Source organism: Emydura macquarii, unplaced genomic scaffold, assembly GCF_026122565.2.
Source record: "Emydura macquarii macquarii isolate MOO-44397 ecotype Brisbane River unplaced genomic scaffold, CSIRO-AGI_Emac_v2 contig_1644, whole genome shotgun sequence".
Classification (NCBI taxonomy): Eukaryota; Metazoa; Chordata; order Testudines; family Chelidae; genus Emydura; species Emydura macquarii.
This window is the reverse complement of record NW_027131781.1, coordinates 5,125,123-6,102,047: the sequence shown is the minus strand read 5'-3', so window position 1 is coordinate 6,102,047 and position 976,925 is coordinate 5,125,123. Positions and strand designations below refer to the sequence as shown.

At 41.5% G+C, this 976,925-nt stretch overlaps 14 protein-coding genes, 1 long non-coding RNA gene and 6 other non-coding genes across 40 annotated transcripts; 7 read left to right on the top strand and 14 right to left on the bottom strand.

Moving 5' to 3' along the window:
• Positions 1 to 45,014: 45,014 nt before the first annotated feature.
• DPP8 (dipeptidyl peptidase 8) lies at positions 45,015 to 88,305 on the bottom strand. Of its 7 annotated transcripts, XM_067555555.1 has the most exons (23): positions 86,879 to 88,305; positions 86,145 to 86,210; positions 79,990 to 80,259; positions 77,933 to 78,045; positions 75,339 to 75,512; positions 74,249 to 74,417; positions 73,093 to 73,203; positions 71,229 to 71,357; positions 69,398 to 69,459; positions 68,179 to 68,279; positions 66,856 to 67,033; positions 64,782 to 64,941; positions 62,083 to 62,162; positions 59,295 to 59,447; positions 58,564 to 58,699; positions 56,719 to 56,864; positions 54,654 to 54,800; positions 53,540 to 53,692; positions 51,926 to 52,068; positions 51,095 to 51,206; positions 49,570 to 50,158; positions 46,999 to 47,113; positions 45,015 to 45,669 (listed from the first exon to the last, which is right to left on the bottom strand). In XM_067555555.1, exons 2-21 carry the CDS (start codon positions 86,191 to 86,193, stop codon positions 50,036 to 50,038), a joined length of 2,709 nt encoding a protein of 902 aa, XP_067411656.1. In that variant the 5' UTR covers positions 86,194 to 86,210; positions 86,879 to 88,305; the 3' UTR covers positions 45,015 to 45,669; positions 46,999 to 47,113; positions 49,570 to 50,035. The 7 variants fall into 7 exon arrangements, with proteins under 7 accessions (XP_067411656.1, XP_067411655.1, XP_067411658.1 ...); XM_067555554.1 differs by having other exon boundaries at positions 46,999 to 50,158; XM_067555557.1 differs by lacking the exon at positions 86,145 to 86,210 and having other exon boundaries at positions 46,999 to 50,158.
• A 1,414-nt stretch (positions 88,306 to 89,719) lies between these two features.
• Positions 89,720 to 105,860, top strand: HACD3 (3-hydroxyacyl-CoA dehydratase 3). Of its 2 annotated transcripts, XM_067555553.1 has the most exons (11): positions 89,720 to 89,908; positions 90,575 to 90,617; positions 91,876 to 91,949; positions 95,822 to 95,986; positions 97,364 to 97,415; positions 97,943 to 98,053; positions 98,941 to 99,068; positions 99,671 to 99,783; positions 100,496 to 100,602; positions 102,617 to 102,748; positions 104,041 to 105,860. In XM_067555553.1, exons 1-11 carry the CDS (start codon positions 89,816 to 89,818, stop codon positions 104,115 to 104,117), a joined length of 1,095 nt encoding a protein of 364 aa, XP_067411654.1. In that variant the 5' UTR covers positions 89,720 to 89,815; the 3' UTR covers positions 104,118 to 105,860. The 2 variants fall into 2 exon arrangements, with proteins under 2 accessions (XP_067411654.1, XP_067411653.1); XM_067555552.1 differs by lacking the exon at positions 97,943 to 98,053.
• An 803-nt stretch (positions 105,861 to 106,663) lies between these two features.
• On the bottom strand, positions 106,664 to 124,011 carry INTS14 (integrator complex subunit 14). Of its 2 annotated transcripts, none has more exons than XM_067555549.1 (12): positions 123,870 to 124,011; positions 121,702 to 121,961; positions 119,657 to 119,764; positions 117,320 to 117,475; positions 115,834 to 115,952; positions 115,090 to 115,232; positions 112,296 to 112,388; positions 110,929 to 111,073; positions 110,535 to 110,668; positions 110,316 to 110,434; positions 109,871 to 109,936; positions 106,664 to 107,696 (listed from the first exon to the last, which is right to left on the bottom strand). In XM_067555549.1, exons 2-12 carry the CDS (start codon positions 121,921 to 121,923, stop codon positions 107,445 to 107,447), a joined length of 1,557 nt encoding a protein of 518 aa, XP_067411650.1. In that variant the 5' UTR covers positions 121,924 to 121,961; positions 123,870 to 124,011; the 3' UTR covers positions 106,664 to 107,444. The 2 variants fall into 2 exon arrangements, with proteins under 2 accessions (XP_067411650.1, XP_067411652.1); XM_067555551.1 differs by having other exon boundaries at positions 110,929 to 111,070.
• Positions 124,012 to 130,502: 6,491 nt separating this feature from the next.
• On the top strand, positions 130,503 to 157,557 carry SLC24A1 (solute carrier family 24 member 1). Its single transcript, XM_067555548.1, has 9 exons — positions 130,503 to 131,442; positions 133,354 to 133,412; positions 134,120 to 134,228; positions 142,158 to 142,244; positions 144,199 to 144,305; positions 145,141 to 145,350; positions 146,441 to 146,530; positions 147,731 to 147,897; positions 156,114 to 157,557. Exons 1-9 carry the CDS (start codon positions 130,506 to 130,508, stop codon positions 156,361 to 156,363), a joined length of 2,016 nt encoding a protein of 671 aa, XP_067411649.1. The 5' UTR covers positions 130,503 to 130,505; the 3' UTR covers positions 156,364 to 157,557.
• A 35-nt stretch (positions 157,558 to 157,592) lies between these two features.
• DENND4A (DENN domain containing 4A) lies at positions 157,593 to 258,737 on the bottom strand. Of its 2 annotated transcripts, XR_010921273.1 has the most exons (32): positions 258,620 to 258,737; positions 233,346 to 233,675; positions 231,877 to 232,126; positions 228,376 to 228,445; positions 226,489 to 226,658; positions 225,391 to 225,632; positions 221,013 to 221,079; positions 216,412 to 216,470; positions 215,060 to 215,204; positions 214,254 to 214,429; positions 210,086 to 210,186; positions 206,516 to 206,734; positions 205,997 to 206,142; positions 198,574 to 198,707; positions 197,526 to 197,661; positions 186,597 to 186,803; positions 186,383 to 186,511; positions 185,953 to 186,097; positions 184,551 to 184,667; positions 181,002 to 181,151; positions 178,944 to 180,037; positions 177,050 to 177,263; positions 175,123 to 175,217; positions 172,854 to 173,029; positions 172,609 to 172,755; positions 166,043 to 166,253; positions 165,544 to 165,798; positions 164,771 to 164,888; positions 163,873 to 164,035; positions 162,845 to 162,909; positions 161,984 to 162,567; positions 157,593 to 160,947 (listed from the first exon to the last, which is right to left on the bottom strand). XR_010921273.1 is itself a non-coding variant. In XM_067555547.1 (31 exons), exons 2-31 carry the CDS (start codon positions 233,651 to 233,653, stop codon positions 162,365 to 162,367), a joined length of 5,712 nt encoding a protein of 1,903 aa, XP_067411648.1. In that variant the 5' UTR covers positions 233,654 to 233,675; positions 258,620 to 258,737; the 3' UTR covers positions 157,593 to 162,364. The 2 variants fall into 2 exon arrangements, 1 of the variants encoding a protein (XP_067411648.1); XM_067555547.1 differs by having other exon boundaries at positions 157,593 to 162,567.
• Positions 258,738 to 282,339: 23,602 nt separating this feature from the next.
• Positions 282,340 to 282,411, bottom strand: TRNAQ-CUG (transfer RNA glutamine (anticodon CUG)). Its single transcript has one exon. It is a non-coding gene; the product is annotated as a tRNA-Gln (tRNA).
• Positions 282,412 to 282,805: 394 nt separating this feature from the next.
• Positions 282,806 to 303,917, top strand: RAB11A (RAB11A, member RAS oncogene family). The gene is made up of 5 exons (XM_067555546.1): positions 282,806 to 282,867; positions 291,651 to 291,846; positions 292,758 to 292,951; positions 294,309 to 294,389; positions 302,258 to 303,917. Exons 1-5 carry the CDS (start codon positions 282,828 to 282,830, stop codon positions 302,395 to 302,397), a joined length of 651 nt encoding a protein of 216 aa, XP_067411647.1. The 5' UTR covers positions 282,806 to 282,827; the 3' UTR covers positions 302,398 to 303,917.
• A 2,787-nt stretch (positions 303,918 to 306,704) lies between these two features.
• On the bottom strand, positions 306,705 to 641,420 carry MEGF11 (multiple EGF like domains 11). The gene is made up of 26 exons (XM_067555545.1): positions 641,352 to 641,420; positions 562,715 to 562,829; positions 554,006 to 554,129; positions 550,224 to 550,325; positions 548,649 to 548,749; positions 524,500 to 524,592; positions 430,007 to 430,253; positions 427,864 to 427,984; positions 420,879 to 421,015; positions 415,023 to 415,235; positions 403,605 to 403,779; positions 384,811 to 384,931; positions 382,664 to 382,827; positions 382,167 to 382,269; positions 366,825 to 366,971; positions 363,955 to 364,089; positions 359,666 to 359,794; positions 356,894 to 357,022; positions 356,085 to 356,213; positions 351,335 to 351,463; positions 350,977 to 351,210; positions 343,093 to 343,211; positions 332,860 to 332,926; positions 323,174 to 323,230; positions 309,962 to 310,168; positions 306,705 to 309,500 (listed from the first exon to the last, which is right to left on the bottom strand). Exons 3-26 carry the CDS (start codon positions 554,119 to 554,121, stop codon positions 309,340 to 309,342), a joined length of 3,336 nt encoding a protein of 1,111 aa, XP_067411646.1. The 5' UTR covers positions 554,122 to 554,129; positions 562,715 to 562,829; positions 641,352 to 641,420; the 3' UTR covers positions 306,705 to 309,339.
• Positions 641,421 to 687,932: 46,512 nt separating this feature from the next.
• Positions 687,933 to 715,875, top strand: DIS3L (DIS3 like exosome 3'-5' exoribonuclease). 3 transcript variants are annotated; one of them, XM_067555541.1, is made up of 17 exons: positions 687,933 to 688,035; positions 691,396 to 691,549; positions 694,165 to 694,293; positions 695,530 to 695,665; positions 696,792 to 696,968; positions 698,319 to 698,397; positions 699,084 to 699,263; positions 701,341 to 701,510; positions 703,674 to 703,835; positions 704,672 to 704,919; positions 705,961 to 706,053; positions 708,912 to 709,445; positions 710,884 to 711,038; positions 711,161 to 711,339; positions 713,257 to 713,402; positions 714,890 to 715,064; positions 715,139 to 715,875. In XM_067555541.1, the coding sequence occupies exons 2-17, from the start codon at positions 691,506 to 691,508 to the stop codon at positions 715,448 to 715,450; spliced, it is 2,919 nt and encodes a 972-aa protein (XP_067411642.1). In that variant the 5' UTR covers positions 687,933 to 688,035; positions 691,396 to 691,505; the 3' UTR covers positions 715,451 to 715,875. The 3 variants fall into 3 exon arrangements, with proteins under 3 accessions (XP_067411642.1, XP_067411641.1, XP_067411640.1); XM_067555539.1 differs by having other exon boundaries at positions 687,957 to 688,257; XM_067555540.1 differs by lacking the exons at positions 713,257 to 713,402; positions 714,890 to 715,064; positions 715,139 to 715,875 and adding an exon at positions 712,657 to 713,256 and having other exon boundaries at positions 687,950 to 688,257.
• Positions 715,065 to 734,809, bottom strand: TIPIN (TIMELESS interacting protein). Of its 3 annotated transcripts, none has more exons than XM_067555542.1 (8): positions 734,678 to 734,809; positions 733,337 to 733,491; positions 729,921 to 730,014; positions 728,628 to 728,703; positions 726,360 to 726,482; positions 724,789 to 724,856; positions 720,648 to 720,844; positions 715,065 to 717,521 (listed from the first exon to the last, which is right to left on the bottom strand). In XM_067555542.1, the coding sequence occupies exons 2-8, from the start codon at positions 733,467 to 733,469 to the stop codon at positions 717,358 to 717,360; spliced, it is 855 nt and encodes a 284-aa protein (XP_067411643.1). In that variant the 5' UTR covers positions 733,470 to 733,491; positions 734,678 to 734,809; the 3' UTR covers positions 715,065 to 717,357. The 3 variants fall into 3 exon arrangements, with proteins under 3 accessions (XP_067411643.1, XP_067411645.1, XP_067411644.1); XM_067555544.1 differs by having other exon boundaries at positions 715,065 to 717,518; XM_067555543.1 differs by having other exon boundaries at positions 734,693 to 734,801.
• LOC137158384 (small Cajal body-specific RNA 14) lies at positions 722,488 to 722,623 on the bottom strand. Its single transcript, XR_010921404.1, has one exon. It is a non-coding gene; the product is annotated as a small Cajal body-specific RNA 14 (non-coding RNA).
• A 573-nt stretch (positions 734,810 to 735,382) lies between the features above and the next one.
• On the top strand, positions 735,383 to 814,642 carry MAP2K1 (mitogen-activated protein kinase kinase 1). 3 transcript variants are annotated; one of them, XM_067555534.1, is made up of 12 exons: positions 751,814 to 752,268; positions 763,045 to 763,071; positions 777,674 to 777,884; positions 781,754 to 781,900; positions 785,423 to 785,500; positions 786,117 to 786,168; positions 803,682 to 803,806; positions 807,738 to 807,945; positions 808,260 to 808,324; positions 811,050 to 811,111; positions 812,231 to 812,276; positions 813,694 to 814,642. In XM_067555534.1, exons 1-12 carry the CDS (start codon positions 752,189 to 752,191, stop codon positions 813,805 to 813,807), a joined length of 1,215 nt encoding a protein of 404 aa, XP_067411635.1. In that variant the 5' UTR covers positions 751,814 to 752,188; the 3' UTR covers positions 813,808 to 814,642. The 3 variants fall into 3 exon arrangements, with proteins under 3 accessions (XP_067411637.1, XP_067411635.1, XP_067411636.1); XM_067555536.1 differs by lacking the exons at positions 751,814 to 752,268; positions 763,045 to 763,071 and adding an exon at positions 735,383 to 735,441; XM_067555535.1 differs by lacking the exon at positions 763,045 to 763,071 and having other exon boundaries at positions 751,815 to 752,268.
• A 4,232-nt stretch (positions 814,643 to 818,874) lies between these two features.
• On the bottom strand, positions 818,875 to 822,944 carry SNAPC5 (small nuclear RNA activating complex polypeptide 5). Its single transcript, XM_067555537.1, has 3 exons — positions 822,754 to 822,944; positions 820,867 to 820,956; positions 818,875 to 820,191 (listed from the first exon to the last, which is right to left on the bottom strand). The coding sequence occupies exons 1-3, from the start codon at positions 822,841 to 822,843 to the stop codon at positions 820,081 to 820,083; spliced, it is 291 nt and encodes a 96-aa protein (XP_067411638.1). The 5' UTR covers positions 822,844 to 822,944; the 3' UTR covers positions 818,875 to 820,080.
• Positions 822,945 to 829,426: 6,482 nt separating this feature from the next.
• RPL4 (ribosomal protein L4) lies at positions 829,427 to 836,501 on the bottom strand. The gene is made up of 10 exons (XM_067555530.1): positions 836,371 to 836,501; positions 834,375 to 834,546; positions 833,391 to 833,497; positions 832,795 to 832,933; positions 832,006 to 832,130; positions 831,387 to 831,516; positions 830,732 to 830,888; positions 830,435 to 830,518; positions 829,635 to 829,755; positions 829,427 to 829,544 (listed from the first exon to the last, which is right to left on the bottom strand). Exons 1-10 carry the CDS (start codon positions 836,371 to 836,373, stop codon positions 829,503 to 829,505), a joined length of 1,080 nt encoding a protein of 359 aa, XP_067411631.1. The 5' UTR covers positions 836,374 to 836,501; the 3' UTR covers positions 829,427 to 829,502.
• On the bottom strand, positions 831,240 to 831,310 carry LOC137158387 (small nucleolar RNA SNORD18). Its single transcript, XR_010921407.1, has one exon. It is a non-coding gene; the product is annotated as a small nucleolar RNA SNORD18 (small nucleolar RNA).
• Positions 833,000 to 833,099, bottom strand: LOC137158381 (small nucleolar RNA SNORD16). Its single transcript, XR_010921401.1, has one exon. It is a non-coding gene; the product is annotated as a small nucleolar RNA SNORD16 (small nucleolar RNA).
• On the bottom strand, positions 833,587 to 833,658 carry LOC137158389 (small nucleolar RNA SNORD18). Its single transcript, XR_010921408.1, has one exon. It is a non-coding gene; the product is annotated as a small nucleolar RNA SNORD18 (small nucleolar RNA).
• On the bottom strand, positions 834,618 to 834,718 carry LOC137158382 (small nucleolar RNA SNORD16). The gene has a single exon (XR_010921402.1). It is a non-coding gene; the product is annotated as a small nucleolar RNA SNORD16 (small nucleolar RNA).
• A 245-nt stretch (positions 836,502 to 836,746) lies between the features above and the next one.
• On the top strand, positions 836,747 to 863,587 carry ZWILCH (zwilch kinetochore protein). 2 transcript variants are annotated; one of them, XM_067555528.1, is made up of 19 exons: positions 836,747 to 837,008; positions 840,312 to 840,363; positions 841,205 to 841,300; positions 841,413 to 841,531; positions 842,651 to 842,847; positions 843,399 to 843,478; positions 843,884 to 844,039; positions 844,248 to 844,319; positions 844,689 to 844,782; positions 846,220 to 846,275; positions 848,069 to 848,174; positions 849,371 to 849,450; positions 849,691 to 849,847; positions 851,598 to 851,626; positions 852,768 to 852,904; positions 853,810 to 853,905; positions 854,004 to 854,122; positions 859,495 to 859,618; positions 861,673 to 863,587. In XM_067555528.1, exons 1-18 carry the CDS (start codon positions 836,956 to 836,958, stop codon positions 859,587 to 859,589), a joined length of 1,794 nt encoding a protein of 597 aa, XP_067411629.1. In that variant the 5' UTR covers positions 836,747 to 836,955; the 3' UTR covers positions 859,590 to 859,618; positions 861,673 to 863,587. The 2 variants fall into 2 exon arrangements, with proteins under 2 accessions (XP_067411629.1, XP_067411630.1); XM_067555529.1 differs by lacking the exons at positions 836,747 to 837,008; positions 840,312 to 840,363; positions 841,205 to 841,300; positions 841,413 to 841,531 and adding an exon at positions 841,804 to 841,885.
• On the bottom strand, positions 861,775 to 868,821 carry LCTL (lactase like). Of its 3 annotated transcripts, XM_067555531.1 has the most exons (9): positions 868,732 to 868,821; positions 868,528 to 868,623; positions 866,963 to 867,017; positions 866,711 to 866,872; positions 865,796 to 866,070; positions 864,971 to 865,097; positions 863,878 to 864,077; positions 863,157 to 863,220; positions 861,775 to 861,890 (listed from the first exon to the last, which is right to left on the bottom strand). In XM_067555531.1, exons 1-9 carry the CDS (start codon positions 868,819 to 868,821, stop codon positions 861,775 to 861,777), a joined length of 1,185 nt encoding a protein of 394 aa, XP_067411632.1. The 3 variants fall into 3 exon arrangements, with proteins under 3 accessions (XP_067411632.1, XP_067411633.1, XP_067411634.1); XM_067555532.1 differs by lacking the exons at positions 863,157 to 863,220; positions 863,878 to 864,077; XM_067555533.1 differs by lacking the exons at positions 863,157 to 863,220; positions 863,878 to 864,077; positions 868,528 to 868,623.
• An 81,427-nt stretch (positions 868,822 to 950,248) lies between these two features.
• LOC137158304 (uncharacterized) lies at positions 950,249 to 963,264 on the top strand. Of its 2 annotated transcripts, XR_010921358.1 has the most exons (6): positions 950,249 to 950,299; positions 954,757 to 955,012; positions 955,651 to 955,710; positions 955,947 to 956,021; positions 960,369 to 960,432; positions 963,141 to 963,264. It is a non-coding gene; the product is annotated as an uncharacterized lncRNA (long non-coding RNA). The 2 variants fall into 2 exon arrangements; XR_010921357.1 differs by lacking the exons at positions 960,369 to 960,432; positions 963,141 to 963,264 and having other exon boundaries at positions 955,947 to 956,211.
• Positions 963,265 to 976,925: the final 13,661 nt, after the last annotated feature.

The following is a 976,925-nucleotide window of genomic DNA, read 5'->3' as shown; positions in this document are numbered from 1 at the left end:
TGGGTTTTCACTTAAGCTACGTTTTCCACAGAAAGTGTCTGTCCTCTGCAGAAAATTTTGACTTTTAATTAAAAAAAAAAAAAAAAAGCGGTATTTGTTTTTTCAACTAAAAGTAAATTTTTCATTGAAAGAACCTCCATTTTCCAACCAGCTTTACTAATACAATAATAATAATACTACTTCTTTTCCCCTCCCCCATCTATTTAGATTGTAAGCAATTCAAGGCAGTGTCTGTTTGTACAGACCACATGTTTGTACAGTGCCTCAGGCTCTGGGGACCCTACACACTACTGGTATACAAATAAATACCGCCTAGGTGTAGGGGAGCAGAAACAGAATTCCAGGGGTGTGTCTGACATTCAAAACCAGGAATGGCCTCACCCATAACTGGCTATTTGCTAAGGGAAATGCCAAGGCCCCTCTGGGAGTGGCACGGACAAGGGCAGTCATATTGATTTGGGCCCAGCTCCTATAGGATTTATACAGGCAAAACACTCACTGAAGTAGGACCAACAGGAGTTGGCCCTTCGTGAATCCAGCTGAGAGATTAACCTCTCACAGGTGGGACGTAGCTACCAAAACAGGCCCCAGGGCTGCCTTGCTCCATTTTAAATTAATTGTTATGGTATTTCCAGACAGAGGAAGCTGGAAGGAAGAACCAAGCATCAGATGTTCTCCTCCCCCACAAGAGGCAGCTTACAGCAAACTCCAGGAACACAACTGGGCCCATAAAAGGAGCTCCCCCTTCCCAGGTGCTGATATTTCCACTCCAACACTTATTAGAAGCAAGAGGCCACGATGTTCATTTATGGCAGAGTCTCAGATGTTTCCAGCAGGAACTTTCTGTCCCCTGCAGCAGGCAGCTTCATTCAACCTTTCAGTGTCTGCAGAGCTTCTGGTGTTCTGAGCAGAGAGAGACTCCGGATGATACAACACCACAGCAGCAGCAGCAGCAGCAGGTATTTGTTGTTCAGCTTTTTGTTCCCCACGCGGGAGACATTTATTACAGCGCTCCAAAAAATCCGCAATAATTCAAGTATAAGAGCAATAAATCTCATACAAGCCTCCTGGTTTGCATGAGATCCCAGCTATGGAAAAAGCACCAGGGAAATCCCATCACAAGCCTGATGGAAACCATAAAAGCTTCTGTAAAGTTACCGAGCTCAGCACGGCTCTTGCAGAGGCAGATATAATGCAGCATTTGGGGTTCGGTGCCTTTCTAAAGTGTTGCCTCCAATTTTTTGTTGCTAAAGACACAAGAAATGGAGGAACAGCAACGGTCTGCATTAGAGATGGGTCAGAACCAAAACCCTGGATCCAAACAGCCAAAACACCTCCAGGCTTTTAATCCTGATCTGCACTCAATAGCTCTAATCTATTTCCAATCTATGAATGATTATTAACAGTAGCAGTAGAGGCCCTAATTGAAATCAGGAACCTGTTGTGCTAGACATCGAACAAATGCACTGCAGGAAACAGTCCAAAAGAGCTAATCACCTGAAGAGAAAAGACAGAGAAGGCAAAATGGCCACCCCCATTTCACAGATGAGGAACCGAGGCACTGAGCAACTTTATGGCTTGTCTATGTGGACACTACATTGGGAAATGGACTGCGCTAGGAAATTAGGTTGATATAACTACATCTCTCAGGGTTGTGAATAATCCACACCCTGAGCGACGCAGGTAAGCTGACCCAACCCGGGTGTAGACAGCGCTGGGTCAACGGGAGAATTCTCCTAGCTACCACCTCTCCGGGAGGTGGAGTACCTACGCTGATGGGAGAAGTCCTCCTGTTGGCATAGGTAGCATCTTCACTGAAGCGCTAGAGCAGAGACGCTGCAGCATTTTACGTGTAGACGCCCTCAGTAAAGTTAAGGTGAATTAACTAAAGAAGTACAGTGAAAGCACATCAAACTCCTGTGTGGACGCTTTCATCCAGAAACAAATTGGCTTTAATTTGTTTTATCTTAAGTCCTTTTGAAGGAGGATGAAGCCATTTTACTGCTGAATGAGGGCATCCGCGTGGATGTTTAATGTGGTTTAACTTCTCACCTTTAGTTACTGTGAGTGTCCCTGTATTCAAGTCCTACTGACTCCCCAAAGTCACCAAGAAGGTCTGTGGCCGAGACAGGGTGTGAACCCAGTCCACACTACAGAGTTAGGTAAGTCGCTTTGCATTGACCTATTTGTGCATGTGTCTATGCTCAGATGCGTCTCCAGCTGATGAATGTGCCCCATTAAGGCAACACAGTAAAACCACCTCCCCAAATGGCATTGAGCCACGGTCAACCTACAGAGCTCAACGCTGTGCACATGTAGACATGACATGAGTCTAGCGCCTTAACCACAAAGCCATCCTTGCCCTAGCAGGAACACATTTGTGACAGAACATTGGCATTCTCAAATACAAATCCTCACCAGATTTGCTACATTTCTTTGACCCAAGACCGGTCTCCAATGCTCAGTTTTCTGGGAGAATGGGTCCATCTGGGAATGTTACCATGGGGGTAGGGACAAGGGCGATCAACCTTACCGAAGTTATTCCAATCTGGTGGTGCCTTGTGTGCTACAGGAAACACTCCCAGAAATGAAAAACGTCAGTGCCCTCCTGTTCTGTATGTGTGAGCAATGCCAAGCAGGGAGCAGCTGCTTACATTTAATAACATGCATTGTGTAAGTGAGCAACACAGTAAGCAATTTGCTCAATAACCCAGGGACATCAGGACAATTCTGTATAACAGAAAAGAAAAAGAGGAGGGGGGGGAAGCCATTTGATAGCCAGGCCCTAAGGGAGCCTCTGTATAATACACGTTCATTTCATTATGCTTGCCCTTATAAATATTTATTACGCATAATACCTCATCATTCTTCCTAGAATGGGTGTTGCATTATTATTATATACAGAGAAGGCTTTCCCTGCTCTCCTGGCCCTCAGCCTCCTGCTGTGGGCAGTCAGGGAGAGGGGATAGATGGGAGCGATATACTAGTATAAAATGCCACCTAACACTGGGCTTTAGGACTGGACAAATTGCAGCTGCATTTTTAGGGGGACGAGGCAGATGGGGGGGAAGGGAGGAATACTGCAAATAGTTAAAACTAGAAGTCCTGTATTTCATATATGCTCATGGCACAGCGCCTTTTCTGCAAACTAGAGCCCTGCTGCCACAATCTGATACCCAGGGGCAGAGTCTTACACCCCGCAAGCCCTGCACAGATCCAGTCGTAGAGCTGAGGCCCTGGCTTTTAGCATGGGCAAGTGCCAGATCATGAAACTGTACAAATTATGGCCATGGAGCACTTTAAATATCAATGCTGCACTGTGCTATTTTGACATGAAAAGGTAAAACCATTCATATTAAATTCTAAAGATAAGGGGCTTTCTTTCTAAAGTTACACTGAAACAAATAAGGTTTAAAACTCCATGCACGGGAAAGACATGCCCTTTGGTTTGAGTTATAATTACAGCAGTTGTTCTGCTATCTAAATTTTCTAAATTCAATGAATCCTTACTCTCATGAGTTCCTCAGTGCGACTAACTACATGAGTTAGGAGTTGCAGAATCAAATCCTAACTTGCCTTATTTTATATGTAAAGAGATACCCCTGTCGATTCATTATTTAAGATCTGAGAAGATTAATAGATTTGGGCTGAAAATTAAATTCACAAAAATGATGCAGGATTTCTAACGACAGCATAGACGGTAGATTTTAGACTAACCTCAACCTGTTTCATTTCAGTTTCCTCTACCATCATATTTGTCCACTGCCTTTTGCTAAACAACAGGGTCACTGCTGGGTATAATAAAAGACATTTCCCCTGGACACTTCTCAGCGTATTATGTGGCAGGTGGATAGGAACTTGTAAACAGGCATGATAATGAAAAATAATATTTGCTCAATGTTAAAAAAAATCTGCGCACTTCACCCTGCAGCCCTTTCTCATGTGAGTACTCCCACTGATATCTCAATCTGTTAAGTGGTTCAAATTTCATACCTGGCTTAAAAAACGTACTAACCAGGACTGGTTTTCAGTGTAAACAGCACATGTGACATCAAGGAGTTCTGCACAGTGGGGGCTGCCTTCAGAAATTTAACAGTCATGCGCCTTTGTACTAAGAAACGGGTTCACGTGCCGAAAATTAAAACCTGTTCCAGTGTTTCATTAGTTGTACAAAGCTTATGGTAAAATGATGAGCTAGGGAAAATATAGTCAAACCATTAAAGAGGCTTAGAGTATGTGATCATGTCACCCTCTAGTGGCTGGCCCCCAGAAGATAGTTAACAGTAGTAGCTGGTTGGTCTATTACATTTGTACTATATTAGTATATATATAGTAACATATTACTATTGCAGCTGTTGCAGCATAACTAACAGCTTGAGCTCAAAGGGCAGAACTTTGTGCTTTCAGTGCCTATGGTCCTTGGTTTGATCATGCTGATAAACAGTTATATTCACACCTTCATTTGGCACCACCTGACAATACCTCAGAATCAACGTTTGGGCCCGAATGAATGAAATGAATGAATGAAAACACTCCTGGATTTTAGAAAAGTTTGGATCTGGATCTGATCTTGCTACAATCTCAGGTTCCAAAACACTGCAAGAATTAGATCTGGATAGCAATCTGAATTTTGTGCCGCTGATCGCTACTCAAAAGCCAGGCCCAGCCCTGTGCCTGCCTCTCCTGAGACGCATTTAGCTTTGATACAAAATTCCCTCATTTGCTGAACATTTCACAAAAAATTCTAACCCAAATTTTTGTCTATTCCTGCAGTGAAAACAGCAGAGACTTGATCAAAGTCTTTCTTATTACCCTGTCTCTTTGATACAGTTCCACAGATTGGTACTAGGAAGGACACTAGAGTTTTGTAGATAAGTACCCAGGTTTTCACCGTGTCATTTGGAAATGACAATTTTGCACTGAAGGTCTTTCACGATATCTTCCATGCCCTCTTTGTATAATATAGGCTATTCCCACCTCTCAACAAACCTAAATAGACGACCTATTTATTTATGGATTACTGACCACAAGAAACAAAAGCTTTGTACTATTGTCAGCCCTACAACGTTAGGTCTTCTATAAATTATGCATCGTTGTTCAGTGATGGTTTATGCTATGAGCATCATGGGTCAACAGGCTCAGCAAAGATGAAGGCAGCATCAAGTATTAATTAGAGAAATAGTATCTTCTGATGAACAGCATTAGAGAAATTGAGCAAAAAAATTAACATCTTCAGAATTATTTTCATGTAAACCTCCTCATCCAAATACCTGTTTATCCTTTTCATTTAGAAACACACAAATCTAGGATTATCCTACATTTTCCATCTCTCTTTTGGGAGCTAATTTGATTTCGTGTAAACACTAATTAACACTAGAGGTCACAACTGTGACCGGCCGGCAGGATTGCAGTGCAGCGTTAAGAGACGCTTTTTGAAACAGATCTAAAAGTTCCACTAGGTCTGAGAAATCAGAGAAGCCTCCACGGCTCCCCTTTGAACTGTCCAATTAAAATGTCCACAAATAAAGCTATTGTTTCACACATGCTTCATCTGCCAGGCTGAGATAGTGAAGAGATCATTGCCTCTGATTGGTCCATTATTCCTCCAGTGTTAGATTTGCTTAAGGTTTTCAGCGTTGTTCTTCTTCTTCTCCAGACTGGTGTGGGAATAAGAATATCCCAAATGTTTGTAAGGCAAATATCTACAGCTGTAACATGGGGAGACTGCTTCGTGCTAAAAGTGAAATCGATGGGGAATTTGATTTCTATCTATTGAGTTAAAAGGCTCACTACTATCAATGCCTTGTAAGGTTTTCTTGAAGACCTTTAATGAAAACCCAGAACAATGAACCACAAAGCAGGTTTCTCTTTGGATTAATAAGATTCCCTTACCCTCTTTTACTGGGTATTGTGTAGATAGCCAATCACTTCACTACAATAATGCTTCCGTCTTATCCGCCTTTACTTTCTCTGAAAAGAAAGTCTGTTTCATAGCACATGGACCACGGAGAACTAGGTAGCTCAGAGAGACTAGTTATATATGCAGAAGCTCTTGGATTGTGATCTAGGTCATTAGTGACCAACGGTCATGGCTGTTTGGGGGTCTCTCTGTAGGGAACTTCACCTATGAACAGGTGGCCACATCAAGTCTGTGCCGTTCATACACTCCAAACTATTGCTTGCAGACTCAGCCAAGGACAGAATGGGCAACAGAAAATGAATTCCATTCTTGTTCATCGAGGAGCTCACACACACTCAGGATTCAGACCGGTTAGTGGGAATGTGTGGAGAAGCTTGACCTACAGCTGTCTGTGTTTTTCAGACAGACAGACAGGCAGGCAGGCAGGCAGCATCAATCTCTGTTCTGCCAACCCGGAGCCTTTAATCAAAAATAAGTTGTTCTATAGACACTGGCCCAGCCTCTAGTCTGCCTGGCTGGCAAAGGGAATGTCAACAGGAACTGGAAGGAATCATGTAAATCCTCATGCACAATAGACCAGAGCCCAGAACGTGCCTGATGATACCTGTCTGGCATACACAAAGGAAACAAAATAAATGGGGAGAAAAACCAGTCTCAGCAAACACCTCAGAAGAACAAATATCTCGCCTGGGATGTGTTTTATCAGTGGTGTCCATCCCCAAAATCAGGGCCTTCATAGCATACAGCCTCGTGCATCAAACTGCCTCAGCATAACTGGCTTAAAGGAATAACCCTGTTCTGGTCATTTCCGATGTCTAGAAGAGCCAAGAAGATCATAGTTGGTGGTGGTGCCAGTGTGGACTCAGGAGCAAGACAGTATCATAGAATCATAGAAGATGAGGGTTGGAAGGGACCTCAGGAGGTCATTTAGTCCAACCCCCTGCTCAAAGCAGGACTAATCTCAGCTAAATCATCCCAGCCTGGGCTTTGTCCAGCCGCAGTTTAAAAACCTCTAAAGGTGGAGATTCCACCCCCTCCCTAGGTAATTCCACCACCTCTCTACGTGTCAGCATTCTGGGTCCCGAGGTGTCTCTAGTAGTCAGCATTCTGAACACGAATAGAAGCGTAAGTATTGGCTGCTAGGAAGGAAGCTCACTCCACATCAACTGGACAGCAGCAAGTTACCCTATCAAGGGGACAACACCAGGTTGTGCGTGATGCTGACAAAAACCATTTTCTGTGGTTAATTCATTGGGGAAGTGGTGTGGGAATATCAAATCCCCATGGAAATGTTGCTGTAACATTGCCAAGTTCAGTATCTGCCTAGCTCACTGCCTCATAATGCAGATATGCAAGGCTTCAGCCAGATTTTAGCCATCAGGGCCCAGGCACCCGGGTAGCTGTCCCAGAGCAAACCCTTGGTGTAGACAGGTTAAATTGCTACAAGCCACCATTTGCACTGGGGTTGCATAGTTTGGTTTGTGGCCCAGTACAAATAGCAGCGTTTCCTGCCTGAATTGGTGGCCGTAACCAGGACAAAAGCCCCATTGTACACCAGGCTTTAGTTACAGTTATTTGAAAGCAGCCTGAACTTGCACATGCAGCTTCGTACCTTTTATCCATCTCCTTTTTTGCTGGGGGTGCCTTCTCTGCATGCCATTTTCAGCTCCCGCCTGGCCTCCACCATTCATCAGCTGAGCAGATCCAACACCCAAAGAGAAATCTGCATTTCATTAATGCATTCTTTTCCTCTGCCACTTGCCTCCTGCATGTTGCAAACTGTACATGACTGGGCCTGGGATTTAATCAGATTAATTAAAATGCAGTTGTATTAATTTAAATTACAAGTATCTGAGGGCTTATACCAAACCAAGTGATTTATAGCCCACATCAGTCTAATTAATACCACCATCTCTTAAAATAAAAACCTAATAAATTAGTTAATTATATGATCAATTTATTAGCTTTGAGTCTCTTGTGACCTGGCCGATTTGCGGGAGGTTTTATAGTCCTGCTGGCAAAAGGTCTTTTTTTCTCCGCACTTTCACCATTTAAAATGTGTATTTTAATTGCAGGAGGGGAAAAATATCTAGCTAGCAAACCACTACACAAGCCAAAGGGTCGCAGAAGGGTTGCTTCACACACATGCTGTGGTTTTATAGCTGCAGGTACCCTCAGGAGAATTCTGTAGCCAAGTTTTTCCAGTCAGAACTTACACTGGTCTGTGTATTTAATATCAGGCAGCCTGTACCAGTAGGTAGCCAATAGATGGGTGTGTGATTATGGAAAAAAATGGGAGGAAAATTAAAGGCTTTCTGGAAGAAAATCCATGTTGGAGACAGGATAATGGGCTAGGTGGACCATTAGTCTGACCCAGTATGGCAGTTCTTGTGTTCTTAAGTACCTCAATCAAAATGATAGCTTTTACTACTTTATTTTCTATGTTTTCTACCCTCTCTCCAACCCCAGAAACTTTTTCTGCCAGAGGAAGTTTGCAAAAAGTGTCTGAGGGATTCAGGAGCACAAATCCCAGTGGCAGTCAAATTGAGAAGAGTGCTTTCCAAATTTCTTCAGTGCTTTAGAACAATCTCTCTTAACCAGTAAAGCCAGAGGCGAGATTTTCATGCTTGCTCAGTGTTGACCTGACTGCTCTGGCTGAAACTGCTGGTAAAACTCCCGCTGATTTCCACTAGAAAGGATAGAGATGTCATAATGATGCTCTCTCTGTTAAACAGAAAGATCTGATGACTGCATTCCTGTATAATGTCTCCAGACAAAAGCTCATTGTTATAATGATTGTTTCCTTTCTGATGTTTACTTGGCAAGGGTGTGTAAACTTGTTCAAATGTCCTAGATCAATAAAAACAAATAGTTTAAAAAACAAACCTCAAGACTGCTATTGATTTCATCAGGAGCAGAGTTGGACCAGCACTGGGCCGGTTTGAAAATGGCACCCCACGGGCACAGGGAAGTTTGGAAACATAACAGGCGTGTAGAAGGGCCGACTCCTTAAAGACACTTTGGCTCTGCTGTTTCAGCATTACTTTTCTAAAGAAAAGGCTTTATTTCATAAGTGCTTCTGATGGTTCTATACGGGATGCACATAGCTACCATGGTGAAAAGTTCCAGAGGGGTAGCCGTGTTAGTCTGTATACAGCAAAAACAACAAGAGTCCTGGAGCACCTTAAAGACTAACACATTTCTGCGGGCATATGCTATCGTGGGCTGCAACCCACTTCGTCAGATGCAACCATGGCATCTGCCCGCAAGGGAATTAATCCCTTCCTTTCACTGTGGGGTATACAGCCTGATCCAATGCCCATTGGAATCACTGGAAATACTCTCATTGACTTCAGTGGGCTGGGTCAGGTCCATAATGACATATCTCCTGCGCACGGAGACATACGCCTTCCGGTGGAGCTGATTCTGGTCTCTCAGCAGCTAAGAGCAATAAGGGCCCAATGACAAAGACTAGAGATGCGCTAGCAAGGACCTGGCCCATTTCCCAAAGTCAAGGGGGAATTGTTGATTTCTCAAAGGTCTCACAGTCAAAGGCCGGTTATCACAGTTGAGTGACTGGTGCCATCTGTCGCAGTGAAGAAGCTGAAGCGCCTGATGTCACACTCACACAGGGAGGATTCTGTGATGCCAAATACAACCTTTGCCACCGACCAATTTTGGCTTTGAAAATTTGGATGACAAAAAAGTGTAAATGTTCTCCACAGCAAAGCCAGATGCTACAGTGAAGCCAGTTATACATAGTGAAAATGACCCCGCCTATTTCCTAAGTGAAATGCAGAGCTGAAGAAGAAAATAGATGTTATGTGAACCCAGGACTATTCATCATCTCACTCATACCACAGCCTGGCCTTCACTTTGTTGCCCTTGGCAATTTCTTCTGTACGTTTATTCGCTTCCGAGTTAGATGTCTTGCCTAAATTCACAGTTCATGCTTGATTTCCTGAGCTGTAAGATTGCTTCCCCAGCTTTTTTAATCCTGCCATAGAGAGAACAGCTTATTTAAAGGTTGGGGTTTTTTTAAACAGACACAGGCTCAATCTCTTTACCCTTTGCTTATAAAATATATACTTAAATGTTGTAATCTTCCTAGTTGTCCTACTTTGTTTTCCAGTAAAGAAATAAATCAATCAATCTGCACAGCAGTCTAGTGGAGTTAACACTGGGTCTTGCAGAATAATTGTATAACAATAGTGCTATCCCAGGATCTGCGTCACAGTGATTCATGACAGTTATACAGAGCCAGTCCAGACCAGCAAAGCCAGTTCAATGTCGTCTTCCCACCCCCGACACAAACATTACTGAATTAATACATTGAAAAGTGTGTAACAGTCACTGAACAATGATCCGACTTGGACATTTCTATTGCACCACCTCCATAGCATTTAGGTGCCGGACTGAACGTGCTGCAGACGAAAGAAGTATTAGGAAATAAGTATCTACGTTAGCAATTCTAGGTGTCCTGCTCCAAGGACATAAGCGGATCGGATACATAAGAAAACACCCCTTTGAATCTGTGTGCAGTCTCTGCTGATGAGCCAATCAATGTCTGGCTTGTGTGATACTGCATCCAGATAGGACACTAGGCGGAGAGCTTCAAGAATTTCTCTGCAATAACCATTGTGACCCAGGGAGACCCTCAAGGCCAACGGGCAGAGGGTATCCCATACCATAACTCTCATCAGACCTGACACACTCATTGCCCCAACTCACTGTTGTCGTAATCATTGTTGCCTCTAAAAGGTGTTGTCCGAAGTGTCATATGCCAACCGGTAAGACGCTGGTCATTAATGTTATTGTGTAACGATGTACAGGTGGTGTGTAAAGAATTATAGCTCTGTGCCAGAAATATGGTCCTAAAACATGTTTGGCAGACTGTGCCTAAACCCAGCTGCTCCTAGACAAAGGAATGTATTTTTGCACACTTGACTATGTCTCCAGTGTAAATTAAGCAAGGTGTGATTGAAGATAATGAAAAGCACATTTACGTGCAAGGTGAACAAAGCCATCAGGCCAGTAAGTGAGGGAAGATGACCACTGAACAATTTCCATGGAGGAAGCAGACTGCACCCCCAGGAAGCCTTCCTGCCTCTTGAAACAGGGCCAATGAATTTTGGGAAGATATTAGCAGAGTCAAAAAGAGCCATTTGGTCATCCATCACTGAGTGACAATGTGGTACAGCAGCCTTCGGGCCTATGAAAGCTGGGTCCCCTGGTCTGGAGGGCCAAGGATGCTGATAACCGGATGTAAATAATGAAACTGCTCAGGCAAAGACTGTAACTTGCTAGAATTACGTTTTACTCAGGAGCAAGCGTGTTTTGTTTGTTTCATCGGTGTCCTTTCCTTTCTCTGTCACTCTGGCTTGTAATCACTTCACTTTATTTAAAAATAAACTTATTGAACCGGAGGGTAAAATCCGCAGCTAATCTAGCAGGCTGGCGTGTGCTCTGTCTCTTTGGAGGCAGCGAACACGGTGACTGCTGTGAGGGCCCAGTGAGAGGGGCTGGACGCCGCAGGGGAGACGGTTTGGGCAGACGCATCACAGGAAGGGCTGCTGCTGTCACCCTGCAAGGAGTAATCCGGCTGGTGGAAGCCAGGGGGAGCCTGTTGTGCCGTGAGCAGGCTGTGAGCCAAAGCTGCACAGCACAGCAGCACCCAGGGCAGGTGGTGACAGTCCCCCTCCCCCCACTGGTCTGGGAGAACCCCCAGAGCATCACCATCCCCAATTCCTCTTCGTGATTATTACACTGCACAAGTGAACCATTTCATGCATAATCTGTTTTGGTCCATCGCCCCCAATTATTATTCAGCATTTGTCTACATTAAGCTGCATTTTCCATTTACGGACCCACTCACCAAAACAGCCAAATCCCTTTTGAAGCTGATCAGATGGCTTCTAATGTTTTCCACTCGCCTTTCTTATTCGAGTCGTTTACATTCAGGATAAATCAAGGCAGCTCTCAGAAACCACAGGTACCACCGGGTAAGGCTTTGGCGAGGATGGCTAGAGAGAGGACCAGAAGGAAGAACAAGCATACAGATGACTTGAGATGGACTTCAGCACTCTGAGGTACCTTCCCGCCTCCCTGAAACGTATGGCTACATGTTACCTCGCCCTAGTGATTCATTCATCCAGGAGCATTTCGTTATTGTTCAGCCAGCCCCATGGTTATCTGCACAACAACTGTTTGACAAATCTGCCATTACTTTACCCCACCTCCCATCACTCTCGGTCAGTTTTAGCAGACCATTTTTCTCTCCGTCTACCCTACGTTCACTGTCAATAACATTTCTCCTCTGACACACCTCCTGCCGTTTGACAGCACATCTCCGCACCGAGCCACACTTCCACAGCTTTGGTCTCTCCGGTACAAACCTTAAGATTTGATTTAGTAAGGCCCAGCCACCTCCGATTCCTCAGCATCCTCGTCCAGCACGTACCGCGCTCCATGGAACATCAGATACTGCAGCTCAAAGAGCAACACAGAGAGGAAAGATCGTGGTTCAGGCACAAGCGTGGGACTCACAAAGTGTGAATACAGTTCCTGGCTCTACCGCGGATGTTCCCATGTAACCACGGGCAAGTCACTTAATCTCTCCATGCCTCAGCACCCCACCTGCCAAATGGGGATGACACTTCCTTACCTCAGAAAGGTGTTGGGTGGATAAATTAATTCATCTTGGTGGGGCGCACATACAACGGTGCTGGGATCAGAGAGGCACCTACTCAGACAGAACAAGGAGCAATGGTCTCCAGTTGCAGTGTGTGGGGGGGTCTAGGTTGGATATTAGGAAAAACGTTTTCACTAGGAGGGTGGTGAAGCACTGGAATGGGTTACCTAGGGAGGGGGTGGAATCTCCATCCTTAGAGGTTTTTAACACCCAGCTTGACAAAGCCCTGGCTGGGATGATTTAGTTGGAGTTGGTCCTGCTTTGAGCAGGGGGTTGGACTAGATGAGGTCCCTTCTGACTCTAATCTGCTATGACTAAAAATAACCTTCAGCAAAGCAAGGGTAGTGCTAAACGATAGGGAGGAAGAAACAAACAGAGGAATAATTGAAAAGCAAACTAGCATTGTAAAAAATAAGTATGGGGACAGCTGCTGAGACCAAGTGGAAATCAAGTGGATGAAGAGAAGTCCATAGCCAGAATAAATTCTGCATGATTCTCTCACCTATATTAGCTGGTACATGTTATACTTACAGAACTGAGAGCAATCCTGTAACCCTTCCTCACATGAGTAGTTCCACTAACATCTATTGCACTGGTTGTCAAACGGGGTCATGACCCCTCAGGGAGTGGTGAGGTTATTATGGGTGGGGATCGCGAGCTGTCAGCCCCAACGCATGCCAGTAAAGGTGGCATGGCATGGAAGGGGGTCATCACTTTTTGCGGGAGGGGGGGGGGCGTCACAACCTGAAATATTTTCAAAGGGGGGCCCAGCAAAAAAAGTTTGAGAACCCCTGATTCTATTGCGTTACTAGCATGAGTAAGGGCGGCCCAGTCATTTTCAGAGTGCCGATGTCTGTATTACTCTGATTAACTCCCAAAGCCAGCAAGAGTGCTTTCATCAGCCCTTTAAGCACACAATGTCCTGGCTAGTGTGTATCACTCTGCTAGTCCCACTACTCTCCACTGAATGGACTCAGAACCACTCCATTATGTGTCATAGAGCCTACGCTGATAACAAGTAGAGAATATCTGGATTGGCTGAAATGTGCTCTGGTAGAAGGAGGATCCACGTTCTAGCCCTGGTGTCGACATCAAGTTGCTTATGGTCCTCAGATGCAGCATGGTGGGAAGTCCTAGATGTAACAATAGAGTCGAGGTAGGTGTTTTATTTAAAAATGCATGAGCTCATAGAGGAAAGGGTTTGATGCATGGCTAGATTTGTATTGAGAATAATTGTGTCAAGGAAACGCCAGTGTATATTTTAACCGCAGACTGTGTTTTGGGGCAATATGTCTGGATGTGGTTTAGGTCATTAAAGCAAATCTCTTGTAAAAAGTTGTCTGCTAAGTCTGTGACTAGTTACCACAGTGAAATTCTTTTCAAATGAAAGCCAGATCGCGTCAAGGAACCTTTTTTTTTTTTAAAAGAGAAGTAAAATGGCTGAATTCCCAGTAGTACGGAAATGTTTAAATGTGTCCTTTGCTAAAAGTTAATGGTGATATAACTGCAAACTTACAAACAACACTTATCAACAGAATCGGGTCTGGCCAATAAAAGGATTCAAAGCCTAAACCTTAATTGTTACTTATGAAAATAAAAGTCATTTTTGTTTTGTTTCAAACCACATTGGAAGTAGCTGAGTTACCTACTACTACGTCCAATACACGAATACAGAATAAAACAGAACAACATTTTTAGTGGGGGGAGTATCAAGAAAGTTGCAGAGAAAAATAAACCAGAGATTTTAAAAACACAAGTCTATAGGCAATTAACAAAATGCACTAGTAATTACCATGAATTATATTAGTCAGCTGGGAACACTGAAGAAAAGTCACCTAATGTAAGGTCTGACCTTTGCATAATTTAGGTGTAATAACGGCACATTCTGACACTCTAATCTGATTTCACTTTACTTTGTTGTTCTGCCAGCTAGATTTTGGGCTGAAGATGGAACAAAAATAAGGATTGCTGAACTCCAAAAGAGGGTTGATAATTCTGCATTCCTTGCTGTATCTGCCAAATTAAAGATGGACCCAACATGGAAAATTCAGATCTGAGTTCAGATCTGAATTACCCCAAAGTTTAGGTCTGATCAGATCCAAAAATTTGGTTCAGGACCGTCTCTACCAAAAGGTGAGCTGGAGATCCAGACCAAAACCAGGGGAAGGAATGGCTGAACCAACAGCTCTTTCCATCTTATGGCTCTGACCTTTGCACCCACGCGTACTCCGCATGAACTCAATGGAACCTCTGGGTGTGTGCAAAGGTGTCTGCAGAATCTGGGCCTGCATTTCAACATCCTCCAAAAGGGGAGCACAAGGCCGTCACCAATACAGATCTTAGTATTTCTTAGCAATGAAGCCCACACGGATGAGATTTGCCCCCCTCCCCTTTTCTCTTCGTTTTTTCAATGCTCAGAAAAGTCTAACGAAACGACACGTCCTGTGCAAGCTCCTCCCACATGCAGCTTTGACTCTGATTCTGCAGCTATGGCACTCCCATGCCCTAGGCGAAGAGCTGTGAAATGCACCTCCATCTGGGCCTGGCCCTGGAGGAACCAGGAGTGACCTGCCTCCACGACTTTCCACGGCTAGAATCAGAGGTTGGGCTGAAATGGGGAAATGAAGTGAGGAGTCCTCGTCCTGACGGATGCAGGCCTTTAGCGTGTCCTTTACCCAGGACCACGGCACTAGTAGCAGAGGAAGCAGAGAGAGCAGGAGGGGGAGGGAAGTTTAGACATCAAAAGTTCAGACAACAGGCAATAACAAGTCTACTGGCCTATTGTGCATTATGAAGCCAGCCGGTTCCTAGGGACTTTGTACTGTAGAGGCTGCCTGGCTGTTGCCGAAAGTGAAAAGCCAACGCATGCTCTCCTGCTGCTAGCTCCTACTGAAGTTCAGGGCAGAGGGGTCACAGTCCCCACCTATGTCCAATTCCAAAATAGAGTTATGCTCTTCAGTCTAGAGCTGGGGCTCAATCAGAATTCGAGGTGCAAGACGCCTCCAAATTTAGAGGAAGTGAGTATCCAAACTCTGCAGCTTGAGTCCGTCTTCCCTTAATTTTGTCTTTGTCCAAACCCTGCCCAGGTGACGTCTGAGGCTCTAGAAGAAGCAGCATGCAACTACCATGAAACAGATCCAGGAGCGATGAAGTCGGAAGAGGGGGAGCAGAGCTCCCGAGGGTGGCATGGAGATGCACAGCTAAAAACTGTTATAATGTGTTTGCATTACAGTAGTGCCGGCAAGCTTCAACCACATCGTGCTAGGCCCTGTACAAACGCATTGTGTGACACAGTCCCTGCTCTGACAGCTCGCAACCAAAATAGACAAGACAAACCGAGGACAGGAGGGAAAACAGAGGCCTAGAGGGGTGACTTACCCAAGGTCACACAGCACGTCAGTAGTAGAGATGGGAAGAGGACGCAGCTCTCCAGATGCCCCGCACAATGCCTTATTCCACAGGCCATCCGGCTTCTCGCAGTCCTGGCTCTCGCAGCATACTGCAGGCACAAAGCGGATGCACAGTAGAAACACGTGCTGGCATATCCTACAGCTCAGTCTAGAACATTAGCCAAATAAAAGTACTTCAGCAGGTGCTTCAGATTTCTTAAACTCTCGCAGCCATCAGTCAAACAATGAGACCCTTCCAGCTCCGCGGATGAGCTGTGGCTAATGCCCCCTTCAGAACAGAAGAGCTGCAGAAATGGATTTATTATCCAGGAGTCCCTGGCCAGGCCAGCGCTGCTTCTCTCCGTTGCTAACGGATGGGATACCCAGCAGTAGTTTAAGGACAGCTGCGTTTATGGCCTGGAAATTCCTTGCAACCCAGAATTCTCACAGCAGGAGGAAAGCATAATCTCTGTGATTTGCAGGCTGTGTCTCTAGTTTAAAATACATTAGACTCAAACTATTCATTCACATGGAGAGACGAGTCGGTTACGACTGCTAATGCCAACATTTATCATCCTATTTATCTGCTCCAGCTTCTGAAGCCCATATCAAATCACTCTCCTGCATTAGTTAATAACGTACAAGTTTATTTCTTGTATTGCTGGACAGCTCTGAATGGCTGTTCTAGCACTGCAGACAGCATGGGTCCACTTAGGAAAATATAGGTTAGATCTTATAAAAGTCATTGGTAACCACCAGGTAAAGCACAAACCAAACCCCTTTTTTCTTCCCTCTCCTATGTTCTGTATTCCCCCCAGGAACCAATATAAACAGGCCTGAGGTTCCCAACCCACTTTCCAGACTTTACACCTCCAAACAGCTCTGGGGTTCATAGACTTTAAGGTCAGAAGGGACCATTATGATCATCTAGTCTGACCTGCTGCACAACGCAGGCCACAGAACCTCACCCACCCACTCCTGTAATAGACCCCTAACCTATGACTGAGTTACTGACATCCTCAAATCATGGTTTAAAGACGTCAAGGCACAGAGAATCCAGCAGCAAGTAACCCATGCTACATGCTGCAAAGGAAGGCAAAAAAAAAAAAAAAAAAAAAAATCTCATGCCTCTGCCAATCTGCCCTGGGGGAAAATTCCTTCCCGACCCCAGATATGGTGATCTGCTAAACCCTGAGCATGTGGGCAAGACTCACCAGCCAAACACCTGGAAAGAATTCTCTGTAGTAACAGAACCCACCTCATCTAACATCCCATCACAGGCCATTGGGCATATTTACCGCTTGTAGTCAAAGATCAGGCAATTGCCAAATTAGGCTGTCCCATCATACCATCCCTTCTGAGAGGTCATTAAATAGCCCCATTTTACAGGTTGGGAAACAGAAAAGTTAAGTGACTTGCCCAGGGTCACAGAGTGAGTCAGTAGCAGAGATGGAACTAGACCTCAGATGTCCCCATTCTCAGTGCTGAAGGGCAACCACCAGGTCACACCCTGGGAAGCATTTCTCAAGTACCAAATGACGAAGGGGAGGAGAAGATGTGTTTCTCTCTTTCCTGCTCTGTTTTATTTGCAATACAATATAAAACTAAAAGAAACAGACCCATTGGATCCAAAGTGTCTCATCTGCCTGATTTGTAGGAGTCATTTCTAGGAAAACAAGACACGGGCGTTTTAGTTTGCTCACATCATGAGCCAAGACTGTCAAAAGTAATGAGCTGGTTTTGGGTGCCTCTCTTGGGATAACTTTAAGGGGCCTAATTTTCAGAAGGTGGGTGCTCAGCACTGTGTCAAAATCAAGTGCTTTTAGGTTCCCTGAAGCTGGGCACCAAGAAAAGAAAGATTAGGCTCCCAAAATCACCTGTTACTTTTGAAAATCTGGGGGCAGGGGGAGGATGTTGAATGTTACTGGTATTTCCTCTGCAGCGGAGACAATGTTTCAGTCTCATAAGAGGAAAATATTTTGCTTGTAACAGAATAATTGTTAGGAAAAGGCAAAGCAGAGCAAACAAGCCATGTAACTGACTGGCCTCATCCTTGTTCAGGGTGAACTTACCTACAGAACTTCACAGGATCCTCTGGAAGAGCTCAGACACCGAGCTATCTTAATTGGCTGCGTGGGTCACTTAGGGAAGCCTGAATGTAATTCAGCAGTAACCATAGAAACGGCGGTGCCTCGACAAGATGACAAACAACCCAGCAAGATCCTAATAATAGCAGGACAGGAATAATGTGGTGTGGCGTAAAAACAAGCAAAAGTCTTGTGGGCCAGAATGGGTGGGCCTGAAGTCCTCCTAGGTAACAGGAAAAAGTATTAGTAGAAATCAAAGTAAGATATGACAACAGCTAACGGGGGGTGTCAGATGATTTATAATTTTTTTTTAAAAAGTCAAGTCATCACATTGGGAGCTGTCGGGATTGCTGGCATCACACTGCATGAGAAATAGATGGGCCTGCGTTCTGCTCACTTCCCCCACTGTAAATCAGGAGTAACATCATGGACACCAGTGGTGTCAAACTGGCATCTCTGAGGGGAAAATCCAGCTCCGAGAACCTGTCTTTGAGGCTCTTAGAGGGGTGACTCTTCTGTGTTTTGGAAGAGGAGGTTGCTCACCTGTAACTGGAGGTTCTTCGAGAGGTGTGCTCCCTGTCTGTATTCCACTGTGGGTTACACACGTGCACCATGCGCCCGGAGCCAGAGAATTTGAAAGCAGTGTCCGCTGGCCCATGCCTGCACCCTGGCTCACCTCACGCCTCCAACCAAGGGCGATAAAGCGCATGGTGGACCAACTGCCTCTCCAGTTCCTTCTCTATAGTGACTCAGATACGATCCAAAGCAGAGGGGAAGGAGGGCAGATAGTGGAATGCAGGGAAGGACCCCACAACTCAAAAAAACTGTCCAGCTACAGGTAGGGAACCTCCTCTGCTTTGTCAAGGGATGGGCCGTACCACGTTGCACTGCTGGTGACTGACAAGCAGTACCTCAGTGGGAGAAGGGTGCGAGGATGCAGATGTAGGGGTGTGCATGTTCTAAGGATGACGCCCATCCAAACACCAAGCCCTGAGGTGGAGCGGACGCAGCTCGAGGTGCTTGATCGTGTCATTCCACTGGGGAGGTCCCAGGCTGCACCGCAGCCCATAGGCAGCCAGGAACGTGCTGCTGTGGCTTTAGAAAGGCCTCCAAAGCTGTCCATGTTACTCTGCCAAGCGGCAAAGGATCAGAAGGGGGCAAAGGTGGCGGAAAGCCGCCAAGAAGTCCTTTTCCTGGGCTGGGAATTTCTGTGCTGAGACTCTTAGGACAGGACTACACTGCAAAAAAACAAACAAAACAACAACCCACCACCAGCGAGTCTCAGAGCCTGGGTCAACTGACTCAGGTCCACAGGGCCTGCGCAATGAGGCTAGAAATAGCCGTGCAGACCTTTCCGCTGGGGCTCTGAAACCCAGCAAGTGGGGAAGGTCTCACAGTCCAGGCTCCAGCCCAAGCGGGAACTCCCACACGGCTGTTTCTAGCCCCGTTGTGCGAGCCCACAAGCCTGAGTTTGTAGGCCTGGGCTCTGAGACGCGCTGCCGCAGGGTGGTTTTTTTTCCAGTGTAGACGTACCCTTAGAGGCGCAGCCCAAGAATCTCAGCCGGGATGTTGCCAGTTCACATCCAGCACAGCTCCCTCGTCATCAAGCAGAGCAAAGATCCACGGTGACTGGAATTTAGCACAATTAGACGGCTCTTTGGTGGGCCCTGGGAAAGGAGGCTGGTGGTTTCAGCAACATTCGTAGCAGGCCCTGCCATTGCCCTCACGCTCTGTTCCCCTCGTGTCCTAACCACTGCTCTTTTTCCTTCACACTGAGCTCCCTGGCTGTTCCCGCACCACCCCCTGAGGAAGACGGATGTCTGTTGCAAGCTGCCTTCCACGCAGCTTTCACAAGCGCCCCGGTGTGCTATTGCAGAGCACAGATTCTGTCAAATTGGACTGCTGTTATCCTACGTATTTCAGGACTGCGCGCTGCTTCCAAGGCTCCGGGTGCTTACATAACTCATTGTTAGTGGAGACCTGACCTTCTTCTTTATTAGCTTAAAACGGCACTATAAAAAAAAAAATCCTCAGCCAAAGCCAGTCACCAATCAAAAGAGGCATTACTCAGAGCAAGCCATGTGTCACCACAAGTGTCCAAGTCAATGGAAACCTTGTTAGATGGAGAACAAGGGTCCCTACTAACAAGCTCTTATCTGTGTTTTTGTTTTCTATTGAAGGTGCATGTCATTAGAAGGAGTGTTAACAAGAGCTCTCAATAGCCTCATATGGCCAGTCACCTCTGAATATTCATGAAGGTGTGAACAGAATGTGGGAAAGCAGAAGAGAAAAGAAAGGAAGCAGGACAGTTTATTGTTCAACAGAAAAGAAAAGAAAGAAAGATAAAGGACCTGTGGGAAAAAGAAATCCTGAATCACTGAAACAACAACAGTATATTCCTTGGGTGAAGCTTGTCCCTCAGCCTGTGCTAATGTTATTTATTAAACTAAAGATGTAAAATTTTTCTGAGCAACAGACAGCCTAGAGAATCGTTAGCAGTGAAGCAGATTAGCTTGTTTCAGGCATTTGCCCATTTACTGTTTATTATTCTAATTAAAAAAAGCAAACTATGAGCGCGAGTATGATAAAATCGATTTTCTTTTTCTTTTTTAAACTTTAGTTCCTATAAGCGGAGAAGAAGGAAGATCTTGTGACTAATGCACTCAACTGGGATCCAGGAGATCCGGATTCTATTCCTCATTTGGCCAGACTCCCTGCAAACCCGAGGCGAATCACTTGATCTCTGTGTCTTGGTTCCCCATCTGTAAAAATGAGGATAATACTTCCTTCCCTATGTCTGTCTTCTTTATTTAAATTATAAGTTCTTTGTGGCAAGAACGGTCTCTCACCATGCATCTGTACGGCCTCTTCACATAATAGGCCCCTAATCGGAAGTGCCACATAAACAACACAAAATACAGTTTTATTTTGCAAGATTGATACACAATGAGCCATAAGTTGTGTCCTGCCCCTGCTGGAATTTTCCGCTGTGGTCCTTAACAAGAGTTATTTAAGATGTGTTGAAACACAACTGAAAATTCGAATGTATACTTCCTATCAATAGAATATTACCAGTAGCATACTTCAGGGTTTAAACCAGTCTCTGAGAGACCAGGATGAGACCTAATGTGGGATAATCTGCCCTCCACATCTGTTCTGCTGTGGGGTTCTGATAGCTTTCACAGGTGCGACCCCTATATAAAAGACAGAATACTTGACTAGATGTCTGATCCAGTCTGGCAGTTCCTATGTTCCAATACTCTGACAGGGTACAGTGAACTATCACTTCTGCACACAGATTTCAAGTGGGGAATTGTCTTTATGCAATGGGAAAGGCAAAGGCTGTTAAAGGAAACTGTCCAGGTGTTCCCTTTGTGGTGCTGTGGTTATCCATGCAAATGAGAACAGCAAATGTACACCAAATCCCTGTTGCACATCAGCTGTCTCTGATCTAATAGCTTACAACAACCAGACCCCTGGATAAAGGCCTAATTTACCTTAGGCTAGAAACCAGACATCAGGATTGTTCATGTTTTATGGGGCCAGAAGCAGAGGACTACTTTGAATAGGGCAGGGCAAGCGTATCATTTGTAAGACATTGCTGTAGATTTTGTAACCAATGCTCCTAAGAACACACAACACAGGGACCCTTCATGTAAATATCCAGCGCTCTTGATTTTACTGTAAAATCATCTCCCTAGTTTGACTCTTCGCGAAAGGTTCCAATCTCACTTGTCACTTGCAGTTAAATAGTTTTCACTCATCAAATCAATGAATAGAAAAGCGAGGCAAATAATGTCAAGTAATATCATTGATAATGACAGCTGCTGGGCCCTAAAGGAGAAACAGATTATGAAAATTAAAAAGCAATGACTCACAGCTGGGGCGGAGGTGGGGGGAAAAAACCCCAAACCACGCAGCTCCGCAAAGGCAGTACTTGGTATTTATTCATCTATTTCTAATGAAATTTAAAGTAGAAAAGGGAAAAAAGAGGACTGTGAAAGCTAATCATCAAAAACAACCTAGTTAGAAAAGCAAAAGGCCTTTTCTAGTGAGAAAACTAAACACAGAATGCAAAGCAGTCCAGAACAAAGTCCCAGCTGACAGCAGTATTATTGGGAAGCTCAACTCACTCCACTACTCCCATACAATGAGACAATACACTCCGAGGCAGCCTGCCTGCCGCTGAATGGTCCTTTTTTTCCTCCGCTGAGATCGGAGTACATTACTAATTCACTGGAGGATTTTTTTTTGGTTTGTTGTTGTTTTTCTTTCTTAAACAACCTCTGTGACGCTAATAGCTTTATCAATGGGGAAAGTGCTGATCAAACAACATGTTGACAAGGTTTTAAAAAAGGCTGGCGGACTTTGCTGGTGGAAATTCATGGGAACCCTTGCAGAAACAGTCTCAGCTTAGAGCATTTGATACGATGTCCCTGGGGAATCTTTTAAGGATCGTACCTGGGAAGAGCAGAGAGAGGTCAATTTTGTTTACCATAGGGCCTGCAGAACAGTGTCAACAACAATGGAGCACACACAGACAAATGTGTTTTCTGCTGAGCTAGAAATTAGAAGTGTCCTAAAGAATCAGTGGAAGAACAAGGGAGAAAGTTGCTATGAAATGAGGCCTTAATCCAGATCTGACATCAGAACAGTCACGTTACCATGTTCAGGTCTGTTCCCCAGCTTTCCGACTGGCTCCTTTTTCCACACCAGGCTGAAATAAACCCCTGGGTCCATTCCAATACCCCCAGGTGTTGCAGCATCTGTGGATTTGCAGCTCAGGCCCATCACTGCCACCAGAAGGACGGCAGCTCCCCATTCCCAGGAGACGCTTGCAGGCAGAGTGTTGCTACGCTTCCACAGCTAAAGCCAAACCATATAAAGCTTAGGTTGGGAGTTGGGCAACTAACCTGCATTTTGGGCAAGCATCCTGAAGCCTGAGCTGAGTGCGAGCAGATCGCGTTCCTGGTTGACAACCTCGCCTGGAGTAAGCCCTGTCTAATAAAACACACTCTCCTCGCCGCCTGGTAGCAGCTCCAGCAAAAATTCCATTCTCTTCACAGCTGCTTGCTTTCATGCTAACAGACAGATGGTACTAGAGGAAGCTCAACCAAAGGAAGGCAGAGAGAACAATGCTTGCTGGTTGAAGGCCAGAGAGAAACGTGGAGGAAGGGAAATTGCTCAAAGGAGAAATTGGGGTGAGAAGGTGATTTTAGGGAATTCTCTTTCCTCTGAAGTTTTTCACCCTATATTTTAAGATAAAAACGAAACTGGTTTCAGCAATAGCTACCACTGAAATGAACTGGCAAGCATGCCTGTGCACCGCTGCCCTCTACAGGATGGAATCAAAACTGCTTGAGCGGATGTCCTCGGCCCTATACCGCTAACACCTGATGCAGACTCACCTCCAGCTGAAGTGGTAGGCGTGTGTTTGGAGCAGGGAGATCCAATTTCTGTTGTCACTGGTGTCTTTAAGCTCTGAGCAGCTACAGTGTGCAGCACAGAAACAGCCAGGAAGCTTCTGGATGGGAAAGGATTTGCTACAAAACTATTGGCTATGTCAGTCTTGCAGAACAAATCATGGACATTTGCTAGCCCAGGGCCCCACACTGGTGGTGAGAGCTGGGGATCTGCCTGCAGGGCATCAGCTTTAATCGCTGCTCATGCTGCCTGCCTGTAACAAGCCAGTTATCACACCTGGAGAGAGGTAGGAGAGACCAAATTAATTTGCAGGGGGATTGATTTGTCATATGAGGGTGGGGGAGGGGGTTAAGATGTGGAGAACCCCAAACCACCTCAGCTCACCAGCAAGAGAGAGAAACCTGGAGACCACCCCCCAAAAGAGCAGGGGGAGATGCCCTCCCCCCCGCCTCGATTCCCCAGTGGACAGGCAGCATGAGAGAGCTTTCCCTGAAATGATATGTGGGGAAATGGGCGAGACGTTCCGGGTACCAGGACGGGTGGGGCGGGTGGCCAAATGGGCATCCTCACAACATGAAAAAGATAAGTGGATGAATGGGGGCTGGGGTGGATGCTAGCTGCTTAGCTGAACCCCAATCCTGTGAGACAGGAGATAGTCACAGTCACCATCATCGAAAATTCCCCAGGGCATGCCCACGGCAGTGGCAATTCTACCCCGCCACCAGCAGAGAGGGCTGGCATGAGGACACAGAGGTGACCATACAGCTGATACAGACGATTAAAAAAAAAAAAGCCGCCTCTCTGATTTATGCAGACAAAACTGGAGGCCAGTATCTGACAGTTTGTCCCTTTTATCTCGTTCTTGTGTGTTAAGCCTCCTATCGCCCCTGTGAGGCAAACGAGTAGCAGCGTCCCCATTTCACAGATGGGAAACAGACCCGGGGTAAGTGGCTCCCAAGTCCCTGGCAGAACTGGATTTCCAACGCATGGCCCCTTATTCTAACCAACAGGAATCCTCAGCTCCCTGTCTGCTTTCCTGTTCCAGTGACAGAGCCTCCAAAGTGCTATGTCAGCGTACTGGGGTGCAGAGACGGTCCTGTTCTACGTGTGGGCACTGCTAATCGTTGAAGGAATTCAGCTGAGGGCCAGAACCCCTGGGTTCGAGTTAATGTTTCTGCTTCACAGTAACAAATTAAAGAGAAGAAAGGCGCTGGAAAGTACTCGGAGTTGGCACCTTGCACATTGGTAAGTGGCATTTATGCAAAGTGCTTTAAACTGTCAGGGAAAAGGGAAACAAAACAGTGTATTAAGAATCGCTGGAAGCACAACTCCCTCCTGCTTCGGGGGGATGGAGGATGTCCTGAAAGGAACTAAGTCACTTGTCCATAAAGCTCTGTGTGTGCGTGTCTCTCCCTGTCTCCCCCTCCCAGGTAGTGATTTGTAAGGATGGGTTGTAGGGACATAGGACTTAGCCCTGCCAGGTAATCTAGTCCAACCCCCTGCTCAAAGCAGGACCAACCCCCACTAAATCATCCCAGCCAGGGCTTTGTCAAGCTGGGCCTTAAAAACCTCTAAGGATGGAGATTTTACCACCTCCCTAGGTAACCCATTCAAGTGCTTCACCACCCTCCTGGTGAAAAAGTTTTCCTAATGTCCAACCTAGACCTCCCCCACTGCAACTGGAGACCATTGCTCCTAGTTCTGTCGTCTGCCACCATTGAGAACAGCCTAGCTCCATCCTCCCTGGTCCAATATCCGATCTCTTTGGCTTTGTCTACACTAACAAAATTTGTACCTGTATTCCAGCAGTAGCCAGCAGTGGTGTAGCAGCAGATGGGAACAGTACAAGAACCAATGCAATCCGTAGTCGTGTGGGGCATATAGGGAAATATGCGTCTTCTGCTGGATGCCAGCCAAGAATGGGGCAGCGATTAGGGTGCTAGCTGGAGATTCCACAGACCCCGATTCACTCCCTGTTCCACCACAGACTGCCTGGGTGTCCCTGGGCCCCCATCTCTGCACTGAAGATAACAGCCCTGCCCTGCTTCCCAAGCAGACCCACCGACAGAGGAGATTTGATGAAACCCTCTTCCAGCGAGTTTAAAATGATTCTAAACTCATTCCTGCTCTTTGTTTTCTAAAGTAATTAATTTCTAACCGAGAACAGAGCGTCCCCTCTCAGCCAGTGGCTGTGCGCTTTCTGTACTAGCCACCCATGGGGGGACTTTATCAAAGGCCTGTTAGGATGGCACATTTGTATCTTGGTAAAACAATAGTTACATGTAAGCAAAAATAGCATCTCGTTACAAATGGCTTCTTGAAAACTGCAGAAAACGACAGCCCCAGATGGGAAAGAACCCAGCATCCCAATGCAGCTACAGCGGAGCTGGGCGATCAGACCATGTTCTCACACAGGGTCTCAGTCTAGCGTTTTCAGCTGCATTCTCATGCTCCCGACACTTTAAGGGAATCACTCGAAGCAGAGAGATGACTTGCAGGATGCTGCATTCATTCTGCCAGCTGCACCCACCCACCAAGCACAAGAAGTCCTGGCTTCACAGACCCGCTCTGAGGCCTCCCTCTTTCTGAAGAGCAGCGGTTTCGAGGAAGACTAATAGTTAAATGGTGGTCCTCCGCAGGGTGTGAAGCTAGAAATCATGTGATGGGTCAACGTACAATTGCTGCATTCTCTTACCATGCTCAAACTACAACGTTCTCACGCTCAGCTCTATCCATGGCAAATTGCTGTCCTCCCTCACCACCACGTCACCTCTGCTGGATCCTGATGGATTCGCTAACTTGCGAGCGCTGCGCTCCCTATATGATCCAGTGAAGGACTTAGTTTGATGGGGCCAAAGGGGCTGGTGTTTAAAGATGTGTAGATGGAGGCACAGAAGGTCAATGGGAGAGCTAGGGTCAGCTCCCAGCTCCCTGCCCAGGCTCAGATGCATGTGTTCTCTCTCTCTAAACATGTAAACCCACTCTGCCCCGGTCTGGGAAACTTGCCCACACAGCACACCTCTGTGGTGTAAAGCTGCTTTGCGCAAGCCGTAGAAACCCTTCTCACAAACTCCCCAAACCGTTAAGCCTACCTCGCCTCTGCTGATTCACTCCTAGTTGCTGCCCCGTGTCACCTCTTCCTTCCCGGCCTTTTTTAAATCCTTTTCCAAAAGGGTTTTCGCCACCCAAATGAATGCGAGGAAAACGTCTGAGCGGGCAAAGAAACCTCCGGCTCATGCAGAAATGCATCACTCGAAATGGCAACCTCACGGGAAATCGATACACAGAGAGAAGACAGATGTCTAATGTCATCACACAAATGGTTTGCGGCTCCCAGGGAAAGCGCTGAGGAAGATTTATCACTAGGACAGTGGGTGGATTCTAAGCCAGATTTAGATTTGCTGTGTTTGCACCCCTTCTGAATTTGATTTCTGCAGTCTCAGACCAATGAAGACCTGTTTCTATGAATATCTGGGGGAAGTAAATGTCAGGCCTGGAGCCAGAATTTGTTTCGCAAGGAAACCAACCTCTTGAGGTGGAAATGGAGCGGCAGCCGCCTTGCAGTTACATTTGTGGGGCAGCGAAGGGGAAGCAGAGGCAGCAGCTATCTGTATAATAATTACCACCAGCGGGAGTGAGATACACGCACCACACGCTCAGGCCAGGATTTTTAAAGCTGATGGGAGATTCTGGGGGTCCAACTTGAGACAATTTAAAGGGCCCAGATTTCCAGAGGACTCAGCGCTTTCTGAAATTCGGTGGCCTAGGAGGGGTATAAAACTGGACACTCAAAAATTGAGGTACCCCAAATCCCTGCTCACGCTTGAAAATTGAGGCCTCAGTATCTATTGAAATAATTCAGTCAAAATCCTTATGATTCTCCTCATTGCCCCGTAGCTAAGGGCACCAAACAGCTGCACCTGGCACATCAGTGTTCCCGCACGCACGGTCACGTTTCCTCTCCTCCCAGTCTTTCTGAACAGGCATTGTTAGTGTGTATTAACACAGCGTGGCCGTGTGAATTAGAGGGGAAGGGAAATAGAGCGGCCTAGTGGCTACAGCAAGCAGTTGGGTTCCAGCACTGACCTAGGTTCTATGACTGATAGTGACAGGACTGCTGGTGGACTATGGGCAATTCACAGCCTCACCAAATGGAAAAGCCAGTTACCAACGGCCTGATCTGCATGCCCAGATTGCTGCCAGTGCGTGCAAATTAGCAGGAGTAAAATATTGGCATTCGCTCCCCCACCCCCTCTCTTTTTCCTCTTCCTCTTCTCAAAAATCAAAGGCTGCAGCTGCAAGTCTGGCCCTTACAGAAATTGCATCTGAATGAGCATATGCTGGGTCTTCTCAGCCACGTTAAAGGGGTGCTTCCATAACAGGCCTTTCGCCGCCTGCCAGGCAGGCTGCTTCCCCAGCCCTCTCCCTCGCGTGAAAACAAGAGGAAAGACTGATCCGCTGAGGCAAACCGAGGGCCGCGTCAGTATGAACTGCAATCACTGACCCACTCCAGGGTCAGCCTGGTTCCCACGCTGTAGCTCTCCTTCAAAACAATCCCTACCCAGAGGATCACCAGGCCTTTGCAAACATGGTGGGGAAACGAGGATGAGCACAGCCTAGCACATTACAGCGCGTAGCTAAGAACTGGGACCTCCTGAACCCTGCTCTCTGTTCCACTTTGTGTGAGTTAAACATCCATCGAAGCCCGGGATGGAACCAGGCGTTCTCCCTCCCGCGTCAGTGCCCAAACCATTAGACTATTGGCTCTTCTGGGACGGGGCTCTCTCAATCTCTCATTGAAGCTGCTCCACTTTGCATGAAATACTTGCACAGTCACTGGGCCAGAGAGCGCGATAACGAGTGAGCATGGCTGTGTAGTTCAGTAGTGAGAGCACGCCCCTGGGGCGGGTGCCCAGGCCCTGCTCCAAGGAATATGTACTCATTTATACAAAGGGGGAAATCTCCACCAGCAGAGATGGAGAAACCCCTCCCAGAATTCCTTGCAGCCCAGTAGTCGGGGGACACGCTCCCCCATCCGAGGTGAGTTCTCTAAGCACTAGGGTATGGAGTGTGAGAGGGCAGCACCCCCAACATGAAACATTTTGTACCAAACAAAACAAGACAAAACTTCCCCTGCCCGGTTCAATTCACCAAAAGGTCTGAAAAAGGTCGGCTTCAGTTTAAACCGGATTTTTAATTTTTCCAGAACTGCCAGCAAACCAAATATCAAGTATTCACGCAGCTGTGCCTCTGGTCAGTACCTAAGCACTCACCCTCTGCGCCCGCCTTCCTCGCAAAGCCTCTCCCTTTGTCAGGGAGACATAGCCCGGTTTAGCGCAGGGAATAACAAACAAAACAGAAACATTGGCAAGCCCCCTGGCAGCTGGTGACGTGAATGAAAACACGCCACGGTTTAATGGTGACGCTGTTGCCGGGGGCCTGCAGAGCCAAGCACGTCACAAGAGAGGCCCACAGAGGAGTGAAGGATAGGCTGTGTACCGGGATGGTGAACACGCCGGCGGCCTGCCATGGTCGCGGAGACCCTGCTTACTCCGCACTCGCTCATGCTAGCGGCGGCGGCAGGGTCAGTGGAGGCTGGACCTCACCGGATAATGGAAAAGATTCCACTCGTGTCTCCACACAGGAACTAAACCGGAGCCTCGCTTAGTGCAGCAGTGTCTTGGCAGCTGTTTTTAGTGCGCCCAGGTGGGCGCTCTGCTAGGCACACGACAGGTGCAGACTCAGTCCTGTCTGAGATCGTGGAACGGCGTTTTCCAGCAGTTTCCTTTCCCAAACGTCTACGTTCATTAACTATCATTTGGGAGACGGATCGGCTCCTAAGCCTCCAGGGGCTTCCCTTGTTGGGAAAAGAGACGCCTGCAGGCAGTGTCCTTCCACCTGCAGACAGGAAATAGTCCTAATATAAAGGTTACTTTTTAAAACTAGTTGCATATTTGTGGGGGGGGAGTGCATCAAGACACAAACTCCTTTCTTGAGGTGGTGCCTGGGTTCATGAGGCGTGTTGGCTAGTGCTAAAAGCAGGGACAGAGAGGCAGGGCTCCTGGGTTCTGTCCCCACATACAGCGCCTGCCCTAGACCAAATGGCGTCCCACTGCCCCCGCACTTTGTTAAACTTTTCCAGAAAGTTTGAAAGGTTCCACGAGATTCTACAAAGGTCCAGAAAATTCTAGGTGGTTCGTGGAAAAACGAATTCACGTATGGAATGCCTGAAATATTTTACTTCAAACCTTCTATTTCCCTTTTTGTTGCTAACAACAAAAACCAGGCCCCTGAGCGCAGCGCCCCCCCCCCCAAACCCAGCATCCCAGGCAGTCGCCTGGGTCGCCTCCCCCTAAATCCGGCCCTGCCCACATCACCCAGTGATTCCACACGTGACCAATATGAGTTAATATCTGTATTCTGTTTTCACTTTTGTTTCTTATTTTGTTACATCGGCCGCAGTCGCTGATGGTTCCAGAGCTACATCTCTGGAAAGACAATATTTTACTTTTCCTGAAAACGGCTCTGAAGCCCTGTAACTAATTAATAATTAATCATTAATCTTCTGTATATCTGTGGACACAAAAACACTTGGCTTCTCTACAATAGATCTCAAAGTGCTTTGCAAAGGAAGTCAGGATCATTAACCCCTCCCCCCCATTTTACAGGTGGGGAAACTGAGGCACAGAGGTGAACTGACTTGCCCAAGGTCACCAGTAGAGCTGGGAATAGACCCAAGTCTCCTTCCTTCCATGCCAGGCATTGTCTGCTGGAGCATGCCACAGACACCTATCAGCTAGTCTCCGTCAGAAACCTAGGAAACTCCTGGAAAACAATGGCTGCCACTATCAGGGTGGGAAGAAAATTCCTCTCATGTAGCAGACACCCAGCTCCACTTCCATCCTCCTGCCTTTCTTTGTGGATTGTGGAGCACTGCAGTTAAGCAGGACTGTGATTCGATTCATTTCTTAATCCTTGCAAAACTCTGTGAAGATGACAAGCGCTAAGTATTTAGGTCTGATTCTGCTACTATTGAATTCAATGGTAGAACTCCCACTAATATTCAGTCAGTGTCGTAAGCCTGTTCAGGGAAGCAACAATGTCCTATGTAGCCTCTAACTAGCTATGAAATAATTCTAGCATCTCTTTTATAAGTAAACATCTGGAGTAGATGCTCTATGGACTGGAGTCAGAATGAGACACGACTGATTTCCCTTAACAATGCTTCAATGCAAACCATCTTATAAGTGACCTTTCAGTTTATCATACGCACCGAGTGGAATTTAGTGTGTTTATTACTTGCATTCCAAGGGGATTTAATTCCAGGCACGGAAAGCACTTTGGAGGCTTAAGGGTTATCGAGATGGGGTGTGTTCTCTAAATTAGAGATGCCTTTCTTATTGCAGCTGCATGTCAGTCAGTCAATCAGATGCCAGTTGTCATGAGTTTTAGGAACAGGTATTAGAGAATGCACTATAACAAGAAGACAAAAAGCAAGGCAGTTAGTGGTAATAAATACCTGGTCTTGTGTGCCAGTGTTGTCAATTTTTAAAAATATTTCTGGTATGCAAGACTGAAAGCTGAAAGGACACAGAAAATAACAATCGCGGAAAATAACAATCCCTGCCAACAGGTGAAGTGCTATGCTGGCTGAATAAGGGAGCATTGTCCAGGCAAATTGTGGTTAGAGCTGGTGGGAAGTTTTCTGACAGAATGTTTTTCCATCAAAAATGTTGATTAATCATAAATTAAACTAAACTTCCACAATCTGGCTGCACGACACCAGAACTAGCTGAGTCTGGACCGTGCAATTTAAGTACAGCCAGCACCTAAACAACCTAATTTTGGTTTCCTCAGGTGGGCTTCTTGCTAATCTAGGTTACAATTTTGTGGAAACGTGTCAATTTTGACAAAATTTTGCTTCAAAAGGAAATTAGAAAATAAAAATGTTTCAGCCGGGTCAAAATATTTCATTTTCCATTTGACCTTTTGAAAACGGAACCTTCTGTTCTATTCTATTCACAAATACTTTTTCATTTCATTTTATGTCATATACATCATTATAAAAAGTCTAAATCAAAACAATACATTTTGATTTTAAAGAAATGAAACATTTCAATCAATCCAGTTAAAAGAAATTCCCAGAATTTCATTTCATGGGAAATTTCAATGTTTTTTGTTATTGTTCCATTTCAGAAGAGAACCCCGCTCCCCCACAAATCACAGAATTCCCCACAAAGTGGAAAATCCAGTTCCCATCCAGTTCTTGTTATGCTGCATAAGAAGGAGGTGGGGAAAGACCAGGAGGAAGCCAACAGAAGAATTTTTTCCCCTATAAAGTCCATGGAGCCATAGAAGAAACCATTCCTGTTATTAATGTATCTGCTGGCTTTAGAGGCCTGGTCAGTTGGCAGAGGCAAACTTAAAAGCATGGCTCATCTTGAAAAGAGCTCAGCTCAGGAGAAGAGAATAACTACAGCCATTCAATCTTGACTGCCACTTGAGTTCCTTCTTTTGATAGCACAAGGTCAGTTGCAAGGTTTCCTTTGCCCAGACAGGGGCCATGTCTTTTCTTGATGTATAACAACAGGGCCCTGATCCCAACCAGGGTTTCCAGGCACCAATATTGACAACCACCAGCGTTCCAAAATCATGCGTTAGCCCTCCCCCAGCCTCCAAAAAATCGTGAGATTTCTTTAAATAATGGATTTGGGGTTCTCTTTGTCTTCTGGTTTCAGAGCCTCAGGGGTGTATAGTTAGGTCACGTTTTCAAGCTTTTCTCGCAAGACAGAGGCCCAGAAATTTACTCTTTTTAAAAAAATGTAAATGAAAGTGGAGGTTCTCGTGTATTGACCAGAGTCTTGCAGCTGGGGCACCAAATAACGTGAGACTCATGATAAAATCTTGAGAGCTGGCGACACAAAGTTGCTAGCGTAATCCAAATAATCAATACTAATAACGGAGAGGCTAAGGGAGAGAAATAAAAAGGGAAGAAAGCTGGTTCTTCTGGACCAAACAGCCCAACTCAACGTAACCCAGTTCAGTCTAGATGGTTCCTTCTCCGTGCTGAGCTGTGCATGTTTGTCTGTAAGGAGTAATCGTAATCATTCCTGGCGCTGCATAATTAAATCACAATAGACTTTTCATTAGGTACGAACAGCAAAGAGCATAAACATTCTTCATGCAATAGAGGATGTAACCACTTCCAGAGCAGCACGGATGACAAAATCAGGCCCCATATGGCTTAGAGCAGTCTTATGAACACACATCTCTGCTACAGTTTCCGAGCATACATTAAGAATTAGATACGAGGCTGGCTATCAGGAAAATCAGCAGGAAGGACCACCTGGAAGGTAAACAATTCTTTGCCTGACTATAGCGCCTTCCTCCAGAGGATCCCAAAGCACTTTGCAAACATTAATGGCTTTAGTGTCATGAGACCCCTGAGAAACCAGGGAGCAAGGGAGTTGTTATCCCCATTTTACAGATGGGGAAGCTGAAGCAGAAAGGACTGGGCAAAGTCACCCAGGAAGTTTGAGGCAAAGCCAGGAATACAGGACTGAGATTCCCAACACCCAGGCCTATGCTCTAACCACAGTGCGACCTATCTTCCACTCCCACAGGGAACCCATTCCTCTTAGGCAACCCCATTGAAGTATCCCCAAAACTCCAAATACAATTAAATCTTTAGTTAAAACTCACCTTGAATAAGCAGCCTGTTTCTGCTGGCTGGGGGGTGGGGTTTCACTTAAGAAAGGTTTAACTGGGCATGCCGCTCCAGCTGCATTTAGAGACATATTGCATCAGTCCAAGAGAACTGGCATGAACGATGCAGCAGCCAGTCTCCTGAAAACAAGCCAAGACTGGCTTTTAAGCTGCCTCGCTTGCATCTGCACAGCATGCCCTTCGTTATAGCAAATCTGCAGCTGCCAAAAGCGGGGCTAATCATGGTTGCCCCTATACTTTGGCCACTGGAAACTCAATAGCACCCACAGGGCTGGACCTCAGATGCTCCAGCTTGTCGAGCACAGTGTCCTGCCACTTGCACTAAAGGAGACACTGCCGTTGACTATGCGCAGTATAGGGTATATGAAACACGGAGGAGTTTTCCTGACATCAGTCCCCAGAGGGCAGCAGAACACACACAGACTAGCCAGTTCACTGAAATGCCAATAAAAAAAAGCCTCTTTCAACGTTGGGGAAAACATGTTTTGCTGCAGCCTGAAAAGGCTGTAAGCTGCTGAGGAGCCGGCTGCATTGATAAGCACCAGAGGCTCAGGTTTCCATGGGAACCCAGCGTTTATTTACTTTGAAAAGCGGAGCAAATGGACTAGCAACTTGCCATGTTTGACACTGTGCCAGGGACAGGACGAGAAAGCTCTGTGTCCACCAGCCATTAAAGGGAGCTTGCACTAACCTGCTGGGCATGTGCGCCAGGGTGGGCGCGGGGGGCTCTCTACCTTGCCACGGCAGTTCAAGGTTTCAGGACACTAAAGCCCCCGTGGGGACAGATTTGTCGTCTCCTCTCCTGCTGCCACCTGTTCGTGTGATTCTTTTCCCTTTCGGCACGTTACCCAAAGCACCACTTTAACAAGAAAGCACAACAGAAAGCCATCGAGTTGCCAGATATCAACCTGCAATTCTGCTCCACTGGGGTATCTATCGTGTTATTGCGACTACCTGGAAATCCCGACGGACACTGAGGCCCTGCACTACCCAGCTCTGTATTCACACAGAGTAAGAGACAGCCCCCGACCAGAAGCGTTCACAGAACAAACAAACAAAAAAGGTGGGCGGGAAGGACAGAGGGGCAAAGAGACTTGCTCAAGGTCGCACGGCAGGTCAGCGGCAGAGCTAGGATTCGAATTCAGATCTCCTCCCTCCTAGGCCAGTGCAGAATCCAAGCCACAAAGTAACACGGCTTCCCTCTCTTTATAGCTAGGCATTGATTAGACTCAGTCACGTGACAGGGTGAAGAAACAGCTCCTAGAAGTTAGAGATGGTAGAGGACTCGTAGGCCACTTTGTCCTTGTCCTCTCCGTGCAAAACTGTTGCTCCTTCCCCCTTCTTCAGTGCAGCATCTGGTCCAGATTTAAGGGACTCATGCAGTTGCGCTTCCACCACTCCCCGTACACAGCTAGTCCTCCATCTATAGCTGCAACTGGCTAGACGTACGGCAAATGACTCACCCAGAAGGGTAAGTCCGGGGGCTGCTCCCTCCCAGCACCATAACCCGCTCATTGTTGCTGGGAACATCCTAGAAATGTGGGGCTAGAGCCCAGATCTTCCTGCTCCAAATGAAGAGAGGTTCCTGGTACTTAAGATAAAAGGGTATCGGCCTTTGGCATAATAGGATTTATTACACACAGCTGGACTGATGCAATTCTATCTGGTAGAGAGGATATTAGCCAGACAAGGTGGGTGAGGTACTATCTTTTATTGGACCAACATCTGTTGGTGAGATGGAACAGCTTTCGAGCTTAAACAGAGTGTTTGACGGCAAATCTAGTGCAACACCTATTCTGCGTATGGCCTTGTGATGGGAGAGAGCCATGGTAAAAGCATTTTGGAACAAAGCTGGAGAGCTGATTAATTGAATGCTTTAAAAATGTGCTTTGTAAGCCAAGCAAGCTGGAAATGATAATGAATTTTTCTACCATTATTAAATGCATTTTTCAGCTAGTTTGCTGCAACTAATTATTTCAGGGAGAGGAAAAGACTTGGCCTCATTTTTAGATAAATAATGCAAAACCAAACCGGAAAATGTGGGTTATTGGAGAGAATGTGGTGATAAGAACAGATCTGGCTAGAATCATTGGAATCCATCTTTAAAACAGGCTTTGCATTCAGGGGGATTTGAGGGGGAATCCCCTGGGCTGCAGCATCTCAGGGCAGAGTTGCCTGACACTTGGAAAGTGAAGGTGATTCCAAAGGTGAGGCATCAGCTGACTCACCACACACTGCAAAACTCAAACCCAGCCTGAACTGAGAGAGGAAAACGCTTTGTTGAATGTCGCTGCTATTGAATAACGCACTCACAGCTGATATTTCTGACAGGACTCCGCCACCCTCCGTAGCCATCTTTCCGTGGAGTTATACTTCTAGCACCAAAGCAATCGCGTGGTAATTGTCGGTAGGTGTCAGCCACAGTATTTTGGTCTTGGCTTAAATAACAAGACGGGGACTAAGCAAAGAAAGCTGCCGCGCTGCCTGCCCAGTGAGAAGGAGTTGTGATTCACCGTCCTTTAATCTATGCCATTGTTGGAGGGAAAAGCACAAAGGCAGGTGTTAAAGATGGGAGCAAAAGAGCTGAATTTCCTGATCTTTTCTAGTTAGCATCCATGCTCTAGAAATGGGATTTTTTTTTCTTTCTAGTTTATTTGCTTTAATTCCTTAAAGATCACTGTCTGGATGATGACAAGTGCACCAGCCTAGCAGCATCACAGCTTGCCCAGAGGAGGAGCAGCAGCACTTCTGATCTATGGAGGCAATGCACTCGTGAGATCACCCAGGGGGATCAAACCCCAGACCTTGGGAGCTGAACGCAGGAGCCGCTTGAGCATGAGCTAATAGGCCCAGGCAGGTATTGTTAGAAGCCATGGAGGTACTTTTGCTCTGAAGTGCTTTAGGCCCTTTTGACATTCCAAGCCTAGGTCCATTAGTTTGGCAATGGGGCCAACACAAACCTCTTTATGTGGTCTAGCCATGAGAGGGGACAAAGACACGTATGTACTAGTGGGAGGGTTTGTGCAAAGACAGGTGTTTTAGGCACCTTAATATGTTGGTAACGCAACCAGTAGCGATGGCAGTATCTATTTTTCCCCTCCAGTATTAATGGACCCTGAGAATGCAAGACAGTTTGAATGGTTGATTCAAGGCTCCCAGGTCCCATCTGCATCGGGAAGGCACCTATTGCAAGTTCCAGATGCTCCAAGCAACATCCAAGCACGTTGGACCTCCATCCAACAGCTGTGTCAGTCGTTTTACAAGTGCTGGCCGCAATGACTGGTTGCAACCCCTTGGAGCACCTCTTTAGCATGGGTCCAGCCTAACAAGGGTAAGGTACTAGAGTTTCTTCCCAGCATGGACAGAAAACCACAAGCATGGCAGCTGCACCGGTGCAGCCACCTTGCCCAACTCCAGCCCATCATGTTGGGAGGTTAGCTAAAAGTCCTGCCTCTCAGCAACAGTGCTGGGAACTTTGGAGTAGGTCCTTTCTATAGCGGAGGAGTCCCTCCACGTACTAAGAGAGGCCTTGAGGTAACGAGAGAGCTCGGAGGTGAGGAGTTATAATTGCACAGTGATCCCGTTCTTTGCTGGTGGAGAATCGTGAGGTCTGAGGCTTGAACAGACACAGAGGAAATGGGACGGAGCAGAGACTGAGCCCCAGTGGAACTGTTTCACTGGTTTTCCTTTTCCCAGAGCAACAGAGAACAGTTTGAAAACTTGGTGGGAAAAACAGCCCACCCCCTTGGAGTGAGCAGACATGGGTTCCCTGGCTTGCAAGGTTTTGTGCAGAAGGCAGTTTCAGGTTTCTCCTTTCACTCCCTGACGTTGGGTAGACATGACTGGACATAATGAAAGCTTTTGTTTGTATCCAGTCAGACTGCCGGGGATCATGACTCAGCTTTGGAGAGGGCAGAGGACCCACTGGCTTGTGTGTCTACAGCTGCTGAAGATGAATTTGAAATGCACCAGGGGACATACCTTCCTCCAAAGCTGCAATTCAGTCGATCCTTGGATGGTTGCTGTGTTCTGTAATCCAAGCATTGTGGCGCTAACGGGTGGGGGTGCAAAATAGATATCTGTTCCCGGAAAAGGGCTTGTTCATAACCATAGCAAATGCAGAGTGCAATTTAACCACCAACGGCTTCTAAAGCTACGGGTTGACAGACACACAGATGGATTAAATTCAATCAGGCCTGGGCAACAGATTTATAGCGAGGCTCTAATTTGGATGTAAATTATGTAAAGTGTTCTGAACTCTGCTTGCTAGGTTAGCAGAGGAGAATAAGCAGCCTCCGGTTGGCTATCAGGGCCGATGCATATCAAAAGGAAGGACAAGCTGTGCCAGTTCATGGCTTCTTAGACTGCTGCATAAACAACATTCAGCGTCATGTTTTTTACACATTGGGGACCTGATTTTCCACCTGTTGAAGACAAAGGCAAAGCTCCCAGGAGGAGCAATATTGGTCTCTTTATATTTATTTAAACCATGCACCCATGGCCACCTACTGTTAGAAGCGAAATCAAACACCAGGACAATTTGCCACAAAGCCTCCACGGAGAACTTGGTCACACCACCAAACCAGCTACTTAGCCCGCCTGCAGAAGCACCTATCCTGAGCAAGTCTTGCACCATTGGTCTAATACCAGGCCCTGATGATCAGATTCAGGCTTTGCTGAATCAGCAGTGGAAGAGAGGTCCACAGTCAACCAGGTTCTACCAAGAAGGCCCCATTTCCACACATTCTCCCCAGAAGTCCGTGGTTTAAAGAAGGCAATCTGGTCTAGGAGGTAGGGTACTACCCTGGGATGAGGAGACATTGGTTCTAATCCTGACTTTGCAATGGACTAGCTATGTGACTGTAGGTAAGTCACTTCTCCTACCCTTTATCTGTCTTGACTCTTTAGACAGCAAGTACTGCCTCACTATGGGTTTGGACAGTGCCCTGATCTTCGTAGGACCTCCTTACGTACTATTATACTACAAATAAAGAGAGTCGATTGGATGATCTTATTGGTCTCAAAGGTGCATGGAGAAAGCTGGTCTCCTAAGCCTTGTCAATACCAGGAAACGTACCAACTGTGGCAGCTGAAGTGGGGCTAAAATGGCTTAGCGGCAAGTGTAGACAAGCACAAAGCACATTCACCTGTTTCAGGAACTGTGGCTGAGCCCTGCAGGCAGGATGGAAGCCTTGGCTATCTATACACGAGAGAGAGAGAGAGATTCACTAAGCATTCAGTTAGGTGAAAGTGACACGGAGATAAGAGTCCAATTACAAGTTTAGCCAGGGGCTAAAGTACCCAGGTAGCCCCCTTGGTTATATTGGTTTCCTCTGGTTGGTCTCCCTGCCCCCCCCTGCTCCTCCACCCCACTGCTCTTGGCCAGCTGTGATCCCTCCAACCTTAAACAGCTAGTCTCACAGTTTCAGGCTCAGTCTGCCCTCCCATTTTGTGGGAACAATTTCTGGGTTTGCCGGAAAGGGAAGCTGTTCAAAAATTCAAATGTGCAGTTCAGGCATTTGAACTCCCCACCCCCGCACCCCCATTACTAAATTCATAGGTGGACGACTCTCATCTCATGCTCTTTTACTGTAGTCCCATGTCTTCAAAACACACATACACACCTAATGTGTCACCCCTTGCTGTCCTCTGTCTAACTCAGGCCAAGTTCTGCCTGCGTCACTCACACAAACCCGTTGTCTTCAGCAGGCCTGCTCAGTTGACTAGGGCAGCCAGGATCCCATTCTGAATTGTCAGATCCTTGGGACAGTTACCCCTTTTCCGTGTGTGCAACCACCACCCGAAAAGCTATAGAGCTAATAGATCATTTTCTGCCTGAGACAGACATCATTGTTTCATCTGTAGGGTGCCCCTCAGCTTCCATGTTATGCTTTCTAGAAGCTGTGCCATTGTCTACAGCTGTTGCCTCAAGGACCTTTCCTTCGACTTCACCTTGGACCTCATCCAGTCTAGTTTCTGCCCTCTTCACCCACTGAAGGTCTGTCTATAATGAACTTTCCTAGTCAAGTCTCATGGTCTTTACTCCATCCTCACCCTCCTCAGTCACTCGATTGGTGTCATCACTGTCAAACACTCCCTCCTCCTTGAAATCTCATCCTACCTTTGCTTTTAGACCTGTCTGCTCTTGGTTGTCCTCTGATCTCTGATAGTGCACTCAACAACTTCTTCTGCTCTCCATGGGTCCCACAGCACTCCATCCTTGTCCCTTCTCCTCAGGTCATCTCATCGGCTCACATGGCTTCAGCTACCAGCTTTGCATAAAGACTCACAGAGCTATTCTATTGTGGTGCTCAGGCGCCATGGTAATAAGGGGGGTATAAGGATCTGGATAAAGCATCTAGCTTAGGGAACCGCGTGACCTTGGTGCCCTTACTGTTGCACTGCCCCTCCTCCGTTTTCTGCTGCAGTGCATTACGCGGCCTTGTTGCATCTCATCTTAAAATTAGATCATAAGTTCCGAGGGGGGGACTATATCTTTCTAGGTGTCTGTACTGCACATGGCTGGATGGGTCACCAAGGCCTCCGAGCACCACCACCAGTGTGTGCGCTTCACTAGCCACTCTCCTCTCTGAGGGAGTGCAGACAGACTAGACATAAGCACAGGGAAAGCAACGATATCTGCCTCTTTCAGAAAGGAGGCTGCCTCGAACCACTCCCCAATTCCCCCCACCCCCAAGACTCCACACCGTGCAGAGGTGGAGAAGGGGGGTTTCCACAGGCTTGAAGAAAGGCAGAGCACTGGTTCACCTGCCTCTTGCTGCTGCCTTTCCTGCCAGTTTTGCTACTCAGCCTGGCTCTCTCCGCTTCACTGTAGAAGACATGAGGCCTCCAGTTTGTCGCTCCTCCACAGACAGGTCAGCTTCCTTCTCCTTGTAACCCGACAGGGGAAAAAATACCAATGGCCAGATAAGCTCTCATCCACCTAGCCACCACACTCCCCACATGCGTAACCAAGAGAGGATTCGCCCTAGCAAGCTTTAAAGGAAAGTAATTGCCTCCAACTTAGAATAGTATTCAATGGCAGTATCTTTCAATTGCTTCACCTGATTTAAAGCCTAGACCAGGGAGCAAAGACATAAGACATCCACGGTCACTTTAAAAATTAGATCCCCGCTGCCTAATGGCTCATGGAATTGGTTTCCCTCTTTACTTTGCAAATGGGTTGATAAATGGTTACTTAAGAGACCACAACTTGTTTTCAAAAGTCATTCACAATTAGAGGGATTGCAGAAATGCTCGTTTGTCAGAGTGCTTCAGAAACATGGCAGCCTGCTCGTTCATCATTCCCAAACCACAGCTAGCCAACACATGGAGAGAATACCACTCCATAGCTGGCAGCATGCTTCGAATCAATTCCCCACGTGCTGCAATGCTCCGTCTGTGCAGAGCGGGTTAACGTGGGTTTCCTTTGGCAGACACACAAAGGCTCCCGAAGGGAGCAGTTTGTAAATGTGTAAGTGGCTCTGCAACTGCAATTCATGTTTATTATTTATAATTACAGTAGCACCTACAGGCCTCAGCCAAGACCAGGTCCCACCGTGCTAAGCACTTACAAACACAGAGAGAGGACAGAGAGAGAGAGAGCCCCTCCCCTGCAGATCTTAACAGTCTAAATGGACAAAACAGGCACAGGGGAAACCGAGGCACAGAAAGGAGACATGACTTGTCTGGGGTTACACAACTGGTCAGTAGCAGACCTGGGAACAGAACCCAGGTCTCCTGATGCCTAGCCCAGTGCCCTAGCCACTAGACAAGGCTGCCTCTTTCTTTATTATGGAATACATAGCAATGCACCCACCCAATGCCATATGTACTACATTTTCATAGTCAGGCATGCCTGTGTTTATGCACACCTAATTCACGTGAGCAACACGTGATCTGCCCATTCGAGGTGCATGGCCAGTTAGGCACAGAAGTGTGTGTGTACATACACAAACCCTTGTTTGTGCAGTTATCAGTTAGACTCCTATGCGCCGAACTAAAAATCCGTGCATACCCTCACATGCAATGGAATACAGGCAGCATCTTCTACACATCTCAGTCTAGTTTGTTTCATTAAAGGAGAAACAGATTGCATCTTTACATACTTTTTTGGTAATTTCTGGTATTTTGACCACTCAAGTAGTTTACAACAGGGAGAAGGATGTGGTCCAAAAATAATTAGTGCACAAAAAATATTGTGGCTTTGTGGGGAGTGGTGTGAGAAGATAGTTTATTTTTCTTTTTTTTCTATAAATAGAGCCAAAACCAAATCAGGAACTTGCTTGTGGTGTGAAGGGGGAATCTGACTCATCTAAGAATCATACACTGGGGGACAGATGCCCTCTGATATTGTGGCAATGCTGAGGCGGCTCAGGCCTTTTCCAGACTCTGAAAGAGATCACTCAGCATCATGTATCATAGCCCAGACTGAATTCCAGGAAGACCAAAATTATGCTGCCTAGGACAGGAAATGTGAGCAGAATACCAGCCTTTTAGAGTGTCTGGTCTACAGCCAGGATTTGCATCAGAAACCTAGTGTAATTCAGAACCAAGGCGTTTGGGCTGGGCTGCCCTTAGAAAATCAGAAGGCAGCCATGGTTATGGTGTGCTTTGACCATCTGAAGAATGGTGCTAGGCTCCCCCTCATCTCTCCTAACCTAAAGGTCTGAGGTTACAGCTACGTGCACTGTTGTAAACCATCCAAGGGGCTTCTTTTACTTGCAAGTAGCACCCACTATGGCAGTGTCATTGTTGCACACGGGCTCACAATCTGCAACACAAGCAGCGTTCAAAGCAACTAGTAGTAGGAGAAGAAGGGTTTAGCATTCGTACGAAACAAAAAGTGGAGGAGGGTTTCTGAAAACATCCATCTAAGTTCAGAAATTAATTTCAGTTCAATCCTGTGCATTCACCTTTTTTTAACGTTAGAGCGGTCAAGAGTCACTAACACAAATAGTTGCAGAAACAAATATTTCTGGTTAAAACTGGCTAACTAATTCATGTCAAGTTGTATACCTCGTTGCAGTATTCAGATTCTGAGTTGCATTGCTTAGTTACAGAAGTCATTTAATAACTTGTTTGCAACTATTCAGATAGCCAGGATAGGACCTGATTGAAACCCACTTTGTATACATACTCTGCACCTCATTTTTGACATTCGCACTATGTAATTATCAACTAGTGCCTCATTTGACTTTAAAACTAAGATTTCTAAACAGAATGAAACAAATTTATAAGGGTTTGAGCTCAGCAAACTGGATGCATTTTTACTGTTCACAGGAGTCTAATTCTCCCTGTTGATAGTTACTCCACCATCATCTACCAGCAAATAAGTACCATGTAATCTCAGGCCTGTTCCTCTTCTAGTCAATAAGATATTGCCTTTTTTCTTTTAACAGGACTAGAAGTGGGCCTTCATTACCTATGAACTCTGCCAAATGTTTCAGAGAGATTGCAGAATTCTTCAGGGGGGAGAGAGGGGTGGGGAACGTGGTTAGCCAGAAAATTAAAAATACTTTTAAAGCACAGTACAGGTGAGAGCAAAAGCAGAAGCAAAGTGAAGTAAATAAGTGAAGAGATTGGCGTCTAGGTAATACAGTCTCAGCCGTTGCTCTGAATCCCCCAATTAGCTGAAGATGGCTGGCTTGCAGAAGGAACATTTTATAAATCAGCAGAACAAAGCGAGTGGAAGGTGAGTTTACAATGACAGCACTTGGCTAAACACCTGATTAACTGCTATTGCCGTTTCTACTTCAGCACGGATAGGAAAATACTAGCCTTATGCTAAATTGTGCTATGGAAGAGGTTGGGCTGAGAACTCATTCTGGTTATTCAATAACAGTTTGATAGCCAGCTATAAACACAGAGTATAAATCTTTGCAGCTGCCCAGTTCTGAATGGCCAAACAAGTAACAAGGCTATAAATACTCCCAAAAAAGACGACTTTTTTTTGGGTGCTAGAAGTCTTTACAATGTAGCAGCACTTGGTGAGGCCACCTTCTCCCTGAGCTGTAGCAATTTAAAAAAAAATCTGAACAGCTCCGCCTTAAAGCAGCAGCTAGTGTATTAGCAGGTTTCTAAGGGCTGGGTATCACTGGTACCATTCTTGTTAGCTATATTGCAACGGCATGGGTGGGCTGCAGTCAGGGATCAGGGCCATATTATGCTATAGGCTGTACAAACAGGGAACAAAGTGACTGTTACAATGAGAAGTAAAATGTAACATTTTATTACAGTGACACACACTGTATTCATTAATTAACGCCTTCATTCCTAAAAGCCACCACTGGGGAAGGGATTTTTTGTTTGTTTTTTAATGTGGGTAAAATAATTCAGGAATGGAGGGGTAAATAAAACCACAGCGTCTATATTCAGCAACAATGCCCCTCCCCCGTCGCCCTCAATCCTTTTTTGTGGTATTCTTTAAGAGGGCAGGAACCCTTAGAAACTGTTTCACACCACAGGTGCTACACGACTTCAGGAGCAGGGCTTCCTTCCCCACAGAGCTGTGAAGCAGAAGTCTGGGGAGGGTCGATTGGCTCACATGGCCTAGTCTCCCCCCACCCAAAGCCTGAGAGATTGGTGCAAGGAGACCTCCCCTGACCATCCAGAGCACTGAAAGATTCAGCACAGTTGGTTCCAGGTTTTCAAGTGCTGAAAGGAGTTCTGAAGAGAGGCTAGATTTGCTCTTCTCTCTCTTATCCCCAGCCAGTAACAAAGTTTTAACACACTGAGGAGGTCAGTGCATTTCATTTCCTTCCCCTACAGATAGATGTGGCGACTGTGCGGGGGCTGGGGGAAAAGGGAAAGCATTAAGGCCAGAGACCAGGCAGCCCACAAATGCTACAGATGCTGTGGGCTAGTGCATTTTTAGGTGGCTCGGTCTCCAAAATGCTAAAGCCAGTCAATTGCGTGTGAGGTTTCTATTTCTCTTCACATCGGGAGAGGGGAAGCCTTTCCTAAGGAAGGGAATGTTCTCCTCTGGCTGCACAGATCACATTTCACTCATTAGCCAAAACATCAAGGGAAGATCCCAGAAAGCTTGAACTATTTTGGCTAAGCCCAAGCGTGGTGTCAGCGCAAGAGCGAACGTGTCCTCTCAAGTCATGCACTTGCGAAGTGAAGGACTCAACCGTGCAGTATGTCTTTTCCCATCCCTGCTTTCTATGCCCTACAGCATCTGTCCCCAAACTCAAACCCCAGACATGCAGGTGCACTAGCCCGCAAATTACGATCATTGGCTGTCACGCCTGCAGATCAGAGTCTGCAGGATGCAATCACATACTTACAGATGCAAGACCAGAATCAGGCTCCAGCAAGTCTTTCTGTTGGCCTTCAGTGCCCATATTGGGTCAGAACCTGAGCTGCTGTAAATCAGGATCGTGTCACTGAGGCAATGGAACTGTGCCAGTTGACAACAGCTGTGGAACTGGCCCATTGTGTTTAACATGACTAAGGACGCACCTTACACTGTGCTGTAGCACCAACTGGTGGTTACCAAGGGCTGTTAACCACACAGAATCCATCGGCAGGGGAGCTGAATTCATTCCCTTTTGGTTCCAACAGAAAACACTTTGGCACGTGCTTTGATTATCTACAATCTTCCCATTTACATTGATTTACCTAGTCATAGAAGAGGATAGGAAAATCACGAGTATTTAATACATGCACATTTTACATTGCTGCCACTCCAGCGTGGAATCGGAGTGTGGGGATTTCATTATACTCTTAAATAAACTCCACTAAATCAAGAAAAAAGACAGTTAAAATAGAAAAACATTTAGTTCAATTTATTTAGCAGCATCTTTATTGCAACAAAAGGATTTGTAATAAAACGCAGCACAACTAATGTTTCCACTTGACATGATTAAAAGCCATGTAACTAGAAATGGGGGAAAACCCATAAACCTACTGGTGTGAGACATGCAATTTTGTTAATACAAGTCAATGCTTAAACAGCAGGCACTTCATGTTCTAAAATTAAACACCTGAACTTCTACTGTGCAGAACATCAAAGTAAAAACCACACGAAGCGCTGTCCTTTCAGAAGGGCGGCCCAAAGCACCCGAAGGATACAGTACTTGTATTTACAGGAGTCCGGTACTCAAGAAAACAGGCACGTCAAGGCAGGGTTCTAATGTGGCTGATTTCTCCTTCTCTCCCACTGTTATTGCCTTCTCAATATTCAGTGTCATGCTAGCAGCAAAACATACTGCTCTATACATGGAACGCACAGGTCAGAAAGAAACACACTCCCTTATTTTACTATTACAAGTGAAGTCTCAGGACCTTATTTGGCCAGTTAATGTCAGACCTGGATTCTTTGCTAGATGCAACACACCACACCACACATACACAGTTCGAAAGGGTTAAACCTTCAATGTGTCAGCCCGACGGGAAAATCTTCGATAACACGATTCCCAAATGCCCCTAGCAGTGGGGAAGACATTTTCCATTTTAGTATAATGAAGTTAATTGATTTTCAAAGCTTCACATGCTGATCTGAATTAATTGCTTCATTAATTAATATTGGTTAGTAAACTGAGTTTATAAAAATGAAGCAGTTCTAGGTAATTAGTAATATATATATTAATACAAATGACATATCTGGAAATGTGGAAAGAAAATCAGATTATTTGCCCCAATCTAAAATGTTCCCTGCCTTCATAACAACTCCCCCCCCCCCCCATTCTGTATTAAAAGGAAGATTTCCTGAAGTAATAGAAACCACCTCAAAACATTAAATCATAGAATCTGTCTCCACTGGAGCAAACAGAACATAATCCCAAACAATGAAAAGACAGAAAAGATAGTGCGTGGATACTGGCATCCACATAAACAACACTAGCCCCCCCTCAGTCTTCGAAACCCAGCCTTTAATAAATGCTCTATCATTTTGCAGCAAAAGTTAAATGTGTAATTTTATTAGTCACGAGATTGGGTGGTAAGATGCAGATACCTGCAGCCATAGGGAAGAGATTTACATTCAATGTGCACTTAGCGTCCAATCTTACTATCGTGTACCACTGGCTGTAGTGGCTGCTGCAGGGAATAGCCCCGTTGAACTCAATGGGTACGTCTACACAGGGATAAACAAAATGGTGGTTGGCCTGGCTCAACTCATGAGGCCCAGGCTGACAGTGCTAAAAATCTCTGTGTAGATGTTCGGGCTCAGGCGGGAGCCCAAGATTTGGGACTCTTGACCCTGAACATCTACGCAGCAATTTTTCAGCCACGGAACCCAAGCCAGAATCAGCTGATCAGGGCCATCCACAGGTTTTTTATCCCTGTGACGTATCCCTCCAGCCATCCCCAACTCGGGATATTTATTTTGTGAGGCGAAGTGGTGATCTCTCCTCCAGGGAATAGTCTGTTCTCATACTTTCTGCCAAGGGAGTTCACCAGCCTGCTTAAAGTTTAAAGTAACTTGACAATGTTTAAAATGAGACGTCCACAAACAAAAACAATTTAAAATAAATCCAAACGCAACACATCGTGCGCACAACTCTTCTTGGGTGAAAGTGCCATCTCCCCAATAAAGAGATACCATGGGATTTTGGAGTAGACAATTCCAATGGCCCACAGTGCTGCAGTAACACTACCATCATACGCTGTTACTGTAGTATAGGAAGACTGGCTTACATTGGTAACAGGTGCAGAGCTGCTGATCTTAACTGTGGCTTGTTCCATCAAGACCAATCAGGATATAATAGAACATTCTTATCTAGTGAGCAGTATCTCCAGCTTCAAGATACTCACACTTGGTATTTCACAAGGCAGTGCTCACTCCCTATGGACTTGATGGTGCCCCATAGGGAGCTCTTGACATCAACAGGAGTTTGGTCATTAACTTCAGTGGGAGCTGGATCAGACCCTAGAGGAGATACCTTTCATAATCTTTACATATGGCAAACATCATTTGTACAGAACCATGAAATACTGATAGTAAATCCTTCCAGCATTTTCAGAAAGAAAGAGAACATTGACTTTTAAAGTGCCTGATAGCTATAAAGGAAACTACTTTTGTAGGAAAGAAATACATAAATTATGTTGCAAAATACAGTACATACCATACTTGGTACTTTAATAGCTTTCTGAGATATAGATATATTTAAAATAAAGAGAGAATGCATTATTAAAAAGTTACATGTAATCAATTTTATCATGTTCAGTGCTAAATCAAAATCTAGACTGGATGACCAAATCCCAGTTAGCTCCTCCTTCGCTGTCAGCACTGCTCCATGGAGGCCGTTTTGTACAAAAGAATATATTTCTACTTCAAAATTATATGTATTTGTATTAGAGAAATAATCTCGAGAAAAGGAACAAAAACACCCAAAGGCAAGTTAACTTAACATTGAACAAAATATAAACAACCTTGGAAAATGTGATATCATCCATGTGTAATTTTATACATATACATAGATATGGACAGGTGCAGGTACAGCTACACGTCAACAAAAGAACCTGCGGTGCAAGTCTGAGAGTCCAAAGCCTGAATGTCCACACTGCTATTTTTAACTTGCAGTGTGAGCCTGGATCACTTCACCTGGGCTCTGAGACTTGCTTCCCTGGGTTTTCTTTTGCTGTGTAGGCAAACCCAGAGATATGTGTATATATAATACAGCATAAATACGTAAAAAACCAGGTGGGATCCCATAGTAACAAATCTGTAGTTTTTATACTAACTGCACGTTGCTATTCTTCAAGTTTATCAGTGTACCATGTTGGCTGTAAATACTAACTACAGCACATGCCATACGGCTGCTGAGAACTCTGGCTTTTTCTGAAGGGAATTCACTTTCGTTATAAGTAGTTATTGTTTGGTGCAGAGAAGACAATGTAGGTACTGGGCGGGCTCCTTCCTTCCCCCAGTCTCCCAAAAATAAAAACCTATAAGCCTATTTTCCACATGCTGTCATTGTAAATTACAGGACTTTAATTGTCATCAGTCCAATTCAGAACAACCGTGTGTTATCTGGAAGAAAAAATGGCATATGCTTACAGGAAGTGTGTTTGCTTTGACTGCCTTTAGCATAAGCCAATGGACCTGATTCTGCTGTCTATTACAGCCAAGTGATTTCACTGAATACAGTGGAGTTCTTTCCAATTAATACCAGTGTCACTGACATCAAGGTCAGGGCTATTGTTTTACATGGCAGCGTTCTAGGGGCTCCTGATCATTCCAGACGTCTACAAAAGTTACTAAAGTAAATTCCTACAATATTTGGGGTATTTCAAGTATGAACACAAGACACAGGGAGTCCAGATTTCAAAAGATGAAAAGAGAATCATGCTCTGCTTCTCTCTCTGTAGCATCAAAATAGAAGGGAAAAAGTTCTCAGGGTTTTAAAAGAAAGTAACTACAAATAATGGGAAGTTAACACAGATACCCTAAGCAGAATTTTCTGATTTTAAAGAGATAATTTTACTATGGATTTCTATTTTAAACAATATTTTGAAAGTTAAGTGTTTTCAAACATTTAATGTTTTTCAGCCAAGTCCGTATCACTGTTAAAACCACACTAGAAAAAAAAAATCATGCTTTAATGTGATTTTATATTGCAGAATGCTACCTTCTAGAAGCATTATCTTAAGCAACACAGATGGGTTTCTCTCGGAGGACAGCACATAACCATGCTACACAACAGTGCTAGAGATGACCCAAGAGTGGTAGAGTCTATATATATATGGGAGCAGGGTGACTAGGACATTAAACTTTCTCAACACTGATCTGAGAATAATGCTAGAATAATGACAACAAGAAATTTAATAAAATACAATGTAGTGTTGATAGGCACCCATCTCACCAAATCCCCAGTGGACACTTGCATTTCAGTGTTGGAATTTTAAAATCTCAGTGGGGGAATCATTTTTACACCCACCTGCAGAGATAGGAAAGGATTCTGAAAACAGCTTCAAAATGCACATTGGGAGAAAGTCCATGGGAACAGGCTACATTTTTAAAATACGAGAAATATGTAAAGTTTCAGTTGTTTGGTTTAAAACTAGTTTGATACTCAGCATAAAAGGTTAACTCTGCCCATGTTACTGTAAAATACATTTTTCACCTCCCTGTGTGAAATCGGGTAAACCAGTTTATCACATAAAAGAAAAAAGCAGCAAGATTTGCATTACACAGAGATGAGCTCACTGAAAAAACTGGCCTGATCGAAGTTAAAACCAAATTTTAACTTCTTCAGGAGGCAGCTGAAAGTGTTTCTTTTTAAAAATAATTATCCCCAACATCTGGTTATAGAATGTGTCTAAATGCGACTAGTTCCTAACGAGACAGACATCCTTTGCATGAAGCATAAACTATTAAATTACATTTTTTAAATGATATCGAAGTTGTAACCATCCAGACAGATGTTTGCCATGACATGAGTGAATCATCCAATATTACCTTGTTGTAAGAAACTGAGAAACAGACTGTAAAAAAAAATACATCAATTAGACTCATACAGCTTAATGTTTTTAGACGGTGAAGACATGGTGCTGTGGAAATGTGTTACTGAAGTTTCAGCTCCTTCCAAAAGAATACGCATGGTACTGCTGTGTACCACAGACATTTGATTTTATTTCTATTTTAAAATGATTACGCCATTGTACTGTAGTTTTCTTGTATGGCACCAAGTTTATGTTAAAAAAAGTGTCTGTGTGTGTGTGTGTGTTCGTGTGTGCGCACGCATACGTGGCAGGCACCAAAATGCAATATTCTTTTCTATTTTCTCTAACGATAAATTTCCTCGTTTGGTTAAGCAGCCAATGTATCAGAGTTCCACAGAGGTCATAATTACATTGCCTTCAATGCAGCAATGTGAGAACCAAGATTCTCTTGCAGATAATGCAGTAGATGGAGTTCATAATGTTCTCCAGACTCAGGGACCCTTATACTGTGTCTCTCCTGAGGGTAAATCTAAAATATAAAATAAAGAGTCATGAACACATGCACCCACAACTGGCTAACAGCAGCACTGAAAGCAGCTACCCAACACAGGTTAATGATATGCAAGTAGCTGTAGAAGAAATTAGAGAAGAAAGTTTGATTCAGAGACAGGGGTTCTCAGCCCTTTCCACACCCTGATCTCTGCGCTTCAATAGAAAGAAAGGAAAGAAAGAAAGAAGGGATTTGGCACCCTTCTCCCAAGCAGCAATAAAGGAAAGGGGGAGGGGGAATGCAGCCCAAGATGTAAAGAACCCCATTTGCAGGGAAACGATTAGTCTCTGCAGTAAAATGCTGCATCAATATATGACTTGAACATTTTTTCTTGCAGTAAAAAAATACCAAATAAAATTGTCCCCACGTCTCTTTGACGGAAGGGTGAAGGGGAAAGAGGGACCAGCTAGAAGCAGGTCGGTGCTGGCTATGTGTCTGGATATAGCGCAGGGCGACAGGCTGGACGGGCTAGCAGCACGGTTTGGGAATGCCAATGTTTTCTTCTTGACACAGGGATTGAAACCCCCCCAATCCCAGCACTCAGAGGAGAAGTTTCCCTTTTACAATATTCTTATTTCCCGTTAGCACATAACTTGGTGAGAAGAAACCTACAACTATTTCCTGCCTCTTCAAAAACTAAAGAAAGTGTAAACATTAACCAGTCCAAATGGCTAACCCAAATTTTAAAAACTCTTCATCGGCCATCCTGATATTAATTTTGAGTCGGATGTGGAAATGACATTCAGATTTTAGAGTAGGCTCTTAATCCCCCAGTCTTGTCATTAGATGTTTATGATCCACAACAGATTAAGTACACTCTGCGTGTTCCGTTTTGGGTTTCCTCAGCCCTACCATAAACCCAAGCAGACCTATACCATTTCATAACCAGGTTCTCACATTTTAGAAGCCCCTTACCTGTAAATCATATGGTTTTCCAGCCCTCACTAAAAAACTCAGCAATATACTTGTGTGCGCAAAGTGAACATTCTCATCCAAGAAACCATGTAGCAGCAGCAAACGGTGTGGCCTGGGAAAGGCAAGAGACAAACATTTAGACTGCTTCCTTGAAGCTTCCAGTCATTCTGCAAACTGAGAGAGTCCCTTGCAGAAATATTAACCATCAAAACACTCGCCTTTTAGTTTAAGCATTGCAAAAACAAATGGTCCAATCCTGCAGACTGCTTTCAGGAAGGACTACCACTGGTTTCAAATGCCATGCTCTCCTTCCCTGGGAGTTTTTTGCATATACAAATCAGAACTGGGCTTTATATTTGCATATTTACTTTCATTTCCCCAGAAATATTTTTTAGATAAGGTGCTAAGATTGGTTTGTATGTGCTCAAATCGCCATTGGACACTAATTCTTTAGCAAGACATATCAACATTGCATTACACTCACACTCTCACACACACACACTCACACACACCATCTGGGAGAATATTTTTATCAAAAATAATTTTTTGCCTAGTACAATGGAGTTCAGACTAAGGAGCTAATTACATAATTGAAGTTATATCTGCCATTTCTTTATGCATAAGATATATTCTTTGATTACAGCTAGTATAAAAGGGATTACTTGGGATGGTCCATAATTATGCAAATGTTCATTCAAGTTTATTAAGTGGTGTTTTAATACTGGCATTTACAATGTCAGCATTTAATTGCCAAGAATCAGGAGATAAAAAGGTGGGTGTGGGTTTGAATGTCACTGGTGGAGGGTGGAGGAGAGAGAGGACTGAACTTACTCCGAAGGAAACTTCTCCGCTTGCATGGCCACTGATCCTAGATAATATCCCTGCTCATTGTGATCAGGGTGTCCCATGTACCGCTCTGTGTAGCCCGTGTCATAGAATATCCACAGTGTGACTGGTGCTCCAGCAATGGCAACCTGCAAGTTCCAACAGGATCAGCGTCATAAGAAAAGAAAGGGATACAAGGCAGCACATCCTTCCTGACAACATTTAACTGCAATCGCCCAAAGCAGACACTTCACACGCACGCATATTTACCGTGAACACTGGGGAAAAAAAAAAAAGATGCAACAATAAAGCTTGCTCTGAAAGGCACTGGCAATAAGGTAACCAATCAAAAATAAAAAGCAATGGTAATTAGCCAGCACAAAGCGACAAAGCATCTTCCCTCTCACAAACACAGGGCCAAGGCCTCCACTTGTCTAACTCACCGTGGCTCCACTGAAATGCAAGGTGCCACAACCATTTACACCAGCTAAGGATCCGATGCCAAAAGCCTCTCTTTCGCTTGGTCTACACACACAGAGGTTTTACCACCATAGCTATGTCAGCTGGGGGGACTGATTTTTCACTAATGTTTTCACTGTGCTTATAACCAGTTCCCCAAACCAGCATAAGCTATACCCAGATAAGTACTTTTATACCTATACAACTGCATCCACATTTTAAAGATCTTCCAAGCCTGCTTTACACATTGCAATGAAGCAAGAGGAGCCACAAAGAACAAAATTCATACTGTTAGTTTGAGATGAAAATAAATAATTATAATAGTACATTGCACTTCTTTAGCACCTTTCATCCACAAACATCTAATGCCTTGTCTAGACACAGAAGTATCACTTTAACGATACCAGTATAGTTAAAGTGTATAATGTCCCTAGGGTGGACACAGTTATTCCAGTATAAAGGTGCTTTACACTAGCTAATCCTGTATGGGAAGGGGAATAACTGGCTGTACCAGTATAAATGGGTCCACGCTGTGCGATGTAGCAATATAACTATAGCTGTTAAAAAAAAAATCACACCCCAACCAACAGTTATACAGACACAAAATCTATGTACAGACAAAACTTTCGTGCTTTGCAAACACCAACTGATATTCACAATATGCCTATGATGTAGGAACATACCACATACCATCCCCATTTTACAAATAGTGAAACTATGTGACTTATTCAAGATCATACCCAGAGTCATATCTGTTTACTGCAATATGTCCTGAAACTTAGATTTAAAATATACTGTACCTTGAATTCGCAAGCAATAATTTTATAACAGTGAATATTCTTTCAGTTCTCTTGTCTACATTAAAAAAAAAATCCAAGTACAAGAGCTTGAAGTCAAATATTTTCAGGCACACACCAGGCAGAAGTGTACTTTGCAAATGGAAATGTATTTTGTGGTAACTTTGTTATATCCCATACCCCTCCACTGTTTGTATCTTGGGATGAAATAAAAACCAGACTATTTTGCACATGCATAGCACTCACTATTTACAGTTCACAAGTCTTTGTATCTGCACACACACACAGGGGACACGGAGATATAGTTTGATTACGAAACATCCTTCCAGCAACACAGAAATAAACCCACAATGCATTAACGTACCCTGAAGAGATCTGACCTCTGCATTAATGCCATAAGAGACAGGTATCCTCCATAGGACCAGCCATGAATGCCAACTCGGTCTAAATCAATAAAGTCATACTGGGACGCTAAATACTGCAGCCCTTCCACTTGGTCGTCAATTTCTATTTGACCCTATAAGATAAAAAAAATTTTTTTTTGTTAGTTCTTGACAAAAGTAAGATTCTTAGAGTTTCCAAAAAACCCAACAGCTTTGCATATTATGATTTATTATTTCTATTGCAGTACGACCTAGGAGCCCCATTCCAGGACCAGGAGCCTGTTGCGCTAGGTATTGTACAAACAGAACAAAAGGATGGCCCCTTCCCCAGACTGCTCACACATTAAGGACATGTAAGTACACATTACGTCCACCCGGCTCAGCTTCCTCATGGGAAATGCTTATAGGTGTGGCATTCTAGTCTGTGGTGTTCTTGTTTGGGACTTTCTTAACCTGAGAGACAAATTCCTCTATGATATCTAGAGCCAGATCCTGGCTCTGCACATCAAACTTGCATAACTGCCCCCCCCGCCCCGTACCCCCAAAACAGGTGCACATCAACCCTGCAAAGCAATACAAAGATGGCACTTCCTTCCCCTCCATTGCCTGGGGCTGAGCAGATTTCTTCTACAAACAGGACCCTAGGAATTGCCATGCCCCCTAGAGCAGTGATCCCTGGTCTGTCTGAAGGTAGCCCACTGCTGAGTGGCCAGCATGAGAGGGTTCAGAAACCCTACAGTGGAAAGTTAAGAACTAATTTGCCCATGTCAGAGGTTGGTTTATACCTTGAAGCGGATGCGTTTATATCCCTTATATTTTATATCCTCTCGTTATCCATTTTCCCACCCAGTTCCATACTGGTTGGATGTATCCACCCGCCACAAGCCCAGGGAGTGGAACGTGTGACAGTTTTGTGTAAGAAGCACTGGAATCACTGCGAGAGCATTAAGGCAAGCTAGCCATTCAGCGTTCTTCTGCAGGAGTACACACCAAATCTCATTCCCGCCTGGCTACCCGTCTGAAAGCCAAGAAGCTCAGAACAACCTGTAGTGCTCAGAACCACATTCGAATGCTGGCATATATCCCACCACTTACCATTTTGTATTTAAAGGCGCCTTCGAACTTAAGGCCTCGGTGGCAGGACCCCCGGTTGTCAATTACAACAACTACATAACCCAGGGAGGCCAGCGTGTTCAAGCGAAAATACTTGACTCCTTTAAACCGATTGTTCACCAGCTGCACCTGGAGAAAGACCAATGGAAATATTAAGAGCCACAGACAGACTGACCACTGGAAATAAGTGCATGGGAATGCAAGCTACAGAACTGACAGCTCATCTCTTAGTCCGATTCAGGATTGATAACGCCTCCCATGTCTCAGCTCAAGTCACCCACAGACTGAATTCACCCCCTCATTGTGGGTGCTGCTACAAAGCAAGGTCCCCCATCCTCTTACCTCACTTTAGGCACGTGAGTAGTTGTACTTGTGACACACTGTACCTAAAAATAGCACCCTGGAACCCGCATTTTCACCACTGTAATATGATTATGATATGTTTTGTACAAAGTATACCTTGTGAGGTATCATTTGAGAAGTCATGATCTGTTGAATATCACTAGCCCGTTGAACTGTGTGTGTTACCGCAGTATCTGAAGTTACGAAGTTTTGCTGTGTGTGTGTTACTGAAATACGCTGAGTTTGGGAGACGCCCACGGCTGGCCTTCCCGTGGCAACGAAGGAGCAACTAACACCCCCAAGACAGATTTACATTAGGCCTAGTCAGCCATGTGTTGATGGCCCTCTCCCGAAACACATAGATAATGGAGGCCCAGTGTCTCTGCAGGGTACCTAGAACATGTGACCCCTGATTCCATGTCTGAGACAGTACCTTTCCATACACATGGAGTGGGGGGTATAAATTGGAGCCTGTGACATCAGCCCAGGGCCTCTCTCGTCCCCCATCTCAACACTTGGGAAGATCATTTGGAAGACAAAGACTTTGACCCAAGGAGACTGGTCCCTCCCAGGCCGAGAAGAAAATTCAGCCAGTGTATTAAGAACTGTAAACTGCCTGCAACCGTCAGTGGGGTGATAAAAGCTGTTTGATTCAAATCTTGCTTAGTCTGATATAGTTTAGAATTTTATCTTTATTTCTTATATAACCAACTTTGACCTCTGTGCCTAACACTTAGAATCACTCAATATCTATCTTTCTGGAGTCAATAAACTTATTTTGATGTTTTATCTTTACCAGTGAGTTTGTCTACAGTGCTTGGGGAATCTGCTCAGATTACAAAGGCTGGTGCATGTCCACTACTCTTTGACGAAGTGGAGAACTAATTAATGAGCTGGCATTGTTCAAGAATAGATCCTGAGCAGTGTAAGACGACTGACATCACTGGGATGCGGGACTGGGGGGAATGGCTGGAGTCTCCAGGTGTATGGTTCATGAGTGGCTTAGAGAGCATGCATGCAACTCAGCTGGGATTGTGTCGCCACATGCTGGCTGCTGAGTGATCACAGCACCTGGAGGGATTTGCTGCTTTTCACTAGCATGGCACTGTGAGAGACAGCCCAGGCTGAAGAGTTTAAGGAACTTAATGTCCCACAGTCTAGGTTGTACCCCGGGGATGTCACAGGACTGAGATCCCCTTTGCAAGGTCAGGGCCCAAGCGGTTCTCCTCCTTTAGCCCATCTAGCATCTCCCCCTGGAGAGTCACTGACCATGTTCAATACTGTGCGGCAACCTTCTGAAATTCTACTCACCCCCCTCACCCGAGGAGAGTATTTCCCTGCTCCCCCATACGTGAAATATTGGGTTTTCCAGGACCCAGGTGAATCATTTTGTGCCTGGGATGATCAATCCTCATGGCGATTTTGCAAAGCAGCTGTCCCACATTAGTTTAATTCCTCCAACCATACTGCCTTGCAGATGCTGTGTGTTTCTCTGCGATCAATCAAATGAAGTTACAGGAAGTGCTTTAAATCTGTTTCATGGTGACTCAGGGTACCTTAGCAAAGCAGCTTAAAAAAAAACCCAACAGGAAGAGAGAGATACAGCCCCACCACTCCTCCACCCCAGTTCCCAGCTCAGGAACAGCAAGTACAGGAGACAAAAATTCACAGGTATTTCTATCAGCCTCTGTTCCACTGCACTCACCTGAGGTCCTCCGTATATGAAGAGCACAGTGGGGTATTTCTTCCCAGGCTGTAGGTGGTGCGGCTTGTACAACATCCCATACAGCGTAAAGCCCGAGGAACTCTCAAAAGAGAAGATTTCCGGGGGAACATAGTCAGGAAAAGGACCTGCGGGCAGGCAAGAAGAGATGGGCCCATTTTAACAAGGACCTGCTGCAGAGTGGGAGCTCACGGCCCTTCCCACGCTACAGATGATGCCATGCTGAGAATAACAGCATGAGGTCGGGTTGCTGTCATGTGTCTTAAGGCTAGAAAGACATTGTCATCTGGTTTGACCTCCAGTATAACACAGGCCATAGGATTTCCCTGAATTCATTCTTCTTTGAACTACAGCGCATCTGTTAGAAAAACATCTAATCTGGATATTAAACTTGCCAGTTATGAAGACTTCACCGCAACCCTCGATAAGTTGTTGCGGGGGTTATTTACCCTCATTGTTAAAGATTTGCCCCTTATTTCTGGTCTGAATTGTCTAGCTTCAATTTCCTGCCATTTGTTCTCGCTAAACCTTTGCTAGATTGAAGAGCCCATTATCAAAGTTTTGTGCCTCATATAGGTAGTTGTTTCTGGCGTAGTTCTAATGCAATTTCTTCCATCTCCCCCATCTCCCTAGAACTGTGTTAAAAAGTCACTTAGCGGGAACTGGCACCAGAGGAAGGAGAGGGAGGTGTTTAGTTTGGTCTATAGCACACTTAGTACTGAAGTGTCTGCACCACACAGGTCAGATGCAGGTCCAAACCCACCCAGAGTTCAGGGATGTTTGGATCTGTGCAGTTTCATTAGGCCCATTACTAGCTAGTATGGTTCTCATTCACAGAAAAAGTTCTGAGTCAGGGATACAGTACTAGATGAATTCTGAGAAGGTTTCAACCCCAGCACGGCCAGGGGAGGACGCTCCAACTCTTTGTGGATCATCGTAGAGTACGCCTACACTACCCTCACAAAATGCACTCACCACTTGAGCTGACTTACTTGACCTAGCTCTAAACTGGCTAGCTCAGATCCCAGAACAGCGATGCTGCAGCTGGACAAGACACCCTTAACTGAGCTGAAAATCTTCAAGAAAGAAACAAAATAAGCACAATTTTTCTGCAGGGGAGAGTGGGGTATTATTGGAATCGCCTGCTTCTAAAATACATCTAAGATGATTATGAAACAGAGAAAACATCCTGTGTTACCAAAACAAAACAAAAACATTATGCATTCATCCCATAGTTCCTATGAACAAGTCATTTTAATTCAGATTGTAAATGGCACAGTGTAGCTGTTGTTCTGCCCTGGGCAGTTTCCTACAGTTACCTTGGCTAAGGAATGCTGATGAGGAGTACTAGAGGCGTAATCTGTGCATCTGAATCAGAACTGAGACTCCCCATCCTGCACGCAGGTGGCTGGTACAGAAGCAGCAGCTCGATGAAAGAAATCATCTTCTGACCAAAGTACAGCACATTGAGCCAAATCTGACTCTGTTACATCAGTGTACGATAATAGTCACTCCGTTAGTCTCTCGGCCCAGCTCTGGATGTACAGTAGTGTAACAGAGCAGATTTTAACTCATTGCCTAAATGCCACTTGGCCATGAAGATTGTTAACCAGCCCAGAAACTAAATACGCACATCATTATCTGCAACAAGCCGCCGCCCCCTGCCGCCCCCTCAACACACACACACACACACACACACACACACACACACACACACACACACACACACACACAGAGAGAGTACTGATACTAAAATAAACATGTCCTAGGAGTCTTTTGTTTGGGAATCCTTGAGGCAGAACTGCAAAGAACAGCCACAGTGTTTACCTGCTGAATCTAGAATCGTGGCCCAGAATTCCTTTGTTCTATGAGCAACATCATCTTCAGAAGCAGCCAGCCTGTACAGCGACACGCAATGCGGGTTCTTCTGGTTACTGAATTTACTGATGAACATGTCACAGTCCTACAAAGAGATGAAAATATTTTCTTGAACAACATAGTGAAGAAACACAAGCCCAGGGCTCCTTTACTTTCGCACTTAGAGCTCTCTGAAGAAGCTTGGATCAACTAAAAATTGGAAGTTTCAGCTTTTTGGAGAGAGTAGACAGACTGAGGAGCTGTAGTTTTGCTCAGTTACAGCCAGTGTAGTAGTCACGGAGATGTTAATATTCCAGGGTCAAGTTTTTTGCCAGACACTGAAAAATGCATCTGCAAAATTAGCAGTGGCATTAGTCTATGTCCACAAGTGGGCACTGACTCATGCCGTTATCCAGCGTGCACACACAAAGGTCAGGTTTCTCTGTTTGCTAATATATGCCCTTTCCAACGTATGCACCCAACGATTTTATAACAGATTTAAATAAGATGACGCCAGCTTCAATATATCTGAACACAGCTAGTGCAAGGTACACCAAAACCCAACAGGCCAAGCTGTTTCCTAAAGGAGGGTCCGACAGCAATACAGTCAATCAAGCCTATAAAAGGCCTTGAATGCTGTGGCCAGCTACCCCTTCCAGATAGCGGCACAAAACCAAAGGCTGATCCAGCAATACAGATACCTGACTAACGGAGCAGGCGTGGGAGTAACTACGGTCCGTCAGTCGCTTCACTTCTCTGGGATTCTCATAGCTAACGACGTACAGGTGATGTTCTAAAGGGGAATCCTTTGTGCCTTCAAAATACACCAGTTTCTTCTCTTCATCCACACGGATCTGCCAAAAAATCCAAACACTACCTCAATTTGTACCAGGCAAATCACTGACCTGTCCCCACAGTGATGCTCAGGACTCTGCACCCCGACTTCCCCAAGTGGTTGGTTAATTTAGAACCCAGCAATGGACAGAGCTAGTTCAAATGATCCCTTCCAATACACACAGCTTTGCATTGGTTAACACTAAATTTCATTTGCTACCTTGCTGCTTGGTTTCTCGGGTCTGTCAGGTCCCTCTGACCTTCCTTGGTTTTCTCTGGTCTTGATTATCATAAATAATTCAGTGTCACCTGTAAATTTCCCCAATTCACTCTTCACCCTTTCCCAGATTATTAATAAATATATTTTACAAACAGCAGCCCCAGCACAAAACGATGGGGGAACCTGTCTTTAAATCTTTTGCCATGGTGCAAACTGACTATTCATTCCTACTCTTTTTCTTTGTAACAGGAAACAATTTCTGATCCATGATGGTTCACCTCTCACCACATGACTACTTTGCTTCCTTAATAATCTCTTGGAAGGGCCTTTCTCAAAGGCCTTTTGAAAGTCTAAAGAACTGTCATCTGGTTCTCCCTGACACACTATTTTACTGACATGCTCAAAGAATTCTAGTAGAGGAGAACTGTTTTCTTTTACAGAAGCCACGCTGGTTAGACCATTAATCATTCTAATCCAGGTGTTCTGTAACTATTTTTAGTAATTACTTCAACCAATTCCCCTGGTGCTCAAGTAAAGCTGACTGGCCTGTAACACCCACAATTACACCATGTATCTTTTTCAAAGACAGGCCCGACATTTGCTACCTCCCAAGCCCTAGAGTACAGCTGCTGATTTTAATGAGAGGTTGCATATTTTTTCTTAGCAGGTCAGCCACCAATTGCAGCAAAAATGGTCTCCAAACTGAAATCACTGAGTTACCAAGATTGTTGTCCCTTACATAAACTGCAAATATTTCAGCTCTAATCAACTCATTTCAATGTACTCATTCTCATGGTTTATTTTTTTGGATAACAGAGAAAAACGGTCAGAGCTCAGTAACATAGACATCCCTCACTTGTATTCTTGAACATTTAAAAAAAGAAACGATTACAAAGTAGTGTGTATTTTATCCCAGCAGGAGGAATTCAATGCAAAACCTCAAAAACTGACTTAGAGACACGAATGCTGGGCCGGCCTGCATAAAAAGGAGAAAGAAAAGGCCAACACTGAAAAGAGAGCAGAGCTACCCAGGTTTGTGTTAATCCCTTTGAACAGAGTCAGGACAGCTGCTGGGTGCTGGGACTTCAGCCCTTCTATCCTTCTGCTCATGGGATGCTTGCAAATTCTCCTTCCATCTACCTGCAATGCTATTTCTCTCCCCCTTCCACATCCATCCATAGTTATGAAGCTTTTTACTAGACAGTGGCAAACTCTCGAGAAACAAAGAGCACAAAGGAAAGGAAACCACCATCTAGAGATGCGCCTCTGTGCTGCTCATCTCCATGACCGAAACCAGAGACCCAGGGCTGGAATGGCGAGTTAAACAAGGAGCTCAGAGGACAAACTACACCTTTGCTAACATTAAAAGCAAAGCAGCACTGGCTACTTTTGCTAATCAGTCTAACCAACCTACATAGCGCAGAGTCCTGAAATGCAGACAGAAATGGAACGCAGCCCCTGTGCTGGCTCTTTGCACAGGGGTGAGTTTAAACCAGAAGGAATACAGTTTGGCCGGGTTCCTCGATGCTGCCCCAAACCTGACCTGAGGGGAACACCCCATGTGTGAGAGAGGCTGGTTCAGTTCCCAGGGTCCACTCAAGTCCTTACATCTCTGCTGCATTACATATGTTTGCAATTCCCTGCTGTAGAACATGCAGTGTAACTGGATTTACGTGTTAATTTCCTGACGCCAGAGATCTGATTATGGGGGTGAAATTAAGGAGTTTGTGAATAGCACTTTTTATTCAGCAAACAGCATTGTCACAGCATGTGTCTGGACAACTGTAAGACCTCAGGCTATTTCCTCACTTCATTCCAGGTAGCTTTTCCTTTTCTCAGCCTCTCAGCAATCCTCCCCTTCACAGAGACAACAATACAGGCACTTCTATCCTTCCATGAAGGGTGGGAGGTGTGGCCTGGACACCAGGAGCAGAGCTACACGAGGAGTGTGCAGTTTGCACTTTCGTCCCATCTTCCGGAACCAAGTGTGTGACCTTTTCCGCACGTGACAGGCCATCCCCCCAGAGTGTTCCCAGAGTTATTTCCCATTTAGTGAAATGCTCTGGTATCAGACTCAATGCCAAGATCAAATTCACAGATTTTAAGGCCAAAAGGGATCATCGTGATCATCTAGCGCTGCGTCAGATCAGACAAACCATACAGCTCTGTATGGCTCTATACCACTCTGCCATTATATCTAGATCCTCACCACACCATGCCCTTGCAGTTCCTTAGACATGACTGGCTCCCCCTCTGGCAGAAGAGGCTAACTATATAGTTGGCAAGATAACAAAGAGGCCCATTAGGGACTCCAGGACCTAACTAATTTTGTTTGTTATCCAATCCAGAGTTAAACCCAGGCTATCACATAGGCCTGACAAAGTATCTTACAGATACAGACCTTCAGTCAAGAAAAGTAAAATAAAGGGACATACATTGGAACCATGTCTACCAAGCACTTCCCATTCTCCACTGGTAATTGCTAATTCCTCTCTGATGGGACACTTGAAGTCACCTATAAACAAGACACACACAGTTAGAGATTTTATATTTTTCATCACAACAAAGTCTCACAAATAGAACTTCGTCTTTCAGACTTTGCTTGATTTAACCTGCTCACAAACTCGGGTTGGGAAAGACTCACTCTCCTCCCAACTCTCCAGCCCAGTGTTACACAGCTGGCCGGAGTGGACCAGGGAGAGGAGGACAGATCACTGACATTCTGGAAAAAATAATGTCAAAGAATTCTCATTCAACAGTTTCCCCCATCTCGTTCTGCAACCTTCAGTGTTTCCCTTTCCTACCACACTTGCACAAAATGGCAGGCTCTGCACTGAAATACGTGAAATGTGATTTATGGAGTTTGTACGGTTAAGATGTCAAAAGGATTTTGCTGGGGAAAAACAGAACCATTTTTTATCAGGTCGGCTCACTTTCACTCAAAATGAAGTTCTATTTTGAGTGAAGCTGCAAAGTTGAAGGATTTTGCAAAAATCAAATCGAAGAGTAAAGCTCTGTAATGTCACAGTTTTCAAACTTCCCCAAGAACATTACACACAGCTTTATGTTAAAAGGAGATCTTGCCTTCCTCAGAAGCAACAGCTATTTACCAGTGTCAGAAGTAGGAAGTCAGTCTAGGCAGACCAACGCCACTAGACAAGTTACTAGGTTTTTAGCACTATAGTAATAATGAATTTAATTTCAAAAGAGGATTTTACCTTCTGAAAAAAATCAACTGCGTGACACCAGGACGCTGTAACTAGTAAACTTAGATACATCCTTCTTTAGCATGCAGGTCTAAGCATGCTGTCCTCACATAGCAAATAGATTAATAGTATCCTCTGCTTCCAGGCAGGGACTGCAATATAGGAGTTTAATTGGCAAGAAGTGCAAGGGTTCTGAACGTAATTGTACTGTACCTGACTGGGGCCAAAGTTTGACCTAACTGTACAAGTAACTTTATTTTATTTAAACTGAATGTTCCTGTCTTTCCATTTGCAGCAGCTGCCAGTATTTTTCTTCTGCTAATTTATGTGCTGTAAGAACAGCCATAGGGGTCAGACCAATGGACCATCAAGCCCAGGATCCTATCTTCTGACAGTGGCTGGTGCCAGATGCTTCAGAGGGAATGAACAGAACAAGGCAGTTATTGAGCGATCCATCCCATTGTCTGTCACAGCATTTGGCAGACAGAGCCTACAGCACACCAGGAGCATCTTGGCTAATAGCCACCGATGGACCTGTCCTCCATGATTTTATCTAATTCTTTTTTCAACCCAGTTATGCTTTAGGCCTTCATGACATCACCTGGCAACGAGTCTCATAGGTTGACTGTGCATTGTGTAAAGACATATTTCCTTTTGTTTGTTCTACACCTGCTGCCTATTAATTTCATCGTGTGACCACTGGTTCTTGTGTTATGTGAAGGGGTAAATAACACTTCCCTATTCACTTTCTCCACACCAGTCTGATTTTATAGACCTCTAGCATATCCCCCCTTAGTTGTCTCTTTTCCAAGCTGAACAGTCCCAGTCTTTTAATTTTTTCCTCATATGGGAGCTGTTCCATCCCCCTAATTGTTTTAGTTGCCCTTCTCTGTACTTTTTCCAATTCTAATATGCCGTTTTTGAGATGGGGCGACAAGCACTGCACACCAGCACTGCAGATGTGGGCGCACCATGGATTTATATAGTGGCATTACGGTATTTTCTATCCCTTTCCTAATGGTTCCTAACATTCGGTTAGCGTCTGTCCATGCAGCAGCCTCACAGATGCCTGCAAGAACATGCATAGTGCTGTGAATAGTCGTCGTTCGGGCCAGCACGTTGTGCATAGTGGTGTGGTCTTCATTTCCTTCCCCACTCTAAGAACAGGCCAAATTCTGGCTCCAATCAGGGTATTCAAAATATTTCTAAGCAAGAAACCCAAGGCATATCTTGATAAGAGCGTGGACAGCATGCACTCTTTCATTTAAATCTCTATATTGCAATTTGTGCCAAGAGACAGAGAGGAGACTGTTGTTATTTTTACACATTACACGTCAACCGTCCACATTCAGCACTGTGCACCAAAGCGCTTTACTACTTGGAGAACCCAGATTTCACATTTTCTTTCTCAGAAGGTAAAATCCCCTTTTGACATGAACCACATTACTGATAGACTGGTTAATCTGCAAGACCCAGAAAGCACGTTAATGGGCCAGTCATTTGTCTTGAGCATGAAAAGCCAATCAAGCACTTTTCTCAGTTATGGCTGGGATGTGGGCATTTAACTCCCATTTGTACCTCTGAAAAATCTCCCCCTTCATTAATGAAAAAGAACCATGATTAAAACTGAATCCGTTTACGCACAGAATATAGAAGTATCTGTGCCATCCATCCTTCCTCCTGTTACAAGCACACGTGCAACACTGAGCAAGTGAGTAGACCTAGTGATGTCAAGGAGACTAGTGCTATGTAAAAGCTAGGTAGTATTATGATTATGAAGTACATGATTCAATGCTTTGCTGGATGGGGGCCAGTCTCCACTGGGGAAGGAGGAAGAGATCTTTCCTGTCCTCTGGAAGAGGCTGCAGTTACTTCACCCATATTCAGTGGCAAATGCCCAATTGAAGAGAAACAGCGGTGTTTCTTACTTGGCGCAGGGAGGCCTCCACATGATCGTTTGTATCTGCTCTCCTTCAAAACGGAGGTGATTTTGTACAGGTGCCGGAATCCCGTCGGACATTCAGAGGCGAAAATAAACTCTATCTCGTCTTGGTGGGTTTGAGGGAAAACATGGAAAATATCATGGATCTGCCAAAACAAAGTGATTTGTTTATGGCTATCAATAGGAAATGGACACAATGGAGTTCCTGTGCAACTCTTATTGCTCACTGACCCAGCACAGACAAGTGCAGAAGATGCATGTTATACCATAGTTCACCTCACTTCATTCTAGGGACCACTCCAGGAGAGAAAGATCCTCTCTGGGGCCTAACCCCACACATTTGTTCAAGAGGTCTCATTCTGGAAAGCAGATGGAAGGGCTCCATACACCACCTACAACCCACAGACCATTATTTGAGAACCACTCTTGCAATGGATCAGCCTGCAGATTATGATGTACATTAGCCACATGGGCTACGCAAGCCCAGCCATAGTCTTCACTCACTGTCTTGCTTTCTACCGTCAGCATCCCACTCCTTTCGTGCCAGCCCACAGAGAAAACCCTACCAAGTTCTTTCTCTCCTGCAGTCCCTTGCTCAGCTCTGGAGGCAGATGTAGGGCTCTGCAGGGGAAGACAGGCAGCTTATGACAAAATGCTAGCTGCAGAGAAGTTCCATATTCAATGGCCTCTTATTTCAGAAGTCTGCAATGCAGACCCTGAAAGGGAAGGGTTATTTCAGAGCAAAAAGCTGATCTGGTGTTAATCACCTTCTGCTTGCCATCTGGGGGACAGTAATTTTAGACACACTGAGGGAAGGAGCATTTTCAACTGAACTGTACAAACCACAGTGGGAAAACAATTAGCATGCTAGGAAAAAAAAGAGGATACGCCTACTGGTGCAGCTCCTGAGCAAGACAGAGACACACCCAGGAACTTTGCAAGTTCTGTTTTATGACTACAGAGTCTATCCCTTCAAGAGAACACAGCTATATACAAAGAGTTCATTAAAATGTCCTGAGAGAGAGCACGATCACTGCTGAATGATCTAACTGTACATCAGTATGTGATGTTTTCCAGTCCTACTGAGAGTAGACAACTCCAAGGAGATGGCATTTCAGGGGCATCAATCTTACATGTACTCCATCACTGCTGCAGTGCTGTAAGCAGCTCCCTTTTTATGGTGTTACACTAATGCTCCGGTATCACACGTACATTTCACACTGCAAGGATAACTGTAAGAAGATCACATAGGGACATCCCCAATTAGCAAAATGTTACACAGCTAAGAGGGTGAGGAACAGTGAATAATTCTAATAAATGAGGGAATTCTCAGCGTGATTAATAGACACTGAGGGACATAACTCCGTTTCAGGTAAAAAGGGGGTTTTAGATAGTTGTGGTTCGGATAATTAAGAGTATACTGTAGCTGTTTTTTAAAACATCAGTTTCTGTGGATAATTTTTTGTTAGTCGTGGAAAAGATATTTTAAAGGTTCACAACTTTTTTTTAAATGCATTGGTGTAATTCTGCCACGGGGAGTTAGAGATCTGCCCCCAAGAAACGTCACCATTGGCAATACTTGTTTAATCTGAAATTTTGCGTGGGCTCTTTGTTTTGGTGTTTAATTCTAGAAGATCTGCTGTGCTGATCTGCTGAAAGTGAACGATCTAAGGAGACTAAAGGAGCTTGAGTCTAATACTATAATGCAAAGCTGTGAGACAGTGCAGTCTAGTGGACAGGTTACTGAAAGGCAGGTAGGTGACACGGGTTCTAGTCCAAACTCTGCCACTGTTCTGCCACATGACTTTGGACATCATTTGCCTTCTCCGCTTTCCTAACCTTTTACTGGTTGGTCTACATTTGATATACATTGCAAGCTCTTCAAGGCAGGGAGTGTCTTACTCTGTGTATGAAAAGCACCTACCATAATGGAGACCTTTATCCAGATTGCACCCTCTCAGAACCAGAGTAATGCAAATAACATATGTGCCGTGAAGAATGTGAACAAACAGGTCTCTGAACAATGAACGGTTAAAAGAATCTAAAAATAAAATTCTTACATTTATCCAGATGTCTGTTGTTTCTTCATAAATAATCAGTGGTGTAACAGAGTCTGGCACGGCGTCTATTAGTTTTTGTCTTTCCATAACATCATCTTCTACTGGGATAAATAATGCAGGAGAGATCAACACGATCTGTAGCCGTGTTTGGGAGCGATCCAGCAAGATGGACCAGGCACTATTGCAGAAAGAAAGTATTAGTAATTATGGGTGCATTTTTCTAAGTATTAGACAGCAGAGAGAATGTTATCTGATAATCGGTAACGCCAGGCATTTTGGTGGAATGAAGAATGGTCAATTTCAGATCCAGTCAGAAGACACCTGGCCAAAGTTAAATGTAAAACAAATTTTTCCCCGAACATTTCAAAGAATCACATCAGCTCTTAAGTAGGGATGGAAGAACTAGTTTTGCCTGATTTCAACCCAACTCAAACCCTGTGGTTTCAAAAGCTCGACTAGTTCTAACATCATCAGATTTGGATCCTGCTTAGGGCAGAACATGGAATGAGAAGCAAAGAAAAGAGAGATCTAAAGGAAATGAGGAAGCAGAAGTTTTTAAATTGAAATTTAAAAGCTACTTGTGAAGATATTTCTAGTCTTATTAGATGCCTAAAAATAGAATTCTGGAGTTTAAATGACTTGACAGGGTCCTCTTCAGTGGATCCCACCAGCCTGTTGATAGTTATCCATATAGCCTTGTTAACACTTCTATAGGAAGCCAAGCACACACAGGAAGTGTACTGCTGTATTTCTTCCGCGATAAAAAAAAAAAAAGTTACAACGTGAATATCAGCTTTTGATCCAAGAGGTGCAATTCTGGAACAGCTTCTGGTGAGTTAGAAACAATGTGCCACATTGTCTTTAGGGTTAAAAATTACATGCAAATGTAATTAGCACTTACAATAGGTTTTCTGACCAGCAAGTCTGGTCAGTAATGATGGCCCTGTGGTTAAGATGCTAACCTAGGACTTGGAGCCCTATGTTCAAGTCCCTCCACAGTCATAGACTGCCTCTGTGACCTTGGACAAGTCACTCAGTCCCCATCTGTAAACGGGTATATATTTGTCCTGCCTCTCAGGGGGATTGGGAAGATAAGTACATTAAAGACAGTGAGGTGCTCAGATACTATGGTGATAAGGCCTGATAAATACCAAGATAGACTGACTGACTCACTCTCACTCCATCCCCTTCACACACACAAGTGTGTAGCTATGCAAAAACAAGAGCAGGCTTAGGCCAAAGGGAAAGACGGAGCCCAGAACAATCCATTTCTAACCTTATCACCCCAATCCCTGTAAGCAGAGCCAGGTTTAACATACGCACTATTTTCCTTCTGGAGTCCATCCAGCTCTAGCAATATACTCTACTCCTTCAAACAGGACCTCAAATGGCTGCACTAGTTCTTTATCCACGACAGCTGCAATCTGTTGAAAATGACAGCAATTCAGTGATACCGAAATAACCTCACAAAGGTACAGTTTGTGTGTGCGTGTGTATGTACACAGACTACTTTTGCTCTGTATAGTGGAAGGTTAGTCAGTGTTCACGCGAGGCCTTTTTAGCATGAAGGACTGGCCCCCATTACAACCATCCACGGCCAGACACAATGCTAGCTGAGGGCTGCAAACCCCTAGCACAGATAGGACAAGTTGGACTGAGACTCAGGAGATCTGGGTTCTATTATCAGCTCTGCCATTGGCCTGCTGGGTGACCCTGGGCAAGTCACTTGTCTCCGCTGCCTCAGTTTCCTCATTTTTTAGAGTTGGGTATCATGAGATGGAGCCCCCTTCCTCCCCTTTGTAAGGTGCTTTGAGATCTACTGATGAAAAGTGCTAGATAAGAACTAGGTATTATTACTGTTACTACAAGCCATGATTTGCACTGATGCAGTTTTCCCTTGCTTGCAAACAGGAGGAGCTGTGCTACTACAAATCATGGGTCATGGTAGCTTTACTTGTCTACACTCGAGGTTGGCATCAGTGCAGCTACCTAGCTACATTGGACAAAATCCCCCGGCATAGACAAGACCCCAATTATACACGGACGGTCACTGTATCCAGCTGGTTTTGGTTACAAGATCTTGCATTGGGCTCCATAGGCCTGCTGTGTTTGTGGCCAACAGCAGATCCTGAACAGGAACTAAGCTCACCTCCCGAAGAGCCTGCATGCAGGAACACATTTACAAACCATACGTTCTCTTCCCAGTTACAGTTTTTCCATAAAGAAGCTGTATCTGCAGCTAACTAGATGGCCAAACATAAAAGAAGGTCTGACCACCTACACAGGAAATATTCCACTCTGTAACACAGCTGCTCAGCATGGCAGGGGGGCAGGAGGCTGTGTACTATGATATACACACACCAGGTATCTGACACTAGACCGGGCCCAACCTGTTTGAAACACTGATCCTCAGATAAACAATTGGACAATTGTGCATCAAGGAGGTCTATTTGCTTTGAGATGAGATACTAATTTGGTTTAAAAAAAAAAAAAGTAATTAAGGTATAATTAATGTAGGAAATAAATGGAGCTTCAAACTTACTCTTCCTTCAGCATCAATCGTTATTTCAGACATCTTGAAAGTGACCTTTGGATTTGCTGTACCTATAAAAACAGATGTTAACAGTCAAACACAAACTGTGCAACAGACAATATGATTGCTTCCAGGAGGACACACCCATGTTTCAAATAATTCTGAAATTCAGTTTACATAGAAATGAAAGAAGCAAAGAACAGAACAGAACAGAACAGAACGCTCTTTGACTGATTAGCCTAATTGTGCTGTTTCTGTTTCGGGAGGGCACGGAATTCAGATCAAGAAGTAACAGACAAATATGAGATTTAAGGAAAGGAGGCAGCATGGAATGAAACTATCACTGTAACTGTGACTGGCGTGACCTGTAATCACAGCAGCAGCTCTCCAGAACCGGGGTTGACTTGCTTAGACTGGCAGCATGATCTTCACATGCAGCTGTAAGTCAGCACTCAGCACGCCGGAGTGTCAGTTCTGCCTACCCACTTCCAAATGTCACAGTGCCCCAAGACCCAACCATATTTGTTTCCACATTGTCCCACCCTTTTGTCGTGTCACAGTATCTATAAAAACCCAAGCCTGGCAGCTGGAGACTCCTACTCTCTTGCCATTTCAGGAGCAATGACAGGACCGCTTGCAATACTGACTGTAATATTCGGTGAGGAGCGCATAACGTCTGCAGCCCAGGCTCTAAGCAGAAAGTATCTAGTTCTGGAGAGTGCCCAGGGGAACATAACGCTCCTACTCCCCATGCCACATCACTAGGGCATAGCCTCGCAGCTACATACAAAACCCTCAGTGAAACGTGTGCTCACTCTGCAGGGTTCACACTGAGCTGTAGCGTTGTAAGGAGGAACTATGCCACAGAGTCAGACAGACAAACGACAGCAGCTCCAAAAGAGCGAAGACACCGCAGGATGTTGCCAACTCACAAGAGACCTAGCTTCAGCAATCACCTTAGGACCTATACTGCCAGAGCCGGGCCACACGTTGACTAGTTTGATCTCCGTGGAGGCTGCTTCCCAGCCACATTCGCTTGACATGCACAGCAGGCAATTCAAGGAGACACATGGGTTATTAACCAAGGCAGCCTTGTCTTCAGAGACTAGGATGGGCATTACTCTACAACAAAGGTTAGCAACCTGTGGCATGGATGATTTTGAGTGGCACGCGGTGCCACTCACAGCCCCAAGCAATGCTGCGCCACGCGGCAGCTGCTCCCCCCATCCGCCCCCACCCCTCTCCCACATGGGCCCAGCGTTGCCCTGGCTACAGCCGCAGCAGGCAGGAGCGGGGGAACGGCTGCCGCACAGCACTGCTTGAGGGCCCCGCACTGGGTATATATAGGGAGCTGCGGGGACCCCGGGCGCACAGAGGTCAGGCAGCCTTCCCCCCACCACTGGGTGGCCCAGGGGCATCTGCCTCTCTCACTCCCACTCCTCGCCGGAAGGCCATGGGGATGTCAGTGGGGGGTGGCTCCTCAGAGGCGGGCCCAACCAGTGCCCCCTCCAGGTCCACGCCCCGGGGAATGCCGACCAGGGGGAGGGGGAGGGGTACGAGAGCAGGAAACGGGCCCGCAGACACCCCCCCCCCCCCCCCCCGCCACAGACAGGGGGTGGGTGGGTTGGCAAATACAAATAGTGGCCCCCGGGCGCTGGACACCCCATAAGCCACTGGCCAGGGTGCTGGGCCCACAGCATTTGGGAGAGGGGAGGGGGGAACACTTGGCATGCCCCTTGCCAAAGGCTGCCGAGCCCTGCTGTAAAACAAGAGGAATACAATGAGAGTGTCCCAGGTGATGAGAGAGGGGAAAGAGGAGAGAGGATAGCAACGGTCTCACCTGTTTTGGGATATCTAAAGGAATCCGTCCTCCTGGTCTCCAACATTGGGGATGTGACGTGAATAATTTCCACCTCTGACTCATCATTTTCTTCATAAAGAATCCTAAGAATTTTGCCTCCGGTGACAGCTAGAAAAGAACAAATACATTCCACATTCAGCACAGCTGTAATAATACATTTATTACACACAGCTGTACTGTTCCTTTGGGTAGTAGTGGGGAAGCTATATCACATACCATACACTGCAGCTCCAACTATTCAATGCTGGAGGGAAATCCAATCAACTGCATTTTACCTTTCACTATGCCAAACCATCCTGAATCTCTTACAAATGTTATCACTTGAATTAGACAAAAATCTCTTCCTTCTAAACTACATGTCCAGAGGATGAACTGACCTCTCATAAAAAACAGAGCGAGATTAGCCCCTCTGCTAGATATTGTATGTACTTCTCTCCATTTGGTCTTTTCTCCAATACTACTATAGGGACACTTGTCTAAAATCAAATCCTCATTCCTTAAGAGTTCATCTTCTTATTTTCTCCTCTGAAATCATGGTTTTGTCAGTGCCATCGTGCTTTCCACAGCAAACTTACAAACAAAGTTACAAACAGAAAGTCATATCACAAAGAGGGCTGAGAAGCAGGAAGTGAAATTAGGCAGGGGCACTGGGTTCATTTCCTCCCAATTTCTAGGGAATGTCTGAGACACTGGCAGACCAGGTGCCAGCTCACACCAAGGCTCCAGGCCTGACTGAACACTGACAAATGCACAGCTGGAAACCAGTCTTGCTTATCTGTCTGTTAGCATTATCAAAATAAATATGGGATGTTAAATTGATAAGAATGTGTCTGGTGTGTTATTAAATGCTTGTAGGACACTGCATATATTGTTCTCACTCAACTATCCCCTCCCCTCCCCACCCCCCTTATAATGTAACAGTGAATATTTGCATTGTATTTATTCCTGCAACTAAGTAACTGATCAAACAGAAAGAAGCCTCCAGTAATGCAAATGAAGAACTATAGCAGGAAGATGCTAATTCCAGGACATTTCAAAGCAAGTGGTCATTGTGTGTGATGACTGGAGATCAACTACTCTAAAAGCATTCCTCTCTCTTCATTGTGAAAAAAAGAGTCCATGTGGATAGCTGAACTATCAAATTGATTTCCTTGAGAAGAAACTATAAATATGGACACAAGGAAAAATTCTTCATCACAGGACTGTTTGGATTCTACTGGGGCAGAATAACTGAATGAAAAGACAGAGTCTGGATTCTACTGGGCAGAATAATTGAACGAGAAGACAGAGATCCTCAGAGTTATTCTGGATAGCCCTGAGAGACTTTTGGGAAATTGGTAGATTACTGCATCTCTGTTACCATTTGGAATTAGAGACTGTGACTCACCTGTATATATATTTTACCTGTTTTAACCTCTCAATAACCCTTTTTCCTAGCTAATAAACCTTTAGTTAGTTTACTATAGAATTAGCTACCAGCGTTGTCTTTGGCACGAGATCTAGGATGTAAATCGACCTGGGTGAGTGACTAGTCTCTTAGGACTGGGTGTAACCTAAATATTTTGTGATTTTTGGTGTAAGTGACCATTTCTCATATAGTCCAGCTTGCCTGGTTGGCAAGATAGACTGGAGTGTCTAAGGGAACTGTCTGTGACTCCACTGGAAGACCATTACAGTATTACAGGAGTTCACATTGGGTACTGGGTTGGTGAAATCTAATTAAAGAACATACCACCAGTTTGGGGAGTATGGCCTGAGGTAGGCTCTCATGGTTGTGAGCCGCTCCAGACAGTGTGACAACATTTCAGGCCTGTCAGACACACTTCACATTTAGCACACTTACTTGGCTCAGCGTTTGGACACCACCAGTAGCCTGTGTATCTATCAAATTCCTCCTGCAGCACAAAAGTAGCTACCCCAGCAGATCTGGGATCTTCTTCTACATTGGCCAATTCTGAACAGGCAACATGAGAAACAGTTAGCCAAGAACCGAGCTTTTCTGCTGCCACAGCACCTAAAGTAATTCCCCATTCATATGGGGAAAATACTCTCTTTGCACCTACTAGCTTAACTAAAACCAAAAGTGAATATGGCAAAAGCTTTTTTACACATCATAAACTGAAAGTACTGACATTTGGAAAACATGTAAATACCAGCATTCACTCCATTGTAAAGACTGAAAATAACATGGGTACTTAATTCAGTGCATGACATTGTGACATTTATAAAGCTTGAGTTGTCCTCAAAAGTTAAAGATGTTTTCCCCCTGCTTCTGAATATAACTGAAAAAGCAGCACCCTTAAACTATTTAAAATTTGAGTTAGAGGCGAGCTCAATAATGCAGCATTATTTATGTATCTATATGGTTTTAAGGAAGTTAAGGCCTTAACACAGGTTGTCAGTTCACATTTAAAGGTTCACATTTAAAAAGAAGAAAGTATTTAACTCTGAAAATAATTTATTTTTAATTGTTTTTTATCCACCCTGGAAGTAGATATTTCACCTTTTCCTTCATCCAAGTCACACAAAGATATGTCTGTAAAATACAGTTGACGGCAGAAGCAAAGAACGAGAAATAAGTTGTTATCTGAACATGACGCACAAGCCAGAGTGCAAGTCAGAAGCACTTTAGATCACTTCCAAGAAGCTTTGCAGCATGTCAGGTCACGGATGGGAATTCTCCTCCAGTTCTGCTCATTCCGAAGGAAGCAGTCACAGGGAAAACTTTGGGTTCAATAAAAAAAGCTTCCCCGATACATTCAACTAATGATCCATCTTCCCAGACACGGAAGTGAATTGCTCCACGATGCCAGCAGAAGAAACAGAGAATGTGACATATACATGGCCAAATTCAGGCCTGTAATAAACAGAGGCAACTCCCATGAATTTCAATAGAATCCATTAATGCTAGTGCCAAATTTAGCCCAGAGTATCCACACACACACACACACAAGGCCAAAGAGATTAAAGATCTGGATAGTAAATTGAGCATGCATTACCATTATGGACAAAGGTTAGCCTTCTCTCTTCTCTGGTTAGTATATTAGATATCCAGATGTCATTGCTATGGATAAATGCAATCCAGTTTGGATCAGCTGGGCACAGTTTTGGATCCATCCGTATATTTGGACAACTAGTCTCCACTAAATTGAGCCTTAAGGGCTGTTGCTGTTTAAAAAAAAAGAATAAACGAATTAGACAGAAATTTAAACTACCAACAATAGGCACTGAACTGCATTATTCTATTTATCACCAAAAAGATGGATGGTTTCCTTAAGTACACATATAAGTGTTAGTGGCAGGTAGAGTAGCCAACTTCTACTTGCATTCAAATGCCGGGGCTTAGTATGAGAGGAATCCAACTCTTTTTGACCAAGAAAAATATAAAATACCCACACACTGTCTGTAGGGAAGCTTGTGCTTCCACTGTGCCTATTGAGTGGTTCCACAGACGCCACACTAACACCCCTAAACCAGACACCTTTCATCAGCACTAGCAGAAAGTCAGATTGTTTTGAAAAGGTCAGTTCACTTTAAAAAACTGCACCTGATGGATGAATTGGCTGAACCCCGCAATAGCCTCGTTCACTAAACCCACCGAGAAAGCAGCAGCATCCCTCAGATGATTGGCTTAGACTGACATCAGGCATTTGTTATATTAAAAAGAAATTACTCTGACTTGGAAGTCAAGAGTCCAGCTTCAGCACATAAGTGGCAGTTGATCCCAGCTGCTCTTTCAGAAAGTTCTCGTCTTAATTCCTCAGCCAAATCTTTAGAGTAACAGCCTTGTAACCATTAACTTCATGCAAAGACTCTTACACTAAATCACAAATTCGGAGATAGCGACTATGCACATTCCTTTCTCCTGTTCTCCCTTCTGCTCAACCTTACTAGCAACCATTTGGATTTTACACTTCATACAATTTCCCCCCATCTCTAGAATGCATTTCAGTGACTCGCAGAATTATCAGTGAATCCATAACTGGCTGCTTGATCTACAAATCCCATTGCCTTGACTCTGGTGCATGGCTCTTCTAAAAATTCTACCCGGTACATTAACATGAGGATCAGCAGTGTGCGGGAACTCACGGTAAATCCATGAGGGCCTCCATCTTTTATATGGTAAATTCCACTACCAGCCTGAAACAGAAAGGTGCCACTTTCCCTGTGATAATCATAAGAGGCAATTCCGACTGTCCCAATGCGTTTTCTCTCTCGCAGTAATTCTTCTTCCCGGGAGTACATCCCATAGTCTAGGGCAGCCTGAACAGGAAGAGAGAGGAGAAATCATCTGGTTTGCTCTACTTTTACCTTGGTATCCTCATGTGCATGAAGCATCTCCTTGGCTCCAAAGAGCTACGGCTAGATGGCTGCTTGAATAGCGTTCCAGCATCTCTGGCAAACAAGAAATGTGTTAATCCAATGAGAACCCCCTGGCTGTAAGCAGCCTGCTCATTCTTGAGCCTCTGTCCTCAATACCAGTCACTCTGAGCCACATTCAGATCTCACACCTAAAACCGGTAGTAACTCCACCAACAATTTAAATGGAGCTATTCCCAATTTGCACTGGTGAGAACAAGAGCAGAATAAGGCCCTGTCAGAGCAGAAGTCCCGCAGATCCTTGGTAGAAAAAAGAATCTGATCAATAGTGCCCCTCTGGGTGGAAAGAAGGGTAGGAGCAGATAGTGCCCCTATATACTAGTGCCCAGATAGCGCCTAGTGGTCTGGTAAGTCTCCCTGTAACACTCAGTCTTTGGGGATCTTATTTGAACCAAGGTAACAAACGTTCGCGATGCCCCTCACAGACACCGCCATTTTCTTTGTAGGATTTGCTCTACCTTTTCTGGGTGTCGGTGCGTGCGTGGACATAGGCCAATTCGGTCTCGGGAGCTTTACAAACATCCTTTTGGGCCAGTGAACATGGGACGAGAATGCTCCCTCCTGCTGGTTTCAGATCTGATTTCTCAGGGGAAGGATGGAAACCAAAGTGACCAAATGATGGAAATCAAAAGCTACCTACACACAAGTTACACTGGTTTGACTTAGAGCTTGCTTACATAAGAATGTTGCACTTATATAAGGTGAATCATTTTTAAATACAATTCAACTGGTGCAGAAAGGCTGTCTGGACACTTATTTCAGTATAGAAATAGCTCATTTTGGTTTATTTAATTCTGCTCCTAATCAATTTAAGCTAAACCAAACTAAGCTGCTCTTACACCAAAATAAGAGTGTCCACAGAGCCTTTTAACGACATCAGTTTAAATTCACACTAAGTTATACCACTGCAACTTTCTCATCGAGATTGAGTTAAATCATTGCCAGCTTCTGTGTGGACACACCAACTGGTTATACTGGTTTTCCTTGCCCCTACGCGCTTACAGCTGCAAGCTAATCCTATATAAACCAGATTTCAATTAGTTTAAAGAGTATCCACACAAGGTTGCACCAATTTAACCAGACCAATTTAAAACTCACTCCCACTTTGGTTAAAATTAGGCAACTGTGTGCAAAGAACAGGTGTCAGAATGGGGAGAGGCAAGTGTTTGGAAATGCTTAGGGAGCTCTAGCTTTACGAGAGAGATTCCACCTAAGGAGAAAGACACAACCTGGAATGGCGCTCGAAAAGCAGCACAGTTTGTTCACTTTTGCTTCCAGACCCAAAAATGTAGTGAGTAGGTTTTTGTTTCCAACAAATCACTAGCGGGCGCTCTATTGCTATACAGACAAGGTCCACGCACCCGGCATGTCCTGCCAGCTTGATGGTTATGGGGCAAACAGAACTTTTTGTAAAAGAATAAAATATTTCTGCAGTGACCAGAGAGGAAGAGTAAGGCAGAGTTTAGCTAACTCAAGCCAAGATTCATAATGATCAGTGTGGAGAGATGAGAGCACCAAGAGAATTGTAAGTAGGACCTACAGCCTCTTCAGGGAACAGCCCAGTAATACCCAAAGTGCTCACATCATAGCTAATGCCTTAGGGCAAGCCTGGCCACTGCTCCACACCACAGGTCTGCTGCAGGTTTGCTGAGGAGAAGCACAGTACACAGGGCGACCACGTAAGAGGCTCAGACCACCTGTGCACTACTGAGTATAGCCCAGAGCTCCAACATGAGGAGGGCCAGAGGCAGCCAGTGGATCAAATATATGGATGAATTGATGGATCCCCTCTCCCGCGCATGTGGCTGCGGGCTACCGTAGTCCTGCGCTGACACAACAGCCACACAGTAGACCAGTAGAGGAGGATTTTGGGGAAGGCAAAGGCTGTGACACATTTACACCAATTTTATAGTCAGAAGTCACCCAGACTCAACAGAAGTGAGACTTCTACAATAAGTCCCTTGCTCTTCCTTCAGAAAAATTACTGCAGAAGGTCAGCTGGGAGCTCCATGCAGCAACTGCAATCTCTGCAGGGGGAGTGGAAACCATCCCAAAAAAGGATTTATTTTTGTAATGATTTACAAAAGGGCTACAAAACTCCTCAAGTCGACAAGGCAAGATCTTTTTAAAATGTAATAATAAAGAAATGAGCTAAGCATGAGGGAAAGCAGAAACATTTAAGACCTTCAGACACTCACTGCACAGCCTGTGGGTGGCGCACAACTGCAACGGCTGCAGCTTGCCTGAGCAGTGTGAATGCCTGCCATGAGGGAAAGAAGCAAGGCATCATCATGTTCACCTACCTGAAAGAGATCCAAAAGGGGTTTCCAGGAAAGCATGAGGACTGCAGCTTTGTTTATGGTTTTGGGAATTTCTGAATAGAACAGTGTGTTCTCCCTGTTCTCACCAGACATGGCTAGAAGAGAAAAAAGGATTCATTCCCCATTATTAAAATATGACAAATGCTCTCCCGGGAGTTGACAAAGACAAAAAACCAAAAGAGACAACAGCAGCATGATCAATGGCCTTGCTAAGGGGGAACCGTTGAAAGTCTGCACACTGAAGCCTCACTGCAAGCAGAAGAGGAGGAGGTGACTGAGGTGAGATTTTGCAACAAGGCACCCTACCAAGCCCAAAGGCATGCTTCCACTAAAACACTGATATTCTCTTGAAAGTGGATATCAGGACTTGTTACTCTACGAACATTTCAAAATCAAGCTCCAGCAGCAGGGCTTCTTAATTATTAAAAGCTCTTTGCTGGATTACAGGCTCATGCCCCTTGCCTCAAATGGTTCGTGTACACTGCACTCGGGAAAGCAAGATCGGGCATACCCAAGCTAGCTTTGCTCAGCTTGCTCACTAAAAATTGCAGTGTAACGGCAGTTGCACAGGTGGTGGTGTGGGCTAAAGCCTGACTACATTCTTAGGGTCCGGGGCAGGACTCTACTTGCATGGCTAGCCTGTGCCACCGTGGCTGCATTGCTATTTTTAGGAAGTTAGCTTGATCAAAACTAGGTTGGCTATGTATGCCTACATGTGGTGCAATCCCACCTCCTGATTGCAATGAGGGGGTTTTCAGCTATCTTTTGATGGGGTTTCTCCCTCACCCTCTCCCCCCCCAAAGTACACTTGTTAGACAAAACAAATCAGCATGTTTTTCATCTTCAGCATGTTTTATAACCCTTGGGGCCAACTCCTGCTCCTCTTGAAGGGGAGTTTTGCCACTGACTTGATTAGCACTGCAGCAGGACTGGACCTATTTACAGATCACTTTCAACATAACAGTCACTCTTCTTCCTGAACCTTTTTTACCTCCTTTTGTTAAAAGCAACCCATGAGATTTCTCCAACATGAAAGAACAATTTCCCTCTATATATTTCATTGTTTACTTTGTGTCTAGTCAGTTTCACCTTCCTCTGTATCAGACAGACACTTTCCCCTTATCTGCATGGGTTTTTCACACAGCAACAATAGAGAAAGGTCTAGACTTTTTAAATATATGAGAATGTGATAGTAAAATTACAAAGAGTGGCAGTAAGATGTAGCTCCTGACACTACTTTAAAAGTTGTATATGCTATACATGCAATAAATGGATGAAGTTTCAAGTTGACGGTGTCCATTAAACTGCCTCACAGGGATGCTGTGAAGGCCAGTTAAAATGTTACTAACCCCCATTTTATGAGTGGGGAAATTGAGGGGGACAGATCATCAGTTTCAGGTCTGGGATCAGCCTATGGGCAGACTGGGCCCCCATTTGGCACTCCATGGATTTCAATGAGGTTCCACACATGCCCTCTGAATTGCTAATCAGACTCTAAGGGTACATCTACACAGGGATAAGAGACCCACACCACGGCCGCAGTTGGCTCGGGTCAGCCGACTAAGGCTGGCAGGACTAAAAATTGCCTTCTGGACTTTTCGGATTGGCCCAAGCCCGAATGTCTACATAGCTATTTTTCAGTCCTGGGGCCAGAGCCCCGGGAGCTTGAGTCAGCTGATTCAGGCCAGTCGCAGATTTTTGATCCCTATATAGGGTTTCCCAAGAAGCAAGCACTGGCGTTAGAATTCAGCTCTGGCTCCCTGTTCTCTGAACAGGATTTCAGCTCTCTCCACAGACTGGATTTTTCATGTTTACTACAGTAGTTTTTGGACAGAAACATTCAGATACCACAAAACCTGATTTTAAGGCCTGCAAGGACCACGATGATCATTTAGTCTGACCAGTAATTCCAGCATCAAGCCCGTAACGAGCCCTTCTGGTTTCATTGTCCGAAACAACTTATTCAGGGGAAGAACACTAAAACCACCACTGCGGTTGTTTAGATTTGAATCAAGACGCGGGTCATGCTAACAACTTACCGAGATAGTAGATCCTATGCGAATGGGGTCCTTCGGGGTCATTTTTCTTCACAAACATGAAATCATGAGGGGCCTTAGCTACCATGTAGCTGTGGTGTTTCCTAGTGTCTGTGAGCAGAGTTTTAAGCTGACTCCAGGAATACCTCTCCACGTAGAAGGGTTCCAGCTTCGGCGGCTCCTCTGCCTCAGTATGCTCCTCGCACTCAGCCGTTCCAAATATTTCGAGACCCAGTTGTTCAGTTTCCATGGCTGCTGCCATGTTGCATGTTTCTGGAAGAACAGCACACATGGGACACGTCACACAGCTGCCTTTTAGTGTGCAAGCAAATATGCACTTTAGACTCCAAAAAAAATTGCCCAGTGAAAACAATACAAGCAAACTACTTCTTCAATACAAGTTTTAAACAAAGATTTTTATTTGGGAAAATACTTCGTCATCTTTCAGGCCCAAACCTTTAAGAGTGAGATGTGGGAATGGGATTAAAAACTTTGCAGATCAATGTATTTTTTATAAAGTTTTCTACTTTTGTTAAATAGCTGCTTACTCTCATTTTACGGGTTAGATACCACAATGATTCCTTGGTTCTTCTTTGTTAAATCTCGCACGATTACTTTTCTCTGTCATTACCCTGCATATGTTACCTACCTTTATAGCATCAACTTAGATTACAACCAACAATGACTAGTAGTCAGGGGGGAAAGCTTCCAAATACTGTATATGGAACCATCAAACTGTGCACAGCTGACCCATGCAACCACAATCTTATTAACCATAGTGCTCCTCCATATTTTCATTTGCTAAGTCTTCTTTCAAGGGAGAAGTTAAGCTCTTCAGGGCAGAGATCAAGTCTGCTTTTGTGGAGTGCAACCTGACCTTACTTGGGGCCAATGCTGCTCATGCTAAATAATAAGGATGCAGATATTAGCATAACTGTTGACACTCGGGTTCAACATTCCCTAGACACAAGACAATGCCATGCCACCGTGTTATTAAATTCCAATCAAGCAATGTGAATGTCCAGTGCCACGCCTGACTCTTGTTTTGTGTTTTCCTAGAGCCCCATTTCAAAAGTTAACAAACTGAGCTAATGTTCAGTTTGCCAGGATGGAGTGCCATCAGCATGGAAATGGAATTTCTTGTTCACTCCTAGAGGAGGTCCTTTCTGTGCAGAGGAAGGTTAGCAGGAGAACTACTGGGAAGATAGCATTGCCATTAAGGGTTATGTACCTGTTCTAGGGACAGAGAGGTCTCCAGCGTACAGGAGTGTCAGTCCAGCACTTTATACAAGCACTGAAACAATAAATAAATAAAATGCTTCCTTTTATAAAACGAGTGCCATGTTGCTACAAGTCCCAGTTATACCACATAGCCGCACTATGCCAAGTCCCCAGGCAGTTGTGTTCAACCACACACGTGCGTGCACACAGGCAAAGTGTTCCTGACATACATAGCAACATGCAACACATGAACTGAATAACAATTGGAGACCAGCCAAAACAGCCAGTGGTGTCCTGAACCCTGGCCCATTTTAATACAAACAACTAAAATTCAGAGACCTGGGAAGGATATGTTTGGATAAAAGTTCTAGTTTGGTCCCATCTTTGCAAAATAATAATCTCAGATCTTATCATCTCAGTTTATCATCTCAGATCTCAAAGCGCTTTACAAAGGAGGACGGATGGCATCATTATCTCCATTTTACAGATGGGGAAACTGAGGCACAGGGAGGGGAAACAACTTGCCCAAGGTCACCCAGCGGGCCAGAAGCAGGACTGGGAATAAAATCCAGGTTTCCTGAGTCCCGGTCCTGTTTTTCAGCCACTAGGCCTCTCCAAATAAATCTCTGCCATGAAATACAATTGAGAGCTGTTTCTCCTTTGTCCAGGCCATTTACTTAGCACAAAACAGATAGCAGAAATGAAATGCCTCATCCATCACAATCGAAACACATTTAGATGAGTGTCCAAAATCTTGCACGTGTTAAAGCAATGCTGTGCTCAAAACATAAGAGAACTTAAAAGGTCAGACATCACACTTGCATCAGAAGCCTCTTGTATATTTTGTAGAGTCCAACAAAATAATTCCTGGTTATTTCCACCCACCTACCTGGACAGATTTCCAAAATTCTGAACATGCCCAAAAAAACCAGCAGCAGTTTTAAACTAGGCAGGTAAGCGTGAAAAATGTCAACCCACATAAAGAATTGAAGTCAAGGGCATTTGACATAGGTGCAGGGGTCTACCCACACACAGCAAAATTTGAATTACAAATGTCATCAGCCCCTTTCACTCAGTTGTCATGGCTGCCCACCCTCCAACATCCTCTTTACCCCCCTCCCAAATATATTTAGGATGCCAAAATAATACTAGCCTAAGCCCACTTAGCAGTATAACTGCATCCTACAGAGAGGATGGAGAGGTGATGAGGGATTAGATAGATGCCCACATTTGTCTCTCCTTGAGAACCACCACAGAACAATATCTTATGAATAACATCCTTCTGAGTGGCTTAGCTGTACAAGTGTCAGGCAGGTCAGGTTTTAGAGCTTTGCACAACACCCATACATCTGCCCACACAGCCAATTACGAAGACATATTTTCTTGTTACAGCTACAACTTTGACGCTATTCAAATGCATTAGAAGTCAAGACAGGATGCTACAATAGGAGAGGAAGCTGGAGTATGACTGGCTGAAAACAAACAGCTTTCAGTCTGTCAGACTCAGGGGTCTGAGTCTTGGCTGGCCCTGAAAGCTACCTGGGAAAAGGAGGCAGTGTTTCTTAGCAGATAGAGCACTGGGATGGGAGTCAGGAGATGTGGGTTCTATTCCTGACTCTGCTGCTGACCTGCCAGGTGGAGTTGGGCAAGTCACTTTCCCCTCCCTGTGCCTCAGTTTCCTCACCTGTAAAATGTGACTAATGATACTGACCTCTGTACAGCGCTTTGAGACACATGGATGAGAAGGACTTCCTGTTAGCATTATTTTGCTGATTCTTAATTAATGCGCTCCCCACGCCTGATCTCTCAATATATTAAGGGGAGCTTGGAAGTCTATGATAACTGAAGCCGTTTTGGGGTTTGTGGGGTGCATGAGATTACTCATGTAAGGCCTGAGATTTCTTTTCCTCCATCATGCTTTAAATATCCCCAGAGCTAACTGGAGTGTGAGAGGGGTGAGGAAAGAAATCATTCAGGCCAGACTGGTCTGTCTGGATGGTATTGGCCCAGATAGCCACATAGGCAGGAAGAGGCTCTGTCCAAGCCCTGTTGCATTTTGCTCCCATGCTTTTAACTCAGTATTCCCAACAGCCTTCCTTGCTTGGCAATGCGGGCCGCACAGCAACTCCCGACTCAGACATACCCCGAACGCCACCAAGCCAGAATGCGCCTACTGGCATGACCCAACTGGGGAAGGGGCCTGCATGTGTGTGCATGCCTGTGGGTCACAAGTGTGTGTGTGTGTGTGTGTGTGTGTGTGTGTGTGTGAGAGAGTGAAGGGGAAAGGAAGCATCCTCCCTGCATGTGGGGCACGCAGGTGTGCGGGGGGCAGGGAGACCATTCCTGCAGATAAGTCACCTGGCACTATATAGGGTGTAAGGGTCCAGCAGATAAGGCCCTTACTGTAAGAGCCTTTAAAGGGAAAGGGGGAGTTGTTACATGAGACTTTTAGTAGGCAGGGGGTGAGAGGCAACATGGGGGCTAGCGCGAGCCATGCAGTGGGGAGCCGGTGGGCACACGAGGGGGCAGGGGATATAGAGCCCTGCAAGGGTAGGGGGGACAAAGTGTGGGGGCTGGGGGTATGTGGACTGGCAGGTGCAAATACACAGGGGGGGATGGGAAGGAAGCAAAGGAGGAGTCCAGAGGGGGGGCAGAGGAAGCCCAGCCACGGGTGTGTCGCCCATCTGGGGAAGGAATACAGGCGCTGTGTGGGTGGGGTGTGTAGATGTGCCAGGGTGTCTGTGTGGAGAACACAAGGTGTGTGCACGCCCCCGAGGGGGGATGGGGATGGGGGGGGGGGCAGAGCATTCCCCAGGTAAAGGGAAGCATTTGCTGGGGCAGAACTGTGGGGGGAGGGGGGAGGAATTGCAGCCCTGTGGGGGGAGCATTTGGACCTGGGTAGCCCCGCGGGGGGGAGGGGCGGCTCCATGCAGCTCTGCTAGGGGAAGAGGAGAGCGGTGGCTGGCCCTGCGGGGGGGGGGGACGCTGCAATGTGTTCAGCCCCGCAGGTGGACATGGGGGGGGGGGGGGGGCAGCCCTAGCCCTCTGTGGGGGCGGGGCGGGTGGCCGCCTAGCGGGGGGAGGGGCGGGGAGGGTGGCCGCGGCCCGACGGGGGAGGGGAGGGTCGTGGCCCCGCGGGCTGGTTCCGGGGCGGGGGGAGCCCTGTCGCCGCTCTGACAGGCGCTCTCTGGGCCCGGGGAAGCGGCCGGCCCGGCCCGGCCCGTTACTCACGGCGCGGCGGCTGGCTGGCGGCTCTGCCCGCGGGCCCGGCCTGAGGGGGGCGGGCGGTCGGTCGGTCGGTGGCGATCGCGGTCGGGCGCTTCCGTTTCCTCGAATGAGCCCCGCGCCCGCCCCTCCTCCTCCTCCCGGCACCGCGCCGCGCCGCCCGGCCCGCCCAGACACAGACACAGCCGCGGCCGGGCCGAGCCGAGCCGGGACACTGCCCCCGGCAGGGAGGGAGGAGACGCTGCCGGCGGCGGCCACCGCAGCCCTGCGCGGCCCCTTGACTGGCCCGGCCCCGCCGAGAAACACAACGCGCGGGCGGGCCCTGCTCGGGGGCGGGGGAGTCTTCGGCCCCGGGGGGACCCTGAGACGGGGGGGGGGGGGGGGGGGGGCGGGGCGGCGTTTATCTGGCCCAGGGGCCCAGGCCGTGGGGTAGGCGTTTCCCCGGCCTGCTTTTCTGTCCTGACCGTCAACGGACTGTGCCGAGAAAGCGCCTGCGGGGCACTAGCGACACCTCAGCTCGGTGCTGGGCCGCGGGGCTGCGTGGTGGGGTGAGCGGGAGGCAGGGGGGGGAACCCCCTTCAGAGGAGAGGCAGGCAAAGGGCCCAGCTGGAGCTGGGACTGGGCATCCCTGCACTGGAGCACGGTGCGGGGACAGGGGGGCAGTTCTCCTGAAACTCAGCTCCCCCTCTGCCCTGCTCGACCCCCAGCTTTCAGGATTGTGGGGAGCATTTCCCCCCCCCTCTCCTCATTCCTGGGGAATTTCAACCATGCCTTTAACGCAAACACGGGGACATCAAATGTTTTTTAGTACTACTACACCTGCACCTAGGAATTCAGTGGTGCATCCTTGGCGGCAGCAGCAGACTTTTTTTAATACCTAACCAGAGGATTTGATGCCAAATAAAATTGTAAATCTCAACCCAATTCTGGAGCTGATACCAACATCTTCCTATTAAGTGAAGAGATCAGATATGTTAAAGCCAAAAACCAAGGTCAAAAGAACACGTTACATGTGGTACAAATGCATGCCACCTCATCTCGAGTGCCTTAGTCCCAGCTGCTGTTGGTTGTTGTGCCCTTCACTTTATTACGTTTTTATTGCCTACTGGTATTTGACCCTACAATGTAACTATTTTTCTTTTAACAAAATCAAACAGACAGAAAGAAGTAAAGTAAACCCAAATTTTCCTATTTCATAACTGAATGACTTCCATGCACTGTTACACCTCTGAGCAGTGCGGGAGGCTGATCATGTCCGCTAAAGGGCATCAACATTATGTGGATGTGCTGGCAGTGTTGGGAACAAGTCACACAGGGCACTTACCTCACTGTGTTTAATCTAAAATTGAGAAGTGTGTTTTTCCTTTCATGCCAGTTTTTCTTTGAATAGCTGGTAGGATTGTAAAGCAGACAGGAGAACCTAGAAATCTAATCTAGCTGCCACCAAATAGCCTTCAGGGCATTCCAAAATCAAAATGCTCTGCAGTCCATTAGGTCCCAGACTTGCAAGTGGCTCTGTGCTGGTGGACCCCGCACACCTCAGACAAGGATTCCACCCATGTCAATGCACCTGTGTGGATGTAACTGCAGGATTGGAGCCTTCATTTGTAAAATGGGTAGATCGCATAATGGCCCAAGAGAAATTCAACCACCAAAGAATTTATTCTCATAAAATAAAAAGCTCATTTCAGGGCTAAAAAAGAAAAATCTACCTGTTTTCAAAGACACGGAGATTGTCTTTTGGGTGGGATTCAGAATCATTATTCACCAGGACAGCTCTGCAGAAATAGTAACAAATGTATACATTGTGAGCCCAATCCAATGCCTGTTGAAGTCAATGGCGCCTTTTCGTTGACTTCAGTAGGTACTTGTGACATACTGGGTTGGAGCTGAGACCAGTGAAGGGCTGCGTCACCCTTGCCCTGCAACCTTGGGTGCCTTACAATACCTTGCTGAAGTAGCTACCAGTCGGGTCACTCACAAACAGCCTTTCAGCATGCAAGCGCCACCTTAAGTGTCTGTGGCTGCCAGCCACAATTGGGTTATACTCTGGGTCTCACCAACCTTGGTTATGCTGCAGGGCGAGCCCAACAGACTCCAAGTCCCAGATTTTCCCTCAGAAATGTATGTCTTGTACTGCCCTGCCCGCTCCTAGACAGCCCAAATGTATTACATCTTGTTCCTTTACGGGAATAGTATACACTAGCTTAATACTCTAAATGGAGTTACCAAGACACTAACTTAAAACACACTGGATTAGATAAAATAAAATAAGTTTATTAACTATGAAGAGAGAAATGTTGAGTACAACTAATGAGGCATAAAGGTCAAATGGTTACAAGAACAAGAAAATAAAGATAAAAATGCTTTCTAGTGCCTCACTTAACAAACTATAGTAGATTCAAAGCAAAGTTTCTCACCACATGCTTCCAACAGGATTACTCACCAAACTTTCAGGTCAGGATCCATCTCCTAGAGTCCAACAGCTGATTCTTTTATCTTCTCAGGTGTGGAGAATGAGATGGGCAGGGGAAGAGAAGGGTCTTAGGCTGTTTGCCCCTCCTTTTTATAGTTTCAGTCCCTCTCTGAAAAGCATTTCCAGCTGAAAACCAAGAGACAGAGGGTCTGATGGAGGAAGGAGACCTCATGCTTTTTTTTGCCAAGATGCAGATCTTTGTCCCAGCTCCCCATTTCCTGGCAAATAATCTACTTGATAGCCCATCAGCTTTGTTAACACCTGCCCTTTTTCTTTGAGAAATTGGTTTAGACACTCCCCAGTCTCATCTGGGAAACACGTCAGTCATGACATCATACTACATGGTCATAACTTTACACAGTGTTGCTGATCAGTAATATCATGGTAAAATTAATGTAGCAAGTTATGAGTTTTCCAGTGATACCTCACAAAGCACACCTTGTATTAACATTATTACAATAGTGTGTAGGGTGTGAATACAGGGTGCATTCTGTCACAGTACTGGAGGACCCTGTTTGGACAAATGCTGAATGACTATTTATGTACCTTCTCTTCTCCTCTAGCAAAAAAAAAAAAAAAAAGATTTTGCACTCATGGTCCTTACAATACACCACAGGCTTTAGATATGTATGGGAAGAAATACTTTGAAGGTAGCTGATCGAAGAGCTGACAAACCATCAGCCAACTATAGATCTGAATTGTGTGCGCTTTTCCTCCTCCATCCTCTTACTCAACTTGCTCCACTTTTGCGTCTGTCCTGATCACCCCATCTTTTATCTTGATCACTCCTTCTTATATATCCAAAAGGCACAATCCACCAGTTGATGGTGCTATGTATTAGTACTAGTTGAAATACTTGGCACCTGCAGAGTTTTGAACCTTCAAAAGGCTTTACAAGCAGCATCAAAAATATACTATGCAATAACAGTGCCAATATTAATAAGAAGCTATTGTATTCCTTTTATAACCATTGGAACTGTAAAAAAAAGAAGGCAGAATCAAAGTACATTAATGCAGTTCCTCAATTCTGATCATTATAATTAGCAACACGCACATTTACAAGGTGCTCATCTCCATAATTTGAGTATATTTGTGTAATTTAGATCCAAAGCAAAGAACATTCTCCAGAAACTAGCCAGTAACTTCTGCAAACTCCACTGTCCCCAAAAGCATGCTGTGTCATAAGTCACATGTCTGGTTGGCGACAGCTTGAAAGCCATCAGGCAAAACCGACCTGGACTGTGAAGGTTGCTCTGAGGCAATACACAGCAGACGGCAAAGATCATGCTGTATTAATTCAAACTGGGTAACTGTACATTTCTACACTGGCTGTAAATCCACTTCTCTGAAGTGGCAACATGCTGGTCTGCATTGCAGACTGTACAGTGCATGCACCTTTGACACAGCTAGCCCTCCCCCCCCCCCAAAAAAAAGAAGCAGCAGCAGCCTGGAAACTTTATCTGCATCCACTGTAAGAAAATTAACACTCCATCTCCAGGCCTAAAACCTGCCTAACTGTGAGCAAGGAAATCTGAGGGTCCTTGTTGTCCCGACAATCTTTTCAATGATTTATAGTTAGGAAGTTACTGTCACCATCCAGGGATGTTAGCCTCAACTGCCTTTAGTGACACCCTCTGTCCCACAGGGAAACACTTCTAATCTCAGCTAACAGCAGTTGGCCTTCTCCAGGTAGGAAGGACACAGATCCAACTCACGAGTTATGACACACAGCACTGTCTGAAACTCAAGAGGGCTTGGTGTTTGTGCCCTCAAGATACTGCTATGCCTCAGAGGATGCAGGCTGCTGAGTCAGGAGCTGCACACATTTTATTTACAAAGTGGCACAAATGTACTTCAGAGAGAAAAAAAAAACAACTCTGCAACTAAGTGGCTGTCACCAGGATTAACCAGGCTATCAACGCCCCTGGGGTTGGCTCCGCTAAGGACAGCCGAAGGGGGGATGGAGAAGGCTCCCTCCGCCTCCAGCATAGCCACAGCTTCAGAAAGGCCGTGTGTCACATGCAGCAACTCGGCCTCAAGTGGCAGCACGCAAAGAGCATCCCGCTCCCTTCGTCCACCACTGCGCAGCCCTGAACGCAGCTGACCTATACGGGTGAAGCAGGGCGAGAGGCCAGGTAGGAACCACTGTACGGATTGGCATGGACATAGAATTACAGTGCAGAGTCCCAGGCAGCTTTTGACGCAGCAGCGTGTTGGGCTGATGAGCAGGGAAATCTCTACCACCGCCGCCACCAGGGGAACCAAAAACCGCCGGAGAGAGTCCCATGGTGGCCACCTAGACCTGAGCTGGGCCAGAACGGCCCTCTGCACAGACCCCCAGCACAACTGGCCTCAGCAACTCGGGCCAGGGCAGCCAGAAACCGAACCAACCCAATTCGCCACCTCCTGGGGCCCTCGCACCACCAGCACACCAGGCCAGGGGCCACCCCTGCTCCCTGCTGCACCAAGCGGCGGCGCCGTCCGCATCGCCCCCCGGCTGCACACATCGGTGCTACCTGCGGCCTGCTTGCACCGAGCCTTCGTGCATCGCCCGGCCCGGCTGCACCACGCCCCGCGGCTACCCACGGCCCGGCTGCATTGCACAATGGTCGCGGCCCGGCCCGGCTGCACCACGCTCCGCGGCTACCCACGGCCTGGCCCGTGCACGGGCTGCAATGCCCTAGCCCGGACCCAGCTCCCAGCCGCGGCGGGCACCAGACCTCCCCCCCCTTTCCCCGGCTGGACGGGAGGAGTCAGCGGCGTCGGCAGCAGCAGGGCGCGTGCGCCCCGGCCCGGCCCGGCAGCTCGCTCCGCCCCGCGCCCCCCGGCCAAGCCCCGGCCTCGCCAGCAGGCGCCGCGCGGAGCAGGTCGGAGGGGAGGGAACCCGCAGCGGGCACCGGCGCCATCATGGAGCGCCCCAGCCCGAGCCTGACCCCGCACGTGCACTGGGCGCAGCGGCACAGCGAGCTCTACCTGCGGGTGGAGCTGAGCGACGTGCAGGTACCGCCGGGCCCCAGCGCTGCAGTGCCCGGCCCATCCCCGCGCTACAGCGCCCCCGGCACGGGCCATGCAGCGCGGGGACCCCCCTCTACAGCGCCCCCTGTCCCCGGCACGGGGCATGCAGCGCGGGGACCCCCCTCTACGCTCTACAGCGCCCCCGGCACGGGGCATGCAGCGCGGGGACCCCCCTCTACGCTCTACAGCGCCCCCGGCACGGGGCATGCAGCGCTGGGACCCCCCCGCTCTATAGCGCCCCCGGCACGGGGCATGCAGCGTTGGGACCCCGCTCTACAGCGCCCCCGGCACGGGGCATGAAGCGCCGGGACCCCGCTCTACAGCGCCCCCGGGACCCCGCTCTACAGCGCCCCCTGTCCCCGGCACGGGGCACGCAGCCCAGGGCCGCCCCTCTCTACAGCGCCCCAGCCCCATGCATGGTGTGTACAGCCCAGGGGGACTCCCTCCTACCTGTACAGTTCGTTCCCATCCCATGCCCGGGCCATTAGGCTCCAAGAAAAAGGCTCAAGCCCCACAGCTGGCAGGGGTTAGCGGTAACAGACTGTCCTGTGTTCCATTCTGAAATCCCCCCAGTGGCCACCATCCTGGCGTTAAACTGTTGGCTTGAAACGGGTGCAGACCTGCCACCTAACACATCCTCTCTGTCCTCAGAGCCCCGATATCGCCATTGCTGACAACGTGCTTCATTTCAAAGGTAGGTGCCTCTTTGCGCTCAGGTTCATAGCGTTCCTGACTCCTCTGCACCAGGGTGGCCGCAGAGCAAGGCAGAGGCATGCAGCCCAGCTGGATGGAGGGTAAGATGGCCAAGGGATTACTGGCCACAGTTTTCTAATTTCTTTACTTGGTCAAGATGATTTAGGCCCCAAGCCAGCCCTGGACCCCAGCACTCAGCCAGAGTAGCTTGAAGATCAGAGGATTTGGGTGGAAATGTAATACAGTACAGCTGGAGCTGGTGGTTTCAGACTATTCTAGGATTAGCTGTGGTAGTTGATATGATCACCAGGCTTGGTAGAAGGCCCTATTTAATTTGAAAAAAAATATGCCCCCTATTTGAATAGATCAGCTAATTTTCCATGTGTCTGCTTGTTACCTCCCTAAACGTCACACTGTGACCTTGTGTGCAAATGCTATCTCTTTTTGGATCAGGAACTAAAATTCACTTTGAAAGGTAAATAGATGTGTAAAGGTTTGTGGTTTTTTTGTTTGGACTGAACAGCTCAACCGTAGGGTACCGGGTCTGCTGCTTTGTTTGTCAGGTTAGTAGTAGGAACATAGTGTTGCTTTTTTGCATTAGGAATCTGCTATGTATCTTTCAGTCTGCAGCCTTGAGGCTGTATAGGACTCTCATAAGCCTGAGGCACATAGTAAAGAAATTATGTGTTGGCTTAGATTGTATGGAGCTTTATGTGGACAGGGTCATTTTACAATGGCGCCCTTTAAAATGGTATATGTTCATGATGAGCCTGCTGGCTTTCACGGGGGAGGACCCAGCTTTGTAGGAGACAGATGAATCCTGGTGTGTATTTGCACTCCGCCACGATTGACTTAGGGAATCCGTCATTGCACCTTAAATTGGGCAGCCAACCCTTTGCTGTGATAGCTCCTGTTGGATGGAACTTGCTCCTTCCAGAGTCACATCCATTCCTGCCTCACAGGAAGGTCCTTTTTCAGTGCTATTCTCTGTTATAGCAGAAGTCAACCCCCCTTATAAAAACACCCAGCCCATTTTTAAATGTCACTGCGTTAAAAGCAAATGAAATGCCAAAAAGCTGTAACACCATCTTTACATTTCCATTATTAAATGGTTTGATCATGCAGCCCACTGGGTCAGGTGGGGCACTTTATACATATAATTATTAAGTGTTTATTTAAACTACAGTTTGCAGACTGTGTTTGGTGGTGGTGGGGACTCATCAGGTTCTTTATACTGATTGTTGCGCCTTTTCTTTTAGCTCAGGGTCGTGGTGCCAAGGGGGACAACGTGTATGAATTTCAGCTTGCGTTTCTAGAACCAGTTAAGCCCCACGTATGTATTTTTTCCTCCATGTTTTACAAAAGTATTGCTGTTACGTGGTTTAAAAAAAATCTCAAAGGGAAATGGCTATGCTTTAAATCTCATAGGATGCTATTTAAGATTGTTGCTTTGCTTCCTGATGCTAGAATATATGATTTTACTAACATTTAAGATTCTAAATGCTGTACGTGTTAAGTACCGCGTCTTTGACCCTGATTCTGCAGTCTTTACTCACAAATCTCAGACGGCTCACATAAGTAAGGGTTTACAGGATCACAGTTAAATAAATTTAAAAAATGAATGGTGGGTATATTTAAAAAAAAAAAAAAAAAAAAAGTTACCAAAGCAGTAAAATAGAGACTCTAGTAATTTTTCTGAATGAAACATCCCAGATTGGGGGAAAATACCATCCGCTGTTAAGTTAGCATATGTGATGTGCAACCTCTCTGAAGTAAATCAATTACACACCTTAAATATTCTGTGACCTTGCTAAAAATCTTGATGTGCTCTGATTGCTTGTACAAATTGTTCAGAATCCCGGTACGAATATGCTGCAACTTTCTTACTGTGAAGCACTCTCTTATTTCCTGTCGTCTTATAACAGGAGAGAGCCCAACTGGGAAGATTGACCCTCCCTAGCACTCCAAGATCTGCCGGTCCTTTTAGTCACAGAGGGTCCTAGAAAACTGGTCTTCACTCCCAGTGGGGAGCAGCTGTGGCGGGACTTGTCCTGTAATTGTCATGGCTCTTTCCATTTGCCCACTAGGAATAGCTGCAGTAAATCTGGGAGCCAGAACTTCCCTTCCCCTCTCGCTGAGCAGAGGAGGAAGGAGAGGAATCACTTCCCTCGAAATGCGGAATTTAACTCCTCTCTGTATTCCAAGGGAATTGCCAACCCACCAATATCAAAGTGAAGCTTTGTAGTAAAAGCAGCAAATGTTCTTTGACTTACGCTGAAGCAAGGTGGGACTTGCACTCCACTATAATCAGAGTCCCAGGAGTGGTCTACCCAAAGCTTTGCAAAAAACAACAAAAGGTGAGAATTAAACCCATCTAGTTAGTTATTGTGGTGCCTGGGTACACTTACGACCAATCAGAGTGTTGATTTATCTAACTCAAGTCAGTTGGCTACATAGATTCTAGTTGTTTTCATTCTGAAGTAACTGTCCACTCACAGAACTGCATCAAATGATGACACAGGCTTTAGCAAACTGATGTGGTTAAATTGGCAGAGGCCCAGGAGGGGGCCAGCCATTAATCTAACCCCAAATCACTGAGCACATCATGCTGCATTTGTGCACCTGCACATCTTCCTTGCCAACATGTGGCAGTGTCTTTTCCCTAAGAGACTTGACATGTGTTTAAAATACCCGATAAAGACCAAACAACGGGCCGGCAGGCTGTGTGGGTAACCTGGGCTTGTGCAACAGCAGGGAAATGTCTCTTAAAAATATAGTGGCTTCCAACAGAAGTGGCATCTTGGGCAGCGTCTTATTAGGCAGCATGGAAGTCTAGCCAGACGTAGTTAATGTCGGGAGGGGAGAAATGGCCGGCTGGCAAGTTTTCCGTCACTGCTTATTCCTTGTCTGCTTTAATGGATGCTTGTTCCATTTGTTTCTGTATTAAAAAAAAAAAAAGGCCTATCCAAGGGCGCCCCAGTGACCTCATCTGCAGCAGTATGGCACACAAGGAGAGGTGGTCTATAAGGCCATACTGTTGCAGATGAGGTCAAACAGGTACTGAAACCCCCTTGACCAACACAGCTGTGCCTGCAGAAGTCCCTAGCATAGATGCGGTTATACCTGCAAAAAATGTGCTTTGACTGGTATAGCTAGGAGCACTTTGCTGGTGGAGTATTCTTGTCTTCCTGGATCAGTGAAGTACTCCCAGGGTGAGCACAGCTATTCTGGCAAAGTTATGGTATAAACCCCCCCCGTGAGCAAAACAAGCTATGCCAGTAAAAGCATAGGTTTGCAGAAGTAATTGCATCTACACTAGGGACACATAGGGGTGCTGGCAAGAAGTCCCTAGCACAGACCTTGGCCTCAGGCAAGCGGATCCCAGGACTCTTGTGGTGTTATAGATTGAAACCAACATCTTCAAATACCCATTAGGCATCCAGTGCAGGTCACAGCCGTAGCGTAAGGTGCTAACAAGAGGGTGCTGGGTTTTGCACCAGCTTCAGTTTCTAGATGGATTTGAGATGCAGTCCCATGCAGAGTGCACGGCAGCAATCGGATCTTGAGGGGACACAGACTTGGAGAACGGTAGCAAGGGGAAACATGCAAAGGGGAAACAGCTGCAATATCCTGGTTCCATTTAAGGGTGGAAAAAAGCTGTTGCTCTCTGCTCAGCTAGCAGCAGCTGGGAATCCAGCCACCCCAGGATTGCAAACTCATACAAAAGGTGGAAACAAACCCTTGTTCAGAGGCAGATCTTACCTTGGCCATAGCCTCTAGTTGCTTCCTCCAGTCTTCCAGCATCCATCATCTCAGACTGGGCTCAGCTAGCCAGCTGTCATGTGAGCTCGGCATAGGGTAAGATGATCAGCAGCACAGGCTGGCTTGACGGGGAGAGCAGGGTATCAGCAGCATTTTGAAGGACTGAGCCCCATCAGAGAGGAGGAACAACTACTACCATCCTTTTAGAGTACTCAGCAAGAGCAGCGGAGTCCCTGGAGGACAACCCCTTCTAAAGCTGCTGTGATCTGCAGGCAAGTAAGCAGCACCTGGCAATCACTGGTAACAAATGGAGCCAATGCTATTGCCTTGGACACGTGACCTTCATCTGTTCCTTCCCAAGTCACCTCATTAACTTTTTCAGAAAACTGAATTGAGGGTGGGGCCAGCACTTGGCTAGATTGTTGAATAGATTAAGAGCAGCAGGTTGTGCAGCTCAGCTGAGTTACATCTTCCCTAGGCATATCTGTAGATCCAGTCATTCTAGTTCTCCAACCACAGTATCGGCTTATTGACGTGATATTTTACTGTCATAGGATTAAAGCTGTGATGTTCACAGGTGGCACCATGCCGGTGGGCTCATATTTTCAGAGATACCTGCTAGCCAGTTTGCAAGTACAAATTATTTAATTGTCCATTAATTATCCATTGTCTCTGCCACATCCAAGGAGAGCTGCTCTGCTGACAGAGTGGAGGAATCAGAACTCCTTCCCCATACTGTGATGTCTGTAAATATCAATCGGGTAGGATAGACCTGGAATGAAGGGCCATTGTCTGAAGAGGCAGCTGATCATGTGCCTGTGTGGTTGAATTAAAACAATATAACTTGGCTTCTTCAAGAAATTCAGCTTTGAGTAAAACTGCAGCTTCTCCATAAGACCCCAAAAACATGAACACTTCAGTTCCAAAAGTGAGATTTTTAACCCAAAAGTTGAACATGGTTGTTGCATTATTTCAGCCACCTTTTTTCACCTGAACTCCACACACGGATGCCTCAATATATACCGTCCCTCCTTATCAAACGGTGGATTATTTTAGTCTTGTGAGTGTGTTAATCACACACTGAGAAGTTCAGCCCTTGGCCCTTAACAGTTGCAGAGTGCTGGACAGAGAGGGAATGTAGTTAATAGCTGGAATAGGACACAAAAGGCCAGATTTGAATAAATATTTAGGCACTCAGCAATGCAGTAGTTGCTTTGTAGGATTTTCAAAAACACCTAGAGTGAAATTCCAGCAAGGCATCTATCTGGCCTTCTGTGTCAGGTCCCCTGGTTTCTATAGCACTGACTTGCTGTTTGAACTCAGGCAAATCACTGTTCTCTGTGAGCTCATCTTTGCTAGCCTTTTGTACCTGATTGCTAATTCACTTGAGATACTGACACATTGGAAAAGGCTAGCGTCTGCTCCCCGTTGTGTGTTTCACAGCCGGTGTACAAAGTGACCCAAAGGCAGGTGAACATCACAGTGCAGAAAAAAGAAAGCAACTGGTGGGAAAGACTCACCAAACAGGAGAAACGCCCGTTGTTCCTGGCCCCTGATTTTGATCGCTGGCTGGATGAGTCGGATGCTGAAATGGAACTCAAAGCGAAGGTCAGGACTCTATGCGCTTTCGGTGCAGTTCGGATAAGCAGCTAAGAGTGCAGGTCCTAAGAAATAAAAGTCTCTATTTTATTTTATATAGACTCTTGCCATTGAGTCAACATATTTATATTTCTTTGGCATTCTGTCTAGCATGCTGGTTGCAAGATAAAAATTAAACAATAATAAATGGATTCCGTATAAAGACCTGAATCTTAAAAGGGGAATCACTGCTAGGTGAGGTGTTTGGTTTAAAACAGTGTTTCTCAACCTTTTAAGTAGCAAGTACCCCCTAACTTCTGAACATTTTAATGAGTACCCAACACTCCGTTTTCCACTCTGAGAAATGCAATCTTTGTCTCCTTTACTGCTGGATGACTATTTCTCGTAGAGCAGAAGAGTTCTGAATTCTGCAATGCCGTGTGGCAGTAGCAGATCACAAAACCTCTGCTGTTTCTCCCCACCTTCCCTTCCTCCATATAGGAGCAAAGGTCAACGCCAGCCAATCACTGTGGCCTGATGGCGGGGTCACGTGCTGTTCTCCTCACACAGGCGGGAACTTGTGAAGTCTGAGCAGGCACTAGCGACCCACCAGAGTGGATAGCAGCACTCCCCATGGTCGTCCCTAGAGGGGTGCGAGCCTGGAGCAAATCACACAGTGTGGGCCCCTCTTAAGGTTTTTATACTGGTAAAATCTGGGGCTGTCATAGTTGTGAGTAGAGCCTGGCTCCAGGACTGAACAAGCCACTGGGCTCACTGGATTCAGCAAGTTTTCTGCTGGTTAGCAAAGAAATAACGATCCCTCTGGGAAAACAGGCAAGCAACCATGCAAAAGCATGAGTGGTGTCAGTTCTGCAACAAACACTGCCCCATAGTCAGAAGGACACGTCCATTTCTTACATCCTAATGACTTACATAAGTTCTACAGGGTATTGCAAAGGGCTGGTTTGATTATCCAGCAATCCACAATGACCTTTTTCCCCAAGAGTTAACAACTCTTGTGTGTGTTAAATGGCCTGAAGAGAGCCCGAGGATGACTTCACACTTTCATAAGCTAAGGAACAGTTTTGAGAGGTAGTAACGATCAAGAATTAAAATGGAATGTGATAGTTTTCACAGCAAAAAACATATATTCATTAGATGAAAATATATAATGGAGGTAGCCTAGCTGGTTAGACAACCATTTGCTATTATAGCAACACCCTTCCCTGACGATGAAGAATTTGCAGGTTTGCGAGGTAAAAATGTTAACACTTTAAACTAGTAAATGGATGTTAGCTGAGTCCAAAACCCCACTAATTTACAGAACAATTAACTAAATATTAGTTACTAATTACTGTACAGGAATACTACACTAACACCCTTTAAAACTTTATCCCTAATTTTTAGGAGGAAGAAAGGATTAACAAAATTAGAATTGAATCCAGAGCCCCTAAAGACCGTAAGTGACTGTATCTTTACATTAGTAAGGTTGATTTGGTTGATGAGGTAGTGGCAATAGTTTCTAATACACACCACAGGCAAAATATCCCCTCTGCATGCATGCACTTGAGCGCTTCTAACGCTGTCACAGTAGTGTTGATAGATGTGTTATGTCACTGCAAAACTAGTGTACGGCACTTTATTACGTATATAACCACTTATACGCTTAGTAAAACTGCACTGCTGTTTCATAGGGGATTTAATAATTTTTGTCATCAACAGTGCAAGCAGGTGATGTGAAAGCCCAGCCCAAGCTGAGATAGGTACACCATTCCTGTTATTTAGTGCTGAGTTTCCCTTGAGTCCACATGGCAAATTGTTTGGTCCTGCATTATCCGGAATAGAGTGAAACCTTGTTTCCTCTTGTATCCTATCTCTAGAATTGAAAGGCTATAACTCACTAACCTCCTCACCACAGAGACCCGGTTGCAGAAAATAGGAATGCTATTGCATTTTGCTAACATGATTGTTTAACATTAATTGTAGCTTTCAGACAGCTGAAGAGAGGATATTTGTTCATGTATAATCTTGTGCAGTTTTTGGGGTTCTCCTGGATTTTTGTGAATATGACAGTTCGCCTGTTTATCTTAGGAAAAGGCAAGTAATAAGCACTTTTTATCCATGCTATTTCTTTCCTCTTTCACCCTGTGCAATAATTTCTAAACAATGACATCTACGTTAAGTCATATGAAACTGTTAATGCCCCTTTGAAACACACAACAAAACCCTCCCAAAAGTTGCCCTAGCATTAAGGACATGGCCTGTAAATAATCACAGATCCCGTGGTTTATGGGCATCAGAAATATTTGCTGTACTCTGAAAATGCTAAGTTTTCATTTAAAAAAAAGAGCTCTGTTGTGGGAAAATATGAAAAATGTCTCACTTGAGACAAGGTGGGTGAGGTAATATCTTTTATTGGACCATGTTCAGTTGGTGAGAGAGACAAGCTCTGCATGGCTCGAAAGACTGATTTTCTCACCAACAAATTGTTCTAGTAAAAGATATTACCTCACCCATCTTGTCTCTCTAATATCCTGGGACTGACCTGGCTACGACTACACCGCATAGGACTCAAGACAGATGTTTCTTACATTTAGAGAGTTTTACTAAAAATGGATTGGCTAGAACGTTACTTTTCTAAAAGACACAGTTGTCCAGCCTGTTGATCCACAGCACTTTCTTTCACATTAGTTAATTACTGAAATAGCTGTAATTGTACTTGCATGTCTTTCAGCATAGGACTCTTACTTTGGTAGGGTAATGTTTTTAAGGCTCTTATTCCGACTTCTAGCTAGCCTGCATATAGGCTTTCTCTACAAAGTTGAACACTAAATTTTCCCAACACTAATCTAGTTCTAAAATATGAATAGATGTTGTTAATAGAATCAATAGAGTTGTTAATAGATGTTGGAGGCTGTGGAGTTAAGCAGGCTTCTCCTGGCAGGCAAATTCAGATGCTTTAACATGATCTTTGTTTCTGCTAGATTCCTTCTATGATACATTTCACACCATTGCTGACATGATGTATTTCTGTCAGACGCTAGCATTTTTGGAGATCCTGAATTCACTAGTAGGAATCGTCAGGTCTCCATTTATACCTTCCTTATTCCAGGTAATATTTTAAGATTCCTCCCACACCAGCTTACTACAGTTTATATAGTAAAGTGTGATAGTCTTGGGCCTTCCAGCTTAAAAAAGGATGGGAAGCATGGGCATCAACTTGGAGTTACCCTGGAGATACACTTTGCCCTATAGGTAGGAATCCATGCTTCCTAGCCTGGGTTGGTAGACTGCCTTCTTGGGTTGTCTGATAAGGCAAAGAGCTTGGGGCAAAGACAGTTACAGCAGGGGCTGGGGAAAACCTCATGGATTTGGATCAGCTCCACTTCCCACAGCAAAACACACTGTTGAGCAAAAGCTTCGGCCCCCTTCTCTCTCTGCTCCAGGATAGGCCCCTAATACAGCTGGTCATAGTGTGTACAAGGGCTACAGGCTTAGGAAGCACTTCCCCAGCCCGCAGCTCAGCTGGAGGGACTCGTGTCCTGGTCTTCCGGCATGGCTAATATGCCTGGCCCTGAGCTGCAGCTCCCCCGGCTCTAACGGTGCCTGTCCTGTTTATTTCTCGTGGGAGGCGCTCACCACTGCCCTCTGACTCTGCCGCCTTGGTATTTTTTCAGTATACTTACATGTTTGTGTTGGGTTTTTGTTAAACAGGTTCTTGGAAGAAATTTTGTCTTGTTTGTTGTCCTTGGAAACGTAGAGGAAATGCAAAGCAAAGCTGTGGTGTTCTTTATATTTTACTTCTGGAGTATTATTGAGATATTCAGGTTTGTAGGGGTTTCCTTTGACGTGCCTGGAATGCTAGGGTCTGCTGAAAAATAGCCTTGGCTTTGAAATAATTTTGAGCTTGCCGTTAACAAACACCCTGTGGCATTAGCATTATATCCCCTGCTGGTAAAGCATTCATTGGGACTCAGATTTGTCACAGTCTAGCAGCCTGGGTAGCTTCCTGTATCTGGCAGAGTGTGACTGATTCCAACGTGAGATGTGAGAGCGCACGTTGCTTCACATCTGGGGAAACTTGCTGTGATGTTCCTCTGCCCATTTCCTAGCCCTTGGTAGGGAAATCTGATTTTCATGTCATTTTCCACAGGAAATTCAGTCTTTGGCTAAAGAATTTTATGGATTCTGGCATTTCTGGTGTTTGCCAGACAAACTACATTGTATTCTAGTCACTTTTTGGGGTCTAAATTGAAATATTTGTTGATGAAAGCAGGCAGTTAAACCTGTCCATGTTGCCAGGATAATAGGTCTAGTACAGTAAGCTGTGAGAGGAAGAGCATACCTGACGCAGCTCCATATGAAACTGCCCCTTTTTGAATATTCTGAATCATTATTTACAATTAAGACAATAATTAAATGAATGTCAAAATAGTTGAGATTCATGACACCATACAGTGATTGTGCATGATGTTGTAATGTAAGTGGAAAGTTTAATTTCTAAGTCATGTCTGTCTTTCACACTGAATTTTTCTCTAGGTATCCATTCTACATGCTTTCCTGCATTAATATAGAGTGGAAATTACTAACTTGGATCCGATACACCATCTGGATTCCTCTTTATCCTTTAGGAGCCTTGGCAGAAGGTATGCTTCTAAAAGACAAACCTTGTAGATCGTTTTGTTATGTATAAAGCTGAGTAAATAATTTATAGTTTGGTTTGGGTGGCGGAATTGAAAAAACCTGAAAAAAAAAAAGTTTATTTTGAACTAAAATTAAATTTTTTTTTTTTTTTTTTTTTTTTTTTTTATAAAACCAAAAAAATTTCATTCTGGCTGAACATGATTTTTCCAAATGAAACTGGTAGCTTTGAAGCAATATTTTGTTTCAAAATAAAACATTGAATAGGTTTGTTTTGACTGCTACATTATTTTTCCCTCATTTTTTTATTCAGCCAAAACCATTTGCTGAATTCAGCCTGAATTTGAACAGTTTTGGTCGCCCTACAATTGCACTATTGGTAAATTTGGTAGTCAACCAAAAATGTTCACCCAGCTTTAGTTAAGAGCAATGCACCACACTGTGTCTCTTGTCTTAAGGATGAAAGCTCACGGGAACATAAGCCCCAGTTCCCAGTGTTTGCATAACAAAAGCCATTGCAAGAACTGGTGGTCTTGCTGGGAGGGTCAGAGAGACCTAAGTTTGGACTGGGATGGGAACTGCACTTACCTGTGGAGGTGCAGGGATGCGGCATGGAGGCAGGACAACAGCGGGGAAGCTTGCCTAGCACTGTCCTTGCTTTACTTCGCTCTTCGGATACGTAGAGGACTTCAGTCTCCACCACTGTCAGTTGGGCAGTTTCTTCTTCTGCCCTAAAATCACCCATAAGTTATACCTCGAGAAGAGACATTTAAAGAAATGTTTGGCTCACCAGGGACAGTTGATGCTAGTGGTCTGGACTTGAAATAATCCTTCTAGGCTAGGGGGAAGAGAGGCGAATGACCCCCAGTCAGGCTGTCTCACTTCCCAAAACAGAGACTCCACTGAAAGTGAGGTAGGAAGCCCGGAGTCTCTTACTAAAGAGGAAGAGCAGCAGAAGGAGACGTCAGGCATTGGCGTGAGCAATGCCCCCATGCACGGTTGAAACGGATGCGTCATTTGTTTACCTTTTTTTGGCTGGTTTGGGTTGTTGCTCTTCCTTGGTTCTCTGGGTTGACTTTCTTTGTAGTGAGATCATCTGGGGGAAGGCATTTTTCACTCTTCGTGTGTGAACATACTGTAAGGTCCCTATCCCCTCCTCCTGCCGCAGGAAAGTGGAGCCACGTCTCTGTGTGCTTTGTCATTCACGGAGTCTGGCTCAGTCTCCCCTCGGGGTGCAGGGCATGGTGGCCATGTGCTTTACAAAGGGCACAGGCATGAATCTTGAATTGCCTGGGAGACCCAGGAGTAATTTTGGCTGCGAGACCCCTACTTCTTGGGACACACACGCGGCACCCCTCTTCCTGGAGCTCCTCCACCCGCTGGCTGTGTCACCTTGCTACCAGTGGTTGTAGCTGAAGGGGGTGAAAGCCGGAGAGTGGAAGTACATTCTCCAGGCTGCAGCTACTATTCCTGTAGAGACCTCAGTACACTGTTCCCATGAGAGGTGTTTGGCCAGTGCTAGAGGCAGGTGAGGAGTGCGACACGCAGGCTGTGCTCCCTTCCCACGTTTTCGGGCCACTTTGAAAGCAGTTACTTGGAGGGAGAAAGTAGGGCTGTCATTCTCCTGCTCCACATCGTCTCATCTGGAGGTGAATGGTATGTGTTTGCGTTAACTTCTGTTTCACTGGCTGGGATTCCTGCAGTAGAGCTCTGTACCGGTGTTGGTTTCTAACCAGAGTGCACTGAATCCAGCAAGCCAAATGCCTTGCTGCTGTGGGTGGATTCGTAGCATCGCCCAACAAACAAAACTAGGAAAATATCATGCAGCTCTTTAAAGATGTCACTTAAAACTAGTTTATGCTGAAGTCTCTCTAGATTACAAGAGCTGCTCAGAAAGCGTCAACATGTTTTACCAAAAAAAGGGAAAATCTTTGAGAAACTTTGTTTTTTTGACCAGCTCCTAGCGTTTACCTGGTACTTTGTGTTTTGCCTATAATATTCTTGGCCTTCTCTTTTCAGCTGTGTCTCTGATTCAGGCCATTCCAGTCTTCAGTGAAACAGGGAAGTTTAGTTTCATGCTGCCATACCCGCTAAGCACCACAATCAAATTTTCATTCTTTCTGCAAATCTACCTTATAACCTTATTTTTAGGTAAGTCTTTGTTGTTGTTTCACTGTATTTCTCTTCTGTTGAAATACTAAAGGTCAGTTGTGTATGAAAAAGGAATAATAGATTGCAATTTTAAATTCGCATATATCTGATAGGTCAGAGCTTGACAAACCCCGGGCACCAGGTTGCCACGGCGCCTAGAAATTTAAGTCTGGTGCCTAGTATCTCTCCCAGGGGAGCGGCCGCCATGCTCCGGCCAGGGCGCCACTGAGCCCATGTGGCAGGGCTGGGAGGGGGGAATGCTGCGGCTGCCGCACTCCAGCCAGGGCGCCCCGCTGCTGGGCCCACGTTGTCTGGCTCCTTAAGTTTTGGGCTGGCTCCTAGCTCCGAAGCAAATTTGTCGAGCCCTGTGATAGGTCATTGTAATACCAATTTGATTGAGCTTAAACTATCTTCAGACGTGTAGTATGTCTGTTTACACTAGCTGAACAAAAGTAGAGGTGAAACAAAATCTAGTGAATAGCACAAGTTAACCCAAAAAGGAGACCTCAATAACAGATCTCCTTGAAGCACATGCAGATACACCAGATGCTAAAAATTAAAATTAGTTTATCAGAATCATTGGGTAAAAGTGCAGGCTGCCACAGGATTTTGCTGGATTCTGTGTGTAGTTCAAAACTACACCGATGGTTAACCAAAACACATTGCTACTAAAGGTACAGGAGGAGTAGTTTCCTGCAGAGCTTCGTAGAAGGTTGTTTGGTTGGTTTTTTTAACAGTAGTTCAGTGTTTAACTGATCAGCTCCAACTGTCTGTTCTCTATCATTAGTGGATCAATGATAAAATTGTAGCGTGTGCAGGTTGAGCCTACATCTCTCTGGATCCAAAAGTCTCGCTGAAGTCAGAGGAATACAGAATCCAGCCCAGGATTTTAAATGAAAATTTTGAACTCCAAACTTCATTCCATCGGATTCTTTTTTTTAAACTGAAATATCACCATCTCTGTTTATATTGGTTAGTCTGATGTGGGCTGTTTAGCTTTGACATTTTTTCTGGCAAGCTGTCACAAGAGTAGAATATCTTTCCCCTTCAGTATCATTACCCCTAAAGGGCAATAACCAGAACTCCTAAGCAACCCTACAATAACAAACCAGAGTGTGTTATAATCTCAACCCTACCCCAGCAAGGACTCATTGTTTGTCTTTAGCTTTCATAGTTTTATGTACATAAGTGAGAAGAACATCATGAATAATTTTTAACTCGGTGCAGTTGTCTGGCATGAGTAATCTGCAGTGATTTTTCAGTCCTGCCTATACAATTATTTATCGTTTCAGGTGTGTTTACAAACTTCCGTCACCTCTACAAGCAAAGGAGGCAGCACCTTGGATCAAAGAAGAGAAAGATGAAGTAAAGCAGGGACTACAGTGCTTTCCTATAGCTAATTTATCTTAATGCCAGGACGAGCCTCTGATTCTTACAATTTTACCTATTCTAATAATGGAAAGGATTTTGTAAAACGAAATGATCATGTTAGATTTCATAGTGACACTACAGATAGCATTCCCATACACTGTATTGATTTCCTCTTTAATCATATATACATGGCACTTAACACTGAACAGTGACAGTACTTACACTTGTATGTATCCCATCAGTTACCATATTGGAAAAAGAAACCCAATTATCTGCATATAATGTGCTTGCAAACAATGGAGCAGCACTGACGGGAATGGTTATTTTTAATTGGCTATTTGCTCTTTCGGCTAACATTGAATGCAGATAGGGCTTCTAATGTTGGGCTAGAATATTTCAGACCGTCCACTCCATGCTGTGTGAAACTGACTACGAATGGCCTGAGAAGCAGAGACCGAGAGTAGCACAGAGAATGTGACATTTAGGAAGGATCAGTGCTAGCTCTGCTTTTTTTAGCCGGCTTTTGCTGATACATTTAAACCTGGGAGCACTAGAGTCAGCACTGGACACTACCAGCTTGTTCTTAACGCGTGTACAATAGGAAGGCTTAATCTCACTCCCCAATGGAATAGAAGTACTTCGTAGTTTCAGCAGCTTGTCTGGCTGCATATGTCCCATCCAGTCATTAGTGGGAGCAATCTAGTCCTTCAAATTTCCCTCACCAGTGGACGTAGCAGCTATTTCACATGGCCTTGTGGTCACTAACTCTGCCCTGCTGGATGGTGATAATTTAAATGTCCGAACTCAACCACTGGAAAACCAGGAAGTGTAGGGGTAAGGCTCCCTTGCCTGCCATTCTTCCCCCAGTAGCCCATAAAAATTAGAATTCCAGGAGGAAGTGCAGAGGTAAAGCAGGCCTCCCTTGAGATGATCACACAACCTTCGTTTTACCACAGTAGGGAGGCCAGCCCCTTGTTCTCTCCTTTCTGGGAATGGTGGAGTAAGTGCTTGGCTCAAATCCTCTGGAGAAGGAAGCAAGCATCTGTTTTCCTAGTCCCTCCATGCTCCCTGAACTCAGAGGAGTGCAGCTAAGGAGTATGCATACCAGGCTAGCAATCTGCTTTTGGGGAGGAATTTTGGGAGTCTAATAAGCTAGGGACCATTTATTGTGTGCCAGATCACAGCCAGGGGAAGGCAAATGATATGTTTCAGATTTATGCCTTTACTGAATTAAAATTACTTCTACAAGAAAGAAACCCCCATTCCCTAAAAATGAGCGCTTTTTAATCCTGGCACCCTTTATTCAAATGTTTTGCATATTTTCCCTACTACGCCCCCGGTTACCTTTAATTAATTTCAAGGACGATGCAAAAGTCTGATTTAAATCAACTTAATTGTAACCTTGACTATGGAGCAGCTAGTTGCACTGTTGAGCCAGCTCTCCCCCCAGCACCCACTGTTGCCCTGGTGTAAATTAATTCCAGTAAGCCAGAGCCATCACTAAAGTTTAAGGAGATCCACTGTTTCTATTGCTTTGCTTTATGAAAGTATAAGACTGGGAAAAAATTAATTATACAGGAAAGTAGGTACTTCTCATTCGCCTTTCCTAAGGTAGCAAACATTTTGCTATATTTTCAGTGTGAAATACCTTTTTCCCCACTGATTGTTATTGTGAGGTTAATGCAAGAACATGGAGGTGGGGTTTTAGTGGAGAAGTGGTCCAACTGCCACTGAAGGCATTCTGCAAAGTGGTTTTGTCCAAAAAAGGCACCATCCTAAAGAACTTTCACCACTATCTAAGGGCAGGTCAACACTTAAAATGCTAAATCAGCGCAGCTGCACTGCTTAAGTGAAGACACACTTGTGCTAATGGGAGAGCTGCTCTTGTTGGTGTAGTTAATCCACCTCCCTGAGCGGTGGCAGCTCTCCTATAGACATAGCGCTGTCTACACAGGGGGTTAGGTTGGTATAACTACATTGCTCAGGGGTGTGATTTCATCCCTGAGCGATGTCGTTATCTCAGTGTAGGTCTGCAGTCTAGACCAGGCTTAAATGTCTGTTAAAAGAAAGGGCATGGCAAGCTTCCTCCGGGTAGTTAGAGCATAATTTATAACTGTGTCACTGCTACATCCACATCAGTGAATCAAGGGATTGAACAGCTTAGTGTTGACAGTGAAAACAACACAGCAGGGATAGCGTTCATGCTTTTCAAGGTCATTTAAACATTTTATGAAATACATGGTTGTGATGGCATGGTGCAGGCACTGCAATCTGTATTTGGTGTGATTTGCCATGGATCTTCATCTACTGAATTTGCTAGTCCTAAAGGCAGCTGAATGTGTATTTCTATTAATAAAGATTTACAAGCAAAGTCTTTCATTCTGCTATTTGTACAGCCTCTTACGCAAACAAACGAGCAATTTGTTACCTGACCTTCATGATGGAAAGTTCGGACGTAAAGCAGTGGCCTGATGAAGGTTTAAGCCTCTGTAATGCTGACCAGCCATGTCAGTTCTTTTGAAACAAAAACACTGGAAGCTTCCATAAAAAGTTAGTCTTTATTAATGTGTATCGTACAATATTTTTAAAAAATCAACTTTTCTCTTCCTAGAACGCAAATTACTTTCTCAAATATGAATATCATGAGGCAAATGAGATACCCTGAAACTTTAGTAACTTTAAAGATTTAAGGCCTGCCTTTCAAAATGTAAAGTTGGGAATGCAGTTAGTGACAGCACCCAGAAATGGCCAGCTACACATCTAATCACATGCAGGATGCACGCACCCAGTCTTTGACTGGGCAAGTCAAGTTGCATAGTTGACATTTTTAAAAGCCAGGCTCTAAATGATAACACCTGCCTCTTTTTGGAGAAAAGTTTTACACAATACTTTTGTGCACCAGTCTAATTGTTATGGGTCATGTTTAGGGTTACCTGATGATGGTTCGCAGAAAAAAAAGGGGTGGTGGTGGTGGTAAATAGTTGTAAATCACTGGCACCAGTCCATGGCACCACTCCACTGCGTATGACAGCATTTTCCTCATCTCTCCTCACACACCTTAATAATCATATCGTATAACCTCCATTCTCACTCTGAGACTTCTATGAGGCATTTTAAAATACAATTTCCAGGTAAAACTCTAAATCTACTAAGAGCTACGTGAGTTAGTCCCAGATTAAGAAACTAGATCGTTTTAGAGACCCTGTTTGCATTGATAAGGTTCTTCAAACAATAGTTGAGTCGGTCCCAGAAAACAAACATGACAGGAAAATTTGGACCACTTGAGACTTAAAAGTAATGTACGGAAGGCTGTAAAAAGTGCATCTCATATTCTTTCCGTGCTGCTACTGGAGAAGTCTGTCTGCAGTGGAGCGATGTTATGGTCATAGGCGGCATATTCAGAGGTCCCACTACTTGCTGCTTTGAGTTGCCGAGCAGCATGTGTAAGCTGAAATGCCGCATCGGGATGGGCTGTATCAGGCAGCAGCGTGCACTCCCTTTCCAGCATATCCGCTACGCCTTTTAAAAGGTCCAAAAACCCAAAAGCCAAGGCTGCCTTTCGTAAACGGTTGAGTTCCTGGAAGGGAGAAAAGGCCCATTTAAAGCCATCCTGATTCTTCTGAAAGGATATTTTATTCATGGCCAATTCGTTCACTCAGGAGGGTGATACGAGGGGGGGGGTGGGGAACGACTCAGGCTACAGTTCTGGCAAGCTTCCCCGCTGCTGACAGCACAAGAGTGAATTCCAGTGCTGGTGCTAGATTCGAGACAGCAGGGACAGCACACCAACAGTGTTAGCGTTCCACAACACCCTCCCAACGTGCAACATCAGCTCTCAACCCCAGCTCCAGGACCCTGGAAGATAGCCCTCCAGCTTGTGGAAGGGTGTGCTTTGTCATTGCTCTATTTCAGCCAATCTGTCCAGCAGAATTTATAAAAAGTGATTTTTTTAGATCCATGGTTCCCCACCCTTTTTAAGTGAAAGCCCCACTAGGTAAAACACATGCCCCCACCCCCTCACCAGCCATAAACACTAAATTACATAATAATAAATGGCTCTTACCCAAGTAAGAAGCGAAGTCTTCCCTGGCGCAGCCGCCACCCCACGCCCTGTCTCTTCCCATCCCCCATGGACTGAGCGTAATGGAGATGGGCTCTGGCGCATTGGCTGGGACTGCTCCAGACCCCCATCGGCTCAGAGCTGCTCCTCTCTGGCGGGCGCCTGGCCGGTGCAGGGCCGAGGGGGCTAAATGACCTCAGTATTACTGAAGCCTCTTGGATCCACTGGAATCTTTGGCGCCCCCCCCAAGGGGGTCCCACCCCCCAGGTTGGGAACCATTGTCTTAGATGGACCACGGCTTTGTACATGATTATATAGCACATACTAAACCTCGGTTGGGGTCTTGGGGGGCTTACATTGCTGCTAGGCTTGTGGGAGGAATTATGGTTATAGTCTGGTTTTAGAGTGGTGCAATGTAGCTAACTGTATCTGGCTTATTGGGTTTCTGGCCGACTCCGCATCATAGATAATGCCCTACCAAGTTCATGGTCCATTTTAGTCAATTTCACAGTCACCGGATTTTAAAAATAGTCAGTTTAAGGGTTTCACATGTTTATACCTGAAATTTCAAGGTGGTGTAACTGTGGGGGTTCTGACCCAACAGGGGGTTGTGGGGCGTCACAGGGTATGGAGGGTTGTCACTTTGGGGGTAGGGGGAAGACCAGCCTTAGGGGTGGATGACTGCCCAGGGCCCCATTGTCAAGGAGGCAAACGGATGGGTACGGTGGTCCGTCGTCCCCCACCGCATACACAGTCAGCCCAAGGCCCCATTAACTCCAAAGCACTGGGCCTAGAGCCAGGGGGGACCAGGGCTGGGGGCCTCCAGCTGCTAGTCCTGCAGGGCATGATGGGAAGGGACAGGACTTCCTCTTCCCCTGCAGGGGCCACCCTCGGGGCGAGTCAGACCCACCCTGGAGAACCTCTCCCAGCTGCAGTAGGGGAGGGGCAGAGGTCCCTGCAGGGGAAGAAGAAGTCCTGTCCCTCCCCAGCCCAGCCCCGCCCCTACAACAAGCAGATATCACGGGGAGATCAGATTTCACACTCCCTGATGCATTGTTCATGCCCATGAATTTGGTAGAGCCCTAATCAGAGGTGGAAAACACAGTACTAGTTCACTTCGGTACCCGAGCACAGGCTCCTCTCTACCTGTGCTCCCACGCCTTTCTGCCATGCCCTTTGATCCCTCAGTACTAGTAGTACCGGCTTTGCAAAAGCAGCCCTTCATTTCTGCCTGGGAAGGCAGGATGAGATTGGATCTCCCGCTGCTCTCCAATCCATTCTGGAGTCCAGCTGGCAAGCGGTGTTTGAAGTGCTCACCATTCCTCCCCTTCCCGCTGGGTTGTGTACACCACTTCTGGGCTACACATGACCTCTGCCAGCACAAGCAGCAGGGACCACAAAGGGTCACTCAGTCTCAAACCTAGGTCTCCCTCCCTTCAGCCCAATGTGCTGCCATGTCAGAGGAGCTTAGATCAGGGGACTTCAGGCTACAGTTTTACCAGTCTGTAAAATGGGTCAAGTATTTACCTCCCTCACGAAGGACTGTGGAGAATTAACATTTGCAGAGCACTACAAGCTCTTTGGATAGAACATGCGGATAATTATTAACCTCATCATTAAATGCTCTCTATAGATCAAACTTGTATCAGTACAGTCACATGCCACATGCAATCCCATAACATGCTACTCACTTTATAGAAAGTTTGAGTTTTTTCAGGAAGTTTTCTTGCGTTTCTTAAGATCTTCTGTACATCAGTCTGGAGAAAAGAAAAAAAATGTAACTTTTGGGAAGGCTGCAGGAAAGAATCCTCCATTATGCTGAGAAATAATCACTTGATCATTCCCACAGGCTCTGTGATCAGTCACTGATTATGGAGCTGACCCAGGCTATCACACAAATGGTCACTACACTAACCCAGATGCCAGGCACAGCTTTCATTGAACAAACCATATGTGCCATTGTGTTTTAATTATGACACTTCAAAGAGGAAGCTATAATACGAACTAAAGGAAAAAAATGACACCAGATGGAAGTGACAGGAATAGACCATTCTTCTAGTGGCCCAGAGTAAGATGGACCCTTTCAAAGCATTGATACTGAACTGTGCAAGAGCACCAAGGCCACTGCGTTGCTACCTGGAGGCCACTTGGTTTGATCCACACAGTGACGTTCTGTGCATAGCTGCGCTTGTTTTTGGGCTGCAAGGGGAAAGGGCTTTTATTGTCATCTTCACCATAAGGATTTTCTTTAGCATCTGAAAGAAAATAAAGCTTTTTAAGAATTAGATTTGGCAAGGGCATTGACACAGAACATATTAAATGCACGAGAAACTTTCAAATCAGTTTGGTTACTACCTGAAATAGGCCCAAGCTGTGCCATTTTTCCTAGCCAAGGCAGGGGCTCAGGAGCAGGTTCAAAGAGAGACATCATGAGGTTTGATTTCTTCTTACTATCAGCTTGGGAGTACAGCATGCCATGCCATTCAGGCCTAAAGAAAAGAGCAGACTGCTAAGGCTGAAAACAGTCCATTCCTCACATCTACAGTTCACCTCCCACCCTCGCGGCCGTGGGGATCTTGCTTTCATGATTTACACCACAGGTGCAGAGTCACAATAAAAAGAAACATTCTTGTCAAGCCATCTGGGGCTCTCAGCTTGGCATGCAGTGTTTGGGATGACTGCTCCCAAAGCATTACCCCCAAAAAAAAGGGGGGGACGGGACTTTTCAAAGAGAAATGCGCCTCCATACCCTAACTGAACAATGGCCACCATGCCTTCCACTTTCAGGCTCCCATGAAGCAGCACACAGAAGTTGGGTATTTTGCCAGCAATCTGATTAGCTGAATTCTCATCTTCAGTGTCATCAGTGATCCCCGGACCCACCTCATCACCTTCTGTGCAAAAAAGGAAACAGAACAAAAACGAGAGCGAGATTCACGCTCACTTGTGCTGCTTTGTTTTCCATCACACTTGGCACCTTACAACCTCTGCCAGCAAGTCACCCAGAAACAGCCACCTGTCATCAACCCACTCGCACACAGCACCTTCTCCTCTCTTCAGGAAGGCTCCAATTCTCCAAGGCCCCTGGCACTTTGAAGACTTGAGATATTTCAATGCTGTGGTTTCTGGACAACATCAGCCTCCTGTCTGATCCTTCGCATTAAGCCTCCAGTGACCAGTGGGACTAACAGCTGCCAGATGAAATGCCTGGGCATACGGGTTGGGTGGCGAAAGAGGCACTGCCTCATGTGTTGTTCTAGTGTTCGCCTCCTCACAGAACACAGTTTCTGAAGAGTTGCACTGGCCTCAGTTCAAGTGAAATTTCACCTTTGGGAAAACCAGACTAAAATACGAGGCGCCAACACAGTGCTGGTTGCAAGTGACCCCTTTTACACAGGGTGCCCTGAACCCTCCCTTCACGACTCTTTGTTGTCATGAGCAACTGAGATTTAGGCGTCATCAGGACGTGGCTCCCGCAGGGAGGAAAGGTGTGGCACAAAAGGGTGCTAACACACAGAGCCAAAAACCCATTCACAGCAGACTTGGTCCTTTCAGATTTTGCCAAGGTCTGTTGGACCAACTTCTGTTGGTGAAAGCGACAAGCTTTCAAGCCACACACAAGCTTTTCTCTCTCACTAACAGTAGTTGGGCCAGTAAAAGATATTACCTCACCCACCTTGTCTCTCTAATATCCTGGGGCAGACAAAGCTACAACCACACTGCATACCAGCTCTGTTACAAAGGCCATTAAAAAAATAACAATCGTTACAAGCAGATAAAAATACAAATTAAACATTCAGCTTGATTCCTGGCCTATAATTATTTTTAGCTCTAAGTTCAGAAAGTTTTTAGTTCTAAGTTCAGAAAGGGACACTGTCCCTTTTATTAACTGTGTTGTTTTATGAACAGATGGGCTTTTAAGACGATTTTTTTTTTTAGGAACGGTAGAGAGCTTGTTTTAAGATTTTAATTTTAATGTGATCATCAAAAAATGTTCTCCAAATGACGAGACTTCAGAATGTCTGGCTCTAATGTACCAGCAGCAAAGCCATAGGATGGAAAACTGTGCCAATTCCAAACAGGGCAATATGACAATTAGAAACAAAAACGGCTCACCTTTGTTGAGTGCTATGGGCAGCACCAAGTGTCTAGATAACACAGGCGGGCTAGAAATATCAGCTATATCTATAAAACCAACTATTTCCAGATCTGCAAAAAAAGACACAGTCTCAAGTCAGTCCTGGAAACAGCTGAGGATTTATTCATGTTAAATTTAACATCAAAACGTCAACATTCCTTCTTAGTCTGTAAGCTTTTTGGAGCATGGACCATATATACCTACAGCATTTTGCGCAACGGGGACTCAATCTTCCCTGGGGCCTCATGGTGCTACCATAATACAAATATGTACTAACTATACAATAATGATGGAACTTTAAGACGGGCAGTTGAAAAGCAGCAGTAACAGGCAGACTCTGGTGTGTGTACTGATGAAATACATCGCTATACACCAGGCTGTTGTTCACTGTACCCAACACTTTGCTCAGATCGGATCGATTCTTCCCCAGGAAAGAAATACCCAGTCATCTTTGAGAACAAAGGGACAGACCATCTGGCCTGATCCACTCCTTTGCACTACTCAGCTGACACAAACGCCCCATCCAGGGACAGCTCCAGTGTGGCGTGTCCCTGGCAGATGTAAAGCCAGGATAGCTGCCTTCTACACCTCTAGCGCCAGAGCTCCTGACGCAGAGGGCAAGGAAGGGGAGTAGACAGAGCACGATACTCTGATTATGCCCATCTTGCACACGGTCCTTCCGAGACTATACCCACCTGGCACAAGTTAGAGGAGTTCTTAGGATATTCTAACTTGTGCTGAAGCTAAAAACCAGAGAACCTGACAGCCCCTCTGCTCTGTTGCAAAGAATCCGACTGAACGACCGTTAACATTGATGCTTTCCATAGCTAAATAACATACTGCTTAATTATACCCACAAAGGCATTCAATGGCTGACTGAGCATATTGAAAGGTGTATTTTAATCGATGTAGAGTGGAATCTTCTTTATACCAAATTCCCTTATCTGAAAGGACAGGAGATCCACCAACATATATTAAATACAATGAAAAGTCCTCTTGTTTGGATAAGTTACATTTCCCCAGATTTCATTCAGCTGCATTGTTTCCCCATGCTTACATCAATTTTTATTTGAGTGATACCAGTCCAAATTCAGTGTAGATCCAAATAAAATGTGTAATTACAGTGTACCCCACTCCAGATAGGTTTCTCTTGCAGCTGAAAAATCAAGAAAACTTGGATGGCATTAATTTCAGAGTTCCTACTTCATTTATTAGAATAATTTAACCTGAATTGTGTGCCCAGCAGTTTTTGGAAAGAACACACTTTTTGATGAACAATCCAATAGAGCCAGATATTGTTTAAGACACCTCTCAGGAAAGCAAGTTACCACACAGAGTAACCTACCACAGCACTCTACTGGCAAATTGCAAAGAATGAAAACAAAAGCACACAAGGCCAAGTGCTCTACTGAGGAGTGAAGGTTACTTTGATACAACAAGCAGGCCTGAATTAACCCATGTTCACTCAGTGCATTTGCACAGTGCCCCATCTCAGGGGGGTCCCCGCCCACTGGATTTGATTGACTGCACTGCAACCTGGCACATGGGGTTGCAGTGCTGCTCAGTGTTGGTCGGCTGTCCCTCTGTCATGGGGGGGAAGGGAGCAGGGCCAAATTTAAATGAAGGAAGGATGCAATTTCCATAGTGCATAGCACTTCAAAATTCTTTAACCAGGCACTAATACCAAGTAAACCTTCATTCAGCAGGTCATATCTGCAAATATTGCAGAGCGTATTCTCTCCTTGATGTGCTTTCACTTGTTTACGCATTGTGTGTATGTATCAGTGACAGAACAGATCCCCTCTTCTCAGGCGAGACTTCAGTCTCTGGGATGAATGAGGAAAGTTGCACTCTGCAGTTGTTTTTAAAGTCAATGTAGGGGTGGTGAGAGGTGCCAGACTGGAGAGTGAAGATATAGGTAAGGGCAACGCAAGCTATCTCTGGGTTCCAATATGGTGGGAACATCCTTGATTTCTCTGCTGAGGCTGGCAACAAAGGTGCCAATTAGTTCTAACTGAGCTGTGGGTGGGGAGGTTGTGATGCAGGCAACTCTAATAAGAACTGCCCTGACTTCACCAGCCCATTTGCCACTGAGCACCCATTAGAGGATAATGACTTCTGCTCACCTCCAAACTGGACTGATTCCAGATTAGTGTCCTAGAAGTGAAAGTCTCCATGTCCTGAAGCAGCCAGCCTACCTCTAAGAGACACAGCCAGAACCCATGGCCCAGGGGTGCTATGGTGGCTTGACGACATCTGTGCACCCTCCCAATTCTGGGCTGTTCCGTGGGTCAAAGCAGTCCTCGTTTAGATAGCTCTGAGTGGTGCCTACATTTCATCAGGCTGCCCGCCACAGCCTGTACACGGGCAGCTAGAATCTCAGCAGAATTACGTGTGGCAGCCCCTAGCCCCAGTATGACCCTGCCACCCTCTGCATCAGGCTTGCAAGGGGGTCCTTGGAAGACAGCCCACAGTGTCATCCTCACCTCGTGCACTGTGGGGATTCTCAGCTGGCCACAGCTGAGATTTTAAAAATCCTTCCACACCACACCAGCCCATTTGCTAGGTACATGGGGGCCAGAAAAGGGAGAGAACCTCACCCTCGGATGGCAGATGTAGCTGGCCATTGCAATGTTATTGGAGACTGTATTCCATTCTCCTCAGATCAGAGAGAAAGTGGAGGGAACAGTCATTATGCAGGGTAGGCAATGTCAATAGAAAAATAAAAAGTTAACATGACTCAAGTTTAAAAAACAAACAAACATTTGTTACCTGTATTAATTGCTTTAGGGTTGGGATCTATTTCCTCATCTATAATGAAAGGTTCTGGTCTGGGAAATACTTGCACATCAGATGTTAAGTGACCACATTTGAGAACAGCATGGAATGGTGTATAAGCCAGGTCTATTAGTTTTCTAGAACATGATCATTTATTATTAGGGAAAAAGCAACACAAATCAATTGAAAATAAGTTATGTAAGCTTGTTTAAGTGCGCTAACTGAGCTCCCAAGACTGATTTTTTACAAAAACTTTCAGCCAACTCACTAGTCCTAGCACTGTCAAATTATGAAATGCTACGATAAATTAGAGAGAAGGTGGGTGAGGTAATATCCAGTAAAAGATATTGCCTCACCCACCTTGTCTCTCTAATATCCTGGGACCAACATGGCTACAACAACACTGCATACACGATATATTGAGACATTTATGGCAAATTAATAGCAGTTCCTTAAGACCCAATTTAACATTTCAAGTTGCCAAATCACTGACAAAAGGAAAATATCTGTAGATATTGATGTTACTCTTTTTAATTAGAGAGTAAACAAAATACATATCAGCCTTAACCAATCAAGGTCAATGATAAATCAATAGGAGTCAACATATCGGACTAGGAAAGGAAAAGAAACTTATAAATTAAAAACAAAACAAAATGTATTGCATTATGCTCCTTTGTTTTCTTTACAGATGTTAACTGAAAACCTTCAGAGAGTCATGCTAGTTACAAAAATACTAACCCGAACATGGACTGTACATTCTTCAAGCAAAGGGGTCCATCAATGGTAAAAATCTGTCCCTCTCCATTATTTAAATCTACAAGTCGTTCCAGACAATCTAAAGAATCTGAGCTCTGGAGCTGCACAAAAAAAGAAATTATACCTTTAAAAAAAAATAGCGTAAGAACAGAAGATGCATTAGACTCTTTTAAAGAAAATATATGCAAATGAGGGTAAAAGGCTGAGGACTGGTCTACACTAGAAAATTAGGTTGGTTTGCACATCAGGGGTTTGAAAAATCCACACCCACTGAGCAGCGTTAAATCAACCCACATCCCCATGTACACAGTGCTAGGGAGACGTAGCTACAGCCTCTCAGTGAAATGGATTACCTATGCTAATGGGAGAACCTTTCCCGTCTGTGCTGCTGTACTGTTTCAAGTGTAGACAAGCTCTAAATTAATTTAAAAAAAATAATCCGGACAACATAATCTTGCTAATTTCTAAAGAAGCTAACATTTCTTCCCCACAAGAGGTTTACTCCTGATGTAACATGTATTATTTGCCCAGAAGGTTGCCCCCATCCTGGGTTTCATCGTACGTTGTTTTACCAAATCAGAGCTAGCTTCAAGCTCTTATATTCATAGATTCAAAAGCCAAAAGGGACCATTGTGATCATCTAGCCTGACCTCCTGTATAACGCAGGCCATAGGACTTCCCCAAAATAATTCCTAGAGAAGAGCTTTTAGAAAAACATCCAATCTAGATTTAAAAATGATCAGCGATGGAGAATCCATCACGATCCTTGGCAAATTGTTCCAATGGTTAATTACTTCGTAAAAATGTACACCTTACCTCCAGTCTGAATTTGTCTAGCTTCAACTTCCAGACACTGGATCATGTTACACTTTGGTCTGCTCGACTAAAGAGCCCATTAGCAAATATTTGTTCCCCAGCTAGGTACTGAACTTATAAACTGTGATCAGATCACCCTTTAACCTTTTCTTTGTTAAGATAAATACATTCACAGGGGTTCTCAGTCTTCAAGAGCGCAGAAGTGCCTTTGATGACGTAATACTTTGTATTTCTATAGTGCCTTTCCTCAGAGGATTATGTAGGCTACGTCTATACTGCAGATGTCTACACTGCAGCTATAGTGCTGCAGCTGTAGTGACAAAGCATAGACACATGCTACAGTGATGGAAGGGGTTTTTCTGTTGCTGTAGTTAATCCACCCCTCCAAGAGGTGGTAACTAGATAGTAGAATTCTTCCGTTGACCTAGCGGTGTCTATACCAGGACTTAGGTCCACTTATCTACATCTCTCAGGGTATGAACTTTGTACAATTAACTTACATATACTGTAGCTGAATGTGACCCAGTTATCACTAAAACCAAACACTTCACCACCAGATTATTAGAATAAATCTTGGGGAGAATATGTGATCCTGTAAAAACAACAATCACCCAGTGTAACAAAACCAGCAAGAATTTGTTAAAGGAGTCACCTCTTCTAGATTAGCCATGCACATGATGTATAACTTTGATGGGAAGGGGAAAGGCAGTGGAAATCGGTTGCTTTCATTTCGCTGGTTGCAAGTAGCTAAGGAGTGCCGCAGAGAGCCTCTGCCAATCCCTAAACAGCCATCAGTAACTAGAACAACCTAGTGCACACAGAAAAGGATATGTTAGCATTTTCAACTAAACACATTTCTTCACCTGCCCCAATCCTGCAAACACGCATTCCTGTGCTTAGCTCTACTTATGTCAATAGTCCCATTGGGACCACACAGGGCTTAGTCCTGAAAATCCCTACTCACATGAGCAGTCCTTTCTTGCAATGAATTAATTATATAAGGATTACTCATGCAAGGTTTGCATGTAAATTGTATATTTAAGCAACTAACCATTAAAAATTAAATACTCTACATAATATACAGACATATCTATATTTTAAAATTTAATGAAGGAAATAAAGGCTAGGATTTATTTTTATAAGCCATAATCATACCTTACAACTAATGAACACAGTAACAATTATAAGTATGTTTTTGAGTTTTAAAAAGCCACACACCCTTTCAGTGTAGAATCTACACTGTCCTAAGGACATACAACTGCTGGGGGACTCAAGAACCTCAGGGCATGTCTAAACTGGGCTGCACGCAGAAGCATCAATTGAGCAGCTCTGGTGAAGACATGCTCAATCAATTGCCAAGCGTTTCTCCCCTTGACTCCAGTACTCCATCAGAAGGAGAAGCATAAGCTATGTCAACAGGAGAGCTTAGTTAAGACAGCGTGGCTACTGGATGCAAGGTACATCAATGTCAGTTACGTTACTTTTGTAACCTGACTTGCATACCTTACATTGATTGAGCCACGCAGTGTAGACCAGGCCTCAGATGAAAAATGCTAGAAGAGTGCAACTTCTTATCATCACTCTGCAGAACTTAGGGGCCAACCCAATTCCCACTGAAGCCAATACAGGCCATAAAAAAGAAAATATCTGTCAGGTACGTCAGTCCCAGACCTTTGCTAACTATTACAGCCTCTCTCAACCCTTCCTGGTTTTTCAGCAGCAGCATTAAGGCACTAATGTGATATTTTTCATCCAGATGGATCCCAAAAACTATTTAAAAACTATTTTAAAAAATTGTACTACTGTATAAGGTTAAATAAAATCACTTGTTCTGGATTTGTTTGCACTCCACTGAAATGCAGCCATTTCTGGGATGGAACATGGCAGCTGTGCAGTGGTGCTGTGCACCAATAAACAACAGTTTTGGCCAGTAAGTGAGGAATACCAAATCCAACTGAAACTAAGCATTCATTCTTTCCATCCAGATTTAGAATCCATGTTTTAACAGGTGAAATAACACATACTTTTTATTTTTCCCTTTTCCTCAACACACCTGTCATTTTCATAGTCTCATTAGTGCTTGTGTTTGCTCTCTTGAAAATAACCTGCCTTACTGTTACAAGATTTTGCATATTTCCCAGGGCCTTTCATCCTCTAATAACCGGATGTGTCAGCACAATGGCACACATTGTGTAAATAAGAGATCATCCAATATATGCTTGATTTTTACATCTTTCTGTTTGGTTCTGATGTCTGTTTTTTTCAAGGGCCTTTCTGACGGCTGTATTACAGGTGGTCACAGTCCACTGAGCTGCAAAATCAGTGAAAGCAAATTGTAACCCAAGCAGCAACTGGCTATTAGCGTCTTGGAAAAATGAGGGCCAAATTCAAGTTTTTTTTTACCCAAGAAGGAGCACTGCACTGGAAAGGAAACCGGGCCCAGAGCTGTAACGGCCCAGTGGAAGTTTTGAGTCCTACCTGAGCACAGCAGATGCCAGGCACAATGGCTCAATGGGGCTTGAGGATCAGAGAGAGAACACATTCAGCAGTAGTCCTTACAACTGCTTTAGATCAGGGACGCTGCTGGGCCCAGACACCAGCAGGTGCTGCTCTGTACTTGGCCATGCCCTTTACCTGTTGACTGTGGCTCCCTGGGACTGTGGAATGCAGGCAGGAGCATAAACCAAGCCTCCCAGAAATGCTCTAAGATTGCTAGGGAACTGTTCTATTTTGTAACATGTAGATACATTAGGAAGATGAGTACTGAAAGAGGCCCTCAAACATTTATTTCTACCACAACACTGCACCTGGGCCAGAGATGGCAGAAATTAGCCCAAATGTTGCTGCTGAGTATTTTATTGGGGCTGAAGTTTTTTGTTGCCATAATGGCCAACCAAATACGTTCAACTGATAATCTGCAGTTTATAGTATTCACCAAATACTGCAAGCTGGATTCTGAGAACAGGCAAAGGCAGTAAGCATTCATTACCTGGCAGGGAATCGCAGCCCCCCATTCCTGTTGCACAACATTACAAACCCCAAGCAGTGCCGATTCTAAGCATGTTTTGTCATAATCATCCATGTTACTTAGGGCTTCCTGTAAAGAAAAAATTACGTTATCCTACCTGGGTAGAGAATTGTTATCAGGGAGCATATGGAGCGTATTCAAAACCAGGAAGTAATTCATAAATACCTTCCCTTCTCATTGTATCTTTATTAGGGAAGGGTTGTATTCTTAAGGATGATCTGCAAAGCTTTTTAAAAATTGGGCTTATGCCCTTTTTTAGGATGTAGAAAGCAAGCCTGAAAGAACTGAGGTTTGATAAGTTTTGTTAAGTGTTTTTCTGATTGCCTTTATATTAGAAATCAAAGCCTGGAAAACCATATATTAACTGGAGAACAAGTGAAATTCTGACCTCACTGACTGAGAGTAAAAGCTGAGAGGGAAGGAATTCTGATCCACATAGGCCACAAACCTGTTTTTTAAAAAAATCCTTTGCAGGTCTCCTCAGACCACTAAAGTCAATACCTGAAATTATGCTATTCCCTCAAGTAAAACAAAATATCTTCTCCCATTGGTCTGACCTTTCAACCCCCAGAACATATGTGAAATAATAATCATTTACCTTTCTATAGCACCTTCCATCCAAAAATCTCTAAATACTTTACAACCATTAAAAGCTCCTTTACTCACATTGAGTAGTACTTTATTCCCCAAATTGACACGCTGAAGTCAGTGGGAACATGGTTGCTGCTTTAAAAGGCACTATTTGTTGGTATCACAATATGACCTTAAATAATAAAGCCTCACAACACACCTCTGAGGTGGGTCAGTAATTTTATACCCATTTTATAGATGTGGGAACTGAGCCACAGAGAGTTTGCCCAAGAGCCTGCCATGCAGGAAATCAGTGGCAGAGGGAGTAACAGAATCTAAGACTTTAGCAACCATATCCTGTCTTTAACCATAAAACTATCCTTTCTCCCTAAAAGGAGAATTTTATATGGGATCAAAAAAGCACCACAAAGTGTGTGACACTCCAAAACACATACAGAAGTACAAGCTAGAGCAACTTGGTTGGACATTTAGCCTGGATAGGAGATTTCCCTATGGCCACTCCTCAAAATATAAATTGCAGCAATGAGAATGTGGTAGAAAACAGCAAGAGGAATTTGGTCTTAGCAACATACGTAACATAATCAAGCAACATGAAACATGCCCTGTCCAGTCTCTTTTAAAGCACTGACAAGCTTCTGTAATTTTCACACTTACAAATTTGACCCTCAGATACATGGATACAACTCCCATTAGGGTCAAAGGCTTTCAACACCCCACACCCGTTCAGGCCCAAGCTCTCTCAGATTTTATCTCCCTTCCATGTTCTCCCCACCTCCCTCCACTCTGCCAATCACATCAGGCCTAAAGCATCCTTAGTCACTTTTCCCCCTCTCACCTTGTTTCCATGTTACTCCAAGCACAAAACGCATTCTCTAAACCTGTCCACTTTATTCAAAACCCTTCCTGAGCTTCCTTCTGCTGTGTCACCTCTGAAGATCACGTCAAAACTCTCACACAAAGCAGGGAAGTCACAAAACCATCAGTGTGTGGACATGCCTCCACTATGCAGCCCCATGATCTCCTTTGAATGACTTCTCTTAATCCCCACCTGTGACTTCCTTACCTACTTGTTGGGTGACATCTGGATTTAGACTGTAAACTCTTCAGGGCAGGAAGTGTCTCTTTACTTGTTTTTTGTAAGCTACCCAGCACAGTTCTGGGTGCTCAGACTTTACTGGCAGCACTACCACTGACCTGTCTAATTATAAAATGCAACTTTTCCCTGCCTCAGTTTCCCCATTTGTAAAATAGGGATACCACCTACTTCACAGGGTTGTTGTGAGGCTTAATTAATAATGCATAAAATGATATGAGATCCTCAGATTGGAAGGGTAAGGTTTCATTACAACCATGAAAACCACAATATTTTGAAGACTAGTGACTGGCTGATCCCAGTGTGTTCTTTATAAGCATACCTGAAGTGTGTTGTAGTCTCTCGTAAAGGGAACCATTAGTTCCCAAAGTGATGAGAATACCACCAAGGCTGTAAACTCAAGTTTATAATTGGTGGCCATGTGCTCAAACAACATGGTCAATCCATGGACAGCCAGGTGTTTCCGCTGATATTCTTCAGAGCCCTCCACAGACACAGGTCGGGTCATAGAGAGCGACACATCCATAACCACCACAGTTGGCATGATGATCCTTTCTCTACGTTACCAAGAAGAGGGATTCACTGCAACGGGGAAAAAGCTCTATAGAGTGATTATCCCAGCACACTTAAAGAGAAACACATGCCCTGTCCTACCCTACAGAATGGTTCTATGTCAGGCTGTAGCATTAACAACATATTAGGACTTTTACATACTTAAACCTGTAAAGTGCCCTGAGACTAGGATATGAGGGATAGCTGGAGATCAGGGCTTGCCTATACTTTAATACTTTAAAGTTAATATGGATTAAAGGGTGTGAATTTAAAGCGCAATGGCTATTCCTGAATAACTTCATGCATGTACACTCTTATTCTGGAGAAGAGCGCCTTGCACCGGTTTAGCTTAATCCAAACTGGGCCATGTGGTCCAAGGGGTTTGTAAAAGCAGGCTGCTGAGTGCTGTTGGATAGAGCAGAGAGAGAGGAGAAGAAGAAGCAGAAACACCACAAAAGCACCCAAACAAGGCAGCAAGGATACCCCCGAGAAAAGCACTTGTAGTGGGCTTCTGGGAAGACTGATGGCTGGTAAAAGGTTTGGAACTGTGATCAAAGAAACTGTCTCCTACTGTTTGAGTCCTCCTGTGTTCAGGGAAACAGGACTTTATGTACATTCTTGTAAATTAACTGGATTGCATCAAAGACCCACCCAACTACATCAGCAATTTCTCCTCCCAAAGGAAACAGCCAGCTACACCCCAAAATCAGCTAATCATATGGCTTAAACAGGGATTTAGCTAAACTGGAACAAGAAACTCCTATTCTAGAATAGCAGTGTCCACACATGGAGTTATTCAGGAATAGTTATTCCAGACAAGATATTCCTGAATAATTCCATGTGTAGACAAGAGTAGGAGATGCACTAGAGCTGGGTTGAGATGGTGGGATAATGACTAGTGCTGGTGGGGTGAGGATTTGTGATGTCCTGGGCTATGTGTTTAAAGGGTCTAGCAAGAAAGGACCTGGAATTTTCAGAGGGAGATAAATGTGTGTGCCCAAGGAGGGGGGGAGGTTAGCTAGAAAGGGAGATACAGTTTTGGGAAGGCAGGACTGGGACAGCAGAAAGGGCAGATATTCAGGAGTCCTGGGACTGAGGTGTTGGCCACTATTAAAAGAGTCCCAGAGCTGGGATGGCTGAGGGGAAACAGGATTCATGGGGGGAGCAGGGAGGGCTAAAGGGGATCGATCCCAGAACTGAGGGATCAGGATTTGAGGGAACCCAATGTTGAGGGGGCCAGGGAGGGTAGGTTTTGGCAGTATCCCAGGGCGAGGGTACAAGATTCAGGAATCCTGAAGCGGCAAGGACTGAGCTGGGCAGATTCTGGTGTCCCAGGACTGCTGGGAGAAGGATTCAGGATTGCAGGGACAGTGAGAGCTGAGAGAGGCGGGTGGGGACAGGTTTGGGGGATCTCGGTGCTAGTGGGAGGCAGGGTTTGAGGTCCCAAGGAGCTGACAGAGGCTGATGGCTAAGGGGGGGGGCAGGTTTGGGGGACTCTTGGGGGCCGGGGAGCTTGTGGAGGAGCAGGGTTTGGTGAGGTTTGGGGGAAGGGGACACACGTTTGGGGGGTCTTGGGGCTGGGGGGAGCTAAATTTGGTGGCAGAGATCACGGGGGCAGATTTGGGGGGGGGTCAGTTGGTGGGGGCAGGGAGTGCTGGGGGCAAGTTTAGGGGTCTCGGGACAGGTAGAGAAGAGGGGTCGGGGCGGGTGGCACCGGGGGGCAGTCTGGGGTCCCAGGACTGAAGGGGCAGGCGCTCCGGGGGGCAGCGGCCGGGTCTGCGGGGCACTGAGGAGGCAGGAACTGGGGTCCCGGGGCTCCGGGGGGGGCAGCCAGAGGCCGCAGGCGCTAGGGGGACAGGGCCCGGGGCGCTCTCGGCCCCACCGCTGCAGTCCGGGGCGCTGCCGCCCGCTCCCGCCGAACCCCCCCGGCCCGCTCACCTCACCGCAGGCCGCGGCCTCTGCGTGCAGTGCCGAGCCCGGCCCCGCCGCCGCTCCCATGAGCCCGTCCGGTCCCGGAAACCTTCCCCGGCTGCCGCTGCCGGCAGAACGCAAGGGCCGGGCACAGAGCGGCCCGGCCTCGCCCCAGCCCGACTCCGGGGAAGTGTCCCCCCGGGCCGGGCCGGGCCGGGCCGAGCAGAGCGGGGAGCCGGGGGGGCTCAGTAGGGGGAGGTGAGAGGTGCTGTGTGTGGGAGCTCAGTGGGGAGAGGTGGGGGTGCTGGGGTGGGGCTCAATGGGGAGAGGTGAGGGGTGCTGTGTGGGGGGGGCTCTATGGGGAGAGGTGAGGGGTGCTGTGGGGGGGGGCTCCATGGGGAGAGGTGAGGGGGGCTGTGAGGGGGGCTCAGTAGGGGGAGGTGAGAGGTGCTGTGTGGGGGAGCTCAGTGGGGAGAGGTGGGGGTGCTGGGGGGGCTCAGTGGGGAGGGTGAGGGGTGTTGAGGGGGGCTCAGTGGGGAGAGGTGAGGGGTGCTGTGTGGGGGGCTCTATGGGGAGAGGTGGGGGTGCTGTGAGGGGGCTCAGTGGGGAGAGGTGGGGGGGCTCAGTGGGGAGAGGTGGGGGTGCTGTGAGGGGGGCTCAGTGGGGAGAGGTGAGGGGTGCTGTGTGGGGGGCTCAGTGGGGAGAGGTGAGGGGTGCTGTGTGGGGGCTCAGTGGGGAGAGGTGAGGGGTGCTGGGGGGCTCAGTGGGGAGCGGTGAGGGGGCTCAGTGGGGAGAGGTGAGGGGTGCTGTGTGGGGGCTCAGTGGGGAGAGGTGAGGGGTGCTGTGTGGGGGCTCAGTGGGGAGAGGTGAGGGGTGCTGGGGGGCTCAGTGGGGAGAGGGGGCTCAGAGGGGAGGGGTTCTGTGAGGGGGCTCAGTGGGGAGAGGTGAGGGGTGCTGGGGGGCTGTGGGGAGAGGTGAGGGGGGCTGTGAGGGGGGCTCAGTGGGGAGAGGTGAGGGGTGCTGTGTGGGGGGCTCTATGGGGAGAGGTGAGGGGGGCTCAGTGGGGAGAGGTGAGGGGTGCTGTGTGGAGAAGCTCCCTGTAAACATTCACAAAACGTAACTCATTCTCCTCCTTCAAATCCCTCCTTAAAAGTCTCCTTTCTGTGCTGCCTACAAAAAGCCTGACAACAGGTAGGCTGCTGGGGGCACATTGTTTCAACTAGTCCTTTGAAGCTCATGACACTTCCCCGTGTTCACATGAACCGTGTCTCCCCCCTCGAGATGTTACATACAATCCCTCAATAATACATGCCCCTTTGCATTTTTAATACAATGAACTCCTAAGATACTTAAACTTAATTCAATAAGGTTTATCCAGGATATTGCAGGAAATGGCCAAATCTGTCACACCTAGCTCCTGGGGTCCTGTGATGACATGAGAATCTCAGCTTTCAGCTGAAAAAAGCAAGTTTCTAGCCCTCATGGTTGCAGAGAAAAGCATGAAAAAGTAACCTGGATATTTCCTCATTGCTCAGAAACAAGAACGCAAATAGAAACCCCCTCTCCCTTCCTTTTAAAAATCTCATGATCTTTTGGAACCTGCCTGGAATTTTGACTGCAGGAGGTTGGCAAGTTACATACTTATGTTACATTATGGACCTGCTCCTACTCTGCTCCTGTGAAGTCAATGGCAAAACTTGTATTTTGACTTAATGTGTGCTTTGCTGTCTGGTATGGATTGTGCCGGTGATTGATGTAATGTGAATTCTTCATTATCCTTAACAGTGCCACTCCAATAGAATTCTTATCACACTGCGGAGAGAGCTAAATGTGCCTTCTGCTTTATACTTTAATATTGAACAACTTTGCACATTTTGGAAACATGCCATGATTTTTTCAGATCTGCAGAGCACAAACAAAGCTCACTGAAGTCAATGGGTTGTGAAGGTGCTCAGCACTTTTGCAAATCAGGCCAAGAGGTTACAGGTACAATGCATGCGTTTCCAAGACACATCATGATTTACACCCAGATAACGGAAGGCAGGACCAAACTCTTGTGGTTGGTGCATACAAATGGAGCCTCCACTAGAGGACTGGACTGGACCTCAAAAGACCAAGTTCTAGTCTTGGCTTCACTGTCTCTGTGCCTCAGTTTCCCCATCTACAAAATGAGGATATTGATACTGACCTACTTTGTAAAGTGCTTTGAGATGTAACAATGAAAAACACTAGATAAGAGCTGAGTAATATTATTACTGACCCATGTAAAAGTCACAAATCATTGAGACTGTATGCTATCTGATGGGTAAATGTAACTCACTGGTCAGTGTATGTTATATATTCCCCATTGTGTCAGAGCCCAGAAAGGATGGGAGTCTGTTACAGCTCCATCATAAAACCAGACTGGATAGCTCAAACTATAGCAATTTATTCTTTTAGGGCTGGAGGTCCCTGTTCAGTTCTCAGTATCAGACAAGATGATGGTCATCACATAAGCATCTCCTCTCCAGCAGCTACAGAATGTTGCACTGGGCAGTCTCTCCTACCTCCCAACCCCCCCAGGCAGTCTGTGACTTCCCCCAGCCTCCTCTTTGTGTATTTAAATCGTGTTCTTAGTGATTCATATTCAAGGGATTACCTTAGCCTTCTGATATTGTGCCATGGACAGGCAGCTGGAGAAATCATCTAAAAGGAGCTGTCAATTAAAGAACTGGGCTCAGGCATAGGCAAAGAGAAGGAATGTGGTCTGAAGATGACCCTACCCCTAAAAATGTATCTGGGAAGGCAGAAAGGAGTTCTCACCTCCCTAATAGCAGCCTCTTACAACAGACCAGGGGAGGAGAGGGCTAAAAGCCAAACGTATCCATTACTCTCATTAAGAGGAGTCACATATCTCGGCTATTAGATGATATTAACTTTTGATCACTACCAACTGAGCAGATTAAAAGCTGGAAGGACAGGTCCCTTGACTCATTCCCAAGCCCCTGAGCCAGCCAGTCCCCCGCAACTATTTTCTTCATTCCACATACTAACATGGAGAGGTATAGCAGGCCCATAGGGCCACCCTGCAGGGCCCATCACCATACAACCCTCAGTTAAAAAGCCACCTGCCATATTTACAGTAACAATTTAGAAATCCAGATTTGAGAATGAAGCAAGAACTCCCAGCACTGGACTTAACATCCAGCAAAGACCTAGTGCCAGGAGAGATGATCATGGCAAAGCAATAATTATTATTTCTAAAGCAGCCAAAATTGTACCAAGTGCAACCCATGCATGCAAGAGGACAGGCATCTGCCCCAAAGATCCTACAATCTTTGGCCCAACTCATGCAAGCTGCCCTGTCTGCATGGGGCCTCATTGGGGCTCATGCGTGTGCAGGGTTCTGTCCACACAGACAAAGAGGATGTACAGAAGAGATTTAGCACAGAACAATGTTATTGGTTAACCTCCCAAATCACCTTTTACTTATTTCCGTTTAGCAACACCACTGATGGATTGTAATGCATCGAGCATTTCACCCTAATGGAGAACTATGAAATATCCGGCCAGAGTTTTCATGCTTTCCCCATCATGGAACCGTTCTGTGCCAGTGACACGCCCATGTGAAATACGTCAGGCTGGCCTCCAACACCACTGCCCCCCCTCGCCCCCAAATGGGTCGTTCCAGCAGCCAGGAATTGCCAGACCATAAGGGTGTTCCATCCTTGCTTCCTTTTGTCTGTCCACGACCCCCCCCCCCCCGTGCTGGAGGTGGGGCTGAAGGAGCCACTACAGCAAACAGACTCCTCAACGAGGGCCACCCTAAACCAAATGGTGCCCCAAGGGAGTTCGGCACCCCTCCCCCTTCATTGGTTAAACTTTTGAATACCTTATTTTTATTGCATTTGTAGCCCATTTCACGACTTTGGTGCACCATTTACATGCATGATTTATCCCTGTCATAGGAGACAATACGTTTTCCCCTTTTGTCGCTAACACCACAAACAGCACCCTGAGCCTGACCCCCCAGGTGGTTGCCTGGGTCGCCTGATCCTAACTCCAGCCCTGTCCTCTACTAGCCATTTCAGGTGCAAAGCAGATTTAATTTATAGCAAAGCAGATTTTAGACTCATCAGGGTGGAGGGCTGGCCAATTTTCCTTTGCTAGTCATTAAACTAGCTTCTAGCAGTGCTTTTGCTGACAGAAATTCTGCTTTGGGAAATAATTGCTAGCAATGTGGTATGCTTCCTTAAAATGAAACTGTGCACAAAGGAATCTGCTATGTCAGGGGGCAGATACACAACTAGTGTAAATGATCATAGCTCCCATGAAATCAGTGGAAATCTGACAATTTATGGCAGCTGAGGCTCTATCCCCAGAAATCTGCTATTGGAAAGGTCTCTTGCCTCTCACTTTCTCAGGGTTGTTGCTGTTATTGTGTGGGTCATTGCAGAGATTATCTCCTGCCCTGAAACTGAGAACATCCCATAGTCTCAGACAAAGATATTTGCTGCAGAGATAGTCCCGAACCTATAAAATACTATTTAATCTTCTTAGGGGCTGCAGGTATTAAACTGGATTGGCTATTCCTCTAGCAATATGCCCTTCACACCTGACCCTGCCTCTTACTGAAATGCAGCTGGGAGAGACCTAATGAAAATGGGATCATTTTTTGCTGCTTCTAGCCATCACTCATCTCCTTTCTGGGTGGTACACGTCAAAGCAGCTTCCAGCATTACATGCTAGCAATGGAACCCCAGTTCTTGAACATCCTTTTTTGAAGGTAAGCTGTGGAGTTCCATCTGATCGCCTGAGAGGACTGTTAGATAAGACAGACTAATCACAAGGGAAAAGAATGGACCTGAATAATACTTGTAAGAGAAAATACTCTGCATACATAAGGATAAGAAAATAGTGTTGAATCAGCGAGCCTGGAAAACCAAGGGATAGGTCCTCTGAAGATATTAAAGTCATAGAGCTATAGCAGCTGATGATCTGCCCCTTTACTTGCAAAAGTTGTTCAGGTAGCTCATTTTGGAGAGAAGTTGTAAATCGTTATATTTAAATAAGGGGTTGGTTCAGGTTATCTTTTTCTGTTCTCTATTTTTCTTCTTTTCATTTTATTTGCTTTTTTTGTTGTGCTATGAAGGGTGACAATTTTCTCTGTTGTATTACTTCTCTACACTTTATTGAAGAATACAGCTGACTGTACCGGTACATGCGGATGGTTACTATGTGCACATACACATGTACGTTTTAGACACCAGGAGTAGAATTTATGTGATCTCTCTTTCATTGTAGGTATTTCTGTAGTCCTCATTACTATAGCACCTCATTACTGAGCACTTCCCAAGTATTTAAAACAGAGATAGCAACATCTGTCTCTCTTCCTTCCTTTCCCCTAGTTAGAAATGTAAATTGATTAGTTGATGGGAATATATGCAAGTATGTGTGCATGAAGAACTTATTAATGAACGGCTTAGAGTTGTGTTCTATTTGCATCCTCTTCTAAATTAATATAATAATCCCATTCCAAAAAAACTGTTAAAAATAATATGTTGAGATACAATACATCATCTTCCAACTAAAAGGTGAATGTTATCGCTGCCAAATCAATGTTTCTGTACTGCCATAGCCCAGCTCTCTGTTGCTTTGGTATTTACAATTTGGCTCCCTCTGTAAATGCTGTTCAAATAATTATGCGAGATATGCTAATTATCCCCACAGACAGTGTGATAACTATTCCACTTTGCAAGTCCTAATTTGGACAGTAGGTTTGAAGAGGTGAAGCCATAGTAATAAATGAATGCTCAGCACCTTTGTTTTTGCTATAGCCAGGCCTTCCCTTCTACCCTTCTCAAACTGAAAGCAAAAATAGAAATCACTTTTTGCTTGGTTTGTATCTTGTGTGAGTGCAAATCCTGGGAAGCTACAGAGTGGCATTAGCTCGAAGATATTAGAGCAATTGCCAGGTACATTTCCAGCAACCTGTCAAGCTTATATAGGTAAGTAACAGGCCTGTATGGAGAGTGGATTTAACATGATGGGATCATCCTTAGTGCTTAATCTTCTATAGTGATTTAGACTGTAAGTAAGCTCCTCGGGGCAGGTACCATATTAACTTATCTGTTTATAAAGCATTGATCACATTGTCAATGCTACAAAATACCAGATGGGTCCAAATCAAAACCCAGATCTAAAGAAACCTGAGCTTTCCATGGTGGAGTGGTAGGAGAGATCAGAATCCAGATACGGATCTGAATCTCATGGCCGTCTCAATTCCATAATGCGCTGAACCAAAATGGCAGATCTGTACAGCCCCACACTTTGGGAAATCAGGAGGCTGAAATCTGGATCCAGATCTGAATATGCCAGTTTGGGCCCATCTTGTATAATGCAAACATAATGCCAGTTAATAATGCATTCAGCTGAGTAGAACTGAGTTGAGTTGCAAAGCAGCAGATGTTAGGTGACAGTAGATCCTTGCGCTGTGTTTCACACTAGAACTTCTTCTTTTGTAGGATTCTGCACTTTTTGTAGCATGTAGTTCCAGTCCTATTGAGATCCCCGCATTTAGGAGCAGCAAGAGACTCCCGATGATAGGCGTAAGTGCACTTTGCTGACCGGGAGAAATCTCCATTGGCTCCAGGAACATTGATCAGATTTGTGAGCATTTGGGAAATGCATTTACCACTGAGGAGAAGGCTTCAGTGGAACAGAGTTCTTTTCCTACTGGCCATAGTATTGACTTTTTCCATCTATCAGCTTCTCTGTGGCCCTAAAAGTCTTTCAGCACCGTGGACAGCATCTCCATCTGAGGACCAAGTGAAGGTGACCATCAGGGATCTTTCCAGCAACAAGTCCGCTGCAGTGGACAATGGGACAAGATCATTTAAGATAAGGCATTGTGTATATTTGGACCCTACACCAGCTGTGCCCGTCACTTCACCAGTGAATACAACTCCACCCCTAGGAAGTGTCAATTTGAGCCACCTGGATGAAGAGAGGAGTTACCCGACACCACCTTCCCATGGAGAGTACCCTCAAGATCTTTTTAGCTTGGAGGAGCGCAGGAAAGGGTGGGTCATACTTCACATCTTTGGCATGATGTATGTGTTTGTGGCCTTGGCAATAGTGTGTGATGAATATTTTGTCCCTGCCTTGGATGTAATCACGGATAAGCTGCAGATCTCGGACGATGTGGCTGGGGCCACCTTTATGGCAGCAGGTGGATCAGCACCAGAACTCTTCACCTCTCTCATAGGTGTCTTCATCTCACACAGCAACGTGGGCATTGGCACCATTGTGGGCTCAGCGGTGTTTAATATTCTTTTTGTTATTGGCACCTGTGCCCTTTTCTCGAGAGAGATACTCCACCTGACCTGGTGGCCCTTGTTTAGAGACGTCTCGTTCTACATTCTAGACTTACTGATGCTCATCCTGTTTTTCCTAGACAGCATCATTGTTTGGTGGGAAAGCCTTCTTTTGTTGAGTGCCTACGCCCTCTATGTGTTCACCATGAAATGGAACATGCATTTAGAACAATGGGTGAAGAAACAGGTGAACAAGACGAGAAGTACTGTGAAGGCAGCAGCTACCAAAGACACAGAGAAGGTTAGTGTCCTTATTGTTCTGTTTCCTAATCGGGAATATTTGTTCTCACTTAAAGCACAAGGAAAGGCTGGGTCTCCCAGGCAAAGGATGCATGGGACCAACCCAATCAACCCCTTCAAAACTACAACCGTTGGTCAAGACAATTGCTTTACTTACAGATTATTATTACAAGGTGAGGGAACATAATCTACATATTACGAAGGGAGGTGGAAATCAAGGAGAAGTTCATTCAAAGAGGGCTCAACTGTAGAACAACTCAATTTATTAGGGGCACCTCTCCATTTTCAGAGAGATGCATGGGATTTCCACTCAACTGTCCTTAATGGGAACTAGATGACTCAATCCGATCCAGTGCTGGAGATTCAGGGCCTACATTACTAGTCTGGAAGCAAGATTGGATAATTGTGTGTGTGATGGCGGGGCAGAGGGATTTGGTATGAAAGCAAGGAGGGGCTTCTAAGGCCACTCCCAATGGGATAAGCTGGCTGAGGAAAATTATCTTATGCTCTTGTGACATTGGCATTATTCACTTTAGATCCAGGCTACAGAACTAACACGTCTGTGCACATTTTGAATTGGATTCAGAAACATTCAGGGCTAATTTTTTCAATGTTTAATACAATAGGAGCAGTCCAAGGCCCACTTATGTGTGCTGACCCAAACTGCGTGTGCAGACCAGTACTTATACATGCTGTTAGTGGTATGCAGTGGTGTTTTAGAGAGACAGTGGATGTGCATGAGGTTTTGTGGATGCAATGGCTACACCAGCTTTGAAAACGTGACCCTTAATGTGAAGATAATTTGTAAGGATGAGATGATTAATTATATATAGACGAAACACTGGCTTGAAATGAGCATTCTAGGAGCTAATGGGAGCATTTCTTGGCCTTGTTGTTGGAATCTAAACAATACCTGGATCTCAATCTTTCCTTTCGCCTATCAGACTAGATGCTGAGCAATCTAGGCTGCTGTCTCCTGTGGTACATGAAAACTATGTGTAATTGTGGTATCATTGCAACTTTTTTGTACAGAACGTGAAAAGGAGCAAAGAGCGATACTTGAAGGGAGCAGTGGTGCAGAAAGTACTACCAGTAAATCAGGAGGCATGTGTGCTGATACTGTGAGAGAGTATGACCCAATGGGAAATGGAGAGAGTTTTTCCCCTTTCTCAAACCATGAATCTCCAACCCACGCTTGCTGTCCTAATAGAAGCTGAGCAAAGGGAGTAAGCATGGGCTGGACATTTACTGTTCAAGGGTGGACACAGTGTGGAGCTGAGGAGCTGCCAGTCCATCAATTATGCTCCCTGAACATGGCCGATTTCCAATAGGAAACCAATACACAACGTCAATTGCGTGCATACATTGATACACACACCATGGTCAACAGCAAGAATCAAACTGGGGCTTTTCTGCCCCCAAGGCACAAGTCCCTGCACTTTGAGCTAAAGGAGAATGCCAGCTATGAGACAACAGCAGCCTGGATAGCTGCTGGAACCGTCATGAGTGAGACGTGATCCCACACTCCATGAGTGGAAGGCACTGCTGCTCAGTTCAGAATTAACCCTCTCTGGACTTGCTCTCTTTCTCAGAAGATGAGTAAGGCATAGATGCTGGGGAGAGAGGCAGTCACTGACCACCTCCTCAGGAAGCACTGCAGAAAGGGAGGCCATCCTGGGTCTGGCTCAAGATCCATACAACTGTGTTTTGCCTTGCCCACAGATCCTGGGGATCTGCAGGGTTTCCAGGCCAGACCCTCTGTGAGCTCTTCCCCACTGACTCCAGACTCCAGTTCTGTGAGTGAATCTCGTAGACAGAGATCTGTAGACTCCATCACACCAGGGCAGCATCCGGGCAGGTTGCTGAAGAACTAATGGCATTCCCGTGATGTTATATTCTTGTTTACATGCAGCAAGGCAATGGGTCGATTGCAGGGGATGGAGCAAAGCACTCAGGCGACAGCAAGAGGCTGGAGGTAGGTGAATATAATAGCATGGATCTGGATTTAGTGCAACTGGCACCATCTCTGAATTGAAACACATGCACCAAGCAGAAACTGTTATGTCAGGCAGGAATGGAGAGGGCAGAAACTCCTTTCAGAACGTGTCCTTTTCTCTGTTTCAGGAAATTTGGACCAAATTCTGCCTTTATGTACAGGAACAGCCATGGGCAGCTGAGCAAATGGGAGCCCCACATGCATAACTGAGGGCAGACACTGGCTTGTTATCTCAGGAATAGGCCAGGGCTGTAATCTGAGGCTGTAATCAAGACTGCGAGCTTGATCAGAGAGATATTGATGGTGTTCAGGCCACTTCCCAGCAGATAAACCATCATAACTGGCACTAAGGCCCCAAGCCAGTCACCAGTTTAAGCATGTGCTTTGCTGGATCAGGGCCTAGCTTGGTATCCTCCCGGTTGGCCGTCTCAGCAGAGAGGCCATGGATAGGCTACGGAGATGAACTCCTCTCTCCTCCCTACAGCTGGTCTCTCCAGGGCAGGGCTGAGATACCTGCACTGCAGCTTCCCACCCTGGCTCTGTTGATTGGCTCGGGGACAGAAGTCTGCAGGGGTGTCAATCCCAACACCAGAAACCAGTAATGAAGGCAGACTAGTCAGAGTGCAGGGAACCAGCAAAGGGGCCTGGCATTAATGGCTGTCTTGTACGTTCGCCCTGTTCTGCAGCTCATGCCGTCCTTACAGCGAGGAGGCAGCTCCGCCTCTCTGCACAACAGCCACACGCGCTCCACCATCTTCCAGCTCATGATCCACACCCTGGACCCCTTGGCCGAAGGTGAGCTAATGCCCCAGCTCTGTGTGAGTCTACACCCAATTCTGCAGGCAGTGCTCACAGCGGTATCTCGGCTGCTGTCTATCAGCGTAGCTCCACTGCACTCAGTTCAGCTAGTCCAGTGTACAGCGGCTGAGGAGCTGATCCTCAGCAGCGTGTCTATAGAATGGGAGTCCTTTCCAGCGTTCACACCTCCCTCTGACAAAGGGCCCTGTGCATTGAGCAAACCGCACTCCACATCTGACTTGCTCTGGGAGCTGTTATTGCAATAATAAAAGGACCCAGACTCGTTAAAAATGCCTGGGAAGAGGCAAGCAATGACAAATTCAGCAGATCTGTTTTGCTGTTGCACTGAACAGTTTCCCCAGCAGATGAAGGATGGCTGGGCACATACAAATGCTTACCTTTCCCAAGCTGATGTTTAATGGCTCAGTGAATTTGTAGCCAGGTGTTTTCTTTTCCCCAGGCCATAAAATAAGTAATTTAAAGATTGCTGAGGGTAAATAAGACACAGCTGTGCTTTGGAAGGTAAAGTGCTCTTGCTTTGTTAACAGATAACTCTCTTATCATTACAACCCTAACCCCATGCCTTCGGGTCTTACTGAGATCAACTTGTTTCCAACCAGCCTGCAACCTCTGGTCTCTCTCATGCGATGCCAGCCTCTCCCCTTATGCTGTGAAGGTGGCATCAGAGCTCCCCAGGTTGCTAAGTGGCTGTAGGCCTGGTTTCTAAATGTTAATTAAAGCTCTAGTTAATTTTGCCTCTAATGTATAATTTCAACTATCTGGCCTGTATAACAAAGAATCATTTCTGATAGCATTTCCATTTTACATGAGTGTCCTCTGTCTTCACATGCACATTTATTGGGGACTCAGCAACACATTGTTTAGATGTAAAATCTTCTCACTTTAAGAATCCTAAATAATAACCTTAGCAAGGCTTTTAAATGTGCATTATTATTAAGCAAAATAAAAATAATAGGTTTCATTTTCTCCTGTTTGAGTCTTCACTTTGAATGGCATATTTATATCAGGGAAATTAACATAGAAATTAAGGTCAGAGATGTTTGCTTAGCTGTGCGCACCATTGCATAATCAGGTTTAATATTAAAGAAGGGACAAAATAAGCCAAAACTCCTCCGGGGAGCGGAACCCTCTTTAGAAATGGAATAGCCTGTGCTCACCTGTTTACACTCGGGGCAGGACTTTCACAAGCACCTAGCATTAGCCTAACTCTGCTGCCCTGAAATTGGTGGGAGTTTTACCATTGACTTCAACGGGAGCAGAGCGAGGGCGCCACTCAGTGCTTTCAGACTCTACCCTGCAATGCTATTCTGTTGCTATTACCACAACACTGTTATTATTAATGGCGTCCATGGCACTTTACAGACGATGGACCAGATTCTCAGGGTCCTGAAGCTGCTCCGGATTATGCTACGGGGCTGATCCTGTGCCTAGCGGCCCCAGGGTTGGGGGACAGGAAAAGCAACATAAAGGCATGTCTGAACACCCCTCTCCTAGAGTGTGCTGAGTGTAAAACAGCCCAGGCCCAGGATCTAGCCCAATGTCCCTGCTCCACGAAGCTGAAACATGCTGCTTTGTATCAGCTGTGAATCAGCCCACGGCTTCAAAGTTCTGTTTCCAAAAAACTGCAAAGCTTATGAAAAGTGATTATTTGTTTCAATGAACAGATTTCCTTTCTAGCTCGCCACACAGCAATCCCACTGCCTACTTGCTCCAAAAGGATTATCTGTTATACCATTAACAAGCCGCTGAAGTTACGCAGACAGACACCTCTCCTGTATCTCACCCAGGTTATGAAAGGGACTATCCAAAAATCAAACACCAAATAATACAGCAGAGTGAATGAAGAGAACAGACGAGGCTCTAGGCTCTATTCTGGCAGCTGTTTAGCAAGGAATGTAAGTCAGACTGCTTGTGGCAGCCCAGTCCAGTGCAGGCTGCGATAGCAGTATTAGGATGTATCTGCTCAGTGTGCTGCAGCTGCTAGATGGCGATGTGTCCACACAGCCCTGAGCAGATCGAATGTTCCTTCCAGCAGAGGCCAGTAATAACACAGAATGTGAAGAAAGGCCACCCCCAGATGTCTGTGGTATATTATTATTATTATAGAGATGCTCTATTGTAACATCAAGTGTATATGTCCTCCCCAACCCAGAAACACAACACACACGTTTCATTAAAAGTTGCCAAAGCAAAATGAACAGCCCTAGAGAAACTGCTCTAATGAGGAAGATGGTTATTTATCTTACAGTAGCACCCGGAGGTCCCAGCTGAAATCAGGGCCACAACGGGTATGTCAGCTGCGGTGTAGACATTTGACTTGGGCTGAAGCCTGGGTTCTAGGACCCTGTGAGGTTGGAGCGTCCCAGAGTCCAGGGTGCAGCCCAAGCCAAATGTCTACACTGCCGTTAAACAGCCCCTTAGCCTGAGCCCCGCGAGCCCGAGTCAGCTGGCATGGGCCAGCCCTGGATGTCTCATTACAGTGTAGATGTACCCATTGAGCTAAGCGCTGTACAGGCAGGTAGCAAGAGACAGTTCCTGCTGCGCAGAGCTTACGTCCTTACTAGAGTGTGGGAGAAAGGAAGACTCATTAGCCACATCTCACAGAAGGAACTAAGGCACAGATTGATTAACTGACTCACCCAGCTTGAAACTGAACCCAGGTCCCCTGAGTGCCATAGCTATAAACCCATCCTTCCCCTCAATATCACTGCACGACAGGGTGCCCCCGTAGCATTCTCCTCTCTGTAGAATACAGCGCACAGCTACATCTTGATTTGCGGTTTCTGTGTAATGTAATGTCCCAAAGAAATAGGTTCTGCTCCCATTTCCCTCTTTGTTCCTAGTTATAGTTAGATGCTTTGGCAATGGGCCCTGTCACGCTGCCTGGAGTGGCTCACAACTGAGAGTGCCAATCGCAGGTCAGAGTGTCAGAAAACAGGGCAGACACCCCAAAATGATGTCTAAACCTATAGTCTATCGGATCACTATATTAGTCGTAGCATGGAGTCACAGATAGTCCCCGTAGGCTCTCCAGCCTACCTTGCCACCCAGCAAACTGGACTTTGTGATAATGGCTACTCTACCAAATACCACATCACATTAGGTTACTCCCGATCCCCAAGGGTCAATCACTTACCCCAGGTCACTAGATACTGTCGATCTCACACCAAAGACAACACTGGCAGTCAATTTCTCTAGTAAACGGAGGCTTTATTAGCTAAGAAAAAGAAGTGAAAGTTATTGAGAGGTTAAAGCAGGTAAAATACATTAACGGGTGTAAATCCAAAATGATAGCAGAGAGGCAGTGAGCCCCTATTTTTCCCTAAGTGTCTCAGGGTTATCCAAAATAACTTGGTGGATCCCTGTCTTGCTTCAGGCGCACTCCCCTTGTGAGTGTCCAAACAGTTCTGAGATAGAGGATCAATCCCTGGATCCATGCTGATAGCTGCTTTCCATGGAAAGCAATCTGGCAAATGTTTTCATCACAGCATGGGCTTTTCCTTTGCTACCGAAATGCAAACTGAGCTTGTGAAATTCCATTGCCGAACATGACCCCCTGCTCTGAAGTTAGCAATCTTCTTCATTGACATTTCCGATGCTCCAATCACTTTTGATGGGCAAATCTAATTATCAGGAGCTATGCTATGTAAATTATAATGTAACAGCATACAACAATCCTTCATTAGTTTTCATGAAGTGCACACAGCAAGTAAATTCTCATCTTAATACTAACACACACTTTTGATCAAGGGTTAATTAAGCACAGGATTATACATAATGTAGATCGATAGCAATCAGCAGGTTACAGATAAAGCAAAGACAATATCATTCTCAGTTCCTCTGAACTAAATTAACACTAAAGTGAATTGGTACACTTAACATTCCTTTGATCTTCACACGCATTAATTGGCCAATTGCTCTGACCTGAGCTGGTCTGTCAGCATCACAGGCACTATAGAAAAAAATGTATCTAAACGGACTAAACTAGGAATTGAAGAGGAACAGATCAACAGTGACTTCAGTAGGGTTTCCTTTTGTTACACCACAGCTGCAGTTGGCCCTGTGAGTATTACAGCCATGCAGGAAGATTCAGAACAACAGAATCAGGGGTACTGGTTCTTTTCAATAGGCTCAGTGAGCCATCCTGATCTCCTGGCCTTGAGTGCCTGAAGCCACTTCCAAAAGAGGAATATACAAGAAATTAATTAACAGACTGGAAGGCAGGATATGTGACACTGACCTTCTAATGGTTGTGTGGCGGCTGAAGTGCAAGGGCTGGTTTTGTTGTTCTTGACAGAAGTTACCTGCCATCTTGTAAAACGAATAGCTTCTCTGTGAGAAATGAAGCTCAGATTCATGGGAAATTTGCAAACAATAGTGCCACGTGTGCTGAAGGGAAGAAAGAAGCTACCACCGGGAATGGGAAAAACAAACCATTCTGCAATACGTCTGTGTTTATATATAGGAAACTGTACCAATAACCGTCAGCAGAAACGAGTCAGTCTGGGAATGGTTAATAATGTAGGTGAAGATCACAGTATTTTCCCAGTAGTCTCTCAATAGTATGGTTCTTGGATCAGACCATGGGTTTATGGAGGACATATTGAATTTAACCTCCTACTGCTGTTCAGTTAATTTGGATTATTCAGGGCTCAGTGTGTGACCCTGATAGCCTGCCCCCTCCACCGCCAACACAGCCAAAGCCTTAACTGTGTGAGAAGTCCTGAATGCGGGCAGTGTGAACAGCCCCGCCAGGATAGATGGAGTCAGGGCAATGGTGGAGCAAGGCAGCTGAATAAGCCAAAGCACTAACAGGGACTTAACCTACAAATATCCTTTTTTCCTGCACCAACCTTCAGGTGATGCAACTGACTGCCTTCTCGGCCAATGACATCCCCCCCGCCCGCCCGCCCCTTGGAACATGTGTCAGGAGAATTAATGTCCCACTTTTAAATCACTGAGGCTGATCTCATGCAAACTGGCCAGTGGCCAGTCAGGCCTGAACCTAATCAGTTTACCAGCTCGGCCACACACTCCAGCCCGAGAGCGGCTCCACGGCCTTAGCTCAGGCAAGGACCAGGTGCCCAAGCGCTGGTGTTTATATTAGTGTCGTTCAGTATCGGGACATGATGTCCTGATCCAGCCCCACTGCAATGCAAGTGCCTTATCTCCCACTAGCGACTGGGAGAGTAATCAGGGTGACAGCGTGGGCTAACGGTTAGAGAGAAAGAGACTGGGCATTCACCGTTGCCCCTTGTGTAGTAGTTTACATCTGTGCACAGCAGCAACAATGAGAGAGCTCTGTCTTGGCGCATTTCAGACCCACTCTGCCTGTGATTAAATGACAATACAACGGGCAAGGCTGCAGAGAATCTGGCTCTGAGCTCTGCCTAATCTTTTCCCCATCTGTACCAGGAGGCTCAGAGGTCGAGCTGGTTGGAAATCTAGAAATGCAGCATTGCAATTCCCCCCTCCCCACTTCCATTCTTGGGGAAATACCATTTGGCCAAAAATGCCCCCAGCTCTGATATCCAGCTGCCTTTGTCAGCTGCTGTGAGATCGTGGGCTGAGACACTAGTGGTGCCTGACCTACGGATTGTGTATTAATTATACTTATTACTTAAGAATTCCCAGTTAGCGCTCGGATGGGGTCTTGTCCCACGATCAGGCCCAGTATTATTAAAATTACTGTTCAGCTGGGAACCCCGATGTGCATGGTTGAAATGCTCACACTTAGGAAATCCTTCCCTATTTGTGATAGTTTTATTAATACAGTTAGCAAAGTCACACCCAGTCTAACCCAACGAGATAGATCGAGCTAATCCGGAACGTGCATCTGAGCAGCCATGTCCTCACACCATCCCTTGCAGAACAACCTGAAATGTCAATCGTTATCCTCTCATCATCATCTCCTTCCTCCTCCTCCTGGCTTTCCCATCACCATTGCCAGGGGTCGTCATCCTGGCATGGCCCGAGAGCTGTCTCTCTCCATCCCTAAGCACACAAGCAAGGGTACACAACTTTTATAATGTTACGCTGGCGCCACTATGCCCAATGCCCAGGCTGTAGCGGGTACTGCACTCTTTGTATTTGTATTTCTACTAATGTTGGGGTGCCCTTCTCCCCTTGGCTTCCAGGCCTTTTACCTCAAGCTGTTTAAAATATACATCACTGAGTGACTATGGCACTCTGTGGTCAGACATCAGCCGCTGTTCTTAAATGAAAACAGCCCAAGCTGGTATAAACTAGAATCCGGTGGTTACCTGTTAGCCATTTAGTCACTGCAGCGTGGGCTGGGGTCACTCCTGGTTACCTGCATACACTAAGAGTTTTGGGCCTTGTTCAGCTAAGCTGTTGTCTTACACGCCAGAGGCCTGTAGGCTCATTGCTTTACTGCTGTAACGGATGCCTAGGCCTCACCTAGCAAATACTCTATGCCTATGGGCTCCCCTGGTTCACCTGTGGGTAGTACAGGAGAAGACAAGGCTCAGCCCAGGTTGGGTTGGAGATCTTTTCCTTACAAAGGCACTGATCCTGTGAGTTGGTTCACGAGAGCAGATGTCTTCTTGGAGCCCTATTAGTATCCGTGGGGCTCCGGTGGATATAAGAGTCTGCCCCAGGGCTCAGTTTGCAGGCTCAGGGCCTTAGGTTATTATTTTTATTCACTTGGTGGCAGAGAGGCAAGTAAAGTGACAGAGCCCCGCCCTGAGGAGCAAACCATGCAAATATCGACGGGATGTTGTTGTTCCACAGCCAGCAATGCAGCAGATTGAAACCAGTTTGATGAAACTGCCAGAGGAAATTCACATGCAGCTCAGCACACAGGGCGACTGGGTAGAAAAGCATCACTTTGGCCTTCCATGTCTGTAAAGTGCTGATTGCTCAGGGCACACGGAGCTACTGCTCCTGAGGGTCTCCACTGCAGGGTGAACTCAGGCTTTTACGCAGGTGTTCCCCTGCCTCCTCCAGTCCACACTCAAAACCTCTCTCACCTGAGTTTAGTGGTGCTTTCAACCCAGCCTTGCTGGCCCATCCTGGAACCTAAGCTAGGATCCAGGGGCTGCTCTCTCTGGGGCTAGTAACCCACCAACTATGCTAAACTATTTGCTAATAGTCCTCCAGTGCCTTCCCACAATCCCCCCGGTGTGCCCAGAAGGACAGCCACATTCTCCCACAATTCAGGGGGAAGGAATCATAGAGCATCTCAGCTTACTGCAAAGAACCAAGGGATGTACCCCTCAGATATCCTAGCACCACCCCTGGGGGCGCGCAGTGCCAGCAAGAACACTGTAACTTTGGGGCACGGCTGCTCACAACTGGGCCAGGCCAACCCAAGCGCCAATTACCCGAGATAACTCCGCAGTGAAGAGGGATCTACAAGTGCCGCAGAAGAGTTTGGCATCTCACATCTCAATGGGGTGTAAAGAGCATTTCTCAGCCCATGCTCCGGATTTGCCAGGCTGCAGGCGTGCTGGCCAAACTTCTTCTCCGGTCACATGACAGGAGGCGGCGCCGCTTTGGTTTGTAATCAAAACTGAACAAAAAGTCAGCACTGCTCAGGTAACACAGCATCATCTCACCTCGAGGTGTCTGCCCTCCCTGTTTGCTCTGCAGCACTGACGTTCAGCCATGCTGCTCAACTGGACTCAGCACCGCTCCTCCGCTCTCCGCCCATATCTTCTCTAGACTTTCTCTGAAAGCTGCTTGTTTCAGAGTTCTGGCAAACCAGCTCTTAACAGCTCAGGGCTAAGGACTGCCGTGCTAACTGCCTGGAGAACAGAACAATCCTGGTCAACTGAAAGCTCTTTGGGTCTCAGCCTGACTGCAGCCCATGCTACGAGGGCTCCTTGGTGGGAGCTGATTGGCTACAGCTGATGACAGGCCTGCTCCTCTTCTCATTCGCAGCAAAGTTTAAAGACAAGCTTGACATCATGAGCAACTTGGCCACAGGCAAGCGAGGCTCTCAGGTCAGACAAGGAGGGAGACTGGAAGGTGAGCTCAAGGCAAGCTGCGCATTTGCCTGTAGCGTCCTTTTGCTTGGCACTGTACCTGTTCACCCCAGCAGCGCTGCAGAGCCAGGGCTGCCCATGCCATGTATCGGTGCAACACAAATCCCCACACTGTGAGCACGGATCATAGGCAGCTGTCTAGGAGAAAGTAGCCGCAATCGCTCAGGTAATAAACCTGCGCCAACAGTTGGCAATCGAGTTCATTCCCACACAGCCCTGGGAGTGCGTTAGTTCAATGCGCATCCACAGTGAAATGGCCAGGATGAGACAGGCTGTTTCAATCAGAAGGGAAGATTGCACCAGTAACATGCCAGGGCGGCTGCAAATGGCATTTGTTCTTGAACACAAAAGTCTGGGAGCGAGGTACACGCCCAGGGCTGACTCCTCGAGTGGAAGAGGGCAGGGTGACTCTGAGGGGGACGCTGTACGAAATGTCCCAGGGAATTGTCTTGGCAATAGTTGCTGGCTTTTTCTAGTTCACTAGCGATACCTCGGCTGCTTCAGCTGGCAATTGTAGAGGCGGTAGCTGTCCAGCGCTGCAACATGGATCTACGCTGCCAGGGGGGCTGGAGCCATCGGAAAGTGAATGGGTAAAATTCACACCGAAGGGCCCATCTCTGCAGGCACAGTGCTACATCCCCTGAGTGCTCCAAACCTGTAGTAACGTTGTCTGGGCTTGCCTGTGGAGATGGGACCACGCTGGGGTGAAGCCTGCCCTAGATAAAGATCTGAGAGCTGGAGTGAATTGTCAAAGTTCCACTAACTTCAGTGGAGCAACTATTTATGCCCCCATACAAGGATCTCTCTTGTATGGATGGGGCTAGGCTACACCCTAATCCACGTTACCAAAACTGCGCTAGAGACTCAGGCCAAAAGTTTTTGAGGTCAGACTTCTGTGCGCCTCTTTATGCAATCACCAAATGGCACACACCAAGGGCAGCTTCTGAAAACCTGGCCTCCCATTTTCACAAGGCTGTAAAAACAGCTTCACTAAGACCATTATAAGGGGGTTTGGTTCAACCTGCACAGCTCAGACCAAACCATCCTAAAGTGCAAGCCTAGGTATTATTCTGCTGTAACATGATCCCCTGACCTGGCAGATCTGGCTATCTAGATGGGCCCAAAATGTATTTGCTAAGCCACAATACAGCAGCACGTGAAGATCACACTCTCTGGCTCAATGCCCCTCTTCCCGCCACTGTGCAATATCCATGTTCCAGCACTGTTCTGAGTGGCTGGTTTTGCATTTGGTTACACAGGTTAATTACATCGCTGGAGGGACCAGCAGAGAGGATCCTGAGTTGTTTTTTCCCTTGTGTTATTGTGTGTCGGCACTTTTCTCTTTGAACATGTACTACTAGGTGATTAGGGATTAAAACCTGGCAGCCAGAACAGTCGTTTCTGAGAAACCTTGAACAACATCAGCCCCTAGAAAAGCCCCAGTCATGGGGGAAAGGAGGAAGCAGAGCTCTACATCCTTCCTGGTTGCTGAGGCTGGCTTTAATAGCCTTCTCCAAACCTGAGCTGAGACGTGTGTCCATCAGCGATCAGACAGTCTGCACTGCTTGCCTCGCTAGGTGTGCCTTTAGCGGCCTGGCTACGACATAAGCGATACCTCAGCCTAAAGGCGTATGGCAAAGCTGCTGCACGAACCTGCTGTATAAGGGCAGAGGGCCCGATTGTGCCCTGCTTTTGCTGGCCAGACTCTGTAACTGGGAGCACATCTGTAAGATAAGCAGAGGGAAGTGGGAAGAAATAATAGATTGAGGTTCCTACCCTCCGGAAAGCACTTCTTGTGCACGGCTCCAGCTGATGGGGTCGGAAACGTAAATGTTTCGCACTCACAAGCTCCCTGCTGAGAAGGGGGGAGGTCGTCTCTGCCTGTTTGCGTCGCTGGGCCCAGTCATCCCTCTTATCCTTTCAAGCAGACAGCAAAGCAGAAGCGGAATTACCAATCGCTGTTCTTCAAGTAACGCCTGCCAGCGACTCCGACCTCAGCGAGGCGCAGGACGAACGCAGCGCGGACACACCGCACGGTGGGCAGGTACTGTGAATGGGAGCCACGTGGAATAAGAGCTCAGTGCGGGTCAAAGTCTCAGAGCCCTGCACGGTGGAAGCCCACCTCGAGTAATTAGCCACTCTAAATAGACCATCTCTGTAGTAACGAGCCATCTTGCATGGTGACAGAGAGAGCTAACAGGAGTAATGAGTTAGACCTATTCAGCTAAACCCCCCGAACGCTACCTCTAATCCAGTCTAGGCTCAAAAGTATGGTAGGACCAGACTGTGGCAGCCTTATACCGTATACAGTTTTACTCCTCAAGCTGTGCCGGTGATTTCAGTGGCACTACTCAATGCGTAAGTTACTCCGCAGTGGAAATGAAGCTATCACAACCTGTGTAAATTGGTTGGGACAAAGACTGTGTCTTCCTCTGTGGCAGTTCTTTTAGTTTTAATGGTATGTGCCCTAACCCAGGGAAGGGACGGTGTCCCCTTTAAAGAGATGAGGATGTTTAATGCCAACATAACGTGTGTACTGTCTAAGTGTGTCCAGTGCCCAGCACAATGGGATCCCGATCCGTGACCAGGGTCTTTGGGCAGTACCCCAATACACACAGTTCAGGTATTCAGGAGTCCAAGAGCAGCCTCCCTGGGCAGCTGCACTGAGATGGGATCTTTCACAACGTGATCACGTAACAGTGCCCTGTGGGACGTACTGTTCTGCAAATATTTACAAATGGGATAACCAGAAACTAGATCCCTGCCCTGGGGGACAGGAACACACTGAGACATCCACAGCACACGCACACGTGTAGCCGGCAGTGTAGACTTCTAGTTGTTTCAAAATGTGCAGGTTGTTTTTTTGTTTTGGCTCACAGCCCTCTCCGGAGTGTGGTGACATAGACGGTAGCAGCTCTGAGGAGGATGAGGATTCTGATGATGAGAGTGAGGATGAAGATGATGAGGATGAAAATGATGAGCCGTTATCCCTCAAATGGCCAGAGACTAGGAGAAAACAAGCTATTTACCTTTTCCTCCTGCCTGTTGTGTTCCCCCTCTGGCTCACCGTGCCCGATGTTAGGAACCCAGTAAGATTTTACTTTCTTTACGCGCAACAGAGCCCCAGGTCTCTATTTTCCCCATAGAGCCTCTATATACCTACTTCCCACTGACGTTAGTGGGAGCCGGAGCATAGCCCCAGTTCTGGTGGTGGGGTAGCTTTCAAAAGCTAGGAGTAAATGAAAGTAGGTATTCTTCTCTGCCTTCTCCTGAATTTTACAAGGCCAAACCAGCAGGCAATGGCTAATCCCACATGGTAGAGACTCCTTTAAGGAAACCACAGCAACTATGTCAGTCCCAGCTTTGACAAGACAGAAACCACCATTGCACCTGGCACTCTTGGGCCTGGTCTACACTGACCGGCAAATTCGGCAGCAGTCAACGGGAGTTAGGCAAGTTACGTAGAGTAGAGTACGTACGTAGAGTAGTTTGCGTAACTTCCGTCGACTTCGTGACGTCTCCGCTACGCTGCGCCAATGGGAAATGCGTCCCCATCGATGCAGTGCTACACTTTTTTTGGAGGTGGTTTTATTAGATCGACGTCGAGATCGATTGAGCGTGTCTTCACCGCCATCAGTGTAGACCTAGCCTCAGATAGCAGCATCAGCAGAGATGGACAACAAAACGAGCCTAAAGCCTGAGCTACTCTGTCCACGCCAAGTAGTTGGTCCATGATGTGCGTGGGGCAGATTGGCAGGGAAGTCTGGGCCGATTTGCACTGCCACTCAATTCGTTATACTTGTTCTGAGGCTAGAAAACGTCACTCCCCACCTCAGTCCTTTTTTTTTTTTTTTTAAAGCAAACACTGGAAAATGCAAAGAACAAACAAACAAAAACTATTTCTGTACCTACATAGCACTGGCCATCCAGTACATTAATGGATATGAGATTAAATTACTACACACTATGGCTGTTTAGATCCATGGCATTTCATTAGCAATGGGTAGTCATCGTACCTAGTGACACTGGTTACATCTCAGACATTTTGATACTATGTGGCTGCAGGCCATTAGGAACGAAGGTAATGCAGTTTTCATTGGGTTTGACCCAGTCCTAAGGGCTGTTGGGAAGGTTAAATCCCCTCCCTAATTGTTTTCTTTTCCAAATTGCTTTGAACAGAGCTCTAGAAACTTCTTTGCCATCACGTTTCTAGCATCCATCATGTGGATTGCAGCATTCTCCTACCTCATGGTGTGGTGGGCACATCAGGTAAGAGGTTCTCTTTCTGCCTAGAAACAAGACTGGTTCTCAAAACAAGTAGAGATGGGGAACAATGCACCACTGTGGCCTGGTCTACACCTAAACATTAGATAGACCTACCTCTATAGCTTAGGGCTGTGAAAAATTTTGCACCCTGTGAGACCTAGTTAGGTCAGCCTAAGAATTCTTCCATTGATCTTGCTTCCACCTTTTGGAGAGGTGGATTGCATTGATGGAAGAACCCTTTCTTGATATTGATGTAGGAAGCATCTACGCTACAGCTGTAGCCCCGCAGCAGTGCTGTTGTAGCGTAGACATACCCCTTGTTTTTAATGAATTTACAGATAGTGACATCCAACAAACACGAGAAATTGTGTTCTGTGAGAACACAAGAGAGAATTTTCAGTTTCATCCTTTTTCATTTGGCAAAGATGAATCCTCCCCCACAGGTTCTAAGGGAGTTTGTGCATCAGGGGAAGAAGTGTCGTCAAGTTGAGAATTATCTTAATAGTCTTTTTATCAGTGCATGTTTCTGTGGGGGGACGTAAGTGTTTTATCCTTATCTAATTCAATTTCTAAGAGAATGTAGGGTCTGATGCAGCATGGTGCTGAGTGCCCTTAATGCCCCTTGCCTCAATATTAATTTGCTATTCAAGGAGAGGTGAAGGTACTCTGCCCCTTATAGGACTGGGGCCTATATATTTATTTTTGGTGATATATTGCCCATTTAGCTTTTACTTAATCAAACCATGAATCAATAGAATTGTGGACAGCAAACTGCAGCAGAGATGTCAATCAGCAAACGAGACTGTTTGTCCCATTAAGTAGACCACACAGATACAGAGCTTACCATGATTTGGCCAGTTTTAAATTTGGAGAGTAAAATAACTCCACATCTTCTGCAGGTCTCCCAAGACAGAGGGGTGCTGTATTGTAACTGAACAAAGTTCCCACTTGGTCTTGCATCTGAGGCACCACTTTGCCATTAGAAGGGATTAAAGGAAATAATTTCCATTCAGGAAAGGATTTCAGGTCAAAATGTGCTACAGAATTAGGTCATCTTGTATGCTGAAAAGCAGAAATAGGCTCCAGCCTTTAAGAGGATTTCAAATAAAATCATAACCCAAATACAGTACCAAGCCTACAGGAATGAGGAGGGTAATTCAATTCTATGTTTCAAAATGAAGAACTATTGTTCCTGTTTATTAGGTTGGAGAAACAATTGGGATTTCAGAGGAAATTATGGGTTTAACAATCCTGGCAGCAGGGACTTCAATCCCTGATCTCATCACAAGCGTTATTGTTGCACGGAAAGGCTTGGGTGACATGGCCGTCTCCAGCTCTGTGGGCAGCAACATCTTTGATATCACAGTTGGGTAAGTATTAGCCATGTGTTAAGAGCCGCATCTGTTTTGAAGTACAAGATGCTGTATTTCTAGTCCAGTCTAAATCTTACTCGTTACTTTCATGTTGGATAAAAACCAAGTAAAAGGACATCTGGACAATCAGTTACACACACACTCATTGGAACACATTATTTCTTTAGTTAACCTGACCTGAAGAGAGATTATATAACTAAAACCCAATATCAGGTACTGCAGTGTGGTGGTAGCTCAAGACCTTTTTAAGTGGTATAAGTTTTTAGTCTAAACTACTGTGTTGCTACTGAACATGATGAGTACGTGGTTCAAAATAAGTAAGAACAGCAGCTTTATCCAAGGATCTCAGTGTGCCTCAAAAACCATTTACTTTTTCAGCATCAAGGCATGAGAGACAGTGGCAGTGGCCCTCCTTTAACTGAGAATGTTTTCTCCTTCTTAATTGACATTTTTTAACTTTTATTTCTGGTTTGTGGCATTTTGGGGGGTTTTTTTGGTTTAGGGTAATTGGACTTGCTTTGATCCTCTTACAGAGTTTGCTGCATTTTTATATGATAAGATCTCTAGATCTGCACTAATCTGATATTGCTATTTTTATAATCATACAAGGGAATAGATGTTTTTTTCCAAAATTAAATAGTTCTATCCTTTTTTTAAAAAATGCACCTTTAGTGTAATTTAGAGCATGACAGTCCGGTGATAGTTTTGGATCAATATGTTTTACCAGCTACACTTTAGGAAAAAAATCTGAAAACATGACTTAAAAAGGGATTGTTTTTTAATGATTCAGGTCAGATGCTAAGGAGATAGTGATGTCAAGTGACTGTTTAACCATTAGGTACATTTTGAAAAAGTAGAACATTAACCATGTGACGGGGCAATTCCTGAGTGACCAAAGACTGTGGTGCAGAGAAATCTTGCTAGTGACCTGGACTGCTGCCAAGTTACCTGGTCCTGCCACTTCCTCCTGCTGTGGGTCTGCTTCTACAGATGCCCAGGCTCCTCATCCCTGGAATCTGCTCGGAGTAGCTGGAAACAGAGCTGCATCCCTCCAGCTTGCTCTGTTAGAGGTCGCTGATAGATAAAAGAAGAGGTGGTAAAGGAATGGAAATTTCCTGACTCAGTAATTTCCTTTCTGCTAGCAGCATCTCTCACGGTTTTGCTGCATATAAGCTACTCCGCTACTGTCTGTAGTTTCTGGAGCAGTTCAAGGCCATCGCCCAGCCTGTGCTAGCCACTCACCCTTCTGGGGCCTGCTGCCAGGCGATTCATTTTCCGTTCTGCAGCCCAGCATCTCCCACAATTCTGCTATGCATGGGAAGTAGTGAGCAATGGACAGAATAGGGAGAGATAAGAGAACAAGCAAAAACAGGGACAAGAAACAAGAGAACAAGGAAAAGAAAACCCTTCCCTCCCCTCCTTCTTCCCCCCCCTTTAGGATTGCTGAAATGGCGAGGTCATTATTGGACCATCGCCTGCAGCACCCTCCTCCCGAAAGAGGCCTCTGTGGAAGACAGAAAGTCCATGCCCCAGTGTCTGTGAAAGGTGTTAGCCGATGTCCACGTTGCTGCTCTGCAGATCTCTGCGGAGGAAGCACATGCACTTTTGGCCATTAGGGTTGCCATGGATCTTGTAGAATGTGCCTTGATTCCTTCTGGAGCAGGCACACTGGTTGCTTTGCGTACCTCAGCGATACACAGTCTGATGGATTCTCTAAGCCCTGACATCTTGGGTGAAAGGAAACAAACAGAGAGCCTGATCTCCTTGCAGATTCTGTATGCTTGTGATAAATCTTTAGTGCCTGCCGGACATCGAGGGGTGCCATAACTTCACAGTTGGCCACTATGTGTCTTTGGACAGAATCGAGGGGGCGACCGTTTCCTGCAAGGCATGAAAAGGAGAATTTACCTTAGACAAGAAGAGTTCATAGCACCACCTTGTCATCATGGAAGGTTTCTCTATAGATAAGGCTGCCAATTCTGAAACTTGTCTGGCGGCAGGGATGGCGGCCAGAAAACAGGTTTCGATGGAGAGGTCAAATGGTGATACCAATGTCAGAGGTTCAAAGGGATGGGTGGTTAGGGCTTTCAACACCAGGGGTAGGCCCCATGTAGGGAAGATCAATCTGATGGCTGGTAACTGCTCTGCTCTCAGCCAAGGAGACAATGTCCTGGCGAACAGTACAATACTGAAGGCCAACACCTGGTGTATCATGGTGCTTGGCTGAAGTCCCTTATCCACTCCTTCTTGACGGAGATCCAGAATAACTCTTGGATTTACCCTGTGCTCTTGACACTAAACACTGAATTTGGTCCAGATGGGGGAACAGACTTTTAGCTGGAAGCTCTCTTCGAAGAGAGCAGAGTCCCTTTCACTTTGGAAGATAGATCAAGCATGGCCAATGCTTCCCTTTCAACAGCCAGGCTGTCAGACGGAGACGGCCTGGGTCTGGATGGAGGAATGGTAGTTGGTAAACGATGTCTGGCCTTGCCGGTGGCCGCAATGATGGTTTCCCTCTGTAGTTCTATCAGGCTGGAGACCCACAGTCTCCTTGGCCAGCGCAGAGTTAGCAATATCACCCCTGTTTCTTCTCGCCTTCTCTTTTGGATCACTTTTCCTACGAGAGGATAGGGCGGGAACGCGTCTTGAGGCTGTCTCGGAGACAGAGCATCTCTCCATAGACATGGGGTCTGCTTATCTGTGAAACATTTCAGCCATTTTGCATTCTTGTGACTGGTAAACAGGTCAACCGAACGTGTGCGCGATTAGGTTGAAGACTTTCTGGTTTAGGCACTGTTGTGGGTTGCTGACATTGCAATGGCTGAGCCGCTCTGCCTCTTGTTCAGCTCCCTTTTGTGTGGATCGCCTTTCGGGCAGGAAAAGTCTTTTCTGTGCACTCCATTATCTCCAGCGCTTCTGCATGTAGAGCTAAATGCCTTGTGTCCCTGCTTGGTTGTTTGTGTATGCAACCTGAGTTGTGTTGTCTGACTGACCAGGCAGGATGTGGTTTGCTTTCCAGGTGGCCTTGGCATCTCAGAAGAGCTAGTCTGACTGCTCTGAGCGCCAAGAGACTGGGGCTGTGGTTCCTTTCCCCAGGGCTCTAGCTGCCCTGCACTATGCTGGGTCATAGATGTACTTCCCATCCCTTCAGGCTGATGTCAATGATGAGAACCTGAGGGCACATGGAGAAACCCCTGTGGATATTGCCTGGGACTTTCCACCACCTCAGGGAGTTGATGACCTGGTTTGGGATCTTGCATGCACTTGATGAGCCTGGATATCAGATCCTGCTCTGCCAAGTGGTGGGCAGAACCGCGCCACTGCCACGTCTGTGCCATAAGCAAATTTCAGAAGCCTGTGATGGCAGGGGCACACCGGAATGTGGAGATGTTTGTCTGCCAGATTCACGGAGGTTAGAAAGTTCTCTTGAGACAGGGCTGTCACTATCAAAATACGGTCTCCCTCTAGAACTTCCTTTTCTTCATTTGTCGAGTCTTTTGAGGTAGAAGATGGCACTGACTTCTCTAGTCAGTGAGCTGAACAAAGATGATGATGGAGTAAAATGCTGAGAAGCGTTCTTCTGGGGGAACTGCCTCTATCACTCCTATATCCAGGCGATGGGAGAACTCGGTCTGGAGCAGCTCGCACTGGTGGTGGAAGACTGAAAGAAGAAGGAACGGGGGTGAAGCCCTTAGTGCACCAGGGATACTCCCTTAAACTCTCCCTCACACTCACTTTTCTGTGGTAGAAGTCACCCATTCATCTGGAAAGTGGGAAACCCTGAGTCTCAGGCTCAGGTCTGGGCAGAGGTATCATCACTCATTGTCATAACGAGCCCTTGGAGATTGCGGGAGCACCTTGTGGCTTTCCACTCACTCCTTGGTTCCCCTGACAGATCTGTTCTCTTTCCTCTGGAACCTCTGTGAGGGAGATGGATAGAAGGAGCATCTCTGACTGATTGTGGGTTTGTAGCTCCGTCTGAGAGCAGAGAAGGGAGACACTATTGAGGGTTGGCAGCATTTTCAGCTGCTGTCTTGTCCTACTTTTTTTCCCAAAGAGGAGAAATCCTGTAACTTTAGCACAGGACTTGTTTGGAGTATCTACTGTCCAAGGAACGAAGTCATCTGTGTCTCCTGGCCTTTGAGCTGGATGCCATGGCCCTACCAGAAGCTCTCAGAGCATCCATTGGAGCATCTGCCATGAATGCTGCTGCTGCTAGAGAGATTTTCTTAAGTATAGACTTAAAGTTGGATTGGTCTTTGCCCTTTAGGCATTAAGGACATCCAGCCATGACACTGTGGCTCACACAAAGCATGTGGCTGCTAGAGATGTTCTGAGGGTGACTGAGGAAGCGTCAAAGTCCCTTCTAAGGATGGCTTCCACCTTCCTATCCATGGGATCCTTGGGGGAAAAGTTCCCTTCAGATGGAATAACCATATCCTTTGCTACAGATGCTATGGCAGCACTGACCGTAGGCATATCTGTGAGAGCATTCTTTAGCTCCTGCAGCTTGTAGAATCTGAGAATGTGTCTATCAATGTTTTTTTCCTTTTCAGGAGATTCCCACGCCTCCCTGATTACCTCCTCAAAGGATGGGAAGGATTTGGAAGGGAAGTATTTGCTCAGAGACTTGTCCTCGAGGGCCTGTTCAGGCTGGAACTCCATTGTGGATGTAACCTTTTTGCACACAGTTACAAACTTCTCGGAGGGGGAGGAAAAAAACCCTTTGTTGAATTTTGTCCGTGTTCTGCTCAGAATCAGAGTCTGCTAGCTCTCCATCAGCGGATGAGGTGTCTGAGTCAAAGGACAGATAGGTACCTTCTAGGGTTTTTGTCTCCTCTCCCCCACCTCCCTGCTTTTTTGGGTGGGGGCGCACGCGCTTTGCAGGGCTGTCTTTTGTGACTTGCCTTGCACAGGGCCTTGAGCCCTGTAAAAATTTTACCCTCCGATTCCTCTTTTGTAGGCCAGGCCAGGGGATGGGGTTCGCTGCCAGAGTTTCCTGCCTCAAGCTGGGAGGAAGGGGGGCTGATTGAGAGCCCTTCTTCTATCCCCAGTGCACTTTGGACCCGTTTCAGGACTTGGGGTGGGCCCAGGAGCTTTGTTAGGATCTTATCCTTAAGGTCCTGAATTGTCCCAGGGCTTATGGAGTCCTCCTCATGCTTAAAGCCTCTCCCAGTTCTGCTCTGTCTCCTAGTCATGCTTTTCTGGGGTGGAGTCTCAGCTTCTTGGGGGACGGGTCCCAAGCTCCATGTCCTAGCAGCAGTAGGCTTAGCCGGCTGAAGGCAGGCAGGGGGCATCAGTCACCCTCTGTAGAGCCCCTTAAAGCTGCTTCACGAGAGGGAGTATCTTTTGGGGTTAGCCCAGAGCTTGCGTGGCTGCACTGCCATCCCGGGAAGCAGGCAGAGGCGCTTGAGCCGCCTGCTGCTAAATATCTGGTCCAAGAGGAGAAGAGAACAAAGCCGGAAAATGGAAAACAGGCCAAGGAAAGGTCAGGAGCACAGAGAACTGCCCCTGGAGGCAGAACTGGCAGCAGGCCAGGGAAGAGGGCATGGCTAGCACAGGCTGTGCTGCAGCTTTGAACTGCCTCCAGAAACTGCCGCCAGGCAGGGAACAGCCCATATGCAACAGACGTGTGGGGGATGCTGGGCTGCAGAAACAGGAGCAAAGCCAGCAACAGGGCAGGACACACCTGGGCTGTCAATAGGAGAGGACGGATTGGGGAACTAGGCGGCTGGGCAGCACATGCATGTGTAGCCCTTCTAGCAGTCCGAGTCGGCAGCAGCAAGGTCTGGGTTCACTACCTAGCAGTTCCTTTACCACAGCACAACACAAAACCGGCTTGAGCTCCCAGCTGGTAACCTGGGACAATAACACCCCCTCTCCCCCCCCGGGCACCTCTAGAGGCAACACTGCCCCTCTGGCCAGCACAGAGACTGAGTGTCGAAAAGAAACTTTTTATCAATCAAAGGGGAAAAGGAATCCGGCATTAATGTGGGAAAACCCCGCAAGCAGGATCCACAAGCATAAAACCATGAGCAAAACACCCACCCCAGGGTACGTTGGGCAGTTTCCCTTTGCCTCGGATTCTTAAGTCCAGCACCCAGAGGTTCCTTTCACGTGCCCCTCCCCGCACAGCACCCCACTCACAGCTGTTGTCCTTAGTCTGCGCAGACCGAGTGTGCAGCTACAGAGTTCACCGCTCCCCAAGGCCTTTGATCGCTCTGCTGTCCGGCCGCTCCGCTGGCCACCCCACCAGCAGTGGCATACTGGGGGTCTCGGGCAGCCAGGGGCCATACTTACATTGGCAGCGCCCTGTGGGGGGGGGGGAGGGGGTCTGCAGCCCGTTTTCTGCTCTCCCCTACTCCCCCTCCCCCCGTCATTGGCAGCGCCCCGTGGGGAAGGGGTCTGTGGGCCCGTGTCCCACTCTTCCCCACTCCCCCCGTGGGCAGCAGCAGCAGCGTGGGCAGCACCCTGCAGAGGGGAGTCCGCAGGCCTGTTTCCTAATCTCTTCCGCTGTGGGGGTGCCTGGCGGCTGGGGGGGGGGGGAGCGTGTTGATGGGCTCTGGTCCCCATGGCTCCCTCCTGGTGCCCAGCTCAGAGGAGGACGGGCCGGGAGTACACCCTGGCTGCCTGTGACAGGGAGCAGCTCCTCTGAGGAGGGCCTGGCCGGCGCTCCCCCCAGGCTGGCACCCATGGGCATGGCCACCACCCTCCCCCTCGGTACACCACTGCCCACCAACCACCCTGCCGACCACTCCCCACTCCGCTGGCCCCCCTGCCAGCCATCACCAGTGCACACCATCACCTTCTGCTGCCAGCTGCTTCGGTACCGTGGCCTCTGCTGGTCGGGACCACGAGGTTCCACTCAGCTCTCAGTGATCTTCGCTCTCACCTGGGGGGATTTCATTGCTGAAGCAGGCTGGGCAGAAAACTCTGTCCCACTCGAAGTGATTTCAGCTCTAGTGATCACTTAGCAAAACAAGCGACTTCCTAATGGAGCCTTAATTAGCTCTATCTTTGAACAGTGGGGGGGAGGGGCAGAGTCACATCTCCTGGCAGTGACACCTGCCCCACCCCCTCTCCCTTTCACAGAGGGCTAGCATTTGAGCCCTTTGCTTAGGGAGTTCAGTTCAATTGAGGGTGATCCCCTCAATCAGGGCTAAGCATAGTTCTGCTGCCCTTTACTCATACAATAACAACATTTCATTAGCCCTGCATTCAAGTGAAGTGAATTTGTAAAGTGATTTGTAACCCACCACCAGCCAAAGCTCTGTGTGTGGGGTACCTGTGTTCATGTAAATACAGTCTGGTTCTGAAGCCTTTTCCACCCACCCCTCCCCACTAGCTCGGGAGGGGAGAGCTCATTCAGACCCTGCTTACACAGGGATAGAAGAGGACACGTTGGCAGGAAAGCAAAGGTAGAGGAAGAGAGCACACACACTAGAGAAGCACATGCAGGAGGTGGCAGAAATGTACAGTAGAAACAGTGCTGAGCAGATGAAATGAGGAGCAAGAGGAGACCGTGGGATCAGGTTTCATTTGCCCCCCGACAGGACAGATCCCATTAAAGAGTTAAACCGGGTTTCCTATCACAGTTCTGTGTTAGCAGCTGTTGTTGCTGCAGCAAGGATGTTTTGTGATAGAAAACGGGAGGAAAAGTGGTCCATGTGAGCATTCATAGGAGGAAAAGTGGTCTGTGAAAGAGGCTATCTATTAAGATGCAGCCCACACGCTGAGAAGTCCCCTGCCTAGGCTATCCCCAGTAGCAATTTTTCAGGAGAGAAACAATGATCTCTTGGCTAATGCTCAGAATTTGGAGTCGTGAGAGCCAAGTTCTGTCCCATCTATCACAGCCTTCCTGTGTAACCTTAGTTAAGGCACAAGCTCCGAGCATGTTTTCCTCATCTGTAAAACAGAGATAAGACTTATGTACCTGACATTGTGTTACAGAAAGGTTTAATTCATGAATATTAGTAGTGAAGTGCATTGCGATTCCTGGATGAAAGAAATGAGAGCAGTAGAGTACTATCCCAAACTCAATTCCTAGGGTAGAAAGCAAGAAAAGTCAGTTTTAGATAAAACATAATGAAGCTTGCACATTAAATTTTTCTGCATGGATCTTGACTCCAATTGCTTTATATCAATGTATAAAATTCAGTGTTTGCATGAACGTCTTTAACCATTCCTTTAAACTATTCTTCCCTTACTTGCAGTTTGCCAGTTCCTTGGTTCCTTTATTCTGTCTTCAATGGACTCAGCTCAGTGGCCGTCAGTAGTAATGGTTTGTTTTGTGCAATTGTTCTGCTTTTTCTCATGCTCTTGTTTGTGATCATCTCAATTGCGCTATCTAAATGGAAAATGAACAAACTGCTGGGGCTCACCATGTTTGCTCTTTACTTTGTATTTTTGATCATCAGTGTGATGCTAGAAGACAGAATCATATCTTGCCCAATATCGACATGAGGCTTGGGTGTAAGCCCCATTTGAGCAGCACAAGACGATGTGATCTCAATATATGCGTAAATGAACTTGAAAATGGGTTTAAGGTAGTTATGTTTTACGTAATTAAACAAACTGTAAGCTTACTGAAAATTCTGAAAACCAAGATTAGTGAACTTTAAAAATTCAAATAAAGATTTCTATTAATATATTTTAATACAAAACCTAAAATTTTGGCCCTACATGACCCAACAGTGTCTTTAAGAGTATCATAGACTGAAATGATCAGTATTAAATGCTAAACTGAGTTAGGCCTCAGTCCGGCACAGACTGACACAGCTGTTTAAAACTTTCTGCACTGCAAGTAGTCCCATTGAAGCCATCAGATGTAGGACTGAGGCCCTGTCCACTTGTAGTCATTACAGAGCCCCAGCATTTTTTGCAGGAGTCAGAATATTACTAGTCTTTGCAGAATCACAGTCTAAATTATTAATGAAAGGACCTGATCCAAAAACCCACTGAAGTCAATCAATCTTTGTCATAGATTTCAATGGATGTGGAATCAGACCCTGAGGGTGAAATTCAGCCTTGTGGAGAAAGCCAGTACAAAGGCTATATAGCACTGCTGGTCTTTTTACACCCCCAAAATAGGTCTTGAGTGGAATGGAAGTGTTGAATAGGCTTTGAGTTGGCGCCTCTAAACGGAGGGAAATTTCACCCTAAAGTCTTCAGAGAAAGAACAATAAACTGATTCTGTGCTCAGTGGGAGACAGTATTTGCCAGTTAAACAGCAATCCTGAAGGATATTCACTCTGCCCCATTCTAAACAGGCTTCTAATTCTGCAATATGACCCCTAAACTCATGGCGAAGTCTCACATAAACCAGTTGGACTCCATGTGGACCTAAGAGTCCATTGGTGCAGGTTGCTTTGCAGGATCAGGGACTAGAAGAGCACATTGCAAAGCAGTAAAAGGTAAGGAAAACAGGAAGTGAAACTGTTATAAAAAGAGGAAGCTGAAATGATCTTATTTTGCTTTTAACCCTCTGAAAGTGATTATATTCAACTCCTGTTAGCACTAATGTCTTTTGCATAAATGTGTCACATGAAAAAATACTAATGGTCATCCAGCATTATCAATTAGCCTGTATGGTTTCAGGTTATCAATGCCTCAGTTAAAGCAGCAATGTGATGAGAAATTATAGACGCTTCTGTCATTCTTAAACCATTTAATAAAATTTAAATGAGCATAACTGAGATTTTTAGCGTTTTTATTGTAAAACTTTGAACTTTGATTCTTTTGGATGAGACAAAAAGGTTTCATTGTGAACAGTGACCTATATATTTTAAATGAATTACAAAACAAAATAAACATCCCACAAACTTATGTTCTTTTTGGTAAATAAAATTTAAACATTACACATTTACAAATCTACAACCATTCATTTAAAAAGTGCTGTTTGCAAACTAACAAAGTACCATTTTAAAATCCTAGTGAGAATATTATAATATCCAGAAATACCCTCTCTTTGAAATTAAAATCTTACATACAGAAATTGTTCCTTTCTTTCTTTGGGGTAGAAATTATTTCATTAATTTGTCTGTGGAAACTGAAGAAATCTTTTTTTTTTTTATAACTGTACCGAGAGCAAACTAATGGCAATGGGCAGTATTTAACAGTCACTGAGAAACAATTCCATCTCTAACAGCATCTCATTGTTCCATCCCGAATAGCATTTTTTCCCTCTGCTGTTATGGTGGAACCAAGAGAAAAGCATGGTATATATATTGCACTGAAATGTAGAACACTTATATAAAGTTAATGGAAAGAAGCACTATGTAGTACATAGAAGGAAAGTTTTCAATATTTTACAATTTTTAAAATTGAAAATATATCCCAGAAGTACTAGAAAAAATATCCATCCTAGCAGTATTGGAAAACATAATCAAAATGCTTTTTTAATAAAGAACAGTGAGGGTTAAAAATTATTTCAATACTGGATTGTATGATGCTTAAAAACTTCACCTCAGGACCTACATTCACCACGCTGTATCTGAATGAGAAAATTTTCTCATTCATCTAAAAATGTATCAGTTTCTCAGATACCATTTTATATTTCACAAATGATCTGGAAAAAGGGGTAAACAGTGAGCTGGTAAAGTTTGCAGATGACACAAAATTACTCAAGATAGTTAAATCCAAAGGTGGCTGTGAGGAGTTACAAAGGATCTCACAGCCAGGAGCAACTGGGCAACAAAACGGCAGATGAAATTCAATATTGATAATTGCAAAGTAATGCACATTGGAAAACAGAAACCCAACTAGACATATAAAATGATGGGGTCTAAATTAGCTGTTGCCATTCAGGAAAGAGATCTTGGGAGTAATTATAGATCATTCTCTAAAAACATCTGTTCAATGTGCAGCAGTCAAAAAAGCTAACAAATGTTAGGAACCATTAGGAAAGGATAGATAAGATGATAAAAAAATATCATAATGCCACTATATAAATCCATGGTACACCCTCACCTTGAATACTGCTTGCAGTTCTGGTCACCCCAACTCAAAGAGATACATTAGAAATTGAAAAGGTACAGGGAAGGGCAAAAAAAATGATTAAGGGCATGGAACATCTTCCATAAGAGGAGAGATTAGAAAGACTGGGGGTAGGTCTACACTAGAAGCACTATATTGGTGCATCTGCACTCATGCGGCTCTGCCTCTGTAGTGCATCTGGCGAAGGCGCTGTATGCCAAAAGGAAAGTGCTCTCCTGTTAGCATAATTACTCCACCTCTGCGAGAGGTAGCAGCTAAGTTTGTGGGAGAGTGTCTTTCACACCCCTGAGCTATGTAAGTTAGATCGACTTAAGCAGTAATATAGACCTGCCCTGGGACGGTTCAGCTTGGGGGAAAAAAGCGACGACTAAGGGGGGATCTGATAGTCTGTAAAATCATGAATGGTGTAGAAAAAAAATAAGGAAGTGTTATTCGCCCCTTCACATAACACAAGAATGAGGGGCCTCCCAATGAAATTAATAAGCAGCAAGTTTAAAACAAACAAAAGGAATTACTTCTTTACACAACGCACAGTCTACCTGTAGAACTTGTTGCCAATGGATGTTGTGATGGCCAAAATTATAACTGGGCTAAAAAAAAGACTTAGATAAGTAAGTGGAGGATAGGTCCATCAATGGCTATTAGCTAAGATGGTCAGAGATGCAACAGCATGCGCTGGGTGTCCCTAAGTCTCTGACTTCCAGAAGCTAGGCCGGGATGACAGGGGATGGATCACTTGATAATTGCCCTGTTCCGTTCATTCCCCTTGAAGCATCTGGCATTGGCCACTGTTGGAAGATAGACCATTGGTTAGCTAGACCATTGGTCTAACCCAGCATAGCCGTTCTTATATTATGTTTCTACAGTTGACTGACTTGCAATAGATTTTGTGAAAGGAGTATTTAAAAGTATATAATTATTTTATTTGATAAATAAAAACTACATGATATATTAATGTAAAGCAAGCACAACTAAACATCAGCAACCTTTTAGAAATGCAGTCTCAAGCGGGCAAGGACACCTAAAATTGCTTGCCTGAAATAGATATATACAATATTTTTATGGTACATTATGTGCTTCAATATAATACTGAAAGGACTTTTCATACCTGCATAAGCTGGCAAACTTGTTTGGTCTTCTATAATTAGGGTGGTGGAAAGTACTCATAAGCAAGCTGGGCTAAAGGATTGGGCCATGTATTAGATATTGATATTCTTGTGCTAGCACAAGTGCATAGTTGCAATGTAATGCACTATAAAACAAGACTTAGGCTATATCTACATTGATGGCGGCAAATTCACCACTGTCAGATCGATTTTTCTGGTTCGACTGAGTGGCAGTGAAGACACGCTCAATCGATACAGAAGTCGATTTAATAAAACCACCTCCCCAAAAAGTACAGAGCTGCATCAACGAGCACGCTTTTCCCGTCGGCGCAGCGCAGCGGGGACAGCACGCTAAACAGAAGTTATGAAGTCGATGGGACTTACGCAAGCCACTCTGCGTAGCTCCCATTAACTGCTGCCGAACTTCACCAGCAGCGTAGACAGGCCTGAGTTTGGAGTTCAGACTCAGATACTTGGTGCCAGTACAGGATAACTGCTCAATCTAAAACATGAAGCCTGCTTCATAGCTTTCCAAGGACCTCAACAACACCAATGACAGCTCTGGAGAAACAGCTTGTCCTCCTTCATGGCTATTAGGTACTATAAAAATGGTGACTATCAAGTAGTGGTAACTGTAGTATGAAATAGGATTTTAAAAAGTGGTGTAACACTCCATTATACACAGCACAAATATGTAGGTAGTTATTTACATACATGGCATATTGTAGGTAACTTTTACTTGGTAAATACAATATAGCTACAGCAGAGCATGCATGCATGTTACTAGGTACTTACAATGAGTAAGTTCAAAAGTAATGACCATTTATTCTGCACGCTGGTTTTGAAGACTGAGTTGAGCATGTTGGCAGAGTATTTATCATGTATTGTAACTGATGATTAATATGGTAGCACATCAGTGAGGAATACTGTACAGAAAATGTGGGCACTACAAAATAAAGCATCACAATTGTTAAAATAATTAAGCATGTGAAAACTGGTGGTAAATGTAACATTGCTATCTCTACCTCAAAAAAAAAAAAAAATAGCTACCCAATTAGCAGCATTCTAAAGAGGTATTATTCAATGAAAGTTGTATCCAAAACAGACTATACATGGATCATGATGGATCTTGCACGTAGCAGTAAGAGTAAACTGCAGCTCTTGAGATTTTAAAACCTTCTGCTTACGGCAGCATCCCCTTACTGTTTTGTAGAGATATTGGTAGGTGGTGAGTTATGCAACAATTTTTTTTTTTTTTTTTTTTACAGAGCCAAAGTCAGTGTTGCCTTTGAAATAAAAGATCAGATATTCCAAATGCACATTATTACATACAGCATATCCCAACTGATTACATTCCCTATATATTTCATGTAGCATATTTGCCATATCCATTTTCTTATTATTTTTTTTTTTTTTTTAAAAAGCATAACTTTTGACCAACATGAACTAGGTGCCATGTTTAGGATATTTACAAACACACCTATATGTCTATATGCAGGACTATACACTATACATTTTATCTAGGAATATGTTTGAAAGCTATTTGCCATACACCTTGTAATGTATATCCATAGATATATTAAATTAGTGAATGCCAACAGCTAAAAAGCATTGGATCTCATTAAAGTAAATTACAGAATCCTTCAATGTACTACAGAATTTTGTGGGGGACTTCTACAGACATGAAGATACTATTCAGAGTCAACAGTGTTAATAACCATAGTTTTACACAAGTTTGCCATACTTTTCATCTGATTGCAGTGGTAATACATATTTCTGTGTGTGCAAGAGAAATACTGACCCCAGAACGTTACTTAGGACAGTGCTGAAATTTATAGACCACTTCAATAACAAATGACTTTTTCAAAACCTAACTGGACCAGTTACTATAAATAGCAGAAAAAAAATGAGCACTGTATTGCTTATGCAATAAGTTCATTTAAAATTCAGTAATTTAAAAAATTAAAAAAATATCAACTTACTATAAACAATTTAAAATATGTATAATACAACTTTGTATGCTCTTCATAACATTTTGACTATTCCATGTAAACAGATTTGCAGAATTGACTTCACTCATGCTAGGTTCAGTGCATCATTTTTGTCCGCCTCTCCCAAGTTTTCTTTAAGGGACCGTAAAATGTTGTCCCTTGTCAGAGAATTGATTTAGCTTCAGTCCCCTACTCCACAAAATGACTTGCAGAGAGAAGCAAGGAGGGGAATGTAGTATTTGGCCCATTCTTTGTTCCTTGTCCATTTTTGTAACTGCACATAGGCCCAATTTTTTCCAGCCTTCTGACACTGTACATTTGTAAGTATCTTTTCACACACTGAAATCTGAGATGTTCTTTGTGACTGAAGTGTTACTTTACACATGTATACAATTCATATGCGTATATATATATATATATATATATATATATATATATTTTTAGATATGGTTCTCCAAAAATCTTTCGGCATTCCATTACTCCTGTACTTGGAGGTCTATCGCAGTTGTGAGTACTCTTGACCTGATTAGCTGTGAGACGATCATAGGCCATTTTGTACTCTCTATCAAAAGCATCTGCAGAAATAAAAGAAAATCTATGTATTGTACCATACTTATACAAATGCCAAGAATATAGTTGTGTCTATTGTCATGAAACAGCTGATGAATCCTTGTAACAGTACTTATTTTATATACATATATTGAAGACACATACCAGAAAGCATATAAGCAGTTTCCATGAACATTGCACACGTTCAAATATACCAAGATAGATATTTTCTCCGTGAAAGCTGAAATAATGGTTTGTATAAACAATTAATCTACTTTTACCTGAACACAGTTTATAGCTTACCTATATCAATATTTTCTCTTCCTAGAGCAACAAGCGAAAGAAATAATATTTCTCTATAGAGGCTCCTGAAAATGTAAAAGTAATGTCATTAAAATTACATTACGAAAGATGGTACCATATGATAGTTGACATATTTGAAATAGATACTTCAGCCAATTCAAAATCATGCCAAAACCTAAGTAAATATACAGCACTTATTTTAGACACACTGTTGGGGGAAAAAATGTCACCTTCAAAATCATTATTTGTTGAGCCTCTATAATGTGTTTGGTGCTCAAACATGGATAATGATATAGTCCCTTTACCTAGGAGTTTATGGGCTAAGGGCTTGATCCAAATACCAATGAAGTCAGTGGAGACTGGATCAGGCCTTAAATGGATCATGCACATATGGTACAGACACAGGATATACAAGTGATGAAAGATATTAGATATGGTAGAAATATTTTTTGTCAAAAACTTCTTTATGAAGAAAAGTGTTTTTTTGAGAGAATTCAAGATTTTCCACAGAAACATTTTGATTCTCTAGAAATATTGACATTTTCCCCCTAAATAAAAAAATCTCATTTCTTCCCCCGCCCCGTCTCTCACTTTACATTTTTCTCCTTTTTCCACTGGAGAAGTGAAGGAAAAAAGTTTCAGAGGTGAAAGTAAGAACCATTTTCTCTCCTTTCTTGAGACGCTTCTCCCCATACACTTTAGCAGTACCAAAAAGGAGAGGAAAAATAAATAAATAAAGGGGGAGGGGGAATAAAAAAAGCGAGAAAAAACCCGCCCCAAAATTTTGTCAAGAAAAAATAAATCAAGTTCTTGGAAAATTTGGAATGAAATGAAAAAAATTAAAGGCTTTTAAAAAAAGTTTTTGCAATAATAATTTAAAAAAAAACATCAACCATATCTATTAGATATGCTTGAGAGAACATTGCCAAATAGCTTGAAAGGTTGTACACCTATGAACATATTATTCATACTGCGATACCATGCTTATTGCACAAGCTTGCTTCAATTTGATACATGAGTATTCTTACCTCTGTCTTTTAATCTGTGGCCATTTGTTCAATCGCTCTAAGATTTGACTCATTGGTCCATAGACATCATTCATCTTAATACTTTTCACCATGCTTCTCAAGAGCTCCTGGTTAAAAGAGTCATCATCTTTTTGCAATAAGTGGACCACTGGGTACTTTTGGGCTGCCAAAGAACAGAAACATCATAAGAAAGAAATATGCTTTTTGTACAGTGGTATGGTATGAGAAAATCAAAAACAACTAAAGGCTACAAAAATGTGGATACGTTCAATAAGTTATCAAAAAATAATAATAGTAAAGAAACAAGCGTCAAGTCAGAACAGCATCAGGGTAAAGAAAAAGAACAGGAATTCAAGAGACAAGCAAAAAGAAACCGTCATAAATGGGCCTACTGCCCATTTGCTGATCTGATAGTAGCAATCAAGTATTTAGTTAAAAAAAAATTCTAAAATAAGAAAAGAAGCTAAATGGATGGATTTATTGAAATGTCTCGTATAAACTACTGTATAAGTTCTGTGGATCACCAAGCACAATCCTATTATTCCTCTCTCCCCCATAAAGAAAACACTGACATGACCACGGAAATGGTGGCCTACGATTTGAAACATATACTGGAAAGCAAAACTAGTTGAAGCAGTATGCTGGAAGCTAAAATCTATTGTAAAACACACGATAAATAAAGTCACAAAAAAGTTAGCAATAGCAACACCAAACATAACACTCACTCTCAAACAAAAGAGTGCGATTTTGACCTGAAAGACAAAGAAAGTGGTTTGATCAAAAATCAGTTGTATATCTATATAGGATAACTAAAAAGGAAAAAAATATCTCATTTTGAAAATATGTTCTTCAGTTGCTGAATATCAAAGTTACTTCAGCTGTTAAATAAACAACTTACTTTGTGCATTCCACAAAATATATAACGGCTGTCCTGGATCCTGATGCAACTTCATGTTGTCCCATAGCATCTGAATGAGAACATATTTACTGTCCTCTGACATACAGTTTCGTGGAATCTGAATAGGAAGATTAATACATAAGCCTTTGAATACAGATATAGTTTGACATGGTTATAACAGCTGATTTTCACAGTTTAAATGATATACATCAGACCAGTAGATTAGAGGATAACAACTTTAACCTAAACCACTGCAAACTGGGTTGTTCATAGGGAAACCATTGTTTCCCATTATAATTTGGATACTGGTGATTCTGATAACCATGAAAGTCCAGAGCTTTGCAACAAGGCCTAAAGCATTTCTTCTCCTCCTCAACCTTCCACAATCAACACCTTCACACCGTCTATTCCATTCAGCTCCTTTTTTTCTCCCAAGAAACAATAAAGTCAAAAATTTGAGTGGTAAAATTCCATGTTATTGAAATAGCACATCAAACTTCAGTGAGGCACTACATCAGTAGTGTACTATGCCCAACACAGGCACCATTGGGTCTAAGTTCAAGAGTTAGGTATGGAAATATAGCTCCAATTGGTCCAGTGTAACAATTATAAATGGAGCTATAACAATTTACACTAGCCGAGGACTGGGCCCAGTTATTTGTAAACACTAGCACAAGAGTTATTTCCACATTAGGACTGTATAATCAGATTAATCATTGAAAGACAAACATTCAAGTAATCATAATTCAATACTGGCCTATCTTTTTCCATACCTTTGAGTTTTTATTACAGTGCTCAGAAGAAAGTATTAGTCCTGGCAAGTTACTGGGCAAGTCCAGGCGCCTGAAATACCACACCAGATTCCAGAACACGATAGGGTGATGGTCTACAAAATCTGCCACTGTTATCACATGATCCCCTTCATTTTCAAGCAAGCTCTCAAGTTCTTTCCATACCACTAGAGGACTTAGGTAAGGAACAGTGATGGGCTCAGGACTACATAAATGCCAGTCTAATCCCAAAGAACCCTATTGGAAAAAAGGAAGAGAAGAACTTAAATGAAATGTAGCTGTCTTTATAAATGCTAACGGTCCCCTTCCAGGAATACCAAAGTTTACAAACAAATTAATTTTACTTCAAATTAAAATCATGAGATCTATTTCTGCTTGTAACTTGGGGAGGTGATTTCAGCTGATTTTCATACTATTCTGCTTGCTGAAGTCTACTGCATATTTAAAACACTGTTTAAATTAGAAACAAACCATTACATACTGTTGTTCCTTGCAAAGTGGTGGGCAGACTGCCAGTAGGAACAATATGGCTGAGCTTCCGGCTTCCTTTCTCATCCTCTTCCAGTGGACCATAAGTACTGACACTTCTTGCTACAGTGTAACTTGGACATTCTGACCCAGTGATATTTTGTCTTCTTCCTGAAGGGATTTGGATACTTCTGGCACACAAGTTGTCTTGCTGTTTAGGTTTGCTGGAAAACATATGGTTAAAAACAATACTAGCTTTCACATTTTTATTTTAGTGGTGTTCATACATACTGGGTGTTAAAAAGGCAAAGATATAAAACAAAAACCTAACTAGCCCACTACTCATTGGCTCTAAACCCTCATTACGACTGAGAACCCCAGGCCGCAAAGTGGCACCACAAACTCTGCCCAACCAACCACACTGCCCATGCCACAGGGAAGAGACTCTCTTCTTGCACGATTGATGGATACCGGCCCCAGTCAGGAAAGAACAGCTACTTACCTTGTAACTGTTGTTCTTCAAGATGTGTTGCTCATTTCCATTCCCAATTTAGACATGTGCACATGCCACATGCACCAGGCTGGAAACTTTTTCCCCTAGTGGTACCTGTAGGCGCTGACTCTAGTGCCCCCTGCAGCAGCGTGCACATGTGCCTGCATATAGGCGCTGCTGGCTCCCCCTCTCTCTCAGTTCCTTCTTGCTGGAACTCTGACTGAGAGGAAGGAGGGTGGGTGTGGAATGGACATGAGCAACACATCTCGAAGAACAACAGTTACGAGGTAAGTAACCATTCTTTCTTCTTTAAGTGCTTGCTCATGTCCATTCCCAATTTCGGTGTCTCCGGTGGCGGACAGGAGTTCATGGACGTGACACCTGAAGCACCGCTCTACTGAAGCCAGCATTTTCCTGAGTTTGCTGTGTCAAGGCACAGTGGGACGCGAAGGTATGTACCGATGACCCGGTAGCTGCCCTGCAGATGTCCAGTATGAGGACATGCGCTTGGAAGGCTGCAGATGATGCCTGCACTCTCACTGAGTGTGCTGTCAAGGACACCGGAAGCGCGACTCCAGCCTGGTCATAACAGGCTTGGATGCAGGCCACGATCTACTTCGAAATACGCTGTGAAGAAATCGGCAGACCCTTCATCCCTTCATTCAGTCTGCAACTGCCACGAAGAGCTGCGTAAAACGGCGAAAGGGTTTGGTTCTGTTGAAGGGCCCTTCTCACATCAAGAGAACGCAGGCTGTGCAGTTTGGGGCAAAAGACAGGTAGGAGAATCTCCTAATTAAGGTGAAAATGGGAGACCACCTTAGGCAAAAAGGTCAGGTGCAGGCATAGTTGGACCTTTTCCTTATAAAATAATGGGTAGGGTGGCTCTGTTGTTAATGTCCTGATCTCCGAAACTCGCCTGGTGGACGTAATAGCCACCAGGAAGGTGACCTTCCAGGACAGGAATGTAAGGGGGCACGAAACCATGGGTTCAAAGGGTGCCCCAGTGAGTCTGGAGAAGACCAAGTTAAAATCCCACTGAGGAGGAGGGTCTCTTATTGGCGGGAAAAGCCTTTCTAATCTCTTAAGAAACCTAGTTGTCATTTTGTGTGAAAAAACAGTTCTACCTTCCACCAAGGGGTGGAAAGCAGATATGGCCACTACATGAACCTTGATTGATGAGAAGGCCAATTCCCCTTATTTCAAGTGGCGCAGATACTCCAAAATCGTTGGGATCGACACCTCCACCGGGGAAACACCACACTTGGTTGTCCAGCAGGTGAAATGCTTTCACTTGGTCCTATAGGCTGATCTGGTAGATGGCTTTCAGCTCTCCAAGAGCATGCGTTGGACCTGGGTTGAGCAGGATTGCTCCTCCTGACTTAGCCACAGAGCATCCATGCTGTCAGATGTAGGGAGGTCAGCTCCAGCTGGAGCAGGCAACCTTGATCCTAGGACAAGAGGTCTGGTCACAGCGAGAGGGTCTATTGCCTGGGTCCCACCAGCTCTAGAAGCATCCCGAACCAATGCTGTTGGGGCCATGCTGGTGCTAAGAGGATGACCCACACCTTGTCTCTCTCTCCTTTCAGGAGGACTTTGTGGATCAAAGGTATTGGCGGGAAGGCATACAAGAGGTTCCCCAACCAGGAAAGGAGAAAGGTGTCTGTGACGGAGCCTGCAATGACTGAGTCCCTGATGGAAACAGAAATGATGGCACTTCCTGTTGGCCCTGGTGGCAAAGAGGTCCACTTGGGGATTACCCCACTCTTGGAAGATACAGGTCATTACCTCTGGATGGAGGGACCACTCGTGGGGAGAGCAGAAGGACCTGATGAGACAGTCCGCCAAAGAGTTGTTGACTCCTGGGAGATGTACTGCTATTGGGTGACTATTGTGAGTGACTCAAAAGTCCCAGAAACTCACGACCTCCTTGCACAGGGCTGGGGACCGGGCCGCACCCTGTCTATTGATATAGTATACAGAAGCCGTACTGTCTGTGAGAATCTGCACCACTTTGGTGATAAGATGTGGCAGGAAGACTATACAGGCTAGACGAATTTGCCCTGAGTTCCCTGATATTGATGTGTAGCCTCAGTTCCCCTGAGTCTTTAGGGAACTCAAGTGAGTTCCCCATCCCAGGTCAGAGGCATTGGAAATCTGTTACTGATGGCTGGGGTGCTTCAAAGGGCATTCCTGAGAGCACCCAACGCAGATCCGTCCACCACACCAGGAAGGTAAGTATTTCCGGAGAAACTGTAAGTATCCTATCCAGGTTGTGCCTGACTGGAGAATACACCGGGACCATCTGGAGGGGTCTGAGGTACAGTCTGGCATGGGGAACCACATAGGTGCAGGCCGCCATGTGGCACAAGAGGCTGAGGCAGACCCTCACTGCCACGAAGGGGTGGTATGAAATGTGAGTATAATATCTGTCATTGCCAGGAATCTTTCCTCTGAAAGGAATGGTCTAGCCTTGGATGAGTCCAGCATCACCCTGATGAATTCTATCCTCTGCATAGGGACTAATGTTGATTTTTGCTCATTTATTAGGAGACCAAGCACCTGGCAAATGTTTCGGGTAATTGTGATGCTGGCCTGAACCTGAGACCCTGACCTGCCCATGATGAGCCAATCATCCAGGTAAGGGAACATCCACACTCCTCTCCTTCGGAGGTATGCCACCACTACCTACATGCACTTGGTGAAGACCCTTGGTGCAGCTGAGAGGCCAAAAGGGAGCATCGCAAACTGGTAAGGGCGGTCTCCTACCATAAACCGTAGAAATCTCTTGTGACCAGGGAAGATTGTGAAAGTAGGCATCCTTGAAATTGAGAGCGGCGTGCCAGTCACCCGGATCCAGAGAGGAAATGATGGTGGCTAGAAAATGCATACGAAACTTTAGCTTTGTTGAGGCGCCCTAAGTCCAGGATAGGCCTCAGTCCTCCCTTTGCCTTCCGACTCAAGAAATAACGGGAGTGAAAACCTCGGCCCTGTAGGTCCCAGGGAACCTCTGCCACTGCACCCACCTGCAAGAATGCTTGCACCTCCTGCTCAAGGAGTTGCTTGTCGGAGAGGTCCCTGGAAAGGGATGGGAAGGGAGGGTGGGAGTGAGCCAAATTGTAGGGTATAACCAATAGCCACCATGCTGAGCACCCATTGGTCCGAAGTTATGGCGGCCCAGGCCGGGAGAAAGCGGGTTAGGTGAGAAGAAAATAAATAGGAGGCTGGATCCATAGGCAGAACTGGGAGGACGTTCTTGGGCACATCTTCAAAAGGACTGCTTTCCGCCCCGATTATGGCGGCTAGAGCCTGGTTGAGGGCCACTGGCGGATGACGAGCAGCCCTAGTGTCTTTTATATCCTTTGCTCTTTCCCAAATAGGAGTCCCTGCAGGAGTACTCCCCAAACCACTGCTGATTCTGAGGCTTGAAGTGTGTCCTAGAGGAAGACAGGGTAGAGAGGCCAAGGGTCCTGAATTGACTGCTGGACCTCTGACGGGAGACCCGAGGACTGCAGCCATGATGCCCGTTTCATAGACACCACCGAGGCCATTGTCCTGGCTGCAGAGTCCGCTGCATTGGAAGTTGACTGCAAGGATGCCCTGGCTACCGCTCTCCCCTCTTCCAAGATGACCTCGAACTCCTGTTTAAAGGAGGGGGACAATGAGTCCGCAAACTTTTCTAGTGACTGCCAGATATGGAAATGATATCTTCTCAGCAGTGCCAGTTGATTTGCCACCTATAGCTGCAAGCTAGCAGCCATGGAATACATTTTTTGACCGAACAAGTCCCGTCTTTTCGCCTCTTTATTCTTGGGGGTCAAGCTCACTTTCCCCTGTCTGTCTCTTTCATTGGCGACAATGACCATCAAGGATCCTGGTAGGGGTGGGTGTAGAAGTATTTGAGCCCATTCGCCGGTAAGTTGTATTTCCCCTCTGCCTTTTTTGACGTGGGGGGCAAGGAGGCCGGGGTTTGCCAAAGTGCCTTTGCTAATTTAACCACCCCTTCCTGTACCAGGAGGGCCACTTTACTGGGAGCCACCGAGGCCAGTATCCCAAAAAACCTCGTCCACCTGCTCGTCCAACTCCTCTATTTTAAGACCTGGTTGGAGGCGACCCTTTTCAGCAGATCCTGATGCGTTCTAAAATCATCCAACGGTATCACCGATGAAGGACCCGTGACTGCCTCGTATGAGGACGACGATGAGGCTGGTAGCTCAGGTGGGGGAGGGACCTCTGGGTGGGATGGTCGCCCCAGGCTCGAGGCGCATGAACCCTCATGGTCAGAATCCATGTCCAGGTGCGGTGCCGAACTCTGAGGGATGGAGGACTGCAGTATCAAGGCTCTTCTCCTGGAACTGGACTGCAGAATCCCCGAGAGAAACACCCACCAGTAAGGCCAAAGTCTGGGACACTGTCCCTGTGGCCACGCCCCCATTGGTGGCACCATAGGGAAGCTGGGCATCGGGCCCATGGTTTGCCTAGTATGAATAACCTCCTCACTATCCGAGGAGGAGGTGCCACTCTCCGACAGCCAGGGTGGTGCCAATTCCAAATATCTCATGGTGCCATGTGGAGCGCTCTGATGCACTGGCACCAGTGAGCAATACGGATAGCCCGAATGATGGGCACGATGGGATTGGTTCTTGTCTTTTGGCTTCTTGGATGGACTAGGTGAGCGGGGTCATGGTGCAGGGGGAAACATGTTGTGAGTCCAGCGACCTGGCGGTACCAGTCCTTGGGAGACTGGCAGTGGGAGCCCAGTCTGACACTGTCCTGACTCAGAGAGCATGGTCTTGACTCTGGGGACCACCTGCACACCGGTGAACAGTGCCTCAAAGACGGGGACTGTCGGGCAGATCTGTCCCTTAATTGGTTGCCCGTTGGTGCTGGATCTCAGTGCAGGGGCCTGCCATCTCTTGGTATCAGCGGCACAGGCAATGCACGAGGTCCTTCATTGCCTGGAAAGCCTCCAGTGTCAATGGCACCACCAGGCTGTGAGGGCCTCTACTGCAACCCGGAGTCAGTGAAGGTCCTGGTGCCGGGGGTCGATGCTTGCAGCAGTGAGGGACCCTTCTGAGGCAGGGAGGACTGGCGGCCTGACACGGATCTCGCCTGGTCCCCCTTAGCCTTCTCTGCAGGGGAGCCTCCCCATTCCATGCAAGTCTTCTTTGGCCTCTTCTTTTGTACTGGAGATGGTGAACGGTGCTGAGAGGAGGAAGAGGGCGCCAAAGGGGCACTGCGCGCCAAGGTTGTGGTGCTTGGTGCTGAGTCCGATCTGCTGGGCTCCGACACCAGTCTAAGTGCCGACTCCATCATGATGGCCTTGAGACGAATATCTTGGTCTTCCTTAGTCTGTGGGCAAAAATCTTTACAGATTTTGCACCTCTTACAGACGTTCGCTTCCCCCAGACACTTTAAACAACTTTAATGCGGGTTGCTCCTTGGCATAGGCTTCTTACACGAAGCGCAGGGTTTAAATCCCAAGGAACAGGACATGCCCCGACCCTGGGACTCTAACCACTAACAAACTAGTACTAACTATTAATTATGTACACTAGAACAATGAATAAACCACTAGGTTTTAGCGAGAGAACTTGCGAAGGCAAGAGACGTTCCAGCACCATTACTGGCAGCAAGAAGGAACTGAGGGGGAGGGGAAGCCGATGGCGCCGATATGAGGGCACATGTACGTGCTGCTGCAGGGGCTGCTAGAGTGAGCTCCTATGGGTATCACTAGGGGAAAAAGTTTTCTGGCACCAATGCATGTGGCATGCACACACACCTAAACTGGGAATGGACATGAGCAAGCACTCAAAGAAGAACTACAGCCAATGCTGCAGGATTATGGATGTGTTGTTCATGACTTTCTGCCAAAGGGAGGAAATGGAAACAGTTAACCCAGCAAACAGGCCAGATGTCCAACTCACACAGCGAGGAGTAGTAAAGCAGGTCCTTATGTTAAACATAGTCTTTTCTTCTATCTTTTCACATTTTAATCTTATTGTAATGAAATTTCTTCCCATTAGTTATAAACTTACACATGCCTCCTAGATATTTCAGGTAAAATAATTTTGGAAATGCACATTTACCATTTTGGATTAAAATAATCTTGAACAGGCATTACAGATGCAGCAAGACCTGAAGTGGGATTAGAGATACAGGACTTTCCTGTCTGATTTGAAAAAGGTGATGGAAGCTGCATATTCTCAGTAGATGGACTTGACTTCAGAAAGTACCTATGAGGAAATGAAGTGTTAATATGACATTGGAAAGTCTTAAAAAATTTAAATTTGAGCATGTAAAACCTTGAACGAGAAATCATATAATAAATTACCGCCCAGGTCGTCGCAGATCTCGGATTTCGATATTCAAAAAGGGCAGGAATAGATTGCCACAGAAGGGACATGTGCTATTGAGATTTGAATCATCTGCTGTCCATCCTGCCATGATTTCTTCATCGTGAACCAGACAGTCACAAGTTCGACATCGTGAGCAGCTTGAGATGAGGACCTGTATATAGTACTTAATTAAGAGGAGTTCTACAGTGGCTTTTGAACTGCTTTGCTCTTTGTTACAAAGAAAATGCATAGAAGAGAACAACACACCAGGCCAAAATATTCATACTTCGGTTCTAAAAGCTTAATACCTAAATCTATATTTAGGCACCTACAAAGAATTTAATTGCCTAACTTTAAGATCTCAAGATTGGACGTTTTGGCCTGAATTTATATATTTCAATACATCAATACTAAGCTTCAATTAGTAATTAGTGTTCAGTCGATGTTGCCATGGACCCACCAGTGCATCATAAGGTGAAACAGAAGTGACTGATGGAATGAATGATATATCTCAGAGGAATTTATTACTTGCAAGAATGAGTTTGTAGAAAACTCAGATCTATTGTAATGTAAACAGATTAGGGTCTGATATAAATAGATTCGGGACTAAATTAATTTGCTCACGCAGTACACAAATACATTTTAGCTGAATCTGTTGGCTTCCCTTCCCTACCAGGATAGCTCAAACCTGACAAACCTATCTAGAATAACAACGTGGGCTTTATTATCAGTTTGCTAAATGGACATCGTAAATTGTCTGGGCCTAAAATGTAGGATTTTTTTTAAGCAAAACCAAACCAAAAACCAAACACCCTGATAGTAGACAAATAATTTTCATTAATTTAAACAACAAAATAAATAACTGCTTGAATTTAAACACTCTCCTGCAATGATGGCTAGTACATGAGAACTAAAACATAATTAACTAGAGAAAAGTGATTAGTCTATTTTCATTGCCCAAATTCAGTAAAATGCAAAAAGTAAATAAACAGCATTAGAGATAAAAATAAATCACATCTTAAATATTCTTTCAGCATCAATAAAGAGAAGTTACTTATCTCAAAGAACTCGAGTTACTATAAGGGGCTCTTGTCCACATGGAACCCACTATACGTGTGCGCACCCCATGTGCGCAAACCTGGAACGTTTTAGCCAGCAGCATCTGTGAGGGCTGCACATGCTCTCTGCACATACTTGTGCCCTGAGGTATAAAGGGTGCAGCAGCCTTAATTACTACTCAGTTCCTTCACTAATACAGAAACCCAAGTAAGGGTTCCATATCACTGGGGAAGGAGGCTAGGTTCTGAGATCTGCATAGACAAAAGCCTCTCGAACTCAAGTTACAGTAAGGGAAATAACCTCTCTTTGAGCATTTGTCCGCAAAGATCACATGGTAAGTGAATGACTAGCAGTTACCTCTCAGGGGGAGGTGGGTGACAGGAGTCCTATCTAAATAACTTTAGGACAGCCCTGCCAAACCGGGTATCAGATTTAGAAGCTTCCACAATGGAGTAGTGATTGGTAAACATATGAACTAAATTCCAAGTAGCCATCCTACAGATCTCAGAAAGAGGGCCTTCCCTAAAGCAAGCTACAGATGTCAACTGAGCCCCAGTAAAGCATGTCCTAACTCAAGAGAGAGGAGACGTGAATGAGTAGGAAGTCTCAGACACTCTGGGCACTGACTCGCTACCATGGGCAGTGAGAAGGAACTGAATGGCCGTTGGGGCTGTTTCACCTTCCTACCCTCCCGGTAGGAGGTGTGAGGTCATGCAGGATGTATGTGCAGCCCCACAAGCACTGCTGGCTAAAAGATTCCAGGCTCATGTGCATGGGGCATACATACCCACAGCAGGATCGGTGTGGGAAAAGGCTCAAGGAAAAATCTAAAATTAATTATAGAGGTATTGTTACAAAAAAAAAATTTTTTTAAATTGACAGAGTTGTTTAAGATGTGTTACTGTTGCTTTTAGCTGCCCAAACCTCATGGCAATTGATTTCCTTAGGACTCTTTGAAAATCCGCCTTATTCTAAACTAAAGGACTGTGAGAATAAATAATCAAGACATTTTTAGAGCAGGATTTCAACCTGTTATTGAAAGCATTTACTTATATACCAATTTCTACTCTATTGAGTCTTTAACTTGTAGTTTCAACTGAGTTTAAAATGGCATTTCGTCTTTACTTGGAATATGTCTAAGACATACATGAAGAAGAGTTGCTATCCAAATTAAGATGCTACAGAGCAAGACACATCATACTATACCTCCATAGCATAATTCTGAAACACACTGGTGCTGCTTGTGCTGCAAGAAGACATCAACTCTGATTTGTCAGGCAAGGGGAACTTTGAAAGGGAACCTATTAATTGATGATAAGCAAATAAAAAAGTATTTGTTACTACAGAATATAAATTTACAGTAGAATCTACATTGGTCTTTGACCAGGTGACATTTACATAGTAAAATATGTTTAGGGAGCTACAGCTGGTCAATTATTATATTGGAGATGCCCTGGAACAGAATGAGTCACTAACACAAGACCCGAGGCTGCTGCCTGCCCAGTGACAACAGCAGCATGAAAACCCAGTATATGTAGATGTTGTGAAAGGAACAAGCTAATAGCTAGAAAGAGGTTCTGGTGAAGCAATTAATATGCTTTCTGCATGAATCAAAGCTAAGGAGGAATGAAAGATACTGCTACAGAAGCAGCTAGACAGAACTACAATTACAGATGGGGAAAATGAAGTACAAGGTGGTTAAAATCTCTCTCAAACCAACCAAATAGAAAAACCTACCCTGATAATTCACTAAGTGATAACTTGATGATTACTAATAACAACCTATGTGTGTGTGCCTGCACATGCACACACAGGCAAGAGGTAAAGTGGGAAGAGGTTTAAATTGTTTTGGTCCAAATGCAGTTTCTTTCAATTTCTTACTAAAAAAGCTCAGCATGGTCACCTCCAAGAGAACCCAAATAAGGTGGTAGGACTCCAGCACATCAAGCTTAGAACCCCCCCCAAGAGTATGTCGTGTAGCTTTCACCTCCCCAAGCCTCGATATGTCTGTCATCCATGCACAGACCCTGCTCCCAACAGTTAACGATGCGGAACTCCTTACCTCTTAACAAGAAATTAGTTCCTGCTACAAATCCATTTCCTTTCTATGCTCCAGTCCCCTACTTGCCCCATATTCACACACCACCACTCCAGAAGAACTCCCCACTCTTGGATTCAACAACAGAAATGAACTTTTGTCCTCTAGGTCCATTCCTCTGAGACCAGCAGCAGGGCTCCGTGAAAGATATTTGAAGTTCTCCTGCTGTCTGCTGCCCAAAGACACACAGACATTTCTCACCACAAGGGGTTAAATGAATGGAATTTGGTTTTTGCAGGAAAAAAAATGCTGACACTAAATGACTTGCTCAACATCAAACAGTCTTTGGCACAGCCCCACAGAGAACCAGCTCTCCAGAGTCACACTTTCCTCACTAAACCATGCTTCCTTTCAGTCTGGTTGTGGTTAAAATGGGGTACTCCATCAAGACCTTTATGGAGAAATCTGTATGTTACCCACAAAAAACCCCATTTTATCTCCTCTGAAGATTAGAGGCAATTCAATAAAATGCCTGTCTTGTTCCCTACATGGAAACACAATGTTATTTTTAATAAGGATTTTTATTATTACTATTAAGAAGAAAACAAACAAAAAAGCCAGGAACAATAAAATGAGCTACCAAACAATAAGCCTTGTTAAAGATATTTGCACTTCGACTAAGAGAGGGTTATATAACCTGCAGTTGTCGCTATTAGCTATTAAAAATACTGGAGCCATATAGGATCAACTCCAGGAATCAATGAGATAGAATATTAAGAAGTTGAAGAGAATATCATTATTATTATTATTACTATTTGCACTCCTCAATCATAGATCAGAACCCCATAGTACTAGGCACTGTGCAAACACAGAACAAAAAGATGGTCCCTTTTCCAAGGAGCTGACATGGATGGGGAAATAAGTGCAGTGAGATAGTAATTTGCACAAATTTGCTTTCCCTCACAAAAGAGACAAATTTATCTACTGTGACCCCAAATTATGAACTAAAATTATGAAAAGAGGCCACGGCTTTCAACGCTATAGTTTTGAACAAGGGATTGCAAATTTTATGAAAATATAAAAAACATCCCTTACCATAGTGATAGAATTGCTTGGATGAGCCATCATGGGAAGCTGAACTTTCTAGGCTTGTCCTACTTAGACCAATTCCCTTAATTACCGAGGTGTCATTCTCTTGAGGAGAAGCACCACCTTCAAAGTCATTGCAGACATCTTCATCCGTTAGAGAGGTAGATTCTGAATCTAGGACTCCAAGAGATGAAACACTTGCTCGGTCTGAATTTTGATCCTACAAAGAAGCAGTGATATTGTTATTTTCTATGCTCTGAAAGTTACGGGCAAATGGAAACATTTTTGAAAGATAAAAATAATCTAGTTTTATTATGAAAAGTTGGATGCCCAGGTATTTCTCCCTGATAGATAGTTCAACTCAGATTTGTATTGAGAACCTGTCTATATCTAAAAGGTAAATCAATCTTTATTCAGTATTTAGTAGATTGCTATGGGCTCCTTTAAAAAAAAATTCCTTGGGTTAGATCTCAAAAGATAAAGCAAAGACTGTGAAAATCCTTAGGTCTCATCTGAGAAACTTTTCTAAGTTTTCCCACCTACAACTTACAAATAACACAAGTGGGAACACAAGGGTAGACAAGGCACTGTTGATCCTTGATCTTTTTAATCCCATGTACATCTGTTCTAAAAAGGATTAGACAACAGTGATTAAAATCCCAACATCCCCTGGGAGCCGGTCTACACGAGCTTTCCCACTGTTTCTATGATTGATACAGCTTGAACCAGTGGCAGCATTGGTGGGAATTCCAACAAAACAATTCTAATGCAGACACAACTTTAAATCACCTAATTACTGAATACAAGATGACTTCTATTTTTCAAATAATGTTGGAACAATTTTTCTTCAAATTGTTTCTGATCATTTTAAGACAAAGACAGAAGTGTTTGCTAAACTGACATATACAAAAGATATTTGCTACATAAAAACACTGAAAAAGCATCATCCCAGATGCATAGTTAAGATAGTTTATATAAAAAGTAAAGGGTCTAGCAGCTGTAATACTGTATGCAAGTAAAAGTACACTTCAAAGTTAAGTTGCATTTATCTGAGAATTTCTCACTCATTATGGACAAGCTTTCATTTGCTTCTTTAAGGTAAAGACTAAACAAAGAATCTTTTCCTAGTATGAGTAACTACTATCTATATATCCACAATATAAAGACATATATTAAATAAAACTGCATGTATTTTAGTCTGGTACTGGAAAACACACATATCCACTTCCCAAATATCGTTAGTAAAAGATTTACACTACAGAGGAAAAAAATCTGTTGTGAGCAATAAGCACCAAGAATTTTTCTACGCTTGTGCCAGCTCAGCCTAACTGAACATGCTCAAATCTAACTGAGAACTTCAAGAATCCCCTATTTTTCTTCACATTATATTCCCACTCATATGCAAAGCAATCCCTTGAAGACACCATTCTTCTGGCAGCTGAATGAATCAGATGCCCTTCCAAATCCATCCCTATTGCTTCTTAATTGACATCAATTACCCAATCTGGTCCCTCTGCAAGGCACAACATGCTATCTTTACTGCATCCCCAGACACTTTTGGTGGAAGAAGTGAGAAATTAGTACTGCTAATACTACAATTACTTGAATACCTAATGAATCTGTAGTTGCTGTCGGCTTCCTTGTCAAAACTTCTAGGACCTTCAATTGCTTTGAAAATGTCAATCACTGCTTTTAAATGAATAATGGTTTGATCCAATACAGTAAATCAAGTTCTGGAAAACCCCACTAATGGATGTTGTGTATATACTCTGTCTTGATGCATGTGAGCCAGCTAAGCCTTTTCCTCACAAGATTCAGTGTGTCAGCCTCTACAGAGCTACATCCTTTTTTCACAGAAATATATCTTTTGAAAAATCTCAAAGTAATTGTGAATGTTTACCTTTGAGGATGCAGCATACATAGTAAACTTGGAATACCACTTGCTAGCCTTCTCTGCAACCCCTTTCCCAGCAGAAAACATGCTGCTTTTCAGAACATCAAATGTAGGTGTTAATAGAGTATCTAAGTTGAATGAAGGTGGAGACACTAGAGTTAATGCACCAGCCATGTCCCGCGATGGTTCCCTTGCTGGACTGTTTAGAGTGTAGGATGGAGAGGACCAAAGCCTGTCCCTTGGCCTTTCTTCATTTTTTATGTTATAACTTTTGGATTTGGTAAGATTCACTGGCCTGGGGGAATTTGGGGGAAGGCTGGATCTTCTGCATGGCTGGGTGACTGTTGGACTCTTTTTATTAACATTTTTGTCATCATACATTTTTTGCAAGTCAATGCTTGGTGCACGGCTTGTCAGGGGGCTGCTCATGTTGTTCATATACATAACTATTTCTTCAGCTAAATCTCGCCTCGCAGATGGCGTCAAAACACTTTTGTCATCATCGTCTTCATCATCTTCTTTCTGTTGCTCTGTCTCAGCCACTAGCAGTGAGAGGGGATCAAATCCAGTTTCCACGTCTGTTTTTTCAACTGGTTTTATCAGAAAGCTGCTATTACGCTGTATCTTCTTAGGCTTTTCATTAGATAACTTGACTGTTTTAGTTGTGTCAGGTTCAGCATCCAAGTCTTCTAAATCAAAGATAACAGGAGACTCTGTTTTATCTGCAAAACTGCCATAGAAAGGTGCATCTTCATCACTAGATTCCTTCTCCAGACTCTCTCTCTTAGACTCTAAAGATGACTTCATGATGTCAAGACTATTCGGCCTTATACTCTTCTGCAATACATTAGATAGGATTTTTGCATCAGCTCCTAATTTTTCAACAATGTCTCCAGGGCTTGCATTCTGGTTAATTCTATTTATCACAAGTCCCATCAGGGCATCTCCACTCAGATTACGGTTCCTGCTTCCCCATGCCATCTCTTTTAGGTCAGGCTCCACAGCACTTTTATGTCTCTTTCTTAAGGTTTTACTTTGAATAACTCCTGCTTCATTGGTATCCTCAAAAGTGGAGGTGAACAGCAGCCCTGCTGAGCTTTCTGAAAAACAGAAATGAGTTGCTTTACTTTTGTCACATAAGAAATGAAAAAAAAATTCAAAGTTAGCAAAAAACCTAGAATGTAAATGCTTCATCTTTCAAATTGGTAACAGTATCAGCTTGTGGAGTTCACTATAGATCATGCCAACAAGGGGTGGGTTGGCCTGACTGCACACAGAGAACAGGCACTGCCCTTAAAATGCACAAATGTCCAAAGATATTCAGGGAAATCCTGCATATCACTTGGTACACCCTTGTGGGGGATCAGCTTCTTTGTGCCACTGCATGGGCTTCCCCCATTTGGCAGTAAGGCTGCTTCAGGTGTTGTACAGCTTCTAACAACAATCCCTCACCTCTAATTTGGGGTGTGGGAGGAATAAGATTCATGGAGTGGCTAATATGGTACTTGATTATTAAAGAATTAAAGGAGGATAATGTAACTAATGCAAATCAACATGGGTTTATGGAAACTAGATCCTGTCAAACCAACTCGTTATATTTTTGGATAGATTACAATTTTGGTTGTTAAAGGTAGTAGTGTCCACATAATATACTTAGACTTCTCTAAGGCTTTTGACTTGGTACCAAACAACATCCTGATTAAAAAACTAGAGCAATACAAAATAGACATGTACATATTAAATGGATTAAAAACTGACTAACTAATGGGTCTCAAAATGTCATTGTAAACTTGTACAACTATGTACAAGTCAGTTGCTGTAACAACAGCCAGAAGCTTTGGAGGTTAAGGAAAACAAAAACTAAAACCAGCGCAAGATGGACCAGAGAAAAGAGAACTGTTTAAGCGCCAATACTTTTCTCCCTATCACCATATTGGTGTACAAAAAACCACCCAAACAAACTAATAGCTAGCAGAGAACCTGCTCCATGACAAAAAAATGCAACTTTTGCTCTCATTTAAAAAAAACATTAAATAAAGGTGAAGTCGAACTATATTAACTCACCAGTGCTGAATTCCCCAGCTGTACTGTCAGCATTGTCAATGGTACCATTGAGTCGTACTATGTTAGAAGTAGCTTTTGCACTACTTGAATTTTGACAATTTAGCTTGGGAAGGCAGTCAGCACTCCCTTTTGCACTCTCTGTTTCAGACACTGTGTGCATAAAATACACGCAAAATTTCATTAGAATTGAGGTAACTCTTACAACAAATTCCAAATTCCCATTATCTATTTTTCTACAGGATTAGTTAAGTAACTGAATGACAGCATATGGTGATATTGCCCAATTACATCAAAGTAAGCTGAGATGTTCTCGGCTGAGATGTCCCGTGGCAATATTAGCTAAGATTACTGCATCACAGAATGGCTAATTGAATTGTTAAATGATACACATCTAGAAGAGCTCAGTGGAGAAAATGCCATCCAAATATAATTTGCAATCTTTCCAGATTCCAAAATGCAATATTATAATGCTATAGGGAGAAACTCTATGGCTTGTGTTATGCAGGGGGTCAGACTAAACCATCAGAATTGTCCCTTTTAGCTTTACGATATATGAATATGGAACGAGACTTTTTAGTGACCAACTACAGTCTCTCTTTTTCTAAATATAATTTTATAAAATTTTCCAAATGAGTGTTGCTTTAAAAAAAATTATTTCAAACATTAGATCTCACAACAGCCATAAAACATTAATGTCAGCTTTATTGAACTTACTGAACTCTTTAGCACACAGTTTAATGCTGTGGTATTGCATGTTTCATTTCATTTGGAACCAATTACATATACTATTAAGTAATGCCTAATTTAAAGTAACTCATATTTTGTTTCAAGGAAAACAAATACAAAAGAGGTTCCAATACTTCCTTCCTCCTACTGCAAAAGCTGGAAAACACCTATTAACCTAGGGCGTCCGCTAATTCAGTGAACATTTCCACTAAAGTAATAATAACAATATATTTGTCCAATTGCTTCAGAATTCTCAGAACTGCTGAGCACCTACCACCCTAATTGAAGTCAAAGAGTCACAGGGGTTTAATCACCACTAAACAGGTATGCCTACACCATAAATTAAGGTATAACTGTGGTGCAGGTAGCTTTAATCTAGCTAGTGAGGGTAATAACAGTAGTGAAAATGCAGTAACACTGGCTTCAGCACAGGCTAGCCAGTCCTGTACAAGCCCTCCTGGAACCCTGGATACTTACTCTGGTCACTAGACTGTGCTGAAGTCAGGCCCTGATATATATCACTGTATCATCGGTATTCTCATTTTCACTTTTCAGGATAAACAAATTTACTTTGATGACATATTCATATAAAAAACTGAAAGGTCTTGGTACTTTAGTAGTAATGAAAGTTGAGTTACGAGTTCTTGGAAATTTTCCAGGTGCAGACAAATCAAATCTCAAGCAAAATGCAAATTTTTACTTTTATTCATTTTTAGTTTAGGTAACATAAAACTGATTTGTCTGCAAGGGATTTTAAAATAATGTAAATTCAAAACACTAGGAAATTAACCATTTAAAGAAGCTAAAATATTTTGATGTTTCTGTGCTGGTGCAGATTTGCTCAACTGAATATTTCATTTCAGCTTGTTTCATAATAAAAAAGGGTTGACAAAGAAATAACATTGTATTAAACAACAACTGTCTCTCTCTTCCATACCTCTTCCCCACCCCCACACACAATTGGAGAAACCAGGTTTTGTGTGACGGAGTAAGTGGTATTTGGGGAAAGTAAAATGGAATTCATCCGTTTTATCCAAAGGGAGGCTTAGGAACCAGAATAGAGGCTGCTATCCTTTCGTACCTTTGTGCATGGGTTTAGGTCACTGGATCTTCCTCAGTGCAGATCCAGCTACCCCCATGGTCCCTCACTCGAGCGGTAACTAATGCCAGGTCTACACTAAAAAGTTAGGTCAATCTGGCTACATCGCTCAGGATGGTGAAAAATCCACCACCCTGAGCAACGTAGTTAAACCAACATAACTCCCGGTGTGGACACTGGTAGGTCGACAGAAGAATTCTTCCATCAACCTAGCTATCTCCTCTCAGGGACGTGGATAACTACAGCAGTGGGAGAACCCCTCCCGTCACTGTAGTGTGTCTACACTGAAGTGCTATAGCAGTGTAGCTGTGCCACGCAACATTTCCCCTGATCACATAGCCTAAGCAAATATGTCATGCTGCAGTACTTGCAAGCACAGAATCTGTATTTGTTTTAGCACCAATTTTCCAAAATGATGTATCATAATTAAATGCACAGAACAGGCAACTGCACATCTAACAAGGAGCTCAAATGCACTTGCAAGCAACCTACCATTTTCAAACATGTAGTACGTACCAGTACAACACATTTTCAGCATAGCCAGCAGTGAAATTATGTTTCTAAAACAAATATAAGTTATGGACTTCAAGTGACCCATCTTAACTGTTCATTTAGTTGGCACTTCTGTTTCGTTTTTTTTCTGAAATTCAATCTTAACTTAGAATTTCCTGGATGTCTAATGCTTTGGCTTTTAAAAATACAACACTCTTAATTTTTTCCCCTTAAGTAACTGGTACCTTTTCTGTAACTGAATTTCAGCTTAATGTTTTTTGTTTACTTAAAAAAAAGTTAAGGAATTGCTCTATAATAAGATCTCTTGCTTCACTTGGAACTTCACTTCCCCAGATCTCATAAATGATCAGTGGAAGAGAGTCCCTGAATTCACCCGTGAAGCACTTTCTAGGAGATTTGAGATGGCAATGAGGAAGTATCTTGTGATGGAGGGTCTCACAAATCACCTCCTTGGAATCCTCTGAGTCTGGAGGACACACAAAAAAGCAGTAGGATGTTCTCATATGTGGATAAGTCGGGGGTCTCTAGAGCTTGCAAATTGGATAGGAACTCCTGCAGAGATTAAAAAATATGCATAAGCTTCTGCAAAGAATGCAAGTTCTGTTGTTTACAAGCCCTCTTGCAAGCTCTGCAGGAAATCCTGTGCACCTCATTTCTGGCTTGATATTTGCTGCTTAGGAATCATGTAGCCTTTAGTTGTGAGCTATCTAACCAGCAATGGGCACTGACAGAAGCACGTAGCAGACCGGCATGCACTGTCCAAAGCAAGTACAAGCTGACATCTGATATAGAGAATATACATTGAAAGTGCTGTTAATAAAATAATAATTCACTTTAAAATTAGTCAAAGATACTCAGTAGGACAACATATTAAACTAAGTCTGGAGTCTCCAAGCTTAGCTGAGTTATACATTACAAAACAATTAGAAAATATGCAAGAAGTGAGATCACCTCAGTATTTTGGGCCCCCATCTCTCTAAACCCTTTGCCCAACTCACCTGAACATTTCCATACAAATTCTACCCTAGCTTACAAAATGGTAGGCCAATTCCTTTAGGTTTGGTGAAAGCATGCAGATGGAGAGGAACAGCAAAACTGTACTTATTACAGAAGGGACGAGATGGCTCTTCATAATGCAGACCACTATTGGATATCAAAGCATCACCATTTATACACAATAAACTGGACATCCGTATTTATAAGATACATACAAGAACTGGAATCACTCTCTCTCTCATCCTCTTTTTGTTTTTTTATCTCTTGAACAGATGTTTTCCCTTTCTCAAATTCTTCTTTAGATAAGTTACTGCCAAGATCTGAAAGTCCCCCTATTGTAACAGGAGAATTGACAGGATAAAGAAAATTAACTCTATATTTCATACAATGAAATACTGTATAGTTGAGCAAATGAAATATCCATAATAATACAGTAATTTCTTGTACTAGGTAAATTCCAGCTAAAAATATGGAACACTTTTTACCACATAAAAATTGCCATAGAATGTCAGGACAAGTATAGATTAATTTAATACCACACTTATACTACCAAATGTACATAAAAATTCAAATTATGTCTATGAAGTTCAAAATAAGACAGCCAAAAGCTAAACAAAACTTATCACAACTTGCAAGTCAATTGTTAAATATTGTTTTATCACAGCATTTTCTCTCCGTTTCAGTTCATTTGCTTAGAAGGATGGTTGTTAGGTTGTTTTCTGATCAACCAATCCATATGTCACTCTCTCTTTTAAAAAGTTAAAGAGGTGCCTATACATTATAGACTGTATAGTAATAACTTTTTTTTAAAAAGTTGAAATGTAAAAGTCTCCTGGTTTTCTTTTTAAATGGAAAATGCACTTTTAAAATAATCCAGAACCAACTGAGATTTTCTTTACATAAAAAAACCTTTACATCAGCAATACACAGTAAAATCATGTGAAAGCCCACAGTTACTTTGCAGTTTTTGAGAGGTAACACTGACCTATGGATGACTAGTATATCTCTGGCTGACTGAGTTCAAGAAACAACAACACAAGCAAAGGATGACATTTCAACAGTTCTTCTACCCCCGAAGTGTCCTAAAGTGTTAGCATCAAATGAAATGAATAAATGGAGCAGGCAGGAAGTTAGTTTGTTCCAGATAAAAAGAAACCTTTTGCAGTATAACTTCCAAAATAAAATCTTTGGAAGTGGACAGAGGTAGGGCAAATTTATAGGTTTTAAGGTGATGTGCCTGACCTCTGTATGGTAATCCTGTAAACAACAAACAGGGGTGGGTATAATTATATTCATTATGTAGTTGTTAATATTCATTTTATAGGTGTCAATGTAACCAAATAAGGGTCTATGGGGAGTTGCTGAAAATGTATATATTTACATACTGTTACGGATAAAAGAATTGTAAAGTAACCCCCTCATTGCTCACTCGCGGCGTTGAGGTGGAACGAGCAGGCAATAAAGGGTTCCGTTTTCCCAATCCACTCCCGGGACAACCTGTTTGATTATTTCTAACAGAATCCTATAGAAGTAATTCAATCCTTTGACAGAAAAATATTTTTAAAATACAACTTGCTCATCAATGTAAGCTAATATAAAAATGTATGAATACTCTACCGGAAAGAGCTGCTTGTAGTGTGTTCACAGGTAGTTTTTTTAAAGCTCTTTTAAACTGCACTATTCCTAATATAACATTTCTTATCTTCGTCCATAGGAAATAGCCACTTCTATTACTTGAAGGCCAGGTGCTTTCCAAAACAGCCTAGTCAATGAATAAAGTCAGATTAAATGATTGTAACAGGTCTTAGCTTTCTGGTACAAATTTTTAAATGCAAGGATGCTCAAAAAGTGGTTCATTGATTTAAATCAAACTGTCAACATGTTACATTAATAAAGTAAATTTTAAGATATGAAAAAGAAAACCCAAAGCAATTTACTAACTTTTATTTCTATAAAAGTTATTCTTTCAGTAATTTGTGCTTGCTATTTAATTATCTACAATAAGAATAGATCAGCCTTCTCCTTGTCCTCCCCCCAAAACCCTTACCTTATTATAGTAACCATATGTAATGGCATTAGGGTCAACACCGGCTTTTTTCATTTCAAAAAGGACTCTCACTGCAAGCACAGGCTGGCCATATTGCCCACAAAGCTGCATAAGCACACGGTAACATACCTAAAAACAGACTTTTTTAGTGTTTCATTTTATAACAGAATTCATACATAATTCAAAACAAAAATTCCAGGATTCTCTTTTTTACCTCATCAGGTGGATCTATCTTTTTGGTATGCATTTTTCGCAGCACATCATATGCAGTTCTCAGAGCCCTGACTTTTGAATGGCACACTTTCACATATGCAGGAAGGCAGATAAACCACAGGCCATAGCAGTGACGCAGCAGACACCTGGACCACATTTGAGGGATGGAGGAGTACCTCTTAGCTATCTTATGCGCTGACTTTATTTCCTGTAAAGAGGTGTTCAGTTAGTATCTTTAATATACATATTAGATTTTTTAGAAATGAATCAGTAGCTCATAAAAGTGAGACCTTGCGTGAGTGCTTTGAGTTCTTTATGGGCAGAATAAATCTAGACACACTGAAATTTAAGCCAGAAGCTGTACTACAGGCAGGCAGGCAGAAGCAGCACCACACTAGGGGCTCAGTTCTTATTTGAGACAAGCAGAGATCTGTCTTGTAGAATCAGCTCCTGGGGATTTTAATAGCTGCACACACACAAAAAGCTACTTACTTCTCACAGACTTTATACTAAGTCACTGAAGGCTTATGCTTGCATAAACAAATTGACTCTTCTCTCTTCGAGTGATTGCTCATATGCATTCCAATTTAGGTGTGTGCGCGCCCCGTACACAGATTCCCAGAACCTTTTTTCCTTAGCCTGCCCGCAGGGCCAGCTCAGGCGCCCCCTGGAGTGCCGCGCTCATGTCGCGGTATAAAGGGCGCTGCTGGCCCCGCGGGTCCCCAGTTCCTTCTTTCCGCCTCTGACGGTTGCTGGAACTTCTGCCCTTGCCATTGCAAGCAGCAGTCCTTAGCCTCATTACTATAGTTCAAGCTACTAGTTCTTAGTTAGTTCGTTGTTATTCAAAGTCAGTTGATCGTCGGCAGTTCAACACTGTCAATTGCCCTTAGGGGTTCTTCGATAGAGAACCATGCCGGGCTCGGCTGGTTTCAAGAGCTGTTCCATCTGTTCCAAGCAATTTGCGGTGAGTGACCCTCATGACCGATGCCTCGGAGAGCAGCACCGCAAAGAGAAGTGTAGAATCTGCAAGTCCTTCAAGCCCCGCACCCAAAAAGAAAGGGACGCCAGGCTGAAGGTCTTGCTCATGGAGTCTGCGCTCCGTCCGGCTTCAGAGCCTTCAAGATCACCGGCACCGAGCGGACGCTCGGTGCAGAGCGCACTGCCGGCACCGAAGCCTTCGGTGCCAAAGAAATCGAAGAGGTCCGGCACCGCCTCCATGGACTCCTCCCTGCGACCAGCGAAGCAGGGAGAAGCTCAGGAGACCCCCCAGCCACGTGCCGTGGAGGTTCCTCTGGCACCGGTGTCTCCTCGCAGGGAGCCTCCCCCGACGCCTAGAAGTGGGGGAGTGCCCTTGCAAGGGCCGTCGACGCCGGAGGCGTTCGTCGCGGCAAAGGCCCTCTTAGCCTTGCCTACACCTCCGTCCCCCACTCGGCCGAGGGGCGCGGGACTAGCGTCTCGGGGCAAACCCGTGCTGGGTAGCCCCGGTGGGTGGAGGAAACTTCGCTCCCCATCCTCACCCAGAATCAGCTCCTGGGGATTTTAATAGCTGCACACACACAAAAAGCTACTTACTTCTCACAGACTTTATACTAAGTCACTGAAGGCTTATGCTTGCATAAACAAATGGACTCTTCCCCATCCTCTCTCTCTCCCCCCCCACTCCACACACACGACTAACTGACAATGTGATTCAAGTGGTTAGCTGTTATAATAGTTTCTCTTTTTTCCCCCCATTTCTACCTTCATCATTTCTGTAGTGCCATGAAAAGGTACTCTCATGATTCTAATCAAAAGCATCTGATTTATAATAAAATATTTCCATAAATTGGAAAGATTAATTCAGAATACTGACAGGTACCAAAAAGAAATTGTCCAATTCCAAATAGAGACAACATTCAAAGTAAAGAAAATCAAACAAAAGCCAAACAAACAGAAGATCCTAAATCTTGAACTTCTTTCTAAATCAGTTTCAAGCACCCATTACTGTAATATTTTGTGAACGTTCGCACACTCTAAGATTAGGTAGATCCCTAGGGTATAGCCAGCAGCCATGTCATTTTGCTATGATCTTTTCAGATTTCACAAACAAAGCATAATTAGACTAGGTCAAAATTCATAAGGTAGGCCTCAAAAGATCATTTACAGTAGCTGCTTTACCTGGATCCTAAGATGCAGCAACTTGACATAAGATATTTTTATGAATCAGCACCAAGCCAAGGACCCAGAATGGTTAGAGAGCACCACACCACTAATGGTGTCTTCTTTCAAAGGAAATATAGAATCTAGGCTCTGTCCACTTTGGTTATTATAGATCCAAGGGTGCTTTCTTGCCAAATTACAACTCAGGTATTACATTCTGCCTACTTACAATCTCCAGACACTTCCACAGTTGCGTACCATATTCTTTGTTTACTATCAAACCAATATGAAGTATTGCCATATACTATTTACATTGTTAAATCAGCTGCAGTACTCTGCAGCAGAGGTGGATGAAGTGATCCTTGTATTGTGAAGCTGAATTACTAATATTCCCACAGTAAAGAGCTTTGAGGTACACAGAGGGAAGATACTGTAGAAGTACAGAGACTTATCACTACAATGTTTTTTGTTGGGGGTGGTGATTTTTAACTTTTTTTTTCCTTTGGTCCTTCAGGTTTCAGACACCAGGAACAAGAGGGAAGAAAACTGCTTTCATCCAGTTTCTTGGCAAATTCATAAAAGCCTGCTTGGAATAATTTAAAGACCTAAACATGCTACATTAGGCGAAGGATCAGGAATGGGCCCAAAAATGAAAGATTCCTAACACTATATGAGTTTTTATTAAAATTGCTCTGGAATATTCCAGTTTGATTAATTCTCTCTTTCTTAATGATCCATGCAGATCAGGAAACATGGGGGGAAAACTACATCCAAGGACAAACCAGTAATTTCTTTCATCTGACAAGACAAGCTCTGCAGAAGAATACTAAGAAGGCTAGTGAAAGAAGAGATACTTTCAGCTTCTTTATACTCTGGACGCTACTGCACTAGCTGCACTTACTGTGATTTTAAGACCTGACCATTGCAGAGGTTTCATCCTTCAAGAGGTTATAGGTTCTGATACTGATGAAAGGTCCAAACTGTTTTTCATTATCACTAATATCCACTAGATCTCTGTGAAAAGAGACCATTCGTAAACCAGCTATCAGCTGAAAATAAAGATCATGCCAGACCAACTTGATTTCCTTTTTTGAGAAGATAATAGATTTTGTAGATAAAGGGAATGCAGTGGATCTAATTTACCTAGATTTCAGTAAGGCATTTGATACAGTTCCACATGGGGAATTATTAGTTAAAGCGGAAAAGATGGGGATTAATATGAAAATTCAAAGATGGATAAGGAACTGGTTAAAGGGGAGACTACAATGGGTCATACTGAAGGGTGAACTATCAGGCTGGAGAAAAGTTACTAGTGGAGTTTCTCAGGGATCGGTCTTGGGACCAATCTTATTTAACCTTTTTATTACTGACCTTGGCATAAAAAGTGGGAATGTGCTGATAAAATTTGCAGATGACACAAAGTTGGGAGGTATTGCCAATACAGAGAAGGACCAGGATATCACACAAGAAGATCTGGATGACCTTGTAAACTAGAGTAATAAAAATAGGATCAAATTTAATAGTGGAAAGTGCAAGGTCATGCATTTAGGGACTAATAACGAAAATTTTTGCTATAAGCTGGGGGCGCATCAGTTGGAAGTGACAAAGGAGAAGGAGGACCTGGGCGTATTGGTTGACCACAGGATGACTATGAGCCGCCAATGTGATGTGGCCATGGAAAAAGCTAATGCGGTCCTAGGATGCATGAGGCAAGGTATTTCCAGTGGAGATAGGGAGGTGTTAGTACTGTTATACAAGGCGCTGTTGAGACCTCATCTGGAATACTGTGTGTAGTTCTGGTCTCCCAAGCTTAAGAAAGATGAATTCAAACAGGAACAGGTGCAGAGAACGGCTACTAGGATGATTCAAGGAATGGAAAACCTGCCTTATGAGAGGAGACTCAAAGAGCTTGGCTTGTTTAGACTAACCAAAAGAAGGCTGAAGGGAGATATGATTGCTCTCTATAAATACATCAGAGGGATAAATACCAGGGAGGGAGAGGAATTATTTAATTCAGCGCCAATGTGAACATAAGAACAAATGGATATAAACTGGCCATCAGGAAGTTCAGACGTGAAATCAGATAAAGGTTTCTAACCATCAGGGGAGAAGTGGGGGCAAAAAACCTAATTGGGCTTCAAGACTAAACTTGATAAGTTTATGTAGGGGATGGTGTGATGGGACAGCGTAATTTGACAACTGATCTTTGACTACTAGCGGTAAATATGCCCAATGGCCTGTGATGGGATGTTAGATGGGGTGGATTCTGAGTTACTAGAGAGAATTCTTCCTTGGGTGTCTGGATGGTGACTCTTGCCTACATGCTCATGGTTTAGCTGATCGTGATATTTGGGGTCGGGAAGGAATTTTCCCTCAAGGCAGATTTGCAGATGCCCTGTGAGTTTTTCGCCTTCCTCTGCAATATGGGGCACGGGTCACTTGCTGGTAGATTTTCTGTACCTCAAAGTCTTTAAACCATGATTTGAGGACTTCAATAACTCAGTCATAGGGTAGAAGTCTATTACAGGAGCAGGGGGTGAGGTTCTGTGGCCTGTGCAAGAGGTCAGACTAGATGATCATAAGGGTCCCTTCTGACCTTAAAGTCTATAAGTCTAATCTTCGGATCCTGTCTACAAGTAGAAGAAAATGGACAGTATTTATAACAAAGGCTAAGAATAGGGCTGGTCTGTCAAGGCATTTTTAGGACCAATAAAAGAGGCAAAAGTCATGGAAATAAAAAGTCAAGGGGCATAGTGTTGTATCATACCTCAAAAAACTGCATGTTGTAGCCAAAAGTAGAAAAGAAACATGGATAAGTACAGTAGAATCAGAATTCTACATTTTCAAGAGTCAACTACTTGTATCGCCAAATGTTAATGATTTTAAAAAGACATTTCATTACTACAAATACAGAATATAAATATTCATCTGAAATGTAATTCTTAGCACGGTCCATTAGAGGGGAAAATAAGCTACTTAAAATACTTGTTTAAGCCAGGGGCATATCAGCATAAAAATCAAGACATAGTTAATTGAAGAGTGATCAAGGCAGCTCTGTAGCAGTAACAATTGCAAGCGCTCACTCATTAAGCAAAAGTTGATTAAATGATCAACCATATACTCAAAAGAAATTTTCATTAATTAAATTAAGCACAGTGGGTGCACACCACTATATTTCCAATTTAATGCTCATCAGTAATTTGTAAAGCAAGAAACAAGTGACATTTAGTGATTTATCAATATTATCAGACTGTAAACCTACTAGAGAAAATCTGTTTTTAAAAACTTGTATTAGGATTTGAAAAGGCCTAGACATTTCTTTTTTCAGATTTATGTGAACAATTCCAGAGATGAAATGTCGCGCCGTCTATGGCAATGGGTGGGGAGGGAAGAAGAAATAAGGTACCTCAATAAAGCTGTGAAACGAGTCAACACCTACTATAAAGAACACAAAGATGACTCCACACCACAATCTACCCAAGAATTTAAGGATATCATCAAATCCTTCCCCAAACAACTTCAAGAGAAACTCGACAACCTCATCCCCCATGAACTGACCCCAGGGACCTTCTACATGCTTCCCAAGATACACAGACAGGGGAAACCAGGCAGACCCATCATATTCAGCCATGGCACTCTTATTCAAGGAATATCAGGGCTCATAGAAACCATCTTCAAACCACTCACCACAAGGAGCAAGCTTCCTCCAGGACACAACCGACTTTCTCCAGAAACTCTGCAATATTAACAACGTCCCTGCATGCCAACATCCTTCACAATGACAGCATAAGCTGCCTGCCTCAAGACAATGAACAAAACTCAGATATCTACCCCAAATACATCACCAAACTCATCCATTTCATCCTCACCTATAACAATTTTACATTAAACAATAAACACTTTTCCACACCATGAGAACAGCCATGGGTACTAGGATATCTCCCCGATGTTCCAACCTCTTCATGGGCCACCTTCAGGAAGAATTTCTGGACAAACGCACCACAAAACCAAATGATATACCTGAGATACATCAATGATATTCACATCCTTTGGACAGATGACAAACTCCCTCACATTTTTCCACCACAACTTTGACAACCACCTCATCCTCAAACTTTCTCTAGAATACACCCAGGCCAGCATCAACTTCCTGTACTCCACGATCAGCTTCATCAATGGAACCGTACAGAAAACTATCTACAAGAAACCCAGGGATCACCAAACTTACCTTCATAGATTCAGTAACCACCCAAACACAGAGCCAGGCACTCAGATACCACCCAAAAGGTTCTGAACCCAGATGGCATATCACTGAACAATTATAATCCATATTTGATAGACAACATCCTGAAAGAAATCTTTCCCAAACCCCCACTTGTGGCCTTCAATCAACCCCCGAAACTTGTAAAGTTCATCATCAGAAGAAAACTCCCCACAGACCAGGACCCACCAACTCAAAGCAGCACCAGACCCTGCCAGAACAACAGATGCAAAACCTGCAGACATAGCTCCACTGCTACGATAATCATTACTCCCCATTACAAACCTTTCAAGTTTCAGGGATCCTACACATGCTTATTACAACACATTGTATACCTCATCCGGTGGACTAAATACCCCAAAAATAGCTATGTGGGTGAAACCAGACAATCACCATGCTCCCAAATGAATTCCCTCAGAAAAACGTCAAAAACAGCATATCACTCATGGGCAAACATTTTTCACAAAACGATCTCTCCATAGCTGACATTTCAGTCCTTGTCCTCAAAAAAAAAAAAAAGCCTGTATAACAACTTCAGAATGAGTCTGGGATCTTAAATTCACAACTTTGCTAGACTCTAAAATTGTCATCTTAATAGACATTGGATTTATGGGTTCTTACTCAATCTGTAACCCACTAACTCCATTTTTCTTCTTATGACTGCAGAAGTGTCAACAGGCCACTTCACCTTGAATGGTCTCTTAGAATGTGTGTTAACTACTGATGCTAAACAATCTATTCCACTTTGTGTTTAACTGTGACACTCCTGAGTATCTTCCCCAAACCTGAAGATCTCTGTGTAGTTCAAAAGCTTGTCTCTTTCACCAACAGAAGTTGGTCCAATAACAGATATTGCCTCACACACCTTGTCTTTCTAATCACCTGTCATGGGTTATGCCAATCTCAATACCCCATTTAGAATAATAAATTATAGGGCTGGAAGGACCTCGAGAGGTCTTCTAGTCCATCTCCCCTGCACTGAGACAGGATCAAGTGTACCCAAACCATCCCTAACAGCTGTTTTTCTAACTAATTCTTAAAAATCTCCAATTACGAGGTTTTCACAACCTGCCTTGCTAACCTATTGGAGAACTAAACTATCCTTATAGTTAGGAAAATGTTTCCAAATATCTAACCTAAATCTCACTTGCCACAGATTAAGCCAATAACTTCTTGTCCTACCTTCAGTGGACATGGAGAACAATTGATCACCCTCTACTTTATAATAGCCCATGCCATATTTGAAGACTTATCAGGTCCCTCCTCAATCTTTTCTTCTATGCTATTTCATACACGTGAAAAACTCTTTTTGAATTGATTCTTGAGCCTGCCACCCTCTTCATGGAAATCCCTTCTGATGGCCCACAAGAAATTAGCTGACAGTCATCCACTTATCTCAATTGTTTATCTTATCACTGGACTGCTCATTAATGTGGAGGGAAAAGGTTTAAAGAAGGGAGAAAGGGGCATGTAAGATTACTGGAATTGCAATAAGAGGAAGACAAGAAGAGCAGAGAGGAAAAAGGGAAGAGAATTTAGTGAGTTTGAATGCACGCACGCAAAAATGGGTACCTGTTACCACCCTGATCACTTTGTTTATAATTTTTTCACCCAACTTCTCATTTAAGTTTGTTTACTTTGTAGACTGTACACTCCTTGGGAGAGGAACTGTTATCTTTCTGTATGTTTGGAAAGCATCTACCCATCTGTTGATGCTATAGCAATCTAAATAAATGAATATTAATAAAATGGAAATTGCCCTAAAAATAGTGTAAAAGTGTTGCTAGGTCATCTGATTTGATGACACAGGTGACACAAAACAGAAGACAGAAAAAAATGTCCTCTCCATAAATAACTATGGAAGAGGAAAGTGAAAAAGGTAATTGTGCCATTACGTAGAAACAGAGAATAGTTTACAGATATTAACTCTAAGTCAGTGGTCTCTACAGGAAATGCTGAGCTACAACTGGTGTGTATTGTGGGGGAAAAAGGAAATACGGGATTCCTATACTAGTGCCATGCTCCAGAGTGGCTGAAATACTCTTTACTTTTCAGAGTGGGACTCATCCTATCAAGAATTGTGAGGACATGTCTTGAAACAGAAAGGTTTCTGGAGTGTCTGAATATCAGAATACTTAGTCTAGCAAAGATTGTACAACATGAGGACGAAAGTTAAGGCTGCCAGGAGGCACCAACTTCTTTAATTTCTCTTTTCAAAATATCCGTGCTGTGCAATTCTCACACAGATGGCTGTAACTTTATACAATTTAAACATTACTTCCCTAACTACATTACATTACATAACTCTGCAATGAAGAGGGATCTTCAGATTAATGTAATTTTTAGAACTCCTGACTAACTTTTTGGCCAGACACCCTTAAATTTAAAATTTTGAATGATAATTCCAAATGCTTTGCCATCAAGGTCTATATAAAATGTTATAGTTTATTAAATTTCCAACCAAGAAATTCATTATCAATGTAAGAGTCATAACTAAATGAGAAAGTATATTACACTCCCTCCCTCCAATGTACCACACAGTGCCACCCATTTTCCCATCACCAAGCACCACCTCTTCCATCCCCCAAAGAGGAAGAAAGCACACCCTGTCCCAACCTAGCTGCTTCTAGCTGCTTTCACACTATTGTGGTTTGCAGGTGAAAACTGTTGGTTAAAGTTAAGATTTTGTCACAGCTATTTTTAGTAAAAGTCAGGGACAGGTCATGGGCAGTAAATAAAAATTCATTGACGCCTGTGATCTGTCCTTGACTTTTACTAAAAATAACTGTGACAAAATGAGGCTGACTGGGCGATGAGAGCCCGAGACCAGCTAAAGATGTGGGGGGCAGGGGTCCCAACACCTACCGCAGTTGTGACAGTGCCAGGACCCTCACTGCCCATAGCAGCTGTGGGACCGTGCTGGAAGCTCTGGATCTGCGGGCCCCCTGGGCTGGTGGCTCAGAGCTGCAGGGGGCCCTCGTGATGGAAGGAAGTTCTAGGTCCCCCAGCCACCCTCAGCTGCTCGGAGGTGCAGTTGCAGAGTGCTGTGGGGGCCCTACTACCGCTCATGGCAGGTCGGAGCTCCAGGTCTCCTCCACACCTTACCCGTGGTAGCTTGGAGCTGCAGGGCCCCCTTGGCAGCTGGGAGCTCTGTGTCAGTGGGGCCCACTCTGGTTCCTGCTACCCACAGCAGCGTGGAGCTCCTGGTCCCCCTGCCACCCGTAGGGGCTGACAGCTCCGGCCCCATCACCCCGAGGCTGAAGCAGAAAATGTCACAGAGGTCTCTGGAAATCACAGAATCCGTGACTTTCATGACCTCTGTGACATAAGATTAACCTTACTGTGGGTCAATGCTCTCTTTCATTTGTCTGCATTCAATGGGTGATGAGCACTCCTGTAATCAGCACTTTGCTTACCCTGTCTGAGATGATACAAAGCAAATATCACAACTTGATGGTATGAGAGCAGGTTCTGGAGAAGACACGAAATGGTTACTTGCCTTTTGTTTGGTTGTTTGGTCTGTTGAGGGCCATGCCTGTGCCTTGTATAAGTGCTCCAAGGAGCTCTTCCTTAGTTTCCAGGGCCCCTATAAGGGGCCCCCGCAGGAATAGAGGGTTCCAAAACAGATTACAGAGAGACCCATTGTGGGTCTTGCAGTACCTTTTTTGAGGTTAAATGGATAGTTTTATGTCTTTTGAGTTAAGAGTCCCATGAAGGAGACCCAGATCTCTTCATCTTGGGATCAAAATGCTCTTTTCTTCCCCTGCTGTGAGAGCTATTACCAGCTGAGGAGGAATATTATCTGACAATATGCACATCAGAGAAGATTTTCAAGCCCTAGAGACCACAGGGTCTGAGGAGGGACATATGGATTTCTTCATCAGAAATATTTTCACGTGCACCTCCATAGCTTTTAGAGTTCTCCCTGAGATCAACTTAAAAACTAAGCTTCAGACACAAAAGGCATCTGGTTGCCCATCATTAAGAGGTATTACACTGCCTTGCAGGAGGGACATTTTTTGAATCCTGAAGCCTTCTGTTCCACCATAGCAGGCAGAACACAGTACTAAACCATCTCTGGGGGAGTCATATTCTCAAGATGAGAGAATAAATAAAAAATAGGCAGAAGGAAAATGGTAAATCTACACTCATCTTATCATTAAACTAACACTGACTTAGTGATAAGACCACACAGTCAGCAAAGAGGTTTTGACACTGCACAGTTCCTACTTGAAGTCATGGGTGATGAGAAGGACCTGAGGGACAGTTAGATTCACCTTGCCACTTATGCCCTGAGTTGGGAGCACAGTGACACTCAGGACCTCTCTGGACATGGCTGGCCAAAAGAATCCAAATTCACATGCACAACATGCACAAACACTTGAAGAAGAATCACCAATGTGTCCATGTTTCTTGGTGAACAAAATAATTTAGTTGCCTCTACAACCATGGTAACCAAGAAGGATAAGCTTGGAAGCAGGTCCCTGTAACTTTTAAAACTTCTTTAGTAATATAAATATTTCAAAGTACCTGTTTTGTTCTCCTGAACATTGGCGATGGGCTGTTGGGACTACCGGCTTTTGAAGACAATTTGTTATTTGGTGTAGTCAAGAACCCCTCAGGTCGGTCAAACAAATCTAGTTTCAGCACAGGAAACCCATTATAGCTATAAAAGAAATCATGCATAATTTAACCTTTATAAGACCGTTTCAATCAGAAGAGAACATATGGTTTAAGAATGTCAGTGGAGCAGTCATACTTTCCTCAGGTAACAGTTTGAAGCAGCTATACAGAAAGTTTTTTATTGAATGTTATGGATGACTTGAATAAACACAAGCTCTTAACTTGTTGCATCCATTTACTGAACCAATTCTGATTCTTAAGTAACAGTTTTTCTTTATTAGTATTCCAACAAATTAGCACAAGTCAACTGCATTAGTATTGACTGCAGTTAGTAGAAGAAACTTCTGTGCTGATTTAATCTCTAATGAACACTCTCTAATGAAAGGACACAGAGGCCCATAAAAATCAATATATGCACTACAAAACCATCTGAAAGACAAAATTGGATTGCTAGATTAAAATGGACTATTGGTAATGTAATAAAGAACCCAATAGAAATAATCTAATTTGACATGTAATTGCTAAATTAATAACATCAGTTTTCACCCTAGGTCTGATTCTGTGAGACACAGTGTTTCCCGCAAAGCAATAAGCATCCTCAGTTTGTACTGAAATCAATGGGAGCTGACGGACACTCAATATTTTATAAGAGGTCTTCTGCAAATTGTGACCCTGAATGTTGTTTTAAAATTCAGATATAGATAGCAGCAGCCAGTGTGACTGATATTAAAATACTGAATAAAGTAATGTGATGTCCACAGAAATGAAAGTAATTAAAGCTGGCAGAGCAGGCTTTTCACATGTAAGCTTTTTTACAGAATTTAGAATTGCAGGACTGGAAAAGTTGTGTTCTATAGCTACCACAATACAGCTCTATAAATTAGCTATAGAAAGACAACAGGGCACTTTTTTATTCTTGTTGTTTGCAAGTAGCTTATCCTGCTCCCTTGAATACCTGTACTGCAAAGGGTGCTCTTCGCCATTAGGTAGGTGAGGGATCTCAGGTGGTGTTATGAAAACCGTGTGTTCACTCTTGTAAGACTCATCCAGCTCGATAAGCCGTGTTTCACCACTCTTGTCCATATCTACCTGCAGAAATTTAATTACAAGAACAGTACGTGTTAAAATTATATTTGGTTATGGGAAATTAACATAAGTCTATGGCACAGCACAGGCAAACGGTATGCAATATTAGCATCAAAGAACTGCATTTGGGAGCCAGGAATTTCTGGTAAGATGATGATTAAGCGGCACAGTTGTCGGGGTGAGGTTAAATGAGGATTAGCTATGTCATGTTGATGCACCTTTTTGATAAAGCCTTTTCCCAGTCAAAATCTATATAACAGTCCCCAAACTAGGGAAGGAGTGCTGCTAAGAAAACACCTTTTGGCATCTGGATGCTTTATCTGTAACAATTTTTAGCACTTCAACACCAACCTGCTTGTTACCTTTGAGATATCTGTGTCAGAACATTTATCTGTTTAATGAAGAATTTATTTTCATTCATATAGTATGCTCATAGCCATTTTGTTTCCTGATGGATCCCATTAATTGGCCAGAGCAGTTCGTTTTGTGAGAAAGACCATCCTTCAGAGGTAAGCCATTGGAAACTTGTGTGCAAACAGAAGAAACAGCTTCAACTTAATTTTCCAATATGAAAATTTACAGCTATTCTTTTATTCCAACTCGATCACTGACTGGACTAATGACATAAGTCTGATCCAACGATGTAATTTAGTGAGAACAGATAACTCTAACAGCAATTTCAATTTCTTACACAGTAATAAACTTCTGTAATTGAGATACACTAGCAAGTCTTTCTGTCTACTTAGCGTACACATATTTAAAGAGATGCCAGATTTAAGGCATCTGACCTATCCAAAGTAACAGATATTGCTTAAACTTTCTGCTCTCTGTTAGAGAGGAAGAATTGGACTCAGTTGTAACATTCAATTAGGCAAAACAAAAATGCTGTTTTCCTGAAAAACCAAATGGAAGCAGAAGCTGCCTAACGATACTACTCAAAGCTTTCCTTTCCATTCCTTGAGCCACAGAAACATTCTTACAAGGAAGTGTGGTTTTGCCATTGGAGAGAAGAGGGGAAGAATAAAAGAAGGGAATTTTTACCACATACCAACAGATCTTCTTAGCATTATAGTTTGAATCATTTGTGTGCTTCAGGAGCAGTTGCGTTGGAAACTGTAGAATTTCAGATAGTTCTTAAAATAAGCTACTCAATTACCTCATCTGGGACACATTTTTTAGTCCAACACCAACATTTAAATTACATGAATGGCTGTGTGGCTGTGAAACAAACCACTGAGATAAGAACAGGAAGGGGATTGGAATTAAAATTAAAGCCATGCCATATGCCCTCATCATGTATGTCAAGTATATGGCAGGCTCCCCTGGCTACAAGACAAGGTACTGAACTTTTACCCTCAGTCTTTTCTCCTGGAAAGACAGTTATTGACCATATACCTAAACTTAGCCTCCTACTGTGTAAGCGGTCAGCTGATTTTAATAAGCTTATTACACATAATGGATCTGTAGGAGGATATCTTCTTTTCCTTTAAACATGTATTTCTCTATGAATACTGCACAAGAAGGATGGTAAATCTACCCACTTCAGGAAGAGACAAAAGCTTCGTTAAGCCACTATGGCCTGATTTTCAGATGCACTGAGCACCCTTACTGCCACTAAAGTCAATGGGAGCTTCAGAGGCTCAGCAGCACCTCTGAAATTCATACCTGGTGCAGTCAGGATTCTAATGGCCAAGTGCATTGTGTTTGCACAAAATACACCAAAGAACGTGGAAAGTGAAACTGGAAGAAATCACTGGGGATAAAAGCCCCAACTCCTGAAATTAATCTGACTGAACTTTGACTGCATAACACTAGAAATCAATATACTGTAACACTTACAAAGCCTCTCAATCCTATCAGACACAGAAGAGAACTGCACTTTTACTGTGTTTGGATGACAAGCTCTCTCTTGCAAGAAATGCTGACTGGTCAGATGAACAAGCTCTGCCACTCTCTTTTGTAAAATTAATTACTCTCTTGGATCCAACATCATTCCTGGCTTTCTGTCCCTGCAATGTTTTTTCTGCTCATAATGTGACACATCTCTCCAACGTCAATGAACTGGCATCAGGGGAAATCTGCCTCCTTCCTAGGACATGGAAAATGCTAAATTTTTGCTGCTGCTGTGTTCAACTCAGGTACCTTGACATCTATTTAACATTCATCACTATTATCTAAAAGTGTGCTCTTGCTCGCTTTTGGAAAAGTAAATGTCATTGTCTTCCAGCCCTCTTTAAGCATTATAGTATCAGAAATTGCAAAGGCACATTATCTAATTCAGATTCAGAGTTATCTCTAGAATTTCAGAATATTCAGACACATTTTCTGACACTTGCTGATATAACCTGCCACAGACAAATCTTCTACATTATAACCAGCAAATACAGAGTGAGATGTATCTAACTGAAACAAATCACAAATATTGTTTTTCTTCAATAACTCCCCTAAAAAAGGAATCTCAAGAGTAAACGTGTCAACAGCAGCAAGTGGTATTGTTATCCTTATATAGATTTAAATAAATAAAAACTGCACTAAAATTCACGAAAATGCACACTAAATTATAATTGTTATATTTTAAAGGTACATTTAAAACCAAGAGTTTAGGGCTGGTCAAAAGTGCCAAGCTGACAGCCCTATAGACCGAAGTCTTCTGTTTATGCACATAAGCAGCATTGGCAGCAGCAGCAGTACAGGCTTTCCTACGCTGCTGCATGCCTGACCTAGAGTGACCACTCCACGGGATGAGCAGGCAGTCTATTCTCCACAAAGAAGCTAATGAGTCAATAGCTATGGAGACTGAACAGGAAACATGTTCCATAAGAACTGGATTCAGCCCCCATTCTGAAGAACTTAAAATTTGGTACCGTCTTTGTCTTTCTATATATTGTGGTCAACACCATAATATAAATAAAACAACTAACGAGTCATTTCACACAAGCTAACAAACTGTGGCAATTGCTAATGGCTTTTGGTCACTACCTGCCTGAGATGGATTGCAACTGGAGATCTTTGAAACAAGAGAGTGCACATTCCATTGCCAATTCCCCAGTCCAGTTAGTTGTTCTGAATCAAACAATTTGTCCATGTGTCCTGTAAGTCAAAACATCTTGTGCCATTCTTAATATACAAGACTTTGGAAAATGACATGACCTGAGTCCGTGCTTTATTTGTGCTAATCTGCACTGACAACAATGTCTGTTTTATAAAAGCTTATCAAAAGGCATTTTTTCTTGCCGAACTTGAACTACGAAATCTACAGATTGATACTGTTGATTCCTGGAAGTTTAGCAACTCCAGATTCAGGTACAGAAAAAGCTGATTCCTACTGTAACATAAAATTAAAATAATTTCTTTACTTTGTAACAGAAACATATAGAATGTAGTTTCAAAAGGATCCTTAAAAACATTTAAAATTTGATAAACACAGCTTTTTGGTACACAGAGATGCTTTTAATCATGCATTTTACTGCATGAGACAGATTAAGAGGATTAGCAATGTAATCATCTGAACAGCAAGAACATATGGCTCTTTAAAAGCAGAAATAAATTAAACGTTATTTAATAATTTAAATATTTAGAAATATTTAAAGAAACCACAGTAACCGGTTCTTATTTTTGGTTTCAGCAATAAAGCATGTTAAACTCAGTTTATATAGATTGAAGTATTTCTTAACTGTTTCAGAAAAAATTAGATCTTGTGAGACAATTTAGTAATGTCCTTTCATTACACAAAATGGATAATCAATAAAGAACTGCTTCTGTGTAGGGGAAATAAAGATGAATAAGAGACTATGCCTGGGCTTGAGATGCAACCATGATGGTGGTTTGGAACAGGGCAATCACACTGGCTCCAGTTGCACATACTATGAAACTGGTTATCTGGAAGATGACCAAGATTGTCTAGGCTTTAAGAAAGTTGCCTACCATCATCCAGTTGTGTTCTAAGACAACCACACAGCTGCCTTTGTACTGTACCAGTCATGGCAAATGGCCAATATAAATATCTGGTCATCAGAGGGAAAGAAGGAGAATGACCCACCTAATCGTTGATTTTTCCCACAGTATAACCCTTGGCATTTTTAATTTTAATATCCTAAACCCAAAAACAACATCAGAAGTAAGGGGGGGTGTCAAGAAATATAGTGTGAAAGGACCTTACTATTGATCTAAAGTTGAAGAAATCCCTTTGTGAGAATCTATTCATCCTACTGAGAAAGGTCTGACTGGGGAAATTACTCCATAAGGATCAACAAATCCTAGGTGTATAATGCAGTTTTTCTGTGCCCCCGTTTCCAAATCTTTAGAAGTAGTTGCCCATTTTTGTAAAGCTCATGGAAATCCTTAGGCAAAAGGCACAATGCAAGAATTATGATAAAGCACTATAGAAGACTTTTATTCTCACAACATCCTGGTGAGACAATAAGTATTATCCACATTTTAGAGACTAGAAACAGATATTCTGTAGAAAAGCTGCCCACAGAATGAAGTGGTGAAAGAACCAGGCTCTCCGTTTTATACTCAAACATGCTGCCTTTTAATTCTTTTCTAAAAGTAGAACCTCTTGCTTTGTCTTACAAGCTGCATAGACTATTTGCTGATTGTACAGTAGCAGCATCAACACAAGAGTTAAGCCTTCAGAGTATCGTTTGAACTCCCAGCAACAAATAATTTTAGCTAAGACACTGATTTATGTGCATATTGAAACCATTCTATAAAATGAAATGAAATGTACGAATGAACTTGGCATTTGTATAATAATCTCATTTTGAATAAAAGCCCTATTTAACATTAGACACACAATTAGTGTGCACTGCAATTATGTATGAATACTGCTCAGCAGTGTTAGACACTGGAGTACATTCTCGCCTGTCTGCAATTTTCCTTTTTTAAACAGTTTAACATGGGTCACATGCTTTACTAGGAAGCCAGTTAAAGATTTTTTTCTGTTAAATCGTAAAGATATCTTGAATGTTTAACAAATGTTTAATTAAATCAATTCGTGGTCTACAAACATGTACAATTATGCTTTTTTTATTCATTTGTTTTTAGATAGCTATAAAAACAGACCTCAGGCTATAAAAGCAGATAAAGAAAATTGTGCAAAATTACACCACTTTATAGACGTTCAAATCAAATCTTTCTGCACAATAAGTCAGACCTGTTCTCAGATTTTTTTTTCAAAGCACTGATTCTTCAGTCAGACTTTCTTGTGCTTTGCCCCCTAACCAGTAACTATTCTAATAATCTTCAACATTAATTCCTGTGGAACAAACAGCAGGTGATCTACTTTACAGGAAATCACAGAAAACAGCATGCACTACTTTTACATCAGTGTCCCAGAACAGAATGTTCCAGGTACCCACAGCAAGACAACAAGCAGGTCATATTTCCTACAATATTAACAGGAACTTTTGGTTACAGTAAAATATAGCCAAATAATATTAAAAATTGTGGGTTGCAATTTAATCCTCACTAAACTGAGGCATGCTGTTCTACCATAATGCAGAAAATAAGAGGTAGAATTTTCAGTCAGGATCAAGCCAATTTTGTGTACCCACTTCTGCACATGCAACTAACTTCAGCAGTAAAAGTGAGTACACAAGTGTTTTGCCTGGACCAAAGCCATAACATGAGAATTGAGTACTTGTGCATTATTTTGGGCACTATCAACGGTATGCACTAAAACAGAGACTGGGCTTAACGTTTGGATGGTACTTACGGTAAACAAATTTACTTCTGCAAATGATGCACAAATATAAACCTACTTAGAAATGGACCGCTCAGCATTCTGGCTTTAAAATGAGCTGGCACTATGAGCCAATCCAGCAAAGCACTCAGACCTTCTTCAGTAAAATTAGCTTCAGGGCTTGTCTACATGGGGGAACACAGAAAAGTTAATCCAAATTAATTAATGGTGTGCATTTAAAGTGGTTTGGTTAAAACACACTAAATACCTGTGTGGACAATCTAATTCAGAATTAAAGTGGCTTTAATTCAGTTTAGTTTAACTCACTTTGGAAACAAATTAAGATAAACTGAATTAAGGCTACTTGAACTCTGAATAAGAATGTTCATGTGGGGGCTTAATGCGATTTAACTAATCCATTTTAAATTCACAATTTTTGTTGATTTGGATTAATTTTTCTGAGTGTCCTCTATAGACAAGCTCTTAGTTACTGGTCAGTAACCTGGTGGAAAACGCCACTCGCAATCATGAAGAACTCCAAACATGACCGTGACAGAATTACCTTTCCTCCTCAAAGTAGGTTTCAGATAGGAAAACAGCTTGGCAATAAGAAGCTATAGCAGCAAAGAGTATAGTCCATTAATGTAGTATGAAGCCATGATGTTAAATTAATGCTGCCCACAAAAACGTCATTAAAAAAACTTGATAAAGATTTTTCAAAATATACAGTAATATATCTTGCTAGTTGAAGAATTCCATGCAAGATACATTTGATAGCAAGTCTATTAGAAAATATTCACATGTAAAAGTAGAATATTAATAAATAAAATAATTAGATTTAAAACAGCTACAACAGGAAGGAGCCTTATGTGGGAATCATATATAACTGTAGTTGCTAGGAGTGTAAAGAGTAATGATACAAGTAAATGTTTTCTTATTATACATCAGTATACATACATATATACTAAAACAATGAGTCTGAATTAGTAAATTAGAAAAGCTGCAAGTTTTGAAGTAGAATTGATTAAAAGAAATCAACTCCACGTTAGCAAAGATCAAGTGGGCCTTGTTTACTATATAAAAAAAAGTAACTAACGGATACTATTCAGTTTCTTATGGTGCTCATATTCAATTCCAAACAATTATATAAAATATACATCCTATAAAACTAAGCTACTATTTAAGGACTGTGGTATTATCCCATAGAACTGTAGGGAGAACTATAACTTAAATTATTAGAAATATCATTTTTCTTAACATGAGCCAAACCTTTCAAAATATCTATGTATGTGCATGTACAAATCACAACCTGCATACATGTACAGGGCTTTGCAGATACACTTTTGAATACTTGGGCTATCTAGCTATTCACGTCACCTGAATTTCCACTTCAACATCGGAGGAAAGTGACTCTAGAATAACATTTGCACTAGGGCACCAGAAAACAAAGTGAAACAGAAAAGAAAAAGCAGAAATGGAAATAATTTATAAAGAAGTTATATTAGGCTTACTATAACTATATGACAAACACATTGCATTATCTACAGTATCTATGGAAGTGAGCATTGGAAAATGCTGAATCAATCATACTAAAAAACACACTTACTTTATCTACACAATCATCAAAAAATGCAAGGCTTGCATCCTTATCACTAACAAAGGAACATTCTTCAATGAAGCGAATAAACATTTGAGTTTTGATCATCAATGTGTAGAATTTTTGATGTGACCGATCTCGACTTTTTAAGAACCCTATCAAACAAAGTATATGCATGTAAGAACACTTTGAAGCAAAAGGAAACAGCACATATTTCACTAACAAATAGAATAGTTACAGAATCTATACCAAAAATATCTTTTAAAAAATCTAATAATTGTTATGAAATTTCTCTGTTATTACTGTGTTAACAAATACAGTCAATTAGACACATTTGACCTTTTTAGAACTGTTCTGCCAGAGGCACTATATCATTTTTACCCATTACCCTTCCACAGTATTTTCATTTTTTCCATTCAGCACACTAACAAGAAAATCGTTCTTTCATCTTCATTATCACTCCAATGAAAAATAATTTTTGTAGATTTTATTTGCTTATGATTAAAGATCAAGAATATGACCCTTTACCTTGTAGTTCAAAGAGGGAACTTGCATCTGTGGCGGTCTCAGAAGGAGCCTGTGTTATTGGCCTTAGGTACGACCTGTAACCTTTTAATAATGAGGCCATGAAACAAAGAAATGCCTCCTGGATCTCCATATCTAACAAATGCAACTTCTTCCCCGAATTATAATCATAATCGTTCATTGCTAATTCCATTAATGCATCTTCTCGTGGTCTTTGCTGCACTGTGAACAACAATAGTGTTAAATAAAACACTCTCCTAGATCAATGTTAAAAATATTCTTAATGTTGACCAAAGCTATGACTTCCTTCTTCTCTAATTGGGTTTACTTGTCACCAGCTATGCTCCATCACAGTAAATTTATAATATTCTATATCTGGTTTAAATACAATAGTGAAGTATGATGATTAATTTAGCATGACTGTCTGCACACAAATCACTAGTCTGCACGTTTTACAAGAGGCAGAGAGAGACACACCTTTACCTTTTCTATACATCTGTTACTATGGAAACAAAAACAGAATTGGTATGGACACAGCGTAGTGACATGCTAATAAAAAGGGTAGTTTATGGAATCTATTGAAATTTACACAATAGTTGGTGAAATAAATGAGTTTTTAAGGACATGGTAATCACAGATTTGGATGCATGTATATTTTATAATGCCTTCTTTCCCAAAGTGCCCAGAAGACATTTATTGACACAATATATACACAAAACCATTGAAATGCATATGGCAACCATTGAAATGCATATGGCAACTTCAGTGCCCAGTGAGGGCGAAACAGGGCACTTGGGTAAAGGAAACTAGTACAAATCCCTACTCTTATGAAACGTGCCTCTAGGTCTTTAGTGTCCACACAAAGCCAGTAGGACTCTGATTCCCAAGGCTTCTCTGCTTTTCTCTCTCACACTTACACAGAGTGGTGACATGCTAATAGTATCTAAATAGAACAGAAATATGGGTTCATTATTGTGTTCCAACACTTTACGGTTGCAGCCACAGTCTCCATTAGAAACCGTGCTTATATGAATTTAGACTGCAGTGACAATTCAAGAAAGAATCCATTTTATTCTAAATTACATAGACCAGTGATTCCAAACCCATGAACTGGGGGCCAAAAGTGGTCTGTGAGATCTTTCAAAATGGCCTGCCGCTCCCCTCCCACTGGCTACAGAAGGAAACCGCCACTTAAGGACCCAGCTGGAGCATGTTGCTGTGGGGCTACAAGAGTGATGCAGGCTCCTTGCTGCACTCAAGGGGATGGTAGATCAGCGCTCCACACCCTCTGGCTGTAGCAGGGAGCACAGCAAAGAGCTCCACCTGGATTCCTAGGTGCTGCGGTCCATGCTGGAGCCAGAGGGAAAGGAGCACTGATCTCCCGTTCCCCTGTCTGCAGAAGGGAGCCACTGCCTAGGGACCCAGCTGGCATGCATGGGGCTATAGGACTCGTGTGGTTTCCCTGCTGCAGCCAGGGGGACCATAGATCAGCAAAGAGGCAGCCTCCTCACTGAACTCCTTCTGTCTGGCTGTGTGTGGGGGGAGGGGGAGAGGGAGCTGCTGGCAGAGCAGCTTGAGGAGGGGCAGGACTCTAAAAATCAGTGCCTTCCAGTTTGGCCTGCACTTAGCAGGCCACCCATCGTGACTTAGCTGCCAGGTCACATGCTTCAGGGTGTAGTGACAGTCACTCATTTATACTAGTGCTTTGTCTGTGAGTGTGTGACATACTGTGAGTAATTTGTAGGTGTAAAATAGTGAATGTAAAATGAGCACAGTAACATCAAAATGTTTACTTTAAATATGTAGTGATTTGTACTTCTTAATGGTATGTACCTCAATACATTTTTTTACGAGTTGATAGACTGGTGGCCCTTCAGGGTTGTAAAAATGAGATTTGTGGCCCTCAAGCCAAAAAGATTGGGAACCAGACATAGACAATGTATGGATTTTAGAAATTGCTAAGAAAATCCTTTTCCCACTGTAAGGTAATATGTAGCAATTAGGAAACTATATGATCATTATAATCATTTAATCTTAAGTAATACATACTGCCATTTGTGCAGAAGGCTGTTTCTGGTAAGCTCTGAACAATACAAGACATTGTTAACTTCTGATATCAATGCTCAAGATTTTAAAAAATGGGTGCCTAAAATCAGGAACCTAATCCTATATTTAGGCTCCAGAGTAAGTGGCCTGATTTTCAGAAGTGCCGAACACCCACCCTAACTTTAGATACCCATTTTTTAAGATTTTGGCTAAGGTATATTAACTTCTAAAACATATTAAACATACCTGCTTTGGACTGACTCCATCCCCTTCCTATTCTAATGCACTTCTTAACCACTTGTTATCTCTGCCAGCGCAATTTAGTCTTGTATGGCCCTGATCCAAAGCCCATTTAAATCAACTGAAAGACTCCCATTGATTTTAATGGGATTCCGATCCGGTTCTAAATGTCATGAATTTCAAAATGCTGTTAGATTTCCCTCTCAGTTCATGAAGCAGGGTCATATTACCACCATCCTCCATCACATGAACTGGTTTCCTAATAGTCTATAAGACCCATTAAAAACTGCTCTCCTGATTTTCAAAACCACGGATTTGGTCCATATCACTGGTCTAACCTCATCTTTGTCTAATCCCGCTTGTGCCTGTCAATCCTCCAAAAATTCCAGTTTTCAATTAATCTATCATTGCTACCTGAGATCCCAAAGGCAGAGCTTTACGCAGTCCCACTCGTGGCCGTTGGCCTGCCTGAGTCAGTGGAGGGAGGAGAGTGGCGACAGCGTGCACTGGATTTCAGCTATTCTAGTTTCACCACCACCAGCAGCCTCTCAACAGCAACCCTAGCATAACCCTCAGGCTGCTCTGTCCTACACCACGGGCTGGACAGCTGCCCCAAGAATATAAAGAATGTAAATGTCACATGAAACCATGCACAGGAATGGAGCAATGGAGAATGAGGATACTAGGCACTATTAGCTTGTGTGCCCAAAATTACCTCAACTGTCAGATAAAGGCATGAGGACAATTGGGTGGTCTGTAAGGTGCAATCTGTCAAGAGCTTTATGGGTCTTGGCCTCTTTTTTGCTCTTCTGTCTCCCCTCATGACTTTTCACTTTTTTTGTGAGGATAGTAGCAAAGATGAAGAGATGTCCTTTCTCTAGTGCTTCATTTATATTGATGTTTCCCTACCCCAAAAGCCAGTTAATTATTTCTAATCTTTAAATTTATGCAAAACTTCCCCTTTTTGTAAAGCTTTTTGTGATATTTAACATGAAAGATGCCTTCAGAAAACTGAACTGTAACTTTTTCAATGCACCTGGATATCTATAAGATGCCTCTGTGTTACCTATTTTCTGTATTACTGCATCTGAAGAAGAGAGCTGAAGTCTCTCGAAAGCTTATGCCTACAAATATTAAATTTGTTAGTCTTTAAAGTGCCACAGAACTCTCGTTGTTTTTGCTGTATACAGACTAACACGGCTACCCCTCTGATAAAATCTACCAGTTAACATTGCTTACAATGCACCACAGTTAGTGAAAATCTTGTATTATATTTCCCCCACTCACATTCTGCCAGTTGCTGATACAAGTTATGTAAAGTGTTCATCAGATTTTTGCAAGGTTTCTTTGGTAAGATCTTCCATGCAACAGTTTTCTTATCTCCAGTTCTAGAAAGGGAAGAAGAAAAGTATTAATATTCAGAGACTGTCTTTTTGTTCTACGTTTGTACAACAACTAGCTCAATGGGGTCCCGGTCCATGACTAGGTGCTACGGTAATATAAATAAATAAAATAATAATAAAAATGGAAAATATATTTCTACACAGGGTCACATTCAGAAGACCTACTCCTATACGTATAAATAAAAATGAGTGTGCATTCACAATCCACTATATAAAGGTGGACATTTAATTTACAGTATGCAGATGTGGTCACATAGTTATCCAACTGATTACCCACACATTCTGATGGCGACTATACAACCAAATCCAAGAGTGGGAGAAAATTATCATCTAAAAAGATAGAAATGGTAATGCATTCAGAACTCATGAAAATAGAGCATTAGTAACAATGCCTAATACCAACCCTAATCGTGTGGGCAGAGATTAAATACATTTTCCCAGAAAGTTGTACTGGGGCACCTCAATATTCTTGTTATTCTGCTGCTAGGCCACTGGAGTATAGTCTGCCAACGATGTGCAACAGGGCTTAAACATTTTACTTCAAACGATCTAGCCCAAGGACTCAGCCTACAAGCCATGGCAAAAAAGATCCTGGATTGCCATGCCCCTTTAGCAGCCCCAACCCGTGCAGTTTAAAGAGGTAAAAAGGCTGCATGCTGTTTATTGTGCTCTGAATTTATCAACTTTCTATTTCATAAAATTTAAAAATGGTTTTGCTACACAGCACAAGAACAGTTTAAATATTTTATGAAATATGGCAATACTTTTAAAACTGTGATAACTTAGATTTGGAAGATGGAGATGACAGGAATTATGCAATGACCCGGATAAATTAACAGGTGAGGTGAAAGCCCTTTGTTGGAGAGATGAGGTAGATGTGACGTTGGGCAACATGCTGTTGAGGTGACATAAAAGTTACACTATTTCACTGTCAACAGAGGGCAGTAGCAAGTCTTTGAGACCATATCAAAGGCACAAAACAGGAATAATCTCATTGATCCCTCTGCTTTTTGCTAAACAGTCTATGTACATGATATCCACAGACTTCACATGCTCAAAGAAAATGCATCTGAAACTAGTCATTGCCAGTAGAAGCATGAAGACACCAACAATGAGAAGCAGAAGGTAAGAAGCTGAATCAACAAGCATGAAAGTAAAAGTAAAGAAAACAAACATAAAAAGATAGCAGTAGGAAAGAAATGCTGCTTCCTATGGACCCCTTGCTTCCCACCAAACAAGGGAAAAAGAAAAAAAAAAGAAAACAGATCATCATAGCCCATTCTCAATCAACTGCCAAAAATGCACACTAGAAAAGAGTTGTACAAAATTTCAGACATCAGCATAGCTCCCTTAACAAAATCTCTTTTCATAAACATAGTCAAGATTTTTTTTTTTTTTAAATTGTGGTCATAAAATTTGCACACAAAAATTAGACAAAATTAGACGGATAACCATACCATAATTCTTCATGATAAATTAAAAACAAAGAAAGATTAATGAACTCACCAGCTTCTTTAGTTAAAAAATAAATGAGTGATACCAAAAATAAATGCTATCAGTAGAACAAGATAAAAGAAACTTAAATAAAAGACTTTTTTTTTTGGAACCAAAAGACTGTTCTTAAAATTTATGAGCTACATGCATATTAACTGATCTTGAAGAATACTGTTTCTTTTTGATTTTTGGTGTCTTAAAGCATATATATATAAAATAATATATAATATAATTTTATATAATATTTGATTTAAAGTTTTATTAAATATACAATAGTCCCAAAGATCTTTTTAGAGTAACTTAGTATTAGTTTGTTTCAATCCTGAATAATTTTATTCAAATTCTATCCTTAAGACAATATTGCTCAAATAGAATATCTCACCTTCAGGGTTATCCTAGAGCAGTGTACCAGGCATATTTTTTTTTCCAGTGCAAAAGTTCTCATTGGCAGACAATACAGGGAGACTGGATTTATACAAAAAAGATACACACATCTATTTCTTTGTTTCAACAACGTCCAAATTCTCTCTCTAGCCTGTCTGGGCCCCGTGTAGCCTGTAAATGTCTAAAACCAGAATCCAGATCAGAGTGTTCACCTCATGTCTTGTATCCAGCAAGTAATTATGCCTACATCAATTCAAAAATTGACTATTGCCAGTTAACATCACCTCCTACAGTTAGAAATTCTCTGCGCAAGGCATTATGCCATCTACCCCACAAAAACAGCCCAGCCTATGTATTGTTTGATTGGTTTTTTGTGGACCGTGTGACCACAATGGAATGAACAGCAACATTCTCATTTGACGAACACAGGAAGAATGAAATCAATATTATTTACACAAGAACTGGATTGGTTGATATGTATTCTTGCAGTTTCACACTTAACTCCCACTTACTACATCTTTCCTTGGGTCAAACTGCTGAAAATACACTAGGGGTATGTCTACACAGCAAAGAAAAACCGGTGGCTGGCCCAGCTGCAAGGTTGTTTCATTGCTTGTAGACTCCTGGGCTGAGGCTGGAGCCCAAACTCTGGGACCCTCCCATTCCTCAGGGTCCTAGAGCCTGGGCACCAGCCCAAAAGTCTACATAGCAATGAAACAGTCCCATGGCCTGAGCCCTGTGAGCCAGAGTCGACTGGCACGGGCCAGTCATGGGTTTTTCTTTGCTGCACAGACATAAGGTATACAACACTCATCCCCGTGGGCTGCAGGACTTACACCCTGGCTCCCAGTATTGTTCCCTAATGGTTTTAAAAGTGCACTGCAATCATTTAAATCTCTTCAGCAGCTGACTTCTGACTATTTTGAGGATCTGTTAATAACTTGAACTCCAAAAGCTTTTAAAGAAACCTTAGAAATAACCAGTTCCTGAACAGCTTCTGAATATATGTTTAAAAACCCCCACAAGGCTACACACAATATTTAAAAATCATAAAGTGAGTTATGTTTATTTTTGGCACATCCTATGGAAATTGGAACCCTTGCTCCTTCCTCCTCGGCTCTATAAATGGCTTCTTCTTAGCTTTTATCAGACACACAGAAACTACAAAGATAAACAACATTGTTCTACAGAGTGGTAGTCTTACGGGTTGTGAGTGGTTATAATAGAAACTCTGATCTGTAGTTGAGCTTTATTCTTCTGGCTTAGCTTTCTTTATTTTGCAGAGAATTTTCTACATTCAAAGCTTTTTCACATTAGAAACAATGTGATCTAGTCTACAGAACATGGGATTACAAGGTAGGAACTTGTGAGTCCTAATGCCAGTTCTTGCCCAACTCACCACGTGATCTTGAGCAAGTTACTTACACTCTCTCTGTCTCAGTTTGCCACCTGAAAAACTGCAATAAAACCCATCTACCTAACCGCAGCCCTATGCAGATTTGTTTGGTAACATCTGTACTGAGCACTCAACTTGATAGCAACCTAAATGCTAAATATTAAGGAGAGAGACAAGGTTCATGAGGTAATATTTATTAGACCAACTTCTGCTGGTGAGAGAAGCTTTTGAGCCACACAGACTCTTCTTCATGTCTGGGAAAAGTACTCCGAGCATCACAGATAAATGCAAGGTGGAACAGATTGTTTAGCATAAGTAGTTAGCACATATTCTTAGGGACAATTCAAGGCAGAGAGGCATATTAACATCTCTGCAATTACAGGAAAAAGAGAGGTGGTTATTGGGTACAGATTGTTGTAATAAGCCATAAATCAAGTCTCTCTGTTCAGTCCATAATTTTTAGTGTCTAGCAGAGTTTTGAATTTAACTACTTATGCTATGCATATATAATAAAATAAATATATGAAAGGGTGCCTGGTGATGATGGTAAATGAGAACTTCTGCCTCCTTTCTGCTGAATTGGACAGAAATACCAATGAGCTATTGCTTTGGCCAGAGAAGCAGATCCATCGTAGAAGAAATGATGTTAAGATGCTACAACACAATTGAAACATGATGGGTAAAAAACAAACTTCAGATGGAATCTCTCAGTTTTTGCCATAAGAAATATGAAACAAACATCACAACCATACAAGAAAAATCAGTAAGAAATACTTACTGAGAAATGGTGTTGGTATCTAGGTCAACACAGCTAACATCCGGTGGGGGATCATACAGATCAAAGTATCTTGAATCAATTCCTACTATGAATGGACATGGTGCGCTTAACACATCTGCCAGTGCCAAAGGGCAAAGAGGAATGTACGGGCATGGCCAATGGAAAGGAAATATCATCTTTAAAAAAAAAAAAGCAAAACCCACAATATTCAGCCTACATTTATAGAAGGGTACAATCTCAGGCTGTTTTCCACAGTATAAAAATATTTAATATGAAAAGTAGCAGCATACAATTGAAATTATAAACTCTAATATTAATAGCTACTGTCAATAAGAAAAATTAAATTTACTTTTTAAATTTTTAGTTTGCTTATTCTGTAAAAACACAGATCTTCTGTTTACTAGCCTTTCTTCAGTAGAGGAATTAACACTGGTCTGTGAGAGGAAAGATATATAAAAATAATATACATATACAAGCCCTCTGACTGTACAAACAAAGAATATAGTCCTAGTGGGGCCATTTAGGAAATTAGAGTTCCTGCATTTTGTGCCTAAATAGCTTAGTGACTGACACAATATTGTAAATGACATTGTAGATAAGCAAAAGACAAAGTTAGGGTTAAATTCTACCCTCAATTCATTTGACATTTATTACTTCTGTGGTATTGCAGAGGAGAAATTTGGTCCTTATTTTTTAAGTATCACTCAAACTCAGAAGTAGTACATGTATTATTTGTTTTACAGTTTATTTCAATAATATTCTTTTTCACTAAAAAGGTCTGACTAGAAAAAGATAATGCTACTTACAGAGACTAATGCCTCTGTCACACTAGTAAGGACAGATGGTCGTAAGGAATGGATGAGAATTTTATGTTCCGTTACAGCAAATACAAGTAGAGTTACTGCATTCTCGGGTCCTAGATTCTGAAGCAGTGTAGAAAACTTGCCGCCACTGTTACAAAAAATAAAACACTGGTTAATATCAAACAATTTGGCAGAAAACTGCACTGAAAATATGAACAAAAAGTTCATTGTGTTCAGCATCACAACTGAATTTAAACTGAGGTATTGTAAACACACTGCAAACCTAGTTTTCCATTTGTGTCTATATTTTGCACTCGTTAAGAAGAAAAACTAGGCAGTATCATAAGTTTCATTATCCAGTAAAGAACACCTACTTTTCCTATAGTAATTGTGATTCTTTGAGATATTGTAGTCATAGTGTGGATCCCACTGTAAGTGTACATGCACCTCAAGCAAATGAGAATAGAATCTTTTGAATACTTGTGTCAGTCAAGCCACATTTGCATCTTGTGCTCCTGTGCAAGGACATAAAGGGTGGGGCCTCCACGACTGCTCCTCAATTCCCTCATGACTCAAAGCTGTTGCTGCTGAGGACTCCACAAAGTGGGGAAGAAGGGCTGATCAGAAGATCCACACAGACTACAACATTTGAAGAACCACAGTTATTGTTGGGTTAGTAATTATCCTTTCTTCAAGTGTGTCAATGCGAATACCATCCTAGGCATTTAGCAAGCAGTATCCTAACTGGATGGTGGCAATGAGGAGTTTCAGCTGAATCCAATCGTGATTAAAGCACCACTATCTGAAAGTTGGCATCTGACCTAGCCGCTAAATCAAGGGCATAATGTTTGACTAAGGTCAAAAAAGCTAACCTTCTCTGTACTTTTCAGACTGATTAGCCACATACTTTTTTACAAAAACAGGAATTTATGCCTGATACTAAGCCCATTTAAGAACTCCACCTGACTGTGGAATCATTAACAAGAATTTCCCATAATTTATACATATTACATATGATTTTCATAAACTGTATGGATTATGATATTTCTATAGCAGCGAGATTTTAAAAAAATAAGGCAAATTGTCTTGAGAGAAGGATTATATATGAATTACCAAAATACCTTTTTGTTATTGTTGCAAGAGTGATTCACAGTATTTAAGATACAGTTATAAAGACTTAAAATTCATGCCTTTATAAAAAGGCCAGTAAGTTAAAAAGAATCAAATCACTTCCAGATACATCAATTACAAAATGCAATAGACAAAGTTACTTCAGATTTCAAAGTTTTAAAGCTTCCTATCAATAATGGATCAATGTATGTTTCACAATTAAACAGAATTGTTGTTTTACTTGCCTCAGTGGTAGAGGTGATGACACAGGCTGACTAAGAATCAGGTTATCATGTGGCGATAGCTATAAAAGAAGATTTTTATATATACTTTTTATTTTGGACCTTAGAAATATTTAAGAGAAATTGCACAAGTCAGTCAGTCAACAAGAACAAAAATGAACATTTTTTTTAAAAATATGTATTGAACATTATGTAACTCAGGCATATGTGAAATAATGAAGCAATAAAATCCGAAATCATCATTTATTACGTTTTACTTATAAATGATTAGTCATAGGTGACAAGGTTCCCGTCGATGCAGAACTACACTTCTTGAGGGGGTGGATTTACTCAGTCGACTTCCTGATCAATTGAACAGGTCTAAACTGACCGCTCAATCGATCCAGAAAGATCGATCTGGCAGGGGCGAATTTGCCGCCATCAGTATAAACACAGCCTCAGAGTGTCTAAAGGAGACAGTGAGCAGAGCCAGGTCTCAGGCTGCATAGGAGGTGCATTCCTAACAGAAGTCAAAGCACTGGGTGCCAAGTGGGGACAGCTACGTTCTGAAGGAGATCTCAAAGACCACCTCCTTGCAGAAAAGATTCAGCCTGGCTTCTCTGTATTTTAGTGCTTGGCCTAAAGTTTTTGTAAATTTGGCAATGATTCGGAATATGAGCTTCCCCCAAACACTTCAAGCAGTTTGAATATGGGTCACTCAGGGGCATCGGCCTACAACAAAAGATGCAGGACTTGAAGCCCAATGACTGAGGTATTCCTCGGTACCAAGAAACAGAAATCTGAGTTTTTGGGACAGAAAAAGAAAACTAATCTTACACTTACCATAAAACTAGGTAACTACTTAGAAGAAATTTACAACAAGCACACAGAAAGCACTTGCTAAGGCAAGCCAAGCAATTCCAATGGCCATCATGGGGGGTAAGAAGGAACTGAGGAGGTTCTGAGGCAACTGGGCCCTTTAAACTGACACACTATGGCATGCAACACACAGCATGCTAAAGCCACCCTGACAGGTACCACTGAGGGAAAAATTTCCCGATGACTGTGCACGGGCATGTGTGCACTCAGAATAAAATGCACATGTGCAATCACCCAAAGAATAATTTCCAGTTTCACATGCATGAGGTTTATGCCCACCACATGGATACATACCGAAATAAGAACCTGTAATATGATGCAGCTACATAGTCAAAAGACTTAAGATAATCCTTCAGGTTTAAGACCTTTTTTAACCCACATTGTTAAAGAGATCTTAATTCTATCATACTTGTGAAATTAACAAATTCCAGGGGGCAATGAAACTTTCCTCAAACTAAAAGTCTTATAATTGCTGATTTTCTATGATTCAAGCCTCCCTACAGATTCACTCAGAAAAATATTTTAGATTTGAATGCATGTAATTTCATTATGGCACAGTACTAATCACTCGGTCAGATTGTGTTCTCTGTAACACTAACGTACATCTGGAGTAACTCCATTAAAGTCCTTCATCAGACGTCTTGTAAGAATTATCCGGCTATGGACATTAACAGTAATTTCTAATAAAGCTGATTTTTCTACTTCTGCGAAATTGGTACGTGCGTGATCTTTTGCTTGTATCAGTTATGTTATAAAATTCATTTAGATATAATGTGTATGTATGGCCTCACAACAGAGGTATTTCTTAACATACGAACAGCCATACTGGGTCAGACCAATGATCCTTCTAGCCCAGTATCCTGTCTTCCAACAGTGGCCAGTGTCAGGTGCTTCATAGGAAATGAATAGAACAGGTAATCATCAAGTGATCCATCCCTTGTCACCCATTCCAGCCTCTGGCAAACAGCAATCCCTGCCTATCCTGGCTAATAGCCATTGATGGACCTATCCTTCATGAACTTATCCAGTTCTTTTTTTAACCCCATTAGTCTTGGACTTCACAGCATCCTCTGACAAGGAGTTCCACAGGTTGACTGTGCGCTGTGTGAAGAAATACTTCCTTTTGTTTGTTTTCAGCCTGCTGCCTATTAATTTCATTGGTGACCCTAGTTCTTGTGTTATGAGTAAATAACACTTCCTTATTTACTTTCTCCACACCAGCTAAGATTTTGCAGACCTTTATCATATCCCCCCCTTAGTCATCTCTTTTCCAAGCTGAAAAGTCCCAGTCTTGATTAATCTCTGCTCATATGGAAGCTTTCCCATATCTCTTATCATTTTAGTTGCCCTTTTCTGTACCTTTTCCAATTCCAATGCATCTTTTTTTAGGTGGGGCAAGCAGATCTGCATGTAGTATTCAAGATGTGGGCATACCATGATTTATATAGAGACAATATGATATTTTCAGTCTTACTATCTATCCATTTCCTAATGATTCCCAACATTCTGTTAGCTTTTTTTTTTTTTGACTGCCCTTGCACATTGAGTGGATGTTTTCACAGAACTTATCTGGTTTTGTCTCCAAGTCATCTCCACTGACTCCAAGATCTCTTTCTTGAGTGATAACACCTAATTTAGACCTGATCATTTTATATGTATAGTTAAGATGATGTTTTCCTGTCATAGAATCAAAGCAGGACCAACCCCAACTAAATCAACCAGCCAGGGCTTTGTCAAGTCGGACCTTAAAAACCTCCAAGGATGGAGCTTCTATAAATGCATTACTTTGCATTTATCAACATTGAATTTCATCTGCTATTTTCTTGCTCAGTCACCCAGTTTTATGAGATCTCTTTATAACTCTTCACAGTCTGCTTTGGACTTAACTATCTTGAGTAGTTTTGTATCATCTGCAGATTTTACCACCTCACTGTTTATCCCTTTTTCCAGATCATTTATGAATGTGTTGAACAGTCCTGATTAGAATACAGATCCCTGGGGTACACCATTTACCTCTCTCCATTCTGAAAACTGACCATTTATTCACATCCTTGGTTTCCTATCTTTTAACCAGTTACTGATCATGGAGAGGACCTTCCCTCTTATCTCATGACCACTTACTTTGCTTACGAGCCTTTGGTGAGGTACCTTGTCAAAGGCTTTCTGAAAATCTAGAGTACACTATATCCACTGGCTCACCCGTGTCCATGTGTTTGTTGACCCCCACAAAGAATTCTAGTAGATTGGTGAGGTATGATTCCCCTTTACAAAAAACATGTCGACTCTTGCCCAGCAAATCATGTTAATCTATGTGTCTGATAATTCTGTTCTTTACTATAGTTTCAACCAATGTGGCAGGTACTGAAGTTAGGCTTACCGTTTGTGTTCCAGAATATTTTCATATTTTTCTATTTAATTTTCCTAAATTGGGACTATTAATTCAAATGTCTTTCTAAAGATGCTAAACACTTCTCTATGCGCATTTCTTTACAGATGTGAATATCTACAATATGTTATCAGGTGTGACTAATGGAAAAAACAGGATTTAAATACTCTGGATAATTAAATCCTGTTTCATCCAAGGGGATAAGGGGATAATAATAAAACAGGATTTAAATACTCTGGGTTTTTAATCAGACTTCAAATATTTACCATAAAAGTTGTTTAAGTGTGGAATATATCTCAGGATAATTGTTCTCCAATTCCTCTTCAGCAATATAATAGCCAAATTAATAAACATGCACTTAGACTTCCTTAAGTCTCTTGGCTGAGATTTCTAAGAATATTTAAAACACTATCCAAAGAAGTTGTCTCCATTTTTACTAGATTTTATTCATTTTGAGAGATCTCCCCTAATGGTGTGGCTATCACTTCAATTCTCAAGACTGCATGGAGTCCTTTGCAATGTATTTTTGCAAAAGAAGTCACTGAAGATCATATACCATTTGTAACTTGGCCAGAACAGCAGGACTTGGTTCAGTAATTTTGGCTGTATGGCTATGAAATGAGTTTGTCTGTTCTTTTCTCTACGTTTCTAACTTACAAGCCTCTATCCTGTTTGCCTCCTAAAATAATACAATTTTCCTTTTCCAGTGGGAAGCAACCTAATGAGGAGGCTTAACAATAGTTCCTCGTGAAGTCCTAAATTAGGGATTTCCTTACCCCTATCAACTCTGCATATGACTGAACAGAGAATATATCTTTGATTAACCACCAACCCAGTAAGGGTCATACGTTTCATAAACTGTGCATCTTGAATGTAGATTTCCTGTAGATTTCAGTGGGAACCATACACATGCAGAGGATAGAATGAGGCCCTTTGAAAAAAGTAGTCATGAAGAACATACTCCACAGATCTAGCCTACAGATCTCACTTTTGTTTAAGCTGAATATTGTAAACAGAAGAAACCAATTTCAAGAACCAATAGGGACTGACACACGTGTCCTGGCTTTCAGCAATTTATCCCTTAACTAGCACATAGGGTTGTTTGTTGCTGGTTTTTTTAAGTACAAAATCAAATATAACTCATCAAATATAATATCTTAGAAATGTTGCATACTTCTAGTTTAATTTAGGACTATTATAAAACCTGTTATTTCCAAACGTGAAATATTTGTGAATTTGGCTGTACATAGTTTTTCTTTTTTATATGAATGTTTAAAGAAAACTGTGCTATATTTTCATATACAAGGAGCCATATAAAATGACTTATGCTGTAGATAAGTAAGGAAGATTTTAAACTTACCTGAACTAAAATTCTTGGCCTCTGAGGGGATGGAAAAGGAACTTTGTGCATAAAATGGGAAATATGTCTGAAGAAAAAGAAATTATTTACTTTAAACATAAAAGAAATCACAACTTGAAAACTGTGAAATGCTGTATGTCACCTCAAACACTTATTGCGGGCAACATTGAAAGTGCCATATGAAAATGGCACAATCTTGCTCAGTAAATTGGCTCCCTCAATATACTCAGTCATATTTGTTTATTTTAATGACTAATAAATTGTTGACATTTATTATTCTTGTTAGTACTACAGAGCCAACAGCCAAGAGAGAGTGAAGTAGGTTCTATTTAGGTTCTTATTATATCCTGATCATTGTGATATCTGAAAACCTTTATGAAATGAAAACTCTTGTATTAATTCCTTCTTGTAAATCAACACACCTGGTTATAAAATTCCAACCACAGAACCACTCTGTACACTTGTGCAAGTCCACTGAAGGCAATGGGATTGCATAAGCATCCCAGAGGATGTAATTTGGCTTTCAGAACCTATATTACTGATGCTGATGTGCAAGATGATAGCTACCCAGGTCATCTTTCAGACTCCAGGGTTGAGTTTGCAAACTGGCACTTACAAAAAATCTTTCCACTTGTAAACTAAAAATATTGATCTTGAAACCCACATTGTCATTTTTATAGTCACTTTTCAGAGACGGGTTGCCAAGCCTCCAGGATTGTCCTGGAGACTCCAAGAATTAAAGATTAATTTTTAATTAAAGATGTCATATGATGAAACCCCAAGAACATGTCCAACCAAAACTGGCAACCTTAGAGACTAGCTAGATTTTAGTGTCATAGTTTTATCTGTTTATACTTTGTTAAAACCATTTGCAAATGATCTTACACAGTAGCATTAGGTAAAACCATGAGGTTAATGAACTTCTGCTTATGTTCAAACTTTCAGACACAAACTGCACCTAAAGATCAGTGACAGAAAAAAAAAATAAGTGGGAGATTATGGCTCATTCAATTGTAATGACAAATGCATGACTATAAATTTTTTAAAACTGTAAACTAAAACTACTTTGTAATCCTGGAAATTGTTCAAATGGCAATGGAAATTTCTGAAAGAGTTTACATATTTCACAGTAATACTTGGAATTTTCAGATTCATTCCTCTCCATGTTGTCTATGAAACTGCAGCATACACCATACTGAGATTTCCTATTAGTAGTAGCATTGGGAGAACTTCATCAGTGTAGACCAATTGTGGGAGAATTTTAGAAAATCCTCCATGTACATAAGTCTACAGCATTAGTTCTTAAAATGCTTTGTAAAATGAGTCCCTCAGATTTTCCACATGAAAATCTACAAAGTGTAAATGAATATATGTTGCAGAATACTGGCACAATGAAATGCATGAAAGAGTCTGCACTTTATGTTCCTCCCCACCTTGTAAAACTGTGTCAAACTTTTAAAATGGATACATATAGCACATCGAAACATTTTCCTTCATCAAAGCTTAAATAGCCAAATAAATTAGGCTAAATATACGCAGGTAATGCACAGGCTAAATTGGGGAAACAGTGTAACACAATGTTGAACTGAACTACATTAGATTGGCAGATCATATGCTCTTTCGAGTTTGAGTCATTGCAATCGCAGCAATCAAAATAAGTAAAACATTCCCTTTTACTGCCCCCTTTGTCTCCAAAAGCCCAACACACAACTGAAACCACTAAATCATGTTAAAACGTAACTTTTCACATTATGGCCAAATATTACTGGAAAAATGAAGTTTTAGCGGTAACTATTTAATATCATTTAAGTAATTATAACCTCTATATATTTTGAACATTTAATGAGATATACATTTAATAATATATTACGGCAAAAAGTAATGTAAGATGTTATTAGCGGAAAAACACTGCTATTACCATATGCAATATGATATTGTGACAGACAGTGCAATCCCATGCAATATCTTTGGGGTCATATTATATTATAATTATGAAGGGTTTTGGTATGATTGTGTTCTGCTCGATGAGGAAGGGTTACCCTGGCTCCTACAGGAACTAAAAAAATAGAGTGGGGGCAGGGGTTCAAATGACGCACGCAGGTTGTAAACACCCCAGAGGAGGCTTGCATATATTAGTTCAAACTGGGTTTTCAGAGGCTAACATAGAAAGGGATTTTGGTATAAAAAAGCTGCATTTAAACTGCCACTGGGCTTTCTCTCTCATCCAGTAAACAGACAGGACCTTTCTGCCCAAGGGGGGCCCCAACCCTGGCAGAACATTTGGAAAACTTTGGTCTACTAAGGCCCCATAAAACCGATGGGTGTCTCCTGTTAGATTTAAACACACACTAAACCTGTTTATTGTTATGTTTTCTCTTTAATTATTTTATTTTAAGAACAAATTTATTTGCTTAGAAAGAGCTGAGTGGTAACTTTCAGGAACTGGCCATACTGTTCATAGCCCTCTCAGAGAAAGCAAAGCACAGGCACTTGCCAGTAGGTAGACTGACTTGCTGAAGATATCACAGTGTAGGCAGGGAGATACTCAGCACTTAAAGCCCCAGTCAGGAAGGAGCGAGACACGGGTCTCCACTAGAGTGACCAACTGTCCCACAAATCGTCGGACAGTCCTGCAATTGGATCTTTTGTCCTGTGTCCCTCAAGAACTACACAGAGTCCCACAAAATACAGAGTCAGGGGGGTGGCTGCCCGGCCAGGCTGCTCCGCACCAGGCTTTGGGGTCTTGGGGCTGGCTGGCAGGCAAGTGTGGTGGGGGGAAGGCATGGAAGGGGCAGGGCCAGGTGGGAAAGGAAGAGGCCTCGGGTGGAAGGGAAGGGGGCTGGCCATGAGGCAGAGTTGTTTAGCTAGCAAGCTAGCTACATTGATAGCTAGCAACTGAATGTAGAATTTAGTTATGTGCTGTTTTAACTGTCTACAGCTTCCCAAAATGGGCTATTTTGCTACGGGGTGAAATTAGTGCTCTTGGTTACATTAGAAAGATCTATTTATTTTAATTTCGCCATGTCCCGTGATGTCCCACAAATGAGATCATGCTGTCCTGAAACTGGACTCATGTCAGGTGGTCACCCTAGTGTCCATCCAAGAGAGGTGATGGCTGGGAGCGGAAACTTTAAGTGGATGCCCTCAAGGGACCACTGAGGGGGAATACAGGTGCAATTACCCTAAACTGAGAAAAATATATTTATAGTAAGAGTTTTATAAGATTACGTTGAAGTTTAATTTAAAAAAAGAATGGTGCATATAAAGGCATGGGCACAGATTTTCAAAGGTATTTTCATTGCTCTCAGCACTGTAACACCCAACTGACTTAGGCTCGTAAATTCTATTTTCAAAATTGACATAGCAAGTTAGGAGCCAAAGACACTTCTCAATGCCTAAATCACTTTTGAAAATAGAATTTATGAGCCTAAGTCAGATGGGTGTTACAATGCTGAGCAGAGCAACATCTAAATACCTTTAAAAATCTGCGAAACAAAGCGGGAGAGGTAATATATTTCACTGGACAAACTTCTATTGGTGAGAAAGATAAGTTTTCGAAAGCTTGGTGCAATAAAGTTGGTCCAATAAAAGGTATTACCTCATCCATCTTGTCTTCTAATATCCTGGGGCCGAACGATACTAGCTATGTAAACAGAAGCCCTCTTCCATCAACATAGCCATGTCCACTGTTCTGACCATCCCCAGCGTAGTGCCAGTCAGGAGTGTGGTTTTTTCACACCACTGATCATCACTGCTACAGTAACATAACTTTTAAATATAGATCAAGCCTTAATCTTCATTCAGATTATAGACATTACTTTTTAGGTATAAGGATTCATATTACACTTTAAATAGCTAAGGATTATTCTCACTTGTGTCAGAATTGAGTTCAACAGATTACTCACTGCAAAGGGCCAAAGATTTTATTATAAAACTATTTCCTTTATCATCTCTAAGCATATGCATGTGAATAGGCAAAATGCAAAATGAAAAAATATTATATCATTTTAATCATCTTTTTAACCTATTATATCTGACAATAGAAGAAAGGGTTTATAATTTTTATTCTCCTAAAGAAAAATGTTTAAAGATCCTGGAGCCACTTAGACAATCTTAAAAACAACTGAGTGACTTAAGTGGTACATATAGAGGAGATAAATTATATTTTAAAAACAAAAACAGGCGTTTAGAGAAAGGGTACATGAGAGAGAAGTTTATCCACTGGAGAAATGAGCATTTGATTCACCAGAATAATAGCAGAATTGAGAATTAAACATAAAATACTTTAATATATCAAAAAGTCAATCTTTTATCAAAGTAACAGAGAATTCACAACAACTTGAATTATCAGCAAGAATTCTTCTGTGAAATAACTTACTTCTCAATAGGCAGGACATGAGGACCAGAGATGGAATAACGATAAAGAAAGGTAAGAAACTTCTTGAAAGCATCAAAAAAAGGCCAGTGAGAGAGCAGACAAATGCATTTGTTAGTCTGAACTGTTTTGCAGTTATCTGACTTTCCATCTCCAGTAGTCGCTAACCCTAACTGAGATTTCTGTTTTTCTGTGAGATTCTCCTCAGGATACACCTCATAGAATTGAATAGCAGCACCATATACCTGCAAACAACAATATATTTGATTACAGCTATGTACATCTGCCTAAGTCTTTAAAACAAGCCAACGTATCCTAAAGTCACAAGAAAATCAAGAATATCTACAGTGTGATGAACTGGATGTATGTATCTTCTGAAATAATGTCTTTAAAAATATTCTTATGATCACATATAAACCAGACCTTTTACAAATAATTTTAAAAAAACAAAAAACAAATATAAAGCCATATGTGAAAGGCAGGTTGAGACAACTGTTCTTAGGGTAGACAAGGAAATGATACAGAGAACAATTGTGGTGTTCAATTGTCTCTTTTACTGCCATTTAAGCTACTTTTTGAGCTGCTCTAGAAGCAACTCAAAGCAGTAGATACAGCTCTTCACTAAAGCCTGCCTGAAATCCATCTTATATTATGTGACAAATACATGATGGGAACATCAAAATTGTTCCTATGCTTACAACATGAAAATCCTGGCTGCACCCATGCAAATTTACTTTCTTTTAGATTTCTGATTTAACACACTAATGTAATTGGAAAAAGGGGGAGGAAGGGAATTTTGTTTTAGGGGCTGATCCAGAACCCACTGAAGTCAATAGAAAGATCCACCATTACCTTTAATAGCCTCTTGGTTAAACTCTTAAAGAACAGGATCTAAGGTTTTTTTTTGTTTTTATTACGTATCTCTGTGAATGCTTTTTATTATCACTCTTAACAAATGTCAAACTGTGTAACAAAATGTTTTACTGTTATTGATGTAGTTTTCTTGTGCTTATAGTCTGTTACTTTTTTGAACATAAACTATTCAAGGTTACCAAAAAAAGAAAAGTCACAAATTTAGTATTTGTTAAGTTTTTTCAATACCTTTTCAGCTGAAGCTCCAGTTAGTACAAATGTAGAAAACACTGGGAGGGGGTATTTACTATTAGATGGCCAACACTCAATAGTTGCACCCATGGGTAGACAAAAAAGAGGCACTGATTCTGGTAATGGGAATGACTCGTAGTCTTCTTCAGGATATCTGCATATTAAACCTGTTAGAGGCAGTAACAGAACAAATCCTTTATTAGAAATGTGTGTGCGCATATGTGACCTGATTTCACAAAAATACATTAACTGTATAAAAGTACAAGTTCACGTCAGGAAATCTAGAAAAGGAAGTTTAAAAACGTCAGGCCTAGTGTATAATTGTCAGGTTAACAACAAATTCCAAAGAACTAACAGGAATCACATTGCTAAAACCCAGGACAATTACGAATTACTTGATTGGCTAGGTACTACCCAGTAAACAATCTTATTCATTTTTCGTATCTACAGGCTTAAGTGTGTTTTCACCTATAAATACTATACTATTTTAAATTTACAACAAATACCAATGAACAAATGTTTTATTAAATTTCAGATCCATAAAGAAAAAACTGAATGTGATGAATAAAGGTAATAAGTCTTTGAATGAAAATTAGTCTTCTAGTAAGCTTCAACAATGTATTTAAAAATATAGGGGGGAAAAAATTTAATGGCAATTATATAAAAAATGTGATATTAAAATCCAGAAAGCTCTTCAGAGGATATAAATGGACATAGCTTCATTGACCTCAATGAAGTCATGCTGACCTATACCAACTGAAGATCTGGCTTAAAGTTTTTCAGTTATAGCAGACTACTCTTTTATTTCTAGCTACAACTTCAAAATACATTAAGTTATAGAGGAAAGGCTTTTCAACCTGGGGGTTCTGAACAGGTGTCAAGGTGTTGCAACCACCTGTCCTTTCCCTATTACAAGACAGTTGGGAGAGCTTGGGGGAATCACAGTATGGAAATAGCTGAGAACTGGCATTCTAGAGAAATATGAAACCCTACAATCTATGACACAAGGTTAGTCTCAGGAAGTATAATGCACTGTAAGTTAGCAAAGAATATTTTCCTTCAATCAAATTTAACAGGAAAGCATTTGTTTTCTATATACAAAAATCTGTGCATATCTATTACTACAGCTACAAAAAAGTATGTAATTAAATTCCCTCCCAAAGCATTTTTTTTTCCTGAAGATTCAAAATATGATATAATTAAACTGATCTCAAGCCAGCTGACATTCAGGCACTATGTAAGCCTTTACTATTCCCTTCAACTTTTGCCACAGGCAGTGTGAATATGACAGACACATTTCAGGACTAAGTTCATTTATTTTGATATGGTCAATAAGTGTTGATATATGTACTCAGGGTTACAATAGAAGAGGTGCATGACAAAATGAAAAATCAGCTATGTTTTAGTAACTAAAATTACAAGGCTACTACAAACACTGGGGTGAAATCTTGGCCTCACTGAAGTCAATGGGAGTTTTGCCACTGATATCTATGGGGCCAGATTTTCAACCCAAGAGTTAATTACAGTACCTGTGTCATATTCTTCAACAGAAATGGTCATCTGCAGTAAGATTATCTCAGAGCACTACAGAGAATTTAAAAGAAACACACAAAAAGACGACTAAGCCTATGTAATACATTTAAAAAAATGAAAGACAGAGGTATATGCCAGGAGTCCGGATGTTTTTTTTTTGTTTTGTTTCGTTTTTTAATTAGAAAGTTCTTTGGTTCAGAGGCTTATTTTATTTTGAAGTCGTGTACAGTGCCAAGGACAATGCCTGTATTTAAATAAATAATTCTCAGACAAAAATATGTCAAGATGACTGTATGGTTGAGTGTACAGATCAGTAACTTAAAAAAACAAAACTATAAAATAACTACTCACCAGCTTTATATGATATGGTATTCGTTTTTGCCACAGACTTTTTATAACATAAGTATACTGCTGAGCCCCACTGTAAAAAACAAAAAGCAACACATTCTTATTAATTTACTTGACAAGGTGTAATAAAAAGAAATGACATAAAGAGAAAAAGGTTAGCTTAGGGAAGGACTCCTCACAACACTTATCTTGCACAGAGCCATGTCCTAAGAATACAGGAATTACCATACAGATCAGACCCAAGGTCCATCTAATCTAATTACATCTCTGACAGTGGCCAGCACCAGATGATTCCGAGAAAAGTGTAAGAACCCCACAGGAACACACGAGATAATGTGCCCCTCACATTAGTTCTCCTATCTCTTATAGTTAGAAATTGGATTAAGCCCTGAAGCATGAGGTTGAATACTCACTCCCATTTTTTTGTTAGCATTAGCTATAAAACTCTAGATATTCCTTTTTTGTTACCCTTATAAATTCCAATACCTTTTGCTAAAGTCTTGGCTTCAATTCTGCTGTTTTACTCACACTTACAGTCATACTGATTTCAATGGGAACTATTCACGAGTCAGCCTAGCAGCATGATTTGACCCATAAATTAATAGATTTTTCTCTGCTAGTTTCTACTAATCATGCTAATGCATAGTCTTAACGGGCTTCCTTCACATAAAATGTTTCACAGAGAGTGTGAAATTATAGGTTTTGTACAAGTCTCATACAATTTTACAATTTTTAAACAATACTAGATGGCTTGTTGACAGTGATTTTTAAAGTCACAATAATTATAAAACTTTCCACTTAAAAGAAAGTGTTTACTTGCCCCAACTCCTAAATGGGCAGGGAAAAGAAGAAAAATGGAAAGGCCCTAGAAATGAAAGAACCAAGTCCACTAATGAATTAATGCACAACATGGAAAAAATCTTTCAGGGACAGAAAGTGTGAAGCATGCAGGTTAGTTCACTGGACACTTAAGTGTCAACAACCCAAAGAGAACAGAGTGACTTTGGTAGAACTGGCAATTTTGTAATATCTGTTCCTTAATAAATTTTGGTAGATAAGGCAACATTGAACATTAAAGGGACACAATCAATTTAAAAAAACAGAAGTAATGTTTTTAAAAATCTACAGTTGTTAAAAGTAACACCAATGTTTACTTTAGCATAGAGATAAAAAAAAATGTCTGATTTTTCTATTTGTTTTTTTGCATATGACAGCATTCAATGTACAGAGTTGGTATTTTTTGCCTGTTTGTGTGGGTTTTTTTCCCAAGCCGCAGTAGAGAAGAGAAACTGAAAAAACAAAAACAAACAAATACAAAGAGGAAATGTAATTACAAAACCACAAAAATTGGCAAGGGGCTCAGAGAAACTCCTTTTAAACTCGAAACTGCCAAAATTTCAAGTTGAGTGTCCCTTTCGTAACAAGTATGCATGTTTTCCAGTGTTGTTTCTTGACCCTACATACTGATATTCACAATGCAAGGAAAGCCTTATTATACTCAAATTTTAGCGATCATCTTTCCTCTGACATATTAATTGGGCCCCGTTTAAGACGGCAATATTGTACCTGTAATAGGGGCACTGGTACCTTATATTTTCTCAAAACAGGGAACTAAAACTCACCTACTCTAACAGGAGGGGAAAGTCCCGTCTTACACAGACATGTAACCAGCAGCCATTTCAGAGTCAATTGCTTTTAAGTATTTCTTTGTTGTCATACCAACATATATCATGCAGGACAACAATAGGATTGCAATATGAAACAAAAGTCAGATTTTAAAAAAAATTTAAAAGCCCCTGACGTTCAACACATGAAACCCCATTTTTATGTGCCTACTCAATCTGGATGCCCAAACATGGACTTTCACATATGCAATTTTGGAGACATAATTTTACATTCTACTTTTGAAAATCTGATCACAGCATTCTGTCTTCAGAATAAAGAGCAGATACAGCATACAACGAAACCCAATGTGTTTGGCTTTTACACATCTGCTGGAGCTGTTTCTGCACTGCTGGCTAATATTTAAGGGCCTGAGCTTATTGCCATGACGTGAATGACAAAATGTCCACTGATGGGAGCAGGCCCTGAACATGCACCTACATAAAATATCAAGACTTGTCTACATGGCACAGCAAAGCATCCCAGATGGGCATGACTTATAAAGTGCACTAACATGCTGTGCTCTAACTGCCTTGGGTAGACCCTGCTGGCACGCTCTGAAAGCTACTTAGTTTCTGTTAACGTAGTCCTGTTTGAAATGGGACTACATCAACATGAACTAGGTACCTTTTAGAAGGCTCCAGCAAGATCTACACATGGCACTTAGAGAGCAACATACTACAGTACTCTACAAATCACCCCCCTGGCAAGACGTAGACAAGCCGTAAGAAAGTTCTCGCATATGGGAAAAAAAAAAAAGAAGGGAAATTGCCTGACCACAAGCCACAACATGAAACAGTAGAACAAGCAGCATCAGAAGGTTAACAGTCTGCTGACAGTTATTAATTTAAGCTTCAAATAGTTAAATTACCAACCAGCATAACAGCTGTGTTATGCAGTTTCTGGATTAAAAGATACAATCATTCTTTGAAGAAGCTGCCCCAAAAAGGATCAAACACTGCTCAGAGAGAACACACCTCTGCAACATTAAGCAATAAATGAGCTCATCTTTTATTAGAGACACTGTCAAAGTTGCTAGGCCCAGAATGACCTCTTTTTCTTTTTTGCATAGTCCATGAAATTGTTTTTTCTCTTTACTGCTATCCCTCTCAACCAGAACATATACACATACAAGATCCCCCCAAAATCAAAATAATTATAAATAATATATCAATAGCTATCTTTACACCATCTTTCTGGATAATAAACTAACAAGAAACAATGAGAACTTAATAGTAACTTATACCATACAGTCAGCAAAAAAAAAAAAAAAAAAAGCATGTAGCTGTTTAGCTGCATAACAGAGACTAATGGATATAGCAGCAGGAAGCTTTCATCCCCTTACAAGTGTTCCACATCACCACTTGCAGTATCCACACACTCACAAACTTTGGCATTCTTTTATGCAGACACTGTCAAATTTTCCATATGCCAAATTTTTACCCATCACAGGAACAGAAGATTTACTGAACAACTAAAACAAAATTTATTTTTGCCTTTTTAAATTTTGCCAAGCTGCAGTTTAAACATTAAAATAAAACATAACCATAATATTGAAATCTCACTACAAACAACCATGTTTGTATAACTGTACAGTTGTACACATCATGACTCTACTTTAATACTTGACCTAAAGCCTACTATCAACATCTATAATCCAACGTTTTTTAGATATTCCCACAGAGGCAAAAAAATGTCACCCCCTCTCAAGAGCACCTTTTAATTACTTACTAGAGGTAAATCAGTTGAATTATTCACCAGTGTCTCATAAGGATTCTTGACATAAATCCCCTATAAAGATTAGAACACTGAATGTTAACGGAACAAATCCAGACATCTTACCATACTGTTATTAAGATTCTTGTCAACCTTGCAGAACGTATGTGGAGGAGTTTCTCCCTTACTCGGTATAATTATACAGATATCTGTGACAGCCAAGGTGTTCTGGGTCATGTTTTCAGATGCTCTTCGGTAAGTGATGTACACTCTTTGTGATGAGGCACTGCCACTAATGTTCGCAGGACGACCACATGGAGTGGCTTGAATGATTTCACAGCCTTGTTTTAATCTCTCTTTCCCATCATACAAAACCCTAGATTTAAAAAAAAAATCAAAGGGCAAAAGTATTGTTTAAACACAGTGAAGACTGATCCAGAATTATAATTAAAGACTATGCATTTAAGGATAAATCCTGTCATTCCTCTAATCAGAATGTATTTTCACTGAAAAGAAAAGCTACTTCAGTTCACATTATATAGACTCATGGTCAAACAGGAAACTTCCATTCTGATGCTACATTCATATTTTCTTTGTTAATAATTACTGTTTAATATTTATTCATATGCTGTTTTCAATCACTAAGACTCCAAAGCTGTAGCTAGAGCTCTCACACTATTGTATCTGTGCTCATAATACAACAGAGCACCATTATGGCATATGGTTATCCCAGGGGCTTGCACATGGGTATCAGAACTTCTTCAGTTCTCTTTTCAATTCTATTACTGCTTTACTGTGACACCCTTGGCACATCACTTAGGCTACGGCTACACTGACGGTGGCAAAGTCGCCACCGTCAGCTCTGGATCGACTAAGCGGTCAGTGAAGACCTACTCAGACAATCCAGAAATCAACGTACTAAGACCACTTTCACAAGTGGCGTAGTGCTGCATCAACAGGGTGCAGTGCAGTGAAGATGGCCCACAGAAGAGGAGTAGAGAAGTCGATGGGAGTTACACAAGTTTTTTGCATAGCTTGCATAACTCCTGTCGACTGCCGCCGAATCCTGGAAGTAAGTGTAGACAGGGTCTCAGTTCATGCCTCATTCACATATAAAATGAGATATGATGCTTACCTATCTAAAGAATATGTTGTGAAGCTTAATTTTGTAAAATGCTATGAGTCTCTCAAAAAATATAAAGGATTATTGCTGTCATTAACTAAGGGCTTGTTAACACAAACCCCAGACTTTTACTGAATTATAGTAGGGTCACACAGTGAGTTAGAACAAAATAAGCTAGTGCACTGTGGATTCACACCCCAGCTTGCTGCACACTAATTCGCCAAACAGGCAAGCCTTACCGTCCAACATTTACTAAGCTTCATGTTTTTCTACAAAATAGGCCAGATCTAAACCCAACTGAAGTCAACAGGATCCTTTCCATTGAGGTCTTTGGATCAGGTCCTCCGTGTATAAATACATCAAGTTCTTAATATTACATGTATTATTGTAAAACGTGAACTAATTGTTTGTTAACCATTAGTACCACTTAAAATTACTAGAATCAATAGCACTAATAAAAAAAATTACTCACCCCAGATCAGTAAGTGGGGGTTTGTCCCTTCCTCTCCTGTAGCAAAGGAATATCTGGGGCCCCACAAGACTCCCATTATTGAGATCTGCTGATAGTCCTGAGGGAGTAACATCTATGCATTTATATCCCTGAGGCACTTCCTCCCCCAAAGATTTAATAATTACTGTCACATCAGTGATAGGTTCTTTTGGTTTAGCTATCTTATGGCAAGCATCATTGAAGTGGATTTCTTCTTCCAGTGGTTTTGAAATATCAGTCAATCCTGCTACAACAAAGTAGTCAGCAACACGAGCCCCTTTGTCTTCCATCTTCCATTACAGAAAGTTATATCTGGTAAGTAATAAATACAGATATGATTTTGTAAACAGAAAATTATCAAATATGTAAGAAAAGCACATTAAGTAATAAATATCAACACTGTAACTATAGTTAAAAAATCAAAAAGTTTGCATTATAACATGAACTACAAGCCACAATATAGAGTATCTTTAAAAGAGACATACAAACCCAAAAATCAACTACAAAAACCAACATTTTTCATTTCTAATTACCAGTTTGCAACACTTAAAAATTCTCTCATTTTTTCCGTATTGATTTTGACTCATACTATTTGACATAGATTTTTTTCCTCTCTAAGGAAAGGAAAACCCATATGGTTTCTTTTTGTTAACTTACATACTAGAGCATCAGCATCATCAGTTACAGCAAGAATTTGCACAGTTTGTGGAATAGTTTGTTAGTTAAATCCTGCTGCAGAGCCAAATGGCAGTGCTCACGTTTAGCATGTGCTCACATATTTCAGTATGTATCACGAAAGTGGATTTTTGTATAATCTGCATCAATTAATTTACTTTTAAAATATCCATATATACCAAACATAACCACAGACCCAAGGGAGCTGCACCATTGACCGAATTGGTACCAATTATTAATTAGCACACTAAAATATTCCTTGCAGGTCTGGCCTTAATCCTGGTTACATTTAAGATCTGATGGTCTCATGGTATAAAGTGATATGGCTTCAAACATAATATAACCCACTATGTTTAGAATAATGTCATATTAAATTAAATTAAAAAATGAAGTAGAAGAGTTTAAACCCTGTATGGTTATTAAGAAACTAAATGCCCAACACCATTTTAAAGAATCTTAAGGTATGGCACTCATACTAGAGTACAATGGTTACATCTAACTAATTCTTAAAGTAGCTAGACAGGTATTGACCTACATCAGAGAATAAACATCAATTTTTTTTTAGTTCAGCCTTTAGAACTAATATAGTTTTAAAAAAATCAGGTTTCTGGTATAAATAGAAGAATCAGGAAAATGAGAGAGAAGGTGCATCTTGTTAGCAATGTATGAAAGTAATGACTCGATAAACCCAGTCAGAATCTCTTGTGAAGTAGTACATCTCAGGACTTACAAGTTCAGCAATGTTGTAAGTGCTGTATTTGATGCCCTCAATAAAGCCAACAGACTAGTTACAGTGGTAATAGATATAAGACAATTAAACACAGTCTCTCTAACCTAATTTCATTTCCAAACACTAATATTTTGCAACTATGCAAATTGAAACAAAGTAGTGTATATTTTTGATACTCTCATCCTCTATAAAACTGACCTACTATATATTACATGTCAATTGACATGAAAACCATTCTCCCTTTATGAAGCAGCAGCCGCTCTGAACCAATGAATGAATGATTGTAACTTTTTTTTTTACAATACAATGCACTGCACAAACATCTATTTCTAACAGCTTAAAAACATACAGCAGAGCTTATGCAGTTGCCTAAAAATATCAAACCATTTTAAGAGTGCACTGAGAAACATATCAAGAAAATGCATGCTTCATAAATGGAAATGGAATAAATAATGGTCAAAGAGAGTCCACCAGGTAATTAATGAAAGGACTTCTTGGAAGAACAAAGAAGAGCAAAAGGGTTACACTGAATGAGGCAGGGGCCCTGTGGGTGGAAAAAAAAAGTATGTGATCATGTTAGTAATGTGATTATGTAAATGAATGCATATGAACAAAGGGGCCATATTTAATCTTGGCATTTTCTAATTTATGAGTGCTTGACTTTGCAATCTCAACAGCCTTTTAAAATATGGGATTTTTGTGTGTAGTACTGTACATAGTTTGTACTACATTTTGAGATGTAAGTGCTAAATTATATGTATGCTATATAAGGCTATTGATTAGCTAATAAAATCTCATCGGCATGTCCTAGTAAATATACATTTGCTGTTGCTAGATAGGCTAGAATAAAGCTACATCCGGTCTTGCAAGCAACACATTAGATTTAGGATACATAGCAAAGAACATCTCCCTGAATTTATATTCCAGCATGCTTAGAATTTTGGCAGGCTGCTTCCCCAGATGCAAGGCTTCTACTGTGCAGGAGTGTGGCTATACAGAAGGGAAAACTGCAACATGGCTGTAACGAATATGAGAGAACAGGCAGCTGTGGAACAAGCAAAAGTACATGAGGGAAGAAGAGGGAAGTGGCTGCCATTCAGACAACACACATTCATGCATGCTCGTTAAATAATACAAATGACTATTTTTGTGCATTATTATAAAGTATTTTTTAAAATTCAATAAAGAATACAGAAATGTTTATTCTTTAAGATCAATCAACTTTTAGACGTAGTATAAAATAAGCATAGCTGCTGTGTTGAATAATCAGTTGAGCAGAAAAATGGGGGACACTTTCTACTATTATCAGTTTTATAAAAGGTCAATTGAAAGTACTATATAAGTTAGTGAAAGATCTTTCATTTGGATAGGCTGGGAAGTGTTACTGAAGCTATTATCAATACAAAACAGAATTGAAGTAGCATTTCCCCAAGGATTTTATGAAAGTGTGGAGGTAAGCATGGTCAAAATACTAACATGAGGATCTGGGCCTGTCCTTTTAAATGTACATTTAAGAAGTAGATGTATTTATCAATGTTCTCCCTATGCTTCACTTTATATTTTTATTGCCATTTAGCATGCAGGAGATCTTGCCTAGAGCAGCTCTCTGAACATTCTACAGCTGTTGAAGTTCTCGGCTAGAGCATCCCCATAAAATTTTGGTGGTACCTGCAGGAGTCAAACCAAGGATTCAGGTCAGGGAACTTAAGCCATAAGAGGATGCTGGGAAGATCACACCTGCTTGTTGCTGTCACTGTCACTTGGGATGCAAGTTGTCCCAAAAGAATATTTTATTAATCATGTTTATTATGGTAGTGCCTAAAGGCCAGACAAGAATGGGTCCTCATTCTGTTAGATGCTTTACAAACAGAGTAACAGAGCTTACAATCTAACTAGATGAGACAGACAGGACGGGGGAAAGCATATATTACACAAGCAGAGTGAACAATGTCTGACGGCAAACAGCATGTTAGTGCCACAATTTTTTGGGGGGAAGGGAGGTGGATAAGAGGAGATCAGCTAAATGGAAAGAAAAGTGAAGGGAGAGAGGACATTGAAAGGAAGGGAGTGAGGGGGACACAGAAGGAGAGAAGATGGGGAAGGGAGCAGGTATGGATTGAAGGTAAGGTGAAGAGACTGAGGAGCAAGTGTTGGAACAGCCAGCCAATCAGCATAGGGCAGAGAAAATCCAGTCAAAACTGCAGAAAGTTTTCCATATCTAGAGGACCAAAAGGTGTGCTCTGCCTGCTTCTGCCCCTATTGGCTGGAATCACTGCCTAGCTCCTCTCCACAGTTTTCAACCACAAGGCCACATTTTGTGGAGGGCCTACCTGGGTCCTAGTGCCCACAAACTGTGGGTCTCCCCTGCAGAGTTCTGGGTCCAGAGGGGTGTCCCTGGCAGGGCCCCATTTTATCTCCTCAGCCCCTAATATAGCAGTGTCTGCTCTGGCTTCTTCTGACCATGTCAGCTGGAGTCTGTGGCTGGTTCCTCTCCACAGTTTTCCATGTCAATGCTTATCTCCTCCCTTGGCACATACTGTACACCTACTACTACTGAATTTATTTCCACTGTTCAGCACAAGTAGCATATAAGAATTGTTGAGACTTCTGTAATGTAACTAAAATTTTTGGAAAATTAAGGCTGAAGAGTAGAAGGCACCATTGAACTCAGTGGCCAAACTGAAAACTGTGAATCCTTGTAAATGTTAGGGATATTTTTCATTCATATTTTGTTTTTATGAAGTTGAGAAATATAGTGACCCTGCAAAATACAACCATTTTTTAGGTGAACAGAAAGGAACACTGAAAATGTACTTCAGGAAACTGTATAAAACTAGCACAAAACTAAATTCTGGATTGAAATTGAATGTTTGCTAGGGAGCTAGATTTCCAAGTTCTGCAAATTTTATGTTTACATTATTTTATGGTCTGTGTCACCTTCAATAGCAATTTGTAGTGCTCTTTTATAGTGGAAGTATTGAAAGAGTGCTTTATCATATCTAATAACATACACACTATGATTGTTAAAACAACAAATAAGAAACCATATACTTTGGCAGAATAGTGATGTACTATTCAATTTCTACTGAACAAAAACATCATTGCACATGCACCGATGGTAATGTATTATAGATACCTTCTTCTAACAGCTAAGCATCATGTTTATTTCACTTAAGATCCTTCTGGAGAGTCATTTCAGCCCTATGTTGTATTCAAAAAACTATCAGATCCAAGGATAGATATTGGCAATAACTACATATAAATATGTGATAAAATGAACTATGTTCCTATTCACTGAACATTAGGTTCATTATAAGTTACGTCTAAACACATCAGTGCAGCTAAGCAACACTCTATATTATTGAGACTCTGCCCAAAATCTAAGAATCCCCTAATCAAACTAATAGCATATATTTATTCCCAACAGCCAGATTAAAAAAATGCAGAGGCCAACAACTTCTCATTTATAATACACATTTTTTACATAAATCTTTTCCATGTAAAAGCTTATATCAACCCTCGCTTCACACATACTGAACACCTAGTATGACCTGAATTTATTTCCCCAGTTTAGCACAAGTAGCGTATGAGAATCATTGAGACTTCTGTGATCTAACTGCAACTTTTGGAAAATTAAAAAAAAAAAAAAAAAGTCTAAACCTTAAGTGATTATACAGCTCCCCTTAAGATCTTTATTTTTCTTGATATAAAGCCTTTCAATGACTAAATACCAGATAAAACAAAAAAATAGGTCAAAAGTTAATGAAGTGGTTTTATACTTTATAGAGTTGCTGTGAAAGACTCAAATGCAGTTTTTGATGGGATGAGATTGCATGAATGTATACTACAGTCCTCAGAAATAGGATAGAAAAGTGTAATACTCAGCTAATACAGAGTAAATAGTCATTCTGCAAATATCATGACGAATCTTAACTATCAGAATAACAGCTAACAGAGAAATGAACATTTAAAATTTCTATAGCAACTTTCATGCCCAAGGACTCCAAAGTGTTTCATAACTATATGGATACAGTATCATTCTGCAAGTGGCACCCAGGGAGGGGAGAAACAAGCTACTGCACAACACTTGTGGATATGAGCACACACAGATAAATCTCTTATGAAGAAGGCCAGAGGTTCTAAATGTTGCAGCCTGTTACTGAAACTCTCTGGAGGCAACTATGTATCCCCACTCAATTCACATAGCCTCTAAATCAGTGTTTCTCAATTGGTGTTCCACTGTTAGGGTTCCGTGAGCAGCTGTTCTCCGCGCCGCTGAAAAAGGGAAGATGTCCTGGATTTTTTGGCGGAGGGTATCCAGTGTAAGTGTAATTTAATTGAGAAACACTGACCTAGTTGTTTGTATATAATTTTTTTTTGGCCCCATATGTAAAAATACTGTTGAGAGTTTGGGGGGTTCCGCAATTATTTATCGAGTTAAAAAGGGTTCCATGGCCAAATTTAATTGAGAAACACTGCTCTAAATCTTGAAAACAGGACTTAATTATAAAGATTTGGGATTATTTTCCTTTTTTAAATAAAGAATGGAGCCCTAGCAGAAGTTCTACACATATACTTAAGAGTGTACCAATATAGCTCCTTTTTAAGGTAAGGAAACTCTAACAGTGACAGGTGAGAACAACAAAAGGTGGATATTCCCTAGTGCTAAATATTCTCATTTATTTTTTAAATGAATCTGTGTTTAGATTAATGCATAAAGATATATTAATATTTTGATTTTATAATTAAAAAGAAAACACTAGTTCTCAAACAAAAACCAGCAATACAATCACTCTTTAGATACGCATGCCAATTTTCAGCCTGAAAAATGTGTTAACACATCATTTCAAAAAGGGATTAATTATATGCTTGCACCAACCCTTACACACAGATCACTATTCTCGGGCAATAACTTTAACCTATGGTTAAGGTTGAAAGAAATAATAATTTAATTAAAAGTAAGGGGTTTTTTTGTTTTTGTTTTTAAAAACATACATGAGACTGCTTAGATATTCAAAAGGGACACCAAATTCTGTCTGAAAATATTATGTCTATTATGGCTCTGTTCTTGTAAGCAAATCTGCCTGGGCTACCCTAGTGCCTGTGCTGAGCCTCAGTGAAATCAATGAGGTTCCAAGTATGTGCAATGGTACACTTGAACTGATCCCACTGCAGGTCTACAGTTGCAAATAAAGTCTGAGATTATTCTAATTGAAAGAAGATCACAAATGTAAAGTATATTCCTCAATTTGTTCAGTTTGGGGTTATTTTTGTGGATTTGGGAGCACTTTGTATACAGTTTCAATATTCCATTGTATAGTTGGCCAATCAATTTCTTCCTTGCTGAAAAAGGAACAGAAAAAACATTTTAAAATATTATGTTTTTATTTTATATCAGAACATATTAGTTATGGGATGCTCTCTAAGAAACTGGAATCTATGAAAAGTCAGAATGTCAGTGTTCCTTTAAGATTTTATTTTAGAAATTAAAATTCCCAAACACTCTAAAGTTTACAATGCACAGTGAAATCACCCAGAGAACCTTAAATGTACCCGCTAACATTATCAACTTCCCATTACCCCTCTTTTCCCTTTTGTAACTTGACTGAGGGGCCTCAAATTACACAAACAAGGTCCATAGGGCCACAGAGAGTACAATACGCATCATACTTCTACTCACCCCATCTGGCTTCCACCCTCCTGCTTGCAAAAAAATCCCAGACAGCATGGAAGGCCTTTGCAGGATCCTGAGGATGGGTGGGAAAAACAGTGACATGGAGGTGGCTGAGCCACCTACTTCTACATGGAGAAGTGAAGGTCTGCATGTAGAAGGTCCCCTTCTTAAGCAAGACTGGGGGAGAGTTTATTGGGAGAACCTTGAACAAAGCACTAATAAATTGCATCCTTACTTCCATTTTCAACCCACCACATCAACTTTACAGAGCAACACGACTTTTTTTAAAATCTAGCCTTACCCTCCTCCCATGCTCTCCTAAATATTTCCTTGCATTATTGGTACAAGAACAGTTACTCCTACCTTTCCTAAAACCCTGAGGTAAAAAATTTATGCATGTTAAGACAATTAGGTCAACTGATCATTTTCACAGTACCAAATATAACATTTTTTCCATTTACAAAAACCTAATGCTAGGGAAAGTTTACTACCCCACCAATTAAGTACTTGTTCCCACATATTCTACCATCTCTCATTATTCACTGGAGCAGGAGATTAATCCTCTGTAACACTTGAGAGCCAGCATTCACAAACTGTTATGTTAGATGGTATGAAGCATTATTTTCTAGTTCAAGTTGTTCAAGATCACAGCCACTAACATGTCTGAAGTGGAGTGAATTTAAAAAAAAAAAAAAGAGAGAGATGGTAATTAGAACGATGCAATTCTAAGGTACAATATCTTGTGACCTGCCAGAGTTATAGATGAATGGGATATAGCAACGGAAAGCTGAGATTTCACACTTATCAGTATAATGCACTGCTAGATTTTAATTCTGCTGATTCATGAAATATCAAACACTAAATCTGTCATTATTAGCCCATCAGTAGTGCTTTACAGGCCCTAGTCCAAGATTATAGGAAGTCTCCAATTTCAGACCAGTGTAATCTTCAACCCCTATGTACTAACCAATACAATACAATGTATTTTACTCCATCATCCCAGGGACATAGGAATGTGCTCACCACAATTGTATGCAGTGAGTCCTTTGTCCAGTTGGCCGGAAAAAAAGGGGTTGTTACCTCTGTAATTGGTGGCAGAGAGGAAAGAAGAAGATTTACCTGGAGAGTGGAAGGTGGAACAGGAAGTGGCCAGATCCAGATGACCAGAGGGGGATATTTATACCCAGGGCACTTCTGGAAAAGCCCTCTCTCACTGGGGTTGGGCTGGCAACACCCACCCATCCATGTAATCAGAACAGAACCAGGCTCATTCATGATCCACAATGTGCATTATGCTAATCCTTTTTCCTTGGGGAATTTCCTGGAAAGGCATTTTTCACTCACCACCAGATTGGCCAGAGTGAGGTTGTTTTTTCAGCTTCCCCACTGTGGGTAGGAACACTGTGGGGTGGGTAGGAACACTGTGGGGTGGGCAGGAAAATTGGGAAAAGAAATGTCACAATTTAGTAAATTAAAAAAAAAAAAAAAAGTGGCAGAAGTCCAGTGCAGGTACTTGTTATGGAAGAGAGAGAGTTGTCAAATAAAATGGATTAAAAGGGGATATAGAAGAAAGCATCCCACGAGGAATCTGGGAAAAGAGGATTCAGAGCGCCTAACATCTGGTAGGAAAGCCAACTCTGCTTCCTCTTCAGCCCTTTTACCTTCATGACGAAAGGGCAGCAGGGTCCCAGCAACAGGCTGGCTGGAATCAGGCTCGGAAGGGGGAGGGCTGATGGCAGCCCTCCAAATAGGTGGAAACAAAATAATGATGACTTGCACTGTACAATTTATTCCAGGGTAGTCCCAGGCATTTTAGGTGAATAAACTTGCAGCCTAATTAAACTCCAACCATTGCCTCCTAACTTTCTTCTAGCATGGCTGGACAACGTCTATATTTCATGCATATCAGCATTCCTGTATTACCATGCAATGATTACCATTTAGATGGTGCAAGCTTCATAGATTTACTTTATGAAATCATGCTGATGTAAACAACAAAAAATTATTTTCCTACCCTGCACTAGATCAACTTAAAAAGAGAATAGCAAAACCCCACTAAGAATTATTTTGCTTTAATCAAGGTTAATAAACAAACACTTTGATCTGATGACTTCTCATTCAGTTCAACTCTATGGACCAAAATCTCCCTAATATAATAAATCCATTGGAATCACTTTTAGGATTTATATAAATGTATTTGCCAAAGATACAATATTTAACATGTAGATGTTTGTTTTATTTTTATTTATTTCTTTAAAAACAAACATCCATGGGTTCTCCCACTTACATAGCATTTGTTTGATCCTTTTTTCTAGCTTGCAAATATTCTTTTCCATACAATAATAAATTTGATTGCACTATTTACATCAACTACATTTAATTTTGTGCTCCTTCAATGCTTATATTCTGGAGATTTATTTTGGTTTGTTCTTTGATAAAAATAAAGTATAATTGCTTTGATTTTGAGGTTTGTTTTTATAATTTGTTATACATATATATATATACACACACACATATATATACATATATATATAAGTAAGAAATTATCTTACTTTTTGCAATTTAGCATAATGAACTAGGTATTTTTCACGTTATCTTTTTTAAATTGCCTTAAAAACTGGAAGACTTCACAAATTGATATTTTAATGAACATTTGTTTTTTCTTTTTCTTGTCAACTTAACAATATTCAATTACTGATGTTTACATAGAAACAACTAAAATGCAAAAACAGTATAAAAAAATTAATGCCTACAGTCAATGATCATACTATCATACAAATAGAAGCTGACTATGTCAATTATAATATGGAACAAGAAAGCTAAATTTGGGACTAAATACGACGGACTTCTCACATTTTGATTACTATTTATATTTGGTATATTAAAGGCCTTACTATTTTATCTTATACTTAAAAAATACCAACCTGTAAAAGCATGTGAGCAGTTTACTTAGCCTATGCATACCCAAACTATACTCATACACTTTTTTTTTTAAATAGAGGAAAGAAGCCAACCTGATAATCTTCCCATAGATTCCTAAAACATTAATTTGCTTGTCATGCTGGAAACCAAAGGATAAACATACATCCTCAATTGCACAACTACCACCACCAGTGTAATTCGTATTTACAGACATGTTGGCAATTATGTAAAAGGAATAGCCTTGAAAAGATTAACACATTTTAAGACCTGTTAAATATATTTATCTTATTTTAGTTCTGAAAACAGGAACCAGTCTACCATACCTACAGTGTGAAACATTCTGAGGTTATAAATAGATGCTTAGAGGTATATGACAGCACAACAGACAAACACTTTTTCAGCCTTGTGACTAGGAACTTAATAACTAACCTGGAAAAAGTAATTTAAAAAATCATGTCTTTTATTAAGCTACCAGTAAAGAATGGCAAATGGCAAAACCCTACTGCAACACATATCGTACAGAAAAGCTGATCCTTTTAAGACAAGTGAAATATCATTGGGACTACAACGTAATGCACACATGCTAGTTTCACCATTACACTTCCAATAAAGACAAGATGTGGTCTTCTGGTTTTTTTAAAGAACTGTTTGCAACTTCCATTCACAAACAAAATGAAAAGAAAAATGATAAACAAAACAGTGGAACTAGTCAGTAACCAGACAGTATGCTGGCCCTCAAACCACTTTATATACATTTTCAAGTAAGAAATTGAGAAAAATGTTCACCAACCAATTGACCTTCAGTGACAGATATATTTAATATTTAAACTGACTCCACTGATCTTGCAAGATCATCTTTCAATCTTCCTATCCTGCTTCCCTTTCTTGCCTGCATTTTCCTCCGAGAATATTTAAGAGCTTGTTATTAACGTAATTTTCCTTGTTAGGGTCCAAAAGGTATTTGTGTCTGCTAAAGATTTCTGAAGTAGAAGAGGTTTTGATTAATTGCCTCGTTATAGAGTGATGTTCTACCAAACGATTTGGAATAAAAATCTCCATTGGCAAAGGCAACTTTCTCTGGAAAGCATGGGAGACTATAATGACATCAGTTTCTGCATAATTTACACTTGCATTTAACAAAAAAACCCACACAATTTTAAGGCCAAAGTTTTCAGACATATTCACTAATACTGCAGTCTTAAAAAAGAAAAAAAAATCTCCAGTAGTAGTAATCGTTTATCAGCAACCATAAGATTCTGGAAAGAAAGAGTAACAAAAACTCTCCCCACTGCTTTCCCCCATTCCAAAAAAAAAAAAAAAAAAAGTTATAGCAGAAGTGGAGCTTCAAAATCTCCCAAAAATTGAGAAACAAAAAAAAAATGTCAGTGGCTGCTTTTGAAAATGTATCTGCAAGCTTCTAGTGGCCGATAAGATTTGAAATAAAGCCCTCCAAACAGGAACCAAATGCAATATTGTCTTCCTAAGCATGTAAGCAGAATACATCAGTGCCTTCCTCCTGCTCATAGCTTTGCCAATCAACAGGAGAGTGAAATTAGCAGAACTCGTTAGTTTCACTGTGGCTATTCAGAACAATTTGTGGCAGTAACATTGTCATGGATCATGTCATTGCAGGAAGGGAGGTTCAGGTTGGACATTAGGAAAAACTTCCTAACTGTCAGGGTGGTTAATCACTGAAATAAATTGCCTAAGGAGGTTGTGGAATCTCCATCATTGCAGATTTTAAGAGCAGGTTAGACAAACACCTGTCAGGGATGGTCTAGATATTACTTAGTCCTGCCATGAGTGCAGGAGACTGGACTAGATGACCTCTCAAGGTCCCTTCCAGTCCTATGATTCTATACACTGTTGCTTGGCGAGACTATGAGGAATTGTAATTATTCACAGTGAAGGACCTCCTCCCCCCAAAAATCAGAGACATTGAGCAAGCGTAGAGTGCTAGAGGCCCTGTCCTAGTAATCCTTTATCAGCAACCATAAGATTCTGGAAAGAAAGAGTAGCAAAGACTGAGATGGAGGGGGGTCATTTGGAGTTTATGACAGCTTTCACCGTATTTTATTTTAAATGCACACACATGAATAAGTTTTTGAAATATAAACTACTTGTGTTGGCCCTAATCCATTTTGATATCTACTTACTAGTAATTTTCCATGTTGTCTATCAGCTGACCTCAGCCCAGTTTTTGTCATTACCATTTCCCCAAACTCAGTGTTCATTCCTAAGAAAACAGTTCAGTGCTTTAGAAAAAAATCAGACCTCACAAACCATGTAATTACATTTTTTAAAATATTCCCTCAATTAGCAATTCATTTCCAGTTGACTTCATCTCAAAGATGTGCACAATCATGTCCTTACCAGGAACTGCCTCTTCCAAATAAGTAGCTGTAATTTAAATGTAATGCTTGTCAGTGTTAGGTAAACAAATTATTATTTTAAATCTATTCTCCAAATACTCACTACAGAAATTACTTCCAATTATTTTTGCAACCTCTCACTACTAGATAAGGCAACTATTTCATTTCCTATCTCTACACTGGATGAAATAAGCAACATTTTTACTCGGGTATTAGAAGAATAAATAATATAGGACCAACATCTCCCTATGAATGAGGAACACGGGCTATATTTACTCCAGATTTTCCCTGCTCAAGTATTTCACCATTGCTACCAATGGTGCAGTTCATTCAATGGTAACAGATGATCCAATGTCAACTGGCCATCAGCATTTTAGCCACTGTGTACTTGATCTGAGTTGGTCTAGACTACACTGTGGTTAAAAAGATGTCATCCACCTGCATCTTGTATATTCCAGAATTTCTAACATTGCTGCCACTGTTAGAGCTACACTGGTGGAAGATTTGAGGAAACAAAGTCTAACATAAACAAGGCTAGTGAGAGCAGAAAGCTATAGGAACAAACTCTTACGAGTTTCAACAACTCAATCCTTCCATTAAGGGGTAGGGTTTTGCCCTGCCAAAGGAATGAGTAAAGAGTTTTGCCATCCAGACATGGAGTTTTCAGGACACTTGCAAGGAACTGTGACTACACAAAGCTCCCAAAGCACCTGTGGGGAGCAAAGCTCTGGTGCACTGCCCCCAAAACCCCAAATGAGTTTTCAGTAAGGGGCAACTGGTGCAAGATAATGCCCATGTACTCAGCATCATTTTTTACTTCATACCCCTTGCAGCTATCAGAGAGAATACATCCCTCCCCTGGCTTCATTCCCTCTTTATCGGTAGAGCACTGACCCCACAGTACATCTACAAAACCTCCTTCCCAGCACAGAGGGAAGGAAGAGCATGCTAAGCTGATATTACAATTATTCTTCATTGAGATGCACATAATCCAGGCCATCTCTGCATCCAGTAGCAGAGGGCCAATAAGGGCTCAATTATTTGCATCAAGTCCCCCACTTTGGGGTATATGGTTAAAATGCAATTAAAACAGATGGATATTTAAAGGCTAAACAAAAGTGGCATAATTATAAAATAGAGGATGGAGTACCACAGAGGGGCCAATGGTAACCAAGATACATCTTAAGTGACAAGCCCTATTTTTCAGAACCTTGCACGCTTGAATGTACTCACACTTAATGTAACTACAGGCAGTTGTGGTAACTGCATATTCAAATAGCCAGCTATATACCTAACTGTTCATTTGTGCAGTTTCCACAACTGCTTGTGCAATCACAATAAACATGCATATGTTACAGCCAAACTTCATCATGCCCCACAGGTCTATTAAAAACAGAAAGGAAGGTGATGCAAGTCTCCAATAAGATGAGAGAAACCACACTTTAGGGAATAATTAAGCAAAAGCTAATCATCTGCAGATCTTGCGTGCAATGACCGTAGCCTTAAGAAATGGGCAGTGTCAGACTGCAAACAGCCTTGATACATTGGCTGGGTCAAATCTGAAGCTCTTCCCCATTGAAAGTTCTGAAAACCATCAAGGACAGCTTAAAATTAAAAATTTTAAGAAGCCAGCAATATAGAGAAGCCAAGGTAATATAATATCTCATGAAACCAGAGAGACATGCTGCTATGTTCTGTACTGGTCACAAACAAAATATTCCTGCTGAAGTCCAGCTCTGAGGAAGTTATACATACAACCTCTTAGTTGCTTTCACTTTATTAGGTAGAGTAACAACCAGTTCACGCTGCCATCCTTCTCCACCCCAATGACTCATTTTCACCCCTACACACCAGGTGGCTTGTCCCTGAATTCCTTATGTGCCTAACACACTTTTACTATGCATTGTCTACACTTTCTTTTTTCTGAAAATTTCCCAGTTGCACTAAACTGCTGCAGCTCCTCCAATGGTAGCAATAGGGAGAAGCACCAACATACACAGAGCTCAGATTGCCACTGTTTTGTTTTGTTTTGTTTTGTTTTTTTAAAAACCACTCTACTGTGTAAGTCTCCTCTGAGCAGGTGGCCAGCCCACATTAAGCTCCCTCCACCCTAATGCTGCACTGGAAGTGGTACAACTGTGGGATGTTTTAAGAAACATGTTTGTGTATAGAGAGCCAGTGATTTGCTCCTACTTATATGGACAAGCCTATATTTCAAGTTTTGTGCAGCTCTGCTGGAGTCACAACTGCAGGACATTTCTGCACCCCAGCAGACTTCGTAACAGTCCAGACTAGGGGAATGTGTGAAAAGTGGCCTGCATGCTTGAATATCACATAAGGTGTGTCATGTGTGACATAACATAAGGTGTGTGACACTTGACAGGTATGCACATTGATGGTTTTAAGACTTCTCATTTCTCTTCTTAAGTACAATTGTCATGGCTGCCAAGTGCACACCAAAAAATGAGAATAATGCTTGAAAAGACACTTTTTAAAGCAAACAAATCGATCAGTGTATGTAAGCAGGGATACACAAGTCAATTTATAGCAAGTGTGAGATAAGCAGATCAACCAGAGAAAAGGAAAGGTGTGAGGAGGGAGGACCTAATTTCATGCCTTACACTTAGTACACTTACTGCTGCCTGTCTTATTTTTACATGGCCAGAGTCAGAGAGAGAACTTTTGCCAGATCTGTATGAACAAGGGTGTGCTTCCCCTCCAAGACAGGTAAATACTCTGACCCCACTCCCTCATAAAAAAAAAAAAAATTAAAAAAAAAAAAAAAAACCCAAATGACCCACCACGAAAAGATTATAAGGAAAAGTTGGATAAAAAGTAAACTTGCCCATTGTTACAGCTGTAATCCTGTTCATTTCCTCACATACACCATTCTCACCTCTTTAGTTGCTGCTCCCTTTCCTCTCTCCTTCCCCCATCCTTGGCTTCAGTCACTGTCACCCTCTCCCTTAACTCCCCAGCCAGTACTTGAAAAGACATCTCCCTTCTTTCAAAAAGCAGCCTTCCTTTCATCCGAAAGAATCCCTTTTCTGAACCCTGTTGATGTCCTTCCTCCTAAGCATTTCTGCATCCCATTTTGTTTCCAGAGTATTACTTATGTCTGAGCAAACCATACACAGGCCCAGGACATTCTACCATAAAACATAGCTTCTTGTGGGCTGGTAAGAGAAATATTAAGCCAAAAACACCTTATGTCCCCAAAAAGAGTATAGTGGCAACTTTATTCCCACTGTAATAATTTGTGGTAAAATGTGCTTAAAATATTAGGCCCATTCTTCACATCTGGGAAGAGAGCAAATTCTGGATCCAGATAGAAAAACAAACAGTTTTCATCAAGAGTCAGAAAAACAAATAGGTATAGAAGATTGGAAAGGTAAATCACCTATTAAAGAATAGGACAGTGTCATGGTATTATTTATTGCAAATACAACTTGGGTTAGGGGTAGAAAACGAGTTATTAAAGAAGGCAGAATCAGTTTTGTGAGGTATGGTGTAAAGCATAACATTTTAAATCAGATTAGTTAGGGCAAATACCTTGATATGTAGATGAGGATGGGTTTGGTTTTTTTAATCTTTTATACATTACCATTAGGCAACAAGAACCTCTCTCCACCCTATCCCCAACCTTTTGCTTTTGTCACATAAATTATCAATCATGATTATTACAATAGTACCTAAGCGCCTTTCAAAAATGGGGCCCCACTGTGTCAAGTGCTGTACAAACGGTCGCTGCCCCAAAGAGCTTACAATATAAACAGACAAGACAGATATTGGGTAGGAGATGGAGTATTACACACGAGCAAAGTAAATAATATATTGGTGACAAATGTCATGTTAGCACCATGATTTTTGGGGGGGTGGAAAGGGGGAGGGTAGTTTTACTTAGGAAAAGATAAGCTATATGAAAAGGAACAGGGGCATGGGAGACCAGGCTGGACAGAAAAGGGGAAACATGAATGGTCAGGAGGGGCAGGGGAAGTGGGAGAAATTGGAACAGTCAATCCATGAAGAGCAGAGAAAGTCCCATCAAAAGCAGGAAGGTTAATTTCACAAGCACCAAACAGAAACAGGACAGCTGAAAGGAAAAAAAATCAACCAATTTTCTGCACAGCCCATAACATTCAGGCTAGATCCCTTCTATGCCTGCATAAAAAATGGACATACACCTTACTCAAGTCCCTCTTAAAATCCACTTCTTCCATCAGGCAGAAAATTGTTCATTAATATCACTTCTACTAACAGTAAATGGTATGATGAGACAGAGAGAAGAAACTCATTTCAGTCCACTATCCTGTATTCTTATCTTTATAAGTGTGGTATTAATTTCAAGGGTGTGCACTTGTAGTGTACATACAGGTAAATCCTGTTAGTTTAAAGGTGACACTATTTTAGAATCCTTTTTACAAAATGAGTTGTTGCATTTCCTTAATATCTTTTTACTAAAAACATCTATCAGTAAACGACTACATGTCATTCCATAAGGGTTGCTAAAACCTGTTATAGAAATCCTCAGAAAAAGCTATGTACTGTTAGAAATTCAGAGTTCATTCCACCTTGACATGAAACTGAAAATTATCATAACTTCACTTAGGCACCTCTCACCCACAAAGCTGGGCAACCTTCAGTGCAGCAACATATTTTGGGCTCAATTTGAGGGGTGACTATGTAACAAGAGAAAAAGGCCAGAGAAAGGCAATGCCCATTTACTTCAAGAGAAGCACCTACTTCAACTGAATGTCAAAAGGAGCACTCATCCTACTCCCTCCTGTTGAAAGGCTATGGAGCATTCACAGCCACTCAGTAACGAAGTAAGCTGGAGTTGCAGGAACCAAAAAAAATAAAAAATCATTCCATAATGAATGGATAAAGTATACTGAAAATTCCATCAGGGTCAATAGCAACAGCACTCATGGCAAAAGGCAGCTATTATGAATAAAGTGAAAGATTGTTGTTTTTTTTAAAGGCAAGACCTAACAGCACTCCTGAGAAAGGACAGGTGTGATATATTTGAACTTAAGGGCAAATCTACATAAAGTTTTATTGACCAAAGTCAACTTTTGTCAACAAAACAGTAGTGTACACACTACATTGCTCCTCCGCCAACAAAACTGTCCTGCTCTGCCGACAAAATAAAACCACCTCAACAAGAGGTGTAGAGCATTTTGCAGCAAAGTTATATCGACAAAGTGTCAGAGTAGACACTGCGCTTGATTATGTCTCCATAAATAGCCTCCAGGAGGGATTCCACAATGCCATTCCTGACCACTCTGATCAGCAGTTCCAACTCCACTGCCCTGCACCCAGGTATACAAGCATCCACACCTCCCTCTTTAAAGGCCCAGGAATTTTTGAAATGTTTGCTCGGTATGGAGAGCTCATATCGTATCTTCCCAGCTGATCATGGCGGCTCCACATAGCAATGCTCTTCCACTTGGAGCACACCAGAGCTGTTGGATCTGCTGAGTATATGGAGAGAAGAGGCTGTGCATTCCCAGCTCTGCTCCAGCCATAGGAACTTTGATACCTAATCAGATCTCTCATGGCATGTTGGAGAAGGGCTACAAACAGGACACACATCAGCGCTGTGCAAAGATAAAGGAGCTGAGGCAGGCATACCAGAAAGCAAGAGAGTCAAACCATCCCTCTGGTGCTGTGCTGAAGATGTGCTGTTTCTATAAGGAGCTGGACGCCATCTTCGGCAGTGACCCAACCTCTATCCTGAAGAGCCCCGTGGATACTTCGGCAGAACTGGAGACAATAGACAGAGGATTCATCCCCAAGGACAAAGTCATGGACAAGGATGTCGAGTTAGAGGAAAAGATGGGACAGGAAACAGTTGTCCGGTACCTTTTCTCAACCCTAGAGGGCTCAAGCCAGTCACAGAATCATAGAAGATTAGGGTTAGAAGGGATCTCAGGTCGTCATCTAGTCTAACCACCTGCTCACAGCAGGACCCATCCCCAACTAAATAATCCCAGCCAGGGACAGAAATTCCACCACCTCCATAGATTACCCATACCACTGGTTCAATGTTTTGGGTTCCACATAATCCAAAAAACAAAGTTCAAAGGTAAAGATAGTATGAAAATTTGTTTAAAATGGTCAAAAAAAAAAAAAAAAGAAAAAGAAAAGCTTCGTGGGTTTCTTTTGTTTTGCTTTTATTCCCTTTTTTACCAGCAAAAGGATGAGGGAAAAGGGCTGCTTTCCCCTGGGAACAGGGAGGGGTGAAGCCCCTAGCGGCCTCCCTTGGCTCCCAGTGGGGAATGAGGATGGGAGAAGGCCAGGGATGGCTCATGGCAGGGAACAAGAAAGGCGGGGCAGCCCAGTGGGAGCCAGCCTGTGGAGCTCCAGGCAGCCTACTGCCCCTCGTAGGTCCGTGGAAGTGTTCCTGGTGAGGATGCACTCCACCGACCCAAGAGGGGTGATGTGGATATCAGCCACCACAGTAAATTACTGTTACATATATTATGTCGACTTATTTTTTGAGTATAGACAAGGCTAAAGACACCTTATTGTTCATCATTGTCAAAATGGCTCCTCCAGGCCTCCCTGATTCGAATGGTCCCCCATTGTGCCCTTCTAACAGCCCTGACACTTGGTTGTTCACAGTCAGCCGCAACCTCTGCACTCCACCCAGGGGCAAACTTTTCACCCTTTGCTTCACAAATATTATGGAGCACACAGCAGGTGGCTGTAACCAAGGGAATATTGTCCTCATTTAGACCTAACTGGCTATAAATGCATCGCCAGCGAGCTTTTAATCTGCCAAACGCACATTCAACAGTCATTCAGCACCTCCTCAACCTGCTATTGAAACACTCCTTGCTGCTATCCAGGTTGCCCATATACGGCTTCTTGAACCACGGCAGTGAGGAGTAGGCTGGGTCTCCCAGGATAACTATGAGCATTTCAACATTCCCCACTGGAATCCTCCAGTCTGGAAAGAAAGTCTCTGCTTGCAGCTTTCTGTACAGGCCAGTGTTCCTGAAGATGCATGCATCATGCATCTTCCCTGACCAATCCATGTTGATGTCATTGAAACGCACACGGTGACCACAAGTGCCCGCAGTACCATAGAGAAGTACGTCTTTCTATTGATGTACTCCATCACAAGATAGTCCAGGGCCAAAATTGGGATGTGTGCGCCATCTATTGCCCCACCACAGTTAGGGAATCCCATCGCTGTGAAGCCATCTGCTATTTCATGCACATTTCCAAGACTCTCAATCCTTCATAGCAGAATGTGATTAATCGTCCTGCACACTTGCGATAACACAGCTCCAGGTGGACTTCCCGACTCCAAACTGATTTGCAACCAACCTGTAGCAGTCTGGAGTTGCCAGTTTCCACATGGCGATTGCCATGCGCTTCTCCACTGAGAGGGCAGCTCTCATTCTGGTGTCCTTGCACCACAAGACAGGGGTGAGCGCCGCACAAAGTTTTATGAAGGTGGCTTTGCACGTTCAAAAGTTCTGCAGCCACTGCTCATCATCCCAGACCTGCATAACGATGTGATCCCACCACTAAGTACTTGTTTCACATGCCCAAATCCGGAAGTACACCATATGCAGATACTCTGTGAATGCAAACAGTAACCCAGCGTTTTTTGTTTGCATGGCACACAGCAGGTCAGGATTCCTGTTCCACCTGGGAACCCATGATATGCTGCATGACCAGCCGCAATGTGTTCAGAACACTGACAACAACAGTGGAGAGCAGTGCAGAATCCATCCTTTCAGATAGAGATAGCAGACACTCTAGAAACTGGGACTATTGAAAAATAATGCAGTCACATCACTTTTTGCCTTTTTGATCATTGAATTGCTGGATGGCTGCCCACAATGTATTGCTCTCACTGTCAATGCTCAACAACACAGACACGTTTTGGCAACACAATGAGTGCCGTGTGGACAGGCACAAGTGTTGTAATTACATCACTTTTTGTTTTTGATCATTGCTGTAACTTGGTCGACAACACTTTCTAGTGTAGACAAGGCCCTAGTTACCTAAATGCAACATCTTAGTTTTTGAGATACACTATAATTTGGGATTTTGCTTGTAATGAATTAAGGGGCAAGCAAGTTCCAATAAGGTTCCCTGAAAGATATGTCCTTAAGATAGCACAGACAAGGTTTTAGACTCTGGGAGATCTTTGACATAGAGAGGGTGGCAAGGAGAAGTTAGCACTCCTACTGTCGCAGCTGCTCTATGGCTAAATAAAACTGTATTCTCCAGTACTGTGATAAGTTACAATCAATGTCTTAAATACACACTTTGAGAAGTGCTGAGAGAAATAAAGCATATAACACATTCTTAATAAAACAGCGAGAGTCCTGTGGCACCTTAAAAACTAACAACTTTATCTGGGCATAAGCTTTCGTGGGCAGAAACGCACTTCATCGGATGCATGAAGTGGCAACTTCAGTTTGGTAGGTATATGGGTGAGTTACATCACATTGAGGAGGGCAAGTGTTCACGAGGTAAATTCAGTCAGGGTGGATGAGGCCATTCACAACAGTTGATGAGAAGGTGTGACTGTCAAAAGAGGGAACATTATTTTTTGTAGTGGGCTAGCCACTCCCAATTTCTATTCAGAAGTAGTGCAACTTTCAAGTTTGTTACTGAGTGTCCCTGGAAGTTGAAATTGCCATACTTCAACAATAAAACTTCAACAACGAACTCCAACGTGAAACTGCAGAGCTGAAACTCAGATGCAAACTTAACACTATCAGACTAGGTCTGAATAGAGACTGGGAGTGGCTAGTCCACTACAAAAAATAATGTTCCCTCTTTTGACAGTCACACCTTCTCATCAACTATTGTGAATGGCCTCATCCACCCTGACTGAATTTACCTTGTTAACACTTGCACTCCTCACTGTGATGTAACTCACCCATCCTTGCATGTGTGTATATACCTACCAAACTGAAGTTTCCACTTCATGCACCCAATGAAGTGGGTTTCTGCCCACGGAAGCTTATGCCCAGATAAATTTGTTAGTCTTTAAGGTGCCACAGGACTCTCGCTGTTTTGCCAAAAACAGACTAACATGGCTACCCCTCTGGAACTCATTCTTAATTGAACTCTATTAAGAAATCTGAAACCATTTTTTCAAACATTAATAAAGCCTCACAACCCCATAAAGCAGATATGATTCCCAATATTACATATAGGGAAATAGATGAAAGGAGCTGAAGTGCTGTTATCTAAGGCCACCCAGAAAGACTATGGCAGAATTTTGTTTTGTTTTTTATTGGGGGGTGAGGGGTGAGAGAAATAATAGCTATGACTCAGCCCTTAGCTTTATACCAAAGCAGCACTCTTTTCTATGTAAGCATAGCCTAATCTTTCTTCAGAAATGTTAGGTCTCCCTATTGATTTTAAAATCAGCATTAGGTAAGACAGACTGTAGTTTCAGTAGATTTTTTAAGTTGACAGAAATTGTGACATTTTCCATTTTAAAATACCAAGCCTTCTCATCATAATCGGTTATTTTTAAAACTGGCATTCCTAATTATTTTTAGGAATAGACTATTTTATTTGTGCAATATCACTTATTCAAAATCCTTGTTTCCTAGAAAAATCACGTGAATCATAACAAATCATACAAGTTTTAAAGACTGAAGTAATTTGCAAAAATAGGGTATCTGGACAACTCTTCTGAATTTTTCCTTCCTTGAGGAAATTTGTCAATTTCCACACTCTCCCAATAAACATCAGAGCAGATATCTAAAAATTCATGTTCACAAAGGCAGCAGAAGTTACTCCACTTAAATTCCCTCCTATGTCAAACAGGAAGATATTAGGAAACTGCTATTTTGTTACTGGAAGCTAAAACATTGTATCTGAACACAGATTACATCATCTTTGTCTTTTTTCTTAGACCTGACAAGTTGTGCAACCTGTTTTAGCCTCCAACTTTTCAAGAACATGCTGCCAACGTGCTTATAAATATGTTCACAGCAGAGTGAATAAATAGGCATTCAGCAAAACAGATTCCTATAAATATTAGTTTCACTAGTTAGCAGAAGTCCTTTCAGAATCTTTCCACTTTCTGAAACATACCAATTTAGCTTTCTCCGAGATTATAGTGGCTTCTGCAGCTACTGTTTTATGAAGTATCTCAACCTGTTTGGACATGCAAAAGTAGCTCCAATTCTCAACAAGAATATGTAAAGGGAATAGAAGAGGAGATAATTTCTATATTTTAAGTATAATAGTTTGTCATAACTTCAGATTTCAGTTTTAGAAACCTATTAATTAAATTACAATTATTCAAATTAACCACATGACAACATTCAAACTAAAAAGAGTACATACACATGAATGTTAAACAAACTATTAATCTCATCCTGTAGCACAAATTCATGCTAGGGTAAATAAATTGTTTAATGTATTTAATTGTGGTAGCTCATGTCTAAATGGTGGTGGCCCACAGTTCCCCATGGAAAAGTGATATGTGGCTGCAGCTTTTCCCTGTACCTTTAATACATCCTCCAGAGTTACAACAAGAATTAACTGGGACTTCTACCCTCTCCAAAAAGGAAAGAATGATAGGCAAGACTTGTGTGTTTAGTGCCTAGCAATTTTTTTTTTAAACAGAAAAATTGTCTCCCAAACTCCAATGCTATCACTAGATCAGCTACACAAATGGGAGCCCTAGCGTAAACAAGGCTCTGTCAGCATCTGACACTTTTATCACTGTCATAATTAAGTCTGCTCAGATAACAAATGTATAACTATTATTTCCACATATACAGCAACTGCAGAGATGTTTATATACATCATTGTAAAAGAAGTAGTCTGCAAGAATGTTAAAAGTGTGGTTGATACTACAAAAGTATCCCAAAAACTCCAGCATATGAATCTTATTAATACAGATATATTTATCAGTATAGAATTATTACTTTTGAATGACTCATACAGAATACTGAACAAGAAAACCACAGGATTCTGGTCCTACAGTTTCCAGTATGTGGATACTTTACTATTTAGAAGGCCACTGTCTTGACTTTATTAGACTCTTTAGATAAAACCTGCTCCAAAGGGAGTGGAGGCTCCTCAGCACTTTTGCAGGAGAGACTCCTCACATGACTGGGCCCTTAAATTTCAGATATTATAAAAAAACCAAATTTGATCAAAAGATTTGCATAGTGCAAGTCTAATAATTAGAAACCATGAGAAGGCTGTAGGTCAGATTACCCTTTTTTGCCCTTTGTATTTCCTGGCAAAGTTCATGTGATTCTTTGCATGAACTTGACACAAATGCTTTAATGCTCTATTTCCTATAAATAAATAGGAAGTCAATGCCAGGAATCATGAACAACCCAATGAAACCTGAAGGTGTTTAGAGGGTCTAAGTTGGCAAGGAAACACTTCAGTTTTCACATTTACTTTACAATAAGACTAGACTCAAGGTTCCCTACTAGTTGATTCATTTTCAGCAGCATGATTCTGAACACATGTGGGTTAAAAAAATTATTGCAAAGCTGGGCTTGCATTTCCAACACACAAACCAAAATTCACCCATGTACTCCCCATACCCCTCCTTGGCTAGACTGACTCAAATAGTTTCCCTAAATCAGTGTAGTTACAAGCCAAGATGAAATATTTCTGTGTTTAATCATTCATAAAAAGTGAAAGATTATGTACAGTACATTTTATTTTTTGACAGAAAACTCTGGCTGAGTAACAATTCAAGAAGAAACTGTGAAATGAAGTAAAAAGCTGTCCAAAACATTACTCTTCTAGTCAGTTTAATTCAAATATTAAACTTCAGAACTAAGTGCCAAGTCTACAGCTCCTCATTTCCAGTGTAAACAAACATGTACTGGGGGTGCTGAGACCTAGTGCATTCTTTAAATAGAATCTGAGATTAGCAATGGCCCAAAGCCATTAAAATAATTAACAATCCATTAAACATTATTAGCATCTGGCCCACTAAGTCTGTGGTAAATTCAGACGTTATGACAGCACAAAAATCTTAAGGCTCCAGAGACCAATTTTTTTTTTTAACCGTGATATGAGACGCTCTTCACTAATCCAGCAGTTTTGCTGTAACTTGTGCTACGTAGCCAACCATGGGGGGAAGACAGGGGGAGTTACAGAGATCTGTGTTTGCAACCCCAGTTAGCCAACTAGTGAAGTGAAGGGGGATTGACAGATTCAGGGAACTGAAATCTCAACCCATGTCTTCTTTCGCAGCTGCACAAGCCACCGTGGTCCCTTCCTTGCCCCTGTAACACGGGCAGGTCGGCGGGGGCTCCTGCTCATCGCTCACGGGCCATTTCTGGCAGCCCAGGCCGCCCCCTGCCCGGCGCGAGGCCCTCCGGTGCGGCACAGCTGCCAAGCCGATGGAAGTTACAGCCGGGCCCCTGAACCGCCCCGGGGGGGGGTCACCCCACTATCCCCGCCAGCCAGGGCTGCGGCGGCTGCCGTGCAGCCAGACACGAGCTAACGGAGAAAGAGCCCGGGCGGCGGGGGAGGGGTATAGACAGACGCCGCCAAGCCACCCCTTCATAGCCGGCGCCGGAACCCCCTGGACCGCTCCGCAGGGGCCGGCGGGATCTCGGGTGTCGCGCCCTCCGCCCCGCCTCATCGATCGCCCCGCCACAGGGAAGCGTCGGCTGCCGCCAGCCGGATTGCGACAGCGGGGCCGTGTCGCACCCCCCGTGCTCCGCTGTGGCCCCGGCCGGCGGCAGGCAGAACCTCACCGCCAGGGCGGCTTCCTCAGCGGCTCCTGCCCGCCCCACCGCCCCGGGGGTAGCGCCCCAGGCTAAGAGAGACACCCCCCCGCCGAGCCGCTCCCCGGCGCTGACAGCTCCGCGCGTTACCGTTACCGCCACCAGCGCTCCGCTCCGCTCACCTCAGGCCGGGGCTGCGCTCCCCATGAGGGCGGCTGATTCTGCCGCCTGCCCGCCCCCCTTCCTCAGGCGCGATGGAGCGATCGTCGCGAGCGGGTCCCAGCGCCCTTAGCTCATCCTAACGGAGCCCGAGCCGCCGCCTCCCGTCCCGCGCCCGCCCGCGTGGGTGTCTCTCTCTCTCTCTCTCTCTCTCAGGCGGGATTCCCCCTCCCCTCAGCACCGCCTCCTGCCGCCGCCATCTTGGCTGGGCTAGGGGAAGAGGGACGGGACGGGACGGGCCGTGTCTGGGCCGACGCGTGGCCGCGGGCGGGGGTCTTGCTTCTCGAAAGGGCAGGCCGAGGTGCTGCCGCCTCCCCTAGACTAGAACTGACGCAGGGCCCGCCGAAGGCCAGAGCCGCGCCCCCCACCGCTTCTTTCCCTGCCACCCCACAGGAGCTCCCCCACCTCTTTGTCGCCCCCCTCAGCGGTGCCCCCAACAAGCGCTTCCCGCGCAGGACGAGGAGTGCCCCTGACTCTAGTCCAGGCTGCACCCCCTGTGCCTCCCCTACCCACACACACACAACCCAGGGGGGCTCCCCCACCTACACATAGGGACCCCTCCTAGCTCAGTGAGACTCAGACCTCAGGGGTTCAGGAGCCAAATTAACAATCAACATTACAGAAAGAGCAGCTGCCACAACGGTGTGAATTAATTACTTTGTTTGCTATATTACTCTATCAACAATATGAAGGGAAATAATTTAGTGTTACCTACACATATACATGTGTGTTATTTCACAGCCAAATGACTGACCAAGTATTATTCGTTTATCAACTACAATTGGTTAATAACACAGTAAAAGCATCCTGATTACTTCATAATTCAACCAGTGTTTTAATATCATGTGCTGCAAAGAACTGCAGGAGGTGCATTCAAGAGCCACTTGTGGCCCATGAGCCTCAGTCTGAGTAGCACTAGCCTAGCTGGTGCAGTAAAAGCCCCTCTCCTGTGATCAGGCCCCTCCAGAGAAGTGTGGGGTCAGCACATCACATTCATGGGGCTCCCCTCATTTCACATTTATAGGGTTGCAGACTTTGGGGTGTCCTCTGAGCTCAGGCACAACTGTCTCCCCTCCCTAATTCCCTCCCACCATTCCTGCCTATTACAAACTACTTGAAACCAGTCTAGATTCCTTCCACCATAGCTTCCCCTTAGCCTCCCTCAACCAGGGTTGGGCCACTGGGTTACACTAAGGCCTTTGAGCCCTGCCCACTTGTGGCTCACCCAGAGAGGTAGAACAAGGGGAAAAGCATAGTCCTGAAAGGTCAAATGTAGAGAAAATTTCTTGATAGAAGCACATCTACTTCAACTTCAACACAACTGAACTTTCCCAATTCCTGCCCACAGTGTCAGGGACCTCAACATAACTAGTGATAATTCTTTTGGTTAAACTTCAGTGGAGTTGCAGATTCTTTCTCAACATAACAGCAGCAATGCCTGGGGCAGAGAAAAACAGTCACTCCCATATGAGAACAGAGGTCTTCACGATCAAGTGGTTCATAGAAAGCAACACAGCCTACTGTACTAGTAAAGTTTTACATATGTGCTTTCCAACACAAAATCAATCCTAATTCTTAGTCTAAGCCCATGAACAACATGAATATTGTATAGCACTCCTCATTGACCAAGCAGTTTCCTTCACCAAGCCCCTTCCAAATCAGCAGTCTTACGACTATAAGACAAATACCAATATATACAAGACTATTTAAAATGTGACATTGATAATTTCCTTGATTCACATTTCTAAGCCCACATGTAAACAACGGCTTCTTTTTTGTAAGAGGTCTAGTAAGCTCATCTCTAGCCCCAGGAGTGCTTGTCATGGCTTCTGAATTCACCTACTATATGTTGAAACCAATCAGCATCTAACCGGGTATCAGCTATCTTCAGTATAAGTGAACAAGTGCCAGAGAACTTTCTGCAGTCTTAGTGGCTCACATCAGGTTGCTACATCAAAGGTATAAAAGATCCAATGACATAAAATAAATATTTAAGAACATAAACCTAAGAGTAGTTTGGCATGTCAAGATGTATGGTTAGCTCTTGGAATGTAACAAAATAAATACTGCTGCTTGTACCGACACATGCAAAATGAAATGTTGCCATACTGGAGTATCACTGTAATCCCATGTTTTAGGATCTTGCGCCAATATACATTTTAAAACTGATATTTAGGGACAGGTTTAAGCTATAAAATTTGTGTCTGGATTTTAAACATCCCAAGTTCTGAGAGATCTGGTTTGGGGGGTTTGATTTGGCTTATATAGAGACAAGAAATTCAGATATAAATCTTGATTTGGCCAGTAAATTCTTCCAAAGTTCTGGTATATTCAAATCCACGGTGTTGGTTTATTCCTATCTCTCTTAATAATGCAAGAATGTCAAGGCTAAAATTAGATAAAACATTACTTTAAAATTTGCACATTTTCATTCATAATATCCTTCCTGTGCCTGAAACAATGTCTTTTCTCATCCCCAATGGAATGTAACAAACTGGGGAGCCGGGGATGTGGGGGGAAGTGGGAAAACTTCTCGCATATGCAAATCTCTGTAACACTGTTGAAGAAGGCTATGCAAGCCTGCACATGTAGATTGCTTTCTGCTGCTGGGCCTGACATTTGTGAACTGTGTCTGACCCCTTTTTTGTGAACAGGCACTGTACTGATGTTGTTCAGTGCTGAAGAGTATAATAAATCTTTGTTTTGAGCAAGGAATACAAAACACCAGCTACCTGAACAGCCTCACCACACAGCCCTTTTAGGGCCTGTCCCAGAGAAGATGGTTCAGATCCTCAAAGGTATTTAGGCTCCCTAACTTTCATTTAAGTCAATGGAAATTAGGACCCTAAATGCCTCTGAGGATCTGATAAACTAAGAGACCTATACCCAAAGCCCCCTATAGTTTTGCTGCAAACTGAACCTGCATTCTGCAGCAAGGTCTCCAGACTCTGTACTGCTCTGGTGGAAATTCTTCAAAATGCTGTAGTAGCTTCCAATATATTTTAATAATGGAAATGTTTATTTAATTAAATATGAACATGAATAACACAATTTATGCAGATTATTTTATGCTATCTGTACATGCGGAGTTTTCAATTTGGTGTCATCTTTAGGTTTCAGATAGCATCTGATTGGGATTAATGGAGCAGTTCACACCTCTCAGAGCTATTGTTTCAAGCTCTCCGCATTCATGCAGACCATCTCTGCATTGATTCATGTTTGGATCACCTTTTTGAGGTGGTCTCCACAACCAGTGGGAGTAGAAATTTGTATTTGTAATGAAAGCTGAGATTCTGAAGCACAATTCTTTAGCAACGGGAAAATTCTATGATAAATTTGTTGTCATGGAATCATGGAATACACTGGGCCTTCTTACACAATCTTGGCACCCCTGCCATGGAGCAGGACTCCATCGTGCTAGGCAGCATACAAAGACAGTGTACCCTGTCTGATCACTCCACTCACTTCCACCCGGCTCTCTGACTTTTACCCTCCAGCAGCTCTCACCTCTTGATCAGTCAAAGCACCCTCTCTGCCACAGAGCTCTTTGCAACAACTATTTGGTGTTTTACTCATATAGTCACAGGTAGGCAGAATATTCTCCCTCCCTCTGAGCCATCAAGTTCTCTCTCCCACTTTAAAACTAGCCTTAAAACTTTCCTGTTTAGCTTGTCATTGACTTTCTCTACAAAGCCTTGTGTAATGCCATGTGTGAAGACAATGAGTATAATACTGTAATTGTAACAATGATCATCAGAACCAATGAGTTGTGTTATTGTACAAGCAGAAAAGTATTTACTGTATACACTGCTCTTGCTTGCTCATCACGCAGAAGTGGTCTATTAGTCAGTTGTGCAAACTCCTTCCCTTCAACAGAACATTGGAGAACTCTAGGGAAAACTCCTTCTGGACCTTGCCTGTACATGAAGTCTGATTCAAAGTTCATTGAGTCATTAGGTACCCTCCCAGTGAATTTTGGATTACGTTCTTACTGTGCATAGTAAATAAATTGGGCAGTCAACAATTGCCACGTACTGTAAGTGGGCTGGCAGAATGAGTGCATAAAGTGCTATTCTGCAGCTGCTAAAATACTGGGTGGAGCATCATCAGTCATATTTAGCCTTCTCAACAGGGCAGCCAGGGAGTTTCTGCGAGCCAGCAGCCACAGAACCACTTTTTGTCCATGCTGCAAACCAAAATTTCTAACTTGTGGTTCTAAAGTCATTTCCAGAGCATGGTTTATTTTATTTTAAATGAATTTTACACCTGGATAAACTGAAGCAAGACAGAAGATAAGTGGCAGATGGTCAGTGGGATAGCCAAGAATAAACTGAGAATTTCTAAGTTCCAGTACCCTGCTTTAACAAACTTTATCCCAATGCTGTGAGGCTTAACTACTTAATCTTTGTGCAGGGTTTGAAAGGTGCTAAGAATGCAAATTATTAGTACTATTATTATTACTCCCTGTAGAAATTGTTTTTTCACTGGTATGACTGATTCAGTTTTTTAACATGGCACTTTGGGCCTTTTTCTGATTACATGCACCCTAGTTTTATTCCTCAGTAACTTAATTGGCTCTGGTGCATATATATTCCTGATTTATGTTGATGTGAAAGGAGAATCAGACTCCAATATACTGGGGAAAAAAAAAACCTGACAGAACATTTTTTTAAAAGGCATGGCTATTTTTCCAAGATTATAGATATCAAGATAATGATAATGGGTAATTATAAAATTTATAACTGACAAAACAACACTCTGCATTTCAGATGATAAATTACCTTACTCTCTCAAGTAACCCACTTGCAATACAATAACATATCAACATATTGAGAGTCATGCAATGAAATAGAGGTTTCAGCAAACTATATTCATAGTGAAAATTAGGTAGAGATTTAATGAGAATTTTTTTTTTAAATAAACCTGTTTGAAAATTTGGCACTGATCTCTTTTGATACAGACTTCCCCGAACTGGAATGATTAAACTTTATCAGGGATTACAAAATAGAGTATTTAAATGTTATGATGCCATAGTAGACTGATGCAATCACTCTTCCTTTTGCTGCTTCCAGTGCTGTTAGGCTTTTAAACTCCAGGGACACTCATTGTCTATAAATTATAAAAGAGGCAATAGACTATCGTGCATGGAAAAAAAAAAAGTTGCAAACACTTCTCCACATCTGGAAAGTGCTACGGCAGCTAAAAATGTGAGGAAATTAAGCAAACATAAGGCCTGATCCAAAAGCCACTGTAGTCACTGGAAAGTCTCTCACTGATTTCAGGGAACTTTGGATCATGTCCATAAGATTAAGACCGTTATATGACACAAACCAGTTGATTCACAAAAGCACAAATTTCTGCCTTCAGTTACACCTCGCTTGCCCCTGATTCCAGTGCAATTTACATAAAGGTAACAGTGCCAAATATTGCTGCAAATGAGCAAGGATGACATCCACCTCATTGCATAGGGATGTGTGCTAGAGCAGCGGTTCCTAACCTGTGGTCCGTGGACCCCTGGTGGTCCATAAGGCTACTACAGGGGGTCTGCAGAAAAGAGAAATAGAAACAACCTCACCAAGGAAATGTATAATTTCAAATACAAAATAATTTCATATAAGGTACATTACAAATTATTACTGAGTGCACATTATTTCTTTGTTATTACATTAGATTTCCATAAAAACAGAGTGTAAAAAACAACTAGTAGCATGTGGTGGTCTGTGAAATGTTTGGAGGTTGAAAAGGGGTCTGCACACTCAAAAAAGTTGGGAACCGCTGTGCTAGAGTAATGAAAACCAGCAGCTAAATCAGTACTCTGGTCACTGTAAATCCACTTAGTTTCCTCCTCTCCTGCACCTGAAGAGGGTCTGAGTGAGGAAGGCAGTGGCTAAATACTAGATCAGCCTGAGCTGGGGGGAGCTAAGGAGATAATTAGCCCATTAACTAGATGAGCAGAAAAGGAGCACAGGAAGGATGCACACAGGAGAGTAGAGAAGAGAATAGCTAGGCAGAAGAGTTCTTTGCCTGGGACTTCTTTCCTCTAGAAAAGGGGATAATTACATGTCACTGTAAATAGCCTTGTTGCATTGGACTGTAAAAGGGTGGTGGTTCATATAACACAAATAAGGTACACAGCGGTGGTAACAAAGCAGAGGTGTCAGAGCCATTTGTGCAGGAAGATAAGAGGATCATTCCCTGTCAAAGGAGGACACAAGACCGGCTCCACTGCTTAGTTTGTCAGGATTTAGTCCTCCAGTCATTGAACTCAGTGGTTCTTTTTGCATGAGTAGAATGAGCAGATGTGTTTCCCTCGAGCAGATTGCCTAGGCAAGGCTTTCTGTGGAGTACTGATGCAGAACTGAAGCTGGTAAAGGAAGCCACAGAGGTGCCGAAGGGCAGGGAAACACAAACAATGTCTCTAAAGAAGTGACCTAAATTTCTCTCTGTCTTTTCTATAAATAAGAGTCTGATACAAACTCACTCTTGTTTCATTGTACAGGGAGGGTTTATTTCCTCAGACCTTTAGAGTGGGGGTCAGGAACTTATTCTCCACTAATGTTGGAACTATTTGAAAGCTGCTCCAGCTTTGCAGAATTGTTCATTCAAATGTCAGGAGGTCCAAACACACTGGGTGGATGTCTGTACTAACAGGAGGGAAACAGGGGTCAGTTGTACCATCATGCCTGAATTTGTTGCTATGACGAGGACATTGGGTTTATGTGACATTGAGCAAACTGAATGCCATACATATCCATTTCTTGTTGGATTGGCTTGTAAATACCTGCAGCTGGACCATAGTCATGGAATTCCCCCTTCAGTGTCAAGTGACAGAGTAAGACCTTCCACTAGAATAAAGCATATGTAATAGTAGCCTGCATCCATACCATCCTCTGCTGTGTTCCTGTCAGCTCACACAAAAAAGGCCAAGTCAGTATTGAGGTGGAAAACCATTCAGGACTGTTAACGTGAGGTCCTGAGCACCTTTGCTCACTAAAGATCTCATGCTTTTACTTCTTGTAAGAACAAGGAGTTTTCATCCCAGAATCATGGCCAGATCCCAGTCCAGGTAATTACAGTCTACATCTAAACTTTCTATGCAATTTCCATTGGTAAAAATAGTCACTTCCCATCCTAAACTTTGGTGTAGTGTCAGTATTAAACAGCTATTGCATTCCAGAGACTACTACATATCACGGTGGGTTAACTGAACTATATACATCACTTACCTACTTCTTAGGGACTTTATGAGTCTTAATTAATTAGCATTTGTAGAACACATAGAAATCCAAAGAAGAAAGCCACTATAGAAGTGCAACGTATCATTATTAATTTACAAAGTCCTGTTTATGAATAATAGGCTAATAACTTGGCGGACTAGGGAAAAGTGAGATGTAAAACTAGCTTAAGATTGCTCAGCCTAAAACATGCTGAGACCAGGTCTCCATTCACTACTACCTCTACCTGGCATGTTATGATAGTAACCTTCTATTGTTCTGCCTTGATCGATGCACATAAATAACGTATTTTCTTAAATTCATAAAACAGTCTCTGTGTGGCATGTGTGGCATGTTAAAGTAATACAGGACTCAAAATCAACTAAACTAAACTAAATCAACTACAAGACACCCCACATCACGACCCGTCTCTAATTTATTAAATACTTGGAGTGTAAAGCACCTCATTTCTGTACATATTTGGGGGTATAACCTGACAATTATAAACTCAGGACACCTATGAATCAGACTGAGAGCTGTTAAGATACACCCAGGAGACTTGTTGCTGGGTTTTGATGTGGGATCCCTATTTATAACTGTTCACATAGAAGAAGCCTTTTATTTTCTTCCAAACAGGCTTGAACAGGACACCTCACTGAAAATACAGAGCGCACTCCATCCCAATGACATCACGGAGCATAACTATTATTTTGTATGGTGAGAAAACACTGAGCACTTCTTCTGACTAATTGTCATGGATGATTTCCAAGAAAAGGCCTCTTCAGAACAAAATGCAACCCACTTGTCCAACTAAAATAACACCATTACTTCCCCTGTATCTCAGCCCTCCCACCCCCTCAAAGCCCAGCAAAAGCATCCTCAAAGTCCAGTCCCCGCTAACTGTAGGAGAGGGAGATGTGTACACTTCATAATTTTGGGAGGCACTCAGATACCAGAGTGATGAGTACCATATAATAACACAGACCGACAGGGGTATTATGGATTAATTAGTGAATGTATTTAAACTTCCTCAAACATGTAGGATTGGCTGATGTAACTGCTGAGTATTATACCCTGTGATTCAGGAAAGCACATGAGCATGTGTGCAACTGTTCTGAATATGGATTCTTTTGTGAATCAGGTCCATAGAGCATTTTGGGATACCTTGCACGTTGAAGAAGCAATGTAAAACATACTTCTATCTTGGTGTAGGTTAATGGAAAACTGTGGCTTGTGTGTGAAACACATCCATCTGTTTGTGGCACAAAACGGTCCTGAAATATGGCAAATTCCTTGAAGCACAGTTTAGCTTGCAATACAAAAAATATTAACTATAAATAGCAATAGTGGAGGAAATGTTCTCGGCAAGACAGCTTGTTCCATGCTTCTGATGGTTCCTGTTAGTGATATGTATTCTTTTTAACTGAGAAAACAATGGAAAACAGCTGCTAAAACACTAAGTGTGGGGCCAGGGAATAATAGCTTTTCCAAAATTTGAAGCACGCAGAGGAAAGCCCATATAAAATAGAATTAATTGTTAAAACAACATCTTTTTTTGGAAAAATGAAGCCCTCCTATATCAACCAGTTCGTCTCCCAGACAGTGCAAGACTATTCCCTTTTTTCCATTTACTAGTGGTTTTGCTAGTCTATTTCTAAGTATTAATATCTAGTTTAAAATATCAGTTATGTATGGATATTCATCATCATTCATACTAACAATACATTGTACTTATAGCATGCCTTGAATCCCCAAGACTCCTGTGGGTGCAAAATGGATATTGTTATCTCCATTTTACAAGTAGATAACACTGTGCAACAAGGCTGTTAACACAGGTCTTGCAAAAAATCAAGAACCAAGTCAGTGAAATAACAAACCCAGGAGAACAGAGCAGGAGCTAGAAGTCCACTGTGCTAACCATGAGACATACTCCCAGTCTAAATAAACTAGATTTCAGTGATTCCTACAGGGCTGGTCTTGTCCAAACCAGGGTTCTACCATGCACGGTGCTGAGCACCAGGGCCCTCTCCCTCACACATACCACAATCCCTCATCCTATATCTACAATCTCATAAGCCATGACAAAAGTTTGAATTCTGAAGTTATTGTTACATATTCTACATTTCTGAAAAATGTCCCCCTTTGCTATTTTTGTTCAACATAACACCCAGCCCGAAAGTCCTACAAGTTTGCTGACTTTTTTGTAACTTTTTGGTCATTAAAAGGATATTATATCCTGTCAATGTCTTGATTTTTTTATTCTCGTGGACCAATATGACTGCAAACATTTTATAATTAGGCCAATTAACTTTAAAGCTTTATTTTTCTGGCCTTTTTCATTGCAAAATCATGAATTAGCCCCCCAAAGTCAATTTCTCTTGCAAGTTCACATTCAATAGACAAGATAGCTAGATGGTTTAACCGTTCTTTTCAGGCCACAAGCTTTATGGCTATTCACAAGCCTGGGTCTTTGAAAAGACAAGAATCAGATAGTGTAGCACTGCTCTCTCCTGCTTCTTGTAAACCTTCTGAATGTGGTGGTGCTAATGGTGATACTACCTGACTATCTTCAAGCATTAGATTGGGGTCACATGATGCATATTCTGGCAGTTTCTCTTTGTCATCAATTGCCAGTGCCACACAGACAGTCTCTATATTGAAATCATTTTCATCTTGATTTTGTTCCCTAGTTAGTATATTGCCTGACTGCAGAAAGGCCTTGTCTGATTTGAAAAACTGGGACAGATTGGTGTCCTTTAGCTTCTTTTAGTTCCCTTTGTTTTACCTCCTTATATTTCCGGCTGCCTGATTTGTATTTACAGCCACCACCAGACATGGCAGTATGGGGTGTGTGTGTGACTGTGAGTGAATTAGACACTTACTCACATATATTTTGGGCCTGCAAATCCTATCAGAAGAAGCAGCAGCACTGGCTCCCACTGTCTTATAGTGCTTTGCTTTGCCCCTCCCACCAGCTGTCCCTCCCTCGGCCTATGCACAAGGAACTCTGGGACTGGTAGTTCGTGATCTTGATATGCTAGACCATGTCACAGAGAGGCGCACAAATCTCTCTGTTTCTCAGTCTCAAACTACAAGTCCTAGTTCAACGGCACAAGCACACACTCTCTGTTCTAGAGACGGGCCTGGGCTGGGCCAGGAGGCCCACCAACTAACTGTTTACAATGCTCTAACACTGCTAATACCAGCAAATCTCACAAGATCTGGACAATAGATACACAGATACAGGGAAATAAGTTTCTATAAAATATCCTCAGGCATCATCTACAATTGAGCCTCAATTTTTTCCTCATGCTAATGGGGGTTGCAGCCTGGGCTGGGCCCCCCAGGGCTTCCGGCCCCCAATAAAGTAAATATCCTTTCCCCTCCCCACCCCACGTGGGGGCCCTGCTGAGCACTCTGGTCTTGATCCAGCAAAGCCCTTGAGTCCATGAGACTCAAAGGAAGTGCTTAAGGGCTTTGTTGGATTTGGGGCTAGTGTGCTTAGCACCTTTTCGGGCTGAGCCCATATGAGTTAGCTGTACCATTCAATCACTAACGCAAGGATTCTAACCACAGCAAAGGAAGAGGGCTACTTGCACGCATTATGGAGCAGCATATGTCACTTTTTATAACCAGTACAAATTAAAATGTAATCGACTTATTAATAAATGTCCCTCTTAAGCTAAATCTTAGACTTCAGCTACTCTACTGTGATTGAGCTCCTGAAAGTCTCTCTCTTGCACTGGTGCACAGCTTGGATTCCAGTTTTCTGGTGACACATCAGGCCCTGTGCTGAGTACAAAGCTGAATTTCTCCTTTTTGCACTGTTGTGTGAAAGCTGACCCAGCTACTAACATTTCAGTACCGCTGCTGTGCTGAGCATACTCTGGGTGAAGAGTAGCATAACTATCAGTCACCCTCCTTAATATCTCCCAGATCTACTCTTTCCGCCTTGTGCTCAGTGCTGCTGTTGAACCCTTGACATTGTGCTAGTCGCCTCCTTCCTCGGTTTCTGGAAAGGTCTGACTGGCCACATTACCTCTCATCCCACCCAGTCCGTCTATAAAGCAGCTACTAAAGTCTTCCTCTCTCAGTAATCTGTCACTCACCTCGTTAAACTCTTCCATCAGCTACCTTTAATAGATTTCAGATTTCATAGAGTTTAAGGCCAAAAGTGACCATTAGGTCATCTAGTCTGAGCTCCTGTATATCACAGGCCCTTCATTTTCACCCAGGCACCCCAATACTGAGCCCAAACACTTCAGTTAGACTAAAGCATTTGAATTCAGAAGAAACTCAACTATTGTGTGCCTCACACAGAGAACAGGAGAGACCAAGGTGCCACCAACACCCCTGCAATGGCCAGGAATTGATGAGGTGGGATATGCCCAGGTGATCCCAGCAGGCGATCCATGCCTCATGCAGCGAAGGAAGGAGAAAATCCCCCAGGTTCCCTGCCAATCTTACCCAGGAAAAGATTCCTTCCCGACTGCAAATCTGGTGATCAGTTTGACTCTTAAGCTTTTAAGCAACACACACCAACCAGGCATCTAGTAAGATGAGGTCTCTCTCCCACCTCGGAGCATTGGTCAATGTTGTCTGGTGTCTCAGCTCCAGCACTGGCCAATCCCTAATCCTTCAGAGAAAGGCAGAAAAAAACCACTGAATACAGCTGTACAATTGTGTAGGGGGGGAGGGAGGAATCTTTCCTGACCCCTGCAGGTGACCAGTTGAAGGCCTGAAGCGTAAATTTGATTATAGTCACTGTATTAATGCAGAGTTGCATGTGTTATGGGCGTGCTGAGGGCAATTCAGGCACTCCTTTACTCCCCGTGGACAGAGAACATTCACATCACGTTCAACCTCTGATTCCTCACCAGAATTTTGTTCCCTCCTCCCCACTGTACAGCTCTTCCTAAGCCTTTAACTGTCTGTTCCCTTTCCCCACTATATTGTGTAACTTTTTATGGTGCTTTCCATTATGTCTGAAACAGTCTTGCTGTCCACATCCACCAAATAATCTCCACAACCTCCCTCTTCTCAGTGGTTGTCTCATGTCTTGTCTCGTACAAGCTTATCTTGTCTCTTCAGGCAACAAATGTGGGTTATCTATAGGACTGAGCCTACATTCTCTTTGGCCCAGATCCTCAAAGATATTTAGGCACCTAACTCCCAGGCTTACTACCATGAACAGTCCCATTAGCTTCAAGGTAGTAAGCACTAATGGTATAAATTTGCAGAATTAGGTCCTACATTTGTAAAGTGCCACATAGATTTATGGTGCTATAGAATGACATATATAATAATAATAATAATAATAATTTCATCAATAGATGTCTACATATCTATAGTGGCAGTCAGTGGAAGAACTCTTCTTCAAGGCTGCACGGGAATGCACCAGCTGCTAGGAAAGTGGCAAAAGTGAAATGAATGGTACACTTTTCCCTGGTAATATCATGTGTAAAGACCTATAAACACCTCTGGAGCAGCAGTTGCTCTGAAGCTTCTCATTTCCCACAGACAGTGTATAATCATGTCCACCAGACAGTCACGCCAGATACAACATGTTATTTTTGGTCTCCAACATCAACTTCTGTCTACTAGAGCCAGAGGAACCACTCCAAAACTATCTTTGATTTTAACTTTTAAAATATCAAAGCAAAAAATCACAGCAGCTGAAAGCTATGGCAGATACTTCTGAGAGGGAAAAGTGATTATCAGCAGTCTGGTCAATGCTAGGAACATGCCTTAACTAAATCAGTTTAAAAAATCAATCTAGTTAAACTGGTACAAACCCCTAATGTAGATGCACTCGGTTTAATCCTTGCTTATATCGATTTAAATTAAATTTGTAATTTATGAATGCAAGTGCATCTGTTTAAGTGCATCTACATTAGGGGCTAACGCTGCTTTAACTAAATTGATTTTTAAATTGATTTAGTTAAATAGATGCTCTTTTCTAGTATAGACAATGCCTCGGAAGAACACACTAGGCTGGGATATAGCGCTCTTTATTTCGCAGAGTGCTAGAAGCAATATACCTAGAATTAACACATTAAGACCAAAATAATTTGGTGGTCATAAAAGTGCAGGCAAGCAGCCTGAAGTTAATAAAGGATTACACAGCAGGAAATTTATGCAAGTAAATGCTAGTAGTTCACATCTTTTAACTACAGGCTTGCAATTAACACCATTTAATCAGACCAGCCATGCCATTTACCAATTGTTTAGTATCATTAAATTGAATTACATTGGCTCTGCTCTGGCAATTGTCCCAATGAAATGGGCATGTTACTTATCAGGTCTTCAGTTAAAAGGATTCCATTGTAGGTCCAATAAGCAACATTAATTTTGTGATCTTTAAATGCATCTTTATTGAATATAGTCCTAACACAACATTTGATTCATTTCCTGTACTGTCATTTGATTGTCATAGATTTCAAGTCCAATGACTAATGAACTTCTCTGAAAAGTCGAGGAAGATTCTAGGAAGAACAATACTTCGGCTGATTGTTCAAATCCAAATACAGAGTAAACCATTCAATGTGTCAACGTTGCACAGATTGTGTTGAATCTCCATAATTATGCAAATATAACAACTACAAAGGAGAAACTTCTTTACTGTGGTTGCTAAGTGTACAGAAAGTAAGCAACATCTGCTACAATTTTAGGAGGTTTTGCCTTCAGTGATTGCTGAAAACCTTCAGACCCTGCATTCCGGATCCCTTTTGCTTGGACTTTAATATGAGCAGCTGTTGAACAACATATGTGCAAAATTGTAGCTAAAAAAATAATATGTGAAGTCTTTTCTAAAAGGTCACTGCCATGTAAGTTCTGAGACCTTTTTAATGTTGTATTTTTTTCTCTCCATTTTCTACAATACCCATTAGAAGGTTGGGGAAGGGGGAAAAAAGGAGATGGGAGATTTTTCCTACAGATTTTGTTGCTTTCCATTTTGCAAACCCTGATATTTTTAAAATTCAATGTTTTCCCTTGGTGCTGAAATTAGCATGCCTGTTTTTTTGTTTTTTTTTTAAATAATTTCACTGTATACAGAATAACAACTATAACTCTTCTTAGGAAACCACATCCCTATGTGCTTTCCTGGATCAGGGCCTACGGAGATATATCTACTTGCAACCTAATATCACTGCTAACATAAACCCTTGCAACTACAACTATGTAGCACTGACAGCTAAGGAAAAGGTAGTTAAATATATACAAATGTCAAGCAATTCACAGTGAGCAGAAGAGAGCTACACCTTCTCCTGCACAACACAAACGTACCAGGGATGCATAATACAGCTATTTTTCATGTACAGCTGGATTGAGCAATTCAATGCACACACTGTTTCTTTATAAACGATCAGGGAACAGCTGTAGAACATACACATTTTAAAAATAAACTCCAACATCTGGGCCAAATTTTCTGCTGAGCAAAGAATTAATGGGCAAAACTCTCTAGCAGGCAATGGAGCAGCTACACTAGTGGAGAATTTATTTTTGTTTGCATGTGTAACTATTAACCAACAGCAACTGTCTTATACTTGTTACAGGACTGGGATTCAGGTACTGTAAACGCTTACGTTTTCACATACTTCCTTTGAGATCATAACTTTCCCAAGGAAATTGCAACAGTTATGTTGAAATTGTACTTATCCATATATGGTAGATACTTTGGACATGACACTAGTGAAATAGAAATGCATGTCAAAACAGAAAGAGCTAGATTCTGCTGTTACACCGGTGAGGTCAAAGGAGTTACTCCAGATTTGCACAGGTAAAAATGAGAGCAGGTTTTGGCCATGAACATCCATAGTATTATATTCTGGAGTCTTGTGGAGTTCTTTGTGTGTTCTGTTCTTAACCCATAGGTGGATGCCATTTTGTCAGGAAATAAATTAAATTAAAAGATGATGTCAAATATTTGTAGAAAACCAGGAGCTTAATCTGGACAACAGACATAGCAATGCTACATACCACTAACACTCAAACTGAATTCTACTGCCTACTGAGATTATAAAGGCTGAGCCACACTGATCAAAGCAAGACACTTAATGCCTGCCACGCCATCCTTAAATACAAGGCACCCTCTTATGTCTAGAACCAGGATTTTACACAGGACAGAGACATTTTAAGAAGGTCTAAGGAAATACAACGTAGCAGATATTTTGGCACTGGATATTGCCTGCTCTAGCTGTATCTATGTTGAACTATTAAATTTTAAATAATGCATATGGGCGAAGGCACTAACTTTAAGTGGCTCTAAACCCTGGAGACTGGTGAATAACAAAAAAAGCGTTTGTTCTTTTATCAGTGACTCACATCTTGCTCATGCTGGTCTGGTGTGGCGTGTGCAGGGCATGAAGCTGAACTACGTTAAGTTGGAAGTGTTGTACTGTTTGCATAAGCACAACATTCTTTATTACTTCTTTGATTTCACAGCGAATTGACTTTTTCAGATTTACTTGTATTAGAATAAATAAACATCTGTCTGAAGGAGCATGTGGCACTAGGAAGGCTGGTCTGGCTTAATCTGAGTATCGTATCTAACCATCTTGGAAAAAGGCCAAACTCAGAAATGAGCTTTCATTAGAATTGCCATCTCGGCACAACAAACCCGTCACTTGCTTGTCTCTGTTCTATTAATTCTGTGTCTGGAGAAACAAATTTGCACCTGCCTCAGGTGCGTGCTTTCATTGTGCAGGCTCCCAAACGTAAGCACATTCTGGTGTATGCCTGCTTCTGTTATGCTTTGTGGACATTAGAAATCAGATCTTGGGCTGGCATCAAGTGCCATAGCTCCACAATCAAGCTACGCCAATTTACAGAAGCTCAGGATCTAGTTCTAGATGCAGATGAAACCTTCACCAAATCTTAGCAGTACCAGACCCTATCACCCTCTATTTGGAGTGTGTTCACTGCTGCATCTTCTGCTAATCCATCTGTTATTGCAGCCTCGGAGTTTTCTGCATTCCTGGATCCTCTAGAGAGCTGGGACCATCTCAAGAAACTAGGTGTGATCTTTTTTTTCAGTCTGTCAAAAACATAGGGCCCAGTCCTGCGTGTTGTTGATGACTCGTCATGCAGGTAGAGTAATAGTGCAGTTTAGGACCAATCAGCATTCTAGATCAAACAATGTTTTATGGAATACACTCTACCCTGCAAATCTTGTACAGCTTGCGACTGCACACCTGATGAGGGAGAAAACTCTTATCCCACTGGGTTTGTCCATGGACAAAGGGGTTCGCACTGACAGACCTGACAGCCCAGCCTGCCTGACTGTAACGCTCTAGAGTAGCAGGAAAGAGGAAGTGGGTCATGAAACCAATCCCCTAGAGGGAGAATCTTGAGTAGAATGTCAACAGATCTTTGTTGTCACTTCAACTGTTTGTGCTTTTACCAATGAGGCATCCACAGTGTTCCAGTTTGCTTCTTAAGATGCAGGACCAGATGGCTCACACGGATAATGCACTGAATCATGGCCGGGCGCGAGGTATTTGTTATGTATGACAGCAGACACGTGAGCTGGGCCATTTTTGATTCCTGAATGTACTCCTTTTCCGGGGGAGCTGCGCATCACATATGGACAATGCCAGAACAGCTACTGATGAATCACATATGCACAGTTGAAAGATTAGGCCTTCATTTTCTGTCACAGTGGGTTGGGGAAATGCTCATCAGGCACTGAACACAAAGGGCAAGAAAGACACCCAATAATGAAACACGCAGTGTGAGAGAGATGCTGGGCTTTTCGCTGATTGCAAGTATCTGGCAGCAGAGAATGCTGGATGGCCCAAGGATACAAGGCTGATGTTGGAACCTAGCCCCATTTCCCATATAGGTAGTACCATAAGCTGTTGTAGCCACTCTGCCTGGTGCCTATTTGTACAGTAATAATAGCTATGCGAATATTTCTGGCCCTGAAGCTTCCTAAATGTAGTAATGAGAAGGTATTAAACTCATTGTCTGACAGTGCACCTGTCTCCTGCATTTTCTGGGATACGGGCCTGATTCCCTACTCCCTTACCTGGTGTAAATCACACGTAACTCTGTTACATTCAAAGGAATTACAGCGTATAAAACTGGTGTAAATGAGAGGCGAATCGGGCTCAGATTGCACTCATAGTGCCAACAAAATTTGCTTCACAGAGGGATGCAGCATCGCAACGCTTATGTGGAGTGGGATTTGTGCTTCAGTTAAAGAGACTGTCAAAGAAGCAACTTTGCACTCATCCCTTTTCGATGAGTTGCACATACCAACTTGGGTAGACAGCGGACACCTGAAAGAGGCTGGAAGGCTAGTACATCTATGGGTGTGAATCCACTAAGAAATTCTGGAGTGGATTCTCAAGGCAAATAAGAGGGTCTCATGGTCAAGAGAAGCCACTGTTTGCTGTTCTGCAGCCTGTCCCTCTGGCCAGATAATTGATAGCCACACTGTATGGAAACTGACAGAACACCTCCTGAGTGGGTACAATGACAGCCTTAGCAGATAGGCATGAGTGCTGGCATGCCAGAGAACCAAGCTGTGCATCATGTTCAAGTGCTAGGGACTGGAGTCTTGTCCAGGAATGCCAAAACTGCATTATGTGAAGAGCTTCTGCAATTAAGAATGTATGTCCTCACTGCCTCCAGGTCAGCACAGGACTCACTTTAAAACTGCTATAAATAGCCTCCCAATGCAGAATCAAGCAAGTGTCTGGCTCTGGTGAATCCATGCGGTTTTGCATTCTATAGGGAAGGAGGCAGATTCTTCAAAGAAACCTTCAGCCTTGTGTAGGGCTTTGTGGAAAGCATGTGTGGATATTCACCAGAACAATCCCAGAATGAGCTGCGTTTCCTGCTGAATACCTCAGCAAGCTGCAAAAGGCAGGTCTATAGCTTTCTTCACCCTGGTAGCCCAGGTTTAATTTCTGCTAAAGAGAAAAATGGAAGCTCAAACTCAAATACTAGTGACATCTCTCTGCAGCTTAATTGTTTGAAAAGGGTAGGACACCTAGTGGATTTAGAAGGAATATCTTCAAGAAATATTATTACCAGCATTTTGTCATTTTCCTGGCATAATAAACCATGAAAATGTTTGTAGAGGACGCATAGTAAAATCAGTTTACTAAATTAATCTAGATACAGCTTCCCATTTACCTTAAGAGGCAGCTATTATTATTACAAGACTGTATTCAAATACTATCACTTTTATTTCAGTGGCTTAAAAAAAAGCATTATGGGGAACTGGCTGTTTCTGAGAACTGGAATCATGACAGAGAGCTCTTCACCAGATGAAAACCAACCCTGACTGGCAGCAACGGACAATTGTCCCATCTGATGACTGTTCAATGCTCTAAATGTAATGCATCTGATAGTCTCAGTCCAGTTCTTGGCAGACAGGTACTTACATAGCACCACACTGGCCACTGACTGCCAACCTTGTTGGCAGTCTCAGCAGCAAGAGCAGACTGCATTCTCAATCGCCTAGACTTGATCCCTTCAGATCAAAATCAAGGTGTTTTGGTGGGCAGGATAGAGAAGCTTGTGCTGGTACTGCCTAGGCTGTACTTGCCCTGTGGATTGCTTTTATACTGATGTGACCAGTCAAGTGTGTTTGCGGAATCCAGAACGGAGGCAGGGAACTGATGATTTCCCATTATGACAGACTCATCTCATCAAGCACTGAGTCATCTGGTCAGTTGCATTAAATTCCTGTTCCCCACAGAATGGGGAAAGCATCTCTTCCTTCCCATTTACTTCAACATTGATCTGCTTTAAACACTGGTCCCAGAGAACTGCTGACTGTTTCTGGACCTGCTCCCTTCTCTTGCTCCAGCAGAAGTATATAGATACGTAGAGAGTAGCAAACCTAGGGCAGGTTTTGAAAACAAATCTAGGGTAACACCAGATCTGGGTCCCAAGTTATTCAAACCCTGCAGTTTGGGGAGAGGAACGCTGATTTACAGGAACTGTTCTGGACTGTGACCAACTCTTGTTATAGGAGGTGTAGAATTAGAAAGAATAGAGTTTCCAACTGTAATTCAGTTAGCTAATGTAGCTACTACTATGCATTTCTATGACACTCACCATTGCCATGGAGAGTAGAACTTCTTGTACATCTTAATCCTTTTAATTTGGTCAGGTCTGTTTAAAAAAGAAGTTTGTTATTTAAGGTGGCAGATTTTATATTCAGGAGTTCTTTTTCTGAGTGATGTTGTGCAAGACTGAAACTGGTGAGGCTTAAAATGACTCTTCTCTTCTATAATTGAGAGGCTTGATTGGAAAGCTGAGTGAATTCTCTCCACATAATTGTAATGACTCATTGCTTGTTAGAAAATTGGAAAGTATTGATAGGATTTCCCCCCTAGGAACTACTTCTCCGCTGACTGAGTAGTGTGGGTTGTGTTGCTTTGCTTTTGTCCCTCTTGCCTGTTAACAGGGAAAGCCGGATGTCTCTCTGATTGGGGAGGTGAGAATTTGGGTCATCAGCCATTCAAGGACAATTTTGAATTATTGTCACTTGCTGACCCAAATCATTCCCTGAACTGCTCATTGTTTGATGGGATTTGCAAACACATCTACAGGAAATGTAGGGCCAAGTTCAGGCATGTGACAGCAATGGTAGTGCTGAACAGTTGCCAATCTTCATTTTGTTCAAATCCCACATAGAGACCAATCTGCAGGGTGAAATCATAGCCCTATGGAAGTAAATGGCAAAACTACTATTCAGTTTAATGGACCAGGATTTCACTCTAGGTGTTAGGGGTAGGGGCCTACATGTTTTTGACCATATACCCTTCACCCATCAATGGTGCCTTATAGGTCTGTGCTCCTTGCAGATCTCATTTACAAGTCAGGACCATTCATGGCCATAGCTCATAGCTGTAATACATATACATACATGCGTACATTAATGATGCTGTTGCAGTATATTTCTGGGCCTGTTTTGGCAGCTAGTCTATGCATTTCCAGAACATGGCTATAAATGCCCACTTATGAGTGTGACTTCTTCTCCTTTTCTCTTGCACATACAACATTCATGAACTATATGAATCTCTCACTCTGTGCTCTAGGTTTTGTGAGCGTGCTGTGTGTCTCCTCTGCTCACTACAGAAATGTGTGCGTTGAAAGGAAGAATAGAGAAACTAGGATGTGGCACTAGTTTTGTTTGTGTTGTTCCATTTAATTGAATTCAGGGCTCACACAAATGTAAACGAATGGCACTGACAGGATACAAGCAGCATAGAGACCAGTACTGCCAATGCACCTCATCCCTGACGAGCTGAATCCCCTATTAACGTATATGCGCTCAACACTGGAATAGCAGTGTTAATACACTTCTTTACTGACATGAAGTATCCCATAAAATCCAAACCTAGGCACCCTCAGCGCTATGCCTACACTACTCATTCTTGGGTTGCAGCATTTCCTGCTGTCCCAGTCATGTTTCCACACCGTTCTGTCAGTGTGCCTTAGTCCTGATCTGTAGCACTCGCTGATATTTTAGTTTTGCCTATTTACGCCAAGAAGAGACTGATTACAAATTATTTTAATTAGTTTAAATTGGCTTAGCTAAAGACAACTCCTACTACCATTCATGCATGTGGCAATCTGCTGTCACATTCACCTTAAAAGATGTGATTGGCAAAAGTCCTATATTATAGTTTACAGTAGTTCATAACTGTACAGAAATATAAAGAACACTACGGTCATTTCAGTTGGATACAGCATCCTTTCCCACTTCCTGTTCTAACCTCTTATGTTGTATTACCTACTTCCACCCCAGAAATAACTGCAGTTATGTGCAGGATTAAATGAGACTTGTATATGTGGAAAATGTCATTAAAAGGTTTTTCTGAAATATCAACTGATAAATAAAATCTATAAAAGCACAGGAAAAAAGACCTAGGGGTTTTGTGCTGCTGTTTGTTTGGGGGTTTTTTTTAACCAAAAAAAGTGTCATTTGATTTGTGATTTGCTTCTATTTTTCCCCAATATCATAAAAAAATGTGTCTTTTGAAGGGTGAAACTAAGCTTGACAAATGTCAAGTTCATATCTTACGTATTTTTGTGATCTATGCTGCAATGACTGTAGTATCTGCGGGCCTCACACTCTTTTAACGTATTTATCCTCACAACACCTCTGTTAGGTAGGGCAGTGCTATTATCCCCATTGCAAGGCAACTTATAGCGATCTAACGCCATAGGTGTCTACACGGAAATGTAGGTCCCACCAATGTAACTCACCCACTACACTGACTTACTAACTCCACCTCCACGAGCAGCGTAGCACTTAGGTCAACATAGTGAGGTCGACGCTGTGTCAGTGCAGACACGTCATTGCTTACATCGCCTGTTGTTGGCTTTCAGAAGCTGTCTCACAATGCCCCACACGGACAGCTAAATCGGTGCAAGTGCTGCTGGTGAGTTGGCGCACCGCCGACACAGGAACACAGCGTGGACATGCAAAAGTGATTTAATTACTGTGGTCACTGTACGTCGCCATAACTTAGGGTGACAGTTTTGTAGTGTAGACAGACCCTGAGGCACAGAAGGTAAGTCTACTCTGCAATAAATGACCTCAGGCTGACACAAGTCAGCTATCTCAGGGCTATAACATTGCAGTGTATATGTTTGGGCTCAGGTTCTGTGACCCCCCCCATGGGGGGCAGATCTCAGAGCCCAGGCATCTACATTGCAATTGTTAGACCCACAGCCTGAATCAGTTGATGCAGTCGCTAACAGATGGGTTTTTATTGCAATGCAGACACAGCAAGAGGAACTAAGTCACTTACCCAGGGTTACAGAGACAGTTTGTGGCAGACCTAGGAATGGAACCCAGATCACCTGAGTGCTGATCTATTGCGCTAACCACTGGAGTAGCCTTGCTCTTTAAAAGCTGAACTGCTATTATGTAATTTGTTATTTGATTGCAAATCAACGTCTCTAAATCTTTTATTTTCCGTGTTACTGAAAGGTGCACATTGGTGTTAATTTAACACCATGAAGTATTTTTAAACAACAAAAATGATCATGTTAAAAGGTCTCTTCTCAGCCTGATGAACAGTGCTTGACATTCATAACGCCCCTAAATGCTACTGGGCTACATTTCTATACATGGAGATGAGAACATTCCCCTTAATTATGCAGATGAGTAACCTTGCAGTTTACCGTTTTAACTCCTCACATCTAGATCTCAGTCCTATGCCATGGAAGTCAATAGCAAAGCTCTCATTGATGTCCACAGAATTAAATTTGACCCCTATCAAATAAGCATTTCAGGGACTGTACCCAAGCATGCCTGTTTTACCTTACACTGCCTTTAAGCAACACATTTTCCCAACACTACTTTTTGTAAGTGCACAAAGCAGCTTTGCTCACCTGTGTATTGTCTAATCCCCTGCTAAGAGGGCTTTTGCAGTACCAGATTTTTATTCTGGGTTTCACATCATGCAGGACACAGCTAATACCATCGTTTTCCAGGTTCAAGGCTGCTTTGCCTTTGGCCCAAGCTAAAGTTTGAATATCTTCCTCTTCTGCTCCCTCCTGCTAAATGAGCCCTTCAAACCCTCACTGAATTTATTTGGACAGACTCCCCTCTGCCACACAGAACTTTATGGCCTACTCCTTCCCCCAATAGTTAATTTTTTCAGGCGAAAGACTACCTCTAAAGATGGTCACATCTTTAGGACTAGAGACAAGCTTGAGCCAAACCCAGTCTTTGAACTGAGGCGATAGGAAGTGGAGCATGCTGACCGTTCTTTCCTTTTGCTCCCAAATAAAGCTAGATTTCTCTGAAGGTCCCTGTGGATGCAGTAGGTTTCCAGAGATCCCCACACCCAAGGTTCAGTCCTACCCACGTCCCCCTCTGAGCCCTGGCACCACGAGCCCTTTAAGTACTAGAGTGTGTTTCGCAATCTGGAATAGTAGCGTACCTTCAGTGTCCTGGTTGTGGTGACAGTTCTGCCAAGTCGCCGCCAGCTGACAGGAGACTCCCAGGGTGCCATGGGAATACCTGGGATACCAAATCACAAGGCCAAAGACAGTGAGGTGAAGTATTTTTAATTCAAATTCTTCCCTAAGAAGTACCTGTACTGGAGAGACCCGGGCACAGAGGCTCACGTCCCCAACTCAGCTTTGATTCGTTGCCACGCTGGGCTATTGCTAAGAGGTTTGCGAGCCCGGCTGACGTCTCCCAGGCGCTGACATGGTTTGACATGTTGGCTCCTGAATATGAACCAGCCCCTAAAGCGCCACGGATAATAATTAGTAACAGAGCTTTACATTGGCCAGCGGGAGGCAAAGAAGAACTCAACGCCCCAGTGCACGTCGGCTTGTGTAAGGGTTTCCAATCAGACACATCACTTATCTGGGTTGAAAATAATCTTTCTGCTGCTATGGGCTGCGGGGGAAGGCTGGACAGGAGGGAGACCAGAGGGACCGGTCCCACTTCTGGAGCTTGGAGGGGGGAGAAAAGGAACAGGTTCCACCGAGATTTGAACTCGGATCGCTGGATTCAGAGTCCAGAGTGCTAACCATTACACCATGGAACCGCCACAGCCAGCAGGCGCCCGGGATCCTTCTCATGCTCGTTGCGCGCGCGGGGGCCGGGCGGCGGCGAAGCGGGACGGTGTGGCACGAGCGCGGCGCAGCGCTATGGGGGCTACGGCGGAGCCACGGCGCCGCTCCAGACGAGGCTGCCCGCCAAGCCCGGGACACTGAGGCATTCCCCGACCCCCCGCGCGGGCGCTTCCCCCCCCCCATCCTATGAGACCCCGCCCTCCCCCGGCGGTGGGCGGAGCCAGCGCCGTGACCCCGGAAGCGCTGAGGCGGCCCCGCCTCCTGGGCGCGGCTGTCCCGTTGACCGCGGAAGCACTTCCTCGGGGGCGGGGCGAGGAGAGCGGCTCAGCGGAAGTGCCGCAGCGGCCGTAGGGAGGGGCCTGGCTCCGGCTCCCTGGCTCCGCGCAACATGGGCACCCGCGACGACGAGTACGACTATCTCTTCAAAGGTGAGCGGGCCGGGCCGGGCCGGGCCGGACCAGACCCCGCCCCGCCCCGCGGACTCGCCCTCAGCCCGGGGGCCCGCCGCAGGGACAGCTCATCCCGGCCGGAGCCTCCCCGCTGGATGACGGGACGGGGCCTCCCCCACGGAGCCTCCCCTGGGGAACGGCCCCCCCTTCCGGGCCAGCCTCTCCCCCAACCCCATAGTGGGGGGGTGGCTGTGTGAGCAGCCCCCCTTTCCGGGCCAGCCTCTCTTTCCCCCCCCCCCCCCCCCCCCGGCATGGGTGTGTGCAGAGGGAGCAGCCCCTCCCCCCCCCGTCTGTGCCAGCCTTGTGACAGTGCAAGACGCCTCCAGGAATGTGCCAGTCTCCGTGCCAGGGCCCTGAATTGACCCAAATTCCCCATGGGCAGCACTATTGCATCTATAGCGTCTTCTGGCCTGGCCTGGCCTTCCCCACCTCTTCCCTCCCTCCAGCATGGCCGGGGAGAAGACTTATTGTGGGAGCACTGGTTGGGGTGTCACAGGGTTTGACTGTGGCCGAGAGCATCCCTTCTAGCGTGAAGCATCGTCCAGCAGTTACTTCACTATAGAAATGACTTTGTAGGCCACTTCTGTCATCATCACAAAGCAACCTCAGGGTCTGATTTCTCTGGGAGGGGGGGTTAGTAAATCCCAATATTGATTCTTTTGGGGGGGGGATAGAGGTAGTGGTTTGCAGAAATGTTTATTTCTTGGTTTGACAAGTCAACAAGTAAATGATTTAATCTTTAAATTTCAATTTCTAATTATAGCCAAACTAAGATGGAGAGCTGCCATTTAAAGACATCCATTTTGGAGGGAGCCTTGTGTGGTCAAGTTCTTATTACTGTCCACAGAACGCTGAATAGTTATCACTAAAGAATTCTAGAAACCCTGTCAGATTTTCTGGCCTTGCAGAGGGTTGGTTTTAAATACTGGATGTGTGAGTATTGATATACTGGCCTTGTAGGGGATTGCTGTAGCTTTGGACAATCCTATTCTAAAGTGACCAAATAAAACTAAATGTTCGGGCAGTTTTAATGTGAAAACAGCCATCATGAGCTAATCTCTTTCAGTTCTTGGTGCAGTGCTGCTCTGCTCAAAAACTGAGAGCGCAGTCATCAGTAATGTGCTGAATAGAAATAACTAGTGATGGTGTAGAGGGAGAGAAGAATTCACTTCCTGTTACAGTTTATGGTTAAACCAGATTGTTAAGGCAGAACTATATTTTTCCAAGGATTGACATTAGCACCGTAAGCACAATTAGTTTCATACAATAGGAAATATGGCATTACTTGCCTCATACTATGCTGCAATCCTGCTCCAAGGATTACTGTAACCATTATCTCACACCCACTGATCTCACTTCCTGTCTCATCACTCTATAAAACTCCTGAAAGATTAAGGAACAAATTCCTTGTTTTCCAGGATCTGGGCACATTCTTCTCATTTTGATTCAACTAAGTTTTCTTAAAAGATGCATCAGAATGTAGCAAATTGGTCCATTTCACATTTGACTTTCTGCAGAATGAAACAACAGTTGTTGCAAATGTTCAAGACATGCTGCAAAAGCACACAGTGAAATGGTGACATTTACAAACTTTAAAGTTAACACTTTAACTGCATGTATTGAACACTGGATTTAAAATATTACTTTGTACCTTGTAATAGCAAAGGAGCTCTGAAATGTTAATGTCATAGCACACATAGGCATGGACCTCAAAATGGAGAATGCAGAGTTTATATATAATTGTTTGCAATAACAAGTATTTAAAAGTAAACTTTTCTGTATGTTCGATTTGAAAAGCAGCTTTTTACAATATTTTCCCCCAAATATAATCATCTGTCAGATCAAATGTACATTACAATTAAAACCAAGTCAGGGGTTCTGGTTAGAACAGCAGTTGTCACCTGGCAAGGTCACAATCCATTTCGCAGCATAGACAATGCCCTCTTGGTGGTCATTAATTTAAGCGCCTCCAGTGTTCTTGTCAGTTAACTCCGTGTAAATGGGAGTGTATTAAACCATCATCTTAAATCATAAAAATTGTATAAATTGGGCATGTTAAAGGATAAATCTTCTGTATGGAAAAATGCAAAATTAGTTTAATTGTATATAAACTAATTACTTCTCTAATCCAAATATTACACATTTTTGCCTCCAGAAGAAAAAAATGCAGGGGAGAAAGTGAGCATAAGGGAGGTCTTATGGCTGAGGAGATTGAGTTCAAAGGTTGATTTACCTTAAAGTAACATGGGTGATATCTTCTATTCCTGCTCTCTTCCTCTTCCCCCCCCCCCAATTAAATTTCTCCTCATTCCGTTTGTGTAGGACCTACAATGGTTTTTCTGCAGAGTCAGTGGCTGACAACCTCATCTCCAAATCTGTGCCGATAATGCTGGGGCTTAGTGTATGGGCCCACCTACACTACAGTGACAACTGAGTCAGAGGAATTGTTGCAATTTAGCTGTCTCCTGACTGTGTTACTGCACCATGCTAAGCCTTGAATGAGATTTATAAAAAATTAGGTGTGTCAATTCTGGCTGTCCCACTACAATGCATTGCCCTTCAGGTTCCTACCTTTGGACTGCCATAAAGACAATGATGACCTGAGTACTCAGAAACTGCACTGCAGAAAGCAGATGAGATCTACGATCTTCAGTCACTTACTCTAATTTTAGGGGGGGTGGAAATCATTGTGACATATCCACTACCTTCTTCTGACCCTATTTATATTGACAAATTCTGATCTAATCCTAATTTTTATAACCATGTTGTAGAACCAGCCTGGTATCAAAGCAGCAGATCATTCCTTAGACAATGCAAAAACTCTGTTGCCCACTGTGAATTTCTTATGTATTGGATATGTTAAACCAATCTTAAAATAGCTTGTCTGCTTGTTGACAATTACACCTTCTGTGAAGCTCTTCCATGCTCATCCTGATCTTTGAGTTCTATAAAATAGTCTTTTATAGGCACTGTTCCAACCAAAATGAGGTTCTAGATTTGTGGAAATAAAAGTTGTCAAACTGGATGTTTTGTTAAACTAGAGCTCAGTGAACCAGCAAACTCACTTCCCCATTTCTGAATTTGTGCCTACTTGCACTGACAATCAGCTGACTGTTAGATATGCTTGACAGGAGAAGTTTTTTTTTGCATCCTGCTCAGTTTTTCTTTAACTAGATTACTAAGTCAAAGAAGCTTTGCTAAAGCTGGACAAACCTGTTGGTCTGGGCTTCAAACCATACAGTTTCATACTTGCTCTGCTGACGGAAAAACCTGTTGCCTGAAATCCACTGCTGTTTAAAATGCTAGTAAACGCTGTCTGGGCCCCTCTCTCCATTACAAGTGAAGGCACTTTCTTGTGATGTAGTAAGTCTCATTTCTGCCTCTGTTGGAGATGAACTTAGAAGAGAACCAGATTTGTATTTCTTCATTTGTATTATAGTACTATCTAGAGGCTCCAGCTGGGTTGTGTTCTGCACATACACAGAACAGACTCTTCCCTGCTCCAAAGGGTTTACAGTCTTAGTATAAGATGAGACAATAGGTTGATGCAACAAAGGGCACAAGATTAACAGTGAGATGATAAGCTTAGTGTGTGATCACTGCTTACCAACTGCCTAGCCATTGTAGAGTGTTTTTGGTCATCAGCAGAAGTGAGTTTAAGGAGAGATTTGAAAGAGGGTAAAGTAGCTCTGCAGACTCTTTTAGAGCTTCTCACGTGTATAAGGGACAAAGACAATAAATATAGAAAAGGCTTGTTATCAGAGACCGCTCTCTGTGGCGGGAACAAAAGCAGAAATAATAAATCCAAGTGATTTCAGAAGTAACCCATCAATGCTTGTAAATGTGTCCTATACTTTATAATGTTGCTGTTAGCTGTTTAACAGCTGTCGTGTTCCATCCCAGAGATGGCTGTACTTCATTAATGGGTGAAATGATATGTATTACATTCAAAGGGCTTTTGGGGTTCTTTTAGAAAGGGGTTATAAAGAAATGAATCTATCAGTGATGCATCATCAGTGCAAATTTGTAGTTCTGGTTTCACCATTAATATTTCCACTGGAGTCTGAGAATACAATTTAACTAGCTAGTTGAAACATTTTAGAAATGGTTACTTAAAATTTAAGGCAGAGGTTAAACATGGAAACAAAAGTTGTGTAGATTTTGTCATTGGCTTTTCATCTTAATGTTTTTTTTTTATTATAGATTCTTTAGATTGAGTTCTGTACAGGTTTTAAACATGTACATAAATTCAATACCTTAGGCTTCATGAAAACCAAACTATTACTATAGGAATTTCATTTTGTCCACCAATATACTGGACTTGTGTGGCAGCAGCAATAATAAAAATGTTAACATTTAGCTGAATTGTTATTAGTGTAATATGTTGTACAAGTGCTTAGTGTCATGCTAACACTAATTGCACTAGCTAAACACAAATCTGATAAGGACTACCTTTTAGCAAGATGACCAACTATTAGAAACTGGAATCTCATTTTCATTAATTTATTCATCTTCTAGATCCTTGGACATGCATATCAGGGTTTTAAGCCCCGTTTGATTTCTTTAACTGCCTCTCACAAGAAATCAGTCTCCTAAACTGTAAATAGATTTAGGCTTTCAACAGTTCAGTTGCTATTACAGTAGACTTCAGCATGATTGAACAAAAATATAATAATCTATTTTCCCTGTTGCACAGTAGTTAACTATATAAGTATTCCCAAAGATCTGCTCACTTGGCTGCTGTTTTCAGAAACTTGGTCATACTGACAATAAAAAAAGCCATGTTTTTTACTTTCATTCACAAGTAACAATAAGATATAGCAACCTGGTAGGGGAGAGTGAATTCCTAAAGGAGAAAATAGTTCTTTGCAATCAGAAAAGTTGACTAAAAGTGAAGTGTGTCAATTTGAAAACTGTGAAAACACTTGGTATAAGGGTCTTTTAAAAATACTGTATTTGTTTGCTAGCGAAGAGTAATGAGTTGAACTCTTAAGTAAGAAAGTGGGTCTTGGGAAGCTAGGTTATGGAAGCACTCTGGGCCTCTCCTCCTGCTGCTGTGAGAGCTCTGACCAGTTCAGATGCCCAACCTTAATGTGCAGATTGTTCTAAGCCTGAGTCGTCTTCTACTTGTTTTAAAAAAACCCAAAACACATACACCTTCTCTTCCATCTTCTGTCTCTACCGTGATACTTCTCAGATCCCGATTGCCATGTTCAGATATAGCCTGGTCCAAAGTATGGAACTTAGTCTTACATCCTAGATCAGTGACTGCTAATGCCTATAAAACCCCTTGGAAACTCCAACATTGCATACAGCATTACTTTCCAGCCCCGATGGGTTAAAATTACACTATAATTGTTTCTCCCACACTTCAGAATTTTAGTGGCTGTTATAACTTTTGGAGCTAGAAACATGCTGTGCACTATCTGAAAGCATGGGATCCAATCTTCTGAATGATTTAAAATGTTCATATTTGTTAAGGATTCAAGAGGATATTGGATGCTATCAAAATGCCAGAATTGAAGTGGGTATGTGGGGAGGGAAAAAGAGACTTTTAAAGTGTTACCAAATGTAGTTTTCAATATCTGTGTGTTAGCTATGAAAAGCTTCAACAGTTTTAAAGAATAATAATCTTGCCTTTGCTTTGCCTCTGTCTGTTTTATAGCTGAGTCTTATACTGCTGGTGTTGTGCGAAGTTCCCATGCCATCTTCAAGAGGAGCTACAATAGCCCAATTAAGTGGCAAAAATACAGAGATGGGGGAAGAGTTGGATATTTTCTTCACTTAATTGGATCACTGTCGCTCCTTTTGAACTCGCCACAGGAACTGCTCATGATGTCAGTAACAGCATCGGACTCAGGCTATCTGAGAGAAAAACACAGCACAAATTAAAATGACCAAGTTTTGTGGAATGACTGAGGTTTTTCATGTTTAATACGCAGGAAAAAATAGCAAAAATATTGGTAGTGGGAGCAGGGATAGCTCAACTAGCTGATATCCATGCTACAGGGTCATATTACACAGCCTGCTAGGAACAGGAAACTTGGATAAAGCAGAAATTTATCTAAACAAGAAAACTCTTCAATCCCTTGCATAACAACTGGATGATAGGTATTGATGGTTATGTGAGAGAGAACTTGGAAAAAAGGGATTTGAAGGGTTCCCCCTCCCAATAATTTCAGATATGTAACTTCTGTCATTTTTATGCTATTTGAAAACTTTACCTAACCTTGCAAAAATACATTCCTAGATTCCAAAGCGAAAAAGGGACCTTTGTGAAAATTTAATCTGGCTGCCTGTATAACAAACGCTATAGAACTTCCCAAAAATAGTTCCTAGAGCAGATTTTGGGGGTGGGAATCTGATCTGGATTTTAAAGTTTTGTGATTGGAGAATCCACCATGACTCTTAATGTACCACTGGTTGTTATTTTTACCATTAAAAATGTACATCTTATTTCCAGACTGAATTTGTCTAGCTTCAGTTCCAACCATTGGATCGTGTTATACCTTTCTCTACTAGATTGAAGAGCCTGTTATTAAATATTTGTTACCCATGTCGGTATTTGACTAATTAACTTTAACCTTCTTGTTACGCTAAATAGATTGAGCTCTGAGTCTCTCACCTTACTTTATAGTTTCTAATCCTCTGATAACCCTCATGGCTCTTCTTTGAACCCTCTCTGATTTATAACATCCTTCTAAAATGGTGGGCACTGGAATTGGACACAGTATTCCAGCAGCAGTTGCACCAGTACCAAACACGGAGGTGAAAACCTCTGTAAGCTATTTGAGATTCCCATGTTTATGCATCCAAAAATTGCACTTGTCCTGTTGGTTATTGAGTTTTGGGAACAAAAGAAAAACCCCATAGTAAATTGTCAGGTGACACTGATACAGTTAAATGGCTTGTCCCTTGAATCTGGGTTGTTACAGTCCTTGATTTCCTATGTTAGCAAAATCAGCTATGGGAGGACAACTGAAATTTGACAATACTGAAGGGTCATGCTTGAATAAAATCCAGCTTCTGACTGTTTCAAATGTCTGTGTATGTCACAAACCTAATAAACCACCTGGTATCTACATAAACAAATGGTTAACAGACACCTTGTGCTGTGTACAACTTCTGCAGTATGGCTGGCTTCTTGCTGAGTCAGCTGGTAGAGGAAGCCAGAAAGATGTTTTAATGAAGTACTCCTAAGGCCATTCTTGAAGTTAGTGTGTGTTGCTTTTTGTGGCAAGGGGTGAGTTTAGTAAGTGCTTCACTGGTGGTCTGGCCTTTATTATAAAGGAAAATTCCACTAACCAGTGTTGCTGTTTGCATTTTTTAAATTAGGTGCAGAAGACTCAGACAGTGGACAGTATCTGGAAAGACTGCCGTGTCAAGCTGCAGCAGGAGTTTTCACTCTGCAGACTTAGAACTCAGCCTGGGCTTGCTTGGTGTCTTGGTTAATAGCTGAGTTGTGTTTGTTTAAACCATCCCACTCTGCTTATGTTTTGAAACAGTGAAATCACTGCAAAATCACTTACCATCCAATTGTGGGCTCTCTGCTGTCGCTGGCTTTGACTCACTCCTACCTCAGAGGTTATCTGCCTTCCTTCTCTAGGCCCTTATTTATCCTCTGTTTATTTTCCATTATCAGTGCAGTGTTTTATGGCTGCCAGGACACATGATCATCCCCCTGGGCTGCTGTTGCTGTGTATCAAAGGAGTGGCATGAGGGCTTGAATGTGTAGTCCGCTGTGTTGTGAGCCCTGAGGTTATACCCAAACTGATGTCTTTAAACTCATCAGCGCAACATGCCCCAAATAACCCTTTCAGGATCTTCACTTTCTCTAGGAATGGGACTTTGTACCTTCGGTCAGCCTCCTTTCTTCTGCAAATGTAACCACAACCGAATCCCCAAGCCATAGGTGGCATGAGATTTTTGGTGTAGTCCTAAGGGGCCCGATTCCTGTGTCTGGATGAGCTGGATTTAATCAGAGGACCTAGGGAAAGAGGGAAATGGTGGTGGCTCTAAGACAGCTTTCTGCTTCACTCATTCTGGAGCTGGGCAAAGGCCCAAAAACAGCCCCTGGCATGATGGGCTGCTCTAAATTATACTGGCTGAAGCAGCAGCCTAAAGCCAGCTCTACCAGCAGAGGATTGCTGAATGTGTTGGGCTGTGGCTTTGCTTGCACTCTGCCAGGCCCAAGGTGGTGACAAAGCTGACTGACAATGTTGGTTTTTTGCATCCCAGGGATTCCCCTGGTGTCAGGAATCCCTGACTTTCTCCTTGGGAGAAGCTTGTGGTCCTCTGCCAAAAAGTACAAAGGAGATGATGCTGAGGGCCAGGGTCTGGCCCACATGACTCTTGTTACAGAAACGTAATTGGCAAACTCCAGCTGACTTTAGTTCAGGGATCACCTTGATGTGAAATCCAGGTTGTTGACCCTTGTGAGGTGCTCAGAGTTTATGGTCATCAGCCATATAAGTACCTAGATAAATATGGAGTATTTTACTATTCTGTTGAAGATTAAATTTGAATTTAATAAGGGTAAAAAAGTGAAGTTCAGAGCCTGTCCAAATGGCGGTGGATTTGGTATCTCCACTTCTTTGGAAGGGTGCGGTGAAACTCAGAGGTGGCTTTGCTACCTTCTTTTGCCCACACCTCATTGTGAAAAGTAAATGTTTCAGTGAATAAAGTTAATTATAAAAAAAAAATGCTCAGAGTATATTTGCATATGGTGTCCAGTTCTGATTGCATTTTCATCTTGTCCTTAGTTGTACTTATTGGAGACTCTGGTGTGGGCAAGAGTAATCTCCTGTCTCGATTCACTCGCAATGAGTTTAACTTGGAAAGCAAAAGCACTATTGGAGTGGAATTTGCAACAAGAAGCATTCAAGTTGATGGGAAGACAATAAAGGCTCAGATATGGGACACAGCAGGACAGGAACGGTACCGAGCTATAACATCAGCGTAAGTATTATGCATTGTATAAATCCTTTTTCTAGTCAAAGAACTTTGACTTAACATAATGTATATTTTTAATAGAAACAGTGTTTGGTTTTAGTTTTCTTCTGAATCTAAGGCAAATTAGAACTCAGAATCCTTTGTGCCATAATGAATGTTGAAAAACTATCTCCATGTAAAGTGGGTAAACCGGAGACTGCCAAAAGGGTGGTATTTTGTGGGCAAACAATGAATTCTAAAGTCCTTGGCCTCTGTGGTTTCAGGAGTGAAAATTGTTTTCAGTGTTTTATATTTCTAGTTACAATAATTTTGAATTTGATTAATTTGGCTCCCTTGAGAAGTACTGTGAGTTTGGGGCTATTGTGGTCTGTTAGACCTTAAACAATTTTAATATTGGTGGGAGGAAATGGGACATTTGGGATCTTATAAAGTACATTAAATGTCCAGAATAGATGGATGGAAGCCTGGAGTTGCCCCAAAGTCCCAGATTTTTTTGCCAGTCCCTGAGCAAGTCACCTTACTTGTCTGCTTCTCTGTCCATCTGTAAGTGGCATTATTACTTGCCAACTGTGTAAAGAGCTTCGAGACCTAGCTAACTGCAAACTATTTATAATCTCTTATAAGTTTTTTTTACTGTTGGGGCTTTATCAGTTTTAGCCTAAAAGCAGAAACCCTAATGATGCTGCAGTGGACAACAACACTAGTCACCATCCAGTAACCTTAGCTAATTGGGATAGTTGTCTGGTGAAAGCTGGCTTAAAGTGTAAAGTAAGCAATAACAAAATGAAATCAAGTCTACTTATTTCCAGAATGGGTTGTCAAATAGCACAGAGAGTCAGCTTCCATTATGGTACAGAGGAGGACTGTTTCAATCATATTGTTCGTTGTTGATTCAATATACACCTGTCTGCTCACAGGTACTACCGTGGGGCTGTTGGGGCTTTGTTGGTTTATGACATTGCCAAGCACCTTACATATGAAAACGTGGAGCGATGGTTGAAAGAACTGAGGGACCATGCTGATAGCAACATTGTCATTATGCTGGTGGGTAACAAGAGCGACTTGCGTCACCTGAGGGCAGTCCCTACAGATGAGGCCAGAGCTTTTGCAGGTTAGTGGATTAACTATTTGGTTGATGGTAGCCCTCTCTAGGTATTAGAGTTCTTTGTGGCCTAATACAGACAAGCTCTTAAGGAATAAGAGAACGAGCTGGTACTTGCCCTCTCAGTCCATTATTAACACTCTTCCCCATAGACATCACTGCTTTTCTCTCAGCAAGCAGCTGAATGGCAGTAGGACTGATTCCATTCCATAGGACCAAGCAACGCATTTGTGCAGGAACGGTATCCATTTAAACCCAGATACAGCGTCTCATGTGTTCCTGAGCTCCAACACTCAGGGATATAAAAACTCAGTGTAGCTGTAGTGCCTGAGTCTCTTGCATAGTAGCATTTTGATCCCTCCAGCCATCCTTTATTTAGATTTACAGCTGTAGACACAGCATTGAAGGAGGCACATATTCAAACATGGATTGTTTAATTCATTTAGAGCCCACCCCCAGCAGCTACCAAGCCCAACTGGTAAGGCCTTTCAGTCAAGTGAGGGCCTTGTCTCATGCACTTATAGACTTTAAGGCCAGAAGGGACTATCGTGATCATCTCAGACATGTGCAGTTAAATTCTGGGGTCACCTGTCCTGATCAGTCATTGTCATTTTCATAAATAAAAGTTTTAGGCCAAGTTTCTTTTGTACTGGAATGTGGTTCAGGGTCCCCCAGCCTCCTTCATGGGATTGTCAGGTTCCTCCCTCCTTGGCATAGGAGCCCACCATGCAACAAGCAGGGCTGTGCTCATTGATTCAGACCAGCTGTGGTCTCTAACTAGCTTCTCCCCAGCTGGCCCTTCTTACCTGAGTCCTTTTCTCCCGGGTTTGGAGAGCTTCCTGGGCGGCAGCCTTCTCCTGGTAGCAGCTCCCTGTTCTGACAGAGAAAGCAGAATATATACCCCAGAGCTGGTCCTGGTTGGTTGGCAGAGCAGGGAGCCTTGCCCCGCCCTCTCTGCAAGGCTCCTAGTCCCAGATCCTTAAAGGAACAGTAGCACACACTTTCCCCAAATGCAAAGTATTCCCCCCCAGGCCTACTTCCTCTCTCTGTATATCTGCCTCTCTGATTTTCTTAATCCCTTGAGTACCTCAGAACTCCCCGAATCTTAACAGGGCCATGTGCAGCACTAGTGTTGGCTGACCCCCTAAGTCTTACCATTGTTAAGGGGACAGACTACTCTTATCATAGCACTGTTCTCCTTGCACCCTTTAGAAAAGAAAACATTTGTTTTCAAGACTACACTTATATTGGTACACAAGGTTTTCAACACAAACTGCAATAAATCTCTCTGGCACAGAAGGACTGCTAGATGGGAATCACTTGTGTGATGCCTGCACTGTAATTTGTGCTCTCTCTGTCCACACAGAAAAGAATGGCTTGTCATTTATTGAGACATCTGCTTTAGACTCTACGAACGTGGAAGCTGCTTTCCAGACTATTCTGACAGGTGAGCCTTGTAGTGCTTTGTACGGTCTGCGTGTGTGCTGTTCAGAGAGGAGCTACAGCTTGCATGCATTTTTTTCCATTTAAAATGCAATTTTTCCTAGATTTGGAGACCATGGGCCAGATTCTCTAGCTTGCTGGTTTCAGCAATAGCCTAGGACTTAGAAACAAATTTGGGTTCAGTTCGCTGCTCTGTCACAGACATCCTGTGTGATCTAGGGCAAGTCACTTAATCTCTCTGTGCTGCAACTCCCCATCCGTAAAAGCTGGAGACAGCAGCACCACCCTACCTCATGAGTGTTGTGAGGATAAATACCTTAAAGATTGTGAGGCATTCAGATATAATGGTGATGGAGGCCATGCAAGTACTTTAAATGACCTCTACTCTGCACCAGCAATACATAGGGGCTGGAAAGTGGCCACATCTGTGTGTGTGAATTCCAAGCAGGCACATCGCCAGCATAGCCATCTTGAATCCCATCTCTTGCAGTCCATGACACAGTGGGGCAAGAGGAGCAATGGCTGCCCGCAGCATGTTGAGTTGTGGCAATTTCTTAGTTGATTGCCCCTTGTGGGCCATAGCCAGCCAGTGCAGATTAGGGCAGCCCAGAGGGCTCGCTACACTGCTGTAATCTACATAGGACCAGGACTGGGGTAGAACCAATCACAGCATCAGACAGCTGCAACCAGCTCCCTGCCACTGTACTCTGAAGTGACTCTAGTCCATATACCTTTGCATCTATCCTGTGCCTGGCTGTCTGACCTGCCCTGGTAAGAGTTGCAGTCCTTCTAAAATATACTTGTCTCTGTATTGTTCATTACCCCCTCCCTTCCCGACTCCTGTGGTAGCAGGCACTAAACTATGTTTGAATGTATTCTTACCTGGAAAATGCCAGTACATTGGCCAGAAAATTTAATACGTTGTTGTCTTTAAAATGCACAGAAGAGGAACAGACTGTCAGCAGCTATATGAGAATGTGCAAATGTGAGAGGAGGTAACTTGCACACAGTCATTCAACATTTATGAATTACCTTGGAGATCACTTTGAGGCAGGACAATTACTTACTGCAATTGATCTTGTCTGAGCTTACATCTCGTCTGTACAGTGAAGCAGTCCTTGGTGACTCCTAGGTAGTTTGCACATTTTGCCAAGGACAGTATTTGGGTATTTCCCCTGTTTGTTGGTAGGAGTGCAGAACTGGTTGTTAACGAAGCTTCATGGACTTTTTGAAGAATGCTACATATTTGAGACAGACATTCTCTACTTCTTGAATTTCCTGTTTAATAGAAGATGTAATTATTACTGCAATCAAAATTAAATTTTTAGTGTTTCTTGGAGGCTCTTGAAATACTTTAAACCCCAAATCCCTTAGCATCCCTATATAGTAGATGTGTACATTTTACAGACGGGTGAACTGAGGCCCAGGAAGGTGAATTGAATTGCCCAGGTCCATTTAGAGCTGGGGGCGGAACAAGGATTAGCATGCAAGAATCCTGATGTCCAATTTCTGCTCTCACTTGTGGGTCCTTTTTAAAAATTTCAGACCAGTCAGTGGTGGTTGCTGTGAACACTAAAAATAAGATTGAAAGAGTAAACTCTATAAAACTGGAAAACCTGAGGCACATTATCATATCTCTCTGCTGATGCCATCTCCAGTGTGCGGCGGGGGAGTGATTGAAGTGTAATAGGCAGATAGCAGTAGACAGGTGCTAGCAAGCTTGTTGGAATTCCTATCTTCATCCGTCCATTTCCGTTTCAGACAGTTTGCAAGGTTCATTCTCGGGTATGCACATTTTGCTCAACTGTGTTGAGAGAAGCAATCCCTTTAACTGCCCTCCGCCAAGTCCCGGCAACCCATTCTCGAATGCCCTCACCATGTCCTAGGGTCATATACATTTCAGCGTGTGATCAGACTGTACGTCAAAATGTGCGCACTACCAAAGTGTGTGTTTATGGATGTGTTCCACACTTCAAACTGAACAGCTTCTCTTCAGCTACACTGCCTCCCCATCTTCACTGTTGGGAGGGGTAAGGACCTTTGGCACACGTGTTGGTATTTAGCTTCTCTTATTAGTTCAGCTCTGGCAGTGTAAAGAAAAAGAAATGGGGAAATCGAGCAGTTAGAATGCTGTGTAGGTTGGTTTCTTCCAAAGTGGCTTTCAAGCTGTCAAATTCTGTGTTAACTCATCAGCAAATTACCCCTAGTTTATTGCTGCACTATACTATTCCATAAAGGCATTTTCTAAGACTGTGTATTTTTTTGCACTGAGCTGCCATCTTATCTATATAGTGCAGAGTGACAGACTAGTATGCTGCTATTGCCATGGGGAAGCAAGTTATCTCTCGGGGAATAACTAGATGAATCAAGGCTGTTTTCAAAGCAGCCTGTATTACTTTGTCTTATGTGCCCATATCAACATCTTTGATTTGATTCAAGAAGCTGTTTTGGATTATAATTGGTAGAAGTTCTATTTCCTTGCTTAATTTTCCTTTATGAGGTGTACTTTGTAATTGGAGAATGAGTGAATCAAATCTTGTCCTCAGTGGCTTCTGGAAGGTTGGTTGCTGCTCAACAAATGTAACTGTTCCCTGTGTGCTGTGGTGACATCATTTTAGATAAAGAACTCTTGGGCATCCTGTTTGGGGGAGTTGGATCATGAAACCCGTCTGCTGATTAGAGAGCATGTGGCTTGTTCTAGTTGAGCGCCTGTGTCAGGGAGAGAAAATGAAGTAAATACATTAGCAGCAGGTTGCCTACATCCACACTTCAACTGGCGGGTGAAGGATGAGTGTTCTTCTGGTAAAATTCTTGATAACGCTTGTTACAGCTGGCTCTTTCCAGCCAAAACCTACTAATGATTTTGGGGAGGGTAACTTCAAGTGGGTGACATTCAAATTGTGGTTGCTGCCATCCAAGCCCTACTTACTCTGCACAATTTCCTCTTGGCAAAGGGTTATGTCCCTGATAATTCTGGGAATAGGGTGCAGCTCTTCTTATTCTTGTACAAAGCAAATCAGATCGGAGCCTAATAAACCTAAAACCACACAGGTTACTAACAGATGTGATGCATAGAAGCGGAGATGCTGCATGCTCCACCAGTGTTAGCACAGAGCTGGTCTGACATGGTGCTTCAAAGCACTGGACCCAGCCTGTAGGGCTCCCAACATTGCTAACTGCACTGGAGCTGAACTGGTGTTGGTTATAGCTACAGCCATTTCTCTAGAATACATAGGACCAGCGAGGCCAAGTTCAGTGTGCTCCAGCAGCCGCTAAGAGCAGGGTCGTTCACAGCCTTTGCTGTGCTTAAAAAGCAGCTTTAAACGTTCGCATTTGTAGGCATGGGAAGGGTGGTTCCCTTGCTGTTTTGGCAGCATAAATGTGTGCACCTACTCCACCCTAATTACAGGTGGAGGGGGAGAATGCCTGTCCCTAGCCTCGGTTTTCAGAATGGAGAGAGGTGAATAGTGCTGTCCCCCAGGGCTCAGTGCTGGGACCAGGACTGTTCAACACATTCATAAATGATCTGCAAAAAGGGGTAAACAGTGAAGTGGCAAAATCTGCAGATCCTACAAAACTACTCAAGATAGTGAAGTCCAAAGCAGACTGTGAAGAGTTACAAAGGGATCTCTCAAAACTGGGTGACTGGGCAACAAAATGGCAGATGAAATTCAGTGTTGATTTAAAAAAACAAAAACAAAAAAAATCCCAACTATACATATAAAATGATGAGGTCTAAATTAGCTGATACCACTCAAGAAAGAGATCTTGGAATCATTGTGGATAGTGCTCTGAATACAGCCATTCAATGTGCAGAGGCAGTCAAAAAAGCTAACAGAATCATTAGGAAATGGATACATAATAAGAGACAATATCATATTGCCTCTATAAATCCATGGTATGCCCACCTCTTGAATACTGCATACAGATCTGGTCACTCCATCTGAAAAAAATATATAATGGAATTGGAAAAGGTACAGAAAAGGGCAACAAAAATTATTAGGGCTATGGAACAGCTTCCATATGAGGAGAGATTAATCAGACTGGGACTTTTCACCTTGAAAAGAGACGACTAAGGGGGGATATGATAGAGGTCTACAAAATCATGACTCGTGTGGAGAAAGTAAATAAGGAAGTGTTATTTACTCATAACACAAGAACTAGGGTCACCAGTGAAATTAATAAGCAGCAGGTTGAAAATGAACAAAAGGAAGTATTTCTTCACATAGCGCACAGTCAACCTGTGGAACTCCTTGCCAGAGGATGTTGTGAAGGCCAAGACTATAGCGGGGTTCAAAAAAGAACTAAATAAATTCATGGTGGATAGGGCCATCAATGGCTGTTAGCCAGGATAGGCAGGGATTGCGTTTGCTAGAAGCTGGGAATTGGTGATGGGACGGATCATTTGATGATGAGCTGTTCTGTTCATTCCCTCTGAAGCACCTGGCATTGGCCACTGTTGGAAGACAGGCCACTGGGCTAGATGGACCATTGGTCTGACCCAGTCTGGCCGTTCTTATGTTGCTCATGATGGGGTGTAGATGGAGTAGAAGCTCGTACATGGTGAGTGCCCAGCTTGATGCAGGGTTCAGCTGATCCAGAGTACAGGTTCTGCACTGTTACCAAATCAGGCATCACGCCTTTCCTTCTGCAGCTGATCCAAATGGCATTGTTACCAAGGCAACATTTAGACCTTGAGCGCCTAATTCTCATGGGCATTGTTTCACATTGCTCTGGCAAGGCAAGGGGCCTTTCTAGTGGCTATTTGTTATAACTACATCCTCTGCATGGCCAGAGCCGGGTACAGTGGCCTTAGTGTAAATGGGTCTCAAGTGTGGTCTCAAGTGTGTACCATGTTGTCTTCCCCCCCCTCCCCCCCCCCGAAATCCCAGATCAGCCTCTTGTTGCTCTGTCCTTCCTCTGGAGATATTCCTTCTCATCTAGTGATTTGTATGGTTACTTCTGTGTGGGGAACCCCCAGTGACAGTCAATCTAGGGATTTTCCTGTTTAAAGACTGCAGCGCTCCTGAGAACATAGCAGTGGCCTACACAAGTCTTGTGCAGGGTTCCCTTCACAGTAACGTGACTTTCCCAGCCCTGTTAGCCTATGGCCTCCCTTGAGCAGAAACTGCCAATTATAGTGACATGTGCTACTGACTGAGCACTTACTAGGGACTTGGCTTTTGTTGTTGCTGAAAGAAATTTGTGCTTTACACTCCAATCCTCCTGCATATCTTCAGCAGAGGGCAATCCTTAGGGATGGGCCCGTTGTATAGCCTCGTCCTGCATGTGTTGATAATCTTTGTGTAGCCCTGAGAGCCTCTGCTGCTCATGCCCCAGGATACTACCTTGCAGAGGTTCTAGGTCTCAGATGAAGATAAATTTCAGCACCCAAAGGACAAATAAACTGCATGAGTCTGCAGAATGCCATCCAATTCTTGGGTATTAGTGAGAGAGCTTGCATACTGTAGGACAAGGGGACGTGATAACAGAAGGCTCTCTTTTGTAAGCTGCAAATCTTTCCTTGCAGATATGGAACGGGATGTGTATGAGGTCTAATGTTAAAGGGCTGTTAGTGCTAATGCACTGGAGAAAGTGTTCAGGAATGCTTCCTCACGAAAATGCTGTTTTCAAAATTGGTGTCTGCAGAGGTTATCTGCTTCTGAAGTGCTGCTGCTGAGTTATAACTATAAAGGCAGCAGCATTCACTTGTTCGTAAATAGCAGTAGGTCAGAATCTGCCTTTGAGCATGCACAGGAAACTCTACCAACCTCAGTAGGAGCAGTGTGCCATTAAAACTTGGCCTGAAGTTCTCGGTGCCTGAAACCAGAAACCCCCTTTCTTGAGGTGTGGCAACTGTTTGCTTATATCAGCAACTCCCTTGTGTACCCAGATGTGTCAAACTGAGATGATCTAAACAAGTTCTTCCTCTTCTATTTAATGAGATGTGAGATGTCAGTTGTGAATCTCCAACTTCCTCCTTGTCTTTGACCAAATTTGCCCCTGGCAGATATTGGTATTTTCTTTGTATTAGCTACAAGCCTCGCGTGCTGTGCACCTAGGATGTTAGCCTGGCAAACAGACAATCTGGTCAACATTCATACAGCTGTATGCAGCTGTGCTGTCTGTCCTGCAGAACTTCAGGTCTGGCTTGCCTCGTCCGTGCGTTGGTGATTGCATTTGCTGAGGTTTAACTTTGTTCACAACTTGTTTAAAACTATGCCCCTTCCCTGCACTGCCCTTTATCAAAGCCCTCTTTATAGCTCGTTGATGCCAGCACTTCCCATTAGCCACAGAAGCGGACCCGAGCTGTGTTTATTTGGCCCTTAGCAGCAAAGGTTAGACTTATCTGCACATTTGCTCAATTTACTTGTGTTGAAATGTCAGGCTGTTCGAACAAAGGAAATATTTCTTGGTGTGGGTTAAATAAGGTGCTAGTCAGGCAATTATTGCCATACTGATAACTGACTGCCAAAAGAACTCGGACCACAGCTTTCTGTGCAGCTAGGGATATTTGCTGAGCTATGCTTTTCCTCATGCTGCCTCAGAAGAAAGAGTAAAGTGCACACGTCTTGTGCTCCAGCCTCGTAGCTCACATGGTACTCGTACAGCTGCACCGTGTAGTGTGGAGCAACAACCTGCTGTGTGGAGGAGTTAGTTAATTGATATTCATCTGCTCCCAGCAGAACAATTCTAGTGGCTGTAGCAGTGTGAGTGGGCTAGGGAGCACCAGCTGGCAACTTCCCTCGTTTGAAATCTGATGTATAACATCAGATCCTCAGGGTAGCTTTGGACTGAGCGCAAAAAACTTTTCCACTTACCCAGGAAAAGCGTGAAAGAGTTCTGTCATTCTGAATGAGAATTTGCAAGAGATTCTCCCATTTACTGCTCTGTTTTGAAGCAAGTAGTAAGTTTCCTTTCTAAAGCCAGGTGCTGCCCATGGTTGTACTGTCCTTTCTTTCCCTTCGAGCAGTTGAGATGCACTCTCACTACAGCTGCGGAAATGCTTAATGGCCATGATCTGCTATAGACCGACTAACTCCAGGACATTTTGAGGTGAGCCCTCAAATCCAAGTGTGTGCTGCACCTCCAAGGCACTAGGAATGGCACAAGAATTTGAGCTGAGCTTTCCATTTTAAGCTTGATTTTTTCTTTCAATGTGGAGTCCAAATTTTGTTTGTAGCTTCCAAGTCAGATCATTGCTGTTCGGATATGGAGCAGTTTCTGTAACTCTCCCCATGTTAACGAGTTCTGTGGCACTCCCCATGTTGTATGTGTCTTGAATCTAAACATAAACCATGCCTGTTCCATACTCGGGCCACTCCTAAATAATTTTTTACTAAGACTGCTTCTCCCACCAGCAGATACATCAGACATAAGATAGGCATGAGGGTCTTTGAGCAACTCTCCCTCTGAGCCCCCTCAGAAAGGTGGGACTGTAGCAGCCAATCAGCTCCATTCAGCCCTGCTAGAATCTGCAGATATAGCCACAGCCTTACGAGTATTCAGACCAAAAGTTGCATACAGCTCTTAAAAACTAGCATGGGCACGTCCGTCTCCCATCGCCTAAATCTCCCATCGCCTAAATCTGGCTGTCAAATAGCTCTTTTCAAAGGAATTAACAATCAAACCACAGGGATAGGGAACTAGACATAGCTTTGTAAAAAGCAAATTATCTGCCTGGGTCACAGGGTAGTGTGAAGATACCTGTATGATGTTACCTCCACAGCTGCACTTCTCATTTTGCTATGAGGTATTGGCAAACTTTGCTGGTTTATGTAATAAACCCAGAAGATGCTAAACTTGAATAACTTACTGGTGCTGCTCAGATTAAAAATATGTGCATAGTAACTGGTTCTTCTTGTTCTCCAGAGATCTATCGTATTGTTTCTCAGAAGCAAATGTCAGACAGACGTGAAAACGATATGTCTCCAAGCAACAATGTGGTTCCCATCCATGTCCCACCAACCACTGAAAACAAACCAAAGATGCAGTGCTGTCAGAATATATAAGAATTGTTTCTTCTTTCCTAAGTCTGTGTATATTCCCCAGCTCCAAGATTTAAATATATTTGTAATTCTTATGGTTACTACTTTGTGTTCAATTACTTCCTCTTATTCCTTCTGATTTTCTCATGTCTTAAGGCTTTGATTTTTAGTGTTCAAATCATTATTGTTTCCAAATGGCTGCAGCATTTTCACAACTCTGACTCAGTCTTTGTTTAATAAAGTGTTTGAAATTCTAATTGATTACTTCTCGACATGATGACCACTAGTTGGGATACTAGAATGTCTTTTTGTAATCAAGATCAGAAATGTTAATTCGGACCCTCCCAAAACCATTATTGTCAAAGTGAGTATCTCTGGGCTATTTAAACTAGATCATCTTTCCCCACCTTCAGCTGTGACATCTTGCATCCAGAAATTGCTTAGGAAACATCCATTGCTCTGAAATGCAATTTTACAGGTAAGCTAAATGTTTTGGTTACATCATGAGGTGGTCAAGATATGTGCATTTTTTTTATTATGGCAGAAAAGATTCTTGTTTTGCAAATAAGCTGCAGCCTTCACTCTGTGCAGGGGTGCTCTTGACTTGTAATAGCTGTGCAAATGTTAGGCAATGCTGCTATGAAGCTGAATGGCAAGATAATGGGGGGGGGAAGCTCATTCAAGTTGCCTCTTGTGAAATAATACAAAGCAACATGAGCTAAATAACAGATTCACTTTGCTCTCCAATATTGGAACTTGCAGTTCTTTGTGTTGCCCGGGAACTGAACTCTATGGTGCTGGCAGCATCAGAAAACGAGAAAGTTCTTCCTTTCCACAATGAGTAGAAAACTTGAGGGACATTGTATCGTACCCAAAGTTTATATTTGAACATGCTAAATGCCAGGAGTCACTAACTTCCATGATATCTAAAGAATTTATAAAGGACTCCTGCAACAGTGGCTCCACTCCATTGGTAGCAGCGGTTAGTATAAACTGGAATAGCTTCCTTACTGAAAGTGTGTGTGTGGCCAATAGACCAATTTCAATACAAGTCAGTCAGCAGTTGACTTAGACTATTCAGTGATGATGTGGTTGTGAACTGTGCCTTCTGTCACTACACTTTTGAAAGCACTGCATAATGCTTTCTCATCCCACAACTCTCCACTCAAGGGTTTGTTATTAGCACTTAAATGCAATATATGAAATGCTATGAAAAACGGGTGGGAGAGGAGAGAAATTCCTTAGACACTGATACAGTCACCCTGGAACATCGGTGTGTGGGCATGCACAAATTGCTGCATTTCTTAGCCAATCTTTCTGTCTGGCGGTGCTCATGATGTGTAAGGCGCACAGAAGGCATTGCTGTAGTCAATCATTTTTTTTTTTAATCCATTTCTCTGGGTAGTGTATTGGTTTCAAGATGCTATTGGATCTATTTGTAAATTACTTTGTATTTTATGCACGTTGTGTAACTTGATTCATTTTTTAAAGATTGATTTAAAATATAGTCATTCATGATAATAAAGAATTACAGGGGACTATTCCATAGGGTGTCCTGGGCACTTCTTTGGGAACTGGAATTTGTCTTGGTGATGCTATTAATGCAAAATAATGGGTCTAAGGATACATGTTTTGTATGCAACTAAAGATGCATTGTAGTAGAAGAATGTCAACTGAAGTATACCTAAAGCAACTGAAAAGGAAAGGGCGGCAATGCTGCCCCATTACATCTCTCGCCTGCGCATGTTGAATTGTGGAGTCTAGGCCCTCTGTTTTAGTGCAACACACAGTCACCATAATTTGGCAGCTTCAAGTTGTTTTTGTGCGCTCAGCTGCACTTTGTGCCTGCTACGTGGTCCCATCATTTTCACTTGTAAACAGCTTCTACAAGTTTTTTTTCCTTTCAAATAATGGCCATGTAACCAAGAAAATTAGCAGTAGTATTGGAGATCAAATCCAACACAGCCAACTCTATTTCTTCAATTGTTTTTTTCCTGAGAAGTTCACACTAGACCTGGATACGGTGTTACCTTGCCAGTGTGAGGGATTGCGACCACTCTTCTGTGTAGCTGCACACTTGGTCAGTACAGGTGGTAGACTTCCAAGGAAAAAGCAGTGTGGCAGGCAGCACTACTGGTGATCCAAAAGTTGGCACTCATCCGTTGGTTGGTAGGGTAGCTGGAGAGCCTTCTGAGGCATACCACAGAGGCCCTGAAGTATTCACATAGTATTTCTTACAAGAGCTGGTTAATTTTGAGATATGACCATTTCCAGGGATGACATTCTCAACTAGCTTTAGCTTCAACTGCAAGGCCAGGAACCCTTGTTGCTTCCCCCTCCAACTCTTGTCGTGTTGTGACAGTCTAGCTCAACAATAACTCACCTCAGTAAATAGATGGCCATGCTAATGCTTCACTTCACTTTTGGCATAAGCCTTCGCTGTTGCTTAAAATAGCTTACATAAAACATACAATTTCCTTGCTGATGCCAGAAAAAATGAAACCCACCACAGCCCACATTTTCACAGAAGGCTGCCCAGCTCTTCTCCCACTTGGCTCCTTGAAGAATGAGAGGTGACTCCAAAATTGCCTCGTGTGGTGCTGCATCATTGATACAAAAAAGGTAGGATAACCTTGATGACCTGGGCAAGATTTAAATACATCTTGAATCTTACCCAGGAACCTCTTGGCAAAAAAAACCAAACAAACTGCCCATCTCCTGGCTTGCTGCAATATGGAATTACAAATTAATTTAATGAAATACTTTGTAAAGAAAAATCTTATTAAATTGTGTATATTTCAACGATAGCAAAGTCAGCTTTGCTCTTTCAGTACTACATATGTGATTTCTCACCCATTACAAGCCTTTGCCCAATAGTTCCTGTCTCTGCAACATGTTTTAGTCCAAAGAGGTAGCACCACATTAAGCAGTGAGAGCATCCACCCTCCCACTGTAAGCGTTTGTCTTGTTCGTTACTCGGCTGGGTAAATCCTCCAGGAACACAAAAGGTGCTTCAAAAAGACCCTTTAAGGAGTTAGGTGTCATTCTTTCTTGTGAGCCAGCACTGAACAAATGACCCAGCAGGGCCTTCCATTACAGAGCAATCTCAGCACTATAATTGGCTTTGCTCGTACATACACTGAACCGTCTCGCTCCCTTTCCCTCCTCCATAGGTGACTTTTGATTATAATATGTAGCTCTTTGGCACCTGAATAACCTTTTGTGGGACCGCTAAAGTTTTTCTTAAATTATGAAATGGGATTATCTGCCAAAAAGCCTTTACTAACACATTTTGAAAGCCCAAACCTTTGAAATTATAAAACCATATTGCAAGCATCAATAGTTTCCAACTTTCATTTGTAATGAAGCTCCTGCTCTTATGAGAAAGGGTGTAGAATTATTGCCTATAGAGACATATTACAATTACTTACTCAAATCCAGCTGTTTAAACCTGATGAATTTCCAGAGTCGAATAGCTTAGTGAATGGGGTTTGTCAAATAAGGATTATGTTTTTTAGCTTTGGTTAACAAGATTTTTTTTGAAATTTGAATTACAAATATTCAAAGAGACTCCAAACTTAGCAGTTCATTACCTGCCTTAGAGAGCTTAATTCTGTAGCTGTCTGCTGCAAAATGTACCTTGTAATTTACTGATTAGCATTAATGCATGTGATAGCATAGCAGATTACAATACATGGATGGGCTATGGTGAACCAGCTGAAGTCAGTGGACTGCCATGTGGGTACAGCTGCATACAATAATGTACATTTTCAGAATCGGAGCCTCAACTTACTGCATGAAAATCCTAAAGGGACCTGATATTTGCACCTAGTTTGACCTACCTCTTGTGCACTTCCAGCAGTATGGGAGCTGGGTTAGTCTTTGCCTGCATCATGCTGCTCCATTCCGTTTACCTGTTATGGGCGAGTAAGTTGCCAGAGCAAATAGTGAAAAGGCACGTACCCTGTCATTTATAGTTGCTTTAAAGGTAGGATGTGACTAACCCCTGGTTCAGGAATTACTCTCTTGATTTACTTCATTTTGGGTTTGAGACTCACTCAATCTCAGAACTGTTGAAATCACCGTTTCTACTTGAATTGTTTGCTCTTGGCTGGAATGCTAGTGGGGATGTTTGGGTAGGCGTATTTGAGCCATTCGGGAACCAGCGCCGTGGTACGGAGAAAGTACGTCTCTAGCATTGTTTAGGCTGCAAATGAGTACGTTGGAGAAGTGAACATTGAGAGATTCCATTTATTTTGTACAAGGTATAATACCTTAGCACAGTGAACAAATATATTACAAATCTGTCTTGCTTTAAAAAAGTAGTGCCATTTCAGTGTCTATTTTCTAAACTAATGCTGTACAAGAATGTATCCCCCCCCCCCTTCCTGTTAAACTCTATGCATATCATTTCATTTGGTTTGGAAATCCAGCTTTGAAAAAGTCAAGCACATTGCTGTTCTCCAGAATCTCCTCTCACACGGTACAGAAACACAACATATACAATGACTAGGCTTGCAGCTTAGACAGCTTGTGCTAGTGCTAGACATGTGGTAAGTCTCTAACAATAGCCTTATGTAGTTAACAGCCGCCTTATTGATATTGCTGAGGTAAGTCTTTCTATCTGCTAAGTAAAATATATCCCTACCTGGCCCTACAAAATAATTGTCTAGTTACATCTTGAATAAGGCTTTTCTGGAAAGCAAAATTACTATTGCTGATCAATCATTTGCCCCCATGCATACATGCAGCATTCATGTAAATATTTGTATATTATCTTGCAACATGAAAATTTGCTTCTCTAACTGTATGGGGAAAGAGCTCTCTGGAGTTAGGTGAGTTGTCTGAACTGCAGATATTGCCAGTTGCATAAAGGGTTTGGGGGAACTTGTGCCCACCTCCACCCATGAAAGATTCCAGCTTTTTTTAATGCTGTAGTGCCAGGGCTTCCCTCCACTCCCTGACAAGAGAAATTAGTACATGGTGCTGGACTGACAGTAATGAAGCACAGAGGTACAGCACAGGCTGGGTCAGCATTAATGCAAACGTCTTTGCACTGCCTGGAACTAAGCCTTGACGCCAGCGGTGAAAGGGTAGTTCGCTCTCCAATCACATTCAGCTCATGGCCTCTTGGAGAGTCAAGGGGTCAAACTGCGATAGGGCTTTTCCATATGACATTAAACCCTATCTACTAGGAACCAGACTGGCCACCACCAATTCATTTCACATAGGCCTGTCAGCCGATACCAATGACTCCCAGCTGGAGCCAGATTCAAACCAGTGATCTAGAGGTGAAAGGCTCTGAATCTCACTACCAGTCCTTTAGGCCACTATTTCCTGCATTAGTATTGTTTGGTAATCACTCCATGCTTTAACAAACCGATTTTCTGTCTCTTCTGGTTCCATTAGAATAGCAAAAGCGCAACAGACTTTTTATATTTAAGAAGCAATCAATTTGCTACTCCCACATATGCCTAATAAAATTACATATTTATTCACTACTACTTCATGCTCAAGATCTACAAGAAACTGCTCAGTAGCAAGTATTCTATTTTCTGTGTCAAGAAGGGTTACAAAAAATAATCAGGGAGGCTTATTCCAAAGCCATATCACAGGCTAACCTCATGAGAATTTTTCCACAATCAGCTGTTTAAAAATGAAATCTAGTCCCTGCTCTGTTTAATACCATTTCAGGTAGACTCAGCAATGGATAAAGTTGTGCTACATGGTAATGCAGATAAAAAGAAAGGATTTATTATAAATGGCATGCAATTAATTTAGCTATGAGGGAATTGCTTGTAAAGGTGGTCTAGAAACCGCACTGTGGCTTAGAAAGCATGGGGTTGGGTGCAGAACAAAAACGGTTAGATTTTGAAACGTTCGCAGCGGACCAGCTCCTCAGCTGCTGTAAATCTGCAGAATTCCACTGAAGTCAGTGCATGTCAATTTACACCACTAACTGTCTGGGCCACCGTATCTACTAAAGTAGCAGCTGTATAAGGAGAAACAAAAACACAACTAAAACAATCAAAGGCTTCTACAGTTTGTTAAAAATGTGCCTCTGCCTGCCCGATGCTGGATAGCTCAACAATTGCCCTGTTCTGTTCATTCCCTCTGAAGCATCTGGTACTGGCCACTGTCGGAAGATAGGATACGGGGATAGTTGGACGATTGGTCTGGCCCAGTATGGCTGTTCTTATATATGGTGGGCATGAGACACACTGAGCTCTATGGTTAAAGATCACTGTGAAGATTTACATCACTAAAATTGTGCATGTGGCACTGAGAATAATCACAGACTGTGTATACGTAACATTCCTCTACTAAAATATCTTGGCAGCCAGTGGAAACAGGAACTTATTACAGAACTTATTACAGAACTAATTACCAAGGATAAAATAGACCTGTACACAGAATGGATATGATGATGATGATAGCATGAACCAAGGTTTACAAATTATAGCAGCTGAATTAAACAGCAGTCTTTCCTGGTTATTTATTTATTTTTTTTGGAGCATATCCTTTTCCACGATGCGTATGTAAAATATATTCCAGTATCTTTTTAGACATCTTGCTTCTAACAGTAAAGGTCTCTTTACGTGAGCGGTGGAAATGTACATCTGTAGCTGTTAGTACATAGTTAGGGGGCTTTGTTTTTATTTTACAATTAAGAGAACACTGTCTGTAGTGTCTTTGACTGGACTATGTAAACAGCTTTCTTGAGTAATTATTCCAGTCGTATGGAGGTGACGGTTCTTTATTTTTCTGTGATCTGTATAAAAACATCTTTTTAAATCTCATGCAGCAGCAGTTGGCCCAAATGGATGTTCTGTTAGGTTAGGTTCCCTGTGTAATACTATTTCAAGTCACAGCAGCATATTGCAAAACAAAAAAGGATTGTCTTTGTTTCTTTCATTTAGTCAGAGATAATGTTTGCAGCAGATTGCAACAGCGAAGTGTATCCCTTTAAGACTGCTTGTCCCAAGATGCCCCATGGGTCGGGCTGTGTCTTACAGGGAGAAGGTCATAATGACTAGGAATGTGGCTGTTCCTAGGCAGGTCATATGGATTCTGGTTGTACTTAGCACTACGACCACGGGCTTCTTGGACCACACTGACGGTGGGCTCTGAAGATACAATGAAAAATGGGTTACAATAGCCAACAGGCTGCTAGGTCTGATTGTCAAGAGTTTTACATGTTCATTTTAACACATGCACAGAGGCAAATCCTTTCCAAACTCTTTTCACCACTTGGGGTCTACTTCCAAATGCACTGCAAAGAACACTTTCAAAAGATCTGCCTTTTCTTTTTTAATCTTGCAATTGGGATTTGAAACTCAAAACGGTTTAAAAACAAGCAAGCATGCAGAGGGGTTGTGTGCCTCTTTGATCCCAAACTTGGGACCTTAGATAGCAAACCCAACACAATAATTTGGCTGTCCCTATCCCACAAAGCACAGTTGTCTCTTGATTCTGCCCAATCATAATGACTTCTGCCAGTAATGGAAAACTCAAGAGAGAATACTGCTAAAACTAATTTTTTCTTCTGTTGAAGAACTGAGTTTACTGGATTATCTCGGACACTTACCAACTTCATATATATTTTTATTAGTCTTTGATGAGGTTGGCATTTCTGAATAGGGCGAATCCCTGTGAATGGGTGATTTCATTTCCACATAACTGCTCTCCGAGTGTTTACATGTCACGATGGGTGGATCCTTAATGGTGGCGTATGGGTTTTCACTGCTGTTCAGAGAGCAGGTGCTTGAACTACACACAGATTCTTTCATATACTCTGCAAAACAAGAACAGAGCAGATTTCTTACAAAGGCCGGACCTGTCTGATGGCTACAACTGAACCTCTGCAGAGAGGGGGAAGAACTTTAATCCTTGAGGCAGCCAGCACAAAAATCCAACATTTGTGCTTTGGGTAGGCCCAAAGCATTCCATCTATAAAGCATCTTTTTATCCAGACTCATCCACAATTCATCTCCCCAGCATTTAGTAGGAAAACCCCACTCAGTACCAAGGCTTTTCCTCTGAAAAGGTCTAACTGCCCCTCGTTACACTATTTGTCTACACCATTTAATTTCAGATGGCAGCTTTTCCCACCTCCCATAATCCTCAAGAACCTAAGTGCTAATGTCATCCCTTCTTTATATGCACTGACCCAGGGAAGCATGCACCGGTTTGCTCTGAGCCAGCTTTGAAAGCAGTCATTTCTGTCGGTACTTGGTATGCTAGACAAGCTACAGGGTTAGCGTCCGAGCTGCAGTCAATATCAAATGCCGTAAGTTTGAAAATTAATTTTTCCGGGAGTCCTAGACCAGCATCAATCAAAATGGTTAGAGGGTTTTCTGTCAGATGTAATTGCAGGGTCTTTCCAGCACTGGAAGGATTAGATTTCTTCTTCGTGTTCTGTTCTGATGATAAAAATTCTGTAGGGGAGATCCCTGCTCGCAGAGAAATTCTTCCGTCTCTGCCGTGGGATGAAGCCCATCTTATGTCTCCTGAGGGTTTTTTTGATGCTGTAAACACTTCTCATTCCTTTCCCTCAACGCGTCATAAATAGATCAGGTTGTAATGCAGGCAAAATTACAAGAGGAGAGAAAGGTTGGCATGGGATAAAGAAGCTGCCAGGAACAACCCAGTCCTGAAACTGGCTTGAGAATTTCAGCCTTCTACAAATAACAGTGCCAGTCATGCTATTTAAAAAAAGGAATAAAAGAAAGAGAATAAATAAGTCTTAACATTGACTTTCAATAACGTGCCATTGCTGCTGTACGCAGTTCTGCTGCTGCCCACTGCCATTAATTTAGAACTAGAGCGATGCAATGAAAGAGGAGGCATTTTCTTGTGCTGGTTTACAGTACAAAGGCAGATCCTGGTATCTATGAAACACGCCCGGTGCAATGGTGGGACTTGCAAAATATCTGAACTCCCAGTTGCCCCCGCTGTCTAGTATGGGAGACAAAAAGAGAAATTCAGGTTAAGAAATAAACAGACAACAAAGACATCTCTTCCCCTTTAAAGATATTTCTCTGCTGCTATTTGTTTCCACTGCTATTAGAAACTCTTCCATGATTTCTTTAATCTATTGTGCAACCATTGCCATATAAGCAGCGGAGATGTGGTACCAGGAGTTAGTGTGTATGCACAGTATAGCACAACCCCAGCCTGCAGGATAATGGTGTTTGGGATAATACATGAACCAAAAAATGTCGCCTGGTCCTGTGAGGTGCTGAGAGTTCGACTCCTACTGAAGGGGTTGAGGGCATCCTGTGTCTTGCAGGATCAGTTCCTCAGTGAGGTCAGCAAGGAGCAAACTCAATCTCCTCTCTTCACAGACCCAGTCTTGATGCAAATCCTTCTGGGAAAGTCTGCTTGCTAATTCAGCACCTGATCCCCCCTGCCTGTGGGGAAAGCTCCAGAAGGAAATCTACTATTGCTCCTCAGTCCGGTCAGGTGTGTGTTTGAACTAGCTCAGAGTGTTGTGCCTCTGCAATGTCCCTGGGTCGGGAAGGCACCTCCCAGTCCCTTCCTGACAGCATGGTTCCAAGGCTGCTGCAATGTGAGCCTTGAATTCTGAAGAGCTTGGACAGTGAGGACAGATCCTCAAAGGTATTTAGCCCCTCACTTCCACTGAACTCAGTGTGAGTTCCTGGGTGCCTGCTCTTCCTATACAACTCTTTGGAGCTGAGCTGCACCCTCTGTGGAAGAGGCAGCTCAACATGCACAGACCCCTCCACACAAGAGTCTTGTGGGGAACAATCCGGCCTTTTGTACTTTCCCATTTCTATTCAGATGCTTGGCTTCACCCCAGAAGACGAACTTAGGTGGACAACAATATCTGGAACCATCTCTAAGCAGCATCAGCTTGTGAAATATTTGGCCTTCCTGTTTCAGTGAAGGTCTGTGACAGAGCAAAAACCACCCATCAAAAATGAACTGCATTCCTAATGCCAGCTAAACAGTGAATCTCAGACAGGAAGAGTTTAGCAGCGGCCTATTAACTCCTGCTAATGACCAGGAGCCCCCCCAATGCATTTCCAAACTTTGCAAGGCCCCAGGGTCTGATCCTGCAAACCCTTGCTCACAGAACCATCCCACTGGCTGTTATTCATTACTCATGTGAGTAAGGATTTGCGGGATCAATCTAGCAAGGAAGCTAACAGCAGGACAAAAACAATTCCAGAATCCTGCATCACAAAACGTTGCTTCTTTTGACAACTGCAGATGAGTTTTTAGTTATTTACAACCCTTCATAGTGCCCAAGTAAATCTGCTAGAATGCATTTTGAATAAGTACTGGAGTCTTAGCAATAAGAGACCTTCATCACAGCACTTGGCTCTTAAACCTTTGGTGAGAAGTGGGGCGAGACCAGCAGGGGAATTTGTGGAGAACGGGCAGGCTAGCAGATCAGCAAGGAGAGACTTGGGGAGCTTATAGTGCAAAACTGCACAGACCAAACTCACAAGGTGCATACATAAGGGATGAGAGCGCTGCAGGAACCGGGGTACCAATGCAGTGTATGCAACGATCAAATTAAGGCTCTCCTACAGTTACAAATTGGAAGGATATAAAACGAAGCGTTTCTGCTCTTACATCAATGTGAGTGTGGCGTTACCACATGGACTACAAAAGTTACTCCAGATTTATACTGGTGTAAATGGGAGCAGAATTTAAGAGCCTGGTCCAACATCCATTGAAATCAGCAGGAAGCTTTCCATTCCCTTCAATGGGCAATGGATCAGGCCCTAAAAGAACAAAGCCTCCCATACTCCAGCTACTTCGAGTTCTGTCCTTTTCACACTGCGTTGGAGTCAAAGGTCTGTCGTGTGCCCTTGCTTAAAAAGCTGAGGGACAATACACAAAGAATACAGGAATCATGCAAAGAAATGGAAACCCCTAGAATGAAAGGCCCTGTGCTCTATGCATTGGGCCCAATTCTGCGGCCCTTACCAGGGCAAAACTCCCATTGACTTCAGTGGGAATTTTGTCTGAGTGAGGATTGAGGGACTGGATCCTGTAAGATGCTGACTGCTCCTGGCTCCCACTGGGTTCTCCTCAATGAGGCAGAGCTCAGCACTTCGGGGGGAGCTTGCCCTGACTAGGGACATTGCTTAGATTCCTTCCATTCTAGCAGAAGGAAGTCCCAGCTAGCTGTCTGCAAATGACATCCTCTAATGGCTGGTGAATATTCATAGCAAGGACTGTTCATTTGGCAAATGACCCTTCACGAGGAATTGATGGACAGACATTAATAAAAATAGACTATAAATTCTATGGAAACAGAACCTGTTTAATCAAGTAAAGTGAGAATGTAGCAGACCACTTCCCTCACCCTATTCATGCTGATGAATGAGTGTCCATAGGAGACAAAAGGCAGGAATCAATAGGTCCCTGTAGCTTTAAGCACCAACAAGAAAATTAGAAAGTCAAAGCAAGCTGAAAGGATAACCAGCAGATTTCACACTGCCCCAGAGTCCACTGGCTAGCGTCTCCCAACGGCCCAGAGGGGACCTAAATTGCACAGGTTTGGGAATTAAACTCTCAAAGTAGATTCTGGTAAAACAATTTCATCTACAACTTTTAAAAACATTTATCTCTGGTTGTTCTGCTGGGGAGCACGTAAATAGCTGAATTAATCTGGGCTGTTTCTTATTTGAAAACATGAACATCTGACAAATTCCCACCCCAGAGTGCGCGATTCAATCCAGCTCAGATATGTGTATCTGCGAAATGAGGGTTTACAAAGGACTGCTGTGAGATCCGTAACTAAAGTGCAAGCAGGGCCTCCTCAGAGCTGTGTAAATCAGAAGTAACTAGTGAAATCAATGGATTTATGCCATAAAGTACCACGGAAGTGGCACTCAGACCATATAGATTTTCTGTGTCCAAATGCCTTTAGCAGTGGGCATGAAGAAGCAGTATCCCAAAGGGATGATTCCTGCTGACATTAATGAGAGTTATGTGCCTATACAAAGAGACTCGACCCCTCACTCTGAACAGGGTGTAATTTATAGAGCACAGCCTGTGCTTGGAAACACACTGCACTTTATCAGCTAGGTACAAATGCACTAGAGCGCAGTGCGTTTTAACTCTAAAAGAGCTGGAAGTGTCTGCATCATTCTGTTATTAAAATGATTTGGTAGAAAAAAAAAGTCTGACACCAGGAGCTAAATTTGTTATAAGACCCATTTTAAAATTAATTTTAACTCAAATCAATTTACCAATTTACTTATAAATTCTCAGAAAATTCATTCTGTGCTCTAAGAATCAGTGTTGGGGGTTTTTCGGGGGCAGGGAGAAGCAGGAGTGTTGCTAAGAGCTGGTAAAAAATAGATTTCCCATCCCACAAAAAATTAAGGTTTAAAAAAAATTTAATCCAGAATCAGAGCAAAAGGTCAAAATTTCAATTTTTTTGTGAAATTAAATTCTGAAAAAATGTTTTTTGATACATATGAAATGTTTCATTTAGATTTCAACCCTTTTATTTTTTTAATTTTTATATATATCTATATAAAGTAAATGTCAAAACAAAAATAATTTAGAAATTAAAAATCAAAATTTTAATTAAAAAAGTGTTCAATTTTTTTCCTAAATGAAATTTTGTCAAAATTGATACAATTTCATGAAAGAATTCAATTTTGTTGAACCAATGGAAAACCGTTTTGACAAAAAATGTCTGGCCAATTCTAGGGTTTTCTGTATTTTTTATACTAAAGTGTTTGAGTCCTTGATTTAAGTGCAAAACTCAACCTTAGCTACGGGATCACAACCAGCACTTCTGTATTTTCCATTTATGTTCAATAAATATATTTAAACATATCAAATAGGACACAAATCAGCGGAATGTCTGCGCTTCAGATTTTTAACCCCATGACATAGACATGACATGACATAGACATAGACACTGTAAGGACCAGAGATTTCATTTTTTCTATTAAAATCAGAATACGCTAGTTCCTTCCACAGACCATCCTTCACACCCTTTCATTATACATTTCCTGATTCTCCTATGGTGTAATAATGACAAGATTTAGAATGTGTAGTCATGTTTCAAGCACTGTGCAAGCATTATGTGATACAGGGCAAAAATACAATCTCCCCGGTGTAATCAAAACTATGGAGGACACGCAGAGTGTATATCTAACAAGGTGCTTTCCCTGACCTGGCACATCTCCACTATTTTCCATAAATGCAATGTAATGGCAACAGATTTGCGCATGTCAGCACGATAGTATGATGCTTGTGATGATGTGTTCTGGCGTAATGAAAATAAAGCTGCAATGGGTGATACAGACCTTTTGCAATGTTGCCAACTCTCAGGAGTTTATCATGAGTCTTGTAATATTTGGTTTTCTTCTTAAAGCCTCAGCTCCTGGAGTCATGTCATTACATGAGAAGAAGCGATTACTTACCTTTTGCAGTAACTGTAGTTCTTCGAGATGTGTGTCCCTACAGCTGCTCCATGTCAGCTGCACATGTGCCTCTCGAGACGCTGATCAGAGATGTTTCCGCTAGAAGTGCCCCTTCAGCCCATGCGTGCACCCTAAGCTGCGTTTTATGCCTGGGTAGTGGCGGTCCCACAGGGGGACACATCTTGAAGAACGACAGTCGCTGCACAAGGTGAGTAACCTCTTTTCTTCTTTAAGTATTGTCCCCATGGGCACTCCACTTCAGGGGACTTCCAAGCAGTTTCCCCAGAGGGAGGCAGGAGCTCCAGAACAGAGCCCAGAACTGAAGATAGTACTGCAGTACACAGAGCCGCATTGGATCTGATGGCATGGATTCAAGTGCAGTGCTTCGAAAACGTACGTACTAAAGCCCATGTGGCGGTGCTACATATCCCAGACACCAATACTTAAGCAATGCTGTGGATGTTACTTGTGACCTGGTAGAATGTGCTGTCACCCTTCAAGCAGAATGAATGCCTGCGGTCTCATAACAAATGACAATACATCCAGATGTTGCATGCAGTGTTCTTGCAGCCGTGTTGGCCCCAGGATATTAGAGAGACAAGGTGGGTGAGGTAATATCTGTTATTGGACCAACTTCTGTTGGGGAGAGACACAAGCTTTTGAGATTACACACAGCTCTTCTTCAGGTCTTGAGAAGAGCTCTGTGTAAGCTTGAAAACTTGTCTTTCCCCAACAGAAATTGGTCCAATAAAAGTTATTATCTCACCCACCTTGTCTCTCTCATATATCCAGATATCCATCTTGATAGTCTCTGAGCAGAAATTGTGGATCCCTGGGTTCTATCCACAAAAGAAATGAACAGCCTGGGTGACTTTTGAAATTCCTTGGTCATATTCAAGTAGAAAGTCAGCATCCTTCAAACATCCAGGATGTGAAAACAGAACTCCTGCAAAGAGTTACATGGCTGCAGGAAAAATACTAGTAGATGAATAGATGGGTTAAGGTGGAACACCGAGAGACCTTAGCTAAGAATTTAGGATGTGGGCATGAAGAAACCTTATCCCTGAAGATACTTTAGTGAACAAATCTGTCATCAAGGCACCAATCTCCCCAGCTCTACGTGATGGCTACTAAAAAGGCCAGCTTCCTAGATGAATGGAGCAGAGAACAGGCTGCCATAGGTTCAAACAGATGTTTCATAAGATTAACTGAGTATCAGGCTGAGGTCCCCAGTTGAGGTGGTGTCTTTAGTTTGGGGGCAGAGATTCCCTGAACGATTAATAAATCTAGATGATACAGGATAAGCAAATATGGAAAACCCCTCTATAGTCGGATGAAAGGCTGATACTGTGGCCAAATGGACCTTTATTGAGCTAATTGATAACCCCGATTTCTTCAGATCCAGCAGATAATCCAGGATGACTGAAAGAGGCATTGATTCAGGCTGGAAGCAGTGATGACAGTACCAATAGGAGAATCTTGTCTATTTCTTCAGGTAAGCAGTACAGAATGACTTCTTTCTACTATTCAGTGACACCTGTTGCACTTCCTCAGAGCAGGAGGATTCTAACCTCATGAACCATTGAGGAACCATGCCCTAAACTGGGAGACAACCCGCATCCCATGAGAGGAGATAAGCAGTGGTCAGGAGCTTGGGGCATGGATGGACAGATAGGTGAAGCAGGTACGGGTACCAAACTTGTCTTGGCCAGGTTGGTACTATAAGAATAACTCTTGCCCTGTTCTGTCTGATTTTGTTCATCACCCTCAGTATCAGCAGAGTTGGAGGAAACGCATAAAGCCAGACCCTTCTTCCAAGGCAGAAGAGTCATGTCTTCCAAAGACCCAACTTGAGCAGAAATGATGACACTTCTTGTTCCTGGGGGTGGCGAAGAGATCAACCTCTGGCAGACTTCATCTTTGGGATATGTTGCGGAGGACTTGAGAGCGTAGCTCCCATTCCTAGTCCTATAAGAAGCGTCAGCTGAGAACATTGGTTGTGGTGTTCTTAAGGCCTGGGAGGCAGTCTGCCGAAATTTGGATCTGATGAGCTATGCACCAGTACCATAACTTCCTGGCTTCAGTGCACAGAGGGGGATCTTGCTCCTCCCTCCTTGTTGATATAGAATATGCAGGACACATTGTCCATCATGACCCTGACTGATTTGCGCCTGAAAAATCTCCAATCAAGGGCTCAAAAGGTGCACGTGCGCCTGAAGGGGAGCACCCATAGGGACAACTCAAAGAAGAGTCTCTGCTTTCATCTAAAAAATATGGTAAGTCTAGCCCCTGGGGTTGCAAAGGAATGTTTGTAAAGGTGACCCTGCCCCCAAAGGCTCAAACACCAGAAGGCAAATCGAAAGAACCTAACACTGATTATTTCTTAAAGTCTCACACGTTTTTAAGCCAATCTCATGATTTTTTGGGGCCCGACCCAGGATTTTTGAATAGTTCGCATTGGCAATATAGCCTTTGAGGCCTTCATTGCCCTGATGTACCTCCCATCCCAGTTTCCCCACTACAGGAAGGTGGCTTCAGACCTGATCCTGGGGACAGAAGGACTCCAGGGGAGCTAGCACCACTGGGAGTTCCTTGTATAGCTCAGGAAATCAAGAGAGGACATCTGAACTCTTTGAGTCTGCACTGAAGGCAGATTTACTGCATTTGTAATGGGAGGGCATAGGAAAGGGACCTCTCTGTGTTGCCTCAGGAAGCTACATAGGCAGAGCTGAGAGTCAAGCCCTGCACTGAAGGTTACATCATGTCTGTGTCTCAGTAGCCAGCCCAGAGGCAGTGGCCAGGGCTGAGAGTCTAAGGACCTCTCTTGTGTTGGTGGAATCTGCAACTAGTAAATGAATCGCTTCTGGCAGGCTGTGTGTTTTGCTGCAGAGGAGCCTCTGCTATGTTGCAGTGTGGGACCAGAGCCTGGCTCTGCCCAGCCACAAACCCATCCACGCTTTTAACTAGCAAAGACGGGCACATGAATCTTTTTGTCTGAGCAAGGCCTGTCTGTACAAATCAGCTAAGTGTTTTGCTTCACTGAAATGTTCAAAGCCCAGAGAGGTGGATGGTGGCTTTCAAAAATGTGAGTCACTCTTGTAAACGTTGAACATTGAAAGAAATTGGTGAGCAACAAGAAATGGCTAAGAACAACATCAGTCTGCGACTGCTGAAAATCAGAATGAGTTCTTTGCTGGACCAAACAGAGCAACAATCAAAGCAGAGGTGCGGAAAGAACATCCAGGGCTGGGAGACAGGCAGAATTTGTCCAATAACAAACCAAGACTTCTTAGGCACCTGTACCTGATGCAAGTGTCTGATGAGACAAGCCATGATAACTTCTATCCACCCGATGTCCAAAATACACACCCATGCAAAACACAGTTTGAGATGATTGCAGACTTTGCAGACTTTACTAAGTTACATATCATTAGATGCTGTTTTAAAGCGGACTCAGAGCAAAACCAGGAGAAAAGGGATGAGATGGGAGAACGGGAATGCAGCAGTGTTCACATACATCTAACTCTGCTAGCTTCTTCCTTTTTATGGTAGCTACTGTCACCCTCTCTCTTCTGCTGAGCTGTATATGACTCTCTGAACTCATCTGCTGAGAATGAAAAATCATTTTAAAATGCAAAGCAGGTTTTCTCCATTCAGAAATAATTGACATGGACAAATGCAGAGCTAAGCGAGGAGACAGGGACAGGGACTGCCTTTCCCATCTCTACCACTGAACTATGTGACGGTGGCTAAGTCACTTCCCCTCTCTGCCCCTCTGTTAAACTGTAAATTCTTCAGGGCAAGAAGTATCTCTTCCTAGGTGTCTGTACAGCTGTAAACACCATGGGGCCCTGACTGAGACTGCGGCCTTTAGGTGCTGCTGCCACACAAACAACAACAACAAGAATGCTACATTCCTTATTTGGAAATAAAACGGTTAACGACCTGATTCTCCAACCCCTACTCAGGTCACTCATCTCATTGATGGGAGACTTGCGTGAGCAGGGTCTGCAGGATCACGTGCTAGAATTTTGAATGAATGTTTCCTCACTGTGTATGTGCAACAGTAGGGCAGCACGGCACAATTTGTCACCTTGAGTGATCTGGATTTCAACTGCCAACAGAGCTCAGGTGAAGAATCCTAGCTGAAGCAACCCTGACTTACACTCATGGTAAGATGGATAAATGCCAAAGCTTCTCTTTGTGGGATCCCGGAGTTGGGAATGTCTTTTATCTGACTGACTCAGCTTTGCGAACTTGCTCTATCTCTCAGGGGCAGAAGGTGGGTTCAGAGAGTTAGGTACAGTTCAGTAGGCCGGGTGTTGTGAGTAGCACATGCCCCCACACAGAACTGAACGCACAGAATGTGTCACATTTCCGTCTACTAAATTAAAAACACAGTATCAGTGTACTACTGCCTACAGGCCAGTATTTCTTTCTCTCTTCCTCTCCCTCTTTCTCATTCACCCATCCATCCATCCACCAGGGGCCCACCACCACAGTAACTGTACAGCATTCTCAGCATACATTTCTGTCATTTAAACACCTGTTTGCAGCAGAAAGCCAGTTACTCTGAGTACCTGATGCATGAATCAAATTAACCCTGTCTGGATTACTGAAAATGTTCTAGGGAAAACATCACTGCCAGGTACACGCATGTGACGCAGCTCCTCGTGTTTTGTACAGCACTGAGGCGAACCTAAAAAGAGTGACTGTACACAAACAATAAAACCAGACACAGATACAACCCCATCCGCCCTGCTGATGTCACTCAAGCCTATTGAGATCCTGGCCCACAGTGCTGTGCTTTTGAAATGCAGAGTTCTAGTGAAAACCCATGGCACCCTCTTTTGAAAATCCCATGAGGTGCCTATCCGCATCTTCAGGCATTGACATACCTTTGAAAATCTGGCCCCAGATCATCTCTAATTGGGGTCGGTGCCACACCCCTTTAAACATCAGTTGTGTCTGGTCTATAATAATCAAACTACTACTGAAGACCTTTACTTCTCTTGGATGTAAAGGAGTTCACAGTGGGCTGGACCACTTATAGGTGCAAATTTTGAATAGCAACAAGTAAAGTGAACTAAACATTTAAAGACAAAGGCTAAAATCCTAAATAGATAATGAAATATATAACAAGGGGATAACCTTTCAAAGTCCACTGTGGCTATGGTTCTTGATCTTTACACATATAGTCATACATACATATCTCTCTCTCTCTCTCTCTCTATATATATATATATATTATGATTAGGATTGGAAGAATTGGATTTTTACTGGTAAATGTCGATTTCACCATACACAACAAATGAATGAAAAAATATTTTCATCTATGACCATCAAAATCTGTAGCTATGCAAAATAAAAAGAATGCTAATTGAGAACTTATCAGAGTTTGCTTTAAGGATATTTACTCTACATATTTTGACTTGTGATATTGATAATTTGTGCTTTAAGGGTTATAAAACATTACCCTTTTTGAATATCAATATCTGCTGTCATTAAATAATTATTGCCCAGCTCTCCATATTTGTGAAAAATTAAATCAACAGAAAAAAGCTTAAAAATAAACAACTATAAAAATTGAATTCTGCCAAGCCTAATTATAGAGACAAGGTGGGCGAGGTAATAGTTTTTATTGGACCAACTTCTGTTGGCAAGAGACCAGTTTTTGAGCTTACACACAACTCTTCTTCAGATCCTCTTCAGCCTAATTATGATGTGCAGAGGTGTGAATTCAGGCTGCATGTTTATATAATTATTTTCACGTCATAAAAATAAATGGTGATTTATTTTAATCTACGTTTGTACTGATGGTTTCTTTGGTGAAACCGTGAGTAATTTATTGTACAGTAAATTTTCTTTCATTAGAAGAAAAAGGGCTTTTAATGAACAGTGATATCAGTCAAGTAATTGGAAGCGCTACCAGTCAATGGGATAAGGAAAACGCATGAAGAAAACTAACATTTGTTCTCTTAATATTTTGACAGATTATGTATAGTGGATTTCCTTGTACTATTCTCACTGAAAGGCAATGGGAGAAATCAGTCTTTTCCTACATATTATATTCATTATTTTTATAAACAAAAAATATTTTCATTCTCTAGACCGGGCTTACTGTTTGAAATACACACCTGAGTGCCGATCACTATCATATATTTTTCATACTCATGGGCCTCCATCTATCAATTTAATTAAAGGGCCAGATCCTGCAACTCTTACTCAGATAGGCAGTTCCATTGGTTTCATATAAGGACAGCTTGCACAGGGAAGGGTTGCAGGATAAAACCCAGCTAAAGTATATTATTGAAGGAGACTCAAATATTTAGCTTCCCAAATCAATACACAGGACTAAATTCTCAGATGGTGCAAACTGAAGTGCTCCACTGACGTCAAAACCAGCTAAGATTCTGATCTCAGAAACCTGCATGTTCTAGAAAGATACTAAGTCCTCCTTGTTTCACTTTGTGCACCAATCCTGCAGGCCTCACCGGGCCAAACACCCATGGAAGTCAATGGGAGTCTGAACTGAGGAAGGGTTTGTGGGCTCAGGGCTCACTCCACATGGGGTTCTCGCCTTCAAAACCTGAATAACTCCAGGAAATTAGACATAAAGCAGCCTGTGGGTTTCTGAAATCTAAAGAAAGCTGGGCTTGGGTCTGAGCTGTGTTCAGGCAAGTCCTGTGTGCTCCACCTTTCTGAGCTGCAACAAGCTGAGCATTTAATTATTCAATGCTGCAGTGACTGATTAAAATGACTAAGAGCGAAAGAGGAAGCCATTTCATCACAGGCAGTGACCTAATTCCAGCCTGTTGTATACATTCTCTTAGTGTAGTGCATACTGCTCAGCTCCAAAGGCTGTTTGTGTTTCTAAGAGTTTTGTGCAAAATGAAGCTAAAGAGCTTTACCATGCAATACGGTAAGTGACAGTGGCATCTTAGCAGGCACATGCACCAGCCATTACATGTTCAGCAAGTTCCCCACAGCCTTGGTAGGAATGCAGGCTTAGGGTCTCCAGCTGCACTAGGGATCTTTCCACCTGGCTAGACACATCTTGGTTTCCCAGCTCATCCAAATGACAATACCAGTAGCAGTGCAGCACCCTTGCTAGTATTACACTGCAGTGTCAGCATTAGGTATGATCCTATGATCTTGTGAAAACTGGCATCCATAATTTACAGAGCATACACCTCTGGCTCAGAGTCAAGAGGGCTGTCAGCTGAGCCACGCAAGCATTTTGTACCTCATCGTTCTGTGCTTTCTTTTTATAGGCAAACACTTTTCAGGTGTTCAGGATTCCTATCTCACCTCTTCTACCACAGCCCTCCTGTCAAACTCCTTGCTAGGGTTACTGCAGCCATTCGATACTATACCTTTGAAGCTTTTTTCCATTATGTATGTGTTCTGACGTCTATCCATCCCACAAGCACCTGCATAAAAATAATATATAATGGAAAAGAAATAAATATTTATGTAAATTGGAGTGCTTTGACTAATGCTTAGCATATATTCTTTCCCCTTTGTTCACCAAGGCCCCTATTCACTTAGGCGTGGGCTTAGCTTTTAAGATGTGTTTGAGCCCCATTTTGACTTAAATGGGACTTAAGCACATGCTTAAAGTTGAGCTCATACGTAGCGTTTCCCTGAATAGTAGTGCTTTCCTGAATCAGGACACCACTTCTCACCAAGAATAAATTATCCTTCAGAACAGGGGGAAAAAAATCTGCTGATAAGCTCACTATTGAAGCGCTTGGGTTAGAGGTATGCAAAAAGAAAAAACAAAAAAACCCCAGACAAACCAATATGACACTAGAAATTTCATATTATGGACCAGATTATATTGCACAACAGTTAATTTTAGGTCCTGTTTCATCTGTAGATTTGAAAGTTATTTATTCACAAGCTTTGCTTCAGAGATGTTGCACATATACTATGTAGGCTAGTTACATGATTTCCCTTTAAAATCTGCACATTATTTAATAAACAGACGACAATTAGCCTTAAATGGCTACTGAGCTGGTTCAAAGCATAGCACTTTACAGTGGATTGTCAATTTCAAGGAAATTTACTAATGAAATTCCATAGGAACATGCCACAAGTTACTTGCCGGGGTCCCTATTCGGTTTTACTAACTGGTGTTGCTTAAAATCACCCCAGATGACAACCAGGTTTAAGAGAACACCAACTATAGCTCCTCAATTCTTTTTAACTTCGTAGTCTAACATTTCTTACTGTCTAGCAGGGCCAACACAATTTCAGTTATGGAAATAGCACCATGTCTGTCTGACTTCTAAAATTCACAATCAATAACAAAGCTGTGTTGTTAGAAAAGCCCTGTGAATAAGATGTTCAAGGATTGGCCTAACCTTTCATCTGGAAATGTCCTCGGGTCTCTGCAGAGAACAAGAATAATCTCTCACCCCAATCCTCGCAGCAGCAATCTGCATTATCCCAAGGGCTCCTTCTTCGTGACAGAGATGGTGGTTGCAGCCTTTTCCCCCCCACTAAATAAATCACCATTGCCCTTAAATTACCGACAGTCCAAAGTTAAAAATCATCGGCCCCGATTTTTAGGCCCCCTATGAACCACCTTCCTGTCCCAGCCTGCCTCCCTCCTCATCCTCCGTCTTCTCCCAGCGTATCCCCCCCGGTAGCTGGAAGCAGCGGGACAGGGCTGCTCTGGCAGTTCTAGGCCAGTGGGGGAGCTCTCTTACATAGGGGTATTCCTTGGGGCTTATTTCTGCCCCCTTGAAGGCCCTTTTATTTTGGCAGAGTTGCACTAAGGGGCCCCAGGACCATGGAGGACTGGCTCCAGTACAACTGAAGTGGAAAGAAACTGTACAAATGCACTTTCAGTGCAGTGCCTCCTTGTTTGTATTGGTCTCATCTGCTTACATGCGTGGGGATAGAAGTGGGCACACTGCCCCAGAGCCTTTCGCATCTGAGGTGGTGTGTGCAACTCCACAGCACCCCCAAATGCTGGGCATTACCTTCAGGGGACATTGAGCCATTAATAGCATCTGGAATAACTGTAGAAAGAGTTGACATTCAGAGCATCAGCAGGAGGAGCACAGCTACCTGGCTGGCATAGTCGGGGGGGGGGGGGGGGATATAGAATGAATGGGGGGCAGTGTATTGGTGAGATGTTGGGCAAAAAGAAGGAGCCCAGACGACAATCAACTAATAATTGGGATGGAGGTAAGAAGTTCAGCCTGTATGGAATAGAGATGACGGCGGGCACCTGCCCCGAGGGTTAATGAGGTAGAGTGGGTTATCCCAGTATAAAGGGTGCAGCAGAAGAGATGAAGGGAAGTCCAAGCCTACAATAAGCCACAAGTGGGGCCATAGGAAGAGACACTGCTTATGCAATGCAATAGTATCATGTGAAGAGTCCCTGACCTACAAAAGCAGTATTGGAACAGAGAGGAACAACCTTGCTTGGTGGCTCATAATCTTCAGAACATGACCTAGTCCTGCAAATGGCTTGAAAATACTGATTGAAGTCATCATAGTTAGCGAGTAAACAAGCACAGAAGAAAACTGGAGTGATCCTGTAGAGCGATATCCCGGTAGATATCATGGATAATGAGCAGATAATGACGTCTGAAGAGAGGAACAGCATGATTTAGTGCAGTAGTTCCCAACTTGTGGCCTGGGGGGCCAAAAATGGTCCGCGGGGGCTTTCAAAGTGGCCCATGGCTCCCCTCCTGCTGGCTGCAGAATGGAGCTGCTGGCTAAGGACCCAGGCAGAGCGCGTTTCGGTGGGGCTAAAAGACCAGTGCAGGCTCCTTGCTGCAGCCAAGCGGACGGAAGATCAGCGCTCCCCTCCCCTGGCTGTAGCAGGGAGCATGGCAAAGCGCTCCAACTAAGTCCATAGGCGCTGGGGTCCTGCTGGAACCAAAGGGAGGGGAGATCAGTGCAGCCTTCCCCTGGCTTCAGCAGAGAGTGCTCTGCCTGGATCCCTATGTGCTGGGGTCCCTGCTGGAGTCAGAGGAAGGGGAGCTCTGATCTTTTGTTCCCCTGGCTGCAGAAGGGAGCCACTGCCTAGAGACCCAGGTGGAATGCACAAGGCTACAGGATGCATGCGGTTTCCCTGCTGCAGCCAGGGAGATGGGAGATCAGTGAGGAGGGAGCATCCTCGCTGAATTCCTTCCGTCTGGCTGCAGTTGGGGGGAGCCTGCTGGCAGAGACTGGTGGCCCTTCAGGGTTGTAAAAATGATATCTGTGGCCCTCAAGCCAAAAAGGTCGGGAACCACTGATTTAGTGGCTTAACAGGTCAAGATTTACTCCAAGAAACAGTAAGTCATGTTCACCGAAACATGAAGCCAAGCTATGTACAGTATTGTTATATGGGTGCCCTCATGGGTGCCCTCATGAGATGTATACATCCTGATGGAGATGAAGAGTTCTGAATAAACTATTGGTGACTGTTGTCTAGATCCACTAACACGCTGCTACAGTTTGGTGGTTTAGAAACTAAAGATATAGATGATTATCTAAGAACATAAGAATGGCCATACTGAGTCAGACGAATGGTCCACCTAGCCCAGTATCCTGTCTTCCAACAGTGGCCGGTGCCAGAGGCTTCAGAGGGAATGAACAGAACAGGGTAATTTATCGAGTGATCTATCCCATCACTCAGTACCAGCTTCTGGCAGTCAGATACATACGGACATCCACAGTATGAAGTTGCATCCCTGACTACCTTAGCTAATAGCCATTGATGGATCTATCCTCCATGAACTTATCTAATTTTTTTTTACCCTGTTATACTTTTGACTTTCACAACATCCTCTGGCAAGGATTCCACAGGTTGACTATGTGTTGTATGAAGAAGTACTTCCTTATGTTTGTTTTAACCCTGCTGCCTATTCATTTCATCCAGCACTCCCCTGGTTCTTGTGTTATGTGAAGGAGTAAATAACAGTTCCTTATTCACTTTCTTCACACCATTCATGATTTTATAGACCTCTATCATATCCCCCAATAGTCGTCTCTTTTCCAGTCACAGTCTTTTTATTCTTTCCTTGTATAGAAGCTGTTCCATACCCATAATCATTTTTGTTGCCATTCTCTGTACTTTTCCAATTCTCATATCCCTTTTTTTTGAGATGGGGCAAGCAGAACTGCATGCAGTATTGAAGGTGTGGGAGTACTATGAACTTCCATCATGGCATGATATTTTCTGTCTTATCATCTTGCCTTTCCTAATGGTTGCTAACATTGTTAGCTTTTTTGACTGGTGCTGCACAATGAGCAGATGTTTTCAGAGAGCTATCCACGATAACTCCAAGATCTCTGTTTTTGAATGGTAACAGCTAACTCTTCGTTAAGGTCAGATTCTGATCTCAGTTCCATGGGTGCAACTTCAGTGGAGCTCCTGCCATTCACAGTGGCAATGCAGAACTTCTAATTCACTCCAACTGAGAGCTGAATTTGGCCTGTAGCATGTAAGCTCCTTGGAGTAGGGTCCTCAGCACAGGAACCTCAGCTTGTATTTGTTGTAAACCACCTTGCACACTTATAGTACTATAGGAATAATGATGAGATCTGCCTTATCCAGTTACTTTCTGGGTAGGTCAATATTTTGCATCATAACCTTAAAAATATCCTTTATATTTAAGGTTTGTCTATTTCTCATTAAAAAGAGAGAAGACGCTGAGCCAAAACTCCTGATCCAGGTGTCCCTGATCGTCCCAAAAGTTCCCATCCAAATCCAGCTTAGGCCCGTCTGTAACAGTCGCCTCACCTGTTGGTTTTAACCATTCATTATTCAGAGCTTTTCTGAACGCACAGGATTCAGTCTTGCAAACTCTTACCCATGCAAATAGTCCTTACCCAGGTGAGTAGACTTTATCTGCACAAGTCCCACTGAACTCCAAGGGGCTACTCATGTAAGGAATACTTGTTCGAGTAATGGTTTGCCGAACTGCGTCCATAAAGTCCAGTTTGTGAATAGAAAGATCTTTCTGGAGATTCTCCTTGATTCCTGCATTTTCTTGAATGTGTATTTGTATACCGTTGGGCATTTGAAATTGAAAGGCCAGGAATTAGCAGGCCTGGTTAGCAGAATGCGGCTGAGCTGAAGATAAGAACACAGCATGCGCATGAGGAAAGCTGATGTCTGCCTAGTGAAGCATTGATGCTAGGAATTCAACATCAGTTTAAGGTAGGTCTCTTCTACCTAATACAATGTCAGGCATTTCATTATCCTCCAGTGGAAGCAAAAATGTGACTTTCCAAAGCATCACTGGTGTAATTTTCATGACTTTTTATTGCCTAATAAGCTAACACAAAAAACAAAACAGGCAGGAGAAGTGGAAGAGAGTATGTGGAAACCAAAACAGAAGTACCATATGTTCTTTAAATGTTGGGTAAAAGTTACAGAAAACTACAAGGACTAATGTTTTCAAGACATACCGGTATTTGTCCTGTGATAAGGCAGCTGCCAAAGATGATATAATTGCTAGTTTTATTATTGAACAGCATACCAGAGAGACCAAAATAAAGATCAAGTCGCCTTCCACTGAGCCAGAGAGTGCTGGTTGACTGGTCCCCATGGATACATATACATATGTGCATTTTATATACGTATCCTTCCATACATATTGTATATTTCATAAATGTTTGTTTTGTTGTAGTGGATCTGGACTCAAGATTTGAAAGAGATGAAAGGAAAATTAACAGGAGTTACATCAATACGGTCCCACCAAATTTCCAAACCCCATGAGCAAGATACTACATGCACACACATTTTGTCTCCGATACATTATGCTTTCATAACCCACTTTTGATATTAACATTTACAACATTCCTCAAAGTTCTCCTGCAAGGTCCCAAAGCTGCTGAGAGACATGTGCTATATTATTTTGTAAACTGGAAATGAAAGAGATGTGAAAATGGACTACACAAATATTCCTGTTCTGCAGACCCTGAATTGAGGGAAAGTTTGGGTCTACATCTAAATCCACACTATGCTGCTGGATCCAAAATCCTGGATTGAAGCATTCTCCCACACACCCTGACACTTGGGAAAATTTTGAACCAGATTGGATCCAAACTTTGTGGCTGAGCCTCTCTCAAACAAATGAAACGTATCTGTATTTTAATGGCTGTTCAGTTGTTGCAAACATATCTCAAACCAGGTGCTCAGACACTGTATTTAGGGATAGAATTATAGACGCTCCAGGCAGTCAGAATCAGCAGTTCTTGGTTACAGCATTTGCTTTCAAGATTTGATTTAATTAGCAAAATAACGTTTTTTTAAAAAAACGTACTGAGCGGTTTGAGACTTTGGACCTGTTTAGTATGAGATCTGGAGGCTGAAATCTGTACATTTACCAGTATTTTTTTCCTCCATAGGACACACATACTAGCTTGTTATTGTAAGGTGTCACCCACACCAAAATATCATGACCCAGAATATTCTAAATTCAGACAAACAGGCAACACACTCAGCAATTCCTGGAATGGGAGGCAGGGAAGAGAAAAAACAAAGACAAGCCACTCCTTGAAGCTGACAGGACTAGGTTTCATGCAAAGATAGAGGTAATGCAGCAAAGTAATATACACCAAATCAAAGTCTATGACTCCTTGGAGCACCACACACCTCAGACGCTGATCTTTCTGCAGTGCATCCAGGACAATAAGTTTTGTACTGGGGTTTATCTGTCTGAAGTGTGCCTGTCATCATCAAGCTTTCTCCAGTCCCATTAAACAAATCCGATTACCACTGTGCACAAGGTCTGACAAACTAGTTTAGAATCTAGGAGGGAAATGTGCCAGTTATGATAATAAAGTCTGATAGAAATTTACTGAGATCCAAGTAGCCATTTCACGTATTCCTAAACATCTGAACGTGTGAATATTGTGGACTCAATTTAAATCCTGGTCCCTGCCACAGATTTCCATTCTTTCTCTGGTGAGTTCACTTTCCAGCAGGAATCAAAAGGGATGAAAAATGAAAAACAAGTAAAGAATATGCAGATGCAGCTTGGGTGAATCTGGTCCATTCTATGGTCTCTAAAACTCAATGTGTTTTGACTCTGCTTTTTGGATCTACAGGTCTAAAAGGTGTTTGTGCACACTAAGGAAGTTACAAGGATGCTGGGCCAAATTCTGTGCAACCCCACTGACAGCACTGCCTACAGCTCACCTGTTCCTGAACTGCTTCCTTTCTATTTGACCAAAATAGCTCCTATTAAATTCAGTGGAAAGACTCACATTGACTTTAATGGGATTTGGACTGGGCTGTTAGTTATAGAGAGTTTGTTAATGCAGTGTGTTAATAGTCTGCACCCATGTACTCAACCATTCTTACACAGTTCCGTTCCTGCGTTCAGCCATCAATGGTTAAGCTGTTGCTAGGCCTTCCCACAATGGATTTATCTCTTAGATTTTCATCATTACTGGAGCGTGATTACAGGGCATGCATCTGCAAGAAGGAACCATTCCTTTGCCCATTCTCTCTCCTGTTATGATCAGTCCTATAGATGGGAAACTTGAAACATGGCTCCCAGACAGCACTTGTCTCTCTCTCTCTCTCTCTCTTTTCCACTAAGAACAACAGGGAACAACCCATGACCCAGCAAAGACTGATGTTGCAAACTGGCAACTGCGAAGGAAAGACGTTTCCCAAAGGTGTACAAACACATCCAGCCTGCCAGAAAAATCTTAACTGGAGATATCTAAGGTTTATTGTACAGGTCCACTTAAGATGATAGGGAGAAGGAGAAAAGGTTACCTATAGTTCTGTTTTGTCATCTACACATGCAATGACCTCTATTAGCTACGCACCTGTATGGTGGGGGAATACTGCACATGAAAATCCTGCAGCATGCCTGGCATGTCGAGAATGCATGCCCTTGGTTCTTCCAGAGCTACATATATACACATAAGTAGCTACTATGCCTGTGCAGTAACCAGTTTCACAGGTCACAGGGCCAAGCAGGAATAAAGAGCTGGAAAATTCTTTCTGAATTTGGTGGGGCTTAACATTTGGATATTAGTGACTTAGTCTCCAAAGACGGATTCTTAGATTTGATCTTGTTTTCTAGAATTTGTGTTTATAAATAGTTGCAATTCGTAAGCTGACTGTAGAAGCCTTTGCGAGCTGATACTTCCGTCTGGTAGGTCTGAAAAGCACCTCCCTCAGCACCGTTGCCTCAGCAAGAGAGCAAGCGGGATGGCTGGTGAAGGAGCCAAGGAAGCAATGGGGGAAGATAAGAGTTTCCTGTCTGTGGTGGGGTCTGCCACTGAGCATCCATGCATTTGTCTTCCCCACTTCCACCTAACCTATACACCTACTGTTTCTGGTGCTTTAAGGGACACAATGAAGGAGGAACCCTCTGCCACTCTTTTGGTTAGTGTATGGTTTTGGAATCAGGATCCAGCATTCAGCCCTACGGGGAGAAGTTCCATTTAAATGCTACTCCCTGGAAGGGCTGTGAGAAATATTTGTGACTCAGAATTTGAGGTTTTCACAGTTCATTGTGAATTTGAGAAGATGGGCCGATTCTGAGACTTGCATTAGTCAAAAGCAGCTGCATTTTCCAATGAGAATCTGCTAAGTTTTCATGGAAAAAATGGCCTTGCTTTTGAACAAAAACCTCAACATTTTGTAAATTAGGCTGAGTGATCATCAATTTCCATGCTGAAACTCAGAGAAAATTCACATTTTTTATGCTTCCATGTGAAACTGAACATTTTCTGAAAAATTCTATCTAAAACAAAACAGCTGGGCTACGAGTGCAATGGAAAGAAATTGCATTTCTTTTCCCTTGAGATCTCTTACTAATCTGCTCTTTGTTATTGAATGTCACTCTTTTCATATCCAAAGGCATCTAGAAATGCTTTTGCAAGTAAAAAAAATGCAGGAATGCAAACCAAGTACGGCAGGGGTGTCAGAAACCACAAGAAAATGCAAATAGTGTTTTCAAGGAAAAGAGAAAGGAAGTGTTAGAGGGAAAATGAAGATGAAGAGAAACTTGGTTTGTGAAGAATCCATACGTCTTCCCCTCAATCTCTACATATGAGAGGCAAACAAACATAGCAGCAGCAGCTCTCTGAATTACCATGCAGATGAGCACATCAGTGGCTGGTAATGATGTTGAAATCCTACAGGTTTGTGATTTTCCTGAAGCAGGAATTGAAAATTACACTTGGTCTATGGTGTAGGACTTGCTATCCTCAGTGCCAATAAAGCATTGCCTAACCAAGGGAACCGTGACAGATGTAAGGCCCAATGGTGTTTCACATTCATTCCTCTGCCTTGTGTGTTGGGAGATTATCACATAATTCTACTTACAATTAGGATTTCTGTACTCTTCATTTCTAGCAAGATTTTATCAGCCATTACCTCACAACTTACTAGAGGTAAAGGCAAATGCTGTCTGCCATTGAGGGCCTACATTTCAGGTGTTCAGACAGGACAGCTTCTGAGTGGCATACAAAGCATTACATTTTAGCTTCTTGCAGATACTAGCTGCTCACATCAAGTCAGAACTCAAGCTGGGGAGAGGAAAGAAACATTGGGCCTGATTCACTGTTACAGCTGGGTTGCTTTGCACTATACTGGTGCTTTGCACCACCATGGTGCAAAGCAGACCTAAAATTGGTCACTGGAGGATTAACGGGGAGGTAGTAGCTCCTACCCTATCCTCCTTTCCAGCTACAGATTTCAAAAAGACTTTTACTGAGTAAGGACTGTACGGTTCCCAAATGATTTACCAATTTGTATCAGTTAAGCAGGAAAGGGGGAAAGAAATCTTAGCTTCAATGAGTTTCACTGTTCAAAGTCAACATCCCATTCATGGAATAGATCAATGTGGTTCAATAGACCAAACCAGAAAGGAAGACTTTCTGCTCAGTTTCCTCAAGGTGTGGTTTGTGGTAAAGAAAATTACTCTCAAGTCTAAATCTTTCACTGCTAGTAATTCTTTCAGTGAAATAAAGACAGTGCCAATATTATTTTATTGTTAGTGCCTTTATGGATGACTGACTAGGATTTGGAATTGCTCTAAATTCTACTTAAACAATTAAATTGTTTGAAGTTACTGACCTAGTTCATTCAGATAGCTGTAGGGTCTCCAGTCTGCAGTTTCTCGGTCAAGGATTTTGTTACTGAGCTGTTCAAAAAGCATGACAATGGGTTAACACTGAAACACACAAACAGCCCCACCACCCAAGACTTTGACCCACCTATACCATAAACCAAAATGGTGGGTGAATATTACTTCTGCCTCATCAACTCAGTTATTTATATATCTATGTAGTTTGAAAGTTTTTAGCTACCATAAGGGAAAAATCACAAAGGAAGGACACTTCACTAAGCAATGTACACAAACAAGCATGCTGGAAGCATGCACGACTTCCTTGGGCAACCGGTAATTATGAATCCAATGTTTGTGCAAATGGGGAGACGCCCTGACAGCTTCAAAGCAAATGATGAAGATGAATATACCAAAAGCACGTACATAAGCATGCAGGCATGAGCTGTTTGGAACAAGGGAGATGTGCTTATACATCAATCTATTCAGTTAACAGATATAACAGGTACAAGATTTCTCACAATTCAAGGAAAACAACGTCAAGAAGAACAAGGCATGAAGCCATAGGCAGATCTGCCAACAAAATCAGAAGGGAGTCCAGGGCTTCCATCCATACACCACTGCTGGAAAGTTTTACCTTAGAGACTGGCATCTGGGTCATGCCATGTGCCAAGGCTGCACTAGCACTTAGCATCTGTGCTTGAGCAGAGAGAGAAAGTCGGAGAGGAAAACAGCCCATGTTGCCAGCAATAGAAAACAGCAGCATCTGGTGAAGGCTGCTATTGTATTAAGCAATTATCAGTATGCTCTTGAGTTGGCTGCCATTTCTAGGAGTGTATGTCTAACTTGAGCTAGACTGTAGCATTTAGCCACAAGCCCTGGAGAGGGGGCACGGCAGAGACCCAATGCCCCAGAAGCAGCACTGGAGAAACTGGTGTCTATCTGAGGCATGACCTCCCTTGTACTGTTCTGGGTGGGCACAACGCTCCCCTTGTACGTTGACCTATGTGGAAAGGGCAGAATGACTCCGTCTCACACTGGAGGGAGCAGAAGGGAAAAGTCCTTTTGCACCCTGGTGATTGTGCAGGGCTCTCACATACTGGGTCTCTGTATGCAGAGAAGTCAGCACTATTGAATTCATGGCCCTTACATTTAGAGCCCAGGTGGCTATGGGTGAACAGCTCTTGCAGGAAGGGCCTGTGATCTGCTGCAGTCACTACAGCTGCTTGGGAATTTTCCGATGAAACATTTAAGTCAGAAAATGCTGATTCATCGGAAACAAAACTATTCGTAGGCAAAGGGCAGTTCCGACAAGTCTCCCGATTCAAAACATTTTTGGGGAAAAAAAGGTTTGAAATCATCCCATTTCAACATTTTTTTTAAATGAACATTTTCAAATGTTTCAAAATTTCAATTAATTTATACCCCAAAAAAGCAACTTAAAACATTGTTTAAAAGATCAAAATAAAAACAAAACATTCCTACTGACCTGACTGGAAATTTCTTTTGGATTTATGTTTGCAAAAATTTTCAAGATTTTGACAGATCCAGGGACAGGAAAATTTTTTGAAATCTTGAAAACTCTCGCGGGATGGCAAACCTGTTTCCTGCCCAGTTACCTAGTTACTGTGAACGCCATTTTACAAAATACATTTATTTCCCATGCTACAGTGTTTGACTTGACCCCAGTGTTTCTGCCATTCCCTATAGTTGGAACAGAAAACGTTATGGTAAATTTCCAACTGCAGGCAGTGACAATCAGCTGTACAAGCATCCATTTTTATTTCAGACTCAGAACAAAAGCTACCGCAGACTAAATTCTATATGATATCTATTGGTGTGTACTGAACTGTACGTAGTGTGCTTGAGACTAACAGGTTACATTCAAGAAATGCAGATCAACCGATACTTTTAATTGTACAATCTGAAATTCACTGTCCCTATTGCAGAACAAAGCTTCATGTGGTATTGGGCGAGTGCTCCTCATGTCATACTGAGATCGAAATTGTACAAAGCTCAGTGATTCTGATTCACAGCAGCTCATTCACACTGGTGTTTGTACCATCAGAATTTTGCTTTGTTTTAGGGTTTGAATGGATCCAAACATCCATGTGAATTCCAATTGAATGCACCGAGTTTCACCAGGTCTCAGCACAAAGATGTCCAAAGTCACGGTTCTAATGTGAAAGCATGAACTGGATTTGCCTGGAGGGGTCAGGGAAATCACGAGTGAGTCTGGAGTTAGTAACAGCACATGGAACCAGACAAGATCCATAGGGGTTGGGGGCTTGTTACTAGCACTGCACTCAGCTCTGTATTGATGCTCTCTTCTTTGGGAGTGCAAAGCACACATTTACATTTTTACTGGTGAGACTTAGTTTATCACCATGAAATCTGTATGGACATGGTAGGACTGTGGGCACGGCCTGTTATAAAAACAGGTACATGGGAGTAACAAACCTGGAGCCATTTAGAACTAGTGCAGGTTGTGGTAGGGGACAATGCCAATGTGCACTGCCCCAGGGGAGCTCCAGGAAGCAATGAGCCTGCCGCATGCACCAGGGTCTTTGTGCGTTGGGGTCCATAGACTGCTGCCAACGTACAGGGGCACAAGCTGGGGGGGCTCCTTATGCCAACTCCCTTTCTGTATGCGCCAGGGCAGCGATGGGCACTCTTGCCCTTTGGTTTTCCCTGAGTTTAGTTTAAGTGAAGACTTGTAATAACTAAGGGCCAAATCGTGCAGTCCTTACTCACCCAGACTCACCTCTAATTGTTTGGAGATGTTCAGGGTGTAGTCCCGTGCGTTTTACAAATTGAGTGCAATGCGTATTGGTACACACACAGGGAACCAGAAAAGTGTAGGACTGGGAGGGACCTCAAAAGGTTATCTAGTCCAGTCCCCTGCACTCGAGGCAGGACTAAGTAATAACTAAACCACTCCTGATAGTGTTTGTCTAACCTGTTCTTAAAAACCTCCAGCAACCGAGATTCCACAATCTCTCTAGGCAATTGGTTCCAGGGTTTAACCACCCTGACAGTTAGGAAGTTTTTCCTAATGTCCGACCTAAATCTCCCTTGCTGTAATTTTAGCCCATTGCTTCTTGTCCTATCCTCAGAGGTTAACGAGAACAATTTTTCACCCTCCTCCTTGTAACAACCTTTTATGTACTTGAAAAGTGTTATGTCCCCCCCCCCCCCCCAGTCTTCTCTTCTCCAGACTAAACACACCCAATTTTTTTGATCTTTCCTCATAGGTCATCTTTTCTAGACCTTTAATAATTTTTTCTTGCTCTCCTTTGGACTTACTCCAATTTGTCCACATCTTTTCTGACTCATGGTTCCCAGAACTTGACGTAATACTCCAGCTGAGACCTTATCAGCGCAGAGTAGAGTGGAGGAATTACTTATTGTGTCTTGCTTAATACACCCCACAATGATGTTCACTTCTCTTGCAACAATGTTACATTGTTGTCTCACATTTAGCTTGGGATCCACTATAACCCCCAGATCTCTTTACTCAGCACTCCTTCCTAAACAGTCATTTCCCATTTTGTATGTGTGCACTGAATGTATAAAATACCAGAGATTATATCCACACACACACACCTACATGCACATGTTACACTGAGTCTCCAGATCTGTATTTATAAATTGGGGAATTGTGCACACAAATGGACATTTGAGCCAACAAATGCTGGCTTGAACAGAATAAGGGTTCAGGCCATAACAGGTGTGATTACACCCATTGCACACATACATAATTTGAACTAATGCTAGAACACCAGATTTGAAGGAAAAGAATATCCAAGTTAGATTTTTTTCTTAATCTCTCTGCAAGATATGCTCTAGTTCAAACACAACTATTGGCCTTGAAGCAGAAATTAATCCAGGGTGGTCCTATGACCTGTGTTATGCAGGAGGTCAGGGTAGATGATCACAATGGTCTCTTTCGGCCTTAAAGTCTATCACTCTATTAATCTAAGATTAGATAGACTAAGCAGAGCAACAGTAGCCATTTCTGTTGCTTTGTTCTATTCCTTCAGATTTTCTCTCTACACCTGTCTTGCTCAGCCAGAAAGCTAAAATGTGTTATCTGCCCATTAGTCATCTCCCCGCCAGCCTCTCAATCTCTCTTCTAACTCCCTCATCCCCAGAAGATAGACAGAAGCAGAAACAAAGATGATAAACCTTCTGGTTGCGTGCGGCATTTCTAATCACTGTCATTCTGCCTGAGAACAGTGGCTGATGACTGTGCATGCTCACATCTGGGCTGGCTCCTTTGTGTATCTGGACTGCACTAACAGACAAGATAGGGGATCACTCGGTTTTTATTCAGCAATTCCTTTTTCTCCCTCCAAACCAAGGAAAGCATCGATGGAGATAATCATATGCCATGTGCAGAGATGGTGCAGGCATAACAAACAAAGACAAGAAGCAATCCATCAATAAAAAGCAGATAGCTTTACAGCTAGGCGTGGAAGGAGTAGATTTGTATCGGTAAATGTCACTTTCACGGTACAGACACATGAACCCATGAAAAAATATTTCCATAGATGATAATCAAAATTTAGATAAGCAAAGTATGAAAAATGTTGCTCAAGAACTTATTAGAGTTTAATTTAAAGATATTTGCTTTATTTATTTTGATACCATGATGTTGGCAATTTATGGTTATTAGTGTTATTGCAGCCATGATGGTCGCAGGATTAAGAGAGACAAGGTGGTGGGGTAATATCTTTTATTAGACCCACTTCTCTTGGTGAAAGAGAGACGGTTTCAAGATACACAGAGCTTTTCTTCAGATCTCTGGGGAGCAATGTGTTTCCAGGCATAAGCAAGAGATCCTCAGCTGCTTAGCCAGGATTAGCTCTAAAGGACATATAGAGCTTGCTAATTATAAACGCTTCTATTACCTTTTGAAACTTAAAATTGTAACTCATTTGTATTTCTACGTTTATCTGCTTTAACCTTGTAAATAACTCTCTTGTTTCCTTTTCCTGTTTAAGGAATCTTTATATAGTTTATTATGGGATTGACTACAAGTGTTGTCTTTGGTGTGAGATCTAAGATGCAACTGACCTGGGGTAAGTGACTGGTCCTTTGGAACTGGGAGTAACCTGAATATTGCTGTGATTCTTGGTGTAAGGAACCATCTATCACAAAGGTATGCTCAGCTGGGTGGCAAGACAGATTGGTGTATCCAAGGGGACTGTTTGTGACTCCAAGTTAAGACTGGCATAGTGCCTGAGTAGTTTCCACTTGATAAACTGATTGGTGAAATTGATATATAGAACTAACAACCAGTTTGGGGTTTGGGTCCTGCTATCTAACACTCTGCCCTAAGATTGGTTGGCTGACACCTTCTCTTGCCCCCACCCAATAATTTTGCACAACTGTGAAAATTTAAAACCAATAGAAATTAAAAAAAAAAAATGCTTAAAAACACATCTCACTATTACCCATTGACATTATAAAAAATAAAAATCAAATTCTGCCAAGCCTATTCATAACACTGTAACACAGACAGGAGCCACGCCGCTTGGGCCACATACCTATCTAGTGTAAACTGGCGCAGCTTCATTGACTTTCATGTGTGTTTGCACCAGCTGAGCCTATGGCCCACTTTCTTTGTTTTAAGACTTTGCAGTAGCAACACTGAGTAATGAATGGTGATTTTTAATCCAGCTGCACCATTTGGGTCAGATTTGTTGAAGTCTCAGAGTTTCACTAAATGCTTTGTTTTCCCACGGTTTATAAATAGGTCTGGCAGAATTAGATTTATTTAAAAAATAATCTCTTTGGATAATATCAATGTTCATTTTTAAGCTTTTTAAATTTTCACAGTTGTGGGAAATCTGGGGGAGAGGCTCAGAAAAAAATTGTTTAATGACAGTAGACATTGAAATTCAAAAGGATCAAGTTTTTATAACTTTTAAAATACGATTTGACAATATCACATCAAAATATATAAAGTAAAGATCCTTAAATCAAACTAAGTTCTCCAGCAGCATTTTTCTTACTTGGTAAACTTTGATTATTATCAATGGAAATATTTCTTCATTGGTTGGTCAGTGTGTGTACAGTGATTGACCTTTACTGACATTTATTGATAAAAATCAAATCCTTCTAAGCCTATTTATAACTCAGCCCACTGACCAAAAACTGGACATGAAAAGTTTTGGACCACAATTGATTATTTAAAAAATGAAATCGTTTTGAGACATTTCTGAGTTTTTACAATGCAGTAATTGTGTGAAGGCCTGATTACAATTGCTTTTTTGTGCTACAGAAAGTTATATTCTGCTAAAATGAAATATTCTTTTCATCTTTAGTGCAGAGCAACTGTTTCTGGAATTTTTTTTCCTTATAGTAAATTTTTCTGATGAAAAAAAATAGCATGTAAACTTATGTAAGGCTAAAATCTAGTTCTCATCTGGGCAAAATTTCCATTGAGATCAATGAGAATCTATCCTGAGTAAAAAGGTCACTCTCTGGCTACATGCCAGCCAGATTAGGACTATTTGGCTCACCATTTGCAATCTGAGAAGGATGGAATTTTTGATGTTTAAGGGAGTTAAAGTAGCCAACTCCCTTAGGCACTGATCTTGCACCATAGAAGTCAGTGGGAGTTTAGCCACTGACTTTAATGGCAGCAGGATCAAGTCCTTAGGAGCCTTTCACAATTCCAGCCCAAGTCTCTGTATATGCTTGAGAGGACCGAGTAAACTCCAGATTGCTGTTCCATGTTTGCAACCTTCATTCCTTTATTTGGCAAATTGAAGTCAAAACTACTGTAATGAGTTTTTTTGTGACCGAGTTCATTTTAACTAGTTGGGTGTTCTCCAGTCAGGCTATTTCAGTGACCTCTGTTTCGCAATTTCTAATTTTATGTGAAGCTTTGTTGGAATTAGAAACTGCTTTAGCAGCTGCAGATAAATCAGGAGCCTATAGCACTTAACAGCGCTAATAATCCTTATTCCAAGGAACGGTCTCACAGAACTCAATGGTAGCTTTTGGTGCTCAACACATTTGAAAAGCAGGGGAGGCACTAAAAGGACCGACCGAAAGAATGCAGATATGGAGTTAAATGCCCAACTTCATTCATCCACATTGGAAAATTTTGGCCCAATGAATTTTATGGCGCAGTTGCAGTGAAGTCAACAGAGTTAGTTAATACAAGGCATAAATCTGATCCATCAATGGCACAACCTGAATCATTATTCTGATTTGGTAAATACCAGCAACATGCTTGGTGCAAGATTAAAAAATAAAGATAGTCTCTGATTAAAGGGGCTAACAATCCAAGAGATAGGCAGACAACACAAAGGGTGAAATTCTGACCACACTGAAGTCAATGGAAATATTGCTACTGATTTAAATGGGAGCAGAATCTGACCCAAGTGACCAAGTCATTTGACTAGTAACCTCACTCTTATGGAAGGAAGATGCCAACGTAGCATAACAGGGTCCGATGCTCGCATGCTGTACAGAGGCAAAGACCCCTTCTGTTGCCTCACCCTGGAGCCAGGTTCTAGGACCCTGCACAGAGATGCAGAACTGTTCTGCTGACTCATGCTGGCAACCAGACCAGGCTGTTTTCTCTCACTGAACTCAAGCTTCTAGCTTCAGGGCTAGTTTTACAATCCGCATGGCCCAAGCAACTATCAAGTCCCAAGCTGCCAGAAGGGGAAATCAGGACATACGATGCCTTCCCCTCTGATCCTGCTGTTGGAGAAGGTGGTGGGGGGAGGAGGGTCTAGCAATATTTCTTTTCTTTCTAGTTCACTGTCAGAAAAGGAGACAGTGATTGTCTCTCAGATTGAAGTCTGGCATGCAACGGGGGGGCCCTCCCACAGGAGAGGGCTTGCTAGTGGCTACTTGCTTTGCTTCTGCTGAAAGCCATCCTGGCCTGCTTAGTTTCCCAATACACCTGGCCAACATCCTGACCTCCTTCACATTCAGTGAAACTGACTTTCTGCTGCTGCAAGCTACAGGGACAAAGTACAGGAACTGTGGGAGGAGAGGAAATAGGTGAGAGGGTGGAAGATAGAGAAAATGCAGTGGGGTCGGGGGGACAAGAGAGGACACATGTAAGGGGATAAGAAGGGAATGGAAAAGATAATAAAGGGAGAGGACAACAGAGACCAGAAGAGGGAGGGAAAAATAAGAGACTGGTAGTGGGAAGAGGGGAGAGAGAGGCGGAGATAGGGACAGAGACACAGCACTAGAGGGAAAAAGAGTTCCCAAACTGGACCAACGTTTGCATTTACCCACTGTCCTCCTCTCTTCTTAGACAACCTGGGTTGAGGGGTCTCTGTCATCTAATAAGGAAATGATGGAAGAACAGCTTCAGCTCAGTGCCTCAAAAGCCTGCTGCCTCTTAGACTACAGGAATGCTTATAAATCCAACTTTCTCTGGTCCAGGCAGGCTCAACACCCCAGAGAATTCCTGTCATTTTCTTCTTGCACTTTTTTGTGCTTTGTCCCTGGATCTGTTTTGACTCCAGCCTGCACTGTAAATAGACATGTCCTCTGAGAACAAAGTGTGCACATTTCACTGCAGAAAGCAGAGATGGCATCAGGCAAACTGATTAGGAAATGAAAATCGTTAAGGTGGCTGTTAGGGGATTTATATGCTCTTTTGTCTTACTTGTCTAGAAAACTGCATACAGAAACAGCACATTATAGGCCAGCTTAGCTTATACAATGTTGTAGAGCATTCTCATGAATAAGTAAGACAGAGGGAAACCTAGCAGAAAAGCCAGACCATATATTTTGATAAGTACTCTAAGAAAAATATAGAATCCATTGTTTTTACATTTAAAACACTGACAACCTTTTAATTGAATTAATGACAATGGGCAGTAAAGGACAGGAAATGGCTTCCAGTCTGGTCTAAAACATTCTCTAGGTTTTATTAGTTTCCAGCAGCTGAATATTTTAAGTGGGTAGGTGACAAACTGGCACTGCAGGCTGGGAAACCAAGATAGGTGCTTTCTTTGACCTTTTCAGAATTCATTGCAATTATTTCAGAAGGATTAGCTACGAAGACTCACGCTCGTGGAGATGAATGTCAATTCTGACACCTATTAGCATTTGCACTTTCAATTTGGGGAGCAAAAGTGCATAATGCAAAGGGGGACATCTAAATGGAAAAAACAATGCACTATTAATAGAAATCAATCCATCAATATATTGACAAGTTAGTTCCATTATTTAGATATCTGCCTTAACTCTTCTCAGAGAAATCTCTGGAGCCAAATTTTATATTACACTGGGATGAGATTTTCTTTTAGTACCCAGGAGAGAGGATGGGTGGAAGCATTTTTCATATCCTTTACAGTAGTATAACTCTTTTTTCATCATATTGCCCTGGTGGCTTTCTCGTTAGAAGAGCTACATTTGGATCAGAATGTCATGGACCACAGCGTACCACCACTTTTTGAGCAGACATCCCCAATTAAATCAATTGCAACTTCTTCCTTAAAAAAAAAATCAAAAAAAAAAATCGATTGCTTGGTATGGCTCCATGGGAAGAGTTATTCACACCACTGAACGGTGTCTAAGTTGAATGCCAAGATGTCACATTCTGAACCCTTTAATCACAGTAAATTGTTCACAGAGTAAGGTACTGTCCCACTGACGTCCATGGGAATGTGTTGAGTAAAATGCTCTACAGAGTAAGGGTATCATACCCTACCTGCAAGAACCCCTACTGAGAGGCAGTGAGTATCAGCAGAGCTGTTGGTGCTCCCTTAAAATAGCACAAAATTCACCAAGGGGCTAGATAACTTCTTGCAGCTTTCCTTTATGTCTGAGTCAATGGCTATTCTGCACAGATATTGATCAGTTAAACAGCTAACGGTGAAGTTATCTGGATTACTGAATTTATGGCTTCCTAATTTACTTTTGTTTTATCGAGAAGTGGCTATTTAAATTTAAATAAAAGCCAGTACAGCTGTTTGTGAGGTTTTCCATGAAACAAACTCAGATTGCTACAATTCTAAGGTCTATTGTACCATAGCTGCACATGCGGAAGCTCCGATTACCACGCACAGAGATAATGCAGATACACAAAAAAAGGGCTGCTCTCCCTTATGTGTAACTTGGGCTGAAGCATTAGGGGTCTTCCTTATTAAAAAGCTAAAATCGGGTTGGCAGAGAGCAGCATTCAAAAGCATTGCTTTGGTATATTTCCTTGAACTGATAAGAACATTGCTACAGCGGGGTGTGATAATATCTACCTTACTGGAGCTGTTTCCATCCAGATTATTGGTAAAGAAGCGTGAAGTCACACCACATGACAGAGTATGGTAGCTTGGATTGGAAAAACAATGTACACTGCTGCTACCTTGAGATACATCTGGGAAGAAAACAAGTCATCACAAAGTACTTTGGAAGCCATAAAGATACTTTGGAAGTCACAAATGAGTAATACACTTTAGGGAAGATCAGGTTCCAGAAACTGATGAGCATACACTAGTAGGTGTATCATAAATCTCCAGTTCAGTTAAGCTATCTTTTATTGACTTAAGGATGGTATGGAGGTTTTTACTATTAACATAAAAACGATTACAAATCCGCTACAAAAGCAAAACATTTAAGGGGCATGTACATTTATCTTTTTGAAGATCATCAATAAAAAATAAAACTATTTTCTGGTAGACAAAGTGCGTTATATTTTAAAGATAAAATGCAAAACTTGAAGCATGGCAAGTCTGTCACATACTTTCTTCTATAGATTAAACCATCTAACAGTAGTCAGTTAAAAATAATCATATTTATTTATGAAACCTTTAATTACAACCTTTTTTATTACAGTAAGAGTATAACATTAGAAAACAAGGTCTTGTAAATGTCTGTACCAATGGGTTAAACACATTTTCTATAGCTGTCTTTGATCAAAGGCTTAAAGAAAGGAGTACTGTACCACAGATATGCAAACATTGATAATTCTATTGTGAGTTAAAAGCACCTTTCTGTATTTCTTTTGTTAATTAAAAACACATTATACAAAATATTTTCCCAAGATTAGCATGATATCTATATTGGCAGTCCTCCTGTAAACAGCAATCCTGGGGTTTTTCGGTTCAGTAATAAGTTGTTGAAATGTGTCTTTGAGTACCAAAGGAAAGGATGATAGGTTAGAAAGGTTATAAAATAGAAACAGCACAACAGGCAAAGCCCTGTAAAGAGCAAAACGGATTAGTTTTACACAACACATGTGCATGTTCGTGTGAACATGTACTTTGCTCTGCTGACATCTTGTGGAGATCTAGTTTGCAAAGTGTTCTGTTGTCAAATATTTTCATCTGTACTGCACACATAACAAGTGCTAGGGCAGAACACGGAGTAAAGAGGCCACACATGAACATACACTTTTGACCATGCAGATTTATAAGTCGATTCTTGTTGCTGGATCACTCAGAGCAATTTAGTGAGCACTTGATGGCAGCAAATAGACTATATTGCAGAGCTGAATTCTTCCATTAACTGTGACACAACATTTTAGTTTTCAGGTATTTTTGTGAACTTAATTGCCAGCAAAGTACATCACACCAGTGTATTGTGATTCCAGGCCTGAAAGGGTTATAGTTGGTGTACTGTATTCTGGTTGGTTTATAGGTCCTTGTATTTAACCTCCTTCAGCTAGGACTTGTGCATTTGTCTCTAATCACAGCACCCCAATAACTAAACTCTTTTCTCTAAGTACTCAGCTACAACAGCAAGGTGCTATATTAAGTATCTAGATACGTAGACAGACAGATCCAGACTGAATATGCAGTATGGACATTGCAGAGGATAGGGAGACAGGATGGCCTGCCAGGACCTTGCCATCTCTTAGGACTGTAAAATTCTGTGACATTTACCATAGAATTAAACAAGACACGGCTCCACGGTGTGACTGCAAATGAGAACTACGACTGGAACACAAATGTGGCAGCTATTATGTGCTCAGCGGAAATACAGATGTTTACACACAACCTTGAACCTGCTTTACTGAGACACAATGTTCACCAGAATACTTGCGTTCTCCCAATCTTCCACAGACGGATGATCTTTAGCTTTAACCTAGTCAGCCTCTACAAAAGAACAGATGGGGCAGTACTCCTTACAGCTTCACTGAAGGATGTGTCAGTATTGTGTAGGACCCAGTTCAATACAGAATTGAATCCATAACCACCTGGCGTACCAGTGAATGCCACCAGCTGAGTCATACTGCCAAAGTAACCGTCACTATTAACTGTGATACCCTTCTTCATATCCAGAGAAGAATCAGCAGCTAAAAGCAGCTGAAAGAAAATGTTACCAGCCTGCCTTAATATTGAACACAGTGCTGGATTAAGGAGTCTGTACTCACTGAGAGATACATACACTAGTTTGAATTTTCAAAACCCTTTTCTTCACTGCCGGCACGTCCACATACCCAGAACAACTTCTCCCAGGCAATTCCATTAAGTATCCACATAGGCTGATTCACCCTGACTAGCGCAGTCCAACTTCTACACATTTATTCGAGAAGCACTAGTAAGTGCTGGCTGAAAATATATCAGATGCAAGTCAGCTGCTGTCCCCAGTCAAAAACCACTTCTCTAAAGCAAGCCTCATCCTCATTCCAAACTGTGAGCAAAGGACTTTATGTGTATATGAAAATGAAGGGATGCCAGACTAGGATTAATGCACATTAGGATGGAAGGACCTTTCCTGCTAAGGGTCCATGAAGATGGCTTTTCATGCTCATTTGGCGCCCCAGGGCTCAATTCTGGAAGGTGCTGAGCATTCCAGCCTGAATCCAGTAAAGCGCTTAAGCACATACTTAATTCTAAGTGTACAAGTAGTCCAAACAAAGCCTGGATTAGGGTCAGCGTGCTTGGCACCCAGCAAGAGCGACACCCCGCCCCCGCCACTGACTTCAATGGGACATCGTACAGGCATCAGAGTGCAGAGCTGTGGTGATGACAGTGGGACAATAGGAGGACACAAGGAACTGTTCACACATATCCCCTAGCGGAATCAGGCCAAAGAATTCAAACGGAGGCAGTGCTGTTAGGCACGGGGACTGGTAATAAAAGCTGGAATTCGGAAGCAGTGAAATAATTAAAAAACAAACCACAACCAGCATATTGTTTTCTTCCGTCGCTTGACCATGATCCTGGGATGAGATCTGCCGCAGCAGACTCCGACATCCAGCAGGGACTCACTGGAGCACGTGGACTCTGAGCACGAGGGTCGGTGCTGGCAGATCACACAGCAGTATCACAGTCCTCATCCGTAAATGGGTGTGTTACATTGTGAGCTCTTTGCAGCAGGAGCTGGGTCAATTTTACTTGTTTTAGGGGTGAAACTCACCTCTGCACTAAGAGCCTCCACTGCCCTAGGCACCACTTAACCACATAGAGTTTCGTGCTGGTCCTCACCCTTATGGCAAACAAACCAACAAAAAATCCCCAGCAAACAAAACATGTAGTTGGAGGAATCCTTAAAATAGATCATAGGAAAAATAAACCCCTCAGCTCTAAAGCATTATAGGTCTGTCTACGTTGCCATTAAAAACCAACAAGTGGCCTGTGCCAGCTGACTGAGGCTCATGGGGCTCAGCTAAGAGGCTGTTTAATTTCAGGGTACATGTTCAGGCTCAGGTGCCAAAGCCTGGGCTCTAGGACCCCGGGAGGTGGGAGGTCCCCAGAGCTTGGACTGCAGCCTGAGCCCGAACCTCTTCATTGCAATTAAAAAACCCTGTAGCCTGATCCCGAACCCGAGTCAGCTGGCATGGGCTAGCTGCAGGCTTTTAATTGCCGTGTGGACAGACCCTCGGACACAGCAAAAGTAATACGTGACCATCTATTAGAGTTATAGTTCTGTGAGATGTGGTTTAATATACTCCGTTGGTAGGGAGTGTATAGCTCTCATCTTTGGGAATATTGTCTTGCTTTCAAGCTTCAGGGGGATCTTCTGCTTTCAGATCCACGTGATGAGGCTTAGAGCCGATATTTTGCTCTCCCTGCCTTGGACGGTCCTCTCCCACCGTTAGTCGTGCAGGTCTAAGAGCAGAGCGCCTATTTTACTGCCACATCCTTTGTCCACTCATGCAAAATAGTCTGAGTGCTGCCCATGAGGCCCTATATAATCTCTGCTATACACATAAATGTTTAAAATCAAAGCTCAACAATATCCCTCAAAGCTAAAATAACGTGTGACATTGGAAAGGAATTTCATTGTTGACGGTACATCTCTGGGAACTGACGAGCCGAATGGGTGACTCACTCCAGACACAGAAGCGGCACTAGGCTACAAAACAAAACTAGAGAAATAATGGTCCTGGCAATACCCTTTGTGCACGGGGAGGATAACCATGTTGTGGAGTTCACCAGCACAGGGTCTGATCAAGCAGTCCTTATTCAGCCATATTCCCACTGAAGTTCCTGGATACTGAAGCTTCATATTTCCTAGCCAGTGGCAGAGTCGCTATGGCTAGTTAATAAGTTGCTCCATACAGGTGAGTAGGACTAGAGAGCCACTGTAGGTACACAGGAGGGGTACGAAAGCCCTTATACTATTTTGCCCTCAGTCCAGGTACAGAATTCCAGTGTCAGCCTGAGGTGTATGTGACTTGAGTGCTGGCACTGGAGTCCTGCCTCAAGGTTCATTACATCCCCCCCATCCCAACCCTCCAGCCAGACTGTCAGCCCTTTCCTAGCTGTGCTCCTGTCTGAATCTCTATGCCCCTTTCCCTTCTCTATGCTTCACCGCCTGGCTTTCTGGTCTATAAAAGGAGCAGGCAGCAGAGGTTGCTGAGCATCCTAAAGAGGTGTAGGGGGGAGTTGAAGTTCAGGGAGTCACAGATAGGAAGAAGATAGCTTGGGGAGAGGTTGATGTGGAAACAGGTGTTGGAGACCCAGTCGTAAATGGGCAGGGAGTTGCATGGAGTCCCCCTGTGTTACTTTGCATATGGCCCTATGAAAACGAAGGCCAGCTCTGCAGAACTATTTTTGACACCACTAGGAGATTTGCACAAAGAGAGTGGGTAGAACAGCCACTGTCAGACAGCATGGCATGTCTTCCTACCAGCACATGGAGACATGGGATAAAGCACTGTTCTTGTGACCCCAGTGAAAACGATTGGCTGACCCTGCTCAGTTACAGCAACAAAATTCTATTGTCAAAAAATTTGTATAAGGAAAAATTCAAAATATTAAACTCAGACCCAAACCTAACAAAAAAACAGGCCTAGCTTCCCCCTCAACAGGATGAGATGGACTTGGAAGAACTAAATTAATCATTATCCAATGTCTTGGATCACTTCTCCACAAAGAATCATAGAAGATTAGGGTTGGAAGGGATCTCAGGAGGTCATCTAGTCCAACCACCTGCTCACAGCAGGCCTAACCCCCCACTAAATCATCCCAGCCAGGGCTTTGTCAAGCCGGGCCTTAAAAACCTCTAAGGATGGAGATTCTACCACCTCCGTAGGTAACCCATTCAAGTGCTTCACCACTCTCCTACTGAAAAGTTTTTCTTAATATCCAACCTAAACCTCCCCCACTGCAACTTGAAACCATTGCTCCTTGTTCTGTCATCTGCCACCACTGAGAATAGCCTAGCTCCATCCCCATAGAACCCCCCTTCAGGTAGTTGATAGCTGCTATCAAATCCCCTTCACTCTTCTCTTCTGCAGACTAAACAAGCCCAGTTCCCTCAGCCTCTCCTCATAAATCATGTGCTCCATCCCTAATCATTTTCTTTGTCCTCCACTGGACTCTCTCCAATTTTCCATATCCTTTTGTAAGTGGGGGGCCCAAAACTGGACACAATACTCCAAATGTGGCCTCACCAGTGCCGAATAGAGGGAATAATCACTTCCCACGATCTGCTGGCAATTCTCCTACTAATGCAGCCCAATATTCCATTAGCCTTCTTAGCAATAAGGGCACACTATTGACTCATATCCAACTTCTTGTTCACTGAAACCCCCAGGTTCTTTTCTGCAGAACTGCTGCTTAGCCAGTCGGTCCCCAGTCTGTAGCAGTGCATGGGATTCTTCCATTCTAAGTGCAAGACTCTGCACTTGTGCTTGTTGAACGTCATCAGATTTCGTCATCCTCCAATTTGGCTAGGTCACTCTGTATCCTATCCCTACTTTCCAGAGTTATTTACCACTCCACCCAGCTTAGTGTCATCTGCAAACTTGCTGATGGTGCAATCCATCTCATCATTCAGATCATTAATGAAGATGTTGAACAAAACCAGCCCCAGGACTGACTCCTGGGTCACTCCGCTTGATACCAGCTGCCAACTGGACATCGAGCCATTGACCATTACCCATTGAGTCCAATGATCTAGCCAGCTTTCTATCCACCTTATATTCCATTCATCCAACCCATACTTCTGTAACTTGCTGGTAAGAATACTGTGGGAGATCATATCAAAAGATTTGCTAAAGTCAAGATATATCACGTCCACCACTTTCCTCACATCCACAGAGCTAATCATCTGATAATAGAAGGCAGTCAGGTTGGTCAGGCATGACTTGCCCTTGGTGAATCCATGCTGACTATTCCTGATCACCTTCCTTTCCTCCACGTGCTTCAAAATGATTCCTTGACGAACTGCTGCATGATTTTTCCGGGGACTGAGGTGAGGCTGACTCATTTGTAGTTCTTTGGATCCTCCTTATTCCCTTTTTAAAAGGCGGGCACCATATTTTCCTTTTTCCAAACCTCCAGGACCTCCCCCCAATCACCACGAGTTTTCAAAGATAATGGTCAATGGCTTTCCAATCACATCAGCCAACTCCCTCAGCTCCCCTGGATGCATTGCATCCAGCCCCATGGACTTGTGCATGTCTAGCTTTTGTAAATAGTCCTGAACCTGTTCTTTCGCCACTGAGGGCTACTCACCTCCTCCCCATACTGTGCTGCCCAGTGCAGTAGTCTGGGAGCTAACCCTGTCTGTGAAGACAGAGGCAAAAAAAAGTTGAATAATTCAGCTTTTTCCACATCATCTGTCACTAGATTCCCTCCCCCATTTGGTAAGAGACTCATAATGGCTACAGCAAGTAAGACAGAGCAATGAGTTGCGGGACTCCAAGTGCCTTTCATCTATATAGATGAAAAAAAGGCAATGCATGACTGGTGAAAACACATGTGCGAGATCTAGCTCCACCAGTTCATAGAAGATTAATCATAGAATCTTAGAAGATGAGGGTTAGAAGGGACCTTAGGAGACCATCTAGTCCAACCCCCTCATCTAGTTTCAGAAGCCTCTGTTCACCTGAAAAGCAGGAGCTCCAGCCTCTCAGCCATTTAAGGGACAAACCACAGCTAGAGGATTACTGCTTATAGAGAGATCCCTACAAAGTAGAGATGGCAGAACACAAGACTGGGGGTCAGCCACCCAGCAGAGAATTCACTATGGAGCATCCCACTCTATATTAGCGAAGGAAGAACTGAGGAGGGGGGGAAGTCACTATAGAAAAGGTATAATTCCCCACGCCTAGTCAAACCATCAAGAAGAGTTTCCTCCAATTACTGGAGATAAAGAAAACAAATTAGCAGGACTGCCCAGATACTATTAAAGCTCCCTTTGTAACATCACAAGAGCTTTGTTTTTCTCTCCCCCATCTCCTTCAGCTGTTAGAGGATGGCAGGTAGGGGCTGTGGAGAAGACAGTGACACCAGTAGGGAGGGAGCAAATCTTCCCTCCCAAAACAGAATGAAGCCACCATCAGATAAAATCCTGCAATTAACACAGTCACCCCATTTCTCGCTTTAAAAAGCTGGATCCTGCAGCCCCTCGCACAGGAAACTCCTATTGACTTCAACGGATGCATGCAGTCTGTGTAAGGACTGCAGGACTGGGCCCTAGATATTAAACACTGCACACATCATGCCACGTACCTGGCTGTATACTGTTGTTATTTTTTCATACATTAGCTAGTTGACATCAGCTGTGTGTAGGTTAGCCCACACGCCCAACCCCAGTACGTGTTAAAGCTCACAGCATTTGGGGGAAGAATATAGTTACAATTATTTCTGAGGCAAAGTGCTGTATATTATACACAACAAACTCATTTTTTTCAGCAGAGAGCAATGTGAATCCCCATTTGATTAACATAAAAAGACCCTTACCAGAAAGTGAGTAATCTGTATTAGTCATCCTCATGGCTGGAGTGTAAGATACACTTGGCATATCATGCCCCTTCTCCTTCTGTTTCCGTCGATACCACACAAACAGTGCCAGCAAAACCATAATAATTAGAAGGAGAATAATAATTCCAATGATTGCTCCCACTGAGTGCCTCTCTGATCCAAGAGCCGGGCTAATTTTAGTATAGGGATTTAATTCTTCCATCATAAGAGCCGCTGTTAAAAATAATTCATAACACACTGTAAATTGAATGGCACAATTCATTTTTCAAAGTTTATTTTTTAAGGAAGTACTTTTTTTTTTTTTTTTTTAAAGACATAGCACATAATTTCATCATACCTTGATCGCACCTGATTCCTTTGAAGCCTGGACTACAGTAGCATGTACCAGTGACATGATCACATGTAGCATTATTCATGCATTCGCATAGCTGTTTGCAACCATACCCAAATGATCCAGGTGGACACTCTGTAAATTCAAAAACAAAGATTTGAGAGAACCTTACTACTTTTATCCAGTAAGGATGAAATGCTAGCTTGACGTGAATGCAGCCAGAATTTCACCCACAGATTAATCAGATTAATTTTTTAATTCAGGAAGTAAATATAATTATTTATTGTTCCCTTGTACTCCCCTGCCTGTCTGTATCCACTCGTTGTCTCATCTTATACTTACGACTGCAAACTCTTTGGGGTAGGGGCTGTGTTTTTGTTCTGTGTTTGTGCAGCACCTAGCACACTGGGGTGCTGGTACATGAGTAGGGGTCCTAGGAGCTAAGGTAGCACAAATAAACAACAATAATAATAATAATAACTTGGTGTGTTATTTAATGTGTTTTAATTTTCCTTCTGGACAGTCTTATAGGACTCTATGGGGATGAAATCGATAGAATTCTACAGAAATGAAAAAAGGTCCATTACAATTACATTAAATGCCTACAAAATTTAACACAGAATGAGGTCCATTCTACAGAATTTCAGAAGATGTTTAAAAATTCTAGACAGAGGCTATAATTCTCCATTAAATTCTGTAGAACTTTTCCAGAAGGGTTGCAAATATAATTTTTAATGTATATTTATAAGAACCCGATAGATTTTACTAAAAGACCACATACATTCATAATTACCTCCATTAATAGCAAAAGATGGACATAATACTGCAGACAGAATTACAAAATTGAGCATCTGAAAGGTTTGCTTTGCTTTGCTTATATGGTATTAGAATTCCTGTATTTCTATCACAGACAAAATGATTGAATGTCTAACTGAGAAATTTATTCATACAATTACCGTGATGGGCTATTATAATAAATCTGTAGGCAGCTTATTATGCCTCTTCAGGCAACATTCAATAACAAATTGAAAGAAAGCCCGTAAACAAGATCTGGCAACTCCTACTACTTTATATAGCGAAGTTGCTTTATTGAGTACATATACAATTGCTATGTTTCTCTGTAATAAATGTTACTGGTTTTAAGACATGACTTCCTATAGTTTATTATGAATAGGTGGCACAGCATGGTGATCTCTTCCCAACGTCAACCCTAGATAAGTAACTTCGTATAGCCAAACGTTCATATTCAAGTATTGAATATTAGCCAGCCAGTATCTCTTTAATGATTTATAACTCATTTCATAAGTTATAAAACTGTCTCTCTCTCATGATGCATGCAAATTTCTAGATGAGAAAAATAAAATTGTTCTCATTAGTGCACAGTCTGATATCAATTTGAAGGCTAGGTTTTCAGAATTCGGCATAAAAATGGTATTTGCACTTGTATACTTCAATTACTGTGACCAACCCTAAGCAGGATTCCAAGACAGTTTAGCCTGTCACAAGGATATCGAGAATGTTGAGAGTTATAGTAAATAGTATAAAAAACCAAACAGGGTTGGGAAGAGTCAGAAACGCTTAGATTTCAGGGCATAAGACAAGCTCCAATTAATGGGGGAGAAGAAAGGTTTGCGTGTAGCGTAGGCAGGTTGCCCCATAAATGCCTATTGCATTTTCCTCTATAGCATCTGGTACCCACTGTTGCTGATCTAAGCAGATCACTAGTCTGTTCTACTATGGAATTTCCTATGTGCTTACGTTCCTGTTGCATGCACAGTTGCAATAAGTGTGCAAATAAATGGACAACTAACATGCTAATTAGCCTCTTGTACACGCATGCACAATCTCTAACTGAGCATACGTAGCTAACTAGTTACACGGAACACATATATGGTGTTGTGGACACATATAAGCAACCATATTAATGCATCTCGTCAATACATATGCATATATCCAAAAGGATGACTATAAAGAACACATACTTAGAAGCTCTAGGACATGGATTTTATTTGCAATTCTGGCAGAAATGTTACAATACCACCGGAAGAAGAGATCTGTGCAAACTCAAAAGCTTGTTACTCTCACCAACAGAAGTTGGTCCAGTTAAAAACATTGCTTCCCACACCTTGTCTCTTCAATATCAGATAGGCATACACCAGTATGCAAGCAAAGAAATTAACTGGACTAACATCATGGGTATGAGGAGTTGGATTTCACCCTATATTTGGAAATCAAAAAATCATGTGGCAATTCTCTTTTGATGTACTATATTAGACAAGCTGGTAATTATTCAAGTACAACACACGCAGTATCCACTACCCTATTCTTTGTTGTTAGAAGTCGTTTGGTTAAATATACCAGGAAGAAATTGACAACAATTACAATCACAAATGCCAGCATCCTTGCCAGATAATTGAATTCCATGGTTAAACACTCACTCACTACTCTAGTTAAATGCACAGCCTTCCAAAAATGCCATGCACTTACTTTAGCTACCGTTAAGAAGCTATTGTCCATATGATCTATTTTCACCATAAAAGCAAAACTTTCCTTAGGTCCACACCAAAGGCACAGCAGAAATAAGAACAAAGAAAACAATGTGTAAAAGCCTAGGGTAGCACCATGACTCAGTTAGATTTGATTCTTGGACCTTGGGTCCAGACACATGGGAGTAAATGAGGCTACTTCCCTGCTTGCCCCCACCTGGAGCAGGTGGGCAGGAAGAGGAAGGGAGAGGGCAGAGCCCCATTGCTCCTTCCCACCCAGACCCCAGTTGCTGGCCAGAGTAACTGAGCAGTCAATTTCTTGCTGGCCTGTGTACGCCCCAAGAATAAATTACTAATCCATTGGAACCAGGAAGCAGGGGCGCCTTTGTTACTCAGAGGGCTGTCTCTGGGGCACGAAGCCACTCGGGGCTAATCATGGAGTGGGACATCTCACACACTACCCCTTGCCCAAGGCTGTGCCTAAAATTTGTCCCTAGTCTTTGGCTGCTATGCACTGTATTACCATATTCATTATGGAAGTTAGAGGGTGACTGTAAGATTTCCTGCTGCCCACGCGGGGGCTGGATGCACTGCAGCAGCGATATCTGCAGGCAGTGAGAGGGTGGTGCACAGTGAACGTCCCTTAGTGGTAGCAAAGAATTCCCCAAAACTGCCGTGCTGGCATCTCACCAGATAGAGGGAGATTTTCAAAGACGTAAAAGGGACCTAGATGCCCAGCTTCCATTGACTTTCCGGGAGAGTCAGGTGCCTAACTGGCCTTTGTGCTTTTGAAAATTTCCCCCACAGCTACTGAATCAGAGAAGATTGGTGAAAATGCTTCGATGCAAGGGTGATTGGATGCTATAGAGGGTGACGGGTGCTATAGAGATCCCTAAAGAAGGCAGGCAGAGATATTAATAGAAATTTCTCTTTTTGACAGGTCTCCTCCTGTTTCATAAAACTCTTTTGGGTGAATTTGCTGCTTGGGGAATGAGGCCCTGATGGCTATAGCTGGGGATAGGGTCGAATGGTTCTGACCCAGCTTCACCAATCAGGTTTTGTCCTGACATCCTGATACTCCCTGGGATGCAAAGACTTAATTGTAAGTTTAATGAATGGGACATTTCTGTTTTAACTGCTCTTTGCTCCCCCATGGCTCAGGACAGCCTGTGGTCTTTGCTTTCCATAGCATGAAATGTGTGACGTGCAAAGCACGCTGCAGTCTATGCAATTCTGAAAGCCAAGGTTTACCTAGGAACAATGCACACATAGAAAAGATCAATGAGCACACGACCACTGGGTCTTTAATACCTCGCATGTGCATGTACAGCTTCCTGACTGCATGTCTAACTAGCTGATTTGCATGCACAAATATAGACTCAGCCTTTGCATGGGCTTTTGAAAATCTGTCACATTATTTTTATTAGTGCTAACAGGAGGTGGGCAGCAAATGCTCTGTGTATTGAGGTGACATATAGGACTTGTTGGAATAATACCAAAAGGATTCAAGGATGCAAAAATCATAACACAAACTTGAGAGCGTGACTGTAGCTTCTTACTGGGATGGATTCCCCCACCCCACCCACTCCCCAACACACTCCTTTTTCATCCAGCTGTCCCAATTTTACACTGAATTGACTGTACTCTTTCTAAATTCCACAAATAGGCTGAAATGCTTCACAGGATTAAGTGCAGTATCAGTTTAATATCTGATAGTCCTGCATCTGGAAACTGACTCTATCCTGCGCTATCATGAGGACATACTCCATGAATTCATAGGTCTCTTCCATCTCTGACATCTCTCCATGATTTATCAGTATTTTAATTTTTAAAAGCATTATATTTGGAAACATCAGATTATTCCATATTTTGCTACTTAGCAAGCGTTTTGTCAAGAAAAAGCATGATTTGTTACAGACTGCTCAATGCCAAGTTAGAACTCCAAGACAGAAACGCTCCAGGAGGCCTGGCATTGTTAGAACCCAAAAGCAGAGAGGCTCAGTGAAGCTTGGCATTCTGCACTGATTTCTATTTGGGAGACAAACCTGTGTTCCATTCCTGTAAACCTGACAAACTATAGTAGAAGATAAAGAGAAGATTAGCGATCAGCTTGAAGATTTCCCCGTTTCAAAGACATACAGAGAACATGTTAATTATAGGAAACATCTTTCAGGATGAATTGTGAGCAGTACAAGTCTACATTTCCACCAAGATTTTAAAGGAAAAAACACTTCAGGAGAAATGGAAAATGAAGAAATGTTGCTGCTTACTTTGCTCACATTGTTTGCCCGTAAATCCAGTTCTGCATGTGCACTGCCCAGTGATGTGGTCACAATCTGCTCCATTCTGACACTGACAAACATTGGCACAATTTCTTCCATAAAAGGCTGAAGGGCAACCTGTCAGAAATCAGAACAAGGAAAGAATCAGAAATACACAAACAAACTCAGTAGCATTAAGAGTACAAGGTTTTTAGAGGTCTACATATTTTTAATAATATTTTTGTTACTCAAATGTAGAGAGGAATCTCCAGTCAGTGTTCTTGGACAGTGTCTCTCCACATCTTTCAGAATTGCTTCTTTAGTGTTTCAAAAGAAAACTTGACCATCTATATAAACTGTACTTTTAAAGAGTAAGAGAAGATGGTTACAGAGAGAAACTATCTTAAAGGCTACAGATTAACCAGTTATTTGCAAATGACAGGAGCTTCTTGCATGCCCTCCAAAATTCCATCTTCCCTTTTGTAGGAATCTGCTCAAGGCTTGAAACCTGGCTTTGATAGGTCAAGAAGTGTGCTATATTTTGTCGAGGACGAGGCTCTAGGTGTCCGGGCATTAAAAGGCCTAGATCTTACAGCCTGTGAAAATATGAAAATAAATCAAAACCTACATGGTTGTTTCCACTTTATTAGGGATCTTCAAAACCTACAGGACCATTTTCTTGTGAGAAAATAAAATGATTCACAAATGCTAGCATGTGCATTAACACACAGTGTTGTAATGCTCGGTAGTGACACAAGATAGCAGCATATCCTCTGGTAGGTTGACTGACAGGCAAACAGTGTCTCTAAAAGCCTTACGCTGAGTACAGTAGAGCCCAGTCCAACCAGGAGTACATCTACATTCTCCATCATAAGGATTGCACATTGCTCCATTGTGGCAGTTGCATGTGTGAAAGCAATCTGGTCCCCAAAAACCAGTTGGACAAGCTACAAAAAGAGAGAGCATAAAATTAATTCCTCAGATTAACAGGTGATTATTATTGATGCTTGTTAAGCAATGACAACATGCTTGGTGCTGCACAAAGATAAAGACAGCCTCCTACACACTGTGGCGCTTGCCATCCAATACAGGAATTTCACGACAACAGCAATTAGCTTCAAGCCAAGGAAAACCTTTAGGCCCACATCCTGCAACCTGATCCATGCTAGCAGATCCGTACACCTGTGGCGCACCCTGCTGAAATCAATGGAGCCACATATCGGTACACTGGTCCATCAGCCAGGACAGTTTGTAGGATAAAGGTTTTTGATCCATATGTGCAGGGGCACTGGCCTAGAACTTGGGAGCCACTGGTTCAATTCCCTACTCTGCCATAGGCTTCATGGGTGACCATGGGCAACTCACGTAGTCTCTCTGTGCCTCAGTTTCCCATCTGTGAAATGGGGTTGACAGCACTACCCTACCTCACAAGAAATGTTCTGAGGAGAAACACATTAAAGTTGTGAGGTGCTACAGTGGTCTGAATAGCACAGATGGAGACATAATCCTAGAGTATCCTAGAGTATGTTGCTCTAAATATTCTATTCAATCTTAAAGCCTCACTGGCTTTATTTGCAGAGTCAATTTAGACAGAGTTTTAAGATATGAAAGTAATTTAATTTTCCCTCTCATATTCTGGAATTCCTATATACTACAACACAGCTCTTCACAGTTTACATTTGATTTGCAATCAAGTACTAAAACTATTGACCTAGTTCAAACTCCAGAGCACTATTCCAATAGTGTAAAAATGTAAAGAATGCTTAACATCAGTGTAAATTCAAATCCATTACAGCCGATTATTTATGTTGATGAGGATTTTTTTTAGATCAATTAAGACCTTCAAGTACAATGGCAATGCTTTTTCAAAAGTCATATTAAGCCTTCTCTTCCATGACATAATTGTAGTAAATCTCAGTTATTAGTACCACATAAAAAGATCCAAGATGTTAATAAGCCTTCAGCATAACACCCTTATTTTTCCTGCCCTTCAAAGAAAAAAAAGTCATTTTCTTCTGCTTCATACTGAAGACATGAATTTATAAGGCAAAAAATGGTTCAAAGGCAACCTGAACATACAGCAGCAGGGCACATTTCCATGCAGGCTGATATGGGAGGGGACACAGAATTCTTCCTCTTTCAGTGTTGTGGGTGCTCAGTTTGTGAAAGGACACAGTGGCTGTCTTGGGGTTTGTGGAGTTAGTCATGCTGCCACGTATGTTGCACACAAATCTTTGTGTGCTAGCCAGCCCATGAAATTCCCTGGGCACCAGCATGGAAGGTAAAAAGCTAGGTTTTGGTAGCTCACCTGCCTAAACTAGTGGCCAGGACATACAGGAAAGCTTCTACTATGACTGAAACTCCAGAAAGGTCACTGAATTCACAGGGTGCAAGTTAGGGGAGGATCTGGCCCAAGGCATTCATACTAGAACCTAGCAAAAGTGCCCTTCTGGCTACACCGCCTTTGTGAGGGGAGATTTGCATGCTTCTCTAACTGCTTTAGAACTGGCTCTTGGATCAAGGCGCCACAAACGTCTCCTTTGCAGCTCCCCTCTCAGCCGCCCCAGGTCCTGCCTGGTGTTTGGGGGCCTGAACCCATTTCTGTGGAAGAGTCGACCTACTGACTTCAGTGATTGCAGTAAATGGCCCTGGAACTAGACCAGCTAATGCCAAGTTCATATTGGTAATCTTCACGTTTTCTAACCCTGAAGAAACCATCAGGCACTGCTCAGTAAGCAAAACACCCCATTTTTGCCCAAGGTTAACAGATGCTAACAGTCATTTCCCAGTTACATGGTTAAATATAATGAACAATCCATGGAGGTTACTGCCTTTTTTATTTTTTGAGTGACAGCAATATTCTGCCTGTGGAAGACAAACAATAAAAGCAAAATTACAGCCATCTGGTTTTATCCGATTCATACTTTATCACTCGACGTTTAATATTTTTTACTCTGAATGCTGTCTAATATGCTAGTTGTATCCTGAATATGAAGGAACGTTTCAGAATGATAGGATATTGCTTCCCACTGTGATCTGTCTTCAATTAAGGAATGTGTTCAGGAAATGACACTTTGGGATCAGCAAACGTCAATCTTCTACCTGGGCAATTTTCAGCCAGAAGCTATGCATCCCTCCAAACTCACATTGACTTTTGCAATTAAATTACATTTAATAGGAATATATCATCTTTTGAATTTCTCAACTGTATGAGCCTGGTACATGAAAACATTTATTGGCTAATAATTTCTCAGGTAATAGTTGAAAGAAAGTGATTAGAATGGAATTCATCTAGAAATTAAAAGGGAGCATGGATCTCTCTCTACTGAGAAGAGCTTGTGACCTTGCTTTACAATAATAGGAACTAGTAACTGCCCATGCAAATTCCAAATGCAGAAACTAATTCAAGCCAAAGCTAACATAGCTTAATTAAAAGAAATAAGCTATCAAGAGAATAAAGCACTGGCTGCTATAACACTTTAGGGATTTCCCTGGAAATATCATTTTTGTCCTTAGCTTTAGAGCATTTAAAAACCTCAAAAGAATAAACTTATTTCAAATAAGAGATGTAAAAAAAAAACCTTGCTTACTCTGAGAGCAGTCTTTCCCTATCCATCCTGGAAAACATTGACAAGTTCCATCAATAGGATTGCATGTGCCATTGTTGGTACATTGACAGACCTCAGCACAGTTCGTCCCATACCTTCCACTGGCACAAACTGTGGAAATACAAGGCAGCATTTTTCACAATGAGTGTTAGGAAGTAATATGACAATGTCTAGCGATTACTGGTTAAAAGTAATGATGACATTCACCTGTCCTACAAATGGCATAAGTCAAACAGGGAACCTCCTACTCCAAAATGCACTAAAAGGCAGCAGATAACCAAGTCCATTTTGGCTGGTAACATTCTGGGTCTCCTAGCAAAATAGTCTCAAGAAGGCTACACCTATTCACATTAAGATCTATGAATGTGGAGTGAATATAGCTGGAAGCTACAAGGAGGAGCTAACTGCATCTGCCCTGAATGCTACTGCAAGTTTTCTGTGAATAAATCTCTTGAGCACTGAAGAATAGTATTGCACATCTTTAGGCAGAGCACTGGAAGATATTGATTCACCAATTATCTGTGATCTGCCTGCCTGCCTTTCCTGGCCCAATAATGGGAATCCCATTACTGTGATGCATATTATGAAGACTTGAAAAACATTTATTTTTAACCTGGCACTGATGTCTAAGGTGAAAGACATACAACCTACGTACTCAAAGTCAGTAAGCACGGAATGTAAGTCTCTCATATAGGGATGCATGGCAGCCAAGAAACCAACAGGGAGTTTGCCTGTAATATATAATGTCCCTTCATAAGATCACTAGCTGTATAACTAGTGTATGCATGTGAAGAAATGTAAAGTTATTTTCAGGATATAAGAGACTGATGTGACCATAACACTTAATTCAATTCTGCAAATCTCAACATGTTAATAGTGTCTATGCAATAGCAATAGCCAGTTTCACTTTGCTTGGAGGTCTGATCCCAGGAGGTGATGAGGAAGGAGAAATGGAACTTGTGCTTCTAAATCTTTAGGCACTTTTGAAAATCTCCCCGAGCTTCCCAACTCTCAGCAAAATCAGTGGGAGTTGGGACTCTCAGTACCTTGCAGAATCAGACCCTAGGAGAACAATGGAAAGACATGACAAACCAACAAGGCCTGAATATTTATACCATGTAAGCCTGAAGAAAGACATCTGCTACAAGGAAGCACAAGTGCTACTGCTGAAAATTCAGGCTTGTCCCAGTCAGCATTTATCTATCTATCTACAATCCAGCTGTCGCTGTAATCTAAATTTTACCATTATGATGAAAACATAAAAAATAACCATGTATTATTGATGGATCATAACAAAAGTCTTAGATATGCTTGTCTATGCTTTATTAAAACAGGTATACTATAATTTAAAACAAACCAAAACTATTCACCTAGCACAGCTTACTCAGGAAGATAGGGAAAAAGCTGTCTGAATTTTCTCTAGGGAAATGTCATAGTATAGGCACAAAAGTATAAAAATGAATAGATAGTATATCTTTAACCTCCCACAAAATTATAGAAAATCTTTAACATTAAAATTGATGGAAAGCTTTGCTCAGTATTTGTCTTATTCTCCACAATGAATGAATTGTTGAATTATTGGATTCTTATTGGCTGTGCTCCCTGACAAAAACAGATGTCTTTTCAAAACAAGATAAAACACACAGTCCATCTCTGTGGAGAATGTAACAAACAGAACCGGACTTTTATCCTTGTAAATAATAGTAATGTCATAAAAAGCACTTCTCTGAATTATTCAGCTATTTTACCATTTCAACTAGTCTCACTTTCTTATATGCATTCACTGTAGATGACCTCAATCTATTCTGAATGTGAATCAGTTACAGATTGAAATCCTGAGCTGTGATTCATTTGCTCTTATACAATATACCATCCTCTACCCCTGCTACAACAGAAACCTAAGAATGGTGAAGAGGACAAAAGCATATACTCTAGCTACAGACTTATCTCCAAAAGTGGATAAAGCAGATTTCAAATTATGTACTAAACAGAGTAGTTTTTTAAATGAAAAGAGATAAAACTACACAGAACAAAAAAGTTAGAAAAACCCTCATGCCACAGAAAGAACCAACATTAAAAGGCTCTGTCAATCTGTTCTAATCCATTATCCCATCCCATTCTCTATTCAGAGTACTTCAACACAATATTTTTATTGCATCTTTAAGATGGAAATACATAATATAACTTAAATCAGAGCTGGATTCTTTCAATTAAAAAAAGTTCTCAAAAAGCTTACTTAAAAATGTCGTTGATTTACTCTGCAATAGGGAACACTAATGTCCAAGAATAGATTTGTGAACCTAGGTCCGACGCGGACACAGGCAACAGGTTATAGTTACAAGAGTTACTTGTAGAAGAGTTATTTCCAGTTACAAGAGATGGAGGCTAGTGATGGGATATTTTCTATTGTTTGAGCACCTGCTTGTCTTTCCTCCAGCTCAGAGAATGGTATGATGTACAAGAGGATATTAATGCAGAAAGAGTAGAAGAACTATTCTGCAAACATAGTTGCTTTGCTTAGGCTTGGAAACCTGGTTACGATCTAACATGACGAATCTCCTTTAAAGTTGTGAGCAGCAAACAAACATTTCTTAGTAGCTTAAAGATACTTTTAAACACAGTCCTGAAATAAGGACTATTCATGCTTCTATATATAAGTATCGAGCAGGTAGAACAACCCTGATTGTGATGTTAATTAGTCATAAAAACTCTGAGGTGGGATAAGAGTCCTGCTGTGATGTCAGGTGTGTTCTGGCAGCCGTAATGCATCATCAATCCAATTTGCTACATGATTATGAAAAATATTTATAAAAACAGCTGCTCAGTTGCTTGCTGCTTAGAATTCTGAGCAAAACTGTGGCAATACATGGAATTTATGATGTTATGGAGTGTACTGTAGGCACATGCTACTAATGGTAAAATGGTCCAATAGCTAGAAAAAAAGTCAACACGGAGTGATAATATGAAGTGCGATCTTTGTTTCACATTTTTCTAAAGTAAAACGTTGACTAGCACTCTTCTTTCTAGAAATATAAAGTTACACGATAACTCATTAGGATAAATTGCGACACAATTTGATTTTAATTAGGACATGAATATTTTAAAGTGATTCTGCTGGATAGATCAACATTTCAAAGTAAATCCAGAAGTACTCAACAGGTAAGCAAAAATAAAATAGAGTTTTCTTAACAAGTTAATTAGCCCACTCTACACTTTGAAATTTGGCTAACTTTTCACATTCACTGAAATATGTTCTTTCTAATACATTAACTGGCATACTATTTAGTTGAATATGGAGCATAGGGAAAAGAAAACAGTTATATTTAATCTGTGTTTAATGATTTTGCATAAGTACTGTTCGTAATTTGTAACTCACTGAAAAGCAGGTCATTAAAAAGTCAGTTCAATTTTTGACGAGGCCTGCAACTTAACCAGCATAGTCACCATTAAGTGTAATCTCTATTAAATCTATATGTAGAAAATTCTCAGAGAAGCAGGCAATAAATCAGGTCTTGCATAACATGGCAGTGACTTTGCCAGTGGTGTAGGATATGACTAAGAAATTGAGCCCAATGTTTTCAAAAACAGATCCTAAGTCAGGCAGCTAAATAAGAACGGCCAGGTTTACAAAGCTGCTCAGAGATTGTTGACTTTAATGGGAGCTGGGGTCACTCTGCACTTCTGAAAAATCAAGCCACTTTTATTTAAGTGCCTCTAGAAAAAAGTTTCTGCCTCCCTTTCTTGTGTTTAGAAATACCTGATTTCAGTGCCACCATTCACAGAGTAAGGTGCTGGTCACTGCCAAGAAAGGTCGCACAAATTATCTGGCCCTATATTTAGATTTAAATACCCAAGTTTGAGTACATTGGGACTGTATATTTCTATTAACTGGTGTGTGCCTCTTACATTTAAAAAGCATACTAGAAAGTGTTATCATATGTTTAGGATACACTAGGATTAACAGAAGGAAAATGCAATGGTTGAACAGCAGATTTATTTACAGAACGTGTCACATTTTATATGCGCTTAACTACTGAGCTGCAGAGCTGCTTTATTTATGCATGTCAGATTACAACATATTTACAAAAAGATGACTAAGTACCCATTTGCATTTTGCCTGTGAAGTAAAACAGTTTCTTGTGATCTAAACTGCTGAGATTAAAAAACAAAGCAGACAATTTGAAAGCGGTCTGAAAGAGTTCTTGCTGCAAAGAGTCACTTGCATATAAATGTAGGAAAAAGTTGGCATTTGAGTATCTTGGGATCAATACCTTGGTTGCAGAGTGAGCCAAAGAATCCAGGCAAACAGTCACAACGTCCCGTAACATGATGACAAGGCCCGCTGCTGTGCACACATTGGGGACATGCTTGACTGCAGTGATGCCCATAAAAGCCAGGCGAACAAACTAAAGCAAGAACAAGATCAAGATCAACACTGGAGTTCAGATGTTTTCTCCCTTAATCAGTTTTATAAGTGCTTTCGGCCTGTGCCTTAATCTAATGCAAACAGCCTCATTTAATTTCTAAAATATCAGATAAAATAAATTAGAAATTACTTTCAGTTCTTTCAATTACTTACATCCAGCCACATTAAGTGCCTGATTCCTAAACAAATTAGATGCACAACATGTATGCACCTGAGCATTTCATTTGTGCATGCAATTGCAGTGGCAGACCCCCCCAAAGGCTAAATGTGAGAGTAAAAGGGTAATTATGGTTACTACATGCAAGATTGCCCAATATGCGGGGGCAATCACAAGACACCTACATAAATTAGTCAAGAAATTGCATGCATGCTTAACTTGTTTAAAACATAAGTCAAAAATACTATAGAATTGGCCCACAAATGAATAAAAACTAGGAATTACAGAATTAGGATTAAGAGCCTCTTCTAAACCTGCATTGTTGTTCTGAAGCACATGGAGTATGGAAAACCCTGCAACAGGTAGACACAACGGGGTTTACACTGCAGTAAGAAAAACGTAAAAATGACATCATGTGTTTCCCTCTTTTTACTCATGAGATTCCCCATTGGCTCAGTTTTATAACCAAATGATTACTTCTCTGCCAGTTCCGTAAATTTGCTTTGGGCTCGGGTTCCTTACATTACTTCAGATTCTGCAGCTGAAACCTAGCTGATAATTCTGTTGATAAGGCACTAATCAGAAAAAAATCCGGATCACTCTCTCTGATGGTTCTGCAGAGCTAACAACAGTCCAATCTTTTTGTCAGTGAAATAGCTCTGAATACACGCAGGAAGCAAGCTGGCTGAATAAAAAGGTACCACTTTTGCAAAATTGCCTTTTTAAGCCCTAAATTCCATCCCTAACTCTGGATTTCCAGAAAGGGAAGGGGATGATGCTGAGAACACGCTTAGGGAGGTCAAACCCTCCTGCACCTGCTCCTCAGGGACTCCCGAAGTGCAGGGAATTGTACGGTTAGGGTGGGAGAGAGTTGGATCTTCTGGCCAATCCACCACAAAAAGGGGTTTCAGAGGCTTTGGGCGAATGAACAGCCATGGAGTCCCTCTGTTGTCACTCTCTGGCTGGGAGAAGAATTCCTCCTCCTGAGAGTACCCAGTGGATCTTGTCAGGGCATAGCCTCATTACTGGAGCTGTGCTCTGGGGACAGGATTTGCCCCTTATGGTCTACATGCCTTCAGCTGATAAAACTAAGCTATTTTTCAGCTCAGGAAGGCCAGAAACTATTAACTTCCTTAGGTTCTGAACTCTTAGGGTTTCAAATTTGTAATACAATTTCCTCCCGAATTCCCTGAAGCTTTGAGTGCCATGTGTCAGCCTTGGAGAGAAGTTTTACAACTACACAGATATGCTGCAGCAGCTGGAAATAGGGGTTTCTAATGAAAATGCTTATAGACCATTATCTCCAGCAGTGATAGAGCTCATCACTACAATGGCTTTAAATAAAAACTGGCAGCGACAAATGATTTTTGAGAGATAAGTGTGTGCTAGTTGCAAGTGTTGCCTGTGAAATCAGAGGGGACGTGTGATTTGGGGTTGGACAGTGCGTGTAAAGGGGTGCTGCAGCAAAAGGGATTAATAAAGGTGAACCCATTTGTCTTTAAATAGTGAGAAAGTGGTGTGTGGTTTCCAATTATGTATGAAGACCCATTAAGGGTCAAATGAAGGGTGAAGGGGAAGAAAGACAGTTTTCTAGATCAGGCAAATGAGAAGATTTTATCTCCTTGGCACATTTTAATATGCAGCAGGAAACTGCAGCTATTCCAGGTTGGTATCTAGCCTGCTGTGTTGTTTTTTCTAGAATACGAGATCTTGACACTAACTTTGGCACTGATATGACGTTGACATGTTATTTTGATAGCAGAAGATTAGACACTCTTCAGTAGGTAATATGCCAGATCTGACTTCCATTTATCAATGTGCTGGATTGACTATGATCTCCACCTCCATAGTCTGTTATGTGGGTTCACTGGACCTCATGCGACACTCAAGCAAAATGATAAAAATAAGCATAAAAGGCTCCTCTCTGTCTCACAGCACTCCCATTTCTGTTAGTTTGTGTGCACCCTGTGCTCTTTCACTGAATCCCACTATGCAGACATCCTACAGTTGCTCTGGCACAACTTTTAATTTCTTTTTGCCCCACACCTTCCTGTGTTCTGTACCCACAGAGGTTGCTCTTGCTTTCCAGCAATAAATGTCCCCTTCCTACTGGCTATGGAATGCCAGATAAAGCGATCCCTGTCCTCCCAGATTGACTCATATGTCAAATGAGGCTCCCAGGAAGGACAATGACCATCAGGGCTGTGCATTTAGATTCTGCCTACATCTGAACGACTCATTAAACAAGAATATCTTGCTATTTGGGTTCCTTTTTTATTCTCCAGACCTATTTATGAAGGCAAAATAAAGCAAAATCTGGTGTTCTCCTGAGAGCTCCACCCTCCAGGACCTGAATTACCGTGCTACAATCATTCTTGTGGGCTGGGCAGTCCCTAACAGGTGAATAGACCAGAAGCAGAGGGATCCATGAGGCAGGAGCACACTGGTATGAGATTCTCTTCCCCTCACCGCCACAGGGCATTTTCTGGGCCACTCTTTTTTCCTCTTTTGCTTTGCTTCAGAAGCACCTTTCCCACCGCAGAAACAGTAAATCTTACTTCTCTGGCACATGGGTCCTCTATATCCTGGTGCACACTCGCAAGTTCCATCCTCCGGCGAACAGGACCCCCCATTCTCACAGTTACAAGAGATGGAGCAGTTCGGCCCCCAGCGACCTTGTGCGCATACGTTATCACAGTGGATGCCTACAGAATGCAAAGGTGTATGTTAGCTTTCAGCACAGCTCATTCCATTTGCTGATAAACCAGATGCTGGGGCAGACTGCTAACTTGCAGTGCATTACCGAGCAAGACAGGGAGCCTGGCTAGAAAATAACGATCCTGCCACCCACCTGGTAGGTTGAAGGTTCAAAATGCACAGCAGTGAATCCCGCCAGGTTCTGAAGGCTTCCAGCACAAGGCTCCACACCATGCAGGATTGAGCCCTAACAGCATCTCTACATTGCAGCTGGGAGCAAGCCTCCCAGCCTAGATGGACAGACTCACACTAGCGGAGCACACTACAAATAGAAGTGCGGATGTGGCAGCTCCGGCTCTCAAGCCGAGGGGGTGAGGTGGGCTTGAGAGTCTGAGCTGCAGCCCAAGCCACAACATCCACACTGTTGTTTTTAGCATGTGAGCTCAAGTCCTGCTAGTGCAAGTCTGTCTACCTGGGCTGGAGCCTCGCTCCCAGCTGCAGTGTAAACAAACCCTACATAGCTTGGGTGGACTCAAGGACTAACAATTTTTAAAGATCACCAAGTAACTCAAATAATAGGTCTTGAAATAAAGAGTCAGTCTGGTCACAAAACCATTGCTGTGAAATAGAAGACTGAAAAAGAAAAACTAATCATAGCTCCATGAAAATACTTTAGTTCTGAAATTCCCCACTATACTTAGATTCAATTATATCCAGTATATTTGTCATTTTCTGTCCTAAACACTTGTGTAGTGTCTGTGTTATTGCACAATTGCCATATTTCAGCGCAAAGCTTGCTGTGTTTTCAGTGGAGGGTTTGTGTGTTAATACATTATCGTCCTGATCCTGCAAGCAACAACATGTGGGCATGAGTCTGTCTACACACAATTTGTCATGTAAACAAGTGAAGACTGAGAATTGCAAATCCAGCCCCAAATTACTCCCAAGGCAATTGTTTGACATTTATTATTATGACAATCAAAGCTTCAAAGGTGCAGAAAGACCCTGCCAAGTGACTTAAAAGCTGCATTTTTCTAGTATTGTTTTCACTGGTGACATTTAAATTCAAGCTTGTGCTATGTCTCTGTAGACACCGGAATCAAACTACCTAAGGGACTTGACCCTGCAAACCCTTACCCACCTGAGGAGCCCTTACTCATGTGAGTAGGCCCACTGAGAGCAATTAAGACCCATTACTGAGATCAACAGAACTACTTGCATGATTAAACACTCCTCAGGTGAGTAAAAGGTTGCTAGATTGGGAGCTGAGACATAAAGAGCTGCCAGCAGCAGGAAGTGGTATTAGCTTTGGCACCTTGTAGATACTGATATAAAAAAAAAATCCATTGGCTTAAAAATTCTCTTAACAACATCACCACACCAGGTGCTTTACAACTGCTGCACCAAGATTTGATGGCATACATGTGCCTTGGCTACTTTTTCAACATGAAGAAATTCCTTATCATCCATGCACATGTTCCCACTGCATAATGGGATAAATTGCAGACAAGATGCTGAAAGATCCAGCCTCAGTCAGAGCCTGGATTAATGCCCTACTAAGGATAAATACAATCCCAAGTAATTTCCTACATCTCTGATATCTTCATTTGGATGCTACAGGTAATGTATTGTATGTATGACACCGCAATCTGTACAGTCACCAAACTTTGAGGATTATTAAATGAGCCAAAAGTCATTATAAACACACTTACAATGCAGTTTCAAGTTCTTTTTTATAAATCTCTGGAGTTAATACACTAAGAAATATCACAGAGCCACTATTTCTTTTTTCCCCCTGAAGATTAGTCACACAATTATGAGGACACTTCCTTGAAAATCTTAACTAAGGTTGGCACAGGTGGCAAGTTAAAAGTTCAGTTTAAAACAGGATTTCTAATAATACATAATCATAGCTTTATCTAAAGAGCCACAGCGAAGGCTTTACAACCCCCCGCAAAAATGAAGATGTACTAAAAACACAGTAAAAACTCACCCCCTTAACATTTCAATATAGAAAACCAAGCAAAAGGGGTTCAGTACAAAGACAAGGGATTAGACAAGCAGGGAGAATTTATTTGAGCTAAATAATACAGTGGAAAGCTACGGTCATAAAAATAATATCTCTGAAATAAAAGAAATCTTTTGGCTTGTTTAGAGCGAGAGAGATGAGTAAGTATATAATGTAGAATATAAATAAAATAAACTTTATATTTACACACATACACATGCTTGTTATTTATACTTTTAAATGCCCCCATTCGAGCTCCCAGAATTAAGACATACTTTTAGAAAGATGGGTGTCTTTTCCTCCCGACTGCAGTATTAAGAATACAGTTCACCTACTGTGGAGGGCTATTTATAAATGGAGACAATTAAGCAGCATTATTTCTTGTCTCTTTTCCCAAAGTTTGGGAAAGAATGACATTGACTCCTCTCCTTTAAAAGTAGCTGAATTAGAATGCCACTGACGTTCTTTGCAGCAGAAAAGTCTCTGTCTAAGTAATGAATAATGAGGGATGTCTTCTCATTCCTAACTGAGGCAATGAGTCATTGTGATGCTGATTGTTCTAATAAAACGTAGAAGGGGAAAAAACCCTTTGTACAAGACACATTACACCTTTTATTTATTTATTAATATTCAAAAGACCATTGAAGAGACTGCAGTACATTTTAACCGAACCCCCTTTATATTGTTTCTAAATTAGTTCTTCTGGAAGGCTTCTCTTATGGAGGCTCAAAAATTATGCCCACCTCGCATTGCAAGTGAAAACAAGCAATACAATTTGCACCTGGGCATCTAAGGGAATTTTGCTAAAGCAGCATCTTAGTTTACACTTCCCTAATTTGACAATCTATTAAGGGTGAGTATATCACTCCCAGGTACTTCACAATCAGAGTTACTAGAGCATGATGCTTCTTTAATATAAAACTTTAATCTTTACTTAGAAACTTGCAGATGAACATTTTTGATAAGCAATTAGTGTTCAATATGTAATTCCCAGAAATATAAAAAATGCTGAATTTCACACATTTCAGCATAATGTCAAGCTGCAACCGAAGGTTCATGATTTATGAACAAATGCTTCATTTCACCTGTGTTATGCACAAATTAGGAAGACAACTACCATAAGAATACATTCTCAAAGTTGCAGGAGGGCAGTTCCACTCATAAACCCCATTTCCTAAAGGTTGGGAAATGATTTACTGCATCAGGTTCTTGTTGCAATGCTAATATGAGAATAAAATCATGCTTCCCTGATAGCATTCCAAGAGCTTCTCAAACAATGATTTGGGGATAGATAGTGAGTGAAATTCATGCTGCCTACATAAAGCCAGAGTCATCAGCTCTATATGGGCAAAAGATACGGGTGCTGGGGGACAGCAAGGCAAGATCCATGATCCCAGCCCTTAATCCAGCTGTAAAGTGGAATACTGGCCATAATGCCTCTATGCTTTTGAGCTCTGGGAGTCTTTAGGGTCACTGGATCTGCACAGTCACTGATCCCAAGGCCTGTTGCCATTGCTACCCCTTGAGCCGGCTGATTGTATTTGTGGCCTTGTATGGCCACTCTTCCGTTGCCTTGGCCACACACAGACACAAAACTGCATGGCCTAAATGGCACAGAGAGCCTTGCATAGGCATTTATACCCCGTAAACATACTCTTCACAACAGAAATGGAACCAAGTGTATGAAATGCTGATTTTTACATTCTATTATTTTAAAACGATATCTGGAGAGAATGTATTCTTAGCATAAAAGGCAAGCATGAACACCCTTGCAAGAGGCAGCCCCAGGGTGGTTATGTGCTATTCAGTCCTCCCCCACAGTTGAACCTTCATTCTGACTGGCAAAACACCTGCTGATTTGCATTTTATCAGTGTTTGGCCCACCTGGAGCCCAGGCTTCTGCATGGGAGAGATGGGGAATATACTCCATAGGCAAGATGAGAATCTCACTCTCTGCAGCTGGATGAATCTGAAACCAGGTTTCAAAAAGTGAACAATTAGTGCCTTAAACCACTGCACTAATTCTCCAGTAACCCTCTGGCACCAATGCTTCCTCTGGGAAAGGAACTTCCACTGAACAGCTGGGATTCAGCTCATGAAAGAGAACTGTAGCAAATGTTGCAGGAGGAGTAGTGCAGCTGGAGAGAGGCACAAGGGGGAATGCCTGGCATGCATATGTGGCCAAGGAAATGAGAGCTTGGCTGAGTTAACACCAAAGGAGGAGAATGGAAGACAATAGACCAAAGATCCTACTTCACGCTCTGGAGTGGTGGTGCTTAGTGGAGGCTAAAGAGAACTCTTACATCTATTTAAATACAGTTCGGGGGGGGTCAGAATCTCAGCTGTGCATCTGTATCTGAAATTCAGAGGGGCTACATTGATTACACCAACTGAAGATACAGCCCTTTGTAGGAGAGATTAGAAGTTGAGCCAGGTGCATTCCCACCACTCAAACTATAAATGACCATCAGCAAAAGGAACAAGAAAGGGGGAGAAAGAACAGCAGAGGGGAATTGGTGTTTGTGGCATCTTTGGAAGGATTAATCTGCATAACACTGCCTCTGCTAGCCAGGACATCACGCCCTCATGGTAGGATGAGCCAACAGAAGTGTTATCCTTTGAGAGCTGCTTTTAACTGTATCCTCCTGAAGGGCTTTGGTGGGGGGAATCACTCGAGAGCTGGACAGAAGCAGAATTCTCTCTCTCTCGCTCTTAAAAAAGCCTGCTCTTGTTTTTTTACCTTGCCTCCAGACAATTTGACAAACACAAGAGGGGAGAGAAAGTGGACAGAATAAATGAGAGCCACTGTCCTATTTTTGGCCAATCTATCCTCTTGACATTAGCTTCTGCAGCAGGATCTATGTACTGCTCAGAGTAATTACTTTTCAGGGATGCAGGAATTTGATAAATTCTAGGACGTAGGGTTTTTTCCTATGTATTTTAACTATATATCTATTGATGTACAACTGTAATTATTTCTCTGAATGAGGTCTTCAACTTTTTTCAATAATCACAATCTAAAGACAGATGCAACATGAATTAGCAATGACAGGTATGATTTCCATAGACATTTTGGATCCAGCACAAACATTTCACTCTCCTCCACCTGTCTCTCAATATGATATGATGTCATAATAATCCCTTATCCCTGGCATTTAAATAGCTTTGGAAAGATCTGCTTTTTTATGCACAAACAAGGCCTCAGATTTGTGCGGGAAATACAGCAGAGACTTGAAGTTTGGTGTTTCATGCATGACTTTATTGCTCTGGGTTGCCAACTGACCCTTATCTTCTGCAGTGAAATTCTTAATGCTAATTTGTTGACACACCTGGAAACCACAATACCCAACTAAAAAAACTGGTAGATGTCCTAATGACCACAGGCTGAAAGACATTTATTTGCTTACTTAGGGCTGGATAGTGCCTTGTACGGGCCTTGCCTTGCACTGGAGGTAATTTGGAGCTGCACGGCTCTAGAGGGAGCTCCAATGGGAAATGTGCCTCTACAAGACACTGCCCTCTCCTGTCTCTACCCCATGGGGAGAACCTGCTGGCTGTACCACGCTGAGGAAGCAGCAGTGCGCCCCCATTGCTGGCACCCAGTTTCACTCAGGCACCCAAATACCCATTCTAGGGCCTGAGCTCATGAATCCCACTGAACTGGAACTCTCCTACTGACTTCAGTGAGCTTTGGAACAGGCGCTTAAGGCCCAGATTTTTAAAGGTATCTAGGCTTTGCTCCACTCAGCATTGCAGCACCCAACTGGTTTAGAAGCCTACATTCCATTGACTTTTGAGTCACTTTTGGAAATGCGCCTAGCTCAGTTGGATGTTGCAAGGCTGAGCGGACCAGTGCCCAAATATATTTAAAAATCTGGACCTTTCTAGGTGCCAGTGTTTGCCCCTAAATGTATAACCAGGCACACAAGTAAGTTTGATCAACAGGCTCAGTGTGTGAAATTCTACAATGACTGAGTTACGCTTTTTGCCATCCCGCTGACTTCAGTGGGACAGCAAAAGGAAGTTAGAGCACAATTAGCCCAATGTGTTTAACCCACAAGTAGATGCTGTCAAGAACAGAACAGAAAACAGTCAGAGCAAATGTCTCAGATAATCTGTAATAATCTATTTATCTTTCCCTCTTCCCTTTTTCTCTTCTCCTCCCTTTTTTCTTTTAATACTGCTATGCCCTTGTTTTATCTAGAACACCTACTTAAAATCTGTTTTGTATTGCAGATTAGATTGGCATGCTTTGCTATGTACTGAAGATGTGGTGCTTCAATCTGCATTAGGTAAAGGAAAAGTCAGTAAGAACACCAGACAGAAGTGAGTCCGATTAGCTCGGTACATCCATTCAGAAGGGATGATGGTAACACACAAACAGGACTGCGTAAAGAATTCTTGATGCTTTCCCTTTTTTCCACATCACCAAATTTTATTCAGTTTCTAGACTTGCCTTGGTTGGTTGACTTCGACGCAATCAGAAACACCAGAGTAAAAATCAAAAGGACAAAACTGTTCAGCTATTGGACTGCTGGAGAACCAGAAAATTCTGTTTGTGAAGATCAACAGATAGAAATAAACAAAATGGGATCACCTTAAAGTTAAAGGAAAATCCTAGCAATTGATGGCCACTCATGAAGTCTGCAAAGTAGAAGCTATTTTTGTTTTTACACAGCAAAACTATTCTACAGAGGAAACAGCAATCACGTTCTTTGTGGTCTTCAAAGTGCAGTTCTAGCCAAGAAGCCACTTTAAGGATTAAGTTGTGGAACCCTTATTCATGCTGGTGAGCATTTACTCAGATGAGTAGCCCCATTGAAGTCAATGGGGCTACTCATGTGAGTTACAGCTCATCAATAAGAGCGATGGTTCGATAGTCTGGCCCTAAATGATGCAGTACAAGGCTTGCTCCAACAGTCTCATCAGTGCATGGGGGATTTATACACCTATTATTGTAAGTGTTTTTCTGAATGTAATATATTTACAGCTTATTGCATCTCTATGGAGTACTAATCCTACCACCATTTCAATTACCTATAGAACAATTCAGATATGAAGCATGGAAGCCAGGGAATTTGTACAATCAAAACTTTTAAGGTTTTCTTATTCAGGCAACACCTTTAACCCACAGGAGACTGGATAATCCAGAATGTTTTCTGCTTTAAGGACTGGCCCGTTCCCTGGGTTATGCGACACTCTCTGGGGATCAAGGAGGGAGAGATTATGGCCAACAGGGAGAAAGGATGAATAGGGGAAGGGGGAATTGTTAATGGGAGGAGTCAATTTCAAGCCACTCCTTCAGACACTGTGATGAGGGGAAGGAGTTACTGGGAGGGATCAATTTCAACCCATTCCTTTCAGGACCCTTTCTTTTAACATCATCCCACACTTCTGACATGATCTGTGGCCAGGAAGCAGCAGGAATGAACTGAGGCAGAACCAAGCTATCCGTCAGCTGGCAAGGGAGGGGCTTTTTAAAGGTGGAAATTTTAACTGTTTTCCAGTCCTTTTACTGATCAGTCCCTACAATAACTCATGACCTGGGAAGATAGTTAGCAGGAGCTCATGCTACCATTAGATCTGAGTAAATTATTTGTACTGCATAATGTTTACTGTAGTTCTATCTTTTTTTCTTTCTTTTTGTAAAAACCAGATATTTTACATTTTTCAAAGTTCTTCATCAAAAATGCATATGAAAATTTTCAGCCTGCAAGTTGGTTTTCAAATAGTTTTCATCTTTCTTCCAAAACACAGCACTCTGACATTCAGTATTTAATTCCCTACACAGTTCACTCAGATCTCCTTACAGAATCTTATCATACACATACTCAAGCTTGTATTTAACATCATTCATGTTTGTTAAGTGAAAATAACTTTTTGGGCCAAACTCTCAGCTGGCTTAAATCAGCATAGCTCCAATGAAACCAATGGAGCTACACCTATTTACACCAGTTAAGAATCTGACTCAACATATGAAAACCAAAAGGAATTAAAATTGTACTAAATTATGTTCATACTTTCCTTATGGCCCTGATCCTGCACAGCTTATCTTTAAGCACAAGTGCAGTCCCATTGGAGTCAATATAAACTATCTTGTAGTATTCTAATCCTGCTCCCACTGAGTTATCTAAACTATCACAGGGGCTGATTGTGTCCCAGATTTGGTTTAAGACAAACACAGCTGTCTGCTTTAGATGAGACTCTGGGGGCCCCCTCGATATCGGTCAAGGAATGCCACTGCCATAATTAATAGCGGGACATCAGTGAAGTCTTTGATATAACTTCATAATTCATATTTTTGAAAATTTGCCTGCTATCAGCAGGAACCATACTTAAAGGTTTCCGTCAGAGAAAGAATGTTTAAACACAGAATGACATTAAAATCTTATCAACTCACTTGAAATTAAGTCAATGAAAAATTAAAGCTAATTTCAAATAGGCTTATGTTACATTTATAGACTAAAGGGCACTTGTGGAAACCCAGAGAGTAAGCACACACCTTTTCAGATGGAAACGATTTTTACATTTGAAAGGCACAGGCCAGAGGAGAGAGACAATAAAATGCATCATTTTAGAATGACTCCTGAAATTTCAAGTTTTCCCATCTGTTTAAAACTAATGTGAGGATACAGAATAATCACAGAAATAAATTATTAATTTAAAAATCTGGGATAAGACTGCCAAAAATGATAAAGTTTAAAATATAGCTTAGAAAATGGTATTAGACATCGAGAAATTGCATGTTTAATAGAAATTTGCTATTGCTTCATTCTAATATTTTATGCTTAGGATCACAAACCAAGAAAGTGTGAAACAGTCTGATTAAAAAAAGGCTTATTTGTAGCACAACATAATGCACTTTAAAGTACTGTGTATCAATCCACCTGAAAATCTATTGTAATTACTTTAAAATGCGATACTTCTAGAATTTCTCCTGATTTTAAATGCACAGGGCCAGAGTCTACCCTCAGTTATGCAAGTGTAAATCTGGAGTATCTCCACTGATGACAATAGAATTATTCCAGCTTTACACCAGTATAACTGAGGATAAAATGTGGCCTCAATATTATAAGGTAAGTATTGCAACAAATGGGAAAAATCCTATTAATATAAACACCATTCATTTTTATGGCATTTTATTTTTTTTAAATGGAAAGTTTCTCTCGTTTTACTCCTTCCTTGCAAAGTATATATCTTCCCACAAAGAGCCCAAATAGAGTGAAGTTAAAAATACCTCAGAGCTCACCGTCAAAGTGGACACAGTTTCTTTAAAATTCAAAAAGGCCTTCCCTCGAGTAAAAGGCTTATCAGTTTTACTGAATTAATGTGTCCACAGGAGAGAAGAAACATGTTTCTGTGTTTGAGTGACAGTGCAGATGTCGCTCACAGGCTGCAAATTTTCTCCAATGCGAAGTCTCATTCCTCAAAGCTAACCTTATCTGTGACCAGCCTACATTTCCTGACCCCATTAACTCACTTATACAACCACACGAGGAAATCCCTACAACTTGAGACTAGCGCAACCCCTGTACCATATTTCTGGATGTGATAAGAGACAATTAGGGTTTACATTGCTAGCAATTTATGAAAGCGATTGAGATTATGGATGACTGTAAATACATATTGTGACTCTATATTTGTTATGCCAGAGATGCAATTTAATCTTATGAAATATGAACAAACTGAGAAGTGTTTAAAAGCACCAGTGCAATAAGAGGATACCTTTTTCTCAACAGCACAATCTTTTTCCAGACTGTGTCTGCAATCCTGATTAATTAAAGGTAAACAATTGTGGGACCTTGTATTAAAAAAGCTGCTGATACTTCCCAGTGGAGTTTATAATTAGTCACACTGTTGAGTATTTTCCGTCTTATGTTTATAGTATAACTCCATTTTTGGGGGACATGTTTCAGGGACATCAAAATCATTTGGATAAACTGGGCTTTGGATAATCAGAGGAGTTACTGGCTAAACTAAACTATTCAAATTGGGAGTGTCTAAATATTATTGTCATTCTATAAAAATCAGAGACAGAAAATGAGAGACATAACCAGTATTCAGATGAGAGCATTTCAGATTCCAGGAATTCAGATAAACAGGATTGTGCTGACCTTAACTTTTAAAAGGTCTGAAAATATCTCACTAAATATACACACTTTCCTATTTAATCCCACTGCAATATCAAAAAGATTAGCAAAATCTACACCATCACAGTTAACTCAAAGGGTTATGAAGAACATTCAGAGTCACAGCAGAGAGGAATTGGACATGTGTGTGTCAGCACAGACTGATGCCTTTATTTAGCTGTACGCGTGAATGTGGTGTGCGATTGTGAAAGATGCTGGAATGATGACCTTGGAGATGTAGCACAGCTATGACAGTGGACTGCTCTGCACATAGTCCTGCCAATGTATCTCTGTCCTGACACGGAGTGGATTTCCCATCCCAGGAGAAATTTTCAAGATTTGAACTTTTTTGCCATCCTGAATCAGGATGGAAAGCTGAACTCCCGGAAATTTTTGCAAACCCAAAAATATTTCCAGTTTGAGTCAATCAAAATGTTTTGATTTGATTTCAACCCTTTTTTATTTTTAGTCTAAATTTACGAACATTTCTAAATGAAAAGTCATTTTGACTTAAAAACCTGAAACTTTCCAGTTAAAAAATGTCAATATGGAACAATTTCAAATTTGTTCCAAAAATTTTTCGAGACAAGAGATTTGTCAAAACTGACCCAGTTTCTCAAACAGTTTCTGGTTAACGAATCAGCACTTTCTGCAAAAAACCTGGTTTGTTTGGAAACTCCTGTCCAACGTTAGAGGCACCACCCCTTGTGATGAGAGAGCAGATTAATGTCCATGACTAATTCAGCCCTCAACTTGTTTACTGAAACTATCAACTAAGGGGCCAATTAATGATAACTGGGTGCTGGTATCTGGGATGAGGTCATTGACCATAAAGAATTGAGCAGCAAACACCAAGATCATCGGGCCAGATTGGGCTCATCCCCTGCATGAGGGAAGGGGTAAAAAGCCACTAGCCACAACAAGGGAAGGGAGGGCCAAGTTGGCTGGGTTCAGAGGGGAGCTCCCAGAGTGCCCCCCCTTTAAAAGGGTGGCAAAGTAGCTGTAGTTTCTGGGAGCTGCAGCTGACAATATCTCCTAACGCTCACTCGGAGCTGGGCCACCAAGACAATTAAGACCATTATTTCTAATTTCTAGTTATTTCTTTAAAAAACAAAACCCAAGAGGATCCTGGTCTGAATTTATATCCAGAACGTAGTGCCTAAGCACCCAAGGGATGGGCTTTCACCAGGGGATCTGGGACCCTTGATTTTCTTTGCCCTGTTTGCCTGCAAACTACTGCATAATAAACCAGCAACTATTCCAACATGCACTTATCCTCCAGGGTTTACTTTCAGTTCCCTCAAGGAATTCAGTGTGCATGATGTCCCAAATTAACCTAATACAATTAACATCAGAGCACTACATGTTTGAGGGGTTTCATTTTAACTTGAATGTGCAATGAAAAACTGTCTTGTAAATGACTACCATGCTGGCAGGTCTAAGACAGATGCACACAGTTAGCTGGAGGTGAGCTTCAGAAAGAAAAAGACAAAGTGATGGGTGCTGAAATACACAATATATTTTAGAACAAGAGAGACTCTTGCTAATCTTTAAAAAGCTGAGTCTGCTCATTTAAGGTTCAGTCGGACTGAGCACTCTGGCTCTCCTAGCTAGCAATGCACTTAAGATGTGCTTTACTTTGATTTCAGTGAGACTCCTCATGCGCTTAAAGTTAAGCATGTGCTTAAATGTATTGTTGAATCAGGGCCACGGGCATGCAGTTCCCTGCAGGACTGAGCCCTTATTTCTTAAAAACATTTACCACTTCCTCCATGAAGAACAAAATTTAGCTGCATGTGCACGTCTGAGATCTGATTCAGTGCCATGCTGAACACATCTGACTTAGCTTCTGCCATCTGAGCGACTTTTGCCAACTTTTGTTCTTTTAATCATGCCTTCCAAGAGATCTCCAAAGCTACTAGTAACATGATATGTATGTGTATCAGGCCAAGAGGTGTTTTGGGGGTTAGTGTTCAGTAATAAAGACACAGAGGAATTGTCTCAATTCTCATCTGTTTATGTGGGTCCAAGATCTATCTTTGAACATATGGGTGGGACTCCCAGTGAAGGTGATGTACATCTCTCTGAAGACGGGATCTGGCCAAGAGTGAGCACTTACAGTTTGTTGCTGATTTGGTGAATTGCTTATTTATGCACCCAGCTGGTCTATGCAATTTTGTGATTCCATTGCTGATACTTCTGACTCCCTCCACCCATGCCGTCTGTTACACCCACCGACTGCATCTTGTCTTAATCTAGGCTATATACTCTGCATGATAGGGACTGTCTCTTGCATCGCACGCTGCCCAGCACAACCGAGTCTCAATGGATGCCATCATAATATAATAGTGGGTTGGTGGACTAATAAGTAGCCTTGCATCCTAACGGCTTATGAGGCTTTTTCCCCCTGAGTTTTCTCATCCAGTCTTGCCTGTGTGCTTCTATCATCTTTCTATCTTTTTCCATCTCTGAAGGTTTATATCAGTAACATCTTGAAAACCTACTTTAAAGAAAATAGGCTGTATCTTCCCCTTGATCTTTGCACAGAGCATTGACATCAATGCGAGTCCCACATGTAGAATGAACATACAGAATATGCTTTTTCTGATGAAGTTTTGTGGCTATTAGGATCAGAAAGTCATAAGAATTACTCTGATTCATGTGAGTGGGTAGTAAAATCTTCAGATGTTCCTGAACTTTCCTCATCTTTTACAGGCCATGTCTAATTAGCACCAAACTTGGAAAACACAAATTTTATCCTGAATTATTTATCCCATCGTGTTTGTAAAGTGCACTGAAATGCACATCACGGAGTAGTTCACAACAGCTTCAGACAATGTGATAAGATTAATCTTCTCTGATGACATACCCACCAATGTGAATATATAATTATCTAGCTGATGAGTCTCTGAAATTATATACTTTCAAAACACAAATGAGTCGAATTTATCCTTTTATTTGGTATTAAGCCAAGTGGAAAAATATTGAAAGCAGAATTGACAAAACACATGTTGGCTCTGTCTGTCTATCAGCATTTTTCATGTACCCATCACTTTATCATCTAGATGTCAATTTCAACCTTGTCTGAAATTCTAACCTAATATTTTCTTCACACTAATTGGAGCATGATCCTGAAGTTATTGAAGTCGATGGAGTTCCATGCTTGGAGAGTTTGCAGGATGCAGTCAGGCCTTAGCAAGTAACAAGTGTGTATATTGTCTAGCAGTGAAAGAGAAAAGCTAGGAGATAATGCAGATATTATCCCTTATCTTTTGCACAAGTGGTTTGTGCCTCCATGTGCGGTACATTTACACGTGCATCTGTGTTTGTGAGAACAAGGGTAGAATGTTTGTTGCAAATCTTCCTTTTGGCTAGCTAGGCCTGAGGTACAGAATACATAGCAATTGAGCACAAGAAACAGTTTTTTGTGGAATGCTACATGCAAAAAAAGTGTTAGAAGAAAATATCCTATAACATAGTAAGCTCTTCTCCTTGCTACTTTCAAAATTAAACCCAGTTCTGGGATTAAACTGCACTTTCATAAAATGATTTCATCTCTTTTGGCACTGTGGCCAAAAAGAGTGTAGGAATTAGAGTCATTAGAGTCATTAATGACTCATCTGCAAGCCAGCAATAACATGATTTGGTTTATCAGCCTGATGCATGGATGTACTAATAGCAGAGATGCACCAGGACAGCTAAATGCCTATGCCACTGAGACTGAATGAGGAACGTAACCCCAGAGTGTGTTAGTGAGCTTTTAAAATGGATCTTCTTGGGGAAGGCCAGTTTCTAAAGTACGTATGTCCAGGATGCTGTTTAAAAAGCAACCCAGTTTTTAAACAGTGTGCTGCACTTTTTATTTTTACGTCTTATTTAATTATAAAAAGATTGTTTTCAAATTTTAAACACTTCACATGGCTTTGTCTGCTTTCCTCCTTTCTCCTTAGGAATCTGAGCTGCTGTGCTGATGATTCCACACAGCAGGAGGGGTGCACTGGCTTAGGCCATTAATTAGGGCTTGTTGCAGGATTCTGAGTGTGCTGGCTGCTTTTCGTTCAAACCACCCAGTGCTGGCTCCTCGCGCCAAATCTTCCCTCGACTTACATTTCTTAGGAAAGCAGCTGAGTTCCCCCAAGCAAGCTACCGTCAATGCAACTGCATTGTTAATGCATCTCCATTGCTACTGCCACCCATGGGCAGCAGGGATAATGATATGACTTTGCATTCACAGTCACAAAGACAAACTTTCATTTTTTAAAAGGGAGTCTCATAGGTTTATAAGCTGCTGCTGCTCTGCTTCAAATGGAGCAGAGACTGACTTTGTGTAACTGTGGTTTATTTTCATTGCTGTCATCTTAGAACCACATCTATATTAGAGGACCCAAGATCTGCAGTGGCAACAGAGACTCTTTAGCACTAGAATCGGTTTGATTCAGATAGCATTTTGGGATCTCCACGACTGGCCAGCACACTCTGGAATCTTATGGAGAGCCTCTCTCTGCTCCTTCTATGCAACCAGGAGAATTGATTGCAGAGTCAGCATTAACTTGCTCTTCACCCCTGCTGTTCTTGGCAGTGGGACTAATGAGTAAAGTACAAGTACAGAAGAGACAGCTCATGGCCATCTGCTTCCTGTAGGAGCTCTGCTGCCATGAGAGAAGCAACAAGTGTAATGCATTTCTGGATCCACGTGTTTGCTATCTACTGGATATGCAGGTCCCAGGATCCACAAGGCCAAAAATGTCTCCCTATGGAGAGGACAATTGAAGAGAAAACTGCAGGAGAAGAATTTTGCAGGTTTCCAGAAGAGCTTCTTCATGACCAAGAATTCTTTTTACAGAAGGGTAATATCTGGCTCAAGGATTTGGAGCCTTCTTCAATGAATATGAATACAAATTTTATCAAAGCCATTTGTTCTATCACACCATCATGAGCATTTCTGATCAGGGTAAATTCTTATAATCTCTCTCCTGTTTAGTTTGTTTAAAAATCTACAGCCAGTTGAGCTAACTAGGTGTTGTAAGAATAAGAACCGTGTATATTACATAGTTTAGTAATTTTACCTGTCCACCCAGCAAGACAGCAGCAATAACCAGTGACAGGATCACACCCATCTGCATGGCTACAGTCACAGCGTTCACTGCAATTCAGACCATATGTTCCATCCTTCCAAAAACATAAATTAAAAAAAAGCCGCTCAGTAATCAGATTTTGGTCCTTAAATGTGCACAACCATCTATCATGCTCAGTTTTATGTTAAACTGCATTTTTTTTAAATTAACATGCTACAGTCAGGGTGAAAAAATGTGATGCCTATCATTTCTAGACTATTCAAACTAAGAATACAAAACAATGCTCAAGAGACAATGTAGATTACGTGATTGTGCCTCTGACAGCACGTAGTACTCAATAGAACTAGTCTACTTGATCTGTTATTTACCGATTACTTTCTTCATTCCTCCATTAAAGCCCATGATGAAAATCTCCTGTATATTCTGCCATGTACATCATCTGGGAATATGACTGACAACAGATGCAGGTGTAGTCTAGCAATACTTACAGTGCATGCCTGATCACAGTATTCTCCTTGCCACCCAGGCGAACAGAGACAAAATCCATCCACTGGATTGCAGGCTGCTCCGTTGGCACAGTAACATGTCTGGTTACAGGTAAGACCCCAAGTTCCACTTGAGCATGGAACGGAGCAGTCAACTCCCTGCCATCCTAAAGAGACATGCAACAGAAACAATGTTTGGTGATGTCTCCTTAACTGTCATTATTAGAAAAAGACAAATTAATGCAGAACTACAGGCATCCACTGCACTGTTCTCTACATCTAGCAGGTTAATAAGCACAGCTTGTTGTTGCACTTGTATCACGTACACTTTCATGTACAGACCTAATGGCCAAGATTCTCTGTTGCACCTACGATATGTAGGGTGCAATATGGTGGAGGTGGCAGGGAGGAAGAGCACAGAAATTGCAGCGTTCTGATTCTGGTTGGCCTGGGCATTTGCTAGAGCAGCCTGAGCTAAGGTGTGGCTTCTGGTTATGACCCCAAAGGGTCTATGCCAAGAATTGTGTGGGGGAGATATAGAGACAGCTATGCTGGCTGTGCCAGCTAGGGAGATCTGGTAGCTCTCTGGCCCCAGCAGCACAAAGGGGCTGAGACAGAAAAAAAAATCTGGTATAACAATGACCTTTTGCATGCTGAAGAGCTGATATACAATGTAAATGAAAGAACTGGTATATAATACCGCAGATTCTTTAAATTTTATTTTGTGGAAATCCTCTTTAATATAAAGAAGCTATATCTCTCTCTCTCTCTCTCTCACACACACACACACACACACACACACACACACACACACACACACACACACACACACACACACACACAGAGAGAGAGAGAGAGAGAGAGAGAGAGAGTTTCTAACCTAGCCATTGAGGTTCAGATCTTAACTACCAGCCACTCAACAAGCATTCAGTATGCTGCAGCTATATGTAATGGAGTTTAGCACAAACACCATGGGTTAGGCACTGTAGTGAAATGCACTTATACAGTGACTGATTAATTTCTGATTGAAATGCGAGCTTGTATTCAGCATTGTTATAGCCATGTTGGTTCCAGGATATTAGAGACAAGGTGGGCAAGGTAATATCTTTTATTGGACCAACTTCTATTGGTGAGCAAGACAAGCTTTTAAGCTTACACAGAGCTCTTCTTCAGGTCTTTATTTTCTTTGCTTCAGGGCTGCTTTAGGGTTCAAGTGTGCCATATGAGGCCATATAGGCACTGCCGCCTGTCAGGAACAGTGAGAAGATGGAGTCCAAAGGAGGACTGGAGAAGGCACTGTGTGTCAGGAAGGCAGAAAGCCTCCTAGAGCAGCCCTGAGCACAGGCAGTGCATGCTCACAGCTACACCCACGAAGGAGGTGCCGAAGTACGCAGAGAGAGTGGCTCTGCTGCTGGCAATGCTAGCCACATCAGGTCCTGTGTTCAGTGAAGCACTAGCACTGCAGTTGTAGTGGCCTCTGGATGGAAGGAGGTTCCAGTCACCCAGATGGGAGCGAGCCACACTTTTATCCAATATTTGCAGTAAGTTAACTGGATAATTGCACAGGGCTAAACTGTCACAGCCCTTACTCAGCTACACAGCAGAATAAAGGGAGGGAGGAAGGCCATCTTTACTGCCTTGCTCAGACTGTGGGAGAGCAGGAGCTGCTCACCATGAGAGAAAGTGGCAGGGAAGGAACAGAGAGTGTGAGGAGACTTGGCTCCCCCCCTCCCATTTGCTAGCCAGAGTAGTTGTCCAGGTGCACACCGGGCAGTGAACTGCCACATAAGACACACAGCGGTAACTCACGGCCGCTAGAGCAAGGGGAAAAGGGGCAGGAGTTGTAACTCTGCATCACAATTTGTTCTCTGGTCTGCTCTAGAGGCAATGCGGCTACGCACCACCCCTTAATCTGGGCAGAATGTCAAGTACAATCTAGCCCATAGTGAACGCTGCCATTTCAGAAACACATGGAGACAGTTAATAAATTACCAATGGAACACACTGGAGCTGCTGACTGCGCAACTCGGCTTAGCTGCAAATCAATTACAATTTACATACAGTTGCATTGTTGTAACTTAGAAGGGACAGCAACATTTACAGCACCCAATGCAACCAGTAGCCAACTCTGATGTCTGAATTATGTTTACCTTCTTTGCAAAGACACAAGCCATCCACTGGGGAACATGCACCATCATTTTTGCAGTTACAAACCGACGAGCAGTTGGTGCCATAGGTTCCAGACCCACAAGTAATGGAGCAGTCATCTCCCTACAAACAAAATAAAACCAGCGTAAAGTAGAGAAATATGGATTGCAGGAAATTCTCATCTGCACACAAAGGAGGTTTACACTTTCAGCAAAGTACACAGCATACTAAGATTTGATAGCTTGAACAGTCACTGCTGCTTCCTAGGATTATGATGCAATTAGTGGTTTGATTGACTTGGAGGAAAAGGACAAGTTTCTGGCAGTCATTCAACAGGAGGTATGAGAGTTCCAAAAACAAACCGCCTAGAACAGATGTTAGAGCATTAACCAAAACATCGCTTACAAAACACTAATCACAAAAAATACAGAGTCTGAAGCTCTGCCGAGCTCAGTTGCATCTGAGCTGAAACAAATGCTCCAAAGAAAGGATTTTGCAGTAACTGAAGCCTAACAGAGCTCTTGTGTGTTCATCCACCAGAGATTGTGGGTGTGAAAAATTAAAGTAGGTGCATTAGATCTTCACATGCCTACACTAGCCTAGCTGGCACATGCATTTGTTTTGGGTCAATTCAGGGCTAGATTGTGATTTGAGGCAGAGCCCTGAACAAGGAGTGATGCACAACCTGAAGTACCAGAGAAGCAGCCAGGGCTGCACTGTGACTCAGACACATCTCTGGATTACAGCCCATCCCGTTTCCGCCCAGCTCTGGGGTACAGGCTTCAGTAGTTTGGCCTACACCAGCAGCAAATTACAGCGTTCCCTGAACTGGCTCAGTTGTACTGAGCAGCAAATAGGGGTTGGAACCAATGCTCCGCCCATTCCCTGCCCAGTGGCTGCAGGGAGTAAAATAGTGAGCAGTATCCCCTGAGTCCTGTATGCCCAGACTCAAAGTCTGAGGAGCCCGTGTAAGCGTACAGGGGAAGCATATTCCCTCTTTCACTCCCTTGTGCAGCAACGGTGTGTAAGCCACAATCGAGCTCTTAGGCTGAAATTCTTCTTCAGTGAATTAAATTAGAATATGTAGTTATAGGTCACAGAAAGCCACCAGGCCCTGCACTGTCACCCACATCTTAGTTAAAGATCAAGGGTGCAGATTTCATGTGTGCGCTCCCAGAAGAACCATCACTCCTTTGATGGGACCAGGCACTTAGCAGCAGATACAAATGTACAAAATGTCAATTTTCTTAGGCTCTAAAAATACCACCTCACTGGGGCAGACTCTGTATTACAGCACTAAGCAACAAATAAAAGCAAACAATAAAAGGAAATAGGGTCAGATTTTATAGTGCTACAAATCCACATATGGCTAAGAGAATTTCTGGCGTTCTATTGGACAGTAAGAGACTTTCAGCCTTTCTGTTGTACAGTGAACCCTTGTTTTAAGGGGAGGGTAGATGGACCATACAAATACGCTTTGTCCAGAAGCAACTCCTATAGGCTAATTTTTTAGTGAATGCAGTGTTTGTAAAAGGTGATGGCTTTGACCTCATGGGAGAGAGAGAGAGACAAGGCCCCCAGAACTATTTGGGTGTAAAAAGGTACTGGTTTGACAGCCAGGGAGTCTGACATGCTCTCTTCACCCACACTGCCCTGTAAGGTGTGCTTGCAGACTGATCTGGGGGAATGGGAGTTGACCTGGATGTTCGAGAGGCATTCAGTCTCTATGTCCAGTCAGGCCTTGACCTCTCTGCTGAGAGTGACAACGAGGTGGCCAATTAGTGCCACTTAAGGACCCGTTTTTTGCGCTGTGGAAACCTGAATGAGATTTCCAACTCATTCCACACAAGACATGGAACAGCCAGTGGGTTACTATTAATTGTTGATGACTACAGCCTGGGCTGGATTAGAACTGGAGATCTAAAAGTAAAAGTGATTTTCTTTGAAAAGGAAAGAAAAGCAGAGCTATTTGTAAAGTCTCATGTTCAGTCAACCCATTCTGGCTACACAGGGTCTGGTTCTAAAATGCTACACCACGCAGGATGAAGATATGGCCTAGAGATGGAGTGCCTGGACTTCTGTTCAGCTGCTCACTCTGTGACTATGGGTAAGCAGATGCAACATCTCCCTGTGCCCTCTGTACAATGGATACTAAGGGGCAGACCCTCAAGTAGTACAAATTCACTGGCCTTCTGCAGAGTTATCACTATCTACACCAGCTGAAGATCTGGCTCCAATCATATTTCCCTACGTTAGTCACAAGGGTATAATGTTTATAAAGCACTTTGTGCTCCTCAGAAGAAAGGTGTTCTACAAATGCCAAGTACCATCATCACAACTCAGCCTTTACTCTGCATATCTTTGGGTTTGGGGGAGGATTGCAGTATGTAATTGAATTCTACTGTACTTTGTGGCTTAACGACAGTTAGCCACTTTACCCCTTCACAGTTGTATTTATTGTGTGAACAACCTTGAATTAAAAAACCAAAACAAAACACCTCCCTCCCGCCCCCACCTAGCTGGCTTATTGAAATCTCTCTTTCTGATTATAACTAGCCAAACCTCCAGAACACTCTCTGAGTGACAACTGCCACATATACTTAACTTCTTCATTATATAATAGGAATATGCACTTGAACTGTACCACCAGCTCTAAGATATTATTAATTATAAATGCAGAACCGGTTATTAACATTTTGAGCTTGATTTGGGATAATGACCTGTGAATTAAATACATTAAGGTACTGTTAAAGATATGTAAATTCCATTCACTTCTTCCCACCTGCCTAGCTGGATAATATTGCAGGATATTTCTATCCAGTTGTTAATGAGTTATATGTTCTATTAAACTGGTATCAAATGTTGTTTATTGACTCTTCCCTCTTGCAATATGGTACTTTATATTTCTATCCTATTTAGTAAAATTAATCAACAGCTGTGCACCTTATGTTGATTATTTCTTTTTTTCTGTGAAGTTCAGAAGGTTAATGAGTGTATTGGAAAGCCTGAATCTGGTATGTGAGATGGGAAGGAATAGCTAATTCAATCAAATGTATACCCCTGAAAACATTACAGCTATATTAAAAAATCTAGCTATAAATAACCTGATATTTAACATCTCTCTTCCATGCCACAGTGATCCATATGGACATCATAAACTTTCAGTAGTGCTTAATTGGTTTATTCCAGTATTTCAAGTTGAAGGCCCAATTCATCAAAATGTATCCCCTGTATCCATCAGAATGAAATCTTTTGGCTTCAGGGATCAAATCCAACTCTCACGTAAGTCAACGAAAAGACTTCCACTGGATTTAATGGGAGTTGGATCAGGCCCTAATTTAGGAAACTGTGGAATTAAAGTCCATCTCCCCTTTTAAAGCACTGTCTGCCTGATTCATGTCTTCTCATTTCCCATTTTGAAAATCAACATTTTCTTCAGGTCCAATCCTGTGAGATACTGAGCTCCTCAATTCAACAGGAGTGAATAAGAGCAGGCCCTTCTTTTGCTCTAATTCTTAACATGATGGGAGCATCACAGCCCATCAAGTATACACGCATGGAATTGTATTGCATGGAATTGTATTGTACTGGTGACACCAAAGAGTTGTCTTGTAATCAGAATGAATATATTATTAGTAGTAGCAATAATACAACGAATGCAATTCATGCAACCCTTCATCTCCAAAACACTGTAAACATTACCTAAGTGTTGCTAAAACGAAATTATAGGATTTTACAGCAGTGGGCAGAGATTTGGGCATGCAGCTCTCATTATTGTTAATTCTTCCCTAAGTATCGATGGGCTAAGTCCAAGGAACCAAATTCCATTAATAATGCAATAATGTGAATGCCAGTTCACATCCATCAGCATAAAATATTAATAGACTCATGTGGGCCAGAGCATCCGTCTTCCCAGATGGCTGTCGATAACATGTCTTGATTCTGTTCACAAGCAAGGTGGAGATTTCCTTTCTCAAAAATAGTTATTGTAAAATAGGAAGTAGAGCTTAAAAACACACCAAGGCCTTACGTGCTATTTGTGTGAACAAATTCTGGATCCTAAAGAAATAAGCACTTTTCCTATTCATGATTGCCTAACGGCATGTGTTAGCTTATTGTTTCTGTTAAAGGTATGCTCTTGCTATACTTTAAACAATGGCTCTCATTTTAAGGGCCTGTTACAAAGCTCATTGAAGTCAACAGAAAAGACTTCACTACCTTCAATGCCCTTAAATGCTTAAAAAGCAGTCTTCACAGGAAACATTTTTTTTCGGAAATTGGTATCCAGTATTCTGATTCCAGCTGTGATTCCAAAAATGAGCAACTGTTCTAAGCACAAAGCTGTGGCCATAATTGGTGGCTTTTGTATTTTGAATGTTTAAGAGATGAGAAATTAAAGCTTTGAAAACTGGATAAAACCCAAAGAAAAAGTTTACGCTGCAGGACTAAATCCTGGAACCACTGAAGTCAATGGGAAACAGAAAATCAATTTTTCATGGCTTCTGCAATGCAGAAGGCTGACAGAGTTATTATTGAACTTGGCCTTAAGTTCACATTATAAATACCTAGATGACAATTTGATGTAAGCGTTCTTAAGGTCCGATCCTGCAAGGCATAACACCCTCATCTCCTAGCAGAGTCAATAGAAACTGAGGACATTTACTCCCCCACATATTTGGGCCAATAATAAACTGTACTCAGTATATGGCTAATTTGATATTCTGAAAACTAAGATTTACAGAATTTTTTTTTTTGCACCATGTGCGTTAAATATACAACTCCTATCAACCACAATACGTGATGTCCAACGCACAGGTCCTCAGAGTTTACAATGCGTGCACAAAACAGATTAAATGGTTGCAGAAGGGCATGTATAGTGTGATAGGTATGTAGAGATAAACAGATCAGAAAGACAAAATAAGGGTGCTCTTTGTGGCTGGTGTCTGTGTGTCCAGATAAGCTGATTGCTATGGATTTACTCTATCAAAGTACATATTTATACATATATGCATAATAGGGCACGCCAACATGCTGGTACACAGTATCTGTGCACTGGTGCAGTTCATAGATACAGCTCTGTATATTTACTTATTTAATTGTGACATTTACAATCAACCCAAAGTGGTTCTCTACAAACATTCCTCCAAGGTAAACATATGGTATCCAGCAAAGTGAACTGGCAGAACGGACTAATTTCCCTAATGACATTCCAATGGAAATTTTGACGTGCTCTTCTTGGGCACGTTAACAGCAGTATGAAACGTTGAACTTTTTAATGTTTTCACCTCCACCCCAGACTCCAGCAATTTATTCATGACCTTACTATACAACATCTTTAGTTTTCCAGACATAATGATGTCCTCCGGCAGAATTCCTTTCCCCTCTGGGTGATACTAATTACTCCCTGAAGATGTTATTATTGGTGCTAATGATAAAATGCAGAAAAAAGGTTAGTGCAACAGCCACAAGGTTCTTGTTACTAGTATAGTCTAGGGTTTAAATTTGCAGCTAATCATTGTTTCTGAGAACAGATACATTTTCCTTTACTCTTTTTGTTATGTTATAGGATGTTGCTGGGCCAGATATTTAAATGCATATCATACTGCATTAGACACTGGGAAACCTTTTCCAGTGATAGTTTCACTTCATTCTTTCAGTCTTTGCTTTTCTGAGATGGGGAGCGGCTGGGAGAGGGAAGGTGATGCTTGTTTAAAGAGGGAATTTCGTGCTCCTGAAAGTTACAGGCTGGAGACTGAAGTCCTCCATTTAATCATAAAGCAGTTTCAATATGTAGAGCCCTGCAGAGTTAAAAAATTTGTATCCACATCTGAGCCGAGATCCGCAAAAATGGTTCACGGATATAAAGCTGGTATAAGCAGATGTGCAGGATTCTAGATACAAAATTTGTATCCACATCCAATCTGTGATCCATGAAAGTGGTCCGTGAATATCCGCTTTATATTGTACAGCGGATATCCACGGATTTATATTATACTGCTCTATCAATATGGCAGCAGTGATAAGATTCCTCCATTCAACTCCTCTGAGAGCATCATATCTCAGAATATCATCAGGATGAAATTCAATAGGGACAAATGCGAAGTACTCCACTTCGGAAGGAACAATCAGTTGCACACACACAAAATGGGAAATGACTGCCTAGGAAGGAGTATTGAGGAAAGGGATCTGGGGATCATAGTGGATCCCACGCTAAATATGACTCAACAGTGTAACACTGTTGCAAAAAAAGCAAGCATCATTCTGGGATGTATTAACAGGGAGTGTTGTATGCAAGATCCAAGAAGCCGGTGGTTCTGGAACTAATTAAAGGCCAGATTTTGCCATCCTTACTCCTGCTGAATAGTACCCTGCTCCAGGAGCCCCTCAGAGCATGTCCAGTAGGGCACTGGTAACCAGGGGCCACGAGTGGCTCTCGAGGCTCTAAATGATGGCCCTCAAGGGCAACTAGTAAGAAGAAAATTTGTATTTTATTATGAATTGAGCCTCAACCTGCAATTTTGAAACTGAACAGTTTGATTCGGGCTCATTGCTATGGTGAGAGACAGGGAGCCGCTGCCTCCCCAGCCGCCTCTCTCTGTTCCCCTGCAGCCCCTGGAGAGGCTCTGGGGTGAGCCAGGAGAACGCTTAGTTGTTCCTCCCCTGCTGTAGCTGTGCCACAGCAGTGCACCCCCGGTGGCCACCTGCTGCATCACAAGGGAGAGAGGAGAAAGTACCTCTGGCTGCTCCACCAGCTGCTTTTCTGCCAGGCTATGTGTGCCCCAAGGAGGGCACAACAGAAGCTCCCCTAGCTCTGACCGAGCCCAGGGAGTGCCTAGCAAAGGGGAAGGCACAGAAGGGGAAATGAGAACCAACAACCAGCTATGGCTCCCTGATTCTCTGACCCAGCCTCAGCCCAGGTTAGATCAGTCTGGGGGTGGCTCTAACTTTAAGAAACCATACACCGGCTGGGGGTAGCCAGAGGACACTGCCCTCTGGCCATCCTGTTCTGCATCCTTGACAAGGAAGGAGATGCAGGAGCTGACTATGCTGATGCTGCAGCTGCTGTGAATGCCTCCATGTGGGGGAAATCCCTAGCTTGAAATCAGTGGTGGTTTGTGCTCCCTTCGCAGTGCTCAAGTGGCACAAAGGAAGGGATATGGGCTAGGATCTGCCTCTAGGTATTGACTGTGACCTCTTGCCTTTTTGGAACTAGTCCATTTGGGCCCCGCTGAGAAGGCTGGACAGCTTGTCTCCAAATGTCTCCAGATGACTGGAGTCCATCATTTCACCAAGGTAGTCTTTTTCTCTGTTAGAGAACTGACAGTAGTCCCCATCTTTGTTAAGCACTCCAGGACACAGTTTGTGGGAGAATTCAATGGAAAGCAAACTACTTATCATAGACTCATTGAAGTGTAGTGCTGGAAGGGACTTGAGCGATCACAGCCTTCTATTTGGGCCCACGGTACCCAGGGAGCGCTCAGACCATGGCTGCCACACAGCAGCTCACCTGAACAACTGGAGAAGAGAGCCAAGGAAGTGCTAGCTCTCTAAGGGATCCACCCACAAGGCTGACTGGAAACATCCAGCACCACCAATTGGCTGGGGAGCTCTGTTTAAACCAGAAAGAGGCACAGGAAGTTGTCTGAGCAACTAGCGGAATCCCTGGCTGGTTGCTACTATGGTCCCTGCCTGTTTACCTGACTTCTGAGCCCTGCCTTCCTGCTTCTTCCTGGCTCCTGTCTTCCTTATCCTATACCCCATCTGTTCCAGGTTCCTGCTTTCCCGCCTCGCTCCACGTCCCTAATCCCATCCCTGACTCTGTCTCCAGCTCTGACCTTTGGCTTGGCACCTGACTAACTATTAGACACATGACTGCCCATGCCCTCGTCACTACAGTGACCGCTACAGGTCATAAGACCAGCCCCTTGTGCTGAGGCAGGACCAAGTAAACCCAGACCATCCCTGAAATGTGTTTGTCCACCCAGTTCTTAAAAAACTCCAATGATGGGGTGTAGGCAAGAAAGCGCCTTTTATGGCATGAACTGAACAGTGCAGCAGGTGCCGGCTCTAGACTGAGGTATGTCCTCTTTTGAGAAGTTGGCATATAAATATGACTTTCATTTCAATCATCCCAAACAAGGTGCAAAATGTTACAATATACTGGGCCAAACCCTTTTCTGAGTGAATCTCGTCACTGCAATGTGCTTGCACTAGGGATGATTTTGGTCCATCATATTTTTCAGCTCTATGTATTTATGGATCTAGCAGTCAGAACTGGGCAATGTAATATGTATATATTGCATTGTCTGCTTAATATACTTCTAGTCACTGCTACTATCCTGATCTGTGTATGTTCATAAAAATAATGATCAGGGTTTCAGCTCTATATTGAATAATCAGAATACCAAAGACACACAATATAAAATCATGGCAATACCTTCATGGTTAAGAGTGTGTGTGTGTTAACACAAACATGTATATACACACAGACACTAAGTATGGCTTCAACACTAAGCCATGTTTAGCAGAAGTGAAGAACCCCTGGACAAACAAGACACGTACGCATGCACGCACACCCTGAGAAAACAGAGACCAGTATCTGGTAGAAATTCTACTGCCTTCCTGTTATGCAAAACTATGCTGGGATTTTAGACTTACGTGCACTTTTCTAAAAAGGATAAAATCTAGCCTCAGAGACCACAGTTAAATAGAAAATTAAATGAAAAACTAATCAATGATTTAATTCTATTATAGTAGTTTTAACAACACTGAAATTTTCAATTTGGAATCTAAACTACAAAGAGAATCAACTACCAACTATGCAAAGAACTGTCCACAGATAGACAAATAGCACCAATGAAGATATTTAAGTTTAGAAGCTTAATAGTTGGCGATGAAACAAACTGTATGTTTCCCTAGAAAATTCATATCAAGTACCTCAGTTTGCAGTTATGTACTGAGCCCCTTTGATACTGGATGAGGCTACATAAATAGAAATACAATTTGACATAGCCACATTGCCAATTAATGCTGAAACAGAAAGAATATGTCAACTGGTAACAGAGAGAGGCATTCAGAATTCCTATATGAAATTAGCTCCTTTGGACCCACTTACAAAATTTTGGAGTATTGAGGTATATGAAACAGCTGCAGAGCTTACAGGAAAAAGTAAATAAAAGAGGAGGAGGAGAATTTGGACTTGATAGTCACTGAGATAAATTCTGTTCTCGTGTAAATCTGGGGCAATTCCACTGAAACCAATAATTGGTGATAACGTAAACCCTGAGTAACAAAGCAGAATTTGGCCTTCCCAGTACAGATTCAAAGGTTCCTCCCATTGGAGAGAGAAAAACAAAACAAAATAAAGGAAGTTCATAAGAGACTTGAAAAAAAACTGCAAGGATTTCCAGGCAAGAGTCATAATTTCTGCAAACCAAGCAGAACCACTGTGAACTGCATCCACTGACCTTGCTAAATATTCCAACACAATAGTTCACCTCTTAAAAAGCACACAACAAATGCCTGTGGGTGTGAGGGGACCCTTCATTATGTCCCCTACAGACAGATGTGGACGCAAACATTGTCAGGTTTAGGGACAAAAAGACTCCCAGACGGTGTAGCTGCCAGTGATCCAACAAAAAGGTCTAATTGGTCAGCAGAAGCTCCAGGGAGAGAATGAGGGCAAGTTTAATAGACAGCAAGCACCTGGTCTGTTGGTATAAAAGGCAGCAGGGAAGCAGCTGATTCTGAAAGCCTGGGAACAGATAGGTGGTCTCCCAACAATGACCCTACTTGGGGATCAGGTACAGGATGTACTGTTTTACATTCTGAGGCTGGGAGAACGTTCCCCTCTTGTGATTGATACTGATTAAACTGTCCAGTGAAACCTCATCAGCGCAGGTGCCATTTTTTTCAATTCTACAGACTGGTGCTCTGGCAGTGCCATCCCACAGGGGACCAAGATTTCAAAAAGGTGCCTACAATTCATCAAAAATAGAATACAGTTTGGGATGAACGTAGTGCTTGTGAAAGGTGCCAAACTGACAGTTCTCAAGGTGCAAGTTCTCTGTTTACCCACACACACACTGCAGCACCAGATTGGTATTGTAAACTTGGCCACATGGCCTCACAATCGACCTTGACCTTAAGCAAATAGCTGTGAGTCTGCCAATGAGTGCCAATAGACATGGGATTAGTGATGTGGACACATGCCCACTGGGAGCTGGACTGAGATCAAATTCATTTCATACAGGCCATTGAACAGCCAACAGAAAATAATTTTCAATCTGTACTGATTTAGTCCAGATTTGCACCAGTAGCCTAGGGTGAAAGGCTTGGGCCATCCAGTTCCCCATGCCCACAAAAATGGCAAGTGCTCCCATTTTGGGCATGCAGATGCAGATCTTTTGAGCATGCAAGTCAACAGGTTAGCAAATTTAGAGATGATAATTTTGCAGGGGTATCAAGACGGGACCCAATGAGGACCTTCTGTTGGTCTCTGAGCATTCAGTGGGGGACTCCCAGGGATTACAAGTCATTCTTCTGGCTGAGTCCGTTTTTGTACAGGAATGCCAAGCCTTCTTGAAACCTTTGCCACATTAGGCATCCTTGCCGATAACCAAATGAGAGTGGCCACTCTACCTGGACATAAACAAAGACAGTTCCTGGAAATGGTTTCTGGATGTCTGCTTCTCAACAGCAACTTGGGATGGGACGGTGGCCCTCCAACTGCTGGTCCTGGATGGCAAATGGTAAAACCCTGAAAGGTGGACCATTGTAGAGATGCTTATTACAGTAGAAGGGTGTGGTAAAATATGGACCTGGCCACAGAGGGCTCTCTTGGACAGCAATGAATGGAGGCCTTGAGGCACACAGCCCAACTGACAAACTTTCTGTAGGATTTGGAAATATCAATGAGTAAAAAGACTTTCTTTCACCTCCATCTCACAGAAAACTCTGTCTCCCACATCCTGGATTGAGAGCCTGGCCGATGCAAGATGTGGTTGCCTGCCTCCTCCATGGTTTAGGTTGCTGTGAACTCAAAAAGCTGGTGCTCGGGTCCCTCCCCACCCCAGTTCCTAGTCCACCTATGCAACCAATTTTGGGCATTGGTCTTAATCTTAAAAGCAATTAACAGGTCTGGTTCCAGCTGCAATAGAGACTCCATCTCCATCTATGAACCACCAAGACGACAACAATTATCTGGGCAGTGCAGATCACAAAGCCCAGAACCCAGTGTATGGGAGTTGGGTTAAAGCATTCTCAGTGGAGCGGATCTGTGGAACAAACTTCCAGACAAGATTAGATGAATCCAGAGTAGACAACGTTTTCATCCTCTCTCTCATTGAGGCCCATAACCTGGGCTCATCTTCGACATGGCCTTCTCTTTAGATCCACACATCCATGATGTGTCTAAATCTACGTCTTTCAGTACAATATCTCTAGCCACACATCTAAAACGCTGAACCAGGTCTTTGTTGCCATGCATCTCAGCTACTGCAATATTCTACTTTCTGGCCTTGATAAAAGCACCTTGCTCCTCTTAAATCCATTCAAAACACTTTATCCAAAAATCATCTTCCTGGCTTGTTGCTTTGATCATGATACTCCTCTATCTGCATCCTTCCATTGGTTCCCCCTCACCCACCACTACAAACTAGTCTTTACTTTTAAAGCCCTTCATGGTTTAGCCCCGCACTGCATACAATCCCTCTCTCTTATCTTCATGGGTAGCTGAGGTAGCAGAGATGGGTCCAGATAAGCACTTCTTCACTGAGGCAAGATACCAAGTCATCACTGATAACACATGCCCAACAAATGTGGCAGGACGCAGATGTCACTCACCTCAGACAGTTAATTTCCCTAGGGATATTTCTATGACTATTTCTATGACTATTTCTTTTTAATTCTTTTCTTTCTATTTAATTTCCCTAGGGATATTTCTATGACTATTTCTATGACTATTTCTATGACTATAAGGGGAGAAAACAAAAAGAGGGGACAATAAATCACATGTTGAAAAAGCAGCCAGGGAGGAGGAAGAGTCCAAAAATGGGTGGAATAAAAACAAGTTGCTTCCCTATCACACTCCGCGTTCAGATTCTGGCCACACTAAGTCCTTTTTAGTTTAGGGGCCTTGATTCAGGGTGTTTTTTTGCTCTTGTAACTGATGATTGATTTGGTCACACCTTGCTAGCACCTGAGCTAAAACAAACCTGTGCGGCCTCTGTTAGCTGTTGTCACTACCGCTAGCCATTCACATTAATTCAAAAGCAACGGATTACAGATGTAAATGAGATACCAGCAAGCAGAAAATGTGCCTTCTTTGTGCTGTTATGTAATCCGTGAAATAAGACAGGGCAAACTATTTTTGTTGCCTGTAACACTCCAGTTTGATAGGACAACTGCTGTACCACAAAACCTTCCTCCCTTACAGCCAGTAAAATTTATTCTGGTGATTGGTAATGAAAACACTATGATGAAATAGTTGAATTTATTTTATACTTATAAATGAAAAGAGCTGTTAACAAAGGGGGGTAACCGATATGCTCAGTAAATCCAGGATAACAGGAGAGAGGCTCTATTGAAGATTCCCCCCGCCCTTTTTTTTTCTTTAAATCTTTTGATGAGGTGCCCTGTTGCTTTGAGATGAGCTTCCACTGAAGTACTTTTAAAATTGCGTCAAAGAGAAAGTGATCATTTAAATGAATTAAAGACTCCCAAACACAGCCACTATCTCAACCCCAGGATCATTTTTCATATAAAGAATTCTGTGAAGTTTATAAAATACCTTTATTACTGAATCAAGGGTTTATAAGACCATGAAGAGTCTCATTCTTTTGCCCATATTGCTTCTGAAATGGTCAAGGATGGTACATTTGTAATAAAGATAAAAGCAAATATGCAGAAAAATGTGATTCTTCTGATAAATATAAATGTATCAACCATGAGTGTTAGAAAGCACTGGCCTTTGAATTCCTCCTGATCTGCCTGGGATTTCTGCCCTGTTTGGTAAATTCAGCTGAAGAACACTATGCTTCTGTAAGATGCTCCTGAACTTCAAGAGGGAATTTTAAAGGGCCAGGACTAGACAGTGGATACCAAATGTTGTTCTGTTATGAAGAAAAAGAAAGAGAGATTTGGGGCAGGATGAGATGGTTACACCACATGATGCAACATGGCAAGACATGAACCAACATTGAGGGTAAAAAGACCATCACTTTCTGTAAGTCCATCTACACAGTCAAGGTAAAAATACCCAGGGTGTCCTTATTTGACCCTCTCTACCATTCATCACTGCTAATTCAAGTTCCATTCTGGCACAACGTGTCTCTCCCCCACAATCCATTCCAGGAGGTTTCTATCTTTGCTATCATGGTCCCAAGACTCTTTGCCCTCAGGCCAAAGTGATGGGTGAGTGAAAGCTGCAGCCTCAGTCTCTGTTTATAAGATGAATGAATGGTTTTCCTCTCTTTTGTGTACTCCCTTCAAGGATTCAGGGTCAGTTGTGGTGTGTTCCGGGTCCAGAGGGAACACTCAACAGAAGTGCCACTTCAGTCCCCCAAAGACCTTTACAGTTTTACAGGGTGGAAGAAAGTAGTTGATGATTTTACTCATTGGGTGTGGGCTGTATGGGCCTATTTGTTCCTTTTACAGCAGCTGAAGACTGGCCAGAGATTTTTGTGTGTGTTAACTGATGGATTATTTGTTATATTTTCTTTATATATTTTAGTAGATTTGTATTTAATTATAGTACACAGTGTCCACACTGCTATTTATGGTGTGTGACAGGCTAGATTCTGCTCCAAATGTGTGCAGAAATGTATATGTAAACTCAAAGGCAGAATTTGTTTCTCAGTAGTGGACCAAGTATTACATTCAGAAACTACTGCTTAACACACAAAATTAGGGACGCAGACACACTTGGACCTGATCTCACAGTCCTTCTGCAGACAAAATCCTCACTGAGCAAAATGGGAGTTACATACACATAAGGACTTAAGATCAGGATAGAATCTAAGGACATCACTTTTTTTAAAATCCAGTTTTGATGGAGTAATAACAAAAGATGCAAATGACTATAGATGCATAATAAAGGGTCATAAATGGGCAAGTCTGAAGGAGTCAGAGAGACATTCTAAAAGAAAAGTAATCTCTTATAAAGAGATCATCATTTTTATAGCTTCCATCCCTCTCCATACCATATAATACAGGGATGGGCCGGTATGGAAACTACCAATATAGTCAAGAAAAAGAAAAGTTGTCAGAATGAATTCTTTCATTTTGATGATGAAGTGCTAGCTTTACTTGCCAGCATGCGGGGTTCAATAAAAACAGACAGGTCTTCAAAAAACTGCAGCATAAATAGATGAAACCTTTAAAGTAATATAAGTTCTGTCACCTAGATGTGAAATATAGACTTGAATGCCCGCCGAAGTAAAAGCTGACCAAAACACTCCATCTACAAGTGTTAAAGTTTGCTGAAAGTGTTTTGGACTGAGAAATGTTCCAGTGCCATATCTCCTTACAACACCAGATAGTAATAAAGAATCTGAAGGTAAATACATCTTTCAAAGGAAAAACAAAACCCCCATAAAGAAACAAAGGCATAAAGCCAAGTGAGATCTCGGCAGCTAGTTAACCATCCTTTCTCAGAGAACTGCAATTAGTTGCAGAATGGAAAGTGTGAACTTTTCTGCCTGATTTCAGCAGCATAAATAATGACTTGAGTAACTGGAAAGCAGATAGGTAAGTGTAGGGGTTGGTTTCAAGATTTCCTTGTGAGACAGGAGGTCAGGATTCCTGTGGTCCCCTGTCATATTTAATTCATATCCTCTGGCCTTCTTCGCCTCCTTTATTGAATTATAGGAATAAAATTCTGTGAACCAAAAACAAAAGAAGAAAGGTCAGGGCAAATCCTGACTTCACTTACACCCTTGCAGCACCATCGCCTTGAGTGGGCTTGTAACAGTGTAAGTGAGGATAGAATCTGGCTTTTAGACTTTTGGAATGCAGTCAAAATTAAAAACTTGGGAAGGGAGGACACAGCAAGCCAGTGTAACCCCTGCTGTCACCTCCATCATTACATTCAAATCATTTATCAGAAAGCATACGGAGTGACTGTCTGTGGCAGTGATGAGTGGGTGGAATTTCTACCATTAGAGAGGTTTCCTATGCTTCAATCCCGTTTACAGTGGCTCCCTGTATGTGTTTATTGGATTCTTCCTTGTCAATAGTGTGCATTCCCAACATGCAGGTATGGTTGTGGGAGGCCTTTTCAAATCCACAACTGGTGGTTAACCAGTTCAGTAATCAGGGGCTGTCCTCACCCCTGTTGATTAGAAGTGCCACATACTAACTTCCCAAAAGGCTTGCTTGTTATTAAAGTACTCCACACTCAGCACCACAGCTGCACCCGTCAGATCCCCTGCACAGGAGAGGCTTAGCAGCTGCAGGGCCCACTACAGCCCCGATGTTGCTGGAGCAGCTCTGTGGCCTGCAGCAGAGAAGATTCGGTTCTCTTCAACGCCCATGGACCTCCCCATCACACAGCCTATTTTCTGCTTGCACACTGGGTCCAAGATTTGAACTGAAATGTATTAATAATCATTTGTCTCCCCTACCCAATGCTCCATTACCTGAAAATATACAATAAAATATGTAAGGTAAAGTTTGCCTCCACTTGTATTATAAAGAAGCCACTGTCTGTGTAACCTCACCATGTGCACACGGTATCCTTCCACCATGGTTTGGCTACCTCACCACGTACACACACTATCCCTCCGCCACTGTCTGGCCACCTCACCACATATACATGGTATCCTTCTGCCACTGTCTGGGCCACCTTGCCATGTACACACCACAACCTTCTGCAACTGCTTTCTTCTCCTTCAACATCAATTGCAGCCTTTCCTCCAGCTCAGTTACAATGTCCTTTCCCTCATGCTAGTGAAACAATGCTGCTCTGATTGTTTCTGTTTTCCAGGGGCTGATGGTCACATACAGTTGAACTGTTACAGAGAAAGAAAAAGTGCCGGTGTGTGGATTGTCCTCAGCTCAGAAAAAGTTCCTATATGCTAAACTTTGCCATCTGCCCTATGCATTAGCAGATGTGTAAAGAGTAAATATATGGGCATAGGCATGTCTGTGGTGGCTACAAGTAATATTTTGAATCACAGGTCATCTGCAAGGCTTGAACCTATTGATTTCAGCATTACAGCAAAGACTTCTGCCACTTGAGCTACTGAAATAACTCCACCACCTGCAGTAGCAGTAGGCTGTTATCTTCCTTGCTAGCCATGAGACAGGGATGTGATGCACACTTTACATGTGAGTTACATATTTATATGAAGACTCTGTTGGCAGTGGGCCAGATTCTGTTCTAACTTCCACCGGTGTAAATCTGAACTCTGTTACACTAGTGCAAATCCACAGTAAGGGAGGGAAGCAATTAACTCCAATGAGTTATTCCCTTGCAAGATCAGCACTCAGTTAAACACAACTCGGAATATGGGAAAAATCGCACAGATATGTTAGATTTTTCAGATACCTCTTAGGGGCCGGTCTACACACAGTTTTTGTACCCTTCAACTATATTGCTTTAGAAACCAATATTGTTAAAGTGGTCTAATCCCCTAGTGAGGACACAGTTTTACTTACTGTATATTTGCAGAAGCAAACTATATCATACAAGCACCTTTAATACCAGCATTAGTCATATTTTGGAGACATGGATGTGGAGATCTGGCAATAAAATTTCACCCAAAATGTTTAACAAGGAAAAAAAGATGTAAAATTATAGAAACCTTGTCCAAGATATTTTAGCTTGCCAATATTTTGCTTAGGCATTTGAATTTTTAGAAATGTAACACCTAATAAATAATTATTTTCACAGCGATAATGTAAGTTTTTATTTAAAACTTAAAATCTGCTTAACTTCCAAAAAATTAGCAAACCACTCAAGCTCATTTCAACTTATGGGATGGCTGTATTTCCACTTAAATACATTTAGCAAAGGTGACCAGATGCTTTGTGTTTTTAATGGCTTGTTCTGCATCCCAACAAAATTTCCCAGTTTTGGCTGCATTCGCAGATGATTCATTTTGAAACCCTGCCCAGCTGCCCTCACACAAATGAGGCAGAGCACAGTTAAAAAAACAGGCCATCTGTGCAAGAGAAGTGGGTTGAAGGAGTCTTTTGCCAGGAAAAAGCCCTGCCATTTCTTGGTCACTACACTTATAGCGATCCAACAAACCAAAACATTCAGGGCCCAACCTATCTGCCTTTCCAGCTACTGTACATTAAACATCCTTCTGTCTTACATGAAATCCTTTACCTTACCCTGATACAGAAGCTTCTGTTTATGTCCAACACTTTTGTAGAATGTCTGATTTTTATCTCACTTTAATACTTTGCAATTACATGTCACAATTGCTGCCCTCTTGGCTATATCAACCAAGCTTCACATTAGGGGAAAAAAGCATGGAACAATTAATTTTGCCAACTCTGACTAATTAGCTCTGTCCAGTTCCATACCAGCAGCACTATATTGCCTGCGCTGCCACGTGCCAGACGCTCACATTGAGAAACCCTCTATGCACTCCCAGGGCTGGTGGAATCCAAGGGCAAAATTCTACCCCCACCGCTTCCCATCGCTCCGGCAAGAGTCATGTGTGCGTATGTGGGACTGAATCTGGTTTCAAGATTGTCACAGAGATGAACTGCTTTGTGTCTTGAGAGGGTGCCTCACTGTACCACCTGCAGGCTGCTCCATGGTAGAGCACTAATATTTGTTCCACACCCAACTGATGGAATGTGCCCGAAAGCTAGCTCAGCAAGAGAGAAGGGGCTCAAGGTGAGGAGAAAAGGTGGCTGAGATTCTGCCAAGTCTTCTTTGCAGCCTATGTTGTCTAGCATCTGACAAAACAATTGTAACTCGATTCATCTGGCATGCATATGAATGACAAATACACTTCAGAGGCAATAAATTAGCAATTTCAAGGCTTTACATCCCCTCCTGGACTAATTGCCAGAGATTAGACTACATTATGAGCAAGCAATGATACTAATGCCTAAATATGCTTCAGTGACTATAGAGCTATCCTCAAAAGCCAAGCTGCTTAAATGTCAATGCAAGAAGGCTCTTTATTATGATTAAATATTATGTTGAAGCAAGGTTATAGGAACTTACTAGGCATCATCTTTGCAGTAATGCTGTCTGGGAGCAAAATATATCACAATATATATTTTTACTAATAGAGAAAGTAAAGGGTCCCAAAATATTTGTATGCTGTGAATTTGAATGGTGTTCCTGGGAAGAGAGGATTTTTATTTTACAACTGCAATTAGCATGCTGTGGGGCTTGATTTCTTCCTCTAATTTACACTGGTTTCACAGTGGTGGATTTACTCCTGATTTATTCCTATGTTAATGAGTGGAGAATTAGGCACCATAGGCTATAGTTTTTTAAATGCCTAAGCAAATTAGGTGCCCAACAACCACTGACTCCCCATAGGAGTTAGGAACTTGCCTTCCTTAGGCACTTTTGAAAATCCTTTCCCACATGTCTAAAAATATGTGCTTCGTTGAGACAATTCCTCAAAAGGAGACTGGCTCAACTCAGAACCTGCAGTAGGGGACAAAGGAGGCTTAAACCATCACTGCACTCCCCCAATTCAGGGGGCAGCAGCTAGGGATCATCAGAACAAAAAACCATGAGACCTACGACCATGAGACTAAACTGATTTTTTGCAGGCATCATGTTAAATACCCAGTTATTTTTTCGTCTCTCTCTCACCATATATCCCGGAGCACAGGTGCATTTCCCTGTCACGCTACCACAATCTGCACCGTTCTGGCAAAGGCAGGTCAGCTGGCAGCCTTCCCCATAGTATCCAGGAGGACAGGTGTCATCGCAATAGAGTCCAGCCGAGCCAGCTTTACAGGTACATTCTCCAGACAGTGGGTGGCAGCTAATGAAGAAAGACAGACATTACAGAGAGGTACAGATGAATAAACAATCTGTTTTGTAAATAGCAAGAACACCTTAAAGTAGAAAAGGCAGGAAACGTCTGGCTGAGGGTAACACTACACCAACCTGTCATGTTATGCACGAGCTTTGAGAAACCTGCAAGGAGCAGGTGATTTCACACACCATGGAATTTGTTCTTTTTCTCATTCAAATCAATGTGAGTTTTGGCATCGGCATCAATGTAGCAGGACTGGACCTCACATAAACTGCAGTATTTAGGCACAATATGGTCAGTTTAGGATGGCAGGGACCAGGAGCAATTTGAAGGTAGCATAAACTATAGGAGGAGGAGAAAGCCAGACTCCCATTACCATACAGTGATCAGGGAGCAAAGGGGCTCTGAACAGAATCCCGTCCAAGCCTCCTGGCACAGAGGTGAGCGACTATAAGGCAGAGCCTTTCAGAAAGGGCAGCTAAAAAAGACACAGGGAAAGTATATGAGGAAACCTCGTCTCTTGCAGAAATGACCATGCATGGAATTCTCAAGTACATCAAATGGGGCTCAGCACAGCCAAAGTCCTGAAGCTGTGTGCGGGGCTGGGGCCATCGTCAACCCTGCAACATATTCTCAGCTGTGCAGAGAGGCGAGTGAGGGTCACAAAAGAACACTCTATGGTGTCTGCATGCTGAAGGGCGAGCGTCTCCACTAGCCATGCAGGGCCTGAATCCCATTTTCACTAAGGCCCCTTTGTTGCCCCCTCGCCTGGCAGCAGAAAGGAGCCAAAGTACGAATAGGAATCAGGCTGGATTATGTCTGGTCCTTGTGCAGGTGCACAAGGTAGGTAAGGTGACAACCATTCTTCTTCCTTTTGTCCCTGCATCCCCCCCACACTCCATGGAGCACCCAGTGGGCACCCCCTTGGGCTCCCCCCCACTTCCTCTTCTCTGTGCAGAAACTGCTCCCTCCTAGCTCCCGCTGGGGCACTGGCCTTGCAAAGGGGTCAAGGCCAATGCCTTGCCTCCCCTCTACACTGGCCAGTGAAGCTAGCTGGATGCAGAGGGGAGAGAGTGCTATTTCCTCCAGTGGACAAGCTGCTCCTGAGTGCTGGGGTACTCTGCCATGTTCCTTCTGGGGCTCTGCCCCATAAGACTGCGCCTTAACGGCACCATCTGGCCCTAGGGTAGAGAGAAGAGGAATACATTTGTGACAAGTGAGGATTTCCTCTACTATTCTTGAAAGCAGAGATCTATAAAGAGAGAGAACATTCCAGGAATCTTCTTCCTGATTCCTACCAATCAAGATTCTATTTATTGTGTATAGTTATTGGCTGGCATGTCTTGATTGAATGGGTTTCTTCGTAGCTATAACATTAATATCTTCTATGTTCATTTTAAAGGTAACCTCATAAAGCCTGGTTGTGAGTATATTTTATACTCTCTTTGCTAGAAGAGATTAGTCACATATTGTTGTGACTAAGAATCACCACATTTTGCGACTGTCATATGTTTCATCGTAAATAGTGTTTTACTGACTAATTAAAACAATTCATCAGCCTAATGAAGCACCAACCATGAAATTCTTCTGACAAAGCATCCTCTGAAATTATGTTTGTTCACACAGCACCTCTTAACATTTAGATAAAAATAATAAAAAGCTCATTTTTTCTCCCTGTGCATCTATTCATCATTATCTAATGGGAGCAGAAAGCTAAGCATTAAAGAAGTATTTCTGGAGCGGATTTTTTGTTTCTTTGGTTTTGTTTCTACTGCACATATTATAGGGTTTCACCAGTGCAGCATCTGTTGTCTAAATTAAATCTTTCAAAAATAATATACGATCACAGCAGTTTGAATCAGTCTATGACAATTCAATTGAAAATACTATACCCCGTAAGCATTTCTACTTCAAGGCTAGCTCTTTTATCAAAATGGACAGCTTTTTTGCATGGGATACAGGCTATTTATTAAGGGCAAAATCCATCCTAACACCCACAACAAAGCTAGAGTAAACTTGCATTGTGCAGGGAGCTGCAAAAGAGTTGGGGGAATGGAATCCACCCCCAGGTCTCCTAACAAGTGTGTGGCAGCTCTGTCACCAATCCATGGGTTCGATTCCACTTCTAGACTGAAATAAGGGCAACAATAAGGGCATGTGCCCAACAGAAGTGTGTGGTCACTGAGCTCCAGTATGAAACTGGAGATAAGCCAGTTGAGAGTCTCTGGGTTAAGCTTAGAAGCAAGAACAATAAAGGTGATGTCTTGGTGGGTGTCTGTTATAGACCACCAGACCAGGAGGATGAGGTAGATGAGGCTTTCTTCAGTCAACTAGGGAAAGTTTCCAGTTCACAGGACCTGATTCTCATGGGGGACTTCAATCACCCTGACATCTGCTGGAAGAGCAATACAGCAGAGCACAAACAATCCAGGAAGTTTTTGGAGAGTGTTGCAGACAACGTCCTGGTGCAAGTGCTGGAGCAACCAACTAGGGGTCATGTTTCTCTTGACTGGCTGCTCACAAACAGGGAAGATTTGGTAGGGGAAGTAGAAGTGGGAGGCAACCTAGGCAGCAGTGACCATGAGATGGTAGAGTTCAGGATCCTGACAAAAGGAAGAAAGGAGAACAGCAGGATATGGACCACGGATTTCAGAAAAGCTGACTTTGACTCCCTCAGGGAGCTGATGGGCAGGATCCCCTGGGAGGTTAATATGAGGGGGAAAGGAATCCAAGAGAGCTGGCTGTATTTTAGAGAGACCTTATTGAGGGCACAGGAACAAACCATCCCGATGTGCAGAAAGAATAGCAAATATAGTAGGCATCCAGCTTGGCTTAACAGAGAAGTCTTTGGTGAACTTAAACACAAAAAAGAAGCTTACAAGAAGTGGAAGCTTGGTCAGATGACTAGGGAGGATTATAAAAATACTGCTCAAACATGCAGGAATTAAATCAGGAAGGCCAAAGCACAATTGGAGTTGCAGCTAGCAAGGGACGTGAAGGGGAACAAGAAGGGTTTCTACGGGTATGTTGCCAACAAGAGGAAGATTAGGGAAAATGTGGGCCCTTTACAGAATGGGGGAGGCAACCTAGTGACAGAGGATGTGGAGAAAGCTGAGGTACTTAATGCCTTTTTTGCCGCTGTCTTCACAGACAAGGTCAGCTCCCAGACTACTGCACTGGGCGGCACAGAATGGGAAGGAGGCGAACATCCCGCAGTGCTGAAGGAACGGGTCCAAGACTATTTAGAAGGATTGGACATTCACAAGTCCATGGGGCCGGATGCAATGCACCCGAAGCTGCTGAGGGAGTTGGCTGAGGTGATTTCAGAGCCATTGGCTATTATCTTTGAAAGCTCGCGGCAATAGGGGGAGGTCCCTGATGACTGGAAAAAAGCAAATATAGTGCCCATCTTCAAGAAAGGGAGGAAAGAGGATCCAGGGAATTACAGACCTGTCAGCCTTACCTCAATCCCTGGAAAAATCAGGGAGCAGGTCCTCAAGGAATCCATTTTAAGGCACTTGGAAGAGAGGAAGGTGTTCAGGAAAAGACAACATGGATTCACCAAGGGAAAGTCATGCCTGACCAACCTGATTGCTTTCTATGAAGAGGTGACTGGCTCTGTGGATGTGGGGAAAGTGGTGGACGTGATATACATTGACTTTAGCAAAGCTTTTGATACTGTCTCTCACAGTATTCTTATCAGCAAGTTAAAAAAGTATGGGTTGGATGAATGGACTATAAAATGGATAGAGAACTGGCTAGAGCATAGGGCTCAACGAGTAGTGATCAATGGCTCCATGTCTAGCTGGCAGCCGGACACAAGCGGAGTGCCCCAGGGGTCGGTCCTGGGGCCGGTTTTGTTCAACATCTTCATTAATGATCTGGAGGATGAGGTAGATTGCACCCTCAGCAAGTCTGCAGATGACACTAAGCTGGGGAAGTGATAGATATCCTGGAAGGAGGGATCGGATACAGAAGGACCTAAACAAATTGGAGGATTGGGCCAAAAGAAATCTGATGAGGTTCAACAAGGACAAGTGCAGAGTCCTGCACTTAGGAAGGAAGAATCCCACGCACAGCTACAGACTGGGGACCGATGAGCTAGGCAGCAGTTCTGCAGAAAAGGACCTGGGGGTAACAGTGGATAAGAAGCTGGATGAGTCAGCAGTGTGCCCTGGTTGCCAAGAAGGCTAATAGAATATTGGGCTGCATTAATAGGAGCATTGCCAGCAGATCGTCGGAAGTGATTATTCCCCTCTATTCGGCATTGGTGAGGCCACATTTGGGGTACTGTGTCCAGTTTTGGGCCCCCCACTACAGAAACAATGTGGACAAGTTGGAGAGAGTCCAGCGGAGGGCAACAAAAATGATGAGGGGGCTGGAGCACAAGACGTATGAGGAGAGGCTGAGGGAACTAGGCTTGTTTAGCCTGCAGAAGAGAAGAATGAGGGGGATTTGATAGCAGCCTTTAACTACCTGAAAGCGGGTTCCAGGGAGGATGGAGCTAGGCTGTTCTCAGTGGTGGCAGACGACAGAACAAGGAGCAACGGTCTCAAGTTGCAGGGGGGGAGGTCTAGGTTGGATATTAGGAAAAAGTTTTTCACTAGGAGGGTGATGAAGCACTGGAATGGGTTACCTAGGGAGGTGGTGGAATCTCCATCTTTAGAGATTTTTAAGCTGCGGCTTGACAAAACCCTCACTGGGATTATTTAACTGAGGTTGGTCCTGCTTTGAGCAGGGGGTTGGACTAGATACCTCCTGAGGTCCCTTCCAACTGTATGATTCTATGACTCTGTGATCCACATAATCAGCCCTATGGGGCCAGGGTGTTTTTTCTACCAAAGTCCAAGCATATCAGAGCAATCAGACTATTTTTTTCTTAGGCCGGGCACTTGTACTCCTTCGGATTCTTCTAATGCAGTTGCACCCGACGAAGTGGATTTCTGCCCATGAAAGCTTATGCCTAATTAAATTTGTTAGTCTTTAAGGTGCCACAGGACTCTCGCTGTTTTGCTAAAAACAGACTAACATGGCTACCTCTCTGGAACTTCTAAAGCAGTGGTTCCCAACCTGTGGCCTGCGGGCCAAAAGTGGCCCGCCGGGTCTTTTAAAGTGGCCCGCTGCTCCCCTCCCACTGGCTGCAGAAGGGAGCCACTGCCTAAGGACCCAGGTGGAGTGTGTTGCCATGGGGCTACAACACCAGTGCAGACTCCTCGCTCCAGCCAAGGGCAAGGGAGATCAGAGCTCCCCTCCCACTGGCTGTAGCAGGGAGCACGGAAAAATGCTCCACCTATGTCCATAGGCGCTGGGTCCCTGCTGGAGCCAGAGGGAGGGGAGATCAGCTCTCCCCTCCTGCTAGCTGTAGCAGGGAGCATGGCAAAGCACTCTGCCTGGGTCCCTAGGTGCTGAGGTGCCTGCTAGAGCCAGAGGGAGAGGAGCACTGATCTCCCATCCCCTACCTGCGCAAGAGAGTCACTGCCTAGGCACCCCAGTGGAACACACGGGGCTAAAGGACGCATGCAGTTTCCCTGCTGCAGTCAGATGGAAGGAGTTCAGCAAGGAGACTGCCTCCTCGTTGATCTCCCATCCCCCTGGCTGCAGCAGGGAAACTGCATGCGTGGGTGGGAGGCCTGCTGGCAGAGACTGGTGGCCCTTCAGGTTTGTAAAAATCATACCTGTGGCCCTCAAGCCAAAAAAGGTTGGGAAACACCGTTCTAAAGGCATGTCCTGTATGTTCCATTAAAGGGTGCTGCTACCAGAGAACTGAGCTTTATGGTATCTTTTTTATATTCTGTGGAAGTAGAAACAGTAGGTGAACATCCCATAGAGAATACAGTGCACTGAAACATAACATTAATCTTTGATAGCCAGATTGTATTGATGGACAGCCTTACTTGTGGATAACTTGAGACTTACATTGGCTGTACACCACAACTCAGAAAACCTGAGTTCGCTTCCTGGTTCTGACACCGACCTACCACATGACCTAGATCAAGTCACTTACCCTCTCTGCATATTAATTTTCCACCTCTAAAATGAAATAATGATGCCCTTTGGGATGTACAATTGATAGCATCATACAAGTACTAAGAGTTATTATTATTGAGATTCTGGTACTTGTGAACTATACCAATGGATTCAATTGCATTACATATTAATCTAAACAAAGCCCCTTGTAATAAAAACAAATCGTTTGGAATCTCATTTTCTGTTTCTTCTTCTTTGTATCAGCATTGTGTAAAAATCCAATCAATGTTTAAACTTAAATACATATAATTTAGTAAATTTAATTCACCACATGCAGTAGATCAAGGTGACACAGTTTTAGACTTTAGACACTGGAGATAAAAGTTTTAAAGTAAGACACAAGATAGTCCATTAACAATCAGATATATGTGCATGGTTCCTCTCTCCCCATTTTGAAAATGTTCCCTTCAAGCCCATCTGTCTGCATGACATTCTGGCAGCCTGATGGATAACATATAAAAGAAATTTCTCCCTGCCAGCCAATAAGTTGAAATTAAGAAACACAAACAATTCCTAATATGGATAATCCAATGGGCTGGTAAGGGAACACAAGAACCTCAAGACAAATCACAGAAAGCAATCTCATTAACATCTGCTTTTCAACCCCTAGCAGCAAGGGGACATTCATTAGCCCTCACACTAGTGCAACATTTTACAATGTGTGCTTCTATGTTAAACGGAGTCTTATCAAATATTATTACTTAAAATGTCCCCACATATTAGGAAGGAGAGATGTGGAATAGATAGAATGAATGCAAACGGCCACACTTGTCCCGGGCACCAGGCTGGGGGAAGGGGAGAAATGGAAATGGGAAGTAGTCTCCCCTCAGACCCGGCATGAGAGTAGAGCTACTTTGGGGTTGTTAGCGTAGTCCGGAGCTTACAACAGTCTCCTCCGTTCCTGCACTTTTAAAAGTAGCACATTTCCCCACTCCATTATTTTGCTATCATTTACATCAGCCCAACTCCTATTATTTAATGCTTTTTTCTATTGTTGATGCCCTCCACCTACCTCTCATTTAAGAAATGCCCTCTCTTGCTTTTAGGGTATGTGTACATGGCTGTCATGGAGTGCGACAGCTGCTCGTGTAGACAAACCCCAGCTAGCATTAATCTAGCTAGGCTGGGCACCACAGCAGGGAAGTCACAGAAGCATGGGCATCAGCCTGGGTTAGGCACACAAGTAATAACTCAGGGTTCCAGGTGGGCTCGTACGTGTGGGCTGAAGCATGACAGCCACAGCTTCCCTGCTCCAGCACCCAAGATAGCGAGATTAAAGCTAGCTCGGGTAAATCTCCACACTCTGTGATAGCCATCAGACATACCCTTAATGAGGCACAGTGGGAACAAGACAACAGGGCCATTCTTTTAGCTCCCTAGCCTAGCTCTCTCGTCAATAACAGATGTAATCACCGTCCTGAAGCCCAATCCCATTCAAGTGCAACATGGCCCGAGGTCCAAGGGAAAAGGTCACAGGGAAAGTTCCGCAGAGGTCAGTCCTGATGACAGTATCCACTATTAGGGCAAAAAACGACTCCCTCTGCTGGAGTCTCACTTGCTCCCAGGCGGTTTTGTCACAACAACACAGCTCCAAGTAAGAGGCAGAGCATAACTTTGATGCCCCAGGAGTGACCCAGGAAAGAAGTCATAGCTCAAGGGGTCCCAGTTTCCTTCTTGCTCTATCTTTGCTGGTGGGAAAAACGTTTGCTGCTGGCCAATCCCAGCAGTAAATTGCTAACCCCTGATACTGGCTGAGCCACACTGGCCAGCAAGTTGGGGAGATGAAGCCAAGATTTCTCCCTTCTCCTGGGCATAAGGAAGTAAAACCTTCGTACCCTTGCACACCTGGTCTCAGTGTCCAGGTAGACATAGGACAGGAGCGGGGGTTGTTACACCTTTATATTCCTCTGCCTCCTAGGGTGTGTAGTTCCAAGTCACAATCTAGGCCTTAGTGTTTAATGGTGGGATTGGTTGAAACCCTGTACAGAAGTTCTCAGAATGCCTTGGTGCAGGAATTACTGGGCTTTCTTATGCAGAGGCCAGACTAGGTGATCGTAACGGTCCCTTCAGGCTTTATAATCTATGACTCTTTGGAAACATTGAAGCTGATCTTGTACTTCAGATTGTGTCATGGCCCCCGCCACCCCCCCGTCGCAGTTTAAGCTAGTTGTTCAAGGGCTGCACAGGAGAAAACCATTGACAGAAAAAGAAACAGGCCTCTCCCACTCATTCTATCCAGTGGTTAATAACATTATCCCAGGTAGTTAAGGTCTCAAAACAAACTAGCCATCAGCTTTAAATGGCATTTTTGGAGAGCAGATGGCTGTCAGAAATTGAGTCATTTTGGAAGCCAGCAGCCCCAGAAGAGATAAAATCTGGGTAAGAAATGTACTATGCGGAACCAAGTAGAAAATCTGTACAAAGATTTGTTCAGAATATGGAGTGTCTTTGGAGAAGGTCATTTCCTATCAGCTCAGACACTCCTTGGCTCAGAAATTGACAGGATTCTGTAGAGTTCATTGAAAAGTGGAAGGCTGAAATATCATGGATGAATGAAAGAACATTTACAGATCTATAGCTTGCTGATATCTCTTTGTTCCACAACAGCGGTGATAAGATGCAGGAAAAAGACAGATTTTATCAATGGCGAGACTAGACTCATTTATTAAGGAGAGCAAGATACCATCTTGAGCAGACGATGCTGCAAGTAAAGCTGATGGGGCAGAGATGGAAGGAAAGGCATAGAAAGCACTGGCCGGGCAGCAACCAAGAGCAGATCAGCTGTAGAAAGTAAGTACCTGTTACAGGGGGATCAAAGCTAAGAGAGGCCTCAATCCACCAACATTTTGAGTCTTTCTAAAAAAAAAAACCATATGCCCTAACCCCCCTTAGCACACCGTTCATCCTAGCCCATCACCACTCAAGGAAGGTTCTTCCAGCCAGCCCAACCAGCCACCCAAAAAGGATCTTCTTTTCTAGTCCCTCAGGGTGTGCTCATCTTTCTTACATTCTTGGCTGAGTCCTTCATCTTCCTCCCAGTGAGTCACCCTAGCAATTCCAGCCAGCAACTGAACCAACAGCAATCAAGCTGGGCCTGCAACTTTGCAGGCTGTTCTGCCTCACTATACTACACTCAGCCCTCCTCTGAATAAGGATCTGGCCTTAACCTGCAGTGTATAACTCTCAGCTACACACTCCTAGCACTCTTATTCACTGCAGTGGTTTCCATTATGTGATATTAAATACTTGTGAACAGTGTGAGCCTGGTCTTACAAGGTACAGTCTCCTCAGAGGTAAACCATTGGCAAAACATACAGTGTAATCAACTATTTCACTCGGGAGCACACCTGTAATTGTTGTTCTGATCAGAATGATGGGGTTTTTAAACATAGTTGCTAAAGTAAAAGCACCAAATCTCACTGTCGCAATGTCTTAACACTCACAATTGAGCTATTTCACATGAAAGATCACCCGATGGCATCAGTCTGTCTTGAAAACAGTCTGTCTCAAACACAGGAGCAGATTTGACTGAAGTATTTTTGTGTGCATGCAAGAATTAAGTTGTGCCGCTTGCATACATAATTAAGGAGTAGGTATTTATGTTTTAACAGGCTGCAAGACTGCAGGTCTGTCTGTCAGCAGCAGTCAGGTCCCCACCAGTCTGGTTTAAAACTGAAGGATGTCCATATTAAGGGCATATTTGCTTGAGCATTAATTATCCCTACCTCTCTATGAAACCTGCAAAACCCTGGCCTGACTGTGAATGTTTAACAGTAAGGGATGGAGAAATCAGGAATCAGAGCAGGAGGGAGAGTAAAATAAATGCCTTTCATTTAGCGGTCCAAATCCCTACATTATCTTTGTTGCCTGGTAGAAAGGTGTCAACAAACGATGGCGCTAGTCTGGCAGATTTAGAGCCCTATTCTGTAGGGTGTTGAACACTTCCTGCTAGGTGTTCAGTAATTCCCACTGAAATCAAATGGGAGCTACAGCCACTCAGCATCTTGCAGGAATTTAGTGATCAGAACCTCACAGGATTGGGTCCTAAAAGAAGCAAAAAGGAATACAAAATTAAGATCTGACCTTTTCAATGAGGTTTATTCCATTTCAGGTACCCTTTCCTGATAATTATTTTCCTGAATATTTTACACATGCACATACTAAACGAAGAGCAAAAATAGGCACATATGAGAAGGGGAGATAAGTCTACTTTGACAATGTTGACTTCATTAGAGTGCTGGAAAGTGACTGGGGGATATTGATTTAGGTCTATTTATACATCTGCCTCAAGTGTTTTCAACAAGGTAATTTGCCATGAGACATAAGATGAAACAAATTACATTTCATTTTGCAAGTGTGTTTGGAGTGAGTAGACTCAACAAGAAATTCCATGTCACAAACCAAGTCTGAGAGATGGAGGTTAGTAAAATCTCTCTGGTTTTGAACTTCTCTCAGATGTTTTTTTAAAAAACAACAAAAAAGTTAGACCACATATTTTTCTGAAACAATTTAAAAATTAAGTATTCATCCAGCCTATCTTGTCAAAGTTTTTATCCTTTTGATGCTCTAGGTGACAAATACAAGGGATAGACATATTCACAAAGGGCCTCATATTACAGCCTTTACTTGTGTGAGTAATCCTGATTTACATGAGTCAGGGTTACAGGATCAGGACATAGAGTATGTACACACAAATTCGCCACCGTCAGATCGATCTATCCGGATCAATAGAGCGGCAGTGAAGACCTGCTCAATCGATCTGGAAGTCGATTCAATTAAACAACCTCCTCAAAAGGCATAGCGCTGTGTCGACGGGAACACATTTCCCGTCAGCGCAGCACCGTGGAGACAGTGCATTAAAGGGAAGTTAGGAAGTCGATGGGAGTTACTCAAGTTACTCTGTGTAGCTTGCGTAACGCCCATTGACTGCCGCCAAATTTCCCGTTAAGTGTGTACTAAGCCATAGATGAAAATGTTCAGGACTTCAATAGGATTACTCATCTTCCAAAAGTCAGGCATGCACTTAAGTCTTGTGCTGAACTGGGGCCTAAGGTCCAAACCTGTAGTCACTCAAATCAAAGGAAATAATTCAGAGGAGTTGGACTGGGCCCTAAAGAAAACCGTTAGAAGAAAGGGATGGAGTCAAATACAGATTTTTTCCACAGTGCTTTCTTTCTTATAGCTACTAGTCCCTCTACTAGTAGAAAGTATGATGTGCATACCTGAGAGTGTTGGTAATATTACAAGGACATTTCTTGTGGCATTTTAGGCCATAAAACCCTTCTGTACACATTCTTTCTTGGCAATGAATTCCTTTAAACCCAGGGTTGCACATACACGCTCCATTTACGTGGTAACACTTTGCACCATTTTGACAGTCACATTTTTGAGTGCATTGAAAGCCGTATGTCCCAACAGGACACTCCTCTTGACACCTGAAAAGAAATATGAGAGATCTGATGAAGCCAAATGCTAAGCAGGCTAGTCCATTCATGGCTGTACCAAGGGAATGTATTTGCTGATATATTAAGCATAAAATCATACCTCATTTATTTAAATAATGTATTAAGCAAATGAAATCATTGAGGTGATGTGTTATCTTGGACATGTAAATTGCTGCTAACCTAAAGTGTATTTAATCTCTGTCCAATTACATTTTACAGTATTTACACTAGTGTTAACAAAATGACTGTGCTATCACTTCCTCAATAATTATATTCAGAAAGCATGAACAATTTGATACACAATTAGCTACTATCTTGAAAGAAACTCATCTATATTTGCGTTCTCCTAATTTTAAAAGTAGTACACACTTCCTTAAATTTGTACCATACACTCAGAATGCTAATGAGGGCTGAAAAATAAGCATGAACAATTAAGCAATATTAAGAAGAATGTGCTATAACAAAGAATGATTTTATTTTCCCTTTATGCTACAGTTGCACCTGTTTTATACCAACAGTGAATCTGGTCGTTTGTGTTTTACTGTGTATCTTCAGTAGTTTGAATCTAAAATCCTCTTTTCATTTATTACTACAGGGATGGTCACTAGCACAAAAACTCAGACAGTTTTCACCCTCAATGTAGTTCCTTCTCCAGAATTACCAACGTTTGTAATACACGATACGGACAAAAACAGAACCCCATGATCAGTATACACAGATTGGTTTTGATTGAACCTTTCCAGTAATATTTCAAATATTTCCTTACTGGATGCTTTATGAAATCTTGGGGCAATATGTTCCAAATAGTCTGTTTCACTGTGCTGTGCAAAGCAATCCAAGAGATCATGACATTTCCTAGTTGAAAAGGCCAATAAAAGTCCTAGAATATGGAACTGTTTCTGTGCCTAGTGCAACCTGATGGTTTTAGAATCTTACAAGGTGTTGGTACCTCAGTTTACATTATCCACCAGGAAGCACAGCTATGCTTTGTTAGTTAAAAAATAACCCCAAACAATTCCCTTATCTCACGGATACCAGATATTGGAAATTGCCTATCAGCATTAATTTAATCCTATGCATTGATTAAAATGTATACTATAAATGCAGTGGAGAGAGGTGAGTGTTGAATGCCTTTTTGCAGGTCATTTCACAGCTGGCATGTGAGAGTTATTATGTAAAAGATTAAGGTGCAGTGCAAGCCTGCAAATTGAAATGAAAACACTCAGCATATAAGAGAAATCACTGTTGCAGCCTCAGATGAAGATGTTTTACTAAAAATAAACAAAGTAAAGTAAAAATGCCTAGCTAGTGATTTAATTGCAGCATATTTCAGCATAGCTGTAGTTGCATTGTTCAAGTTCAGAAGCTGATTTGGATTTCAAAGTTAGAGGAACATGTGGAAAAAATGGCAGTGAATGAGTTCTAAGAGTTGACTACGGCTGCTGGCTTTGCAGTCTTCAGTGTAGTCCAACTGCAGAGTAATAGCCAACAAGGAATGATGGGAATAGGACTGAAACACTTAAAACAAATGAAATGCAATGAACATGTTAAGATGTCTTATGTTTCCATTGTCACATGCAGCTTTATTAGTGAGCAGGCGAGACTACAGTACTCAACAAGGTGAATATATAGTCAATGGTGCACTATATTATTCTATATTTATAGAAGATAAAGCATTACATAGAAGGGGAAAAAGCATCTGGAAATGAAATATTGATGACCTAATCCATTTACATAATTAGCCATTTTCTACCAACCATTTAACCAACTTATTTATTTGGAGTTCAAGCAGCTACTGCTAATGAATTTTATACGAAGAATACCAATAACAATTCCTCTGGAACATAAGGATAATCACAGCAGGAATTAGCTTTCTACTGAAACATCCTTCCTTAGCAACATATCAATCTAATGTGTCCATAACACCATTAACAACCAGATACATTGCTCAATTAAATTACAAAATAAGCTGCTAAGCCCTAGTTGTGTTTCTTGTTTAATTTACATTGCTTTCTGACTATCTGGGGAGACTAGCATTATAATATCTACTGAACTTTAATACGTTCTACAATTATTTGGGCTGGGATAATATGACTGTCACCTGTAGAATTAATGGAAGCAATTTCACAAAATATTAAACATAAGGCAGCCTGTTTAACAGAAGAAAATATTACAAGCACCTACGTTATTTTCCATTATTAGTTCTAGGCATGGTTCTTAAGGAAGAATAATGCCTCCGTTTTCTTTACAATGATCACATTTTTGTACAACAGACAAAAGTTATATGCCATATGAAATATAGTTTAAAAACTGTGGAGAACACTGTATTCATAGCTATGAAATATTTATACAAACAAAAAACAAGAGAATAGGTTTGCTTCTTCTATCGTAACAAATGTAGTATTTATCCTATTAAGATTCAATCTATCGGCTCAATGGCAAGATGGAAAACCCAGCTAAAATGCTAGGTTCACTTTTTTTTTTGGTCAGCCATAGAATTTTCACTCTTTTATTTCCAGCATCCAGTTGAGTTTTTGCTATTATTTCATTCAAATAATTTACAATACAGACATTTACATGGGTGCTCAAGTCATTTTACTTCAGCACAAAGCTATCTGAGACTATCAATAGTGCTTGTCAATTTACTGTAGGTAAGTAGTATGGTCCCACTTCCCAGGAAGCAGGGAGTGAACAAAAAGTGACAATTACACTTCTACAGACCTTTGTGCCTAGGCTAAGTCCACAAATATTTATCTAACTATATGTCATTATCTGTCTTACAGGACTACAGACTGTATTTGGTTATTTACTGACAATTAAAAGGGACATTGGTAGATAATCAAGATATTGTAAAAACAATTTTACACTATCTAGTACCAATAGGAATGTTCTGATTTAAAAAAAAAAATGCCAAAGAAAATATTGTTTCGTTTGGAAACAACATTCCCCTGCTGTGGTTGCAACATTTATTGTAGCATTAAGGTAGTATACGAGACCCGGAAAGCAAAATGGACTATAGCCCTAAACTGAATCTGACTAGTTTGATCCATCGTCCAAGATGAGTGAAATGCATAGCATTAATAGGGAAAGTAATTTAGGTTACTGTTAAATACTGAGTCTGCTCCCACTGCCGTTAAAGTCAATGGGACTTAACTAGTTGTAGTTAACGCCAGGTAAAAGAAATGTACAGACTTAAAGAACAAATCTTTACAGGTGAAATCCTGCCCCACTGAAGTCAATTGTAGAACTCTTAATGATTTCAGTGGGGCCAGGACTTTACACGCCATCTTTTAAGGCGGATAAGATTAGTCTTTGTGCTTCCTATAAACTTTCTGGGGTTCATCTAAACTGAAGAGTCTTTTAAATAGATGGTGGAAATCAGGCTGCCTCCAGCCCCCGTTGGTATTAGAGAAGTTGAGTGCGGGACTCTATGCATAATTGGGTTTGAAAACAGTTAACTCTCCTTTCCTCTTATTCTACTCCTATTCCCTGCTGCCCTTTGGTATACTCTCATTTCCTTCTGTCCTTTGTGTCTATTTTGCTCCTCATAGATCCAGTCCAGCACATGATGTAAGCATGTGAGCTGTTCCTTCAGGGCCTACTTGCTTAGATGCTTTGCTTGGATCAGGGCCTGTATTCACACCTCTCTATCTCCCTTGCTTGCCCATTTTTCACCATTACACACCTTTACACACACCTCCCCCTTCCCCCCGCTGGCCCCTATTATTTCCTCTCTCTTCTCTGAAGTCCCATTTCCTTCCAGGGGCCACATCCCTCTTATTTCTCCCCCCGCCTCACACTGCATCCTGCTCTGAGAACCCCCTATTTCCTTTTCCCCATTGAGGCCTGCATCTTTTCTCCCACTCTCCACCCCATGCTACACTGCTGACCCCTCTAAAGCTCAACCTGTGCTTCCTCCTGGGCCCCCTCCCATTGCTGGATTTCCCCCTTCCATTCCCTGGCTCTGTGGACTGTTGCCTCTGCTGTTGAGAGCATGGGCAAACTCGACCCCTTCTTCCTTCGCCCTCTAGTTGCTGTTGCCTCTTCCCGACCCCTGAGGGACGGTTTCTGCTCCTGCTGCTGCATGCACTGTGCGTGCATTGGGGGGCAGTTCCCTTTATTTCTCAACTCCTTGTGTCAGCTCCCTGGAGCAGAGCCAGATCCTTTGCTGCACCATCCTCCTGGCTGGGGGCTGTACTGGCAGCTGAGTGAAGGAGCGGGGCCAGCTGTAGGCTGCTGGCTGGGAGCTCATGACAGCTCTAGCACTGTTGATTCTCCTACGGACAGAAACTGACCCAGGACTTGCAAACCAACCAGGGGACCCAGAGCCATAGGCCCTTTGTAGCTGTGGCCCAGGATGCGAAGAGCCTCTGATTGTAGGCACAATGACCATGACAGATGTTCAGTCCTGGCGATCACTTTTCATTTGAAAGCGATCTCCATAATAAAAAGAAAGTTAAAGAAAAGATTAGCCCTGATATTTAAAGCTCCCCCAAATTAAAGGGGCACTGGCTTTATGCCAGAGAGGTCCCAACCCCCTGCTTTGTAAAGGGTACTGCTCTAACCGTGGGGGATTTTCCTTAAAGCAAAATTCCCTAGAATGACTTCTATTTCCATCTGCTTTACCTAGCAGCAGCTGCTGATTTGACACATTTCCCAAAGCAAATATTGGTGTCAGTTACATGAAGACACCTGATTTCCACAGAAGTTGCACTGTTGCAACACAGCAGAATGGCCTTCTAAATTTCAATGTAGCAGCATTTAGGGCTGGTTTGCTGGTGTCTTTTGAACAGCTGACAGTTATATAAACAAAGAGGAAAGGACATAAGACACTCCAACAAACTGTAAACTTTCTTATGCACAAGGGATAAAATTCAGCACGCTATCACTTAGGATGGACTTAAGTGAGGCATAGGCACTCTCTCTATTTTTAGTGAAGTTGCTTAATCCGAGACAGCCTTGTAAAACAATATCCTCTTATCTGATCAAATTAAACCTGAACCCCTAATTCAGGGGTTCTCAAACCTTTTTTGCTGGGACCCTCTTTGAAAATGCATCAGTCTGATTCCCCTCTCCCCCCCCCATACACAGAAGTGATGAACCCCACCATAGCATGCCATCCTTACTGACGTGCACGGGGGCTGACAGCTCATGACCCCCTCACCCCCCTTAATAACCTCGCTATCCCCTGAGGGGTCACAACACCCAATTTGAGAACCCCTGACCTAATTTATAAATGTTGAGGATTCGTCACTTATTGCTGGTGTCAGAGACTGCAGAATCCAGATGGGAAGGGAGAAATGTATTAAACTGCTGCATTGCTTACTCTTGAGGATATTAATTTGTATAAATATGGCTCGTTTACAACATATCTTGTAAACATGTAATGCTTTCTATTAAAATTGTCACTGTAAATACCTATATTTAATGTAATCCATTAAATTTTTTAAAAGTTACATTAAACAAAGAAACCAAACAGCGAACAGGGCCAGTAAAAAGTAATAAAGACACATTTATAAAACCTGAACTGCTCTAGGAAGAGACACCTAATTGCAGCAATTGAAATGTAACACTTTTTTTCAGAGAGAGCAAGATTGTCTAAGATGAGTATTGAAGAGCAATGGGTTTTATTACCTGTCTCCCATATAGCCAGCTGTACACAGGCATTTTCCTGTCACATGATCACACTGTCCTCCATTATGGCATGGACAATCCTGGCTGCAGTTAATTCCAAATGTTCCGGAAGAGCACGGCTGTGCGCATACAAAGCCCTAAGGAGGTGCAGAAAGAGGTGTATTTCAGTGAAGAGTTGCAACATTCTGAGCTTTTATTTGTGGTTTGTCTATTTATTTGTCTGTCTTGCTACACCTTGATCTAAGCGTGCACGCAATGTTTCTTGTGGAGATGGTTTAAGATACGCTCAAGACAAGCCTAAAAATTCTGCCTCCCAGAATTAACTCCTGCCTTCCATCCCTCCATGTGCGACTTGTCTCTCTGGTGAAAAGTCGCTTGGTTTCCCCAAGCAATGGCAACAGCTGAAGTGGGTGGCAAGAATGATAGGTCATCTGTGTCCCGCAGAGGTGGGAGGCTTGCCAGAGGCAGCTGGCTTCATCCTGTCCTGCCTTTCAACCCCTGGCCACTCCACCACTCCTGCCCCTATCCTGCTCCTTTCCATTGGCCCTTCACCTTCCCTGCCGCAAGGCACTAAGACAGTAGGTGCCTCCTGCCTCCTCCTCTAACCCAGGGGCACTATGCTGGCTGCAAACCAGCCGGGGCAGTAAAGAGCAGCCAGACAGGATGCAGAGGTCATCTGGCTGCCTAGGACCACCACTACTGCAGGCGCCTGATGGCCAGGAGAAGAAAAACCCCTGCTCTGTCCCTGCAGCCATGTGGGCAGAGAGCATGGGGGCCTGCTAACAGGACTGCGATGCCCAATATTTGATGGGTGGCATGTCAACTGGTGGCTCTCTGCATGGACAAACCAAGATCCATGGAGGTAGAACTGGATCTCTCACTGATGTTCATCTGAACAGTTACAGAGCCGTGCCCCAAATTACTTCTCTGCTAGCCTCCAACCTTGCCGCCGGAGGAGACAATCCCTCTAAAACAACCTGCATAAGCAATGACTACTTATGGGGCTGTCCATAAATAACGTACAATATTCTGAGGTGGTTTTCAAAATCCTCCCTCCCACTGAACAAACACACAAATTATGTAATACATGAGTGGGCCCTTAATTCTATGGACAGTCCTCAACCTGACACTTCATTATGTCCCTGAATGCCTACTCTTGCAGCCTGGCTTTTCGACAGACTGAGCGTTATCCAGCAGACAGTCGAGTACCAGGTACAAACCCCAAACCCCAGCAGCCTATAAACGAAAACACGTTAGTTTAAAAAATGCTCCTGCAGTCCCTTGTCACCCGGAAGTTTTAAACCTACAAACAACAGTCAGTTCAGAATGCTTTTCCCACTGAAATCGATGGGGAGGGAAAAATAGTCCCATCACAACTCAACAACTCATTCAGGGGCATCAGGCCACCACTAAACCCATATGCCTATCTGGGCCCTCCATATCCCAGTCCCGATCCCATCCCTTGGCTCCATGTCCTGGTCCCCCATTCCTCAGCTTCTCCCATCCCTTTGTTCTCCTCCCTCCTTCTCTATGCTGTCTGGGCAGCAGCGGAGGAAGAGCTGAAAGTCGAGGAGAGACAGCCTCCCTGCTACCAGTTCCAGTGCTAAGCACCACAACAACACCCTGACAGCCAGAAGGAGCAATTGCAGTGAAAGTCCTGCTCCGCCCATGCAGCCTTAGGATAGCACATACTCAGCGTAGATCGCGTCTTGGGACAATTTAGCTGCCAAATGTTAACAAGTCTCTACTGAGGATGTGCTAATTGAGATTTTCAGAGACTCATCATGTTGCCAAATTGGTGCAGGTTTTCCTAGGGTTGGCAAAAGGCACATTCATAACTCCAGGGCTATGCCCCTGCCAAATTTCAAACCCCTGCTCTAAAGCATGGAGGCGCTAGAGCTCCACAACTAAAAGGCTGTAAGTCCTTAACATGGGCAAAACAACATATTTTCCCTTAACCTCTGCCTGAGGCAGATGCCTGGCATGCAAAATTTCAGCCTAAACCATTAAAGTTTGACATAGTTATAAGCAACTGAGGCAGGATCTTAGAATGGAAAGAGTTGGGAAACCTTAAGTATTGGAGTCACTATCCACACCACCTACAACATTTGACAGAAAAGCGGTGGGGATTTTCCTTTAACTTTTGAGTGGGGGGTGTCTCTGTGAAGCCTCATTTCCCCAATCAAGTACCAGGGGCTCCGAGTTTTGAACAAAGCACATATTAAATACATTTTACATAAAAATGTGCACCCACATCTTGAATACTGCGTGCAGACCTGGTCACCCCATCTGAAAAAAGATATATTGGAACTGGAGAAGATACAGAAAAGGGCAACACAAATGATTAGGGGTATGGAACAGCTTCCATATGAGGAGAGATTAATAAGACAGACTTTTCAGCTTGGAAATGACTGGTGTGGAGAAAGTAAATGAGACAGTTTTATTTACTCCTTCTAAAACACAAGAACTAGGGGTCACCAAATAAAATTAATAGGCAGCAAGTTGAAAACGAACAAAAGGAAGTATTTCTTCACACAGTGCACTGCCAACCTGTGGAACTCCTTGCCAGAGAATGTTGCGAAGGCCATGACTATAACGGGGTTCCAAAAAGAACTAGATACGTTCATGGAGGATGGGTCCATCAATGGCTATTAGCCAGGATGGGTATGGATTGCTGTCTTCCAGAAGCTGGGAACAGGCAACCAGATGGATCACTTGATGATTACCTGTTCTGTTAATTCCTTCTGAAGCACCTGGCATTGACCACTGTCAGAAGACAGGATACTGGGCTAGATGGATCATTGGTCTGACCCAATATGGCTGTTCTTATGAAAAACAGAACATCACAAATGAGGATATTAATGGTTACAGCTCCTCCTCCATGGCCCAAGTTCAACAGCTTGGGAAGTTCTGTAATACCAACAAACCTGAAATGGAAAGGTTGCCCCTCTCTCTAACCATAAAAACAGATACCTCAAGCCTTTCTCAACCTACTGATAGATGGCTCCCTGTCTATAAAACAGACGTTTTGGCCTCAATTCAAGAACTGTCAGATTTCACTGTAACAAACATCTCTCTCTGGGCTAAAGTAAGAAGCAATACTATATATTTGGAAATGCAGGTATCCATTTATCTTGATAAATGCATTTTCACTTCATGTCTCAAAAAGAACAGGATTTATATCAATAAACAATAAGAAAGTAATGCTCTGAGATCTACCCCCAGAGCCAAATGAATCTTCAGGCATAATTTTTGCATTAATGTGTGCTAAGGGAACAAAAAATGTCCCTCTGTGGACGATCAAAAGTTTTCTGTGGTTTACGCATCTAATCAGCAAAGTTTATTTTTGAAGTTCCCAAACTCTTGGGCTTTTAATATAGTTTCCCAATTACAATTATTACAATTTTTTTTACAAGTATTACAATTTTGCAGTAAAGAAGAGGTCTTCCTACCCATTCGTTTATTTCATTTTAAAAACCACCACAACAAAATGAAACCTGCACATGGCTGAGATGGAGCCAGAAGCATCCACCAACCAACACCCACATTCACGGGAGTGAAAAATGCCCAGTACATCATAGTATTAGAAGCTACACTTCCAGTGCAATACTTCATACAATAGGTTGCATGCTGTCATGTTGAAAAAAACATGGGAAAATAAAAACTCAGCAGAAAACACCGAGTTATTGTAACTCACAGCATTTCTATTGGATTCCCCCTTCGGATGAGAGGGTTTTATAAGGCAGCACACAGGATAGAAGAAACAGCCTCTGAGGGAGGCAGATTCAAGGGGAAACCAGAGACTACTTCCATAGACCACCTTTCCCCATTCAACTTGGTCCTAGACTCCCAAATCCCCCAGGTATAACTTCTCTTAAGGGAGCAAAGCTATCATTAACTCCCATGTCTGCACCACAGGAGAGGATAGAAGGTGCAGAAGGGGAGTAGGAGCAGGTCCTGAGAACAATAAAATCTGATTAGATTTATACTTATATAAATCCAGGGAGAATTCTATCTCGCTCATGTGCAACGTATGTCCAGTACGTACGTATGCACGCGTGCAGTCTGAAGTATCATCATGTGCAAGTAAACTTCCAGTTGTCAAAGTATCAATAGTATAAAATAAAATGAACACAATCTAGCAGCCTCATTTCTCCTGCTCATTTATAGCCCATCTGTGTCTGGCTGCACAAATCAGTACACATGCCAAGAGTTAAAACTCCAGCAAGAAAAAGAAATTAGTTACCCTCTCTCTTTCTCTAGGCGTTGAATTTTCAGTCTTTCATTAAAGCCCTGGAGAGTCCCCTTAAATCTAAAATCCCAACATTTACAAGCTGAGTGCTTTTACTTATAATTTCAGTTTCTTCCCCCAGAATACTTGATCTTGCTCTTCAATTTTTAGTTATGCTTGGTTCAAACACATCAGTTGTTAACTCCAGGTTTTTCTCTGGGGACTGAGCAGCCAACAACACAGTTTTCAGGAAAGTCTCTCTGGGCTGCTGAGTACTGCAGAGAAAATTCTAAGCTTCAAATTGCATGGCACAAATGAGACAGACTGAATGGCTGCATCTGCTTTGCCGTGTCAGTGCTGTAGCCCTCTCCTTTAGGGTTCACCTTGCAACTTCAAAGACTTCTAAAACTTTCTGAGCTGTCTCCACATTCCTATTTTTCTTTTAGTAACGTTTCCACCCTGCAAGAAAAGGTCTCCTGCGCAGACAGCAGGTAAAGAGGAGTCCAGTAAGACAATTTAGATTCTCAGAAAAGCTGGTACGTGAAATACAAATAATTAGGAGAGCAGAGGTGGCAGAAAAATAAAAATCTCTGGGTGGCATACTGATGATGCTCATTCCTTTTTACTAATCGACGTTCAGGGGAAGTGCAGTGTTGCAGCACCATCCGCCAGCCTGAGAAAAACCATGAGGCTGCCTGCTTCATCTGTTAGCTACCCATTCCCACTGAATGCCAGGGTGACTTATCCTATGTTAACACTGCTACTTGTTTCTGGACCACCTTCACGCCATCATTAAGTCACCACTCACTTTGGCTATGAATATCCTGTGAGAGAGATTCACTAGAAGTTCTTAACACAGAGAAAGGCTTAGGTTGAAAAGTTTGTGAAGGGATGGTTTGCTCATGTATCTGTGTCTCCCTGTGATATCTTACAACCCCTGGCACCAGAATCTCATGGAAAATCTCTTATCTGGAGTTAGCACCATGATTAAAAAGTCTTTGACAAGCTAATTTCAACTCTCTCAACCTAAATTTATCTTCTAGGTAACATGTGGCTCTTTTTTTTACCTCTTTGGGACCAAATTCCTTATGGTATAAGCTGGTACAGTCCCACTGAAATCAATGAAGGTGCACTGTTTTACACCACAGTGACTCTGCACTCAGTGTGTTAGCAGATTCCTATCACTTGGAGAGGGTGATTTAAAAAATATCTCTTGAACCAAACCATCCCTGATTTAATTCCACTGACTTCAATAGAGTTCTACCATAGAGACATTTAGGTCATTAGCTTTCAGTATTTAGATCCAAACACAAGTTCTATTCCCCTGCAAGCTTGTGACTGCTGACAGTGAGGACACTTAAGTATTGGGCTACAAACAGTAATAGCCTCATGGTGCATCTAGAAAAATCAAGGCAACGACATTTGGACAGCTTTCTGGGCAACGGTGCATCAGAGGACGGAACTGAGTGCCCTATTCTACAGTAGCATTCCGCACACAGGATCTGCTGCACAATTCTCCCTCTTCCTGGTACACACTTAGAGGTATTTTATAAAGCTAAAGGAATACAAAGTTTCCTCTCATTCCAGCACTTCCCAGGTGGAATTAGGTCCTCATCGTAAATTGTAATGTGGGATGATCTTTATAGTGTCCCAGGTGTTAGAAAAATCACAGGCATTGTTTTCTACTAAATTCCAGCAGGATTGCCAAGAGCCTGATTGGCAATACTGGAAAAGGACCAGGTAACTAAGCATAGCTGAATGGTATGCTGGCCTGAGAGAGTTAACAAATCCGGAGAGAGTTTATTATCACATTATTGATAAAGTTAAGGATTTTTAAAACGTTTGGCCTTGCTTTCTTGACACACAAAACAACAGCTGAGGGTAATTTGCTCTCTCAGGGCCAACCGTTTCACTCAGGCATAACTCCTGTTAAAATCAATGGGAATTACTCCTGAGTAAGGATGGTAGCACTGACAGTATGTCTATGGCCCTGTGGTGCTGTATCTATTCTCTGTACTATTGCCGGTCAGAACCACAGTTACTTCTCTCACCTTCTCCCTCCCCCATTATGAAAACGATACAGAACGCAGGACTGCATTCAGCATTTGCTCAGCGTTCTGCGTAAGGGTTGCACGGAAGTGCACTACCCCAGGAGAAGACCCAAGGAGGAACTGTAACTCAGGGAGGCCCAATTCCTCCCTTCTCCCCATTTGCCCACATGGGAGTTGGTGGGGGGGACGACGACAATGTGCTACAGCTCTTTGTGGGGTGTGGTATGCTCCTACCCCTAGCACTAGCTCAACTCTGCTGCTCAGCACTGAAGCTTCTGCCCACTCCTTACCCTTCTCTGCCCACTCCATACCCAACAGCTCAGGGGAGGTAGCTCCTGCTCTCCTCTCCACACCTTCAGCCGTGATGCAAGGAGGCTTCGTATGGGGGTGTAGGAGCCTTAGTCCTCCTGACTCCCCGGTGCAGGTTCATTAGAGCCAGATACAGTCTCTTATGTATTTATTGCACTGCAGTAGTGCCTAGAGGCAACACTGCACTATGTGCTGTACGTGCATATAATGAAAAGACAGTCCCCGCTCCACGGTGTTTACAGTTGAAGCACGAGACAAGAGACAGCAGGTGCATACCATGAGCAGACAGGGAGAGCAAAAGGTATTGACAGTAAATGAGTAAATTATAATATACTTTCAAACTAACTCTTAACCAAAGAGCTGTATGTGAGGCGAGTAGTAACTTGTTACATACCATCCACCCAGGAGGACAGGAGCACTCTCCGGTGATATGGTGGCAGATTCCCCCATTCTGGCATGGGCAGCGCAATTCACACTGAGCTCCATGACTGCCTGGAGGGCAGGGCTCTTCACAGCTTTGTGGAGGGAACAAAACACAAATTATCACTTTAAAAGCAAACATCTACAAGAAATTGGCAAATCCACACCACAGAGCATCATGGGAGCTCTTATGCAAATCATCAAAGGCTCGGTGAGTTTCAACTGGTATCATCAACAGTAAAAATCAAGTAACCAGGATTGCCATCATTTATGTTTCTACAAGATGCTGCGTTTCAGTTCTGAGGAGCCAGTACTGCAAGCCTAGTTCACGTGTGTACTCTTTACTCATGCATGATGTTCGATTAGCCTCAGTCGAACTACTCCTGTGAGTAAAGACAACTCATGTGCATCAAGGTTGCAGGATCAAGCCTTTAATGCTTGATTATGCAATGCAGCAATAAAATAAAAAGCAGTAAACAAAATAAAACAACAGGATTAATAGGCTGAAAAATTAAGTGGTTTGTTCTTCCGACATTATTACAAAATGTCAAATGAAATTCTCCCTCCGTGCAGAGGGCAGGCACAAGTGCCAGGCACCCTTTGAAGACGACTTGAGCTCTGAAATTCTCATCCAATGCCCCCAAGGTCAATGCAAGGACTACATGGCTTCAATGATACTTAAGTGACCCATATAGGCCTTGTACTAGCTCTCTGCACCTGGTGCTTTTCACCACATTTGGCTTCTTTTTTCTCATATTACCAGTTTTAACAGATTAGGCTCTTCACAAGCAAATTACAGACTATTCCTCTAAATAGAGATGCTCATGCAACGTATTAGTTGCTGACTCTGCAAACACTTACTGCTGTGAGTTGAGGCATCAGTGTCAATGGGATTACTCAACAGTAAGCAGAACCTTTGGTAATAAGTGCTTACAAGACTGAGTTCATAATGTTGTAAGGAAATCAGGTACACAGTAAAATATTTAAAAAGGTACATAATTTATTGGTTAATTGGTTTATTGGTTAATATGGTCTTGGTTTTTTATCCTGGCATAAACATTATTTCCTTCATGCTGGCCAACAAGCAATGCTAGATTACAAAAAAAAAGTAGACACACAAGGTGGGTGCGGTAATATCTGCTATTAGACCAACTTGTGTTGGTAAGAGACACAAGCTTTTGAGCCAGATGGAGCTCTTCTTCACGTCTGCATCAGTGTCAATGGGACTGAAGAAGAGCTCTGTGTAGCTCAAAAGCCTATGTCTCTTACCAATAGAAGTTGGTCCAATAACAGATATTACCTCACCCACCTTATCTCTAGTATCCTGGGACCGACACAGCTACAACTACCTTGTGTGCAAAATAAAGTAGGACATTTGTCATAGATTTTCAAAAAGCAGTAAATAGGCTTCAGTAACCAAAATACCCTTCCCCCCAGAAAACTTTCCTGTTTCCGTTAAATAATTTTGAAAAGCATAATTACTTTTGAAACTACTGCAAGAACTCTAATGAGAACTGATGTTACACCATGGGCAATTTTAAACAAGAAGCTATTGCTCGGCTGTCTTAAAATTAATATGCAGATTTGGTGAATCAAACTCGTAAACTTTTAGCGTGGGATATGGGGATTTAGCTACATGATTCTCGTTAAAGATAATGTGAGTCACAGAGCTAAAAATTTGCCCCCTAGATACTAAACTGATAAAGTTATCTTTAATTCTTCCTCAGTTAGATTGAAAGTCAGATAAATCAGGGAAAAGGAATCCCATATGGTACTGCTTTGGCTCGCTAAACATGTAGCTCCGATTGCTTGTAAGTGCAGTACTATGGTTTGAGTCTCATATTCACACTACAGCAATTCTACTCGCAGGTAAATCTCATGAATTTTTAATCTCTCTTTAGATTAAATTTGATTTCCGTGTGTTGACAGCTGTAATTAGCAGTGATAAACTGTGCTCCTTTGTTCAGTCTCCTATAAATCTTTTTACCTGGTTTCTACAGAGTAAAAAGTAGAATATATCGATTGTGTACATTTTATCAAACACGCATTGCACTAAGAGGGGTCAAAGCAAGGCTGTTAAGAGATGCACAGTAAAATATGCCAGTCGTTGAACTTACAATGCCCCAGTGTATCCGGGAGCACAATGACATTCTCCTGTTTTATGGTGACAGGTTGCTCCATTGTGGCACTGGCATTTAAACTGGCAGCCCTTTCCATAAGTCCCAGGCTCACAGAGCTCTTCACAGCGCCATCCTTTGTACCCGTCTGCACAGACACAGGCTCCAGTTATAGGGTTGCAGAGAGCCTCGTTCTGGCACTGGCAGCGGTTGCTACAATGGGGTCCCCAGTGATCGCTATCACAACCTGTAAAAGACACATTCATTTACTGACATGATTAGGTGAATGCATTAACATAGCCTCATTCCATCCTCTGATGCTTAGGCTGGCATGCACAGTAAAAAGGCATGGTTAATATCAAGCGCTTACTCTAAGATCTTTACGCTTGTAGGCCCTGATCCAGCAAGGTATTTCTGCACGAGTGGTGCAAAGGACTAGTCATGTGCTTAAAATGAAGCACATTGTTAAGTGCTTTGCTGGATTAGAACCTAAATCTTTTAATATCCTCTCTCCCGGTATGCCTGAGAAAGCTGGAAGAAGCAAACCCAGGATGAAATTAGATGTATAGGTTGAAATCCTGGCCACATTCAAATTAAGCTACTCATACTTTGTACTGCTGTTTTAAGACTTCAAAATATAAATACAAAGCCACAGCCACTGGAAGCACTTGTCCTACAAATCCCAAGGTCTACTCTACTCTTCAGATACAGCCACGGCTTCCATCAGGGGTATAGTCTCTCCCAGTAAAAACAGATAATTTTTTGTCCTTGTTTCTGGGAAGTTGAGTATTAGTTGCTTGGAATGAGGAACTTCAGCAAGGCTGAAGAGGAAGATACATTATTCAACCAGCATTGCTGATCTTCAGTTCTTTAAAGAAAAGAAAAAAGAAAAAAAAAAAGCCTATATTGAACAAAAGCATAAAAAGCCAAAATCAACCTAGGAAAAGGCACAACTCCACTGGCTTCAAAAACAGGCAGTAGCTACCTATTCTAGGCACAAATGTATCTCATTAACTATATATCTACTGCATGTAGAGAGGTGCATGGCCTAACAAGCTGAGCACAGGACAAGGTGTGTTCTAATCCTTGCTCTGCCTTGTGCAAGTCACATTATTGCTCTGACTCAGTTCCTTCAACTGTACAACATGGATGATGCTTATCAACGTTGCAGGGAGCAGTGTAAAATGTCCTCAAAATACAAATCTCTGTCCATATGTACTGAATTACTGAGGGTTTGTGTGAAATATATGCGTGTGTGTCTCTCATGAAGCATTAAGAAAAATATTATATGTAAGAGAGAGGGACAGGGAATGTGTCTATGTTTATACAATGGCTAGTCCAGACTGGTCCCCTAAACACCACTGTGACATTATTTAATGCTTATATTTCCCCATTTTATTGAAACATTTAAGCTTTTTTCTTTCTTCATTTGCCAAATCTCACTCCACGCTCTAATCACAAAAATGTAAGGCTGGAAGGGATCTCAAGAAGTCAACAGATCCAATCCCCTATAGTGAGGCAGGACCAACTAAACCTAGACCAATCCTGACAGGTATTTGTCAAACCTGTTCTTAAAAACCTCCAAAGATGTGGATTTCACAACCTTCCTTGTAAACCTATCCCAAAACTAAACTGAGCTAGAAAAAACTTTAATGCCTAACCAAAATCTCTCTTGCTGCAGATTAAGCCCATTACTTCTTGTCCTACTTTCAGTGGACAGGAAGAACAATTGATCCTCTTTATAACAGCCCTTACCATATGTGAAGATTCTCAGGTCCCTCCTTAGTCTTCTTTTTCAAGACTAAATATGCCCAGTTTTTTTAATCAAAGGAAGATCAAGGTGCACAAGGAAGAAGCAGTCCTTTGACTGGTTGTAACATTTTTAAAAACTCGAATAGTAAAACTGGCCTGTGGTGGGCAGGAAAATGGCTGGTTGTTAGATGGATTTTCCAAAGGCTTTTGAACATAATGCATCAGTGCTCACACACTACACCACTCAGTATGTTTAGCCCAAGGTAGCCAGCCAAAATGTTTTAATTTTCTATTAAATAAAACAGTTTGGCACACAACATGGATATTGAGAATGTGAATTTCATTGGGATGTGCTCAAGCAAAGACAAAAATAATTAAAAGGCAGTTGACCCTTCATGGAAAACAATGAGGAGGAAAAAAAAAGACGGGGCCTTATTTGTTTCTCATTCACTGGGTCCCTGGGACCAGATCAAACTCTTGAAGTGCATGGAGCCTTTTCTACTTTACAGAAGCTACAGGCAGGTTTGAATCACTGTTTCTGAAACAATACATGGCTACACTATAGTCTCTGTCCCTCTCTGTCCCTTTCTAGTAGCTAGATCATTCACAGACATTTATGAGTCCACTACTTGCCTACGTTTGCAGACCTAATCCTGGTTCATGAGTCTAGATCAGAGTTCCCTAGTTCCATCTCTACAGATGACCCATCCAGTAGCCTCATTACATTCAGTGACAGTTCACCCAACGTTGATGCCTGTTGTCAGCAAAGAATAATTTTCATGGTCTAGATAATGTGTAGGAATCTTTCCAGTAACTTCAATGGGAGCTGGATGAAGGCCTATAACAGAGCTAAAGTAGGTGAACGCAGTACCACTGTGCTGTGGTAAAATGGGTGTTACAGAAGCATCCGCGTATTGCATTGAGAGAGGTCATGTGGATTTTATACAAAGCATTTTGAATTTTCATTATCGCCCTCTCTTCCAGGTTTAATGTCTGAGCAATTCAACATGAAAGTTGGATCTTTCTTGCTCAAAAGCATATCAGTTCCTGTTGTTTACACTTCACTTAAAACCATTAACCTCTCTGACAAACTGTGCTGTTGCTAGATGGATCTTTGTAAAATAAAATTAAAAATTGGGGTTTGTGGACCAGCTTCTGATTCCAGAGACATCCGTATAAACAACTTAAATTGGATCACCCTGGATTTCCACCTCTGTGTCTGAAAGTAGAATCTAGCCTTATGACTTCATTATTGTATTATGTAATATTTATGTTGCAATAAATCCCAGGACCCTCATTGTGCTAAGCACTATACATACACGTATAAAGACAGTCCTTCCCTCAAAGAGTTTATATACTAAAGCCTAGATCCTTGCATGTGAATATTTCCACTGTGCTTAACATGATTACCCACGTGTGTAAAATTATTCATGTGTGTAAATGTTTGCAGGATCAGGGCCTCGCAGTTCAAGTTGCAGAACAAACACAGATGAAAGTTTAATCAAAAAAGAATAGTTTCCCATGGAATTTAGTGTGTAAAATCCTAATTTATGCCCCAAGAGTGGCTCCAGATTCAGATACCTGTGAAGCCAGGGTAACTGGCCTCATCTCCCGTTACGTGGCCTCAATTCCCAGTGAGGACAATGGGTATTCAGAGTACTCACAGGATTAGGCCTCCAGCTTGTTAGATCCTTGGGGCAGCGAGTTGTCATTTTAAAATCTTTCTGTAAAACATCATATAGATCTGGCACAATCTAGCCCTGGTCTTGATTGAGCCTCTAGGCTCTACTATAATCAAGAAATAATAATAGCAACAATATGAGAGTAGGAGGCTGATCGAAGCTTACACAGGAGCTATACTGTAAATTCACATGCCATTTAAAATGTCAAAATGATGCACAGACTGGAACCATAGCATGAGTAAGAAAGCCAACCCAAGAGCGGCGATGTCAGGGAAGTCTGACTGCTTCTTCCAGATCGGACATGTGTGTGTGTGTGTGTGTGTGTGTGTGTGTGAATACCATGAGGGATGAGCCTGAAATGTGTAGTGCTCTCCTGGGAAAGGCTGCATTTATGAGAGCAGCAATATTTCAAGTTGTGCCAACATTCCTTGGCAAATGTATTCACTCACTTCTCCTGCAAAAATGCCACCAGAGATTAAATGCCAACAATAAGTGGGTAACTAGCTACATAAAGTATGAGGCGGGATGCGTAAGTGGAATCACAGTTGTCTGCATACTACAGATCTACAGGTGAGCAATTCATTCCTCTGCAAAACATATGAATCTAGTATAATACAAAATACCAGGCCTTAGTTAAAGTGCATGCTAATTATATCAAACACTGGGTTCTGAGAGGTACTATGGCATGTATTATCACATCACACATTCTGTTCCTTCACTGTCAGTTTAATTTTGCGATACACACACAACAGCAACATATCTGAGAAACCCATCCACCCCCAAACAACTGTATTCTCCTCCATGCGTGATTACTTAGCCACTGTGTTCAGGGTGATTAGATCTACCCAGAATTTAGCATGGCAGCACAGGCTGGACAAAGATGAAGGAAACAGAGAGGTCTAAAAATCTAGAGGGTAAATAAAATGACTTCCAAGGAAGCTATGACATTTATCAAACAATTTATGCCAATGAAAGAGAATCATCAGTGCCCTTATGTTGCATTTTCATCACACTATAGATACACTATTAACATGAAAGAGACACTCTATATAACAGCAGCAGCACAGCCTGTACCCTCAAGGACTGAGCTTATTTGATCTCATTCTCATAATTTTATGTGTGGTGGTTTTTCTTTTTTAAACAGACAATGACCAGTTCCAGGCTCTCGGTATGTACAATCAGCAGAATCTTATCAACAGTCTATCAAAGATAAAGCAGATAAAACAATGTAGGCATCCTTATTTCAGTATAAAAAAAAGGGGGGGGGGGCGGGGGAAGGGAGCTGAATTCAGCTGTTAGTTATGCTGATGTCAATCTGGTGTTACTTCATTACCTTCAACAGATTTACTCCAGATTAACACCAGGGTAACCAAGAGCAGATTTTAGCCCATAATCACTATTCTGGAGTATTTCTAAATTCACTTGGGAATGTTTAAATAGAACACTAGCCTTGTTAAGAGAATATGTAACAAACCAAATGAAGCTACCTGAACCTGAGATGAGAAGATGCCTGTAAAGTAGGATTGCCATGGATTTTTTAATGCATTTTTTGAAACCGTGAACAGCTTCTGCCCTTAATATAACTGAACACCTGCAGCATTATTGAAGTTAATAGGACTGCCTGGGTATAATTAGTGCAGAATTTAGCTCTATATTTATCTTTTAACTCTGCCTTAGGGCATGATTGTACATTTCTATATGACTCTGGGTTTGGAACGCCTGACCCAAGCCACTAACAAACATGAAGAGACAGCAGCAAAAGCAAATATACCCTGTGCCAGGACACTGGGAGCAGAGAGTTAAAATAATCCACTAGTTTTGCAAATCCTGTACCGGGTCAAAAGTGAAAATCTGTTGTGGTCACATTCTTGTACGTAGCTGACATTCCCCCACTTTATAACCAGCACTCAGTTTGGCACAATTCAACATAGTTGACAAGAGATGCCCAGGATTGGAATAAGTTAGAAATATGATGCATAAAGGGGGAATCCTTTGGGTCTTAAAGGCAGTTCACACTACCTTGTGCTTGGCTCCAGCCAGTTCTATTAATCCTTCATGTTAATGAGCATGAAAAGTCATATCAACATCTGGTTTAAAGGAAAGAGCCAGAAGGTTACAAAAGCTCTTTTGATCTGCTTGAATCTAAACCCCGAAGACTGCTTATCCTAACAGCTTCCTACATATGCCTCACGAATCACAGATGTCCTCAAAATAATCCCAATTTTAGAAGATCCTTTCAAAGGATTTTGCACAAGATGCTCAGTGGCAGAAACATCAAAATTATGTGATGGCAAAATAATGGGGAACCACATCTACATGCCAGATTTCTAGAGAATACAGATGGATACTATTGAAACAAATGGTTTAATTGCCTATTCTCAATACTATCAAGATAGTAATGATAAACTGTGTGTTGAGACACATTGCTCAATCCCTGCAGGATTGAAAGACTGTAAATCCATTTAAAAAGTTCACATGCTGAGTTTCTGTAGATAAAATACATTGTGAAATTAAAAGCTATATTTTAATAATGCTCTATTGCTAGTGCACGGGTGTGCCTATCTGTGGACGGAACTGTCTCTCATGCATTGGACTCAGCAGCCATCAAAGAACTCATCAGTGCATACACCATGCTCTGTAAAGAGCAACAGTGCCATTGATAGTTACAAATATTGTCTCAGATTATCAGAAGGATATTGGTTGGTAAAGGCAATAGTGTTGGCGTAACATACTTAAATTTCTGTAAGGTGTTGGACTTGATACCACAGAACATTTTGATTAAAAAGCTAGAATGCTATAAAATTAACGACACACATTAAAAGGACTCAAAGCCGGTCCACTGATAGGTCTAAAAATGTAACTGTAAATGGGAAATCTTCATCGTCAAGCAGGTGGGTTTCTAGTGTGGTCCCACAAGGATCAGTTCTTGGTCCTACACTATTTAACATTTTTATCAATGACCTGGAAGAAAACATAAAATCATCATTGATAAAGTTTGGAGATGACACAAAAACTGGAGGAGTGGTAAATACTGAAGAGGACAGGTCATTCATTCAGAGACACCTAGATTGCTTAGTAAACTGAGCACAAGGAAACAACATGAATTTTAATACAGCTAAATGTAAAGTGGGAACAAAGAATGTAGGCCATACTTAATGGGTGGGAGACTCTATTCCGGGAAGTAGTAACCTTCCAAAAGATTTGGGGTTCATGGTTGCTAATCAGCTGCACATAAGCTCCCCAGTGTGATGCTCTGGCCAAAAGAGCTAACGCGATCCTGGGATGCATAAACATGGTAATCTCGAGTAGGAGCACAGAGATTATTTCACATCTGTATTTGGCACTGGTGTGACCGCTACTGGAGTACTGGGTCCAGTTCTGGTACCCAAATTCAAGAAGAATGTTGATAAATTGGAGAGAGTTCAGAGAACCATGAGAATAGTTAATGGATTAGAAAACATGCCTTATAGCCATAGACTCAAGGAGCTCAATCTATTTAGTTTAACAAAGAAAAGGTTAAAGGATGACTTGATTTACAGTTTATAAGTATCTACATGAGGAACAAATACTTGATAATAGGATCTTTAGTTTAGCAGAGAAAGGTATAATTCGATCCAATGGCTGGAAGTTGTAGCTAGACAAATTCAGACTGGAAATAAGGCATACATTTTTAATAGCGAGAGTAGCTAACCATTGGAACAATTTCCCAAGGGTCATGGTGGATTCTCCATCACTGGAAATTTTGAAATCAAGACTGGATGTTTTTCTAAAAGATGCGCTCTAGGAATTATTTTGGGGAAGTTCTATGGCCTGTGATACACAGGATGCTAGACAAGATGATCACAATGGTCCCTTTTGGCATCGGACTCTATGAATCCATGCATTATAGGCAGAACATTACCGCCTATAGTTAAGGTTCTCCATCACTATAAGACCCTGCTTTGATTTGTTTGTTTCTTTGCTTCAATCTAAAATTTCCCATTCCAGGTGTCTGCCTCAGGCTGAATTTCTTTTTGGATAGTTTCAACAGAAATGATTCTACTGTTTCACAGAACAAGCGCATGGGAAAATACGTTGTTTGGTCCATGTTAAAAAGTTCTTACAACTTTTACTGGGAAGCTCTAGCACCTGTACTTTGGAGAAAGGGCTTGAGATTTGGCAGAGAGTTGCCCTGATGTCACTGATATGCTTTAAGTAATCTCAGTGCAAATCCACCCAAATTTGACAAAGATTTAAATCTTTAAAAATTGCAGTTTGCTTGTGCTCAGTATAGACTTGTTATAGTTTGGCAACTAAATTCTCCGAAGATACCATCTGCACTGTACATGCTCTAGCCAAAGACATTAGGAACTTAGTAGGACTTTCCTTACAATTGCTCCTTCTGGCAGCCAGAGACCAGTGCGAGTCTCAGCCCTTGCTAGTGACTGATCCACAAAAAGGATGACAACCTGCTACTGAATTAGCTGAAGTGGCAGAGGTCTGTGCTATGGAGCAGGGCCCCCACACGGGGCAGGAAAAGGGAATACTTTACCGGGGCCTGGAGGCCCCGGCCCAGGTTGCAACCCCCATTACCATGAGGAAAAAAATGTTCATGGCTCAGGAGATTGTATGTATGGGATGAGGGACTGTGGTATGTGTGTGGGAGGGAGCTCGTGTTACAAGTCTGTACTGGGCCCGAAAAAATTATGCTTGGGCCCTGTTATGGAGCTAAAGTTTCCAATCATGACTTGTGGATGTCAATTTGTTTCTCACATGACAGAATATCTGTTTCCTTCATTTTGCTCTTTTAAAAGTTATGATATCACACCCAAAAACTATCATAAAAGAACATTAAGGTTGCAACTCCCAGCACTCAAAAGTTAGGATGTGACAGAATTAAAGTTGCCTGTGCAACCTTAATTCAACCCCCTTCTGTGTATGCATTATGATGCAGTCTTTAATTACATGATCGCATACTATTTTTCTCCACATTCTGGCATTTCCTAGCTTTTGTGTGCTTGACTCTGCAACCTTAATGTTCTTTTTATGTCATTCGCTGTGTGTAATATTATATATACACCCCATGCTTTGAACCTGTTAGAACCTTTATCCTTTGTATCCAATTTTCAGGCCTGGTGTCCAATATTACACCCAAAGAAAACGCTCATCTAAGTCTTTACATCTGCAAGATGCGTGGTGCACACACCTTGCACATACAAACAGGCATTTGCAAGACCATCTGCCTTAGTTGCATGAACCCTATGCAATTTCCCAACTCTGGAGATCTTCCTTCATCTGACAGAAAGGGAAAAAAGGGAAGGGAACTTAAATAGCATTAGTGATTTTTATATGAACAGATAGATGATTACTCACAGGAGGAAATTAATCTAAACTTCATCTTTTTAAATGGATACAAGGAAGTCATTGTATTCTTCAGGGAAAGATTGTACTGATTAGTTCACCATCTACATCTGACAGGAACTGTATGGTTAATATGGGTCATGATTCAATCTTGGATGATGATCTCATTAGTCATTGACTCTCCAAGATATGGAGACTAATTCAATCGCTGTACATCTGAGATCCCAGTTTCCTTAGCCAGCGCTCCTTGTGGAACTATTTTTTTCCTCAAAGTAATCCTAGTCTAAAGAACATCCCCACAGTGTTCTGTGAAAAGGCTAAAACATTTGTATGATTGTTCTCATACATTTTACTCCTTGCTCAAATAAAAAGGAAATCATACTAAGCCCCCCTTTAATTGGAAAAAGAAAATCAGAGTGTTTGCAAGTGCTATAATGATCTCGTATTTTGGAACAGTAAAACAGGGGGGAATGAGATCTACTCCTGACAGAGACGTCAAATAAGCTTTTTAAGAATTTTCATCAAGGGCTATTTTGGGGGAGGATTGGAAAGACCTGAAAATTTGATTTTTTTTTTCAGAGAAAGCCTGTCATTTCCTTTGTAGAAATTACTGCTCAGTTAAATGAGCCTTTAAGCCTTCTGACATTCCAGACGTTACTAGGAGTTCAAAATCATGAAACGCTTCATAAGAGAGAGACATTGTACAACACTGACTGCTTTTCTTTTCATTATAAGGTTGTGTTGTTTTTTAAAGTTGCTTCATTCTTTAAAATGCTTCTTTAGAGTCATATTAATGTGAAGTAGGATCTGTTCTCTAATTAGAATTTTACTGTACTGGAGGAAGAATACATGGGTACCAAATGTCTAATAAAACCAAATGAATTTGCTGTCTTTCTCCTGCTTGGTTCCTGCTCTGACAAAACTTGCATCAGTCTCTTATTTTTTCACTGGGAGTTTTGCCTGAGCAAGGACTGCAGTATTAGACTCTGTGGGAGTGAGTAAATCCCTCCACTAATAAGGCAAATCATTTTTTCACATTGGTAGTGGGCACTATACCTGACTGGCATATCACCACTTGCTGTGTATAGCTGCATGAAATTTGCTCTAACGCCTCTGCCGGGAAGCATTACTGGTTCTCTCTGAAGGAAGACTCTCCAAGGGACGGAAACAAATTTGGATGTGCCTAAGGCGCTGTGAATTGGAACCAGTACATTGAGAGCCCAACAAAAAGAGGGGCACAGGGGAAATGAACAAAGATCAACTTCTTTCTAGAACAGCATAATCCAAAGCCCACTGATGTCAACAGAGTCTCCAATTGACTTCAATGGGCATTTTGCATCAGATACAAAGACCGTGTCTGCAGGCAGTAAGAGACACATATTTGGTTAGGCAATGCAATAGCTATGGACTGGGGCATTGTCAATAGCATGCAGCCTTTATAACTTGCTTTCCCCTGATAATCAGGCACATAATTTCCAGCAACTGATCCTACATGTGACTAAGAGAAAATCCCTCCCTTAGTTTCTATCATCTTTCTTTCCTCTTTTTCTTAAGCAAACAGTACACTGTCTAACAGAAAAGGTAACTGGGGTTGGACTACTGAATTATGGGGCTCACAGCTGTTGCCATCATGTCCCTGAAGATGGCTCTGCCTTCAAGGGAAGTAGAGCAACATGGCAAAGACCAGCGCTGCCAATGTCACAGGGAGGGGCCAAGGAATGCCATTGCCCCAAAAGCAGCTACACAGGGCCGAAGCAGACACAGAGGGATTCCTCTGCCACTGAGCTATGGTGACCTGTTGTTACAAACATCTAAGCCTCATGTGCTGCAGAACTAAACACACCTAGAGTGGCATATACTGCAGAGTCCTCTTGTATTACAAGAAATGTAGAGCCAGATAGCTGTTCTGGTCTTGTGCCTGGCACAGCTAGGGTTGGGGGAGCAGAGGCAGACTCTCTTCCCCTCTCTAGGTATTAAGGCCACTTTGGCCTTTGACACAATTTAAACCAAGTGCCAGTGAGACATTCCAGCAGCTGGGGAGTACAGGAACGTGAAGCACACCAGCCACACCAGCTGTGCCATAGCCATGCCTTCCAAACACTCAGCGTTGAGCAGGGTGGTGTGTGCCATCTGTGGATTTCCTATGTGAAGGGTAACCCTAACTCACCAGTGAAGACAGCTTTCCACCTCCTTTGTAGTGCAAAGCAGGCAGAATGGGGGCCAAAATATGGTCCATAGTGTGCAACTCCTCAAGAAACAAGACTCAGTGCATGCCCAGGCCCAGCCTTTTAACTATCCCCCCCTTTTTAAAAAGAAAACCAGCAGATAACCAGAGAATCCAAAGTGCAAGTCCAGAAGGTCACTCTGATGATGCTGTCTTTGGCAGTCAGGCAGTGTACCTATCTCTACAGGTATGGTATTAAGGGTAAAACTGAATACTCCTTGTCACAAAAACAACAAGTGTTGTAGAATTCTACAGTGTCCCAGCCTAGCTGCTATGCTGAGGACATCTTTATTCCTTCATCTTCCACTGAACAGGTCAGTATGCAAATTAATACAATCAATTATTTAATTGGCATTTTAAAACATACGGATGATCTATGAAAAAATAGCTCCGAGATAAAACAGCAATGGGTACAGGAGAAATGCCACAGCTAGCAATAAAGGCTCCCTTTCAAGGGGACAAAGAATCATATCCCTTAAACATAGCACAGCACAGTGCTAACACTTCATTTATTTTTAATGTGGTCAATAAGCAATTAATTGTAATGCCACACTATTGAAAACCAAAGTAAACATTGTGAGTTGTGATATTTGGTTTTATTTTTCACAGTGTGGCTCTAAAATTAAAAGTGCTTTTTCTTCCCATTTGCCACAGCAACTACAATCCCAGTTACAGTAGCTGTGCGGAGCTCCTTAACTAAACGAGTTTCGTTTTAAGTGCGCTGTGCCTCAGTGATCTGTCCTTGCTGGACATCTTAAGATACTCTGAAGTGAATTATGTTCCTTAAGATCTTCAGAAGAGAATTAGAGCAGCAGCATGCCTGATAGCCTTTGAAATATGGATATCTTTCATATCTAAAAGGGTTCAAAGACTTGTAAAAGTCTTGGCACAGATATCTACACATTGTGACTTGCTGTTCTCTTTTCTACAAGGCACATTTAAATCTTCATGTCTTTAACTTTACATAAAATCTTCAAGATAACTTAAATTCAGTGCTGTCTTTCTCTGACAATGAACTATTAACACCAGTGTCCCTTTTAGACACATAAAAGGAAACACACTTTTTTTTTTTTTTTTTAAAGTCCTGGTCAATGCTCTAAACATAACCCGGTGAAGACTAGGAAGTTCAATCATCAAAAATTTATTGTAAAATTGGACATAACTTCTTTGAAACAGCTTCTGGTATTTAGCATTAGAAAACAGTTGGAAAATATCAGTAAGCATGAAAGAGACCATCCTAGTAACAGGGCAAAAAAATAAAAATACAAGTGCAGGCAACTAAATCTTTGCAAGGTGGGAATAGAGACTATTTTTATTTGGAATATTATACCTTCTTTTTTACTGTATTCCAGAGCCTAGATATCCAGGTGATGGATGCTACAGTAGTACAACAGATAGATACATAGCAAGACAGAATGATATCTAATTGCAAGGGGTGGAATGGCTTTGCCCACATAAAGCCAAAGTAATTAAGGCTTTATGCAGATGATGCATGTCAGGTTTGGAGGGGGCAAAATGCCCACTGCCAACCGGTAGCCGGAACGATAGTTTAAACTGATTACTTAAGAATCCCTAGTTATTACTTTGAGGGTTGACAGCTTCTTGTTCCAAGATCAGGCCCAGTATTATATAGTTGGGAACCCCGATGTGCACAGTTACAACACACACACCATAGGAACTCCTCTATATTTAAATAGTTTATTAATACATTTACCACAGTCACAAACACCCCAACTCAGTAAGGGAGATAGAGAGACTGCAGATTATTCATCTGCATATCCACATACTCCCCCCATCCCTTGTAGAACAGCCTGAAATGTTCACTATCACCTACCTGCCATCACCAGTGTCCATCACTTTGGCTCCTCCCAAGGACTACATCTTTCTCCTACTGCCCCTAAGCTGGGATGTAACTTTTATAATATGATACACTGGCACCATTGTGTTTGATGCATATTCAGTAGGGGATTTTCTACTTTTCCTTATTTGTATTTCCTCACCTTAATAATGTTGGAGTTTCCTTTTTCTATAGGTTAGTATATTAATTATCTCAAGTTATTATCACATAAGTCAGTTCATTACCATGGCCCTCTTGTGGTTGGATCATGTACCTGTGGTTAGAAAATTTCCTTAAACACTCTATTTTCAGCTCCCCAGTATTTGGGGTTGTTTTCTGTTGGGCCATTTATCTGTTCAAAGTTCATAGGCCTCAATCCTTATGCTAACTTGCTGAAGCCGGTAGGTGCTTGCATGACTGCTGAATATAATGGAAAGCAATGACTATAATAAAGGCAAGCTAGCCCTATGGGCTACAAACCCAATGACAGGGCATAAGAACAAATTCCCTTCACAGTTGCTATCCTAGTCTGAAATCAGCTGCGGCCTCTCCGCACCATTTGCACAGGGTGCTAAAGCCAGTGGACCTGAATCATTGCAGATCCAGTGGCCTTTATACAGATCACCCCAGTACCAATCTGTGCAGCATCAGCACATTCATTATCACTTTCCATAATACACAGACTGCCCTACTGCTCCTCTGGTGGCCCCTGTCACACACCATTCAATTTGCAGGGCTTAAGTGGCATGGAGTGGAACGAGGCAGGAAAGAATTTTCCCATCCCTCAAGAGTTTTTGAGATTTCTAATTCTTTTTCCTGTCCCGAATCAGGACAAAAAGAGTCAAAATCTCAAAGATTTTCACAAACTGATCATCCAAAACCAAACTGGAGCAGGTCAACTGAACATTTCATTTTGATTAGTTTGAAACACTTTGTTTCAATTTTGACCATTTTTACATTTTTTACCTGTTAATAGTATAAATCAACTAAAATTTTAAACCAAAATGTTTCGAACCAGAAAATGAAACTTCTTATTTAGAAACTATCAAAATGGGATGCTAAACAATTTCAAAACTCTTTTCCAAAAAGTTTCTGGATTGGGAGATTCATCAAAACTATCGCTTTCAGGCAAACCGTTTCAGTTTCACCAAATCAGCATTTTCCAGTGAAAAAAACGTTTTGTTGGAACATTCCGGACCAGCTCTAGTGTGGAGTGATTGGTTCGGGCCTTGTGCACTAGAATGAGTTTCACCCACCGTGAACTTCTGCTCTGAATAGCCTCATGCAGAAAAACAACAGTAATAAATAATTAATTTACACCTTCCTCTGCAATGTTTATGCACCATGGGTCAGCACCTCAGCTGATGTAAACGGGCACAGCTCCACTGACTGTAATGAAGCTGGAAACATTTACAGCAATGGAAGTTCTGGCTTGTAGCATTTTGCTGCTTTGAGTGTCTGTGTCAAGGCTGGTAGTCTTAGCAACTAGCCTACTGTAACAGCATTTGTCAGGTCATCTATCTTCTTTTTAAAATGACAGCTGTCACCGGGAAAACAAAAAAGTGAAATACTAGAAGCAGGCAACTTACTGTTAGAACACCAGCAAGGGAAATACATGTGATTGCACTATGGAGGACAGATTATTTGGGAAGAAAATGACCATGACCTGAAACCAGACCATTTTCCTTGCTGCTAGACAAGAAACATCCAGGGAAATAATGAACCCTATCTGGTAAGTTTGTCAAAAATAAGGTGATTCAGAAATTTTTCTGACATATGTGCACAAATTGGATGAGACAGAAAATTAGCATATTTTTTTAAGAGTTTACTAAAAATAACACATTATTAATATTTCAGTTTAACTGTAGCATGTTTTTGTTATGAAGGTCTTCCTTACTGATCATCACAGGCTGAATTTCAAACTATGACATTCAATTTTCAAGGGATTTGTGTGTTTTGTTTTTACAAACAATTGCTAATTTTCAAAATAATTTACTGAACAAAACACTATATAGTTAATATTAATAGAGCTTGAAATACTAAATGATTTTTTGCAATAGTTTAGGGTCCCAAACCTGCAACCGGATCAGTGCCTAGGACCCCTGTGCAAATATACATAAGATTGGGGCCTTTATTTTCAGTTATGTACAAACCTGAACCAGTCCCCATAGCTTTGTAAGCCAAATATTACTTGCATGTAATAGATGGGAAACTGAGTCATACAGGTTGCAGTAAGACTTGTCTGAGGACATGTGGAAAGTTTGTGGCAATGCTGAAATAGATTCAGATTGCAGAAATAAGACCTAGTGCATTTTATAAATACTGTATAATATATTTCTTAATTATTTTTCTAATTCCAAGCTTTACTGAATTCAGAAAATATAAGGTAAGTTGATGATTAATCAACATGCAAAGGTATTTCTTTTAAGCCTACAGAGATAGCACATGCAGATGGAAATTTTTTCCTGCATCTCATCAATATTACTATATACATTTTTTTTAAATAACCAATCCTATGACTGCAATATCTTTATCTACATTATTTCATTTTCTGACTATAGCAGTTTCATTAGATAAGATATACTGACCTCAGCTGTCCATTCTAATTTGCTTAATAGTTTTAAAGATATTTAATTATCAAATAATTGACTTGTTCAATCCTTTTCAAACAGCAACAAAGAAGATATAGCTGGCTGGGAAGACAGCACAGTCCCCAGTGACATATAATTTATACAAATCCAAAAAGGAAGCTGAAACATATGACTAATAAACATAGCAACACACACAACCATCTCCGACTGCTATTTGAGAAATGATATCGAATCTCACACACACACACAAAAAAAAAAAAATCAGTCACACATGTCAAAGAAAAAGAATGCAGAGTAGGTGTAAACTGGCACTGATCAAAAAATGGAGAAGAAATGTTCTGGACATCAATACAGCTGGGTAGAAAACGGGGTTTCGCTGAAATTGTAGCTAAAAACAAAATCCTATTTTTCATCAGAAAATATATTCATATAAAGTTTTTAGACCAGCTCTAGTAAGATATGAAGACTGCCAATAAGTGACACTTAGTCAATGATTTCTTTACAGCAGACTTTGATTCTAACTAGAGATGGCTAAAACAGCAATCACTTCTCCTTTTTATCTAATTCCCCTCCCTCAAACTTGTGGAATATGAATGAAATGGGACCTGGTTCCACAAAATAAAGGTAAGAAAATGGACTGTCTCTAGTCACGGAACATTCCTGTCCCAGATTTAGGTGTGAAACTAGCAGCTCACATTTTCACAAATATTAAACCATATCTCAACACTATGAAACTTGTAGAAACTTTCAAGGCTAAGTTGGACGTTATAGCGAACTTAATAGAGAAACAGAAAAAGATTCCAAATCAGGTGATTTTCATTCCCAGTTTTACAATGGCAAGTTTGAAAAGAATTACTGAATGCACAGTTAGAACACTCAGCCCCATAATGTTTCTTTATACTTTTGGCCATCTGCATTTTCATGCACATTATGCATATCAGTTTTCCCAGAACCATGTTGCTTTCCTCTTTATTTATTCCCCATTTCTTTTGGCTCTAACAAAAAAAATTAAAGAGGAATGATTCAGTGTTTGTCGCCTTTCCTTCAAGTTCCAATGGGACGTTACTTTTTTGTTGTTGTTGTTACTGGTTGACAAGCTGGAAGAATTAGACTTTTGGCAAGACAGAGAATTCAAAAGGCAGTAAAACTTTGCATTTAGATGTTGCAAGAGCTCACAGACTCATTTTTACTTAAAAAAATTCTTCTTTAATTAAGATCCAAGATGTGTAAAAGGAATTAAGTTCACACTGTAGCAAAGAAGTTTTCCTCATTCCTTACAGAGACCTTATAACTAGCAAAGCTTAAACCCCTTATTGTTCTAAAAATCACAGGTACCCTGGCTCCTCTGTTCAGCACATCCATCATTTCTGGAGTGCTAAAAGGATTTTAACATTCTCACTTGTAATGACAGGGTAAACCTTGACTGAAGCTTAAACATCCCATTGTTGAATGTATTTCTCTTCCCCCGAAAGGATCTGAAATAAGAAAGATTTTAAAGTAACATCATGAGTCCAAGATTTATCCCTTCTTCTTTGATGGTGTGCAGAAAATTAGTTTTCAGTATTGGCATGAAAGTGATGGAAATGGTTGGGTCTACATGCTTAAAGATGTAAGACGGTACCTCCACAGATAGCTTTAAAATATGGGAGGTCCATGAATAATTAAAAAAAAAAAAGTTTACATTTTAAATTTGCTCTCATAAGCTGATCTTGAGGAAATACAGTAAACGTAGCAATTCAATCAGCTTCCTTTGAATATTGTATCTCACACTATTCCAATTCTTTAACACTAATAGGTCAGTCGATCAAGGCAGGTCCTTTAGCATCTAATTGGTAGATAATTGAATACAGTAGCTGAATGGAGCTGAAAGCAACTCAGAAACGCTTTGTTTGTAATTGAATACCAAAATCTCTTTTAAAATCAAGGCAAAGGTGGATCCTATTACAGGTTTTATGCCTAATGTCTTGGAAAAGCTTCCAAGCCCTAATGAGTTCATGTTATCTGTAACTTGGAAGATCTGAAGGACTTTAAGGCAAGCCTAGCCCTGTAGTTGGTTCTAACTGGATACCTGTCTATGTTCCAAGTTGTTGTTATTAACACGACCACAATCTTATCTCCATTACTCACTGTAAAAGGATGCTAATAAGAGACATAGAGCCAACTTTTTAATAGCAAACCGAAAGAGTTAAACTTTAAAATGTAACATTTAAATAGGGAACATTTAAATTTTACATGTTTACTTGAAATGCAGGGCTTTATAATCAACAAAAAGGATATAAAACAGTTTAAAAATATTAAAGCTTCACAAGGCATCCAAAAGCATTTGAGAAAGCCTTCATAGTGCTATTTTCACTTGCCCCTGTCAAATGACTTATGCCTGTGTTGACTGAAAGAACCTTAAAACTATTATCTCATCAAGAAAGTACTCTGAATTGCTTTGAAAGATAACACACCACTTCGTTACCAAGAAACAACAGACACACTTTACGCCCAAGTTAACTAACAAATTCTGAGCTTCTGAAAAAAAGTTTGTGGATTACCAGCCTTTAACAGTTTCTAGTCTGACTAGAGAGTTGATGCTAAGATTGACTGCAGTTTGCCATCAAACTGTACTCTAACCATAGTTACTATTTATTATTTGAATTGCAGTAGTGCCAGTGGGATCCATTGTTATAGGCACCACACACACAAATACACAAAACAAACAGCAGGTCCGTGCCCCAAAGAGCTTACAATCAAACTAAGGGCCTGATCCAAAGCCCTCTGAAATTAATGGAAATGGTCGTCCTCCCACCCCCGTCTTCAATGGGCTTTTGATCAGACCTAATGATATAGGAGATAGACCCAGTTAGCAAGTAAGCATGTGCTAAGTGAGGTTCCAAACTTAAGCAAATTCCATCTGATAATACTCTTTTGAGACCCTCATTGAGGATAAAGAGTTGGAGTTTTACATTGTCATCCACTTTATCCATTGATTAGTAACATCTAGCTTCTGACTATAAAAATATTGCTGGGTCTAGACTCTTACTTAGCAACAAAGATATGAAACCGCTGGTCTAAGTCCTTGTTTTCTAAGGCTCAATTATAGTAACTATTTCCATGCGGGAGTTCCTTATTATGGCCCATTTGGGACACAGCTCAGAATGTGGCTGCCAGCATCCCTGCCCATAGGTTCTGCTTGCTTGAATGCATCCAGCATATTTTACACTATTTACATTTGCTCCCTGTAAAATTCGTTATTGATGTCAAGGTTTTGAAGCTTATTCTGAAGGCACTCAACAGTTGTGGTCCCATGTATGTGAAAGATTCTCCTTGGTATCTGTACCCGGGAGGTGTGGCCGCCCTCGGGGATTGACACCAAGGGAGAGCCAAATCCTCCCTAGGGGTTCGAACTCAGGACTGCAGCACCTGACCGGAAGCAGGTAGGTGGGGCTAGGCCTATAAAAACCAGGCCTGCCTGCTCGGTCAGGTCCCAGCGGCCAAGGGAGAAGGATGCCTCTCCCTTGGTGCCCAAGCATATGTCCACCCCCAACCACTACCTGGAGGAGAGGTTGCTGGAGCTACCCACGACATGGGGCCCATAGGACCTGGAGGAGCTGCCTGAACCTGGCCAGCCAGAGGAGACCCCTGGATCTTGCCACCTGGAGGAAAGGTTGCCGAAGCTGCCTACTGCCTGGAGCCCTAAGGACCAGGAGGAGCTACCCGAGCTGCAAACCCCCTGTGAGCCAGAGGGGACCCCAGGACTCTGTGACCTAGAGGAGCTGCCCTCTGCAGATGACTCCAAACAGTTCCCGGACCTGCCGTCAAGCGATGAGGCTGAGGGCCTCTGGAGTGTCCCTCAGGCAGAGTACCCTGAGGAACCGGGGTACAGCTCAGGAGACCAGGTACTCTAGGGAGAGGGTGGGAGGAAGTAGCCCAGGGGAGCCGTCTACAGTCCAGCTGAGCTTGTTCTTGCTCTGAGGCAGCGTGGTTCGGCTGGAGCCCCGCTGACCCAGTGACGGGACACCGAGTCACTGACAGGGCCCTGGGCTGTGATGCAGTGGAGACGGGTGGGCCTGCGTCCCCTTCCCCCGTTCCTACCCCAACCTAGGGGTGATTGTCCGCTGAGGGCCAGACCCTGTTCCCTGCTGCCTGCCCCACCCTGCTTTGGAACATTTACGTGCCCCTCTGGGGCCTAGAAACTATTTTCCCCATTGCCAGCTTGCCCTACCGGGGCTAGGCCTGAGATTATTGCCTCATCCTGCTGAGGGCTGAAGGCTGTTTCTCACTGCCTGCCCATCCCTGCTGAGGGCCGGGTCATAGACTGTTTGCTCGCCCAATGAGGGCTAGAGACTGTGCCCGTGGTGACGCCCACCCTGCCTAAGGGCCAGAGCTTCGGGACTGCCTACTCGCCCTACGCAGGACTCGAGACTATTCCCTTTTGCTGGCCTGTCCTGCCTAAGGGTCGGGGCCCTGAACTGTGTGCTCACCCTATTAAAGGGCTAGAGACCATTACCCCTAAGGAGCAGGATCTGAAACCCAGGCTCGCCCTAATAAGGGCCAGAAGTGGCCCCTTTATTTTGGACTCCCCAGGAGGTGTGGCCTCCCTCAGAGATTGACAAGGAGGGAGAGACACCTGCACCGCCCACAACAGGAGATTTTCTACAGTATCCATATGTTCTCAATTGTTAGTGAGGTCACACCTGACAGGTTGCTCAGTTGGCCTAATATATAGCCATAAATCTTTGAAATTATGGCTTTTAACAACTATACTTTTTCTGATGCTTGTGCAAACTGCTCGATCTGTCTCGGTATTTAAGCTAAAGACATTTGTATCTGCAGCTGTTTTTGACTATTCCTGGAAAGAAACATGGATAAAATGTGATTATTGTTATTGTAAAGTACCTTAGAAACCATGGGTGAAGAGTGCTACGTAAATGCATCATACTCAAACGAAAAAAGTCCCATTCAATTAAATCACATGATGGCAGGCAACTAAATATTGACAAATTTTATAAGTGCTTGTATACAATGCTAGAAATCTAAGTACTAAGATGTGTGAACTTGAGTGCCTCATACTCAATGAGGATTTGATATAATAGACATCACAGAGACTTGGTGGAATGAGGATAATCAAGAGGACACAGTAATACCAGATTACAAACCATAAGGGAATGATAGAGTGGGTCGAGCTGGTGGGGGTGTGGCACTGTATGTGAAAGAAAGCATAGAGTCAAATATAGTAAAAATCTTAAATGAATCAAACTGTACCAGAGAATCTCTCTAGATAGAAATTCCATGCTTGAATAGGAGTAAGCAATAGGAGTATACTACCGACCACCTGACCAAGATGGTGATGATGATTGTGAATGCTCAGGGAAATTAGAGGGGCTACAAAAACAGAGAACTCAATAATAATGGGGGATTTCAACATTCCCTATATTGACTGGGTACATGCCACTTCAGGATGGGATGCAGAGATAAAATTTCTAGAGACCATTAATGACTGCTTCTTGAAGCAGCTGGTTGTAGAACTCATGAGGAGAGAGGCAATTCTTTATTCAGCCCGAAGCGAAATGCCGGCAGGCTGCATGGAAACTTAACAATCATCATAACAGAGGCTCAAACTATATGTATACATCAAATAAAAAATAATTTAAAAAACTCAGTAAGAGGACCAAAACAATGCCACCATAGCAGCATAAGAGGCAGTTAGAGACAAAAAGGCATCCTTTAAAAATTGGAAGTTAAATACTACCAAGGAAAATGGAAAGGAGCATAAACTCTGGCAAGTCAAGCATAAAAGTATAATGAGGCAGGACAAAAAAGAATTTGAAGAACAACAGCAAAAAATATAAGTTCATCAGAAGCAGAAAGCCTGCTAAACAATCAGTGGGGCACTAGATGATGGAGGTGCTAAAGAAGCACTCAAGGAAAACAAGGCCATTGCGGAGAAGTCAAATAAACTGTTTGCATGGGTCTTTACTGTGGAGGCTGTGAGGGAGATTCCCAAAACTAACCCTTTCTTTTTAGGTGACAAATACGAGGAACTGTCCCAGATTGGGGTGTCAACAGAAGATGTTTTGAAAGAAATTGGTAAATTAAACAGTAATAAGTGAGGGCCAAATGGTGTTCCTCAGAACACAAGAGTTCTGAAGAAATTCAAATATGAAATTGCAGAACTGCTAACTGTGATATGTAAGCTATCATTTGAATCAGCCTCTTGAACAGACAACTGGAGAGTAGCTAATGTAACATCAATTTTTAAAGGAGGCTCCAGCCAGAGGTCATCCTGACAATTAGCAGCTAGTAAACCTAATTCCAGTACCAGGCAAATTGGTTGAAACTATAGTAAAGGACAGAATTTTCAGACACATAGATAAACATGATATGTTGGGGAAGAGTCAACATGGATTTTGTAAAGGGAAATCACACCTCATCAATCTATTACAATTCTTTAACGGGATCAACAAACATGTGGACATGGTGATCAATGGATATAGTGAATTTGGACTTTCAGAAAGCCTTTGAGAAGGTCCCTCACTAAAGGCTCTTTAAGCAATGTAAGCAGTCATGGGATAAGAGGGAAGGTCCTCTCCTGGATCAGTAACTGGGCAAACAAAGCGTAGGAATAAATGGCCAGTTTTCTTAGTGCAGAGAGGTAAATAGCGGAGTCCTCAGAGATCTGCACTGGGACCATTTATAAATGATCTGGAAAAAGTGGAAAAAAGTGAGGTGGCAAAGTTTATACTAAATTGCTCAAGATCATTAAATCCAAAGCAGATTGTGAAGAGTTACAAAGGGATCTCACAAAACTGGGTGAACTGGGCAAAACAATGGCAGATGAAATTCAGTATTGATAAATGTAAAGTAATGCACACTGGAAAATATAATCCCAACTACACATTCAAAATGATGAAGTCTAAATTAGCTGTTACCACTCAACAAAAAGATCTTGGTATCATTGTGGATATTTAAAAAAAAAACTAACAGAATGTTAGGAGCCATAAGGAAAGGGATAGGTAATAAAAAAGACAGAAAATATCATAATGCCAATATATAAATCCATGGTATATCTGCATCTTGAATACTGCATGCAGTTCTCTTCATCCCACCTCAAAAAGATATGTTAGAACTGGAAAAAGTACAGAGAAGGGTAGCAAAAATGATTGGGGATATAGAACAGCTTCCATATGAATAGAGATTAAAAAGACAGGGACTGTTCATCTTAGAAAAGAGACAACTGTAGGAGGATATGATAGAGGTCTACAAAATCATGAATGGAGTGGAGAAAGTGAATAGGGAAGTGTTATTTATGCCTTCACATAACACAAGAACCAGAGATCACCCAATGAAATTAATAGGCAGCAGGTTTAAAACAAATTTAAGGAAGCATTTCTACATACAACACACAGTCAACCTGTGAAACTCATTGCCAGGGGATATTGTGAAAGCAAAAAGTATAACTGGGTTAAAAAAAATTAGATACATTTATGGAGAACAGATCCATCTATGGCTATTAGCCAAGATAGTCCAGGATGCAACCCCATGTTCAGAGTATCCATAAGCCTCTGACTGCTAGAAGCTGGGACTGGATGACAGGGAATGGATCACTTGATTATTGCTAGTTCTGTTCATTTCCTTCGAAGCGTCTGGCACTGGCCGCTATCGGAAGACAGGATACTGGGCTAAATCAACATGACCATTCTTTTGTATTTCTTAATATTCTTGTTCTCTGCTACACGGAACAATCACAATGCTATATTAGTAATAAACAGCAACTTAAAATAATACTTTGTTTAAGTCTGAGTGTAATGTAATACCTAAGACCATTAATTGTAACTTCAAAAAACAGTAGTTTCCTTATCAACATCTCCTCAATGTATTAGGTAACTCACAGAATAATGTAAGGAAGTATTTTGTAAGATATTAAGTCAAATTAACTTTAAGTTGATCATAAGCAAATAGGTTTGGGGCTTGAATTCCTAAATATTTTAAACTTGGCACAATTGAGTTGATTAAATTTTTTCAGGCTTTGGATTTCCTACTGTGTGAAGGTTGTAAGAATTTTTTTTACTCAGAAGAGCAATTCAGGTCATCAGCTACTTACTGCATGCTAAAATAAAAAGAGCCACTCCTTGGAAAAATAAGAACATTAAAAACATAAAAATAAAAATGCCATGGTTTGTAATAATAATATCTATTACAATTCCTTGTGGACTAATGAAAGCTCATTTAGTAGCACTTGAAAATTGCACTGTGACATTAGGAAGTACCATAGTATCTTAACACAGAAACCTACTAGTAAAGCTTTCCTCAATGGAATAGTTGTACATTTGATTAATAAATTTTACTATAGTACACATTTTCAATAAAAGCTCATGGCCATTTATCTTATGTAAATGGCCCAGAAATTTTGCCATTCATAATTCACTGCCTATAAAAACAAAAAATAAATTAAATTACTCAACTTATTCCAAAGATAAGCAGAGGAAAGGTTTGCTTCTGTGCACACAAACTCCACTGCTCATGCTTAAGGATTATTTCCAAAGTAACTGCCTCAGATTTCATTAAGCACATTGTCTACATATGCTAATTTTATGCTGTAGGTGACCAAGACTTTTACAGCAATTAAGTAATCAGACTACACTGATATAGTTAGGAAGCTAATAATACCACTAAGGATTAGTAAATACACATCATGTTATGCTCTGCCTCCCACATACCTAGTCATTTGTGCTCGCCTGAACAGTCAGTCTCTCTGCCTGAAAGTCTCCCCAAAGTCTACCTTTCCATTTCAGGACAAGTTCTTCACTCAAGGTTCCAAAAGCCTCCTGTTGTCCTCTTTAATAAAACGTCCCAGTGTTTGGGAGGGGTTGCAGAAATGTGGGTACTACGTATACAGAGATGAGAAGAATTATGACTTCAATGCTTAAACATCTAGTTGCTGTGATAGAAAGCTCAATGAACATACATGCTGTATCCAGTCTTGTTCTGTGAACCAGTGAGGCCCCATATATGGCCAAATCCTTGTGTGTCAGAAAATATCTACTTGCAGCTGAAGATGAGTCATGGAGGTTGTGTTTCGATCCAGATGTGTGCCCAAACTAGGTACCACTTGAGGCCGGGGTTTGGAGTCATGGTTTGAGGTTGGACAGTGCCAAAAATCTTACAAATATTTTAGCCCCAAATAGTGGGAATCTTGTGAGAGTCCCTATCTCTCCATGCTGGATCCAGGAATAGACTCCTGGTTTTGGATCTGACCCAGAAGCAGGACAGGCTCAGATGCAGGGGTCTAAATCCAAAAGCCATTCCCTCAAAGGTTGTGGTGAGTTCAGATTTGAGTTTCAAGCTTGTGTCTCTACTTACAGCCTTAGGTCTTGATCCTACTGTCCTTCCTCAGAGAAAACTCGCATTGATTTTTAAGTCATTGGAAGTTTTGTCCCAATAAAGACTGAAGGATCAGAACCTTAATTGCTTGCATACAAACTATCATGCAATTTGTGCCTTGAGGTTATCCGAGTTATAAATTAATATTCACTAGCTAGGATAATCTTCAGGAAGAGTCTCCTAATATTTAGTTTGGGAAAAGAGTAGATATTCTTAGTAAAATATTAGTTTTAAGTAAAGTATGGGAAAGTGGTTAAATTCTGCTCTCAGTAATAGCGGTGTAAATTCAGAGTATCTCTATAGATCTGAAGGAAGTTACTCTAGATTTATATAATCATAACTGACAATACATTTTGAACCAGTCTCTTTAAATATATGATACAACTTCATCTATGGCAACAAAACTTAGCACAAACAGATGGACACTTTAGGATGGGAGTCACATGCTAACTCTAGCTGAAAGTTATTGGGATACAGGTCCTTAACTGGTTTAGAACCAATTGAAAATCCCCATGTGCATGTTCTTATTAAGAGAGAAATGCATGAGATTCCTCACTCCCATATTTTGCGCAGGGGATCATAACAAATCATGAAGATTAGTATTTATCTGCTTCTGACCCATTGTCAAATTCCATTACTATTTGAATATACCTGATTTATTCAACCATAATTCAGGAATTAGATACTTAGCCTCAAAATACTTAAAAACACATTTTCCCCAAAGAATTAATGTGGTGCATCAACAACAAGGTTTCTTGGCCTTGTGTCATACAGAAACACCCTACCATGCTTCCCACCAGCTAGAACACCCTTTGAATGCAGATTATTGCAAAATACCTAGTGTCAGAGGCAGGTATAAAGTGCCCAAGAGCATCCTGGCTGTTCATTGACTCAATCCTTGTCAGTTGCCATGCCCAAAGTATTCCTGAACTTTAGTGTTGCACTACTTTATTGAGCTGCTGTGAAGAGAATAAGGAGAAGAACGAAAATGTAGGAGAGAGAAAAAATTAAAAGAATGAAAAACAAACAACAAGGCAAAGAGAAAAGAAGGAAAGGAAGTCAGAAAAAACCTGACAAAATCCCCCAAAATAGGAAGGAGGGACAAAGCTGGAGGGGAGGAGGGGAAAAAAACAAACGAACAGATAAACAACTAGAGAGAGAGAAAGAAAAACAAGAGAGGAGAGAGAAGGAGACAGCTGGGGTGAGGGGAGGGGTACTTGTATTCCTACTGCCCTTACAACCAAGTTCAGTAAGGTTTCCCCATGTTAGTGTCCCACATAATTTGGCCCAGGAAAATAATATAGGTCACCAACATGTAATAGTAAGTTAACACCAGGGGGTAGCCCACTAGGTCTACCATGCAACAAATCAATTTGTTTACCCTTGTTCAGTAGAAGAAGCAGTAGAACCATGATAGAAGGGGTAAGCTACATTCTGCACTCCCCCCACAGATTCTCTAGCTATTTCCTTTTCCACAGAAGCTCAGACAACATTTGCCTCTCACCCTTGGACATGCAGGGAATGATTAAATGTAATAAACAAATGATCGTTTCTCACACAGGCAACACCTAATGTCTGCGGTGGTAATTTACAAGGCACCAGTTGTTCTACCAGGAAGACAGTTTTTAAAAGTAAGAATAGGGCTTTACAAACTGACAAATAAGTTCACTCACATCCATGTGGTCACAGTTATTGGGGCCTCTGGAGACCATGTCAGAGAAATAAAACAAATTTCTTTTTTGCTTAATTTGTGTCAATTGATTTCCTATTTTTAATTAATAATTCTAATTATGATGCAGCAAATTTACCCAACAGACACAACTAGTTTAATCAGAACTTATTGATTGGAAGGGTAGAATTATCCCAATGTTCCTGACATAATTGATTTCCTGTTGAGAAAGTATTAAAAAAACCAAAAGCGGGACTGACTCTGTTGTCAGCTAACCAGGCTGATGATAAGCTATAAGCTGGTGTTCCTGACCTTACAAATAAAAACATAGGCATTATCTACTGCTTCAGCATTTCAGACATTTAATCTGGTGGTTTAGAGCTCTGATACAACCTAGGGCATTTTCGTAAGAATACCAAGTGGGGGAAAGCAAATCTAGACGACATGGTCCACGGAAAAGGAAAATTTTGAGAGACATCAGGAAAAGCTTTCTAACAGTGAACTCTTCAGCCTGATCTGCATTAAGGCCCTGATTCACCGAAGAACCTCTATTCAGGACAGCACATGTTTAAAATTAAGTGCATGTTTAAGTAAATGGGATTTAAGCACATGCTTAAGTGCTTTTCTAAATCAGGGTCTAGCATTTTTCCCCACCATTGGTACTACCGACATAACTCCCAGTCATAGGAGTGGCTGGAGTACTTCCATAAGCTGTATGCATGTCTGCAACAAGATCAGACCTCTGGGGCCACCCCAGCGAGAAAGACGGCCTGCCATGTAAACCATTGCCTGCATGCAGCGGGGCAGTGCAGAGGCACATTGCACTCAGGAGTGATGGGAAACATGGGCCAGGACAGCCCCACCACAGCCTTTTACGAGTACTCTTCTCTCTTCCCCCAGTTCTAAAAGCCAACGAGGAGTAGCAGCTCACCATGTCCACGCCCTGCCCCATACAGAGGAGCCAGCACTGTGGTCACCATTAGCCTGGCATTCAGTGAGCAAAGGGCTAGAATTGCAACAAACTATTGTGCACAGGAACAAGTGGAAAAGGTTCCATCTGTCCTTGCACAACACTGAAAGGCGAGTTCCAATCTAGTGACAGGAAAGTTGCCCAATTACCCCCATATTCTACTTTTCACAATACACCATATTACAACCCAACCACCTTCAGCATAAAGTCTGTACGACAGAGATCAAACCACTAATATTACAGGAAATACAATTATTCTTAGTGTGGTAAATGCATACTAAACATCTTTTCCTTCTGCTTACTCTATCCAGGATATGGCAATAATAAACATGTGATTTGTATTAGATCAGTTTTTGGCTAAAAATACTTGGAATAGTAAACTGATAGATAATTACAGTAACAGTTATTTGTTTCCTGCCAAACCTGTAGTGAGGCATGCCTGCCTGCAGAGTTATGTCTTTTTAAGCACAAAAAGATAAGCAGCGCACCACATACGTTTTGAATAATGAGAAAGATTTCCTATGACAGGGTATCTGAGACAAGGGAAATAGCGTGTGATTTGATACAAACCATATCTATTTATGTAGAGTGTGATTTGACACAAACCATATCTATTTATGTAAAATGGCATTTTAATTGGAGCTACATATACCACTGATGTAAACTAGGCAATGAAAAATGATTGATGCACTCTGATAATTATTGTTATACCACCTTACAAACTACAACGAAAGATTCTTTCATGTACATAATGACTGTTTAAATTTTAATAAGATATTGAAATGTACTTTAGATTGCAACACATTAATGCTTCTTTTGAGGCAATTCCTATATTTAAAATTAAATATATATTTAATTGAAAAAAGCAAAATATACATGGAACTTTGTATGTTTTTATTTAAGCAATAAATCAATCTATTTTGCAAATATACAAGGAAGAAAAAGAAAGCATTAACCAGTTATTTTTGCTGTAAAGGAATATAGGCATGGTATAGCAAACTCATTGTCTCCCTGGGTATAAATGGTGGCAATAAGTATTGTGCCACAAACATATAAGATCTCTCTATAGTTACTGCTACTACTTCTTCATTTCTATCTAACTGCAAAGGTTAAGAGTGCAAACATTTTCTTGTTCATTATTATACCAAATGAATAGCAATACAAATTCTTAATAATTGTTATACCTCAAGGGGAAGTAAAGCTGTTCTGCTTATTTGCATGGAATGAAGGCTGGCCACTAAAGCCATTCTTCACTTCTTTCCCAACTGTGGAATGATGCCACACTACAATGTAAAATCATGCTTGCTCTCGCTGTCTCGTCCACATTGGACTTTCCAGAAAACTAAACAGCCTATAAAGCTTGAAGAAACATTACAGAATATGAGATCTAAATGGTGAAGAGCAACCAAATGCAATGGCCCCTATCATAGCTAAGTCTCAAAAACAGAAGAAAATAGTCCAGCCATAGCATCTACTGACGTGCCATTTTTCACATAAGAAATGTCTTGACTATGTACAGCTGTCACAAAAAAGGTGTCCAAAAGTTGCCTGTAACAGAAAAGCGCATCAAATAAAAGACCCAGAGCAATCAGGACTCTCGGTTTATAATCTCATTTGTGCGTTAATGGTATTTCAGTCAATAGACTGTCATACCCTTGCTAAGAGTTATATTGTAAACAATCTTTCCACAGTCATACTAAGTTTCATAGCAGATACCTTACAAGGTCAGACTGTGGAACCATTACTCTTTATTAGGGTGATGGATCACACCATAAATTCAGCAAAATCAAACTTTACCTTGGTGTCACCTATAAAGGCAAAAAAGACACAAACCATGTGTACCATTGATTCTAGCGATCCAATGAGATCAAGTGACAACAGGAAAATCATTGACCTATTATGCATAGTCACATAAGGCACAATCTCGCTGCCATTGAAATTAATTGCCAAGTCCTCATTGTCATCTATGGGAGTGGGGGGAGAATATGCAGGGTTCAAGTTTGCAGAAGTCATTAATACCTTTTTGCAGTGGTGATTGGTGGGGATTAGTACCTCAAGTTTAACTGTGTGGTTTGGAAACCAAACCAAAATGGAAAGGGAAACTTTGCCAAATCTCCCATGTTTCACCTGGTTTCACGTCAAAGTGTGCAAAAAGATTTCGTTGGCTACATCTACACTACAGCGCTTACTGTAGTGCTGCTAGTGCAGATGATCCAAGAGATCTCCTGTCAGTTTAATTACTCTAGCCCCAACGAAGCTGTCCTGCCTACAAAGCGCTGTCTACTCTGGCACTTAGGTCGGTATAACTTACATCGCTCAGGGGGAGGTGGGTTCTGGCTTTTTCACACCCGTGAGCAACGTAAGTTATAACAAAGCCTTTCATTTCCACCTGAAACCATACACCATTCCAGACTTGCTCCAAACCCAGCTTGGACTCCTTATAAACTAGGGCTGGGCATACCAGAATACAAGTGGGACTAAAGCCATACAGAAAGATTTGTGCTAGCTGATAAACCTCTCATGGAACCTGGATCGAGCATTGGGAATTGAAAGAAAACACCAAATCAGCTCATCTGGTTTCAGGGTTTTTTGTTTTTTTTTTAATCACGAATCACTTGCAGAGTGGAATAATAAGAGGGAAGAATGTTATTGATCAGAGGAACACATTGCATTGCAGGCTCCAGAATGGAACATAACTATTTTACTTCTGAGTTCCTTTCCATTACAACATTAATGAACCATTCATATCATTCTATATATTTTTTTTAAATCCCCAAACAATAATAAGGATAGAAATTATCTAGATGGATTATTTAGTTGGGGGTTGGCCCTGCTTTGAGCAGGAGGTTGGACTAGATGACCTCCTGGGGTCCCTTCCAACCCTAATCTTCTATGATATATAAATCAAAAAATTATTCACTTTCCTAATTCTACTTCATTTAGTCATCTGAATAGGAAAAAAATTCAATCCAAAAGCATAATATATCAACAAATTGTGAAATATGGATCGAGGGAATTTTTCTCAAAATCCCTGATTTGATCAATTCCAGATACGTCTCTCTTGTACTCTGGTAATCACATGGATACAGATTTAGCAACACACTCTAATTATAGGGACATTAAGCAATGATTTTATAAAGTGAGAGTTAAGCTGAGGAGGGCTTCTTGAGTAGAAACCAATGTGCTCAATTAATTAAATCATCATAAAAGAAATAGAATCAGATCAAGGGAGGGAATTCATAAGTGAGGCTGATCATTAGTGCAATTGAACAGTCACCTTGCGGGTAGTCTGTGGCCACAGATGTAGATAGATGGATGGATTTTGTTCAGCCGAGTGCAGCCCATTATGAATTGCTGATAAATCTCAGAATATTCCAAGCTAAGAGGAAAGGCAAACTCTGCAGCATCTGCTGTAACTCACAAGTGAGGCAGGCCCTCAGGGCTACCCAGACTTGGGATTCCTTACTGGTCCAAATAACTGGAAGTGGAATGGGAGGTTAGTAAGCCTGGAAGATTTGTGATGGGTTGTATATCCCAGAGATGTTTAACATCCCTAGAACTGGTGTCTTTCCAACTGACATATTCATGTCAGTCAGTCAAGGAGAAGAGGTATGGCCATTGGACCAGAGCTGTCTTCAAGAGTGAGGAGAGAAAACCCTCACTACCACCTTTGGCAATGGTAGGACGGAAAGAGCCAACAATTCGATGCCCATGCTAATAGGGTACTGCCTCCCTCCCCACTAATTGCTTGGCAGGTTTCTGGTATATTTTTTTTAAATTGTTATTAGTTTTTGAGTCTTTGGCTAGTTGCTCTTCAATTTCTTTTTTGGCCTGTCTGATTATACGTTTACACATGACTTGCCAGAGGTTATGCTCCTTGCTACTTTCCTCAGTAGGATTTAACTTCCAATTTTTAAAAGGATGCCTTTTTGCCTCTAACCCCTTCTTTTACTTTGTTGTTTAGCCATGGTGGCACTTTTTTTTGATCCTCTTACTACGTTTTTTAATTTGGGATATACATTTAATTTGAGCCTACTATTACAGTGTATTTAAGAAGTGTCCACGCAGCTTGCAGGCATTTCACTTTTGTGACTATACCTTTTAATTTCTATTTAACTCATGTTCACTTGCCTGTCCACTATGATCCCTTTCTGGAGTCTTGTTTTCCAAGACTCAGCCCCTGCATTTCTTGCATCCCTTTTCTTTTAGCTGTATTAAAACAAATTTTGTTTAAACGGAGCCAACTTATCAAGTGATCCAGATCACCCTGCATGACTGCCCTGTCATTCTTTATCCCTTTGCCAATCTTTGTATCATCTGCAATTTTTGTCAGCAATGATTTTATATTTATTTCCAGATCATTGATGAAAATATTGAATGGCATTAGATCTAACACCAATCCCTGCAGAACCCCACTAGAACCACCTCAGTACAATGATGATTCCTCATTGATAATTACTTCTTGAGAGGTCAGTCAGCATATGTTAAATGGATTAAGAACTAGCTTTATAGATATTATACAGTGCTTTTTAAAATTAGAATGCTGTGCATTGCTAAGTCAAACACCTTACTAAAGCAAGTATATTACATTATGTGGTTACCTTTATCAATTAAATGTGTAATCTTTCCATATTTAGTTGATAAAGGTAACCACGTTATGTAATATACTTATTTGGTAAGGCATTTAACTTAGTACTGCACATAGTCAAACTATTTTCCATATAATCATATTGACTAGAATTAACTATATCCCTATCCTTTATCAACTGAATCCCATATCAGTACCTTAAATGATAGTTTTTCCTCCAAAAATTATCACTGGCTTAGCCGCACATGTCCAGTACTGTGAAACCACAAGAAAAAGTCCTCTTAAAAGATTCAGAGACATGCAGAGGAAGAGGAAAAAAGACAGAAGAGACAGACTGCAGCAGAAGGGGCATCCCAAGCAGAGACCTAGGTGCTGGTTTAAAGCATCAGGTAAGTATGGGGGCTAGGGGAGAAGGAATATCTGAGTCAACCCACAAACTCTCTCTTTACTAGGTCTCAAGCATAAATCAAACATTAATAGTGAATTGCTCGCGTGAGGCCCTAAGATAGGTAGGGATTGATTTCAACCTGCAAAATAGCACCAAGGCCTACCGCTTTGTAGAATAGAAAGCTGGGAGGGACACGAAGGACTCTTTCCTGTTTTGGACGAACAGAGAATTAGGACTGTAGGTATCACAGATGTGTTCAGTTAAGCACGGGCTTAGAAAGCCAGCTCATTTCCCTTTTACGCTTGTTTTGCAAAGGATGATGTCTAATTTAAGATGTAAATTATTTAAATTCTTTTTTTCAATGTTTACTGTTCTTGAAATGGCAACTGCAAAGCAGTAGACTGTGGGAAGCAATTGTGCTATTATACAGAAAAAATGCATGAACAGTTTAATTTGTTTCTGGTCTTATTTAGTTTAGAATGTTATGACAGACATTCACATAAAGACACCGTAGGCCAAAATTCAGCCCACGTGTTAACAAATGCAAATTGGATGCTGAAATGGGAAGACAACATCTGTGTATATCTTGTTTTTCCCGAGTCACATAAAAGCATCATGGGCAATGTCCTATGTATATTTTACATACAATACCATGAATGAGGCAAGTCTTTAAAATAATTCGCATACATACACAATGCATGTAGATAATACATAAACACAGCCATTGGTATAAAAAGAGACAGCCACATTGGGCATTACAGTAAGAATCTATTGCCCTAGAGACTGGAAAAGTCATTGACACTGAAGTCAGAGGCCTGAACAGGCATGCTTTTGCAAATATAATGCTTTGACTCAGGTGATTCCTCAGCAGTGGCCACTGAACTCTGGACCTGGATGCGTGAACCTTTACTTACTCAGCTAAAAAACTCATGTCTATTAGCTCAAAGGCTCTACAGCCTGATAAACCTGTATGTGTGACAGCCATTAGAGGGGGATAGAGAGCCCCACGATGTGAGAATGGGTCTCTTACTTTCTGAATGATTTCCTGGGGAGGTTGCCAGACACATCTCTCTTTGGTTGTGGGAGGAGATTCATAGATTCCAAGACCAGACGGGACCACTATTATGATCTAGCCTGACCTCCTGTATAACACAGGCCACAGAACTTCCCCAAAATAATTCCCAGATGCTATATTTTAGAAAAACAACCAATCATGATTTAAAAATTGCCCGTGATGGAGAATTTGCCAACCCTTGGTAAATTGTTCCAGTGGTTGGTTACTCTCATTGGTAAAAGTGTATGCCTTATTTCCAATCTGAATTTGTCTAACGTGTGAGATCCAGAATTAATCCTGGGGTCTTTTGCTGCTATGCAACCCCTATGCACTTGTCATGTATATCTGACACTACCGAGGGCAAAAACTAGTCCACAGCCTATAAATATATCACCTAACTTTTTATTATGTTAAATTCCAATTACATCACAATTTTGTTTCTGAACATGCTCAGATTTCATAAGGGAAATGACAGTATTCCAAAGATAGGTTCATTACACTTACAACAGCATTATCAGGGGAGATTCTGCTTTTGATTAGCCAAGCATAAATGAGAGCAGAATCTGGCCCGTCTGCCTTTTGTGCTTTGTAATATTGCTGGCACTGATCCTAGATCAGAGCAAAAAACAAGTGTCTAATTTTAATCTGTCAGTGTTACATGGCAATGCAAGAAGTCTTTATACATATATTTATTTGCCCTAGCAATAAAAGAATATTGGAATTTATCTCCAGGAGATAAGGGAATACCTTTCCACTCATGTGTAACTAAGGAGGGAATCACTATTTTGTGCAAGCACAGTAAATGCCAAATCCTTGGTCTAGTTATTATTGCAAATTCCATTTGTACAACTTCCCATTTTAAAAACTGTTTCTTAATTGATTTCATAAATATATTTTCTGCTGGCATTTCAATGCTTGTGCAGTGTAAATACACATTCATGCATGAAAAAATAAACCAAGGTTACAACAGTAGCAAATAAAGGTCCATTTTAGATACTATTTTAACAGATTTAGTCAAAAGAAAGTCTCATGCTTTCATAAGGCCATTTTCATAGGGAAACAAGGTCAGAATAATTACTGGTGCAAGTGGGTGCCGTTCTGCTGTTGTCATCCCACTTACACCAGTGGTGTAGCTGATTTAGTCCTCAGAGTGTTAATTACAAACATCATCTCGTTCCATTACCTCAGAGCCTCAGTACCTGTTATTAAGAGCCATCCACATATAAGGGGAAGCAGAGTAAAAAACAGTAACCACCAGAGTCACTAATACACTCCAGCTACTTTACATTGCCTTGGTGATGCAAAGCAGCTGTGAACCCTACTTAGCTTCTGGGCTTGCTTTGCCACAACAGCACAAAGCAGCTGGAGTAAGCCTGCAAATCGAACCCTAGGTTGGAATTAGTCAGTCCTATAAAATAATGTACTCTTTGTAATATCATCTTCCTTTATACAATACCTTTCATGCCAAAGGCTTCCAAGGCATTAAACTAATACACAGATGACATAAAAATCTTTTTAACCGCTGGAGGGAGACACAGCAACTGTTGGGTGGAGAGAAACATTGCAGAACAGAACAGAGCAGCAAGCAAAGACTACCTGATGCAACTGAAATTGAATGAGGAGCTTAAGTAGATTAATTCACTAGGTCTCTGACTGAGTAAAGAATGAGTAAAAACTGACTGAGGACCTCATAATTACCCAAGTCGAAATTTGGCTGGGATATGCAGTTAACAGCTCTAGTCTAACGAAAAGTGTCATAGGATCTTTAATGACCACTAGGGGTCAGGACATCAGTTTTATCTCTCTGCAACACTGAGCTGGGAAAGAATGCCAGTCACTAAATTTCTGGAGGCTTCTCAAACAACCCAGGCTGAACCTGCATAGCTTGTCATGTCTGACAGGATCGCAGCTCAAGATATGGAGGAAAAAATACAGTACCATAAATCACATCCATCCAATTGCCTAAAACACTGAAGAGTAAAAGAGCCAACTTAGTAAAAAAAACAACAACGGACCAAATCCTGAAAGGTGCTGAACACCAGCTGAAGGCATACAACTCCCACTGGCTTGGAGGCACAATCGCAAGTGCTCAGCATCTCTCAGGATTGGGCCCCAAGGGAACATGGTCAGTCAGGCACACATAGGAGAAAAACCATGCACAGGGAACACTTTGAACCAAAACACCCTAACTCCCCCATCCCCAAAATTAGACACTTAATATTTTGAAACCACTCACTGTTGTAGCTGCAGTTTCCACTAGTCTCTGCTGGCGCGATGCTGTGCTCAACCGGACCTCCAGAGATGACCCTTCCTGACAGTGAATGGGGAAAGAAAGTGGAGGAGGAGGAGAAAGAGGAGGGGGAGAAGAGTGGACATGGGAGAGCAAAAGATGGTAAAAGAAGGGAAAGGGTGCATCTGTAATGTAACTGAACTCTAGCAGCTTCATTTTTCACAATCCATGAGAATACTTGGGGCAGACCCAAAGCCCAGTGATGTTAATGAGAGAATTGTCATTGGCTTTAACAGGCTAGGAGAGTAAAGTATGATAATAATAATAATAATAATAGCTAAGCAGGCTTTTCATACAAACCCAGGTTACCTAAGGGCTCTGACGACACCAACCCAAGATGGAGTTTCTCTGTGTTCCATGTTTGCATTGTGGTTATACAGAAAGATAGTTGGGAAAAAAATGCAAAAATTTCCCCTGCGGAAATTTCAATAAAAACGATGGGACAAATTCATCAAAAACGTCTATGGAAAATTTCAACTGTTTGTAAAAACAAAACAAAAATTTCACTCCCAATGAATACATTCACCCTATTTACTTTCATTTTAATCAAACCTGATTTGATAAAAGGGAGGTGTACATTTTTGTACGGATGACCAACACATTTTATTTTTCTCCAGGAGAACAATGCTTTCTGCATTCTTCTCTTTCTGAAGCATTCAGTAAACATCATATTTCCTCTTTCCCTGGAGTCAGAGCGTCAGGCAGAGTAAGGAGAGGCTTAATGCTGCCATTGTTCTACATGCAGAACTGCCACTAAAGGCAACTGGAAGACCCACAGTACTAAAACATCAACCCTTTGATGAATCTAGGTCCAACTTATTGTCAGATCCAAAGAACTCGACGGTGTCCTCGCTGACCATTTTAAAACTTCTAGTGCACAGAAATTTAGCAATCAGTGAAACATGAAAACAAATCTGAAGATCAGCAGCAGGTATCATTAGATAACAATGCACCCACAACTTATTAAATTATTTTGAGAATGTATAGTGCAGAACAATCCATAGGAATGTATAAAGAGTTTATTACCAAACTGCTTGAAGAAAAAATAAATCTAACTCTGGCTGCAATGGATACTACATTTTCATGTCTCTGCATAAGCATGCACTAAAACTGAGTAAATAGAGGGCGAATTTAAGAGTGATTCAAATATATGTTCAGATTAGACCATGCCCATGCCTGATATATATAGGTGTTCAAGGGGGACAGACAGGGTACAAGGCTCTTGTCTTGCACCAATGTGCAGAAGCTGGGCAGAGTCTCAGGCACTGCAGTGCTCTCTGGCAGCAGCCTCTTGAGAGCAGGCTACTTCTAAGAGGGTGGTGAAGGGAAGGCTAAAGAAACAGAGGTGAGCGTATGCTTTCCTTCTAGGGGTTTCTATGACAGGGTTACAACCCTCCATCATCAAGACTTAGCCCTTTTGGAGATAGGACCGAATCAATGTATGCTGATGATAATCAACCTACCTTGCTGCAGCAGTAGATTATTGTAGTTGTCACCATTGCTTTTTTATCCTGTCTCTCAGATATTATTAAATGGGCAGCCTGCTACTTGGCTTTGGAATATTGCTCTTGCTCTGACAGAGTTATATCACCATTGCAGTTGTTGCTAGGATTCTGGATTCTGTTCTTGAGACACATATTCCTCCTAGCATCATATAACATCTGTAGCTGGAGCATCTTTCTGTCATCTAAGAAATTGTTGTAATACTTGTATGACAGGTACTATATAAATCTATATTTTATTGTAAATATCTCCATATAGATGTCTTGAACTAATACGGAGGCAGTAATCCATGCTCTGCTCAGCTATTATGCAGAGCCCCAGATATATGACTTGTACTGAATGCTGAGGATAAAGTTCTTAGTGACTCTAACGGTCTTAAAATTGCCTTTTTTAAATGCAAAGGCCTTCCTCAGCTCAGCCTGGTTGTTTCCGTGACATTCCCATGCCCTATATTATGAATCTTGTCTTGAGGCAAGTAAAGCTGGCTTTTGTGTTTTCCCTGACTAGCAGTGAATAAACTTTGGGGTTAAAGCTTTAGTTATGTCCCTTGGATTTCAAGTTCCCTTCTTGCATTTGTTAGGAATGCAGGCTGTTAAATCAAAGATCAAATTGGTTTAGTCTGTTTCATTCCAGCTTACTTGAACTGAGGATGATACTACAGGCCTGATTTTCTTAAACATATGTGCACACAAAAACACTCCTCCCTATTTTTATATGTCCAGATGACTTGTTATGCATTTAATTGTCCATTTGATTGCATAACCATGGTAAATGCATGTACAAATTAGAAACACAACAGCACATACTGTCCTGTGCATGCAGTACTCAAGAGCAGGCTCTATATGTGCAGCTTGATATACACAACAAGAAAGCTTCAGATATTTAGTTAGCTGTTGGGGTTTTTCTTTTGCAAACTGCGTGTTCAGAGGTCAAATTCAAATAGAGGTACTGGCTCACAAACAAACAAGATTCAGCCACGTGACGTGAACAGTGGCAACAGGAGCTAACACAGATCCTAATCCTGCCGTCCTCGTAAGTGCTCCTATTCTATTGTTCAAGTGGCCAGGAGACAAATGCTATGACTCCGGTTAAAAATCATTCTTGCGCTTGAGGTTGGCGTGAAAGTGGGTAACTATGAGAAACCTACAAGCGTTCAGGCAGATCAAGTGACACAGAGAGGCAAGATGGACTGAAAAGAGCCTATTTTTTCAAGACCAGTAAAACAAAACAGAAGCTTAAGCTTTGGCTTCTGATGCCTAGACTGGCAAAGCATTTCAGTGTCTGACATTTATATGGCATGTCAACTCAGTATGCCATTTCTAGAGTTCACAATGTACATGCCAAACGTATGCATAAAATATAGCAGAAAGCTTCTTAAAATGATGTTTGCTCGTGGAAGATACAACATAAATAAAGATCCAGTTCGTAAACATGTCTCCATATATGGAGGAAAAAGTACTGAGTGGTATACTTTTCACATACTGTTTTGTCTCATATAAAGATACACAACAGTCCTTTGATGTTTGAAAGGATGTTGTGCACATTAGGGTCACTGAACCTGATCATGCAATCCTAACTCAGACAAAAATCCCTACTGAGTTCAATGGGGAGCTTTGCCTGTCTAAGAGTTACAGGATCAGGACTAGGGCTTCAGTTTTGGGGCAGATTGTGACCCTTGCCACATGACCATGCAGCAGTGTATGGGGCAGAATGGATCTTCTAAATCCCTTTGTGTTCACTACCTGAACTGCTCGTCACAGGGTGAGGGGGAGAGAAGCCTCTATGGGAATACTTTCCTCCTCCCATTCAGGTGGGCAAAGAGTGAGCAAAACAAAGCCTTCATCCTTCTAATGCATCAGCCAGCATAACTAACTTGACACAACAGGGGAAGCAACCTGAGCCAAGGGTGGGGCCTGGTACAGAATTTTACTGTTCCCACCATGTAAGCTCAGCGGTTCCCAAACTGTGGGTTATGACCCCAAATGGGGTCATAGCAATCCCTAGTATGTGGAGGACACCATTTTGCTCCGCACAGCATGGCCTTGCATGTATGGTGCATGTGTGGTCACACTGTGCGAAAAGCAAAATGGCGTCCTCCATGCTGTCTGGGTTCCTGCCAGGAAATACTTCATTAAAATGTGGTCGTGATGACAAAAAGTTTGGGAATCCCTGCTGTGGCTGATTACTTCCTCCACCACATGTGCCCCTGGGGCAGCTTACCTACACACTGCCACTTTCTCAGGGCTTGTAGCAGTCATCACTGAGCCCTATGTTAGTAAGTCATTTTTATAATAATAGAATAAATCAGTTTCCATAATGTTCTGATGCTGCTGTTTTGATTAATCTCTCCATAAATAATATTAAAATATTTACCGTATTCAATAAGTCAATTTGCTTATGTGTCTTTTTAATTACTTTTCCATTTGTGTTCTCTCTTTGTAATGGCCATTGTAAACACTGATATAAAATCACATGCCACGCTGTAAAGCATTAAGCATTGCACTAACTGGAGATGTTACTTTTTAAATAGTTTTTATTCATTCTAAAAAAAAAACAATTCTCCCCCTAACAAGCAGTGTTAGGTAAAGATATTCAACATGGCTACCAACAGGCAAAATGTTTGCATCAGAGATTACCTCTTTCCAGAATTTACAATAATAAGAGCAGGACTCCACAAAAATCTGAGACCCAATTCAGTAAAAAGAACCTAAGCATTCACCTAACTTGAAGCATACAAATAGTCTCATTGACTTTGACTGGGCTACATATGTGTTTGAAGTACCTTGCTGATCTGAGGCTCGAATGCCTAAAAGGCCACTGACATCAACAAGAGCCGAGGGCACTCAGCACTTTGCAAATTCATGATCTGATTCACTAACAGGATGAATATACTAATTGCAATTCAGCAATGCACTTAAGAATATGCTTTAGTCCATGAATAGTTCCATCCAAACCCAGCACGAGCCGCACCAAGCCTGAGGGCTGCATATTGCAGAAAACACTCAGAACAGACATTATTATTAATAATAATCAGTATTTGTATTACCGTAGCACACAGGACCAAGACCCCATTATGCTAGGCACTGTACAAACGCAGAACAAAAAGGCAGTCTGTGCCCCAAAGAGCTTACAATCTAAGTATAAAAGATGAGGCGCAACACATGGATATAGACAGGCCAAAGGAAGTACAAGGAAACAATGCGATAAGTTGGTCTTCATGATAGGCAGTAGTCCCAGCACACCAGCAACCAAGATGCTGTCAAGTTTTTTGTAGGCACTATTGAAAAGTAGAGTTTTAAGGGGAGTTTTGAAGGAGGACAATGAATTATTTTTTGTGAACATTTGCAGGGAGCTCTTCCCAAGTGTAAGGCACAGCATGGGAGAAAGCATGAAGGTGCTTCATTGAAAATTTAACAAGTGGGTGATGGAGGCTGACATCATGAGCCAATCAAAAGACATCTCATAACTGACATCTCATTAACTCATTAACTCATTAACTGACATCTCATTAGTGAATTAGAGATAAGAGGAAGGGTGAGGACAGGCTGTGAACGGACTAATAATTTATGCTTGATGTGATATGGAAGGGAAGCCAGTGGAAGGATGCCAGGGGAGGGGTGACAATGTCAAAGTGACAGACTAGGAAAATGCTTCTGCAAAGATCATTCTGAAGAGAAATGCCCAGGACAAGGTTATATTTGAGAATGCCAGAGAGAAGGAAGTTGCTGTACCTATTGAGATCCCGGGGAAGTGCGCAGGTACAAGCCTGCCCATAGCTAAAGACCCCTCCCTCAGCCTAAAGGGAGGAGCTACTGATCCTGGGGCTCAAAGAAAGTTGCTGTAATCGAGATGTGAACTGATGAGAGTTTTAGCTGCATAGACGGAAAGGAAAGGCCATACATTAGATGTTATACAGAAAGAATCAGCAAGATTTAAACATAGCCTGAAGGAGAGGACCTACAAAGAGGTCCAGGTCAAAGATGACACCCAGATTACAGGGCTGAACAACAGGCAGGATGGTGGTGTTGTTCACAGCAGTTGCAATAGGAGGTAGCAGAGAACACTTGGGGATTGGGGGGGGGAGGGATTATGAACTCTATTGTTCTCATGTTGATCTTGAGTTGATGGCTACACATCCACAAGGAGATGTCAGAGAAAAGACGAGATTTTAGTATGGACCAAAGGAGATAGATCTGGAGTAGACAGGTAGATCTGAGAGTCATCAGCATAGGGATAGTAGCTGAATTTGTGTTTGTGGATGAGATTAGCAAGAGAGAAGGTGTAGAGGGAGAAGAGAAGGGGACAAAGGACAGAGTCCTGTAGAACCCACAATTAAAGTTAGAGGGGGAATGAGGAAGATCCTCCAAAGGACACACTCAGGGAACGAGACCAGGTCTACACAAGAAAGCTGTGTACAATCCTGGTGTACACACTGCAACCACCCTTTTGTCAACAAAACCACCTTGACAAAAGACATAGGGCTTTCGTCGGCAGAGGTAGGGCAACACAGTGTCAGAATAGACATCGTTCCCTTAGAGTGCTGGAGGAGCTGGTGGGGGGGCTGGGACACCCAGGTGCCTGCTGGTAGCCGGCCAGGGCTTGAATGGCTGCCTCCCAGCTCCCAGCTGCAAACTAGGACGAGGCAAGCCGGGGTGGGGAGGGATGGTGGGGGGGCTGCAGCCGGCTCCTGCCTGGGTGCTGGGAAGTCCCTGCGCCCCAGCTGGGATCAGTAGTGGGGCGGAAGGAGGGAAGGGCAGCCGGGAGCCTATGGGCTTCCTGCAGGGAGCAGAGAGATGGCTCTCTCAGCTCCCCCCACACTGTCCCTTAGGTCGGTGGAAGTGATCCTGGTGAGGACGCACTGCACTGATCCAAGGATACCAGTATGGACATCAGCCACGAAAGTCAATGTATCTTATGTTGACAAATTTCTGTAGTGTAGACATAGCCTGATTAAAGCGGTAGGAAGAGAACGAGGAGAGAACAGAGCCAAGGGAAGACAAATTTTCAAGAAGAGCATTGTCAACTTTGTTGAAGGCAGTTGACAGGTCAAGGAGGATGAGGATGGAGAAAAGGTTCTGAGCTTTGGCTAGGAAGAGCTCACTGGAAGACTTTGGTGAGAGCAGTTTCAGTGGAGTTCAAGAGACAGAAGCCAAAGTGGAGATGGTGTATGATGGAGTTGAAGGAGAGGAACTCCAGACAGAGATTGTAGACAGAACATTCAACGAGACAGAGTGCACCATTCAAATTCACGTCTGGGGGAAAAAGACCAAGACATTTAAAAAACTTAACAGCACTCTTAGGCAGGAAAGACAAGAAGCGGGAGCACTTCTGACAAGAGCAAATAGAGCAACCTGAAGGGCACCACCTACCTCCCATTTTAGCAAAACCCTCTTCCAAAAGGGCTCTAGAGTGGAAATAAGGGTCAATAAAAGGAAGTGACATGAAAGCCAATAAAGCTAAACTCTGGCAAAATGAAAGCGTAACTTACTTCACTCTGCTGTATGCACATAACAGTCTAGTCTTCATTATACATTAATGGTTGTCTGGCAGCCTGGAGTTATCATTCATGCTAATTTACACACACACACAAACAACCATGGTTGTATATAAATACATTTCTATAACACGCAACTGGGTATAAATACCCAAAAGCACAAATATAGATTTTAATGTTCTAGATGTATCTATCCATTCACATATACATATGTGCACTCAGACATACTTACGGCTCCTGGACCCAATCTACAGCCCACTGAAGTCAATACAAGTTTTTCCATTCTTTTTTAGTGGGTATTGGAGCATCTCCTGAGACCCTAATTCAGGAAAGGACATAAGCACATTCTGAAGTCCACCTCTTAAGCATATGATTAAGTGCTTTTCCAAATCTGGGGCTAAATGACAATATATGAATGAAGCATCAGTAGTATTTAAGTCAACAAGGGATTTAAACATGTACTTAAAATTAAGCACAAGTTTATGTGTTTTGCTGAATGGAGCCCAGAGGCTGTGTACTTGGATATATTTTAGGCCAAAGTGAAAATCCTCATTCTAAAATCAAAACATCAGTATTGGAAACCACTTGGATTTTCATTTACCAATCAAATGGAGAAACAGTCATTTAAGGTAACCTTTGGACACGTTAATTACAGAATCACTGAAATGTGAAATGGACTGACAATTGTATTCATTCATTTAAAGACCACAGTAGCCATCACCTTTGGCCCAAATCCTGAAATCAGAACCCAAGTGTACTTTTGTGTCTACGCAAATCACTATTGCAGGCTGCAGCCTGGGTTTTCTGACTGATGTGAGTAGCCCCATAGCAAGGCTAACAGAAGGTACTTGAAATTCTTCTTCATAAGGACCCATACAAATGTTTTTATTATCTCAAATGCTGTATCTCACCAAAAATTATTAAAGATTTTCATTTGCACTACATACCATGGTTTTTAATTGAAGTTTCTAAAAGGCAATAACAACAGAACACGCATTTATAAGAGAAAAACAAAATAGTTTTTTGTTGTTAAAATTCCTCAATTTGAGAGATCTACAACGTCTAATTTTTCATATGTCATTTTAGGCTCTTCAAGGATAGACTGCCTGTAACCTGTTATAAAATCTCGGTGCCAGAACATGACAATAGATAGCACCATGGAGACTCTTGGTTATCTCAATGGGAATAATTTAATGCTAACCAATAGCAAAAGGGTGACCCAGTTTGGAAAGGCCTGGAGAGAGATACACTGCTGGTGATTTTAGCCATGTGCGGCTGCATGCAGGCACAGTTAAAAGGCAGATTAATAGGCAGTCAGGTGTGAGGAAAAAAGCCAAGGAACCCCACAGTGGAACACAAGGCATTTATCCTATTTTGTAAAGCACTTTATGAATTAACCTAGACTGTTCTTTTTTTAAATAGTAAGCTTCCTAAGATTCACACTGTGTTTTGCAGGCCTGATTTGTATTCTAAAACAGTACAGTTCACATAAATCTGAGCGTTGTTTTTTTCTAGAGAGGGAGAGGGAGAAATGAAAAGTGACCACTAAATCAATAGACTGCACTGCTCAGCACACTACAGTAAGGTAACAGTACAGTACTTATCATTAGTGCTGCCATTGGTTAATTTCTTTAACCTACATTTCATTGTCCTTTGTAATATGGTTACAATCATAAAGAATGACGGATAGAAGGGTAGTCATCATATACATGTTTCTCAAATCAGAATATAAATTAACCTTATACCACGTCTACAGATGGCGTCTTACACTACATTTGCCCATAAAAATGTCATTGTTATCAAGGTATACATGCATCTAATCTATGTATTCATATGTGAAGAAGCAGAAGGAGATCATAACAAGGAAAAATGTGAACAAAGTGGTGTTAAAAAGCCATGTTTTCATTATGTGGTCAGCTCAAACTTGAGGCAATTAACTTTATAACACATGGAACTACAAGAGCAACTCCACAGTTATGGCTGTGAGACAGTTCCCATTCTAACCCTGATTTTAACTGTTCCCTTCTAAACTTCAGCAAGAAAGTTCCTTGTAGCTGGAATTTTTGTGTGTTAGTCACAAGCCAGGTGATAATCTGGGGGAACTTTCAGGATCATTTAGACAACAGAAACTCATAAACGCTAATATTTAAGCACCAAAACAATTCATAAACATGGGCAAACACTGCATGAATTCCAATGCGAAGACAGTTAACTGACTGTTCAAATTGTTTTGTAATCATTATAATGTGTCCAAGAGTTTAATCAGTCTAATAATCATTGCTGTAGTGATTCAAGTTTGCATTACAAGACTGATGACATTCCCCTGTGCATTATTGAGGAAAAACTGTATGTAAATCCACTAATATTTCTTTATTTCATACAACGCTGGCAATTACAGCATTTCCAAACTTAGGGTCAAATTATGCCTTTAGAGAATTTGGACAATTATCTTCACATATACTTAGAGTCTTATGCTTTTTTGGAATGCAGAAGACATCAATTTACATTACACCATGCATCATGTATTGTACATGACAGATTACTGACAGATCCTTCTCTGACGTTGATAAATGCAACCTTGCCCCGCTCACATCCATACAGAACACTGCTGCAAAAATCATTTTACTAGCCCATCTCTTTGACCAGGTCTTCTCTCTCTGCATCCTTCCACTGGCTCGCTCCCCTTTCTCTATCACATCAAACATAAGCTATTCATCTTGACTTCCAAGCCCCTTCACAGCCTGTCCTTACCCTACCTATCATCTCTTATTCACTATCAAGAAGTCCACTCCCTCCTCAAATAACTGATGATGCCAGCCTCCACTGCACCTTGGTGCGGTCTCTGATGCTACCTCTCACTTGAGAGGAGCTTCCGGTAAACATCTGCAAAGCTACCCCATTATCCTCCTTCCAACTGTCCTTTTTTGTGATGCCTACAAAAAACTGGGCAACGGTTAGCCTGCTGGTGTGCTGATACCAGTGCCAGTCATGCTGACCAATACTGTCTCACTGTTTGCTTGTACTCCCCCCATCCGTCTGCATCCATCTGTTATCTCTTGTTTTATAGACTGCAAGTTCTTTGGGGTAGGGACTGTCTTTTTCTTCTGTGTTTGTACAGTGCCTAGCATAACAGAGTCCTGGTCCTTGTCCCATGCTCCCAGGTGCTACGGTAATAAAAATGATACATAATAATGAACTCATTCAACTTCACACTGAACATTTCTATCGCTCTTTAAAAATTCAGCATGCAGCTTTTTTCTTCGCAACCATACTGTACTATACTGGCTCTCTCTTCATACTGTACTAAGCTAGTCTTTCAAAAGCCTTTTTCTATGTCCATGTGATCTTTTAAATGTGAAACTCCAGAGTTATCGTCGGACACCCATTCTACAGTGCACAGCTTTAAATAGAAATCATTTCTCTTTGCAATGTATTGGCTTTAGTGTGGGAAATTAGTTTTTAAAAAAATCACTTAAAATGTAGTATCAGTGTGGTAAGGTGTTTTAAAGTTGCCCACTGTCTCAGAAATTGTTGAATTATTTCTCACCGTACATTTACAATTTTTTTAGTATGTTTCAGTGGCAGTGATGGACATTTTGTACTTCTGAATGCGGGGGTCATAGCACAGCTCAGCCGCTCCAAAGCACAGGCAGTACATTAAATTTCATCACTCTTCACTTGTAGGTAAGTGATATGACAGACACCTACCTAGATATCAATTTCAAGTCTATTGTGCTAATGGTTTGCAAGATAAAAGCATCTGTATACTGCAATTTTATGCAGAACTCACGATCACAGCCTATCATGCAGTGACTCCCATCACTGTATAATAAAGATGAATGCAATCCAGTGTTGCTCAGAAAGACTGTTAACTAAATGAAGAAAGCAGTTCAGTGACTGTAGAATTTGTACTAGTGCCAAATGTAACTTCCTCTTCCAACTCAGAGATGCAAAATTTGGGCAGTTGCCCATGGAAGAAGAGAAAAATCAAGGCTGCGTGAACTATTATTTCTCAGCAATTATAAAATCATTGTTATAAATTCCAAATCCATTCTTGATTTCAAGTCTTTTACGCGTGCTTTTCCACCTGGTTTAACCCATCTTTTCTTGATTATAGGACTTTAATTGATATACCTCCTATATTACTCTCATTATGATAACCTAGGAGTTAGGGGGTATATCAGATTCACACCAAATTTCACTGCAATTCAGTATTAAGTGGATGAGAGGGTAATGTACATATTGAGAGGAAAGGAATTAAAAACAAGAGGATACATTAGTTTTTATGGTCCACAATGTGCCACCAGTTGACAGCTCAAACAAATCGGAGGAATTTGCATCAGCCTCCTATGGATCTGTGCATTTCTGGAGGAATCACTCAATGAATTCTACCAATACACTGGGTTGCAGCTATGTCTCTTCTCATTGTTCTCACCTCCACTTGCAGTTTTATTACAGTAAGACTTCCACAGGCATTCAGAAATCGCATTTGCAAATACAAGAACTGGTGTCCAAAAGCAGATCACCAATGATAATGGTCCACAGTTTTCTTCATCAGAATTGAGGAACTTGAAATGTTAAATGGAATCACAGACCCAACACCTGCCCCCCACTATCTACACGCCAATGGCATAGCTGAGCTGTTTTTTCAAATGTTGAAGGGCAATTTATAGCCCAGGAAGTCAGAAAAGGGCACTCAGAAAGAAACCGGCCATCATCTTATTTATGAACAGAAACATTCCACACACAACAGCACAGACCTCCAGGCACCATCTGTTTATTTTTTGAACTAAGTTTTCTCAAGTGGATCTTCTAAAACCAGAATTTTGAGAAATCTTTTATAATAAGCAAGTAAAAGAAGCGGGCAGGAGATGACATGCCATTTACATAAATTGATATAGACCAAAGAGTTTGGCAGCAGCCTTCCATGAAGACAAAAATAGGATCTAGGTACCACTCAGTCACAGACAAAAAGTGCTATAGATAATAAAAGATCACTGCCTCTCATGCTGACCAGTATTGTCTCATCGTTAACTTGAGCTCCACTGCCTGCCTGTATCCATCTGTTGTCTCTCGTCTCATATTTAGATGGTGAGTTCCTTGTAGGGACCATCTTTTTTTGTTCTGTGTTCGTACAGCTAGCACAATGTGGTCCTGGTCCATATGACTAGGGCCCTTAAGTGCTACGGAAATACAAATAATAAACAACAAGAAAATCAAAGGTGACAAAATCTGGCATAGACAAAATTGCATGTGGCAAACTACCACCTAATTCTAATAAACTAATTATAGAGACTCCTTTATTATTACCAACACCACCACTGGCTGAGTTACAACAAAGAAATGATTCCTGCAGACTCTCCTGCATGTGAAGAAGCAGAGTAAACACAAACTCAAAGCTAATTATGGATACCACAGTTCAGTAGAGTCAGGAAATTGCACCTGAGGAATCAAGAAAAGATCATCTTTCAAACCATGTTACTCAATTAGAGGTGGACATTTTATTTACCTACCCTAAACGTTATTTTTTAAATAATTTATACTGTACCTATCATGCCATTTATTCAGAGCATGTATGTGAAGTAATGTTTTTAAAGCATTATGCACCATTTGTTCATGATACTTGTCAATGACACCACTTGTGCTTCAAGTTATGCAGGTGGCTTAAGTGCTTTGCTGGGTTGGCCTCAGTGTACTACAGTGCGGGTACAAAAATACACCGACATTCTGGAATTCAAGCAGCACCAGGGACAAGTAACCTCCCCATGCTACCTACTGGGTTCTGAAGGTACCCCACTGCCTCCCTTGCTGATCAAGCCCTGGCTGACCTTTCATACATCTCCTCTCTCCACTGGCAGTTTGGCCAAGATAGAAGCAACTCTGGTGCTCCATCCTTGGTGCTGGGACCAACTGCAAGCACACAGCCAGTGGGTGCCCCACCAGATGGCATGGTCAAAGCAATGCATTTTTTCCCCCAGGGTAACATCCCTTTTTTCTCCTAGCACTGCCAGAGAACTGATGGATGAGACCAAATGCTGTTTTCTTCACTGTTGTGAATAGGAATGCATCCCTAGCTGTCTGCAGTTCTGCAGCTGAATTTCTCTGTAGAATAATGTGCCCCAAGTTTTTGGACATACATGTGAACCTCAAATTGTAATTTCATCCTCTTCTAGCACTAGGGTGTTGATTCACCAACTGGATAGCCATTGTCGCTTTCATCAAGAACGTCTGCTAAACAATTGTTTGACCTCAGCTGCTCAGAGCGTTGCCTATTCTGTTCCAAGACTGCTCTGAAATGGGCTTTTAACATTTGTGACTTCCATCCTAAAATGCTTCTATTAGTTGATTAAAAGGTTTTCTTGACCCCGTTTGAAGATTCTGGAGCTGTGACTGCCTATTGTCTTCTAATTAGAGAGAGAGTTAAGTGTGTGAACAGAGAATATCTGAATCATACAGTAGGTTATTGATAACTTTAGAGAGAGCACTATGAAGTATTGTCACCCCCATGTGAGGTCACAAATGTGAGCTGATGAGATTGTGTTTGCTTTATTGTTTCCTTGCTGTGAGCACCAACAAAGAAAGTAATAGCTTTTTTAAAACCCTGCGTTTGCATTAACTGATAATGCAATGGAATGACTTTTCACTGTAACATCTTAATAACAGCTTCAGAGCTTCAAAAATGCAACATATTAATATGCAAAGCGTTAGTCTCTTCATATATTTGATTTTTCTAAACACTTTTCAAATATTGCAAAAAATGATAAAACCCCTGCATCCAGCATCCCAAAGGTTCAGTTACAAACTATGCTAAACACTTAGAAACCAATGCCCAGGAAGTCCCCTACCAGTTTTAGGGACTGCACAGATAAGATATCACAGGGAACAGCAAATTGAAATTTACCTTCATACTAGTGACTGGCAGAAATGCTGGCACCTTTCAGCAATCACAAACACAAAAGAAAACGCACATCATAGTCACTGTAAAGAACTGCACAGATAGCGGTAGCCTATAGCTGACTGTTTATTTGTTTAATTTTTATAATTAAAATATTAAATTTAGAGTAATATTTGGTGCTTACGTGACTTTGGGAGCCTAAATTTGATTTTCAAACGTGACTTAGGCAAATAAGAGCCTAGCTACCATTTATTTCCAATGACACGTTGGCTCCTAGGTCAAATTTTGAGAATTTTACCTCAGATCTTTTGTTGTTGTGACCACTACATTGGTCAAAGTCCTCTTCCCTCTTTACAACTTCCTAATACTCTTCTTCCTCTCCACGTCTAACTTCATTTGAGCTACAAAACATTAATGTCAATGAGCTACTCCCGATTCATACTTGTGTAACTGAGATCAGAATATGGACTAATGGGAATTGCTTGTGTGCATCCGGAGTCAGAATCTGGCTGGTTTGTTTCCTTCTCTTTGCTCATTTTTCCCTCTCTCCTTTTCACTCTCTTCTCTCCGGTAGTCCTCCCTTCTATGCATTTTGCAGTCCCTTTACTGGACTTCGCGTTTCATGAAGAAGCCAGGCACCAAAGAATTCCCTTTGTATTACTGAGACTTTTTCAATACCATCCTGCTTTCCTTGCCAAAATGATCTTCTCACTATCGTGATCATAATTCTTGGTAGGGAATAAACTTTCTATATTATGTATAGTATCTATACATATACACACACATATACGCATACACATACACAGAATATGAATCCATGTAATAAATGAGTTTATTGTAAAACTGTCCATCTCACATATATCTGCTCACTAATCCACCTTCCTGGGAACTGATTCCAACCTTCCAACTCCCTAATCAGCTACCTGACAGCGACCATTTAAAACAATGGTCAACCCACCACTAAAACATTTCTGCCTTCTACCCAAACCATGAAATTCCCTTTTCTCCCACCCCCACCTGTCCAAAACTACACCAGGATGGGAAAGATTCTAGCCTGCAACACTATCAGGTTTTCTACACATGCTATGGGCTAGAATGAGAGCTTTGTACTGATGAGAAGGGGGAGATTCTAAGCTTCTTAATGGCGCAGGCCCCACACTAACTCCTAACCTGCAAAGTCCCAAGGGAACAGACTTTAAAGTCATGATATTTTGTATACAGAAATGCAAAAGAGCATCTAGAGGGCTTGCTTTGCTTTTTGAGATTTTTATACAGTGGGACCCAGAGTGTAACTACGGCACCTGGTGCAGGGATATGAAAAAGAGTCCCACCAAAGTGTATTAAAACTCTGCAAAGCATTTGCAAACCAGTTTCTCTGTAACATATATAGCATATATACAGAGAAGAGATGACAGTGTGGCATGATGTAGGTTTTACTGGCATGAACCTGGGACCGTCTACATAATCTATTAATGGCTTTGCCAATCCTGAATTATGCAGTAACCCCAATTTATGTCAATAAAACCCTTCTGCCACTCCACCATAAGAGCTATTCTCTGTACCTCACCTGGCAGACCAGGTGATATTTTAAAAGACCTGTTAAGGAATGATGACCAGGGGGTCATTTTCCACCTTCACATCATGCACTGAACTCCCCATTGAAGTCAGTGGAAGTTTACATAAAAATCAGTGTCAGGATATGTCCCCAGGTGATAACTTTTCTTTAACGATAGGTTACGTATTTGGCAAGAAGCTTTCATTACTGTTGACAAGTTTTACAGCCTAATTAATTCCCTGAGCACCCTATTAAAATTCACCCATAATCTGGCCTCAGTTTAGAGGTGGCAATTTTGCTGGGGGGGTTGGAGGAGGGAAATCAACCTATTTGATAACTGTTCCTTTCAATAATAAGGGGCCAAATCCAGGTATTTGAGTCAATGGGAGTTGAAGGACAGAGTAAAGGTAGCAGGATCTGATTGCATGCTTTATATATAACACTTGTTATAGCTTCTCATTGTATACAAACACAGCAGCATCTATTTGAAACTGGAAAACTTTTTCATGCAATCCATCCAATGCTAGACAGACAGAATGGAGGCAGGGGCATGAATATTCAAGGCAGGATGGTAGAATATATTAATATAACTGATTATTCCTTATTAAATTGTAAATAAGACTTGATAGTTGAATTTAGTTTTCTAGTCAACTACGGCTCCTGAACATTCATTCTGGGCAACCCTTGCACACTTGCTGAAGTAAATGACAGCTTTAGATGCACAGAGATTGAAGGAGAGGACCCATAATTGTCAGGGCTCAAAAGAAGAATCATAGCAAAGGCTAATTCAGCAAGGCAATTATCCAAATGCTTAACTTACAACTGGTATCGAAGACCACCCCCATTCAGCAAAGCATTTTAGCACACGCTTAAATTAGTGTTTTGTTGAATCAGGACTTAAATAAAATAGGCAACATGAACAGTGAAAATAGTGTTCCTCTGAATATAAAGATAAGATTTTTAACCCATCTCAGTCAAGATTCAGTCAGATTTAGTCAGAGCTATGCACAGCAAAGGAGAAGCCAGTTTTCAGAGGCCTGGGGAAATGGGGTGCCACCCTGTCCTAAACCATCCCTCACAATAACACAGGCTCACTTTTTACACAAACGGAACTACGGTAATGAAAATTTACAATCTGTTAGCTTATGCTCCAACTTAATATGAGCAGCTGCTTTTCTGATGGCAGTTCCATATTCTAAATAGCTTCTGTGTTCATATCAGCAAGAGTAATATGTCTGTTTTAATAGAATAGTGAACTGTAAGTCTGGGGCCTTCTGGAGTGTAACCCCATCCTCTGCTCCATTGTGTAACTGCTGCTCTTAGCTTAAACCGAAATAAATACAATACGTAGACCCAGGTTGGGCCATTCTCACTCACTCCTTGCTTCCTAAGGTATGACTGGGACTACACGTGTAAAAATGTTCAGCTACAGAATGTGATTATGATCATCCCATTGCCAACATGCTCTTCTGGAACATCCAGAAGCGACAAGGATTGAGTGGAGGGGACCAAGGCCCAACTTGGATGAGCTACTATCCAAAGTCACTGGTACACCATGGGTGAGGATCTATTTAATGTACATCATTGCAGGGACTAATATGGCGAGTAGAAAAGCTTATGTTCGGTTACTGGGTCTCCATTATTGCAAAGGATAGCTAGATAGATAGGAAGGAATTGGACATTTTTAAAAACAATTCTTTTGCAACAACTTCTTTTATTATCTAGTTAATGACAGCACTTACAGAAGCTAATTTTGTGTGTAATAAAAACTTCTTTACTAATATCTCGCTTCTGAGAGAGGGAGAGAGCAACCAGTGATAAGAAGGACAGTTAAAGCAAGAAACATAAGGCTGCCTATTCCTTATCAGCCTTCCATCTGTAAAAGACACATCAAAGGTATCTCATTCCCTAGCTGCTGCTTGTGTGTGTAATGGGATGTATTCTGTCATGTCAGAGGTCACTTATCAAATTTCACTTTTCATTTTTTTTCTGATCACAAATCAATGAGGAGGACAACAGAAGGTCAGGTCCTTTCTAAATATAGCACTGACGTTGCTGTGTGCGTATTCAAGGTTTGCCAAGCCTCTCTACGGCAGGGACTGCTAAGTAGTGTTTTCCAAATCAGCAGAAACTGGGTGCTTGCCGACTTCCCTCACATATGCTGCTGAGAGAAGGTGGATTAAACTGTCTCAGCAAATTCACTTGCTCCAGCTTTCAGATTCTTGCTGGCTTCTATCAGAGTTGCAATTGGTGTTAAGATGCAGGAGTGGGAGCAGGGGGAGACCATTATGTCCCAAGTGAAGGTGACAAAGCAGACTTGGCTTTTTAACTTGCTTTACAGGGGTAAATTTCAATTTGAGTGGATCCGGCTATACCAATCATCATAATTAGCTGTTATCACTAGGACAGATAAATGAATAGAATTGATAGCTGTTCTCAAAGTGTAAACTCAAAAGCACAATGACTGAAATGAAGGATTAGAAAGTATTAAAAGGTAACTCCAACTCTGCATATGACATTTTCATGGTTTTTTACATAAAGAAGGGAGCTGGTAACAAAGTCTCAATGGCACAGCGGTAACATTCTTTAAATAAAGGAAAGAGGTTTCCATAATGGGAAAATTTCAGATATATCAAAACTGCAGCATAAATCTATTCTCCTTTCAGAACAGCTTTGCATGGCTGTTCCCCCCATGTTTACTAAGCACTGTTGAGAGCTATTGGTGCCACTGTTTGTGCTTAATCCAGTGGTTTTCAACCTGTGGTCCGCAGACCCCTGGAGACCTGCAGACTTAGTCTAAAAGGTCTGCGAAAGCTTGTCATTACCATAGAACAGTGGCTTTCAGTCTGTGGTCTGCAAACCGCTGGGAGTCTGTAGACTACATCTAAGATTTCCAAAGGAGTCCACACCTCCATTTGAAATTTTTCAGGGGTCCACAAATAAAAAAAGGTTGAAAACCACTGGCTTAAATGCTAGTTTGGTCCATTGACACCACTTGAGGCTCTATCTGATCATATTGCTTCCCTGCAGGATCACGCAAAGGAAGTTGGACTGCGAGGGAGAGGCCCTTAATAAAATATTTTCGTTACAAATAAAAGTGATCTGAATAGATCTGGCAAAGTATAGTTTTTTCTCTTTTTACAAGTTTGCAGGATAGGCCAAATTCGGCTGTGAGTGAAAACTGTGCACATTGAATAGGTCATATCCTCAGCTGGTATAAAGTAACAAAACTCTGCGGTTCCTCTGACTTCAGTGCTGATTGACACCAGCTGAAGATGACCCCATTTATTTTATTGGCACTGCACAGGGGTAACCAATAGAAGAATTTTCCCCCACAATATCTTTAGTTTTGATTTAAGTTGAAGCAATTTTATGAATATATTTAGACAAGAATCCCTTTAGGATGCTTTAGTAAATGAACGAGAGAGAAGAAAGAAACTATAGATCTGTTTTTCCAGGCACTGGAATACAGGTCCACCACAATGTTCATGGCTTTATGCATGCAGCGCCCTTGCAGGAAGATGGGAATAGATGCCTACATCATAGCAAAAGTCAAAGGAAATGAAAGAAACAGTACTCTCAAAAAATCACTTTAGATTTGGATTCAATTGTTCTCCATTCTTTGTAATTGTTTTAACATTAGTGTTGCCCCCTGGGTAACTTAGTAAGCAAATCAATCTTCCCTGTTCCTAGGAGGACATCTGGTTAGGTTTTACTTCAGAAATCAATGTGATGTGATATTTCAGATGTGCGTTCTAAATATGAAAACATCTTTACAGATTGCTTAAATGGTGTGGGTATATAACACATCTATATTATCTTCTACCCATATAGATACAGCTATAGACACTCACTCTGCCATAAATGTGCTGGTGAGATCCAAGTGATATAATCTAGGCAACCAGAGACTCCTAGCTTTCCAATGAACTTGCTTCTAGTCATGGAATGGCCTAAGATATTGGACCTTACACTGGAGATTGTTTTTAAGTATAGAAAAGCTATTGCAGATAATTTTAAGAAGGTGTTCAAGGCTCTCTCTGAGTTCTGTATAGTTGGCATCTTGCTAACTCAGCCATCTGACTTTAAAGGCAGAGATACACCTATAGGAATTCCAATAAATGTTTCATCCACTCCGAAATGTTTGTAAAATACCTTTTTTGCTGTAAAGCATGTGTCATGTACAGAATATGTGAGGGGGCAGCATGGTATGAAGATGTGATCAACACTCATTTGGGACGGCCAAAGAAGTCATGACTGGCGTTGGCACCTGTGAATGAGGTCATCCCACCCATGCTGATGCAACTTTTAGACCACATCAAGCCATCAGGTTTTCCCTGTCCCTGATTCAACAAAGCATTACAGGAACAGACTTAGCTTTAAGAACATGCTTATGGGACTTAATAAGCATTTGCTTAAGTGCTTTCCTAAATAGGGATGAACGGTTGAACGGGCCTAAATACAGGCACGCATACGCTTAAAAAAAAGGTAAAAAACAGTTGACAGTCCCTCTCCCTTTTCAATGAAATAAAAGAATACAATAGGAAAAAAATCATATTCAGCGTACTATACTTGGAGTATGGCCTAAGGGTATGAGCAGGGACCGAGGACATAAAACCTCTGGGAAAAATTGCCGATTCTGTCCTGACGTGCTGTGTAAGTGCAAAGTATTATTATTATTCTTGCATATGTCATCCAGCAGGAGGGGTTTAAAATTCTGATGTAATTTGAGATTAGTTTTAAACTGTAAGTTATGTAATATTCATTGGGGGAAAAGGCTTCTTTTAAACAGACTTTTTACAAAATATAAATAAAAGAAAAAAGTAAATAAAATGCATATCTTGCATCAGATATACAAAAGTGGGCTTGCATCACAACTTCATTATTAATTAACTTTGTCAGATTCTGTCAACGGCTTTGTCTCTGAATCTAGGCAGGTATGTGCATGCGCGCATACGCATGCAAATTTCTAGAACAGTTTTGACATAAATGCGGGATCACAAATAGTGTTCACCTTTGGGGTTTTGGTTGGGTTTTTGACATCTCTGCAGTTCATCTTTAACAGTGTCAGCAGACACACACCTGTTTTTTTCTGGATACAGTGAAGCATTCTTTCCTGTTGTTAACGTGCCTTTCGACTTCTTTGGACACTGGATTTGGGCCCAAATTGAAGAAGAGGTAGTGAGTTTGGACCTCTTTGGCAAAATGAATGTATATTTCATTCCGAGAAATAATAGTGACAGGCACATTAACAACGGGAAAGAATGCTGTACAAAAGAAGCCATTTGAAGTGCACAAGATAATGAACATTACCAAGCCTACAAAGCCCATAAACAATGCTACCTATTCTTGATCGCCATCCACTTGTGCATTTTCTGTTAATTATTTACACATAGACATAGACAGAGGACTATTGAAACCAGCACTTCCACTGACTTCAATAGGACACGGACTGGGTCCTTCATCAGCCCTTCTGTACAAGCTCCTCCCTGTCCATTTCATTTTCTTTATTCATTGCTCCATTTAACAAGACACTGGTTTACAAACACTGAAGAAATTATTGTGCTGTCCTGGAATACTAGGATTACAGAATAAGAATTCTTTTCTACAGTATGTTTTCCTACCTCATGCAGCTGTTTGTGATTAATTAGTTAATGTTTGTGAAGTACTTTGAAAATGAAGGTAGCTATATAAATGCTAAGTATTCATTAATTATTATTATGTAGTGTCAAGCAGGGGGTCAGCTAATAAAACTGGAGATGCAGTATATATTTTCAAACCTTTTGTCAGATCCTTAGGGAATAAGCAATGCCCTCCATTCAGTACAATTACAGAACTCATCTATGCTTTATCAAAAATTGGGAAATTGTACATGGTATTTTTGCAACTGCATCATTATTAGATAGTCTCTTTGAAAGGATCACTCAGAAGCTGACCTTTTTCCTTCAGCAAAACTCAGCTGTTTCAGGCATTACAATATTTTTAGTTCTAATGGTCAATTTTTAAATCCCAATTTTGCAAAACATTAAAGATTTTTATTCCATGCAGCATCAAAGAGGTGATCTGGTGCCAGACATCCGCAGCTTGATAACAATTATAAGAGTAATGAGACAATTAAATTTTGCCTAGCTGTTAAAATAAGAATCTAGTTTTGACATTTATAAGAGTGGCATCATGAAATGCTGAACTCAGGATTATCTCTTTATCATACGACTAAAACAATTACAGATGTTCCATTGATGTATGCTGTGGCCCTCTTCTCAGTACAATAATTATCTTTTAATGAGCCCACATTAATGTAAATTGGATTCATCAGGAACTAAATTTCACAATAAATGTGAGGCGCTCTCCAGGTAACCTTTAATGAAAGCAATGCAAATACTAATTTTGATCGTTTGTGGCCTAGAGATTTCCTTTCAGACATGAGGCAAGTAAACAGTCCAGGTAGATCACACAATTCCTTGATATCCACAGCACTTTTATGGTTTCATAGAATTAAACTAAATTAGTTTGTAGCTTTTGTAAAGCTTCACCTTTGATTAAGCAAGAATTAATAACACAAATTTGACCTTGTTTCCCTCCGTTCTTCCCTATTAGAACAGCCCCATTCTCCTCTTAAATTCATTTGTGCCAAAGCCCATATTTGTGGATGGTTCTAGAACCAATGGAAGCTATTCTATACAGTCATTCCAGCTGTAGTGGTGTCATCAGCATGGGCTACCTCGTTACTTCTGTTTCACTCTATCAGTTCTATCCTACTCCTTAATAGTGTGTACACACCAAGCCCCTTTGAAAAGCAAGCCACTAACCTGCAGTCACAAATTTTTGCCCTAAAAATTTTCAAATAATTATAGTTATGGTAGTCTGGATAACTACCCCAGCTGCTCACAGCCATTTTGGAGACTTCAACAATCCAGGGTTAGTAAAACTCCAGTAAGTATATCCAAATTTGCGTATATATTTAATATAGTTATTACCTACATATTTTATATACATAGTCAGTGGAACTGTATCATCATCAATCTGAAATCTAGTCAATTGTAAAGCAGAAGTTAAAAGTTGTCTCAGGTCCTGTGTCCCCACAGCTAATTTTTGTGGTATTACAATTCCATTTTTTATTTTAAGTAATTTTCTCACTCTTGTTGCTATATGAGAAGCCCACACAACCAACAGGAGAAAGAGTGAAACTGGCTATTCAAAAAGCGCTGTCAAATGAACAAAATAAAACAAAAAATGAAGAAATATCTGTTTCCTCTAATCTCTCTCAGTGGTTATACTCTTCGGTTTTACTTGTAACAAGAGTTGGTAAAAAATGTAGGACAGGAGTGTGATTTTTAAATTGCTGGTGTCTCTTTAATATATGCATGTAGTTATCCACAAACCAAGACAACATCCAGCATTAATGTCACACACAGTGATCATGCTGTTTTGCTAACAGAACACTGAGCTCATGACTAAGACATGCCCTCTGGCTATATCCTTTAACAGAATGGATTTCAGCTCAATCGTTGTCTAATGGTGACCATCAACACAAAGCAACTTTTGGGGGCTGTAAAATTGTAGCGATAAGACCATAAAGGGAAGAGACCCTCACGGTTATCAAAAAACAAAACAAAGGGTGATAATAGTCGGCTCTCCAAGTCCAGTGATGAAGCGTGGCTCTCTCAGATCTTTGAGGACCCTGCTTATTTGCTCCATACCAGAAGAGAAAAAAGTCACCCAAGGAAGACATCCAGTGAAATACTGGAGAAAAGCAAAACGTGGGGCAAACTGTATTTGTAAAAGTTGGGGCGGGGCGGGGGAGGGGGACGATGACAGTGATTTTACCTGGGATAAATTAGCCAGTGGCTCAGAATCCATGCTTTCTTCCCCCAATTCAGCTGCTCATAAATAAACAATGAAATAAAGAGAAGGAAAGTTTGTTGGGTAAAATTTATGTTGTTGTTTATTTATTTGTAGATGATGATGAAGGATGAATGATGAAGGAGGACCACTAAGCACTGTGCAAACACAGAATAAAAAGACAGTCCTCTGCCCCAACGAGTTTACAACCTAAATATAAGACAAAACACAACAGATGCACACAGACAGACAGGGAAAGCACAGGGAAACAATGAAACAATCCTGATTAGCATGATAAGCAGTGCTCTCAACACACCAGCTACATAACTGTTAAATTTTTGTAGGCAGAATCTCTATGCAAAGGGCCAGCACAAAATCTATATATCCAATAAGCCCTGTTTGGAGTGCTGAAATGGGACTTCACTCATTCTGGCCCTTGGCAGTGGGTGAATTTCATCCACATTAGGTATGTTTAAAATCACACTCATTCAGTCCTGACTACTACATCAGCTATTTTTCTCCAATGTAAAACAGCCCACTAAAGTTCAGCACAATATATACATTGAAATGCCTGCAAATGTGTGCACACGTACACACACACACACGACAAAAGTTCCCATTTAAAAAAAATTCACTTTCTTACTGCAGCATTTGCTTGCATATTCTAAATGTCAATATTTTCCCCAGTGCAAAGAGGAAGGAGGTTGAAAAGTTAGTGGTTTTAGAAAGCTAATTGCCATTTGAAAATTAAAGCTATGAACACACCATTCTTTTTTCAGCAACAAAGCACAGGAACATGGCAATTTTAAGTGTTGCAGCACAATCCAGAATACACAGTGGTGTGCTTTGTACTAGTGCATGATAGTCACAGGAAATTGATTCGTGTCAATAAGAAGGTACGTCCTTTGACTGAAAGGATGTTCTTTAACAGTTTATTAATAATAGATCCGTTGAAATTAAAGTGGACAAAAATCCCTGTGTAGAACTACTGTTTACTGATTGTTCCTTTTTCATCAGAGATTTGAACAATACCCAATGAGTGCCTGATAGTAAAATACAAGCTGTTTTTAAAAAAGGATCTCACATTTAACATTCTATTTAAAGTAACAGTGATCACCAATTTGACTTTCTATGGAATAACTTGCCAGGCATTAAATCTGTATTTATATTCAACAGTCAGAATTTTCTTCCTCCTTCGCACACTATCATTAAAACCTTAATAGTCATCGTTTTTCTTCAGCAGGAAGACAAAATATGGGACAGAGTAGTTTAAAAGTTACGGGTTAGATTCAATAAGCATCTGATGTGTCACTGTGGACAATGTAAACCCAGAGAAACGCACCAGCTTTTATCCAAACCTAGAATGCCATTCTCTTTTTAAAAGTAGCCTTATATTGCAACCGTTTCTCATGACCATCTAATTTTAAATTTAGCTGGTCTCTCATACTTCTCAATATGCCACTTTTACTTTTTATGCTGGACACGTTCAGTGGCTCACCAGTAAACAAACAACTTTACCTACCAGCACCACCTCCATATCCTGGTCTATCCTCCACCTTCCCAGTGGTATTCCATGCAATGCATGCCTGGAAAGCAGTTCAATGGACCGTGTGTGTACACAGCATAGAAACCCCCCAGCTAGCCCATGCCAGCCAACTCTGGCTCGCAAGACTTGGGCTGCAGGGCGGCTTTGTTGCTCTTTAGATTTTCAGGCTCGGGCTGCAGCCCAGGCTCTAGGATGCTGCAGGAGGGGTGGGTAGGTGGGTCCCAGAGGTATACACAGCAACAAAACCGCTCTGCAGCTCAAGTCCCACAAACCCAAGTCAGCCTGAATGGCCAGCTGTGGGGTTTTCTTTGCTGTGTAGATATGGCAGTCTAGGGTGAAGGGGAGGAAGAGGATATCTTCAGACATTAACTTATGCCATATTCAGCCTCATTTCATCTCCAGCAGGGATTTCATAGGGTCCAAAATAGATGCAATATCCAGACAGACATATGCAATACAGCATTAGTTATTGCTGGACCCACTGCTCTATAATGCTCTTGTCAATGAGAGCTGAATACATGGATCATTAATGGGAATTCCACAACACATCCATGTATGCAGCTCCCACTGACATCAATGGGAGTTTCGTTTTATGTGATCCCATGGAACGTATTCTGATCACAATTCGCTCAGTGTTAGTTTAGATTAACTCCATTGACTTCAGTGGTGATACTTTAGTTTTACATGACTTTAGCTGAAATCGGAGTATAGCTCTGTATCCCTTCATCATTAAGCAAACAACTTCTCACAGTGGGCAAGTCCTGGTCTTACTGAAGTCAGTGGGAGTTTGGAAGAGTCTTGGAAAGGTGCTAGTCTGACACCATCAGGAACCTGAAGAAGAGCTCTGTGTACCTCAAAAGCTTGTCTCTTTCACTAGCTGAAGATGGTCCAATATTATCTCACCCTCCTGGTCTCTCAACACTAGGAAATGTAAGCTCTCTGGGGCATGAACTGTTTTTTTGCTACATGATTCTACGGTGCCTAGCACAATCCGATGCTAGCTCCTCCTTCTGGCTGCAAGGCACTCCTGTAATTAATGACACGCTCTATTTGTGCGCAGAAAGGAATAGCACAGGCATGGCATTGTTCCCCAACACCACCCCTCCCGAGGCAGAGGGATCATTGCTAGAGGTGCAGCCTCTGTGCCAAGTCAGTTTTTTGCCTCTGCTGAGATTACGAGCCAGGGTGACAAGTGTGATCTGGAGTAACACAGCATGATGTTACAATTTCATGCTCAGTTTGCCATGCTTACACGTAGGTGAGAGAAAAAAGAATAAAGTCTTTAACTTGCAAACAGTCAATTTGCTATGGAAATCATTAAGAGAGGATAAATATGGAGTCTTACGTCATTTTTATAGTCAATTTTCTTCCTATAACTGAACTTTATACCTAAAGAAGGGAAATTACATAAATATTTCATCTGAACTGTAATAGTACTAAATTGGATGCTCTAGAGAGGATTTATACAATGTAGACAGGCAAATATAAGAATTGCATTATCATTGAAATGGCAAACGGTCCATAGCTCATGTACAGTAGTAAACAAACACAGCTTATGCAATTTTAAAATAAATATTTATTACAGGTATATAATACCAGCAGCAAAACCAGTGTTCCAACCAAACACTCTTTTTCAAGGCATTTACAAAATAATAATTTTTTGCACTTATAGAGTCTGCCATCTGAGGACCCCGGTGTGCTTTTATAAACAAAAAAGCCTCAACATCACTGAGGTAAGCAAGCATTATTATCCCCATAGTACAGGTGAGGAGACTGAGGCACAGAGGTAAAATGGCAGCTCACAGTCACATAGCAATTCTGTGGTAGAGCCAGCAAGTAGGAAGTCTTTGCCAAATTGCTTGGCTCCCAATCACTAAGTACATTCCCTCCCCCCCAAAAAGGCATTTGTCTGCCTTAACATCAATAAGCACAAAGCAAATGACCACAGCATAAGAAAGCCCTTCCTCTCACCGCTTTGTTGGGGTTCCATATTAGAAGTAGAGCTACAGGACAAATTTTTTACCTTAAAGCGTTCCCTTTTTCACAGCTCAAGTGGCACAATGGGAATGAAAAGCTGCTGTACGAGCCCTGGTACAAATACCCCCCAGCAGGCACAGAGCTGGTGGAGAGAACTCCTGTGTCTACTACCCATAATTGCTAGTGCAGGGGGTGAGTCTGAGTCAGATTATGAATGGATGGGAGACAGGGACCACAGTGGGCCTAACTGGCGTATGGTTGTTCAGCAAAACCAAATGGGAGTTAAAGTTAGAAATGCGCTTTGCTGAATCGAGCCCTGAATTCTGCCCACACTTGGCAATTGCCCTGAAGCAGCGAGGCACTGGAAACACACTCTGCCCTTCCTTGCAGGTGTGTCACCCTCTGGGGCATTGTAGGCTGTGCTAATACAGAGGGTGAACTTGGTCCTAAGTACTTATTCTTACAGCCCTTCACTCACCTAGTGACCAAAAAAAAAACAAAAAACCCCAGTTCTTTTCCTTTCCATGGATAAAGCTTCAAGGTGAATTAGTCATTAGTCAGCCAGAGAAGTGGGAGGTTCTATTACCTGCATCTCCTTCTCATAGGAAAAGCCATGCCTGGCGTATGTGATTCACTAGAGCTACTTCATGTTCCTTTACATTCTTAAATGACATCTACAGTATCCTTTCCCATAAGCAGATATTGGGGAAGTAGCAGATGCATGGTAAATAATACATTACACAACTGTACTTCAGAGGCCTGAACAGTGCAACTGCAGTATCTTCCTTAGATTTGCTAGACCGATTCAGCTTATTCAGTGCTTTCCCTTAAAGAGGGTTTTTGGTTTTTTTTAAAACCACAGTGCTTCAACTGTATGTCGTTACATATTTAATTATATTATATGGTGACCTGGCTGTCCCAGTAGGGGCAAAGGCCACACTAGGAAGAAAATGAGTAGAAATACAATTATTAATCATCACACTTACTGCAGATGAGCACACTGCAAGAGGCAGAACCCAAAAGGTTTTTTTTTTTTTTGTTTTTTTTTTAAAAAAAAGCATGACATTTTCAGGAATGCCATTGGGAGCTATGTGGCTAAATCCTTGAGTAACGAGGTGAGGAGATAACACTCATCATTGGGTGGGCCAATGATTGAAATACCATCTGAGGGGAAATGTCCAGAGGTTTTAACTGAATTTATAGTTTAAACCAGGAGTTAAAGCACCATTTGGTTCCATCCAACTCTCCTATTCTTATATGGTAAAATTCACTTCATGGAAAGGCCAAAACCAGAGTCAGACTGCATATGGAGGGGCACAGCTGCGCCACAAACACATTGCAGAGGGGAGTCCCACCTCCAAACAGGTTGGTTTGAAGGAAACAGTTGGGGACTGGCAGGAGAAGGCTGCAGATCAATGAGCAGGTAGATGGGATAAGGGGGAAGGAACAATATTTTCGAACAGAGGCCTGATTTGCAGAAAGTTGAGCCCTCTGAAAATCAGGGTCCTTTAAAGTATATCAAATCAAGCACCAAAAAATGATGGATTCAAAATCACTAATCACTTGTGAAAATTCTGGCCAGCACCTTGGTGCCACCCCCACCCAAAGCAATCGAGCCAGTGTGGGGCTGGAATAGGCCAATAGTAAAATTACTTCCCCCTGCTCTCCCCCTCTCCCCCCCCACTGCAGCAAAGATGAGACCTAGAAGGAATTGTGCTCCTCCCCATGGCTACCACTGGGGAAGTGCAACTTAAATGCTCCCCTTGCTCAGGGCACACTTACAGTAACCATCTAGCTCCGTCTATCTAGACACACATGTATTTAGTGACAGAAAATCCATCTGATGAACCAGTAAAACACATTATGGCATTCTGAGGCCAGATTCCAATTTTAGTGCCACATCCCATCCTGGATCCAGATATGGAATTTCTATTGACAACAGGTGCATGCAAGTGTGGCAGTGATTTACTCCACATCCGTCCCAATGGGCCATGTACAGAGGACATTGGAAACCGGCCCTCGGACAGTAAATCCCACATGAAAATGTTTCTAAGCATCCAATTGCACTTACAAATGAATAATAGTTCTCAAATTAACATTTAATTGACTTTACAAATCTCACCCCTATAAGACCAGTCATATATTTAAAATCTATTAGGGATTTTTGAAAAAAATTATTCCAATATTTTAAAACAAGATAATCTGTTTGCAACTTTAATGCACAGTAAATTCTCTCCACTGCATCAACTGCAGAGAGATAAAATGAGAACAACCTCGCAAACTTTAGATCGCAATTTATAAGTACTATATGGACGTTTGTCTTTTTTTTATTTCCTCATACATGATGCCATTAACACTGCCATAACTCTTATTTACTTGACTTCCAGGCTGCTGGCAATAGCACAAAAACAGATTTTGAGAATTTACATCATACATTCATTATAAGAAGGTAACAAAAGAGCATAGGTAAGATTTATTTAGGTTAGCACGAACATTAATCATATCCACTTTCAGGTTCAACACGGTCTCCCCAAACAGAAAAATTAGTGATCTGATTTTCAAAGATGCTGAGCACCTACCACACTCACTGAAATAGGAGTCGCAGATGCAAATACGGTATCCATAGAATATCAGTCTTATTTTTGCTTATTGGAATTGGACTGCAGTGCAAGAAAATTCCTATCAGATTCCCAATGCATTCGCATCCAAGACACTTTGAGGATTTTATTTCTCATTAAAAGTGTATTGCATATGACTAACGACCATCCTTCAGCTCAGTGTACAGGGAACTCGGCTAACAGCAGCCGGAAAAACAGGCAAAGATCCTGAGCTGGTGCACATAGGACTGGAAGGGACCTTCTGGGTCACTGAGTCCAGTTGCCTTCTATCGCAAGCACAGCAGGTAATTCTGCTCAGACACTTGCTAAGCCCTATCTTCACATTAGTTAGATAGTTTGCCCCCACTCCTCCTACAGGAAAGCTGCTCCAAAACCTCACTCCTCTGACTGTCAGAAACCATACTCTAATTTCCAGCCTAAATTTACTCATGATCAGTTTCTAGTGTAAATCAGTGTAGCTTCATTCAAGTCAACAGAGCTGTGTCAGCTTACCCTGGCTGGGAATCTGGCCCAGGACCCTTAAGGTGGGCAACAAACTGCAGGTCCAGTTCACGAACTGCATGTTCAGCTACAGCTCCACTGAAGTCCACAAAGCTGTGGCCACTTGTGCCAGATTTGGATTTGGATTTGGATTGGATTTGGTCCAATATTTCCATGGACTTCAAAAAGGACCAGGATTTCATCCCCAGATATTTTTCCCATAGCTACTTAAAAATTTTATAGTTAATATCTTCCCTGCCCCATTGTTGAAGGACAATGCAGGAGATATCGGTGACTCATCATCTCTGGATTCAGGGATGTTTGCTTTAAGAGGACTTTTCTTCCACACACAGCATGAAATACATGTTAATAAATCTAGAGAAAAATATTCAATAAAAGAATGGGAAGATTTGTAGTCAGAGTGGAGATCAAATAAAGTTCATGGTTTTTAAGTAATGCTGCTTACAATTACCCTACCCTTTTTAACTTGTGAAAGATGTAAGGTTAATCAAACATGTAATTTGCAAGTGTTTTTCTTTAGTAAATGTCATGTACAAGTAGATATTTAGGATGTAATGCATAAAGCAATCGCAGTTGGATAACTTTCACTGCTGGTATTTATTTACATTACAGCAGACATGAGCAACCCTGAAAAAGAAGAATATCTTGGATAAAATCGTGGCCCTCCTGAACTCAATGGCAAAACTCCGCCTGATTTAAAAAAGGCCCAGATCTCACCCTTTCACGTTACATGTTTTATAAATGGGTCCACATCTTTCTTTGTAAAACAGAGAATTTTTAAAAACAAACTAACACCATCAATACTATACATCATCACTCTTGGAATAAAAAGTTCAGCATTTTTCCAATTAAGACAAAAACTTGCAATTAAAACCTTTGTGAGGCTTCAGATGCAGGTGGTAGAAAACTGCACGGATGGTCCAACAGGCACAATTCAGGATAGGGACTATAGACATCTGAGTTCTATTCCTGGCTCCTTGTGTGTGACTTTGGAATGTTGCTGCACCTGGCTGGGCCAGATTTTCAAGTGCTCAGCATCCACCAATGGGCCCAGATCTTCCAAAGTGTTCCACACCCAGCAGCTCCCATTGTGCCACTTATGGCCAGGTATTTAAATGAGTTGCTTTTTTAAAAGTCTGGCCACTTATTTTGATGCCTAAATGAGAGCCAAACTCTTTTGCAAATCCAGCCCCAATTTTGGGTGCTGTGCTTTTTTGAAAACCTGGCTCTCTGTGTCTGTTTTACACCCTTTCACCCATAAGCTCTTCAGGAAAGAGATTATTTCTTACTATGTATGTACAGTCCCTATGACAATGGGGCCTCCAAGCTTGGTTGGGGATCTCTAGGTACTACTTTAGTACAAACAACAGTAATTGTTTTATTATTAAAAACTGCATTATGGGAAATCCGAAGCTGCACTGCACAGAGTTATGAAATTTCTACCTTCACTATATTTGTTCTTTATAACAGTCAAAAAATAATTGCTATATCAGGTATTGCAGACTGGATATTTTAAATTGAAATATTGCCTAACAATAAATATCAAGGGGGGGGGGGGGGGGAGAGACTGTTGAAAGCTGAGGAAGTGGATGCACCATGAATAGCACTCTGAGAGAACAGTCCTTATATTCAAAGGAGAAGGTTCTACCATGGGAGGACATCCTGCACTTTGACCTGCAGATACTCAGACTGTCCATGTAGGTTATTTCTGTGGATGAACTGATAGTTAAAAAGCAACCATGACATCTTAAATGGAGGCTTTCTGTAAAAAGCACAGCTGTTCTTTCAGGAAGTTCTTTGCCAATAGCACATTTCAACTTCTGCCACATCCTTTCAGAAGAGACTAAGGGCTCTATTCCAGCTTTCTGAAGTTACGTACACATGTCCCCCACCTTTGCCCCTTCCTGTAGATCTTCTTAGCAAGAAGATGTGCACTGTGTTAGCTGCAGGGTGCTCAGCAAATGAGAGCATCCAAACTGAATAACTGTGCACCGGAACCGAGGGCAAAGATTTGCTTGAGCCTCTGTTTCAAATGTCAATTCCAAATACCAGGCACAAGGTTTCTCCTTCTACCATCTGTTGAATACATAGAATAGTAGCGCCTCAGCACTGACTATGCTCTTTACACTGTGTTCAGCAACTAGCCGGCAGCCTCACATAAATATACTGTGCACAGAACCTGACTGGCTTCTTAGTAAAGATCAGATTCCTCAAACTGATACACCTTCCGCTAAACTGAAAACCAAGTTTTCTTTTAACTTTCTTTATTGTTGGTGCCACAGCATATTTCCAAGCAACACGTGAAGGAACATGTGGCTGATCATCCCGAGGTCCCTTCCAACTCTATGATTCTATGCATGAAGAGAAGAAAAATCAATGCGACGACTAAAAAGAAAAAACTATTGGTGTAAAGGATCCTAAAGAGTCCTGCTGTATTTACACCGGGGCAAAAGAAACTTTACACAGTTCCTTCCACCAGCAACTTACTTCTACTCATTTATGCTTGCAAACCCACTGAAAAATCTTGGAGCAAGAGGTCCTGTAGTAGTATGATTAATTAGGTACCACTGTCATAAACAGGGCCCAGTGTATTCGGCAGTCTCACAGCTACAGGATTGTGCTCCAGACTCCATGTTTTCAGAGTTTTTAAAAGATGTTCTAGGCAACACAGTAGTGAAGAGACTTAAAAACATGAACTGAGTATAAACAGATGCTCTTTTGCCTTCCTGAGTCTGCAGACAGCCAAAAATAATAGGTCTGAGAGATGTCAACTGTTCAAAACCTCACGAGCACAGGCCAGATCCATGGGACCCTCTAAACTATATTCAACATAGGTCCAAAGGGTTAGCAGTAACTCAAGGCTTTCTTTGCCCTCCATTGAGCCAAAGGACATAAATTAGAGCAGTCTTGGCAATACTCCCAATTTTCAAGTGTATTGCAATCCAGATCTGGATCCAGAAATGAATTTTGCAGCTTGAGCTCATCTGTAGTAAATAGATTTAAAACCCCAAAGTGGAAGATACCCAATGGATTGGACACCACCAGGAATAATAAGATCGAAAGGTTTTGGTGGCATTTTTATTGTAATAATTTTTTATATATGATAGGCTTGAACATGAATTCTTTGCACATGCACACCCTAAGTTCCCGCTAACATCAATGGGAGTTTTGGGTGCACAATATAAGCAGGATCTGGATCAGTAATCCTATAATAGAATTTTGACATTCATGGATTTTATTTTTATTTTTTGCCATTTTTAGCATACTGCAGAACAACAAACAGGAAAGCATAGTTGAGTTGTCATGGAAGATAATTGATTTTGACAGGACTACAGGTTAAGTTGCAAACCAGTGACGAATTATTTGGAAATTCTTCTGCAGCAATGTCCCAAAGGATAGCTTGTAATCGTTTGTAAGCTCAAATTAGGTCCAGAGTTAAATATCATTAGATCTCAGGTACAGCCACAGCTCAGCATGTGACTACTAATGTCTTACCTTAACCTTTCCTATTACATCAAGGACACAATTGTAGCAAAGGTTATGAAGATTATTCGTCAAGTTGCAAATTGCTTATAACTAGAGAATTAAATTGAAATACATTCCCAGACAGCCTGCAAAACGTGAGAGAGAGAAAAACCACTGAACGGATACCTTAAAAATCATAAAAGTTCTTATACCCTACATTTTTTAAATTTTCTCTTGCATAAAGCTAAAATATTAAGTGGAATCAGATGAAGTGAATTATTAAGCCCTGTCTTTGTATTTGAATTTAGTATAATTAAATTAAATCACCACTCAATATGGTTATCCCAGTTCTTTTATTATACCAGTTTAAAGAAATAGGTATATAATTTAATATCATATTGCAACGACTATATTTTGTGGCAGTTTTATTTCAGACAGACAATGTTAAATATTTATTGCTATACAAAAGGGGGAATAAAAAATAACATTGGAAACAAATAATTCATCTTCCCACAAGCTAATGAAATATGTGCATATTCACCTTCTTTCAAGCTATAACTGAGTTAATTTTGGCTAGTTTTACAAAAAATAATAATTTATAGTAAAGTGAACACAGAATTGAAGTTAACACTTGACTTATACTTTAAGGCTGAGATTTGGGCAGTTTCATTTGGAAATCTCAGCCTGAGGCCCCAATTTGTGGGGGATCCTTTGATATGGAATGAAAGGTGCTACATAAAATCGATAACACATCACATACATGTTCATGTGCATGCACACATACAAACTCTTCCCACCCCACCCCACCCCCAGAAGTTACACACACATTCTGGCTCTGAGCACACCACCAGCTAGTGGAAACTCCCCAAAGAACCGTGCTTTGAGTCTGCCTCCTGGAGCTCCCTGGCATACCAAGAATGCACAAGCTGATCTGGGTCCCTTATCCTAATCACCAGGCACTCGCAGCCAGCAGGGTTGATCAGTACAAAGAGGGTGGGGTGACCTGTGGAGTGGTTTATGCACTGAGGTGGCAGGAGAGAGCAGACCTTCCAGTACGCTTATTATTGCCTGCTCTTGTGTGGGAGGGGAAGCTCTTGCCACGCTCCCCTTTGTGCACCCACTCAGGGCAGGCCACAATTTAGCTCCAGACATTTATTCTATGCATGGCAAACACAGGGGTTTGCATATGCGTATTTTGATCCTGTTGAGTTCCAAAGAAAATTGCTTCATCAGGAAATAAGTTGGGGCAAAACAAACAAACAGAAAAACCTGCTTTTAAAAATTCAGTATGTTACCACCAAAAGAACTCACTAATTACTTTTTAATGATCATAAGTAATAAAAAGACACCAAGTAAGTGTCTATTTGCCAGGAGACCTGATACAGTACAGGGCCAAAACCAGAAACCTAATCATCTCCACCTGTTCTCAGAATATGGCAGCATCCAAGATTGGTTTGGCTCCTGTATCGAAGAGCAATGTGAAATTGGGCTCAGATGGTAGTGCTAATACTTTTCAGCAACAGCCACTGATTTTGCAGACATGAACTTATGTCAGTTAGTAAAAATACAATGAAACAAAAAACACAGCAAGGTTTCTTGTGCTTTGCGACTGTCTGTTCTTAGTCCCTAAATTTTAACGAACATCTGGTAAATGATGATTTTTTTTTTTTAGTAATTAAAGTTCAAGTACATAAATAGATTACTTGAGTCTTCGGGGCTGTCAATCTTGCATCCCTCACAAGTACTAAATTCACTTATAACAAATTACACTAAGTAAGTGCTTCCCTTTGCCCAGCTCATTTTGAACATACGATACGCAAATCCACAATTATCAGCAAGGGAGACCACAACTTCCTGACTGTTCCCACTTAAACAGTGATTCAGCTCAGAATGCAGCCATATTCAATAGATATTATTGTATTAAAAGCTTGAAAAGGAATTGAGTTGTTTTGAAATTAATTTGGGACTCCTCCCGTGATATAAAACAGTTTCCCAATCCTCTGGCAGCACCACACTAGTCTATGGAGCACAAGGAGAGGAGCAGTAGGATTATAAAACATTGCCTGGATCGAGAGCCATTTAGTCTCTACAGCAAGCAGGTTGTTGTAAGTAAACAGGGCAACTCCTTGAAACCCACTTTACTCTCTGCCCCAGGGTTGCCCCTATCTACGGGAGTAGCTCACCCATGTAGAGCCACAGGTTTATTGCATGGGTCAAGAGCCATTTAGTCTCTATGGCAAGCAAGTTGTTGTAGGTAAAGCAGCAGGCAACTCCTTGAAACCCACTTTTAGAGACAGATATAGCCAGTGTGTCTGGGCCTAGAATGAGGGAATTGGAAGTAATCTATCCACTAATCTGTTGCAACAGTCTCCAACTGAAAAAGTGTGGGAGACACTGATTTCAAAACTTGCCTGGATTTACATCACAAGGACCTTTCCTAGAAAGTCACCAGGAAAAAGCTGGACTTCTCTACTGCCTTTATGAGATATATAAACAACCACAGATTTTTCTTCTTTAAATTCTAGGTACAAAAATCAAAGCTTTAGAAACCATGACATTGTTCACTTTGACTAAGGTTTTTAATGAGGGATAAGACTACACTCCAACTATTAAAACAAAGGGACTGATTCATATTTAGCATGTCCAGAGGATCTGTAGACTGAAATACTAACAGACATAAAGAGCCGGATAAAGCAGGACAAATGAAAAATCTTCATTAAGCCATTCTGTATTTCCCATTAATTGTCAGATATCCCTTTGCTAACAACAGGGGGTTGTATGTAAAGCACTTCAGCCACATAGACTTTGGTCTTTAAAAAGACTGATGGCACTATCAATCCACATGTTACATAAATTGTCCCTTAAGGAGAACACAAAACAATCCAGGTTATGAAGTGGATACATTTCTGGAACCATATCACTGATGTCAGTGGGCGCAGAGATGGCATAGATACAGGCCCTGGGGTGGGATATGGCTGTATTAACAAATTTATACCTATCTTTGGCCTGAATTTAGCATCCAGTGATGCATGTTCACTTCATAAGAAGAGGAGCTGCTAAACTAGATGGATCTAATTTTCTCTTCCTATTTAAAACATCAGCATATCTAGTGTAACACTCTAACCGTCTATGTACTGCATGTTCCCCTCTACAAGAGTTGTTTAAAAGCTTCCTCTCATTTACTCAGAGCCCTAATAGTCTTGTAAGTTTGACTCACCTTAATGATCTTTGTATTTTAAACCTTGTCAGCACAGTGAATAGCTAGACTTGTCATTTGCAATTCATTTTAGAGGAACTATACTGTGCATTAGAAACTTAGTGATTAATTTAGCTAATTACAGCAAAACAAATAACCCTGAATCTGAGGTCAGACTGTTCACTTACTTAAAAAGCAATTACACACAGAAAACACACAGACAGAATCAAGCATATCTAGGGATAGGGCCAAGATAAAATTCAAATGATTACTTTCGAATATTTTTATAATGGCTTTTCAAGCCTGTCTCCTCAGAAACATCAGAGGCCATGTTGACATTTAATTTTGGTTTCTAGATTGCATCCATGAATGCAACATGGCTCTAGAGGAAGATACTTGGAGTGAAGTAAATAAAAGCTAATCAGTCATACAGCCATTAGTATAAGTTAAGGACAAAGCTTTGAAAATGTTAGTAATGCACTGTGCACTGTAAGAGTGAAATTCACCCTCACACAGAGGAGTCACGCAAGACCAGTAAATCACTAGACTTAAGTTTCATTTAAGCCCTGCAACTCCAGGACCTTGCACCATTTATGCCCTATTGTGGGTCCTTAAATGAGACTTAAATGTGCATAAAGTCATGCTGGCCCTTTACAGAGGAGTGAATTTCATCCTAAACGCATGGTGCATGGACTTACACTATAAAGGTAAATTTCTGGCAATATAAATAGGTCCCCCAATCAGAATATTTAAAAATATTTTCCTTCTTCCCTACGTGATCTTTCAATGGCAGAGTAGGGGCTAAAGCCTGATGTTTGAGAAAAATGGTTATTAATACAGTTCCAATTTATGATGATAGTTTTAGGTTATTGAAAACTTTCCTGTACTGAATTTTAGGAAATACAGTTACTCTTACACATGTGATGCTTGAAGAATGACCGCTCACGTGCTTGTGTTTTCAGTTGCTTGTTTTATTAAAGGACATTCAGGATAATTAAAGACACTGGTAAGAAATCTCTGATCTCTCTCAATAAATGACAGGCACAAAAGGTGCCAAGAAGAATACCACCTCCTTGGCCATAACTCTCATTGGATCTGTTCTGCGTCTGATGTTATTTAACAGCTTTATTAATGACCTGGACATAGGAATAGAGAACATACTAATCAAAATTGCAGATGACAGAGTGCAGGGGAGGATGGGGGGATTACAAACACTTTGGAGGATAGAGCTAAAATTTCAAAGGGATTTTGATAAATAGGAGAACTGGGCTATAGACAACAAAATGAAATTCAACAAAGACAAATGTAAGGTGCTACACTTAGGGAAGAAAAACCAAATGCCCAAATACAGAATGGGAGATAACTGGCTTAACAGCAGCACTGTCTAGAAGAATCTGGGAGTTGTGGTGGATCACAACTTCAACATGAGTCAGAGTGATGCCGTTGCAAAAAAAAAAAAAATGCAATTTTAGATTGCATTGACAGAGGTGTTGCATGCCAGTCACCAGAGGTGATAGTACTATTTTATTTGGTGCAGGTTAGGCCTCAGCTGGGGTACTGTGTCCAATTTTGGTCATCAATGTACAGAAACTGGAAAGGACCCAGAGGCAAGTGACAAAGATGATCAAAGGGATGGAACGCAAGCCATATGAGCAAAGACTGAAGGTACTGGGTACATTTAGTTTGAAAAAAAGATGATTAAGGGGCAACATGATAGTTGTCTTCAAATACTTAAAAGGCTGCCATAAAAAGATAGAGAAAAGTTGTGCTCTCTTGCCACACGGGGTAGGAAAAGAGGCAATGGATCAAAACTGTAATATAGTAGATTTAGAACAGTGGGACAATGGAACAGACGGCTTAGGGAGGTTATGGAAGCTCTTTCACTGGAGGCTTTTCAAAGGAGGATGGTTAGGCATCTGTCGGATGGTTTAGACACAACAAATCCTGCATCTTGGCACGAGCTATACTAGATGACCCTTGTGGTCCCTTCTAACCCTAGGGTTCTATGATTCTAAGCAAATGAGAAGCCCTTACACATCATAGTCAGACCCAAAGAAAAAAAATATACCTCCCAATACACTGCAGGCATGTTGTACCCTCAAGGAACTACCCAACACCTGGACATCTGCGATGCAGAGTATAATACCCATGGTAGTTTTCACAATCCTCAACACCATTCCTTCTCTGAGTTGGGTAAGTTTGCTACATAAAATGTAAATTTTTCACTTTATTAGTAAGGTAACCACAACATTAATACCTAGCTCTCACATGGCATGCTTCATCCATAGAGCTCAATGCGCTATACAAAGGAGATCAGTATCATTATACCCATTGCACTGAAGGGGCAAAATGAAGCACAGGGAAGTGAAGTAACTTGCCCAAGGTCAGAGACACAGCTGAAAACAGAACCCATGTCTCCTGAGTCACATCACAGTGCCTTACCCACTGGACCAAGACCCCGATTTCCTGAGGGTGAAGAGGGGAATCTCAATTGGTTGCAGTCATATGGCTTAATCTACTAGTACCAAAAATCCACCCATGAGACACAATCCCTCAAAAGCCTATTTGCCTAGCATTTATGGGCCCACAGTAAGTACATCGAGATAGATTTTTGCTTAAATAGATCCACAGAGTCAAATTCTCACTTAGATGCAGAGGATCTCCAGAGGCTTTTAACACTGCTCTCTAGTCTACTGCTTGCACACTGCATGTATTACATATCATCTCTAATTCACTGTAACCTGTTGGCCTGATCCAAAGCCCACTGAAGACAAAGATAAGACTTCAAATCTCTTCAGTCATCTTTGGATAAGGCCCTCAGAGGATGATTAGGAGTTGAGGACAACAGCTCATTGTAATGTCCTACCTGAGCATGGACAGAATAACCCTACTGGCTGCAAACATTCTGCCATAGAGAATCCTGAAGTAAGATTATAGAACCTGAGGAAACCAGACAGGCCAGTTAACGTGATTTTCAATATGTTGCACTGGACACACTGCAGCCATTTGCTGCTTCTTCTGATGCTCTAAACAAAGCCATTGAAGCCAGGTCAAAATAGCCACACTTCAGGCAGGCTCACACCCCGACCGGACTGGCAAGTAGAAAGTGCACATCTGTCATATTGTCCCTATTCTGGACTTGGTTAAGCCCTCTTGGAGTGCCTGGAGGCTGCACTGCAAGATGGGAGCAGACTGCTGGGCCAGGGGGAGGAGTTGGCAAGATAAGCTGGGATGCACAACATCCCCTCTCCACCCCATGTATTTTTCCTGGAAAGGGTAACATAACCCAAGACCGAATGACCTTTTCTGTGTGGTCCCCCTCTTGGGTAACCATTCCAGCTAAGAGGGTGTGCCTGTTAGTACAGTTCTTCGGTTTTTCAGGTAAGCCCTGAGCCCTTCTTCACCAGGGGCAAACCTTGCAGGCAAACTGGTGGGAGGAGATGGGCTAGGGGAAGAACCAAAAGAGATTCTCGCCCACAAAGCCCCTGCTTCTGCACCTTTGAACACAGGAGACTCTGGCCCTCGGTTTTACTTGGGTACGCTACACTTTAAGGCTAACTTGAAAAAGTGAGTACGGATTTTAGCATTTGGCCCTTATTAAGCTCTCCTCTAATTGATTTTCATTATTTAGAAACACTGTTGCATTAGCAGGAACACTGCAGTAAACTCCAGCTCCTCTACAGAGCGTTCCATCAGGGCAATTAATATTTGAGATGAGATCTAAGCCCCTCCACCTCTTATTATTGGTACTAATGTCTGTCACTTTCGCTTTAGCTAGCTCTGCTGAAACCTGAACTGTTCAGGATAATTTCACAACATCAATATGCACCACATTAGACAAATATTAATTTTACCCTTCTAGCTGGGCTGGGAGGGTCTGACTAGAAGATGAGCAGGCAAGACATTCCTGGCTGGAAAGCCAATGAAGAATGATGAACTGGAGAGAGATGCAGTGGCGTACTGTGGGTCTCCGGCGCCCGGGGATCAATACATATATTTGCCCACCCCTTCCCCCCCGCTTTGGTGGCAGCACCCACGGGGGGTAAGGGGGTCTACGGACCCATTTCCCACTCTCCCCCACTCCCCCACCACTGTGAAGGCGGCGGGTGCTGCGGGGAGCAGAAGTGGGGGAGAGTGGGAAACAGGCCCGCAGACCTCCCCCTCCGTGGGGCGCTGCTGCCAATGGGGGGTGCAAATGTAAATATGATGGGGTCACCTGGTGGTGGGGAGGGGTACCCAGCGCAGGGGTGGAGGGAACGCGAGGCGAAGGGCCTGGGTCAGCATGGCCGCTAGGGATGTCAGTAGGGGGCAGCTCCTCCTCCGAGGACCTGGCCAGCACCCACCCCAAGATGCTCCCCCTTCTCCCCCCACCGTGGTATGCCACTGGAGAGATGCAGTACAGAACATGGAATATCCTCTCCCCACCAATGAAGAATTAATGTTTAATCTCTTATCTTTATAGCCAAAGCCCACCAAGGACTGCTTGATATAAAATGCTCTCAGTGATGGTACACAGATAATTTCCATTTGGCAGTTACTGTTTTCCCCATTGGGCCCTAAATCCTTCTTTAAACAGCATACACCAAATCTCTGAGGGTTCTGCTCCTTCTCCTGTTGCCAGCAGTTGCCAACTACCATGCAGCAGCCATGACTGGCCACCAGTAGTTTCATGCCTTCTTTCTTTTTCACATATATCTTCTACAGAGTCGTTCTTAAAGCTCACTAAACATCATTCCCTGTGCAGCAACAGCTCGCTCTCTGTTGCACTCCACAAGTCACACAAGCACAGAAACTCCATGTCTGCTCTGATTATGCAGTCGTCCTCATTTTTTATTTCATTTTTCATATTTCAAGTATACTTGCCATTGCAAAGATGATGATAACCAAATCTATGAATCCCAGGACCTTTACCAGGTTCCCTGACAAACTGTCTTCACCACACTCTCTTCAGGAAGATGGAGCATTCCTCTCTTAATTTCAAAACTTTCTGATTTTTGCTGGGTTTAGCATAGGTTTGTTTAATAAATGAAAAGCTACAAACTCTTGGCACTGCAGCAAGTGACTTCGGGCTCTAGGAAAGTGACTCGAAGTAGGGCTGGTTATAGACAGTACAGGAAAGAAATTTGTGATGATTGGATAATATAAGGAAGGATTAACGGTAGAGACGTGCAAATGTTTTCACAAGCAAAGCAACACCAGTAAACTTCTCCCTTTGCAGAAACATTCCTTAAACTGCAAAATTTCTGGCATTTCACCTAATATTGATGCCAGTAACAAAATAAAGACTGACAACTGAAAACTGCATTTTCTTCCTGCAACATTCTTCCAGAACAGAAAAAGCAGTTTTGGCAGTGGAATGCACTGTAACTTCCAGCATCCCACTTCAATACGTCATGTTTAAACATTAAATAATGTTTATTGAGGCTTCAGTGCTGATGACTACTATAAAATAGATCTTTACATCCTTTCATAAACACTTTAACAGATACCTTTACTGGCACTATGAGGAGATAAATACCTCTTTAGCTGGAATACTCATCTGACTCCTTCTGTCAAATTATTACTGCTACTTTACAATCATGAGGTCCCTTCTCACTTCACTAAATTGTTTGCATCACACAAAGACATTCTTTCAGCATGTTAGCTTCCTCTGTTTGAGACAGTCTTATGCACTAGTGAGGTTTCTCTTCTCTCTATCTGCCTTTTCTCTTATGCTTTCTCTTTCCATTATCATTGCCTTGGCTCTGCTAATTTTCCCACCATCTCTCTCTAATTCTGATGCAATTTGTAATTTATACTCAGCAGCATCAGCCAGGAACCAACTACGCAAAAGTCTGTGAAACTCTTTTTCCCACATACGCAGCGTGCTGCTCATCTCATAGTATTTTTGAGCCTTGCGATCTACTGTCTCAATTCCAGTCACCTGTGCACTTCCTACTTCTCTTTCCACTGAGCTTCTTTTCCATCCCAAACAGTTTTTTGGTGTCAGCTTACCTCTGTTTGCTTGCTCTGATTTAATGGTTTTCTTTCCAGATTTCTTCCCTATCACTCTTACTTTAATTCTTGTTGCTTCTGATTTCATATTACTGCACTTATTCCTCTGAGATCTTTTTGGGTTTGGCCCCTTGCTCTCAACCACATTTGTAATTTGAAACTTTACTATCCTAAACTCCTCTAGAAGCATCAGGTATGCTGCTAGCATACCATCTGCTCATTTATTCTCCGTAGTCACAAAACCTTTCCTCATCTTGGATGCTTTTCCTTGTAGATAACCCAAAGCCCTTTTACATTCCCTTCCAATGTTAGATTAGCAAGCAAAGCAAATGGCCACCACCTATGGGCATCCAGAGTGGAGACTGTTCTGCCAAATCCAGCATTTACAATCAGATCAGCATTTATAATTATTCTGCACATTTTAACAAATTTCACTCACTGTCATGAATGAAATTTGTTAAAACGTGGAGAACAATTATAAATGCCTCAAATCTATGATTGTCTAGAACTATGCCAAGTTGGTTAGTATGTGCAATGGCTCTGTTTTTGCTAAATCGCTATTTCTGTATGCATATTGGTGATAGAACAAGTGCTTGAAGGCACCAGAAGAATGGTCTCCCACAAGGATCGGTAATATCGCCAATGTTATTCAACTTATATTCGAATGACCTACCGTATACCAGGTCTCAAGTTTTTTTATGCAGATGACATATGCCTCGGCACTCAGTTACACTCCTTTGACATACCTGAGAGTGTTCTGAATGCACATGTGGCGGCCCTGGCTGATTATTGTTGTCGGTGGTGTATGATACCAAGTGGAAGTAAGACTGTCTCGAATGTCTTCCACTTATATCATGTATACATGGGCAGAGAGCTGAATATAATTCTCAATGGTCAACGAATAAAGCATAATTCACAACCAGGGATCCCAGGTGTCCCGGGGATAGAACTCTCACAGATCATGACCATCTTACAAAGACAGCGACTAAGATCAAAAAGTGCAAAAACCTGCTTGGAAAACCGGCCAAAACAACATGGCGCGGCAATGCCCAAATACTATGCATTTCAGCCTTATCACTCTGTTATTCAGCGGCAGAGTACTGCTCTCCAGAATGGCTTCGCTTGTCTCATGGAAAGTATATCGATGTACAACTTAATTCCACCATGTGTATTATTTCAGGAACACTTAAATCTACTCCTTTACCATGGTTACCAGTTCTCTGCAATATTGCTGCACCCAATGTTTTCAGAGAGGAAAGCATAAAAAAGCTTGTGACAAAACTGCATGATATGCCACATCTACCATTAATTAAAGACTTGTTTAATACACCACATAACTGTCTGTCTTCACAGCGCCCATTGTGGATAAGTTTACCGGCTGAGGGATTTACAGTACAGGATGCGTGGTGAGCTTCATGGTCAACAGAGAAAGTGACAAATAATTATCTTGTCTCGGATCACACTCAATGTCAACCCGGATTTGATTTATCACAAAGACAATGGAGCCTTCTGAACTGGTTTCGTTCTGGTCATGGAATTTGTGCTGCAGCAGAATTTTCGTGGCATTTTAGAGACAGTCCACTGTGTCAATGTGGGCAGCCACAAACCATGACACATATTGTTGAGGACTGCAAAATGACAACTTCCTGGAAGTCTTCATGCCTTGAATATCGTTGATAAGAACACTGTGGCTTGGCTTGACCAGATTGCATATGCCGAGTGAATAAATAACTCACTATCATCAAGGGATGGTGGCAACTTCCACACATTGTCACACCACTCAGAGATCTAAGATGCTTCCTCCCACAGCTACCCTTCCAGTCATCCCTTTGCAAAGACTCTCAACAAGCATGAGGGCATAATTTGAGGGCTCTGGGTGGTATTTTCCAAAGCACCTAAGTGACTCAGAGTCATTAATAGTTTCCAAGGCCAGAAGGGACCATTTTGATCATCTAGTCTGACCTTCTGTACAACACAGACCAGAGAACTTACCCAAAATAAATCGTAGAGAGTATCTTTTAGAAAAACTTCCAATCGTGATTTTAAAAAAAGTCAGTGATGGAGAAATTAAATTGTTCCAAGGATTAATTATTCTTGTCATTAAAAATGTACGCCTTATTTCCCTGTTAGAACTTGTCTAGCTTCAATTTCCAGCCTTTGGTTCATGTTAGACCTTTCCCTTCTATACTGAAGAACTCATTATCAAATATTTGCTCCAAATGGACTAGATGACCTATTGAGGTCACTTCCAGTCCTACACTTCTATGATTCTATGTAGGAACCTATACACTATAATCAAGTTAAGGGGTAACTTTCTCTTTGATAAGCTAAATAGATTGAGTTTATCACTATAAGGAATGTTTTCTAATTGTTTAATCATTCTTGTAGCTCTTCTCTCTAATTTATCAACATCCTTCTTGAACTGTGGGCACCTGAACTGAACATAGAAGCACTAGTCCCACCATGTCTGAAGAACACCTCCCTCTGTTCTTAGAACTGGAGAAAACTGCTTTGTTTTCATTATCTTCCATAATGACAGTATATAAAGTTAGGCCTCTCTTGGGGCTGATGAGGCTTGTACAGATTATCAGGCACATTAATAGATTCAAAACACTGATTCCAATGGGAATCACATACACAACCCAAGGCAACATTTGGCCCAGCAATTGTTAAACAATTATTTTGGGGGTCCTTTCTTCTGACAGCAAGCTCTGTTTCCAATCTAAGCTCAAGTTTCACTTTCCAAATTTATTCTAGAAAATAAAAAAATCAAGTTTGCTTAAAATGTCCATACGGTGATGTGGTGAGTGTTTTGCATTTAAAATTTAGAAGTATTGGAAACATATGTATTTTATAAGGTTTTCATTAGCAGTCTGGAAATGTATCACATGAATAAAGTAAGAACTCAAAGCAAGGCTGGCTCCTTAGGAAGAGACAGTATAACCAGGAGTTACTGAGAGAGAATATTAGCACTCTTTCTGAACCACATTTTCCTCCAGGCCTGTTGGCTGGCTCATGAAAGCTCTGAGAGCTACCAGGCTATGCAGCCATGTATTCTGCTTGGTGTTCATTAGCTTTCTTCTCCCTTAGAAACAGCTGTCTAAATAGATTTCAGCCTTCCAGAGTTTCCCAAACCTGCTCTGTCACAGGATTTGAGTCACATACTCTATCCAGGCCCATTGCTATTGCAGACAGACTCCTAGGAATGATGGCATGTATTTTTGTAGGGAGATATGCAGATCAAGATATCAAAGAAGGCTTTACAATTGTGCTTAAATTATGGGCCTGAATGACCAGGGTATTGCTCCCGTGTCAGGCTGGCGTAACTCTGCTGTTTTGAAAACAGTTGGTCAAAAAAAAAAAAGTGCATGAAAAGTTCTCCCATCAGAAAATGTTGATCCATTGAAACTGAAATTTTCTATGGGAAAATGTTGATTACAAAGAAGTTTTTCAATTTTCTGATCGGGTGAATCAAAATGAAAAATTTCATTTAAAAATGTCAAGTAGTCTCAATTTGATCAAAAATGTTAAAATTTGTCATTTCAACTTTTCTGATTTGAAACTTTTTGGAATTTTCCATTCTGTGAAGTTTTTCAAGTTTTTGACTTTTTGGTTCTTTGAATGGAAACTAGTTTCAGTAGATTGAAATTTCCCATGGGACAAAAAGTTCAGTTTTCCCAACAGTTTTAGTTTGTTTTGAATGGAGTTACACCAGCATAAGGTTGGAGTATCACAGTGGTGATTTAGGCCTCAACTTAGTCCTCGCCCACACACACTCTCACTTTATGGCAATGCAGACACTGTACAAGCGAGAAAACCTATTGCTGCTTCCCATTTTTAAAAGGAGTTATTTTCAAAAGCATTATGGAGAGTCCAGGGCAACTACTTAGGGCTTTGAAAACCTACCACAAAGACAAGCAATGAAGAGGTTATTTTAAGATGTAACTAACCTTTGGAAACTCCAGAGAAGAGTCTGACCCAAATTTTGCCTGTGGTTCAGTGAAATATTTATTACTAATTTTGTCTCTTGAAAACAAATATCTATGACACAGAAATAACTTTCATAGCAACGCTTAGTAAAAGAAATATGTATTATTGTATATCCATTATGCAAAGGAGAACACAGTGTTTATAATTCTCTCATTTTAAATTGTCATGATCCATAATTTTAACATATTCTTCTGCAGACATAAAAATATGATCTATGTATATATTTAAAGTTAGCAAATCAGCTTCCAGACTGCATACTAAATTACATGGTACTAATTCTCAGTGCCATATTCTACCTCATTCTCCTTTCACAAAGAATTTTTCATTGGTGGCAAACATGCATTCTTCAAAACCCAGAACTCTTACTAACCCACCACGGGCTGTCAATTTTTGATTGTGTTATTGATCTGATTAAGGGCCTGCTTCAGGAAGGTGCTGATCGCGCTCAACTCTTATTGAAGTCTGTAGGAACTATGATGCTCACCACTTCACTGGAAGTTCCCAACACCTTGTAGGAGCTTGTATTGGTACTACCCAACATCAGGGTGGAGGTAGGGGGTCAAGATTTCAGTGTGCAGCACTCCCTGATAACAAGAGCACTGCCCTGGCTTTACAGACAGACTGAGTGGCAGGCTCTGAGGGAAGGGTATGACACAGACTCGCTTTTCAGAAAGCAGCTAAAACAAGGGTGAGGTTGAGAGTCTAGCTGTTATTTGTGGAAATACAGCATTTTATGACCTCTTTGCATGTGTATGCCAGAGGTCCCGGTAGCCAGCCAACCAGGAGTGCTGCATACCTAAATCTTTACTTCCCACCCACCAGCCCTTCCTGGCATCGGGGATGGGGTTTTAGGGTGCACCCCTTGAAAGTATTGTGATTGATGTCACTGAGTCTGCTTCTGTGCTCCTTTACCCCAGTGTAAATCAGGAGCAATTCCACTGAGGTCAATGGAACTATACTTTTTAAATGAAGAGCTAAAACCTTCATAGTGATTCAGCTGAAGCTGATCTATAACAAAATGCTCAAGCTAGTATCAAGGTCACAAGAAGCTATTTTAAACAATTTGGATTTACTAGAAAGTAGCAGAACAATCACTCGATTTATAGGCTCTCACCCTAGGGTTTAGAAACGCAAGTACTCTTTGTCTGCAGTTGGATCATATTAGCTTTTCTGTACTTTCAAGGAACCATCTGCTCAAAGCACCTAATGCAGGGTGATGAATGACTAGACCTCCAGCAGGTAAAATTTGCTGGAAAATAGTAAAGTACATTCCCAGTCTGTCCTCTGAGCAAAACCCTTTCTTTTTTTCCTTTTCATCTGTAACCTTTAATCACAATCCATAAAACACCACAATAGCTGCATAGAGAAATAATGTCCCTCGACCCCTGTAAAAAGTTGGGCCAGATCCCCAGACACAGCAAATGGGGAAGAGGGCAGAGTTTTCCCACCTTTCCATTTGCTACTCTTGGGGTGGTAATTCAGCCTTCAGCACAAGTTAGAGGAGCCCCCAACATTGCTCTAACTTGTGGTGTCTCGAATAGCCCCCAGTGGCTGTTACACCACCTTAGGATCAGCCTGGCCACATCTCTCTCCAAACTCCCCTGGAATGGGGCAGAATGCCCACCATATTCAGTGGCCAGAAGCTATGTGGCTTACAGCTAGTTATGCTGGCTTTACCGATTCCCAGGAATTCCCAGACACATAGGGAATCCCCAGCTGCCTTTTTAGTGGGGCAAGAATCATTCAATCATTCTTTGTTTGTCTGCAAGCTAAAACCAAAAGAGAAAGTGCAGTAGTGTTTTTAAGGAGAAGCTTAAATGTGAGATAAGTGTCTGTCCTTTGGAAGAGAAGTCAGCTTCTTTGTCTCTTAATTGTAGGTCTTTACAGACCCCTGTTGGTAAATTATGTCAATGGTAATTTTCAACTGATCTTATCTGTTCATTTACCTTGTGAGCATTTAAACCCAATGCTATCAACAGATGCTCCAGCTATGGAATTTTTAGCTTTTCAGTTAATTAAATAGTATATTTTAGTGGGTTCTTCTTCCCTATCTAGAGATTTTTTCTCATTCAAAACAAAAAAACCAGATTAATAACTATAATCACATATATCCTCCTTTTCTACCACAAATCCTCACCTTATGCTACGTTAAATTGAGTTCGAGATGTAGTAAAAAAAACCACAATTGGCTAAATTCACTTCTCGTGTAACTTCAGTGGACTCCACTTCACAAAAGAGGCATTTAGCCCATTCTGTACTGCAGACCCAGACTCCATTTACTTTATATTAGGCAACAAGTGGAAGCTCTCAGCCAACCAGAATACAAAGCATTTGACCTAGCTCCAACTCTTCCTAATGCCTGAGAGGGTATATTGGAGGTTGAGGTCCTTCTGCAGAAGGCTCAGGGGAGAAAACTCAAGTACTGTACTACTCAGATACACAACTATGTATCCAACAGACTTTCTCCACCCTATCATAAATATTTATAAATCCAAATATCTTTTTGACTGAACACCACTCCCCTCTCATCCCCTGTAGTCCAGCACTTCCTGTGCTACAGCTCTGTTATAAACCCCAACTCTATTTGTTAATTAATACAAATAACGTTTTGCCCATTGTCCCCTCCTCTATTTTCCAAAATAATTTAAAAGAGGGATGCAAAGGGCCAATGAGTTGATTTTCACAGGGACTCAGCACCTGCAGCTCCCCATTAGCTTAGTCCCACTGAAAAAATCAGGCCATGTATCTCTCAATAAATGTGAGTGCACCACTACACGCAACAAGCCTCCAGGTTCATTCCCAGACTCCTTCCCAGCAATTACTTCCCTCTCTTTCAGCTCCTCAGTTACCCCTGCCTTCCCCAAGCCTTTGCACTACTTCTGAAGGGTGTGGGAAACAAGTTTCTGTATTGTCGTTTAAATCAATTTCTCAGAATTCTGTATTAATATGCCTAGTAAGAAATCTATTTGTCAAAAAACATTTCCTGAATCTTTTTTGTTGGCTGTATTGTTACAGACATACTTGCTGACAGGTATTTTGAAATAAATTACCAAAATAATTGAAACTGGCGTGATTAAATTGTGTTATTTTGACAAATAAAATATGCAGAATTTTAAAACGTGTGCAAAAATTTAATTCTTTTGGCACTGGATTTTTAGGCACCGAGTTCCCCCAGGAGTAATATTTGCCATTTTATTGTGGCAAGTGCCGTGAGATTGTTCACAAAATAAAATAATCACCATACATTCTGTACATCCTCAAAGCATTTTTACAAACATTAACTAATTAAAGTTTTGCAACTTAACCAGAGCTCAAGGTCTCTGATTTACATCTTATCAAAAAGAAAGCGGCTGAAATGTTTGAAGTCACCTGTGTGATTCAGACATCCAGTTCCCATTAGAAATAAAAGGGTAACTGAGCATCTCAATTCCCTAGGCAAGTTTGACTTTCCCATCCAACACCTCCAGAAGCACAGCAACCTCTAGTGCAACTGAGGCATTCAATTTTAACTCAGAAGGGACAGTGCAACCCTGTCGCATTTTCTGACTCACCGAGATGTTCCTTAGAGATCTCCCAGTTTACTCTTGACCCATACCCCCCTCCAGTATGTGAGAGAGCTGACAAGATCCCAGCACAAGATGGTATGGCAACAGGCCATGTTTATAGTACAAGCTGTTAGCATAAAGCTGTTCCAGAAGGTGCCACTCTGATGGGATACAAATAGAAAGAGGGTTTATAATAGATCAGGAGTCCATTGACAGTAGATAATCTAAATTATACAGGAATATTCACTTCAGCGTGTAACTCACTGCCAGCTCACCTCCCTAACCAAACGAGCCGAACATGGAAGTAATTAGTCATTTCCAAAAAGCTGTTGTAACAGTAAAATAATTGCACTGAATTATTGCAATATATTTCAATTATTTTGAAACTTTTATTAATTATAAACTGTAGGCCTGTTAAGCAACTTGTCTGGTCTTCCTCACCCCCATGTCCCCAAACACATACACTTCAGTTGTTACATTAGCATAACATCACTCTTTAAAATTAACAAATAGGTTCAGCTCATGGACCTGCTGGAGTGCTCTGCCCTGCAGGACATCTGGAGTCAAGCTCCAACCTATCTGGATTAGCAAGGCCTGGGAGTGCCATTAAGTCACTGGGGGAACCGCCTTGCATTGCTCAGCAGTAAAGGCACGGAGGGAGGTCCTCATCATTAAAGTGCCCCCCGATCCTAGCTCCCCTGGCTGATTTGGCAAGGGACTTAAGCGCATGCCTAACTTTAAGCACTCAAGCAGTTCCATTACCGACTTTAATGGGACTATGCACATGCTAAAAGTTAGGCTCGTGCTTAAGCACATTGCTAAATCGGACCCTAACAAATGGAGACATGGACTGAAGCTGGGATCCAAGAGTGCCCTCCAGAGCTCAACAGGAGAAGTCGGGTCACTCAGCTGCACATATTCTTCAAAAGCATAGCGGGGACTCTCAAAGGAAGGCTGTTGTTGCTAGGAAAAAACTACTTGCCACCCACTTGATCACAGACTCCCAACAGCTGATTTAAGGAGCAGTGAAGCAAGGCTCCGAAGCAAGTCCTTTATCAACTGGGAGGATGCAAAGACTAGCATCATTTGGTGTGAAAAGGCAGTGTGCGCAGGGCACTTGAATTTTGCCTCTCTCTAAAGCAGCTGGGATCAGCCTAGATGGACACCTAGTCTATCTATTTCTAATGTACAAGTCACAAAGGTGCACAGTCAGTTCTGTCAAAACAAAATTCTTAAAATACTTTATCCTACTAGTTTTTTTTTTTTAAACATAAGCTGCTGTTGTCCTCTGTTGACTCCTACTGCTGTAAGAAAGGCTGCACCAAAATATGAGATTTGCATCTTGCCCTGAACAGGACAAATATTGTGGCATTTCTTACATGGCTATGTTACAGAGATTGCAAAGTGGGAAATATACCCAAGCCCCTCACAGCAAGAAAAATCCATTAATACCTACCAGCAAGAAAAAGAATTCCATGAGTGGCATGGAAGGTGAAACGATAGATCAGGCCAGTTTGATTCAGCTAAAGTTTAAAACATACAAGAATATCCCTACGTGCTCCTGTCCACCCTACAAAGCAGCTTGTGTTTACATCTTCACTTCCCTGGATCCAGAGAGCCCTGCGTAGGCTGGGCCTGGACTGGCACTGAGACAATTTAAAACATACACACAAAGTGGGCACATGGGCCCATACGCGTGGGCTCAATATCCAGTAGAGGAAAAACATAAACACAAGCTGTTAACTTTGGTGTGATTACATCAGTTTGGCAGCGGTTGGATGGACTGGGGTGCTTTTAAAGTATTTCAAAGGAAAGAGCGGATTGTTGGGATTGAAAAAGACAAAAATCAATTCTGCTCCTTAATTACTACAGGAAGCTCCTTTGCCTATAAAGGTTGGCTAAGGCTCTTCAGGGAATTTTTACTTAGTAGGGCTTCATGTGAGCATTAGCCTCTGTTCTGATCCACTTTGTATTTGCATCCATGTGCATGATGCAATCCTCACATTTAATTTTCAATTCAAGCCAAAGTAAAACATGGTCAAAGTTCGACCTGGCTGCACTGAAAACCATGTTAAAAGTGCAAACTCCAGACAAGTTTAATATGAAACTGTAAATTAGTCCCAACTTCACTCAAGATTGAACCAAGCTTCGAAAGATTTCACAAATGTGAGTAAATGTTGACAAACCTAGTCTGGGTTGATCATTTGTAGTCAACACTGAAACCAGTAGGTTTCACACAGTCTCAGACTTAGCTGGAAACAGATCGCACAGCTCTAACAACCCAACCGACACCTACATGTTGCAGTAATCAGTGCAATATCAGTTTCTGAAGTAACAGCTGAGTTGGAAATAAAGAAGCTACTGGGCTTTTCCCCTGCAAAGTAATTGCTACTTCTAGAGAGGCCAACCCCTATCCTCAGGCTTTTGAAATTGCTTGCTAGAGTCCTGGATGAGAGCCCCATTGTGCTAGGTGCTGTACAAACACAGGCCTGGCCCCAAAGCACTTACAATCCAAGTTCTTTTCATCACTGCCAGCGTTTACAACCCAGTCCACCTCCCCAAACCCAAACACAGACACTCCCACAGAACACACCAGCCGACAATTCCCTTTGAGGGAAGCAAACGACTGTGAGTATGACAAAATAACAGGTAATTCGGTTGTGCACCCCTCCCTCTCCCATCTTACAGAAGGAATCATCCTGCTCTAAGTAGATGCAGAAAAGAGGTTTTGGTGGAAAATACTGGTGAAACAACTAGCTGGCTAATGTACATCTCAGAACCAAAAATAGGAATTAAATCCAGTGTCAAAAGAAAAACAGCTTTTTGTGGATCAGATTAGAAGTGAGGGATATGGGCTGGTTAACAATCCCAGTCCTCCTACATTCCTGTCTGACAAGCAAACAGCTAAGAGGGGTGCTTTAAAAATCAGCTGCAGAAGAGACACTTACGTACAGGACTCAAAGAGAAACAAGGGATATGCTCATGCTGCGGGATCTTTAACACTACAACCAGCTCCCACTGAGGCCAGGCACACGCGCTTTGGTTTTGATAAAATGCAATCTCTGAAGATGCTCTTTGGGTAGGGATGTGACTTGCAACTGGCCTGGGAAATTCAAAGGAACCACAGTTTAGACCTTCTGAGTTTTTTGTTAAATCAAGCTAGCTGGCAAAAATGAACAACAGGCTGAAGGGTACAGGCACTGGATTTCAGAACTCGTCATAGCTGGCATGTAATAAATACCTTCCAACGGGTTTTCCTCCCCCAAGAGAGAGATTCTTCAGTCCAACAGGGGTAAGGAATAGTAACATTAATGGACTGCAGGGCAGCAAGCTCAGACAGGCAGATATCTCCCACATGAGCCTGCAGTTAGCTTTCCCCAAAGATATATGTTTATCTGGCCAATTTTAAAATGTTCTTGAGATGAAAAGAAATGTCTAAATTCCTTTGTGGAAGTGTGTTAACCAATACGGGCAGATCCTTGACTTCTGGAAACTGACTTCAGCTAATGTAAGTTGTCCTAGCTCCACTGAAGATGTACCTCTTCAGCTCCAGTTCATGTGAATGCCCCAGGGCACAATCACTTATTCCCCCAGACAGCCCCATTTTCCCTAAAAAGCAGAGGATAGAACTGTGCTAAACTTCTGACTCAAACAGATAACGTCCTTGAAATTTGCCTTGATTTGAGTTTGACCTGTATTCACAAATCAGCAGTGGTTTCTTAGTGCTTTTATTGTTCACTCAGAAGCTGTCCAAAGCTTTTTGAGAACATTTCAGCAAAACAAATTTTTTTAAAATCAAGCCTGGCAAATGTCTCAGACTCATTTTTCAATGCTCCATTTTCCTCCTCTGGTTTCTACCACTGGTTTCATGGTTTGTCATGCAAACCACCTTCAGATTTAACAAACCAGCTACCCTTCTCATTCATCACAGATCTCAGAACTGAAACATTCCAGCTGCTTCAGGGCTATACCTTTAACAGTGATCTTGCTGAGATGTTATACTTGCCTGTTGTTATGACCTTGGCTATTTTTTGACACAGAGATAAAGATGAAATAGGTTCTCTCTCTAATGACAGTTTGTATAAAAACTCCTGATGAAAACTACACTACCTGTATATATTGCGGACCAACCCGCACAAGTCAGGACTGTTAGGTCTCTCTCAAATGAGGTAACATGAAGGATGCATTTTCCCCCCAGTGGTAGTAATATTCAAACATCCTCTAAATTAACTATTTGGGTGAGTACTGTATTTGCTGCCCAACTGGATCAAGTAAAACATCTTGAAGACCTCATTTATTTTTCATCTATTGCCTGCTTCCTTAGGAGTGAAATTCCCTGATCCTGGCACAGTCAGCTCTTGATCTGAACTGTGTGCCTCACGCCCACTCTCAGTTACACTGTCAGCTTCCTCACGAATGCACATGAATCACAATGCCGGGGGTTAGAGGGGGAAGAAAGAGGGTGTGCACCGTGAGTTAATGTTCCCCAAAATGAAAAATACCTACCCCATTGATCACTTTCAATAACCTGGCCTGATGAGTTATAGTATTTTATTACAAGAAAAAAATCTTATTTTTATAAGGGTCTGATCCAAAGCCTGTGGAAGGAGTCTTTTCACCGTCTTCAATGGACTTTGGATCAGGTCCTCAAGGCCTGATTCAGCAAAGCACTTAAGCATGTATTTAACTTTACTTGGCTGGATCAGGGCCTAAATGCTTGCAAATTTGGAAGGCTATATTACTCAGAACCAGAGGAAGCCAGGTAAAGCTCCCAATACCAAATCACTTTCCTACCAGAACTCCATGCCACTATGTCATGCTGTTTGAAGTTAATTGCTTTGAAACAATTGAACAGGTGATCAGGAAAGCTCACCTGGAGCATTTGCTGTCTTCCTTTTCAATGTTTTGAAAAGAACATTGCAGATTGCCTGGACAAAATGAGCAGGAAGCAAGTTTAAGAAGGGGGGCAAGAGTGATTTTTTTTTAAATGATTTTTCTTTTAATGAATGAGAACTCTTTCTTTTAGCATCATTAAGACCCTGAAAAACATTTTATTCAACAGTTTCTTTTTCATTAATACCTCATTATTTCCCTTTTTATTGTTATGGTAATCAAGCCGTAATATATTGCAGCTTTATAGCATGAAATCAAGGCTAGGCCTCCAGGCACCAACAGATGTACAACAGCATGCAGTAAAACAGGTAAAGAAGCATGCAGAGCTGAATATGGCACAGGGTTTTTGGGGGAGGGAAGGTTGGAATTGTTTAGCAATTCATCCAAAGTTATTTTAACCTTGGCAACAGTTGAACTCCAACGTGCAATCAGTCAGGGAAGTTGCAGAGAATAAGGTGAATGTTATCCTACAAGATGAGTTATCAGTGTGAAAGTCTTAAGTTGCCTGAGTAATTACAGATATAGATGCAACTATTCCAAAAACATGAACTGTATCTATTCCAGTCAATTGACACTGCTAGCACTGATGATCTAAATTTAATGTGAGAGTTTCACCTTTAAGAGGATCATAGATTCATGCTCAATGTCTGCACCTAGATTCATACTCCTTCCTGGCAGGGTCAAATTCACCCGTGTGGAGAGCCAGCAGAAAGCCACTCAACAGATAAGTCCAACTTCAGTCCCGTGTTGAGGATTTTAAATGGCACTTTAAATGGTGCCTTGTGCTGGTGCTCAGCGTAGGAGTCAATTTCACCAATAGGGCAGCATTTGGTTTTGGGGAGGTGCTAGGATTTACTGGTAAGAGATGTCGTTTCTCCTGAAGAGGATGAGCAGCCTCAACTCCTGCTGAAGTAAATGGGAGTAGAGTGTGCTCAGTACCAAATAGGTTCTAATCCTAAATCTGGTCTTCAGATGAGACTGTCCAGGAAGCAGTTAAAAGATCCCATAAAGTAGGTGGTGTCTCAAGTGATCTGGTTCACAATCTCTCTCCCACTAAAACAGTTCAAATATCAAACACTGAAGGCATAATGGCTGCTGTGCAAAGCTACCAGTAGAGCTACAATGGCTGTCCCAGCCCACAAAACTTTTCAAGTTTTCAAAAATGTTCCCATTCAGCACTGGGACAAAACCAAGAGCTTTTGAACTTTTTTTAAAAAAACAAGAGAAAGAAACCCAACCTCCACAGCAGCCTCGTGGTTAGAGCACTCCCCTGGGAAGGGAGACCCAACAGGGCCTTGAATCTGGGTAACAGCCCAAACAGGAGAGCTGGAGCGAGACCAATCCCAGAACAGCCAAACAGGATTCAAGTTGCTGGGACTTGAACCTGGTTCTCCCACATCCCAGTGAGGACCCTAAAGGCCACGATATTGGCTATTCTGGGTCCGACTCGGTCTCATTAACTCTCTCGCTTGCCTCACCAGAAATTAATTCCATCCTCAGAAACCTTCTTGAGGCACCGGCATTTGACCAGCTCTAAATTACCAGCACATAACTCATTATAACAAAGATCTTTGTGATACTTTGAGTAGCAAAAAGGATTACATACAATCAAAATCTATTGTGTACATGTTCATCTAAACAAAACCAAAACCTCTTAGGAATAGCCACTCTTCCTATCACTAACCAGCAAGCATAACACCCAGTACTGCGAGTAGCTCCAAGAAGATCAGTAATAACTGACTTTCATGGGACCATTCACAGTAATAAGCACTATGCTTGGTAGTACTAAGTGCTACTGGATCAGCTTTAAGACAAGAATCCTTGTTGCACAGCATATTACAAATAGTATGAGAGACAATGGACACTATAGTCCAGTGAATACAGTAATTCTATTAATAAAATGAAAACTTAAATTTGGAGGCTAATCCTGGGATATCATTTATAAAAGTTAACAGGGCATATTTAATTTAAGAATTGGCTAACACTCCTCTTTCCACAGCTGAAACCTCATAAATGAAATATACTGGATTGCTGCCCAGTGCGGAAATAAAAGTTATGAATAATGTTTCTATCTCAATCATTGTCAGTTCTTTAATATTCCTAATTACTTAAAAAAGCTAAATATTCAATATAGGAAAAACCCTTTCTCTTTTTATCTTTGCTTGCAAGATTAGTACAATTTAATAAGAGGCACTGGGTAGTTTTAGTCCATGAGGCCCATCTCCATGTTGACATCTCATCCTTTACTGTTCATTATTACACAAAATGGAGCTTTTATTACTGTGTGTGCTCTTTATCAAAAGGCTTTCCTCCCTCCCAAGTTTGTTATTTTAACATCTCTACATCCATAAGTGTAGAGCTTATCTATATATGGCACAAATACAGAATGACTCTGGGCAAAAGCATTATTTTTTAAAATAATCAAGGATAAAATTAGTTCTTGAGATTCTGGACAATATATCATAATTGAAGGAATTCTTTTTACAAAGGGCTTTTAAAAATATTACTTTTAAGTAGCTATTCAATATTTTATGCTGCCTTTCTGATTCTTTTTCCCCTGGCCTACCTGACAGAGAAGCCTTAGTGACCCCCCCATTCTCAAAGCAGAGTGAATCCTTATTGTCTCATGCATCTCCTACTCTCTCCCACAACTGCCTTTGCTCCCGCAGTTGAAGAGACACTGCTGGAGCTGAAGACAGAACACTCATGATGTCCTTGGCCAGCAAAAGTTCCATCCCATTGGCATCAGGCAATATGGCACAATCTTAGGAACTGATTTTTTTAACTCTCTCTCTACAAGTTCTTTGCCTGTTATCTTGATGCTTGGTAAGAATGAGTCTTTATCCGACTTGCAATCAATTTGGGAGAGTGGTGGGAGGAACCCAAACCAAAATGAAATGTTCAGTCAGTAAGTGACTTGCAGCATCTTTCTAAATGCAGCTTTATGTACTGCCTGCCTTCCAAAAAGCCTTCACATAAACTTATTTCCATTATGTCGGTAGTGGCTGCAGCCTACCTGGCTTGACTGTTCACTGTTTACTCTGGAAATAACACTAGCAGTTTCATTCTAGCGTGAACTAATCATGCAGGCAGAAACCTATTTGTACTAATAGCTCTGATATATGCAACTTTTCCAACCCAAAGACTTGAGTCCTAAAAGTATAAACTAATCTTCTAATGAAAATATCTAAAATGACCACAACACCTACTAGCTACCATTGTCCATTCCTGCATTTCAAATAAAGAACACAGAGTGCAAGCTTAGAATCAGGAGGTAAAACCTTGGCTCCATAATTGGCATAATTCCCATTGGCTTTCACATATCCAGGATTTCATCTAGAATCTATGTCCATCACAGGAAGTGTTTTGATGAGGATTGTGGCATGGCTAAAACACAAGGCAAAGCAATTTCACTTCAGAGATTGTCTTATATGAACATCTATTAATGTCCTGCTAAAAGGAAAGAAGAATTTTAAAATGTCCTCCACTGCATTTAATAAAGCTTTATGAAGACAAGAACAAAGGAAATAAAAGCCATCACCTCTTTATTAGCAGGGCAACAGTCATGCCTCAAATTAATTAATTATTGCAAAATAACCAAACTGGTGTTTCTCATTTTCCATTTAAAGTAACTATGTCCTAAGCCACTGATACCTTTCAGACTTGTTGTTTTTAAAAACAGTGTGTGTCTTTAACATATACATATTTTTTACTAGGCCTCTACTCACCACTGGAACAGTCAATGCCTCCCCAACCTGGTTCACAATGACAGGTATCTGGAGATACACATCTTCCATGCACACACTCCTCTGTGCAGAGAGCTGTGAAGGAGAAACACCACACAGCACTGTCAAATGTAGGAAACGACTGGCAAGCTTACACTTAAATTGCATCATAAAGGTCAATATTTTCTTTAAAAAAACCAAAAACACTACTTGAAGATTTTAATTAATACTCGATGCTTAAAGTAACCACATAGGTCTGTCTTGATAAACATAAAAAAGCTCATATGCCAACCTGGCTTTTTGTATGAGAAACACCTAACATCAGAAATTACTTTGTGTAGAATTTTACTTCATAATAAAGAAAACCTTTACCAAATTGACCCTTATAATTGTAATTAGAGAATGCCAGCTTCTTATAATACAGACAAAATTGTTACAGCTGATAAGAAAAAAGGAACTTGATCTTAATAGCCTATTAAGATCCAAAACAGATTTGTAAAAATAGAATGAGAAAAAGAAACCATTTTACTACATAGCACTGAAGTTGTATTCCTGTCTTTTCAAGGGCATCAGGTTTTCCATAACTAAAATATCTGTACTGTAGTGGTTTTTAAAACAAGGCCATTACAAGGGCTGATTCTGAGAGTATCTTTTTGGGATACTGCACTGTGATCACCAAACTCTTTTCACATTAGCCAGTGAACAGCCATCATCATAGGATCACCACCTAGAATCCCCCACAAATCAGGCATGTGATGTGTCCAAACACTGGACAGCAGGACTTTCTTATTTGACAGTCTGTTTTGAGTTTTGTTCCTAGCTTGGATCTATACAGCCATGTTTCAGCACAAGTTGGTATTAAACCTCAGGTGGACATTCCTCTGAGTATTCTGGGTTTGGATCATCAGAGGCTGAACCCAGAAGTCAGTCTCAGTAATACCATTTAGATTTCACACCTAAGACTATCTCCAGTTCCAACTCGTAAGTGGTTTTCCTATAATCCTAACTATGGGACAAAATGTATAGACTTGGACAACCAAATCCTGCGCTAACATCATTTTTGATGATTTTACCTGATCGTAAGGACTGCAGGATTTGTTTCTATCAACTTGTTTCCTTTTCGGATTCTGTGTATGTCAAAACTGCAATTCATTCATATTTCGTATCTTGTTTGGACAGTATTGCAGGGAGTATGAAATATCAATCACTAATACTCTAGCCTCTAATTGTTCTACTCTGTTTTGTGCTTTTATTTTATTTTCATAAGGGTTTCCAAAGAGAGGTAGGCATTTTTCTAGTCTGTAGGCATGGAATCAAATCCATACGAGAGCATTGGAGAAATGGAGATTGAGTCATACAGCAATGTGAAACACCACACAGTTTAGCAAAGACATTTCAGGACAGTTGGTAATCTACACTCAGGAGGAGATCAAATATGGACTAGGAGTGGAGTTGCAGGTTAACATTAAGGCACAATGTGCTGGAACAGCTGTATAGAGTACTTGGAACATCATTTGTGCATGCGATGCCTAGTTCTAGCCTAGAAGCTGATTCTGTTTTCACTGACACCAGTGTTAATCCATGGACTTCAATAAACCCCCTCATGATTTAGATTAGTGTGTGGGAGAGAATCTAGACTGGAGAGTCTGAGATTTTTCTGTTCTCTATTTTTAAAACAATAGGTCATCTCTCTATAAAACTGTGCAACGCTTTTTTTTAAACTAGGTCATTATTTTAGCTCCTGACTAAAGCATACATTGTGAGGCAGAAGGCTGATAATGAGACATTTCTGTCCCCTTCAACATAAGGATTTGTGTTACCTAAGCAGTTTGTGAAACTGATTGGCATTTTCAGTGTGTTACTAGTCTATTATTTAAGTTTAAATGGCAACAGACATAGAAGCATATTATAGCTTATTTTATGTCTCAAACAGATGTCTGCTAGGTAGAGAAGGTAACACATTACAGCCCTTAAACTGAAGTCTACTGTTGCACAGCACAGAAGAGGACCTGCATCCTGCACAAGAGCTGTGCAAAGTCTTATTTTCATCAGACTATGAAATGTGAAAGATGTGTTTTCATGTCAAAATTCTTTTGTCACAGTGAAAAATGAAATGGGCAAAATCTGCTTTTTCCATCTGTGAACACCCCATTCTACTAGACGGTAAAGTTATGCACAACCTAGCTTTTGTTGGAAGTCCAGGAGAAACGGAAACAAAAATGACACAGACTCATGCCTATTCTCTACCCTCAACCCAGTCCCTAGTTTTCCCTTTTGGAGACTACCAGCTTTCTGAGTTGGTTTCATTTTTTGCACAAGAGCCTGCCCAAGGCAGAACAGAACTTGCTAAATAAACAAGGCAGGGCCCAAATCTGACCTCACTGGAGTAAAGCTATTTAAATCAAAGAATTATTTCTGACTGGCCCTGTATGTAGAAGGTATAGAAAGCCTTAAGTAGAAGGCTAGTTAAGGACATAAACCAATTTATTCTAGGATAGATATAATCAGGAATGCTGTTATTGTCTTTGATCTGAATCAGATCTATAGTGTCCATATAAAAGGTCAGAGTAGGGTATTACTCCGAAATATTACCATTGCAAGTAAAAATTTCCTATTCTCCCATTTAAAATGAGTTTTGTCTTGTCATAATCTTTAGAGAGTTTAAATTAATTTTTCATTCTATTAACATTCCACATTATAAGATACAATGGTCCCCAAGGCATTCTTCATAATAAACTTTGTACAGTGGTTTGCAAATGATCTTACTTGTTAAATGAAACTATAAAAATTGCTTGCATGGAAAGGTCAAGAAAAATAAAGATAATGTTCTGACACTGTCCTGTTCGACACACAACTAAAACGCTCTGGAGTGAAGAAAACTTGCACTAATGCAAATAATATAATCTCTTCCAGAACAAAGGCACTTCACACTTCAACCCCTGGAATTCCAGTGATTTTATGTCTGAATTTTTCCCCTGATCACCTTCTCTTGAACAATCCAGCACTTCATTGATCAGTTTATTATTAGCATTCTTGGCATGAGTATGGGATCAGTTTGTAGTTTGATTCAGCCTGGTAATAAAATGACCTACATCAAAGTCCTGCCAAAATGCCAACTTTGTAGCAATGTGTTTAGCATGAGTTATTTCTCCATATTCAAGGTCACACAGCAACTGCTCCTTATCGTAGAATAAAGTCAACAAAGCGAGTTCTGAAACAATTCATTTGATGCTTATCACTTATTCACTTTATAATTACAAACACTCATTCACTCCACATATAAAGTCATTCCTCAGTGAAACAGACCTACAGATTAAATCCTTCCCAGACTTTACATTGTTATTCAGCTTTCTCTAACTTCAGTGTTTATTTTTAATTGCTGTAGCAATGTGGGGCTCCAAGATGCTAAATAGTAGATTAGAAAACTTTATGGTTTTGTCTGATAACCTGAAAGATTGTCCAGGTCTCCTGGCTGTGAAGCTTCGGAATAACCACAATGTACTTATTTTCCATGGCACCATGCTACGGGTGATAGTCTCTGCTACTTAGAATATGTCATTGCTGCAGAGTTAACTTGGGTTAACTTAGGTGATCAGTGATGACCTGGGTTAGCCTGACCTGGGCGTGAGCAGCTACACAGCACAGCCTTCCCTGAATTCCTGTGTCCTCACTTGTACCATGTTCCCCATGTGTCGCAAGAACTTCCATGGGCATGTCCCATGGTTCTTTGGCTGCAGGAAGCTATGTCGCTCTAGAATTCTTTCCCAATAAATTATAGGAGAACTTATATGTCCTGGGCACTTGGCAGGAATTGTGGGAAAGCACTAGAGGACTATCAGTACTTGAGCGACTTAGCCAGCGTCCTCACTGCAAAGTGAGCAGGTTACCAGTCCAGGTGAAAGCAGCACTCAAGCTCAAGCCTATACCCTCAGCCAGGCCAACTAGTCTAGGTTTAAAGTGCCACCAAACTCAGGGGACAAGATTTTCTGTAGACAAGAGAGGAGTTAGGAGAATACCTAAGTAAGAGCCAAAGCCAACTCTGCAGTGAAGACATATTTATTTCCAGCTTAACAATGCTAAGAACATAGTCATATATAAGGGGGAGCTTTCAGATCCACTCAGTCAGGGCACAGGACCACAGTCTTCCCTTGCTTCCAGGGATCCATGGGAGTTGGGGCAGCAGACCCTTTGATGCTGGCAGGCCAGATGCCAGCTCATGCCAACATCACCACATCTCAACTGGACACTGACAAAACACATAAGCTAGGATCTGTCTGGCTCACTTGTGGGTTAATATTGATAAAATAGGTATTAGAATTATGAGAGTGTTTGGGCTCTATGGAATGCTTGTGAGTTGCTGTATTTATTAATCTTGTAATATCTGTGTTCCATGTTGTAATGTAATATTTGAGTATTTGCATTGTGAGCCTTTGTGATTGTATGAATCACCATACAGGAGACGGACATTAGTTAGTGCAAAGAGCTGCTCTTCTACAGAAATTGTTATGACCCTCCAGAAAAAGATCTATTGATATCAGACAGGCTGTGGTTGGATCTTACAACTTGAAACGCCCTACATCTGGACTGAGAAACTCTTAACAAAATGACTAAAGATTCTTATTACTGTTCTGCTCTCTTCCTCATGAAGATGAGTCATCCATGTGGATTCTTCCCATCAGCTGAGTTTGTAGCTCAGAGCACATGGCAGGAGGGGGATAAAAACTCCAACCCAAAGAAACCAAGGATCTCTATACTGCTTGGACTCTGGGGGGTGAGGAGGATTTTCCAGGCATAAGCAACTGCTGAGCTGGGTTAGCCCTAAAGGATAAATAGCGCTTCTGATTATAGAAACCTGTATTACTTTTTGAAACCTGACTGACTCATTTGTGTATCCTTGTAAATAACTCTCTAATTTCCTTCTCCTATTTAATAAATCTTATCTAGATTACTAAAGGATTGGCTACAAGCAGTGTCTATCCTTTATATCTCACACCAAAATTGACCTGGAGTAAGTGACTAGTCCTTTGGGACCAGGAGTAACCTGAATATTGCTGAGAGTCTTGGTGTAAAAAGCCATTCATCAGAGATACGCTCACCTCAGTGGCAAGACAAATGGGAGGACCCAAGGGCACAGTCTGTTACTCCATGCTAAGGCTGTTAAAGTGCCTGAGAAGTTTGCATTTGGCAAAGTTGGTTGGTGAAATCTAAATTTACATCTCACAACCAATTTGGGGTTTGTGCTCTGAGGCTGGACTCCTGCTCTTGTGTCAATGCTGGGAGTGTCACAGACCTCACAGCTTGCTCTGCAGAATAAAGGGGCAAATTCTGCCCCTCAATGATGTGTGACTCTGGGTGAAATCCTGGCCCTGTCAAAGCCAGTGGGAGTTTTGCCATTGTCATCAATTTACCAGGATTTCACCCTTAGCAAGGAATCCTCACAGAGCTTAGCCTTACTTTTGGGTTTAACTTGGGAGGGGGCAATCTGAGAGTTAAGAAGGCAAACTCGTACTAATATCCTATGAGTATTAGGCCCAGATAAACCCTGCCACTTTTAAGGGCCCAACCTTTTCCCTCTGTCCTCAAGGCAAGTAGGGTTGGGCCTGCAAAGACTCTTTTCAAAATGGTTTAAATATTAATAATTGTTGATCAGTTAAAGTCAGCAACTGATTTTATATAGACCCTCCTGCTGTTCCAGCTAAAAACAGTCATTTCCTCCTCCTATGTTCAGGTGAAAGCTGCATAGCTTCAATCAATTCTGCTAATCGATGTTATAGTACAATAATATTCTTCAGGATTATTCTCAGTATTTAACAGATTCTGATAAATGATTTTCCACTCCCGACTGCGAGGTTCAAAACAACCATTAGTGCACTTGGCAAGGAGTAACACACTTGTTCAACTTGATAATGAGGTTAAAACGGAGGCTGAATCAGCAGAGCACAGAGCATGACCCAGGAAAAGTTCTTTTTTTCTTTTCTTTAAATTCACCAACAAGACAAATTTCTGAAAGACACTCTTCCAGCAACTAATTTTCTTTTGGAAACTGATCCTTAGTATTTGCATTGTGAACGTGATTTACCTATGAAGATGTAGCTGAGGTAAGTAAGTAACTATATTTTCTATATTTAACTATATTTAACACTTCCTCTCACTCACACTATGTGCTACAAATTATTGATTTTGAAGGACTTGATCCTGCTGGCCGCACTCCGGCAAAACTCTGACGTCACCAAGAATTTCACTTGAATGAGGCCCAGAGGGGAGGCAACTCTTCCTGCTCTGCTAAAAGCAGAAGGAGAGCTGCCTATACTCCTAGCTTGGGGAAATGCAGCTCTCCCTCCTCCTCAACTAAAGTGAAATCTCATCAGGCTGAGAATTCTGAATTAGGAAGAGTTAGAGGAGCTGCTATCTAGCTAAGGAGTGTCTGGGGCTTCCTGCCAGCAGCGCCTGATGGAGGAAGGAGAGGTGTCCTCATCAAGCATCAAGATCTGCACTACCTGTCTCCATGATGTAATCTGCATGGGTTGAACTTGATTCACCCACAGAGACACAGGGAAGGTGAAACTACACCCACAGCCTGCACAAGCAGAGGCTGATGTGCCCAGGCGAACTTATGCCTGGAGGTGTCTGTACTGGTGTCCTCCTTCAAGCTTAAATGATGTCAGAGCTCTACAGGAGCCCTGCTAGGAGAAGTGGCCCAGCCCCAGGGGAGGTGCTTGAGTGGGAGGGGAGTCCCAGCTGAATAGTACACATCTAGCAGTGGTAACATATCCAACATGCACAGCATTTTCCTCACGTGGCTACAAATGGGAGGTCAGAGAAAAGTAAGCATTTCCATCACATACAGAGGTAGGCCTTCAGATGAAAAAGGAGCTGATTTCTAGATGGAGCGGCAAGTACTTCTAGCGTGTGTGGGTAGGACCACAGAGAACCCTTCAGCTGAAATGGGATGTCATTCCTAGACATGGACATAACATGTAGGGCCTCTCACTAGCCCATTCAGCTTTATTATTTTCCAACACCCTGCTGTGATTTATGATTAGCCCTGGTTTATTCCTATGACTGTATTACTGAAATAATGCTGAGATGTTATACATTCCCACATTAGTCTAGTGCCTGTTTGATTTAAATTGTGATAAAGGAAGCTTGTGGGACAATGCCAAAGTAAATGGGCTACTATCAAAAAAGCAATTATAACATCAATTACATGGGTCGGATTCTGCTCTTAGATGTGCAATGGGAGCCATGATGACATGGACGTAGGCAGAACCTGGCCCTAAATGTTCCAATGCCATCTCAAAGCTATATAGTTTTGGTTTTCTAGAAATCACGTCAGCGTTGCACTGCTTACACATTTTGCTAGAAGTTACACACCCAGGACATTAAGTGAATTCCCTGGTGGTACAAATTCAATCTATCATAACCTAGCTCCTGTGAAACATTTTTGTATCCAAAAGCATTGCCACATGTCCATAATTCCCTGATTGCTGGCTTACCATGAATTATGGCCTTCTTCCCATGAAAATCGTATATTCTGTCTGTAAATGACACTGCTTCACTGCCAATTGATTTTCATAGGCAGAATGTGTGTACTGTGTATGTAAGCGAGAATGGATGCACAAAAAATGTTATTACTACAATAGAAAGATCAAAAGTAGACAAATTGAGAACTCGTGGCAATGTTATGCTTCTTGCATTCTTTGCACTGCAATGCAAGACCTAATAAAACCGAATTACACAGATTTCCCTAGATGACTTTTAGTCCTGTAGTGTGCTGAGGAAAGAATTGATTTTTCAAATGAGATCTTTGTTTGATTGTATTCCAACTTCCATCAAACAAATCTAACAAAATCCTTTTTTTTTTTTTTTCTTCCCTTTCTTGCCTCACCAAAAATAGAGTAAATGTGGCCAAATTTCTAAAGGTAGAACTGTCACTGAAGCGGAGCTATTATACGGCACATGTCCTACAGGGCCAATGCCTTTCAGATTTCATTTCAGATGAGTCCACACGCCGCAAATGGAGGTCGTAGAGATGAGATCAGGGCTAGAGGGACAGTATGTTTGAAGATCATGCTAGAGCGTTTGGGGAGAGCTATACTAACCTTAGTGGGGATGCAATATTTATATGAATACAATATTCTCACCTTTAAAGGAAACTGTCAAAATACTAGCTACATTTCAAACTAATTTATAGAATTGAATTGAAATAGGGACCCAGGACACAACTTACTGTACAACTAAAGAAACGAAGTCCAATTTCAGGCCACCAACTTGATATTTGTGTGACTCCAATGATGGCTCTCCATTACTCAAGTTCAGTGAGGGCAGACTAGGCCCTTTAGGTAGCCATTGTAGTTCATTGTTATGGGAAACCCTTTACTATTGCAACACTCAGATATGTGGTTTGATTTGTGACCCACAATCCATGCACTCTCTCCAAACCAGAAAAAAACCCGTGGAAACAGAGACTTCTTTCCCGACTACCTAGATTGTCAAAAGTGTCTAAGATTTTGGTCAAGACATACAGGCCCCTTAAAGAGAGGTAAAACTTATGCAATATTTACATAAGGGTAACTTTTATTCATCATTTTAATGAGGAGTGTGGAAATGGCTATACTTAGATTGCAGAAGACCCCAAAAATCTGAAACCTGTAAATGTAGATAGTTTTTTTAATCTTATTTACACCACTGTTTTACCTGTAACCTTTCTGATTTCAGTTCAGTTAGTCCATTGGTTACCATGCTGTTACTGAGAGCAGACTTCACCTATTTATAGACAGTATTTGTACAAAGATACTGCAGAGGATATTTGGTCTACTTTTTAAAAAACAGTCTTTTTTCAAAGACTGCATGCATGATGTCCCTCAGTATTGGGGTAGTTTCTGATTCTTTACGCAGTATTAATCTCCAGATTTGGCCCAATCTATGTACTTAGATTGTGAGTAGGGAACCATCTTTTTGTTTTGGGTTTGCCCAGTGACTAGCACAGTGGGGTTCTGGTCCATGACAAAGGCTGCTAGATGCTACAGCAGTGGTTCCCAATCTTTTTGGCTCGAGGGCCATAAATCTCATTTTTACAACCCTGAAGGGACACCAGTCTATCAACTCATTAAAAATCTATTGCGGTATACACCATTAAGGACTACAAATCACTACATATTTAAAGTAAACATTTTGATGTTACTGTGCTCATTTTTACGTTCACTATTTTACACTTACAAATTACTCACAGTATGTCTCACACTCACAGACAAGGCACTAGTGTAGATGAGTGACTGTCACTACACCCTGAAGCACATGGCCTGGCAGCTAAGTCACAATGGGTGGCCTGCTAAGTGCAGGCCAAACCGGAAGGCACTGATTAGTCTTGCCCCTGCACAAGCATGGTGAGTCCTGACTGCTCCACCAGCAGTGATCCCTCCTTCCTCCCCACTGCAGCCAGACAGAAGGAGATCAGCAAAGAGGCTGCTTCCTCACTGATCTCCCATCCCCCTGACTGCAGCAGGGAAACCACACGCGTCCAATAGTCCCATGCACTCCACCTGGGTCCTTAGGCAGTGGGTCCCTTCTGCAGCCAGGGAAATGGGAGATCAGTACTCCCTTCCCTCTGGCTCCAGCAGGGACCCCAGCACCTAGGGACCCAGACAGAGCACTTTGCTGTACTCCCTGCTACAACCAGAGGGAGGGGGAGCACTGATCTCCCATCCCCTTGGCTGCAGCAAGAGCCTGCATCACTCTCGTAGCCCCACAGCAACATGCTCCAGCTAGGTCCTTAAGTGGCAGCTCCCTTATGCAGCCAGCTTTTAAAGACCCCGTGGGCCACTTTTGGCCCCCAGACCACAGGTTGGGAACCACTGTGCTAGAGTAATACAAATAAATCATAATATTTATCAGGGCTGTTAAATGGGATTTGTATTTTTAAAGCACAGTAAACTTTGGGCATAAATAGGTTGACAATGTCTATTTACTCAAGAAAGTGAGGTTTGGAAAGTGAAAATATCAATGGTTGAAATACTGAGTTGGAGATAAATTGACCCTTCCATCCCAATTTTTTTTCCTCATTGAAATTTCTAATGCTCTGAAGTTTCAAGCGGAATTTCCCTGGAGAACTTTAAAGAATATTTATTAAAGGGGAATGCATGGACCACAATATAACCAACCTGTACTATGGAGCCTTCGCTATTAGCACCCTTCTTGGGGCAAGATGAGGAGGTACACCAACCTGATGCCACCAACACCCAATACTGCATTTGTCAGGTCCTTGCTGGGACCAGAGCCCTCCTGGCCAGAACCTAAATAGCCTCTTTTCCCTAGAGAATAGTGGAGAGTCAGAAATACAGGCTCCCGTGGGAGTTAATCAACCCTAGGTCTCCTAGCATTAAGGCCCTCACCTCCAAAAGCCCCTGACTAGAGTTGGCAAGGGATGGGTTCCAGCCCTCTCCACTAGATTACAGCTCAGGACCCTTTTGTTTGTCGCAACCAGAGACAGTCTTTCTCAGTCCCTTGCTGCCCTACCTCTCCTTGTTCTATAGGCTCCCCCCAGACTCTTGTCCTGCCTCTGGATTGTTGGTTTATCTAGCAGCTACTCACCACTCTGCTACAGAAATCCCTTCTCATTCTCTGCTTGGCCACTACCCTTATCCTCACACAGCTGCTGTGGAGCTGCCAATCAGCAAGGGTTGAGTAGTCATGCAGTTGCTTCATTAACCCTTTGGCTGCCAAACCACCATGGGGCCAATAGACCCCATGACACAACCATATGCAAATTTAAAATGAAATGCTACAGTCTTAGAAAAAAAAAGTCTGTAAGAGGAAAGAACTGGGAGTGCCTCCGTACCTAATCCAGAGAGGAGTTTATATCAAACCTGGTCCTGCAGCAAATGCAGATTTCTCAATGGCAATCTAGCTGTAGGTAGATCTTGGTTACAGATTCAGTAAAACACATAGAGGGGAACCCACTTTTCTAATCAGTCTATTTGATGTTTTATGAGTTCTTTCACACTGCACTCAATGCAGAATTGTTAACAGATGCTTTTCAAGCAATCAGCCAATTTCACCCTGTTCCCTCACTGAAAACAATCAGGGAACCAGAAATGAGCACCGATTTCATGAATGGCTCCACAGCAAACCTGGAATTGACACGTGCCTGCTAGTTACCAGCCTTGAATTCATTCTCTCTGGCATTTGGACTTATCACACATTTTTCAGTTTACTTTTGGTTACTAAAAAGTTTCCTACTCCTCTGCTGTCTTACCTTCCATGTGGCCAAAGCAGTCAATGCTGAACACACAGAAATTAAAGCAATATATGAATAAATTAAAAGCTAGCACAGCCACACAGAACACCCCTGAAAGCAGCAGTTAGCTGGTTAGTTTCTCTACCACCACTGGCACATAATATTATTGTTTCTGGGAGTCTGACTTTCACTGATGCTGAGCACCCCCAATTCCCAGATAAATCATTAGGAGCTGCTGCAGGTACTCAGCATCTTTGAAAAAAATCAGGCTCATAATGCAAAAATATGTTTGGTTCTTTACAGTCACATATAAAGGCAAGAGGCTTGTTCCTGCTCCCACTGAAGTCTATGGGCTAAATTCTACCACTCTCCTCATGCTGAGAGATCAGTAGAACTAGTCATGGGGGAAGGGTCACATAATCCAATCCAATGGCAGAACTTTCATATGCTTCAATAGTTAATGAGATCCGAACCAAACTCCCTGCATTCAACATTTCATTTAACTGTGCTTGTCTTTAATTCTTGTCTCCTGTAAGATTTTTTTAAATGAATTTAGTGCTTATTGATGTCAATGACAGTTCAAGTTCCTAGGCACTTTTGGAAATCCCAGTAGGCACCTAATCTGAATCGTTAGGCACATACATACTTTTTCACATTTGTCCCTAAATCTCTTTTGAAAGTGGGACAATCTCCTAAATCACAGGCATTTTTGAAAATTTCACCCTATGTGGTTACTTGTTAAATTCCATACATATTTTGAAGGCCTATTAATAATCAAATACAATCTATTTATATTAAGCTATACATGAGCTGGGTTGATTTCATAAGACATCATGCACTATATTATACAACATAGCTAATGTCAAGGTATGGAACGATTTTGACTTAATACTTGAAGTGACAGGCTCATCTGGCATTACTGCTTTCTAGCATGTTTAATATCAGTAGGATCTGTGGTAAGGAATTCAGAGGAACTGATAAGACAAAATAATCATTCATAGCACGCAAGTTCCTAAAGGTAATGTAAAAGGGAAATATATGATTTCTGCACTCACCATTTAAGGTGGAAGTGGAGAGTGCCATATCTAGGTTATTAAATTAATTATCATGGGAAATAATTTGAAAGAATGTTTCACACCAGCTTTCTGAATGGTTCTCTGTCACCATTAGAACACGAGAGCTACAAACATTTAGTAAATACGAGAAAGTTCATTTAGGGTCCTACTGATGACCCTGTTTTATCAGATATGGTACAGTGTATGTCACTTTTATTCTGTTTTATGTGCTCTTCAAATGTCCTTGTGGTGATATTGATTCATTTTCAGTTAGAAAGCAGCCAAAAACGGGAAGAAAAAAAAATTGAGCGAGGTTACAAGTAGCTTTTTTTTTTTTTTAATTAAAAAGGGAATCTGTTTGAGATTTGTCCCCCTACTTCTGATAGGTCTGAACATTAGGAAGGTTACTGTATGACAAAGAACAAGGGACCAGTCAGGGGAGGGTCACAACTGGAGGAGACTACAATAGGAGAAAGTGAAAAAAATGCTCTCTCAGATTTTGTATGGGCACTAGGAACCCTTTTGAAAGGTTATCTTGTTTTAGTTGCTATTTCTCTCTTTCCTTCCCCCCTCCACCTCATGTTCTAAAACTACATCAGAGCAAAAGGAAAATAATTCCATTTGAGAGGGATGAAAAGGAGTGGTTAAGAAAACAGCTTTAAATTTTAAATGTGTGTTTCATTTCACACGTCCTTTTGCTTTACAACCATATTGATTTCAAGATGTCTCCACACTACTAGATTTCCATTTTTTGGACTGAAAATGTTTGATATCTTCTGAAGTTTCTCCATGCCCAGTGTTGCATTTACTGAGGGTAAGTGCCCCACACACAAGCATGCCAGGAGGCAGTGATGCAAGGGAGCTCATCCATGTAGAGGACAGTCAGAATCCTGCTGCTTGCACTCACTGACCTTGTAAGACTACTCATGTGAGTGGGTGTTCATCAGCACAGCCCTTAGCATGCAACATATGGGCCACAGTTGGCACCATCAGCTCTATCTATGCCAAAGGGGCCAGGCCTTCCTCAGCAGCTGATGACTCTACACGAGTGTTTCTCAATTGGGGTTCCATGGAACCCTGGGGTTCCGCGGGAACGCTGTTCTCCGCGCCGCCGAGAGCAGCTGTTCTCCGCGCCGCCGAGAGCAGCTGTTCTCCGCGCCGCTGAAAAAGGGAAGATGTCCCGGATTTTTCGGCGGAGGGTATCGAGTGTAAATGTAATTTAATTGAGAAATGCTGACCTAGTTGTTTGTATATAATTTGCTTATTTTGACATTTTTTTTGGCCCCATATGTAAAAATACTGTTAAGAGTTTGGGGGGTTCCACAATTATTTATCAAGTTCAAAAGGGTTCCGTGGCCAAATTTAATTGAGAAACACTGCTCTACACTGACGCTGGAAGAAGGACATGCTTCATCTCCCTATCAGAGTGCCAGCCCCCCAAGCCATATACACAACAGCAGCGATGGCTGCCAGAGCCACCAATATAGCTTAAAATTTCTTTCCATTAAATTGTAATTCAAAGATTCATATACAGCTATGATTCATGCAAGGACAGCAAAAATGGGAACTGACACAGACTGGACTAATTCAGTTACTTACTGAGGATTGACAGACTATAATAAACCTGTTACCTAGCAGCTCTGTGTTCTTGGGAAACCATGGCGCAAAACCCCAACTCTCTCTCTCTCACACACCTGAATTACCCCTCCCCACACCAGCCCCTGCTTGAACCAGAAACCAAAGGCTGCTTGAACCAGAAACCAAAGGCATTTCAATATGAAAAGGCAGTGGTAAACCCTCCCATCAAGGGTGATACAACTCCCTATGCCTCATTTACATCAAAGATGTAAAAAGGGGGCATACAGAAGCCTCATCTACATCGAAGATGGAACACGCACTGAACTCTGGGATTGGTAAAGCAGGGAATGCACTGAACTCTGGGATTGCCAAAGCAGGGAAGCACTGCATGTTGGGAGATCTATGCTCTTGATGTAAATGAACTAACACCTGTGCACATCCAGCTCCGCAGTTATCAGACCATTCTAGTTATTGATATGCAAAACACTGTATCCTGGTTGCATTGTGAGCTCTCTCTCAAGGAAAGATGCCCTTCCAGGAAGGATCAGCTCCTTTTGTCCAGACATTGTTTATCCATAAACAAACCTGGGGTCTACAAAACCCCCTATCAGAAGTCAAACCTCTGTTCTGATGCTTGGATCCAAAATTTTGCATCAGTTCCACTGTAACTTCCCTCTCTTCCTGACTGATCCTGCTGGGGACTCTGCCAGACTAAAAGCACTCCAGACCTCAAACTGACAAGCCTGTTCCTGGGAACCTCTGTGCTGCATGGAGTGGTGAGACCGCACCCCCTTTTTCCCCAAACACACTTTTTGTCTCTCTCTCTCTCTCCCTCTCTCTCTTAGTCCAGGTATAACTTTCTACTTTTGTAATCAAACCTGGGATAGCTTTCTCCAATACCCCAACTGTAATGTGTAGTATTGTAAACATTTGATTGTTTTTCTCTTCTTGTATGGTATTACTATTAGTATCATAAGTTTTATATATCTAGCAATAAAATAACTGTTATAATCAAGCTGGTTGCCACTTTCTCTCTCTCTTTCTCTCCAAACTGCATTTACTCTTTTGTGTTCTTGGTACCTACCTTGCTCTGTAGTAACGCTTCTCTTACCTAAGCCAAAGATCTCTGGAGTGCCCAAAAATCCTATGGGGTTTGCTCATCAAGGGGGTTACTGCTAGAACAATTGTGGTGTAAAGGGGGCATATGAAGGGGACAACTGAAAAGTGCTACTCTGCCTAGCCTATGGAGTCCAGGGGCAAATAAGGGTGTGGCTCAAGGTGATGTTTGACCCAGCCTGATTGAGTCCAGGGGCAATTAAGGGGAGTAGCCAAAAAGGTGCTTTTTGGACCCAGCCTGCTCTATTCTGGTGCGTTGCAAAGGGGCATATAAAGGTGGCCACTGAAAGTGTGGTGTCACTCAGCTTGCTGAGTTCAGGGACGCATAAGGGGTCAGCTGACAGTGGCTGATAGCCCGGTCCGCTCAGACACACTCAGTTAATCTGAAATGTGTGTATGTATCTGTAGGAGGTTTATTTGAATCTGGTGCTGGAGGAACCCAGCCCTGAAAACCTTAGGTCCTGCAGGATAGTTCCATTGGGAGGGGGCTTGTAGCCATATGAACATACAAGTAACACAAGCAGTACATTAGTAGAATCACACCCCTAGAATCACAGCCCCCTTCCAGGAAGGTAACCCTAATAAATGAGCATACCCCCAAGGTGAAGGGCAAATCTGGTAACAAAACCTGAATTGATTGCACAGATGGCAATTATCACTTGCGATAATTTCTCAATAATCACTTGGCATGCATTATAAGCCAATAATCCTTTTATTCGGTATACACCCTTCACTAGAGCATTTCAGCATAACACCACTGAAGAGCAGTGAAGACAGAGGGAGAGGAAGGTGGGCAAAGACTAAAGAACGAGATGGAAATATTAAAACAGAACTGTAGCTGGGGATAAGGTTACATAAAGTCTCAAAGGTAATACACAAGAGACTCCATTGACTATGATGGAATTATGCTGATTTCCACCAGCTGAGCACCTGGCCCGCCTGTCTTTGGGAACTCTCCATTTAAAGAGCTAGCTAGAACTGAGCAACTTAACAGAAGAAATATCCTTGGATATTCGACTTTGAAAGTGAATTCACGTCTGATTGTATCTGTGACACTTTCGTGTTTGCTTCACATTAACCCTGCACTGGAGCACTGCTAACACAAATATTTGTGAGCATTGTTCAACCAGGATCCCGCCTGCTGTGTCCTTCTCGATTGCTATGTTTCCAACATACAGCCTGAAGCATCCAGAAAAGTGCTTCTATTGTCATTCTACAGAAACAGTAATTCTACATCTTCTCAGATAACTAGGGTGCCTTAATTTTTTATTTAAATATTTATTAATCAACTTTGAGACTTTATATAGCCTCACCCCACCCCTTCCCTTCTGCTTTTACATTCTTCTCCTCCATTTCTCTCTCTTCTAATGTCCATTAAGTGTCCTCCCTCTCCTCCTCCCAATCAACTTCTCTGTAACACCTTCCCTCGTTGGGACCTACATGTAGTTATCCTCTCACTTATACTAATGTAACTCCATTGATCTCAGGAGAATTACTCTCAATTTACAGTGGTGTAAGGAGAAGAAAATCGTGCCTGTCATATCCCCACCAAGGAGGTGTGCACACTCTCCCTTACCTGAATACCTTGTTTGAGTCACAGGGTATGCTGGCCCTTTAAGAGAGCTGGGGCTCAGTCTCACCTGCTCAAGGCATAGCCAGCCTCCTAAGGTGAAGGCAATGAGCAAGCACAGGGGACTGCAGGATGGGGGCATGTGATCAAGAACCAGACATGCTGGGAGATATAAAGGGCAGACTGAGGTCAGTGAGAGACTGAAAGGGGCAAGAAGGGAAAGCCTGAATGGAGCAGAACCCAGCTCGGAAGGATAGAGAGCTCGTCTGGTGGAGGAAAGGCTCAGCAGGAACAGGACTAAAAACACTGCCCCAAAGAGATGCACAGCTAGGAAGGCTGGGAGTGGGGGGAATTCTTGTGTATCTTTTTGAACTTGATGTTAATAAACCAGACTCCAAGAAGGGGTGTTACTTGACACAGACGAGCCTATGTGACGTTACGCACATAAAATGGGCATAAAAGGCGGAATTCCAAACAAACTGTGTTATATCTGAGCTGAGAACGTGTCTCCCATCATCACTTCAATTCCATAATTAATAAGGCCACAGGAACAATGACCTTACACATGCCCACACAAAATCACAGAGAAAAAACATATGTTCCCTGATATAAAGTGTCTATGTATTGTTATATCATTTCCCTGTATTTATGTTGCATTATTGATGCACATAATGCTGTATGCCTGAATAATGTATCACTTTTTATATTTGTAGACGCGTAGCTTTAATGTACATGTCTACAAAGATAAAAAAATATTGTTTGAAACCTTTCAAGAGTTAGAAAATATACTTTAAGTTACAGGACTGCTGGCCAAGAAAAATTTAAAATCAAAGGCCAACATTTCTTCTAAGATTTTAATGATACATGAGCCTTGGAAAAAAAAAATCAACAAATCGTCTGACATGCTCCGAACTGCTATGAATATTCAGGAAGTTAAAACTGCTGATTCAGTGTTTTCTCCGACTGTCCAACTTTTGCACTGATCACAGACATTATTTTTCTTTTAATCATAAATACCCTTGACTGCTGTGTCCATGTACTGTTGCATCATATGCACTGAACTGCAAGTATTGTAATTCATCCAGATGGCAGGAAGCTTTGGAATTGTTTAACAATCAGGCTGTATGGCTCCAATAAAACAATCTTTTCACAGAACTTTTAAATAAACAAACGACACTATATATATAACCTTGTAAATCCCAGTAAAATGCTAAGGTATGAATGGTCACACTTCTAGAATACAAATTTATATACTGCAGTATGTCATTGTATTATTTAAAATATTAGCCAAAGAATATACTGTACTGTAATACTGTACATAATATCGTTTTATCATACTATTGTAATAACTGTCGTGACCCCAGATGTGGGTGGTCAGGCTTAGTGGTTGGAGCGGAAATCAGACCTAGTGGTCAGAGCAGGAGCCAGAAACTGAAGCCAGGAATCACAATCAGAGTCAGGGAGCCAGTAATCAAAGCCAAAGCACCTGAGCCAGGAGTCAGGAACCAAAGCCAGGACCCCAGTAGGGAGGCAGGGCTGATGCAGAGTGGGGCACGGCTGGAGCAAGGCTGGGAACAAGGGAGGCACAGGAGCAATTGCAGCAGCGGTCATAAGTGTTGAGCAATCAGAGATTAGTCGTTGCCATTGGGCTTATGCAGGCTTGCTGATTTCCTCAGCTGATCAGGCAAAATGGTGAATCCGGCAGCTCTGTTGTGCTCATAGGCTGCCCCAAGACAGGGCAGGCGCAGCTGCAAGTCCTCATTCCTGCCAGTAACATCATTCTTCATTTGCTCACAAGTGAATTCAAAGGTCATGGAAAGTGTTAAAATTACTTGAGCTGGCGACTGAATGAAATCCTTCGTTTATTGTCAGAACAGGCAGAAGCACAAACATCATCATGTGCCTGGAGTGATCTCGATGGAGCACCACTATGGCTGACAGAGTTGAAATTCTGCCAGTGAAATCCAGTTTCTCTATAAGGACTGCTAGCAAGGGGGCCAATCAGTACTAACACTGATAATATGTTTGTAACACAAATAGTTGCCCACTAGAAGCAAGCTGAGACCATGCAGCTTCATTCCAGAAGCACCACCAAGACACAAGCAATGTCAGGCATTACTGACCTTGGTCAGGTTTGAACAACAACCTAGAGGAAAAGGACTGACAGTTTATGACACTCCACAGGCCATTAGCAAATCTCTGAGCCATCCAATCACACTGCATAGGGATATGTATTAGAAAGTGAATGAAAACAGAATATTAGCCTTGCAAATTAAAAATAAAAAACTTTCCAGTAATTAAAATACTCCATGACCCAAAATATGAAGACAAAGTGAACTGCCATCCTCCTGTCCTTTGACTTTTTTACCTGCCAAGAACTAATATACAAGAGAACGTGGGGCAAGAGGAAGAATGGGCTGCTTTCTGACCTCCCCTACACATCTTCTAAATGCCTGGATCTTTGTCCCTTGTGCTACCTAGGACAAACTTCTCCTGTGGATGCTTTATATAAATCTGTTCTGCAAGAAAAGATTAAAAGGGACAGACTGAAGAAAGCAATGGTCTCCCAGACAAAAAGCTGTCCCTGTAGTCAATTAGGGGCTCTTTCCATCTGATGCACTTTTTAAAAGGGAAATCCTCAATTACAGTCTGCTCAAAGGGCAAAACAACAAAAGACCTATGTAACATTCTTTTTTAAAGCAGCAAGGAAACATTCAAAGCTGCTTTATCTACCACAGATGCTAATCTAGTTGGTATAATTTAAAAATCCTTTATGAAGGCCCTGAAGGGGATTTGAATCCTATCATTGTTTAAAAAAAGATTTTTTTGTGGTTTATGCATTTGCTTTGCCAAAAGCTTACCTTAGCAAACAAAGTATATTAAATCATAGTTGCTCTAATCTGCTACCCAGAGAATGCAGTTTGTTTTCAGAGGCAGCTCAGTGGAAAGCTCTGTCATGTATAAACATATATAAAGAGGGGGAAATCATTTTACACAATTACCAAACTGGTAGGGACCATTTCTAAGACACCAATGGAAAAAAAGTGTGTGCGTTTATTGTCCTTTTTACGTTTGTTTGGTTTGGTTTTATTTTAAATCTTGCCTAGTGAGGCAATAAAAGCAAACACCACAAAGAAAAACTCCTCTCTCAAAGTTAAAATTCCCAAAGCTATGTTGTAAGGTGCTGAAGTAGGTTAATTCAGTAACCCTTTTACCTCTGGATGTACAGTCACATCCATCTTAGGTCACCAATAAAATGAGATTGATGGGCTCAATGTATTTCCTACTGAATATTCCTCCATAATGGAAAACCAGCGCTCTGCTCCATACAGTTCAGCACCAATGGCACTCTCTGTTGGAAGATTGCCAATATTAAACAATCAGGGGGTGCTGTAAGTTGTAACTAAATGAATCTGCCAGAATTTTGTGAGACAGAATGTCACACAGCAGCTGCTGACATTAGTCCAACTCCTTATCAACAACATCAATCCTTTGATTTATTGCATCCCAAATTTATCACTTGAACAGCAAAACGATCCCAGCCACAGAGGCCTGCTCCTTCTCCCACAATAGGAGTTTTGCTGGGGACTTCAAGGAACTAAGGATCAGAACCTAAGGTGATAGCTGCTCCCATAGCAGAGACAGGACACTGGATTAGTGATTAGTGTTACACAGCACACCAAAATGTTCTATGGATTGTACAGACATGCGACAAGCCTGGTCCCTGTCCCTAATAGATCTCACACCAAATAGATAATCCGGAACTGGACAGATTAATAATTCAAAACAGAAAATTATTTGACCCCCCCTGCCTATCTGCCACTTTTCACAATGCATCATCATAACTGACATGAGATGGGTGAAGAAGGCACCAAGGCAGAGCCAAGCGTCCCTGGATTACTTGAGTAGCTAGGGCTAGATTATATCAGTGCTAATTCACACTGGAAATAGCAACACAAAGGGTGAAAAAAATATATCTGACATTCCTTTAGAGAGACATTAAACGAGAGGGGAAAAAGGATCAAAACAATAACAAAAAAGCCTTCTCTCTTGTTTTTAATCCAAGAAAGAACCATTAATAGAGAGTTAAACTCTGTCTTCACCAGCCTAAGCATGTCACTGTTAATTACAAAGCTATTTAACTTTTGCAAGAAATAAAGGCTGCTATTAATGAAAGAAGACCCAATTAGCCTTTAATCTACACACTGTTTTTAATCAAACTTTCTTTTGATCATCATACACACTGCGGGATATAGTCTCCCCTCGCCACATGCTAGCAACTTCCACTAATGCTAATGAAATAGATTTTAAAGGACTGGCTGAGTGAAAGAATGTGGAGGAGCATCTCCTCTGCAGGGGCTGGAGCTTCCTTTCCCCAGTGGGACCTCAGGATCTGTGCAGTTTGGAGGGTGAGCCCCCAGTCTCTAAACTGCTCCCCTTCACTAATTATGGCAGCACTGAAAGGGAAGTCAGTGAGGTGAATTTCTTGGAAACCCTTGGTCTATTCTTGTGAGTTCTGCCATGGGAGAGAGCGAGACTCTGTACATCTCTAGAGAACAAATGGTCCAGTGACAGTAGCAGCGTAGTGATCACCATGTAAAAAAAAAAAAACACCAACAAAATGTGGCAAGATGCTTAAAGGAAAAAAAAGGCAGGGTGGAGGATGAGAAAGAGGGAAAGGGAAGAGACAGGAAGGGTCTCAACAGTAGACACAGACCTAAGTTGTCTTCGGTGCTAAAAACTGTGTATTTTGCACCTCCGGAAAACCAGTGCACATAAATGCATGTGAGCTATCCCTTGGTAAAACATAGTGAAGACCACGCACTATAGTTTTAATGTGAGGTAAACTCACTGAGGTCAAGTCCTGGAAGGGGTATGCCTCCTGATAAAACTGACTGTGTTTTTATCTCAGGACAGCTCAGATGCATTCATGTGTTACTCTGAGAATTTTTTTTTTTTTTTTTTTTTTTTAAACAAAACACTTTTTTTTAGCAGTGAAAACAAGGTGACAGTCTGATGACTGCAGTTAAGGATCAGTGAGGAACCTGATCTTTAGAGTGGAAATAGATCTTAATAATGAATATGGACAAAACTAGTGTGGGACTTGACACATTAGAAAGAGAAAACCAGGTAGAAAAATATTACACCAGAAAAACACACTACTATTGTGCCCTCATCTTTTGGTTGGAGACTCAGAACTACTTTTTAAAGTAATATGGCAACATCTGGCATCTAAAAATAGTGCAAAGTATCTTGTTATCAACAACAACAAAGAGTTCCTCAGATTACCTAATTCTTCTGGATGGAATTCCTTTGAGGAACAGCTCTGTGTGGCTCGTAAGATTGTCTCTCTCACCAACAGAAGATATTACCTCACCTACCTTGTCTCTCTTATGACCTGGGACTGATATGGCTACAATTACACTGCATACAAATATTTCCTCTCCTGCCTGCCGCAGCCCCTCTGATCTCCCAGGAGGCTGGGGAGATTGTGTGGAAAAGCTAACACGGTCTTAGACTAGAATCTCTTTTTCACTCACCCCCATTTCCACCCACTCATCTTCCGACCAACCCTATTTCCACATCTAGCCCCTAAAGGCATAGAACCCTCTAGGTGGAGAGTCAGAAACAACTGTGTCCCCTTTCTGCACATATAGTGGAGGCAATCTGGGTGCAGAAGGTCCCATCCATGCATTGATCCATAGTCCATGGGATGTGATCTTTGCATTTATTACTATATAGTCCAGTAAAGAACAAGGATCTAAACCATGTATATACAACGCATAGGTAGAATTCACATATCACATGCATGTAATTAGTTGTATACATATAGCAAACAAACAACTGCACACATACTGACTGCTACATTAGCAAAGTCTTTCCAGGGTGACGTATAAGCGGTCCCTCATCAGTAATATTTAAAGACAAAACTTGCCATGGAACAGAAGCACAATGCCAACTATTAATTCTAAGGAAAAAAATTAAAAATAAATTTGAATGCCCTGTTTAGAGCAGTCACTTTCTGCCCCACTTCTGACTACTTGAAAAGGTAAATCTCCCCATTGTCACCTTCAGAACGGCAAACAAAAATCAATACATTCTGGATGCACAAGTGAAAATGAGAGTGTGATGTGCCAGATAGGAGATGTGAACAACAGGGTTCATGCTGCTACAAATATTATATTCATCTCATCATCCACTGAAATGATGGCAACATCCAAAGAAATTAAGCACATATTTAACTTTAAGCAGAAGTTGTCCCAATGAAGTCAAACAGATCAGTTAAATGCTTTCCTGGATTGGACCAAGAGCGCTCAACACCTTGAAGGATCGAACCCTTAATCTCTCTGTGCCTTAGACAAATGAGGCTCAAAGGGGTGTTATGAGAATAAACTAATTGGGCTTGATATTTATTTATACTAAGACACCTTTGCACTCTTCAAAGCCTCTTTCCATTGACAGAGAAGTGCAAAGAGGCTAACCTGTAAATGAAAATCAGGGCATTTTGGTTTTGAAGGACTTAGATACTATGGTGATACCGGCTGTGTAAGTACCTACCTAGACAGGTAGTACAGTAATAATTATAAACTTTAAGTCCCTGCCAAACAGGCTCTAAAACAGTTAGCAAGGCTGTTAATGATTTTCACATTTAAAGAATGATATGACTTCCTTACAGTGTCAATAAAAAATGGATCTTTATGTCAGCGTACAAACTCCCTCTATGATTTCCTTGTGCCATAATTCTGCCCTGAAGCTGGCGGGCTCTTGCATAAATCTTGTAATTCTCTTTCTGAGCCCAACATAGCAAACGTATTCTGAATCACAAAACTTAGAAGAACTAAATGCTGAGAGCACATGGCGTCAGACTGCATGACACTTTTAATCAACACAGCTCTTCGTTTTTATGAAAAGATTGATTTTGCTTTTCAAAGCCACCACATTGAACCGACTCACTCCAACGTTTTTCACTGGATTGCACAGTGCAATTAGGACCAAGTCTTCCTGGCTCTCAAGAAGCTTTAAAAAGAGCAAATTATTGGGAGTAAACATATTATGAACAACATTACTTGTAATCACTCTTCTTATATTTTAATGTACTCAGAGCTCATAAGAAGTGGTAAAACTAATGGTACCCTCTAGTTTAAGAGACAAACATTTTTTATGCTTCTTCCTTGAAGCAACAGAAGAGATAAGTCCTGTAAACTCATTTTTTCCAAACCTTTGACATTATTGCATTGTTTTAGATGTTACCCTCAAAATTAAGGCCTGATTCAGGATAGCACTTAAGCATTTGCCTAAATTCATTCAATCAACCTCAATGGGATTTAAACATGTTCTTAAAGTTAAGTATGTGCTGAAGTACTGTATGAAGAGATGATTGCCTGAATCAGGGCCTAAGATTGTAAAGATCTGACCTTCACATATTCTGAGCACCCACAATTCTAACTGAAGTCGGGGAGCCAGAGGTGCTCAGCAGCTCTGAAATCAGCCCTTAATTGTATTGATTGCTACTGTCTTAACACCTTTTATTTTTCTACACCTTCTGTGTGAAATTAATTTTTTAATTGTTATGTATGAATCAAAACTGTATACGTACGTATGCAGAAGTCTCCACTTTCATAATATCCAGGGCAGCACTGAGATCTTCGCCGATACATTGTTCTTAGTCCTCTTCGATATGCTGTTTTATAACTTATTCTAAATTGCAAGACAGAAAGCCATTTGACAGTATTGAAAATCAATGCCCACGGCTGGAATTATATTTGTGTTAAATTATAGCAAGGAGAGCATTCAATAATTACTTCAAAATGCATGAAGGCTTTTGATATTAAAAAAACCACAATAAAAAAATCAATATGTATTTTGAAACTTGCAATATAACACGTATTATAAACACAGTATTTGCAACTATCCATCTACACAGCCCTTCTTGGTATTGCTATCTGAGAACATTGCCACAGAACTAAAGAGAGGGCAAGGAGTTTCTTCAGCAATAAACACCATTCTTCTCTGTATTTCCGCAAGATCAGGTATCAGCAATGAGATCAAGAGAATCTTCTGTGGGCACTACGTTTTCAGTGTGCCATACAAGGAATTGTTGCCATGTGAACTGTATCCCTACTTTTTGTTACAGGAGACTGGGAAATTAACCCCCAAAGTGTATTGTCTCCACTAGGTGATTATTCCCAGACTTGATCCCTTGCAAGATGGCCTAACACTGCAATTACGAGAGCACCTTAAGGCAGCTTTCTCTATCAGCAGCCCTTACTGCAAAAAAAACCAAACAAACAAAAAAAAAAAAGTATTGAGCTGTAGGAGTTTTAGTTTTGTCTATGCAGCAGAGAGGACAATACTTTGGAAAATGTACTTTGGCTCTGCCTTTGTTGTTCTTCCTATTAGACAAGTCAATACCATCTAGTTTGCCATACTTCAATCAAAACAATACTCTTCACATAAGCAATTCTGGGGACCATTACATAGAAACTAAAATGAGGGCCAAACCTACAAGGTGATGAGTGACCTCAGTTGCCACGGAGTCAATGGGAATCAAGACCTATTAATAGCTGCTGACAGGAAGAGCCCCCTAGAGAAGACTGCAAGAGGATCAACTGTGATGGGTGTTTATTTGAATGCCTTTCCACAGGGAGCCAAGCTGAGGCCAATAGCTGATTTCACACAGCCCAGGGAAATCTGATCAGATGGTAACAACTTTCACTCAGTGCTAGAGATGGAGAAGGGCCCCAAACTCCAAATGTAGGGGAGGTTCAGATTCAGATTTGGATGCAAACTTTGTTGCTTGGTCTCATTTCTAGTCATCACCAGCCTGACCCACACTCAAACTAACAGCCTAAAAGAGAAAAAAAGACTCTGTGACACATTCCAAGCCATTTGGTCCTATCTTGCACTAGGGAAATTGAATTACTTAGGAGCTGGATCAACATTCAGGAGAGAGAGTCATTGTTCCTCTACTGGTTTCCTTGATTGCCCTGAACTCTGGATTTTTGAGTGGAAAAGGCTTCTGAAATATTATTGGCCATTAGTATTTTGTTGCAGAAAGGCCTGTATTTCCTTCAATATCAGGAAGGTAACACAAATGTGTGGGTAAAGAGAAAGTGATACGGGAAGATGAAAAGGCAAAATACTATTAAAATATCTTGGCATCAGCACTTACCGATGTCTAGTGCACTTGAACCAGTTCAGTATATCAGTACATCTTGTATAATAGATCTGATCAAAAGGATGAGCATAAGATTCCTGCACTGTCACAGCATAGCTAGGAACAGACAATGAAAGAGAGGTAAAGGCAGTTCTTTACAACATGAAAAAGCTCTGCTTCCTTAACATGCTCCTTACACTAATTCCAGGCTGAGAAATAATGAACTCAATGGTCTTGGAAACTATGGGCTTGATCCAAAGCCCAAAAATCTTCCCTCCATCCCCACACTTTCACCTAGAGGCAGAATCCCTCCTAGAGTTTCTGCTCCTAGCTTGGACCATTGCTTACAAGGCATAACAGACATTTATGGAGTATTTCAGACTGATTTAAAAATCCATTTCTTTAATAGTTAAGAATAAATGTTACCCAAAAATTCATTGCACGTTTTAAAAGCTAGAAAGGGCAACTGGTTAATTCTTAATTTTGTTTTAGAAAGAGTAATCGAATAATCTAGAGCAAAATGGTTTGGCCTAGAAGATCTAAAAAACGTTCCATGTCTTCAAATAATATCAGAGGTCTTCTTACTAGGACTGTTAATTTTTGCTTGTATACCAAAATGCTAATGTGAGCACATATTAACTTAATGCTGCTGAGTTTTACCAGCATGGTGGGATTCTTACACTTCATTTTATGATGAAGGAGCATCATTACTTCAATGAATATTGGGAGCACCAATCAAACTGGGGATAATTTATAAAAGGTCTCAAGGGTGTTTATTTTTAAATGGCACAAATTTAATCCTGTGTAATTTGTAGCAGAAATAACCTGGGAACTAATTGCAGATCATAAAATTATGAGTAAAGTGGTGTCTGGGCATGGTAAGGCTTTGAGATTTGGACAGAATGCGATATCTTTTACAGACCTGAACAGATTGCAACGAACAGAAATTGGGTAAACTGTTTTAAAATTACAAAGAGTGAAGACACTGGTAAGACTTCAGCAATCATTCTCCCCTCCCCACAAATTACTTATTCTGTGCTACAGGTACTACCTTATTATTATTAAATTTATTTAGATGAGGCTAGTATTTTCAAAAGTTTAAGTGACTTAGAAGCACAAATCCCACTGACGGGGGGGTGACAGCTATGGCAATTTCCTGCAGTACCCTTGAAAAACCTTACTGAATTAAGTTTAAGTATCTTTGGAGTCCATTGTATTAAATACAAAGGGTCTGAATTATTGTGGGCTGGGATTGCATGTAATCTCTCTAGTGGGCAGATAGGATGTGAACCCTAGGAAGTGTTATGAACTTCAGAGAGCTATACTGAACAATGGGCCAGACAAAAATGGACTTTTGGGACACATGGAGTCAAGTGTTTGCCTGGAGAATCTCTAAGGGCAGGTGAACGCCAATTCCCCACCTCCAGTGATGCAAAAACCCAGCCTTTTGAAGTTTTACCCTAAGGAGAGGACCATTGTCTGCTGATTATCTGGAACCTGAAAGTTAAAGGCCAAGCTGTATAAAGGAAAAACTAACCTATTCATGGGTGTGCCTATTCTGAGCTAATGCTGTTATGAATTTATATCCAAAAAAAGACCTCTTGGTGCGGTGTGAAGGACTGACTCCTATGAAAAGCCCATGCTGGTGTTGAGGTGATCTCTGGAGCTTATCAGCATGCATGTAGGCTGTTTTCAGTGTTTTCTCTGTAATGCTTTCGCTTTAAGAATACTTTTACTTGCTTATAAAGAGTTGTGTGGTAATTTATAACTGCTGACAATTACAGCTGTTCCAACCTTCATAGAGAAAGCAAAGGGCAGACTATTTAGGCAGTCTTGCTGGGGACAACTCATTGTAAGCAGGGAATTTTGCAGCTTGGAAAAACTCCAGTCAGAAGGGAAAGAGATATGGGTCTCTACCCAAGATAGATGACAGTTGAGGAACTGGGAGCCTAGAGTAGGGACCAGGGAGGGGGGAATAAAGGGGAAGTTGCCTTGAACTGTGACACAGTGCTCCTAGATCACTTAGGTGCTTTAGAAAATTCCACCCATAGCCTCAGGTGTGCATGCTGCCAGACAGGCAAACACAAAGCTGAGAATCTTGCACTCAAAGGCCCTGCAGTCATCTCCCCTACACACATGCAGAACCCTACTGCCTTGGCTCACTCCAGGACCAGAACCTAGGAGCTAAATGCTGCAAGCCCTTAATTAAATCAGTGGTCTTAATCATGCACGTGATCCATCATGAAATGGGACTGCTGATGTGATTAAAGACTTCAGAACTGCACCATTAAATAACAGGCAATGTCATTATATTTGCCTGGAGAGTTGATTCCCATTGAAGTTAGTAGATTGGGCTGTTAATACACTGATCTCTCATATTTCCCTTCTATCTGGCCAAACCGGGCTTTCACAAGATAATCACTTTTGTTCTCTGTATAACAACTTGCTGGAGTTTTTTGCTGGTGGCAGGGGTATTTGGTTTTGTTTTTTTTTAACTGCCATTGATGCCTAAGTGTAAAATATTTACATTTCTCATTATTAATATAAAACAATAGCATTCAAGAATCTTTATTATTATTTTACGATCTTGTTTGTCATCCAGCCTTATACCAACTTAATCTTTTTTGGTTGATTTATTAACATCTAAGTAACAAAGTCGTCTTGGTCAGTACAACCAATCAATTTTGCTATTTAATTTTTGTTTCTCCTTCACTGGATCTCTAGGTCGCTGACTTTCTTCACACAAAATCAATATTTTATTCCTGTGCTCTAAATGCATCTCCCCTCAGCACATGACTGCAAAATACCATTTCTGCACACGAACATGCTTCTCTTTGCATCTACATGTGCCCTATAAGCCAGTTCGCACTCTAATAAAGGCCTCTAAAATCTAATCATAATGAACTTCATAATGCTCCTACGCGATGTATGCATGTTTGCTCTTGTTACAGGATCCATATTTGCTGTGGTCTAAGCTACGGACACATGTTAGGGCCCCATTCACTCCTATGTTGGAATAGCTCACATAACTGCGGTGAAAGCTCCATGAGTTAAACCTAAAAGTGCAGCAACCTTAATATCTGTGGTCTCTGCAAATGGACCCCTGCATCCATATGGAGCTGAAGGCAAAAGGGCTCAATGCAGATACAAAAGCCCACCTGTACAGACCCATTTATAGGACGAGAGCCTATCACTATAACAAGGATGTACCATGAGCAAAACTATCCTCTCTAATTCAGTCGGGGTTTTTAGGGCACAGAGCCCTCTAGTCTAGGCGCTTCTGTTGCATATTTCACCTTCGTATCACATGCAGAACTTTCATTGATGTCGATGGGAATGCCTCAGGTGAAACCAACAAGTTCAGAATTTACAGTGCAAACTTGCACGTTGTACCAACAAAAGATCAACACTTCGTGTCAAACACTGGTGGGCACTGCGCTCAGCCACCTGCCAGGAAATCTGCACACAGCAATTGAAGAGGAAGGCAGAAGTTGCCCACTCAAACCCAGAATGCATGGAGAGAGCCCCACTACAGGAGCCATGAAGAAGCATTTCAGAGCAGGACAGGAGGTAGGTCGTATAGTACTATGTTCCCTCATGTATAGCCCTGGCACTGATTATTTTGGCTACTCTGAATCCAGACACAGAAGCTCACTCATGTTGCTTCTGCGGCAAAGATCAGTGTCTGTTTGTGTGGGATGATGACAGAATTTGATTTCTGGTGATAATAATTCTGCCTTTACTGTGTACAAATATGAACTGGCTATCAAACGAAGGAGACACTGCTTATACATTACCTTTCCCAATGACTACAAACATTGGGATCATCTGGATTTAAGGACAGAGTTGTTTTCAGCAAAAAAGACAGGGTAAGCACTTTCAGAATCCACCACAACAATATGCAGACCACCATCCTTGTTTCTAAATGAAGAGAACAAAACAATGTTCATTAATAGAGCAGTATAAAAGAACATCCACTTAATATTTCCAACTCTAGGCCTGAACTTTAGCATAACCTAATTTTGATCCACTTTCTCATACTCACAATTAACTGCAAACAATATTTCCAAGCAACAATTATTTATCATCACCATGATGTGGACAGAAAGTCTTATGAGTAAAAGTGTTAATAAATAAAATACTGACACATTAATAAAGTTGGAAAGTAGCCTATGCCTTAGATTTTGCTACAAGCTAAGAGAGTCAATACTGATATCTGAACAATCAGGAATGTATTTATTAGAGAGCTCTGAAAAAAAAAAACAACACCAGTTTACACTCACCAAATAATATCTTAAAACGGCTATATTAACACGCTTATAACTCAGAAATTAATTTACAGATTTACTGGAAAATTCTCAGAAAATTCATCTTCAAATCAGAGACATTACTATACATTTGTGCAGGATACATTACATTATTCATATATGTTCAAAGAGGATTTAATTTCTGCTTTAAATGCAAATCTCAACACAATCTTAACAGTGGAGCTGATACCTGCAAAAAAGCCATCAGCCCATACTAAGAAACAGTGCCTAAGCATGTCCTAAAGTTAGGAATCTAAATAGATTTCAATAGGTTAAAGTTTAAATTTCAGGGTGAAGCTACCCAAGATATGAATACCCATGATTCTTCCTAAAAATATGTTTGATACCAAAGATCATTGAGGCTGCTTTCACTGATAAAGTAAATAATTGAGCCATTAAAATAATCTATTCTCCCATCATTCCCTAGGTGAAACCCATTCCCATTAATTTTAGTGGGGTTTACATATGTCAGAGAGTAGGGTAGATCTCAAAGACATATACTTATTACATGACTGAGGGAAAATCAATTCACTTTTCAGCTCTTATTAAGAGGTGTCCATTTGGAGTGACAGAGGTCAGCTTATTGCACCATGTCATGCTAATGATGAAATAAATAATAGCCGTGTTGAACATCTGAATTAGAAATGCCAGAACTCGTGATTTGAGTTCTTCATCATCTAATCAATGTTATAAGGATACATGTAGCTGAAGAAGTGTTAGTCTCTATACAAAGATTTATACATAGATCTATAAATATAAATTGAATATACTGTATTTGTCAGTATTGTGGTCACGGAGGTTAACTGAAAATCACGTAGGGCCAAATTCTTCTTATCTTATTCATGGGAGTAGTCCTCAATGAGACTACTAAAATTGGTGTGCGAAACAGGATATGATTCCAACAGATCCAATGTATCCTCTTCACACTCCTTGCATCAACTATCTCAACTGTACAGGCCTTGTAAAAGGCTTTGCAGACCTCTTTTTTACATCTAAGTTACGTATTTAGATCTCGAGACCAGAGTGGCGCTACTAGTCCAGACTTCTCAAATGACAGAGAACTCCAGCTGGATGGAAAAATTGGGGCTAATATGACAACACTGCATCCAACGAGTCAACCTCTTAATGAAATAAAGTATTAAATCAGTGAAAACAATAAAATTATAATTTCCATTTAAGGTATTTAACATAAATATGTCCTCCTATAATACACCATTGTTACCAACATAGTTCCATAAATCAGCCTCAGACCCTGTCAGCAGGCTTCCCCTAGCAACAGAACAGATCTCCCTTCTGCCATCTACAAAACACATGGCTCTCATTACATTACCTGCCTGCAGGAACTGGCACAAAGACACATTAAGGGGTTGATCCTGCCCAGCACAGATGTCATACTGATCACATAAGCACGAAGTAAAATGAACAGGACTGGAATAACAGGGAAAACTGATCCTGTATTGGGGCCTGACAAAGCTCAGTGATGAAAATGGAAAGACTACCATTGACTTCAATGGGCTTGGGATCGGGCTCTTATTGAAAGCATGCTGCTCAGTCTCCAAATCTATTCCTGCCTAGTAGCTCTGGTAAAGAGAGGAATACATAGCGAAGTCACCCATTAGCACACTGAAGAAAACACTAAAGCCTGTGTCTATTCAGGCATGCCCATTCTCCACCCACAGCCTGCTCCAAAGCAACAAAATAATGTTGTATAAATAGTTCCAAAGGAAAGATTACTTCCAATCAAAAGGCATTGTTAAAGGAAGTACAGAGCAAACCTGCTGAAGTAAAGGCAGTCCTCAAGGGAATTTTTTTTTAATAATTTTTTTATTTTTATTATTTTTAATCAACACACAATTTTTGCCCAGTTTGTCAGAGTCTCAGGAACACTAAAAGTATGTGTTCTTCATTACATAAACAAGGGGCGGAAGAATAATTTTTTCTGATCTACCCACAGCAGCCCTATGTTAAATCCGTAACTCTTCTAATGCTCATTAGATTTCTGACGTGCTAAAGCATCAATGGGTTTTCTAACTCAAACAAATACCTAAATTATCACTACTTGTAATGCAAAATAGCATTTAGAATAAGGAGCGGTTTTAGAATGTATTGCGAAAAGATTCAGAACACTTTTCTGAACTTTTAATACTATTTTATCATTTGTTTAGAAATGAACTGCTTTCTACAAGGAATTTTCCAACCTTTTAAATCAGATTATAGATCAGAAATATGCAACTCTCCAAACACAGCAGAACCCTCATTTATCCAGAGTGGGTCTTACCCTAATGTTAAATATTTTACTTTCATCACACTTGACAGAAAAAGCCTCACTCTAAAGCCAGATACTTTATATTAGAAGATTCAAAATAAAACTCTATAGTTAGTTTTTAATATATATGATCCTAATCACCCAAAAAGAACTGAGACAACGACCTATGATATGCTTTTTTAACTATATTTTCATTGTTCAGTATAATATATGCCACATTCTTGTGCTCCTTCAATGCTGTGGGTACAATGCTTAAGGAGAATGCAACACTTTTCTAAGGGAAAGGATCACACTGACTGCAACTTTATGAAAGACATAACTAAATGATATGGGTGTAGATAGTACTCACAGCAAAAGGAAACTGCAGAGGCTCCTAACTGTTGGCAGCTCCCTGAGCTTAATGAGAAAGTGCAGGGACTTTGTATGGTTTGTAGATAGACCCAGCCTACTACTCAGCACAGTTCTAGCCGTCCGACCCAAACCAGCACGTCTGACAATGCTCTACAGCTACAGCACACTCCAGGCCAAACCTGGCTCTCTCTAACCAGATGGATTTTTCTTCTGTTTTATGAGATAGCCCATCTCCCAACAGACTAAAGGGCCAGATTTTAAAAGGTATTTAGGTGCCTAGCAGAAGATACACAATCACCTAGGTGAGTTAGGCACCTAACTCCCACTGACTGTTGATCAGAAGGCAAGGGATGCATTGTCCTAGGGATGAGGATTCCACGACCACCACTCCCAAGAGGAAGAGAAGGGTGGTGGTGGTCGGGAACTCCCTCCTAAGGGGGATGGAGTCATCCATCTGCCGTCCGGACCGGGAAACTAGAGAAGTGTGCTGCTTGCCTGGAGCTAGGATTCAGGATGTGACGGAGAGACGGCTGAGACTCATCAAGTCCTCAGACCGCTACCCCTTCCTAATTCTCCACGTGGGCACCAACGACACTGCCAAGAATGATCTTGAGCAGATCACTGCAGACTATGTGGCTCTGGGAAGAAGGATAAAGGAGTTTGAAGCGCAAGTGGTGTTCTCATCCATCCTCCCTGTTGAAGGAAAAGGCCCAGGTAGGGACCATCGCATTGTGGAAGTAAATGCGTGGTTACGCAGGTGGTGTCGGAGAGAGGGCTTTGGATTCTTCGATCATGGGACGTTGTTCCAGGAAGAAAGATTACTGGGAAGAGACGGGATTCATCTAACGAAGAGAGGGAAGAGTATCTTTGCAGACAGGCTGGCTAACCTAGTGAGGAGGGCTTTAAACTAGGTTCGATGGGGGATGGAGACCTAAGCCCAAAGGTAAGTGGGGAAGTGGGACACTACAAGGAAGCAGAAGAAGGAGGGTGCAACAGGGGAGGCCTCCTGATCCATACTGAGAAAGTAGGGCAATCGGTTACTTATCTCAAGTGCCTATACACAAATGCAAGAAGCCTGGGAAACAAGCAGGAGGAATTGGAAGTTCTGGCACAGTCAAGAAACTATGACATGATCGGAATAACTGAGACTTGGTGGAGTAACTCACACAACTGGAGCACTGTCACAGATGGATATAAACTGTTTAGGAAGGACAGGCAGCAGCGAAAGGGAGGAGGAGTTGCACTGTATGTAAGAGAGCACTATGATTGCTCTGAGCTCCAGTATGAAACTGAAAATAAGCCAGTTGAGAGTCTCTGGGTTAAGCTTAGAAGCAAGAACAATAAGGGTGATGTCGTCTTGAGTGTCTGTTATAGACCACCAGACCAGGAGGACGAGGTAGATGAGGCTTTCTTCGGTCAACTAGGGAAAGTTTCCAGTTCACAGGACCGGATTCTCATGGGGGACTTCAATCACCCGGACATCTGCTGGAAGAGCAATACAGCAGAGCACAAACAATCCAGGAAGTTTTTGGAGAGTGTTGCAGAGAACTTCCTGATGCAAGTGGTGGAGCAATCAACTAGGGGCCATGCTTCTCTTGACCTGCTGCTCACAAACAGATAAGATTTGGTAGGGGAAGTAGAAGTGGGAGGCAACCTAGGCAGCAGTGACCATGAGATGGTCGAGTTCAGGATCCTGACAAAAGGAAGAAAGGAGAGCAGCAGGATATGGACAATGGACTTCAGAAAAGCTGACTTTGACTCCCTCAGGGAGCTGATGGGCAGGATCCCCTGGGAGGTTAATATGAGGGGGAAAGGAATCCAAGAGAGCTGGCTGTATTTTAGAGAGACCTTATTGAGGGCACAGGAACAAACCATCCCGATGTGCAGAAAGAATAGCAAATATGGTAGGCATCCAGCTTGGCTTAACAGAGAAGTCTTTGGTGAACTTAAACACAAAAAAGAAGCTTACAAGAAGTGGAAGCTTGGTCAGATGACTAGGGAGGAGTATAAAAATACTGCTCGAATGTGCAGGAATGAAATCAGGAAGGCCAAAGCACAATTGGAGTTGCAGCTAGCAAAGGACGTGAGGGGAACAAGAAGGGTTTCTACGGGTATGTTACCAAGAAGAGGAAGATTAGGGAAAATGTGGGCCCCTTACAGAATGGGGGAGGCAACCTAGTGACAGAGGATGTGGAGAAAGCTGAGGTACTCAATGCCTTTTTTGCCTCTGTCTTCACAGACAAGGTCAGCTCCCAGACTACTGCACTGGGCGGCACAGTATGGGAAGGAAGTGAACATCCCGCAGTGCTGAAAGAACAGGTCCAAGACTATTTAGAAAGACTGGACATACACAAGTCCATGGGGCTGGATGCAATGCACCCGAGGGTGCTGAGGGAGTTGGCTGAGGTGATTTCAGAGACATTGGCTATTATCTTTGAAAGCTTGTGGCAATTGGGGAAGGTCCCTGATGACTGGAAAAAAGCAAATATAGTGCCCATCTTTAAGAAAGGGAGGAAAGAGGAGCCGGGGAACTACAGACCTGTCAGCCTTACCTCAATCCCTGGAAAAATCATGGAGCAGGTCCTCAAGGAATCCATTTTAAGGCACTTGGAAGAGAGGAAGGTGATCAGGAACAGTCAACATGGATTCACCAAGGGAAAGTCATGCCTGACCAACCTGATTGCTTTCTATGAAGAGGTGACTGGCTCTGTGGATATAGGGAAAGCGGTGGACGTGATATACCTTGACTTTAGCAAAGCTTTTGATACGGTCTCTCACAGTATTCTTATCAGCAAGTTAAAGAAGTATGGGTTGGATGAATGGACTATAAAATGGATCGAGAACTGGCTAGAGCATAGGGCTCAATGAGTAGTGAACAATGGCTCCATGTCTAGCTGGCAGCCGGTCACAAGTGGAGTGCCCCAGGAGTCGGTCCTGGGGCCGGTTTTGTTCATCTTCATTAATGATCTGGAAGATGGGGTAGATTGCACCCTCAACATGTTTGCAGATGACACTAAGATGGGGGGAGTGGTAGATACCCTGGAGGGTAGGGATAGGATACAGAGTGACCTAAACAAACTGGAGGATTGGGCCAAAAGAAATCTAATGAGGTTCAACAAGGACAAGTGCAGAGTCCTGCACTTAGGAAGGAAGAATCCCACGCACAGCTACAGACTGGGGACCGATGAGCTAGGCAGCAGTTCTGCAGAAAAGGACCTGGGGGTAACAGTGGATAAGAAGCTGGATATGAGCCAGCAGTGTGCCCTGGTTGCCAAGAAGGCTAATAGCATATTGGGCTGCATTAGTAGGAGCATTGCCAGCAGATTGAGGGAAGTGATTATTCCCCTCTATTCGGTATTGGTGAGGCTGCATTTGGAGTATTGTGTCCAGTTTTGGGCCCCCCACTACAGAAACAATGTGGACAAGTTGGAGAGAGTCCAGCGGAGGGCAACAAAAATGATGAGGGGGCTGGAGCACAAGACGTATGAGGAGAGGCTGAGGGAACGAGGCTTGTTTAGCCTGCAGAAGAGAAGAATGAGGGGGGATTTGATAGTGGCCTTTAACTACCTGAAAGGGGGTTCCAGGGAGGATGGAGCTAGGCTGATCTCAGTGGTGGCAGATGACAGAACAAGGAGCAATGGTTTCAAGTTGCAGCGGGGGAGGTCTAGGTTGGACATTAGGAAAAAGTTTTTCACTAGGAGGGTGGTGAAGCATTAGAGTGGGTTACCTAGGGAGGTGGTGGAATCTCCATCTTTAGAGGTTTTTAAGCTGCGGCTTGACAAAACCCTCACTAGGATTATTTAACTCAGGTTAGTCCTGCTTTGAGCAGGGGGTTGGACTAGATGACCTCCTGAGGTCCCTTCCAACTCTATGATTCTATGACTTCAGGCCCTTTTGTAAACCCCATTTGGAACCTATCTGCACCTTTAAGCACCTAAATACCTTTGTAAATCTGAACCTAGGTTCCCCACCAATTACAACCTGTAAAATGACCAAGGGCACTAACATGGCTACAAAGCCATAAACTGCATTGGAGGCACGTGCATTACAGGGAGCCCTGCATTCCCAGAGAGAAGAGAGAGCACCGCTGCAGTTTGCAGCTCCTCCCTCCCCCCCTCTTCTGGCTGATGTGGAGGCAGGTGGGCCCTTGTTCTGCATCTCTCCGCATGCTTTGGGAGGGTGGCGCTGAGTCCTTACAATTCCTAAGCCCAACAACCTGGCCTCAATACTGAATGCAAGCCTGAGCAAAACCTGACTCCTAGAAATTAGCTCTCCCTTAAAGACTACCTGCCCAGTCTGACAGCTGATAAAGCTGTGAGCTTTGTAATGCAGGGTGGCAGAAATGAAACCATCTCACTAGGCCCCACATGAGCTCCAGGAAATGCAATGGGTTATTGCCAGTCATCATTAATATCAGAATCCCAAATATATCAGACACTGTAGAGTGAAGAACCTTAGTCTGGTCCAACTCACAAAACAGGGAAGATGAGGAACAGCAGGGCCTTACGTTGAAGGGAAATCTCCCCCTTCAAGGTTCAGTCCCAGAAGCCAACCAATCAGTGGGTCCTTGGTGCGCCAGTAGTGCAACCAATCAGATGACTCATTTGATAGGCTGTGACTTGCTGGCCAACATGGAGCCCCAGAGTTGAAGGTGCTCAAGGCGAGGCACAATCTGGCAGAATAGAGGCTCTTACTGTACACAATATTCATTGTGTAATTTTTTCCATGGTGTCACTCTCTGTTAATTACAATGGATTGGGTCACATGTCTGTTATACATCAAGCCATTTTCACATACCCAGGCTCCTTTTAGAATTAATTTCATTACCTCAGCTATAGTACTGACAGAGAACTATTCATCCTGCATCCTGAAAACCGCTCCACTGGTTTCATCACAGCAGAATGGTAATGCATTCTCACTGTTCACCCACTAATCTTAGCTACAGAAAACCCACTAAGTGGCAAGCCATTGATTTATTTGTCTGTGGGTACGTTTTGCAAAATGCTTTGTTAGTGAAACTGTGCTTGGGTTTGCAGAGAAATTGAAAGATGCAGATAATCATTTAAACTGAATGAAGTGTCACAAGAACACAGATAAAACAGATTGTTTTCTCCTAACCCTCAATATATGTAATCCAACCTGAGGGCACACAATACCTACCAGGATCAGAGCCTACGTGCAGAGGGGACAAAAACTCAATGGATCCCTGCTGGGTAGAGCACAGATGTGGCAGGAACATTCCCTTTTCAAAAGCGTTGGGCACCTACACCTCCCATTTATTTCAGTAGCATCTGGGGACCCACCGTACTTGTGAAAGTCAGAACACTTGTATGTTAGGGAAGAGAATTTTAAAAGCGCCCAAAACTCAAGTGACCCTTTCAATGGGATTTGATGTTCCTATATGCCCAGATACTTCTGAAACTCTCCCCTTTAAGTGCCTGAATATAGATTCAAGAAACTAATATAAGCCACATTTTCGACATAGGCTTCCAAAGATTCTATCCCATTCATTTAACAAAAAGTCATTTCTTTCTCTAAAAACTGTATAGCAAAGCTGAAGCATCTGTGTTATACTGCCTTACCTCAGTGTGTTGAAAATTCCTCCTGGCTCCTGTGTCAATAGACTATTGGGGCTTTAAGGAACGCACACTGCATTGGCAGGGAGACACAAGCTGGGATCTTCAAAGTTCCTTGGCACTGCAAATGGTCAACAGGTACAAAATATAGGTCAATAAAGAATGGTGAGGGGAGTGGAAGTGACTTAAGATAGAAATGGAAGAAACAAGCATGCATAAGCATATATCCTAACAAGAAAATCAATATGCACTGGGCTAAAAGGTACTGTAGTGTTTATTCATAAATGCATGTGAGCAGTTTCGCAAGGCAGAACAGAACTGTCTATTTCAATTAAAGCAGATGACAAACTAGACAGACACCACTGAACTAAGCATGAAAAGTGACTGCGTGTTTGTTCATCAGACCATTTTACTTTCTAAGAAGAATTAAGAGTCCAACACACAAAATCAGTACTTTCTCTCCATCTGATATTTTTAAGCAAGGGACCACTTGAAGAGACACTTGGCTCCACACTAGATCTTCTTAAGAACAGGCTATTACAAGAGCTATGCTTGGCCATGGGTTTCAAAACTGACTAGCAAGTTTATGGCTACCAACTTGAGATACCATAAAGGGAGCTGCAGACAGTGCTGAGCATGCACTCTTAAAATCAAGTTGCTTTAAGGTATCTTAGGTTGAGCATCCAAATTTGAGGGATTCAAAATAACTAGCCACATTTGAAAATCTTGGCCATGACCCATAGAAAGGTTTCCATGATTTGTTTTTTATTTAAAAACAACTTTCCATGGGAAATAGTTACAGTTACTGGAAATGCATGCTACCCAACATTAAAACACTGTTTACCTGAAACCAACTCAATTGATTCTCATTGTTCAGGCTTCAGTAAATGCAAATGATAAAATAAACAGCATAAACACTGGACTGTGCATTGGATTTCTGAATTACTCCTGTATTTATTGCATAAGGCATAAATAGGAATGCACCGCACAGTAGGCAAGAAAATGTTTCTGTTAACGATAGATGATATTTCCCTTAAACCTCTGGAATTAATTGCCATTCCAATTCTGCTATTGAGGGCAGCTTATGATCAACACACAGGGGGTGTAAAAGAGTTCAACTCTAATTTGCACTGCAAAAATCATGCTCTCGATAAATCCATCACCTCCCCAATTCCCTGCAATCACTATCTGGCCCCAGTGTAGGTTAGAGCAGTCATGGGGCTGCCGTATCTTTTGCTTGTCTGCCTATGGCCTCAAGGGGGCAGTCCAGCAGCTGAGAATAGCTGCAGTATAGGAACATCCTTCACCTCTACAAAAAGCCCTAATATGATTCATGCACTGGAGCTGCCTGCGTGCAGTGACCTAGACCTGCTCCACACACACACACACACATTCAGATACACACCACTGGGCAGGGCTAACTCATGCCCATCCCCTCTGGAGAGGCCAGTGCCAGCAGCATCAGCAGTCTGCCGTTGTGTCCGGCACTGGGATCCCTCTCTGATTATACACAAGTGCAAAGTCTGGACACAGTATTCCCCTAAATCTGTCCTTCCAGCCATAGTGATGTCCCAACAGCAACAGGAAACGTACATTTTCAGGATAAATCATTCTATCAACAATATGAAAAGTTATATACAAGAGCCAAAGATATATACATGCACCCCTGCTGCTCAGCTGACATTTTAGAGCAGAGAAAAAGTGAACGGCAGGAACGAAACATAAATTAAACAATGATTAGGTGACATTTTAGATAATTGATGTGGAACAGGAAATGAAAAAGGAAAGGAAAATTTAGGGGTTTACCCATTTATTGAGAAATCCTGGGGATGAGGGGAGAGAAACCATGTAAAGGGCCAGATCCTGATCGTCTTGCTCAATTTGAAGAGCATTCACTTCAACAAGACTCCTCCTGGAGCTAAGTGCTGCTCAGCAGAAACAGGAATTTCAAAATCTGCTCTTCAAAGATTGACAGAAGTAATTATATTTACCAAGACCTATTTTTAAAAGGATTCTTTTAAACTGCAGAACAACCTACATGAGCCCTAACTATGCTGGGTTTGTTAGTATTTAAAGAGTGGCCTGTTGTCATCCCTTAGCATGTTTTCTGACAGATACCAGCTGAGTTTCCCAAAACTGACATGGGTATTGGGATGCCCCTTTTTAATAGGAATTGAGCATCCAAATCCCGTAAGCAGCTTTTAACTTCTCATCTATAAAATACAGCAATGTCAATTAAACCGTTACCAGGAGCAGTCCATGAACCTTACTGCAGAGATATCTAAGGGTCAGATATTTTAAAGTATTTAGGAGCCTAACTCCCATTATTTTAAATGGGAATTAGACACCTAAACTCTTTCAATAAATCTAGCTGTAAAAGCCATAGTTCAGGCCTCTTATCGAGAAAACTTCCATTGAAATCACTGGGAGCTTGGCTAGATAGAGGACAGCAGGATAAATCCAGTGCCATGGAATGAATAACAATTGAAGGTTTCATCAATCTATTGCAGATTATTTTTGGAAATGCATGGAGTTTCTTCACAGCCTTCAAGGGAGAGTGTGGCCAGAGTGACACATAGAGATCATTATTCATCTGCTTTTTCAATGATCTACCAGTAAGGAAAGCAAAAGAAATCCAGGTAACTGGTTTTGTTAAGGGCTTTGAAAGCCATTTGGTGTGAGGAAGGATGGCACAGTGGTTAGGGCATTAGTCTAGTACTAAGAAGATGGGTGTTTAAATCTCTCCTCTACCTCAGCCTTCTAGTGTGACCTTGGGCAAATCACTTAGTCTCTCCGTACTTCATATCCCAGCCATACAATAGGTCTAATAGCACTGCCCTATCTCTCAAGGCTGCTGGGAGGACGAATACATTAAGATTGTGGGGCACTCAGATACTAAGGTAATGAGGTATAAATACCTAAAATAGATCAAGATCAATACGATCGGAAATTGGGACACCTCATTTTAGATCAATACTTGCGGTTTTACATCTTTAACTATCTAATTTTAAAAATACAAAAAATCTTTTCCTTAAATAACTGAGTAATTACAATCAATGGACTGCCCAGCATAACTATAATTAAAACACTACATCAACAGCACATAAAAATGTCAGTGAACCAGTGCCGAAGTGCAGACAACTTCTGGTTCCCTTTCAAAGAGATTATTTTTTCAAAAATCGGCCTGTCGTTTATTTAGAATAAAATTAAAATGTTATCTTGTTATTTTGTGCTTGAAATGAACAACTGGCATAAATTGAGTAATCTGGCCTTTTAATGTTCGGACTCATTATTCTAAAATCAACTCCACTGGAACTTTAATGTTCCTTCTAGACACAGAGACACTGTGATGGTGGATTAGACAGGGAAAAAATAACTCTCACACACCTAGACGGCAAACACTTCAACAGCGATTTCTTCCAAAGGGATATATACAATTCACGCACCCAGAGGAATCTCCACAGGGGAGGATGTCTTGCGGGCTATGGAGCAACTGGTGAGCCTACCCAATGTCTGACTAAGTCTTCCGGGGTCTTCTGGAGTCCAGTGTACCCATGGTGGATTCTCTGATCTCACCCCTATGTAGTTCACCCTCATCTGCCTATTGTGCACTGCCATGCAGGGAGCTGTGGTGAGTGTATGGAACCGCAGGACTGTCCGTCCCCCCAAGGCCCTAATCCCCTGCACAGTGGAGCTACGCAGGCACTGCTGTTTGCAACTACAGAGTTGGGGTGTGTGGCAGGGAGAAGTGACCCCATAGAGATAACAGTACATGGGCATCCAACACAGCCTCATGTACATTTCCTCATATGACTTACATGCTATAAAATAGGACTCAAAAGAATGAAAGGCAGGGAAGCTGATCCACTGCAGCACTATGTCCTCTAAAACACTCACGGTTAGTTCTTCTACAGTGTCTGGGACTAGAATCTTAATTACAGCGTATGATAAAACTCCATTTGCTGACTGTGTTATTTTGTTGGCACCTACATCAGTCCATGAAATAACCAACCACACCCAAAGTATTAATCTGTTCCTGTGATGAGCCTTTCTAGTGACACATACAAACCACTGAAGCTCATTCTTTTTGTTTATATGGTTTCTCTCACTAGAACTACAGCATTGCCAGCATGCCATAAGCGTAGGCAGAATGGCCATGACTCAGCCTGACACAAAGGCTGTAAGGCCAGAAATGACCATCATGATCACGTAGTCTGACCTCAGTGTGGCTCTGCATTGGCACCTGTGATTCATTGCAGGTGCAAATAGCAGAGGTTAAGGATGGGGCTTTCAAAAGTATTCAGCAATATCCTAACCCTGCTCCAACTGAAGCACTTTTGAAAAGCTCACCCTATATGATCACAATCATGTATATCCTGAAGTATGCCTTATTTACAAGCCTTAGATCAAGTGTAGCAATCACAGTCGCCAGCACCTTTCACACTAGAAAGCCACCCAATTACCTCATTCCTGATACACTTAAAAAGTGAGACTTAAAAAGTTACAAACACTTGCAACCCAGGCTTTATCTGCCACTTCATACAAGTGCCACTTCAGACTTTGTACATCCCACCCATACATCCAACCACAGCCAGGTGCAGTATGCCCAGGGTAACCACACACTCAGGTTTCATCTATACACAGAAGTTGTATTGCTTTGACTCTATTGGTATAGTTAAAACTGAACAAATCCCTAGTGTGAATGCAGTTATATCAGTATAGTGTTGCTTTATTCCAAGATAGCTCTTCCAGTATGGAAAGAGGAATACGTTATACTGGTATAAGGCACCTTTATACAAGTATTACTGCATCCACAGTTGGAATTGTACCAGTATAATTATTCTGATTAAAACAAAAAAAAATCGCACCTCTAACAGAAATAATTATACAGGTGCAAAAAAATGTTTGTAGATGTGGCCTGAAGTACAAACCCATGTATCTTTCTTCTATGGGCAAGATTAATGACAAGTGTTATTGACACAACTGAATGAGACAAAGCAACTTCAAATAAATGTAACTGAACAAATACAGCAGAATTCTAATGTAGCGCAAAAGTCAAGCAGAAGCCTCTGTTAGGAAGTGTAGAGTTTCATCTGTATTTTCATTTGAATACATCACTGCTATTTATCATCCCTTTTTGTCTTCATTTATCTAGAGGAAAATATAATGAAACAAACAACTAAAAAGCCCAAGTACAGTTGAGCAAGTGACAAGTTAACTAAATTAGATTGATGAATGTTGATCCATAGCAGTGCTATCAAATCCCAATGCTAAATCTCATTTTTCAACCCAAAGTCCTCTCTTCTCTTCTATTCCAGAACAATGCAATATCTGTGGGAGAAGGTTGGTCTGTAAACCAGGAGACATCAACAAGAGTCCAGATTCAGTTTTTCCAGTCTGGTTTCAAAGCTTGCTAATGCCTTTTAGTCTCCAAAGAAACTCTTGATATCGTAATCCAAACAAAGCAAAACTACTGAATGCTGAAAACTGAACTCAGGTTTTCATGAAATGCTGCAGACATGTCAAAACTGTTAAGTTTTTTCATACACACTCATGAAACAATCTCTGCATCTGCTGCTTCTACACCTTAGAAACCTCACTGGTCGGATAGTGTATGTCTTCATCTGATCTCCTTCTCCAGATCCCTTTGTTTCCACAGCACTCTATCCTCTGAAGTATTCTCAGTTACAACAGCAGTCAGATGCTCTCTTCCAGCATGCAATTTTCCTCTGAGCCTCTTGAAACCTTAATTCAAAGTTTTTCAACTTCATATCCATTAATGCATTGGCAGGGCAGCCAAAATAGAAACTTTACTTTTTTTTTAAATAAACGTCTGCCAAGTTCCTGCTAAATCTGAGAAGGATGTTTAATCAATTTCTAAATTTCCAGTAGCATGAAAATTAAAATATAATGATGGCACTTTAAAAAATTACCCATTTTACCTAAAATACAGGAGGCTACCTCAGTAGCTATAGCCTTCCCTTGTTTTCCCTATGCTTCCTATTGGGAATACCTGCAACACTGTACATTTTGGAGTAAAGGGATTTGGCCCCACAGTATCAAAACTGGAAGTCTGAAATTAGGAGCTTAAACTCATGTTTAGGTACCTAAATGAATACCCTGATTTTCAGGGGTTCTGAGCACTCTTAAATCCCTTTGTCCCCTATGCTCAGCACCTCTGAAAATCTGGGCACTTATTTAGGTGCCTAAATATGGATTTAGATGCTTAACTTTAGACAGCTACATTTGAAAATTGACTTTTGTTATCTAAGGCCTGGATAATACAGCAGGCAAGTTAAGGGTCATTCCCCTAAATGGGCTTAAATCTCAACTACTACAACCCTGACAGCAAAATACATAGGCAAATTGTGAGGCCCAGGGCTCCTCTCCACTGGGTGTGGAGAACACACTGAATATCCTAGTCAGACCTTTGTAACCAGATTATGCTTTCAGTCAGATGGGAATGGCAGCTCAGCTAAAGAAACAGAGAGAAAGGGTTTCAAAACCCACTGAGGCAGGGGAAAAGACATCTCAAATTCCTCCCCTCCCCCAGATGGATGGAGCAGTTTGCTCCTCTGTCTGCCTCACAAGTCCAACCTTGCTTTGACAGCATGGCTTGTACACATGCCTCTTTGCCACTGGCTCCTGCAGCCCCACACAGTGGCTGAATACATCTACCCTTTCAGCAAGAGGGAGGCTGACTCCCTGGAGGAGACAGTGATGGCTAAAGTACCCTTAATTTTCAGAGATGTTTGCAGTTGCTTTTGAGTCCTTTCCCAAGGGAACATGGTGCCCAGTTATCATCTCATAACTGACCCCCATTAGTCACACCCAGTACGCCCGTAGGAACCAATTATTTATTCATAAGAAGGGTTTCCAGGGGCTTGGAGGGGGGCTGGTGGTAGCTGTGGTTCCATGATGTTTGGGGACCGTTTCTGCTCCTTTACCGTGTGCTGGAGAAAGGAGGATCTGGCCAGACTCCCCAGCAGATCCAGGCAGTTTATTGGCCCCACAGAGCATCCTCACCTTTCCAGGAACCATCATTTAAATTTTCAAAATTTGTTCCAAAGCGTTGAATTATTATAATAATGAAGAGAGACACAAACGAGAACATGACCCCAACCCCTATTTAATTTCACATAACTGTGCTAAACTCACATAACTGTGCTCTGCTGTCTCTCTGGCCCACTTTATCTATTGTTTATTTCATTTTTTTTCCAGGAAATTGTTCATTAAGGGTAAAAGCACCTGGCTTACAGTAACAGGGCACCATGCAAAAACATCTGTCATCGGGGATGAGGAAGAACACTCATTAATACATCAGACAGAACAAACCCATAATGAACCAAAGGGACTGCAATGAAATGTCTTAAATATAATGCAGGAGAATAAAAATAAGGGCCAAATTTTCTACTTGTGTAAATGGCAGTTCTGCTGAAGTCAATGTGTCAATTTAGACTAGCAGAGAATTTGGACCTAGCAGTTCTGTCATTGAGTGCAGATGGCACTAGAATCACAAGAAGTAATTGAAGGGCAAATACAGATCACACTATCTGGCCTCTAGGTCCCTGTCTACACTTACCTCCGAGATTCGGCGGCAGTCAACCGGAGTTACGCAAGCTATGCAAAAAACTTGTGTAACTCCCATCGACTTCTGCGGTTCTCTTCTGCGCACTGTCTTCACTGCACTGCGCCGATGGGAACCGAGTTCCCATCGATGCAGTGCTACACTAGTTGTGGAGGTGGTCTTAATATGTCGATTTCTGGATCGACTGAGCGGGTCTTCACTGACCGTTCAGTTGATCCAGAGAAATTGATCTAACGGTGGTGAATTTGCTGCTGTCAGTGTAGGCTTAGCCTAGAAGAAGCTACGGCCCATCTCTCTCCTCCACTTGTCCTTTTAAATTTGCTGTCATACACTGTTATAGTAATTCCCAAAGTCGTTATACTGTAATAGAGCTAAAAGTGGTGGGCTGGTCTCTGGCTTTCAAGGGAATTTTAGAGCCAATGCATATTCCGGTTTCCTACACAACTGAGAACAAATAAATTTTTCTATCTGTATTGCTCCACCTTATCAAGAATGTCACAATGAAGGTACTGTCTTTTACTTCCCCCTTCATAGCCAGCTCTCCCCTCTTCCCGCTTGCTTTCAAACACCTGGCACTCAGGGGGGGGGGAAAATCCCACAATTGGATTGCTGCCCACCTTGCTCAGGAACACAAGAGATGGGTCTGCAAAGCTCCATATGCCCTTTCTGCATCTTTGCACACTGGGCCAGAATCTGCCCTGTAGTGAGGAGAGAGCCCCTCAGCGCACATCCTCCTACACAAGACTAGCTGGGACAGGAGTTCTCTTATCCCCAAACCAAAATCACATGATCCAAAACCAAAGTCATATGATCCAATAACTATCAGGGAATTTGAACTCCCAGGAAACAGAAATGGTTCTTAGATGTCCCCAGAAGTTATAAGACTATTGCATCACAGCCCACTGATTACATATTTAAGCCTGATTTAGCGAGGTACTTAAACACGTGCCTAACTTCATGCTCCTAAGACTTCTTGCCTATTTCCAGCCATAGGGATGCAAGACGTTTTCTTCAGTTCAACCTATAGGGCTTGGTTTAAAAAACATGCTTAAATTCTGCTGTGTCCTCATATAGGCCAGTCTTGCAAACACTTGCACAGTTTATGCATGAGTCCCTTTGAGCTCAGTGGGGCTATTCATGGGCATAAGTGCTTGTAGGACTGGGGCCAGGGTTTAGCCAGCTTGTGTGGACTGGGCAAATCATATTAGAACAAACATGCTCCAGTTTTAATGTTGTTCTAGTCTTATCCCAGCATGTTTCATAGAAAATTCCATAGGCAGGTGTCATCCTGCAGAGAGAGCAGAACATAAGGATGTGAAAGTGCTTTCTTTTAGTTGCAATGTGCTAAGCCACTAGTGTGACACCTTTCTGCACCTCAGCAAGGTAATGCTTTGCCTCTTCAATCTACTGCTGTTACACACAAACCTTCAAGCTTGGATTACCTTCTCTGGTCTTGAGCTGTTCTCAGTCTTAGCTCCTAACATCTCTGGTCCAGCGAGAGTGGGCAATTGCGTTTGAAAGGAACGGGAAATGCTCCCCTCATCTATATTGTGCTGTTCTCAGTGGGACTGCAGGCACTTCCACACATTTGATTAGACTGTCACTTGCAAACATGGCAAGAAGACAAATGCAGGGAAGTCGAGGAATCTCCTTCCCCGGAGGTTTCAAAAAGAGGCTGGACAGCCATCTGTCTTAGCTGGTTAGACACAACAAATCCTGCCTCTTGGCGTGGGTTAGACTAGATGACTCTTGCGGTCCCTTCTAACCCTAGGATTCGATTATTCTAAATGCAAGGCTGACCAAGTTTCTGTGTTAGTGAACTCCCTCCTGTTGGAACGGATGAGTTGGAGTTTGTGCCTAGCTGCTCAGAGCAAAAAAGAGTCCCCTGACTTGCCAAAAATGATTGAGGATATGTTCCAGGGAGAAAATCACAGCAGTCCAGCTCTTAATAGTACACTCCTACATGTTTGTTTGTTTTTTGCCCCAAGAAATCTAAAACCTGTATTTGCAGAGCCAAAAAAGAAGTGACAGAAGTGAACCTCGGACAAAGGAAGGATTTCCAATAGATTATTATATGCATGCCCCTCTCACACACTGACTATGCACTGATCCACTACCTCAACCACAGTTCAGTGTAGGTGTAAGCTTGTGGCGCTGGCCTGTGGAAATCCTGTATTTGCCATACAAGCTACTGTCTCCTCTCCATGACCTCACATGAAAGAAGCTCCTCTCAACTCCCCACAGTCCACTTCAAATGGCATTGTCTTACATCAGCCCTGGTTTGATCATGTTCCATTCCCTTGTGTGCACTCTGCCAGGTCCCACTTCCCTCCTGCTTTGGGACAGTCATTTCTCTAATCTGCTAAACATCCTCCGTCCTCTATGTCCTCCTCCCACACACAAAGCTGGCCAGAAACATCTCTGAATAATCCCACTTAAAACTACCTGTGAATGTCTTTCAGAACCAACAGCTGTTCAGCACCATTCCTCCACAAAATTTACTTCAAGTTACCCTCTCCACCAGTGCATTCAAACTTAATTATGCCTGTATCTGGGGGACCTAGGTAGCTATCAGGTTCTTAGTTACAACTTTTAGCATTTGCTGGGCTTCCACATATACCATCTGTATGGTAGGGTAAAGGTTCAAGAGTTTATAATGTGGCTGATTACCGCTCTCGCCTGAGAGAAGCAACACTTCTTCCTGTGTGAAAAAGTTTAATGGTGTGAATTTCAGGTGATCCCAGTAGAAGCAAGATAGGTGATTTCAGCTATGTGCTTGCCACTCATTTGAGCTTTATTATCCCTCACTTTATCTGAATAACCCATTCACTCTTACCAGCCTCAGCCTTCTCTTTTGTCCCCCATCACATGTAGTATCAATTTCCATTTTGCAGACACAATGAACCCTAACAACATCTTGCCTACTCCAAAAGCAACATGTACATGATTTATTGTTATTTCTGTAGCACCCAAAAGGGCACAAGGTGCTTTACAGACCCGTAGGACGCAGGTCCCTGGCTCACAGCAATTTAGACTTTAAATAGACAACACAGACAGAGACAAGGAGGAAGGGACAGATGCAGCACAAAACCATTTTTAAAAGGCCCTTTGATATTTTTTAAACTCCTGGCTATTCAAATAATTCTTGAACTGATGCTTTCACCATCTCCCCAGGAGTCACCCTTGACTCCATATGTTATGCTGCCTCCTCTGCATTTCCTGCTAAATGGGTACATGAAAGAACTAGAAACCTACCTTATAATGATAAACTAAATAGACTGAGCTCTTTGAGTCTAACAAAGAGAAGATTAATGGGTGATTTGATCAAAGTCTATAAGTACCTACATGGTGAACAAATATTTAATGATGGGCTCTTCAATTTAGCAGAAAAAGATATAATATGATCCAATGGCTGGAAATTGACACTAGATAAATTCAGCCTGGAAATAAGGTGTACATTTTTAACGGTGAAAGTAATTACCAGTTGGAACAATTTACCAAGGGTCATGGTAAATTTTCTGTCACTGACCATTTTAAAATCAAGATCGGATGTTTTTCTAAAAGCTCTGCTCTAGGAATCATTTTGGGGAAGTTCTATGGCCTGTGTTATACAGAAGGTCACATTAGATGATCATAATGGTCCCTTCTGGCGTTGGAATCTATGAATCTGTGGGCTGGAGCATGCATTATGCCTGCACTTCATTAACCTCATTCTCTTCCACAATAAAGAGAGAGGCTAACAGTCCTCTTGCTATATAGGGCACTGTTAGTAAAACCTCTGGGCATTTCTAGCCAAGCAACCTTTTGTTCTCTCTCATTCCCACTCAATAATGTTGAAATAAAAATGGCTGTAAAAAGAGGAGATACAACCAAATCCAAAAAACAGCTTGAATTTCCCTTGAAGGCTGGTCTATCCAAGTCTTTGTATGATGTGCTGTCCCTTACTGGACATCCTCTCTGTGAAGAGGGACTATGAGTGAAAACATATAATATTTGCCTAGAGACTTTTGACCTTACCCTTTCTAACTGTACAGTTCTCTAGCCTGCTCTATCTGAGTGAGCACTTTCTTCATCACATCCTTCCTAAGGTGCCTTTTGGATTCAAATTAGGAGGGGAAGGATGGTCTTGCAACTAAAGCACAAAAATGGGAGACAAAGTTAAGAGTTTTATTCCCAGCTATACAAAGCAGAGCCTCAGTTCTCCATGTACTTTTGTACATGTGCGCTAGTTCCTCCGGGGAGAAAATGAGAGAAAGAATGAACCACGTATGACGGAGATGAGTCACAGTACCACTGGAAGGTGCTCAGATACTTTGATGATAAATGTGATAGAAGAACGTGTATAAAATAGAAAAGAATAAGATAGAATTACATATGTTTTGTATATGAAAGCAGAGAGTTGTGTATGCATATACCTTAATCGCTCACTGCCTGTTTTCCCATCTGTAAAATGGGGCAAGTACTTCTTCCAAACCTCACAGGGGAGATTGTGAGGCCTCATTAATGTTTGTTAAGCACTTTGAAGAAAAGGTGCTATTTAAATACAAATTCACTGGTAGACTTGGGAATAGAATGCTGACATTCCTGGATCCCAGCCCAACGCTCAGTCCACTAGCTCTCTACCTGACAATAGGGCACAGAGAGGGTTGTCTGAGGTACCCTAACTCTACATTCTATGCCTTCAAATATTTGGGTTATTTTTAGTTTAACCTTAGCTTTCAATGTCCTGGCATTACACCTTTTTAAAAAATATAAATTCTATTAAATTCTATTAATGTGATATTTTCCCCTCCTGTTACTGATATATATTTTCTGTACAAGCAGAACACCAGCTTCATGACATTATTTGTCTGGGAATTCAATAAATAATCTGCAATAAGAAGAGCTAAACCCTTTATTACTTGATTTTTTTCCCCCATGGGAAGCAGAGTTCAAAACAATCCCTTAACTAATGGCATTGTTATTATGCTGCTCTCAGTCCCTAGGGACAGTTCCTCTCCTGCTTTTTAAATGACTTTATAAAATGTGCCAATCAGACAAATGGATTCCCTTCTCAATCCTGCTAGTACATCCTACAGCGTCTAGATACTATGATGGCATTATACAAATACCAAAAAATAAGAGATACCAGAGCTAGTTAGATGAGACAGACAGAATAGTAGATACATAGATGTGTAGATATATAGATATACAGACAGCTCTTACTCTCAAATGTTGTCAGTGAAAAGAGCTGGTTTTTGAGCTAACAGTTAAAGACTATTTTAGACTGACAACCCTTATTTTACCCATTTGGACTCTCCAATATAATATAATAAGGGAGTGAAAACATTCCATCTCATTCTGAAATCTCAGAGAGATGTGAAGAACAGTTTGGGAAGGATGGAGGTCATTGTTTGCATCTGTAACCCACCTGTTTAAGAACTGTCTTAACGTTACCCTACAAGCTGTCTAAAGTTTCTGATTGGCCCACAGACACAATCTCTGCTCCACAAAACATCTTCCAAAGGAGGCTGGGATAACAGCCCATGTCCCCTTCTTCCCCTTTAAAGGCCTGAGAAGCAGGTCAGAAACATTGTTTCAGTGTTTACATCCTATGAAGGGTTTGCCATTTAAAATGGTCACCTACAAGGGACTGAAATACTATTTGTGTCATGTGTGCGTGTCCTGCAAGGGGGTAGCACTGGCTTGTTAATGACACAACATCGTATCTTCGCTGCCATGTTAATGGAGGGGACAGATCTGCAGGGCTGCAGAAAGGAAAGGAAGATGGCCCTTCTACCACATCATTTCCTTCTTCCCCGGAAGGCTCTAGTTCAAGAATCAATACAGGGATGTTCCTATGGCCTGTGTTAGGGAGGAGGTCAGACTAGATTGGTCCCGTCTGGCTTTATAATCTATGAAAGCCCCTATCTGAGTGCCCTCCATGGGGATGGCTGGGCCAATCTCAGCAACACTGTCTCTCCACAAACCCTGTGAAGATTAGTCAGAGTCTGGTAAGGCTCACCCTACTGGTACTGCTCTTTAAGCTCCAAAACCTTGAGAAGGTGGAGAAATCAAGCACAGCCTGGCAGCATGGCTCCTGAGAGTCATGGTTGTGCCTACAGCAGCTCATTTAAGCCAAATCCTTCCCACCATATTTACACAAGTAATCCCACTGACTTCTGCTGGGGCCTCTCTCTTAAGACCAGTAAGGTTAGGTCCATGCCCATTCATTTTCTGATACAAACCTCTCGCAATATTACAGAAAATAACATCAGCCACACAACAGAAGGCCAAATGCTATCAATAAGAGTTTGTCATTGACTTAAGCGTAACCAGAATTTAGAATAAACAAGAACATTTGTTGAATTTCCTGGTGTCTGTAAGAGTTAAGACAAATCCTTTCTGCTTCTTGCAGTTAGGTCTCCTAGCATTCACTACACATCAGACAGTATTGTTTCAGCAAATACCTTGCTGCAGACATTAGAGTTATTTCTGCTCAGTATCCCTATCAGTTCCTCACAACATCCCAGTGTGAAATGGATGAGGAGTGGCACATAAGTGACAGCTGTAAAAATGAAGACCAAGCTGTGGCTCAAATAATGCCCAGCATTTGACTGTTTAAACAAAATATTTCTTAGTAATGTCTTATCTCCTTATTATGATAAATTGAGAGTAAACAGCAATGTTATGACACTACATAGGTTAACTATTCATACATGTATAAAACAGGGCTTTTCAAGTTCTTCCATGTAAGCAGTTAAGGGAAAAAGTAACATTTTGTAATTATGTCATTGATCTAAATTCCTTGTCTCTTTACTATGAAAGCATTACACTCCTTCACATAAGCCACATTAATGATAATTCCTGCTATTTGTCATAGCCTATGTGCTAATCAAATTGTCACCAGCTGACATATTTTTCAGGCATTTTTACCTTTCCACCAGACTTTTCAAACATTTGAAACTATCGTTAACTTTGAAGAATGTACTAAAATTCAAATTTTAAAAAAAGGTGTGGGGAGCTTTGGGGAAATCTGTATTAGGATGGCCCACTAATTAAAATAAACTATCACATCTTACTTCTACTTTTCAAATGTATCTGCCTACAGATGTAAAATCTTTTTCAGAACGATTAAAATCAGAACTAAAAAATCCCAAATCGCTTTCCTCTTTCATGTGGAGTCAGACAGAACACATTTTTTCAGATTTCAAAGTCCATTAAAACATCACCTTTGAAAATAGATGCACAATCAACCCCAGAAGTGATTTATGCAAGGGAGATGCTGGAAACTGCCAGGAACGATTCATGTTCAAAGTACCCCCAGCAGGCTCAGCCAGGTCCAGTTTGCATCACATATAATTAGGACTTTTCAGACCATAAAAATCAATAATATAATTAGTGAATGATATGTTATTTCTCAGAATAGTGCTACAACCTACACTGTCTTTGATCAAGTGAAGTTGACTGACTGCTAATGACATTAAATATTAATTAAGGAAAACACATGTGATAAAAAGTTCCTTGGAGAATTATCTAATTATGCTTCATAAAAGATAAAATATGTAGTATCTGTAGTTTAAGGTTTACTTCAATGACTATTGTTTAGGAAACTTTAGGAAGGAATTAGCATTAGCAGTCAGCATTAGCATTTTTTTCTTCTCAACAGCAATAATTTGTGAAGTTTGAGTATATGTACCAGATGGCCCAGTTTCCTAATGAGATATGTCCCACTTATAATACCTGAATCTGTAGGTGAGTTCTCTCGCAAATTGTGGAACAGCACCAACCACAAGGGACTATTTCACAAGTTTTACTTTTCTTTTGCCTGTGGACAACTGACCCTGATCCATTATGACCCAGATTATTGGCAATGCAATAAAGGACTGTACCAACAGAAATGAAGCAGCAAGTTCAAAAGAATAAGTCCAATCCTTAATCAGAGATGAGCACAGAGAGCAAGAGTATTTAATAATCTCCTGAAATATGACATTTTGGCTACTCTGAGCTTCAAAGAGCAGGTACTGAGGAAAGTTTATATTAAAAGGTGTATTTCTGATTTCTAAACCAAAATGTTTCTGTAAATGGTTATGAGCATCAAAGTTGTGTGAAAAGGAATTTTTAATTTCACAATTGGATAGAACTCTCACAGATTGTTACCATCTTACAAAAACAGCAACTCAGGTCAAACCTGCTACAACCTGCTTGGAACACTGGCCGGAACAACATGGGGCACCAATGCTCAAACATTACGCACTTCAGCCTTGATACTCTGTTATTCAACAACAGAGTACTGTGCTCTAGTATGGGCTCACTCATCTCACACAAAGATGATCAATGTAAAACTTAATTCCATCATGCGTATTATTTCAGGTACACTTAAATCTACTTCTCTACCATGGTTTCCGGTTCTCTGCAATGTTCGCAGAGGGGAAAACGTAACAAAGCTCATGACGAAATTGCATGACATGCCACATCTATCGTTAATTAAAGACTTGTTTAATCCACCATCAGGTCATCTGCCTTCACGGTGCCCATTGTGGATAAGTTTACCCAGTGAGGGATTTACACTAGAGGATGCGTGGCGAGCTTCATGGTCTGCAGAGAAAGTGACGAATAATCATCTTGTCTCATACCCCACTGAACATCATCAACCTGGGTTTGATTTACCATGGAAGCAATGGATTCCTCTGAACCAGTTTCGTCCTGGACGTGGAATTTGTGCTGCAGTGGAATTTTGATGGTGTTTTAGAGACAGTCCACTATGTCAACATGGGTAGCCACAAATCATGACACATACTGTTAAGGACTGCAAAATGACTCAACTTCCTAGACATCTTCATGCCTTGAATGTTGTTGATAAGAACACTGTGGCTTGGTATGTCTGGACTTCTATGACATGGTGAGGGATTTCTTAAGAATTTAAAGACACAAAATCACCTGGCTTCACACATGACGACAACACAAAATGTATAGATTACATCACAGTAACATAGTAGCATAGCTGCCTTGGGCAATATTTACACAACATCTCATTTGGAACCTGATTTCCAGCAAGCTGTGGCCTCGAACCTGCAAACACATATGCATTTCCTTATTAATTTTGTACACATGGGAGTAGACGTGCTGAACTCTGTGAGACCACTCATACAAAAAGCAATGCATGTGCATAAACGTTTCCATGAGTAAAGCCTACATCTTGCTTTTGGCTTACCAAGCCTTGTTCTGAGGCCAAACTGCAATTGCATGAATAGTGGGGCAGTAGTGTAGTCCCTCCTCTCCTTAAAGCTAATATATATACAAAATATCACCACTTCAGGCAGGGCTCATGATACTGTGCTATAGTTCTGGAATTTCAATTATTATTACAGTGGCCATGCTGGCTTCCACTTGAAACAGGCTGACATATTCTGGTAGCTCAATGGCTCATCATTGTCAGTATGGGCAAAAAGCAGCAAATTTACATGCACGCTGAAGCTTTCATTTTGACCAGTTTAGAATCTGGAAAAAAAAAAAAAAGAAAAAGAAAAATCAACCTTGCTGCAACTCTAGCAATCTGGTGTACTTTGAGAGCTGAAGGAGGAAAGCACTGAGAGCAGGATGTTGGTTAAATAGGTACCACTTGCATTTGCCCCAGATGCGATGGAGCTGGCAAGCTGCTCAATACAAAATGATTAATGATTGCTCGCAATCAGCCTTAGAAATCAATTGGCATTGAGTGACATAATGATTCTATGACATCATAAAGCCTCACAGCTGATGCTTGTTCTTTGACACATTTCTCCCCATGCTGCCATTTTTGGTAGTCTAAGAGTGTTCACACAAATGATGGGTTTTATGATGTTAATGAATAACAGAGTTTTCACATCAGGGAGGTTTTTATTCCTCACAGACAAATTTTATTTTTCTGTGCACTCATCTTCCCGTCCACCATCAGCCATCATAACCCTCAGTCAAATTCAGCCACTTTAGTATAGTAGAGAAACAGTCATGTGTTTGGGAAAAGATTCTGCACTGGGATGATCATTCTGATAGATGGAGGGGAGCTCAAATATAAATGGGAAAAGGAAAAAAAAGACCTTATTTCTACATATTTCCTGTATTGAAAAATAATGCACCTTCTGCAAGTGTTGAGGACCATCTAATTCTATTTTGCTAAATTACGAGTTTACCAAGTTTGTGTGAGAGTTTGTGTGTTTCTCTCAGATATTACTGGCATGTTTTTCCACAAGGTACCTACCAAAAGCCGACAATGTTTTCAAGTAGTCCCCAAAGTCATTTTTGTACACATTTTAAGCTATCGTAGTGTGCTTGTAACAATCCAAAATGAATGACAAAGTACGGTGTAAGATTTATTGGTCTCCTAGAGTGGAAATTCTGAGTATCAGTCTCACAAGGAGCAGTAGCCGCTGTTTAAGAGTTTTAATTCCTTGCAGCTCTCATAGATGTTCCTTCCCCCAGATAAATATTCCACAGCATATAAAAACAAATAAATAGATCCATTACTAAATCTGCAGGGCCACATACAGACACAACTCTCTAAAGCAGCCCTTTCTCCACAACTACAACTAAAACAAAAGTCCCAGATTGGAGGATCTGATATACCAAAACTTTTCCTAATTTCATTTGCTTTTCCTTCATCACCAAATCACAAATCTAGAAAAAGACGATAGAAATTTAAACTCAAAAGATAGCTTTTATTGACTGTGCCTGCATGTCTGCTTCTAAAATAAATTGCAGGTGCAAAAATGTAGGCACAAAACTCAAGGCTGGTTTTACAAAGCTGGTCCTGTCTGTTGTATTAGTATTTATAGTGTGCTTCAGGGAACACAAGAGTTTGCAACACAGACAACTCCTCCCATATTTGAGATACAATTGGTGCGATGTTCATAAAACAAAGTTCTTTGCCCCTGTTTATTCAGTATTTTGTTTTAGCACAAACACATCACTGCAACAATATAAGCAACACAGCACAGGTTAGCTTGTACCAGGCAACAAGGCATCTGCTGATGTATTTGAAGTAAATGATAGTGTAAGTCTTACTAAAAGGAAGAGCAACATCATAACTGTCAGAGCAATTTTCCACATCAGTAGCTTAACACCTGAGCTATTGCTTATTTTTGCAACTGAACTATTTCCCAGTTTCTAGCCATTCAACTCTGAAACATCAGTTCTGAGATGTGTCAAACAACATTTGCCTAAAAGAGACAAACATACCACTGAGATGGAGACTTAATCAGGAAACCGTGCTTCTCTGGAAATAAAAACACTGATGGTTTCAAATTTCCGTTTACTTTTCTGTAACCAACTGGGTTGTAAATAATCCCAGGCTTCATAAACATTATATTAGGCTGCTTCTGACTCAACACCATAATGATTGAGTTATTAATTTTAATTTTGTATGACCATAATTCTCATCTTTACATATGAGGATAATCTGTAAAGTCTGTTACCAGCTAGCTCAAATACACCTTAGAAAAGAAACAGAGATGATGACATCCTTATGCCGTGCACTTTGGACATGAACAACCGACCAAGCTTCTCCCTCCACTTGGCACGCTCTGTTAGTTACTGATCTGTACAGGTGCCATTTCTAAGGGTTTCCTAACATTCACAAACTAACAAACAAGATTCAGTTTTCATTTTTCATTTCATTTCATGGAAAAGACATCAGGCCATTTAATATAGTAGATTTCCTGACTTTGAAGAAGGCTAATTATTGCCACGATTACACAAGGAAAAAAATTAGAGCTGGGGGGGAATTTTTCTCTCTCACATGCACCAGAAACATCATTCTGGGATGTTGGAGTCCCATGTTCAAATCCCTGCTCTGAAACAGGGCAGACTAGGAATGTGAATATGGATCTTCTATCTCCCAGGTAAGTGCCCTAACCACCAAGCTATGGGCTAGTCTAGGCGTGGTCTTTCTGTCTTGCCTGTTGGAGCTGTTCTACTTTGTATAAATAATTAAATATGCATTAGGTCAGAGAGACTGACTCCATAGCCTGGTGGTTAGGGCTCTCACCTGGGATGTAGGAGCCCCAAGTTGGGATCTGAACCTGGGATTCCCATATCCCTAGGCTACTAACTATCATGTGATGGGTTAGGGTCTCTCTTGCATCTGTTTTTTTACAAAAAATTTCAAAAGGTCTCAGTTTTGGTGCAATGCAGAACAAAACAAGCTTTGAAAACTCTGTATTTTTCGTGAAATGGAATTCTTGTTTTCTAGCCAGCCCTAAAATAAATACAGTTGTGAGGGTTGGGACTCTCTTATTTGCTGCCATACTTAAGGCTACAGAAAGACATGGCTGGAGAGTCCTGTATCTTAAAAAGGAGTTTACAGACTGGGGTGCCAGCTTCCATTTTCTGTCCCAGCAAGTTTGAAGGGACCTGAGTGGTGAACTACAAGGGAGAAGAGTAGGCAGTAGACAGCCAGAGCCTTGTTGCAGAGCACTGGGGAATGGAAGCAGGGGATCCAGCCCTGAATGCAACACTCCATGGTCCAAAGGGGGAGCTTGTGAGCAGGCAGAGATTAGGAATCACTGCCACCTCCATGGACTCACAAGTAGCCTGCCTGTATAACTGAATGTTTGGTTCAGATACAGATCCAAAAAAAATCAGACAAAAAATAGTTTCGGGTCACCTTGGAACTAAAACGTATCAAACTTTCTGGCAAAATAAAATGTCAAAAAAAAAGGTTGTTGTGGGTTGACCAAAAATGTTTTAGTTGACCTGAAATTAAATAGTTAGTTGAAGTTTTGAGGGGTTTTTTAAACATTTTCAATGTGTTTTTTAATCATTTAAAAGCAAATTGTGAAATAAACACCTTTTTAAAATGAAATTGAAACATTTTATTTTGAAAATGCTGAAATGAACCATTTTGACATTTCTGATTTTTCCCCGCACTACCAAAAATTTGTCAAAACCAAGTTGAATTTTTAAGTGGTTTGGTCACCCACATTTTTCTTTTATTTTGGTGAAAAAATATTTCGCGTGAAAAATGTCACCTAGCTCTACACACAAGCCCTAGCCAGTGCACTGGCAGCAGGAATGAAGGCCACACCTTTTTAAAGGTAAAGCAAGTGTTGCTTGCCCACTATTCTTCCTACAGCCTAAGATGCACAATGCCTCACACCGCAGCACTTGGTCACAACTCAAATCCCAAAACATAACTATACAGATCATTTACGTGGAAGTAACATGTGCCTAAACTGAAGTAGCTGTGCTTCTGGACAAAAATTTCGAATGTGTCTGTGTGTGCACTTGTGTGCACATGGCTGTGCACATTCAGATGTATCTGCCTGCAAAATACGTTGCAGAAGAAATATGGCAATACTAATAAAACTAACTTGATTTGTACTTTACCAATCGTAAAGAAATACCCTGCACTGTATTAAAGATGATAAATCCATATGGGAAGTATTTTGCTGTTTAATGACCGCATCTAGCCAAGTTATCAGGAACCATGCCAGAGAGAGGAAACAGGGACAAATAAACAAATGGGAGCGGAGATAATTGAAGCACTGGTTTGGATTAGAGGCAGATCACCAATGAACTGTCTTCTCCACTTGTATCTCCTAGGGGAAATCTGGCTTTCCCAGATTATTTTTTCTTCTGATTAAATTAATGTCAAATATTGATTATAACTGGAAACCTAAGTCTTCCTCAAATGTGAGTATTAATGACATCCCTCAGACATGACCTGGAAGAAAACCTCTATTTGCCTTTCTCCACTCTGATTCCCTCTTCTTTCAACAGATTGCCTTTTTACTGTACAGCATGTTCAAACTTGTAAACATCAGTTTTCCTGATGAAAATGTCTATGAGGGAATTTGTTAAAACCATTAAATTTATGTTGCTTGTGAGGCTAAGCACAACTAAAAGCCATGTCTTCCAACTATGAAAGTGGAATACGGTAAAGTCTCTGTGGAAATATTGTATATCAACACTGGTTTCAATTTGCTGTGGTTTAAACAATATATATATATATATATTCCAGTCTAGTCTAAATGAAGGAGAGTCTTGCAGGAAAAACTAGAGAAGATCCTAAAACAATGTGGTCCATCTACTGCCCATGAGAAATAAACAGAAAGAAGCCAATGATTAAGGTCCACATTGTATTATTTTGCTGACAGGGAGAATCAAGTTCTAGGATGGAGAATCTCTATAGTGGGACTTCTGCTACTCTGTCATTACCTACTCACCCAATTACCCATTCCACGCTTTGAGGATTGTATTGATAAATTTGCAGTGTACTTGCTACTCTCACATCTGCCATATCTCACCTGCCTATATATTCAGAGACTTATGTATTTTCCTAGGTGTATACACACACGTACATATATACCCATATATTGGAAACACAGAAAGATATAGAAGTAAAGTAGAATTTATTACTCAAAGGCAGTAATTTTAAAAGAGCAACGTCCAAGTTTTTAAGGTAAATAACTGATCTCACCTTGACAATAGCTCCATCTGGAAGGTTTTGCCTTTGGTAGTCCAAACTACACCAGTATGTTTATTGTTAGTTTGTTAGCAAGGTGCACGTCAAATGGCGTGTGGACTAATTGGCAAGTAAATGCTCCACTGGTTTCAGCCAGGGCTACAGAATTTTCAGAATACGTGAATATTGTGGTTTATAGCCTGGAAAACGTCGCTTTAACAGTGCTGTCTCTACTTTACACATGCACATCTGACACTGGCTGGAAATAAATGAGTGCAATATTGACATTCAGGGACTGTTCTGCTTGCCACTGACTTGAATGGGAGCAAGATAGAGTCCTTAATTAACACATTTAAAAATCCATAAATTAAGCTAATAATGATCGACTCCCACATCAGCTCTACCTGAAGGACCACAGTGAGTCAGCATGGTTTAAATTCCCCATAGCATTACTGAAAAGCAATCAGCTTCCACCTTCCCTGAGTGCCAGCCACAGTGCAAGCTGAACACTAGCCTTCTTGTCACTAACCACAGACCACTGGCATCTTTGTTGAACCCTGCTCACCTTACAGAAGGAGCCCATTGCCTTTGTGTGAGCAAAGTGAGCAGGATTCAGTCTTCTCTGTGCAAAGAATCCACCCACTACTCCATGATCAGCTTTGCCAGCAAAACTCCCCTGAATTTATCCAAAGAGAGATAACACCACATTCCCAACCCAACATGAAGTCAAAGTGTTGTCACAGCTGCTCAGAGCTCTTGGAAGGTTTCAGGTATATACATCTTCTCGCTCATTAGCTGTGACAAAATCCTCTGTGGTTGCCACATCCCAGCCATCTTCTCAGTCCCAAAGCCATACACAGCGGCTCGATACCCCAGTTGCTCTTTTCTTCTAGCTAGCAACACATTGCAAGTCATCTTATTAAGGACCCAATCCTACTCCCACAGAAGTCAGTGGCAAAACTCCCTTTGACTTCCAGGGAAATAGAATCAGCCCTTCATGTGGCAGGAGAAGACATTGCTTTTGCCCGGCTTCCCACTTCAACTCATTATTTTGTTTCCTTTCCTTTGTGCTCCTCACTGCAAAACAAGGTGTTCTATTTAACAGGCGCCTTTGCTCAGCCTGCCACTAGAGCTGCTGACGATTAGAGATGGAAAGTTTGGATTCTTGACCAAAGCAAAAGCCAGGGAGCTAAATACCCTTCTCTATTATGCCGCTGGCAGTGAGGAGTAACTTCACTGAAAAGGTTTGGGCTCATCTCTCCTAAAAATTAATAATGCCAGGGCAGAAGAGAGACTTAGTGGTCATTCCTTTCCCCCCAGCTCCACAGGGAAGAACCACAGCAAGTTTCCTGAATATCTTATGTGTGCTTCCTGGTGTGAGTTACTAACTAATGACATTGTTAGAGCATTTAATGCCAGTGCCTCATTGCTCCATGAGCCTCTGTCCTGTCAATGCTTGACAGAAGAAGATAAATATATTTATAACATACAGCAAAGTGAATAACAGAGTTTATATAGTTGTCTCTGACAAACCTGACAAGCCATGGCTGGCAGCTTTAATCAGCTCCCAGCTGGGCCTGGAAAATCAGAGGAAACAGAGTTGACCTTTCTGATGCATTTCTTAAAGGAAGGTTAAAGTGCTATTTTTTTTAAATGGCAAGAGGTATAAAGTTCTAACACAATATGGTAAAAAAGAAGGATCCTGTGCAAAAAAGATGAGAGAATACTTAAACCAAATAAACACTTTTATTGCCCAAACTGATCATTAAAATCAGGGAATATGGGCTAAGGTATGCATGGCTAAAAATGCCCAAAGTCTCATACCACAAATCACCTTCTCCAGGTATCCAAAATGTACCATATACAACTCTCGATACACTAATACGACAACTGAAAAATGAATTTAAGTTATAAATCTATGGATAGGTAACTCTCTAAACTTACGAATGTGACAGATGTTTTTTTCATACTTGTTTTGTATATAAATGGTGCTATTTTAAGTCCCTGCATTTGTTTGTATAGAGCCAAGAAAATGAATAAATAATGAAAAGTGACGTGACCTGATATTTTAATATATATTGTACTGTACTATCCTACAAGGGTCTACAAAGTCTCCAGGCACCCCAGTGCATAGGCCAAATTTTCACAAGTGACCAGAGGTTTTTATATGCTCACTGTGAGACACTTAAGGCTGGTTTTCGAAAAGTGCTGAGCAGCCACCCTCTGAAAAATCAGGCCCCCTGAAAGTGTCTCCAGCAGGGGTGCCCAAAACTTGAGGGATCCAAAACCAGTAGAAAATCTTGGCCCTAAAGTTTTAGAAGTATTACAAATGTTACCACAAGCCAAAGCACAAACTGATTGTTTTGAAAAGCCCAAAAATATTTTCTGATGAACCACTTTGGAAGCATGAAAACACTCTTCTCAGACAATCCTGCTGATATCACAAGCTCAGAGACTACTCCATGCTGATGGTTAATGTGTACTTCCAGGGAATGCGGGAAAGCCGATTCCTTTTAAATTACTATCCACGGTAGGTTTTCGCAGTAAAAAGCAAACTTTTAAGGGTTTTCTGCAGCCTAATTTACACATCACTTTCCCTTCGCCAAGTTTTAACGAACCCTCCCCAAAGTATATTTCTTGAACCCAAGCCACACAAGCAGTTTCAGCATCTGTAAAACTGAAGGAACACAGCAAGAGACTTATGCCAGGTTTGTGTCAATCTGGATTAAATCAGAACCCCTGTGAACAAACCCTACACACTGAAGATGATGACTTTGTGTTCAACCACGAATTTTTCTCATTATCCACCCTGCTCCTAGTCCACCTGGGTTCAGTGGCAAATGTGGGACTCTGGCTAACAAGACCAGTAGATTCTTACGGGCCCAATTCTCCCATTCACATACTTTGGTTACACATCGACTTCAATGGAGTTCCAGCTGTTTTACATCAGTGGGAGTAGAGAATTGGGCCCTACATGTTATGGGGACATGGCACACACCCTCACTACCACAGGAGTATCTCCATGAGCAAGTTAGCTGAGTGGTACCGACTAGAGCCCCTTCTTGGGGCAGAGCAATTTGGGAGAGCTGAAGTAGTGGTGAAGAAATAAATATGAGAACTGTCTGTGCTCACATATGGAATGGGCTGTGCAATGCTCCTATTCTGAGGGACGGGAGGTGACAGCAAACTAAACTAGAATAAAATCTTGATGGTGTCAGGCATGGGTTTCAGTTTCCTAGGTGATAGAAACTGCAGGAGTAAATTATGTCCTTGAACTGGGGGTGATGCAATCTGTAGATTATCAAACAGGTTTAGCAAACAGTAATTGAGGGAGGCTGGGGGGGAGGCAGTTTTGCAGCTCCTGTCACTAGTCTGGGGACCAGCTCAAGGAATTAAAGAAGCATATAAGGGTGCACTAACGGAAACTACATCTTTGTACTATTACAGAATTAATATATTGCCATTATAGATATATGTCCTCATTTATCTGAGTTACACCCATGAAAACATATAAACAACAGAAGTGAATATCATTATGGGATATCAATCAATACCATTCCCTCTACCTTAAGCATAACAAAAATCAATGAGTTGATTTTTCACTAATAAATCTTCTCCTTGAGCCTGGGTAAGAGAATATATTTAAGTTCTGGAATCTGATTACAAGAGTCGAATTCCTGTGATACAAGGCCAGGAGAATCAGAAGTTTTCCTTAAACGTGTAAGCCAAACTTAACTGCATAGTAATTACCATTGCTATATTAGAGCATTCGCTACATTGAAAAGGCTATAGGAACACAAGGACTAGGAATTGCCACACTGCATGAGACCAATGGTCCATTTAGATCAACCTTCTTTCTAAGATACTAGCCAATGGTCAGAGCCAGCTGCTTCAGAAGAAGATTCAAGAAAACTTGAAGATGGCAACTATTAATTATTAATTATTTGTATTATCATAATGCTGCAAAGCCCTATTCATTGACCAGGATCCCTATTGTGCTAGATGCTGTACAAACACAGAACAACAAAACCAAAAAAGATGGTTCCTAATAAACTACCCATAACTGAAGTTTCTTCCTGACCACTATTAGCTAGAGGTTGTCTGATGCCCTGAAGTATAACTATTTATATCCCATCCCAAACTCTAGGTTCTTTTTCAATCCTGACCATTATAACACTGGATAGTCTTATTATCCATATAAATTTCCAATCCCCTCTCCAATAACTGGTGGCAGTGCATTCCATAAACTAAATGTGCACTGGGTGAAAATATATTTTGTTTTATCAATGTATTTGCCACCTTCCATTTTCACTGGATGCCTTTTGATCTTGTGTTATAGGACAAGGTGAATAGAAGTTCCTGATCTACATTCTCTAGGTCACTCATTATTTAGTATACCTTTATCATGGCCCCTCTTATTTGTCTCCTCTCTAAAGGCAAACAATCCCAATGTTTTCAATATAGAATTTCCAGGCCTCTATTCATTCCTGTCATCCTCCTCCAAAATCCTCCAACTCCATACAGTAGCTAACATTGAAATACTGTCTGTGAACACTCAAAACTTCTTTTTTTTAAATCACATTCTAAAATACAGTTTTCCAGACACAGAGGTGCCTGTGATTTTTAAATAAGGGGATCAGAACTAGCCCTAAACTAAAGCATCACAGGATTGCCTGATCCATAGCTTAAGGGCACAGATAAATTGCCTGGGTCAATTCTCACTTGAATTGACTTCAATAGAACTATGCCGATTTACATCAGCTGAGGATCTGACCCCAGGTGAGTGCTTTTGGAGAAATGCATTAGGAGTGCGTGCACAGCAGTAACAGCCAGTCTGTTGTTTCTGCTCTTACTTTACATCAGTTTTAGACTATAGTAACTTCACAGACAGAAGCAGAGTCCACACTGATGATTGAAAGATCAGAATCAGGTCCCTGATTTTGAATGTCCTGGTTTGTGTATGCAAACCCTCCATCACAGCTCAGCATTCACCTAGTTTTTGCACGGTGTGTATATTATTCAATTACCCTAGTGACAGGCTCAGGGGACAGAAGCAGTAAAATATTTCCGGAGGATAAAATATGGTTCTTGAGAGGCATAACGCCTGAAGCAGAAGGTTAATTTTAGCCAACACATTCACTATTTGGTTTATTACTCTTTTGAATAGTTGTTCTAATATACTGAAGTCATCTAAGACACAGGGCCAAATCCTACCTCCCCTCTGCAGCTGCAGAAGGCCCTAAATGCAGAATTTCAAGAATAAAGAAGAGAGGAATAGAAAGGTCATACAAGAATTCTTCCATTGATCTAGCACTGTCTACACAGAGACTTAGGTCATCTTAACTACGTTGCTCAGGCATTTGGATTCCCCCCAGCAGTGTAGGTGGACTGATCTAATTTTCTAGCTTAGACCAGCCCTTAGTCTTTTTCTATCATGTGACCAATTTTTATTCAGTTGAACTGGTCAAAAAACCAAAACCCAAAACCATGGATGTATCCATACTTTTCGCTTTTATTCTTGCTATATATTGTAAGCGTTAACATTTGCATGTTCACCCCCCTGTCTATGAAAAAGCTACCAGATCTAAAAACAAAACAGGGTCAAAATGCAGTGATGAGTGTTCTCTAAGACAGAGATGTCTGACGGACGGATGGCTAGAAAACCTCAGCTCTTGATCTGGGCAAGCCACCAAACAAACAAACCAAAGGCACTGGATTTATGGCAAATAGAGCTGTGCACATGCAAGAAGTCTTGTCAATTTCAATCCTTTGCCAGGTCTGGAGAAGGACATTCACAGGGATAGTGCAATCTGTGTCTGCTGCCATGAGAATACTGGAGCTGGGTTGTCAGTATAAGGCGTGGAGATCATTACGCTATCACAGCCCTTCACTCTCCAGGATATTTTAACACACACAAAAATTCTGTTAGGGTGAAAGATAAAATATTGGCCCAGTCAACCTTGACAATGTCTTTATAATGTATTTCCAACTTTTCTTCATGTTGACTGACTGGCCTATAAATCTGTCAGTTAGAGCTGGATTTAGCTGCTTCTGGCCCTGCATATACCGGATTTTTTTGTGAAGAGTAGTAATGAAAAAAACTAAAATAATTTAAAAAAAAAACAAAAACCCTCAAGATTTACACATGGACAGCTCCTGACAGAGTCACGAGTCTCTCCAAATGCAGAAATAACCAAAGCAGCAATAGGTAAACAGTGACCAGAATGCTAATTGAAAGGGAAAGCTGATAGGTTCCCATAGGGTGAGATTGACCCTTGTGCAAAAGGCCTATGCAACACAAATAGGAATGCCATGGGATGTTACTGGTGCATAGGCCCTTTGCTGCCTCTCTGCACCAGGTGAATTTCATCCATGTAAATTCCTCTTTTATCCCACACATTTACATGGCTAATTCTTGGAATGCCACATAGTGCCATAGATTAACCGTGCTTTAGGGGAAGATATTAAACTCGGATTCCGACCTCAGTTAGACCAGTACAAACCTGCAATCCCTCTATTAACTTCAATGGATTTATTCTGGGTTTCTCATTATTATTTGTACTGTGGAAGTGCCTAACGGCTCCAGTGTGCTAGGTATCAAACACAGACACCCCTCCGAAAAAATAATCGCTGCTCCAGAGCAATTAATTTCAAATTACTTATTCCAGGTTGATGCTGATGTAACTGAGACCAGGGGCTTCCTGCTTTTTTATATTAACAAGGTCATTGCATTCTCCTTAGTTAATATTACTATCCAACCCCATGGAAAGCAATTTCTTCATTACAAAAAACAGGATAAGGCTGCACAAACTCAGATGCATCAGCAGGTTGCTAAACCCTCCTTTGATCCCCATGAGCAAGTGAGGGCAACAGAATGCCATAGAAACAAGATCACGGACATCCTGCATGTGATATTATGAATGGGTAGCACTGAAAGCAAGGACATCTTCAGCTCTCAGAGAGAGAACTTTTTTTGTTGAAATATCATTCCTCACTGTTTGGAATGAAACCCATTATTACCAATTAACCTGCTGTGAACCCATATCACTGGCTGAATTGAACATAATTATTCATCCATAGTTACAGCTAAAGTAAATTCTGGCAATCTCGGCTAACATTGACTTCTCCTTTGGGAAAACTTTCAAAGATGGCATGTCCTTGGCTATGTTTTTAAAGCCGCCTTCTTTTTGGTTAGGTCGCAACAGAAAATATATCATTATGAGCTATTTCTTAGTCTTTTGTAATATTATTTTCTTTTTTGTATGCAAATGCCTGTAACTATCATCAATTGCAAAATTACAGCCATGCATTCAGAAATCTGATTTCTCTTAGATGAAGTGACAGCACTAGCATCCCATTGCCTAAAAATCAATTTTTAAATTAGTTGTTACTTTTCATAGCTTTTTAACCACACAATCTGATGAACTGAATCCCTGAGAGCAAATGCAGGCATATATCTTGGTTAGAATTTATTTCAGGTTGTCAAATGTAATTTGCTAGGAGAACATCTGCCAAAAAAGGATCCAGAAGCAAACCTAAGTTGTCATTTTAAATTAAGTGTGGTTCCTTTTTGTTAATCTTTTTACATAAAAGGTTGTAAAGTAGCACATTAAAAATGCAGCAGGCCTCTTTCCTAATAAAAAGGCAAAGGGGGGGGGAACAGAATGAAGACAGAATATTTCTCTAGCTGAGGGAACATGTGCTCAAGACAATTAAGTAAATGCTCTCACTGAAAACTGTGGTCTTTTGTTTATTCTTAGACTATGTACAATGTGTGAAACAAACTACTTGAGTGTTCTGAAGTTGAGGAATAGCTCAATGGCCATGTCAGCTTGGCCCTGAAACTTTTTGCAAAGCAGAGGTACTCAATGTATTTTTGTAATATTCGTGATAGGCACATCACATCCTCCTCTACACATTCAGCCAGGAAACTAATTTCATTAGTGACAGGTTGGATTCGGGATCTCCTTGAGGCATTGTTTAAAATTTCATAGCCAAGCTGTTAGAAACTGTGATGGTCACACCCAGCGGTCGAGGCCCAAAGCAGGAATCTAAGTAGGAGTCGGAGCAGGACTAGGAACAGTGTAGCAGTAGAAGGATTAGGAGCAGGGCAGAATCAGGAGTAGGGCTGAAGCAAGACTAGGATTAAGAGCAAGAGCAGGCTAGGCTTGAGGAGTTCCAAGCCCTGGAGTGATGTTGAGCAGACTAAAGCTGCTGTTCCTCCTTTGAGGTTTATATACCAGGTGTGGGAGTCAGAAGACCAGTTCCTGGCTTGTGGATTGGCTGGAGCCTAGCACGAGTGCCTCATCACCTTCAGCAACTCCCTGAAATATGAGGCTTCATTTGCCCCTTCTTTGAATCCATCCACTGGCTCCTCCTCCTCCCTTTGCATCAAGCTTCTTATCTTTGATATTAGGCCCTGTGCAACTGTATTCCTCCCTTTTTATCTGCCCTTGTTTCTTTTCGCCTGGTCCCCTCCATCTCCTCTGCTCTGCTAATGGTGTCAGCCTCCCTGCTTGCAACACTGTTTGTCTGCTTCCCCCATGAGTGTCCTCATGCTTCTTTCCCTGCTGCTCCCTATGCTCAGAATGGCCTGAGCTGATTTACAAAGCCGCTGCCCTACCTGCTTTCAAGTCCTTCATGCAGACTCACTTCTACCATGACACCCACAAGAAATTAAGGATATATTTACACTGTAGTCTTAGCCTATGTTCCTACACGTTTTTTGCCCAACCCCACCCAACCCCTGTCGTCCACACACAAAACCTTCAAGCAAGTGCCTATTTGCACTTTGAAACTGTTCTTGTTTGCCCTGGGGGTGGGTTAAAGCCCAAGCTGAGTTTTAGCTGGGGCTGGACCTGGCCCACTCTTCAGCAGGGTTGCAAGTAAAATTCCCTGAGTCCTCCACTGGCCTTCCCACACACCCTTCCCTCATCCCCCTCCCCAGCCCCAAGGGACAGACAAGTTCTCCCACAACTGACTGTGAAATAATCTCATAGTGTCTCAGTGCGCAGAGCCATGGAAACAATGAGGACACAGTAACATGGATAGGGCTTTTCAGAGGGGATGCTCATACTCAGACTAGGCCAACCTGGGTGGCTGAGGCCCAGGTACCATCACCAGGTTAAATGTGCAGTGTAGACCTACCCTATATGGCTCACTGGGGTGAGGTATTGGGGGATTTAAGGATAAGATTTTTTCAGGTGAGGGGGGTAATATATTAAAGAAAACAACTACAAATTTAAGTTACCAATATACTGTATATTCCAGACTTGGCTATTGACCACCTGATCTGACTATTTCTATGTTGTCTCTGTCTGACTGTCTTGTCTTCTAGGACCAAACCTTTTGTGTTTGTGCAGTGCCTAGCTCAAAGCACTATTGAAAACAAACCAATAATAAATAATACTGATAGACATGAGCTGATATACCCAAAAATAAAGTAACAATGATCCATGCATCTTTCTGGGTAATTCATTACCACTCTATTTGAATACCAATTTCAAGGGAAATAACTACACTCAAACACGTGATTAAAAATGAATGGGATGTTACTATAAAACTCTGCTTATAACACACCTCTTTGGTGGTGATAAGGATATTTCTGTGTTCATTATCCTGGAAATTTAATACACCAATGCGTCACACTGAAAGTGAGAAAATACAAAAGAAGGCATAATGGGTTCAGTCATGCTATATTTTCCTTTAGTCTTAGGTTTATTAAAGTTAGCTATTTCCTGGGAAAGTGAAAATATTTTCCTCTGAGGGATGCATTTTCAAAAAGTAGAAAGGAGACGTTATCTACCTTGTACAGTAACTGGAGTTCTTCAAGAAGCGTGTCCCTCTGGATGCCATGCTTCACGTACATGCACCCCATATACCTTTAATCCAAGATTATTGGTAGCAGTGCTCGTTCGGCCTGCATGTTCACTCTAGAGCTCCTTGTGCCCTATACTGAGGATATATAGAGCTGCATAGGCAAATTGCCTCAGTGCCTTCTCTACTGTAAATTACCGAGAAGCAAGTCTCAAAGGAGAAAGGAAGGAGAGCAGGTAGCAGAGCACCCATCCGGGCACCCATCTCAAAGAACTCCATTTACTGTACAACAAAAGTAACCACACCTTCTTCAAGTTCCATCCCTATAGGTGCTCCACTTCAGGTGACTCTCGAGAAGTCTTCCCTGAAGGAGAATGGAGATTTGAAGCCACATCAAAGACTGCTGTACCAAAAGGAGCACCTGACCCGGAGGTGTGTACAAGGGCATAATGTTTGGAAAGTGTGAACTGATGCCCAAGTTGCAGCCTAGCAAGCTTCCGCAAGTGGTACTCTTTTGAACACTACCATGGAGATATATCAGTATCCTGCAGAGTGAGCTGAACGTTAGCAGCCTTGTAATGAGAGAGTATACACCCAGACACCCACTTTGAAAGTCCTTGGGTGGAAATTGCAGATTCTTTGGATCTGTGCATTAACAAAACAGTCAGAGAGACTTTAAACAGTTGGTTATGTCCAAATAGGGCAATGTCTTTTTAATGTCCAGTGTATGGAAGGCAGCTTCCTTCCTGATCAGATGTGGCTGTGGGGGAAAAACAGGAAGGTGGATAACCTGTTTAAGGTGGAAATCAGAGGCTATTTTATGTAGAAACTTGGGATGTGGCCACAATGATACTTTTTCCTTAAAGAAAACTGTAAGGGGGGGAGGGGGGAGAGTATGTCATGATGGGCAGTCCAGACTAGCAAGGGGCTAGGTCACACTGCCCTGCAACCTAGGATGCCTCACAATCCTTTGTTACTGTAGCTTTCAACCTGAGCTCCTCATAAACAGCCAAAGAGCATGCAGGTCACACCCTGAGTGTCTGTGTATAGTCACAGCCCTGACCCCGGCAGTCTGTCAGCAAACTCTGGCTTCAGCAGCCATGGTTACTACTCAGAGGGTGACCCCAACACACTCCCAGTCCCGGATTTCTCCCCACACCCCCCCCCCCAAAAAAACAAAAAACGTGTTCGGCACTAACCAGCCCTCTCTTGAACAATCCAGATATATTAGGCCCACTGCCCCTGTAAGGGGATCAATATACAACAGTTGCTACCTTAAATGGAGTTACCCACAGCCCACTTTAAACACACACTGGATTAGTTTTGATTAAAGAACAAAATAACTACAATTTATTTAACTACAAAGAGATAGATTTTACGTGAGTACAAGTATAAGGTGTAGGCTGGTGACATGGCCCAGCCGGGGCGTCGCAACCCTTCCTCGGGCCCAGGGTCCAAGGAAGGCCACAGCGCCTTGCTCTAAGGGAAGAACTAGCGGGTTAAGAGTCTTTAGTCCGGGCCCCCAGGCGGGGCAGGCTATCCACACAGTCGGTAGCCCCCGGCCCTCAAGCAGGGCAGGGCAGGCAAAGCAGTCTTAGCCCCCCGGCCCTCTGGCAGGGGGGAGCTGGTAAGCAGTCTGGTGCCCCCGGCCCTCAGGCAGGGCGAGGGAGGCAAAGTAGTCTATAGGCCTCGGCCTTCAGGCAGGTGGGGCTGTTAAGCTCGGTATCCTCTGGCAGGCAGGTTCAGAGGAGCCAAGCACTCCTAGGGTGGCTAGGGAAAGGGGGAGGGGGACGCAGGCCCAACTCACTCCCCTGCGTCCCAGCCCAGGGCCCTATCAGTGGCAAAGAGGTTTGCCACTGAGTCAGCGGGGCTCCAGCCACAACACGCTGACTGGGTCGACCACAGACTCAGCCAAACTATAGTCAGCTGTCCCTGGGCTACTTCTTCCCACCCTGAACCCGGGTACCTGGAGCCAAGGATCTTCCTCCGAGTCGCTAGGGTAGACAGCTAGCGGGAGTCCCACTGGTCCCTCATCATCAGGCGGCGGCAGGTCTGGGAACTCCTCGGGGCCTGGCATGTGATATTACTGCTGTGCCCATTGCCATGTGCCCCAGAAGTTGGAGGCAGTGTCTGGCTAATACTTGTGGGCTACTTTGAATAGTGTCTATAAGCAAGGCTAATGACAGAAACCTGTATTGAGGCAAGAGTGTTCTGGCATGTAAAGAATTGAGCTCGGACCCTATACATTCCAGGTGTTGTGCTGGAAGAGGGTTGACTTCTGAGTGTTGATCTGTAGAACCAACTCTGTAAGGTTCATGGTCACTCTGTTGACCCAGTGAGCCTCCCGGAGAGAGCAGGCTGTGAGGAGGCAGTCATCGAGATACGGGTAGATCATTATCCCTGGAGAGCGTAAGTGAGCAGCTACCACTGAGAGAACCTTGGAAAATACTCTCGAGGCTGACAATAGCCTAAAGGGGAGCACTCTGTATTGGTAGTGGTCTTGTCCCAGGGTAAATCTGAGAAATAGTCTGTGAATCGGTAAGACTGAGATATAGATGTGTCCTGAAGGTCGAGGGCCGAAAACCAGACTCCCTGTTCCAATGTTGGAATGATCATCAATAAAGAGACTAACTTGAACTTTTGAGCCTTGACAAACTTGTTCAGAGCTCTGAGGTCTAGTATCTCTGAGGTCTCCAAACTCTCTTCCTCTTCAGTATTAAGAAATAACTAGAATAGAACCCTCTTCCTCTTAGATGTTTTAGTAGTGGTTCTATGGCTCCTAGATGGAGGAGATGAACGACCTCTTGTCATAAGTAAACTTTTGTGAGAGGGGTTCCTGAAAAGGGATAGGGAAGGATGTTGTGGAGGGGGTTAGGGAGGTGAAATGGATGGAATACCCAGTTCAAATTATCTCTACGACCCATCAGTCCGATGTTATGCATTCCCAGGCACAGCAAAACACTGCTGATCAGTGACCAAAATGGATATGAAGCCCTGGTCAGCTGTATCAATCAGAGGGAGTGGTCTAGCAGTGGTCTTTGACTTGCCCATGAAAACTGGTGTTTCGACAAAGAAGGTTGCAGGCCTGGTGTTTTGTGTTTGGGAAATTTCCTTTTTTCCTTTGCATCTCACAATGTCGTTGGGGTTGGCATTGCGATGTATATGATCTATGTTGGAACTGGGCAGTGAATTGTTGCTTTTGTCCCGGTGTATAGTACCCAACAACTGGAGTGTGAAGGGACAAATCGGTCTTTTCTGTGAAGAGCCTTGTACCCTCAAAGGGGACGTCCTCTACACTAGACTGTGCCTCTTTTGGGAAACGCAAGAGATGGAGCTATGATGCTTGTCGCATCACCATCACCATGGAAATGGACCTTGCTGTTGTGTCAGCAGCGTCAAGAGCAGATTGCAGTGATGTCCATGCTACTACCTGTCCCTCCTGTATGATTGCCTTAAATTGGTCCCAATGTGATTCTGATACCCTCTCAATGAAGTCAGTCAACTTTGAATAGTTGATATAATCATATTTCGCCATGAGGGCCTGGTAGTTGGTGATACGAAATTGGAGGGTGGCCGAGGAGTACATCTTCCTGCCGAAAAGGTCCCGGCATTTCCAATCTCAGTTATATGGACTGGTCCTTGACTGATGTTGCTGGCTGCGGGAGTTGATGGCATCTACCACAATGGAATTGGGGGTGGGTGGATGAAAAGGAATTAATTTTCCTTCATGGGAACATAGAACTTTTTGTCCACCCGGTTACAGGTCGGTGTTACTGACATTGGGGTTTGCCAGACCATTCTTGCTGGGTCCAACATAGCCTCATTAATCAGGAGGGCAATTTTGGCAGAGGATGAGGAGTGGAGGATGTTCAGGAGCTGTTGGTGGGTGTCCTTGACTTTCTCCAATGTTATCTTGAGGGTGTCTACCACCCTTTTAGCCAGCTCCTGGAAGAGGTGAAAGTCATCCATCAGAGATGGTGGGGAAGGCATGATGGCTCTTTCAGGAGAGGAGGAGGAGGATATGGTTCTCAAGGTTACCTCTTCCTCAGCACCAACCTCCTGTTCGTCAAAAATGTCCTGTGGAGGTTCTGAAGCTTTAGAAACCACGGCTGAAGGGGCATGCCTCAAGGGGGCTCTCGGGCAAGGCTCGGACTTGAGATGTCTGTGGGAGATATGTTGTACGAGTCCCTTATGAAATGGACACACAACATTCAGAGCCAATGATCTGCCCAAGAGTCTCTTCTGCACATCAGCTTCCTGGAATTAAGAGCAGGCAGGAACACTTATAACCACTTCCTTCCCTTAATCAAGTTCCAGTCTGTCAAAGTCATGACAGACAATGTAGCCTGCATGTTCTACATAAATTGTCAAGGAAGGGGCAAGTTCCCTTTTTCTTTGTGCCAACGCAATAAAGCTATGGAACTGGCATATAGCCAATCACATCCTCATCTCAGCCTCTTATCTTTCAAAACATCATGGCCGATGATCTGAGCAGGCACTTCTCCCAAGATTATGAGTGGAAACTGGCTCCTCTATGATTCTTAGGGATAGAGGTTTCCTACTTGACTGAAGCACAACAGGTCCTATTATACAGCAGAAAGGTTTCTAATAGAAAAAATTACCTTAAAAAAATGGAAGAGTTTTCACCATTGGTGTATCTAGAGAGTTTTTTTTACCTGTTCGTTCTTCCCTCTCTGCTGTTCCAGATTACCTGGAAGTGACCCTGCTGATTTTTGTGAGAGGGGTGAATGGCAACATGAAAGTACACATCCTGAATGTCGAGGGCTGTGAACCAATTCCCAGAATTTAATGGTGGAATTATAGCTGTAAGAATAACCATTCTGAATTTCGACATTTTCACAGAGGTGTTTTGGAGTCTGGTATTTAATAGTGATCTCCATACCCTGTTCTTATTTGAGACCATAAAATACTTGAAATGGAATCCCTTCCCCCAGTACTGGACTGGAATTGGTTCTCAAGCCCTTGCCTTGGAGAGAGATGACTTCTTGTCTCAGCAAAGGGCATTCCAAGAAGTGTCCAAGCAACAGCACGAATCTCCTGTAGCTGCCACAACCATTCTTCCTTCCAGTTCTTGAACACCTGGCTTCAATCTCAGCTTGATTCGGACCTCGTCTCCTGACCCGGGCCCTGAAACCTGACTTGGACTCTGATCTTTAGTATTGACTCTGGCCTGGAACTTGACCACAAACTCCTTTACTACTCTCAGCCTCAGGTTTGACCCTGCTCTGATCCTTGGTCCCAAATTCCCTGGTTAGAATGTTGACCAAAAGTTGGGAGGTGAGCAGAGTGGTGCAACTAAAGATTCTTGTGGTGAGAATGTTCTGTACTCTCGACTAAATCATCAAAATTGCATTTTGATGAGGAGAAGGGATGGGTGGTGATAATGGTCATGGTGGGAGTTCTCTTCTTTTGGTGTCTCAATCCCTTCTTATGTGGTTCGGCAGATCTCTAGAAGCCAGAATACTGGAATGGACGGGATCTCTATGCCATCTGGGATCTACTGAATTTTCTTTAATTTACAGGTGTATGCATGCTGAGATACCGGAGAGTAGCACTTGAATCCTTCCAGGTGTGCAGGGATTCGTCATTGGACTTGCTGAAGAGATTCCGTTCATTAAAAGGGAGGCTTTCTACAGTGTTCGGAATCTCCCTACGAAATCCCAACAACTGCAGCCAAGATGCTGTATGCATGACAATAATAGTAGAAATGGAAGAAACTGCAATGTTGGTGATATCTAGGGAGGCTTGCAATGGATGTCCTCAATAAGCGCTAACCTTCCGCTATGATGGCCTGAAACTGTTCTTTATATTCTGAAGGAAGATGTCCAATAAACATGCTGAATTTACTGTAGTTTGTGTGATCATACTTTGCCATCAGACCCTGGAAATCGTGATTATAACTGAAGGGTGGTGGAGGAGTAGGTCTCAGAAGCAAAGAGGTTAAGGCATTTTTGGTTCTTATCATCCTCATAGCGTACACTTAGTATGGTGTTGACTACCTTATTCATTGACCACTTCCACAACTAAAGAATTGGGTGGAAGGTGTGAAAATAAAAATTCAGAATTTGTGACTGGAACAGTATGTTTTATTCGGCTTGTTTACATGTAGGTGATACACTAGACAGAGTCTGCCAGATGATCTTTGTAGTTTCAAGTAGAGCCTAGTTCATTGGTAAAGCCACTTGACCAGAGGCTGCCATGTGGAGGAAGTCCAAGAACTTATGTTGTGACTATTCTTGGACCTCCTCCAGTGGCCTCTGAAGAGAATCAATCACCAATGAGTTTCATCAGCGCCTAAAATTGTTTAAAGTCATCATCATCAGAAGGTGGGGTAGGGATTGCAGCCTCATCTGGTGAAGATGAGGAGATATTAGTTTGTCATATCACCTTTTTGTCTGCTTTAGCTTCTTGCCCTTCCAAAGACTCCTCTTACAGTTGAGGCTGTTGAGGAAGAAGTGTTGGAGCAGGAGACTGCCTTCCTCAATGATCCCTACAGAAATAGATAGGAGCTCTTGAAAATTGCTGACAATCACAGCTCACGGGTCCCAATATGGCCACTGAGGGAGGTCATGAGGTACATGAGGAGGAATCCAGTGCTGCTCATATCATCAAGAAGGAGCACACAATTGTCTTGCTTTTGGAGCATCTCTCTCTGCAACAATATCAGGAGACATGTCCCTATGATGGTAGGTAGGGGATCCCTGCACTGAGATCTGGGAACGTGATAGGGGAGTCCTCAGCATAGTCCAGAGGAGAAGCAGACACTGGAGGTGAAGATGGTTGTCTGCCTGGTGCAGAAGATGCCAGAGAACTAAGGGGTTTTGGGGAAAGGTGAGGTCTTGGTGACTCAGCAGATCTTGGTACCAACAGCTGTACAGTACCCGTGAACAAAGAAAATTCCAGTGTGTCTGATACAAACAAGCCACTGGAGAAGCTAAACTCCTGCGGTACCTGGTGAATCTGCGCTGAGACTAGATGAGGCTCCCTCTGCAGTGACCTATGCCGGGGATGAGGATGGTATTTGTTTCGGCATTACCTAATACATGGTGCCAGTACCAAAGGTGTTGGAGGCTTTGAAGATACAAGTGCCACAGTCTGAGGTACCTGTTTAGGTATTGGAGGTAGTACTAAAAAGTCTGTAGGGGGTACAGAGTTCCTTGACACAGTGTTTAGAGTCTCTGTTAGCAGGGCCATCCTTGGAAAGTACTAAGGACAGCTTTGGTACTGTCGTGTATTTGGTAGCATGGATCCTTGAGGAGACTCAAGGTCTTCGATGAGCTCTCAGTACCAGAGAAGCCTGTAGCCTCAGTGATACTCTTTCAGGGACAGGAGTGATTTTGCAGTGACTAAGGCTTCTTTGGAGCAGGTTCTCTGTGAGGAGATCTGGAGCTCCTCTCTTCTTGGGAGCTTTACCAGCACCCTCCATGCTCTTATCCCACAAAGATCCAAGCAAGTGGGGTCTGGAGGTTGACAAGGCATTGTGGTCACCTGGAGGTCAATGTATGGGGCTATCTAGGCCTGGGTCAGAGGATGGTCAAAGGAAACACTCCATCACAAGGAGCTTAAATTTAATCTCCTGGTTTTTTTGAGATCTGCTCTGAAAAGATGAGCAGATTTCGTACTTATTTGGAATATGGGTGTCTCGCAGCCAGGGGCTGCACCAGAAACAGCCATTGCTGGCAACGACAGATTCCTGGCAGGAGATGCAGTGCTTGAATCCCAGGCATCCATTCTCGACATACCATGTTAACAATGATGCCCCTCAAGAGGGCGGGGCTTGAAGGGGGTCTTAAATGAAGACAACCCCAATAAACTAAGTAAATTAAACTAACACTAAGAACTCTAAGGCTGAGCTGCAAGCTCAGCTGAAGAAGGCACACTAGACGCTCCATATCAGGACGTAGGGTAGTTGAGAAGGAACTGAGGGCAGTTGGCCTGCACAGCTCTATATATCCTCAGTATGGGGCAGAAGGAGCTCTAGAGCAGTGGTTCTCAATGACCGGTCCATGGGCCAGCACCGATCGCTGAGATCTGCCTGACACATTACAGGAAGCCAGTCCTTGGTATCAAAAAGTTTGGAAACACTGCTGTAAACCACATGTGCAGGCCAAACAGGCTCTGCTATCAAAAATATCTGATCAAATGGGGCACATGCACACTTGAAGTGGGGCACCACTGGGGACGCTCCTTGTAGGAGCCTGCAGCAGTACTGCAACTGCCTGTGCAAATTGGGTAGGGGCATGTTGTAAATGGAGTTATGCAGTGTAACCCCTGTATGTCATGTTCCCCTCCGTGCTAGATGTCAGAGGATGTGAGTCTGTTACAACCCCACCTACAAATCACTGCTCTTTAGCTCTGACTGCTGAGACCTGTGCTTTCAGCTCCAGAGATCACTGGCTGGCCAGCACACATGCATGTTTTACTGCACATGGACTTGGGGCCTCTGTTTTTGGAAACTGAACCTTAACAACCGCCCTTATGTGGATACAGTTCGCACCATTAACAGCTTCAACCTCAGTCTGAGTTGGATGCTTGCAGCTCTAATGCTCTGCTGGCAAAAGCTAATCCAATAGTCGGAGGCACAGGCACTGTGATTTTATTTAGATTTTAAAAACCCTCATACCCTATGCACTTTGCATAGATGAAAAGGACAATATTCTACACCACCAATTAAGATCTTATCATATTAATTGAACTGCCATTATAACATCATCACAAGCCATGCAAGTAATCACTCTAATAACTCCCTGTATCCCAGGTCACCAACCCATAAACACACCTACAAAAATAATGGCTTTTGCAGCGTGTCTGGAAGGCTCACAGAGCCAGCCTCAGGCTGACCAAACTGGGGGAGCAGATTCCTTTCCTACAAAAACAAGGTGCCGCCAACTCCACTGATTGCACCTGCAGCAGTATTCTATGAGGAGAGCGCAAACTCTCAGGTAACCAGGAATCAAGCCACTCAGGACTATAGAGAAGAAGGGAGATATCTGTATTTTTCTGTATGATTATTATGTGCACCTGAGTCTACCTATTTGATATTAGTCTGTCTGACTGCATGAAGTTAAATCAAAGGCTGTTGGGGTGAGCAAGCAGGAAAGAAAACAATGACAGAATGGTTTCTCCAGGATAATCCTAAGGGTCCTTGAGAGAAAAAATGGGTGAGCTAGTCATTGGGAAATCCCTACCTGCTTATAGCCAAAAGGGTGATAATCTCTGGACTTGGAAAAATAGACCTATAAGCAAAAGAACACCAAGCTGTAAAAAATCCTGGCCTAGACAAAAAAAGGGAGAGCAGGCAGCTGTCTCGGGGAGAGACACTGGGACAAACAGAGCAAGCAGCAGGGTTGTGGAACTAAGACAGGGGCTCTGCAGGGCATGCCTAAGACAGCTGGGCTCCCCTAAGCTTTGAGAGGGGTGAGGAACTGTAGGCAAGCCCCAGCATGTGGGCCTGCTCTGGCTCTAATCCTTCTCCTCTACCCCCCGCTTGCTCTGTAGGTTTGTGTACGTCTGTTTGGAAGGAGTTGTTCTGGGTCACTTTAATCAGCCACTGGTCACAAGCACCCAAAGAGGAGCTTTGCCAAATGCCAATTGCAGCTGGGCCTAACACAGTTGGAAATAGGGGTCTGCCACCATGGCATCCTGTCTCAGAGTGGCAGAGCCAGGGGGGTTCCAGCCAGAGAGAGGGGAAAGTAGTAAAAGTAGTCACCAGACGGGTGGACTTGTGAGGGGCTCCCTGGGCGTGTAAGGCACTGTTTGCCCTGTAACCGAGGCCGTATGGTGGAAATAGGGGGTACTGTAGCCAGGTGGCCCAGTCTAAAATGGAGTGAGTCATGGAATTCTGCTCTGGAAAGAGCGCAGGCAGAGGCCTGTCACTTGGAAAGAGTAAGTCCCAGAGAGCTTGGGGGAGAGATCACAGGTTCACCTGACCTCTGAGTCACCACAAGGGAGTATAGATTAAAACCAATACCTCCAACTCCACCTTGAAAGTCCTGGCTAGCAGTCCATGTTACAGGGCCTTGCTGCACGGTGGTTTGAGCACGACGCATAGCTCATTAAGCTGACAGCCATATTCTGCAGTTTCCACATAGTCTCCCCACTGTGGAGCAAATGCAGTAATCCAATCTCAGAGTGACAAAGTCAAAGGATAATGTGAAAAGCTCTGCAAGTGGGACAAGTCCCACTCCTACAGACAGGCGCAGATTTACACAGCCCTGGCGCACTGTGTGGGTGCAAATTTTGCCGGCACAAATTGTAAAAACGGAGGCCTGACTCCAGCCTTTTGTCAAAACGTACCTCTAATTGCCTAACATACAGTAATAGGCAGCGACAGAACCGAGTCCCATACCACGCACTATATACATTGTACGTTAGAACAGCCACATAATAATACCACTTAGCACTTACACAGTGATTTATACAGTGTTTTCCAACCGCTGTGCAAACATTCATTAATCCTCACACCAGGGAGGTGGGTAAGTAATTATCAGCACTTCAAGTAGCAAATACCCAACTTAGTTTGTTTAAAGCTCCTAGAAGAAGAGATGAGTGGGCAGACACTGGACTTCTGGTAGTTTCCACAAGTATACATTATATTTTAATAAGAAAGATTTCCAACAGCTGATAGGGAGGTTAATAAAATCTGCTACTAATCACAAAGTATGATATTTCCTTTTTTATGATAGTAGGGTAGTAGCAAAGGATTTTGAGCACTATAATGAAGTTTTGTTACAATGGGAACAATAACAACAGGCCTTGAAGTAATTGCAAAGTGAGGGACTTCACTCTCATGTGTGGGATGGATGGACATCTCAGGATATTGTCACCAAGCAAGACGCTACCAGATCATGTTTGTGCCTTCACTGCTGGTGGCCTTTACCTCCAATCCCTGCTATTTGATATGCAGTTCGCCTTCCATTTGTACTTCTTGCAACAATGATTCTACCCTATTCAGGTTTTCATACTGCACTTATCATCAAATCCAACGGCCTGGTCTCTAACTTCTTCAACCCTTAAGATATCCAAGCAGCAGTGTTGCCAACTATTGTCAATCTCAATATATATCATATGCTTTTCTTAAAGACCCAGCTCCTGGAGGCATGTGAATACATGAGAATCTTAGCTTTCATCTAAAAAAAAGTTTTAGCCCTTATGGTTGCAAAGAAAAATCTTCAAAATGTGACTCATAATGGTTATGACACTAGAAGACTCATAAATGTGGGGCTCTTGTTATTATTTTTTAAAATCCCATGATTTTTAAGCCAATTTTATGATTTTTTGGGTCTTGACATTATTTTTGAATGCATGTGTTTGGCATCAGACTCCAAGCTTGGTTACACCAAGGTAAATGCAGACAGAGTCCCCAACTTGGAGAGTCTACCGGGTGGAAACTCTGTGGAGTTGGAAAGTGGCTGCAACTTTTTTCTCCCACTGGAAACCTTATAAGAGTGAGCACATGTCAAAAAGTGATGGTAGGGAGCAGACACGCCCTGATTCTGCAGATTTAGCACATCCCCTCAGCATCCTCCACCAGAAAGGCTCTTATGGACCCAACTTAAATTGGAAGTGCTCATCGGCACCAAAAAAAGGGCTGGAAGAGGCTGGGAGCACAAAGCTATAGATCCACATTAGCCAACATTTTGTTTTAAATTAAACAGAAGCAGCTTTTAGAGGACACCAGGTTAAACAAGCTAGTGCTAAAACTAGATCCCAAACAAATAAAGAGCTTTATTAGCCTTAATTTTAAAGCACATAGAAGGGGGGATCCATGGTAGGGAAGGGAGAGACTAACAGGTAGAACTCTTCAACATATGAGCTTACACAGTTACCTAGGAATTTTGGAAAAATTAAGTTTTTTTTTTTTTTTTTTTTAATGTATTTGACCATCCATCAATGCTGGTGAATGGTCTGTTTCCTAAGCACAAGAACAGACCATCCTCGTGAGATACATCTCTCCCACACACATACACAGTCAACCAACAATTATAACCTCTCTACCCCCTGCCACCCCAAAAATTAATACAGCCTAATAGGCCCGTTTGTCTACGCAATGGGAAGATGGAGCCCTTACGCTCCCTCTGCTGGCTGCCTATTTGCATCTGTAGTCCATTTCAGCAGCACATTAACCCATATAAAGCTATTTGAACAGTGGCTACTGGGTTGGTTTGTGGGTTTTTTTCAAATTCAGTGATGGGAATGTTTTTTCTAAAAACAAGTATCTTAACACTAGAGGATATTCCCCACTAAATAATACCAGGGTTAAATCAAGTGAAATGTCTGGTCTAAGTTACTTAACAGTGTCCATTCCTTTCACTTTTAGTTTAACATAACATTCCAAAACAAAGGAAGATTTTTTAAAAATACAACCCTCTGCAAATCTGCAGTCAAAATCCATATTCCACAGACAGGTGACAGGCTGCTTTATTCAGTCTTACTTTCAGTCACACAAATAAAAGATACCACCTCTTCTTTCGCATTCTGAACCCACCAAGGTTACTGACTATAATACAAAATGCTCGTGCCCCAGTGCAAGCCTTCAAGAGACATCCAATCTCTTTCACAACATGACTATATCCTTTTTAATGCCAAGTGATAGGTAAACTAGCTATCACGTTGCTTTCCATTCCAGGTATTTCCACTAGTTTATTGGTTCTTGGCTATTATGTTATTCATAAGATGCAATTATTACTGGAGTTCTCACTTATGTAGTAGCAAATCTCAGGTGCTAGTCAAATGCTATTTAATTTACAATCTCAAGTCTCAGCCATTGATTATAGGTCAAGCACTCTTGCTGAATAAGCTCCCCTATTAATGACATGACACATAGGAGACTTCACCATTAACAGATAGATAACATGAAGATCCATAAGGTCACAAAGTAATAGTGACAAGCTCTGATGCAAGTTCCAATATACCAAAGGCCAGGCTACTTGAACAGCCTCTTCCCTTCACTTCCTTCTGTTGTAAATTGCTTCTCCCACCTCCATCTCTGCTCATTTACTGTCACATCCCACTTTGCCTCCTCTGCTCCACTCAGGAGAGCCTCAGATCTCCCTTCATTTCCTTCTCCCACTCTCAGTTTTCTGCCTCTTTCCACGCTGTCAAACTCCCTGTCCCAGCATGCTAAAAACACATCCTCTCCTCATTCAAATCTCTCCTGAAAATAGTTCTTCAGCAAGCCCTTTGGACATTAACCCATGTCAACATAATGCAGTGAACAGCCCCATTTAAATATATAATTTAATTTAAAAAAAACCGAGAGTCCTGTAGCACTTTAAAGACTGACAAATTTAATTTCTGCAGACATAAGCTTTCGTGGACTGTAACCCACTTTGTCAGATGCAAGAAATAGAAATCAGATGGGGGTATACATCTAAGGGTAAGGAACAACAATGGGGAAATTAGGTATAAGCAAAGTCCATTCAGTTAGAGTAGTTGAGGCCTATTCACAACCATTGATTAGGAGGTGAGAATGTGTGAACAGTGACAATTACTTCTTGTAATGAGATAACCACTGCAAGTCACTATTTAGACCCAGTTTAATTGTGTCAAGTTTGCATATGATTTCCAACTCTGCAGTTTCTCTTTGAAGTCTGTTTTTGAAGTTTTTTTTGTAGAACTATAGCAACTTTCAAGTCAGCTACAGAGTGTCTTGGGAGATTGAAGTGCTCTCCGACTGGTTTATGGATGTTACCATTTTTCATGTCTGATTTGTGTCCATTTATTCTTTTGCGTAGTGACAGTCCGGTTTGGCCAATGTACATGGCAGAGGTATTGCTGGCACATGATGGCATATATTACATTAGTAGATGTGCAGGTGGATGAGCTCCTTATGGTGTGGCTGATGTGGTTAGGACCTGTGATGGTGTCACTAGAGTTGATGTGTGGGCAGAGCTGGCAACGGGGTTTGCTGAAGGGGTATGTTCCTGGGTTAGTGTTCTTCTTGTATGGTGTGCGGTTGCTGGTGAAGATTTGCTTCAGGCTGAGGGGCTGTCTGTAAGCAAGTATAGATCTGCCTCCCACAGCTCGAGCGAGTGAGGGATCATCTTCTAGGATAGGTTGTAGATCCTTAATGATGTGCTGGAGAGATTTTAGTTGGGGGCTGTAGGTGATGGCCAGTGAGTTATTACTATCTTCTGTGTCTCATTTTTGTCTAACCTTTTTCTGTCTTTTAGGGTCTGATTCTCATTGACACTAAGGTCCCTTTATACCTCTTTGGCAATGCAAAGAAAACTTACGTATTATATTCACTCCTACTTTAAGGCCCTTCTTCACTGCCAGAGCAGTATAAAGGGGCCTTGATGTCAATGAGATTCAGGCCTAGCATCTTTTTATTTGTGTGTGTTTTGTACAGTGATGAGTACAATCTTGGCTTTGAAAGTAAAAATAAATTATAGTCATCTAGACCTAACTGAACACTTTTCAAAACCCTTCCCATGGTTCTTTGTTTAGAAGTTACAAGAAGTTGGGCTAAAGATCAGATAGTTCCAGTTCTTAACAAAATTGTTGCCGGTCTTCTTAATAAACCGATGGCCAAACTATACCCAAGGCTACAAGCATACAAGTCACACTGACTGCAGTGAGAATTGCAGGTATGTATCTGAGGCTAGAACATGGCCTTTAACGAACAGCAAAAACGCAGTTTAGTACCATTTTAAGTTAATTTAATGCAAACTTTTTTTTTGCTTAATATGTGGATGCTGTAAATCTAGTAGCATTGAACAGAATACAACTATAATTCAACCCATTGGTTTGACTGATGTCATAAACCATGGCAGCAAAGCTCAAGAGAGGTTTATGAACAATAAGAGAACCTTGAGACTGAAAGAAAACCCCAAACTTCACAAGGTTATTCCCAATTTTCTTAAAATTGTTAATTTATTTATGTATTTACTATTTTATATATATGTGCACACACCAGTCAGAGGCAAACTGCTTGATTTTGTAGGAGGAGGTTCACCACGCAGCCGAAATGAGAGGGAGGCAGGTAAATAAATGTGTCAACCAGAAATTATAAGAAAATTAAACTCAGGTAGTCAGCGGTATACAATTTACCATATGACAATCTGTGATATATGTTACAGACAATAGTTATTTTCCAATGAAAGTTTGTATTTAATTTTGTGCAGATTCTCCTTTTACATCAAGCATTCAGCAATCACTCTTCCCCTGTTTAATATGCACAGGACTCCTTCCTCTCCTTTGTCACATAGTCAATAATTCCTCTCTTCCTACCACAGGATCTTAAAATGTAAAGGCCATATCTTGCTGTGGGTAGTGCAAGAAGGGGGGTAGGGATATATACGTCCTCTGCACAAGGAATCCTACCAGCCAGAGGGGATGCTCTGGGGTGCACACCAAAAGGAAACAATGAATCTCCTGGCTAGCACTTGTTGCCATTAACAGCATGCTTGCTAGCTGGTTACAGGACTAGACAGTGCATATCATCATGTGACTGCGGTGTATGGCTCCATGGGACTGCCTAACCTCTCTAAGGAGAGATGTCCATAGATTCTCTTCAACCCCACAAGCTCTCAGTACAATACCCAGCCATGGACAGGGTTTAGCTACAAATCAGTAACTGGCTATATACGGTGGTGGTGGGGACTGTTATTTATTTGTATCCACACTAACCCTTGTAAATAATGTGTGCCCCTCAGAGTCAACAATTCAAGCCCAATTCAACAAGGTCACATGCCTAACTTTAAGCACATTGCTAGACCCTTGGAAGCCAATGGGACTACTGCTCACACACTTAAAGTTAACCACGTGCTCGGTACCTTGCTGAAGCAGGGCTAAATGCACAAGCTCAGTTCAGTGCTGAAGGCCTATTGCCATTTTCATGAGCTGCTGTGTTTACTGCTGCTGCTTTCACAACTGATATCTTGGGTTACTTTTTTAAAAACAGTAGTTACAGTGCCAGGGACATAATGTGGGTATTCAGTTCAGACCCAGGATGCCATGAATCGGGAGACTGGTTTATAAGATTTCAGAATCAGCCCAGCAGGCAGGAATTATCTGATTTACTAAATGCTGCCTGACATCCTCCAACTGAATTCAATACATATTAGTTGATGCTAGGGAGTCAATCAGCTCTAGTTGTAGATGGAATGGATGAGAAGTTTCAAAGCTTCACTTCAGGACTGTGGGAGGCAAGAAAAAAATGGAGCATAGAGAAAAACAATTATAGGATATCATGCTTTCCTAGCTAAGAACAGTCACTTTTTGGTTTTTTTCTTTTTCTTTTCTACGCTCATAACTAAAAAATGCTTTAAATTAAAAAATAAAAAATTGGCAAACGATCAGTCAGAGGAGACTAATTGCTTTTGCTATTTAAAAAGATCCTAATTTTAAATGGCTAAAATATTGTGGCTTAAAAGCAGCTATTGTGTATGAACACTAATTAATTTCTTAAAGATTTTTATTACATCACCATGACACAGACGGCCTAATTATCTGATAATGCTATTTCCATGTATATAGGAAAGACATTGTTACAGCATGTTCTTTGATTGCACTCAAAGAATCTGGGAAATGTGAAGCAAAAAGAACCAGCTCTGCCTATTGTGCCAACCAGCCACATGTTAGGGAGCACCAGAGCAAAATCCTTCCATCCTAGGTGAAAACAAGAGAAAACCTTACACACACCAGGGTTGGAGCCCCACTTTCTTCCTTGCTCCCTCACACACACACACGTGTGCTATCTTCAGCCAAGAAGGCTAGACAGGCCATTTCATTAGCTGGTTGGCAGGCAGGCTGAAAAAACAGACCCAGTGGACAGCCTCCGGCCCTCTGCTTCCCACCCGAAGATTGGAAGTGTCACTTCTTTGATAGGTCTGACCTCCACAACACTGGGGAAATTAGGTTGATCCTGAGACTGGGCTTTGTATCTGCCAGCACAACACTTTACCACCAGGGCACTGGACCAGCCAAATTCAGGGTTCTTTACTAAATGCTAGGGTAGCATTCAATGGCTGAAGGAGACATTCACAGATGGTGGAACCACAGAGAACATATAAACACAGACTGATATTAGGGAAGTGCCAAACAAATCTGACCTAGGGTATGCAGTTGGAGTTCCAGGCTTTCATCTGTGTCTTGTTTCACTTCAACCCAGTGATAGGACTTCTAGTAGGTGGAGTTTACCACCACGGAGACCCAAGTAAGGGAGAGACACTAATGGGACTCTCACTCCTCCCGCTGCAGTGGAAAGAAACCATTCTGGAGAGTGTGGGAGGGAGATGGGCCCGGTTTGTGGGATCAGGAGTAAGAAGTATATGCTACTTCTCTGAGTTCATCCCTAGAGACTGAAAATGAGCAGTGCAGGTGTATTCAGAACCAAAGAGATACAGGGATGACTGTAGCCCAGAAGTCCAAAAATCTTCCATCGTGTAAGTCACTGAAACAGGTTAGCAAAAAACCCTACATGTTAGATAGCTCACCCATCATTGCAGTGACCAAACCCTACAGAGAGAGATAGGTTGATACAAATCTCCAGGGTAGACCCTGAGGACCTTTTTAAATTTTCATTCCACCCTCAACTCAGGCAAAATTTCCACTGAACTGAAACCTCGTCAATAACTAAATACAGTAGAAAAAGGTAAGAACAGACTTCTCTGCTAAAGGGGTACAGTAATAACTATGAAATTATGGATAGGTTTCAGTGGGATGCAGCTAGTGAATGCTGGAGTCCAGTCTTGTCTCAGTATGAATATAATTTGCCTAGCACTAAAAGGAGTTCACTCATTTGTATCATGTGTACATATTGAGTGACTCAACCTTGAAAGTATAATCTTTTTGCTTTGGAATAGAAACTGCATCTCTAATCAAGGAACCAGTATTTTCCTAAGCATTACCATACGATGTTATGTGGGTACAAATCAAACAATACAAAACACTGTATGGCATAGGAATATAACCTGGGGAAAGGAAAACTGGAAAGGCGACAAACTAATCTGTGAAGTCTAATCTCCCCTTGATGTAAATGAGTAACTCCCATGAAAGCTACGGGAAAAAACTTCATACAGAAATGAGACGACACTACAAAACTGGCTAGCTACTGTACACTTTTCAGCAGCACAGCTTTACTCAATTCTGGTCAAGGATCGCCTTCAATGGGGGGTTTCACATCAGTAAAGGCTGAGTAAACCACACAGAAATATCCACAGACATTATAGACCTACTTCTTACATCAGTTAGGGCAGCTTTGTTCCCTTCTCCCAGCTTAAAGCCATCAGATAAGCCAATGAAGGATTCCCCTTGCCTTTAGGGGGCATTGGCAGCTAGTTAAGTTTACAGCTGATCTATTCCAGGGCCCAGGATGGCAGTGCAGCTTCCCCTCTCCCTCCACACACACTTCTTTCCAATCCTCTCTAACAAAACTGTTCTGTTCATAATTACCTATACACAATACTTGAGAAGTCAGGGCCCAGTCCTGCAAGGGTCTGAACACCTCTAGCGAGAAGCAGAGAGTCCGTTGACTTCTTTGGGAGATGAAGAAGCTCAGCACTTCACAGGATTGGGCTCTAAGATGTAACATAGAAAAGGGGAGGAAAAGAATGATCTCTGATCACAGTTTGTAGATTTAATTTTTCTGATTCCTAAAACTGTATGTGCATGGAATAAATGCATGACCTTTCTAACAGAGAAAAGACTATAGAGTGAAAATCTGAGAGCATTAGTCCATTGTAACATTTTAAGGGAAACTGCAATCAAATTTCCATTCTACTGATCTTCCCTGGTTATCAATGACACACTTGTTCATTTGGAAAACTAAATTCTATAGCATGTTGCATGAAGATACTCTAGTCAAGCTATCTGACTGAATGGATGCAATTTAATTATGTATGTTGTGACACTTTTAAATATGGTATGGTATGTGTGTGTGTACGTATGCATGTGCAAGTATGTATGTAGGTGTGAGAGACAGAGAGCACTGTCTGAAATCATAAGGTGCATTCCTTTCCAATGGCACATAAATGATTAAAAAAGCATTACAACCCAACATCATCAAGTATATTGCTGTATTCAAAATAAACTAAGATGAGCTATGTGCTTCTGCCTAGAATCTAGGATTCCTCTGTATCTAACATATTATTAAATGTAATATCCAGTCATATTCTCCAACACTAAACTGAAAATTTCTAAAAAACCACAAAATGACTATTCTTTTAAAATAATCTCACTATGTATAAATGGATTTTCTATATAGTCCTCCTTCAATGTGGATGTATTGACACAAAAGTTTCAGGTATTGACCTCCTAATTCATTATCTCTGAATTCATTTTGCTGAAGTGACAAGGAATTTTCATGCAAGTGATTCTGCATGAAGACAATTCTTACTTAGCTCTTTTGCTCACTGAACAATGAGAGTACATATAAATAAGACAGTTCTCTTTGATCAGCATTGGCAGACATAAGTGGGTGTATCAGCAACATTTGACAAATGTGTCTGGGTTCCCCTGAGTATAGAAGTGTCATTAAGGCACAGAAGAAAATCATTATCTGATCCATAAATGATTATACAGTGGTGGGATCCCATCACTCCTTTAACCAGTTTGCAAAATCTGGTTTTTAAACAGATCCAGAGAAATCCATTCACTTGGGGTTGCATATCACAAAATGCTCTTGAAAGTGGTGATTTGGAACTTGAATCTGTCCTCATTACATAGACAAATGTCCTCTTTGAAGAAGAGTCTTTTAGTTGATGCAAGGAATTTAAAACTGGTCTTTTACTCCTGTAAAGAGGCCCAGTCAGGTGTTCCAAAAAATTCCATGGCACCGAACATGGAACTTTGGTTTATTAAATGTTCATCGTACAACTCTGTTTCAAGAGAGGCTTTACTGTAGATAGTTACTCTGACATTATTGCTTTTTCTTGTATGTTTTTTAAAAGTTTTCACTACAAATCACTCGTTTTGAAATCTGCTCATAATTTTCGCTTGTTTTATTCTTCAACATTCTGAATATTAACACTTTTTTCTGTTTTCATCACCACTTTTTTTTTTTTTTTTAATTTTAAGATTTAATTTAGTTATAGTTCCAACTGTTACCTCCAGGGCAATATAATGCATAGCAACATCCCCACTCTGATTCGACACAAGACAACACTGATCCTAACCGGTAGCCCCTCTTCTCCCTCTCCCTTCAGAAATGTGTGTTCCATTCTGTGCTCCTGTTACATCTGTATTGTCCTTCAGAGGCTACACTTAGGACCACCTGGGAGTGTATGGGGGAGCTGTTAAGGCACACACACACTAACAGGTTGATGTGTAGGAAACTCCGTGAGTTCAAATTCCCAGTGGTCCTGGTCCTGCCATTGTTTTTTTCCAAGTAAAGCAGAGGCTTGGGGCCAAGGTTTGTCTTAAAGATGCTGTGCAATCCAAAGCCCCAGTTTTGCAGGGAACTTTGTATGGATGATAGCATGCGTCTACAAGGAGCAGTGTGCAGAATCAGGGCCTAATGCTGCATTTTCGTAAAACAGTATGGCGTAATGAACTGCAATGAGAAATATTGTCCTTGAATAATAACATTTAATATTTAGAGTGCCATGAGCAAACAAGTCTCTTTCCAAGAACACATAGAAAGACAAAGTTCCCTGTCCAAAGGAGCTTGTAGTGTAACTCAGAGAAGATATACTACAGAGGACTAGAACAGAAAAATAAAGAGCAAATTGCAAATGCTTCCTGAAAGAAGTGGGTTTTAAGAAGCAGGATGTGAATGAGTGACAACCCAGTTTTGGCTCAATTTCGCAGGGCAAGTAGTAGGAGGTTGTTCCAAATAAAAGGAGCAATAGTTTGTAATAAGAATTTAAAGATGAAACATTGATTTGGGACCAAGTAGAGCTCTTTTGTTAGAAGGAGATCTGAAAAGAAATAGCTGGTTTTTTCATCTGACACCAGTGTTTCCCTGGCAGAGAGAGGATTCGTTCACTGAGCCACCTGTCCAAAGGTGGATTCAATATTGTTCAAATAAACTCCTAATATGGCCACATAAGGAGCAGACTAATTCGACAGAGAGATCTACAAAGGCGCAGAAAGGCGCTTACACCATCTGACTCCACCACCCGGATCCACGCCCCCAGGAGGAAGTGTTTCCATGATGTGGCTGAGTCAGAGATAAATGGCAGGTGTCAGCTGAGTGGCAGAAGCTGCACTGATAATCTTGTTACCCAGGCTCTCTTCTAAAATAAGCCACACAAACCAAATGCCAAATCCACAGCTGTTATATTAAAGAGCTCCAATGGTCATTGCCCGAGGTGGACAATGGTAGGCTTGTCCAGTTGGTTGCCATGAATCAGGGATCTAGACTCCGTGTGGAAAAGCTCTTGCAGCTCGGATACCCCATAACACAAGTTTTTAGCAATAATCCAGGGGAAGGGAATGGATATCCAGTCATGTCTAAAAAAAACACACTACTGCATCTCTAATGCTTAATGGTATTCAGCAATGGGGAGGGCAGCGTCCTTCCCTATATTAAGTTCTATGCTATGCCATCTGGGATTCTAAATGCCAGATCCTAAGAGCTCTGCCACTGGAAAACAACTGTGTTTGAGTCATTTCAGGTACTGTTTTTGCTCCCCCAGAAGTATTTGAAAACATTTAATCTGACCTGTAAAATGGGGCAAAATTACAATCCCAGCCATGCATAAATCACTGTCTGAAATGCACTGTTTTTTAACCTCCTCTAGTAAGGTTGGAGGTGGAGGGAATGAGTCAAAGTTCCAAAAACAGATCCAAAAATATACAAATAAATACATAAAAATCAGTGTATGAAAAGCCTTCCCATTTCCTGAAGTTTTCCACTTAAATGTCAAATCTAATATAAATCCCTCCTCTATTTAATTTCTCATCTAAGATCTCTGTCAAGGCAACAGCATGATTGGATGGACCTCCCAGCATGAGTCCCATTGACAGTTTATTAGTGGAATTAGGTCGCTTCTTGTTCATATTCAATAGCCCCGAGTGTGTGCAGCACGTGCCTTTGTTCAGGAAATTTATCATTCTGAATGCGTTGTCCACTTTCTTATCTTTGCCTTCATTGACAGTAGCAAAACAAGCTGCTGTGCCTTAAAAACTAATTATTCACCATCCAGTACATATGCTCTCTTGCAACGTGTTAATCACTGAAATAATAATATTAAATATCTGCTTAATACAACATAACAATGGATTTTAAAATTACATTTGAAAAATATTTCTTATCAATCCATCAGATTTAACTATATTTTTCTTTCATCACAGTTTGGTCAACTTCCTATACTAAATCTCCCTCAAACGCACTATCAGACTGTTTAGCCTGACTTCCCCTGGAAAAGATCTGGACAACTCTAGCAGCAGGCAGTTCATCTAGTATAGGGCCTGTGGTATCCAGTTCAGCTCAACCAGTAGGAAATCCTGTTGTACCTTTTTCTCCTGTTTAAAAACAAACAAAAAATCACTCGCCTTTCAGATGTTTTCAGACTGTCTGCTTGTATCAGCAGAATTTGCTGTTGACTATGACTTACAGTCTGTAATCTTCTTCTAGCAAATCTGGCCAACTGCCATTTAAGCAAACCGGATGGTGGCTTGCTCGCTTGCTCGTGCACACACACCACTTAACAGTAAATTGCACAGATGAAAATTTAGGATTAATTATTGAAAAATCATTAACCTAATAATGCCTCTTATAAAAACTTAATCGAAGCATGACTTTTATTTTTATGCTATCAGACAGAAAGCCCTCTCTTCAGCAATACCCAATGCAATCAAGGTATTGGGGAGAAAAACACAAGTCATTAAGAGCTTGATACAAAGCCCAGTGAAATCAATGGGAGATCAAGCCTATAAGATACTGTTTGCACAAAATGGAAAGCAATATGCAAAACGCAGCCCATAAGCCCGATTAATGGAGGATGGGATTACCTCAAAATGGAGACAGTGGAACTACTTAAAAGAAACTTAAAAGTTGGCTCTCTGATGGTCTGTACTCATACAAGAATCCCACATTCCCAGGTTTGCAGAAAGGAGTCACAGACCCACAGGGGAAATATTGCCCCATCTAATCACCCATTGCAAGAACACCTATGGCAGGATGTGGGTGTAGGTGCAGGCAATCTGCACCCCTGGCTACTGTGGAACTGTGCTCTGCATTTCCTCTGCACAGCCACATTTTGAAGACCAGTCAGCCATCTGCAATCACTGTCCCATTCCCAGCTGGGGAGGGAGAGGTGAGTGTACACATGCACCCCTCAGATGCCAAGGCTATTGCAGGCCTGAGTCTGCAATAACCACCACAGCATGGTTTGGCCCCACTCTCCAGCCTGGCAATGCAATGGTGTCATCCCACAGCAATTCGCTGTCATGATGTTTCACTGGTTCCAGACGTTTTTTGTAATTCCATACCACCCTACAAACAACGCTCACAAGACAAGGGGTTACCCTTTTGAAAATAGGCATGTCCCAGGAATACTAGACAGGGATTAGGGGTGCAGCAGACGTAGATTTCTCTTCTTATTAGGAAGAAAATGGCTCATTTTCATGTTGCTCCTCTTTGATCAGTGCCCTGTATGAATGTTGGCTGGGATCTACCGACAGCCCTTGTTGCTGAAGAGAGAAAGCGATATGGGCATTAGGAACTGGAGGGACGAGAGGAAGGAGTGTCCCAGGAGAACTTCTTCCCATCTCAAAGCAAATCAGAGAGATCATCTTATGTCGCCTTCAGAATTTATTTTAAATAAAACAAAACCTGCTTAAGATTCATTGTTCTGTCTGAGTAGCAAACACCAACACCATAATTACATCAAAATCGATTGGTTTTAAAATGTCCACTTTAATTAATTTATTATAAATACTTATAGAATAGTTTCAGACAAGGTCTAATGCACCAAGGATTAAATGTCATTTACTTACAATGTTTGGCGGGGAAACCCACCCGCTAGTAAAACAAAACGCTGCTGACTTTAGTCAATGTGGCATGTTTGTGAAGGAGAATTGGATTCCTCCTTTTGGACTCCGGCATAGCTATGGATTCAGTGTGTGCTTGTCATTTTAAACATTTTCAGTCAATATTGATTTTTTTTAAAACTTGCACATTTTGCAAGGCTATTTTTGCATGCTGAGACTAATAATTTAACAGAGTTTTAGGCCCCAATCTTGCAAAGCACTGGCAGGATCACAGCCTTATTTATTTATGAAGGGCTAGACTGAGGCTTTGCCACAAACTCAGTGTGAGACAAGGCATGTGTAACAGATATAGCCATTTCCTCCAATATCCTGGACAAACCTCAGTGAAATTAAGTTAAAGCTGTCTGAAATATGTTTAAGTATCTTTGGAGTCCACTGTATTAAAAATGCAAATTTGATGTATTATTGGGGGGTTGTAGGTAATCCCTGAGGTAAGGTGGCACATGGCCAGTGTAAACCTGGGTAAGGTGTTATGCGCTTCAAAGGACTGTTTGAAACAATGTGCCAGACAAACCCAGTGAGGATCCTAGGAAATACCTGCAGGAGGTGAATGCAAATTACCAGCTCCTGTTATGCAAAGACCCTTTTGAAGTTTTTGAAGTTTTGAAGTTTCACTCTTAGGACAGTTGCCTAGTCTGGCTGATTATCTGTTCATGACCCAGACTGGACAAAACAGTGACTCATAGATTCCTGGGTGTGTTTGTTCTGAGCTAACAGCTGTTATGACTACAGAAAAATCCCTGGGCAGGGTTTGAAGGGCTGTTCACCTGCCAAAGCCCTTGTTGGAGTTGGGGTGATCTTTAGCGAGTTTATTAGCGTGTGTACGTTCTTTTTTGTTTGTTTGTTTTAATGTTCTCTCTGTAAAGATTTATCTTAAGAATAAAGGTGCTTGTTTAGAAAGGGCTGTGTGGTAACTTAACTGTGGGCAATCACACTCTGAGGAGAAGGCAAAGCAGGCCTGCTGAAGCAGTCTACTTTGTTGGGCAACTCACAGTACAGGCAGCTTGGAAAAACCCTGTTCAGAAGCCGGAGATTGAGAGGGAGAGAGAGAGAGAGAGACGTGTCTCCCCATCCAAGAGAGGTGAGGATTGGGAGCCGGAAGCTGAGAGTAGGTTGTTTGGTGGACCATTGAGAGGGCATACAGGAAAAGGTGCCCTGAGCTGTGACAGCATGGAGGTGCACTCCCCCAGGAGCAATGCAGGGAAAAAAATCATGCCTCAGAGAGACACAAATCCCTTGCTGCTTGCCTTTTTACATCAGCGGGAAGTAATTTGCTGCTGCTAGTCCATGCCAGCAAATTATCCCCCTTCCTTGGGGTTTGCTGGCTGGCATGTCTGGGGAAGGATTAACTCCACCCTTTGCACCTACTCAGGGGACAGACATGGGCACTGAACATGTGTACTCCTGCATGCCTGGCACAAAGCCTGGGTAGCCTTTGCAGGGAATACGGCAGAGTTTTACCTCACGCCCCTACACAGGCATGTAGTCCAAGAGACCACAAAGCTCTAAATCATTTCTCACTCAGATGTAGACAAACCCTGTGTATCTCTATCTCCAGTTCTAGGATAACAAACACAGGCATCAATCGACAGCCAACCGTCACTATCCAGTGGCTTGCTACTTTTCTATCCTTGCGCTATGACATTTGAAACAGACACAAACTATTGCCATGGCCTGGCAAGCAAAAACATTCAGAAGAAAGAAGGGGATTCATGTGTGGAACCCAAGAACGTCTATTCACAAAGGTGCCTCAAAAATGCAACAATTCCCTCTGACGTCTCAGGCTGTGCGGGACATGCCCTTCCTTATACCACACAATATCAGCCTCTCCAAGCAATGCTCTCAATGCTGCCAGACAGCCACTGGTGCCGATTCTTTTTTTAACAGAGCCCAGAGCATAGCACCCAAAAGTCAGTGAGAATGCAACATCAGCACCCCTGCTAGCCGGATAAAAGAAGTCAACAGGAGAAAATGGATCTGCACATAGCAGCTGTAGAAAAGAGAGTAAATCTTTCTTTGTCCTCCTCTTACCAGCCAAGAGGAGAAAGGCAGAGCAGAACCTGCATCCACATATCAAATAGTCAAGGGAAGTAAACCGAGTACTCCAGGCTGCGACCAAGGTTGTACTCTTACAGGGCCACATCAGAAGATCCCTTCACAGACTTCCAGGGGAGAACCATCTTAACTATCAGCATGGGCTAACAAGTGTGATCCTTTGGCCAGTAGGTAGCTGATAAATTCTGCCAGGCCAGTCTCAGACTCTTTATTTCCAGTTCTGTGTGGAACTCTTTATGCCTCCTCTGTATGACTCAGTTCTAGGAGATTATTATAGCAGATAATGAATAGAGCTGTGCAAATAGTGGATTCTTTGATTCACTGGCAATTCCAGGAGGTGGGGGGGGGGGGGGGGGTTCAGACTGACCTCAAACTGAAATCTTTTGAAATTTTCAGCAAATGGAAAAGTCATAAAAATTTTCTTTTGGGTCAAACAAAAAACATTTCATTCAACCCAAAACTAAACATTCTCTTTCAATTTAAATTATTTTCATGTTTATTAATAAAACTGAAGGAAATTTCAAAATGAGAAGTTGTTCTGAATCAAAAATCAAAATGTTTCATTTCAAATATGTAAAAAAAACAAAATGTTTCAATTATCCCCCCTCCTTCCCCAAAAAAACCCAAATAACCACCAATTTGCAAAATGTTTTGGACAACCAAGAACTGCATTTTTCATCAAAAAATTTTGATTGAAAAATTTCACCCAGGTCTAGTAATGACCATCCTTTTGAGGCATCTGGTATCTTGTCTTTTTCATACAGCCCTGGACTAAAGTTTTGCACAATTAGTCAGCTGACACTTCTGTATTGTTTGGGGTTAGCTATCTGAAGTCAGAAATAGTTTAGTAGGTTAAGGATTAAGCATCTATAAAGTTTCACTAACACTTAGGTTCAGATGCTGTTTGCCAAGCTCATGCTGAAACAATTGCCTTGGCTTTAAAAAAAAGTTTGTATGAGTTGCCAAGCAGGAGATCCTGGCTCAGGAGAATCCTCGGGGATCTTGCTTCTCAGGCCAGCTGGAACCAGGAGCAAAGCTCGCATTCTTCAGTGGCATGAGAAATATCACAGCTAGCATTTGACAAAGAGCAAAGAAACAAAAATCTGCCTATCTTCAAAGTTACAGACCTGCTTTGTAGATCTCCCTCCACCTGCAAGCATCGCTCCCACTGACGGGGCGGGAAATCTACACACAGAATGACAGCAATATCCAACCTATTTAACTGGTTCATGGGAAATGAACAAAAGTTTGCCATTGTTTCTAAAACAATTCTGATTCCCTAGTCACCTGAGAGGATGTCAATACGAGCATGAGGAATGACAGCAAAATTAAGCTAAGCAAAGACATATAAATAAACTGGTCATCAGGAAGTTTAGACTTGAAATTAGATGCAGATTTCTAACCATCAGAGGAGTGAAGTTCTGGAATAGCCTTTCATGGGGAGCAGTGGGGGGTAAAAAACCTAGCTGGCTTCAAAACTGAGCTTGATACATTTATGGATGGGATGGTATGAACGGACAGCCTACTTTGGCAATTGACTGATCTTTGACTACTGGTGGTAGATATGTCAATGGCCTGTGAAGGGATGTTAGATAGGGTGGGTTCTGAGTTATTACAGAGAGTTCTTTCTTGGGTGTCTGGCTGGTGAGTCTTGCCCACATGCTTAGGATTTAACTGATGGCCATATTTTGGATCGGAAAGGAATTTTCCCTCAGGGCAGATTGGCAAGGGCTCTGGAGGTTTTTTGCCTTCCTCTGTATCATGGCTCACTTGCTGGTGGATTCTCTATACCTTAAAGTTTTTAAACCATGATTTGAGGACTTCAATAACTCAGTCATAGGGTAGGTGTCTATTACAGGAGTGGATGGGGGAGATTCTGTGGCCTGCATTGTGCAGAAGATCAGACTAGATGATCTCTGACCTGATCCCTTCTGACCTTAGAGTCTATGAGAAGCCAGTACAAATCTACGGCAATCACTTTGCAACATGTGAACAAAACATTGACATGAAATCGAATGGATTTTATATCCCAACCTAAAGAAAAAAAAGTTAAGGTAAGGAGTAGGGCGCTGACTTAATCACAGTTAACTCAAGCGATTAACTCAAAACAAATTAACAATTTTAAAAATTAATCACAAGTTTAATTGCACTGTTAAACAGGGTGGATTGATTTAAATCATGGCGATTTAAATCATGATTTAAAACACCAAGAAAATAATTGATTTAGATCAAGTTCCCCACTGATATGCCTTCACATATTTCTTAAACAATGGTGCAAATCTGGTCACTAAAACATACTAATTTACAACTCAATACAGCATTTTACTACATCTAGGAGGGTATACTTTGTGTAATTTTTTAGATAACTTGGTTTTTATTAATTTAGGAAATAGTACATAAAACTCATCAAGCTGCAGATGCAGCAACAGTACATTAGGAATGGTCAGAACTAAATCACACACACAGACACACCACCACCTATATGTTATTAAACTAAATCTTAAATGTTACATAAATGTTTCACATTTGCAATTGCAGCAGTCTCCTGAGTTGCCGGGTGATAGCTATCCTTAAACGCTTTTTTTTTTTTTTTTAATGTTCAAATGTTATTAACTCTAACAGACAAGTCATCACAACACAAAATGTACGCTGTCCTTAAAACTTCTACAGCTAGTTTTCATCTTCCCCACTCCCACTGTCATTTTTATTCATAGACCGAAACAGAAATATGAGTTTTCCTGCTTTTTCAACTCCCAGTTGATTTCTTAGCTTTGAGTGAATAATACCAAATGATGAAAATATTCTCTCTGTGCCTGCAGAGGAAGCTACTGCTGTGAAAAGTTAGCTTAGCAACTGAAGAAACTCTGTTCCAAGATGCCAGGCTAATGATCTCCACCAATTCAAGGGAGTGACTTTGTTCAAAACATCATCAGTAAACATGTTCTGTTTAAATGGTTCCACTCCAGCCCTGAAATTTATTATGACTGGCATAACTGAGGAGTGATTTTGAGATACCCATGCCATGGCAGCAGCATCTTCTTCTGAAGTTAGGCATCTACCTTTACATCGGGGGTCAAGAATGTTAGCAAGAAAATGAGGTGGAGTTAGTTGATTCATTCGCTTCTTTATTGCCTGCAGATTAACTTTCTGGTGAGATATTTCTTTCTTCAATGTTTCTTGAAGTGCCTTCCAAATTTTGACAGCATCAGCAATGCAGCAACAATTTCTCTGAAGTTTGTTTAAGGCTATGGATATAGGCTTCAGTATACTGAGCATATCCTCTACATTCCTCTTTAATCCAATGTTAGATACTTCAGATGAGATACTTCCATCTATTTTATCATGGTTTTCTTCACAAAGTTTTATGAGAATAGGTTAGTTGTTAATAAATTGTTCAAAACAATCAACCACAGAATTCCATCAAACATCTTGAGGGAGAATTAGTTTGGATCCTCCTGCTCTCTTCAGTGAAGCTAAAGCAAAATGGTTGTTACGGAGGTATTTTGCAACTTCAACATTTTCTTTTATTCCTGAAGAAGACGTATCTAAGTCTTTGGCTAAAGATGCATTAAATGGGCACTGAAGCCATATGTTATTAAGCAGCATCCTTCCATCTCTTCTTCTAAGTATCTTCTCATCTTTGCCAAGTTTGCAGCATTGAGTGAATAATACCAAACGATGAAAATATTCTCTCTGTGCCTTTAAGACAGTGTCTTAACTAACTCCTCTGCCTTGCTTGGCTCAGCTCCACCAACACATAAGCACAGAACAACAACAATCCTATCCAGCCTGTGTCTTTCTTTGCGCATGTGACTTTAGCCTGCTGAGAAACAGAAACTGAAACAGAAACGGAAAGTCCAGAACTTTCAAGAAGCAAGAGCTGGTAATCAGGTTGGACAGACTAGAGCCATTAATTGATTTCTATGAGACTGTAAGTGTAGGTTTAGCATGTTTGTGATGAGATTTAATTGTAACTTATTTTTTAAACGAGAGAAAATTTAGTATTTTACTGATGATTTTAAAAAAATCCAATTTAAATTTAAAAAATTATTTTTTTTATATTTTTTTAAAAATAATTGATTTTTATCCACTCTGCTGTTAAACAGTAATAGAATACAAATTTAAATTTATTATAAATATTTTGGATTGTGGTCAAAACATGAAGAGGCATACGAATGTTTAGCACATCTGGCACGTAAATACCATACAACACCGGCTACAACAGTGCCATGAGAATGCCTGTTGTAACTTTCAGGTGACGTTGTAAAAAATAAGTGGGCAGTATTAACTCCCGTAAATGTCAACAAACTTGTTTGACTTAGCAATTGGCTGAACAAGAAGTAGGACTGAGTGGACTTGTAAGCGCTAAAGTTTTACATAACTGCACTCAAAAATAAAACAATGTAACAACAAAAATAATAATTCTACATTTGTAAATTGCACTTTTATGATAAAGAGATTGCACTACAGTTCTTGTAGGAGGTGAACTGAAAAATACTATTTCTTTTGTTTATCTTTTTACAGTGCAAATATTTGTAATAAAAATAATATAAAGTGAGCACTGTACACTTTGTATTCTGTGTTGTAATTGAAATCAATACATTTGATAATGTAGAAAACACGCAAAAATATTTAAATAAATCATAGAATCATGGAAGATTAGGGTTGGAAGGGACCTCAAGAAGTTATCTAGTCCAACCCCCTGCTCAAAGCAGGACCAACCCCAACTACATCATCCCAGCCAGGGCTTTGTCAAGCTGCACCTTAAAATCCTTTAAGGACGGAGATTCCACCATCTCCTTAGGTAACCCATTCCAGTGTTTCACCATCCTCCTAGTGAAAAAGTTTTCCTAATATCCAACCTAGACCTCCCCCCCTGGAACTTGAGACCATTGCTCCTAGTTCTGTCATCTACTACCACTAAGAAGAGCCTAGCTCCATCATCCCTAGAACCCCCTTTCAGGTAGTTAAAGGCTGCTATGAGATTCCCCCTCATTCTTCTCTTCTACAGACTAAATAGTATTCTATTATAATTTAACAGTGCGAGTAATCGTGATTTTTTTTAATCTTGTGATTAATTTTTTTAATAGTTTGACAGCCCTAGTAAGAAGTAAATACTGGTAGCATAAGGTTATAAAACCTTAGAAGAACATCACAATTATCCAACAATCACAATTAGAAATCAAACTAGAAATCAGAAAATTCAGAGATTAGGTGAAATTTAAAGGAAACACAAATATTTGGTGACAGAGTCCAACACACCCAAATACCATAGTGATGGACATTGTGTAAGAACCTGAACAGAATAGAACAGTCCACTCAGATGTGCCTAATTTGCCAATAGATACACTTTTTCCTGTCTCAAAACATGTCCCATGTGCTAGATCTCACAAACACCTTTTGTAACAGAGTACACTCTCTGCTAGGAGCCACTTCTTCACCAGGCATGGAACAGCAGCTCTCTCATTGGGCTAGCACTGCAGTGGTTCCTCTTCCAGAGACTCGTCCTTCAGCCAGGTCACCATCTTAAGTCCACCCCTTCCAGGATCACAACTGTGCAAACTAAAAGCCTCAAAAAACATCCTTACCACAAACAAAAATCTATCCCCCTCTCTGGGGCTGTTCCTCAGCCTGTCTTCGACTCAGCCTGTAGCCCCATTGGCTGGGCTGGATAACCTCTGTGATGGGCTTGTATGTCCCTTTCTTGGGGCTGATGTGGGAACACAGCCTCTGAAGTTCTCCTCTGTCTCTTCCCTGCTTAATCAGGGTCTCTTGCTGGCCGCTCTGCCAGGGGAGCTCTTCTTACACTGTGACCTTTCTGCCTGTCTCTCTGCCATTACTGCAGCCATTCTCTGCTCTTTATGAAGAAATTGCCAGATTCCCCACAGGTAAGGCTCAGTCTGTAGTCTGGCTGGCTGAACCATAAGCTCTCCAGCCCAAAAGGCAAGCCACCTTGCTACATCTTTCATCTGAAGTTCTTAGGATAAGCCATTTTTGAGACAAAACAGGGCAAAGAAAGCACTATCAGAATTTTCAAAATGTGGGTAATGGGAAATATTTTCAAAATCACCTAAGTGATTTAGGAACTTCAGTCCCATTTTTTTCAAAGATTTAGGCACTGAGGAGCCTAAATCCCATCAATGAGATTTAATCTTTTTGGTGACTAAATCCCTTCTGAAAATGGGACTAAGGCTCCCCAATCACTTAGGTGCTTTTGAAAATTGTACTCTACATCTGCTTTTTCAGAGCCTCCACCCTCTCATCTCAAACCAGTTTTGTCCAAAAAAAGCTCAAAAATGGTCCAATTGTTCTCTGCTGCTGCAGACCCAAACACAGGAAACTGGAAGCAGAGGATGAATTTTCCTGAGGATTTCAGTATGTGATCCCACATTGTCTCCTCTTGCAGCGATTCCCTCCATTGGCACATACTGTATTCACTTAAAAGCCTAACTGGTAATGCTCAAGAAGATAAAGTATGTGTATGTGTGTGAGTTAGTGTCGCCATGAGAAACTTTATATTTTCCAGACTTGTTTTCACATTTTTAATCTTAACGCTGCATAAATTTTTTTTAATTTAATTTCCCAGTTTGTTTCCTTTTTAAAAATAAGGAAAATTGAGAGGAAAAGACAATTCTGAGTTGCCTTTTCTCATTCCATTAGCCTCCTCCAGCCTTCCCTTTCACTTTGTCTGCTGGAAGGGGCCTAGACAGGAGATAACTGTCAACCCAGCTACTGAAAGGGGCTATTCTTTTCCTGTCTCGTGGGAATTTGTGATACTATAGTGATGAGTGTATTAGTGCAGAGGAGAAGCAATTCCATTCTTCCACATTGGGAACATATGGAAGGATGCTGACTTCCAAAAAAATCAATTATCCAAGCCATGTACACTTCCTCGGTGGTGTTTCAGTTGCTAAAACCTGTGGAATAGTTTTATCGTTCTTCCCCTAAATTATTATTTATTGCAGTAGCAGCTAGAGCCTCTAACTGGGATGTAAGTCCCTTTGTGCTAAGTGCTGTGCAAACACATGGTAGAAGACAATCTACAGCAGAGTCAAGAACTGAACACAAATCCTCTGAGCTCCAGAGCAGTGCTTTACCCACAAGCCCACCTTTTTTTTCCTGTCTCCTTACATCTTAAGTTCTTCATCATTGCTACTGAAAACACTCCTCGATCTAAACATGTGGAAAAATGAAAAAAAAAGAAGAAAAACTAAATTTAACAAAAATTCAGGAAATGTGATAGTTTTATGACTGTTCTTCTACAAGCCACCACCTAGCACCCCCTTCTCAATGATGAATGCTTATCTTCACAACCCACTGCAACGGCAAGAGTATTTCTTTGATGGAAAATCAGTTTGCGTTTCTCATCAAGTGAACACAAGCTATATTTCTTTTCTTGTTTATAAGCAGGAAAGCATGATACCACAAAGAGCAAAAAGCCCTCTCTTGATATATAAAAAACTGCTGTGCTATTGAGTAAAAGCTTGGCCTGAGTTGCAGCCCATTAATTGCTATCTGTGCTAGAAAGACATTCATGTACTTTTGTTTGTTTTTGTTCACCAGTTCCTACTCTCCTAAAGACAGCCAAAGGCTAAATAGTGCTGCTTCTAATTCAGATTAAACAGCATGCAATTCAACTGGCAACACTACACTTTCAGCTAAGAAAGGGGTTATGTCATGCTAAAAGAAAGGGGTTTTCTTTGGAAAAGAAATTCTTCTTCTTTCATGACATGATGAAAGGGAAGGGTTGAGTTTTGTAGCTATGTACTACCATCATCAAACTTACCCACAGATGCCACTGATGCCATGTACACACTAAAAATAAAATGAGAATAATAAATACAAATTGCCCATGCAGTGTTGTTGTAGCCACGTCAGTTCCAGGATATTAAAGAGACAAGGTGGGTGAGGTAGTATCTTTTATTGGACCAACTTCTGGTGAGGAGAGAGACAAGCTTTCAAGCATACAAAGAGTTCTTCTTCAGGTCTGGGAAAGGTACTTCGAGCATCACAGCTAAAAACGAGGTAGAACAGATTGTTTAGCATATGTAGTTAACACATATTTCAAGGGACCATTCAAGATGAAGTGACCAGGAAAAGGCAGGAAGGCAGCTGGGGGGATTGTTAGTGGGTTACAGATTGTTGTAATAAATTATAAATCCAGTATCTCTATTCAGTCTATGATTCCTGGTGTCTAGAAAAGTTATGAATTTAAGCTTCCAGGCCCATTGTTCGAAAGTGTTGTGCGGGTTTCCTTTGAGGATGAAGACTGAGAGGTCTCATCAACAGAAGTTGATCCAATAAAAGATAGTACCTCGCCCATTTTGTCTCACAAATTGCCTGCGTAATTCAGTATATATTATATGCACACATTTTCCCCTGTCATTTCATGGCAAATAAACTATAAAGGGGCAGATACTGCCAGCTTCACTCAAACTGAGTAGTACCTTATTCCTTGAGTAGACTGGAAGTAAGCCTGTTAGAATCTCTTCCAGAAAAAGTTTGTAGCCCAAGAACAAAGGGCCTGTTTCAGATCTCAGTTACATTCGGGTAAATCCAGAATATGCCACCAAAGCCAATTGTGCTACTCCAGATTTACCCTACGATTAATGAGATCACAGTTTAGCCTAGATTATTTAAGAGGGAGAAGAGAGAGAGTATTTTTGCAGTAATGGTGGCATACTATATGCAGTTTTGCATCAGTAGTTTTTAGTCAAGCTATTTGATTAGTATATGGTTAAAGAAGACTAAGCAAACTGCATACAGTGCAACAAATAGAATCTAAATTGGCTTTGCATTTGGAACAGTTATACTTCCCTACCAACTGCCTGACCGTTTGTAATTCTAATGACTACAGTCAACAATCAACACACTCTCATTAATCACTACTAATAAACTTCATTGATCCTTAACATCGGGATTTCCACCCCAAAGCATTCCAGAAACAGCACCACATTTCCTATTAAATAAGATAGTGTAGAAACGGGACAGAAGCAGCTTTGGGACAAGAGGTAAAAAAGCCACTGATACGAGTATGGGAAGCACGCTACCTAAAACTACGCCTTGGTATTAGCTCTCTCTCTCAACAAGGCAAGCTCCTATTAAAAAAGAAAGAGAGGAAGCAGATATCACATCTGAGTTTGGCAAGTACTGGTTTGCAGTTCATTTCGTTACTCAAGGCATTGTACTGCATACAGGAGAAAACAACAGAGGTAGCTATTGGTCAGTTGATTGCAGGTAGTTTCCCAAATGTATTGATTTGTATGTCACTGTAAATGTATATACTGAAATCTCCACATGCCTTGTAGTTACTATTACTGATCATTACCATTGCAATAACATCTGAAGGCCCCAACTAGGGATCAAGGTCCTGTTGTACAAACAAGGAACACAGTCACTACCCCAGACTGCTCACCATCCAGGATTTTGACAATCTGCAACAGGTGGATAAGCAAACAAATGAGAGGACAAAGAAACAATAAAGACAAGAGTGTCTATTTAAGGTAGTATTTGTACAGTGCTCTCAGATGTCCCAGTTAGCCACCAGTGTAATGAGCATCATGTGTTTGTTATCTGGAGGCATCATAGCAAAGGTAGGGAATTTAATTCAAGAGGGATTTGGCACAGCACCTCAACAGGTGTCTCATCTCAAAAACTGACAGTGCTTATGAAAGGGTAATGCAAGATTTACAACATCACTAATGAGCCAGGAAGGGCCAGCCTTTGAAGCCATTATATCCAGCCAAGGAAGAACAAACAAGGGAGAAGGAATTAAAGTAGCACAGTGCTGTTAAACCAGCATGTGCAACAGGATCAATATGTAGTGTTGGAAAGGCAATGCTATAAAAGAGCACACAGCAGTAGCACAGACTTTCATGGCACTCGGGTTCATTTCTTAAGGAACCAATAAAATATAAACTGCAATAGGGCAAACTGAGGGAAAAAAACTGTACAAAAATATAAACAGATTATTTTTGTATTAAAATCACTAAAATTAACTATGTCAGCGTCTTTGGCTTTAGGGGATCTGAGTGGTGTTGCTATCCCCTCCAAAAAATGTCCTGCGCATCTTCAGAGACTGGTTGCTTGTAACTGATCATTTAGCCTGGCTATCAGACTGACTTGCTGTATAAACTTGGGCAAACTACTTTGCTTTCGCTTGTCTCAGTGTCTTTGGTAAAAAGTGTGCCACAAGAGCTCAGTATTAGGTTCCCAGGGGCAACATGAGCACATGTGACTGCAGAGTAAATCACAATCAATGCCAAAGTTCTGTACCTGGCAAACTTGAATAATTTCCCATGAGCTAGAGAAGGGCCAAATTACAAATGGTCTGAAGGTGATACCAGGGAGCATATAAAAGAGAGCTATGTTTGATTGGAGAGCTGACTTTCTCCTGAACTTCAGCTTAAAACACTGTTTCAAGAGCAAGACTGAACTCATGGCACACGTAAGTCACCAAATCTTTTCCAGGTGTTCCCACTAACTCTTTGCTTAGCTTCCTGAACAAGGAAGTGTTCATGGAGGATACAGTGTGTACAAAGCAACTCAATGGCAACGTGGCAGTCAGAGAAGCCTACAGATGACTTATAAAAGACAAATATACAAAGATTTTTCAAGATCAAAGTTGCTCATTTGGGAAGTAAATGCCCAGTACTGTCTTTCTATTTCCTGCCTCAAGTCTTTGGATAGCATAATCAACAATGCTGCCTTTGTATCATAGGTTGTGCTTGATTGTACATTAATGCATTAGATGGGACTGAATCATCTGTTCTTGTACACCAGCAGTGCTGGGGATTTACAGCCGTATAAAGGAAGTTAAAAATTCAAGTGTATGAGCAAAGCTAATCAGAAGAAAGGCAAGGTCAGCCATTAACAAAAGTCCCTACCAAAGGGGAAAAATTTAGAACAACCTGCACTACACTTTAGAAAGAATAAAGTATGGGAAAGGCATTGATAACCACTGTTTATTATTTCTATTATACTTTGCTCATTAAGATTACATCAGGGATGCAATAGAAAGCTTTTAGCCAGCTACCACCCAGAGCTTAGGTACTAAAGCCACTGTTAGCAACACTAGAGCTTTGCATCAAATACTAAACAAAAATTTCTCAAGATCTCTCAAACATATCCTTTCTCCCTCCCTCAGACTGAGCAGGTCATTCTGTAGAGCACGCTGAGCCTATACTATAGGCCCTGGATTATGGCTGGACTCTAATGGAGCTGTCCATGGTCAATACTGTTTGCAGTTTTGTTGTAGGCGTATTGGTCCTAGGATATTAGCAAGACAGGGTAGGTGAGGTAATAAGGTTGTCTCTCAGCGTCTCTACTGACAGACAAAACAAAAATCAGGGAATGCTGCTGGAATATGAGGAAACCAAAACCATAAATCAGTGTCCTTTTATACATTTTACAGAGACTCTGTGGGACCTTTGATGAACACAGTTCCTAAAAGAAAGTGATATGGATGACACACGAGTAAAATACTGGTACCTTAGATTCTGACTGCTACTCAGAGCCAAGTTTGAGAGGCAGCCTGTAGTGCATGGCATTTGGTCCTGTATCAGCACATGGACGGTGCCACAGGTAAAATTCTCAGTCCAGGAATCCCCCAAAAACCTCTATAGAGGATAAAGTGAAGAGAGACAATATGTCTAGTCCACTAGACACTATGATGTATCTCAGAAGTGTAACCTGCTTACTATTGACAAGAACAAAGTGCAGAACACTTCTGTAGATGAGCGGTAGATGATGCCTCCGGGTCTCCACACACCAATGCAGCCTCCTGAATCTGACCTTGGAGAGTTCAGCACCCCTGCTCTGCCTGAGCTCCCCCTCTGAATCCCCTCAAAGGGGCCCTGGGTAGCTCCTACACGCCCCCAAAGGGACTATGCACCCCACCCTGCAGTCAGAAGTGATTCACAGCCAGCATGGAAATCAGAAGGATTTGTTATTTCTCAGGATCACAGTGCAGAAAGACTTTGTTAGCAGATTAGTTAGACGTTACAGCAGCAACCAACTAGTGAGCCTCAGAGTCCATTTTGAGGCCCTGCTCCCAAGCCCCCTTACAGGAGACTGGCCCTTCCAGCCAGCCACTCTCCAGACCCGTCCCCTTCCACCTCCACAGTCCTTTGTCTCCTTCTCAGGCAAGGTGGCCACCCCTCCTTGTCTCCGCCCGTCACAACCTGTTACAACATGCTGCAGCTGGTTGACCCAGGAGAGCAAAGGGGTCTGGCTATTTTCATACAGACAATGACTTGTTTATACTGCTCTATATACTACACACAGAAATATAATTACAATATTTATATTTCAATCCATTTATTTTATAATTATATGGTAAAAATGAGAAAGTCAGCAATTGTTCAGTAATAGTGTGCTATGACTCTTTTGTATTTTTATGTCTGATTTTGTAAGCAAGTAGTTTTTAAATGAGGTGAAACTTGGGATACGCAGGACAAATCAGTCTCTTGAAAGGAGTACAATAGTCTGGAAAGGTTGAGAACCACAACCACTGCCCTGGAGATTCCAGCAGGTCTGAGCAAATTAATGAAAAGGGCCATTGGGGCTAGGTGAAATTTGAAATGAATAGTGCCACCAGGTGGTGCCTGGCTAGCCAGAAATTCTCTATACATCACAGTACAATGAAAACTCAATTCGGGAACAATGTTGCAGAATAATAATAATCATCACACATTTAGATGCCCCCCCGCTGTGAGTAATCTGAAGAACATGGTCCTCAAGGAATGCTCTAAACTCTCATGGAGAAATCTTCAGGGCCCTACGCAGTATCCTATACTAGCCTAGGACATCTTGAAGCCTGTCATGACATTACTAAAACTACCAAGTAGAGTAGCATAGCCTGGCCCAGATCCTCACCTGGTGTAAATCAGTGTAGCTCGAAGTCAATGGGCCACATCTTCAACGGGTGTAAATTGATATAGTTCAACTGAAAGCAAAGGGCCCCAGCTAATGTAAACTGATATAGCTCCATTGAAGACAATGCATCTACAGCAATTGACAACAGCTGAGGAGTTGACCCTCTTAGTTTTGAAATAAACAAAGATAATAGGAGAGGAGCTACAACTCAGACAGAATGGGAACCAACGGAAGGTAGAATGAGCCATGGCCGGTAGCTAGAAAGGTGGAGAGATAAAGTGGGAGCCTTTGCCAGATATACAGAATGTGGTATGTTTGCCCCAGGAAAGAAGAGGCTTAGAAATAGCACAATGCAATCTTTGTTGTGCAGTGAACTGAATGAAGGTCTGATATTGAATGACATTCCATCAAGAAAATGAAAAGCTAAGTACTAACTTAACCATGCAAATCCTATTCAGGCTTCATCATAAGTTGCACACATTTTATACTGATTGAGTGTGTTCTGGGGATCCATCATGTGATGCAGAACATACACAGTCCTTCAGCTGTATCATAGAATTGAAAGGCTGGAAGGGACGTCGAGAGGTCATCTAGATATAAGAATGGCCATACTGGGTCAGACCAATGGTCCACCTAGCCCAGTATCCTGTCTTCTGACAATGACCAATGTCAGGTGCTTCAGAGGGAATGAATAGAACAGGTAATCATCAAGTGATTCATCCCATTGGTAATTCCCAGCCGCTGGCAAACAGCAATCCCTACCTATCCTGGCTAATAGCCATTGATGGACCTATCCCTATGAACTTATCTAGTTCTTTTTTGAACCCCATTATAATCTTGGCCTTTACAACATCCTCCAGCAAGGAGTTCCACAGGCTGACTGTGCATTGTGTGAAGAAATACTTCCTTTTGTTCATTTGAAGCTCATTTTAAAACTGCTGCCTATTAATTTCATTTGATGACCTTTAGTTCTTGTGTTATGAGGAGGAGTAAATAACACTTCCTTATTTACTTTCTTCACACTAGTCATAATTTTATAGACCTCTGTCATGTGTCCCCTTAGTCGTCCCTTTTCTAAGCTGAGAAATCCCAGTTTTATTAATCTCTCCTCATATGAAAGCTTTTCTATACCCCTAATCATTTTAGTTGCCCTTTTCTGTACTTTTTCCAATTCCAATATATCTTTTTTGAAATGGGGCAACCAGATCTGCATACAGTATTCTAGATGTGGATGTACCATGGATTTATAAAGTGGCGATATGATATTTTCTGTCTTATTATCTATCCCTTTCCTAATTATTCCCAACATTCTGTTAGCTTTTTTGACTGCCGCCGCACACATAGGCCATTGAGATCAGCCCCCTGTTGCTGAGGCAGGACCAAGTAAAGCTAAACCATCCTTGACAGGTGTTTGTCCAACCTGTTCTTAAAAACCTTCAATGATGGGGATTCCACAACCTCCCTTAGAAGCCTATTCCAGAGTTTAACTACCGCTAAAGAGTTAGAAAGTTTTTCCTAACATCTAACCTAAATCTCCCTTGCTGCAGAGTAAGCCAATTACTTCTTGTCCTACCTTTGGTGGAGATGGAGAACAATCAATTCACAGTCCTCTTTATAACAGCCCTTCATATATTTGAAGACTGTCCCTCCTAAGTCTTCTTTTCTCAAGATTACACATGGCCATTTTTTAACCTTTCCTCATATGTCAGGATTTCTAAACCTTTTATCATTTTTTTGCTCTCCTCTGGACACATTCCAATTTATCCACAGCTTTCTTAAAGTGTGGTGTCCAGGACACAATACTCCAGCTAAGGCCTCACCAGAGCTAAGCAGAACAAGAGAATTGCCTCCCATGTCTTACATACAACACTCCTGTTAATACACCTCAGAATGAGATGAGCCACTTTTGCAACTGCATCACATGGTTGACTCCTATTCAGTTTGTGATCCACTGATCCCCAGATCCTTTTCAGCAGTACTACTGCCTATCCAGTTATTCCCCATTTTGTAGTTGTGCATTGGATTTTTCTTTCCTAAGTGCAGTACTTTGCACTCGTCTTTATGGAATGTAAACTTTTTGGGACAGAGACTGTCTCTAACTCTGTGCAGTGCTATGTGTTTCATGTCACACATTTTTAGAAATGAACTTTTTCATATATAATTGGAAAGTCTACTAGGTTACTGTAGAGACAGGGTAACCTGTGACATATAGGAGTAATGTGCAACCTAGAAGAGACCCTTTTAAAGAATCCTATCCAGGTATTAAATTGGTACAAAGGAAAGAAGCAGAGGTTGGTAACTGAGAGATAGTTATTTCAAAAAAGTAGTCACTTGCAGGCTGTATAGAGCGAGACCAACTTTTTCAAGATCATACCAACACTTGAAGAGACCTCTGCATTCTGTATACACACTACAGAAATGCTATTGGCCTGGTCTGAAATAATTTAAAAATGTCTGCAACAGCAACTAGATTTGAAGCAATACCCCAATGCACCAGAGCAGTACTCTTTAAAGATCATCAGTCACCATTTATCAGAGAGAGAGAGAGAAAGAGTAACTTTAAAAAGATGTCCCAGACACCTGGCATATTTTCTGATGCTTCCTGTCTTCAGAGGGATAATCATATAAAAAGAAGGAGGTTTTTTTTTGGTTTTTTTTTTACATCCATGGTATTTGCAAATTACAAAAGGTTTTGAGATGTGCAGCCCAGCAGTGAGCCATCCAATTTACTGTGGTCTGTGCAATTATTCTACTTATTTATCAATCTCTACATAAGGCTCAAGCCTTGAACATTGCATAAATCTTCTGATGTATTTTTTGTGTGCAGACAAAATGTTAGCTAAAATTGTTATATCTTTGTTCTCCTAAAAGCTTCATGCCTGAATCAGAAAATCAAACCCAGACTAGATAGACTGAAAGAGACTAATGGGGAGTTTCAGATGGGCATCCCTTCTGGTGGGAAGAATTTTGTGCCAGGAAATAACTACACCTGCATCCTTATCACCTCCAATCTGCAGCAGGATATATGACTAGTTAGATGTCTATCTGTTTGTGCCCACTAGCCAGCTGGTTATGGTTGACCTCAACTACGAATATTTTCACGAGTAATTCACTGTGGACACAAATATTTGTGATGCAAACTGTGCCTGGAACAATAAAAGCTGGCCTGAAAATTCTGGCTCTTATTATGCCCTGCTTGCAGCAATTGTTTTCAATAAGGCAGCTGATCATGTATTTAATGTAAAATAAATCATAATTCTACAGTTCTCGAATAAAGAAACAACATTAAATAAGCTACAAAACAATTTCTTCACCACACAGTGTTAAAACTCCTGTGTTTTTGCAATGAAATATTTAACTGAAATAAAGAGCAATCACCAGAACAGTGTCTGAATACAATGACTCTCAAATAACTCTGAATACAAATGACTCTCTTCTGGCTAATAGTTATATATTTGAGAAGGAAAACATTACCTGCTTCCTTATAAGAAAAAGAAATGTACTCATGGTGCGCACATGTTCACCATGGCAGGGCAATGACATTAGCCATGTTTCTGGTAGGCTAAATCACAGATCCTGCAGCAGGTTAAGACAATGCTTATGAATAAAAATATGCTAGCTTCGTGATTCACCCAGTGAGCATTAGCTTATGCTGATACTGTCCAACAGAGGACCAGTGAGGGAGGATGATGAGAGAGGTGAATGAAGTCAGATAACTCACTTAAAACGTATCAGACCAAATTCATCCCTGCTTTAACTCCATTGAAGACCAGAGACTTGCACTGCAGATGAATCTGATCCAGCATTTACATTTGTGATCAAGAGAAGCTCAAAGCAAATGCAACAGTCAAAATGAGCATATGCTTTTTATCAGCCATCCATTAGAATGAAATGCAAATACAATCATACAATTTGCTATATATTTATAAGGGATGTTCCTTTCTTTGTTGTTGTTGGCAGTCAGAAAAATCTTCTGACTCAGCTGGCAACTTGAAAGAGTAAACACCATGCCTTCTATCAGAAAGATGCTACCAGCATTCTCAGTCTTGTGCCCAAGATGTCCATTAAGATAAACTTGCTTCACTCCTATGCTAGAATATTAATGCAAATAAGTGGCTTATGGGACCTTTAAAGTGATCCAGAAACACTGATCTTCAGGATCATTTCACTAGCTCTTATTGGCCAGCCCCATTATACAAAGTTTATAAGATGTTATAACAAATCCCAAGGAAGATTAAGGAGTAAGAAAGCCATTTTACTTTGTAATGCTTACTTTGGGGTGTTCCCCCCCCCCTTTACTGAAATAGTGGTTGGATGGGATAATATTTAACTGATTTTTAATATTTATTTACTTCAGTGATACTCAGACGTCAGTGGTCAGGAGCCAAATTAGCCATCACAATTACCCAAAAGAGCCACAGTAGTGTGAATTCATTGTTTCATTTGCTTATATACATTAGTCTCAGAGAAAAATGACTGGCCTAGTATTATTATTTTATCATCTACAATTGGTTAATAACATAGTAAAAGTATCTTGATGATTGGTTAATAATTAAATCACAGTGTTTTAACATCATGTGCTACAAAGAGCTGCAGGAGACACATTAAAGATCCACTTGCAGCTCACAAGCATCAGTCTGAGTATCACTAATTTATCTGAATACTTTAAATTCGATTGCAGAAGACCTTTGTCTTAACCCTTGTCAGTATGCCCCTGTCAATAAAACATACAGCCAGTAAGCTTAGTTACATCGGGGTACTCTGGGCCCATTCGGTGTCTGTCAAAAGCAGAAAAACTGCAAAAACCAACAGTAAGAATGAATATTAGTCTAATGCATGTTTGACTTGAACATAATGTAATTTACAGTGAAACAAGAATTTGTTATAGAACCGACCACACAAGTTTGAGGATAAGTTTTATGCATTAGAAGTTAATAGCATTTAAAATAAGAATATTGAATAGAGTTAGTTTCTTGCTCAGTATTTTAGAAAGATAAAATGATACAATTTCACATCCATTCAGGAAATTAAATATATGATCAAGGGAAAGATAAAAAGGAAATAGTTTAACATGGTACATTATACCATCAGCTGACAAAAAAGTGTTAGTTATAACATTTGCAATCATATACAACAAGAAATACAATAAAAAACATAACTGCAGGAAGAAAAAGAGAATGGAGAAATGTGTAAAGTTCCAATAAAAGCTAGCATTAGCTAAACTAAAAAGTTTCCACTCTTACTGCCTGGGCATTTCAATGAGGCAACGAATGTCTCTATTCATGAACAAATCACACCCCATGTGACCTTGAGATTTATGCAAGTTAGCCAGAAAAACTGCAAAACCACCTACTTTCATGTAATATATACAAAAGTAATATTTATTATCATTGCCATTTCTCAAAACACGAAGCTTTTCCAGTATGCAGTCAAGGAAGCTTAAAAACAGTGGCTGATAAAGATATTGATGAAAATTAGCACCAATATTCACACTGTGCCACTCAAAATATATTAAGATGAATATTTGTGTAATAGAAATACTGATGAGTAGGGTTTCAACTGTAATGAGTTGTTGTAATTAACTCTTACACTGATATTTCTTGGTGTGCAGTCAAAATGTATTCAAGCTAGTAAATATAATCACCCCCACTGTGATCCCAATATTATTAACTTTCTGTCTGCACTCTTTAAAGATTCTGACTGCCTATGCCCCTGAAGCGTTTCTCTATAAACCGATAGCCAAATCCACAGCTGGGGTAAATAAGAGCTTCACCAGATGAAGGTCTGGCCCAGAATGTATACAATTTGCTCACAATTAATAAGCAATATGGGGTTAAAAAATTACTGTTTAAAAATAATTCTAAAATGTTTGCCAATATGACCTCTCTTTGCCCTGATGCTATTGCTGTTTTCTGATTTTTTATGTCCATCATAAAGATAAATGATTTTGTTATATGCTTAGCAAAAGCCATGAATTTATGGCAACCCCATCACCTTTTTGCATATTAAAAACAGCCCTAGAGGCCTGCAAGGAGATGTGTTGAGTGCTGAATGTTCATGATACGCTTAAAGCAGCTCAACTTTAATTTACCCTTTTTATTTTTAACAAAACAGACTGTCACAATAATACAAACATTAATTCATTCCATTAGAGTAGCACAGAATACATCGGAAAATGACATTGTCTTGACGGGAAAAATTACATTTCCTATACAGGCAAACAAAATGTAGAGTTAGACACTTATAATGCATGTTTCTATCAGCAATGAAGCTAAGTGGCGTATTTCTAACAAAATTAGAAAAAAATAGTAAAACTCGATCTCGAAGTTTGGAAAATAGAAATTTAAATTTAAAAATAAATGTATAATCTCCAGAGCTAGTGATCGCCATTAGTGATCTAATACAGGAAAACGTACTTTGAAGTGCTGCTAACATAACTATTACCCTATACTCCCACATTCAGAGACACAAGAACAGTAGTCCTTTTGGCTAAATGGAGAATGACATAAGAATGTAATTTTCCTGATGCTTCATCTCACATAGTTCTCCATGGAGGATTTCAATCTGAAGTAGTTCTTAATGCTCTGAAGTCTCCCAAGGCTTCAAATGATAGTACTAAAGTAATTCACTGCAAATTGTCCCTGTAATTTACGTCCTAATTTTCAAAGCCCTGTAAACAGGTAAACTGTGCAAAATGCATGTGCATCCTTTGTGCAATCAAAGCCCCACATTTATATCCAGAAATAACCATTTGTGCACTAAGACTTGAGGATTTCTGTGGTCAAGGAGTGCACCCCTATTTTGTTTGGCTCGTACATTTTGCAGACTTTGAAAATGTCGCTTGCAGTGGCCTTATAATGGCAGCATATGTGTACATTTGCTGCAGAAATGCATCTTTTATATTCAAGCTGAGACTTTGAGAACACCAAGAGGTATATTTTCTTCTTGATGTGCCAATACATTAAAAGGAATTATGCATATAAACTCTGGCAGATTGTACTTCTTACCCTGCACTGAATTTGATTATTCAGATAAAGTTAATAATAAAATGGAAGCAGTGTCAAAAATATAATAAAATATAGCTCTAAATAGAAAGATCTTCACTCATAAAACGTTTCCACCTGAAATCTTACACCAAAGCAATCTGAATGGTCAACAAACTGCAGCTGCAACTAGTTCATAAACAGAGCAGGAGCATTAACGGTCACTTTTGCTTTTATTCTCTACAGGGCTGGCTTAAAGGCATTTCAACTGAAAGAAGCAGGGACCTAACACAGCGGGGGGGCCGAGAGCATGCAATCATTTACCACCTGCCATCAAGCCCCAGGAATCTGACGTTCACACATAATAAGCTAATTGGAAACACTCCCCCCATGTGACCTTTGGTGGGTGAACTCTTTCAGTAAAAGAATGGGTTTGAGTAGCAAAAGGAAGCAGCTAGTTAGCCACTCAGAGGCTGAGAAAGAAAAAGGGACAGCATGAAGAGGTTGGTCTAAGAAAAGTAAGGGAACAACACCTGGGAAGGAAAGAAAGGTCTGTTCTACGCCCACCATAGGCTTTTAAAAAATTAAAATTATCCTCATTCTATTAAGTACTCTTGTAGTGAGAGGAACCGCTGGGAGAAAGCAAAAAGAAGAGAGGGCACTACTCACTGCCTCCAGCTATGCTACAGTACATTGGGTGGGTGAGCTTCTCTCATCTCACTCAGATCTCTTAGGATAGGAGACCTCAAAATAATGTGAAAGAGGCTGCAAAAGGTTATAGGTGATATTCTCAACCAGACCTTAACCCTTCTGACATAGGAGACGCTGTGCCATCTTTGTATGAGATGGACAACAGAAGTTCTGCTCACTTGTACTCACTGAAATTCCTGAGGCAATTTTGCAAATCAGAGAAGTGTCCCAGCCAACTGTAGTACATACATTTAATGTACTTAAATCTCCCCTGCAGTCAACAGAAACATTCTTCTTCACTTCCTGTCCTAAACTGCTGTGCATTGCTGTGTTCCACCAAAGAAGCAGGTGAAATTATCTAGGTATGCCATCAGTGTCTAATTTATAAACCATGTTGGGATCCTTTGGAGATACAAGGTGCTACATAATAATTAACAACTAATTTATTAACTCTGCTACAAGGTGCAGAAGGCAGCAAGTATATATATCTCACAAGTCAAGTCTGTGTTTCACATCTGCCACACAGTACTTGGGAGCACAAGCAATCCACCAACAAACCAGCCCTTTTGGACCTTTTCCCATTAGTGTGATGGTAATTAAGCAGAAGAAGCAGTCTCAGAAACACACAATTGCTGAAAAACAGGCAAACAAGTCGTAGCACTCCAAAACTCACTTTGCCATCTATCAATACTTTTACTCTCTATTGCCTTCAGTCTGAACATCTGCTAACCAAACAGCTACAGCAGAAGAGAGCTCTTGGTTTCACCCAGGCACCTTCCCTAAAGCCAATGAGGTTGCACAGATACAGCAGAGAAAAGTTTGCTGCCTTGCCCACTGCCCTCCCTTTTGCACATGTTTTGTTACATCTGGTCACAAAAGATCAATGTAGTGGGATGTAAATTATCTGATATCAATCAGAAATGTACTAAATGCTCCTTTCACATCTATGTACATTGTTAACGCCCATCTAACTCTGAAAATACTACCTAATTTGATAAGAATTATTTGATTGTGGGGCAAATTCAGTCCTGGTGTAACGCCACTGACTTCAATGAAATTACATTATGGATGCATGTTTATAAATGTTTAAACATTTTTATTGTTTGTAGTTGGCTTATTGTGGCTGACAATTGTTTATCTGTGTATTCCTAAAATATCTTCTGTCATTTACATTGATTTGGCTAAACCCTGCAAGCAAATACAATTAACCATAACTGAAAGGAACAACAAACTCAAAGTTGACTGATGAGTTGCTGTTTTAAGACACTCTGTTCAATTAAGCTAAAAGCATTTGTTCATTGTTGCAATAGTGGTTCCAAAATAAAGTCTGCATTGAAATAAAATTAATGTGAAAATCAAATGTTTTAATAAGGATTTTCAAATAGCTAGATTTCCACTATTGCAAAACACAACTGAATAATATCAGACATACTCAACATAAGGATTTAATTTAAAGTGTTTTTTGGTGCATTTTAAAAAAAGAAGAAATTTGATGATAAGCAAATTTCCTCAATGGGAAAGACTAATCTCAAAAACATTGGTTCTTTTTAGAACAAAAACTTAATGACTTTGGCACTAGACACCTAATCTGTTTAAGCACTTTTGAAAATCCCATTATGTACCTATCTGCATCTTTAGGCACCTAAATACCTTTGAAAATCTGCCCCTTAAGCTCCTAAATCAGTTAGGCATTTTTGAAAATTTGGCCTGATGGGCCTGATCCAAAACCCACTGAAGTCAATGAACTTTTCTTTGAACTGAATGTTCTTTGGATGAAGCCCAGTATGCTTCTCTACACAATTTAGATAACAGAAGAACTGACTGATGTTGAAGTTATATTACACAGCCGCTGGACACAAATATACTCAATGTAATCAAGTAGCCACTTCTCATATTTTAATAGATAGGAGAAACATCTTACAAATCAGACCTTCATTCCAAAAACAGGCAACTTAACAAGACCTAATCATTTTTTTTATCAACAAGAATACTCAGAATTAACTTTCTGTGTACAAATTAGCTTTTAAATAGCAGATTCATTTCTCTGGTGATCTAATTTAGATTTTGGTATCAAACGATGTTTCAAACTGCATAAAAAGCCTTCTATGGTAAAATCTTATCCCTGATGTTTTCAAGCTGCTCTCTAATAACTATTCCTAATTGTGCTTATTAAAAAGTGGATTTATGAATCTCAATTAGGTTGCTTTCACTTGTCCTACAGCAATTTTAAGTACCAATAAAAACTGCTTCAAGAAAGAAAAAAAAAATTAGGTGGGTGACAGAATAATTACTGAAAAATGAAAGAATATGCCTATTAATGCAGCTTAATTTTCAGTAATTTTGTTTCAATGTCTCCAAAACAGAAACTGCAGAGCCGTAATAATCATTCTGGGAACTATCCTCCCATAACTTCATAGGTACTTTTAAATTATGATATTCAGCTTTTCTTGACTGCTCTACAATCAAGCATAAAGATTTACTTACCTTACACAATATGTTGTTATAGGGCTAAATTCTGCTCTTGGGTGTGTTGATGTAAATAGGCGCCTCTACTCAAACTCATGCAAGAGCAGAATCACACACTTGGGCTGTGAAACATCAAAGCACTTAAGCACATGTTTAAATTTAGCTTTGGATTTCAACAGGACTTCAGCATGTGCTTAAAGTTAAACATCTACCAAAGTGCTTTGCTGAATCAGGGCCATAGTTTTGAAATTAAAATAGATCCATTAAGAATGACAAGACTACAATCCCCCTCAGCAGCAGCAAAAGAATACATTCCTGAACATTTTCTAATTTGAAATCAAATATGCAGCATGGCTACTGCAGCTTATATGGTTATTGGTTCTGATTCTCTAGTAAAACTTTTGCACCTGTTGTAAATTATAGTACTAAAAAGGTACTAAATTAGAATTAAGACTTCCACAGTAAATGTGTATTTTAACTTCAAAGCCCATCTGCCTGGTGCATTAGGTACATGCCATAAGACCTTTTCTGTTATCCTGTTTCAGTGTCTCTTGCAAGAGGCCCCTTTGCAGGACTTCAATGACAACACTCCCTAAGGCATATTACAGGTTAGGATACAGAGGTCAAGATGCATGATCCACACATCTGTATCTGTGTGTCACCTGCCTCCCACACAAACACAGGCAGAAGTATTCATACTCTGGGCAGGACTGATCTGCACCCAAGGTGTGAAAGATGAGGTCATTTTTATAAATAATCAGAACATCCACAGTTCTGGTAAATAGGATTAAAAAGTGTATAAATGATATAAACCTTCACGCTTCAGAGCATGTGCTACCTATTCACTGCCTGAGATTGGGGAGAAACTTCTGCTATGGGCATGTTTGCTGATTACATATCTCCCTCTGAAGCAGCATACTGGACCAAAGGGACTGTTTTGTCTGATCCAGTATGGCAGTTTCTGTGTTCCTCTGGCAGTTGTTGAACAGAAGACAGACACAGAGCAGTGCTAATTTTACATTATTAATATGATGGCCAAACAGTGCAGATGGAAAATTTGACATTAAATGTGTATTATAAAGCAACTTGCAACAAAATCACTTCTAAAAGAAACTTTTTTAATTGCAGTGTGCATGTAAAGTCCAGTACAGTTCATAGAACAGTTAATGCATCTGCCTGCTGTCCACTCGACATTTTACTTAAAAGCTGCACTAAAAAAAAAAAAAAATCAAATTTCTCTCCAGAAGCATTATGATGGAAGACAGCGATTTGAAAACAACAGTGCTTTTATGGACTCCTGCGAGGAGGATTCTCCAGTGCTTAGTAGGATGAATCCACCCTTCTCTAAAATACTGATCCAGTTTTAGTAATTAAAATGTTTCCTAAATTATTGTCCCTCAGCTGGAGGAAATTGATTAATTTTAATGCATTATTGTATTTTAGCATACAACCACCTTTTTGTTGTTGTTATTTTTGTTGTATTTCACCACTTTTCAGATGGATGATTTAGACTTTTCTACAGTATTTGATAAGAAAATCCAGAGGAGCAGGTAGATAAGTCAAGACAATGCCTCAATTTACAAAATTAAATTTCTTGCTATTTGGAAAATGATTACCTGGGCATATATCTATGGGAGGTGGCATGACTAAAGGAAAATTGATGGCTTTTCTAAGTTTTACATAATTAGAAACTCAGATACAATTTTTAACAGACATGCTTCTTTTAAAACCAACAGGTCCTTCTGTATGACAGAGGAATTTAATTGAATTGAAATTTTACTGAATAACACTCTGAGTCCACTTTACAAAATTGGGTGCCTCTCTAGACATCAAATCTCATTTAGGGCCTGATCCATAATCCACTGAAATTCAAGGAAAGATCCCTATTGACTGCAGTGCGCATTGGATCTATCCATTCAGCATCTATATATTCTCATTTGCGTTGCTTACATCAGCACTTGCTATGACTAAACCAGGTATTCAGATACTTAACTTCAGACACTGAATTTGAAAATTAGATCCTGTAAGGTCTTCATGAAAAACAGATGGCTAGATATATCTATCTTCCAAGGCTATCTCAGTGAGCAACATTTTAAATAAAAATAATTAAATAATCCTGTGCTTCAACTCTCATGCACAAGGAGCTTATCTCGTAATTTAGGATATCGCCTACTAAATTTGACTGTTTTCCACACACAGGCATTAGTGATTTCTCCTTTAATGCAAGAATTAAATAGTTGATGTAAGTATTGCTATTTTTTTTCTGAGCAAAGCAGTGAGGAAGAAAGCAAACCAGAATATACAGAACACCAATTTTAAAATATGGAAAACGATTTACCTATAGATAAGGTCACGTGTTCATAGCTGAAGTGAACACAACATTTACAAATCTGCAATACTGCCTCTTAACAGTAGAAGCAAAGTGACAGGAGTTATTTTTAATTATGCTTATAAATGAATTTAGTGCTCATGAAAGGTGCTGCATTGGCAACAGTGGAAATTTAAGTCCATTTTCCACCAAACAGGTCTGACACAAGCAACAGCAACATAAGCTTTCTCCACACTGCCGTCTTAAGCACGACCTAATGCTGATCTGAAAAAGCTTTCTCTTAGGGCGATCCAGTGCTTGGTCTCTGCAGGATAATGCCAACAAGACTCATGATGGATGGACACTTTTGTGATGTGAAATCCTGACAGCAACACAGTGGATTGAAACCACTCACTCATTTCACAAAGGCCACCAAACAGCCATCAGATAACACTTTTTGGTGCCTATCATCTTAAATAACACTCTAGTCCATGGCCTCAAGTTGAAAGGCTCTGTATCCCATTACCAGGATCACTATGGGTCAGATCCCACTCTTAATGAATTTGAACTCAATTAACTGAATGGGAGGTTTGCATCATAGTGAAGAGCTCTCAATTAAAATTATTCAATTAAGAAAAGAGTATCAAGTAAAAATCAATTTAAATGCATTCATCCCAAGTGAGAATCACCCCTTGGAATAAGTGATACTTCCACTGTATGAAAAAGAAATACTTTTTTATCCTCCTGACCTGGCCCATTCTGGGGACAAAAAGAAAATTTCCCATATTTACTGGCTTATGAAACAGATGCTTTCTCTATTAAAAGAGGCCTTTTTACTAACAGTAAACCCACATTCTTGTCTTGGCACTCAGATTATTCTGCCAAGGTCAGGAGAAAGAAGATGCAGGGCATCTGGGTCAAAACACCATACATATTAGAATGGACTGACAACACCCTATTCCTTGAGTACAGGCCTACCCCCAGAAATCTCCTGCCCAGCTCTGGCTGCAGAACTCCTGCAGTCTCTGAACTCACTGGATTTTCAGGGAGCATACGAAGTAGAGCACAACAGTCACATGTTGCAGAAAAAGAGCCAGAACAAGCATTCTCCTGTAGGGAAGAAGTAGACTAAAATTAGGCTCATGTAATATAAAATGAACACAGGTCCTTAAACTGACCTCTGGAGACAAGCCACATCAAGCCACTCTTCAACTTGAAAATTTTCTTAGGCCATGTCTACACTATGGCATGCCAGCTCTGTAGCATCATACAGTAGATGATTCCTCAAGTGCCAGAAGAGATTTTACTATTGCTATAGGAACTCCACCTCTCCGAGCAACAGTAGCCAGGTTGATGGAAGCATTCTTCCATCAGCTTAGCTGCTGCTATACCAGGAGTCGAGTCAGCATAGCTACGGCACTCAAGGGTATGAATTTTTCACACCCCTGAGCATCATAACTATGTCAACCTAATTTTTAAGTGTAGACCAAGCCTTAGAAACAGCCCAGAAGGAGGATGAGAGAGGAAACTGACTAACTCGGAAAGAGGGGGAGAACCACATAGCACCAAAGAAGAGAAGGAGGCCTGGATTATGTATAAATCATTGACTTTTAATGCTGAAGGTTATCAATGTAGCATCACCACAATAAATACTTCTGCGTATGTCAGATGAAAGTGTTTTGTGAATCCAGCACAGATCTGGTTTCTCACCTTCCTATTTCCATTTAATTCAGCAACTCCTGGGTGAGCCCTTTATCTCTCATCAAATCTTCTTTCCTCCTTTGTTTGCTTATTTGTGGTTCTCAATCTTGCCAGTTTGTACACATACATTTGACCTTCCCTGTCATTGTCCCCTCTGCCCTCCTCCCCCTGATGTTTTCCTCTGCCTCTTCTATTTAACAAACTTTTCCCTTTAGTTAGTACCTCAAATTTTTTTCATTTTGCAGACCCATGTGTAAGGGAGTACTGCTTTCCTAGATTGCCATCAACCCCCTCCCCCAGTCCCCAGATGATTCTATGCACCAATTTGAGAAACTTGTTTTGCTTATTTTTTATTACCCAAACTGGTAAAATACATGGGAAAGAAAAGCCTTTGCCAAATTTCTGTAGACTTGAATGGACAAAAATTCCTGCTCATTGTTAAAATTGCCCAGAGAGTTCACTCAGTTTTTGTTTATAGGTCTTTGGCTAACACCATTATTATTTTATTGTTACTAGCCTCGATTTTCAGCTGGGGTAAACAGGCAGAGCTCCATTTACCCCAGTTGAGAATCTGACCCATTTTTATTATTTGTAATGTAGAAGCACCCAGAGACCCACTGTATGTAGGGAAGATACAATCCCTGCCCCTAAAGATTTACAATCTAATGGTAAGTAACAAACTAACAGTTCTGCTGCAGCAGTACACCACCATTAATGTAACTCTCATTCCATCTGCAAGGTGTAAGAATACTTTTGATATTTCTGACCATCTTTATTTACTATCAGGCAATGTTTTGTAAATATAATTTACCACTGCTGTAAATTCCTTGAGACTTATTCCCAGTAGCCCGCACAACAGATATTGCATCTAATCAATCCTCAATTACTATGCAAATATATCCAATAGGCTACTGATGTCTTTCCTTTCAAACACTTAATACATAATTAATGATAGCTCTAATGGCACAGAAGACTCCAACCAAAAGAACCTCTCACTGTAATTTATACTTACACAGCTAAAGAAAATTGGTTTATTGGGGTACTGATCATTCAGGATCTTTGCAATCTCCTCAGAAGGCAATAGGTAGTATGTCCAATCAGTAAATGCTGATACTGTATTTCTGTCCTCAAAACAATACTTTGCATAACAAAATATGAGTGATGAAGAATTTTCACAATCCTAACATTACATAGTATACATAGGGCTGGAACCTGAAATCCTTACTCAGGGAAAACTCACATTACTACAAGCCTTAACATAAAAGAGTAAAAACATCAATCTATGCAGACAATATGTATTGAGTCTGCTAAGTGATGATCCATATTTTACAATAAAAAAAATGTTCCTATAAAAATAGTTTGCACGGGGCCATCTCCCTTTAAATAGATAGGTACAACAGAATTTCACATTACATTAAATTTAAACAAGAGCTGGGTGAATGAACCTGGTCTTCACACCGACTTTTATGTTCTACTCTTTGGCTTTTACAATAGTAAAATGCATCTCTCAAGCCCTTTTTATACTTGAAAGGCTCCAATCAGAGTTTAGTGAAAATTCTGAAAATTAAAGAAAATTCTAATACTGTATTGTGTATCAGATGCATCTGAATACATGCAAAGCCCTGCCCGGCATAACAATATAGGATTGTCAAAACCCATCATACTTAAACTACTGCTCAGAGTTACAGATAATTTTCTGGAATGTATGAACGATTATTTAACAGACTTGAAGAAGAGCTCTGTGGTGCTCAAAAGCCTATATCTTTCACCAACAGATGCTGGTCCAATAAAAAATCTCACCCACCTTGTCTCTTATTTTAAACATGGTATTTTAGATGCCTCATCCTTCTATACAGCAAAACAAAAACAACATTGTTGGACACTACTATGGAAATGTGCATCCTACATAAATTATTCCAAAAGCATCTACCAAAAAAACCTCTATAAATCCCTTATTAAGGAAAAGTTAGCTTAAAACACTTTGTTCTCCAGGGTTGCAATGGATGACTGTTCACATGGTGCAGTGCAGAAAGCAATGCATAACAAAATCTGTAAGAGGTAAATTTTGTGGTATCTATAAAATGACTGATTGGCCCTATTTACTTGATAAAATGCATATTTGAAATGTGCAGAAAAAGGGAATTAAAAGGGGCATGAGGGGAAGGACAGTGCAACATTAGACATTTTTACTCAGTTTGAAAAACGGCAAGCATTGTACCTTTAATGATTTTGATTTGCTGTACCCGTTTCTACAAGCAGAGGTTAAATTTGGTTTCATATTAATTGCCAGGGCTTCTTTAAAGTGATATTTACAGCTTTTATATTTAAATGACGACAAACAAAAGTGTAATTTATGCTATAATAATGCCACATAAGAGTACCATTGCTTTAATTCTTTATTAGAAATTAAGCTAGCTGTGGAAAGTGAATTACACCCTTTAAAGACTGAAATGTTGCCAAATTCTGTTTTGACAGGTCTTCTGCTCCTAAAAGCATTTATCATTTCTCTTTACTTGAGAACCATCATTGACACTGTATGTCAAGGAGCCGGTTTCCCTCATCATACAGGTGGGTGGATCAGGTGGAGAGCCCTGTGAAATTATATTTATTTTTTTTTATAAATATTTCATTTTATTTAGGGGAAATTTATGTTTATTTTTATCCATTTTATCTACATGGGATTGGGGGAGTGGTCCTAGTGGTCCTGCCCTCAATGGGGAGTCTCTGGGGAGAGTGTTGAAACTTACCTCCTAGGATGGGCACAGCAAACGCACCCCACACTTACCCCGCAGCTACAGTGCTTGTCCTGACCAATCCAGTCTCCTGACCCAAATGCATGTGAACTACTAAGTGACTTCACTTTATTTTCCCTTTTTGATTCAAACTACAGACTACAGATTGTACATCAATCCAGAAGGTGCTCTGAACATGGTGTTATTGCACACTTAAAGGAGGATTTACAAAGAGGTCTTAACAGCTACTCTGAAGCCTATGGCTAACCCTGAATGTCAGCAAAACAAAAGTTCTCCACCAGCCTGCTCCTGGTCAATCATCAGACCCAGCAAGGAAGATCTATATTGACAAAGAGGAACTGGAAAATGTAGAACACTTTGCCTACCTTGGCAGCCATCTCTCACAGAGGGCAAACATAGACGTAGAGATTCAGCACAGAATCCGCTGTGTCAGCCTTGCCTTTGGTAGGCTGTCTCGCTGGGTGTTCAACAACCATGACATCAGAACACACACTAGACTTCTGGTTTATAAAAGCCATGGTAATCCCAACTCTCCTCTGTGGTTGTGAGGCTTGGGTGATCTACAGTAAACACCTGAAAAACCTGTAACATCAGCACCAGCACTTTCTCCAGAAGATCCTCAGTATAAAGTGGGAGGATTGCCACACTAATGTTAGTGTCCTCACGGAGGCCAACATTTTCAATGTTGATTATCCAGCACCAGCTGAGGAAGAGCAGGCACTGTGTGCGCATGCCTGATGCATGCTTACCAAAAACAATTGCTGTAAGCCCAACTCATCAAAGGAGAAAGGAAACAGGGAGGACAAAGAAACACTTCAAAGATACCCTAAAGACCAACATCAAGAGATATGGCATCAACACCGCACACTGGGAGACAGTAGCCCAAGACAGGGCTAATTGGCGAAGACTTATCAGAGAAGGAACAACTATTTTTGAGGAAAAATCGCCATGGCCTGGTTGCAGGAAAACGACAGAAAAGAAAGGATAGACAACTATCATGCAGCAATTCTGGCCCTTCCCTGCCTTCCAACACCATCTGCAACGTCTGCTAACAAGTCTGCGGCTCAAGGATTGGACTCCTCAGTCATCAAAGGACCCATATAAAATAAAACCTGTGAAAGAGATCATCCTCGACCCTGAGGAATTGCCGCCACTGCCGATTATAATGGTACCATATGCCAGTTGGCTACTTACAAATCATCCATGCTGCCCTCGCTTGGTAGATTTTAAAAGCAAGATGTAGAGCTTGATTCTCCTCTCACACTGACGTAAAACCAAGATAAACAACTCCACATGCTCCTGAGTTATGCAGATGAGGAGGGAGAATCTTTACCAAAGCCTCTCACCCCTAATGTTCAAAAAAAGATTCATTCAAATGGGTGCACCCAATCTTTTATTATTGTAACAACTCATGCCAGTGTCATCATTCCAGGGATTGTGCCTGCTTGTGCTAACTCACCACAACAGAGATTGCGAGGTCACACAATGTTATTTTATGTGTCTTCTTTCTGTTATCCAAGTATTTATCACAAAAATATCTAGATATGATCGTTCAAAATTTACACTCTCTGTTGAAAAGCAGAGTGTGCTGTGTAATTACATTACTGAGCTGTGCTGGCTGCACAAACATCTATGTTGCACCATTCTGACCCAATGACAACCAACAGAGTATCTAGATGAAAAACGTGGTCATTTCTGCAAACAACTGTTTTACTAGTCTCCTTTTGGAGCCAATTAACTTTTGAGGGATAAACTGTGGGTCTAATTCTCCTCTGGCTTTTACAGTATAAATCCATTCTGGAGTAACTCCACTAAAGTCATTGTCATTGCACATGGGGCGGGGTAGGGCAGGTCATGAGGAAGTTATGTGGGGAAGCCACTGGCCATACCTTCAACACAGCATGTGAGCAGGAGCAATGGGGCCTAACGCAAGAGCAGTTCTGTGGCTATTCCACAGACTTGCTGGGAGGATCTCTTCATCCAGGAAACTCTCGTCATCACTGCCCTGCTAATTAAGGTTGGGAAAGGATTTGGCCCTTAATGCACAAACTGCTGAAAAAACTAAAATTGCCCCATTTTATTAATCAAGACTGGAGGTGTGCCCAAGCAAAGGGCTGGATCCAAAAGGATGTTTCTACCCTTCAAGTGGCAGGTGTAATTCCCACCTCGAGGAGAGACATTCACGCTAGCTCTGCTCGACCTAGCATGCTAAAAAGAGAGTGTAACTGTGGCAGCGTGAGCAGCAGGAGGGGCTAAGTGCCACAAGTACGTACCTGTTTAAGACACTAAGCATGTACTCTTAGCAATTAGTCCCTTCTACCACCACAACGACACTATATTTTTAGCACACTGGCTCAATCACTGCGCAGGTATGTCTCCTCAAGCTGGAATTTAAATCTCTAGTTCTAAGTGTAGATATACCCTGTGATGCTGCTCAGATCCCAATATCATCAGCCCCAAGTATTAAAACTCAGGACTCAGGCCCCCCAAAAATCCTTAAGTTTAACTTAAAATCATGAGGCTTTAAAAATAACAAAGGTTGTGTTCTTTTGATTTGTCTTCTGAATTTGGAGCTTTTAAGGGATCATGTTTTCAAACTTTCCTCCACAACGTACCTTTTTTAAAAAAAACATGAAAGCTGAGATACTCATGCATTCACAAGGCTCCAGAAGCTGGGGCTTTAACAAAAATACCAAGTATCACATGGCTTGTGATAAAACTGTGAGAACTGGCAAAAGTCTAGATCTAAATGTGGGATTCAAAACCCCCTGAACTTTGGGGATCTGTATTTTGCCACCTGGACCCATCTCTAATCAGATCCAACAGCGAACTAAACAGAGACTTTAGAAGTGTCATGCCTCTCACATCTGACACACCTTTAAACTGTTATACACTAACACAAGAAGTTTTTTAATTTTTTAAAATATGTTCAAAGCAACTTTCAGTGTTTGTAAAATGTGTTGGGTTGATGGCACTGGAGAATGAAGTCACAGAAGCTGCAAGACAGACAGCAGCAGAGCTGGTTTCTCCATACTTCTAACCACAGTGCTTCAAAACCTGTTCTGGAAGGCTGATGTCTCTAGTAATGAGCATAGTTTAGCCTCCATGCCTATTCAAATTGCTAGCCTCTCTGTTGATGCTGTTATGAAGGGTAAAATTCAGTACCAGTGCTGACTTCAAATAATTTAAATATCATCTCTGCCCGTTTAATTTCTGTAAGCAGGCAGAACATTGACATTTTTCTTGGATTTCTTTCTGACAGAGAGAAGGATTCATGTAAATTTCTATACTCTCCCTAGCAGGTACAAAGCAGGTAGCCAGAGGACAGAAACTGCTTGGATTACACGAGTCTATTATTTACACACACTTGCTTTTAATCACACAAATCCCACAGAATTCTGGATTTGGTTTTGGTCAATTTGGCTGAGAAATTGGGATTTTCTTTGTGCTGCAGCCATCACTTTGGAAATACTGGACCACATCCTCACATGGCATAAATCAATGAAGCTCCATAGACCTGGCCCATACTCTTTAATTTCCAAGATCAGTATTGCATTTTTTAAATTGTTGGATGCATGTGCACACGTCACACTACAGCCACTGGGAGTCACGTGGGAGCACCATAGGGCAAGATCTAGTCTGCAATTTTTACAACAGGTTTTGTTTGGGGTTTATCTGCTTTGTGAGTAGCCCTTTAACTTTTCATCCCTCTCTTTTTAGCTTATAGGACCTGCTCAGTGAGTTTACCATATGTCAGTTTGCAAATACCAGTGTAAAGAGCAGAGCCAACTATGACATCAATACTGTCAGCCTCAGCAACAATGCTGAATTTTTTTCATCCTTTTCATTAATACCTGACAGCCCTTTGTGGTAACTCATTTTATTCATGATGATTCTTTAACTATTTCAGTTGTCTCAGGTTTTACATACTATTTGCTCCAAACCATTTTTAGTTACACCTGAGATACAGACAATAAGTATATGCACCTGAGATACAGACAACACACATACTCACATAGGGTCTGAGCCAAAGCTCACTCAGGTCAGTAGAAAGACTCCCAAGGACTTCAGTGGGCTTTGGATCACAGCTAGACTCTGACTGCCACTGCGTGCATGTGCAACATGAGGGGACAACACAAGGAATCCCTTTGCTCACTAGAACACCCGTACAGGAGGCTGCAAGAATGAGGGTGCTTATACAACCTGAGCACAAGGTAGAGAGGTATATCCAGAAACACTCTATACCCAAAGGGGTCTGGCTGGGCAGCCTGGGGGAGGCCAACGCCTTTACTGTGCACCTGACAACCTTCAGAGGTCAACAGCAGTTGGGAGTACATGCTGCAACCCTTAAAGAAAGGTCTGAATGGTAATCCACATGTAAATGTTCTCCCCCTACAGGCTTTCTGCCTAGGCACTACATTCCCCCAACTTCTTCAGCTCTGGTGCTCCAAGTAGATGAGAGCTTTTAGATTTTATATCAAGTAACAGTGAACTGTATAAACACTCCATTTACATTCCTGCCCCAGAGATTTGTGCAGCAGTACTGCCAAAAGTAGTAATTATATAGGAGCGTTTTAGTATGCAATGGTATGCAGCATTTCTCTTTCTAAACTGAACCACCAAAGCAGTATCATAAATATTATATTTAAATAGCTCATACCACATGATTTGAAAACAATAACCAGGCACATGCTTTGTAGTAGCATGGAATTAGAAATGATTTCACAGACATAGATAAAAGGCTTGAAAGAACTGTGATCTTAGTACAGAGAGGTAGTTTGTACAAGCTACATTTACAAGCGCACTCACATTTCCATTATAATCCACAATATTCAGAGATTTATAATTTTACTGTGTGCCTTTTCTTTAAAATGAAATCTGGTATTTAACATCTAAAGCATGATGGATTGTTCAAGCAAAGTCTGAACTGTTCATTCGGCAATTTTTATGTGAAAAAATTCTCCCACCCACATACATACACAGCTCAAAGGGGAAAAAAGTAGTGCCTTCAGTTTTATAGTTCTGACTAAAAAGAACTAACTTCATTAATTTATTTGTAATTATAACAACAAGCATGAATCCAAATTGCTGAGTGCTTTAATTAAAAGCACAACCATGACATAAAATACCTCACTATAGTATGGTAAACTACCTCAGCCACCCACTTGTAAACTGAAATTATGGAAGTTTACAAAGCAGGCAATTGCCTTTGTGTTATTTGGGGGCGGGGGCAGTGGGCCAAGAGGGGAACACAAATTTTTTATTTGAAAAACAGCTAGTCTTCACATGGCCAAAAACTTTTTCAACAAAATATCCCTATGAATCTTTAATAAGCAAACTTGGTGAAATGTGTCACAGCTGATTTTGCATAACAGGAGGTGTTATAAAAACCAAGCTCAACAAACTGAATATTTAAGGATTCCCTGTAACTTAGTTGTTGACAAGTAGAAACTCATATACTTCCACTAAGACTGATCCTGCAGACACATGTGAATAATTTTTTGCACGTGGGTATAGGATCACTCCTTAGCCTGATAAAAAGCCCATTGAATTCACTCCCACTGACTTCAAAGATCCGGTCCCATGCATTTACAGTTACTCAGGTGTGTAAGCTTTTGCCTGACCAGAGCCTGAGATTGTAAATGACCACACAAATCCCACAACGTTTCCAACACACTTCCAGGGAGATGAGTGCAGTTGGTTCATTTCACCTTTATCTAACACTATCACAAGCAGAAACCAAAGACTGTATTAGGCTCTGTTAAAGTGACTTCGAAAGATCTAAATCTCTAACTAGGAAATAAGAAAGTTAAAATTGGGATTTATACCACTAATACACAGGACTGAATGTTACAGGGGGTCTCCCTAGTCTGACTGAATTTGGAACATGGATGCAACGTTTTATGTAGTGGGGGTGGGGGGGCGTTAAGATCTTAATTTCAGACCTCTCTCTGTCTCTCTAGTTAACTGGGAACTTCCCTACTAGTGTAGGTTTAAGTAAGGCCCTAACGTTATTTAATTATCACAGGATTTGTTTAAATAGGATCTAACCGATGTGGTACTTTGAGGGGCTGCTGCCCTTGCTTTCCTAGGGATGGAGAATCTGCCCACCTCTGGGAACCAGCCACTTGCACAAGGTCGGCAGCTGAACGTTAATAACACAGAACTTTGTGCTGCTACCTGAGCATCTCAGCTTTCCTTGACCTGCCACCAAGGCTGCTGATGCTCCGACACTCCTTCAATTCCTCGCTGCCGGTTGGGACCCATCTGACACAGTGGCCTGGAACCGCCTCCAGCCGGAGGCAGGGAGTGTTTGGCAGCACTGGGCACAATCAGGCTAATTCCTCCCGCTCGCTTCCCCAATCATCCCCCAGCCGGCAGCGTGTCACCCGCACAGCGCGCGCGGCAACTTCTCTACTGCCCCCCCCCACCCCCCCCGCCGCTCGGGGACCCCAAGCGTCTCGTTCAGCCCATGAGCCGCGGGGGCACCAGCCGAGCCGCGGGGGACAGCCGGGCGGAATGCAGGGGCGAGCTGGGGAGGCAGGGACTGCCTCCTGTAGCCAGAAGAAAGTTAGTCCCGAAGCGATACCCCCGTTGCAGCGCGGGGCTACCGGGGAGAGCCCCCGAGAGCCCCCCAGCGGGGCTCTCTCCACGCGGCATCCCCCTACAGCCCCAGGAGCGCACAGGGGGTAGGGCGGGCTGTCCCAGGTCCCTGGACAGTGCCAGGGAGCGAGAGGCGATTCTCCCCCATCCGGCAGAGAAGGCGCTTCGTGCAGCTGCAGAGGGACCAGGGCAGGCCCCCTCCCCCAGGCCGGGAGCAATGGTGCGAGGGGAGCCCCCTTCCCGGACGCGCCCACGCCCCAGGGGGATGGAGAGCGCCCCACGGACACCTACCTCACAGCCTCCCCTCGCGGGGCTGCGGCGGCACAGAGCCCGGGCTGCAGGGGGGAGCCGGAGCCGCTCGCTCAGATCCGCTCCGGCGGATGGAGCAGCCGCTGCTACTGCGGACTCCGGCCGCCTCTTCGCTCTGTTGGGAAAGTTGCGGCGGCCACGCGACGCCCCTTAAACCCGCCTCCCAGCAGGACCCGGGGGGTGGGGGCTCGGAGCCCTTCAGTCCCCGGCGCAGCTTCAGTCAGAGCAACGTCTCTGGACCGTCGCTCCGGGATGCAACTAATCCCACGCAGGCTGGGTACGCAAAGGCAGGTGCGGCTGCTGCAGATGCGCTGGGCTCGGCTGCTTGGATTCGTGCATTTAAAGACGTTGCCAAAGCGGAGAAACTTTCCAGTTCCCTGCGGGGCTGGGCTTGAGGTTGGGATGGGGTGCGGGTTTGCATTGCATAGGGTAATTTGTCTTTTATATTAAAATTTCCATAACATCAAAGGACAGAGGATCAAGCCTGCCCCCCATACCGGGCCTGAGACTAGACCCAAACTCTTTGCAGATGTTTGTGCATGAGAATGCAAACTCCCTAGCTGACAAGGATACTTGGCAGCCCAACAGTAGAAGACAGAAAGCAATATTGCTCCCTGTTACTGAAAGACCCAAGGCTCTGGACCTGCCCAGTTTCACGGATTTGCTTAGCAAGGGATCATGCAAAACTTCTACCCTACTTCAGTTTGCCTGGAATTTACAGGTGCACGCACACATTCCTATGTTCGTGTACCTACATTCCCGCACAAACAAACGCAGCTTTCTCACTGCCTAGCTCAAGTCAGCCCTGAATGGAGAGAAGCAAAGATGCCACCAGGCAAGACTGTGGGGATGCTGGTAAGAAAAGCATTATGAAAAATTTGCCTCTTCCACAGCATCCCCTTCTATCCAGAGCATCAGCCCTCAGATTGTTAAATTGGTCTGCAGCATTGAGGTGCTTTTGGACTCTTCCCTGCTATTGGATGTCCAAATAGTCCTGGTGAGGGGGGAAATCTCCCTCCCTTTGATTGTATTTTCTCCTCAAAACGATTTACTAAAATAGTTACAAATGTAGTATAAAATTAATTAAAGGAAAATATTTATGATCAGTGATTTCAAATATATGCATAATCCACTACTAATTTAATTAGCTGTTTAGCTAAGTGATTTCATGTTTGTAAAGTGTTTTGAAGATGAAGAACACTATTCAAGTGATAAGTGTTAATATGCATCATTTTCTAATTGGTATAATAACCTTGGGCCTGACCCTGCATTTCTTAATTTCCCATTATGTTAATATGGATATGCTAATAAGGAATACAAGAGCAGACCCCTCTGTACAACACAACTACAATGCTCAGGGGCCTATTTTGTTCTCAAAGCCACACCATGGATGTCCAACCCACAGAATACTTTATGTATGTATTATGGGCTGCCAGCATCCTTTGCCTTACATTGTGGCCTTCTTGGTAACACACCAATTGCACATTTCCAGGTGATGGCATATCCCCCAAAAGGACACAGTTCGCTCAGGCTGAGTTCAGCCTAGACATTCAGTGAGAGACTCTCCATTTCAGCTGCAATCTCCTAGCTTCCTGAAAAACTTCTTGATTCCTGACACTAAGCTCTAGGCTCCCCTCTCTGCCACAATGATTTTTTTTTCTTTCTGAACCCAGCTCCATGGCTTCCCTGGATCTTCCGTCAGCCATCTGAGCCAAGAGAAGGGGGAAAGATTATGTGACTGCTGGCTTCCCATCCATCTTTCTGCAAACCCAGCTCCTTTCTCTCTCAATACCTCCAGAAGGCTATTTTCCCCATCACCAGTGGTTAAGGCAACATGATCAGGAGAAGAACTGTGGGTCCAGGAGGTAAATTCTCTCCCACCCCTATTTTTAATTATTTTTACCCATGTTCTATTAACTAACAACATCAATAATAAATTAGCAACCATGTTTATTAAATTATTTTCAATATTGAATATTGATTACATCATTATATAAATTTTCTGAATAAATAGAGTCAAGATAATTATTTTACTAGTTGAATAAGAATATTAAAAACTCCACTTGTTCTGTACTGATGGCCCAGCAGTGGAAAATCTCCCACTTTCTGGATCTTCAACTTTAACCGATATGTATATGTTATTCCACTAATGCTATCTAAAACACATGGAGCTGGAACCCATTTATTGGACATAATTTAGCCCAAACCCTTGCTACATCAAGCAGCTTTTTAAGCCTTCTAAATTGTGTATCCAACAAGGCACTACTTATTTTTACACATCTTTCAACTAATTCAGAATTCCCAATTAAAAGTCAGGGATACCATGTGAAATTGTGACAGTCCTTGGCATTCTTGGTACCAAAGATAAAAAAATCACACTGCTCCTAGATGTAGTTGTTTTCATGATGGAGATAAAAGGCCTATCCTGCAGTCCTGGCTTAGTCAAAATCCCATTCAAATAAAAAATTCCATTTACAAATAATGCTGCCACTGATGGACTATTCTGTTATTCTCTAAATGTAAGATTCTGCCCTTTCTGAGAAAAAAGATCTGGAGGAAAAACATTTTAGTAGATTTCAGTGCATCTGGCTATAGATTTGATTTTAAAAAACCCACTACTCCTTTTGTGGATGGCTACTGTTTCACTCATATCCTTATACCAATCTCCACTTAAAGTACAATTCAATTCTAGAAAAGGACTTAGTATAAAAAAAAAGTATTGTTGGGGTCCACATCGATTGTATTTTAATTACTCTATACGAAATGTGCTCAGTTTACAAGTAAAAAGATGGAGGTGGGAATTTTCCCAAGGTTGGCTCAACATGTCCAGGATAGCATTATGTCCCTGCAAACTCAGCCTGGGATCTGAAAGTCAAGTTAACTAGTTCTGACTAATGATCCAGAACGAAATCCAAAATTCTGAAGGGCAAATTCTGCTCAGAGTTACAGCGGTTGCAACCCCCTTTTCCTGAAATTATGCTTCTAGTTACACTTATGCAACCTTAGAATAGGTTCAAGTGAGGGCAGATTCTGAAGACAGTGGATGACTCCACAACTGCAAACTACTTTACAATGTTGCTGATAAAATGCAAGCCAGAAGAGAATTCAGTTCCTTCTCCCAGAGTTCTGCTGGTCTGACAAGAGTTAAAAGTAATATAGCTCTTTCACAAAAGTAAGCATGTCTGACTTTCAGTACACAGAGGGTGTAAAATCCTAACCATATTGAAGTCAATGGGAGTTTTGCCATTGATTTCAAGGATTTTACCAAGGGAGCAGATCTGCTGAGTAAGACGGTGCAATTCATACATACTTTCTTTTCAGAGTCAGTCACACTTGTAAGTATTTGAGTTGCTTCTATTTGCCTGCCTCTATCTGTCTAATTCAGAATTGACTTCCCATCTACTTTTACATTTTCTATATGCCATTTTTTTCCAAAAGGGGAGAATCAGGCCTGTGGAGAACAACAAAATACTGGCTCATGTTATAGTTTGTAAAAGCATCAGTTTCACATCATACAAAATTATTGGATATTTAATGTTAAAGCTCAAGAAATTAAACATGCACAATTTATTTCTGAAAATGCAAGTTATTGTTGATATCAATGTGAGAAGAGAAAAACTAGCCTTCCAAGATGTAGCATGATTTTTTTTTTTTTTTTTTTAAATAGAACTGTTCCGGGTCTCAGTTTATGAATCACTTTGTTCCCTGCAATAATATGCTGTCTGTGCAATCAGTGATGATAAATGGCATGTAATTGTAAACTTGATATTGGTTTTCAATATTGAATTTATCATTCTGTCCTCTTAACACATATTAAATACTTTAAAGAATTTATATATTTGTTTGATCTAGCTGAGATTTTTTTTCAATATGTAAAATTTATTAGTTTTCTAGTTTTTGAGACTCTACCAACAGACATCATCATTAATAACGTTGAATAATAGTGCTGGCCTCCTTTACATCCAGCTCCCTTCTACTAATACAAAACATGTATATCAAATAAAAATATATTAGATTTAGGTACAGTAGAAAATCCAGTTTCTTGGGAACCAGTTCAGTCTTCTTGACTTCACTGGGAGATTTACCTGACTAAGGAGAGCAGGATTATGCTCTTGATTAAAAATGTAACTCCTGCATTTTTAGAAATGCCATTTCATTTGATTCTCTGTCAACACTGTTGACTAATACAATTAGAGATAGGTCCAAGATACAGAATTGAACTCCCCCAAAATCTGAAGGAGTCCAGACATCATGTTCCTAGTTTGGGCCCATGTCCAGATATAACCTTCATTTACCTTTAAACACAGTTCCACTCTCTCAGGCAAGAAGGATGTATGCTACATTAATCTTTCACCCTCATAGCTGAGGAAAAACAGAAAACACTAATTCTGTATAACACTAGCAAAGTGTGAATATGAATACAGACTAATTACAGGAAATAATCTAATTCAAACAAACACCCAATGGTGTAGGGCCTGATTCAAAGTTGATTGATGTCAATGGGAGTCTGTTACCTTCAATGGAATTTGGATGAGGCCCATAATTTGATCACATATCTATGTAAGCTTCTATAGGCTTTAGAGAAGGACATTGAAAATTAGTTGAGATGTGGCTAGTGATTATGGATTTCCTATAAGTCTTGTCCTATACAAGGCCAAATTCTACCACGGGCTGTGTTCATGTAGTTTTCATTGATTTTAGAGGGTGCCATGCATCTGCATTGTAGGGTACAATATTGTGCTTAATTTAATAAGGATAGGAGTAAATGGAAATATGATAGCATTAAAGGAAACAATTTAGTCCTGATGTAAATGGAAATAACACCATTAACTTCAATGGAATTATGACCATTTACATAAGAACTAAATTTGGCCCAGTATATGTAAAAACAAATGGTACAAAGAAAATTAATTGAGCCTGGTGATTTAACCTCCATCACCATACAAGATGGGAAAGAGGGTATTTAAAGGCAACAAACATCTAGTGTATAATTCACCTCTGTAACGTCCTGCTGCAGGATATTATTAAGATAAATAGCTTACCTGTGTAAAAAGATTAGCTATGTCTATGAATAAGTATACCTTGTGCGGTTACACTGGCTAGGATAAAATTACAAAGGCCTATCAATCTTCATGCCTTCAGGCAGAAGCTGAATGCCACCTGGGGTCAATGCCACCTGAGGTCAAAAATATTCTTCCTCAGTGTATTCTGCTCAAAATTTTCTAATGTCCCCAGGTGCATTTTGGCAAACATACAGTGGAAATTTGCCTTTGTTTGAAGCATATGACATTGGTCAGTGTCAGAGAAGGATACTGAAATAGATGGACAATCTGTGTGGGATACTTAAGTTCTTACTGATGAAAATTATGCATGTGAACTGAGAGGAGAAGAAACCCCTTATAATGAAAAAGAAATTATAATTATTATTATTAGCGTATGCATAACCTGCCTCAGCTGGCACATGACCAGGATTCATCACCAAATTTGGTCCGCTGATTGGATCATTAGCTTCCCCAGTCCAGGCTGGGTACTGACAGGGAGTGTGACATGAATGCTGGTCCATCCCCCCTTCCCCACCAAAATATATATATATAAAGAAGCACGTAGTGAAAGTTGCTGGATTGATGGCCTTGGAGACACGATTTTCCTCTCTCTATCCCCAGCACTGCTAAAATGAGGGAAGTGAGTGGAACATTGCCCCCCCAAAGCACCGCCACCCTGACCTGGAGAAACCACCTCTTGGAGTGAGAGGATGCTTCACCCCTCATTCCCAGTCTGATGTCTGTCTGCAGAAGCTCCCAGTTAATGCCAGTTGTGCTAGTGGACATCTGTACACTGGTAACCCGACTCACCCACCATATCCAGCCTTCAGACGTTAACAACCTGGGCTAGATTTGCAACTGCAGGCTAGAGGCTCTATATAGCCTGTTACCTGTCCTCTGAATCTGCCAGTCATTCAAATGGGCACTATTTAAACAAAAAAAAAGCCCAGGACTAAGCCTCTATGCTTTTTCTAAATCCTGGGCTAGGTGCACCCCTAGATCGCAGCAGCTAATGTTGGTGTAATCACAGGCAGCAGAAAGTTCATTGCAGGGGATGCAGTGGTATAAAACTACCACAACTTCTCCTCTGCTGCCACACAAGAGTCCAGAACAGCCCAAAAATAGGCAGGACTGGCCAGAGAGAAGGCATAAATATATGGTGGTTGCAGATATACTGATTCAGTGCAATCCCCCCATCTTCGCCTCACAGAGCTGAGTTCCCAAAACTTAATACTCCTCCCCCAGGCAGAAATACAAGAGAGGACGCATGGCAGTACCACTGTTTGCTCTCCCTTAGGAGAATTCCCTCTGGATACAATGGACCAGGCAATAATCTACACGTCCTAGTACCAGCAAGACTAAAGCTAATAAAGTTAAAATAAGGATTAAACTTGATGGGGACTTGCAGAACTCTCATGCTGAAACAAATTTGCAAGACATCTCTACATGAACTATATATATGTTCATAATGTATTTCTGGAAACACCGGGCTAAATTCAATTTAAAACTTGGCTGATTGTCCTCCAACACTTGTCTCCTGATAGCCTCAATATTGAGGAAAATACTTCCATCTGAGTGCAATGCATCTCTGCAGCAAATGGAATTTTTTGTCTATTCTATAAAACACACATTGCCCTATCTAACTGTGTTTCTCTCAAAAACAGTTATGCTTCCATCAGTCTCATATAAGTAATATACTTAGACTTCTGTAAGGCGTTTGACTTGGTACTGCATGACATTTTGATTAAAAACTAGAATGATTAACATAGCATACATTACATGGATTAAAAACTGGCTAACTGATAGGTCTCAAAATGTAACTGTAAACGGGGTACCATCATCAAGTGAGTCTGTTTCCAGCGGGACCTGCAGGTCTATGCTATTTAACGTCTTTATCAATGACCTGGAAGAAAACATAAAATCATCACTGATAAAGTTTGGAGATAACACAAAAATTGGTAAATAATGAAGAGGGCAGGTTATTGATTGAGAGTGATGTAGATTGCTTGGTAAACTGGGCTCAAGCAGACAATATGCATTTTAATAGGGCTAAATGTAAATATATACGTCTGGGAACAAAGAATGTAGGTTATATTTACAGGCTGGGGGACTCTATTTTGAGAAGCAGTGACTCTGAAGATTTGGGGGTTGTGGTGGATAATCAGCTGAACATGAGTTCCCAGTGTGATGCTGTGGCCAAAAGAGCTAATGCATAAACAAGACAACCTCTAGTAGAAGTAGAGAGATTATTTTATCTCTGTATTTGGCATAGGTGCAATTGTGGCTGGAATACTGTGTTCAGTTCTGGTGTCCATAATTCAAGAAGGACGTTGATAAATTGGAGATGGTTCAGAGAAGAGCCAAAAGAATGATTAATGGATTAGAAAACATGCCTTATAGTGATAGACTCAAGGAGCTCAATCTATTTAGCTTAACAAAGAGAAGGTTAAGAGCTGACTTGATAACAGTCTATTATTACCTACATGGGGAACAAATATTTAATAGCAAATAAAAGTATAACATGATCTAATAGCTGGAAGTTGAAGCTAGACAAAATCAGACTGGAAATAACGTGTACATTTTTAATGGTGAGAGTAATTAACCATGGGAAAAATTTACCAAGGATCATGATGGATTCTCCATCACTGACCATTTTTAAATTAAGATTGGATTTTTTATATACGCTCCAGGAATTATTTCGGGGAAGTTCTGTGGCCTGTGCTAGACAGGAGGTCAAACTAGATGATCACAATGATCCCTTCTGCCTTAGAATCTATGAATAGCCAGTGAAATAGACATTTTACTATGCAAAGAAGGCAGATGCTCAAAGAAGTTGTGGATTTTTCTTTGTGACCAATTCCTACTTGGATCTTTGCAAGTATTCTTATGAAAGGTTAATAGCCATTTGAATCCAGACCAACTTAAACATTTGTTTAATTGTATTCCTTTGTCTACATTTATATAACTCTATTCTTGTTATTCATATTATGGCAGCACCAAGAGAGATCAGACCTCCATCATACTTTACATGCACATAGTAAGGGAGTGTCTGCCACACACAGTTTACAATCTAAATAGACAGAACAAACAAGGCTAGGAAGGGAAATAAAGGAGGGAAGTGGCTTGCCAAAAGTCACATAGTGGGTTAGGACAAAGCAGTGAATAAAATCCAGGTATCCTGATTCTCAGTCCAATACCTTCTCCACCAGACTGTGCTGCCTCTCAAAATTGCAAGAGACTTCAATGGGCCCTTTGACTTCAGTGAGCCCTTGGGAAGGATGGTACAGTGTTTGATAGGTTGGGGAGTTTTATCTGGCCCTGGGCCTTTTATTATTGGTTTTATTTATTTGTGGATTGTGTAGGGATAAGCAGTCTATAATGTTTCTATGTGGTTTTTAGGGTCTCATTCAGCTTCCGCTAAAAGGAAAGGGAACATTTCTATAGGCTTTAATGGATGCTGGAAACGCCCTTAGCCTCCCTCTCCCTCAGTGTTCTATCAGTAAAAACTATTTTTTGATTATTATTACATCTTAAAGAAGTATTGTGAGTTTTGATTCATTAATTAATATTTGTAAAGTACTTTGAGATCCATGCCTGGTTGATGCTACAGAAATGCAAATTATTTATTAAGTAGAGCTAGTGGGATTTTTAAAACATTTGTAATTTCAAGGACATTTTTAATTGATTTTTTCATTGAAAAAACAGGATAAAAATGTTGCTGGAAATATCTACAAAATTTTTGTTTTATTTCAAATTTCAACAAAAAACTACATGAAAAATTTTGCAAAAATTTATTTTCATTTTCAACCAACTTTACTAATCAGTATTAATTGATAAAGTTTAAACATTCAGCATCAGTCAGAAACTTGTGTATTCCTAAACTACAATATACTCTAAAGCATTTCTTTAGCAATTTTGCCATTTTACAAAGAAAAGAAAATACTCCTAAGATAGTTTTGGTAGTATATGATTAAGTAGCAAAATTAAAACTAGGAAATTAATAACTACACAGCATTTTGGTCCCATCAACTCTAATCAACACAAATTCCTTCTCATTAAATCCAGCAAATCCTAAGGATACAGCATACTTAGTCCTTTATTATAGGGAGAAGGAGATAGAACAGTCACCTTTTACTGAAAAGTAAAATACACAAATCTCAGGAGACAAAAATAAGAAAATATTTACAGTTGTAGTCTATTTTTTAAAGTACTATTATGTCCAAAATAATCTGTTTGGCTAAAACATGTAGCAGTTTGTCCTTTAACCCTTAAAGCCAAATGAAGGATGAGCAGGATGGGTATAAATTCACAGACTTTGAAAGATTATTAAGTGAATCAGAATCAGCAGATCAGTAATGGAACTGTGAACTAATCCTTTGGTCTCACATAGTATGATCAGCATAATGGCATGTTGAATACAGTCTAGTACACCAGTTAAAGTGATTTACTTGGTTATAATAGAAACAAAATATTTAATTATAGCCTTTGTCTCAGAGTCATTGTTTCCTCATTTAAAAATAAGCATCTAGACTCTTCTAGGCCTTGATTCTGAATGCAGGATTTGGTACAAAGCCCAGGGAAGTTAATAAGATCCTTTCTATTTACTTCAATGGACTTTGGATCCATAGTAGTGGAAGACCACTTGCAGTGCTTCTTCATACCTCTTATATCAGTTCAAGCAACTCTCCATCTTTTTATAATCCACTTGTCGTAGTCTCAACTGTCACCAGTCCACTACCTATGCTGTATCTGACTAAAAGACTAGTAGGAAATGAAGGAAAATAGAGAAAGAAATGAGAGATGTCATGGATGATAGAATTAGTGAGATAGTCACAGAAAGGAAATATATTTTCCATTCCATTGATTACTTAAATAGCTCAAGTTATTTTACTATATGTTGTGCTGACTCCAGCATTCTGAAGGTGTATGTGGGAAGATGAACATCTAGTTAACTGTGAAATATGTTCCAAAATAACATTAATTATACTAGAAATATCTTCATAAGAGTTTGTGTGTATTTATTAACAGATTTAGCAAAAATATTATTTCCATTAGAAAGTCATATCTCTTGTGAAACTGGAGATTTCACACATGTTCTCTGGTATCATTGCTGTGAAATATGACTTTTGAAAGTGTGGGACAACATCAGAGACAATTTTTATAGCATTTCAACCAATAGGGCTGAATTATGCAAATGAATTAAAGTCTCTTCTAGGACAATTGGTTGAGTAACTTCTGATGTCACAGTGCCCCTACCCAACATTTAGCTGTTCTTAGATGCCTTGAAATTAAACAGGACCCCTAAAAAACCAATAATAACATTTCAAATGCATATATTTCAACATAGATCAGATGTGAACAAGCTATACACACATTTCTCCTTTGCTCTTCTGTTTATTGTTTCTGACTCAATGGTACCACAGCTCTTTTCACTGTATTCATGTTACACACCCACTCAAAAGAGATGAGTCTGAATCAAAAGTATCAATTTGAAATAGCCCCAAACTTTGGAAAAGTTTTGATCCAGAATCAAAGTTTTCAGTATATAGGTTTATGTTAAAAAGAAAGAGAGACCAATGGTGGCTCAGCTAAGCCAGATCTACTATCAGGCCTACTGCTCCATGAATAAGAGTGATAACAGAGAGATATTTGAACTAAGTTACATCCATGCCACCCATTTGATTCCAATGAGGTTGCACAAGAGAAGCTAAGATCAACATTTGGCCCTTTGCCACCAGTGAATTATCAGGTGTCTCTACATCAGTAAAGGTCATAATTAAGCTTAGCCATTGTATATTATGTGTGCATGTCTATGGCAGTTACTACTGACTTTTCGGGAACTCTCTTATAGGGAGAATCCATCTGTGTTAACAGCAGTCCATCCCAAGCTGGTCCTTGGAAACCACTACGCCTTTGTCTATTGCAGGAATTTATCCATGGCCAGCAGCGGTTAAACAAATGAGTTTGCTTGGCAGGTGGCAGTTGTTACCCTGCCAATTAACTCAAAAGGAAGCAAATAACCCTCTGACCTTCAATGAGAAGTAGCCTCTCAGAGGCAAGCAAGACTGCAGTAAGGATTGTAGTCCAACTTGCAGGAAGAACTGATTAGTCTCTGTTTTGGACTGTTCAGATTTTCTTTAATATGTACATACACACACACATGCATAACACATATATATACACACATATTTACATACATACACACACACACTGCTGTTTTAGGAATGTAATGCAAAGCACCTGATCTGGGATGCTAGACAAGGAAGTCCATGGAGTGTCTTATGTTTTTGTTTTGGTGTTTTTTGGTTGCGGGAGTGTTCTTCTGATAAAAGTAAAATTAAATCCAGCACCTGAGGAATAGGGGAAGACTTTGTTGTTAACCTGAATATATGATGCCTAAGGTGCTACTTAACTGCAGATTCTGCAATATTAGGCTTCTACTACAATTTTCACAGTGGGAGCCCTGCTGTGTACAGGCTGACAGTGGGAGTCCAGGCCATCCCAGGGCTGAGAGCAGAAGCCCTGGGCAGCCGCATACAGCCCTGGGCAGCCATCAGTGGGGGATCCTGCTCTCAGCCCTGGGCAGCCAACAGCAGGAGCCCCCACTCTCAACCCTGGGTGGCTGGCAGCAGAAAAGAAATAATGGACTTTATTACCACAAATAATAAGGTCCATTATTACTTTTCCACAATTTTCCATGGCTTGTCCACAATGCCATTACAATTTTTTGACAATCATCTCGCAATTCAAATAGGGCCTTGGGAACATGTGGACCTGTGCCTTGTTGTATTAATACTTATAAGAACAAACCCTGCTCTTGTGCAAATCCATTAAAGTCTTGGCTGGAATAAATGTAGGATTGAGGGGGAGATGAAGAAAGAGTGGCAGGTGCTGTCACTAGCTAGAGCATAGGAGCATATTACTACTTCTCCTCCAGAATGGGGAGCTATTAGCATAATATGGTTTCCAATTCCCTTCCCCCCCGCAAATGCTACTTATATTGCGATTTTTCTGATGTTACTGTATATACCCACAAACCCATCCTAGTGTTGCTCTGACATTGTGGCAATGTTTAGAGTGTTTAGATTTAAGATTGTTTAGAATTAAGTATATACAACAGACAATTGCATTTTGTAATACCTTGATTTCTTTTTTAAAAGTACTGGTTTTGTTTGATTTTTAATGTTGTGGAAATCCTGAAAAAGAAAGGTTAAGCACTGGAGCTCTTGGGACAGCACCCCACCCAGAAAAATAACAGAAAAATAGAATAAAATAAAACCAGAGTCAAATAAATTTACCTTAATCACAATTTACTGCGCTATGGGTAGTTGTTAATTTAGCAAAATAGCTGTTTCTGCTGCAGGATTGAGGTGGAGGAGATACTCCACTGCCCTAGCTTGTATAGAGCACTCTCCAGTAGAGGATCCAAAGCAGCAGCAGTTTTCAATCAACATTCCTGCAGCCTCAGTATAGCACTGAGAAGCACTTTTAATAGAGCCCCTAAATGAGCACATTTGTCCATGAGGCTAACTGGTGCCCCAGCTAAAACATTTTCACTTAGAGGCTCCAGTGCAGGTCATATTATTGGAACAAATAACCAGGAGAAGAGGTAGATAGATGGAGAATGCATTAGGGGGCATAAAAGGATATATGTATTTTAATATATAGAAAACATTAATATCTTTTAGAAAGGATCTTGATTCTTTACATTCACATTGCCTAAAATCTGTACTGAATAATAAGAAGATGACTTGAAAAACATACAGACCAAACTAAAAAAAAAGACAAAAGTATATAATGGAAATGTTGTTATGGACTTTTGTGAGAATAAATAGTTTCAGAAATTAAACTGTCAACTGAGACCCCACACAAATAAAGTCATTTTAATATTCAAACTGCTGCAACAATCATGGATTTTCACTTTCCTCCACAGCCTGGTGTCTTATGATTTGAATATTTGTAAACTATTTGACATACAGGGTTGCATTAGTTGGAGACTGGAGTTGGAAGACACTAGCACAGTGGTTCCCAACCTGTGGTCTGTGGTTAGTACAAGGGGTCCGTGGAAAAGAAAAATAACAATATCCTAACCAAGGAAATGTACTATTTCAAATAAAAAATAATTTCATATAGCTTCTAAAAACCTACTACTGTAATTTATTTTATAACTAGTAGCACGTGGTGGTCCACAAAATGTTTGGAGGTTGAAAAGGGGTCTGCACACTTGAAAAGGTTGGGAACCGCTGCACTAGCAGAAGCAGAAATGCATAGACGGAGGAGAAAGGGGAACAAAGGAAGAATCTTAAAATCCAAAGAGGAAACTGAAGACTAGAGATACAGAGAAGGAAAAGGGAGGGTGATGAGTTAAACTGGAAAAACTATGTGGGAACCAGTTCCTGGCAAAGATTCTAATCTAGGTCTACTAAGGACAATCAAAGATTTTCCCTATACCTCCTTGCGTGCCTCTTGAGATGTAGCCAATTGGCCAGCCTCTCAGTAGCACCTTAACCTTCCATTCCATCACCTCCTCTCCTTACCCTCAGTCATGGGACTGTGTCTCCACTTCTGCCTTGCCAAGCTACACCAGAGGAGAAACTTTCTCTTACCCAGAGTCTCATTGACTCAGCCTAGCACCTAAAATGCTGCTTGTCACCCTTGCCTGCTATGTTCCTCATTTCCCCAGCAACACAACTCCCACATCCAGGAAACGAAAGCAGGGCTAAGGAAAGACAAAACAAGTCAGAAAAACAAGCTTGAAAGAGAAATAGTTTTTTTTTAAAAGCAGAACCTCTCCCCTAGTTGGATTTATTTGTGCAGAGCTTGAGAAGAATGCCAGCATCTCAGTCCTTTCAAACACTTCAGAACCCCACCAAAAAAAAAAAACAGTTTGGGGACCTCCACAGCTAGCAGCATTCCAGCCCTTGTATCAATATTTGACTGGTCCTCTCCGTTGTTGATGAAACTGAAATTTGCAGTCTGTATCCAAAGTGGTACAGGGATTAGGGTCACAATGTAAAATATCCAAGTCTGGATCTCTATAAGACTTTCACTCTATATCTGCTCCCCATATGCCCAGCTAAATTAAGCAAGACTTTACAGACTCTCACCTCACACAGCACTGCCCCTATTTTCTCTCTCTCACTGAGACAGACAACTAGTTTAAAGCTACTAGCCAAAAAAAAATTCCACAGGCTCTGTAACTTTAGGGGTAACAAATGCCCACTCTCAGCTCTCCCTATAGGTCTATGAAACACCCACTGTGGACCAAACATTATCCTAATGGAGGGCGGGGGACTTCCCTAGCAAATAAAGTTGGAATAGCAGTCACCTGTATCCAAAGTGGTATAGGTACTTGGACCCAGCAGACACAGCTGTTAGTCCTACAGAGATCAGCCACAGAATCCATTACAGGGCTATTGTTAATTCCTATATTTATAACCTTCCTCCCCCTGTGCTCTGAGTGGCTCAGCTCTCAGATGGTGATTGGATGTGAACTGCCAAGCAAACAACCCACAATGAAAACTTCCTATACCATTTCAGCAAGAGCTACTGAGCATGTCTAGTAACTGCCACACCCTGTTTCTCGATGCTTTGGGCTCTTCTAGATGAGTTGCACTGTCCTGCCCTCTACCCGTGTACACAGACACAGAGGCAAGGATGGACATGGCTTCCTGATTCAGTGGGTGCGTGCTCCTAAACTCTAGCATAACTGTGGTATGAAACAAAACAAAAGATACATAGAAAGAGAGCATGATACAATGAGAGTACCAGAGGATCCAGTGAGAGCCTGGGCCTGGCCTCATGCAGGGCCTGCTCCACTCTGCACAGCCATGAGAGAGAACCTGCCCATACACAGTCAGAGACGCGGCTCTGAACAGCATCTGGACCTGGCTGCTAGAACAGGAAGAGGCCCCACCATGAGCCCAGACCTTGCCCCTGTGTCCCTCCTGCTTGGAGACTGGGAGACGTGGGGCATCATCCCACCTCATGCTCTCTCTAGTAGATTTTACCATTTGTGTCTCCATAGCGGTGTGCCACTCTGACATCATCACACAGCAACACTGCCAGGAGCAGTGCCACCATGACATTGGGCCCACGCTATAGAGCCACACATGGTTTCTTGTGCAAAGGAATGAACACAGCCCCACCCCAACCCTGCATCATTGGTTTAATCATTTATGTGGGTGCAACTGAAGCCATCAACCCCTGTTAAAGCTGCCCCTGAACAGAGTACTTCAAACTAAAATCCATGTCCCCTCTCCATTGCTTCCCTCCTTTCTTTTAGGAGAAACAGAGTCAAATGCTGTAATATAAAGGATGTTACACATGCATAGAAGAGACTGGCCTCCTCCCTGCCTCCTGTGATGAAGGGGTACTCAACCACTCTATGGGATTTTCCACCTTCTGAGAATTGCATGTCTGTATCTGTGCTATGGGAGGGAGCAGTGACGGGATGGGCAACATCTTACTTGAGTCTATTCTCTTTTTGGTGGAGCTTCCTGGGGATAGCCACAGCCAGGTGGAGTGCCTGGTAGTGCAGCCTGTCATTGGATCTTCCAGGAAAACGGAGGGAATCTTTTATCATGGAATCCAACCTTTTGCAGGAGGAACTAAATTATCAGACCAATGTTCAATTTGTAAAGGGTAGTTCTAATTCTTTTTTTGCTTAAACTTCTTTCCCCATCCATATAGCTATATGATAACACTGTTCACAGATGTCAGCCTGAAAATCCTGTAGCTGAAACGGATTAGTTAGGAACTGAGTCACTCCTGAGTGTGAATTTCATACCTTTCATTAGTTTCTGTTTCATAGTTTGAGGTTTTTTTAATTCTAGTTTTAAGAAAAATAAATAAATACAAAAAATGTCTGATACTGGAGTTATGGCAGGTTCTAGTCACCTTTCATTGGACATAACTCCATTTAGAAAATACCTAGCCCTGGTTAAGAAGAAATGTGTGTTAAATGAACCTCTCTTTAAGAGTTCAGCTACTCTGGGTTAAACAGCATGGGCTAGGTCATGTTAAAACCATTTTAGAAAACGATCTTTAAACCAAGGGTGAAATTTTCCTCTTATCTCACTGTGGTGCAAAAACAGTGTTGAGGTGTTAGAGGAGTCAGACCAGTGTAACTCAGAAGAGAATCTGGGCCTAAATTTCTAGTCCAGAAAACATGCCAATATGCGAAAGGGTCCTTAATGTTACTCCCATTATCTAATTAACAGCACAAGCAGAGATGCTAATCTAGCACAGACATTGGCTACTAACTTAACTGAATGTGGGTGGTTTATCTACATTTACATATAGATATTAGTATACTTCTCTCTCATACTCATTAACCTTGTCTAATGCCATCTTTATGTAATTTCTCCCCATATATGTCATGTCTCACCTAATCTATGGTCTGATTCAACTTCCATTGACTGCAATGGGAGTTAGATCAAATCCCAAGGCTTAAGATGTTTACAGCAAGGGTTATAATTTTATCTGTTGTACCATGTTGTACCATCTGTAAAGTACCATGCACAGCACTGTCATTAAATTAATTTACTCATTAAATTAATTAAAAAGATATACAGTAATATATTTAGTAGTTCATAACTATATAGATGAACCCAAATGCATTCTTGGTCTAACACCATTGAAGCAATGAAGTTATACCATAGATTAATTTTGTTTCTTGTTACACATGTAAGTACAGCATTGCTATACAAGTATACAGCCAAATTTGCTACCACATTGTTATATGACAGTGATAAGGTTTATATTTGGTACAGTGGAGATACTAAGCAGTTACACACCAGAATATTTGGTTCAACATTATTCTACAAATTGTTACATATAGAGTATTTGGCTAAATGGTTAGTATTTTACCAAAAATTGCACAAACCCGTCTTAACCCCTTCAGATCTATTTTTGGACTGCAGGCTGAACTAAATTATTTCCCAAATTTGCTCTCTGGCTGAGATATTGATAGAAGGAAATGAAGTCTGGGGTTTACAGCCAAGGGCGATGAACCAAAAGGATGAATTCTTGGCTCAAGTCCTGGCTGAGACACTCAGCGTGTGACCTCAGGCAAGTCATTGACCTTCTCGTGCCTTAGTCAGATCAGTTGTAAACTTGGCTAAGAAGCAAGACCTTGCTGAAAAGCACTTGTGTCTGAGCCCAGATTGTGTAAGTAAATATATTTTTCTTAAATGTAAGTTGAATGACATAGGTAATTCTTTTTCAGAGTTATCTCCTCCTAGAAAACATGCAGCTGCTCACATAACTTTAACTTTCAAGCACTGGTATAATAAGAGATCATATATAAGTGCTACACTGTTTCGCTGCAACACAAAGTTTATAGTCTGTATTTTAACACTTTTTCTTCATCCAGAGACTGTAATAAGTAAAGAGTAATATTGTGGGCATGTACATTATGGCTGCTAATTTACTTTAAAAAAACCTGCTACAATTTATTATTCTTTTCCAATGGACCTTAAATCTATTTTCCATCTACATTTATAAACTCTATAAATTAAGGCATAAAGTCCTGACTGCCATTCTGAAACTACTTTCTTCTTTTCTCAACTCCATTTCAAAGTCTACTCCACCACATTTTCTCATAAAGCAGGTTAAAGTATAAGAATAGCACTCAGAGAAGGCCAGCAGGTCCAGTTTACTTGCAGGTGTGTCTAGATTATTGTAATGGTTACAAAAGCTTCTCTCATGCACTCCTTGTGAGTGAGAACTATGTACCAAAGATGAATGACTGTCAGCCTAAGGATCCATAAAAAGACACATGCTCTAGTTAAAACAAGAATTAATTCAGGGAAGCCCTACGGCCGGTGTTGTCATAGAGAAGGTCAGAATAGATGATCACAATGGTACCTTTTAGCCGTCTAATCTATGAATAAATTACAATAATAATTAATGTGCACTTCTATAACACCTTTCATGAAAGGATTTCAAACTGTCTTAAAATGTTAATTTTCAAAACATGACTTTATTTAGGTAAGTGGTATAATCTTCAACTGAAAAACAGTAATCTTAGGTATAGGAGAGTTAAGTGTTTTGACCAAAGTCTTAATAAGTCAGGGGACAGAGCTAAGAATAGAACTCATGAGAACTCACAGTCCCCTTCTCTGATCATTAGACCTTAATAGTATGCCTGACTGTGACCATGCACATATTACATGTTATTACTGTGAAAATTTCTTATAATTTCAAATATGTACATTTAGAATTTTTTGTTCATCTATTCAGATGAGGCGCTCTAATCTACCACAGTAAGGACATCCTCAGAGTGAACAGATTATCTGGTATCACCAATAGAACATATGATGTTGTTTAGGTAGGTGGAAGACCTGTAGTAACTCTCACTGAAGTTCAATAACACAAAGACTGATTTTCCAAACATTACTCATTTAAGTAGACTTTAGTTGTGCACTCTCCTTGAAATCAGCATGCATTAGAACTGCAGGCTTGCATCCATTATCCTGCTATTAGTCCGAAGCTTTACATAGGAGGATTTTGATTGATTGAGCTAAGAGGAGAACTGCAGAGACTCAAATTTTGATCCTGTAAACATGGTCCGGGTGACAGTCTTTTTCATGTGAGTGTTCCCCTTGACGTCAAAGTTTGAGTCAGACTACTCACAGGAATGATTGCAGGATCTAGTCCTCAGCCTGATTTTTTCTCCTTTAATTTCAACTCACATTTCTGAGCCTTCAAGGAAAACTCTTCCTATCTAATTTGTACAGCAAATGACAACTGAAAAGGGTTCAGTGGAGGTCGATTGCCACTCATTTAATTTCTCATGTTAGGAGGCTAAGAAGGAATTCATCAGTTTCACCTAGGAATTACAGCTTCAGATTTTGAAAGAGAGAGCAAAGAAAGTCATCCTTGAAGTTCTATTTTCTATTTACTGCACTTTATAAATAAATATCCCTTAGAGGAAAAAGTTGTACAGTAATGATTCCAAACTTGGACTAAATATGCAATAGGGATCAATCCCAATTTGGTGGGGGTGGACTGGATGACCTAACGTGTCTTTTCCATCTGACTTCTATTATTCTGTTAACCTTATAGGTTATAACGGGGTTACTATAGCATCATTTCAATGTAAAAGCTCCAATCTTACACACCTTTTCAGCTCAAACACATATTGAGAGTTTTGCCTGATAAAGGGCTACAAAACTAGGCCAAAAATAACTAAATTATTTCCATAATGTCTATGTGCTTTATTAGATTTTATGAAAAAGCAACAGCTAATATCCCCCAAACTAAAATCACCTGTGAATGATGCCTCTCCTTACCTTCAAATCAGCTAATGTTTAGTGTTTTTTTGGTGAAGAATAAACACTGCCATTCCTTTTTAAACTAATATTTGAATTTTTAGTATGCATAAAATATCAGTAAATGCAATAAAACATTAGAACAAGCTTATTAAAGATATTAAGTGAAACAAAATAGTTTACAACTTCGTGATTTAACGATGTAACACACATTTCAAAATTTCATCCAGAGACAAAAGGAGGGAGGGAATCATGTAAATAACATACCAAAAATGAGTAATTGTAATAAATTAATTATTTTTATGCTTCCAATAATTTTAAACATCTAGTCATGTAGTTTTATTCCCTCCTGCCATGCTTGAAGAGATCTTCAGTGGTATTTTTATTATTGTATTACAAAGCAGTATTTAGTTTCTAGTTTGTTAATTTATTTTGGAGAAGAAATTGCTCTGGTGTTGTTACATGCCACTAGAAGCAGTTTGATCTCAACAGCTGAAAGGCTCAATTTTAAACTGAAGAACACAAGTTAGTTAATATTACTGTCCAAAATCAATTAAATTGTGACTCCCAGTGGTGATAAATGGAAATTGCACCCTGAAAACTAATAACCAGGCTCATGGCAGAGGGGAAATCCTGCTGAGAAAATGGGAAGCATAGGAATGCATAACCACAAAATAATTTTCCTTTTTTTTTCAAAAAGCAAAAAGTCTGAAGGTGCTTCTTTCTAAAGCTGAAAACAATATTCAATTCAAGCGTACAATGGACCTAAAATCAGCTTTGGTTTGAGCTCAATCTACATTTGCAAACCAGCACTGCTTTTTTAGAACTTTTTGTGTGCATGACTATGAACTGTTCACAGAAGATTTCTGCATGCTTTTATTACCCTATCTGGGTATCTGTAAGTTCTTTGATGTCATTCTTCATGGTATATTTTAAGTTGGTGCCAAGTTTCTGAGAAAAGTCACATAGGGACATGAGTTGCAGGAAGTGTGGCTACTCCAACGAGATCCTGTGCCCCACATCCTGTGTTGCTGCAAGCCCCACTCCAGAGCCTGGCAACTGCACCACAACACCATCCAGGATCACCTGGTCAGAGCCATCCTGCCACCCATGGGGAAGGTGGTGGTGAATTCCGCTGTCCCTGGAATGTCGTCATCACTGATGAGGAAGGGAAGATCACCATGGTAGACGTCATGGTCCCCTTCAAGAACAAGACCCCGGCCTTCCACGACATCTGAGCCCAAAAGGAGGAGAAATATGCGCTCCTGTCTAACACTTTGAGAGCAAAGGACTACGACATTCAAACGCATGTGTTAATCGTTGGAGCCCTGGGCGTGTTGGACCCTGCAATGAGCAAGTGCTGCAGGTGTGTGGAATCAGTTGGCGTTATGCTCAGCTGATGCGATGTCTCATGGTGTTAGACACCATCAGGTGGTCCAGGGACATCTATACGGAATCACCGGGCATAGGCATCACCAGGAAGAATGAGCCAGAGCATGCTGGAAAAGTGATGCGGAAAGACCTTGGCTTTGTGGATCATATTTACTAAAAGAACTAACTATCCTGAACTTATCATTCAATGAGGGACAATCAACACTTATTGTTATACTTGCTTGCCACTAACCAACCTCAGTATTTCTCTTGTATGAGTGATGTACCCGAATGTTACAATGTTTTTTATCTCAACTGTCTCACTAAATGAATAATTCTTAATCTTGGGATAATGCAGATTATGTACTCTTTGTACTGTATGACTTTTGAACCAAACCTTGTACCTTTTGGATAATCTATGCCTTATTCCCAGGTGCACAGAATCTTGTTCCTTCAAAAACTCTGTTTTTTATAACATTAGCTTTAATAAAAGTTTTATTTCTCCTATGGTCTCTGCTTGGTTGAGCGTCTTCCAATTTAACAGGAGCATCTTCTCACCAGAAGCCATTTTCAGTTGGTTTTTCAGCAAGAGAGATTGAATTTCAGCTGAGTTCTCTGATTTAGCTGGAGAACTCAGGGAAAAAATGCATTTTCCTCCTAGTTTTTTGAGTATGTCTAACGCCAGCACGTCTAATATGTGATTACTTTCTTTCATTTCCTGAATTTGTCACACCTATCCGATTATCATTTTATAGTCTGGCTTTCACATCATGTTATATCATGACATCATCAGAAACTTCCCTGCTCCAAATGAAAGAGAGTCAGAAACAATGGGAACAATAAACGTATACCTCAATGTGCAAAGCAACAATGGATTCTTCCCAAACAGGCAGAAACATCATGGGACAGTAGCTAGATATGGGAGGGGTTGGGCAGGTGCAGGGGGCAGGTAGCTTCCTAAGTATTGACCACCTCCTCACCAGGCAGGTCTCACTTTGAACTCAGAGAGTTGCTGCCCAAAATGTGCTTGTGACATCTGCTACTGCTACTGATTTGAAAGAGGAGTAATACAATAATATATCCCCTCATAAAAGAGGAAACTGATATGGAAGCCATGAGTGAGGCAAATAGGGATGAGGAACACAGGCTACAGACATTGATGAACAAGGATGAAAGAACTTTAGTGCCCAGGAGGCAGTTCATTTGCTTTATGGTGACTACAAAAGAGAATCGTTACAGATTTGTTTTCCAGTACAGCAACATGGCTGAGAAGAGGTCTTGCAGGCCCTGAGGCACCCCCAATACCAGGCCTATATGCCATACTAGGGGTGGGTGAGTGACCTGAGTAGAATCCCTGTGGAGCTGGGCTAAGCAAAGGGTTGCCTAGGACAATAGTGTAATACCTACTCCCTGTATTTGCTCCTCCATTGGGGAGGGGGAAGGGCCTTAGTAGGGGCCCTGAAATCCTCCAGGTGTAATCTTCATTAATGGGGTTTTATAGTAAATGTCCACTTAAGTAGAAAGCTCCTTTCAAGAGAGATTACAGAATGAGATCAGAGCATGTTCTAAGTCAGCTGACCCCAGCTTGGTATGGAGTGAGTGAAACAATGCTGACCTTCAACCATCAGGCTCTCTCTATATATATTGTGGCTACTATTGACGAAGGCTGAGGCTTGAAGTCTTCTGTAACTTAGGATCTCCTGGCTCAATACCTATCACAAGTGAGAGCATGAAGTTGTGTTTGGGGAATGAAATAATAACCAATGGAGTCAGTGGATACTGATCCCTGTTACACATTACCTTACATTACCACTCAGATCATGTGATTGAACCAAGACATACAGTCAGTTTCTCTTACCAGCACTTCTCATGGCACTCCTCTTTTAAAGACAGTTGATGTTAGCATCCAGAGCATTGGTGAGATACTGTGTATTGTGTCTTTGGTAAGATAGTGGTGCAAAGAGTTGGCTATTTTTCCCAAGGCCATCCTAGATCCCATGCTACAGCTGTATTGAGAAGGCTCTGACTGAGCCGGTGCAGGGTGTGAGAGTGATTCTTCAACAGAGAAGATAAGTGCCTACTGAGTCCTATGCGAGCTGCAAGCACCTGTTGAACAATGGTAGTTGCTCCCAAGTGGTTTTAAAGATTGGAAGAACAAACAGTAGAGTGGTACCAGGAGGAAGCCAAACCTTGCAGCCTATCATCCCAATGACTGAGTTTCTCAAGAAAATGATGAACTGTGTAGATAAAGAAGGAAAGACTCCTGCTAACATGAAGGCTGTATCAAAGTCACCAGACTTTCAGACATTACCTTCTGTTTCTACTACATTCTCATCATTCTAGTGATGGCACTAAAGAAAGTGCTAAAAAAGGTATGCAAATACATTATGCAGCTGCCCCATACACATTAATTTTAGTTGTGTGAGGTTTTTTTAACATTATCTGTGCTCAGAGGAAAACCTATATACTCCTATAAACATATTACATTATATGATTTGTGCTGGCAGAGATCAGGGAAGTGCAGCACATTTGGACCAAATTGCCAGCTCTGGAAAATTCACTATGCTGGGAATGCCTGGAGTGGATGGCATAAAACTAGTTATGTGCCACCTGAGGAGTCCCTTTTGCAGGAATAATTCCCATCAGCTGCTTTGCCAGTACAACATAAATATAACTTAGTGTAAGGTAGGATTTGACCTCAGGGTATCAATTGAGATAGCTGCAACTGCATTAAATTAAATGGATGAGTACTAATTTAAACCTGGTTTTGATTTAGAGCCCATGTCTGTATTCAGTTCTCCCTATTTCCATGCACTGATCACCTGATAATGACCTTCAGAACACATTGGTGCTTCTTTGGTCTCTACATTCATACACATTATACAGTGCAGATAGTTGGGAAAAGGTATCCAATTAATTTGGGTTTTGTGCTTTTCAGCAATTTGCCTATGGAATGAGTCTCTCTCCCATGGAAAGCAAGGGCAAAGCTAGAATTCTTCAATGACCTGAAGTGTTTCTTTGGCAGGATGCTGAGTGACTACAATCAATATATACCACACTGAATATTTCATAAATTGGAGAGCGTCAAGGGAAGAGCCATGAGAATGATTAGAAAACATGCCTTATAGTGATAGACTCAAAGTGTTCAATCTATTCATCTGAACAAAGAGAAGGTTAAGGGGTGACTTGATTACAGTCTGTAAGTATCTATATGGGAAACAAATTTTTAATAATAGGCTCTTCAATCTAGCAAAGTATAACATGATCTAGTGGCTGGAAATGGAAACTAGACAAATTCAGACTGGAAATAAGGCGTACATTTTTGACAGTGAGGGTAATTAACCATTAGAACAATTTACCAAGGGTTGCGGTGGTTTCTCCATCACTGACAATTTTAAAATAAAAATTTCTAAAATATGCCCTAGGAATTATTTTGGGGAAGTTCTATGGCCTCTGTGGTACAGGAGGTCAGACTAGATAATCACAATGGTCCCTTCTGGCCTATGAATTTCCACACTTCATCCCTCCACCTGCTTCTGTAAATAAACAGAATTCTCAGGAGGACTGCACTTCTCCAAAATAGGCAGGAACAAACACATTACTGAACTTTAAAACACAAACACCTCTGATTCATCTGAAAGAACAGTTTTTCTAGCTCATAGTGGTGTTGTCCATCTAGAGTAAGAGGGAAATTCTGTGGGGAGACAGAAACATTATGCTATTTTCTTTTTTCTTTTGATCTGTCCAATCTCATATTTAACAGGCATATTAGAGGACAAGTTCAATGAGGAATTTGTTTGTTTGACTATTTGGGGTGAAAGCTGAAACTGTGCTGTACTCTACTTTTATTCTTTGTCTCAGCAGTTACATAGAAATCTTCTAAAGCTTCTAGCACCTGATGAAACAAAGCAGCTAAGGATGCTCCTGCTATCCTGCAACTAGAATTTCTGTGGGTCTCTTTGCACCCATTAACCTCATCTTGTGAAAACTTCTGGACTTTTACAAAATCAGTTCCAAGGTAAGTTAGAACTGCTGTATCTGTTTGATCACAGTAGGTCAAATCCATCAGTGGAGTAAGTGAGTGCAGCTCCCATGGGCTTCAGTGGCTCAATTCCAAGATTGAATTTGGCTCACATTTGAATTTTTTCTCACTTAGAAAACAACAACAGCAATAACTGAAGATTCCATTTTTGTCTGCTGACTGGGATGGCTGAAATAAATCTGTAGCTGCCCAAAAACATCAACATTGCATTAACTTAGCCCAAAAGTCCTGCAGTTCACACTGAAGAGGCAAATTGGAGCAAATGATCTCAGTCACTTTCACTTGATTAACCTTAATTTTTTTACAATAATTGAATGACACTAACTAGATGTCATGTCCATGTTGTTATAACTGATCACTACTGTACCTCATACTGAACTTCTCATCTTTCCACCCAAATGCTCTCCTCTCCTTCCCTACTCTATGACCATAGAAAGCTCCACCTTCCTTCCCATTACACAGGGTCACAATCTTGGGGTACATCTACACTGCAGAATGAAGTCGATTTATTTTAAATTGACTTTCACCCACCGAATTTTAGAAGTCACAGTAGCATGATCACACCACGCTTATTGCGTTGGGGGATTGTGTCCCCACTAGCTGCGCTTGGGTCGACAATCAAAGCAGTTCACCGTGGGTAGCTATCCCACAGTGCAACTAGCCACAGAGGCTTTTGGGAAGGTTGTCGTCCTCTCATGATGCAACGTCCTCCCTCCCCCTCCCTTCTTTTCCCAAACAAACAGACTAACACTTTTTTGCACCATTTTTGGAAACCCTGTCTCTGCCACATGCTCGCCATTGCTGGAGAGGCATAGAGCCTGCTCAGCTCTGCACTATCATTGTGAGCATCACAAACACTTCATGGCTTATCCTGCAGTATTTTCAAGGGCGAGATAGGGGCCACAGTGCTGAAAATTGCGATGTTACTCAAGACGCCCTGCTTCAAGCCATAGAACGAAATAATTCCCGTTTGCTGCTGGCTGTCACAAAGCATCTGCAGTCGGTGGGTCGCTGTTTTGGGTCCTGGGAAACAAGCAGTGACTGGTGGGATCGCATCGTTATGAAGGTTGGGATGATGGGCAATGGCTGCAGAACTTTCGTATAAGAAAGGCCACTTTCTTGGAACTCTGCACAGAGCTGTCCCCAGCCCTGAAACACATGAATGTTCACATGAGACTGACTCTGACAATGGAGAAGTGGTTGGCCATTGCTCTGTGGAAGCTAGCATGTCATCCCGAGGGTTTTTTTTCACCTTCTAATCTGTGACAGGTGGTCGGCGGGAGTATTAGATACTGAGCTGAAGGCTGTGCTGTCCACTGAAAGGCAAGCAAAGCACAAGGTATCCATTGTTAGCTGGCCCCATGGACGAAAAGCAATGTTACAATGTAAAAACAATTCCCCTTTATATTCCCAAGGGAATGGCAGACAAGCATACCAATATCTATCTGTTGCAGGGGTCGTAGTGCCATTCCAGCCATGGTAAGTAAGGGGCTGGTGCATCTACTTCAGGGAAATCCCGGTAGTGAATGCTGCATTAGTCCATAGTTCCCCAACTAGCAGGACTGTTGTGCCCCCGACCCTCCCAAAGTTGTTTTTTGAAATGGCACTACAGAGGATGTGGGGGGTGTGAAATTCTCCAGGCAAAACCATGTGTGGGCACCCCTCTCGTGACCCCTAAAACCTATCACAGACATGTGCTGTCTTGTAACTTGCAGTTTACATACCCCAAAACACCTCCCATGGCAAAGGAAAAAAAGCCGATTGTATGGAGCGGGTACTACAAATTTGCACCATCTTCCCTAGGTGACCATGAGTGACAGTCTCCTGAGGGTAACAGAGGCAGAGAGGGAGGATTTACTGCAAGCATCTGGGTACAGGCCTGGCTCTTATGCTGTTATGCTGTGTTCCGCGATGATGCCTGCACAATTAATAAGAGAGTGGCGGGGGAAAGTGTCCTATTGTGGTGGAAGAAATAAGGCTTTTCTCCCCATAAATCTTCTGCAAAGTATTAGAGTACCTAAATTAAAGTTTCCTGGAGATATTCATGGAGGATTCTCAGAGCATCCTTATGCACATAAAAATTCTTTTCTGGGAGGAACCCCTTCCTTAGTCGAACTAACAACGAGGAAGCCTATCCCCACCACCACACTCTTTTTTTCCCCCGCTATGAGAAGAAGCTGGACTGGGGAGATAACGATAGAAATGAGACTTGCAATACATACTCACCAGATATGCCTTCCCCCAGCATCTTGGTTGCTCTCAGTGTCCTGCGTCTGGCCAGGCTGTTCTGTGGTTACAAACAGCTCCTGGCTTTCAGGGAGAATGGATTCCTGAGTTGCCTGGCACGTTTTCCTCCTCCTCCTCACCCACAGAGTCCTCCTCATTCACCCTGGATTCCCCTGAGGTATCTATGCTGCGTGGCAGTACAGTGATGGGGTCACCGCCAAAAATCGCATGCAACTCCTCATAAAAGCGGCATGTCTTTGGTAACGAGACAGAATAACTGTTCGCCTCCCAAGTTTTCTGATACGTCTGCCTCAGCTCTTTGATTTTAACATGGCACTGCTGCGCATCCCTCCTGTGCCCCTTTTCCAACATGCCACGCAATATTTTTCGTAAATATCCAAATTCCTTTTGCTAGTATGGAGCTGAGCCAGAACAGACTCTTCACCCCACAGACTGATGAGATCCAAGATCACAGAGGTCAACTCCAGGCTGGAGCGCATTTGGGACATGCAGTCATCATGATCACTTCTACTGACAAGCCCTCTCCACACTGACAAATCAGGAAATGGGAATTCAAAATTTTCTGCGGCTTGAGGGAAGGGGCTGTTTCTTGTGTACGTGGCCGTGGTGCAGCAGAGTGTGAATGTGCAGAGAGGTCACAGCAGAGCATTGTGGGATAACTCATGGAGGCCAATTACATCAAATTACGCAGCCCTCCACCTACATTGCTGCTCATTCAACCCAAACAATTCGATTTCAGCACTATGCCACTTGTGGAGGTGGTTTTACTATGTCGAATTTTCCTGCGATTTAAGTCGACGGAACTGACCAGCCAGTGAAGACACATACATTATGTGGTCAACAGAAGCCACATTCCGCCGACCTATCTTCGCAGTGTAGACCCGGCCTCGGTGTCACATCATGGAGAATAGGTACACCAATGGCCACTAGCCAAGATGGCCAGGGATGCAACCCCATATTCAAGGTGTCCCTAAGCCTCTGACTGCCAGATGCTGGGAATGTATCACTTGAGAATTGCCCTGTTCTGTTCATTCCCTCTGAAGCCTCTGGTATTGGCCACTATCACAAGACAGGACACTGGGCTAGATGGATCATTGGTATGACCCAGTATGACCATTCTTATGTTCTTATATTGGCCTCATTTTCCACTTACATCCAAGTTTGGTTGCTTCTTCCTTCACAGCATCTCTAAATGTCATCCTTCTCATTATATCAACTGCTAAAACACATATCCATACCTCGGTTGTCTCTCACTAAGCTACTACAGTTGCCTTTTCCTGGCATACTGGAAGGTTTGGCTTCCCCAAATCAGAGCATATATAACAGCTAGGTATTATTATTGAATTCCTTACCCACAAGTCAAAAGCACAGAGGCAGGATTCTGGAGACTTTTTTCTGATCCCTGTGAGCACTGCATCATCCTGGAGGTAATTGAAGAGCTGGAATTTTTTACCCCTTCTAACCACAGTGAAAGCTTCCGTTTACATCTCTCTTAGCTTTTCTGATGGGAAGTATAAACCCCTCTAGTCTCTGACCATCAGTGTCTCCCCTCATTGCTGATGCTTCAGTGAGAATGCAGCTGTAATAGGATTAATACTATAAGCAAGAATAAAGTAGGAGAGTGTTTTGGAAGTTAGCATAGGAGGCACTCCTAGGGTATGTCTACACTGCAGCTGGGAGCAAGGCTCCAAGCCTGGGTAAACAGACTTGTGCTAGCAGGGCTCAAGCTAGTGTACTAAGAAAAGCAGTGTGGATGTTGTGACCTCAGCGCAGAATCAGGCTAGCCACCTGAGCTCAGATCCAGGGAGTCATGAGGGCTTGAGATCCCATGCTCTGAGAACAGAGAATAGACTGTGATTCTGCCTTGTTGCCTAAAGAGAAGGACCAGGATCTCATGACGTAGTCAGCTAAGCTGTCCTTAAGCAAGGGCAATATCCATATGCCTCAACAGGGAAGTTTCTGGATGCTTTGTGTTGCCTGATCAGAACATTCCAGCTGCAATAGGAGCCAAGGACCCGGCCAACAGAACTCATTATGCATATGGCTACAGAAGCAAATATGAGTTCTCAGGTTAGAAATGTGGTCAAGTTCAATTTACATTTCATTAGTCAGCCAAAACTGTATTACTTTTAATAATTCAAGGATCAACAATCAGTGCTGAGTAATAAAAAACAAATAAACATTAGTATCTAACACTATCTTAATGGTTTCTGTCCCTAACCCTCACTTTGGTGCCTTTTATCTATCTTAAGCTGTTCCCCTGAAAAGTTTTGTTTATGAGATTCCCATACATTTTCCTGTAAAGATCCCCTTTCTGACTCTCAATGGGCCCTTTATTTATGATAAGGTTGTGCAGGGAAGTGAGTAGTGTAAGTCTCTGAGCCAGTCGAGTCCATTGGACCAGACGGGAGATTCAGGAAATGCAATGCAGCATTAACTGCTTGTTTTATTTTTCTCTCCCCCTGCTATGAATTATAATTCATAATTAGTTTGTGTTTCTCTCTCAAAATTATAAGATTGGTGCTTTCTACTACTAACAAAATACACACTACAAAAAGCAAGCATGACTGGGGTTGTGGTTAAGGATTTGTAGCAGAGTCCTACTTTAGCTGAGACTTTTAGGGACTAGAGCATTCAAGCTCAATTGAGTCATCATCATGGTATTTGCCTCACCTTGTTCTCCACAGTCTGACTGCCAGCTTACTAAACAGCGCTCCATCTATTGCACACCCACTATGTGACAATAGCCCGTGGTCATTTTCTAGAATGCAAGAGAAATATAAGTGTTTATTTAGGAGTTGGGGTTCTGTTTATTGTAAAAACATGGAAATTTTTCCATTTTTAAAGGTCTATACTTTAAACTCCATGATGTTTCTTCCCCCATTCAATGCCCGTGAGGGAGGAGTCACATCCCATAATTTAGGAAAAGAAGCTTTATGGATATTTATGATCTATGCATCTGGCTCTGGGATGAAATTATCTGGGTCTCCTTGCAATGCTTAGGGTGCCTCTCTAGATTTGCCACAGCAGCGCTTTCCCCGGCATTATGGATGTCTGGGGAGTAACTGTATGCAGTTTGGATTGTCTGAGGAACTGTAGCTATTCCCCGAGGAGGGATGGGCAAGCTTTATTTGCTCTGTATGCCTAATTGTATGCTTTGATGGGGAGAGCTCCAGGTCTCTTCAGCTCCGCTCCGTGCCCCCCTTTCAACCCCCGTTCAATCCTCCAGGATTACCAGACCTAAACATTCAAAATCATGAGTTTGGCTTAAAAATCACTAGCGTTTCAAAATCCACCCTCAGCAAAGGCGCTCGCTATTTGCCCTCTGATGTCTGAGCTGGAGGATGTGCTCAGGGCACATTTTCAAGCTTTGCTCTGCAACTCAGAGGACAGGAAACGGTCTCTGTTTTCATTTTTTTTTAAAAAAAACTCTTCCTCCAATCGCAGGACTCCTGGAGCTGGGGCTTAAACAAAACCACTCCAACTATTGCCTGGGCAACACTGACCCTCCTCTCCTCTGCACCAACTCCATGCCCCCGCCGGCTCAATCTCCCTCAGGGCCAGATCTATCCTCCCCCACACCAGCCCTGGCCCCCTCAGCTCCATCTACCTCAGGGCCAGCCCGCTCCACCTCCTCCCAGCGTCCACGCTCTTCTCCCCCAGCCTCCTGTCCTCAGCCTCCGCCCCACTCGCTGGCTGAGGGGGCGGCGGCGGCGGCAGCAGCAGCACGCGCGCGTCTGTGTGTGTGGCCGAGTTCGGTCCGTCCATCCTCCCGCCCTCCGAGGCAGACTCCACCCCGTCGGCGGCAGTTGGCGGTTGGTGTCGTTGTGCGCCGGTCGCGCGCCGCGCGAGTCCCTCCAGTCCCTCCCCGGGCCGCGCGCTGGGCGGGCGCTGACGGGCCTGCCTGATGCAGCGCACGGAGAAGGTGCTGCAGCTGCGAGGCCTGCAGGGCCGCTCGGTGCGCATCGTGCGCGAGCACTACCTGCGCCCCGACGTGCCCTGCCGCAGCGCGCTGTGCCAGGCCGCCTGCTCTAGCGGTGAGGGGGGGCCGGTTGGAGGCCGGGGGCGCTTGGCGTGGGGCTGCCTGGGAGGGCAGCAGGGTCTAGTGGAGGGGTAGGGGCGCAGGCGAGATGGAGGGAGGGTAGGAGGAGTAAGGGGCATGGGAGGCTGTGGGAGCCCCGTGACGGTGGTGCTTGAGGGGTCTAGGGGGCAGCAGGAGGCAGAGGACGGTACCAGGGGCGAGTGGCACCAGGAGTTGCGGGCATGAGCGGCTGGGGGCACCAGGACTGTGGTGCTGGGGGCATAGGAGGACAGCAGGGGCTGGTGGAGAAGTGGGATCAGACTTTGGGGGTTCATGGTGGTGGCTGGCTGGTGCCACGTTTAAGGGTCCCCAGAAGTAGGCTACAGAGAGGGGTCACTCAGGAAGCTGGGGTAAAGGGCTGGCAGGCACCAGTAGAGGGTAGAAGAGGGAATGCAGCAGGTGTAGGCTGCAGAGGGGGACACCACGGGCTAGTGGATGGGTTGGCACCACACCTAAAAGACACTGGAGACAGGGGCACAGATAAAGGCACCAGGAGCTGGTAGTGGGGTCTGGGGGTATATTGATACTAGGAACTGATAGAGGGGATGGGATAGATAGAGGCTAGAAGACAGTAGGTGTAGGGTTCAGAGGTCACAGGCATGCAGAAGGGGGTGGGAGGCACTAATAATCCTAGTTTTCCCCAGCTAAAGCTTTGGAGGTGCTGTACAACAGAACAAAACAGATGCAATTGTAGAAGGATTTAAAAAAAAACAAAAAAAAACCAAACCAGCCAGTAGCATAATAAAATGCCCTTTTTAGAATAGAAACACACACCAGTAAATGAAGGTGCAATTTTAAAAAAGAAAACAAGGGAATTGAAAGGGAATGTGATAACTATAGGACTAGCTATAAAAGTGCAGGTATATATGGGCAACAGTAACAGGCCAAGAGATTATTCAAGTTTTCATGGTAGACACCCATCTCCTCACCCCCATTTTAAGGATTTTTTAAAATATGAATTTTTACAGGATTCTAGTCTGTAATTTGGGTTAAATGATATTTATGGTTATTAATATACTCGTTACATGGTTAAGAGGTTAACATTCAAACTTTTGCCATTTTGCATCACCAGTAACTTTTTAAGTAATTAAATTTAATTATTCATGTTGTATCTGCTGATCTTAGTCATTGGAAGACTGCCAATTTCTGTGATTTCTAGATTTGATGTTGTTTTATGTAGTTCAATGCCATGATGTACACAATAGATCGTTTTCAGGTGGCCTTTTTTAGTGTCTGGTTTGTGTTTGGTTTTTATAAGTGCACTCGACTTCTCTGATACAGATACATAAGAATAATAGATATCTAACATAATAGATAAGTTCAACTCAACAAAAATTAATGAACTGTCAACTCAGTTGTTCAATAAAAAGCTAGTTTTTTAATTGTCTAAATTTTTAACAATAATTCAGAACAAAAACATTCTGGTTTATTTTGGGGGGAAGAGGTGTGTGAAGGCAGGCATGATTGTGGCTCAGCAGAGTGCACTGTGTTGTTGCCTAGGATGTTGGAGAAGAGGTGTGCACTGTAGTTGGTTATGAATCCCCTGGGGGGGGGGGGGGGTGTAAATTAGAGCCCCATTACTCTCAAGACCAAATGCCATCCTGTATCCATATGTCTGACTCCCCCATTGACTTCAGTATAAATTGTGCTGTAAATCAAAGACAACATGTAGCCCTCTTAAATTGTTTTAGATAGTTCAAATGGAAAGTGGATATTTGTTTTTGTTCCTAATTCAACATACAGTGCTTAGCAGTATGCACTATGCTAGCTTGTTTGCATAAATCATGCAAACAGATATTTTAAAATGGCATAGTGCTACTCAAAAGTTATTCTTACCTAGGTACACAGGCTAAGCAAAGATGGTTTAACATGTGCAGCCCACATAAGCCTTCAAGAGACATTTCACTTTACAGAAAATCCATCTTCTGAACTATCACTAAAAGATTAGCTTTATTATACCTATTCTTCCATCTATTGCAAGAATGAGGTCAATGGAAGTTGTAGCCATATTACTGCATGCAGACCTGGCCCCACTGAGTTCACACGTTACAAGTATCACTGTTAATGAGACCAGTTCTATTGTATCAGTTCTTAGGAAATCGGTGAAAGTCAGTTGATTCGTTAGGATATGCGTAACTTAAATATAGTCCACCAATGCTTGCTGTAAATGCTGCAATTCTATGTTAATGGCATTAGGAACAAATGGATACACAGAGAAGAAAATGTAGCTGATTATAAGAAAATATTATTTGCTCTCAGACAACCCAAATAAATAAATAAATAAACCTAAATAAAATTAAAACAATCAGTGTTGAGGTACATTTTCCAATTTATTTCTGCCATGAAGGATTTCTCAGGAAGTTTTAGAGAGGTAGGCCTAGCAAAATGGATATAGTCTTCCTGTAGGGTAAACAATAGTGATATTTTAGATCTGAAACCTTTCCTATTACAGAATTCTCTTCTCTCCAAGCATGTACATTTGTGGATATCCTTTCATATATAAATATGGATAAAGAGCTCTCTGTTAGCTCTCTGGTAGTAAGTAGATGTTGCCAAATCATGAAATCTGTGGAAGCAGTGGCATGGCAATACCTCTCTCTCTCTCCCCCGAATAAATCATAAGATGTTTTTGTTTCAAATACTTAAAAAAAAAAATCTTTCACATGAAAGTAGAGAAAATTGATAAATTGTCTGTATTTTAAGTGATATATAGCAATTAAATCAGATTTTTGCTCACTTTCACTTTTCAATCAAATTTTCACAAGATTGTTCCATCGATGCAGAACTTTTATGACCTCAATCACAGATAGTAAAATTTGAGAAGGTTGTATCATATGTCATTATATTTTATTTTATTTTATTCCTTAACTCTCATATACGATATTTTTATAATGATTAATACATTTTTATTCTGCGCTTCAGGGAAGTTCTATGGCCTGTGTTTTGCAAGAGGTGAGATTAGATAACACACTAGTCCCTTTTGACTTTATAATCTAAGAATCTGTGAACTAGAATTTCCTGGCATTGGGAGCATTATTAATAAACCGCAGTTGAAAATGATGTTTAAACCTTTAAGCTTTGAATTATATTTTAGATGGGAAATTGTTGTCAGAAGATGTGACTCATTATGTTGTTCCTGACTGGAAGATTGTTCAAGATTACCTTGAGATTCTTGAGTTTCCAGAGTTGAAGGGTATTATTTTCATGCAAACAGCATGTCAATCTGTGCAGCATCAAAGGGGTCGCAGGTATCTATGTCATAATAATTTACTACTTCTTTAGACTTGTAAAATGTGTAGCAGTTGAAGTGAGAAAATGAAGAAGTATATAAGCATGGAAACCTGAACTCAAGACACTGATTATTTCTAATGTTTAAGAATCCCTCAAGAAACTTTATATTATAATTTGGGGGGAAGAAATTGTGACTAGTTGGATATATAGAAGCATCATTTTCCGTTCCTTTCACAAGATAAGAGCAATAGTATAACTTCCATATTATTCAGCAATCAATGCCTTTTTAGTAAAAGCTAAAGACTCTGTGACCTCAGTTTTTACATTTTACATGCTAAAAATGCATAATTGTAAAGCAATATAATTTTATACATTTTATAAAAGTGTATACATAGATTACTTTTGTGTTTTGTACTGTGTATTTCTTTTGTGTTACTATAAAAATGTGTATTAAATAGATCAAAGTGTAGATTTTTCTGGCTGATCTGTTTCTGAAATAGAAAATTACTTGACTCAGACGTTTTGTTGCTACACTTACGCTCTTTCATCTTTAAAAGAATATTTAAATGCTGAGTATTATATAATCAATTTCTGGTCTCTAAAATATTTTACACAAATATATACACAATACACAAATATAATACACTGCAGAAACTACAAATTAATCTGTGCTCTAAAATCTCTGATACCCAAAGCTTAATCAAGGTTTCTCTAGATGAAATTGGTCATAGGAATATTACCTATGAATATTTCAAAGGTTAGATATCAACAGGCATGCTTAATGGAAATATTTTTAATCCCTGACCAGTTGTAAGCAAGTAACTATAAGTAAAATGCTTCTGGTTATCCCACCATTTGCCTTTTTAGCCCTGGAACATTCCCCTGGGTATGCTTAAGTTTTCTTGTGAGTACCACAGTATTTGGCATATACTACCAATATTTTATGGCATAATATTTTACCTTTTGTCTTGAAATGTATGTTCTCTAGTAACATCTTAATCTTGTTCCATTTTTACATGATGACGCATGATTTGCTTCCAGACAACATATAAATCTTTGAAATGTTAAAATATACGCATTGGAAATATGAGTTCATTGACTCTCTGGAGACAAAGCATCTGCTGAGTAACTCCAGACTGAAATTCAAACCAGCAATTTTTCCATTGTTTTAATTCCTTGTCTTGTAATCAGTTTTATAATAATAATTATGCTTAATTTTACTGACCATTTTGAAATAATGGATAGTAATTAGAAGTTTTCAGGGCTTCTTAACAAATTCTGACAAAATTTTAGATATTTTTCTTGTACAGAGATACGAACTTATTATTTACGGATAGCATGAGCAGAAACATTTTCATTGTATTATGATGCCTTATGTTCTGAGACAGGAATAAATATCAGATCTGTAGGAAAAAAATTATTTATAGAAATCAAATGTCTTTAGGGGAAAATGTTTTCATTATTATTCACACAGCAGTTTAAATGCGCATAGCACTTTACAGAAAAATATGACTGTGTCCCTATCCTACTGATATTCCAATCAAAACTGTTAACTTAAATGTAAACTGCAGTTTTACTAAAAACTATCATAATTTTCTTTATAAATCACCATTTCAAAAAAATTAACGTGAAAAAAGAAGGCTGCTGTCTTGTTTGCTTTCAGGCAAACTTTGAAACAAAAGGAGTGTGCTTAACTTTATGAATGAAAGAGTCTGAAGACAGGGACACTTTCAGGAGAATGTAGGCCTCAATTTTAGGGCTTGGGGGGTTTGTTTAAACAAGATTATAAACGGATGCCTGAAATACATATTTAACAAAATGAAACTGAGTGGTCTGCATTTGTTGTGCCATAGAGTGAAATACAAAAAGTTAAATACAAATATTGAAAGGTAAATTAGACTTTAAGAATTATATCAAGTATTTATTACTGTAACATAATGCCCTAGGTGAATCATGGGCACCAACGATTCATTTTAGGACTTCTGGATCTAAAAGCATGAGCCTTTATTGCCTGAACGAAAAGATTCAGGTCAGTTAGCTCAAAGGCTTTAGCAGACTCATAAACCTGTTTGTCTCAGCCCCAACGAGGGGACTGGGAGTCACTCTGTGGGTTATATTACAGACATAAGAGGCTGTTTAAATTGACTTGTAACCCAACAGTCTCATTAATGAATTGAGCCTCACAACTCTGACTTTGAAAAGTCTTATGATCCCCATTTTACAAAGAAGGAAACTGAGGCATAGAGAAGATGAGGCTTATCTGATGTCCACAGTGCTTTGGTGGTAGAGGCTGGATAGAGCTTTGGTGTCCTGATTGACCATTCCCTGGCCTAATTTATAGCTTACTCTGAAAATACTGTATTGAAACAGGAAGGTATTTCTAAAAATGCTTGATGTATACATAGTGTTTTAAGTAACTGTTCATTTTGCTCTACAAGGACCAAATCCTTTTCCCATTAAAGTCAGTGGCCACACTTCCATCAACTATACTGGGATCAGGATTCGGCCTTAGAGTGTTAAAACCATTGTTGCAATTGTCCTTGATTTTTTTCCTACTGTATTGTTACTTAGAGTTGAAACAGCATTATTAAAAATGTGGCACAGGTGTACATTTGTCTTGTTTATATTCCAGACAGTACAAGAGATTGCGACATCTAGTGAAGGATGCTCGTCATGACTGTATTATGTTTGCTAATGAATTCCAGCAGTATTGCTATTTGCCAAGAGAGAGGGGAGAATCGATGGAGAAATGGCAGACCAGGTATGTTTTAACTAATAATGGAGGCATTCAGTGTTGCACTGAAAAAAAAAGCCTTGACAGAATAGACCATTGAAATGCTATGACATTGGATATGTAAGACCTAAAGCTGTCAGTCTATCTGGCCATAAGGTAACATACATAATTGAAATCCTAGGGTGTCCTTTTGTGATTAAGAATCTATCAAATTGTTTTAAAATATATTTGCGTCCATTTTTATGTAATCATAAGTTTATAATAAAAAGATAAAATAAACTGAACTGGCATAAAATCAAAGATGAATTTTGAAGAGATCTTTAATTGTCAGAGGTAGAACACAATTTTATAGGAACGTTCAGGCAGAGTAATTGTAGGCCTTCTCTGAACATCAGTACAGCACTGTGTCTAATGGAAATAACTTTTAATATTCTTATCACAGTAATCTTCTGGAACAAATTAAATCAAACTTTCAAAAGTTTGCTTACTTTCATGCAGAAAATGCATGCAGCAACAGGCTTGACTTTCATGCTTGTATTAAGTATTTACATATTCAGTTTGCAGTCTGTTTGCATGGTCAAAGCAGCATTTGCTCACACAGTTATTTGACGTGCACTTGCAGTTGTAATGTACATGTATTTTTAATTTTGGGGGGTATAAATGGGTCTAAGCCTTTAAAAATAATTGAACCATTAATTTAAGCTACATTACCTAAACCAGAGACTCTCATTGTCTTCAATGAAAGCTGGATTGGGAGCCCTCCCTGGATCAAATTACTTACTTCTCTCTGAGGTACTTGAGGATTTAGGATGTGCAGAATTTTAGTGGCCAAGATATGGTGGTCTTAGTCACTGTACTTAAAACTGATCACAGGCAAAAGAGCAGCTCTGCCTAGACTTCTTATACCTGCTTTGGAAAGTAATGAAATATATTCCCACCAATGTCTGCTGCCAGACACTATTGTAGATGCCAGGATGTCAGAAATGTGGCTACATTCTAGCTTGTTTTACGGCCATGCACTCAAACGTGCGCTAGGTCCCATGTGGATGTGTTTTGGGAAAGGAATGAGGATCCTGTGCTATCTTTCTCTCCCTTACAGAGCACCCATAATTTTGACGAATGTGTTAGCAATATGCTAACCTGATTTCCAAATCTGTGTATGAGTGTTAGAAATGTAATCCCTGGTATGTAGACCGTTGAAAATGTCTTGCACATAACAGATACAATGTGATAGACATGTTAGTGTGAACTCTACTTTTCTAGGAGTATTTACAATGCAGCAGTATGGTATTATAATCACTGCTTGGGTCAGTTGCCAGTTGTTATGGTAACAGAAGATGAAGATGCTATCAGAGAATATGGAGGTGAAACAGAAGGAGTGTTTGTGATTTCATTCAAGGTAATATGCTAAAAGAATAAAAAAAAGTTGCCTTTGTGCTACATTAAAATAATGAGAAATTAAGGACTATAAAGTCTGTGTATGTTAAGCCATCTCAAAGATTGCCTGTAAAAATACTACACTACTAACTTTTACCTCATTTTCATAAATCAAAGACGGATGTTGATACAAGGAATGTATAAGAACTGATAGAATTAGATAAAACAGAGAAGGTCTGGAAGAAAACAGCAGATCCGGAAACTGCAGAGTGTTCCTTGCTCATGCTCAGATGCTTTGGGGGCCTTTTAATCTTTTTTCCTAGTTTTTGTTGAGTTTAATGTTAGTGAATGGTGATAAACTGGCAGTCTAGGTAACTGAAGTCTACCGTTCTGGTATGGCACGGACAACATGGCACAAGCTTCGTCCACATTGTTCTGCCAGTGTGCCTCAGCCTTGAGTAGTTGGGACTATCTGTACTAGTGAGATGGTAGTTTGGTGTTCATGACCCATTTGGTTATTGGCCTCTGTGTTGAGACTGTCAGTGGCGGGGGGATGAGGATTGGTGCCAGTTGTTGTGTGGACACTAGGTCACTAGTAGTCAAACTGAAACTCCACCAACTCACTTAATGTAAACCACCAAATATCTGCCAACTGTAGATCACTTCTGGTAACTACCCGTCTGGCTTGTATTCATTCTCATGACCTAGTGGTGAAAATACTCCTGGTTGTGAAAGGGATGTTGTCAGGCTAACAATAACACTTAAACAAACAAGCAAAATACCCCACTTTGTTTTAAACAACATCTTAGACTATTAAAAATTAAATAACTTTAACAAAATCTAATTAACTTTTTGAAAGATCTAATTCAAAGTAATTCATTTTTATGACACTAAAATAATTTTAAAAAAACCTTCTACAGTATTTGTAGTAGTGAAGTGATTTAGTGGGATACTACACTGTTCTTCTCTAGAGATACAGATTAAAATTTGTGTTAGGTTACTGCTGGCATGGATTTTGGGCTATTTAGAGAGTATTGACCACCATCACCACACAAGCACTGTACAGTCTGCACAGAATTCTGTTGTGAATAGAACTATAGCTCTCTGATTAAAATCTTTTGTGATCTGTTTATAATGTGTATATACAGAATTACTTGGATAATTTTTGGCCTGACTTCAAGGCTGTCCATGAACTCTTCGATTCTATACTTCAATCTCGGCGTATACGAGAAAGTGAAAGTCAAGAAAACAATGGGAAGGAGTATCCTGAACACCTTCCTTTGGAAGTATTGGAGGCTGGGATCAAATCTGGAAGATATATACAGGTAATCTATTATTTATAGTGCATATGTAGAAAGATGAGGCCCTGGACCAAGAAATTTTTAGTCTAATTCAGAAAACTGATATATGAAATAGCAAATGCAGACAGAAGGTTGGGAATGTGCACTGGTGAGGGAACTTGTATTGGAAGGCTTCAAGAAAAGGGATAATTAGGGGTGAGGGGCTGGGGTTAAAAATAAATGGAAAACTGTTCCCAGTATAGAAGTGACATGAAAGAAAATATACAAGCAACAGTGAGAAAAGAGATTGGAAGGAGTGTAATTGGCAAACAGGGAGTATCAGGTAGATAACAAATGAACTTTGAGAATCTTTTTGTTCCTGTCCTCTTCCTCTCAAATAAAATGAAAAAGCTCATCAGATGATAATCCTGAGGATTCCCATAATATTTTTTTCTTCAATTTCCTGGCTTGAAGTTGCATGTAATGGCCTCTTTTCCCATGGAAAAGGATTTGATGGGAGCCTGTTGGTGCTAATCTTCAATGGCCTTTATAGATCACTGTGTTAGCATTTGATTCGCACATCAGCTGGGAAACTAGATACTATGTTCGGAAACTACACATCTATTTTTAAAAAATACAAATAAAATGTGAAGATGTAAACTAGAGCCTCTCTGCTCTAGGTTTTCAGAGGGGTTGCCGTGTTAGTCTGTATACAGTAAAAACAACGAGAATTCTGTAGCACTTTAAAGACTAACAAATTTCATTTCAGCAGGCATAAGCTTTCGTGAGTCTTTAAAGTGCTACAGAATTCTTGTTGTTTCTGCTCTAGGTTGTCAGTTTCAAATTCAGTTCAGGTCATTAATAATCAGAATTCATTACCATCTTATGGCTGTTCATTGGCTTATGTTCAGCTGTTAGTGGACACATTTCCATGCCATGAAAAATAAAAAAAACACCATAAGAGGCAGTAACCTGGTACCTTTATTGGCAACTTCAGTAGAGAAGCAAGAATAGAATAGGCAGAGAGATGGAATGATTTGCCTTTGAGGTATTAACTCTGAGTCAAGATTGGGGGCAGTGTCTTGTGTGTAAGCTTGCACTGACCCTGCTTGTGGTCTGCCTATACTGTGAATAAAAAGAGAACAGTAGTCTTCAGAGCTCTCATCAGCACTACACTAAATAAAAAACATCTAGAAATAATGTTTTGGTTCTTTCAGGAATTCCGTATTTTAACTCTATTCTATGTAGTATGTGCCCAGCAAGGAGAAACTGGTTTTGTTCTAAATATTCTATGAAAATTATCAAAAAATATTTTAAATGGATTTTTAACAAGTGTGTACTTTTGGTAAAGTTGGTCATTTTGAGGTGTGACATTTGACTCTTACTTTATTTTAGGGTGTCTTGAATGTCAATAAACACAGATCACAAATGGAAGCTTTTGTTCGACTTCAAGGAGTCAGCAGTAAAGAAACAGGTGAAAAAACGCTATATTTAAAGATTAGGTTGGTTGCATTCTTCTCACCTTCTAATGATTCCTTCCAGCTTACTCAGGAACAATGTTTCCAGGTTCTCTACAAGAAGCCATATAAACTCCTCAGTCAGTAGGACAGTGGGGAGGAAAAAAATATGAGAAATTGGGGCTTTCTTCATCTGCTGAGAAGGACTCTGGAAACTGCTCCACGTGTATTCTTTTAAACAATAATCTATGTGTCAGCCTCCCCTTCTCCCACACTCTTCAATTTAAAGGATTGTAGCTCGGTCCTGCGAAATGATTTGGCACAAACCTGACACTCCTCAGTTGGGCAAACACTTATGCCTGTTCTTAGATTTGGCTTCAGTGAGACTACTCACATGATTAAAGTTAAGCATGTGCACAAATGTTTTTAGGAACAGGGCATTGGTCATTTTGGGCTGATGACAATGTGATTGTTTTACCCAAGATTCCAAATACCAAACTGCTTGATAGTTTTTCTAAAAAACAGAGGGAAAGATTTCTCCTGATAATGTAGGGTTGGTACTTGCCAACAATCTGTTTTGTGAGCAGTCATGTAAGAACTGCCAGATTACTGTGGACTATAGTTTCAACAAAAAATAGCCAGCGGTGGAGTGGTGTGAATTTGCAGCAATACCTAGTCTATTTTATTATTATTTTAAACCTAGATCTCCGAAGTGACATACTTATTCATGGTACCAAAGCTCGAAACCGTGCAATCCATGGTGATGTAGTAGCTGTAGAGTTGCTACTCCAGCATGAATGGAAAGGAAGAATTGCAGCCCTTTGTGAGAATGATATGGAAGAAAAGGCACCAGGTGACACCTCCAGTGAACCTATGCCTACAGGTAAAGTAGACAACAGTGCAAAATAGGTTGAATGTATTTGCCTTCCTCAATTTATGGGACTGCATTGTGCTTACAGTTACACAAACTGCCTCCTTCCCTAAATTTCCATGTTTAATCATCGATACCATCCTAATAGACAAGATTGATATATGTATTACACACACAAAACTATAAATAAAAACATTATTCAGGTTGCAAAGTCAAGCACTCAAAAGTTAGGAAATGGCGGAAGTAATGTGATCTGTGCAACTTTTAATCAACCTCCTTATGCATGTGCATTATGATAACCGATCACATACTATTTTTTTCCACAGGATCCTCTTTCAGTGCACTGAATGGATAGTGCTCATTAAATGAATAGCTTTTGATATTATTTTCTCATTGTTCAATGTGTGGCTCAGTGTCTTATTTACTGCACTCTATTCAAACTTTGCTCTGGAAAGAGAATTATTTATTTCCTCATGGGCTTTTGTATGGCACTCAGAATTGTAGAGTGAATCTCTGTGCTTCATAAATATTAATGAAGTTGTTTACACAACACCCCTGTGACATGAGGAGGGGTATTCTCCCCATTTTACAGACGGAGGAACCGAGGCACAGAGAGATTGAGGTCAGAAGTATTCATTAATTTTGGCTACCCAATATGAGACATTTAGCACCTGATTTTCCAGAGAACTTAGCATTATATAACATTTAAAATATTCAAGGCACAGCTCCCATTGACTGCAAATGAGACCCCAGGATCTCCAGTCAGGCACCCAGAAAGGAGGAACACATAATTAGTGACCATCTGTGAAAAGTTTGTCTTAAGTGACTTCACTAGCATAATTTAGGAACTCTGTGGCAGAAACTTAGATAGAATCCAGTTCTCCAGGGCAGCATTCAACTGCCTTAACTGTGAGAACATCCTTTTTCTTCCTGTAATCCTCTGCCTCGTTCACAGTGTATTTTTCCCTTGCCTTATTCTTGGAAGAGGCTGAACCATGTTTGGCTTAAAATTTCCTAAAATAATTAGCCTGAGGTAGGCAACTGGCATGGAAAACTTAAGTTAAAATGGTTAGTTTGACAAATTTATAAATTATTGAAAAAAGGTCTTATAATGGAAGGCATTGGTCGATGTTAATAATAGGCAGTCAGCCCCACCTATAATATTCCCACAGAAAAACACTTTAATTTAGTGCTATAGTTGCTCAAATGCATTTATCAACAATACAATCACTAAAAATTAAGATAATTGCCAGTTAAGATGAGATTGGTCTGAATGATATCTTGCATGCTTTACTACCCAAACACACAGCCTCTCACTTCACAACATATTAACTCTCAATTCTGATAGAACCACTCACGGTGCACACTGCTCTGGATTCTGTGTAATCACACTCAAACACAGAACATTAACTGCAGCCTCCTACTTTTCCATGTTTAAAGTAACATTATGGGTAAAACTTCCAAAAGTGCATAATTGGTTTAAGTGCCCATCTCCCAAGTCACTTAGGCACCTTTGAAAATTTTACCCTAATGTATATTTATCAGTCAGGGATCTTAAGTTTGCTTAGGTCAGAGTTAAGGTTTTGGGAAATGTGTTCTTCTCTTCCTGTCATAAAATGTTAAATAATTTTGCTATTGACTGTTAAGCAGTTGCCATATTCCACTCTAGAACTGGTTCCATTTCAATGAAGAATTAAGGGGATTCCTATGGATAATTCATGCACAATCAATTTACGTGTTTAAAGCATATTGGTGTCTTTTGGGATGAAGGGTGCTATATAAATTTAGCTCATTGTAGTCTGGCTGTGTAAATGTCCGTTTATTATAAACTCGTATTTGAACATTAGTATTGATTTTGATTAAAGCACATACTCATAGTATTCAAAACAGGTCAGTACTCATATATCCATAATCTAAAACTCATTAGTCCCTTGCTTGCGTACCAGATCTTGTTAGCAATTCTAGTATTGACTTGTGGATACAGAAGTTCATATTGCAATGTGCTGAATCTGCCAAACCTCCCACATACTTACTTTGCTATTTCTGTCTAACCATGTGATGTCTAGCCAACGGTATTCCTCTTTCAAAGGTAGAATTGTTGGAATCATTCAGAAGAATTGGCGAGATTATGTGGTCACTTTTCCATCCAAGGAAGAGAGTCAGTCTCAGGGTAAAAATGCCCAGAAAATCCTTGTTACACCTTGGGATTACAGAATTCCTAAAATTAGGATCTGTACACAGCAGGCTGAGACCCTACAGGTAAAATAATATGACTGCTTGTAGTTGGGCATTGGGCGTCCCTCCCCCCGAACTACACTGCTATTCTGCATGGTGTATGCCGATATAATAGTGCGGGTGTCATATATTTTAATAAAGTTGATAATGATTTCAGTGACAGTGAAAGGGATAAAACTATTAACTTAAGCCACTAACAATAGTCAAATTTTGTCCTCACAAGTGTGTATACAACTAGTTGCTTCATTTCATGGTAATGGGAGCTTATCGAAATACTGAATTGGGGCTATTGACTAGTTATTCAAACAGTACTTCTTTTGGCATCTTCAATTATCCGGTGAAATTTGGGCCATTTTTTCAAAGTTTAAAATTCTTCCTTTTAGGATAATGCCATGGTAAAACCTAAAACCTGAAATCCAATTTGAATTAAATCTTTAATACCTTTTAGAGAGACCCCTTTAAGATAAAACTCCTATTTGTTTTTTAAAAGATGTCTTTGTCCGTGATACTAAAATCACTTCAGATGATTAAAATGAATGATTTTAAAATCTAGTTTTCTTTACACTATTTATGCTGTTTACTTTGTGGGTTCTGAGTTTGGACTATGAAAATAACTAGTCAACTTCTTTTTGTTTCTAGTGAGTTTCTTTTTCTGGTTATCGTGCATTAACAACATGCTGCAATGTTTGGGTTGCAAATACTTTAGAGGGATGTTTAAATCTCAAGCTATCTATTTTCATGGAATCTTTAAATAAATTACATGAAAATATTTCTGTTAATAGTAGGTTTCATATAACTTTTTGGGGGATTGGAAGGAAGGAAGGGGAAGTATAATCCACCTGGCATACGTCCTTTCAGACTGAATCCCAGATGCGGAATTATTTGGGCAATATTTATACAGTAGAACCTCAGAGTTACAAACACCAGAGTTACGAACTGACGGAAGTACATAATCAGGCAAGAACAGAGAGAGGGGGAAAAAAAGCAAATACAGAACAGTGCTGTGTTAAATGTAAACTATTAAAACAATAAAAGGAAAATATTTTTAAAAATTTGACAAGGAAACTGTTTCTGTGCCTGTTTAATTTAAATTTAGATGGTTAAAAGCAGCATTTTTCTTCTGCATAGCAAAGTTTCAAAGTTGTATTAAGTCATTGTTGAGTTGTAAACTTTTGAAAGAACAACCAGGATGTTTTGTTCAGATTTAAGAACATTTCAGAGTTATGACAACCTCCATTCCCAAGGTGTTCGTAACTCTCAAATTCTATTGTAAATGTGCAGACAAATAAAATAAATACTCACTGCCCCAATGATCTTCTGTGTAAAATAAATACATGGGGGATGAGATAGGAGGCTGGGTTTCTGGTACATTTAATATTTGATAGTAGCTGTATCTATTTTTATTTAAATTTTTCCCATCAATCTCAGTTAGTCCTCAGAAGAAGATGCAACATTTTATTTTCATGGCAGTCTAGTAGCAGGGAGGACATAATGAACACATGACATGTCATCATACAACTATTATTTATAGCACTAACAAGAAATGTACTACACGTGAAATTAAAACACATGGATCTCCTTCCTTCTGATGGCTTGTTATAGACTGTAATATGTTTTGGGACAAGTAGCTTCAAGTAGCTAATATCTTTTTTTTAATTATCAAGAAGTAAATTCTGGTAGTTTGGATAACACATGCTAATTCCAGCATGGATAATTGGAAATAAAAATTGATCAGCTAACTCATAATTTTTTTATAGATTATGACTCGTATGATTGTATAGAGATTGTGTGGGATAGTGTGAATGACAGTGCTAACTTTAAGTTTAAAAACAACATGGCCTGGATTCTCTGCTGCAGCTGAGATCTTCTTGAGGCAGCAGGGCAGACAGGCTCTATGCCTTCCTGATTCTCTGCCCCATTGTACGTCAGAGCTTGGGGTATGCATGAATGTAACATATATGCATCTTCATTTTTAATTTAAAGATGCAGATTCTATTATTAAATGCTTACGAATAGTCTTTGATTAGAAAAGTGTATAGTCTCCCTCAGGGTGTATTTGTGTATTTTATTTATTTTTATGGTTGCCAGTGTCTTTGGATTTCACTGTTTGTCCCTCTACTAGCATTTATGTTGATTGCTTTTCGATAATACATTGCTGTTCTAATATGAGTTATTGTCTTACTGCAGAACTATAGAGTTATTGTGCGTATTGATTCTTGGGAGTCAACATCTGTGTATCCAAATGGACATTTTGTACGAGTTTTAGGACGGATAGGAGATCTCGAAGGGGAAACTGCAGCTATTCTGGTGGAGAACAGTATTTCTGTTGCCCCTTTCTCAGAAGCCCAGGTTTGATTTCATGATTAACTGCACTCTTTACTGTGTGATTCCCAAAGTATGGTCTCTCAAAGAGAGGAACCCACTGGTGGTTTGAAGAGAGCTAACTGATCACATGGTGCCATCTCTCATCCCACCTGTCTCCAGTTTCTGAAAATAAATGGTACTTGCCTAACACTACTTTTCCATGTAAACAATTGCTATAGTTGCCGTAAGCATATTATGTAATTGTAAATCACAGAGAAAGTGATTTCAGATAATCTTGCTGTTAAGATGTGCTTCACACTGTGAAAAAGTTTGAGAATCTCTTCTGCAATATAGTCATTCTAGGTGGAGTTTTAAAATAGGTCTGTCTTTAATATGAGGTGTTCATAATAATGACCCTTTATAGCCCAGTCCTGCTCCTATTGAAGTCAGTGTCACAATTCCCATTGATTTCAACAGGAATAGGGATCTGCTGTCCAAGCAAAGCATTGTATACTTTTATAAACTAAGTGCCATGAACAGATAAAATAGACAAGACCTATTATTGATATTTGCCAGAACAGTAATATCACCCAGTTATTAGTCTCCAAAGGTCACTTGGCAGTTTACCATATTAAAGCATGGGGACATTAATACTTTTTGTACTATTAATACTATCTTACTTACATGATGGACAGACTTGGAGATTATAAAGAGGGAACATGTTTCAAACATATATTTTTCCTGGATGAAAAATTATAATCCAGCAGTAGATACTGATATTTTGTTGCACTGCAAAGAGAAAAAGGGAAATGTAAATCTAGTTTGTAACCTCTGTATGTAGAAAATGTATAAAATTCTGAATGCCAATATTCTTTGTGCAGATGTGTGAGATGCCTTTCAGTACGTCAGAGAATCCATGGAAGGTGAATCCAGAGGAGGAACTAAAACGCATAGACTTGAGGGGTACGCATTTAGTCTTCAGCATTGACCCCCAAGGCTGTGAGGATGTGGATGATGCACTGTCCATTAGAACATTAGACAATGGGAATGTGGAGCTAGGTGTCCATATTGCAGATGTAACCCATTTTGTGGCAGTAAATTCTTACACTGACGTTGAGGCCAGAGCAAGGTACGTGTTACTTACAATGGAAAGTGTAAAGCATATTGGGGAAGGAAGGGGAGCTGGAAGTTTGTAGTGAGACTGCCCTAAACAGTATAAAGAGATTACTGAGAGTGGGAAGCCTATTGCTTTTCCGAAGAGTTACAGAAAAATAGCTTTTTAAAAATAAACAAGGTAGATAAGGTGTCATGTTCACTAGGCTCAGCTGCCGCAAAAATATTTAGTGGAAGCCGCTGGCGGCTTGCTGCCTGCTCTGGAGACAGCAGGGTCGTAGGGGAAGGAATCCCTTTTGGCCAGCCTTGTTTCCTTTTTTTATCCATAAATGTCTCTTTCTCAGTGAGTCTTGTTTTGAAGTCTAGTAAACTGAACTATTTGATGCAGTTAATAGTATTGTTCTGTATTGTTTCAGTGCAGCTACACTTGTTTATATTTGGAGGGAGACAGCCCTTACATGAATTCCAACATACAAATACTGCTGCTAAAAGCATATATAAGGCTCTTTTGTGCTATCACCTAACAGAGCTAACATGTACAATTCTGATACTTGGGATCATCGGAAGGAAAACTTAGGACTGTGAGAAGGATATTGACATATACTGGATTTTCATTTACCGGATATGTCAGTCCTTTTCTATTCTTGCCATTATTTTGAAATTAAAATATTCAAACACTATTTTTATTAAATATATTGCTTTATGTAATTGCAGACTTATATCGACTTGATAGCCAGTGAAAATACATGGTGCAGTCTATGAATAATCTCTTGTTTTTACCTGACTGTTTCGGCCTTAGCTCTGCATTCCTTGTGCAGCCACAACTCCAGATTGAAGTTGCATGAGGAAAGCAGGATTGGGCCCATAATTTGTAAACAAATGTTTATTTAATTGGATTGCATTACTGCCCTTGTGTGCCTTGTGTAAATGCACACCTTTTGAAATCATACTGACATTTGTATCTTGTTATGTTGAAGCTGTGCTTATGGTGCAAACTGCTTGAGAGAGAGACATGAGAGTCCCTGTAAAGAGTACAATAAATGTGTTTTATTTTCAGAGCAACAACCTATTATTTAGCTGATCGTCGTTATGATATGCTGCCCTGCATTCTGAGTGCTGACTTATGCTCTCTTCTTAGTGGAGTTGATAGGTATGATTTTTGTAATATTTATGACTAAAGAAGGATCTACTGATGCATGAGGGAGTTGCACAAATAACTTTATTATTGCTACCAACAGCTACCTGAGTACATCCCTTGCACAAACGTGCAGTAGTAAAATTTTGGGGATCATGTATATAAATATCCCATGTGTAGTGAGATTAATTCTGTAAAACTAATACAGAATCACTTCTTTAAAATATTAGGAAACGTACTTTTACTCACTAACTTTGGAGGTGTGAGTTAATGTGCATAATATGTACTTGCATTATTTTTAAATCCCCAAGTTAGAGAGTTACATGCAGTTAAAAAAAAATCCTATCTTATAGTCAGTGAAAGAACTGACTTAGACCTGGTCCTACAAAGAGTTACCCATGTGCTAACCTTTTTATTTAGTGAGACTGGTTCCGTTGACCAGTCAAGCACATACATAAGTCTTTGTAGGATCAGAGCCTTAGCATGCAGTCCAATTGAAATTGAGGTGGGGCCTTTTTATTAAAATGTAATAATATATTCCCAAAACAAACAGTTGTTGGCACGTAAGTGTCCCATCAGTACTGCTCCCTTGATGTCCATTCCTCTCCATTTTTAAAGAGATTTTTGGATGAATTTCATGCTAACAGCAATTCTACAGGTCACAGTATAGTTGTTTTTTTATATCCATTCCAACATTGGCACCTCTGAGTCTGTCCACAAAAGAGTATCAGTTGTGGTTGAGGTTCCGTGATGTGAAATTTGTCATCAGATGTTAATGGCTTAGGCAACCTGAACTTAACTGATGACCTAGAGATGAAAGGGTCTGCTCTTCTTTGAGTGACTGTCCACATGGACTCCATTCCTGGTGTGTATGTGACCCAAGCATGCAAGATCAGATTATTTTGGTTAGTAGTGTCTGTTGGGGGTCACACCTGTGCCCTAGATGTCTTCAGTCCCCTTCCTCTCCTGAGGGCATAAAGGGCAGAGGGGCCCAACCCATCCCTCAGTTCCTTTTTACAGCTCATGGTTGTGAGACAGAACCCTTGCAATGTCTGCCTTCTCTGTGCACTATGCTACAGTTATTTATCTTACAACTAAATTGGTTACTAATTCAGATAGTTACTTGCCTGTTGACCCTCCACCCACACCCCCAAAAAGAGATTATTTTTCTGTTGTGGCTAGACCTCCCTCTCATACAAAAGTGCTAGCAATATGGCAGAAGCTAAATCTCTGGGGCTCCTGTGAAGCTTCAGTGCTGATTTAACAACAAGCACACAGAGGGACCCCCCATTCCTGAGAATGTTATTCTCTTTAAGCAAACTCAGAAAGCTATAGGAGCCAGCCTGAGGTTATTCCTCCTTGAGACCTTGATACAAGCCTCCTATGCACACTGTAAGGAAGGACATTGCTAACCACAGTTGTTCTGCATTAGTGCCCTGATAAACCGAGATTCCACCCCAAGTTCTTGAGCTTATCAAGAGTGGAATCTATGGGGGCAATTGCTCAAAGAGAGAACGGTTACTTACCTTACAGTAACTGTGGTCCTTTGAGATGTGTTGCCCATGTGGATTCTCTGACCCACTCTCCTTCCCTGCTAGGATGGAATCCTCCTCCAGAATTTTGTATTGGTGAAGGAACTGAGGGATATCTGGGCCCATGCCACGCTTTATACCCTCAGATTGGGGGGTACAAGGACATTTAGGGGGTAGGTGTGGCCTCAACGGACTGGCTAAAAGAATCCACTCATGCACAAATGAGGCCTATGCACACTAAGAGTGGAATCCATGTGGACAACACATAGTGAAAACCCACAGTAATAAGGATAAGATTATGTCACAGAATCTGTGACTTCCTGCAACCTCCATGACATTTTTCTGCTTCAAGTGGGGGAGGGGGGGCTGGTGGCTCCCTGCCCAGGGGGACTCAGAGCTCCGAGTCGCAGCGAACAGCAGGGGATCACTGGAGCTCCCTGCCTCTGCCTATGGCGCCTGCAGCTCCTAGGTGCCACAGGCAGAAAGGGGAGAGTGTCCCCAGAGCTCCTGTCGCTGCGGGCAGCCAAAGCTCCCAACTGCTGGTGGCTGCCCCTGTAGCTCTCAGCCTCCATGGGTGGCAGGAAGCCCCCAGAGCTCCAATCCACCACTGCGGGCAGTGTGGGCGGACTCTGGAATGCTGTGAACCTCGTGGGCCCCACAGTGGGTGGTGGAGGACTCACAGACCCAGAGCTCCCAGCCCTGTCCCCCAGCTTCCTGCCTCTGCAGGCAGTGAGTGGGTACCCTGCCCTGCTGCTCTCATCCCACCCTCTTACCCTTCCCAGTCAGACCCATTTTGTCATAGTTATTTTTAGTAAAAGTCAGGGAGACGTCACAGCTTCTGTGAATTTTTGTTTATTGCCTGTGACCTCTCCCTGACTTACTAAAAATAATCGTGACAAAATCTTAACCTTAGTAATAACTGTTCTTTCTAATTACCAGTCACCTGAGCCAATTAGAAATGTAAAGCATGGAGTTCCTATAGGTTAAAAATAACAAAGATCAAGATGCTCTTGGTACATTTCACTAAGATGGCTTCAAAGTAAATGAAAACATTATAGTACAACTGCACTTTAGAAACAAAAGTGGCTGTATCTCTTAGAAGTTGAATACTGCCATTGGTGATATAATTTGTCATGTATTGACCATGTTGTCCCCAGGATTGAAAGGCAAGTACATTAACTGGTGGCACTCCTATGCTGCTATTTGTTTTATGAAGTGAAATGATAGAGCAGGAAACAAAATGGAATCTGTAGTCTTGTCACATGTTGATATCTTTCAAGCTCTATTTTATGAAAACTGGAAGGGCTTATAAATAGATTAACTGTGATTTTTATTTTTAAGGTATGCTGTCAGTGTCATGTGGGAACTAGATACAAATTCCTATGACATCCTGAAGGTCTGGTACAACAGAACCATTATTAAATCTTCATACAAACTGGTCTACGAGGTAGCGCAGGGATTATTAGATGGTGACCTCAGTGTTGTTGATGATATCCTAGAACTCAAAGAACTGGATGAGAGAACTAGACAACAGAAGCTGGAAGAACTGGCCTGGGCAATAGGAAAACTGACTGATCTAGCTCGACATGTGCGGGCTAAACGTGACAGTTGTGGTGCTCTAGAGCTGGAAGGAGTGGAAATAAGAGTCCAGCTGGATGATAAAAAGAACATTCATGATCTCATCCCTAAACAGCCACTGGAGGTGCATGAGACTATTGCTGAATGTATGATCCTTGCCAACCACTGGGTGGCAAATATGATTTGGGAGAAGTTCCCTCACCACGCTTTGCTGCGCCAGCACCCTCCACCACGACAAGAGTTTTTTTCAGAGCTCCGAGAATGTGCCAGTGCCAAAGGCTTTTCCATAGACACCCGGTACCTTTTACTTCTCTTAATTTGTTTTAAGCACTTGGAATGAAATTCCAGTGGTTAACAGTTATAATTTTAGACAAATATTTACAAACTGTGATAAACATCATAGCAGTTCTTAATAATAACTGTTGTCATTTCAGTGTGGCTGTTCAGTGAATTGGGTGTTGCCATTCCAAGTGAGGGATGTTGTCTAAAGCTCTTTTGGCTGGGCCAGGAATAGATGTTACCTGGAAAAGCCTTCTCAGGGGAGTAGTGGGGGCAAGAAACCTAACTTGTTTTAAGACTGAGTTTGATAAGTTTATGGAGGGGAGGGCATGATGAGATTGTCTACCATGCCATGTGACCCATCCATCACTGCTAATAGCAAATATCTCCAATGGCTGGAGATGGGACAGTAGAGGGGGAGGGCTCTGAGTTACTACTGAGAATTCTTGCCCACATGCTCAGGATCTGATTGCCACATTTGGGGTCAGGAAGGAATTTTTCCCCAGGTCAGATTGGCAGAGATTCGGGGGTGTTTCTCCTTCTTCTGCAGTATGAACCCCAGCTCATTTGCTGGTTTGAACTAGAGTAAATGGTGGCATCTCGGTAGCTTGAAATCTTCAAATCAAGATATGAGGACTACATTAATTCAGCAGAGGTTATAGGCCTATTACAGGAGTGTGTGGGTGAGGTTCTTTGGCCTGCAATGTGTAGGAGGTCAGACTAGATGATCATGATGGTCTTTTCTGGCCTTAGATCTCAGTGTAAATGTGTCCAGACATTCTGGCTAGTCAGTGTGGAAGGGCAAAAGTGGGTCCAAACTAATTTTTTAAGGCTGTTCTAGCTTTGCTTGCTCCTTAGTTCCTCTGGTAGCAGCCTGAAAGATTGCCCTTGTTTGAGTAAAGGAGATTGAGTGGAATATAATTCTTTAAAATGTAGGGAAAGGTTGAACCTGTGAAGGTCATGGGGTGGACCAGTATGACTCCCAAGTGAAGCACCAAAAGGCATCCCCTCCGGAGCTCCTGGGAGCATCTGTCCATGTACAACTACATCCTTTTGGTTGGGGTGCAGCTTACTCCTCCTGCTATGTATGGCCAGCTCTGCAGACCAGTGCTTGTAGAGTGGGTGAAACTAGCCCCTCCATCCCTTTTATGATACTGGGCAACTTCATGGAAATAAGGACAGAGTTGCCCCCATGCTCCAATTCTGTATGGCCAACTCTCATGCCATGCAGAAGAGGAAGAGTAACTAAATGAAACTGAGCATTTTCAAGTAATAATACTGTTCTAGGGAAGAGGTGCTACTACAGTTTTTTGGTATAGAAGTTTTAATGACCAAGCAGAATACAGTCTGATTATTAATTACTTGAATGTGTGTTGCCTTGCTGTTTTTTAATCGCATGATCTAATGCTCAGGGACATCATAATTATATTAAGAATTAATGGTTTATTTTTTGTAGGTCTAATAAAGCATTGGCTGATTCTCTGGATAAAGCAGATGATCCCTTAGATCCAGTTGTGAATAAATTACTGCGGTCCATGGCTACTCAGGCAATGTCTAATGCACTGTACTTCTCGACTGGCTCTTGTTCTGAAGAAGAGTTCCATCATTATGGTATCCTAGCCTGCGTGCCTGTGTGCGCGCGTATGCATGTGCATGGGGTCTCATATATCTTTTTTAAATCACTGTTTTTTTAATTACTTTCTTTTTCTTGTCACTGTCTCCTTTTGTCTTAGGACTTGCCCTAGATAAATATACCCATTTTACTTCTCCAATTAGAAGATATGCTGATATTGTGGTCCACAGACTGCTAATGGCTGCCACTTTAAAAGATACTAAAGTAGATGTTACGGATAATTTGTTCAGCAACAAAGCTCTTGAGGAATTGTGTAGACACATCAACAACAGAAACAGGGTAAGATGAACAGCAGTTATGTCTTTGGATGTGTTTGAACAGCACCTTATGCAATGGGCCTTGATCCTGATTGGGAGCCTATCGTTGCTACCGTAACATCTAATAAAGTTAGTCTTTAATTAAAATAATTATTAATCATAATTAAATCCCACTGTAAAATGAGACAGTAATCAAAGGAATACAAGTAAAACTTGAAATTAGCACTAAAGCTTGCACTTAGGCAAAACAGGAAAATACACAAGCAGACATGCAAATGTTGCATCCTCTTGAATGCGCAGTAAAGAATGAGAAAGGCAGGGTAGTCCCTGCACTTAAAGTTTACAGGAACCTGCAACACGTGCTTATTCCCTGGGATATTTCAGAAATTTTAAAAAGTAATTCATTTTTAAATGATTAATAAGAAACCCCAAATCTTTTCAAAACATCATGTTAAAGAAGAATCTGGAGTTGTAAGGATTTGAAAAACACAAACCACAAAGCCACAGTTTTTTTTGACAACACAGTTATATGGAAGCTGATCCTGATTTGCCTGTGCTGAAAGCAGCCTCGTTGGCAGGAGATGCTAAAGTTTGGACTGAAAATACCAAAATGTTTTTTGATGTTGGAGGGCTAAGAGTCCATGTGTCCCTTTCCCCAGCTGAGCAAAAATTGGTACTTTTGGGCTAAATTTTGTTCTGAAAGCCATGTGCACATCTGAGGAATAGACTGCGACCTTTTGCTAACTAGGTTGCTTCCTTTTTCCAGCTATTGTATTACTTGCTAAAACAGTATGACTGTTATTTTAAGAAGGCTAGTGATACTTCAGTTTCTTTGATGGAGCATCTCTGAGTTCTTTCATTTCCATCTCTAATGTTTTCCAGACCTGAAAATCCTTATTTCCAAAATTCTAGTGAATTTTCAATTGAAGTTCTGATGTTCAAAAATGTACAGCTTGATTCTGAGAATGTGTAAACCATTTTCAACCTTGGGATAAACATTTAGGAATTAACCTTCAAAATCTTTTGGTGTTTCTGCTAAAAGTATATGCTTGCCTTTTTCATTTAAAAAAAAGTTTCATTTTGCCAGTTCATAGCCTAACTTGGGTCAGGCAAGTTTTTCTGATGCAAGTAAATTTTCCTGTATCTTGAGCTTTTACAGACCAACTAATGAAGTTTTAAATCTTGTAAATCTGTAGAGACAGTGTGTGATGAGGTCTTTAAGGGATAAACAAATAATTTAGGTTTAAAGAGTAATTGGACTTGCATCACTTAGGAAACGGGAGGGTCAGAGAGAACAAATGATAGATTTTAACTAGTTTTTGCTTTGGGTATCCTGCAGAGGCAGACTCCCTGGGGGCAAGAAGCACCTCCTATCCCCGGAAAGATTGTCTGTGTCATCAGCAGGGCCTGCAGCAGAAGCTCTCTAAAAGTAGCCTAAAGTGCTTGTCTACACAGTGGTGTAATGCTCACTATGGGGGTGTGGAGCTTGCTGGAGCCAGGGTTGGTTAACACACTTAATGTTTGTAGTTAACTCTCCCTTTATTTCAATTTTTAAAGAGATTGTTAAACACAAGAGTGCTCACCCCTGTGCAATATGGTAGCACAAAGTTTCAGAGGTACTTCATAGTGTGTGTTTGCACTGTAATTGATTGTTAACTTTTGCAAAGTTGTCTGTCTTAAGGCTCTTAGTCTTCGGAAAGATTTGAAGAGTTTGGCCAGTTTGTCTACCACTGATGGAAGAAAAGACTTTGACTTATATTTTTTTTTTGTCTGTGCTGTATGTAGGATTTCCTTGAAAGTGTATTTCTGTAAAAATATAATGGTGGAATGACCTTTCTAGAGCCTTACAATTATTGAAGTCAAATGAGCTTTTTCTGGAACATTTTATTTTAATATGTTCTAAAGTCTCTTTATGGGGTGGGGGGTGCTCTTTTGACAGGCTGCACAACATGCCCAGAAGCAGTCTACTGAGCTTTTCCAGTGTATGTATTTCAAAGACAAAGTTCCTGAAACAGATGAGCGTTGTACAGCAGATGGTGTTATTTACTCAATTCGAACAAACGGTGTGCTTGTTTTTGTACCAAGGTAAGTTAGGGCTCGCAGTTAGTACAGAAATGAAGTATAGCAGGGTGTGGTACTGCAGTATCAGTGAACACTTCTGGTTCTTGAGAAAGGCAGCAGTAGTTGACAATAGCAAAGTTTGTTGTTGGAGAATGGTTTAGTTTTAATTTTTTTTTTTTAATTTAGGACCAATGGCTTTCTAGCCATTGATTTTAAAAAGCATAGAAGTTCCTAACAGGAAGGAAAAGGGCATGATATATACAGTATATCTATTTTGAATACTTAATTTCTTACCTTTAAATGAGTGTCTGAACTCCTTTCATTGCCTGGCTTCCTTTGACTTGCAATTGTTGCCCCTAACAGCCACTTTAAATTCATTTTCCAATAACAAAATTAATTTGGACTACTTAGTTCTAAGTATTTTTATAGCAGAAATTGGCTGGTTACCCAAAAAAGAGGACAACTATTTCTTGGAGGAAGTTTAAAACTGTGTGTTCCCTGGCTGCCTCCACTTTACACTGCATTAATTTCCACCAATTATTTGACCTAAGGGATTTCTCTGGATTTTGGGGGATATTTAGGATTGATACCAGCAGCACCCTATTTTTGTTGTTTTAATAGCATCCCAACTGTATCTCTGGGAATGAGTATATGTGGCAACACTGTGGGTTGGGAGCTTTCATGGCCAACTGCTGATCAAGGATCAGATCGTCATGGTAGTAGCAGCCAGAGGAACTACTTTCATAGTACTAACAAATACAGGCTTCTAGAAGTGACAGTACTTTAGCATCATGTGCTGTGGCGATATCAGCTAAGGAGCTCTGTTTTACATGAAACCATTTTAATCTTGAATCTCTGAGCTTTGAAAGGGGTGTCTCAATATACTAAATGTGTTAATGCATTTGGTATAACAAACTATACTGAACTGAATGAGTTGGGAAAATCAGCTGGGTCTGTGCAGAAGTTGGATAGCCCTACCTTTCCCAGTAAGGAGAAAGATTTCTCCAGTCCCCAAAAGCCAGGGAGGAGCAGCTGGTACTGTGAAGGTAGCAAGGACACTCTGCTGTCTATTGGCTTTGTATAGTTATGCTTCTGAGGAGCTGGGTGGTGAGGTGAACTTGGGTTAAATGGAGGAGAGATATGCAGAATAAGTATATAACATCTTGATTGTTTTACTTTCTTCTTCTTCCCCTTCCTAAATGCCTGCTCTTTGTATTCAGAATGTAATTTTTTGGCAGATGGGATCTCTTCACAACAGAGACACTTAATATACTGTCATTGCTTGATAAATATCTTCCCTCAAACTCAGACGTCACTGTACCTGAAAAGTTACAGGGCATTATGATCTGGATACCATGCGTTCCTATACTGTATTATTACTTACATTGATTTAATCCTTCCTCCTCTTTGATATGAGGATGGCTTGAAATCACTGAAATGGCTGATAGTACGAGGGAAGCATTAAGAACTATTTCTCAAAATACATTTTTTTCACTTTGTACATCTCCTAGGTATGGGATTAAAGGTGCCGTTTATCTGAAAAACAAGGAGGGTTTGGTCATCTCATGTCAGTCTGATGGCAGTTGTGAGTGGAAACCTGGTTCTCTCCAGCGTTTTCAGAACAGAATTACTTCCATTACAGCTGCTGGAGAATCTATTACCTTGAATCTGTTTGACCATATAACAGTAAGTCAATAAATCCATTTAATGAAAGCTCCAGGACACAAATGAGGAAAAAAATAACTATTTTTGTTTTTAAGGTAAAAATTTGTGTGCAGACTTCACGATGCCATCCTGATACCATCAAGCTTGAAATAATTAGAAACATACCCTACAAGACTACCGCTACAGAGTTTTACCAAAAGAATTCCCACGTAATGAAAACTGATTTAATAAAAGAAGTAACCAGATCTGCAGAGGAAGCTCAGCTTGCCCAAGAAAAAACCAGAGTTGAAGTAATTCAGGAAGAATATCAGGAGTACTGCCAAACAAAGCACGGTAGCTTATACCAACTGCTGGAGGAAATTAGGGATATGGCTCTACTAGATGTATCAGCTGGTAACAGAGCATGAAATACTATTTGGCTCTGCTCCACTTAAGCAGCTTTGCACGATTTTAAATCTTGTTTTTAATGGTGTAGTAAGTTAAACCATTTTTAATGTCTGCTTTTACTAGTTTGAGCTGTACCTTGACTGAAATGTAACACTGATTTTTACATAGTGAATGAAACAGGACTAGTTGATTTAAGATATTTTTATAGATGGTCAACTGCTGTATTACTGAAAGACTAAAGATTGTGTTGTGCTGAACTTTTTTTTAAATCTGATCTTGATGTAAAAAAAATAGGTGACTGGACATTTTTTTTTCTAAAATAGATTGGTAGAACCAGTACTACTTACGCAATACTACACTGATGTAACCAGAGTAACGCTAATCTTGCCCTTAATTTTTATTAATTTAATTCAATTTTAAATACAATTTAATTCTACAGCTCTATTTACATTAAACCTGAATGAAGCAGTTCTGCCTCACCCCTTATGCTTGCTACACAAAAATACACTTTTTAAATAAACTCAAAATTGCTTAAAATTACAATACAAATTAAATTACTGTTGCAGGCCTTATTCCAAGCTTAACATAGCTCAGGGTGGTTTTCACTAGCCTTATCTAAATCAATTATTGCACAAACAAAAAATTGTTACGGGTGCATGGGATTTTTAAAGAGAACTGATGTTTTTAAACAGGATTACTGGAATCGTGGTTGGTATTTATAACATACTAATGGAAGGGAAATTGTAGGGGAGCTTGCTGCCACTGTCAAAATTAACATGAAGCTGAATGTAACTAGGTTTGATGGTGGGCTTCCATTAAAGCATGAAAGATTGTCAGCTGAAGAAACAATGTCTTTGAGATTTTCAAAGGCAGAAAAGGTAAACAACTAACTCCTATAGAAAGTCCATTTCACTTCAATGCTCCTGGATTGGTATACTAGCACAATTCAAAAAACAAAAACTATTCTAACTTTATTTTCCAGGAGGTTTTACAAGCTTGCAGTGCTGACTCCCAGAATTTAAATAAGCTGTCATTATCTCTTCAACAGAAACACTGCGCTAAACCAGGGGAATAAATACATAGCACTTGTGGTATGAGGCAGGAACCTTTTAAAAATAACACCATCTCCTAATTCTGGTTATAAATGGCTACATCCATTATCAGATACCCCCTCCTTTTTCACTACAGAGCACTTTAACAATTGTAAATCTAAAGCTACTTAACTTCCTGTCCTGCTGTGATTTTCTCATGCTATAAGCAACACCCATGAGTCGAGTACTTTAAGAGAAGATTTGATTGACAAACTTTTCTTTTGGTGACTGATTACTTCAAAGATCTAGGAATGTGTGTGGGGCATTGTATGAGGTAGAGAAATTTTTCAGATTTGTTTTCTAAAATTTAACAACTTGTAAGGTGCTGTATAAAATAACTTACTAAAATACACATTTCATAACGTGAAGTAGTGTTACAAAATGATTCACAACAGTTAAGAAAGAAGGCATGTTCATATTGAGTAGGAAGTTTGACATTGTAGCATCACTTATGTTCACTAAAAAAAATTAACAGGATGTAAAAAATTGTATACAAACTTAGGCTTTCAAAAACTAGGTATGTTAAGGTTGAGGAAGGTCAATCTTTTTAAAAAATAAAAAAGTCACTTCATCATATAGTTCCAAAAGATTGTCAATATTTTCACTGATACCTCTTGGCACTGTGGAAAAGCAAGTTTAAAAAACAGTTGAAATGCAGAATACTTGTCTTCCTTTCCTGAAACAGATTAATTTTGTCCAGCTACACTGATGTCATGAATAAGATTTCAATAGAATATCCACAGTTAAAGAGGTTGGGGAAAGAAGTCACTAACATTTGAGTGTATTAAGATATCTGGGTCTTTCTAAAAAAGTCATTGTATCCAGATAGTTAAACGTTATTTGATTTCTTCTGCACATTTTAGCTCTATATCTTTGACCACAGCTTTCATATCAGCGATTTTGGCTTCAGCAGCTTGAGCTTCTACTTCTGACAGGTCATCTGGATCCTGAGCCACAATTATTTTAAACTCTTCATTTGGGTGGATAGGAGACAGATCTACTGAAAAAAGTAAAACATTATTGCCTACAATGTCTAAGCTCTGCAGTTTCATTTAGGAGCTTCAATTTAATTGCGCAGGCTTACACCCTCTCTGTCCTGACTCTGAGGAGGCTGGCTCAGTCAGTAATTTGAAATCTGTGACCAGCAAGGATAATAGTGCAAAGAATTTTGTTTTGTAGGGCGATGGATAAAGATGCAGCAATCCTTTAGTTCCTTTCTAAATTTTAGAAAAAAAAGAGTGTGATCAGTTATCCCTAAGGTAGAAATCTAACTGCAGGGAGTAAAGGTACATTTTGATATGAGAACATTGACAGTCACCTTTTCCTTGAAAATTTATACAAAAGCCTCTATTTAAACAACTTTCCCATCTTCTAACATGAGGTTGTCTATTTAATTATTAAAAGGTTCTACACAGCATTTATATGATACAGCAGTGGTTCCCAACCTGCTGGCGGAGACTGGTGGTCCTTCATGCTTGTAAAAATGATATCTATAGCCCTTGAGCTGAAAAGGTTGGGAACCACTGATATAGCAATGTTCATTTTGCGCATACTACTACACAATTTTAGCTTATTGCCAAAGCTTGTTTGGGTAAGTCTATACCATGTCTTATAGAACAGTTTATTAAGGATAAAAGTTCAGGCTGGTTAGGAATCAGTAGCTTTCCATAGGGTAAAAAAAATCTCCATTTGATCCATCTGTAATTACAGTACTTATAACCATGCTTACGGTTGTCTGGTGTCTCTAAAGTTAAGCTAAAAGAAAGTTCTGTTTCACAGTCTGGTAAAAATGGCTAATGGTAGCTAAATGCTTTGTTTTCCATCATTAAATTAATTGCTTTTAGTAGATTTTGGACTAACCACACTGTTGCATGAGGTGCTGTTGGCGCTGACCTATGGTACTGTTCCAAGAAGAGGCAGAGAAATAATTGGAGCAAGTTCTAGGTTTGCTGGGCCTAGTGCTTTGTCTACACTGATCACAAGTCAACATCAAGAATTTTTACTGTGAATTTTTTTAAAGACTTGTGACCCTTAGTCTTGTAATATACCTAAAAAGTAGGGCGCTTTAAAAAAAAAAGATAATTTTAGTTTGCTTTTTCAGCTGGCTTCAGACGAAGTACTTAATCTTAGAAGTTTTGTTTTTGATCTGAAAAGAATTCATGCAGCAAACAAATTACACAAAAATTGAGAATTACCAGGGCAGCCCTTTAAAAATTAACCCCAACACAATGAAAGTGCACAAAGGGTTTGGGGGATGATTCAAACCCTGTGCAAGTTGCAGACATGCACTTTTGACAAATATAACTGAGTTAAAAAGCCAGTGAGATGCAGGGCAACAGTTCATCTGCTGGGATGATTTCAGTCCCCTCTGATCTGGCAGTGGAACCCACAGGGTGATACTACAAATAAGAGTAGTTTACAAAGCCTACCTCTGAGGGGTTAGATTAATCTGCTTCCAGTAGTCCCTGCACCTACTCAAACACCCCAAAGAACACAGCACAGTGTTGCAGTGGATGGATTCTCCAAAATAAAAAAAATCTAAACATTTAAGATACCTTTCCATGAGTGTTTCTGGCTCACAACAGAGAGAACTTGTAAACGTCAAGTGAACACACTGCAGCCAAATCAGGCAGCAATGCCAAGGCTGAAGAAAATCAATTGGTGACCTAAGCACACATTTTGGAGTTTATTTCTGAGTTTAGGGCAATGAGAGATGATCTGAAAATCAAGTTTCTACAAGAGCGCTATGATTTAAATATCAAGACATTACTGCAGCAAATGGAAAAAAAATCTGGAGAGATGCAGGAAGTATGCAATTTCTTGGCTGGGAATAAGAGACATTCAAAATGAACATTCTGCTAAGGATATTTTTCTTGTTTCAGAAATCTTTCTGTAATAATCCCAGATAAATCGCTAGCAGGAATACAGAGGATGATGATAGATTTATGTGAAATAAAAGATCAAGAGTGTGTGCACATATTTAGTAATTTGTGGTCTACTACAATCTATGTTACTATCAAGCCAGCCAGATCAAAGCAGTAGTGGATTGGGAGTGCTCTAACTCAGCCAAAACACTGGGTCTTTAATTTTCTTGTTCAGTAAACAGTGCTAGGCTACCACAGATTAATAAAAATTAATCACGCCCTCCAGAAATTTATGCATATTCTTAGCGAAGGGTACTCTATGGATTTGGGCTAGATCTAAACAAGAAATTATGCTTTTATAGATTATAGAAAATTATAAGAAGAAATTATTTTCCCTTGCCAATAACATCTGGTGCAAATAATCCAGATTTTAACCCAAATGGCAAACCATAGTGCTTTGAAAACGGAAAGTCATGGAATACAAACAGTTGACTAGTTATTAAGCAAAAAAAAAAAAAAATAGAGATCAAAACTAACTAACTGGCACACACTGTTCATACCAGTACTTTCAGGTTAGGCATTATGTGTCAACTTTCTAGAAAAGCTATTTTATGAAGAGCTAACTTTAATAGAATCAATAACGTGGACAAAAATATATCACCTTTTCAAACAACTTTACTAACAAAAAAGTGTCCATCTGATATGCTGGGAAAAGGATCTGTAGAGACAAATGATCCTAGCTCCAAAGGGGCTTTTTGAGCCTGCCACTTTATAGTAGGAAGTTAGAGGCAAGACTAGTGGATCTGCTTCTAATGTGTAGCCGTCACATCATAATTTAACCTCTCTGCTGTATCAAGAACCACTGCATTAGCCCATATTCATGCTATCTTTCTGATTCTAAAGACCAGAAACTCTCCCCTCCAATATGAAAGCTTAATTTCTGTAGACACTGACAGATAAACCCCTCCCCAGGGAAAGTTATCTGCTTGGTTTTCTGAATGCTTAATCTTAACTGAAATATAGTGAAAGCTCCCAAGTTTGCATAGATAAAAGGTTAAATTCTGGAAAACAAGTCTCAGGAAATACCATTCACAGTTAGGTGTCACTGCGCTATATAACCACACCCCCCTAGGAAATTAACTGCTTTTTTAAATATATTTTAAAAAACATTGTTCTCTTTGGTTTGATGGTGTGGGCTTTGAGATTTCTAAGATAGGAAATTATTGTTAGCACTGAAACTGCAAAATTCTGTTACTATTTACCATTTTCTTGTGACTGGCTGTTAAATTGCATCTTTGCCTGTCTTCTTTCCAAGGCTAGTTGCCGGTTTCTCTCAATTCTTCGCTGTTGCTCCTCAGTTAGGGTAGTACTTGAGTGAGAATCAAATTCTTCCCTCACGTTTTCAGAAAAGGGGTCTAATTCTTCAGGAGATATTTTGAGCCCATTATTTCCCACTTCACTACCTGTATCAAAGGCATGAGTAAAAACCATAAGCACTTTTCAACCCAAAGCTTTACCATTAGTGAAACCAAAAGTTTCAATGTAAGATCTAAGACTGTAAAAACATGTTAGAAAATACATTTCAAAACTGTAAAGACTATATTGGTAGACAGAAGCAGTAGTTCGCTGGTTTAAACTGAACCTAGATGGTGGCCCTCTGATTTCTAAGTCTATGAAGTCAATATTCCAGGGATAAAGAATACAAAGTGTTGATCAGCACCAAATAGACCATATAAAAAAAAGTGTAGAGTTCTGAATTCATAGGAGTTTTTGTGGGTTCCGTATTTTTCCCCTCTTTTTTTGGCTATGCCAGGTGTCCCATAGATTGTGCTTGTAGATTTGAAGCGAGTAAGTAGGACAAAGGGTTTGTCATCACATACAGTGTTGGAACACTACAGCTGCACTGCTGTAGTGCTTTAGTGAAGATGCTACCATGCCAACAGGAGAGCTTCTCTCATCGGCGTAGTTAATCCACCTCCTCGTGTGAACTGGTAGTGGGCCTGATTGAGGACAAACTTGAGAAACCTCCTGTGGCTTGGGTAGATAGCTCCATGGAAGTATGCGTCCTTGAGGTCGAGGGTAGCATACCAATTGCCTGGATACCGGGAGGGGATGATGAGGGCTAGGGCTATCATGTGGAACCTCAGTTTCTTCATAAATCTGTTGAGGTTCCGTAGGTCGAGGATAGGATGAAGGCCTCACTTGGCTTTCGGGATTAGGAAACAGTGGGAGTAAAATCCCCTTTCCCTTAGTTCCCAAGGCACCTCTTCTACCCTTAGAAGCACTTGCACCTCTTGTTGGAGTAGTTGCTCATGAGAGGGGTCTCTGAAGAGGGACATAGAGGATGGGAAGGTGGGTGAGATGAAAATTGGAGCGAATATCCCAGTCTTACTGTGCGTAGAATCAATCAAGCCGATGTGATCTGGGACCACGCAAGGTAAAAGCAGGATAGATGATCAGAAAACAAAGGGAGGGACGGATTTGGAACAATGATTGGTGCGCCGTCCTTGGGAGCACTCTCAAAGGTTTTGTTTAGGGCCTGGGCTTGCCTTGTTTGACCAGGACTCTGGCAGGAGGATTAAGGTGACCTCCTTCTGTTGTTCCTGCCCCTTCAACTATGAGAGTCCTCCTCTGCTGACTCTGATAGGCTGTGACTTGAATGGCTTTTTCTGGGTTGCCAGAGCATGCAGCCCAAGGGACTTCACTGTGGCTATGGAGTCTTTCAAGCTATGAAGCTTGGAGTCTGTTTGAGAAGAAAACAGGGCCAAACCCTCGAACGGCAGGTCCTGGATGGTAAGCTGGACTTCATGAGGTAGGCCTGAGGCCTGGTGCTCCATTTCATGGCCACTCCTGATAACATGGTCTGCGCTGCCACATCTAATACTGCTTGAAGCAGCGTCTTTGATACAGCCTTACCCTCTTTGACCATGACGGAGAACTCAGATTTGGACTCCAGTGGTACTGACTCCATAATTTCTCCATGGAGTGCCATCAAGATGATACAGTGCACCATATCTACTGTAATTTTTAGTTGTTCAAGTTTCTTAACTCCTCAATCAGTTTGTAAAATTGGCGTTCTACTGTAACTTGATTTTAAAATCTAGTGTATGGCACCATCGCACAGAAAGTCTGATAACTAGACAGACACTGTCGGCAGGAACCATTTGTTTTAATGTATATGGCTGCTTAGGGTTGCATTATATTACTAACAAATACAACCAACAGTAAATACAGCCACATTGGTCTAGTTGCACTAATGTCTCACACAGGATTCATGCTCATGTTTCCTGCATGTCACACAAAGTATTTGACCACAAAGCTATTTAGTTTTTTCTCAGCACTATTTTTCATGGCACTGAATCACCTCAAAATTCGAACAATGTCAGTAACACGTTGTCTTGTCTTTTTTTTTTTTTTTCCCAGAAAAACTGCAGTGAATGTGTGACTTATACAACACTGTCTGCACATCAACATCTGCATTCTCTAGAGCTTTTCTGTATTTAAAGACAAAATGGTCTATGCACCAATTTATATTTTGTCATCTATGCTACTCAGTAAAATACCTGTTGCACATGATCAGTTTAAATTGATAAAATAAGCCTATTTTTCTAGTCTAACTTTTGTGCTTATAGTTTGTACTTCCTGATTTTACATGCCAATATACTTTAACATTATTCCATTGTCAGATGGAGGAGAAGCTACACAATATTAATATATCCTTCCCAAAATAGGGTAAATAAATGGGCGAGGATAAGGATTTGCTCCAGTAACAGTATCTCCCTCTCAGGCTGACTCCCCATGAGACAATTAGGAGGCCAGAAGACAAAAACACCCAACATGAAAAAAAGAACGGAAGAAGTATAAAAAGAATCGACTGAGGGTATGTCTACACTACCACAGCAGTAGGCATCAATGCAGCGGCATTGATTGAGCAGCTGTGTGAGAGACCCGCTCAAATCGACTGGAAAGTGCTCTCTGGGTAACACAATTAATCCACCTCACAGAAAGGCGGAAGGCAGCGTCAACGGGAGACCATCTCCCATCACCACAGTGCTGTGAAGATGCCTCGGTAGTCAACCTAAGTACGCTGACGGGATATACGCAAGCTATATAACGTAGCTTGCATATCTTCTGTCGCCTGCTGCTGCCATCATAGACAAGCCCTGAGAAGAGGAGAAAGATGATTGCAACCCTCTATGGACCTGCTAATTTATTTACTGTGTAGCACCAAGATATTGTCTAGACTGGGGATTTGTCCAGATTACAGTCACTGGTATAGAGGCAACAGTCACTGATCACTAATCCAGGCAGCTCTCCCTGGTAACTAACACTTCATGTTCTAGACACCTTAGCAGTACTGAAGAAAGTTCATAGGAAAGCCTAAACAGATTTTATCCACAATGAAACAAACAGACAAGGAAGGTGGTAATATGGTTCACCAGTTCTGCCACAGAATGATCACAGATAAAAGGGAAAGACTTTTTACTGCTTGCTCTCCATAAGCAATGAGGACCCATGGAAGAATTATGGTCTGTTTTTTCTCTCTAGTATTACAATTTCTTTCACACTAACTGAAACCTACTCTGTTTTCCTGATACGAAAACATTTTTCCATTGACAATAAGACTGGTTTCTGGTTCATCTGAAATACTATTTGATTATATAAAAAAACTGTTGCCTTAGCCATTTCAAAATCCCACCCCCCCCTTTTTTTTCAAATGGTGTGACTAAGATAGTGGAAAGAGTTAAAGAAGTAGTTGGTATACAGACAGCTAAATACTGCAGTGGCAGCAGGCACCATTAAGTATTTTTAACAAGAAAAGAAACATCATATGGACTGACTGCATTGTTAAAATTGGAAGCTTATACATACATAAAATCACTTGATGTACTTAATGAACCTTCAATTCGCTATCATTCATAGATTAGTAAACTGCAAGGGCATTTCAAGCCTGCACTTCTACACCTGAACTGGAATCCTAAAATTCATTGTGTGTGATAAGAGTTTCTTGAAGGCTCTAAGAATTCAAACATTGTTGATGTCCTACTTCTGGATTAATTTATTATCTACTACCTGTTTTCCAGCTGAGAATGGATACTAAGATGTTGAGAAACTTCTCCTTTTCTGAAAGCTACTCACATCTCTCGAGATATATGTAGCCTGATCAGAATGTAGAGCGTAGACTTAAATTGCACTTTGATGAAAGCAATAGCATAATTCAATAGTCTTCTACAGAGGCAGGTTATTAAAAGAGAGGACCAGATAAAACTAGCAGGTTTTTTTCTTCTTACAAGAATGTAGATGTGTTATTTTTCCATTGTACCTTAGTTTTTCATTGTAAAAATGGAGAACAAGTTAATTTTTAAATAGATAACTACTGAAACACATTGCAGAAAAGCATACATGCCTTCATTACTTGTAAAATCTTCATGCAAAATGGGAAGATCAAGTCTAATTCGCTTTAAGCAGGTCTGAAAATGAAAAGAGATGCTGTTCAATACAGATTAATGTTTTCACCGAAACATCTTTGCACTATTTCACAGAAAAACAACAGTTACATAAAGCTTAATGAAACTTCATTGGTAAAAAAAATACAACTGAGAACATAGGGTGCAATCACACGGCTTCTGCCACCACACTAGGCATGTACACCCTTATTAACATTTTGATCATTGTTCATGTCCTGCATAGTGCAGAAGGAAGAAAACCACATACTGGCCCTCAGGAGAAGAAAATGAGCTATATGGTATACTTCCTTCCATCTACTCACCCTTCTCATATATACATCAGAATGCAAGAGAAGCTGCACTTGGCAGTATGCTTCCCCCTCCCTCCAAAAAACCTTAGTATAACTTACAGAAGTTAATACCATTTTAATTCCTACAGCACTTATGATCTTCCCCTGCCTTTCCCCCAAACCCAAGATGCTGCAATGTGCCACAATGGACAGGAAGTAAAAAGGAGCATAATTATTGGTCTTGCCATACTGATGCAGCTTGAAGCAAGTACTTGTAGAGCATCTGGGCTTCCACTTTTTTTGGCTCACCGTTAACCAATTCCACTAGGTCAGGAAAACTGTGCTATATCCTTGTCAAAACTAGTGAGATTTTGAATTATTTTGTTCCCATCCATATGTTCTTGTGTAAGAGATGGTTACTAGCCTTTGTATGTGTTAGACCAGGTCAGATAAAATTTAACTGACTCACAGATCAGCTTTAGCAATATAACTTGAATGTCTCCAACAGCCAGGCTAAGAGAGAAATTGCAGCACATTTTACTTTTAACCAATACCAGAGGAAAGTAGACAGCTTGTCAACAATCTCTTCTCTTTCTAGGCTTTTGGAGAGTAAAAGTTTTCCTATTCAGGCCTCCATTCACACTTGTCTCCTAGTCTAGTCATAGGAGGAGGAGGTTTTCGCTGTGAGATACCATCTCTTTCTGGGGTGATGGTAAAGTGTTTCACCTGCCTCTGACCCCGTGTCACTCTATTTTCCCTCACCCAGGAAGGTCTCTGCCTTTTTTTACAGTTCCTTACAATTCCTCTTTTTCCCTGTTTGGGCAGAAACTTTGGGTTGTTAGAAGTCTGTTTTCCTGGTTCCTCATCTTCCCAGCTGATACGCAATGAGGAAACAGCACATCTACTAAACTCTGTTGCAGATGTAAATGTAAAAACAAATTACAGCACTCCAAAATAACTTACTTTGGTAATAAGGGATGCCAGTACAAGTTGCAACATGTTCTCTAAAACATTGTTTTGAATGAAAGATAACATATATGCACTTCTAAATAATTTGTTCAACACTGATTGAGATTGTTACATCAATTAAATGAACATGTGCATTTAATTTAATGAATTATTTAGAAGTGCATTATAACTTGTTTTCCTTTTTCTCATGGTCTTATCCTCCCAAACTCTACCCCTTGTACAACATGGTATTTGTAACAAAAAAGAAAAGGACATGACTAGCACTCACCTGAACTTCCCTTTTATTTCCCAAAGACTCTACTCTGTCAATGAAATCATCAAACTGCAGTTTAGGAAACAGTCTATGAGCCCAATGCTCCATGTGTCTTAAAAGTTTCTTCAAGTCCTCTGTCTGGAACAAATACCAGACATTCAATTCAAACAGTTGGATAAGTTGGCAGATTTTAGAGTTAGAAATATTTTCAAAGACATTGGTAACATTCAGTATTTGCAGGTTTGAAAATCTCTTGGAAACTGAACAGGTAAGTATCGGTGGTCTTACACTGAACTAGGTAAGTTCATAATTGCTATTATGGGCTATTACAAAAGGGTGTTGCCAATCTAGAATAAGAATAGTGATCAACATTCAGATGCATAGACTTTAAAAGCACCTTTTCAGAAACCTATAAACTGATCATTAATTTTTTGTAAACAAAAGCTCTTAAACAGAACAGAGAAACAAGTGGCAAAAGATTCATTAGCATAATTGTGACAGTCATGGTCCAGAAACCCCAAGGAGAGAACAGAAGGTTTAACCCCCTCAAAGAGAGCAGTCGAACCAGTTGATTACATACTGTATTATTGTACTAGGAAAGTGTATTGAGTAAGATCTTATGAAAGCTTGCTATTTTCTGAATTTGATGGTTACGAGTGATGTAGACTATGGTTAGGAATCTGCATATTTAGGTATATATAAAAAAGGGCTAATAACCTGTACTACAACTTTACCAGCACCTCAAAGCATGTAGGGGCATCTCCTAAACCTGGTATTTATACAAAATAGGCTTCAAATAATGACCCATTGTCCAACCAAGAAGAGACAATATTGGACCACTGGAGCTAATGGAAAGATATTAAAGACATTCCTGCTCTCAAGTTAAGAGGGGATTTCCCACACTGAACAAACATATATCACCATGTATTAAGAGGGAAAAGCCTTTTAAAAGCAGGCTTGTGACTGAGATTTTCTTCCAGAAACTGAGGGACAGTTACTTGGCCGGTGATATCAATGAAATGCTGGCTTCTCCCTAAAGTGAGGGGGGTACACTGGGAATTTGTTCAAAGGTAATAGGTAACTTGTATTAGAAAAGGAATTTTATGTTATATGGAAATGTAAAGCCTGAGGTTGCAACTTTTTTTATTTACTGTATAACATATATATTTACTCTCCCATCGTATTTCATCTTTGAATCTGTGGTTTTTCTAGTAAATAAATGTTTAGTTTATTTTTAGTTCAAGTAAACTGCAAACTGTGGGAACTGTGTCCCCTAAAGTCAACTGATGGGCTGAATTCATGCCTTCAGGGATGATGAAACAGAGGACAACAGTCTGAGGTCTGGTAGTTAAGAACATTAACAGTTAAATAAATGCAATAAGACAAATATATTTATATTTTTAAAACCATCCAATTCTAGCAAACATTTCAGGTCAGATCCTTTCTTTTGCCCAAGTTCTTTTCACACTACTGGTGCTGTGATACAAAGGGAATGTGCAGTGACCTCAGACAACTTTACACCAATTGCTTTTCCCACCACTTCAAGTGGAGGATCACATGCCAGGGTCAGGCCAGAATACACAGCATTTCAACTGATCCTCTAGCAACGGAACAGTTCTCATACAAACATTCCAACTCAGTGTAATTTAGAATGGCTCCCAAAAAAGCTAAGTACATGCAATGTTGTGGCTTTGATTTTATGAAGTCAAGGAATTTGGTGGTTCATATAAGTAGTATGTTTTATTCTGTCCACATGTTAACTTATGCTTTAATGTTAAAAATTGAATGACAGCTGCTGTGGGAATCATAACTTTGAATTTCCTGACTTTTATGTGTGTAAAACCTAAACCACAATGTTAATTCACCAACCTATTCAAAAACACTGAAGGCAATTTTTGTTGAAGATAAAATAAGCAGTCTTATTGCCCTCCCAAAGTTTAAAAACAATCGTTCTGTAGGCAACAATCAACGTATTAAAAGTTTCAGCAGAATGGTTCCAGTTTGGGAAGTGAAATATAAATGGTTTAAGATCAGGATGTTTTTTTCCGATCATATTTTTTCAATTGATTTAGCTTAATATGCCAGAAAAGCGCCATCAAGACACATCTGAAATAGTGTTAGCTGGCCCTATTTTAGTCTACAGTGAATTCTGTACACATTTTTAGAAGATAATCTTTGATTTAGTTCTAGAGCTTTACTTCACTCCCCCAATTACAAAAAAAAAAAAAGCCCCAAAACATTTTGTTCAAACTATGATCTTAAGAATTGTTCAATATTTCTTACCTCATGTCCTTTACCCTTGAATTTTGCATTATCAAATATGTGTCGCAGGGCTGGAAGTCCTCTCTCTGAAATTAACCTGTGAATATGAAACATATCCCGAGTTGTTTGAAAAACATTTTTATTAACAGTTATTCAACTAGAAATTATAATATTAAATTCTGATATTTTTATTATGTGTATCATGATAGCCCATAAAGAGCTGAGTCAGGATCAGCACCACACTGTAGTGTCTAATACAAACACATAAGAAGAAACAGTCCCAACCCTAACAAGGTACGGTCTATGTAAAACAGAAAGGAAGGCCACTTCCAGTATACAGATAACCAAAAGGTTAATATTATTGAATGCTTCCAGGACACTAAAATGTGATATCCTAGCCTAGAATAACATTTAGCATACTTAAAATTAACACATCTTAACAATATAGGAGTTCAGCCCTGTTTACTTTCCCATTTAAAGTCACTGAGTTTTGCATGTAGAAAGAAATCATTTTCCACTCTCTAGCAATGCTTCCTAGATCCTATAAGTATAAACTCAAGAGCAAGAGTTTGTATAATATCTATAAAAATCAGATGCCCATTAAAAGACTGTGGATGACACCCTGAAAAGATCATTAGTCTGAAGTCCCACTCTGAAGGATTTCCCAATTAAAAAAAAACAAAACAAAAATTTGAAGAAATATTGCTGAGGCAGGCTGAAATCTGAAGGGCAGACAAAAGATGGTATTATACAGAAAAAAAACTCATTCTCGTATACAGCATGACAGAGATCCATAGCACCTTACCAGTAAAATAAATAGTTTACCATGTCCCAAGGTACTTACAATAAAGCAGGGCTCAACAAACCCTGGGCGCCATGGTGCCTAGAAATTTAAGTCTGGCACCTAGTATTTCTCCGGGGGGAGTGGCCGCCACACTCCGGCCAGGGCACCACTGAGCCAATGTGGCAGGGCTGGGAGAGGGAAGCCACTGGGCCCAAGTTGTCTGGCCCCTTAATTTTTGGGCTGGCTCCTAGCTCCAAAACAAATTTGTCGAGCCCTGCAATAAAGCATGACTTACAATACAGCACTAGAAAGGTAAGTGAAAAATAAAAGGCTACGGTCCATTCTGCAACAATGACCTAAATATATTCATCTCGAACATCCTCAGCCTAAAACTTGGTAATGACCAAGTGGGTAATGTGGAAACGGATAAACATCCTCATCTCAATTTCTGCCAGACAGCCACACAAAGATTATTCTTATTTGAACACTGAAATCATCACCAGAACATAAAAACATTCTACAACAAATACCTTTGAGCATCTAATTTAGGTATCGGCCTTTTAATTGCTTTCTTTGTAGACACAGGAGAATCCTTCATTTGTGATGGTTTATTTCCATCTGGCTCTGACAAATAGAACACAACACACTATATAAATCTATAATGCAAGTCACACCAACTATCATTACACAAATTAATGTTTTACATTTATGTACTATTAATATAGTCACCAGTTTTCCTCTGAATGTTTACAGTGCACATTCTGTACGTTACTATGAATAACTGATGCCTGTATGTTGTCTCCCCTTCCCTTCCCCAAGAAATGCACTTTTATAAAAAGTGTTTTAAAAAAGAAAAGAATATTCCTGATATCTTAAAAACAAAAACCAATACTCCCTGGCAACTAAAACTATTTCCCATTTTAATGAAAAGCTCTACTTTTACATTTTGTACCTTATTTTGTCAATTAGAGTAAACAACAATACACTGAGTGTGCTTTAACAGCAAAATTCAAGGCTATAAAATTATAACTACAGTGTTAGAAGTCTTTTAGGAGTTTTTGGAGGAACGAGGGGAGGAGTTACCTCAACAACAAAATTAGGTAACTAGACTAATGCCCCAATCCTGCAAAGATTTACACATGCTTACTTTGCACAATGTATAATCTTATTTTCTTTAATGCTGCATAAAGTTAAACATGTGCTAAGAGTAAGGCTTAAGTTAAGTACTCTCAGGGTAAAGCCATATGAAGCTGGTGTCTTTTTAGGGAGGCAAAGTTTTCTCAAGTGCCCTAAGCCAGTGGTTTTCAACCTTTTTTCTTTGTGGACTCAACATTTCCAATGAGGTGATGACCCCTTTGAAAATCTTAGAAAGTCTGTGGACCCTCAGGGTCTGCAGACCACAGGCTAAAACCCCTGCCCTAAACAGATGTGTGATTAGTTCAAAACTGAATGACAAGTAGGGATGCTGCCCAGAGCCACCTGAATAATGTCCATGCCACCTAAATTTAAAGAGTTATAGTAGAATAACCAACAGAGCAGTACTTTAACAATATTTTTGTTTTGGAATCAACAGGAGAATTTTCAGATGATTACAAGAAGCCAAATTAATTTATTGGTAATTCTCCCTGTACGCTTTTTTCCTTGTTAAAGATAAAGAAGCTCTCACAACTTTTCCCCTCTGGTGAAAAATAAACTGGGCGATACTATACAAGCCAATTTTTAAAAATCCCTAGGAGTTTGCTAACTGGGGTTCTTGTACTAGACAGACAAAAGAGAAGAAAAGAGCACAAAGGCATTGCAAAGATACAGAAGGACTGTCAAAGAGAACTACAGACCTGGTAGCCACTGCCACTTTAAACAAAAAAAAATTTATGGGAATCAAAAATAAAAACAGCAGAACCCAATGAAATATGGAAACCCTATATGATATGACTAAGACCCTGATGGTGTAACGAGATCCGAAAAGCCAGATCCATGAACCAAATCTCGCTGACTTCAACAAGACGCTCTGTGGTCACGGGGTTCATCCTTACAGTTCTAATCACAAGACGGGGGTCAATATTCGTTACTTAGGTTTATTACAGTAATACCAAGAGGCCATCCAAAAATGGAGCCCCATTATTCTAGGCAATGTACAATCAGTACACAAATTCTTATATTACATGCTTTGTTCTCTGAACTTCAGAGAATTCAACAGTTGGGAAACTGATTTTCACATATCAACATTAGCATGCTTATCCAAACCACTCCATTTCTAATCAATAAGTATTCTCTTTTTATTTTAAAAAAGACAAACGAAGAATTAAGGAATGCATATGTAAGATCTAATATTTGAGAAATCAAAGTTTAACATTACTCATTTGCAAATTGTATTATTTTTATATATAATAAAGAAATAAGCTGACATAGTTATCAGATATTGAAACCACGCAAATGTTTAAACTAAGAGAATAAAAGTTACCAGTGAGTCAAACCATGTTGCATCTTGTCCACTATCCTGTCTCCAACAGTGGCCATAACAGAGCTTCAGAGGCAATTATGAAGTGATCCACCCCTGTCTTCCACTGGCAGTTTCTCATGGGCAGAGGCTTAGTGTTGCGCCAAGCATGCGCTTGTATCCCTCACCATCTGGGCTTAATAACCACTGATTAACCTATTCCCCATTAACTTCTCCAGGTTTTTTTTAACCCAGTTATATTTTTGGCCATCACAATATCCCACAGCAATGAAATCTACAGGATAGTTGTGCATGTGAGAAAAAGTACTTCCTCTTGTTTGTATTTAACCTGCTGCCTATTAATTTCTTTGGGTGACCCAAAGTTTTTGTATTGTGTGAAAAAGTAAACACTTCTCTTTTCACTTTTTCCACAATATTCATCATTTTACAGACATCTAACATATCCCCACCTTTACTCACTTCTTTATTACTCTGAATAGCCTTAATCTTTTTAGTCTTTCCTTGTCCTGAAGCCGTTCCATACCCATGATAATTTTTGTTGCCCTTCTCTGGACTTTTTCCATTTCCACTATACCATTTTTAACATGGCGGGAGGGGAGGGAGGGACCAGAATTGGACAGTATTCAAGTTGTGGGCACACCAGATTTATATAGTGGCACTATGATATTTTGTTTCATTTTCTGTTTCTTCATAGTTTCTAACAAACTACTAACCTTTTTGATCGCTGCTATGTGCTGAGCAAAGGTTTCAGAGAACTATCCATGGTGACTCCAAGGTCTCTTTCTTGGGTGGTAACAACTAATTTAGAAACCATTATTATATTAAATTATAATATTATATTAAAAATAGGGATTATTTTTTCCAATGTGCTTTACTTTGCACTTATCAGAGTTGAATTTCAGCTGCAATTTTGTTGCCCAGTCATCCACCCCCTTTAACTCCTTGCATTCTACATTGGATTAATTTCCTGATTAATTTAGTATCATCTGCAAATGTTGCCACTTCCCTGTTATGCTTAGCATACTGATTTGGCAGAATGCTACAATTCCCGTTCCATTTAAAAAAAAAAAAAAAAAGTCACATTACCAGTAATGAAATGCTTGCACACCTTGCAATGTGAAGCAAGTGGCTTCCACTATTTTGTTTCTTTGTTGTAGTATTAATTAATTTTGTTGAGATTACATTATAAGAACATAGATTTTCCAGACTCAAAAAGTATTTTAAAAGACCTATTTTGTTTTACAGATATTTTCATGGGGAGTGTTCAACATAGAAAATGTTTCCTTCCTCTGCAAACTTTGTCATGCACTATCAGGTCCAATTTTAATTTATAGAAGCAGGGAGAAAAAGTTTTCCAATCAATTTTAGGTATATAGAATTTATTTTATAAACCAATTTAACAGGGTGGGACACTAACACTACAATCAGTTACATAGTATTTTAGTATCTAGTTCGCAAACAGATTCTTTAGTTCTAGAAGATATTCACCTTCGTTGGCTAGGGCTCCTTCAACATCATCTCTCCCTGGGGAGGAAGGAGGTGGAAAAGGTGGAAATGTTTCATCTTCTGTGTCTTCATACTCAGGAAGATCAAACAAGTTGTTTGCTAGTGGATCTATCATCTTCACAGTTAAAGTTTTTCCCCTGCAGAAGAATGCCAGACATTCAAGTAGTTTAAAAAAAAAGCGTGGGATGAAGTGGGGTGATCAGGATGTAAACTACTACAGATATAAATATTTTGTCTGAAGATATTTTCCATAAAATTCAGGTATGTTTGCCAGTTAACACAGGGATCCATGTTATCAATTAGTCCAAGAAATTAAAAGAATGGGACACTTACACATATAATGAAACTTTATGGGATACAAGCAGGAGAGCAGTCAAAAACTGTCCATCAAAACAGTTTGACAAAAATACTGCATTGTCAACTAACCTATTTATTTATGACATGTCTGCTTTCCATGGAAAAGGCTGCCTTTGTTTAATAAAATGAAAACATTGTGGGGTATTTTTGATGAAACATCAACATTTTCTGGAAAAAAACAACTCCAACGAGTTCTAACATAAATCTTTGTGCTATAAAGCATAGTTTAACCACAAGTTACCAGGGTTAGAAATACCACCTTCCCCTATCGCCAAGCTATTCCAGGATGGCCCATTATGGGGATGTTGGCGCTTTCCTCTGAAGCAACTGGTCTACGGCTAGAGGCAGGGTGAACAGACCGTCAGCTTGACCCACTTGCTGTGTCCCCCAAACTAGAGCGGGAGAGAGTGGTCACGGCCCACTGGCCTCTGAGCTCGTTCAGATACAGGCGTCTCGTTTGCTACTCGCAGCAGCAGCAGCGCGATCTCCAGGCACGGGTGGTCGTACCGCCCGGCTCCCTTTTACACCGCTCTGCCGCGGGGGACTCAAGAGCTCAGGGGTGGCTGGCGAGGCCTTTCACCTACAGCTCAAGAAAGCTGCGTGCGGCGAGCGAGCAGCACGTTCAGCCTGGCCCTTCCTCAGCCGAGGTGCCCCAGCACACACAGAGCCACCGGCCCGTGTGGGGGGGGGAATCACTCCCCTCAAGTCCCCAGGCAGGGCAGCAACGCTGCCGCCGGGCCTGGAGCTCCAGCATAGGGGTAAAGTATTAACGAGCCGGCCGACTGCCGGTAAGGCCTCTCACAGAGGGAGCGCGGCCGCCCGCCACTGAGGAAAAGAGCGGGTCTGAGAGAACCGGGGGCCCGAGAGTCTCCGAGACCCTTCCCCTGACAAAGCCTCCCGGGGGGGGGCGGGGGGGGGCTCTTTCACTCAGGAGACCCGGCTCACTGGCGAGGCGAAGGCGCTTACCGCTGTGCAGTGTACCTCAGGGCCGATCCCGGCCTCGCACGGGCCCCTCTTCCAAGACTCCACGTTCCGGCGGCTGGACGGGCGGCAAACGCTGCGCCCTCGCGCCCGCCGCCGCTCGCGGTCGCATTCTCCCACAACCGCCACACACACCAACACGCAGACGCAGCTGCGTGGGGGGGAGGGGCTGGGGAGTGATAAGGAAAGACCGCGAGAACACGTTCATGCTCCCGCACTCCCTCCCTCAGTCATGAAATCTCGCGAGCGTTCAACACCGCGCATGCTCCTATGCCATAGCCCAGCAATTCGTTTTGGGCGTTAGGGGCCGTTTTGGCGCCAAAAATCCCGTTCCCAAAGGCCCGAGTGCGTGGAATCTCCTCGCGGCAACGACTTGTCCCTCAGCCTCGGAGCAGGGCTTCTCCTGCATGCTCCTATGCCATAGCCCAGCAATATCGTTTTGGGCGTTAGGGGCCGTTTTGGCGCCAAAAATCCCTTATTACGCATGCGTCTTTTAGGGTGCCTTTTTGACCTCCTTTTAACAGTTCCCAAAGGCCCGAGTGCGTGGAATCTCCTCGCGGCAACGACTTGTCCCTCATCTATTAGCCTCGGAGCAGGGCTTCTCCTAAGTTAATATATGCATATAACAAAAATATTACTTTTCTATACCTACAACTATTTTATTTCTTTTAACACTTAACTCTTTCACTGCCTTTTGGAATGACGCCTCACCTTAGCGTGGTGGTGTACGTGGGAGGCCCCTTACAGCAGTGAGTCAGTGATTCATTATGAATGGATAATTGATCCGTTAAGTCGGTAATTAAGGCTAATGGAGCCGAATGTAGAGAGTGGCATTTGACCTGGCACATTAATTATGACTGAATTATTAGAAGGCTGCTAGTGTTGCCCACCGCCTCCCCCTAGTTTTTTCCTCCACAGTCTGGGTTTTGGCTTCTGTATCCAGGTGCCATTTATGGTTGCCAGATGCTCAGTCTTCAGGGACCTTACCCAGTCCAGTTACGGAGGGGCCGGGGTAGGTGGTGGGTCATTAACCCCAGGGCCGTATTATCCAATAGGCACAGTGCCTAGGGCCTATGAAACTTTCAGGGCCTATGAAAAAAAATGTATATATAATTTTTTTTTTTTATTTAAAAAACTATTAATAGCTTAAAATCAAATTAGTTATCTCAGTCGAGGGGCCTATGAAGGCAAGTGTGCCTAGGGCCTACGAAGGTCTTAAAATGGCCCTGATTAACCCACACCAGTCTGCTCACTCAGGGCTGCCCACCTGCTACCTGCAGGCAAGCTCCCTGAGACATCATCCAGCTAAGCATTAAGCAATGGGGTGATTTGATTTGGTTCCAGGGAAGTGCACCCGCTCACTGCTAAAGGCCCCTCCCCCAGCCTAAAGGGAGGAGCCACTGGGCCCAGGACTCAACTAATTGCAGAGGAATGAAAAAAACAGGAAGGGGCATGGGGTGGTCAAAGAGTCAAACAAAGAGAACCAGAAGAGGACATCAAGCAGAGAACCCCAGACAGTACCCAGCAATGGGGTGATGGACAGGGAAGAGAGGACCGACTGCCTCAGAGTGAGTGATGATGGGGTGGAGCCTTGGGGGAAGGGGTGGGGCCTCAGTGGTCCAGTTACCATTGATCAGAAAGGTGGCAACCCTAGAAGGCTCACTCCCCCCCTCCATAATGTTTGACAGGACCCTGTTAGAGGGCACACTTTGATTGAGGCTGTTGCCCTAGTTCTCTGAAATTTTCCAGTCTAAAATAAAAATTAGCTTAGTGTCTCACCCGGGGATTACCTGTATAATATTTGATGCCACAAGAGTGAGGCTCATAAAGCAAAAATAGGAATGGCTCCATTTGATTGTGAGGTGGGTATTGCCAGCCCCCAGCATTCAAAAATTATAAGTCAAGCCCGCCAAAAATCATTAGTTTTGTCAATAATGCATTGTGGACTTTTTATTTTTCTTCTGATTTTTTGAGCCTTTTGGTCAGTCTCAGGTCACGATTTCATGCTTTCTCCATAAGTTGAGGGCCAGAACATCTCCCCCCCTCCCTCCAATTAAAACAAATTTTCATGTAATGACAGAATTTCAGGAGTTGAATTTTAAGAATATGTCAGTTACTGTGAGAGTTAACACTTTATCAAATGTAATAAAATATAATTGAGTTACACTTAAAAAATAGGATTGAGATTTTATCTTATAGTTTACCATGGGCTGCCTATGTTGCCAGAATCACAAATAATGTCATTTTTCCATAGGTCTCAGAAAGGTAAATTGCAACTGAAAAAATCATTTTCCAATCTGTCTTTCATATTTCCATAGGGATATGAGATAAATCTTGACATTCCTCTTAATATGACAAATAAAACAACTATTGGCATATTTCAATGAAGCAAAATAACATTTGTATCCTTCAGTTAATTTTACATCTGACACTGTAAAATTGTTTCATCACCAACTGCAGGAACATAGTATATAGGCAAGAATATATAATAAGCAAAATAATAAACAGATAATTTGTTTAGTAGCTGTTTGAAACTATTAAAAGTCATACATGTTTGTCAGCATTCCTATGTTTGCCTACATTTCTCTGCTTTCTAGATATTGTTTCAAATCTCTTAAATTTACTGCAGCTCATTAGTTTGAAAAGAAATATAGCCAAAGAAATATTAATAGTAATATAGAAAGTGTTGCTGTTCTTTCAAATCAAAATACATAATGTACTTTACATAAAGATGTGTATGTATCATAACTAATTCACATTTAATGTTGGTTTCAGTAATAACATGTGAAAGGAATCATAATTACTGAAAATAAAATTTCCACAAGCCATGGCAACACTGCTTTTTGCACTACAAATTAATAATTATAAAAATCACAGTTTACATTAACAGAGAAAATCTCCATAAAAGAAGGAATCATATGAATAATTTATATGCAGTGGATGCCATGTGAATACGTTGCTGATTCAAAAGTATTACTGTGTTGTATCTTGAAGTTTTCTTTAATTTTTAATATATTTTTGTGTAAGAATGTTGAATTACTTAGGCTCTGCTAATTAAGGGATATATCTCTGATTGTGCCAGAGGAGGGAAAACATTTTCTCCAACCATTTTGTTTTAAGTAGTGTGAAGATATCTTAATTTATTCAGACTTGTCTACACTAGAAAACATTTATAACAAATTCTCAAAGTTCTTAATACTGATACAGCTGAACTGAGGTTAGAAAAACTGTGATCCGTAACATATATGGCTATGTCTACACTGCAGCGCTAATTCGAATTAGCTTAATTCGACTTTCAGCAGCCGATTTATAGAAATCGCAGCAGACTGTACACACTACACTGTTTGAGCTGGTCTCTTGCATTCACATTGGCCAGCCTTAATTTGAATTAGAAAGCAGTGCAATGTGGGTAGCTATCCCACAGTGCAACTAGCCATGGAGGCTGCTGGGATGAGCATCATCATCCCAGGATACAGCGCTGCTTACCCCACCCTTCCCCTCCCCAACAAACAGGAAAAGGATTTTCACACCGTTTTTGTACTCCCTGCGATCGCCATTGTTTCAGAGACATGGAGCCAGCTCTACTTTGCACTATAATTGTGAGCGTGACAAATACATCGTGGCTTATCATGGAGTACTTTAGAAATAGAGCAAGAAGGCGAAGCAGATACTACATTTATGCCACCGAGGCTGCCCTGCTACAAGACATCCAGCAGAACAATTCCCAATTGCTGCAGGCTGCAACATGTCACCTGCAGTCTGTGGAACGCAGGTTCTGGTGCAGGGAAACAAGCACAGACTGGTGGGACCGCATCGTTATGCAGCTGTGGGATGATGATCAGTGGCTGCAAAACTTTAGGATGCGAAAGGTGACTTTCCTCGAACTGTGCTCAGAGCTTGCGCCGTCCCTCAAGCGCGTGAACACTCGCTTGAGACAAGCTATGATGATGGAGAAGAGAGTCGCCATCGCTCTCTGGAAGCTGGCAACCCCTGACTGTTACTGCTGTGTTGGGAATCAATTTGGAGTTGGTAAATCCACAGTGGGCATAGCCGTGCACCAAGTGTGCAGTGCCATAAATAGACCTGCTACGAAGGCTAGTGACTTTGGGAAATGTGCAGGACATAGTGGATGGGTTTGCTGCGATGGGCTTCCCCAACTGCAGGGGGTCATTGATGGGATGCACATCCCCATATTAGCTCCTGCACACCTGGCGACTGAGTACATAAACCGCAAGGGGTACTTTTCAATGGTCCTGCAGGGGCTTGTGGATCACCGGGGTTGTTTCACAGACATCTGTGTGGGGTGGTCTGGGAAGGTGCATGACACTCGTGTATTTCGTAACTCAGGGCTATTCTGTAAGATGCAGGCGGGAACTTTTTTCCCTGACCAAAAAATTCAGAGCGGGGGTGTGGAAATGCCCATAGTGATCCTGGGGGATTCTGCTTACCATTGCTTCCTTGGCTAATGAAGCCATACACCAGACACCTTGACAGAGACAAGGAGTGTTTTAATAAGAGGTTAAGCAGTTGCCGAATGGTTATAGAATGTGCTTTTGGGTGTTTAAAGGGTAGATGGAGGAGTCTCCTCACTAGGCTGGACATGAGTGAGAAGTACCTCCCTTCTGTGATATCTGCTTGCTGTGTTCTTCATAATGTGTGTGAAACTAAGGGGGAGAGGTTCTCCCAGGGTTGGGCTGTGGAGGCAGAAAGACTGGCCGCCAATTATGAGCAGCCACCTGCCAGCATTATAGTGAGAGCTAACTGCGGAACTCTTTGCATTAGGGAAGCTTTGAAAACCAGGTTCTGCAATGAGATGCATGAGTGATTTCTGTTCCTGTATGTTGTTTGCCTTTGATTATCCCCAGCCCCCCACCAACCACCCACACCCCTATATGTTGCTTGCCTTTTATCATCCCCTCACCATCCATCCCCCTGTATGTTGCTTGCCTTTGATGCAGGCCTGATTTTGGTTCCTGTGTGTTGTTTTCCTTTGATGATACCCACACCCTCCACTGCCTCTCGAGATCTGTGCCTGATAAATCCTTCATGAACAAGATATGATTTAATAAAGAAACGTTTTGAAAAGATGCAAAAATTTATTTTTTAACATTCATGTCTTGGGTGAAGGGGAGGGGGGAGGGTTTCTTCACTGTCTCGAGGGGTAGGGTATTAGCTTGGTGGGCAGCTGTCAGCGTGGCTGCCCCAGCTTTCTGCAGAGCAAATGTTGCATCCTGGCCAATCTCCTCCGAGACCTATTTGGCGTGTGGGAGGGGGAGGGCGGCATAGCACTCTGTCGAGGAGCATTATGGATGGCCTGCAGCGGGACTCTGTCTACAATAAGCCGGAGAAAGTCTGCCTGGTCCCGCAGTAGTCTCAGCATCTCGTGTGTGGTGCTGCGATCATGTTCCTGCATTTGTCCCATAGTCTTGGACAAGGTCAGCCTCCACACTCTTTGCTCTGTCTTTGCAGCTGCCGAGGCATTCATGAGCTCCAAAAACATGTCATCTCTGTTTAGTTTTTTCCTTTTCCTAATCTGAGACAGTCTCTCCACAGCACTGCATAATGATCGGGAGAGGTGTCTACAGAGTGAAAGAAAAATAACAAGATAGCCACAGTTCGTATAGTGAGGAACAAGATACATATGTATCAATTTCAACAATTATGCCTTGATAAAATGTAGCAAGTGATTTTCTTTCTGTGCTTGTATTTAAAAGCCCTACAGAGAGGGTCAGCGGACGGCTTGGGGGTGGGGTGGGGTGGGGGTAATCTGCTTGCATTCCAAACCCCCACAGAAGGGAACTGCAGAGTGTGTGGGTGGGTGGATACTCACAAACAGGGACTGCGGAGGGCGTGGGTGGGTGGATATCTCTCCTTGCCTCCCAAACCCTCACAGAGAGGAACTGAGGAGTGGTGGGTGGATATCTCTGCTTGCATCCCAAACCCTCACAGACAGGAACTGCGGAGGGCCTGGGGGGTGGACTTCTCTGCTTGCATCCCAAACCCTTACAGAGAGGAACTGCGGAGTCCTGGGGGACGGGGGGGAGGCTATGCTTAAAACACATGAAGGCATGATGTTGGCTACCTCGAGTGCAGAGAGTAATCCTGCCGAGGATGGAGGAACAAGTCAGCCGTCCCCTGAAAATTTTCTCAATGGATAGCATTAAATTTTCCATGTGATATCAACTGATGATAAAATTAGCGTTTCTCATTGCATAAAAAGCCTGATCCTTGGGTAACCACCCAGTAGAGTCAAGGAAACGCCTGAGATCCCCTTCGTGCCCCCCACACCCAATGTACAAAGGCAGAAATGCTAAGAAGAAAGAAAACTCACCAGATGTGCCTTCCCTGTGATGATTTGTACTGTCCTGTGTGATGGTGGACTGCTCAGGGGTCAAGAATAAGTCCTGAGTTTCTCGGAGAGCGGATACCCCGCTCTCATGCTCCCTGCTTTCCACAGCTTCCTCCTCCTCATCCACGGAGTCCTCCTCATTGTTCATGGACTGTGAAGTAGTAGAGGTATCAACACTGCGGGGAGGCATCATGGTGGGATTGCCCTCCAGAAGAGCATGCACCTCATCATAGAACCTGCATGTTTTGGGAGAGGAGCCAGAGCAGCTGTTAGCTTCCCTGGCTTTCTGATATGTCTGGCACAGCTCCTTGATCTTCACTCTGTACTGCTGAGCGTCCCTCTTGTGTCCCTTCTCCAGCATACCCTGGGATATCTTCCCATAAATGTCCAGATTCCTTTTGCTGGCTCTGAGCTGAGCCAGAACTGACTCCTCAGCCCGATGAGGTCTAAGACCTCTGGTCGACTCCATGCTGGAGCGCATTTGGGCTTTGCAGTAGCCATGCTGAGAACAGTGGGAAAGCTCTCTCCATGCTGACAGCAAGCACAGGAAATGAAGATTCAAATCTTCCTGGGGCTGCTTGAGGGGAGGCAATTTTAAAATGGGGCATTATGGGATACATTCCGGAGGTCAATTAATTTGAGATAGCTCCTTGGTTCTGGCAGCTGTTTTCAGCACCATATTAATTAAGCCTGTTTAAGAGAGCAGTTATTAACACAGTCCTGAAAATAGCCTAAGGAAGGATCTCTTGCAGTTCCTAGATTGTGAGATTTCACATAAAAATGCAAAAACTTCCATCACAACTGGACATTTCCCATGAATAAGATCTCTTTGAGACATATTACCCACAAAACAACCAGTCTATTTAAAACAACCAGTCTATTACTGATAGAACTTTTTTGACCCTGCTAGTTAAGCAAATAGGAGTGTATTTCTCCATTGGCTTCTTTGTTTCTGTGTCAAGTTAGTTCATGCCTTCAAGATGCTGCCAGACACTGCTCAACCCCACTCCCACTTAAAGCTCTGCTTAATATTTAGTTACTCACACTCTTGCCCTCTTTGCTTTGCTAACCAAGCCAGCTTCATCACTAGTTTCCTTCTCCCACAGTTGTCTTTATGCCTTCATCCATGATACCCCTGTGCATGGATTCCTCTCCCTAATTCATTGTCAGGCACTTACTCTCTCCTCGTTCAAATTCCACCAGAAAATTCACTCTTTCTGTCAAGCTCACAAACAGTAACCATGTCACTAAAAATGCTGTCACCAATCAATTTAAAAACAAAACAAAACTATAAATCAGCATCACCCATTGGATCTTCCAGTATATACTGTATCCAATCTTTGGTTTTTGATAATTAAACTTTAAGTGCCATAGGACAGGGTCTCTGTGTTCAGTGGTATTCTATAGACATTGATCATGCTGTTGTTTCTAAACAATAATAAATATGTTTAAAATAATAACTACTATTATTTTGATTAAGCATTTGAAACAAATACCCCTAAAGCAAAGCAAAGCCATTATCTCATTCCAGCAGAAGTCAAAGAGTTTGTACCACAAGGATGCAAATTTAGGTGAGCCTTTGGACCTTAAACCAAAGGATTGGATTAGGAAAAAAGAAATAGTGGTATTTTTTCAGGCTCTGCTCACAAAATAAGCTCTGCACATGTGAATGGGCAATATGAAACACTGCTCAAAGTAGATTATGTGCAAATGCAATGTACAAATACTCCAAATATGACTGTGTTGCTGGTTGGCTTCACTGTGCTCTTTGAGCTTGGCTCCTCTTTGATGTGGCTTGAATATGCTATTGGGCTCTGGGGGTATGGCTCCTGCTTGAATGGGGAAAAAATAAGTGGTGGTATCTCCCAAATACCACACTCTTATGGCACCCAAATGAGAGAGGACACACTGTTAATTGTGCATATCTGTGAAATTTTCTCTCTATTCTTACAGAAAGAATTAAATAGTCAACAATGTTGACATTTTAGATTATCATCTGTCATCACTTTGCAGAGATGAATAAGGCAGTTTGCAACAATCTGAATTTCTACAGTGCTCAGTACATTGCTGTTGTTATAAACATGAAGTAGAAACAATACCGAAAGATTAAAGCAAAGTCTCATAGAGAATGTCTCTGTAACAAGCACATTGCTTTGTCAGAGCAGAATTTTGACACTTTAAAAATCAGGTTTTTTAAATGTACATCATTAAATAGAAAGCATATAGCAAGTGACATTGATTATTTTTCCCAGGAAATGAATAACCAGCCACATGCTGATAAAATAATGAGTTAAAAAATCAGAACTTGCCTGTATTATTGAAAGGGCTTTTGCTTTTTAGTTTTAAATGAGATATAGATTCTACTTGCTGGTTTCTATATTGAACAGTATATTTTGTCTGAAAAAGTGAAGAAAATTAGCAGTGTAGTTTCTATTTCTGCAATTTTCCTTTCCAGTTTTGTTCTGCAGAGCAAATGTGACAAAGGCAGCCATGTTTAAAATATGTCAAAAAGTGTAAAAAACTGGAAGGTTCACATTTAAATTATTTCCAAATTTGTTATTTCAAATTCTACTCTGAAGTAGGGCTGTCAAGTAATCACAGTTTACTCAAGCAATTCATGCAAAACAAATTAACTAGATTAAAAAAATTAGTCACGATTAATTGCAATTTTAATTGCATTATTAAACAATAATGGAATACCAATTTAAATTTATTATCAATATTTTTGGATGTTTGGGGCTGGGCTGTGAATGGGGCCAGGAGCTGGGGCCAGCCAGAAGTGGGGCTCGAGTGCGGGATGTGGCCAGGAGCAAGAGTCAGGGCTGAAGCAGAGATGCGGCAGAGCAGGGCTGGGTGGCACTTTCTCTCCGCCCCCAGGGGGCCTGGTCCAGGTCCCATGCCCTGCTGAAGATTCCTCTGTACCACCCTAGGGGTGTGCCCCACAGTCTGTAGACCTCTGAAGTAGACTATATACCAGTCAGTTCTACATAAAGCTATGCAGGTCCCTGAGCAGTAAAATTCACAGTTTTATGCATGCAATCTAGTTTTAGAAATTGAGCTAATTTCATGGTGCGAATTACAGAGTATATAAGCCACATTTGGGAGCTTTGATGGAGGAAAGAAGAAATATATCCTTAAAAGAGCCATATACTCATGCTGGACGGCATGTGGGGTGAAAATTATAGTAACCTACTTTAAAGAGTTCTGTAAAAGCTCCCTGCAAGATTTCCCTCCCTGTGCCTCAGTTTCCCCATCTGTAAAATGGGGGTGATGATACTGCCTTTTTTGAAAAGTGCTTTGAGATCTATGAATGAAAAGCACTATAGAAGAGCTATTTATTTTTTTATTATTTGTATCTTTAGTTTTTCAAACTCATTAAATATCCCCATTATATTGGTATAATTGAGGTTGTACTGTATGTACAATGTACTGTATAGTCAAAAAAAGCAAAATAGATCAGGTGGTCTGTGGCAAAGGACAAGGAGTGAAGTGTAAACCCATATACACTGTACAGTACAATAACAAAAGAACTAAGAGTTAAGGTTGTGGTAGGGAGCAATACACACCCCTGATTCTCCAATGCTAGTATAAACATTACTGCAGACTCACAGTTCAACAACAACAGAGTCCTGATGACAACTGATCATCCTTGAGCAGATGAGTGGTTTATTTCACAAAGCCTTCAGCCCTTGTTCTATATAGGCAGCTAATGAGATAGGTGGAGATGATAGCCATTGTCAGTGTTAATGCTGCTTTTTGTGGATTACATAGATGGCTTTCAACACTTAAGCCTTATCTTCACTAGAAAAAAAGGTGTTTTTACCACATTAATTAACATGGTAAAATCCCAGTGTAGGCAAAGCATTTATTTTCATATGTTAGCTAATGAACTCCCTGCTAGTGTTTACCTGGACCTGCTAACACATAAAGCTATAAACTGCCATTTCTACACTAGTATTATACCATGTATTAGTTATCACATGTTAACTAACAAATGGTAATAACTATCTTTTTACATAGTGTGGAAAACACCTTTGGGTTTCTGGGCAGATTTGATGGCATGATCTGGTACAACTCGGAGCAAATTTTAATGTCTTATTAACCTTTTCCCACAAAAATCATAATATGGCCCTTTGTTTACCTTGGTTATTAAAACTGGTATCAGGCACAGCTGCCAACTCACTCTATTTTGGAGGCATAGTCCTTATTTTCATTAATGTCCACTTTCTGTACATGCCCTATTTATGTATTTTTTAAATATTGGCAAACATTCCCATTTCTACTTTGGCTTTTTGAAGAGTTCTCATATACTTATATCAGACATTTTCTTTAAACGTAATCATTTTTCCTACATGGTAAAGGTTTTTTAAAAACAAACACAAACATGAAAAAATATTTTAAAATTATATAATTTTAGTTTATGTTTTTAGAAAAAATATATTTTAAAATCTGTTGGAGTTTTTTTCAGAAAGGGTTAACAGATTTGCGGCCAAATTCTGCTCTCAGTTACACTGAAGTAAATTGATTAATTTTAGTCCAAGAACTGGTCTGGTCTGAGAGTCGCTTCATGGTGCCAGATTCTTCTCTGAAGTCATTGTTGTAAATCTGGAGCAACTCTGGTGTAATTCAGAGTGGAATCTAGCCTATAGTATGTTCTACAGAATTTAAAGTTTCAGTGACTTTTAGCACTGGGCATAACAGTACTGGTTTAGCTAAATATTTTTGCTAATTAATTGATTATTGATATCTTAGTAAATTAGAGACCAGTTCTTCAAACCTTTACTCCCATGAGTATTTTATACAAGTAATTCCACAAAAGTTTGGGATTATGTATCTGGGTAAAGATTTGCAGGATTGGACCCTCATTTATTGCATTTTTTAATATTATTAACAAGTAAGAGTTAATAAATTGGTCCTGATCCTGTAATTGGATCTATGCGGAGTCCTGTTGCTTTAAATGAGACACCATGCAAAAATAATGGTCAGCCTCTGCAGATCAGATTGCAGAATCTGGACCATTTTTTTAATAACTAGATATCTATATGCCATATAATACTATTTTATTTGTATTTTCAGTCAGTTCAGAATCTTTATTTTCTCATTTTAACCCAAAGTAGCATATTATAGGCCTTAAAAAGATATAGGGTGAATAAACACATTTTCCTATTGTTTTAATATTTCAGATTAGTGCTTTCAGTATAAATATAGATTTCACCACAGGAGGGAGCTGTCTCTTAATCAGATGTTTTTGGTTACTTGGGGTTGGGGTGAAGCTGTGTGTTTGAAGATCAGACCTATGAAAATGATAAAATAATTTTACCTTTTGTAGTTTAAAAAGAGTGGGTAGCTAGGAGTGATATGATAAATTATTTTGTTATACAAAAACAAACATTGAAGGGAGAAAGTAATTCAAACACTCTAAGAAATTCTGCATCTGACAGGAGATAATATTTCCTCTTTGCACAATTCATTTTTTTTAAATCACCTCAATAAGCCAGATCATTCTAGAGAAGAAGACAGAAAAGAACTTCATTGAAGAAAAAAGCAGCAGACTTTTAGAATCCCATTGGCAAATTTTTGGGAGCATAATTAGTACAGGCAGTTAATCCCATTGCATGTGTAATTGCAGTATTTGTGTGTGCAATCAACCAGTTAGATATCTAAGTGTTCTGAAATTATCATAATTGCATATCAGTGGTTAATTGCAATTGCATGTGCACAGTTAAAAAATCTGATCAATTTTAAAGTTGTTTTTGGTGCTTGGTGAAACAACAAATACTAGTTTTTTATATTCTTTAGATATTGAAGATGAATTCAAAGATTTAGATCAAATAAGACTGTGTTAAATCAATATATTTTCATGAGAAAATTTTAAAGTGGAATAAATGGCAGCTGTTGAGAGACACTCTGGAGGATAAGAGAAAAGCTTTGGAAAATAAGATAATGTCTTATGTATTCTCAGAAGGAAAAGACACCCTGAAATGCAGGAGCTCCTAGCAACTAGGAGCTGTTTTCTGGTTATATGAGAGAATAGGTGTCATAAAAAAAGAAAAGCTAACAACCACAATGAGAAATGGCTACATCAATTTCTTAGTGACAGATAAATCCACTTCTAGTCAGAAGATAATTCTGTCAAATGGGGTATCAATGGTAAATATAGCTCATTCATGCTGAGGAGTAGTACATCTAGATTAAGGACCTGGGAGTCAGGACACTTGTCTTGAATTCTATTCCTGAGTTATTTCACTTTTTTTTTTTTTTTGCCTTTTTTTCCGTATTGGTAAACGAAGGACCTGCCACACTCAGGCCTTGTCTTTACTAAGAAAAATGGTAAATTTTTAACATGTAGATAACATGTAAAATCCTAGTGTAGCCAAGACCAGTTGTAATTTTAACACTTCAGCTGGTTGAGGTAAACCCTATGCTCTCCTCTAGGGTTTACCTTGGCAAAGGCTATGTTCAGACTGACGGTGGCAAAATCACTGCCTCCAGATCGATCTTTCTTGATCGATTGAGCGGTCAGTGAGACCTGCTCAATCGATCAGGAAGTTGACTGAGTAAGTCCACCCCCTCAAGCAGCGTAGCGCAGAGCCGACGGGACAGGCGCAGTGAGAACAGCGCGCAGAAGGGAAGCAGAGCAGTCGACATCAGTTACGCAAACTATTCTGTGTAGTTTGCGTAACTCCCATCGACAGCCGCCGAATCGCGCGGTAAGTGTGAACCAGCCCTAACTAACACTTGTTGACACAAAAATTGTCTTGTCTACATTAGGATCCAGATCCTCAGCTGGTATAAATTGATACAGCTCCTTGACTTCAATGCTTCTGTGCCAATTACACCAGCTAAAGATCAGGGCCTAGGTTTTTAACACATTAGTTAGCATGCATTTGCTAACTAATGTATCAAAATACACCTTTTTTCCTAGTGTAGATGGGGCCTAAAAGACACATGAGGTTGAGATAATGTCAGAGTGAACATCCTCCTGCCCAGTCACCAGTTGCATAGCTCAAATGACATACAAATGTACAACAAAGGGGTACAATTCAGTAGCTGCCTCATATAGAAATATCTCTGTATGAAAGATTGTCAAGGAATTACTGAAAAGATGCATAATTGGTTACAGTGACACTCTCAAGCTGAGATGTTTTTAAACTGATAATTTAAATAATTTTCACTTTTCTGATAGGGCACCCTTTCTATAGTATATCCTGAACTTTAAAAATAAAAATTTATTACAAAAATTATAATAGTTTTTCTGCTTCTTTGTTGATGTTTAAAAGGGTCTTTTGTGCTAGTAGAAAAGCAAATAAAAATGAGGGAAAAAATACATATGTAGCTTTCAATTGTAAGGCAGAATTATTTTACCTTTTAGAATACCTTTAGAATACCTTTTAGATTGGTAAATAATTGCTTGAATTATCTCCTAAAATTGAATTCATGCTATAATTAAAAACTAGTTTTTTGTTTTGTGTAACATTTTATATTTTTGTTGATATGAGTACCTCTGGAGTGGTGGAATGTGAACTTTGCTATTAGTTTTTACATTAAATGTGTTATAAATATCACCAAAGAGTGTGTGTAAGGGTAGTGAACATATGCAGAAGCCATGGCAAATTCAGTGCTAAAACTCAAGTTAGTATTTATTATCTGTACTAAAAGAATGCTTTAGAGAGTGAGATCCTAAGAATATTGGCAGATAACACCAATTTATGTATAGTCAAAAGGTGCGGTAAATTTATTAACTGGATCCCAAAGTACAGTGTGTTAGCCTTAAGGCTTTACCTCATTTATTAAGAAAAAACACTGAAATTCTTTTCAAAGCCTACAGTATAGTCAGTGATTACTCTTAAAAGAAAATGTGCTACTGGAAGGGTCTGATCCAAAGCCCACTGAAGTCAATGGAAAGATTTAATTGCCCTAAGACAGTATTAGTATTTCAAAATTAATCTGTTATTAAAATGTACATTTCATAAGTTCTTTTGACTGCTCACCTTATAATTTATGAAAGTAGATTTGGGCATTGAATCCAGGGGCTCAATTGTGAGCCCTTCTGTGCACCAGCACAGAGGGGCAAAGGAGAATAATGGGTGTCTGTTCCCACACAAGCTGCCTACAGCTCTGGAGTCTGTGGGGTGGGGGAAGAGCAGCCACTGCCTGGGTGCAGTGTGCACACAGCACATTAAGTATGATTGGCAGGGGCGCCAACTGGGGGCAGCGCTGCCTGGGGCAGAGCAAAAGGGTCACTTTGCCCCAGGGCCCCCCCATTTGAGAGGGCCCCCAAACCAAGGGGCATTGCCACTTGGCATGTGGGTTTGCAGTGCCATTTGGTTTGGTCATCTGTCAAGGGTCTGCTAGGCCAAACTTGAGTGGTGCTGCAATTTCATCTGCCAAGTCGCAACACAACTCACTGAAATTTGGTCCAGCAGCTCCTCTGTCACATTCAGCTGTGCATACCATGTGAAAAATCCTGGGGGGCCCTGCCTGGTTTCTCCTCTTTTGGTGCAAATGCGCAAAGTGTGGGTGGCCAGGGGCTGGGAGATGTCCACTGCTTTGGAGCTACCACAGAAGGGGAAGTAGTCTTCACCAGCAAAACAACTGGTACAGATTACCTCCTTGCCTTGAAACAAAGGGGAAACAGGAATTAGGAGTTAGGAATTAGAGGCCTGGTCTCCATTTAAAAGGTAGGTCAACATAGCTATGTCAGTCACGGATGTGGAAAAAATACACACCTGAGTGTTGTAGCTATGCTGAACTAGCCCCCAGTATAGACACAGATATGTCAAGGGAAGAACACTTCTGTCAACATAGCTGCAAAATGGGGTTCTTCATGCATCGTGAGCTCATGTGAATTGTACATGTGAAGTCACACAGGGTGGAGCAAAATGGCCTCCTTTGCATACTAGAGATCACCGCAACCCCATCTACTGGTGGTGCAAACCCCTTTGGGGGTCTCGACTCACAATTTGGAAACAGCTGGTTTAAGCTTTAAAGGATGTAATGTGATCATAAATCTTGATATACCTGGCTTTGAATGATTTATTTTATATATTATACTCTCTCAATCTATTCTTGTTTTTCTAGAACAACATACCACAGAAAACTACTGAATAGATAACACTATCTTGGTTATACCTTTAGGTTCACTGTAAAAAAACCAGAATTTTTTAAAACAAATACCATGAAAGTTAAATTGCATTAACCACAAGAGTTTCAAGAACACAAAATGATTAAAACTATCAGTGCATTAAAAGTGTTCATTAATTTGAAATGAAATATGTCCTGATATTTAAACCGAAGAATTTAGTACAGTTATACATAAAACAATTGCACATCACTTGTACACAAATAATAAAGATTGTAATTTTCATTTAATGTGAATTCTCATAGAGTCTATTCACTGTAATTAAAGCAATGTATTAATAACAGCAATCTTTATATCTGGTCTTCATGCTCACTTTATTATTTATAATGAGTTATTTTCTAAATTGTATTCTTACAGTTTTGTTTTTATTTCAAGTATTTATGAGGAGAAATACGTGGCAACCATTAATACCCAAATTCAGGCTAATGTTTTAATTATAAATACAATAATTTCAATATAAAGTATACAGAGTAATGATTTTGTATGGGGAGCAAAATAAGTTGTGCTTCATTTAACATAGATTTAATAGCGTAGGCTGATATGTAGAGACAGTATTTACCACAGACATTTGCTAATTTAATTGCTATTAATATCCTTATAATTCCATTTTCACAGTATTTCTCAGAAATTATAAACAAAAGGTTATATGACAATAGCAGATTAATTTACTGGATGTTGACAGTTCCTGTAGTAATCTTGTGTTAAATACAAAGCACAATTAAATGGCTCTCGTTTAGTTACGGTACAGTGACGTTCTTCTGCTTAATTCATTAAGTATTAGCTTAATTGTTGTACTTTTCGAAAAACAATTAACCTACAGGATGTTCTAATGACCTGGGATCGTAAGATTCACCCTTATGAATTATAACCATTTGGATCAGGTTAAAAAACAAAACAAAACTGTCCAACAAATGATTAGAATGCAGCAGAGAGGAAAAAGCAGAGCTGGATTGTGTGGCTTCCTGTTGCCTTTTTAGAAGCATTGACACTGCAAAGTAGCTTGTTACGAGAAAACGTCTCTAAACCCTAAGACGCTAAAATGCTTTTTAAAATATAACATTGCTCGTTCACAGAGCAAACCACATTCAAGGAACTGCTCTATCATGTCATCCAACGCTCAGAATTCCGTAATAGTCACAATATTCACATTGTTTTGATCCATTTTCGTGACTTCCGATGGGAATCCTCTCCTCCTCTAACCCCCCTCCATGTCACTGGACATAGCCCGTTCTCCTCTCGAGGGAGACTCGTTGCTGCATGTTTTGCTCCTTGCTCTTGTCGGAGAGGTTCCGTTCCGCTCACATTTGAAACTGGTAAGAACACGTACAACGCTTGATCTAGTAGTGAGAATGAGGGAGAGAAAGCCTGAACCTTGTGGCGTGGCCGTAGGAAGATGGAATCCGGAGAAGAGTGGCGCCCTGGACCCCGGACCCCAGGTCAGCATTTTACTGCATAATCTAGCCCTGATTCTCAAAGGAAAAAGTAAATTGCTCTCCATTACTACGCGAGCCTCAAGAATCAAGAGCATACATCCCCTGTGCACTTGATGTGAAACTAAGGGTCGAGTAAGGGCAGGGGCTTCAGTAAAGCTTCACTACTTCCCAATGCACATGTGCAGATACTCCACACTTGCGCACTAGGGATGTTTGAGAAGTTTGCACATGCACAGTGTAGCAAAAAGGGGCACATTTTGAGATCGAGTAGTTTGCTGGCACGGTGCAGATCGGGGGGAACTCCTAAACTCTGCTTAGTCGGGCAGCGGCGCCTGGAGCTGGTGGATCAGGAACAGCTAAAAGAGTCCTTAACTGTGCTTAGCTAGGGAGAGATCCCTGGCTGGTTGGAACAGGAGGAGCGTATAACTGCTAGAGGAGGAGATCGCCCTGTAGCCCGGTTGGAGCAGGAACTGCCAGAGGAACCCCTAACTCTGCCTAGCGGGAGCCCACTGAAGTTGGCCAGAGCAGGAGGAGGATTTTCGGTAGTTTAAACTTCGTTATTCTTATTTAAAATGCCTAAAAAGAAGCCTATGCCAATTCAGCTGAACCCGACTCCAGATAGCTCCACCATCAATGGGACCAGCACTGCAGAGTGAGTACAGCCTCTCTGGGGTTTAGGTGTTACTTCTGTTTTGGAGTAGAGAGGGAAGATAGGGATGGTGAAGTCAAACACAATATTTGCTGTACTGCTGTGTCGGTAGCAGTTGTGCTCTTAAATCTCTTAGTTTGGGGATAATGGGGAACGTTATTACTGCACACTGTCTAGGACTCCAGCAATTCAAAGTGAGAGGATGTTATTTTACTCATCAATCCCTACGTTAAAAAAATGCACATAGGAGGTGTTGAAGGATACTGTCAAATTGATTTAAAAAAAAATGTTTAAAAAAACAGTTTCTGTTTTAAGCCTTTAATTATCATGGCCTAATTTAAAAAAATCAAAATAATCAAGATGGTTTTGCTCCTTTGTTCATATTTGTGTCTTTTCAGAAAGGACAGTATATTTATATGGCAAAATACAAAATTCTCTCAGATGCACAAAGTTAACAAGGTGAAAAAATTGAGAAAATATTATTTTATAACTTCAATTACAGTTTGTAATTCTAGTAGATGCAAAATTTTCAGAGGGAAATGGAAATTTGATTGCCAAATTAATGGTATAGTTTAAATATATATATTATATAATACATATTTAACAAATGTCAAGTAAATCTTGCTTTTCCAATAGGAACATTTTATAGATGTAGAAAAAGTGAGTTGAACTAGAAATCAGAGCATCATTGCTCCCCCCTTCTATTCTATAACAGACTGCAGTTCATTTTAGTAGATCTGCCTTTCAGTCACCTCAGCTGTCACATTATGTTAAAAATAATACTATTGTGGAAACTAGATATTGCATCTGAGCTTTCCTTGGTATAATGAAAACTTTGACAATAAAATCAAGAGGGGAATAGCTATGTTTAGTGGAAAGGGAGGTCAGATTAGCTGATTTTGATTCTTCATTTAACAATAAAATCAAAGATTGCAATCCTTAAACTGTTACATTTTAATGATAGGTTACCTGTGAATTTATGGGTAAGGAAACATGATTGCTTGAGAAACCTGTATTTAAACTATCTGTAGTGTAAAAGAATTAAGTATTACAGAAAGAGGCAACAGGTTTGCACTCACCACTTCATTGTTAGCCACAGGTTGTGGTCCGAGAAAGATTAGTTTGGCCCTTCTGCTTTCTTAGACAGATAAAATGAAGTTTTAGAAGACACCTGAAATGGCGGTCCTGTCAGCTCTGTTAGTCATGTGTGGCCGACACCCACAATTGGTGACAGGTTTTCAACTGAGCTCAGCTTCCATTTAGTCACCTATATAATAATACTCAGATTTTCGAACTATTTAGCTGTCAGTAGCTCCCACTATGACATTTATAACCAGATTTTCTGAAGCGCCCAGTACCCAATGTGCTGAACTTTTTGAAAATCTGGCCAACTATTTTGATGCCTAAATGGGAGCTCATCTGAAAATCTGGCTTGGACAGCGGGTGCTGAGCCCTTCTGAGAATTCTGACCTAAGTGTCATTCGGGGTTTGCCCTGGATTGCTTGATGAAGATTAATATAATGATACTTATATAACACCTCCTGTTCAAGGATCTCCATGGTTGTTACAAACATAACTTGATTTAACATACATCTATGAGAGTTGGATATCATTATCCCCATTTTACAGACAAGAAGCTGAGGCACAGTTCAGATTTATTTATTTTGATACCTAGAATTAAAAAGCACCTATCCATTGCATCTCTCCAATGTTCCTCCTTTCAAGGAATGTTACTCCTTTTAATCCCAAATTTCCATACAACATTGCATTCAAATTTGGAGTCTCCTCACTTCTCTTGTTGCAAGTTATTTACATCAGAAACAAAGAAATGGACCTCACAGCATTTTCAGTTTCCCGCGGTAATAATTTTTACTTGTCTCCCCCTCATTATGGATCTTTGTTATATGTTGCATCCCATATTTAAGCTTGGGAGGTTGAGAGGTATGCTAGGTGCTTTTGATGACATAATTAATATAAAGAGCAAATCCATCAACCTGTCCTTACTTATGCAGCAATAATTAACAAATCAAAAACACACATCCTCCCAACAAATACTAACCATCGTTGTGTTACTTCCTGTGTGAAGGCACAGCGGGGAATTAATCTCACATCTTACTCCATTTCTATTTCTTATGAGATCATACTATGCTTCCTCTTTTCTTCTACCCCTTCTTTACAAAGTTCTTCCATGTCCTGATTGGTTAATGCCTGCTTTGTCTTGCAGAGGTGCCTGGATTTCAGTAGTGTTGTATGCATATAACTTGTAAAGTTTTTGGGATTCTACGGGAAGAAAGGTGTTATGTAATTTATAAGATTATTAACCTTTTTGACAGTAAACTTACTAGTTTTGTGCAGTTCTGGCCTATTCAGTTGCTGGTCATTTGAATCCCTAGTTACTCATTTGCTGGCCTCCTACACACATACTTGCCATTCCAGTGCAATTGTCCTGGCTGCCCCTGTATACTCTTTCACTCACCTTTTGTGTTTCAGGTACCCATTGACTAGAAAAAGTCAATAAAAAGTATAAGAAAAATCATACTGGTGCATGGATGTATAGCGAAGTTTAAAAAATATATACTGCAAGGCCTGATTCTCATTTGCACTGTTGCCCCTTTACAGTATCAGTGGTGTTAGTATAAATGAGAACCAGGCACTTAAGGATATGGACACTGAATTTTTAACCTGTGACATTCCTGATGTCGTTGCCTACAACTAGTGCTCAGTACCCCATTATGTGCAATGATTATTTTAGTCATTCACCCAGGCTACTTCAGATTTATCTGGGACTCCCCAATGCACTTGTCAGTCCATCAGATATTATGAAAACTTGGTGCAGGATTGCAGGCACTCTACCAAACTGTTCACTTTTATTTTTAACACTTCCTCCTGAAGGACATCTGGGGACAGGGAAGGTGGGGGTGGAGTGGAGGGGAGGAGGATTGCAGCATTGCTACTGGAAAGAGTAGCTGAACCACAATTGAACGAATGCAATACTGACTAGACTCATGTTAGTTTTATTCTAGTGCCACTCCAGCAGCACGTATGTACAAGTGAGGAGCAGAGATTAGATAGAGAGGGCAATGAGCAAACAGAAAATAAGCAAACTAATTAATCTGAATGGAAATAATTTGTTTCTTTCTCCTACTAAACTATTTGTGATAATTCATTGGCTTCGTAACCCGAAGAAACAAGGAAACAATCTCCACTTTTCATTCCCTTAAAACTTCTTTATTGCCTTCCTCTATTTGAAACTTGATAAAGATTCCAGGTCCATGTGAGGTTAAATGTACTCGTTCTTAAGGCCAGGCTGGATTGAACATCCTAGACAGACTCTATTCAGTGAAGCAGAGATCGAGAGTAGCTTCAGAGATAATGCTTCTTTTTATTCAAATAAAGTTCCTTGTTTATTGTTAGAAAAAAGCGATGCCATGTGATTCCTAGGCTGTGTGGGTGTTTACATCAGGATAACTATCTCAATTGAAAATCCTAATGGAGCCAACACACAGGTAGTTTTTACCTTGACTACATCAATGTAAAAATTAAACCACAGGTGAAGGGGTGTAGGGATGACTCCTGCTAGCAAAATTGAGCTAAAAACTACAGTGTCTTGTCTCCACTAGGATTTTATATTGAGATAGGTATCTTGATGTAAAAACACTTTATTTTTCCAGTGAAGACAAAGCCTTTTATGCTCCCACATGACAGTCCCATGATGGGAAAATATGAAATGAAGGCAAGGCACCGTATTGTCTTAGAACTCCTAGCTCCTTCTGATGTCTTGTCTCTTCTTAATTTTGCACTGCATTAATGACCCAGCTGAAACACAGTAGCAGAAGTCCCAGCACAGCTAGCAGCAGTAGCAGCACACTCCGGGTAAGTCTACACTTAGAACTATAGGTCTTATTGCCAGCTTGAGGAGACATTCTCGTACTAGTGCTCATTGAGCTAGCGTAATAAAACATAGCTAGGACAGTGGGAACGGTGGGATGGGATAGCAGCCCTGAGTGCAAACCTAGAATCGCTGACGGGTGCAAACTCAGGGCAACTAACCCATCCTCCTGCTGCTCACTCTGCCCTAGTTACATTTCTTTTTAGCAAGCTACCTTAACGAGAGCTAGTGCAAGAGAATATCTCCTTGAGCTGGGAATTACACCCCTAACCTCAAATGTAAATATACCCCAAGGGCTGATTTGCAAACAAGCTTGCACCAGTTTAGCGAAACTGTTTTCCTAAACCCAGTCTAGTTATTTTAGTGCAAGTCTGTGTTTGAATATTTACTTTGGAATAAAAGTGGCTGAAGATGATTTAATTAAAGTTGGTTACACCAAGGGGTAGCACCTGTGCAGTGCATGCTGGCTCCAAGAAGATCGCTATAGTTACACCCTCCAAGATAATCTTTCACTAATATTTACTAGGTGTTTTGTTAGGGTTCATTGGAAACTATCAAAAAAAAAGGATCAGTATAATGTTGGGTTATAATTTAAATTGATTAATTCAAGTAAACTCCATAGTTCATGTCTAAATATTGTAATAGCCTCAGAAAATTGGGTAAACTTTTATGTGCAAGAATACCTATGCACAAAAGCGTGTGTAAAGGAGAATCTTGATAAACTTGTGGGGTCTAATCTACATGTAAAGAGACTAGTATGAAGGCATATATGGTATTAATAGATCTTCTAAAATTGTGTACTGAATTATTGTGACATTGGTCTTTTTTGCCATTCGAGACAAGTAGATTAACTTGTCTTTCCCCAAAATGACTTCTCTTCCCTTCTGAAAACAGCCATTAATCATAGATATGTAGGGTTAGAAGGGGCCTCGAGGTCATCTAGTCCATCCCCCCCATCTTGCAACAGGACTAAGTAACCATCCAGCAACGTCTGGCATTGCTGAAGTACTTGCATTTTTAATTACAGAGGCAGCACTTCGGATCTCTAGATTACTGTGCTTGCTCATTAGACATACTACCAAAATGCCTGTCTATCAGTGGGACAGTTCTAAAGTTTTATTACCTTGACTAAGTAGATAATGGCTACTCCCCTTTCTCTGACACTATAATCTGAATTTGCATAGAATGCCTAAAACTATGGGGCGTGTCCTGATAAATATAAAAACAAGGTAACATTTCAATTATAGTTGTACTGATACTTATTTGGTATTATTTTGTGTATTGTATCATACAACAGTTTTAATTGCATAAGAATAAAAGAATGGCCATACTGGGTCAGACCAATGGTCTATCTAGCCCAGTATCCTGTCTTCCAACAGTGGCTAATCCCATGTGCTTCAGATGGAATGAACAGAACAGGCAATCATCAAGTGATCCATCCCCTGTCGTCCATGCCTAGCTTCTGGCAAACAGAGGCTAGGGACACTCAGAGCATGGTGTTGCATCCCTGGCCATCCTGGCTAATAGCCATTGATGGATCTATTCTCCATGACCTTATCTAGACCTTTTTTTAACCCTGTTATAGTTTTGGCCTTCACAACATCCCCTGGCAATGAGTTCCACAGGTTGACTGTGCATTATGTGAATAAGTACTTCCTTTTGTTTGTTTTTAAACCTGCTGCCTATTAATTTCATTGGGTGATGCCTAGTTCTTGTGTTATGTGAAGGAGTAAATAAAATTTCCTTATTCACTTTCTGCATACCGGTAAAGATTTTATAGACCTTTATCATATTCCCCCTTGGTTGTCTCTTTTCCAAGCTGAAAAGTCCGAGTCTTTTTAATCTTTCTTCATACAGAAGATGTTTCATATCCCTAATCATTTTTGTTGTCCTTCTCTGTACCTTTTCCGATTCCAGTATATCTTTTTTGAGATGGGGTGACCAGATCTGCATGTAGTATTCAAGATATGGGCATACCATGGATTTATATAGAGGCATTATGATATTTTCTGTCTTGTTATATATCCCTTTCCTAATTGTTTCCAACATTCTGTTTGGTAACAGCTAATTTAGACCCCATCATTTTGCATGTATAGTTGGGATTATTTTTTCCAATGTGCATTACTTTGCATTTATCAACTTTGCATTTCATTTGCCATTTTGTTGCCCAGTCACCCAGTTTTGTGAGATCTCTTTGCAGTCTGTTTTGGACTTAGAGGTGATTTGAATCGAAATCTCAAGTTTGATTCTTGTTTGCTTAAGGATTTCTAGAAGATTCAGTGTACAGAAGAATATACTTTATTGGCATTTAAAAGTATGCTGAGCACATCCAGTTCAGATAAAAGAAATAATCTCTGCTCCAGGAAGATAATTCCAAGCCAATTTCGGACATGATGCAACAAGGGGTAACAAGACAGTAGGGTGAGATATAAGAGAATGGAGAGGGGCACCATCACTAAGGGCTGGTCTACACTAGAGAGTTTTATCCACAAAAGTTAGCTTTTGCCCATGTGATAAGCCCAGGCTCCTAAACCCCGGTCCCGGCTGTGAGCAGGGCGAGAAGTCCCAGCGCCTGGATCCTGCTCCCAGCTGTGAATGGGGTGATAAGTCCAGGCCTTCTCAACCAGGGGAAACCGTGTCAATTTCATGGCTCAGCCAGAAAATTGACATGGCTGCCTGGCTCCCTGCAGAGAGTGGGAATGGAGAAGCTGTGTGGCTTCTCCCAGCTCCCTAGCAGGGAACAGGGAGAAGAGAAGCCTGGGGCTGGATCCTGGCGGGAACAGGGAGTAGTGGGGGGCAGCACAGGCTCCCGGCAGGGAGCTGAGAGACCGGGCTCTCAGCTCCTCTACACTACCTCTCTTAAATCAGTGGAAGTGCTCCTGGTGAGGACACACTCGACCAATCCTAAGAAGGTAGTTTGTACATTAGCCTCCTTACAGCAGTGGCTGTAAATTGACCTATTTTAGGTTGACTTATCTTTCTAGTGTAGACAAGGCCTAAGATTATGTTCTTACTGAACAAAGCTAGTGACGATATGATGAAAAAATATTTTGTTTTTAACTAAATAAAAAAAGGAAGAATGAATATGTAGAAGATCTAATTAGCACACGTCTTGAAGGCATTGTGTAAGAAGTGGGTCTCGGGAGGGATTTAAAAGAGGAGAAGATAGTGGCTTTGCAGACAATCTCTGGAAAGGTGTTTCATGCACAGAGGGTGAAGTGAAAAAAATTCCATAGGGGGTTGTGAGAGAAGCAGAGAAATAGGGTATAAAGGATGGCAGTATCATTGACCATGCAGATTAAGGCATGGGATGACATAATGGAATGGAATGGAGAAATGAAATTGATTCTGTATCATGAGAATATTGTTTCCTTTAGTCTGTGTATAATGGATCCAGTCCTTAGAAATATTCAATGCACAATTAAGAATAATGCCTGAGAAAATTTTTAGTAAAGAAATATCTTTGCAACATTGAGTATTTCAGCCTCTCTTTGCAGTTTGTTCATTCTGTCAAGTGGGATTAAAGAAGCCACTGAATGGCTGGCACTATCATCTGCTTACTGTTGCCTGTATTTGATGGCCAGAGAAGAGTTCGGGAAATTATATTATGCAGAATTCATAATACAATTTGCAAATGAACTATACAGTGACTCATTTCATATATATCTCACAGGTTTCCCATAGCCAAAACATCCTGGGCCAAAATCTTAATGAAGGAAATTTTGCTATATGCTCAATGAGGGTAGAAAGGCACCTTGGCTTCAAGTAGCACTTCTGTTCTCTCTTCAAGTTTGTTTAATAACATTCCTGCATTTTTACTTATTCTTTTCTAATTATGATGATTTTTGTTTGCCATTGCAAAATGGACCTAAATGAAGAATGCAATAGAGTTAGCTAGGTTGGGCCAGATTCTGGCAGATGTGGTTCTCGGCGGATTTGTCCTGTTATCATTAAGAAGTGTAGAGCTACTAGTGTCTTTTTTTTATCACCATGTCATCAGACTTAGATTTAGACTATATGGTTTAAAAAACAAACAGACCAAAACCCAGTGCTTGTCTCAATGTTCTCACTGTTTAATTTTTTTTTTTAAAGCTCAGGTTAGAGACAGGCCATGTACAGAATTCCCACTGACTTCACTGGGATTCTGTGCTTGGAATACTCGGCAGGGTTAAACCCTAAAGAAAAATGGAGCTTTATAATTGGAATAGCTGTTATAGCTATGTTTTGTATATACAATTAGTGTGGATTTATAAATGCTTCTCTTTTAAGAGCTTCTATTCAAAGCCGTCTCCTTTTTCATCCGCTGTGGTAACGTGTTAAGCAGTCTTCCAAATACGTATGGTACGAGGGTGTGCTTGGTAGGCAAGGAATTATGAGTTCAAGATAATTCCAAGCTAACTATGAACCTTTTGTTATTAAATAGATCCTTCAAATTCAGATTAAAACTCTACCCAGTTCATATCCTCAAGTTCAAATCTGCATGTCTGATATTTTTCTTAATTGCATTAGAAATTTTGTTTTAATAACACTCAATTAATGTTATATCATCCTTTTATCTAATATCAAAATAATGGAAATTCAGAGTTGGCAACACTATCTTAACTTTCTCCATTGTGACTGGGTAGATGCATTTAAAAAAAGCCAGATGAGTAATTCAAATTAATACAAAAATATGCATAGAAGCTAAACAAATTAAACAAAATCTACATCAGACATTGCTTCTGACAAAATAAAGTTTATCCATCTGGTAATGGTACAGAAGAATTTTCAGAGGCTTAAAATTGATGTTCCAACTAGTTGCAAGTCTTATTATAAATTTTGACAGCAAAATATCGGTATTGAAAAAGTTATTTTTACTGTAATTCATAAAAACAACGTTGGCTTTGTTTAATAAGCATAAATAAATTCAGCATCAACAAAACTTTTTTGTTTAGCGAAGTAAGCTATAAGGAACTGGAGTGAAAAAGAGCTTTGTCAGATCACTTTTAAATTGTCTAGTTACAGTCTAAACATTAAATAAATATATAGAATTGTTTCCTGTAATACAAAATCTGCAAACGCTATTTGTAAGTTTGAAAGCTTGTCTCTTTCACCAGCCAAAGTTGATCCAATAAAAGGTAGGTATTACCTCACCAAACTTATCTCTCCAGTATCCTGAGACCAACATGGGTACAAAAACACTGCAAACAACGATTTCTGAAATAATTTACTGCATTGTGATTAATTGCTTTGTTCTTCTAGATATACAGTACATTCAAGTACTATATAAACATGATTAATTTCATAGTGCATGTCTCTCTAAAAGACTATTTGTCTTTAGACACAGAATCTCTGGATTTATTTTAATAAGCAAGGAAGGAGATACATTTCTGTTTGAAATGTTAATATACAGCAATAGAATTTGAAGTGAGGGTCCAGCATCACAACAGAGGTGTTATAACAGAAAGCCTGTAGTTCCATATTGCTACAACCTACTATATCAAAGACCTTTCAAAACATTTTTATTATTCAAACTTTGCATTAATTTGTGTAAATATTAAAAAAAAAAAAAAAAAAAAAAAGTTCTGCTAGAAATGGAATTGATTCCGTATCATGAGAATAATGGCACAGGTTTCTCACAAGTTAAAATATTTTCCCCTTCAGCAGTAAAGTCACAAGAATGTTTTATTTATTTGTTTGTTTGTTTTCACAAAACTAAAGTCTTAAAAATACTATCTTTACTGATTAAAGGAAAAATATTCTGAATTCCTTCCATTCCTCCACACATTTAACATACACATGAGTTGGTCAAATGAAGTTCAAAATAAATAATAGCATAAATTATCCTGTTTCATGTCCAGGAGCCTTCTAAAGGGGAGTTTATTTTAATTTACTACGTTTCTGTAGCACTTGAGGAAAGCTCATGGGTACCATCTTGAGCTTGGAAATGCTTAAAGTTAAAGTCTTAGCAACGTTAAATAGAGATTGTTTCCTTTTTTAAAGAAAAGTTCAAAAAATGTACTTCATTATTTTAATTGCTGAATATCCTACAGTTCTATAATCCAGAGTGACTTTGTGTTTTACGTTTTTTAGAAATATCACAAAATACTTTTTTTTTAATATGCCATGTGTATTAAAAGGTCAGATCTGCTTTGATGTAGACGGACGAAAGATAAATGGACAACTGTCTACCATTTTCAGTTTAAAAAAACCAAACAAACAAACCTCAAAACCATCAACCAGACAAAATTGATAATCTTTGCTCTTTTTCACATCTCTGCACACTCAAATACCACAGAAAAATTTGTGGGCCTGATTCTCTACTACTGTGTACCTTGTATAGTCATTCACACCTATGCACAGTAATTCCATAATATTTCCAATTCCCATTTAGTAACATTTAGAATTTTGGGGGCTCCAAGAACAATACTACCAAACTTGCATTAACCCAGTTCTCTGCTGATGTATGCTTGCTGCATCTTCATTTATAGTTTTTTTTTTCAGCTTTGCTGCTGCCCTTACTGATAAACACCCATTTGGAGGACATGGGGAAGGATGTATACTTGAGTTCCGCCCACAGCAAGTGCATGAAAGTTATGTCCTCCTGCCCATTCATGAGATAGGAAGCACAGCTAGCCATCAGCAAGACAGTGTTAAGTTTATCTGTATACCTGTGATATACGCACTGAAAATAAGATGGGAATTTCTCTCTCTTTTGTGTATAGAAATCTTAGGTGTTGTTTATAACATAGTGGGTACCAAATTTTTGGATATAAATGTGATTTTGTTTTTATAAGGTTTTCAGACTGTACTGTTGTCAGCCAAAAATTCCTCTCCTAACAGGAGCATTGGCTGACAACTTCAGGTTCTAACTTGCAGAATTTTCATTTTGTTTCTCCCCCCTCCCACAGGTTTTTCTTTGGAGGGAGCAGTCAGCTGTAAGTGTTTTCTAGATGCATATTGTTTTATCATTGGAATGTCATGACCAAATGATTTTTGTTGTGGTAAATGTTCAATAGTATTAGTTCAGACAAATATCGCTTATGAGGAGACAGTACATTGGAAAGCATATGCCAGCCATGCTGCCAATTACTGCCCTGAGGGAATTAACTACTGTTTTGGAGAAAGGAATAATTCACTGTTTAGTAACTCTTCACAAACATCTGCTAAGGTGGAACCCATTGTTACCCGCAGCCATCCATACAGTCATGCCTGAACAAGAAGATAATGAATTCCAATAGAACTTCATCTACTGTCAGCTTAATTTATCTCATGCCTATATTTTATCAATTCTGAGACATTCCATCAGGAGAAAGTATGATGTGATGTCAGTGACCAGATGACACATAGGAAAATAATGTACAGGAAAGTAGATTATTTTAATTTACAATCTGTGTGGGAATTGGTAGCAGAAAAGCTACAACAATTCTCTCCTTAAGATTCACTAGAGTAATATTTTTTATTTCTTTTTTTCCTACTTATGGCATTACTTTATTTAAGATCCTATCCGCAGCATTTTCTTCCTGGGTGTTTTAGAAGTCTGTTTTGTGCTTCATTTGGGGTGGTGGTGGGGAGAGATTTGTTTCTCAAAGAAAGGAATTCTGGGGTAGCTGGGTTTGTCATATAAAGTCATAACAGAGCAGGAAGTTCACTTGATTCAAAGGCTGGGTCAGACAGAGTAGGTTGCATAGTTTGTCTGTTATAACTATAAACAGACTTGTGAGCTTTATATCAAAGCGTTGATTTGAATCCCAACAAGCTTTTTTGGGGAGTTTTTATTTTATGTGTTGTCAATTTTATTTCTCTTCTCCCCTCCCCCTCCATTAAGCTGGCTCCAGGTTGTGACAAAGTTCTTGTTGTGCGTATGTGTGTTGCTTCCTTGTCGCCACATATCTAAGGAATGTGTATGAGTTTGTGAGTCATGAACTTCTGACTCCTAATCCTGGCTCTGCCACAGACTTTGTAGCCTTAAGCAAGTAATTTCATCCCACTGTGCTTGTGATCCTCATCTCTGCTGTGAAAATAATAATATTTACCTATCTCTCATGGGAGTTGTTCAAAATGTTTTACAAATCAATTAATTTTCACATGTAAAAGTGCTGTATAATCTAAATATTATTTGTATGTAGAATATATTATTACCCAAAAGATTGTGCATTAATTGTAACTGATAAAGCTGACTACCCCCATCAACTGTTTACACAATCGTGTTTGCAGTAGGTGTGGGGTGCAGCTTTGTAATGTATAACTTCATCCACTAAGATTAGGTAGAAACCATTGGGATACTTTATATGTGGAATCTGTACATAGGTATCCAGAGAAGAAATGATAATGCACTAAACCTAGTGATGTATGTATGAAGGGCCATTTTATTTTGAAATTAAAACATAGTTACTTTAAAAATATTCTACATCACAGAAATAGATTATTGAATACAAAACTATTTAGGCTTTAAATAAAGGGAATAAAAAGGTCAGCTGTTTAGTGAAAGTTATTTAGTTGTTAAAGGATTGGACTGTTACCAGAGTGCAGAGGGCTTTATATGTTGTTCGTTGTTAAGGATTAGACTAAGTCTTTGGAAAATGGATAAAGTATCTTGAAAAACATCCCTCTTTTTATTTTTGTATAGTGTTTGCTTTTATGTATATTGTTGGTAATTAGAAGGCTGTAGGGAAAAAATCAATGATTTTTTTTAAAAATTGGAATTTATCTTGATTACAGCTAGACATTCTTTTTTTATTAATCACTAACATCATGTGAAGTGAAATTTTGCTTTAGTTTTCAAGATGATTGAAGCATCCTCAAACTTTGGGGAATATCAGACCCAGATCTGGATCCAAAATTTGCAGTTCAGTCCCACCTGCATTATAAACTTAATGGTGGATTTTTCTGGTCATGTCAACTCTAAGTTAAAATTTACTGTTAGTAATGATCATCATGATGTATTGTATACAGTGGAAAATTGGACTGTTATTAGTCACTCTTCAGAGCTTTCTGGATATAGTTCTTGCTATAAAAAGTTTAAAAACCTGTAGCTCCCTGGTATTCCATCCTTTTGTCCCACAGAATGACTGGCAAACCATAACAAACCCTCTAAACCTATTCAAGGAACACAGGATAAATATTTTTAAAAGCATTCCTTAAGTGTAGTGTTAGTCACTCTATATTAGAACTGAAATAATTTTGAAAATCTAGCATTTGCTTTGTCTGAATGCTTGTCTTGGTCATTCGGATCATGTGACTGGCATGCCGCAATACTAATTAGATATAGTCACATGGGTTATGGACAGGAAAATGGTTTGCGACATGTAGTTTCTTTCAGCAGATCTGTATGAGATAGTTACTTATCAGAAACTGGATACACTAAAGATTTTTTGTAAAAGTTTATTCCAATTGCAACTGAGTAGGAATGTGTGCCACACTGAGGATGTCTGCATGGACAAACACAGGAAATTTAAGGCGAATAAACTAAAAAGGTGAAGTTGGGGCACATAATTTAACTGTGTTAAACATTAGTTTAACCCTGGTTTGCTGTAACTTTGAACTGTCTGAGAGCATCCACTTGGGGATTTAATGCTCTTTAATTTATGTACATTGACTTCACATCTTTGATTGATTTGCCTTAACTTTCCTGAGTGTCTCCATGTAAACAACCCCTTACAGTAGTGTATACCTTTGACAGTAAGGTCATTAATTTAATTCAAGAAGAGGCTGCAGCAACAGTATTTCCCATATACTCAATATATTCCATATATTCTTCACCTTAGGATCAAATTATTTTTCTTCTTGGTATAGTTTTCCAAAGGTGAGACATGGGTAACTCTCACACTCAAGCAAAATCTGCACGGAAGCTGAAGCAAGATATGTTTTTATGGGAAATATGTAGTTAGCTTGAAGAGTAACTTTATGGCTTAGCCCTATGCTTAAAAGTGAGGTCAACATAGCTGTGCCAGTCAGGGGTGTGAAAAACACACACCTGTGAGTACCACAGCTATGCCAGCCTAACCCCGATGTGGATGCAGCTATGGCTATGGAAGAATGCTTCTGTCAATGTAATTACTGTCACTCAGGGAGCTGGTGTTCATACAGTGACCAACTTCTGTCAGAGGAGATTGTGTCTATCTATGTGGTTATGCTGGCATAGCTACAGTGATTTAGCTATGCCAGTGTAGTCTCCATAGTGTGTAGACATACATACCTTATATAACAAATCACACCTTATCTGTTTTGTACAACTTTTGAAATGGTTGTGAATTTTGTGTAAGTGAGCTGCTTACAACTGCATCATTTCACTAAAATTCCAGTATTAGTTGAGTAAAACTACATCTTGATTAGCATAGTCAATGATAAAATGATTTGGCTAATGCCTTTGGTGCCAAATACTCCGTGATTAACCAGTTTTTTAGTTAGCAGTGTATCTAGAACATCCATCTTATCTCTAGACTTGTTTTAATGAAATTTCTAAATTTATCCTTTTTAAACCTCAGTTGATGAGAGAGGCTAATTGAAACCTACTATTGTCTGATTTAGTATTTAGCTTCACTGTTTTAAGTGAGACTGCTGAGATATTTCAGAGAATCTGGGAAACATGCCACCCTGAGCTCTTGTATTCAGTGTAGTTGTAAGTTGTGTCAGTCCCAGGATATTAGAGAGAGAAGGTGGATGAGGTAGTATCTTTTATTGGACCAACTTTTGTTGGTGAGAGAGACTAGCTCACAAGCTACACAGAGCTCAAAGTAGGTCCTGAAGAAGAAATCTGTGTGGCTTTAAAGCTGGTCTCTCTTACCAGCAGAAGTTGGTCCAATAACAGAGATATTATTAACTCACCCACTGTGTCAGTCTGAGTTCTTGACAGTTTTCTACACTGACCAGCTTTTTGCATTCTGTTTGTAGTCTGCTAACAGAAAATTGTAGAACCTGCTTTTCAAAGATGCTGAATACCCACAATTCCTATCTACTTCAATTGGAGTGATGGATGTTGAGAACACCTGCAAATCAGGCCACTGGATTTTCTATGCTCTCTGTGGCACTAAGTACTACACTCACACACACCAGCTCTATTTTTAAAAGACAGGAAAGTACTGTAACTTGAAATCTATGACGACTGTATTTTAAATACTGTGGCATGTCTGTTTGCCCAAGAGCTGCCTCCATCATTGCCACCCATATGTAACTCTTTTTTTAGAGACTGTTTATACAGAGATTTTAAAGTACAGTGGAAAAGCAGGGCTTCTGTAAGCACAAATAGATTATTGGTACTTACATTCTGCTATTGTAATTTCTGAGAGATCTGTTTACCCTCTGCTGCAGTACTGTTTCTTTAATCCATTATATAGATGTATGCTTCTGTCTACCAGCAAGCCCTAAATTTTCTGTTTCAAGATTCCTGCTGATTATGTATATAATAATGGGGGAGAGATAAAGGGAGAGAGAGAGAGAGAGGGGGAGACTGACAAAGGGAAATTCAGAGGTTTTTATTGAGTTTTCAGTATCTTTTGTTGTTGTTGTTTTGTTTTAACCTCTGGATGAAATCCTTGTTTATAGCAAACTTGAGTCTTGTGGTAAAGTCTCCCTGTGGAAATCTTGTTAATTGGGCAGGAGCAGCTAATCAAATTGTAGATATTTTGCACCAGAATCAGTCCCCAGGCTTCCCTTCTTCCTATGACCTGCACCACTGTCTGTTCTGTTTCAGTTCAGTTCAAATATGTTACTGAGACTTTGCCAGCTCGAAAAACGTAGTATGTTTCAGGTTTTCTATGACATCAGGAACTCTGTGGCAAAGGAGAGAGAGAACCAATGGAAGGATTCCCGGTTTCTCAGTCCTATCTATAAACTTATTTTGCAGATTTATTCTGTGCCATTGGTTGCAGAGCCCTTACTCTGCAGGATTTGTGCCAGAGTCTTTCAACTCATCTGGCCACCTCTTTTCCTTCCTCATCTGAAGTCCGTCTTTCAACTTTTTAAGGTTGAGAACATGGATTTTCACATTGGATCTGTCTGGAGAGAATATTATACAAAACAAAATGTGCTTGGCTAATGCTTTCTTTTTATATTCTCTCTGTCATTGAGGATCTGGTTTTTAAACAGAGCTGTCTCCATTTTGGTCCTCCTTGATATATGTCCTGATGATACTAAACCTGAAAATGTGTCTTAATCCATCCCAGAAATGAGGTGATGGCTAACCTGTAGGCAACTCCTGACACTAAATTTTATATTTATGGGCTACTCAAGCGTAAGTGGGAAATCAAGCAGTTTCTCTGATGACTGCAGTGGCAGCCCGTATATGACGGGCTGGATCCTCAGCAGTTTAAATCAGTGTAAGCTCCACTGACTTTAATGGAGAATCTGTTACAAATTATCTTTAAAAAGGCTTATGTTTCTATTTAGAAGAAACAGGAGGAAAGTAGACAGAATCTCTTCTTTTCTTGGCACTATATTAGGACTTCTAATCTTAGAGTAGACAGTATGCATTGCTTTTTGGGTGCATGGCAATGGGAAAGTGTTGGAGGAAGATCTGTACCAGGCATTAAAAGCTACTTTTGACTGGTTGCATTCTCCTCTCATTCTTCCTGGTTGCTGGTCTGGTGTTTGGAAATTTGGCATATGATGAACTACTGTTTTAGGGGAAGATGTTAAAATAAATTCATATTATGCAATGCTAGAATTTCTAGAAATGGTTCCTCTAGTTCATTCTGAACCAACCCTCGAGGCCACAGAGAAATTACATTTTCCTTCAGTCTGAACATCTTATATCACCTTGGGCAAGTCACATCATCATCTCTGCCTTAGTTTCTCCATAGGTAGAATGGAATAATGATACTTGCCTTCGGTTTTATAGTTCATTGAGTTCTATGAATCTGAAGTGGTATAGTAGAGCTTATTATTTTTTATTCTTCAGAGGAGAGGATCCTAAAGAACAGAACCTGATTTAGTCTTTCTTATAGAATGTGGTGAGGAAAGGAATTGTGACACTTCATTGGTTACTATCAATTACCATATCTTCACTGGATGTAGGATAGAACTTCATGAGTTTTCTATTCTGTCCACCCAAAAAGCTTCATTATGCTCTTTGTATGAAAGAATGGAGCAACGAGGAGCATTTGAAGGAACAAATGTGTCCAGGCATGTGATAAGTTTGAAGTATTGTCTGTGATTGCGACAGAAATACTGAGCAATAGCTTTTGCAAAGTGATAGAGCAGTTTTGTTTCAGTGGAACTACTCTGGGGTAAAATACTACTCTGTGCTAGTCGAGGTAGCAGAATCTGGATCTTAGATCTCTATTCAACAAAGCACTGAACCACATGCTTAAGTCACATTCAGTCAGAACCTAACATTGAAGTCAATGATACTGAAGCACATACTGCAGGGCTTTGCTGAACTGGGGTCTATATATGTCAACACAAATGAAGAAACTCTTATTTGGATATTTTTCCTTTTATCTCTGTTAAACAGAAGGACAGATAAAGTTAATGCATTGGTGCCAAATATAGGTTGTCCAGTCATTGTGAGCATAGATTTTGAAATCAAATCTATTGTAAGAACGGAAAGGTGATCTTGAAAATTGACACACACAAAAAATCATTACTGTTTTTGTGCCAAAGAACAGAGTCCTTTGCATATTTTGGAATGACTTTACACATCTTGCATAAATCTGTGGAGTGTGTTCTGGCTGTCATTTTACTTATGCAACATTTGAGTTACACCACAAGTAAAGAGACACTGTCGACACTAGAAGAAACACTTGTACTAGCATAAGTTATTGCTTTATGCTACATATTATTCCATGAACCGTTTCTTCTGTTAGAAGGAAAATAAATTGGAAATTTCTCTTATCACCCAATTTTAGTACAGTCGTGCAGAATAGAATCCACTTTATTTTTCAAAATGTATAGGATGTCTTCATGATTTTAGCACAGAATATTTTTCAATTCCCTGATTGTGGTGGTTCATGCAAATCATGTAGTGAACTGCCTACTTTCTTTTTAAAGCTGACAGGTGTGTAGGCGCTTGGAAAAGCATTACTGTCACTGTTCCAGGAAACAGCCTCCAAACCTGTATCCTTGGATGACAGTAGATCTGAAGGATACTGTACCTTCTTGTGCAGTCACAGAATTGGCTCTTATCAAATAGATAGTTAAAATACACACAGCTAAAATTAATAAAAATCAGTAATTCTTAACAAATATTTGAAACAAAGTTTTACAGATAATGTGCTTCTCAAAAAGTATTTGAAACGAGTATTAACATTGTGGAATATTATTATTTTGTCATGGACGTGAATCTGAAATTACCTTGCCTTTTTTAAAAATGTAAATAGAAATATATTTGGTTTGGTCTAATGGGTGTGGCATTATTGCTGGTGTGCTTTGAAAATAAAGAGTTATTTTCTGCTTCTCTGGGGCTGCTAGGCTGTGACATTACCATCTAGCTCAGAGCAAGTGGCAGCAGTCTCCTTTCTAGTCTCCCATCTGCTCCAAGGAAGGAGTATGCTGCTGGACCTTAAAAGTGACCTACAACCTAGAATAAGTGGTAGCATCTGGGTGACATTTTGCCCCTGAAGGAGTCCATGTGTGAGATTATATGCTGCTCCTGTAGGAAGCCCAGCTCTATCCCGAGGGACAAGTGGGGACTAAAGTAGATTTTAGCCAATTGTTCACCCTCACCAGATTCTGGACGGTTCCAGAGGCCCATTGTCTAATTTAGTTGGCCCTTGAGGCCTTTCTCAGTTATGATATCCTTTCTGGGCTGCCCTATGGACAGCAACACTACCCAAAATCTTCACTAGTTCCCTGCTGTTGCTTTGCCCTGACATACTCCTCCTGATTCCAGCCATGCACCTGGCACACCCTCCGTGCTATGACACCCTCACAAGGAAGCCTGCAGCTTTCTTCCTTAGCTCTCCCCTAGTCAGAACTGGGGCTTTTACCTGGTATCAAGGAGCTGGCGCAGGGGTATGAACCTCTCCTCACGTACGGCAAGATTTGTTATTTATTTAGTTTTGGTGGGAAGCTGATCTGTGCTACTACTCACAAAATCCAAAAAGGTAGCCCCCCAAAAGAGAATCCTGCCTTTCAATTGGCCTCATGCATATACCTAAATTTAACTTAGACTTATGCATAGCACATTTGTCTTGCTGTGACATATTGCAGTGAATTACTCAGAAATGCAAAAACAGAATTGTGAAATTAGGGCGGTTACAGAAGTGTCCCCTTGTGCAGGAGGCAGGGAATTGTGCCTGTACTGTTGTGTTTGAGAGCAAGAGAGAAGAGGTAATGCAACGCATCCCAAGAGAGTTATGACTAGGCAGGATGAGAACCGAGCCAGTCCCCCAATCCTGTACACCTAGTACCTTGACATTGGTGCTGCATTTTCTTTAAAAAGGTATAAGAAGTTCTGCAACTTAGTTGATTTTTTCCCCTTATTGCACCAGAAGGCATTCTGCAGGCGTAGTCCCTCCAGCCTGACTGTTCAGGCACTGCACTTTCTAGTGTGGCTCTGGTTGTATTAGCTATGCAGTTTGTTTATTGGTTACTACTAGCTAGCTGATGGTGTATTTATTGTATGTGCTATGTAGAATTATAGGGTGCTTTTAATAAATGGAGTGCTGACCTTCCTACTGATCTAGTCTGTTCTCAGCGGTGGCAGATGGCAGAACAAGGAGCAATGGTCTCAAGTTGCAGTGGGGGAGCTCTAGGTTGGATATTAGGAAAAACTTTTTCACTAGGAGGGTGGTGAAGCACCTAGGGAGGTGGTGGAATCTCCATCCTTAGAGGTTTTTAAGGCCCAGCTTGACAAAACCCTGGCTAGAATGATTTATTTTAAGTTGGCCCTGCTTTGAGCAGCGGGTTGACTAGATGACCTCCTGAGGTCCCTTTCAACCCTAATCTTCTATGAGTCTATGATCTGTTTTAGATGATCATTGGCTACAAAAGCTGGATTCTTTCACTACTGCAGAGCATCTAATATCTGTGCTTGTGTTGGAAAGTGATAGAAATGAATTAAATGGAACTACCTGTTGATTTAAAATTATGCTTGGAATATTGAAACATTGGATGGCTTAATTATTTCTTGCTTTGATGGAACTCCGGCAAAGGCATAGCTTTTTGACAGTAAGAAACTGATGCCAAGACCGCATACAACAATGGTGATGAATTTTAATCGGTATCTTTTTGTCTTTGAAGAAGAGAGTTTTATATAAAGATACAGTGTCTACCAGTGTCTTTTGCACCCAGACTTTTTCACACTAAATTACTACCTTTTTGAGTTGATAAAGCTATCTTAATATTCCTCACAGTACTGTGGTCTTGAAGACACTAGCTTATGAATTCCCCATAATGTTCCTGTTTGTTTTGCAAAATTTCACGTGCAAGGCCCTGAGACGATAGATCTAAAGAAACTTGGAGACCTATAGGACTTTCTCCCCCATCTTGCTCCATGTTCCTCATTCCACAACTTGGCTCTTACGGGGAATTTCACCTGGTAAGGACCAAAAGAATAGAGATTTCCCTCTACTCTTTTTAGCTTTTTAAATTCCCTGGGTTAGTCCAAATTCCCAGATTTTGAGAACTTGACCACTAACGTGTTGTTGCTAGAGATTTGTTTATTGTGCAGATCATCCCATCCCTGACAAACTGAAATGTTATATTTCTCATCTGTGGCAATTGATAAGGATATTCCATATGAGCAATATGACAGCTGTAGGATTTACAAAAAGAAAATGATGAATGAGTTGGAATTTTTCTCTTCCTCAAAAAGGATATTGAAAACTGTTCTGGCAACCTGTCTATGAATCTGATTTCTTGGTCCTTCCAGTTGTGTATTCCTACCAGTGAGAAACAATCTCTTGTTTCCTCTGTCTGGCCTTCAAGAGGGTGCAGTCACTCCTTACAGGGATGCTTTATAGCAGGCCTTTTGTTATTAAGTCTGACAATCCCCCTCAAGGTTACCTGGAAATAAAAACATGGATTTGTCCCGTCCTCCCCAATAATCAACAGCATGCAGACCATATTAGACTATATTTTCTAAAGATCTTATTATCCCCCCATTGAGGCCAGACTTTGAGAAGACCTCAGCCTGCATTTGGGTACCCAAATTGGTGGCCAGAGTGGAACATGTTGAGTGCTGAATGCTCCTGAAAATCTCTGTTGTTTAGTCATATGATTTTCAGAAATGCCTAAGTGACCTAGGAGCACAAGTCCATTTAATTTCAATGAGACTTGTCCTTCTAAGATACTTGAATGCTTTTAAAAATCCTGCCCCAGGTGTCTAAATAGGTTCTGGGTTCTTTTAAAAAACAGGCCCCAATTCTTGTGGCTGAGAATTTGTACATCTGGCCTTGAGCTCTTTTGAAAATCTGTCTCTTTGTGTTAATCACAGGAAAATCTGTTTTCTGCATAGAAATTGTGTTAGACAAAAATGACTCTTTGATTTAATACACCTTAATGGACCATATGTTCTTGATCCATCACAGGCCCTGTTTAATGCAAATAAATAAATAGCTGAAAATGACACTCTGAAGGAGTTCAGTTTTAATGGGAACATATTGGAACTCTGGAAAGGTGCTCCTGGTATCCATAAAGAAACAATTTAAAGGACACTATATTTGGATAGGTGACCCAAAGAATATCAAGGAACCTTCCTTCTTCTCACCCTCCTGTAATTTTATAGCTTTCCTATAAAGCATCTAGAGCTGTATTTCCAAAGTGTATTATCTGTCTTTGTATCTCTTTATTAAAAAAATATGTTACACATTGGTAAAGAATGTGTATGGAATGTTTTGTTGTTTAGTTCTGCTTCAGTAAACAGTGGCATGACTAAGGGACAAAGTGAGCGAGGTAATATTTTTTTTTATTGGACCAACTTCTGTTGGTGAGGGAGAAAAGCTTTCAAGCTACACAGAGCTCTTCTTCAGGTCTGGGAAAAGTACTAAGAGTGTCACAAATAAATAGAAGATTGAACAGATAGTTTAGCATAAGTAGTTAGCACATATTCGAAGGGACCATTCAAGGTGAAGTGACCTGTGGCTAAGTGGACAGTCTGGTCTTTTACTGGCAAGCTCTGAGTGTAGCACTTGGCCATTTGACTAAATTATAACCTGCTGAAGACTTCAGTTGACATGATACACTCTCTGACTTAGTAAATGGACATACGGTGAATGAGTCTGTCAGCAAGCATATGCTTTTTGAAAACACGAGCTGCTTATTCTCATCTGTCAGCAAACTTCCGGTGCTGGGTGTAAAATTTGCTTGCATCAGTGCTTAAGTGTTTACTGTAATGTAATAAAGGATACTTAACTTCTGTTAATCATAGCCTGCTCTTATTTTTATCATGTAATTATCATAGTAAGAAAAGAGACTGAGGACAGCTGTATTCCCCAAAATACATGTTTTACTTCACCTGATGCCAAGTTATATTTCACTGGGTGTGTTTTGAGAAAATTATCTAGTGACTAGTTTGTTTTTTGTCTTATGCTTGGGAAGTTTAGATGGCAAAAAGTACCCCTGTTTCCTTATAGTTCAGCTTTACAACAATGCCTGTTAGCCAGACTCCTTTAACTATTGGGCTTTTCTACATGGGAAAATTTCTTATTACAGCTATGCTGAAATAACTATTCCACTATAGTTATGCTGGTGTAAATCCCAGTTTGGACACTTTATTCTGGTATAATTACTCCATTTCCAAATTATTTTGTTTATATCAGAATAAAATCATTTTGATCCCAAAATAAAGTGTTCACACAGGGACTTATACCAGTATAGCTGTAGCAGAATAATTATTATGGTATAGTTATGCCAGGAAATTTTCCCATATACACCAGCTCATGTATAAAGTAGCCTTGCAAAATTACATTTGCCCTGGGTGAGTATGCTGTGTATTTTTCTTTCTTTTCTTTCTTAATTTTTTGTTCATAAGCAAGTAAAATATTATATTTTTACTCGTCCTCTTGGTAAGGATGGATGAGCTGATCTTATGCTGAAGATTTACTAGCCTGAGCACTATTGCAATGAGAATAGACTTCAGAACTGGAAGAATAGACCTACAGAATTCTCATGCTCTGTGTACAGCCTGCTTAATAAAGTAATAATGTTTAGAAAGAACTAAGTGAACCATAATTGTGTCTTGTCTAACTCAACTGTTCAGATTTTTAACTGATCTAGGAGTAGGGTGGCATACAAATCTTGATAGTGATCATATTCAGGAAAAGGGCTGTTAACAATATTTAGATTTTTTTTTTAATTCTTTCATGTTTAGATGTTCAGATTGTTTTCTCACAAATGGGCTCTTAATTGAACCTGCTTACACCTTCTTGATGCTAATTCCATGTCTGCAGTGGAAGCTCAAAGAGGGATAGCTTCTAATTTTGGGTGCTCTCTTTGACACTGGAGGAGCAGGTTCATGGAAGTGAAGTGAGGCAAGTCGTGTGCCTGATACTTATACTATCCACTCAGACTTATTGCTATATTGGGACAACTTGTTGTTCCTGTTTAGTAGTGGTTCTGAACCAGGGGTACGCATACCCCTGGGTATACACAGAGGTCTTCCAAGGAGTACATCAACTCATCTAGATATTTGCCTAGTTTTACAACAGGCTACATAGGAAGTACTAGTGAAATCAGTACAAACTAAAATTTCATATAGACAATGACTTGTTTATACTGCATTATATACTATACACTGAAATGTAAGTACAATAATTATATTCCAATTGATTTATTTTATAATCATATGAGAAAAATGAGAAAGTAAGCAATTTTTCAGTAATACCATGAGCTGCGACACTTATGTATTTTTATGTCTGATATTGTAAGCAATTAGTTTTTAAGTGAGGTGAAACTTGGGGGTACGTAAGACAGATCAGATTCCTGAAAGGGATACAGTAATCTGGAAAGGTTGAGAGCCACTGGTTTAGAGAATCTACCTTGCAACTCTTCAAGTGGGTCTGTGTCTTGCTGAGAACTCAAGAATGCATCCTCCTTTTGATCATGGTTTCAAAAGTGAATAGTATTTATGAAGTGATGTTTAGAAATGGTTTTGCTGGATATTCTCCTTCACTTTCTCTAGAGATGATTTTAATAAAGTGTTCCTGCTGCACTCTCTAAGGGACTGTGAGTCAGCTCCTGAAGTCCTTACCCACACACGCACTAAGTTCATTAGTAATGAAGTAAGAATATGATTTGGGCTGAGTTGTCCCAAGCTATTTGCTGCAGCTGCAATTTATTATTGTTGATGCAGGAGTCTGTGTATCTGCATGGGTTCCTGTTCAGATGTACTGTTTCTTAAACATGACATACTTTAGACCTGGAGTTAAATTATTATTTGTTTTCTTCCCTTAGAAGTTGAACGTATTGGCTACTATCCCAAATTTAGCTGTCATTTGACTTGCTATATTCAACTCTTCTTTCTTTTTTTTTTTCACCAATATCAAATCAAGCTTTCTGATTGGCATGTTGTTGATCAGAAGTAGTAGTGAACTTGAAACCTTTTTGAGTGGTTATTATTGAAATAGTTTATTTTGTGTCTGCAGTGGCTATTTTATGTATGTATTTTCTGTTTGCGCATGATTTGAATGGCTTAATTGCTTTATTCTGTTGGTTACGCTTTATTTGTTCCTGTTCTTTGACTGTGGCGCATAACAATTTCGTCTCTGGAGAACTATAATACTTTGGTCTAATATTGGTTGATGTGTGAGTGTTGTTGGTGGCTTGTGATATATAGGAGGTCAGACTATATGATCTGGTGGTCCCTTCTGGCCTTAAACTCACTGACTCTCTTTATATCACAACTCAGCTGAGGTTTTTGAATGGATTGTCAGACACTGTACTTAATCACATGTGAAGATCAGTGTTTAAAACATTTAGACAAACTGCATGTCATCTTTTAAAAATCTGAATTAAAAAATAGTTTGTGTTGAGGTGGTGTAATATTAATCAAAATGTTAACTAGGATTGCTGAGTCACTGAACTCTGTAGGCGGATAATGGAGTTACACCAGGCATGAATTTGGTCCAATGTCTCCTAGATATTATCTATTTGCTTTTGTATTATTTTCTGTACTGAAACTACTTACATATATCAAGAACCCAGTTGTATGACTCATGCTAGTGTGCACGTAAGAGATGATCCTGCAAGATGAAGTATGGAAGTTCAAGGGTTCAGGGCCTTACTCAAGTAGTCTTTGACTTCAGTGGTACTCTCTCACCCCTGCAACATTGCTTAGGCCTGGTCTACACAAAAAAATTAGATTGATCTGGCTATGTCACTCAGGGCTGAAAATTTCACACGCTGACTGCCGTAGTTAGATTGACCTAACCCCCAGTATAGTCATGGGTAGGTTGACAGTAGACAAGTTCTTTCATCGACCTAGGTACCACCTCTCAGAAAGGTGGATTAACTACATCGATGCAAAAACCACTTCTATTGATGTTGAAAATGTCTATACAATGGTGCTGCAGTGCCGTATCTCTGCCACTGTAACACCTGTAGTGTAGACATTCTTAGTGAGCTCAGATAGCTTAATCAAATTACGCTCTTTTTGCATAGGACAAATTTAGAGGCGCTGCAGAAGAAGCTGGAAGAGTTGGAATTGGATGAGCAGCAACGTAAGCGTCTTGAAGCTTTCCTTACTCAGAAGCAAAAAGTTGGGGAGCTGAAGGATGACGACTTTGAGAAAATCAGTGAGCTGGGAGCAGGAAATGGCGGCGTGGTCTTCAAAGTATCTCACAAACCTTCTGGCCTCATTATGGCAAGAAAGGTGAGAACCTCAGTGGCAGTAGGAGCTTTAATGATGCCTTTTCAAAGCTTAGTGCCCATCAAAAAGTGACATTGATACAATGAATATTACTAAAGACCAACTTCCAGGAGAAGTGGAGATGCCTTCTAAAAATAGCAAAGGTCAAATACCTCTTTGCCCTCCACTTCCCCTGTCTGTAGACATGGTGTCATGTTCCATGTTGTAGCGATGAAAGGCCAATAATCTCTTCCCTTTTTTGTTAGCAGCTTCTTATATTTTATAAAGTAGGTGGCATTTTATTTACTGGCAAAAATCGTATATTTCTGGCTCAAAATCTAAATACACAGAACCTCACTAATGACTAGGAGATCCACAACTAATTACTGAATGTTCTGGATTAGCAAAGCAGCATATCCTGTCCCCCAAACCAGGCTTGAGTACAGGGGCTTAATACGTCTTACATTGTTAGGGTTGGAGGAGGGGTAAATTCTCCTCCTCATACCTCTCCCCCTCCACAGGCTGCAGAATAGGAGTAGACCCTATTCTGTGTTTGCTACTGCAGCATCAGGTCTCCTTTACTATGGGAGCAGGGAGAATGGCTGGTGGAACCACTGTCTCAACTCCTCTGCCTCCTTCATTGAAATGCAGGAAGAGCCCCTTCTCTGTGCAGTAGGAATACCCCACACCTGCCACAGGTAGAGCTCTTTCTGGCTAAATAAAAAATATAACTTTATGCATTTGGCAAGAGTAAAGTAATTATTTAATATTGCATAGCATGCTAGTAAATCATGATTATTGATCACATTTCTTAGAGAAATGACTAAGGGCCAAATTAAGAATGGGGTCCCATTGTGCTAGATGCCACACAAATACAGAGCAGCAGACTGCCCCTGAATAGCTTGCACTCTAAATAGGCCACTCAGACATGTAGGGGAAAGAAATAAACACAAAAATAGAGAGAACAATGTGATGGCGGCAAATGTCATGTTAGTGCCACAATTTATTTATTCTTTGGGATGGTTTTAGTTAGGAGCTAAATGGAAAGCGAAAGGAAGGGATGGGACAGGGCAGGGTAAAATGGGCAGGCGTGGAGTGAAGCTGAGGTAAAGAGACTGGGGGGTGGATGGGAAGTGGGGGAGCAAATAGCCAATCAACACAGGGCAGAGGATATCTGAGAACTTTCTACAGTTCTGACTAGAATATCCAGGGGTCCAAAGGTCCCTCCTTTGGCTGCTACTGGTTCCACTGGCCAGAGACTCTGGCTCCCTGCTCTCTGCAGTTTTCCCACAAACTCATGTGGTGGTGGAGTGGAGGGGATGGGAGGCAAGGCACCGTTTGGACCCTAGTGCCCCCAGAGCGTGGGAGGGGTCTCCTCTGCGCAGTTCTGGGTCCAGGCGGTTGCTGTGCGGGATGGGGGAAGAGGTAGTCCAGCTCCATTTTATCCCCTTTGCCCTAATGCAGCAGTCTGGCAGGAATTTTTATAAGAAGAGTGAGATGGGTTACTTGTGGAACTGGTTGAAAACTTTCCATCAAAACTGTTTTTCATCTGAAAATTGGGATTTCAATTAATAGAATTTTTTTAACGAGAAGTATCTGTGTTTTGTGGAGTTTTTTTTTTTTTTTTTAATTTTAACTTTAACCAAAAACCAAAATAGCTTCAAATTTGAAATGCTGCTCTGATATCTCATGAGAACTGTCGTTCAGATGCCTTATGCCCCAGTTCTCTTTGTGCTGGGTTCCCTGGCTGGACTACATCTCTCATAAAGCACTGTGGTTAGGAACATCTGTTATGCACTGCTTTGGCTCAGCGAGAGGGGAAGCCATGATAAATCACGAGATGTAATTCAGCTAGGGAGTCTGGTCCAGAGAGGCGAATGGGGCTTGAGGCATCCAAATTACAACTTGTATGAGGCACCATGGCAAAATTTGAAAATCAGAATTTTCAGCTAAAAGGTTTTGGTTTAAATTTTTGGCTCAAAAGTCAAAACATTTCCACAGAAACATTTGAAGAAAGTGAAATTATTTTCATTTGCCTCAAAATTTTCCACAGGGAAAAAAAACCATTTTCCAACCAGTTCTTTTTCGTAATAGACATTACTACAACATTCTATCAAAATTGTGGGAATCAAGGAGAGTTGGCCCTTTTTGAGGGGTGAAGCTTGCAGATTAATTGCACAGAACCAATTTACTTGATTTTTTCACCCATTTTATAAAATGTTTACAGGGAATTTTAGCCCAGTTGGTGTCATTTGACACTTAATTGATTTAATAGCCTATAAGTGATACCTTTGTTTAATTATTTTCCTTTAGTATGCTGAGTACCATTTGTTTTCCATATAGTTTTTTCCGAATCTGCACTTTTATGAAAGAAATGAAAACCCCTTATTTTGCATAGGCAAAACGTGGTCTATATAAGCAGTGTAATTTTATAGTTTCTCTTTACATATGCATTCATTTTGGTGAATTTTTTTTTAATTTTAAATTTTGTTCTTCACTGAATGTATTCAGGACATTGCTTTGCAAACATCTGGGAATGTGTCTGTGTGGCTGCTTGCAAGCCATTAGACCTTATGACATATTTTGCTATGTAATTTCATTCATGGATTTTCCTCTGTGTAAATAGTTTCAGTAACTGAAATAGATCCATCAACAATAAATAGATAAAAGAGGGAAAAAAATACATTGGAACAAAATGTTACTGCTGAAGAACTTCTTGAAAAGATGAGATAAAAATCCCACTCTCGGTAATATAAGTACTAGGCATCAGTTATTGTTTTATACTATAATTAATGTCTCTCAAGAACTTTGGTTATCATACAGCAATGAGGAACATGTATTTTGTCAGTTGTAGTAGATTAACTTTTACTTGCTTATCATAATTAGCATTTTATTTTTTATCAAAAGAGCAATTTTCTTGCTACCACTTCAGATTGGGAAGATTATCTTGCATTTTTGTTTTAATATAGTTGTTTTCTTTTCTATTTTGAGTGTCTTTAAATTGTGAAAGAAAATGTCTTTACAGGACTCTCATCTGCAATGTTGAGGCTTACTTGTGAAGCTCTAGAATTAAAATGTCCTCCACTTGAAAAATAAATGAATAAAAATCCACATTTTTGGTGCACTCACAATATAATAAAAACAACGAGAGTCCTGTAGCACTTTAAAGACTAACAAATGCATCTGACGAAGTGGGTTGCAGCCCACGAAAGCTTTTGCCTGCAGAAATTTGTTAGTCTTTAAAGTGCTACAGGACTCTTGTTGTTTTTGCTGTATACAGACTAACATGGCTACCCCTCTGGAACTTTTCACTATATAATAAGACTTTTTATTTCTTATTTAAGGTACATTTGAAGTTGTCTTATTTACTATTAAATATAAAATATTAGTAACAAACATTGTTTAGAATGTGTCTTAGTTGAAATAGACCATTCCCTAATGGGCACACATGTGCACAGAAAAGTTGCATTTTGCAACTTGCACCCTGTTGGCAGTTTCACCAGAAAAGCCAGCCATTAACTTGGTATGGAGACTGAGCTGTCCTCCGTCCCCAGAGGCCTTTAATTCATGTCAAGATTGAGGCATAATGGTGTGGCTATATGGGGAGCTTGCATTGCTCTGTGTACTGGATCTATTCTGAGGATAATTAAGACTTCACTCGCCATTGCAGTAAATCCAGTATCTTTTCATGAGCACTGGAATTCACTTTGTTGTTTTTATAAAGGGTACAAATATGGAACTTCCCCAGTAACCAGTATGTCTACAGATTTATGGGATGATAATGCTTAGTATTATTATTTCAGTGGGTTAAAATAAATATTGCAGCATCCAAATCATGTGGGGGGTTTTTTAATTTGTCACTGAGGAAATTATAACAATTGATTATTTTACAGTTAATTCATCTAGAGATCAAGCCAGCTATTCGAAACCAGATCATTCGTGAGCTTCAAGTTCTACATGAATGTAACTCTCCATACATAGTGGGCTTTTATGGAGCTTTTTACAGTGATGGAGAGATCAGCATTTGCATGGAACACATGGTAAGTACATGTGTATCTGTGTGTGTTAATCTAAATCCAGTAGATACTGTATTCTGCCTACATTCATGGAATTTCTGTTAACATGGGAGCCCCTTCTGCATGTATGAAGAGTGGAATATTGGAGGTCAAATCTACCATGCAAATCTTAGAACTTTGGATTTAGCATGGTTACAACATGATTATGTCTGTACACCCTTTCCAGAGGCTGATCCTCTGTATCTGTCATAGCTCTACAAAAGTCCCTATTTTTTTCTACCTTATGCCTAGTCTTTGAGAATCCACATTATAGCTAACATTCTTAGAGCCAGTCAGCATGCTATTTAATCAGTCAAAGGAGTTGCTATTGATGAGTATGATGTCCTTTGGCTTTGCCTACCATAGGGGAAAAATAATATTCTTTTACAGCAATAGCCAAGCCCACCTGTGCAGCTCTAACAAAGGTAGCCATCAGTGTGACCACTGGTGTAAAAAGGACTCTTATGTTCTTACCACTTGAAAATCTGCTCTGAGCTGGTTTTCTTGACACCATATTAAAAATACCTGGACCATAATTCCAGTGGTGGCTTATCATTGGTGTAGCTGCTGTAAATACAGGTATTTAATTTTTTTAGTGTAGATACGTCCCCTATTCTCTCTGAAGTGCTGTCTGCCCTGCTCATCCTTTCTGAAATCCTAGAGGAAGTACAGAAGAAACGAGCAAGACCAGAAGGACCATAAACGACTGTTGTTTCATACCGACATTATATTTAACTGTGTTTAGTTTTAATAGAAAAGTACACATTATTCTAGCCATCTGCCAACATTTCTCTAAGCCATATGGAGCCCAACGTTTAGAGCAATTTTTCTGTGATTAAAGGTCAATCAAATCCCTCCCTTGTTTATCAGGCAGAGGAGGCTTTGAACAATTTCTATTCAAAGAACCACATTTCCTAGCAAATAAAATGAGGTTTATAGAAAGAAGGTCTCTTTTATTTTCTGTTTATAATATATGTGGTTATATTAATGTTGCCTTGACCTTCTTTAAAGGAAATCTTTAGGGAAAATATATGGTTGTTTAAATGCATGTGATCACAGTCTAATTTCTTTTACTATGTGCGAACAGAATGTGGTACTGTTCAATAATGTATATACTTGGTGCTTTAAAGAGGCCAATTTCCCAAAACTGAAACCAATCAGTGAAAACTCAGTGGGGGGAAATATTTAAACATAAAAACATGAATAATGATTGGGAATTGTATAAAAAATGCTTTGTTAGATGCCCCAAAAACACAATTCTGTGTGTGTGTGTGTGTGTGTGTGTATTACACATACAAATGTAGAAGCTGATAACAATGAATAGAAATACAGCAGTTAGAAAATGCAGACAATTGATAAGGGAAGCTAAAGCTATCAGTCAGTAGGATTAAGAACAATGGAAAGAATTCTTCAAATATATCAGGACAAACAAAATCCTACAAATGATATAGGAATACAAAGTAAGGGGAATTTAAATTATTGTCCTAATCCAACTGAAAATATATCAGATGAAGCCTAACTTCAACTCGCAACAGGTGCTTGACAAGCAAAATATCTGAAAAGATGTTGAGCTCCTAGATTTCCATGGCAATTGAAGGTATTCGGATTGGGGCCTTCAAAGGTCTATTGATTGCTTTGGAGAATGAATCCTTCTGTCTGATTAATCAATTTCTGAGAAAAAAGGACTGTCCAGAAATGTAGACTACAGGCAAAGCAAACAATTTGTAGTAACAAGATCAGAAGGTGTTGCTGGATTCTAGATCTATTATGTATGCATGTTTTTTTCTATAATATACGTATTTTCCATCTATCCATCCATCCATCACACCTTTCCATTGGTGCTCTTATTTCTTTTGGCTGAGTTCACATTTGATTACATGAATGTGAGTACAACATTAAACATAGGTTCATATGCACTTTTAAAAATCTTTCTCCTAGGATTGTTGGGGTACTGTCCTCTGAATTATTAAAGCTTGTATTGTAATTTGCATACTATATGGTTCTCTTTATGAAAAGTGACAGAGCACTTCCCAATGCTGCATTTTGTAAGGGTTAAGGCAGCAGAAAAATATTGTCCCATGTTGGGACATGGTTTCAAGAATTCTTGAACATTGCAAATCATCAGCCAAGTAATTGGATCTTGTTATTTGAAGAAATAAAATATTTAAGTTCTGTTTTTGTTATATAGTCTCTGTTCTAGAAAATCTGCACAAGGCTACTGGTGAATTAGATCATAATCAGTTGCTAAAAATAAGTACCATTTATACAGCTTTTCTTCTCTGAAGCTCTTAGCAACAGTGAATTTGAAAGGGTGCAAGTGCATGTGTTAGTAACTTATTTAACTGGTAAAATTAGTCGAGTAGTTATTTAACATGAAATTTGAAAAACAATTTTTTTCTATTTTAGTCCATTGGTGAGTCATAGCCCGTTACCTCTGTCACCATTCGGTGGTGTGCATGACACATTTGCACCCTCAGTTACCGTAAATCACTGCCTAGATTTTGTACAGGACAGACTATCAGAGGGGTGTTCCTAGAACATGCTGTTGACAATCTCAGAGACAGGTTGGTATTACCTGATTTAAGTGCAGCTGAGCTGATTGATAGTTAAATGATTCCCTACCTAGTGCTCAAAGCTCTTCAGAACCTTTCATTAACTTCTGAGGTTGGTCTTCAGGTGTCTCTCATAATTGCTATAATGTCCACTCAGAGTGTGCAGGAAATAGAATTACAGAACTAAAACATATACGGACAACGTATATAAAAACTGTATATGGTTGATGCCTTCCCTATGTTCCTTGTTTTCTTAGATTATAAGCATTCGTGGTGTCAGCCTCTGTGCCCTGTACATAGCACAATGGGGTCCTGATCCTGCTTAGTGCCTCTGGGTGCTACTGCAATATACATAATAGAGAGGAAGATTGTCCATCGAACCAGAATATTGTATTTCCCATCAAGATAAAATGAGGTCTGGTCTTGCCTGTATCCGAAATATCAACTAAGACTTTCATAGATCACAAGATATAAACCTTCCACCTTGCCCGAATCCTGAGTATCTAAAAGAGAGACAATAACACTCAAGTGGATGTGCAGAGAACAGTTAAAATGTATCTATATAAAACTGTAGGCTGCAGAAAGTTTACTGTGCGCCAAATGCTTTGTCACTGCTGGTCATGGTCAAGGTCTCCTTAGTAAGCAGGATCAGCCCATGCATTGTGGAAGTTAACAAGGCCAGAAGACCGTCCACCTGAGGGGTTTCCAGGTCTCTGGTTGTTTAAACAGATGAGTATAAAACTGATGAACTTTTTCCAGTGACCATCTTCACTTTTTTCCTGATATTCACCTCTACAATATAAAGCAGAAAGGTAGTTTATTTAATCATGAGCAATGGGAAAACAGCACATTGTCTCCCTTCAAAATTACAGGATTTTTCCCTCACCGACTATAGGCTTTAAAATGTTTTGGGTAAATATAATTAATGTTTTAATATTTCAACACTTATTATTAGGATGGTGGGTCCTTGGATCAAGTACTGAAAAAAGCTGGAAGAATTCCAGAGCAGATTTTGGGCAAAGTTAGCATTGCTGTAAGTATATTTGTAATTCACTCCAGGAAGCAGAGACCAGATGTCTCCATATTATATTAGCATGGTGACAGATCCAGAAGGCAAAAGCAGCCGGCTTGGGGGATTAAAGAAAATTGAAGCGGGATAGGCAAATATTACTAGGCTTTAAAATGTTTTTCTTTTGTTTTTTAATAGATTTTTTCTTTAAATACATGTCACTACTTTGTAACTAAGGGCATTTGGATGGATCACACACATTCCATTGTGTGTGTTTGCTTTGATTTCCCACTTAGATGTCAGCTTCTGTTACTGCCACTGGATGGGAAAAGAACCAGCAAAATCATTCAAATGGTCTGAAAAAGACTTCCTATTAAAATGTTTTGAATGTTATGCTCTGAGTGTCTCTATTGCAGTAGACTGTGTCCATGAAATTTCTGGTGGCGGTTTGGTTAATATTAATCTTTTACAGCAAATTGGAGTGTAAATTTGAGCATGGCTGCATTTATTTTGTCTTTGAATTCTTGCCATGGTGTGTTGTGCTTTTGATTGTAGATGACGTTTTGCGCAGACGAAACTCATAATGTTTTCATTTTTGCTGGTTTTACAGCTTTGAACTGTTGACTTTTCTTGTCTCTAGGTAATAAAAGGTCTCACATATTTGAGAGAGAAACATAAGATAATGCACAGAGGTAAGACTATGCATTATATCCCTGGCATCTCTTTTCCTTACATATTGAACATCAGTAGAAATCAAAAGGTTTTTTTTGTTTTTCCTGGGTTTGTTTTTCATGCTTTTATGTCTCAGCCTGAATTTTTTTTCACCTGACATATTCTTTCTCCAAATTTCTCTTTTAACCATTAACCCTGTAGCCGGTGGATGCTCTCATGTATGTTCCAGTTGTGATGAGCATTCTTTGAAATGTTAGCATTTCAAAGGAAACTTCTCTGGTATGGGAGGCAGCTTTGCATGCAACTTCCATCCCATCAGTGTTGTTGTAGCTGTGTGAGTCCCAGGATATTAGACAGACAAGTTGGGTGAGGTAATATCTTTTATTTGACCAACTTCTGTTGTTGAGAGAGACAAGCTTTTGAGCATACCATCAGGTAAGCCAAAGCCAATCAATATAAGACATGTAGGCGTGAATATTTCTGTGATTATATATTTGATATACTTTCTTGCTTTATGAAAAAGACTGTTAAAATGTATTATGAAACCATATTTATGACATTAAAGTTCTTTAATTGTAATGGATTTTCTTCTGATAGCAACAGGTATATTAGTCATCATAGCTAAAAGCTTTGAAGGGGTTCAAAGAAGTACAACATGCTGCTTTTAATTTCTGTTAATTTCCATTATCACCATTAAGACTATGGTTCCTCTTTAAATTAAACGTTTCGGGCTTTTAGTAGATGTCTCAGGCATTCATGTGCTATTTATAGAAGTCTACCAATCAGAAGTGCAGCTCTTTACATTTATTACCTAGTTTAAGGGTTGTTAACAACATGAGTAATTGTCAAATCACATAAAAAAGAAGTAGGAGTTTATTTCTAAATCTACTCAGGTCTTTAGATAGACTTTGCAGACGGGTAAACACCTATATTGTTTCCTGCATCTTTTACCTTTATCCTTTTAAATCCAGCTGTTTTCTATTCGGTTGCATGTCCTACTAAACCAGAAATGGCACTTGAAGAGGTGAAATAAAGCATTCTGTAGTTCCTTATGTCAGTGTAAATTACATACCAGAGATGGAGTGCTTTACATATTTGTTGCTTCTGATTGAATGGTTCAGCTCATTGCAGTGATTACATAATATATCTATCAGTACTGACCATTCAGCTAGTCTCTTGCATCATTTAGGACTCCACAGACTTTTGGTTATAAAAGTATTCCATTTATTAGACTAGTCACTTGATGTGTGATTGTTAGTAAAACCAAGAAAGGGTTAATTGGAAAGCACATAGATGTGACAGAATGAAGAACCATTTTAAACATGATGGAGTAGACTGTATTTATTACTTGTTTCTCTTTTGGGTTTTGCTAACAATTGAACATAGGTTTCTGCCAAAGGGATAGTAGAAACTTCATATGGATTTCTCATGGTAGCTGCAAAGGAATGTGGTTATTAGTTTAGCGCTTAACAAGTTTTCTTGTAAAAGAGACCCACTGTTTTAGGGCAAACCAAAAAATGTGACTGCTGCCCTCTCTCAACACCTAGTTCAGCAATGGCATAACTCCTTTGACATCAACGGAGTTGCAGCCTCTTATGATATATTTGATGCTAAATTAAATATCAAACATCCTAATGATGGGAGTAGGGAAGAAGGAGAATAAAATAAACTATATAGTTGTATGGGATTTTCTTCTGTTTGTTTTGTTTGATGGTAGAGGTGCTTTTTCAGGAGGGGTTGTTTTGTTTTTGTTTGTTTTGAAACATTTTAGACTTGAATGTTTTTGTCATTGGTATATTTTTGAGGTTGTAAAAGGAAAATCCAACCATACCACCTCTGGTAATGATCCTATCATATTTTGTAAAAAGACATAGTTTAATCTAGTCAGTAGTTGAATGGGAGACCTCCAAAAAACACCTTAATAGTGTTGGTAATTCAGTAGGTAGGATTCTTCAATCTGAGTCTGTGCTGAACAGTGCCAGCTAGCCTCTGTTCTGATGGAGATATTATTTGCATTTTCAAAAGTGCCCAAATGATTTAAAAGCCAAGTCCTATTTTCAGCCATTTTTAGAAGCCAAAGTCTCATTGAAAGTCAATGGGATTTAGGCTATGAAGTCTTGTAAGCAATTTTGAAAATTTTACCCTAGATCCTTTATAGAAATCACAGAAATGTAGGCCTGGAAGGGACCTTGAGAGGTCATCAGATCTAGCCTTCTCCGCTAAGACAGGACCAAGTAAACCTAGACCATGCCTGCCAGGTGTTTGTCCAGTCTGTTCTTAAATATCTCCAATCATGGGGTTTTCACAACCTCCCTTGAAGCTTATTCCAAAGTTCCAAACACAAATGCAAGTATTGGCCCCGCGGTGCCAGAGATCCATGGCACACCACTGTGTAAAACCAAAGTATAGATGTGCTTGTTAAAGATTCTATGGCACATTTTGCAAGGGTAAGACTATGAAGGCCAGGTCTACACTTAGAAGTTTTACCAACATAGCCACATCGGATAGGGGTGTGATTATTTTTTTTATGACATAGCTAGGCTGGCAAAAGCCCTAGTATATGTAGCTTTGCCAATGTAGCTTATTTCACTCATCAAACCGATACAAATGGTATGGGCAAGAGCACTTTTGCTGGTATAACTACATCTACATTAGGAAGGTTTTGCCAGTGGAGCTATAACAGCAAAACTCCTAAATGAAGGCAAGGCCTTAGACTTGTGCCCTACTTCTATTTCAGTTTGGGCAATTACACGCTGCCTACCTCAACTTCTCTCTTTATTCTTCAGCTGAATGTTGTAAACTGTTGTGTTGTGTTTAGCTGTTAAACAGTTACCACACTTAGCCCCTTGATTCTGGTATGGGGGGAAATGAAATGATCCCTATTTTTACCTTGTATAACAGTTTATGGACTTGATCCAACAAGAGTGCACAAAAGTACATGGAAGTGAGTATACTGAGCAGCATCAGACGATGCTGTGCATGGTGCACCACTGACACCAAACCAATGCCTCCCATCTTGTTGCTGTTACAGTTCACTTAGGGGTTACTCCTGAGTTGGAGTAGGACTAATGAAATGGCTGTTGTATGCCTCGTTAGTTGCCATTGGATAGTGTCTAGGAATGTTTGGCCATGCCCTTCCCCTGTCCTTGGTCATGTTCACTTTCTTCCCCATGAAATGCTTCACATTGCTGTTTATTACAAGGTCTACTGACCAGAGCTGTGCGTTCTGTGGAAAATCTATTACAGTGGAGTGCTAGTGCAATGATGCATTTATTGTTCTGTCAGCTGTAGTACTGGGACCCAAGTCTAAAAAGGGGTTTGGGATCCATACCTGGTCGCCTGGGGCAAGGAATGGTGGTGATTCTTTGTTGTTGGCTTGGGCCAGATCCACATCTTTTCATTTGTTGTTGATGGGTTCAGATTCAAACCCACCTTAACTGGAAGGGGCCTATTGTCTGGTAATAGTTCAGCTGCATCGAGAATCCCTCAAAAACAGGCATTCTCATAGGATTTGGGCCCAAGACGGTGGAGATCTTGTGAAAATAGCTAGTATGGTTTTACTGTACCTAACTGAACCTGAGCCCCAGGATAATCTGGATCTGAGCATCATCACCTCCTTTCTAGTTTGACTCTAAATTCTTACTTAAAGGTGTTCAGCAGTGTAAAAACTGATGTCTCTTTTCTGAGTTAAATTCTGCCACAGAATATGTTGAGATACTTCATGCAAACTCGCAAAGCATGAGTTTCTGTTGGACAGTTAATGGTGGTACTGTGTTCTGTACCAGCCTTTTCTACCCAACACACTGAAAACTCATATGGCGAGAAGTGCTTCTTGCTACTTATTATCTCTGAAACAGTTTTAAAATTAATTTTAACTAATATTAGCACTTCTGGGCTTCCTGCTGCCTGCCATTATCTTGGGATGCTGGTGTTAGTGAGGTAGTGGAAATCAATACGAGAGATGGTACACCACTGTTAAGGTGCAGTGAAAAACATTGTAAATACTTTGAATAAGAAGTCTGCTGTTTGAATTTTTTGTTACATATCGAGGAGCTACAGCTGTCCATCTTGTTTTTTAAATCCCTGATAAAGCTGGATGGAATCTCATTTACTATCTCTGATATTGAGCCTCCATTCTACCACCGTCACAAATGGGTGTCACTTTTCTCTCTATTTGTGGCTGCCCTGTAACACACTCAATAGCAGAAGTGCCAGTTTTTAATTACAAACTTGATTTAAAAAGGTACTATTTCACAGTTAGGATGTGATGGGAATTGCATCTCTTCATGGGAGGTCTCTGAATGCTGCATGGAGTAGAATGGGGGATTAATCCAAAACCCACTGTAGTTAAAGGGAATATTTTCATAGATGTCAGTATGCTTTGGGTCAGGCCTTCTATGGAGCTTTCTTTGTCAAGCTGACTGTTATACATTCTACAGATCATAAATCTTTATCTTAAAGTCAGTGTCAAGATGTTTAATTGTCTTAGTTGGTGACCTATTGAACAGCTTTGATGACTGATTTTTGGGAGTGCATTTAGGACTCTGACTTTCTGGCTTAGCAGGTATTAGCTACGAAGCATCAATCAGTCAGCTAATGTGAAGGGGCTGATTGTGTCATTTATTATGTGATTCCCTGCTTTCTGATGTTTGGATCCTCACTGGTAGTGTCGCCTAATAGAAATAAAGCAGGCAGTACTTTCAGTAGTGTAGTAGAATAGAAGATGATACTGGCAAGGCTTGGATTCAACTAGTACACAGGGTTAAGGCATAGTGGCACCTCTTTCATGCTTCCTCCTTGTTCTCTGGCATCTAAGCTTTCAATTAATTTAAGAAGTGTGACTCTAGCTGTTGTTGCTGGGATACAGTCAGGTTGTGTTTTTGAGACTAACTGATGCAGCGATGTGTGCCGGTGTTTGCACAGCCTGAAATAATTCTAAGGTGTGGAGCCCTGCCTGTTCATTTGTATGGGTGCTAACTCGGATGCCCAGTGATAATACCTGGCATGTCAACATTCCTAACAATTTCACTGACAGCAAAGCATGTATGAAAGAAAAGGGAAAATCATTTTATGAAGATCTGCCCTAATCTGCTGTGAGTAACAGCCCATTTGACACCAGGAGTGAATGGGTCTCCTTCCCCTATACACACCCAAATAAAGGAGTAGCTTAATGGAGCTCAGCTGGGCATCAGAGCACTCCCACCTCCCAGTCAAGCTCACAACACCAATGGAATTAATGAGGCTTGTCAAGGGGAAGCCAAACCCAAGGAGCTTAGCAAAGGCAGAGCCCATGGGTATATTCAGATCCCACCAAGGGCGAGCCAAACACTAGGAGCCCAGAGAACATGCATGATTATAGTTTGCACAATTGACTGTGGCTGGGGTCTCAGGTGGGCAGAACTTGGAAAAGTAGCACTCTCTTTATTTTCCAGTTTGACCCCGACCACTGTCTGGTCACAGAGAATGGGAGCCATCCCATTATGAACAGTTGGTGAAAGTCCTCTAGTTCCATTCAGATATAATAAACCTAATAAAAGGCATCGGCCAAAACTTAACCTGGTGATACTGTTTGTGCTAAGAGCCATGCTCCACTTACTCTGGTTCTGACGATTTTTAGCTGAACTTTATGCCAGGTGTCCCTTATGGTGGGTTGGCCTGAGCTCTAGGTTTACAATTTGTAAACCAGATAAACTCTGGTGAGGTAGCTTTGACTCTGTTTAAGTGAAGTGGTCCCTTATGCTCATGGATTCATCAGAGACTGCTCTTTCAAAATACATGGACCAACAGAAGTTCCTCCTTTATATCCCTTCCATTGGTCTACATTATCAACTTTACGTGTGCTCCATACAGCCAATAAGTTTTATATATTTGCAAACAGTGCATTTTGTATTCAGCTTTGATATACTGTGTGTTAACAGGGTTAAGAATATATTCAGTTTACACATACTACATATTCTCAGTAAAGAAACTCTTTTAGAGTTGTGGGGTGCTAGGCAAAGCAGAGTGCTTAAAAGAATACTAAGACAAATCCCGTTATACATGAAGGTGATACAACGAGCTCCAAGAGCAAAAGGAGGAGAAATAGTCAGTATATTTCCTTATCTTGACACATGTATGTATATAAGTTCCACTCAAATTCAAACTTGCTGACTCTCAATTTCTTTGATGTCTCAGTGTAACTCACTGGTGAGTGTGTTACAGGTCCCTCTTTGTGGCGGTTCTGCAGAGGAAATGCCTTTTTTATATAGCCACAGTTTTTATAGCACAATTAGAGAGCCTTGGCTCTTTAACTCAAGTGGCAGCAACTCTGTAGGACCCAGTTCAATCCCCAGTGTATAATTCTAGACTTCAAGGGACCACAGAGAGACAGTGTATAAATAGGCTGACCTCCTGCCCCACCTCTACCCCTTTATTCTGCTATCTAAGGCACTTGGCCGATTTTTAAAGTTAAAGAAGCTTTCTTACTCCTATTGCAGATCACCTTGCCTGAGACTTCCTTAATCTCTGTCTTGAATAAAGAGCTCCTAGTTGCATATGGACCTGGAGCTGGGAAAATTATTATACCAGCAAAGTGCGCCTAGTGTGAATGTAGTTTGGTATTGTAAGATTACAGCAATCAAGTGACTTTCTACAAAAACATGGCTTCACAAATATATCTGTGCTGTCTTGGGCCAGAACCTTGTAAGAACAGCTTTTCTCTGTGTGTGTGGTTTGTGACCTATTCATGCTTTGTCCCTTCAGGTTTGGATCTATTCTAAACCAAGAGACAAAACAGGCAAGTTTGTATGTAAGGATTTTAATCGAATTCCTTTGTGCCTTCACACACACTCTCCCTTTTCTGAAACTCATAGCTGTTCAGATTTGAGGTGCTGTTTCTGGCCCAGTTCTACTAATAATATTTATTAATACAGAATGTGTTTTATAAATCAAATGTTCTTGTCACAGTTTTTGCAACTTTGCATTTAATTCTGCTTGGGCAACACTGTTTAGTCAGTTTCACATTTGGGTTATCATGAACTTCACATAGTGCTGTTTGTTTTAAACATTCCCTGAGTGCTGGGAATGAGAACAACTCCCCTTCACTCCCATGAGCTGTAGGCACGTGCTGTCTCTTTCTTTGATGTTCTACTTAAAAAGAATATTCAGGACAATATATATTCTCAGGTGTAGTGAGATACAGAATCAACATTATGAGCATAATCTATGTGCCTATTTCCTTAAATTTTTCCAGACTGTGTTTCTTGGATCACATTGCACCATCAATATATTACTTTTAGAGACTGGGTGGAATTAGGATATATCTGCTTAAGAGGAATCAATAAGTACTTGGAAACTGAAAGCCATATAGCACACACATTTGCATTAATGTAATTGACTGCAGCTACTGCTGGTCAGCATAACTGACTCTGCAACATCATTGCTGGTCAATAAAAAAGAGGAACATTATGGCCACTCTGTAAAAAATTACACTATTTTTTTCACAAAAAAGATACTTTATCATAAGATGTTAACAATACAGCGCTCCTGAAGTCCAGAACTATGATAGTTGGTGCATAACACTTTACATACCTAGCACAATGGGGCCCTGGCTCCTAGGTATTACTGTAACACAAATAAATAGTAATAATAATGCTGACCTGGAGAAGAAGAATGAATGGGAGTTGGCAAAACTTGTTGGTGACAAAACATTAGTTAGATTAGTCAAAAGTACAGAGAATGATAAAGATCTGCAGAGAGACAAAGTGAAACTAGATAACTAAACAACATGACATTGAGCATAGCTACATTGGGAGATTCAGCTTATGCTACTTAGGCCTGGTCTACACTGATAATATAGGTCGACGGAATGTGGCTTTCATCGACCACATAAAGTATGCGTCTCCACTGGCATGTCAGTTCCGCCGACTTACATCACGGTAAAATTCGATGTAATAAAGCCACCTCCGCGTAGTGCTGAAGTCATATTGTATGGGTTGAATGAGCATCAGTGTAAGCAGAGCACAACATAAATTGACGTCATTGGCCTCCGGGGGTATCCCATAATGCTCTGTTGTGACCGCTCTGGACATTCGCACTCTGCTGAACCGTGGCCTCATGAACAGGAAACATCTCCTCCCCTCAAGTCCAGGGAAATTTTGAATTTCCATTTCCTGTTAGGTCAGCATGGAGAGAGCTTGCCAGCACAACTGATCATGATGACTGTACGCCCCAAATGCACTCTTGCCTGCAGCCAACCTGAGGTCTTGGATCTCATCAGTCTGTGGGGCGAAGAGTCTGTTCTGGCTCAGGTCTGAGCGAGCAAAAGAAATTTGGATATCTACGAGAAGATATCTCGTGGTGTGTTGGAAAAGGGGCACAACAGGGATGCGTAGCAGCACCATGTTAAGATGCCTGCCTTGGCTCCTTGATATCAGAAAACTAGGGAAGCTAACAGTCATTCTGGCTCGTCACCAAAAACATGCCACTTTTACAAGGAGCTGCATGTGATTCTCAGCGGAGATCCAACCACTATGCCACCACACAGCCTAGATACCTCTGGGGAATCTGAGGCCAGGATGAATGATGTCGAGTCTGTGGATGAGGAGGATAACAGGGTGCAGATGAGTGGGGTATCCTTTCGCCCTGAAAGCCGAGAGCTGTTTGCTACCCAGGAGCAGCCCAGCTGGACACAGGGGAACCATGATTGACTGGGATTCTGAGGAAGGCACATCTGGTGAGCACGTACTGCAAATTGCATTTCTTTGGTTCTATCCCCAGTCCAGAATCTTGTACAACTGGAAAAAAGTGGTGTGTGGTGGTGGGGCTGTGCTTCCTTGTAGTTGGTGTGCTTAAGCATTGGGTTCACCCTGGAAAAGATTTTTTTATGTGCATAGGGATGAGCCGAGAATCCTCCATGGATATCTCCTGGGAGCTTTCATGTACGTATTCTGCAATCCTTTGCAGAAGGTGTCTTGGGAGGGCAGCCTTATTTCTTCCACCGCGATAGGACACTTTCCCCTGCTACTCTGTTGTTAATTGGGCAGGCATCATCGTGGAACATAGCATAGCAGCATAAGGGCCAGGCATGTAGCCAGATGCTTGCAGCAAATCCTCCCTTTCTGCCTGCGTGACCCTCAGCAGAGTGATATCACTTATGTTTACCTAGGGAAGATGGCACACGTTTACATTACCCGCCCAAGAAAGTTTTTTGAAGTGTGTGTTATTCCACAGCTGGGGATGGTTTCTTGGTTCAGCACACCGCAAATCCCTAAGCAGGACGTTGTTGCTTTGGGCATCTGCAAACGCGTGTCCATTTTTTTCCACCAGAGATAGTTAACGCCTACCAACCCCCCACCCTTTCCACCGCCTCTTAAAAGCCTGATTTAGGGAGGACAATGGGAGCCCAACATCCATGTTGCTCTGGGAAGCATGGACTTATGCAGCATGGGCACCAGGGATTTCCCTAAAATAGATGCACTAGCCCCTTACTTACCATGGCTGGAATGGCACTCCAAACCCTGCAATAGTTAGACAATGGTATGCCGTTCTAGCTTTCCCTTGGGAGTGTTCCGGGAAGTTATTTTTACATTGTAATGTTGCTTTTCGTCCATGGGACGAGTTAGCAATGGGTACCTTGTGCTTTGCTTCCCTTACAGTGGACAATGTGGCTTCAACACAACGTCTCATACTCCTGCAGAACACCTGTCGCAAATAAGAAGGCAAAAAAAACCCCTTCGGGATGACATATTCAGTGAGATAATGAACGCCTCCGCGTCTGCTGACACAGAGCTAAGAGCATGGAGGATTTAATTATCAGATAAACTGGACATTGGACATGGACAACAGGAAGGCAGCACAGGAGTATTAGCATTCAATACAAGATGAGATGCTGCGTATAATGCGTGATTAGTCAGACATGTTGTGGCATCTGGTTGAGCTTCAGGAAACTCAGCAGGAGAGACGCGTTCTGCAGTCCCTGCAAAACTCTGAGCTAATGCATTCTTTCCTAGCCCCCACCCCTAAGCAGTCTAGGAGGAGGTTGAGAAGGGTGCAGTACATGCTGCACCTGTCGCCAGTTGAGGGGAGCAGAAAGAGGTGATGGCCCCTTTAAGGGGTGGGAATGTGCTTCTTTCCTTTGTACTCAGCCAGCCTGGGCTCTATATCCCCTCTCAGCCCCCAGACAATGCATGTGGAACATTAAATTATCTTCCTTTTCCCCCTCCATGAAGGATCACCAAAAAAAAAGTACAGCTTTACAATTCATTACTGTTTGTTTATCGGTAAGAAGGGGTGGGGGAAACAGTATTGGAGTGGATGGGTAGGGGATGCGAAGCAAAAGCACAGCACAGATAAGTGACACACATTACTGTTTTGTCTCATTGCAAAAGCGGTTTTTCAATGCTTCCCTGAGGCGCAGTGCTCCACGACTGGCTCTCAGCATTGCAGTGGCATCTGGCTGCTCAAAATTTGCGGCCAGCCTATTACTTCCAGAACCCAACCCAATAGGAACTTCTCCCCCTTTGTATCACATACATTTATGGAGCACACAACAGGCAGAGATAACTATTGGGATGTTTCTTTCACTGAGGTCTAACCTAGTGAGCAAACTGTGCCAGCGTACCTTTAAACATCAAAAAATGCACATTCCACCACCATTCTGCACTTGCTGAGCCTATTATTGAAACGTTCCTTCTTGCTGTCCAGGTACCCGGTGTACAGCTTCCTTAGCCAGGGGAGCAAGGGGTAAGCAGGATCCCCCAGGATCACTATTGGCATTTCAACATCGCCAATATTTAATTTTTGGTCAGGGAAGAAAATGCCTGCCTGCATCTTTTTGAACAGACCTGAGTTCCTAAATATGCGCGCGTCATGCACCTTTCCAGACCACCCCACGTTGATGTCAGTGAAGCATCCCCTGTGGTCCACAAGGGCCTGCAACACCATTGAGAAGTATCCTTTTCGATTTAGGTTCTCTGTGGCAAGGTGGTCCGGTGCTAAGATGTGTGTGCCATCTATCACCACCCCACAGTTAGGGAACTCCATTGCGGAAAAGCCTTCCACCATGTCCTCCACGTTTTCCAAAGTCACTACCCTTCTTAGCAGAAGCCTATTAATGGCACGGCACACTTGTATCACAGCTACTCCCACCGTGGATTTACTGACTCTGAATTTATTTCCAACTGACTGGTAGCAGTCTGGCATTGCTAGCTTCCACAGAGCTATGGCCACTCTCTTCTCCACTGTCAGAGCAGGTCTCAAGCGAGTATTCATGTGTTTCAGGGCTGGGGAGAGCTCTCCACAAAGTTCCAAGAAAGTGGCCTTTTGCATACAAAAGTTCTGCAGCCACTGCTCATCATCCCACACCTTCATAACCATGCGAACCCACCAGTCACTGCTTGTTTCCCAGGACCAGAAGCACCGACTGCAGATGGTGCGTGACAGCCTGCAGCAAACAGGAATTGTTTTGTTCATTCTATGACGTCAGTAACCTCACAATTTTCAGTTCTGCAGCTCCTATCTTGGCCCTGAAAATACTGCAGGATAAGTCATGAGGTGTTTGTGATGCTCACAATAGTAGTGCAAAGCTGAGCAGGTTCCATTCCTCTCAGGCAATGGCATGCACGCGGCAGAGAGTGTGAAGGGTTTGAAAAAATGTCACGAAAAGGCAATAGTCTGTTTGTTTGGACTGGGACAAAAAGGGAGTCAGGGAGGAAGGATGTTGCATCATGGGAGAACGAAAACGTTCCCAAATGCCCCTGCGGGTAGTTACACTGTGGGATGACTACCCATGGTGCACTGCTTTGATTGCCGACGTCAGCGCGGATGGTGGGGACGCAATACCCTGATGCAATGAGCGTGGTGTGATCACGCTCCTCCAAATTCTGCAGCTCAGCAGGTGAAGGTTGATTTAAATTAAGTCATCTTCACTCCGCAGTATTGACATACCCTTAGACACACAGATGGATCCTGTACTAGCTGTGACCTCTCAAAAAAAATATTCAGGCATCATTATGGACAGTGAAGAAGTCATTAGGGTGCATTAAGAGGAGAATGGAAAATGTTATGTCTTTATATAGATTGTTAGCTCATCTGGAACGCTGTGTTTAATTTTGGTTATTAATTTTGGTTAAGCAGAACTGGAAAAGCTTTGGAAGGAAAGAATTAAATCGAATGGACATAAGGCAAGGATGGCTGGGGAAGAGGAGAGGAAAGACAAGGCAGGTAGTATGAAGAGAGTTTACCTAACAGGACTAGGACTCTTTTGCAAGGAGTGAGAGGTAGTGTGATAAAGGTACATGTGTTTTCCCATAATACCAGAGTAAAAAGGCTCCAAATGATAAGGAAACAAATTTCCATAATGTGATTAACCCATTAAACTCCTTATTGCAGAATATTGAGACAAATGACATGGTTTTTTGTGTGTGTGTGTTTTAAGAAACCATCACCACATGAATAAAAATAGCATAGCACCGGCAAATGAGCCAGGATAAAATTCCACTTGCTGTCAACTATACTTTCATCTCATCATGCAATAGATGTGTTTTGTGAATTTTACACACTCTGAAGCAGCCAGCATCGGCTGATGTCAGATACGTGATACTGGACTAGGTGGATTAGTAGTCTGTTCTAATATGTCGATGTCCAGATTATTCTCCTGAGTTATATCTTGGTAAATTAACTAAAAGATTAAATCACAGTGAAAGAAACCTGTTACATGAGAAACCTTGGGGCAGCGTCATATAATGTTAGTGAATTGCATTACATTTAGCTTAGTTTGCTGCACCACAGTCCACCGTTTTGTTGAATTTTAACTTTGATACATGGAACCTGATTCATTTGGTTTGTGAATTCTAGGAATGAGGTAGGTTCCCTGGGTAGAGAACTTGTGGCAAGGATGGACAAACAGATATTTATAACTATTGTTGGAAGGATTAGATTTCCCTGTACAGACACAAACTGATGAAAAATTATTTCCATTTATGATGATGGAAATTTACAGATAGGCAAAGTTAAGAACAATGCTGCTTGAGAACCTATTAGAGTTTCATTTAAGAATACTTAACTTTGTATATATTGATAGATGATGTTGACAATTAGCTTTTTAATGGTTGTAGTTTCACTTTTTGAATCTCAACATCTACTCTCATTAAATAATTGTCTGTCCTCCCCAAAAACTTCCTGCAACTCTGAAAAATCAAATCAATAAAAATAGAAAAAATGCTTAAAAAGCCGTATTACCCATCAAAATTATAAAAAAAATAAAAATTGAATTTTGACTAACCTGTTTATAAACCTGCTTTTACCTGAATTATATTCATATGGCTGATAATTACCAATAGTTGTGCTATAAGGCAAATATATTTTCTTTGTCCATCCCTAGTGAATGACTTTAATACAGCAAGAAAATCACTTGCAGGGCAGTATACAAGGTTTTTATTTTCTAAATGGTTATTTGTGTGTGTGGTGGAAGGGTGCATGCAGAGGATGAAGTTATAAGGAGGTTACTTCACATTCCCATAAACCCTGAAGATCCCCACTGGAAATAACATGCCCATTTTAGAGTGAAGGTAATTAACCATTAGAACAACATACCAAGGTTTGTGGTGGATTATTCTTCATTGAAAATTTCTAAATCAAGATTGGATGTATTTTTAAAAGATATGCTCTAGCTCAAACGGGAGTTAATTCAAGGAAGTTCTATGGCCTGTGTTATACAGGAAGTCAGACTTGACCACAGTGGTTCCTTATGGCCTTTTTATGAATCGATTTGTTTACCACTTTCCTCTCTTCAGTGTCATGTTCAGTTCAATTCCATTCCTCAACTGTCTGGAGGGACTGATGTTAAGTGACATGAGACATGCCCTTTCACCTTCTCCAAGAGTTGAGCATATGGCTCCTGCAGCACACTCTGGCCTCCTCTTCTGTGTGATAGTGCAGAGCCCGGGACTGATTCCCACGGGTTGTCCTTTCACTGAGTGTCACAGCCACGTTTCTGTTGTGAAAGGTGTTTTGACATGCTTATTCCATTTGGACATTACAAATTGCATTGGGAAAATATTGGCTGCAGAGAAGCTGCTCAAGTACAGCCCATTTACAGGGAGTGAGGGGTGTGTGTTTGGGGGGATGAGGACGTGGCAGTGGAGTGCCAAACTTCATGTTCTAGTCCTAATCAGTAGTTTTAAGGAGACAATGAATATGCTCGAAGAATGGTAGGCTTTATTTAAAACTCCAGGGAGTAGTCTTGGTTTGCTGTGCTATTTATTGTAAGAGCTACAATATGTGATTATCAGAGCTGTCAGTAGAAAAACACACTTACGGCACAGCTTAAGTCTTCGGAGACCTGTTACATTCCAGCTCCAGAAGTGCTGTTAGAAGTTCACTGACAATGGAACACTGACATTTTAATTTTCTTTTGCTGTGAGAAGATGAAGATGGAATGTTTGTGCTGCTGAGGAAGAGCTGTCAAGCGAGATGATGATAGGTGTGGATTTTCCCCCCCTCTATGCCTGCATTATATACCACACGGGTGGGTATATGTAGGAATATAACTAATATAAATATGGCATTTAGAATTTTTCGAGGGTCTGCTGTGTCTTCAAGGTGTCTTATGAACATTCCCACCTCCACCCATCCCAAAACAAAACCCAACAACAAGAAGAACCAATCAAATCTAGTTGGGCTAACAAGCCTTCTCTGAAAATCCTTGAGTAGTCAGGAGCTTTTATAATCTCTCACTGCTGCCCCCAAAGTACTGATCCATTGCTGCTGCTCTCTTATGACTAGAGTTACCATGTTTTATGTTCCCAAAAAGAGGACACTGTTAGTGCTGGAGGGGGGCAGGGAGAGGGGAAGCTGGAAGTGGGGGTACAGTTGCGGGCTGCTGGCGGGGGTACCTGGGGCTTCACTCTTGAGGTGCAGGGCAGTGTCGCTCCCTATCACGGTGGCAGGGAGGCTGACACACACCCAGGACACAGGAATCAGCCAGTGCCTCCCTGCAAGGACTCTCCTCCTCCCCATTGCTGGGAGCTGGGGCCTGGGTGGGTGGGTGGTGGGACTTGGCAGCTGCGGGGGACCACACAGATGCAGGGGAGGGACCAATCGGGAAGTGGACCAATTGGTGCTCTTTCTGAGCTGCAGTAATTGCTCTACAAAAACCTGGATATTGCCTCTTATTTGAAAAATCCGGCCTGACAGAGGGTGGAGGATCAAAAAAGAGGCAATGTCTGGGAAAACCCGGACGTATGGTAACCCTACTTACGATTGGCATTTCAAGCTTAAAGATTTACTGCAGAGAAAGATCCTGGGCTGTATCCCTCCTACAGTCAGTGGGCTAGCTAAGGGGGAGGAAATCTCTGCGAGGCTCCCCTTGTGTAGAATCCCCTCAATCGTTGTGGAGGTGGGGTTTATCCCCTCCTGGGATTTGCTGCAAGGCTGGCTCTGAGCCCACAAAAGTCTCCAAGGATCTCTGCCTGCATTGAGGCCTTCTGCCTCTGCATTAGATCTGTTCATCTAGCAGCCCTCGTACATGCCACCTGGCAGCAGGCCCCAGGGGAGCCACACTTCCAAGGACAACCCTAGGAGCCTTCCCTTCAGTAAAGGGGGAATCTACCTTGGAGAAAAGGCTTTTCAGTAAAGCAGTAGGTGTATTATCGTTCCTGGGGGATCTCCGTGGAGCTAGGAATGGTGTGCATCCCTGTGGATATGCTGTTGGGGCTCTTCCTAGGAGGAAGAGAGAATATAGTGGGGGTGCTTCACTGTACATTCGTTGCAGGAGGGAATAGAGTCATATGTGACTCCATTCATATTGAGATCTGGGGATCATGCTGTGGTCCCATATTAGGTCAGTGTGTGGATTTGCTGTGACTTAAAGCTAATTCTGAGTTCAGTGTAATTACTCTGACTTGACACTACTGTAGCTGAGCCCAAGGAGTTCTGCATGTCATTACATGTACACAAGGCATTGAAAAAGCATTTATCAGTGTGCCTGGGCATCTTCAGTGACCTGTTCTAAAGGGGTGATGGAACCAGAAACAGCAACAAGAATTTCAAAAAGCAAAAAATATTTCTGGGCTGTTTCTTTTAGAAATAAAAAACCAATTACTTCTAAAAATATATCCCACACCTCTATTTCCTGGTCTCTGTCTCTTTTTAAATCCATTGTAACCTTTTACACAGAGTCCTCCCTATTTTGAGGTGCTGTGTTAGCATCAGCTTTCCAAAGATTACCCTGCTTAGGGACATGAACTGCAGACTGACTCCTTATGGGAGCAAGCTGCCTGGACTATGTTGTGTATATATATTTTTAACTGAAATGAAGAAAATGTGCTTGGGGTGGGAGCTGCTAAGGCTGCATGTGAAAGAAAATGTGCAGCAGCAATATATAAAACAAGATTCTGCTTCAAGCACGCTGTGCATACTGTGTTTGCTCAGCTTGAGGTGAAGCACCCAACTTCCTGAAAACTATGTTAGGCTGTGTCTAGTCTATCCATTTTAAGTATTTCTGAGGCTTTATCACCTGCTATCTAAGTACTGTCTGCTTGCTAAAGGTACAGAGTATCTTTTAGCCAGTTAAAATGCATTGTATAGAAAAGATATTGTCAGCACAAATCTTTCCCCACCTGCCTTTTTAGCAGTGCATTGATTTGAGTGAGTAGGATATGGTAACTAACAAGGAGTTGCATTCAGTGTGCTCTAGGGTCACAGATATACAAACAGGAATTCTGAAAGTTCAATCACTCCCTAAATCCAAACCAATTTATAACCACCTTTTTTTTTTTACTCATTGGTGGCATTCCTTTGCAAATGTGGCTGCCTGCTTCATAAGCCCTGTAATTCATTGGTAATGGCTCCAGGTAAGTAGTCAATTATATTGAGAAATTTCTTATACCTACAACAAAAAGATTAAAAGAAATGCTCCCAGCACTTTAGTATTTGTAAGTAGTTGGTTATTAGTTGCCTAGTTACCTAAGACCCTCATTAGGCTTCCATTTAAGGAACTGTGCTGAATGTAAAATCTGAGTTTTTCTTCCATCTCAAGTAAACTTGACCTCAAACTAAACAGTTAATTTACGTGCAGTGTTTCAATATCAGAATTGTGCTCAGCTTAAAAGAGCCCATTTACTCTGATTTTTTTTTTTTTTTTGCTAAGGATAAGAAATTGCGTGTTTTTACATATGCACAAATGTTTTTATCAGTTTGGGATGATAGGACACATGGTTGCATTTAATTTAATGATTCTAGTAAACTAAAAGGTATAGATTATTACTGAATTTTTATTGAATATTCCTAGGCAAAAAAAAAAAATGCCATCAAACTGGAGTTAAATTTGAAAGTAAAATTGAAAGTACATTGGAAAATCATGAAATTCTGACTGAGGTTTAAATTTAAACACAAACCTTTTGCATCTTCCAGGGAGGGGAAGGGAATCATATTGGAATTTTAAAGGAGAAAAAAGGGAGACACATGGTTACTCCCACCTTTCATGTTATTTTCATTGTCAAATATTCCCATTTTATATATCTATATCTATATCATCCATTCATTTGTTTTCCAGATGTTAAACCATCTAACATTTTGGTAAACTCTAGAGGTGAAATCAAGCTTTGTGATTTTGGTGTCAGTGGACAACTGATAGATTCAATGGCAAACTCGTTTGTTGGGACACGGTCCTATATGTCTGTAAGTACAGATCTTTTAGCTCTGAGTTTATTATGCATTGTGGTATAGTTTTTGGTGAAGAAACCGCTTCTGCCATCACTAGTTATTTACGATTATTACTCCCTTATTACCTCACTGAAGTTTTCAAGCATCATATCAAAGTTCACAAATGGATTTTATGTTGCATTGCATAACTTATGAGTTGGAGTCATATAACATTGCAAAAGGGATGAAATCCAATGAGCTAATACTTTTGGGTTTTGTGTAAATGCATCTCCCCCCCCCCCTCAAAAAAAAAAAAAAAGCACTTAAAAAGCACTTGTTCTCCTTACATAACTCTGTCTTTTTTTCTCTACCCTATTCCTCCCAGAATTTCTCACTGTTGCTACAATTGCAAGCCTAGGCAAGTTGCTGTCTTCACAAGAAAAAATGAGAGTCCTGTAGCACTTTAAAGACTAACAAATTTAATTTCTGCAGGCATAAGCTTTCGAGGGCTGTAACCCACTTCGTCAGATGTAAGGAATAGAAATCAGATAGGAGGTATATATAGACATATCCAAGGATAAGGAACAACAATGGGGAAGGTAGATATAAGCAAAGTCCATTCAGTTAGCGTAGTTGAGGCCTATTCACAACCATTGATTAGGAGGTGAGAATGTGTGAACAGTGACAATTACTTCTTGTACTCCCACCATTGCTCTCACTGGGTGAGCTAAACCAGTGGGAAATTTGAGGGGGAAAAGTTTAATGTAGACAAGGCTTAGTAGCTAGTGTGGGACTACTTTAGTGGGTGTTCTCTTTTGAAATCTAGCAATCAGGAGAAAAGTGCTATTTAAAGAAGCACTGTGTATCATGTGGCAACCAGCGTAAGTATGAATTGTGAATCTCTGTCACTGTAACGTGTGATGGTATTTATCAATTTAATGCAGGTTCTATTAGCCCATAAAACCAGGGTTTTCAGAGTTTCTTCTGTAGCTATGAAATTGAACCTGGACCTAAAAACAGAGGGGGAGAAAAAAGGTATATCGCTCATTCTACTCAGAATAGATCCTGCTTTTCAGGATGCTGGATACGATCGTCTCCATTTGTCCTCTGATGAGGTGGGTGTCAGATTAGAAGTGAACCTTCCACTCATGTTCCAAACTTGAGGTTTGGGGCTGCTGTTAAACAGCAAAAAATTGTCACAGTTCCTCATTTTTTGCCCCTGGCTCTGGTGCTTTGTTGTGTTGTTTTTCTTCTGATCAGGAACACCTGAAGAGCAAAGTGCTGCATAGCTTCAATTTCCACCGACATGTCACTTCCACAGGTTTGAGGTCAAGCCCAACCCCAGGGCATTGTATTTCAGACACCAAGTCATTGTGGTGATTCAGCTTATTCTCTGCAATAGTGTTTGAAGTTCATTCTTTTGCAGGCAATTATTAATGTTGCACAGTGTCTCTCTTAGCAGTTTTTCAAACCATTGGTGAAGAGGCTTTGCTGGACCATGATCATCTTGCAGGCAACATCTGATTATGATGTCTCGTCTATACAGTGAGATTAACTTGGAACCATTTTCTATCTCCTGTCCACTACACATGGTTCTGATGCACCTAGTGCTATATAGGTCATTTTCATGGCTACTTCCATGCTGCCTGCTATTTTTTATTCATTCGCTTTTGTTTTTCATCTAATACACTAGCAAACACTAGAATGTATCCCCTTTTGGGGTGTCTTCCTTGATGCCCTGAAATCTGGTAGGTTATCTAAAAGGGCTATGGCTCCAACTCAAATGAGACATTGGAGAAGGTCTAAGTATGGACTCCAGTAAATAGCACATAGTTAATAAAGTACCAATTTTACCCTTGTCATAGTGGTTCATTATTGATTAAAGGGTTTAATGGCTGTAGACCACTTTTGATATCTTATAGGAATATGAGACTGTAAACTCAGTTTTCGAGGTCTGAATACCTAAATGTGTTCACTGAAGTCTTTGCCCTTATGGAGAACTTGAAGTCCAGTAAACACGGGGGGGAAGGGGGAGGAAGAAGGCAAAATTAAGTTTGTATTGAGCCTTCTCAAAGAAAATCATACATATGGGAACCATGTGGACTGATTTTATATACTAAAACTGCAAGAGGGCGCGTGTCTTCAACCTTTACCATTGTTGGGGTTTTTTGGGGAGGAGGGAGGGAAGGTGGGGGAGGTGGCTTGACTAGTTAGAGTGTGACTGTAACTAAAATGCATGTTTCATTTCCCCAATGTGTGATTCAATTTTAAAAAACAAAAGCATATTTTTAGTTGATGCTGTGCCATCTGTTAGAGAAGCTCTTACCTACATACTTCCCATTTGCTCAAAGGTTAGGTTGGCATGAGTGTGTATACAATATATGCTGCGTCTTTTAATCTTTACATAAGATTTTTTCCCCCCTCTTTGTCCCTTCTGTGCTCTTTCCTAAGCAAAACACAATCCTAGTAATGTTATATTTTCAACATCTGAATGGTTTTGAATGTGCCCATCCCACATGGAAACTATTTGAAATATTTTCCTACTTTGTTTTTATACTTGTCAATAAAACACTCCAGGAAACCTACACACTCTACATTTTACAAGCCAAATGTATGTTTGAATAAGACGTACTCTCACTTTTGAAAAACCTTTTTAATAATTTAAATGTTTTCAGAAATAAAAATAAGTATTTTGAAAAAGAAACATCTGAAATCGGAGTTTTTCCTTTTGCAATAAATTCATTCTCCGCATTGATAAGTATTTCCTTTTATTTAAAAAAGCTTAGATAAGTCAGTGAAATTGTTCTTTTTGTTAAGAATAAATATTTTAAATAGTATTTTAATACTCATGACCAAATGATAACTGTTTGCTTATTCCATTAACTACAGGAGTTGTGGTATACATTTCACCTCTCCTGAGTCACGCTTTATAGCCAGAGTTGGCAAATTATTACTTTGAAATGCAATAAATAGATGCACATTAGTGTGTTCAAGCACCAGTTTCATTATGGAAAGGAAAGTTGGCCTTTTAAGGGGGTTCAGGGTCCATTTTCTATCTTGTGCCTAGTTTCTGCCCAGAGCAGAGGCATTCTGGGACTGGTAATTCCACAGGCTATATGGGAAGTGTTGGCTGTGCAGCAGTGCATACTGGGAAAGGGAGATGGAATTTAAGTCTTTTGCAAAGTACACTACTGCACAGCCTACAGTTTACATGTGCCTTGGAGAACAAAGCTGGGTGAGGTAATATCTTTTATTGGACCAACTTCTTTTGGTGAAAGAGACAAACTTTTGAGCTTACATAGAGCTTTTCTTCAGGTCTGGAGAGCTGTCAGTCTGAGAATGCCTGTATTCTGGACAGAAATCTGACGTAGGTAGAGGCTGGACCTTGAACCATCTTAACGGAATGGCTTGCTTGTGACATTTAGAAAATCTATAAAGGTTTCCCCTCTCTCTCGAGGAAAGAGTGAATCATAATTGCCCAAAAATAATTATTATTTTCTTATTCTTCAATTTACATAGGAGTTCTAGCAATTAATTCTTTTGCAACATTCATATGCTAGCTCAAACACCATTAGTATTTTCTGTTGCAAAAAGTAGTAAACCACCATTAACAAAATGTTCTAAATGCTTAATTCAAGGCAAATTTCTATAAATGTAACTGAAGTGGGCATCTGAGTTGTGCTACTGACTGCTGGTGATTCAACTCTGTTTTTATTTTTAGATTGTGGTGAAATTGTCATGATGGTCTTTAATTGTTAAAGATTAGGGTACCCAAGGTTTATGGAACTTATGAGAGTCCATATTCCAGACATTTTAGTCAGTTATGGACTTACGACTGCCATAATGATTTAAAAAATAATCACATTCATGTGCTCAAGTTTTTATTTTATCCATCACTCTTTCCAGGTTATTGCAGTGTGTGAGTTTCTTTCCTGTTACAGTGTTTTGCCTTTTTTTTTTTTTGTAGCCGGAAAGACTCCAAGGTACTCATTATTCAGTGCAGTCAGACATCTGGAGTATGGGATTGTCACTGGTAGAAATGGCCATTGGCAGATACCCAATTCCCCCTCCTGATTCCAAGGAGCTGGAGCTGATGTTTGGCTGCCTTGTCGAGGGAGACTCTCCAGTTTCTGAGACTTCACCCAGGCAAAGAACACCTGGCCGACCAATGAGCTGTAAGAGACTGATGCATTGTGAGGGTGTGAAAGCAGAATGGGTTTGATAGGAGGAATATGGGGCCCAAAGATGCAGAGGGGCGGGGTATGAGGAAACCCAAATTCATGCTGTCCCCTTCCAGCTCCATGGGGATGCCAGGAAGAAGCTATTAAAACTTTGCTGCCTTTATCATGGAAGCCAATGCCTGTACCCTTCCCCAATGGGACAGTGTGTTTGAAAGAGCAAAACTGTAGAATTGTCAGACACTGAATGTTTGTAGAACAAGTTAGAAATACAAGCTGTTTATTTTTCAATATATGTAATCCATTTCCAGCCTATGGACCTGACAGCAGGCCGCCAATGGCAATCTTTGAACTTCTGGACTACATCGTCAATGAGGTAAACAGCTGTTTACAGCTATCAGAACTCCCTTTTAAACTGTTAAAAATGAAGCATTCAAGATTTTGGGGTCCAGATTTAAGTTTGGGGTTTTTTTAGTGTATGTTGTAAACCAAGCCTTTTTAACCCCCTTTAAAACTCATCCCTGGTGCAAATGCGTTGGCTTGAATGAAGTTACACCTGAGATAAATTTGGCTCAATTCATTGCAACCTAAGATCAGCCTTTAAATAGGTCTGTGGCGTTCCACTGTGGGACACATGGTTAGGAGAGACTGAGGCAAAGAGCAATATTAAGTGACTGCATAACTATCCCTATCTTTGTTTTACCTTTCTGAGCCATTGACATTTTATCGCTATAATGGTTTTATCTATAACACAGAGTTTAGTTAGAATATTAGATTGTGTCAATTTTGAAGCATGGTTTTTGTTTCTAGGACAAAAATACCTGTTAAAACTTGTTACCAAGATTTTCGCTGAATTCCACAACTACAGTTAAACTCATATAATTCCAGTGCTTGTCTTTATTGCATCTTCCTCTGTGTACTGGCAAGGGCTGACCTGTCATAAACAAGAGACCCATACTAAGGGATCAATAAACTACTAACTACCACAGCCAAAGAAATTAAATATGATTCCAGGTGATTCGTGGATAATTACCAGTCACAGTTGATGGTTGGTTCCACTTGGGTACTGAATTTTAACTGGGTTACTTGTTATGCTATTGTACTTATTTCTAAAAGACTGAATTCCTCTCATGTTCCTATTTCAGAGACGTTTACAATACCTTTCCTTTGTTCAGTGGAACAGACTTAACATTGGGTATCATTGTAGAATCTTACCCTTTGGACAGAAAATGATGTTATAACATCAAGGCTCATTTTTTCTATGACCTGATATTTCGCTTCAGCTTATTCCTAGCTACACTGAGTCTTCAGACACTGGGCTAGAGAATGGCATTATTATGGATACAAATGAACATGTATGCAAGCACACACAAAATTGCATTTTCATCATCCTCACAAATAAAATGCTTTGTGAATGTTTTTATAAGTTTTTACTAGTTATTCATGTTCGCAATCCAGGAGCAATGTATTTAAAAAAAAAAAAAAAAAAAGTTTCAAAATCCAACTTGCTGCCAAGTCCATGACCCTTACAAACACTTCTCATTCCATAGTTGATGTGAGTGCACATGCATTACCATGGCAACACTAAGTATATGTTTTCATTCTTGAAATCCAGCTGGTTTTGGCTTACTTATTACATTAAGGCACTGATTGTGCAAATACTTACGCACACAGTTACTCATGTATATGAGAGAAGGCCCACTAAGTTCAATAGGGATCTCATGTGCATGAAGTTACTCGCTAGGTTGGAAGTGTTTTTCATAGATGTGTAGATTAATTGTAATCCAGTAATTAACAGCATGGAGGAGAAGGCAGTGTCTACACAGCTTTACATAAAATAACTCTTCTCGTACCACAATGCTTGGATTTTAGATAATGATTTTGAATGCAGAACCTCACCATACTAATTCTCTGCAGCAGGATATTTAAATTAGGCTAGAAATGTTATGCAAATAAAAATATATAAAAGGCCTGCCTGCTGAAGGATGGCAATGTACAAATGGAATTATACAGTACATACGTGCTGGAAGACGGCTTGAAGCCCTCATTGTTGTCAGCTATACATAGAAAAATGAATGTGAGCTGTACATGGTGCTTAACGGCATCTGGGTCAGTCATCGCCAGGTAAAATTTCCAATGAAGGGAACTGCCGTGAGGCACATACATCTAACATGGCGACATTATAGAGTTTGCTTGTTACCTTTTAAAAACAGACTCTTCCTTCAGTGCCGTAATGCGGGTAGGAGTGCTTTCTTTTAATAAAGACACTCAATATGCTTAAGATTGTACTATGGCATTGAATCACTGCCTATCGTTAGGGACAGCTTGGAGTAACCCCACCCCAGCGAGAGCCTCAGGAAGTCTCTGGTTAAGAATGTCACATGGACTCATCCCACGCAGGGTTAGAAAACACAGAACTTAAAATGGCAGCATTTTGTCTACCTTGGCTGCCATTGTTGGAGCTGTACCAGTGGTGGCAACAGCAGGAAATGTGAAGGAAGAATCCTCACGTAATCACAGTGTAAGCGGGTGCAGCCAGCCAGTTCTGCTGGCTATTGTGGATCTGGGGTAGAGCTTTGGCCCCACCTCCTTTGCAGAGACTAGTGCAAGCAACAACACTAGCTGTCAGCATTCATGGACTCAAAGCACAAGGACTCCACTGTGCTGGGTGGCAAAGTGGAGAAGCTCCTTCCCTCATCCCCTGTGCTCTCACAAGAGGTGGGAAAAACTTGTCCCTAAACGTTTGAATGGACAGTGTCCCAGTTTGTATAATACACAATATGGTAACATTTCCTCCTAGGCCAAATGTCAACTGAGCACCTATAGTTCAGCCATTGCTAATGCCATTCCAAAAATTGGCCAGCGGTGGATTCTAAAGCGTAGTAGGATAGCAGCTTTCCCCTCTGAAACCACTGATCTGCAGAGTAGAGTCACCCTGTCCTTGCTCCAACGCCTCAGCCTTGAAGGATTGAAATGTTGCCTTTGTGCCACTAGGCCCAACAAGCTATATAGAGACTTATAACACAAAAATAATCAACCCCTGAGATATTATAGCATCACTCATTCCTTTTCCTTTAATCTACTGTTGATTTTATTTTCAGCCACCTCCAAAATTGCCCAGTGGTGTTTTCAGTCCTGAATTTCAAGATTTTGTGAACAAATGGTGAGTATTTTATGTGGTGCTAAGCTTCAAAGGGACCATATTTGGGACATCAATTTTGCTTTTACACATTAGTCAAAAAATGTATTTGCTTTAAAAGGATCCCAAAGCTAAGGGATTAGTTCCTTTGTGAACTCTGCTACTTTGTGGAGCTGTGAACAAATGTTTCCACATAGTGGTCTGTATGTAATGTCAACTGCAAAAGGGAATATAGTACAAACCTGGGGCCTGATCCTGCAAACTCTTACTACTGGGTGTAGTGCTTACAGTCATGAGTAATCATATTGAAGCCTTCCAGGTTAGGAAGCACTATAACACCAAGAAGGGTTTGCAGGATCAGGTACTGAATCGTCACACTTCTGTGAACCCAGGCCCCCTTTTGGTACCTTGGTTCTGTCTCCTCACAGTGATTATTTACACTGGAACTTCCCCCCGTTATCCAAACTTGTGTCCCGCATGACCACTCCAATAATCAAACTTGTGAATTGGGTGTGTTTTATGTGGATTCACTTCCTAGTGAAATTTTACACCTGAAATATTACCTTTAATTTTTAGCTTATATTTAACAAAACCAGAATCTTGGGTTTAAGGGGCTGAGGCATCTTGACTAACTGCAGATGCAGCATTTTCAGCTCCCAAGGGAAGGATGAGACATGAACAAAGCACACGGTGCCAGCAGCCCCTTACAGCTGGGAGGCTCAAAGGGGTCAGATGGATGATGGAAGGGATTTTCAGGGCTGAAAGCATCCATGTTTTGCACACTGAAAATTCAGTTTAACACAGAAATCAGAGGAATCCTTGCCAACTGGGTTCCTGTCATATTCCTGCCCTCACAGGAATATGCACACCGCACAATATCCAGGACAATTTCATATATGAAGTTACAACCTGGAGTGAATTTTGCTATCCATGTAAAATACCTAAAAAACCAGTAGTTGCTTAGACCGTTAAATGTATTGGTGAGAATTGCACCGCTATAACACTCAGGGGTACAATAAGAAAAACGTAGCAAGGACACTGAAAAATTGATCAGCCCAACCTGTCATTGGTAACACCTGTCCTTTACAAGAGACAATTAAGCAATGCTTTGACATTTTCTATTAACATTTTCTGTTTTCTTAGCTTAATAAAAAATCCAGCAGAGAGAGCAGATTTGAAGCAACTCATGGTGAGTGAAAGTTCTTTGCTCAATTATTAAGAGATTCTGCTCCTTACTAGGTAACCCAGTACTTTAGTTCTGTGCAGTTTGGTCCTTCAGCAGACACCAGGTAGAATTCTCAGTTCACCTGAGCCAAGAGGGAGGCAAAGGTCGCTTTAAGCCACCTCTTCACTTGTTGCGATCCTGTGGTCACCAAACTGGCTCCTAGCACTAGTTAGTCGGAACAGTACCTAGGGACTATTCTGCCATCTTGGTGGAGTGCATCAGTCTCCAGCTCTATTCTTTTCTGTCCCAAGAACAGCTCCTCGAATCTCCTCCACTGCAGGGGCCAGGAAGAGTTGACATGAAAGATGGCCATTCCACGATTCTCCCATGTTGCAAGGATCCTCAGCTACCCCATAAAGACAGCTTTAAGGTCACTGCACTATTCTAGTTGTGCACTGAGACCTTAGCAGGACTGAGAATCCAGCTAGTTGTTTTAGGCCCTTAATTTGGATCATGTTAGGTACTGTCATTTTTAAATCCGGTATCTTAATAGGAACATATTTCTGATATTTATTCATTACAATGACAGATTATTCACCTCTTAAACTTCCCCGGCGCTATTTAAGTGGGCTGTAAACAGAATGGTGTCTCTGCTTTAATTTAGTAATGAATTTTATAAAATATAGTTGGTTATTTTCAGAGACAGAGACAATAAGTCCATGTTCCTTTATCATGGCTAGTCATTATCAGCTGGAACATCTTGGACTGTTTCTGGGGAACACACAGCTTTCCTTTTTTACCATAAGAGTATTTTTAGAAGAGCCAACAACAAATGATATAGCAAATTGACAGCATTCTCAGTCCCTAATCCTGCAAGTTATTCTGCATGGGCAAACTCCATTCACTTCTTGCTAAGTAACTTGCAAGATCAGGGCCTTAGTCTGCAGCAGAAAGGGAAGATGAATTAAGACTTCCTCTCGCCCAACCCTAAATGTAAATCATGAATGTGAAGAGGTAACCAGATTATTTCCACCACTTAATATTGAGAAAATTTAGCACTATGTATAAAAGGTGAAATACTCAGTGCACTGAATGGCTTTACCTATCTTGGGTAATTGTGATTCAAATTTACTACATACTAAGGTGATTGTTTCTGTAATCAGACACCATATACATGGTGCATGACAGTGTTTCTCTACAGTGTTTTGTAACCCATATTGCTTCATTATATTAGCATATAAAACCTGAAAAATGAAATGGATTAATCTGTTCTAATCAGATTATGTTGAATGCAAAATATAAGGACGAACAGCATGAATGGTGAAAGTAAATTAGACTTTTAAAGTTGTTACAATGTTAATTTATAACACTTTTGTTTTAATCTGTGTCTGGTTACCTTGTTCTTTAGCTCATTCTCTTTCCTTCTGTCTCTTTATTATAGATTCATATTTTCATTAAGAGATCTGAAGCTGAGGAAGTAGATTTTGCAGGATGGCTTTGTTCAACTATAGGCCTCAACCAGCCTAGTACTCCCACGCACGCAGCTGGAATCTGAATGTTGAGAGCAAACTTTGTACTGTTCATCTGTTAAAACAATGCTATTTTGGTCTCATTTCTCAAGCTTGTATCTGTTCAAATATGTATTTCACCTCTTAAGGAAGGAAGTCTGTTCTAGCATGTGCCAAATTCTGTTTGTTCTAAAATTTTGTCCTAAATTAATTGGTATTGTATTGTATTCCTTTTACTTAACTGACCAAAATGTGTGAGATGTTGAAATTACAGTGCGTGCTGATTAAGTGAACATGGATATTCTTTTGTAATGGAAATCTCACTGGGGGTATTTAGTCCCACATTGTTTGAGCTCTATCAGGATTCCTTGTAAATTGGTGGTTCTTCAATCATGCTTAGCTAGTCTCCCAGACAAGGCTGTTAGAGATCCTCCTGAACAATATTTGTCAAGCATGCTTTCGCTGTTACCAAACTGTGCATCTCAAAGTTAGTCATAATGGTTCTGATCTTGCTTTTGAGTAGAGAACTCTTTCAAGTTAAATGGGCAAGAGTCCTGTATTGTCATAATACACAGGACATCATGACAACTTGTAGACTTCTGTTTATATTTCTATATTTATTTTTAAGTGTATTGTCATATTTGGGATTGTTTAGTGGTGTCTTCTTTAATTGGTATTTTTTTAAAAAGTAGCTTTTTTGAATGTCCTACAGAATCAAGAGCTAAAGGTACATCAGACTTGCTTCCTTTTAACCCAACTAAAGAAGACTTATGACAGCCGTGTGTATAGTGTCTAAACTGTATGAAAATCCTTTTAATCACTTTATTCTTTCAGATAGCTAGCAGTTTAATCTCTTATACTAATAAATATATTATCAAGTAACTTCTTTAGAGAATGGGTATTTTTAAATTCTTCAGTGTAAATTGGTAGTAATTGGAATTTAACTGTCAGAGCCCACAGCTCTGTTGCAGGGTAAGTATGTGCACACAAAATGAAACAGCTGTTTAAATATGTTCAGGAAATAAGCACCTGTTTGATACTGTGTTACATAAACCCCATTCCAGTTGCCATAAGCCCAAGCAGGCCTTTTCTTTTGTACTCTGCTACTAAGGTCACTGTTCACTCCCTCATGTTGAAGAGAACTGCAGTGCAATCCTCTTTTTTGACATACATAATGCACGCACCTTGGGCAACTTAAAAACGAGTTTTATACTATTTTCTCTAACAACATCACAGACCCTTATTTCTGAACAGAGCACTCTTTTCTTACACACTAGGCATAGAGGCTCAGACCTTCCATTTACATTTTGTTTCTAAAGCTGTGCTGAAATGTTTGACCGTGTTTTGGTGCTAACATGCTGCTCTTGCTGTAATCTGCCCCTATTGTGTGAAATCAGATGCTGGTTCAATTGTAGCATCTGGTAAGATGTGTTAACAAGTGTGCCCTTTAATTCTGCCTGTTCCTGCGGGAGACGAAGGATTTTGTCTCTTTAGTAGTGTTGTCGAACACTCTGCTGTGTACTGTGACCTGGTATTGAATACATCTAACTGACCTTTACCAAATAATGTAGCATGGATCCTGGATATGTCACTGATATGTGGAAAAAAATACTACCTTGTGTAGGCAAGCACAGACTCTCTAACCGAATCATCAGAAAACAAATCAATGTAACATTTGTGGGCACCATTTCCCATTGGCAACTGGGCTTCTTGTTAAGAAGCCAGTTTGGGCAGCTAGAAAGCTTAAAGCAATCCTTACCCAATTATGTTTTGTAAGGTTTGCATGTTTAGTATTTGCTCAGCTGTGTTTTAAAAATGTCTCCCTTTGAAGGGAAGCTGTCTGACCCTTTCTATTAGCCTCTGCTGCTACTCAGGGAGAGCATTCTGCAGGACAGCAAAAAGAAAAAACCACTGAAAACCAAAAGATTGGGAAATCTTAGGACAACAGACTATTAGGGATTTCTAGAGCTTTCTGATTTCAGCTGGGCCACAAATACTCAGACAGCTTTTCTTGTGGTAATCACACCATGTCTCTGCAGCAACCCAGCAGTGCAGAGGCAGATGAATTTAAGACCACCCACACTTACAAACATTTAAGAAAGGTTTGTTAAGAGGAACCGGAAATGATCTGGATTAGTCCTTACCTTATCTGAACCTGTTTGGCCATTGGGACTGTTATAATCAAAGAATGGTAGGGACAGAATAGGTATAAGGTCAGTAATAAATTTCTCTGGAAGCAATTTTAAGAACTGCATACACTTTCTTTAAAATTAATTTGACCTTTAAAGAACACATTCTGAAAGAGATCAAATGGTAGAAAACTCTTTTGCAGCATATAAGACACATCCTTTGCTCAGGCTTGGAAGGATTAGACTTTTTTTTTTTTTTTTAAATCGGTAATAAATTTCACCATACACCCAGATGAAAATATATTTCCATTAATAGAAATTTACAGACAAGTAAAAAAAAAATGCTGCTTGAGAACTTAGAGTTTGATTTAAAGATATTTAATTTGTATATTTGATGTGATGTTGACAATTTGTGTTTTAACAGTTATAAAGCTTTAACTTTTTAATCTCCATGTCTACTGTCATTCAGTAATTGTCTGATCCTTGCCCTATAACTGACCCCAGCTGAAAATTTAAAAATAGGAAAAAATTCTTGAAAGTAAACAGCTGTTGAAATGAGAAAAAATAGAATTCTGGCAAGCCTACCTGTGCTTATGGCAAAAGCCCAGACAGCTTTTTACCTAGCTCGTATATACCTAGGCTGAAGCTTGGAAGAATATTAATCCCATGGGGTTTCAAAAGAAAGGAACCAAACTAAAACTGGTTGCCATTCTCGACATTACTCTGCCTTTCAGATAATCATAGCTATGAACACCCAAGTACATCAGGTACTCTCCAACTATGGGACAATCACACTGATTTGAAACAGTTGAACTCATTTTAGGTTTGATACCGTTCTATTCTGTTCAAGTTTATACTATCCTCATCACCGTACATATCTGAGCTCCTTCCGTGTTGTGTGACATGTCTAAAATAAGCCCTGTATGATTTATTCTGTCTCAGCAAAGAAAATAGCCTAAGCATATATTTTAAGTTAAACTCTTTCTTTTGTATTAGTGAAGGCAAGTATAAATCTGCCTTGGTCTCAGAACAGAAGGTAGTGAAGTTTACAGTGCTTTAGTTCCAGTGGAAGTTCATTCAGCAGTTGTTGGCTGGCACCCCAGAAAGCTCTGCCTTCTGCACAGATAACCTTTACCCTTACTAGAGACACTTTGTCCCTGAGAAGCAAAGATTGAACACAGTCCTTGTCCTGGAACTCTGAATCTGACCATATTCCTTGAGGAGCCAGTGTAGTGAGCTGAGGGCAGGTGTGATGTGCTTGTAGTAGCTGCATTTTATCCTAACTGGAGTTTCCTGCAGGCTGGTTGCTTTATGCCTATGTAGAGTGTATTGCAGTAGTCCAGCTGGGAGGTGACCAATGTATTATTGAGGGCAGGTCATCCACCACCGGAAGGGGATGGAGACTTCTAAACAGCTGGGAACAGGAGCACACAATGCATTCTAAATAAGAGCTTAACAGCAGCCAGGAATCCAGGAGCGCTCCTAAACTGCAAACTGACTTGACCAACTGTGGATATATATCTTTAACCAAAGATGACTGGACGGTGGCTGCAAATTGAATCTTGAAATGAATCTTGAAATCCAATCTTGGATGATACTCAAAGTAAGGCATCTGGTGGCAAAAGAGCAGCTTTCCCATCGCTAGGGTTTTGAGCCAGAGCTTCCAGCAAGGACTCAAACCATTCTACACATTGCCCTGGACTCCTAACATCTACATCAGTTTCAGCAGCATCAAATGTTGCAAAAAGAGGATGGCTGTCTGCTTCCATCCATCAACAGCCAAAGATCAGTGATCAGCACTGTTAATGCTGTTTCCATCCACTTGCCTGGCTCACATCCAGATTGCTTGGTCCTACAGTGCAAGCCATGTTTAAATTGAGTTTAAAAGCTGGTCAGCCTATGGTCCTGTTTACAGAAGAAAACCATTTATACAGTAGTAGTGGTGCAGACATCACAGAACATGTAAAACCTATTTTGCTAAAATGTATCCACACTCCAGCAGCATGTTAAGCACTTCAGGTGCATTTGGCCCCAGTGGGAGGAGGCCTAACTGTCGCATGCAAGCTAATCCGCCACTGTTTGTCTACATCAACCCTACAACGTTAAAAGCAAGCATAGGCTTAGAAGTGTTATTTAGACTTCCTCACAGCAAGGCTAACAAATGGTATAAAGCGTTCCTTTACAGTGGTAGCAACTGTGTGCACGCACTCAGCTAACAAGATTTTAACAAGCCAAAGATTTCCAGACGAGGACTAAGGGCAACACTTACAGAACATATTTTGCCTTGAGTTTAGGGAAGAGAAAGGAGGGCAACAAGCTGTCACTGTCTCAGGATTTAAGGATAGGATGCCAGCCAATATACTCAATGCAAGAGCAGTCCTGTCCCAATACCCTTATACACTAGGTGTGCAGGTGTATACACTTTTAAAAAACAGTCAGTTTATTTTGACATCCCCAGCTAAACTTGGGGCAGCTCTGGCCCAGAAACCTTCTGCCCAGCCTCCCCGCAGCACTAATGAATTTGGGGAAAAGGCAGCAAACCATTCTTCTATACCAAGATTCAAACTTCACTTACAATGGTGACCAGCCCAATCAGCACCACACTGACCTGCAGCAATAGAAGATGAGGCTATACTTACATTCTAACACTTGGTCTGTGGTTATAGAAACAAACTACGTTTTAGCCAAGTAATAGTCTTTCCTCAAATATTTTCCTACAATCAGTGGCATTGGATCACGTATTATCACACCCAGGACACTGAACGTACTGCAAGATACCTGCTCCCCCTTTTTAATAAGTAAAATGAAATTTTTTTTGTTTTCTACTAAGTTTTTTGCAGGGCTAGTATTGCTAGGAGAGACATCAACAGGAGCTTTAAAGTCTAATCATGTAATCAACACTGGAATGCTTTACACACATTTTATAAACCAGATATTTAAAATATATTCTACAAATAATCTTTGTCTGAGCGGTTGAAAGGGGTATCTGAGTTAAGACATTACTTTTATTTTCTATTTTTAGCAGCATAACACAAGTTTGGTTTTCTATGCATTCTAACATCTATTTAAGGAATGGTACAAGGATCAGCTGCAGCAAGTCATCAGGAGAGGAAATGCTTTGCCTGCTGATAAGTGCAACGCTAACTTATTAGTATACCATTACATGAATTCTGAAAGGGCCACCATTTTTCACTACCTACATCACCACAATTTCCTATTGCTCTCCTTCTGCATCAGCTTGAAAGCAGATGGGTTTATGGGGCTTGATAGTGGTGCTACTGAAAAAGAAAAAATAATTTTAGAATATCTCCTTTTAGAGGGTGTGTTGTAAAACAGCTTTTACCGTACAATCTGGGGACAAGATGAGGCTGACTGGATGCTCCTCTTTACTAGTAACTTCCCTGGAACTTATGTACCTTTAAACAAGATATAAAATGTACATTTTCCTTCACTTTTGTATTTAGGCTGACAGTGCAGCTTGAGGATAACATCAGAGATTCTGAAAGAGGCTACTTTGATTTTCTGTTTAAAGTGAAGTTAACATTCACAGTTGATAGTACAATAGCTCCTGCTCCCAATACAAGTCCCTACACTTGTCACATTTATAGGCAAACTGACATTTCATTCTCCACACAGCTGAGAATGTAAGCAAACAGTCTTGGACTGTATTTTTTCTTATTGTATATTAAAATAGTCCTAGTCTATAAAGATGAGGTTATACAGTACCATTATCTGGGTGGTGATCCACTGAACTCCAGTCTTATTTTTCAGCAATGCACCAAATCTCCACCTTTGTGGAATTACAATTGGAAGAGTTATTGCTTTTAGTGCATTAAATTAGTTTAGTTAACTAGATTAACAACTTCTCCCATCTATATACAAACAAGTAGTAAACTATACTTTAGGCTTTAAATGTAAAAGTATCATGCTACATATTTGTGCAACAAGTTTTCATTCTTTTAACATCCAAAACAAGATTCTGACAAGCTTGTGTCATCTATGGCATCAGTATAACATCACTGGAGCCCTCCAAAAGTCATTTTCATTCATGTTTGTAGTTCATATCTGTGTGTAGCACCAAGCAGAATCTGATGGGAAGTTTTGCTTGATCAGAAGGGAAGTTCCTGAGTCTAGTATAAATAAGACCAGCTGTCTCCCATTTCCTCCCCTCCTCTCCCCCCTCTCCGCTTTTCAGGAATCCGATTCATCCTCCTCTTCCTCCTTCTCCTCTTCATGGTCTTGAATACTTAGCTGCAATTCAGTTTGATTGATAGCAACCTCATTGTCCATCTGTCCAAGGGTCTGGTATAACAACAAGTTCAAGTTATCAATTATCAAGAGGAACAGTAATAATACTGAGCACTTCTATAGCATCTTCCCTCTGAGGATCTCACAGTGCTAATAAAAATGAAATAAGCTTCAGCATCTTTCACAGCCTCAACAATCTTTTAGAGTGATACTTCTCTATATTGGACTCACTGAATAATAAAGCCTACTGAGCTGGTAAACAGCTACTTCTCTACAGTATAGTTTTAACTAGTTCTGGGCTGATCCTAAGCAAAGAATTACTGACTGACAACACACCAAATCTCCATCCTCTGCAGTATCTTGGCTAAACAAGTGACAACAGTTTTACAGCAAAAACTTTATACTTCTTTGATTACAGCGTGTTAAGCTTTCCTGGCTGTGAATTAAAAATGTAAGGCAGATGTTTCCCAATCCAACTCCCAGAAACAACATGGTGTTAAGAGGAAAAGAGAGAGAAGTCATTTATTTGGTTTCTTAGTTGGTGAGTAATGTAACAATATAAGAACCCTAGATGAAACATTTACCAGAACCTTCCTCACTGAGAATGACTCAAACATGAACAGATAACTTTTTGTTGGTTTCATATTCTTTGCTACTTATGATTCTGTGTAGTATTACATGAGAAATAAGTGACCCTCCTTCCTTTAAAAAGGCAGGAGTGTTCCTTACTTTTTGAGCCTCCTCTGTAATAGCTGGCGGAGAGACCATTACATTCTTCTCTCTGGAGCTAATCATAGATTGAAGGGCCAGTTCTTCCACCTAGAAATAAGATATTGGAATAAATCTTTCCAGCAGTTACTTCTTTGCACCTGTTAGCAAGATATAGTCAAGTTCTATTTATTGTTTTTGAAGAGAGACAAAGTAGCCATCTGAAAATAAATTCCAATACACTGAACTCATAGTACCTACGGTTAAGAGCTCTTGTGATGATCTTGATGCAAACTACATATCTTGAACAAACACAAAGCAAAACACCAGATTCTGTATCATTTGTCTTGTGAAACAGCCCACAACGTAGGAACTATTACTAGTTCACAATACCTTTAAATTACAAATTCTATTTTTAACACAATATGAAGGAAACAGGAAGCAAGTCAGAATATAAATTATTCACCAAAGACTCTGATATATACTTGGTGGCACACTTATATTCAGTTACTGATATTTAACAAGTCTAATCTATTTCTGATATGTACAAAAAAGCATGTCAAGCTGAACAGAGCTTTGTTGCTCTGCTCAGATGTTTTCTGAAGCTAATTTTACAATACCAAATCTTTTTAAATACGGAGAGATCTAAAGGCGATAAAGTGACAGACATCACTTCTGAAAACTCTGCACATGCCAGCATGCTTCTAAAAGAAGTTATATCCCTTGCTGGAAAGGATATCATCAGTGCATTCCATGGGTGAATTGTCTATTAATAATTCTGTCACCTTTCCCACACCGCAGTCTTGGCATCTCACAGACAGTCACACTCTGACTTGCAAAACCTTACGGCATTCAAAAAATTGCTGGAGGAAATAGCTATAAAAAAAAACTGTAGAGGTCATGGCAAGCTATCTCCTGAATCCTGTAATGAAACGAGCCTTCACTCAAACCATTTTGTCAATGAACAAGTGCACTTAGTTAAATAATTTATGCTTTAGTATTTTGCACTTACACAATATTTTCAATCAAAGATCTTGAAATGTTTTTAAAATGACTAAATTAAGCCTCACAAAACCTCTAGGACAAAGACATTCTCTCTATTTCGAAGAGGAGGAAACTGAAGCTACAAAATGATTTGTCCAAGTTTACAAAGTGAGTCACCTGGAAAAAAAACGCTGCAGTCTTGACTCCACACTCTTGCTCTAACCACCAGACAATCACACCTCCCAGTTTTAAAGTGTTTTTAGTTCTTCCATACCTCAGGAAAGCCTAGCTAACTACGCCATGCCACTTGTTCTTTCCCACCTAGACTGCATGAGAAAAGATAAGAAATAAGGGCGCACAGAAACGCAGAAGAGTAAGTTTCGCCTTGTCTTTCTCAAATGTCTCTGTTCAACATACCAGGAGAGGCTGTCCTCTCCCGAGGGGATTAAGGGGCGATTACAGTTAGAAAAGAGGCCACAGACACCCGGGCAGCGTCTCCTAGTCACCCACTCGTGCACGCTCACTTCTGTGGCAAGAGTTGAGATTTTACCCCCGTGGCCATTGCTGCAGGGGCCCGGCGGGAGGCGGCCGAGGGCTGACTGTCAACGCAGGCCCCAGGGAAGGCCGTGGAGTGACACAGGGGAGAACCCCGGGCTAAGAGCACCCAGCCGGACTACCGAGCGGGGCACACCCAGCCCACAGCCGGGACCGAGCCCGCCTCACCGCGCGGAGCGGGGCCGGGGGGGGAGGGGGGGGCGCTCTAGGCGCGGGGCCAGCGCAGGGACCCATCGGCAGAAAGGCGGGAGCGAGCCGGCAGTGGGGGCAGGGGGCGGAGCGAGGCAGTCGAGGCCAGTCCCCGGGGAGGGCCCGGCCGAGCGGGAGGGGGCAGCAGCGCAGCGCGGGACCGGGCCCCCCCCGCCCGACCTTGAGCCGGTTGAGCTGATCGTGCAGCGCCGCCTTCACCCGCAGCAGCGTCTCCTCCTCCTTCCGCAGCTCCTGCAAGCGGCTCAGCATCCTCCCGGCCCCGGCCCCGGCCCTCCTCCAACCGCCGGCAGCCGGCGCAGGCCGATGACGCGTATGGGGAGCGCCCGGCCGGCCAGGAAACTAAAGGCGCCCGCCCGCCCTCTGGCCTGGGGAGGGTCGGTCGGTCGGTAATGCTGTGGCGGCTTCTTTAAGGCCTTCTAGTTGAGGCTGCGGCTGCGGCGGGCCGCCAGACAGGCCGTGCTCCTAACACCGCCCCTCAAGGTGACAGCGCCGGGATCCCTCCGCCGCTTCCACGCCAGGGGTCCGCCCACGCCAGGCCCGGGGCCCGCCCACCAGCACAGTGAGGTGGGGGCGGGGAGCCCGCCCCCACCGAGTAGCAGCGCCTCAGGCCGCCCCTCCCCTGCCTCCACCTCAGCTCCCCGTGTGGACGTGTCAGGGTAGAATCAGAGTCACCCAGGTCAGGGTTGGAAGTGGCCTCAGGAGGTCATCGAGTCCAAGCCCCTGTCCTGAGGGAAGCTGGGCCATGCCCCCCCCTCCGAGCCCGCCCCCAGTGGGGAGGCAGTTCCAGGCCCTCACCCCGGCAGGCAGCCTCGCCCTGGCACCTCCCAGCTTCAGTGGCCGCCCCCAGACCGCAGAGGGCCAGTCTCACCCCACAGCCAGCGCACCACTGCAGACCCACTCCCCCATTCCCGGCCCTCCCTTCGCGTATTTTAGATTCAGGTTCAGCACCTACGGGTGTTCCAAGTGAGACGTCTTCGCTACCTCGAGAGTCACGCGCCCGGACAGAGAGCAAAATGAAGGGGTGAGGCGGGAAATCAAAGTCTGTGAGGCAACTGGCAAAATCTGGGATGCACGGCTTCGCTCGTTCAGCCACACGCTGAGGCTGAATGAAAGGGACGTGGTGAAGATAGCACAGGGGGAGAGGGCAGTAGGAAAAAGACCCCACAGAAAGCTAAGGCTTGGTCTACACTTACCCCGGCGATTCAGCGCAGTCGACTGGAGTTACGCAAACTACGCAGAAAACTTGCGTAACTCCTGTGCTCCTTTTCTGTGCGCCGTCTTCACTGCAGAGCGCCGATAGGAACCACCTCCCCCTCGACGCAGCGCTATGCCACTTGTGGGGGTGGATTAATAGTATCAACTTCTGGATCGACTGAGCAGGTCTTCACTGACCGGTAAGTTGATCTGATGGCGGCGACTTTGTCACCGTCAGTGTAGACATAGTCTAAGGAAGTGATGGATGGATTGCATCAAAGACCGTGAGGTGGAGCTCAGTGCTGCCTCAGACAGATAAAGATGGTGGGTGGTTAGATGATGCCCCCAACCCCAAATGATGGGGTTTTAAATCATGTGTACTGACCTTAGATGGTTCATGTAGGCTTCTCATTGAGAACAAATACACCAACTATAACTGAAGTCTGTTTGAAAACATAGGGTGTGATCAATGTGCTTTAAATCAGGACTCTACTTACTAATTGGAAGCCAGGGAAAATGCGATGAACATGGGTCTGGTATTTTAAAGAGTAAATGATTGGGTCTATTCTTATAATGGTCAAAATAACAGTTTACTGAAAGTTCACCATTTAAATCTCTTGCCTGTGACTGTAAAGCATAGATGATGATAAACCAGGGTAGGGATATGTAACATAAGAGGCTGTGGGGAAGATGGCTTTTTTTAGTTTTAGTTTCTCTTCTTGATGTCTTGAAAATCTTAGTGATAATCAAAACACAACTGTATAAAAGCTTGAGGCAGAAATATTAAGGTATTTACAAACAACTCTATTTTATCTTGGAAAGTGAGGAATTTGTCTACAATCCTAAGTCTGTAGCATAGCCAGAAATCAAACCTCTCTCTCCTAATGTCTACTACTATATGCCTTATCCTCAAAACCATTCTGTCCTTCATTTCCCTTAAGGGAATAAAAGGTTGTCTACTTAACAGATGACTATGCACTGGTTTTCTCATAAGAACAGCTATACTGGGTTGGATCAAGGGTCCATCTAGCCCAATATCCCGTCTTCCAACAGTAGCCTATGCCAAGTGCTTCAGAGGAAATGAACAGAACAGCTAACGGCAAGTGATCCATCCCATCATCCAGTCCCACTTCTGGCGAACAGGCTAGGGCCACTTCAGACCATGTATCCTTGCCCATCTTGGCTAATTGCTCCATGAACATCCTCCATGAACTTACCTTGTTCTTTTTTAAACCCTGTTATAGTCTTGGCCTTCCCAACATCCTCTGGCAAATAGTTTCACAGGTTGACTCTGCATTGTGTGAAGAAATAATTTCCTTTTGTTCATTTTAAACCTGCTGCCTATTAATTTCATTTGCTGATTCCTAGTTCTTGTGTTATGAGTAAATAACGCTTCCTTCCTTACTTTCTTCAAACCAATCATGATTTTATAGAACTCTATCATATCCCCCCCCAGCTGTCTCTTTTCCAAACTGAGAAGTACCAGTCTTATTAATCTCTCCTCATATGGAAGCTATTGTCAAAGAACCTTAAACACACATTACATGTTATTTAAAAAAACATCATCATTCTAAAGGAATGAAACATGGCATCGATAGTTAATCTGGTCCTGCTACAAGGCAAAGCTTCTCTTTATTCCTCCATAGGCCACCATAGTTCCAAATGCACTAGTATTCATCAGTCATTGGACTGTTTACATCCTCTGCGTGTAGTATCACAAACAGCATTATAGCAAAAGTGTAACTACAATACCAGCTCCAAATACATCCATATTATACTTCTATATTAAAAACTTGTAGGAATGGAGAGCAGGAACTGCAGTTTTGTTTGGACCTGTCTTTCTAAAGACACCTGGAGTCACTACCTTTATAGGTTAGACCAGCTGGATAAAAAGACCCTCTAACCCCCAGAGAAGTCATATCTTAATGTACCATATCCTAATGTTTTTTCATTCCTGCCTGAAATAAATTCAAGATTTTGTGTGCTGAAAACTTGCTATGTTGGATGCAATCCAGACTCATGCAACTCGCAATAGTCCTGTAATATTTGGGATGGATGGAAGTTTGTCACTGATATTTTAAACTTGATAAGGAAGTTACTTTCTACACTTCTGGCAGCTAACAGCTTAAAATAAAGCATGAAGCAAATAGCAGAGGTAAGAGTCAAGAGAAACAGTGATTTCAGTCCCTTGTTTGTCCCCATCATGTAATAGGGATGGTTTAGGTATACTTAAGTCCTTGGGCCAGTCTACTCTTCGCACCACCATCTGCAGAGGAGGTGGAAGAAAAATAGTTAAAAGGGAAAACAGAAGGAAAAATTAGAATAAAGGAATGAGTATAAATAGCAAGTGATCAAACATTTTTATAATAAAAATGTTATACTATATAAGGTATAATAAACTCACAAACCAGTATCTTTTGATGAGGGTATCCTTTTGCCAGAATATAAAAAGCTATTTTCTCACTGTATTAAAATCTGCCATTTTAAATTGGTTTATAGGGTCTACTGCTGCAATCTGTTGAAAGTTGTTTAGGGGTTTAGCTCTGATGAGCGGCTGTATTCATGAGTTTCCTGCCTCTCTCCTTTCTGTAACTTTTGCCAATCATATTTACAAACAAAAATTATTCAAGGGAGGAAAAAAGAAAATGACATGGATTTAGGTGATTTGTGATTTCATATGCTATCTGAGGAAGGTAGTTGTTAGGAAACTAGTAATATACCAGTGATTGGTTAATTATAAAGATGGATGAAGTTAGATTAATTTTTACTCAGCCCTCCCCTTTAGCCTAAGATGGAGGGAGTTATTTAAATTCTGAAAGGCAAATTGCACATTTGGTTCATAAACATTGTGGGAATTTACTTATTTTTCATGATTTTGGGCTTTGCTGTCTATCAAAGAATTTTGGGGAAGGAGAACACAGCATCTCGTTTCTGCTTCATAGTCTTAAAAAGGGAGCATCCCTGGGGAATAACAGCATTTAAAAAAAAAAATAGGAAGCAAATATGTTTTCCGAACACTGATCTGTTTTTAAGTACGAGTACTAGCCTTACTTTCCCTTTTAGCTTTCAGACTCCTCTCAGAAATTTCATGATATGAGCATATTTAAAAGATTAACATTTGGTCCCTTTGTTTTAGGCTTTTGTTTCGGAAGAGTTAGATTATTTTTGTAATAAAAAACGGACTAGCTTGCATATCTAAAAAGCTAAAGGGAATTTGAACAATTTAAACCAGATAGTAACTTAACGCAACTTCATATAAAAACATTTTTCAGTCTCAATTCTAATTTAACCTATTGAATGCACACACTATTTCAGATGTCAGGTTTATACATGAGAATTTACAAATATATATTTACATTTTAGTCTGATATAAAGCTCTTGTAATTACTTTTGTACCCAGAGTGTGGACTGGAGTAAATTAAGGATGCTTTTCAGTAACTTGTGTATGGTAAATAAGGTAGTATCCCTGGACCTAAATGTCAAATCCTTCACATCAAATTGTGTTGCATACAGCTAATATAGTATGAATATCATGTCATCCTTAAACATTGTGCAATCACTACCTATAACCAATCGCTATAGCATTCCTGCACAAGGTGATTTAGGAGCAATGAGAAATAAGCAGTCTATTGTGAGGTGGCTCAGTCCTAATACACGGTCATATTTTTCTTGTTAAAGGCTAATTGCATAGATATCTAGCTCATGAGCATGGGTTATCACTGTTACCCTCATCCTCTGTTCCTTCCCTTACTGCATCTTATATTACACTGACTGCTCTTTGGAACAGGGACTTTTTTTTTTTTTTTTTTTTTTACAATGTTTATATAGCTCTAGTGTAAACTGGGTCCTAATTAGGCCTCTGTTCATCTCTAAAATTGCCCAAAATCACCTTTAGTATCAAATAAAATACTCTTGGAACAATATTTCCCTTTATTAAATTAGTTTGGCAAGGGGAAAAGTTGAGTAAACAGGCACACAAATGTCTACTTCTGAACTGCCACCTTGTGGCTGTTACATGTAGTGAGTTTTTGATAGCCAATTCAGAGTTCCCATACTGAATACCCTCACTATTTTTGATCCAGAAACTAACATCTTATCTGTGATTTCAGATGCAACACATTATGGATCTACTTAACTAGCAGGATAATGTACACCATTACCAAGGAATAAATTAGGTAGGCAGACATTTAAGTAAAAGCTATTATTTAACTCCCCTACACCATCTCAAATGTAGTAATAATTGATTAAAAATTCTATTCATGCCCCCAAATCAGTGGGTACATCAATGTAATTTTATTCTCCCTCATCTTAAGGTGAGTCTGCAGCAGCAAAGGGCTTTGAGAATTTCAACAGCTTAACTGAACTCAGTATTAGTCTGTAAGATCGCATGCTAGGTTGGTAAGTTAGAGACTTAGCACAGTTTCAGACTCTTCAGCCTACCATAGTGAAGACTTTCCACCTCTGTTTAACCAGTTTCCATTAAAAGCCCTGATTTTGCCATCCTTTTTCCAAAAGTTCTTTTGCGTAGTTTCTAATGTATATTTCCTGCCCAAAGAATTGAGAATTTAGAGATAAACCTGAAAAGCCCTTTTTTAATTTGATGTTGCATTTGCTTTACACAAAGAACAGAGGATCCTATTTGTACATTTAATTGTAAAAAGGCAGTTATAGTCAGCAAGAGAAAGCAAGCACTAAGCTCATTCCATCTACAGAATCGTACTTCTAGACTTTGTTGAAGACAAACTTCAATATATTGCTGCCTTACCCATTACCTCCACTATGAAGTTATTCTGTCCCCATTGTCTTTCTAAATGAAGTTCAAACTCTGCTTCTTCAGTTAGGGAGTAAACCAGCTCATTATGCCTTTGTACTTTTTATCCACTCCTGGGTGTTCTACACAACTAAGGATGGTCAAACTTATTGTAAACTTGATTTCAGTGAAATTAGTATTTTCACTGAAACTGTCTTCTGTAAGCTTTAACTTTCTGTTCAAAATGTCAATAACACTTGTTTTCAACCAAAAACCTATTGGTTTTCAATAGAAAGAATGGTTTATTGACCTGCTCTATTCGTAACCAACAGAACTATTTTGTATTATTTAGTAACAAGTAGCGAGTCTCCATACTTTAGAAGCCGGATGGGTCACCGGGAGCAGTCAGTGTTGGCATGGGAATCTTGACTACAGATTTTTAATGTTTAAAATAGCTTACAAGGGTAATGGTTCAAAATTAAAGGGCAATTTAGTTCAACTTTGAGGTTAAAAACTTCCTTAGAATAAACTTGCTTATCATCTAAGCCCTGTCTACACTAAGGGCACTTCCCTCTTCCAAAGTTTCCCTCTGGGACTAACCCCAGCTTAGCTCTAGTAGTAGAAACTCTGGAAGCCCTAGCCAGTGGATCCCACAATAACGCAGTATCCTGTTCCCTTTTAATAAAGTTCAGATACACTTCAATTTTACAGTAAATGTAAATAGACTTTTTTCACCTTTCCCTTTATGCTTTCTGATAGAATACATAACGTTGGACACTAAAAACAACCAACTGCTCATCCAGCGTTTAATTTATTTTCACTGTATCCCTTCTTCCCTCCAAAGCATTTGTAGTCGTGGTCACAAATAATTTAAAGACACTCCACCAATTCAATAGAATATTTATTTGTTGTAAATCCACAGTATAGTCTTCTGAATTTAAGTGGATAAGCCTGATGCAGAGCACTATGCTGCAGCCTTTGACTTCTTCTCTTCTTTGCTTTTGTGCTGTAGAGGAAACAAAAGATTAGTTTTCAGCAACATATACAGAACGTATAATAATTAATGCATAGATCAGACATCTAACTTGAGTCTCACGTTTTGAGCATGGCGCAGGATAGTATTGCGTCGCATCGTCTTGGCATATGGATTCAGTTTTATCATGACTCTCAGGTTCTTCAGAGGATTCTTCTTGAGAACTCTACGGTGAATCTTTTTACTATAAAAAGAATTCTCAGTTAGTGTACTTCATGGAGATGCAAAACTCTTATGTAGAAGTGAATACACTGTACTAAATGGTTTAGTCTTCTAAAAGATGACTTATATTTGATTTTCAACAGACCAGGTTACTGTTAAAAAGGCAGAGTACATCAAGACCCTAACACCGGTAACGTCTATGGTCTTAAATCCAGACCTCCTATATATTTAATTCAGTAAGATCAAGTTGAAAAAAGTCAGAAAAACAGGGAAACAGTGAAGAAATATACTACAAAATGTCTGGCATTCTCAGCTATGAAGAGACTGTCCACATGAATTTCATATTTCATTCAGCTTGGAAAAAACAGAATGGAAGGATAGTCAGTTTCATGTTCCAGTTTTCATACTTCAACATAATATTGCATTTTTTTGGTTGCAAACACTGCAGAAGGTGTAAATCCAGACTTTCTAAATATTCAATTTATATCCAAAACCATATTTTTAGAGCTAGAACCACTTGACCATGTACACTGAATTAATCTAAATAAAACCAAGTTCTTAACATAGTTTTAAAAGCAGGAAACAGAGAATAAGATCCTTCTGGTTTGTCATGTTGAGTCTTCCACACCCTCTCATCCCAAAAAGTTGAGTAAGTGTTAAAAATAAATCCATGTACTTTGTAATTAGATAAAAATAATTACTTTGGTGCACGCAGGGCCTTCTGGATCTCCTGGCTTTTTAAGATTCTTCCAAGATCTGTATTGGTCATCTTATGCATTGGTAGGCTGCACAAAACACAAACATTTACAGTCACAAATTAGGTGGGGATATTTTCTCTGTACTCAAATTTTACAAAGAGCTAGATCTTCAGGAAACCTTACATCCTCAGCTACCACTAAACTAAAAGTTACAGAACTTCTGTGTTGACTAGTACCAGATCATTTATCACAATTGTCTTACCAAAATTTTTAGCCAAGTCGGATTCTAGACATACATACTTGTAGTCACTCTTTAGGGTAGCAGGTTTGCGCCAGGTACCATACAACTCATCCAGCTTGCGGAAGGCACTTTCAGTCCAAATGCAGAAACGTCCAACGTGGCCACCTGGAGCAAGTCTCAAAAGATTCAGCTTGTTTACATTGAGGAGAGTAATTCCTATAATGAGACAAGATCACAGTATTTTACTTGATACAATAGCAAAATCAGAGCAGCTCAGCAGTTCGTACAAAAATCAAAGTATGGATTTACTGTTTTACATGTTTTATACTACAAAGATATACAGGCATCAAGATTACAAACCAATGTATGAAACTTTTCATTTTACAAAGATATTTGAAAGGACCAAAAAATTGATAATATAGCAGTATCAGCAAGTTATCTTTCTGCTCTCTATGAATGCTATTTATAAAATAAAATAAAATTAAACATACCTCCAATAATGCTCTTAAATGTACTGAAAAAAAATTTTTTTTTTCCCCAGAGGAATACATTCACTCAATTCAACTAGTAGTCAGAACTTCCACAAAATCATGCGTTTCAGAAACACGGACCAATGAAGTGGAATCTCATCATTCTAGGTATTTTCATCCAAACAGAAGATCAGGGCTTCCCAATAATAGACATGCTACCATTTGTTCAATAATTCAAAGTTACCTGGGATATTTCTAAAAGCCTTGATGATGCCATTATCCTCATTATAGATAATGCAGGGTCCCCTGCGTTGGATACGACGGCGATTCCTCATTTTTCCCTTCCCAGCACGCATACGCTGGGAGGCATAAACCTGCACAGAAATAAAACATGTAGAAAACCAAACAGTACAATTCCCACTATTAAGAGGTAGCACAATCAAGAGTCAGACCATCACTATCATCACTGTTCATCTGAAACACGGACCAGTGAAAAGTTCATCAATTTGAAGATAAACTAGGCTATTAAAATATTTTCTATGCAACACTTAAATGAAGAGTTTTAGGATGAAACTGGCAGTACAATAAAAGGAAAATCTGCATGGACTGGTTATAGTTTGCTTGGAATAACCCTACTATAGTTTGTCAAGTATTTAATTAATAGCACAGTGTTAGCTCAATATATGAGTAGAGAAAATATACATGTAATGTAATAAAACTAATATAATTATAGCAACTATTCTGAATACTTTACAGCCAAATTATTAATTTACTGAGCTGAAGTCTGGCACGAGCATTGTTTTAATGGGAATTTGTAAAAGGTTTTTGGAAGAAAATACTTGTACTGACAGTAACCAACTCACCTTTTTAATGTCATTCCATGCTTTAAGCTTCTTCAGAAGCAGAACAGCTTCCTTGGTTTTCTTGTAACCCTCAACTTTGTCCTCAACTACGAGGGGAAGTTCTGGGACCTCCTCAATGCGGTGGCCTGATTAGGATTTTACGAGAAGTTGATTATAAATTATCCATTCCTTTTTGCCCATACAAATCTCAATGTGTTATTTAAGTAAATTTAGTGTTCATGAATGATGCTGCACTGAGAATAATGTAAATGTAAGTTCTCTGTATAATGAACATGTATAGTAAAAGCAGTAATGCAAACTTCACCGCAGGAACTCACTGGTGTCCCTCAAATCACACCAAGAGGGACCACACTTCTAGGGCTGAGGTTAGTTCAACCTGTCTTTGGCCTCTAAAAAACAGTCATAATGGTGATCTGGAATGTGACCCAAAACTGATATTTCAGCAACTGACTATCAAACTACTAAGGCAAGATTCACATCAGTGACAGGCTATTTCCAGTTTGTTCTGCATAACCTCAATGTACTGTTTTGCTCAACATAAATGCTCCTTTTATTTGCAATACTTCACATGAAAGGAATACCATTAAAAAAAGTTGTACTGCAATACTGTACAACACTCAACTTCTCTGTGGAGTAAATTGAATTACCCCATGACCAAAAAGAGTTTCTCACTTTACCATACCAGTCTGTCTTATCTATTGGTTTATACAAATGGCAATACAATAATGAGCTGTTGGCACATTGTTGTGCAGTAAACAGCCAGCATTCTGGAATTTTCAACATACCCACCTTTAGACATGACCAGTGCTGGGAGAGCAGAAGCTGCCAGAGCAGAACAGATGGCATACCGTTTTTGAGTTGTATTTACTCTGCGGTGCCAACGTCGCCAAGTCTTGGTTGGGGCAAACATACGGCCTCCGCGACACATCTATGCATTCACAGTAAAGAATAAAGCTTTTCAAAAGTTTTTACATAACAAGACCTTTCAAAGCCTTGCTCAGCATTAGCTGTTCGTCAACCATCTGTACCAGCTCACTGACAGCAGGCAACTGTCACTGAGTACAGAGTAAGACGCAAATTACGACATCATGGCAAGCTAAACAAACATCAATGTATAGCTCAAATTAAAAGATATAAAGATATTTCCTCATGGTGATCAATTAATGGTTTTGTACATTAAAATAAATTTGAACCCAGACAAGTGGGACTGTAGCCTTCATGTTACTATAGGCTTTTGATCTCTTTATGATGTAGCCCAATCTATAGAACATGGTTATTACCTTAAAGAGAAAGAACCTTCATGTTTAGCATTTCGATTTCTGCTTCCCCTCAAAAAATTCAATTTTACATCTGCTCAAAAGTCACAGCCAAAATTAAAAGGATACATTTCCAAAAGCACCTTGGCCAGAGCGATGAGTTCCACCACCTCTCACTCGGGGAATACGAGCAACAGCTCTTCCAGTACCCCAAGATTCAGCACTGGTCTGGTGGCCTGAAACAATAAGATTTTTAATTCAACAGTAAAAGTCCAGAGCAAGTGAAAAACGATTTTTTCTAAATCAAACAAATAAAGAATTCAAGAGACTCAGAACTTCCACTGATATCACATAGTTCAGAAACACGGACCAATGAAGTGGAATCTCATCATTTCTGCATGGTGTATCAGTTAACTGAACCCTACTACCTTAATTCATTTCTGAACTGAATTAAAGTAAAACGGATTTTGAAGCTTGATCATCAATTTGGACAAAAACAACTGTGACTATTATACTACTATCAAAATGATCATGTAAATTACAAAATTTACTGCACTTTAAGATGGACACTGTAAACATACATATCTTCCTAAGTGGTTAGCTATAATTAGTGGTTTCGGGTGTGATGTTATCAGATGACAAACCAAGTAGGTTTATGCCTGTTGAGTACTTGGATGGGAAAATTCTGTGGAAAACTTGTAGCATCAGCTGTCCTTGTATCAGACCATAACCAAGTAGGTTGTCTTTTAAATATAATGTAAAACTGAGGTGATAATCTAACCACCAATGGCAATTCAGTATTCTATGGCACTTTTCATAACAGAGCTGTTAACTGATTTTGCCTAGCAAAAATTCCCTTTGTGGGTCTAATTGGCTAAGGTGCCTTCTGCAGTGTTTGTTTTAGGTTCCACACCAGAAAGTAGCTGCAGCTCTGAGTCCTTCTGGCTGTAAAGCACCGTGTAAAGTAAGTCCAAGTAGTTTTGGAGAGAAATTAAAATTCAAATAATGTAAGTGGCATGTATTACAGTAAGTTGACAATTATTATATATTGACATAATAAAACGATAACCCTGGTCTAAATTAACCCATTCAAATTCTGTACAAAAATCATACCTGCAAGTTCACTGACAGCATAGGGTTGCCTATTGTTCTTGCGCAAATTGGTGTGAACAAAGTTCACGATATCAGGGCGAATAGGAGCCTTAAATATAGCTGGCATGGTGACATTTTTGCCTGATACCTCCCCCTTTTCGGAGTACACAGATATCAATGGACGAGTACAAGCCTGAAAGAGACAGAGTTTTTTTCAGCACCAATTAAGTTGAATGGTTCAGATTCAAGCAGTGGTACAAATATTGCTCAGAGTCAAGCTGTCTTCAGTTAAACAATGCCAGCATGCTGACAGCAGGCAACTGTCACTGAACATTGGATAAGACGCAAATTATATCATCACAGCAACTATTTCCATTTATGCTTACACCGAACATATTCGTAACACTGCACAAGTATTAACACACACACTTGGGAGTAACGTTCAGATTCATCCAGGACATAGAACTCTACTCTTATTCTTAAATTTGTAAATCTTGATTACTAAACAATCACTGTTATAACATGCCTTCAGGTGACACACCTATTTTTGATGCACAATATTTAGTCATTTATTTAAAATGATTATTTGGTTTACAGGATTGTAATATAAATTAACAGAATGCATGTTTATATGCAGATTACAGTAATTTTCATAGTAGTTTCTACATGAAACAAACTTAAAAATTGCTCACAACACACCAGAGTTTACTATACACACAGATTACCCTACATAGCTGGAATGATTGCCAACCTGTTTATAAATGCTATATCCACTCAACTTTTTTTCAGATACTTAAAAGATGACTAAGATTGTCTAATTAAAAAATTCATTTATGAACTATGTGCATTTTGGAGATTTTCTGGTGCTGTAACAAGTTACTTCACTTACAAAAGTATCTTGGAAACCTGAAAAACTAATTAGGCCCACTACTGCTTTCCCTTCCAGTGTCTAATAAGGACCTCAACTATATCTGAGCAATACTTCAGTAAACACCTGGCCTTAACAAAATGGTGTGTGGGTCTGCCATTAACACTGTGAGTGAGGGAATTTTTTTTTTATTCCAACCAACTTCTGTTGGTGGAAAAAAACCCAAGGTTTTGAGCTACACAGAGCTCTCCTTCAAGTAACTACCACTGTGTGGCAATATGAAAGGTTTCTCCCTCCCTTCTTCCCCAGTTTTGCTCAAACAACCATTTCACGAATAGCTATAATACATACTGTATATTGCAAGAATTCCCAATAATGAAAGTGTCAGTTACTCTGATTTCTAACACTTACTACTGTATCATGACAGCGACCATCACCATTTAAGGCTGTGGGCCGGCATGGCAGCATACATGGAACTAGAGGTTGTTCAAGCCAGATTGCTGACTCGTGCTGCTACGTGTAAACTTGTGACATAGTTTCACGCCCATTGTTTTTCAAACCCTATTATTTTGGGCCGGGAGGGAAGGACCTTGGAAAAGGAGAGAGGACGGGGCCCGGCATAGCCCATTTTAGTAACAGCCCTGTCGCCAAACCTTCCATGCTTTAAGAAAGGAACAGAGGGGAAGCAGCCGAGAGCCAGGCGGGAGTCTCGCAGTGGCCCGTGGACCCATCTCCTCTGTCCCCAACTCCCCATCCATCCGCTCACCGCCCCCAAAGTGAAGAGATACGCTCAGGAGGGGCCCAGAGATGACACGCGAGCCGCGGGGTCTCAGCCACATCCCGTCCTGTCCCCCCGCGGGAACCAGGCCCGTTTCCATTCCCCGACGGCACACAGGCCTGCTCCTCCCATCTCGGCTCCCCGCATCGGCCCTGGCCTATTTCCCCCATGGCGACGCCGGCTCCACGCGGCCAGCGCTCACGACTCCAAAATGGCGGCCGGTTACCCCGCGCCCTCCCGTTCGCAGGCGGCCCGGCGCTGCCCGCCGATCCCTGCTCCCCCCACTCCTTGGCTACTACCCGCCCCGTTCCCCGGCACCCTCTTGCTGACCCGCCACCCTATGGCCCAGCCCCACAAGCCCGCTCCCTCACCATGCTGGCGGAGGAGCCCCTCTGGTCCTCACTCCTCTCTGCCACGGCCCCAACCGGAAAAGGAAGAACCTATTACACCGCCTCCCATAAGTAACCCTCCTCCTGCGCGAGCCGCACCACCCTTCCCTAACCCGTCCCGCACAGACTTTCCAGGAGCCGACACTAAAGCGGGCGGGTCCTCCTGTACTCTACCACCATCCTCCGGTTGAGGTTGTGGAAATATCCCTATTACACGACCTCCTCCCGGGCTTCCGAGCCGGGGGGACTATTTTTTGGCGGAGGGATACCTAGACAGGGGGTCGAAGGCAGCCTGACAAATATTGTAATAATTTTTTTTAAAAAAAATGATTGCAACATGACAAAAAATAACGGACAACGGATTGTTACAGCCAAATAAATACAAAAAAACAGTAGTGTTTTCTGATCACGGGACTGTGCTGGATGTAGTCCCGGCTGGAGGGGCCGCCGCGTGACCTCAGAGGGGCGGGAAGCGGGAAGGCGCGTAGTTCGGTTGCGACCCGTTCCATTGCTCTCCCTCAGACTGAGTCTGTCGCTGGCAGGCAGCAGCAGGGCCGACGCCGGGGAATGGGCTACCCCAGGCACCAGGCAGCCCTGCGGCTGTACGAATGCCTGCTCCAGTGAGTGACCCACCCTTGGTCCGGGGACTGGCTGGCCTCTTCCCCAGGCCAGGCTTCCTCGAAGGGGCCGTTGGAAGACGGGTGCAGGCCCGCGGGCAGAGAACACGGGCTCGTGTCGTGACTGGGGAAAGGGGCGCGGGCGGGGCCTTCACTCGTCGTTAAGGGCGGGTGGGCGGATGGCGGCTAGGTGAGGTGACCGGGCCGGGCCGTGGAGCCCCCGGCTGTTACGCGGAGGGGCTGCCTCCCATGCACGCCTCGCAGACCTTCTCCTGGGTGACAGGCTCACCCGCACAGGGTGGGGCAGCCACGAGCGTTAGCTGAAGCTGGGCTGTCGGCCTGGGACCTCTTATTGCCACTGCGTGGGTGGAGGGTCATCGCCCTGGGAGCAATTATCGCAGGCCGTGTTACATTTGGGTTCCGTTTCCGTGTGGGGGGGCGGGCGTCTCGGGCTGTGCTTTGGCCGCCCTGCCCTGAGTCTTTTCCAGAGCTTTGTAGATATGCTGGTTCCGCTTGGGGTTGAGGATTTTCCTGTTCAGATTCACTAAGCACACCCCCCCTGCCCCCCTAATCTGTAAATGCTTCAGAGCAGGGATCGCCTCTGGTTTTGTGCCTGGTCCACATTAAAAAAATCAGACTGGCTTCACTGTGCTCAGGGCTGTAAAAAATGTCATGTCCTCAGCACCATATTACGAACACACCCCCTGTGTGGTTGGTGGCCTAGACGTGGCTAGGTTGACGGAAGGATATTTTCCACTGATCTTGCTACTGCTTCTGGGAGAGATGGTTTAACTACATCAATCCAAAAAAAACCTTTCTGTTGCTTAGGAAGAATCCACACTATGGCACTATAGTGGCACTGCTGTAGCAGCTATAGTGCACACAATGGCCTCATGTTGCTGAGCAGGCTGTCAAAGCCAGCCAAATAATTGTAATAGGAAATGAATATAATTATTGAGACATTGGTAGCATCTGTACTGAGCAACATGTTATGGCTGATTGATTCATTTATTTTAGTAAAATGGGAGAGTAATGGCAGATGATGCTAGCTGTAAAAAAGTGAGTATCTCTTGGATAGAAGAAGAAACTGCAGTCAATCTTGGTCTTGCCCTGATTTGGTTGAAAACTTGGGTTTTGATTCTGGAAGGGGATCTGTGTGAGCAGACTTCTACACCTCAATGGAGTTTTATAGGCACCGGTCTGCTCATGTCTTTCCCTTTGAGGATTGGAACCTTAATATGGTGTCAGAATTGTTCCTTGAATTCTACTGTATTCGAAGTATTATACCTGAAACATGATACAGCTTTCTAGGGGAAAAAAGGAGTTTTTCTTGAAGACATTGCAGGAAATATTGAGTGAGAATTGGGACAAGGAAGAGAAGTGAAACTAAGACCTAGTCAACACTAAAAAAAAGTATATTGCTTTATATACAGTACTATATGCTCCCTCTTCCCCACAATGTGGATGTAGTAAAAAGGTGCTTTATATTCGTATAGAGAATAAGCAATACCACTATAAAGCACTTTTATTCCAGTATAACAACTATGTTCATGTTAGAGGTTGCACTAATATAATTGTATTGGCTAAAAAAAAAATCATAAGCCTAACTGAAATAGTAATACTGATACTAAAAACTGTGTGTAGACCGGGCCTTATACATTTTAAAAAGAGCAGTTTACTTTAAGAAATGCCAGAACATTGAATCTTAAAGCATATCTAAAATTTAGAATACTGGGAAACTGAGGCTTTGTCTAGATTAGAGTTTTTGGTACTTTTGTAACCTGAGTTAGCTGACTGCTAACATGCATATGTTGCCAAGGTGAACCATGACATGGAATAAACGTGTCTTGGATCAAACATTTTTTGATTGTATACATAGTATGTATAGTCATCTAAAAAAACCGAGAGTCCTGTAGCACTTTAAAGACTACAGATTCCTGCAGGTATAAACTTTCGTGGGCTGCAACCCACTTCGTCAGATGCATGAAATGGAAATCACAGATAGGAGGTATATATATACATCCAAGGGTAAGAAACAACAATGGGGAGGGCAAGTGCTAACAAAGTCAGTTCAGTTAGAGTTAATGAGGCCTGTTCACAACGGTTGATTAGAAGGTGAGAATGTATGAACAGTGACAGTTACTTCTTATAATGAGATAACCATTGCAAGTCATGCCAAGTCATTCCAAGTCATCCATTCCAGGTCATCTCAGTTAACACAAGTTATGTGGCAGTCATTTGAGTTACAAACAGGCCTGAAAACTCAAGTCTCGATGAGGTCAGATAGGTTGTGTGAAGCTCTTCATTGTATTTTAGGGTCGCTGTCCTGTCCATCAATGACACTATGTAAGTTCTCCAAAGAAAATCTGTGCTGTAGGAAGTGGTATTGGTGATGATTTAGGTGCTCTGATAGCCCAGTAATAGGTATGGCAAAAAAAGCCTGAATAGAATGAGTGCTATTTTTCTTCTTTATAATTACTGAACTGCTGCCACAGTGTATTTAGATGAGGCTTGAAAACGAATAGCTTGATCAGTTTTGGTCATTAAAATATCTCCTGGTAGCTTGTCAGAGTTAGGGGTATTAACCAATAAGGTAATAATATTCTGAAATTAGAGTATTCCTATTCTTCACTTTCCTTTCTAAAACAATTTTTTTCCTGCTGCCTTTCAGTGGTAGATTAGTGATCTATATTCATGCTGCCTGTAAAGTGCATTTGGATGCCTCATGGTGAAAGGAGTTAACAGTACTCTGTCAGCAAAAAATTACTCATCATCAGAACACTTTACCCACTATTGCTGCAAGTAACACCTAAGATTAATATCATTGAAAGAGATTGGAGAATAAGATTTTTTCTACATTTGGAATGTGTTTTCTCTTTTAAGTTTTCCCTTCTATTTGTGTGAATGTTTCTCATGGCAACTGGGGAGAGAGAAACATTTTTAAAAAATAGGAAAAGATAGACCTGATCTTGCAAACTGAGGTGGATCAGTGCAGAATTCCATTTAATTCCATGGGGATCCGCTACAATGGATGAGCTTGCAGGTTCAGGGCCTCTGATTGTAAAATCACAGAAACTGTTAAGGAGACTCAGGAAGGATGTTGAACTTAAAATTTTAATTTTTTAAATTTTTTAAGTGTTTAGATTTCAAATACATAATTAATGTAACGTAAATGTAGTTCTATTTGGAGGAAGTGTGCAATATATTTCACACAAGATCTGAGGCTCATTTTATTCTAGTTTTTAAAGACAAATGTATCATTTGGGGAGGAAAAAAATAATTAAGCAAATACTTGTTTTATTTCAGAGTATATAATGAAGGAAACAAAGGTACCCCCAAAGACCAAGTTCCCTTTGAGGTAAATATATTTTTTCTCTTTTAAAAAAAATTGCTCTTAAAACTTAAAAGTGGTTTGAAACATTTCAAAAGCTATGTAAAAGATCATTACTTATTTTTAGATTCATAACAAAGAGGAGCATGTAGAAGAGAAACATCTTATGTTGGGTAGGCAAATTTGCCATAATTTAAAAAATGCAAATATTTAAAAACAGTTTTTCCAAAGCTAGAAAATAAATAGCTGAATAGAAATGACAAATTAAACAGAACCCTTATTGCACTCCTTTTCATATTCAAAAGCCCGAGTAAAGAGATGAGCTTTGCTGCATGCCTGAAAGCAACAGATTTGGGCTGTTTGGGACCAGCTCAGGAAGTGAATTCCAGTTTAGAGCCCGTCATGGAGAAAACTCCCACAAGACACTCTCCCTCTCTTTTATACCAATGAGACTCCACCTTGAGTACCTCCATTGACTGCAGCTGCAACAGTATGGCATGGGAAGATGACAGTCTCTCTAGGTTCTAAGCTATTGGGAGCTTAATAGGTCAACTTAACCCATAAACTTCCCCTGGAAACCAATAGGTAGTCAATACAGAGTCCAGAGCTGTGATTCATGATATGCTGTTATTAAGGGGCTTGCAGCATTCTCCTTCATTTTAAATTTCTTGGTTGATAAAGTTTAGCTCCATGTAAAGTACGTTGCAGCTGTCTTATCTTGAGGTGACAATGGCATGGATTAATGAATGGTTGAAATGAGAGTGGAAAATTACTGTGTAATTAGTTGATTTTGAAATCTTTAGCACAAAAATGTCTTCTAAACAAATCATGTAAATGCAGTACATTAACAAAAATTTTTTTTTCCCAGGCTGATGTCCAAGTACAATTGATTTGTGAGGGTGGCGGAAGTCCCTTAGAAAGTTTTTGGAAGGGAAACGGTATGATATTCATTATGCAGAAAATGGTAAGTGAGTTTTGTTTGTTTTGTTTTAAAACTAGATCTTTAAATTTACATCTCTGGAAATATGTTCAAATGTATTCTAATTTTCAGATCTAAATGTGCATTTCTTTTAAAGGGACATTTTGAACTAACTGAGAAAATGGAAGAATCACAAATAGATGATGACACTTATATTTCTGAGTTTACACCACAGGAGGGTTCTGAACCAGTTGCTCTATCTGTTACAAGAGCAAAGTAAGTTTCCATAGTTTTATCTTTTTGTATAAAAGCCGTTTCATACCTTATTAAACACAAAAGTAAATTCTGAGCAGCAAGGTAACTAGCTTACAACTGCTTTTTATAGCTAAATTTGAAAAGCAGATGGAATTTTATGTGTATATGTATATATTTTCCTCAAACTATGTAGAAGATGATCTAGAAGGAGAAACCTAGATATTTCATACTTTTGATGTTACCTTCATTATTATTAAGAGACCAACTACTACTTCACAAATGCGAGACAGAGAAAGTAAATTGAAACGAATGGACAGATTTCACATTAATGGCGCACACACTTTATAGGGCTGTCTTCACTGTGTGGAGGAGGGGGTAAGTGTGTTCTTAACTTAAGCTAACTATCTTAATGTAAAATCCTAGTGAAGACCAGGCAGTTGTAGTTGTCACACAAATTAACAGATTGAATTAAAAAGGATATTCCTCCATATAGAGAGGAATATTTTGCAAGTTAAGTGTGTGGAGGACCTTCCATGATCCTTTTATGTTGGGGTGAATTTTCACCTTTTATGCTCACTGCAGCAGTGTCCTTTTCTTTCTAATATTGGACAAGTTCAGAATATTTATTGTGTTTGATCCTATAACACTATTCACTTCTTAGTATATGTACATTAATGGGAAGATGACTGTATTTCATCATAGAAAGGAAGCTCGTATCTACTGGAAATATTAATAACTAACTGAAGGAGTAATAAACCTGATATTGCAAAGGCATTTGTGAACTGTCCCATTAACTTAAATTGGACTGCTCATCAGTGTAAGTGTGCAGGACTGAGGCTTAAATATTTTCTTGGTATATGACTTTAATTCAAAGTGGTGGCCATTTTCCCAAGAAATACTGACTTTATTTATATTTAAAAAAAAAAAAAAAAAAAAAGTTTAATTTGGTAAACTGTCTGGGCTTTAATCCAATCTGTCTTTAAATTAATAAAAAAAACTTTGCTTAATTTTGAATAAATATGTTACTAAATTGTTATATTTTGCTTTACTGTTGTTAATGTTGCTTCAAAATCTTGTGTAGCAGAGAGGGGTTAGCTAACGTTGCACTAAATTCTGCTAATTGTTCTTTTATACTTCTAGGCAGCTGATTTCACTCTACACAATGGCACAGAATCCAAACATGACCCATTTGAAGATAAGCAAACCTGTTGTACTTCCTCCTCTGTGGGTCAGATGTGACAGATCTGACCCTGAACATACCTGTTGGGTAGGAGCTGAGCCTCTCAAAAATGGGAACAAAATCACAGGGATCAGTTTCCATATAGTTACATGTAAGGGTAAGTTCCTCTTGTTTTTAGTGTTATACACTTAGCCCTTCACCAAAGTCGAAAGAGGGAACGATAAGAAATAAGTGAGAGTTAATACAGTAACAATGTATATTGCCATGGTGATTGCCCACTTGTGCTCCATAATACAAATTTTCATTTAAAAAAATTGTTTCTAGCCCAAGTGATGTCGAAAATAATTTTCAAAGTGTGAACGGAATGCAGTCAATATGGTGAGATCTGTACAGCTCTGCAGATAGTCTGATACTAACTTTTAAAGAAGTAAAAATTGCTGCCATTCACCTCACTGGTATATAGGAACTAAAGCCTGCTGAACATTTAAAAATGCCATTAACTTTCATGGCTAACTGTACAAAAGCAATGAGAGAGATGAATGTATTGAAGAATAGCATAACCTGTGAATGGCACCTCATTCTGGTGTCACAAGTGAGCAGAGCTAATACCACAATTTATTTTTTCCATTTTGATTGCTTAATAATTACATCTGAGTTCTAAATTCAGTTTTGATTAGCATTTTCTGAAAGTCTCTTTTCCTTTCACAGGTTCTACAACTGATAAAACCTATTTTGCAAATCTAGAAGATCTCAAAAAGGCACACAAAATCAGACATCACTCATCTGTTGTAGGTTTTTCATGCTTTCCCACCCTTCAAAATATTGTAAATTTAATTATTTTAGTTTATGAATCAAAGTTGTAAGACGCTCTGTATATTTGTTGATTTGTGGGATTTCTGTGGTTCTGTAGCATTGTGAGCTCCTGCTAATCTGGGAAGCAAGAGATGATGACTAGAACCCAACCTTTGGACTCCTATGTTGCAGTATGTTTCTCTGACACTAGCCAAGTTTTATTTTTAAAGTTTTCTTGAAAATGTTTGATTGGTGGAACACCTGCCCAGTAGTCTGTTAATTTGGCATTTTAGGGCTCTTTTGCAAGCTTTGGGAAGAATCACTTAACATTTATTTTGAAAATAATCCTTAGAGTTGTAGACCTCAGTTTAAAAAGTCTATTTAAAATATATTAATTCTAGGTGGCAACCAAAGGCTTTGCTCAATATGAGCTCGTTCGATCCACTACATTGGAGGATACAGTTGTTGAATCAGAGAGTAATATATATATTGATATTACATGGAATATTGTGGATAAGATTCTGCAGAAACCTCCACTCACTGCAGCTGCAACATTGGTAGGAGAAAATCACTGTTTACATTAAGTATTGTAGATCACAGAAAATATGCTGATTTTTGTTGAGTTCATTATTTAATTATTGCATTAGCAATCTAGTGTGTTGATAACGTCCATAATAAATCGTTTATCAGTCTAAGTTCCGTTAATAAGGTTTTAGCAAATTTGTATTCAAGCCAGAATTTGATACGTATTTTTGGAATTTTTAGAACATTAAATTGGAATCTGGGGACCCCAGGAGTCCTGTTTACCAGTTACATAGAGAACTGCAGTTTCTCCCTGTAAGTATAAATTTGAAATTCCCAATTTATATCAGTTTGGTAATCAGCATACCAGGAATGATATTTTTATGTTTTTTGTGTTATCTTATTTAGAATTTCAGTAGCTGTTTAAAAGGTTCTTTGAAATTATATGAATATATTACATACAAAATAACTTTTAACGCCGTGTTAAGGTTGAGAAATAAAGAACACACAAGTCAGAAGATTCCAAAGATTTCTAACCTGATATTAGCTTGGCGGTATTGCTTACCTTATACAGTTCATACAGTGATTACATTTATTTTGCAAGTTAAATACACTTTTGTATTCTATGTTATATACAGAACTTCAAACAAAATAAGTGTCTCTGGATTTTTTTTGTGCTGCTAGGTTTTGGCTGAAGGCTTGAAGACTGGTGTGACTGAATGGCCTGAGCCTTTGGTAGTTGAATCAGCTGTTGAGCTGGTCCAGGAGCTTCTGAATGGTATTTTTGTTTAATAATCCGAGATGCTGTGATTGGGTGAAAATGTGGAGAGCAGGGCAAATCTTGTAATCAAAATGTATGTTGAGAAGAAATTGGAAGGGGCTTAAAATTTCACAATAATGAAATGAAAATGCCACAAAAGGTTATGGTAGTATTAGAACAGAGATGGTAATTTTTAAGGTACAATACTCCACTGAAAGTGTTCAAGAAACAGGTTACTTTGTATACCTCTAACTCCTGGTGAAATCATGAGAATCCTGTGCAGAGGTAAATCATAGTGTTTTTCCTACTTTGTGGAGAATAGGAGAAAAAATGAAATGAGACAAGTAGAAATCTTTCCTACAAAAGTTTACAGATTGAGACAGTAAAGAATACATGTAAACATAGTGGCCAAGATTTTCAGTGACTAGTGTTTTCAGTACCCTAATCTTTGTGTGCCGCCCAACTTGTGTTATCTTGAATTATCCTGAATTTCAAAAAGTGCCAAATGCCCCCTCTCTGAAAATACATCCTTTTTAAGGTGTCTCAAGTGGAGGCATCCAAAATCACTAGTCACTTCTGAAAATTCTGGCCATTGAGTACAAAAAATTCTCATCAGAGAAGCTACAGACATGCAAGTTTAAGATAATAGGAAATGGGTGTAGAAGAAGAGAAACAGTGAACTTTGGAATTAAATTGAAATTATCCACAAATTAGCATATAGACTAACAGAAAGAGAAGCAAAAATATATGGAAGAAAACCAGAGATGTTGATTAAACAATAAAACCATGATTTCAGCTTTAGTGAAGAGAGGATAGGTATTAACACGTTATCCCTAGGCAACTGAACATAGTAAAAGTGTGAAAAACTGACAAAACAATGTACTTTTAAAATGCATGAGAAATGATTCTCCCAGACTAAACTGTCCTTCATAGATGGGCATCTAGAAATAATAAATCCTTCCATTATGCAGCTGAATATATTTAGATGCAGGATTTTTGTTATTTTCTTCAACGCCCTCTCACACCTGACCCCCTCTTTTCCACTTCCAGCAGGGTGAGGAATCATGACAGAATTATTAAATGAAATGCAAAACATATACTATGTTATGTTCATGTAAATACTCAGTGATATAAACAATTTCAAAACACAAGAGAAGAAAAAAGATTCCCCTCTCCAGCTCCAGACTGCTTTTTAGTGGCAGAGGATTTTTTTTTCAGAAGCCTGATTAGATCATCCCTTTGAGGTCCCTTCCAACCCAAATAATTCTATTATCTTCTAATTTGAATAGTAGAAACAGTGTTCAGAAGGAATCACAAAGAAAGGTAATACACTGTTTATTATTCAGTCAGCTAATGACTTAGTAGGATCAAAATTGTTACATATCTGAGACTTATACTGTTGTGTAGCTGTATATGGTTTATCATAGTGGTGCAATTCCTTTTTTCCCTCTTTAGATTTAAAGAATAAACAGGATGGATTTAATACTTCAATAAATAAAAATGATGTGGAGGTATGTGGATTTTCAACCACCCTCTTGTTTCTTTCACTGTCTCTGCAGTAGTTTGAAAATCCTCTGTTGTTCTTACTCAGCAGGAATAATAAGAAATCTATTGTTTCAGTGGCATATGTAGCTGTTGAGCACTTAGCTGAAAGTCAAATGCCATTTGTGCCTTTTCAAGGTCTCCCTCAATGTTTTATATTTTAGCATTTGTCCTAGAGTTTACTTAGCTTTTAGTGCTGATTGTTATTTTCCAAGAGAACTAGCTGTGATCTTGTTCAGCTGGCAACTGTCAACCCTGTTGGATGGGAGTGGATTAACTCCACAAAGGTCTGCTTTCTTCTCTCTCTTCCTCCCTTCCCACAGGTTGGAGATCTTTGGTTTCTTTCAAACACAATCACTTTTCCTTTTCTTAATCTTCCCCTGTCACCTCCTAGAGCCATCAGTTTCATGCTGCTATTTCTTTCTTACATGAAGCTACTCGTACCTCTGTGCCAGTTCCACTCTGCTACTGACTTGACTTTCCAGTGGTCCCTGCCTTTCTTTGCTGGTTTCTGGTCTACAGGAGGGTTTGGAAACTGGCACATTTATCTATGTAGTTGTTTACGCAACACACATCACTATGGTATCTTTCTGCCTTAAACAATTTCAAACAATTTTGTAGGGATGTTAATATTTTTTTTACTAGAATTTGTCTCTTTCTCCCTCCTCACAAATAGTTGAGATTTTTTTTCTTTTTGTGGGAACATTAAGTCAAAAGTGAGGTTTTTTTCCATTTTGATCTGAAGCCTGGGATTTAATGTACATCAACAAAATCATAAATTTTAATCCTGCATCAAAGATCACTGGAAAACCACATGCTGAGAAGAATTTGTTTTTTTATATTTGTCCCACTGATGCATTGCAAGTCATATAAAAAATTCATACAACTCTCATCTGAATTCTATGCAGCAGTAGTCATATTCTTTACTGGTGCTTCTCTGATTCCATCACTGCAGCTGTTTATGGTAGTGTTTTTTGTCTACACTCATATAGCCAATTGTAGGACATAGTGGAAGGACAGGCTTGAGGGAGGCAGGGTCAATTACTCATTTTAGGTAAGCATTCTGGTGAAGCTATGCTTTGCAATAGCCAGAAACCCTTCCTCCCAACATCAATGTCCTTTTGTGGGCACATAACCTTTAGGAATTAGCTGTTTCCCAAGAGGTTAGGACACTAACTCCTTACTAGTTTAAGACTTGGTAAAAGCATGTTTCTTAATTGGTATGAAATATGTTTTCTATTTATTGAACTACTGATTGGGAGGAAGAAGAAAAATTGGTCTTGCAAATAGACTTGACCATTGCAGAGGATTTGGATTTATGTGGACCTTTAGAACAGTGGTGCCCAAATGGGCTCAAGCCCCGCTGGGGGGTATGCAAGAGGTTCTTTGGGGGTGTGTGAAGAAATAGATCCCGCAGGTTCCACAGGACCCCCTGCCATAATAGTGTGAGTGGGTTAAAAATAGCATGGGTACTGAGAGATAAAAATAGAATGGGTATTGCAAGGTGGGACAGGATGGGAGTGGGATTAAAAAAATAGCCCCTGTCAGCAGCCACTGCTCCCCGGCTGCCTAGCTAAAAAGGCAGCACCGCTGCCAGCAGCAGCACAGAAGTAAGGTGTCAGTGGAGGTTGGGGGTGTGACAAATTCCTTGAATGGTAAGGGGGGCATGACTGGAAAAGTTTGCGCATCACTGCTTTTGAATGTTAACACATGTTTGGCTTTCTTTTGAAGGACTGTTTTCAAGTAAAACTCTCTCTTTCAGAAAGTCAAATGTGACTCTGCTGCAGTGGACAGTTCAATAAAATCACTTTTTAATGAGCGAGGAGATCTGGATTTTGCTGAACAGTTGTGGTGCAAAATGAGAAGTAGTATGTGTTTTATCTTTTCTTCACTGCCCTATAACTTTTACACATTTCCTATATCACATTTTAATATATATATTTTATGAAATTAGTATACGTTTCTCCAAGTTTGAAGGACTGATTAACTCTTCTGGATGGTTATGGCATAACCAGGCCAAAGGCTTGTTATCATTCATTTAATTGTAAGATGGCATGTTCTACTTATCACAGGTCAGCATGCTTTCCTATAATATTGTATATGCACATTTTCTCTTTGCCAGGTTGATTGTTTGTTCTTTTAGCACTCAGTAATGCTTATTTACTTTATTACTGACAGCCATTTATCTATAAAATAGACTTTACTGGGGCTCATGGAATATATTTGAAATAGGTTGCTCTTTAGAAAATGTTATAGGTGTCAACTTTTGCAAATAATATTTGCAGTCTTGGGGTCATGTTAATTAGATCTATTACTTCTTTTCGATTACTCAGTGACGGTTTTGGCAAATAAATGCTTTTTTTTACTTGTAGGGCTGACCTAGAAGTCATAATCATTCTTTTCTGATGTGAACATTGCCACAGTAATCAATGCCTTTGTGACATCAAAAGTAGATGACTAAAATGTACTCTACTTGGGGACTACCATACATCCTACTCAGAGATATCAGCACTTAAAGGTTTCTGCTGGTGCAGAATGCAGACACTTGTCTCTTAAGTGGGGCAAGCAGTTAAGAGCATATAAGAGTCTCTGTGGAGCATGAAACATTGTTATCTCTTTCCTTCAGTTTGTAACAAACACCTTGAACTGCTGTCTATAAAGCCTGACTCAGTCTAGGACTTGATTAAACAGAAATCACTTGTCCCTGTCCTGTTAACAGTAGTTATAAACTGTTGAGTTACTTTCACTCCTGGTCCTGGAGCTGGACTCTAGTACAGGCATTATCAGTAAAGGACCATTCTCTGGAATCTGCTTTCACAGACCTTTTGCCAGAACTAGAGTTTGTCAAACTTCATGGTGTAGTGCAAGCCCTCTTGGTTCAGTCACGCATTTAAATTGATCTTTGGGCCGTTCTCTGCAGTAAGTTTATAGGGTTTTGTTGTTGGGGTTTTTTAAAGTCCTATATTTTGTGTGTTGTTCAATTTTTGATCATCTGTCTGCATTGTAAAGACAGATGTTTCTGTAGCCATTATAAATTAAATATTGGAATAACTCTTTTCTCAAGGTGTCGCTTCCTATCAAGACTTGGTAAAGTGTTTCACACTAATCATAAAATCCCTAGAACATGGTGAGATACAGCCATGGGTATGTATGTGCAGTCTGAATAACTTTTATCATGAAAACAATCAGCTTTGATGGTGTAAATAAAGTAGGATAAATTTCTTTTATATGTTTGTGAACTGCTCCTCATTTTGACAATATTTTAAATTCAGTTTTTAAATAGTTCACTGTTAGTGTTAGTTTCTCTTTTTTTATAATGTCCTACTTGTAAATTATATTCTCTGTATTTCATCTATATATTACTCCAAAAAATCCTTTTTTTAGATTCATCAAGGGAGTAGCAGTTTACTAAGCAAATTGATTCAACAGTCTTACCATGGAGCTATGGAAGCCATTTCCCTCAGTGGTATCACTCCAATTCAAATGCTTCTGGAGATTGGTCTGGACAAGCTAAAGAAAGATTACATCAGTTGTTTCATAGGTAAACCTGTTACTTAAAGGTATGATTGGAAATTCACAAGAAAAGGCTACTTGACCCAAATAATTCATCATATTTGGTTTTTGTTGATCTTAACTTTACCTCTGTTCTATCTCTTAGCCTTTTTTCCTTATTGTCCATAAAAATCCATATTTACCGCTTAGTGTATTCCTTTGCTTAATTTGCACATTAAAAGTATCTCAAAATGACTATGGCTTATAACTAAAGCTGTAACAGTTTTCTAAACTAATCTTTTTATGCAGATTTTCATAAATGTCTAAGTTATAGAAACCTATCAATCTGAAAAATCTGAAGGGAGAAATTTGAGTGATATCCTATTTAATTAACCAGAACTTGGTTTTAGGTGTGATAATACACTAGATGGGGGGAAAATATGTGCCCTTCCTTACCATCTCTCTTTTCTCCCTTCTTGTAATCAAAGGGGGTTGAGGAAAAGACAGCCAAGAATACTGACAGTATAATTTATTTTTAATGAATAAATCACATTCTTGAGCCACACCTTGAAACAGAAGCTAGCATATAGGGATTTTTTTTTAATTAAATAGTTGCTTGAATGGTGTTGTGGCTTTCTCTTCAGCCTCATAGTTTCTTTGTTTTTGGCTCCATTCTGTTCTTGTTGCCCCTGTTTGTGGTGGTGGTCGTTTTATTTTCCTTATTTTTGTCATTGTCACTTTCATCTTACTCTTTTGTTGGAATTATTATTAATGCAGGGTATTACCACAAAACTAATTTAACCATAAATTCCTTTTATTAAATTCAAAGTCAAATGGTATTTATACATGTGTTCTAAACATGCCTAAAAAGCCTAAACAATAGCAGTTTACTACCTTCAAATAGTAATAAAACATTTATAAGCATTTGATCAGGATACTTATAAAGAGGCATCACTCAGGCATGCTAAAACCCATACTGGTTGACTCCATCATGGTCAGGCAGGTATCAGCAATGAACTCTTTAAGAGTTTACTTTTTTATATCCCTTAACAAACTAGTGATGTCATTGCCAATTATCGGACCTTAGCTAAGGCCATATGAAGGATTTTATTATATAGCCAATTATTTATTGCTCCTGATACCCAATGGTACTGATGGTGTTTTATTTCTATTACTTCAGACCAAACCTTAAATAAGATAACACTGGCGTTTTGAAGGGTCACAACAAGTTTAACACAATAACTCTTCTTTCTCATGTTCTCATTCGTTTTAGTCACATATTTTGTTCATTCTAATATCCCAGCTCAGTTTAAAACCATAGTTCACCCAAATCTAATGTGGGCCTATATTCCTACATTGTTTTTTTCAGGGCTTCTCTCTTCACCTTCTCTTCATTCCCTGAGTCTTCCTACCACTCTGCCAGCCTGTATGCACTCTCACTTGCTCACCTGGTTTCTATTTCTTCTGCTTCAAACCTTATGCTCTTTAGGAGGGAGAAATGTTGAGAATTTTAGGGCTGGTGGCCCAGCTGATCATAGCACCTCCTATTCCTAGTACTGCTGTCCCTTTGCATTTCCATGCAGGGAACATGCCGTCTTGGTAGCTGGTATCCACACCAGCCATTTCAAATGTTTCTTTTTGTATTTATAGCAGTGAGTACAAGCAAGTCCTCAGTTGTGGTGATTGCACTCTTCCCTTAATTTGGCTTCCTGTGCAACTGTCTATTTTGCTTATGCCTGAAGCTGCCACTGTGTGTAGCAAGTTTTGGTTTCTTAAAATAATCTTTATTTGTTTTGCAGGCCAGGAACTTGCAACATTAACCTATTTGGTGAGATACTTTAATTCTTATTTTGAAAGCAACATTGAGTTTTGACATATTCTTGTTTAGATTAATTTCCTCTTCAGATTCATAAAACCTGTCAGGACTATGACATGTATGCTTGATCCTGGAAATTCTGTCACCTCCTTAAAATTAGGGTGTATATATAAAATATCAAAGTGTGGGCTTAATAGTTTAGGTGGCTGGTAACTGCATCTTAGTCCCCTGGATAGGGCATCATATTGTGGATAAGGAAATCTAGATTCTCTTCCAGGATCCGCCATTGACTTTCTCATTGACTTGCTATGTTGCTTCTATGGGAATTCTGTACCAAAAAATGAAAAATTCTGCACATTTTGGCAAAATAATGCAATGTAATCACACCAGTTTCAATTATACTGATAATTTATTTAAACTACAATACAGAAAAAAGTAATAATAACTATTCAGCATTTCCTAAACACACGGAAAGTTAAAGTTACAAATATTTGGTAATCAATACCCAGCATTCCAGTTATAATCCTGGCTTGCTACTTTGGGAAGTGCTAGGTTCTGACTGTCCTGACATTTTATTGACTACTCGATAAACATTTTCTTTGCCCTCAAAGGTCTTTTTTTTATGGGTAAATAAAATAGATCCTGAGCTGTAATCTAACCTCATTGTGCCACTCTGGCACAGGAAAAAAGTGAGAAAACACATAGATCTTCCTATCTGAGGATTATTTTGTACATGTCCCATGTATAATCCAGTATCTTTCACTATCACTAAACTTTTTTTTTAAAGTGGGGAAGAGAGTGCCATTCTAACTTCACTGGTATTTGACTCAACATCAACAAACCATGTGTGCTAGAGCTATTTCAAGGTTGTAGATGTGCATGGAGTGTTGCTTCTCTCTGCTGCAAGAAAGCATGGTATTCAGTTTAAAAGAAATCTGCTTAATAAAGCATTCTTAGAGTAGGATTTTTGTAAATCAATACCCTACTTTCTCATAAGAAAGAGGCAGACAAGCATAGCAGAGAGCGTGTGCCTTCAGTATGTGTACATATTGAGTACTCATCTGGTTAGCATATTTAACCCAGCCAACATCCACAGTTACTGTTTAAGAGCTTGGTTTATTTCTTGTTTTGAAGGGTATATTTTCTTTTTTAGGACTACTTCATTTCCACATCAGTAGAGCTGCAGGAACAGGTTCATCGTGTTCAAAAACTTCACCATATGCTGGAAATTTTGGTCAGCTGCACAGTCTTACTTCACTTTAAGCATGAGAATCTCTTCCCTTTGATGCAGTAATTATTTAATTTTTACTTTCCTATAATTTAAATGGCAATAATAAATGGATTATTTTAAATAATTAGATATAGTTAGCAGGCAAGCTATTTTTATAAACTTTATTTTATTGATAATGATTGTGAGGAGCAGGGACTGCAATGGAAGCACTGGATCTTCCTGTTCAATTTTTATGCCCTGGTTTAACATCCTTGTATTTTTCCCCAGTATCTTGTGAGGGTTTCAGGAAAATCACTAGAACCTTAATTTTCATTTTCTTCTCTTCTTCCTTTTCCTTTTTGAGTTGTCAGATCCCAGCCATTCCTCCATTCTGAAATATGTAAAACAGGTATTCATAAGACGCTACCTTCAGAATACCATCCAAAACAAAAATTTAGGGTTTTGGTTTTTTTTAATTAGCTTTCTTGTTGCTGCAGTTTCTTTCTTGCATGTCTTATCAGCCATTTCAATTCATGCTTCCAAACCTTGCAATATTTTGAGGCTTTCATCCATTTAGCTCTAAATGGTTGATTGAATGGAGTATTCTAGTGCAGAATCACAACATATTTCATATTTATTTTCAAAGCTACAAAGCTTGTGTGGAAAATTAGCCTTGCAGTCTAAAATACATGATTTTAGAGAGAACATTTGTGAGGAATAAATTATTGTGCAATTGCAATTTGTCAAGTATAGTAATTCCTATGGAAGTCACTGTTGTGATATGATGATTTTCTACTGTCCGGGGGAGCAAGAGCCAAAATCAGGTTTTGGCATCAAGGTTTCCTGCAAGTGTATGGTAACTGATCTGTGCCATTAAATATGAAAATGTAATTAGTTTCGCATGTATATTGATCTGGAATTGAATAGTTGCATAAACCCTTATCCAAGGAGTATAAATAACAGTATTTGACTGCTTTTATCACAGGTCCTGCATAAAGTATTACAAGGAAAATCCTCTAAATGAGAAACATGTGTTTCAGCTACCAATCAGACCAGCTGTTGTCAATAAGTTCTATCAAAAGTAAGTCAAGCCTCAGTGTTCATAATACAGAAATTCAAATCTTGACTGAGTACGTAATTGTTAATTGGTTTTTTTGTGGTGTTTGATTATTTCCTTAGTGATCATCCACAAATATGGAGGGTGGATATAAGTAGTGGACATGGCCAGAAGGAAGTTAAAACAATATGGCAGCTTAGCACTAATCCTCCTATTGAACATATGGCTTCGAACAACCTTGGTAAGGAACCATTTCTGGTATAAAATATTAAGTGACACTGTCAGCTTGATTTTTTTTTTTTAATTAACTAGTGATGGGTTTTGTTTTGTTTTGTTAAATCCAGTTTCTCATACAGCACTCTCTTTAAACAGTGTGTCCTAAATTTTTTTAGTTCCTTTTTATGTATAAGAATCTCTTCAACAAGGGAGAAACTGATTATATGTACGAAAAGTGAAACTGGCTACATGTACAAAGTACTGCTGAATACACAAAGTAAACAAATGAGGGAGGAAAAATCTTTCCAGGTAATAATGTTGGGTATTAGTTGTAACTAAAGGAGGTACAAAATTTTCAGTTGTCGTGATTTACACACACACGCACATTTGACAGTGTTACTTTTAAAATTAACGGTGACATAGTTATAAATATCACTATCTTTTGAACTTTGACATCCTGCTTCTCAGTCCAGTAAAGAGTAAGTGTGTCATTAACATGACGAGCATGTGTCCCAACTCACCATGTTGACAGCACTATAGAGCAACATTTAAAAAACTCTTGAAAAGCTAGGGAAGAAGGCCAAATATACCACAGTGTGTAGAGTTCATTTGCCTTTCTTTTGGCAGTGGCAAAAGAGATTAACATTTTAGTAGATCTGGAATGTTTTCTTATCTTTCCCAGTAATTTTGAAAGCCTATTATTTTCAGTGGAACTTGGTGCTTATAACAGATCCTTGAAGCCATCATGTCAAACTTTCTTATGATCTGTCTTTGTTAGACTACCATGTTAACACTTAGTTCTTCTTCACGTGATTGCTCATGTCCATTCCACTATAGGTGAGTGCACGCCACCGTGCACGGTTCCCGAAACTTTTTTCCCCTTAGCAGACCCCGTAGGGCCGGCTCTGGGGCACCCCTGGAGTCCCGCACACATGCTGTGGTATATGAAGCACTGCTGGCCCTACGCCCCCCCAGTTCCTTCTTTCTGCCTGTGACGGTTGCTGGAACTAGCCTTGCTCTCTGTAAGTACAATTCCCCTTCTTTGAACTCTTTGAGGGGTAGCCGTGTTAGTCTGTATACAGCAAAGACAACGAGAGTTGTGTGGCACTTTAAAGAATAAAAAATATTAAATTTATTAGTCTTTAAAGTGCCACAGAACTCTTGTTGTCTTTGAACTCTTTGTTATTCGAAGTACTTCAGTTAGTTTTAAGTAGTTGTTAAGTAGTGTTAAGTGTAGTTAGATAAGAAGTCCCTAAGGGACTTAGAGCAGCCGGGCCATGCACCGGACATCTGGATTTAAGCCATGTGTCTCCTGCGGGAAGGCTTTCCCGCTCAACGACCCTCACAATCGGTGCCTTAAGTGCCTGGGGGAAGATCTGCAGGGCTTTTAAACCGTAGACTCAGAAGGACCGAGAGATCCAGTTAAAAGCCCTGCTCATGGAGGCAGTGCTCCGCCCGGCGTCTGAGCCGTCCCGCTCCACCTCGGCACCGAGCGTTACCTTGGTGAAGAGTGCACTGCTGGCGCCGGCCCCGACTTGGCACTGAGCAACATCCCCAGTGCCGAAGGAGAAGAGACAGCACGTGGAGAGCGGACACTCCCCTGCACCGTCGGTACTGGCAGGATTGAGTGCGGAGATGCACCAGCCATGGCCCATCGAGTCTTCTCCGGTGCCTGCATCTCCGGTCAGGGAGCCTGCCCCCGACTCCTGGAAGTGGGAGAGTGCCCTGGCTGACGCTGTCGACACCTTGTTGGCTTTGCCTATGCCACCTCTGTCCACCCCCCCCCCTCCGCCGAGGGAGAAGGGGCCGGTGTCCCGGGGCAAGCCCGCGTTGGGTCCCCCCAAAGGGCGGTGGAGATCCCCAGTACGTGGAGGAAGATCTCCCGCCAGACGGCCACTGGGGGTAGAGCGAGGACGCTCCCTCAGCGGTCGCTCCAGGTCCGCGTCGTTGACTCAGGATGCGGAGTCCCCTTCTCAGTGCCAATGTCATTCCCCGGCAGCGCAAGCCAACAAGCGGCACCGGTTGAGGTCCGCCAGGCGGTGCTCGGACAGCTCCTGTTCCAGATCCCCAGCACCGAGGAATTCACCCGCACCCATGTGGTGCAGAGCCTGGTCACCGTCGGAGGACTCAGCACCGAGGGATTCGCCCGCACTGAGGCAGTGTGGAACCTGGTCACCATATGAGGACCCCCAGCTCCGCACAGTCCCTGACGTGGAACCTGGTTGCTGGAGTCAGGCTTGGCACCATGGAGTTTGGAGCGGCGCCGGTCTCTATCACCAAGGGCAAGTGGCACCGCAAGTCCTCAGTACCAAGGCGGCACTTGAGAGGACGGTCCCCGGCACGGCATGGCACCTGAGACCGAGGATGTGCATGGCACCGCCGGTGTAGTGGCTCGGGGTCCCACGGGGGGGGACGGTCGTCGGGACAGCCAGCGCCCCCATATGGCATCACAGCAGGTGGCACAGGCAGCCCCAGTTTGGCCCCAGGGACAATGGCCACAACAGTGGCCTTATTGGGCCCCATGGGGCATCCAGGTGGGATAGGGGCCCTAATCCATCCTGTCAGCGGGGGTTCAGTCCATGCCCCCGGCACAGGAGAAGGCCCATAGACACCGCTACTCGGACGAGGACTCGGACACCATGGAGGGACCCTCTATGGGTGCATCCCTTCGTCAGGGGGGGCAGCACCCACAGGACGCGACTCAGCAGTCCTCTTCCTCCTCTCTGGACAAGGTAGTCTCCCGGGATCACATGGTGCCACTGGAGGATTTCAGGGCGCACCAGGAGCTGCTCAAGAGGGTGGCCTCTAACTTGGGGTGGAGGTCAAGGAGTTAGTGGAGGCTGATGATACCCTTTTCAATGTGCTGGCAGCGGCTGCCCCAGCAAGAGTGGCGCAACCAGTCCACGATAGGGTCCTCAAAATTAAGGCCCTGTGGCAAACCCCTTCCTTGGTCGCCCCTATGTCAGAGGTGGCTGAGGAGAAGTATTATGTCCCAGCCAAAGGGTTCGAGTATTTGTTCACTCACCCAGCCCTGGGAACCCTGGTAGTCAGCCTGGTTCCACTCCCAAGAACAAAGACAACAAAAAGCTGCACTCCAGCCTCCCTAGCCTCCCTAGACTGGTGGAGGTCTCCAGGGCAGTGTTGAAGGGCGTTCCATTCAGAGAACTGGTTCTGTCGGTTACCCTAATCTCCAATGCCTCGGATGTGGGATGGGGAGCCCACATCAGCGCCAACCTGAGCACTCAGGGGCTCTGGTCGGGGGAGGAGAGGTGCCTGCACATCAACGTGAAGGAGCTGAGGGCTATTTACCTAGCATGCAGGGTGTTTCTCCGATTCCTGGCAGGCAGAGTGGTGCAGGTGCTGATGAACAACACCGCAGCTATGTTTTATATAAACAGGCAGGGAAGGGCGCGCTTCTCAGCTCTCTGTGAGGAAGCTACCTTGCTGTTGGACTTTGCTGTGAGGCACGACTTCCACTTGACTGCCTCTCACCTCCTGGGAGTGAGGAACGACGAGGCGGATCACCTCAGCAGGTCATTTCTACCCCACCACGACTGGTTGCTGCACCCGGAGATAGTGACTACGATCTTCCAAAAGTGGGATGTTCCCCAACTGGACCTATTCGCATCAGCCTAGAACGCGAAGTGTCCGAGGTTCTGCTCGCTCCGGGGTCACAAGACTGGGTCAGTTTCCGACGCGTTCCTTATCGACTGGATGGGGACCCTCATGTACGCGTTCCTGCCCATTCCACTCCTGCCCAAGGTCCTGCTGAAAATAAAGAGGGACAGGGCGGATGTTATACTCATCGCTTCGGCCTGGCCGAGACAGCACTGGTTCAGCATGCTGCTGGACCTTTCGGTCGCCCTGCCCATGAAGCTCCCGAGGCAGCACGACCTTCTCTCCCAGGACCATGGTCGCCTGTTGCACCCGGACCTGGACTCCCTGCACCTCACGGTTTGGAGGTTCTGTGACTGATGGAGGGGGAGAGAGCCTGCTCAGTGCAGCTCCAACAAGTCTTGCTGGGCAGCAGGAAACCTTCTACACAGATCGTGTATCGGGCTAAGTGGAAACGGTTTACCTCTTGGGCAGAGTCCCGGGGCATCCCGCCCAGCATCTCACCTGTGCAGGTGATCCTGGAGTACCTGCTCCAGCTAAAGCTCCAGGGTCTGGTGTTGGCCTCATTGAAGCTTCACTTGGCGGCCATTTCAGCCTTCCATCAGCCGCTAGAGGGGAGATCCCTGTTCTCCCATTCCATGTCGATCAGGTTCCTCAAGGGGGTGGAGAGGCTGTATCCACAGGTCCGCAACCTGGTGCCTCCCTGGGATCTCAACCTGGTCCTCTTGAGACTCACGGGGGCCCCCCTTTGAACCAAAGGCTTCATGCCCTCTGCTCATGCTTTCATGGAAGGTAGCCTTCCTGGTGACCATTACCTTAGCTAGGAGGGTCTCCGAAATTAGGGCCTTGACCTCAGCGCCCCCTTACACAATATTCTATAAGGATAAGGTGCAGTTGAGGCAGCATCCAGCCTTCCTGGATTTCCCAATTTCGTTGTAACCAAGATATTTTTCTCCCAGTGTTTTTTCACAAACTGCACAGTTTGGAGGAGGAGAGGAGATGGCATTCACTGGACGTGAGACGAGCCCTGGCCTTCTACACCGAGCGTATGAAGCCATTCCGGAAATCGATGCAGTTCTTCATTGCAGTGGCAGACCGGATGAAAGGTTCACTTGTCTCCACACAGCGCATCTCCTCGTGGATTACATCATGCATCAAGTTCTGCTACGAGGCGAGGGTGCCGCTTCCGGGAACCATCACAGCGCACTCAACCAGAGCTCAAGTCTTGTCTACAGTCTTCCTGGAGAGAGTGCCCCTGCAGGACGTCTGCAAAGCCACCACCTGGTCGTTGGTGCATACCATCACGTCCCACTATGCCATTGTCCAGCAGGCGAGAGAGGATGTGGGATTCGGCAGAGCCGTGCTGAGGGCAGCTCACCGGTAACTCCTACTCACCTCCAAGGTACTGCTTGTTAGTCACCTATAGTGGAATGGACATGAGCAATCACTCGAAGAAGAAAACAAGGTTACTTACCAGTAACTGATGTTCTTTGAGATGTGTTGCTCATGTCCATTCCACAACCCATCCCCCGTCCCCGCTGCTGGAGTTGGCAGAAGGAAGGAACTGAGGGGGCATAGGGCTGGCAGTGCCTCATATACCGTGGCATGTGCGCGGGACTCCAGGGGGCATGAGAGCTGTCCCTATGGGATCTGCTAAGGGGAAAAAAGTTCTGGGAACCGTGCATGGTGGCGTGCACTCACCTATAGTGAAATGGACATGAGCAACACATCTCAAAGAACATCAGTTACTGGTAAGTAACCTTGTTTTCTTTTGTACTGCAGGACTACTTTGTGATACAACAGTTAATGGAAACTCTGAAGAAAGTATATATTTTGTTACCATGGCTAACTGCAGTCAGGTGCATTTTACAAAATGAATGCTGTTGTACAGATAGATGCTTAGAAGGTACAGTAAATTGCAAATGTTGTCAGCATATCTGCCTTCCCCAGTATATCTAAAAATCTTTTATTGTTGGAAAAATGATACCCTGTATTTGGTAGTTATTTGCTGTTGTGGATGGAAAAAGATGGAACCTACATACACGTATAATTTAATAGTATATGTACAGTTTGTTTAGATACTTTGTAACATACATTTTACGTTCTTTTTAAAAATAATTGCAAATGTTTTAAAATTAATTTTGATGTTTTATAAATTATGAATAGTCTACTCTTTTACATTTTTAAATTTCATTTTATTGCTTAAAAATGCAATGGGGCACAGATTCAAATTTTGTACAATGTAACTGATCAAGAGCAAGCACTATTGTAAAATCTTTGCTGGGGTCATATGATATTACATCAGAAGACGTATTTGGAGAGCTGCTCTTCCAGTGCCTTTACATTTCATACAAGAACCTTAGTTTTCTTTAGCCCTATATTTATATTTTGGAGTTGCTCTTCTTATTTAGCCCAAATTCAAAATTTCCTGAAATACAAATAATTGATTTTAATCATGTTTTTCATTGGTACTTTTGAGTTACTTTCATAAAGAACATTCATATAACCATTAAAACATGTTTGTTTGATTATTTACAACTAAATATAGCCTTTACATTAGATTTGGTACTTCTTTTTGCTTGGAGGATACACATTTCTATAATTATATAGAGTAACATAATTTGAGGCTACTGCTTTTCTGCACAACAGAAACTGTAAATACTGACAATTGCAAGAAAGTAATTCCATTGTCAAAACTGAAAACAATATATATTGTAACATTTTGTGAAGTTTGACCCCAAGAATATAGTTGTTTCTCCCTCCCCCATTTTATAGACCAGAAAAGTAGCCTTTAACTCCTTATTTATAGTTTGAGAAGGACTCATTGAATCAGTGTATATTTTTATTTGTTTAAATTCAATTAAATTATTTTAATAGATTATAATAAGTTTAGGCCTTAGCATAGGTTATCATAAACTCAAATTTAAACAAGTTAATCTTTCTTTAAAAATAAAAACACATTAAAACTTAAATTAAAAAGTAATTTAAATTTGAAAATCCAGTTTAAATGTGTGGAGTGTTTTTTTTTTTTTAAAGTCATTGGTTTTTATCCACCCTTCTTGAATAGAAGTTAAGAAATCTATCTATTTTTATGCACAGTTAACCTGACATCCACAAATGAGTTTGTGTTTTGGAATTATGGTAAAAGCTGAACATAAAGTTTGCTTTTGTGTCTTGCTTTGAAGGAATCATTTCAGGCCATGCAATGGCAGGTTGCTAGCCATACTCTGGAACTAGTAAAGTTCTATATAAGCAGGTGCATCTTGATTAAGCTGTACTTGCTTGCAGCAGGACTGAATTTGGTACAGTATTTAACTCGTGTCCAATCCTGGGATTGCATAGATTGTTGCACACAAAAGATACATTTACAATAAAGAAAGATGTATGATGTGGTGGGTCTAGTGGCCTAAGCATAGGACTGGACATCAGGATTCCTTACTTCTGGACCTGGTTCTGACCATAGCTCTGTGAACAAGTCAGTTAAGGTCTCAGATTTTTTCCTCCTATGTGCAAAATTTGGGTTATTAATACCTAACTATTCATCCAAACACAATAATAATTAATGTTTATACAATGCCATTAAGATTTTGAAGTATGATACGTTGTAAGTATTCTAAGTCTATATTTCATAATTAGCACTTCCATGGTAATTAAAATAATACAGTGATGAACAGGTTGAAAACAGCTTGCCAATAATCTGCTTATCATTGAAATTTATATTGGCAAGCTTTGAATGAATTTAATGTCAGCTATTGTTTTTGTCCTAATGAAGAAAATGCATACTTTGCAAAACATTAAGGAAGATAAAACCTGCAATTTAGTTTTGATAGAAAATAATGCTGAGACCCATGAATTGTCTTTGGTAAAATTTCTAAATTATATCTTGTGGTTGAAATTGAATACAATGTAGAAGCAACAGTATGTACATAAAAATAAAGCTGATTTTTTTTAACATTACAGTGTTACATGAACGAGGCATCTGTGGAAACTTTTAAAACAGTGCAAGAATAAGTGGCATTTTATTGGTTATGCAAAATGAAGATATTATGTAAATTTGTAGTTTTAGCTGTGCTTCCGAAGGAGGAACATTAATAGAATGGCACTGATAAGTATACAGAGTGTGAACACCGTTGGCACAACAATCTCAGTCACCATCTCCATGTGAGTAGTCAAGGGATCTGAAATTTGAGAAAAGAAACAACACCAGATAAGATTTGTTCTAATGGAATAATTTTAGATATTTGTCCATTTTATTGTTTAAGCAGAGATGAACAGCTTTAAATTTTTTGAACATAGTTTGTTTAAAGCTAAAATTCATTTTGTTACATCTTGGCATCTGCATGAAACTGGCATCCATAGAAACAACAGAGAAAAAGAAATTGTAAAAGATATAATCAACATTAATATATTTTGAAAATCTGAAGCAAGTTTGTTAGGCTGTCTTCATCTTTATCTTTTGTGGTGAATTCTGAAACATGTCAGTGCTCAAAGGGTTATAAAAATTTTGCTTACCATGAATTAGCCTCAGTATATTAGCAGCAGTATTCCGCTTTTCCTCTAATTTTCAAGGAGAGGGGAAAAAAGAAAATAGTCAAAGAAAAATCCTTGGAAAGCACTCTAACCCTTTGAGGACTGCATTGTATCTTTTGCAGATTTAATATTAAATTGCTTCTTTAAACTTTTATTTAGTGGCTATAGAACAAATTATTTTGGCATATATGTATGATATCCCTCAAAGAGTTTAATAGAAATGCATTTAAGCTATACTGTGATGTTAATTCATAGGGAGCTACATATGTTACTTGCATTAAAAAAAGATATGCAGGGCACACAATTTGATGGACCCCCATAAAACTTAATGTGGCCACACCCATGTACAATACTCATCCCATCTCCTTTAGTGCTTTCAGGAGTCCCTCTAATAGAGTGTTCCCCCCGTTCAGAAACTGATGACCCCTTCACAAGCCCGAGTGTGAGAGATGTAGCTGGAGGTCGAAGGGATGTGTCGGAGGCAGGCCACAGCACTGTGGATATTCCAGGCAGTGCTGTGGTTTGTAAGGCAGTCTGGAGAGGCTGCCTTAATTTAGATTCTGAGAGCCTGTCTAATTTATGCCAGGAGCTTCTCCAGTCCCCAAGGCAACAAAGCACAAAGGTGGTTTAAAGTCACCTTAGCTCTCCCTCCCTCTGTGCTGCATGTTCTCATTTCTAGTTTTTATGCTCATCATGCAGAGGCTACACCTTTGCCATTTTTTCCTTTTGGATGATTGCCCTTGGTTTGTTTTTGTTTGTTGTTTTTGCTTTATGTCTGAAAAGGGCAAACAATCACTGAGAAATACAAATATCTACAGAAGTGAGTTTTTAACAGCTGTGGAAGAAATGTTTAACCTCTAAAATCGTATTAATATGCATTTACTAGATGAATAAAGCAGAATAAATGTAGTTACCTGCAGCAAGGAGTTGATTAGTGATAGAGCAAGTCTCTATGGCCTTTTGGTGCCAATTTGCCACCTAACAAAATCAACATTATTTATTATTTGACATGATAGTAATGGTTTCACTAAGCTTTGAATATATTTGGCTTATTTGCACCATTTTCTCTGCCTCTGCATTTTAGTCATATACAACTTTTTTCAATACTCTTTTATTCTCACACTGCATGTCGATTGTTTGAATTTTTATGTTTCTTTGTACATGTTCTGATGAATATTAATGTAATACGTTTTCACATTATTAGTAGTTTGGAACAATACAAAATAAATGGAAAACCCACTAAGTATTTTCCATATTTTCCAGGGTTTTTCGTGTTGTATATATCATGCACATGCAATGGCTGGAAAGCATAAAAGGCAATATATCTAAATACAGTAAATTAATAATGTGGGCATTGTGACTGCCAAGTTTTATTTAAGTAGTTAATTTACTGATGTGATCAAAAAAATAGAAATTGTTATAAAAACAATAATAGTAAGATTAGATTTCATCATTTTCTTCCCTCTCCCCAGGCCCCTGGCCACAAGTTGATACAATCCTAAATTAAATGCATAGGTATACTATGGTAATCTAAGGGTCAAATGCCAGACTTTACTCATGCAGTTTTTTTAAATCAAACTCAAAGCAGAATTTGGTCATATATTAGGAATAAGTAGGTTTAATGATTGAACTCGCCTCTCTTGGATTTGGGAATCCGTTTGCACTGATGATCATCTTGTAATATTGAACAGATGCCTTTGGGTATCGGGGTTTGTTTCCTTTTTTAAAGTCAACATAGTATAATCCAAATCTTTCGGAATAACCTTTATTCCATTCAAATTTATCCAGCAGAGACCAGGCAGTATAACCTTTTACATTAACGCCATCATTTATAGCTGAAAATGGATTTAGAATTTGTTAACAAACCACAGCAAACTTATGTCTTCACTAAAAACTTAGTGCTAATCATGCCCTGTTTTATACCAAAACTGAAAAATTTGGGGTAAATTTTTCAAAAGCATTTAAGTCATTTAGGTTCCTGACTCTTATTGAAAGTCAATGAGACTTAGGCAAAAATTAAGGAACACATGTTATTGTGACCTTGTCCATTTTCTAAAGTTCACTGTTGCAGGGTGCCTACCCCGCACCGGCCAAGAAGGGGTTAAGGAGGGCTGGGCGAGGAGCAGCCAATGGGCAGGAGCGGCGGGGTAGCCAATCAGGAGCCCTGTATAAAAAGGGGAGTAGTAAGCAGAGCAGGGAGTCACTCCCAGGTGTTCAGGGAGGGAAGGCTGGCTACCTGGTAGGTTGAGGGAGATCAGCATCCTGAGCAGGGAAGTGGCTGACGGCGGTGGCTTGGTGAGAGCAGAAGGCTCTGATAGAATGTTGGAGGAGGTACTGAGTCTCTGATACAAGGGAGGAGGTACTGGGGCTGCGGGGCAGCAGCCTGGGGAAAGCAATAGGGGAGTTGGAGGAGGCAGGGAAAGGCTGCCGAGCCACAGTCCATCTCCCCTAGGCCACCAGTGGAGCGGTGGTGGACTATAGCAGCCACTGAAATAAGTGGTGGGAACGGACTGCAGAATCCCCCTCCAGAAGGGGGTGTGGGGAGACACGGACTGTGGCTTGGCCAGAGGGCTGAGCCTCAAAGATAGCGGAGAGTCCTGACAACAACCGAAAGGGAAGCGTGACAGAGCACAGGCTGCGGATGAGGGTGTCGCCACGAGCTAATTCCCAGAATACCAAGAAGAGGCGCCTATCGGGCGCTGATTTGCAGGCAGTCCATCACATTCACCTTTTAGCATCTCATTAATATATGCTTTCAGATATTCTATTCTCCATTCATCACACAACTGAATACACTGCAGCTTTTCCGAAACTCCATTCTCTGTTACATAAATCAGAGGGTTTCCATACTGTGTCTACAAAGAAAAACATTTATATTGGAATAATGAAATAATATAATTCATACAACTACAATTAATTTTTTTTTTTAAAAAACCTAAATTTATAGAAAACTGATTTTAATCTTACTAGATTCCTTCCTCTTCCCCCAAGTATGGTTCCATTTAAAGAAAAGTATAGTAAAAAATTTAACTTTTTTTTTTTTTTTTTTTTTTTTTTTTTTTTTGTTAGCTGAGAATTATTATAAAACTATTTCTATGAGTGTAGTACGTAGAGGCTGGCCCCGACTGATATTGAGGTCCCATTGTGCTAGTTATGTGGCAAGAAACAAGCTTCCAATATGCAGATAAGAATACTGGTGGATGTGTTGGATATTTATGACTGACACTAAGATACAGAGTATGTCTACACTGCGGGGTTTCATGGATTGATGCAGCGGGATCTACTGAGCAGGCTGTAGAGACCCACTCAATTGATCCTGGAAGTGCTCTCTGGTCAATGCGATAATCCACCCCCCAAAAGGACTAAGGCTGCGTCGACTAGAGGGCATCTCCCGTTGACACAGCGCAGTGGAGACGGCACGGAATGGCAGCTTAAGTAAGTCGACGGCAGCAGTAAATACACTGGCGGCAGTGGAGACCAGGCCACAGATTCACACCCTGTATTAATCGACTGTTAGCCTTCTTTAAAGGAAGCTAACTTAGTTTAAAATTACCTTAACAAAGTTGAGTAACCTTCTAAATCCCCAGGGCACAGAATATAGCCATTTAGATCCTGGATCTGGCCACTTTGAGTCAACCAGTTCTGCCAAATCATGATCAGTGTGGTAACTGGGTCTTTGGAGGGTGGAATAATTCTTCTGTGTAATGTAACGAGTGGTAAAATGACTTATTCCCAGGAAATCAGATGTACCCTTAATGTAGCTTTTCTCTTGCACTGAGAAGGTTGGTAATCTTGACGTGCCCAGGCCTTGTTCAGCACTCTTTCTACCTATACAGTTTTTTTCAGAAAAATATGGTAAATGCATCTCCAACACATGACTGAATCTTTCTGCTTTTCTTTACACTACAAAAGTAAAACTAAACTATCCTAAATTTTAAGTGCTGATATTGTAAGGTCTTGAATCAATGCTTTCTCTGAACACAATGATCTTCCTCTTTCTATCTTTAGAGAAAGCATAGTAAAGGATAAACTTTACTTGATGTGGCTAAGGCGGAAATGTGGTTTAGGTTGTGATTTTCATAGGCGCAATAGGAATTTAAATGTCCAACATTCTGTCTCCTTTGAAAATCCCAGCCTTAAAGCACAGGACTATGAGTCAGGTGTTCACTGCTAACTTGCCATGTGTCCTTGGGCACATAACTGAACTTTCTTTTGTTTCCCCAACTGTAAAAATGGGGATAATTATGCTTTTTAGAGGAACAAGCTACTGTTTGTTTTTATTAACAAAAATAAAGTTTCTGTCTTTATCTGGAATCTTTAAGAAAAATTATTTTTTTAACAACCCTCCCCCAAACCCCTATATTTAATTTTGACTAAACTATACATTGATCAGATTATGCCACTTTCCCATCAGAGGATGTTGTAACTATATTATTTATTCAAGGAATGAATAGTCAGCATGACTTACCTACATAATTCTTCATAACTTCTGGATAGTCTCCACTGTAAATAGGATTTGCAAACCATCCCAAGTAAAACTGTACATATCTTTCAGCAACTTCAATGTCCTTCTTGCTACTTAGATCAACAGGTTCACCCCAGGCACTAGTTAAAGAAATTCCAACCATACCTTAAAATAAAGTGACAGTTCTGCAGTTACACGTAATCTTCTTTCAAGCCCTTACTGCAGAGGCATAATTACATAATGAATGCTTATTACCTTGTTGCTTGCTACGCCATGTCTTATTATAAGAATGCCAGACCTTTGCATGAGTCTGTAATTAAAAGAACATATGTATATGCTAACCTATTGCAATAATCAGTACAAAGACTCAATGAATCTGTGACAGATATGGCAATATCCTGGACAAACCTTATTAATTTAAATTTCAGTACCTTAGGAGTTCATTGTATTAAAAATACAAATATGTATGATTGTGGGATTGTATGTAACATCTCTAGGGAGGACACACAGCTAATATAAACCCTGGAAGTGTTATGACTTTGAGTCTTTTAAAATGTGCTAGACAAACAAATCTAAGTGGGATTCCTAGGAAATACTTGGAAGGAGGGGAAGGCAACTTTTCACTTCCCGATCCAACCTTTTGAATTTGTGTTCTGAACAGAAACTTCTTGTCTGCTGATCACCTGTTACATAGACTGTAAGGTCAGAAGGGACCAATATGATCATCTTGTCTGACCTGCACAGCGCAGGCCACAGAACCTCACCTATCCAGCCAGAGTCCCTCTTGGAGTTGGGGTGATCTCTGGTAAGCTTATTAGCTTGTGTGTAGATTTTTTTTTTAAATATATTTTCTCTGTAATCCTTTTACCTTAAGGATAAACATAGTTGCTTAGAAATAGCTGTGTAGTAACTTATACTAGGGGACAATTATGCTGTTTATAGCCTCTGAGTACTCGGAAAAGGCAAAGCAGGCCTGTTGAGGCAGTGTATTGTGCTGGGGGAATTCACAGTGTAGGCAGGGAACTGTTCAGCCTGAATGCAACCCATTCAAGAAAGAAAAACACGTCTCTACCCAAGGGAGATGACTGCTGGGGGAGCTGGGAGCCTGAGCGTGGATGGACAATGGAGGGTGCAGTTGCCCTGAACTATGACAGAAGCATGGAGGGCAAACTTGTCACACAAATACGTGTCTGAAAATCTATCACTGGAGGTAGTTGAAAGCATTTTTCTGTTTCACATGGAAGCTTTTGTTTTACATAAGATGTCAACCAGACCTCTCTGAGAGTCCTTTGCAGTTCCGAAGATGGCCTTGTGAAGGCGACATGCAACATTTAATGAAGAGTTCAGTTTTATGGCATATCTGTTCTACTATATTTAAATGAGACTCTTCCTTTAAGTGAAGTTTGTTCACTTGGAGTGAAATCCTGGCCTTGATGAACTCAATCACAAAACTTCCATTGAGATAAATGAAGCAGGATTTCACCCTTTGCTTATAGAAGCTACTTTAAAATTCTCTCTTCTGATCTATTTGGCAGTATGTTCAATAAGATACTTAAACAGAAGTTTTTTAAAAAGCTGTCCTCTACATTGTTGCAGCGGAGTGTCTTGTCATGCACCCAGTACTACTTAAGTATGCACTATCTCAGCACCAGTAGTTTATAATTCAGTTTAAATTAACTCTTCTGAATGCTTTTTGGTATGCTGTTCAGAAAGTGAGTCTTTGCTACAAAACCTTATTTTCCTGTGGGGAAAAAATTAAGACGTGCTTATCTCAGTCATAAATTGAGATAATACAAGAAAGAACATATTTCTAGTTTTACTTTAATTATATGATGTGCTGCTTTGTATGCCCCTACTCCACTGAGCTTCAGTCCTGGTGCATGCTCTCCTGTCTCATAGCCCTCTTCAGCAACCGCCTACAAGTACATTAAGAAAAAAAGTTTTAACTATAGGGTCACTTCCAATATTTGGGAAACAAATGTATGTAACTCAAAAGACCTGGAAGGAAGACATCAGTAACTTACCCAAGGGTTATTAAAAGTAATCCAGTATTTCACACGATCACCAAACTTCTCAAAACACAGATTTGCATAATCATTAAAATAACTTATCATGCTTATATTCTGCCATCCACCATACTTTTCTTGGAGCACCTGTATATGTAATAATTACAAGAATTAATAGATATGAATCTTAACATTCAATATGCCATTATCCATATCTCCATTAGCTAGACAGATGTGCACTTAATGTGATTTAGTGAAACTGAATAAGGAGTTTGAATGAGGCATTATTCAATGACTCAATGGGACTGCAACAGCGCTTAAGTATGTACAGTGATAGCTGAGAGCAATTACTGATAACTTGAAAGCATGCTGGAATTTTTAAAATGTTTTCTTAAAATGATCCAGATGGTGTTTATATTTACAAAGAAGTTACCTACCAGAAATACTAGCTTAGATAACATAAATTGAAATATTCTCAGACCTGTGGAAGATCCCAGTAGTAGAGGGTCACAATGGGGATAATCTTGTTCTCCAAAAGACTATTAATTGTATCATTATAGAATTTTATTCCCTTTTCATTCACCTGTTCTTCTGTGGAAACAAATGTTGAAGAGAATTAATTGTTTTTACATTATTTCGATGTTAATCATTGGAAAATGTTTTTGTAAATGATGTAAGCTCTTTATATGTATTACACTGGTGTATATATACACAGGTGTATAGGCACCTCTGTGCCATGGAAATGGGTGACACTGTAAGGACCCTGATAGAGAAGTGGATATCTATTTAACAGTAATATGTAACAAATATACCACATCATGGTTAAGGTATTCTCAAATGTAGCAAAGTTGTTTTGCCTATATGTGCTTTTAGGTTTATAGTTAAATGGTTATGCTTACTTATAATACCAGTGGGCATAATTCGAGGCCATGAAATAGAAAGCAGGTAGTGATTAACTTTCAACTCCTTCAGTAACTGAATATCGTCCTGCAAAAAGAAAATCCAATTAAAATATTACTCACTAATCCCCATAGACTAACTCTTTAGATCATTAATCTGCAAATTAAAGCAATTTTAACAAAAGACTTCTGAGTTGAAATATGAAAGAAGAGAGGGTTGCACAAAAACAGTAAGTTCCGCCAGTTATTTTTTGTTTCTCCTTTTAAAAAATGACTGTTTGCAGAAGCTGGTAGGGAATGAGTTTGTTAAAGTACAAAGAAGTTTTAAGATTATGTATTTTACCTCAGTCTATTGCCATGGAAATTGTGAATGTGATGTTAAATCCAGAATTCATTGACTTTGTGGCGGAATCAAGCAGGGAAAGAAAATGGATTGTGAAGGAATACGTTTTCTTACAAAGTGTGCCTAGCATCATTTTAAAATATTTTTAACTGACCCTGTCTTTCAAACTAAATAAATAAATAAATAAAATAGTGAGGGTTCTGGATAAGAGCAACCAATCCTGGTTCATGTACCTTAGGCTCTGTCCAGGCCGGAACCCATGCCCATGAGATGTAAGTGTAGGCTAAAGTGGGGCTGTTACTTTCAGTGTTTGTGTAATTGCTGCAAAGGAGTCAACGTTCAGCCCTGGACCTCTGCTCATGTCACCTCCTCTTTCATACATACTGCTTCTACATTTTTTTCATGTCTAAACAGCTATTTGCAATGCAGTGAAATAGTTGGGTATCCAACTTCTTGATTTGCATGGGCACAAATGGGATTTGAGGACACCCATATTTATGATTACTGCCTGGAGTTTGTCTGCAAAATTAGACTGAAAAATTTGGTCCCAAACATATTAACTTTTTGCTAGAACAAATTCATGCTGGAACTCTTGAATATAAGGATTTTATACAGGGTCATTTGCAAATAAATCACCCATGCTGCTAGTCTCCCAGTTTTGTACACAAGGTGCTGTTAATTTGGAATCTCTCTGAACTTTCTAGGATTGTCATATTCTGCAACTCACACTTGACTCTCAGATCTGCTACACGGACATTTGTGGTAAACTCGTCAAGTCAAATTTCTGACCTTTTTATCTACTTGATGCACAAACTTTCAGGAAACTTGCATATAGTGTTCTTATTTTAAAATACTTTTTCTAATGGTTCCATTTAGATTGAATCTAATCTCTCTTTCTAATGGTAGAAAAATACCAAAATGGTTCAACATATCTGTAATAAAGGGCAGGGCCTGTTTCACTATCCGCTGGTATAGGAATTTAATATAAAGATTTCAAATATGAGATTGTAGAGACTGACTGAACTTTGTTTCCAGATTAGACTCTAGTACATCCTGACTGCAAACAGTTAAATTACTACTTTCCAAAATCCTGATCACTAGATTTTTAACTCTAGAGCTATTTTCTAACATTTTGATTTTCCTTACTAAGTGCCCTAGTTCCTGCCCATAACATTTTGCGCTTCTATTTGTACAATTCACATGAACTTCCCATTAGCAGGCAATAAAAAGACCTTCAAAAAGACTTTTACCTCTAAATAAGAAATAGTACAGTCAATTTTTCCTTTGATACATTTTCCTATAGGTTTTTGTAGTGGGGAAAAAAAGAGCAGGGCCCATTACCCTACTGGCTGCCTGAGATAAATTGAACTGCAGACACCTTCACTGCATCTCAGACTGTTGAGTAAAATCTGGGGCAAGTAAATCGCTAATCAGACAGGCACCCTGATTGCTCAGCCCCAACTCTTGACTGGAATTGCTCGTCACTTTTCTCCAGAGCAAAATGGCAGGCAAACCAAAAATTTGCAAAGGGAGACCAAAGTACTGCTTGCCTTTTCAGTCAACAGCCTTCATTAAACCGCCAATAGAAAAGCGAAGGTCCAGCCACCAGAACAAGAAAAGTAATTTACTAGCTGCAGGGCTGCTGTTAAAAAGCATCCAGCAGCTGAATTCAGAAAGCAGTATTACCAGCATTCACATGTTATCTCAAACTGGAACCAGCTCCACAATGAAAACCAGCAACTTACTGGACTCTGATTCTTCTAACCATACATATGCTCAGATATGCAACATGGGCATACATCTTAATGCTATAAAATGTGCCTGCAATTTTTTTTAGGCATGAAGTTGGAGGCAGAGCTGAGATTCTTAGGTTCTTTAAAAATCAGGGCTGTGAATACTAGAGAGTACATATATTAATATAACTGGCATTACATAATATAATGTGCATTACATAAAATAATGTGAATTACGTAAAAAGATGGGTGGGGGAAGCTCAAATGTTAGAGGAATAGTTGAATATTTAGTATAAATAGCATCTAGAGCCTCATAATTTTCCATAAAGTTATAAATGGGAGTTATATGGTACATATTACAATTTCATAATTGTTGGGAGTTGTTTTAGATGCAATATTTCTATTTAGCAAGAGAGGGAAAGAATGGTCCAGTTGTTAGGGGCATGAGCCTGGAACTCAGGAGACCTGGGTTCAGTTCTTTGCTCTGCCACAGACTTCCTGTTTGATGTTGGGTAAATCACTTAGGGCTTTTCAAAAGCATCTCGGCCCCTAAAACCTATTGATGGGTTGGAAAATCCCACTAGGTTTCTAAATCCCTTTAAAAATCTGGCCTTGCTCACTCTCTCTCTGCACTATCCTACCTCACAAGGGTGTGGGTGAAAATGAGTACATTACAGATTGTGAGATGCTCAGAGATTATGGTAACTTGGACTATATAATTACCTAAAATATAGAGAGAAACCAGTTCCTTCTCCTTTATGACACAGGAGTTAATCTAGCCTTAGATTGGAAATAACCCCAGAGCTGTGTGAGGTTGTGAGGGAAAAGGTCTATCTAGGTGTTTATATTATTCTCATCACTGTGGTATCTGAGGAATAGACACATGGGAAATTGACCAGCTAATTTAGTTCCCCTCCCAGTAAGCAGCTTCAAGACTCCCAGGGGTAGAGCTAATTTTTTGCATTTGTTTCTCTTTTTGCTGGCAGTGTCTAGAAGGCCCCAGTTAATTTCATTTTAAACTGTGCAGAGACCTGTATTTTTCACAGTCCTCTCAGTGTTAAGAATGTTCTTTGCTGTAGGAGGGACAACAGGCTCATGACTCTGGTATTCACATGTACCTGATGGATGAGCTGCATTTCAGATGTATGTGGCTATCAGTTTTAGGTAATTGGCATATTCTGCTGCTGCGTTAGGCCTAGATTGTGCCCCCTGAGGAGGGGCTGAATTCAGGACAGGACCGTGGGGGACACATCAAGGATCATCAATCACTGAAGAAATGAGAACACAGTCTGGAGAGACTACCCCAAAGGTTCTGGAGGCAGCCATGGCACTGCTCTGCTTGGGGGCTGGAAAGGACCGCTGAGGTCACAGATCCACAAGTCCTTGTGGCAGTCATTTCTGGTCATAGGGGAAGGGAGACCAATGCATAGCCTGTAGTCCTGCAGCCATGGGGAATCCCAGGAGCAGAAGATATCCTCCTGTAGATTGGGATTTACTGTAGAAGAGCATGCATGACCTGACAGCATTTTAACAGCTTGTCAGTTCATCTTAAATTCCAGTGAAAAAATGCATGTGTTTGGACTTAAACATTCCTCTGCAATTTCTGAGCTGCAGTTTTGTGCTGGTGTAGGACAGCCAGATAGTGAAACTGACTAGAGACCATTTTCATTTTCCCAAGCTAGGTGACCTGGAAAAAAGTCAACACACAACAGAAATGAATAAATGTGTAAACTTTTAATCTGATTTCTTGCAACAAAATTTTTTTTCTTTAGAAACAGTGGACCTGATCCTGCAAACCTTTACTTGCATGAGGAAAATCAATGAGGTCTCGAAATCTCTCTAGAATTTCCCATTGTGAGTCAGTAAGGTTTTGATTATTTATTTTCCTATGACATTACATCTGAACCCTCCACTTACTCCTAGACTTTCAAGTTTAGTCAGCCCTGCTAAGTAATGGAGTAATAGCAATTTCACCTGAATTCCAGTCCCTGCAAGGCTAGCTCAGCATAGAACAATCATTTGGAATCCCTCTTGCTGTGTGTTTTTCTTTTCACTGGGGCGGCAATTTTTAAAAATCATCCTTGACCCCTTGAAGAGTGGACGCTTACTGTTATAGTAAACAGTCCTGAGTTTAACAGCGTGGTGTAGGAATCTAGCTTCAGACTTCAAAAGCAGCATCTGTCATCTTTGCAGTTAATTCAGTTGTGATTAATTAATTCAGTATTTTTTCTATATTATGGATATTTCCTTTGTTTTAATCATACCTTAACTTTGTAGTAGCCTTCACATGATGAATCTGCCGTTTCATTCATAAACACTTTCCCTTTCTTGTGAGTAAAAGCATCCCAGATACTTGGTCCTTTGCCATCCTTGTCCCAGGCTCCTTCAGTCTGGTAAGCAGAACTGCCGACACCCCATAAAAATCCTAAAGGTAACAAAAAGTAAATACACTGATGACAATCTGGAGACTAAATCTCAGAATTGTCTTTAAGGACTAAATTTTCGTATGTGGAAGTAACTGGGATGCCCTTAGAACATTGCATCTGAGTGTGCAAAGTGAGTGGCTTTGTGCCTAATTAAACACTTTACACACACACACACACACACACACACAATTTTTTGCACATGCAATAGTAAACTTTTTAGGTGCATTAATGGAGGATGGTTGAAAATTGGGCCCTAGTACGTAAGATACCAGTTTTCCTATATACCAAAAAAGGTTTAAATATAATGGGCCTGAGTCTCATAAGATCCTTTTTATCTCTTAAATTGTGTATAAACCTATGAGAGGGCTCTTTATATTGGCAGTGATATATAAAAGGGCATTACTGTAAAACAGAATCCAGCTCCTAATCTTTTTTTACATACAATATTTTTCTATGAGTTTTTTGGTGAAAACCTGTTTATTATTTTTCCATAAAATATAACAAAGAGGCCATTCTGTGGCAGGGATGCTAATCTTGTTCTTTCAGTGTCTTTCAGTAAGATGCAATTAATCCATATTCACCAATTTCTTTAAAACACAAACATGAAGACAAAATCTGTGCCTAGATTTTTTTTGTTTTTAAAAGCATTGTTTAGACTGAATAAAAAGCTGTGCGTATATTTGACAGAAGGGGTGGTAGTTCATGGACCAACTTTTGATGGTGAATCAGTTTTGATTAACTGCTTGAAACAAACCCCCCAAAATGATTTCATTCAAATTACATAAGAACAACCATACTGGGTCAGACAGATTGTCTATCTAGCCCAGTATCCTGTCTCTGACAGGGGCTAGTGTTAGATGCTTCAGAGGAAATTAATAGAATGGCATTTTTAAGTGATTCATCTTCTGTCCTCCAGTCCCAGGTTCTGGCACTTGGAGGTTTAGGCACACGTGGAATGTCAGGTTGCATCCCTGACCTCCTTGGCTAATAGCCATTGATGGTCTTATCATCCATGAACTTATCTAATTCTTTTTTTAACCTAATTATACTTTTGGCCTTCACAACATTCCCTGGCAATGAGTTCCACAGGTTAACTGTGTGTTGTGTGAAGAAGTACTTCCTTTTGTTTGTTTTAAACCTGCTTCCTATTAATTTAATTGAGTAACCACTAGTTTTTGTGTTATGTGATGGTGTAAATAACACTTCCTTGTTTACTTTCTCCACACCAGTCATGATTTTATAGACCTCTATCATATCCTCCCTCAGCCAGTCTCTCTTCTAAGTTGAACAGTCCCAATCTTTTGAATCTCTTTCATATGGAAATTGTTCCATACCTCTACTCATTTTTGTTGCCCTTCTCTGCACTTTTCCAATTCCAATCTTTCTTTTTTGAGATGCGGTAACCAAAACTGCATGCCGTATTCAAGGTGTGGGCGTACTATCAATTTATCTAGTGTCATTATATTATCTATCCCTTTCCTCATGTTTCCTACCATTAACTTTTTTGACTGCTGCTGCTCATTGTGCAGATGGTTTCAGTGAGCTATCTAGGATGACGCCAAGATTTCCTGAGCGGTAACAGCTAATTTAGACCCCATCATTTTGTACATATAGATGGGATTATTTTTTCCAAAGTGCCATTGTGTTGCCCAGTCACCCAGGTTTGTGAGATTTCTTTGTAACTCTTCGCAGCTTTGGACTTAACGATCATGAATAATTTTGTATCATCTGCAAATTTTGCCACCTCACTATATACCCCATTTTCCAAATCATTTATGAATATGTTGAATAGCAGAAATCCCAGTACAGATCCCTGGGAGACCTTGCTATTTACCTCTCTCCATTGTGAAAATTGGCCATTTATTCCTACCCTTTGTTTCCTATCTTTTAGCTGGTTACTGATCCATGGGAGGATCTTTCCTCTTCTTCCATGATTTCTTAGTTTGCTAAGAGCCTTTGGTGAGGGACCTTGTTATTTAGTTCATATTCATTTAGTTAAATTGGGTTTGTAAGAGAGCATTTGGAAAGAGGGTATTTTTTCATGTGTAGCTCTGCATTTCCAAATTCATTGCAAATAATTAATAAAAAATTATAAGACTTTAGAACCAGGTTCACTTGTACCTTGTTTGGTTATTTACACCACAGGAAATTGTGCATGTAAACACTTATCAAATCAGAGTGCTAGCATTTTACACCCAGTTTGTTCTAGTGTAAATGGCCACACACAATACATAGCAAAGGGGAACCTATAATCCCATACCTGGGTGTAACGGAGTGTGTTAAATGTGCATTCTACAAGAGGCTCTGGTGAGGCTGGAGTGTCACTTCAGTCTGTTCTCTGTGCTCTGAATAACTTTATATTATGCATATAATCTCTCTTCATAAGAAGGATCTTTTACCAACTTTCTTGTGCTAAACATGAATGGGTCTAGAATATTATAAAACCACAGACAGATATAGATTAAAAGTACCAGTTGGAAAAGTGCCATAATAGAAGGAGCCAGGATTATTCTTTGTCCATTGGAAATCCTCAGCTGTATTCAGACGCAACACCAACACAAGCACATACCACACTCTCAAAGCGTATGTCTTCATCACTACTAGTTTCTGCACTGCAAAATGTCCACTTCAAAACCCCACCTGATAAAACAGAAGCATCATTGATGAGTGTTGCATCTCATTCAGACAGAAGCGTATTGTCATTGCGGAAAGAGAACTCTGATTCAGAATCAGCAGGTTCAGGGGCTTTTAGGGCAGGTACAAGGTAGGTGGAAGATTAATTTAACCTTCTGTCAGAGTTCTGAAGGCGAAAAAAGGGCTGAATGCAAAAAACCCTTGCCATCAGAGTTACTCCCTGGGGGGAGGGGGGAGGGGAGTCTCTTTGTTGACAACTCTTTTGGTTTGGATTTCAAATTTTCTCTGCCACATCTGTAACCCATATCCTGCACATTGTGCTGCTAGTGCATGTTAGCCAGAAGGTGAAACTCATTAGACTAGCATTGTCAACACCGGATAAAATATGTAACAGAAACAAACTTCATAAGATTTTTAGATTTTCAGTTGTTGCAGTTGTAATAATCTCAGCTCTTTCCTTGACAGCGTCCCTTTAAACACATTCCAGCCCTGATTTAAAAGAGTAGTATTTATATCTTGAAGTTATTTGTAACAGAGATTCTTGGCTGCAGAATCAGGCTATCCTATAGGGGTGCTCAGTTTTGTCAATTATAATAAAGGTTGCAAAACTGCTTGTTGCAACTTCATCTCACAAACTCTTAATTTTTTCTAAAAGGTCACCTCTTACATGCCTTTTTCTCCCCGATTGTGAATTTTTTGGGAGACTTTGGGGAAAATCCCTTGAGTTGTTTGAGTTTGAGGAGGATAAATATATTTTCAAATAAAAAAAAATCTAATCGCACTTTTGTATAAAAAGCTATAGTTTTTTAAAAAAAAATCTGAGTCTTTGGAAGGTGAATCCTGGCATGAAGACAGCCTTCAGAGGGATAATGCTTCTGTTTTCTTAAAAGTTGATGGTGCACATTTGAAGTGTCACTGCACACTCATGAGCAGCTTGGAAGGTGTGCACTTCTCAGAACTTGACATAAACATTCACAACCTGAAAACTACTGAAACAATTTTTTCCAAATATGGCTTGTGTTGCAGAACTCAGTGAGAACTAAATATCAAGTAAATTTGAAGAAAACTGGGTAAATTTAAAGTTATGAATATTTAAGATTTGCAAGCCCTGGAATGCTACTCAGTTTATGCACTCAGAGAAAGAAATATGGCACAGCGATAGACATGCAGCTTTAGCCAAGTAACTTTTTTTTTTTTTTTTTTTACTGGTGGGGATGAGATAATGTGTGCTGAAAGAGTGGCCACAGCTACTCTACATCACTAATTTGGGATTTTAGGGCCACTGGATCAAGGCTAAGCCTAGCCAGCCTGAACACCTCTTCTGCAGCAGGTGGGGAATGCAAGATGTCTTTTGCATGGCCCCTTTGCCTGTGGATTCCTTTCACATAGCCTTCCGAGCCAGGGCATAGGTGCTGCAATCAGATGATGTAGGATGGGTCATCTCCCCAAGGGGAAATGGCACTTGAAATGCTCTTTTGTCCTTTCATATTTGAGAGATTTTAGTACTGGGAACAATCGGGTACACTGATCACTCTTCTGAGCAACAAGAATTTACTTCTGACTAACTTTCTATGGTGGTTCTGCAGTATCTCTTTCCACCTGCAAATCTAGGACCTGATCCAAAGCTCAGTAGAAATCTTTCCATTGACTCCACTGGGCTTTGGTTCAAGCCACTAGTGACCCCATTATACTATGACCGCAAACTCCTATTTAGCACTTGTGGCTATTTACCAATAGGATCTTGATAAAGATCAAAGGAATGAGTTAGGCTAGTTAAAAAGGTAAAGAAAATATTCTTCAGTGCACCTCAGAGAACTCAGAGGTTTGGAACCATTGCATTTCTCCTAATTAAACAGAGGAACTGCACAGCTAGTTTTGGAAAATGTATCCGGTTCTACATTAAAAGATTGTAAACAATGCCTAAAAGAATCTTCAACCCTGCGTTTCTAATGTGAAAATAAAACACTGGAAAGAATGCTCTGAACAGCATGGGCTTTGCCCGTTGGGGACTACTTCTGTTTTGCAGCAGCTTGTGGAGTGAAGCAGGAGACTCACATTTGGGGGATTAATCTTGCTTCAGGGATGGAAAAGGCCAAACACATTGTGAAGTTAATATAGTATATTGATGAGGAGGCTGCAAGGGGCATAAGTACACCAGCCAGTCCACAACAGGGCTTTTAAGGCCACCTGTGAGAAGATCACTTACTCCATTCTGTCAGTCAGAGGATATATTTGCATCAAGTGTATGTTTGTTTATGTGATTCAGCTAGCTCTCTCTCTATAAATAAATACATGCATGGATTCAGTAATGGTTGTAACATACCAATTTGTGAATGTGCATGTATTAATTCTATACATTGACAGTAAAATATTGCTCTTGAGCCCAGTCACTGTTTCTTGCAGTGTCTCCTTGGATTTTTGTTAGAGTTGACTGAGAAGTATTGTGAGGAAGCAGCAAGAGAATTGTGGAGCATGTGTGATGTCAGGAAGGTTATTGCCCTCTATAATTGAGGTATTGGACCCTTGCATTGATGTAGGGGAATAGATTGTGCTGTCATAGGGAAGTTGGCTGTTTGGGGTCCAGCTAGTGGTTTGGGTTGCATATAATGGCGTCATAGATTTGTAATTAGCTGATTCTTATTTTGGGCTAATAATTAACATGGAGCTAAGGACAGGCACTAAATCAAAATCAATACAGTTTTCTTTTGGTCAGGTGACCATATCAAAGCCAGTTACAATGATTCAAAAACTCCATAACATTATAAAATAAACACATCACTCAATATCATATACAAGAAATACATTTTTAGACCAACATTTGTGATTTCACAACATCCTTCCTGTACTGAATCAATTATCTTTTATATAGAAGTAAGTGCCTGTTAGAGCTGCTTATTCTATTTTTCTAATATAGGCTTTTCCAATTACAGCAAAACAAGCAACTATTTTATCAATACCAAGCTATAAGTAATAAATCTGTTTAGTTTAGATGATACCATTATTTTTAATTCCTAAAATATTCATCTATTTCCTGTACTGCAGGCTTGTAAATATTATCTTCTAGCTTGTGTAGCGTGCACAAGCTGGGACACCCTATCTAGATAAACCCCTGCACTGCATTACTTTTTTACTGTTTCTGACTTACCTGTCACTCTTCCTTGCCCATATGTTCTGACTGGGAGACTCCTCCAAACTGCCAGAAATTTACCAGAGCATTTAGATTTACCAGAGCATTTAGATTTAATTTACCTTTACAGAATAATCACACAGAATTCATCCAACTGTCACAAAACCCTAGGAGAAACGTCTAGTTGAAAACAGTGTTCTGTTGATTTAAACCCCACAACAAAACAGAACAATCCTTCTCTATTCAAAGGCAATGATGCAGGAAAAGATTTAGCTTAACCAGACAAATCTTTTTGCAAAGGAGATTTTTACTTTGTAAGCAAAGTTAATTTTATTAGAATGATCACCATCTAACTGTGCATGTCCCTGAGTTGGGGAGACCTATGCAAGCATCTTTATCCGGAACTATATTTGGTATCTGACTAAGCTTTTTATGTGGCTATGTTTTTCCTTTCATACTGAATCATTTTGGTCCAAGAATTTCAGTGTGCAGTCTTAAGAGCATATATACTTTACTTTTTTCCCCTTGCTGCTGAATAGACCTGGGTTCTATTCCTGGCTCTGTCACTGATCTGCTGGATAAGGTTGAGGAAGTCACTTCATGTCTCTGTGACTCAGTTTTCCCATCTGTAAAATGGGGTTAATGATATTGATCTCCTTTGTAAAGCACTTTGAGATCTACTGATGAAAAGTGCTATGTAAGAGCTAGGTATTATGTCATTAGAAATCTTCCTATCTTATTTGATAATATGCTTAGAAGCAGGATGCCTTCTGCTGTCATTGGAGCCCACTGAAACTAATGGAAATTTAGGTGGCTGTGCAGATCTCAGTCTCAATTCTCAAGGTCCAAATGCTGGCTTGCTCCATCCATGTGTACAATAGAAGAGTAGATCCTGCTTACAACTGCTGAGCCTTTCTAGCTCCCATTGTGCTAGGGGCTGTACAAACACACAGAGAGAGATAGTCCTTGCCCCAACAATTTAACAATCTAAAAAGACAAGACAGAAACAGGGTGGGTGGGGCAGAGGTTGCTCAAGACAATCACCTGTCCTAAGCAGAACTTCAATGCAGCGCCCCTCTCCTACCCCCCAGAACAGAGGTTCTCTCAGGGGAGCCCATCAGACTTTCAGGGAGGAATGTGGTGAGCTTTCTGATGGTTTGGTGGTTATGGTAGAAGTGGGGTGGGGGCTGGCCACCCCTCTCTCATGATGGGGTGGGGGTAGAAGCCAGACCACATTTGAATGAGTATCATTGCAGTCTGGCACTCCACAGCGCTGCTCAGGTTTGGCTCCTGCTATCCTAGGCAGAATCTGCCTGCCCTAGGCAGCTGTCTAGTTTGCCTATAGCTACAGTGTCCCCTGGGGAGGGAAAACTGACTTACCCAAAGTCTCACAACAGGTCAGTGGCAGAACTGGGACTAGAGCTAATTTCTCCTGACTCCTAGTTGAGTGCCTAGACTATAGCTGAACTGATGTCTCTGGAGGTTTGTGTAGTCTGTAGAATGTTTTCCTTAGGGGTGGGCAAAAAGGCGTGTGCAGGGATGACTAGAATCACAATAGAGATGAAGACACTATGGATCTTAATACTGCTCACTGGAAATAGAGGATTCCCTGCTGTTCACTCCTGCAAAGCCTCAAGTTTCTGAAAATGTCATCAATGCATTTGCCTGGCCACCCTATGTATGTGCCCCGGATCCTGCCCCAGTGACTCTAAGGGTACGTCTACCTTGCAGCCAAGGGAGTAATTTCTGGCTCAGGTAGACGTACCCTAAGGCTGCATCACCACTGAGCGATTTCCCTTTCTTTGGGGTTGGGAATCCCTGCTGTTTAAATCCCACAATGATCTCTGGCATGTTGGCTGTCTTCATCACATGCAACACACTGCTTTTTCCATGCACACCTCCATGACAACAGCACCCGCTGTGGACTTCCTGACCACAAGCTGGTGCCCAAATGACTAGTACCTCTCTGGGGGAGCCAATGTCAACAAGGCAAACACTGCTTTCCTTTCCATAGGGAGCAGTGATCTCATCCTGAAGGCCTGGCAGTGCAGCATCAAGGGAAGCTCACCTCGTGTGTACTATTAAGGCTCCTTTCTCATTCGAAAGCTATGCAGCCCCCGAAGCTCATCCCAGGATTTGAAAACAAATTGGTCCTGTGGTCTGTGGTTTTGGTTCCCACCCAAAAGCAGCACTCTACCTCAGTAAACATCACACTGCGGGACAGCTTCTCAGGAGGTGAGCAAAACCTCTGTTAGCTTGTGGTCTTTGTCTCCAGCTGTCCACAGGCACAGCCTCACCACAGCTTCCTCAGATCCCTCCTGGCTCTTCTCAAAAGAAACCTTTCTTGCTGAGTAAGGACAAAGAGGGGAGCAACTGTCCTGCTGTCCTCTCAAGTAAAGGTCTTGAAAATGGTACCAGCACCCAGGGACAAATGGGAGCTTCCTCCCATTCTCTCACAACTCCCTTGGGATCCCTGAAGGATCAAAGAAGGCCTTTTGAGTTCTTCCACAAACCACTGTATCAGAGAGCTCTGCTGGTAACGGAGGGGTAGGTATGCAGGTAAGGCAATCACTGGTGACCTCTGTTTATTACACTGGTCATAACTATCTGACTATTACCTTGTGTTCCCCTGTTTGGCTGAATCCTTTTGTCTTCTATTTAGATTGTGAGTGAAGTAGAGCAGAGGTGGTCTTTTCATTATATTTGTGTGCAGTGTCTAGAACAATAATACCTGGCCCCTATGTAGCACTTTTTTATCAGTAGATCGCTTAGCACTTTAATAAGGGAGGTCAACATTATTATCCCCATTTTACAGACAGGGAAACTGAGGCCCACAGAGGGGAAGTGATTGGCCCAAGATCTCCCAGCAGGCCAGCAGCAGAGCCAGGAATAGAACCCAGATGTGTTAAATCCCAGTCCAGTGCTCTATCCCCTAGGACATGCTACCTCTTTAATGGTACCTGAATCTTGACTGAGGTGTCTAGGTGCTACTCGGATGCAAATTAATAATAATAATTAGTAATAAAGTGTAGCACCAGGGTAAAACTGCAACCAAAATATCCTGGCTGTCACTGGTTCACTTTCCAGTGGATCAGTTCTGTAGTGTATAAATTGTGCCAGATGACATAACCCCAATGCCCTGTCAATGAATATTTTGTATGACAGACTGATCCAAAGGCCATTGAAGTCAATGTTAATTGCATTCTGCTGTGAGCTCAGGGAGTTGTATGTGGTTACCTGAAAGCCAACATTTGTCCAATGGATTCTGGTGCAAAGATCATTTTCCATTCCTGGCGCTTTGTCCGTGTCACCCCTCTCTTTGAATCTCTTCACAGGCTCCCTCTTCTCTCGTATATCGAACTACTGGTCTTCACTTCCAAGGCCTTTCAGTATCTATCCTCACCCTCCTTGTCATCTCTCCCTTAGTATGGAACGGTTGACTCCCACCTCTGATTGACTCATGTCAGACTCCATCGCCCACTTGTTACATTTTCACACAAGCCCCTTCATGCTTTCTCCCATGCTGCCCCTCATGCCTGGGACAAGCGTCATTACGTCCTTCAAAACCTTCCTTCAAACTTTCTTTTGCCCTCAGGCTTTCAAAAAAATTGATATTAGTTAGGCTGTTGGTGCGCTGAGACACAGCCTGCTGACCATATTGTCTCATTGTGCCCTTGTACAGCGCTCCCCCGTCAGTCTGTCTGCATCCATCCATCTCTTGTCTTGGACTTAAGCTCTTTTGGGGCAGGCACTGCCTTTTTGTTCTGTGTTTGTACAGTGCCTAGCACAGTGGAGTCCTGGTCCATGACTTGGGATCTGATAATACAAAGAAATGGTGGTAACGTTTAGTGGTGTGGGATAAAGGCTCAATGGGGCCATCTTCTGGGCTAAAGTTCATATTGCAGCTACAGAAACTCAAAGGGTTTGATTGTCAGCTTCTTTCAATGTGACTTGCAGTGCCTCCTGATAAAGCGGGGGTTCAAATGATGTGAAGAATACATGTATTCAGAATATTTTTTTTAAAAAGATACGTTTTTATTTGGATTTTATAAGCAGAACTGCAGGAAGGAATAAATGGTTGGCTAATGTTCTGAATCTGGTGGGGAAAAATCCCAGCCATTCTTAGCTGTAAGATTGTGAATAATCCCAATTGAGTTAATTAGGACTTCTTGTGTGAGAGAAATTATGCACCTGGTTGTGTAGGATTGGGGCCATAAGTAGGATAACAGCACTTAAAGCTCCGAAAGGGATGTCAAGTGACCATCCCTTCTTGTTGGGGCTGACAGCTCATGCTTTTAGACAGTAGTTGCTGTTCACAGAGTATTTCAGGGTTAGTTCTCTCCCTTGGTATCCTGTAGAACCTGATTGTTTGGAAGGAAAAAGTCAAAATGTTTAGTTTCAAAATGGATGAAATAAAATGTTCTACACAGTGCCTTTTTTTTTTTTTTTTGTCCATTTTTTCAGCTGATCTTTGGATTTGTAAGTGCCTTAGAGCAGGGAATTTGCCTTTATCTGCCTAATAAACCACCATGTACATGGCAAGGTATAAATAAAAAAATAATAAAGGGTTGCTCCGGTGACTTTGACCCAAGTCTTCATCTCTGACTTATTGCAGAGCGCTGTGAAGTCAGGGGAAAGACATGATTGTCTCCCATTCTAGGTTTGTCCATGAGATACTTATCCAGGACTCAGGCAGGGCATTTGGGGCACACAGACATTTTAAAATCGAAGTCCTGGGTTGCAGCTGTTCCAATGTGCCTCTTATGAATTCTCTTTTATGCTTAGTGTATGCGCGCGTATACACACACACCCATACACACACACACACACAGCATCATGGTGCAGTTTGAGGTCGCCAACACTTTGTTGGCTCATCCAGTGTAACACCTTTTCTTCATTCCCTTTTGTTGCAAAACACTTTGTCTCCAGCTCGGCACCCAAAAATGGAGGCATCCAAAATTAGTGGATACTTTCTTACTTTAATTTTTTTTTTAAATTGTGGCCATAAATTACCTGCCCAATTCAGTGACTGCATAGAGCCCAGCACTGTTAATGGCCAGACCTCTGTTCTAACCACGAGGCCACACTCCCTTCCTAGAGTCAGGAAAAAACCCCAGCATTCCTGAGGATTCTTAGTCCCTGGTGCTAATGGCTAAGTTACATTCCCTCTTTGACCTTGGTTAGGCCCCTTTTATCTCTGTGATTTCCTTCTGATTATACAGCACACAAAATGGCATGTAAGTGTTCCAAACGTGTGGTCTCAGCTTCTGCAACAGCCCTGACATATTTGAGATGTTTCTAAAAACCCCACTTATAATTGCTCCTTTGAACAGAAGCAGAAGTCAGAGAGCACTACTGTAACTGGACCCAGAATAACATTTTTGTGTGTCACAAAATTACCACCTTTGCATCCTACTGTCTCTTTTAGGAGGCTTTTCACCTAACGCTGAGCTGTGTCAATGGTCTAGATTTGGTTGTAAGAAAAATAGAACTCTGGGAGTGATTTAAATGTCTTGCTTCATGATAAATCATGTTGCTTTGACTTGAAGCACTTGGAGGAGTAAAGGTGTTAATTTAGAAAAGATGTTCTGAACCATTACTTGTGGCTGAGTGCATTCTGATGGAGGAAATGGGTGTTTTATAAATGTGGGGGGATGTGTTTTATTGCCTTAAAAAAAATCGTAGAATGCTGAAGACTCATTTCTGTCTAAAGAACCTGTAGGCCACGTTGTTCTGCTGATGCATGTCAGATTTACACATGTGATAGTGATCCCTTTAGATCAAGAGCTAACCATTTTTTTGGAACTCTTGTAGCTAAATGGTGATTTTTCCATGGTGGATGATATGTCCTTAAGTAATGACCTGTGATGGCAACAAGTACACGTTCATCTGAACTGGTTAGAGCTGTCTGAGATAAATGGGGCTTGTTACCTCTGGTGTTTGAACTGTGAGATGAGAGGAAGACCAGTAGCTAGCTACAAAGCTCAGTTCATATTCACCTGGCAAATTCCTAAACTATAATAAAGCTAATGGCGTAGTAATATTTTATGTCCATCTGTAGCATTAATCACCTTTTTTGTATTTCCAACCGATTTTTTTTAAGCTGGGCTGCCTATGAAGGTCCAACTTATTTGGGAGCTTGCCATCTTTTTGCAGTGGTAGATTGTAATGAGTAGGGAGGAATGGGATACTGGCAAATCTGCAAAGGCTGTTCAGTTGCACTTTCAATTTAACTTTAATTAAACTGAACATTTAATGGCACATTTTCAGTCAGGCTCCTAAATTGTGGCTGTACAAATACATGCTTTTGTGCATACAGAGAAGTGCACAGATTCCTTCTTCTGCTACCAGTGCTGGGTTCCCATTGCATTTAATAAAGATATTTTACACTGGTTCACTGAAATTTTCAAACCTTCCTAGGGGATTTTGCACGTCCAGTTACAATAGGTGGTTTTGAAAATCCGACCTATAATATATAGCTAATGATGACTACTGTAAATAATACTGGGTACATTTAAGAAGGCATACTAAACATTTTCCCTTAAAAATCTAATTAGCCTTTTTTCCTGCTGATGGCTTTACACTAGCGATTGCTCTGATTTTGATATAAATGTTGAGAAACCGCTGAATTCACCAATCTGAATTTGCTTTTGTTGAAGTTCAGTCCCATACTCTGTCATCATATGTTTGTGATCATACAAAGAACCTTATGAAACTTGGGAATGAGAAAAAATGAAGGTGACTAGATCAACTCCAAAATACTAAAAATATCTTTGGCTGTTTTCCCATCACTGATTATGGTGCGAAAAGAAAGATGAAGCTAGAAATGTTTGTGTGGGCACCCCTATATTGTCTCCAATAATAACAACAATAATAATAATTAATAATAAAGTACTAATTTCTGTAAGTCTGTGAGCAATATATAGAAACGTATCTAAATGCAGATCTGGCAATGATTTATAACTTATGCTGGAGCTCTAGTTTTGATACAATTGACTCAAATCATGCATATAAAATTCAGATTCTTCCCTTCATAACTAATCAAAAATGCAGATTTGGTGCTTATTATTTATGGATGCCCAATCTAAAAATCAATTTTATACTATATCACCCTACACATTTTAGCTTCTGTGTCGTGTTATCCTCTTTCATGATGTAACATTAGTATATTTCATAATGAGATGTTGTGCAAGCCATGTGATATCCTGACAGTGATCATCAGCAGCGTGGGGAAGTTTACCAAGTGGGGTAATACCCTAGTAGTTAATGGTATTGGGTTCAATCTTGCTCCCACAGCGCTTTCGTACAGTACTAGGAATTTTACTTCAGTGGGAAGTTTGGGCCCTTTAAACTGTTCAGTCTTATTCCGTTATGAGATAGCATTGTGTAGTGATTAAAGAAGCAGCCAAGGAATCAGGAGTCTGGGGTTCAAATCCTTTCTGCAGTCCAGTGTCTCCCACAAGTCTTGACGTCTGGGCTGCTCATGGAGGCCAGTCAGCTTTTTGGTGCTGCCTCTCTGGCCATGCCTCCCTCTGCTCTTGCTTCTGGTCTCTGCTGCAGCATACGGGATGACAGTTTCAGTGCTCCTGCCTTTTCATCTGCCTACGGTTTTTTAAATTATTATTATTATTATGTATTAATTTTGGGGCAGGGATGAGCAGTGTTCTCTCTCCCTAGCCTCCTCTGTCCCAGGCCAGTTTTTAGTTGGGTATTGGAATCCACCCAGAGCCTCAGCAGCAGCACCTCCATGCTGGCTCCTCTGCACCTTTTAGGTATGGCAGAACAGCCTGAAAAGCACCGAACAAAATGCAGACCATGCTCCATCTGTGAGACTGCCTTCCTGGGCTTGGCAGACTGAGAGTTATGCCCAGCGTGCACCCAGCCTTCTTTCCCTGACTCTGTTCAGTACTGGAGCTAAGAGTTGGACAGGCACATGGGATTCCCCATCCATCAGAGCAGCTGCAACTCCAGTGTGGGCAAAACGTAGCAAGAGTCTCTGGGCAGAGCAGGGAGAGGCTCCAAGGACAAGGAGGACCCCAGGGTGCCTGGAGAACAGACAGGGCAGACTTGTGGAGTCACAAATTCCCTGCAAGTCTTAAAATGAGTCCTGAGAATGGGAATTGAAGCAGCTCCTCCTTCCCAGTTCAGTCAGGAGGGCTCTGGAAGTATTTCCCCTTCCCATTCCCTGGGAGAATGGGTCCCACAGATGAGGTCTCAGAAACAGATCTTGTGAGAGGACTGACGGCCCTTAGGAAGGTTAGGGGCAAAAGACCTCAGCAGAGCTGTGCCAGAGCTAGTACGCTCTAGTGAACAATAAAGGGAAAGAAAAAGCACAAATGTTCTAGAAGATATGAATCAACTGATTCCTCTTCCTCCTTCTCCTGCCTCCCTCTTCCAGAGGATAGTGAATTGTTGGGCCCTGACTCTGATCAGGACTGGGGGAACAGTCAGCAAAGGTTTTTTTCTCTCTGAGGAATTTGAGGCTGCGTGCAACAAGGTTATATCCACTATTCAGATTCAGATAATTTTCAAGTCGAACAGACCTCCGAGAGTAAGCCTCAGAGCAAATTTCTCCCCTCAAAATCCTCCCCTAAGGCCACAGTTCCCCTACACTCCTGCTTCGAGGGAGTAATAAGGGATGAATGGGATAAGTCAGGCAAGGGCAATCACGTAAACAAACGTGACCTTAGGTTCTATAAGATCCAGGAACCAAAGGACCCAATTACTGAGCTACCAAAGATTGATGCTGCTGTAGCGTCCCTGGCAAGGGATAACATTATCCCCTCAGAAGGGGAGTTCTGTCCTACGGACCCCACAGATAGAAAAATGGACATCACTCTCAAAAAAAACAAAAAACTTTGAGGGCTCCCTCTGAGCATCCCTAGCAGCTACTTGCTTTGTGAGATCATCTCTGTCGTGGCTGGAAGATCTCAGAGCCCTCAAAGGTACCGATCTCACTGACTTCAGCTCCGTTTTAAGGAAAGTCTCCCTGGCAATAGCATTCATTGCTGACACCTCAATGGATGCAATGAGATTCTCAGCCAAAGTCATGGCCTCCAGCTCAGCGACCCAAGTGCCACCCATGGCTCTGTCCCTGGAAGGTGGAAGCAGATGCTGTACTCCGCCAAATTTATGGGAGCCCTGCTTTTTGGTGAAAAGCTAGACCAGGTAGTGGCGGACAATGCAGCAAAATCTAAACAATCCCTCCTAATGCCACATTGGTTCCAGAAAGGGTAATGACACACTCCACACAATCTCTGGTGAGCTCGTGGGCAGAAAGAGCTAATGCATCCAGAGGGGAAATTTGTAAGACAGCCACCAGGTCAGCTGCTACCACCATTATCAAGCATTACAAGGCAGATTTCCTGTTCTCTGCAGAGGCATCCTTTGGCAGGAAGGTGGTGCAGGTAGTGGCCCAGAAATGGTTTTTGCCCTTTGAGCAAATTTTTATAAGCGAGGAGGGATATTGTTTCCTTTCCTTTTGACCTCCTCTATTACTCTCCCTACATCTGTTCACTGCTCATTACTTCCCAGACATCAAGAATGGTGGAAGATGCTGGACAATAAAAAGGAAAATTTCTTATTGATTATTTTCTTTCTGCTAGTGGCATCTCCCACAATTCTACCCTCCTTAAATGACTCAAGGGCCAAAAGGTCAGATGCTGAGTAGGGTCTTTAATATGTGACTTTTTTCTGCTGCGGTCCCCTGTACACAGTTGATCAGTTACCTCTGACATATTTGTTACTAATATTGTTGTACAAGTTTTTACAGCTTTGCAATAATTCCTCTGGCCATAAGCAGGAGCAGAGGGGGCATGGCCGGAGCGGCAGCACCAAGAAGCTGAGCTGCCTCCATGAGGTTCAAGAGTGAGCAGAGCAGCCCAGAGGTCAAGGATTGTGGGAGATGCTGCTAGCAGAAAGGAAATTATTGATAAGAAATTTTCTGGACTCTGCCTCCTCAATGCCCCCATCTGTAAAGTGGTAATAATAAAAGCCTCCTATTGGGTAGAGCACTCTGAGAAACTGAAGTGAAAGGTCCTATATGGTACATTGTGAGTGGAAACAATTTTTATGTGTGAAGTTGCAAGTACTTAGTAGTTCACCGGCAGAAACCTAGAACCAAACAGCTTCTTTCCTTTTGCACTGCTGATCCACATCAAGATGGGAGAAGAACAGCAGAGCATATGTTTTCAAAGGCAAAGATATTTTGTCCTAGGGTTGATGTCAGTGGGAGGGATGTGTGCTCAGCCCTTGGGAGAAGTAGGTTCCCCAATCCTTTGGATGTGAAGGGAGCACCTTCCAAACATCATAGCTGCGCATTTCCAAACTATTATACTGCTCTTTAAGAATGCGAAAAGTGAATCATCTCTTCTGCCCTTCCCCATGCTGCCTGAGTGACCTCGATATGACTAACTGTATGATGCTGGCTAACCAATTGGTTTAATGGTTTGGTAGTTAATTTGGAAAAACACAATCTATTTCTTGCCATTTAGCTGGTAAATTGTCACAGATTCAACCTTGAATTTACAAGGTGCATTCATTAGTGGCCTTTGGGCAAGCTTTTAGGTCCCAGTTCTATAAAGTTTGTAAATATATTTGTAACCGTAGCACATTCTCACTTCCAATCCCTATTGAATAAAGTACTAAAATGCACGCTTGGCTCCTGTTGATGTCAACAGGATTTAAATATATGATTACAGGTAAGCACATGCTTCAGTGCTTTGCTGGATTGGGGCCTTAATTCTTAATTTTATGGCCTAATCCAAATCCTATTGAAGTCTTTGGAAATTCTTTAGCCCACTGTAATTGTGATCATGGCCTGGAGACCAGCCATTTTATGACTTGAAGATTTAAAAGGAATGAGACAAATAATTAGTTGAGACATTGATTTAGATAAGAAAATGCACTTATTAAGATAAAACATATCTAAGATGAGATTAATAAATCTCAGAAAAGCATGAAGAAAGGTAATTACAGGCTCTTTAAAATTCCAGTCTTAAATTCCTCCAGATGTTGGCACTAAGATAATTGCACTGTATAACTTGTACCAGGCACTGGTGGTGATTTGAATATCCATGTGTTAGTTCATATCTTTTTCTGTTCTTTAAAGCTACCTTTGTGGAATTTCTTTTCTGCATTATTTCTCAAGCAACCCTGCTGTCAATAGTCTTCACATGTCTGATTTTTCGGAGACATCACACACAAGAATGACTAGTACAAATTGCTGGTAAGTTCTCTTTTCCTTGTTTGTCTATGAACATACTTGGAAAATTCCAACAGCATTGTGCTCTGTGATCCAGAATCCCCCTTCTGCAGCTTAAGCCTAATATAACTTTTATGTTCACTCAAACCACGTGTGGCAAATGTTACATCACCATTGCTTCCAAAGGCTTCAGGCATATATAGGCAAAGCAGCACTGACTTCTGTTTCCCTGTGTTACAAGTGTATATTCCTTTGGCTTGATTAAGGGCATCAGATTGCTGGATTTGTATAAATTATTCTCAGGCTGTGGAATTTTGTACTCTACCACTATATTCATGTGAAGTTTAAATAATTTAATTTCAATGGGAGTTAGGTGCCCTTTGAGGACCTGGCCCTGACCCTTTGCTTTCCCATCTGTAAAACAGATAATAATATAGTCCTCATTGCTTCACAAAGGTGTTGTGAGGCTTAACTGCAAAGTGCTTTATGATCTTCACGTGGAAGAGGCTAAGTATTAAGAATCCCATACAATATATTGTTTGGGGCCGGGACCATCTTTTTGTTCTGTACTTGTACAATGCATAGCACGGTGGGGTGCTGGTCTATGCCTGGAATTCCTAGCTGCTATTGCAGTACAAATAAATAATACTAATTAACTAATACATATATATGGTATTGTACAGTGGAAAGTAGGTGCCAAAATAGGTAACATTTCCAACTACAGGCACAAAAAAATCAGGAGCAATATAAAAGTCTGTAAAGTTGAACAGATCCAAATTATTAGGAAAGCTCTGTAATAGGTCACCAAGCTGGACAACTTGGTTTCAGGCATTAATATAGCACAACTGGGGCCATTGAGGATTCAGAGCATTATAAAGGTAATTTGCTCTCATTCTTGGGTTCAAGGGTGCATCAGGCATTGCTCATTCCCTCCTCTTAGTGCCTATTCTCCAAATTGATGCATTTGAAGTGCTGCTTTCCTTTGTGGATGCAGTGTTTATGAGAGGTAAACAAAGCTGTAATTCAGCAGTCAGGATGAATTTATCATATAGGGGAAAAATGTATCATGGTATGAAATGATGAGCGAGGAAAGCTAAACCTTATAATCTTTGCATGGAGCAGCTGTGATTTCTGAGCATCTGCCTTAGGCATACAGGGTCTGATCCAAAGTCTATTAGAATCTAAGGACTTTGGATCTGGCTCATAACATGTGTTTTCTTCAGGGAGTGTGTGGGAGGAAGAGCTTGTGATTTGGAGAACAGAGTCTATTCAGCACAAATAAGAGGCCTTGTTTAGACTAGGGAAAGTTGCACTGGTATAACTTAAGGAGTGAATTTAAATCGATATGGTTAAACCAATGCAAAAAGCTATGTAGATGCTCTGATTTTGATTTAAGAGCAGCTTATTTCCAAATGAATTTAAACTAAATCAAAATAAGTTACCGTTAATCTAACTAACTAATTATAAAAGACAGTTCAAGTTATCCTGGTGCAACTTTCTCAAGTAGACACATCTTAAGAAAAAGGGGGCTTTTTTTTTTTTTTTTTAAAGGTTGCTAAATGGAGCTTAAAATTGTGTAAGCTAATTTGTTTTATTTAAAAAAAAACCACATCATTTGCCTCGCGTAAGCAAAGTCAAAAAGAACGTGAGCTGCACTTGTTGATAAAATACTCCAGTGTGAAATAAGCCCAACTAACTCATTTGAAAAAAACAGCATTCTTTACAACTAGTCCTGTCAGTTATGCCAAAAGCACAAATTCCAGAATATATTTGTAATAATCATAATAATAATGCTAAAAGCCTCAAACATGCCAAATTTCCAGGCCTGTGGATATACACTGTAGGCAGTGTGCGTTTTTTTCAGCGCTCATCTCTCCACTGAAGAAGGTATCAGTGAGAAATAGCTTGAGACAGAAGGTGTGGACCAGAAAGACAGAATGGGATGCCGATACGGTAAAAGTCATGTTAGGTTTTCTTGGCATGCAGATACTTGAGAATGCTTGATAGGTTTTAAAGAAACTTTCCTCTATCAGGATGAAGATTCCAGAAGAGAGGCTGTTTGGCTGATAGCTCAGTTCCAAAATAGAAAGATTACTGTAAATGGTTTTCTTTGCAAGAAAAATGATCACATAAATTGCTCAAGCTTGTTTTTAATTTTGCTGATGGATGAATGTTGAGCGACTGGTTGTTGAAAAAGAACCCTAACAATCTGCTATTTTTATAGCATTCTTGTTTTGAAGTTTCGCTAAACTAGTGACATGATGTCATCTCAGTATCTTTAGAGGGGTCTATGTGACATGCAAAATGCTGAATATTTTTTAATTGCTGAATTAAGGCAGACTTTTCCAAATAGACGCTTGCTAATGATGACCTAATTCAAACCTGATTGGACCAAGTTGCATAGATCTAAGGTAGGCCTTGCACCTGATTTTTTTTCAAGGCCTTCAAACCATAAAAATCAAGGGTAAGGCTGAGAAGCCTTGCCCTTTGGGCCAACCAGACCAGTGGAAAGAGAAGTTACTTTCCCGAATTTCCATGATTAATTATCTTGGGGAGAAGAAGTCATGACATCAACTACCAAGCCACCCTAGCAATGGGCTAACAGAACATGTGTGACTTGTTGCCTACAGTTCTCGTTTCCACTTTGTGAGAGTCTAGAAACATTTGCAACTCTCCATAATCTTAAGTATCTTATTTTTCTTTTTTCTGTTTTTGTCTTTTGTTTTAGTAGCTGGGGAAGCACGAGGATCCTACAGTGATAAGTGCCATAGAAACTCTCACAAGGAAATCAATAATTCTGTATTCAGTTCAGGGTTTCTGTTGTACACTGTAAATAAGGCATAAGGCCATACCTTGAATGATGAGGCCAAAAAGAAATATTGAAAAACTACCCATTCATTAAGCTCTGTCCATCCTGTGCATAGGGAACCTTAATTCTGGCATTTCTCAACTTTGGAGTGCATGGCTTTGCAACCTTAACACAGATGCAGGGGTTTTTGGTTTGTTTTTTATTGTAGCTAAGTTGCATCTAAAAATATCTGGTATTTTAATAGACAGTCCTGCTGATACAGTTTATACACTTAGACTCAAAGACTGCTCTTTAAACTGAGACAGAAATAACAACATCCACCTTCAACAGACCAAATTTTACTCATAACTGCCATCTTTCTCATCTCTGGTCATAAAACTCCAGCTGTCAGTCAAAGATCAACAAATCTTCTAAAATGGACAGGCGTCCCAAGGAAAACTGAATCTCCTCCAAAAAAATTGTATCTGAGCAGTGACATCACTCCACAAACATCTTGAGCTTGGCTAGTCCAACCACACTTAGTCTATAAACAAGAGTAGAGCCAGTGCATATGGACTTTTATTATCGCTACCTTATAGTGAACATGCCTCCTAAAAAGACCCACTGAAAGTTGGTAGGTCTAAAAGTTAACGGACTTTGACAGTTGTCCCATACTGAAGGACATACCAGGAGGATCCTTGCTGTGTAGTTTTGTCCTTTAGCCAATCCTTGCTGCACTGAATATCATAATAATATAAAGCAGGCCTAAGATTAGAGCCCTGCAAATCTACAGATATCTGCGGATATCCGTGGACTATGTTTGCGGATTGCAGATGATGGATGTGGATACAAATTTTATATCTAGAGCCCTGCAAATCTGCGGATATCCTTGGACCAGGTTTACAGATCGCCGATCGGATGTGGATACAAATTTTGTATCTGCACAGGGCTCTGCCTATGGTATGACAAATTCTCCCATTCTTGTGTAGCCTCATTAGTAGACATTCCACTGTACAGTACTAACATTTAACCTTTACTCCATTGAGCTCCCTGCAACTCACAGTGCACAAAGTTAACCATGTGCATTGGTCTTTGTAGGATCGGGCCTTAGTTGGTACTTCTTATCTTCAAAGTATTTTACAGGTGATTAATGAAGGCCACATGATCCAGCTACTCACTGGGGATCAGGACTCTGGGTTCTATGTTCCTGCCTTTGTCACTGACCAGCTCTGTAAATTTGTGCAAGTAATTTCAGCTCTCTGTCTCAGTTTCCCCATCTGTGAAATCAGGATAATGATACCGACCTGCTTTCTAAAGTGTTTTAAGGTCTACAGATGAAAAGTGACACGTAAGAGCCAAGTATTATTAGTAATCTATATACATTTTTATACCATATTCATCACCATAGTATCTGAGCGCCTACTGATTCTCTGAGCATATTAATGTTCATAACACTGCTTAGAAGAAATTTAGTACAGTTATATTTTGGGTTAAACCCCCTTCAATGATGCCTTTTGTTCAGATTAAAAGTAAGAAACAATAGCAGTCTCCAGGAACAGCCAAGGCCATTGAGGAATTCTAAGGGGTGTGCAGAGACATATTTGCTGAGTATTCTTTTTTGAGGTAAGGGTGTGTGCGCGTGTGCGTGTGTTTGTTGGGGGGGATAGACACCGCACAAGAGGAGAGACACACACAGACAGAAAGAGAGAGAAGCAGAAAGAAAGCCAAGCAGACACAGCTTGGAAGCATGGTGTGTGACTCTCGGAGATGCCTAATATACAGAGATTTTGAGTCAAAGTGCTGATGCTGTGAGCTGCCTCTTGTTTTTTTGTTTCCTCCTGTGTTCGTGGAAGCAGGACTTTGTATATTCTTTGTAATTAAACAAGATTGAATCAAAGGTACCCTGACTCCATTGTCAATATCTCTTCTCAACTGGAATAACTAACAGGACCCCAAACTTTGACTAGCCCTTTGAGTACTATTATCCCCATTTTACAGATGGGGAAACTGAGGCACAGGGAGGGGATGTGGCTTGTCTAGGGCTATACAGGCAGAGTGCCGCAGAGCTGGGATTAGAACTCAAACTCCAAATACTCTGAACTACAAATCTCCACTCCTAATAATGTCTCTTGGAGGGCAGAAGTGACCTTATCTCCCCCTATTGAAGTAATATTTTGAGTCTGGATCCTAGCTTTCTGAAGTGGGTTTCATCTTGTCCTCCTAGGAGATGTTTACATTTTTAGAATTATTGTGTTCAGCTCCATATAATTTCAAATGCAGAACAAAAACAACCCCCCTTGTATATATACACTGCAGCAAAACATACCTTTAAGGAGAAAACATTGCTCCACTGTGACTATTGGCTTTTAATGACTATTAGAAGCCTTATAGCGTGTGCCTGGCATTTTAGAGCTCTGATTTCAAGCTTAATGTGGTCAGGAAATATAAAAATACATTTATTTATGTCATCTACTAAAAATCCCAACCTATTTTACAGCTAGTCTAACCCAATCTGTGTTTATGTTTGAGATGAATGATCGGTCTGTAGCTGTCTGTATTTCTAGCCAGGCTGAATGGAATGATTCTGCAGCAGAACTATAATTTTTTTTTTATTTACTGCATGTGGCAGCTATTTCCTTCCTCCCAGAACCCACTGCATAGTTCTCAAGGGCATTACAGTTGTTTGACTCCTAACAAGCTCTGTATGCGGAGTGATATGATTTATTAAACTTTGCTTGGTCATCAAAACGCAGGAAAATACTTCACTCCTACAAATAGTTGTTTACAGTTGAGGAGTAGGATTTGCTTCACTTTTCAGGGCTTAAAGGCCATACATCAGCAACCATCCCGGGTTAACATTTGTGCACACTTCATTTGTGTTTAACCTTTTGGACATATGCTTTGTAAATAATTTCTCCATTTATATTTATGGCAGCAAGAACATAATATAGGATGGGGCCCAAATCTATTCCATTGAAGTCAGTGGCAAAATTCCCCCTGGATTCAAAAGGCACGCAATCAGTCCTGGGATGTTTTCTAGTAGTTAAAAATGTTCTAGGGACTGATTTTCAGACATGCTGAGCGACCACAGCTCACTGTTGATATCAACCAGTGTTGGGGGCCTTTGAAAATCAAGCTCTTAAGTCTTCTCCCAAACTAGGCTACTGAATATATCCAAGATGCATCATTCTTCTCTATTAAGCAATATAAAACTAATTGAAATAACATTGTTAAATCTGAGCAGATTAACAGGGATATATTATATCTTCCCCTCTTCATTGATCCTGTGAGTTTGGCTATTTAACAGCCCCTCTACCAGCTGTCTCTTTGTACAATAGTACTCAGCATATTCATTTCTGTTTTATTCTACACCATCATATATTGCCTAAGCCAAATCCCACTGGGAGACTTTCCAATTATTTCAATGGGTTTTGGATCAGGCCTGTAGTCAATGGGAAAGTTTGAAGGAGAAGAAAGCTTTGACACCTTGATACAATATGCTCCTAGTTCCAGGAACTAGCCTATTTATTGGCCATGCACCTCACTTTGTTTTACCCCATGCCTGATGGATCTGTAGCTTGTGTCATTTTGTTTTATTCTTGTGTGAAGTCAAAACTAAGGAAAAGAGATTGACAGTGCTGGAGACCGAAGGCTCTGCTTAGCCACATAACTGATTACGTTTCAGCAACTGTCGTGCAAGCTTCCCTTCACTACTTTGCCAATGCATCTCAGTCCTGACCTAGAGATGAGAAAGAGAGGCGCTCAGACTCCATGCTTTCTATTCTCCTCAGTCTCTTTGCTTGGCCTCTCTTCTGAGTCTTCCAGTGAAATTGCCAATTAGTGCTAACTGTGATGGTTGTTTTAATGATGGAGAGATTTGTCCATGTTGAATTGGACTGAGACTTGTGTTAAAAGTACCATAGTACAGAGGAAAATTTCTGTCTTCTAGATGTAGGAAAGATGGAAAAAAACCAAGGCCTTTCAGGACCAGTTTTTGTGCTGGACCAGCTCTAATGATATGGAATCTAGTCTAGTCTTTTTTTTTTTTACACTGTGACTAATTTAATGGCTATGGATATATAAAAAATGACTAACTACATGCTCTCCATCATGTTAGTCCATTGGTTGGCCATTCTGTCCTGATGGAGTTAAAATGTACCTTTAATTATTTCTTCTGCTTTCTTCTCTCATAAAAATGCTGCTTTTCCCCCTACAGTTAATTCAATCTGAGGCTTTGGAGGCATATTCATTTGTCCAGTATCCAGTCCTGCAACTGTTTGGTTTTACTGGGTGCTTTGCAGTGTCAGACTGAATCTGTGTGGGGTTAATGACAAATATACTTCTGATATGTCCCAATTTAATATAACCTGGGATTCCTTTTCTTTTATTGAAAAGCAGAACAACAAACACTTCTCAGCTAGAGATGCGTGACTTGGTTCAAATGAAAAACCCGCACTGACTGGCACTTTTGCCTACAGCTCAAATCAAACCAAAACAAACAAGCTTGAGGTTTGAAGAAGTGGAAATATCTTTTTCCTAAAGGAGTCCCCTTTTCACCTGCCCCACGGTTCCTGGTTCCAGCTGGCACCAGAAACAGATTTGTCAAAGGGTCCTTCTTATTCAATTCCCAGCCCCAGTTTGCTATCTCAAATGGTAGTTGGCCTGTGTGATCTAGATCCCAGTGGATGAATGTCCATTTTCCAAAAAAAAAACAAAAGCCAAAACCCTGCAAGTGGCATGAATTCATAGATTTTCAGGCCAGAAGGAACCACTCTGGTCATCTCGTCTGACATCCCACAAAATGCAGGCCATTGAATCTCAGCCACTGAGTCCTGCATTGAGGAAATTGTTCTTTCTCACTGCATAAGTGAACATTATTAAGCCCAATCACTTGTGGTTGAACTGGAGAATATTTCAGAAAGGCATTCAGTCTGGGTTTTGTGGACCTTGTTGTCAGTCTCTTGGGAGATGGGACCTGGAAACCAAACCACCCTTTCACCCTGGGAGCCGGTCCCTCCAGGTCAGAGTTGAGGCCTGGAGTGGAGTGGGTGGGAGGGGGAAGCATGCACTGCTGCTCGTTGTGCCATGCCTGCAATGTGGATTGAGAGCTTGATCCAAATGGACTTTGGTTAGACCCAAAGAGTGGACTTCAGTCTACAGGGCTGCACCTTTCACCAGTACTGAATGAAACACCTTAAATGGGAAAGATCATATATTTTTTTTTCATGTGCACAGAGAACTCTTGTTTTCTTTTCCTTGATAGATGCTTTGCAGGATGACACTTTTCTGTTTAACTAAAGTGACTAAGCGAGATCAGCTGGGCAGCAGCCCGCTCACTTCTCCGACATCCTTTTACTCATATTTTATTTTTGTTTTTCATACACTGGGTCTGTTTTGGGATGAAATAACATACACAGATCTCTCCACTGAGCTTTTTGATACCAAACAAAGCAGGCTAGATTCCTGAAAGCCCACAGAATGCTGGGGTTCTTTGGTTTCGTTTCTTGGACCAGGTACAGTTGAGTAAATCCAAGAGACCCTGTCATTACCGAGACCTCCCCCGCAAAGGGCAAGCCCTTTTGGCAGCAGTACACTTCACTTTTTTGTTACTGCTAATTTCACATCCTGTGTAGGTGGACAATGAATACGAATGTAGTGCAAATAATTCCCTTTTCAAAGTGAAGGTGCCCTGATTAAAAACATATTGTCCAAAAACAGAAGGCCTGATCCAACTCCCACTGAACTCAATGCCAGTTTTGCCATTGACTTCAATGGCTGCCAGGATCAGGCTCTCATTTCAAAAATGGACTGTCACAAACAGCTGCGGTTATGTCAGAAATCTAGCATTGGTTATAAAATTGGCAATGGAGACTTGGGCATCATGCTGCACTGAAAGGCTTGGCCCAGAATCACAGAGGAGGGAAAGAGGAGTACTAATGTCTTTAAATAGGACAATCCCAGGCCGAAGGATTTAGAAGTGTGTCAGAATAATGTGGTATGGGCATTAAGTGGAAGGCATTTAGGGGCCTCTTTTGTTAATGTAAGCAGAGCTATCATGAAGCTAAGAAGCTAGCGGCAAGAAGAGTGCCGGACCTTCCACAGCGTCTTGGATTTTATATACTCAGTGATGCGATCCAGGCCTTTCCTGTCATCTCTTTAACTCCTTGGTAAATGATTCATTTGGATAATTAAAGGCTGCCTCTCAAAAGACCAAGCACCCTATTTTCTCTCCCACAGAGAGAGTTGTAGGTATCTCTCCCCTTGTTTCCATCTTTGCACTGATCTTCTTCCCTTACCTTATGTGTGGATTTTCTTTAGGGACCATGAAAGATTCAGAATTGACTGGAAACCACAACTTATCCACTGAGCAGGACCAGCATGAGCAGTACCAACTTCCCCACTGCTTCCCAGTCAATGTGCCTGAGCCCTGACCCAGAGGAATCACTCCTGGAGGTGAGAGAATCCTTCATTTTCAAGACTATTTGAGCTGGTTGGATCCAGCTTGACTGTGGAGTGACCCCCCTTTGAGCAACCGGGTGTATGGGAATGGGAGCAATGCAAGCCGATTTTAATATTGCCAAGTATTTGGCAACTCCAGGTGAAGAGCATTAGCAAAATGATGCAGAGACCCTCTGGAACGTTTTCTGGTACATAACCAGTGAAGGCAGTTGGGCTCTTAGTAGTTACTTGTACTCTTTGCTAAATGTTATGCTCTGTGACTTGTAAGTATCGCTCACTAATATGTGCATCTTCTGCTGTAAGGGCTGTCTTGTGGCTTTTGAAGCCAGTGCCGTGTTAGAGGCCTGCAGAAGAGCCTCAGAAAGAACTGTGGCAAGCAGAATGTGAGGCACATGCGGGGATGGCCATGGCTACACTTTTTACAAGCGCAGTGTGGTTGATAGATGGCCAGTGAGAAATGGGGTGGGGCTATGGATGTGACTTCTGTGAGGGCTCTGGTAACTAGTTGTGCAAGGGGGAAAGGACTTTCTGCCCCTCTTCTCCCACCACCTGTCTACTCAAAGGGATCCAGGAGTGGATCTTAGGGAGCTTTGTTCATTTGTGATCAGTATTATTTACATACTGATCAAACACACACAAATAATAAGCAGGCTCGTGGGAGCTCAGAGTGAGAATGTAAATCAAAGGCTGCACTGGTATCTTGCCCTTGAGTTTATTTGTTTACACTGCATGTTATTGTGAGATCCCTGGCAGTTCTTTGGAAGGAAGTTTTACTTTTGAAAGCAGCAGAAGGTACTGAAGTTATCTGTGACTTGCGCACAGACAGATCAGAGAGGCAGCAAGGTCCAGCAGGTAACGTGTTGAGTTGACTGTCAGTAGACCTAGGGTAAATTCTTTAGGGCAGGGATTGTCCCTTACTTTGTGTTTGTACAATACTCAGCACAACAGGACTTTGTCTCAGTTGGGGTCTGCAGATACTACCCTAATAAATAATAATAACTTCTGGTTATTTAGTTGCTAAGCCATGTTTACTGAACTGAACTGCTTCTCGTGAATATCTCTAGCCAGCTGGCAGTATTACAGCCTTCCTGTTTTAAAGAATACATAAAAGTCTAGTATTCTACATAGTATGCTAGTTATGAAATGAAAATTCAGCTTTGTATTGGACAACTATTGCACTATTAATGTGCTGTTCTTTCCTCTATAGCAATTAAATGATACCACTATCACCATGTCTCAGTAGGTCACAGCTGAAAATGCCAGATTCAGGACAAACTGCTGAGAAATAAAATAGAATAACCACCAGTTCAAGGTGAGTCTATCATTAGATTATACCACGCCAGTAACAAAAGTAAACTTCTGTCTCACCGCACTGGTTAACAAGAAGTCAAAAATGCATTCTCCTTAGGCATTCCAGCCCTTATCTCACCATCCAAACACTAGACTCTATGATGAGTGGTTATTGAAAACCAATTTCATCATATACAGGGTTCTTCCAATCTCAAGAGATTGGCCACTTAGCCAGGTCAATAAATAACTCAGATCTTACCCAATAGTCATGCTGCTGTCAATCCTTTAGTAACTAAAATCTAAAGGTTTATTAGTATAAGAAAAGAAGAAGAGTTAATAATGGTTAATAGATCATACACATACAAGTAATCTTTCACTGTTCATTAATCAGGTTTGTAGCAGTGATGTTATAGACTGCTGCCTTGTAAAGTCTCTGGTAACTTCCAGAAGACTGGAAGGTCCTCAGTCCATACTCCAATATCCTGCTTTTAGTTGTAAATCCACAGTCCAGTGAATCAGAGCAGGAAAGAGGCAAAATAGATGTTTCAAGGGTCTTTTATACCCTTTGTCATGTTCCTGCAGATTTCCAATAAAACTCATGTCACAACCTCAGTTTGTGGAAAGTTACTGGTCCAAGATGGAGTCCAGGGTCAGATGAGAATATCACATATCCTTACATTCTTTGATGACTCACAGGAGCAGCTATTGCCCATATTCTTTCTAAAGCATCCACAGGAATGGCTTACTGGGAGGGATGTTTCTTCAGTGGCCCATTGTGAGAGTTAAGTGTCCTTAATGGGCAATCAAGCTTGAAAAGTCCACTCACAATGTGTTGGCTAGGTTGGATGTAAACTACATTCTGGGTGCTACCCCAGGAACAAACACAATGGTGATACAAGTAGATAGCCAATGTTCATGACGTCCGATACAGTAATGATACATGTATTTAAACAGGACAATCTTATTTTGCAAATCATAACTTTTCCATTGACACAAGATTCATTGCCATTGTCTAACAGAGGCAATATCAATGATACACATGGTCCTATTTCAATCATACAGCATCACAACCACTATGGCAGACATGGCAATTTCCTGCAACATCCTGAACAAACCTTATTGAATCAAGTTACGCCTTATTGAAATAAATTTCAGTATCTTAGGAGTTCATTGTACCAAAAAAGGCAAACATGTATGTACTGTTGTGGGTTGTATGTAACATCTCTAAGGGAGAGATGTGACTAATGAATACCATGAGAAGTATTATGAACTTTTATGCAAAAACCCAGCCTTTTGAAGCTTCGCCTTGAGGAGGGGACTTTTGTTAGCTACTCATCAGTTACATGAGGACAAGGTTAGTGGTCCAAATTGTGTAAAGGAGTGACTGTCAGATGCAAGGGGTGCTTGTTCTGAGTCAAGGCTGTTATGAACCACAGAAAAACTCTGGTATAGGGTTTGAAGGATTGTTCACCTACCAGAGCCCTTGTTGGAGTTGGGGTGATCTCTGGTGAGCTTATTAGAATGTGTGTAGGTCTTTTTAAAAAAAAAATGTTTTCTCTGTAATTGCTTTTATCGTAAAAATAAATGTGCTTGCTTAGAAATGGCTGTGTGATAACTTAACTGTGGGCAATCACACTCTGCAGAGAAGGCAAAACAGGCCTGCTTAGACAGTCTATTTGGCTGGAGAACTCATATAGGTAAGGAACTGTGCAGCCTGTAAAACCCTGTCAGGAAGGAGAGAGACATAAGTCTCCGCTCAAGAGAGGCGATGGCTGGAAGCCTGAGGTTGGGTGCCTTTGGTGGACCACAGGGGAAATATATCTGCAATTGCCCTGAAGTGTGACAACCACCAGGCAATATGTATCCACCAACCTCCACAAGTTATATTTTTTTTAAAGTTCCATTGTTAAAATGGCAACAACAGATCAGCCTTCCTAATGATCCCTTGCAACTGCAAGAAACTGATCATGTGGGATAAACACTGACAGCTGATCTCTGTTCAGGGAAGGCGATACCTCACTGCTAATATCAGACTGTGACAGCAAGATAACTAAACTGAGCATGTCTTCAGTATCTTTCCAAAATTGTGTCTCAACTCAATGAATGGGCAGAGGCAATAGTCTGATGGCAAGAATAACTTGTCCGAATGTTTATAAAATATCTTTCATAAATTCTGCCCATGGGAGATTGTGTGATAATGAATATTAACATCAGATTTCTTAACTTCCCTATTTGTATTATTATCATTTATTTGTATTGTGGTAGCTCTATGGTAGCCCTGATAAAGACCAATGCCCCATTGTGCGAGGTGCTGTACAAAGCTAGAACATTGCTTCCTTGCTGATGCATAACCCTGCCTTCCTTTTCTATGATTTCTTCTTAGAATTCATGGTCTGACTTAGTCAAATGACTGAAGTCCATTGTTTCAAGGAAATGTACACAGGGACATTTTGTCATTTCAGTAAGATATTACTGATCAATAGATTATAGCCCATGGAAATGTTAGTTGTTTACTTTGTAGTGCACCAACAAATCTATATGGTTATTTCTTCCCAGCTGTTCTATCGAAGCTTTCATACACTACTTGTTTCTTTAGTGTTAATGAAGTCAAGGACTGAACAGGAGCTATTTTTCTCTTTTGTCTTAGATATTAGGATCCTTTGAATGTGGCACTGAATAAATCATTATTAATAAGCCCTCTTCTGAGAACAGGGTCATTTAGTCAGTCTGTTCCATTGAAGAGAGACTTATTTACAGGTGTCATCTATTAGGACAGGCATTGATGTCTTGGCCAATGGCCTTTTGTCAAGATGATAGTCTGAACATCAATCCCTGCCTTAACGAATGACACCTGGAAGGAAAATAAAGCTCTCTCCAATGAGAGAGATGACAGTCTTAATTACTCTTTTTGAAGAAGAGTGTACTTGCATGAGCATTCATCTAGGGTTGGTTATAGTGTAGGCCATTGCGCAAAGTAGGAGTCAGTCAAAGAACAGATGGCAATTAACTGTCACTAAAACTAAGATTAAACCCAAGGCTCCACAAATGGCAGCTGGTTGTATTTGAGAGAGGAGCTGGAGAGTGTGTGACAGGCCTCTTTGGATTGCTGCAAAGCAAATGTTGCCGTGTATTTTTCAATGAGGAAACACTTTTTGCAGGGGTCCAATTTGGAAGTCTTTAGCCATGCAAAAAGAGACTCGCTGAAGTCAATGGGGTTTCTGGCTAAAGACTATTGGCCAGATAGTCTATGGTATTTAGGTTCCTGAAGATGCACCTAGTAAGATTTGCAAAAGTGCTTAAGGGATTTAGGTGCCTAACTCCCATTGATTTTGATGGAAAGTAGGTACCTGACCTTCTTGAGGAATTTGAGAATCCCATAAGCCTATCTGCATCTTCAGGCACAAAAATACTTTTGAAAATCTGGCTGCATGAGGTCAGTCAAATGTTCATTGAACTCAATAGAAAGGACTCTGGATGATGCATGCATGAGTAAGGATTTCAAGGCTGGGGCCTCAAGGACCATGAGAAACAACGTTAGTGTAAACTGAGGAGCTGAAAGTAATGCTAAATATAATTCATCTTTGAAAAACAGGCTTCAAAGGTGTAGAATAATTGAATTATTTTTGCCAGTGATGCATAGTTCCAAATTAACACTGCTTCAGATAAAAAGTGTCACACAATTCAATACATCAGATATTTTAGCTCTGTTAATACAGAGTTCTTCTCAATTTACACTGCTTTCCTGTGCTTTTTCTTTTAAGCATGAAATTCTGGAAAGGTGGCAGCAACAACACTCTTTCGACTCCTAATAATTATTAATAATAATTACTATCTTACTCTTATTAAACATATTTTATTCAAGAAGTTTGAACTAAGGCACTGATCCTGCAGACACTTACTCTGTCCCATTCTGATTGATGGGACCATTAATGTATGTAAAGTTACTCAAATGCATAAGTGTTTGCAGGTGAAGGACTTAAGTGAAAAACAATTGCTTCATCTGCTACTGGAATGCAGCCAGCTCTGGGGTGAAATTTTCATTTGTTTACCAGCATGTCTACCCAACAATTTAGAATGGGAAGTGAAGATTGCTATGTCCAATTGAAGTCATATGTATTATCAGCTTCCCATTCCATGCCCCAACCATGCAGAATGCATAAATGGCAGCCTCAATAAGTTGAAACTCTGTTTACAGATGTTCCTGAAGACAAAACAACCAATAATTCACATCCACCAAGTGACTTTGTTTGGGAAGGCACCTATAACACACACAATGCCAAGATCTAAGGCTGCTTCAGAAATGGAGGGTCTCACATATTTTTGCTCTGAATGGCATCTTTCTGAATGATATATTTTGTAAAAGTTCTTTGACTTGGATAAGGATTCCCTTGTAGGTTATCTAAAAGGTAACCCAGGCCTCTCCGGTTACTTTGCCTTTTTCTGCCACAGTAATGTTGTCTGAACTGCACTGGGCTGGGAAAGAGGCCATACAGGAAAATAGAACAGGCTCCTTTTGTAGCTAATAACTTCCTCTAATTGGTAATTAAGCTGCCTGCTATTTATAAATGTCAATAAAGGTCAAAATATTTAGAAGCAGAATCATTTTAGTGGCTTCCCATTCCTCATTGCATAAGCTGTTCTTTCAGACCACACACACATTCAGATATGGTTAGGGTTTCAGTGCCCTAATCTTCTCATCAAATTCTTCTGTAAACTGGCCCATAAGGGGATACAGCAGCTTTAGTCAATGGGAGGAAGGATGTGAACCAAACCTACTGGGTGAGCATTCCGAACATTTTGCAATATCACCACAGGAACTGAGGCTGAATTAGAGAAGGGGTGAGCCAAATGGTTTATTCATCTATTTTTTAATTCAAAGACACAGTCTCACATTTGATCCATGTGCAAAATGACATGAGGAGACTGGAAGGAAAAACTGCCTGGTAACAGATTAAATACAAACTGAACATTAATATGTGACTCTATTGAGCTAAATTCTGCTCTGGTGTAAATCTGGAGTACCTCCCCCGCTCTAAATCTGGAGTATCTCCTCTGAATAAGGAAGGATATGGGGCGGAGTCTCTGAGTTTGTTCCCAGTCTCAAGGTAAAATTAAAATATATGAATAATTCATAGGACAAGAGCCACTTTGCTTTAACTTTAATTCCCTGTTATCTGTGGGTCAGATTCTGTCCATTGAAATGACTGGGGTTGCAGTGTGGTAAGTGAGGGCAGAATTGGGCCCAATGAACACCAAAGGTGGGCTTCATTAGAGCTTTGTTCTTGTGTTGGTATTTTACTGTTATTTACAGAGCCTGGAGATTTCTAAAATGAGACACCAGAGAGTCTGCTTTTTGTATTATACTTTTTAAATACAACTACTTCTTAATGTTTTTTCAAATACAAAAATTCAAATAATAGTTTTTGTGATACTATCTCACTCATGACACAGTCACGTAATAGAGTCTTCACTGGCAGACAACTACTTGAATTTTTAGATAAAGAACAAGCAGAAAAAATACTCCTTTTTTTGTTTTTTTTTGTTTTTGTTTTTGTTTTTGGGACAAAACCTTCCATGCTTTCTTCATAACTTATACAGAAGGAAAAAAAAGAAGGAAAGAAGGAAAGAAAGTGCAAGCCCCACCTCTTGTGCTTTGTTTTTCTAGTCACTCTTAAGATAAAGGTTTGCTTGTTGAAGAGAGTCCTTAATACCAATTGCACTATATATAGACAACTTCAACCACCATCAAATTAAAACTACCTTTGGGGGGTCAAATACAACACTGTCAACAGTACTCAGCAACATTACAAAGGAGTTTAGTTCAAAAAATGAAGGGAAATCAGTATTGCAAGCCCCAAGTCTTCAGAAATCATGAGTCAAGCCCCCAAAACATTAGATAATGTTTTTTTTTAAAAATTGGGGTCCTCTAATTTGCCTTCTGGTTTTTGAACCGTTAAGCTCGTCTCTACAAACATGAGGCTTAGAAACTTGGTTTTGTTTTGTATTTTAAAGAAAGCTGAGATTCTCATGAAATAACATGACTCCAGAAGCTGGGGTTTTAAGAAAGCACCAAATATTGCAAGAGTCACATTAAAATGACAATGTAGATGTACTCATCGTCACCTAAAATGAAATTTGGACAGAACACCCTGGTTAAGTCTCTTGCAAAAGTGCCATGAAATCTTCAATTAGCAGAAGTTGTCCAGGGGGCCTCATTCTTTCATCACATCCAAAAGATGTCACTTGTGGCAGTACAGCAACTCTGAGCACCATGCTGGGGCATTGATACCATACAGTACTGATCCACAGGGGAAATACTAGAACTGAATCCCCAGCATAGATTCTTGTGGCACCTGGCTTTTCCTTGGAGGCAAACTGTTGCTTTTCGCCCAGTGCAGTCTGGGGCAAGTCAGCTGTAGAGAGTTAAAGGGTCAGCACGATCATTTGGTCCCACTGCTGCATGGCGAGCAACTGAGCAGGCTGGCGGCTCTCCTGAAGTCTGGCAAGTCTGGAGGAGGTGAGGAAGGCCTATTCCCCTAGGTGACCAGGGCAGAGCAAGAGGGTCCAGTCTGCCCCCCCCGGAACTTGACACATGGGAAGGGGTGAAAGGGCACTTTGCTGCCATGTCACCTGGAAGGCAGTGCCAGATAACTGTGGAGCCCAGACCTTTTGGGGGTGGTAGAAGGAGCCTAGAGTCTTCTCCCACCTTCCCTCTGCTCTGGCAAAAGAATAGGCATTCGTGAGGGTTCTTCCATCTCGTTACCCTGGCCAGGGAGGGGCATGCTATGTTGCTTGGCCAGGTGGAGAAGAAGGGCCCAGTTAGTTAGTCGGGTGGAGCTGAGTGGAAGGTGAATGCATTTCTATTGCTGCCTTGTCTAAGATAGGCGCCAATTCCGTGGATGCTCGGGCTCAATCACCAATGGGAAAAAAAGGAGCAGGTGCCCAGCACCCACCAGTCAGTTCTTTGGCCATTCCCAGTTGCCGCCATTCAGCTGTTCCGCAGCCCCCAGAAGCAAAAGGGGCGGGACCAGCCACTTCTGGCTGAGATGCTGCTCTGTGCTCCCGGCATATTTCTGGCTCGCTTGGCCCCTGTCCCTGGCAGCAGAGCCTGGGCAGGGAGCAGAAGATGTCTTCCTAGCCAGGCTCCCTTGCAGGCAGTTGCCATGCTGCAGAGCAGTGTCCGTGAGGGTCCGGCTTCCGCTGGCATTAGAAGCAGCTCACTGCCTGAGCCCGGCTGCCCGGGAAAGTGGCCAAATGTGCCGGGTGGGGAGCGCAGAGCGAGAAGGACAGAGCCGCCCCACCTCCCCTCGCAGATAACTTGCATCATTAGGTTTCAGGTACATTGGGGCACTTCACACTCTCTGAGCTATTGCTGTTTCAGACTGTCTGCAGACTCAGGCTGTTGTCACTGCATTGGTTTGGACTTGATTCGTGTTTGAAAGATGATCTTTACAACCAGGAGGTCTAGAACGTCAATAAACTTGGATTTAGGAGCACATTTTTGTGGCAAAGTATGGGTTCCAGTTCAAAACTCATGGCCATGAATCACTGACTTTGCAAGACTCTGCTTATACCTCGTAAGGGAATGTATTCATTGCCTGTTGGCTGATGGTCTCCATTGAAGTTGCTTTAACACTCAGCCTTTGGAAGTAGTGTAAGGGTCTGTCTACACTGGAAAATTATTCCAAATTAAGATCGGATGTGAATTTAAAGCAGCATAGCTATTCCTGAATAACTGCATATATAGACAACCCCGCAACTGAATGTAGTGTAACAGCTGTGCTAAATTGAGGTCTCAATTCTCAGAGGATTGTGTGTGCTGGTTTTCAATTTCATTTCATGTTTCTTCATGGCCCTTGAATATTACTTTAATTTCTGAGTTCATAATGAATCTTAAAGTAAACTAGATTGGTGTGTGTATATCTTGCTGATATGCAAGCATTATTAAAAATATATCCAAATAAATTATTTTAAGGCTCCATTTTATCTTATGGTTGTAGTAGCACAATCAAGGTTCTCACCTCTGGGTTAATTATAATTTGAAACTCTCAACAATAAAAATACAGCTGTATGTCAGTTAGGTATAGCTTATTGCCAGTAATTGTGTGAACTTTCCTATCCCAACTCACATCATTCCAACTAACTGAATTATGGTATGCAAATAATTGGAGGAAGAGTAATGGAGAAAGGAGAGTGGTGACTTGTTACTAATAGCCTGGTCCTACATCCATCTATCATCAGGAGTAAAGTATGAGGGAGGAGGAAGAGGAGAAAAAGGGAAAGGAAGGAAAAATGAAGAGGGGAAAGAGGAAAAGGAGAAAGGAGAGGAAGGGAAGCTTCCAATGCCACCACTGAGCAGTAAGAGTGTTACGAGAGTTGGATATAAAAAGCTGTGTCTATCTATGGTGTGCGTGTGTGTGTTTAGATAAAAAGATTACCATCTAGTGACAAATAATAATAGCAACTGTTGTATAGTTCATAAGTTTGTAGATTCAATAAAGTTGTTGTTATGCCTTGCAAATGACTTCCTGTGTCCAACTCCTAACAGTAAGAGGGCAGCAGCTGAGTTGAAGTGGAGGCTAAAGGAAGAAGAGGAAAGGTAGAGAAAGAGGGAAAGAGATGAAGGGAATAAGGGAGGAAGGGCAGTTCCACCTCCACACACCCATGGATGCTGGCTAGCATCGCCCGTCTGTCTGTCTGTCATTCAGGGTGGGCGAGTTAAGATGAACAACAGCAAGGCGGCAGAAATGCTTCAATCCACCTGACTGGCAGACTGAAATCCTGCTGATAGGACCAGCATGAGTCCCCCTCTGTCTTCAAGAACTAGCTGAGGCTGTAGCTGGCCTGTGGAAATACTTGTGATCATTCCCTAGGAATTCTTTCCACAATCCCTTTCTCTTCTAATTCACACAAACTGTAAATCACTGCTGTCAATTATATAACATGCAGCATCAGCAGTGCAGTTTGGCTCTTACATAACACTGAGCAGTGACAGCTAGTCAACCAGCAAATGGTGCTGCACATTTTCCTATACAGTTTCCCAGCACTGAGTGTATGATTTAGATGCCTAGCTCCTAAAGTACTCCACTGGGTCTCCTTTAATATTGTATTATATTACTCATAATGCATAGTCAATTCCATTGGCTCCATTTACTTTAGCAATGATAAATGTCAGAAACTGTATGAGAAATTTATAAATTTTAAGTGCTTTGCAGGCAACTGTTGCTCTGAGAAATTTTCATACTGTTCGTTACTGACAAGGTGTAAAAGGTCATGAAAAATAGCTCCCAGCTACTCTGTTAATAGGTTTCAAAATGGGATAAAATGCATGAATCCTTTATGACTATGAAGGGTTTTAGTGTCAGAATTTCCCTTTCTGTGCTAAACTACTCCACACAGTTAATATTGAAAAAGGTTAGAAGAATTTAGCCAACAAAACTTGCAACTCAGCTTTTCTCAATGTAACATTTTCAGGATGAAGTGTCAGGTTCCTAAAAACACTTTCTGTTCAAAAGCAGAAATTGGCAGCACTGTACTGTTGGGCTTGGATGTCCCGGCTTTGATGATGTTGGTACCTAATGTAACTATTTACACTGTTGGAAAGAAACCACACTTCGGTCAGGCTGGTGTTAATACAAGTCTGCGTAGCCCTCGGAACTTGTGTTCATAATATTGCATTATGGAAGGAGTTGGAGGCTATGTATCCTGATCCTGCCAGCACATTCTTCACAGAGGGAATGAATTGGCCAACCCATGTGTTGCTGGCCCTCTGGCTGTTTGATTGCCACAGATTAGCCTTCATTTTAGGATGTAAATGGGTCTGTCGGCCTGCTGTCTCAGCTGCTGAAAGTGTTATGCAGAAGCTAATAGAAGTGGGAGGAGAAAAAAAATTCAGAAAGCAAGATGCCAATAGAAGAGAGTTTTGCAACAGAATAATGGTCTCTTAATTTTGCATAAATGGTGAAGTAAAGTCTAGGCAATTAGCAAAAAGTAAACTTTGAGGGGAATTGAAGATGTTTAATTTTACAGCCCGGAGCCATTGATCCTGTGATAATGGTATGGAACATAATCTGTCCTGAGATGCCCATTATTATTTGATTACAGTATTAGTAGTGACTCCAATCAACAGCAAAACCCACTTGTGGTAAGCTTCTTCTGTGCAAACGCAGAGGCGGATTTGGCCACTGCCTTGAAGAGCTTGCCGAAAACAGAGTGCTCACGAGTGCCACTGAATTCAAAGGAAGCTGCACATCTGCATTCAAAGATGGAATCTGAGCAGTAGCATTTGTCCTATGACAGTGACTTTATTGCTATCTAACCAAATTACTGGTGGAGATTTGATTGTTTTATCTGGAGTGACAGGGGAATAATGACAAGTTCATTATGTCATTGTTGACCTGTTACATTTTGACTGGCTGAGGCCTCTGTGGCTATATCTTCTCTGCAGAGTTAACTCTAGTTATCAACACTTCAAGTTACTCCTTTCAGGTTAGCTTAGCTCGAGTGAGAGCAGCCACACTGAAAAATAACGCTGGAACTGCCCAAAGTGATTAGGATTCTGCAGCAGTGATAGTTTTAGCAGCTGAGAGTTGGGCTAACTGCAGCTGTAGCCTTGATTTAAAAGCACTGCCATGTTTGAATTTAAGGCTTTTGTGTATGGATGGGACTCGAGCTAGGGGCAACCCTGGAGTTATGACTTGACTTAACTATGAAGTGAAGACAAATCCTGATCTTCTTAGCCACATAAGCAGTGCTGAAGGAACGGGTTCAAGACTATTTAGAAGGATTGGACATTCACAAGTCCATGGGGCCGGATGCAATGCACCCGAGGGTGCTGAGGGAGTTGGCTGAGGTGATCTCAGAGCCATTGGCTATTATCTTTGAAAGCTCGTGGCAACAGGGGGAGGTCCCTGAGGACTGGAAAAAAGCAAATATAGTGCCCATCTTCAAAAAAGGGAGGAAAGGGGATCCAGGGAACTACAGACCGGTCAGCCTCACCTCAATCCCTGGAAAAATCATGGAGCAGGTCCTTAAGGAATCCATTTTAAGGCACTTGGAAGAGAGGAAGGTGATCAGGAACAGTCAACACGGATTCACCAAGGGAAAGTCATGCCTGACCAACCTGATTGCTTTCTATGATGAGGTGACTGGCTCTGTGGATGTAGGGAAGGCGGTGGACGTGATATACCTTGACTTTAGCAAAGCTTTTGATACGGTCTCTCACGGTATTCTTATCGGCAAGTTAAAGAAGTATGGGTTGGATGAATGGACTATAAAATGGATAGAGAACTGGCTAGGGCATAGGGCTCAACGAGTAGTGATCAATGGCTCCATGTCTAGCTGGCAACCGGTCACAAGCGGAGTTCCCCAGGGGTCGGTCCTGGGGCCGGTTTTGTTCAACATCTTTATTAATGATCTGGAGGATGGGGTAGATTGCACCCTCAGCAAGTTTGCGGATGACACTAAGCTGGGGGGAGTGGTAGATACCCTGCAAGGTAGGGATAGGATACAGAGTGACCTAAACAAACTGGAGGATTGGGCCAAAAGAAATCTAATGAGGTTCAACAAAGATAAGTGCAGAGTCCTCCACTTAGGAAAGAAGAATCCCATGCACAGCTACAGACTGGGGACCGACGAACTGGGCATCAGCTCTGCAGAAAGGGATCTGGGGGTAATGGTGGATAAAAAGCTGGATATGAGTCAGCAGTGTGCCCTGGTTGTCAAGAAGGCTAATGGCATATTGGGCTGCATTAGGAGGGGCATTGCCAGCAGGTCATGGGAAGTGATTATTCCCCTCTATTCGGCATTGGTGAGGCCGCATTTAGAATATTGTGTCCAGTTTTGGGCCCCCCACTACAAAAAGGATGTGGACAAGTTGGAGAGAGTGCAGCGGAGGGCAACAAAAATGATTAGGGGGCTGGAACACAGGACTTATGAGGAGAGGCTGAGGGAACTGGGCTTGTTTAGTCTGCAAAAGAGAAGAGTGAGGGGGATTTGATAGTGGCCTTTAACTACCTGAAAGGGGGTTCCAGGGAGGATTGGGCTAGGCTGTTCTCGGTGGTGGCAGATGACAGAACAAGGAGCAACGGTCTCAAGTTGCAGGGCGGGAGGTCTAGGTTGGACATTAGGAAAAAGTTTTTTACTAGGAGGGTGGTGAAGCACTGGAATAGGTTACCTAGGGAGGTGGTGGAATCTCCATCCTTAGAGGTTTTTAAGCTGAGGCTTGATAAAGCCCTGGTTGGGATGATATAGCTGAGGTTAGTCCTGCTTTGAGCAGAGGGTTGGACTAGATGACCTCCTGAGGTCCCTTCCAACTCTAATATTCTATGATTCTATGATAATGAGTCAGTAGGACTGAATTATGCAGATGAGTAAGGAAACAGGATCTTGTCTATGAGGTCTGTTCCCTAACCTGATCAGTGACCACTTTATAAGTTAAAGCACAGGTTTTGCTTTAAACTATGCTTGAACTTGATTTACAAACTATCTGAAACTTTAATATTTGTAATTTTATCTTCATCTGTGAATGATTGCTGCCAGCCACAGATTCAGTCTGGTATGTAATGCAGCCGTAAAATCATGTGGCTAGCAGAATTGGCAGCTTTCCAGCTTTGTGATAAACTATTCCCCCACATGATGGCAGCATGGGAACAGCTCTCTCATTCCTGTTCCTTTAAGCAACCATGTGCAGGAGAGCAGAGCTGCATAGAAAAAAAAGTCTTCAACTGTCTGAAAATACAAAACACCACTGTGCTGGACTGTCTTTGGCTTTGTGTTCTTTCCCCACAAGCTGTCATTGCAGTAGGTCAGGGTTATTTTACATTAGACTTTGACATTCTACTTTCCTGTCTTTTGTGGTTTCTTGCTTCCCTTCCCCCTCTAACAACTTTTTAAGGAAATAAAGGGTAGGAGTGGAAGCCAAAGTGGTGAAAAACAACACGAAGAAGCATATATCAGTGAGCAAAGATTAATTTACAAAGGGCCAGATTGTAAGCAGGTGTACCACTCCACATCTCCGTGTCCATAATAAACATGCAATGAGAAGTCAGATCTCATTTGTCACAGCGTTAGAATCTGTAGCTATTGAAGCATTGAGCAGCAGGCAGTGGAAGATCTTTGAAAGAATACAGTAAAAGTAATAAACCTCTACTGGATATAGTGCATTGCCTGCTAACGTCAGATCTATTTGGTGTCTCAAGGCATCTGCACAATGGTATCAAACCAAGCTTTCTATCCCATGCCTATCCTACTTAAAAGAAGTGCATTGTCATTGTGCATTGTAGGATTTTGGCCTCTTCCGTAAGTGAGAATCTTATAGCTTTCGTTCGTCCATAGACCTCCCACTAGGTGATTGTAGACTGAAAATCTTTTTATGTTTTTTGCCAGGTTTAGCAAAACCATGATGGTGTATTTAGTGTCTTTGATCTATCTGGGATGAACATTTTTATTGAAAGAGGCAGATGAGTCATCTTATATTTGACATATATCTGTCTGGGAATGCGTCTGTTTGTCTTTTCAATCTCTTCCTCTTTTATATATTTTTGCACATGGCTATAAATATTTTGCTCTGTTATAAATGTTGCTTTATAAAGCTCTTCTTTTGGAAATGAGAGTCCTATTCCAAATAGGAAAAACACACTTAGCTAATATGCAGTGCATATTTAGTGATAGAAGGTACTGTGTTGGCCTTGCCTTGCTTTTCAATACAATATCCTGTAGTGTGAAATGAATGGCTGTATTTAGAGGTATCTGGAAGTGATGACTGATGTTTGGAGAAGTTACAAGGCTTTTCCTTTTCCACATGAACTCTCCAACCTGGCATTTCCACAGCAGTGAAATACTTCTGGGGCTGAGATCATCTGATTATTATTTCCTGTGTCATGTGCTGAATTTATTATTATTATTTTAATATTACAAATATGTCCTTAACTGTCTGAGTTTTGGATTCTTTAGCAAAGTTCACTGGCATGACAGGGATATTGGACTTTCTCCCCTACGATTATTTAACTGTGATTACCAAATGAAAACTCCAACTGTGCAAAAAAAAAAAGTCTCAATAAAATTGTTGTTTCTTTGATACTTTGCCAGCATATTATACAGTCAGTGCCGCAAAATTTAAATTTGTGTTTAAATGGTTAAAAGCCAGGAATCGAGAAATTTGATTTGCTTAACTACTCTCCTCCCATCTTTGGAAAAATTGATCACATTTGTACTAATCTGCTGCTGGTCAGAAATTTGTATTGTTGCTAGTGTTTGTACAGCCAATATATGGTTTATGGTTGCAGAAATATTTTCATGTAATTCTTTTACTCCAGAAAAACAAAACAAAAGATCAGGCCTCTCACCCTCTGTATCTCATACACAGTACTAGACATGCAAGTGCACACACATTTCTTATGGGACCGGTAGGGAAAGGATAGAGAAATTAGGAGTGGTGAAAGGGTTTCCTAACCTATGTAAAATTTAATCTTCTTTAAGAAACTGTAATCCTCTCTAGGACCTGATCCACAGGCCATTAAAGTCAATGGGAGTCTTCCCTTTGACTTCTATGGTCCTTGGACCAAGCTACTGATTTCACTTGTTCAGCTTACAAGCAGCAAAAAAACAATTGTAAGAAAGTCTGGGGCGATTGATCTGTTCCAATCTGTCTGTTTGTAATACGTATTTCTTCCTCACTTGTTTTGGAATATTACGTGGTGTGTGGTTCTCCATTAAGATATATTTTGTCCGTTGGCTTTTTCTGCACAGGATTACACAGTAGCCATCCATTCCTAACATCTGTGTTTATAAAAACCTTCCAATAAATCTGTGCAGAAGGGAACTGTCTGCAGTTCCTCTGAGTGCTGCTAAAGTTATTGTTTTTCTCTGAGGCAAATTATATTTAAAAATCGTAAAAGATTAACCAGAGGAAGGGGTTTATATCTGAGCCTAGATTTTGTTAAAGCTGTCTAGCATTATTAGCATATTCACTGCCCAAAACTTGATTAGTACAGAGTTAAAGGTGACAGGCAGTGCCTTATTCTCTTCCAGAACATCAAGTGCAAATTGATTAAAGCTCAGTAAACCAGTTACATACCAATCCTGCTCTGCAACCTTAACTCCTCCCTGTTGAGCTGCAAGAGCCCCTGGGAATATACTGTAAGAATGTTTCATCCAGAGCTACTCTATAATAAGGTGACAGCATGTCATCTTGAGCCACCCTCTTACTCTGATGTCAGGGTGCCTATAAACTGCTTTTCGACAGAGTCCCAGACCTGCTGTACATGTGCAGATGACTTTGTCTGGCTCATCATCTTGACTGAAGCCACATCCAACTTTCACTTTTTAAATATTGCTTCCCCAAAGGGGCCCTAGATACTGGAAACTAGCTGAGATCAGTCTTGAATGGGCAGTGTCAGTTTGAGCAGGTTCAGAGCCATGGTTTGAGTCCCAGGCGTGTGCAAAAAAAATCAATAAAAGAGCTATAAAATTTTGGTCACATGATTTTTTTGTTTTGTTTTTAAGGGGGCTGTATCTTGGGAACCCCAGATGAACTGACCACTGACCCTACCCAGCAGCACCATGAGGCACAACAATTTTCAGGACATGACGGATTTTAGAGCACTTAGAAAAATCGGCTGTTACACAGCAAGCTAGTTTCAACCTTAACTAAAGTTGTGCTACTGCCCCATTCTAATCTGGTCTGGGGCTTCATGTGTGGGGTATTTATTAGGCAGCCTGTATTTTTAACTTGATCCTGGTCAGTTATTCCCATTGTGAGGAGAACATGTTAGCATATTAGCATAACATGTCAGTCTGTCCTTTCATTTCAAAAGGGTCAGAAACAGAGCCCAAAGCCCTTCAAAGTGCTGGAAGCTGAACTGATCTACTGCTTTTTCCAAGTTAGAGAGTTTCTAATTTTTAAACCAGAGATGTTTAATTTCCTGTTAATATTTTCTGCCTTGAAGTGACAGGCTGTGTTTTATCTTGGCTTATTAAGGTTGTTTATTTCTTGTCTCCTTTGCATTATATAGAGTGGTGCAGACCTGTCCTAGTGGATCCTACATTGTGATGCCATTAAAATGGGCTTTGTTAGAGAATCCCAATGTACTAGTGATCTCTGGATTCTGGATTGGCACCCAGAGTTATTGGCAGCTAGCATAGTTTAGAGCAGTCTTCAGGCCACTCTAATTTATGTAGGGGACTTATGTCTTTATATGTGTTCAGGGCTGTTATAAAGAGGACGGTGACCAATTCTTCTCCATCTCTACTAAAGGTAGGACAAGAAGTAATGTGCTTAGTCTGCAGCGAAGGAGATTTAGGTTAGATTTTAGGAAAAACTTTCTAACTCTCTGGGTAGTTCTGCTCTGGAACAGGCTTCCGAGGGATGCTGTGGAATCCCCATGACTGGAGGTTTTAAGAACAGGTTGGACCTGTTAGGGATGGTCTAGATATAGTTGGTCCTGCTGCAGCTCAGGGTGTTGAACTAGGTGACTTCTTTAGGTCCCTTTCAGCCCTACATTTTTATGATTCCATTATTCTATGTGGAAGTGGCCTTAGGATATGGGATTGCAAAGGTGACTTAGAAACCCCTTTCACTTTGCCTTCTGCTATTATACTGAGTGCATCTTGGCCAGACCACAGCATTTTTGCCCTTGATATTAAGATGATGGGAATGTTTTCGATGCAGAAAATTACTCTGCATGACCAGTTGCTCTGTGGCTCTGGATTCTGGAGTGGGTGAGCCTACAGTTCTGCTCAATCAGATGGATCAGTATAAAGTCACAAACCAACTCCCCTGTCTCCGGTGTTGAAAATGCTGCATCTGCAGCATTTCCAGCTTCTGCTGGCCAAATGAAGGAAAGAGAGAGACAATCCAAACTCAGCCTTCAGCATGCCGACCTGCAGAACATACCATGCTACCACCTGTCTGGCCTTGCCCAGCTTTTAAAAATGCCTCTAGGTTTTGCATTCAGGAATTATATATACAGTCCTGGTTACCCTAAGTGTGATTAGGCTGTGAGTAATTACCACAAACCACAACATAGACAATACTCTCAGCACGCCGTGAGAAAACCACACTGTTCCTTTGAATCTCATTTATTTATTTATTTACATTTGCAATCAAGCATTACAGTGACAATGGCTGTAAACAGTTTCTGTTATCCGACAGAGTACAACCTTGTCTATAAAAAAACATGGGCGCATTCTCTTAAATTCAGGCAATCAAAGTTTTGAGTAATTAAGCAGGTTCCAGTGCAGATAGTGGAAGTGGGACATGAAGCTCTTTTAGATAACATGACTGAGTGAAAGGATGGTCTTGTGGCCAGGGTGCTGGAATGAGCTCAGGAGAGCTGGATTCAGTGCTTGATTCCTGCACAGACTGCTTGGGCAAGTGATTTAGTGTCTCTCTGTCTTGTTTTCTCAGCTGTAAAATGTAAATGTACATCAATAGATAAATAAGATTCAAAACCAAAACCCCTACCCCAGATGGAGTTTTAAGTGCCGAATTCCATGATCTCCACAAGGGACTTTTCTGTCGGTATTTATTTTGTCTGGAAGGCACTTAGATATTATGGTAGTGGGTGGCAGCGTAAAACCCTAAGATAGATAGATACAATGGAGAACATACTACTTCCTTGCTCCCATTCTTTATCAGTCATATCTCTTTAGACTGTAATCTCCTCGGGGCAGGAACCGTCTTGTACGATGTATATCTACAATGCAGAACAATGGGGGCTCTGAGCTCTATTCAAATACACTCTTAAATGTTTGGGGGGGTGTAACTGTGGTTTAATTAATCCAAGTTAAACTGTAGCAAGTTACTTTATTTAGGCTGCTTTGCCAGTTCTCCCAACTTGTTTCTAATCCCATTTGGAGACAGATTTGTGGGCGATCTGTGGCCTTTATTTTTTCTTTCAAACTGTGTGAAAATTAGACATAAAAGGGTTGCACATCAACCCGTTCACATCCAGGCCACGAAAGCATGTAATGTCTTCAGATGGGAATATGCTGGTTGGTGTTCTTTCATTTGAGTGTGCTCGGGTATTTGACATAGATACCCCTTTGAGGTCTGATCCGGAGCCTATTGAAGTAGTTGAAAAGAATCTCGTTGATTTCGGTGGGCTTTGGATCAGGCTCCATAATATATGATGAGACTGTTTTTTGTTATGGGTTTGTATAGAACTTAGCCCAGTGAGGTCCTGGGCCATCCGTGGGGTGCCAAGGCACCCAATAATGCAAATAATGCATAAATAGTGTTATCAATCCATCTCCCTCAAATTCCATTGCTGTGATTTTTAGAATATTGTTTTTCCTTTCTTCTCATGTGTGTTTTACATACAAGTTCTGGTATTTTGGTTTAGCCCACAAACAACATGAGGCTTATTTGAATGTATTTATTTTTCCTGCCTAGCATAAACCAGACTTTTCCCCAACAGTCAATTACCTAGAAGGGATTGCGTATGTAAAACCACACCAGAAAGTTAGAGGCTTGTATACATATATATTAACTTCTCATAAAAGGCTGTGTATTCATGTCTGTCTGTCTGTCTTTGGGAATTGTCTCAGAATATTTGGTGGCTGAATTGTCCTTATAGATACCCCACATTATCTTTATTATTGCTCTCCCTCTGCTGAGTGGTAGCAGATTTCAGGGTCTTGCAGGTTGATTCCCCATTGCAGGAGAAATCAGTGACATGGAATCTTGGTATTGTCATAGTATAACTTATATTATTTACAGTCCTGGTACAGTGGTGGTCACAAACAGCACACAGGCAATCCTCTCTTCCAGGTCCTCAAACACCAACACCTGGTTCCTTCGAAGAAACTATGCCCCGAGAAATGACTGTAGTTAGAGCACTGGTTCTCGGCCCAATGAGCACACAGCTGCAGCCCAGCTGTGTGCTAAAAACATTCAAAGTTTGTTGCTCTCAGGTCCCGGCAGGGATGGGGTGAGCTGAGGGGGGGGATGGGGCAATCTGAGGGGGAGATGGCACCACGGAGCCCTGCTGGAACATGCCTGCCAGGAGGGAAGGCAAAGCAGCCCCCTGTGGTGGGGTAAAAGTTCAACCGGCAGCCTGCTGCTTCCTCCTTCCCTGCCGCAGGGTGGCCAGGTGTCCGGTTTTCGATCGAAAAGGCCGGTCGAAAAGGGGACCTGGCAGTATCCGGGCACCACAGGCAGGGGAGGCTCCAGGTCATCAACCCGCACCAGCCCTGGGCGTAGTTTGGTGGGGGCATTGCCCTCCACCCCTGATTTCTGTAAGCGCTGAGTAGGGCTTGCTTTGCTCAGCCTGTTGGGGGGCAGGGGAGCTCTGCCCTTCCCACACTGCGCTGGCTTGCTCGGCCCCTCTCTCCGGCTGAGGCTGGCAGTTCTGGGACTCTGCCTCTTGTGGCCTAGTGCCCATCGTCATCGTCTTCTACGTGTGCTGCATCCTGTTTCTGTACAACAGGGAGCGCCCATGGGGGGGAAGGGGCAGGGTGAGCTGAGGGGAAGAGGCAGTGGGGAAGGAAGAGGGATGGGATAGGGCAGGGGGAAGAGAAGGAGATGACAGAGTGCCGGCGCCAGGTGGATCGCTGCCTCCTCACTTCTGGGCGTCCATGCCAGAGGTGTCTGGAGAAAAGGGGGAGGGGCACATACCTCTCTTTCCCCCCACTAGCCACAGCTGCATGTTGCCTCTGGAGGGGATGAGCAGGCTCCAGGCTGCAGTGCGCCCTGGGCTGCCTGCAGCAGACAGCGCCCACCTGCGCATTCTCTGCTGGCCAAGTCCAGACCCAGAGCTCACAGTCAGAGCAGGAGGTTGCCCTGCAAGTGCTGTCTCTGGGGGGATAGATGGTGCTGGGTGGAAATTTGTCCTGTGAGTGGCTTCTTAACTAGGGATCTCCATAGCTTGGTGGGTGGGATCATCCCTGTCCCTGACTGTCTGGGAGCAGGTGTCAAGTGACGTGCACCTGATTGGACAGCCACAGTGGGCAGGATGGTATACGTATTGCGTGGATGTGACCCACATAATGGGTAGAGAGCTGCATGTGAAGCCCACAATGCTAAATGGGTTGAGAAGCACTGAATTAGAGAGATTCAGGCAGAGATTCAGGCATATTCTCCTGCTATTTGCCACAGCTCCCCCAAAAGAAACAAGCATCACAGCTAGCTACAACACAAGTGTTTCTTCAAAGATTGAACAGTGCTCACAAACTCAGAAAAAGAAGTTTGAATTTTATGTGTAACAGCACCCCCTGATGCTAACCTCCTGCCATAACACTAATGATGAATTATTATCTGTATTGCAGTAGTGCCTATGGGCACCAATTATAGGTCAGGGCCGTCCTCTGCCAGGGGCTTTGCAAAGACAACAAAAAAGATCCGTGCCCCAAAGAGCTGACAATCTAAGTAGAATAGCAGACACAACAGGTGGATACAGCAGATGGGTGGAGGAGCCCAAGGGAACAGCTTCAAAATTTCAATTACAAAGGAAAATAGGTTTTCCCTTTTCAACCAGTTCTAGGGACGACAACAGAGGATTTAGATTTCAGTTTCATGTTGGCAGAATAGTTGTTAATTTTTCCCAGCAACATGGACAGCGTGTTTTAAACCGATACTATCAAATAAAGGGTTAAAATATTTTGTTTGCTTCCTTTTCAGCTGTCCCAGGGGTTTGCGGCAGGTCCCATCTCAGCCTGTGCAAGGGTAACAGGCTCTTCTAGTAAGTGCTGAGTTGCTGCTGCTGGCAGCTGCTGAGAAACGATCCTGTCATGAATCATGTTTGCAAACACAGTTCCATAATGTGACCAATTCTCAGCCCCATCATTAACAGCCAGTTTCTTCCTCTCAGAGAAGCAAAAACTCAAATGGATGAAAGAAATGCGTGGTTTGGGGAGCAGTGGGAGCAGATGTACAGTATCAGTTCATATGTCCGTACACCCTTCACAGACACAGTGCAGAACTATGGGACAAACTCAGCCCTGGCTTAAATAGACACAACCATCAAGAGTGGTGCTGCTTTGGGCCTCTGCATTCAGAGGGAATGAGGGATTAGGTAATGTGAGATGTGGGGGAAAAAGATTAATTATAAACCATATGAAGATATGGTTACAATCACAGCAGGCTGCTCCACTGTGGGTTCAAACTGGTCTACCAGATAACAGTCCACAGTTGTGTGTGTGTGTGTGTCTGCATGCATGCATGCGTGCACATACACAAGAAACAGAGAGAAAGCAGTATAATATCACAGCCACAATTCAAACCAGGACATTTATAGCCTCTTGGCAGCTGTCCTGCCTACTCTTCTGCTTAGCTAGTAGAACCAGAGCTCAGCGTTTTTCTTCTGGAATTTGTGTGGTGGAAACCAATGTGGTTTAGAAGCCTGGGTGTGGGAATGGGAGCCAGGAACTCCTGAGCAGAGCTGAGAGTGATTAATTTATCTGACAATTTTTCTCCTCTGCATGAATTATCTGTTAACAGAATTTTGATTCCTACTGATTCGTTCATTATTTGTAACCATGCAGCGATCACTTCTGGGGAAAAGATTGCAGCCTAAGGCCTGTTCTTGAGCTACTGGTTTCTTCTGTTTTTCACTGTTTGTTATTTGTGGTATCTGATTGCTCACATGATGCTGATCCTTCTTCCTGATTGGCTGACTGAAATTTTATAATCAGGAAAACTCAAACTAGGGATTTCAGGGTGGACATGCAAACACTCTCATATTGATCCTCCACATGGCCACCAGTATTGCCAACCAAGCATTCAGAAATCATGACTCAGGCCCATGAGATTGGCATAAAAGTCATGAGATTCTAAAAAAAAGAATAAATAGTAAGTACGTTTTATTTGTCTTCCTGTTTTTTAGCTTTTAGTGTTCATGGTTTCAAGTGTCCTTCCACAACCATATGGGCTAGAAACTTACTTAAAAAAGGTAACTTGGGTTTATAACAGAATCACTTGACTCCAACATCTGGGACTTCAAGAAAAACATCAAATATCACAAGATTTGCAATACTTGGCAACACTGGGACACACATTCACACAAATATTTGTCAGACTTTTGCTCTACTCTGTCATTTCTTTTAGAACAAAATAATATATGGATAGTTGCAGACAGATAAAAAGGACTGTGAGTGCTGTTGAAGCAAATGTGCATTTTCAATTGAATGCATGTTCCTAGCTACTCTTTAGCAGTATTTTCCCAACTGTTTCTGAGTTCTAACCCCAGGTCTGCCATTGATTTGTGTGGCTTTGGAGAAATCAGCTTTTCTGTGTCTTCTTTTTCCCATTTACAAAATGGAGGTAAGAACATTTACAGGGGGGTTATGAGGATTTGTTAGTGAATATTTTTATAGCTCTATGAAGATTTAAAGTGAAAAATATTATTGGTGTAAATGGTGTATGTAGCTAGGTACGTTATGGAGGATAGCGGGGGAATTATCTTTTGCCGTTCTGCACTCTAATAATCCTAGCGACATTCTGGAGTTGACTAACATCGCAAAAATAGCCTGCAAGTCTGTTTTGCATTTATCTGGCATACAAATTCAATTTTCCAGCTAGTGGGCACACACCCCACTATGTAATGAGTACAAAGAGTGCCATCCAGCTAGGAAAATTCTTAGGATAAGTGCAAGAGCTTGGGGGGAAAAATAAAGACCATTTACCAAGCTCACATGTCGCCAAGGAGCGTAATTAGCATAATTGGAACCTCTCAGTCTCTCCGAGACTCTGGAGAAACAAGCCCTCAGAAGTGTCCCTTCCTTTTCTTTTCATCTTACCAGTCACTGGTAGTTGCTGGGCACTTCCTAATCCCGTCTGTTTTGTGCAAGCTAACAGACCATGCCGGTACCAAATTATGACAGCCCCTGCTCCAACTTGGCTGCTCTGGTTGATGTGTCGGGGGACAAAGCCAAGACTCTGTTCAAGTCCTTGCCATTCCTCACCTACCTGCTCTGGAGAAGCAAGCTGGCGTGTTGTGTTTTGTCTAGATTTAAATACCCCACCACTTCCCTACAGGAGACTGTTTCACAGTCTAACCGATCTCACTGTCAGGGTGTTTTCCCTGATATTCCATCTTCATTTTTTCCCTATATTCTGTCTGGGTTTTCCTTTTCATCATGTCACGCCATGACTCCTGGTGATAGTCTTCTCTATTATCCTAATTAATTCTTCTCCCTCCATCATGTTTTCACTCTTTGTGTATGTGTATCCTACTGTCATTTCTCTCCGAGTTGTCACTTAGTCATGTTGTGCATAGATAATTCTTAATCTTTCCATATAAATCCAACTCTCCAGCTCACTAACTGGTTTTAAGGCTCTTCTCTGAACATTGTCCAGTTATAAAGTAATAAAGTGCCCTGAAGTGAATGCAGTATTCCAGGAGTGGTGATCCAAAAGGCAGTAGAGAGAGGATCTATTCACTTCTTGATACATGACGATCTCTCTGAATGTGCAACCACAAATGACATTGATTTTTTTCGCAGCCTTATCTCATTCCAAACTCGCATTTAATTTGCTGCTCATTATTGCTCCCTGAGCTCGCTGTGACAGAGATTTTCGAAAGGGGACTAGCAATTTTGCCTCAATTTTTTGGTGCCCAATTTCAGACACTTTAAAAGGACCTGATTTTCAGATGATGTGTGCTCAGCACTTTCTAATAACCAGGCCGATTCACTCAAGTTGGGCTGCCTAATTCTGCCTAATGGAACCACTGTTCGCTGCTGAAAATCTTGGTCAAATATTACTGCTTCCCAGCTTTGCCCCTTCTATTTCCTTTTGCTTGCTGTTTTTTTACCACACACAACACTGTTCATATCATAGCGTAGCAATTTTTGGAGATTCATTTTGGATAAAAAACCAGTGTTGAGATGTTTAGTCTTATCTGCTGCAGGCCTTTTGTGTCTGCAAAATGAGGCTGGAAAAATAATGAGATCAACTTTCTTGTGAGATTTCCAGACATGTAATCAAATGGGTATGTCGTGAACAGCCCTTCTTGCAGAATATTTTTTATTCTGGACAGCAAATTTGGCTTTGGTTTGTTTTTTGGATTGATTCTCAGTTTATCTGAACTAGCTTGCTCATCTGTACTGAGAACTAGACAATTTAGGCCTGAGCATAAGATTGTTGCACCTGCAAAACTGCTGCTTTAAAATCTCTGCATTCCTAGTCTTTTCATAATGATTAGAATCATTCCATTTTTAGGCAGCGCTGCCCAATGACATCCTAGTCTTTCAAAACAATACAAAACCAACCAGGAAATACTGCCTGTGACTCACACTTTTGTCTTGGTGTTTTCCAAGGATTTTTGGAATTGCTTTTCTAAAAAAAATCCTTGACATGGACAAAAACAACCGTATAAAGAGAGTTCAGTCTCCTGAGAGCTGTAATACTTTGGTCTAATTATTGGCTTGGTATGGGTGTGGCTGCATGACATTTAATGATCTGTGATATACAAGAGGTCATAGATAATCTGGTGGTCCCTCTGGCCTTAAACTTTGAGTCCATGAGCGTGTATGGAGAAGACCCCAACAGTGACAGAAAGTGTGTGGTCTTGAAACATTTCCACAGCATAAGGGTTCTGTCTGACATAACAAAAATAACGTATCTAGCAGCTCTGTCATATTTCCCCTACAACTTTTACCTGAGAGCAAGCTGAATTTTATAATTTGGTTGAAGCAAAACACTGTTCATGTGGGTAGGGTGTTGCTAAATGTACAGATGTGCATGAAAAGTCAACTATTGCTTTTGGGACCTATCTGGGTTTAGCATATACAAGGATTTATCACAAGCTCACATCTAGAGTTTATATAGAGCCTTGACAAATAAATTAAGAATAGCTATCACTTAGTTGTGATCCAGGGACAGAAAGAAAACAGTTGTGGTGTAGAAAGTTGGAGGTGTTTAAGAGAATTTAGGATTCTGCATCATGCAAACACACACTGAAAGTTACAGGAGATTCCCATGCAGTGCATGTTATAAAGTCAGAGTAAATGGATTTGCATGATTCCTTTATAGTCTTATAAAGGCAGAGCTTACTAGAGCACGTACAGATTGTGTCACTGAAGACAATCACAACTATACAATGTCACAATTTTATAATCTTTAAACAATAAGTTGCCATTCTGAGTAGTCTTCCATTGGCTAAACGGTTCACAACAATTAATACATTGTCACAGCTCCCCCATTTTGGCCCAGATCCTCAAAGGTTTTTAGGCTCCTAACTTCCATTGATTTCAATGGGCCATTATGATTAAAGGTGCGTGAGTTGGTATGAATCAAATAAGAACTGCCTCTGACCTTTATCCAAAACTGAAACCAATTAGAAAAAAAATAAGACTTTAGTTAACTTTGTTTTTCCCCTCTCTCATTTTCCTCTCCTTTCCACTTGTTGATTTTTGGCCAGAAGCAGAAGAAATGAAACCCCAAAATGACCTCTCTAACCTGTCTAAAACCAGGAAATACCAGCAATCATGGGAGAGGACATGTTCCCATGAGATTTGCAATTTGTTTCCTGTGTGAAATTGGACAATTACGTGTATATCTTCAAATAAGAGACTTTTGATTGTTGGAAAATATTTTAAATAAAAATGACAGTAGATTCCAACAGGTACTGGAGAATGCAGAAGCAGTATCGCCAACTCCAGTCATTCAAAAATAATGAATCAGACCACCCCCTCTCCCGCAGCCAAATGATATTAATTTAAAAATTGAGGTTATTTTTATTTGCTTTCTGACTTTTGAATCTTTATGGTGCACTCGGGTCATATTTTCAAGCTTTTCTCTGAAACTACGAGGGCTAGAAACCTACTTTTTAAAAATAATAAAACTGAGAGTCTCATGAAATCACAGGACTCCAGGTGCTGGAGCTTGGAGGAAAACATTAAATATCATGTGGCTCATCAGAAAATCATGAGAGCAGGCAATACTGCAAAACCTGGTTGTCCCTTAAATTCTCAGCCCATCCAAAGTACTTCAGGATGCTCACTCCTCCAGTCCCAGCCTCTGCAATTCATGTCCTTGAGACAGGTGTGGGACGCTCCCTGGGCCTAGTAAAGAAGGGGTTCACTCCAGCTCATTTTTCTCCTCCTTTTGCACAGGTGCTCAGGCAGTGGCCGTGTAAGAAGGGGAGAAGGAAGCTGTGGGGGCTCCAAAGCCAGCGCCGTGCAATATTGCAAGTACTTGTGCTGTTGGAAGGAGGGTGCTTGTGCACAACCACAGACCGCTCGGGGAATTTTTGCCACTGCCTCCACTCCCCTTCAGCTGCTGGAGGCGGCCGTGTTGCACCTGATGCTGGCTGCAGGCTGGGGTCGCTCCTTTGTACTCTGAGCGGGGCCTCACCTCTCATCACAGCGCAGGATGGATGGCATAGTGAATGGAGGTAGATGGTGAGAGCAAGTCCCATTCTCTGCTGGCTGTAGGGAGTGAGTGGGCTTCAGGAGCCGGCCTGGGGGACATTTAGGGGCTGGGGCCAGGGGCAGGGGAGTGGAATCAGGTAGCAAGGACAGTGGGCAATCGGAGGGCTCTGGAGAGTGGAGGAGAGATGAGGGGTGGGGCGAGCTGGTACTTAAGAAGGGGGGCCTATATTTTTGTGTGCACACTGGGTTTACATGTGAACGTTCCTCTGTAACTGTTGAACACTCGCGGGGCCAGGGTATGGCGTGGAGAGTTCAAACACCGGGAGACTGACCAAAAATGTGATTTGTTTGTGAAAAATGTCATGTTTGGTGGCGGGGGGGGAGTAGATTAGTGATCTGATTAGTGATCTTTCAGCCCTTGGCGTTGGTGAGACAGGCTGTAGGACTGGGTGAACTCCAGCTGCTGAGCTGTCTGGACTCTGTGCACACTCTGCGGCTGTTACCTCTTACCTTTGCTGCCTTAGTATATACACTAGCCCTTGAGGAAAGGACCCGGCTGAGTGCAGCTGCCTGCTTGTTTTTATGGTGGGTCACTTCATTGGCCAACAGTTGTAATTTATAAATGATTGTATGTCAGCTGGTCAGGGGGCGTACGGACCCTATTTTGCAGTTGTCAGGGGAGGGGTTAACCCCCTTCCTCTGGCAGGAGGAAGAATCTCAAGGGCTTGTCCTGAACAGAGGGATTTGCAGGGCTGGGCAATGGATCAGTTACCCCAACACACTAGATGAGGGGAACTGGGTGTGTCCGGCCATGAGAGATGATGAGAAAAGAGCTCTAGGAACGATATAGAGGGAAAGTGGGGGGAGAATTCCCCCCTCCGGGGAGCTGGGCTGCTGTGCACTTGGCTGAGACGAGCCCTGTGCCTGGATTCTGGTTCAGGAAGTCCAGTTGTCGCTGACTGTCCCTTAAAGCGGTAGTATGTTTTTTATATTTGCATTAGCAAAGCATGCCACAAAGGGGTTTGCACTTCCCATCGGTGTGTGGAATTCTTTCCTGCTCTTACTGGTCTGTCACTCGAGACACCTGGTTCTCTGTGTGCTGGGTTATGGGAGTGCTCTATAAAAGACATGCCTGTGTGTATGTAAATAGTGAAGGTGCCTGTCAAAGATATGCAGCATTGTACCTGGGATTTGTAGGACTAATAAAGCACATTGCTGAATGGCTGCTGTGTGTAGCTTTCAATATCTAGCACCTTGTGTCATCATTTGCATCATTGCAAGGCGGATACGTACTGCTTACGTTCTGTATTGTATGCTACAATAAGCAACCTGCCCCACAACACACCTTTCAAGATCCATGCATCCCACACATGCCTATCACATGTGGTGTACCTCATCCAGTGCACTAAATGCCCCACCAACAGCCATGTGGGTGAAACCAGACAATCATTACACTCTCGAATGAGCTCATGGGAAAATAATAAAAGACAAAAACACCCTTATCACCTGCAGGTGAACACTTTTCAAAAGCAATCACTGTATATATGTCCTATCAGTTCTCATCCTCAAAGGAAACCTGCACTTTCAAAATGAGACTGGGACATTAATTTCATAACTCTGTTGAACCGAGACCCTGGATTTATGGTTTATTACAACAACCTGTAACCCACTAACCCCCTCTTTTTGTCCTGTGACTGCAGAGGCGTTAACAGGCCACTTTACCTTGAATGGTCCTTTAAAACATGTGCTATCTATTATGCTTAACAATCCGTTCCACCTAGCATTTAGCTGTGACACTTGGAATCCCTTTCTCAGACCTGAAGAATTGCTCTGTAGCTTGAAAGCTTGTGTCTCTCACTAACGGAAGTTGGTCCAATAAAAGATACTACCTCACCCCACTTGTCATTTTGGTATAGTAGCATTTTATTTTGCATACTGTAAATGATGATGGTACAAGGTGCAGAACAGCAGAGAATACAGTCTAAGCCCTCCCCTTATACTTGTCTTGTACTACTGACATATGTGTAGAAAGAAGTACTGTTTTAAGTTTTAAAAATGTGGAATATATCAATTTTTGTGTTTTATCTGATTTGATGTGCAAATTGCACAGTGAACCCATTCAAGATACCAGTGTGACTAGATGCTTCATTGTATCTCTTTGCAGCTCCTTTGTCAACAGGCATCACATATGTTTAACCCACCCCACACTTGAAAAAGAATAGGTTAGTTTAAATAAAATGGATTAATAGTTATAAAGAGAAAAAAATTGATTGGAGGGCCGTGATCTTTAATGTTTTTCATTTGCGGGTCCTCTTATTGGAGGGCAGAGGACCCAATCCACAGGGCAGTGGTTTTCAACCTTTTCATTTGTGGACCCCCCAAAATTTCAGATGGACCTGCGGACCCCTACGGAAATCTTAGACATAGTCTGCAGATCCCCAGAGGAGGTCTGCGGACCAGATGCCATAGGGCATCTGAACTTTGGTTTAGCCTGTGCGTAAACTTATCACTGATGTAGCTCTGAGATAGCTAGAGTTACACCAGCAATGAATCTGGCCCTGTGAGAAGAGGCTTTCTTGTGGTGGAACTTAGGGTCCTGACCAGAGCCAAGTACAGAGGTGGCAGAATTCCTTGGAAGAAGTTTAGTTTTTGGCTTGGTTTGAGAGATGCATTCAGGTTCAAGTTGGTTCTTATTTTGTCCAAACCGATTTGCTTATCAGTAGGAACAAATCTCTTCAAAATGAGGTTCAGTTGCTCTCATCTATCATTATTTTCTATGGAATATTGAATTTACTGCATTCTGTGTAGCAAAATGTCCCCAGCTTATTCCCATTATTTGTCTCTGTATTCTGTTTCTTATGGACATACATTCTATGGATGACTTAAGCTTTATATGAAAAACATTGCCATACTTCAAGGGTCAGCTTTGCCCAGTATGCATGCCATTAATTTACTATGAATGTCACCGTACGTTGTTTCCCAACATAATCTTTTGAAAGGTTAATCATAAAATGAAAGAATGTGCCCTGGCTTCTGACACAATGCCTGACAAATATTTTCAACAGACCACCACTAAAGAAACACAGGTGTGGTCTTGCTCTTAATGGATAATGTTGTATCTTTGGAGAAACAAAGATAGATTGAGAGCTTAACCCCATTGGCTTCTTGGCTCCTTTTTTCTTCTTCTTCTTATTAAACTTCTTCTTGTTCTGTCATTGCTCACCCAGAATTCCCTGGAGGTGATCATATTTCAGAAGGCTGAAATACTCTGGGCTTGGTTTTGAAAAATGCATGAAATACATTATCATCTTTCATAATTCAGTAGGCTTTATCAGAGGGAATTCAAAATGATAGTCAGAGTTGTATTGGAAGCTCCATATTTATGTAATAAGCTTTAAACTTGGACCTTGCAATAAATGGCTTAATTAATTAAAAAAATAAAAATCTCAGTGAAATGTGTTTACAAATTTCTGAGCCTGATTCTGCAGCCTTTATTCAGGCAAATCTCCTGTTGCCTTGTTTTTGTTTGTACTTAAGTCAGGAAAAAGGAAAAATACCTTTTCTATTTTTGCTTCAGAGCCAGATAGCCCATATGTATCTGCCTCTAGAATTTGGTGACTTAGAAAAAAGGGTACTTTTTTTTTATAGTGTTTCCTCCTTCAGTTTTGGATCTTGCAATTAATAGATGTTTTACTTTTTGAGAAAGTATTGTGTGGAGAAATGGAACACTTCACTGACATCTGGGAAGCCTTTTGAGGCCTGATCCTGGCTTTGGATATGGCTTTTACTGAATTTTGTAGTATTGCCATGCATTGTTAATAGTTTATGTTTTACCCTAGAGGAGATGGCATATCAGGGGTTGGCATGATTCCTGTGTATAGAACTTGCTGGCGTTTGTAAGTTCATACAGCCCTGTTAAGTTTTTGCACTGTTATGTTATATTAGAAAGATGAAAGCTCACTTGATGCTAGATAGTGAGAGTTGCTAAGCGCTCTCAACTCCCTTGAAGGTTGGGCCCATAGACTACACCTCGGAGGGCAAATATGAAGGACAAGACTTGTTACTTTAGCTTTCCTGTATAAAGATATAAAAATCTTCCTGTAGGGGGCACTGTGCTGTTTGAAGCTCCTCTGATGGAGAAGTAAAACACAGACCCTGATCATTTAGGGACACTAAACATCTCATAATGTTCTCTGTAAGAGCAAGAGTTTTAAGCCCAGTGTGCAGGAGAAATGTCAACATGCATAATTTCACTGACTCTTCTTTAAATTCCTCCTATACTTTCCATTAAAAAGCTGAAAATACTTCCCATTGTAGAATGTTGCTGTGCCCCAGTTAAATAGCGGTTGTGCTGCAACCCAGAGGTGGCTGCATTTCAGTAGTGTATAAAGTGATTCCTCTGTATAGACTATATAGTCATTTAGGCTCTTTCAGGATGAATTGTCTGTCAGTTTAAGGCACTTATTTGGCCTCCGTTACCATGACATCTGAGTACCTCAAATCTTTTAATGGGTTTATCTTTGCAGAACCCCCATGAGATTGGAAAATACTATTGTCCCCGTTTTGCAGATGTGGAACTGAGGCATAATAAAACTAAGTAACTTTCTCAAGGTAACATAGGAAGTCTGTGGCAGAGCAAGGTATTAAACCCAGGTTTCCCAAGATGTAAGTTACAGCTCTAACCTAAACTTACACCCTCACCTAGCTACATGGCTAGAGCTGAAGAGATCTCTGAATGGCTGTCTATAAATGTAAAGTGAGCAATGCTGAAAAAGTTGATAAGTTGCTTGAAGAAATATACCAGTATTTTGCACTTTCTTAACAGTGTGAGCCCTTTTTTTCCCCTTGTTTGACATCTGTGTGAGTAGGAATCAAATTATAATTTGGCTTTATGGATGTATAAAACATAAAACTAGAACTGACAGATCTTCATTAAAGTTGTGATGTAAACTGGCCATTGAATACTGATGATATTTCATTCATCAGCGTGTAGCACAATAATTTGTTTTGGCTCCCCTGCTTTCCAAAGCAACACTCTCTACCACTGGATAGTAGTTAACCTGAATGAAAGAAGAGGTTCTATTTAATATGCGACGGTGCTCCCTGGTCTGTTTTTGAGTTTTGATCTGAGAAATCTCAAATCCAAGTATTGGAGGGTTAATTGCTTTTAGCTTTATGTAGCAAAACAATTTACTTATTAATAATAAACAATTCCATATAACAGAGCGAAGTCAGTAACAGCTGTCACTCCAAACATGCTCATAGATTTAACATTGGTTGTATTAATAATTAAAAACCTGATCTTAGTGATATGTCTTCACATTACCAGAGCTACTATTTGCCTCATATAAAGGAGGTTCTTTTTTAGCAGGCTACAGCTGGATTTAATATGTGAGTTTATTAAATTACTGATACCCTCGTAACTCTGGTTCTGTAAGGTCCATCAGTTTATAAGCTCATCTCCAGCTCTGGTGTCTAAAGCCCTTAGAGATCCTACTCCTGGCCAACTTAGTCTTTCTGGCAGCCTGTCAGTGAACAACGGATGAACCTGATGAAAGTAGCTTTGAAATGTGTTTATATTGCAGTGCCATCATGCCAGTGCTAGCTGTTCATCTGAAGGACTCTTTAAAATACAGTGTGTGTGGGTCTGGATTTTTGAAGAGTACTGTACAATAACCATGAGCCACTTTTCTGGCACAACTAGCACCAGTAGCTAATTTCCATTTGGTTCCATAAGCTTTCTCTCACTCTCTTCAGCAAGTGTAAATTGAAAGTTACACGTTTAATAAAATGTCTTCTGTTTCTTTAATCAACATTTATTGACTTGAACATACTCCATTTTTTTGGTGTGGTGGGCAAGATACATTTTTCATGGTGAAAAGTGCTTGGCTAAGAAAGGGCTTGGAGAGAGAAACAGATAAATGTAATTGTATGTTAATTTGAAAATGATACTTCTATATAAAATGGAAAAAGCAAGCTGGATATCTATGTCAATCTTACAATTATGTCTTACTGATCAAGAAAGCTATAACTATTTGAATTATTCTGTAAGTATATCTTTAGGATTAAAGTTTCATTTGTCGCAGGATTGTGTCTGCAGAATTTGCTAGTGCCTTGGAACTGTGCATGCAAATCTTGCACTTCCACAAATCAGGTAACTACATGTACAAATGATTTAAACATCCACTTGCTCTCTGTTCACACAAGAGGAGTTTAGACATGAATATTGAATGGGTCTTTTGGGGCTTTTTTGTTTGCATTAATAAGGAGGCCTGATGAAAATTTGACCTTCAGTATTTGTCTTTATTGCAGAATCTGGAGTATGCAGTGTGTGTAAGTAACAATATTTTACATAGACCAAAGTATAAAGTGTGGAATAAAGGTTTTATTGGTATGTTTGGAATGGCTCTATTATTCATAGTGACAAAACCTGAATGTGTTATGCAGGTCACAGCAAGCAGGCACTGATGATACCTTTACACTACCCCATCTTGTAATCTGTTAATCATGTCACACATGCAATATATTTTAGAAATGTTTATGAGTTTTAAAAAACTATATTGTGGCTATTTAAAATCTGTTCAGTTGGATAAAAGAACTAGGCTAGTTACCATGAGTCCAACTTTATAGCGCTCAGAGGGAGATAAATTATAAATAATATATTTTTTAAAAACCCTAAACATTTCTTAGCTTCAGAGTCCAGTATCTTCTACTTCCTGGATTAGAAATTGGTGATGTATTTCTCATTGGAAAGCTTCACATGATATCAAGTTCCCATCTCTAGCCCTAATGGGTTGAGACATATTGGCCCTTAAAGTTGTCCCTAAATTAGGATTGAATATCAACCTTCTTGGGGTTCAAGCTAACATACTTTTGGGGAAATTCAAACGTGGGTGGAAAGAAGGAAGCGTCTTACTAGCAGGACTGGTCCCCCCACAGTGGCAGCTCTTTCAAGCAATTCAGGGATCAGACTATTGGAATACATCCCAGGTGGATGGATTAATGGACAGAGTGCAGGTGAGGTGATCAAAGGCCCTATATAGTATCACTACCACCTGTGTGTATAACATATTATGTCTATATGTCATTGAAAACAACTCTGCTGCAGTTAATCAGCAAGTCTAGACCTTAAATAGACGGTGATTCTGATGTTTGTGCCAAAAAATATGACCCCAAAAGAGAGATGTTCTTTTGGTTACTGTATTGGATCCCATGCTCACGGCACCTGTCAAATCACCTGTTTTGCATCTGGATCAGCAAAACACAAACAGCTGCACATACTGAATTTGGAACACAGCCCCTTCATGTTACAGATAGCAAATCCAGGAAAGTGTTTGCCCACTGGTATAGAGGCAATCTGAGTAGCCCTGGCTAATCCAATTCCAACGTGGTGTGACTTTGCCCTCTGCTAATTCCAACCCCTTCACCGTGCTGGAGCCTGCCTAACGGAGTGAATTCTGATCTCTGTAGTTATTAGTGTAGGATCCCCACTCTCGGAACAGGCAGCATTGCCCTTGCCTCTCAAGAGACAGTAGTAGTGGCTAGCAGTGAGAGACAGCCTCCTCCTCCCCCCTACTTTTCTGATTGTTACACACTACCTGATGGTCCCAGCTGCTGCCCCTGAAATCTTCTGTGGGAGCCATGAGGTAGTCTAGTCCGTGCTTAGTCAGTCCTCAGTTGAACCTACTGAGAAAGGAGCCCATTGGTGGTGACTTCTGTGATGTGGCTAGCTGAACTCTAGAAATAGGATTGACACGACTAACTCCTTCCCACAGGTCACTGAACAGTCCTCCAGTGATGAATTTCTGCTATTGCAGACCTGAGCTGAATCAGAGACTTAGACTCGGAAAGCTTCACCCCGCATTGGCTGGCTTAGGAGACAGATCATCTCTAGTGACACCATTTTTAAAATAAACGGAAGGGTTTATCCCTAGATGTCATGTCAATTGTAACCCTGAAAGTGGGGTTTAGAAATAGTTTCAGCATTGGCTCGGCAGTCTGTGGACCAGCTTCACACCATTCCGGAGTCTAAAAGTTCTTTTTTTCAGTTGTAATGAAGAGATGCAGGTTTGAAGCAAGATACCACGTCAGTAAAACACATTGATTGGATTATTAGACTTCTTAAATTGTAGCCCTAGCCAAAATGTGAGATCTTGATCAATGCTTTGACTAAAGTCTTTAGGTAGATAAAAGTGCAAAGGTATTTCCCTCTGCGCTCCTGCTCTTTAGCATTAGCAGAGGTGGCATGGTTTAGTGAAACACATCATTTGGCTCCTGGTGGCATACAGTACACCTTATGGTCTTATTTCATAGGCAGTCTACTTGCTTGTTGCAGATGCTCACAGCTGGAAACTCCTTGAATAACAATTCTGGCATTTGAAAAGCACAGAGAGTTGTCTGAGTTGGAGGAAATGTCACCAATATCTCAGATTTCTGGACCTGCCATTCTCCGCTTCTGAGCTACTCTGTTTCTTACTGATAGCTGGCGTCGGTATCGATTTTGGTCCCTATCTGCCATAGACTACAATACCAATTAATCAACATTCTTGGTCTTCCTTCATCACTGTAACCTGCTTGAGCCCCTCTGCTAAAAGAAAATTCTGTCAACTCTCTATGTAAACTGAGCCATCCCTGCTGTGAATAGCACTGGAATTTTATTTATTAAGCAGAGGCTCTTGGATTTCTAGCCGTTGCTTTGGAATGGCAGCAGTGAAATACTACCTTCCAGTGCTTGTCTCCAGAGAATGGAAGCTTGTTGCAGAGCAGGCAGTGGGGAGTCAGAGGTCAATCTCATGAGCTAGGTGGCCCAACCACAGCTGCATATTGAAGGCACACTTTAAAAAAGTAAGGAGTATCTTCATGGGGCTTAGCACAAAGTCCTCCATGCCAATGGAGAAACATGTGCTGAAGGAATTATATGGAATACACAATCCCAGTTGCTTTCCTCTTGTCATCACTACAGGATACCTTGATCCTTACTCCGCAGTTGTATTTTTTTGTCTCCAGTCCTGTTTCCTTGGCTGGGAATTAGTGCGAGGTAATGATTTTTATGAACAATGAAAAACACACTAATGTATTTCTACTGGGAATTAAAAACAAATAAATAAATGCGGCGGTCAAGACCCTACTGAAGGCTGTTCCTGTGAATAAGGCAATCAGGATTTGACCTGCTATGTTGAACTCTATCTGGTGTTTTGTTTTTTTAAAGGCAATCCTACATTAAGACATGGCAAATCTACAAGTCTGATTTTTTTTTTAAATTAATTACAAATTGCTATTTGTAGGCAAGTATCTTGAAAGTTTAATGCCTATAAAACTCTATATGGATTGAAAGTGATTAACACTATGCTCATTGTTAAAGCACAGCTTTGGATTTTCTTCTCTCTCTTTGCAGTCCCTGGAATCAATACTGCTCCTATGAAAGTGGTAATTAATAAAAATGTATTTAATGTTTCTCTCAAAATTGGGAATTCTGGAAAGAAAAATCCAAACCAGTTTGCACCAAACTAAACACCATCCAGTAACTTTGCTCTTTTCTCTGTTAGAGCATGGACATACACAACTAGCAATCTGGGGAGTATTAGCTCCCCCAGAATTTAGGGATTGCATTAAAAAGTAAAGAAAACACAGAGTTTGGAACAGAAGCTCATTTATCTCACTTCATTAAAAATCGAAAAATTTAGTCATTGTACAAAACTACTCTTTAAAATCCTATTCAGCAACTATTATATTATTGTTTTTTAACTCTAGTTCTCCCAAATAAACTTTATCTGTGCTTCTCTAAAGTACTTGTATGTGTGATGCTTGCTTGTTTTACTCCAGGACAATCCACACTGATGCCACCAGAGATTGTGAAGAGTAATCTACATTACACCAATCAAAAGTTAAATATTACTGAGGTTATTATTTACCTTTTAACGAATTTTCCTATATCTGTCTTGGTAAGAACACAAATAAGGTACAAAATAAGGTACTGATGGAGGCAAGATACAAAATGAGATGCCACACCAATCATTTCTAGTGCAGTAATTCTCATCTCCAGTGTTAGCACATCTGAATTAAAATGATTGTCTCATCTCATGACCCACTTTCCAGCTTTTTATTTCTATTATGAATTTGGGTAGAATACACACTTTCGAGCCTTGTTCTGTTTTAACTTAAAATTGACTAAAAATATCCAGTTATTCCAACTGAGTAATCATTTATTCATCATAAGGTTAATGGTGACATTCTGTCTTTTAGTAAGGGTCCCATTTTTAAAAAGAGGTGTGAGTTTCACTTGTATAAAGGCATGTCTATATTTGCACACACAATTACTGGCATTGCATGTGCAAATCAGGTGCATATGTGAAAGAGGCTGTTTAGTTGCCTATCTATCCATCTGATTTGTGCAAATGTAATGGTAAATGCTTGTGCAAACAGGCGCAATATAGCCTTCCCATTCTCTGCATGTTAGACCTCTGGCTTTCCTCTCTAAATTCCTGCTAGAAAGGGTGCTGTATGTTCTTCTGACACCTGCATTCCTTCATAAAAAGAACTATTTATCAGAAATATCTTTATAAAAATGTTTCAGGCCCTTTCAGGGTATGTATTCTATAGGATTTACTCTGGTGTATTAGGCTATGATACAATATGAAAAGAAAATAGATTTCTCCCGAGAAATACAACTTCATCCAGTAAAGGTTATTGTCTGTTTTGCACAGTACAATAGAAACTGGCAAACCCTCTGAGGTGGAAACTTAGCAAGAATATAATACCCAAGACTGCAACTTTCTCTGTGTCTCTGGGAGAATTTTCAATCTGAGCCAGCACTTTATTTTGGGTTTTGTCTCTGATGTAAATAGAGCTACTCTGTAATAATGAATAATGTAATAATGAGCTATATGAATAATTGTATGTTGGGAAGTTGACTGTATGAGTATGTTGGGCTACCTTAATAAGAAACTTTCAGAAAAGCAAGCAGGAAGGAAACAGTGGTTCCTGATAAGCCACCCATAGTAGATAATTGAAGGTAATTATGGGACATTGACTCTAAGAAGTCTGGCTTGACCTTTTGCCTACAGAAATGGTTTGGACAAGCAGGGCCAAGGCCTGGGAATGGAAAAGAACGAAGGAACTCCGGCTGCATTATAAGGGACTCATTCTCCAGAAGGGGGTGGTTGATGGGGAGCTTCTTTGGGGAAGCTAGGTACCCACTGGGGGATCTGAAGAAGCTAGGCCTATTTAGGCTGACAAACATGTAGACTGTTTGTTTCTTTAAAATTATTTTTCTCTAAATGCTTTGTTCCCATTGCTAAAACTAAACAATACTTTGGTTCAAGAAAGCTATCTGTTTGCTCTGTCCACCACTGGTCACAGACTCCCAAAGAGAACTGCTGGCGCAGCACTTCTCTGAACCTGGATGTAAGCCTGGTTGATACAGGCAGTACCGTAGCCCAGGGCCTGTTCTAGGAGTGGGAAAATTGCATGATTACCAAAAGAGGAAAGGCATAAGGACTGATCTCTAAAGGGTGCACTCAGAGACCAGGAAAGGGCAGTAATTAGAATTGATTTTCCTAACCTGAAACCATATAATGTTTCCATCAGAGCCTCGGCCTGCTCTTCTAGCCACGTGTTAACCCGATGGATTATTGTGATGTAGTATCCATTGATGCCTCATGCTTGATCTTGGGGATATTTCATTTCACTGTTAAAAAGATGGAACGTTTATAAACCTCACCTTCAGTTGGCTAACGTAAAGGGGCCAAATTCAGACTAAGTTCCAAATCCTGCACCATTTCCTCAAAGATCCACACCCTCATTCCTTTTGTTGCTATTGTTAATGGACGGCATCAGGAAACAGCCATATCTGACTTTATTGATTTACTCTTCCAAGTCCATCCCTTACGTAGGCCCAGAGTCATCAAGGTAGTTGATCCTAATGTTGATAACTTTTATAATCAGTGGCTTGACCACACTTTAGTTCATTATTTTGTTATGAAATATACTTGAGACCAAATAAACAATGTCAGTTAAGTTTATTAATAGATTCTATACGATACCAGTCTCCAAAGAGCAGTTCTATGCAGCAATGTTACATTCATCTTACACATCGGGGAGGCAATAAAGGTGGTGGGGAGAAGCAGTCTTGATCATCTTGATCACTGAATAGAAGCTGGGAATCTAACCAGACCCGCAGCAGGGATGAAGGGTCAAAGGTGACTTGATCCAACTTTTGTGCCTTCAGGACTCCAAGATAGCCTGCCTGGGCGCCAGTGCAGGCCTTGCTCTAGCTTGTAGCAGTTACCAATAAGCTGCTCCACACCCCAGAATAGCCAGAGTACAAAGTGGGCTGGCCATTCTCTTGGCACGTTCCCTCTAGCTCCTGGTATGCCCCAGCACCAGGGCAGTGCCAGCAGCATAGGGCTGCCTGTGCTTTCCCTAGGCTGGGGGTAGTCGCTGGGGGTTGCAGTTCCTGTACTGCTGTTAAGTTTCTGTAACAGGCCACAAGGGAGATTGAATCAGGCCCTTTGGGCGCTTCCGAATGAAAATATATAGTTTGAGGAGGGGGAATGAAACAGAACCTTCGAGCTGTTTCCTGCCCCCAGTTACACCTGCGAGGTTTCATGGATTTCCCCAGGCTGCCATGGGTATGACTGATGGTAGCATCTGGCCCTTTGTATTTTTCACTGAAGAACAATGAAGATGCCTTTCAATTAAGGCTTTTCTGATGGTAATGCTTGAAGCTTAGGTTCCAAATGTGTTTAACTCTTCCTCTGTCATCGGGAGCCACTTTAACTTCAGGTGAAGAGACAGGTCCATAACTCAGAAATACCTGCTGGCCCTATTTGTTAAAGCAAGACAAGAAAGGCAGGGAGACAGTTTAAAATATGTAGGAACTAAAAGTAAATAACAGGCCCACATTAAACTTTAATAACCTTTATTCTTTATACAGTGTAGAGAGCAAGGCTTTATAACCATAGATTACTGGGCACCTGTTGATATATTGGCCTTGCTTTCCAGTCAAAGTCTTGAGGTTAAACAGACGTACACATCCAAAAGCAAATTCCTCACACAAGTGTTTCAGGGTTCACAGAAATAATTTAGGCTTATATAAACTATCCTGGTAGAACTATACAGTAGTCTTCATAGATGCTGGACTGTATGATTTACTTTGTTCTTTAGGTCTGACAAATATACAGATGTATTTGTATGAAATCTTTGTGCGAGCAGTAAATAATCTGAACATATTTCTATAGCATCTTCCATCTGAGGCACTTAGGGCATTTGATCAACACCAATTAATTTAGCATCCAAATGCCTCAGTAAATAGTTGGGGGAAACTGAGGCACAGACCAATTGCATGGTTTTCCCAAGGTGTCTCCATAATCAGATACAGGCTAAGCTACATGGTTTGCATGGCCTTAAAGCAACTGATCATTTATTTTCTCTTGCCTGTCTGACTCTGTGGTACAAATTGGGTACAACATGATTTAGCCAAAAGAAAACCATGAGGGCGGTTAAGATAAAATGACTTGCCCTTATCGTTCTTCAAAAAATCCTAACAATGTAGAAAGTTAACAATTATCAGGCCTGTGTGTCAATTTATTTCTCTCTGATAGGGCTGCATTTTTTGTAATCTGACAATCCACCAATGAGGTCACTCTGCTTTGCGTCACATTGAAACGTTTTTGGGTGTTCTAAATATAAGCATCTGACACTGCCAATGGTACCCAAAACACAGCCATAATCCTTTATTTAGATTAATTGATGAGTCCCTGTGGCTGAGAATCTTGATGTCGCTTGGCTCTCTTGCTTTCTGTTGCTTGACAGCTTTATTATTGCTGAAAATACAGACAGAGGCTGCTACACTGTACGCAGTTCAACGCACCGAACTCTGAGTAGTTTCACTTTAGTTTTAACAATGCTCAATTTAATTTCCTGGCTGTGCTATCTTGAGCACTATACCTGTTGTATATACTTATATTTAAAGGGAATCTGAAATTTGACCACGGGAGCCTCAGGCTGCTCTGGTGTGGCTCAGAGGGACTGAAGGTCTCTGTGTTTGGGACTACATCCTGCATACAGGACTACATCCTGAACCTTGCTGTGACCTGTATTCTCTATGGACTGCAGGCCCATTAAGAGTGGCTGCAGCAATGCACTCCATTCAGTCTACATGAGCGGATCCTCAACTGGTGTAAATTACTGTAGCTCCATTGTCTTCAATTTACACCAGCAGAGGATTTTCCACAAAATTGGTGCAACCCATGGGTGACTGCACCTGAGCAATGTTTGTGGCCCTTGGCTGGACATTCATGAGAATTATGGATGTGATCTGAAGTTAGGGATGAATGTGAAAATGAAACTCAGGTGTTCTCAGAAGTGATTGGCCTCATACTAAAATAAAAATAAAACTCTAGCAATTACAGTATTTTATATGATCGTTTTTAGTGTTAGAAAGAATCCTAAAGAATACATAGTAACATAATTAATGTGATTAAAAAAAATGAAAATGCATGAAAAATCATGCTGATGTGTACAGAGTTGTAACACATTTGTGGCCATCTATTACTTCCTAGTCTCCATGTTACTTCGCACCATGGTGATGTGGATATTTCTGGTGAGAGCAGGACTGGAATTTGGATCCTTCTCTTTTGAAAGCACAGGTACCTGCTACATGAGTTTAATGAAAATCTCCCTTAGCTATGAGCAGTATAAAGCCTATCTCATATGGGTGACCATTTCTTATTCCATCCATTACATGGCAGTAGGTTACTCACTTGCTGGTTAATTACACTATATTAAATACATAGCTCTTACATAGCATTCTTTAACCATAGCTCTCAATGCACTTTATGAAGGAGGTCAGTGTCCTTATCTCCTTTTTACAGAAGGGGGAAACTGAGCCTAAGAGAGGTAAAGTGACCTGTAAGGACACCACCCAGCAGGCCAGTGGCCATGCTGGGAATAGAACACAGTTCTTCTAAGTCACAGACCAGTGAGTTATCTACTAAGCCACATAACCTCTCAAAAATAGATATAGAAAAGACAGAGGGCTGCAGATAAATGTCTCTGTCTCCAGGTATCTAACATGCCTGTCACTCAGGTATTTGAGCACACACAAATAGGTCAAAATGCTACCAAATCAAAATACTAGCATTTTTCACCTACTTTGCGCAGGGTATAAATGATTGTGAAATGCAGTAGAGAGTCAGATCCCTTTTAAAGATGACACAGAAAACATATCTGTATAAATAAAAGATCCATGTTCTCAAACTCTGAGGAAAACTACATTGATGTACTAATGTATTTTAAGAGTTGAGAAAGTGTTGCTTAAAAAAAAAAAAAAAGATGAATTCCTAAATCCCATTAGAAGTGCAGTAATCCTGGGTGAGCGTCTTACAGAACACTCAGCTCACCACTTGCCTGGCTCTTCTCAGTTGGTGGCGCTTGGGCTGGCTATTACTGCACCACAGCTAAGGCTGATTATAAATATATAACCCAGCTGCTTTTGCTATGGGATACTGATGTCAAATGAGCGTGCACAATTATGTGTTGCATTTCTGTTGTTTGTGGGCTAAGTCTCAAGGCAGAGGACATATTTAAAATATGATGCTTTAGCCTATAAGAGAAACTGCAAGGATGTGCAGTCAACTGGCCAAATTCAGCCCTAGTAAGCAGGTGCAACTCCGTTAACTTCAACAGATGTTACGATTTTGCCACTTATCAGTTTGGTCCAGCATCTGTCTTGTTCCAGTGAATGCCCCCCAAAAACTCCCATGCAATATTAATGACATTTTTACCTTTCTCATTGCTGAGCCCAAGGTTGTGTCCAGCTCTATAATCATTCTGTTTCATTGGTGTGGTGTCCAAAATCTGAACTGACATCAACACTTCAGGTATAATGATAGTTTCTATTATGCTGTAGCATGCAGGCTTTTTTTTATTTAATAAACAATGGCAGCTGTTACCTCTCCTTTGATCTCCTATTTGCAAGTGAGAAACTAGTTGCTCTCCCACTGTCTTGCACAGATGAACGTTCATCCTGAGATATCAGTCTATGGGAGGGTGACAGATTAACAGATTTTGCTTATATCCAGGACAGAAGGCATTTTGAAACACTTCTGTTCTTCTCTGCATAAGAATAGGTTGATTTATGAGACAATGTATCCCCACAGCTTCATAGATGAAGATGTAGAAGAGGCAATTGCTCATATTGTGTGATCTACATTAGATATTGGCTGAGGGAAGGGTAAGGACATTCCTGAAATTCCATAGAGTGGGGAGTGTGGAATAAGAAGCCTTTCATCAGAGTCTGTGTAGTAAGCATGAGAGTTCTGAACTGGAGAGGGCTCCAGGGCCCGATGGGCATCTCGTTCCTGTCTCCACTGCTTTCAAAATTTACTAATTCAAAGATGCAGTAAGGCGGAGGGAGTTAATTACAGAAGAGACAATTGTTGTTGGGTTGTTTTCAAGGGTATGAAATGACCTTTTGTTTTACAAACTCCACATGGTTCATTTTAATTTACCTTTTCTGTTGTTGGTTTAGAACAATCAGTCTCCACAGCGTCTTGTTCCATAGTTTAAAACCAATGAGAGTTTGGGATGCATATGCCTTTATTTTTGTTATGGCAACTCCTAGTGACCCTAATCAGGGATTGGGCCCCTGTAGTGCTAGATGCTGTACCCACTATAGCAAATAGACAGTCCCTGCCCCAAAGAGTTCCCAGTCCAAGGCTCTGATTCAGGAAAGCATCCCCGTTCAGGACAGGAACTTAAGTTCATACTTAAACTACACTGAAGCCAATAGGACTTAAGCATATGCATGTACTTAAGCATAAACTTAAATCCATCCCTATTTGGGACAGCGTTTTAAGTGCTTTCTTGGATTAGGGCCTCAGTAACCTCCTACAATCCAAGAGTTTACAATCTAAGTATCTGATAGTTGTGCATTAATTAGAATGCTAACTTTTTATTACTCGTTCAAAATTAAACTGGCTATTCCTAAACTCTTGCTGAAAGGCAAATGAATGCTAAACACAGCATAAAGGAGTAAATGATGACTCAGGCACCTGGTGCATGGAATAAGTAGGGGTGACAAAAACCAGACACTTACATGGAGCTCTGCTCTGAAACCGTGAGTCTGAGGGCATCAGGCACCCCAGGTGGAAAGACAAGTGGTGGGAGAATGTGGTAGGACCAAGCACATCGACTTTGATTTAGGTTGTTAATAACAACACTTAATGGGAGAGAGGAAAGTATCTTATGTGGTTGTGAAAAATTTTCTTTCCTCTTGCAAACTTGATACTCCCCTTTAAAAATTAAATGATTTGAATTTAACTGGCATTATAAGAATTACTAGCTGCTTTTTTATGGTGTTTTTGGTCGGAAGCTTTCCTGGAAAGTTCAATTATTTTTCTTAATAAATCAAAGGCTTAGTTTTTCACTGGAATTTGGCTGCTTTTCCCAACCCTTGTTTTGTCCTCTTCAACCCTACCTTTTGGTCTCTAGCACTTATGATCAGTGTGCAGTGATCTGCAACAGTACTCCATTGTCCAGCCGCTGTTGCCTAACACTCCAGCAGCATGAGCTAGTTCAACAGGTCACACTGTGGCTCACAGACTGAGCTAATTCAACATCCTAACGTGGAGACATTTCTCCTTTCCAGTGATTTTTTCACATTGGGGACAGGAAACTGCTGCAGAGAGTAACCCCATAACAGATGTTACAGCCTACTATGTATAGAGATGCCTTTAATAGACAGGAACATTTGTTATCATGGTAGCATGTGTAGCATCCTCCCCTGCTACTGTAACTGCTTTATTCTTACATCTTACAGGCCCCACAGCAATCTGTGACTGACCCTGTAGGCCAGGAGGGAGTCATGGAAGCTGAGGGCCTATCAGTAGGCCGCAGCGTCCTGCCTCCCGGTCCCTTTGCCCTCCTTCAGGACAGCCCTCATGGTCTGGAGGACGAGGTGGCAATCCCCCCAGCGCTGCAGGGTGAGCTCTGCACCTTGTTCCTGGCCCCACGACAGTCAGCCAGGAAAGCGCGCAGCTCACCCTGCAGCATCTTGGGGGCCGGGGTCGAAGACCTCCAGCCGGGTCCCCGTAGCGGCCCTGCGGCCAACAGATGGGCAGATGGGGGGCAGACCCCCGACATGGCACCGATGTTGTGGGAGCCATGCTGCCTGGCATGACCCCTGGGACCGTGGTGGAGGGAAGACAGCAGATTTGGGTGGAAGGGGGAACTCAAATACCACCTCCCAGGAGTTAGTAGATGTAACGCCATAACCCTGGGGGCGGCAGCAATATGGGAAGTGGACGGGGAAGGGACAGGAGTGGTATTAAGAGTGGGAGTGGAGTCGGGGTTAGCGGCAGTGATGGGGACAGAGGCAGGGACGGGGCTGGAATCAGGACCCGCTAGTAGTCTTACCACAATGCCCATATCAGTGGTATTAGTTAATCAAGTTTGGTTCATGCATATACCCATAGTATTGAATCTGTCTAGTTGGTCACTAGGTGACTTTACTTATTGCAAGCATACCAAAATGGCTTCTATTTTCTCAGTGTTCCTCGTAGATAAAGTTGCAACTTACCAACAGCAAATGCAAGACATTACTCTGTTGGGAATGGGCGACAAATTCCATACCCTTAGAAGGAAGGGCAGCTTAAATCCTCTTGGAATTTTGGGGTCTTTAACAGGACTATTTGGTTCAGCAATGTTAATTTGGAATCGAATAGATGTCTGGAAAATTCGCAAACACATAAATTATGTATTACAGGAAGAAGTTACCCAGGTAATCAACCCAATTTTACAGGGAGTAAAGGGACTAACTCAGGAGGAGTAAGTTACTATTTATAACAGGAATGACATAGCCCAACTGTTTAATGAAACCCAAATTAAAATTAACCAACTGGTCACTATGAATGATGATCAGCAAAAGGACCAATCTAGGAAAGGAAATTATCTGCTCTGCATATGGAGAATAGGTTATAAATACTATTACAGATACATTGCAAGCTCTAAAACTGGAGAAGATTTCAGACTTAATCAAAGATGACCAATTAATAAGTTGGCATTGCCCTAGGTGTTTTCAAAGGCCGGGAAGGGAGCAATCTACATGTTTGGATCTATGCCAGCATTTGTCATTGGGAACAATGAGACAGATGGGATCTGTGATACCTCACCCCAACTGAGTCAGTTGTTCTTTTTCAAAAAATTGCACAATGGCATGGTCCTTGTATGTCTCATTCACTATTTCTTTGCCAGTGTTTGACCCAGACAAGGATGTGTGCAAGCAAGTGGCAGCTGTCTAGTCCATAGGTCACCTGGAAGATGACATCTACAGAGAACATGTCAATGTGCCTTCCTTGATGGTCTATCACACTCCAACTCAGACTGGAAAGTTCCACAGATGGCCTATTGCTCTGAAAAAGGGCCTCAGTACATCTATAGGTGTGATGTGTTCAAGACAGATACTGTCGTGTGGATTACAGGAAGAATTACAAAATGAATCATCCTCATCATGCCTAGTGAGGCTGACAAAGTGGAGAACTCCAATGGAGAGGGTGTCCTATGCTGGAAATGGCCAATTTTGCATGGTAACCAATCAAAGAAGGTACCACTATGGTCCCTTGGAGTGTTAGGTCACAGCCCCAAATTTTTGTTTTACTCCAAAGCAACCTACGTTAACTGGAAATCAAGCAATTTCCCTATTCCCACCTTTGAGAACATCACTACCATTCTATCTGACCCAGCTTATCAAGATTTAACTATCCAAAGTACACCAGCCTTCCTTGTTTATATTCTCCCATGAGGGTTATTATTAAAATCATTATTGTCTCAAGAAGAGACCCACCTCATACAAATTACCAATGACAGGGACAAGGCCAAACAGACTATTACCCAATTAAGGGATGAAACCAAGGAACCTTCAATAAGTCCCTGGGTAGAAGTCGGATTACAGGGATGGATTGTTGTACAGGGAATTGCAATAGGAATGATCTTCATCCTATTAGGATGCATGCAGTGTAAAATTAACAAGTATAAGCCGAAACCCAGACCTAACCAGGTACCAAATAATAACGTTGGAGAATATGTATCTATGGTACCCATGATTGTAAGGCTCCAAAACATGGAAGACCATCATTATGATACTCTTCCTCCACCATGAGCTGTAGAAGGAGGTAGTGAAACTATCCCCTCAAGCGATTAACCATCCATATCCACACTTGTGTGATGGGGTTCATTTTTGCAACCACCCCATCATAGGGGGGATGTCTGGGCTATAGGACTAACCTTCTTGCTTACATATATATACCTTTCCTTATAGATTTAAATATTGTTGTTTTATTAAAACAGAGTCATAGATTCATATTAAAGTATTATAGCTATAATGCAAGGTACCTGACAGGCCACATCCTGTATGAAAGCTAAGGCAGTTAGCATACATATGTTCTGGCCGCTCATGTGGGCACAACGGGGGGCCGCCCCCGCATCCTGAGCAGAGATGGAGACAGGCAAAGGAGGAGGAAGAGGCGCTGATGCAGGGGCCGGGCGGTTAGGGTTGCTGGCGATGGCAGGACCGGGGATCTGGGGATGCCCATGTGCTCCTCCGTGCCAGGCCAGGGGGCAGTCCCTCCGGACATGCCCCGTCGCCCAGCAGAGGAAGCACTGGGCCTCCCCCAAGGAATAATGAATTCGATATTGGGCCCCTTTTGGGGCACCAGGAAGGCCCCCTCAAGGGCCTCCCCATCACATGCTGCCCTCCAGCTGGATCTGGACCTGCCGGCAGAAGGACAAAATGTAAGAGAGGGCAAGGTCCTTGCAGCCCAGCAGGAGAGGGCTGATGACAGAAGTGGGCTTCCCCAGGGTGGAGAGGAGGGGGAGCAGGGCGGCGTTAGGGAGGAAGGGCGGGACAGAGGTGAGGACCACCTGTACGCCCAGGTCCTCCAGGGGCTCTACGGGGACATAGACATCCCCCACTGCCAGGCCCTTCTCCACCGCCTCCTAGGCGGCAGCCTCCGACGCCAGAAAGAAGGTGATCTTTCCGTACATCTTGGGGGCCGACACGAGGGCCAAGGGCCCCCACCACCTGCGCCAATGCCCGTACGTAGGTCTCCATGTGGGGCAAGGCGGCCGCCAGGAGGCAATGGAGGCCATGCCTCCGGGTCAGGGTGCGGAAGGGGCCTCGGCCACTAGAGATGCTGCTGGAGGTGGTGGCGAGGGCAGATGACGAGGCGGTGGGTGGGAGGGATAGCGGCTACCTGGGCCTATGCCCTGGGAGCCGAGACAGAGGCACCCCCAGAGCTGGTGGAGGTGATGTGGGGGGGGGGGGGGAGAGGAGGCATTGGCTGCCAGGCAGGGCTCTTGCCCTACTTTTTGCCCCGGCTCTTTTTGCCAGTTGAGGAAGCTGTGGCAGCAGCAGTGGAGGTCCCGCCTGTGCCTGCTGCCGCCCCAGTGGGGCGGTGGTGGCAGTAGATCCAGCAGCAGCTGGCAAAGCGGTAGCTGCAGGGGTAGATGGGGGAGCAGGCTGGGGGTGGGGGAGCAGGGTTGACCAAGGGGGCCTCCTGATCCATTGGGGGGGGGGTAGGAGGCAAAGAGGTGGGTCAGTGCTGACTGCTCCTCCCCACTCAGCTGCAGGCAGGGGAGGAGGGTACTAGTAGGGAGGGGCTGCAGGGGCAAACACTGCGGTGGAGAGGGGGCTGGGAAGGGGGGGTGGGATGGCTAACCTCTCCTCCCCGCTAGGCTGCATTCAGGGGAGGAGGGCGCCAGCAAGGAAGGGTGTCAGGGGCTGTATTTAGCATGGGGGGTATACCAGCTCCTCTGGCTGCACTGGGAAAGGGGGTTACAAGAACATCGGGGGGTGCAGTGAACGGGGAGCACAATGAAAAACGGGTTGCCGCTCCCCCCTCTCCCCACAGAGACAACGGTACCTCCCCCCACCCCACCCCACCCCTGAGCAGAGATGGCACAGGCACTCAGTCCAGAGATGAACAAGCCCCTCCACAGCTCCCGGTGCAGTCTTGAGTGCTCCCCCAGCAGCAGTGATGATGGTCTTCCTGCTCCCCCTGATGGGGAGCAGTAATAGCAGCCACAGGCCAAGAAGGGCCCCTCCCCAGGTGGCAGTGGTGGGGTTGCAGCCACCCCCACCCCTCCCACAGTAGGAGGGTCAGAGAAGGGAGGTCAATAAGCCCCCGTGGAATGTTCTGGGCCTTGTTCCTTGCAGGCTGAGCAGGGGTTACTACAGCTTAATTAGGAGCACCTGAGGCCAGCTAAGGCCCAGGGAGAGTCCTGATAAAACCCCTGCTCCAGCCAGCTGGGGGAGAACTGGCAGTATGTAGGAGGAGTGTTATGCTCCACCAGAGGAACGGGACCATGAGGCAGGTACAAGAGAACAGAGAGGGGGAAAGAACTCAGGGGAAAGAAGTTCAGTTGCAAGCAGTGTCAGTAGCACGTAGTTGCTATTCATTGGGCCGCTGGGCTAGGGCCTGGGTCTCTCCCCTCTCACTGTGCACTATAGAGGCACTGAAGTCCAGAAACCGGGGCAACAGGTGGTGCCCCGACCCACCCCGTGAGAGCAAGTGCAGGACCCACCATAGCAGAGTGGACAATATGTCACAGTAGTCTTTCTTGGAGCCGTTGCAAAGCCAAATGTTTAAATACTAGCTCACTCTATGACTCAACAGAGGTAGTATAAAACTTTGGTCCCTCATATGTCTTCTTAAAAATGTCTCAACTTGTGCAAAGGTTTTATGTCAAAGCTGCTCCTGATTATTATGCAGGGAATAGTATGTTGAGAATATGTTGGAGTGTGAGACTTCTCCGGCCTTTATAGTTGGGACTTGGTGTTTGGCCTGAATGATTTTCCTTGTAGTAGAAAGAAAAGGGTAATTGTAAGTAACTTATTGTGAAATCCCATATAGAGGAGAGGTTTGGGACTCAAGTATCTTTGAGCAGTGGCTACTGTTTGGCCTAACTGCAAAGACCTAAGAAAATATATGGGCTTTAGGTAGGTTGATGGTATCATCTGAACCTAAATCCTGAATCCAAATACCCCTGAATTTTGGGACAGTTCAGATCTGCATCTGAATGTGTTGCTGGCCCTTATCTAAATGTAATGATTTGCGTCCAAACCTCACATTTAAGACCTTGTGCAGTTTTTAGTAAGCTTGGATCCTGATATGAATAGCCCATCTCTTTCTTGTGCCAAAAAAAAACCCAAAAAACAAAACGTTCTTATGACCTCTTCTAAAGATCAGAAGAGAGTGAGTGAGTGTGTACATTCAAACTTGTGCCCTCAAACTTTCTTGGTATCAAAGGTCTATTGTGAGTTCTCCCTTGGGGATTTTCTTTTCAGATGAAGTTAAAAAAATGTGTGAAACATACAAAGCCAGATTTTTGTAAAGTGAAGCCCAATGTCCGAGTGTGTAATCTTGCTTTTGCATGTCTAGTGACTGCAACTGTGTGTGCAAATTGGGCTTTGCAGTCAGTTCTGGTAAGTCCTTTTTTTGCATGCCTACTTTGCCTGCTGATCTCAAATTTGGCCTGGAAAGTGTGAAAGTTAGTGTCTGTATTTTAAGTAGTTATTTTTAAGTCACCCAGACTTAATTAATTTATAGATACTACTTATTTAGAGTGTGATTGATTGATAACTTGTCCATACATGCTGAAATTTTCAAAAGCGCCTACATGACTTTGAGAAGCTTATCCAGAATCTTTTGCTAGTGATTAAAATGTCTGGCAGTACTTTGCTGGCAGTCACTGTTTGAGTATGTATATCTGCTTGCATTACATAACCCCAGATATAGGAAACTGTAGCTTGATACACAGTTTTCTATCCAGTTGGTTTCCTGCAGTGTGTATACATAATGCTGGCTGAATTTAACCATATAAAAACATGATGGGAAAGGTTATTGTTTAAAAATGTTTTCAGAATTTTGATAGCCCATTTATCAACTGATTTACATGTTTAACCAGTTAATAGGTTTTCCTTTTCAGCACATGGGGATTTCTTTGTTTATGTTAACTGAGTGGCTGTTTCTGCAGTGGGAAGAACTGTAATTGACTGATAATCTATTCAAATATGTGGAGTTTGCTTTGTGATGCAATTATATAGCCTGATCCAGCAAACCCTTATTCACAAGAGTAGTCTTCATTCATGTGAGTAGTCCCATTGATGTGAATGGGTTTGCTTACAGGATAATGGGGCCCCAGAACTGGGCTTGTAGTGATGTGGATGTGGCTTAATAGCACCTTGTGCAATGGTGACTGGGTAACGTATGGCTAGATTTAAAAAAAAAAATATTTGGGTGCCTAAAGATGCAAATAGATACCTAATAGTATTTTCAATGGGAGTTTGATGCCTAGGCTCTTTTAAAAACCCCACTGGGCACTTATTTGCATCTTTATGAACCTAAAAACCTTTGCAAACCTGGCCCTATATGTGCTTCATTAGAATGAAAAGGTTTTTATTAATGGTGTGTTTCTAAAGTAATTACTGAATTAATCTCAAATAATATAACTTTGAACATATACTGAGTAAATAACATTCAACAGCTAAAGCAAAACTCTGCTAGGTTAAAATATATATATTAACCAATGAACAAACAACTATCCTTTCATTATAATTAATTAATTATATAGATATAGATATATATAATCTGTCACATCTTCTGTTATGGGAAAGTTCTGTAGAATTTAATAAGTATGACAACAGCTCTATAGCATTTGTAACCAATTTAATAGAGTTATATTCCTGCTATAAAATTTTTTAGGATGGTTCAGAAATTCTTTTAAAAAGGATCTCCTTCTCTATTAAGTTCTGTAGATTTTGACAGTAATTTCCTTAGAACCCTATACATTTCTATAGAACCCTTTAAAATTCCATCACTTTGGTGTGTTGCGCAATGGAAACAAACTTTTCCTTGGGTTATTTGTAGAGCTTGTCAGAAACTTTCTGATGGAACGTTCTTCTGTCAGAAAATGCCATTTTTTCAAAACAGAAATGTTTTATGGAAATGTATCAATGTTAATGAAACTTTTGTTTTGAAAAAACCCAAATGGAATGGTTTGATTTTCTGTTTCAGAATGGCTTTTCATTTCAGTTTTAAAATATTTTGAAATTGGAACCAAACATTTTTATTTTATTAGAACAAAATATTTAAGTTGATGTGAAAAAACACTTTAAAAAAATTGTTTGACAGGAAATGTCTAATTTTAAAAAAATTTTGTTCTGTTTTGGAACAGAAAAAATCTCAATTGTTTGGAATTTCTTGCAAAACAGAAAATCCGGTTCCCATCAAGCTCTAGTTTTCTGTGATCACAAAGAATTGTATTTCAGCTTCTATAGCACATAGTTATCAGCCTTCTCAATATAAACATCCCCCTCCATCTATTTAGATGTTGACCCCAATCTAGAATGTTTTCTGTCTGGAAAAGTAAAAAGACCACATGAAGAATTAATGTAGAACTGCAGCAGACCTAAATAATCCCCTATGCAGGCTTTTCCCACCCAGGATACATGAAGTTTTCATAGTCTGTACTTGCAACATTTTCTTGTAATGAAGGAAGGAGACAAAGGAGTTCTCTAGCGCTTATGGAACTGAAAGCTCATATGTTTTTAGGAGATCCATGGAAATTAGATCCATCAGCACTGAGGCTTTCTATGTGTATGTTGCTCATGTGGCAGCAAAGTTGCTGCAGAAATTAAGTCTTGCCAAGTCTCATGATTTTATCGCAAGTCTCATGACATTTGGTGGTTTATTTTTTTTAAATAAATCCCAGCTCCTGGAGTCATGTGACTGTACGAGGCTCTCAGCTCTTGTTTAAAACAAAACAAACACAAAGTATGTTTCTAGCCTTTATCTTTCTGTAGAAATACTGGAAAATGTAAACACTAAAGGCTCAAAAAAACCAGAAGGCAAATAAAAAGACCCAAAATGTGTTTTTTTAAAACCTCATGATTTTTAAGACAGTCTCATGATTTTTGGGGCCTGACTCATGATATGTGTATATTTCAAACTGGCAATATTCAGCACAGTTCCAGCAGGCTGCCCCTTGATCCCCTAGTAGCAAGGATTTCACTTTACAGTGGTGCAGACCATATCAGTTATACAGGTATATACTCCAACTTGTACCCCAGAGCTGGATGAGGAGAGACTCGAGTGCTGTGGAAAGTACCTGGCCCTGCCCTATGCCTGTCTGTGGAGAGTGGTCCCAACAGAGGACACACTGCTGGTCATTACAGGTCTGCGTGATGTGATTCCTGCCACTCTGTGCTTGTGGCACTGCTTCAGAAATGCTGAACTACATAGGGGGCATCAGCAGCTATGTTTCAGCATCTGTCAGTTGGTGTCTGTTTGCATCGTCGTTGTCCTCCTCCGACAGGGCCTTCGATAGGTCAAAAACGCTGCTGAAATGTCCACCAGTCCCTCATGGATGCTCTGCCTGTTTCCTGACATAGGCGTGAAAGTGCAAGCGGGACAAGGTCTTTGACTGTTGCAGGCTCTGGTTCTCGGGAGGGGGCAGATCCAAAAGACAGCTCAGAACTTCACTTGCTTTCTATATGCAGTACGTTTGGCATCAAAAATGCACAGTAACTTTAAAAACTATCTAATGGTTTTTTGTTTTTTTTAATCTGGCTTGCTGTTCTGGATGATGTTCAGAGATCCTTATCTACATACTTCTGATGCAACATATGGTACAACAAAATATTTATTTCAGAAGGACAATTTTTTGTGATTAGCACCTTATTTGCATGTGTAAAACAAGCTGCTATCTATTTTGTATCAATACAATCTGGCTTCTTACCAGATTTTTTCATTCTTATTGTTGCACAACAGAAATGTTCTTTGAAGTCCTGATAAACTTGCAAGTCTGAGATCAAACATCAATACATCGGAAATGAGCATGTCAGAAGCACATGTACTTTGGAGTTAGACACAAGTTTACTGGGTGAAAGGCACCACAATTTGAAGGGCTTGCACACAGCCCACCATGGCACTGAAATCTGGCCTGTGGGGACCATCCCCACCACCTGTTACTTGGACTGTGGAGACCGAGAGAGACTAACCAGGAGATGGAGACACGTGCACCTTGGTGAGTGGCGTCTAGCATGGGGCAATCCAGGTACTGGTGTCAGAAGGGATAATGGGTAGCAAAATGTATGTGGCACTCTGGCTGGGTATGTTCAGGTCATGCATGGCTCTGTTTAGCCTCATAGTTTCCCTAAACTTGCAGCTCTAGAGTCCTAGAGTTTAAGGCCAAGAGGAAACACCAGATCATCTAATTTGACCTCACGTGTATCACAGGCCACTGACCTCCAAGTTATTGAGCCCAATATCCTGGACTGGACTCAGTTATTACAGCCTTCAGGAGACCAGGTGTAGTAGGGACTGAGGGGCTCCAATACCCAAGGACCCTGCAATGGCAGGAAACTGATTGGATGAGATTGACCTAGATGATCCTAGCAATGTGACCTGAGCCCCATGCTGCTGAGGAAGGCAACCCCCCCGCTCCTCCAAAGGCCCCAGCTGATCTGTCCTTCCTGATACCAAAAAGCCACCGCTGACACAGCTCAAGCTACTCTATGCTCTTTTAGTCTTTACTTACTGCATTGATGTTCTGTGCCATGTTTGCCTTTTCTTTCTGACGGTGTGGTGTCCGTGTCCCCGCGTGCGAGGATTTGTGTTTGGCCTGTTGAGGAGGGTAGTAATCTGTTAACTTGTGTCATGCAGGTAGCACCCTCCGCCTGTATGGAGCCTGGCAAAGCAGGTCCTGCCCTGAAGAGTTTTCAGGTAAGCTAGACAAGTAACACCAGGCAGATCAGCTGCGTTGCTGGAGTGGGAAGGGAGGCAGAGGGCTACCAAAGGAAAGGGGGTGGGGGTGGAAAGAAGAGTATGTTGCTGCTCTTTATGGGAAGGTTACATACATGCCAGGAAACCGATTTATTTTGTTTAGAGGGGTTTTGGGGATGTTTGTGCAAATATTATTTCTTAAACATGATCTGACCATAGCGACCTTTGTTTTACAGCTGGTTACTCGCTGACAGCTATTTTGCATCATTCTGTATTTTGCCTTTCTGAAGCTGATCCTTCTAGAAGACCTGGTTAGTCTCTTTTTCTCCGTTTCCTGCTCCTGAGACAGCATATATAGAGGTCAAACCTATCCAGTATTTCCTTTAATTCATGCCCTACTTTTCTGTAGAATTTTAGTTTTCACCTGGCTTTGTGCAGTGGCCCAGATGTAAAACAATGATCATAATCATATCGCGTATGCAGAACGTGATTTTATTACTATTCTTTACAGTGCTTGAATTTCTTCCATCTACACTTAGCAGTTCTCACTATATATTGTATATAGATCCTAAAATGTTGTTTTTACTTTTTTAAAAGCTGCTCTGAAACATTAGACAGATGAATATAGTACATCATGTAGCTTAAGCCCCTTGATTCTTTTCTGGTCAGTATTCTGTTCTCCTCTTATACTATAAAATCCCAACTGCTGGGAAGACAGAGTAGATAAGGTCATCTCATCCATTACTGCTGTTTTTGAAATATAAACGAATTCATTAGGCACAATGTACCCATAGACAGAAGCTAATTATTAAGATAGCCGCAGCAAATAATGCAGTTCAGAAACAATTAGATTTGCGTTCCCATGTTGTTTAAAACACTGTCAATGTATTTTGCTAAATGTGCTAGCTTTTGAAGCTATGTGAATTATGATCTAAATATCACAATATTTTTCTTCTGTCTTTGACTCTTACAACTGCACATGGTTATCTCTAATGTGACGTGTTTATTCATGTATAAATATATACACAGACTCATTGAAGTATAGATCGGGGAAACTGTGCTTCTGTTATGTTCAATAAGGCTTGCTGTTACTGCTTTTTTTTTTTTTTTCAAATGCATAAAGAAAAAGCTAAGTTGATAATTAGGTAAAAAACATCATAAGATCCATGTCTATAAGGCCAGCATGGCCCAGAACTACTTTTATTTGTGTGAAATTCTGGTACAAATGTTAAAGATCATGGCTACTTACAGTGGTTGCTAGGCTACGCACAGAGAACATTTGGGTTAATGACCGTTAGGCCCAAAGCCGTCTGCTCAGTCTTGCAGGCCCTGAATGGAACAGACAAGTATGCTGGAGTTGTCAGGACCATGGCTGACACCAGGGGCCACCTGCACTGCAGGGTTATTAGAACATTTCATGTCAAAGTGTTTGTGGCGTTGGAGCAAACAGACCCAATTAACAGCCGCAAAAGCCTCTCTCCAGTCATCCATCACTAACACTCAAGATAAAATTTGACATAGTTTTTTTCCTTCACAAAACTCTAATTAATGTAAATGGTTTTACTAAGGGACTGTGGCACTGCTGAAAAGGCAGAGGAGGATCCTGCTTGGGTAATCCGCTTAAATATTCGTCCATTTCCTGCCCTTGTTGCTCCTAACTTCCCATTGGGAGACATACATACTTTTAAAAAGTCTTTATCTCCAATTTCCTCCAGGTTTTCTAATGTGTTCTGTGTGAGATTCCTTTTCAAAGCATAGGCTGGAACTGCTTGTAAACTTGGTGTAGACAGGAACTTTTAAATATAGAGTAAATATTGGTTTCCTTTGGGGGTGAGTTTCACATGAAAAGGGTGCGTCTCCAAAAACAAGAAGCTATTCTTAATGACAATAATTACCTTTTATTTTTAAAACTCAAACATCCTCACTAAGACATGCACTAAAACATTACTTCCTGTACTATAATGGCAGCTGTGTGCTGTCTGGGCAAAAATGTAACACCTTGTTAATATATATAAATCATTTACATATGAAGTAAGCAGGAATCTAAAGTTATACCAATGACTACATCGATGTAAGATAAACTTTGAGTTATTGGTCTAAGCTCACACGCAACCATCTAGGGATAGAAGTTATCCCAGCTGGACGCAGCATTTGTGAACTCTGTAGATCTGTGGATGATCCGCTTTTGTCTAATCCAGAGTTCGCCACTCAGTTATTATTCAAGCAGAACCACCATTGATCTGAATGGGACTTTCACTTGAGTTAGGGCGTATGCCCTGATTTTGTAGTGATTTGCATGTGCTTAATTTTAAACATACAAGTAATCCCCTTGAGTTTAACCTTTTCAAGTGCTTAAAGTTAAGTCTTTGCAGGTTCAGGGAGCAGGTAAGGGCTTCATGATTAGGCCCCTCTTCATTAAGGGTCCTTTGGAGTTGCCATCTCAAGTTGACCAGAAGCTTTGTAGTCTTTATGGACTCCTGAATTAGGTAGAAAGGGCAGGTGGTGGAGGAAGATCCAGCCTGTGAAAGATCTCTAAAATAATTGACAGCCTTTATTGTCCTTTTTTACAGAAACAACATACCTAGAAGCCAGGCTACCTTCCTGGCAACAATCAGCAAAGATAGAGGTGGGGCTCAGAAGAAGCAGTATAGCAAAGGTGTTTGTCCCAGAGTCTTGTTCATATCCTGTGTGCTACCCTTGAAAATTCCCTCTTAGCTACAGGATTTCAAGAATCTGACTGAAAGGGTTTTAGCAGGGATTGTAAGCAGCCCTGCATTGCACACAGGAAAACCTGTTCTTTGAAGCTGGGATAATTCAGAACATACATCTGTTACCTTCTAGAGCTGTCAGGAAATGGCTCTCCCTGTCCTGGCTGTGCGCATGTTCCAAAAGATCTACATGCCTAAATCTGGAGTTTGCAAAAGTGCATATCCCTTATCTGGACTTGTGTCAGGCAACCTGGGCTTCTACCTTTATTTTGTGATCAAAATAAAACCGGAATCTTAAGAAAGACCACAAACATGCTGCTGCTGCTTTGATATTAGATGCAAAAGTGGCTCATGAGATCCGAAAAGCCTCCTTTCACCCCATGAACATTACATGGACCATGTCAATCTGAATATCCAAACGGAGGGGCTGGATTTACCTGTATTAGAAAACCAGACAGTCATTTGAGCCCTGGCATCAATGGGAATTGCATTTGGCGCTACAGCCAGAATTTTCATAAGGGCTCAACACCCACAACTGGAGAGCTCCACTCCTATTTAGACACCAAAAAAGTGGCTAGATGTTCAAAATGTCAGTTGACCAGACATGCCACCATTGGAGCTGCTGGGTACTGAGCACTTCTGAAAACCTGTCCCTTACTTAGGTGCCTAAATGGGGGTTGAGGTCTTTTGAAAACCTGGCTATTAAGTGGGTAGGGGGTAAAATCTTCTCTTCACTAGGAAACGTCCTTCTAGGAGAAGCATGTGTTTACTTGCCTCTACAACAATATGTAATCCACTAAACCCTCTTTTTGTCCCATGACTGCAGAGGTGCTAACGGGCCACTCGACCTTAAATGATCCCTTAGAATATGTGCTAATTACTTATGCTAAACAATCTGTTCCACCTTGCCCTTAGCTGTGGCACTTGAAGAAGAGCTCTGTGTGGCTCGAAAGCTTCTCTCACCACCAACAGAAGTTGGTTCAATAAAAGATATTATCCCACCTGCCTTGTGTCTCTCTCTAATACCCTGGATCAGCACAGCTACACCCACACAGCATATCCCTCTAACCCAGCCAATTCATGAGGGCATCTAGCACTAAATTCCTAACAGAAAATAAACACACTATTCAAGGGTGTCACTGATTTTTTTTTTATTGCATAATTAATACAGTTGAGAAAATAATTTTAAAATGTCACTTTTGGCAGTTGCTGAGATTTCTACTTAATGTTTCTGACTTGAATGCTACTATTTCTCCAGTGCCGCTCGCTCATCCAACATTGCTTACTGTTGAGTCACAGAAACCTATAAAAATCTGAGGGGTGGTGGGAGACAATTTTGTGAATCACACATCATTGGCCTACATGCTCTTAAAACAGCTTTTCTATCTCACTTCCACATCATAGGCAGAGAAAAAGCCAATTGAGCTACAATGTCTCAATTGAATTCATTTTCTGTTGCCTCCTTTTGTTTTGCTCTAGTTCCCATGACAATTATAAGATCAATTTTGATAAAATAAAACGTTACAAATTACACTGTCAGATTACCTCAGTACAGGAGGCCAGCATTTCGGACCACAGTGTTACTGAAATGAAAAGTGTGAACATTACAGGAATTTCCACTCGATGGAAAAATGTTATTGTTGGATTCCTTCAGGATGGCTTGCATATAAAATTCCGATTCCCTGGTGAGTGACTAGTGATTGAGACCTGCACGATTCTCATCTTAATTTTTGACTGTGGTAAACAGAGTAAATTTACTTCCATAAATGACCTCAAGCTGCAACTGACATTTCAGCTATAAGGGCTTTCATGGTTTTCTATTGAGCAAGTAAATAACTATTAGCAGCACTGTGCATTATAACGTTCTTGTCTCTTTTTTTTTTTTTCTGGATTCTGTATTGCTTTGCATAGGAAATTGTAAACAGTATTTTAATGATCTGCCCTCTGTAGGATGAAATGAGAACACTCCCTATGCCACTATCCTCTAATGGAGGAAACTCCTTCAACTCAAGAGGTAGGGAAATGTGCTTTTGGAGCAAGAAATGAGTTTTATCGTCACTTTCAAAATGAAGTTCAGTGTCCTTTGTGTGCAACATGGGGACACCCATGAAGTCCAAGGCTGGCATGGGTTTGTCTTTTTAAGACCACTCTAACTCCTGCTATTGGCAACTTGTAAAACTATGCCATGTTGGAAGAATTTGTGTGGTCTGTACCAGGCAGACAGGTTTGCTTCTACTCTGATTACTACAAGGCTGTTAATCCTATATCAGTAAATTGTTAACTTCCCTACTCTTGGTTAACTTGGAACATAAATATGCTCGTATACAGGGAGAATCTGTGTGAATCAGCAAATGGTTTGATCAGTTTGTTGTTCTTCTGGCTGGGCATATTTCTCTTGCTATGTCTAATCTAGAGTTGACAGTTGCAGGAAAGATACAAATCCAAACCAAACACTGTAAGGAATTTGAATAGAGCAGAACCTCAGTTTCCATTTCAGTGCATCCCTATCTCTTGGTTTGTTAAATTCAAGTGCTCCCATTTGTCAATGTCATGATTACCAGGAACACGCTCTCCAGCCGTCTGGTTTTTTGGTCTTTTTTTTGTTTTTGTTTTGTTTTTTTGTCCATTTTCTGTCCCAAATTAGAACTGGCTTGAGGCAAATAACTGAAATAAAACAGACTGCTGAATTGATTCTTGAGACTATTAATATTCAATTTAAACTTTTGCTACATACTTGGAAGTGCATAATAAATACTGCTGCTCAAATCCATTCTTTAAGTGGGGTTGGTACCACTACCAAAAGGAAAGTCACGGTTGATTGTCCAATCCAGCAACCAGGATACTGAAGTCACACACAGTATTACTGGTGTCCTAGAAAGTGTCCTGTAGTAGGGTTGGCTGAATTTTTTTTATAACAATCTAAAATTTCTGTGTTAGGGTTAGGAAATGGCTGCAAGGATAATAAAGCATGAGAGACACTTTTGACTTCAAAAGTGAAATGTAGCGAGGTGGAAGTATTGCACTATGCTGCTTCAACCTTTTGGTGGTACCATAAGGACTTGTTCGTTCAAGCAAAGGGGGCGTTGCTATTAATGGTTATTGTTGATTTTAGAAGAAGGAGATGTGGCAGTCTTTGTTAAACTGGTGAGTTGAGTAGGAAACTTGTTATGGAATTGGCAGACATTAATAAAGTCACCTTTAAACTGGGCACAAAAATGCTGATGTTTGGAAGTTAAGCTAAAGTTCACAGGACAGGAGAAAAAATTAGCTTTTGGGCAACTTGCCTTTATTCAGTAGTTTGTGAAGATGGGGGTCTCATTAAATGACATCCACAAGAAGCTGACTACTTATGGAGGTTTTGTAGAGAATGCTACATACAGTACACAACCTTACAGGTGAAAGATTGGCCCATTGCTCTGTTCTCTGGGAGCTAGATGTTGCTGAGAAGCTGGTGGAGTCTCAAGTCTAGGCCCTGCAACTGGATTAGGGGGCTGACCCATGTCCCAGCTGGTCCTAACTGATTTCTCTGGGACACCACGTAGGCATAAACATCCTTGCCCACAGGGATCCAGTTCCAAACACTGGGGCCTCTTCATGTAAAGTTACTGCCATATAGTAACCGTGTCATGGGTGGGGGAGACAACATGTGGGGGCTGCTATAGCAAAGTAGCAAGTGAATGGTATAGAAGGAAGGTAGCATGTTTCAGGCACTTACCCATTCTGGAAAAGAGAGTGCTGCAAGAAGGACAAAGATTACAGGCCCATCCTAGGAGATGGGTCGGATGTGACCGAGTAGGTGATGCCACATTAATCCTTAAGAAAAATGCATCAAACTTATCTTGATCTGAATCCAACAGCTTCATAAGAGAGCCAAGAGTAGCAAGTTAATGCTGAAATCTTACAGCTCTGTCTTATTCAAAGAGGTTAGGGTATTTTTTCAGAAAGAAGATAGAAGCCACCTCTGTTACTGTAGAGCCAAAGAAGGAGATCCTCTTCAAAGGGAATGGTAGTTGGGCACCTAATTCCCCTCTGTGCTTTTGGAAGCTTCCCTCAAATTCCATGAGAGGTTATTTTTCATCATTTAGTAATTTTTACCTTGAAAATCAAGTTAAAGATCTCTGTGGTGATTTTGGAGGGCACCATAACATTGTCAGAAGAATGGGGCCACCTCTAACCAGACGCAGCCAGTCACTTGCAGTCCATAAACTGTGAGCTACTCTCATATGTCCATGTCTGGATAATGATAGCTGCTCTATTCGGAACATGTACATGCTGAGCAGTTTCCCTCTTGAACACTAATAAAGTAGCAGGAGGAAAAAAGTGCAATAATTTATTGAGCAGGGATGACGGGAAGAAATGAGGTAATATCTCAACCAGACTGCTGAAAAGCATTCAAAAATACTGAAAGGTTCTGAGCCCAACCCTTCTCCCACTGAAGTCAGCGCAGGTTTTTTCCATTTTTCATGGCAGTAGGATTGGGCTCCTTATGACATGTTATATATTTTTTAGTGTGGTACTATAAATTACTTTCCCGCTTCTCCAAAGATGGCAACAGATCTTTTCAAAGCACATTGTGAAAACCATTGTATATGCCTCCTAAACTGCTTAGCCATATGTAGGATAGTTTAATACAATGTATATTTTTCTTTTCTCTTTCCCTTCATTTTTCTTTTCGTTTGCCAAAGACTGGCAAACTCAAAATCCCTCCTTTCTATTTTTCAGGTGAAAGGATGGCAAGTGCACTTAATAATATATTATATGGAACTAAACTCATCTTTCCAGTAAGTTAACTTCCTGTCTCTTTACTAGAAAACTTTTTTAAATGCATTTGTAATTTTCTTTAAACTACTTTTTAAAAATAGTTACGGTTTTTTGGGTTTTTTTCCTTGTAATTTCATGATAGTTCCTTTCAGCTCTTTATTCACCTCTTAATAATCAAGAGAAGATTTTGATTCTTCAGGGTCTGGAAGTAGCAGCAAACTGCTTGTTTAACAATCTATGTCCACCTGAACTCCTCCACACTTTCTTTTGTACTCAAACTACACAAACATTCAGTCAATTATTTCTTTGCCCCGTGTACTGTGTTGGCATTTCGTTAAGGGCTTTTGTTCATTGATTTAGTCAGCTGGTGATTGTGCTCTTCAAGGAGGGTGTTTTATTCTAATGAGTCACTATTTTCTTCTGGGATGGAAAGTAATAACCAATGTCATGTTCCGTCAAAAGTGACTAAAGATGTCATCGGAAAATGAAAAATCCCTTTGTTTTCTAGGGGGTTTGTGGGCTGTGAAGTTTCCAATAGTTTGGCTTAAGTGTGGAGAGTTGATCTACACAGACAATGAGAGAACTAAACTGGTTTAAATTCATATCTATAGTTCGTTTGATGTAAGACGCCACTCATTTTGGACACTGTTCTTTTGGATTAAGGGTGTCATTTTTGGATTTAGTTTAACACCCTTAATCCGAAATAAGAATAATCACATAGAGACATGCACCAAAAGAACACAACCTGATTTTTTGTGTGTGAGAGTGAGAGTGAGAGAACCATAGTGACCCCACGTATCTTGTTTTAAATGTTCACTTGTGATGAGACAGCCTCTTGGGAGCCTGGGAAGATACGAGGATGAGATGTTTACTATGACATCAGTAGGAACAGAGTTAAGTCAGTGCTGAACGTTTTTGAAAACCCCACCTGTGGTATCTTTCTGTCTTCATAGTGAGACTAACTGGTTCTTCCATTGTGACTGTGTGTGTGGGGTAATTATGGACTGGAAAATATTTAACAACCTGTACATTAAATGTGGAGGGGTGAATGTCTAGAATGATACACGCATATACAACCGATTCTGAACTGCTTACTCCCGTTGGTAAGCAGTTACTCATATGAATTGTCCTGTTTATTCCAATATGATTACTTGGGGAAGTAGCAGCTCAGCAGTGGAAGTAAATGATTCATAATCTGGCCCATAGTGTATATAGCATATAGTCTATACATTGTTCATTACATGCGTTTGACTGGAAACTTGCAAAATAGTGATTAGTCTTCTAAGGAAAACATAATTTACTATTACAAGCAAAAGTACCAAAGAAATTCTGGTTTCTGATATTTTCTATTTTCTGATGACATTTTAAGAAATTTGGTCTGGCTCACTGATGGTGGTTAAATATCCATAAGGTATAGGTGTGCTAATCCTGTGGGACGGGGCCTAATTGTAATTTTGCATCTTGAAAGTGCAGGTAGATAGTAAAGATACTCTTCATTTCTTAAACCACTTCATACTGTTGCTATGTAGTGTTAAACAGCTGCTGTGTTTCACCCCAGAGAGAGCTGCAGTAATTTGTATATCAGTTTGTAAAAAGCACACACAACTACTCAGCACCATAATGTTTTCATTGTATAGGTTTGTCCTGGGTTAGATATGGAAGGAATAATTTAAATACCTGGATGAATTTTCACTAATATCTTGGTTTGGACATAGGCCTGTCTTGAAAGATGTTGCAGCATATGACAGTGTCATTAAAAAAATAAGATCTCTAGGAAGTATGTAGTGGAATGTGAAGACCTTTGAAAATAAAACATGAATGTACTTTTAATGCTTTCTCCCCATTAAGTAAGTGTAAAAAGTTAAAGAAGAAAGCACCAAGTTTTCCACTCAATTTCATTCCAGAGGGTGATAACCTTCTCACGACCTGTCTCAGGCATTTTGCTTTCACCTGTTAAAATAAGGGCGTCTAGGCTTTTTTTTTTTTTTTTTTTTTTTTTTTTTTAAATCTACCAAACCCATGTTGTTTTACAGGCATAAATCTACCACTTCAAATGTATGAACTTGTCAGTGAATTTCTGACACCAAGTTATGTTGTTTAATGAGTGCTATTAGGTAGTTCTGTCACTTAATGGGATTGAGAGTTGGAAATGCCATGTAATATCACTTCACCCGAAAAAAATCAACAAACAGCCCTCTGTAAAAGCCTCCCATTTCTTTTGATGTCCCTAAGATCTGCTGTCACTTCGGAATGGAACCCGACAGGGCTGTTTTCACAAGGCTGCAGCTGCCATTGTATGAGTGGAGGCAACAGTTATTCTTGGCAATTTTACCTCAGGGCACCCCCAAAAAAACCCAAAACAAAATAAAAAGCCCCTCCTTATGTCTGAACAAGAGTGAAGAAATGTAGGATATTAAACAATGAATTTTAAGCACCTGGAGGTTAATAGGGTTATAAGGAATAGCCAGCATGGATTTGTCAAGAACAAATCATGCCATACCAACCTAATTTTCCTTCTTTGCCAGGGTTACTGGCTTAGTGGATTGTAGGGAAGCAGTAGATGTAGTATATCTTGATTTTTAGCAAGGCTTTTGATACAGTGCCACATGAGTCTCATGAGTAAACTTAGGAAATTAGTTGATGAAGATGAAATTGCCATAAAGTGGATGCACACTTGGTGGAATGTCCATACTCCGTCGTTATCTGTGGATTGCTGTCAAACTGGGAGGGTATCTCTAGTGGGGACCTGCAGGAGCCAGCCCTGGGTTTGGTACTAGTCAACATTTTCATTAATGACTTGGATAATGGAGTGGTGTATACGCTTCATAATTTGTGGATGAAACCAAGCTGGGAGGGGTTGCAAGCACGTCAGAGAACAGGATTAAAATTCAAAATGACCTTTATAAATTGGAGAACTGCTCTGAAATCAACAAGATGAAATTCAATAGACACGTGCAAAGTACTTCAGTTAGGAAGGAAAAAATCAAGTGACCCACTACAAAATGGGGAATAATTGGCTAGGTGGTAGTCCTGCTGAAAAAGATCTGGGGGTTATAATGGATTGCTAATTGAATACAAGTCAACAATGTGATGCAGTTGCAAAATAGGATTTAATTGTTCTAGGGTGTATCAGGATGTGTGTTGTATGTAAGACCCTGGAGGTAACTGTCTCATTCTACTTGGCACTGGTGAGGCTTCAGCTGGAGTATTATGTCCAGTTCTGGGCCCCACACATTATGAAAGATGTGGATAAATTGGAGAGAGTCCAGAGGAGAGCAACAAAAACGATAAAAAGTTGAGCAAACCTGACCTATGAGGAAAGGTTATAAAAACTGGGCATGTTTAGTCTTGAGAAGAGAGAATGTGTGTGTGGGGAGGGGGGGGGGGAGCAGAGGGGGTACCTGATAAGTCTCTAGCATATGGACATGGAAAAGTAGTAACAGACTCAATGTGCAACAAGGACAGTTGAGGTTAGCTATTAGGGAAAAGGTTTTAACTCTAAGGGTAGTTCAGTTCTGGAACAGGCTTCCAAGGGAGGTTGTGGAATCCCTGTCATTGGAGGTTTTTAAGAACAAGTTGGACAAACATCTGTCAGGGATGGCCTAGGTTACTTGGTCCTGTCTTAGTTCAAGGGGCTGGACTTGATAACCTTGTAAGATCCCTTCCAGTCCTACACTCCTATGATCCTGTGATACCTGTGGCAAAGGGCCGCTCTTAGGCTTGTGTTCATAAAACCGCATTTAGTTCTAGAAAATATCTGCACATGTTGGGGGGGGAATGCTAAATGGCTGTTACAGTTGTGGTTTATATTGTAATTGTACCTAGAGGCCCCAGCTAAGTGCAGGGTCCAGTTGTGCAGTGTGCAAATAGGAAGACAGTCCCTGTCCGGAGAGTTTACAGTCTAAATAGAGAAGGAGTGGGTGGGAAAACAGAAACCCAGAGAGGTGAAGCAAATTGGCAAAAGTAGCACAGCGGGCCAGTGGCAGAGTTTGGATTAGACCCCACGACTCCAGACTCCTGGTCTGTTGCTCTATTTGCTAGTCCATGCTGCCTCTTGAACAGAGCTCTTCCAAAATTGAGGCCTGAGCACTTCTTAAGATGCTGGATGAGCTTGCCTTTCACCTACTCTAGGCTTAATGGGATTTTTTTTTTTATCATCTCCACCAATGGTAGCAGTGATGGGAGTGCTAGTGGAGACAAGGTTCCCAAGGCACTGGCATTTTCACCCCCACTTGTCTAACCATTCTTCAAGCTCATGTGGATAACACAGTGGTAAAAATGCCACTGCAGTCTTGTTTACACTAGGGATGTAAAAAATTGTTAAATCCATTTAAACGTTCTAAAAATGGAATGTCTAAATGGTTAAAGGGGGGAGGGAAGCTCTGCTGGGCTCTGCTCCTCACTGCCAAGTGAGCTGTCTAGCTGTGACGCTGCCGCCGCAGAGCCATAGCTGGGCAGCTCTCACTGGCGGGGAGATGTGCTGAACCGAGTTGCGGCTGCCCCCTGCTCTGCACTTGGAGGGGGGGGCGGCGGGAACTGCACTGGGCTCCGCCTCCCCATGAGCGCTGCTCTGGCTTGTGGGGAGTCCAGTCCAGCTGCAGTTACCTCCCCCATTCCCACTGGGCTCCGCACCTCCCTGTGAGCCAGAGCTGCCCAGCTGCTCTGGCTTGGGGGGAACCCAATGGCTCCCCCCCAGTTTAAATGTAATCAGCTGTTCAGAATATTTAAACAGCTGATTACTGTTTAAATGGTTAAGCTTTTCCTAGTTACACTAGCACTACCATCTGCGGAGCCCAGCTGTGGTAGCAACTGGTGGAAGCGTTGGTGGCGGAGGGAGGGGGCGGGGAAGGCTAGTGTTGAAAAGGCCTCAGAGGTGAGTGTGGCATGTGTTAGTGGAGGTTCTGTTTCCCATACTAGCGTTCAGGAGTGGGCATTTGGTCAGTTTAGAAATCCCTACAGTGTTTTGGGGTCAAACGCATTCATTTTTATTCGTTGGGGCTAAATGATGTTCTCTGCATGGCAGAACTTGCCGCTAGTCGGAGTGTAGCATGCCGAAGTCTGCCTACCATCCGGGGCTGAGAGGAGAAATTCTGTCTCTACTTTTCTTCACATAAGGAGCTCCATTTGCCACAAACCCATGGTGTCACAGCTGAGTGTGGCTGGAAGAAGCCGTCCCTGCCTTTCATCTGGGGAGCCTCTTCTAGTAACACTTCACAGTTGCTTAGCTCCTCTCCCAGTCATAGGAGCTCTGCAGACTCCTATTAGCTGTGTAAGTCCTGGTGGGATGGCACTGGAGTTTTTTCCTTTGGAGCAGGCTGATATGCCAGCTATTGACTTTAATGGAAGTTACGTGTCTAAAAACTTAGGTACCACTTAAATTTGGAGAATTTAAAACTTGTTAGCCATTGGATTTTGTATCTTCCCTAGTAAACGGCCCTGTGATTACTTGGAGTCATTTGTTTCTGGCATTTGTAGTATTATGAATAGAACCACAGGTTTTTAGATCTTTCTGCTGTTCCATTCATGCCACTCTGGTTTGAAGTAGGCCTCTAATATGTTGCAAATTTGAAGAACCTATCCAGCTTTGGGCAATCTCCTGCACGTTGCTGTGAGGCTTACTGATAACCAGGAAACTGAACTGTTTTGGCTGCAGATTCCTTCTCAGGGCATGGGATTCCTCCAGGACTGGGGTGCTGGAAGCTGGGGCAGGCCAGGAGAGCCATGCCTACCCACTTTTTAACGTGGGCCTATTAGCTTCCGGCAGGTGCAAAGGGGAGGCAGCAGGAACTGTGCCCCGTGGCAGGGGAGCTGATAAGATGATCAGCTTCCCTGCTGTGAAGTGCAGCCCCTGCTAGCAGCTCCAGCTTCTTCCGGTGGGGGGTTGAGGTGAGCCTTAGCTCCCCCCTCCATGGGGCCTTGCCCTCTGCTCCTCCTCTCTTCTTCCCCTCCCCTGAGATCCTGCCTCCTGGACAGGCTGGAAGCTGGAGCTGGGCTGTGGTAAGAGCTGCCCAGGCCACTGTAGGGAGCCCTGGACCCTCCATCTGCCTTGGGCAGCGCACCCTGGGAGATGGAGACACGGGTTGGAGACTGCTCTTGGGCAGCAAAACTCCCAATGACTTCAGTAAAGTCAGAATTTCACCACTGGTCTTGTTTTGAGAAGGGCTCAACACAATTAGAAAGGCTAGTTCCATTGTACAGGGAAATAGGGAAGGTAGTGTGCATGAGCTTTGTGTTGATAAAGGGACGCCGCAGCCTGGTAGTACACTTGCATCGAAACGAAGAGAGGCTCTCTGTGTTAACCTACCTGTAACTCTTCCTCTAACAAGTGAGTACTGTCACTCCTTGAAGCAGTGCTGATAGAAAGACGGGGAGCAGTTAAATCTCATATGTAACTCTGCAAGAACAGTGATGAGAGCGTGCAGCAAGTAAATGACACTGTGCAGAATGCTTGCTTCTGCCCTTGTGACTACTGTGCTCTGAAGCCTGAGGCTGGACCTGAGGACTGAGATCCTTTCCAGGACTGAACTGTTCAAATTGTCTTATATATACTTCAGTTTTACAGAGTTTCAAATGAAAGCGTTGGCTACTGAAATCCTGATCTGGATGCTAATTAGCATGTGTCAAATTCAAGTGTTTTTAAAGCAGGATTTCTGACATTAGAGGGAAGTATGTTGTGTGGACTGCCCACTTGCAGTTGCTACCTCCTTTGTCTACAATAAATTGCGTCCCCTTTCAGTGTAAAGACACTCAGACACACAAGGCCCTCTCTGAATTCAGGGTGACGCATGTATTTTGAAAAGGAAAGAGGGCTTTAGAGGGTTTGAATCTTTCAGCCCAGAGGGTTAGTATGGGGAAAATGGAGCCACGAAAAGCAGAAAATTCCTGGACTTTGACACTAGGAGCCAAACTAATAGTGCCTCAGGTCAGCTATAGTGGAGTCCTGCAGTGAGGGGTCGTTTCTGTGGAGTTAAACCAAGCATGAATTTGGCTCTGTTTGTCTAACTTTATAATGCACTCAAATCCCTGGATTTTAAAGAAGACCCAGACTTTCAGAAATGCCCTTGCAAGAAAAAAAAAGGTGTGTGTATGTCTAACACTTTCTGCAACTGCACATGAAAATGAAGTAGCTGCATGTGCAGGTTAGTGTGTTTTGTGTATGCATTTCCTGCAGGTATGCACACAATGGTGGTAACTGTACACAAAAATTAACTGTGCTCATGCACATATTTTTACATGTTTGGAATCCTGAAATCTTGGGACTATATTTTCCTTTAAGCGAACATGAAGTTGCAGAAACAGACCCTAGATAATGCTTTGCAGTTGTTTCTCATGTAAACTGTACCAGCTGAGTTGAAAAAATTACTTCACAGCTTTTGCTAAGAATGTTTATCCAAGAGTTGTTTATATGTGAGTGTCTGCTTTCTTATCCAGCAGATACTGTATCAGTGGCCACTTATATTCTGACACTTAGTTGGTTCTTACAAGGGAGCAAATGTTTAGTTTACCTAGTACAACATAAACCGTGCAATTTAAGACTTCACCCTGTTGGGGCAATATTATATGTTTGATTAAAACAACCATTTGTATTATTTCCATCATTATATGAGTAAATAAAAAAATCATTAAGTAACTTAAGTGAAATGCCAACATTTTATACTGTGTGTGCTTTAAACACTAGATCTATGCACATACAGTATGTGTATAAGACTTTGCACACACACTGTGTTCTCTTTTTTTTGTGAGAAACAAAGTGGATTGGGTAATATCTTTTATTGGAACAGCTTCCTATGGTCAAAGAGCTTTTGAATGATACAGAGCTCTTCAAGTCTGAGTGTGATTTATATACATACTACACGCAGCAGGGGGCACCATTTATCAATGAGTAATAGAGCAGCATAACTTTAAGGTGTGTCTATTCACAAAGAAGTGTGTGTGTGTGAGAGAACACACCAAGGACTCTATTCCAAATTTACAAAGAAATGCTATTTTACTCTCACTATGATTAAAATGTATTTGTGGGACATACTGATTCTATCACAGACAAGATAAATAGGACCTCCTTTTTAAAAATGGATTACACCAAAATTCTGCATCCAGACATCCAGCAAACTTGTTCTTGTTTTGTTCTTTGGAAAACAGGTCTGAATTTTCTGGGTTAAACCCATCTCTGAAAGCCAATCTCTGTAATTTCATGAAGTCCATAATAGGTTTTCTTAACACAAAACGTTTTTTAAACAAGGAATAAAATGTTTCAAAATAAAAGGAAAAAGGCAAGTTTTTGTACTTACACTTAAGTTTAGAACATGCCTTCTAGTAGAGTATGAGTCTTCAGATGTTGTGCTGAGGAAAGCCATAAATACAGGGAGAGAATGATGCTTCCAGTGTCAGTCTGGCAATCAGCAAGTCTGCTGATGTATAAGATGGATATGGGATGAGTACTTGGCTCAGCTAGATAAATTCAGAAATGGTGCTTAAATCCCTTCAGCAGATCTTTCGTAAATATAGTGAGACTAGAATAAATACAAATAATCACAAACTAAATCTATTCTGTCATGCCTTAACAAAGTTGGTGAGGTGAGGGGGGGTAGTACAATTTCCCTACAAAGATCCAGTAAAATGCCATGATAGGAGGTAAATCCCGGGAAGCTCAAAAGCCAATTCTTTCCCTGCAGGAATTTACTCCCTGAATTGGTGATTTTTACAAGATGACTGTCTGAGGAATATCTGCACCACCATTCCCTATATGTGAGAGTGTCTGTCTCCCTCAGTGAATGAGCATTTTTTCCATGGGCATCTGGCTGAGAGGGAGGTTTCCTCACATCCTGCTGTATCTGCATGGGAACGGCCTTCAGGGGCAATGCTGAGACACCGCAGACCTCAGAGAACAGCTTTGGTGTGGGAACTAGGATCAGCCGCTCTTTAAGGTTTTGGATGGCTTCCCAGGACTCTGGTGTTTCAGTTCCTGGGGTTCCTTGCACAAGGCTTGGATGTATTTGATAGTTTGTATATCAAGGATCAGAGTGTTTACATAAGTTACGTTTCCTAGGAAAGTGAGAAAGTTGCAGTTTGGGTCTCTGGGGTGGATAGACCTATTTTTTAACCAAATGGGATGATGCACCCCCTAATTGTATTCTTCATTTAATGGGAAGAGTTTCCTTATCTTAAGACTGTTCTTTAAGAAATTGTGTATAGTGCAAACAGCGTTTCAAAGGAAATTACTTTGAAGCAGCTTCCCTTCCAGAGAAGCTGACTAAACATATTCATGGATGATATTGATGGGAAAAATTTATTGCATTTCAAATCATTTCAGATGAACTGTAAAACAGATACTGGTTATTAAAAATCCAATGGTGCTTTTAGGTACCACATAAATAATTGGTAGTGAAAGAATCTGAATAGACACTCCTTTTTGCAAGAGGAGTTAACCCTGAATTCCTGGCTAAATTCCATTTTGCCTGCATGGCATTTTCCTCTGTAGTTTCAATTGGATAAGATATTAATCTCCTTTCCCTGTTCCAAAGCGGTGTTCAGTGTTGCTGTGCGCTCTTAAACAGCTTCCACATTCCACTCTAGTGGTGGTTGCAGTTCAGTAATGGTGAAGTGAGTCCTGAATATAGGCTGTGATTTTTAAAGCCACCTATGGAATTTGGACACAAGTCCCATTACAGCGAATGAGAATTGGGTGTTTGAATCTCTTCAGCGGTTCTGAAAACCTCTGCCATGGTATACTGTGCCAGCTAATCTAACAGCCTTAAAGCTAGCCTAACATACCACTGGCAATTTCTAAGCCAATTCCTGCATTGTTCTTCTCAATTATATTTTTTATTTAAGCATAGTTAGACCAGAGTAACTACAGTGTGGTGTCTGCAGTTCCCTAATCTATCCCTGCAGTCCAGAGCCCTGCCTTCCAAATGGAGGATGGCCTTTCGTCTCTATAGCCACATATCCCCTGCTTACACAACGACTCTAGCTCTTCACATCCCTTTGGCCCGCCTGTAAGAGAGTGCAGCTGGTGCATCTGTACTCTCTAGGGATCCTGGCTACTGGAATGGTCCTTTGGGGGATAAGCAGTAAAGGATAAAGTACAGCAGCCTGAAGCTTACTGCTTTTGGCAGAACTTGTAATAAAGTCTCAATTCTCCAAGACTCAACAGCCTCATAATCAATAACTTTGAAGCTAACCATTCAAAAGTCCCCAAAATATTCAAGGCCACAGTTGTTGCAGAGAACAGTTAAATCAAGCAGAGCTGGTGTTTGGAAAGCATGCTGTTGTTGAGAGCTAATATTCCAAATAAAAATAGGAAACACTTTACACATGTGAAATAGCGCTAATTATTAAATCTTTGTGCCTCAGGAGCGATTTGTGAAATCTCCTTTGGCTCTAGCAAATAGCTTCTCCTATGTAGAAGTTCCACATTTCAGGTGGACTATTTTGTTTTGAGAAAGTTAGGGGAGTTGCCAAAACAGGTTTTATAGTGAAAAACTAGTGAGTTTATACTATAAATGTAGTTAAAATTGTAACTTTTCATCATAAAACCTATTTTGGCAACTCTCCTAAATTTCTAATGCAAAGTATTCCAGTTGAAATTGCTCATGTGTGGACTTCTATATAGGAGAAGCTAAGTGAGGGAGTCAGAAGGAGATTTCACAAATCGTGCATGAGGTACAACCATTTAATAATTAGCACTATTTCACATTTGTGAAGTGTTTCCTTCTTTTATTTGGAATAAGAGCTCTCACCACCAGCTCGGTCTGCAAACACCAGCTCTGCCTAATTTAATTGTTTTCTGCAACAGCTAGGCCTTTGAGTGTTTTGGGGACTTCTCAAGGGTTAGCTTTTGAAGTTATTTGTTATGAGGCTTTTGAGTCTTGACTTAGGCCAAACCGTATTTGTCTTGTCCACTCCTTTAGGCTCTATTTTGATGACGGAATAATATCTAAATGTAAGATTATCGTTTTTCTCTAAGTAAAAGCTTCCAGCATGTCTCATGCACTTTTAAAGAATAACTAATCTTACATGTGCCAAAACTATTTCATAAATGGCTGTTGTTCTCTAGAATGCCTAGGAATCCTTTGAGATACAATATGTGCACTCACCACATTTAGTTATCCACATAAGTTTCATTATTTGTGTTTGCCCAGTTTAGTGCAAACTCATTACTTGCTAATAAAGTCATCTGTTGACACAAAAAGACACCAGGGAAATATAAATTTTTACAATAAACTCTTGTATGTATAGGAGCAATTTCATGTTAATAAAACAAAATAAAGTAGTGGGGGGCAGTAACACAGGGTTTGTGAAGGAAGTCGCAAGCCCATTCATGGTTTCTTGTACGGTACATTCAGAACAGCACAGGGGCCCCTATAATATATATATATATATAACAGGGAACTGAATATGTTTAAAAACGTCCATATGCCACAATAACAGGACAAAGGGCTCCGTGGCTTTGAAAAGCTTTTTAAACTTAAACAAACTATTTGACGCACACAGGATGAATAACTCTAATAAACTGTGAAATTTGTTTACCTTTAGAACAATACAGCTGTACTCCTCTGAATTCAAGGCTCTGAGTCACTGAAGGAGCTTTGCTAATTTTTATGAATGGCAGTGGAATATTCAAAGTGAATTAAAGCCTTGTATTCAGTTAAGGCCCATGATCGTGTATCTGCAAAACCCTTTAAAAATGAAATAAGAACAAACTTTCAGCGGGAATACAGCAGCCTTTGCCAAAGCTGGTCATAGCTAAACTGACTGAATTCTTAACCACATAAAGGTTCTCCATGAATAATTGCAGACTTTGTATTACAGAAACACTATCCCGTCCCTCCACCCCTTATATTCTCTCACCACCAGAGTGTCCACGTGCCTTCCACTGCTCAAAAAGAGAGGCTGGGGTTTTCAAAGAGGCCTAAGGTAGTTAGGTGCCCATCTCCCATTGGAGTTCATTGGCCTTTGGGTGCCTAACTTCCTTAGGCTTTGTTTGAAATTCGTGGACAGGAATAACAATCTCTTTCTGGCATTGCCAACGCTGAAATTTCAGCCCAGAGGCACCTGAGTAGTAATAGCAGCTCACATGTAACACTGTAGTGTTTCACAGTGTTCGTACTGGCTTAGTGTTTCTACAGGTTCAGCTACAGTGGTGGTGGTTGAAATCCCAGTGAAGACAAGCTGTCTCTTTCTTCCCTCCCAGGGGCTGGGAGAAGTATCGATTAGTTGTTGGACTGTGTGCTTGTTTATGTGCTTGGGGGTGCGAAGATATGAGCAAGGAAAGCTCCGCTGAAGCGATGAGTCTTGCATGTAGTTCAGAGGATAGTCAGGTCCACAGTCATTCTTCTCTCTGCCAGGAGTGGGGTTCATAGTCTAAAGTTATGTCTCATGAGCTTCCCTGCTGTTGGTCGACAGCTCCACGGCTGTGGAGGAGGGTTGTTGTCATGGAAGTCGTAGTCACTGAGGGAATGGCGATCTCTTTGCTTCTTAGGGCCAATTCCATGAGGGACTTGGAATATCACCCAGTAAAGAGACTAGTGCATTAGGAGGATGTTGTCACTAAGCAACTAGCCTGCTGCATTATGTGCCAGTTAGTTTTGTCAGGGTAGCTTCGGTCCTAGATGTAATGGCCTTACAGCTTGGGTCTGGCCAAGGTGCACCCAGCCCTGGACCCCCCCATGGGAGGCAATGGTGGCTTTATGCCATCTTTGCACTTGGCCTGTGGTGTAAGTTAGAGTAGCCTAATGGTACGTGTATACACCTCATAGCACTCAGCAATGGCTCAGTTGCCCTGACTGTTCTGACTCACGCCAGCATCTGATTGCTGTGGTTTCACTTTGTTTTGCCATGTCTAGTGATCTTAAGATAGTGAGTCTGATGTGATCACACACATGGCCTGGAAACTCGAGAGGAAAAAGGTACACTATGGGAGTGGCCATGGACAATGACAGTGTGGAGGCCGACTTGTGAACTGGACCTCTGTATGCTCGAGATCCTGGGTGCTGAGCTGAAGGGGAAGTGCTATCTCTTTCTGTGGGAGTATTCATTTACTGGCTTATGTTAATGAGTACGCTGCCCTTTGCTTGGTCGGATGTATCAAGTGTTTATCAGTTAATAATCCCCTCCCCTCCAAAGGCTGGCATAAAAAGCACCTCTGCTACTGCTTGACAGTTGCTTGGAGATGGTCTTGGTTCAAATGGTAGAGAGCTGTGTTTTCTGGACCCTTAAATCATGAGTTTGGCTCCAGATGCCACCTACGTGCAATTAGCTTGTGAGCAGTGTGTGTAATACATGTGGCTATGGTTCATTGCAGCAAAAGGGAATCCCATTAACAGTAATGGGAGTTAAGTAAATACACTGTGAGGTGACTAGGCCAGAAGTTCCTAACCTTTCTGAGTGAAAGCCCCACTAGATAAAACACGGGTATCCCCCCACCCTGCTCCCTCAGTGGCCATAAACACACACAACCACTATCAACACACATCATGATAATGATAATAATAAGACTAAATTACATAAATAATAATAGACTCTTACCTGAGTAAGAAGCGAAGCCTTCCCTGGTGCAGCCGCCATCACACGCCTCGTGTAGCCCCGCCTCTTCCCAACCCTCATGGACCGAGCGTAATGGAGACGGGCTCTGCCGGGTTGGCCAGGGCTGCTCCTCTCTGGCCAGGTGCCCAGCCTGTGCGTGGCTGGGTGGGGGGGCTGCTTCTCTGCTCTGGCAGGTGTGGAGCTCGGGGGGCTGCTCCTCTG

Excerpts from the sequence above, each read along its gene's own strand:
- MAP2K1 (XM_067555534.1), top strand. The coding sequence starts at position 752,189 with ATGCCTAAAAAGAAGCCTATGCCAATTCAGCTGAACCCGACTCCAGAT. Across the intron at positions 763,072-777,673 it reads TTTGGAGGGAGCAGTCAGCT|GACAAATTTAGAGGCGCTGC; the intron begins GTAAGTGTTTTC and ends CTTTTTGCATAG. Across the intron at positions 786,169-803,681 it reads ACATAAGATAATGCACAGAG|ATGTTAAACCATCTAACATT; the intron begins GTAAGACTATGC and ends TTTGTTTTCCAG.
- ZWILCH (XM_067555528.1), top strand. The coding sequence starts at position 836,956 with ATGGGCTACCCCAGGCACCAGGCAGCCCTGCGGCTGTACGAATGCCTG. Across the intron at positions 840,364-841,204 it reads AAGACCAAGTTCCCTTTGAG|GCTGATGTCCAAGTACAATT; the intron begins GTAAATATATTT and ends TTTTTTTCCCAG. Across the intron at positions 841,301-841,412 it reads TATTCATTATGCAGAAAATG|GGACATTTTGAACTAACTGA; the intron begins GTAAGTGAGTTT and ends TTTCTTTTAAAG.
- INTS14 (XM_067555549.1), bottom strand. The coding sequence starts at position 121,923 with ATGCCAACTGTGGTGGTTATGGATGTGTCGCTCTCTATGACCCGACCT. Across the intron at positions 119,765-121,701 it reads GAGACTACAACACACTTCAG|GAAGCCCTAAGTAACATGGA; the intron begins GTATGCTTATAA and ends TTTTCTTTACAG. Across the intron at positions 110,669-110,928 it reads GTGGCCATTGTTCAGTTAGG|GCCTGAATGGCATGGCATGC; the intron begins GTATGGAGGCGC and ends TCTTTTCTTTAG.
- DPP8 (XM_067555554.1), bottom strand. The coding sequence starts at position 86,193 with ATGATTCTGAATCCCACCCAAAAGACAATCTCCGTGTCTTTGAAAACA. Across the intron at positions 59,448-62,082 it reads TTGGTAGACATGGTTCCAAT|ATCCGTGTGGATGAAGAGAA; the intron begins GTATGTCCCTTT and ends ATTTTTTGGCAG. Across the intron at positions 58,700-59,294 it reads ACGCCTGCTCCGTTAGTCAG|GACTGTGACATGTTCATCAG; the intron begins GTATCTGTATTG and ends ATCTCTTTGTAG.
- SNAPC5 (XM_067555537.1), bottom strand. The coding sequence starts at position 822,843 with ATGCTGAGCCGCTTGCAGGAGCTGCGGAAGGAGGAGGAGACGCTGCTG. Across the intron at positions 820,957-822,753 it reads ATCAGCTCAACCGGCTCAAG|GTGGAAGAACTGGCCCTTCA; the intron begins GTCGGGCGGGGG and ends TCTTATTTCTAG. Across the intron at positions 820,192-820,866 it reads TTACAGAGGAGGCTCAAAAA|ACCCTTGGACAGATGGACAA; the intron begins GTAAGGAACACT and ends TTGTTATACCAG.
- MEGF11 (XM_067555545.1), bottom strand. The coding sequence starts at position 554,121 with ATGGTGGTCTGCATATTGTTGTGGTGGATTCTGAAAGTGCTTACCCTG. Across the intron at positions 359,795-363,954 it reads TGGCTCACTCTGCAACCAAG|TTTGTGCCAGTGGAAGGTAT; the intron begins GTATTGATCCCA and ends GTATTTCCACAG. Across the intron at positions 356,214-356,893 it reads TGGGCTCTACTGTACTCAGC|GTTGCCCTTCAGCCTTTTAT; the intron begins GTAAGGCTTTTA and ends GATTTCTGACAG.
- LCTL (XM_067555531.1), bottom strand. The coding sequence starts at position 868,821 with ATGATAAGTTATTTTAATGATTATGCAAATCTGTGTTTTGAGAAGTTT. Across the intron at positions 868,624-868,731 it reads TTACTTTTAATAACCCTTGG|GCGGTTGCTGAAGAGGGCTA; the intron begins GTAAGTTACTGA and ends ATGTACTTGTAG. Across the intron at positions 866,873-866,962 it reads ATGGCGTAGCAAGCAACAAG|GTATGGTTGGAATTTCTTTA; the intron begins GTAATAAGCATT and ends CTTTATTTTAAG.
- TIPIN (XM_067555542.1), bottom strand. The coding sequence starts at position 733,469 with ATGATAGATCCACTAGCAAACAACTTGTTTGATCTTCCTGAGTATGAA. Across the intron at positions 730,015-733,336 it reads AGGAGCCCTAGCCAACGAAG|AGCCAGATGGAAATAAACCA; the intron begins GTGAATATCTTC and ends TCTATTTGTCAG. Across the intron at positions 720,845-724,788 it reads TTTACAAGTAATGAAGGCAT|TGAAGTGGGAAATAATGGGC; the intron begins GTATGCTTTTCT and ends TGATACAGGTAG.
- DIS3L (XM_067555539.1), top strand. The coding sequence starts at position 688,128 with ATGCAGCGCACGGAGAAGGTGCTGCAGCTGCGAGGCCTGCAGGGCCGC. Across the intron at positions 694,294-695,529 it reads ATGGAGAAATGGCAGACCAG|GAGTATTTACAATGCAGCAG; the intron begins GTATGTTTTAAC and ends CTACTTTTCTAG. Across the intron at positions 699,264-701,340 it reads CAGTGAACCTATGCCTACAG|GTAGAATTGTTGGAATCATT; the intron begins GTAAAGTAGACA and ends CCTCTTTCAAAG.
- DENND4A (XM_067555547.1), bottom strand. The coding sequence starts at position 233,653 with ATGGAAGACAAAGGGGCTCGTGTTGCTGACTACTTTGTTGTAGCAGGA. Across the intron at positions 210,187-214,253 it reads GATACCAACACCATTTCTCA|AACTGGAGATAAGAAAACTG; the intron begins GTAAGTATTTCT and ends TTCCCTTTCTAG. Across the intron at positions 164,036-164,770 it reads TATTTTGTGGAATGCACAAA|CCCAAAAGTACCCAGTGGTC; the intron begins GTAAGTTGTTTA and ends GTTCTTTGGCAG.
- SLC24A1 (XM_067555548.1), top strand. The coding sequence starts at position 130,506 with ATGCATTTACCACTGAGGAGAAGGCTTCAGTGGAACAGAGTTCTTTTC. Across the intron at positions 134,229-142,157 it reads CCTGGACCCCTTGGCCGAAG|CAAAGTTTAAAGACAAGCTT; the intron begins GTGAGCTAATGC and ends TCTCATTCGCAG. Across the intron at positions 146,531-147,730 it reads TGGTGTGGTGGGCACATCAG|GTTGGAGAAACAATTGGGAT; the intron begins GTAAGAGGTTCT and ends CCTGTTTATTAG.
- RAB11A (XM_067555546.1), top strand. The coding sequence starts at position 282,828 with ATGGGCACCCGCGACGACGAGTACGACTATCTCTTCAAAG. Across the intron at positions 282,868-291,650 it reads GTACGACTATCTCTTCAAAG|TTGTACTTATTGGAGACTCT; the intron begins GTGAGCGGGCCG and ends TCTTGTCCTTAG. Across the intron at positions 291,847-292,757 it reads TACCGAGCTATAACATCAGC|GTACTACCGTGGGGCTGTTG; the intron begins GTAAGTATTATG and ends GTCTGCTCACAG.
- HACD3 (XM_067555553.1), top strand. The coding sequence starts at position 89,816 with ATGGAGCGCCCCAGCCCGAGCCTGACCCCGCACGTGCACTGGGCGCAG. Across the intron at positions 98,054-98,940 it reads CCTGTTTATCTTAGGAAAAG|ATTCCTTCTATGATACATTT; the intron begins GCAAGTAATAAG and ends TGTTTCTGCTAG. Across the intron at positions 99,784-100,495 it reads AGTATTATTGAGATATTCAG|GTATCCATTCTACATGCTTT; the intron begins GTTTGTAGGGGT and ends ATTTTTCTCTAG.
- RPL4 (XM_067555530.1), bottom strand. Across the intron at positions 832,131-832,794 it reads AGCACTGGTCATGTCTAAAG|GCCACCGCATTGAGGAGGTC; the intron begins GTGGGTATGTTG and ends AATCCTAATCAG. Across the intron at positions 830,889-831,386 it reads GGCTTTTAGAAATATCCCAG|GAATTACTCTCCTCAATGTA; the intron begins GTAACTTTGAAT and ends GTCTCATTATAG.